At 40.6% G+C, this 1,058,035-nt stretch overlaps 1 protein-coding gene, 1 long non-coding RNA gene and 1 pseudogene across 4 annotated transcripts; 1 reads left to right on the top strand and 2 right to left on the bottom strand.

Annotated features, from left to right (window-relative positions):
• Window positions 1–85,719: 85,719 nt before the first annotated feature.
• GRM7 (glutamate metabotropic receptor 7) lies at window positions 85,720–759,103 on the bottom strand. Of its 2 annotated transcripts, XM_081159173.1 has the most exons (11): window positions 758,238–759,103; window positions 533,609–533,825; window positions 415,472–415,613; window positions 409,821–409,975; window positions 335,673–335,813; window positions 311,580–311,780; window positions 303,509–303,648; window positions 221,842–222,777; window positions 132,998–133,244; window positions 127,349–127,440; window positions 85,729–86,910 (listed from the first exon to the last, which is right to left on the bottom strand). In XM_081159173.1, the coding sequence occupies exons 1-10, from the start codon at window positions 758,754–758,756 to the stop codon at window positions 127,370–127,372; spliced, it is 2,769 nt and encodes a 922-aa protein (XP_081015299.1). In that variant the 5' UTR covers window positions 758,757–759,103; the 3' UTR covers window positions 85,729–86,910; window positions 127,349–127,369. The 2 variants fall into 2 exon arrangements, with proteins under 2 accessions (XP_081015300.1, XP_081015299.1); XM_081159174.1 differs by lacking the exon at window positions 127,349–127,440 and having other exon boundaries at window positions 85,720–86,910.
• LOC308567519 lies at window positions 119,949–126,812 on the bottom strand. The gene is made up of 4 exons (XR_014000319.1): window positions 122,952–126,812; window positions 122,721–122,843; window positions 120,678–120,737; window positions 119,949–120,051 (listed from the first exon to the last, which is right to left on the bottom strand). It is a non-coding gene; the product is annotated as an uncharacterized lncRNA (long non-coding RNA).
• A 194,031-nt stretch (window positions 759,104–953,134) lies between the features above and the next one.
• On the top strand, window positions 953,135–953,761 carry LOC308567668 (PRELI domain-containing protein 1, mitochondrial pseudogene; annotated as a pseudogene). The gene has a single exon. The product of its transcript is annotated as a PRELI domain-containing protein 1, mitochondrial pseudogene (transcript).
• Window positions 953,762–1,058,035: the final 104,274 nt, after the last annotated feature.

Here is a 1,058,035-nt window from a genome sequence, read left to right as displayed (position 1 = left end):
TGGCCCGCTTACCTTTAACTATTACATGTCATTCTCTAGTACGTTCTCAAGGAATCGGTTGCTTCTGAACATCTCCTCCCAATCACCATAGAAACACAAAGTCAAACAGGCCTTTTAAAAATGATCATATAATTATCTCTTATTTCTGAAGGAAAGCTTTGGTTGCTCTTTGCCTTGATTTGACAGATGTCATTACCACCTTGATTGAATGTCTAGTCATTTTATACTTGCAATTTTCCAAAGGTGATTTCCCGTGATATTGGAGAAGATAGTGAATTAATTTCCATGCATTAGAAAGGAGTGATATGAACCATATCTTTCTGACTAATATATATTTCATCAACAAAACAAGCTGCCTGCCTCTGAGGGGCAGCTGTTAGCTGCCCGGGTCAGCCCAGCGCAGCGTGGGCAAATCTGTCTAATGCAGGGTGGGAACAGGGAGCATGTTTGCCCGTGGATGAAAGCCACAGTCTCCAAAGAGTGTTCTGGTCATTGGCTTGTTCTTCCTCAGGTGCCCTTCCTGCTCACCCCCTCTCCCTTACAGGGGGCCTGGCTCTTGAAGCTACATTTCCAACTGCGTTGCTCACTGCCTTCTGGCTGACACCGCGAGGATGGGCACTAGCAAGGTATTGGGGACAGGCGAAAGGGAGAAGCCAGGGTAGTTTTCCCTCTTCACTGCCTCAGTTCAGCAGACACACCTCAGTCCCAGCTCCCACCACCCAGCTGCTCCCTGTGGAGGTGGGCACCTTCCAGAAACTCCAGCGGCATTTTAATTTCTGCTGGAGGCACCATCTCCCGGGCTCCTTTAACACTGTCTCCTCTTGTCCCTCCAGCTCTCAGGGTGGTGGTGGCTTCCTCCAGATGCTGATCTCTGGATTGCTACTGCTTTCCCTGTTTGCTTTTCTAGCTCTTCTAAACACTGTTATGATAATTCCCCATATTGAACCCTCTCTATTGAGTTCCCTGGTAAGGGTTTTGTTTTCCTGCCCGGACTCTGATGACCATAGTTCCAAATTCAGGAGGGGGGAACAAAGGATTCTGAACATTTTATCAATAACCTGCAATACCATCAATATCCAATTCAAAATCCAGACCTTTCAGGCATGGCTTGACATCATTGACTAAATATAATTATAATTCATTTCTCATACCCTGTAAGTGGGCCTGGGGAAAAACGCATCGGACTAATGATATAAACATAAAATTGTAAATATACAAATACATCCATCTTGGAGAATACTCCTATAACTTGGTGAGAAGACCTGCGAGTCTTCACCTCATGTTACAGTCGCAGAAGCCGAAGCTCAGAGGGCTCAGTAATATGTCTAAGTATAGAAATGCTGCTAGAGTACAACCCTGAAGAGCAAAAACCTTGCTTGCCTTGCTTACTGATGTGTCCCCAGAAAATAAAAATATTTGTCCAGATCGCAGTGCCGACGAGTGGCAGAATGAAAATTCAAGTGCGGCCCACCCAGCCTCTTGGTTTACCGTTGATCAATAGTCACCCCCCAAGGATCTCAGTGGCCAATGCTGAAGGCACATGGGTCATAGGAAACCTTCAAGGGATGGAGTATGAGAACATTAGACCAACAGTGGTGAAGTCACGCAGGGCTAGTTAGGGTGTGGTCGCCTGGGCAATGAGATACAGATGCTCTCTGGGTTACAATGCACTCAGTTTAGTCAAATGTGACCTTATAAAAATTTTTCCTAAGGATGTAATAGAGATAAAGAGAGGTGGAGAAGATTTGTCTCACCTAAAACACAAAGTAGACCAGAACACAGCTAAATATCTTGAAATTAAAAGATAATATTGGAAGGCAGCTGAAAAAGGTGAAGGAATTAAGAAGTACAAACTGGTGGTTACCAAACGGTCATGGGGATGTAAAGTACAGCATGGGGAGTATTGCCAATAATATTAGAATAACTATGGTGCCAGGTGGGTACTAGACTTATCGGGGTGACCACTCTGTAAGTTATATAAATGTCTAACCACTGTGCTGTACACCGAAACTAATATAATATTGAATGTCAGCTGTAATTGAAAAACAAAAATAGATCATTTTGGAGGCCATAGCACGGGGTGAACGCTTTTGTCTCATGTTATTTCCTTTGCTCCTTTTTGTTATTTCAGGATTATCTGTAGAGTTTGCTCCCTTTTGTTGCATTCTAATCATGACAGGGAGGTGGCAGGAGGAAAGTGAAAGCTGAGCAGCAGCTCTGGGGTATAAAGCACGTGTATAAATATCAAATACCAAGTTACACGATCACAATTCGGCTCTTCTGTAAGTTGAACTATAGTGAGGACATAAAAGAAAAAGAGGAAGTTCTTCCATTTTAAAGTCAGCAATGATGACAGAGCCCCCTGGGCCGAGGAGCCTCGTCCGGTTCCCTATAGGAACTTTCTGCGCTGTTGCTCTGAACCCGCCGCCCCGCCTCTCCCCCGGCCACCCCGCTGGGGCCTCCAGAGCCTTGCCCAGCACCTGTTCTCACTGATCAAGGCCCAGGACACGTTTCTTGTTGAGTATGTTGAATGTCATCTCTGGAGACCTTTTTATAAAAATCAGAACGAAATAATAATTGCATAGTAGAAATCTGGCTTCTACATGGTCTCTTGGTAGGATTAATTTTGCACTGAGTAGTGTTACAGATTGCCCCCCGCCCCACACACACACATTCATGTGTTGAAGTCCTAACCCCCAGTGTGACTATATGTGGAGGTAGGGCCTTTCAGGGGGTAATTAAAGTTAATAAGGTCATAATGTGGGGTCCTAATCTAATATGACTGGTCTCTTTATAAGAAGAGGAAGAGAGAGGAGATACCAGGACTGGGTGCACAGAGAGACAAAGTCTGTGTGAGCCCAGTGTGAAAGACAATCATCTACAAGCCAGGGAGGATCACCAGAGACCAGTCTGCCAGCACCTTGATCTTGGACTCACATCAGATAAATTGCTGAGGTTTAAGCCACCCAATGTGGTATTCTGTTATGGCGGCCTTAGCAGACTAACACAAGTAATGAACTGAAAAGGGACAATCTGTTTTCTTTTCATGTTGCAAAGAAGCGTGAGCTCCTAGAAATAGCAGTCGGTCAGCCTTGTTGTGTGAAGGCCGTGCAAAGGCGATGTGGGTCCTGCGCAGCGCCTAATGGTGGAGACCAGCGTGATGCCAAATGCCAGGTGGCTGAGATACATTTCCTCCGACTGGCTGATGTAGTTCTGCGTCTCCTCATTACCTGCGTACCTGCATCCATCAAGTGTCACTCTCACGGAAATTCAATGATAGCCTTGGGACAGAAAGATAAATGACATATCCCATTTGAGAAGGAAAGGCCATCTTTGACTTCCTGATAATAGCCTTTCAACCCACGCTTTCACGAAGAATTCTTGACACTCCAAAATGTCTTGATAATTTTTTACACGGATTTGGCTTTATATATGCCAGCTGACATGTATTAGGCAATATCAGCATCTTCCCTGGTGTAGCTGCTCAGAGCTTTATCTCTCCCTTGTGCATGAAATAGAAGTTGTGTGTGTAAATATATATTAATTTTGACATAGAGAGAGCATTTGCAGGCTGCAAGCCCCTGCTCTAGTTCTGACATGAATCAAACACTTGCCCTTTGGTGGGCAGTGTATATTCTGAATATTTAGAAGAATCGCTTTGCCACCCAAACATTCATCTGGGTAGAAGAGTGCATTCTTTTCATGTACTTTGTGGCACTTGGCCCTTTCTTCATGAGCACATTGACGCATCTTGATGAGGGGTGTAAATAATTTTCCCCAGTGTAGGCGCCAGAATCTGAATTCTAATGGTCAGACTAGACGTTTACTAAGTTAACTCTTTATGAAGGTGATAAAAGGACTCGTGGAAAAGGGCTGAATCCTTACTATGAAATCAACTGTGTATGAGTCATTATGCAACATGATTATTTATCCACTTAACAAATGCATGTTTACAATTTCCTATGTGAAAGGTGGTGGAAACCTTGGGCGTAGGACTTTCCTGACTGGATTTAGGTTTCTCTTTGCCTTCCACTGTTGACACTCTGCTATCCCTCCACCGTTACATCAGACCATTCTTGTCCTTTCTCATGTGCTCAGATGTCACATCCTTGAACTGGAAATCCCTTTCTCAATCTCAGTTTATTTACTTGCTCAAAGCTCACTTTAAACACGTACTCTGATCAATTGTATTGCTAGAAAGAGTTGGCATTTTTTCTAGTTCATGCTGTGAAGTGCGGACTGCTGGGTATATATTTCATGGAAATGGCTTCTCTTTCAATTTGTGAGGGAATTTGTGAGTTTTACAAGACACCTACACTGAGGAAATGGTTATGTGCCCGTTTATTATAGTGAAAAGAGTAAGTTGAGATTGGATCTGAGCTACAAATATGTTTTCCTCTTGCTGGGCAAAAGCATTAGCACCAGGACATATGTGACATACTAATTGCATTCTATCTAGTGACCATCACAAATCCATGTCTAAACCATGAAAATGGCACCACCTGGAGTCCCCTACACTGCAGTCCTGGTGCCCACTGTCTTTTAACCAACAGATAGCTTGCTGTTCAACATATATTAATATATAGAGAGATCTTTTTTGATGTTTATTGAGTACATACCCTGTCCTGATAAAGGAAATGTGTTCCAATGTGTTTATAACACAAAATAAAAGGGCAAAGAAGCCCTGGCTGGTGTGGTTTAGTGGTTAGAAAGTCTGCCAGTGCACCGAAGGGTCACAGGTTCAATTCCCAGTCAAGGGAATCGATTTCCAGTCAAAGGAATCAATCCCCAGCAAGTACCTGGGTCACAGGTTTGATCCCCAGCCCTGGTCGGTGCATGTGGAGGAGGCAACCAATCGGTGTCTCTCTCACACATCAATGTTTCTCTCTCTCTTTCTCTCCCCCCCCACCTCCCTACCTCCCTTCCACTCTCTCTAAAAAATCAATGAAAAAGTAACTTCAGGTGAGGATTAACAATAACAACAACAACAAAAAGGCAAAGAAAAATTGTGGGAATTAAGACTGAAAAGCTTGAGAGCAAATTTTGGAGAGTCTTGAAATGCGTGAGAGTTGTTATTAATATCAGTGTTTTTAATATAATGAAGTAATAAAGACATTAATATTAAGGGCATTTTCTTGGCCTTCACTTGGTTTGAAATTAGCCAGTCAATCTGACAACTGTCAATAGTAACTGCATTTCTTATCTTGAGCAATGACAAACATCAATTTGGGCATATTTGCATAAAATGAATATTTGTGATTCTGTATTTCAAGTATATGCTCAAGGAGAAGGCAGAGTTCTATATTAATTTTGCATCAGTAAAGCAATTTGTTTTATGGTTCGTCTTCCTGGAAATAATTGCAATTGAATTAATTTATGTTTAAATGAGACTAACAGGAAACAAAACAAAACTGACATGAATGTGATATAAAAAGAAACTATCCATTCCTATGGGATGGAGTAACTACATATGCTCCTTGTTCAGGACCTTAGACAACAGAGGCAGTCAGCTTAAAGAGGATTCAACTCTAAAATGTGAATTTAAAGTTAAAACTGTCAATAACACAATAGAAAATAATCTAGGTACTTTCCCCTGCAAACTCTGCTCATCAAAGGTTTATGAGTAGGAAACTGACCTACTCCACATGATTTGGGGATGTCTGTCCTGTCTCCTCAATGCTATACTGTGAAACCAAAACACACACACACACACACATTCACAAACTGAATCAACGCTGCTTTGGCACGGCATCATTAACCTAGGTCATTGAATATTATCTATTGAGATACTGATTCTTCCATTTGATCCCTGCGCTCTGCAAATCCCCATACAGTAGTCCCCTTTTACCTGTGGGGTGTTTGTCCCAAGACCTCCAGGAATGCCTGAGACCACAGAGAGTACCAAACCCTGTGTATATTATATTATGTTTTACCCTATATAGACGACCCGTGATAAAGTTTAATTTATAAATTAGGCACAGTAAGAGATTAACAGCAATAACTAAGAACAGAGCAGTGATAATAATATAAGTAAAAATAGGGTTACTTGGACACAAGCAGTGCGACACCACTGAGAACCTAGCAGGCTACTAAGTGACTAGCGGGCAGGCGGTGTATACAGACAGCATGATTCCTGTGGGGGTGGGGAGGGGATGGAGTGGGTCCACACAAGATTTCATCCTGCTACTCAGCAGCACACAATTTAAAACTTACGAATTGTTTATGTCTGGAATTTTTTTATTTCATACTTCTGGCTCGCGGTTGACTGCTGGTAACTGAAACGGCGAAAAGCAAAATCGTGAATAAAGGGAACTACTATATGCACACATCTCTAGAATCGTGAGTCGGGTACCTCAAAATCTCTGCCTAAGTTCAGGTTTTCCACTTGTTCGTGCATTGATTTTGCTTTTGAAGTAGGAATGATTTGTCGGGGGGTGGCATCCTTCAGCAGGTTGCGAATATTTTGAGAGCAGTGGGGCTCTGACTCCTACTGTCGAGGACAGAGAGGTAGTTATGCAGAAGCAAATGCAGACTTTGGAAAAGGGGGGGCTGATGCTAATCAAGGAATATAAACAGCAGCTTGTTTGGGAAAGAGCCTGTGATTGATTTCTCCCCGTTGTACAGAGGCAATTGGCCTGCAGTTTTCACACTGTACTTGGTTTGAATTGTCGGGGAAAAATGAAGTTGTTTATTGATTAGCATTTGAAGAACCAATTAGTACTTTGTTTGCTTGAAAGACAAAATAAGAGCGCAATGTCCGAACCAAATATAAGTGTTTCCAGCGCTAACAAGCACCCCAGGACTGAAAGGCTGGCCCGAATGCTGAAGAAACAGTGAGTGAGGTCATAGTTTCAGCCTGAACTCCGGGGCCGAGCCCACACTTCGGGAGCCACAGTGCCCCTTCCCCACCACGTGGCTGTACGGTTGCTGCATTATGCATGCTTCTTGGGGAAACAACACTTTTTTTGTTTGTTTTTATTATAAATATATATTTTAATATCATCTTTCCTCTTCTAATCTCTTTCCTGAAAGAATCATGGAGAGAAAGTAGCCATGAACATGAGAAAAAAATCTGGAGATTAGCAATTTCTAAAATATAACACATGACCCTGGCGGGACTGCTCAGTGGGTTGGAGCATCGTCCTGCGCACCAGAAGCTGCACGTGGGATTCCCGATCAGAGCACATAGCCATTCACGTACACATTTTTCAAAGTCTGCTTTTGCACTACAGAGCTGAGTTGTTGTGGCAGAAACCATATAGCCTGCAAAGCCTAATATATTTATACAATATTTGACTCTTTATAGAAAAAGCTTGCCAACTCTTGCTTTAAAATTCCAGGAACTGGAACCCTAACCCTAGATATATATTTTTAAAATATGTTTCTATTGACTTGAGAGAAAGAGAGAGGAAGGGAGAGGGAGAGAGAGAAAGTGAAGCATTGGTGAGAGAGAAACATGGATCGGCTGCCTCCTGCACGCGCCCTACTGGGGGTCAAGCCCACAACCTGGGCCTGTGCCCCGACCGGGAATCAAACCTGTGACATTTTGGTGCTCGGGACAAAGCTCAACCAGCTGAGCCACACAGGCCAGTGCTAATCCTAGATGCTTTAAATTAGTAGGTCCACAGGCGTGTACCTGAGCACACGCAGACAGCCTTATATATGAGGCCTCTGCTGCGCCCACCCTCCCTGTGAAGGCTCTCCCTTCGTTCTGCGTATCTGCCTTTCATTTTCCTGGAGCAATTTCTCTCCTCCACTCCCTTTCGAAGGCGGGTATGTGTGATCCGGCAGCCCCTGCTGTCTGTCCTCTGCAACTGTCCTTTGGCATTTCATCTCCCAGCTCCTCCCACCCTCCTGGTATTAACAATTCTTTGACTAGGCCTCAGAAACCTACACTTGCAACCCTCACCCATCTCCCACATTCCTTCCAGATGTTCAGTTTCCTAGATCATTCAAACGGAGTATATCCGAGACCAGATTCATCATCATTTCCCCCAAGCCAGCTCCCCCTCCGGGCCTTGCTGTTTGCTGTTATTGGTAATGTCAGTCTCCCACTTTGAGATCTTAGTTATCAATAATAATGATCATGTTTGTTTCAGATTTTACCTCGTGGCTCTAAAAAACAAATCTAGTTGAAATCTGGACCTAAGGACAAATTATGAAGGACAAAGCTTGCCTCATGTATAGGCCTTTATATTCCTACAGAAGAAACAGGAGGGGAGGGAATGAACTGGGGCCAGGCACCCACGTGAGCCAGGTGCTCTGCCAGCCAGTTTTTCTAAATAAGGCTGTGAGTAAGGGCTGTTAACCCTCATTTTATAGACGAGAAAGCTGAGTCTCCCAGATTTAGGAACCTTGCTAAATGTCACACAGCTGGTGGATTGTGGTACGGTATCTCGATCTAAGTTTTAAATATTATTTCCCATCCTTCTGCCGTATAGCAAACCCAGCTTCTACTTCTGAAAAGTAGTTTGAGATTTTATTGATGTTTGCTAAATTTTCTTTTTTAAAATGTGTATCAGTCAAACCTAACAGTATGTTCAATGAACACTACTGTAGTTTTAAAGATCCATTTCTCTCTGGCCTCCCACGGAAACATTTAGTCATTTGCCCCAAATCACCCAGCTGGTAGACGGCAAAGCCTGGATTCTAATCCAGGTGTTTCTTACTTCAGGGTCTACACTGTGGCCCCTGTGCTATCTGCTTCTGGGTGCAGAAGCGAAGCTCCTAGGTGGCAAGTGGCTATGCCAGGTCCCTCAGAGGGTAGACCTGTGCCAGGGCCCAGTGTTCATCCTTCTAAGTCAGTCTGCTGGAGGGAAAAGAAGGAGCCACAAACCTGTCTCACTCCTTCGACACATGTCCCATCTAGAATATTTGCAGTTGGGGGGAAACTGAATGTATGTGTTTCTGGTTGTAAAGTCCTGAGGAGTATTTTTATTTTTAGCTTTCATAAACAGAGCAGACAACAAAAAAGAGGAAGGAAAGAAAGAAAGGAAATCTAACTTTTATTGTTCCATGCTCTAAGTGACCGCAAGTGGGCAGCGGAAAAGCACCTTCCAGGTCTCTCTCGATGCACAGAAGGGGAATTAACATCCTGATGATCTTGTCGTGGCTCCTAGCTGCCTGTCGGAGGCCCTGGCATGTAAGTGGCTACACTTGCCTGCCTTTTCTTCGGTGGCCCGCCCTTTGCCTGCCCTATGACCTTGGACACGCACGCGACCTTCATCACCTGAGCTCTAGCTTCTCCCAGCCCGTGCCCTGTACCCTGCGGTCTCCCTGGCTTTGCTCATGCCCTGTGCAGATAGTCTACATGGCCAACTGGTATCATCTTTCAAGGCCTTGTTCAATTACCAATCCTTACCCCCTCCCCCAGTGAAACTTTCCCTGTGAAGTTTTCTTTTAAGTCTTGTTTGATGGCTTCTTTTTGAAAGACATGAAAGAAGAACAGCAGGGGTTAGAGGTAGGTGGGTGGAGAATATATTGACGAAATAATCTCGTCTCTGAACGACTAAGTTATTGGTGAATATATTTAGGGTGAGTGGTTAAGTCAGCTTAATTTTAGAATATAGAATCTAATCAAAGACATAATAATCACTTCAAAGGTTCAGGAATCCTCATTATATATAAGCATAGCCCACAATATAAGCTTTGTCTTTCTTACTACTGTCCCCCCACTACAATGACTAAAACATGGCAGTTTCCAGGTTTGTATTCCCATGACTGGCCTCTGGGATCTTGTAACATGAGGGTTTGTGGCATAGTAGCAAGTGCTCTCAATTTGGGGTATGATTTCTAAAGTCTAAAGTCAAATCCTAGTTACAGTACTTATTAGCTATTAACATCAGTTTCTGCATGTGTAAAACAGAAATGATAACCCTTACTTCACAGTATATAGGGATTTTAACAATTTTACAACCATTGGAGTGCTTTACCTTTGCTATTAGCACTAATTATTTGCATTTTAGAGAATCCCATCTCTTAGAAATGTGGCTTCGCTGGACTTGGTTTCATGGTTCTCTTGAACTCTCTCCTGACTGCCACCACAGGGAAAAGATAAGGAAGGACCCACAGTGGATCTCAGGAATGACCTGAGTCCATGAATGCACAACCTGTGTTGCTAAATATTGTAAGGCATGCTGATTTAATTTCATAGATACGGGTAGAAATATTGTAGCTTTGTTCATCTCCTTCAGTACATCTTGACTTAAGTACCCATGTTGAACTTGAAGGTGGGGAGTCTGTGGCTGGACTTGGAGGGGTGGTGCTTTCCCAGCTGGTGAACCCATTTCCTTCAGCCTTGATGGTTTTGCAAAATATGGTTCTATGTCCTCTGTGGCAATTGGCAGTTTTGTTTCATGCTGGTACGTGGGGCTGCCTACCTTGGAGTATGCTTTCTTCAAGCCATAAGCAGGAGCCTATTATGTCTCAGGAAATGAGGTTCTAGTCTCAACGAGTCTCACCAGGCCACTGGTGGTCTTGGGGTTAGTTGTTCAACCTGACAGCGTTTGTCCGTCTGCTGTAAAAATGACAGGATGGCTTGTGGGATCCCTTGCAGCTTTAATGCTCCATGAATATGCACCGATTTCCCTGGAGCTGTGCGACATACGGTGCATGGCCAGGGGGTTGTTAGAGCTGGGAGCTGGCTTTTCCGCAGCGGGGTCTCAGAGTGTCAGTGACACCATGTCCCTGTTTCACAGTGCTCATGAGGGCCCACATTCAATCCTAGTGGATGAACACCAGGCTTGCAGTCCACTCTGACTTCCGAACCCTTCTCCAACCTGGCTCAGTTATTCCCAACCGGTCCGCTCATCACCCGGCTTTGCTCATTTTATTTCCAGCATTCTGTCTATTTTGTATGTAGGAAGCATCATTTTGCCTGATTGTCCAGGATTACTAAATACTTTTAAATTCTAATTTTGTTCCCTAAGCCTATACTTAGGAAAACAGTGAAGGACCAGGTTTTTGTTTGTTTTCATTTCCAATCTATTCTAGACCTATTCTTGTGAAATCAAACATTCGGATGTTGTGGCAATTCCAGATTGCTATAAATTGTCTAAATGCTTGCTCTTAATTTTGTACATTTTCTGTTTTGTGTATACACACTGATCTGTTTCTGGATCCGCTAATTCTGTTCTGCTGGTCTACTTGTCTATCCCTGTGCTAATTCTATACTGTCTTAGTTACTGTGGTTTTATAATGAGTCTTAAAATCAGCTAAGATGGTCCCCTTCTTCTCTGAGCCACCCTTCGTTTTCAGGAGTAATATGGCTATTGTTGGCCTTTTGATGTTCCATGGAAGTTGTCGAATCATCATGTCAAGTTCCACAAAGAACTGTGATATGGTTTTCAGTAGAAATTAATTTAATTCACTTATCAATTTAGGGCAAGTATGAACATAATTTGTTTTACTAGTTATTTAAACTTTGAATAAAATTTTATAATTTTCTCCCAAGAAAATTCTTGTATGTATTTTATGTTTATTCCTAGGTTGTTTAATTTTATTGCTATTACAAATGGTAACTTTATAAAAGATGTGATAAAATACACTTTATGATATTTTTGTGGCTATTTTATAAATGCACAGTTGATTTTGTTATATTAATTTCACATCTGGCAACGTTGCCAAACTCACTTTTAAAATAATTGTTTCATAATTCTTTTTGTTTTCCATATAGTTGTGACTTGTGGATATTACTGGGGTTCTTCCCAATCCTTATCTCTTTTATTTATTTTCTTGGCTTATTGCAAGTATATTAAGGGATTATATTCGTTTCCTACAGGTGCCATAACAAATTACCACAATCTGAGTGGCTTAAAACAATGGAAACTTATTTTTTCTCATAGTTTGGAGGCTGGAAGTCTGTGAGTATAGGTAGGGTCCCTCTGAAATCTCTAGGGAAGGATCCTTCCTTGTCTTCCAGTATCTAGTGTCCCCAACACTCCTTGACTGGTGGCAGCATAGCTCCAATCTTTGCCTCTGTCTTCACTTGGCTTTCTCTGTGTCTCTCTATATTCTCTCCTCTTTGTAGGGACACCAGTCACTGCATTTAGAAAACACTCTACAGTTGTTTTCATGTCGAGCATACTTCAATAAAGTGTTTTTTTCTTAAATATGTTTTTATTGATTTTAGAGAGAAATAAAGGGGGAGGGAGAGAGAGAGAAACATGGATCCGATGCCTCCTGTGTACCCCCTACAGGGGATTGAGCCTGCAACCCAGGCATGTGTGTGGTGACCTCTCGGTGCATGGGATGACAGTCAACTGAGCCACACTGGCCAGGGTTCAATAAAGTATTTTTTAAAGATTATACGATAAAGATAAATGATAGTATTCTCTCTTTTTATTGTAATTCTTTTTGTTTTGAAGCATATATACATTGGAATTATCAATCCAACTTTCATTAAACCTTGCCTATAAATATATCTACGCCTACTATGTTTTGTTTTTTTCTTTTGGTGGTAATATTTAAATATTTTTTTCAACTTTTATAATAGATATAAAACCATTGAGTTCATTCTTTCTTTCCTGATTCAGATGCGTTAAATTAGTTTTTTTCTAGAAACATGTCCATTTTGTGTTTTCAAATTAGTTAGCATAGAATTGTTAATAAGAGTTGTTTCTTAGAATCCCTGCTGTATCTCTAAGGCTACTTTGGTGGTTCCTAAAACAGGTTTTTCTGTTATTTTACTTAATAATTACTCAGCCAGTTGGCCTGCTTTTTGCACTCTTTATCTGAACCGACTCAATGAGGATTTAGCTCATTTGTACCACTTCCATTTCTTTCTGATTAAGTAATTAATCATGTTTTATTTTTTATGCCTAGATGTTCCTGTGGCAGTGTGTGTAATTTTAAATGATATAACTATTTTGCCTCTTTATTCTCTCAGGCTTTCATCCGTGCTCACCCTTTTGAGAGAAGTGGTTTGAGATAAAGGTCCTACCCTTTTGTTCTTCAAGTCGCTTCTTACAGGTTAGCGGTCCCATCAGTCAGCGTAAATGACGGCTCCTGAATGACAGCCCCTGTTCCCCTCCCCCGTGTCTCCTTTAACCGAGGACCAAATGCCACTCTTACGCAGTCGCCGTTTCCACTTCTTCAAGAGCAGACGGTAATTTGAATCTCACTTGGCAATTCGCTAGCTCTGTGACTTAAAGCAAGTGCCTCGCCTCGGCAGGGTCCTGATGCCAAGGCAGGAGTACAGTGAATTTCCCGTGATCACCGCAAGACTAAAGGGAGGTGCCAGTTGCTAGTGTGCCTAAGACTGGCCCTCCACAGGGCAGGTGCTCGGGAGATGCTGTTTCCGTGCCTCCGCCGTACGTGCTCTGCCATCACAGCACACTGACTTTTCTGTTTTAAGACGATACAAATAACCATGTGTCAGTTACCAAGAATTTTCTAATAACTTTCAGCTTTTATAATAGATATAGAACCGTTGAGTTCATTCTTTCTTTCCTGATTCAGATGCATCACCTAAGTTTATACCAATAAGTGGGCAGAGGTATTTCCTCTGCTTGTGCACGTATAGTGTCAGGCAGAAGAAAAATTATTTGACGGTGGCATTGTGAGAATCCTAATCTCTATCTTTCCCTCTCAGAAGAGTGGTTTATCGATAGTAGAGTGGTGGTTACCAGGGTCCAAGGGTAGGGGAAATGGGAAGATATTGGTTAAAGGGTACAAGCTTCCAGTTATGAGAGGAATACGTTGTGGGGGTCTAATGTGCGGCGTTGCGATGAGAGCCTACAATACTATATTATATACTTGAAAGTTGCTAAGTAAGTAGATCTTAGATGTCTTCACCCCAAAAGGACGTGGTCGTTGTGTGACGTGGTGGGTGGGCTAGCTAACACCATGGTGGCTGTTATTTTGTAATATGTAATTGTATCACATCAACACCTGTCCACTTTAAAGTTACACAGGTTATGTGGCAGTTATATCAAATAAAACTGGGGAAAAAAGAATAGCAGTTCATCTTCACCTTTATGTCACAGACCCCCTCGAGATTCATGTCAAAATTGTGGACACTATGTCCCCCCAAATGCACATTTGCATATCCTTTTATATGAAATTCTGTATTTCATGTAAATTCCGTATTTCATATATCCTTCAAAGGCTAGTTATAAGTCGAGGGTTAAGAATCTCTGTTAGAAAAATAAGAGTTTTCTTTAAGTGCAGCTGAATGCCATATATTTGATGGCGCTGATGTTCCGAGTCCGCGCAGACCAATACACCCTGAGTTGGAACATGAGTTTGCGAGCAACAGATAGGTTTTTGACATTGTTATTCCGTTGCCATCAGTCATAACGACCCCGAAAGGAAACCAGAAATGGCGTATGTGCTTAAAAACAAAGTGAAAACATTTGTCAGCTGTTGGATGGCCTGAGCAACGGGTCCCTTGTGAAGTCCCAATGAGTCTTCCATGGAATGCGCTTAAATCTTTCACAGTCATTTTCCTACTTTCCTTTCCTTCGCATTCCAAGTAATTCTGGGATGATTTTGTATTAAAGCAGCAGCTCAGGCAAGACTGTACTTAGTATGTCAATAATAAGAGCAGAACGCCCTTTATCTTTGTTTTAAAATCAAACAGATCTTTGGTAGGCAAAAAATAATTCCATCCACACAGCAAAGAAAGAAGGAGAGACAGAGACAGAGAGAAAGAGAGATAATAATAACAACAATCTTGACCTAATGCTCAGGAGTAGAAAAATGTCAGACTCCAAAATGCTCTCAAATAGGTAAAACGATGGGGTACATGTAAGCAGGTAAAAGTCAGAAGAAATAAATTTGAAGGATTAAATTTTAGAAAATCAATAATGAATAAATATATTAAAAGATCCTACATTATAGTTTTGTGGTGAGGATTAGGTGAGGTGTTACATGCAAAGGTCTTTAGCAAGTACCTGGTGCATAGTTATAGAGCAGCCAAGATTGTTATGAATTTCTATCCTTTTTCTTAAGAATTTGAGCATTTATAAAGCATTAGGCTCAGCTTCTTTTGCTGCTTCTCAAAATGTATTTTGCCAAGTAAATTAATAGTGGAAATCATTTTGCTTGGGAGAGATGGTTAATCTTGTCAAGTGAACTATTTGTAGGATTTTCTAGAACCATCTGCATATGAATAGTTGTTTCCATAAATGGAATAGTTTTGATATGAGCACAAATCATAGGCTTCTTTAGTCTTCAAGGCTGGCTGTCGGTAGGATCAAATTCAGAGACGACCCAAAGGCAAAATTGCCCTAACTAGTAGAAGTCCAAAAGCTTGAAGCTTGGCTGGGGGTGTTGTCAAGGATAGGAAATCATGTACTTAACAGAAACGATCTCTAATTTACAAATATCCTTCCTAGACTCCAGGGTATTTAGAAGATGGAAAAAAAAAAAAAAAGACAAAAAACAAAACAAAACTAAACAAAAACCTCATTCATGAAGGACTTAGATAAATGGTGGGTAAATTTTCTCACAATAGCTGCCACGTTTGTCCCCAGCCACTAGGTAGTGTTGTGTAGACTGATGTGCTATAGACTGTTAGGCATTTGTGTCCTTAATTTAAGCAAGTCCCTAAATAATAAAGATTTTTATTCAGGGACTCTCTTAAAGGAATCGAGATCAAAAGGCATTATTGTGTTGTGACTAAGAAGAGGAACTCTGCTATCAAAACTGAAATCTAACCCTTGGACATTCATTTGCTGGGGGGATTAATTGAGGTCTGGACTTATTTCCAGGTCTGTTTCCTCACCTACCAATGGAGTTTAGAAGCCCTGACCTTAGAGGGCGACTGCAAGCTTTACATGAGGCTCTATATGTTTAAAGTGCTTAGCACAGTACGTAGTACGTAGAAAACACTTGATGTTAGATGTATTGCTTTCAACATTGCTCTTGATCATTTGACTATAAGGCTTCAGACCTCATGGAAATTAGTTGAGAAACACCAAATTGAGGGAAGAAAAATGTCTTAATGCAGTAAATATGCTTATCTTTAGATGTCTAAACAAGTAAACAGGAGCACGGAATAAAGTACTACACAGAGAAGAGAGTGAGATGCTCAGTGCAATGGGGTGAAGTGAGGAATGTGACTGAAGTTTTAAGGAAGGCCGGACAAGTAGGCCAGGAGGGCCTCCACTTCTCAGAAGGGGGCGCCAGCTAGGCATTCCCAGGGGGCAGTGTCAGCATGGACAGCCCGTGACAATTCGCCATCCGTTGGTTTTTATCAGAACTATTTGAGAAGCCATGCTGTATGATTTGGGTGACTGTGACAAGCAATTTTTAATGTCTTCATCAAGATGTATGTAGTAGTATGTTTCCAAAGATCATTTATGTCATCTTAAGGGGCAAAACTAGGAAAATATATTGGAAAACATAAATGAGTCACTAATTCTCAAAGGCTAGTTGAGATAAATGTTTATATTGGTCATTTATTGTTCATTTAATACTCAGTGGCTTATTATATCCACATTTACTGTTATCTGCTTTAAATATTCCCATGTGAGTGATTTTTCTTAGCAGCTCACAGAGAGGGTGCTAATAGCAAACTGCTACGAGACATCTCTGCATTTTAATATGTGTATCCCATTAATTTATAAACAGTGATCTTCTGTGCTGTTTCACAGATAGTAGGCCCGCTACACCCAGAACCTACTGGAAAATAGCCCAAGCTTAAATGGCACTTTAAGAAAGTGAGGAATGAATAAGATAGAAATGATAGGCGATAGCCTTGGGGTCATAATAGTCACTTTTACCTTCCATATATCACAAGCTTTGCCCCAAATCAGTTGTCAGTTGGAACAGGCAGCAAGTCAGTGACTGCTTATTGAACACCTCCTGCGTCCCGGGGAAGCAGCGCACGGTGAACCGTGAGCCTGTGCTCAGGGGTGCCGAGTCCAGCGGGGCAGCAAGCTCGCCGTCAGAAAGTGCAGAACGCTGCGGCGTGCAGCGAGAGAGCTACGCACGGGGCATGTCTGTAGAGGCGCCTAACTTCTCGGGAAGCAGTCAAAGGCGTGTTTTTCATGAAAGCAAGTAATTCAAATACTTTACATAGTGAAATCTCCCTCCGTAATTAAGCATCTTATTTTTACGAATCTTGAGAATTCAGATTTTCATTAAGTAAGCCACACCCATTACTTCCCTGGCTATTCTTGGTACCATTTGAGATTTTAGAAATCTTAAAAAAAAAAATCACATCAGCCTGTGAAGATTTTTTAGGACCACATGTCTTTCTTTTTTTAAACCGAGTATTCCAGGAAATATCCATTTTTAAAAGATGATTCGCTGACACTTCACATCTTGAATTCAAGTTGCTGATTCATGAGGTTTGCCGTTCGGAGAATCGCTTGAGGTTCCAGCTTCCCGGGCAGTAATCACGCTGATGTCACGGGGTTTGTAGCGCCCTGAAGGATGGCGATGCCACAGTCTCCTGCTGCCGCCGCGGTCTGAGAGATGAGGGCGGCGTTAACGGTGGGCTGACAGCTGAGCTGGTATCGATTTTTTGTTTTTAAAGCTACCAATGATGTACCTCATGCTGTAACTTCAGTCCAACCCACGTAAATATGAAATTGCAGAGGCGCCAGGGACACACAGAGCCAATGGGTTAGGAAATGTAGCCATCTGACGATGTAAACTATAAGAAAGCGCACTGATAGAATGAATAGATTCTTGAGGTAATATTGCCATGGTAGGTATTTATAATAAGCTTTACAATACCCTGAGATGTAAAGAAAAACACCAGCCAGTATATGATGCGGTTATATTATTAAGTCATATGTTTGTCAATCAAACATATACTCTTGGGGCAATTTCTTAATAGTCCCTTACACCTAGTAACTATTTAAAACACTCTAAAAATGTAAAATTTACTATATTTTATATATTGTAAGATGGATATTTTTCATTTTGTTGTCTCTTAAATTAGTACTTGGGCTTCATGTCTTTTGTAATTCTTTGTAAATAAAGGATGCAGAATTAATCCTGCCCCACCCATGAATAAACCAGTTTAAAACAGTAAAAGGAAGGTTTCAATATTTCTTTTTCAATCATTTTAATTCTGTTCATAAACCATCAGGTTGATTATCTTGGTAGTACTTTCACATCCAATAAACATTTGTTGTTCTATTTTGTTATTAGAAATATTAACTCATGCCCTAGCTGGTTTGGCTCAGTGTTTAGAGTGTCGGCCTGAAGGGTCCCAGGTTTGATTCCAGCCAAGGGCGGGTACCTCGGTTGCAGGCTCGATCCCCAGCCCAGGTCCGGGCACGTGCAGGAGGCCACCAATTGATGTGTCTCTTTCACATCGGTTTCCCTCTCTCTCTCTCTCTCTCTCATTCTCTCCCCCCCCTTCCTCTCTCTCTGAAAAAGCAGTGGAAAAAATATCCTCAGGTGAGGATTTAATATAATATATATATATATTAACTCAAACATACATAAAAGTAAATAAAAGAAGACATGAGTCACCTACCCATAAGCAGTTATATTACTACAAGGGTGGGAAAAAGTGGGTTTGCAGTAGTGAGTACACGAAACAGTTTATTCTTGTATTCTTATTTATTAATTATTGTATTATTTATCTTTTTTTTTTTTTTAATTATTTCATATCCTTACTATGACTTACATTTTAGGTAATGATGGCTGGTAATTTAACCTACTAGAAATAAAGCTTTGTACTTCAGCTAGTTTATTCTTTCTCCCTTTCTTCTTCCCTAAGGTTAGTGACTAGCTATCATATAAATTTTATGGATTTTACATAGAGCATGCCTTTATACTTTCACTCCATGCAAACACCTGAGCACAATACAGAGTATTATTTTGCACAATTAAAAATTATATCAATGGGATGATGCCATATGCAACTTGCTTTTTCTTTGTTAATATTATATTTTTGAGATTAATTTATGTGGATGCATGCATTTCATTTCTTTATTATCATATAAAATTAAACTTAGAATAAACTTGTTTATTTTTGCTTTTCCCTAATAATGAGCAATTCAATTATTTTTCTTTTTTTCTTCTTCCTTGTTTCAATCATTTTGTAGTTAATATACTCACATAGGTCTCCTCGTGCACATTTGTAAGAGCTTCTCCAGGCTGTTCATCTAGAAGTGGAATTCGATTAGAAATTGCCAACTTGCTCTCTGAAGTGTTTGTGTAATTTAAACTCACTCCAACTCTGTGATTTCTCATCTCCCCACCTACTCATTTACAGGTGGCATTATCCAATTTGAAAAGGCAAAACAAACAAACAAAAACATATCCAGACTCATACCATCTTGACCATCAAGCAAAATTATATTTTTAAACATAAGTACTGGCAAAAACAAAGTCATATTAAATGTTATTAGGAAAAGCCCATCACTCCTTCTAGCACATCCCCCAGGTTGGAAAAAGCAATACTGTGTCTCTTACCTTTGGACCAAAAGCTAGGCATTGCTGGCCTTCATGCCTCCTGACATTCTGTAATCTCTCTTTGTAGCCATAATAAATATTTTATCTGGGGATATATTTAGCCAGTGCTTCCCCAACTTGTGATACAGAAAAACAGTCAAAGAAATTCCTCTGGAAAAACAAATTCTAGAAAAATGATACAGCTTAAAAAAATCTAACCCTTAGCAATGGGAACACACTGGAGAATACTAATGTAACCTCAAGCTGGTATTATCACGGAATTAAATATTAGAAAAGTCTCATATCCAGACTTTTGCCATTTATTGTTCTGTCATCTCAGACAAGATCCTGACTGTTCATGAACCTCAGTGCTCTCATCCATAAAATTAACATGAAGTTGTCTTTGCGGATTGTGAGAACTAATGAAGTAGCCTGCGCATAGCACCTAGCATGGCCTGGCACATAGTAGGCACTTAGTGTCTGTAGGATCGCCCCTGTGCTTTCACGTTCCTGAGATAGCATGACGCACTCGCTCTCCCTAGTGCTGCGTGCTGCCTTAAGAAAGGCAGACCTGCCCGGCCGGGCGCGGCTCAGTGCTTGAGCGTCGGCCTAGGATCCAGGCGATCGGGGTTCGATTCCCGGTCAGGGCACATCCCCGGGTTGCGGGCTAGGCAGGAGATCAGTGACTCTCTCATCACTGATGTTTCTATCTCTCTCTCTTCCTCTCCTTTCCTCTCTCTGAAATCAATAAAAATATATTAAAAAAGAAAAAAAGAAAGAAAGGTAGACCAATAGCAGGTGGCCAGGTTGGAGTCTAGACCCTGGGACAGTAGAAGTCCCTGTGAGCCATCCTTGCTCTCCAATCCAATGCCGACTGCCTTCCTCTAACAGGCATTTCCTATCATTAAGTACAACAGACCCACATCTTAAGTGAGGGTTATATTTCTGGGTTTCTAAGGAAGCACAAGTACTATTGTCAAATCCCCTTGATAGCCCTTGAATTGCTTGTAAAATATATTACACATATTTGTTCATCAGTTAGAGGTTGACATAGTCTAAGAGCTCATTTTCCTGGTGGTAGTGGAGCTGATTGTGTTTCTCCATGAAAGTACCAGGTACATTTACTGGCTCACCTTTGGGGTGAGGTAGTAAAAATGAGCAGGAATCGACACTAACTATATAATAACCAACTTGAGGCCTAACTCATTCAGCGGCGTGCGTTCAGTCACTGAATTGGTGGGGGGAGAATCACAGCCAATGACCGTCAAAGTTACCTCTTTTCCTTTTGATTCCTGGGAAGCTGAGAAATAGTTCTGATTAGTAAAGTATATAAATAATATCACTTCATTTACCTGCTTTTGCATGCATTTTTCAGTTTACCACTTAAAGGCCAATCCTATTACATTTCCAATTTCTTGAGGGGTATTGAACACTGCCTGCCGCCAGAGAGTTTCTAGTGTTCATCTTTGTTATGTCTGTGCTGTGAAAAGGAAAACCTAAAACAGAGATTGTCCTGCGGCTGGGCCCATCCCTGCCAGGAAGTGGTCATCCCAAAGTTCCATTCCAAAGCTCACCCTCTTTCCATTGTAATCATGTTTTTCAAATTGGTTTTCGCGAAGTGCCAAAGTGTAACGGCTCTGCTGACATGTGCTTGAGGTCTAAAAAATACATCACTAAATAGGTGATTGATAGCGAGGGAGGGAGGAAGGGAGAGAGAAAGGGAGAGAGAGACTAATCCTGGTTTTAGTTACTGTAGGCTTTTAAAAAATGAGTATTTTGGTAACCCAGATGGTTACCTCCTAAGTGAGGGTTACCAAGATATATCAGAGTCCATGTTTGTGTTGTTGGATCCAAATTAGTGTCAAGATATGCCAATTTAATTTTTTTTTTTTTAAGTTTTATGGTAAGATTAAAACAAACACACACAGAGCTGGACTTAATCAGAAAATTGCATCTTTCTTCCCAGTGAAGGACAAATAATATCATATGGTTATGAAAAGAGATTCCCCAGAAGTGTCTGAATAGAGAAGAGCAGTAGGCAAGTGAGGTCTCTCAGCAGGCCCTCCGGTAAAGGATGCCACACTCCCTCGGTTCTACATCTCAGCAGCAAGTACCACAGTTCACTCTGTGGGCTCAAGTTGTTTTCCAGAAAACAACAGGATAATGTTGCTTTAGTGGGTTTTATAGTTTTGTTCTATTATCAGTAAATTTGATTTCAGGGTTAGACAAGTTCTAGAAACATAAGATGTTTACAGTCTTCTCTTTGTTCATATAAATGTCATGTTATTTCAAATACTTCTCCAACACTGGGTTGGGAGAATTCCATGATTTTTTTTCTTTTTAAATAAGATATGGACATTGATTAAATGTAGAAAACACTGTGTATATTTGTTTTTCTGTTTCAGCAAAAACATATATAGCACTTTGCAAATATTACTAAATCTCATCAATTCTAAGATGTTCTCCCCCTCACATACATTTAAACTCTCCAAAATCAGTATGTAATTCAATCCCAATTTTCCTCTACTGGTATATAACATAGCAGTGCCTCCAGCATATTAGATTCAAAAAATATGTAGCTCATTTAATCCCCATATTGACCATTGTAGAAGTATTATTATCCCTACTTTTGAGATGTAGAAACTCAGCCTACTTTTGAGGTATGGAAACTCAGGCATTGAGATATCAAAGAGCTTGTCCAAAGTCAAATAGCTAATAAGTGGTGAGGTCAGTCTTCCCATTCTGGTAGTATAATTAGTTCATACTCTAACCAATATACAACTACAACGCCTGCAATAAACAAACTGTTAATAATGTACAGATTAAAATTTGCCAATTGTTATTACCAAAGTGTTACCTCTTAGCAAATTACATACTAAATTGGCTAGGTTTCTGATCGATATCCCTTGACATTCTTACCAAATACTGCCACTATGTCGTTTTAAGACTGAAAGATTGACAAGTACATGAAGCACATTGAATCTCAGAAGTTCCAACTGGGAATCGAGTTCCTCTGAATTCATAATGTGATGATAGAAAATGTTCTGTCTTCACTGGTGATTAATTCATAATAACTGGGTCCATTGTCACTTTCTCATTTAGATTTTTCAGTTTGGGAAAGCAGTGGAGTGCATATGACATGCAAAAGAGATTCTGAACAGCCTCAGAAAGGTTGGACCACAAACCTTGAAGACCCACCAGAGAATTTCCAAGGGTGATAGATGTCAATACAGCATCTATTCGTGAGGACAATGGGAAAGGTTACAGTTTATTGTAAGGTTTCCGATGCTTCTCTTTTGTTAGGAACTTCCTGGCTTTAAACAACCGACCGAGACAGGAGGGCAGAGTGAGAATATGGCAGAATCAGATGTTTTCATGTCCTACAGAAATAGCCACTTTTTCTGAACCTTTGGAATGTAAGAATGCCATCATTTACTGAGTGAGATACAGCTTTGGTTTATGCCTATGTGTGTGGTGTTTAAGGAAAAAGAAATTCTCCCGCTTGGTCAATGTGGCCTATTCTTTCCTTTTTTTTTTTTTATAGATATTTTTAACCAAAAAGTAATAATACCAGACATATATTATTATGTGAAAACAAAAGGTGTTTGTTCCTTGAGGATATTATACATTAGCTGCAAACGTGGTATATCAGTTAGCTTTTACTGTGTAACAAAACCCACCACTCTCAAAACCTAGCAGCTTTAAAATAATATCTGTTTATTTAGTCCATGGCTCTGCAGATTGGCAATTTGGGTGAGCTTTAGCAGAGTAGTTATTCTGGTCTTAGCTGGTCTCCCTTATGGGCCTGTGGTCAGTTCTTGAGTTGGCCAGGGGCTGGCTTATCTCAGATGGCCTCAACAATGACACCTCATCTCTGTTCCATGTCATCTCTCATATTCTAGCAGGTCACCCTGCAGTTTTCATATGGCAGCGAGGCAGGTTTGTAAGAGCCTGAGTGAAAGCTTGCGAGCTTCTCTAGGCTTAGCCTCAGAACTGGCACAATGATTTCTGCCTCATTGTTTTAGCTAAAACCAGCCAGAATACCAACCCATATTCAAAGGGAAGATAAATAGACTCCATCTTTTGATTGGAAGATCTGCAAATACACATTGCCAAGAAGAATACAAGAAGGGATGGAAGTCAATGACCCATTTTGCAATCTACCACACTGAGCTGTTCCTTCTTGGTGCCATTCTTGGTTTATTCTACCAGGGCATCTAGCATCAGATTTTGTGTGTGTGGCAGAGAGAGGGAGGTTGAAAAACACAAAAACTATAGTTTTCCAAATGAGGGACCCTTCTCACGATGCCTTGCTACCTAATGATATCTATGATTACCTGATATTACCAAGTAATTGTGCTGTGATTTCAAACTCTTCTTCCAATCCACCAGACTGGCTAACAGAGTATATGTAAGGACTCATTCAAATGTAATGGGAACTCTATAGAAGATAAGTTCTTGACATGACAAAGGATTGAGACACGTAAGATATGAAGGAACCTGAGACCTGGTAGTTCAAGGAAGGGATGTCTCAGAGAAAGTAGAATTGTCCCCAGACATAAGTTAGTCAAGGAGTAAATTGGTTTGATTTGGCCTCAAAATGCTAAGCTAGTACCAAGGGGTTGAAAAGCACAAGAATCAGGCTATGGATTATTACATTTAAAAAAGTATTTTAAACCATTAAGGCTTTTCAGAACTGAGGAGGGTGATATCAGATAGTGGTTAACAGCATGGAAAGTCTGGAGTCAGATTGATGTGAGATCAAGTCCTGTCTCTTGTGCTTAATATCCGTGATCTTGGATAAGTTAATTAACCTTTGCCACCTAAAATGGAACTAATAAAAGTTTTTACTTTGTAGCATTATTATGAGGATTCAATGATAACATTTGTGGAAGTTCTCATTGTAGTAGCTGGCAAGATAAATGCTCAAAATGGTGAATAATTAATAATAAAAATATCTACATGCCTGAAACTGACTAAAGGCCTCTGTAAACAATACAGTTGGTGGAATAGCAGGCAGTAAAGAACACTAGCACTTCCATGCTTCCTAAATGATGCCTGTCTATGCTATTGGAGATTTTCTGTTGCAATTACCCCTAGCAATTCAATAAAAAAATCTGCTTTTTCTTCTGTCTATAAAAACACATTATTACTATTTTGGTTCAGGCCTAATTACCATGGATTGTAACCTTATTTTCTCTTGTTGGAGTAATCAATAATTCCCAGTGTGCAAAGATGTCTACTTCTAACTATGACTTTATCTGAAAAATCATTATTTTAATGATCACAACAGCTCGTTTTCTTTCTCTTTGCAAGCATCATTCTTCACCAGACCATTGCTTTAGGTGACTTAGAAAAATCAATTCAAGGGAGAAAATGCAATGTCCCTGGGAGGTCAGACTAATGGTGGATGGTGCCCAAAGCAACGGCTTCTGATTGCCAATCTGCTGGAGTGGGTCTTGGGTTTGGAAACAAATCACTCAGCCAATGGCCACCTTATCAGTTTGTTTGTAAATTGAGGCTATTTGAGTTATGGGCATTTCAGAGCTTCAGCTGGGCTCCTGATGTGGTTGGGAGACTTAGATGGAAGATACTAATAGCATTACTGGGGAGCTAGGTCATTTGAGTGATTACCTGCTGATTTTTGTTAATGTAGGCTAGCAATCAGGAGAATTCAGTGGGAGGGAAAAATCCATTTCCTGTGTCCAGCTACCCTGATTAGAGGAAATACCTGTGAAAAGTCCTATGTCATACCAGTAAGAAGCCAACATACCACCATAACAACCTTTTGAATAACAGCTATTGTTCTATCTATCTATCTACCTATCTATCTATACACACACATACAATATATATACATATTGTATATATTATTCACATTCTGTGTGACTATTCTATATGGATATATTCTATATGCATCTATATTCATATATAAATGAGAGATGTAGAATATGAACATGTTCATATTCTATATATATTATTTATTACATAATTCATATATATTAATAATAAACATATATATGAATAAGGTGGAAACCAATTTACAAAGGATGCTAGAAAAATGCCATAATATTACATCGTCTTAAAGGTTGCTTATAAGAAGTAAAACACTAAAATTGAATTGCTTTAACATTAGCCAAAGGCTTGAATTTCCTAAGTGTAATACCTTCGCTCTAAGACTACTCACTCGCTAGAGCTGCACTCTAATAGCCACTAGCCATAGATGGCCACTAAGCACTTAAAATGTGGCTACTTCAAATTGAATAGAAAATGAACACTGGATTTTTTAGACTTAGTACAAAGACAAGGTTGAATATACCTCACTAACATTTTTATGTTGATTTTGAATAAATTAGGTTAAATAAAATATTTATATTTCAAAAGATTCTTTTTTACTTTTTATAATGTGGCTACCAGAAAGTTTTAAATTACATATTTGACTTGCATTTGTGACTTTTCTTTCTATTGTGTAGTGCTGGGCTAGAGTTTCAAAATGAGGTGTTCAGACCAAAGGCATCGGCATCCCTTGCGATTTTATTAGAAATGCAGAATTTCAGGCATTGGCCCAGACCTATTGAATTAGAATCTATTTTAACAAGATTTCTAGTTAATTCATATGCATATTAACATTTAAGAATCTTTGGGTTAGACTGCAGTGGAACTAGAATGAATTGATTCAGAGGAAAGGGCATCTTGAGAGTTCTTAGTACCCATGTTTCATCTGTAATGTCATCCCGACTTCAAGTTTCTTTTTATATATATATATAGCCTGGCCAGCATGGCTCAGTGGTGGAGCATCGACCTTTGATCTAGGATATCACTGTTCAATTCCTGGTCAGGGCACATGCCGGAGTTGCTGGCTTGATCCCCAGTGGGGGGCATGCAGGACGCAACAGATCAATGACTCTCTCATCATTGATGTTTCCATCTCTCTCCCTCTCCTTTCCTCTCTCTGAAATCAATAAAGACATATTAAAAAAATTATATATATATATATATATATATATATATATATACATATATGTGTGTGATTTTAGAGAGAGGAAAGGAGAGAGAGAAAGAGAGGGAAACATCAATATGAGAGAAACATCCATCAGTTGCCTCCTGCATGTACCCTGAACCAGATATCGAACCAAAAACATGGGTATGTGCCTTGACAGAGAATCAAACCCTCCACCTTTTGGTATATGGGATGTCTCTCCAAACAACTGAGCCACACTGGCCAGGGCCTGACTTTAAGTTTCTTTGGTGTGTGCAGACTATCATGGTCCACTTAGATCTTCTATCACACTCTGTCCATGATTTTATAGTGGAAATAAGTGGAAAGACTGTAACCCAAGTAGCACAAAATTCATCTTATGGTCAACTTTTTAAGTGTAGCCTTTTGGAAAGCAGAATTTTTCTGTAGTTGATTTTGACTTGCTTTTTGTGAATGGTCCTGCTCCATGATAATCACAGAAGGCCAGGCCAGGCCTCCTCCCTTATCATTTTTCCACTTCCATCTTTGAGTCATAACTCTGAGGTGGGAAAGGTCTTCCTTGACCACACCCTCCCTCTTCTACCAGCCAGTCTCTCCCCATCACATTAACCTACCTAAGCTTCCTGGCACTTCCACCTTGTTGCAATTCTTGTTACTTCTCTACATGCTTACTGTCTGCCTTCTTTGTTCCCAAGAACACAATTTCCAGGAAAACAAGGACTTTTTGTTCCCTTCTGCATTGACTCCTGATATCAACAATCTCACTTCAGGCCACACTTCACAGATGAAGGGCACAGTCCCCTCAAAACCACCACCACTTCAATACCAGCTATATGTTTAGGGGTTCCCAAGTCACCCCCACTTCTGACCAGCTGGCTACAAATTTGGGGGTCCCCACTATGCACTCAGATTTGGTAATTCTCTGAATGACTCACAGAGCTCAGGAAGGTGCTATACTTATTGTGAACAGTTTTATTATTATGATCGGATACAAATTGGAACTAGCCAAAAGAAGAGACACACAGGGTGAGGTCTGAGAGGGTCCCTAATGTGAAGCTTCCGTGTCCTTAGAGACATGTCACCCTCCTGGCACCTCAATGTGTGACAATATTTCAAGTATAATGCCATCCAGGGAAGCTCCCCTGAGCTTCAGTATTCAGAATTGTTGTTGGGGTTTCCTTACGTGGGCAGGGTAGTGTTCGCGCAGGTGGATAGATATTAATAAGGAAGCGAGCAAAGGGAGTCAGACACTGTTGTTTCACCGGGAAGCTACCACTTCACACACCCCAGGGGCTCACAGCATTGCCCTGCCAGGGATGAACACCCCTCCCTCCCCTCTCCAATCCCTGATGGTCAGGTGGCGAGTTGTGGGGTCAGAGAGTGGGAGCAGCAGGGAGAGGTAAGCACATGAGCAACAGAAGTCGAAACGGCACACGGGGAGGTGCTTGACCATAGAGACTTGTCGGCCTTGCCTGGGGAAATAATAGATTGCCCGTGAAAGCTTGGGAAGCTGATTGGTTATTTTGAAAAAGCTCCTGGTCCTTCCCAAGCCTGAGATAATATAATCCTAGGGAGCAAAGCGTTTTCTCTCTCTAGCTTGGCGACCCACCTCCTTGCACTCTGCGCTCTCCAGTGTTCTCTCCACAGTAACCAGGGGCCCTCGCAGCTGCATGGCCAATAGCCAGGGGACTCCAAACGCAGGCTCCAGGTGGGAACCCAAGCTAAGCTAGCCCAATGGTGAGAAGGGTTGGACTGGAGTAGCTTTACTGTGACACAGGATCTCTGGACATTGGTCCTGTTTCTGGCCCTGATTGTCCATGTCCAGAAGGACAGAGATGGGACATTGGAAATCCAGGGGCCATGTACAATTTTCACCCAAGTAGATCTTACCACCAGACCTCATCTTCCTCTGTACGTTCCCCAAAATGCTTTTTCTTGCAACAGCACAAGAATTTCACTTCCACAGGCAACAATAGGGTGAATCACTGGCCATGAGGTTGAATTCACTCTCTACGCCCTTTCTTCTCTGCAGAGGTTAGCTGATATCATATGTCTCAAAGCCCCAGTTCTCACCACCCCCATTCTGAGTTGCTTGTTAGCTTAAACTATCTAGGGACCCATCACAAGATACGTTAACATAAGGTCAGGTGTGGTCCAAGGGGCCCACCGTGAGTAATAAGGATACCCTTATCACATGGGAAATTCCATGGCATTAGAGGTACCCTTCTAGGAAATGGGCACAAAAACCAGTTAATTTCTTATGACACAGGACCCTCCCTCCCCCCAGTGCCTACAACAGTGCCTGGCAGATAGTGGATGCCCTTTAAATATGTGTATAAATGAGTTCCCAGTGTCTAGCACAGAACCCAGCACTGAGAGTTTAATAAAAAATTTGTTGGTATAATGATTATACTTTTAACTCTTCAGTTAAACATACTGTCTCAGAGTTTTGCCAGAGATTCAACCTTCTTAGCAAGTAGCTTCCTAATGCCTCAGAGAGGTGCAGCATTGTTAAGCAGAATTAATTACAATAATGGAGATGAAGGACATAAATCTTTTACTACTTCTAAGGGCAGTGCCGTGTTGGTGGCGGGAAATCAGCTCTGTAAAATGACTGCACAATGGTATCTGAGAGTTATTCTCTTGTAATTAATTAGTAACAGTTTACACTCATAACACACTTCCAGGGAGAAAAAAACAACATCAATTATTAATGCTTCAAGAAAACTCCCATAGACTAACTTGTTTTTTTTGATGATTATATTTGGTGCCATAAAAAAGAACACTGCTCTGTCAAGAAATGGTTGTTAAATACTTCTTTGATCCCCAAATTGTTGGTCAGACTAGCAAAAGATGCTACATCTGTTTCTCAGCAGAAGCAGCAATGGGGGGGCAGGAGTTTTTAGTTTAAATAAGATTTAAACAGGCACGAGACTGAATTGGGAGCCTCATGTAGGTTCAGCATCCTCAATGATTCCTGTGACAGTGAAGGGAGTTGGCAGAAATGAGAGGGGTTTGGGGTTCAGGATAGCATCGGCCACACAGCATTGAAGGTTTGTGGTCTGGGGAACAAACTTCCACTGCTTGTGAGTCTAGGTGAAACCTGTGATGAAGCTGAGGGAAAATAAATGAGCTGGTGCTTTCATGCTCATGAATCTCCAATCCTGTCCTAGTACCTGTTAGCTAAGTGATTTGGGGTGAACTGCCTAACAACCGGACATCAGTTTCCTCATTGATAAAATGGGAAAATAGTTCCTATCTGCAGGGTGCATCTACCCACCAGGGTTGTCGTGAGGGCTGAGCAGGGCTGGGCACACAATGCCCATACAGTGTGTGGCACTGAGCTGCAGCTGCATAAATGTCAGTGTCTCCTTTTTAATCAGCAAGTTTTCTCATGTCACGTTCTTTAAGCTTGAGGAATGGGAACGGGCAAGCAATTTTCTAGGAAATGTGTGGTTTCAGAGTTTTCTTGGAAGGAGGGACCAGTGGTTCGAGATGAAAGGAAGAGCAGGCACAGGAGCCACGGTCCCCTGTGGATTCTTTGATGTGAAAAGGTGCAGCCTTTATTTGTTTTCTTATTTTCATAAATGACCTTTCTTTTCCTTCTACACAGACCACAGTTAAGTTCAAGGACTCTGGAGTTAGGAAGAAATTGATTTACTGGTGGCTACAGACAGTTTCTTAACCTCTGAATCTGAGTTTCCCTGTCCATAGATGGGGATGATGGCTCCTGTCTTACCTGGTGTAGGAATCGAATGAGAATCTATGCAGAGTGTCCGGCCTGGCCCTCAGCTAGCTTGGAAAATGTCTCTCCTCATCAGCTCTCCTATCAAAGGAACCCAAGTTCTGGCTTGGACACTGGTAACTTTCCATTTCTTGACTCTTGAATTACACATTTAGGCAAAGTCAAGTTAATTGATGCTAACAGAAGCCACATATCTCGTGATGCTTCTTACAGGGTCCATGACTCCCTGTGAAATACTTAGGAGACAACTTAACATCCACTGAGTGTAGGTTAGTATATTTAACTTAATAAATAGAGCTAGAATTTCGATTAAAGATTTGCACTCTACGGTGGTCAGCTAGTGTTGTTAGTAAAATACTCTAATCTAAAGCTGTCTATGCAAGGGCTTCAACTATCTTTATTTCTGAGTAACCCAAACATTTTGCCAATTAGCCTAATAAATGAGTTACTGGTGAAACTAATTGCTGTTAATCAGCATGATGGTTGGGAGAAATGTACTGTAATTTGTAAAATTGGCAGAATTCAAATAATGTGGCTTGAATAACTATATATATGACATTTTTGATATTTGATATTTTTGCCAGAGTTAAATGTGTCTTGTCTCCCCCAGTTGCTAGTAGGAGTGGGATCCTCGTGATATCCCAAGATAAGGAATTTTCTGAGACTCGTACAGGAGGAAGAGATATGGTAGAAAGATTTCTTTCCATTGAATTGCATCGCTGGGTTTCCAAAGTCCCATTTCTCCTAGTCCAGTCCTAGAAATGGAGCTGGGGTTTCAGTAGGGCTAAAATCAGAGCCCGTGTCCAGAGTTTCTGTTCCACGTTGGAGCCGGGTCCAGCACAGCATCGGGCTAGCTGCATGCCGTCCATTAGCCCGTTGTGTGCTGGGGTCTGCACGGCCGTGGCCGCACAGGAGAGTGCCAGGAAGCCAAGCCTGAGCCACGAGCCAAGCTCGCCAAGAGGAGCCAAGAGAGTGAACTTCTTTGTCCAGGGGATTAAGTATCTGGAATCTTCCTGTGCTCGCAGTGCCCACACCCATTCTGGCCGACCTTCTCTGTCCCCAGGTGTGATTGGCAGACAAGTATGTTATGTCATGCCAGCTTTATTGGGTATGCGTCTATCTTCCCCTGTTGGATCCCTGGGTAGTGTAAAGCTGTACCCTCCTGGTGATGCTGCCCAAAGAGCATGCCTATGACATCTGGCCTTCCTTTGCTCCTCCATTATTAATAACTAGCTAATTACAGTGGTATCAATACAATATACATCATATGATATTTCAGCCCAACCACATGATAGATATATAGTTCTGAAAATACCAATAGTTGTTGGCAGTAGGTATATAGGGACTGATTAACTGTTCCCTCTACATTTATATGTGTTTTTAAGTTCCCGTTCAAAATAATCTAGTGAGGCCTCCACCCTGAATCCATAGGGAAGGTGTGAAATGTCCCTGAGTCCAGGCTCAGAAGGTTTCTGGGTGCTGATGCTGACTTTAGCTTGACTCATAATATCTCTGGGATATTGTCCTATCTGTTTCTAGTAAACCTTCACTTTACTGCGAGAGGAATTCTACTGGCAAGAGAAGAGCAACATCCCTTCACCCCTACTCAATGATGACATTTGATTATTGAAGGCATTTGTAGGGCATGAGTTAGGAAACATGAGAGCTAAGCTTCAAAGTGGTAATTATGTTTATGAAAATGGCAGAAGCCCAGTTCTCCTTGGGTTGTCAGTTTGGAATGAATGTATTATGTGGCTTCATTGAACTGAGTCTCCTTAAGTCCCTCTCTGGCTATTGATCATATTGGTCAATAGGGACTAAATGGGCTGAGGGGTAAAGATATTATGCCGATTATAGTAAGAACCTGCTCTTAGTTGCTTTTCTTCCACAAACATCTCACAGAGAGGCTAGATAATTTGTCAGAATGTTAGCTTGTGTTTTCTCTCCCTGCAGACCCCATTCTTTTATTCAATTCTTTTTGTTTCAAGAGAGGTTATGTTACTGCAACAATAGCATACATTACATGCCACTCCTTTCCCTTTGGGCTTTTTCCTCCCCAAGAACTAGTTCTTGAAAAGATTATCCATGACCAAGGGAGATGCTGCTAAATTTCAAATAAGCAAATGCCCCAGAGAAAAGAGCTAGGGCTCTGCAGAGCCTGTGGGCAGTGGAGAGCTGTGACTTGCTCCCTGATGTCACTCTGGGGAGATAAACAAGGCTCCTTAAGGAAAGGAAATTTGAAATAAGCAAAAAAGAGCGCTAAGTGATTCCAATGGAAAACTATGCATATTACTTTCTGGGTTAAATGATTCTCCCCTTTTATTGCCTTTGAGCTATTTTGCAATCCAGTAAATTGTAACTAATAGTAATGCAAAATAATTCTTGTCTATATACATGCAAATAAACTCTGTCCAGCGGGGGATCAGTTGACTTCTTTCCCCATCCCTTGCATCTATTTATAAATTCACTTTCATATTCCTTTACTCCCTATAAATGTACGCTTCTGTGACTTCTTCAAACTTGTAATATATTACCAATCCCCTCATTAATAATAGATTAAATAACATCTTTAGCATGCCTTCATTTTATATCTGTTTAAAAGGAAGAGTCATGATTCTTCTACCTTATATGAAATTTTCCATTTAACAACAGAATGGGGGCGTGATACATCTAGTGAGTGGGTCTGGGCTGTAGGTGATAGAGACCCTGTTGCAAGCTTGCCTAAGCTACTTGAGCCACTTCATTATCATTTTATTTTGGTAAACATCTAATTGTCCCTAATAATTAAATGTGTGTGGGGGGAGTAGGTAGGCCCCTCCCCCACAACCTGGTTGCCAGGCAGCATGTTTTAGTGACAGCCAGCCCCAGAGAGAGTATGATGCCCGTAAATGTCTAAAAACACACACAAGAAGGAACAGCCAATTTCTGAAGGCTCAGTGAGTCCCCACTTGGTCTAGCACTCAGGAGCAGCAGATGCACCAATATTCGCCTGGCTGGAGCAGCTGGCCTGCTTGGATTAGGGGAAAAGAGTTCTCTGCGAGTGAGGAGGGGTACAGGACCAAAGAGGTCATTCTAACCTGAGAAGGTACTCCTAAGTATAAAGCTATTGGCTCGCAAAGTCCTTAAATGTTGCTCATCAAGGACAGAAGTTCTGGTTCAATCTAGGCACCCATGTTCCCAGCACTGCTCATTTCCCTAAGAAGAGTTCATGTTTTCATCCCTTGTGCTACTCAGCTATTAGGCAAACCCCCTGCTGCCAATTTAGATAAAGGTATTAGAAACACTCTCCAGGGCTACCCTTGGAGTGTGACTTCCCCTTTAGGTCTTTCACATGTTGAGGTCAGTCCGGCGCGCACAGGCGCATCCCACGGTTTACTGGTATCAGCGAAGGGAAGCTGCAGAAGGATATGTGAGCAGAGGAGCAATATGACCGTTGTACTTTAGGACAAGGCTTGTGCTGCATTATTGACTATGTGAATCTACTAAGGGTTTTAATAAAACCTGGAATCTGATCCAGTCCTGGAGTGGGGCTGATAATCTGCAATTCTAACAAACTTGCAGGTGATGCTGATATCAGCCGCTGGTCCCTGGATCACACTTTTTGTTGCAAAGGATTAAAACCAAAGGTCTGCCAAATTTCCGGTAAAGGTCAAAATAGTAGTTTCAGTTTTGTAGATCAGATGCTCTCTGTGGCTACTGAACTCTGACATTATAGTATGAAAGCTACCATCTACAATATGAAAATGAATGAGGGTGGCTGTGTTCCCGTAAAAATTTATTTAAAAACACACACACAGACAAATGTTTGGATTAGGCCCACAGGCCATTGTTTGTGAATCCCGGCTTTAACTTTTGAAGCATCATTCCAGCAGTAGAGTGTAGATGGATTAAAAGGGTGGAGAGGATATTGGAGACAGCCCGTTAAGTGGATGAAATTTCAATGAAAGCTAATAAATGCTTAGACAAGGGCAGAGGGATGGGGAATCAAAAGTAAAAGTAGGACTGATAGGACTTGACAGGTATGGAGAAAATATGCAGAGTCGACATCAATATTGGATGGGCTTTTGGGTCCTCAGGTAATAAAATAAAGCTTAACTTTTCATGGGCACATTTGGGGAGAATTAGTTTTTGGTCTGTTGTTTCTGGGATATGACAGCTTTTGTTACTCATGTCCCTCCAGATTTAGACAGCTCTATGCTCCCATTAATGATGCAAAATTGGAAAAATTGTATATGAGGTTTCAATATCAGGGGGGGAAATCTCATTTCAATTAAGCCCTCTTTCTACAGACATATGAAAAGGTTTGTTTTTTACATTAATTGTAGATTTTGAGTTAAAAATTATATGCCAATTATTAAATAATTGAGTATCTCTTCTACTCTCCTTGAGGGCCTCTACTAAGTGATCGGGAACAATCAGGAACTATCAGCAAGGATTAGGTATCTGATAGGTATTTATGGTTATAAAGTGAACTGTACAGATAAATCTCAAACTTGAGGAATGTAGTGATTTTGGAGAAAGTATAAGGCAAAATTATAGGGAATAAATTATATTGAGATGAATCAGCATTGCACTATTTGAGTCCTACAGAATAGTTAAAAATCAGTGTGGCAATTAAAAATTCAGGGAACACTGCTTACCTACTTCAGCATTCAGAATAAAGGCAATGTCATTATCAAATCTATAAAGTGAAAAAAATCCCATAATAGCATTTCATTTGCCTTTTACCTTCACATTTCCCCACTAGTCCCGGTAAAATCTTTTTGCATTTGTTTTAAAATCAGGGTCTGATGAACTTTCATGCATTGAATTTGGAAGTTACCTCTTGTAGTCCAGTGTCTCAGATCCAGTCCCTTGGACCAGCAGCCTCAGCAGCATCTGAAAACTCATTTCAAATGCCAGTCATCAAACCCCACCCCAGATCTACTGAATCAGAAACTAGAGATATGACGGAGCCCCTGTGGAAATGATCCTGAATCATGCTAAAGTTTGAAAAGTGCTGCTTAAGTGTAGTCTTGACTCTCAGTCTTGGGTTCATAAAAGCATCTTTTAAGAAGACTCAGTGGCAAGTGTACGCCAGGCCAGGTAAATTAGAACCTCTGGGTGTGAAATTCAAGCATCAGAATTTCCGGAGCTCCTCAGGTGTTTCCACTTGCAGCCAAGACTAAAGTCCCCTGCTTTGGTTTCTGTTCACCTTGAACTGTCTTCCTACCCTTTTATTTAATGTTATTGAATTTGCCTGTCGTAGTTGCCTTGTAGAAGGGCCCACAATGCATATCCATTTGATTGTATGCATACTTTTTGCACCCTTATTAGCACCTGTCCCATGTCAAAGAAGTGAAAGTGATACATCTTGTGTCTTTGCTAAGACCTCCCTAAAATAGCTTTGGACTTGAATATTCCTTGTAAAGTAAAGTAGATTATATTATAACATCTGCTTGTATTGTTTTTTTTTTTTAACCAAGTGCATCTCCTCTTTGCCACCTATTTGTTCTGTCTTGCTAGGCCAGATCGTTAATTCTGTTTCTCGTTTCCGAGTTGATTGTTTGTGGGATGTGTCTTCAGATTGTGACCTTTCTCTGCTGATAGCACAGTCTTGCCCATTCCACTTACCTCATTCTTTGTCTGAGGCTGTGTTTTATTAGAGGATTTGGCTTCAGAATCTTATCTGGCCATCTTGTGTGTAGAGTGGAGCCTTTGTTCTCTTGGATTTTTTTTTCTCCAGCCAGTCAGTATACATTTGCTTAGATGCCAGCTTTGATATGTGTCTCCGTGGCATCGGTCCTGACAGGTATACTGACTTGCTTTTTGTTTAGATTTATAGGACAAAGCCTGTTCACAGTTCGCGTGCTTCTGCATTCTTACAGAAATCTCCCAGTCTTCGCGGACTGACCCATTTTTTTTCTTAACCTAGGATGCAGCAACTTTGTGATATTACGCAATGGGTGTCACCTGCGTTTGAAAGTAAATGAAGGCATGCATTTTACTGGTTTTTATCCACTAAAATGAAGGTAGTTGAATGTAATACAAAGGGAAGTGAGGATCCTCATGGGCCTCACTGACTGATACTCATACAGAATTAATAAGCCAAAAAATTCTTTCTATTCTTTCATAGAAAGTAGTGTTAAAGGATATTTTATGCACACAAAAAAGTGAAATCATGACTCTCATACAGATATAAAATGTGTTAGCGATTTTATTTAACTCATTATTAATAAGTGAACCAGACAGTTATTATAAGAGGCTCATAGAAGTCTAAAAAGTACAATTCTATGTGGAGTGAAGGAAGGCTGACAGGAGTGTGACAGTGGATACCAAATTGTTTTCTCCTTATGGGAAAAGTGATGAGGCCAACTGAATCTCTACCAAAGACTGTATTTGGAGTCTATGGATACTCTCTGTTTTCCAGCTTTGTCCATTATTTATAACTTGCAGAGCTATAATTCAAGGGCCGCGAAGAGCTAGAGGCAGGTATCTCATAAGAGTATGCTCAAAACATTGCAGCGTTCTCCATTGGAGACACTAGTAATTCTTGCTGATATTTCCACCTATTCTTACAAGAATAGCATTAGTCAGAAACTTAATGGCTTACAAAACACTTTAAAATATATGCTTTAGAACATCACCTCAAGCTTGTCAGGTAGGTTGGTGGTACCTTCTGATGGTTTGCCTCAGGGGGGTAAGCTATGAAAGTACCTGGCCTGGTGCCTGGCACAAGGTAGGTGCTCAGATGTGTGTAGTTGTGAGAGAAGCAGCATTGGTCGTGGTTAACAGTGAGGGGGGTGGTTTGGGGTAGAAGGGGTCAGTGGGGGGAAAAAAGGGACACCTTTAATTCTTTCAAGAATAAAGATAAATTAAAAAAAAAGAGTGACGACTCTGGAATCATGTGGATAGTGCCTCACTTTTTTCATCTATACAATGGGGACAAAGTAACCCTGATCTCGTAGAGGTGCTGTGGAGAGTGAAAGAGCTCATCTGCAGTCCGTGCCGAGGACAGGGACTGGCTCAGTAAGTGCTGTCTCTTATCGTTACCCTTGTGTGGTGTGCAGCTGTTACGGGCCAGGTCCAGAAAGGGCACCCAGTCCTCTGCCTCTAAACCCATGTGCATCTCCCGCCAAAGATGGTGCACTGGGAAGGGTGACATATATTTTCAGGTTTGACAATTTTTTCCCCTTCTTCTATTTTAAGGATCAAGGTGGACTGTGGAGTGCAGGTTTCATATTTGAATCTGAGAAAGTTGAAAGAGGTACTTGAATGGTTATTTCATTCTGACTCTTTCATCTCTCACGTCAGAGGAGCACTTATTTTCCTGTATTCAGCCGGATCCGAGCGAGGCTAATGCCCAGTCCTCAGCGCTTGATGTCTGCTTAGATGGAATCGGGAAATAAATACTTCTGAGCTTTCGGGCTGCCGCTCCAGCTGCATTAGGGAGACTGGCAAGAGCACTGCAGAATGGCAGTGTCGGGCCCGGGTTGGGGGCCACCGCGGGTGCTTGCTTACTCTCCCACAGCCACTGTGTGATGTGTGTTAGGTCCACGTACAGACGAGAGTGAATGTGGCCCAGGGAAGCTAGCTGAGCAGAGCGTGGCTTTGAATGCTGGTCTGTCTGACTTTAACACATGGGTCTGCGCTTTGTAGTAGATTCTAGATAAGTGATCAATGTGGCAAACAAGGGCTAATGAGGAAGATAAAGGTCTAGCTTGCTTCTTAGAGTAACTGGCTTAGTTGGTGGCAATGGGACCATAACTTGGGTGAGAGAGCAGGCTTCCATGCTGAGTGTTTTAAGTGTTGAACTGGAGCTTCTCAAATCCCTCTGGATCAGGAACCACCGAGGCCTGGCAGGGCACTGAGGCTGTCCAAGGAGCCAGCTCAGTCTTAGCAGAGCTTTCTGGAGGCAGGGGAAGCCCAGAGAGCCAGTCCAGGTTACAGAGCCTGGGGTGAGGAGTCGTCCCAAATCCCCACCATGCCCAGCCCCAAGCATGCCTGGAGCTCAGCAGAGCCCACTGTCATCCTGGCTCCTATTGCTCTGTTCCTTGTTTGGTGGGAGTTTTCGGACAGGGAAACAAATGGAAGATTTTCTAAGAAAGTGTGTTGTCATTCATAGAAAACAGCACAAGGCATCACGCACTCTTACAGCCGGGGCTCAAACCTGGTGTGTCTGATTCCTGTGTGTATCTCTCTGCAGCATTCTGGCCACCCGGATTTATTTCCTGGGGCTATAGTAGCAAAGTACCGCACTCAGGTGCCTTAAAAAAACAGAAATGTGTTGCCTCACAGTAATGGAGACTGGATGTTTAAATCAATGTCAGCAGGCCCAGCTCCCTCTGAGGGCTCTAGAGCAGGATCAGATTCTGAGAGCCCCAGATGTCCCTTGGCTCGTGGCACCATAACTCCAGTCTCCGCCTCTGTCTTCACAGTGCTGCCTTCCCCGTGTCTTTGTATTCATGTGGCGTTTTCCTCTCTGTGTGTGTCTGTATCCAGATTTCCCTCTACTTATAAGGACAGCAGTCATATGGGGTTAGGGCCCACCCTAGTGACTTCATCTTAACTTGATCATCTGCAAAAACCCTATTTCCAAATAAGGCCACATCTACAGGTCCTGAGGGGCAGGGCGTGGGTTAGGACTTCAGCATACTATTTGTGGGAATACAATTCAACCCATAGCACCATCCATTCTTTTCTCAGATTCTCTTTTACTTGCAAGGCTTCAGGTTTTCACATTTGGAAATTCTTCTCTTATATATGCATTACCCTTCCAATTGAAAAAATATTTAGCTACTGTGTATAAAGCATTGAGCCTATAATGCTACATGCCCGCAGACAGGGATCCAGGCCTTATGCAACTTCTAGTTGAAAGAAAGAGAGAGAAAAACAGTCAGCAGGTGAATGTAAGAGTCTCACACTGTACTTAGTAATATTAAGGAGAGAAGTAAGGGTTGAGACAGGGCAGGAGGGGTGCAGGTGATACTCCAGAGTAGCCAGGGAAGGTCTCTCTGAAGAGATTACAGCTGAAGTGAGACTTAAAGGGTGAGAAGTGATGTCCATGGGGACCTGGAAAATAGTGGCCCAGACCAAAGAAACAGCAAGCACTAAGGCCCTGAGGCAGGGACCAGCATGGCACATCTGAAGAGCAGGCAGGTCACCGGTGTGGCCTGGGATTGGAGTAAAGCCAAAGACAGAGCTGAAGATTTAGGCAGAGGCCAGATCTTGCAGAGCCGTAGAGAGGAATTTGAATTTTAAGTTAGGTTCACAGCTGACCAACATGCTATTGTAAGACCAACACACTACTACTACTAATAATTAGGACTTTGTAAGCATCTACTCTGTGCCAGGCACACAACCAGGCACTGCTCACATATGTCAGCTCATCCTCACCACAGCTCTGCAAAGGAGATATTAGTGGAGCTCTTAGAGCGTTTGCTTGCTTTTATAATTTATGGAGCATGTAGCCTACGGCAGGCAAAATACTGGGTCCTAAGGGTATGTGGACGATCCGTGCCCTCAAGTTGCATACAGCCCAGCAAGAAGCATCTGTTCACAGATGAACACACTGGGAGCTCAGTGACAGGGCTGCAATGTCTCAACCCCTCCGGTCTTCAGGTTACTGCCCGTGTCAGCGGGGAAGTCACAGTTTCCTCCTAGCAGGGTGGTGGCGAAGACTAGGGGAGACAACAGGTGAGAAGTGTCCTGGGCAAGTAGACGCTCCATCTCTAGAAGTTAATATTCAAGCTTTGGTTGCGCTGTGAGTGACAGCTGCCCACGGTGCGTAGCTGGTGAGAGAGAGCAAGGCCCGGCGGAAAGGGGGGCGGGGAGGCTACGAAGAGGAGGGCGAGCTGACCCTTGAGAGCCGTGGGCGTTCCGCAGGCACATGGGGGGGAAAATGACAGAACTTTGATTTCCGTTAAGCCTAACGCACTTTAACCCTTGTTATTAACATTAGGTGTGAGGAAGCAATGCATATGTGGTTCTGATGGGAAAAGGCTACACGCTGCGACTTGATGTCTAATCTTTGCATGATACTTAATAGGGGGTACCTCTGGATGCCAGTTACCAGTCACAGTTCTACGTATAATGTTAGTAAAAATGAGAATTCTACAGCAAATACAGGCCCATTCAAGGGCTTTCTGTTTCCAAGAATGTAGTATTGTCATTTCTTTTTCAAAAAGGAACATGTCAACTTGCCCTCTAGTGACAATATTTTGTATTTCACTCAGGTTCAGGAACGGCTGCATGCTGGCCCTTTTCACAGTGTAGTGTTGTGTGTGTGTGTGCGTGTGCGTGTGTGTGTTTTATGAGACAGAGGCCCATTCTGAGTACAACTCTACTGCGGGAGCAGAAGACAGTGACATCTGTGAAGTGTCTTTATCCTGGGCTAATGTGGTCCCTTGCAGATGATAAGAGTTGTTGTCCCAGGGGGATAACAGTTCAGACTTTAGGCAAATTACCTAACTCAGCATAGGGGCGCCGCACCCAGGAGGCTGTGTGTCCACTTGTCTGTTGCCCACTGGATGTAAGCGCCATGGGGCAGGGGTTTTGTGTGCTTCCCACCGACCCCCGGCGCTCAGACAGCGCTGGGTTATCACAGGGGCTTCGTGCACGTGGCGAAGGAATGAATGAACAGCAGTGAGTCCGAGGACTGAAAGCCATCCGTTAAGAAAGTCCCGTGTGTGATCCAACAATCCGCGGGTGCTTGACAGCAGGAGGGTGTCCCTCCTCGTCTGGCTATTGTCACTTGTTTTTTTATTTTTGTCGTAGGCTTATTCCTCTGGGCCGATGCTTTATTTGGTTGTTTTGAGCAAAAGTGTGGAAGAGGCATAGAGAAGAGTGATTTCAAGGATTGGTCTGTTTTAGGCCCGAAGGCCAAGGAGACAGTTAGCAGACCCTTCCTTCCGGTTGACGACATTTCCTGCTTGATCTTGCCTATAAACCGCCCATTCATTTCTCCCCCTTGCATGCCGTGGGGCTAGGTCACGTGCATGTGGCACATGGTAAATCCTGGAGACCTAACCGTCTGTCTCACAGCTTCCTTTCCACTGTCCAGTGTCTAACACAGCGACATTCTGGGCTTCCAGGAGGGATAAAAAAGAAAATTCCAGTCACCCTATTTGTAATTGTTTTGTTCTTTGACCAGAGGGCTTATTGCTGTTTCTGCTGTGAGAGGCAGGGCCCGGGAGGGCATGGGCATGGAGTAAATGGGACCACGCTTCTCCCTGGTGATGCTGAACATGCTGCTGCTCGCAGTTGAAAAAGCATCATCATCTCCAGGTGCCTTTCAGGAGTGTTCATGCTACAGAGCCAGAGTGAGCCAGGAGGGGAAGGGGCAGTTCTTCATGTGTCTTTTAAAGTCTTAAGAGTGTAAATCCTTCCTTAAATAGTAACCCCTTGGATAGGAGAGAATATATCACTAAAGTTCCTGCCTGACATCTAAACCCCTCAGACTCCTGTCAAGTCAGAGATGATGGCGGAAAGATGCCCTGTGAGAGGCGAGGGGGGAGAATGGATATTGATTTATCCTTTTAATCCATGATGTTCTCCAGCTCAGAAACAAGTAATGCTTCCCGTGGGCAGAGGGTGAAGTCAAACTCCTTAACCTCGCATTTAAAGGTTTCTGGAGGCAGGCACCAATTTATCTTTTTTAACCCCAACTTCCAACATCCTCTCCGTGGTGTTCCGGTCACACTGTCCTCCCCACTGGCCTCCAGCTATGCTTGTGCTTTCCACTTTAATTGCATATTTTGGTTAGGGAAGAACAGAGTTTGGATGGATGGTTGAGAAATCTGAGAAGCACAAAGCAGAAGATGGCATTCATAATTCTGTTCAGAATCGATCCTTGTGGTAATTGTCATATTACTTCCAGTTTTCTAAAAATATATAAGTCTGTGTATAATTACTATGTTTTATATATTTTTAATTATAAAAGCAATATAGGAACTACATTCTCCAAAAGATAAAATATATTACAAATAAAAAATAAATTTTGTTTCACTGTCTTTATCAATCCTGATTTACTCTCATTTTCCCCAGAAGTGAACACCATTTTGGTTTGATTGCATATCACTAACTTAATAATATATGATATTATTCTGTGTTTATGATAGTTCACATAAATAGCATCATCTCATGTATGTCATTTCATAAATTTGCTTTTTTCACTTAACCATATTTGTTGATATCCAGCCACATTGTTCTAAGTAGTTCAGATTCATTGTCCTTAACTGCTGCTCTCCACTGTATGTGCTGTTCATCCATTCTCCTGCTGGTGGGTATTTGGGCTGCTTTCACATATTTGCAACGCTGCAAAGAAAATGCATGTGATTTTTCCCGCAGGTGTGCAAGCCTTTTTCAGTTGTGCTGATGGTACTGCGGGGTCGTTGTGTCTGCTCCCTTTCAGAGTTCATGGGAGGTGTTCCCTGTCCTTTCACTGCTTTACATGTCCAAATACAGAGGCAAACAGATAGATCTCTCAAATATCCTTTCTTCCCCCAAATTTCATAAGCCTGGGATTCTTCTCCCGTGGAAATCTGTGTATCAAGGTTCAACCGAAATAACACATATTGGGTAGTCCTCTCGTTTGACATTTACTCTAGATTTTGACCCGTTTTGTGTACTTGCCCATGTGCCTGCACAGTGAGTGTGCAACCTTGGAAGGCGTGCCGCCCACAGGCTCCTCTGCAGCCCCAGGTGCCCAGCCCAGGCTCTGGCCCATGGTGAGCGCCAAGTAGAGCAGAGTCTAGTCTTGCTTGAAGTTTATGTTCTAAAGTCGGGTGAAAGGTGAACACCCGGGATAGTCAAATTTACCCTGGATTTTTTTTTTAATTGCCTGTAATAAGCTATCTTTAAATAAGGCATTTTTCCCCCCGCAGTAGTGCGCCTAATCAATACTTCTTAGCTTGGTCAAGAGAGCAAGGCGATGGGCCCTACCTGTAATAAGTATATAGTGTAATGTTAAACACGCTTCACTTAGCAAGTGAGATACATGCATTCCTATTGGAAGAGGGATGCAGAAAATGTAACTGATGGTGGATACAGCAGCTACATGCTCTCCTCTCATCCTCATATTGAGACACTTGTGCTCATTGATGGGCTCAGAAGGAATCACCTGCCCTATTTAAAGTGTCTCCTCTTACTTTTGGCCAAACCCCAACACACACACTTGTACTTGGTGAGCCTTGGGGTGTGAGCTCACTGAATAAGTTAAATAATACTTGGACGAGTAGGCAGTCCATGCAGTGACAGGGACAAATAAGCTCCTGTCCCACTGTCTTTGCCTGACTGAGAGAAACCAGTGAGACTGAATCCAGCAAAGAGGACAGGAAGGTAGCCTTTTGGTATCAGTCTCGTATTCTTCTCCAGGATTTGACAGAAATAATTAGGTCCCAAACACTGTTCTAAAGGTCATTTTCAGTCTGCTGTTGTGGGGACCATTTTATTTAAAAGCTCCAGGATGCAGCCTTAGTGGGCATCAGTCATGGAGGGAAAAGTTGCCCTCAATATGTTCAGGCTTATTCCTCTGAGCCTCTGGCACTCATGGACCTAATCTGTTCTCACAGCACAGGAGAGATTGCTCATGGTTTTAAAATACAGGTTTTTGTTTTAATTTAGGTACAGCAAGGCCTGTTGATCAGGAGATGACTGTCATTGAAAGATAGTTTGTTACTCAGAGTTCCCAAGAGGAGTGGGCACAGCCCACCACAGCAAGGGGGCCCCACGGGGCAGTGCTGGGAGGGATAGGACAGGAGGCCGAGGAATGTGTGCAGGAGCCTTTAATGTGGTTTTTGAGGAGAGAAGGGGTGGGGCAGTACACATGCTTAGGACTGGCTCCTTCGAGTAATTTCAATGGGCTCTGGAGTGTAGGGGCTGTCCCTGGTTGCCCCCGGAAGTATTTAGAGAAGGTCAGTAGGGCCTGGGAGGTGAGAGCCGACAAAAGAAGTGAGTGATGGGCTTGTGGGCTCCCGTTGGTTGGCTTGAATCTGAAGGGCAGGTTTGTAGGCAGTTGTTTGCTATTTCTGGGGATGGTCTAACCCTGGGAGGGGCGGTCCCTCCACAGTCATGAAGCCCACAGATGTCAAACATCAGAATACAGAAAGTGACAGACATGGTTAACTTAATGATATTCTTTATGTGTCTTGGTCTCATGTGTCCACATACTGTGTTTCATTTTAATATATTTATCAATTTTTAGAGAGAGAGAGAAACATCGATCGGTTGCCTTCCATACCTTGGCATGTGCCCTGAACCTGGGCATGTTCCCTGACCAGGAATCAAACCAGTGACCTTTCAGTGCACAGGATGGTACTCAACCAACTGAGCCACACTGGCCAGGGCCACACACTGTGTTTAGCAGCTTTCTCTGAAGGGTAAAATAAGCTGTCCGCTAACGAGTGCTGTGGAATGCCACAGACTGAATGTCAGCCTTGGAGATGGAGGGGAGGCTACTGGGGGCCAGCTAGCACCCTGATGCCCACTAAGATGCCCTCTACACTAACCTATCATAATATGTAGCATCACTTGCTCCTTGAAAGAAAACTAGGGATTTAATCTGCAAATTTGTGTTTACTTCTCGCAGATATTTGCATGTTGAATGCAAAAGCACCTGACCTTTGCCCTGAAATTGACTTTCTCGGTTAGGGTCCAAAGATTTGTGAAATGGTGTCACCATCGGCCCAGAGAGACAATCCAGTAATCTGAGAAACAGCTTTGCCCTTGTCCCCCCCTCCCTTTTATATGATTTCTCACTAACTGCTGACTTTTCTTGCTCTGAAATCGTTCTCATATCCATATGTTTGTCTCCATTGCCTCTTCGCTGGCTGACCTCAGCATCACTTGTTTTTGTTTTCATATGGGTTGTTACAGCTTCTAGACAGTCTGTTCTCTTCTCAGGAAATAGAAGAGAAAGCACAAATCACCAAAATAGGAATGGAATCAAAATATTACTTTCAACCCTATAGAAATCAATAGAATGATAAGTAAATGTTATGAAAAATGTGATGCTAACAAATTAGACAGTTTCGACAATATAAGTAAATTCATAGGAAACCACAAATTACCAAATATATCTCAGGAAAAAATAGAAAATCTGGTTGACCCATAGCAAATAAAAACATCATATTAGAAATTGAAAGCAAACAAACTTTTCACAAATAGAATTCTAGGCCCCGATGGCTTTCCTGTTGAACTCTATGAAACACTTTTTCTGTCTTAAGAGAGAATCTTAATCCTGGACACACTTTTTCAGAAAGAAGAGAAGGGAACACTTCTCAAATCATATTATGATGTCAATGTTATCATGATGCCCAACCAAAGCCATTACAAGAAAACTACAGACCAATATCTCCTGTGAACATAGACACAAACATTCCTAACACAATTAGCAAATTGAATTCATTTCTATACAAAAAGTACTGTATCCCATGACCGAGTGGGTTTGCCTCAGAAATTCAAGGTGTTTTTTTTAACATCTGAAAATCAGTTAATATAATATTGATAGAGATGGACAAAAGTGCCTGATCATCTCAATACGTGCAGAAGAAGCATTTGAAAAAAAGCCAACAGCCATAATCATAATTCTCTACAAATTTAGAAGCGAAGTCTTGCAAATTGATGAAGGATATTTATGAAAAGACCACAGCTACATGATTTTTAATGAGAGAAAAGTAAATACTTCCCTTAAAATCAGAAACAAACAACATTGCCCATTCTCACTACCTGTACTAAGCAGCGCACTGAAGGATCTAGTCAGTTCAAAAGGCAAGAAAAAGAAATGAAAGCCATACAAAAATAAAACTATCATTATTTGCAGATGATAATCTTACATGTAAAAAAATCCTAGGAGACCTACTAGATGACTGTAATCGAAAAGCAAGCTTAACAAGGTAGCAGGATTCAAGATGTATAAGCAAAAATCTATTGTGTTTCTATATAGGGTGGGCAAAAGTAGGTTACAGTTGTTCATATGGAAAATAATGCAATAATTAATAAATAATAATAATAATACAAGAATAATCTCTGTGTTTTCATGTACACACAACTGTAAACTTTTGCCTCACCCTGTATACTAGCAAAAGAAATATAATCTGAAGATAAAATTAACAATTCAGTTCACATAGTATCAAAAGGAACAAAATAAATAGGAATAAATTTTTCAAAATAAGTTTAAGAACCATACACTGAAAACTATAAAACATTGCAGAAAGTAATTAAACATCTGCATAATTAGATATACCATGTTTACCGGTTGAAATACTCAACATTATTCAGATGGCTGTTCTCAAATTCATCTATAGGTTTAATGCAGTCACAACCAAAATGCCATCAGGCTATTATTTCTGACTAGAATATATCTTGGAGTTCATTATTCTTGGTTAAATTTAACAGTTATCCTGTAGGCCCTTTTAATATGTAGATTCAAACCTTCTTATATTTCTAGAAAGGTTTTTTATATTGTTTTAAATATTCATTCCATTTTATTGTTTGTTTTCTTGGTTTTTCTTCTTCAGGCTCAATTTAACTACTTTTAATTTTGTCGTATCTTCATAGCTTTTTCTCAACACAAACATCACTCAAACTCGTTTCCAAATATTTCTCCTAAGTGGAGCCAACTAGAATGTGTATGGCCCAGTCTCTGAAGTCTCCTTAGTTCATTTGCATATTCTTTTTTACTAGTAAATGACTATCCTAAAGGAGGGATCAGGGGTAACGGGGGATGGTATTTATAACCTCTCTTGAATGTATTAGACTGCTTGGGCTGCCATAACAAAATACCACCGACCAAGTCACTTCAACAACAGACATTTATTTTTTTTCATATAGTTCTGGAGGCTGGAAGTCTAAGATCAAGGGGTCAGCAGGGCTGCTTTCTCCTGAGGCCTCTCTTGTTGGCTTGCAGATGGCCACCTTCTTGCTGTGTCCTCTGTCTGTGCAAGCACAATCCTCGTGTTTCTTTCTCTTCCTTTGCATTGGATTAGGGTCCTGCTTTTATGACTTCATTTAACTGTAGTTACCTCCTTAAAGGCTTTATCTCCAAATACAGTCACATTGGGGGTTGAGCTTTAACATATGATTGGGGGGGGCACAATTCAGTCCATATAACACTAAAGATGCAAGTTTTCTGGTAAAACTCTCATTGTTCTTGACTCCCCTCACTTCTGTGATCAAAGAAGTCTCGAGCGTCGCTGCTTGCCTTGATGTTCCTCAAAAGGGCTCATCAGTGTTCCCCTAAATAGCTAGCCTTTCCCCAGGTTTAAGTACATGCCAGGCACTATTTCAAGCATTCTAAGTGTTCTAGTATATTAGACCATTTTATTAAGGGGGTTTTGATTTCTAGCCTTTCCTTTAGATTCTTTCTTAGTGTTTTCATCTCTTTATTCCCATTCCCCATCTGTTCTTTCATGTTGTCCACTTTTTCTATTAGAGCTCTTATTATATTTATCATAGTTATTTTAAATTCTCCGATAATTCCCACTCTTGAGTCTCACTCCGATGGTTGCTTTGTCTCTCAAGACTGATTTCCTCTGGTCTTCTGGCATGCCTTGTAACTTTTTGATGAGAGTCAGATACCATATCGAGAACTAGAAATGGAGGTAAAGAGGCCTTTACTGTGATGTTTTATGTTAATCTGCCTAGAAGCTGGGCTGTGTTTAATACTTTGTGAGGCTGTAGGAGTGAGAGGACTGAAGTTCCTTGTTTCGTCTTCTGTTCTCCTTTGAGTTTCCCTAGATCCGCCACCTTAGAGAGCCTCTGCACCTTGCAACTCTTCCAGCTATAATACACTATTGTTAAATCAGAGCCCTATTAGCGTGGTGATAAGCTGAGGGGAAAGGGAACATTCTACAGTCTTCTGATTGAGTCTCTGCATTTTAGTGGGCCTGTGTCCCTGGGCTGTGACTCACAAATATTTATTTAGTGGTATAGGTGTTTTATCCCACCTTCATTTCCTTTCCTGGCTGCAGAGCTCTAAATTAATTTCCTTGAATCCCTGAGCCATGTGACTAAGGTTTTTAGCCCTTTGGAGAGACAGTATGGCTAGAGGGTACTTGAGAGGGAGAAATGCCCTCTTCAAGTTGGTATAAGGCCCTTAACATCTTTTCCCCTGAAGAAGATGCCTTTGTTACACACTCACAATGACTCTTCTTCCCCTCCCTCTGTCAGAGTCAGGAAAGAAGCTTGCTTGGACCTTCACCTTGAGAACCTTATAGGGATCCAGGAAATAAAGCCCCCAAAGTGTGTTCTTCCCTGAGGAATTAAAAAAACAAAAAGGCACACAAATTCTCACAAATAAATGTCCAGGCCCAGATGACTTCACTGGTGAATTCTGTCAAGCATTTAAGGAAGAAATAAATTCAATCCCATACAAACTCTTCAGAGAAAAGAGGAGAAACGCTTCCCAGCTCTTTTTATGATGCCAGTATTATTGTAATATGCTTGGCCTCCAGCAATTTGTCAACATTACCATTTGAGTGTTTCCTAGAGTTTACAGCCCCAATGGCTTCTGCTGCAGGTAGGCAGGTCTTACCAATGACCTTCTGCATGTACCTGACTCTAGATATCAGGGGGGTGGTTTGCCTGCAACCTCTAGCCAATCAGTGGCAGAACCAGGCTTTAAATAAATTCAATTTATTTTCTTTTCCTGATTAACTCGCATAAATCCCCTTCCTTCTATATAATAATAGATCCACTCTATAAATTCCCCCTTTGATCACTGATGCCTAGTCAATGCTAACTTAATACAGTGGCATAGAGTAATTGCTCAATAAATAATGGAAGGGACATCTGTTGCTCTTACTATATAATTTATTCCTCACAGTGATTCTATGTGATAGTTTTCTACCTGCCATTTTATACAAGAGATAGGTGGCACCACAGACACTCTGATATAATTGGGCTAAGATATAGCCTGGGCATTGCAATTCCTAAAAGCCTCCCAGGTTATTAAAATATGAAACCAAGATGAAGAAGCCCAGCTCTCAAGGCATGTTTCTCAGCCCTATCTCATTGGTGTCATGAGGGAGGAAGGACCCAGTATTGTGAGACATTTCTTTTTTCCCCAAAAAGAAGCTGGGAATTTGAATTACAATATGGCATTTTCTAAATCAATGTTGTCTCACATTTTTAAACAATAGAGACTGCTGGGAGCCCATCTCAGACTGATACTTTGCAGCCAATGTGGCCGGAATCAAGCTGGGAGATCAGTGTTGCCCGATTGGCTCCTGATTAGATTAGACCAGCGCTTCTCAAAGATGGTGGGATGGGCCCACAACAGCAGCATCTCTGGGGAACTTGTTAGAAATGCACATTCTCAGGCCCTGGCCCGACCCACAGAATCAGACATCCCGGGTGTGGGACCAGGGTCTGTGTTTCAACCAGCCCTCCAAGTGATGCAGATGCATGTTCAAGTTTGAGAACCACTGAATTGGATTACTTTATCATTTCTTTCTTCCATTCCATGGATAGTCCACAGTAGCAGAGAGGACCTATGGAAGAAAACAAACAAAACAGTCATCAGAGCTTTGAGATTCAACTCAGAAGTCTGCAGAAATGAGGAGCTGTGTGTGCAAGAGACTGACCCTTCCTTAACATCTGATTTGGAGTCCAAATCAGGGAAAGCTGTGCTGATGTCATGGCACTTTCATTTGTTTGAGTCTCACCTCTGCTATTTGCATCTTTTTTTTTTAACCCTCACCCGAGGATATTTTTTCTCTTGCTTTTTTCAGCGGGAGTTAAAGGGAGAGAGAGAGAGAAACATCGATGTGAGAGAGACACATCAATCGGTTGCCTCCCGCACGTGCCCCCCCCTGGGGCTGGGGATCGAGCCTGCAACCCAGGCCCGTGCCCTTGGCCAGAATCAAACCTGGGACCCTTCAGTCCACAGGCCAACACTCTAACCACTGAGCCAAACCAGCTAAGGCTGCTATTTGCATCTTGAAAGTTCCATTAAATCAGCCAAGTGCAGGATCTGCCTGAAGCCCCTTATCTTTTCAGCTATTTGAACTACAAAGGGAAGGGAAGAAGGAGTGGGACTATGGGTATAGTAGGGAAGATTATTTATGCTATGAAAAGGCCAGCATGGAAAAGTGTTTTTACAAACCAAGTAATAAAATTTTAAAAGGGAAAGTGAGATGGAACCATGTACTCCATGTTCCATAGTTTCAGGGTATGAAATGAAGAGTGCTGACAAAATTAAAATAATAGTTTAGAATATTAATTGGAGACGGCTGAGGGAGTATTGCATTGGCTGTCAGAGCCTGGGGGTGTGGTATTTCATAGCAATTGACAACACATGCTTTTGATTTAGATAGCTCAGGATTTCATCAGGCTTCTTCCCTGAAAAGTACTTGGGGCTGGGCAGGTTTCGCACTAAGGATAATGCTTGTAAATAACTTATTCAGGAAATACAGAGCTGGACAAAAATTACATGTGTACAGAGTGCTTTGAAATAGTGAGGTTGCTATGGGATTGCATAATGAGGAATGAATCACAGTCTGGAAGTGACTTGAACCTGAGTAAACTGAGAATTGGAGCAAGAGTGGGCATTAGGTAAGTCAGTGGTGAACAGTCAGTCTCTCGGAGTACTTGTTAGAAATGCAGAGCTGTGACTACCTCCTGCCTCCCAACCCCCGTCCCTAACCTCTGCCAACCACTAATCTAAAAGGGCAACAGGTGTTACACTGAGGTGTCACAGCCCATCAGTGTCGTAACTGCGGTGTTGGGTGCACTAACCTACGCATGGAATAAAATATTATAGGATGGAATACACACACACACACCATATACACACACACTCATAACAAACATGAGGACAAGCAAAACGGGGGTGCAGGGAATCTGAATAAGGTGGCATCCGTCTCCTGGTGGTGGTATTATGTAATAGATTGTGTTACCATTGGAGGACATTGAGCAAAGTGTACAGAAGATCTCTGTATCATTTTTTACAGTTGCATGTGAATTATCTACAATAATCTCTGTGTGCTTTGCTGGCTTTTTGGGTGATTCTAATATTTACCAAAGCATGAGAGGCATTAAGCTAGGTGATTACTGGTGGGGTGAAGTGGAAGAAAGCATCCCAGGCAGGAACAGTACCCATGAAGGCCCAAGGGTAAGAACCTGGTGGATTTACGATGTGAAAGCAGCCTGAATTACCGAAGATTAGGCTGGAGGAACAGGTTGCAGTCAATTTGGGAGCCTGATACCTGGAATAAATCTCTCTCAGTCATGGTGTATAATTACTTTAATCTTTTTTTTTGGATTCAATTTGCTAATAGTTGGCTGAGAATTTTTGCATCTATATTGAGGGACATTGGTCCGTAGTTTTCTTGTTTTGGTATTAGGATAACACTGGCCCCATAGAATGAGTTAGGAAGTATTTCCCCTCTTCCTAGCTTCTGAAAGAGATTGTAGAGAATTTGTATAATTTCTTTCTTAAATATTTTGTAGAATTTAGCAGTGACCCATCTTGGCCTGGGTGCTTTCTGTTTTGGATGGTTATTAATTATTGACTCAAGTTTTTAATAATTATTGACCTATCCAGATTATTTATATATAAATCAAACCATTAAGCTGTACACCTTAAACTTATGTACTACTGCATGTTAATTATATCTAGTAAAACTGGGAGGGGGAAAACAAAAAAAAAAGTGGGTTTCTTGTAGACAATATATAATTGGGTTGTGGTTTTTGATCTACTCTGACAACCTCTGTATTTTAATTGGTGTATTTAGACCACTGATGTTCAGAGTGATTATTGGTATAGTTGGATTAATACCTTTCGTATTCATTACTGCTTTTGCTTTGTTGGCTTTCTTTGTTCCTATTCTTTCTCTGTTTTTCTGTGGTTTTAATTCAGTATTTCATATAATTCCACTTTCTCTCCTTCTTAGCATATTGGTTACCACGATTCTTTTTTTTCTTTTTACTTTTTTCAGCGGTTGTCCTAGAGTTTGTAATGTATATTTATAACCGATTCAAGTCCACTTTCAATAATACTATACTTTACAGATAGTGTGAGTACCTTCTAATAAAAATAATACTGATTCCTCCCTCCTGTCCCTTGCATCATTACTCTCATTTATTTCACTTATGTATAACAATACATAAGGGTATGTGTACCTATATAAGATATATACATAATCAAAAACAGTGTTGGTATTATTACTGTGAACAAATTGTTATCTATTAGATCAATTATGAATAAGAAAAATAAGTTTTTATTTTATCTTTCTTGTTCCTTCTTAGATGCTCTTCCTTTCTTTCTGTAGATCTAAATTTCTGACTGATATTTCCCTTCTCTCTAACTTCTTTTAATATTTCTTGCAAGGCAAGTCTACTGACAACACATAGCCTCAATTTTTATTTGCCTAAGAAAGTCCTTATTTCTTCTTCATTTTTGAATAATTCACACGACACAGGTCTCTAGGTTGGAGTTTTTTTGCTTTCAGCACTTTAAATATTTCACTCCACTCTCTTTGTGCTTGCAGGATTTTGAAGGAGAATTCAGACATATTTGTTCTATAGGTTAGGTTCCCTCCACCCTGCCCTTCTCCCAGGCTTCTCTCTGAAACTTTTCTTTAGCTTTGATTTTATGTAGTTTGAAGATGACATATATCTAGGTGCAGGTGTTTTTTTGTTTGTTTGCTTGGCATTTATCCTGTTTAGTGTTCTTTGAGCTTCCTGGAGCTGGGGTTGGGTTTCATGGCCCCAAATGTGTTCTATCTTCATGAATAGTCCATGTGAGCTTGAGAAAAATGTGTATTCTGCTGTTGCTGGATGAAGTCATTTTATTTTAGGCTTTAAGTAAATCGGGCCTTTCTGTGGGTGTGCTAAGTAGAGGTTAATCCTTTTAGGTGATGAGTACAAGATCCTAAAGTATCTTTCCAAGGGGACTTATGCTGAGATGGGTGTTAAAAAATAAGTAAAATTCATTTCATTCTCCCTGTTGTTAAACTTTGCTCAGTCAAGTCACCCTGCTGTCTACTAAAAAGACCAGCTTTTCACTGGACTTTTTCAAAGACAGTTACACTTTGGTTCAATCAAGATGAATGTTTCCTTCTATGTCACAGCTAAGAACCTACTTCTTAATGGTAAATTTCCAGTTTCTTTAGTAATTGGCATGTAAGACTTTTAAATAATGATAACAATGTGTGGTTGGTGTTGGACACTAATTTGCGAAATTTTTCAGTCATTATTATTTTCAAAAAGTTTTCTTTTCTGTAGTCCCATTATGCGCATGTTCTTCATTTTATAATTGTCCACAGCCTTGGATATAATGTTCTGTTGTGGGGTTTTTTTTCAGTCTTTGGTCCCCTTGCTTTTCGGTTTTCGGCTATTCTATTACGATATGTCCTAGCTCAGGGGTTCTTTCCTCAGCCATGTCCAGTCCACTAATGAGCCCATCAAGGTATTTTTCATGTCTGTCGCAGTGTTTCCTATCTCTAGCCTGCCTTTCTGTGTTTTGCTTGGGATTCCCGTCTCTCGGCTTATGTTGCCCATCTGTTTTTACATGCTATCTGCTTTATCCGTTGGGAGCCCTTAACATACTCACTATAGTGGTTTCCTACTCCTGGCCTGGTAATTCCAGCATCCTGCCATGCCTGCTTCCGATACTTGTCTGTCTCTTCAAATTGCATTTATTTGCTTTTTGTTACCACTTGTAGTTTTCTCTTGACAGCTGGACATGATGTAGTGGGTAGAAGGCACTGCTGTAAATAGGTCTTTGGTGATGTTCTGGGGAGGGAGGGGGCAGGGGCAGCACCCACAGTCCTGTGATTAGGTCCCAGTCTTTTCCTGAGCCTGTGCCTCTGGGCTGTTAACTTTGCAAGAATTTTTCAGGTTTTTCTCCCCCTTGGATGCAAGAGGGTGGCTGGAATGGGCTGGAGTGGGCTCTCTCCCTCCCCCAGGCCCCTGGTTAATTAGTTTCCCCTGAGGGCAGCCCTTTTAAAGGAAGCCCAGGGCTGTTTCGGGGGATTTCAGAGCGGCTGCTTTTCCGCTCCACCTGCCGGGAGCTGAGCGGGTTTCTCCCCGGGTTTGCTGCGGGGACCTGGTCAAGCTCCTGAAGGTACACTTGGAGTAACGTCTGGGCTCCTAGGCCCGGGACCCCCGGGGGGTGGCACCTCAGAGCTCTCTATACTGAGCCTTCAGCACTCTCTCCATCACATTTAAGGTTTTCTGACCCTGGCTCCAGGACTTTTAACAACCCCAGCTCATCCTAATACTGTGCCCGAGTTGAGAGCCGATGTACCCTTCAGCAGGGACGTGGCTGGCCCAGACGTTTGTTGGATAACCTGTGGTGGGGGAGCGGCTGGATGGAGCGGGGCAAGGGCGCGGGGGCTCCTGCGGCGGGCGCGTCTCGCAGGAGGGGCGGCGCGTTCACCTTTGGTCACTGGCAGGACTTAGTAACTGCCCGGAATGAGGGGGCAGGAGAGGCGCTGGGGGGAAACCTGACGGCCAGAGGGATCCTGAAGGCAATAGAGGAGCTGGAGTCATGGGTGAGGAAGACGGTGAGAAAGATGCCCTGGTGACCAGCCACGTCTCGAATCGGGTGACAGGGACCAGGATGCCACCACTGAGCCCTCTAACTCCGGAGCCAGCGGCTGACATGGTGTCTTAAGGGACTTGGTGCTTTCCGCAGACCAAGAAGGAGAAGGGGCTCTATGAGCAAGGCTGGGGAAGAGGTGGGGTGCCCGGGGGACCGAGGGGGACACTCAGAACAGGGAAACCTGGACAAGAGTACAACTGTGAGGGGCTCATTATGCTAGGAAGGTGTAGAGCACTTACAGGCCGGAGTCGGAGTGGTGGCAGCGGGACTGGAAGGAGGGGGCGTCGTAAGCGAAGCTACAAGGGAAAAAGCAGGACCAGGTGGCTTATTGAAGGCGCAGGGCCCTGGGGAGGAGGCCAGGGGACACAGGGATGGTAAGGACACCGGCAGGCTGGGCTGAGGACAGGCTGCCAGACGGGAAGCGGGTTTGGGCAGAAAGATGAAGATTGGGTTTGGGACGTGTTTCGTTGGAGGTGGTGGTAATGAGAGGGATGAGGAGGGTGGAGAGGAGGGATGGGACGGTGCCAGAGGCTGGACAGTTGCAGGATGGATGCCACTGTGGCAAAGAACAGAGGCTGGCATTTATAAAGTGGGGCTTCAGTGAAGAAGCAGTCAGGCCGATGCCAGAGGCCTCTGGGTGCTCAGAGATCAAGGCCGGGTGCTGGTTTACGGAGCTTTTCCGCACCTGCTGTTTTCCTCTTGGGAGCAAAACACAAGGTTTGGTCCCTCAGTTCGGGGATTAGCAAAATACAGCCGGTAGGGCAAATGCCAACCCAGCCCTGTTTTGATAAATTAAGTGTTACTGGCGTACAGCCGTGCTCACTCACTTGTACAGTAGGTGTGTCTTCTTTTGTGTGATAGCAGCAGACTTAATTAGATGCAATAGAGACTATACGGACTACAAAACCTATAATATTTATTCTCTGGCTCTTAGCAAAAATATTTGCTGACCCCATCTCTGTTTCATCAAAGTCTATACAGTGTGTGGATTGGAAAGTCTTTAACAACCGTATCGGCTACCTTCACCACCAACGCCCCAATATTCATCAGTTCGTTCTTGCTAACACATTCTTTGCTGTAAACAATCTTATTTAAAGTGATCTGCAGGTTAAATACCCCCAGCCTGTCCGCATGGAGCAAGTTGCTAGGCTCCAGCAGTCACGCAGCCTTTTCCAGTTTGAGTGGGATTGACCCCAGCCCTTTGCCAGTGTTACTAATTTAGAATCAGCTCTTGACCCATCATGTTGAAGTTCAATATTTGAGGAGAGCAGAGAAACATTCTTTCTTCCCTTGTGTATGAATGTAGAAGGGTTTAGCCCAGGAACTGATGAGAAAACTCAGACTAAGCAATGAGGAAAATGGTGAAAGAATGTTAGAGACATTGAGCCATGGTTTCTAAACAGTCAAAAAACTCAGATTGACCTGAATCCTGCCCAGCCTCAGGGCTCTATGGTTATGTGAACAAATAACATCCTTCATCGTTTAAGTCACTGTGGCCGGGGAACTTGGCTACTGGCAACGTAATGAGTCCTAAATGGTCCTAGCACAGTTGCTTGTGAGTTTCTCCAGGTAATGAGACTCAGAACCACATCCCTCAGCCAGTGGCTCACAGGGGAGCTGGTGGCAGCTTCCCCACCTGGAGCCATCCTTGCAGTGCCTTTCCTGTGCTCCACTCTCTTACCATCTGCTTTGGCCTCCATCCCTTCATACCGACCAGATTTGCTGCTGGCTTCCATTCCCCTGTGTCATGGATGCTGGGGTTTGTTCTGGTCAATGTTTGGCTGCTTCTCCTGTAGGCTGATCATATCGAACAGCTTAGGATCAGCTTTCATTGTTCATGTACTTGGTCTCCTTATGCAATTCAAATGCCTTTGTCAATTATTCTGTGGTTGTCAGGAGCTGCAACTAACCCTGAATGTTTATTGTGGAAGGATACAGGGTAGCTCATATGAGGGAGGGAAATGTGTATTCATCAGAAGTTAGAAAAGACAGGATCCTGGCAACTCTCAGGGGCTAGTAAGCAGGAATTAGTGGATATTTTCTTTGGGGTCCAGCTGCTGAGAGAATGCCACTCTTACCCAGTCAAAATTCAAGTTTCCAAAAGAAAAGAGACACCCAGTGTGGGTTACACGTTCACCCTTTGGCTACCAAGGGAACAAGAGACTTTGATGGACAGTCTTATGACCATATGCACTTGGGAATGGGTTATCCCAAAGAAATCTCTTATGAATAACCAAAGAGGGGAGGAGGGATGGCCCACAGGACATCAGTTGTCTTATCAAACTCTCCGTGGGTGCATAGAGGCCACGTTCAGTGGTACCTTTGTCACTTGACTTGGTAGTTCTCAGACTTTATCATGTGTCAGAATCACCTGGAGGGCTTGTCACAGCACAGACTGCTGGGCTCCTCAGCTAGTTTCTGATGTATTAGCTCTGGGTAAGGACCAGAGATGCTGCATTTCTAGAAAATTCCTAAGATGCTGCTGATGCCCAGACTTTGAAACTCAGTCTTATATATAAATTGTACTTTGTTTCTAGATTGTAGTTTAATTTTAATTTCTAGCAGTAGTGCATCAACACTTCTGCTCTGAAAAATCTGAGCTCATATCGCTTTTTATAACTCACAGCTGTTAACTCTGTCTTTAAATTGCGATGATCGCTGGTGTGTCAGTGGGGTATCCTTTAAATTGGCTTTGAATATACCTAACCTGACCTCCTTGAGGAGGTGCCTATGTCTTTACCCAATTATAAAGTTGATGCTAAAACCTATGGTGAAAATCAAATCCTGCGGTTTGCTGGAGTCTACTCATTCTGACAGCTGTAGTCAAATTCCAAGTAACTACAGAGAATAGAGGGGTCTTGCTCCTGAAAGTGCGTCAGCATCCTACCCTGATAAGTTTCCCTTCAACCAGCCAGATTCTTCGCTACTGCTCATAGGAAGAGGGAAACAGGCAATGAGGTTGGAAGTGCTGCAGATGTTAGTGAATTTCAACTGCATGTTTGATTTATAGAGAATACTGATACCCCAGGAAGGACTGCTGGACTTGGGTGACGTCATCCTTTGGAGATAATGTCCAGAGAGGGGAAGGAGCTTGGCCAAAAATCTTAGTGTCAGAAGGAGAACAGGATTCCATGTCTCCTGATTCTCAGCTCAGACACTGATGGTGCCAAAAACAGTAAGTGTTTTTACTGTCGCCATTGCCATCCTGAGCCATGGTGCTGGGTACCATTTATTGTGCTTATGGTTTGTCTAGAATTATGTTAAATGCTTAATTTATATTCTCTAAGTCAGGGGTCACTGGGATGTAGTTATGCTCATGCGCATGTGGATTACCTACGGCTGTTTTGGGGCTACAACATCAGAAAGAATCATTTTGACAGAAACCATCGGACCCATGAAGTTTAAAATATTTTAGACTTCACGCAAATTTTTAAAAAAAATTTCTTTAAGCCGTTCCTGGCATCGGCCTGTGGAGTCAGAATTATGATAGCACTTTACTGATGAGGAAACAGGTTCGGGGAGAAACATGCCCCAAATCAAATGGACCATTGAGATGGGATCCAAATTGAGGTTTGTCAGCCTCCAAACTTTGTTGCCTGCACTTCGTACCATTTCTGATGAATCTGGCTAATTGTATGAATCATATCTTATTGAAGTAATACAGTGGATTATATGTGCTGACCTTTTTTTCTCTCCCTTAAATTCAATAAAATAACATTTTAAAACTGAATAATGAGAACTGGTCCCTACAGGATAATCACATTACAGTGGCATATTTACTTTTTAAAGTAAAGCATGATTTATGGCAATTGCTAAGTTAATGATTATACTACCAGCTAGGTGGGTTTTATTGTTCCCTGCTTTTTGCTGAACACCTGAGACTTGACTGGTGGGAAATGAAAGAATTGATTGCCCAGTGGGGATCTGAGCCCAGAGCCTGGACTCTCCTCAAGCATAGCTGTGTTTTTGCATGTGGTGCTGGTGAGCCCATACTTAAGTAAGCAGGTGTTTTCTGTTGCTTTAACATTTCCAGTTTTATCCCTTAACTCAGTGGATCTCAATCTTTATGATGTATCACAATCATATGGGAGCCCTTAAAAATCAAAGGCCTGAGCCCAGGGCCCACTCCACCCCCATTAATTTAATTACTTTTTTTTTTTTTTTTTTTTTAGCAATTATTTGGGTGTGTAGGCAGTGTTGAGAAAATCTGTAAAGAAATGACTTGATAGTTGAAGACATACACCCCTGGGTTACAGTCTCCCTGGCAGCAGGCAAACTGAAGAATTCCTTACTTGAATGAGCAACAAGGGAATCGCATATGTTACCTTGAGGTTTTTATTTCCCACTCTGTGCATCCATTTCTATGTTTTATCAACTCGTCCACATTCACTTGATTGTCTTTAGAAAAAAGGACCCGATAGTATAGATTGATAACGTAAATTAGACATAGTCAGGCATTAGTTATCTGGGGGTGCAGAAAAATGTGGATAAGCCAAAACTCAAGAAAAAAATGAAATTTTTTTTCTTAATTTATTAGATACAGAACAGCTGCTTCAAAATTAGTGCGAGTCCTTGCAAGTTGCAGATTGCTGGCTCCTACCCCAGTTCAGAATTTCTAAGGAAAAGGCCCAGGATCCACATTTTTGACTGCTGTAAAGGTGGTTTGCATGCATGTTAAGTTGTGAGAATGGAGTATATGGAGTCATATTTCTAATGACGTGTGGATGATCCTATGTTGAAACAGAAGATGGTGGAAAGAGGCCTACAGGCATTTCAGCTGGCAGAATGGTCCGTTCACGTATATTAAATATTCTTTACATGTACACTTACACATGCTTGTACATGCACACACAAGTGTATTTCATGTGGTCAAGCACAAGTGCACCCGTACATTTGCACTTGACCTCCCTTTGCCTAGAAGAAGCTGTTTATCTGACTCTTCCATCATTCAAGTCTCAGCTCAGTGTCTCTTCCAGAAAGGTCTATCTTGATTGACTGGTGATTTATTGAAAATAAGTTCCTAATTTTCATTCCTCTTTGTGTGTATGCCTTTTGCAATGTGACTTTGCAGCTGCTTTCATCAGGATGCCTTTTGCAATGTGACTTTGCAGCTGCTTTCATCAGGATGTAGTCTCTCCCTTCCCCTTGAAACTCAGCTGGCCATGCAAATTGACTTTGACCAATAGTATGCGACCCAAGTTCCAACGCGTTAGTTATAAACCTCAACTGGCCTTGCATGCATCTCTTGATCTCCTAGAACCCTCCCCCACCACATAAACAAGCCCAGGCTAGGCTGCTGGATGTTGAGAGACACATGGCTCAGTCATTTATTCAATCCAGCTGACAGCCAACCTCCAGGCTTGAGAGTTGAAGTCTTTCTATAGCAGCCAGCCACAAGCTCATCCTCTCTCCTGATTGCAAGTTCATGAACGAGCCCAACCTAGATCAGTTATGCCTGGCAGTGATCAGCAGAGCTGCTTAGCTTACCTCTCAATTCATGAGAAATAATAGCTGCTATTTAAGCCTCTATATTAAGATGAATATTTGGTATTTTAAGTGGGTGCATTTGGGGTGCTTTGTTACACAGTGATAGGTAATGGGTACAACCATCTTCTCAAAAGTTCTCACGTCATTATATGTTGGTATATAGTCTTCTAGGTCCTTCTCATTTCCTGAAACTATCTTGTTTGTTTTGGCCTGACTTTCTCCATAATAGCGTGAATGTATTAAGATTAGAGTTCTCTTTTTGTCTTGTTAGCTGATGAATTTCCTGTGCCTAGAGCAGTGCCTGGGCGATAGCAGGTACTTAGTAAATATTTTTTGACTCATTGAGTACATTGATGTAGGCAACCCTTACAGACTTAGCTTTCTAATCCCATACTCCTAAGGGTCATGTTAAAATTGACTCTAGGGAGGTTTATAATGGGAGCCAGTGAGATGTGGTTTACCCAGCATGCAGATGGGTTGCTGGGAAATGCAAGCGTGGGAGATTAAATAGGCTACCCTGGGTGCACAAAGCCTGTCACAATAACTGCCATGTACACATATACCTAGTATCCCAAGTGAGTCATGTCACATTTTGTTTTCACTTGAAGTCCCTTCTGCTGCATTGGCTGCTGTTAAAACTTGGGAGCTTGGGGAGACATTTTAAATGTATTAACTCTTTTAGACAGGGCTTCATATTTTCCAGGGAACTCATTGTCTGTGATAGTCTATCCACAGGTGATGTTTTTTGCTTCTTGTGCTTCGAGAAGGAAATCCCATGGTACAGCGTGTCCTAGGCAAGAACATTAAATGTTAGGCACTTATTCTGCTCTTTTCAGCTGGCTGAATGTTCCTGACAATGTGTCTCTTCTTTGGGGTGTCTCACTCTCACCTTCTCTTGCCAATCTTTCTTCTTCCAGAAGAGATGTAGTTCGGTGGTTGAGAATCTTTACTTTGGAAGATGACTTCCAGATCTGGCATACAACCTCCAAGGCCAATCATCTGTGTGACCTCCCTTAGCATTTATGTGCTCCTGTGGGGTAACAGTAGCACCCCCCCTTGCAGGGAAGGCTATTGTAAGAGTAAATGATCTAATTTATGTCACTTTCCTACAGTAGGCACTATAAATGTATTAACTGATATTATTGGCATTCTTAGTCAAATAATTTTGGGCAAAATTGGAAAATCAATCTTAGACTCTAAAGATTATAAAATTTCTATAGTAGGGTCATTAATAATTATTAACTTTAATAATCATGTTACCTACATTCAATGATTGTTTACCTTACAGTAGACTGGGTGCTAAAGCACTTTATTCATACCTACCGAGTCCGTGCCACAAGCCCGGGGAGTGGGCTGATTGTTGTCCTTTTGCCGATGAGACCATCCAGGCTCACACAGGCTAAGAACTGTGCCCATGGCTGTACGGACAGTAAGCTGGAATGCAAACCTAGGCAAGCTGACCCATTACCCCACCCATTTCTACCTCTGACTCCCTTAAAACAACAGCACCACAAAATGTAATAAAGTAGAAGTCACCTAACACTAGAGACCACTCTTATGGTATCATTTCTGTCGACGACTGGCAAACTTACCTTTGCACAGGACTTAGAGGAGTTTGTGAAATGTTGCCACATGTACATGTTCATTCACTCCAGTCCTCACAATCATCTTGGGAGGCAAAGGGCCTCTTCTCTTCCAATGTGTAGGGAGCTGACGATTGGAGAAACTTGGTGACTTATTTTAAATTCTACAGCTATTAAGTGACAGCACTTTGACATAATCCAGAGGCCCCAAGGCCAAGTCCTGTGCTCTTTGACAATGCTATGCTGACATTCTTGCATTGGCTTATTGATTTGAATTTCTCTAACTTTCAGTCTGTGAGATTCGGGGCATGTGCTGAAAATAGAATTTTATAATTTAAAACAATAGGCATTTATAAAATGCTTATAAGCTTAAAATATCACTATAAGGGGAAGTTGAAGTTACTTAAAAGAACAAAATATTTTGGGATACTTTGGAGAACTCATTGCCTATATCCAATTAATATTTTGTAGAAATTGATTTTAAAATCTGTTAATGAGATAGAATCTCTAACTAGGTCCAAAGTCTACTTCTTGGTCACAGTCTGATTTCATATGCCATAGGGCCATATTTTCTAAAAGGCTGCTTAAAATAAGTTTCAGGTGGAAAATTAATATAACTTTATAAAATGTGGTATTAAATAGATTTTGTGCATATAATCTGTGAACTATTTTTAATAGGTTGTTCAAAACAAACAATATGCAACAGACTGTATGTGGGTAATAAAGCCTAAAAGGTTAACTATCTGGCCTTTCATGGGAAAAGTTTCTTTCACCTCCTGCTGCCTTCAGACAACAGAGTCACAGTGATCATCACGGCAGCTTGTCACTAAGATGGCTAGCGTAACCTCCTCACTCTCCTACATGGAGGCGAGTTGCTGGTCCACCGGTGGTGTCTCTTCTCCCACTCCTGGAGTCTGGGCTGGCCTGGGAGTTCTTTGAACAATAGACTATGGTGCCAATGGCATTATGGCCCAATCATTAACTAACTACAGTTTTCATTTTAGTCTCTCATGGTCCTGAGGCACTTATAAAAATTTTAACTACCTTGCTGGAGAGATCGCATTGATATGCTGTAAGACTATTTGGAGAGAGTGACCTAGCCGATCCAGCCTTCCAGATATCCCTATTAAGATACCACGTGTGGGGTGAAACCAGCCTAGACCCTCTAGACCAGCCTCGATGCCAATGGAATATCAACAAGTAGCCTTTGTGGCATGGAGCAGAGTAATTGGTCAGTGGAGCCTTGTATGAAGAGACCCACACGATCATGAGGGAGAGTAAAATAGTGGATACTCAAGCTCCTCAGCTTGGGGGTCATGTGTTACATGGCAGTAGATGATTAGAATAGTCCTCATGTTCACCCACATTATCACCCCCATTATCATTTACAGACAATCTCTAGGACTGGCACCCCATGACTCTCGCTATGAGAACTGATTTTTTAATCCTCACTGAGGATATGTTTTTATTGATTTTTAGAGAGAGAGGTTGGGAGAGGGAGAGGGGGAGAGAGATTGAGAGAGAGAGAGAGAGAGAGAAATATCCATGTGAGAGAGAAACATCCATTGATTGCCTCCTGTACGTGCCCCAACCAGGGATCAAACCCACAACCTAGGTATGTGCCCTGACCAGAAGTCAAACCCACAACCTTTTTGTGTATGGGACAACACTCCAACCAAGCCACCTGGCCAGGGTGAAAAGATCTGATTTTGAAAACAACTTTATCTTCACAGTTTAGTCTTTTTATTAATTTGCACATACCATTCCACAAATGGTGTAAATGAATGAGGTATAACCTAGTAATATAATTATTTTACCACATATCCTCATACACAGAGGACTAAGTAAGGTATAGTACACCTGCAGAGAAAAGATAGCAGCTCAGACCTCTGAGCTCCTTAATCTCGTATCTCCAGCCATATCTTGGAGCCTGTACTATTGCCTAGGAGTATAGATTATAAAGAGCTAAACCTCTGCTATCTAGTTGTAGCCAAATCTCTTTAGGGAGTCATAAAATCAGAACATCAGAAGAAAAAAGTAACTATGCACGAAGGCCCAGCACATCCTAGATGCTCAGTGATAGTATCTTGTGGGTGCTAATTTCAAATTCAGGAGGGCAACATTCCTTCGCTCCTAGATGGCTGATATTTTCTCCCTGGTTTCAGCAACTCTATTGCATGAGTCCTATATAAGCAACAGGTTAGCCCGGTGGCCTGCTCTCACGTATCACAGTCCTGATTTTAAGTCGTTAGCATCCCCACTGTCTACAGAGCATCGCATTTCTTTAGCTGTGCTATGTGCTCTTCCACAATTCAGCTCTGTAGCCTGAAATGTCATGAAATTTTTTGTTGTTTCTGGAACACACTATGTCCTCTCATGACGAATGGCTATTCCCTCTTCCCTGAACACGTGTCCCTGATTTTGCACCTCATGCACATCTCACCATGGTTCCTCTAACTCCTAATTCATCTCCTCCGCAGAAGGAGTCCGTCTGTCTGTCCAAGCATGACCTCTGCTACCATACTTACCACATTGGGTTAAAATTTATTTTCTCTAAGCCCCAGTTTTTTTCATCTGTAAAATGGGAACTATTGCCTACCTGTAAGTTTGCTGTAAGAATGAGATAGGATGTCATACGTGTATATATAGGCACCTGGCACCTAATAAGGAGAAGGCCCTCTGAATCCTTGCTGTCCTCGCTTTCTACTTGTTGAACTACTTTCCCCTTCCCCACCTCCTCTGTCCCACTCCGAGCTGCTCGCATCAGGCAGTGTGCTGGTTACTGTCCTACTCACAGTGCCTGGCAAAGACTAGGTACTCGGTAGGTAAGTGTCGAATGCCTTGTTCTTCCTAATCACCTTACTTATCCTGAATTGTTACAGTTTCTTAGTTAGGACAGCTAGCCACCCGTGGAGGGAAATACTTAAATATAAAGAAAACACAGCTGCAAAAGTCCTCCTTTAGTTTTTAGGACATTTTAATAGGAAGAAAACAACATGCTAGATGTGGTCATTGGTCCATCCCTATTGGTGGTGACTGTGCCTAAGGCCATTTCTGCTATGAATTGTTCCCTTGGTGGAGAGCCAAGGACAAGTCTGGGCTCAGTCCCAGTTCCTAAAAATGACTTAGTGCCCTCCTTGCCACGAAGGAAACAGTAAAAACATAATGAACTCATGTTGCTTGCAGGTGTCAAATTTAAGAATCTTCACTTTGACTTACCCTTGCTTGCTATATCTCTCCAACTACATGGTGTATGTTAAAACAAAAGACTGAGAAACAGCTTCATTTAGATGCTCTTGCCTTCCCTGCTCATTGATTTTTGGAGTGCGATGTCTTCTTTCTTAATGTAATTTATTGTGAACTCAGCTGGGGTTTCATTTAGAACAGTTTGGTTCTCCATTGTCATGTGAAATGACTTGAGTGGACACCAGTGAGTCACTGGATGTGAGCTGGATTTGTGGCAGGCTGGTAGTTTACATGGGCTTTCTTGTCCCTTAACATCTTTCAGAGAGGAGTGTTTGGGCCAGATTGCATCTGGGTGCATGTCACGTGGCCATGCAAAAGCAGAAGAACCCTGCTCCCTGCTCTTCTCACCTTTAATGAACCAGAAATGAGAGGGGTCTTGTGGGGCCAGGCACGACAAAATTGCTTGGACCCCAGGCAGCAGAAGCTTAGGTGTCAGATATTTATGTAGTTCTAGGAGATACCAACTGCCCAGGCCCTGGAAACCGAGGTTAAAATATCCTGCAGCAGGGAGGCCCATTGCAGCAAGATGTCTGCTTGACGGGCTGCAGTCCCGTGGGAAGCTGAGTTTGGCTGTGGCCCTTTTAGGTAAGGTGGGAGCACCAGGCTCCAGAGAGCTCCCTGCCAGGCAACCCAGAGAGAGAATCCGGGTCCTTCACTGGCCAGTCCTGCTCGGCGCCACTTGCCTTTTTGTTCTTGACTCTACCATTTATTTGTATCTATAAAAGTGAGCAAGTCAGTAAAACACCGGATTCTGAAAACATATCACAAAACTCAGTCCAAATGGCCTATATACAGACGAATAAAATAAGAATTTTAATACTTTATACCTGAAAGGGTACATGTAATAAGGATGGATTTGGAGACGAAATCTCAATCTCTGAAGCACTCTCTCTTTTTTTATTTTAGTTTTACTGTTCACAGCTATTGTATTGCCTTCAATTTCTGTGATGCTGGCACAATAGTTTATCGATATGGATTGTTGAATGTCTATGTTATAGAGCAGGAAGTTATTTCTAGTAGCAGAACATAAATAGTTGCAACACATACTTCCGTAAACCAGCTGATGGCAGGAAGGAGTATTAGCTCTAAATTTAGGGCCCTGTAGCAGAAGGTGTGGGTACTTTACCGATCTTCCCTGGGCCCTTCCATTCTAGCAAATTCTGGCTGACTTTAGCTGCCAGCATATGCTTCTCTGTGGAAGGAATTTTTCCAGTGGCCGAGCACACTCTGCTCCTGGGCATGACAGACAGAAGTACTAGAAAATAAATGCCTCCTGAAACCAGCCCCCAACCACTGAGTAATGGGGATTCCCTTGCTTATCTGCTGGGATAATTGGGGGGCACAATTCTATATGGGTTCTCCAAGTTTCCTAGTGAGATTATGTCTAGTTACTCCTAGAGGTACTTTTTTGATGACATACTCTCAGCTGTCGACCTATCCTTCTGTTTTCTCCATCCATTACTGGATTCCCTCCCTATTTTCCCTCTTACTATTTTCTTAAGATATTCCACTGGAGGAAAACAAACCAAGACATGCTCAGTGAAAAAATTATATCTGAGAGCCCATATGTGTTGGCAGAGAGCCCAGAATCTAAATAAATGAAGTGGAGAAATCCCATGAAAAGTTGGTGTGACTAGGAAACACAGGAACTTCCAATGGTAGTCCCAGTATGCCCCAAAATATACCTATTTGTGAAGCTAGAAACTTTGTGGAATTGCCCAAATGGTGTTGCTTTGCAGGCATCTTACCTTCCTTCTCAGGATCTGCCTCTCACCTTGTGAAATTGCCTGAACCTTTCTTGTACCCTTGTACTCTGCAGTCAGAGGGCAGGGTACTATCTTCCCAACGCTAAAGCCTCAGAGCCAGGCTGCAGTGTGTATCTCCTTTTCTGTCCCTCTTCAGCTCTGCTGGTCTCCACGGTACATATGGTGTTAGAATGGAGGTACAATAGACATTTTTAATTTTATTTATTTATATTTGTTTTTTAAATCCTCACTCAAGGGTATTTTTCCATTGCTTTTCGGAGAGAGCGGAAGAGGGCAGAGAGAGAGAGAGAAAGAAACAGTCATGTGAGTGAAAGACACATCAATTGGTTGCCTCCTGCATGTGGCCCCGGTCATGGGGACCGTGCCTACAGCCAAGGTACATGCCCTTGGCTAGAATAGAACCCGAGACCCTTCAGTCCTCAGGCCAGTGCTCTGACCACGGAGCAAAACTGGCTTGGGCAATAGATATTTTTTAAAGAGGCCATGTGTCGACTATTGCAGAAAGTTATGGAATTACAGAAACTCAGTTTTAGGAGGAAACGTGAGGGTCTTGCAGCCCCAAAACCCATCTCCTACCTTCATATCTCTCTGATGTGTTGTTATATAGGAGGCAATCAGTGATTATTTTCTATTTGAATTAATTGTGTCCTTCTGTTAAGCTTGAACACTGCTAATAATAGATGGCACCCTTCCAGGGCAATCTTCTCCATCCTCACACATCCTAATCAATCTTTCCTTCTGTTCTTTTATGGCTTTGGTTCATCCATTCTACTACTTAAAGCCATAAAAAAAAGAAATTCTGTGTAGAGCCACCCTTCAGTTAAACTCCCTTTAATCTATTTTTCAAGAAATGCATTCCTCCACTGTTCTTTCAGGTGACCTGCTCATGGATCATTTTTATTGCATCCCTCTAAGCAGACCTCTTCATATTTATTTTCCCTTAGAGTGTGGATCCAGGTATTGAGTGGAATATACTAACCCATCCAGTGGTTTATAAAATGATATTGAAGTGTAGGAGTCTGCTGAAATCTGGACGGTGCTGCACATCTGCCAGATGTTAGGGTGCCAATTATACACTGCCTTTTCCAACAAGCCCTTAACTATGCCTTGCCATTTGGCAATTGTGAATCTTATGGAGGTGAATCCATTATTAGAAGCAACCAGCTAATGTTCTGAGTTAAATCTAATTAGTAAGGTAAACAGTAGCACAATTTGCTATAAAGATGAGTCTTTACTCAAATAATTGATTAATTTTTGTTTGCTGGCTTTAAAAGGGGTCTCTAGTAAAACGTTGTCTCCTAACTTCTGTCTTGCTCCTCAGAGATAACTGGAGGCTAAAAATGGCTATCTCAACCACATGCCACTCAACCAAGTTCATTACTTTTAATTGAGAAGATATGTATAAATGAAAGTAGGATCAAAGCTTGTGGTGCTCATGACTCGTATTGAGCTCCCTAAGACTCTTGCCATCCATGCAGAGTCCCCTGAGGTCTGGCAGCTGAGTGCACCCACAGAAGTAAACTTGAGGATTGATGATTGAGCGGACAAATGGATCTTACATTCACGCCCTCCCCCATTAGCTTCTTTGGGCCAGTTTCTCTAATATCTATAGTAGTGGATGACAATTATTAAAATGACTCATGACTTCTCATTTATTCATCACTCTCTGTGCTATGCAATGCTTGGTCTTTTCTTGCTAATATGCAAGGAAGGCTTGAAGTTATAATTAGCTCATGGTGGGACTTCACGCAGAAGAGAAAGTCTGGACTTGGATGTGAGGGATGAGGTAGAGGAAGACACAAAGAATGATGCTGGAATCCTGGCTCCTGGATGGTGGAACCATTCACCAGGGGAGAGAATACTGAAGGAAGACCAAGTCCAAGTGTGACATTGAGGAGTTTGATTTTGGACATGCTTGACTCTAAGAGATCTAAGAAGAACTATGACATGTATTTGGGCTTATTAGTTCTGAACCTTAGAGGACAGGTCTCGATTGGAGAAATTTGTAAATCATCTCCAAGTAGGTGATATGGGTATGATCATTTAGGGATATAGTTTAAGAGTGAGAAGGGCAGAGTTCCTTAGACTAGGCCTTGATGAAGTCTTCACATTTATTGGCTGGGTAGATGAAAATTAACTTATAGAAAAAAATCAGGAAGGGATAAACAGGAAGGGGAGGAAGAAATCCAGGAACTGTATCACAGAAACTAAGGGGGAGAAAAGGAGTGTTTTGAAAAGCAAGGGTCTAGTGGGTACTGAATATAGCTGAAAAGTCATAGCCTTAAAGAATTCCCTTTGTATTTAAATGGAGGCCTTTTATAAACTGAATGGGGTCATGCTGGGGGTTGGGAGTGGGGGAGTGGAAAATCCCAAGCCTTTATGTTCGTCTATGTAAAGAACTGCAGTTCTAAAATCCCCTAGAATCAAATCTCAGAGAAATTTCCTGAATATTCAGTCCATGGCAACCACATTTGAATCAAAATGCAAATGACTGTGATGATTATGTTGAAGATGAGGGCTTTTGTCATTTATAAATTCTGGTGAATTGGGGAATTTATTAATTTTCTACCCACCCTTCCCAAATCACACTGGCCATCCCTGTGCTCAAAGGCCTCCCAAGGCGCCCTCTTGCTTACAGCGTGGCTCTATGTTATACAGCAACCACCAGGCTGCCGCTCCTGCTTCTTGCCTTCCTCCCAGGGGCCCCCAAACCCCACTGTGCATGGAGCCCTACGGTGCTCTAAACTCTGGGAATTTGTTCCTCTATTCATTTTGCTAGAAATGCATTTTAGGTTTTGCACTGCTGCTGTAAACAAATCATGATCAGTTTAGTGCCTTAGAACTATGCACATTTATGATCTCAATTTGTAGGTCTAAAGCCTACACACACCATGCCACAGCTGCTTAGGGTCTCACAGTCTGAAATCAAGGCTTGGGAAAGGGTCCATTCCTTCCCAGACACTCCAGGAGTGAATCTGGTCCGAGCTCATTCAAGTTACTGGGCAGATTCAGTTGCTTGCAGTTGTGGGACTGCAGTCTTCATGTCCTTGCTGGCGTCAGCAGGGGATGAGTCTTTGCTCCTAGAGGCCACCCACTTTCCATCTCATGCTTAGCTTGTTACATTTTCATGGAATTGTGTGATCTGTCGGTCAGCCACCTTCCCCCCATGTGGGCATGTGCCAGCACGATGCCACTTGCTCCCTCTCTCACAGCCGATCAGTACCTCCCATCTCTCAGGATATGGGATCTAACATTTAAAATCTGCCTTGGAAATTGCATTAACTGGCGTTTATGGCATAAAAGGGAGAGATTAAATTGTTTTACTTTTTTAGAACCTGTGTGCGTAGTTTTTCGAGGAGTGCAACTAAAGGGATGTGCTGTTTATGAGTCAAGATTTCTCCCAGGTGAACACGAAATCCCATTGACTAAACTGGGATTAAGGAGAGAAGAGAGACTGAGAGTCTATAAATTGGATGCTTACCAATGCAATTTCTAAATAGTTTTCTTTTTTGTTGCATGTGTTTTGTTTTTTTTTTAATATATTTTTATTGATTTCAGAGAGAAGAAAGGAGAGGGAGAGAGAGATGGAAACATCAATGATGAGAGAGTCATTGATCGGCTGCCTCCTGCACACCCCCAACTGGGGATCGAGCCCGCAACCCGGGCATGTGCCCTGACTGGGAATTGAACCCTGATCGCCTGGATCCTAGGTCGAAGCTCAACCGCTGAGCCACACCCGGCTGGGCGATTTTTATATTCAATCCTCTACTACTGAGAAATGGGCTGCACTGAAGGAGGAGGCAGGGGGCTAATTCTTAGAGGTGGTCTGTCACTGGCCAGTTGTCTATGGCCTGGGTTTAGGGAGATATGCATGTTATTAGTGCAGAGACAGAATTAGGTTCTGTCTGAGCTACGTCAAAAACACATATGATATGGGGGGTTGGACCAGATACGGGTCTTGGGTATTTATCACAGCAACCTTTTATTTCCCTGGTTTTTGTGTGTCTCTTCTTTCAATCCATTCCTGCTTCAAAATAAATATAATCCACTCAGAATCTATGCACTAATATTAGTGATGCTCAATCATGTAGAATTTTAATAGGTTTTAAAATCTTATCTGACTTTTATCCTGGCCCCAGTGTTACTGGTATTCTGGCTCGGAGACCGGGGCTGCTTTGGTGTGTGAAGCAAAGGTGACCACAAACTGGGATCCCCTGGCTGGATTTACCGCCCCTCACTTGCCCTGAGTCTTGCCCTGCTGCCTAGGGCGCTGCTGTAGGCAGGGGCCACAGGCACACGGGTGAAAAGAGACCGGCCTGCTGGGCTTCCCAAGGAAAAGAGAGGCTTTTGTGAAGTAGGATACCCCTGAGGAACTCAGTCTCATTGGAAGGATGAAGCGTGGCCTTTGGAAAGAAATGGCAGGGTTAGCACGAGCTTCGGGTGGAGGTCGGGGGTCGCCCGGGCAGAGTCGGCCAGAGCAGGGAGAGCAAAGCTGTGGGCTTAGCCTTCCTGTCACCTGAGCTGCCTGGGAGGCTCCCCACCAGGCGGCACCCCGGGGCCTGTGTTGTGGTCCATTTCTCCCCCTCCACTTTCCAGATTGACCTCTCCCCACCCAGCTCCTCAGGACCCCCGATTCTTGAGCAAACATGATCTCTCTCCTCATGGCTGTTCTGGAATGGGACGTGCTCGTTTTGAACTCCAGCTCTGCCCGGGGCATGGCTTTAGACCCAGGCCCTCCATTCCCAGGGAGGAAGAAATGCTGACCCTGATCTCAGAAGCACACGCTGTTTATCATGTGCTTGCCGCTGCCAGGCTTTGGGGTCGGTGGAACACAGAGATGTCTGCTTAATACTCATTTTAAGAAACCTAGGTCATGTGGACACCATTATCTGCATCTCACAGGTGAGGAGATGTGAGGTTTACTAAGCTTGGAGTAATTTACATGAGGTCGCACAAGTGATGGCAAAGGTGGGATGGGACCCCCACTCGGCTGGGTTTTAGACCCTGAGCTCCTGGTTATTGTGTTAGTTTCCTGTGACTGCAGTAACAAAGAAACACAAACTAAATGGCTTAAAACAACAGAAATGTACTCTCTCAGTTCTGGGGGCCAGGAGTCTGAAATGAAGGTGTCGGCAGGGCCACGTTCCCTCTGGAACCTGTAGGGCAGAATCCTCCCCGGCCTCTTCTGGCGTCCGGTGTCTGCTGGCAGTCTGGTGTTCCTGGGCATGGAGATTCGCGCTCCAGTCTGACCTCCTGGCACATGTCCCTCGTCTCCCTGTTTCTAGGTCCGAATTTCCCTCGTCTTCTAAGAACACCAGTCATTAGATTAAGGACCCACCCTATTCACTATGACCTCATCTTAGCTAATTACCTTTGCAACACCCTATTTCCAATGAGGTTCTGCCCTGAGGTACTGGGGTTAACACTTCAACATATCTTTTTGGAAATGAAATTCAATCTGTAGCAGTTAGTATAGTTTTCAAACAAATGCCTACAGAGTTGTCACGAGGGAGAAATAGAGTTACACACATAAAGTATCTGGCATGTGGTAGACCCCAATGAAATTATTTTAGGAGATAGAACCTTAGTCCAAAATACGTACTCGAAAGGTATAAATTAGATACAAGAGGACTGGCAATTCGGGAAATAGTTTTGGGCATGGAGCCTTTTGGATCCCTTTATAACACAATTACACCAAGAAGGCAATGGTCTATTCGATTTTCTTTCACTTAATTAATTTAAGACACTGTAACCATTGCACTGCAAGCCCATTTCTCCTGTCTTTTTTAGCAGTTTCCTTGGTAAAATTAAAAAGGGGAGAAGTAAAAATGTAAACATTTTTCTTTTTCATTGATTTTTTTTTTTTTTTAAGAGAGGAAGGAAAAATAACACTGATTTGTTGTTACACTCATTTATGCATTCATTGGTTGTTTCTTGTATGTGCCTTGACCTAACCTGCAATCTTGGTGTATCAGGATGACACTCTAACCAACTGAGCTATCTGCCCAGGGCCTAGTCTTTTCTTTTACCATATAGAGAAATGAAAGTATCGGCATTCCCAAAGGGGGACTCCTGTGATCCAGTTTAAGTATAATTCCATGGTCAACAAAACATGACCCAAGAAACAAAAGATAATTATAAAATAATTTAAAACTTTCATCTGAGTTTATAAATTGTAATCAAGGGGGTAAATAGTTCATTGCATTCGTTCTTAGAATTTTCTTTTTCCCCCATTCATTTCCCTTATGCCCCAAGCCCCTCTGTTCCTTTGTCTTTCAAACCCCAGAATTTCCTTCTCTCCAGGGGCTGGCCTGGTGCCTCCTGTCCCCAACTCCCTGCCTTTCCAGGTTTGTCCCTTTCTTTTGATTCTTCAGATTCTGCATCACAGACTCTCCAAGATCCAATATGAAAACGGCACGCCCTGAGTAAAAGCTCTGGATTGCAAGGAACAAATTGGGCAAAGTCCACACGGCTTTTGAGTAAGCAGAGAAAAGGACGTGTTGAGAATAATCCTGCTCGTTCGTCTCCTCACGACGTGTGATAGTGAACTATCTTGGGGTGGGGATACTAAGCTTGGTTCATGAGTCAGTATTGTTAACTTCCCAGGAGGCTGCAAATAGTATCTCTGGGGCATCAACTTGGTAGCTGTTGGAGCATTTTCTCCATGTGAGGCACTGTGCTGATGACCCGGGAAGTCCAGATGCTTTAAATGCTGGCATAGCTGCTGGCAATCCACCGCTTGAAAGCACAGTGGGTTTCCAGAGCCACCCGGTGCGCCAGCTCTCGGAGGCAGCTTAGAGCAGGAGGAAACGAGGCAAATATTGAAGTCAGGTGCACGTTCTCTCCAAGATTCAGTGTTTAACTTGAAAGACGTCTTTAGATTTGTGTCATAGGGTCTTGGGTAAAGTTAGAGACTTTATGAATCACAAATGTATGGATGAACGGTTAAAAGGTTAGACGTTAGAATCGGGTTCTAAATAATTTCAGCTGGCTGGAATAATGAGTCAGGTCTCAGAAGATTGCATTTCAGAGGGATGAGTGTCATTCCTTGGGTACAGAGCCATAGACAACTAAAGCCAAGTCCAGGAACAGGGCTGGAGGGCATCGTTTGGAAGCAGCCCACTGGACAGTGACATGGGGTTTTAATTTGCTGTTGACCCCCTAATGTTCATTCATTGGTGTGATGGCAGCACAAATGTAAATACTATCTGAGACATCCCTGGTACTCACAAAACGGGTCTGCTACTTCTGGAATGTTTTGTTCAGTTCTTTGTTGTGCTTTGCTAGAGAGTCACTGAGTGGCAGAGACAGAACTGAGTCTGTGCTGAGAGAGGATAGCTTGGCCTGGAGAGGAGAGGACTCTGCTGGGTAGCCACAGGTCAGAGCGCACAGTGTGGCTTGGTGTGGGTCCAGAACCAGGACCAAGGGTAGAGGATGGAATACGGTAGATTTTAGTTGAGAAGGCAACTTTTAAAAGTGACCCCTATGTCAACTAAAATTTCCTGCCAATTCAGGTAGTTGGAAAACTTCCTCCACCTGTGGAAATGAACATTCTCCCCAAATTTATATGCTTCCTCTTGCAAGGTACCAGAAAATTCACTTACAAGGCTTTTGTGTTTATAAAAGAATTTACTGAAGATTTTGAATGAACAGATTTTAGTTGCTGCATTTAAAAAGTATTTAATGTTCAGTATTACATATTTCTCTTTTTAACGATTCTTTAGTCTCTTTCACAACTCAGGGCCCAGTACCTCACCTGGATGCTCAGCATTCTTTCCTTCCCTACTACTTCCGTCCCCCTTGCACATACACACACACATACACACACACACACACATATACACATACACATACACACACATACACAGTGCTATTGAGCTATGTCTTGTCTTGGTTCCCACCAACTCCTGTCCAAAGGATCTCACCTGCCTCAAATAACTGGCTTATCAAGTGTCTCCATTCTGGCTGCTATAACAAGAGTATCATAGACTGAATGGCTTATAAACAACAAACATTTATTTCTTATAGTTCTGGGGCCTGCATAGTCCAAGATCAAGGTGCTGGCAGATTTGGTTTCTTGTGAGGACCAGCCTCCTGATTCATAGGCTCATAGAAAGCCACTTTCTCACTGTGTGCTCACATGGTAGAGTGGGGTGAGGGAATTCTGGGGAGTCTCCCTCATTAGGACATTAATCTCATTAATAAGGGATTCACCATCATAACCTAACCCCATGGGTGGTCTCCAGAATGACCATTAATTCTGACAGACTTTTACTTTCTGGTTAGTACTAAGTTGTGAATGGCTGATAATTGCGTGGACCATAAAACCACTTGGAAGAAGCCACTGTCATTCTGCTTTGAATTACTTATTCAAAAGTATGTGTTGAGTCATCTTATGTGCCTCTGATGGTGCTGGGATTGCAATATAGGGCAAACAAGGTGACATGCTGTCCTCATGGAATAAGAAGGTTGCTGCTATAGACTGACATGTGGAAGGTGGCTGAGAGGAATTGCAGTGTTCACGCACAGCGAGTTAACAATGCTGTGACACTCTTCCCACGTTTCCCTGTATCATTCCACAGCAAGGCTCACTCTGTGTCCACAAGCTTTCCAGAACAGAATGTGCAGCTTGCAGGGGATGAGTGAACGGATATAAGCCTGGGAACTGAACTTGGCAATAGTATAATGATACCTTTACATTAGTGTCATACTCCAGTAGTTTGCTGAGTGGGCTGAAGTGGGGGAATGATTGCATGGCTTCTGTTTTGATTTTGAAGGGCTCTCAGAAACCCTGATAAGGTGATAAGTTGAACTAGAGCAAACAAATCATTAAAATAAATTTTAAAATATTTTCAATCGTAGGTGATATAAGCAAAGACTGAAGAAATGTATAGGAATCTGATTTGATGGGGATGGAAATAAACATCCTTTACTATATTTTTGATTAGTTTTGCCTCCATTTTGGATGGAAACATATCCCCACAATTTGGTATTACACTTCATTTTAATTTTGGTATAAGGCAGGCAACATGGAGTAAAGCGGGGAGGGGCAGAACTAGATCCATGCTCGGTTCTGCTCCAAGATAGTTTGGCAGGGAAACTGCAGCCCGATTTGGAGCGTCTCATTGAGATTGCTCATGTGCTGGCAGCAGAGGCTGAATAGATAATTTGCCTTAAAATACGATTCAGAATCAGAGTGAAATTTGGGACAATTGTTACCCAGAGAGCACACAGGCTTCTGAAACAGCCTAATGACCTAGGCAAATGGATCAGAGTGGTCCTCGCCAGCCCTTATCGTTTCCTGCCTTGAGCTTTAGTTAAGCAGCTCTCAGGATGCTCCCCATTTATAGGCTTCCTAAGACAGCTTTAGGGAACAGCCTGCCCAGCCCTCTGCTCTGTGGGATTCTCATTGAGGAGACTTTGCCCAGAATCAGCACAAGTCTCTTTTTATCCTCAACTTGAACGTTTCTGGTTTTCTAGAATTGGATGTTATTTGGAGAGCTCCTATTGGTAGTGGTGATTTTGTGTTCTGAGTAGTTGCCACTATTTAGTAAGATGTCGCTAGAAGTAGGGAGAGTTTATATAACATCTTCTGGAACATCAGTTTGAGAGAGACTCTCTTCTCTGCCCAAATGCATTCCCAGGAATCTACTCCTCTATTCTGTTGAAGAGCACACCTCGCAGAGAAGGCTTGGTGGCATGTTTGTGGCCAACAAACTAAGAACTTTTGGAGAAGGGGTTCACTTCCTGAATATAAAGACAAAGCCTCAGAAAGAGGTCTGTAGCTTTTTTTATTTGTGTGGGTGTAATGCCTGGAGGCAAAGCAGACATTATGTTGTGAATTTGAGGAGTGTGAGCAGGAGAGGAAAACAGACCCAGGTCTGACAACATCCTTGACCAGCTCTCTGCCTACAGACTTTGTTTTTGTTTCTTAAGAAAAATGAATCCCTATATGTTGAACTCTCTGTTGCTTTTGGCCAAATGCAACACTATTTGATATAGTTTGTTAAATATTTTTTAAAAATGTGTCCAGATTCTTCCTCTCTCATGTGGATACTCCCTTCATGACACAGCCCCTCACCCATTTTCCCACATATCCTACCTACACACTGACATGTACATGGACCACTAACAAACCAATCCCCAAATCCTAACAACCCAACGTTTACAGTTTTTAAAACATTTTTTTGTGTCAAGCATATAATTTAATTTATGTAATCCCTTAAAATATTGGGGAAAAGTATAATGCATTTAATTAAGGAGTTTTGTGTAATCCAAAATATGACTTAAAATTGGAAGTTAGATTTTTAAAAAATGTAGTATGAAATTTTGAAGCATGTACCAATGGAAAAATTATGCCGCGAATGTCCATACACTACCACCTCAACACAACAATTCACATTTTACTGTATTTGCTTTATCACATAACTCCATCACCGTTTGGGAGCTGAGCTCATCCCCTACCTGGCACTTCTAATAGTTGGGTAGAATCCTGTGTTAGTAAGTGCTTTGAAATTTTTAAGAGAGATTTGTGTCTTGCTCTGCCAATTTCCCTCCAGAGATACAAACTTGCATTTGTCTAGATGTGAGACTGCTGAGCTTGGGGAAGGACATTGCTTTTCTATGTTCCTGCCCCACTTTGGTCCAGGGGCCTTCTAGAGCATTGTTCTCAAGGTGTGGCCCTGAGCAGGATCAGCAATGGGAAGTGGCTGGAAATGCAGTGCTTCTGAATCAGAGATGCTGAGAGTAGGCCCAGCCACCTACCTTTGAGCAAGCCTTCCACGGGGGTTCCGGTGCTCGCTCAAGTTTGAGAACCAGTATTCTTGAGGAATCAACTGCACAGTGTTGGGTGATGGTAGTTAAGGGCTTTTATTACACATGGCATTTTATAATTCATTTTATTTGAGATGTAACATATGCAATTTTTCTTTCTCTGAAAATGCCATCATAAGGGACAGTTTGTGACCATGATATGAAAAAAGTGCAATCCTTTTAGGGCCAGTGGATCTGTTACAGACCAAGTTCACCTCGACTATTGAGTCTTCTTGGATGTTGATTACCTTCTTTAGTGTAATTGATTTGGCTGTCTACATAAAATGCAAAGCAACAGACTTGGCAAATTAATTTTAAAATTATTCCCTCTACATTGCTGACGAGCTGGGGACAGGTGTGGCATTCCTCTCCTGATGTGACAATTTAGGCAAATTCTTGCTTACGTATGATGTGTCTTTCTCACTTTTGAGTGTCTATGCAAAAAATAAATAAATGAGGAAATCAATTGTATGCAATTCTAAGATTCAGTAATATTTATATTCCAATTATTCAAATGTTAGAAACTTCAGTTTTGAAGCTTTTGTTCAAAATAAATGTATATATACCAGTGAGTGATACAAGTCATTCTTACTGTGGAATGAGAGTCTTTGGATAGAGAAAATACAGATGAGAGTGCGAATATGAGAAGTATTAAGGAATTTCTGAAAAAGATTTATTCGCAATTCTGCCAAGTTTTCTCTTGGGAGATAGAAATTGACTTGTCCAGCCCGGCCGGGCGTGGCTCAGCGGTTGGGCATCGACCTCGGATCCAGGCGATCGGGGTTCGATTCCCGGTCAGGGCACATGCCCGGGTTGCGGGCTCGATCCCCAATGACTCTCTCATCATTGATGCTTCTATCTGTCTCTCTCCCCTTCTCCTTTCCTCTCTCTGAAATCAATAAAGATATATTTTTTAAAAAAAAGAAAAAGAAAGAAATTGACTTGTCCAGAATAGGAACCCCTGATCTGCATTTTAGATTACTGCCATTCGAGAGAGGAGCAGAAGGAGGACAGTAATATCAGAGTGAAACGATGAGTGGGTCGGGGTGGTGGGACCAACCTTCTCAGTTTGTCTTGGAGTGGCTGATGGACCAGGAGGTTGGGCTTTCAGTACTGAAACCAGGGAATTCACCCTTATTACTGTCAATTGAGAAGTTTGAGGTGCATAAAAATTGCTGCTTCCTAAATTTTTTATTTCTCTCTGATAGGTTTTTACTGTAGACATGAGGTCCCTCCAGCAGCCAGGATATCTGATCTTAACTTTTTAGGTATCACCAGATAGAAGCACAGGATTGATGTTTCTACGTGGGACTAGCAGAACATTAGGCTGATGAAACCAAGGTCTGAGGCTTGTAAAGGAGAATTACGTTCTCTCTTCCATGGAGAAAACTTGGAGCTTTAATTTATCATAGATTCTTAACCATGAGAGGAGAAATAACACTAGAGGCCAAAGGGATCCGGGTGGTCTGCATCTCATTGCATACGGCTGTTTCTCTTTCATAAGTACATGCAGAATCTTTCCAGCGCCTCCTATGGAGCTTCTGAGATGCCTTAGGAAGAATGCCTTATTTTGACTTCTAATGTCTAGATTCAAACTTTGAAAGCTCTGTCACTCGCTAGCAGTAAAACTAGCTCAGTTGACTTAATTAAGTCCATTCCTCCCCAGTTTCGTCTTCTGTCAAATGGGACTAGAAGCACCCATCCAACAGAATTGCACAACTAATTAAATGAGACAGCAAATATGATGGAGCTTTGCTAATTCTGAAGTCACTTATAAGAGTGTGGCTCAGCAGATAATCCAAGAAGCATGATAATCATGTCACTTCAAGCTGTATATGGGAAGACTGGGATCTTAGTTGAGACTGTTGTGTACATATTTTGTGTGGCCAAAAAGGCACTTAGGTGGTTGTCATTCTTGATACATGAAATATCATCACTGATCTAATGTTTTAATAATGTAATACAGTAATGAACACTTGATAACCTACACCCAGCCCACTAACTAATTACCAGTAATTCACATCTACCTATGTCCTTCTTTATTTCATTCTCCGCTTGTCCCTAGAGATAACCATGATCCTAACTTTTATAGTTTTCTAGGACTTACTTTTTTCACCTAATATTATGTGAAGATTCCTCTAAGTAATTTCATTGATCTCACTGAAGAATAATATTCCATCGTATGACTGCACTGTGGTTTTTTGGTCCACTTTTCCGTCAATGGATTTTGGACTATTTCCAGGTTTTCGTAATTGTGAACAGAGCGAATTACTATAAACGTGTTCTATGTGTCTCCTGGGCCACCTGTCAAAAAGTGCTTCTTGGGTCAATGCAGGCAGTAGAGCTGCTGGGTCACAATGAACACGAATGTTCAACTTTATAGAATGGAAATTGTTTGCCCAAGTGGCAGTACCGGTTAGTACTTAAATTGGCAACCTCTGATCCCTTTTACTCTTTTTTTTTTACTTTGCTAGTTGGATGGGGTGGGGTGTAAAGCATTCCCTCCTTGTGACCTCAATTTTCTTTTCCCTGATTACTATTGAAATTGAGTATCTCCTTATATGTTTTATTAGTCTTACAATTTTCTTTGCTACCTAATACCTATTCTTTTTAGCATTGAGTTGTTTGCCATTATCTTACTTATTACATATATGTTATATATAAAACCTACTTATAAGATATATATTTAACATTTTATTTACATGTGTACCTTCCATGTATATAGTCCTAATATGTTGATATGTATATTCCATGTGCATATGTATAGTTATTCCTAATATATATATATTTTAAATAGTTTTATTGATTTCAGAGAGAGGAAGGGAGATGGACAGAAAGATGGAAACATCAATGATGAGTCACTGACTGGCTGCCTCCTGCATGCCCTCTGCTGGGGATTGATCCCAAGACCCAGGCATGTGCCCTGACCGGGAATCGATCCGTGATCTCCCGGATCCTAGGTCGATGCTCAACCACTGAGCTATGCCGCCTGGGCCTAAAATGTATTTTTAACATTAATCATTTGTTGCTGTACAAATATTGTCTTACAGATTGTAGTTTTACTTCAACTTTCTTTAAAGTATCTTTTTTATGAATAGTAGTCTTAATTGTAATGTAATTAGAATTACTAATTGTTCCTTTTATGGTTAGTTCTCCTTCTGTCTTTTTTTAAAAAATATATCTTGATTGATTTCAGAGAGAGGAAAGAAGAGGGAGAGAGAGAGTCATTGATCAGCTGCCTCCTGCACGCCCCCAACTATGGATCGAGCCCGCAACCCGGGCATGTGCCCTGACGGGGAATCGAACCCCGATCACCTGGATCCCAGGTCGACGCTCAACCGCTGAGCCACGCTGGCCGGGCTCCTTCCATCTTCTTTAAGAAACCATTTCTTACACAAAAGCTCAGGAAGATGCTCCTTTATATGTCCTCTTAACCGCCTTCCTTTTTCTTTTGACCTATGAGCATGTGCTGTGAATGTTTTTCACATGAATAGTGCTGGCCCCGGCAAATTCTTTTCCGTGACAAAGATCGAATGCATTCTCCATTCCTCTCTGCTGTTCTGGCCCATTGTGGGGTTTTGCATCTGTTTGGTGGCCTGTGGGGGTCAGGTGTGGGCTGAGTGCTATGGTGTGTGGGGTGGTTCATCAGTATCCATGTAAGTCCTGATCCTGGTGTCTGTTTCTCTCAAAACCTCATTGTGAGGAGATTTCAAACTATTTCAACGTCCATGTCTCCCTCCAAAATTCATGTTTTAATTAGTCTGGCTAGAGCCTGGGCATCCCTGTTATTTCAAAAGCCCCCAGGAGAGTCTAATGTAAAAGCAGGTCCAGGAGAGCTGTCCTGGAATTTGTGCCCAGAGGTGATTTCTAGCAGGGAGCCAGCATCATGCTGTGCTGGTTTGCAGTCTTAGCAGAAACCCACAGGATAATTTTAAAACTACCTTCCCCCCAATTATAAATATAGTGCATCCTCATTGCAAAGGAAGCAAAAAGTACTGAAAAAAATTAATAATAAAAAAATTAATAATTGCATAACTCATTTTGTATATTATTTCAAGCTTTATCCTGGCATGTATATTTATGTAGTGGGACTCACCTTGAAAATGATTGTACGGACATTTTTCTGTAACATTTCTTCTTCTGAATCACTTTTAATACTGTTTAATAGTCTATCATAGTATAATAATTCTTATTTTTTTTCATACATACTCTTATCTGGTAAAATATTTCATTCTGGTTAAGGGCTTATTAATTTTATTCTGATTGCAATTGCGATTTTGGGGTGAACAAAAAATCATGCTATGGGCATTATAATTTAGAATTTAATAGTATTGGTTCAGAGTCAGTAAGATCTGGGTTCAAATCCCAGCTTTGTGGCTTACTAATTACATGACATTAAGGAAATTATTCTACTATAATATCCTTCCTTTGGCTACTCTTTAAAAACGATAATACTAATTCCCTCCCATATAGAGCTGTTTGCAAAATTAAATGAGATGAATATAAATTGCTTAACACAGTGCTGAGCACACCTTAAGTGCCTGATGAATGTCTCTGAGCCTGTTCTGTGCACAGTGTCTGGGGAGCAGCAAGTCAGCTGGGCCCCCTTGGGACCAGTGCGATTTGCCTGACCCAGTTTCTCTGGTAGTCAGTGTTCACCGGGCAGATGACAGTCACCAGCATGGGTTCTGTCATTGTCCAGCTCAGTAGCCAGATGCAGCACTTGCTGGAGAGCTCTGTTTACTTAAAGGAGAAGGTAGAAATCATGCAGATCTCTCTAACAAGGGATGCTGCTAGCTGGCTGGCTGCCTCAAAGTTAGGATAATTGCTCCCTAGGATTCCCTTTCTTGTAGTGAATTGGTCACTCCAGTTGGGAGGCAAATGCAATTTCTCAACTGTGGAGCCAGGTGTGCACTCAGCTGGGGACCCGCCTGCTTGGATCTGCATGTCCTCTTGGAGCCCATAGGGCAGAAAATCATAAAGGAGCAGCAAGCACAGTCAAGAGTCAGCTTGTCCAGATTCCTAAGAAGATGCGAGGGGCCGTGAAGCAGGGCAGTGCAGGGAGGAAAGGGAAGCTCTGGGTGGTGTGTCCGCAGGGCCGCTGCATGTTGTCCCTGAGAGACCACCTGCGGGTGAGACGCTAGGCATGCTCCAGAGTGCAGGCTGTCTCGGGAATTCAGATCAGGCCTCATATACATACAGCAGGTGCTCCCATCATCTGATGACTGATGCTCTTCCACTGCACATTATAGCACACACGGCAGGAACAGGAAGGAACTGCTGAACCTAATTGGGACCAGGTAGGAGGGTCTGGTGGAGAGGGAGCTTAGGGGAAAGCACGGATGCCATCTGAGCTCCTGAGCCAGGGGGTGGCAGCATGCACATAGCCAGATCGGCTGCCTCCTGCATGCCCCCGACTGGGGATCGAGCCCGCAACCCGGGCATGGGCCCTGACTGGGAATTGAACCCCGATCGCCTGGATCCTAGGTCGATGCTCAACCGCTGAGCCGTGGTGTCCGGGCTGTTTTAGATTTTTGTGTTCAGACTTGAACACATTTTCATCATGGAGTTAACATTCCAGAACAAGTTCAACAATGGCCTGATTAATGAAAGACGGGAATCCATGTTCTATTCCTGTTGTGAAGCTGGAGACAGAGGGTCCCAGGGGTGCATGGATGGCCAGAGATTTCAGAGCCGATCCGTAGTGGAGCTCAGCCCTCTAACCCAGGCATTCCAGTTCTGAAAGGGTGCTTCCTGCTTTGCCCCCTCCTCGTGTCTCCCTCCCTCCTTCAGGTGACAGGCTTTCTGCTTTGGAATATCTAGCTATCTGTGTCAAGTTCCCACTTCACTTCCTAAGAAGGTGGTCGATCTTTTGATGAAAAGAAACCCCACCTAATAGTAGTAGCTCCGTCTTTTAGTGCCCAGGCTGAGTGTAGAGTGTTCAGTCTCTTCTCTTCCTCTTGATTACCCGAGTCTTGTCTGTCCTTAAAGACCCAGCTCCAGTCCCTCTCGACAGAGCCTGCTGCAGCCACCGCTCAGGCTCCCCCAGCCCTCCTTTCGTAGTCTAGAACTCTTTAACTTCATCCATCTGTTCTTTCTTCCGCTGATCCCTTCACAAATATTTACAGAATTGACTACTCCTTGTCGGGCACTGTTCTAAGCACTGGGAACTTGCAGTGAGCAAAACAGAGTGTCTTACCTGGTAGACGTTACTGCCAAGGGGACTGACAAAGTCAAGTAATGATATGTGCTGTGCAGAGAAGTAAAGCAGGTTATGAATTCACTCTGATGTGGCGCCGGCGACCGCCCTGTTTGAGAGGGTCCTAAAAGCCCCTCGACGTGATGATGCTTAAGAAGAAACTAGAAATAAGTGAGGAAGTGGAATCATGCAGATGTTTGGGGGAAAGAGTGCTAAGCGAGAGAAGAGAGGTGGGAGATGGTTGGTGTGTTTGAGGAGGAACAAGGGAAGCTGTGTGGCTGGAGGGGCAGACATTCACGATGCTGCCTTCTGGGGACAATGCTTTCTACTAGGTCTGTCCTGTGGCTACTGCCCACTTCAACTCAGCTGCTGCGCTGGTGATGGGGGCTGTGCAAGATGCTAGAACTGCATTTTGAAGACTAAATTGATGTTTATAAAATGTACATTGTAATGCATATTATATGCATAAAGCTTATATAAAGTTTGCAATGTATATACATACAACATGTTGTACATAGTGCTATAGAAGCCTTAGCTTTTATCCTTGTGATGATCGTGATCACTGTTAACCTCGGTTCTGCCCTGAGGATCCAGCCACAGAGCAAAGGTCTTTGGCAGCCTGCCCTTTCCAATCCTAAATGGAATTGCCTTTGCTATTTCCCCTGCACTCTTAGTTCAACATTTGAATGATTAGGGTAGGCTCTTATGCAGCTTCTTTGTGGAAAAATATGTGTATATTTCTGTGACATGATCAGAAGGCAGCCTGGCTTGCCCACATGCGAGGGTACACATTCTCTCTCCAGGTCTGGAATGGGGAAGCACCACACACCTAATTTAATTTTTAAGACAAAATGTGACGACTGTGATGGGTGCCGATGCTGCTGGTAGTGGTGGTGGTGGCGGTCACAATAGCTAATGTATATGGCAAGTTAGCTGTGTGCCAAGCTCTGTCCTTAGCCCTTTGCATGGATTTTCTCTCCCAACCCTCTTAACCTTATGAGATAGGTAATAGTATTAACTCATTTTCCAGTTGAGGGAATAGAAGATTCAGGCTATTTATGTAACATCCACAAGGACCGTTAGCAGGAGAGGGGGGCCAGGCTTTATAGTAGGTTGTTTGTCTCCACAATTTGAAAATGCAAGTAATCCAAAGTTCATTTTTGTTTCGATTCGCATTTTTCCCTGTGGTCTATCATCTGAAGGGTGTTTAAGGGTCAGGGAAAACTAGGAGAGATGTTAGTGTTTCTCAGCCTGCTGTTGAAATGAGTTCCTAGTCTTTGCACACACAGCCAAGGGAGCTGAGAGACAGCAGGAAGAGGTCAGTGGATGCCAAAGGTGGAATCAGGCGTGGGTTTTATTAGTCACAGGGGAAAATTAGTCCTAGTTAGATGCACAGTGGGTCATTTAAATACATTATGGATTTTGGGAGTCCATCCCTGAGTGCTAAGGACCAATATCACTCTGCAAATAGATATTCTTCTGTGCTTCTGACACCCAAGGTACTATGGATTAATTCATGAGGGTATTTCCTAATGTCAAGTTTTGGGAACCTCACGTCTTAGTCTTGCCTTCAACCACATGGCTGCCATATCTGTTTGGAAATACAGATAAGTGCTTTATAAGAGTTATCTCGACTCACTTATGTCCTCTAGGTTTTGCAGAGATGTTTATCTTTTCACTAAATTGTCCCCAGACTGCTGTTTATTGAAGCTACCATTTCTTCTTTACTTTCTCTTTCCTCTGGCACTTTTGCTATTTTTGATAGGTAGCTTGCTGAGTAAATGTCTGAGGGTTGTCAGGTTTCAGCTTCAATCATGAAAAAACAATGTGTGGGCTTTGTGAGAGCTCCTTTCTTTGAGAGACCTTAGACCCCTGGGTTTTCACTCTGCACCTCAGGTGCGGCTGTGGTGTGAGCTCAGGCTTGTTCCTTTAACAAGTTGCGTCTCCAGTGTCCTCTAACTTCAGAGTTTATGAAATTAACTAAAAGGGGATAAACAACTAAAAAATATCTATTGCAGGAAATAAAAAAGTTAACCAAAGGATTTTATTGATACATTCTTGGACAATATCACAGAATTGAAAGAGAATGGAAAGAAGGAAATTCTCAGCAAGGGTGTTTCCACTAAATTGGCACATAAGCAGCAAGATTAACGAAAGTACTTATTACAAACAGTAAAAAACATACATGCTTTTTTTTTAAAGTCCTTATCACACTGTTCAGTCATAGGGGGGCATGAACAAAACCTCAAGACGTGAAAAATCCATATTCTTTTCTCCAAAGAGCTTAATCGTTATTAAAATTATTGCAAAATATCCATATACCCTAAATAAAATAACAGGAGAGAACACAAATACAAATATCGAACATATTATTAACATGTACTGTAAAATACATTACTGGCATGCATTCCAAAGATCAAGACCTCTATTCAGTTCAGCCCATTCCGTCCTTTTGTGTGACCTATCGCATACGTACGATAGGCAGGTGGGCCCTACTTTATCAGCACAGTTATTGGTCTTTAAGTATCTTTTTTGTCTTTAAAAAAAAAAAATAACATGATTTGCAGTGGTACCATAATCATAATTATACAGTTGTGGATCTATGTGGTTTAAATTTATTTTTTAGTTTCCGCCGAGATCTAGTTAAAATTTTGTTTTAAAATTTCCCCAAATTTGTCACCATCTGGGAATAGGGCTCTATGAAAACAGGGCACTCGAAAACAAACGGTGAACCGAGGTACAACATCGGATGGCAAAGTGCAAAAGTCCTCACAAACTGTACAGGAGATTTCAAAACCTTGCAACCTGGAAGTACATACGTAGAAAGACGGGGCAGCCCCAAAACAGTCACGGAGGCTCTCAGAGGTTCATCCTAGAGCCTGGGTGGGACTTGAGTCTCAACACTCCCTTTGATAGGGAAGGTCCAAAATTGCAGCCAAGTTGGCAGTGCTGATGCCAGTGACTTATTAAGCCAAGATAAAGTAGGAATATTTCATAAAGCAGCTGTGTAGGACACTTGGATCCTCTAACATTGGCCTCCCTGCTGGGGATGCTCCTCCAGTGATGGGCAGCAGGCAGGACCGAGTCCTAGGCCAGGTTGGATGACAAAATAGCTGAGGGTCTTCCTCCTCCGTGGTTCCATGGAGTGGAACAGCTTAGATAACCAGGTTATTATAACTGACATACTTCTTTTTTGCAGCAGGGCCTGAAAGAAAAATGTGAAAAAGTCAGCTGTGGCAGTGACCCCGTTTGCAAAAGTAGAAACAGAATTAGATCTCTAATGACCCGGGTGCAAAGTCAAGATGGGACAATGCACCGCCGGGGAACATGCAAATCACTTTGGACTCCTGTGACTTTTTCTGAGGTTTTGCCCGCTAAAATCTGTCATGCCCAGCAATTCTCCAACCACCTGGGCTTCTCTGTTCTGAGATGTCTCCAACCTTTCTGTTGATGTTCTGTAACATTAGTAAATTTATCAATGGCTATCATGTTTTCTAATTAGCCAGCCTTAAGCTTAAAAGGCCCACTCACATGTTGCACTGTATTTTGTTGTGTGATCTTCTCCCAGACCTTCTCATAATAAATGGCCTTTGCTTGGGAGAGATCTGTCCTGCATCTCTGGAATTTACTTAGGTTGACCAGCGATGAGGTCAACCAAAGTGCCTTCTTCAGTTCTGATTCCCAGAGTCAAATGACTATAGATTGACTTTTGTGGCTTTAGCATAAGTTATATATAAATGGTAATTTGCAGAACTATTTTCATCAAGGTTTGAAGCTACTTAAATCTTGCAGGTGTCTCAACATAGCCTACATTTTTTTCTCCTTAAATGTAAAGTAAATTATTTTTCTGTTTGGCACAGTGATTCCACCTTCAATTATTCATTCAGCAGGTACGTGTTGATTGCCTACCGGCTGCCAGGCATGAGGCTGGGCACTGATGAGCAGCTGATGAGCAGATCAGACCCTTTCCTGCCCTTATGCTGGAAGCAGACACTGAGATCCCCAGGTACGGCTCTGCTTTATGTTCTCATTCTCAGTACCAAGTAATACAGTTGCTGCAGTGTGACACGTTCTTTAGTCATTAAATCTTTGTAGTTTTGCGCCCGCTTCTGTTGAACTCAAGGTAACTGTCATGCAGCATTTACTCATGGCTTTCTTTTACTTACTGTTCTTGCATTCTAAGCAGTACTGTTCACTTAACACAAACAAATAGCAAGCATTCTTCCAGAAGTCTTCAGCAGGGATTTATATGTGAATTTAGAGGCACAGAGAAGCCACAAGAACGTACTGAGGCAGACTTTGTATCTGAACTTTGAGCAATGCAGCCAGTATGTTACAGATGCGCATAGTGCACCCACAGGGACACTGACTGTGAGACTGGTCATGGTGCACCCTCATGAAATAAACGCCTGGCTTCAATTGTCACCGAGTCTCCTAAGAAGGTTCCCTGTGTTGTCACAGCCTTCATTGTCTTCAATAATATGCTTGGTTTGCGTATAAGAACAACTTTCTAAAGATTTTTCTTCCCTTTTACTCTGAAGGCTATTTAGTGTCACAGCTAGAAAACCCCCACCAACAGTTGCAAGAAATAGTCAGAGGGCGCCTTGTCAAATGCCAAGATGTTGATTATCCTCAGGACGAAGTGGGGGGAAACCAACCAACCCAGAAGCTCAGACTGACCTAAATATCTGAGACCACCTCTCTTGTGATTAATCAAGATTGTTTTCTATATGAGCATAATTGTCTAGCAGAGAAAGCAAAATATCGGAAATTCCTTAGACAGGTTACTTTAAAACACCCAACACTCAGGCACAGTCTTTCTAAAAAGATTGGTGAGAAAATATTGCCTTTACATTGTAAAGCTGATCATTGGTTTGCATTAAACTATAATCAAGATGAGGTTATATTTTTGAAAATTAGAAATGATGATAATGTTGGAAATTCACTGATGTTTGGCATGGATTATCTTATGTTCTCCAGCGGCCTTGAGGTGAGGCCTTGAGGTGAGTGCTGTTTATAATCCTCAATTTACAAAGGAGGGGTTTGGGTTCACATACCCAGGTTTTTGTTTGAAATATGTCTTTATTGATTTCAGAGAGAGGAAGGGAGAGGGAGAGAGAGATAGAAACATCAATGGTGAGAGAGTCATTGATCGAGCCCGCAACCTGGGCATGTGCCCTGACTGGGAATCGAACCGCGATCTCCTGGATCCTAGGTCGACGCTCAACTGCTGAGCCACGCTGGTCTGGCTCACATACCTGGTTTCTGATTCAGCTCTGTCACTTACTTGAGGTGTGACCTAGACCAGTCCAATGACACTGAACTTCTCTGAGCCTTTGTGAAATGGGTAGAATGATCGTCACCCTGTGGGCTGTGAATGGCATGGATGTATGAAATTTGTGTTTCTCACCTGGTAGCATAACACACAAACGTGTTTTTAAGTTACAAAGTTCTATGTGAATGATTAGCCTCAGTGCACGCTGTCTTCTCAGAATAGCTTAGGAGCATTGCCGCAGAATGGTAATGGAGTTGTGCACAGTCCTCAGATGGCAATTTATGTACTTTTCGGAGCAATGTCCAATGTATTACAGTGTTTCTTTTTAAACCATTCTAGCCTTATAAGTAAATAAAATAAGTACCTCTATGGTGTCCAAAAATTCCATTTATTTGAATAGCAATTTAGTTTATAGCCTAGGAAAGAAAATTGCTTAGCTCAAAATAGTTGTGCAGTAAAACACTTGCTAAGGAAATAGACTTTTTTGTTTTGAAATAGCTAGAATTTTTTCTTATGAAGTTACACGTTTTAAGGAGTAGGTGTGGTCCCTATTGAATTTTTAAAAGTTATCTGCATCAGTAGTTCTCGAAGCAAGGTCTGTTGAAGAGATGTTTACAATGAGGCAGGGTGTGGACACCGGCTTTTGAATTACTAATGTGCCTTTGCTACGTAAGAAAGCTCAGACATTCCAAGTTATTCCTGGTATTGGTCAAAATCAAACTCAATTTGACATTAACTTGAGTGAACTGGTTCTTTTCTCTCTAATTTTTTCTGAGATTTTTTGTCTCTCAAAAATTTTCATTTCTCAAAGTGTGGTCTGTGGAACACTTATAGGACGTTAAAAGAAACAAGAGAAAAGGGACGAGCCTGGTGGATAAGAAACGTTGAATTATGGGAAACACTGAATAAGTAAAGTTAAAGAGGGCTTTCCCCTTACCCCACATTTAATTTATTTTTTTTAATAATAAGCAATTCTCTAGTTCATCAACATTATACTGTTTGTTTTCCTGAGCTCTTTTAAAAATAATTTAATCGTGTGTGTATAGATATATGCATGTATATGTATGTATATGAAGTGATTCAAACAGCCATAAAAGTTGAAAACAATAATAATACATCACAGTCTGGAATATAACATGTTGATGTATTGGCATCTGTGCCTCAGGTGCCCCTCTGTCCATCTGGAGGAAATAAAACCTGGTGGAAACCCTTCCCACTTCCCCATCCCACTGCCAATCGGCCCCCCTCCGCCGCCCACCAAAGCTATTATTCTGATGTTGGTTTGGATCCTTCCCAAGGTGGTTTCATACGCATATTGCCTGCGTAGCTGCCATAAACTATAGCTAGTATCGCCTCATGGTTTTTTCTATAAAAACGGTATAAATCCATGCGTATCCATTTGCTATCTGTTTTTCATGTAACATTGTGGTTTTAAGATTTATTTCTGTTGATTGGTAATCATAGTTACTGTATGTATAGTTTTCTTGTAAAAGCACAGCAAAATTTATGTAATTCTTTTCTTACTCATAGACCTGACTTTCTAATTGTTTTTAATAACAAATAATGCTGGAGTAAGTGGTATCTAAAAAAAGTGATTGATAAAGTTAAATGACAAAGCTACAGATCAGGAGAAATTACAGTATTGAAATCTATTTAAACTGGCAAAGAATTGATATCCAACATATTTTACACTAATACAAATTAATCTAAAAAGGCAACTTGTAGATGAGAAAAATGAAATGAAAAGTACTCGGCCTTATTGGTTAGAAAAATGAGAATTAAAACAATAATAAGATGGTATTTCATGCCCATACCATTACAATATAAAAATATACTGATACTAACTATTGGTGAGAGTGAAAGAGATGGGAACTCTTAGGCCACACTGTTGGGAATGTAAATTGGTGGAATCTCAAGGGAAAACAACTTGGAAATATCTAGAAAAGCTGGTGATACGAACATATACCTGAGACACTTTTTCACATGTGCACATGGACATGTGGAGGACTTCTCAGAGCCTTTAATATAATGATGTGTTATTTGATTCTCTAAGAGGGAATTCTCTATAGGGGCTGGGCACATACTATAAAAGAGTGAATTGGGCCAAGTGCAAGATGTTAAGGAAAAGCATGTCTGCACTATAATTGACTACGGTCTCATGGGGAATTAGAAAACACCTGCTCGCCTAAGCAGCGTAATCACTGAGGGATGTTTCCTCAATTTAGTCAGAAATTCCTTTTTTTTTTTTTTAAAGAGCTGTTTCTGCATTTGTGTGTAAAATTTCATTTTCCATTTGTTTGAAAATGTCATTTCAAAATTCATGTTTCATTTATTGAGCATGTATTATATTCTGGGCATGAGGAATGCCTCTTTTTAGTGGATGATTCAAAATTGTATTAAAATATTTAGCAAGTCAAATGAAAGAGGCCAGACAGTTTCTAGGTTGTAAGTTTGCAACTCTGTGATATTTGTACTGTTCCCCAAATTTATTTTATTCTATAGCTCCCCTTTTAAATAGATCTTCTTGTACTATATAAGAACATACTTCTTGAAATACATTGGTAATTTCTTAACTTTTATTATTTATTTACTTATTTACTTATTTATTTATTTATTTGAATTTATTGGGGTGTCACTGGTTAATAAAACCACACAGGTTTCGAGAGTACAACTCTATAACACATCATCTGCATACTGCATCATGTGCTCACTGCACAGTCAGTTCTCTTTCGGCCACCATTTATCCCCGCTTTGCCCTCTTCACCTCCCCACCCCACCCCCTTTTCCTCTGGCAATCACCATACTATTGTTTGTCTGGTTTTTGTTTTTGTTTTTGTTGCTTAATCCCTTAACCCAGCCTCCCAACCCTCTCCCCCCGACAGCTGTCTGTTCTGAGTATCTATGAGTGTTTCTATTTTGTTAGTTAAATTTTTGTTCATTAGATTCCACATATAAGTCAAATCCTATGGTATTTGTCCTTCTCTGACTGGCTTATTTCACTTAGCATTATACTCTGCAGGTCCATCCATGCTGCCTCAGGAGGTAAGATTTCTTTGATTTTTACAGCCAAGTAGTATTCCTTGGTGTAAATGTCCCACAGCTTTTTGTATCTACCTGGCTACTGTTGGGCACTCAGGCTGCTTCCAGATCGTGGCTATTGTAAATAAAGCTACAATGAACATAGGGGTGCATATATTTTTTTAAATCAGTGCTTCGGATTTCTTCAGATATATTCCCAGAAGTGGATACACTGGGTCATAGGCAGTTCCATTTTTAATTTTTTGCGGAAGCTCCATACTGTTAACCACAGTGGGTTTACCAAACCCTTGTTCCCATCAACAGTGCATGAGGGTTCCCTTTTCTCTGCATTCTTGCCAACACTTGTCATTTGTGGGTTCATTGATGATAGTCATTCTGACAGGTGTGAGGTGATATCTCATTGTGGTTTTAATTTGCATTTCTCTAATAATTATAACATCTTTTTATATATCTGTTGACCATCTGAATGTCCTCTATGGAGAAGTGTCTATTCAGCTCCTTAGCCCATTTTAAAATTTTTTTGGTGTTGAGTTGTTTCAGTTCTTTATAAATTTTGGAAATTTACCCCTTATCAGATATATCATTGGTGAATATGTTCTCCTATACAGTGAGTTGTCTTTCCATTTTGTTGATGGCTTTTTTTTTTTTTAAAATGCAAAAGCATTTTAGTTTGCTGTAGTCCCATTTGTTTAACTTTTCTTTTGTTTCCCTTGCCTGAGGAGATATATCAGAAAAAATATCTATAAGAAATTTCTGAGATTTTACTGCCTGTGTTTTCTTCTAGGATTGTTACGGTTTTGCAACTTACATTTAAGTCTTTAATCCATTTTGAGCTTCCTGGACTTGTGTGTCTTTTTCCTTCACCAGGTTAGGGCAGATTCAGCCATTATTTCTTCAAGCAGGTTCTCAATCCCTTGCTCGCTCACTCTCCTCCTTCTGGGGCCCCTATGATGTGGATGTTATGCTTGATGTTATCCCAAAGTTCTACTTTCCTCATTTTAAAAAATTGGTAGGGTTTTTTGCTGTTCTGTTTGTGTGTTTTCTATTATATTGTCCTCTAAGTCACCAATTCGATCTTCCGCTTCTAGTTTATTCTTCATTTCAGATATTGTGCTCTTAATTTCTGATTGGTTCTTTTTTACAGTTTCTATGTTCTTTTTCATGCTTACTATCTCTTTAAGTTCCCACTGAGATCATCGTTCTTCCCCTAAGTTCCTTGAGCATCCTTATAACCATTGTTTTGAAATCAGCATCTGGTATCTTGGGTGCTTCCATTTCATTTCATTCTTTTTCTGGGGATTTCTCTTGTCCTTTTGTTTTGGGGCCTGTTTCTTTGCCTCCCCATTCTTTTGTTTGTCACTATGTATTATGTAGATCTGCTATGGTTCCCTAACTTGTTAAGATGGTTTTATGTTGGAGTTTTCTTGTGGGGCTCAGTAGTGCAATCTTCCTGATCACCTGAGCTAGGGGCTCCCAGAATGTCTCCTGTGTGGGTTGTGTGCTCCCTCCTGTTGTAGTTGAGTCTTGAGTGCTGTTGGCATGTTCGTGGATGGGGTTAACGTTTAGGCTGGCTGACTGTAAGGATAGGACAGATCTTGATCACAGTGTATGAGCTGCTTTGCTGGGGCTTCTCCCTGAGGTGGAGTTGTTTCCAGCAGGGTCTGGTGCTTGCCGGGATCTCCCTTTGGGTGTGCCACTTGTGTGATTAGTTGGGTCGAGCTCTGGTGTGGTCTGAAGCCCACCACTTGTCGTGTTGGTTTTGGGTCCACATGGGTGGAGTACCAGTGCAGGTTGATGTCAGACACTCCCTATAATCAGTCTTAGGATACATGTCTGGAGCTACCACACAATTTACTGTTTGTGGCTGCCTCTACTGGGCCTAGGTGTGCATGGGAGGGGCCGTGTCATGTACAAGGGTCAGCTTCCTCCACCTCTGAACTGAGGGCAGATCAGTAAAAGTTCCAAGGCACCCTGAGGTCCGCCGCCTCCTGTTGGCCATACTGCCGTTCCCTGAGGTCACCTGGTCTTCCTTGTGGGCCTGTCATAGAGAGACTATAGAGTGGGCCCAGGTTGGCTGCTTCCACAAGGCATGAACTCAATAGGGCGGGCAACTGGGATCAGAAAGATGGGGCTATCGGGTCTCCTGCTTGGGGGCAGCATGGTCAGGCACTCAGTGGAGGGAGAGTGGCCCCTACTTCAGAGCCATACCTCAGTCTCTGCCAGAGTCTCTGATCCTAGCTTCCCCAGAAGGAATGCACTGCAGGTTCAGGTTGAGTGAAGCCAGCTGGCCCCTCTGCCGGAACAAGCTCAGCAGGGCAGGGCCACCGGCACTTGGGAGGACAGATCAAAAGAGTCTCCTGTTGAGGGTGGCATGAGCTGAGCCTGCAGGTGGGGCAAGAATATCTTCTCCCCCACATGCCTCAACCACACAACCTAGCCCCAGTCTCAGACCCTGACATGGGCCTCTCAGGGAGACATTCTCTGATGGTCCCAACTCTGCAGAGCACTCCAACCCCCATGTGGAACTGAGCTCAGCAGGGTGGAGTCACCAGTTGTTGGAAGGACCAGTCAAATGAGTCTCCCCTTGGGGGTAATGGTGTGGCTGAGCTGGTAGGGGAGACAAGAATGGCCCCCCTGCAGCTGCAACCGCACAGCCCAGTGCCCATGAGAGTCCTGGAAAAGAGCCTCCCAGAGAGATGCAGATCAGGTGGGAAGAATAGCCCCAGTTCCAAAGCTACACAGCTCAATTACTGTCTGTCTCTGCCAAGAGCTTCTCCAAAGAAAGAGTGCCCCAAAGGCCCCTATTGGGTGGAGCCAGCAGACCTTTCTGCAGGTCTTGAGCTTGGCAGGGTGGTGTCACCAGTAGTTGGAGGACCAGGTAGTATAGTACCCCAGACTGATAATGTAATAGTAGTTGTGCTTGAACCTGGGATGATGGTGTCTTGGTCTCTAGCAGATTCTCTTATCTCCCAAGCAGACTGAATCACCACTGAGTTTCACTGCCAAATGCTATGTGGGCTCCTCTTCCTGGTTCCAGTGCTCTGGGTTGAGGAACCCCAAGTTTCTGGGTGGGGGAACTTCTGCAGCTGAGAGATCCCTCCACCTTCTCTGCAGATGCATGTGAGTGCGGGGGCCAGCCCTTTGCACTTCTTCACCCTGCTTACCAGTATCTATGTGGCTTTGTCTGTAAATCCTTGGGTATAATACTCCTGTTCAGCTAGCCTTCAGTTGGTTATGCAGGTTGATTGCTTTATAATTTAGCTATAAATCCTGTTTGGCACTAGGAGGAAGTGAGTGTAGCTTCTACGTACTCCACAGCCATCTTGGAATCCTCCCATTTCTTTTGTTGTTTTGTTTTTTTAAGATATATCTTTATTGATTTCAGAGAGAGGAAGGGAGAGGGAGAGAGATGGAAACATCAATGGTGAGAGAGTCATTGATCGGCTGCATCTCGCATGCCCCCAACTGGAGATCGAGCCTGCAACCGGGGCATGCGCCCTGACCGGGAATTGAACCTCGATCTCCTGGATCCTAGGTCGATGCTCAACCGCTGAGCTACGATCAGCCAGGCCCTCCCATTTCTTAAGGCTTGATCCTGCCTATTTAGTCATTTGTAAAGCTGACCAAACTTTGGAATAGTGGTTTATTGCCTGATGAAACTTCCTCCAAACGGACCTTCCTATGAACCCATTCTAAGCAGTGTTCGTGCTGACCTTCTCCCACTACTGCTTCCCTGCAAGCACAGTGTGGAGCTGCTGTAGCTATAAATATTTCAGCTGGAAGGGATTCTTCATATTATGGTTTGCAGTTAGTAGAACTAAAGGGATACTTTTAGTAATTCTGTGATCAATGACCTGTTTCCTGCTGGTTGGTTTCATCAGTAAATTGTCCTTAGCTTATCGCTTAATGGCAAAAGAGTAGATGTTACCTTCGACTATTAGTTCCCATTCAGGATTTTTTTTTTTAAAGTAATTCATTTTGTAGTCATTTCTACTAAATCTTTTAAAAATTGACTATCATCTAAGAGTAGCACATTACTCAGCTAAAAAGATGCAGAAGAACATGAAATACCAAAAAATAATGGGTCATTCACAGTTATGCAGCTCACTCTGAAATAAAAAAAGAGAGAGAGACTTTTCTACATCTTCTCAGCCTTATCCCCAACTCTGCCACCACAATCTACCAGGAGAACACTACACTATTTGTCTTTATGTTAATTAGACTGCTTGACACAAGAACATGGCAGGGGTAGAAATGCAATCAATCGGTTAAATAATTCAGGATTCCCAATCCCCATTCATTCTAATCCAGTTGCAATCCACCCAAAATCTGAATTTCTGCCTGTATTCAGCCATCCAGCTAACAAAAATATTATTTAGCGCCAATTAAATCCCAGTCGCTCTAATGCACTCTAACCTTGCCAAACGGGTTTGGACACCTGCAAGTTGTTCGTTCCTTCCTCATTTACGGTACAGTCAGATTCTGTTTAACATTTATAGGAGGCTGCCATGTGCCATCTGCAAGGGCTTGGCATTTCCTTTGATTTATTTTGCCTTTCACGTAACATGAAAGGATAAGGCATGAAATCATAGGCTAGACTCACATGGAGAGGAAACCCCAAAGTAAACTGGCCCCCTTCACCAGTGTTGAGTGAGGGAGGCTTTTCAGTGGCCGAAGGGGCATTGAAGCTGATGGGACCAGTCTACCGTATTTGCAGGCAGTAGTGATACAGTCGAGAAAAGAGAAAAGCAGAAGCCTAGAAGAGCTTAGGGAAAATGTGCCAAGTGCTTGCCCCGTTTTTACCAGGGACAGAGAAATGAGTCAGATGTGTCCCTGTGGCTTGGAACTTGTGTCCTAGTGGGAGAAATGATTACAGCACCTGTGATAAGTGCTTAAAGATATTGACAAGGGCTAATTCCTTTTGTCTTGAATGGCAATGTACTCTACTCAGCCTGGGAAGGCTTCTCGGCGAAATGGGACTTCTACATGGATGACAAAGAATGAGAGAGGGTGATGGAACAGTGTTTCCAACCAGGTGTCTGGGGAGGTGAGTCAGAGGGTGCTGGGGCTCAGGCTGGCAGGGTAGGAGGGCCAGGCAATTACTTCAGTAAATATGCAATGTACTAAAGTCAAGGTACTGGAGATAAAGTGATGAAAAAGATACAATTCCTATGGTTATTTTGCTTCCAAATGGAGGCTCCTGAATGCTAAATGAAGGCAGTGTTACAGTTAGACCTCATTTTATGTTGTCAGTAGGTTTTTGGAAGCTGTGCTGTTAATGAAACCAACTGTACCTGAGGCTAGTTGACATAAACAAGAGTTAAGTTCCTAGGCATATTCTGGTCATGAAAACATCACTGAGTTTCTAAATAAAGACCCAAACCACTTCTAATATTAAACATTGAAATAAAAACAAGTTAGATAATGATTATCCAGCCCACTTATTCCAGTTCAGGGTTGGGTGGCTGGAGCCTCTCCTCATAGCTCAGGGCGTAAGGTGGGACCTCAACCTGGACAGGTTGGGACCTCATGGGTGGGACCCCGGAGAAAATCCATGTAGACATGGGAAGGACATGTGAACTCCACACAGACAGTAGCCCTGGCCAGAATCACTTTTCCCCCTCATCTACATTTACTGAAATGAGTGAAATGATGTTATTCAAGGATTAGCTGTGGTTGAGAGGCCATGGAGGACCCAACAGTGGTTTGGAAGCAGAATCTTCACACTTGCTCTTCCTCGCTGCCACGTTAACTACCTTTTTCCTAACTGGGTACCTTCTGCCCCTTGCTCACTTGTAGTTTCCAAAGTCATTTGCCCCAGGAGCCTTTCCTGACCCCCTCCAGACAAGTTAGGTCTCCCAACTCCCCTCTCCCACGGCCTCTCTACTTTCCTTTTGTCATACTTAGCACAACCAGGGTGAGTTGCTTACTTCTCATGTGCGCCCCCAACGCTAATGCTGTGAGTGTCAGTGTGGAAGAGGCCGTTTCCCCCCTAATGCCCAGGAAGTGTGTGATGCATAGGAAATGCTTAATATTTATTGAATTTTTTGCTATAGAGGGGCTTCTGCTCTCTCATCATCAGCTCTTGGAGGATCTTAGATGAGAAATAGACCACACCAAAAAAAAAATACTTGGGAAGTGTGCCATCTTTTTTTCCACCCACGTTCCCCTTGGTGCTGTTGTACAGAGCTCACCATTGCTATCCCTCCTCAGATTTCATTTATTACTTTTAAACCACACATCCTTTTCTCACCTTTTAACATCCAAGGAGGGTCCAAACAGCCTGGCAAACACGAACAAATCAATGTTCAATTCTGCCACGAAAGCAGTCAGTGAATGTTCTAGTGTTTCTTTATAAAAATCTAATTTGTGCTTTAAGATGTAAAGCATCAAGCAGAGGTTTACAGGGTTCTTAAAAGATGTATTTGAAGCAAAAAGACTGTATCTGTTTCGAAACATCTTTAAGCTTGGCCAAGTTAAAATCTGGGCAATTTGATTGAGGTCCTATAGGTTTTGCCTTGGAAAGGAAGGATGCACTGAATTACTGCATCAAAGATTTCTACTTTTTCTTGTAAGGCACTTTGCCTGGGCACTGAAAAGCTTTTGTGTAGTTTGCAAATTGAGTGTATTAGGGATGTGAGCATTTTGGAGCATATTACAGATGCGGTGCAATGATGCATCCAAGATTGAAGCTGTGCATCAAAGTCTGTCTTAAGGAGAATGTTACAAATAAGGCACATAGTGTTCCTGAAAGAGAAGCTCTAGCTGAAATCCAGGCCTTGCTATTCTGGCCTCAGAGATTCACAGTCCATTCATTCATTCATTCCTTTATTCACTTATTCAACTAGTACTAAGAGTTTGCAATGTGCTAGTCACTTGGTTAAAAACTAGTGGCAGAATAGTGGGGGAAAATACTCTATACTTAACCAACTCCTGGTTCAGTGCCATTCAACACATTGATTGAGGACCTACTATGTGTCAGACACTGTGATAGGCAGGGGGGATATAGCTGTGTTATATGCAGTACCACCCTGCTTTTATGGAGCTTATATTTTTCTGGGGAGAGACAGATCATTAAAAAAAGTAAATGCATCCAATTGTTGTTCATTGTTATAGTCTATTAATCAAGACATAACCTTGTTTTAGGTTATTTCTGTTTAAATGCTCCTTGTTTAATATATACCGCTGGTTCGTCACCATTGAGCTCATAGCAATAGCACTGTACCTCATGCCTGCACTAAGCTTATCTAACACATGGGTCTTCTGTAAGGCGCACTACCCCTCTCCTGAAATTGAGGCACTGGACAGCACATCAGCACTGTGGGGGGCACTTTAAACAGCATATCACCAACAAATAGCTCCAAAATGCAAAACACTGTTATTAAATAGACTGCAGAGCAACACAACCTATGCTCAACCCTATCAGGCTCACAATTGTTCCCTATTTCCCACCTCAGGGTTCTCTATAGAAATGCTTGCGTCTCTCCTCATACATATCACCAGTCTGTTACTCTGAAGGGAGCTGAAAATCCAGGTAGGATATAGTGCATTGATATTGGCCTTCAATGCGTACATTAGCCTCAAGGAGTTTAAGACTGTTAACACCTAGGGATATCTATCAAATTTCTAATTTTAAATTGATGGTTTATAGTCTTTCCTTAAATGTGTTGTGTCTGCCGTGATGATGTCTAATGGACCTCTCTACATTGACCATTCCTTTTTGTACTTGGGGTCAGAGCATTTGTGATGAAATTTGTGGGATTCTAACAAGACTGGAATTCCCATTGCTAGAATTCAGCAGGGCTCTGTGGAAGCGAGCACTTAGCTGGATTATAGGCACTGGGTCTGGAGAGACTGGACTGGGGAAGCAGAAGTGTTGCCTTCTATAAAGGGAGGTAAAGAGACTGAAGACATGAGCCCACAGATGGGATGTTAAATGACAATGAGAATTCCTTTGAACTGAGTTAGGAGTGACAATGATACGATGGTAATGTTGGACAATGTCTGTACTTTGCTAAGCTAAAATATTTTGGAGTAAAGCATCATGGTGTCTCTCATTAACTTTAAAATGGCCCAAGACTAAAATACATAGATAAAGCAAATGTGGGAGCATGTTAACAGTTGCTAAATCTTGGGGGTGGATTCTACTACTTGCTCTTTCTATTTCTCTGAATGTTTGAAATGTTTCATGATAAACTTGAGAGTCCCTCTTTCTCGGAGCAAAATGTGTGCTTCACACCTTTGCTGGGAGCTAGACCTATTTTGGTCTCATAATATCTGCTAGCAAGGAACAACATCCTCAAGTCAATCTTGTGTGTTTGACAAGAGATGAAAATAAATTGTGATAGTTTCTGTGGCCTGGTGTAGAACTCTGGTGATCCTAATTCAAGAGCCATCATCAAAACAGACACCAGAGTAAAAGAACAGAGGGAAAAGATAGAAAAGATGGGAAGAGAGAAACACAGGGATGGCCACCACTCAGCAGTATGACCTTGGGCAAGTTACTTTAACTTTCTGTGCCTCAGTTTTCTCATCTGAAAATTGGACATAATAATAGTACCAATATCTAGGGTTGCTATGAGTATTAAAGGGGTTAATATATGTTAGACACTTAGAATGGGGTTCGGTATAATTTTACTCAATATTTTAGCTCTTATTAGCCTTCTTTCTGGATGCATTTGGAGACTCTCTCATATACACACATACAATACCTAACTTATTGTGTGTGCATATGCTCTTTCCTTGGAAAAAAAGGGTCCTTCCAAAGCAGAAGGTCAGGCTGCCTATAAAACAAAACTATATTAGTTGTTTGGGTTTGTGAACGTTCTTTGAGTGACAGCTTTCTTTGAGAAGGTGTAAGGAGTTATCAGAGCACCTAGTGGATTTCATCCATTCATTGGAAAGGAATCTGTGAAATCACTGTGAACATGTCCCCACTATCATCGTTAGCCACCAGTTCATCTCTGCAAGAGTGTGGTATTGAAATCCTGTGCTTTGAGAGCTTGTGTTAGGCAACTGGAGCTAAAGGGGGAAGCAGAAGGTCAGCCGTTTCTATTACAGCAGAAACGACAGTTCCTTACTGTATGGACAGGCTTGTACACATAATCAATGGCTGCTGCAGTCCCCCGTGCAATCCATGTCATTTGTGCCACATTGGAACTGGCAGTCATGGATTCTAGGAGTCCTCATTGTAGCACTGTTATGTGCAAAATCAATTGCCGAGGTTTGTAAATACGCATTTATTTATATATTTAGCCTTTTTGATTTAATAAGTTGGCTACCTACCAATGAGTGTCGTGGGAATGTCAGTTAGATTAGCTGAAAAGAGTTATCGTCTATTTATTCGCTGGTCAATTTTGCAGTTATCCATTGAGCTGTGTCTGTACTGACAAAGCAGCATCAAGACGGGAGCAGCTACCAAAGCTGATTCTATCAAAGGGGCTGCAAGCCAAGCCATCCAGGCATGTCTATGACGTGTGAGTGTAGATGCACATTGGGTCCATATTAGCCAGGCTACTTACTAAAAATTCCATGTTTTCCAGGAAGCTTTTATGTAGCCAACACCCAAAGCAATCTTCTATATCCCAAAGGGTGGTCTAACATAGACAATTTGACCAAAGACTGTGTGGGGTGAATCCTCATGGGAGTGGTCAGCATTCCTGAGATAACGGGGCGCTTTAAAACCTCTTTCTCTTGATAGTTCTTGTTTCCTAGAAGTTAAGAAATGTACTGATCCTGGATGAGGCATCAGAGTACAAATACTCGTGCTCTGAATGTAGTAGCATTTGCTGAAAACTTAAAATGTGCTAGAGACTCTGCTCAGCACTTCATATTCACAAACCCTTTCACCCCTTTGAGGCAGGTACCAATATTATCTCTACTTTACCAAAGGGCATCTGAGGTTTCGAGGGATTAAGGACCACATGGAATGTCATATAAGATATTCCCACCTTTTCCAAAGGATGGTTTTTGATGAAGCAAGAGAGGGCTAGGAGAGGTGGGGCTGACTTCAGGGGCCACAGGTATTTCTCGTTCAACAAACATTTTCCGAGTGTCAGGCAGGTGGACAGCAAGTTACAAGGAATCAGGACAACAGCTCTGCTGCTCACTGCTTTTCATCTCTAGCACCTCTCAGCCCTTGATTCCTTCCCTGCAATTCCACACCCAGTTCCCATGAATGTTCAGCTTGTTGCAGGAGCCAGTGAATGCCCCGAGGAGGTCTCAGGGACTGAACTGGCTGTCAGACACTCAGATTCCAGGGGCCGAGGGGCTCTCCCATGGGCAGCGATGTGCCCGACAGCAAAGCCTGGCAGGCAGTTTGCCACTGTTCACCATCACCTTCCTCTCCCCAAGCGAGTCTGTGCAGAACACATGCTTTTAAAGGCTTGGAGGGGAGATCTGAAGTAGACCATGTGATCACAGCCCAGTCTTTAAATTCAGATAAAAGGCTGTATATAGCTGGGGTAAAAGCAAAAGCTGAAGACCGTCCAGCCTTTGTCTTCCACCCAAAAAGAGAAAGATGGTATCGCCTAAGTAACTGATTTGGGAGGTGATGTGAAGTTGTGGTTCTCTTGTCAGCCTTCTGGGATTTCAGTTCCACCTTTTCTCAATAAGCAGTGATCTTGTAAGAGGTCCCTAAGCCTCCGTTTCCTTGCCTTGAACTTTTCTACAAAATCAGGATGGTGATAGTGGTGATGTTAGGAGGATCCAATGTGATGACGTGTGTGTAACGTGTTTGGCACAGTGCTGGACCTTCGAGATATTTTTGTCATCACCACCAACGCCACTACCACCATCACCTCTGTCTCCTTCTCTGCTTGACCATGACAGTTATTATCATACAGGACAGTGGATTTCCAAACAACAGTCACATCTAAACTCTGCTGGTGGCCCTTTTGATAGGATGAATCCTTTTATAGGATGTCATTTAAACACGACGTTGATGTGAGACTTGGAAATGCCAGATTTGCTATTATGTACTAGAAAGTTTTTACTCTGAACTCAAGCTTCAGTGCAATCCCTTAGCCCCCTAGGAGGAGCTTTCCAAATCCATGTTACAGTGTGTAAGGAGACTATGTATTTGCCAAGAAAAAACAGCAGTTAGAAGGTAGATTTCTATAGCACTTCAGGAGGTAAGAGTGGGTCTCTAGATGATAGAGTTTGGCTGAAGAAATATTTACATTTCTGGGAAATTATCATGGGTTTTGGTGACAGCAACGGAGACAAATTCTTAAATCAAGGGTGTCCTGAAAATCTGGACTATTGTGTTGCTAAGGAGAATAGCACTGTTTTTTTCTGACAAAGTACTCCTAAACCATTTCATTCCCTGAGAATAGTTACTGTCCCCTGGGATGTATCACCTCAAACTGTCCATAACATTTTACCATTCCTGTCACCACAACTACCCATCTCACTTGGAGCAAAGGGTAAAACAGCAATCAATCAAATATTTACTAAACCCCTAACATGAAGAGCCTTCCTTTCCAGGTTCTAGGGTGGCGATGGGTGCACAAACACCTAAGGCATCGCCCCAGCCATCCCAGAACTTCTAAACTGGGAGAAAATCTAAACTACCTGACAACACACCAAGGTTGCCAACTTTTGCCAAATCGTCATCCAAGATCCTCTAAAGGCAGTCACTTGGGATCAGTCAGAGCTACTTGCCCTCTGCCCAGGGAGTTGTTCCCTGGAGCAGATGGAGACGCCAGCCTGCCACCCACCTCCCTGCCAGGGAGTCCAGACTTTCGGCCTGGCCTGTGGTCCCTGCTCAGGCATCACCCTGTGAGGCCTGGTCTGTCTGGGTGGCTTCTGGCTTTTTTCACGTTCATTTTCATTCCCAGCCTCATTCTTGGCATGCCATTGGTGAGCTGTTTCGATTTCCAACTCCCTGGTGTCTGATGAATCATTTTCTCTTTTTTTTCTTTGGGATGCCTCCCATTGATGCCTTGTTCTGAGGTCCGACTCCCCTGAGGTTTGGGGTCACTCTTCTCTGTTCCTTTTAGTGTTGCCTTGGTTGAGGCCTTCTGTTTTGTTCCCTCCCTGCAGTCAGTTATTAAGGCTCTCTTAGGCATTGTGAGGAAAGTGAGAAGGAAGGACGAGCTGAAGTTGGGCAAATCTCATGGGCCATTAGAAATTGGAAAGGGAAGGGATTCTTTGAAATGAGTCATTAAAGAAACTCTGATTATTAATAGTAATGGTTAACATTTATAGAGCATCTCCTATGTCAGACATGACATCAAGCTTAAAAGATAGATCACCTCACTAACCTCCCGAGAAGGTGCTTCCATTCCCCTCATGTTGCAGATGGGAAAAGAGAGGCACAGAGAGGTTACACATAGCTCCCAATACCGCACAGCTGACGGGGCCCGGCTTCCTGACTCCAGAGCCCTGTCTGACCCACTAGAACCTGTTCTCTTAATTTCTCCTGTTCATCCACTCATCTTAGCAAATGACGATACTTTGAGGCGGGAAAGTGGAAGACATGAGTGAGCAGGGCTTGATGGCACCTAAGCACTTTCTGCCGGCGTGCTCTGGTGTACCTCTGATGTCACATGACTGGGAAAAAATAAAATATAGTAATAGATTCTGAAAAGTGGAGCGCAGAGATTCACTCATACTAAGCATCCTGGGTAGAGTTTTCTTTCCTGAATGCTTTTCTCTTTCCTCTGAAAAAGCTCACTCCTGGAAACAGCATCTCATTTCTGTCCAGCACAGACCACCCCCCCTTCCTGCTGCCGATGGTCCACTGACCCCAGTGAGCTACAGGTTGCCAACAGATGTCCAGAACAAGAATAGATCAGTTTTCAATGGGATGGGAATATGGTTTATATTGGGCCATTGTATTTGAATCCAATTTTCCATTTAGCTTGTCATAATTTCTACATTTGAATATTATATCCATTGCTCCTCTAAAGTCTAATTAAGATAGGTGATGGGTTGAGACACCCATAACATGAAACAGCCTTTGGCTGAATGGCTGGCTCCTTTGGGTCTCTGAGGGAGAAAAATTGCACGAGTAGTTTCCAGACCTTCTATAGCTACCTGTAGATGTTCCTAATCACCCCGACTTCTCTTTTCCAAAGTTGGGGTCACCAAGAGGGTGCTGCTTGACCTCTTGTCTGCTGGCAAAGATATTAGTCTAATTTTAATATATTTTTTTAAGATCAAAGTTTTGGAAGTATTTTCTATCCATTTTTCTGATGATTTCAAAATGAAAACCCAAATAGTTCTATCTGTAATTCATCCATCTTTAAAGATGGGAAAGAAGAAATGAGTCATCATCATTTTGAAAAAAAAATAAAAATGGAAAAAACGATTCCTTGTCAGGAAATTACTACATTCCCAGGGAGATATCCAGTGTTCTAGGCTTCCACACTGCAGTCTTTCTACAGTAGCACGAGTGGTCAGAAAAATTGAGGCCCTTTGGGAACTTCCACCAGAGCAAAAAAGATTAAATAATGCTTAGCATGCTTTACCAAGTAAACAGAGTGGAGTATATATTTTTGAAAATAAGAATTTCCACTTGAAGAAATGAAACAGAGAGGGTATCAGGTAACTCCAAGTCAACCAGAAAATTCAATAAACCTCAGGCACCCAATTTCCCTTGCTCACTACGTAATCAGAATGTTGCTGAAGTCAGTTTGAATGAATCCACTTACTTTTCAACTGACTTTTTTGATGCCCTATAAATGAAGCCCAAATATCAATTTCTGGAACTGAGCCAACTGTAAAAATATAATCAACCAGCAGCATCATTCAACCCACGGGACTGGTATGTCCAAATGGACCACATTATGTATTCAAGTTGGGCCTCGGCCGTTTATTTCATTCCATTCTGTGTCCTCTGTGGCACTCTGTGAGCGAGCTCAGGCAATCACCGCTCTGCCCATATTTTCTTTTTCATAAAAGCCCACAGATGCTTTCCACTCCTTAACATATGCCCCGGGCTTTCAGATGTTGACATGTAAAGTACTAAACGTTGGTATCACTTTTGCTGGAAATGGTATTGGATAATGGTCAGTTTAGAGAGACGGCTCCCTATTCTGAAAGTGTCATTTACCCTGTAGGCAGAATAAATGGAAATGAAGGCAATCAGTGTATCCCAGGCCTTGGGTGGGGATGGAGTGAGTGTGGGGAACTGAGCAGGCGTTTCATGATGGGTCATAAGGAGGCAGCTTGTGTACCGGTGGTGGGATGTAAATGGGCATGGATGTGTCTATCCCACGTGTCCCTGAGTGAGGAAAACATCCTCCATAGTGTGCTTGGGAGCTCTACTGGCCAAGGTGCCAGGCCTTTGAACTAGAACTTGGATTTTCTCAGATATTCCTTCACCTGGAACACACGATGGGTTCCTTGAAAGGGGAGGGCCTGGTGGCGCAAGGGGTGGATACTAGTCAGGAATCAGAGAAAAGTGAAGCTGTGGAGGGGAACTTGACTTAGGGGAGGGTTGCTGAGTCCCTGCAGTCTCCTTGTAAGAGGAGGCGGAGTGAGCAAAGGGCACTTAATACGCACTTGCTGTTATTACGATGTTGGTCCCTGATAAACATCCTCCATTTGTTGCCTCTGTCTCCTCCATTGCTTTCTTTGCCAGAGACACATTGAGAGACATGGTATAGAAATACATGAATTACGAGAAGTGCTATCCACTTAATAGGGGATGTGCGATGAGTTCCTTTGTAAACTTATTTTGGAGCCGCGAGGGATTCCAGAGTCCTGGTTTGCTGACTAAGGGACTGTATCTTTCGGTTCGGGGCTGCTCCTCACTTGTATCCCCAACCTTTGGCACGTCTGGTGTTTCCCTTTGCAGATTAAGCCACACTGGGGGTTGGCGCTTCTGCCCTGGGCAGCGAAAGAGCCCCTCTTAAGCATTGTCCCTGCCGAAGGAGGTGCTTGGTTGGAGCTCCATGGATTTATTCAGATGTGTTGAGCTCTTAGCTGTTGGATTTGACCTCTGGGGGTATCTGTAGGCTCCTCTCCCCCAACCTAGTGCTCCCCGCCTCTCAAGTTAGATGGGTACTATTTCCAGGTATCGCACAGGCCTGCAGATCCAAAGAGGGAGGAAACTGCCAGAGGTGATTAGAAAGGTCAAGCTCAGGCGGTTTGGCAGCTGTGATTTCACTCCTTCCACAAGCTCAGAGACGGAGCTCACACCCCTCTTCCTCTCCCTTTGGTTCCTCTTCATCTTCCTCTTCCCCAGTGTGGCCCAGAGAAAATGACCAGGGGCTGCCGTCCAAGGTGGACAGCAAAGCCCCAGGTCTTACACTCTCTCGTGCTTGCTTCTCTGGCTGTGACACGAGAATCTCCCATGTGCTTCAGCCTCAGTTTTAGCACATGGGTTGGTGATAAAGACCCAGCTAGGAGGGGACAGTCGTGTTTCCCTGCTGTTTGGTAAGCTGCACACATATCTTAGGGACCTGGCAGGGAGTCAGAGGATCACCATGTGGTCTCCTTTCTCACTCGCCATCACCCCATTTTAATTCCGAGATAAAGAAAAGACTCTCTTTCCTCCATGATCTTTAATTGTTTTTATTTAAATTATGGTCAGCTAAGTCATTACCCCTACAGAGAAAATGGTATTTTCTTGTTACAGTTCCTTAAGCTGAAGAACATGCAGTGCCATCTCTGAGCTCAAGTAACACTGACGTTGAACGTACGGTGTATCGGGCTCTGAGAAGCTTAAGATGCCTCCTTGGAAATGGATATCGACTATATTTAATGTGCTACAATCGCTCAGCAGATAGAGCCACTAACTACTTCAGTAAATTTTATAATGGCTCCTCGTGGGACTCTTACACCTAAGGAAGGATTTACTGCCACAGAAAACAGCTGGGTCATAAGCAAGGCTTTTATGTTCAGAATTTCTCAGACATTCCTTAAGATTTCAAAGGAAGGGTATGCAACAATTGGCTAATTCCCTCAGGTAGAGGTTTGTTGTATAACTCCCCCTCCCCAAGTCCATTTTCTTTTATCATACAAGGAACATTTCTCAAGAAACAATTCTCATCAATGTCTTAAATTTGCTAACTTTTTTTCTCTCCCCAAAAACATTGCATAAATCAGTAACAAAAATATAGAATGGAAACTGCAGGATTGATAACAAAACAAACAGAAAGCAGACTCAGTGCTCACAGACACAGTAGTGCCTAAGTTGTGTGTGTTATGCTTAGTGATAGAGATGCCTCGGGCTATTGGGGTTTAAATACTGAATGCACGTGCTCTCCTGACACAGTCCATAAGAAAATCAGAATGCCACGGTAGGGGGAGGGACTGCTAGACATCCATTTACTTACTATAAACCAGTTCTGACGAAAACAGTTCATGTTCTCTGTGGAGTAGGAGCAGGGGACTAGTCATGTTGGAAATCAGACTGCCTTTAACTTCTAGGTGTGTGTTTGCAGAGATGTGTGTTTAAAGTCCTCACAGTGAGAATTATAGCTTGGTCAATGGAAAAAGTGTCCAGTCTCAGGGGATTAGATGTGAAGCACTTTGACCTGCGAATCCAACTCAGGCTTGGCTCAGATATTGGTAGCTAGGGCTGCAAACTTCCCTGTGGGGCCACTCAGCGAGGAGTCCTATAAAACCCACAGAAGCAGAAGGTGAGAAAGATGGACTGTTTCTCTCTGAAATCAAAAGGCATGTTTGTGGTCCTGGGAAGAGCCTTAAATGCCAGATTTTTGGCAGAGAGGGGCCTCGGTTCTGCCACTGCTTTGGCTGAGAAGAGAAGCCACCAGCTGGGTGGCTGTTCCTTTGTCACTGGCCTGGGAATAAGGTTGATTTAGTATTTTCCACCTGCAAATTTTCAGAGGTGGGAAAGCCATGCTCCAGTTCAGAAGCTCCTCAGCACCGTCGCCCCCAGTGGATTATGTTAGCTGTGGCTTGTGCTGGTGTCTGTGGACTTAGGAGAAAATGGACTTAGTTATAGGCCTTCAGGATCCAACCAGTTCTGCAGGAGAGGATATTCTGCACAGAGGGAGTGACGTGTTGGCGGCCCTTGGCTGGTCCAAACAGCCTGCTGAGTAGATACACAGACACATGAGTCAGCATGAGGCAGATCGGGAGAGCACAATGGTGCCAAAGAGCGCTTTTCCAACCATAACGTGCCTGTGAATCACCTGGAGGTCTTGTTAGAATGTAGACTCTGACTCAGGGAAATTGGGATGGAGCCTAAATTTATGCATTTCTAACAAACCCCAGGTGCTGCTGCTGCTGGCCCTCAGACTAAACATCGAGTACAGCAAGGCGTTCAGGACATTTCTAGAAATTTATAGCACTGTCGAGTTCTGTTTATCACTCCTGGCCTTGACGCCACACTCAATTAAAAGGAGAACTGGCACTTTTACAAGACTATTCAAGCTGTAAAAGTTGAAATAACGGAAACAGACCCAGGTTGGATGTTGTTCTTTGGTTTGAGATACTGAAATGCTGGCCTCAGGTTTCCATTACTTGCTGCATATGGTTAAAGAGAGCTTGTGCAAACATTTTCTCCCCAAGTCAAAATTGTTTACTAAAGCATTCGGAATAACCAAGCTTTCAGGATGGCACAGATTGGTAGAGTGTTTTGTTTTGCATTTCCAGCTACATTCACTAGATAACCTTGGCAATGCATGCTCATTGAAACGGGATTCGGAAACACCTGCCTTCCAATTCTCCATCACAAGACCGATAGCAGAGGCTCCCTCTGCTCAATTCCAGAAAAAAAGATGCTGGGGATGGTCTTGAGAAATGCCCTTCTGTTTATACAGATCAGATCAGCTTCTTAAAAAAAAAAAAAAGTGTTTATATTGATTTTAGAGAAAGAGGAAGGGAGAGGGAGTGAGAGAGAGAGAAACATCAATGAGAGAGAAACATCGATCCGCTGGCTGCCTCCTGCATTCCCCTACAGGGATCAAGCCCACAATCCAGGCATGTGCCCTGACTGGGAATCAAACAGGTGACCTCTTGGGTGGAATGACACCCAACTGAGCCACAGCGGCCATGCAGATTAGCTTTTTTACCAAGTATGCACTCCTGCTTCCCAGGAGCCAGGCAGTGGGTGGGGGTGGCTCAAGGTAAGCTCAAACCTCGCCAAGGAAACAGCAGTCATGGCCTGTGCTACCCACATAGCCCAGGGACCAACCCCATTTTGATAGCTTTCTTTATTGAACAGTTTTAATAATTTGTATGCCCTTAACGAGTTATTCTAAGAACTTTATTTAGCACTTATGCCTAAACTAGCCTGTGAGCCAGGTATTTTACATATGAGAAAACCATAGATCTGGTAACTTGTTCAAGGCCACAGTAGAAATCAAAAGTAGAGCTGGAATTCACACTTGTGTCTGCTCCCAGGTTCTTAACCATTAATAAGCATTTGGGGTTTCACAAGGGACAAGTTATGGGTTGAATTACATCCCCCTCAAAAATGATATATTGAAGTCCTAACTCCTGATACCTGTGAATGTGACCTTATTGGAAGTAGGGTATTTGGGAAGGAGGGAGGGACAAAGAAAAAAGAACGAGACGGGGGAGATGCAGAGGTAGAGAGAGACTGTGTTGTCCTAACAAAATAGGTCATTATGCTGAGTTCAGCCCAAGGGGTCACCAATTTGGGGCTACAGAACTATGTATCCAATAAATGGTATCAAGTCTAAACACTCTGTAAGTACTATTTCATACAATCCACACACACACACATGCAATATGAAAGATATCTTTCATTTTTCATTTTATAGATGTTAAATCTTGAGACCTACAGAGGTTCACTTTCCCAAAGCCACCCAGGTAGTAAAAGGTGGAGCCCAGAGTCCATCTGTCTGATGCTCCCATCTCCTGTGCCTAAGGCTTGTGCCACTTGGGGAGACTGAGGTTGTCTTGGAGAGCCCATTTGTGACAGAGGAGCTGTGGGTACAGTGCCATTTCCTGGAGCCTGGTCACATGTCAGCATGACAGAAATCCACATTTTAAGGACATCACTAACTGTCAAAGGCTTGCACTAGTCTCATGCACCTGCTCAGTTATTTAGTTGCCATGTAGCTCAAGTAGGTGCAGAAAGAGCAAGAATGACATGGACTGTTTTGTTCTTGCTGTATTAACATACGGAAAATGCCAGAATGACTTGTCAGTTTATGCTTTTCATGGACGTACTCACTTAGATGCATTAATCTTTGAAAAGCGATGTGATTTCATAGTCATCGACAAGGGCAATGTTGGTCCTGGTATGTGACACACAGTTGACGCAGCAAGAGATCCCGGGAAGGGTGCTGTGGCCCAGCGTCAGTGGCCTGGTCACTGATTCAGCAGAATGTTCCTGAATGCCCTCTGTGTCTCCGAGGCATCTTGTCTTTGAGAAATCTTATTCTGAATGGAGAGTCAGCGATCTTTCAAGTCACATCACACTCTTGATGACACCCTTAGAGTCTGGGCTACCACGTGCTGTGCTCTAACCTACAGCTCTGACCTCACTCCCTTCCACACTCCTGCTCCCTCATTACACTTGCCGTCTTGCTGTTCTGATGCCCGCCACCTACCTCAGGACCTTTGCACTTATTACTGTATGCTTGCTGCACCCTTGATGCATTGAATGCCTTTCTAGAGATATTTGCATGGCCTTTGTCTTCTCATCTTTCTGCCACATCTCATATGTCACCTCCTCAGGGACACCTTATCTAAAATAGCAACCCCTGGCCACACTCTATGCCCTAAGTGATTTTCTACAAATGGATCTTTTATTTTCCTTTCTTTTCCACTCAAACATAAGCCCTGCATGAGTAAGGATTTATCACGGATACCATTGTGCCTGACACCTGGGCGTCACTCACCAAAGATGGGTTGTGTGAGTAAATGAAACTGGGCAACCACAGAGAAGTGAGAGAGGCAGGTCTGGGCTGTGGGAATGCACAGGAGGGACATTCCAGTCTTAGGTCAGAGAAGTGCTCAGAGACGGAGACAGTAAGTGGGGTGCTAAAGCCAACATAAAGTTGAGGCTGAGATGAGGGAAGAAGGAAGGAAGGTTCTTGGCAGAGAGAGAGGTGTATTTGAGGGGATAAATATTGTTCAGCATGAATGGGGTAGAGATCAGACATTGGGGATTGGAGAGATGAATCTAGGACAAGATCTTTCAAGAATTTTGTCTACCAGGCTGATGAATCCGGACAACTATACGCAGTGGAACAAAGGCCTGAGCCAAGTGAAGGAAAGAGCAAAGCATCTCTTGGTATTTGTCACTTATCTAGGCAGGACCAACACCCCACCTGTCCTCCACCCTATTATTACCTAGGTAGATGCTGTCTAGCCTGGAATATTCAGTTAGGCCTCGGATTTCTCCTCTGGTTCTGGGACTCTGGTTGGCTTTCCGATTTACTCCGTGTGGCACTGTCTGGCAAGGTCCCGGAAACCTGAGTGACAGGGCAAAACAGGGCACCCTGAAATTACCTGTAATGAAAATGACTGGTAATCTCCCATGATTACCGTGTCTGTGAGTGACAGGTCTGCACTTAGTACAAAACCTTTTGCTGCAGCAAAAGTGGGTCCTGTCGGGTTTTCAAGTTTGAGAGGTGGTGGTGTTTTTTAATGAAAATACCTTTGGCAGCATGAATTTGTTTGCCCAGATAATGAGGCTGATTGTGGCTGTTTAATGTACTTTATGATACGCTAAACCTCTTTAAAAAAGTAAACTCAAGTGAGAATGGATGCAATCGTATAATTCTTATACCACAGTATGGAAGGCCAGCATTTAGGTCCCAGAGGTCCCATCCCACAGCCTGTCTGAATTCTTAGAACACCCACAGGGCACATGGAAGAAAGGGGGCTTGGGTCAGGTGGAGGGAGCAGCTAATAGCATCCCAAGGCTGGATTGTGGGAGTGGGAGTAGGAGCCAGGGTAGTTGGATGATCCATCTGCACTGGCCTTTGCTGTCCTCTGTGGATGCAGCTCCCTGCTATGGAGAAAAGGGGTACAGGGATCGTGAAGAAAACTCCTCCCACCTAAAGGTCTCCAAACCAATGCCGGGGTTTGAGAAACACTAAGCTGCGTGTTGGAAGCACACGTTTTCAAACTTGTCCAGAACCCTAACTCAAATGAACCCTGCTTGGCAACCCAAACACACAACAGATGAAGGAGAAGTTGCTCTGGTTGATAGAGGGAGGAGCCCACTGGGCCACCCCAGCCCTGTACTCCCTGGGCCACTTCATGATGCTCCGATGTCATTTTTAAAACATGGTGCATAAACTGGATGCACACAAACATCTAAAAATTAAACAGGTTAGATGCATTTATATATAATTATATTTTCATATTTATATTTAAATGGATTTTCTGAGATGGAAGTCCAACCTAATTTACACCTAACTGCACACTAACCCACTTCTTGCCCCTGGCATTTTCATACCAGGCTGCTGAGTGAGCTGGGGGATATTATCTGACCACAGATCATCAGGCATCATACTCTCACAAATGAATTGTTTCCACCCTCCCCTACTGCCCTCAAATTCTCCATTCAAATCAGGCCTGGTCATCTTCCAGGCAAATTCCTCTGCTCCTGTGAATGGAAGCTTGGGCCAGCTCTCTAAATTCCCTCAATTTCCTGTTCCTGTAGCTATGAACTTAAATGTGCTATTCTTAGCTGCTTTCCCTCTCTCTTATCTGACAGACTGCACTCCTACCCTATCTACTCCTAGTCGGTGTTTGAGACTCAAATCCCATGTCACCTCTCCCAGGATGTCTTCCCTGACTTCCCCAGGCAGAATTAGTTCCTTTCTCCTTTCTGCCCCTATAGCACTCTGCACTCCACACAATCAACCATCCTACCATCTTTTTAAGTTGTTGCCATATTTGCTTAATGACTGTACTATTACTTGTTCACTGCTTTCTGCATACCAACTTAAAAAAAAACTAGGGCTTATTCTCGATAACATTATACATGCAAGTGTGTGTTTAAAATTAAACAGACTAAAGAACACCAACACAAAAACTAGATATGTGTTATTGGGATTGAAGGTTACAAAAAGGAAATCAGATTTGGTGAGCAAATAAAAAAGATAGAGAAGAAGCTTGTTGGATCCTATGAAGTCTTATAATCATGTGAAATTATCCAAGATGAGTGCTCCCTGAGATTCCCAATTTTCTATTATAAACACCGAAACTTCCATTTTCTGAATTTGGAAGTCAATAAAAAGCTTGCTTTACAAAGTGTGGAACATAAGAAAAATTGAAACCTATACAGCGATGAGCTCTTACTGTGGTGCTTACAGGGACTGTCGACTCTGCAAAGAATAGTCAAGAGGCAGGAGGGTGGAACCAGGAGCATGCGGCCCAGGGGCCCACAGTCAAAGCACTTACCCGTGGTTCTGTCTTGGCTAGAGAGCCTGTAAGGGACAGAAAAGATCAACTACTCAGAATCTCTGTAGCAGAGGCAGTGAGTGTCAAATTAGCTCCTAGGAATGCTTCAGAGGCATCTGGCCTAAGTGATTTTGGAAATTTCTGGTGGCCGTAATGAGTCCACCATCTGCTGGGTGTCTTGCAAATAATATGTTCATCCTGATTTAAAATAGATGGCTTCAATAAAGGAAATAGATGGCATAGAAGCAGCTATGCCAACTTAACATGGTGCTCTCGATTATCACACCATCATTTAGGCATTATGTCAAGTGTCGGTCTCCATGGAAACGGCTCGATTTTTCTGAATGGCAAAGGATATGCAGTCGTCCTGCTAAACAGGAGACCGTCCGCCTCTCGGTTTCCTTGCGCTGTCTCCTCAGGTAGGTGGAGGGAAGACCATAGCGTCTGGCTGGTGACCTGACTCAGTGGGCAAGAAAGAGCTAAACCAAGATGCCTAGAACTTGGAGAAAGACTAAACTGCTGAGATGGAGACCAGCTTCCATTTTAGGCAATCTCAAAAATCCACGTTTCCCCCCAGATGACCACAGGGAGTAGGATTTTGAGTCCAGCCAGGGAGAAAAGAGAAATTCTTAGAAGCAGCTTTTTACCTAACAGGTATAAAGCTAGTTGTGGCCATGGTAGAATCTGACCTGGGTTTATTTGATCTGCCGCTTATAAGAAAAATAGCCTATTTCTATAACCTTATACTCCCACTTCAGTGCAATACTGACTGTAACTCCATTTCCACTATTGGTCCATAAATCATCAATTTTTTGATGTCATTGGAGTACTATGTAGTAAAAAATTTAACCTTGCCCCCAAAGATGTCACTTCATGCATATAATATGAAATATCTGTCCATGGAAGCAAGCTCAAGTTTTCATGAAAAAAAATTGAAAATGTTAGGGTTTTTAAAAATTTCATTTTAATTCTCATCTGAGGATATCTTTTCACTGATTTTTAGAGAGGGAAAAAGAGAGAGAGAGCAGGCAAAACATGGAGATTCCTCAAAAAATTAAAAGTGGAATTGCTGTTTGACCCAGTGATCCCACTTCTAGGAATATATTTCAAGAACCCTGAAACACTAATCAGAAAGGACATATGCACCTCTATGTTCAGAGCAGCGCAATTTACAATAGCCAAGATCTAAAAACAGCACAAGTGCCATCAGTAGATGAGTGGATAAAAAAGCTGTGGGACAATTATACCATGGAATACTACACAGCTGTAAAGAAGAAGGAACTCTTACCCTTTGGGACAGCATGGAGGGACCTGGAGAGTATTATGCTAAATGAAATAAGCCAGTCAAAGACATATATCACATGATCCCACTTATAGGTGGAATTTAATGAACAAAATAAACTGACAAACAAATAGGTCAGAGACATAGATGCATCAAATAGCCTGGCAAATCTCAAAGGAAAGGGGGGCAGGAAGAGAGCAACCAAAGGGCTTATATGCATATATGCATAACCCACGGACACAGATAACAGTGTGGTGAAGGCCTGGGTGGGGGGGCAGGAGTGGGACGGGGGGGATGGAGAACATCTGTAATACCCTCAACAAATAAAAATAAATTAAAAAATAGACTTTAACGTTGGACTAGTATTTGCATTAGTTTTGCTACTATCTTCCTCATTTGAACTTTTTTATTTTTGTATTGTCATAGTGACATGAAAAACAGAAGTGGTTTTGTACTCAGACTGTCAACGATGTCGCACACCTTTCTCCCCCTAATTATTTAGGAGCCGACGTACTGTTAGCAGCTAGATGAAAATCTGCAGTCTGCAATTAAGATCAGTATCTATGACAGTGTAAATGGGGCTTGAATACTTCATTATTTGTCTTTTTATTACTTTAGGTGCTTTAAGCCATTGCACTTGCAAGAAAACCTAAAATACCTGGTAAGTGAAATTACAACTTGCCATATTTTTATGTTTTCTGCTGAGACAGACACACCTTCAGATAGCACTGGCCAACTGCATTATGCCAAGTGTTCACATTCACTATGTAATTCAATTCTACGATGACTCGGTGAGGTCCGATTAATGTGCTTATGTCTAGTGGGCTCACATTTCTCACAGGAGCCAGATTTTAAAGTCAGCGTGCTCGGGGAGGGCTGGGCATGGTCCAAATTCTCCTTCACAGTCTATTCAATCCACATTATCCAGAGTGGGGTCCAACACCCAGGAGCTCCTTAGAAATGCAGTGTCTAAGCAGCCCAGTGAGCCCAGGCCTCCATTTTAACAAGCCCCCGGGTGATCAGGTGGATATTAAAATTTGAGAAGCGCTGCCTCACATTGTTCATTAATCAGGAAGGCCTGCAACTATGGAAGCTGAAGAGGCCAGTTCCTCCCTTGGACTCTGCATTTTGGCTGGGGCCTCACTGTCCCCTGGGGGTGGAGGCCTGGCTCTCGGCTGGCTGAGCAGGGAAAGCAGGAAGAGCAGTCTCTCTGCTTCCCTTCCTCGCCTCCTCCCAGCCTCTTTTTCTGTAGAATCCGTGGGTTTGAGCTCCTGTTAGTTGAAAATGCATGCATCGCCACTCCTACGGTATGTTATACGCCAGCTCAGAGAGGGATTGCCATCTACCTGGGCCAGGGACTGTGCCAGGGGGTGGGGATACATAGTCAAGAAGGGAAACCCAGCTGCCATCATCATGGAGCTTGGCGTCGGAATATGTGTGATTGGACAGGATAACTGGCAGGCCTGCGTGACAGAGAGAATGCTGCGCTCCGATCAGCGTAGGGCTCAGTTTCCAAGTAACTCTAGTGAGCGCCTTCTGTTAGGAATCCCTGCAAGCTGACCCTCCAGTCCAGGCTAAGCGGGCATCTTCAGGGTGAGGCTACACCGGTGGTAGGAGCCTCCAGCTCTCGCCGAGGCCAGAAGGGGTGGGTGCAGTCAAGGCAACCGGCCCCAGGCCTCCAGTGGCCAAGGAGAAGCAGTAGCGCTGAGAACGGAAGCATCTTCTGGAAAAGGCTGGGCAGCGTGCCAGGAAAGGTCCTGTTTGCTGCTCTGCCAAAGCCTCTCACTACTGCACAGTCCCAAGCACGTCTCGGGCTGCTTCTGTGCCAACCCAAGCTCGGTATCAGCAGTCCCCAAATAGTCAACAGTGTCACGCTCCTGTTCCATGCAGGAAAGGGGGTGGAAATGCTTCACTTTGCTGCCCTCCTGGGACTGTATCAATTGCACTTTCTGGCTGCTCCCTTTCTGTTCTGTTAACATCTGTCTTGGAGAAGAAAGCCTCCTCACTTCTGAAGGGAAGGAAGGAGTCACCCATGAAATGAGGGCTCATCACCTAACCCTGTGATGCGGATTTCTTCCTGACATCTTATAATTACTTACATTCACGCCAGCTGTTTGCTGTCCTCAGAACGCCACAAGACATTGCTCCGCGCGCCCCTTGCCCACCCCAGCAATGCTTGGCAGGTGTTTGGGGTTTGATGTCTGCATGCCTTTCATCAGCGCCCAGGCGGGGCTTCCTTGGCTGTTCTGCCGCAGGGTGACTGCTGTATAATGACTTATCATGTTCAATCAGAATTTGCAACTTGCCTCCGAACAACAGGACAAAGCCCGTATTACAGGCCATTTATGACTAAATCTATTTACTATTTATGAAGAATCTAAAAGCTTAGCAGTCTTCTTCAAAGACAAACTGTAAAGCTTGAAAAAACTCCAGCTGTTTCAAATTTCAAGTCATTAGCAGAATGCCTGAGCTAGACTTAAGCGTTCTACTTGAGTATCTTTTTTAAAACAAACCTGTTGAAGACAATGTTCTCTATTACGTATTTTTCCCACTACAATGCGAGCTGAGGGCCTGTTACTCCCAGGAGAACTGCTGATGCAGAGAGACTTGGCTCCCACCGGGGCAGCCTCCGGTCCTCCCAGCTGCCAGAGGTCACAGTGCGATGGGCTGTGGGGGTCAGATTTCTGCCTTGAGTTGAGGGAGGGTCATAAAGTAGCCTACAATGAAGGCAGATTATTTTCTTATCTGCACACAAGAGTTCCAAGGTAGGTCTGATCTCCCCAAAGTCCAGAATGATTCTCTTAAACATCGGATGGGAAGGGATACCAATTACTGAATGTGAGCCATGGATCAGACTACATCCTGAGACCTCAGCTTGTGCCATCTCACTCAACCTCAAAAGAATGTGGTTGATGAGGGGCTTCAAATCGCCATGCTGCCAGATGAGGCAGCCGCGATAGGACGATGTTGGTGTCAGTTATGCCATGTCTCATTCGAAAGCCCTTGACTCTGACCCTAGGCTGGCTATTTGTCAGAGATGCATTGTTTGTTTGTTCTGGGATCATAGAACTTTTCATGGGCAATCGAGTTATTCTTAAGAGAAATCCACCTTAAAAACTATGATGTTGGCCTGGCTAGGCGTGGCTCAGCGGTTGAGCATTGACCTAGGATCCAGGAGATCGAGGTTCAATTCCCAGTCAGGGCACATGCCCAGGTTGCAGGCTTGATCCCCAGTAGGGGGCATGCAGGAGGTAGCTGATCAATGACTCTCTTATCATTGGTGTTTCTCTCTCTCTCTCTCTCTCCCTGAAATCAATAAAAACATACTTTTTTAAAAAATAGAAATCTCTTTAAGGACTTCAGGGCTAAATAAATTCAGAGTTGTCCTACTGGGTAGCTTGCGATAATTGCATAAGTATGCGTCAACTCTCTTTGCCTACAAAAGGCCATGACTCATGGCCCACTGAATACAGGAAAAAAAGAAATATTCACCCAGCTTTTTATTTGGTGGTGTCATGGAGATGCAGGCTTAAACAAAAATGGTGCTATGTTTTCCGCTCCAATAATAGAGTTCAGCAATTAGCATCATCTTTATTTAGTCTGCAACGCCAGTCTGGAAGTTCTCTTGAGAGAAGACCTTGAAATAGCTTCCCACAGTGCTAGCAGACAGACAGAGATGACTTCCTGGGAACGTGGTGAATGCTTCTGGTGTGATAAACCTGAATGTACATTTTCAAAAAAAACAGTCTTTTAATATCCTGAAAAATACTCTGCAGCGTGATCGCCATCACATCAACACCATATTGCGTGTTGATTATCAGGCAGGATTTTCAACACAAGTTCCCAACCCTGGGTGTGCATCAGAATCCCTGGGGAAGTGAGTTCCATAGGCATGACATTTTGATGAACACCAGGGTGGGGAACAAAGGATTTAAATTAGACCAAAGTATAAAATCAAATGCATTTCAGATTTCTTCTTGGCATATTTCCTGCATAAATAGGATTTTAAGATTGGTCCTTGGTATTTCCTTACGTATCTGGTACTAACAGGTGGTAGTAGTTGAACGTAACCTCGTTGTGATGGTGAACACGCTGCTGCATTGATGCCTGAAGTCAGGGAATATGTGCTGGCTTATGAAATTAAATGAAAGCTAAGTGTGTCTAAATGTGGTTTCCCAAGTGGCTCCTCTGAGAGTGCAGTAAAACTTTGACTTTAAGACACTGTTGCTCCACAAAATGATGAGTACTAAACAGATTGAAGACTAGACAGGAGAGGTATTGATATTTCAACTTGAGAATCCTGCAGGTTTTTTCAGACAAAAAGTCAGAGGCAGATGGGTTACATGACACTCTCAGACTTTATTGTGTATGGTACAGAAAGAGAATGGGTACAAGGGATCGCAGGGCAGAGGATCAGATTGGAATCTCCAAATTCTTCCCTAGAGGGAACACAAGCAGAAAAATCCAGTTAATTTAGGTGACACCGTAACAACACTGCTGCCTAACACTGAACACCTACTGTGCCAAACTCTGGTCTAAGTGTTCTGCTTTTCATAGTCCCCACAACTACCATGATAGCCACCATGTGTCCTGAGGCACAGGGAGGTGAGTCAGCATTCAGTCTGCTTGGCACAAATGACAGAGCCTCAGCGGCCCATCGCCTGTTTCCCTTTGCTCTCCTTTACATGGGTGTCAGGTAGGAGCCCCCATTAGTATTACTGTCCCTGCTACTTGCCCCAGAATAGACTAAGAATTCAGTACTCGGGAGGAGACTGGCTTTCTCAGGGTTGCATCACAGTAGGAATCTCTGCCCGGTTTGGTGGCATCGATGTCATTCTTAAAGCCCCAAGGAAAGGTTCCAATGGGCCAAGATCCCGGGACTTGCTTTAGTGTAATTTTTCATCTCGGAATATTGAGAGGACATTGCTGGTACTTGATGAGGACCACCCAGGACTCAGCCCATCCTGGAAACTGGACAAGGTTTGTCCCATTCACTGACTGCACTGGTGGGCTGCGTAGCAAAGCCTCCCTAGGATACTCGGAAGGGTGCAAAAAGATGACTTGCCTTGGACAGTCGCCTGCCGGGGGCCCAGCGCAGATGGTCGGTTGTGGTTGCACTTTTCACCTGAATGGAAACAACAGCTCAAGTCTCAGTCTGGACTTTGGCAAACCACGGGAAATTAAAATGCAAATGAAATTTGAAAACATGACAAAAAATGAGGGAAGGAGGAATTAAGTTCCGAGAACGAAAGCCTAGCTTTTTTCATGCTAATCCTAGGTGGCCAGCTTAATCAGATTTTTAGCTAACACACATAATGAGCCTCGTGGCCAGTTTCTTTATCCAGCTTTGCTAGGATGAAAGCAGAGAGAAGAAACAGGTGATGAAGCTGTGGTGGGAATTAGCTTTTCACATTTATGTGGGGGAAAGTGTCATTTTTAATGTTACCAAATCCTCTTCTGAGTTCCATGTTCTTTGCTTAGGTTCCCATGGCAAACTCGATCACCTTACACAGAGGTGGAGTCTGCTTATAGCCATCAGTATATGATGATTTGTGATCTTAACTGTGAACTGGCTACACTCAGCCCTGGACCACCAGTAGGCCTCGATTACGTTTTTCAATGGATTTCAATGAATTTTTAATAGTTAAACATTTCCAGCTCTAGAAGGCCTTGTTCTCTGAGGCAGGAACTATACTCTTTAATTTTTCAGACCTTCAAAAGAATCCAAGAGTAAGTGAAACAGCATCAGTATCCTTATCATTTGTGGTATCATGAAGGCAGAAAAAAAATGAGGGTCCATCCCTCACTCCAAAATGGCCCTGAAATCAGATGACAATTTTCAACATGAAGCCCTGGAGGGCCTTACTCATCCTCAGAAATCAACTGATAAGGACAAGAAATGCCAGTCAGATAGATTCTGTAGGCTGAAACATTCTGTCCTGTTCGACTCAGTTTCAGAAAGGCTTATTAGAAAGGACTCTGGCCACAAGACCCGAGTTCAGGCACCCACTGTGCCACTCATTGGCGTGTGTGTCCGGCACCTGGCTACACAGCTCTGAGCCGGTTTCCTCTGATGGGAAGTGGGGACAGGAAGATTTGTTTAACGGATGACTGAGCACTTTGTAAGTCTGTAGCAATAGGGATAATATTGGGCAGTTACCATCATTGAGATTGGTATTGTTGTTGTTGTTATTAAATTTCTCTGAAGAACCATGCCAGGCCCTTTGAAGACTGACATGAATGAGCCTGGCCCTCCATGGACTTCTCTATTTGAAGGAAGCTTGAAAAATACCAAACTTCAAAGTGTCCACGAAGATCTCTGTGAGGTTTTGTTAATTGATTTTGTTGTAGTATCCTGGTCTCAAAAGGAAACCAAATGTGTTTTCACAGGCAAAGATTAAGGGACTCTATTGCACTCAGTCATTCTTCTATCACTCAAGACATATCCCAGAGCTGTTATTTGTACTCGAAATGCTCTTCAGCTTGCCAGCCGGCCTGAAGTTACCTGTCGAAGCTAATCACATGGAGTGGTTCATATATCAGTGGTATGAGCCTGGCTGTCCCACAGCAGCCTGGCTGAGTGACTGATGGCCTGCTCTGTCGATTTTACAAAGACAAAAACAATTAATGAGCCATCGCAAGACCACAGTGAACCATCTCAAAAACAGGGCTGGTTGTACAGCTAGAGGAGAGGTCACCTGACTCCATGGGCAACCTAGATGTCACCCTTTCCAACTCTGATGGCTTATGGTAGACAATAAATTAACCACAAAAACAGGAGAAAGGAAAGCCAATTAAAACAAAGACAAGCAGGGACTAACAATGCTGCCCTGTGTCCACACAGCCTTTTATCAAGGAGGGCTTTCATGTATATGTTCCCATGCCATCTCCATGGTATCCCATCAAGGACATTTGTCCCTACCTTATCCAAGAGGAAGCTGAAGATCAGAGAGAATGTGACTTAGAGGCCCATGAGCCGATGAAGCTATGCTACCCCGAGCATCAGAGCCAGCATCAGCACCCTGATGCAGTTTTTCTTATTCCTTAGTGGCCAGAGAAAAGAAACAGGACACACAAGGTCATAACTGACACTTGGGCCAACACTTACAGCAAGTGGGATTACTGATCCGTGTCCTGTTCTCCTAAGTGCTTGGGTCAGCTCAGCAGGAACAGGCTTTGAAGACATGTCCCCAGTCCTCTCTATGCAAAGCTGGGGTCCTGTGAGGTCACCCTGAAAGAGGGCAGAGATATAAACGTAATTCAAAACTAATTTTAAACTTGAACAGGAAAAAAAATAATGAGAATATTCATGTGGATCATTAAGAGAAATAATGATTACCTTTGATTCCTAGAGAAAGTTATTTTATAAAGCATCCAAGTTCCAGTGCACAGCCAAAAAAAGAAAAGAAAAAGAAAATCCGCGAAGCTGAAACATGTCCTTAGGAGGCAGAGATAAGAGTCACCATCACTTGAGTCCAGAGAAGATGCTCATTCACAGTAATTGGGAGGAAGAAAGATTGTAGAGATTAACTGACCTTGGTTTAGGACACACAGTTTCTTTACAAATGCAAATGACACTTGGGGCCTAAAAGACAAAATCTGTCTTTAGTGCCAGCCTCTCAGAAAATGCATGTAATAATCAGAAAACCACCATTGATAGTTTGTTTTTACAGAACGAGAAGCTATAGCCATTTCTAGTGGTAACTTTGAAGTTCTCATGCCCTTTGAAAGAAAAATGGTGCAGATATTCGTGGTCTATAACAGAAATAGGCATAAAACTTGGCTGGTTTTATACCTGGGGTTTGCTCATCAAAGGAGACATCAATTACACAAGTGCAGATGCAGCACTGACGGGCAGTTTTCAGAGTTGGACATAATCACTGCAGCACAGAGATGAAGCTGTGACATCAGGGTCACATATTGCCTTCTCGGGGCAGTGTTTGTGACCCTCGAGGTCTGATCTAGAATACAATTCCACTTGCTGAAGCTGTAGACTTAGTATTTTCTTATTAATAAATACTTATTAGATGTTTACAATGCATGCAGTGCGTTCTAGGTAAGGCTGTGGAATGTGAGGTTGTTCCCCATTCCACGTACATTTTCCGAGAGCCTAATATTTGCCAGGCCCTATACTAAAGGCGCAGGGATGAAGGCGACTGGGTCCTGCTGTGCCCAGGCTGCTTCCTGTGTGTCATCCCCTGAACCTATCTGCCTGAAAACCTAATGCTTCAGCCGCACAGAGCTGCTTCCTAGCCCTAGGACAGCATATTCTTATGTTCTGCTGCCAGTTGGTTTCCTGAGTTTAGTGTCCTTTCTTGATGGCTGCCTGGAATCCTGCATCTTTTACAACCAACTCAACACCTCCTGGGTGATGCCCTCCACACGTAGCTCAGTAGCACTTGGTACAGTCCTCTCCTAGGAGCCCCTGTCACTCTGAATTATAATTGCTTACCTTGAAGTCTATCAGACCTGGGCTCCCTGAGGGTATTGTCCACTTCTGTTCCCAGCTCCTAGTCAGTTCAGGGCTGGCCCAGAGGAACAGGGCTCGACAAATGTTTCTTTGACCCAACTTAAGAATCCTGGCCAGATGGTGCGGTGACATGCTTACATGTAAAACTTGACACAGTTTTCACGACTTTGGCGTATGGTGTGTGTGTGTTTTTATGCTGAGAACTAGTAGGAATCCCAGCCACGTGGAATTTCATCCCACTCTTTAAGTTCAACTGAATGGCAGAACAGAGATGGCAAATATTAATTGGTTTTTGAGGCTGCTGAGATCTCAAATCCCGATGAGAGAAATGATGGTATTTCACAGAGCTATTAGGCAGAAAGAAATATGCCAAAAAGATTTATAGCTGTGTTTATTTCTAAAGTGATTTCGTGTCAGAGGTCAGGTAACATATACTTTTTGCTATGCTGTACTTAGAGTTTCAATATGGGTTTTAAATTGAGGGAGTCTCCAGTTAACACAGAAATACCACCCTAAATGTTAAAGAGGAGGGAGAGTCTCAACATGATACAAAAAGCTGGATTGTACAGTTCCCAAAACTTAAAAATGTGAAATGACCCCATTATAGCAATTATAGAAAATGAGAGATTAATTTTTTATAAAACTATTTAATAAATTAATGAAATGTCAATAATATTATAACCAGTGTACTTGCTTGGAAGAACATACCCTGTAAAAAAATATACTCAGGGCTGTTAAATGTCCCTATTTGCTGAATTAAATTCTTAAAGTTTTTAAATCAGAACACCATCCTGTGGTTTGAAAATTTACCTCCTAACAAAATAATCTGTTTCCTGACCTAGTATGATACCAGATTAATTGGGCTTTTTTTTTTTCTTAATTACATTTAAAGTAAATGTGACTAGATTGATAACACTGGGAAGTTTTAAAATTTATAAACACTCAGACAAAGGATGCAGGTGGTGTCGATCTTATGGCTGCCAGGCCCACAGTGCTTGTCAAAGACGAGTGCAGGGTATGGGATGCGTTTTCCACCCAGGTTGGGTTCTGTTCTGTCTCAGTTTGAACACGCTTCTTTCCAACTCTAACAAGCAGGAATTGATTTGTCATATAGTGTGCCTTTGTTGGGGCATGGGGGCTGAAACTTAAGTCTTACTAACATAGTAGTATGAAGTTTACTCTTGAACCTCTAGATTTTCCTTTACTGTTTTGTCTCCCTGAAAACAACCTTGTAGAAACGTGTTTGAACACACATCATGAAGCTTCTTTCATTGTGCTCCAGGCTTTCCAGTCTCATTGTAACCCACAGCAGGTGGTGCACTCCCTTCTTGGAATAGACTTAACTTAGAATGAAGTTCCATTCCCCATTATTTTTAAGTAGCTATGTTAGATGTTTCTCATTAATTTTTAAAGCTGCCTTTAAATGGGTGGAAAAGGAGAGCACCTAATCAAAACCCTTGAAACAAGACAATCCTGGCAAAAAGTTTACTTCTAAATAGCACATCCTAAAAGTATTTTTTAACTGAAAGATTGACTCAGAACCATTTTCATCTTACACCCTTTAAACCCAAAGACACCAACTTAGAAGAAATCTAAAGAGAATTTTTAATGGATTGAGATTAAATCTATCATTTTTACCCAGGGAAAATTCCTTCTCATTTATTCCGAGGCAGCCTCCTGGAAAATGACTATTAAAGTGATGAGCTGCAGTATTTTGACAGGCACTTGTACTGCAAAAACTTGAAATCTCACTGGAATATGGTTATATAGTCACTGGGAGCAGAGAATGCCCTATTTAAAAACTAGGACAGATTGTGTTGATATGGCATAAGGAAATCACTATGTGAACAATACATCCCAAATTAAAGACTGAGCTGCTGGCATCCATCTAAAATCAACAGAAAATGTAATTACTCTTTGAAAGCACTCTTGTCTTGTCTTACAGTGCTAAATGGATTTAAAAGAACAAGATATTATTTGTACGCAGAATACCATTTCACAACCAAAGATGGAAGAAACATAGCAATGATCTAAGTTCCATGAGAGCAACATGGAAAAGAAGGACCATCCCACATAAGAACCAACGTTCCCCCACTCCCATGATATGACCTCTGTGCTTTCTCTCTGGGAATCCCTCCAGGGATAGGTCTATTTTATAAGCTCAGTAGGAGGCTTAGAGGAAATCAAAAGGGAATCTTTTATTCAAAGCCACCACATGATTTTAGTAACTTGACTCCAGGTTTTCCACTGTTTATCTTCCCACAGTTTGGAATAGCCTGCCTGCAGCTGGACAGGGCCGCTTGCCGAAGCAAGCGCTGTTTTCCACTCTGTTGTAATATTTCTTAGGCTGAAACAGGGAGGTAATAATATGAATGCTAATATTATTGCGTCGTATAGATCCTTTAGTGAGAGTCCAAAGTAATACGTAAGCATCAATGGCGAACCAGTTATTATTCTTATGGCAGCTCATTCCATGTCCAATTCACACATCACACCATTCACCGTTTTTTAAAAGCCATTAGTTTGAATACCATCGGTATTTATTGGTAATTCTTGGGGTTGACTAATGTTGAAACTCATTTTTAGACTCTTGTAGTCTTTTATTGAACCTTTCCCAGCTCTGTGAAATGACCGAAGTCGGCTCAGTGTTTTTCTAAGGCAGAACTATGGCCACAAATCATCTTCCATACCTGGTCAAGCTCAGCCAGCAAACCTGTTTTCCTTTCTTTGCTGCAAAGAACAAATCAGGACCATTTGGGGTTTAAGATGGTTGGGATGTTCATTGCTTTTTGAATGAATACATTTCTGGGGGGGGGGGTATACATTTCTTTGAATGTATTTAATAAAAATAAACCAGAACAAAGATTTTGACTGGATTTGTAAAACATGCCCCCCCCCCCCCAAGTTTTTGAAATTGCCTACTAAAACTAGAGTGTGAAAAGTTACATTTAAAAACAACCTTCCACCATGGGTAGCGTTAAACTAGAACATATATCAGAATCACCGGCACCGATTCTGCCATCGCTGGCTACCTCTTCAGGAAAGACGAATGCGCACCCGCTCATATGGATGATCTCCAGAAAATGCACCAGGCGCATGACTCAGAGCAGGCCCCGTACCATGCTTAGCTAACAGATCCTCTTTGAAAACACGCTTCTTCATGTAAATCGATTTACAGGTAGTCATGCAAAATTTTCATGGGAACATTTCTAATTCTCAGTAAAGACAAGAACACACAAATAAATAAAAATTGGATTTTTTCTTACCTTTTGGAAAGCAGGCAAAAGCTATACTGTTGGTGGGATAGTGTACCAAGTAACAGACTTTTGTACACTCTTTCTTACTGGTGGTATACAGTCTACAGGAAAAGTAAATATATAGGTATGTATAAAATAAATGTTCAAACAATATTCCTTTTTATTTTTATTTTTTCCCCCTTTTGGAGAAGAAGCTGCAATAGAGACCACAGGCATCATGCCCACTCTCTGAGTGGGTTCAACAGGCTTTGGTAGACCAGTTCATCACAATTCAGGTACCTCTGAACATGGGGGTACCGGTGCCCCTTGGCTTAAGGCAGTTTGGCTTTGACCTGCTTGAGGAGGAGCCGCTGCGGGAACCAGCCCCCAGATAAGTTATCTGCCTGGTCAGAGTCCTTTCCCTCCTGTGCCGCCCCTTTTCCTGCGGGCCTGCTCCAGGCTTGCTGTCAGCCTGCGCGGTTAGTCCGGAGGGCGAAGCAAAGAACATAATGCTGGGAATGCCAGGGGGCCAACAGATGAGCAGCACAAAAACGAAACAAAGACCATCACAAGCTTGCACAGCACAGCCACGCGTTCCAGCATTTTCTAGGCACGGTTAGTCAGGGAGGCTTAGCGCACATCCGCTTTCCAGCAGTTTTCTGCGTGTGCTTTTAAATCAAGTATCCTTACAATGACAGTTCAACTATTTTATGTAATAATTGCCTTCTTTGAGCATAGCACAAATTATATATTTTCCTTACCACACATGCAAAGATGGTAGTAAAGAAAAACAGCAGCAGAATACAAATTTATATGTAATATATCTCACTTTGACTTTTCTAGTTTGGACGCAAATTCTTCTAAAATAAATAAAGCGTGCTTCACCATACAATATGCTCACCCGCGTAAGCTAGTCTTTTATGCGGTGTATGTGTCCAGCCTGTATCTCAGGGACATTTACTCAGTCACACATCCCCACATTCAGGAAGGGAGTGTGTCCCAAGCTGCCCACCTGCCTGACATCTCAAGTTGCCACTGACCTTCCAGAGTAAACTAACTCTCAAGAGCCCAGGAACTTCAGCAGCTTCTCTGCACTGCCTGGGATGTTAGCTTAGACAATGGACGGTAGTTTAGGACAAAGGTAGCTTAGGGTTGCTGGTCACGATGCACTGACATCGTCTACAAGGACAGCGCCCGACGAGAGGCTGAGTCACGGAGCATCTTCTGGTTCTGACCTGTCCAGTGAGGGGTCGTTATCACCCACTCATCTCAGTAAACTCACGCTGCCTCAGTTACTAGATCCATCCAACTAGAAAAGGGTCTTCATGGCCATCGATAAGCCAAGTCCCAAGCACAGTCAAGTCCTCCTGCTTATCTGGCATCTATACATTTGCCGTGAACATACATCTGCCGAGTCAACAATAGGAAGGCACCTGGCACCATGCCCAGTTCAGAATGCAGAGCGAGAACCAGAGTTCAAGGTCGTCTTAGAAAGGAGTGTGGAGAAGGCGTCACGGTAACCGGGCCTAAAGCTATCCAAACTGGGTCAGGCTCTCCCCAGCCTCTAGCAACAGAAATCTTGTTTGTATAAATAAGAGTTCCGTAAGTTCTGAGCTTACCCCTTCTACCCCCTCCTGTTTTGCAGCCAGTGCAGAAAACCAACAAGCATCAGAATATCTAATGTTCCTCGTAAACAGATCCTCTTTGTTGATTCCATACAGAGTTTTTCTTTCAAACGATGGTATTTTAACTGAAGATGTAACCTAAGAGGAAAAGTGAACCCCTTGGGGGGAAGTCAGGCTGTGCCAGGGCAGTTTTGATGTCTGCTCATAGGGAGCCAAAAAGCGAATTTGTTTGTTCGCAGACATGTAGTTGCAGTGTGGAGCTGGGTGGGTAGAAGCGCATGCACCAGGTGGCAAGCTGCAGTGAGGGAGCAGAGCTGTCAGAAATGAAAACACCGAAGATCGAAACACATCGAGACTGTGTTCAGAGCCACAAGGAACTAGGGTAGATTTCTGTTTCATTATTTACTTTGTAGCTCATTCTATCAACTGGACTCCTCCAGTCCCCTCCCTCGGAGAGCAGTGTGCAGACTGTCCCCTTTGGAAGGACACATTGCTTCTCCAAGGGCCTGGGCTGTGCTTTTGTTTCTGTTTAACTAGACAGCTTAATTTCAGGAACTAATTTATTTGAGATAATTTGAGCTATACTGTCATTAAATAAAATATAGTAATAATGTTCCCTTGCACAAGAATAGTAACCTACATTCATTAAATGGGTTTTTCACTAATGCTCTTTCCCTTCACATGTACATTTTTGCCTTACTAAGGGCTGGTTTTCCAAGTATAATTGCTCCCTATGATATCACGGTTTCCTTATTAGTGGGTCCTTCTGGATCATTTAAAATAAGTGCATTTTGGTCTCAGGTCAAAGGTTTCATTTCTTTAAATTAACTTTGCTTCCAATCAGCATCACTGCTAAAATTTTGGGGTGTATTTCCAAACTGGGCTCAGACTGAGTGTCCTAGAATGAAACCTCTGCTTGTTAAAATACGTAGTTTCTAGAGCTGTGCTGTCTGATATAGTAGCCACAGCCACAGATGGCTGTTTAAATTTAAACGCTTCAAAATGAAGTCAAGTTAAAAGTGTCTTTCCTCATTACATGGCCATATTTCAAGTGCTGAATAGCCACACGTGGTAGAACATTGCCACCACTGCAGGGAGATCTGTTGACAGATTTGTCTGGACAAAGTCTTTAGACTCCTTTTTAGGACCTTTGAGAGCTGGGCCATCAGAAACCCCAATGTTTGGAGGTACATGAATCTCCTATGGTTCAGCAAATATCTAGTCAAATTCTTTATGGTGTTTTGGGGAGTGTTTATTCAAAAGAACTAAATCCATTTTTCAACATCTTTTGGATTATGAGATAAAGGAGCTATTTGATTTATCTTTGGGTAGATACCAAAACAACAATAATGACAAACTCAAAACTTTTTCAAGCGAAAGGCACCAAATGAATTCCAAATGGAATAGTTATTGGGACTGATGTAAGTAATAAGCTATTGGGATTTTCGAGTTAGTAGGATGAGGTCTCTACCTGGGCAGCCTTCTTTGAGCGCAGGTTACTCCTGTGTTTATCGGCAACACTGCAAGCAATAATACATCTCACAGCACATTTAACTAAAGAGCCTGCCACAACACATTATATTCTTCATATGCAAGCGGTATTACCAAGTGAGGAAGCCGAAAGATTCATTAGTGTGCTGGGATTACGACATGCCACTCACGATCCAAGGAACAGCAGCAAAGAGAAACAAGCATGGATCGGGGAGTCAGACCGGGGTTTCAGTCCCGCCTCTGCTGCTAACTAGATGTGTGATGTTGGTAACATCACTTAATCTTGATAAGCCAAGGTTTCCGCAGTAAAATGGGAATTATAACCCCAATTCTACAGTTATGGTGAGGAGTAAGATAGTCCACAAACAGCATTCTGAATAATGCCCACTTCAAAGGACAGTTGATGTATTATTATTAGCAGTAATGATATTAGTAGTAGTATTAATATTAGCATTTTAACAGCCATTGTCATACCCCAGGCAGCTTCAACAGGGATAGGACCTAATCATTAAAAGTTAACAACAGTAAAAATGTTGTTTCAAGCTAATTATTTTAAGTAGTTTAGTACAGAATTAATTGTCTGTATTAAAAACTTCTAATTTGTTTTTTCAATACATATAGACTTTAGACCATATTTTTTGCTTATTGGTTTTGGGCATATCTCGTGTGTGTGTGTGTGTGTGTGTGTGTGTGTGTGTGTTTACAGATATAAATGTAAATCTGTTATTAGGATGTCTCCTGGATAAGGGTTTTGTGAAATGCAAATCTGACAAGGGGTTCTAGAATAAAATTCTACAGAAGCATAAATATGCAGGTATATTTATCAATACAGGTATACATATAAATAGATATACAGGTATGTTCATGGAAATATTTCCTTTTGTGAATTAGTTCCATCTATTTCCAGGTGTTCAGTACTCCTTTAACTACACCATCAGGTCTATGTAATAAAACACACTGACATGTACTTTTGGGCAAAGACTTTTGTCTTTTAGGAATGGAAAAAAATGAACACTTAACTGATCTACTGGTTTCTAGATGCATGATATTTTCACACACTTATGACATGGATATTATTTCCATTTTATACATGAAAATGTGGAGCTTTAGAAAAGCTCACTGATTCTCAAAGTCACACAGCTGGTCAGTGAGGGGCTTGGGTTTGAACCCAGGTCCGTCTCCACCCGAAGCCTCTTCCTACATCACACTGAATGCCACAGCAATCTGCCATCCGCTTCTCCTCTCCATAGACCATTTGTTCTGAAAACCCAAGGACAGAGTCTGTACACCCATTCTGCCCATTCTGGTTCTCCCTTCTCTCAGGTGATGCTTCTCCCTCCCTCTCCCCTTGCCCCGGAATCTCTTCTATTGAAAAGCCAAGGTGAAGCCCACCATGTTGTTGATGAGCCTTTGCTGCCTTGCCTACGTTTTCTCAAAGTGTAGCACAATATTCACTCAGCCAACTATTTAGAAATAGAGATGGGCCAGGTCACAGATCTCTGTATAGTATTTGTCAGGATCAAACTCCATTGCCTCCTATTTTTTAAAGATCTCTCTCTCTGCAGAGCATAAAGGGTTACTTCAGAGTATTTAGAATAAAAATTCTTTTTGCTTGGCAATAAGCCTTGGAATACAACAAAATCAGCTCAGAGGTGAAAAAGAGTGTGTCTTGAGTGACTTAATGGACAGCCTGAATCCCTCTCTACTTCAAAAACAAAGTATCATGAACACTTGCACCTACTTCATACTATGTGAAACTGATCCACATATTGCCAGAAAACAAACTCTAGAAGTCTCATTTTTTAATCTGAAATTTACTCTTACCACCAGTATTAGTAAAATTAGCAATTGGGAATTCTATGAATTTAACTTCTGGATAATTTTTTATGCACATCTTCTTTGGGGTCATTTGCACGAGTGAACAAAAGCTACCTAGAGGTTACAGATACGCCCTGTAGCCTATCAAATTTGACATTTAATCATAATTCCACCCTTAATATTTAGTTTTTCATAGAATGGAACTCTCCTGAAGTGATGTGGGCCATTGCCATGTGGTGTCCAGGCCTGTATATTTGGATAAAAGTTTGCCAAAGTTTTCGTGTCTAGAAGGCTTGCTTAGCAAAGAATCATAACCTTCTCCACATTCATGTTCCAGGGAAAAGAAGTTATGATTCCAAAATTCTTCAATATTCTAATTTCATTCCTACTGCTAGAGTTCAATCAGGTGTTGACGTTTTCCTTCACAGGAAGTTGTTCCCCTAACAGGAAAGGTGCAACAAAGGTGTTTGTTGGGAGGGGTTGGGACCCAAGGACACGGGGCAAGGGAGGTTTCCCGCTTCTGAAGCAGTGCCTCTAACGGCTTCTTCCCAACAGGGCGAAAAAAGAACATGGGGGTTAGAATAAGGCAGAACTTGTAAGAGCAAACGTTAGCATTGGTCAAGGCAACCCAAGCAATAAGACAAGAACGGTTACAGTGTTTCCTCAAAGAAAGGCAAGCACAGGCCACATTTCCGAGAGCTTCCAGATGCAGGTGAGGGGATGAAAGGAAGGAAGAGTTACTCACTGTTTGGGTCTACGTTTTCACAGAGTTCCGTCTTTGCCTCACCGTTGGGTCTGTCACTAGGTTTGTGTGACAGCCGCGATGACATGGTGGCTGCTGTGACTACTGCCTTGAAGCTTCGTTTCCGTTTCTGGACATTGAGTTCAGGGTGGAAAATGATGATGTATACTTTCGGCATGTATAGCATCCCCAGCGCCACTGACGCACTTAGGTTCATGGAGATTGTAAGCGTGGTGGTTTGTATGTAGAGCTAGGAGACACAACACACAAGACACTATTACAAATAAAATGACCGCAGAGGGAGTCTGAACACTTAACGCGATGTCAAGAATGACTATGGCTAGGAGAAAGGCATAGCAATCTCCAGGGGTTTTTGATTTAAAAAAAAAAAAAGCAAGATGTAATGATGAAACATTTCCTGGAGAGTTTTGCATGTTTTTATTGTTTGAATTGAATGCCATTGGGAGAATCCATATGCATGCTTGCCCTGGAGAAGTCTCCTACGTAGAAGTTCAGGGTAGACCTAGAATCAGATGTGAAATTCATTCAGTCAGAATGGCAATTGGATATGAAGATCATGGAAATTTGTAAAACCTTGAGTAAGGGGAATTTTTTGTCCCCCGTATCTACACATAATGATTAATACTACATGCCCTCTTGATACACAGAGACTCCGGGACCTTATTTGAAAAGTCATTATGTCAATATATGTCTCTTGTCTAGTTTTTCAAAAAGGGTTAACATCTACCCTACCTACAAACTAGTGAGTTGAGTTTCTCTGGAAAGTAAGCCCTTCTTGCTTAATCCTGATTTCAAAAACACTCATGGCAAGGGACCAAGATGTAGCAATGTTGTCTTGTCCAGTATCTTCACACTGATAAATTGCTAATAGGGTGCAAAGTCTCCTTCTGACATTGCTATTTGTGGTTTGGGGGGTGCCTATAGCATCCTTGTCTCATGCTTCCCTGAGAAATCAGAGCAATCATTCACTGATTAATGTGTTAAATCTTTGTCTTGCCTGCTTTTGAAAAGATGAAGTTTGAAGGGTGTAGGGAATTGTCAAGTCAGTGAGGGGAAAACTACGCACAACTTGCCTTGGTCCAGTTGCGTTCATGAAGTGCCCTGTCATGATCTAGAAGCACACCTTGCAATACATTTAGGTATATTTGTGTCTTACATGACTTGGAAAGGCTAGATGAAATGTGAGGTGATGGATGTGTTAATTAACTTGATTGTGGTAATTATTTTGCAATGGATCTTAAATCATCATGTGGCATACCTTAAATATCACGTTATATAACCTAAATATATACAGTTTTTATTTGTCAATCATACTTCAATAAGGCTAGAAAGAAACAATTAGGTAGGTGAATAAATAAATTTTAAAAATATATTTTTTAAACAAAGTGACTAGCTACCATGGTCTCCATGTCAGTGGAAAATCTAGTTCCTTGAGAACATAATAGGTCATGGTTTTCCACAGCTTTGCCTTTGCATTGATCTGAGGATAAAATCCCCATCTTTAATGAATTCAACAAGGCCCCACCTGGCCTGCCTCCTGTCTACTTTTGAGACTAATTTTCCACCAGTGTGCCCCCACCTTCCTCCCCAGGGCACCATCTGTAGACCAATCCTTCAGGTCTTGAAGATGCTGTGCTCCCTCAACCACTGACCCTTCACACATGTGGTTTTACTTAATTCTTGTTTTCATCTGTATGGAATGTTCCTCCTGTGCTGCTTAGAACATCCATCCAGGCTGCCTCAAGCCTAGGCCAGCCTCTTAACTTGCATGCCCTCAAAAACCTGTTTTCTTTACATCATTGGTCCCCATTTGTAATTACACTCCCACTACCTTGATCATTTGACCATCTGTCTCCCCAACTAGGCCATAGTTATACAAAGGCAGGAGCCTGTGTCTGTAGTGCAATTTGTGTCTGCAGTGCTGGCAAACAGTAGGGTTAATAAATATGAGATGAATGAGCCAATGCGTTTGTATGATAGACACTTTTTCCTACCTATTACTGAGTAGTCAAACGCCCTTTCTCTAAATATACAGCAGAATTTCCATCAGACCTACTGGCTGCCTGGACCTTTCTGATCTTATTTCTTCAAACTGAGGCCCAGGTGAAAAAAAAAAGAAAAGAGACTGCCATCTCATCTGTAGGGAATACAGTTTTTCCAGCAAACATTAATTTGAATCTGTATGTCTCTGAATGGCTTAAAGGAGCTGCCAGCTGCTAACTGTATAATACATAAGAATATAAACTAGAAAGACAAAGAAAACATTGAATTAATGATCCTTTTGGTTGTGAATTAGACCATCTTTTAAAAGCTCATCTTTGCCTGGCCAGGCATGGCTCAGCAGTTGAGTGTCAACCTAGGATCCAGGAGATCGCGGTTCGATTCCGGGTCAGGGCACATGCAAGGGTTGTGGGCTCGATCCCCAGCAGAAGGCGTGCAGGAGGCAGCCGACCAATGAGGACTGTCTCATTACTGATGTTTCTATCTCTCCCTCTCTCTCTCTCCCTGAAATCAAGAAAGAGGTATTTTTAAAAATAAAAGCTCATCTTTTCCTATTAGAATACCTTTAGACTTTCAATGCCATTCTATCCTGCCAGTCTATACTCACTGTTCATGGTCACAGGGCTATATGAACCTGGGCAACTTGGTTTCCTTCCCTCATGACCACTGCTGTCACCCTTCTCTTGAGAGCTTTGCAAGCATGGATTAGCCAGTCCCAGAAAAGGGGAGAAGAGGACACGTGGGATCTTAGGTGGTTGTTTCTCTTCTTCTGCTCAGAAGCAAATTTTGCAGTTGAAGGAATCATTCACAGTTTTTTTGTTTTGTTTATTATTTATATATAACTATAGATTATATATGTATGTATGCTTATGCATATACATATGTGTGTGTGTGCATATATTTCTTAACAAAGACAGCTTAGCAATGTAAGGCTCAAAAAGCTATGATACTTGTTTTATGGATTGCTTCACTTCATTATTCTCAAGCTAGAGCCCACTGAGACTTTGCTATCTTCTTTTGAAAATATTACAGTCTCTGGTGACACTTCAGAAGTATGTGGAAACCAACATGAATGTATTGACCAAGTTCCCACTCCCCCAAATCCTCTTTACATAGCATAGTGGTTAAAAATGAGGAGGTTATCTGAGTTCAGTTCCCATTTCCTAGTTCCGTGTCCTTGGGCTAAATACTTCACCTCTCTGTGGGGATGATCATGTTTGTACCACCTCATGATGCTGTCTTGATGATTAAATAAATTACTATTTGTAAAGTGTTTAGGATAGAGCCTAGCAGTCAGTAAGTACAGCAAGTCCTCACTTAATGCTGTCAATAGGATCTGTGACTAAGCGAAACGAAATACAACCAAACCAATTTTGCCATAGTCTAATTGATAGACACAAGAGTTCAGTGCCTATGGCATCTCATCAATGTTATAACAAAACAGCATTGAATGAAACTCTATTGTTTGAGGACCTGCTACACTATAAAGTGCTATAAAGTAAGTATAAAGATACGAAGGCTCCGGCCCTTAGGGATCCCAGAGGTATTGGTCCACAGGGATCCAACCCCATTAAGCCCCAAGAGGGAAATTAAGTCACTGTTTCTTTACTATTCAATGGGAAGCACACTGTTCAAGTCCTGAGTTTTCATCCCAGCATCTCCTTTAGTACATTCTTTTAGCCAATTGCAACCCATTTATTTTTAGTCTCATAGCTGTTCTGATGCTTACTGTAAAATGCTTAACCCTGTCTCATCTTGGGTATTTCACACCATTTTATTCTATCTTCCTTATAATTTCTTTAGTGATGCGCAGTCTTTGGTGATTGTTACTAGACCCTTGCATCAGAGCCCAGGAGTTTTCCTGAGATCAGGCCTCTTCCCAGGCTGGCCTTGAGCTGAGCCTCAGACCATCACCATCTTAGCTGTGTCAAGCCCGATGGCTGAGGCCTACGGGAGGGATGCCGACTGCCTTGTAATCTCTGAGTTTTGGTGATTAGGCCTTAATTTTATCGTCAACCCAAATGGATCCAGCTTCTGCTGCTTGGCTGAAGGTGGCTTTTCTAAGGCCCATCATGTATAATCCAGCTTATAAAACCAAAGAGCATTCAGGCAAGGGGTTCAGAGGCCAGCCAGCCAAGAGCTGTGCATAACATTCTAGAGTGGTTTCCCTAACATCTGATGCATGGATTTCTTGGCTCTAAATATTTTCTCTGTCTCTCTGTTTCCTTATTTACAAAATGAAGATAATAATAGCTCCTAATTCATATGGTTGTTTTGAAGATCTAATTAATATACAAAGAGTGCTTAGCAGAATGCCTGGGAAATAAGTCCCTGTGAAATGTTAGCTGCTAATATTTACTTTCTGCCTAATATTTCTTTATTAGGTGGTTGTGGTGTAGATCTCAAAATAAGGCTTCCTCTGTACCTACCTTCACATATTTTAAACTTTTTACATGTCTTATTGATGAACTAGGCTGTAGTGTCTCAAACACCATAGCTATCCCTATCTTGTCTGATTGAGATGCAGCAGCACATATACTATCAGAGTACACACACAGGCATGTGCTTAATTCAGTGCCAGGCGAAGCCCGCCTGAATCTGCTCCATGCATTTCCTAATCTTGGCCTAAAAGTTCATTGTCAGATAAAGTGTGGACTCATATCATGAGATTCCAAGGTTGCTTTGTAAGTAGGTGTAGCACTTAGGGTTAGTTGAGTTCTCCTTGTCTAACTTTCAATTTCTAAGATACTAAAGAATACGAAAACTTGTTAGTACTCATGAGCAAACTTTGAAATCTGCCAATTCTTCTGTGTAAGTTTCAGAATCAGTTTAGTTGATTATTTTGAGAGATTTCAAGGCAAGCTGGCAATAGTTGTAATAGTTACAAATTTTAAACTTTGAAAATCGGAGTATTCTCACTACTGTCCAAAGAAAAATAAAGAAATTGAAGACAAATTCACAAGGCACATAGATATGAAACTAGAACTATCAGGAAAAACCCAATTTCAGATTTATAGGTTCATCAAAATAGTCTCATCATTACTAATGATGTCTTTAATAAGAAGTATGTACTATAAAAATGGACCAACAATGTATTTATACTAATGAATTACCACATTTAACCCTATAAAAATTCCATTAGAAAAAGTTCTGGGACTATTTGATGGTATCAAACCATTACTGTAAGAGCTAATTGACTCACGACCCATGCTGTTGATTTATTGTTAGTTGTATTTTCAGACAGGCTATGTGAAACATACCCTATTTCACCACTATTTGTGCATTCACCCACTTATCCATTCACCATTTTTATTGAGATACTTCCAAGTGACTGCACTTGCCCAGGCTTTCAGCACACCATTGTGAAGATGGTAGGTTTGATTTGCCTTGAAAATGTAAATTCATCCTGATGAGATTGATAGATTAGGGAACAATTTGAGTACAACACAAAGTTCATGTTTGCAAATGTGTGATTTCTTCTGTAAGAAACACTCGATGAATGCAGTCAAAGGCACCAGCGGAACCCAGCTGTGTGGGGATATCTGAAATGCACACCCACACCCGTGCCTCAAACATCTGCCAGCTGCCCCATTCCGCAATTTCACCATGAATCACAAGCAGTAATACTTTTGGCACCTGCTCCCATGAGCAAACTTCAGGGCTTTTTTTTTTTTTTTAGGTAAAGTGCCACACTTACTGTGATATTTATACACTTTGTAGCCATTTAACATGTAGAAAACCATGCCACCATTTTTATTAGATTCCTACCCCTTTTTAAATGTCACTGGTGATGTTTCTGAGCGTGTGTCCCTAACCCAATTTTTCCCGTAATTCCTATGTTTATAGCACAATATTGCATAACGTGGTGATTTTTAAAAACACACATGTCACATTATAGCAGAGCTAACTGGATAAATAAACATGATGTCTGCCACAAAGTATGTGCTTATTAAATTCTGGATGAGCAGAAAGTTCTACACTTGAAGCTAGTATTAGGCATGATAAATATCCTTGGCCTTCAACATTGTTTTAAGAAAAGCTCTTAGTCTTTTGTTGTTGTTAGCTATTATTTGTGTGCCTCTGTTCCTCATTTCCAGAGTGGAGATAACAATACCTATAAGGTTGTTAGAATCAAATGGGCTCACCATTGTAAAATATATACAAAGGTGCCTAGCATGTAGCAATCACTCAACCACGGGCGTGTGTTAGTATCACTAATTTATTTGTTGGCTATAATATAAAATAACTTGTTTTTATGCTGTTTTTAATAGTTTTAATACATTTTATTTTATTTTTTAAATATGTTTATTGATTTCAGAGAGAGGAAAGGAGAGGGGGAGAGAGAGAATTGAAACATCAATGATGAGAGAGTCATTGACCAGCTGCCTCCTGCATGCCCCTTACTGGGGATCAAGCCCGCAACCTGGGCCTGGGCCCTGACCCAGAATTGAACCTCGATCTCTTGGATCATAGATCGATGCTCAACCGCTGAGCCACAGCAGCAGAGCATCTTAATACATTTTAAAATTATGATCTTTCTTATGGACTCCACTGTGAATAACAACCTGTTTTAGGGAAAAACATCTCATTAAGTTTGCTCCCATTTTGTTTGAAAGTGTAGTCAAACCGTTATTTTGTCTGTCATTGGTTATTTTATAAGAAATAACCAATTTTCTGTTCCCAAATGACGGTTGAGAATTGTGACAAGAAGGCTTTATGCAAGCTTTAGGTGGTACGGGAGAAATTTCATAACTCTCATGACATCCCAAAGTCTATGAAACAAAAATTAAAAATGGTCTGATGCAGTCACAGTAAAGAAGAAGGGTACAATATACTAGTACTTGACAAATGTTTGGAACATGCACATGACTACATTGAAATGAAAGTTTCTTGCAGTTAAGACCATTGTTTTCTCTCCTTACCGCCTGTACCTCTTGCTTCCTAATTAGAGTAACCATATTTCTGAGAAATAATGACACATGGCTGGGGGAATGACAGGATGTTTGAAATTGGGACTTTCTCAGTCATCCAGAGGATCAACATACTGAAGGCTTTTGCTTAGTTATGAAATAATACATGATGATAAAAAGATTCAGCATAATGCTGGGGGAAATGTTTTTTCAGGGGAGGAAGACTTGCATCTTCTACAAGGGTGGTGTAATGAACAGGAACTTTGCTTTGAGAACTGATTTCACATGTTGGCCTTGGATTGTTGGTGGGTGACTTTGGGAAGCCACTTCAAGTGATAGGGTGAAAATCCAAACCCTAGCGATTTGTTACTAGAGTGTTTGATACAAAACCCCACCTCATTCCATCACTGCCATGGATACTTTGAAAATGGAAGGAAATCATGTGAAAAGCAGTTAGTGCAGTGCCTGGTACATGGTGGGTGCTCAGGAAATGCAAGAGTTTTTATTAGAGTAGATGGTCCCTTGATCTGCAGCTACTTTTCATGCTATTGTTTTAGACCTGCTATCTTTGAGTCAGTGATATATAAATAAATAAACAGACAATATACATAAGTGGATACACACATCAAATATGATGGGACACTCTCTGTGGACAGATGTCTGGCATAAAATTACAGATAATGGAGGAAACTAGATTATTGGACAAGACCTAGTTACGCTACGTTTTGTTTTTCTCATTTAGTATCTCCAGGCAGACTTGATATTAAGTCTTACATTATTTACTTGGATGGATATAAGACAAGTACTCCAGGTGACTGCAAATTAGTTCTGGAACATGAGATAAGTGATTCTGTCAAGCTTGAAATCACCTACATCTCAGTTCTTTGCTCTCTTGACCAGAAGCCTGAGGCTGTGTGCATTCCCACACAGCATAAGCTGAGATGCTGCTATTCCAGTGGACCCCTCATCCCTGGGAAGTTGAGAGTCCACTCCCCATGCCAGCCACCCTCATGAGCTGCAGGCCATTTTGATAGACAGTTCTTCTAGGCAAATCACTTCCGATTGTTCAGGGCACATACAAGCCCAGCCTACACACACTGATACTCAGAATTTCTTTCCTCCACCAGCCCTCTGAACCTTCAATTTTCATTTCAAGTTTCCCCCCTCCGACTGTCAGGTAGGAGTTTTACTCTTTTATATAGCTAATACTGGCACTATTTGCTCTGCTTTGTTGTCTAAAAAGTTATTTACTGTTCCTTCTGGTTGGAGAGTCCCACAAATGTTAGGTCTCTGCCTTTAGTGATTTAACATGAAGGCAAAGCACTCCCCCCAGCCTGGGGAGACGCGCTCCGCCGGATTCCATTGACCACCTTGGAGTCCTTGGCCATACTCATCAAGACGGAGTCTAACGGCCTTTTCGTAGGAGCCAATTTCCGAGTCTGTCTTATAATGTGAAAATGCCAGCTTGTTCCTCGCTGGGGAATATACCAGGCAATGTGCAATGATGTTCTATATTACTTTGCAAGTAAGCCAGTGGATTTTTTTTAAAAAGTCGAAACTTACTCTGTTTCTAAAGTTCTCACTTGAAATATTCCATTTGGATAAGAGCAGAGCTGTCTAATTTCGCCAACTTTTAAAGTCACCTTTGTAGTTCTAGTAAGTATTAAAAGACAATAATCACATGAAAATATTGCTGTCAAATTAACGGCTAAAAGAAAGAGACAGTCTTTGCATTTCTCGGGCATATTCATTGTGTTTTCAGTTGGACTTGTATTTGTTGGAGCCGGACCCCAGAATGTTATTGACAAGAAGTCAATGTCAGTCCAAAAAGAAAGCGTGCTCTTATCTCAGCTTTCAAAGCCACTGACGGTGGCTTTTGGATGAACTGGGACAGGTTTTGATCATCATGTTCAACCAGCTTTCTCTTTCCTCTTATTAGCTTGGCTGTTATTTTTCCTGACCTTCCTCTGTTCTGTTTGGTCTGTATCTTTCCCATCTTGCCAGCAAGCAATGGCAGCTCCCTTCCTGTCCTTCAGAGCCTTCCTTTCCCCTTCATGAGCTCATCCTTTCCCCTGTATCGTCTTTGCTCCCCTGCTTTTCTAACACTAGGGCTTCCACGTGTGTGTGGATGGAGGCAGCCCCCCAACCTCTGCCTTGACTGCAGAGGGTGCTGTGGTCCCCGTTAGTCAGTGGGCTAAGTGGTGCCCTGGCTGAGGGGCCAACCACAGCAACGGCTGAAAACTGGGCCAGACGACTCGTCCATCCAGTGGTAACTGTGTGTTCTGACTCCTCACCAGGACCCCCGGCTGTGTAATGGTTTATGTCTGAAAGGAGCGAATAATTGCAATGAGACGCCTCAGAAAATTGTAGACAAATGGTCATTCAGCCTATGCCCCTAAATGGAACAGTGAGGGCTCTGAAATTGGGCAGGGAAATAACAGTCATCCCGCCAAGAGAGACAGAGGGAGTGAGCCTGGCCAAGGAGCAGGGCCGAGGGGCTCACGGTTTTGCCTCCATCACAAGATCCATTTTCCTTTCATTTTTGCTTCCAAGGCCTAAAAAGTTGCATCTGCTACCCACTCACTCTCGAATGGCCTGCAGTCTGACTTCTATTTTACCTCCTCTGTCTTTACTTTAAACCTTCCTAGACTCTTTGCCAGATGTGAAAGGCACTGTCGAGGTCTCATTTCTCCTTAAAACTCAATGCTGAGGATGACCGTATCGGGGGATCTAGCTGTCCCACTGCATTAGCTCAACTTCTCATCACACTTTGGAAGAAGAGAAAATGCTTGAGGTGGCCAAGGAGCTCTGCAGGGTCCCCTCTGTCCTCTCTCCCCTGCTCTAAGTCTCAAATGCACAGTGCTCTGCCCCTCCTCAAGGCTTTCGCAAATCTGTGCCCTCTGCCTCAGATGCTATTCCCACTCATCTTTACCTGGCTGTCTCCTACCTGTCTTGCAGGTCTCAGTCTCACTTCCCCGAGGAGGGATTCTCAGACCCTCAAGTGTATATTATGCCTTTTTTCTCTTGCTCATAGAACAAATTATTTCCCTTCATTAATCACAATTTGTGATTATTCATTCGAGTGTTTATTTAACAAGCACGGCTTCACTAGACTGTCCGTATTGGATACGGACCATATCTTTAGACTTATTGGAGATGGCTCCTGGAACACATTTAGTGCTCAGTTAATTCACAGCAGCTGCACAGATGAACGAGCACCATCGAGGAGGACCCACTGTGCAGCCGGGGGTTTCTGAATGTTTGGCACGTGCGCTAGGACTGCTTCGGTTCCGGACAGGGGTGCAGGCCCTGCTGCTTGCTGACAACCGGGGGATACTGTGCACCTAACTTATCCTTTCGAAGCCTGGATATTGATACTTAGGAAATGAAGCGAGGGATGGCATGTACGTCCCAGAGCACTAGCAAGGAAGGAAGGAAGGACTCGTAAGTGGCTGGGTCCTCCTTCTTAAAATCTGAGGCCCTGGTCCAAATGGTGTGCTGGTAAGGTTCATGTCTGTGCGGCACCTGGCAGGGTAGCCATGTGCTTTGGCTCTGAACAACCCTAGTTTCTTTCCATTTTTCAGTACTTTTTCGTCTAGCCATTTCATTGGTTTCCCTTCATGCTCAAGCACTGTCACCGGGATGTTCCTCTGGTCCAGTCATGGCATTCAGAGATAATAAAGGAGACAAAGATAAATGACCCCATTCTGGGACTGACCAGAAAGTTGGTGGAAATCAGCACACTGGCCTCTTTCATGTCGCTTGAACATGCCATGTTGTCTTCTGCCATAGGGACTTTACATATGATTTTCCCTTTCCCTGGAACGTTCCCCCACCTGATAGACCTTTCTAACCACAACTAGCTAATACCATCTTGTTATGAGCACTCTGAGCAATCATAATGATTCATATTTAAACATGTGTGTGATTTGTATCTATTTCCCCCACCAGGAAGCATGTGCATTTAGCTCACTGTTGCATCCCCAGAGCCTAGCACTCTGGGTGGCAAATACAAGGGACTTAACTGATACTTTAAAGGAAGGAAGTCTTAGGCACACAGATTCCATTTGTAATCTTTCGCTCTATCCCTGCCATTATCCCAGAGAATAAAGTCAGAAGGAGAAAGAGTGGGATGTTCCTGTGAATTTACATTCCCTGTAGGAGCACTTCCCCAAATAGTCCAAGAGAGGAAGGGACTGTGTTGTCCTGGGGTTGCCACCTGCATTTCCTAACCCCTCTTTCAAGTGCTCATTAAACATAAAGCATAACTATTAATAATGACTTACTTAGAGCCTGAAACAACAATAAAAATCAACAGCCCTGCCCCCTTTGGAGGAAAGGAAGCTTTTCTTTCCAAAACCTTGGGCCAACACCCAGTTTAGGGCCTAATTGTCTCCTCAATGGAAATATGAAATGGTTGCTATGACAACTGAGTGAAGAGTTCAGGGTGTTTAAATTTTTTTTTTTTTTTTTTTTTTTGACAAAAAGCTGCTGACTTTGACTTAACTAAAACCATAAATGCATTCTGTTTTACAATTCCGATCCTTGCAGGAGTTTTTCTGAATAAATATCCCTTTTAAAAAAATCACCTTCTTTGGAAAGTGACGGCTCAGACTAGGGTAATGGCAGTGAATGGGGCAGCAGGGGACAGATGAGAGAGATTAGGAGGTGGAACTGACGAGTGGCCGGACTGGATGGGAAGGAGGCAGGGTAAGAGAGGAACCAAGTGATCATTCTACACATCCCACCTCCTTCTGTGCAAAGTCCAGGGTATCATCCTAAATCACATCAGCACTGGACAAACCCGAGTGGGTTTGAGCTCTCCTAAAAAAAGTGTTTCCACCCTGCTCCAAGCAAGGGTGGGCCGGCTAAAAATCTTTGCATGCAAAATGAGTTGATATGAACACAGCTGGCTCCTGGGCCCCCTTCTAGAGGGCTAGGCCCAGAAATGTATTCCAGCTTCACCTCCCCGAACCCCAAGGAGCCCGGATCCTAACCTAGCCACCACAGAGCCAGTTCTTCACCACCATTTACTTCTATTGCTAAGATTTTCTCTCTTCAGGCCTCTACGCTGCATCAATTCCTATTTGGAATTCCTAAAATTCCTAACCTACCCTTCTTTAAAAAATTCTCCTTCTTATACAGTATGAAAGAGATCCATGAAGTGGTAAAGTAATGAGCACCTGAGTAAGTTGCTGTGTCTCCATACCCAGAAAAGATTTGGCTCATATACAGAGTCCTTATAACCTAAGAAAAACATTCTTTGTTAAAAGTCTATGTTTCATTTGACTCTTGAAATGAAACATCAAACTTTGATATAATTCTAAGAAAAATGGATAAATGAGTCTTAAGATATAATCTTAAAGGCACATTCTCTATTCAGTCTTGGCTTGCAGGATCACCAGACATTTTTTATGGGAACACAGATAAATCATGAAAGGTGTTCTCTCTAGTGTACTCAGTGATGTCTGTGGAGATTTCGGGCCCATGCATGAGAGAGCCCTGCAGAAGGTGGTTCTGGGAAGGTTATTCTCATTTACCTGCAAGTAAATGCTTATTACCATGGGGACCATCATCTTTGCTAACCTCATAGGGCTGCTGAGACCAATAGGCATCTCACGTGACATTGGAAATGGAGCTTCCCCTCTGAAACCTGCCTCCCCACTAATTTTCTATTTCCCAGGAGCTATTACCTCCATCTAGCTCAGTGCACAAAATGGAACATCAAAGGCTATTCTTGAATGCTTGCAGTTCCCTCACATTTTACCCTTTATATCCAGTGTGTTACCCAGTTAGCGAAACTTATTTATAAAATATTTCTGTAATATGTCCCCTTCTCTTCCCACTGCCCACACCCTAGTCTTTAATATGTTGAACCAGTTAATACACATAAGAACAGAGAGTGGTGGATACCATTTGTAAATTCTCAAAGTTTAGCTATTATAATTATTATTATTACTCACTTTCACATTGTTTCTGAGATGCTATAGCAGCATCCTAACTGCTTCATCAATAGCCCCCCTCTAAGCAATTCTGCACAGAGCAACCCGAATGATCTTTATAAAAACACAAATCCCATCATGCAGTCCCCTATAATCTTTCAAAGACTTCCCACTGCCCTACAGTACCTGGCCCGGCTACATTTCCAACTTCCCAGCCAGGCCCTCTTGAGCAAGACACACATGTGCTGGCATCCTTGAGTGTTCTCAGGGGCGTCCAGCAGGCGGCCTTGGCACACACCTTTCTCCCTGCCCACAGTGTTTAGTTCTTTCACAATTCTTCACCCAGCTAACCCCTAACTCACCTTCTGGGTCCCAACTCCATGCATTTCCTCTGACAGAATTCACGTGACTGTATGGCTCCACCACCTTGAATTTTCTCCTTCCGAGGTGCGGTCACATAGCAGCCTGTTCTTTTCAGCCATAGTACATGTAACCATGAGTGATGACCAGCATAGCCTTGGATTAGTTTATCTCAACTCTTACTCTCCTACTAGAATCTAAGCTTTTTGATGGCAAGGATGCTCCTATCACAAAGGGCGACTTCAAAAATTCTCTTTTGAATAAATAGCAGTTTCAAAAACATAAATTCTAAAGTAAGGTACAAATATAAGCATCCTAATATGTAAAGTTGATTTTCTTTTTGAGATGTAAGTACATTTGGGATAGGTTTTGGTTTTTAGATTAAATGCACTTATAGACTATTAAGTCAACATTCTGAGTTCCAGAAAGCTCACATGAGTTGTGCAGAGTCACAGAAATCAGGGACAAATCTAAGATGTAAATTGGGGTTTTTTGCTCAAGCTACTACTGCACCGATATGCACATTCAACTTAAAAGCCTATTTAATAAAAGACTAGCTCATAGAACTGTTTAATTTTTCATTCTCCAAGGCTTTAATTGCAGATGCTTAAAAAAAAAAAAAAAAACAGCTCGAAGTATCTATAAAGGGAACTGACAGAAGAGTCCCATTCTTTACCACGATTTGCATGTTTGTGTGTGTCTTATATTTAAGCCCATATTTCCTACTAAAAATAATGAGAAACTTTTTCTGCCTATGATTCAGACTGTGTCCAATTTCCTTGCCAAATCCAGCTTCTTGTCAAGAGGATGTAGTATTGCTACCCATTCACCCAACTGTGCGCATACCTACACCCAGGCCGGTGCCCCAAATGATAGGAGGTGCGCTGCAGCGGGCAGGAAAAAAGGTGGAAAAGCAGCAATATGCAACCAGAACGTAAACACCATCTGAAGCAAGAGCAGGTTGCAGCGCCTAATGGCTCTGCTGCCAGGTGTTTATGACGCTGACTGACTGATCTGAGGTCAAGAGCAGACCAAGGAAACCAGGCACGGAGGAGGAGAGGGCAATGAGGCCACATCAGGGAGGGAAACTGGAATTCTTTGATTTTCAAGTGAACATTGTGTGGTAGGGTAGGACGATTCCCTCCACTCACTTTCTAGCTGTTTAGTTTATATATAAAATGCAGTAAATAAAGGGCATCTGGCAATTCCTCTCCAAGCAAAGACTACTTGTGCATAATAATGCTTGAAGAGAGATGCTGAAACGAGACCCAGCCCTGCAGTGGGAGAGGTGTGATCCCTTTATGGGTACAGGGAATGGATCTGAAACATGGGCTATCCATGTCAGAAGATGGGGACCAAGAGCTGGCACTCTGGGAAAGTGAGCCAAGGGTGTTAGGAAGAGCACCAAACGGGAGGCTTTCCCTAGGAACCACAACAGAGAGGTACCTTGGGGTGGCCTCAAATGGAAATGCCTCTGCCTGTCAAGGAGTTGAGTTGAGGGAATCAGCTGACTAGGGGATAGGAAACTCTGCTTGCGTTGGGAAATGTGGCTGTAATCTTAAGGAATGGACCATTTCTTCATATTTGTAGACTCTGGGAGTCTTGGCTAGCTGATTATAGGGTGCTAAATAATGAACTATCCCACTTTTTCCTTCCACTATGACACTGTAGTATGGAGTTTACACCCATTAGTAATGTTTCAGGACAAGCTTCCTTGACCCTGTGGTCAGAAAAGCATGGTCTTTGTGTTAAATAAGGTCATTGGACTCAGGTGTCAGAAACCCTGAATTCTAGCTTCTGCTCTGCCACTTAATGATTGTGGAATTTGGACAAGGCCATTTATAAATACCCTTGTGACAATGGGCTGCTATCTTCACCTTTGAACCCCAGAAAGATGTGTCTACTTTCTCAAGTGAACATTTTTTCATAAAACCCATAGTCTCCATATCATGCTATGAATTGAGGAAAGTTAAGCAATAATTTAAAGAAAATTAGAATTTTGAAATAACTGGTATTCTCACAAAGTATAAAAGTGATGAACGATTATATGCCAATTATTTTATAAGCATTATAAACAATTAGGCATAACTTGTGCAAAAAGTATTGACAATGTATAAAAGAACCATGAACCATCCCTTGGGTCTATATTTCTATGAGAGTTTTTTTTTTTTTTATGTTTTGTTTTGTTTTTAGATTCCATATAACAAGTGAAACCATAAGGTATTTGTCTTTTTCTACCTGCTTACTTCACTTAGCATAGTGAGGGGATAGTTGACAAGGAAAGGGGAATACACTGAACAATATTGTGACAAGTTTCATGGTGACAGAGAGCTTCTGGATGCCACGCTGCACCACCTGTTGGCGTTCCCCTTTAGGACTGGGGTTTCTTCCCCCTGATGCTGGTGACATCAGCAGTCCACAGCTCTCAGCCAGTGGTCCTCTTGGGGATGCCTTGGCTGAAGAGTCTCATACTGCCAAGGGTGCCACCCCCTTCCTCGGGGCAGCCCCCAAAGAATCACTGGGAGATGCTGGGGTAGGAAGGCTCAGCCCTTTGCCCCAGGAGGGGACAGCTGTGAAGGGCAGTTCCAGAGCTCCTAAGGGGCATGGATTGAGGCCTTGAGCGTACATCACAGCCCAACTTCTGTTTGGCCCAATCCTGTTTCTTCCCCTTCTACCTGTTGGTGTTGATACCAAGGACACCCCAATACACCTGCGCCTGTGCTCCCTGGGAGGCTAACCTGGGACTTGGCATATCACTTGGAACTCTTAAGAGCATCTCAATTCCAATAAAAATCAAGACTGTTCTCAATACAATTTGTTCTATAATCCCTTTTGTAGCATATACCTAAGAGGTCGACTGAGCACCTTACGACTTTTATAGAATGCGTTTGGCAAAGTCAGCGTATCTCAGAAAAAGTGTATCCGCTCCCAGAACTCATTTCTATGAACCAAAACTTTTCCTTCTATCATTTTTCACATACAATACATACTTTCTTCCCAAAATTTTATTTGAAAACTTACAAATTTTCAGAAGCTTTGACCCAGGACAAAGAACATCTGTACTGTCCTCATTGAGATCTACCTCTTATTAATACCTCACCACACTGTTTTCTCCTCTCTATTTCTTTCGGTTAAGTGATTTTAAAGTTACATACATTATACAGGCTGGGGCGAAAGTAGGCTTACAGTTGTGAGTATGAAAACCACAATTTATTCATATATTATTATTTATTAATTTTTGTGCTATTTTCCATATGAACAACTATAAATCTACTTTAGTCCCACCCTGTATTTCATTCTTTTTTATGTCTGTAGGCATCACCTAAGGAAATGGATGTTTTACTACATAACCACAATACTGTTATGACAACTAAGACATTTAACACTAATTTCATAATATCATCTAATACATGATACAGAGTCAAGTTCACCAACTTTCCTGAGTCTCATATGATTTTTCTCCAATCCAAAATTCTATCACGGTTCATGAATTGCATTCACTTATGTTTCCTTAGATTCTTTTTTTTTCTTTTAAATATATCTTTATTGATTTCAGAGAGAGAACAGGAGAGGGGGAGAGAGAGACAGAAACATCAATGATGAGAGAGTCATTGATCGAGCCCGCAACCCAGGCATGTGCCCTGACCGGGAATCAAACCCCGGTCGCCTGGATCCTAGGTCGATGCCCAACCGCTGAGCCACGCCTGGCCGGGCTCCTTAGATTCTTATAAACTAGAACAGTCTCCCTGACTTGGGTTTTTAAGTAGCTTTATTGATATAAACTGCATGTATTTCAAGAGTAAAATTTGATGTTTTTATACCTGTCTGTGCCATTGAAATCATCACTACAATCAAGAGAGTGAACATATGTATCACTTTCAAAATTGTCCTCATGTCGCTTTTTAATCTTTACCTTTCACTCTTCCACACCCCCTTGATTTCCTTTTGGTCACTGAAAATCAATTTGCATTTTCTAGAGTTTTATATGAATAGGATCATATAACGTGTACTCTTTTGCTTTTTTTCTTCAGCATAATTATTTTGAGATTCACCCATACTGTCGAATGTTTCAATAGTCCATTCATTTTTGTTGCTGTGAAATATTCCATTGCGTGGATTTACCACATTCACTTAACCATTCATCTGTCAGTGGACACTTGGGTTGTTTCTAGTTTGGACTATTATGAATGCCATACACAAGGCTTTCTATGGTTATATTTTCAATTTTATTTTGGGTAAATACATAGAAGAGAATGGCTGGACCAGACAGTAGATACATGATTCAAGTTTAAGAAACTACCAAAGTATTGTCCAAAATGGGAATATCATTTTACATTCTTAGCAGCAGTGAATGAGCGTTCCAGTTCCTCCAGGCCCTCTTCCACACTTGGCATGGTCAGTCTTTTTCCTGCTGGCCACTCTATTACGTGTGCTGTAAAATCTCATTATCATTTTAATTTGAAATTTCCTAGTCGTCAAGATATTCAGCACATTCCACTGGGTTGTTTGCCATTTGTATGCCTTCTTCGGTGACGTCTGTTCAAATCTTTGCCCATTTTTTTTTTTTAATTGGATTTTCCTCCTATTGCTAAGATTTAAGAGTTTGGGATTCTAGATACAGGACCTTGATGAGATAGATGCTTTGCCAAGTTTTTCTCCTAGTCTGTGGATTATCTTTTTATTGTCTTAATTACGTCTTTTGAAGAGCATTCGTTTTTAATTTTGGTAAAGCCCAGTTTTTCAATTTGTTCTTTTATAGATAGTACATTTGTTGTGATATCTAAGAAGTCGTTGCCTAATTCAAGGCCATGGAAACTTTCTCCTGTCTGTTCTAGAAGCTTTACAGTTTCATGTTTATAACCCACTTTGCATTAATTTTTATATATGGTGCTAGGTATTGTTCTAAGTTCCTTTTTTGGCTGTAAATACCGTTCTAGCACAATTTGGTAAAAACGTACACCTCACACCCTGCATTACCTTTGTGCTTTTGTGAAAAATCAGTTGTTCATGCACATGTGTTTATTCATGGGCTCTGTTCAGCTCCATTGAACTACTGTCTTTCTTAACCCAGTATCATGCTACAGCTTTATAATAATTCTTAAAATCAAATGTTGTTCTTTTTCAGAGTTGTTTCAGCTGTTCTAGGTTTTCTGCATTTCCATATGACTTTTAAAACCTACTTTTCAATTTCTGTAAGAAGTTTTTGTTTTTTTTTATTTTGGTTGTCACTGGATTGAACTTATAGACTAATTTGGGGGGAATTCATATCTTACAATATTGATCCTTAACCCCATCAAAAATGTATATCTTTCTACTTAAGTCTACTTTCATTTCTCTCAGTAATATTTTGTAGTTTTCAATAAATAGATCTGTAATAGGTCTGTCATATTTTGTTGTTTTTCAAAACATTGGCTTTTCCTTTTATTTTTGTCTTATTTTTTAAAATTATATTTCAATTACAGTTTACATTCAATATTATTTTGTATTGGTTTAAAGTGTACTAAGTATAGCAGTTAGACAAACATATACTTTATAAAGTGTTCCCCCTGATCTTTCCAGTACCCACCTGGCACCACACATAGTTATTACAATATTATTGACTATATTCCTTATGTTGTACTTTACATCCCTAGGACTATTAATCTCTTCATTTTTTTCACCCAATCCCTCAATCCCCCTTCCCTCTGGCAACCATCAGTCTATGCTCTCTATCTGAGTCTGCTTCAATTTCATTAATTTTGTTCTTTAGATTCCACATATAAGTAAAATCATATGGTATTTGTCTTTCTCTGGCTTATTTCATGTAGCATAATACCCTCTAGGTCTATCCATGTTGTTGCAAATAGTAAAATTTCATTCTTGTTTATGGCTGAGTAATATTCCATTGTATATATGCACCACTTTTTTTATCCATTCATCTGTTGATGGGCATTTGGGTTGCCTCCATATCTTGGGTATTGTAAATAATGCGGCAATGATCACAGGGCTGCATATATTCTTTCTAATGAGTGTTTTTGGTTTCTTCAGATATATAACCAGAAGTGGAATTGATGGGTCATAAGGCAGTTCCATTTTTAATATTTTTAGGAAATTCCATACCATTTTCCAAAGTGGCCGCACCAACTTGCATTCCCACCAACAGCACACGAGGGCTCCCTTTTCTCCACACCCTCACCAGCACTTGTTTGTTGATGTATTGATGATGCCCATTCTGACAGGTGTGAGGTGGTATCTCACTGTCATTTTAATTTGCATCCCTCTTATGATTAGTGACATTGGGCATCTTTTCATATGCCTATTGACCATCTGTAAGAACACTGTGTTTTTCGAGGATCCCACGCCCACGCCAGTATCTTTCAAAATACCCACATTCTGATTTCTCTGGTTTCTCACAATTAAATTCAGGTCAGATGTATTTGTCAGGAATAGTTCCAGGTGGTGTTGTAGGCACCCACGTGCATCCTTTTAGGAGGCCACAAATCAGGGGGTCCTGCTGCTGCTGGTACTCTTTGATCCCATGGTTAAGGTGGTGACCAGCAGATCTCATTATTACAATGTCACAGTTTACCTCTGTCACTGAAAAATAATTTAGGAGTGATGCATTGAGAGAAAAACACTTTTTGAAAAGTCCATTCATAAGGTTGTATTTAATACTTTTGCTCTGGCGTGATTGTTTTTATCTATTTTCTTTCTTGGTGAGGAGAATTTCAATTTTTTCTGTAGATTAGAAAGACTATGCTAATTTTGCTCTTGCCCTCCTTTTCAGAACTAATATACCACTAGGAATAATAGGCCACTAGGACATGTTTCCCTGACAGTGACTGATTAGGGGTGGAGCTCAGTCTGGAGGAAAACTGAAATGAGCCCTCAAGACAGCAGGATACAGGAAAATAAAAGTCTTACTCTTTTAGAGAACACCTTCCAAAGTGTTGACAACACAAATTTGGTTCCTGTCTTAGTGAGATCTTGTCACTATGGAGCTGGCCAGGTTTTGATCAATTGTATAGGTGTATAAGCTATGAACCAATCTGTTTGATAGGCCCTCAGGTGTCTTGCTTACGCAATGGTGTGGACTGTGTGAACAGGTGGGGCTTCCAATAGGTGATCACTTTACTTCCAGATAGGATGCATTTTACTCTCTGTGAGAATTCGCGCCTATTGATAGTCTACTTTACATCAGGCTTAGTGCTGTGGAACATTACACATGAGCCCGAGTTAAGATAGGCACAAACTGGCTATAATTGGAGTCACAGAAGATGCCTTTAAATGGACATTAGACTCTCTGCTTTAATCCAATACATCTTTCTCTCTCCCTCCTAGGATCTCATATCCCATAGCTGTAAAGTATATTTCTGTAAAATATTATGTCTTTCAAGCTGCGTGCGGTACAGTGTACTCCACCCTGCAATGTTCCTCATTCCTTTGCATCCTGAGTAAAAAGGCATACTGCAAAGTATGGGGAAGCAGAAATATTTATTTTTGCTCATGGGGAAAACTGCCAAGACTCAGCAAGTTTCAGCTAATGTTCACCTCATTTGGCTTGACTCAGAGCAGGTCTTGAAGGGAGACAGCTAGACAGAAATATGAGCAGTTCAGACAAAAGAGTTTTCAATTACTGGGTGGAGGAAGTGCAATTACTTGAACTATAAAACATTTTGGTTTGCAGAAATTTTAACATCTTTGCTAAAAATGGAAAGAAATGTTTGATATTAAATGCTCCAACATCATATTAAAAATGTTAGTGTTAATCTTTTTAAAACTTTCATAGCTTATTATTTTTTCAGAAATTAAAACAGCAAAAGAAAAAAAGGTGAAATTCATGTAAACAGAACTGGATGGGAAATTGCTGGGAGAATTCAGACTCAAATTCAATCTAGGTCACATACTTTAGAGTAACTATTTGATGATTTCATTTTATTTGGTATTTGCCATTCTGTGGACTATATTATAAACAATGATATGGATTTTCCTAAGATATGTTATTACTATTTACAGAATCCTTTCCCCTCCCAAATGTCTATGCAGCATTTATCACAGTGGGCATTAACTTTCTTTACATCAGCCGTCTCTTTAAAAACTGGCTGTGAATCACTTGCACTGGATTTCATACATTTCTGCTCCTTGGGAACTCTTGCCGTTTCTCGCTTTTATTGAATGTCACGACGAGATAAGATGAAGCCAAAATCATTGCCAACTTCTATCTGGGCAAAAGGCTACCAAATATGGCAGTGGAACCAGTTTTCATTTCTCAAAACCAAACAGTTCAAGTCTCACACAATCAAATGTTTTCTCTCCCCTGCTTTTTAGAATATTCTTTATTTGAAAGATGCACAATGTGTATTTATTGGGGGCCTTGCTATTCTAATGTCTAAATTTATTAGGAATTCATTGAGCTAGGTTTATAAAATTCACCATGGGACCCAGCAACGCTTAACACTTCGAAGATTCATTTAAATTTTGGGTGTGTTCCTATGGATGTGTACACACATGCACTGTTCTTGCCTGCGGTCATAAGGAATGCCCTTTGGTGCACATGAGCTTGGGGATTATAGAGGAACATATCATAAATAGTGTTTTTCATCCTTGACAATTCTGGCTCAGTTATTTTATGGTTGAAGTCCTTGGTGACCTAGCAGGTGTAGAGAGACATACCTGGGGGCGGAATGGTTTCCCGGGCTTCATTTAGTTGTTTAGTTGCAGTGATCTCTGGAGAAAGGAGTGATTGCTGTAACTGCCAGCCTGGTGGATATATTCAGGCCAGTCCTGCTCTTCTGGGTCAGGGGTGTCCCTCAAGGACCAGCTAATGCCACGTTTTCCTGACTTTCCCAGGCAGAGGGAGGCACCCCGTCTACTATAATCAACATAATTAACGGTGTATGTACATGCCTCCCTTCCTTTCCTACCCACCACCACACTGGACTTGGAGGTTTTCTGAAGCATATGCTATTCATTCTGGAAGACCATCCCCTTAATGTTAATAACTGGCACAAGGGTGGACACTCACTAAATATGTTAATTTTTTAAATGGAAGTAGTTCTTTTCTCTTTGCCTTGATGTTTCACAACTCTGCATTTCCTCAATGGAAATTAACATCAACTGGAACTCTCCTCTTCCAAAAGCATGTTCTAGCTGCTTTCACACTTGCCTCCTTCTATGGATCAGGACAAAGCAACACGTGCGTATCACAAACGAACCTGCCCATATGTTTATATCTGATAATAGAGTCATCATTTCCATTGGCTTTTACCCAGGCTGTCCCGACACCATGAAGGCATGACCTAAATAATCACTATTCCTTGATTACCTTCTATTGCTCTGGACTGTAGCTATTTTCTTTTCTGCTTTCTTAACATTTTTCTCATTTAGGGAACTCAAGTGACATTAGAATGGAGGACTCCAGAATGACACTCCCATCTTCCTAGCAGTGCAGGGAACTGTGGACTGAACAGCAGCCTGTTCTGGCCAGTATTTCCGTGGGTGTAGGAAGCATAGAAAGTATGTAGGACGCATAGAAAACAGGCTTGCTTTTCCTACACACGAACTTGCCATTTTTTTGCCATTTGTTACCTGGTCAGACACATTAGTTTACATAGAAACATTGTAGATTTTCTCTGTGTATTTCAAAATATCTTTGTTTTTGCCCAAAATAAATACTTATCATATTTCCAGTAGCCCAAGTGCTCAAGTGGCACCAGTCGATGTGAATTCACTTACCAGTTCAATGGCTAGGAATTGACCATTTAAAAATCACCTATTTTAGGTGCACTAATACTTCAGTTGGTAGAGATATCCTGATATATTAAGGCAGAGTCTGAAAGCTCCAATTATTTAATTTGTTTTTCTAGGACCTCTTCTTGACTTTTTCTTTAATGATCCACTTTTCAAATGACATTCCTTGGGTAGGTGGTAATTTACACTTTTAAGTGGAGGCATCAAGTAGCTTGACTCAGGAATAAATGAAGGCTGATGTTCTAGGAGATGGGGTTTAACCTGCCTGTGACAGAGCACGGAAAACACTACCTGCCTTTCTTCTGTCTGCCACCTCATGCTTTGTGCGTGTCAGTTTCCATGTGCTAGGGAACACACATTTAATAACACACACATGCACACACATACACACTTTAATTTATGGACAGGATGAAAACAGAATCTAAAGGAAAGACACTACCCATGCCCTGGTGGGCCACCAAACAATCTCTCTTCACATTGCCATCATATGCCAAGAACAGTGATAGTGCCTTTTATATTAGTATCACTTTAATCATATTTGGGATTGGAAATCGAGGTTCTTTATGTAACATGGATATGGTTGTATAGCCTGTAAGTGGTGGGACCCAGATCTGTCTTACACATGGTTCCTTTATAAAGAAACCATGAACACAGATACAGTTATTTTTGGACATTTTGTCATGTCCAAAATTTCTGAAGAGGGCAAGGATGAGAAAATTTCTATTCACAGTGAGTTGTTCCTCCAGTTGGAACCCAGATGGTGCTTTGGGAAAGCAGAAGTTCATTCTTAGTCTCTTTCCTGTTATGAATTCTTGGTATCTAACAGTTGTAACAACTGGCAAACCTGAACTAAGGTGATAATCCCCCATCGTGGACATTCCCTTTTTCAGTGAGGCATACAGGTTCATTCTCAAACCAACAAGAAGCCATTCGATAATTGGTCAGTGGAGGGGATCAAATTGTGCTCCGACCCAAAATAAAGAGATATATTTGAAACCCGTGAAAGTGACCTTGTTTGGAAAAAAGGTCTTTGCAGATGTTGCATATGTTAACATTGAGGATCTCAAGATGAAAATATCTTGGATTAGGGTGACAAGTATCCTTAAAAGATAATAGGAGAAAGCACAGAGCAGGTGCTGTGATTACAAAAGCAGAGATTAGAGGGATGTGTCTACAAACCCAGGAAGCCAAGGATTTTGCTTGCAGCCAACAGATTCTAAGGAAGAGGCATGGAACACACCCTCCCCAGAGCCTCTAGAAGAAGTCAGACTTGCCAACATCTTAATTGAGAATTTCTGGTCTCCAAAACAGAGAGAATACATTCCTGTTGTTTTAAGCCACCAAGTTTCTGATAATTTGGCAGCCCTAGGAAACTAGCACAGCCAGTCTGGGGCCTAATGCAAACCCTAAGGGTCTTCATGAACACAGCACCACAGGGACTGTTTTTTCTTTCCACCCCTCCCCTCCCTTTTTTCCTCTCTGCCCTCTCCTCTCCTTTCCTCACCAGCTCAGGATACCATAACTAAATACCATATATTTGGTGGCTTAAACAACAGGAAAGTATATTTCACAATTTGGGAGGCTGGGAAGTCCAAAATCAAGGTGCTGGCATGTCGGTTTCATTCTCAGACCTCTTCTCTCGGCTTTGTAGGTAGCCACCCTGTCACTGTGTGCTCACATGGCCTCATCAGCGTGTGCACAGGAAGAGAGCAAACTCTCAGATGTCTTTTCTTATAGGGCACTAATCCCATCATGTGGGTCCCACCCTCAGGACTTCATCTAACCCTGACCACCTCCCAAAGGTCCCATCTCTAATCACCATCGCTTTGGGATGGGGGTGGGGAATTATCACTTCAATGTAAGAATTTGGGGAGAAACACAAACATTCAGTCCATAACCCTCCCTTTCCTCTTCCACCCACTTTGGGTCAACTTTATTGAGGTATAATTATGGACAATAAAAGTCACCAATTTTAACTGCACAATTGCATGTTTTGGCAAATATATTGTCATATATCTACCACTACAATCATGATATAGAATATTTCCATCATCCTACAAAGCTCCTTCATGCCTCTCTGCAGTCAGTTCTCTCTACACCCTGGTAAACAGTGATTTGTTTAGTTTTGTTTTAATCACGGCAATGTTGCCTTTTCTATAATTTCACATAAATGGAATCATACAGTATGTTGATTTTGGTGTCCAGCTCCTTTCATTTAGTGTAACGCTTTTGAGATTCATCCATGTTCTTGTATCAGTAGATTGTCCTTTTTATTGCGGATGAGTATTGCACTGCATGGATATATGGATACACTGTCATTCACCTGCTGATGAGCGTTTGGGTTGTTTACAGTTGTTGGCTCCTATGAACATCTCTGTACAACTTTAGGCAGACATATGTTTTCATTCCACATAAGTAGATACTTAGGAGTAGAATTGCTGGCTCATATTATTTAGTTTTTTAAAAATTGCCAAAATATTTTCTAAAGTTGTTGTTCAATTTTGCATACTTAGAAGTAATGCATAAGTGTTCTACTTGCTCCATGTCCTGGCCAACATCTGGGATAGTCAGTCTTTTAAATTTTAGTCATTCTAGTGGGTATGTAGTAGTATCTCACTGTGGTTTTAATTTGCATTTTTGGGACAGATTTCATATTTCTAACCCTGTCTCCTTTCAATCATTTCAAGGAACAGAACTGCATGTTTCATCTTATTCTTAGAATAAGAGTTGATAACTCTACAACTTTGAACAAATACAATGCAGGAAAATAGATGTACCAACCATTGCACATAATGTCCATATACTTATTAGTAGCACTTGCCCACACTGTCATCCTGAGAACAATTCTGTTGTACTTGTTAAAGTGGGCTTCTGATTCTTGTGGACAGGGGGTGCTGGGTGGCACACCTTTCTCCTTACTAGACTTTTGTGTCCCTATGTCTAACATGAAAGGGTTGGTCTACAGTTGTGGTTCTTAAATATGCATGCATACAAGTTATCCAGGATTGAGTTAATAAAAATTAAATGGAAGTTCATAAAATGAAGGTTCACTTCTAGCCTCCCTTTAGTTCAGTGCGTCTGGAATGGGAGTTAGAATTTTGTATTTTTAACAGTTCCTATAATTTCTAGACTGGTGGCCCTTTGGTGACTATAATTTGGAAGCTGTGTGCCTAGATGCTTTTAGGTTTCCCCTAACTTTGATATTCTGTGAGGAATATGAGATAATCTTGACCTGTTATCAGGCTTTTCCTTGATTTTAGAAAGAAACTACCTCGTAAATAGGAGGTGCTTAATAAATACAGGCTGAAAGAAATCATTGATGGGAAATCAGTTTAAGTAATTAAATCATTACCTCCCTTGGGCTGGAGCAGTCATCCCTAGGAAACCAAAGTGTCCATAAAAGAGAGGGCATTGTTCCTCTTCAGTCAGCTCTCTGATTCCCATTAAGCATGGCCTGGCATCTTTCACCCTGCTCTGTCACTATTGCTGTTGGGCCATGCATGGCCAAGTGACTGAATTTCTCTGAGACAGTTTCCTCATTGCAAATAGGTGTGAGGGTAACCCTCATTATTATTAGGAGGAATGACAATCTCTCTTTCCCCTTAGCTATTACAGCTTGCTTCCCCACTTCTCATGCTCTCTTACAAGGCTTATAAACAGAGAAAAGAAATAACCCCATTTACTCTGCACAGAGCCAAGGCACAGAAGCATGTGGAAGGGGAGGATGCTAACATGACTAGGGCTTAACTGGTGATGCTGCAGATATGAATCTGTGAGATTTACTCTTCAGAGGCTTTGGAAAAAACTTCCAGGAGATATGGGGGTGATTCATTAGCAAGGCTGAAGGAATAGGCTTGGTCTTCACATCTCAGGGGATTTTGAATAAAATGTTCTGCTCCTGTGCATCAAATTTAACTATATATTTCCCTTAGGTCTTTATCAATAAGCCAAAGCAAAGATACTGTATTTTTGTGTGTGTGTGCAAAATTTTAGCATCGACTGAGTTTTTTACTTTATTTGAAATAACCTACCCTCATGTCCTTATGGTTGGAAAGTCGTAAGCTGGGATTGTCTTTAGCCAATTTATTTATGTTAAATGAGTTATTTCACAGAACTGGAACTAGAGACAATTGAGGCAACTGGCAAGAAAGTCCCTATATAAGTTCACTGACTTCTTATTACACTATAAGAGGAAAGGAGAAAGATAAAGGTGGGCAAAACAGATACATTTCTAGTCTTCTTAAGTAGTGGAGATGACCATAAATAGCACATAAATGGGACAACACTGTGGGATTATTTTCTACTACAGAATTGGGAGTAAAGTAATGGACAGTGTTCCATAGAAACAATAAATAATTCATGGCTAGAATGTTTGAGCATTCACGATGAGCCAGGCACTGTGCTCTATACCTTAGCTCATTTCAGTGCCACAATATCAGTCTCAGGCAATTCCCATTTCTGGGGATGAGTCCCACGGGCTCAGAGGGTGGGGCCAAGGTCACATAGCTGGTTAATGGAGGAGCTGAGCCTTAAACCCAGGGCTTCCCAGTCCCAAAGCCCAGGTCTCAGCCTCTTCACTGGACTGGAAACAAGCTGAAGTAATGAATAGAAGTGTTCTTTACAAAACAATGCCACACCAGTGACTACTCCCAGAAAGAAAGCTTCTGGTTCTCTCTGCTGACTCCTTTTTAATTCAACACACAAAAAAGTTCCTAGGGCCACTCATTCATAAGCAAAAGACAGAGTGAAGTAGAAATAGCCCCTAAAGTTGGTGATGTTTTCGTTGTAGAGACTGTGCAAGGGCTAAAGCTGTCTCCCAACAGATGTGGGAGTGACAGATGAAGCCAGTCCCACGGTCCTTTGTCATCACTGTGTTGAACAGGCAAGCTTATTGAACGGACAGACTGGAATGCGGGTTCTGTGGTATTCGCACAATGTTAATTACCTTGCAACTTACTTATGTGTCCTGTGTACTCCACAAAGGTCTTTTTCCAAGATGTTTCAATAGGCATCATGAAACTATCTGAGCTTATAGAAAAAGACCAGAAAACAGCAAAAATAGAGAAAGGGAAGAGATGGTCTGAAGAGGAACCTAAGGAAGTGAGCATTAGCTATTAGCTATGAGCATTGGAGCGTGATTCTGAGATTCCTGGCAGAGAATTCTAGAAAAGAGAAGCAATGTCCTATCACGGTGATTTAAGGAAGGCATGTGGAAGCAGCCCTGGTCTTAGAGCCCTGGCCTCATCTACTAGGTGTGTCTTTCTCCATCTATATATATTCAGAATAAGTCAGCTGTTGGTACGCTGACCTAGACTTCCCCTGCCTCAGGTAAGTGCACTAACCTGCAGGGATTTATATTTTATTTTTTTCTAAATATTGGTCAAAATGTCCTATTAAGATCTTGTCCAATTCCAAAGCGATGAGAGGCAAGAGAAGGGAAACAAGATCTTCCATATATTTACCAATGAGGGCAGGAGCCCTTAGGTTGAACCTTATGCCATGCAAGTGTGCTTGGTCAGAGGGTAGGACTTTCTCTCCCCACCTCCATTCTTGTTTTTCCTGGCGGGAACTTTGCTTATGCTATGAACTTGCCATATGACGACTTCTTGTTAAGCCTCCCCCAGTCTCTGAATTGCTGTGTCTCCTGTAAAAGTGAAAGGTTGGGCTCCGTTATCACAAAACCCCACAGCCACATGGAGTGAGCACCTCTGTCCTTGGTTGAAATTTCCTCCGTGGAACCAAACAGCGATTCTTTGCAGAGCCAGACAGGGATTCTTTCCAGCAGAGGAGATCTAATGAGATGCATGTAAATGGCGATCCCCTTCCAGCTCTCCCTGCCACCAGCCTCCTCAATTACAGAGCAGGAGCTTTGCCAGTCGCCTGACTTTTAGAAATTCACCTCTCTGGTCCAGCAAAATAGGCATTATGAAGCCTATAAATAACCGTCTTATTCCCACATCTCTGCAACCGCAGAGAGGCTGGAGCTGCAAACAGATAAATTGGCAGTTCGTAGACAATGCAAATGAATATTGAAGGGCGATGCTTCCAGGGTGCATTTGGAAGTAAAAGCAGCAGAATCTGGGGTTTTGATTTTTTTTTTTGAGGACCAAAAGACAACCCCCCTTCTTTCTCTCCCTCCAGGGTTAAGCTGAGGCTTTTAATTCCTACCCTAGCATGAGATCCATGGCTAGGTTTCTCTTTCAGATGCTGAAACTAAATTCTAGGAAGGAGAAAGAAACCCTTTGGGTCCCTGAACTGTCATTTATCAGAGCAGATGCAAGCTGTATAAACACCCTGAGCTATTTTAGTTTCCTGTGCTGAATGAATGAAACTGCCTTCTTCCCCCATGCCCTGCCCTCGCCCCGTTTTCTCTAAAAACACAGGAACTACAGCCAGAATCTGGGGTTGGGACGAGACCAGAAAACACTATGAATTTTCATTGGCATCCTTGCTGCAATGTTTTAAGGACCCTCTGACTGTTTTGTTTGTTTTTTGATGAGGCTGAGTATTGCTATGGATGTTGAATTTTCTCAGTCTACTCTTAGAAATGACCTCTGCTGCCCACTCCTTTCACACAGAAGACAGTGCTATAGTAATTAATCATTTTCCACGTCGGAAACCGAATTAGGGCCAGAGCCTCAACAGGTGACAAAAAGAATGCCTTCGGCAAGGTGCCAAGGGATACTCTACCAGCAGAAGGAATTACTTAGACATTTCTACATGGCCCGATATGAAGAATGGTCACCTTTCTGATACAAGAACCAAGCAGCACTGGTCCTGTTGAAAGGACGAGGCTCTGCCCAGGGCTCTCTACACAGTGTCCCACTCGGTCCCTGCACGCCTTCAGAGAAGGGCGCCAGTCGTGCCACCAGGGGCCGGAGGAGGAGGGGTGGCTCGGGGACGGCACAGGGTGTTCAAGGCTGTAGGGCCAGGGACTGGGGCCAGGTCCGCCTCATGTGCTTACAGCAGGCAAGGTCTCGAGCAACTCTAATGTTACTTAATGTCACTGGCTCCAAAATATCATTAAATCATTTTCAAATTACTATATTTTCCTGATGTAGGATAAAAGGTTTCCTTTCTTTACTGAATAAGCTGGAAATGCAGACATAAGCATTCAAATCAAAATAATGGAGGAAAGAACATAAAAACAAATAACTCACCCTATAATTATGTCCTCAAATTTTCCATTTGAAGCCTAGATAATGATGGGCTGTAATCATTATAAAAATAACAATCTATTATCACCACTATGAAATTAACAATTATCACAGAATTCATACTGGCTTCCAAAGCCTCTCCTTGTTGAAGTGCCATCTTCGCCCTCCCGCCGTGGTTGAACCCGCAGTAGAAATGTTGGTGTGGAAAATCACAGGCCATGTTATATAAGTAGGCATGGTTTGGGAAAGGAGGCCGGTAAGCAGCCAACAATCATCTTTCATCTAAATGTCAGTACTGTTCATCTCCTCAAAAGGACAGACTGACTCTTAAAAACGTGATGGCTTAAAAACAGTCATTTCACGCAAATAAGTGAGGTGCTGGTGGGGTGCGGGGGTGATAGTGCTGTGTCCACATGCCTCAGGTACCTTCAACCACTTAGCAAAACAAAACACTCACCATCAACAAGAAGACAGAAAACTTGTCTTTTTTCAAAGCTTGACCAAAAAAATTTGTTTTACCACTCTAGTCAATTGAAACGCATAGTAACTTGAAGAGAACCTATGTCATTCAAGGCAAGGATCTTCCTGAGGCGTGAACTTGGCATCCTTGGGGATACACACAACCCCAAGCGGCCGAAGTGACTAGAGTAAGTGCCTCCTTTATTGTTCTTTGAACCAAAGACCCAGGCCACTCTGACTTTGAGTCATGGGGGATCTGAGTGTGAGTGTGGTCTGGGAACACCGTACTCTGGCTTTGACCAACTCCTCAACACGTACTTTTTGCTAGTGTCACTAATCCTGTCATGTTGGAAGAAAGTGTCCTCTGTAGAAAGCTAATCTTAGCTGCATCTAAGACCTTTTCATATCTTCAGAGGCTGCAACTTCTCTGTCCCACTACAGTGGGAAATCTCGCTCTTCTTAACCATACTGTGTCCCACATCTGTTTCTTTTCTCTATTAAAATTTCCCCCTTTCTATCTATCTGCATCCCCCTAACAACAAAAGAACTATTTCCTATTAGAGATCAGAAAAAAAGTAAACTATACATAGTTAATCATTTAAAACCATGGTCACATTAAAAAAAATAAAGGATTTTCTCATTTCTTTCTTTCTCAGAACCTCCTTTGGGAACTCCAAAAATACTTACACTCAAAGGAGAGAAAGAAAGATTACATATGGCTTTGGAGAGCCTGCCATACAGATAAAGCTTTGTCCTATATTATTTCTAAGTTGGCTGTGGAGCAATCGGGGCATTGTTATAAAATGGCAGTTAGGCATAGAGAGCTTCAAAGGCCAAATAACTCCCCTCTTGAGGACATGTAGGGCTAATATTTTGGCATATTTCCATTCATTTATTTTAAATCGAGATAAAATTGACATACAACATGTTAGTTTCAAGTGTACAACATAATGATTCAGTCTCCCTATGCACTGTGAAATGAACACCACAATAATTCCAATTAACATCCTTGACCTTACATAATTGCAAAACTTTTTTTTTCTTGTGATGAGAACTTTTAAAACCTACTCTTAGCAGCATTCAAATATGCAACACAGCATTATTAACCACAGTCCCCATGCTGTAAATGTCATCCCTGTGACTTAACTATTTTATAACTGGAAGTTTGTACCTTTTGACCCATTTCACCCACACGCTATCTCTAGCAACCATCAAACTTCGATTTATGAGCTCTTTTTTTCTTTTTAGTTTTCACGTGTAAGTGCAATCATACAGTATTTTTGTCTTTCTGGGACTTACTTTACTCAGTCTAATGCCCACAAGGTCTATCCATGTTGCTGCAAATGGCGCGATTTTATTCTAATATTCCACTGGGTACACGCCGCATTTTCTTGACCCATTCATTCACCCATGGAAAAGGTGGTTTCTGCAACTCAGCTGTTGTAAATAACGCTTCTATTAACATGAACGGACAGATATCTTTCTGAGTTTGTGTTTTTGTTTTCTTCAGATAAATATCCAGAAGTAGAATTGCTGGATCACATGGTAGTTAATTTTTTGAGGCACCTCCATACTGCTTTCATAGTGGCCGCACCGATTTACATTCCCACCAAAGTGCACAAAGGTTCTCATTTCTCTAAAGCCTCCCAGCATTTGTCATTCTTTGCATTTTTGGTAACAGCCATTTTAACAAGGTGAAGTGATATTTCATTATGGTTTTGATTTGCACTTCTCTGATTAGTAATTTTGAGTACCTTTTCTGTACCTGTTAGCCATTTGCATGTCTTCTTAGGAAAACTCTTCAAATTGCCCATTTTTTAAAAACTTTGTTTTTCTGCTATAGAGTTACATGTTTATATATTTTTCTGTATATTTATACATGTATATGTTCTTGATATTAATCCCTTATCAGTCATATGATTTGCAAGTATTTTTCTCCCATTCTTTAGGTTGCCTTTTCATTTTGTTGATGGTTTTCTTTGCTGTGTAGAAGGTTTTGAGTATGATGTAGTCCAATTGTTTATTTTGCCTTTGGAGTCAGATTAAAAAAATATTGCCAAGACCTATGTGAAGGAGTTTACTGCCTACTGTTTTATTCTAGGAGTTTTATAGTTTCATGTCTTACATTCAAGTGTTTAATATATTTTGAGTTAATTCTGTGTATGGTGTAAGATTGGGGTCCAGTTCCACTCTTTGGCATGTGGCTGTCCAGCTTTCCCAGCACCAGTTATTGAAGGGACTGTCCTTTCTCCACTGTATATTCTTACTTCCTTAGTCATATATTAATTGACCCTATATGGGTGGATGGGGGGGTTCTGAGCTCTCTATTCTGTTTCATTGATCTATGTATCTGTTTTTATGCCAATACCGTACTGTTTTGATTACTACACTCTTGTAATATAGTTTGAAATCAGGTAGCATGATGCCTTAAGCTTTGTTCTTTTTCAAGATTGCTTTGGCTATTGGGGTCTTTTGTGGTTCCATAAAAATAATAGGTTTGTTTTATTTCTGTGAAAACTTCCATTGGAATTTTGATAGGGATTGCACTGAATCTGTAGTTCACTTTGAGTAGTATGGATATTTTAACAATATTGAGTCTTCTAATCCATGAGCATGGAGTATCTTTCCAACTATTTGTGTCTTCTTTAATGTCTTACAAGTTTTCAGCATATAATTAGTTGAATAAATTTAGTCCTAGATTTTTATTCTTTTTGATACAATTATAAATGGGGTGGTTTTCATTTATCTTTCTGATAGTTTATTAGTGTATAGAAATTAACAGATTTCTGTATATTGATTTTTCTATCCTGCAACTTTGCTGAATTAATTTCTTAATTCTAGCAGTTTTTTGGTGGAGTCTTTGGTGTTTTCTATATATATCATGCAATCTGCAAATAGTGACAATATTTCTTTCCAACTTGCACGCCTTTTATTTATTTTTCTTGCCTAATGCTCTAATTAGAACTTCCAATACTTTGTTGAATAAAATTGGTGAGAATGGGCATCCTTGTATTGTTCCTGATGTCACAAAAAATGCTTTCAGTTTTTCATCATTGAGTATCATATTAGTTGTTGGCTTGTCCTATACAACCTTTATTATGGTAAAGTATTCCCCCTCTATATCTAGAATCCTAAGTGGTCTCCGTTTTCACTCTTGCTCCCTCTACAAGGCAGAAAGAATGATTTTTTTTTAACTTTAAATTAAATTATATAACCCCAATCCTTAAAATCCTCCTTTGGCTTTGCACTAAATTCCAGACTCCTCAACATAGTCCACACCGCTTCTGTACAATCTGGCCCCAGCCTCTTCTGCTATGTCCCGAAACATCAGCCTTTTTGTAGTTTCTCCAAGAATTCAGTCTCTTTTCTGGTTGAGTAATTTGGGCAAGGAGTCTCAGGTGGCTGTGTTGTGTGAATGTATTTTGTCAGCAAGGTTAAAGTAAAGTGAACTGCTTTCTGATAAATGGGAAGGAAGGAAAAGATGGAAGTGTATGGACCCATTTTCCCTAAGACCAATGATGGAGCTGGTTCAAAGGTGACCATAAATAGTTGGGCCATAATTAGTCAGGGACCTCTTGATGTGGAAACGAGAGAAAAAAATCTATACTGATTCTTATAGGACAGATGTCCACACCCACCGGGGTTATTTACTTCCATCTGTGTAATCACCCATCCATCCACTTGGTACACTGTCATTGAGCACTATGGGTGGAGAGAATGAAATGCCAGGGAAATAAGAGGGCAAAGGAAGGATACAATGGGCAGCTCACCTTTCAAAGTAAACTGTAGTCATGCAGTGCTGAGACTAGGGCCCTTTCCTGGGTGTCAACCCTTGAAAATGAACTCTAGAATACAGACTTTGCATGACTCCCTGAAGGAATGCCACCCTAATAAACAGTTAAGCTGTGGAATTACACTTTCTTGCTCTGGAGAAGCATATTTTTAAGCAGAAATTGGTTTTTAATCCAGAACCATTCACTTTCATCAGAGGTTCTAAGTCACCCTCCCTCTTCTGATTATGCACACATATGTACAACATTCTCCCCTCCCCCCCCCCCAATCATCCTGAAGCAGAGAGAGAGGTGGCTGCTTTGTCAGGCACTGGAAATCAGGCAATGACTATTGACAAAAAACAAGCATGTCTTTGGCCCCACATGAATTTCATGACACTAACAGGGCCTATCAAGAATTTGGATATTGGATCTGACAGGACTAACTGCCCTGTGATGGCCTGAAAGTAGACCATGGTCCACCCAAGCACACACATTTGAAGAAGGAAAATGCAACCGGCGTGACTCCATGCGGCACGGGCCTTGCAGTGACACAGACTTTCTCTTTGCATTAGATTGGGGACCTGCTCATTAGATTTAAGTCTAAACCCAAGCAAGGAAAAAAAAAAAAAGAGATATATCCTGATATTTAAATGTGTTCATGAGAGCTTAGCAAAAAGAGCCTCTGATTTAAAACAACCAATGAGATCTCCAGAGACACTGAGAAAATGAAATAGCTTATTGATGCAGGAACTGGGTGTGATAAATTCGGTCTCCATGTACTCCTAAATAGCAGGAGACTCTGGACACCGAAAGGAAAATTGGGGTCAGATTGGGGAAGATTACCACCTGCAGAGGCTAAATGTAAAGGCTGATGGCTCAGTCATAAATAGGCCCCCAAGTACTCATTTCCAATTCTCCCGCCCAGCAGCACACACAACGCCGCTTCCAACGTTGCGCTCCAGGGGCCGAGTTAAAATTTCATGTCTTATGACGCGGTGCCTGGTGGAGGTTGGCTTGTCAATTGGGCTTCGTGGGTCTGGAAGACAGAGGAGGCAGACTTTTTAATTTTCTTTTTCTAGGGGCTGGCTGCAGGGAATTGAGTTTCTTTGGAGTCAGCTTCATATAGTCTCTTTGATCCATCCCTAGGAGTTGAGGGAGTTTTGAGGGTAAGGGAAGCTGTCAGGGGTTTGTGAGGCGAGGTCCGAGTCCTCCCTGCTGCCCGCTGTCATGAAGGGCTCATCTGGGGACCGTGGGCAGGGAGGCCTGAGCTGGGGAACCCCGTTCTCATCCCCCACTTCCAGGCTGAGTCCACAAGCGGAACAGGGCTTGTGCAGGAAGGTGCTCAGGTGAGAATGAAGCCACCGCGGGAGTCCCAGGGGACATCCAGCCAGAAGGTTGATTTGGGGACCTAAGCAAGGACCAGAGAGGTTTCTACCCTCCGGTCCGGTCCTCACCCAGAGGGAGAGGAGCCAATGTGAGTTCCTTTGGGAAAAGGAGACAATTTTCTTTGCAACCCAACAAACTGTGTGGACTACTGATAGACTGGCACAGTGTTGGGGGCCACTTCCCAGGGTGCATGGGTCTAAAAAATTACCTGCGTTAAATTCAGATAACTGAGACCGAAGAACTGTCTACGGTAAATTATCAGGAGAGAGGGTTTGCGCTCTCATTTCCCCAGCTGGCCTTCCAGAAACTGTGAAGTAAGATACTGTTTTACAATATTCAGCATGATGAAGAATAAAGATTTAGGAACAAAGAAGTAGAAAGCATTGTTCCTGAGTTTCTGTATCTTTTAATATTCTGGGAGCTTGTCTGGAAGGCAATTGAATTATGTAGATAACTTTACATAAGGAATAAAGAAAAATCATGTCAGTCTCTGATATATATCAAATGGTGGCCAGGAGATAACTGAGGGGTTAGGTCTGTGCTATTCAAACTATTTCTGCAAATTATAATACTAGACCTGTAGTTATAGACACGTGTTCAGGCACGTCCATGGTTTCATCTCAGTTCTTCTCTTGTGTTCTATTGGTACATCGGCATTACACATACTTGACACTGCTTTAGAACCAGGACAAAGGAAGGGATGTTCTGCATCTACTGTCAGCGGGTAAATGGACTTTAAAAGGAAATAGGCCTCTTTCTCTCCTCCTCACCATGTAAAACACTTAGGCACTGGGGTACAACAATTACGATGATAATTATATTAATACGTTTATGTTTATAATTTATAAAGTGTTTTTACTTGCATAATCTCTGACCCCTGCCTCACAATCTTACATGGTAAATGTCATTAGCCTCATTTTACAGTTATAGAGAAACACACACACGAGGCTTTAAAACCCAGTTTAACCTGGTAGCCAGTGGAGAGCTCCTGACCCACAGAGCAGAATGCACGTGTTCAAACATTCTCAATGAATTACTTTCACTTAAAAGTCTGAAGTATTCATTTAAAACTCTAGGTTTCGAAGTTCTCTTTTGAAATCTCAAGGCCTGCTCACCACTTTTCTACAGCCAGGTAGGAATGACCCTTCATAAACAGGATGAAATGTATGGGTCCTTCAGGGGGCTTGCTCAGAATGTAGTTTCTTAGGCCCAAATCTACATTCAACAGGATCTCCAGCTTACTCCTATGCACATGAAAGTCTGAAAAACCCTGAGTTAGGTTCCTTGTTAACAGTTCCAACTCACTTTATTGGGGTAGTCATTTCCCAGTAAATACGTCTATCAAATAATCACATTGTACACCTTAAACTTACACAATGTTATGTCAATTATGTCTCCATAAAGCTGGGGGGAAAACAGTTTCCAATATATGGCTGTTTTGGTTTGTAGGTTTATATTATAAGGACCTTTAGATGCAGAAAAGCTAGGCCGTAGGAAGTAGAAAGTGTTGAGGGTATCTACACCCTGACCTGCCTGAAAAATGTTAATGTTTCTAATGATATCTTCCCCTTCTTGGTTTCAAGTAATCATGGTGGGAAGTATGGGGCACATAGAAAGCAGGGGAGAAATACATTGCAAAAAATGTTCTTATAATCTTTGAGTTTTTATGTAATCATAACATTAGACAGAATTTTTTCTCTTACCTTCATTATGTTGAAAGCAGTGATTCTCAGTTTGGTTTTACTTTCGAATCACCTGGAGAGCTTTGAAAACCGCTGTTTGGCTTCTCCCCACCTCTCTTTTCCCAGATACCCTGATTTAATAGGCATCTTACATGGCATCAAGGGTTTCAAGTCGCCCAGGTGATTCTTACGCAATCAGGGTTGAGAACCATTGCCCTAGAAAGCCCTCCCCTCCAGCAGCCGTCAGTGCTTTAATTGTGTCATGGTTTTATACTTTACCTGTTTCTCTCTTTAGTTTATGAGATGATATGTTTTTTAGCTCAACTCAGAACATATTTGAATTCTTTGAATAATATTCTAAGTTCCCTTTCATTCCTCTTCTCTCTCTCCTTGTTAGTTGCAATAGATAATTGAGATGACAAATTCCAGATAATTTATTATTGCAGTGGTAAAGGGTTGGGAAGTGACAGAAATAATAAGTTCAAGAAAGTTCTGCTGAAAGAGCTTAGGAAGCAGCAGCAAGAGACTAGGCTTCCTGCTTCATTTGAAACAGTCACTAGTGAAACTGAGCTTTTCACTGACTAAAGTGGTTAACGGTTAACCGAGTAAACTATTCAGGTAGATAGACTCAAGCGGAGTCTTGACAATAATTACCAGAGAGACTCCTGGAACCTTCCTTCCCTGTCATCCCAGAGTCTCTAAAACTCTACTGTTGAACAGTTGCTCTATTAATTATTATTCCTCTACGGAGTCTGAGGCGCTTTGTGAATGGACAAAGGGAAATATCCTTTCCCCACAAAAGTAGATGATGTCACTGCAGGAGGCTCTGCCGCATAATTTTCCCAGTTTTCTGTGCCCCATTAGATGGTCATCCAGTCCTAACATTTTAGAAGCTTGAAGTACCTCGCGCTAGCTATTGCTTTAAATAGTATTTCTCAGCCTTCCTTTAGATTCACTTTTATATAAACTAACAGGGCAAACGGAATACATTTTCCTTCTAAATATTTGCTTGAGTGGCATTCAGACTTTGAATCCTTAACCTCATCACATTCCATTATTCAAGATCAAAGAGAATTTCTGACATTTCTGTGTTCATAACATCCACAGAATCCAGGGCACAGTAACCTATCCCAAGTGTATGCTCATGTCATAATGCAGCATTTCACTAAACATGACAGTGAATGTTTGCTATCAATTCTCACAATTTAATAAGCTACTATAGGCACTGTTCTGCCTTCCTTTTTACATCATGCTCAATAAACCTACCATCTCTATAAAATGCCTGTCCCGGGGGCAAGCAGTTTCACACGAGACCTGTTATCCTGCTTATAGTTGGTCTCTAAAGTCCTCAGGTGACTCAGGAAAGGAATTGATTATTTGCTCAATATAATCCAACAAATATACATTGTTGTCAACTATACGTAACACCGGTAAATTGGTTGCAAATTTTGTGCATAAGAGATTTGTTAGGGTGGGACAAAAATGATACAGAAAGGCAAGAATTTCTTAAAAGATGTGGAAACAAAGTGCTCTAGGAGTTTCGTACTATAGTCACTCAATGACAAAACAATCTCAAAAAAAATTTGAGCAAAATAATCCATACACAAGAGTACATACTATACAATTTTTATGATGTTCAAGACCAAGCAGAACTAATCTATGATAATGGAGTCAGAACAATAGTTATCGGAGATGAGTACTGACTGGAAACACACGAAGGGAACTTTCAAAGTGATGGAAGTCTATGTCTTGATATAGATGATGGTCATGCAAGTGTCCACAGTTGTCAAAATTTATCCCAAATATGCCTAAGACTGTGAGTTTCCCTTGTTTTATATATACGTATGTATTTGTAGGTATATATGTATGTATGCACATATGTATTTTTAAATGATGCTACATATACATAGAGTTAAAGTAGTTGAAAGGAGAAGTGGCTAAGTAAACTTGCAAAGACTTAGAAGGGGTGACGTTGAGATGGCCTTGAAGGATGAATAGCACTTCTATGGGAAGGAAGAAAAGGAACTGTAGGGACATCCACCGAAGTGGGGGCAGCTATGCAAGCAGTGCCTGCCCTACAGTGTGGCAGAGGCAGAAGGGCAGCTGGGGGCTTACAGTTACATCATCGGGTAAATGGGTGGACGCTAAATGTTTGGCAGGCAGGGAGAGGCGGGATCGTGGCTGTGCTTGGGCAGGAGGCGTCTGGCCACAGTGTGTTTATGGTGGGAGAAGGGGTTGACAAAGTGAGTTAGGAGGCTGCTACTTTCCAAACAAGCAAAAACTGGTGCTAGACCTATTGAACAAGAGTGAAAAGAACAGGGGGAAGGGACAAGTTTAAGAAGCACTGTGTAAAAATTGTCTTTGAGGTGTCTGGATGCAGGAGATCAGAGGTTTTCAGTATGGCTGGTAGGAGGGGCCAGCCAGTGAGGAAATGGGAAAAGAACAGGTCTGGAAAGGAGTGTTGGGCATCCTAAGCTAGAAAAAAGCAGGCTAGTTAGCACATTAGTAAGCCTATTTTGGACACATAATGAATAGTGAGTGATGCTGAAGAGCTCAGATCACAAGGCTCTGAGAGAGTCTGCCAAATCATTAGCTCTGCAGTCCCCTTGTGTTGACTTGTAATCCTTGACTGAGCCCTTGGATACAACTGACACAGGAAGCAAACAATAGTCCCATCTTTTGTTTCAAGATTGTGTTGAGCTGTGCTCCCTCTTGATATTATGAAGACTCAGCTTTCAAATTCTTCAAGGCAATGCAAACATTCCTTCAAGGAGCATCCCCTGAAATGGTCTTCCATCTTGATTTTGGAAAGAGTCTAAATTCAGTGTTAATGGCATGACGATCGCAGAAAAACTGAGACATCCAAACACCGCGTACATATTTTACTCAGAAAGAAAAGGGGGGTATCTTCCTGGGAGCCAGCACTGTAGGGAGGTAGGTTTTGCAGGACAGAAAGAATCTGAAGAACCAGTGGGAATCCCCCCTCTATATCTTCAAGTTGTGATCTTAGGCAAATCTTTTAGTTTGAGCTTTATCTTCCCCCTCTGAAAAAGATAATGATGTCTACCTTAGAGAGTTATTTTGAGTCAGAATGGATTATGAACTGTAAATCACTGAAGAAGACTGCGTGGCTGTTATTGCATTTCATAATGGTGAAGCCCCTGTATCTGTGGCGCCTCTGCTTCCCCCATCATTGAATGTGTTCCCAGGACACCTTGAAAATCCATTAACCTTTGCAGAGATTAATGTGTGATTCTGGAACTTGATCTTACCCTGTGCGAAAAAGATGTGAGCCTAGTTGAGTGAAGAAGTGCATAAGGGTTGAACTCATAACTGAATGCTCTTTCGGGGGAATTTTCTCTCTTGCTTTCGCATCCTGTGTCTCAGTTCTCTTAGATACGCCAGAGAGATGTTACTGAGCTTTGCTCAAGAGGACGCTCCATATCTGTGTGTTATAGTCCCTGTGGTGAGCAAACATGGCTTTTGGAGTCTGATGAGGGTGATGTCAGAATTGTCAGATCAGGTTCCATGGCTGCAGCCTGTGACTAAAGACTGTGACAGTGACACCCATGGGAGAGGCTGCTCAGAAACACAGCCTGCCAGTCTGTGCCTTAGAGTTTCACCATGCTGGGTGACAGGGCAACACCATTGTTCAGGTTGACCAAGCTTGTCACCACAGCAAGCGGTCCACCATGAGCGTGTCCCTGGTCAGCTGCATTTGTGTCAAATGAATTCAAGTCCTGATTCAACATCCAGGTGTGCCCCCTTTTGACCCGATAGGCGGCATGCCCCTGCCAAGCCATGTTAGAAGGCCTGTAAACCACATCCTACTTTCCATTGCTTTCCTTTGGATCTTTGGAGACGCTTCATGTCTGACTGATTTTTTAATAGGGGTTGATGCCTGGCACTTAAAAACTGCTGTTCTCAGGGAAAGCTACTCAAGAAAGGAAAACCATGTGATCATTTCTGTTGTAGGAAACATATCGCGATCAAGACTCCTTCTAATACATTTTTCTAGTTTAAATCTTCTTGTTTGGGGAGTGGGGCATGTCTACAAATATCCATCTTCCTAATCTCTCCATGTCCCCTATTCATGCATTTCTGCTAACCACTCCTTTAAAGCCATTTGGGGGGAAAAAAACAAAAACAAAAAAACAAGAAGTTGGGCTTCCTCTGTTCATATGTAATATCTTCATGCCTTGGCCACTAAAATAAGGGCTGGTTCCATAATCAAGGGGAAAGACCATTTCAGGTATGCTCTTTGAGGAAATTATTCTCACAGAAACTGTTGGTTTTAGCAGATAGAATGCTCAGTGTTTTCATATTTGCCAGACATCCTGACAGATCTGCAACCTGAAGTAGGGCTTGGCATTTACCATGGTGCAGTGGAGGATCTGAGGTGCTAAAAAGTTTGTACAGGATCAAGTAGTTGGTCAGTACATGTGCTGAGCTGAATACCTAGCACTTGTATCACCATGACTCTGATGTTCTTTCTCTCTGCACACACCTACTGTGTGGGGAAACATTCTATGCTAAAGGGGTATCAGTGATTAGGGGGCTTTCCAAAGCATCTGAACATCTCTATTTTGAATGCCAAGGGGGTCTACTACATATTTTTAAAGATAAAAATGCTGAAGAATATTTATCACAACCTGCATGATCTGTCTCTCTAGTGGCTGTCCTGATAAAAACAAGCATATATCTGATTATTACCTTCACTGACACCCTACCCTTGGAACTGTTCTACCATGTTTCGCGTAAATGTTCTCAACCCAACTCCTAACTTTTAGAATGAATATGTATTAATTTATCAAACATGTACAATGTGCTTACGGTGTCCAGGCACCATTAGACTCTCAGGAAAGCAAAGATGAAAGGGACAGAGTCCCTGTCTTCACTTAGTTGAAGTCCAATGGCAGAGAGAGACAAGGACAGTCACTCCTGTACCCCTGTTATCTCACCATGGAATGTCTAGGACCGCACGGTTTTCTTCAGTAATTTGCAGTTTATAATGCATTCTGAAACGAATTAACTGAAGGAATGTCTAGGACCTGGGAAGTGGGGCAAGAAAAGGTGTTATAAAATAAGTGAGACTCAAGTATGCATGAAGATGAACAACCTAGAGTTAAAATTTTGCAGAAATCCCCACTCTAAAATTTGCTAGTTGTGACAGTGTGGCATATTTTCAGAATGAATTAGCTCATGTGGGTTTGCAGCAAGTCTAGCTCTTTAGATCAGAATGGTGTTACTCAGAGGATTCGGGACCTTAGGTCAGTGTGAACAACTCCCAACAGGGATCAAAGTAATTATCTACTGAAGGCGCTACACGCAAAGGTAGCAGGGCATTCTATAGCTTTCTTTGAGAAATAATGAATTTCAACGTAAACACTAGTGACCATATCATCTAAAAAATTTAGTTAAAGTGGCCATTTCATTAAAGGGTTACGCTGGTGGGACAGCCACATGCCTGAGAGTTCTTGATGGAACACAGCAGTCAACATCCTTCAAGTTCTGCTTGACTTTAGTTATTGGAGAGATTTAATTCATGTACACTGCTGTGTCCTTTACATGATTCTCCTAGTGCCTTCTATTCACTGCCAGTTATTGTTTTAGGAGTAATAAATTCCTGGCTTCTTCCTCTCACTTTTATTGCACAAAACTATTAATACCTCTGCTGAGCTATATAGTAGTCACTAGCCAGATGTGCTATTTACATTTAAATTATACTTAATGAAAATTAAGTATTTTATTCCTCAGGTCTATCAATCACATTTTAAGTGCTCAACAGCCCCATGAGGCTGTGGCTACCATATAGGGCAATGCAGATACAGAACATTTCCATCACCGAAAATCTATCGGGCAGTGTTAATCAATGAACACCCATGATTAATTCCATTTACCCATATTATAAGATTACAAGGTTATGCTTCTCAAGAGGTCTTCTACAAAGTATTGGTTTCTGGGGATAAAATATTCAGCGGGCAGTGCTAATCAATGAACACCCGTGATTAATCCCATTTACCCATATTATAAGAATATAAGGTTATGCTTCTCAAGAGATCTTCTACAAAGTATTGGTTTCTGGGGATAATATATTCAGTCCGGACAATTTACCAGTAACCTTGAAAGATCTGCACATTTTCTTGAAAAGTAAAAGGGCAAAACTGAATCCTCAGTGTTTCCACCTTTAGTGAAAATTTGACAATGTGTTTAATAGTATATTCCTTCAGTTTGCAAACGGGAGAAAGACCCACCCATGTTTTCATTGCTGTTTCTTTAGGAAACAGGTTTCTAATCGACCCAGGAAAGAGTAAGGTGACAGGTGACAATTTAGTTGATTATAAGCAGCTGGTGGTGGTGGACAGATGAGACGTTTGGATAAACTGCCTGGGATAGAACAAGATGAGTTATGCAGGTCTGAGCTGAGACCCACTGTTTCTTTCAGGGGATGGCTCCATTGTCAGCCAAGTCGTCCAAGTGCCACTGACACACAGGGTGAAGGGAAACAGGAGATGGACTTGTGGGTGGGATGTTGGAGTTCCCACGTACCTGGTTTTATTCCGGGTGAAAGGAGATGCACAGTGCCACTGAGCCCTGAACCAGCAGCAGCTCCGTGAGCAAAAGGAAGCATGGCACAATGCGAACTGGGACATTTTCTCTCAGGCTGCTGGCAGTGTCTACCGTTACACATGCAACCCGAGGTCAAGGAGCAGGACTCTGCTAATTAGCAAAGAGCCCTACTTACCGGGATGTAATTAAGTTGATGAGGGTGGCTGTAACAAAAGCAGCACAGTAAAATAATTGGGAAAAGGTCAGCTCAAAGGGGGCTTGTTGATAAATACCGAGAAATGTAGTAATTGGGATGCCTTGCAGGAAAAGAGTGTCAGTGACCGTTTGGAAATTTTTGTTAGCATCTTCTAATAGGCTGTTGTGCATCACACACAACATGAAGCTAGTTGGTCTGGTTTTTAGAAGCTGTCGGTGGTGGAGGCTCAGAAGGGGTTTCAATATTGAGGCGCATAGAAAGTCCACGTGTGCTCCTCCCTCCGCCTAACTGCCTCCGCCTTGTCCACAGGCGCCCTGTTCTTACACCAGCTCCACTGGCCTTTCAGCCCTGGTTGGCCCATCTCCCTGCTGTTCTCACTTGCAGCAGTGTGTTTTAATGATGAAGACATAGACTGTGAAACAGAAGTGCTGAATTTCAAGCCCTGGGCCCACCCTCACTTGCTGGCTCTGTATCTTTGGACAAGTTAGTAAACCTCTCAATCCTCGGCTTCCTCATCTCTACAATGCGGATAATAATAATGCCAACTCGATCAGGTTGCTATGAAGATTAAAGGGGTAATGATAATAAATGGTTCCTGGCATATAGTAAGTGCTGCACGAGTTCAGCCCTCATTAGCAAAATGTCCCGTCTTCAGTCAAGCATCGTAGCAGTAGTAGCAGTAGTCCACACAGTCACTCTTTGGTCATATGATTATGATATAAGGCAAGTCTCTTCGACTCCTGCATTGGCTTGGGCCATCTAGAGTTTGATGCCCATTGCATCCCAGCACTGAGCATGCACCTTCCTCATACTAGGGACCAATCCATACCTGTGCATGACTCACTGCTTGGTTCCACTGTCTCTGGCTGATCAATCAGGACTCTTCCATTTTGATTATCCCTATCAAAGTATAATCCTATTTTCTGTGTGTGCCTTGGGGTCAGTCTATGAAAGGACTGGCTATCCATTGTAGGTTTTTATCATTAATTTTCATTATTAAGTACAGGCTGGGGAATAGGTTGTAGACTGATGGTGGTTAAGAAGAACAGGAGAGCCCAGCAGGCGTGGCTCAGTGGTTGAGCATCGACCTAGGATCCAGGAGATCTCAGTTTGATTCCCAGTCGGGGCACATGCCTGGGTTGTGGGCTCAATCCTCGGGAGGGGCGTGCAGGGGGCAGCAGATCAATGACTCATCATTGACGTTTCTCTCTCCGCAAAAGGCTAGGGTAACAATTGCTTACTTCTTCGTTTTTCGTAAGAATTAAGGATTCTAAGGGCAAATAATTCTAATTAATATATATGTAATTAAAACTACTTAGAAGTAGTAAGGATGAAAGGAAACAACTGTGTATGAAAAGTAGATAAGAAAGTAAAATGACTGGTTGTAATAGACTGAAAAAAATAGGACAATCTAAATGGATGTAAAAAAATAGAAGTTTTGTGGAAAAGGGGACTTGGGAAAGGAATTTTATGTACAGTCAAGGTGCCTAAGGCTAGAGTGAATTTATTTAAGGTTTAAAAAATACATTTTAATGTCAAATGTACTGTTACAAAATTAAAGTTGGTTTTCTCTCTATAAAGGACAAAGTTTTCTTTTGGACCCCTGGAAAATCTGAAAGGATTTAGTCTCTACCTAGACAAGATATTAAAATAATTTGGTTTATTTGATATGTTAAATTAAATAATGGGATGCATTGTCAAATAGGAGTGATGTTAACTTTAGATTATATGTGTAAGGGTATATGTTATTATAATACTTGTTCTAGACACTGTAAGAAATTCCTAGAAATCTGATATGTCCTAGTGTTATCAGTCATAAGTCCAGTTATCTTAAAATGTTATAATTCACAGAAATAACCAAATTTCCTTGTCAATTGCATTATAATGAACTCTCATCATTTCTTTAACCATGGGTGTTTTTAAGTCTTGTGTCATTTGCAGATAGTTACTGTTTTACTCTGATGCTTTTGCAAAACTGAAATTCCTGGGAAGGACCCTCCCAGGTATTTTTTTTTTTTTTAATATGCTTTTATTGATTTCAGAGGGAGAGAGAGAGAGAGATGATGAGAGAGTCATGGATTGGCTGGGGATCGAGCCCACAACCCGGGCATGTGCCCTGACCAGGAATCGAACCCCGATTGCCTGGATCCTAGGTTGATGCTCAACCGCTGAGCCCGGCCAGGCCCAGGTATTCTTGACAGGACTGTTAGATTACAAAGTATCAAACTTTGGGTGCATATTGCACAAGTGATGAAGACTCCACCTGACATCTGGTCCTGTGCAAACACTGGAGACCTCAAAATCAAATTGACTAGGAAGAGAAGTAGCTGACTTCGAGGTAGACAGCTTCCCCCCAAGAAGTCAGATCAAGAACACTCGTTTCCATTTCTCCTTCCCTCTCTCAACATTATTTTTACACGATGAAGGGTCTTTTGTCTACCTTGTGCCTTGATCTGACCTGGAAAGGTAATGCCATTTTTCACATATCTCAGGCACCTATCCACCCTCCAAATGTCCGTTGGATTTACCACAATACTGGTGATCCTGTAGTTTTGCTTGTGCTGTGGCCAACACCACTTGCTGCGCTTGAATTGACCCTTCTGGGGACGGTGAGACTCAGCTACATGAGATAACTGTAAGGCAGTTGGCTTCAAAAAGTGACTCCTATGGGGTCCTCCTTTGACTTCCTTGATTCTGACTGGTTTGGATTTCGGAGACCATGGCTCCAAAATACACTCTAGACCTTGGGAATTACCCTGCTTGTGGCAATCTCCCTGGTGCGCTGTGTTCTCCCAAAAGCTTGAAATTCATGTTCATAGCCACTAGCCACCAAGCAAATGATCTCCCTAAAACTAGAACATCAGAAAAGGAATGAAGAGAATGTAAACCTGACATCGTGATCTGTGATTACCACACACAGACTCAGAAAAAGACTGCGAGGGCTGCAGAGTGGCAGCTGGGAGTAGCCCTGAGGCCGTACATGTTGATCACATGTCATAGTTAAGTCTGAGTGTCTGATCAGAGGGCAGGAATTGTTAAAACAAGACAACAGGGCCAACATGGAGTCACTTATGCTAAGCCCCATGTCACCAAACCCAGATTTAGCTTAATTACAGTTTTGACTCTTCTAGAAATGGAATCTTAAACCAGTTCATCAGGAGTTGCCTGATCAGCACTAGTTAGGTATTCTGCCTGATCAACCCCTGCCCTTCCCTAAGGACAGTGACTTTGTAATAACCAACCCACTTTCTTGCCTAGTAGAACTTCCTTGTTCCTGTTGCCTAGAAAAGTCTTTCATTTTGTGCAGCTCCTCTGAGCTCCTTTCTATCTGCTAGATTGGATGCTGCCCCATTCATGAATCATTGACTAGAGCCAATAAGATCTTTACATTTTTACTCAATTGAATTGTGAGTTTGTGTGTGTTTTTTTTAACAAAGTTAATAGGATTTTTCCTGATAGCAATAATTAAAGTAATTATGTCCATAACTTTCTTTGAGAGTTTTGTTTGTCATTGGAATTAGGCTTTACTTAAGTATCTCAATCTTCATTAATATGTGTTTAAGGCTTTCTATTTTGATCATGATTTTACAAATTGGAAAGTAGTCCCCAAAGCAATAGTAACACGAATCTCATCACTCAGCCATTTTAATTTTGTGCCACCATCATTATTTCTTCTATTGCATTACGGTTAGGTTTTGCTGCCCACTAATTTCCCTGCGTTGATGGGGTTCTTCCATACTGTCCTTGGCCCTCTCTTCTTTTACTTTCTACCCCTCTAATCACCTAGCATAAGTCAAACACGCAAAGGACCTTGAAACGATAGAGCGAGAACAGGAAGGCAGACTTACCCTCCACTCGGATTCATCCATGCAGAATAGATCCTCTGCAACGTAGGGGGACATTTGTTGCTTTTAAAACGTAAGCCAAGTCATATCGTCCTTGAAATTCACCCGTCTTCCTACCACAATTATAATAAAATCTGTACTCCCGTCACAGTCCCCTAAGCCCTTCGTGATGTGACCTTTGTCTCCCTCTGGCCCTGCCACTCACCCTAGCCTGCTTTAGTTCTATGACTGGATCAAGCTCTGTTCCTACTCTTTCTGGAACCCATCCTTAAATATCTCTTTAAAGAGATTGTCCATAACCATCTAATCTAAATCCATTCTAGAAATTTTTCTCTCAGCTAGTGCCACATTTGTTTCCTTTGTGATACACACATTTTTGGTTCGTTTTCTTTGAGCTGGGCCAAAATAACCATAAGAAATTTTGCCTGTCCCCCACCTGGGGGATATCTGGCAATGTCTGGTGACAGGTTTGGTTGTTGCAACCAGGGGAGGTAGGTTGCTATTGGCATCTAGTGGGTAGAGGCCAGGGATGCTGCTGTACATCCTACAGTGCCCCAGGTCCATTCCCCCTTCCCACACCAACACGGAATTATCCAGCACAAAATGTCAATAGTGCTGAAGCTGAAAAACCCTGGCCTACTTCCAACATTACACTGAAAGCTTCATGAAAGCAGCCCCGTTCCTGCCTTGTTGATCACTGTTGTCCCAGAACCTAGCAGATATCCTGTGGGATGAATGGGTGAATAATAAAAAAGGGGGGCAAAAGCCTGTGACATCTCGAGGCTGTATAAAGGCAGAGGCCTCAGGTTCCACGAGGAGTCCCATTCTGTTTGGGATGGTTCCAGTGCCGTAAGCATCCTCAGCTGGGCTCCTCTAACATTCTCCTTGCAGCTAGTTCTGCCTGAGACACCCAGGATCCTTCTGCTGAAATCCTTGTCTTACACAAAGCCAGAGGCTGGTAACAGAAACAGACTTCCCCCCAGGTGAGGATTGCAGGGCAAAAAGAGAAAGCACAGTGGGCCCTGGCCAGCTGTCTGTCCCCCGGCGGTCCAGTGTGGTACCAACCTTCTACAGTTTGTCACTGGAGGGGCCAGTTACAACTGCAGCTGAAAAGACAATTGTCTCTGCCCCGGCAGCCAGAATGTCGGGCAAGCACGGCAACGTCACGGTAATTTCCCCTTTTACAACACCCAAGGATCGCGGTGGTGATTACATTTGTCATTTCTAGAGAAGTCACATTACTATTAAGCAAAGAATTCCCCCTTCGCTTATGGCACTGGACACTTGGTGGCAACACAGATGATTCAACAGAGATGAGAAACTGTAACATGCATCAAATGCCCCTGAATGGCGAGTAATGTCCCATATACAGCTACACACCTGAGGGTCAACCGTTTCCTACCAAATTCATGTCTGTGAAATTGGGAAATGTGTCATGTGCTTAACCGTTCTTGATACAGTGTCCAGCGGGCCTCCTATAAAGAGGCTGTTTGGCTTCACTGATAATGTCAAATGTTCTCGTTGGAAACACAGGTCAGCTCACGGAATTGGGGAGGTAGGATGAGGCCACCTTCCAGGGAGTCAAGGGACAAGCTAAATCTGTCTTCCACGGGCCAGTGATTTCTAAAAGCCTTCAGCAGTTCGAGCACATTCTTTGATAGCTGCAGTCTCCTCCTTCCCTTCCCTGGATCTGGAAGAAGTGCCCCTGGCCATGCTGTCAGCGTGGTGGGCGAGCTCCACTGAGCCTCAGATCACCGCGGAAACCTGATTCCACAATGAACAGCCTTTTGTAAATGTGCACAGCACTGCCCAGGTGCTGAAAATATTGAGGCAGCTCAGTGGGATCTGTTGTCATGCTTCTTTGTGCCTGATCAAACATCGGGAAGCTTCTTTAGCCAGACAGAACAGAACAGATAGAAAACTCCTACGCCTCCCCCCTGCAGCCTGTATTCCTAAAGGGGTGTTCTCCCGTGAGTCCCCCCCACCCTCAAGTTATTTAATCTTGGGCTTGGAAATCATCCTTGTCATATGTCTTGGTGCTAAAAATGTGTCAAACGTCAAGCTTAGGTGTGACTGACTGCAGCTCAAGCTAAATTTTACGTGTTGGGTTATGCTAACAATATGTAACTTGCTTTAAATATCATCTAATTTCTAACTCTGAAGAGGGTCTAATGATTAAATTAAACTACTCCAAAGCCAAAGTGGTATGTGTTATAAAACATGGAAGTGAGCTGGCTGAACAATTTTAATTTCCCCTACTTATTAGCTATCTGTTCTGGGAATAAATTGAAGGTGCTAATTTCCTGGGTTTAAAAATCTATTTTTAAATGCACTAGGTTGAGAGAGAGAGAAAAGGAATGTAGAATAATTTTCTCATCTTTCAGACAAATGAAACTTGGTGACTTTCAGAATGGTGCTGGCTTTTGAGGTACTGTTTTAGAGTTCATGCGAGCTCTGGTTAGCTGGGCCATATGACACTTAGAGAGCTTTAAGCACTGCCTTCTGCTATCAACTTATGGACTAAATTGCCCCCCCCCCATGCATATGTTGAAGCCCTAACCCCCAATGTGACTTTATCTGGACACAGCACCTTCAAGGAGGTAATTAAGATTAAATGAAGTCATAAGAATGAGCCCTAATCACAAGGGACTGATGTCCTTATAAGAAGAGGAAGAGCCAGCAGATAGCTGGCTCTCCATGCACACACTCAAGAAAGGCCACATAAGGACACGGCAAGAAGATGGCATCTGCAAGCCAGGACACATCTCACCAGAATGCATCCCAGCTGGCACCTTGATCTTAGACTTCCAGCCTCCAGAACTGTGAGAAAATAAACGTGTGTTTGAGCTACCCAGTCTGTGGTATTTTGTTATGACAAGCAAGCTTATATCCAATCTACCCAGTTCTCTACTTTTGATAGTGTGTTACAGTGCAATCTCATTTATAAGATGTGTTTCTCGGGCAATTGTATTTACTTGGTAAATCTGATATTAAATAATGAAAACAGCTGTCCCAAAGTCCATGCATTTTGAGCAGTGATAGTCATTTCCTTCCTTAACGGAGCTTTTATAAATAACATCTATTAGCCTATTAGAATCCTCCTGTCTGCTCTAGATTATAGCAAGTTTGAGGGATAGGGTAGGTGCAGATGTGGAAAGTAGACCCTAAACAGGGTAGTAGTAGAAGGTGAACAAAAACAAAGAACCATCACTAAAGGCCAGTAATCAAAGGTGATACACAAGGAAGTAGTCACTGTAGGGTCTGAATAATGTCTCTGCAGATTCCTGGAGGTGAGCAGACTTGGATTCCAATGCCAACATGGTGGCTGTGACTTGGCCCAAGTTTGAGCACACGAGGTTTGCTATCATTTCCAATCCTTCCACTGCCCTAAATGCCCTCAGCTAACTCTCACTTGATGATGAATCTCAAATGCTTCCTCCTCCAAGAAGGCCCTCTGATTCCCCAAGCCTGAGTTAGACATAGAATTATTGAATTGAAAGTACCCTTAGAGATTCACAATCCAAATCACATTATTTTACATTTAAAGAAACTAAGACGAGAGAGGTTGTTGGCAATGATATATAGGACCAGGACTCCTGGCCTAACACTTCCCTCACCTCAGTGCACTGAAATATTTATATCCAAATAATTTTTAATATGTAATTGGAAGGAAGAAGGAGACCAGTTTGTAATGAGTGCTAACTAAGTGCTATGTACTGAGGATACAAACGTGAAGGATAAATGGTTCCAGTTCCCTCTGAAGCCATGGCCTGGGCAAGCTGGGAAGTATTCTGGAAGCTATTAGAGTAAGAACTTTATCTGAAGATGCTGATGCAGCCCCTGGGCCAGCACACAGTAGACCCTCAGCAAAAGCATGTTGAAAAAATTAGCTAATATCTATAATATCATCCAGGTATACACCACCTGCTTTAAGAGGAAGAAAAGATGGCCCCAACTATCTTGATATTTCAAGGGAAAATTGCCTCAATTTTTATAAAAATCTTTGGAGCTGAGCTTTAGGGTTCTAAAGTAAAATGATAGATACATTCCGCCTATGAGAAGGACATGACTTTGGAGGGGTCAGAGGGCTGAGTGTTAGGGGCTGAATTGTGTTCCACAAAATTCATACGTTGAACTTCCAACCTCAGAATGTGACTGTATTTGGAGATAAGGTATTTAAAGAGGTAATTAAGTTAAATGAGGTCATTGGGGTGAACCCTCATCTAATATGACTGGTGTCCTTAGAAAAAGAGGAAATTTGGGCACCAAGGTAGGCTGCACAGAGCGAAAACCATGTGAAGACAAAGGCAGAAGATGGACATCTGCAAGCCAGGGAGCGAGGCCCCCAAAGAAACCGAGCAGCACCTCGATCTCAGCCTTCCCGCCTCCATAACTGAGACGGTGCGTTTCTGTTGTTTAAGCCGCCCAGTCCCTGGTATTTGTTATGGCGGCCTAGCAGACCAAACAGTCGGGGACACAGACCTTGAGGTCCACGTTTTCCAGCAAGCTATGGCAACAAGCTCTTAACTCTGACTAGCGGAGCTTTTGCGGTTGTAACACTACATGAATATCTGTCATGCTGACCTTTCTTCACCGACAAAGGAACGTTTCTTATTGTCTTATTTTCCTTTTTCAATAGAGGATAATTACTTCCTAAGATATCTAACTTTAATAAGCTAGCAAGAACATTTGAGACAGGGGACATGATCTCTGTTCTACATCCACAGAAAGCTAGAGCATTAATGTGTACTCAGGTAACATTTTTTGAGACTAATTTGCCAGCTAAGGCATGTGCTTGATTTCAAACATATGTTGACCGATAAGAGAGAAAAAAAAAGACTAGTTTTCCTTTTTGTCTATATTTATAAACTTGAAGTGATAAAAATAACACTGAGTGTGCTGTGGAGCTTTTCCAGTCTCTCATTGCACTTCGTTTGATTGGAACCACAGTACTCTGACTGGGAAGAGTGAAGTTCCTATTTAAGGATGGAGAAGCCCAGGCTCAAAGTCTTCCTCAACAGCCTGCTAATGGTTGAGGAGGGACTGCAGGCCAATGATCCGTCTCCCTACAGTACTGACCTTTTAAGCCAGCCAAAGAAAAGGAATATAGCTATTATCTTAGAGTTTCTGGAAAATGAAAGATGAACGGAGGTGTTCCTACAGACTTTTTTACCCGGGCTACTGTAAGAACGCAGGACTCTGACAGGACAAAGCACTTGGACCTTCTGATGGGTGGATTGTGTCCCACCCCCTCTAATGCGTATGGTGAAGTCCTAGCCCCTACTGCCTCAGAAGGTGGCCTTACTTACAAATAGGGTCACTGTAGATGTAATTAGTTAAGATGAAGTCATACTGGAGCAGGATGGGTCCCTAATCCAATATAACTAGTGGACACAGACACAGAGGTAGTGCCACGTGAAGATGAAAGCAGAGTGTGAAGTAGTAAAGCTTCCCCAAGGAACATCAAAGATGGGCAGCTGACCACCAGAGCTAGGCCAGCGGCATGGAACAGGTTCTTCCTCAGACTCCAGAAGAGAGCAACCATGATGACATCTTGATTTTTCACTTCTAGCCTCTAGAACTGAGACAATAAATTTCTTTTGTTCAAGCCAACAAGTCAGTATTCCTTTGCTAGAGCAGCCCTAGCAAACCAACAGAGTCCTGTTAGCTAAGCTGCCCAGCTGATGATGTTAGAGCCAGCGGAGGAGCTGTCAGTGTCCTGCCCAGGAACTACAGGTGTCTTCTCGACATTTCATCCTGGAGGATGCAAGTGATCCATGTAGCCCACAGAGCTTCAATCTCCTACCAAGTAGAATGGTGAGTTTCTATCAAGTACCCGCTAGTGAGCCACACTGTCAGAGTTGGCCCTGGGAGGAAGGGACTGGGCTCAGACTGCAGGGGCCTCAGAGTAGAAGGAACTGCCCGGAGAAGCCAGCTTTTGACAGGAGCCTCCTTTACTTCCTGTGGTCTAGCCTCTGGACCCACTACTGTCCTAAAACAGCTCTATGATGCCTAACAAGGTGCTTCCCACATTCCTCAAACAGCCCTTCTCTCAACCATAACAATATATAAGGTGTGTCTTCTCCCCTCTGGGGCCACTCCCTGTTCTGTGTCAGCCCTGTGTGTTTGCTTACCCTTCCCTCTGCTTTCTCCCTTTGCTGATATTGCCAGCGAAATGCCTTGATGCAAATGGCCCTCCCGCCTGGCCTCTCTTTGGAAGTCCTAGCATTTGAACTGTCTACAGCACATTCCCATTTGGATGTCCAGTCATTGCTTCACTCTAAACCTAGAAAGGCGGCGGGTGCAGAAGCAGACAGAGGAGACCTTCCTGTTCTAAGTTCTTTATCCCATGAGTTGTGTAACTCTTAGCAAACCAATTTTGAGCCTCAATGTTCCTGTCCAGAAAAGAAGCAAATGGTTTATAAGGGCTTGTTCAGATGTAAAATTCCGTTATTAAAAAAAGGAACCATCTAGCTTTTTTTCTAGAATTTCATTACTTTTTTTCTTATTCTCCACACTTTGAACTTTGGGTTCTTCTCATTACTGCTTTTTTCTAGCAAATCATGTTTATTTCTCTGAAAGGCCCCCTGCAAGCATTTGGCTCCACATTCCAATTGCAGCACCTCAGAGCTGGCTCTTATCACAGTATGACAGCGACTGGCGGCTCCCGAAGAGTTTCTCTGTCCTAGAAACTGTTCCCATTGCCCACTGTCTGCAATGATATAAATAAACTGCCCTTCCTACAGCTTTGCTTTCCTTGCATGTTCAAATCCTCCCAAGGTTGCCAGCCAGGTGAACTTCAAACTTTGAAAAGACACAGTGGACCAACCGAGAAGATTATCACCCATCTCATGTAGAGTAAGATTTCTAAGATATGTTAATGTTCATTGAGCCTCTAAAACAATTCAGACCCTGAGTTAGGCAGTTCCCATACTTTATCTCCTTAAATCTACATAACAATCCAGAAACAGATTATATCACATTTAGTACAGATAATTATGTTAATAGCCAAATCGGTAGCCCACAAACTGTTCTAGCATTTTCTATACATTAACATTTTGTAGAGTTTGAGAAACATGTAAACTGGACTCAATGTATAGGTTATGTTAGAAAGTGTTATTAGAACCCAGGCCAGTGTGGCTGGGTTGGTTGGGCATCATTCAGTGCACTGAGAGGTTGCTGGTTCAATTCCGGGCGAGGGCACAAGCCTGGATTGTGGGCTCAGTCCCTGGTAGGGGGTGTGCGGGAGGCAGCCGATCGAATGTTTTGCTTTCACATCGATGTTTCTCTTTCTCTCTCCCTCTCCCTTCCTCTCTCTCTCAAAATCAATAAAAATCTTTTAAAAAAGGTGTTATTAGAAATTCCTATATTATCAGATACCAGAGCACTCATATTCAATCGCAATTGCATAGTTATTCCAAAGCTAAATATAAATGATCTGCAGTTTTTCAGTTTCTGAGAATGTTACATAGGTACAATTATGATTTCCTATGTAGCGTCCTGCTTCAAATGCTTAATTCCTAAAGTCCACATGGCATCCCTCATTATACGATGCCTTCTCAGAGAGACCTTCTTCATTCATAAATCAGCAATGACCCCACTCCGATCCCTCAACCTGCTTTATTTTCCTTCATAGCAATCACCAGCTTACTTTCTACATCTTTGCTTGAATGTAACCTCTAAGACCATTGACTTGGTTTGGTCCATTGTTATATCTAGTCCTCAAAACAACCTTAACAGATAGACATTGTTACCTCTATGGTATAAAGGTGTGACCTTCAAAAGGGCTTTAGTGACTTGTGCCAAGATTCTAACCCTAATCTGATCAACTAGGCCCCTGGACACCCCTCCCACTGTCCCATAAGGCAGTTCTATAAAATTAACAAGTTCTGCTCTGTGGAACTCCAGCCGAACCAGGTTCTTGATTAGAGCGGACTCTCCTACCTAGGAAATTTTGTACCTTGCTCTTCCAGGTAATTTGGCTTCTACTTTTGCCCATAGAATACATTTATGCCCGTCTTGTAGGGCAGACGTCTCCCTTTCTCTGGAGTTGTGGATCCTGTGGCTCATTCTGTCATACATGCCATACTCTATTGCTTAAAAGTTTCGCTTGCACACATCTGTTCATGGAGGATCATGCTGAGCCCTCATTTCATGCTTGGTCTTCCCTCCCAGGCATGCCCTTGGTACAGGAGATACGTCAAGACAGATGGTTGGCTTGATCAGTAGTCAGCCAAGAGAGCAGGTTGAGTTCATCAGCCAAACTCACTGGTACAAAAGTCAAAGTTTATTCCTTCGTTATGTGCAATCCGTGAACCTGAATTTGGGGTCACTCAGCTTAAAGGGGCTTTTATTCCATTTCACCTTGGCCTAGCTTTATGAAAATTCTGATGAAGGGATTCCAAGATAGCACTTAATAAACTGTAGTATGTTATTTGTAGCAGCAGAAAGTAAGGTACGTGAAGCAAGGCTCATTCCCCCAAATCTTCAGTGAAGACATCAGATTGGTAGAAGAAATCACCTCTGAGAGTGAATGGTCCTATCTCCCTCTTGGATTCTGCACACTGGCCTCTTTCAGTTTCTCAAGAGTCACATGCCATCCTCCATGCTAAGGCCTCGAATAAGTCATTACCTCTACTTCTCACGTCCCGACTTTGGAAGGTATCAACTAGCCTTCCCTGGATGTTTCCAGAGCACTTATCACCATTGCAATTTTCCATTTATTTGTGGGGTTATATCAAGAATGGCTGCCTCCCCTACATGAACACAGCCCTTGAAAGCAAGGGCCATGTCCATTTCACTCATTGTTGCACCCTTCACTCACTGTATGTATTTAACTGATATTTATTTGTGGGATGTATGAGCATGAAGCAGATTTGTCCAAAGCCAAGGTGGTCTGCTGCATTTTCAAAGGAAGCGCAACGTGGTACAGCTAGAAAAATTTGGAAAGGGAAGTTTCATAGCTAGATGTTGCTCATCTTTTGATCCCACATGCCTACCACAAGGTAGATGCTTCATAAATACGTACATTGAAGGACTGAACACCCTGACACCTTCTTGTCCACCCCTGAGCTATTTATGAAGCTCTGCTCTACAGTCTTGAGAACAAGAATGGCCCTGGGATAGTGATTTGGGGTAAATCATCTTACCTCCCCAAGCCCCAATTCTCTTGTCTGAAATACGGAGATCACCACACCTTCTTTCCAGAACTGTGACTATTAAGAAAGCTAATGGATGTAGACATATACTTACAAAATCTGATGGGGAGAAAGCATTTCCCCAGTGCATAAGCAGAATTTAACAACCCCTTCCTACTTTATCTCAGTTCAATCTATCATGCCCTTTTTGCCTCTCTTGGTGAAAAGCCCACCAGGATTTCAGCTATGTCAAAACATAGCTGGGCTGCCACAGTTATGCTCATCTCAGCTTTTTTCATTATAAATTTCTATTTTCAAGAGCTCAGTGTGTTAGTGGAGACTCTGTGGTTTCATCATTTCTGTAATTGCTGTGAGCCACCACCTCCCTCCCAGGGTGTGGGTAAGAAAGACATGTTTGGCATATACGACTAGCACTTCAGCTCCCTGTCACCCTCATCAAACAGGACTAATGCCATCCACATTTTACAGGTGCATTCTGGTAGATGCTAATTCCATCTATAATTCTTTGGGCAGGGTCCAAGTTTGTGTTTAATTAACTAAATGACTTGAGCCATCCAGTTCTTGTTGCCACTAATGTATCACCATTAGAGCAAACGGTACCCATGGAAACCAATGGCTCTGTCATAATTCCTAAAACAAGGACGGCTCACTTCTGAGCCCATCAAATTCACGACTCTCCATAGCATTCGTTTATGGTTATTGCTAAATGGGGATTTGGTCACTTTGGAACGTAACACGCAGCTCCTCGTTTCAAATGGATGTCATTATGAGGAGTCCGTCATTTCACTTATGTTTGCCAAGTTCCAATCATCCCCAGACCCCTCATACTTATGTTCAATTAGGGAGGTATTGCAGGCCATAAAAATGGATATGAACTCACTGTGGGGGTGGGGCAGTGCATCCCTTTTCCTATAGTATGAAACAGAGACCATAAAAATCTGTGTTGAGCTACAATGATCACGACCTTGAAATTAATTATTCACCTCCTCTAAGATGGGTTCTCCCCACTCCCTTGTGGCAAGAGTATTAGTTTGGGTAATTTTACCACCAGGGTCTCTGCTCCACCACTGGAACGAAAACAGGTACCCTGCTGAGATTCTGGGCAGAGCTGCTGTAACATAGCAGCCAAGGAGATGGATTCTGCTTCTCCCAAATAGAAGGTGCTGAATGGTAGTTTACAAATTGGGTCATTTTAAAGCAATTTCTATACTCTATAACCATATAGAAAAATAAAAAGAAAAGTAAAATGCTACATTCCTCTACTAGTACCTAAATCACTTCAGAAATGAAGCCAATATATGTTTATGGGTGCCACACATATAACACTGGGGCTGGCCCCGAGGGCCAGTGCGTGGCCCTGTACGCTCTAAGTATAAACTGAGCATGCTCCCATTCTACTCACTTCCACAGCTGTTTCTGGAAGGAAACTATGGTTTTAAGTCATCATAGTTCATTGAGACAGTCATTTAATTATCTAAAATCCTAAAAATAACTTTCTTTCCCCAAAAGGTGTTTTACTTAGCTGAGTTGCAAGATAAAATAAAGGACACCTAGTTAAATTTAAATTCCAGATAAACAACAGATGCCTTTTTAGTCTATGACCTAAATAGTGCCTATTTTATTCTAAAAATGGTTCCTAGTTTATCTAATATTCAAATTTAATTGGGCATTCTGCATTTTCATTTGTTAAACCTGGCAACCCTGGAAACAAAAGTTTTGTAATTTCTTTTCTCAGTCCTGAAACACTACTAATAAAGTTAAAGGTCTCTCTCTTTCTCCACTTCTTCATACTAGTGATGAATCCTCAGTTGTCCCCAGAGGCCGGGCAAGAAGGGGAGTGGGCAGTGACACCTGGGTGAAGGGAATCTAAAGGCCTGTGAGTCTTTGTGGTCTGTAATCAGTTGGCTGCCATTTCTAGAAGAGGGCAAAGACAGAATTTTAGGAGAAGAGGCACTGGGCTCCAGAAATATTTTTCCAACAACTGCCTCACTCATCAAGCACAAGCAAGGCCAGATCTGATGGAAGCCAAGGGAGGTAAACTTAGAATATCAGACATGAAATGTTTTGAGACTATTTACAAAACACAAGGCTTTGCTAAACATTAGTCTGGGACTGCAAGTCACCTGTTCCAAGGGGAGAACTTTCTGATAAGAAGATGCCTTTTAAAGATCTACCTTGAGTAAGCCCTCCACACACTGATCCCACCATGAGTAGGCACGTGTTCCATGGATAGATTTGCTTCCTTAACAAGAAATCCCAGTGTCAGGTACAACATAGGGAATATAGTTAATAATATTGTAATAATTATGAAGGATGCCAGGTCGGTACTTGAATTATTGGGGGGATTACTTCATAAATTATGTAACTGTCTAACCACTGTGATATACACCTGAAAGTGATATAAAATAATATTGAATGTCAAAACAAAAAAATAAAAATTAAATTTTAAAAAATCACGTGTTTGCACTTAAAAAAAAAAAATCACTGGATAACGTCCATGTTTTATTGCTCTAGACCAGAAGACCTGCGAACAATACAGCAGAGGACAGTGATCTGTGCAGGACTGACCATTTCACAGAAGCTTTTGAAGTCACCTCTAAATTATTCACTTTGTTCCTAAAATGAACTCACTCCACTAAGTCACACTGTGTAGTACAGAGGCCCCGGGGATCTTGCTTTTGGTCTTCGCTGAACCTCCTGAGACCCGTCAGGCCTTTCTAAGCAAAGGCTGACGTCTTTCTGAAATCCAACCACTTGTTCCTCGCTTGTAAGAGCCCGCAGGCTGACTCAGAGCCACTGCACGGTCCAATTTAGACTTTTATTGACACCTGACATTTGAGTAATATCCCAATTCCTCAATTTCATCAATTAAGGCCAATTTAGTCTTCACATTATGTTGATAACCTAAATTGTTAGCAGGAGCTGTGTCATCACTAAAGAGGATCAACTTGTCACCAAATTACATTTAATTACCTTCATTAAGGACGACAGCACTCCCTGCCACCCTGCCACCCTGTCGCAAAGTGGGCAGGCTAAAATCAGCCAGGAGCATCTCGCCCCCCGAACAGCCGGGTTCCTTCCTTCCGCCCGGCCTGCTTCTGCCACGGCCCCCTCTCGCACTGTGGTCAAAGGGAAAGCTGCCCAGATGCTCTCCACATTTTCTGAAAGTGAATCCTCTTTTTGATCCCTGGACCTCTGATGATAGAGACTTTTATAAAGCTACACTCACTAGAGATTTGCATTCTCCTAAGGGGCTGAAAGTGGGTAATTTCTGCTTGCAGGTTGGTGCCCATGGTCAAGAGAACTGGACCGTCCAACGGCTTTTCTGCGTTATTTTCAGGAAGAGCCTGTCGACAGGGCCAGCCCACTGCAACTGGTGCCCTTTGAGCTATATTCTCCTAAATTAGTGAGTGGATCGAGCAGTTGCCTGACAGCTTCTGGGAAAGAGATGGGGCTCTGTGTCGGCTACTCATGCAGAGGAATCTAGGTTACAGTGAAAATAGACTTATTTTTTCAAATTATAAGAGAAAGTTTATCTAGAAAGTTACAGAGGAGTAGAAGTGAGCCTGCTGGGCTGCATAGGCTCAGGAAACAAGTTACAGAAGCAAAAGAAGGGCCCTTGGACATAGGAGAGGGAAAGGCACAGGGGTGCTCCCAAGAGGGAGAACCTCAAGGTAGGCTTTTTGAAAGAATGTTCACCCAGACTCAGTTCATAGGGTCTGCTCTTACTCTATGTGTGGTGTTTGATTGGGTCCTTTAACGTTACAATTGGCAACAGAAAATAAACTACTTGGGCCTACATTAACTAAACAAAGGACAAACAGTGACGAAAAAACTTGCTCCTCTCTCCCACCTTTGTTCTGACCACTTAGAAAGTGGTCGCATTTCCTAAATGTTCCTTTTGACATTTAGCACGCAGTCTGATTGCTGCAGATATTTTTGGCTAGATAGACCCAGTATCTGGAAATAATGTATGCCACTCAAGTTCCAGAGGCCAAAGTGCTTTCTAAATATGAACTCATTTAAGGAACACGCAACCCTACTATGCAGATGCTACGATGTCTCCATTTTACAAATGAAGAAACTGAGGTCAGAAAGGTTACGTGATTTACTCAAATTACCCCCAGCTCCTTCATGCAGAGATGGGTTTCGATTCTTAGCTCTACAAGAGAGAAAGGATGAAAGTAGTAACTACAGCCCAGCTGGGGTGGCTCAGTGGTTGAGTGTCAACCCATGAACCAAGAGGTCACCAATTCGATTCCCTGTCAGGGCACATGCCCAGGTTGTGGGCACAATCCCCAGTAGGGGGCGTGCAGGAGGCAGCCAAGCGATGTTTCCCTATCATCGATGTTTCTCTCTCTCTCTCCCTCTTCCTTCCCCTCCCTCTAAAATCAATAAAAACATTTTTTTGAGTAGTGACTGTGTCAGCCAACAGTTACAATGCACTTGCTGTGTGCCTGCCGCTGGAACTCTTGACAATTCCATGTGGTAAGTATTCCTCCCCTCTCCCCCTCCCTTTGCACATGAGAACACTAGAAGGCACAGGAGGGGTGAAGTCATTTGCCCAGACACAACAGAGCAGGACCAGCACTCTTAAAGATGACATTTGGAACCCTGCTCCCAGCTACCTCTCGGCCCCAATGTCCTAAGGTTTACTACTAAATTGAAATGGTTTTAATTTACTTAAAACCAAACCCTTATTCTTCAAAACGGTCCACATTTGGAATCCCTTGTCACAGAGGCTCCCCTAAATCTCCTCCAGACTCTCAATCTCCAGTAGGATATGAAGTGTCTTGCTGCTTTCGCTGTCACTATTCATGTGACTTTGCCGACCCTGCCCACTCTGTCTCAGAGTTGTTTGTTACTTCACTGGTTTCCCTCCCTTTGATTTATATTTTTCCTTGCTTGCAAGAGTTCTTTGTATTTTCTTTTCTCTTTGGTTTGCTAACAAGATTTTTGTCCATCCTGTCAATCTCCTGCTTTATGGTTTCTGGGTTATTGTGTTTTCTTAGAAAGTTCTTCCCATTCCAGTGTTTTTAAAATTTATATTATATATAGAGATTTTTTTTTTTTCTTCATCTTAGCTACTTCATCTCTTTCCTGTTTCCTTTTGTGTAAGATGTGAAGTATGGATGGAAGTATTTTTTCCTTCTATGATGGACATCCAGCTCAACCCACATTATGACGCACTGAGCAGAACACCTTTACTTCTTCATTTGCAATGACATTATTATTATAAACTCAAATTTCCCAATATGCGAGTCTTGTTCTGCACTCCCTACTATATCCCATCGAGCTCTTTACCCAACCTTACAACAGTATCACAGCATTTTAATTATGTTGGCTTTGATACAGATCTTGCCATGTAACCTGGAGAGTCACCAGCACTACTTTTCCAAACTTATCTTTCTTATTTATTTTTTTCTTCCAGATTACCTTTAGAATTGGTTCATCTACTTCCATGAAAATTCTTATCAGTATTACATTGAATCTATATGTTAATTTGGAACTGATAGTCCTCCCCTCCAAAAGCCTCTCTCTCAATTCATTAAGCCAACCTTTAATTTTTTAAACCACAGAAGTCATTAATTCTGGCAATAAAACTGAAGTAAACCTATCACCTAAGGTAGGTTTTCTAAATTAATCAGTAACTTGCCCTGCCAGGCGTGGCTCAGCGGTTGAGCATCAACCTAGGATCCAGGAGATCATGATCCAATTCCCAGTCAGGGCACATGCCCAGGTTGTGGGCTCAATCCCCAGTTGGGCGATTACAGGAGGCAGCTGGTCAAGGCCAGTCAATGACTCTCATCATCACTGATGTTTCAACTCTCTCTCTCCCTCTCCCTTCCTCTCTCTCTGAAGTCAATAAAGATGTATTTTAAAAAAGAACAAAAAACAATAATCAGTAACTTCAGGATTTTTCTTTGTTTAGATCAAATGATTTTTGAGGTCATTTTATAAGTCTTACCTACTCCTTAAGAAGTTTATTATAAATATGTAGGAGAAACCAAACTATACATATTTGCTAAGGAAAACAAAACATACAGAAAACAAACACATGGTCCAGTAGCTAATGAGCTCTAGATGGTAGCAGCAGGAAAGTTCTGTGGCTGGAGTCAGGAAAGACTGATTATCTACACAGGGGATGGGAATTTTAGCTGGGTCCTGAGACCTATTGAAAGTTTTGAGCAGTGAGTGAAATCACCAAAGTATTAGCTTACATACATTCTGAGTTAGCATTTTGAGATTTAAAGTTTCAAAGATAGTCTGTTCTAAGCTGTGAAGAAAACTTTATTTTCTTTGGGGTAGAGGGCAAAGCCTTTGCTGTAGAAAGAGCTATACCCTTTTAATTTTAGAAGAGTCAAAACTCTGTGCAAAATGTTGCCAGCAGTAAAGTCTATTAGCATAAGACATTGTATTTTCTGCTTAGAAAGTAAACATTCTTTATTTGACCTTTAAGTAGTAGCTAAATATAGTATTATTAGAAATTACAGTTCAGGGCACTTCCGCTAATGGCATATTAGGTCCCTCATTTCAACCCTTCCACTGAGGATACCTAGAAAAATTGAAAAATGTATCTATCTGTCTGTCTATTTATCTAATCTAGTTAAAGCATGAAGATCTAAAACAAGGGAAGAATTATAGGGACTTCTGGGATGCTAGAAATGATTTGATGATTAATTCGCATGCTGGTTATCTGGATGGGTTCATTTTGTGAAAATTAATAGCTGTACCTATATGGTCCAGGGATTTAATCTATCAGCTAGTTAATTTTTTAAATTAAGGATTTCTACTAGTTAACAGTAGGATTATCAGAAATTTTAAATACAGGGTGGGGCAAAAGTAGGTTTACAGTTGTTTGTATGGAAAATAGTACAATTAATAAATAATAATACAAGGATAAACACAGTTTCACGTACTCATAACTGTGAACCTACTTTTGCCCTGCCTTGAATAAAAATAAGTTTTCCCAGACTTTCCCAATACCTGGACTTAGGTACCGTGTGCAGATCAGTCAAAATATCAAAACGCGAGGTCTTGATGTCCGAAGTTGAGATGTACGATTAGCATCATCTAAATTAATTCAGAAGTTACTGTCACACACCTTTTGCCTGGAAGGGGTCTTGGAGAGGAAACTGAGGCCCAGCTCGGCTCCTTTCCCAGGCGGAGGCCATGTGTTTGGGAGAAAGGGAAGATGTTCTTTCTTGAGAAAGTGGAACGTCCACATTCTTTAGCTTCTAGGGAAAGGCAGAAGCTCTGTGTGCTGGGGCGACGTGGACGTTTTCTTCCCCACTTCCCTGGCCTGGGGGCAGCAGCTGCCTTATGTGTATGTTCGGGGTGCCAGGGATGAATAATGCCACATATTTAGAGTGTTCATCAAATGTCCAGTCACCATCTGGGCTAAGATCTAGCTGCCTTTACAAATGTTCTGTCAGCTGTAATTGAATCGTGCCGAAACGCGCCTGACGGCTGCAATGCTCAGGGCACAGAGTAAGTGTCATCTTAGTGGAGGACAATGTGTGTTACTGGTAAAATAAACCAAATACTTCTATCTGTCCCTTTAACATCTAAGCAAAATCTCATCAACCTGGCAGTCACTGATTCCAAAACCACCTTCATTCAGACGAAATGAAACAGGCAGAATTTAACTCAGCCGATGAAGAGTTATTTCCCAGGCAAACTGCAAGGGTAAATACATCGCGAGATTGTTTTTAAGGTCTTCGCATCCTATAAATGTGTTTAAAAAGCCTTAGAAACACCAATTATATATTCATGTTGCTGATAATTATATGTTCATATTACCTGTTCATTAAAGCAGCTCATTAATTTACTCTGAAAGAGTAATTGGTCCAAGTTATTATGCATATGTAAGAGACATGAAACTCTGCTTCCTTAAAGATAAGCAATGGCTCTTTTCACTCCATCTAATTGGTCCTCTCCACAAACTAATTCAAATTCACACAGTTTTACTGGAGTTTTCTTTAAGAATTCTTCCTTGGTGCCCAAATAAATTACTCTCTCTCTTCTAAATCTAAGCCTTCCCCAATATTAACAAATCTGAATGTCTAGTTCCCAAATCTTTAGTTATTGTCCGTCCAAAACCCCTTCTAACCTTTATCTTAATTCTGCTATTATGTCTCTTCAGTTGTCTTACTTTCTCCAAGTTAAATATATTCCATTTCCTCCCAGAGTTAGAGCTCAGTTTTTCCATGTTCCTCTTGACTTGGCCACTCACTCTAACTCCAGACCTACTCTGAGCTGAACAGTTCTAGGGGTTTCAGCCCTCCTCAAACGCTGGGGCTACTCTTTGACTTGCACACATCTTAGCCCAGGGCCTGGCCTATGAAATCCGTATCATTCAGTGGTTTTAAACACTTTATAAATATTATCTCAGTTTCATTCTGAAAACAAACTAAGGAAGGAGCTGCTATTATTTGTATGCCCAGTTTATAGATAAAGAAAATGAGACACAGAGAGGTTAAATAAACCTAAGTATTGAGCTAGTGTTAGGGCCTTTGAAGCCTGGCTCTGGAGCTAGGCTCTCGACTGCTAAGCTACTCTCCAATGAGCCTACCGTGCTGTATTATTAATACCATGAACACAGATTTACAATCCAAGACTGTCAGAAGGGTGTAAGAAAGCAATCTAGCAAAGCCACACAGATTAAGGAATGAGCCTAAGAGAAGTCAAGGGACTTCAAGGTGACAAAATTAACATTAAATTTCCAGGATATTGCCATTAGTCCAAAGCTCTTTCTACAATATTCTTCAAGAAAATTGTAAGTTTCTTTAAAAATTATTCATACCTATTTATTAATTAGTGATTTCTGTTCTATCAAACTGTGCATTAACTTTCTAGTCCCACATTTCTAGGCGTATCTTCTCTTCGCAAAACTAGATGCATAGAGCTGTGCTTTTCTACCTTTTCTACCTTTAATGGGCACATGTAGATCCCTGGGGGTTCTTGTTAAAACAGATTCTGATTCAGGAGGTCAGGAGTCAGGCCTGAGATCATTCTGCATTTCTACAAGGCTCCCAGATATGCCAATATTATTAGTTTAAGGGTCTGGATTTAGGAGCAAGGACACAGCTGTCCCAGTTCTTTGGGCTCCATTTTCCATTTCCAGTCATTGGAAGGCTTGGCCTCATGAATCACAAAGACCTCACTGGACTCTAGTAAGTCTATGACCATTTCACTTATTTCCCCAGGGCCTCTCTCTAATTTCTTTAAACCCTTGGCGGACTCTCCAACTTGTCCTATGGAACTGACTAAGCGGAACACTGATCTACAGTGACCTGGAGGCAACGGCTGAGAGCCACTCTCCATAGCACAATCATGGAGGGCTTCCCTGATGAGGTGACTTTTGTGCTCAGACCGGAGGTGTCAGAGGCACTTAAGGAAGAGAGTGCTGTACTGATTAGGAGGTCACATAGAAGTGAAGTGTAGCAGCAGCTGAGCATCACATGTTTCCAGAACAGGAAGCAAGCTTGGGGAGGAAGACAGCACACTGCGTGAGCGTGGTTAACAGAGGCAGGGCCCTACCCAGTGCGTCCTGGCGGTCTTGAAATCCTAGACTTTCTACAGAGTAGCGGTACAATGGGAAGTTACTAGAAAGTTTTAATTGGTTAAAAACAGTCCCCTACATTTAAAAAATCACTTTCACTCTTTTTGTGGAGAAGGAATGGCCTAAGGATAGAAGAAGAGAGCCTGGTCCAGAGGCTGCCAAGGTGCCCAGAAGGGATGGAGGTGTGGGTTCAGGGGTAGCAATGAAGCCCCAAGAGCCTCAGGCTTACAGATATATTTTGAGTAAGGACTTGATCAGGGGCCATTTCCTCTTCCCTAAAGGGTCTTCCACACCCCCAGACTTCCTTCCTAAATTCCCTCCTTCCTCCTCACCACACATCACACATTCATGTAAATATCATACAGAGCTCACTATTCTCACTATCGCCCTTCTCTACCTAGTTACATGCCCCTTGATATAATGATTTTTCTATAATGATTTTCGGTCACTACTGGCCAGGCACTGATCCAACAAACTTAAGTGGATTAATTCATTTAATCCTCACAATAATCCAAGAAGATATGGGCTAGGAGCATCTCTACTTCATAGAGGAGGAATATGAGGCTCAGCAAACTTACTACGCACAAGGCTGGGAACATTCATACACGTTTGCAGAATTAGACTAAATATGACCCATGGGAAATGCACAAGGCTTTCTCCATATTCTCTAAGATTGCTTTGTACACAAGTGCTATATAAATACTTGAGGGTTGACAGTACTCCATTGGCTCAGCTACGTCTAGGGAACAAAACACTATTATTATACATTAAATATCTTGTTAATGACATTTGTGTTTTAGCTGCTCAGACCACGATGATCCAAATAGTTTCAGCTCACCGTGTCCACTGGGTTATAATCTCCCATTCCAATGCACGTGTGATGACTGCAGGAGAACACAAAAACAAGAGCAAAAAGCTTTCACCTCTAACAACATTTGGCCCTGGGGATTATCTGGAGGCTGGGGAAGGCGAATATTTAGATGCTGCAGGGACAATGGAACAGGCCAGATGTAATGACCTGAATCATGATGAGGAAAAAATCCCAAGATGCTTCCTGTGCCTAATCCGTTCCGTCACCTTTGCAATAGCTGACATGCATTTTCCTGTTTCTTCTTTTTGTTAGGCCAATTACCCACTGGAAACGAAAAATGCTCCCCAAATAGACAGGAGGCCATTTAGTTCTTAGCAGTAATGTCATGGCCATAGCCATGTATTTTAATAGAAATTAGAACATAAATGAAAATGCCTTATGACATTGCAGAGATTTATAAAATGCAATCTGGCTCTTTCATCTGTAGGGTAATTGTTTCATTGGACTAGACTGAAACCAATGTCAGCAGCCCTGCTGGAAATTTCTGGTAATGGACTGTCAAGTCAACTGGTATTGGAGGGGTATCCAAATTACTTTGCAAAGCATCTCTATTATGACTAATTCTTTATTCAGTAGACAATTCATGAGTGGCTTGCACAGTTTTAAACAAATAATTCCTTCAGGTAACTGCCACCACCAGGGATCAAAATCCTACACTATTTTAGACTTAAAACCAGAGCAACATTTTAGCCCAAGGTAGTTAGCCAAGAATTCTTCCAAGCGCTTTATATTCAATAGGAAAAACGTTTAATCATACTTTGTGAGTGATCACCCTTCTTTCTAAAAAGTTAAAACATAAAAATCAAGTATAGGATTTCAATAGTTGAGTCTATTTTATTTAAGTAAAACCAAGTCAACCAAGAACCAGTGTAAAAGGACTGGGGATCTATTTGGCATGAATGCCCAGGTTTAAGTGGGACAGCCATATTCCAAACTCGCTTCCTGTCTGGCATCGCTTGTTTTAGTTTTCCTTGTTTAAGGGAGTAGTTCTCCAAGGGGATTCCCCACATTGGCTGGTTTCACTTTAAATTCACCACCACTCACTGCAAGTGGGGTCCTGATGTTACCAACCGTCAGACTATATTGCCAGCCCTATGCAGTTCCAGCTCTCAAGGCGACTGTTTCATACACTGTCTTCTGTCTTTAAAACCTCAACACCTCCATTCCTGACCTTCATTTGATGACTTTGCTTTCCATTTCATAGAACAGAAGCATCAGAAAAGCATTTGCCTACTTAGAACACCTGTGCCCATGCACTTTGCTTCCCTCCTTATAGGTATGAACTACCCTCCCTCAGTTCAATCAACTGTTCCACTGGTTCTCTAGAGCTCATCTACTCACCCCTACTCAAGAGTGTAGTTCCAGCAATCCCTGCCCCATCCTGCACCATCAATTTCTCCCTGTCTACTAGACCATCCCTATTTACATACACATAGCCTATCATTTCTCCCAACACTCAATTTTATTTACTGGCCCCACTTCCCTCACCAGCTAAAATCCATTCCCCTGCTTCTCTAGTAGTTTTGGAAATCTAGATCATTTCTGACTTACGCATTTTTGTTTGTTACTTAGCAGCTGAATCTTTGAACCACGTAAATGAACATGTTCATTCTTGTCTTTTGGAGAAGTTGACCAGGGGCGTGTGTGGTGGGAGTGTTCAACGTGGTTATGGTCTCTGTGAGTCTATCAAAATGTTGGTGTTGTTTTGTCTCTTTTATACTCTAAACGTTACATTCTTTGCACTCATATTCTTTAAACTTATTGAGGACTCAAGGGGGTTTTATTTGCAGATTGTATAACTATCAATATTTACCATGTTGGAAATGTAAAGGAAGCCATTTTCACAATGCCTATATAGTGATTCATACGAAGCTAGTAAAGATGAAAATAGTGCAAATTAATAACAGCTTAGTAATAGTCTAAAGTTGGTTTTGACCTCGTGACCCTCTGAGCCAATTTGTTCCAGGTAGAACATGAAAGAGCACAATGATTGACACAACTTGGAGAGTGAAATCTATTTCCCTTGGTTTATAATACCTGAATCTGAAAAGCTAATAATGTGTTAAAGTATTAGCAAAGCTTCTTCAATATGATTGGACTTATTTTCTTCATTTATTGGTTAATGCCTTCAGCTGCAATATGAAGAATTAATCTTTTTTTCTGTGTAATCTGTCTAGATAACAAAGATTTCATTTTATCAGAAAACATTCTGTTTCATGTTGATTTTATTATGCCCTTGATTATTAAGAAAACAAGCAAAGTTTCCTCACTTATAAAAAAGCTAAATTCCTTTACAATTGTATGGCCTTGTAGGCTTACTCTTGTGTTACCCTGTCACATCTTAATCAAGAGTATAAATCACATCTGATAATTATGGTTTTTTTGCTCTTCCCAAATGAGATTCTTAATGTAGGAAAATATGAAAACTTTCAGGATATCTGTTACACCTAAAATTGTCTTGAGAGTTCATAGAGGACATATGGAATCACACAGATTTGTTCTTTTACCTTATAAACAGAGAGGAAGTAGAAGTAATTAGTTCATTTATGTTATCGCTTATAGGTTGCATGAGAAAAGTCAAATTAGATGAGTTGCTGAGCCTTCCCTAGATTTAACTTGTATGGGATAGATGTTATTAATACAATATTCAGAAATTATATATCTGCCTTATAGGAAGTTCCTAGAGATTTGGCAGTGTCCTCACTGCTTATGTTTTGTTGCGCAGTCAGTCCTGGTTATGGTTTCTCTGACGACAGTAGGCAACACAGCACAGTGGAGGTGTTGGTCCATGTGGTCCACAGCCTGTCTCTATAAATCAAGTCTTACAGGGACACAGGCAGCCCATTTGTCTACATATTGTCTATGGTTGTTTTTGTACTACAGTAACAGTTGAGTAGTTGTGACAGAGATCTTATACCCCATCCACCTAAAGATTTACTCTTTGACCTTCTACAGAAAAAGTTTTCCAATGGCTGGTATTTTATCATCCCTAATTTCAGTTATTATTTAAAGTGCTTATTTGGCCACACCCTCATATCTTTTATTTAAATCTAGTATTTCCTAGGGCAATAGATTTAAATTAGGGATACACATCAGCCTTACCTATGGGGTTTTATAAAAATGCAGATACCTAGGGCCTACTCCAGACTTAATCTCACTACTTGACATCTTACCATATTCTTGCTATGCCACAGGCATCCAATGCATATTATGTCTCAGGATTATTATACGTTATCTATCAAGATGCTTTCCTCTGTAAAATTATTTTCATGTGTTTTTTTATAAATGACACATAGCATCTCCTCTCTTCTTTGAAAGTAGCATTAATCATGATTCTTAGGGACATCTGCCTAAAACATTTTTTGGATTGGCTTTATTATCTCGTTTTGCATGCTACAGAAACAACCAAATTTCCTTGTTAGCTGCATTATTCTTGATATGAACTCTAATCAGACCATTTGAAAATGGCTCGTAATAAATAACCATGGCCATTGAAAGTCTCTTTGGTTTCCTCTGACTCTTTCCTAAAGGCTTTGCAATCAGCCACAGACCCTCTCAAAGCCCCGAGGAAAAGGACTGTATCGGGCTTGGATGGCGCCATTCAGACAATACGAGGATTTCCAGACCCTTTTTAATAAAAAAATCAAACTGCTTCAGGAGACTGCTACCCAAGAGTACAAATGGAACAAACATTAATTATCTAGAACTGAATGAATTAATGAGGAAATTTTACTGTTATTTGTTTGATTTTACTGTTATTTGTTATTTGTTTAATTTTACTGTTATATGGCTGATGTTAGCCTCATGTCCTATTATTTGAATAGATAAGGAGCCCGTTTTCTTCTTAAGCTATCTGCAACTCAACAACGCAGTAGGCCCTGCTTTTGTAAACTGAAATTAAACATCTGACTGATTTTCACTTTACTCCCCCTCTCAACCCCAGTTCAGAAACTTTTTATTGAATTTCCTTACTTTATATGACTCTAAGTTTGCATAGATTCAATATTAGTCTGTCTCCCCCTTTTACTAAAATATAATAAGAAATATTGGTCATGTAACCAAAGCCTTGCCTGGTGTATCAGAGTTGAGGATGATGTTCATTTAATCAGGAATGGCTAGCCACTTTTAAAGAAGATTGACTTTCACGTGGGATATAAAAACTGAAGTTAACAAATGAACAAACAAAAACTCATAGACACAGACAAGAGTGTGGTGGGCTGGTAAAGCGTAAAGGGGGCCAAATATGCGGTGACAGAAGATGACTTGACTTTGGGTGGTGGGCACACAATGCAATATACAGATCAAGTATCATAGAATTGTACACTTGAAACCTATATAATATTATTAACCAGTGTCACCCTAATAAATTTATTTTTTTTTAAATTGATTCTTAAGGAGCCCTCATAAGAAAACTGGCCTGCTACCTGATATAATAGGGTCTCAGCATTACAGGTAGTAAGAAGTGTCATTTTCTCGCAGGGCAAAAATTGGAGAAACTTGAGTAGAGAGAAATCCAAATTGCTAGATTCTGCAGGGAAATCTGGTAGAGTTTTCTGGACTTGGCCTTCTAGCCTCAGAATGGTAAATGATAAAGACCTTGTAAGTCCAATCTGAGATTCATTATGGAACTTTGCAGCAAAGCCAACTTAAGCTGTCTTAGATAGCAAATTAATACTTGCTGCACCTATTTAAATAACCCAGACCAGCCTACTGAGGCTGGTCTTATTTTACAATCAAGGGTCATCTCTCTTTAGTTTACTATTGGTCAAAAGCAGGGAAGACTATAAAAAATTTGGGAGTAAGCACAATGATTACTGGTGTTTCCAATGGCAAACTATGTACCTTTTAGAGCAAGGCCTCCTAGATGACTTGATCTGGCCTTTCAAAGCCTTTGAACTATTTTACACTCTTTAACTTAAAGTTAATTCATTGGAATGAAAAATAATCCTTGTCTATAGTCAGATAAAGTTTGTCTATTGTGACCAGGAGTCTAATTGCCCCCCCCCCCCATGGCTAAAGCCAGCTTTGTGTCTACCTGCATGTTCATTGCAATTTGTCTGTATTCCATATAAGCTCGTGCTCCCTTGAATTAATCTTGGAATTGGTTATAAAAAATCCTCCAGGTGTCCTCATTAACAGTGTTACGAGTTATATAATGAAATCTTAAACATGTATATTAGCATTTTTTAAATAATTACCTGCAAAGTTGGATTTTTTCAATAGTATCAACTTCACTTGCATGCCGCCTCCCTAGCTTGATTGAAACCTATGACAAATGCGGTAGCGAGGAGAAAACAAAATCCCACCATCCTAGAACTTACATTCTAAAGGAGGGAGAGGAACATTAATAAAATAAGCGTGTAAGTCATATAGTGCATTTGAAGGCGACAGCCCTATGAGAGCTATACAGCGCGCCATCTCTATAAACTGCTGTTCTGGAAATTAAACTCACTAGCACCATTTTTCTCTGGGAGGTAACAAAACCTAGAAAGATAACTTTTAGAATTCTAGTTTATTTATGGCTTATCAGAAGTCCTGACCTCTGTCACATATATCATAAAACAGTAGAAATTTGGGGGCTGGGGCACTTAGAAAAACAAAGAAACAAAACCAACAATTTCCAATAAGGGACATACCATGTCAACCAGTGATAACCTTCCTTTCCCTACGTTATAAAAGGCAGCACCAGATGTGTGGATTAGGGTTTTGATTTGGCAGATAGATTGATTTTTTTTCATTAAATAAGTAAAGGTTTGCCCTTGAACATATGTATGTCCAAGTCTTCGGGAAAGAAACCCGAGCTCTGTTGTAACAACTGAAAATGGACAAGTTTGATTGAAAAGCACATATCTGGGTGTTAGTGCAGCATTCAGTGGTGGTAATAACTAGACAGAATTTCTTTCTGAAGCACAGTCTACATCACAGGTTCATAGGAAATCAAATGGCTGTGATTTTATGTCTGATTTCCCAATACAATGAGTTCACAAGGTATCCCCCTTTTGGCAATAGGTGCTTTGCTTATCATAGTAACTTACAACTCTTAAAAGCTCTACGTACTAACTCATGCCCAAACGCCAGCAGGCCTCGGAAATAGTGTAGGGGGCTGGATTATTCACAGGTGGTAAGGTTGGCAGAATACCCTGATTTTCTACTAAAAACATCAAAGCATGAAATTTCCAAGCTTCAGAGAATTTCCCATTGACTACCAGCCTACATTAGAGAATTCTAATTTACAAAAAAGTAATTTCATGTGAAATAACTTTATGAAGATGCAATTTGCCTGCTACTGTTGGTAATAAAGATTTCTATTCCAAGAGCTCAAATCTCAGGAAATCAATGGAAGGCTAATTATGCATGAGTAGTCCCTGATGCTGAAAGCAAGTGGGGACACGAGGGACAGTGCCAGAGAGATGTGAATTGTTACCTCTGTGAGATAGTATCTCCCTCTGGTAGTAGGCATATGAATCTGTCAGTAATTGCAGAGAGAAGCATTCTGACATTCACGGGTTTTTTTATCTCTTCTGTAGATGACAATCAGAGATGGATACCGAATGAATACGAAGAATAAAATAGGAGAAAACAGAAAGGAACTGTTAAAGCTCGGTGTTCATTTTGCAGCCTTTCTTCCTCAGTGCGTAAGGCCCATTCCCGGTGTGCGCCCCTGCCCGGGGGAGGAGGGTGGGAACTCGCAGGCGAGGAATCTGCTGCCTCCCCTGCATGTGAAAGTCCACTCTCAGGCATCAAAGGCAGTCTGCTCATAAACACTATCTCCTTACAGACTGGCTCTCCCCTTATCTTCTTTTCCAAAGATAAATGTTGAACAAACACAGTGATGTTTTTTCCTGCTGATACGTATCCTCTGATGAGCCTCACCAAAGAGATGGGTGTCCCTGACCCTGCTGGTTGCCTCCCCAACATTTCTCCCTTCCCACTTCCAGCATGGCTTATTGGCTGTTCGTTTTTTAAAATCATCACCAGAGGATAATTTTTTCCATTGATATTTAGAGAGTGTGCAAGGGAGGGAGGAGAGGGGAGAAAGGGGGTAGGAGGGAGGGGGAGAGGGAGGAGAGGGAGAGAAACATCAATGAGAGAGACTCATCGATCAGTTGCCTCCCGCACATGCCCAGACCTGGGCCAGGATCAAACCTACAACCCAGGTACATGTCCTTGACTGGGAAATGAACCTAAGACCCTTCAGTGTGTGTATGTGTGTGTGTGGGGGGGGGGGGGGCAGAGCTTTAACCACTGAACCACACTGGCCGGGGCTGTTTGTTCATTTATGAATTTGCCCCACTTGGGCTGCCAAGATGGATACTGATCAGTCTTATCCAATCAACATGTGCCAGTACCCTGGCAGCCACTAATGGTCCAAGGAATGACATTAATTCTAACTGGGCTCAATGAAATGGAAGGCAAGACTCTATTTCCTATGACTGCTCAACAGAAACAGAGGACATGGCCCCAGTTGCCTCTGGTGACATCTTGTGAGCAGGACAGCAGACAGCAAAAGAGAGACAGAAAAAACCTGAGTTCTGGAAGACTCATGGAGAGACTGACCGCACGATACATGAAGCCCGACCACCGCTAGACTTCATGAACAAGCATCTTCTTGGTATTTAAGCCACCTGGAGTCAGGTTTCTGTTCTTTGCAGTCCAAAATATTTTAATTAAATACAAGGTTTAATGTACCTCTTCTCCAATCATTGAACTTCAGCAGGGTATGTCAAGTAACTAGATCTTGGAATGAAGGCTTATCATCTCCAACATTCTATTTTTGCATTTATTCACTCAGCACCTGCAGTCAGCCACAAACTTGGATACACAAAGCCAGATATAGCTCCTGCTCTCCCTAACTTATGGCCTAAGGCAGAGGTTCTCAAGCTTTTAGGTACCAAAGGCCTCTTTGGCAGTCTGGGGAAATCTATGGACCTGTTCTCAGAGTATCACCTTTAGTGCCTAGTATAAGATACATAGCATTACAAAGGAAGCCAGATATGTTAACGTACAGTTATCTAAATGCTTTTTAAAAATTGAGACATTGTGTATGTATGTGTATACACGTAGACACACACACTTCATTATTAATGCCTTAAATAACAAGATTAAAGCGGTGGGTTTAACAGACTGCATACTTTCAAAGTAATAATGAGAATAAATAACAGTTTGAGGTAGCTGCAACAAGTATAGTATGATTTGAATATGGCTGTGATTGTTTTTAAACATGTGCAAAGACCCTGTGGCAGAACAAAACGTGGACAGTATTAGGGACTAAAGCCAGTGTGCCTGGATCACAGGGTGATGGAAAAGGGGGATATGAATGAGGCTGTTTTGGTGGAGACAGGTTGCTTCCCTCCCTCCCTCCCTCTCTCTTTCTCTCTCCCTCTCTCTCTCTCTCTCTCTCTCTCTCACACACACACACACACACCAAGATTACTGTAATAAGGATATAGCACATGAATTGGCTGAAATATCACATGAAATAGCAGTGAACTAACTATAGAAAGGAAATTGCTGATGTAGTTTTTGAGATGAATGGGTCTATTCTATTCATCAATTCAGTTAAACAGGAATTTTCCCCAACGACACTATAATCTATAGTTGATTATAATCAAAAGCTTTGGTTGAGAGGATATCGGCAAATTATAAGACATTTTCCCAGTTTACTGAAGAATCACGGGCTTATGATGACGTTAAATCCATTTTATGGGTGCGGAAGCTGATGCACAGAGAGAAGAAATGATTGCTGGAGGCCACACAGGTAGCTGGTGGCAGAGCTAGACCCGAGCCCTGGTCCTTTAACTGTAATCACTACACGCGGCTGCTGCAGAACACGCAGTTCAACAGGACAGGCGTAACTAGGTCATTTGTGTTGCTTACCAAGAGCTTTTATTGACAACTACGAGCTCTAAGGAGAAATTCAAACAGAATTATCAAACTCTAAACTTGTCCGACTGCCAGCCCCATCTCCCCACCTCAACCCCTGGGATCAAGAATGAGAATTTTATTTGGTGTCTCTCATCTATTCCACATTACTCTGTGACAAAGAAAATCCATTTCCCACTAAATTAAAATTGCTTTTTCATCCTAACAAACACTATACCCCTGGTACATACCAGAATAAAAATAAATTGATTTTTAAGTATCCACTGAAAAAAAACCCACCAACAATAAGCAGCATAAAAATCATGGTGCCACTGTGTGCCTTTTGAACCACTTAGCTATGAAAATGGGTTCCTTTCCTGGAGACAGCAATCGTATCTCTATGATGGCAACATTTCTGGGCTGCTCAGTAGCTTAGTCTTCCAGGTATTTTACATAAATGATGCTTAAATGACCTGTGTGCTTGAATTGTTGCTAAGGTGATAGGACCATTAAAGGAACATACTACTCGGTCACTCAAAAAAGAGGCACTTTTATAGGGTCTCCACAATCCCTTTCTCTTCACTGCAAACCCTCCACCCATGTATGTTAGGGTCTGAAAACTCAGCACTCAACAGCAGGCAAGTGACAATTTTATCTAGGGCTACATGGGCTCAGGTTGCCACTAGTTCACCCAGATCCTGGGTGGGCTACTCTCTGACACCCCCTCCTCCATCATGAGTTACATCAAGATTGCTTCCTTACGCAACGTGTCGCCAGTCATTGAGCTGCATCCCTCCTTTGATACTGAAGAAGCATAGACGTCCCCTGGACTGAAGAGCACAGACAAGCTCCCTCACCACATGTTCATGCAAAACCTGAACTCGAATATTCTGAGGAACAGGATTTCTCATCACTCACCAAGACACAGGAACTAACGTTTAAACAGATGTTCACGATCTATCACCAAACAGCGCACTGAAGCTCCCCGTGGATGCACACCAACCGGTGTGAAGGGAGCAAATGCATTTTAGTGTCTTGTTAAAAACAAAGAGCAAAAGAATATTTAAAATTCCAAGTGTTTAAATTTGTATGGTAAACATTAATTTATAATAAAAAAAATTCAAGAATCACCTCTAAGAATAACAAAAAAGCCCATGTGTACAGATACTGAACTCTTCTCAGTGCATTATGGGAAACATAATTTACATGCATCCCATCAAACGAAATCCATGCTGCCACTGACTATGGGCCCCTAGGCAGGTCACGTCAAATCTGAGTCTCTGTTCTCATCTGTAGAATGAAAGGGCTGAACTAGATTATATCCACAGTTCCTTCCGATTCAAATATCCTGTGAGTGGGGGTTCTCTTCCAAGAGGCATATATGAAGATTTAAGGGGGGGGAAAATTAAGTCCCTGCACCTTTGCCCTTTGCTCTCATTAACTCTAGATGTCCTCATTGCACTCAAGTGTTCAGTCCTTCTGGAAAGACAGAGATTCATGTTTCAGGTCATCACTACTCCACTTTTAGTCACCGAAGTCCATTACCGATTATATCACAACTGATGGAAATGCTTACTTTTTTTCACCATGGAGCAACCCTCTGCCCTACAGAGAAGCATCTGTTTCTAGCCCACTTTGAGGTGCGCCTCATTAAACCCAGGATTGCCAACAGGATTCTCGGAAACTTGAGCAAAGTCACAACTTTTTAAATGGATTTTACAATTGTTCCAAGGATTAAAAAGTCCTGTATGATTTAATGTCATATGAAGGTCAACTTCAAGACCCTTGTAACCAAAGCTCATGATCGAGACCGCTTTTATGACCATTGATACAATTGTTTTAAATAAAGTTTATTTCCTTTGTTATAAGGGTTGGGGCCACTCTGACTTTACTGAGGAGAATTCAGTATCAGTGGGTGGGGTATGTGGGCTGAACGTGCCTGTGTAATTAAAGGACAGGCTGTTGGTGACAGTGTGTGCTATGGCAGAGATAGTGCTCACCAAATGTCCCTGGACTCCCCTACATCTCCCAGACGCTCTCACTCCTCCCCTGCTACTGAAACCTCAAAAGCCATGTTCTAGAAAGCATAACTAGTGGCTAGTGGAGGGCTGCCCAACCTTCATAACACTTCACCTTGTCACCAGCCACTGGAATATGGGGATTTGTCTTATTGCGTTGTACCCTCGCCTGCGCTGACTAATATATTGACATCCACCGAGGCATCGTGTGGCCAATGCTCCTCCCCGCTAAGTTCTCCAGCTTTGTGTTCCTCATCTGTGATATGTTAGATAATGGTGACTGAGGAACTCAGTCCTAAGGTCCAGAGAAAGTTCTGGCTTGCATGCAAATTTCACTGCTTACCAAGGCTCTAATTTCCACATGTCTGGTCAAGGGGAATTTGTCCTCTGGCCTTCTAGAAAATGAAGCTCTCTCTCTCTCTCATTGTCTCTGTGCAGGGGATTAGGAAGTGGAAAGGGAAGGGAGAGCCTCACTGTCTCAGATATAATAAAGAGTCCATTGTCCTTCCTACAACTTCCCCTTTCTCTTATCTGAGATATGTGTTGCTTTCTGTCCTAGCTTTCCTCCACTACTGGTATCTGCCAGCATTATAGAATCTATTTTGAAAGTTGCAATTCTAACTTCTAAGTCCATCCATGGTTCCAGCAAATAACATACTTTTAAATCTCATCCTCATGAGGAAAAAAAATAGAGTGAGCCACAGGAAGGACAAATGGATCCTGGATCAGAAGCCTTACTATGTATATCATTCATTAGATGGAGACACCATACCCTCCACATACACAAAGGTCCCAGGAATTGATATTGCTAAAATAGTATATCCAATTCTAGTCAAGGAAGATAACTTAACAGTCCAATGGACTGCAGGGGTAAGCAAACTAAGCCCCTGGGCCAAATCTGCCCTGTACTCACACTGCTTCTTGTATGGCCTGCAAGCTAAGGATGGTCTTTACATAAGGTTTTAGAAAATAAATAAACAACAAGCATGCTACTCTAATGATGATCCCTTCAGTCTTCTACTTTTTTAAGTTTCCTCTCTGTGAGATCATTGTCTTCACTATATACATATTTAAAGACACCCTTCCATCACCCTAGAACCTCCCCCACCTACCACTTGGGGCATTACAGCCACATTTGAGGCTTTCTTTTTTTAATGGATACAGTAAAACCACTTGAAAGCCTTTACCCTGCTCATTGGTGCAACTTTCTCTCCTCTGTTCTCTTTTGCATCTACTGCAATGCAGCTTTCCCCTTTGGCACTCCACCAAACCACTCCCCAACATCTCCAATGGTGGCCGCATTGCCCAATCCAATGGTCAAGTCTCAATTTCCATCTTACTAAATGTCTCAGCAGCATCTGACTTTCTCTCCTCCTCCCCAGCCTTTCCTCCCTTGGTCTCTGGGAGGTGGTTCTTTCCTGGGTCTCCTCTCTATCTGGATGCTCTCGTGAAGCTCCTTTTCTTCCTCCTGCTCCATAGTTCTAAATACTAGAACATCCTCAAGATCTTCCCCCTGACTTATTTTTGTACAGTCACACCTAAATGATCTCACCAAGTCTCAAGATTTAATGTATATTTGATAACCTGGTAACTCCCAGCACCTCTCCTGAATTCCACAATTGTATATCCAACCTCTACCTGACACCTTCACCATCTTTCAGAGGCCTCCCAAAATTAACATGTCAAAAACGGCCCCTCCCTTCACCAAGCCTGCCCCTCCCCTAGAGTCTTCCATTTCAATAAATGATATTGTCATTCATCTGGGTGTTCACACCAACAGCCATGGAGTCCTCTGGATTTCTCTTTTTTGCTCACTGAAGCCTTCCATGGCTACCAAATCTGAAGTAGATTCGGTACTTTCTCCAGCTGCTCTCTATTACCATTTGCCTGTTTTAGTTTCTTCAGGACACATGAGACTATCTAAAATTATCTGTTATTTTCTCTCACTAGAATGTAAGTTTCATGAAAACACTAACCTTGTCAATTTTGTTCTCTGTCCCCAAGGCCTAGACAGTGCCAGCCATAAAGATGACATTCCTAAATACATATTCAATGAATCAATTACAATTGACTAGATTATTTCCCTGAATACGAAGGCACCAGAATACATAAGATGAGAAAATGTGAACCACATCAGAAACACACACGCACGCGCGCACCGCATGCATCACACTCACATACACACACACACACACACACACACACACACACACACGCGGAAGGTCAGGAACTAGAAGGTGACTTTACCCCCCTTCCGCAATGATGTTGAGTTGACACTTTGAACCCCACGACAGGTCAGGAAGTTCACCATCTGCTGGTTTTTCCTGGGCCATACATTTCATCTTGCTTATGGTGTGAGGGCTCTGAGCATTGAGGAGAGCCTGCAGATGTTTCAGCAGAGGCCCAGATGGTGCTCAGAGAAGCGTCTGGAATCTCAAATCAGCCTTGGCTGCAGCACACCTCTGCTACCTGCTTTGATCTGCAATGCTTCTGATAGGTCTCCAGAATAAACACTGCCAGAAGCTTTCTGGGAGACAGATTTCGAAGTTTTCCCTTTTTAGAAACACACACTGCCGTTAGCCTAGTCACCTCCATTTTTACAGGAAAGATGTTGATAAGTATAGGAACTTATTTGAAAGACAAGACACGGTTCATTGCTATAGTCTAGGCTCTTGGTTAACTGATTTTATCTCCATCATCTCTATTCGCAGTGCCTCGCAAAGTGGCAACCTACTGGGTACAGCTGTCTGAGTATGCACTGGACAACTCTATGAAGTGGCATTCTAATCTGCCTTGGTGAACGGCAGCCCCTGGCATTGTGCAGGATACAACCGTATGGCCCTACACTGTGGTCCTGATTCATGGTATATGGCACGTCAAGGTGCTCTGTAAAATGTGCTGAATAATTAGGGAGGAGGAAAACCTGGGAGGCTCATTTGCTTTCTGGGAACTATCTCAGATGGCCACTGGGCAAGTGGGTGGGGCCCGGAATACCCACATCTTTTTGGAAAGGAGAAAAGCATTAGGATCAGTAGCCTAGGGACACTGCCTATAGGATTTGCCTACTTCAGGGAAGTTGTAGAACTTTGCCTACCTAATTGATTTGATAAAATGGGTTCCCCAAAGATGGGAAAATGTGATGCTTATTTTGTGAATAAATGCTCACTATCACCACACTTCCATTCATCAGAGTACTGGAATTCCTAGCCCAGCAATCAGACAAAACAAAAAAATAAAAGGCATCCAAATTAGCATGAAAGAAGTAAAACTCTCATTACTTTCTCATAATACCATATAGAGAAAGCTCCCAAGACTCCCGTCAAAAAACTCTTAGAATAAATGACTTCAGTAAAGTTGCAGGATTCAGAGTCAATATACAGAAATATGTGCATTTGTACACACCAACATCAGATGCTCATTTTTTTTAAAATTAAAAATCTCATTTACAATTGCATCAAAAAGTTTAAAATATCTAAGAATAAATTTAACCAAAGAGAGGAAAGACCTGCACTCTGAAACTGTAAGACATTGAGGAAAGAAATGTAAATTGATGCAGCCACTATAGAAAACAGTGTGGACTCTCCTCAAAAAATTAAAAATAGAACTACCATATGATCCAGCAATTCCACTTCTGAAAATATATCCGAAGGAAGCAAAATCACTATCTTGAAGAGGTATCTGTACCCCATGTTCATTGCAGCAGTTGGAAACCACCTAAGTGTCCATCAATGGATGAATAAATAAAGAAAATGTGGTGTGTATATACAGTGAAATGTTATTTAGCTATAAAAAAGTAACCCTGGCAATTCCGACAACATGGGATGACTTTGAGGGCATTATGCTAAGCGAACTCAGTCAGATAGAGAAAGACAAATACCATATGATCTCACTTATCTGCAGAATCTAAACAAATAAGCAAGCAAGCAAGCTAATAGAAACAGACTACAGATTGGTGTTTTACAGAGGCAGGGTTTCGGGATTGGGCGCAGGGGGTCAAAAGGTACAAAGGCCCAGTTAGAAGATAAATAATTTCTGGAGATGCGATGTACAGCATTGTGACTATAGTTAACAATACTGTATTGTATATTTGAAAGTTGCTAAAAGACTAGATCTTTAAAGTTCTTATCACGAGAAAAGAAAATACTTGTAACTATTTGAGTTGAAGGATGTTAACTAAACTGACTGTGGCAATCATTTCACAATACAGGAGCATATCAAATTATATGTTTACCTTAAACTAATACAATGTTAACCATATCTCAATAAAACTGGGAAAAATAAAAATTGATCATTAAAAAATTAAAAAATCCAGACTCAGAAAGAAAAAGGATTTGATCAGTTTAGACATCCATTCGCAGTTCAGAGTATCATCCCTTTACCCAGGTACTCGCTATCGTGTGCATTTGTCTGGTCCGTGTAGTCTTTATAGACATATTCGTCCAGCAAGACTGATCTTGCACTTGTTGCTATAATTCTACTTTCCTACGGTTTTATACTCTAGCACTTTTAACGGATATTCGTTTCCATGCCTCTCTGCACTTTTAAACTATTTACTGACGGCAGGGACAGTCTCTTACTCCAAAACAGATTCATTTAGTCATTTCATTCATTCATCTCACAGAGATTTACTGAACACTTACTAAGGCCAGTCCCTGGTTGGAGCCGTAGGGATCCGGAGATGAACCAGAAGGACCAAGTGCTTGCATTCAAGGTACTTACATTTATGAGGAGGTGCAGGCACAAAGCAACTAGCAAAACAACAGCCGCCATCAGTTAGGAGGACAATGACAGTGGGAAACAGGATGTAACTGGGGCGCAGAGAACTTTAACTTGGGAGGGAAGTTAAAAGTCTCCTCTGTAAGCTGAGATCTCAGTGATGAGAAGAGGCAGCATGGGGCCTCCGGGTGACAGGGTCCTAGACAAAGGGCGCATCTGGGCAAAGGTCCGGGAAGGAAACGGCCTCCGAGAGGAAGAAAACTGCAGGACTGGAGAGGATGAGAAGCGCGGCGATGAGGGTCAGAGAGAGGAAGGCACCGGCTCCTCTCAGGCAGGCACAGCCGCCTTCCTTGGTAAAGGTTCGGATTATCAGCATTTTCGGCTTTGCAGGCCTTAACTGCCACAATACTCAAGTCTGCCCTTGTAGCCTGAAAGCCGCCATTGGCAGTATGTTAATGAATGAACATGGCTGTGTTTCAATCAAAATTTATTTATAAAAACAAGCAGCTGATTCGATCTGACTAGTGGCTCATAGTTTATTACCCTTGATCTAAGTCTCACAGGCTTTTCGAGGTAATAACAACAACAACAATAATAATAATATCAATGGGAAGCCACTGGAAGATTTCTTTTTAAAAGGGAGGGATATGATTTGCAGGTGTTGAAATCCACGTGCCTGGCATATAACAGGCACTTAAAAATCAGCTGTTAAATAACAGGGGCTATTAAAAAAAACACACAACTATTTAAAAACTCTCCCAGAATATCTAGCTCAAGGATGGCAGGCCACTGGAGAGGAGAAAACATGTCATGATGGGGAACAAAAACCTTTTATATTTACTACTTTAGTGTATCTACTAACCTGCTTTTTTAAGACCTATGTGATGGGAGGCACTGGATCAAAAAACTGACTGTTGGTTATAAGCCAAGCAATCAATTGGAACATAGAGCTGAATGGGAGAGCACAAGACATGTTAGAGACAATTTTCCACTTTAGACACCTGAGGACTGGTTCCAGAAACCAGTGCTTCTGTATCAGGCAGAGGGATGGCCAGCATCACCATTAATTAATCATTTCCTTACATTTTCTTTTCCCAACAGCTGTAGTGGGAAACTGGATTTCTGCAAAAAAAAATGAAATGACATGCCCTTCCATTTTGCAGAGCTCTTTATGAGGACCTAAAGTTTAATGAGCTTGTGTACCAATTATCCACACAGCTCTCAACCCTGGAATCAGTCTTGAAGTGACATAGGCATTCCTAGAGTTTTCAGTTCAATCCCTGTGTCAGCAGTTGGCTTCTATTTGTTGTTCTCAGCTTTTTATGTCAGGTTTTTGTATTGGGAAAGCTGAAGATTCTAGCCCTATTCCCCATTGCACTGTAACCGGGAAATGTCCCAATCTAAAAACTAATATAAAAGAGCCAAGGTCTTAAAAAACACTTGCCTCTATCCCTGTCCACCCATCCAGCAAGGATTCTGAGAAACAGGGATTAAAATCTGAATTAAATTTTACTATACAAATTAGAAACATCTAGGTGGTTCCTTGCCTCTCAGTTCAGCATCTTCAAAGGATAAGCACAAGAAGCTTTAAGGTCTGAAACATTAAACAAAGAGGGAACGATGTGATCGCGGGGTTAACACTAAGTACTGCACTCATCTGGTATTTGGTCCAGCACCAGGCAGCAGCCCTGGCCTTATCAACAAGGCAATTTGGCCATGGGGTTTCAACCTAGTCACTTTGACAGGACACTGGGAAGATTACCAGACAAACACAATGGAATTGAAGTACTGGAAGGCGGATTTAGCCAACCTAAATAACCGGTCTTGGATGCTAACACCCAATCATTACAAACTAATCTGGGGTGTCGGGTCTGTTTGCCAGAATTTCCCAGGTGTGAACAACTGACTCCTTATATATAAATCAAGTCTCTTTGGAAACATTAGCTCCTTGCACGTGATAAACCAGAAAAGTGTGATCACATCAATGGTCTAAGTGCAGATTAGAGAGCCTGCAACACAGGAAAGGATAGGGGACTCCATTTCAGTCATTCAGTTGCCTACCAACAGATTTTTACTCTCCTCCTTTAGGTATATAAAGACCTTTGAGAGCCTCAAGGAACTGCTAATTTAGTGGCATTGACTTTTACATCCCTTGCCACAGCATACTCTCAACCTTCCCCAATAATTTCTCTATTGACTACTTGTGTTCCCTTCTCTTCTCTAATACCTTCATGCACCTGAGACTTGAGTGGGAAAATACAACTCTTGTTCAATCAGAGAAATTCCACAGGCATCCTCCTGGAACTGTGTCATTGGATTATTATTTATTTAGGCTCTGCGCTTCCCTGATGCACTGACTTATCAATGGCTTTATGGCCAAACACAGTCAGATCTGGAGAGCCAAATGTGGTGCTGAGCTGGGGTGGAGAGCTAGCAAAGGCACAGGTTAACCAGCTGGGCAACTGGAGGGTACATAACTCCATATCAGATGTCACGCACCCTGCATTCTCAATACCCAAGTGCCAATCAGCTGAGAGCAGCTGTATTCATTAGGAACTACTTATAGTTCAAAAGCCAAGACAACCATTATCCTTGGAAGAAACCAAAGCAGTGGCAATTGAAAATAGCTAAATCAAGGGAGACTGTGTACAAATAGTATTGCTAGTATATAGATACTCTTCAAAACCATCTCTAATACCCATAGTATATATCGCTACTGCTGTGTTGCAGTCTCACCTGTGGGCCCTTCTGTACTTGGGGAGGGAGGGTATAGATTGAAGGCAGCGTTCCAAAGCCTTCTCCCTACCAATGAGCTTGTGGAGCAGAATTTTACTTCTCAGGTTCCCTCTAACATTCTTTGGTATGGGAGGTTTGCCGGCTCCTTTACTGAATAGGTAGAGAAAGGGGGTACAGTTGGCTACCCGCTCTGATCCAATTTTTCCCCCCAAGAAACTGTTCTCACTCCTCCTCATCCCTCCAGTTCAATATTGTTATGGATCTAAAAGTCTGAGCATAGGGAAAGTCCTAAATCATCCCTGGTAACCACTGTCTGTCTTCCAAAAATAGAATTTCACATATTAACTATAAAAGATTCTGTACCCCATTCTGATGTGTGGGGAATTTTCTCCACTCCACGGCACAATGGTGTCACTTGCACGTCAACTCAATTCTGACACTGTTTACCCAGAGATAGCATCAGATTCCAGAGGCTCAGGGCTCAGTCCCACAAGACTGCTTCCCCACCCAACTTCAGATGCCAACTACAAGTCTAGATTGTCACCTGCGCTTCTCACCTACCAACTACGGATTGGAGGTTCCACTAGCCCCTTCCGTAGGTTTGATTAATTTGCAAGAGCAGCTCACAGAACTGAGAGAAACATTTTTCTTACTAGATTGCCGTTTTGTTTTTTTTAAAATAAAAGGATATAACCTAGGAACAGCCAGATGGAAGAGATGCATAGTGTATATAGGTATGGGGAAAGGATGCAGGGTTTCTATGCTCTTCCGGCCTACTACCCTCCCCAAATCTCCAAATGTTCACCAACCCAAAAGCAGCTTAACGTTTCCTGTATCCCAGTGCTACCAGACATCTTCTAGAACAACCAGAATCAGTGAATTCAATTCCTAAAACTCTGTGTCATTTTCAGGTTTTTAATGAGTAAACTGTATCCCTGACCTTCCTGAAAAGGAAGGTCATAGTCATGACTGGAAATGGATAGAAATGACAAATGAAATGGTAGAACATATATTGTCAAATATGCATTACCAAAAGGCTCACCTATAAAACAACTACAGTTATTCCTCCCTTTTATATTCCTTAAGAATACATTTATAAGAAATTGATTTAATGTTTCTTAACCCGTCACATGGGGAATTGTGTTTGTGTTAATAAGAAAATAATCATTACCTCCACAGACATTGATGATGTATATCATGCCCCATTAAAAAGTTCAGTGGTTATCAACTTACCAGCACACATTTGGAGAACCATTTCCTTCTTCTCTCTGTTGCCTTTCACTACCCTAACTCATATTTTACTATTCCCTGGGCCCAGTGAAATTCAAGTTGGTTTTACAAGACAGTAAACATGCATTATGAATTTAAAACATACTATTAGAAACATACTATGCTTATTGAGCATATATTTTAGAATAAGCTCCTTCAAGAAACTTTATGACTAAAACCATAATCTGGAAACATTCACTATCCTTGGTTTTAGAATTCTATGTGGTTTCATGAGATAGTCACTTAAAAAATACAGTCTATACTTACAGCTTTTGAGAAAAACAATGTAGGTAAAAGACATTTTTAGTTGGAAAATTCCATTAATTATTTATACAATTAAACAGAGATTCAACTAATAAAAAATCAGATCCAACTAATAGGTTAGTAAATTTTTAGACAATTCCACTTCAATCTTTGTTTTCCTCAATTAGAGAACTAAGACCCTAAATGTTTAAGAGACTTCTCCAAAGTAACATGGAATCAGACTAGACACCCAATGCCCTAGTTTCTAATCAAACTATACCTATGCTTTCTCCTACAGTGTTCCAGTTAGGATTCTAGGTCTCAGTTCTGGCTTCAGCTGTACCGATGTGCCAGAGCTGCCTTTACCAAGTGAAGGACACCACATCTTATTAAGATCAATGCATTAAGACTGCCCAATTTGCATATATACACTATAGCCAGATGGAGTGGATATAGAAGTCACATGCGTATGAAACACATAGAAGATCATGACCTAGTATTACCATATTTGCATGCATTTCAAACCTACAACTAGACATATATGAATTGCATTAAGAATCAACACACTAGGGCTACCTAACCTACAAATTCATAAAACTTATAATTATATGTGGGGCTCATGTGCAGTAACCATTTTTAAGACTAACATATTAGGGTCCACTAATTTTGAAAACTTTGAACTTTCACAGCTTGATAATACTTGCTCTACAGTGTGTGTGTGTGTGTGTATATACTATTGCTCCCTGTGCTGGAAAGTTGAGTCTCTAGTATCATTCTGAATCACTTGATGTGATTAATGTACCTAACAATACACTTCTTGGAATGTATTCCCACTGTTAAGAGGCACATGATTATATACTGTGTGTGTGTGTGTGTGTGTGTGTGCGCGCGCGCGCACGTGTATCTCCCCATACATGCAATTAACAACTCTAATATTTGGAATAGCTCACATACTAGATCTATTCCACAGTGACAACCTAAACAGCCACTAAGAAGAGAGAGAAAGAGCCAGTGATGACCATCCTTATCCTGGGGATGAGGAACTGTGGCCCTCTTCTCCTGTCCCTAAGAAATATGTGTGTAAATAGACAGATAATTTCATACTGGATAACCTCTTGTTACATTAAATAATTCTACAATAAGTTAACTCAAAAAGGCTACCTACCTCTGGTTGGTTTCCCTTGGAATAAATGCAGCAAAGTTCACTGAGCGTTGCAGACTTTTGTAGCATTGGTGCCTGTTCATGTTGGATTTCTCTACTCTTGGGAATACCATTTTGCATATATAAAATCTCTTGCTCTATACAATTAATTTGGTTTCAATGTTTACACAAAGGAACACATTTGAAATGCATGGTGTGGTATGCGTTTTCACTTACCTTTTCCGCTGACTGAGCAGTGCCAAAAAATATGGGAATGAAGGCAAGCCATACTATACACGTGGTGTACATAGTGAATCCAATGGGCTTGGCTTCATTGAAATTCTCTGGGACACCCCGAGTCTTGATGGCATACACAGTACATGTGACCATGAGAAGAATGCTATATCCCAACGAGCAAATGATTTGGAGGTCCGTAATGTCACATTTGAGGACTCCCCTGGCCTGCTCAGGGTTCATCGTCTTATGTTCATCATAGTCTACGATGATGTTGGGTGGGTCAACGCCAAACCAAATGAAAACACCTAGGAGCTGAACCGATATTAAACTCGAAGTGATTGCCAGCTGTGATGTGGGGCTTATGAGTCTGGGAGCTGTCACTGATTTCTTGCCCTGCTCGAATATGCGATAAATCCGATTGGTTTTGGTCAGCAGGGCTGCGTAGCTGATGCACATCCCCAAGCCCAAGAACACCCTCCGGAAAGAACACACCGCCACGTCGGGCTTGGCGATCATCAGGAAAGTGATGATGTAGCAAAGGAAGATGCCCGTCAGCAGGACGTAGCTGAGCTCCCGCCCGGACGCCCGGACAATGGGCGTGTCATTGTAGCGGATGAAAGTGGCCATGACGAAGATGGTGGCGACGATCCCCAGCATTGCTAAGAAGACAGGGATGACGGCCCAGGGGGAATGCCACTCCAGCTTGATGATGGGGATATCCTGGCAGCCGGTCCGGTTTTCATTGGGCCGCTGGTCGTAAGGGCAGTGCTGGCAGGTCATCTCATCAAACTGGTACTGGTAGCCGTCGCAGGGCTCACAGGTCCAGCAGCAGGGCGTCCCCTTCTGCGTCTTCTTCCTCTGGCCAGGTTTGCACGGCAGTGTACACACGGAGTGGGGGATCTCCCGGACGCCTTTACCCCACTGCATGTCCTCGATCTGCAGGGGAAGAGACAAGGCGCAACGGGCACATGAGTCAAGAGAAAAGAAAAAGAGCACCAACCAGCGGCAGCGACAGAGGCACCTGGCACCCGACGGGGCGTGAAACTCACGCAGCCAGTCAGGGCGACAGCCAGGACTTCAGCCTCTACCCTTTCGCTGCGGCTTATTTACCCGTCACCGGGGGGGCTTGATTCTGGGAGTTCCCTGCGGCGACCCTAAAACGACAGATTCCTTGTCCGCACCCTAGTCCTGCCAAATAAGAATCTCCTGAAAAAGAGCCTTTGGATCTTTATTTTTAACAAGTATCCAGAGGATTCTTATTAGGTAAGTGGAGAAATGTCAACATGCCCTCTACTGCCTTCAGCAGGAAAAGTGTAAGTCTCAAAATCAAGGTAAAAAAAAAAAAAAAAAGCACAAGAAACAAGTAAAAGCTACATTCATCTCCCTTATTAGGTGCTTTTAAGGAAGTTTTAAAATTATTTTAAATGCTGTAGGCCTCGCTGCCGTTCTCAGGGAGAAGTTTCGCAGCGAGGCGAAGCTGTCCTGTTCTTTATGGCGCGGGAGCGGGGGGCTCGCCGCCGAGCGGTCACCCTAGCGGGTGTGTCGCAGGCGGTCAGGAAGCTTTCGCTAAGAACGGGACACGGTCTGGAAACCTTTCAAGGCTCGCCCCGTCCCTATTTGGAGATGAAAACTGAACTAAAACGCTCTAACTTGGAGAAGGACAGACGAGCGTTTGCTTCATTAGAATACTGATTTTCTGGCAGGGGATTCAAATCAAGGGTTCTGAGAAATGGCTTTAGAAACAAAACGCTTTGCTCTGGGGCTGGACTCTCAGGGTGGCGGGCCCTGCTCGTCTTTGTCAGCACAGCAGCTCCCTCGCTCGCCTGGCATCAGTTCTCAGGCCTCTTTTTACGTGTTTTCTGTGAGAGGAAAGTTGCACTGAGGCTCTGGGGGCAGCACACAGGACACGAGCTCGGCCCGTGGGTACTGCAGTGCTCCAAAGGCTGTGCGTCAGGATCGCTTGCAGGCTGGTTACAACCCACACCCAGGTGCTGGCCCTACACTGTCTCTAATTTTTGGATGGGACCTGAGAATGTGTATTTCTAACAAAATTTCAGATGATGTTGCTGGGGATTCTCTAGGGATCACGCTTCATCAAGCACTGAGATGTTCTCCTCTTATCCACGGAGATTGGGCCGGGGGTGGGATTATTCTGGAATGGCACAGGATTTAATTTCATGTTTTTTTACTGAGATTGTACAGATTAAAAATCTTTGTTTTTGTTGGACTTGCAGTTTCCAGCATGTTAGAGATGCTGATGCTCATGGCTACAGGAAGGAAGAAGTTTGTCAGAAAAGGAAGGGAACACAAAGGAAAGCAACCTATTGAGCCTGTTTGAGCTACTGGATAAAGCTGTGCCTGAAGCAGGAATTCCCGAAGCTTTGTGGATATATAAGCCAGTAAATTCTGCTATACTGAAACACTTTAACTTGCATTTCTATCACTTGCAACCAAGAGTCCTGAAAAATATAAATAATAAATAATTTCAGGATCTATAAGTTGTAAAAGATATACCTAGCAAATTAATTAAAGAAGAAATTAAATTCCAATGAATAAATTGGGCTGATATTCCCCATGTCTAGTTAATTGAATTTTTAATACAGTTGAACCAAAAAATAGGTTAGGAAGATACGAGACAGTCTGAGGCTTTTTTTTTACAGATAAAAATTATTTTAAGAGATAAGAGGAAAAGAAAATTAATTCATAGCTCATCAGAATTTCACTGCAGTTAAAACCAGATGTAATTTATAGGGGGGTGTGATATTTCCATCAAAACTTGAATGATAACTACATTCAAAATCTGTATCAACAGAGTTAACTCTGAAAAAAAATAGCTCAGGGATTAAATTTCATAAAATATCATAATCTTCCGAGAGTTGAATTTAAACTTTAACCAGGGACCCAAGAATCTTCTGATGACTCATGTGAACTCATTTGCCTGAGTATAAAACCCAAGTCAGCACTAATAAACCCAAGTATAAATAAAATAAATATAAATAAATATAAAACATCATCACTTTCTTCTCGACATCATCATTTTGGCAGAAGTAAGTCACCACAGCCATCCCAAAGTCAGAAAATTAAGTAAATAATTAGTAATAAGAGGAAAAGATATGCATTAACTTTACAGATGTCAAATTTTGAGAACCTGGAATCTAAAAAAATTGCTATTATTAATACAAATGTTTTCAAACATCAAATTAAAAGGTCCTACTCATGGTTAGTAAGAGAATTTAAAAACTAAGTGAATTTTATTAGCTAAACTTGAGATTGCCTAGTCTGACACAAGTGGATACTAACATGCCATGATTAAAATGGATCTATGGGAATAGGCGCAGGGCTCATACATAGAACAAATGATCATGATGTCATATTCTACAGTCAATTTCAAATGTTGCCAGCTCACTATTCTAAGTTCCCTGTGGATTAAAATAAAATGCCAATAACGCTGAACAGCTTTTTTTGCTCAACTTACCCAAATATGCGCAAGTTGTAACTACAAACTCTGCATTGACTGATTACTTTGTTTTCAATTTTTATTTAAAGTAGATCTCAACTCAATTTAATTGTATATATTAAACCAACAAAGTTGCCTCTTGCTCCAAATGAACAACAGTCTAATTTACTTTCTTTGCCAACAGAAATCATTATTGATAACACAGGGTGGGGCAAAAGTAGGTTTACCGTCGTGAGTACGTGAAATACAGTTTATTCTTGCATTATTAATTATTGTATTATTTTCCATACAAACAACTATAAACCTACTTTTGCCCGACCCTGTATAACCTGTGTACCATGAATTTTGTTAAAGCAATGCATATGACTTGTGCATATCTACACCCACCCACACGAATTCAGTGCCTTGTTTCATAGGAAGGAACAGTCATCTGCAAATGCCCATAGGCAGCTATTTAAGAGAGAAGGTTAATTTAGGGCGATGAAAAGTCAACCATGATGTTAGAGGGCTAGGACGGATGCCAATTTCAAGTGTTTTTCTGAACTCTGCAATGGAGCTGTTTCTGTTAGCTGGAAAGCCTAACATAAAGGGCAGAAAGAATAATTTTTTAAAAAAGGGCTAGGACATTTAACATCATTTTCTTTAGAAGATATAGTTCTAAGATTCTCTGATGAGGATGCATTTTCCTCCTGGACACCAAAAATTTATGGTTATTGGATACTGGGTCTGCTTAGTAGCTGGCTTATGAGTAATGACTATTGAGATCCCAGATCTTGGCAAGAGACTAAAACTTCATAGCTAATACCATCTGTTAACACCATGCATGGGACAGAGATTATACGGATAGGTGGACTAATGTTTTAGGAAAGAGAAAATTATGCAGTTCTGGTCAATGAAAGCAAAAGTAAGCCTGTTGTGAAGGCCCAAATCTTCCAGAACTCCATGCTAACTGCCCCTGCATTTGCACATGTGATCCATGAAGTCCTATGAACTGTCTGGGCCTGTGCAATACGACTGTTATACCAGATGATGTGATCCCAATGAATACGCATAGTCGCAGATGTGAGTTTTATCCCGTCTCCTTTCTGGTTGACCTCGAGATAAAAGCTTTTTCTTTTCTCAAAAGCCGGTGCCATAGCACTGACTCCTATTGCACTGGGCGATGGATTTTTGCTGGTAACACTACTGCACCGACTCTGCAAAACCTCCTATGGATTTTTTCACCTCCCTTTCCTTCTGGGCCCTTCCTCATTCAACTTGTTGCCCTACAGCCAGAAGGATCCTTTAGCCTGCAGATTAGATCAAGTCCCCTTTTAGCTTCATCTCCTCCTCAGCTCTCCTGGCTCTTAAACCTCTTAGATGAGCCTGCATAGTCTGGCGGGGGCAGTCATCAATTAACTCTCCTGGCTTCATCTGAGTTTCATGAAGCTTCGTCCCTCATATGGGTGTTGTGCTGCATTATGCTGCTCAACGACTCTTTAGTTCGCCAAATCCTTCTCAGGAAGTCCTTACTCCCACTAGATTGGGTCCTCCTTTTATAAACTCTCAAAGAACCCTCATCAAAGAAATAACACAATTAGTAATTATGTAAATATGTGACTTCATTAAAGTCTACCTCCCAACTCATATGTAATCAGACGTAATGAAAGGGTTCATAATTACTTATGTGAGTCTCATCTGTTTTCCGGTCATTTACTACATGTCTATAGAGTGAGAGTTTACTGTGGAAAAGGGAATTAAATACGGAGCACTCAATTGCTAGGTAGGGAGAAGATGAACACAATTAACACACCAGGGAGAGGAAGAACAACAAGTCACATACAATGTGCAGCCAAGGACAGAACTCTATGTCAATAGGTCTCCGGTTGTTACTTTCTCCATCTGTAAGCTTAGCTACAGTTCAATACAGGAAGACAATGAACTGGGAAGACAGGCACTGGGTTCAAAGCCTAACTTCATCATCTCCAGAGTGTAAGCCCAAAGTCAACCTGGAACGTCAGTTTTCCAACTTCATTTGTTATGAAGACTCAGTTAGGTAACATGTGTGAGGCACTAACATGGTGCTCAAGACATATTAGCTGCCTAAATAATTATTAATTTTTATTATAACCTTTTATGGCTTTCATGATCAACTTAATCCATGCCAAAAAACACACAAAAACGTTAAGGTGATCATTCCCAATCCTCCCCACTCCCCTGAGCTCTGATTTACCCAACTGATGATCACCAGGAATTAATGCCATAAAGGCATTTCAGACTCTATGCATCTAAAACCAACATATAATCTTCCTTCCCTTTCTCTAGATCTTGCCACACACCCTCCAACCTCTCTTGGTACATCACAGAAGTTAACACCATGAGCATTGGATTCAGATGGACATGAGCTCAAATCCTAGCAGAGTGACAGTGACCAGGTCATTTCAGCTGACTGAGCCTTGTTTTTTCCATCTCTGAAATAAAGATAGTAATGATTACATCCTTGACTTATTGAGAAAGTTAATATCTGTGAAACACATTGTCTGCCACATAGCAAATGCTTAATGAGTTATCTCTATTGGAATTATTATTCCAGACAATACTGTCATCTTTAACAGCCTTCTTCTCTATCTTGCTCCCTTCAAAAAATATCAGTTGCATGGTCTGTCCCAGTCTTCTTCCATAAACCCCTTTCCTCTTTGTCCCCAGTGACACGGATCTATTAAAGTTATTATTATGCCTTCCTACTGTTCTCTCCGATTTTATGTCTTCCCTTGTCTTATTCCTTTACTATTTTCTCTTCATTGCAGCTACTCTCTGAACTTAAACACCTGGGTGTTTACCTCTTTGTTCATCTCCCTCCATCTGAAGAGAGCACATCTGTTCACCCTGTGCCCAGAAGGGTGGCTCAGAATGGCCAAGAAGTTGTCAGAGTGCCCTGGAAAGCAAGTGTGGTCTGCCTGCACCCTGGATTAAAATCCACTGCCCACTTGAGACTGGGAAGTCACCTCATCTTAGCATTCATGTCACTCCCAAGCAGAACTCTGACCCTTCACTCCAATATTATCCGCCTCCCCCCACCCCACATACCCATCACTCTTCTAGCAAAGGGTAGTGCTTATGAGTCCTTTCAATATTCTTAGATGTCCTATTTACATTATTTAGCTTACACTCATCCCCTTAGTTGTCATGCTTTCCCCCTAATTCTTCAACAACCAGCCCAAATGCCCCAAATCTTCCCTGATGCCTTTAAACTAGAAATGCCCTCTCCCTTTGTTGAAATCTCTCAGCATTTCATTTGGACTCTTCTCCTACCTCTTCTACTTATACTTTGAGAACTGTGGCCACTATATATATATTTTAAACCGCTCAGAACCTAAAAGGTGAAGTGTGACATAGGCAGATTCTATCCCAAGAAAAAGTTTCCAAAGTTAGGCCAAAATGAGAGAAAATCCTTAGGATAAAAATACCTTCTTTTAGTGCCCTTGAACTTTCCTATTCTTGCCTTTTGTTTCAGCCTCCCATGTCTGACTTGCTTAAATATGACAAACTATACAAGCCAGAATGATAGAAGTGCTCGTATCACTGCTACGAAACCTTCTTTTGTAACCAGCTCAGCCATTCATCTTAGCTTCTTGCACTCTGGACAACTTGCAAATTGCTCTGCACCCACTCACCTGGTCATGCTCTTGGCCAGGTAGGTGGGCAAGAACGCTGATCAGTCAGTTTACCATCTGAGACAGGACGGCTCTTGATTTTGAGTTTTTTCTCTCCTTTCTATTTTGCTAAGCCTCTGACTCTCTTCCCTTTTTTGAACGTTAGAAGAGAAACAGCTTTTATACAGATTACTTAGGAAAGTTACTCCACATTTCATTTGGGTGAAGACTAGCCCTGCAATGTCATCTTCTGAACATAGAAAACACCCTATTCACTATGGCCATGTCAGGGAGACCCACGGTGCACACTAGTTTATTAAAGACCCTGAGAAGTTTTGCTATTACGGGGAGATTTTGCCTTGGTAAGCCATGGTTTCTAATTCATTTGAGTACAGAACCGTCTTTCCCCTCCTGTAACATCTATTATCTCATCATCCTGCGGAATCTGTATCCCTCCAATAACTCTGGAAAACAGTGACACTAGGTAACTAATACTTTGATTTGGATTCTAGCATCACCTTCCAGGACGTTTTCCTAACCTGTGGGGTCACGGGATGTCAGAGAATATGAACTGGGTTGTCAACTCTTGAATACTAGCTGGATCTATGGCTTCTTTGAGACTTAATTTCAGCACCAGTAAAATGGACTTACTTATTATAGGAGAATCAAATAAGATTGTATATGAGTGTTTTAAAGACAGTAATATTTAATCACAATATTTCTTTCCTTTTTTATTATAAGAAGAATAAACTATTATTTCACATGGTTTTCTGTTGCTCACTGCTTCCATGCCTTTCCACAGCCCCTACAGACTGGCACACCTACTCCTGCACATGGGTTAGCAACACTGATCCAGATACGCCCTCCTGGTGGACACTGGGCAAGCCAAACTAAAATGCTGTCCTCCATATTACAAGGAAAGGGGTTGCAGCCCCCTCCAAAGTGAGCATAAGTCAACAAGTATTGACTTTAAAGCATGTATTGTCCAATGATTAATTGGAAAATCTTTCTCTTTATCAGACCCTTCCACGTTCAGCCAAGGAAACAACTCCAACAGTTGGAACTTTAGGCTCAGTTGCCAGCTCAGAGGATGAGGTAGTGACATATTTGGGTAAGAGGCCTTTGGTATCCTTCATGCTACATCTAAGTAGCTACTTACTGCCACTGAATTCTGTCCTGTGCCCTAATGAGAATTGCTGAAGGCTGTTGAGATGTATGTGTGTTGATGTCTATGTCCATTTGTATATAAGTAAAGTAAGATAGACTATTTAAGAAATTAAGCCTACTATCTTACACCCTATAAATCCAGAAAGCTAAGAGAGAAGTGGCCTCTAAACCTGACGGCATCTTCTATGGACTGTTTGTGTCTCCTCTAAATTCATGTGTTGAAACCTAATCCCCACTGTGGTGGTATGAGGAGGTAATTATGTCACAACGGTTGAGCCCATGTATGGGATTAATGTCCTTATAAGACCCCAGAGAGCTCCCTCACCCAATTAGTTATGTGAAGACACAGTGAGAAGACATCTACGTATGAGCCAGGATGCATGCTCTCACTAGACACAATCTGCTAGAGTCTTGATGTTGGATTTACCACTCTACAGAACTGTGAGAAATCAATTAATTTCTTTTGTTTATAAGTCACCCAGCCCATGATATTTGGTAATACTCACCTGAATGCTTAACTAAGACAGCACATTTGTTTATTTTTGCATTGAGAAACTAGGTCATCTTCAGAAAGTGAGACAAATGAAGAGTTTACTTGATTCAGCTTATCTCCCAGGAGTGCTAGAAGACTAAAAGGTTATAAAAAGTACTTTTTCATCGAGAAAAGTGTCTATGGGACTATAGGGACTATGATGTCCAGGAAAGACCTTATATGACAAAATTTTCAACACTTAGACACGGTGATCTTGAAACCATCCTCCTGACACCACCTTGTATTTCTCCTGTCTCGTAATTCCAAAGCCATTCACTAAGCAGTTCCTACACTCTAGCTGTAACAATACAGATACATATAGGAAACACCTATTTTCTTTTCCTCAATAGCATCTTGATGTCATACTGGAAATTTGCATGTAAATCCCAATAAAATCTAGTATCACTGAAGATATAATTGTGGCCCAATTAGTCCTTAAACTGTTTTTTCTAAGATACTGAAGCAAGGTCTATGAGAATGAATTTGCATTCTTTAGTGGAACAATAAGGGGAAAAAGAGAATTCAGGAAGAGTGAGCAGCTTGAACCAATGCAAGAAAGCATGAAAACACCCCATTCAGGATGGGAATGAGAATGAAAGGCAATACGTGGTTTAAGTGGAGCTGAAATATAGAGTGCAGCCCGGCCAGCGTGGCTCAGTGTATACCCATGAACCAGGAGGTCACGGTTCCATTCTGGTTCAGGGCACATGCCAGGGTTGCCAGCTCGGTCCCCAATAGAGGGCGTGCAGGAGGCAGCCGATCAATGACTCTCTCATCATTGATGTTTCTCTCTCTTCCTCTCCCTCTCTCCCTTCCTCTCTCTGAAATAAAAAAAAAGTATTTTAAAAAAATAGAGAGCGCAAGCAAGGAAGAAGATAACATGAGAGACAGACACAGGTAGGCACTAATCATTGAAAACCAGTTTACTTATTTTTTATTCAACAGCTATTTATTGTCCATCCAGTACCCTAAGTGACGTTTATTTGGATGCAACTGCTGAACAAGTTGAATATGACTCCTAAGCTCAAGAAGCTTAGAGTTGGTGAGACAAAACACTAACAATACAATTTAATAAAATACATATTATAACAAGTATTAAGCAGGAGATAAATAATCTGCTAATGCAAGAAAACACAGAGGCAACTCCTTTAAATAGAAGATGAAAGAGGCAGAGTTTTTGAAAGCTGTGACCTGAAAGGTGAGGGCATGGGAAGTAACAAGGCAAGGGCAAAGGCTCTGAGGTAGGGAAGACTTGGTGCAGTAGAGCAGAGCCTCTCAAACTTGAAAGTGCAAACAAATCCTTTGGAAATCTTATTAAAATGCAGATTCTGATTCAGTAAGTCTGGGGTGGACTTGAGATTTTGCATTTTTAACAAGCTTCCAGGTGATGGCCCTGGTCTGGGGACTACCCTTTCCTAGCAAGGTGTTAAAGAAACAGAAGTCAAAGATGGTGTCCAGAGCTTAGTGGTAAGTGTAACATCACTGCACATGAGAGTGGGAAGGAAGGCAGAGATTAGCTCAGGACTGTCACATGGCCCACTGGGAAGGATGTGGTTATCACAGACCTACAATTCATTCTTATGGGGTAGAGGGAGGAGAGGGTGAATGTTGGGGTGTCTTCCAGAAAGAAGAAAGATTGCTGAGTCAAATTTTCTTTTACTAACAACAGACCTCCTGACAAACAAATGGTACAGGATAGCTTGAGATTTCTTATCTGTGGAATGCTTTTAGTAGGGTGTACCTAGTCCATCTGAGATTTCCTATAGTAAACAAGTCTGGAATCTATCAATTTATAGGTTATGATCTCCTGAAAAACATCCTGTAAGCTGTGTATCTGTCTAAGTTTAAAATAATGATGTTTCATGGCCCAAACAGCTCTCTTTTTTGCATGCAGCCACATAGATTACTTATAAACCTAATTTATTATCCTGGTTCAATTTAATATCCTTGACCTGAAGCACGAAAAGATCTGGGGAGTGGTGCTGGTACTTCCAGACCTCTCCTGACTTTCCCTGTGTCTCACAACCATTTGTAACTCTGGAATTAGAGTAAAGCCTGTTGCTGGGTGTTATGGACTAAACAGCGTCCTCCCCAAATCCATATGTTGAACCCTAGTCCTTAGTGTGACTATATTTGGAGATGTGGCCTGAAAGGAGATTATTAAGGTTAAATGAGGTCATAAGGGTGAGGCCCTAATCTAATAGGCCTGGTTTACTTATAAGAAGTAAAAAGACAGCAGGACTGCTTGCACACACAGAGCAAATCCATGTGAGGACATAGCAAGAAAGTGGCCTTCTGCAAGCCAGCAAGAGAGGCCTCACCAGACACCAGCCCTGCTGGCACCTTCATCTTAGACTCCCAGCTTCTGGAACTGTGAGAATAAATTGCTGTGTAGAAGTCACCCAGTTTGTGGTTTTCTGTTATAGCAGCCTGGGCTGACATACACTGGATAGGATCACTGATTTGTGCAAATCAGGTTTGACAACCTAATTCAGCGATTTTCAACCTTTTCATCTCATGGCATTCATGAACTAATTTCTAAAATTCTGCAGCACACTAAAAATATATATATGTTTGCCGATCTGTGTATCCATTCACAAAGAGTAGCTATTGTTGTGTTGGCTGTTATATTTTTATTTGAAAATCTAAGGTATTGCATCTTTTAAAAATTCTTGTGCCACAGCACACTGGTTGAAAATCACTGGCCTAATCCTTCATGCCCACTCACCTTTGCAGAGGAGTGGAGAAATGACCCTGTGGAGTGACTGTTGGTTTAAAGCGGTGGTTCTCTGCCCAGGGCATGTTGGGAGCTTTGAAACATACCTATGTCCAGGCCCCACCCAGAGGGGCTCTGATTTAATTGGTCAGGGAGGGAGCCTAGACATCATCAGTTTGAAAGCTCCCCAAATGATTCCTCTGTGCAACCAGGGGTTGGAAACAGTGGGCTAAATTATGCTTTTAAAAATATTTCTGGAGTCCTGGAGGAAGGGATGGAGTATAAGATGTCTCTACATAAACAGGGCACAAACGTGACTTTGCCCTTCTGCAGACCTGAGAGGTGACAAACAAGAATCAAAGTTTCCCCTCCCTTCAAATGTCCAAGTTCCCACTGTCAGAGCATCTGACTTTATCTTGGATGAGATGCCATGTAGTTCTGTAAGGGTCACGCATCCACTGGGGCCCTGAGCACCAGGCCTCTCAGTAATTGCCCATTTTAATGGAAAAAGTAACTGTTAATATATATGCATGATTGGAACGCACTCTCCACTCCTTTTCTGCCAACCTGCACATTTCTACAATAAGCCATTTGTTCAGAGCTCAATTATTTCGTGATGTCTGATTAAACAAAATCAGCACCAAAATAATTCTATTAGGGTTAATTGACATCATTTCACAGGAAAATTAACCACTTTGCTGGTCATGCTTTTAGGAACAAGCTTCCCAGGTGTCAGTGGCCATATCTGAACACAATTCTTGAGGGCTGCTCTGCAGACAGAACACAACCTCGCTGATTGTTTTCACAAAGGAGCCACCACTCAGCAGTTATTCAGCCTTCAAGGTAGCATTGTAATATTCATAAGCCTTGGCAACTAGGATTTAACCAACAAAGCCTTGTAATTAGTTCTTTAATCCAGAGCCTGAAAGTGATAATAGTTTAATGCCCAGACTATGTCAATAACATTTAGGCAATACGATCCACTGAGAAATATGAACCCCCAATTCTCTTATTAAATATATGAAGTGAAGATGGAATTAGCTTGCTCCTGAATCAGATAAATAAGCTTTTTGCATATAATAATCAGCGTATTATTTTTTTTTCTATTATTATCAGTTTGTTTTCATCTGTCCCACCAGGATGCTTGGGCTAGAATAGTGGAATTCTCCTGCAGCCCAGAAGCACATCATCAATACTGGAGCCTTTCCCTTCTTTTCTATTTCTTTTTTCAGGTCAGTATTTTTACTTGCAAAACCTCTTCAGACTTAAAACAGCCAGAAAAAGTTTTATTTAGTAAAAGCTGAAAGATTTATATGATCGAAGAGAAACCAGAGTATTTACAGCCTATCAAAAAGGACTTTTATTTTTCAATGATACGATTACTATTACTGAACAGTCACTCTATGCCAGGTATTAAATACACACCCTCTAATCCTCATGAAAAACCATGCAAGGTGAGACTTATTCCCTGTATTCTGTGAATGAGAGAACTTGGGCTCAGGTATTGTCTGGGTCCATAATCCGGGTCCATAATCTTTCCAAATACATCTTGGTTGCTTTCAGGCCACACAAGTAATGGACTTTTAAAAATGTATTTAGTTACACATCTTCTAAAAATTCACGGGCTACAGAATCATATACTATGTGAAGTCAATGTCCTTTTCATTCTTGCAACCAGCTTCCCTAAGCAAACACAATGACCAGCTTCTTGTGCATGCTGTAGTGGATCTGTGCAAAATACCTTCACTAATAGTACGGATTATGTTAATTTTCGTGTGTGTGTGCGAGTGCTTGTGTTTCTAGGTGTGACAAGAAGAAAAAGAAGTTAAGTGCAAGAGCACCAAGGGGTTCAAAACAGCAATCGTTAAATACTGAACCTGCTTATTTCTAAAAATTGTGCCCCTCCTCGCCCAACCCTGTGACCCTCTGAGGTTATGCTCAGATGTAAAAGGAGCTGCCTTATTTGGAAATGGCTGGCTCAAGGGCACAAAAAGGAACTTTGCAGATTCATGCCCCTGTTCAGAATATTTTTATTAGTACTAATTATAAATTATTTTAAAAGTGCTAATGAGCTCAAGTCTTTTACTTTTACCAAGTACATTCAATTTGATTTTTCATTACTGTTTTCATGGGCAAGCTTAGGTCTGTAAAGATAACAGAGCTCCAGCAGCTCTTATGTGTCTTCGCACATCCCCTTCCTTCTCTCCTCCTCAGCATCCTCGCTGCCTGAACCTCTCCATCCCGAAGAGGTGGGGCCAGGCCACACCTGCCCCAGTGCATCCTTGACCCTGGCTGGAATGAATCTCTTTTCCTGACCCCGCTCAGAGCCCTTCATGTCCAAAGGCACAGAGAAATCTCAGCCCTCTTCCCCTGTAGACCCAGTGCATCTTGTTTACACCTCCACTGTGGGATTATAATCATCACTTTCCTAAAATTTACATTTACATTTTTCTATAAATGCCCTGAGGGCTGGAATCCCATGTTATCTCATTTAAAAACCAACATAAAAATAGGTACAGAGGAAATCTTTTGTGGTAGAAAGCTTGAAGTAGGTGTTGGTTTCTACAAATCTGCAACCAAACACATCATGATTTTCCTAATTATTACTTGTGTGTTTGAGGCTGGTTACTCAATCTTTTGGGACCTTTTTCTGATTCGATCAATGAGGTCAGTGTCTGCCTTAGAAGGTTTCTAGAAAGATGAACCAAAATAAATGAAAAATAAGTTAAAAGCAACTAATATATGTTTTTTGAATCGACAAATATTGCCATTCTAGTTATAAATTTAAGTTATATTAATTAAAAGGTATAACCTCAAACTTAAAGACTAATTTATGATCCCCCACATCTGACACTGTTTCGTGAATGGCATGACTATCCAAGCAATTTAGGAAATCGGAATCCTTGGAGTCTCCTCCACACTTCCTTCATCTCATCCTCCAGATCTGATCCATCACCAAGTTCTGTCAACTTAACTCTCAAAAAGTGCCCATCACAGCCACCTATATTTTCTTTCTCCACCTTCATCCCCCAGACACTGAGCTCTCATTTCTCACGCAGCCCTGGACTCTGAGAAGGGCCTCTCCACTCTGATCCACACACATCCTCTCAACTCCACCCTCCAGATACAGGGCTCTTTCCAAAATGCAAGTCTAATCTCGTCATTGCAACCCCACTCCTCTCTGCTTAAATTGCTCTTCAGTGAATGACCGTAACTCTCACTGTGGCCTTCAAGACCTGCTCTTTGGACTCATCCCACATGCCACGATCCCCTTGGCTTTCTTCAGATGCTCACCCACATCCGAGTCCTTCCAGCACGTTCTGCTCCCTCTGTCACTGCTGCTCTCCCCTAGCCCAGGCCAGCTCCTGCTCACCCTCCAGCCCTCAGCTCCCAGAGAAAGCCACTTCTAATCTCCCTTTTCAGTGAAATTCTCTTAGAATGGACTGATAGCATCATTCCTTGTCACAGATGCAGTTTGACATTGTATGTGAGAGAGCATTTGATTACCATCTGTCCCCTCTACCAAGTGGTAAGTTCAGTGAAGGCAGGAACAGTGTTTGGGTTCACACCTCTGTTCTCATCAGCCAGCGCAATGCCTGGCATAAAAGAGACAACCAATAAAGATCAGTGAAATCAGCCCCAAAACTATCACTATCTACCGTAGCTGATAGGAATGGCTCAGTGCTCACTCAGTGCTGGTGCTTTGTCTGGGTCCCACTGGATGTTTGTAACAAGTATTAGCCTCTTGAGCCCTATTTTATAGAGGTGAAAATAATGAAAATATAGAACTTAATCTACGCTAGTCATCTAAAATGAGAATCTCCTTTAAATATTTAAGTTAGAAATTAACTTTAGGAAGTTTAACAGTGTCCTTGCCCTTCATGTAGAGTGTATGTTGTAGGGAGGCAGATGGAGCAGGCTTTGGACAGCTTAGTGGGCCAGCTACACAGGGACAGAGTATGGGCCAGGCCTACTGAGCACAGGGGGGAACAGTCAGCCCACCAGTGACTTGAGGGGCTGCGAGCTCTTCCATTGTGATGAGTAATGATTCTGCTCCTCAACTCTAATTGCCTTGAATATAAGAGCCAGTAAGTAAAAATATTTGCCAATTCAATAATCCTACTGCCCAACACAAGCCCTGGAATTCAGGCAGTCAGAATAACATTTTAATTATCCATTTAGAGGTACATCAACTGTTAGGACCAAAGGAAACCTTGGAGGAAAGCTAGCTGAACACATCATTTTACCAGAGAGGAAAGCCACATCGATTTGCAAAATTTGAGTCAAAATGATAGCTGTGCATCTGCCCAGTCAGAGTCCTGGCTGAAAGGCAGGTAGGAAGAGCCTGATAAAGCCAGGTCAAGGTAAGGGAAGGTTGTAGGCGACTCCAGTACTGTTAGCAAAGGACCAGGTGAAACATTGCACTGACTGGGAGTGGGACAAAGAACAGCAAAGAGACCACAGCATTTTCTGCCACCCTGGTCTAAAATTCAAATTCCTTTGGGTCTTGCGTTATCATTACTAATGACAACCACGATAATTTAACTACACTGTTGTACACAGAATAAACCAGTCAGACCCTGTGCTAAATGTTGTTTATGGAGTATATGGGTGATTTCATCTTATGTCTCACAACCACTCTATTGTCATCCCATTTCACAGCTGTCAAGAGTGAGGAATAGAGACTGAGTCACTAAACCCAAGGCCCCCAGCTGGCAAGAGCCAAGACGAGACCCAGGCAGCCTACCCCCTGAACCTGCATTCCTAACCAAAGGCATTTCCTGAGTGATGCCATCCCTGCCCACTGTTCTCTGCTGCTGTTTCCCTTGTGGCAGAAAACAACTAAAGACTCTTCTAGGCACCCGGCTGGGCCACGTTTCCAAGCCTCCCTAGCATTTAGGCTACAAGCAGGAGTGGTGTGTGCCAGCGGCAGGCCTGTCCACAGACCTTCCCGACCAATGCCCTGCCTTTCTGCTCTCTCCTTGCCTAATGTAGAGATGGAGGGAGACCTAGAAACGACAGCACTGACTGCTGGGAAGTGTGGGCTCTTCAAAGAATGAATGGAGCCCAAGCCCTTTCATCTTCTCCCCAACCCCATTCCTCACTATCTGGCCACACATAAGACAGAAATATTTTGTCTACTTAATATTTCTCTAAATGAAAAAATTAAAATTAAAAAAAGAGAAATAAACTTTATTATGTTAAGTTGCTGAGATCTGGGAGTAGGTTACTAACTCTAATCAATTCAACAGTGTTGGTTTCCTCCATAGCACTGATCACAGGTACAATTTTATTTTACTTGTATGTCATTCATTCAATAGTGTCTTTTTGGCTCAACTGTATGCTCCCTGGGAGTAGTGAGAAAGTCAGTTTCACCCATTTCACCCACCACCATAGCTAGTGCCCACCCTGCAGGAGACAGGTGGGTAATCTGTTAAAGAAATGTTGGGCTGGCGGGGAGGGAATGCACCTAAGTGATGAGGGATGGCCGGTCACAAAGTGCTTTCTCCCCCAGTGAGATATGACTGTGCTGAAGGAAATTCAGATCAAGAACCAGGAGCACCAGGGCCTATAAGCATATTCTTAAATGAAGGCTTTAGGTTCAAAGGTTGTGTACATCCTTCCCCAAGACAGGCGTCAGTGTGGAATTAGAATGCAGCACCAAGTTCTGTTCCTAAGGGCATGAGGTCCCTGTCTCTGCTCTGTGGGGCCACTTTCCTTTAGCTGAATTCTGGAAAACAGGTTGAAAACTTCATCTACGTTTTTGTTATTAATCCTCACTGAGGATATTTTCTCTATTGATTTTTAAAGAGAGTAGAAAGGAGGGAGGGAGGTAGGGGTAGAGAGAGAGAAGCATTGATATGAGAGATTCATCAACTGATTGTCTCCGAACACATCCCGACTGGGACAAGGGATCGAACCTGCAACCCTTAGGTATGTAGGCCAATGCTCTTACCACTGAGTGACACTGGCCAGGGCTAATTTCATCTCCTTGTGAAGTGGGTCTCCGGTCCCTCCCTGCTACCGTAGGCTCCAGGAGATGATACAATAAATGAACAAATAGAAAGAATTTCCTGCCTGAGAGTCTACCAGGTGCCAGGCACTTTAATATATTGCTCACTTAAATCCCACATCAATCCCCTGAGGCAGAAAATAAAATAAGAAACACCAGTTCTAGTTGCTACTTACTATGTCTCTATTATGAGGCATAGGCATTGTCTTATATGCTTTTGAAATTATTACATTTAATTATTACAACACATGTATAAAGTAAATGTCAAGAAGTGCCAAGATTCTGGGATTTTACCCAACTTTAAAGCTAAGGAGTTCTCCCAGATGCTGGAAGAAGATATGCAACCTCTGGGTCAGCGGGAGGACCAGTTATATTCACAGTGACAGTAACAGCCAGAGTTGCATGATTTGTGCTGGCTTCCTGAGCCCCAGTCCCAGGGGCCATGTGAAGGGGGTCAGGTGGCTGCTGCGCACACCATGGGCTGCATTGCAAGTGAAGAGCTTGAGTTTCGCAAACCCCGGTATCTTACAAGACCCGCATGTAAACCTGTCCGGCCATCACACACAGAAACATTATTTTTATTAGCCTGCACGAAAACAAATCTGTCCTCTGCTCCGTAAGGAGAAACTTATCTCTGTCTTCCACAGGAGTCACTATATAAATATCCTTGGGGGAAAAAGTCAGGAACAAAAGCTGAATTCATTTGTTAACAAAACATGCTTCCAGGCACTTGACAGACCCACAAAGTGGCTTCTTACTTTATCAATGTGATGGCAGGCCCAGAGTCAGGTCTGCCTCTCTGTCTGTCTGTCTGTCTCTGTTGTACCCAGCTAACTAAGCACAGCTACGAAGATGAGTGAGGATTCCAACCCCCGCCTGGCGAGCTCTGCGAGCCTCTCTGGGACACTGCAGAGCACCACACAGCTCGGCCTCCGCGTCCTCCCGAGCAGCAGGCCGGGGCTTCGGGAAGTTCAGGGTTAAGTGACTTAAGGCTCAAGGAGGTTAAGTGAGGGAGCTGAGATTCAAGTTCACACCATCCAACCCCAGACCTGGTGGTCTCACCAGCACACCAAACCCTCGACCAAACACCAGCACACATGAGTTTGCTGGAAACTTGGGCGAAGCAAAGAAAGGTGAGGAGAGGGTAGGAAGCAGTTTTCTCAGGGGAGGTGAGGAGGCCCCATGGGGTGAAATAAGAGGGAGGGAGGGAAAAGGGAGGAAGGGGAAAGGGGAGGGGAAGGAGGAAAGAGGGGAGGGGGCAGGGGGAAGGGAGGGGGAGGGGGAAGGGGGAGAGGGGAGGGGGAGGGGAGGGGGGAAGGGGAAGGGGGAAGGGGAGGGGAAAAGGAAAGGGAAAGGGGAGGGGAGGAGACTGAGACCTGACCTGAGTTTGGAGGCTGGTTATTACCTTATGCCCGGCGGGCTCTGCCCAGCCATCTCAATCCCAGGGCGCTGTGCGTACCCAGGTGGACCGACAGACGTTTCAGGGATGGACCCGCCTCTCCTGTTCACATGAGCCCCTCTGCTGGAACCCTCTACGTGCCATTGCCACAGCCACTGAACGCTTAGCATGAGGACGGCAGAAGCAGCAGACAAGTGGTGTCACCAGCCTGGGAGCACGGGCTCCGTCCAGCAGGCCCCTGAGGGCCTGTGTGGGCTCTAAGGGAAATGAACACCCGGCCGAGGAAGAGGAGGGAGGCCCATGAGTAGGCGGTTCACTGGAAACAGCAGAAAGGAAAGGGGAGGGTTTCTAATCACAGCAAAACAGCTCAGTGGCGCTCAGAGTGAGTGCAACGTAAATTCAGATCCCGAGGAGACACCATCGCTCAGCTGCCAGGCCAGCAAAACCTAGAACTTGGACCAGTCACTGGAGCTCAGCAGGCTTCGGGAGGCAGGCATGGCTTAGGCTGCTAACATTAGAAAAAGCTATTCCTGCCCGGCCGGCGTGGCTCAGCGGTTGAGCGTCAACCTGGGATCCAGGCGATCGGGGTTCGATTCCCGGTCAGGGCACATGCCCGGGTTGCGGGCTCGATCAATGACTCTCTCATCATTGATGTTTCTATCTCTCTCTTCCTCTCCCTTCCTCTCTCTGAAATCAATAAAGATATATTAAAAAAAAAAAAAAAAAAAAAGCTATTCCTGCAGCATTATATACAGCCAAGCTCTGGACGCAGCCAGACGTCCAACGTTTAAGTGACTGATTAAATAAATTAGAAGCCCTTCATATTATGGCACGATCTTCAGCTATTATTTTCAAAAACAATGGGGGAGCTCTCTGTGTACTCATATGGGAAGATAACCACTGACTATTATTAATGGGAAAAGAGCAAGTAAGTATATTATGTGAACTTCTGTGTATAAGAAGGAAGGTGATGGTGGTAAAAAATTTTATTTACTTGGATATGCCAAAGAGAAAAAAAAGATACATGAAAAGAGCAATAGTAATACAGTGGCCTGGGGTGTTAGGAAGGTGGCGGTTATGTTCACTACTTAATTTTTTATACCTCCCGGTTTTTTGGACCATTTGAATTCTTTTTACTTAAAATTAAACTTAAAAATGCAAACACTGACTATCTCTTCTGCAAGATCAAGTCTCAGGATTGGGAAAGTTGGCCTTGAATTTCTCTTGGCAATTTCATAATCTTTTGGCATCACTGTCACGTGTGAAAACAGAATGGACTTTCCCTTTAGAAAACAGAGCATGGATTCCACAGCTAGTCGCTGGGTTTCGTTTCCCAGCATCTTGCCATGTTTGAATAAGACACTGAGAGAAGTTTTTTTCCCTCTGCACTCGGTTTTCTAGCAACTTCTGAAAATTCTAACCTTATCTCTGGCACTGAGAAGAGCAAGCAGTCCCTGCCCTCTCCCATGGTTTGCAAACTGTCTTTTTGGTGGGAGCACAATAAATTTTTACTAATTACTACTTCAGTGATTTATGGGTTTTACTTCTGTTATTTCTGAACTTTTGACAACAACCACTTCTCTGAGGAGGGAGGAAGCTTTGATTTGTAGCATTTTATGATTTCCATGCCATAAATACTCACCGTGGCTGATGCCGAGTTGCGAATGTGAGCCAGCGGGCAGCACACAATACAGTTATATAGTATTTCCACTCTACCAACTCAGCACACACAAATAACCCCAGCACAGAGGTTACAGTAGAATGGGGTAAAATAATTAGGAAGTAGGAGTGGTGAGTGTTTATTTCTCTGGGTTTTCATTTAATATATGTAATTGGAAGTTTTTGTCATTTAATTTAAATAATGGTTTTTTTATAGACTACCTAACAAACTTCCCACAATTTTAAGTCAGCTCTTGTGAGCCGACAGGAGACGGTGAGAGCCACGTCCACTGTGCCCTGGCCAAGGCCCTCCTCGAGGCTGCCGGCTCCCCCACACTCCTTACAATGCGAACCTTGGGGCCACCAAACAGGCATCCCGTGCATCCCACACAGGCTGGCGAGAGAGCAACAATCGCCACCCTGGATTGAGCCCTACGAGGTTCCAGACACAGCGAGAAGTGCTTCCAGCCACGATTTCATTAAACTGTCCCATTAAAGTTACAAAGATTCAAACATTGGTTCCCATTACAGAGTGCGGCTGGGGAGGCTTGTTCTCAGAGAGGAGACCTACATACCTAGAGCTAGAGCCAGGCCAGACCCATGCCTGGTCTCGAACTGTCACCTCACACTCGGCTTCCAGACACGGTTTAAATTGAGTGGGACAAGGAGAGGTTATTCTAAGCGGTCAAGGTTGGGCGAAGAACCAAACAGATCTTTAGATTGACTAACAGGCGGCCTTGCTTTCCAATTTCTGGAAAATGTTCTTTGCCTTCGGTTTTCCGTTGGGTTTCTCTGGGAAGAGTTTTCTCAGCCATGCTCTGGCATGCTGGCTGGAATCCTTTAGGACCCAAAGTTGACACATCTGTAACTTTATTTTATTCGCTTGTCCCCCACCCCCCACCCGTCTCCACCATTCTATCTTCTTCAGGTGTCCTTTTGGGGCCTACAGTCTGACCTTTATCTTTTCCAAACCAGCTCTTCGGGAAAGAATCGGCAGGTAGCCAAATCTGACTGCAAGTGAGCTGTACTTTCAAAAGCCAAAAGCGTGACACTTCCTACAATATATAAGTGGCTGCTGCTGGGGGAGGGGGGAGGTATGCTTGTATTTATTTGTTTTAGCTGTTTTGTTTGGTTGCTTTTTTTTTTTTGTACATGGGTCAGTGGATGAGGTAGTGTTTGCCAAACGTTGTACCTCTGGGGATTTGCTAATCCTCTGGGGAATCTTTAAAAAAAAATACTGATGCCAGGGTCTCACCCTGGAATTCCTCATTTCATTGGTAGGAGATGGGGCCTGGGCACTGGGAGTTTTTGAAGAGCCCCCGGTAATTCTATGCACAGCAAGGTTAGGGACAGTCCCAGCTATTAACAGTTCACCCTGTAGGTGGCTGTACTAAGGAAGGCCATTCTCCCAGGAGCTTCCCCATCAGCCTGGTACAGGACAGGTTCCTTATTTACCACTTCAATTAACTGAATTTTCACTGAGCCTCCCCCTTTCCTACCTTAGGCCTTGGGGATGGCTGAGGATTCAGGTCCCTGAGATTTCGTCTGATTTAGTTTCCTAGGGCCTCCTTGCTTTCAAACAAAATAAAACAAAATAACCTCTCCCCTGACCCCCCAAAAGAATTGCTTGCTAAATAGACTGTAACTCAGCAAAGGAGAAAGTCTTTCAATGGCTTATTAAGTTGCTTTAAAGGAGGCATTTATATGTAAATAATTAATGGACCAATTACAAATTATTTGTTTTTGTTCATTAAAGCAGAACCACGATTTATTCAAGCAGGGACCAAAATGAATGCTCTTCTTGTACAAATGATCCATAGTCCTCATAGAAAAATTAAATATAGAAATGCAGCCTGTCTGTAAGAGAAAAATAAGTCTAGGTTTTCAGTATCCCGCCAGCGGGAAATATGACTAATTCAAGGTCAGTGTTAACTCATGAATTTAGGAGCTGTTGTGGAAAATTTACATCTTCTGCTGCATATGCTCTTGACCAAGCCAAGGTCACTCAAAGGCTTTGTTTTTCACTTGCTTTTGCTATGACACAGTAGCCTCGAGCTATAGTATCTCCATTTCCCACAGCAAGGTCTTTCCTTTATGTACTGCTGAGAGGTATGGATATAAGACCTTAATTATTCAACAGGAAGCAGCACCATTCCAGTAAATTGAGCTGGGACAACTTCTGGAACTAGCACTATTGTATTCCTTACAAAGTGTCTTTCGCAATCTCCATCACAGGGCCACCATGGCCAGGTCTCTAGCAAAAGGTGTAACTATGGTCTGAGTGACAGGCAAGTGGATGGATACATGATAAGGCAAATCTAGCAAAATGTTGAGTGTGGTAAGTCTATGAGAGTTCACTGTAGCATTCTTTCCATTTTTCTGTGTGTTTGAAAATCTTCAAGAAATGTTGGGAGGGGGGAGTCCTTATCTTACCCTGTTTCCACATGTACACCCCCCTGCACATGAACTAACAGTGGCTGACACTGTTGGCATGGTCTCAACAAATGTGAGCTGAATGCGTAATGATCACAGATAAGACTAATTCATAATAACTACTGATCAGTGAGCCAGACTCTGTGCTAAGTGATTCGCATTCTAGATTTTATTCAGTCCTCACATCGCACCTGTGAGGTAGGTGCTACCTACCTCTTTCTGTTTTACAAAGAAAGAAACCAAAGCTCAGAGAAGGAAAGCGATTTGCCTAAGCAACTGCCCTCAGAAGGCTCAGGCCTCACTCTCTGGCTTTGTTATTCTAGCTTTTAATTGAATTATCATGCGCATCCAGAAAAATACACATTATTATCAATGTACAGCTATGAATTATCACAAGATGAGCACATCCATATCATTAGCACCCAGATCAGGAAATCAAACCTCCCCAGAGCCCTCAAAGCCCCTTCCTTCTCCCTCCCTGTGACTGCCCCTCAGCTCCAAACGACCCCCTCTCCTGACTCCAACCACCACGGATTCTCATTCCGATTGTGTACAAACACAATACCTTCCGGGGGCCAAGTTCTCCTTTTGCAAAATAATAGCAGTCTCATTCCAAAGACTTTCTGGTTAAAAAGAGCGAGGTGAATAAGCTGGAGCTGAATGTGCAAGGTTGCTTTCTCCTCTGCCTACAGAGGGCTTCCAGGCAGCAGAAATAAATCACTTCCATTTATCACTGGACTCCTGGAATTGTTCCAACCAAGGATGAGTGAAGCTTTGCATTTTAATTGTTCCTTGCACGTGTTCATTCATTAAACAGATAACGGACATGGTAGGCGATGCGGAGCAGTGGGCAACTGGCATGGATCCTCAACGTGTCAACAGCAGGGTTAGATATCAAAGCATAAAGATAAAGATATGAAATCATTTTTATAGGTGTTACTGGAAGGTTCAGATGAGTTTTCAGAAGTGGGAGCAGATACATTTTCCTACTTGCTAGGTAGCAGGCATAAGACTAGAAAATTTCCTGACATTGTTGTCAGTTAATCTTCATCAGTTGCTGCTTCTACCAATTACCCGATAAATACTGTATTTCTTATGCCCTATGTGCTGAGGATACTATTATAAATATGACTGACCAGTGCTTCTGGCTAACCATAACTTACAGTCCGGGGCATGCATTCTCAACAGGGGGCAATATTGCCTCCAATGGGACAGAATAAGTTCTTGGGATGGGGGCAAACAACTCTATCCCAATGCTTTTGGCCCTCCAAAAGGCAACAGCACAGAATATCTGGGGTATCAAAATATGATGGGGAGGGGAGAACACAATTGGAAAAACAACATCCAAAATACTCTTTACGGAGCAGTAATGAAAAACAAGGTGAGAAACACTCATCTTGGGGGAGGAAGAACAGCAGCACAGTAATAAATCATGAATATTGGAGTAGGAGAGACACAGGGACCCATGAGAACAGATAGCAAGTCCTCGTAAATTAAGACTTAGAAGTGATCTCAGGTTGCTGCCTCCTGAAGGGATTCTTGGAGCTATGATAACCTTCAGTTTACAGCTGAGACACAGGGCTTCCATTGGTAAGGATCTAAGATCTGCAACCTGGTAAGCAAGAGGGGGGTCTGATTTCAAATCCAGGGTCCTTCCCTTCTGATTTAAGCCCAAGTGTGTGAATGCTCTCTGGTCTTACAAGTGGCAGAACTAGGAGTCTAGAGCAAGTCTGTCTTTTCTGGACACCAAACACTGAACTTGCTCTCCTGGCTGTAATCAACTAAGAGCTTCATGTCTAGACTTCCTCTTGAGGTAATTGTAAAATTCACACAATTGCCTTTTAATAGTGCAAATCTCTGATTTAAGAAAAATTGAATGTCCCTGACAAACTGCACAGAGGCTCAGTTTTTACTGGTCAGCATAAGCCTGGGGAGGAATCCATGCCTCTCATTTAAAGCTAACTCAAGTGCAGCACCATCCCCAGACCTGTACTTTGTTTTCTGTCCCTTGTGGCAAGTGCTCACCATGGCTAGATTGCGGGGTTGATTTATTTCTTCCTAAAGATATATCCATAGAATTTTCTACTGTAACATTCTGGCCAATTTTCTCTTCACAGCCTCTTACTAAATTTTCCTCCATAAAATAAGAAGTGTGGATATTTCCCAGTTCCTGCACTGTAATCTTCTTACTTCAAGGACTTGAACTATTTCTGTAATGGGCGGGTTCCTAGGCCTGCAGCCTGGTGGCAGAGTCACTGCCAAAGTAATTAGCTGGAGGTGCTGGGGAAAGCGGAAAGCACACCCCGTGTGGCCTCGGGATAACGCTGTCCTCCTGGTTTTCCGAGCAGGCGCGTGAGCTAGGGGAGCCAAGACTGGTCCTTTGGCAATTTCCTGGCAGGCCCCAACTTACATCTTTGCTTTTCAATAAATTCCCATTGCTGCCTCCACGACCTATTATGCCCAGTCTTCCTCCTCCTCACTTATTAAGCCGAGGAGGTACAGTGACCAACCCGTTTTCCAGACAACATACCAGAGATCTGGAGGAGTCCAGTCAAAGTCACAGGGTAAGTGGTGGAATTGAAATGTCTGTCTTATTTTAACCCCTCTGCTCTGACCCCTTTATGTAAAACCGACTCCCTGAAAGAGACATGTGTTTTAGGAAAGACTCACCATACTCTCTTTCTGGACAAAAACTTAGGATACCTATTGTGTTCCTAAGCACTGTGCTCCAACTGAGAAGCAAACAGTCTAGATTCTTGCCCTTCTTAGAGTTTATATTTGGGCAAAGGAAGGTGAGGGGCAAAAATACTAGTTAAATATTTGCAAACTGCTTTATTTATAACTTAATTATCACTATCTACAAATTGCTATGAATATCAGTGAATATAGTGAATAGAGAATATCAGTGAATAGAGAAAAAACAAATAAAGAGGGATAAGGGTCTGCTTAAGAGAGGGTGGGATAGGAGACACATTTTACGGGGGGTGCTATTTAAAACTAAGACCTAAAGTCAGAGAAGAAGCAAGTCATAGGAAGCTTAAGAAAGTGCGCTTCGGGTTGAGAGTAGTACGTGCAAAGACCCTGTGGTAGAAACTAACCTTGGATGCTCCAGGAACGGAAAGATCAGAACAGCTGATTGTGGGAAGACAGGCGTTAGGTCACAGACGGTTGGACAGGTCTTGAAAGACTTTTGTTATGAATTGAATTGTTGGAGTCCTAACCTCCAGTACCCTAGAATGTGCCCTTATTTGGGAACAAGGTCCTTGCAAATATAATCAAGGTAGAATGGGGTCATAATTGATCAAGGTGAGTCCTGTTCCAATATGATCTGTGTCCTTATAAGAAAACAGAGACCGAGAGAGACAGAAACACAGGGAGAACGCCATATGACAAAGGCAGAGACTGGAATGATGTCCTGCAAGCCGAGAAAATGCTAAAGACTTCCAGCTACTGCCAGAAGCTAGGAGGAGGCAAGGAGGGGTCTACCCAGAGTCTTAAAGGGAGCATGGCCCTGTTCACAATTTGATTTAGAACTTCTAGTCTCCAGAACTGTGAGCAAATAAATTCCTGTTGCTTTAAGCTCCCCAGTAGGTGGTATTTTATTATGACAGCCCTGGGAAACTAATACAGCCTTGCACATGTCAACAAGGAATCCAGGTTCCATTCTAAGTGATTGAAGGGGCCAAAGGAGAGGCTGGTGGAACACTGGAGAGTTGCAGTAGCCAAGGGAAAAAATGATGGTGGTGTGAATTAATGTTTTCACAGTGAAAATGGAGAGAAAGGACTAGCTGGGGTTTTTATATTAGAGCCGTATTTCTATGTAGGACAGTGGAAAAGACACAAAAACTAGAATTCCTTAAGTCATGTTGGGTAAGTTCTTAAAAGTAACCCAGATGTCCTCTGTAAAATATGGATTAGAGATTTGTTGTGAAGACTTACAGTGTCTGACACAGGATAAACATCTAATAAAAGTTAGCTACTTTTGCTAATGTCAATATTACCATTTTTTTCCCTTTCCATAAGAACCTAAGAAAACCTGGTACAAAACCTGGCCCCAAAAAGTGTGTAGTGAATTAAATTTAGTGTGAGGAAGTTTGAATCCAAATCCCATTATCCTATTTACCTTTTTAAAGAGGTTTGACTAACATAAATATGCTGATATTTGAAGATTTTGACCAGGAAATATTGCAATTTCATGTATCACCCAAAGATTATATAATATTTGCATACAAAAGAATACATAGAATATACAATGTAGCATAATAAACTCTAGCACCCTTGCCACTTAAATTTAACAACAAATTCCTGTCTTCCTGACCCCCTATCACTGTAATGACTAACCCTTGGTTATACTTTAAATACACATTTATTTTTTAAAACATATTTGCATTTGTTTGTTTCAGGCCTTCTAAACATATTGAATGACCTCTAAGTATTTTTCTTCAACTTGCTTTACTTTTTACCTGAACATTATGTTTCTGAGACTCATCCATGTCCTTATCTGTAGCTACAGTCATTTCCTTTCACTGCTCTAAACTCTGCTACTGTGTGACTATGCTGCATATTTTTAATAATATATTCTTCTTCCAATGGGCATCACTTGCAGATGAATTAAATTCTGAGAACCGCTCTAGATGGCGATGTTGGAAGATCCTAACCTCACCTCCTCCCAGGGACACGCTCAGTCTACAGCTACATAAGGAAAAATTTCTTCTTAAAAAAAAGTAAAGGCTGGATGAGTATTGACTATGCACCGGGCAAATGAGAAGAAAATCCCATCAAAGTGGGTAGGGAAGGCTGGGACACAGTTTCACCATAACACCCCCTCCACTTGACCCCAGGGTGACAACCCACCATTGGAGGGGACTCAAAGCCCAGAGCTTCTCCATGAGGGGAAAAGGGTTGGAAAATTCTAATTTTTAAAACCTGCACTTGAGAGACGAACTACCAAAACATCTAATTTTGAAAACCAATGTCATGTTCCAGGACCCACAAGCCATAGGAGAAAGGAGTCCTAAAGGGCTGGGATATGCTCGGACTCACCCGCCCCAAGCCCCACTCTGAGGCAGCTGACGGTGCTCAGACGTCCAGTGGAGAGGCTCACGGGCTTATAGGAAGGCGTAGGCCTGAGGGGCAGGCTCCTCATTTCACAGGCGCATCTAGGAAGCTGCTAGAACATCCTCCAGGGGCAGAGGATGACGGGCCATTTGCACTGTCCCTTTGCTGCACTCCAGAACACAGCGTCTCCCAGAAGGGAGCGTCTACACGCGCCTGGTGCCCTGATTTTTGCAGCTGCTGCCAGGGGACACCTCTACATGGAGGAGTCTGGTGGCCAGTGGGGCTTATCCTCCTGGGTCCCATAGAAATGTAACCAATAAAGAAAGAGCTCAGTAAAGGCTGCCACCTCCAGGGCACAGCAAGAGACAACGGACCAGGAGCTCTGTCCTTCTGTGACAGAGGCCTCTTAGCTTACTGTCATGACTGCACACACAGTATGTTCTTAGCTCCTTTGTTGTAAGTTAATTGACAATATATGTGTGGCTTCATTCCTAGGTTCTCTATTCTGCTCCATTAATCTATGTATATACAGGATTGGCAAAAGTAGGTTTAAAGTTGTTCACATGGAAAATAATACAATAATTAATAATCATACAAGAATAAACTGTGTTTGCATACTCACAACTGTAAACCTCCTTTTGCCCCACCCTGTATTTTTATGCCAATATCATACCATTTTAATTACTATAGCTTTGTAATAGATTTTGAAATCAGAGAGCATGATACCTCTAGCTTTGTTCTTCTTTCTCAAGATTGTTGTGGCTCTTTGGGGACTTCTGTGGTTCCGTACAAATTTTAGAATTGTTTGTTCTATTCCTACAAAAAATGCCACTGGAATCTTAATAGGCATTGCATTCAATATGTAGATTGCTTTGGGTAGTACGGAAATTTTAACAAAATTAATTTCCCCAACCTAATCATCAAAAAAAATAAAAAGGTGACCCATCAAATGGGAGAAAATATTTGCAAATTATATATCTGATAAATGGTTAATATCCAAAATATATAAAGAACTTATTCAACTCAATAGCAAAAGAACAATTTGATTAAAAATGGACAGATCTGCGTAGACATTTTCCCAAAGCAGACAGATTGCCAACAGGTACATAAAACAATGGTCAACATCACCAATAGTCAAGGAAATGCAAATCAAAGCCACAATGAGATTTCACCTCGTACCTGTCAGAATGGCTATGATCAAAAAGAAAAAAAACAAGTGCTAGTGAGGATGTGGAAAAAAGAGAACCCATGTGCACTGTTGGTGGGAATGTAAATATGTAAATTGGTGCAACCACCGTGGAAAACAGCATGGAAGTTCCTCACCAAATTGAAAGTAGAACTACCCTATGATTGATCCAGCAATCCTATTTCTGACTATGCAAAGAAAACAAACATTAACTAGAAAAGATATATGCATCCCCATGTTCACTGCAGCACTATTTACAATAGCCAAGATATAAAAGCAATCTTAAGTATCCATCGATAAATGAATGGATAAAGAAATTTGGTATATTTATATATATTACACAAAATAGAATATTATTCAGCCATATAAAAGGAGGAAATCCTACCATTTGCAACAACATGGGTGGAACTCTAGGGCATTATGATAAGTGAAATCAGTTAGCAGAGAAAGACCAATACCATATAATCTCTCCTATATATCACATTTTTAAAAAGCCCAATTCATAGATACAGAAAAGAAATTGGTGGTTGCCCAAGGCACGGGGTTGTTGGGGGGTGGTGAGAGAAATGAGTGAAGGGGGTCAAAAAAAGAAGAAATGTGACTTAATATGGTTACAAAGTTGTATATACTATAATCACTAATTCTAAAACATTTTCATCACCCCAAAGGATATCCCATACTCCTTAGAGTAATTCCCCATTTTCCTTTCCCCCCATCCCAGGCGATCACTATTATATTTTCTGTGTCTATCAATTTGCTTCTGGACATTTCATTTGAGTGGAATCATGCAATATGTATTTGTGTGTGTGTCTAATTTCTTTCTACTAGCATAATATTTTCAAGTTTCACTACTGTTCTAGCATGCAACTGTATTTCATTCCTTTTATACTGTCAAATAATATTCCACTGAATGGATATACCACCATTTATTTATCTACTCAAGAGATGATGACGATTGGGTTGTTTCCAGATTGGGGCTGTTATGAACAAAGCAACTATAAAAATTCATGGATATGTTTTATGTGGACATATATTTTCAATTCTCTGTGGACATACCTAGGAGTGAAGCTGCTGAGTCATCTGGTAACATTTTTAACCTTTTGAGAAACGGAAAAACTCTTTCAAAGTAGCTGCTTGAGTTGACATGCTCACCAGCAATGCATATGGGTTTCGATTTCTCCACATACTTGCCAACACCTGTTGTTGTCTCTCTTTTTTGATTACAGATAGTTCATTTTAAAAATAGGAATATAATAAGAAAATCCATTTTGAAAAGTTATTAAGAGGAGCAAATGTGATAATAGATTTGAGAATGCTTTCTAAAGCAATTTTCTAAATTGCTAGTTGTCCTTATTACACTGATAAAAGCAAGGAATGGAAAGAACATGAAGAGAATATTTCTTTAGTGTGCCTCAGAGACACACAAGATATTTTAAAGACTAAATAAGACAAGCCATCTTTGAAATTCAATTCAGTGCCAATGTCATTTACAATTCTAATGAACTCTTAAAGCTGAAAGAACCCCAGCAATTGAAGCATTTAACCTCTCCTTCCAGTGGCCTGCCTTTACCAGGGTGTCAGGGACTGATGAGGGACTGGCTTTAAAGAAAGCAAGGAGAATTTCAGCAAGACACTTAAAAGAACTTCCTCATTCTAAAGCAAAAAGCAACATTTTCTATGTCACAGAATTACCCACATGGTCTGTTCTAGGGCCATTTTCCCCAGAGTCTTGCACAAAGCCCTGCAGAGGTGGGGGAGTAAATGTTGGAGACAGCTCGGTAGAGAATGGTATGTTCTCCCCAGCCATTCTGCCCTCCAGTTCTCTGCTGATCTGGGCACCGTGAGTCACCTCAAAGACATGTTTCTATGGCCTCTGAGTATTTGGAATCCCAGATCTCATCTATAAGAATCAACCATTTGAAAGTTAATTTTATAGGTCCATGAAGAGGAACCAAATTTTGCATCATTTGGCAAAGGGACAGTTAATTTGGGGGTGGAGGCTGCTGTGAGTTCCTCTCTCTCTAACACAGAGGCACAGTGCAGCAAAATTTCTGTCTTTTCTTTCCCTACCTGCAGTCAAGCATAAAATCACGTCGTATCAGCCAAGTCCCTGTTCTGATAACCTGCTTAGTAACCCAGGTTTATCTGGGATTTATTCACTTGATTTTGTTAGAAAAAGAACAAAAACATATACGAGATCCATGATAAGTAATGCTCCTGAAACAGCCCATACTCCTGAATCCTCAGAAATCTACGAAGCTTTGTTTAATTGCAGGTTAGTTTTATCACGGTTTTTTGGTTGTTGTGGCCCAGGAACTGTGCATTGCCATGTCAGCCCTCAATCTGACAGGAAGCTGGCACCCATAATGTTTACTGATTTGAATATAATATTATTAATACTTGTAAAACTGCCAAGATGTTTATAAGCTTTCACCAACTAACAGAGCTGATGAAATTAAGCCTTGATATTTTTCAGCCCTGTGGAAAGAGAGAGCCTTGACTAATACAATTGCTCCAGCCGGCATGGCTGCTCCTAGCCCAGAGGCAGTAACAGCCCAGCGGGCCACAGGAAAAACTCGGCCATCAAAATGCATGAGTAGCATAGGGAGAAACTCTTATTTTAGTCATGGAACCAGCAGAAACAATAGATGACAAGCTTAAACCCGGTTAAACTTCGGACACTCTTATGCGGCACATTCCTTCCAAATACTGTTTTCATTCTGCCAAGACTATTCTATCAACAAACTCCGCCGAAGCTCTGTTTTCTGCCCTGTTGATCCATATTGCAGACCATACTGCCCTAGATCAGTGACCCTTTGGGGGCCTGTAAGAATCTGTCAAAAGAAATAGACTTCCTCTGCTAAACATAAACAACTGCGTGCTCACTAAAGCATTTACACCAAAATTATCTGGGTCGGATTTCTTACTAAAACAATACTCTGTTACCTTTAAACTTCCCCCTACCTTTCTTCAGATGGATTCCTGAGTTTCTGTTTAGATACTCACCCTCCTCCACTCGCCTCTTCCCTGTTCAATGGGTCCTCTAATTCAGTATGGTTGTCCCATCTCCTGGGCCATTAATAGCTTGGGGGGTGGGATATTCTGCAATTCTGGCTGAAGATATCCTGAGATATATGGGGAACATCTGGGAAACGTTTCTCACTTTAAAAAAAAAAGAGACATATAGAGATCGGATATCCTATGGGTCACGGTCATTTCTGAATGAAACACCTGATATTCCTCCAAGTGCCCTGTAGGACAAGTGCCTGAGGACAAATGACAAAATGAAGGTGGGAGAGTGGAAAGAGGGAAAGAACTGCAGCTGGATCCTTATACTATTGAGATGCTGAATGAACCTGCCCTCAGACCACCCTGCCCATGCTCTTCACAATATATGAGGAAATGCGTTTCCTATGGTTAAGTTGATCTGAATCATGGATTTCTGTTGCTTAAAGTCAAGGGTGGTTTACATTCTTTACCACCTAAGCCATGTCTGGATTCCCACATACTGTGTTTTGTTTCTACTTGTTCTATTGTCACCAACTAGAGCATAAATTTTGTAAGGATGTGTACTGTATTTTCAGATTTATATCCCCTAACATACTGAGTACAGTGCTTTATTCATTGTAGCTCCTCAATAAATAGAACAGATGGGACAATTGAAATTTAACTCATACTTTGAAGGAATTTTGAAGGTGAAGTGAAGCATGGGGATCCTTTTCTTAGCTGTGTATGGCCTGCAATGTCATTTCTGAGCCTCTGTTTCCTCATCTGTGAAATGGGAGGTGGTAAAGACCAGTGCATAAACACCCAAGATGTGGAATTAGCCAGACCTGGGTTCACATCCTGCCTCTACAATATTCTAACAGAGCAAGTTTCTTCACTTCTCTGTGCCTTAGTTTCCTCATCTGTAGAATCAGACAATTACTTGCATCTCAGTGGTAGTAAGGCTTAAATTAGATAGCATATTTAAAATATTTATCATTTTATTTGCCATATATTTAATACTCAGTTAATTAAACACTTGGAGTTATTGTGTGGGTGTGGTAAAAAAATGCACTCATGATGCCTGATGCATAGTAGGAACGCAGTACATCACTATGGGAGAAATTGCAGGTGCTTGGCTGTGAGGCTGAGATGGCCCAGCTCTTATTACCCTTTGGAATTGGGAGAGGTTGGCAGTTGAGTGTAGGTCATGGAAGTATCTCTTACCCACGGGAATTAAATATTGATTTCATTTTCACTTCATTAAGTCTCCTATTGATTTCAACCTGGCAGAGTGGAAGATGGCAGTCAATCACTAAACAGACGCTCGATAGATATCAGGAACATTTGCTCTTCCTTCTGGATTGGGGCTTCCTCCAGGTTATGACAGTCCTCTCGAGGCCTCATGGCTTACTCCTCAGGGCAAGGGCAGAGAGATGAATCAGCCATCATAGTTGCCCTCAAAGACCTAATGTCTTGTGGTCTCCTGATTTTCAAAAGCAGCCTATTTATTCCCTAGGTGAAGGCTTTTGAGAAAGTCCATAATGGTTTTTTTGTGTGTGATGGCAGAATTTTACATCCTCAGGACAGGACTGGGCAGAAATACCAGGATCAAGAGTTGGATTAGACAATAAAGATGGACGGCAAGAACCGTGTGTCAAGCAAGCAGGTCAACCCTGAGCAACAGGCAGAAGTTTTTGGAGGTTCAGGGCACCACGTCACCAGCGGGCAAGGAGGCAAGGTATGGGGAACTCAAGGAAAGTCTGGGAAAAAAGCATGGAGCAAGAAAATCGATTGGGCAATATGTATACATTAAGAGTCCCTATAATGTTAATGACCCTGATCCAATGAGTCCACTGTTGAGACTCTGTCCTAAGGAAATAATACTTAGATTGATTGGGTTGACTTTTGCCATATCATTCCTATAGGGAGCTGTCAATCACAGCCTTCCTACACCCCAGGAGGTAGTTGGCCATGACACATGCTGAGCCAGTCGTGGTAACCCATTCCCTAGCAGTAGCAAATGGGCATTTGACTCACACCAGGACGGAGATCTCCCTCTGCATCCCGCTCTACCCCCCTTCCTTGCCCCAATTGTGGAGCTACATAGATAAGGACATTTCCCCCCTTAATGAGTTTCTAAGGATGTTAGCCTGTAGCTGCTAGTGACCAGGCCTCCAGACTGAGAAAAGATGGTCTAACAAATGAGAAAGGAGATGAGGCTTGGAGAGAAAGAGACACAAGAGGATGGAGTCCTAGATAGCAATGATGTTGAAGAGGCCACCTCTATCTGTCCCCCAGTTTCACTACACAAGTCAATAAATCTGCCCCTTTTAGCTTGAGGTGGCTTGAGTTAAGTTTCTCTCATTGGCAGTCATAACACAGTAAATGCATAAAAATACATGAAACTCAAGAAAAGTCTTAAGCACAAAGATGTACGTTGCTGCAGAGGTTTAACTAGGGGGTGGATTTTGTCATATTTTAAGATAAACTATAATGCAGCTATTAAAAGTCTTTGTTTTTCTTATTAAGAACATTAATGAGCGCCTATCATATACCAGACACTATGTGACCGGCTGCCTACATGATGACATTTAAACCTCACACCCACCCAGTGGCAGTGATTACTCTAGGCTTATTTTACAGAAAAGGAAATGAAGGAAATAAAACTAGAGATGTAGAAAACAAACCCAAAGTTATACAGGTAGAAGCGGCGGCAAATATGCCAACCTAGGTTTTTCTGACTTCCAGAGCCTGTGCTCTGAACCTCTGCTATGCTATTTATCAAAAATATGCAAGAGCAGGTTGCTATGTAAAGTTAAGTAAAACAGAGTGGCAGAACATGAAGCCGCACGCACAGAATAACAGTAACTATAGAGGATGCGTGCAGCAAGCAGACTGGGTAAAAGATGCCAAAAGGCATTCCGAGGTGGAATCCGGGGTTATTTTAGAAGCTCCTTTCTTTTCTTTTCCTTCCTTCCCTCCCTTCCCTTCCCCCCTCTTCCTTTCCCTTCCAAAATTCCCAGAGTAAGCATGGGTCACAATTACAATGGGGAAAAATGCACTGAGAAAGAATTTCACTTGATTTTCAGCTACAAGCTGCTGAGGTACAGCCTCTGTATAAGTTTTACTCCATGGTTCAAGTGGTCTTTGATTTTGTTCCTAGGGCTCGGCCTGGGGAGCGGGAGTGAAAGCAGTACCCAGCAGCATCTGAGATTTTATTCACCCTCTTTGCTTCCACTGGTTTACACCCCTTTCTTGAACCTCTTAAACTTGAATCTGTGCTGCAGCACATGATCGCTTGGAGAGACCTTTGGAGAGCTGGATGGGGGGCAGTCAGATAAGCTTTAACAGAAGACAGAAGCTCTCTCTTAGGACCTCCTGCCACTGCTCATTCCTCTCATCCACTGTCCTGCCATGAATATCCTGGGTGACTCTAGGATCTGACCCATTTTCTTACCTTGATGTCACTCCAACCCAGCACCACCTCCAGCAGTTCCAGCATTCCCTCCCACCCCAACCTCAATGCAAGTGCAAATTTACAAACGCATGCCGATGATTCATCCACTGCTCTGGCTATTCTTGCAATGGGCATGCAGGGCCCTAGGGAATGTCTATTTTCCACCTCATTCCTCTGCCCCTTCCCTGCCTCGCCCCCTTCAGTGCCTCATTGCCATGCCAAATCCCCAAACTGGGTGGGTGTGTGAACGGCCGGCTTGTCAGTTAGCTGGACAGATAGATTCTTTCATTCAGAAGTACCTCTATGAACCAGAAGATCTCTTTTGCTTTTTTTTAACCTTCAACAAAGGATATTTTTTCCATTGCTTTTTAGAGAGAGTAGAAGGGGGGAGAGAGAGAGAAAGAGAAAGAGAAAGAGAGAGAGAGAGAGAGAGAGAGAGATCGGTTTCTTCTGGCACACATCTTGACCAGGGCCAGGGATCAAGCCTGCAACTGAGGTATGTGCCCTTGGCCACAATTGAACCCGGGACCCTTCAGTCCGTGGGTCAATGCCCTAACTACCAAGCCAAACCAGCTAGGGCGAGCAGATCTCTTAAACATCCCTGCAATGAGCATTAACTGAACACTATCCTGTGTCAGGAACCAGGCTACACTTCACTGCAGTAATTACTTTGTGACTACTAGAAGCCAGGTGCTGACCAGACAATGGAATTCCCTGGATAAAGGGCTCTCAAACTTTAGTGCATAAAACTTTTCCAAGACTCTTCTTAAAAATTCAGTTTCTCAGACCTCATTCCCAAGATTCTGATTCAGTTCAATTTGATTGACACCAACAAACTGCATCTGAAATAACATCACCAGAGGACTGCAACACATATGGCCCATGGTCTACCTTTGAAAAATAGTGTATATTGGTTCTGGGCATCATCTGGATTTACTTAGGACCTAACCTACCCTGGATCCAGCCCACAGGGAGACTTGACAATCTCTAGGGAGCAAGACAGAAAAAGAGGTGCTTTTCCAGAGACACCTGCATTTTATTACCTTGGAAAAGCATCGTCACCAAATACAGAATCCTATGCTGAGATACCCTTATAGTTAGCTACCCTTTATTTTTCTTAAAGTCAGGATACATTTCTTCTCCCCACCGCTGCATTGCCCTGACTAAGCCTTGATCCCCAGTATCTCCACAATACACCCACCTGCTAACGTGACAGCAAGTGTGACAGTCACGGGGGCAGAATTAGATGACCTGCCTTTCTCATCCAGTTGCTTTATCAGGTCCCGGAGAATTCCCCCATTTCCCATGTCTTCCTGATCATACCGCTGTCAGGAAAGCATTCCCCTCGTAGTTTTCCCAGATTGGCTTATTTCCTTCAAATTTCAAAGATGCAAAGTGCACCTGCAAAGTGGTCTTGCATGCACACAGTGTAATGCAGCAAGAATGTCCCTTGCTACCAACTCAGAGGTGCTTCGCTCAACACATTACCCTTGTAAAGCCCAGTCCAGCAGAGTGGAGTGCCCAGTGCCAGCAAAACACATCAGCGGGCGCAGAGGCTCCATCTGTTCCAGGAAACAGGCAAGTTGCTTAGGTGAGGTTTCAAGGTTTAATTAGCGATAAAGAAGAGAGGGGAGGGTTGGATCATTTTACGTTGGAAAAAACTCCTGTATGTCATCGACTCCTTCCCCTTCTCTGACCTACGTCTCTGTTCAAAGGCACTATAGGAAAGTGGTGAATGACTGAGGCCCGTTGAATTCCTATGTGTCCAAAGTGGCCCACAAGGACAACTCAGTGTTTCTTTTATCCCTAAGGCACATGGCAGCATCTTAGAGAGGCCAGGCCTGAGTATATCCCGGAATGAGGCTCAGAGGACGGGAACCCCCAGGCAGGAAGAGAATTCTCTGTGGGGGACAGGGATCGAGAACTGAGGCCACACCCAACCAGCCGCCGAGGCTGTGAGGTCAGCGTCCAGATGGCCCCTGGGAACCTGGGAAACGACGGGAAGCAGGGAGACCCTGGCCTGCTGAACATCAGGTTCCCCACCCAGTGGGATGGGGGCTCACGCTACAAGTGGGCAAGTTTATTCATTCAAACACAATTCCTTGCACACCCGAGTCTTCGGCCTGATAATGCCATTCCCCACCGCTGGCTAACCATCCTCCCTCAGCTTGACTCCCCCCTCCCCCCCCAGCTCATTAGAAACAATGAAACCTGGGTCAGACCCACCTGTGACTCATACTTTGAGGTGTGTAGGTGACAAAGGCAAATAAAATCTGGGATATATTTGGAAAGGAAATCGCCAAGTTTTAATTATGTTGCAGGGAATTATGTTGCAGGGATGTGTGGTCCATCTGTAAAAACTAGCACTGCCTTCATAATTACGTGTGATACTAGGAGCTGACAGGGGCATTTCCAACGTCCCACTCCGGAAAGTAGGCCATGTGGATGATTTCCCCCAGGGAACGGAATCTGTTTTAAATGGGAATCTGAATGCTACAATTACAGCTCAATTGTCTATGGAACGGCATTATGAGCCACAAACAAGGGCAGGCTATGAATGGGGCCCCAGGAAATGCATTCTCCACACCCTGATCTGCCTTGAGAAATAAAAGGGAAATAATCTGTAGAATGTGAGCTTGTCTTGGGGTCAGAGCCAGCTGATTCTGGGCTTTAGATGTCTTTTATCTTAATGGAGAAATGTTAAGGGTCCCAGTGGTGTTTTATCACAACCAGAGTGTCACTTGAATTTGGGAAGTAAAGGAGATAGAACTTAAGGGAGCTAAATGATTCAAAGAAGACCAGAAGTTAGAAGGTCTAATAAAAAAGGTAAAATGGGATTCATGTGCCTAAGTCAGACACATACCTGGCTGACCACAAAAATGGCTCTTAAAACTTTTAATTCTTCAGGAACTTGTCTGCCTCCTCTTTGTATTCTTGCCTTTCCTTCAGGGTTCTAACCAGGGATAATCAGATTACGAGTCTCTTAGGGGAAGGCAATGGGTTCCAGACATGGCCCATCCTACATCTCTTAGATGTGATTGACACCTTCTCCCTCAAAATGTGAGATGTTTGTTCTGTCCTCTTGGATCTCGGTGGGAACTGTGATTGCTCCAGCCAACAGAGCATGATGGAAATGATGCTATGCTTCTTTCCAAGGCTGTGTCTTTGGGCTTATTTTCCACCTGTTTCTCTTGTTCTCATTCTTAGTGCTCGCCGTTAGCAATCTGCGACCATACCATGAGGAAGCACAATCTAGTCCACAGATAGATCACATGGATAGAACCATACGGAGTAGAGCTGAGACCCCCGGCCAGACACTGGAATCAACCCACAGCTGAGTGAAGGAGGCTTGGGATGATTCTAGTGTTTGCCTTTGAGCTGCCTTAACTGGTGGAAAGTAGAACACAGATGAGCTAATTCCCACCAGTCTGCCCAAATTATAATTTGGTAATTTTTATAGTGTTAGATACCTGTTACAGATGATCAATATTGGTAAACAATTTTGTGCTCCTCCCCCAGTGAAATAAGTCAGTCGGAGGAAGACAAAGACCTTTTCATTTTGCTTATATGTGGAATCTAATGAATAAACAAAAAAACTGAAACAGACTCATGGACACAGAGAACAGACTGGTGGTTGCCAGAGGGGAGGGGGCTTGAGGGACTATGAAAAAGAAGTGAAGAGATTAAGAAGTACGAATTGGTCCTTAAAAAATAGGCACAGGAATGTAAAATACAGCATAGGGAATATAGTCAGCAATATTGTGATAACTATGTATGATGCCAGTTGGATACCAGAAATATCAAGGGAAACACTACATAAAGTATATGATTGTGTAACTGCTGTCCTGCACACCTTAAACCAATCCAAAATAATACTGAAATTAAACTATAATTGAAAAATTAAAATAAAACCTTATTTTCTATTTACTAATTTCTATCTGGATGGCTATGATTTTAAATTTGCCTGACTTCTCAGAGTTTGATCAGCTGGTGTGAGGCTTTTAGGGAAAACAGAAGCTACAGAAAACCAGAGCTGGCAGCTGCAGTATTATGATTTTGAGGTTTGAGAAATTCAGCCAGTTAGAGGTATTTTTCTTAGCATTTTACTTACTTATTTCCTTATTTAAGAATAGTCCACTGACTTTTAGAGCAGGCGGGAGAGAAACAGCGATGTGAGAGTGCGACATGGATCAGCTGCCTCCTACATGCCACCAATGGGGACTGAGCCCCAACCCCCGGCATGCACCCTGACCAGGAATGGAACCTGCGGCCCCCAGGTGCACAGGATGATGCCTGACCAACTGAGCCACACCTGCCAGGGCTTTCTTAGTATTTAAATATCAATGAGTTCCTAATGGCTCAGTGACAGGAAGAAGGTAAAGTCAGGAAGAAGCAGCTCTGACCTGGAATATTTCCCTAGGAAGGAGGAGATAACCCTGTGGCCCGCACCTTTTACACTGTGTCAACCTTTCATGCCTGAATTACGTAAGGGAATAAGGTGCACCCTTGCCAGGCCAGGCCGGTTGAGGAAGCTTCTCTGTGATGCTTTCAGATGCACTTTACACAGACTCCATTCAATGGCATTAACTTGGAGCTCCCTCCATCCTGGGTTTGATTTCACAGAACTTTCCTTGGTATAGTTAGAAATCCCTGACCCCTTCAAAATGCTGCCGAGGCTTCCTGGTCTTGCTGAAGCAGGAATCCCACCGCAGCTGTTCTCTCTTGGGGCTTAGTTGCAGGGGTCCTGAGCCACCTTAAATCTGCACTTTGGGCCACAGTTCAAACCCCGCCTCCTCTGTCACATGTAAGCTGGATAAATTGTGGGGACTAGTTAACTTAAAATCTGGGGACAAAAGAAGTTCTGAATTGCCCTAGCCAGTGTGACTTGGTTGGAGTGTTGTCCCTTACACCAAAAGGCCCCCTGTTGGATTCCCAGTCAGGGCACATACCTAGGTTGTGGGTCCATTCCCTGGTCGGGCATGTAGGGGAGGCAATCCATCGATATTTCACTCATCAAAGTTTCTCTCTCTCTCTTCCTCCTTCTAAAATCAATTTAAAAAACATATCCTTGGGTGAGAATTTAAAAAAAAAAGAAATTCTGAATTAGTGAACCCTTATGAAGATGAATTAGGATAATTCACGTAAAGTGTTAATGCCTGGCCCATATCAGCCCTAAAAACAATCAGCACCAGGTGTCAATAAATAACAAGACCTATTAGAAAAATTGAATCGAGCACTCTTTTTTATACAAATAACATTTATTCTTCATTCCATAAATGTATATTAATGTTTACTAATTGCATCTAAAGCAAGAACAAAGCAACTTCTATGCAATTACAATAAAATCAAACAAATGACAACAAAACACTTCTGAGCTTGCACCTCTATTTTACCAAGTAAAAAAGAAACAGGGCAGTTGGGGGGATGGGGGTCTCAGTGTGATTTAGGTAGCCCCTTACTTGTGTCACTGTCTCCTGTCTTGTCATGTCTTGTGACCATGATATTACTAGAGTGAGTCAAAGAGTGGAAAAGATGCATAGCCCCACTTATGAAAGAAATTTTGGACAGGATCAGTGCACCCTAGGGAGGTTGGCAACAGAGTGGTCAATGTCCTAGGTGGTGGGTGATGGACGGGGTCTGCAGAGAGGTGCCTCTTCAGAAACTGCATTTCGGGTTCTGCTGTAAATACACCAGTTAGATTCCTACAGAGATTCACAAAGCCATCTCAATGCAAATAGCAAAGATCTCAGTCTAATAGGACCAGATTAAATGTGAGTTAAAAAATGCTGAAATGCTGAGTCACCAAGGAGAAGGCTTTGTCAGCAATAGAAAGAAAGAGAAAATCAGAACGCTGGGGCAAATGTTGGCCATACCCATCAAAGAACTTGCAAGTACTCAGCGGCACACGTCTGCATCAGGCTTTGGTGGCTTGATGCCATCGGCCCTCGGTGCTTTGCCTCAAACCCCTTGTTCTTACTGCATGCTCTCTGGGTCACCTTAGTACTATGGCATCCCCTGCAGTTGTAGTAATCACCTGGCTGGTCACATCAACCTGAATAAAGGTGTTCTTGACAGTTTCACTTCTCTTTACAAACTAAGAAACCATCCAATTTTTACATCGGTCCCAGGCGAAGGTCACTGCCCCCTAGTGTAGGCAGCAAGCCCTAGCTCAGTAAGACCTGGGATACTGAGCGAGCCCTAGACGGCCTTTCATGGCTGAGAATCTAACCCTTTGCTGTGGCGAAGTCGTCAATCACTTGGGAGTCTGCCCGGTCACAGGCCTGCCTTCCTTTGCTGAACCTTAACAGCACTATCAGACTTCCCCCCACAGGCTGGGGATTTTCTCAAAGGATACCCATCATGGCTATGTAATGCTTTAGTTTCCCTTTTGACTCTATTTGTTAAAATATTGGCAAGTTTGTATTTCATAATTTTATTCTACCAGCTAATACCTTACAATTCCAGGCAAAGAGCTAGGGGAGCAGCTCTCAATGGGGCAATTTTTGGCACCCAGAGGACATCTGACAATGTCTGGAGACATTTTTGTTGTCACAGCTGGGGGACAGGATACTGCTGGCATCTAGTGGGTAGAGGCTGGGGATGCTGCTAAACCTCCCATGATGCACAGGACAGCCCCTGCCTCCCCTCGCTTCCCAAACACATACACAAGGTATTATCAGGCTCAAAATGTCAACAGTCCTGAAGCTGAGACACCCTCAGTTCAGAGAAACCGTGTTTCTTTTTTCTCTCTATCTAATACTGCACTTGTTTTGAAGGAACAGAAACTAACTCCTCTTGAGCACTTTGCAAGTATAATAGGTGCTTTCATGTCTATTCTTAATTCTCATAACACCCTTTGAGGTACAGCAGGTCCTGGAATAATGTTGAGATGATGTAGGAACTTAACTCTCCTTTACATCGATTAGGCTGTGGTAAAACTGGTTCCCTTGTACATTGTTTCACTTAAAGTCACAGAACCTATGGATGATATTAAGTGAGCACTTAAACTGTATTTATCAGTATCCCCATTTTACACATGGGGAGACTGAGGGTGAAAAAGGTGGAATAAGTCACCCAAGGCCAACCAAAAACAAAATTCGAACGCAGGTCTCTTAGATGCACTAGATTATTTTCTGTGAATTAAGATTCCTAATTTGAATTCAGGAAGAAAAAACACACAGCAAACACCAACTGAGTTTTCAAGATATTAAAATCGGAGAAAAGTTTCAGTGGAAAGGACTCCAGAGAAGAAAATCAAGTGCTAGTTAGTGTCTTATGGAAACTCTTCCACCAAGCTGCACAGCAGGGAGGGGCAAGTTGGCTCCTTTAATCATGGGATATACACTTAGGCCAACTTCAGGCTCACTCTGGACAGAGGTTACACCTCTCGATGACTTACGTTAATTGTTAAATTATGCAAATGTGATGGCCCTATAGTTCTTACGGGGGAGTCTTGGGAGCAGTGCCCAAGAGCTGAGAAACCAGTTACCTTCACGGGAGTGGACAGAAACAGGAGAGGGATGCTGGCTGGCTACAGCCACATCAGCCAAGGCCCCTTTGACAAGAAACACCGAACACTGGCGTATGAGAGCCTCTATCCGGGCTTTACCACATAGTAAATTAGGGGCTGACTTTTTTTGACCAAAATTGTCAAAATGTAGCTTTCATCAGAATCACCTGGGAAGCTTATTAAACATACATTTTGGGTTCGATCCCTGGGATTCTGATTCAACAGGAATCTGCAATATTAACAAGCCCTTCAGGCAGCTCTGCTGCAATGGGTCCTTCTAATTACCGCCTTAAGCCAACCTGCACCGAGAGTCACTCAGAGGGAGCCTCTCTCTCCAGACTTATTTTTGTCTCTCTCAGGGATTTTTCAATAGGAGAATTATATGTATTTTTGTACATGATGTGCTCCGAATTATTTCTTCAAAGAAAAGTGACAAGATTATAATAAAAATAGTATTAGCAGCTTCCATCTTTGAGCTCGAACTACACAGCAGAGCTTTTGCTGGAAGCTGCGTTTGAAATAACTCAGGGATACTCACACCAGACACTACCCTCACTCCCTTCTTACAGCCCAGGAAACGGATTAATCAGCCACTCGAGGTGCGCAGTTACTAGTCAGGAGCGAAGTTTAGCTCGTTACTAAAATGAAGTTTAGCTCTTTCCTGAAACGCCCTTGGGAACTTTAGGCTAGGTGAAAGATAAGGATGGCAATAACTGTCTAGAAAGGATTTAGAGCAGCCATAGACAGACCCCTCTGCCCCAGAAGCTGAGACTCCCAGGGAAGGGATCAGGTGAGGGGTGGGCTTTGAGATGTGCACGCCCGGAGGACTGCGTGTGGCCTTCGCAGGCTCAGTAAGGGAGGAAAGAGCGAGCGACCTGTGAGTCCAGTGCAGGGTAGACGGGCATCCATTCCACTAATTCTTCAGGAAGACACAGCCCACGAGTAGAAAAAAGTCAGCTTAGAGGCGAGAAGCACTTTTAACCTGGTAGGGGTTGGAGGAGGCTCTGGTGGGGGCAACGACCATTCTGAGCACTCATCCTCCAAGTGACACCAGGAAGGAGGTGAGAACATGGAAACTGATGACACCACTGACCGCATTGTCCTAATGGAAAACACCACTGTGCAGACTTTACAGGTAATTTGTTCTCTGTGCAACAACCTTCTTAGGCTGAATTCCCAAATGCTTTCCTTGCAATGCTCCTAGGGATGAAAAGCAATTCCCTACTCCCTGGACTCATTTATTTTCTCCAGGTACTGCCCAGCAGCCATCTGTAACTGTAAACAATAGCTCCATTTGGGACAATTAAAATTGATTTTCTATTATGCCAAAAACACTTAATTAGCATTCCAGCCTTCACCACATTGATGAATTTGTTCAACAAGGCGACTGCCTCTATTGCTTGGGAGAGGGAAGGACATCCTCAGAGTCCAGACTGGCCAGTCCCAGGCCTCCCCTTCCTACCTCCCCTCCACCCTGCCAACAATGACCGTTTTAGCTTCTCAAAGCAGCAGCCCAAGTGTGTTCCAGGTTGGGTAAAAATGTTTTCCTCAGCACCAACTGAGCATTTTTTAAGAGACATTGATTTAATTCCATATTCTTGACTTGAAGGAACAATACGCCAAAACACGCACCAGTGCCTCACGTTCCCATGAGACCCTCCTCAGCTCAAAAATAATCCAAACTAACACAGAAAGATTAACCACCCGCCTGCCACATGTCCTCCTCGTTCTAAAAAAGATACTTCCCAGAACCCAGAGTTAAGAAAAATAAAGGGTGAGTCACAGAGCACACTCACATCAAGGCCGTTTCTGCCAAATATTTTACATCATTACATGCAACACACACACACAACAAACGCACACACTCAGGCTCAATCTCTAATCACTGCATATAGACTCAACAGGAGTTACATTTCTTTCAGGGGAACTTTGACCCTCACATTGGAAGGTAATTTACCAGCCTCTTATCTATCACAGTTACCTTTCTTGGTAAAATTGAATTTCACATTTTTCGGCCTTGGAAATTACCAGTATTTCCTTACTCTGCCTTCCATGAGCCTTGCATTGAAAACTGGTGCTCATAAGCCTTTCCTTGGTCACTGATTGGTGCTTTGTAGTTTCATGGCAATAGCTCCTGAGGGTGGAGGCTGGACACCCTCTGAAAATTGAGGCCATTAAGCCCCATTCTTCCTAATCCCACCTTGGTCCACCTCCTAGACAAACACTAATTCCTTTGGAGTCTCAATAAGACATCTCCAGTTTAGCTTCATTAAAAGGTGATTTACATCAGTTCTGAAACTAAACTGGGAAAATGAAAATAAATTTAAAAAAAAAAAAGCCCCTGCTTTCCCTGGTGCTCAGCTACCTGGGCATGAGGTGGTGCATCGCTGGGTACGATCATCTGGGGCGAGATGGAGCTGGAGAGATGAAAATTGACATTTCTGATGAATGAGAACACACTCTATGTTGAGGAGTCCTCTCAATCTTAATGACAAGAGGTCACAGTGTCAGCTGTGCACCCACCACTGCTCAGCAGCCTCCGACTGTGACTAGGTAGATCACAGCTTCTGTTTTTCTTTGGAAGGAGAAGGGAACAGGCTTAGCTATGATTTTTTTCTTGGCATCACAGGTCAAGTACTGTAGTTCACATCTGGTCTTTTTGCTCAGTTTCTATATGATGGGGACATTAATCAAGGTTCCCTCCATTGCCATCCCTACGGTCAAGGGTTGGGCATGTCACCTAAGTCAGGCTGCTCTGGCTCGTTTTTTCCTGGAATTTGAAATGGAGCTGAATGAAATAAGAATGGAAGTGAACAGATTTGCTCTGCTGGCAGTCCCCTAAATGACAATCTCTTCCTTCCTTCTACCTAGATTCCCAATGGTACCCTGGTTTCTGGATTCCCGGAGTTCTGCTTGCCCAGCTTGGGCTCTATGAGCTAACTTGGGGGTTGGCAAACTTTCTCTGTAAAGGACCAGGTAGTAAATATTTTAGGCTTTGCTGGCCATAGGGTCTCAGTCACAACTATGCCTCTATGTCCTTACAGTGCAAATGTAGACATAGGAAATGCACAGACAAATGAGCATGCCTGGGTTGCCAGGAAACTTTATGTAGGGACACTGAGATCTGAATTTCATGTAGTTTTCACATCATGAAATATTGTTCGTGTTTTGAATTTTTCAACGATCTGTAATGTCAAAATGATTCTTAGCTCGTGGGCTGTACAGAAATAGGCAACAGGACTGATTTGTCCTGACCCCTCTCTATCCCTGAGCTAACCCATCTCCTTCTGATAACTTCCTCCCTTTTACCTGATCTAGCCACAGTCGGTGGCTGTTGTTGGCGAGGGAAGAAGTCTGACACAATGTGTATGCAGTTCATTTATGTCTAAAGGACACTGGCTACACGCGTCCGCAGCCTTGTAGCTCCTTATCTGCTCATTCATGCATTCAGTCTGTGTCGAGCACCTTTCATGCTCCAGGGGCTGGAACAGGCACTGAGAACACAGGTATAATTTAGGCCAACACCATCCTTCCCTCCGGAGGGAGCGTTCTGTGTAACAGCCATGACAATCCTGATGAGAAATACAGGCAGGAATTTAAAGTATCACCTGTGGTGTCACAGGACGCTCCCTGGGGAGCTCGGATATTCAAAAGTCATGTTCAGAGGGGGGGAAATCACAAGAGCCAGGATGATAAGAGTGGGCCAGGACAATCGAGCTCCTAAATGATCCTTGTAGGGAGGGAAAAAGGGCTACAAAAAGGAGAATTAAAGCTCTAGCTGAGAGAGCAAAAAGGGGAATAGGCAATTGAAATCTCAAAAATCAATGCAAACAGGATGTATTCCGTTCAAGACATTTTTATTGGTTAAAGAAAGAAACAATAAATATCAGAGATGGTACCGCTTCCTTTCATCATCTGCCAGGTATGGATCGAGTCCAGCTCTCTCCCTGCACAGTGACAGGTAATTAAACCGGCAGCAGCGCTCTGGCTTTTTAATTCCTCATTGGTGATTCCACATCCTGCCTCTCCTTTGTTCTTTATTTTAATCTCCTGATACTTAGGCTTGGGAGGTCCTTCTTAATATTAAAAAAAAAATTTATCCAATGGGAAATGTAAGCCTGGCCCAACTTGTCATACCCAGAGGAAAGGAGTTGGGGTCACCTTCCCTAGCAAGCCTTTCTGAAGTGCCGCTAAGGAAAGACTGCTCCCCGACTGACCTTATGACTGTCATTTTCGGGGCTTAATTAACTTGGGTGAGTACCCTGCCTGCCAGTGAAATTGTAGGCAGAGTTCATCATAAAGCGGCTTGTCAGCGCAGTTTGGGTCTCCGGGACCCGCAACGGAGAGGTCCGAAGGCCGGCCTGTCTCTCTCTTCCCCCCCCCACTCCCCCCCTCCCTCTCCCCACCCCCCTGAGAGCTGAAGCGGGGACGGGGCTGGGGACAGGGCTGGCCCCGCAGCAGGGCCTCGGGAAGAGCCCGACAAGTGAAAGCAGCCCCAGCTGCCAGCCCCAGCTGCCTCTGAGGCGACATTCTGCGGCCTTCCCGAGGGTTCTGTAAACTCAACTTCCCGTTTCCTTTTCCTCCCCTTTCATTCTCTCAGAGAAAATGCCACAGAAGCTACTTTTTTCAAAACAACTTTTGAAGCTAATGAAAACTGGCCAAAGACAGATGGCTAAGAACACCCTCAGAAGTGCATCCCGGCTTCATGGTGGCGCTGCTCACGGACCAAAGTCAACAGCGGGGGACAGTCATGTAGGAGTTCAGTGCACTGCGCCACCAACTAGCCCCCCATGCAATTACGTGTACAACGCCACACGCCATATATAGTATCATAGCCACGCACACACACAATTACATATAGTAGAGTTATTATAAAGATATGCAGACACACATGTGTGCGCATGGATACATATGTCCATGCAGATACTCTTTAGCGTATAAATATTTAGTGTAAATACTTGCTGAACACAAATTCCACACATTTAAGTACAAGAATTAAACACCACTTGACATTTCATGGTACAGATCAGTCAGTGCCTTCCCTCCATTATTTTGACTGTTATTTCTTGCTCCCTAGTTTAATCCTTGCTTTCTCTGTATTTTCCCCATAGGTCTAATTACAAATGTGATTCCGCTTCTAATGCTATTTTGTTCCTCAAAGGCTGGACTGCACATTCTGGTTTTCACAGTCTCACTGCAGCTATGGCCCTTGCTCCTCTAGTCACTGGATTGACCAGGATTAATTACTTGACAAGTGTCTGAAAAGAAAAGAAAAAAAAAAAAAAAAGCAAAAACAGCCCAGGTTAGAGCTTTCAGTCCCTAGACATTCAAAATGTTGCTTTGGTTTTTCAATCTTCTAGGTAAGAAAATAATACACGTGGTCTGTTTGCAGCCTTCAGATACTACAACTGCATTCTTGGAATAAAGATATGGGAATAGGAGGGTTTGCGCAAAGAAAAATATCAAGGGGGATGGAAATAAGTCTCGAGCAAGCAAATGCTAACCAGGAACTGTGCAGCCTTTCAGACAAAATTGAGACATAAATGTGGTAAAAATTCTACCTTGTTTAAAACGGAACCCTATGTTATACACTGTGAATTCTTTAAAGGCAAAATAAAATACACTGAAGACTGAAAACAGGCACTATTTTTAAGAATCCAAACAACTGGAACAACCTAGTGCTCTCTCAATTGTAATGAACTATCAAGTAATAACCAATGCAAGTTTGCTCCCTCTCTCCCAAGTAGCTAAAAGTAGTGGAGCCAGGCCAGTTCTGCAACTGGACTAGGCATTAAGAGAGCTCTGGGCTTTAGCTTTTAACTGCTGATAGGTTAATTAGCTTGCACACCTTATCAGAACCCTGATAGTCCCTTCAATGCAACAAATCTTTGGAGTACTGCAAGTGTTATACTGGAAGCGGCTTTCCCAATAAGGCAGATACATGATGTTATAGCTGCTCTCTCAGGACTTAGCTTGATTCCCATCTGCTCATATTTCTCTATATGGAAATAAAACTTCTGTAAGTGTCCAAAGAAAAAAGATGGGGTTGGTGCTTTTCACTGATCCCACCAGCTGTGTCCTGACCAGATGGTCCCTGCAACGAGCCACCGCCTGTCTTTACTGCTTCCAAGTCCTCTAGACTGGACTGTTTCCTGCCTGTTTCCAAGCCTGGTTCTCCAATCTCACAAGAGAAAATTCTATTTAATTCTCCTTTGTTTAAATTAACCAGAGTCCATTTCTGCTGCTTACAATAAAATATCCTTATCTGACAAATCATTTAGCCAACTAATGTTTCTTCGATGCCCACAATCTGTCAGGCACTTGCGGTTCAATGATGGACAAACACCAGGTCTCTGTTCACTGGAGCTCACCTCCTAAAAGAGGTTACTATAAAAATGTCAATGAGGACTAGCTGGTAAAAGCAGGGGTAATGGCCCAGCCGGCGTGGCTCAGCGGTTGATCCAGGAGATGGAGGTTTGATTCCCTGTCGGGCACATGGCCGGGTTGCGGGCTCGATCCCCAGAGGGAGGCGTGCAGGAGGCAGCCGGTCAATGCTTCTCTCACATCATTGCTGTCTCTCTGTCTCTCCCTCTCTCTCCCCCTCTTCCTTCCTCTCTCTGAAATCAATAAAAAACATATTAAAAAAAAAAAAGAAAATACAGGGGTAATGGGAGGGGTGGTGTTTCCCTTGGATGTGATCATAGAGGGATGAATCTCCCAGGATAATTTGAGAGTTCACCTCTAACTAAAGAGAAGGAGGCAGCACTTTGAAGAGCTTGGGGCGAGAACATTCAACGCAGACAGAAGAATACGTACAAAGAGAGAAAGAACAAAGAACTTGGCAATTCCAGGGGGGGTGTTAAATAACTGATCCAGTAAGTGGGCCCTGCTCTCTCCTTACCTCCTTTCCAATCACTGGGGCTTTAAAATCCCAGGGAGGCAGCCCTGGTCCAAAAGTGATAATTCCTTTCTCTAAAATTATTTTATCATAAAATAATATTTATTCTCTACTTGTTTCATACACCTGAGGTGTGTTTGTCAATAAAATTATCAGCCCTTTCAGAGTTGGGGACATGTCAGGCACTTTGTTTATATTCCCATATATTATATACAGGGTAGGTACCCCATAAAAGTTCAGTGATTGATATTCCAAGTGCCTGTCAAGAATGGATTGTTGTTAGTGTGGCTACCAGTGTCGCAATAATGCCATAAAGGTGTTGCAGCATTTCTCTCTATGGGTTGCCTTATCTCTGCATTCATTAATTAAAGCAATTAGAATGGAGATACTTTATATATGCAGTGTAGCCCGAGAAAGCCAACAGTTCAATTGGATTCATCAGCTAAGTCCCTAAAGTTACAATCTCTTATAATTAGCAATTGACTTCAGAGGATTTAACAAACAATGACAAACGTGCAGGCATTTCCAATCCCTTCCAACACAGAGATAATCATCTTTAATACACTGTATTAGCACCACACACAGAGTCTGTGTGCAATACTCTACCACGTTCAGGAGCCACTCCGTAGTGGGTGGTTAAAACACAGTAATGTTTCTGGCACAAATGGTTTTTTTAAAAAAGAATAATCACCAGAGACATGCCAAATGGTGGGTAAGCAATTTGTCTGGAATGATTCTGGAAGTCAAAAGAACTGAAATAGATTGCAGCTCATGCAATACTCAGGGATGTCTCAGGCAAATCCTGAGAAACATTGTCCCCCTCTGGGTGGGGAGGCCACTGTCACCTAAGAAAGAACCCTACCTTCTCTCTGCTCCCCTGGCACTCAGAAGCGAGGTAGGGGACACACAATAGAGGGGTGAATTTGATCTGGTCTCTGTCATTATTGGCAATTCTTCATCGTTAATACATCTCAGAATTCTTTAGGCTGTCTGACTTTGTCAAAAATACTGATATATGGGGGATTTAAGTGTCCTTGGGGAAGCAATCTGATTGTCCTACGTGGCTTTCTCCTGCCCCCCTTTCTAGACATCTCCTCTGATGTTAATTAGACACAGCATTGTGACAGGAATAGGAATACCCCATAGAACAAATCACACATATTAGTTATTACTAAGTCTCTTGTATGGGCAAAGAAGTGAGGCAGGAATTTAAAGAGAGAATCGAGTCATAATTTATTGTAACTCTGAAGGGAAATTGTCTGGTTATGATGACTCTGAGTTTCTTCATCTGAAAAATGGGAGTTATCACACTTCAAGGGTTGCCTTACAATTAAAATGGATATTGATAAATATTTAAACAACAACCACAATAAACCAAAAGATCTTGTGTTTGGTTTTGATTTATTACAACCAATATCCTCACCTGCTTGGGTAGCAGTAGCTATTTACTGACCAGAAGAGAAGCATTTTTCTGGGTAAATACCAATATACCATACATTTCCCCTGGGCCTTTCAAAGCATCCTGGGTCAGAGATAACAGTGAAAGGATTAAGTTATGGCGATTAGGAGCACTCACCACAGATAGATTATACAGGGTGGGGCAAAAGCAGTTTTATAGCTGCTCATACAAGAAATACTACAATAAACAACAAATCATAATGCAAGAATAAACTATTTCACATACAGCTCTAAACATACTTTTGTCCCACCCTGTATATTAAAAACAAAACAAAAACGCCCTGAGAATTAACATTTATTCAGCTTATTTATCCTTGAATAATGCACTTGTTTTATTAGTTGGTTTTGCTTTGTTTTATATGTACAAGGAACCAAAAGTTGACCTAATCCAAATGTCTCCTTTTAATGTCAAGAAACTGAGGCCCAGGGAGAGGAACAGACTTAACAGTTTTGTATACACCCAACTAGCACTGACAGCCACCTAGAAGGTGTTCAATTCTGTGGTATTTTTAAGAGTAATGTCTTCAAATGAGGATATCTCCAGGTGAGAATGAACAAGATGACAAAGAGACTAAATGTAATTCCTTATAAGGTGGTAGTGACTGTCACTGTATGATTTACTGACAGTTTATTGGGATAAGTCACTGAACTAAGAGCTTTAATGCATTTTCATTCTTGACTCTCCCTACAGTGATTTGAGGTCAACTCTACACTTAAGGTTTATGGATAAAGATACTGAGGTTTAGCAAAGTGACATAGCTTGCCCAAGCTCTTGCGTAGCAGGCAGCAGAGTCAAAATTTCTGCCCAGTTTTGTTTGACCTTGAAGTCAAGTGCTCTTTACCACTATGTCACGTTTGCATTTTCCATCAAATGAGGTGACAAGTTCCATAGGATAAAACACTCATTGGAAGTTACACATGAAACCCATCCTACCCTTGTGCTCTTTGGTCATATGGCACCAGAATCTTGGCTTTCTGATACCCAGAGCTTTCCAATTATTCACTTCCAGTGTACTGCACAGTGCCTGACACATATTATAGTCTCCATAAATATTTGTTTAAGAAACAATTACCAAAGTTGTTAAGACCACATTTGAAATTCAATTTTTCTACAAAGAAAATGGTTGTGAATAAGAGGGTAAATCATATAGCAAAGAAACTGACGCTATAATAGGTGGCTCAGTGTAGTAGATAAAAAATCTGGTACTGTGCTTAAATTCTATCTTAGTCACCTACAAGCTACATGACTACAAGTACATTACTTAGCCCCTCTGTACTTTAGTTGTTCATATAGGAAAAAAAATCTAGTAGCCACCTCAGATGGCTGTTGTGCAGTAACTGATATGATCAAAGCAGAGAGTCTGGCACAAGGAGTCAATAAATGCAGCCTTGATCTCTGGTCTTCCCCTGCTAAGACTAGGAGAGTAGTTTCCAGCATGACTTAGCAAAGACCTGCTCTTTAAAAAGCAGAAGTCGTCAGTGTTCGCCAAGAATTTCAGAAACACCTGCTTTTCTGATCTTAATAAGGATTTCCAAAATCCACCCTGGTGCCTAGTTCAAAAGGCTAAGTTTTGGGGGTTTTGTTATTGTTTGGTTTTGTTTTTCAAAAGGGTAAGTTTTGATGAATTGTTCTAATGATTTTCATCAAAAGCAAAGTCTCTAAGACTCTAAAATGAAGGTAATATTATCTTCTTTACAGGCTTGTTTTAGAATTAAGAGAGTTAATACACAAAATATGCTTAGTGTCTGACACATTTTAGGTACTTTAAAATAATTTAAAAATAGTCAACACTACTGTGATTCTGGCACACCGATTCCAATGTATGGTTGCTGTTCTCCTCCTCCCAAGCAATTCTTTGACACCAGCTAGGCGTCCTACAATTCAAACTCAACTGTGACACCAAACCATGTCTCTGTTTCAGTCACGCTTGCTAATAGTCCATTGATCAAAGCAGGCCACGTGGTCCAACCCTAGCCAGTGCAGAAGGGAAGTGTATATCTGATCAAAATGGTGAGGGACAGAAAAGAAGATTTGATAAATAGTAATCAAATCCATCACAGATGGATTCTAAGTATTCATGAATTAGATAGACCAATTTAATCAACATCACCCATTATCAAATGAGCTTCCTTCCTGGCCTCCGGACAGCCCAACTCTTAGGATGTGAGTGGTTGAATAAGAGCAGGTTCAAGTCCCCCTCCAGATCTTTTCCTGCAGACCAAGTTGAAGAAAACTGGCTCCCTGGCAGCAAGGCTGCATTTGGGATTCCAAAGAAGGAAAGCTAGAGCTTAGGGCGCTGCACAGTGAAGCCAAGGTCAACCGCAAACCCGTATTACCATCTAAGGGGGTGACACCTTCAATCTATCTCAAAACAAAAGCAATTTCCTTTCAAATCAGATGACGGCTGGTCTGTGAATACTGTGCATTTGATGCCATATAATATTTAATATACAGTGAACAAAAAGGCTTAGAGCCAAAGAGACAAGAGCTCCTGTGAGTTTTACAGTGAATTTAAGGGGACACTGAACCCTAGTTTGTCAAGACAGGTTTGTAAAAATAGCCCATAAAGCTCGATGTGAGAGTTAGAATCGAAAGGTTGAGTGGTAGAGAACTGAGAAAGTACAGTGTCCAGGCCCAGCTCTTCAATTCAAGTGTCTGCTTTTGGTTGAATCCCTGCTTTCTCAACCTTAGCAGTTTTATTTTGTGTGTGGCCAATAGTTGAACTTTAATTCCTAACTCTGTCTGTACTATCTGTGTAATCTTGGGCAATCTCAGATTTAGTTTTCTCATTTGAAAATATCCACCTACTCTTACAGGCTTTTGTAACTCTCCATAGGTCAAGTGTTTAAAGTAGTGCCTACTAGAGAGTGATCTCTCATGAAATAGCTTTTATAGAGTCAGCAGCATTATCATTATTACCTTCATAATGAGACTATAAAGGGATTTACTCCTCAGGGATCTTTAAAACAGGATCTCTAGATTACAGGGTGTGGTGGTTATAATAGGTCTGCAAATCCATTGACCCTCAAGAGGAAGCCTCCATGTCATCTTCCAGGGAAACTGGGCATGCCTTTGTGTCTTGGAGGGTAGAATACTGTGGAATCTCCAGGTGATTCCTGACGCTAGGGTAGACAAGGCCTGCAGCTTCTAATTCCTTGTGAGACTCTCTCTGGGAGCCTTCAGGTGCTCAGTGATCTTGAGGCTGCTGTGTGGAAAGACCACACCCCAGGATCTCATGGAGAGTGAAAGATGCCTGAGGTGTCCCAGCTCTTCCAGCCCAGACCCAGACATAGAACAAAGAAGCCTTTGAAATCGCTCAGCCCCATCTACCGTGTGACTGTAACTCCATGACCAAATCTGAGTAAGAACTGCCTCACTGGGCCTAGTTGACCTCAGCTTCAGGGGGAAAAATCAGTGACTGCTACTGTTTTCAGCCACTGTTTTCCTGTGATTTGTTATGCAACAGAGGATACCCAGATCTTAGGGACCCTGTAGCAACCCCAGGGGAAGGAGAGAGCCAAGGTAGCCAGAGAGGGTGGGGCTCTGGCCTTTCCCTCTCTTTATCAATCCAAACAGCTCTTTCTTGCATTGGAATTCTGCACACTACCTTATTAGTTTTTTAACTTGGAAGGAAAAAAGGCTTCTATTGCTAAAAGGAAAACTTTGAAGACTATTGAATTTGATAATATCTCAAATGCCTTCTAGGTCCACAGTTTTATAAATGGATTTCACATGAAATAATAACACTTGATATGCATGGCAAGCCACACACACTGTGCAAAGTGCTTTATGTACATTGAATCATTAAATACTCATCATGACCACCAGCCCCAAATCAACCAACTGTGAAACAGCAGAGTGGAGAGAAACCAGGTATTCTGATCTCAGCGTCCACAATTCTAACAAGAACACAAGGGCTAAAGGGAACTATTTTGCTTAACATTGTTTCTTAATGACAGATGTGAACAAGGACCACATCTACCTATAAATTGAGTGTTAGCTACATGGCACAATTGGCTTCTAAAATATTGTTCAACCAAAATAACTGTCCCAGCTCCACACTCTCTAGGGTAAAGACACTGTCACTGGGAGAGGTAATTCATTAAGTCCTTCTTATACAGTAATTTTTCTAGAGAACAAGAATTACCTGTGGGGACCCAGATAATAAAAGAAGAGAGATAAGATTTATTGGTGGGAGATGCCAATGGAGATATTTTCTCCAAGCAAGATACAAAACCTCAAAAGACCGTTTTGAGTGTCCTGGGAGAGAGGATGAAGAATCCAGGAATCCAGATGATGACCAGCATGAGGAAATCTGGGACTAATGGGATCAGAAGAGGTCTTCAAAGACCTAGTTCCTTATTGATTCTTTGCAAAGGATCAGCCTTACTGGAAGGAAAATCAATAATACTAATGTTGATTATTAATACTATTTATTGAGTCCCCAACATATACAGTCACCTTAAATGCATTATTTTTAGTTCTTACAGTCACATGATGATGTGGGCATTAGTATTTGCATTATGCATGTGAGAAAACTGAGGCTCAGACTGTTTAAACACTTGCTCAGTCCAGAGAGCTAATAAATGGGAGAGACAGAATTTAAATCCAGGATTCAAAGACTGATTTCAAATCTAGGCTGTTTGCTTAGAGAAACAAGAGACATCACTTACTGGTGAGATTATCTCCCTTTAACTGTACACAGAAAGCTCATAAATATACCAAAACCCCGAGTCTTCCATCTCTTCTATAAGGGACACAAAAGAAAATTACATGAGATGGGACATGTGGACCCGCTCTGTAAACTGGAAGTGCTACCATGTAATCTGCTAAAAATGTGACTCGAGAGAAAAAGATAAATTTAGCCAAGCACTGAAATCTATAATGTTGGTAGAGACAGTGGCTTCATGACAAAAATTTAGGATCAAATCAATTGGGAAGGAAGGATTCATGAGGCATAACAGATCCTAACAGGTGGGTTTATGCATCATAAGAGACCTATATGTGGTTTCCAATACACGGAGAGAAATCTTGCCCTGCTTCTTACTTATGGCCTCATGTACCTAAACGCCTCTGAAGCACCTTGCTATTTATCTACTGCGGTGACATAAATTCCACACGTGTCTGAAAGTAGCTCATACCACACTATCGAACTTACATAACAGTTTGAATAATCCAGAAAACTTCATATACTAACCACTTTTTAATATTTTGCCACATTTTTACCACATCCTCTATTTCTCTCTCTCTCTGCGTGTGTGTGTGTGTGTGCGTGTGTCCCTTTATACTTCAGTGAATATTTCTTAAGCATGAGGACATTCTCTTACATAACCGCAGCAAAGTAAGCAAATTGGGAAATTTCACTGTGATGTCCTTCATGACATTGTCATTTTTTAAGAATATGGGCCAGTTTTTTAAAAAGATAGATGTCCCTCATTTTGAGTGTTTCTGATGTTTCCTCATGATGAGATTCTGGCTAAGCATCCCTGACCGGAATACTACACAGATGATACGTCCTTTCTTATCGCATCATGTCAAGGGGCTCATGGTGTCCACCTGTATTTGTTGATGATATTCACAATCAGTTTAGATGTTGAGTTTCTCCACTGGCTAGATACTGTTTCTTCTCTTGCAATTTTTAAGTGATCTACGGGGAAACACTGTCTTAGTACTAACCTTTGATTTCATGGTTAAGGGTCTCACTCCCAACAGCCTATAATTCTCTGCCCCAGAAATTTCCACATTTTCCCAAGTATAAGAAAGGTGCAAGATGAGCTTTGTAATAAACATTTACATATTACTTGATATAAAAAAATGTGGTAAGAAAAATGCATTTATATTTCCTCCCTAGACTAGTTCACAGAGACCCAGATTCCCCCTGCTAAGCACAACTATCAACTCTGGAACTTGCACAAGAAACAATGAAAGGAGAACTCTGAAAGGTGACCAGGTGGTGGTCCAGTTTGGGAACCCAGGGCTGGAGGAGAAGCACAGTGGCAGAGCATCTTGCATCCCCTACCCAACAGCAGGGCATCTTGCACCCCTTATCCAACAGAAGGGTGTCCAAGCTCAGGGCTTTCTGACTTGTAATCTAGGAGTAGAAGAGCATTCAAGTAGGCTTATTTCTCCCCCAGAGACAGCAGGGGTGCCTCTGAGACCGGGTGAGTCCGATACCACTGGCACAGGACATCTTTTAGTCAGGAGTCCCCCCAGAAAGAATTAGCCAGGGAAACAGCCTCAGGGATACTGACATGAACAAGAAAGACCAGACTAGCAAGAGGGAGTTAGCTGTCACAAGGGCCCAATACAGGGAGCCTCTCTCAACTCAGGACCTGGGACTATTTTTCCTCATTCAGAGATACTGGGATGGGCAAGGGGGTTCCCAACTATAGAGCTCAGCCCGGTTCAAGGAGCTTCTTTGTCCCTGGCAGACCCAAGGCTCTCTCCTTCCTCCCTTCCCCAGAACCAGGAGGAGGAGGGAACAGTAGGAGGAGCTCACCACACCCCCCTTCCACCAAGCCACTGACAGCCTGGCCTGGGTCAGCCTCTGCTGGGCGCTCAAGTAGCACCACCACGGGCCAACGGGAGACCAAACAGCACGTGACAAACCAAGCAGACCGAAATAACACTGCAAAGACTGCAAAAATTAAACTGCCATCGAATCACAGTTCACAGAACTAGGCCAAGACCTACATGCTTAACCTTAATGTAGTAACTGCCTGGCTGGCAAAATAAAAGATTCAGGTAAGACCCAGTCTCAAAACAATAAACAAAATGTCCAGGATACAAGTTAAAATCATCTGTCGTACCAAGAACCAAGAAAATCACGCCCTGAATTAGATACTGGAATAATCTGACAAAGATTTTAAAGCCACCACACCATAAAAAATGATTTAACAATCAATTACAGATACTTTTGAAATAAATTAAAAAATAAGAAAAATCTCATCAAGGAAAATAGTAAGCTATAGAAAACAAGTAGAAATGACATAACTTAAAATTACCATAGTAACAAAAAAACACTCAGTGGATGAGCTCTGGAAAAGTAGAGATGATAGATGATAGAACCAGTAAACCTGAGGATATACCAATAGAATTTACTCAGTTTGAACAACCAACAATAGTCTAAAATAAAAATTAACAGAGCCTCAGTCACCTGTGGGATAATAACAAATGATCCAATATTTTCATTTTCAGAGTCACAGAAGGAAGAAGAGAGTTAGGCTAAAGAGCATTAGAATAAATAATGACTGAAAATGTCCCAATTTTGGTGAAAGACACAAGCCTACAGTTTCCAGAAGTTGAACGGACCCCTGACAGAGTAATGCCAAATAAACACATGCCAAGACTCATCATGTCTTATCATGGAAGACAAAGACAAAGTCTTAAACATCGCTTACTTACAGGAGAATGCCAATTTGAATGACAGTAGATTTCTCGTGGAAATTATTAAGGCCAAAGAGCAATATTTTTCAAGTGTTAAAAGAGGAGAACTTTCAACTGTAAATTCTATATACAATGAAACAACCCTTAGGAATAAAGGAGTAATAGAAGCTTTCCCAGATGAAGAAAAACAAAAATAACTTGTTGCCAGTAGATCTACTCTGAAAGGAAGTCCTTCAAACAGAAAGGAAATGATTAAAGAAGAATTCTTGTAGCATCAGGAAAGAAGTAACAACAGAATAGAAATATAGGTAAATACAATAGTCTGTGATTTTCCTCAGATGTTTGATAAATCATATTTGATAACAAACAAAAAGTAGAATACTACCTGATACCTAAGACAATGATATTTCAAAGTGGGGAAGGTAAATAGACCTAAATGGTAGGGAGGTTTCTAAACTTCAAAGTGGTAAATTGTCGATTCCAGAAACTGTTACAAGTCACGTATGTGTATTGTAATACCCTGAACAACCACTATGAAAATATATAAAAGAGATACAGACGGTGGATAGTGGAGAAGAAAATGGAAGAGAAGGAAGGGGATATCATTTATTAATTCACAATCAATATTTTTTAAAAAGTGAAATAGAATACTTTTGTGTGTGTGTGTGTGTGTGTGTGTGTGTGTGTGTTTGGGTTGTGATGTAAAATGTGTTTCTTACTATGGACCCCAGTCAAATAAGTTTTAACAAATATACCTGTGGAGACACTAATACTGTGAAGATGTTATCAATCCCTACTTCATAGGGATGTTGTTAAATGAGTTTAAGCAGTTAAAGCACCTGAAGCAACACCTGCAGAAGATAAACAATTGGTAAGGGTTAACAGTTATGACTAGTTGTTTCAGTTATTGTTGATAGCATGTGTGTACAATTTAAAATATTATATTACAGGAAAACACACACACACAATTCTGATGCTACTGTGCATTCGACCTAAAGAATCTGGCTGTCACAGGAACATGCCAGGAGTGCTATCTGATCTGCATTCTAACTCCACTTGTCTACATGTGTGCCTTCTTCACAAGAAAAATAGAAACCTTTCTAGATCAGTGGTTTCCAGAATGTGAAACAGCAGCCAGCAGTGGGGGGAGGAGTCTGAAATAAGACAACCACCTTTTTATTTTGCTAAGAACATAAAGAAAAAGGTTCCTACTTTTTATCACCATTGCCACCACCTCATCGTCATCATCGCATAAAAAAAGACAAGAATTCTTAAATACAAATAAAACAAGAAAAAAAATCCCAGAATAAAGGTTATCACATAAATTTAAACTTATAAAAAATCTTACGATATTTTACTTTCACTTCCTTAGAGCAAAAGGAAAGATATTCTTAGATCAGAATCAGTTCAAGAGACATCATTTAAGAACCACATTCTTGCCTGGTCCTTGGACTCTTAACAACTTTAAAGCATATGTTCAACTTCTATGAGACTCGATGGCTATTTCTGGTGGATTTGATCGCGTTACTACATCTATGTGCACTTACTTATACATTCACTTAATGTCTTAACACGCTACAGCTTCTACTGATACCTACTCTTGAATTTCTGCAGAAAAACAAATATTTAAGCACTTCCAGTTTTCAGCCTCATTTTTACACATGGGCAGAGTCTGAGAACCCAGGTTAATAATCTGTGCCACTAACTTTCTATATAGTGACACCCAAATTTCTGTGTTGTACCAAGAGACGGCAATATGAAATGACTTCTAAACGATATATTTTCTGTAATCTCTGAAGAAGCAAAAATTGCGATAGCCAAAAGGCTCTCTGGGAAAACTAGGACTACTCTCACCAACATCAGAAATTCTTGAACTCACTTAAATAATTTGATACTTTGGGATGATCTGACGTTTATCCTGGCTTCAAGTTCAAACGTAAAATATTTTGTTTAAATTTCTTCAAAATATGTTTTCCAACTTATTCAAGCAGGAAATGGCATGTACAAACTAAAAGACACATCAAGCTACCACGAACCAATTTCTCTCCCAGAAACTTAAGGACTGGTGATCTTAGAACTGCGCCCCCTCAACCTGCTCTACTGGCACAGTTCCCCAACTAGACGTGTCTAAGGCACCCTCAGTAGGTGAGAAGCTCATTCAAGAACTTTTCATTGATAAGTTCTCACACACCTGAGAGTGTGTACATTTTTTTTAAAAAAGCTGAACCTATAGAAAAAGACGCCTATTAGTTATCTACTGCTGTGTAACAAATTACCCCAACAGGTACTGGCTTAAAATAACAAACACTAATTCTCTCACATATTCTGTGGGTTAGAACTCAGGACACAGCATAATTGGGTCCCCTGGCTCAGAGTCTCTTACTTTGCCACAGCCAAGGTGTCAATTGGCCTTGAGTCTTAAGGCTCCAACAGGGGATGGTCCCCTTTCAAGTTCAGGGCGTGGCTGTTGGCAGGATCGTTTCCCACGGCTGTTGGACTAAGGGCCACATTCCTCTCCTGGCCGTCAGTGGGAGGCCTCAGCTCCTTGCCATGGGGGTCTCCTCAGCGTGCAACTCACCACCTAGCAGCTAACTTCTCAGAGGAAGCAACGGGGAGAGTGAGAGGCGGCACCCAGGATGATGCCACTTAGTCTCAGAAACAAACAGCTCAAGGCCTCTGCTATTTTATCTGTTAGAAGTGAGTCGCTGACTTTGGCACACCAGGAAAGGAGTACAGGAGCATGAATCCCGGAGGTGAGGAGAACTTGGGGCCACTTAGAGGCCCCATCATGAGAGGTTAGAAGGCTCTAGCTAATCCTAAATTTCCCAACATTAGAAATCAGAAAAGTAGAGTGATAAGGAAATTGTAAAAGCATACTAATACTGGGAGTATTATTTTTTTTTCTGATTTATTCTTACTGCATCCCAGTTTTGAGAACAGTGCCTGGCACATAACTGAGTGAAGGAATGCGTGAGGATGCACATGCCGTGTGTCCTGTCTGGGCTTTCCCGTGCTCATCTCCACAACCAGACGCAGGAAGAATGCCATCTCCACTCTCTTCTTCCAGCTGTGGGCGCTGGAGGAGACATATTTGCACACATAAACTGCTGTTAGAGCCAGATCTTTCCATCTTTATATCAGAAGGTGTTAAAGCAAATATTTGGTTTTTAAAAAAATAATGAAGCATATTCAATTACATACTCTCACTAAAATATTAATAGAGTTTTTAATAGTAAGATTCTAGTGAGAGCAATATTTTATTTTAAATGCAATAGTTCATTTAAAATGTGTCTTTCCTCCTTAGGAATGTCTATTTTGTGTGTCTCATAATATTCCTAAAAAACAGTAAGGTCGTTTATATGTAATTTATATACAATACATATTTTATACACACACATAAATATACGTATATGTATAGATATAAGCACATACATCTATATCTTTTGACTTTTTTACATATATAGGTACGGAGAGAGAAAATGGGGGAGAGAGAGAGAACTCTTTGGGATTTCCAGTTGAGAGACTTTATACACCGCCCTTCTCACCTGGAATAAAAAAAAAAAAAAGCGTCCTAACTGACTTCCCTACTGCTCTATCCCCTACATCTCAATCTCAGTCTTTAAACCACAGCTCTAACTCAGATTATATCACTTACCTCATTAAAATCCCTAAAAGGCTTCCCATTGTACTTTGAAGAAAACCCAAACTCTTTCCAAGGCCAAGAGGCACTGACCTTTGCCTACCACTGTCCTTGTGACCTGTCCCTCTAAGTCTTGTTCACCTTTTACCATCCCAGTGTCTGCTTTCAGTTTCCAGGACACAACAGGGTCCTCTGTCCTTGAAGACTCTGTTACTCTGTTGCTTTCTGGTAGTTCTCCCAAGCCCATTCTGCCTCGCTTATCACTCCCATGTCAACTCAACTGTCACCTCCTCAGGGAGGCTTTGCCTTCCAATCCAAAGTATCCCTCCGTGTCACCCTCTTTCATTTTCCTTGTGGCACCTGTGGCCATCTCTTCACTTACCAGCTCATTGCTGTCTCCTGCACTCGAGTGTTATGCTCCACATGAGCAGAAACCTACTCCCTCTAGTTCAAGGCAGAATCCTCAGTAGTCAGAATACTACTTGGCACACATCAGGCATCCAATGTTTCTCTACCGGATGAGTGAATGAATTACTGAAAGGTGCTGGGAAGAAAGTCATGCTGCTCATTTCCTTAGTTACAAAATAGGAATTAAAATATATACACTCAAGTTTTATGGAGGACATCGAATGAGATGATATAAGGCAATTTTCAATTGGAAGGCTGACACATAAAAGGCATAAAATAAACGCTAGTTCTTCCATTCTCTCCCCAGGAAATGTAAAATTCACTTAATATCACTTATTTAAAAAAAAAAAAAAACCACCATATGACACAACAGGGAACATGAATCCTCAGAATCGGAGGAACCGCATCCTTAACCACTTTCCAGAACACTTCTGAGACCCCCTTGCTTAACCTCTCACTAGTAAAGTCTGCTCATTCTCCCCCTTCCCCACTTAAACTTCCTCTACAAAAATCTCTATTCCTGGGTCAACTTTCTTCCAGAAAAAACACACACGCAGATGCCCTAACTGGATATAGAGGGTTTTTCACAACTGGACACCAGATTTGGCCTATCCATAGCACTGTCTCCTTGGCATCCTCAGCCTCTCAGTCACTGGCTTTCTCCTAAATCAGGGGTGCTTCCTGACTGCCCAGTTAAGGACATGTTGGTCCCTCTTGGCACTGGCTTCCTTCAGGACCTAACTCACATATTGACTTACTGACTTTTCTCAGTTCTTCCAGGTAGAGTCATGTAGTTGGCACCTTAATGGGAGTTGATTACCTATATATCAATTTCTCCTCCTATTTTAAACAAGGTGGCTAATTATCCTCTGGTTCCATGAGTTTACTTGGAAGCAATCAAGTGACAGTTCCTTGGTCTAGAGCAGTGTCTTTGGTATTGAGATACAGTCAATCAAACTCACTAGGTTGATAGGACCCAACTTGCCTACTATGGTGTGAAACGCTAACTTCTAATTAGCAAAATGCCTTGGACTCTGAAGTGCGTTCACACCTTCAGTGCTTTCTGCAGCTTACGACAGGCAGTTTGCACAATCACTCCCAAGTACTCAGCCCAGCTACAGTGAGAATAATTCTTCCATATTCTCTAAGAACCTTGAACAGGCTTTGTGCATATTCAATATTCACATTAATAGACAGGAATCCTTTTCCCTCCCTGAGACACGTTCCTTCTACCAAATAATTATAAAATGCATTCAGGGTTTAGTCACACGCAGTAATAAAAATCATTACTTGTCCTTAAAATAACCCTGCTAGCTGGGTGTTATTCCCCCTCTCCCAACTGAGGAAACTGAGGTCCAATGAGGCCAAAAGGGTTGCTGAAGTCCTGAAACCCATGATTTGACAGATCTGGGACCCAACTCCAAGTATATCTTGCTAGCTGCCTACCATTTGCATCCAATGAAAGGATGAACCTGAGCTTGCTTTGAAAGTATAAAGACTGGTGCACCCTGAAGCCTGACGCCCTCACTCATGCCCACCACTCATCCGTATACTATTGACCACTCCCATCTACGTAACCATCCTGGATTCTAAAATACTTCAGTTTCTAACTCATTCCATTCATTGCCTGCAGCTCAATCTTGGATCCAGTGTTAAATAGGAATTGTGGGCCAGGTTTTCCAAGTGTGGAGCACAACTGATCTACATCAGAATTACCTCTAGCACTAAACAATTTTGCTTCGGTGGAATCAGAATTTCCAAGGGGGCAGTGGCTTCAGGTAATATCCGTTTCGGCACCGGCGCCAGTGACCTGAACACATGGCAGATTCGAAACTCACAGCTCTGAGCTGTACACGTTTAACATCCCTTATCCCCCGCTAGCAATGCACCTGCAGTACTCCCAGTGAATGACTACTCCCAAAGTGCAGCCAAGGAAAGAAAAGCAACATTTATGGACCATCATTTTGCTCGTGTGCCTTTTAGTTAACCTTGTAACACACTGGCGAGGTGGATGTTAAGGGGCCAATATCACACTTTGAAGTTCAGACCCTGAGTGGTTAAGTCATTGTTAACCCAGCTCTAAACCCAAATCCCAATCTGATTCCAATTGCTTTGAGGTGTGTTTATACGTAGCCCACTTTCCCTGCCTTAAGTAGGGAGGTTGATCCCTTCCATTTTCAAGCACAACACTCCCCCTGTGACTTCTTTTTCTCATTACTTTGCTCTAAATCTTCATTTTCACCGGCTGGAACCTGGAAAACACATTGTAGGGGAGGAGGGTAAGCTGATTCTGCTAGCGGAAGGGCACTGGCTGAGTTGTGCATGGCCAGTGTTCATTCCTGCACTGAGGTGGGAACCTCTGGGCACCTGTACTGCCTGGTTAGACCCCGTGATGGATGGGACTGTCTCCCCCTCTTCCTCTGCGGCTCCCAACAGCTCTGAGAGAAAGCTGCGTGCACGGGGAGCCTTCCGTAAACGCTCCTGACTAACGATGGCATCTGTCTGACAGGCACGGCGTCCTCTGTGTACTGCAAATAAATAGGCCGGGTCTAAATTACGAAAAGTGTCAAGTCCTGTATCCCAAAGGTCTGAGTACAAAGTAAAGATGAGGTTTAGAGTTGGTTCAGATGGTTGTGAATCTAAAAATCTTTTCAGTCAATTTTTCCCCATTTATCCATAGAGAGGCATGATCCACAACGGTGATGTGTGGACTATGGAGCCAGAACTGCCCGGGCTTATTTATCACTCCCACTTATTATTACCTTGGTTTCCTCATCTGTAAAGCGGGGATAAAAATAGTACCTACCTACTAAGTTAGCTCTAAGGGTTACATGAGTTAGCATGTAGTATAGTAACTGGCATACAGTCACTCTAAGTGATCAAAATGTTATCTATCTTAATTAGTAATCAAATATCCATTGAGTAGCCCCTTGGCATACATTATCACAGACGTTCTGTGAAGGTCTTTATGGCAGATGTCTGTGCTCCACTCATACCTCCTTGGCCCAAATTGGAGGTCCCCTTGGGGGCAGCTTCAGTACATGCTGAATACTCCCCAAACACTGGTAGGCCATTCTTTTTTTTTTTTTTTTTTAATTGTAAGTATTACAGATGCCCCTCACCCCTACTGATCCTCTCCACCTGGCATCCACACGCCGCCCCCAGGTCTTCTCCACACTACTCTCTGTGTCCAGGCTCAGTTAATATTTGACAAAGGCGGCGAGAACACACAATGGAGCACAGATAGTCTCTTCCACAAATGGTGCTGGGGAAATCGGACAGGCACATGCAAAACAATGAAGCTAGACCACCAACTCACACCATATACAAGAATAAGCTCAAAATGGATAAAAGACTTACATGGCAGGCCATTCTTTGTCACCTGCCTGAGGGTGTTTTCTAGCCACTGTCAGGCTGAAGTGCCAGGGAGACAATGGCCCAGGAGCCACCCTCAGCCTGTGAGGTGTGGTCCTTGTAGGCAAGTCCCCGGCCTCCTTGCCACAGCTCGGAGGCCATTCTAGACACTCAGTCAATCTCCAGTGGGATTTAGCTCCAGATGCCCACAATGCTAACTTGTTTGTCAGCACTCTGCACTGGCCCTTCCCTTTCTAGACTTGCTAACCTCTCCCCTTACATGTTTGTGGGGATCACCTCCCAAACGTTTACCATCAAATCCTTGTGTCACCCTTTGCCTTGTGGAAAACAGACTAGAATAGCATTCGCGTTTCTACTCTACACGTGAGACCAGAGAGGCTAAGTGCAGTGCAGACGTCATGCTCTTTTCTCTCCATGATATAACCACCTTCTGGTCCTTAGCATATGCCTTTTCAGTACCACAAAGTTGTGGTTACAGTGCTCTGGGGACACTGAGTAGGAAACAGTTGGGAATTAGGAATGGCTCTGCAGAGAGAGTGCCACATGATCTGCTCCTGCAAAGATGTGCAGGCAATTACCTACCTGGGGGAGGGGGCAGAGACAGGACTAATGGGCATTCATACACACAGAATGGTCTTGTGAGGTGTTAAAATACTAAAATGCTCTCGCCCAAGTTGGTGAGTAGGACTGTCTCCCTCCCTCCAGTGCTCCCCACTGCACTGCACCCCAACCTTCCTGTAGGAAGCCCTGGGTTTACCTACAATCCAGCGACTCCTGGGTTAACACAGGAGGAAGCTTTCAGGACTCTGGGCCAGCAAGAGCCGGTGACTGTCCTGATGAGTTGGTCCCTGGACCTTACTGGTTATTAAATATCTGTAATAAACCCTCTTGGAAAAAGGAAAAGCACAGAGATATTTACTGATTAAATCCCAGGTTCTTCTGTCCCCCTTCCTTTTCAAAGGCTCCACTCATCTTACAGCTGAAAAATAAATGTCTACTTGATACATTGGCCGACATAAATTTTTAATGCCGTGAGCAATTACCCCATCAGCACCTTCCCTATAGCAGGAGAGCTGATGAAACCGGAGCCCAGTGCTTAGCAGTGAAGACTTCCACGTAAGACGGCAGAAACATATGGTCTTTCAACAGGCCAGCAGTTCCCCAGATTTCCCAACAGTTGGCTGGGGAAAGACTAAGCCTGCAAATTCATAGTTACAGAAACGCGCTGTCAGGGTGAGGCTTGGTAAGCTGGGCAAAGGAAAATGACAGCAAGGGAAGTCCAAGCACGAGAGATACGCAAGGGCCGCCAAGTCCACCGTTCAAGTTGGAGAGCTGTGTTTTTCACATTAATGAAGTCCTCTCTTCTGACACTTTGAACTTGTTCTTTTAGGAGGAAGGAACATGGAGTCATGATTACAGATGGGGAGTTTACAACTTAACAACTGGACACCAGAGCTCCCTTTATACCAGACTCTAGATTAGAAACTATACCAGGCTCTAGATTGGAAACTGCCACATCTCATAGTATTCTGAGTATATTTGTATGTCATTGTATTTTTTAATTGGAAGATACAGGCTGTGCAGGGAGAGAGGGAAATCGGCAGCCCCGTGAGAAACGGCTGCAAGAAGGGATTCAAAACTATTCAAATTAGATTTCAAAAGGCATATTTAAACGGAACATATATTGATTTTTGTGTGTGTTGATCACAATGAAGACTGAAAAAAAAGTAATAAAGATACATCTCAGAAAGAAATAATCACCACGAGAGGCAGGCAGCCCCAAAGTCATGTCCTCTGGTTCATTCTTAAAGAAGTTACCTGGCACAGCTAAATCTGTTACCCCTCCTTGGCCACAAACCCATGGATGTCTTTTTGAAAACAACCACCTTGGATAATAACTGGTTTCCACTTCTCTATTCTGAAAGCCAGTTGGCATCAGGGAGTTAAAAAGGTAGATGTCTGAAGTATGCAGCAGAATTGGCAAGGGTGGGAAAGGGATGGTTAAGGCTTCCCTAGTCTCTGTCCGCAGAAGACTTCCCGCACCCTCTGAATCCTCTCTAGATGTGAGGTTCTGGGGGTGCACTGCTCTGGGCAGCTGGGCACCTTGCCCTGTTGAGCATTTTATGAGCTTGGGCCAGAGGGGCTTCTGCCAGCTCCAGTAATGACCCTTCTCTCCACATTGCAAGCACAGAGCTCTGGCATAAAGGAAGCCTGTTCTGTAGGAGAGATCCAGTTTGAATATCTTTACGATTTCATTCTTCAGCATCAGTTCAGGACCTAACATTGCGCTGGGCCCTGGCTTGCCCAGTGCCACTGAGATCTTCTCAGAGGTAATTAGAGAAATGAAGCTGCCATTGGGGGAGGGATGGTCCCACTCTAGGGAAAGAGGAAGAGGGGAGGCTTGATGTGGGGCTTCCCAAGGAAGCAGGAATGTGTACAGGGGCCAGTGTTCAGTGGACTAGGAAATTTCAAGGGATCCGACAAGATACAGAAACGCCATGGGGGATGTGACAGATTCCAGGCACTTCTGGGAGGTCTGTGTAACACGAGTGTGGGGCAAAGCAAAGGTTACCAGAGGAGGCGGGAGCTGGGAGGAGTGTCCACCCCGACCCCTGAGGGAGGGGAACATGGTGGGAAGGTTGGACACAGAGGAGTGACAAGGTCGATTCTGGTTTTAGGAAAAGCAGCAGCAACAATAATAGCAGTCCTAGCAAATATTTATTGTACCTGCCCCTGTCCTAAGTGCTTTTCATGTAGCTAATCCTCATAACGATTCTATGGGGCAGATACCAATATTAGCCCCATTTTACAGATTGGGCGACTGAGGCAAATTAAGTGAGATAAGCAAGCTGAGTGGTAGCACTAGAAAGTGGGAGACTCAGGATTGAAGCCAAGACCCCCCGAGGCCCATGCTGTTTAACACTATGTCACACTGCCTCTTCATGACCCATGTTGACATATACCTGTTAACACTGACCAACTCGTTCCTCTCTACTTTTCAAATGAAAAAATGAAGGCGAAGAAAGCAGGTTTGATTCTGGAAAGGTCATGCAGGAATCAGAGTTTTCTGTTTAAAAAGAGAATCCTCTCAGCCATTTTAGTTCCAGGTGTCTTTAGAAACAAATGTAAATATAGAGCAGAGACCAGGAAAAGGCATTTCAACACGCGTCCCTAAATCTTAAATACTCCATTATAAAAATGCTCACAACACTGCCTCTGCCTAATAAGATGCCGCCAGTGAAATGTGCGAGGCAGGGGGAAATCTTCAATAGGTTTGCCACAATGTTGCAAGCTAATGACTATCGGGCGAATCAGTCCTTTGCTCAAACCTCCTTTCACTCTAGGCAGTCCTCTCAAGTGGTGATGACACTCATTTGTGTAACAATAACAGTGATGAGAAAGAAGAGCCATTCATTCCTCCCCTTCTCGCCAGACTCCTGACAGTCTAATCTGGCACCCTTGATTGAATCCTGTAAACTGACATTTATAGCCAAGGTGATCTATACCTTTAATGGAAAAAAATTAACTATCAGGAAATATGTGCACAAATCATGTAACTGACTATTTACCAACTTCAGTGCTAGCTTCTCACTGAAGCATAAACGATTTCAGGGCAATTTCTAAGAGCCACTTACCTTTCCAAAGCACATCCATCAACGTGTTAAAGCGGCTTCCAGAGTGGGGTTTCCAGTGGCAGGCGTCTCGTTCCCGCTAAGATAAAGGCCCTGCTGGTCTCCTACTCAGTCATTGTGAAGGCTCTGTTACAGTATCGCCACACAATACATCAAGAATGCATTTGTTATTTATCTCATCTTTTCTGTATTCCTTGTTCTGAGCTTGTTGCTTCTTTCATCACTGTCGCGTTTGGGAGGACTGTTAAGTAGGCCAATTGAACGCACCCCCTACATCTGAAGGGTGCAGTGTTCGTGGAGAAGGTTCTAAGTGATGAATGCCCGTCGGCCAGAGAGTCTTGTTTGAATGGCAGGTGACGCAGCTCCAAGACGCAGGACAATCTGGGTAGCTGGGGAAACAACATTTCTAGGCTCCTCACTCCCCTTTTCAAGGACAGAGGTTTCTCAACGAGGGAGGGTAAGCTTTGGGGTCAAAAACTCACCGACACCACTTTTATTCTTAACAAAGGAAAATTAGCGGTGCAACTGTGCAAGGCCCAGCCAGAACCTGTCCCCGGGCGTTGGAAACAATTACAAATGTGCACAGCGGAGGAATGGAGGGGACTTTGCTCATTTAGACGTTCTGGGGGTAAGGTTTTGCTGCTGTTGATACTGTTGTAATTAGTTATTAATAATAGGAAAGGAGCAAAGGGAAGGCCAGGCATTATGGGCATATTCCCTGCAAAACATTTGGGGAAGGGGACTGGACAAAGGGAAGATAGAGACATGCCCAGTGAAGTTGGGATGACATAGGGAAGATATTTATCTGCCAATCACACCTGGGGACAGAGAAGGTCGGCCAGAATGGGTGTGGGCACTGCGAGCACAGGAAGATTTGGGATACTTAATTCCCTGAACAAAGAAGTTTGCTGTCTTGGTTACTCTTGGCGAGCTTGGCTCGTGGCTCAGGCTTGGCTTCCTGGCACTCTCCTGTGTGGCCACGGCCGTGCAGACCCCAGCACACAACGGGCTAATGGACGGCATGCAGCTAGCCCGATGCTGTGCTGGACCCGGCTCCAACGTGGAACAGAAACTCTGGACACGGGCTCTGATATTAGCCCTACTGATACCCCAGCTCCATTTCTAGGACTGGACTAGGAGAAATGGGACTTTGGAAATACAGGGATTTAATTCCACACAAATAAAGATCACTCGTTTTCCTGTGCGAGTCTCAGAAAATTCCTTTTCTGGGGATACTGCAAGGACTCCAGTCCCGGCAGCAACTGGGGGAGACAAGCCAAGCGCCCCTCCGATAACACCTCCTATAAGGCTGGCTTGCGCAAGCTACTGGGGTTGGTTGGGATGACATACAGCTCAGTGCTTGTGCTACTTTCGTTCTGAAGGTTGTGGGGGACTGGTAAAGGCAGGTAAGTTTGAGTTATCACCATGGCCCGTGACATTTGAGCAAGAATTACCTCTGAACATGGCTGGAAGTGACGTCACAAAACGCCTCTGAGGGCAACTGCACACAGTTGGTTGACTGTAGACTAAACATTCTACCTTGGTCCACAGCTCCTCCAAACCACGTGCCTGCCAGCACCCAGGTTCAAAGGGCCAAGGAAACGAAAGCTTTCTACCTTAATGCTGATTTTATAATTTGAGACATTTTTGCCCCACAAGATAAAGTTACAAATATAGTTATGGTTTATTTCAGGAACTTCCTAAAAAACCCATCTCCTTGAACAAGAAATCACCCCATTCTCAGAAGAATAAATTGCCGTGTGGGTTAGTAGTACTTTCTCAGGGTCACTTATCATTCAACTGGCCCAAGCCCTCTAAGCCAAATGACTGTTTACCCAGAAAGACTTGCTTCAAAACCCCTCCTCACTGGGTCTACCAACAAAACACTGAAATATTACAGACTTCCCCCAATTCTGATCAAGCTTCCCCCTTTGAAAGTGGTACTTTAATCCAGATCCCCAATTATATACATATCTGCCCTTGATCTCCCTCTGCTGAGAAGTTCCTAAGACTCAAGGTGGTGGTCTCCTTTATTACAGTAAATGATAAACACGACTGCTGCAGCAACAGGCTATGTGGGTGGCTTGGTCAGGGAGTTATTAGTCAACACCCCAAATTCCAAGCTCTTAGCTACTGTATTCTGCTGCTTCGCAGCCTTTCACAGAGCAGAGAGAGTCAGAGGTGGGTATGCACCTGGGAGTGGAATTGCTCTTTCATGTGACAACCTCCTGTTCAGCTCTTGGGGAACTGCCAATCTATTCTCTTTCTCTGCATTTCGGCTTTGTCATTTAAAGAGAATAATGCATCCAAATCAAAATACTCAGGAATTTGGGGGCTAACATGGGAATAAAATATTAAAGGAATGAACCTTTTAGATTAAGACTGAGAATTAATAGAAATTAAGCAACTAATTGGGGTAGAATCACTGGGAAGCATAAGTTAGCTAATGAAAAAGGAAAGTGGGTTAATATAAGGCATAGTCTCAGCTCTCACCACCTCCTTGGGAGTTCCACTCAGTTTCAGCAGCCTGGGCCATGTTCTCTGTGGGAATCTGAGAAAAAGTTGGAGTCAACAGAACTCTCTCCTGGGGCTCATCTAAGTCTCCTTGCTGGGCCGGCATCCCGTGTTCTTCCTGCCTTTTCACTCGGGGAGGAGGAGGGGGCTGATTCTGTCTGCTTATCATTAATCCAGGGTTCTTAGTTCTGAGTTCTTCCCCAGAATTTTCCAGGAATATGATTAGAACATTTATCAAACAAACAAATTAGTCCAATTAGACACCAAAGGTACCTAAGTGTACCAAACTGCATTAAACTCATATCTGTTTAAACAAATATATTAACTCTCTAAAAATAATGGGAATTTCATATAGATGCTGTAGAATGACTAAAAACCAAATAGTAAAGGACTGTGGTAGGCAAAATAATCTGCCCCTTCCTTACCCAAACCCCCCCCCAAAAAAAATTTCTACATCCTAATTTTTTGAACCTTCAAACATTACATGGAAAAGGGACTTTGCAGAAGGTATAAGGTAACAGATCTCAAAACAGGGAGTCTATCCTGTATTATGCAGGTGGGACCAGCATAATCACCTTCGCCCTTCAAAGTGGAGGAAGGCAGGAGAATCAGTGAGAGAGAGGTGACTATGCAACAAGAGACCAGAAGCAAGAGAGGGGTTCCGCCTGCCATGGCTGGCTTTGGGGATGGAGGAAAGGGGCCACAAATCAATGCATCTAGGCTGTCTCTAGAAGCTGGGATCAACCCCACAACTGGCAGTTAGCAAAGAAACAGATACCTCAGTCCCACAACCGCAAGGAACTAAATGAGCAAGAAAGAGATTCTCCCCTGTAGCCTCCAGAAAGAAGCACAGCCCTGGTGACACCTTGATTTTAGCCCCGTGAGACGCGTGTTGGACTTCTGACCTACAGATCTGTAAGATAAGTCTGTGTTGTTTTAAGCCACTAAATTTCTGGTATTTCCCGCAGCAATAGGAAACTAATACAAGAAACATGACCATATCTCTCATATACTTTCTTTTATCAGAGAGATTACTGCAATTCATTCTCAAAGTGTCCTTGTGAAGTAGCTTTTTTACTTGACCTGATCTTATTTTAAATACATATGGGAACTGCTGTTCAGGTGGCATCAGGTGGCAAAGGCAGGACTCAACTTGGGCCTTCTGACACTGGCCCACTTTATAAGACTATCTCCCAGTTGTTTAAAAATATCTCAAATCAAATCCATACGTATTAATTTTAATATGTCATTCTAGAATTTCTGGCTTCCCCAGGCACAAAGTTAGGCAGAGGGTACATAAGCTCATCTCATTCCTTCTATAGTTTTGAACTGGCAACAACTGGTAAGAGTTCCTATTCCAATAGCTAAGCTCTCTAACTCATCCAACTGATTACCTCTCCTTTCAAATGTACTTTTTCTTGAGCCCAAAATGCAGATAGTAATGAAACTCAACAATTTTCCCACAGAAAGTAGTTATATATTTATAAACATCAAGTGATTTGCTTGAACGCTACAATGCAAACAGAAAATTATGGGGATTTGGGCTTCTCTAATGTCCATGCTTATGGAGTCATACTGATCATTATAAATTCTATTAATCTTCCAGACATTCATAGACAGAACATAGTTATACTCTGTTGATTAGTAGAAGAAACGCTGACAACCCAAGAGTGATCTCGCTTCTTTCATTTTCAGGATGTTTCAGAATATGTACAAATACACATCTCTAAACAGAAGCATTGTCTTTACCAAGGCTCACAGATCTGGTAACTGGGCTGTGCCGTGATCATAAGCCCTCTCTGGCAGGCTGATTTTATTGACCCTTTAAGTATTATTACATACTTATGGGTGTTTTGGGTTATTAATACTATTGATATATTATTGTTTGTTTTTATTTTTCAAATATGTTTTTATTGATTTCAGAGAAAGGAAGGGAAAGGGTGAGAGATAAAACATGAATGATGGAAGAGTCATTGATCAACTGCCTCCTTCATGCCCCCTACTGGGGATTGAGCCCAACCCCTGGGCATGTGCCCTGATCGGGAATTGAATTGTGACCTCCTGGTTCATAGGTCGATGCTCAACCACGGAGCCACGCCTGCTGGGCTTATTGTTCACTTTTAGAAAACAATTTCCAGAGACCATAAATTCAGGCATGCGGTCAAACCAAATCAATGGAAATAAGTTAGCATTTACTCTCTAAGTCTAGATTCAAGTATTCCAAAATGCCTACAGGAGTAAGGGGGATACTGGGTATTGGGCAGTAAGGAATGGTGGGGTCTGCAGTAGCTTGGAGAACACACACCCCGTTTGACGTGCAAAGCTGCTACTTAGATCCAGCTACCTGGGCTGCAGGGGAAATGACACATTATTGCCAAATCTTCTGATTTTTAAAAGAGAAGCAAAATGTAATTATGAAATTTCTTGATTCTTAAAATACTGGCAAGTAATTAACTTTTTAAACCTAACTGCTGTGTGTTTTCAGTTTGGGACTTCTCATCTCAAGTTAGCTGACAAATGGGAGGCAGTACTTACTGTTTTGAATCTGTAAACATCCTTTGTAGAACATCACAGATTCAAAGATGATGACAAATGGAAATAACTCTTGTCACTCTGGTTACAAGTTAAAAGCCATCTTTTCTGAGAGGCCTTTCTAGTCCTGGTTCACAGATCTGGTAACTGGGCCGTGCCGTGATCATAAGCCAGATTCACTTGATCCTACATCCTTGCTGTTTCGACTCTTCCTTTTTTGTATAATTATAACAGAATTCAATTGTTTGCTCATCTCATTTAATTAATATAGAACAAGCCATTTTTATATGTTCAACATTATGGTAGGTGCTGGGGTGTAGAGAAAAATATTCTAGCCAAGCACTAGAAACTGACATTTTGAGGAGTACAGATGATATAATAAGGTAAAGATATTAAATTATTATTACTGTTGTGGCTAGCATCTACTGAATATTTACTAGGTACCAGGTGTTTTTTTACATACATTACATATATTGCTACATTTAATTCTAACAATAACCATATAAAGTTGGAACTATTGTAGTCCCGCTTTACAGCTAGTAAGTGGTGGGGCCAAGGAGACTCCATCCATTTAATTGTACTTTTAATTACTAACAAGGCTATAAATGATAAGATAGGAGCCCTTCACTATGATGACCAATAAGGTGAGTCAACAAAAGAAGCCTCACATCGTAGCTAAAAATGTACTAGATTTTGACAATTTATAGATTTTTCTCTGTCAGCACTGTTTTGACTATGGTTATCCATTTCCCCATAGCTCAGGGGAAATACACTGTAAATTATGAGTGTGATTAAATAAAATACTTTTACTGTTGCAATTATGAAACAATAGAGTGATTAGTAATTTTATAGGTAGATATAAATATTGATTTTGAGATACATAATTTGATTAGTGATTTTTTTGACAATGAACCATGCTTTTTATATCTTTAAATGCCTGTGAGAGCCACAATTCTAACCAATGTGAATGATTTAATATGTAATAAAAATAATTTCTCAAATTAATTTTTTAATCACTTCAGTTTAATAAAATCTGAAAAAAAAACTGCTTATTGAGGCTAGGCTGGCATTCTTCCTTTTCCAATCTGGCGTATTAAAACAGAAACTTTTTTTTTTTTCATTTTTGATTGCTACTGTGAATGAGATTTTAAGTAAAGCATAACCTACATCACCTTATTTTGTTGATAAGGAAACAATCCAGAAAGCATTGTAAACAGCTTCCAGTTAGGGTTCACTAGGACAAAAATGATGTGACCTAGACCTAGTTTCTCTCTCCAAGTTTTGACTCCTTTCCCCTAATGCTCACCCCCTGTGGCCTCCAAATGGCCCAATGTGACTCCTGGGGGCCAATTTCCAACAAGAGCACCATGTTGTCCAGGGTTGGCCCCCAGACATCCAACGGTTCATCCTGATTGGACAGACTTAGTGTGACCACCAGCCCCATCCCTACGGCCACGGTGACTGGCTTAGGTCCTGTGCCGGGACTTGGCAACTATTTAGGGCAGATTCCATAGCTAAAAGGAAACGGGTGCTCTTCCCAGAAAAAGGAAGAGTGACTGCTTGCTGGAGGTAACGTACATCATTAAAAAGAACTGATGTTCCTTTTACACAGTTTCATATATATATTTTAAAAACTACTGTGTGGTAGGTATTGTGTTAAAAGGTACATAAAACAATGACTAAAACATGTATTCTACCTTCTAGGAGCTTGCGGTCTCTAGATGGAAAGAAAGTTCAACAATGAATTAGAGTGTCAGCCCACACACCAAAGGGGCGTAGGTTTGATTCTCAGTCAAGGGCAAGTACCTGGGTTGCAGGTATGACCCCTGGCCTGGGGGGGAGGCGACCTATCAATGTATCTCTCCTGCGTTGGTGTGTCTCTTTTTCTCCCTCTCTCTCTCTCTCCCTCCCCTCCTTTCACTTTCTCTAAAAAATCAATGGAAAAAATATCTTTCAGTAAGGATTAACAACAACAAGTCACAGGTTGGATTACCCTGCAGAATGGCAGATGATTCAGTTTCCAGAAAAGGTTAAGTAATCTTCATTCAGAGTCTTCTATTTAAGAGAGTATGAAATTCACTGCAGGAAGCTGCTCATTAAGAATAGTTGTGTGTGTGTTTTTAGCTTTAATTAACATTTTGGTATTTTAGAGAATTTCAGTTATTTGAAACATTAACATTTGGGGTATATCTAAATTTTCTACTAAGTGCAAATAAATAAAAAAATGACAAAAGTAACCTTTTTTTCCCTAATACACATAATATAGAGAGTTTATTTCACATCATAAACTTAGATTTTTTAAAGCATACATATTCCACTCCCTGCCTTTTTTCCAACATATTTCACTATCACTATTTTTAAATAGTACTGCATTGTTCATTTTAAAGGATTTCTTTTCTTTTCCTTTTCTCCAGCTTGGGAACTACTACTCATTTTTCAAAGCCCAGTTCAAATATAATGTTTTGGTAGCTTTCCCTAAATCAGTGCCTACAGGAGTCCTTTAAAGGCCCTATTAGAGATCCCTCACCCTGGCCTGTGAACCTGCCCCCCGTTTATCCGGCATCTCCATCAGCTATCACCCTGCCTGACACAAGGCAGACAACCAATGTCTGATTGTCTCATTACCCCTTCTCCTGCTTCTCTGCCAGGAATAATGTTTAATGGAAGCTCAGCTGAGTAGAATACAAACCTGAGGAAACAAACCAGGGTGATTTCTGTAGGGGCTGTAACTGCGAGAGTAAACGGCTTTGCTAGTTGTAATTTCCCTCCCATCAATTCTTCACACAAATATTCTAGTAGCAAACCATGTGGTTCATCCCTTGGCCACAGAGGTGACAGGCCCAGAGCTGTGTGCACGAGGACACCCCCTAACAGACAGCACACTCCTGGCCACAGATACTCCGGAGAGCCGGATGGGGACAGCACAGCAGCCTGGTCCACAGCACTGGGATTGTGAGACTCCAACTCTGATTTCTGGGCTAAGAAATTCATTTGCAATTATTGACCGCAGAGAAAGCCTCCTGAAATTTTCATTTGCTAGACATGACATAACTGGGGATTGAAAGTGTACCCAAGCCTGGTTGGGCGTGGCTCTGTGGTTGAGCGTTGACCTAGGATCCAGGCGATCTGGGTTCGATTCCCGGTCAGGGCACATGCCCGGGTTGCAAACTTGATCCCCAGTCGGGGGCGTGCAGGAGGCAGCCGGTCAATGACTCTCTCATCATCGATGTTTCTATCTCTCTCCCTCTCCTTTCCTCTCTCGGAAATCAATAAAGATATATTTAAAGAAAAAAAAAAAGTGTATCCGAATCTTTGTAAATGAGGAGACATACACTCGTTACTTGAAGTGCATTGTTTTGTTCTATTGATGAGAAGAAAGCAAACCTACAAAACTCAGTTTGCCCAAATTCCACTCTCGCAGAACTTTTAACGAAACCAGAATAATTAGAACAAAAGGAGCATCCTGGGCAGGTGATGTTGGGTAGGATACCAACCATTGGATAAGCCACAGGCCCTGGCTCTCCAGGCGAGCGAGTGCAGTGTCCTCTGGGTACTCTATTTTCTTCCTCTTTTGTCTCTTCTTTTTGATTCAAATTCAATTTAACAATATCCTGAAGGACCCATAAAAAACATGAACAGGGTGACCTCCTATCAAGCAAGGCCTGTTGTCTCAGTGGCTACTCTAGTTGAATGAACCCAGCCTCTCACAGGTCTAAACATGAACCTGTTCATGGTCCAGACATTCATGCCTTTAGGTTCCATGCAACACCAAGCACCAACCACTGGATCCACCAGAGGATTCAGGTGTCCTGCCTGCTCTTCCTAACACACGGCTTTCAGCATGACCACTTAGAACCAAAGATGTTCCCTCTGAATGCCAAGGCAAGCATATGTCCCAGGTCTAGTTTCCATAAACAAAAACAAAAATCCGAAGTATACGGTCAGCTCAACTTTCCAAGCATCTTAAACAGAATATTTTAAATTGGGCAATATCTGGAGTAGTTGGAATGAAACTGTTATCATTTTCTATGAAGTTTTCAAGGCCTTGAGTTCTCTGCTATTCTCTCTTCTCTCTCTCCAATGGATGTAAAGGCTTTATAGGTTAACAATTTTATTAAAAAACAAAACAAAAAAACTATAGCCCAAAACTCTTTTCTGAGCTACAAACATATATCCATTTCACTTTGCCTCTCATATATTTAAGGAAATTAAATTGGGATTCTTAATTTTACCCTTCCTACTCGCAGCCAAAGTGCCATCAGCATTACTCAGGGGCTCCTTAGAAAGGCAGCTATCTGGGCCTCTTCCCACCCCCAGACCTTCTGGATCAGATGCTCTGATTCAGGGGTGAGGTCAGTGGTCTGTTGTCAGGAGCCCTCTAGATGATCGGGCCCCTGCTGAAGTTTGAGAACCCCCCCACTTAGCCATCCTATTCCAGCTCCATGACTGCAACAGACTCTTACTTGGTCTTTCTACTGCCGCTATTGCCCCTTCCAATTCATTACCTTCCCAGCAGACAGAGTAATTTTTATTCCTAAATTTCATCCAGTCAATCCCTTGATTAATACTTCTAATGATTTTTAAATGCACTAGAAATAAAATTTAAAAGATGTATCATGGCCCACGAGGGACCACATGCTCTGGCTTTTGCCTACTGCTCCAGTTCTTCCTGCCGCCCCCTAGTAATGCCATTACCCTCATGTCGGCCTTCTGACCTGCTGGGTGGGTCCCTCACACTCATATTGTCCGCTGCTCATCCAGCAGGTCCCTCTCCACCTCTATTATACTCTCTCCCACCATGTCTCTTATTACACTTTGCAGTTGCCACACACATATCTGTTTGCTTGTTTGCCACCTAACTCCACAGTAGATCATGGAAGATGGTAGGACAGGGACCACATTCGTTTGGTTCTCCCTTGTGTACCCACTGCCTCTCACAATGCTTACCACAGGAAAGGTAATTTTAACAAAAACAACAAGACACATGTTGAATGGCTACCATACAATTCTTATACACATAAAATACAAAACAAGCAAACAAAAATTAAAATCAGTGTTGATGGTGGCTCTTCAAACTAGTTTGCTTTAGAACCGCCAGGTGATGTTTGAAGTTGGTGAAGGCTGGTTGGGAGTCCTTGCGAACATGGACAAATTACATATGCCAGAAATCTGCCACTGGTGCAGTGCTTGCGCTAGAAAAGATCGATGTATCATTTAGTCTCCTGGGCCTTGCAACAGCCCTGAGAACTTTACTTCTCACCACAGACCCTGATCATGGCCTTTGGTTCTGGCTGATGCGTCTTTGTATCAGGCAGCGCCCGATACGAAAATGCTTCGGGTATGTCAGCCAGGTTATGCTGTTCTGACTGGGCTTTTGATTACTGCCCCTTGGGTTTACCTGTTAGGTTTTGGTTGGTTGTTTTGCTTTTACTTCGTTTTGGTTGGGAAAAGCGCCTCGAGTTCAGGATGCTTTCAGCTTCTTGTTTGGTTTTGGTCTTAGCATGCATCTCTGCCATGGCCGGCGGGTGCTGTCCGGCTCCATCCGTGCTTGGATGCCAGAGCACAACCCTCTGGACCCAGCCTTTGTGTCAGCTCAGCTGGAGGGTGGAGCTCAGAGAGGGACAACTGGGCAGGTACCAGCAGAGCCAGGCAGGCGATGAGCAAATATCGTAATTGGCTCGTAGCAACTTCACCGACCCCCTCCCCCCTTTTGCACAATCCTCCATTAGAAACTATGACCCAAACCCATTGCCCCCAAGACATCAACTCCATATGCTAATCACAAGAAGTCTTGCTCTCAGAAATTTCCATAGCCCATGGTAAGGTGTAGACTGATAAAAGCTGCCGATAAAGACATAATTTCCACCTTTGGAAGAGATGTTAGAAGGAATGGGATAGGGCCTGTGATGGTTCATTCTATGCGTCCGCTTGACTGGACAATGGGCTGCCCAGATATTTGGTTCAGCATAACTCTGGATATGCTTAACACCTCCTTCATCCTGAAGACCCCAGAGTTCTGCTGGCAGAAGCTTGCCCTCTATTCAGCAAGTTAAGTAAACCTAACTGTGTCTCACTTCAGATGAGCTCCTGATGGTCTCTGCCAGGTGGACTTTGACCTAACCTCGCACAAGGACGTGGCTGCTTACTCAAGGTCACATTTTACAGACAGAGGGAGAGGTTATGGAAATGGCTAAAGCCGCAGTTACTCAGAGAGCCTCAAGAGAAAAAGTGACTCACAACAATGCATTAAAGGGAAAAAATATATACCACCAAATAGGAAGAAGGGAGGGAGATCTGACCAAGAGAAGGATCTTGTGAAAAGTATTAGCTAGTAACTTGATTGCTAAGCAACCCAAGTCTCAGATTCAATGAGACCATTCACATAAGTGCAGGAATAATGTCTGGTAGACACTCAACAGGCGCTTCCTATCACCGTCTGTATCATCGTGGACATCGTCACTGTCACTGTTACATATTCAGTCCCCTCCCATGACTGTTAACACGTTGCATGTTCGCTCATGTATGCACAAGCGGACACCATCATTTGCCTGTTGAGCAAATTGACAGCCTGTTCATTCATCACATAAGCGAAGGAAGGGTGCTAAACAGGACTCACGTTGAGCTGAAGTTCATCTGTCCACTGCCCGATCAGACGGTAACCAGGGTTCGTGGTGTTTGTCATCTGGTACTGAAAGATGTCATACCGCCCGGGCGCATCTCCATTCTTGTTGAACATTACTGGGGTGCCCGCGCTGCCTGCGGGGGGACAAGAAAGTGACCGAGTTTAGAGGTGAGCAAGATTCCTTCTATATCTTGCGCCACTGGTCATGGTCTAGAGACCCTCTAGTGACCCAGGAAGCTAGTACATAACCCCATTGTCCAACAGGTTCCCCCAAAATGGTCTCTGACACTCATGGGCAAGTGGTACATCGCTATGGCCGACAGATGCTGTTTAGGAGGTGGGAAGACAACCTGTCTCCTTTTTTGAGCAGTTCTGTTTAACACTATTTCTTAATATTTTATTCTAATCTTTTTATTGAGAAGAATAAAAACAAAATAATTACTCTCTAGGCTACCTTAAGTTTATTGATATTAATTATATTTTAGCTTCCGCCCACCTAAATTGTGGTAGTAAAGAATCATTTATAAAATAATAATACATAAACTTAAAAAGAGTCATGCTGGAGAATTTAAAAAAAAAAGCAAACAAGCAAAAAAGTTCACTTAAAAGGTACTTGGAGAGTGATTGCATTTATAAATATTTTTGGCTGATTATTTCAAAATTACGTTATATGATAAACAGTCTAAAATGCTTACAGTGTGCCTGGCATGTGTTTAATCAGTAATAGTTTCTTTCCCAACCTCCCATTTGGATCTCAAGTCTTTAAAATATTCATCTTAAGAGGAAACCAATTATTTCCTCCAATTAGACACTGAAGTTTATTTTAAAAGGCTAATGAATTTATTGAGGGTATGTTAGAAAGATAGAAAAATAGAGAGAGAAAGAAAGAAAACAATACATATCTTTGAAAGTTGGACATGAGTGAAAAGTCCCTTAATATTAACCACATGGAGCACTGGCAAACCACATACAGAGAATGAAACTTGTGAGTTTTGGCTAGTTTCAGCAATAGTTACAAAGAAATCACCGAAAGTTTGGTAACTGAGTACAATTTCCCTTCCCTTGGGTCCCTTGGAAACAGGGTAGATATCAGTGGTCTCAGGGTGTGAGAATGATCTCTGCTCTGCCCTGAGGTTAACGCTGGATCAATATTCCTTGTACAAAACAATGCTCTATTTTCTGTCTTTTACAAGGAAGTTTACAGATAGTTTACAAGCCGAAATAGAACCACCGGGAACAGAAGTTCATTTTGCTATTTTGGGAGAGGAAGATGAAGCACTTCTGTGAATTCTGATTGTAAATTTAAGACTCATGGTGGCAGAGCTCGGCATCTGGTTAAAGGTCATTAGCCTCTGCAGAACTTGGGCCAGTGTGGCATTTACATTAATGATCTGGATGAAAGAAAAACAAAAGCATGTCAACTGGAGGGAGAGAGTATCCCTTAAACAGTGGAAAACGATGCCAGTGCTTAGGAAGTAGGCAAGATGGTGAAAGGGGCCCCTTACAAGTGATCACTCAACACAGGGAGTCAGAAAAAGGGTCCTGTAAGAGGCAGACAAAGTCGCAATCCTGTGCTGAAAGTTACACCCGCTGGAAGAGGGTTCGAAATTATGGGCAGACGCCGGGCCAGGCGTGGCTCAGCGGTTGAGCATCGCCCTAGGATCCAGGAGATCGGGGTTCGATTCCCGGTCAGGGCACATGCCCAGGTTGCGGGCTCGATCCCCAATGACTCTCTCATCATTGATGTTTCTGTCTGTCTGTCTCTCCCTTTCCTTTCCTCTCTGAAATCAATAAAGATGTATTTAAGAAAAAAATTATCGGCAGAACACAAGGGCAGCTAAAGAACTCCACATCATCTTGCAATTGTCAGGCACAGGCTTTTATGACATTTCTGGTATTAAAATGACAACAAAAAAAAATCAGAGTTGGGGTAGGCTGAAGAACAGCTCCCCAAATACGTCCAAGTCCTAATCTCTAGAACCTGTGTATGTTACCATGCAGGGCAAAAGGGATGTTGCAGTGAAGAAGTTAAGGATCATGAGGTGGGTGACATTGTTCTGGATAATCTAGGTGGGTCCAGTATAATCATAATATAATAATCCTTATAAGCGAGAGGCAGCAGAAGTCAAAGAAGGAAGGAGATGTGAAGATGAAAACAGGAGGTGGGAGTGATACGAGGCAGGGGTCGCAGCCAGAGAGTGTAGGTGGCCTCGAGAAGCTAGAAAAGGCAAGACATTCTCCCCTTGAGGCTCCGGAAGGAACAGCCCCGCCTTCACCTTAAGTAAAGCCCAGTGAGATCTGTATCAGACTTTCTTCCGAACTGCACAACCATAATAAATTTGTGTTGTTCAAGCCATTCCATTTATGGTTCTTTTTAAGGGCCTCCATAGGAAACTATACAGAGCTGGAGGACACACAACATTGAACCTCCTAATATTACAGATATAGTACTTAGGTTCAGAGAGGGGAACTCACCTGCCTCAGGGACACTCAGCTAATTCAACTGGAATTGTGTTTAGTAACTGGCTTTGGAATCTTCTAAAACAGGGGCGACCAATATTCAATTATTCAATCTCCCTCTACATCTGGTTGTCACTAGTGATATTTTTCTCATAGTGTTAGTAAGGATTAAATGCAGTTATACATATATATGTGTGTGTATATATAATATATATATGTGTGTGTATATATAATATATATATATTATATACACACACACACACACACATATATATATATAGTGCTTAGTTCCATTCCTTTTACATAATAAACTGCTCCATAGATGGTAATGATATTTTACAGTTTTTATTTTTATCAATGTTTTACTTGCTGATATCTCAGGACCAAAACACATGCCTTCAGATATCCAGACTTCCCAATGCACCCAAGCTGACTCTCCTAACAGGATCTAATTTCAATTTCCCTTCAGTGCATGCATGTTATTTTCTAAACAGCAGGCTAAAGCCCACTGTTAGAGGGGGCACTCATCTATGAGAGGTGTAGGTGTGGTCTCACCAGCAGGAGTCCGTGGCTGAATCAGTGCGGCCAAAGGCACCACATCAGTTTGATTCATCTACATTGTACCTACATGCTATCCCCTAGCCCACGAAGCCACCTGGTGTGTCCCAATGGGACCCCTGGAGCCCTCTCCCTATAGGAATCAACAGGAGACTTTCCAGTACAGAGAGAGAGAGAGAGAAATTAACAAAGACGTTTTTAATATTAGCTTTCTACTTTCAGCGAGACTTCCAAGTATACAAGAAGAACAAACAAAATCCGCATTTTACATGCTATTAGCAAAAAGTAATCCTATCATTTTGCAGGAAGACATTAATATTCAGATACTCACCTTCCTTCTCTTTCACATTGGGTACTAGGTTTTATGTTGTGCTTTGCCGTGATTGCACACCTCGAGTCATTAAATAATTTGACTTGAGATTTTCCTAGTCTTTGACAGGAGAGTAGAATAGTGGAGGCCAGGGGCTTGCGAGCTAAATATTCATCAGAATGAGACACACTACCTAAGCGTTCTCCCTTCCTACAGTCTTTGTTAGGAGAAATGACTCTTGTCCTGCCCTTTCCATCCTCATTAAAGTTCATGCTTTAAAAAGATTAAGACAGAAGAGCCGAACACTTTATCTAAGTGATGGCTTGTAATAGCATATGTGGCTTTGACCTTTCTGATGGATTCTATAAAGAAAATGGTTTATTGTTTCCAGTTATTTTTTCCACAACACGTCTTTAACAGCATCCCTGAATTTCTTGAAAGAGAAAAGAGGGGGCTATGTTCAATGAAGTCTATCCAGGGGTAGGCAAAAGTAGGTTTACATAATACGAATAAATAATAAATAATTAGCCCTGGCCCAGTATTTCAGTTGGTTAGAGGGTCCATCCCCATACACCAAGACTGAGGGTTCAAACTCCGGTCAGGGCACATACAAGAAGCAACCAACGAATGCATAGATAGGTGGAAAACAAATCAATGTTTCTTTCTCTCAAATCAATCAAAATATTTTTAAAATATGATAATTAATAATAACACAAGAATAAACTCTGTGTTTCATGTGCTCACAACTGTAAACCTACTTTTGCTCACCATTGAATTAAAACAAATGATCACAGCAGCCCAGACAAGAGAAAGAAGTTATCATAGGAGAAGCGATCACCTGCAGAAACGTCTACAGGTATCAGGGCTGGGATGCAGGTGCACCGATGTAAAGGACACAAGGCCGCTTGACAAGGTGGGACACTGAGAGGACATATGGCAGCACATACTCAAGTCTGAAATCTCCTCTACTGGATCAGAGCATCTGAATAAAGTCCTTTCTTCCTGGGTAGAGAAGAATCTAGAATCTAGATTGCTCAAATGACCAAACAGTCCTCGGCATCAATGTATTTACAAGTCTCCTCTTCTCATTTTCCCACCCGAGGTACAGATTTCAGAAACACTGCACTGATTTGTGTCCCACTTATCAAGTGCTGCTCAGCAGACTCCTAAAACTCCATGCTCCAAACAATGACAACCCGTATTTTGCAATTTGGGCAGGGCTTGGGGACAGCACCTCTCTGGTACACTCATGTCAGCTGGGCAGCTTGAAGCCCACATGCCTCACAGTTGATGCCAGCTGTCAGCTGGGCCCTTAGCTGGGGCTATGGTCAGAACACCCCCATGTGGCCTGTCTTTCTGGCCTCTTGGCTGCCTCCCAACATGGTAGCTGTGTCTGCAATACGAATGTCCCAAGAGAATGAGGCAGAAGCCTATTAACCTGTGTGCCTTAGAAGTCACATGGTATCACTTCTGCATTAGTCACAGGCTCACTCAGGTTCAAGGGGAGAGAAGAGAGATTTCACCCCTTGATGAAGGAAAGCTAATCTCATGTTTCGAAAAGAGCACGAGCCTTGGCTGGGTGGATCAGTGGGTTGGAGGATTTTCCTGTAAATTAAAAGGTTGCAGGTTTGATTCCTGGTCAGGGCACACACCTAGGTTGTGGGTTCCATCCCTGGCCAGGGTGCATATGGGAGGTAACGGATTGATGTTTCTCCCTCACATCAATGTTTCTCTCTCTCTGTCCCTCCCTTTCTTCCTCTCTAAAAATCAATGAAAACATATCCTCTAATGAGGATTTAATAAACAAAAAAAATACATGATATGTGTCATCTTTACAAAATATACTGCAATCCAGTTTGTCTTCTGGAAACCAGTAGATCTAGGTACAGACACATCTCAGATTGGACACATCATTATATGGCAATTCTCTAAGATTTTTGTATCCAAGGCAACAAATTTTTTCAATTTACACTTATAAATATTGACATCTGGTTAGATGGGCCAACGGAGATATAACTAAATCAAATTTAGGCTCAGGCCACTGCATTCATTTGGGATGCAGAGAAAAACATGGCTCAAAGTGATGAAGATAAAATTAGTCATCTTTTCTCTTGGCGCATCATAAGAAGAGGTTAAGTGCTTGGTGACGCTGTAGCAATACTTTCAGGGCATTCTATTATCATTTCCCAAACTGATGCTTCGGTAAATGTGAGGGTCAGAGTTATTAAACTGTGCTCTATTGGTCTGGAACAAAACTCCTAGTGGTACAGAAAATGTATTAAAGTAACAGAAGAGATCAATTAGGCTTATTGAAACCCCCCCCAAATCAAAATTCTATTAAAATATGCTAAAAGGCTAAATTTTCCACAACAGACTGGAAAGAGACTTGGTTTCCAGATCTGTCTCTGGCATTTGCTACCTGTAAAATCTTTGACAAATATTTTCTCCTCTCTAGTATTTGATTTCTTTATATAAAAATCAGGAAACTGAATGCATGAAAAATGTCAAGTTTCTTTTCATTAATAGTTGCTCACAAGTGACACAGAATCCGCTAATTAAATCTAGCACAGGTTCTGTGTTTTAGAAAAGTCTTGAGCTTTAGCTCAAGACTTTCCAAAAATCTTGACTGTCAACAAATGTCAGAGTGCCCCAGGAGCCAGAGGTCTCCTGGCTGTCCATATGGCGGAAAAAAATCCTCAGAGAAAAGGCGATGATGTTGACCACAGGGCAGGATTGCAATGATGATGGGGAGAGAGACCACTGATGCTGGCCGGGACCTCCCGGAGCGTCCACTCCAAGGTGCAGAAGCAGGCACGAAGCAGGCAGCCCTGCCTTTCAGACGCTCGCGGGGGCAGCCTGCGGAGCTGGGTGCCTCAGGCACCAGTGTAGCATCGGCACCAACTACCGAGATGTGTGGTTTTGAATACGGATATTTCCGATTCTCAGTGAATCAGTTTCCTTACCTTTTTAAAAAAAGGGTACATAATTGTACCTGCACCATGTTGGTGTTCTAAATGTTAAATAAGCCAACACAGGTTGGTAGCGCACTTTTTGGCACACAGTAGTCATTTTATACACACCGGTCCTATGTCTCATCGGGAGTTCAGCCTCTCTGGCTCATCAGTGGACATGGCTGTTTTGACAAAAGGAGGTCTACACGCAGTGGAAGACGAATGAGGGAAGACTCACCAAGAACATTCTCGAAACTATAATTTTGGTCACTCGTGTAGGAACGGTGACGCTCATTTACGAAACAGAATAGAGAGCCCAAAACTGACCCAGCTAATGTAATTTAATATTTGATAAATAATGCAATTTACATGTGCTTGATTCTTGGAAAATTTGTTATATATTTTAGGAGATTCTGTAAGATCAGGAATAAACTACAAAAAAAAAAAAAAAGATAATTTATAGTTAAACGACTTTCTGATTTTTAACATAGTCATTTTGTCTCCATCTAAACTAGAAAACTGTTGATCCCCAAATTGGATGTGGCTCCTCTTCATCTAAATACTAGGTAACTCCTGAAAAATTGATATAATATTGTGGGTTTAAATGGATTGTTATTTCTAAGCAGAGAAGCAAGAAGGTTTCCTTTAATCCTAATGTGACTATCTGAGCCAGGAAATTAATATTGCTTTAATACTATTTAAAACCCATCTGCACATTTTATTACAATTTCTCCATTGTCTCACGAGCGTCCTTTTTCTGGTGTAGGATCAATTAATTTTCCCACATTGCATTTAATAGTAATGTCTCCTTAGTTTCCCCCAGTCTGGAATAATTCCTCCATCCATCCTTGTCACGATGTGAATACTTTTGAAGATTACTTGCCAGTTATTTTGTAAAGTGCCTGTCAATTTGCATTTGTCCCCTGTTTCTTGTGATTAGATTGAAGCTCTATAGTGTTGGCAATAAGACCTCAGAAGTGGTGTTGTAACCTTGCCCCATGTTAAGGTCGTCTAAGTCCCTGTCTGGGGCACCCACGTCTGAGGGCAGGAGATGTCTCAGCTCAGGGGAGGGGAGAGCGAATCTGCCCTTCTTCTGCCTTCTGGGTCCATTCAGGCTCTGGGGGTGTTGGATGAAGCCCACCCCCCCGGGAAAGCCCTCTGCTTCCCTCAGTTCACCCAGTCAAATGCTAATCTCTTCCAGAAACACCCTCGTAGACACACCCAGAAATACTGCTTCACCAGCTGTCTGGGCATTACTTTGCCCAGTCAGGTTGACTCATAAAATTAAGCACCACAAAGTATAAAAGAAAATTAAATACAGTCATAAATAAACCTGACTATATTACTAAGTAAAAACAGAACCACACTGAAGAGGGTGAGGAAGAAAAAAGTGAATGCCAAGTAATTTTTGAAGACAGTATCTGAGTAAATACTCTAAGACAATACAAAAATAACTGTATATAGTGTACAGTAACTAATAAAGGTGTGTGTTTTCTCCCAGTTCTGAATTTATATTCCCTGAGGAAGAATTTGACTTCATATAAAAAACAATTTTAAGGGAAGGACGACAAACTACACCCCTTAAATATTCATTCATTCATTCATTCATTCATTCATTCATTCATTCACTCACTACTCACTCATTTATATATTGATTCAATCCTTTGAAATTATATGATCAACAAGGTTTTGACACACACTCAAGAGTAAATAATCATCCGATATGTAACTTAGGAGGCGGAATGCCAAGAAAGGACTCCTAAAAGCAGGGTGTTTGGAGACTCACCGTTGAAGTTAACGTTGCGGATGTACTTCAGCAGCTTCTTGCCCCCGGCTTGCTCCATCTCTGGGCAGACGCCCCGGTAGTCAGCACAGAGATCCTTGTTCATGTGATGCAGGGCATGAGCCATGGCGTAGACCGCGTCAATCACGAACTGGACCTTCCCCTCCTGCTCATAGTTGGAATCTTTTCCAATTCTCTCCTGCCCTGCACATGAAAACCACACACACACAAAGGCCAGGGTTGAGTAGAGCGCCTGCATTTGTATTTACTTTCAGCTACGCCTAAAGCAAACGCTGTTTTGAGGAACACACAGTGCAAGCCACCTCGCCACACGAGATGACCCTGTTAGGCAGTTTCTAGTAGTTGACCTTGGAGCATGTCGCACTGACCTTTCCCATTAGTGTTAGACAAGCTTTAGAAGCAGCCAGTACACCCTCCAAAACACGGTGGCCTCACAGAACGGAGGGATCACGGGGTTAGAAGCTGGGCCGCCACATTCAAATGTGCAAAGCTCGCCTACTCCAGAAAGGTGAGGGGCCCAAAGGAAGATGATGGAATCAAACGAAATTCCACACCGAACTCATTACGTTCCTCGCCTCCTGCGTTGCCTGTCGCAGCTGTTGGTGTTTCTGGGAACTCCGATGCTTGGGCTAGAAAACCTCGTGCATTTTTCATTGTCCCCTGTCTCTTCCCCCCACTCCACGCGCACGCACATGGAGCTGAGGAGGAGCCGAGTTCCACCGGCTCTGCCCGGGGAACACTGAACAGCTTCGGCCACGCCGCCAAAGCCCTGCTCGGCCCCTGCGATAGGGAGGGTTCCTGACAGTGCGATATCCGTAGACTTCTTTACCAGAGAATTTTCCAGAGCATTTACTATTACAAAAAAAGTATAATTTCCTAGATGAAAATTCAGAATGTCCCACATTTACTTGAATTTAATTTTTCCTTTTTGGAGCACACGTCACTCTCTCATATGGCAGACACCTTGCATTTTCTGTGTCTCTGATTTAAATACCAACCAGTCTGTGCTCACTGCTTGTCCTTTGACCTAAGCCTTCCGGCGTGTTTAGAACAGGATCCTTCGTAAAGACAAAATTCCTCATGACTTCCTACTGCTACTTCCAATTCGAATCCAGGACTACAGGGTATTCTCTAACCTCAACCCTCACATACCTCTACCTCCCTTCTTTCATGAAAAAAATCTTCATTCTTAATACACCATTATGATTATTTACTCACTTTATTCCATAGTATGCAGGAAACATTTTTACAATAACAGTCACGTCTAACAAACAGTCTAAAACTTGTAATGTAATGAGCACCCTTGTGCAAATGTGTGCTTTTCAGTTTTTGTCTGAATACAGGGTGTCCCCCCAAAATGTATACACACTTTGAATAATTATGAAGGTAGTGTTTATTAAATTACACTTCATTTTCAAAATGTAATAGAAATCAGCTGTTCAAGTGTGTATACATTTTGGGGGGACACCCTATATTTTGATGCTAGATTCTGGGAAGTGGGGTTTCTTTGTTAAAAGGTAAATTCATATGTATTTCCGCTAACTGGCAAATTCCCTTTTAATGGGTTTGCACCGTCTTGCTTTCCCACAAGTCAAAGATGAGGGTGAGAATTTCCCTACCACCTCACCACCCAAGTGTACTGGCAAACTTGGATTTTCATCAGTCAGATATCTGAAAAATGCTACCAGTGTATTTTTAATTGCATTTTTATTATTTTAGGGGAGGTTGAATATCTCCGCTAAAAAAAAAAAAATTCTATTTCTTTTTCTGCAGTCTGTAAACTAGCCAACTGTTGCAAAAAGTTGGTCATGTCCTTCTCTTTTAAAAAGCTTTTTATTAATTCAACATATTAACTCCTTGAGATGAAGTTGTAACTATTTTTCCCAGTTTGTCATTTTTCTTTAACTTTAGCTATATCTTTTTAAAATAAAATTATATTAGGTTAAAACTTGTTCTTCTAAAAAACATTCATCAGTTTCTTTTCTTCTTACTGCTCCTCAACTTTCAATCATGGCTGGAAAAAATGTCCCCAATCTCAGAGTAAAGAAGATCCATGCTGTCTTCTAGAACTTGTATTTTTAAAAGTTGTATCTTCGACCCACTTAAAACGTATTCTGGTGTGCAGTATGAGAAATAAATAAATGTATCTTTTTCCATATAGCTATTCAGTTATAACACTTAACAGTTTATCTTCTCTCACTGATTTAAAGTGCTGCCTTTATAATATACTAAATGTCCATGTAATTCGGTGCATTTTAGTAGTTTAAAAAGCTGTTGCATTGTTTGGTTTGTCTATTAATGTACCAATACTAGAGTTTCATTTATAAAGGTTTTATAACATATTTTAATAACTGATAATTTAAGCTTCTCTCCCACCATAACTATTCATTTTTTCCAAATTTTCCTAGTTATTTGTCTTTATTTTCTGAAATAAACTTTATCAACAATTCCTCTAGCTTGAGAAAGAAAAAAAAAATGGATGGTGCATTAATTGGGTTTATGTTGTATTTATAAACTTAGCCAGAACAGAAATCTTTATGAAGTTGAATCTTCTTATCCGTGTCTTTCCATTTGCTCAGGCTTAGCTTTGCTTCCTTAAGTAGGAAGTTATTTCAGTTATTCTCACATAGGTTTGAGTATTTCTTGGGAAGTTAGCCTAGGTATGACGTTTATTTTTGCTAACATAAGTACGATCTTTTTTTGCTTTGTATCTTCTCACTGGTCCTTGTTTGTATAAATAAAAGCTATTCTTTGTTTTCTTGTGGTTGGTTTATTATTTTTCAACTATCACAAAAGATTTTAAATATAGTGCAAAGCTGTGAACCCACCATCCAGACTCTCACATTAACATTTCACTATACTTATTTTACAAGGCAATTCATTTTCCAATATTCATTTTAAAACCTGCTACTTTACAAATTTCTCTTATGATTTATAGTACTTAAAAGAGGCAATCTTGAAGGCATTATGACCACTATAAAATATACACTATGAAATGGTTTCAGACTAATAATTCAGGAGAGCAATTTCTAAACTGCATTCATAAAGACATTCATCCCAGAAAGAATGCCTTGAAGAATAATTGCAATATTTTAAATAATGAACTGTTTTATTATTTGTGAAACACTGCTGGCTTTCTCCCTCTCTTGGAGAGTCACGAGGTGTCTTAGCATATTCAAGGCTCTAAAACTTAGGGGATTTGTGCTTGGGGCCACCAGGACTGGAAAAATGTACCCTTATATCAAGAAAATCAGAATTGGGCAGTTCATGAAAAAAATAATAACTTTGCTTCCCCTACTGTGGCAGACACAGCTGTTTGCCCCTTCAGAGCCTTTGCTTACTCCCTCACCCCCTGCCCTTGGTCCCCTAGCGGGACTCTGGGTCTCTAGGTATTGGCGGCCTGCTGCAGGAGTGAGAGGCTCTAGGCCTCTCTGGAGCCCCACGGAGTCAATTCTGACTTGTGCAAGCCAATCCGATTTCCTCCCCAAGGGCTAACTTAGGAACAGGCATGCTGCGCAATTCTAGCCAAGGAGATGGAAGAGAGGAGTTTACTGGGAAAGCCTGAAAAAGTTTATTTGCTCTTAAAAGGAGATGGACTCCATGGCATCAAAAGCAACCCCCCCCCCCCCCCGGCAGTTGCTCTAGTCGCTTTGTGTCCTGAGGAAACCACACAGCATAAAAATGACAGGATGCAAATGCATCACAGATATGAAGATACAACTGAGCTGTGAGTCCAAATATTGTCCACGTTTATCTGAACCCTACGCTTCTTATCCATACACCACTTTACAGCATCCTAAGGGACCAGCGTTAAGCATGACCCACCCCCACCCTCACCCCCACTCCCACCCCAAAGTCAGAAGTGAAATGCAGTTTCAAAGGCGGTGATTGTGCTGCGAGGATGGGGGGGTGAGAGGATATAGGGGAGGTACCTAGTGATGGAAAAATAAAACTAAATACAATTAAATACATGTATGTGTGTATGTATATTAACATAGACTGAAGTAGGGGGGAAAGCATTTTGCTTGAATTCTCAGTGACTAGCTCATTCGTTGGATCTTTCGGATTAACTGAGGTGCCCTCACATTCTTTCCTTGGACAAAGGTCATCCTTTTCATCACATTTCTCAGGAACAAGCCTGAGGTTTGGGGACAATGAGGTGAACTCGGAAGCACTGTCCTTTACTTCGGCACGCAAGGAGGCCCCCCTTTTGACGTCTCCCTATTGTCTGCTCCATTGCTCTTTTCACCCAGAGAGCCCCCTTCTTAACCTCCTGCTGAACACACTGCCAGCTGAGCTACAGGAGAGCAACCCATAAACTCACTGCCGTCGGCTGGGGAGGATTTCCCCGGGAAAGACCTGCTTCCTTTGCAGTTTTAACACACTGCTTTCCCAGAATATACGCCTTAGTCCATATGCGTAAGACAACTATGGGGGGGAGGCATAGAACATGCAAGAAAATGTGGATTTGAAGTTATTAATATACATATTTCAATGGGGAAACCTGAAGGAGAGAGGGTGGGAGGTAGTCAGGAAGCACAGGAATGAGGTTTGCAGATGCTGACTTGAAAACATACCAGCACGGCCCGGCAGGTGTGGACTGGCCCAGTGCTTACCATCTGTTTCCAAGGAGGGAAAATGTGTGATTTTTACTTGGATTTCATATATTAATCGAAGCTGAGTGCTTCGGAAAGGCCTCTGTGAAATTATGCATGCTTGTGCTGACTGTGCTTTTAAACCTTGCATTCAACTAATTTTCTTTTTGTGAATATAAAGCCTCAGTCTTAAGTATTTCTTGAGGCTGAAGTCCTGAGTGTTACTGTATGTAATTAACTAAGATATTAATGCTTGGATCTATTGCCAATGACAAATACCCCTAATAAACAGGCAAAGGATATGTCATAAGGGATTGAAGACAGAGCCAGGGCATATTTTGGTTGTGACAAAACTGCTAGATTCTGGGTAAAGAGGAAGCCGGGCCAGCAGGGTGGACATCCGGAGTGCTAGAGAATGTGGCAGGGTTCTGGAAAATGCTACGGTCGCCAGGCAAGCCTTATTAAGATGCTACTGCAGTCCCTCCCATAATTTAAAAATAAGTAAGTTTACTGGATAACTTTTCCCCCTCATGGGTATACATTTCTCTTTATAAGAGGAACATTAATAGCAAAATAAGATTCTGTGTTTACAGAAGTTTACTTTGTCGCCATTTTTTATAGTGACCGCATTTATAGAACCTCAGAGTAGAAACCCATGGCCTGCAAGGAGCATGAGGAGAAGGGACGTCAGAAGGTCTGGGAAGAGTCAAGGAGCCTGCAGCGTTGCCGGGGCTCTATTTATGGATGAGGCACGTGTGCGCGCACATTTCCCGTGCACCAGGCTCTGGGCTAAGAACTTCGCATAACTTAATTTTTAACCCTCACAGCACTCTCTTGGGTAAGTACTATTGTTTTTTCCACTGGCCACCCATTTCAGGCCTCTCTACACATTATAGACAATCAGGTAAATTGTTCCTTTCAGGTCTGCACCTGGAAAGCGATAACTGGGATTTTTTCCACTTCGATTCCTTTTATTTTCAACATAAGTTTAGAGCCAAAAATCATGACAAAATTCACGCTAGCCATGATTTTTACTTCGTCTTATCCCCGCCGCAAGGAGAAAGTGGATGGTTACTTCCCTGACCTCTCCTCCAGTGGAAAAGTTAAAACCCAGAAAAATCAGCCAAAGGCTGGCAGAAGAACAAAGAAAACAGGGCAGAAATGCCAGGTGACTTACCAGCGGGGCCCCCACCTCAGCGATTTTCAGCCTTTTCAATCTCATGGCTCACACAAGCTAATTACTAAAATTCTGCGGCACACCGAAAAACATATTCTCTATTTTGCCAGTCTAACAAAAAATAGGTATAATTTTGATTCATTCGCACTGGATGGTTATTGTTGTGTTGGTGGTGTCATATTTTTATTGGACAATCTAAGAAAAAAAGAGCTCAGTGCCCCTGACTAGTCAGCTATTACATGTTTTAAAAATTCTTGCAGCACACCGGTTGAAAATAGCTGCTCTACCTTGATGACCAAAATTTAGTTGCAATTGAACCCTTAACAACCTAATGTTCTGCAGTGGATATACATTGACTACTCTGTTATAAATTCAAAAATAGTTTTACCAAGGGAGCGAAACAATGTCTAGCCACAGGCCCTCATTTCTAGCCATTTTCTACCTGGAGAGCTACTTAATAGTTACTTACCACGGAGTTTTCTTCTGCCCTTCCATTTTCAGTTTCCAGGTTAAGTGCCAGTGAGGACAATAGGCAGAGTACACGGGGCCGTGGTGGGGTCGGTTTCGTACAATGCAGAGGGCGCTGGACTGAAAGGGGGGAATGTCTTAGGCCCAGTGTTCCCGCCTCCCCCAGAAGGGTGGAGGGAGTCCTGAGACTCGACCAAGGCCAAAGGCGACCGCCAGCCAGCGGGCAATGCCAGCCAGCTCAACAGAGGTAAGAGCTGTGTTTCTGAAACCCGCAGGAAAACTTGCTCTGGCAAACAAGAGAGAGATGTGCTTTCTTAAAGGAGGGCATAGATTCAGTTTCAATTTCCCACAGATTTTCTCCCCTCCGATTCCTTACGCTAACTTTCTGCTTGTCCAGTGTTGGCTGCTGCTTCCCTGCAAACTGTAAAGTCATCGGTGAAACATTCTTTCCAGAACTGACTTAGTAAATAAAAATGTAATGAAGATTAAATAAAAACAATACTGCTATAGATGCCTATCCTCTTAACCCAGGCTTCAGCCAAAACCCCTTGAAAATGGGGGTGTGGCCTCTGAAGTTCTGTTTAGGCCCTTCCAGGAGTTGTATCCAGCCGCAACTTTCAGAATATTAATGAAACAATTTATTCCAAATGTTTCGAGATGCCAGATGTAGAAATGTGCCTGTGCGATCAGCAATGGCTGCTATAGCCATGAGCTGAAAGGCTGGAGGGAATTTTATAGTGAAAGGACCAAGTCAAGAGCTCTAGAGCCCTTGCCTAGTCTTTTCCTTTCTTCTGTTTCTCGCCTGCTTCAATTCTCCTCCTTTTGCTTAGGACATTAGCAAGTAACTTAATTTAGAAAATTGAGACAGAAAGAGAGAGATGGAGGGAGAGAGAGGGGGACCTGAACCTGATCAAGCTTCTGGGTCTATGGACTAATTTACAGGAAATACAGAAAATAGAGAGACATGCAAATCAACATTTCGGAGATGCAAACAGCGAAACCCAAAAGTGAGAAATTCAACAGAAATAGTAATAAGCTGTTTTCTTTAACAAATAATTGGCAAGAATAAAAATAAAAAGGAGCATTTTTAGATTAAGAAAGACTTAGATATATCAAAAAATGTTGTGTACGCACTTTGTTTAGATCCACAGGTGAACAGACCAACAGCATAAACATATTCGTGAAGAAAGTCAGAGACTATCTGGTAATAATTCGCCACTGCTGGTTTCGTGTGTGTGTGTGTGAATATTTTTAAGAACACTTATCTATCTCTTAGAGATGCACACTACAGTATTTAAAAAAAATAAATGTTGATGTTTACTTTAAATTGGCCAGTAGAGAGAGAAAACCCTGTGGGCCGTATGTGAAAAGAAATTGGCCATATATTGAATACTCTGTGGTTCATTGATGGGTCCATGGGGATTCATCATACTGTTCTCTTGGCTTTTGTGTTTGTTTGAAAGATCACATGATGCTAATGAAAATAAAACAAGGAGGATGCAGATAAGAAAAATGGAAAAAAACAAATAAAAAGAAGAATATTGGGATGAAGATGCAGGGAAACAGGCAGGAAGACAGTAGAGGGGATGCAGTTGCATTTAAGAGACACCTCCTGTGCACCTGACACCCTAACGGAGGCAAGTGATACAGGCACAAACACGGAACCCTTTCAGGCTCTCACATGTCGCTGCTGTGGGAAAGCAGAGCTTCCACCTCTCAGCCCCGGTCTGACAGTCATTCTGCTCCTCAGGCACGTGCGGAGGGGCGCACGCATGGCACATGCCACGGCACGCGGGCGGGGCCTCCCGGCTCCCACGGCCTACCTACCGTCCCTCCCTGGAGCAAGGTGGGCATGTCGTGGGGGTGGAATGGTTTCACCTCTCTGGCACTAGGACCCTTTGCCTCCCGACACACAGAGAAAAGGTAAAAGGGAATTCATCGCACTGGAGGGTTTGAAAGGACTTCTCAGAATCATCAGTCCAGTGAAAGCTCATAGAAAAAGAAAAAGCCATCGGTTAGCTGCATTGAGCTGCGTATCTAGTTCCAGAGACTGCGAAGGAGGGTAGGAGATATACCTCATGTATATGCTGAGTTCCCCGAGGCAAGTCTCGGTCTTCAACACTGCTCTGTGCCCAGAACCCAAAACAGGGCCTGGGATAGAGTGGACATGCAGTAACTAAGTGTTTAATGAAGGATGAAAGAAGGAATGAATGGCTTGGAAAGGGAAATAAAGTAACGAGCAAGTAGCTTCCGTAAAAGCGTAGAAAAGAAAGGTTACAATCCTTCACCCTGGATGGCTGATGGCTGAGATGGAGAGTTTAATTCAGGTGACCAGATAATTGTAGGCTGAGATTGAGAGAAAATAGCCACACACCAAACCCTGATATTTGGGACCATTTTCTTCAACTGGGTTCTTATGTGGCTAAAGGCTCTATTTATTGCCTCCACTGGTTTCCACTAAGTTATTCAAGTTATGGTGAAAAGAATATTCTGTTACCTTTTTTTTAAAGTCAAGATTCATTTTACACTAAAACATACAGATGAATGCATACCTCTTCACCTATACTTTTGACCATTTAGTCACGATCACTCAAAAAATAAAATAGTTTCCTTCATATTGAGCCCTACCAATTCATAACTGATGAGAGGTGGTGTCCATGTGATTCTCAAATAAGAGTTTCTGAAGACTCTGCACTTCTTAGGAATGTCACTTTCCACCTGTGTTAAATATAGAACAGTTCTCCTGACAGGGAAAGATTCTTAACTCCTAACCAGAAGGCTGAAGCTGACAGTTCACTAGTCAGAACACACTTGGTAATTTGCCTGTAGAGCAAGTAGCCACAGCCTGTTACCTGTGGAAGAAAAGTAATTAAGTGGTATTGGAGTGGAACCCTCCACAGAACAGTACAGAAGAAGGTTCTTGATGCAAAAACCTCAAAATCCAGACCTAGTTTAGATATGAATGAATTGGGGAAAGGTCCTTCCGTCTCTCCTGTAATTAGCTCAACCGTTGCACAAGAGTTTGCTGCGTGGGGGCTGGGAGCAGACAAACCTGGGTTGAAAGTCTGCCTCTGCGAGCATTATGCCTGCGACTAAAGGGAAGTTATATAACCTCTCTACGCTTGTTTCTTCATCTATAAAAAAAAAAGTAGTCATTATGAAAGAGAAACATAATATTCCCCATGTGGCTAGAGATTATATCGCTTGCCGTGCCTCCAAGCACACAGTCAGGAACAGGCTACCAAAACCAAGGTCAGAGTGGACCTAACCACTGCCGGGACTGACAGTTTAGCCCGTAGGCTTCACTTCCACAGTGCATCTGAATCTTCATAGGCTCAAGCGATCACCCTCCTCCAGACCGTTCTCGGAACTAAATCCTTCTCGCCTCCCACGCAAGCCTCCCAGGACACTGCCCACCACCAATTCTTTTATGTTCACAAATCCTTTGACGGGGCTTCTCTCTAGAACTCCTAATCCACATCGATCACTCCTCAGTCTAACCTTATCCCAGTTTTCAAATACTTCCTTGACTTAGCTAGAACACTGATTTTCCTGAGAACACTGCTTAACTGTGTGGCTCAGTTAAGGGGACCTACTTCTTTCCTTGCATGACCCATGTAAGTCAGTGCCCTTCTTACTCCCCAATACAATTTGCATCCTCTAATTTATTGTTCCTCTTGTAAAACACTGCTCCATTGAGTTTTACCCCTGTAGGCCTTGACTCATTTGTCAAGAGCTGTAAAGGATCTAAGGTTTCACCATTCCTGTAAGCCTGCAAGTTATCCTGCCACAGGTTCATGGAAATTGGCAGGAGACAAGAGACTCGTGGATCAGAGACAAGGGCTTTATTTCTCACAGAAATAGTGGGAGTCAGAGCACCAGCATTTTCAGGCTTTGGTTCCCCAGCCCCCAGTTCGGACTGGGTGACAGAAAGATGACCAATGGGCCATTCTACAGGAGAGGAACCTAGGGCTTAGGGAACCTGGTCTTTTATACTGACAGTAAGCATGCTGTGAAGAGAGACACCACCTCTATTTTCCAAGGTGGTTTGCTATATAAGCATCCTTGAAAAGACAGTAGTGTCTGTGCTCACATGACATGCAGAAACCTGAGAGACCCATGGAAAATTTCCTTCCAACAGTATTCACTCTTCTCATTACGAAGCAATCTCTGGGTTTCAGACCCATATTTCCTTATTGGTCACATGTACTATTTCCTGGGCAATCCTATTCATTCGTAGGATGCTAGCATCTACTAACAAATCTACATTTTGTTCCTCTACCACAGACTTCTGACTTGTAGACATAGACACTGAATTGCCATCACCTTTCTAGACAGATATTTTAATGGTATATTGAACTAAACATGTCTAAAATTAAATTCTTGCCCTTCCCACTTTGCAGATCTTGTCTAAATCCATGAAGATGATGCCTGCACTGGACAGGGTCTCCCCAGATCCACTCATCACCTTTCTCTATGCCCGAAGCTCACTTTGACAGACAGAAACGAAGAACTCTCTTGACTTTTGATATCCAGTTGGTTTGGCCCATGGGAGTCACTGGCAGGAGACGGGAGGCCAGGAGGATGGTTTGGTCTTGTTTACTGGTCTGGCTCTCTCCTCCTCAGGTAGTCACTCTTTGCAGATATTCCACCAAGACCTTGGTACCCTCCCCCCCTCAGGCCCCTGGGTGCACATTTAGTGTGGGAGAGATCATGGTTCTCTGCGTTACGAGGCCAGAGGTGATGCTCTATCCTATGTTGCCTTAAGTAACTGCTCTGACACCTTTGCAGGTTGTCTCTTTATGAAACACTCTTTAAATATTTCCAGATTAAAACACAAGAGTAAAACAAACTCAAAATAAAAATCTTAAGTGTAAAAAAATCACAAAAAGCTAAACTTTGTGTCCATTTAGATTTGCTTCCACCTACTTGTTTGCAGGATGAAACAGTGTCATTTAAGAAAGAACCGAATAAACACGGACTGTTTTATTATTGTTATTACTATGGTTTTAGCCCTGCACCTAATTTCTTCCTCATAGCATATAAAATACAGCAATTCTTCAGTTATGAGAATAACAGTAATCAGTAGAGGGAGGGAAGGACACCGTCACAGCTGGGGGGCTGACACATCCCCTAGTCCTCTGTTCCTGTGAATTTTCCTTTTTTTGCAGGAAGGAATGGCTAATATATTACAGTTCATTGGATTCGGGGATTTCCACATTTTTACTTAAAATGAAACAACACTTGTCAACTCAAAGAAGTGCAGAACTTGCTGTTTTCTTTTTGTGTCTTGTAAAAATCAACATACTGGGCTTAGGAGCGATTTAATATGTGCAGCCCAATAAATCCTACAAAGCCCCCGATTTAACCCATTGGCCGAGGTTCTGAGTGAGAGATTCTGCTTCAGCGCCTGCAAGTGCAGCACCCTGGGCCCCTGAGGAAATCACAGGCAGCCCCTCTTCTCCCAATTGGATCAACTGCGAGGAATGTTTCATGCAAAGTTGATTTTTGTTTTAAGCATGGGAAGTAAAATTAATTTCTCAGCAACTCCTTGTGAAGCTCCTGCTCAATGCCTGGCCTGAGCTAGGCCTGGGCACGTGGAGAGAGGCAGAAGCCTGGTGGCCCCGAGCGTGCAGCTGAGAACCGGAGGGAGGCGTTCGCCAAGCACGCACGCTAAGGGGACAGCATCCCGGCCAGAGGCAAGTGCGGCAGCAAGGCACCTGCCGCAGGTCGAGGTGACGCATCAGCAGAGACTCTCCAAAAGAGGTGGCTCTGAGACGTGAACAGTGAATGACTGTCAGTCAAAAGCTGTGTGGAGGAAAGGGAATTCCAGGCAGAGGGAACAGCACATGCCGGGCCCTATGGGAGAGAGAGCCCAGGTGTCTTTACAGAAAGGGGTAAGAGATGAGAGCCCTAGAAGTGTGAGGACCCCTGCCAGAGGGGGCCCTAGGGACCATGCTGAGAGATTCAGTCTTCTTTGTTTAAGCAGGTATTGAAGCAGGATAGTGAGAAGCTAGGACAATACCTGGGCAAGAGGAAAGGGGAAACTGAGACAAGAAAATTAAACAGGGCCAAGCCGTTTGGGCAGCTTGCAGCCAGCTTATGGATTGCAAGGCCTTGTCTCTCCTGACCAAGACACTTGAGAGCAAATGGTTTATACTCTCCTAACCAGAGAATACATAGCTTAAATCACCCTGGCCTGGGGAAATAGAGCAGAGACCCAATTTATGCCATTTGTGCCAGCTAAACCCAAGGACAGATGAAGCTGGGGAACAAATAATAGAACTATTAAAGCCAGACAGACCTAAGATAACAGTAAAACAGGCCAAGAATAACCCAAACTCCCCTATTCACTCATTTTAATGCATAAGCATATTAAAAATGCAACTGGAAAGCTGATGAATATTCTACTGAAACCCTCCCCTAAAATTCTCACATGCAGGGAAAAAAAAAGGGGGGTGGGGTTATAAAAAGCCCTTAGGACAAAGACTCAATGCAGCTCTCTCTAGAGCATGCCCATGCCATTTCCCGGGCATGAACTTTTTATTTCTTCCCCAAGTCTAAGGGTCCCCACAGGACTTGCAACCAGGGGAGCAATGGGCAGCAGCGGCTCGACCCACACTCACTCCCTGATCCTGTCTCCAAGGCCCTGTTACTCTGACTTCCCAGTGAGCTAAAGCAGCCCCACCCAGGCTCACTTCTTTCCTATAACATTTCTAGAGAGCCAAAGCAGAGCACCACGGAGGCTCTCCCCTGTTGCCTCTTCTACCCTAATTTCTTCCTTTGTCTCGCTGTCCCCAGCATTAATAAATATACTCTCAAACCCAGCTGGACTTCTGTTACAAAATCTTTCCTGCATGGAGTCAAGAACCCACACACTACAGGCTGGCCTGAGGCAGGGCTGGCCCCTGTCCGGTAACACTGTGACCATTAAAATGTCTTAAATATAGAGGGTAACACAATTCGTTCTGTGTGCTAAAAATACCACCAATTTAGGTTTTGAAAAGTTCTTGAAACTCAGTAACCCTTCTGCAATCTCACCATTTGTCTAAGGAAAGAGAGAATCTATTGAAATATATAGTCTGTGCTAGAGGCGTGATTTATGTAGTAGTCACCTTAACAGCCAGGCTGTCAGGCATTAGAAGTCCAATAATTATTTATCCCAACGATTTCTGTACACTTGTGTTCACATCAAGGGAACTGCTCCAGCTTGGCTCTTAGCATAGTTTCCTTTTTATACTTTGGTGTTTCTTTTTAAATTGAATTCTAAAGTGTAACCTTTTGTTACAAACTTATCTGAAACTTGCGAGTGACAGTCGCATTTTTCTCAAATGAAAAGGCAGGAGCATCCTGCAATTCAACATTTCTCTTCCTTAGTAAATTGGCCACCTCTGCCAGCACATGGGACCACTTGGGTAGCTCAGCTGATAACCGCTCCTCCAAATTGGCAAGCTCTCCCTTAGAGGTGTTAGTTTGTACTGCCTGGGTTTCTCACCGGGTTAGTCCCGACTGTTGGCTTAGATAAGGCTGCAGTCATGTTTATTTGCCCCGTCCTAAAATGACAGTCCCATGGGATGAAAAACAGTCAGAAAATATTATAGCTGTGGCTGCAACTCCCTGTTGTACAACTATGCTGCCTGCGAGAGGAGGCGTTTGAATCCCGTGTCTTTTCTCCTTCTACAAGCTACCAGCTTTTCATCAATTTAGCAAAGTTTGAGGGTAAATGGAAAATATTGCCCTATTTTGAGTTTAGGAGAGAAAAAAAGAAATGAGGTCAATTCTCTTGTTCGCTGCAGCTGTTGATAAGTGAGGACCAAAGAATCAATGTAGGATCATTATCAATTATGTGGCTGAGTGTCACGACGTGAGGGGACTGCTATAGAAATGAAAGCGTGAAGTTTCCCCCAAACGAGAAAGGGCCTATTCACATTCGGTTTTCTAAGCGTCTCGGAAGGCAACCAAGCGTCAGAGGAAAAGAGCACAGGGAGAAATCGGCAGTGTTTATCATTTGGACCATTCATCTGAGTCACGATTTCCTCATCTGTACAATGGAAATAATAACCCCTCACGGACAGCAGGGGCTGTTGTGATAATCCCTGCTGACTGTTTTCCTAGAATAATTCTCTACTGTTGTTTTCCAGCTCAGCCTCTCGTTTCTTTCGCAGCACGAATCACAATTTGTAATTATTTATCTTCCTTTGGTTTTCTCACTGCCTCCCATGCTGGAATGTAAGTTCCCTCCAAGCAAAAACCTTGTCTGTGCCTCACGTCCAGTGCAGGCACTGGCCCAGCTGGCCAACCACATTTGTTAAGTGCCACAGTGAGTGACAGAGCCATGAGCAAATGAAGGCCTGCCATTAGTTAATGGGCTTATAGTTTTCTCATCAGCAGCTATGTTATCATATAAGTCACAGAATTTCTCCAAATTTCAGGGTTGTCCTGATACGCTAAGACTGCAGGTTCAATCCCTGGTCATCAGTGCACATACAAGACTCAACCAATGAATGCATAAATAAATGGAACAACAAATTGCTGTTTCTCTCCCTCTCTCTCTGAAATCAATTAAATAAATGAATAAATAAATAAATAAATAAATAAATAAATAAATAAAAAAGGAAGGCCAGGCAGTTTGAGCCACGGATTCTCTTTTTCGTTTTTATTTTTATATAGGGCAATGGTAACAAAAGTCCCACCAACAATAACCCCATTGATGGCCCCTGAACCCATTGAACACTCACTATTTCCAAAGGGCACTGTTCTGTTTAACCCTCGCAAATGACCCCATGTAGTAGGGACTATTGTTATCCCATTTTACAGATGGGGAAATAAGGGGCTAAACATGTTTCAATAACTTGCCCCAAAGTGACACATGAAGTGAAAGAGCTGGGGTTCAAACCCAGGCAATTGGACACTTCAAGTCTTAACTGCTTTCATGAGTCAACCAGGGCACCTTCAGCAAGCAGCCTGCCTACCGTGTTTCTCAATAATAGAAACTCCTTCTCCCAGGAAGGTAAATAATAAATAACAAATACTATCTGAGGGTGACGGTGCGGGTGACGAAATGGGGAGCCTTTCCACACGTCCACCCATGTGCTTGATCTGCTGCTATTGGAAACAGTGAGACGAAGTTAGAAGTACCCTAGAGAGTTCTTACCTGGGTTCATATAGGGTCGATATTTATCTTGTGAGCACATATTCTCTAGAAAAAGGAGTACAATGCACACACTGTAAAAACCCCAAATGCTTTTAGTATCCCTACTTCTCTTTGCAGGAGAGAAAGAGAGAAAAAGAGAAAACCTGTATAACCAGAAACTCTTCCTGAGAAGCTATATTCCACTCCGGCTTGCTGGATGGTGCTTGATAAGTCATTCAACAGCCCTTTCTTACACCTTCTAAATGCACTAAGCATCCAATTGATAATACTTACATAGTTTACAAGAGGCACTTTGTTTACAAGGGCTGTTGCTGAGAACACACACAGGCATTAATTCCCCTAATTCAGGAATTCCTTCTCATTAACTGCCTGGCCCGATAGACTTTCCGATAATGGAAAGGCCGTAACTCCCATTTTCCAAGCCATTGCCCGTTGGAGTTAATGAGAAAGAAATGACACACGGTTCAAATAATTATGGCTTCTAGCATTTATGGAACAATTTTGCCTAGACACCCCTGGGCTTTCGACTTGGGGTTCCACTGCCTGGAATGACTGTGCACAGAATTACACTCAGCTCCTGTTGGTGCCTTGGTGAGCTGCGTGGCAGGAGGAATTTGAGGAAATGGGGCCTGAAGTAAAATGTGTGCTGTGGAGACCACTTCTTAAACTTTGCAGGGTTGGTGGCAGAAAGAAGGATTCATTTACCATAGGGTCCATCTCTAAACATGATTTAGTAAGGCTGAAGATGGCCAGCCCCTACCTTAGACATATGGTCAAGATTTGAACAAACATAGTTTAGCGCTATGTTTGTACCATTTAGTAAAGACAAGGACCTGGCCTGCCATCTATGACTGTTTTCCTTTGGTTGTACTAATATAATATTGAATGGTGGTATTCTTATATAATAACATGCCGTCTTGATGACACAATCTTACATATTCTCATGTATGTGTATGTAAATAATCTTGTTGCTCCATCCTGCAGCCTTGGAAGCTACAGAGCTTGAATCCGTGGCTTTAGGAAAGGAGGTAATAACAGAACACAGAGCAGAAAAACAACGACGACTGACTTTTGAGTTTTATGTGGTCAGTATTAATCTCTGAGCTCTGGAAGCTGAGCGCTGAAAGACTCAAGACCTACAGTGCACGCCATATACAAAGGACTTGGAAGGAGACGACTGGATCGAGACTAGTAGTAAAGGCATTCGGGAAAGGGGATGAACAAGAAGAGGCTGGGGGGGCATGGACGTGAAATGACAGTAGATGCCCCCCAAAAGGGTCCTAGGCCCTGCAACCTTCCCACCGTGGTCCAGGGAGGACTGTGAAAGTAATCGGAACCGGAGCTGAGCCTGGAGAAACCTTGAGGCCGGAACCAAGACCCCACGCTGTAGTCACCATGACACCTCAGTGCTGAGGAGAGGCGCAGACAAGGCCATTCCTGGGGCTGGACTGGGGGGCAGCAGGGAGTCATGAATGGGTGTCAGTGGCTCAGAGCAAATGTACCCCATGAACACCTCCAGTGTCCTGGTCTTTAATACGCCCTCCGTAACTGAGCTTCAACCCCACTGATCAGGTAGGGTAACGGTTTCTAAAAAGACTGATTAAATGTCTATAAACTGTTGGAATCTAACGTTGAAAAACTGAGAACTTGCCCAGCCGGGCGTGGCTCAGCGGCTGAGCATCGACTTAGGAGCCAGGAGATCGAGGTTCGATTCCCGGTCAGGAAACATGCCCGGGTTGTGGGCTCGACCCCCAGCAGGGGGTGTGCAGGAGGCAGCCCATCAATGTTTGATGTTTCTCTCACCATTGATGTTTCTCTCTCTCCCCCTCTCCCTTCCTCTCTCCGAAATCAATAAAGATGTATTTTTAAAAAAGAAAAAAACAGAGAACTTACAGAATCAAAAGTTTTGTTTCGTACTACTGGTTTTGTGGCCCGAGAGACACCTACTGCAGTAGATAACCATAGAAAAGGTCATAGGATTCTTGCTCTCAGAAGCAGCCCTGTCATCATAGCCCTTATCGTCACTAAGATTTATCCCATGGAATAACTGACAAAGCTGATGGCTTTTTGTTTCTAAATTTCTTTATAAAGAGAACTTCATTGGTTTTAAAATAATACAAGAAGATGAGTTTTCATATCTAAGTGAATTAAAAGCAAAGCCACAGAATTAGCATGGCAATTAATATGACTTAATGTTCCACGAAGACCTTTTTTTTTACTATTACATGTGGGAACCCAATGTCTAGAAACAGTCATATTTTTTTTATGGACATAGGATTTTTATTCAATACTTCTGTGACACAAAGAATTTAAAAATTTCCAAGAGCAATAAGGACTTCATTTGTGCCAGATAATTTTAATTTGGGGAATACTATATTAATTAGCATCTTACCTAAGTTCTATTACTAAAATCACCCAAATAGTTACTGTAAAATGCTATCCTAAATTCACAAAGTGATATACCTTAGCCTTTCGTGATGATTCTGAGATTAATACTTATTTAACACTCAATTTTTAAAAATAAAATGTTTAAAAAATAATTTGGCACATACAATTTCAGTTCCCACACAGAGAGAAGCCCGTTGACGAGGAGGGAGGTGGGGGAAGATCTAAGGGTGATTGTAACAAGAGAAACATCAACCAAGACTCTGAGATTGAGAAATGGTTCAGAGAATAAAAATTTTAACAAAGAATCATATTCACACAGTCCCATAACAGAGACTCTTATAGAGATTAAATTATAAATAATCAATGTCAAACCTTTGCCTAAGAAAGGTGTGAAATGCATTTTAAATTGCTTCTCATCAAAATGGCTTCGAAAAGTCTTAGAGCACCAAAGGGCTGGCCATTACTTATCCGTAACTTTTGATCAGGAGTCTTTAATCGTGTTGAATAAATTCGGTGTCTCAATACAACAATTATGATGATGAAAGGTCAATTTAGAATAGAATAATAAAATGACAGGGAAGACTAATTAGCATGGTCATGAATTCTTTCCATACATATTTTCTCAAAGCACTTGACGTAAGTGTAATTCTTTGCCTTGATAGTCCTGTTAAAAATTTATATGGGCTTTGATGGGCCTGGGTTCCAGGTTAGAATAACAGACTTGAGCAATACATGGTTTATTCACTAACGGCATTTCTTATCAGGCTTTTCTTGGCCCCACCAACAAAGTGACCTTTATTTAAACTATTAGCTTTGAAAAGTGAGGTGTAAAGAAAACCCGCAGCTGAAGACTCTGACCTCCCCAAATGCGGGCATTTATCAGAGTGTGCTCTTTAGCCCCTGACACTTCGCACAGTAAACGCTGGTTGATTAGGGACTTAAATCAAAAGTGGATTTGCTTACTGTGTGACTTGAAAGCACTAGCAATGGAATACAGGGGCTTTTCACACAAAAAGTCACCAACGTGTGCATCCTCCGTCATTGCAAAAGGAAAACCAATCTCTGAAAGGCAAAAATGTCCCTTCATGGGGTGACGGGCTTCTACATGCCAAGTTCCTACTTTTCAGCACAGAGGTAACTCTGATGAATCAGTATCACAAAGTAGCACTTGACAGAATAGTAACGTTAGCTAAACAAATGTACCATGTCAGTGACAAGATATGACAGAGTGATCATTTTTATGGGCTGCCATAAGCAAGCACATCCAGATTCTCAGAACCTCCTTCTCAGTTTAAAGAATGAGTTTGGGAGCAAAGGCCTTGGGGATGTTACTAATCACATAAAGATATAGCACATCAAGGACAAAATGGTACAAAATTGGAACATGAGGGGTCGGGCAAGTCCAAGACCTGATGTAAGACAATAGGATCTTCATGAAACCCTCACAGGCAGCTGCTTTCAGCCCAGAACAGAAGACAGCTGTTGGCTTTAATGAGCTATTACTATGGGCTAGTTTGATTTTAGATCCTTTAGTTGAATTTTCTAATTTAATCGCCACCACAACTTTGGGTCTAAAGTTTTATCACTCCCATTTCAAAGTCCAGGGAAGGCTTTTAGATGTTAAATCATGTCCCAGCTCTCACACGGTACTCAGGAGTAACCTCAGGACGCAAACCCAGGTCTCTTTTAGGTCCAAACCCATGGCATCTTAACCAGTCTTTATCCTCAGTCTCTTTTTCAGAGACCACGTTATCTCTGTAGTATTCCTTCTTTTCTTGACCATGGAATCTTCACAAAAATATAATAGTCTTTCCAAAGAGATCGCACTCTACACTGGTCTTTGTGTCAGGGAGACACCTGCAAGTCTTAAGCTGGAACACATGCGACAAGTGATGTGGAGGCGGCAGAACATAAACACTACTTGAAAAGCAATCACATCTGACCTTTCTGCCCACGGATGACAAGTACTCTGCGCTGAACTGTCTAGAAGAACTTCCTTTATTGTGTGTGTAGCTAGCACCATCTCTATGAGAAAATGTAGCTCTACCAGAAAGGCATTAGTATCTGTCAAGTGTAGTTTGTGTTTCCTGTGAATAGCATTAAACCATCAATAAACTTGCTCCACTGCATGATCCCTTGGGGGATGGCAGCCTAGATAACCCATGAGCAGGATGGGTCACTGCCAAGGTTTCATCTGTATCAATGGAAATTTGGCCACCACGCCGGAAGGTAGGAGGGAGAATGTCTAGCTCTCAGGGTTGGGGGATCTTGGGAATGGGTATCAAGAAAAGTTGTGATATTCTTAAAATCCTGAAGAATGGGGTAGCTTTGTTGGTTGAAGGAAACTTTAAATGCATGTGGATAATTTATAAGAATAAAGATTACATGGTTACTCAGGCCATTTTTTTTTATAAGAATCCATGCATATCTAGCCCCAAATTAAGTTATGAAGTATACATGGTTTTTAAACAAAATTTTCAACAATTGTTCTTTCATGACTTTATACCCTCTCAGGTTTTTAGAACTCATTGTTATTCTCTGACCCCAGAACTTTGCTCTCTCCAAGTAGCCTGGGTCCCATACCTCATCTTCAAAACTTGTCTTGCCAGATGACTGATTCAATGACAGTCTGCTTAGAGCTAAAATTGCTCCTTATGGCTAAAAAGCCTATACAGCCCAGAAAAAAAGTTTACACTTTGATTTGTGCCTGAATCTGAGAAACAAAAAATTTAAGACTTTCTTATTCATTAGTAGAGCCCAGTCACAGGCAGATCCATGAAGGGGTCTGCTTTCCTCAATCCTCTGATCAGAGCCCCCACGATCTCCATACAGCGTCTGGGCAATGCCAGATGACTCAGCTAGCCTCTCATCTCTAGCTTCTTCCCAATGTGCTCGTTCTTTTCAGGTTTCAAAACCTGGTTGCCAAAACAGCTTTCCCTTATATCACCATGCTTCCCTCTCCCCTCCACTCTTTTCCTTCATTAAAACTTAGTTTCCTACCACAGTCTGAAGAACTCTCATTAATACAATGCAATCTGCCACTTCTTCCCATCACTTCTTTTCCTCTAGTCTGGCAAACCTCAGCATGCATTTCTACCATTTCTCCACTTCTCAGTTGAGGTATACTTAAATGTTAAGCTTTAAAAAAATAGTATTTTGGTAACATCTCCAATGCAAAATACAAGTTCAGTTTGCTTTGGGAGAAGTACTAGAAAGAAAAACACACAACTACCCGTGTTCTCAGATCCAGTGATGGTAAGAACAAGAGACATAGTGAAAATAATAGTATTTACCTCCACTCAAGATGGTGCACCTTATCACAGCAGAAGCGGAAGGGAAGGAATAGTGTTAGAGAAGGTGATCGAGAGGATGTGACTGCCAGTTGATCCACGAGCTGGACCCAGGCAGTCGGAAGCTCCTCACACCCTCCCGTCCTTGGAATGTACACCCGGCCTACCGTTCCCACAGCGGGAGCTGTTCAAGGACATAGCCTTGAGGCAGTAAGGTGTTGTTGAGACCATCTGGACTGTGTACGTGACTGAACCCAGTTAAGGCCTCTATATAGACTTTTAAGGTTCTAGTGGGCATGTGCAGAGATCTGCTTGTCTTGGGGAACCCGAAACAAGCCTGGTAAGTTCCCTTGCTTATTAAACCTGCCACCTACCAATCTGGAGTGGCCCACTTCTTTCCTTGGACTCCCCTTACCCTCTGTAAGTACAAGAGCCAGTTTAAAAACAGACAAAAGGGAAAGGAGAAAATATTCAAATAATTTGGGACCACAGGTAACTTAGTAAATGTGATCAGAGATTTTTCACACATTTAGAGCATGATATGAAAACACAACCACTTCTATTTCCATTTTTAAAAGGTGGTGGTTTGGATAATGAGCTTACTTGTTTTTATAAACCCAAATTCTTAATGATCAGCACTAACATGTGATTACAGATAAAACAGCTTGTGTTAAAGCATATAAAAAGACCAGGGCTTGACCTCAGGTGGAACAATCCTCATGGCCACGAGACGCTCTACAGAATATTCCATGTCAGAAGCAAACAAAAACCTGTCATCCATCAAGTGAACACTTCTAGTATACTTGGATGTTCCTTGTCATATAGACAAATTATCCAGACATCAAACTAATTTTTTCAGTTTCCACTTGAAAGCTTTGTGTCACCTAGGTCTAGTCAACATTGAATTAATTTTTTCCTTTTTCCCCAAGGTAAGGATATTTCTGAAAACACTAATGCTATACACCATTGTGTAGAGAATGTGGTTAATAGGATATTCCAGTTAACCGAGTTATACATTCAGTTATGCCTATTAATCTTGTATCATTGTTTTAATCATATCTCTGTTCATATCCTATCTATTTTATAGAAAAATTCTTGAGAAAAAGGCCTAAACTTAAGCATCTTCATATTATGATGGTGTTTTTAGTATGCTTTTTTAAATGTGTATATATATTTTTAATGTATCTTTGATTTCAGAGAGAGGAAAGGAGAGGGAGAGAGATAGAAGCATCTATGATGAGAGAGTCATTGATCAGCCACCTCTTGCACGTCCCCGACTGGGGATCGAGCCCGCAACCCGGGCATGTGCCCTGACTGGGAATCGAACCCCGATCGCCTGGATCCTAGGTTGACGCTCAACCGCTGAGCCACGCCCGGCTGGGCAGTATCATGCTTTAGATACGTTATTCCTGATCAGTAGATGATTTTGGATTGGGTGTTCAAAGAGCTATATTGGAAAAATAAACTAAACCAAGAAAGTGTGTCCAGCATGAGTGTGCTTTTCCTCAGCATACAGAAGGCATTTCAGTGCTCGATGGGACCTCAAGGTCACCGTCACAAATGCTGAAGGCAACTGAAGTAAGTACAGTACAGAATTGGGGAATGCTGTTTTTTTGTTTGGTTTGGTTTTTTGAAGGATGTTTTCATTGATTTCAGGGAGAGGAAGGGAGAGGGACAAGAGAGAGAGAAAAGCATCAATAGCAAGAGAGAATCATTGATCGGCTGCCTCCCGCACCCCCCACCTACTGGGGACCGAGCCCGCAACCCAGGCATGTGCCCTGACCGGGAACAGGACCATGACCTCCTGGTTCATGGGCCGACGCTCAGCCACTGAGGCGATCAGGTAGTAGACCATGTCACACTCTTGCACAATTTCTAGTACTCTTAGGATAAAGACCACATTCCACGTACGTCCCAACATGACTTAACTCTTGTCTATCTCTCTGCACTTGCAACCTGGCCTCACGCATTCATTGTGTGCTGTGCTTTAGTCACATTTTTCTGTTTTTCACATCCTGAGAGGTACCATCATGCCTCCTGCTACAAGCCCTTTGCCATGTTATTCCACCATCAGAAATTCTCAATCTGTCCCTCCCCTTCCTTCCCCGATCAGTCAATGAATACTCATCCTCCTGGAAGTCTTCTGAGACAGTTTCTGTCACCAGTGACTGAAATCCCTTGGTCATATGCCCCGATAGCCCTCAGACACTTATTGCAGATTGAAACTGTGCTTATAGAGAGATCACTGGAATAAGGTAGATTTCCGCTGACTATTTTCTAAGTGGCATGAAAGCAGGGTCCTTACCAGATTTGCTCACCATCAGATCACCAGTGCCTAGCACACTGCTTCGCAGAAAGGAGTTGCTCAATGAACATTTGTGAATGAGTCAATGAATGAATATGTAAATTTCCTTTTTACTAATATATATATAGATATATATAGAGATATGGCATACACACATGTGTTTTTAATTTGGAATAATTATGCAAGGTTACATATGAGGCTGGGTGACTATTTTTAAACATTTTAAATAGCAGGTGAGTCATTCATTTTGATGTTATGAAAACCAGTTGAAACTCTCATTACTCTAAACGCAAGTACTTTGTTTCCTTAATCAATTAGACCATCCGTGGCAGCAGTTAAATTGGATGCAGAGAGGGAATTTGTCAGAGATTTTTGTCTATGTGAAAATAACTTCATACTCCTGACTACAACATGAGCTAATATTTATCAGCGAGAGCATTCGAAGCAACATGACCCCTTCTGAATTCAAAGAATCAGTGAAAATGTCAATTACTGCTGGATGGACAGGCAGAAAAGAATGATCTTGTCTGTACTTTCCTTGCTCCACAAGACTTATGCTCCTGTTCCATTTTTCTGAACAATCTAGTAAAATTCAATTTAGTTTTTCAATTTGTCTCCAGCCAAGCTTCCTTCTGTCAGCTTTGCAGACATTTTGGCTTGGGCCATGTAGAGTAACAGGACAAGGAGAATGAAATTACCTGTGCATTTGCGATCTGTGTCTTCTTTCTTTGACCCACTAATCGTCAACTTGCAGTTGAAGTTTTCCTCCCAGTATTCGGCGAACCAGACGTTTCTTCTGTTGTTTTCAAGCGTGCGGGTCGTAAAATAGGCATCAAACCCTAAAGAGAGTTAAATGAAAAGGTCATTGCTTGCGGGGCACTGCTGGAAGGTTTGAAAATAAAAATACCAGTTGTGGTTTTTCTTTGTTTTAGTAGACAGGATGCTCTCTGGTGTCAATCAAAAGAAAAAAAAAAATCACCAGAAGAAAAAAAAAATTCTAATATTAACCTGTACTTATTTTTCTAGATCAATCTGTTGGGCAGATGTGTGGCCTATAAATGATATTTTCACAATAAATTCTGCATTAGAGACTTTAGGGATGTCATAGCACTCATGACATGCTTTGCATCTCTGGTGAGCGAGACCAGGGACAAAGCATCACCACCATCGCCACCCATTGCCATTAAGAGAATAACTGATACTTTTAGTGTTTACTCTGGGCCAGACTCTGTACATTACATGGATTCTTTTACTCATTTCAACAACCTGCGCAGTAGTTACTATCATTCCCATTGGCTGATGGAAAACAGTGGTTTAATGAAATAATAATGTGCCCAAGGTCAACAATTTTACCATATCCTGTGTCTCTCACCATGTGAGCTACTGACCTGTGAATATCATTTTGAGAAACCTCTTTCATTTAGGACTCGGTATGCAACTGACTTTCTAGTCAAAGTAGAATTAAATTACTGAAGAAGCCACTGGTAAATTGAGGCCAATATTAGCTCAATGCTACTTACAAAGAGTTTGAGATGAGTAGAGATTTGAAAGACCAGGTCCCAAGAAATCTCTAGCTACCTCACTAGGATAGCGCCTCTCTAAATATTCCAATGAAGCCATATGGTCTTGTGAGAATCGTATTGGATTCAGTATCACAAGGCCTAGGCTTGAATTCCAGCTCCGCTAATCTCACCAAGTCATGGAAACATGAAAAGTACACACTTAACCTTTCTGATCTTCATTTCATCTGTCTGCAAATATAAAGATGGCATGACCTCCTTCCTCAGTTTCTTGTTTGTAATAGTGAGTAGCAGGAAGAATGTCAGGACCATGGAAGAAGATGAACTTACTTTCACATTATTTAAATTATTCACTTTTCCCTTAAATTTAGGGCCATTAAAAAGAAGAAAAAAAAAGCTCCAGACTGTAAACTGCGTGAGAGAACGTCAGGTTAATTTAAGTCACCACTACATTCCCAGCCCTGAATTCATGGCCTGACATTATAGTAAGCCTACTATAAACAGAAAACTTGAAGTAAACAAGACCGTAAAAAAGCAAAGGGGGGGGGGGGGAGAAAAAAACCCCCATAAAGTAAAGTAAAGGAGATTATATAGCATTGTAGGGAAAATAAAAAAGAATATTTTATGTCTCTCAGGTCATTTCCCAGGCTATCGTCAGGACATAAGAGACAATGATGTCTCGACCAGGTACCCAGCCAATTACCTTTTTATAGCCACCACCTTAACTGATTTAATAGTAATTCGGCTGTTGCATCTGATCTCATTCTGATGTCAATACTGATTGATCAACCTATCTGGCTGGGAGCCGACCTCCCACCTCACTGTCCTCCCACAACCCTGCCTCCAGACAACACTCAGTAGAATAACATAATACTCTCAAATAAAGGGGAACCTTTGGGGAAAATATGAGTCTTCTATGTTTCCAAGATCACTACATGAATGCACTTGACCATATATGTGCATACATACACTTACACGTAATGACTAGTGACCAACTTTCATTTTTTCCCTCCATCTTTGCCCTGTACATGGGCTGGGTACGTGGGGTGGAAACTTGGGGTGAGGGGAAGCAAGGGTGGTGGATGGTGACATACGTGGCCCCGGATGGTCCAGCCCCTCTTGTGAGCTGCGTTATCCATGGGACACTGGAAGGGGCAATGCAAGCGCGCCCTAGAAACCCTGTGCCCCGGGGCCTGTCCTCGCAGAATTCTCCTTAGAACCCAGCTGCCGTGAAGGAGAGGTCGGACTGGGAGACGTGAGGTCATGGGCAAGAGAGGAGCCCAGCGACACCCCAGCCCTCAGCAAAGCCATTTTGCCCAGTCTAGCCACCCCTCTCCCGCTCCTGCCCCAGTGGGACTGCAGCAGAAGCACTTAGCTGAGACCAGCCCTGGTTAAGGAACAGGGACACTACCTTTTAAGCCAGGACATCTGAGGCGGTTTGTTACGCAGCACAGACAGCTGAACCCCCCTTCATCATCACAGCCCCCAGCCCCTCTCCATCACCACCACCACCACCGCACTCTTAGGAAAAAGGGTCCGCACAACACAAAGGGCCTTCAGAGACGAACTTGTCGGTCGCATGCCACACGCAGGCTGAGCACTGCTCTTGCTTCCCAAATGCCACAGGTCTGCACCCCAAGCCAAACTCGGAAGAGGAGCCATGGCAGTGGCTCAAAGGGTAGCCCGGACACATGCATGCTCCAGCTCAGAAGAAAACATCGTTAGAGGAAACCCCATCATTTTAAAAGTCTATCACTTCCAACGCCTCTTTTCGGCCTGTGCCTGCTGGACAGACGTGCAGAGGGATATTAATGAAGGAAGGACTGGGTTGCTGCTAACATGCCTGCAGGTAACTGTGGGGCATTTAAATGAGAAAAGGGAAGGAGAGCAGCAGTCACCTCGCTTGCCTCTGTTCGCGGTGAGAACAGATCGATTTCTGGAAAGCGAGCAAGCACCGCGGAGGCTGGCTGCCGGACGCGCAGGGCATGGGCGAAGGGCAGCCTTTCCCAGCCAAGCCCTGTCCTGCTCACTCACGCGTCTCACCGGCGCCGCTTCCTCCCCCTGCCGCCGCTGGCCACCCCCACGCGGGCTGAGCACTGCTCTTGTTCCCCAGATGCATTTATATATGAATTTCCTGGGGCTCCCATAAGATGCAGATTTTAATTCAGAAGACCTGGGGTGGGCCAAACAAGTTGAGGTTTTAACAAGCCCCAGGTGACGCTCACACTGCCCACACTTTGAGAAGCAGGGTTCTGGAGCGAATCCTGAATGTCAGCAGGTGGGGTTTGAGCCATCTCAGCCCCACTGGTTAGAGATCAGCATTATCACCCTCTCAGCCTAAAGTTTTGCCTTGGTTCAGATCAGAGGGTCTTCGTAGTTGAGACTTTTGCTTGGTACCCTGCTCAGTGTGACAGGAGCCCATCCTGCAGCCTGTAGGTGACCCAGGAGAGGAAGAGCGTGCTGTTACATGCTGATGAATTTTTCAGGGGTGCTGGCTCTATACTCCCCTGAACTTTGCTGCTTTGGGCCCCTTTGTGGCCTCAAAGGCTGCTTCCCTCCCCTGTGTTTCCTGTTATCACCACGGGCTCTCCACCCTGGCATTTCCATCTTTGTGCTGTGTCTTAGTGTTTCTAAGAAGGTGACCTGAAAGAGCCCTGTCTTCTCTACCTCCCCCTGAAGGTCCACCGGCCTTGAGGGGAAACTCCGAGCCCTCAGCCAGGCACCGACACCGCACGCAGGTTATCTCCTTTTATTGTGCCTCATTGTATTGAGATTCATAGATGTTGCATTTTTTACAAATTGAAGGCAAGACCCTCCATCAACAAGAGGATTACAACTCGCTCTATTATGATCCTTAATTTGTTATGGTGGTCGGGTCGGAACCGAACCCACAATACCTCCGAGGCATGCCTGCACATGTAGGTGCTGGAATGGGCGAGTCAATCAAAAGGGTAAAACTGGCTACACGGGCTGGCGGTGCTGCAGCGAAAACCAGCTTCAGAAAACAGAGCTCTGAGATAATTCAAAGCAGCAGAAGCGAGGCCAGCTAGATGTGATTCCATTTAGTGAGTCCGTGCTGATTTCCCGCAGCTGAGTCACATTCCTCTCAGGACCTAACTAACAACTTGTTTACTTATTTTTAGCTGGGGTATGGCAAGAGATAAATTAATTCTTATTGGTTCCTTCGGTTTGCTTTCATTCAAAAAGAATAAAATTGTCCATGGGATATTTAAGTTTTCAAAAGAAACTTCACCACACAGTCACGCCTTGGAATATACCTGACAGCCTCCGGGTTCAGGCCCCCTTTATACCTCGGCTTTATTAGCAGATACGAGCTTGATGTGCGCTGGGCCAAAGCTTCCCCTGGGGCTTCAGCCACTAACCCATTACTCTCGTCCTGTCATTACAGTTCCTATTTTTTCTTAGCAACAGGTGATTTAATACAAGTCACCAAGGTGCAACAGAGATAGAAGCAAAAATTAGAATGACTCTAAATAATCTAAACGAATGTGTGTGTGTGTGTGTGTGTGTGTGTGTGTATTACAGTGAATTCAGACTTTTTCTCATTCCTGCTAGAGCTCAGAAGACAAGTGACCTGGATACACAATTAAGGTATTATTAGTTAAATTATCAGAGTTTTTCAATGTAACCCAAAGGCATCAATACTAGGATTTCAGTTCACAGGAAACAGTCAGATTTATGGTAAAGATTTATGGTATATGGAGCAGGTAAAATTCTTATAATGAAATTGCTCCTTTGGTGGGGGGGGATTTTTTTAACTTCAGAAATTAATCTCCAGATGGTTCTGAAGCAAATGTCCCATTGGGTACACGTTATGCAACATTCCTATAATTTTGGAAGTAAGCTTAGAACAGCGTAGAGATAACAATCAGGTTTCAGCTGACAGTATGACTGTACTCACCTGCTTCTTTCCTCTTTTAACTGGGGTGCTGCCCTTAACCACCCCCCGAAATTTATGGTTGAGACAAGAGCAAATTCACAGACACATAGTTCATCCTGGGCAGTGAGTTTGGGAGGCGACCTTTCCGGCTGAGAAGGAATAAAGCTCTCACGAGTGTGTGGTATGAAAGGGAAGCTCTCAGAGTCCAGAGCGGGTCAGCTGCCTGGTGGCCAGGGTGGAGGGGGACCGACAGGTGATGTGTGGCTCCACGCGGCACCCGAAAGTTACCAGTAGCCCCGATCCAGGGTTAAGCCACACAGATCGTGCACTGAGGCTAGAGCGCCCCTGTCAGCCTGAAGGGCAGGGAGCACCCAAGGCTTGCTCCTCACTAGCCTCTAACGGACAGGCTCTTAGGTCTTCCTGGCCTGCTCCTGACTCGTGTTTCAGAAACACGCAGCTCCTGGCACATCACAGGGACGCAAGACTAACAACACGCGAGTAAATCAGTGGGTAAAAAGAAGAGGGAGAAGACAGATGGGAGGGAGGGAGGGAGAGAGAGTGGGGAGAATGTGGGAGTGGAGAAGGGAGTGGAGAGGGAGGAGGGGAGGGGAAAGAAGGGAGGGGAGGGGAGGGGAGGGGAGGGGAGGGGAGGGGAGGGGAGGGGAGGGGAGGGGAGGGGAGGGAAGGGAAGGGAAGGGAAGGGAAGGGAAGGGAAGGGAAGGGAAGGGAAGGGAAGGGAAGGGAAGGGAAGGGAAGGGGGCGAGCGAAGAGGAAAGGGAAGGGGAGAGAAGGGGAGACAGGGACACTCGCGCTCTCTGCTACTAGGATGATGTATCAGAACAACAATTTTAAAAACAGGTCTGTGTTTGTTTTATGCCCTTTTCTGTTTGTATGACATAAGTCATTTGTAGTGGGTTGAACTGCGGCCCTCCAAAAGATGTGTCCATGTCCTAACCGCCTGAACTTGTGAGTGTGACCTTATTTGGAAAATAGATATTGTATGACAACAAATTGCAAATGTAATTAGGTTTTGGATCTCAAAATGAGATCATCCTGGATTATCCGCGAGGGCCTGAAATCCAATGACAAGTATCTTTATAAGAGGCATACAAAGACACGGGGAGAAGGGGCCATGGAGAAGTCATATGAGTATGGAGGCAGAGACTGGAGTGATGCCACCATAAGCCAAGGAAACTGGAGCCACCAGAAGAGGCAAGGGAGGATCCGCCCCTAGAGCCTTCGGAGGAAGCATGGCCCTGCTGATATCTTGATTTTGGACTTCAAAAATCAAGACAATAATTTAAGATAATGTAAAATAATAATTTCTGTTGTTTTAAGCCACCAAACTTGTGGTCCTTTGTAATGGTAACCCCGGGAAACTAATACACCCATAATAAGTAAAATAAATCCTGTGGTAATATAACATTCTATAGCTTCTGCCCGGTCTGAATGACAACATTCATTTCTCATATGTTGCAAAGTGATAACCTATGGACAAGTTCATGTTCAACCTATGGACTGGTCCTTTCTATTTTGTCCCAGAGTATTTTTAAAATGAATTTAAAAACTAGGAGACTTCACTTGTAAGTCCGTATTTCTGGCTTTACATACTTGTAACACTGGTAGACCTGGTCACACGGACCCTGTTCCCACGTGGCAGCTATCAGCAGGTGCTGAAGAGCGGCGCTTTCCTTCAGGTGGGCCTCAGCTCTTTCACCCACAGCATTTCCCCACCACCTCTGATGGTTTCAAAATTTGTAAGATGTGTGCGGTTGTCATGGTAGACAGTGGTCTTTCCCACCATCAAGAAATGCATCTCTTGTACTTTAATTCACCTTTGCTGAAACTCCACTGAAATGAGAAATGCTAACCCAGGCCCCTAAGTATATATTGTAGAAAAAGCTACTAAAAACATAGCAAAGTTGGGAAAGCAGTAGGGAATAAAATTGACACAGATAAATCATCTACCTTCATATACACAAACAAAATCACTTAAAGAGGTAGTAAGATCACAAGTAAAAGAGCTACCAAGAACTACCTACACGAGAACAAACTGAGTCAGTTTGACTTTGGTCTTTGAGTAGTTTTAAGGTTTCCCTTATGTCCATTCCCTTGAAGCTAGTTTGTAAATTTTATGTCATTTTAATAAAAATACTAATCTATTTCCCCTAGAACTAGACATGTTGCTTTTAAAGTTCATATAAAAAATTGAGAGCCAGTGGAACCGTGAAAAAGAACAGCGAGTGTGCATGAGTGTCTGGAGCTGTTGAGGAAGGGAGGTGAGGAATAGGAGGCCATATCCACCAGGTATGATGTAACAGCAGGTGCAAATTCTCTAGGATTAAAAAGCAATAGTCCTGACACAGGAATAAGGAGGTCAACAGGCCATTGGAGTAGAACAGAAAGTCCAGAACTGAACCCAACTGCACCTGGGAATTTCCTATCACAGACTATAAAGGTAGCATTTCAAATCACTAGGGAAATGCTACCCTTTTAATAATCATCTAATAAACAGCAACCAGTTGGATTGTTTGTCGGTTAGGCAAACTCGGGCGTTTCCCAGATGAATGAAACCTGAAACTGGTGCTGGTGCACAGAGAGCAAGGAAAGACCCGTGAAAGAGTCAGATCGGTAGGTGGCAGGTTTAAAAAGCAAGGGAGCTTGCTTACCGGGCTTGTCTCGGGTGCCACAAGACAAGCAGATCTCGGCACGTGCCCGCCAGCATCTTAAATGTTTATACAGAGGCCTCAGCTGGGTTCAGGCGCGTGTTCAGTCCAGGTGGTCTCAACACCGCCTTAGGATCTCAAGGCCACTTCCTTTACTTCCAGCGCACATTCCAAGGACAGGGGCGCAGGGGGAGCCTCTGACTGCCTGAGCCCAGCTCGAAGGTCAGCTGGAGATCACGTATCAGTGATGATCTTTTCCGACATAACTGAATAATGCTGAAGTTGGATCCCAGTTAGAAATTTAACTGGACATTAGCCCACAAGATAATATGGGAAGCACTACACGGACCTAACCACAGTAAGTGAATTTGGGGTTTCTAGTCTCTGCGAGGGGATGCATTTTGTGCGTATGGAGGAACTAGGGGATCCTTCCCCCGTGGGGCCCCCGGCTGCTGGATGTCTGCAGTGGGTGCTGGTGCCACGGGCGTGTGTCCTGTACCCTGTGCGTGGGCCTGACCCGCACTGTGCCGTGCTGTGGGCAGTCAGTTCCTCGTCCGCCTCTCTCCGGAAACTTGGGGTCCTGGAGGACAGAGACTGTGCCCCACTCCTCTTTGCCTTCCCAACTCAAGTTCCTGTAAACATTTATTGAAGCAAATTGAAGTTGGAGACACGTAAATCAGTTTGGCAAGAAAATCATTACTGATCTAGCGGGATAGATCTAGGCTCTCAGATGCACCCACAAATTTGCTGGCTGTACGGCCCATGGATGAGAGTGGTGGAAAGCAGCCATTACTTTTGAGAAAACAAATAAGAATTATTGCAATGGAAATTATTCCACAAAGAACAAAAATCCCACAGGAAGTGTTTAGGGACGAGGTAGAGGGATAACGCTTGCAATATTATTCAACAAAATGCCTCCGAAGGGATGCTGCATATTATATAAGGCCAGGATGTGTGCCATTGTTTCATTCCGTTCAAGTGCCTGGGAAACAGAAGGGCATTTTATGTCATCTGAGTGTACTTACATGGAAACGAATATGGGTATAAACAGTATATATTACATTGATACTTTAATAATTAGAAGGTTAAAAGCAGACTCTGAAGCTGGCATTCTAAGGTGCCATTTCTAGCTTTGCTACTTTGTTAGATGACCTTGAGCAAATGGCCTAAGCAGCTAAGTTTCTCAATCTCTAAAGTGGTAATGACAATAATATCACCTCCACAGGATTGTTATGAGGCTTCCATGGGAGAACACAGGTAGTGTTTAGAACAATTCATGGCACATAGTAAGAGTATAAATATTAACTAAATTTAAAGAAAGTTAACGCAGACGTGTGGCAGGTGAGACAAAGAGAGAAATGTGATAGATGGTAGGGACTATCTTTATAGGAAACTAAGAATATTCGAGTATGTGGCAAACATTGTTGATTGATTGAACAGTGTCTTTGGTTTGATCTTGTTTGTTTGCATTATAAAGATTTTTTTTCCTGTAGAACTTAAAAGTTTAGAATTTTTTATCACTCTCTACTGGGTCACCAAAGGGGCTTCCAGTGGGAGGAAAAGTTGAAAGAAAGCATATCCTGAATTCCATGTTACAAACATGCTCACACACACACAGACACACAGACACTTCACGGTATTGCACCCCTACTGCCATCAGGGTTAAAGCCTACCTTATGCAGATTCTAGTTATGTAGAAAGCTGACCTTAGTAGATTCCAGGGCAATTCCTTCATTGTTTTTGTTTTTTGATTTTTGTTTTTTAAACCAGGCCTTCCAGAATCAGTCATCTACCAGAGTTTCTCTTCTCTGCCTCCTGAGCTCTAGGACCCCATCTAAGCCTCTATTACTTAGCCAACATCCAGGAAGAAACACAACGGTGAGTTCCCAGATAGGCTACGGGCCCAATTACCTAGCTGGAGATCATGTGAAATTCAAAACAATCACCGAGGACCTGCCAGAGAATTTCCCAACTGAGATCTTCTTTTCATACATGATGGCCTTTCGATAATGGAGGAGGACTTGCCAAGGGCTTATGCCTGCAGAGGCATCTCCCTAGGACTGTGCTATAACAACCCATAAATACTCATGTGTGTGAGTTCCTCTCCCGAGAAACTCTTCCTCGGCTCTAAATGAAGTATTTTCAGAATATCTATGTCTACAACAGTAGTTTATACCCATGGCTACACAATGGAATTAGGTATGAAACTTAAAAAAAAAATACCTCGACTCCAAGCCAGGCTGATGGACTTAGGCATCACATATTTCTGCTGATGGGCCCAGGCATCAGTATTTTTAACTTTCCAGGTGATTCTCATGCAGTCTGGGTTGACAACATCCACTGTAGAATATTATGCAATTTAACTACTTACATATCCATTTTGCACACAGTTCTAGCAGAGTTGTCCAAGGGATACTAGAAACACAGAAGACAAGGTCCCTGAACTTGAACATTTCAATTCTTGGTATATATGTCATGATTACTCAGATTATATCACATGCTTAAGTGCCTTCTGAAACATAAAATAAAGATTGAAATATGTTCTCATAATTGATTGCAACTCAGTGCTATTCTTGGAAAATTGTTATTCATGATATGAAAAAGCTTTACAAAATTTTAATTAATAATACTCTGCTATGGAGAGAGTATACATATGTTTGTTCAAGCTTGCCATCCTAATGAATGTAGGGTCAGAGTTATGTTTCCATCGTAAATGTTGTAAACATTTTCCATATATAATTTTTTTGTGCAGAAATGTTAAAAAACTTTTTGAATCATATTAAATGATCATGATTACATTCGAGTGTGTATATAATTTGCCAACAATCATAATCTTACAAAATAATGATTTTAACCCATAGAAAGTACTGAACAGTTCAACAAATGGAACCTACCCATTTTTCGAGACAATGACAGGAAACGCCAGACAAACTTGTTGGAGATTAGCCTGCATGGAGGAAGCTTCGTGTTTTATTCTTAATAACTGTATAAGAACCACGTTGCCTGGTTACCGTCTTCGGTAGTTTTGTATTCCGATCTAAAAATGCCTCAGCATCTCAGCAGCCAGAAGTTTTCAGTGTGTTCAAAACCTAAACTTATATAATCAAACATCTATAACAATCTAGAAGAAATTTTACCAAAATGACATTTCATTTTCTTTCTAATCACAGAATGAGCCACTGCCTAAAGACTAAAAAAAAGAACACACCTAACATTTTGATGGAAGGACTTCTCTTGTGCGGGTCTAAGAGAAAAAAAGAAAAGACTAAAAAAAAAAAAAAGAAAGAAAAAGAAAGTGTGAAACAATAATGCAAGTGTCTCACATGTATAATCATTTGCTATTTGAATTCCCATAGAAATATAAACAAAGAAGAAAAAGTTTTATGGAGACCAAGAAAAGCTTAAATTGATATTTAAAATATCATCTAATAATTTCACGGCACGTGTTACTTTATTTTGTGGCATTTTCAGGTTTTAGTAACACTGTCCCAACATCTTGGCTTTCCGATCCCTATTCCAGAAAATCCTAACACAGCACAATTTTGATGTATGTTATTTCTCTGGGTAGTATTTAATGAAGACATAATACTTTCAGAAATGTAAAGACAGCTGAGAATAGATTTCCCATGTAAATAAGTGTCTTTATGTGAAGATAAGTTCAGGAAGCAAATTAAGACCACTTCATTCTTTCATCACCCAAGGTACAGAGATATTTCTGAAGTAAAGACATTGCATTAGGTGCTGTAACAGGAAAGGTTATTTGTTCTGAATTGTTCTCTCTTCCACTTTTGGGTAACTGCATCCCATTTTCCAGGAATGCACTTCCACAGGCATCTGGGTGTGCTAGGCCCAACCCAACTGGGTCAATCAAATTACCCTCCTTGGGAACCTGAAATTGGATATAATAAAATTCTAGTCTCAACCCAGACTGCTCGCTTTAATAGTAAAGATGTAACCTCAGGAACTGCTGATAGCAGCCATGTGGACTGGGAAGGAGAAAAATCACGTTGCTTTCGGAGAGAAGAATGCGCTAAGCAGAGGCCCAGGGCGAAGAGGCTGGAGGGAAAAGGGTCCTGCATTTCCTACTGGGCTCACGTACCGACTCCAGTCTGTTTCTAGGACGTGAGTATACTCTTTGCCCTTGGGTTCTATAAGACCTCTCTTTATATTAAATCATCCCTCTTCCTATATGGGCAGGCAAATCCCAATGGACATCTACCGCTGATTGGCAATTATAAGGGCTGCAACTAATATTGATGTGAGAAAAATCAGATATAGATCTCGTTTTCAAGGAGATTGCCAAGAAGTAGCATAGACACGGATTATTTTAACAAAAGGGAGAGGGTGTCAGAAGTTATAGAGATGAGCTGATAGACAATTTCGCAGGAGGAAGCAAACATTCCTGGCTTTAGGGAAGGTGGATCAGAAGTATTTCAGAGCAGTGATATCCAGTCAATGTATTTGAAAGCGTCTAGAAAGTTTGCACCTTGTGTGCACCATAGACCTACTGATAACTTTCTCTTCCTCTAAGGAGCAGGCGACACACTGAGTGCTACAGGAGAGTTTGGTGACCGTTACTAGCAGAGCCTGTGCCTGCCACCTAGGCCAGTGACATTATTCAAAGAAATACAGTCCTACTTTAGGTGCCAGAGACTGCTTCTTCGTCATTCAAATTTAAAGTATCTTGAATGATGTCATAAAAAGGCATTATAGGGCAGAAATTAATTAAAGCAAGAGGCCCCTGGTAGGGAGACTATGAAAACATATAATGTGCAATCCCTGCCCCCAAGGTACTTCTAGTCTTTGGGGATAGATAAGAAAATACAAACAATAATAACAACAATAATATGGGCTGTTTATTGAAAACGAACAAATAAACTAGGTTAAGAATGTTAAATGTGTTATTTCAATCCCCACAAACATCCTGCAAATTAGTCTTTATTATTATCCCCACTTGGTGAATGAATAAACAGACTTATGTAATGTAAATAAGTTGCTCAAAAGCTCATAGCTAATGAATGGAACCTAAACATAATCTGCCTGATTATAAGGGTAAGCTCTTAACCTCAGTGAAAGAAGAAATAAGAGAACAAAGCCATATAAAAATTTCAAAGGTACTTTAGAAATGATACGAAAATTCAGGGGATAAAAGGGAACTCCAGGCTGGGGTTATGTGCATTTACACCAAGGCAGAGCTATGATCTCAGTTCAGTCTTGAAAATGCAGAGTTCACACAGACAGGAAGAGCTAAGGATAGATAAAGATAATAGCAAGAATAAAGGGAGGGGGTGGTTGAACCTGATCTGTTTCTGGGGGATGACTAGGTGGACTCGATTACAGTGGATGCTTTACGCACAGGAGAAGCTTATGTAAAGGTAGGATGGAACCAGATCGTGGAATGTCTAAAGTATAGAGTTGGGATATCATTTCATGGGCACTGTAATGTCACTGATGTAAGTAACTTAAGTAAGTTCTCACCAATGAATACCATGATGACAGAAGGACTTGAGGAAGAAGGCACTAACAAGACTGGGAGGAGGGTTCATATTCTGTGAGTGACATTGTGATAGAATCATGCATCTATGTGGTCTACTTTAATTCTTATAAGACACCGAAGTGTAGAAACTACCATGTCTTTACTCGAATATCAGGGAAGCTGCCTCTTTCAAGCTCCCAAGATGGAAAAAGTAAACACAATATTTTAGTCCTACTCTGTTTACTTGACAATTCAATATGAAAACCACTAAGCAAAGAGACACTGCAAAACTGTAGTAATAGCAATTAATATTATTGAGCATTTACTATTTCTAGGTTATGAGTTATTAATGAAATAACCCATTTAAAACTTGCAACAGCTTTGAGACAGGTACTACGTTATGCCTATTTTCCAGATGAGAAAAGTGACGCACAGATAAGGTGGGTCATTTGCCCATAGACAGGGACAAAGCATTCTGTCATTATTGGAGCAGATGAGATTTCATTCAGATTCTCTGCTTCTGCTATAAGTCTCTCAGTTACCACAACAGTTGACTAAGAAATAACACATGTGAAAACTAGAGTAGGAAGTCTTACAAGGACAGAAAAGAAAGGATTTCAAGGCAGAAAAAAAACAAAAAAGGAGATTTAATGATTGAATCTAGAGTTTGGGGGAAGAGGTTGAGTTTGGGTTCAAGAATGGGCTGAGGGAATGATTTTTTATTTTGCTTTTTTTTCTCTTTTTAAATAGAAAGATAGTATGATTTCCAAATAACTGAGCTTTAGGTGAAGGTTGAAGCATGGAGAAAAATGCTCTGAAGTGTAAAGCTATAGATTTAGAAGTCGAAGAAATGTATGCGATGCCTGGAACTGAGTGGAAAAAATAAATAAAAAAAAACAAATACAAAAAAGAAATAATGTATAGAGAAAGGATGATGGCACATGAAGAGATGAGTTATGAGAAATGCCACAGTTAAGGATGTCAAAGAGAAAAAAAGGAGCCATCAATGGAAATAGTGGGGAAATTGTCAGAGAAATAAAGAAGCCATAGGATACTTGCAGAATTCCACAGCTCAGTAAGACCCAGGGTTGGCTTCCTGCACATGTGACCAGAGGTTCACCCAGGAATCCAAGTTTAGATTGGCCCCACACTTTGGTTTAATGCTCTCATGTCACCATCTTAAAATTCGTAATCATTTTGTTTTTTTTCTTAAATATGCCTTTATTGATTTCAGAGAGAGGAAGAGAGAGGGACAGAGAGAGATAGAAACATCAATAATGAGGGTCATTGATCCGCTGCCTCCTGCAGACCCCCTACTGGGGTTTGAACCCACAACCCGGGCATGTGCCCTGACCAGGAATCGAACCTCAGTCACCTGGATCATAGGTCGATGCTCAACCACTGAATCAAGCTGGTTGGGCCATAATAGTCTTTGAGCAATGTTCTTTACCTTTTTATTTTGCACTGAACCCCACAAAAAAACAGAACCATATCTAGAATGATCTCAGGAGTCACCATTTCCAATTCTCCATTCAATGATAAAATTTTCTTTAAAAATTTCCCAACCATAGACTATCAAATTTCTCTATAAATATATCCAATCACAAAGAACTTGACATATCTTGGGGAGAGCCCACTGCATTCTCAAACATATAAAGTTTGAGCAGCTCTTCCTATAATAAGCTAAAATCTATAATTTGTATATATTTGTCTTGGTCCTACCCTTGAAGAAGTATAATTATGCTTCCATGTTATTGCTAACTTCCAAGATTTACCTGATTTCAAACCTTTTCTCCCATAAACTCCATAAACTGTTCACTGCCAATTGCCAACAATGTGGTTAGCACATAGTAAGCATTCAAAAAATACTAATGAATTGGAGTGATTCTGAACCATATATCGTAGGTGGTTTCTCACTTTCAGAAAAGATTGGAGAAAAAAAGAATTGGGCCAAGCTACCCAATTTAAGATTTCTAAATCTTAAATTTTAAATTCTGAATCATTTAAAATTTAAGCCCCGCTGGGCATGGCTCAGCGGTTGAGCATCGACCTAGGATCCAGGTGATCAGGGTTCGATTCCCGGTCAAGCACATGCCCGGGTTGCAGGCTCAATCCCCAGTCGGGTGCGTGCAGGAGGCAGCCGATCAATGACTCTCTCATCATTGATGTTTCTGTCTCTCTCTCTCCCTCTCCTTTCCTCTCTATGAAATCAATAAAGATATATTTTAAAAATAAATAAATAAAACAAAATAAAATAAAATTTAAATTAATTCCCACATGGTAATCCTGAACAATTTTAGAAGGCAATGGTCATATTTACATAGAATCTTCTAATTTTCTTCAACTTTCCCTAAAATTTGGGAAAATGTTTCCTCATCACCTGGGTTAACTGTAACTTGGGTATGTTCCAGATTTTTGGGTCTCTGTAAAGCGGGGTTCTCAACCTCGGCACTATTGACACTGTGGCCAGATCACTCTTTGTTGTGGGACTGTCCTATGCAATGTAAGATTTTAGCAGCATCCCTGGTTTCAATCCACTATATGCTAGTAACATCCTCTCCACCCCAAATTGTGACAAACCAAGATTTCCAGGTGTTGCCAAATGTCTACTGAGGGATGAAATCACCTTTGGGTGAGAACCACTGATTTAAAGTGAAACAATGCTACATGATCACTTTAAGTGAATGTATGTATTTGTTTCACTGAACTACAGGGTTTTCTTATAATTACATTGAAAAATGAATGTGAAATAAGTGTGAAGTTTATGATGCAGTGTTCTTTAAGTAATGAATGAATATCGTGATGCTGGGAAGGAAGGTAACCAAAATTTCAATATGGGCAAACTTCCCTGGGGGATGAGCTCTAGTTTCTTCTTTGTGCCTCTTTTTTTTGTTTGTTTAGTTATCTCTTTACACTTTCCATACTCTTTAAATTGTTAACAATTAGAATGAACAGTTTTTATAATCAGAGAAAAAACGATGTTTTCATTTTGAAATCAAGTAATGATCATGTGGGTGGCAAGGAAATGGAGCCTGTGAGTATAAACACGTTCCAGAAGGTTCATAAGACAGGCTCCTGGGCCTGTAATTTTCCCTTTTGTTTCCCCAGAACCCATATCCTATAGTTATAGAAACTGTGAATAATATTAGAGTCCATGAGGCTCTTCTGCTTTATGATCCAAAACTATTTTATATACACACAGGAAAAATAAGCTGATGCAATAAGCCAGGGATAGTGCTTCGGAAGGAACAAGTGCGATCATAGCAAGGCACAGCTGCTCCTAAGGGGAGGAGAAATGGTGCCGTTGGCATCAGATGACACGCACAAAGGGGGCTTGGGCAATCCTTATGAAATAGGCCACCGAACTGAGTTCCTTTTATACATCTGCCATCCAAAACATGCTTCTTAAACAGCTACTAATACAGAAAGTAAATAAATTAAGCATAAGACACTCTTCTTACAATTCCCAAAGTTTTATCTAGGCATTCATACTAAAACAGAGCAACACATATAATATACAGATAAATCTGAAAGTTTCCAACATAGTAATTCACATGCAAAAGAGAATCTATTAAATTTTAGGGTAGGCCAGCTGATGAAGATTTAACAGCCATTGTTTTCAGTTTGAAATAAAAAAAATTAAAACTAAATAGCAAGTAAAGAAACAGTTGTTTCCCCCACCCCCACCACATTAGATATCTCTTCTGAGATTTCTTTTTTTAGTTTGTGTGGCTGCACTTTCATTCCATTTCAGCTTAAAAATATAGGTTATATTAAGCCCAATATGTGGTTATAAGAATATTTTAAACATTATTACTCAGAAATTCTTCATTTTATCCAAAAATGCCTCATAAGCTTACTTGAGTCTCATCGATGACCTTTATATAATTTTGACCAACATGGGCCCTCTCAGAATTGAGAATCCTAGATAAAAAGAAGCCATGATATTTTGGGTTTAATCTCTTTTTCTTGAGTGGAAAAATGGGGAGGAGAGATGCTATGTGACGTTAAACTCCATGCTAGCCTTGGGAGAGAAAGAGGGCAAGCGAGAAAAGTGGTGTTCAATTTATTCGGAGAACCAACGTGCGCCCTTTTGATGAATGTGACGTAACGCAAGTGAATGACATGAAAAGTAAATGGAGTGGTTCTAGGTCTATTTTTAACTTTTACATTTTTATTCAAAGAAAATTATTCTAGAAGAAGAAAATAATTTCATAAAATGGGGACGAAACTCCAACCAGTTGAGGGTGGAATAAGAGGGGATCTTGTCATTGTTAGTAAGTTCAAATCCAGGTTCGAACCAATTATACTACGAACATGCTGTAGGACTACAGTCAAAATTGATGATAATTATAAGAATTAGAATGGGGGCATAAGATCTCACACAGAAACGTGTTTTCCCTATTTTAAGAAGGAAGGGCAAAGGAAGATGAATTATGGAAAGCCTTGATGCCATTTTCTGGAAATTTTCTGTGTATTTACATAACAAATGGTAGGTGAATGCAATAAAAGAATGTAATGGTGGTTGAGAGAGAGGTACTATGTCTTGACCAAAACAAGGTGTCATCGAATTACTCTTTCTATGACCAGGCTAGATTAGCAGACAAAAATTCTAGAACACTTTATGTGTCCTCATTGGACAGGTTTATTTCATTACCATCTTTTTCAGACCCTATGAACAAACAAAAGAAAGGCTGTGTGAATCTACCATTTGGAGAGACATGAGTAGGTGGACTATGGCTGCTTGGACTAAAAATTGTTGTTGTGTAATGGTTCAAAACAGAGGAGAAGGCGAGGTGGAAGGGAGAAAGGGGCACAGTTCTTGGAATCAGAAAAATCCGGGTTTACATTGGGGATCTATTCCCATATAACTCTGTTACCTTGGTCATGTCATTTAAGTTCTCTAAGCCTGGGCTGGTTTATCTCTAAGATGGGTATAACCCTAATATCTTAGACAGGATTTAAAATACTAATAATTTGCATCAATATATAAAATATGTAAAATATGTACAGAGTGCCTAAGCTGAGGAAATGTTACCGTCTGATTAGTGTTATAACCATCACTATTAATACTAATATTACCATTATTACTGCAATCGAATGGGAGGCATCCAAGTGGTATGCTACAGAGACCTCGCCCTGGCCCTGACCTTTTCATAGTTTAAACCAACAGCTTCTTGAATAAAGACATAGGAGATGCATATTTTTACCAAATTCCTATGTAACTCAAAATGTAGAAGAAAGTTAATAGTGCGAGAGGAGACACAGCAGTCTAGAATGAATGAGACGGTGAGTGGAGTAAATACGCAGACACACAGAACCATTTAAATTACGGACTGCACATGAAGAAAAGTAGGTAAGACTTGGTTGTGTGGGAGAAGAAACGTTTCTAAAGCAAGCATCCACGTCATCAACCAGGTCAAGAGAGAACACGCTGGCCTCCAGAAGCCACTCCTCTGCCATCACCCTCCCAGCCCCTCACTAGATAATCATTATCATGGTTTTTATGACAGTCATGTCCACAGCTTTCTTTATAGCTTCAGCACATTGTATACAATGCTAAACAGAATAGCACAGTCTTTTGAGCTTAATATAAATGAAACCATACTGTATGCACTTTTGTACCATGTATGTTTGGTCAACATTTTGTTTCAATAGGAACAGTCATTCCTATTGCTGCATTCCATTATAATGCATTCATTTTCATTGTTGTATAGTTTCCAGGACATGAATATATCACAGTGTCTATCCTTTCTATCATTGGTGGGTAATTAAATTGTCTCCAACGTTTGGCTTTTGGCAACAAGGGTGATATAATATTGTTGTTCGTGACTTGCAATGCATTTGCGTGCACCTGGAAGAGTATTCTTGAAAACTATATTAAAGTTACCATTCAAATTATTTTTCTATTTTCCATTGCTAAGAACAAATAATTTAATTCATTTATTCTTTTGACACTTCTATATATAAAAATATATGTAGAAATAAAATTTAAGAGACTTTAATGGTGATAGCTTACCATATTTTATATAAATTAAGTTTCAGCAATATAGTTTGGCTACAAATAAGTGCTTTTTTTAAATCAATGTCTCACAAATTCCTTTCAAAAAACATAAATTACATTAAAATATATAAAAGTCACATTCTATATGGTCAAATGGAACCTGATTTAATTTCCTAGAAATGCATTTTCCCCTATTTTGATGAGAAAGGATTTTTAAGATATTGTTTGCATTTTTAAAAGGGAGGCTGTAACTTCTTTCTTTAGTCCTTAGGGGAAATATGAGCTCTGAATATTGTTTGAGGTTTTACAGATGAAATGTTTTCCATTTTAAGGCAAATGGAAGGTGAACTGTCTTTTTTTATTATTAGTTACACATATTGTTTAAAATCTATTTACAAGAAATGTGATCTGCATAGGGCGTCACTTAATTTTCTTACATTTATTGGGCGGTTGAAAGTTCTGATCAGGCAAAGGCTGTGCCCTCCTAAGCGCTCCCTGGTACTCGGAGGGGCAGTTGGAATTTAACTGTTTCGTGACTGCACGTACCTACTGGCAATGTCCTACTTGGTAGCTGCCAGCCAAATGTGGCTACTGAGCATGTCCATGGGACACAGTGAAATTCTGGCCCCTGTGCTGAATCTTCATAAGCTGGGCCAGTGCGGAGGACACCTTCCTTTAGTTACATCCAACTTTGCTTCTTCAGGCAAGTCAGTACTTTCAACATTGAGCAGGCCTTGAAAAATGGAATTTCACTACTTAGGTAGGCCAGAGGGGCCTGGGGTCCTCACCACCTCCCTTTTGCTCTCCTTGGTGCCACATCTCTGGGCTGAGCTGTGATAGTTCATTGCTTTACAAAGCTAGATGTTCATGCTGTTGATGTGTTCTGCATGCCGAGCTGGAGAAAAGGGAACAGAGAAGTTGGAAGCGAAGAAACGTGCATAGATTTACCCTGAGGATGTGCAAGCTGACTGTCCATCAGGAAATCTGGCCACCAATGTCTCAACCCCAGTCGGTGCCTGTGTAACACAAAATACCCGATTTGGGGAGGGTGTTGAACAGAGTATAATGTGTTCTGAACAGAATTCAATGTGCAGGGTAAAAGTTCTCTCTTTTCCTCTTGTCCCAAACTAACCTCATAGCCTCACCAGCAAGGATATTCCACAGTGGAATGTTACTCCTTCAGGCTGTGTCCAAAGTAGGTCATTCAAGCCATTGCCTGCATTCTTGTGGGACACATCCACGACTTCTCTGAACAAGGCTTTATTTCTCTTGAAATGTTACCGGTGTTCATGTATTTTTTACAAGTGAATATGGACGCCCACATTTCAAGCCATGCCAGCTTTTCCTGCTAGTTCTTCAAGTAGCTTTGAATAGTTTTAAAATATCTTGTAGAGCTTGAGTGGAACAAAAATTAGGTGCAACCTGCCTAATTAGGTGCAAGGGCCGTTTGTTAGTGGGAAGGAAACAAGGGCAAGAGGATGGTTTGCAGAGCTGGAGACCCAGGGGGATAACAGAAGGGAAGGCGGCAAGGCTTGGGGTTGCAGTTAGGAAGCAGGAAAGGAAAAAAATCTGCTTCAGCTTCTATGGAAATACTGTGTACTCTGTGCAACTAGCGCTGCAGAGAGCCAGCAGGGGCCGACTGGGAGATGCAGAGAAGGGATGGAGAGCGACCTCATATTCCTACGTACAGGAGAAACAGATATATAACACAGTCCCCAAAATGGTTTGCTTTAAATTTTAAATCACCACTTGTACATATTCCTCCTGAAAATGGACATACTTGCATTTTTTACAGATTTATAGAACATTTGGTCAATTTCACACCAAAAAGAGAGGTAAAGAAATCTAAGAGAAACTAAATAATACTATTCTTTTGTAATTTCTAAGAAATTAAAAAAGAAGAAAATTACTAGTAAAGGTTTAGGAAAATAAAGGAGGCAGTATTGTTAGCTGTCTAGGGCTTAGGATATTGAATTTGACAGTTCTTAGGTAAGTCACTGAGCATCTCTAATCTTTAGAGGTTATGACAACACATGTAAAATACTCAGAAGATGACTAAGACATAATATGAGTTTAATAAGAGATTAGCCAAAGAACATAAACTCATAACTCACGGACACAGACGACAATGTGATGGTGGCCAGAGGGAGGGGGAGGGCTGGATGGAGGGGGGGAAAGGTGAGGAAATAGAGGCATCTCTAATAGTGTCAATAAAAATAAAGAATAAGTAAATAAATAACCTTTATTTAAGTGCTATATTACAAAGATTTTTTTAGCCAATCAGGGAAATTTGATAATGAACTGGATATTATTATTGTTTCTGTTAGATGTGAGAATAGCATTATAATTGTGTAAGAGGACATTTCCAACCCTTCGAGAATAAAAAAGGTAGATGAATTAAATGTGGCAAAATCCTAATACTTGTTGAGAGCAGGCAATTTATTTATGGGGATTTATTCTCTCCACTTTTGACTCAGTATAACTTTTTCATTGAAAAATAAAAGTTTAGTTATTGTTAGTTAATATGTTAGATTGTGTTTTATTGTAACATATGATATTGTGATTTATAATGAGAAATACATACTTGGTCGTCACCTCCAGTTCCTGATACAGAGCTCCTAACCCTTGGAATTTCCTAAGTGGTGAGTGCCATAAAGGTGTTTTGTTATGTTAATGAGGCTTAGTGGCTGTTCTTCAGAAGAATCAACCTTGTGATTAAAAGGTTGGAACTTGCAGGCCCCACCCGTCTCCCAGGGGTGGAGAGTGTTAGGAAGTGGAATAGATTGCCAGTGGCCAATGATTTCATCAATCATGCCCATGTAATGAAGCCTCCATAAAAAATAAAAAAAGAATGACTGAGTTCAGAGGGTTTCCAGGTTGGTAACCATGAGATTTGGGGAGGGTAGTGAACCTGGTGAGAGCATGAAAGATCCATGCTCTTTCCCCATGCCTTGCCCTAGGCATCTCTTTTCTGGCTGTTTCTGAGTTATGTCCCTTTATAATAAACTGGTGATCTAGCAAGTACGATGTTTCTGTGAGTTCTGTGAGCCCCTCCAGCAAATTAATGAAACCCAAGGAAGGGGTCATGGGGACCTCCAATCTATAGCAGGTAGTCAGGTGACAACCTGGACTTGCAACTGGCATTTGAAGCCAAGGTGAGGGGCAGTCTTGTGAGAATGAGCCCTTAACTTATGGGATCGGATGCTATCTCCAGATAAATAGTGTCAGAATTGAATTGATTTGTAGGATTTCTTGTTGATGGCTGAAAATCATTTTGTGGTGTTGGCAAAAAACCCACACAGTGGAATGGGTGCTCAGAATCGGTGCAATATATATTTTATTATATTACTATTTAGTTAATATTAGCTAATACAATATTATTTAAATATACAACTGGCTTTTAAATGCCTCTCAAATGGTCCTTGTCACAATAGCATTCTAATATAGGAAGGATGCTGACATTATTTATAAGAAGTTCAGGTGGTGAGAGGCTCATTTTAGCAGTTGATCCATCTGGGTGGCACTGAGCCCCTTAACTCCAGTGTCTGATATGATACATGGGAATTCTTTCTCTCAAGGGGTAACCTGTTCTGACTTAAACAAACAGAAAACGTCTTACTTTATTTAAGTTTATACGTCCAGGTGTCCAATGACTTCCAGGTTTGGCAGATTCAGGGCACAAAATATCAGAAAGGATCCATTTCTCTCTCTTTTTCATCTCAGTCTTTTACTCTGGAGTTTCAGACTCAGACTTCACAGGGTCATAATGATGGTGGCAACCCCAACCTCTGCAGCCTCTCAGGCTTTGGGACGAGAGGATACAAGGGAAAGTCTCTTTCTCTAGAAATCCATGTGTCTATTGAGTTGACCCTGGTTGTGCAACCACCGGCCCCCAGTCACCAGGAAGCTGCGTGAAACGCTTAGTCTTGACATCACGTGCCCTTGCCTGGAACTGAGATTAGAGTCAGCTCCACTAAAACTAGGTGAATTGGGATGGGTGGGGACCTTCCCAGAAGGATGTAAAACTCCTGGGAAATGAGAGCAACAGTCCTTCCATGCAACTGAGAACCACCACTTTATCTACCACACATACACTGAAAGATTAGAGATTTGTGTGAAGAAGAAAAAAATGTTAACACTGTTTATTTAACTAAGTAGCAATTTCTGATGTCTTTGAGACTCTAAATACAAGATTTTTGTGTTCCGTTAACGCAACTAGTATTCAGTATTTTTAACCCTTCTTATATAATTTCTTGTTATGTAAGTATAACTATTTGGCTTTTAGAGTAGCTGCTTGAAGAATTAGACCACGTCTTTCTCAAAAGACCTAGATCACATCTTGTAGGAGATACAGGCATTGTCTTCAAACACACAGGCATAGCAGGGATTCCAACATCTGAGGCCCCTTTAATGTTTCTCAAACCCTGACACATTATGGTTTTAATAGTTCTGCCACTCCGGGTGGTGCTCTGCACATACCAGTGTTTTCCTCCTTCCCTCCCCCTCCTCCCCCCTCTCCTTCCACCCCTGGATCTCTTCCTGCCCCCCTTTCTTTCCCGCCTCCCCCACCATCAATCTCATCATTGCTACTCCTTGAATGCTCACTAGGTGCCAGACAATGTCCTAAGTGCTTTATGTGAACATGATGTTATTTAATCCTAACAACATCTTACAAATGAGGAACTTCAGGCTCAGAGAAACAAATTAATTTTCCCAAATTTATATAGAGCTTGTATATTGACAATGCTCAAACTTAAACTCAGTTCTTCCAGATGCCACAGGCCGCGCTCAACGCACTATGGTCACGCTGCCAGCCCACGTATGCTATGTGACTTGAACTTCTGGTTGAAGGGTAATACTAGGAACTTGACTAGAAAATTTTCAATATTTTTCCCTGCTGACCACACAGGTAGAATGGATTGTCCTTAAGTCACTGAAATTTGTATAACAAGTTTTCCAAAGGAAAGGAAGTAGGTGGAATATCTGACATCTTTACATTTTTCAATAATTGATTTGCCCCTGCTTTCTTCTAAAATGTACTTGGGTCTATTTTGTCTAGAACAGTCTTCTCAACTGGGAGTCATTTTGTCCCCCAGGGCACATTTGACAATGAGTAGATATATTTTCAGTTGTTACAAGTGGAGAGAAGGTACCGCTGGTACCTAGTGGGTAGAGGCCAGGGGTGCTATATCCCACATTGTATAGGACTCCCCGCCACACACACATCAAAGAATTATTATTCCCCAAATGACAATAGTTCTAAAGTTGAGAAATCTTGCTCTGGAACAGAGATTAGATTTTTTTTTTTTTTTTCTGTAAAGGACAACATAGTAAATATTTTATACCTTGCAAGCAATAGGTCCCTGGTATAACTACCAGCTCTGCTGTTGCAGTGTGAAAGTAACCATTGATAATCCATAAGCAAATGGGCATGGCTGTGTTCCAATAAAACTTTATTTACATAGACACGTATACAAGGCAGTGGGCCAGATTGGTCCTGAGAGCCATATGTGTCTCCAACCTCAGGTCTAAAGTGTGCCTGAAGCTGCCAAGCCTTAGCCCGTAGTTGGCTGAAAGCTCTATTATAAGTACTCTCAGGAAGACTCTATTTTCAGGTAAGGAAGCATCCTGTCTCAGGCGATCAGGAAATCTTGGCTAGTTTGACATCTTTCATTATATTTTCCTTAAGGACCCCAAACCATTTTGCACGGGAGGGGGGAAATCTATACAAGGCGTTTATTAGGAGAACGGCCTGGCCCGAGGGTGTTAGCATCTATGAGTGAGAATCAGAGGGGAAAAGAAAGATCCTATCTGAAATGGAGTGTCTGGCCCACATGGTGAGAAATATCCAGACATCTAGAAACACGGGGAGTGAGCTGGTCATCGTGACACAGACACCAGGCCAGCAGGCGGGTTTAATAAAAACTCTCCATATTGTACCTTTGGAGAACTGCGCCACTTTGAAAATGCTTTCACCTACATTATCTCACAGAACCCCTGGACATCTCATTGTCCCAGCAAGCCTTTCTGCACTATAACTAACAGGCATTTGGGTTACAAAGGTAAGTGAGACTTGCATTTTTCTTCCAGGGAAGACAGACAGAGACACGGGACACTAGATAGTCAGTTGTCAGTGAAAAAGATTTCCATCTGGAAGAGTGGTAACAGCCTGGTTATGGGGTAAGGCTAAGAAAAGAATTGGTCACCTGGTGTGCCCAGGTTGTCTTGCTTCAAATCAATGCTCAAATAAAGAGAAGTCAATCTAGAAATAGGAGTAGGAAGGCAGGTGAAGAGAGAGGGGCCAGATGAAGAATTAGTCAATCCAGTGATGGGCTGGATGGAGGTGGAGGGAAAGAAAACATTGTGGGCGCCGGGAGAGCAAAGCCATGGAGGTGAGAAATAGCAGGGCATGTGGCATGTGACAGAGAGGTGACAAGAAGTCTAGGGAAGCCTGAGATTATTTTTGAAGATAGAAACATAAGAATGGATGTTTAAGTGAGAGCCAGTTCATGGTTTGTCCTTGGATGCCATTTGGAGGGGTACAGCCTTGATCCTTTAGGTGACAGAGAACATAGAGGTCAAATTTCAAAACTCAAGTCATGATACAAAGTTCCTGTTAGAGGAGAGTGGAGGTGAGGAGGCCTGGTAGTAGGAGCTGCTGTGTATGCCACGCAGGAGGTGAGGCCTCGGTACCGGGAAGGAGGACGGACACTGACTCAAGAAACAGGAGGTAACAGTTTCACAATCTGCAAATCCCCTCAGATAGGCAGGGCGGGAATTATCATCTCATTTTATCAATGTGATAACGAACTCAGAAATCTTAAGGCATTCGTGCACTATCTTACATGTGGATGCTCGGGGTTAGTCCCAGGCCTCTAGCTCATGCTCTGTCTCTCATATACGTGTGTGTGCATGCGCACGTGTGTGTATACACACATATATGTATGTATGTGTGTGTATATGTGAAACAAAATTATTTTTATTTTTATTTTAAAATTAATTTTATTGGGGTGACAGTGGCTAATAAGACTATATCGGTTTCAAGTGTACGACTCCATGCTACATGATCCGTATATCGCACTGTGTGCCCACCACCTGAGGTCCAATCATCTTCCATCACCGTATATTTGGTCCCCTGGGCCCCTAACCACCATCCTACCCCCTTCCCTCTGGTGACCACCATGCTGTCGCCTCTGTCTATAAAGATCAGTTTCATATTTTTAAACTAATATTTACAGGGTGTCTATGTGTGTTAGACCTTGAAAAAGCCTGTTTCAACCGTGTTCTGTCTTACTGACGTCTCGCGCAAGGAGGCGTGCTTACTTGGCTTTTTTCCTAGCGGAGAAACTGAGGGCCAGGGCCATCTGCGCCACGGCACGGGCCTCAGAACCAGGATAACGCCGACGGAGGCCGGATTTCCGCCGCGCCGGGCCGCCTCTCCGAAAGCCCATGCTGCTGGCTGGCCGCTCTGCAGCAACGCACGCCCTTGGCCCAATAGCCCCTGGTCACATGTGGCTACTTCTGTTTAAAATAATTTAATTCTATTTTATAATTTAAAATAAATGCAATGGCATTTCGAGTGCTCTGGGCACACAAGGCTAGTGGCCACCCTAGTGCCCGGCACACAGGGAGACGCTTTCATCACGGCAGGAAGGTCTAACTAACGCGCAGGGGCTCCTTCCGAATACGAAACCCCGAAGATTGGTGCCAGGTTCCAAAACCGGGAAAGTAGAAAACTGGGAACAGACTCCTAAGTTCCGAGCCCAGAGGCAAGAGGGATCCGCTGCCACTTTGTTTTCTTTCTCTTCATTCCTCAGTAGCAGAAACCTACACAAGGGCCGCGCCTTAGAGCACGGAGAACGCGAGTGTGAACAGCAAAGAGGAGCTTACGCCAGATGCCCTGAGCTCTCCTTGGGAAGGACTGGCTTCCTGGCGCTGCGTGTATGAATGCTGTTTAATGGAAACTGGGATTAGCTAGAGAAGACCGATAAAGAAGGTCTACCTACCAGGCATTATACGGGGGATTAAAGCTTAGTCTAAACATCCATATAATCTGATTTCCTTACAAGCTCCTGTGTACAGAAATAAAATAAAATAAAATAAAACCGGCCAAACTCATATCACTCGGGATACTACAACAGAGAAACTTGGACTAAGCAAATTAGGGATTTCAGAAAAATTAATGATCCAGCTTCTGGGTATCAAGCATAAAAGTAACTTGTGATTCTGAAAGAAAAACCTAGCAAACAGGATTTAGAAAGCAGGGTATCAGTGGGAGCCACGATAAGGTACCACAAATAATTAAGGTTTTATAGCAGAGAGAGGCAGCTTTCCTTTGAACTATGAGACTGTGCGGAGTGACCTTGAGAGGAATAAAACAGTCTGAGTGCCTTCAGATTTCTTAAACGGCTGGATCACAATATTCCAAATCCCAGAAAGGTTTCAAGTACGCTGCTGCTCTAACTAACTTTCCAAATGGCAATTTGAATTGTGTTGGCTTAGTGGCACAGTATATAAGGCTTTTCTATCTTCAAGAGAAATATATTAACTAAAACAGAAAAATATCTCATAACTGTCCTCCACTGCCCAGGATACGTTTCCTTGAAAATATAAAAATAAAACTTTTTGCTGTTTTCATTCTTTCCTTACCCCTTCCCTAACACACTCCTCTCTCACACACACTATACCTAACGTTTGATGCAGGTCAAAATTGCCATGGTAGCATATAATATGGCCTCAAATAAAATGATGGGGACTTCATTGCCCTTGACAAAGATCACAAGTATCCAGAGTTGCCTGCTTTGTACCAAAGTGCAGAATTCGAAAACACCTGCTACTTCCTGGGAGCTTTTATCCTGAGTCTTCCTGCCACACGTGAGAAGAATGATTAGTTTTCAAAATATTAGTCTGCTCTGTGACCAAAATGACTGGCATGCAAGTAAGGGCTGCAAAATGTTCTGTAGGCTTGTGGCCCCAAGGCTAATGGGGGGCTAATTTGGGGCAGGCAGACCACTTTCTACAATTCTGGTTCTTAAGACTGGCTAGCCTTCAAGATAAGGCTTGACTTCTAAGTCCACATATGAATTTCCCAATGTTTTGGGAACATCACTAGCTTGTATACAACCTGAGGACACCAGATGAATATTTACAGCACCCAGGACTAGCTGACGAGTCGGGGAGCTTGAGCCGATCTACCGATACAACTCCACGGGATCACCCTGTTAATATTTGAAACCCAGCAAATCCTAATGGGAACATATCTTCTACCCCAAACCGCTCCTCCTTACCTAGTCATCCCTTACCTAGTTAGCAGCAGCAGCAGCTCCCTCCCACAGGGCCAGCTCCAGCCCACCTTTCCCCTGCTTCTATAGCTTCTGTAGCCTTAGCTGAAGCCCTTATGGACAGCCACAGAGTGTCTGCCTGGTGTCTCCTACCCTCAGACTCTTACATCTCCCACCTGCCCCTCCTCCAGCAGACTCAGTCGCTTCTCTCTCCCTCCTGAGCATCTCCCACTCCTTTAGGATTATCCCCAGCTGTATGCTCAGGGACCTCTGTTCTGAAACACTGGTCTACACCCATCAAGCCCACTAACTCACTGATTCATACCTTTGCTCTTTCTGTTTGCTAAATCTGTTAATAACTTCTTTCCTTTTCAAAATTCAATTCTCGCTTCAAAGCATTATAGCAAGGAGGTTAAGCTTGTGGGTCTATGTATTTGAGTCAGACAGTCCGACCTGGGTGTAAATCCCAGATCCACTTATTACTAGTGTGTGTGAGAGGTTGCTGGGGCGGGGGGGGGGGGGGAGGAGATGCAGGAAGAGACAGAGAGAGACAGAGACAGAAACAGAGAGGCACATACAGATACATACCTATATTTCTCTATAATTCTAGGTTATCAATAGTATCCACCTCCCTGTGCATTGCTGAGAACTGAATGATTCTATACATATAAAAAGCACTCGGTATAGTCCCCAGCAATCATAAGCAATGAAGACTTATTAGCTACTACTATTAATCACATCTAGCGTAATCAACCTTCATTTTCATGCTCTCTTTCATTCTTAGATCGAATGTAATAAACCAATTACCATAATTATTATCTATTTTAGTTGTGAGTTGTGCCTAAGACCCTCACTAAGTTGTAAGCTTCTTGAGGGGAGGGAGAAACGCTCTCTTTTCACATCTCATAGATCAGTGCTGTGAACGTGTGGTCTGTCTGCAAACAGCTTGTATGGTCCACAGCAAGGTGGCTTCAGAACATGAGTCAGCTTTGAGAAGATTTTACAGCAACGTGCCATGGCTACAACATTTTAATTTAATTTTAGAGAAGTTTGGGTCTGCAATGGATTAAATTCCTTTTGAATAGGGCTTTATTACAGATTTTGAGTTGCACTGTCCTAGACTATGTAGCCCATGAAATGTCCCACACTAGGTGCTCAATGAATGTTGAAGGAAAAATATTCAAAATGGTGTTTGACTTGGAACTTCTGCTCTTGTTCAAGTGAGCAGCATGTATGGGTATCCAATGAGTGAGGCTTCTGAGATGAAATTCAAGAATTAAGAGGATTTAAGCATAGATTCATTTGTTGAGTTCTAAATTTCAGAAACTCTTCTTTAAAACTTAAGTTGAAAACATCTTCTACCACGTGGAAGGCATGAAGAATGGAAGAGGAAATGTGAGCTGTGGTTTTCATTTTCTAAGGTCTTAGTGAACCCTACTGTTGTTGTGCGTGATTCTCTCTACCAGAGAAGGTGAGGTCTGAGGGCACAAAATAAGGGGAACCTTATCTGGTCATATTTGCATCCATTCTACTATTTGCCTTTTAGTTTCTGGTCTTTCTGGAGACATCTTTAACCTGTCCCTTTCTTCCAACCTGGTCCCAGATCACGCAAGCTTCAGAGGTTCCTGGAGACCAGAAACAAGTCTAAGGAGATGTTATATCAACATTCGACACTGATGGACTTTGAGAAACTTATTAAAGCACTTTCAATTGACTAATTTGGAGAGAAAAATTCCCTCAGTATCAGCTATTTAAGTCTTGGCTTCAAATACCAAAAAAAAATCTCTTAGTTCTCTGAGAGAACTAATTGGAAATTTTTATTTTTAACCCAGGAAAGTAGGGCCTTTGACAGAATTTCTTTTATATAATATGCAGTCATCCCATAGCTATGTGAGCCTGGGTGTGTAATCAAAGCTTGCCTTGCTGTTGTTTTTTTCCAGAGAAATTTCCTAAGAGAGATGCTCATATCTTTTCAGCTACTTCCTTTATGTAAGAATCCTCAGTTAATTCAGAATAAAGATAAGGAAAATAGTAGACAAAAATTGTAAACCAGAAAATAGTGATGCTATTTTTTAAAAATGCTCTTTTACCACCTATCACCAAGAGATGCACCATGATTCTGTGGTTATTCATTCATTTAACAAATGTTAAGTGAGCACCTATTATGCTTTGGGGTCTACAATTAGTATTAGTGATAGAATGATAAATGGAACATTTATGGTCTACAAAACTCTAGACTTTAATGGGGAGGGAAACAGAACAAAATGAATTGATGACTACTATTCAGGAAAAACTAATATCAGAGGGAATTACGAAAATTCATAACTAATTGTATCCTGACATCTATTTCTACTCTTTTAATAGTACAACTCCCAAGTTTTAGCTATAGACATGGCTACCTAGATAAAAATGACATTCCTGGCTTCCCTGTAATTGGTTGTGGCCATATGACAAAGTTCTAGCTAAGGGAAGTGAAGATTGCCGCTCCAGGAGGGGATGTGCCCCCTCATCTGTACCCCTTTTCTACCCCTTCTGACTGAGTTCATTAACTGCCCGGATGTGGAAGACTCATGTTGACTGCATTAGCGTCAACGCACCTGGCCTGACCCACTTCCCTGTGTCTAGTTCTGTAGAAGAAATAAATGCTTATCTTGTGTAAGCTGTGTCATTCTGAGGTCTCTTTGTTACAGCAGCTTAGCCTACAGCTTAACTAATAGAGTGTAGCTCGGGGCACTTTACCAGGTGTGGGCACCTCAGCGTAATGGGTGACAGAACATGCAGAAGCTTTCAGAGATTGGCGCATGAGACGGGAGAGGTGCTGTATTAAATCCCAAACGTATATAAGAAATTAGACCTTTCTGTGTTGTCTTACTACTATGCTGTACACCTGAAACAAATATAAAATTAAAAAGAAAGGCATTTGGACTTGATCTTACGGTCAGCGTGTAACATGATTATGGTTGTTCTTAGGAAAGGTCTCTCTGAGTGCACTGTGCAGTATGGAGGGCGAAACGTTAGGAAAGAAGAGTCAAAGTAAGTGAGAATGAAAGGTACATAGTTGGAACTTAGTAGAATTTTTGAAAAGTAATGGGAAAATACTGGTAAATTCTGAGTGAACATAAAAAAAACCATTGATTACTATCATTCACATTTATATTCAACACATTTTACCAGATTACATGCTAAGCACTGTGTTTGATGGGGAAAATATAGTTGGAATAAAAAAATAGTCCCTTCCCGGCTGGTGTGGCTCAGTGGTTGAGCGTCAACCTGTGAACCAGAAGGTCAGGGTTTGATTCCTGGTCAAAGCAAGTTGTGGGCTCGATCCCTAGAGAAGGCGTGTGGGAGGCAGCTGATCAGCGACTCTCTCTCATCATTGATGTTTCTCTCTCCTTCTCCTTTCCTCTCTCTGAAATCAATAAAAACATATTAAAAAAAAAAAAATATATATATATATATATATATATATATAGAGAGAGAGAGAGAGAGAGAGAGAGAGAGAGAGAGAGAGAGAGAGAGAGAGTCCCTGGGAGCATAAGGCTACTCCAGAGCAGTTCTACCCTGTGCACTGCCCATCTGATCCTCATTACAACCACACTGTGGGGCTTATTATCAACACACATTTACAGATTAGAAGGACAAGGCTCAGAGGATTTGTAAGTACCTTGTTCCAAATCTGGCTTGTTGGCTGCTAAAGCTCATGCTTTCTCAGCTAAATCATGCAACTCCCTAAAGAATACCATAACACAATGTAGGAAACAGATCATCTCTATTTCAACAGCAAATGCTGAAGCCATGTAAGGGCATGAGTTACATTTTTAATGGGAAATAATTATGTAATGTAAATTACCCATAACTACGAACGGAACAATTATGTGAGTCCCATTCTACCTGTTGCCAGCTCACAGACCCTAAGAACTTCACCACTGACCTTATGTGCATATATGCATGACCCATGGACACAGACAATAGTGTGGAGAAGGTCTGGGGTGGGGGGTGGGTGCGGGGTTAAAGGGATCAATGGGGAAAAAGGGGGCATCTGTAATACTTTCAACGATAAAGATAAACTTTAAAAAGAGCAGTTGTGATAGCCGAGTAGTGGTGGGCATCATTATGTCAATTAATTAGACCAGATACATAAGCTAACACATGATAGGCAGACCACATAGGCACTATCCTGACTTTAAAATAATAGGCTGTGAAAGAAGCGAAATATTTTCCAAATGTTTCTTAAAAATTTTACATCTCACACCAGTATCACTTTCAAATTCTGTGGCGGTAATGACCAAAGAACAATTATTTTCAAGCACGGTCATTTTGTCCCATTTTGTTTTTTAACAAAAATTACAAATATATTTAAACTCATTAATATCTGACGGCAGATTTTTAAAACTACACTATATCTTTAATGATGGGAACCTGCTATGCTGTGTTTTAAAAGGTGTTCAAAATAATTATCGTGACCTTGTTCCTCACTTCCTGCTGGAGTGCTGATAATATACAGTTTCAACTTTCACTCTCTATGTCCCTATGCACTTTAATCATGCTGTTACAAATGGCTCAAAAATTACTATTTTAAAAAAGGTATTTCAAATGCACTGGCATGATATAACTTTCCATTTCTAGTTTTACTCTTATCTCTTGGTGCACTGTGATGTACGGAAGTGTTGTATTATGACACTACCATCAAAGCTGCGACCTAAGACTTGAATAAGCTAGTTGTCAAACACTGGTCTGATATGTGCCTGATGTGTGAACATTGATTGGAGCCTCTAAACCTTTAGAATCAGGAGAAATTCTCCCTAGAGATCCTCTAATTCTGTAGTTTCCAATCTTGAATTAATTCTGCACATCAAGGCTCTATGTAAGTATCATCTATCCAAACCTTTCTTCCTTCCTTGAACATAAGGTTTTGAGAACCCATTTGGGGTCAGGTACATGTCAGCAGCCTGGATGAGCTGTCCTTTTGGAGTTTTCCTCCCCAAATCTATGAACCACATACCTTTAATATAATTTTTTTCTTCAATTAGCATGCACTGGTTTCTGTTGTTTGCAACCACAGAATTCTGAAAAATACAGAAGTGTTTGAGTGGTTTCCCAGGTTCCAGAAACAGGACAAGGTAGCCTGTGGGGGTGACTGGAACCACAATACCACAGATATGTGGATTTTAGCCAGAAAGATTTCAAAATCTAGAAAACAAAATAGTGGCTCCAAGTACAAATAACAGAAATTTGATCGAGCACAGGAAATAGCTAGACAAGAGGGGTCAAGAGCAAACTGGCCTGCAATAGAGTAGGGGGTGGGTGGGGAGCAAGAATGGCTCTGAGCGATGTTAGATCCAGACTTGGAACTTTTAGTCGGCTGGTGTTCAGAATTCAGGATACTGGGTGCATATGGGAGAAGTGGCTACTGGTAAAATTCAGAAAGCTACTTTCAAAATTAAAAAAACATCCTAGTAAAAACACGCATTTATTATTTATAAGTCTGAATTGGTTATTTAGAATGCCAAATCTCTGTTTGGGTCAGAGACCAGATAATAAGAAAATTAAATAAAATAAATTAATAAGCAAATAAACAAATAAGTGACCAGTAGCACTGCTGATATCATGGCCCTTGCAAGGCTGAACTGGTTCTTGAAATCATTACCAGAACTTTTGAGACCTTGCTCCCTATCATATGTCATCAGTTTGGTTCAAATAAACTCTTATTAAAAAAAATTAAAAATCATTAAAAGGTATTATTTCTGGGAGAGAATTTTAGGGTTAGGCATCATGACAAGAACCACAGGTTAGACCGAGAGTTTCGGAACTCCTCAAAAAGCATGCCCAGAATGGAACTGTCTTTAAACATGAATGCAGAAAGTCAATGATATTGCAAAAAATGGGCTCTTACAGTAGAGAGGGAAAAAAACCTTTAGGGACTAGTGATTTAGCTCAACCCAGTGTGCTATGCAAAAATTCTCACATTTGACGATTATTTAGCCATAATTAGCCTATATACTTCTAGCCGTAAAAGTCATCATGACATGCCATGCCATTTTGTCCAACAGGGGAACTCTGTGAATATCACTTCAGTTTCAGCATCCTCGTGACAAACAGGAAGACAAATCCCTGTCTCGAGGAGTTGATATAAGAATAAATGAGGTCACGTGTCTTCAGTGATAAGAATTTAGGCTGATGTCCTACGGAACTCAGAGATTACCCTTCAAATTTCATCATTTAAATATATATATAAATTCTTTTATTTTGACTTTTATGCCTTATTCCAGAAGGAGTTTTCTTATAATGGAATCCATATAATATAAAATTGTTCAGATCACTGGGCATGCTCTGGTTCATTATATTGGAAATGTCAGAACATCATCAGGGAAGACCCTAAAACAATCTCAACTAATGCTAGTTTGGGGTATTACCAAGTTACATTAAAAGAAGGAAACAATCAGCCAAAGAAATACATAGTTATGGATTACTGTTGGTGATATTAGCTAAAAGTGATAAGTATTAGCAACCTTAAAAAAGCTTTTTCTGTCATTTTAGAAAGCAATACACTACATGGTTATATTGTAGAGGAGCAGTGTGAGCACTTAAAGGGTAAAGTAAACTTCAAACAACACAAACGACATGTCCTTATGTTCTTGCACTGGGACCAACAATCCCACGTATGGCCTCACACGCAGATTAAATAAGGGCTGTATTTCCAACAATACGCTCTGGAAAGCTACAAGATGATTCAAAAAGTAGCTCTAAAGATGATAAAAATTAGACTTGATGCTTAGGAAACATGTGAGTATTATTTTATGAAAAGAAAAAGAAATATGCTGATGTCATTCTTTATATGAATTAAAAATGTAGATTAAAATATATAAATATACATCCGATTATTTCACCTACACACTTTACAGTTATATATACAATTGACCAAAAATAAACCTTTTTGAATTGTGTTATTTGGGAAATGAAAGGACATTTTATATTGGGGAATAAATAATAAGTAGATAAATCTGGTTCATAAAGAGATGATCGTTCCCTATACCATGGAATGTCCCCCAGGGGGCCAGGGCCAGCCACGGTAAGGAACTTGCCTTATTAAGTTGCACAGAGCCAGGACTCACGGGGAAGTTGCGTTTCATCTACTTTGACACCACAAGTTAAAAATCATCCCCTCCTGTGTGTGAACACCTTCAGACTTGCATGCCAATGAATAGCAGTGCAGAATGCATGTGGAGAGGCCACATTCAAAATTAGAAACGGTCACACTGAGCTTGGGGACAGCTAGCTATTACACCCCAAGTTCTACATGACAAGCCCATCAGCTGGGCCGCTTTCTGCTAATAGAAAACAAGCTGACATTTTACAGCACCCTACAACTAAAAGTTTGCAGTGGCCGGTCCCTTAATGAATAGAGAAGGAAATTTATGTCAGGCAGTAACCACATAAATGATGAAGAAAATCAAACGACATGAAGGGGAAGAAGGAATAAAAATGTCCACTGTGAGGAACTAAGCTGACAGAGGCAGTGAAATAAACTCTAAGAACCTGTCAGATTGCATTCTAAAGCATAAGCTATGAAAATCAGGTTATGGAAGACAGTTTCTTTAAAGGGCCACGGTCACTTTGACTACCTATGTTTTATTTTATTTTTTTAAATATGTCTTTACTGATTTCAAAGAGAGGAAGGGAGAGGGAGAGAGAGAGAGAAACATCAATGATGAGAGAGTCATTGATCAGCTGCCTCCTGCAGGCCCCCGACTGGGGATCGAGCCAGCAACCCGGGCACGTGCCCTGACAGGGAATCAAACCGCGATCTCCTGGATCCTAGGTCGATGCTCAACCGCTGAGCAACACTTGGCCAGGCTGTGCAAACAGATTTTTAACCCCGCAGTTTCCAATTCATTCAGTACATCTGGGATGAAGCCTTACAATTTGCATGTCTAATAAGATCCCAGGCGATGGCGATGTTGCTGGTACAGGAGGACCACTCTCAGGGATGGGGGAGCCATGTGATGAGAGGAGTTTGGAACCTAGACTCACTGTGTGGATGAAAGTCCTCTGTGTATTGTGGATATATGCTTCTATTAAATTTACAAGATCATATATTTGGGGGTCTATTTGCTAGAGCATCTATCATTACTTTAACTAATAGAGAGAACAAATGAACAAAGAATGTCTAAAGATGATATGAGCATTTAACTGGGACTCGAGAAAAGTACAGAAGGGAAGATATTTTAGCTGATGTGGAGGAATAAATATAAGCAAGGAACTAGTTGTAGGACAAAAAAAGGAGCGAATTAAAGGTGAGAATGGAAATAGAGATCCTGGTGTGATTGGGATACATCAATCAAGAGAGGGACTTCATTGGAAGAAAGGATTAACATTAGCAAACATTGGGGATCTAAATCTCAAAAATATGAAATGATGTCCCTGGTATATAGCCTAGAACACCAGATTGAATAGAACATTTAACTCAAATGGGAAAAACAGAAGGAAGTTCCTAAGCAAGAGATTAACCAGGCTGCTAAAAGTTGCCACTTAAAGGTCGACTGCCTGAAATTTAGATTAGAGCCTGAGGGCGTGGACCCCAGAGAGCCATGGAGAAGCCTGTTTCCATCACTCAGAATCACACAGATTTAGTTTTAAAGATGATGTTATGACAAAGTCACTTGATCAATCAGAGCCTCAGTTTCCTTATCTGTAAAATAAGACAAATGGCCTCCCAGGTTTTATTTTATTTTATTTTATTTTATTTTATTTTATTTTATTTTATTTTATTTTATTTTATTTTATTTTATTTATTTATTTATTTATTTATTTATTTATTTATTTATTTATTTATTATTTTTTGTTAATCTTCACCTGAGGATAGTTTTTCCATTGCTTGTCAGAGAGAATGGAAAGAAGGGGAGGGGGCGCGAGAGAGAGAAACATTAATGTAAGAGGGATACATCGACAGGTTGTCCTGACCAGAGGTGGGGAGCGAGCCCACAATTCAGGTAGGTGCCCTTGACCAGGAATGGAACCTGGACCCCTCAGTGTGTGGGCTGATGCTCTCATGACTGAGAAACACTGGCCAGGGCCTTCCAGACTTTTTTGGTAAGGATTAAACGCAAGTGTGTATGAAAAGTGGTCAGCACAAAGCTTTGCCACCAGCCGGCAGTAATTATTAGCTATGAGGCTGGAACTGAGATGGAAACAATGGAGAGGAAAGAGTAAAAACCAGAAACAATATCCAAGAAGCACTTTGAGGGCTGTGTCACCAAAAAAGAAGGGATAAGTAGGCCTCAGATGGAAATTTCTCACCTATGATGCCTCAAAAGAGTGTGACAAGAGCTGAAAATGGCAATGACAGGAAGACACAAGAGGCTGAAGGGTTGCATTTTTGTTTTTATTCCTTTATGTTTGGCTCGCATTTTGTCAAAGGTAGATTTGTAGAAGCCCTTGAACAAAATGGGCACTGAGGTGTTTGGATGCTGCAGCTCTCCAAACAACTAGGGCAAAAATTAGCCATGGTTGGCACACTTACTTGAAAGAAGGACTCATTGCATGACAACCTGGACTGGTCTACGGCAGGAAGATTTACTCTGAATTAAACTGGGGTACTGGGGAGAATATTTTCCAAGCCAAAATGACTCACTCCCAAGCAAATCTCATTGCCATATCTGCAAGTGCTGCAGGTGACTCAGGAAGGGCCCAGAACGTGCAAGGATCCATTTCTGGATTAGTCTGTTGCTGTACAGTAAGCCCCAAATATCCATTTACTCAAGAAAATGGAAGATGTGACAGAAATCTAGGCGTGTTGTCTTAAACTTGTAAGGCTAGCCTTGAAATATTTTTAAACGTGTTGATCGCACTGTAGCAACAACATGCCATTTAAATTTCGGAGCCATCCTTCTCACTAAACGACTTGAAGGCTTCGTTGGAACTGTGCTAACATTTGATCGATTTCACTAAGTGACCTGGATTGACTGAAAACTTGGGGAAGCTTAAAACACTAAAATTTCCTAAGGGTGTTTTTCCCTGGTGGATGTTCTGTTTGTTTTTAATACAGTGTTTTCTCTCCGTGACCCATCTGCCTGACCATTCTGTCTATCTGGTTTCCTTTAGGGAGTCTCAGTACAGCGTGAGATCTCGCTGGATCTGAGCTGAACTCAAAAGCCCCAAAGTAGGTGTTAGGGGCTGTCAGACAAGTTTAAGATTTCTTGTTTGAGACTTATGGTCTTTCTCAGTACCAGAGCTCACCTAGAATTCCCATCTTACTAGAAAGCATTAGATGAGATACAATAGATGTGACCTAATTGATAAAATCCAAAGAACTGGGAAATATATATATATACATATATATTTTTCTTCTTTATTTCTTAAAATAGACTTTACTATTTAAAGCAATTTTAATTTAACAGCACAATTGAGTGGAAGGTATGAAGATTTCCCATAGACTCTCTGCCTCTACACATGCCTAGCCTTTCCTTTTCTTAACAGGTAAAGATATTTTTTAAATGAAATATATTTTGTGCCCTAAGCTTATTAGTGATGCATTTACCAGTGGGTGCTATTTCTTACTTAATAATAGAACAAAAATAAAGGAGAGTAAGGTAAATATGAATCTTATAATTACCCATTTCCAGAGGAGAAATAAATGAAAATAGAGTCTCTCTTTTTCTTTCACACCAGTGTAATTGTATCTAGACATTCCTGGGAGTAATTGTTCTCTATGCATACCCACAGAATATGATTTTTCTCACAAGAAAATGATTCACTGAAGAAATCAAACAAGCCATCCCAATGAAATTCATGGTATTTTTTCTTAGTATGCCAGTTACTGGCTTAGTTCTAAAGAAGAAAACCATGTCATCTCCTCGCTACACAGACTGAAAACATGAAGACCTTCTACGGCTCTTGGAATTCATAAAACCTATCATTCAGAAAAATGAGGTGAGTTATTAAAATTGCAATGGTTCATGCTGGAATGCATCTGAGTTGACATGGTATAGACCACTTGCAGACAAATACGTTGTTAAAACCTGAAATCAGTGCTTCCACAGTTTGAAATCATCTAGGCATACAGACAATGGATGATAGAAAGCACAATAGAAGCATGTTCTCACTCAAGTATGTCATCGTAATCTAATTAAACCGCTAGGTACATAAATGGCTAGATGAGTGGCTAATTATTAATTTGTAGCTTTTGCAGCTTGTGGTCAATACATTTGGGGGAGAAATGTATGATTTGGTTCAATCTATAATTACTTCTTTGTAATGATATTGCTAATCATGATAACATCCATACACTGCATGAAAGCTGCAGCTGTACCTTACATCAATACATCACCATTTTTAAGATTTAATAACAATTTTTTCCAAATTGAACTGGATTTATTTTTTGAAACTGTGTATGACTACACCTTACCTTAGCCTCCTACATGTCTCAACTTCACCCAATAGCTACAGGAATGAAAAATGAGTAGCACTGGGAAGCAGAGTTGATTTTCACTCATTATAGTAGCTAGCTATATGCTCTAATCAAATAGCTGACATTTAGCATAATACTCTCCAGGTCCACCCATGCTGTCACAAAAGATAAGATTCCCTTCTTTTTTGCAGCCAAGTAACATTCCATTGTGTAAATATACCACAGCTTTTTTATCCACTCATCTAGTGATGGGCACTTGGGCTGCTTCCATATCTTGGCTGTTGTAAATAGTACTGCAATGAATGTAGGGGTCCATATATTCTTTAGAATTACTGTTATGGGTTTCTTCAAGTATATTCCCAGAAGTGGAATCCTTGGGTCATAAGGCAGTTCTATTTTTAAATTTTTTTTTTGAGGAAACTCTATACTGCTTTCCACAATCGCTGCACCAGTCTGCATTCCCACCAACAGTGCAGGAGGGGTCCCATTCAGAGAAAGACAAATACCATATGATTTCTTGTACATGTGGAATCTAATGAGCAAAACAAACTAACAGCCCTGGTCTGTGTGGCTCAGTTGGTTGGAGCATCTTCCCATACACCAAAAGGTCGAGGGTTTGATTCCCAGTCGGGGCACATGCCTGGGCTATGGGTTCAGTCACTGGTTGGGAAGTATTCGAGAGGCAACCAATAGATGTTTCCCTCTCCCCCTTTCTCTCTCTTCCCCCTTCTTTCTCTCTCAAATCAGTTTAAATAACAACTAAAAAAACTCTAATAAACAAAAAGGAAACCCACTCACAGCTACAGAGAACAGACTGACAGCTGTCAGAGGGGAGGGGGCAGGGTGGCTGGGTCAAAAAGGTGAAGGGATTAAGCGGAGGCTGGGTGGGTGTGGGGGACAAACAAACTCCTAGATGCAGACAACAGTGTGGTGACTAGCAGAGGGAAAGGGGGAGGGGAGAAGGAGAGGGTAAATGGAAGATAAATGGTGAGGAAGGAGACTTAACTTGGGGTGGTGAACACACAATACAATATACAGATGATGTGTTATAGAGTTGTACCCCTGAAGCCTATATAATTTTCTAACCAATGTCACCCCAATAACAATAAAAATACTGACATTTATTCAAGTACTTATTATATGTTAGACATTGTATCTGAAATGGGCTGCAAATTGTCTGCTGGTCACCAGGAAGTCAGAATAATTGCAAAGACCTGAGACATGCTCCGCAATCGCGAGTGGAAATCATTATCATTATTTTATAGGCAACCTCATTTAATGAGTTTGGATCAAGTCCAGACTTGGATATTTATAATGGAAATGCCACTTCTATAGTAGATCAACCTCTCTCTATAACAATCACCCTGTCTAGATTTTTCCATCTTTCTCCTCTTTATGCATTTTTCATATTTTTCAATAGACATGATTTGGCAAATAGGCAACCAAAAGTATGTATATATTTTTATGTGACTACCCTCACACGTAAGTGAAAAAAAGCCTTTGCTGATGTGAGTGTCCTGGTTTTAGGTTAAGACAAATAGCCAGCCCTCTATCTGTAGCCTGTTTCAGGGCCCGGCTTCCCGCGCCTCTCATTCCGCGCTTGCCCTGTGCAATTCGTAGCCCAGGGGCTCAGAAGGGATGTCACGGCCACCGCACAACAGTGGACACGTGAAGGAATGGGGAAAGGGCCAAGTCATTCAGCTGACAGACTTCAATCATCCTCAGGAGAAAGGCCAGTTACAAACCAAGCCGTGGTCTGGTGAGAACACAGTGATTTCAAAACCCTCCCGGCCCTTCTGAAGAGCAGCGCCCTGCTCTCCCTTGATAGGGGCAAAGCTAAAGCAGTTTTAGCCTTGGGTCCTTCTTCCCTGTGACACATGTTTTCTTTTTCTCTCATCATCAGTAACTGTGCCCCGGTCTTCCTCTCTATGTGCACCAATTTGACAACCAAAATACCCAAACAACTGGTAACATACAGTCTGTCAATAAATATTTCAACTGAAAATGGCCCCTAAAAGAGCTGTAAACGGATGTAACCTCTTACATCTTTGTGTCTCCTGCTCCTTAAAGATATCACATGCCAGATAGTTATCATAGGTATGAATATTAATTCCAATAAGCCGAGCATTTGAGTACTTGCCATGTACAATAACCACAATAAACAGACAATATTAGCCAACATATTTTAATAAACTTACTAAGTTCCAGTCCTCTTTTAAGCATTTATTTGAGCTCCGTTAATCCTTACAATGACCCCACGGGGGGTGTTACTGTTACCGTATTTTACTCATGAGGGACCCAGGAGTTTAATAACTTGTCTAAGCCACAGACCTCATAAGTGGTGGGGCTGGCATTTAGCAGGTGATCTGGCTCTGGAGCCCATGCTCTCAACCATGATATTACTGATTAAACAGCAATGGTTCTCAAGGCCTGGCCCTGTCCCAGTAGCATCAGCATCACCTGGGAAACTGTTGGAAATTTTTTGGCCCAGCCCAGACATACTGAGTTGGTGGTCACTCTGGGGTGAAGCCAGAAAATTGCTTTAAGTTAACCTTCTGCACGTAATTTTGGGACAAAATAAAGGTCGAGAATCACTATTATAGGGAGGAGAGACTGAGCAGCATAGATTGTGCCTTCAGTAAACTCTTGAGATGGGAATAGTATTAAATCTCTTGGGCCCACTGTACAAGCTGTGTGGGTCTCGACCATGGACTTGGACTTGGGAGGACGGGCGAGCAGCGTACAGAGCGCATGCATTTCACCCAGAAACGTTAGCGGTTCTAGGACGCTTGCTGTTCGCGGGCCAGTTTACAGGTCTGTACTGAGGGCCCACCGAAGGAAAGCACCTGCAGTCAGAGTAAGTAAAACTTATACAGGGTGCAGAAAAGGTAGGTTTACAGTTGTGAGTGTGCAAAACTCAGTTTATTCTTGTATTCTTATTTATTAACTATTCCATTATTCCCCATACAAGCAACTGTAAACCTACTTTTGCCTCATCCTGTAGGTTTCTTGAAAATCACCATGCAAGGGAGTCAGGGAAAATGTCCTCTCTGAGTCCCTCAGGCATCGCAGTGTCACTTACAGCAAATAGTTGATTCCATCATCTCTCAGGGAGGTAAGACAGAGACCCAGCAAGGAGTAGATTTGGGGGCTAAGAATTCCAGGCAATGGGGTACAGTAAAAGAATGTTGTTTCTCTTATATCTCATATTCACATGTATTTATTGTTGAGGAAATCCCAGTGCCTAGTATTGTCTACCATTCCTAAATGGTCCTCCCATCCATATGATCTATAATTTTAAATTTACATTCTGTGCACATAGCCTTGTCTCCTCAATGGCATGGGCAATAGATTAATGGCTCATAGTATTGGTTCTCAACTCAGACAGCCTGAGTTCTGATCCCTGCTATTCTTTTAATTTGCTACACAAACTTGAGCCAGTTATAAATCTTCTTCTATTTTAGTTCCTTCAATATAAGATCCTAACCAAAAGGTTTAAACAAAAATTAAACACATGCAAAATACATAATAAACAATAAATATTAGCCCTCTACATTAGACAAGGAGTTCATTGTTGGGACATCTTTTGTATCCTGCCAAGTGCTCTTCAAATGGATTCAGAAATACAAAAACTTTTGGCTAAAGTAGTTTGGCTGATCTAATCGATATGCACAGTACGCTGTGTAATAAAGTTTACCTCTAGCTAGTAGACTGTAAGCTCCTATAAGAGAGAGACAATATTTTATGAGCCTTTGCATTGGCCTAAAGCATAGTGATGAATAAATGTTTGTTAAACATGGAAGACATGACTTGAATTTTACCGTTACTTTTGATTTATCTCTATAACCCCTGCACAGATCACAATCTCCTTTAAATGATATTCCCCTTTTGTTGTGTAAAGTTAGATCGAATGAACTTTCACCCTAATAGAATCCCTAGAAATGCTCTCAAATCTGTGGAAATGCTCTTTTCCATAGCATCAGCTGACTATGGCCTTGGGCTTTCACTCGGAGATATTGCATATCTTTTTAGCAAATGATTTTTCTCTAAAGCTCTTGTTCTCAAGTCAGAAGTTGTTGCGGCATTAGCGATGCTCAAGAACAAAGAGAAGCATGGTTTGTGTGATCTTTCTTCATTTCCAGCACCTGCTCGTGTGTGCGCGTCTCTGCTGCAGAAAGCCCTGGAGCTGCAGGCCGCCTCTGCTGGAGCCAGGCCCTCGGCGGCGCGCAGGCCGCCTGCGGACACCCACTCCCACCCCGGACTGCCTGAGCTCGCCGCAGGGACAGCTGGGGTGTCTTCTATGACAGAACTTTGATTTCACCTCAGGCTCTCTTGGTCAGAGATGAACAGTTACTACATTTTCTTGCTAGTCGTGGATATTTATTTTCCTTTCTTTAGGGGAAAAAAATAGTATAAATGACGAAGCCAAAGCTGAGATAATATGGTTTAAGGCAAGGGCTTTCACTTCTGGGGATGTCCACCTTCTAACCAGGATGAAATATAAAAGCACAACGATAGATGTTTATAGAAAATGTATATATTCATGAGGTCCTGACTCTGAGCACTGTAAGGCATCCAAAGTGATGACTATGACACCATTTTTGCTTAGAAGGAGATAAAAAAACCATCCTAGTTCCTATGAGACCACTTACTCAATGTATAAGGTGTCCTGAATGTTTGTATTAGAAGAAATATAATCATATTTACCTTAGCCTTGAATATTCAAAATTATCTTTAGAAAAGTAATTTCTCGGCTTCACAAGGATCCAGACTTTTGGATAATGGTCTTTAGAGCCCAAGATGTATTAATTCTCTGGCTTATATTTCCCCCCTTCTGCTGTCCTAATGGACACAACTATCAGCAGTCACTGGAGTCATTTTATACTTGGTAGAATGTGTTTGAGCTGAGCAATGACTGTCCAGTTATGCAGAAAAAACAGTCCCACTCTCGTTTCTTTCAACACCCAGGGAGCGCTCAGCAAAGCTCTTCCGTTTACCCCTCCCACCCTTACTGAGTTCTGACTGACTTTGCTCCTTGCTTTGAAGCAGTCCATTGGTCTTTTTAGTCAATTCCTTTAAAACATGGAACCTGCACATCAGGCATGCTAATCTTTAGGCCCTGCCTGCTTAACTATCCTTCCAGCTGATTCTAAAACCCCACGGGGGCTGGAGGTCAGAGGAAGGAAATTAACATTCTCCTAACTCAACAGGGGTTGCTAATCTTAGACTCTATCAGAGACCAGTACATCTAAGACACTGTGTTTACAAGAAACACCCATTTTGACTGAAAACTTAGACTCTGTGGCCAATCATACTTTGTACTTACTGAAAAGATGCATTCCCCAGATGACTTGAGCCTGCTTAAGAAAGCAAAAAGGTGGCAAGCTAGAAATGGAGCATGAGTTGGTGCCTACTAACTAACTGTCTTGATTTTTGTGCGTCTGGTTACTTTCCAGTCTGTTATAGGTCTACCTGCTCCCCAAGTGGCCTCTGAGCCGTCACTGTTACTTTAGCAATTCATAAAAGGGGAAATGGATTTCTCCGGAGCTTTTCTGCAGAGAGATTCCAAATGTTTAAACCATATCCACTCATAGTCCATGCTTGAGATAGAACTTTTATGATCCAATTTGTATTATCAGATTATTGCCAAGTACAATTTTCTATGGCTTGAGGATTTTTGGTTTTTAAAATGTTATTTTATATAGTTTGATGGTTTTTTCCTGAAACAAATGTGAAAAGATAATATTATGAGATGATGATGTCATTTAGAAGTTTTTTTCCTGGCCTGGGGATTTAGGCCAAACTTTATTTCTACAATCATGAAATCAAGCAGAGGGAATTTGCTGATTTTAATATCCAATTGTATAGATTTGCTCAGGGGACAATGATTAACCATTATTTCTATAATCACATCTCAAATAAAGAAAGTTTGCTAGTTTTAAGACCCATGGATCAATGATCTCAAAAATACAGATATTTTCATAAAGCATAGTGAAATTCAAAAGGCAAATGTTCTCTCTGTGGCCATGAGATGCTTTTTGGATTACCTAGTCCCACTCATAGCTGCTTACCACATCTAAAGATTCATGTGAGGGAAATGTGTTCTTAATTGAAGGAACAGATCTTTCAGGTCTTTGTTGTTATTGATTCTGTTATAGATTTATACGTGACCCAGAGGGGAATTAGGCAAAGACATAAAGCCAAGGTTTTAAAGCTTACTTATGCTACTTGGAAAGACTATTTGATACAGTGAAAGCAGTTTATTGCCTGGCTCAAGATGGATTGTTTTGACCATAGCTTAGTTCCTTCTGTCCCAAGAGACTGTATGGAAACAGAAGGCTGCCATACAAGTCTGACCCTCACTATTAAGCACATGTGATCTTAGTTCTACTTCTTTCCCTACAAATTAGATGAACTGTAAATCCCCTCATCTCCTTTCCCCACACAAAATAGTTGGGAGGACCACATTATATAATGAGTGGGAAAGAGCTAAATAAGCTACAAACATTTGTACAAACCCAGAGTAGCAATAATAGTAACTCATGGGACACTGGGGTGACCTTCATTTTCATAGTGTCATAATGTCACTGTTATTTTACTTAGTGCCACAAGGATTTGAAGTCCACTTTAGACAAAAGGAAAACCCTTATTGGATACACCTTCAAAATGTATCTAATCTGACCTCTTTACCATTACCTCTGATACTATTCTAGTATGAGTCATCTTCATCTCTTATGTGCTTTACATTTTAATATTCTTTTCCAAATACACCCAATGGGATTGCTTGAGGTTGGGCGACTTGTCTATGTTGTACTGCATGGAAACCTTGACCAAATATCTCCAACATTGAATTCCTTAATTCTTCCCTAATTCTTGAATGCCAGAGCTAGTGGGGCCCTTAGAGAGCTACCTCCGTGCTCTTTAACATATGGGGAAACTGAGGCTCAATGACATAAGAGATTCCTCTTATCCTATACAATAGTTATGATGCACAGGATAGACACAAGGAGGCTTGTTCTGTTACAAAGCAAAGGCCCCTGGTGACACCTCTATGACTCCAACTGCAGGGCTACTGGGACTTCTAGCTGCAAGTACCATCCAGGCTGCTGTCTCACGGAGATTGGTGAGATGTCTGCAGTAGGAAACAATGCACCATTCTTTCAGAGTGTGATATTTTGTCTCTTAACACATTAACCTAAATGGCAGTGTGTCCATGACGCCCCTGCTTCTGTTGCATTTTCAGAGTTTTCCCAAATGTGTCTCATTCTTTTACCTGGAAGAGATCATATGATTCTCTTCTTCAAGGCAATTCCCCATTCTTCTAGCTCTACCTGTCAAAATTCAGGCAAATTCCTTCTCCATCATCAAATTCTTTCTGATGACCTCATCAGACATGCTTACTCCACTACATAATGTCTGGAGTTTTTTTGTTTGTTTTTGTGTGTGTAGCTGGGCATGAAACATCATGTCTGCTTTGCCTTCACTCATTTAAAAATGTGTATGGAGTACTTAATGTGTACCAGAGCTTATTTTTTTAATTTAGTTCAGAGGGGAGTTGGTGTTAACTAAGAAAGGCATAAGATGGTCCCTGATCTTGTAAATTTTTTGTTCTAGTGGAGGATACATGTACTAAACAAGTGAGTATCTAAAGTAGTTTTCTAACAGTGATAAGCGTTGGACTAAGATCAACAAAGTAAGTAATATAAGAGTAAGCTTTTGCAAGGACTCAGGGTAGAAGGAGATTCTTTGGATGGGGTACTCAGGAAAGTCTTCTCTGAAGAGGTGACAATTTAGGTAAGAGCCGAATGACCAGGAGAAATCCGCCCTATGGAAATAGGGAAGGAAGATTCTAGGCAGAAGAAACATCCTGTCTCCAGGTCCTAAAGTGGGAACAAACGTGGAGCACTGGAAGAAAGGAAAGGAATCCGGTGCATGCAAAGGGGCACATTGCAGAAGGCTAGGACGCGAGGATGGAGGGCACCTTGTAGCCCTTGTAAACAAGCACAGAAACTTGGGTTTTCTTTCAAGTGGGACAAAAATCATTGGAGTGCATCATTGAGGCTCTTCTTGATGTTAAGGAATCCTTGTGCATATTAGAGATTTTTGTGCCTCTAACAGGACTAAGATAGTGCCTTACAAATAGTAGGGATTCAATATAGATTTCACAAACTGACTGTGAAGTGCGATTTATGAGAACCGTTGAGTTCATTTAGGAAGGATTTCATCTATCTGAACTGGATACTCCATGTGTCAATCTTGTGATTGGGTAACATGTTACATAATCACATTTCTTCCTCCCAGTGGTATTCTTGGAGTTGAGTCACTGGAACTATCCATTGTTTCCCAAACACTAGTCATTCATGCCCCACCTTTAACATTTTTGTTAACTCCATGTATCATCTGTACCACTGAATAATTAATATATTTCTTTTAAAAAAGCACTTTTTACTTAAATAAGCATAAAAGGAAATGTCTGCACATGTTTGTATATATGCGTGCATACATACATACACATATAAACACACATTAAGAGAAAACATAAACATACACATACACGTATATACAACACTACTGAGTATCCATGAGTAGCCAATTAATCAGATTCGATATGCTAGAATATATTTTTAAACTACAATAAAATACACGATTATGGAAAGGAAACAAGAAAAAGAAAAAACAAAAAGAAGAAAAAAAATAAAGAAAAAAATAAAAAGTAAGTAAAAATAATAAAAATGAAGCAAAGAAAAAAACCACTTAAAAACAATGCTCACTTACATACACCTAAAATCACTTCCTTGGTGGTATACATATCAGCCTTTCAGAAACTATGGTCTAATAGAGTCACCTGGCTTTATTATGAAAGTCCTGACTCAACTCCTTAGGACAGAGCAAGGAGAAGAGTAGGCAACTGACAGTTTGGCTGCACACACTGGTCATAAATAAGAAACCAGGCTGCCACTCCTACATTCTGGCCATGCAGTCGTGCCCATAGTGGGTCAAGTAGCTTCTCCAAGGTCTAATGTAAGTGGGTGGCAGGGTAGAGCCACTTAGGTCAAGCACAGTTGAAGAGACCCGCTTGTCGAATGATGGATGGAGCAGTTTTCAGCTTCTCTGTTCCACTTAGAATGAGCACCTTGGGAGCCTGTTTCTCTCCTAGTGGAAGTGGTAGCAAAATAACAAAGTACAGAAGAATATTTGTCATCAGAATGTTCCTCTGATGACTTGTCGCCTTGGTTCCGATACTTTGATGATGTCTTTTGTGGCAGAAGGCAGGTTATGATTAATACTAATGCCACAGAACTAACATCCTTAACACAGGTTACAAATATAAGAGGGTCTGGGGTCTGGTTTTATTGAGGTTCTTTATCAAAGCTAACTCTCAGAGAACTTTATGTTCAGAAGAAAGAGCATCTGAAAGAGACTAACAGGCCCAGAAAAATGGAAGGTAGACACGCTAAAATATCAAAACAGACATTATACGCACTCATCCCCACAAAAACTTGGTGTTTCTACCATTAAAAACTTAGTTCTAGGAAGCATCAGAATAAATCATAAACCTGACCTGCGAAGGATTTACTACATAGCTTGCTATATCTATCAAAATTCATGTCAGAGAGGAATGCGTTTAGCTAAAGTAATAGAACTAACGAGTAACAGGACCATAGACAGAGAGGGTGTATTTTTATTTTCTAACGAGTATTCTGAAAACTGAAGTGTAGGGCTCAACAATGTCATCAGAGGTCCAGGCTTCTTTTAAATTTCCACTCTACTGTCATTACCATGTTGGCTTATTAGCTCCCAGGTGAAAGATCGCAGCGCCAGACATCACATGTTCACGTGAGGCATGAAGACGGGTCATGTGCAAAGGACCATGTTGCTGTTTATAACTTATGGATCCTAACCCAGTCACCTCTAAGCAGCAGGGAAGCCAAAATACTGAGCCATGGACTAGCAGCGAGGGATTGGGAAAAGGCTTGGAAGCACGCAAACCAATAGTTTCTGTTGCAATCAAATCTTTCTGAGCCAGGCTACATGATCTGGGTGTACACTGTGCCAATACGTTTTTATCAACTAGCACAGGACACAGAAATCATGACAATTAATACACTTTTCCTCATCTGTTATCCTCAGTAAGTCAACCATGTACATTGCAAGTCTTTTCACAGGTAACCTTTATTAACCTTAGAGTTTGGATGAGCCATAGCCATTGCATTTTAGTAGGCAGCTCTGCATTGGAGAGTTTCAGCACTGGAGAGCTCTGCGTTCAAATTCTATTTTTGACCCTAGTTGCTAATAGAGCTGGCCAAAATCACACCCTCTCAAAGCCTTACTTTCTCCAGCTACAAAATATCACTTATCTTTTCACGAGTCTCTTGTAGAACTTCTAAGGTTCTTATATTCTTATGTATTATTTAGAGTCGTGTCTGGCTCAAAGCAGATGCTCTGGAATTGGATGGGAGTTTAATGTCAGTATGAGTTATATATCAGGGTCCCCTGAGGGATTTGTTAAAAATCCAACTATTATGACATCCTGTTAGTTCGGGTTCACCAGAAATTCAGGTGAAGGGCTCTTTTTTCACAGAACTTCGTATAAAAAATCCAGAGGTCCACTGTCTTTCCATTGAAGAGATATTTTCTACAAAGGAATAGCAAGATGATTTTCGAGGTTAAATGTAGAAAGAGAATTTTGCACTTATATAATACTAAAGGTAGAAACTTTAAATATATAAGTGTAAATGTGAATATTGTAGTATACAATCAGTTTTTCTTCATAAACCCAAATCAGGTTTTGTATCATAGAGTTATATTGAAATTGAGGGGGGGGGGGAACCTCTTTCTTTCTTTCTTTCTTTCTTTCTTTCTTTCTTTCTTTCTTTCTTTCTTTCTTTCTTTCTTTCTTTCTTTCTTCCTTTCTCTTTTTCTCTCTCTTTCAATGAGTTTTTCCTTATTTGATAAAATATAATTTGAGCAATTAATAATATATACACAGGCATGATCAGGAATAGTTTTGGGCCCAGAGATATTGAATGGTACAGAACAATATTCTAATTAATTAACCAATTTATCTCTTTAAAAGTTTCTTAAGAATCTATATGTTCAGGACACCATGCTAGTCATGAACAGAAGAGATGCAGTATGTGTTCTTGTGAAACTTAATGTCTGACACAGACAGACATTCAACAAATATTTATGTAAACATATTTAAATGGCAACTATATTGTGGTGAAGAAAAAAATATAGGTCCCTTTGAGAAATAACAGGGTGAGGGTGGGCAAAAAAGTTGGGAGAAATACTGAAGTCAAAGGAAACATCATGAGCCAACGCTATCACAAGCAAATGTGTAAATAGGAAGACTTGCTGTCGTGGAGCCAGGAAGAAGTTTGTAACCTATAGGGTAAGGCAGTGCATCTAGGGCTCAGTAATTCAGGGAGAGGGTCCATCTTTGGGCCAGAGAAGAGGCAGGTCAAAACATGCAGGGCTCTTTTGGCCTCGGGTGAGAAGGAGTCCAAAATATGACACCTCTCTTCTCAGCGACTTTCATGTCCCGAATCAAATGCCATATAAATTATAGAAAAGAAGAAAAAAATATTTCCCCTTGCCCAAAGCAAAAGAAATGACAAAGATTTCACAATTTTGAATGTGTAAAATGTATTTCAAATCCTATTTGTTGTGTACGTGTAGAAGGATGCATGCTAGACAACCAGCCAGAGAGACAGAGACAAGAAAGACAAAGGAAGGATATTCAGAGAGATGTGCAAATACACAGGGACATGAAGGACAACTCGAAGGGCGGATGGATGCAAGGATGGTGGGGAAGTAGGTGCACGGTGTAGTAATAACCGTGATGTGGGGGTAACTGCACAATGAAAATAATGTTTGATTGTTTTCTATGTGCTAGATACTGTCCTAAGCAGTTGATATGAATGGACTATATTCATATTAAACTAAAATACTGCGTGAAGCAGCTTACTATAATCAGGTTAAAAAACAAAACAAGAAATACCTACTAAACTAATGGTTCCCAAGTCCCCAGTAAAACTTCAGTATAATGGACTAATTCAGGTGAGGGGTTGTCCATTAAAGCTGAAAGTCTGCTATATAATAAAGGAGGTTTTCCAAATGCATATGTTAAAAAATTGACAAATCAGGTAGTTCACCTGTTTTCACTTATGTAGACACATTTGTGTAATTAGAATTAAATATGTATGAAAAGTACAATTTCACAGAAAAGTTTTCTATATGTATTACTGTAATTTTAAATTTATACTGAACAGATCTAGTAAATGTGTGCATTCGCCAGTCACCTCAAGTAAACAAAAGCACTTGGCTGGGGTGTGGCTTAGGGCACATGGGAACATCAGACTGGCATTCAAACTGCTGCAGAAAGTCACGCCACACGACAACAGGACCAATCACCTCTCCCGATGTGGTGTGATCACATGCGAATCATTAGCCGAGCATTGTTTATGAGCGGTGACTCTTGGATTTAAATATATAGACTATAGTTGTAGATATGTAATATTTATTTATGTTGGCAAAATTACTATAGTGTTTTGTCCAACAGATGGTCTATTAACTGAAATTTGTTAAAAATAACAGTGAATTAATAATAATAATAAAAAACCTGTTAATTTAATTATAAGCAAATCTTGGTTAAAGGCATTTTAAAATGAACAGGTTGCTAATTTTCACATATGACATATGAACCAGAAATTTTGTCCATTAAATCTGAAGTCCATTTAATTGAGGTCTGCAAACTCGAGGGTTTACTGTATCGTTTCTGCAAAGAGCTGCCTGGAAGAACCCGTCTCTCTGCCTAAGTGGGGCCCAGCCCCCTCCTGGCTGAACAGCAGCACTGTGACTCCTGAAGACCAGTGTGAAGCAGCAGGAGCAAGCTAAGGAGCATCTCATGCGGTGAGGCAGCCTCAGGAGAGGGGGATTCATAGGATCTCTGCCTCCCAAAGCAGGTTTCATGCTAACCGGGAAGGTCTGCACTCAAGTAAAGGTTAAATATTATTCTCTTTCCACCCGAGCCATTTGCCTTTGCTGATTATGTTGCACTGCAGTTGGGTATATAATGTAGATTCACTGGAAAGTTCTTTGAAAGCATGGGCACCCACGCCCCTCTTCCAGCCCACACCGCCTTGAGCAGGGTCTGGAGCTCGTCTTTCCTTTTCCCATCTGAGTTTGTTTGTTTGCCTTTCCTTTCTGTCTGTCTTTCTCTTTGTTTCTTTCTCCATGCATCTCTCCCTCTCTCTTTCTCTTTCAGTATCTCCCTGCATCTGCCCCACCCCCACCCTCCTAGGCCCCCATCTTGATGTCTCAGCCCCCCTTAGTCACCCTGTCTCCCTGACCTCAGTCCCAGTCCCTCCCTCTGTATGTCCTTTACTTCTCAATGTCTCTTCCTTTCTCCCTTGATACACAGAATGCTTAATTTTTAAATCTCATCATCTAATGATATGGCCATTGACTAACAAAGATATTGCCTGGAAATGTGCTTTAACTTATGCTGGAGTCACTTACTATGATGCCCCATCATCTGCAGTTAAAAAGAATATAATAGTAACTCACCTACAGTTACATCTAATACATTTTCAAGACGAAACTAACCCAATACCAACAAAAAGGAGACTCCTATCTGTAATTACCATTTGAACTTTGAAGAGGCCTCCTTATATGAAAACACATGGTTAGGCTGTTGGTTTCTCCTAAAAAAATTGATTTTTTTTGTTTTGCCTACTGTTGTTCAACAGATATTGTCACCCTTTATGACTGTAGTTGTCATTCAAATCTAATTTCAAAGCTCTTTTCACTTTACTAAGAACCAGGTGGTACTCTTGCTTGTGGGAGAACAGAAGGGGTAGTTTATTTTCCTTAGATCCGTCAGATTTCGTTTTACTATAGAGGTTCCCTTAATCAATGACTCATTAGGATGGAACACATGCTCAAGCATGGCTTCTGTGTTGTTTCTTACTCAAGAACTGGTGTAGGCAAATATTTCTTCATTGTGGGGGATGTGGGGAAAGAGAGAGGGAGAGAGGGAGAACATTATAAACTAATTAACTTGGGAGACAGCCCAGAAACCCACAAAGTTTTGTTTATATCATTTGAAAGAATAAAGGCATCCACATTGATTTTTCAGTGCTACAAATGTTTTAATGACATGATATATAGAGATTCTTGTAGAAATGTTGTTCTGAAATAAATCTCATTTGATCAGAGTGGTTATTTCAACACTATTTAGAATCAAGTAGCACTAGCTGTACTGGGTGGCCTGGTGTCCCCTCTGATTCCTTTATCAGGCTCTTTATCTATCTGTGAGTTGTGTGGGGGCTGCTGCCCCTTTCCCCTTTCTCTGGAGCAGGGCTTCTCAAAGTGTGGTCCCTGGACCAGCTGTATCAGCATCACCTGGGAAAGTAAAATGCAAAACCTTGGACCCCACCTCAGACCTGGGAAATCAGGAACTCTGGGGGCCCTTCAGATGATTCTTATAAATCCTTAAATTTTGAGAGACATTTCTCCAGAGAATTCTATTTAGGTCAAAACAGAAGCTAACAAAAGAAGTTACCACCTTTTTCCTCCTACCAATGGAACTTGGGATGGGGATATTTTAGGAGGTACAATTGAGAACATTTAATGCCCAGATCCCCCTAAATCCTCTGGTCCACTCCTTTTCAGAGGAAAGTGGGGAACTCTGGCTGGAAGATTCTGAAAGAACACAGACTGAGGCAGGTGGCAAGACGGAGACAATGCTGTGGTCTCCTCAGGATCCGCCTCCCCTCCTTTTCTGATCACTGGGAAAATAGCCAGGATGGAGTCTCAGGTTGGACCAACTGGGAAAGCACTAAGTGAGGAGAAGAACTGTATGTTGGAAAAGCTGCAGGACTCAGCTAAAATATACTGTTAGGAACTGGGACAGGATGTTGGAAAGTTGAGCCTTAGGGTGCTGGCTCAAGGGAAAAGCGAATTTGTTAATTTGTCACTCTCCTATGACTCCAGATTTGACAAGAATTCCAAGGGCCTATTCTTTTTTTTTTTTAAATGTATCTTTATTGATTTCAGAGAGAGGAGATAGAGAGAGAAACATCAGTAATGAGAGAGTCATTGATCGGCTGCCTCCTGCCCACCCTGCACCGGGGATCGAGCCAGCAACCCAGGCATGTGCCCTAACCAGGAATCGAACCTCGATCACCTGGATCCTAGGTCAATGCTCAACCGCTGAGCCACGCTGGCTGGGCAGGCCCATTCTTATAGTATTATAATGGCTCTTGGAAGTAGAGGTGCTAAAATACCACAGCAGAAAGTGGTATGTGGTGTGTGGCTATTGATCTGACTGATGCCATTGTGAATAACCTAGTTATTAATTAACTGGAAAGGAGTAAAGGGAAGGCCAAATACATATTTGCCCAGTAAAGTCTGTGTGACACAGAGAAGGTCAGTCAGTCACACCTGGATGTCCGTCATTGGCCAGGATAGGCACAGCCACTGTAAGGGTGTGAAATCTGAGATACGTAAGCTCCTAAACAAAGGAGTTCCCTCTCTTGCTGCTCCTGCCTTACTCTTGGCCTTTAGGGCTCTCACGCTCTGCACTTGCCCACGTGGCCCACAGCCATGTGGATTCCACACCCAGTGGACTGATGCACTGAACTAGCCTGATCCTACACTGGACCCAGCTCCACCATGGAACGGAAACTCTGGACATTAGCTTTGCTTTTAGCTCTGCTGAATCCCCAGCTGCACATCTTCCAGGACTGGTTAAGGGAAATGGGACTTTTAAAATCCAGGGATGTGATTCCACACAAATAAAGCCTTTTACCACGTCTCATCCTCCCATGGGGGCCTCCGGAAATGCTTATTCCCACGGTACCCCAAGAACTCCACTCTCACTAGCAACAGAGAAATTCCACCCATGCATTTCCCTAATAACATGACCAATTAGATTTTATTTCCCCTAATTCCCAAAGAGGAAAGAGTATTAGGAGCAGTTTGCTTCTGTTTGGGAGGGACAGCAGTGCACAGCAACACTGCCCAAGGGTTAAGATAATTTTCCTGCTCTCTGCCACAAGTAATGATATCATGTTCATCAGACATGTGGAGCAATAAGTGGCAAGTTCTCCAGACGTCTTAATAAGACAGATGTGCACCAGATGGTAGGAAATACGTATTGCAAAGCTTTGGGATCCTGCTATGTCAATCAAGTGCTTGGGATTAATAGTTTGGGACATGTCAAGACTAACTTCTCAAAGTAAGATAGAAGTTTGCACCTTGCCCCACCTTACTCCTAAAAATGATGCACAATGCATGCCTAATGCTATACACTGGGCCAAAATTTATATGTTGAATTATAATCCCCTATGTGATGGTTTGGAGGTGGGACCTTTGAGAGGTGGTTAGGTCTTGAGGGCAGAGCCCTTATGAATAGCATTAGTGCCTTTGAAATAGAGATCCCATAGAGCTTTCTCTCCTTTTTCTTCTTGAAAGGACACCATGAGAAAAGGGCCATAAACCAGGAAGGAAGGGAGCTCTCACTAGATGCCAAATCTTCCAGCTCCTTAATCTTGAATTTTCCAACCTCTACAACTATAAGAAATAAATTTATGTTTTTATAAGTCACCCAATCTGTGATATTTTGTTATAGCAGCCCAGATGGACTAAATACATGACAAACAGCTAATGATTCACAGCTTACTCCCTTCTGCTTTGGCTAAACAGGAGTTGACTGTGAAGTTATTTATACCCCACCCTTAGGGGCTGCCTGCAGCTAATAAATAACTGACCCGGAAATACAAATGTCCATACTTCTTGCCTTGTAGCAGGACCAAATCTTTGGATCAATTCATGTTTGAGATCTCCATAGGATCAAGCTAGATCTATACTCTAGCAGCAGTCAAGTCTTTACTTAGAGCCCTTCCCTTCCTAATCCAGCTTTCTCCCATGGGAACTCTCTCCATAAAACATATGCACCAGCCTGACTTAGGCTCTAATTGTAAAGAACTCAGTCTAAGACATCGATGCCATTAAAATGGGCACATTCTTAACATCCAAATGACCCTTTCAATACTTTACCATATTTTTCAAAAAGTTTAATTTTACACACCAGCTGTTAAGTGTTCACTCTGATAAATAGAGTATAAAATAGTAGTTAAGAAAAAAAATGTTAGGAATCAGATAGGTTTTGTGGTAAAATCAATTTCATCAGATATTATTTTATGCAACTTTGGGCAAGTTATCTAATCCAAACATCCATTTTTTTCATGTATGAGATGTGGATGAAAAGAGTGCTTATTTTTAAGGTCGTATTTCATAGCACCTGGCATATTACAAGTGTTTAACAGAAGTTCATTCACTATTAATGCCGTTCCTGTCATCATCATCATCATCATCATCAACATCATCAACATCATCATTGGCATTGTTCTGATAAATATCTCCATATGATTATCTGATCACCCTATCCATAAAGAAAAAGAAAAAAAAAACGAAAAAAACAAAAACCCACCTCCCCATATTCATCAAAAAAAATATTTACCCAGCTAATACAGGGAAATCCTGTTTTTATTTCATTATTGACTATGCTTTTAATATTCCTGGGTTTTTTCTTGGAATCAAACACTTATTTGCTAGAGGCCATTCACACTGACATTGACATATGGAGGCCAGATAGAACTTAACCATAGCATAAGTCGCCAATATCTGCATGAGTGATGCTGATAGTTGAAATAATCAGTTCATGACAAGGACATTTTTCAGAAGCCCATGGTACCCAAAAGTATTGGATAAGTGCCAGCATGTTGTGCTTCACTGGCTTATGTATAAGAAATTCCATAAACCTTTTAAAAAACATCAGAGAGAAAATTTTAATGCTCAATTATTCCTAAAAAGCAAATGCCCTGAGGTTAGAATAAATTAGTGCTCCAAATGCCAGTGTCAGAGTGATTGGCTTTTGGTGAGCTGGTATTTGATTTTAATAAAACAACTGCCCTGAACTCAAGACTGTTAAACTGTGTACTGAAACAGGAAAAGAGAACTTTTGTTTCACTTTGCTTTGTTGTGTAAAGATATAAAAAAATAGAGCAGAGAGATCATACATAGCTGAAATATTATGTTTCCTAAGGGAAAAAACTATGTGATTAATTACTTTTTGGGAATGGTCAGAGGTTGGTTTCTATATTCAACAAATTCACCAAATAATTGATCTTCTTACTTAACACACATTGCTATGTACACACACAGGTCATGAGGCCATTGAGTTTATAGGTAGAAATACAAATAAAAACCTTATCCAAATTTAAAGCCTTTTAGTATCATCATTAATCTCAGAACCTCAAGAACTCTGTCATGTTTGCGTGACAACTCAGGCTTAGATTACACATGATCCTGTCTAACTGTGCCTGCATTATATAGCCACAGCTCTCTGCATTCTCCGACTTGCCCTTCCACTCACATATATTGTTTTTCTTTGTGACCTTCTGACTGCACTGAAAGCTCATCAAGGAGGCTCAATCACAGTACACAGGAGACAATGAAAGAAGCACGAGGATACTTTGTTAAAATGGTACATAAGCTGAAAAACGTGCAAGCACAGAATTTACCCTGTAACGCATGTTCTTCCAAAAAGTAATATAAGGTAACAGGGATATTTGTGTCTTAATACACTCTTTGAGCTTGAAACCAGAACTATCAGGAATTACACTGGCAGAGCATCATAAAATAAATGTTTATGATGTATCAATGGATAAACACATTGGGATGTATTTGCATAATGGAATATTACATAGCAATAAAAAGAAAAATTACTGTTATACGTAACAGTAAGGATCGAGTCCCAAAACATGAGTCAAGAAACCAGACAGCCTGGCCGGGCGTGGCTCAGCGGTTGAGCGTCGACCTAGGATTGGGGTTCGATTCCCAGTCAGGGCACATGCCCGGGTTGTGGGCTCGATCAATGACTCTCTCATCATTGATGTTTCTCTCTCTCTCTCTCTCCCTCTCCTTTCCTCTCTCTGAAATCAATAAAGATTTATTAAAATAAAAAAGAAACCAGACAAGCACACACACACACACAGAGTATGATTCCATGTATGTATATATAACTCTATAAAATTTAAACATAAGCAAAATTGATCTACTGTGAAATAAGTAATCATCTATTTATATCAGTGAAAATGAAGACAATATTAATCCCTTTGAGGCTGGGAGGATTAATGACAAAGAATGGAAGTAAGAGAATTTATCTGCTATGATGAAAATATTCTGTCCTGACTTGTGTGGCGGTTACCTCGGTGTATACCTACATAAAAAGCCACTGAGTGGTGCATTTAAGATCTACATTAAAAAAAAGGCAATAGGATACAAAAATAAATCAGGTTTTTAAATCAGGAAATGCATCTAAAGAACAGTAAGAAGACAGAAATGATGTACTGTAGGTCAGTGTTTTCTTTAGTCCTGGTGTTAAGGAATTTTAGCACTGTGTAAAATATGTTAGTACGCTTCAGGCAGGCTGGACCTAAATATTTTTAAATAGCAAGTCAGTCCTGGACTCTGTTGCTCCACCATAGGCATCCTGGTTCTCTTAGGATAAATTCTGGTGTCCATAAGATACCTAAGAAAGATCAGTCTCAGCTTTACATTGATGTCAAATCCTAGAATCCATATTCCAAAGATAAAGATTGGTCCATTTTGCTATAAGTTCTCAAGAAAGCAGCCCAAGGGGCTGCTTTTGATTTGGTTCTTGCCAATTTCTCCGCCACTCATCCAAACTCCTTCATACTCTCTATTTCTAACATGTTGACATACTCTTTGCTACTGTTTGTCCTTTGTAAATTCTGTCTCACTAAATGGAGTCTCTCCACCCCTTCTTTCATAGTCAACTGCTCTTTGTTCTTTAAGGGATTAACTCTCAAGTCACCTGTTTTTGTCAGTTAATGCCCTCTAACTATTGGCATTCAAGCAAGCCTTTGAACTTACCTCTATTATCACAATTGATCCTCTGATATTATGAGGCTCTAATATTTTGCGTCTGATTCGCCCAATACACTGTGAACTCCTTTAATATAGGGATAGTATCTTATCTCTTGTCCTAGAACTTATTAGAAATTTTGGGCTATATTCAGCTAAAGTTTGTTGAAGATATGTTAAATAAGGGACTTCAAAAATTCAAATAGACAGATTATGGCCTAGAACTTCTGGCACTTGCTAAAATCCAAAATGACTAACTAGTATTTTGGCATGAACTGTGAATTGTAGAAAAAAGCAGTGGGCCTTTTTAGCAATATTAAGGCAAATAGAGCATTAAGAGGTTAAGGAAGTAATTTTCTAAAATTACAAATAGCACAGTAGACTTAGTTCTTAGGAAACAGCGTGCAAAACATCCTCATTTGCAATTGACGAAGGAAAGAAATGTTTCTATTTAAAGTTAGAAGAAGGTCATTTTAACTTTAAAATTCCAATTAACCTAATAGCACACATCTAATATCATGAACATACTGAGCCTGAAAAAACCATCTCTGATTTGGAGGGCTTTTTTCCCCCTTATCCAAATAGGAAAAGATTATCAAGCATCTAATTTTTGTTAAAGAACATTAAAGAAGCCCTTCCAACCTCCCAATTTTTATAAATGCTTTTTCTCCCAGCCATCCATTTGGCTAACTTAATGGCCCTTTAAATTCTCACTACTGCTTTGCTTTCATAGTCAGCCCTGCCTTTAATGGTTTCAAGTGCTCTCTCTTATTGTTCGTACCCAATCCAAACTAATGACACTTTTTAACTATTCTAGGTGCAGCTCTTCACAGCCCACAGGTGAGTTTGTGGGGTCCTGGGATGACCCAGGGCTGGCAAAGAAGGGAAGCCTTAGTTTCAGTCTTGATTTAACTACTTTCTTTCAGGCAAGGGATCAAGTTAACGTGAAATGGTGAAAACAGATACAAGCTATTTCCTTTTCCCTGTGATAAGGCAATAAATAGCTAATGTTCTGGAAAGAGTAGAAAACTAGGTTATGAACAGGTCATTTTCTCAATGGCAGTCTTGAAGGCCTGAAGACGTCAGCCTGCAATCCTAGGGTGAGACTGAAGTACTTGGTTCTGGGGAGAGTCAAGCAGACATTAGAAAACTATTGTGTTTCTCTATTCTAACTTTTTGGGGGGCTGCTGAAGGATTACAACAACACAGTTGTCCCTGTTTTGCCTAAATTATAACTCATTCAGGGTGAAAAAAAGTAAAAATTGTTCATAAACATTATTAAAGTGAATGAAAAATGAACAGTTACCTTGAACAAGAGATTATAATTTAAAAATACAATAGACAGTCTAAAGCGTGGAAGGAGAATCTGAAAAGAGAGTTTCTTTAGGAAATTAGGACATTGAAAAGTATCTGGGTTTATAGGCAAATGTAGAAAGCCACACATAGATCCATGGCAGGATGGATGTGCAGAAAAGACCTGAGGAGCCCTTAATTGCTCATCTTTGGCTAATCTCCACTCAGCATAAACAGGAAGTGAAGGCTAAGGCAGAATTATATACAGCCTGGTTAAGACTGAAGGACTACCCCAGAACAGAGTCAATCCACAAAGGCTGAGAGTCGGGTGTTGAATTGAGTCCCTCTCAAAATTTACATATTAAGGTCCTAACCCCCAGTACCTGAAATGTGACCTTATTTGGAAATAGGGCCATTACAGCTATAATTAGCTAAATTGAGGTCGAGTGGACCCTAATCCAATATGACTGGTATTCTTATAAAAAGTGAAAATTGGGACAGAGAGACAGACAGGAAGAACACACAGGGAGAACATCTTGTGAAGATAAAGGCAAGCCAAGGAAGTTTAAAGATTTTCAGAAAATCATCAGAAGGTATACAAGAAGCATGGGGCAGACTATTTTCTCATAACCCTCAGAAGGAATAAGCCTCATAACACTTTGATCGTGGATGTCTAGCTTCCAGAACTGTAAACCAATAAATTTCTGTTGTTTAAGCCACCCAGTTTATGGCAGCCTTAATAAACTAGTATATCATGATATGTATTTTTCATTTTTTGTTTTAGCTCTTAGTGCTCAAGGAAATTGCTGTCAAAACACTAGTTGAGTACAGGTCAATAGAGCAGGCACTTTAGTGACCACACATAACAAGGAAGACAGTCTTTTCAAGTTTGGAGAAGTCACAAAATAAACCAACAACCATAGTCTTCAATAATCAAGAACATCAAACCCTGGTAAGGGAGCAGAATATAATTTCCACAGCTATCACATTATAATATCTAAATTTTCAATTTTTAATAAGAAAAAAAGTCACAAAACATTAAAAGAAATAAGAAATTATAACATATTCCAAAAAAATGAAAAATACAAACCATCACTTAGGAACCACAGACATTGGATTTACTTAAAAAAGACTTTAAATCAACTGTCTTAAATATGTTCAAAGAGATTACAGAAACCATGGACAAAGAACTAAAGAAAATTGTAAAATAATGAATAAACAAAATGTGAATATCAATGAAGAGATATAATTCATATCACCTACCATCTGCTAACATTCTATATTATTTGCTTATTTATTGTGCCTATTTATTATCTGTTTCCCTCTGCTAGAACATAATCTCCATGAGGGCAAGAAAATTTGTTTTTTTAGTTATCAGCACACAGCCAGTACCTGACAGATAGTAGACTGTCAACATTTGTTAGCTTACTGAAAATAAATGGCCTCTTCCACATTCAACAACCCATTACCTGTAATTCTGTGATATAAAGAAACATTAAAGAAAATGTGACAACAGTGAATATAATTTGGATTGGGTAAAAGAAAAGGACAGGTATATTTATGATGTGGAAGTTTCTGAATGTGATGACTCAGGGAGAAAAGTTACTGGTGACATAGTTGAACAATCTGTAACCCTGAGCACACATTGCAAACCCAATCAGTTCTCAGTTGGACAAAGATTACATAAATGTCATCATTTATATTAAGGAAGGAATCTATACAGTGTAGGATGTGGTAATTCAGTGGAATCCCCAAACAATATTAGTGGTATCTTATTTCCTAGGACTGAAAAATGTTTTATTAAGAAACTTTGGCATTCTGCTTTTTTAATAAAAATTAAAATTAGGTTATAAATATTTATACATTTCAAATTTCAACATGATAGGGTATTTGTTTAAAATATTAAATATATTCATCTCTGTGTCTCTTTTTTTTCTTTACAATTTTGGTCAATCAGTGAATCACAAGCTGTACTAACTTCACGTTATAAAATAAGAGCATTCCCTAGCTTATATTTTTCCTTTATAGAAAATATTTGCATGAATATTTTTATATAATTTTTAATTCCTATAAAAAGGATTATGAACTGGCTTCACTTTTAATAAACTTTTAACAAAATATTACCTATGGTGATAAATATAGGCATATAAAGTGAAAGTAAACATCTTTCTTGAAGCTATCTGAATTTTCATTCAATGGTAATATGACTTACCTTATAATCTACATTTGTTTTTTAAAAAACATATATCTACAAAAAACCTACAGTTAGTGTTATATTTAATGGTGAGAAACTCAAAACTTTCCCTTAGGGTGTTTTCTCTCACCATTCCTTTCCAGCATCAAAGTAGAAGTCCTTGGTAATGTAGTAAGGCAAAAACAAACAAAAAAGGGAAGTAAAAGTTATATAGATTGGGGAGGAAAACATAAAACTGTCCTTGTTCTTAGATGGCATGATCACCTATGTAGAAAATCTAAAAGAATCAACCAAAAAGCAAAACAAAACAAAATGCAGAAACTCCTGAAACTAATAAGCAATTATAGCAAGGTTGCAGGATGCAGTTAGTATACAGAAGTCAATTGTTTTCCTATATCACAACAACGAAAAAGTGGAATTTGAAATTAAAAACACAGTAAGTAACATGTATTAGTACCCAAAAAATGAAATACTTAGGCATGTATCTAACCAAACGTGTATGGTATGTATATAAAGAAAAACTACAAAATGTTAATGAATGAAATCAAAGAAGAACTAAGTAAATGGAGAGATAGCCAATGTTCAGGAATAGGAAGACTCAATATTGTCAAGATGTCAGTTTTGTCCAACTTGATCTATAGATACAATGTAATCCCAAACAAAATCCCCACAAGTTATTTTAAAGATATTAACAAACTGATTCTAAGATTTATTTGGAGAGGCAAAAGGCACAGAATAGCCAATACAATATTGAAAGAGAAAAACAAGTTGGAGGACTGATGCTATCCAACTTCAAGAATTATTATAAAACTGCATTTTGCTTTCCACAATTAAAAATGAAACTGCCTTATGACCCAGCAATTCCACTTCTGGTTAACCAAAGAAACTCAAAAGAATATATGCACTCCTATGTTTGCAGCATTATTTACAATAGCCAAGATTTGGAAGCAGCCCAAATGCCCATCAGTAAATGAGTGGATAAAAAAGCTCTGGTACATTTACACAATGGAATACTACTCAGCCATAAAAAAGAAGGAAACCTTACTCCTTGAGACAGCCTGTATGGACCTAGATAGCATTATGCTAAGTGAAATAAGCCAATTAGAGAAAGACAAATACCATATGATTTCACTCATATGTGGAATCTAATGAACAGAATGATCTAAAATACAAAACAGAGACAGACTCATAGATAGAGAGCAGGCTGACAGCTGTAGGCATTGGGAGGTGATGGTCGAGGGACTGAGTAAAAAAGAAAATCAAAATAAAACAGCTATGACAATCAAAAAATTACTATAAAACTACAGTAATCAAGACAATGTGGCATCTGAGAAGTAATAGACAAATAAATCAATGAAATAAAATAGAGGGCTCAGAAACAGACCCCCAAAAATATGGTTAACTGATCTTTGACAAAGAAGCAAAGGCAATACAGTAGAGCAAAGATGATCTCTTCAACAAACGATGCTGAAATAACTGATTATCCACATGTAAAAAATTGAATCCAGACATAGACCTTATACTCCTCATGTAAATCAACTCAAATGGATTATTAACTTAAATGCAAAACACAAATTATAAAGCTCCTAGAAGATAACATAGGAGAAAATCCAGATGACTCTGGGTACAATGATGCCTTTTTAGATATAACACCAAAGATACAATCCATAAAATAAATGTTTCATAAGCTTGACTTTATTAAAATTAAATACTTCTGATCTATGAAAGAAAATATCAAGTGAATTAGAAGATAAGACACAAATTGGGAGAAAATATTTGCAAAAGAAACATCTGATAAATGACTGTTATCCAAAATATACAAATAAGTCTTAAAACTCAACAATAAGAAAACAAACAATCTGAATTTTAAAATGGGCCAAAGACCTTCGCAGCCACCTCATCCAATAACATATACAGATAGTAAATAAGAACCTGAAAGATGTTTCACATCAGATGTCGACAGGGAAATTCAAATTAAAACAACAATGAGATGCCACTATTAGAATGGTCAAAATCTGGAACATTGGCAGCACCAAATTATGCTGAGTGTGCATACAACCAGAACTCTCATTCATTGCTGGAGGAAATAAAATGGTACAGCCACTTGGGAAGAGAGTTTGCAGGTTCTTACACAACTAAACATGGCCTTACCACAAGATCCCATAATTGTGTGTCATGGTATTTACCCAAAAAAGTTGAAATCTTATGTCCACAGAAAACCCTGCACACTGATGTTTATAGGAGCTTTATTCATAATTGCCAAAACTTGGAAGCAACCAAAATGTTGTTCAATAGTGAATGAATTAGTCGGCTGTTATACATGCAGACATGGAGGAAATTTAAATGCATATGACTAAGTGAAAGAAGTCAATCTGATAGGGCTACGTACCACATGAGTCCAATGATCTGACATTCTGGAAAAGGCAAAACTACGGAAAGGGTAAGAAGTTCTGTGGTTGAGGGGCTGGGGCTGGGGGGTTGTGGCAGAAGAGAGGTGGTGGAGAAGAATATAGGAAGAACACAGAGGATTTTTAGGGTGGTGAATATACTCCGTATGACCTTTTAATGATGAATATATGTCGGTATACATTTGCCCAAACCCATAGCATGTACAACACCAAGAGTGAACCCTAAAGTAAATTATGAGCTTAAGGTGGTTAATATGTGTCAATGTACATTCATATTTGTAAAAAATACACACACGCACAAACATACACACACATACACACACTCACACCCTGGTGAGTGATGCTGATAATGGAGGAGGCTATGCATGTGCATGTATATGTGGGAACAAGGGGCATGTGGAAATTCTCTGTGTCTGCCTCTCAATTTTACCGTAAACCTAAAATTGCTCTAAAAAGTAAAATCTTAAAGAGAGCAATATTTTGTAAAATCCATTTATTCAACAAATATTTTTGGAAAGTCCATTATTTTATAGGCATTATTCAAGTACTAGGCACACAGAAGTGATGAAGGCAGATGCACCAGTAAGGACATCTTAGGTGGGATGTAACAAAATATCTAACTGCAACGTGGCTTAAAGATAAGGGGCAATGTTTCTCACAGAAGAAGAAATCCTGAGGTAGATGATCCAAGGACTGGCTCAATAATTTAAGCCAGTCATTATGGGCCCAGCTCCTTCCATCTTTCTTCTCTGCTCTCCTGTCTTGCTGGCATTCTCCCTCTCATTGTTAAGATGACTGCAACGGCTCCATGTATCCTGTCCTCACAAGATATCATGACAAAAATACGACAGGAAGGCAGGGGTTTTCCCCCTGGTGGCAAGGGTGACCACATACCCAGGTCTGCCTGGGACAATCACAGTTTATGCCCTCTTTTACTTCTAAAGTGTCCTGGATTGGACAAAAAGGATATATCATTGCTCTAGTAATATCCCTCACCCCTCTTTTTAATGGAGAAAAGCACATCCAAGAAGCTCCTTCAGAAAATGTCCTAATGGTCCCAGTGGTCAGGATTAAGTCACCTGTTCATTCTCTAACGGCAGGGATGTTTGGCTATATGAGCATTTGGCATTTTAAGACTTCATAGCAGATGGAGGCTTCTGCTGCGCCAAAAGAAGGGAAAGAGAATGGCTGTTGAGTGAACGGTCAGTAGCATCGGTCACCAGTGACCATCCTGCCTCCTCATAGAACTGGGATTTGGCCAAGCCCCACAGACACTTTCCACGTGGCTCATGCAGAATGAGGGTGTCACCCACGTTGTCATGAGCAAGCCTACTGAGTAGCTTCCTACTTTCTAGGTCTTACTATATTCCTCTGGGCATTTTCTGGGCACAGTGGCATGGCCAGGGCTCTGCCAAACACCATGTTTTCTATGGACACTGGGATCCCTTGCTGTGCACTGTTGCCAAGGCTCTGCTCATGATTTCAAAGCTGCTCAGAGGTCTGAGGGCAAAGTAGGAGAGAATGCCATCCCCAAAGCATTGCTGTTCGTGTCCCAAGAGCTGACCAAGTGTTTAGCCAGGTGCAGTTGGAGGTGGACATGAATCGGGTTCGCCTGTATTCAGCTCTCCCTCATTTCCAGGCACAAGCGCCCTCACAGAGAAATCTTGGTCCTGGCCAGTGAGGTGAGAATAGAAATAATGTGCATCCCTTTCTGATAAAGGCATTTAAGAATTGTGTGCGTATCTGCCGCTCTCTTTCTTTCTGGCAGCGTAGCACAGAATGTCCTGATACCGAGGTGACATAGCAGGGAAACGGCCTAGAAGGAGGTCCACCGCCCTGGAATGACTCCTGGAGCCGCAGCAGATTTACGTGGGGAGCGATCTCTGCTTGTTGAGAGCTTTGTTACCACAGTAGAGCCCAGTCTATTCTCACTGAGATTCACTTTTAGGAATGGTCTGCCTGTCCCCTGTGGAGCTCATGTGTGACTTCAGTGGGTGCTGGCCTGGGAAGAAGGAAGTTTGTGTCTTCCTTCTGACAAAGGCTTTCTTACTGGGTGAGTCCGTTTGTATTCCTTCCTTTAGAAATTCTCTCAGGGGACTGCCTGATTTTCAAACAATTAGCTTTAGGGAGGGTGATGTGACAATTCATTAGCGTTTCCCAGGTATATTTAAGTTCCTATCACAGACTCTAGCTGGTGTACCCTAATGGAGAAATAGAATAAGTGAGTATACTTGAAAACACCTCATAAGCAGAATGGACTCTATGCCCGAGAGGGTGAGTTAGGAACAAGGCTGAGGGGTGAGGGAAGGAACCCATCACAGGGTACAGGAGACCCAGGGTGGGGTTCAGAGAATGTACCGTTCTCGTGAGAGGGATAAGAAGGGAGGAAAAGGGACAGGGGACCGTCTTTGGGAGGTAAGTAGTGCTTGGAAATGTTGTAACTTGGAGAGGGTTAAAGGGAGAACAGAGCGCTTAAGAGGCGGCTGGCCTCGGAGTCGAGCATTCTTGTAAGTCATCTGAGTGCCCATTCTGAAGGGTCTTATACAAGTAACAGAGTCTGTCAGTTTATAAAGGGGAGAAGTCCAGACTCAGACTGAAGGTTCAGGGGGCTCAGGAATATCAGTGATGTCTTTAGATTTGGTGCCTTTCTCTCCAGCATTCAGGTCTTTGACGTTTTCACGCCAGCTCTCTCTATGAAGGTGTGCTCAAGCTTGGAGTTAATACCCTTCCCACATAGTAACTTGGGGGGGGGGGGAGATCACATCTCTTTCTCCAAGGTTTTAGTGAACTTTTAGGGATTAGATAACACTACCATGGTCCACCATGAGTCGTGTGCTAGCTCCAAATCAATCCTTATGGTGGCCAGGGGTGTGACACAAAATGAGCTCTAGGCCGCTCCCAGAGCCCCAGATTTGAATCAGTCCCATCTGAACCACATGGGTTGACAGTAGAGTGTGGAGCTCTCAAGGTGAAAATGTGGGGCTGTACCAAGAAGAGGGAATGGATGCTGGGTTGGCAGAAATGACAGATAATCACTCTTAGAATGTTCCTCCTGGGAGGGACTTGAGGGGTAATCCAGTTGAAATCTTTCCTCTACAGGCGAGAAAATTAAGTCCTAGAAAAGGAGAGCCCAAATGAAAGTACATTGGAAATTTTATAATTAGAAAATTAGTTAGTTAATCAAAAATTTCTATCTTAGTAATGAATCATTAAAAATGCATAACTACATTAAATGGTTTAATTCAAAATACAAACACACATTCAGTCACTCGTCAATCTTCCGATAAGGGATCAAGGTATTTCTTGTCACAAATGGATCACCTGATTAGCCTCCCTGTCATAATACTGAAAAAAATCAATTATAATAAAATTCACTTTTGTAATATTTAAAGTGAAATGAAAGCTTACAGGTAGTTGCACAGTAATCTAAGTGCAATATTTTATAGTGTTTATGAATTCCCTCCAAATTTACTCTTGTCTTTCCCACAACTAATAGTGACTAACTTTTACTAAATATTTCCAAAGTATTCAAATTTATTTTCATTGAAGTAGCATTTCTCTCTTTCTCTCTTCACTCATTTCATTAACTTATTTAAAATTTAATTACATTAAATAATTACAGTAACACCTACATATCACTAGAATAAATAGATTAGGATTAAAAATAGCTAGTTCTTGGTAGCCAAAAATTCAAGCCAGTGGGATATGCTAGAGATCAGGCCATTAGCTGTGAGTCTTCAGTGTACTGGGCATCGGACAGTACATCTTCCAAACAGAATAGATATTTTCTTGCTGGTTAGGAAATGATTGGTGGCAGGTTAGGTGAAATCAGTTAAGAGAGCATCTATACTGCGAGATAAGAGATGGCATGGCTCGAAATCTGGACTGTATGCAAATAAAACAACTCCAAATTAACTGTTCTCAGATCTCCTTGAATATCTAGGTTGCAGATTTCTGTTTACATTTCTTACCACTTGCTCAAGGTCAATAATCTCAAGTTTAAATATGACAAGATTAAAAATAAGATGCTATAATTCTTCACGCAGATATTCTCACCCTTCTGATCTGCTCGCCCTCCTTTCCTCAGTCCGTTCTATTCATAGGCGCAGCATGGTCTGGAAAGACAGTTCCCACCGGAATGTCTAAGGCAGACAGAGGCAGCCTTATCTGCACTTTCTACTTCCTGGGCAGTCAGGGCTGAGGCTTTCTTTGTATGTTTGTGACATTTCAACAAGTCACCTAAATGAGCCATTGAGCCAGGCCTGTACAGGAAGTCCCTCCAAAATTGCAGAGAAAGTCAAGATGAACAAAGATGGCAAGAGGTACTTCAAAAGGAAACAAAAGGAAAAGTGAACAAATTCACATCTGAAATTTCAGGTGAAATGCTGAATTGGAGGGTTAAGTGCATCTTTCTACTAAATGCCTTAGAACAAAAAGTCAAAGAGACAAACCATTTTGGAAGAATATTTCCCCATCCTGAGAAAATGTCAAATTCATACAAACATTCAGTCCTTTGCATATTTCGGTATTATAGATGCACTCAGATAGAATAGACAGAAAAGTTAATTTTAGCTTTTTAAAAGCTTACTACGTGATAAATCCTCTAGTGAATGCCAAGGGTGTGGGAATGAAGATGGAAAATCGCAGGGAACCCACAGGCTGGAGGCACTGCCCTCGAGGTTCGGAATCCAGGTGTGGGTGCCATGTGCGAACACGAGTATGACAGGCATTTGCTGTAAAGGGGGAACGTGGCACATTTTGGACTTGGGGGAGCAATGAGCTTGGTTTAGCAGAGTAAACTAACTCTTTGGGGAAAGACAGAAAGTCTTTTGAAAAGATTAATGATTTGATACATTTTGAAGAAAAAATTTATTTTCCAGATCAATAAGAAATAGGAAATTGGGAAACCTTGGTAGACTTCAGGCAGTGAAAGGATCTGGTGTGAGTATGTGCCTGGAATCTAGAACAGGCTGCAGAGGCTGGAGCTAGTCATCTGCACCCCTATCCTTCCCATTTTTACTTGGACCTGAATTAGATCCTGGCTGCCTGGCCTCTCTTCTTCCTGCATATCTCCATAATTTACAAGCTGGTCTTTAAATGAATGTAATTTAAAGTAATTATCCTAATATGGTATTTTCTGATTTATATTCTTTTTGATCACTTACCACCTCCACATTAAGACAGCAACTTCATGAGAGCAGGATCCTGGTCTAGATTCTCACCTGCTATGTCTCTGTGTTTAAATTTGTGCCTAATATGCTGCTAGAGCTTATAAGCATTTATGAAAGTCTCAATGAAAGAAACTGTCTTGCCAGTGGATATGCAGTCTTCTAACAGCTCTCTCATTAAACAAGGCGGTAGGTCTAAAAGGCACATGCATTGCTTAGACATAGTTCAAGGCAATATTTTCTTTCTTGGCATTTTTTCCAATTCACCTAACAAAACCACTTGACATGTGTGAAACATTCTGGGTAATCAAGGAAGGCTAAAGTAGGACATATCTAAATTGGAGCCAGAAACATTTCGGCTCAGTTCTTCATAGCTTTGATCTTGCTGGTTTTAGGAAAAAGAAAGAAAGCATTCATGTCAATCTTGAGTAGAAAAGCATGAAATAACCAACCCTTGTACACCAGGTCCAGAGCACTTGTTGTGTTTCCCCACATATATCACAGACATAGTTCAGGTACCAAGCTGTTCCAAAGACTTATTTGAAAATCATCACTGATTGATGGAGCCATTACAGTTAGCTTTGAAAATTCGCCCTTCATTACACTAGCTCCCTAATGTTAGTGATTGTGGCACAGATGAAAAGATGCTGGCCCATGATCCTCGCTGGCCATAATTAGAGGAAGCCCACTCTCAGAGAAGTCGAGTGCTTTGGAAGACAAATTGTTAAAGGCGACTTCGGCATGTTTTGCTCTGTGGTCGTGTTGGGGGCTGGAGAGGGTAACTGAGAGTCCTAGTTAATGAGGCAACAGAAGAGAGGAATATGCCAGTGATCTCTTGGCTCATCAGATAATGCAGACACTAAAAATTACAGAATTGTTTTGGCTTAGGAGCTGCAGAAGTGCTGCCAAGTTCTGGAGACATTCTGAGATCTCCCGTGAGCACCGGGCAGCCAGCAGGGCCACGGCCGGCCTTTCTGGGCACAGTTCCTACCCTCATTAGACTGCAAGGGGACTGAACAACACCCTTGGCTAGCAAACACGAAGGCCCTTTTTCCTATAAATGAAGAATAAATACAGATAGAAGATAAAACAAGATGAACCTACTCTCACAGAAGCGATATAGTTGCTAGCACTTTGGCCTAAGGCAATTGATTTTTAATTATTCATGCAGATACAGAAAAGACCAGTAAAAAATTCAGATGTTTGCAGTACATGCTCAAAATATGGATCTAAAGAGAAAAAAATGTTGATTATCAAATAGCTTTTTCCCATTCCCATTTGAAGTTACAACATTATATAACACAAAGATAAAGGGATGTAGCAATATTATGAGTATTTGGATTATGTTCCACCCCATTAGAATTCAATATGAAACATCCATAAAAAAGGAAAAAATAGGCAGAAGAGAAAAGCTTACTTGCCCATTTACAATGTGCTCCACTTATAGTTTCGTTTGAGATATTTCATAGTTTTGTTCAGAAACCCTGGTGCAATCAAATGCATTTCTTTTTTCACTTTCTAAGGAGCGTGAAACTGTAAATGCAGAGCCATGATCTAGATGTTCCATCTTCTATGTTAGTGAATACATTTTGGCTGTACTTTGTAGCAATACAGCCAAGTGAAAATCTTCATTATTTTTTCTGGGTAGGTGTGGAAAATTCTGCATGAAGGTTTGCTGCTTCAACACATCCCAATAATATTTTTATTGATAACAACATTTCTCTCCCATTTCAATGTGTGGGAGCACATTTTGTGGGGTTTTGTTTTTGTTTTTGTTTTTGGCAGATTCAGGATGTGGTCTTGTATCTGATTGAAAACTTTGTGTATCTCTAAATGTACATGGAAAATAAATTTTGTTTCAAGAATTTATAAAACTTTTGAGATACTAATTTCCTAAAATATCTGGAAACTGGGGCTAGTAATCATGGAGTGTGGGCATTCATGTCTGTGTGGTACCTATAGCTTAGGGAGAGAGGATCTCAGTAGAGACACTTTGTTGCTTCGCTTAGATCTTCACCCAACTCTGCCATGCCATCCCTCCACAGAGTCACCTGAGTGAGCTTTCCAACCCCTTCTGATCACATCCCACTTTTATCCATAGATGCCGTTCAGGCTTTCAGAATAAAGGACAAATTTCATTGGGTAGATTCCAAGACCCTTCACAACCCAACTCTGGCTCACTCCTGAGCCATGCTTTGTGCCAGGTTCTTATGTGGTCTGTGATGCCTCCATCCAGCCAGGCATCCAACCACTTAAAAAGCTCTTTGAGCACCTGCCGTATCGCAACCAAGATCCAGGGGCTGAGGGTACCGTGGTGCATAGCACGCACATTTCCAGATGAGACGAGCATAGAGGAGCTGCAATGGCAGGGATTATGTAGGATGCTGTGGAAGCAATAGACTTGGCTGGGTGGACTGGTCACAGATGGCTTGCAAGGAAAATTAATGTCTAAGCCGACACCCAAAGGATAGAAAGGAGTCAATCAGCCAAACAGTGCATAACCTGGTACTCTAGGAAAGGGAGGCGTTCTCCCAGTGCCCTGTCAAAGGGAACACTTTTAAAGAACTGGGAGAATGTTAGGATGACTATGGCTGCAGGGCTCTGCTGCAGAGTGAGCTGATTACAGTTGCCCCAACGTGCCCTACTTCTTCACTCCTCTGTTCCCATCTTCTGGGCTGGCCGCTCCTTCCAGGCTGCTTCTCATCACCTGCCCGACGAGATCTAAGCTGTCCCTTGGTGTTTCACCTCCTCTCGGGAGTCCCCCCCAACCACGCCACCACCACCCCAGAGAAACTTCCACTGCGCCTCTGTGCGCCCGGGCATCTATTTTGCATTATGCGGGGGTGTTTCACATGCTACATACTCATGACTGTTTTCTGTCATCTTTTTAGGTCTGGAAACTCTGGGGGTAAGGATTTTGTTCGTCTTGCTTTGCCAGCTTCACAAAGAACAAGGCACGCCGCTGACACTCAAGTTTTTGGGGTGAAAAGGAGTGGAGGTAGTTAAAATGTCTTACACCCTTGTGCCCATCTGCAAATGTATTGGTCTGGGGTGGAAGGTAGGCAATCTCCTCCAGACACGCATCTGGAAAGGAAATTAGTTCAGAGCTTCCCAGGGCGCATGTGGGCGACTCGTGGGATATTTACCTCCCCAGACAACAGAGAAAGGCAAGTGACGGAACCACAAGGCAGCTTGCTTTAAAAGGCCTACACGGACACTGCAGGCTTCTGGGGAAAATAATTAATTAGGTTGGAGTGGAGACAAAGTAGAAAGAAATGCAAATATTTGATCTCTTCTTGAGGGAGAAGATAGAGTTCTTTTTAATGTGCAAAGCGTGTTTTAGGGAATCTTTGGAGACCTGGCCCATCAGAAAAGAAACACAAAGCAGGATACCAGTGGAAGAGTTACTTTTCTTTGCAGTGTCTTCTTTTAGAAATAATCTTTCTTTTCAAATTAAAGGGGAACATAGATTGTAAAAATGCCAAACTCTCAAAGAGACACAAACTTTAAACGCCCTACATAGCACCAACCCCTTTCTGAGCATATCAGAAGACTGACAAAACCCCTACCTTCCACGGTCGCTCGCTTGGGCTGAATGGTGATGGCTCCTTCAGCGATATCTTCGTGTTGGTACAGTGGGTTTATTTTGGACCCCCAGCTGTCTGAGCCCACCCAAAGAAAATGGCCCACTTGGTCAGCTCTTTTGGCTGCTGCAAGGATCTGCCTGCAGAAGGAACAGGAAAAGGTATGTTAGGATAAAGAGCAGCTGTTGAATGTATGCAAATTAGGAATCAAGCAGAAGGAAAGCAAGCTACCATTTCTCAAAGAGTAAATAATACAAAAAATGCAAGCCAAAGGAATTATATCCTTAATATAAAGAGATTTTGTAAACCAATAAGGAAAGTCATTGAAGCATCTTGAGGAAAATTGACAAAGAGTATTAAAAGTCAACATAGAAAGAGAACCAATGACCAGTAAGCTGGTCATTCACATGCATTAGAAAGGAGGGACATGTGGGTTAGAACAAGGTACCAAATTCACTGCTTGTATTGGCCAGAATGTTTTGTTTTGTTTTATTTTGTGTTGTGAGTTTGGCATGGGGCTGGAGAAACAGCACTCTCATTCCCTGCTTGGTGGTAATGTCATTCCTGGAAAGCAATACGACAGTCTCAGCGAAAGGTCTTTAATTATTGATTAAAACGTACAGAACTTCAGGTTAAGTGTGGACAATGTACAACCAATATTTATAAGTAAAAATCATATATATACATATTTATATATAATATTCAAATATCTTGTTGCCCTTGTTATATATACATTTGAATATTAATCACAATTTATATCACTTAATTGTAGAATTTAACTTTCATATGAAAAATATGTTGTCCTTGTTACTTATGAAAAAAAGGTAGGTTTGTCATGGAAAAATAGCTAGTTTAATTAAAAACAAAATAAATTAACAAAAGGAAACTAGTTGTTTACGAAAAAGTTATTGTAATAATGTTTTTGGAAGAACAGAGGATACATAAGCGTTAACTATGTTAGTGGAACAGAGAAAGCTACCACCAAAATAGCATTGGTCCATACTAACAAGAGAAGTAGCTTGTTTGCCTTTCAGGACTTGGGGGTACCAAGCACCACAGGGGTACATGGCTATGTTCAGTAGGATTAGTTGAAAGATTATGTATAGAATGGCAAAAACAAAACAAAACCAGGTTTTCCTCTCCTCCCATGCAGGATATGGAATGGTAATTTTCTAATAAAAATGTAAGAAACAGATTCTGATGCTGTGAACACCCAAAAAGCAGAGGGTTGTGGGTGAGTGATCATGAGTTAAACATGGGGTGGTGCGGGTGGGGGAAGGAGTTAAGGTTACCCTCAAGAATTAAAATGATAAGGCCCTCTATTAAATTTACACAATTCTGGACACCAAGGATGTGTTGCCCAGGCAGAAAACAGCCTTTCTGGAAAAATCTGAACCGCCCCAGGACAAAGGTCCTAGATAGTGACACAGAGAGATCCTCTAAGGAAGCTGGGCCAGTCCACTGCCAGCCCTAACACTGGACATGTACAAAGAACTTTTTATTATGTTAACCAAATGGGATCTGCTAGAAATTACCCATAATTGTGTAAAATCTCTAAGAAAACAAAAAAAACTTTAATGGGAGAAGGGTAGAAAGAAAGAAAACAGTGTGGGTTGGGGCAGAGGAAACATGTGAAAAAGAACAAAAAACCAAATACATTTAAATGAAAATTATCATATCTGTAATTAAGAGAAAGATAGAAACCAAGAAATAGGCTAGCTATTAAACATATGAAATTACGTTAGAAGTTACGTTAGAAGATAAAAGGAAGAAAGTTCTGAAGAAAATTCTCCAGGAAGCAAAACACAACACGAGGGTAGAACATAAGCAGAAAAAGATAAATTTTTTAAAGAATGAATCCAGGAAGACATACATCCAATTAATAACATTTCCAGAACAATGTGCAGAGAAAATGAGTGAAATGTTTTTGTTTTTCAATCTCTACCTGAGGATATTGTTTTCCATTGCTTTTCAGAGAGAGTAGAAGGGAGGGAGGGAGGGAGGGAGAGAGAGAAACATCGATATGAGAGAGACGCACCCACTTGTTGCCTCCTACAGGCTCCCCGACCGGGGGCGGGAAGCGAACCCCAAACCTAGGTACACGCACTTGACCTAGAATTGAACTCATGACCTCTACCCACTAAGCCACACCAGCCAAGGCGAGTAAATTTTTAAATAACTTTAATGAAGAAAATCCAAGAAATTGAAAGTATAAGTTTCCATATTAAAAAGGCTCACCCAGCATAACATAGAGGAAAAAGTAAGCATGTCACAAAATTTAAGATTTCTGAAAATAATGAGAATATCCTAAAAGCTTTCAAGAGATAAGTCAAGACACATGGAGAGAAGTAAGAAGCAGAGAGAAAAAATGATGAATAATGGAGCAATGTCTCCCAAATGCTGAGGAAAATTTAGTTCGTAATCTAGAATTCTAATACGCAGCGCATAAGGAATTGAACACAAACCGAACCAGCATAATCGGTGAATGTGACAGATTCGTCCGTCCACAATTAGAACCTCAAGCTCCCTGCCTGTTACTAATCCTGTAACTCATCAGTCACCAGCGCTATTTGCTGTAACAGTTCTGTGCCAGGTATGATGTATTTAAAAATAAATATGAGTCCAGATCTTACATTCCCAACTACTAATTAAGTGTGAAGGCAGAGTAAGAACATTTTTAGGCATAAAAGGCAACAATGTTTTTCTTCAATTTGCCTTTTATTAGAAATTTTTTGGAGGATGGCTCCAGCAAAATGAGAAAATAAACTATGAATAAAAATTAAAAAAAGAGAAAGAAAAAGTAAGATGGAGATTTTAGGAGGGAGGTAGCCAAGAAAAGTGATGAAACTCACAGATTATGTTATATATGGACAATACTGTACACTGACTTATATTAAATGAAAATCTGATAGAATGATACTGGGAAGATAAGGGAGAACTAATTGAGCTAAATTCTACCTAATATAAAAGGAATTAAAAGGTAATATTTAAAATTAATAATTCAAAAATTATTTTAAAAAATACACATTTATTATTTTCATAAAAATAAAACACAATCCATTGTTTGTACTTGATCTAGAGGTCCCACTTCTACTGATCTACCCAAAGGAAATAATCACATATGCTGTCAGAATTGTACGTTCATTACTGGAGACAACCAGAGTGCAGAGCAACAGGGAACTGGTTAAACAAATGACACTACATCCAGAGGAGGGGGGAGAGCAATTAAAAATATACTTAGTGTAATTTCCTCAAAGTGTTGTTAAAGAAAAAATGTTCAAATTTAAAAAGTGAAAAAGAGTGTTCAATTCTTATATAATGAAAGCTGCCCCAAATTTGCCTGTATTTGTGTATATATATGCAGTTAAAATATAGGGTCATATGAGAGCACAAAAAAATATGGATGCCAGAGGCAGGAGGTAGGGGTGGAAAAAATGGTGATAATTTTTAGTTTAAATAAATTGAAATACATATATATATATGAGAAAGTATCGATAACACACAATCTATTAACAACCATTCATTGAGGAGGTGCTGAGGAATTCTGAAGCGGATGAAAAGGTGGGGAGAGACCAAGGGAGGCAGGGAAAAAGATGAAACTGGCATAAATACAAAAAGCAGATGTACAGCTTAACATATTTATGTAAAATTATGGAGTTATTTACTAAGCTAAATAAGATTCAACCATTTAAAAATACTTATGGCATAAAAAGTGAAACGTGAATTGCAAAAACTAAAACATAAAATTCAATGTGATCCTGATTCTGTTGGGGAACGCTTATGTATGTTTAGAAAAAAATTATCACAACCATTAATCTAGATTTTTGCTAGCGGTTATCTCTGAGTGCTAGGATGGCAAGTTTTATTGGAATTACATAAAATCGTAGTTTGTGATGCTTCTCTCTCACCTTCAATTTTTCTAGATAATCAGGAGGCAAAGTAAACTTAAAATTCCTATTATTAAAGAGCAACAGCAAGAACTCCTCCACATTTTCCAATGGGTTTAAAATAGCCGTGTATTATTTTATTATCAGAACAAATTGTTCCAGAAGAATAATCCACTCCTGTCTAAAATCCAAATTATTAGTACTCATGACTGATTTAGCACTTATCTTAGTTTCAAAATCTAGACCTTAATGTCCTCTCACTGCTATTCTCTGACAAAGTATTTGAAGTTAATGTTCTAAGAAACCTCAAAATTTCCCATCTACAGTGCAAATTTCCTGAAAACAGAAATCACATAACATTGTAGGTCATTAATACTCTTCAGACATCAGTGTGTTTAAGATCATGCTTGGGAAGAAACTTATATATGCACTGACTTCTATTATTGTGCTCAAGAGCTATTACTGCTATCATTACTATAAATCACAGCATAAAATAATAAACACACAAACAGGCCCCAACACAAACAGAATGAGCACAGTTATTAAGAGGATTATATGCATTTTTATATCCCAAATTAAAACCTCACACTACCTGAAAATCAAGAGTATTAAAACTAAATTATCACCATTGATATTTGCAGTAAAAAATTTATGTGCTGTGTACAGTATATTTAAAAATAAACACAGCCCTGACTGGTGTGGCTCAGTTGATTGGAGCATCATCCCATGCACCGAAGGGTTGCAGGTTTAATTCCCGGCCAGGGCACATACTTGGGTTGGGAGTTCAGTCCCTGGCTGGGGCATGTAGAAGGCAATTGATCGATGTCTTCTCCCTCTCACATCGATGTTTCACCCTTTCTCTCTCTCCCCCTTTCTCTCTCTCTAAAACCAATAAAAAACATGTCCTCAGGTGAGGCTTAAAAATAAAAAAAAAATTAAAATAAACACAAAACTACATCTTATCAATGTCTTACATATTTTTAAAACGTATAAAACAGGCACAAAAAGATTTATGAGACGATTAAAGAAGGTATCAGCAGAGTTGAAAAAACCTGGAGCAAAGAGACAGGGTAATATCATGAAATCAAAATTCTCTTAAATAACTAAATCACAAAGCGTGCTTATTCTATAAAAGATAAATAATAAGGATTCTTGGTCAGGGTGGCAGAGGTCAGAAAAGAAAGCAAAGGATGTCTGTGTTCTAGAAACATTTTAGAAGTTCACTCTGCAGGGCTTGGCCAAGAAGGCAGCAAATGCGAAGAGGAAACCAAGGTGGCAGTCAGATTCTTCACTCCGACGGGGGAGGTAAGGAAAGGGGGGGAGTAGACTGAGAATGTAGAGCTGTGACAAGTGTGGTTTTGAACATACTGAGTCTAACGCTGTAGAGACACAGCCAGAATTATGACATTTTTCTTTTACATTAAGAGGAACATTCTTTGGATAAGAGTCTGTTACGTTTGGGTATATCTTTTAATAAGAGAAACTTGGAAAGGCCTAGTGGTTTTCTCTTTCTGTAAATAATTGAATACACTATTTTGCTAACGGGCGGGAAGCACAGGACAGGAGAGCAACACTGCGGCTGGCACGGGGCACGGCGATCCTGCCTGGGGTAGAAAGCACGCGCTTGGCACCGCCTGATGCCAGAGCTGATTCTTCGCTCCCTTCGCCCCTTTCTCTGCCAGTGTCCTGGTCTTTCTGTTTCCTAAAGCTGCCGCATGCATGTTAACAAATGTCACCAGGCATCCTTACTTGATATCCTCATCGTTGGCAAAAATCACGACGGCCCTGGAGTTGGGGGTGTCCAGAAGCTGCTTGATGATCCTGTCAAAGTCGATGGTCCTGTCTTTGCGCTCCTGGGGGATCCTCACGGACTGCGCAATGCAGAGGCCACCTGTTGGAGCAGAGAAAGCAGAGTGTCAACAGAGATCCTGAAAGCATCCCCAGCAAACCGGAGGAAGCAACTGGCGACGAGGGGATTTTGGATTCCGTGTGCACAGCACTTTCTCGGGGATGTTGCTCAGTGAGGAGGGCGTAAGGCATCAGGCTGAGGTCCCGGGTTACTGCTCATTCCTGGTGCACCTTCCATGGCACTGCACAGCCTCTTCTCTGCGTAATGCACTTATTTGTAAATGGCTAACGATGCCCATTATGGGGAGGTACGTCTAGCTTGACTAAGTGGGTTGGAGGTTTAAAATGAATGAAATATCTTACAATAAAGCTACAATAAATAATAATAATAATAGGAACAGGTAAAGCTTATGTTTATCTCTGCGACTTTTCTAGAGTTTGCATTCCAGGATTTTATTTTTTTTCCTTCATACCCATCCTGATTTTTAAAACTCAGGGCCAATGGAATAAATCTAAAAATGAAACAATGACAAAAACACCACTAACAACTATTATAATCATAGTAACACATTTTTATTAACCATGTACTATGTGCCAAGCCACAACTGTTTTATGTATCTTATTTCATCACTAAAATCTTATAAAATAGAATTACCCATTTTATGCTAGAGGATAAGGGGATTAAATAAATAAATTTATAAATAAATAAATAAATAAATAAATAAATAAATAAATAAATAAATAAATAAAGTTTACTCCAGGCTTCTCAGAGTTTTAATTGACGTAAGGAATTTCAAGACAGGGAAATATGCAGCCATTTCCTAAGTAACTGACCTACTCGCCACAGCTCCACTCTTGCTTGTTAGCAGCGCCCGGACCTAGCATTCTAAATCACCCGTAGGTCAAAGAGGAGGTATCCAGGAAAATTAAGAAAATATTTCTAACTAAATGAAAATGAAAGTGCAATGTATTAAAATTCATAGATTATAGCTAAGGTGATATTTAGAGGAGAATACGTATTATTAGAAGCTTATATTAGAGAAGAAGAAATCCCAAATGAGCAACTGAAGCTTCTAGGTCAAGAAATAAGAGAAAGAAAACTATAAACATCTTTATACTAATAAATCCAGCAATTTAAATGAAATGAATTTCTTGAAAGACACAATGTACCAAACTGAATGAAGAATAGATAACCAAAATCATCTTATATATATTAGAATACCAAATACATAGTTTAAAAAACTCACAAATGTAATATCCAGGCTCTAATGTTTTCACTGATGGATTCTACCAAACAGTCAATAAATAAATAAAATATAATCTCCACAATCTCTTCCAGAAACTAGGAGAGAAAATTTCTCATTTCATAAGGTAAATATTACCCTAATACCCAAATCAGATAAAGATATTACAAAAAAAAAAGAAAGACATATCATTCATGACCATACTTGCAAAAATTCTTAAAATAAAATTACCAAAACAAATGCAGCAATACATAAAAAAGAATAATACATCATAAACAAGTGGATTTCATCCAAGGACTGCAAGGCTGATTCATTATTCAAAAATCAATTATAATTTGTATACATTCAGACTAAATTAAAAAACAAAAAAATCACATGATCACCTCAATACATACAGAAAAGGCACTTAACAAAATCTAATATACATTTATGTTCAAGACTGTAAACTTGGATTAGAGGAGAAATTGCTTAGCCTAATAATAGGCGTCTATAAAAAGTCTACATATAACAAACACTTAATAGTAAGAAACCGCATGTCAAGATTGCCGTCTTTTATCATTTCTACTCAACATTGCACTGGACGTCATTGTCAGAGGAACAAGGGAAGAAAAAGAAACAAAAGGAATACAGCTTACAAAGGAAAAGATAAAAGTGCCTCTTCTTGCAGATGGCAGGATTGTCTACATCGAAATCCCCCCAAAAGAAACGGCCCCAAAACTCTTAGAAGTAAAAAGTGAGATAAGCAAGGGTGTGGGATATAAATTCAAAATACAAAAGTCAATCATATACCTATACATCAGCAATGAACAACTGGAATTTTAAACTAAAAGTCACCCAAAATGTGGTGCTTATTTATAAGTCTAACAAAATATGTCTAGGCCCATATGTCAAAAACTATAAAATATGGCTAAACAAAATTTTAATATAATTTGAATAAATTCTCCCTGATTTTATCTATAGATTCAAGTCAATTGCAATAAAAATATCAAGCTTTTTAGCCCCCCTGGGTGGCTCAGTTGGTTGGAGCATTGTCCCCTACACCAAAAGGTTGCAGGTTCGATTCCTGGGCAGGGCATATACCCAGGTTGCACATTTGATCCCCAGTTGAGGCATGTGCAGGAGGCAACCGATCGATGTTTCTCTCTCACATCAATGTTTCTCTGTCTCTTTCTTCCTTTCTCTTCCTCTCTCTAAAAAATCAATGAACATATTCTAGGAAGAAAAATCTCAAGCTTTTTCAAAATATAGCAACAGCTAATTCTAACATTTATACAGAAAGTCAAAGGAACCAGAACAGTCGAAACAACTCGGAATAAGAACAAATTGGAGAGCACAACCCAAGTACAAGACTTACAATCCAGTTACCATTATCAAGACAGTAAGGGATTGGTAAAATGCTGGGTACTTATAGATCAATGGAACAGAAAAGAGGTCCAGAAATAGACCAACATAAATGATGTCAACTGACGCTGGCAAAGGTGCAAAGGAAATCAATGGAGAAAGGAGAGTCTTTTCCACAAACGATGCTGAAACAACTGGGTATCCACATGTAGAAATAATGAATCTTGACATGTGCCTCATCCTGTATCCAAACATCATCTCCAAATGGATGGCAGACCTAAGCACAAAGTTAGAAACTAGAAAACTTATAGAATAAAATGGAAAATCTGTATAACTTTAGGTTTGGCAATGAGGTTTTGGATATAACAACAAAAGCAAAATCCATAAATTGAAAAACTGATGAATTGGATTTTATAAAAATTTAAAACTTCTGTTCTATGAAAAATTGCATTAAGAAAATGAAAACATAAGCCAGAGACTGGGTAGGAGGGATTATATGTCTAATGAAGGACTGTATCTATAATATATAAAGAACTTCTGCTTGGCCAGTGTGGCTCAGTGGTTGAGCATCAATCCGTGAACCAGGAGGTCACAGTTCTATTCCCTGTCAGGGCACATGCCAGGGCTGTGGGCTCGATCCCCGGTGGGGGGGCATGCAGGAGGCAGCTGGTCAATGACTTTCTTTCATCATTGATGTTTCTATCTCTCCCTCTCCCTTTTCTCTGAAATCAATAAAAAACATATTTAAAAAAATAACTTTTAAACTCAGCAATAAAAAACCCAAACAACTCAAAATGGGCAGAATATCTGAATAGACACATAGAAAAGACATAGAGATGGCAAGCAAGCACATGTAAAGATGCTCAATACCAGTCATTAGGAAAATGCTAATTAAAACACAATAAAGTATCACTACATACCTATTAAAACAGCATTTATTTATTTTTTTAAAGCTGACAATTCCAAATGCTGGAGAAGATGCAGACTAACGGGAATGCTTGTTCATTGCTGATGGGAATGCATAATGGAACAGCGACTTTGGAAAATACTCTGGCATTCTGAAGATGTCAAACAGAGAATTCACATGGCAAGCAGGAGTCCACTCCTAGCTGTTTATCCGAGTGCACAGAAAACATGTTCACCCATGTAGACCCACAAATGTTTATGGCAACTTTATTCATAATCACTAAAACTGGAATCGGCTAAGACATCAGTCAACAAGTGAATGGATAAATACACAGGTACATCCACACAATAAAATACTCCTTAGCAAGAAAAAAGGAACTACTGATTTGTGGTAGAATATGGATAAATGTTAAATGCATTTTGCCAAATGAAAGAAATAAAATTAAAAAAGACTGCATAATGTAGAATTCTATTCATTTGATGGTCTAGAGAAAAACAAGACCATAGGGGTGGGAAGTACTAGATGGGTGGATTCCAGGGGTTGGGAAAGAAAGGAGGGGTTGATTAAAAGGGACCACACAAGGGATTTGGGGGTACGGGAATGTTCTGTGTAATACTGTAGTGGTAGACACATGACTCCGTATACTTGTCAAAACCTTACACACCACAATAATTCAACCTTACTGTTTGCAAATTTTAAAAAATCAATCAGGATATCAAAGGCCCTAGAATGGAATGCAGACTGTGACAAATGAAACAAGTGTATTAAAAATATATGAGAAAATTTCACTGAAGAAGATGAATAAAAAGAGTTGACCTAAATAACTTCAAAAAATAATGTTTGGAAACTCTAAGACTCCATGACTAAAGGCAAAAAGAAGTGTAGATGAAATGGTTCTCTGATTTGTAAATTTTTACAGGGATATGGGTTAGCAATTCTGGATCTACCTTGCACACTTGAGTTGAAAACACAGTAGATAAGTTGTAGATAATGAGAGCCAGGTTTCTCACTGTTAGGGAAAGGATTTATATATAAGCAAAAGAGTAAGCGTAGGACGAACCACGCGGTGCTAGAGTCAGAAATATCAGTGTAAACTCGTGTGTGTGTGTGTGTGTGTGTGTGTGTGTGAGAAAGAGAGATAAGCTTGCATATATGGGTTAGTATATAGTACATACATATGTATAGGGTGTCCCAAAAAAATGCATACACACTTTGAATAATTATAAAGGCAGTTTTTATTAAAATACATTTCATTTTCAAAATTGAGCTATCAGCTGTTAAAGTGTGTATACATTTTTGGGACACCCTGTATCTATCCTAGCACTACCCACTGAGACAGCCTAGAAGCAATGACACCCCACAGCCACCGGCACAACTCGTGCCCTGATGTTGGTTTTGAAATACCATCTTTCAACCAAAAGAACCAAATCCCTTTAGAGAAACGGCTTATTCTAAGGCTGGGGCAGGGCACGTAGAAAATGAGATTGCAGTGTCATAACACCAGAAGTACACAAAGAGGAAAAAATCAGATATGTCAAATGGACAGAGGAGCCACCTGAAAGAGCATCCAAGGAACAAAGCTAGGACAATATGAACAACAAATTAAGTGGGTGTTAAATGATTGTCCAAAGAATCCAATACACACTTATGAACACACACTGATACAAATAAATGACTGAATAAATTAGAGAGCAGGAATGAATGTTACTTACAAAACTCCAAATACTAAATGCAGAACAAATGAGGAAGACAGCATGTCACCATTAGAACCATCTAATAATTGCTACACATAAGATCCACTGATGAATGCTAACTCAATTGGGAAACTATATGGACACACTGAACATTTATCTCCCCCCAAATATTGACTAGTTACCCTTGTGGTTTTAACAGATTCCTGCAAATTCTTTGCTACTCTTCCTTGAAGAGATGGAGATTAATTCTCCTACCCTTCCTTGATTTTAGGCTGGACTTAGTGCCTTGCTTTCAAATATGTTTAAAAAACTAAAAGAGTAACTTAACAGTGGGGCAACCTGGCAGATGTTATTTTAACCAAATCACTAATTTAACAGCACTATTGATAAGTCATGTTGATTTCCTGAGCCCCCTCACCTGATGTGATGATAAGGCACTCCGTTTGTGTTCTATTCTCCCCAAATCCATAACCCTCATCGAAACGTGAGAAAATATCAAAAAAATCCAAACTGAGGAACATTCTATGAAATGCCTGACTTCTGATCCTCAAAACTGTCAAGATTATGACATAAAAGACTGAGAAACGGAAAACTGAATTGGATCCTGGGACAGAATAAAAGACATTTGTGTAAAAGCTGGTGAAATCTGAATAAATTCTGTAGTTGAGTAACTAGTATTTATCCATTGCTAATTTCTCAGTTTTGATAAGTGCACACTGCTTATTTAAGGTATATGCATTTGTGGTAACTTGGAGAGGGGTACATGAGAATCCTATTTTTGCAACTCTTCTATAAATCTAAAATTATTTTAAAATAAAAATTTACATTTATGAATACATATATTTGTACACATCTATCTACCTACCTATCTAATCTATCTACCTACCTACCTCTCTAGGTCTTACCTCTAATAAATTCTTATTTAGTAAGCAGTAGAGCAGGCCCAGGAATCTGAATTTTAATAATAGATTTAGGTCAGTGCTTATCATGCATTAGTTCACCTGGAGGACTTGTCAAAACACCTATTTCTGGTCCCACCTCATGAGATTCTCCTCAGTGGGTTTGGGTGAAGCTTCTCAATTTGCATTTCTAATAAACCCTCAGGCGATGGTGATGCTGTTGGTCTGGGGACCACATTTGAGACCACTGCTCTAGGTGATACCGCTGCAGGTGGCTGGGGGAAATTTTGAGAAACATTTACTTACTCTCTCCAAATTGGTTGCAGCCAGCTCAGGTAAAAGCAGGATTTATGCATGCATATTCTAGCCAAACTTATTTAGGGACCTCTTAGGATGGATCCTTATGCTTTGTTAGAAGATTTAGAATATTGCAGAGAGAGAGAGAGAGCACCTGGAGAAATAGCCCTGGGTAATGGCGACTACAGTCTCAATGCCATGATTCCTCCCAGTCTAGAAAACCTCACAGAGCAGGGAGGGACATAACCATCTGCAGACTGTCCTGGGCCTGCTGAGAGAAGAAACAGCTACTTTACCACATTCTGGGCAGAAGGGGAATAATTCTGGATGGAAACCCAGCTTCCTATCAGGATTCAATTACAGCTGAGTGATTAAAGGAATTAGAGCAAACTCCATTTGGAGATGTGATTAGCAGAGGGACAGTCCTCACTCACAGATTTCGGGCCCACCCAGTGTGCACTGGGGGGGAACCGAAGCACAGAGTTCTGTGATTGCAGAAGTGAGAGGCTCACCTCCTCTTATAGACACCTGCTCACAGGTGGGTGAAATCAAACCACTCAACAGAAGAGAGAAATTAGCTATTAACATGGTAATGGAGACAAACATGTTCATAAAGCTAACATGTAAAAAAGAAAGAAGATTGGAAAGCAGAGGATGAGACAGAAACATCAGAAACATGCTGTTTTGATCTGCTCTTGGAGGGCGTGAGCGGTACCTGCTGCAAAGATAGTCACTTGATTTGCCTCTGATCCACAAGAGCATGCGACAGGTTAAACATTTGTGGTTATGGTACATAGAAGACTTCAACTCAAGCATTCTGTTCACACCAAGTGTGTAGTGACAGAAGTGAAGCATTGTGAGAAGATAAGGCAGGTCTTGTTTGTCTTCCAGCAAGGAATGGAGTGGTCCACACACATGCACACACCACACCTGGTCTTCGGATATCAGCCAGCCTCATTCTCAGTAATGGTGACAACTCAGCACACTAGTTTCTCCTCTGACACACAACCATATTTTCATAGCAAGATGTCGCCCTATTGAAGCAGACTTTCCCTTTATTGTCTGTGCTCCAGCTCAGTCGCCCGCAGTGGATTCAGCCGCCTGCTGGTATATCTCTGATGTCACCTGGTCAGCACAGTGCATGCACAGCCTGTATTGAGCAGCTTTCGGTTCTACATCAAGAGCTCAAGAATATAACTTTTCATTCTCTGACTGGCTTATTTCACTTAGCATAATACTCTCCAGGTGCCTCCTTGCTGTCTCAAAGGTAAGATGCCTCTGTTACAGCCGAGCAGTATCCCATGGTGTGAATGTCCCACAGCTTTTTTACCCACTCACCTACTGATGGGCACCCGGGCTGTTTCCAGATCTTGGCTATCGTAAATAATCTTGCAGTGAACACAGGGGTGCATGTATTCTTTCGAATTAGTGTTTCAGGTTTCTTTGGATAATGCAGCTCCATTGTTAATTTTTTGAGGTAACTCCATACTGCTTTCCATAGTGGCTGCACCAGTGTACATTCCCACCGACAGTGCAGCAAAGAAAAAGAAGAAAAGACTCATGGGCCCAGACAACAGAGCGGAGATTACCAGGGGGCGGGGCGGGGGAGGGAGGAGAGGGTAAAGGGGGGGAGTGGTGGCGGAAGGAGCCTTGACTTGGGGTGGTGAGCACACAACACAATACACAGATGGCATATGGTAGAATTGTATATCTGAAGCCTGTATAATTTTATTAACCAATGTCACCCCAATAAATTCAATTAAAAAAACGATGGAAGTTTTGAGGGGCACTTTATTGGCATGTGAAAGCTGAATGGAGTTTGACATTGCCAGCTGGCCTTGCCATTGCCAGATTAACTCACACTTCTGTTGGGAGCAAACATGTAGGAAAAATTGGACAGTATCATCATAAATGTTGCAAACGAAGAGGCATGTCACAGACAGGACAACTCCATTCATGACGGGTCAGCCTTGGCTGAGAAGCCTGCTGTCAGTGGTTTGAGTGGATACAAGTCACTGAGGTAATAGAAGGAATTTCTGAGTCCCAGAAATCAATTTGCTCCTCAATTTGGAGCTGAAAACTGGTCAGTGTTCTGTCTGCCTGCGGTAGCTAGCAATCTGTAACAGCAAGAAGAGCCTCAGGAGTCTGACCACAGATTGTTTCTTGGAAAACTTCTTTTCTCTCTGAAATGATTATGGATGTTTTTCCGTCTAATAAGCAGAAGCAATAGGAAACCATTTAAAGTTTGCAACTCAATTCTGTCAGAGCCTATACACAATACAGTTCTACTGATTATTTGGTCTATTATTTAGACAAGCCAATTCAATTTTGCAAATATTTATTGAGACTGTATTATGTGAAATGCTCTCTAGGATTTTTTTAAAAGAACAATATAAGGAAGCAGATGAAGGGAGCCGTAGAAATAACCTTACCCAATTCCTCAGTACAAGTGGGAAAACTGAGGCCCAGAGAGTTTAACAGAGAGAATATTAATCATAGTAGAAGGACTGGCAATCACTGAGGCCTATGTGTAACGTATCATTTTGAGTGCTTTATGTCATTCACGTAATCAGTGGTCAGAAAACCCTATGGCCCTGTGACCTAGGTCTGCAAACATTCCCATTTGGACGGGAGGAAATGGAGGTATCTGAAGTTAAGTAACTCATCCCAAGTCACAGACTGAATGGCAGTGGAGTGCTAGGACTTTCACCTTCCTGTCCTTCATGCCAAATGGTAAGGCGGCACTCCTGTCTTCATATGCTTTACAAACAGAGAGGAGAGTAGGACAAATGCTGTACAGGCGACAATCGACAGCCTTAACCCGTCTTGTTAGAGGAAACACCAAAGGCTTTACGGAAGGTGTTCAGTCTCAGACGGGTCATTTCACATCTGTGGAGGATGCTAGTGGAAGGCTCAATGGAGAGAAGAGACAGGTCAAGGAAAGATCATTTTGGATGAGATTGTCCAACCCTCCCTCCCCCCTGCTTTCCTTGCTAATAGATTCCTGGTTTTGCTAAGGGTGGTGAGGTGTCCACTCCCCAAAAATAGCCTATCAATGATCACAGTCTGTTCCCCAACCTCCCAGCCTCTTTTCAAAGTAGGAATGACCATGTTATCTGTGAAACAGGTAGGGATTTTCTGGGGACAGTGCTAGAAAAAAACATGTTCATCTGGGGACAGAGAGAGACAGACTGGCCCTGTTCTTCCTCCAGCCTTGTGGATGCTATGTCTGGAGCTCTTATAGTCCTCTTGGCACCAGTGGGCCACCAGCAAAGTCATAAAAATCAACACATTAAAGTGGTAAAATAGAAAGACAGAAAGAACCAGAGTCCCTGAGGCCATGCAACACTGAGCAGAACAAATAGCTCCAGCAACCACTTCCTGATATTCGGAAAATAAACTACCTCTTTATTTAAACTACAGGCAGTCAGCTTTCTGTTATTTACAATTGAACACATTTCTACTTTGTCCTGGCCTTCAAAGAATCCCAAGTACAGAAGGGGGAGAAAATTCCTGAGAGTGAAAGAATTTCAAGGAAAGCAGAAGAAAGCCCTGGAATTACCCCTGCAGTTGGGACGCTGGGCTGGGGAAAAGAGACTCATTAGTACCTCCGTGGATCTGTGGACATGGGAGCCTTCTGGGAGAGGGAGACAGAGTGAAAGATAATATGGAGCTTTATGGAAATTAGATAAATAGGTGGAGGAAGGTGAGAAACAATTTTGGTGATAGGAGTTTAGGGCTTTTGATTTTTCTTAGTCACTAACTCTGCATAATCTTTGACATATCCATGTCCCTTTCTGAACTGACAAGGGAGAGGATGGAAAGGAGGAAGGTAGGGAAAAGGAGATGAATGAACAGCTCAAGAAAATGCTCAGCAACCAGCATTTAAATATCATTTTGGGCAGCATGGAGAGATGAGCTTGCCTACAAAAAATATATAATAAAATGTAGTCATTAGACTGGAGGGGTTGGGGTTGGATTGCACAAGACTTCATAAGACAAACCACAAGAAACTAGTCTTGGCAAGAAACTTTCTGCTTTATGCTCTGCTAGTGGGACCCCATCTCTCCTTGAGAGCAGAACTCATGCACTCTCTGCCCGTGCTAATCAGAGGTTAGGCCACAGTATCTTTCAGGCAAGAAACATTGCACAGCAAGTCTAAGTTAAACATGTTCGGGAATTTCAGTGGCATCATTTTGCCTGTGAAGAATTTGCATCATACTTTGGGAAACATAGGGGCTTAAAGCAGTATTGAACCGAGCCATGTATATTCTAGCTGACTTGATCATAGAACCTAAAAACTGAAATAACACTTAGCATAACCCTCTCATTTTAAAAATGGTGAAAGTTGTCTGGAAAGGAGAAGAGACTGACCAACATAGCTTCAGAGCTGATACTCTGAAATTAAACTTTTTTGATTCCTAATGTGATAATCTTTCAGCTGGTGATCTTAGACTGTGAGTTACTTTCTTGGCCTTTTTTTACATCCATACATTCATTCAAAAAAATCTTTGCTAAGCATCTGCCATGCCTCAAGCACTCTTTTAGTTGCTAAGGATATAGAAACCAACACAAAAGATGAATGTACTACTCATTCCTGTGGGAATATCTACTTAGAAGGCTTGTTTCCTTTTAAATTCTCTTTCGAAACTGGGATGGCCTCTGCTGATGCTCTCAATTTACCTTACGACCAAAATCCCAGGACGGAACATGAAGTTCTTCTCAACAGCTGATATCTGGGCAGGTCATGAGTGGGTTAATCAAGGATGTGCTCTGATTCAGGAAACCTTCGGAAGGCAAGCTGCTGCTTTCCCCAAACAAGACCTAAGAAACTGGCTGATTTTTTACAGTCAGTGTATTCCCTGTGGCTTGAGCAGCGTTGGCCCTCAGAATCAATTGTCACTTGTCTCCAAGCAGCAACTCTGCAAGTGTGTCCCTTTATGATCCCTGGACAGTAAAAAGGAGGCCAACTCAGGAGTCTAAAATGTGGCTGATATTTCCAAACCACCACTTGCATTTAGTCAGTTCTTGCCTGGATGTGTGTGGGGAAAACAGAGCAGGCCTTGTTTATGATTTACTTTAAATCTTGAAAATTAGGGGATAATAGGGTACTATGTCTGTGTGGGAATCCACCCAGAGAATTCAAATTCAGTGGGCGTTTAGGGCTGGCACATGTATACACATAAAGAAAAACAAGTCCATTATATTTCAAGGGCAGTGTTTCTAAAGATGTGCTCCTACCTTTGTGAATTCTCCAGTAACCTGGGTGTGCATTTCCTACAGTAATTTTAAAAGGCATTTCTGTATTATTATTTCCCCTGAATAAATTAATGTGATTGATGTCATTTTTCATTGGGTCTTTTACTAAAGCCGTATCTTTCCCCATAATGGCCTCTTTTATTGATTCAAAACTATTTTAATTCCTCCATTCTTATTTTAATACTATCAAGTACCAGAAGGGGCGGGGAGAGGTGGGGAGAGCCATCCCTTTGACAGATGAGGGGACAGGAGCTGGGAAATGAAGCTGGCTTACCCAACACTATATAGCTGAAGACAGAGAGCTCCTGACCCGAGACGCAGTTGTTTCCCTTCGGGCGCTTGGGGACCCTGCTGAGATCTCCCCAGTTGCCCCTTGCTCTCTCCTCCACCACATTCCTCAGGGAACCCACAGAACAGAGGAGTGGAAAGCTTGAAACTCCCCAGGCCATCTAGGTTATCGAACTCTTCCGAATACTGCACAGTTTTGTTAAGTCTTCTACAACAGTATCTTCATTTCATGAACCAGTGCCAGATATTTTAACTCAACCCCTGTAAACAAGTCTAACTCTCTGTAGACCTGTAGAGGAAAAATAGAGAGTCTCCATCCTGTCACTAGAAAAGGGAAAGTTTGTACTCAGATCTCAGCTTGTTCTCCATGGTTGATGGAATGTTTAACACAGAATTCAACTTTGTAAACAGAAAAAGAAAGTGTTCCTTTCATACGATTAATGGTATCAGTTTGGATAACAACTTGCCATACAGGATATCAAAACTAGAACGATATGATGTGACAGCTATCATTGAAACGGTGACCTCTGCAAGCTAGAAGAGAAATGAAGTTGACTTTTAAGAATTGTTCCATTTTCAGCATCTTCTTCTCAGCTCTCTTCCCTTTTCCCTTCATGTCTCTGCTAAGATATATTAGTCCTGCAGCAAACTACTGTTCTCTTCAGACTTGAAAAAGTACACATATCAATAAAAGCCATTTTAAAGAATTCGAGTGTTTATCACTGTTTAAAATACCTTGCTATTCATCAGTGTGTATGTCCCAAAGCAAAGAAGTGGAAACAAATGAATCCTGCATTGAATGGTTTTAGAAACATGTCACCTTCATCATTTTCACAAGCTCAGAGAAAATCCTTCCCCTCCCTCTCTGAGGAGTGTAGCAGTTAAGGCTTTATGCCAGCTGATGCATATTTTAAAACATACTTGTCTTTTATGATATAGTCTTATGATTTGATGATGGAAATAAGTTTTGATTCTCAAACACGGAGTATTATTTAAAAAAGAAATAAAATAACATTTTAATGACTTTAATATAAATTTCATCAACCATTTGAAAGTCTTGAAAGAAAGAGGAAGAGACATGTATGTAGATATCCTCAAATTCTGGAAAGAGACATGAGTAATTGAGTGATTGTATAAAACATGGTGAGCTCTAAAATTTTAATTAATCTATTAATCTATTTATTTATTTATTTTATTGATATCAGGGAGAGGAAGGGAGAGGAAGAGAGATAGAAACATCAATGATGAGAGAGAGTCATTGATCAGCTGCCTCCTGCACACCACCTACTGGGGATCGAGCCCAAAACCCAGGCATATCCCCTGATCAGGAATGGAATTGTGACCTCCTGGTTCATAGGTTGGCGCTCAACCACTGAGCCACACAGGCCAGGCATGACTAACTTTTAAAGCTGTATGTGTTTTGGGTCTCTCTCTCTCTCTCTTTCTCTCTCTCTCTCTCACACACACAATACACACAAAAAATAAGAGAGCATAAGGCATGATTTTCATCTTTGCATACTCAAAGGGTTATTGAAATTAAGTAAATGAAATAAAAATTAATGAGAAGGCTATGTTCCATGTGTAAAAATAAAACCAATGCTTTTGAAGCAGCTGGGCCTGCCAGTCAATTTGCTAGTATCAGAGCAACACCCACAATGAAAGAATGAGATAGAACAAACATTTGTAGGCATCACATGATTTCTATCCAGAGTATAGTAAGTCAGCAATGACACGAATCTAAGATTTACCAATTTGCCCAAAAACTGCCAAATTACATCTTGAAATGTGATTACACAAAATACAGTCTAATCATCAGGATGTAAATGCTTAATGCAAAATATTAATAAAACACACATAACCTTGTAACAATGAAGAAGGGTTTTAATTTAGGTTGAGCCAGACAATCACCTTTGTGATTATGTGAGCTCTAAGCACCAAGCTAGCTATGGCAAATACCCTTCCCTAGAGGAAAAGGCACACATTTTGTCTCATTCAAACACCTTAATTAAAAACTAGGATGAGGTCTGGGTTGATACCTTTTTGACAACGTTGTGAGTTAAAGGAACAAAAGGAATGTATATTATCACCCATATTCATACATTGTGTGGATTCACCCTCACATTTCCTGCTAAGCATGCTATATGGGCTTAGGCTCCAAATCCACACTAAAATAACACTTAGGCTTCAGAAATTATTCTAAGAGATAAGTGGGAAGAAGACAATTCCATAAGGAAAGATGGTAACTAAAAAGGTGGCCATGCATAGAGAATCAAGAACCCTCTTTTCCTCTCAGACAACAGTTAGAGCTGTCCTATTGATAGGAGATGAACATCACACTGCAATTAAAAACAGCCAAAGTACTATCAGGAAAGTCAAAGGATCGGAAATTTCAGCAGGCCCTGGAATACACACTGAGTCCAGCCGGCCGCTTGGGGGGATAGGAGTTTATATAGCGGTTGTGAGTACAGACACATATGCCAGTTCTTCTACTACTTGCCCATTTTGAACCACCTTCCCTTATAATTTATGGTTTTATGCTCTTGGAAGGGAAAGCACACTGACAATCATGAAAGGTATTTGCTATTCATGTGTGATCTTCATTCAGTAAAATCACATAACAAAACTACAGGTTGACTCAGGGGCACACTGATATGGGGGTGGCAGGAAGAGTCAGGCAATAAGGTGCACTGTCTAGAAAATTTTTTAAAAGAAACAACAGAAAGTCATCTGCTTTTCATCACAACCATATGCTAGCAATTCTAAACAACACAGGTAAAAAATACTCTTTTTCCAACGATTTTTTGTTGATCTAAGTCAGAAGTTGGCAAACTTTTTCTGTAAAGGGGCAGATAATAAATATTTTAGGCTTCGCAAGCCACATGGTCTCTGTCGCAGCTACTCAACTCTGTAGCAGCGTGAGAGCAGCCATCTTCCCTAGACAATATGTAAAACTTGGTCATTTCAAAAAAATGATTTATAAAAATAGGAAGCTGGACAAATTTGGTCTGAAGTTCAAAGTTTACTGATCCCTGGTCTAAGTTCTAAACAATTGTTGCAATTACTGCTGAGTTTTATTAATATATGCATAAATTTTAAATTAAGATTACTAATTTTATCCCTTGTTCTTAATCAACGTTGTATTCTACCTGGAAATGAACTCAGAGAATCCCAAATTAAGCAGCCGGCCTCTGATGCATGCGGATTCAGTTACACACATTCATTTCAAGTGTAAGTTCATAACAGGAAGCATTCAAGCTCATGTCAAGCATACTTCCTGCATCCAACTCCTATAGTATTGCCTATTCTTGCATTTAAACAGTACATTTGCAAAAATCAAGGAAGGTGTTACAAATTATATTGTATAATAGGCATTTAAAATAAATTTTTTGACAAAGATATTTTAAGGCAAATTTTCCAAATGTAGAGACATCTGAAAATCAATCCCAAAGAAAAAGAGACATGTGCGTTATGGCAACTTCTGAAAGTTATGATGAAATAGGAATACCAAAAATATAAGTGAAGCTTATGCTCATCTTTGTTTCTTACTAGCATATCTATTGCTTCATGAGGAAAAAAAATATTTTTGAAATAAAATTAATTAAAAGTGTTCTTTGCCTGTCCATGTGGCTCAGTGGTTGAGCGTCGACCCATGCACCAAGAGGCCACAGGTTCCACTGGGGGCATGCAGGAGGCAGCCAATTGATGATGTTTCTTTCTCATCAATGTTTCTATCTTTCCCTCTCCCTTCCTCTCTCTCTAAAATCAATAAAAACGTATTTTTAAAAAAGTGTTCTTTGATCAACTTTGAACAAATATAGATCAACAATTCTGGCCAAGTTGTCTATAGAACATGGATAGGCAAAGAACATCAATTTTTACAAAATAGTTGACAAATTCACAGAAGTTAAAGCCTCCAAACAAACTGTGACACTGTTATTTGTTACTGCAACAGGCCAACCAGTGGAGAGGTATAATATTTCCCCCTTTTGAAAAAGGTAATGTATTTAAAGTTTACCTCTTACCATATTTCTATTTTATACTATAATTTTAATTTGTATATTTATTTATAATTTTATTAAAAGCATGAATATACAGATGAAATACAATGAGATTTTTACCACTCCCCCCCATTATTACTATTATTATTCATTTCATTTCACGCTAATTATTGTAAATAATTTTGTCATGTAGAGTAAGGAGTTGTAAAAAGACTATTTCCTTTGAATGTCAAATAAGTTAAGTATGCCCCTAAAGCAATCAATACTTTTGTTTCATAAGTGGATGAAAAGGTGAAAAGATGATTTGTCCAAGATCAGCCAGGAGGTAAATTAAGGTTGATTTCAAAACTAGGTCTAATTATATAACACAAATATCCCACTACGTCTGGATGCAAACCTGAATTAGAACATGAAAAGCCAGCCCTAGGTTTCTTAGTCAGTATTCTACTGAGAGTTTATTAAATTCAAATTGGACTAAAGAGGTAGGAAAGTCACAACCTGTAAATTCACTGGTCTAATATTTTCCATACTAGATCTCCCTATTCAAAGCAGATGGCATTTTCCATCTTATGAATTATGTGAGGTAGTGCTTATATTTTTTAATTTATCTGTCCATTTTGAGTGTTAGCATCAGTCATTGGCACTAGTGTGCAGATCCAAGAGAAAGTGCACGTATACACACACCACACGTCATACACATCACACACATGCACCATACACACACAACACATACCATGCCACACACATTATACACACATGCATACACACAACACACTCCACACATACCACACCACACACATCACACAGACACATACATATATGCCACATGCCACACATGCCATACCACACATACCACAGACACCCACGCGCACACATACATCACATACCATACCCACCACAAGTGCACCACACCCACATGACACACGCCACACATACCACGCACCTCCACGTCACACACACACCACTCACCACACACTCCTCACTCCTGAAGCCCAAAACTCTGCTACTTTAGTAATCAGCATTTTGTAAGTAGGTGTATCTGTGATTATGAGCGTTGCGATTTCTACTTAGCTAATTAAACCCGGGGAAATTAGTGTGTTTCTCTCAATTTCTTTCAAAGCTCATATTTCTATCACAACTTAATTGAGTTATTAGGCTGCAACAGAAACAAATTATGATTCCCAATTATGTTTTCCTCTCTCAGGAAAGATATTGATACTATAGTTTCTGATATATTTGAATTGTTGCTTTACAGAGGTATAAACAGTACTTTTAATTAAAAGACCTAATATTCTGAATTACTTTGATTAATATGTTGTTGGAATTAACTTTCATATACAATTGGTTTTATTAGAATTTTAAAATAAAACATCAGGTCAAGAAACCCACTTATTTCTTTAAAAAAACTCCTGAAGCATTTTGTGTGCCTATAATTCTTTTTTGTGAACTTTTTAACTGCAGCTGAAAATCCATGTGTACAACTTCAAAGAATCTCTCAGTGATTTGGCTGAAGCTGGCTACATTGCTGTATTCATCTGAAATACTACACTTGATAAAAGTACTTCTACTCTGTAATGCCCCAAAGCCTTTAAACGCAACTCTTGCTTATCCAACAAAACTCCTCTCCCAACTCTTCTCTCTGATTTGCATTTAACAGTAAATCTTACCTTAGAATTCCTTCAATTTTTTAGAGTCAAAAGACTCATATTCATTAAGTCAACATCCCATGAGAAACAAGACTTATCCTTATGCTATTTATTTGTTTATATAGGACGTTGGTGTTTATGCTTATTTTCTAATAATAATTTTCTAATAATAATGATGATGATTATTATAACTGAAAATAAAACTCTCATTAAACTTTTATGAGTACTTAAATGTGCCAGTCTTTGCATCAAGTATTTTATGTGTATTATCTAATTTAAGATCACATTTTTATGAGGTTGACAGTACTATTGCCTTAATTCATAGAAATTTTGATTATGGTATGTTTTAAGGCAAGGGAAAACTAAGGTTGCAGATGAAATTAAGGTGGTTAATCAGCTAACCTTGAGATGGGAAAATTATCCTAGATTATCTAGTGGGCCCATAATAATCACAAGGGTCATTATAACTGAAAGGGGAAAGTAACAGAGTCAGAGTCACAGAGAAATATGAAGATGCGACCCTAGCGGCTTTAAAGATGGAAGGTGGCCAAGAAGAGGGGTCAGCTTCTAGAATCTGGAAAATGCAAGAACTGAATTTTTGAGTCTGCAGAAGGAATACAGCCTTGTAGACACCTTGATTTTAGACCACCGAGACCTGTTTTGGACTTCAGACCGCCAGTACTATAAGAAAATACATCTTGTTTTGTATACTGTTAAAGTGCTACTTTTATTTTTTTTTTAATATATCTTTATTGATTTCAGAGACAGGAAGGGAGAGGGAGAGAAAGAGATAGAAACATCATGATGAGAGAGTCATTGATCCGCTGCCTCCTGCACACCCCCGACTGGGGATTGAGCCCGCAACCGGGGCATGTGCCCCAACTGGGAATTGAACCCCGATCGCCTGGATCCTAGATCATCGCAATGCTCAACCGCTGAGCCACGCCGGCTGAGGCTAAAGCACTACTTTTAAGGTAATAAAATTTGCTGTTATAGCAGCAAATAGGAAGCTTATACATCATTTTTCTTGTAACCCTTATTGTCAAATTTAGTTTTGGAAATACTGATCTAGTCCGTCATTCTGTCTTGAAGAGACACATCTGGAAAGCTTGGGGAAGACGGAACTCTGATGTTTTAATGTAGTGTTTCTCAAATTTTAATGTGCACAGGACTTGTGTGGCTACATTTAAAAAATCCAGATTCAGGTTCAGTACGTCCCATAGGGGTGGGGCCAAAATTCTGCATTCCTAACAAAGTCCCAGGTGATGCTGATGCTGCCAGTAGGATGTTCATGTTTAGAGCAGAAAAATTTAAGAATACCTAAAAAAATATATCCAGCCTTCTTAGGAAAACGTTAGTAAAAGGAAAACCATGAAGCTCCAAAAAGAAAATGTCTGGCAGCAGATAAATAATCATGAAAATAGATGTGTAAGTATTACCCCATCCATCAGTGTTTATGACACAAACATTTTTCTGAAGAAAGGGGATAGAGGAGAAAAGTCACGATTCATTGAAGTCTCCCATCTCTAACAATCTAGAGAAAAATCTTACTCACTAATAAGACAGCAGAGGTATGAAGCACAAAAGGAGGCTTCATGAGATATTCTCAATATGATCACAAAGTCATATAAAATACCTGTTTTAGTACCACAAACAGAATTAGATTTACATAGAATAAAATGATAAATAAAACATAAATCTGGGGATTTCTGCCTTGATCTCGTTTAAAACCTATATTCTAAAACAAATTTTATTTCCAATGTTTCATATTGCTTTAGAAACACCCGAATGCATGGAACCAGAAAGTCTCCTCAATGATTTTACCTGCCCTGGAGGGAAAAGAGCTTAAGTAAATTCTAGGGGTACCAAAGAGAACCTTTTCTACTACCTCTGCCAGCACAAAAAGAGCAGGTGCTTTTTTCTCTTTTCTTTTCAGAAAAAAATAGTGTCCCTGAAAGGTGCCAAGACAAATCCCTAGAAAGGAATGCATTCTCCTTACCAGCAAGTCTGGAGATGGTGATAAAAGCTTTTCATATACCTGCTCAGTCCCACAAGAGAGCTCATTTCTAGACTATTTCTACTCAACCGGTCCTTTTATAAGGAGATGAAATTACAGACTAAACTATTAGCAAGCCATCAATTGTAGGTGCTTTACAAGATTAACTCAGAGCCATCGTTCTGTGCCACTAGGAACCTTTGTTTCAATATCGCCACATGTACAGTGCTGCAGACTTTACAAAGCACTGTTTAAGAGGAAGCACTTATTGGACATAGTTTGCTGAGTTCTTACTGTGTGCCTGGCACTACCAGCCTTTGATTCAGTGCTTTCTGTGTTTTATTGTGTTGACTTCTCAGGACAGCCTATAAATAGTTTCCATTGATATTTCAATTTTGCAGATGCACAAGCCGAAGCATAAAGTCATCACATACATCACATATGTTGCCAACAGTCACAAAGCTAATTTGTAGAGGAGCCAGGGTTTGAATCAGAAGACTGGTTCAGAGTTCCCTTGTTTAACAATTATGTGACAACTGTTGTCACAATTCCAAGGAGTAGAAAATTGCACTTACCAAATGATGAAACCAATACCCAGGGAGCATGATATGACAAATGTCATCAAAAGTCACATTTAAACGTAGCTTATTGCCTTCAGAGACCAAGGCTTTTCCTTGGTCAGACATAAGGGATCAACACACTACCTTTCACTGAGTTTTGCTAGTATAGATAAATTCAACTTCACCCACAAGAATAGAGAATGGGAAGCCTTTTCATGGTTAAGGGAGATATAAAATGCTATGTATTTCTGGCTTTCTAATTAATCAATAATTTAGCTTTTATTTTAACAAAGCAAACATGCCTATACTTATAGAAATATGTCCCAGGTCTTGGAAGACATTCGTACTGGAGAGGTTCCTTTGTGATCACCAGTCTCCCCTCCGACTCCCAGCCCACGGTGAGGTTTTATAGGGAAGGGCAGGGGCCACTGATTTTGGAGCCAGGAGAAATGGTCCAAATATAACCATGAGCTTGGTAAAGCTGGCTCCCAGCCAGAAAAAAATCATAACCACAACTCCACTGGCATTGCAGAGCAGCAGTTCTCTGGGTTTCGATGAAGGTAAGCCAACTCAAGCTTTCTTTTTCTCTCACACACAGACACAGATGGACACGCACACCAGATGGCATGTGCGCCATGGACAGTGCCCACCTGGGCCTTTCAGGAGTGGCGCTGGAGAGGCGTGATGGTCTCAGGGAGCTACTCCTCACCTCCTCTTCCCTTCAGGTCTCACCCCCATTCATCGGATGTACTACACGCCCTCTGCTTCCTCGCGGTGGCTGTGGTCCCAGCTCTCAGAACCGAAACCAGGGCTAACTGACTAGCTCTCAGTACGGTTTGGTCAAAGGTTTACTGCTCATGCAACCAGTTGTGCAGAGATAAAAAGGAAGACCATCCTTTGCAACAGATATTTTTTTCCAGTTACAGGGTTATAGTTGAAGTAAGAGGAAAGGCTGTGGTCATGCCAAATTTGCATATCCCACCATAGTAAAATTGATCCAGGTACACCCACACTTTTATTATTTGGAATAAATGGAGAGATACTTAGGATTTAAGGCTTTCAGGTAATATGATTTTATACCTTTGCTTCACAAATAACTCCAATATTTGATGAAACTCAACACATCCCTTATATCAACTCCGTTGTGAGTAAACCTGTAATATAATGTTTTCTTATCTATGTTGAAAAACTAAAGCATTTATTACATAATATTTAATGTTTGCACAAAAGTGGATACTAGAATCATAAATTTTCGGAGATAATGGAACTACAGAAATAATCTATATTGGACCCTACATCATTTTCCCAGGACCAAAGCAATGAGGTTTTGATAATGTTGAAGTTTCTAATCTGTGACCTACCAAAGAGCTAAATGATAATTATGTTTGATGTTTTTTATTTGCTTTGAAATCATTCAGTTTGTATCTTAGCCATTCAGCGAAGACCTAGGAATCCCCTGTTCTCCCAATGCTATTACAGATTCAATCCCATACTTTATCATGGCTCTTGTCATATTTTCTAAACTTGCTGATATAGTTGTCATATCAACTGGATAGTGAGCACCTGATAGCAGGAATCTAATCTTCCTCATCATTAAGTTCTTAACCCCAAGTAAATACCTATTGTAAATAGGTGCTTAATAAAGATGGTCAGGTAAACAAATGAATGAATTAAAAATTTACACATTAAATAATCAGTAAATAAGTTTAAAAAGAACAGAAGAAACAAGATAGTCTTTTTTCTTAAGAAGCTTAACAAGACAATGACATCACTATTCAAATGATACTATTCTGATACTAATTAAACATATGCTTTCATTTACATAAGCACTAATTTGCTCAAATAAAGCAAATTGTAAAGTTTGGGCTTTATCAAATTTTTATTTTTAGCTTAGATTTAGTTTAACTGTGATAAAACAAAACAAAGTCAAAATAAAACTGAGGAACCAATACTAATGCTTAATAAATTAAGATTTTGTGTTCAGAAATAGCTTCAAGGCATCTTCTATTAAACATGGACTTATAGTCTTGAGTGTATCTTAAAAAAAGTTTTCATGTATCTCATTACTAAGAAAATTTTTATTATGCTACCTAAATCAAACTCCCCATAATACAGAAATGCTACTGTAAAATTAACTTAAAAATCAAATGCCATCCAATGGAAATTGAAAGGCAAATATTGAAAAGACAAGCTATCAAAGTGAGAAGCACATCCTCAGCAACAGCACATGACTTAGAATTCTTAATGTCTTCGAAAGTCATCATTATTTAGTGGCCTAGTGACTTAAGTAAGAAGTTGATTCAAAATTTAACCATTAAGTGCCACAAAATATCTTTCTTAACTGATACCTACGAAAAATTAAAATGTGCCAATAGTACACCTCCCTGTTCTTTTTCTTCTGTCTTCACCTTATTTTCTATCATCTGCTTTCTTTCCAATGTATCTTATTAAAAGAAAACTAAGAACACAGACAATGCAATAAAATATTTAAAACATACAGGAATAACCATGCCTCCTTAATGTATATGCGCAGGCCCGGACAGCTAGGTTGGCGCTGTATGGGCCTCTACTCCAGACTACTACTGCTTGGCTCAGAATGGTCCTATTGATCAGCTGTGGCCAACAAGAGACACCCATCTCTTATAAAATAACACAGGTAGTAGCTAGAAATGGATTTTGTCTTGAACGGTCTTAGCAAAATAAAGCAATGCCAACCTTATAGTTGCCCATACATTTTAGTTTTCTTAGCAAATTGCCTGGTCTATGAAATCTAACATGCTAGAAATCACTTACCCAGCTCAGTGTGGAGGGACAAAGTCTTCCTGAGAGAAAATAGGTTAAAACTGAACCCCAGGGTTGTGATAATTACTTTTATGTGTCAACCTGATTAGGCCCTGGGTTGCCCAGACTAAACATTATTTCTGGGTGTGTCTATGAGAGTGTCACTGGGTGAGATCAGCATTTAAATCAGGGAACTGAGTGAAGCAGATGGCCCTCCTCCGCATGCCCAAGGCAGGCGGGCCTCTTCTAACCCACGCAGGGCTTGAATAGAACAGACAGCAGATGAAGGGAGGACTCATGCTCTCGGCCTCCCTAGGGGAGCTGGGACACTGTTCTCTTCCCACCTCTAAGTTCAGACTGGGACCCACACCAGCAGCTCCCCTGGATCTCAAGCCTTTAGACTTAGAATGGAACTATACCACCAGCTTCTCTGAGCCTCCAGCTTGCAGATGGTAGATCATGGGACTTCTCAGTCTCCATAATTACATGAACCAATTCCTTAACATAAATTTCATAGATATGGATATAGATATAGGTGTGTGTATATATATAAAGATATATATGGACATCTATGGATGTGTGTGTGTGTGTGTGTGTGTGTGTGTGTGTGTGTGTGGAGAGAGAGAGAGAGAGAGAAAGAGAGAGAGAGAGAGAAAATCTCCAAATCCAACTGGGCCTGTTTCTCTGGAGAACCTGGATTAACACAGGGCTAAAGTAATAAGAAAGCATCAGTGATGATCCAATCAGTGAGGTGATGAATTAAGCAGCTTTTCTTTGACTGAACTAACTACCAAGTAACACTGATTTTATTGTTTCAAGTTCAAAATAACCAACCCTTGTAAGAAAAACCTAACTAAGTTGGAAAGGAGTTGAACGTTCGTAATAAACCAATTGTCACTGAGTGTAATGGTAACAGTGTGCAATATCACTATACCTGCAAAGCACTTTTCTATAAGGACACTGTGCATGTGGTTCTCACTGTACAACAGGCGAAAGACAAACCACCCCCAACCCAGAAAAGGCAAAGAGACTTAGGTGCCACTCATCCCGAGGGCTAGAGCTGTATCTTACTAGGTTAAAAACACGAGTTAGTGATCATCTGGCATCACTCTTGGTTTCACATAGTCTGAAAAATAGCCCATGAAGATAAAGAACCTCAGAATCCCAAGGGCACGGTAAAGTCCCATCAGTCATTGATCATGCAACAATTCTCATCGAAGATAATTATGGAGTGTAGGCTAATACTAAGTATACTGGCCTAGACAGGAATAGAAAGTACACAAAAATAATTTTAAAAAAACCACCACAGCATATCCTCAGGTGAGGATTAAAAAAAGAGTAAGTCCAGTGTGCGCATTGAAGAGCTTTTGCCCAGGCGACGGTGCCCTGCCCTGCCTCTTTGAGCAGCCACTGCTATCTTGGCAGGGCATCAAGGGGGCACTTAAATCAATTAACCTTTTGCAATTAACTGGGTCTGAGATAGAAGTCATAAGTTTGGAAGGTATGTAGAGGTCGCGCATTTCCTCCTAGATTAAGGCCATGGTTTTACAATACAGGGGCAGGCAATTGTATACATATCTCCCACCGAAGAAGCAGTGGTTAAAAGGAGAAACATTTTCCGCGTGGTGTGGGGGGTGTAACCTGCAGTCGCCTAAATCATGCCCTCTCTCATGAGGACTCAGGCTCGGCAGGGCTCAGGGGGCGGTTCGGGGGAACTTCTTATTTACAGAGGAAAGGCCGCGGATTGCGATCAGAATATCCCACCTCAGCTGCTCCTGTGGGAAGTGGGCATCCGCGCGCCTTGGCCTGCATCATGAAAGCCGAGGCTCCAAATAAGATGATTTACATAATAAAATAATGTTGTACAAATAACAACATTGTCTAAGAACATGAGAGGAAGGGGGGAAATGGTCACGAATGAGAGGGAGAAAGAAAGGGGGAGGAAGGACCAAAAAGATGACAGCTGAGAAGGAAGATGAAGATGGACCGCAGGAATAAAGGGATGTATCCCAACCCACAGAACAAGATTTGCGCAACGAAACGTGTGTGCGAGTTAAAGCTCCCCGAAAGGTCTTTTTCCTCCATACATCTGCCACGATAATTCAGATTTCTGTTTCCTTAATTCTCTCCGATTGGGCTTGCGAAGACCCTGTTGAAACAGACAGTGATCTGTGAGAGAGCCCACGCAGAGCAGTTATCAGCAAGAGTGCGACACAAATGCGTTGATGAGATGTGACAGGCGCTCGGCGGAGAAGGCCCTGAGAAAGCGGGAAGCAGCTAGCGCAAGTAGCATTTTTATTTAATTCAAAGGCGGAATAGACTGAGGATGCATTTAGGGCAACAGAAAGACGAGTGTTTCTTACTCTTTAAGACGCAAAGGAATCAGCTGGGGGGCTTATCAAAAGCAGTTCCGACTCAGTGAGGCCCAGGTCAGGCCTGAGAGTCTGCATTTCTAACAAGCTCAAGGTGAGGAGGAAGCCGCTGGTGCTCAAACCACACTTTGAGGACAAATAAAGACTATGCAACTTGGAGAGGGACCCATTCTTAAGCCAAGCTGAGGTATCACAGAGAAGACTCCCAGATGGCTAGAGGATATAATAAATAATCTATTGAGAATTAAGAAAAAATAACTCAAAGGAAATGGTGAGGCGCTGAGAAAAAGTTATATTTTCAGTTGAATTCTTAATAAGAAAAACTTATCCACCATTCAGTATTTATGTGCCCATCATTCCATGCAAATCCTATGGAAACTATGTTGCACAAAAGACCATCTTTGTCCTCCTGGGGCGCAGTGTAGGGAGCTCTAGTGGAGAGCCAATCAGTTATCAAAAAGATCGAAGTAGAAATGACAACAAGCTAAGATTTAGAGCAGTGATCTCAATGTGTGGTCCCAGATGAGCATCATCAGCACCACAGAAAAACTCGTTAGAAATGGAAATTCTCTGGCCTTACCCCACATCCACTGGATCAGAAAATCTGGTGGTGGGACCTAGGGGTAGGTGCATTAAAGGACCTCCATGCTGAAGTTCGAGAGATATTTTTACCTAAAAAAAAGTGTAGGAGTTAATATGCAAAAGATTGGGAGGGGTGTAGGAAAAGGGAGGGGAGGGTGTGTTTCCAGTTGAAGAGATGGCAAGAAGTCTTGGATGTTGAAATGGCAGCCCCAAGACTGAACTTGCTTGAGTCCTACCTTCCTGAGCCAGCAGAAACTTAACTGTAATTAGGATGAGTCGGAGGAGCAGGATCTTCACGCACTGACATCATCAGCCTGGCCCGCAACGGGCTTTGGTAGTGCAACCTTGGCCTGATCATCGCAGGAGAAGTGGTTGATGCGTCGCGCCCAGCTATTTATTTCAGTAGTTCTTAGCATGGCTACATATTAGAATTACCTACGGAGCTCTAAAAACGCAAGGCGCAGGAGGTGAACTCAGAACAATTACACCGGAGCTCTGGGGTCGGGTCCAGGCATCGGGTTGGATTAAAGCTCACCTGGCAGTTCCAATGGGCAACAAGGGTGGTCCGAGCACCACTCAGTTTGAAAGGTAAGTGTCAGGAAAGACCTGGTTCTGGTAGAATTTCTCTGAGGATGCTTCAGGCAGGAAAGAACATGGGAGTGTCCGTGTTGGCTTTTCAGTTCAAATCCCTCTGTTCGTATTGGAAAGGTTTTCTATTAAACTGTAGGTTCATTTTCATGAGCAGAATGGATTATGGATTTCAACAAAAAACGGTAGTGCACACTCTTTCCTTCCACGGGAGACTATGCCTGATTTAGAGAACATGCTTCCTAATTCTGATCCGATGGGGGCTCTGTCATTTCATCATATTTGAGCTATTACAGCTCTATGAGTTGTAGATAACTGAGAGCACCGGGAAATAATTCTTGTGGGAAGAAAGGCACATATATTCTGTCTGATGGATGTCCAATTGATTCCCATTTCCCCAAGCCACTTCTGCATCCATTTTCCAATATGTTTCTATATCCCTGATCTATCAATGTGTCTGTTCTTTGGATTTTCCTCTGCACTGGTTATAATATCTCCCCGGGTTCCTTAATTAATAATTAGTTAAATAAAAAAGATTAATGGGTCCATTTTATATCTGCATGAGAGTCATTATTTTATTTTTCTTGAAAAATTAAATTTTAACACAACCTTGATTCTAACTTAGCGCTGAAGACATCGGAGAGATGTAGAGGCATGATAGCGTCTCTCTCCTGGGGCTTCTGAAAGGCAGCCAGGGTGTTTGCAGCAGGAACTAACGGAGTTCCTACTTCATTCTTTCCCTGGGTCTGCAAAACTAAGCTATCAAAAAGTACAACCCTAACCCTCTGCTCCCCACTCCTCATCAGAATGCCGATGGATACAATTTTCTCATTAACCCATTCCAGTTAATCAACAACATTTCACGAAGGTCTTGTGGTAACAGCATGGTTTTATTAGGGAGACAGAACATCCTTGCTCTCATTGGATTTTTTTGCTAATAGAGAGAGAGAAACAAGCTTTTTCTTTTTGCCCGCCAAAGATAGTGAGTTGTAACTAATCACTAATTTCCAAAATATAAAACACATTCAACTTGCAGCTTTTAAGGTCCAGTAATCAGTATCAATCAGTGCATTTCAATTTTAGTTTTCCACAAAGAAACGATTTCGACCTTTTTTTTTTTACTAAAAGATGCCACAAATTCCAAATGGACAGTAATAGTTACAATGAGCTTCCCTGAAACAACAGACAAACGCACCAGAGGACATTATCAGCAAATATTCCCACCCTGTATAGAAAACTACTAACTGCTTTTCCAGATCAAATAAATGGCCTCCTGAGATACCAGAGAGGCCACCTGGCAATGCCAAAGGCAAAGGGCCTGTTTGGTGGATGAAAAATAGCTCAGAGTTACATTTAAATATAGGTTACAATTTATTTTAGAATATTTGCTTAATTACCTCTGTAAAAAAATGATTATCCAAGTTTAAATAGCAAATGTAATTCAACAGTTGTAGGTTCAAGTACATTCAGCAACTTCAAATGTGATCAACTCCACAGTTTCTGTTTAGATTGTCATAAATAAATATATTTTTTCTGGGTTATATTGAATTTATACCAAAAATTCAGAGCTGAATGTGTTTGCTGAGTTAAAAATATAAAATAGAAATCATTTTGTTTGGGGGAAAAATTAAATAGATACGTACGTAGCACACTGTTTTCCCTATATGAGATTCTCAAGGGTGAGTAATAGCAGTGCTCAAGCATTGCTAATTCACAGAGATTTGTTTGTTGCATGTAATTTCTGGGTACAACTCTAGTCGCACACAAACAATACCTCCTGATGTCACCTGGGCCGTCTTGCAGAAAGCAATTTCCAGCAACCCCTACTTACCCTGAGAGACTGCACGTTCCATGACATGATTTTATTTTTCAGGACCAGTTCTTATAATTTCATGCAGTAATTTAGCTGATTGTCAAGCATGGTGTATTCAAACAAAATGCTTTCTTTTGAAATGTAACACTTGGCCATACTGAATCCATCAATTTCTAGCCAGGGAAAGTGAGTTTTAATAGCATTGGCTTTAACACGTACTTTGGATTTTTTCTTTTTACTTGAACAAGGGACGAATACTTTTTTTCTTCTAGTGTATTATTATACCTGTCACACATCCATTTGGTCATTTCATCATGGTGAGGAATAGCAGGGCTTTTTTTCTCCTTTTTAAAATATTTTTTACTTCATTGTTGTGGAGACAGAGGCACTCTGGGGCTCAGAAGATCACAAGGCTTCTCTGAAGTCAGAATGAAGACCCCACCCCATGCCCAGCACTGACCACTGTCCCCTGAGTGGTACCGAAGAAGCATCAGATGGCCTCCTACCCTTCCTGACAACCCCACCAGCCCGCCTGGCCTCCCAGAGCACTTAGGGGGATCAAGGAGATAATGCCATCAAAACACTTGCACCTTCTCGGCAGGGCCATCTCTAGAACATGAAAAAGAAGCCAGGTCAGGCAGCTTGGAGAGAGAGGGAGGGAGGGAGGCGGCCTGGCACGCTCTGTGCTGAGGCAGACCGAGAGCAAAGCGCTGCTCCACAGGACAGGAAACAAGAGGGCCGTCTCCCACATCGCCTGCAGCTCTGCTCTCCCTCCCCACCCCCAGAGAGCAGTTTGCACAGGACCAGACTTGGTGGCATCTGTGCTTGAAACGTCCTTTCTCTCCAGTGCCTTTATTTGCGTCTTGTGGATAAATTTGAGTGGTGTCCCTTTCTCTTTGCACCAAATACCTCTAGATGTGGGAACCTTGACCTCACCTACAATTTTGCTCAACGTCATGAAATTGCTTTCCTCAACGACAGAAAAATAAAGTTACTTAAACCTTTCTTTGCCACTGATGCTAATGGGTAAAATGTGAGTAATAATAATAGCCATCTCATAGGATTGTTATGTGTTATGATCTGTAAAACTCTTAGAAAAACAGCTCAGCCCATGGTAAGCATTCTACCTGGTTTTTAAATAAGTAAATTACATAAATAGATATAAATAGATATTTTCTTCAAAGTTTTACCCTTAAAGTCAAGTCAGGTCAAAAGTCTGAACTGAAAAGATTTCCATTCAAAATATGCCTAAAGATATTTAGAATATTGGATGCTAATAGAGAGGGAGCTAGGCTGTATCGTTTCTGACATCCTTTAGAGCATAAGAGAAACTTGAACGTGGCCCTAGTCCTTGGGAAAGAATTCACAAAGGTCCACCTGCCCATTCACCCAGAAAAGGAAAAAGTGCCTGCTAAGGAGTGTACCAGGGATGTGAAAGTTAAATTTGAATATTTGCCTCTCCACCAACCACTAAATACATATCCTCACTGAGAAAGATGCATGCAGATCCAATAAAAATAAACAAGCTTATTAAGTTAACTAATAATTAAGCATTCACTGACTACTAACTTAATGGCAGGCTTAAGTAAGGCAAGCTGCTTTCAATACATTTTCTCATTTCACCCACCTTTATTTCACAGGAGACAAAACTGAGCCCAAAGGAGCGGGCTTAATATGTTTGGACTCTCGCCTGATGCTAAGCGCTCTTCATGTGCTCACAAACTAAGTCTTCATAGCAACCCTTAGCTTATAGAACAGCGCACTGTACTCTTAACTTCAAGTCACTCACCTAGTGACTGGTAGAGTCTGAGTTTTAGTCTCTGAGACTCCAATGCCTATGGTATTTATAGCCCGAGCATACACTTGACCACAGCCCTAGAAAGGCAGACACCAGATTTGGGCCTTTCTCATGGCAACTCAGTCTCTGAGTCTCAGCTTTTCATCAGCCAAATGAGATGAACATACAGAGCATCTCAAGGGGCCTTTGTGACTGTTGGAAATCAAAATTGCTCGCCAGAACCTTCCCCAGGTAAAACCGTGAAGGAACAGTGTTACGGGGTACTTCCCCAGACAACTTCCCCACAGGCTTCCTGCCCTCAGACTTTCTCCATGATCTCCCCTCTGTAACCATCATATGAGGCAGATGGCTCCTCCGTGTGGCTTGAGTATTTTTAAGACCTGTATTGCACAAATTAAGTAACATTTTAAAATTGCAAAATTTATCAAGCCACCAATGTGGGCTTTAGAATTCCAATTAACCAGCGTCGGCTTGCTGGCCAAATGCACTAGCAGAAAAGATACAGAACAGAGTCTCCAAACAAGTGTCTGAAAGGCTGTGACCACAGACAGACCTCGGACATGGTCAGCTTGGACTGCTCCGCCTGGCGCCACACAGCCAGTGGACCAATGCCGGTGCGTTCATTTGGGACACACTGCGGGAAGCACGCATTTCATGCGTACCTTAAGTGAGCCTTGTAAAGTAGTTTCACAAAACCACTGGGGTTTTCCGTACTCACTGTGGGTCACCACATTTCAGTATCCTTTCCCTTCTGCTCCTTCAGCCTTGGATGCATGTCCACGACCACCACCTCCCCCAGCCAGCCTTGGCCACCTTCCTTTCCTTAGGATTCTTCACAAGCTATTGGGGTGCCAACGATGCACTCAGAATTTACAACACACGTTCCTTGAAATTAATCAGAAGGAAAGGATGGACTGTGGCAAACATCCCTAGGCCTACAGTTCAAACTCAAGGTGTGGACTAGGGGCCTGATGGAACCTTTGTTTTACACTTTGTTTTAGAAGATTTAAATTAGTGGCTGCCATTTAAAAAATTGGAACTTTCTCATAAGAATCTGGATTTTGGCTTTCTTTGGAGAATCAGAGGATTTAGCCACAGTGGGCCCATCTGTCCAGGACTGAATAGCACCTTCCATTTTAACAAGGATGTGTACCCTCCAGTTGTTCTCTGGAGCTTTTATATTTGGTCTGCTTCCCCCCCTCCCCCACCCCCAATAATATTACCCACTTAGATTCTAGTCATTTGGGTTTTTGAATTTTGGCATGAAGGCTACTCTCTCAACCTGATCACCCATTTCACTCTACACTCTAGGTTTAAGCATGTTTCTGTCCAACTCCCAAATGACCCTAGAAGACGTGATAGAAATGGAGTGAGAAGAAAGAGAGCAAGTGCAGAAACAGAACAGTGAAAAGACAGAAAAAAGACAAATAATAAGGTTTAACCCTGGAGAAGGAAGCTGGCAAGGAAACACTATAGTGGTGAAATAATGGAATTTGGAATCGGGGACTACATCACTCACCAGATGTGAACTGTTGTATTTCCCTAGGCCTCCACTAGGAAAAAGTATGATGCAGATACTACCTTACTTGTAGGGTTGGAGTGTAAGGATGAAATAAAATGCTTAGCACAGCACCCAGTGCGTGGGTGCTCAGTCAATGGAAACTCATTAAGTGTGAAAGACTAAAAGGAAGGTGACTGAAAAATACCCACTGCAATTTCTTATGGGAATTGGGAAAACAAAGGGTAACAGAGAATGACCATTTTCCCAGACATTAATCATTCAGTATGGGGATCTCTTCTGCAGGCCAATGAGTGAAGGTTAAATAAAAGTTCACAAACTCATGGTGGGATTTATGCAATGGCTACTGGTGGACGTGTGAGGACCTGAAAGTCCGATTTATTCTAACAGGAGCTATTTTGCAAAAGCACTCATGTCCTTAGTTAATTATGAGTTAGGAATAAATGTGCTTGCTATTTGCTTGCTGTCTACCAAGATCCGTTGAATAGAATAATAAGTTCATATAATAGATGTGAGCAAACTATACTCATGTCTCAATTCTTATGGTGTGTTTCTGGGAGAAAGAGAAAGGACCAGAAGCTAAAGTAGAGCAAAAACAGCTTTACTCTCTAGCTGCCTTGATCCTTGTGAGGTACTGATCTTCCTAAATTGTTCGGCATGGGCTAAGCAGACGTTAATGGCCATTCAGAGATATTCCTCTGCTACTTAAAATAGGTTGCTCTTTATCAAAAAGACTCTTTTGATGTTGAGAGATCAAGTTATTCCCAGAGAATGCCTTTATGGTTGGGTTTGGGGATATAATACCCACGTGCAGACAATGGTGTAAAAAAAAGAAAGGGGTGGAATATGGTCCTTTAGAAACACATCCTTGCTGGTAAGAGGGTCCCCATAGTAGTCCTTATAAGGCCCGTCATCTAACTTTCCCATACCTAAAACATCTCCCTCATTAGGGCCTCAAGAAAAGAAACAATCTGAGGGTTCATTAGGGGGCAATTTGCCTTACTCAGAAAGGGAGGGAGAGTTAATTCCATGTGTACCTCACTTTGGCATGGCTGAGCCTCCGCTTCAGCAGATCCCTCTCTCTAAAGTGGCATTCTCCTCTTTCCTGCCTGGCAAGTTCTACTCACCTCTGGAGTCCTAGCTACCTAGTCAAGGCTTCTCAAATACCCCTGAGAAACTTCATCACTCTACCTTAGGGCCTCTAGAAAATTTATCAAATTGCAACTTATTTATTGAACTATCGCTATCATTTACTAACTCATGAATTCCTCAAGGATAGTGCCAGGTTTGTTCGTCTTCTCATTTTCAGGACCTAGGATATGCCTTGGGATATAATAGGTGCTCAGTTAATGTAACCTGAGCACTTTCCTTTAGAGACTTAATGGTATCTATGTCTATGTTTGTGTCTGTGTCTGCACCTGTGCTTATGCCTGTATCTATCTATATCTATATCTATATCTATATCTAGATCTATATCTATATCATCTATCATCTATATCATCTATATCTATATCTATATCTATCTATCTAGATATGGTGTCCCCCCAAAAATATATATACACATTTTGAATAATTATAAATGCAGTGTTTATTAAAATACATTTCATTTTCAAAATTGAGCTATCAGCTGTTAAAGTGTGTATACATTTTTGGGGGACACCATATATATAGAGTGTGTGTGTGAGTGTGTGTTTGCACACCTGTGGCTGGGAAGTCTATAGTTTCACAGATAAAATAGCCATCATATTGCCTCAAGGGGGGTCACCTCACTATAAAATCTCTGTGACTTTCTTACCAGAGCATAACAGCAGAAAGCCACAGAGGCCCTCTAATCACCACCCAGCACTTTCCCTGATGCTGAAATCATAAGGTGTTCTGCTTAATTAAATATCTGCTTTCAGACAAACTACAAGCAGAAATCATTCCTATTCATCTATTTATTTATTCACCTAACATGCATCGAGCTGTGTTCTAGGGACTGGACTGGACATGACAATCTCCTGTTTCGTAGTGATTTCCTTCTAGCAGGGAGAACCATAAACTAATGAATAAAATAGAGAATTTCCCAGAGCAGTTAAGTGTCACCTGATGTTTGAGCCGATCCCTGAAAAATAACAAGGACGAAGCACACAAATCTCCAGGGAAGTATGTAGATGGAGGACATCACTGGGCAGGGCTCTGCATGGGGATAAGCACCACGTGCTGGAGGAACAGAGAAGGGGCACCATGAGTGAGGGACGGGGCTCAGGCAGGAACATCAGCGTTAGCCCGACGACCTGGTGAGATGCGCATTTCATCTAAGTGCTAATGGAGCACTTAGCAGGGGAGTGGCGCGGTCTAATTTCTAGTTTTAGAAGGTGATTTGTGCAGCTCCGTGGAGAAATACACTGCCGGGAGCAAGAGTGGAAATGCAGAAACAGGAGGCTATTGCAGTAATCCGGTGGGGGGGGAGGGAACATTTTATTGCTGGTCAGTGTGCCTTGTGGAATCCAGATAGAACCTGTGTTAATTATAAGAATATTACACAGTTCTCATCAACATTGTCTTCAAGGGAGAAAGCAAGCTATTACTGTTAGAAGTTTCTCCCAGCCAATTTTTCTCTACCATCCTTTATATAAAAAGGTAATATGACTTAAACACCTTGAATGAACAGAGCGATTGTTTTTAGGCCATTTTTGGTTTGTTTTCTTATCTGAAAATATTGAAGCAAATAAACTGTGTTGCCAAAGCATATAATTAAAATGGGAACATTTCTGAGCAGCCTGTTTTTAAACACATCAGCTTTAATTCAAAGTCATGTTTGGATTGTCAAGGCAATGAGTTATCCCTGATTTTATGCACGAAGAATTATCAACCCAGCAGGAAGTGGGCAGATCATTTACTCTCGTTGCTGGAGAGGCAGTGACTTCTCTGAGACTCTATTGAACAGCACAAGCTAGAGACTAGTGGAGGCAGGATTTAAACCCAAATGTAGATCCAGAGTCTAAGCGCTTAATATCTACACCATGGAATCTCTCTGGTTTAAAAAGGGCCTTGTTCCTGGCCAGGTGGCTCAGTTGGTTGGAGCGTGGTCCAGTGAATCAAAAGGTTGTGGGCTCAATTTCCGGTCAAGGTGGGTACAGGAGGTAATCGATCCATGATTCTCTCTCGCATCAGTGTTTCTCCCTCTCTCTCCCTTCCTCTCTCTCTAAAATCAATAAACATATCCTTGGGTAAGGATAACAAAAAATAAATAAAAATAACTAAGTAAATTAAAAGGGCCTTGGATATTATTTTAGTGCAGCCTCTTTATTTTACAGATGAGAAACTGAGGTTGAAAGTCGGTAGGTCCTTGAACAGAATAAACTGGGCCTTTCGCCTCCTGGCTGACTAGTTCCAGTGAACAGGGATCCTCTATGAAGGCCAAGATCACTACTTCCTTACAGTGAAGATTTGCAAAGGAAGGTGGAGAAAGGTTGTTTACTTGGGACAGTTAACAGAATAGTTGCTCTTCTCTCAAGCCGGATTCAGCGAAGGATTTGATGCAATTGTCTCCTATGTGTTTACCGTCTGCAGGATGCATGGAGCTCAAGTCAAGCAGTTCATAGTAAGGAGCATGAAAGTAATACCTACAGTAGTGCAAGGGGTGACCATGTGTTGAGCTCTGCTAAGCGTCTTTGATTCATGATCTCATTTAATTCTCACAACCACCCATGAGGAGAGTACTTCTATTATCCCTGTTTTACAGAAAAATAAACTGAAGCTCAGGAAGGGTAAGCAACTTGCCCAAAGCCACAGAGTAAATGGGGTAGTCAGGGTTGGAATCTGAACCTTCTGACTAGAGCAAGGATCAGCACACTACAGCCTGTAGGCCAAATCCAGCCCACTACACATCTATGTAGATGAAGTTTTATTGGAACACAGCCATGCTCACTCCTTCCTCTATTGTCATGGCTGCTTCCACTTTACCAAAAATACTAATAATAATAAAATAAAAATCTGCTGATCGACAGCCTGTACTCTTCACATTCTTTAAGAGATACTTACTGAGTGCTTACAGTGTGGGGTGCACTGTTCTGGGTATTGTAAGATCCAGTAACAGAACAGATAAAGCTCCCTGCCCCTGTGGAGTTCTGCCCTGAGACATGCTGCCTCTCGATCAGGACTGCCTACATAATTTGTGGGACCAATGCAAAATAAAAATGGGGGTCCTTTGTTAAAAAAAGTTTCACATGGCAACAGCAGAGCATTAAACCAAGCAGAGGACCTTTTCTTAGTGTGGGGCTGGGTGGGACTGAACAGGTTGTGTGTCCACAAAGCTGGCCCTCCTCCTCTATATAGCCTTGCTGACATAGGCTGTGAAACAACTGTGCCCAGGAGAGCTTGACACAGTAATCTTGATACATAAGCAATGAACCTTCTGCTCCTTCCTGCACTTCCCGATTGAGGTGACCTCCTGGGATGGGGAGAAGGCCCTGTATCCATCCACATGGATCGCACCCCACAGGGGTTCACAACATACAAAGCTGTGCGTCCGGGACTCGGCAGTGTTAACTCACTGGGCTTCATGCTTTTTGAGCAATACTTATGCAGCCATCATTTGCTGGGTGACAGAAATACCAAAGAATTTCCGTTTTCACGTCTGATTTAATTACACAAGAGGATGATGAAACATCTCAATTTTTATTTCCATGAATATCTATTTCCTGATGAAGTGAGGGTTTCCAAAACATTCCCTAAGAGGGTTTTTACCCGGTGTCAAAGAGATCTTTGTGGGGTACCTTGAAGAGGTGATTTCATCAATGTAGTCTGAAATTTGGGCACAGTCCATGGATATATGCTTGAGAGGTCATTCAGGATAGTTTAAAGCCACACCTCTGGAGTCCACATGCCTGCACCTGAATCTGTACTCCCCCACATCCTAGCACTGTGACCTTAACTTCTTGACTTCTCTGTGCCTCAGTTTCCTCTGCTATAATGTGGGAATATAAACAGTACTTATTCATGGGGGTGTCGTGAGGTTTAGGTGAAATTAAATGTGAAAAATGTTTAGAACAACATCTGGCAAATGCTGAATACTTTATAAGTGTGAATATCATCATCATTATTATTTCCTGTGGATGGAGTTATAAGCAAGAGATCATGTACTAGACTATCTACAGAGGCCAGCATAAGTTAACAAGGGATACATGTATGTGAATAAAGTTGCTATTTTAAAATAGAGAGTGGTGAGCAACATCTGAAATGAGGAACACATGCCTTATGGAAACCTGTCACTCAGGCACCTAGCCAGCTGCTGCCATGTCCAGCACTATTCCAGTGGGACCAACTCTCTTTTTCCAAGGAAAACCAGTATCTGAATATTTGCAGGAAACCTCCCAAGGTTTCAATGTTGACAATAAATTCAATTTCATTTAATTATCCTGGGTAGGTCAAAGAACATCTAACCTCATCCTCCAACCAAACATTTTGCAAACTTTGTTCTGTAGCTTCCACTAGATTCTCAAGAGTGTAGAGTGTGAACCCCCAATAGGATAAGAACACAGACTCTAGAGCATCGTGGAACATCAGCAAATCTCTTCCCAGATCAGAATATTCGATTTTGGAAGGTCTTCTGAGAAATTGTGGAGCGCTGTGTCCAAAAGGACTTGTGGTCAATTGGGGAGAAAGGGGGCAGGGTGATCAGAGAAATAAAACTTGTCCACTTCAAGGCCACCACTTCCATTCCCAAAATCATAACCGTATAAAACCCTCACCTTAGAACATGGGAGGTTGGAATTGATGCACTTGCCTCTATAACAATATTTATTTCCTCTGGTACCTGTCTGGAATCTACTCTTCCCTCTTTCACTCTCAAAAGTCCCAGGAAAGAGTTATAATTAAATGTGAAAAAAGTCAGCTATCTTCCATTTCCCATGATTGTTTCCCGTTTTTGGTGGTGGTGGTGGAGCGCAGGTGGGTAGGTAGGGAATGGATTCTCTGTGTCCTCACTCCCAGTTTACATCTATTACTTCCAATAATTGGGAGGAGAAAAAGAAGGCTTTGTCCTCTGGACAATGAAGTTCATTCATCCATTTTGAACATCTCACTTCCAGCAATAAAAAGAGACTAGTAATAGCTAATCCATATAATTTGCTCTCCATGGCAGGTTTTCCACATGAATTTAATGCACACACGGGACTTAAAGGGCCTTCAATCCCAGTTGCCAGGGGACATTTTGAGGGAGTCCTTAGAGGGTCTGTTACAGGACTGGGTACCCAGGTTGAGTCACTGAAAGGACTGGATGTCTTGGAACTGAACCACATGATGGCCAGTGTGCTTTGGACATTTTTGCACTGCTGCCACCTGAACCAAACAGTGGCCCTATAATGACTCTTTGTCTCACAAGTACCACAATTAAAATATTTAAGTTTCATTACAGCCCAACACAGTACTTTAGTGTAATTATCTACTATTTGCTTTATTATAATGATATCATAGCACTGATTCAGATTACTCAAGTATTGGTTATTTGAATGGCATTTAGTATTTTTTTTCATGTATTTTCATTATATTCCTACACTATCTCTGTGAAAAAGATAACGATACCCTCACAGTGACGCTGAATCCTTAAAAAATAAATGATTTAAAGTCACGCATTTGGGAGAATAACTTAATTTTCTTGACTTCTAGCCCAGCACACTTTTCATAGTACATAAGCCATTACTCCCTTTTGCCTGCTTTGAAAGAATTAAAATTCTTCCTGGTTATTCACATTTAAAAAAAAATAAATAAAATATTTATTTCAGAGAGAGGAAGGGAGAGGGAGAGAGAGAGAAGAATCAGTGATGAGTCATTGATCGGCTGCCTCCTGCATGCCCCCCACTGGGGATCGAGCCCACAACCAGGGTATGTGCCCTGACGGGGAATCGAACCCCGATCTCTTGGATCATAAGTTGATGCTCAACCGCTGAGCCACGCCAGCCGGGCTATTCACACTTTTCATAGCCCTTTGCTGAACTGCATCAACTCTGGCTACATTCTTCAGTATACCATTAGTGAGGAATTAATAACATAACATGCGTTCACCTTAGGACTCCCTACTGCTCACAGTCTCACCCAAGTCAACCTCTCCACCATCATAATCTTCCACCTTCTACTCTGTACTTTCCTTTTGATCTCTCCACCTTTCTTTTTCTTAAGCTTCCCTAACTGGTTTCTCTCACTCATGATCAAGTGCATTTTCTGATGCATTCTTAAATGAACTAGACTTACTCCCAACTTCCCAAGTGTCACCATACGAGGGTTTTAAAGTGTTTTTCCCCCCAGTCTGCCAATTACTTTTATTTATTTTTATATTGGTGAATGTTCAGTTTTCACATGAATGCTTACTTATTAACACAAGTTATTTCTACAGTTAAATAATATCATAAAATAAATCCACTTTTAGCTACTTCTAAGTATGTTTTCTGCCAAAGTAGGAAAAAAAAAAGTTATATCCACTGGCTCCTTAATAAGAGTCATTACCAATCATATAACTCTTGGAAAGAAATTGCATAAAGGAAAAGGAATCTTCTGAGTTTTTATTTTTCTCTCTGTAGCTTTGATTCTTTATGGATATCTAATTTTAAATTTGCTGTTCCATCAATATCTACTCGCCCTTTTCTGAAGAATATTTAGCTGAGCACTTGGCCAAAAAGAAAAATGTAACTAATTTCTGGCCAAGAGATAGAAGAAAGATAAAAATCATATACATGTTTTGTTCAATTTATTACTACGTGTTTTATTTTTTTATGTTACTTCAAAAGGCACTTTTAATTTAAGAAATGTACAAGTAAATAATTCCATTTACTATCACTATAATTTGTACTCCTCATATGTTATAAGCCCCCAAATACATTGCTATTATTTTTGCTTTGACAAGTCAATTGTAATTCAAAGAATTTAAGAAGAGAAAACAGTGATTCCTGTTCACCCACATATTACATTTCTAGTCCTCTAGTCTTCTTCACTCCTTTCCAAAGATCCAGATTTCCATTAGGTATCACTCTCTTTATACTTACAGAATTTTCTTGTCGTCTTCTCTAGTGCTTGTTTGTTGAGGTTAATTCTCTCAGCTTTTATATTTGAGAATGTCTTTAATCCATCTTTATTTGGAAGGATACTGTATTAGTCAGTAGTCAGGGTTTTCCAGAGAAACAGAATACATTATGAGAAACTGGCTCATATGATTACGGAGGCTGAGAAGTCCCATAATCTGCCATCTACAACCTGAAGGCCTAAGAAAGCCAGGGGTGTAATTCCAGCCCAAATCTGAAGACCTGAGAACTAGGGAAGCCAATGTTCTAAGTTCTAGTTCAAGACCAAAGGCCCAAGAACCAGAAGCACCAACATTTGAGGGCAGGGGAAGGTGGATAGCTCAGCTCAAGAAGAGAGTCAGTTCTCCTTCCCTCCACTGTTTTGTTCTATTCGGGCCCTTTTTGGATTGTAAAAGGCCAATCCACTCGGTGAAGGCAATCTTCTTTGCTCAGTCCACCAAATCAAATGCTAATGTCTTCTAGAAACAACCTCACAGATACAGCCAGAAATGTACTACCAACTTTCTGGGCACCCCTTAACCCCTGTCAAGTTGACACATAAAATGAACCATCACAGATATTTTCCCTGGATATGGGTTTTCTTATCTTTTTCTCTTTGCCAATTCAGCATTTTAAAAATAATTCATTGTTTCCCACAAGAAGTAAGACATTGCTTATCAGTTTTTTCTTTTTTCTATCTTTCTTCTCTTTACTTTAAATAAGTCTCATTTTCTTTGGTTTTCAGGAATGTGACCATGATGTACCTAGATATGGTTTTCTTTGTATTATCCTGCCTGTGGTTCAGTCAACTTCTTTGATCTAGAAGTTATTGTGGTCATCATTTTCAGACATATTTGTCATTATTTATTGTAATATACTTTCTGTCTCTATTTTTAGCTCTCCTCCCCATTTGGGACTCCAAATTGACATATGTTAGGCAACCTGAAGTTATCCCACAGGTTATTGAGGTTTTGTTCAGTTTTTTCAATCAATCTGGGTTTCAATTAGATTTCTATTTACCTTTCCTCAAGCTCATTGATCAAAGAATATGTTGTGTCCAACGTGCTATTAATCCCATCTAACAATTTGTGATTTCAAATATTGCATTTTTCAGTTAGATTTCCATTTTGTCATTTTAAAGTTTGTTTGTTTTTTACATCTCTCCTGAATATAATGTAACAAAAAAATCACAGTGATATAAAAATCAGAAAACCTAGGTTTTAGAATACAGAGGACATCTGCTATTTTTACCAGCCATCCATTCTCCATTTTTTTGGTAATTGTTTGTAATTTTATTTTGGGGAGTTGCCTTTTTCCTATTAAATTTAGGCTCACACTGACACAAAGGTAAATTACACAACCTTAGGTTAAGGCAACCAGTGAATTACATTCTCCTGAGCACACTGATTGGTTTAGTGTTGGGTTTGTGTTCCATTCAGAACCAATGAGATGTCTGAAGAATTTCTATAGGAATCCTGCATAGGCACTTCTCATTGTTATAGGATTTTAGCCTAAGAGTCTGAAGAGTCTGGAACTGCTGAAATCATCTTGCCATCATGAGATTATCAACCTCCTGACAGTGGAGCCAATAATATACAGTAGATAAGAGCCAATTTGAGCTAAGGAATGAAGATATTTGACATGAAGCTTGATCCACAACATCAAGCCTCAACTTTTTCTATACTGTATGAGGCAATAAATACCATTTTACCTGAAGTCAATGCAGACTGGGCTCTGATACTAGTTGAGTTTAGCCTAGAGCTTTGCAAATGGTATATTAGGGAACATATCATAAATGAGTGAAAAATATGCTTAGATCTTAATTGTTCAGCCTTCAGGAAAACCAGGAAATATCCACAGTCCCTCAAGTCCCTGGACTGGTCAGCTATAGCCACTGACAGCCTCAAAATGTTACACCAGCTTGTCATAAGCAAGTCATTATCTTCCATCTGTGCATTTCTGTGAAAATGTTTGGAAAGCATTGCCTTAAGCAAAACCATGTATTCTTTCTGAACTTCATCTTTATCATTTGAAAAATTTCAAAGCTGTAATAGGTTATCTTTAAGAGATTTTTATTCTATGCCATTTTATGACTCCACATTGTCAATTTTGGCTGCAAAATTCCAGTATCAAAGTCCAAAATCATACTGTACACTCATGAGGGGAAATGGGTTATATCAACACTGAAAGGAAAAAAAGTGGAAAGGCATAATTAACAAACGGAGAGACATTTAACACACAACCCTGGAACATATAGGGCACCAGAGATGAATTTGCATAAAAACAGTTCTAAAATGGATCAATTCCCTTCATCTGAAACCTAGATCGTTTGTGGTAACACCCGATTTTAAGAAAATATTATATCTAAAACTCCAAACATGCCTAAATAGATACAGATATTGATTCTAAAGGTCCTACCAACATTACAGTTTCTATCATTTTACTAATACCCACCAATTTTCAATATTGCATTCACATGTGCAACACAATTATTTAAAGTTGCAATAAGAAGCAATGGCACTATTCGATTACATAAGGCAAGGCGCAGTTTGAATGTGGGCATGTGATATTTGCATTACACTGGAAGAGGTCTTACTCATTCCCTAGTCCAACTCCATCATTTTAAGGATAAGAAAGACCATTCTAAATCTGATCATTTTCTGATTAACCAAATAGGTTCTTCTGCCACATTACTCTCAACCATGGTTGTTAATTTGAGGTGCACACCCTGCAACAGATCTCATATTATGAACCCATGGGCTCCCTGGGAAGTAAACAGCATGTGCTATTTCTCTGGACCATTTAGCTCTGGCCAATCAGAGCATCATTATTTAAGTTGACATCTTTGTTTAATCTTCTCCGGATGCTAAGATATATCCTGCAGGGAATCAGATAAAAAGATTTAGCACAAAAAGGGTTTATAAGCTAACGGCTCAGTTGGTGGTACCAGTGCCTGTTCAGTTTTCTCAGAGATAATGACGTTTCTATCCAATTTTATTGAAGCTATAAAAAAAGTTCCATAGGTAAAAACTAAGAATTTCAGCAGGGGACACAGGAAAACAGGTGTAGCTATTGTCACTGTATGCCAGCGTTGTTGAGAAACTTGCTCCAGGGGAGCGATGACAGAGCTAAGACCCTGAAAACCTGGCAGATCTCTGAAATGTTCTAACAACCAATACACACATCTGCACATACATGGAAATCTGGAGAAGTGCCCTAGAAAGCTGGTTAGAGGGACCATGTGACCTACTCAGCTGGCAAACCTGAAGAGACCCACCAGCTCCCTAAATCGCCCTCTGTTCACAGGGATAGGAGATTGGAATGGTCTTGGAAACTGAGGATTACCTCTCATCTGTTCACCTCCTTTACTCACTAGCCACCCAGAGCGTGTAGCCTGGTGTTTAGCCAAGCATCTGGCTCACAGCAGGTAACCAGTACATCTCACCGAGTATGTTTAACGTGAAAGTTAATAGTCTTTCCTTTAAGTTTTCCTTTTCCTTACTTGACCTCAGGTTTATGGGATGGTCTTCCTCAGTTATTTTACAATTTTTAAAAGCTCCTGACTTAAGCTTTAAAAAGTTAGTTTCTCTATTAATAACAAATACTGCTAATTATGAGAAATGAATTGATATGTGTAAAGCACTCGAAATAGAGGTTGAGGGGATTAATGGGGGGAAAGGGGAGGCGTCTTAATATTTTCAACAATAAAGATAAATTTAAAAAAATAGTGCATAGCCCATAAATAAGCAATGACTATTGTTACTGTTTTTATTATTATTATTATGACTACTAGTCAGATGTTTGTAACCCATATAGACACCTTTATTCACAATCTGCACAGAAATCAAAATCAAACATTCTTCATCAAATGCAGCCATGCTGTGCTGTTCAGTGATTAAGGCCCTCTAAGTTTGAGATCAAGCAAGGAAGTTCAGGGATAAAGTAAACTTCGGCTAAATTATATTTTACTTAATTAATTCAACACTGTATATTGTCTGCTCATTTATGTGCCAGGCACTGTGCAAAGAACCATGTGAGAGGGAATGACTGGGGAATAAGCAGCTGGGGAATAAGCAACTTTCCTGAAAAGCAATGGAAAAACCCAGCAGACCTTTTGATCCCGTATCAATGTTACAAGTGGGAGACTTAGGTTGCTGATGTATATTTACAAGCTAGATCTGCAACGTATGCCAACGTTTAACCACATACTAGCAGTTATATAATTCCCTCCTTCATATTTCAAACTGTGTTGAGTGTCTTTTTGCAAACATAAAAACTATTTTAGAGACCACAAACTAAGTCGGTGGTCTGAGTTAACCCCCAACAGACATATTTATTGGGTGCGCATTAAATTGGGAACTTTCAGGTTTAAAAGATTTCGTATGTCCAGAGCGCTTTAAAAAATTGCTGGATGTGGCAGTGTGGGGCCCTGCCATTCCTGCATGTTCACAGACACCTGGGGAGGAATCTCAGCCTCCTTCTTTAAAAAAGGTTTGTCTTCCACAGATGTCAGGGTCCCTCCACTCACCCCATGAAGGTGCATGTACTTAGCTGACTCCACTTCCTCGCAATACTCTGAGGCACCGGAGGGTGTGGCCTCTGCCTCCATCCGTGGATTTCAGATACATCCCTAGATGATGAAGATGCACTGCAGAGTTCATGCAGCTTTAGTCCAGGGCTGCTCAGTAGCATAACTCCTTGCAGGGCCTCCCACCACCACATTGAGCAAGTTTCGGTCCCACACCACCTAGATCTGCCTCTGCTCTCTCTAACAGATCGCCAAACCCCGATGAACTCAAACCGTGAGAGAAACAAAAACAAAACAAAAAACACACATGCTCAAAGATAGCTGGCAGTCCTGAATCATGATGGATGTCTGGTGGAAATCCACTGGGGAGGGTAGATATCTGCTATTGTTGGAATTATCTCCAGTTGGGTGTGGAGAATTAATTGATAAAAATGAAAGAGTGCCCTTACTTTCAGGACACTTGTTAAAATCTGGGGGACTGCTTGCAGCCATAAGTAATTGAAAATGTGATCGAATGTTACAGCCAGAGGACAGTGTGTGATGCTCTGATTTCAGAACCAGGGCAGAGCTAACTAGTGAATTAAAGCCTGAGAGAAAACCCTGATGCTGGAAAAAGCAGAGAAGCCTTAACCCCTATGTTTCTTGCTCCCAGACTTCTGCTTTCAGAAAACCAGTTAAATGAGCAGTATCTTTTGAGAGTTTTCAGGAAAATTTCCAGACCAAATGTCTCTCTCTGCCCATAGTGCCCAGACCCTGGAAGTGTGTTCTTAAGAGACAGTTAATGGTGAGTCAGAGACAGTTAGGAGGGTCTATGTAGGAATGGCACGTGCCAGAAATCTCAGGAAGGCTCAGCCCCAGTTGAGCTCCACAAAATTTGAAAATCAAGCCAATGCAGCAAGAATCCAGAATAAAGACAAAAATGACATAAGACAGTAACAGGGGTTCAGCAAGCCATGACCCATGGGCCATTTGCCTGTCTTTGTAAATAAAGTTTTATTGAAATAGCCACATCCACCCATTTACGTATAGACTTAGCTGCTTTTGCATAATAACAGCACACCTGAGTTGTGGTAACAGAAGTTGTATGGTCCTTTGAGAAAAAATTTGCCCACATAGAGTCCTGTTCAGATCATTGTTGGACTTGAATTTGGACAGGAAGGAGAAGGGACAATGATGGAAGAAAACTTATTCTATTGAGGGCCTGTAACATGCTGAGTATCCTGCTACATGCCTGATGGGAGTTACTCATTTGGTACTCACAACTGCTTTGCAAGGTAGGCGGAATTAGTCATATTTTACAGGTGAACACACCTTCATCAAAAAGAAGCACCTTTCCACAGCCTCCTAGATAGGAACCAACAGGTCAGGTCTCTCTTTCTCCAAAGCAGTAGGTGTTTTGCTGCATCTCACTGTGACTCTGAATTAGAAAGACCTTGTGGAGGGACTAATGTTGGACAAATTCTTACCTTGCCATGAAACAAGTCAAAATGCTTTGGGCAATTCCTTCAAAAGATGTTTCCTGACTTATTTCTGTGTGTCTAGCCTGAGCACAAGAAATGAAGATGAAGCAGTGAGCAAAGTAGATAACACTCACCCTGCTGGGGTTTATTAGCGGCAGAAGACAAAAAAGAAATAAGTTCATTGGACAGTGTCAGACGGTGAGAAATGACCTGAAGAAAAGAAAGTAATGGAAAGTGGTAGAGAATTTTGGAGGGTTGGTTTTGAACAAGGAAAGCTTCTCTCGGAAGGTGGGTTAGATTTTGGGCTAAGTGAGGAGAATCATGGGCCTCATAAGGATCTGGGCTTGTTTCCATGCAGAGAATGGGATGACAAACCTGATGAATCTCAAGCAGAACAAGGGAGGACCCACAAGGAAGGGAGTGTGGCCAGTGCTTGCTGCAAAAGAGGGTGAGAGTGGAAGCGGAAATCAGGGAGGAAGGTACAGGAGTCTGGGTGGGATGTGAGCTGCAATGAGAAGGGTTTTCTGGAATGACGGTCGCATGCCTTGAAGAGTGCTGTTACTGACATTTTTGGAGAATCCTATGGTGCATGAAATAAGTCCGTTAAATCTGTGGGGTTTGATTTTGAAGGAAGGAATTGGGGTTTTGTGTGTTTCTACTACCCGGGGTAGATCCAAATGCAAAGGATAGAAAAAAGAGTATGTATCTACTAAAATATTCTGTAGGATTCCCAGAGCATCCAATTGTAAGAACTGTTTAAAGTGGAGGGTTTGGCTAAGACAACTGCTAAGCATCAACATCAGAAGAGGATGGGGGCAAGATAAATATCAAAAGGGAAAGAGCACAGGCTTCAGGCTTGTGCTCCAGTTCTGCTCATCAAGCCACTTGATGTCCCACTAACTTGGTGCAAGGCACCTCGGCTAAGCTTCAGCTTCCTCATCTGTGAATGGAGATAAGATACATTCCTCTGATACTCACAGGATTGTACATCAAGAAGCATTTAATCATTTCTTTTCTTTTTTCAATTTACAGCAGTGCAGCGGGTGACTGGAAGAGAGGCTCCTACATTAGATAGCTATTGTTGTCTAACAATCTAGCCCAGAGCCCAGTGGTTTGGATCAGTGTGCACATATTGTTGCTCAGTAAGGGGAGTCCTGCTGATTGGTGATCTGGGCCAGGCTTGGCTGATCTTTTAGGGCTGGATCATGGGTGTATAGTCAGCAGGTCAGAGGCAGGGGCTGGATATTCTAAGAAAGTTATCACTCATATGCCTGGTGGTTGGCTGGTCCTTGGCTGTGGCAAGGGTAAGAACTAGAACCTGGATCTATTGTCATCCACTACGCTAGCCTGGACTTGTTGCCATGGCACCTGAGCAGGGTTCAAACACAGAAAGTAAAAGTAGCCAAGGCCTCTTGAGCAAGATTAGGAACTTGCATGTTGTCTATTTCTACCACATCCTCGTGGTCAAAGCAAGTCACAAAGACAGCCCATAGTGAAGCAGTAGGGAAAACTCTAGTTACATTGCTCAGGGCATGGATATAGAAAGGCCTGAAAAATTAAGACCACAATTTATCTACCACAGCTCTGTCTTTAAAAAGGGGGAAAACAATATTTCTTCATGTTTGTTTCAAACATAACATTACACAAAGTATTTAAAAGATCTAGAACACTGTTTGTCACAACCTAGGCACTCAGTAAATGCCGGTGCTTTTATTGTATTAATCTAACTTATGTATTATACTTCAATCAAATCTTTTTTTTTTTTTTTTATGGGTTGCATTTCTTTCAAAGAAAAAGTGAACTCCAGATAGACTTAATTTTGGATGAAGAATAAATTATATGTATGTTATATTCTTCAAACCTAGTTTAGAAATAATGAATGTTCTCTGTGTAGGCATCTCAAAAATGTGTTTGCACTGTGAGTTGAATGCATTTGCATCTTTTCTGTAACATGTTCAATAGAGAAGCAAGATATAAATGCATGATGAGGGTTCCTTTGTCACTCACGATGAAGGATCTTCTGGGTGACTTAGGGCAAATGTCTGCAGGTGGAAGTGTAACTCTGTACCATCATAGCCCTTGAGGGCTGGAGACAAAGCCCAGTCCATATCTGAGTATTCTGAGAAGCTCAAAAGTGCTTATCGGTACTATAGAATCAACATAGGTGGTGGCCAAGTTACCAGGATACACAGGTCTCTTTAGTTAAGTTTAAGAAGCAAAAGACTTCGTACCCACCCATGCACAGAAAATGTTGTACCAAATACAATGATGGACTTAGCTTATGTACCAAGAGCTGAAAAATGCTATTTACAGAAGCAGAAAATTGCAGGGCACAATGCATGAAGGACTATGGACAAACACTCTGGACATCCATGTGGAAATAGAAAGAAAGGAAAACACTGGCTGTTCCTACTGGTTAGTAACTGGTTGATCAGTGATAACTAGCAAGATAACATAAGTTTAAGGTAAAAAAAATTAAAACCTGGTTTTCTAAAGTCAAGACTGAGAACTTTAATCTGATGAGGGGAGTGCTTAGATGATAATTGGGTATAAAAATGGCTCCTCAGCGGGGTGACATGAGTTAAATAGAGAGTGCAGTCTCCTTACAGACAACAAAAAGATAGATGAGCATCACACTGCAGAGGCCTATCCTAAAATGGGTCAAAGAAAAAACTTTAATGAGTTTAATAAGGGAAGCTTTGATTTGGCATCTTTCAAGAATATTAAGCGGTAAAGCAAAGCATCATCTCTAACGAAGAGTATATTCTGGAAAAATGACATTAACTCTTTTCCTTATCTTAACTGTTATGTTAACAAATTATCTCTCAATAACAGTATTTTGCAACCTCAATAGTATTTTGTAAACTGATGACCATTCCCCCCAAAACATAAAGAAACTATTTTCTTTAGGGGTTGCTAGAAAAATATGTGGAAAAATGTAACTTTTCAAAAAATTTTTCTGAATAAAGATTAATCACATAGTGTCATCTAGAGAATCAGCCCATAGGCATGGCTCGGAGAGTGAGCATCAACTTATGATCCAGGAGATCGAGGTTTGATTCCCAGTCAGGGCACATGCCTGGCCTGGGCTCCGGGCTCGATCCCCAGCAGGGGTGTGCAGGAGGCAGCCCATCAATGACTCTCTCATCACTGATGTTTCTATCTCTCTCTCCCTCTCCCTTCCTCTCTCTGAAATCAATAAAAGTATTTTTAAAAAATTTAAAGAATCACTCCTTGGTGAAATACTAATACATGTCTCATCAATGGGCATTTGTTGAGTGAAGATTTTATTGAGTGTGTTTTTATGAACCAGGCCCATTGCTAAGTAGTTTATGAACATTATCTTATTACAATCATACAACAATCCTATGATGTGGATACTATTATTACTGGTTACAAAACTGAGACCCAGAGAGGTAACTCACCCAAAGCATTGCTGAAAGTAAGTGGTGGAGATGGGAACCCAAACTCTGCAGTTGGAATCCACCTTAACTAGAATCCTCCTTTCCCCAATTGGAGGTAATTATAAAGAGGCTCACATTTTCTAATGAACTCAGAATCCAAGTTAAAAGGTCAAATTTGGTTTTCATTTATGAAAGTTACCTTCTTTTTCAATATTTTATTTATTGAAGCATTGTTGCTGTGTAAATGTGTCATTTCATTTTTAAAAATCCCATTACAATTTGCTTAAGAATTCCTTATTTTGACTAATACAAAGGTTTAGATTTTAAATATCTAAAATTGTGTTGAAGACCTTAAAGTATGGAGCAACTAAAGTGAGAACCAATCGTAGAAATTGTAGAAAGAAAACCTTTGATGTTCCAAACTATTTGAAAATGCTATGAGCTGCTCTAGGATATAAGAAACTAGCCATGGTGAGACGGATTCCAGAAAAGACGAGGCAGCCTCTCTGAAGGAATGTTGAGGTTAGAAGGTATTAAACCGCAGCTGGGGAGTAGGTGGATTAGAGGGCCTCCTTTCCAGCCTAGAGAGCCCATGGGATCCAAAAACTGAGTTTACTCACTGCAGTTTACAGTCATGGTGTAAAGAAAGACCCTTATCTGTTCAAAAGTCATGCTATATGTGAAAGCTAAACAGAGCGCTTCTAGTTATCTAGCTCATTGTCTCCCACATCATGGGTATTTAATATTGCAATATTGCTCAGAGTTGGTGCAATTACAAAAAGACCATATAGCCTTTCAAAATAGTAAAGGTTTTTGTTCTCTGTGCCCAAATTAAATAAGCCAGAAGGCTTTAGGAAACCTCAGTTACAATAGCTGGTACAATCTGATGTCATTGTCATAACTTTATATCATTCTTTGAATCCTTATTTCTGCATTTTCTAACAATTATAGCAGCAGTTACTTCCTGCTGTATTAGGGGATTAGTCACTGATGTTTAATCAGTGAAAGGATCAAAATTAATCAAAGGGCCTATTTAGAAGAACTTGCCAGTGGTCGAGAAGACTTTTCGGCCTTCTGATAAATCCTATCATGGAAAGCTGCAATAAGCAGATTAAATAAATTGGGCTTTCTTAATTCAAAATGTAATTTCATAACTTCAATTACAAGTTTTCCAGAATTCTAAACTAGGACATATATATTCTATTCTCTATTTCAAGAACATATCATCAGTTTTTGAAGCCAAAAAAAAAAAAAAATCCTTTGAAGGAAAAAAAGAATCCCAACCAAATCTTGGTAACAGTTTTAAATTCATTCAACATGAACTATTTTAACATCACCCTCCCAACAGCCACGCAAATAAAAAGGAATCTGTATTCAGCCTCTCTATTTACACATTCCCATCATAAGTATCCATATTCACTAATATCTGAGATTCACAGAAGGAAGACACCTAAAAGGATCATGGTAAGAGGGGCTAAGGCAATGTCACGAGGCCTGAAAGTTCACCTTCTGCCATCTGAAATTGAGTCTATCAGATCCGAGTGAGAATTTTAGCTCCACTTCTTAGCAGTTGTATAAACTCGATTTGCAAATGTTGCTCATAAAAGTAACTACTGCACTCGGGTTGAGTGGACAAATTAAATTAAAGCTTGCAAAGCCCTCAGCACAGTGCCCGGCACATAGAAAATGCCCCCGAATATTAAATAGTCTTTCTTCACCTACTGCAAGAGCCTCCTTGCATCTCTTAAGAATTACAAGAAGTTCGAGAAGAGGTTGACTGGCCACGAGAAAACGTTTCCCCTCTTTGCGTTTCTCCACCTGTCATCTGACTTTGGTTTCTTTCTGCCACTTCCACATAGAGTTTTCTCACCTGGCCTACTCCAGGAGGGAGTCTCTGGTGGGCATCAGTGAAGATACAAGCTCAGAGCCTGCCTTCCTGCTTTGTATCATATCTCTGTCCCAGCTCAGGCTGTGATGACGGATTCGTGCCACCACCCATTTGTGCAAACACTTAGAATGACAGCACCCAGAGCCAACTCTAAGGTAAACTATGGACTCCGGGTGACAATTGTTAACGAAGGCTCCACTCTGGTGGGGGGAGTTGATAATGGGGGAAGCTACGCATGTGTGGGGAAAGGGGGTATATGGGAAATCTTTGTATCCCCCTCTCAATCTCTGCTCTAAAAAAGTCTTTAAAAATTAAAGCATTAATAAAACAAGAACTAAAGGAATGCTGGGGGAGGGTGTGGGGGCAGGCAGATGAGGAGATGGGGGACAAATATTGGTGGTAGGAGACTTGACTTGGGGTGTGCAGGTGATGAGTTGTAGAAATATGCACCCGAAACTTGTATTATTTTGGTAACCAGTGTCACCCTAATAAATTCAATACAAAGAAAAAAAGGAAAAAAAGCTCAGTCTGCCTTTGAAAAGTTGACCTATATTTTAAGAAAAATTGATCTATATTTTGAGTCAATCTAGAGCCAACACTGTGAATTTGAATTTTTTTTTAACAAGATCTGAGTGAGAAAAGACTTTGGGAGAGAGCGTTCCCATATATAGGAGAGAGCTGTGCCATGCCCTGTGCTGTGTGCACGCGCTATTTCTCTTCCGTAACATCCCTTCCCATCGTTTGTTGAAACTGCCGCTTGTACATCAAAAGGCATCTCAGATGTGGCTGCATCCACAGAATCTTTCCTCTTCTGCTACTTCACGGGAGTTCATCACTTATTTCTCTATCCTACCTGACTAACTTTGGTACATGTCTGTTCAGTGCACTGTGTGTAGTTATTTGTTCACACCCCTCTGCCCCAGCAGTTCCCATGGGTTGGGACTCCACCACGTCACTGGCATCTAGACAGTGCCCCCCATCAACTTGATCTTGAGAAACGATGAACTGAAGCACTACTCCATTGGAGGGAGGAAGTTAGGGGCTGACTTACATCTGGACTGCCGCATTAAATCTAGATGTGCCTCTTCTTAAATGGGGTCCTTGAGGCAATCCGTCAAACATTAAAGACCTTCGTTTCCTCATCTGTAAATAATCATATATATCTCATAGAGCTGATATAGGATTAAATCAGTGCATGGAAAGTCCTCAGGTCAGTGCCTTCCACATAATAAGTGTTCGGCAAATGCCAGGTGTCATGATGATGGCTGTTGTTATCATTGTTACAGTGACTTGTCTCCGGAGATGTATCATGTCACCACCCAGGACATCCCAGAAAAAAATGTTTTTATAACTGAGGCTTGGAACTTAACTAATATGAAGAGTGTGCTGGAGGAAAAAATAAACCACACACACACACACTCCCGATTTTAAAAAATTCAGATAAAAATACTTTAGAATGCCATCTGTTCATATGTTGGAGGTGGCCAATGTGATAAGTCCAAAGAAACATATTTAAGTGCTGACATCATACTACCGGATACCTTTTGATTGGGTATTAAGTTTATTAAAATAATCTTTGTAGAGCACATGTTCTTTGGATGGATTATGTGCACAACAAGAAAACTGACTGGAGTCTAGGAATCACCACCTCACATGCCAAATGCGTAATTCAGTGCCCAGAGCTCACTCCCAGAACCTTCTAAGGAATGAATGACAAGCAGACCAAGCAGGGCTGCCAAGCAGAGCCCTTCTCTCTTCCTCCAGCTGTCTACCTACCTCTCCTCCCTCCTTCCTCCCCATCACACACACACACACACACACACACACACACACACACACACAGTTTGTAACACCTCCAAGTTTAGGAACTTAAGCCTGTTGGGTGGGCAGTCTTTCAGTGCTCCCGTGAATAAGGGAATGGATGGGTAGGTGTGAATGCTGTTCCTTGCGGTCCAATTGAGGTGGTAATGGCCTATATCACTCTCCCCCCACTGCAAGATTCATAAACACACCAAAAGGGTCTTATGCGATTGCTGCTCCCCAGAACCACTCCTACATCCACAGCCTCGGTTCGCTCCATTATGTCTTCCCTGCGGCATGCTTAATGCTGCTTGCAAAAATGTCTTAGCACATCAGATTTTAAGCCTTTCCAGATTGTCAATTCACAAGTGCTGTTTGGAAAAACACACACACACACACACACATACACACACACACAAAACACATTTCTTCTTATACAAACGAAATCTCTTTGAAAGCTTCTTTATGTCACTGGCTCATATCCTACATCCAGTCTATGTCCGAGTTTCTCCTTACCTTCCACACTGTTCCCTGTGAGTTCAGAGGCATCCTGGACACTTACAAGAGAAGAATCAGTTACAGCAAATGCCTCTCTTATTTAAAAACGGAACCTTCGCTCAGAGTTGAACGCTAAGAAAGAGTTGCTGGTACATTCTTAATTAGATGACTAGAATTCAAGTAATTTCTCCATGACAGCAACCTGTTGACCCTTGACAGATGGTGTGAAAATGCAGCAGTAGATAATGATCTTGCTTACTCTTAAGATACATATTTCTTCAGAATGATAAGCATCTCCAGGGTGCCTTTTTTATTTTCATGTTTAATTCCTTCCAAGTGTTTGGTATGAAATTATGTTTGCTTCTGTTCTAAAACGTGTGTGAACATATATTTATTTCTCTATTAATTTAATCAATCTGAGGAGGTAATTTCTTTCCTACATAAGAGTTCAAGTAGAAGATGGGAAATTGCTGATCCATAAAGTCTATAAACATAAGGAAACATTAAACATCTGTCAACCGGGAAAAATGCATCTAGGGTGAGCTGAGCTGAAGGAGAGAAGCTAATTTGTTTCCTGTCTCTCCCGCTGTCGTTTTTCTTCCCCGGAGAGTATTTCCCATTAAAGCTCATCTACTCTTCAATTTTTTTTTGCACAATATTCAATCTCAACATTTTTCTAACTCCTATTGAGTCTGCTAAACAGGCTAATGGGGAAATGAGTGGTATCTTCACATGCAGATGAGAGGAAATTTAACAAAATACTCATATAGTGCTTGGGTTTGAATCCTACTTCTACCACTTTTAGATATAAGATGTTGGAAAAAATTTTCAACTCTTCTATGCCTCAGTTTCCTCAGCTATAACAAGGAAATAATAAAAGAACTGACCTAAAAAAGTCTTTGTGAGAATTAGGTGAACTAATACACGGCGGTGCTTAAATCAGTACCTGTTACAAAGTAAATGCTCAAAAAGTTATCTAATGATAAAAATATTTCTGTAAAGTAACATGTTTGTCTCTCTCGTCTATTTTATTGTCACGAATTAAACACTGGAAGGTGGTCATATAATCAATCACAATGGACATCAGAGAAAGTATTCATATCTACATATCCTAATCCTATGATTCTTTCCACTGCAGGATGCCATGAGGTCTTAAGAAAGAAAAAAAAAAACACCTGATTTTTTTGCTTTGTGTAAAAATATACTTTCACTACTATGTCAACATTTGTCCAATTATTATCAAAACTAGTAACACCTCACCCAATCAACTGGTGGCTGGCCACACAGTCATCACATCACTATTAAAGTCACTACCCTTTCTCATTCTGGAACCTAAATCACAGGTACCAATATTATCCACACTGAGGGAGCCAAGGATTGGAAACACTGACTAACGTGGGTAATATCACATACTTGGTAGCAGGCCCATGGTGAAAACCCAGAACACCTGATTCCAAATTTCATGACTCTCTTTTGGAAGGGGCCCTACAGGAGAGTGGAGAGGGTGGCTACAGAAACCTCTCTTATTCTTGACTCTCCAACATCCATTTCCACTTCTAACAGCTCCTCGGATTTTGATTTGAGAAGTGACCCCTCTCCCACTGGACACATTCTTAGTAGGAATGCTGTACAAGGAACCTTCACAGTTCTCCCCACGCCTGTGAAGTGGATGGAGACATGGCTCAAGCTAAGCACATCATGCACTCTTTCCCTACAACGTCATTCTTCTTTCAAACAATAAAAAATTGCGGTAGATTCCCAGAGATTCTTTAAGCAAGAGCCCAAGATTGTGTCTCTGAAGATGTGTCCTGAAATTCCTGAATTCTGTTTCTCCACCTGTTTTCTTGGATTTTATTACCAAATCTCTATCCTTCGAATAAATGTGTGGGTTTTTTTTAGCATTAGCCAGAATCAATATCTGTTTCATACCACCAAAAACTATAACATACATCAATGAGCATTTACCTTAAATGTAGCTGTATTGAACATCTGCTGTTTCATTTATTGGTGTAATACCTAGCATTGATCCTTTCCCCGTTATGATATCAGCACTTTCCCTCACCCATTCTCAGTCCCTGGATGTCCATTTGGATTGGCCTCACCCACAAGTCCTGGGGTTGGGCAGTCCTAGCACTAAACTCCCCCAGCACAGTTATAGGCTCAGTACATGATATAAGTTGTTAACATCAGAGCAAACCATAGGTATTTCATAGAAACAAACTGGGAAGGAATCCCTTGCCGGTCACTTTGAGGGAGGCAGTGACTGAATGAAGATTATTCATTCATTAAAGTAGATACAAGACAGTGAAAGAGATGTACCTCTGACAGTGTTTGAGCCCAGGAATCCAACTATCCCTAAAGCTAGGAACCCGGATTTTTTTAATCATCTAAGCCATTATGCCACCTTTCTTGCTCCCTTATGAGTTGTATTTATTTCACTTGCAATGAAAAGTCTTATCCAATGTGACAGCCAGTGAAAATTTCTGTCACAGTTTGGTTCTAATACTAACCAACTCATGGTGGCGATGCTGTCCTTTTATGCCTTTTAGGAATACAGTAGACCCCCTTATTCAAGGGCGATACGTTCCAAGACCCCCAGGGGATGCCTGAAACTGCTGATACTGAACATTACATAAACTATGTTTTTTTTTTTCCTGTACATATATATCTATGATAAAGTTTAATTTATAAATTAGACAAAGCAAGAGACTAACAGCAATAACTAATGATAACATAAAACACTATAACAATAAAATTAGGTTACTTGAGCACAAACACTGCAATACCATGATAGTCAATCTGGTAACTGAGTTGGCTACTAAGTGAGTAAGGGGCAGGTAGGGTAACCAGCGTGGATATACTGGACAGAGAGATGATTCACTTTCTAGATGGAACTGAGTGGGACAGCGTGAGATTTCATCATGCTACTCAGAATGGCGCACAATTTAAAACCTATGGGTTGCTTATTTCTGGAATTTTCCATCTAATATTTTTAGACTAAAGTTGACCATGGGTAACTGAAATCATATAAACTGAGGCCACAGATAAGGGGGTCTACTGTTACTGCAATTTGAAAATAGCTCCCACTTGTTAAGTCCTTACTAAGTGTTTTTCTGTGGTGGTAAGCATTTTATGTTTGCCATTTCATTCCAGGGTAATAACAGCCACACGAAGAAGGTAGTGTTATTATTCCCAGTTTGCAGAAGAGAATTTCAAAGAAGAGAATGGTTAAGTATGTTACCCAAAGCAGTACTGAAAGAGGTGGGCACCGGACCTAATCCTAGGCCTCTATGAACCCAGTGTTTCTGCCTTCCATGGGGAACATGGTGAATCAATTGAAAAAACAATGTCAAGCACAGTAGGGTAGGCACTCCAGAGGCAACAGTCACTCCATTATCTGCTAGGACTCTAATAACCAGGTGATACAGCCTAATTATTCTAAAAGAAATATTGCCCTTTATTTTCTAAATGCCTGAACTATGAACACTTATTCAAGAAGAACTGAATTCTTTTAATTTCCCATGGATTCATATAAATGGTAAAATTACAAATGACAAAGGCAATCCAGAAATAAATTTTATCTAGTATAGAAAATTATTAATATATAATTGAGACTTCTATAGTTAAACAGAATACATAGCGCAAGAGATACCTTAATTAATATTAAAATAATTTAAATAAAATTATAACCAGATATTCTGGGTGAAATATACATATTTTCTAATTTCTAAGTAATTCCTTAACCTCTAGCAAGTCTAAGCTAAATCAGAATGCCCTTTGAATATGCTTAATGGCAAGTAAAATTTATTTATGGGAACAAATTAGAGCAATGCCACTCTTAGGCTTTGTATGGTTTGATCCTGAAACATATGTTTGTGATAAAATTAAAAAAAGAAAACCTTAAAATAGAGTTTTATTATCATGCAAATTCCCTAGGAGCAGATAACACAGCTCAAGGACTTTCACAATGGCAAAATAAAAGAGAGAATCAAACATAATAGAGAACAGGGCAGGGAGCTTGTTTTACACAGTTAGAAATAGGCAATTCAGACTTTTCTGATTACCTTCTGTGGTAGACACACCCTAAGGTGACTTAATGATCCATGCTTTGATTTAATTATTTCTCCTTGAGTGCCAGTAAATCTTGTGACTTACTTCTAACTGATAGAATATGGCAAAGTTAATGGAATGTAACTTCTATGATTATATTATATATTATATTATATAGGACTCCATCCTAGTTGACTGAAGTTAGGCTCTTCTGCTGGCCTTGAAGAAGCAGCAGCCTAGAGAGGGCAACACAGCAGGAACAGAGGGAGGCATCCAGGGCCTAAAGTGGCCTCTAGGCCACCGACGCCAGGCAGTCAGTCATACAGCCACAGGGAAATGAATTCTGCCAACAACTTGAATGAGCTTGGAAATGGATTCTCCCTTGGTCAAGACTTAGTTGAGACTCTAGCCCAGGCTGACACCCTGATTGCAGCCTTGCAGCTTTGCACTGACTTCTGACCTATAATAACTGTGAAATAATAAATGTGTGTTGTTTTGAAGTTGCTAAATGTATGATGATTTGTGACACAGCAAAAGAAAAATAATACACTTTCTGTTGTGAAATGTTCTTCCTTATGTTTGATGAGTCTCAGGACCTGTCATATAATAAACACACAATAAATATTTATTGACTGAATAAGTGAAATTCATTTTGCTTGATGACAGAATTGAGAATACTACCTTAACCAATGGAAGGCACTAATATTCTTTTTTCAAAAAAAAGCCATGAAGATCTGTGGGCATGATCTAAATCTTCTAAACTGCTCACAACAGATTTTGTTACTCTCAGAGACACCCAGATAAACACTCATTACAAGTGGATCATCAGATGAGGTTTTATATTGTAGGTACAATATGCAAACTAGTGTTTGAGTTTAGAAATTCAGTATTTCCCTTAAAATAGTTTATGGGACATTGCTATCTCATAAATGAGATAAGTAAATGTATGTATTAATTCTTTAAATCCATTCTACATCTTCTTAATTTACAAGAAGACTAATAATATGCTAAAAAATAATCACTTTGGCAACCTGGATATGTCCATTTCTAGTTAATTTGTTTAAAGTATAAAAGAAATTGTACCCAATGTTGCTAAATTTGAGAAGAATATACTAGTCCATATTGCTGAAAATGTTATAAACTGGTAAAAATATTTAGAAAAGCAATTTTGAAAGTACAAGTGAAGAATTTGAAGGTAAAGTCCATACCCTATAATACCTTAGTTCTATTCTTTTTAGAAATACATGTAAATAAAAATGTCAAAAGAAACATTAAAATAAAATATTCATTCCAATATTTTCTGTAACAGCAAAGAGACTAAACGAAGAAAATGTGAGTCAGCAAGGAAGTACTTAAGTATATTATGGTGTACAAACTAACCGATATTATATTAAATAGCTATGAAATTATAATTATCAAATCTAAAGAAAAACATTACCAATGTTTAGTGCACAATATGAATTATACCAAAGCACAACAGAAGGGCATATACAGAACGATCAAAGCTACTGAATATGGGATTTATAAAATGTTTTGTATCTGGGAATGGATGGTGACTTAGAAATATGTGTCCAACCTTTTATATGACCTGTACCCCTATCACCACTTACACTTACTGCATCAAATACACTTCTATCATTCTGTCAAAACTTTATAAGCATGATCAAGGGACGATAAAGTGAGAAAAGGTGCTCCATAATTGTTGACAATAAAAATATGTGTTACGTTTATCCTCAAACTTTGAGATATTTTGCTAAGAGTGGTGGTTTGAAGAATGAATTTAAAGAAGTATGATACGCTCAGTGAACACCCTCCACTATGCTCTCCCCTTCTCTTGCACTTCTTAAGTAGGAAATGAAACACTGAACATCAGGGTTAGCTATAGTATCTACAAAGACCACTATCTCTGAAGTATGTTTTCTATTCTAGAATAACAGCTTTTGAATATAGTTTCTCTAGGGTGATCAAGGGAAAGAAAGACATCAAAGAGATAGCCAGTAAGTATTTGGGATAATCCCTGAGTCAAAACATAACAGCAACAGAAAAGAGATCATAAATAGCCAAACTGTATTAAAGAAATGGTGACCAGGTGAAAGAGAAAATTAGATGATAGAGCAGCCTCACCAACATAAACAAAGAAATCATAAAGAAAGGAAGTTTATTTGCACAGAGGCCTGTGGCTATAGCTTCCTCTTCACAGTATTCTAACTGGAATACTTCTAGAATGGTCATATATATTTCTATTATTTAGCTCTCCAGATTAAGGTCAAACAAGAAAATTCCATGAATATCCTTATGGACATTAATATGGACAAAGGACATTTTCTTACCATGTTTGTAGAAAAGATTGTGTTAGAGATTAATAAACAGAAAATATCCTAAGTCAATCGTGAAAAGTTTCCATTAAAAAGGAGAAGGAGAACATATTACTCAAGTGAAAGAAGAGTTTATTTTGAAAAAGAAAAATCCTGATGGGGGTAAAAAAGAACCTTAGAGAGAACATAACTCATGATTATAATAAAATTATATATAAGGCAGAACGTGTTGAAGGAAATAGACATGCAAGTCCAGGAAGAAAAGAGAGATGACCTGAAAGAGGCCCACACCAAGACATATTAAAATTAAAATGCCAAAGGTTAAGGACAAAGAGAGAATCTTAAAAGCAGCAAGGGGAAAGCAGTTAGTTATGTATAATGGCACTCCCATAAGACTATCAGCTGATTTATGAATAGAAACTTTGCAGGCCTCAAGGGATTGGCTGAAATATTTAAAGTGATGAAAGGCAAAGACCTACAACCAAGACTGCTCTACTCAGTAAGGCTATCATTTAGAATTGAAAGACAGATAAAGAGTTTCCCAGACAAGAACAAGCTAAAGAAGTTCATTACCACTAAACCAGCTATTACGAGAAATGTTAAAGAAAATTATTTAAGTAAAAACACAAAAAAGATTAAAAATAGGGACCAAATAATATAGGGGAAAAAATTCTCACTGACAAAGTCACACTTAATAAAAGCAGTGGATCAAACAACTATAAAGCTAGTAAAAAGGTTAAAAGACAAGAAGTAGGACAATCATGTATAATGACAACAATAAATTAAGGGAAACACACAAACATAGATACACACAAAAAGTCAACAATAACTACAAAACAAAACATGGAGGGGGTGATTTAAAACTGTAGTGACTTCAAAATGTGATCGAACTTAAGCAACCATCAACTTAAAATAGAATCCTATAAGCATAGCTTGGTATATATGAAGCACATGTTAACCACAAACCAAAAATTTATAAAAAATATATAAGAAATAAAGAGCCTGGCCGGCGTGGCTCAATGGTGGAGCATCAATCTATTATCCAGGAGATTGAGGTTTGATTCCAAGTCAGCGCACATGCCTGGGTTGTGGGCTCGATCCCCAGTAGGGGGCATGCAGGAGGCAGCCGATAAATCACTCTCACATCATTGATGTTTCTATCTCTCTCTCTCCCTGTCCCTTCCTCTCTCTGAAATCAATAAAGATATATTTAAAAAAAAAAAAAGAAATAAAGAGAAAGGAATCTAAACATAGCACTATAGAAAATCATCAACATACAAGAGAACAAGAGAATTAAAAAAAAATGGAGAACTACAAAAACAATGAGAAAACATTAATAAAATGGCAGTAAGAACATATCTATCAATAATTATTTTAAATGTAAATGGGCTAAGTGCTCCAATCAAAAGACATGGGAGGATGACCACACTATTATAAGTGGTAAAAAGAAAATCACAAAATTACAAGGCGCAGCATTTAATTATTTTAAAGAGAAAAAATTTTTATATATATATATAAAATATATATATAAAATACTCCCTATGTATATATGAACAATAGTTATCTCTGAATTTAGGAATTTTAAAATATTAAATGTTTTTATGTTATAAAATTTTATATCTTACATATACTTTCTTATAGAAATTTTAAAGATTTCACAAAGTGCACCTATTACTTCTACTGTTAGAATACATGTGTTTGTGCAGACAAGAAAAATTCAATAAAACATGAACAAGGGACTCTGGGTAATTGCTTTTCTCACAGTTTTCTTTATTATCATTGAAATGCCTTTTAAATGAAATAAAAGTATAACAGCCCTGGTGATTTGTAATTTTTTTCTTCAGATTTTAGGTTTGGATAATCATTTCCATGTAAAAAGTCTACAGTCAGAATCTGAACCTGGCTGGAAAAAATCAATTGTAGGTAATAAAGCTGAAGAGACCAGCCAGGAAGCGCAGGGAAAGCACAAGCCCACTGGGGCGGCTACGTGGGCCGGGGTTGGCCAGCACGCCCTCCAGTCAATGGGCTGTCAGAGCACAGGAGTCCCTTGCCCTACTCGCTCCGCGGGCTCCCTGCTGGGCCGGCTGTCACCCTGCAGAGCCTCATCACCTCCTTTCTCCCCCGGGCATCATAATCCCCCATTCTTTCAAATTAGCTCCTCTCCCTCCAGAAAGGCATTTTGTAGTTCTGTTTATTTTTCCCCTTTCTTTTAATCTCAGCAACAGTGAAGCAGACAAATGACCTTAATGGCACGCCAGCTCACCTAAAGGAAGCAAACCATTGCCTCAGGAAGCAAAACCCAAGTGATGTGATTACATAAATTACTAGAAAACTTTCCATTTAGCTGACTGCAGCGATGCCTGAATGACATACCCAAGACAGACAGACGCCCGCACTTACACGAACACCCTACAATGCACTGATGTAGCGGAATTTAATAGAGGCACATCCAACACCATCTATAAAGCTGTCAGTTGGGTCACTGTGTTTCTAATGAAAACAACACCAACCAGCAGGGAGAACACACACACACACACACACTTAGAAAACCCCTGAACATTGCTGGGTGTGCACTTCAACTCGAGCAACAGAAACATTTGCTAACAAATTTTTTGCAATAATAGAGAACAGTTTATTTGGGGCATTTTTAGGGAGAGCGAGCGTAGCAGTACTAGCAGCCTGCGTGCGTAAGGACACGCACACAAAAGGTGTGTTACTTTCCGATTGTGAATACACCTCTAAACTGTGTGTGTAAGGACACGCACACAAAAGGTGTGTTACTTTCCGATTGTGAATACAACTCTAATGCAATCTCAAATCCTTATGCATCAGGTAGAAATGAGACAATCTCATCTGTTCACAGAGTTAGCAAAAACGGCATTAAAATACCCTGTCATCAAGTTAGGTGTCACTTTATCATTTCGAGCAAATATAAATTACAAAAAATATAAAGAATTCCCCACTCAAAGCTTATCTCTTTCACACCCGCCCCACCAGCATCCATTTCCTCTTTATCAATTAACAGTAGAGTACTATCATTGTTTATATAATTATACAAAAATATGTTTTCTATGGAAATTCATTCCTTTTCTTTCCCCAGCTTCTGAATTACAAAAATACAGGCACAAAACCACGTGTTCCACCAGGTATGTTCCTACGAAGTGAAAGAATTAGAAGAAAAAAAGTAAGTTTCCAGGGCATTTCTAAAATCCTTTGGAAATAAAAACAATAATGTTTCAAAATAATGAAACATTTTACTTCATTATTTGTAAAAGATCAGAAAATTTAAAAACTGTTACACAGAGATAGGACTAGATTGTTTTTATACAGGGCAAGTCTGATAATTCTTATTCCAGTCTTCTGACACAAAATACCTTCCTTTTCCAGAAGGGCTTTCCAAAGATGGACAACTGGGTGGGAGAGCCCGGGAGGCACCCAAGTATTCACAGTGGGAAAGTTCAGCTCCTTCTAATTTTCCAAAACGGCTGTGTTGAGGGTAGTGACTAAGAGAGGGGCCTGTCTAGCTCTTCAAAATTTCATTCGCAAGGCCATTTGCCTAGCCTTTAAGATTTATAAGACACTTTAATGCACTTACTTCCTTTTACTTCAGTAATAATTTTACTGCAAATTACAAAGCAGGTATCGCTCACCTAGTTTCTAACACCTGAAAAAGCATATCTACATGCCCCTTGCCTCTGATCTTTCCAACATGTTAAACAATTTTCAATGGTAAGGAATGCTGCATGACAGGGCGTTGCCCCAGATTTTCTATATTGAAATTTTGGGGGATGCATCTTAGGGAAATATATTTTTTAGCAAACTTTCCAAGTGATGCTTATATGATACAAAGTATGTTACCACCTTTTTAAATTATTTCCCCATCTTTGTGGAGGTTACGTTTTAAAATACATAATAAATACATAGCTTCATGAAAGATAAAAAATAAATTTTCTCATTTTGAAAGAGGTCTCCATGGGGGGGACATATCATTATTTGCAAACAAGGCTTCTAGGTCTTTCTGAGCACTAATCTTAGAAAAATCCCGGAGTGTATAAAGAATCCAATGTTACAAACTCTGCAACCTTTTTAGGAAAAGTCTGTAGCTGTCTGAATAACTATGGCAAGAGAATGGGAACAAAACATAAAGCCAAGATTATTATTCCTAGTGACTAACAAATCATACTCTTGTCTTTTATATGCATTATTTAAACCCAACAGAGCTTCCTTTCCTTCTAGTCCACCTCAGGAAGGTTTATGAGATCTCTGAAATCTGATTCAATATGAAATCTTTGTTGGGCAATTAAATATTTAGAGGTGTGGAGTTTGAAGTTCGGGTGCTTGTCTACATGTGTAGAAGGGTCTGTTACTTGTTTCATTCAACAAACATTTATACACGCCAGGCATGAGGCAAATCACTAGATAGATAAAGAAAAATGGAACATAGCTCTGTCCTCTAGAAACCCATCCACCATATAGGGGGGAAGAAATGAAAAAAAGAACAGAATGACCTGTAACAAGTGCTGTTATAAGGGCATGACTCTTAAGCACCCAGCATATCGTCTGGGATGGACAGGGGCTCGATAAATATTTGTTGAATTAAGATCTCAAGAAATAGTTTTAATCCAATCATCAGCTGCTACTAGGAATTTTTAATTGCATTCTCCCTTTCCTCTAAATACATATTTGTGACCTCTCCATTAATTACATTGCCTTGTAAGTGATCTTCCAAAACTTGGTTTAAACAGTATGTGAAGTTTTCAATTGTGGGGTCCTATTCCCAAGAATCATTACAGGGTTAAGCGTCTTTCCCTCCTCTTTGCTGATTAGTCCAAATGACCTCTATAAGCATCCAAAACTAACAAATGAAGCTTTTCAGGCAAACGTATATTCTTCAACTAGTACTTTTGTATGAAATAAAGAAACTGAGTTGTCACCCAGATGACTTAGTAAGGATTCAGATATAAGCCTCTCTGACCCTCATTACTGGAAGATACTTTTTTATGAAATTCCCCTCATCCTATGTGGTGGACACTGCAGTGAGCTCCCTGGATCCCCCTCAGGGCCAAGGCCCTCATTTCCCCAGCTGCTAGGAGTGTTGGCAGCTGATGGCTCTCCTAGAATTGCCCTTGTCCAAGCTCATGCCCCTTCCCCAGGGCAGCCTACATCCAAAGATTCGTCCAAGTACCTCAAAACAGGACAACTCTGAAGAGCAATCCCAGCCCAGAGTCTATCATGGGGTCTTTTCATATCAGGGTGACACAACAATACCTTTTTTCTTTGTCTTCTAGAAGAGACTCCTCTAAGAACTTTGTTTCTGATTCACTGGGCTGGTATCTATAGAAATATTTATTACCTCCCAGGGATTGATAGAACCAGCTAGGAACTATCTTACTTGAAGCTTATCGACCGTATGGTGAAGTAAACATAAAAATGGAGCAGAATTAGGTTGGTAAAAATCTGAACAGGCATCCAAATGGTTAAAAGTTTTGAACAAGGTTCTGTAGCGCAACAGCAGTCGTTGCTGCTATAATGCTACTAACAGCCTTCCGACCCCTCAGCACCTCTCCGTGGACATGTGCTAATTTGTACTTGTCCCTCTTTCCACCTGTGTCATATTTACAGTGCCTCTGTTCTATAATAACATTTGAATCACAATGTTTCCCCCAAATTCGTTAGTTCCCTGGCATGTCTTCTTGTGGGTCAGGATGGCTCGTCTTGCATCTCTTCCGTGGGTGTCCTGACGCCTTTCTGACTCATTGGATGGAAGACTCTTCTCGGTGTGGAACAAGTAGCATCACCCCCCGGGAACCTTCCCGTCACAAGGCTGTGATATAACTGTGCCTGTAAAACGTGACTCCTTGCAGTCAACGTGCTGGTTTCTGCTTTACTCTTCAAGTCTGGCCTGGGGTGTCCTGGGCCTCCTTTCTTCTTTGTGGGTTCCCACTCCGCTGAAGCGGGTAAGTCTTCCTTGTCTTTCAGCTGCAAAGAATCTTTCTCTGAAATATTGTCCTTCATCCGTTCCTGTACTTTAATGACATCGGGTCCCCCAGTTAGGGATTTTGCAGTACTCTGGACATTTCTCTCTCAGTGCTCAGCACAATTTGCAAGTATATATTTGTGTGGTTATTTCACTAATTTTTAATCTTTAAAGTGCCTACCAGTTAGACTCTTCCCTTTTTGTTTTGTTTTGTTTTCCTGTTATATCTCTGAAAATTATCAGAATGCCTGACCCGGAGCTTGCACTTAACAAAGACTTATTGTATAGGTGGAAGGATAAATGAATGGGTGGATGAAGATAGAGGGAGTGAATGGAGAGACAGAGATGAGGCCGAAAGGAGAGGGAGGGAGGGGGGAGGGAGGGAGAAAATGAGTATCGGGGAAACCAGGTAGGTATTTCAGTTTTCCTGCCACTCGGTGGAAATGAAAAAGCAGAGGAGGGTCTAAATCTCAGTGCAAGAAGAAAAACAAAACAGCAAAAACAAGGAAAACCCAAAGAAATGACCGCCGCTAGAGAGAGTTTGGAAAGCACGCTTCATTCAGAAGGGGTGGACTTATCCCATGTTCAACATATAAACAGTATTTCAAGTGGGGGTTGTGTAGGATTTGGGGCTTGGTGACATCCAGACTCGGGAGGTAATTCAGGGGGAGATGTGCAGGCCTGTAATAGCCGCTCCTGTTTAAGGAAGAGGTGAGCCTCAGGGAACGACATTTGGTAATTGTGGAAGAAGTGCCAGAAAGGAAACAAACAGAACAGCAAGAGGAAGCCACCCAAAAATGGTCCCAGGACCAGGGAGACTGAAGACACTGCGTCAGAGGTATCAAGAATGGTCTGAACGGAAGCAGCCACGATTAGTGACGTCAAATGCAGCAGAGGGGTCAAGAAAAAGAGCTGGCTCCCTTACCTCCCGCATTAATAACTCGTTCTATGATCCAACGTGAGATCGGAAATGTAAAATGAATCATATCCAGGATCATGCTTAATGTTTATCATCTCTGCTCTCACACCGAGATTCCTGAGCGCTGCTAGAAAAAGACAAATTGCAGAGCAATCTGGCATGATGCCACAATTCGGTTAAACAAAAATAAAATAATTTGTTTCATAGAACTACGATCAGTGTAACAGTGGTCATCCTTGATGTCCTGAATCCCCCACAGAACCCAGTCCCGTCCAGGGACAATGGGACGATGACAGCTAGTGTTTACTAGCTGGGTGAAAAACATGCCCTGGGACACGGCTCCCTCCTGTACCTCCATCATCCGACACTGTTCGACGCACAGAAAGGGCTAATGTAGATTTGGTAAATAAATCTGTATCTCGCAGATGAGTAAACTGAGGGTAAGAGAAACTGCCCACTATCGCATACAAGCCAACAATGCCAACCTGAGGACAGTGGCTCTAGACCACTCTGCCTCCAGGCAGTGGCACTGGATTCACATTTTTTGTGTCACCTCATTGCTGACAACCACTGAGAAGATGTTAAACCCATTGTGGGCCAGGGCCATGTCTATTGTGCTCTCTCTTCTAGTATCCCTGTCATCTGAAAAATAATGGAGTAAATAAATGAATGAGTGAATGAATGAACAAACGGATTTTTGGAGAGAGATCAAATGTGGGTGTGTGTGAAATGGTTATCCTCTCCGATTTGAGGCATAACTGAGGCTGAATATGCTGCTGTGGAAAGTACTCATGCCTTTTTCAAAGTGCCTTCTCAGTTTGTCTTGCCTGCCACATTGGATTTTAAGGCAACTGTGCTAAATATAGAAGGCCCAGTATAACCAAGTGACCTATTTAATAATATTTCTCCTTTGTGCTTCAGACATTTCTTTAAAAAAAACAAAACAGGGGTGAGTAAATAAATCCATTTTATGGTTATATGTGAAGAGGCATTTGAAAGATAAAATGTGTCATTTTCATCATGTTTTTTGAACAGATATAGCAAAGTTAGCATGATCTGGAAAGATAGCTACATATTCTGAAATTTATGCTAGGAATGCCTTAAAAATTTTAACTATCTCCCATAATTTTTACTGTTTCCCATTATAGAGTTTAATGTTCTACACACTTAGGGTCCAAAGCTGAAGCCAAGGAGGGCAGATCCTCTATCTGACATAGAAACCTTAATTTATGGAGACGCTGTTATAAAGAATTTCCTTTTTCAACTTGGGAGTTGGGATATTTTATCAGCCCATTCAGGTCTCTGTTGTGGCTGATATGATGTATGTGGGAGAAATAGGGAGATGGGCAGGACATAAAAAGGACGGCACCATGAGAGAAGATGGAATTAACATTGCGGGTAGTTTTTATCGCGCGCTCTACTACCAGTCAATGTAAAACGTATAAATACGTTTCCCGCATACAATGTGTTAAGAGACATCTTCCTACTCCAGAGCAGTAGTCGGCAAGCTTGGTGGTGTATTAGAATCTTCTAGGCCACATTAAGAACTCCTGATGCATAAGCCCTGCCCTAGACTGATGAGCTCAGAATCTCTAGGAGCTGAGCCAGGCACCCGCATATTCTCAGAATCCCCAGGTAATTCCAAAGTTCAGTGAACCACTGTTCTCGTGTCTCTGCTGCAGACAGATGACAGGAAGCGGGGGACCCAGCAGCTCATCCGGGCCATGCTAAGTGTGCTCCTCCATCCCCTGCATGCTCCCAAGCAAACCTTTGTTCCCTCTGCCTTCCTTCTCTTCCAGGTGACATTGAATTTCTCAGGCTAGCTTGCTTCATTGCTGTCCCCTTCTCCCCCTCTGAACAGTCCCTATGCACATGACCAACCTAAAGTCCCACTTCACTTTGCATATATATCTTGGTCATATTTTCAACCCAAAACCTTGGCTGGTGCTCCCTCCACTGAAGCAGTCCCCAGCACCTGGGGCTCTGATTCTATTACAAAGCCAGCTGTTTGGAAGCAAGCGTCCATCCATTAGAGCACATCAAATGGTGAGGGAAGGCTGAAATGGCTTCCCATTTCCTTTACATCACCCTGTCTTTAAACCAATTATAGTCACACTATCACAAGCTGGTCCCCAAAAGCCACCAACACCTCTGACTTTTCTCAGATGCTATCTCTCCTTTCGCTTTTCTTGCAAAGGTTTAGCAGGTATATAGATAGACTGTCCTGTCTTGCACCTCAGAAATAACTGGGTTATTTTTTTTCTTGTCCAATGTGATTCAATGTTATACATCTGGGATAATAAACGAGGTTGGCTTTGTGAGGTTGTGGACCTTGCTTTATTAAATTTGAGTTTTATTAAATATACAATACTTGATTTCTTTCCAGCCAATTTTTCTAAACCTTGGGCAAACAAAAAGCACATTTGATATAATTTAGTTGTGCAATAAATTGGTTGGCTTAATTTAATGATCAATTATTAATGAATTAGTAACAGATAAATAAATTCCATAGATTATCCCTAAGCTTCCTTTTAGCTAATAATGATAGCATATTTTTCCACTGAACATGTAATAGGGGCTGCTAACAAGTTGCAAAATTAGCAGATTCAAGTTTCATTACCTTTTGATTTCCCTATCTGCCTTCTCTAATGAGAGATCTAATGAGCAAGGAAGTGGCCAGGAGGAGACAGTGAAAAAGACAAAATAGAAGCAAAAAGACTAAAACACACAGATCCAAGAGCATTTCTGCCGCTACCACGTCACATTGATAACCACCATGGCAGAGGCCCCTCTATTTATTATAAGCCTTTCGTGTGTATTTGAGCTAGAGCAGGAGTAGTGACGCAGTATCATGAGCAAAGGTGAACATAGCTAATGTGCTGAGGTACCTGGAAGAAATTTAAGAACTGTTTAAAGACACAGCATGATTCTATTCATTCCTACTTTAACCGGGATGTTTCAATAAACATAAAAACTTAGACCTTTCTTGGATGTGGTTGAAATGAGCAGATTATCAATATACACTCTTTTTTTAAAAAAAATCTTCATGGCCAGTTTATGAGTAGTATGTGAAAATTATGATTATTACTCTATGCTCACACCTTGGTTTTGCCTCTCCTGCCTTCCTGCATGTGCCATCACACCGACATAATCAACCATACACTGTGCTGCATGAACTTGCTGTGTTTACAAATATTAAATCCATCCTCAAAGGAAGATTTACCACCTAAGAGAATATTACAGCCAATGAGTCTTGCTACTGGAAAGCAATTTCAAAAGGAAACTTGATGCAAGACTATTAAGTAAAAGTAACACAGCTCAACAAGCCCACTTTGTGCGTGGCTCTAAACAAATTATGTGCCTCTGAACTGAGGGTAGCCCTTGAAGACCGAGATTCCATTCCCTGGTGCCACCAGCATATATGTGACTTGGTTGACCTATTGACCTACCTATGGAGTTGAAGTGAACTGTTTTACGGTTCTTTCTAAAGATCTTTTCTAAAATGTTTTAAAGATTTTTTTTATTGAATTTTAGAGACAGAGGGAGAGAAAGAGAGAGGGAAACATTGATGTGAGAGTGAAACATTGATTGGCTGCCTCCCACACTGGGGATCGAACCCACAACCCAGGCATGTGCCCTGACTGGGAATTGAACTGGATGGCACCCAACCAACTGAACCACACCGACCAGGGCCTTTTCCGAATTATTCATTCAAAGTTATAAGGTGCACAAGAAAATGGTGGCACTAAGTCTAATGCACCACCATAGGTAACCCTAGAGTCCCAAGATCTCCAGCCTCTTTGATATTATTATCATTTTTAACATGGTTCTGAAAACCAAGAATCATCCATTGATATGAACACTGATGTGAACCTACATAAAACCCTGATCTTCACATCCTCACGACTCACTCTGACTGTATGGATTACACTTAGTCACTCTTCCACATGGCTACCTTCTTTCTGTACTTATTTTTATAAATAATACTTAAACAAATCACCCAGGAAGCAAATTGATTATTAATTATTTACTTATCTGGAGCCAAGCCTTTTCCGTTTTTACTAAATTACTTATTTATAAATGAAAAACAGCACAGAAATCCCCACCATAGTGACCCAGAGCATAAATTTTACATCTTTTTCCTCTTACAAAGCTAGTTTTAATATGAGTAATTATTAATGCATTCATTTCTAAGTGGAGTGGAAAAAAACAACACTGCTCTATAATAAATGTAGCACTGGGCCCAGTGTTTTTCTACTTCTGTTAAAAGCGATGGACTGTCCATCATTCTCAATGGAGAAGTCAGAATGTGATGTTTGGTGCAGTCAAGAACACGTCTAACTCTTGGCCAAGTCTTCCTTCCTATCTCTGGAGCTATTTGCCAGCCCAGCAAGCCAAGCACCCATTTCTCCAGTGTTTTCATGTCTGTTTCCATCCTTCCTTACGAGGTAGCGTGTGGACTTCAGGGACAGCTTACCTAACCTCTGGACCTGATTAGCCTAAGGGGATCCTTCTTCCCTTTCCCAGAGATGGGCTTGGGAAATCAGCCTAACATCCAATATCTAAACTTACAGTGAGTGGTAGGATTAATAAACAAACACAACCATCTATTTCCTGTGTGTCTGAGGATAAAATATTTTGTCTAATACGTAAGAAGACTCATAATTTTTTTTAAAGAAGTCTGGACTCAAAATGCAAATACATTCTTTTAAAATCCTCACCAAGGATATGTTTTTATTGATTTGTAGAGACAGAGGAAGGGAGGAGGGAGGGAGGAAGAAAAACCATTGATGTAAAGAGAAGCATTGATTGGTTGCCCTGACCAGGGATCGAACCCACAACCTTTTGGAGTACAGGTCGATGCTCCAACCAACTGAGCCACCTGGCCAGGGCCTCAAACACATTTTGAAAGTAGACTCCAATACAGATCAGTTTCTAAAATGCCAATGGCCTTCTAAACAACCGTAGCTCAAAATCCAGACTGTGAAAATGAAGGTTAATGTAGAAGCTTAAATTTCCATAAACATAAAAAATAGTTTCCTATATCTCTTCCCTGGAGATTTCTGACTTATATGGTCTGGGATGTGTTTAGGGCAGATGATTTTATCTTTGATATAGTTGACCATCAAGAGTAATATTTTTTAAATCAGTGAAAGAAGCTTTGTATGTGTGCTCTTGTTTTAAAAATAGTTTGTATATTTGACTTGGGAGTAGGAAACTGAGGAATAGCAATAGCAAAGGGCTGCTTGAAACTTTACCTGAATACAGGTATTTAATGAAATAAGATAACAGGTGACATGGAAAACATTTATCTCCTACCTGTACCATAGAGTAAAAAACAAGATAAGCCCTGAACATGACATTTGATTTGAGATGACTGTAAACTTGCTTAACTAACCATGCCAAAAGCCAAAAAAATCACTACTAGAGAACATATTGCTCAAAAAGCTTCAGATACGAATACAAGGGTAAGAAGAACATACTAAAGTTCTAATAAAATTAAAAAGAAAACCTGGTAAAGTGATAGTAAAAAACCTTCAGTCATTGCTATATACAGTCAAGGCAATAGATTAAATCTTGCTCCAAAGTACAGTCTTTACTCATTTTATAAAGAAATAATTTCATTTGAATTGTTGCTTTACATAAGAATTATTCTATTTTTTAAATCCTATTTAAATCCAGATGCCCTTATCTTCTCCTTCTATCTGTTATCCTATCAGTTATCCATCAGACAAGGTGAAAACTCTGGTTGATATTAACTAACTATGGGATCATGGCATTTATCTTAAACTTGGTATGCATTAATTTCCCCATCTGTGCACTGGGATAATAGAACCTGTTTCTGAGGGGTTATCTAGTGTATTACATTAAAGAGCACTTGCAAAGTGTTTACACAATGCCTGGTACACAGCAAAATTTCAACAAAGTTTATCCGTGGTCATTACTATTAATGTCTTATCTTAAATTGGCATCAACATCCAACTTATAGCTGCTATAGAGAGTATAAATGCATAAACTTACAAAGGACTGAGAGACTGACTCAGGAAGGAAACATCTTTCTAAAAAACAAACCTTCTGGTTCTAGTATATAACCTGGGAAAGATGTTAATAAGCATAAAAATCTCCCCTATTCTTTTAAAGTTATTTGATTATTTCAGAATAAATTCAGATTAAACCAATTATAAAATTAAATGTTTTTTTCCAAATTACCCATGCCCCTCTCTCAAACTCTAGATAGTCTAATATGATCCCCTAGGCAGTGTTTCATTAAGTGTGGTCCTAGATCACTAATATTAGAATAACCTCAGGTGACACAATTTATTAAAATGCAAATTACTTGGTTCCCAATGCAGACTGAAGGAGGAAACATGGTGGGGGGTGGGGAGAGGTTTCAGAAACTTCTCTTTTGCTGTCTCCTGAGGTAAATTTTTATTTACACTTATATATGCAAAATGCTCATCCAGTGCATTGGTCCTCAAAGTGTGATTACCAGACTAGCAGCAATAGTATCACCTGGAAATTTGTCAGAGACACAAATTCTCAGCCCGCATCCTAGACCTACAGAATCAAACTCTGGAGGTGAGCCCAGTGGCCTGTGTCTTCCTGGGGATTCTCATGTAAGCTAACATTTGAGAACTGCTCTGGAATCTTGCTATGCCAAGTGTGGTCCAAGGAGCAATGCTTGGGCACCACTAGGAGCTTGTAAGGAATCAGAAATTTAGGCTTCATTCCAGTTGAAGTGAATCAGATTCTACAATTTAACAAGACACTCAGATTATTTCTATGCACATTAAAATTTGAGAAACACTTGCCTAAGGCAATGTTTTTTAACTTACACAAAAGTAAAACTATAACTTCCCAAACCCCTTCCCTGGAAATTCTGGTTCTGAAGGTCTGGGATGAATGCCAGATAAAGATAATCATGAATCTCAGATAACTAATATTATTAATAAAGTTTAGGAAATATGGCGTTGGGGAAAAATTCCTGGGCACCCAAGTGATAAATCATTGCTCTATATCAGGGTCTCACAAACACTTGTGGCCGTATAATTCTTTGTGTTGGGACTGTTCTGTGCATTGTAGGATGTTTAGCAATGTCTCTGGCCTCTCCCCACTAGATGTCAGTAGCAGTCTCTCTAGTCATGACAACTAAAAATGTCTCCAGACACTGACAAATGTCTCCGGGAAGAAAATGCCCCTCTCTTCTCTTGACAGCCATTACTCCAGAAGACAACTGTTGCAGTTATCTACCAGTGTGTGATATACTGCTCTAAAGTTTGGGAGCTTAGAACAATAACCATATGGATTTTGTTTTGGAATAATTCAGGGGAGGGTTGACTGAGTTGTGGTTTTGCTCGATGTGCCATCAGCCATGACACTCCCTCAGTTGCCTTCAGTTCATGGCTGGACTTGAAAATCCACGAATACTTCACTCACACATCTGGTCACTCAGAGCTCTCTCTGTCCAAGTGATGTCTCGGCATTCAGTGGTCCAACCCAAGCTTCTTTCCAACATGATGGGTGAATTCCCAAGAGAGAAACAGAAGTTCCCAGGCATCTTAATAAGTAGGCCTAGAATTGTCACAGTGTTATTTCCTTCAAATTTGATGGATCAAAGCAAGTCATGAGGGCAGCCCAGAGGCACGCAGATGTTACACACTTACAGGAGGGAGGGGTTGATGGCAGTCACCTTTAGGGACTATTTACCACAATAAGCCTTGCTGATACTGTCCACGTACCACGTAAACAACAGAAATGGCCATGCCCTCTTTACACATCTCATTAGACTTGCCTTTTGTTTTTGTTTTCTGAAATATGCATTGTGGATAGAATTTTTTCTGGCTTTCCAATTTCATTGTCTCCATTCTACCCCCGCCCCCATTGGGGTAGTAAACTTTTTGAGTTAGAACACATATACTATAACGTATACATAACTAACTTGTAAGCCTAGATGCGTTTTTACATCCTGGATTAGGATACAGAAGGTTATTAATATCCCAGAAGCCTCTCAGTCATTATTTCCCTCCAAAAGTAACCACTGAATTCTATCACCATAAATTAGTTTTTGCCTATTTTTCAATTTCCTATAAGTGGAATTTTAGGATACGATCCCCTTTGTGTTTGGCTTCTTTTGCCCAACATCCTGTCTGAAGAGTCATCTGTGTTGTTGCACAGAGCCCGACCCTTTTGACCTCTTCTCAACAGTGTACCAGGCTTCTACCTCTTTTCTTCCATTTCACCCTTTATTCCTTAGCTACATTAATCTTCTTTAAAAGCTGATTCTGTAGCTCTTCTGATGAAAACTTACCATCAGCTCCTAGATCTATACAATTTCCACAGTAAAATATAGATGTCCAGCTTCCACAATCTAATATCAATCTATTTTTCAAATCTTATGTTATTCAACAACCAGAATACCCAACTGGATTCCACTTAATCTTTAACTTTCATCATATTGTCATTCAGCCTTAATGAGATCCTATACTTTTTTTTTCTTTCTCACTTCAGTTGGTTGGACTTTTAATTACGTTTTTAAGCACTAATAACTGTATACTCAGGCAACTGGTCAATAAGAGATCACATAACACAACAAAGTTGAAATTATTTCTGGTTTAATAGGTTTAAAAAAAAAGAAAGAAAGGAAAACATTGAGGTAGAAATATTTATTCCTTCAGATATTATCTCAATTAGAAGCAGGAATTCTCAAATATGAAACTTGATTGATATTTCAAACATACACACTGATTAGCAACAAGTGAAATTGAAAAAGTTCAGAAAAACAATTGAACTCAGGTCTGCATTAATAGAGATACATTATCTTGATGAATTAATCATCCTTCTGTGCTAGGAAGATGTCAGGATAAAGAGCACTGAGTCTAATAATCACAGGTTTAGAGTTACCATATATTAAAGAACTAAAGGCATCAGAGAAGGCTAAGGGTCTAAAAGGGAGTAATTAGCATGGAAAGAATTGTAAATCTTTATTTTGAACATGAAGGAATAGTGGAGATTAAAGATGTCTTTATTTGAAAGAATGTTAAATCTGTCTCCATTTAGTCAAGAACTGAATCTAATTGTAAATCTTTATTTTGAACATGAAGGAATAGTGGAGATGAAAAATGTCTTTATTTTGAAAGAATGTTATATCTATCTCCATTTAGTCAAGAATTAAATCTAGTCTGTGGGTGTCAAGCTGACATAAGTAACATTAGTAGACAACGAATTTCCATCACCAGAAGCAGGAGTCCTGACTTTGGTTAAAGTCTGTCTAATATAGGTAGTTCCCAGCCCCTGGTTTATTAACCAGAAGCATCAGAGTCTCTGGGACACATTTTAAGAAAGAAAATCCTCTAGTCCCACTCCCTAACCTACTGAATCACATGGGATACAGTGGCTAAGAATATGCATTTTTAAGCAAATGCCTACTTTAAGAGTACTTTTAATTCAAGAAATGTCTACCTCTGATAGCAAAAGGTGTACTAAATTGTTTCAAAATGTTTTGGATTTCTAAGATTAGCATGAAAAATATTTTTTGCAATTATCTGAAGTTCTATCCATTTTTTTGTTCATTTAATAGTCACCAGGTGGTTATTACATGTACTGACAATGTTGAACACAATGAGTCAGGTTTATGAACTCATGGGGCATTCAAATTAAAAGGGAAACACGCATTAAATGAATCAATACAGAAAACAAATTTATAATTACAAATATGTCAAGCCATATAATTGCGATAAGTATAATGAAAGAAATTATACAGCTTGATGTGAAGATTCCGATAAGGAGGCTTGGTTGAGACCGGAGATCAGGAACATCTCCATTAAGGAGATTCCGTCTAAACTGAGAATGAAGGATAGGAAGGACATTTCCAGGCCATGGATGGAGGGCTTTCCAGGCAAAGAGAACAGTATCTGTGAAGACCCCAAAGTGGGAAGAAGAAATGCATGTCTGCGAGGAACTCAAAGAAGGCCTGTATACTGGAAGTAGACGAGTGGTCCAAGATAAAGGTGATAGGCAAGGGCCAGACCATACTCAGTATGGTGGTTAATTTTATCCTTCAATTTGTCTGGGCCATGGTTCCCAGATACACGGCGAAACATTATTTTGCAGGCTTCTGTAAGGATGTTTCTGGATGAGAGTAACATTGAAGTAGGTGGACTTTGAATAAAGCAGGTTGCCCTCCCTCATGTGGATGGGCCTCATCCAATCTACTGAAGGCCTGAACAGAGAGCAAAAGACTGACTCCCTCTGAATAAGAGAGGGTTCTGCTAGAAGATGGCTGCTTTCAGGTCTGAATTGCAACACTGGCCCTTCCTTGGGTCTCCCATCCTCAGGCCAACCACACAGACTTGGGGATTGTCAGACTATTATATATGCACACATATCCTATTGGCTCATTTACTCTGGAGAACCCTAGATAATACAACACACCTTGGAAATTTTATAATATACATTTTATTTTGCCCAAGATAAGAATGGAAAGCCACTGCAGAGAAGTGTCATTAGCAAATATTGGTCATCACATATTTAGTTCTAATAGATACTTTTTTTAATCCCAGTATCTCAGGCTAGGCTTTTAGAATGGGCTACCAGGCTCACTGTCTCCCCCTTGCTCCTTAATTTGTTTAATATTCCTTGTTATGCATTTTATATCTTTCCTTTTTCCCTATTTATTTAATAAAGTCCATCCTCACAGTTTCTGCAGCTCCCTGCTTTAAAGATTTTCCTGGGGAAGTCATTAAAATAAAGCAGCTTTGACGCCAGTTTAACTCTATAGCCCCCAGCATACCAACTACGTATTCTTCCCAAATCCCAATTGTCTTTCTCTAGAACTTGCACACAGAATGTAGTTGAATGCCAAGAAAAATTCAGCTCAGATCCCCAAGTTACAACCAACATCAATTTATTTTCCTTTGCAGAAATAAATCTGTGAAGAACTTTCATTGAATTGGGGTGCATAGAGGGGGGGTGTCCTGTAATTTATTTTCATGGCTCCCTTCCAAGGGAAGCCACCAAACTAAATCAAGTGAGACAGAGGCAGCCTCTCCGGCACTAAAGCATGGAAGAAGTTCAGAATTCTTTTCAAAAAATTCACACAGTTCAGAGAGCAATAGCTCTCAATTTTCTCACTATGCAATGCCTACATGACTTCTGTTTTTTAAAAAGTCATGTACAATATTTGGCCTTAATCACCACACTTATATTTTGATAACCAACTATGCATAATACTATGAAAATACTACTATTCACAATACTATGTGTTAGGCTAGGTATTAGGGGTTGAATGCTTTGATTGTATACATCAGTCATTTATTCATTCATTCAACAAAAACATGGTGAATGCTAGGCCATGTTGTAGCTCTGAGGATACAGCACTGGACAAGACAATGTAAAGCATGGATCTTTCCTTCTTCCATTGGGTCCTCTTTTATTCTGGAGGGGTGAGCGAGACTACAGTAAGATAATTCAGGAATATAATTTCAGAAAGTAACAAGTGCTGTGACTATAATCACACACACACAAACATTTAATATATATTTTGTGCTAGAAATTACACTAAGCACTTTGCTCATATTAACTCATTTTACCCTCACAACAACCCTACAAGACAGGTACTATTACTACCTCTGTTTAACAGATTAGAACACTGAGTCCTCAGGTTAAGTAACTTGGCTGAAACTCAGTACAGCCAGGATTTGCCTCTAGGCAAAACACAGATGCCTGTGTGTCTCACCTCCATGATAAGTTGGATGTTGTGGGAGGAAGGCAGTGGGGGTTCACTTTGAGTGGGACAGTAGAAAAATACCTCCCTGACGACTGATGTTAGCTCTGGGCATGACTAATAAGGAAGATCCAAAGATTCAAAATGTTCTAGAAATCAAATGACTTAAAATATAAGTAGAAATAGACATCTAAAACAACACCATCATCTAACATTTTTGGAACGCTCCCTATATGCCCAATGCTGTGTTAAGCACACTAACTATATGCTTTATTTCATTTAGTTCTCGCAAGATTCCTATGAGGTAGTGAGAAAAAGTATAACTTTATATATATATATATATGTGTGTGTATATATATATATGTATATATATATGCACACATACACACACATATATATACATATATATATATAAATTCATTGTTGAAAGTATCATAGATGCCCCCTTTTATTTCCCCATTGACCCCTTCTGCCCTGCACCCACCTTTTTAATAAGAAAAGAGGTCTTGGGCCAATAAGGTCAGATGAAGACCAGCTCTGTCCTGAGGAATAGGTATCCAGGAGGTTACTGGAAGGTTTTGTCTGTGACATTTCAGTACAAGGTTGAAGGTGAGAAACTGATTACTGTGTGTTGAAAAGTGAAGGGTAGACAGAGTAGAAACTGTAATTGGAGATTATCTACTTGGGGAGTTTGACTGTAAAGAAAAATAGAAAAGGTGAGTAATAAAAGGGTATTCCAAGTCAAAGGAGAGTTGATGGTAGCAGATGGAGGGGGCGAGCACTTTCACAGGCTGTGTGGAAGGAGCCCTTATAGAAGGAAAAGTCAGAAATACAGGAGAGACAAAGCAGGGGATCAGGCGGCGCTCGGATCAAGAGCACAGAGGCGGGGATAGGCGAGCTTTGAAGATAAGGCGCACCTCTTCCTCAGGCACTAGAAAGAAGACAATAAAATTTGATGCCACTCCATATTTTTAAGTATAAGAACAGGAAACTGAAGGAGAGCACATCTAAAAATGTTGTTTTTCTAGGTGACACAGGCAAGGTTTAACTAACTACTAAGGGAGTGAGGTGGAGAGCTTGAGGGCTGTGCAGGCAGGCAATGTCTCTGCTGGAGAATGGCAGGGAGACTAACCAAGGACATTTAGAATTGTTGGGTGGACACACAAGAGCCGCTGGATTTGACATTAATTTAATAGCACTCTCCCATGGATCACCTGAGTTCGATTCTCCTAGGATCCTTGCAAACAATGCCAATTTGTGAACTCCATTTCTGACCTTACTAGGTCTTCTGAATTGATTCTGGTGCTCACTAAAGTTTGGGACCACTGATCTAAAGCAGTTTCTCAAACTTTTTATTTCTTCAGGATCACTTAGGCTCTTGCTACAATACAGATTATTAGCTTTTGGCCAGATCTATTGAATTCATCCTCAACAGAGGGTTCTGGGGTTCTGGGCTCTTAATGAGAGGCTTGGCTGTTTCTGATGATCAGTCAAGTTTAAGAACACTGATCTGAAGTTTAAATGTGATGAAAACTGGTCAAGTTCACAGAGATAATTTTAAATTTTTTATTGTTACAACTAATATATAGTAAAATGGACATTTTTGGTGTTTAGTTGTATGAATTGTAGCACATGTAAAACCTGTATAATCACCACTAAAATCAGAATACTTCCATCACCCAAAAAAACTGCCTTGTGTTTTATAGTTAAATTCTCCCCAATCACTACCATCTGGCAACAACTGACCCATTTTCCATCACTATATTCTTGTCCTTTCAAGAATGTCACATAAATGGCACCATGCAGTGTGTAACCTTTTGAGACTGACTTGTTTTATTCAACATAATCTTTGGGATTTATCAAAATTCTTGCTTTTATTAATATTTTGTTTCTTTTTATTGCTGAATAGTATTCCAATATATTGGTGTACCACCATTTGTTTACATATTTGCCCTTTGAAGGGCATTTTGGTTGTTTCCAGTTTTTGTGATTATAAAAAATGCTGCAATGAACATATGTGTGTAGATTTTTGTGCTAGTGTAAGCCTTCGATTCTTTTTTTAAGGAACTTTTAAAAAATATGTTTTTATTGATTTTTTTAGAGAAGAAAGGAGAAGGGGGGGGGACAGAGAGAGAAAGAGAGAAACATTGATGAGAGAAACATCAATCGGCTGATCTCCTACTGAAGATGGAGCCCACAACCCAGGCATGTGCCCTGACCAGGAATCAAACTGGCAACCTCTCAGTGCATGGGACAGTGCTCAACTGAGCCCACCGGCCAGGGCAAGCCTTCAGTTCTTTAATGTAAACAGCCGGGAATGGGATTTCTATAAAGATGATTTATTAATTTCTTAACAAATAATTATTGATCAGTCATTATGTATAAAACAAAGTTTTAACTATCTAGGTGTAGAACAATTATCACAACGTTAAATGAGATGCAGAATGACCTTCTATATGAGGTAGAGGAGACGGACATATACACAGTTATTACAAAGGAGTGAAGGATGGGGTGAGGGAAGGAGCTCACTGGGGAAGTGCTGACTATGGGTTGAATATCAACGTACTCACTTCAAGGTTGATAGGATAACATGGCAAGGCCACTTTCTCCTCTCATTGCCATGGTTAATATTATAGAACCCTGTGCGCTCCAAAGCAAAGCAACAACCAACCTCAATAAAGTAAAAAAAAAAGCTTTAATAAATATTGTTTACCACTATATCACAAAATTGCATGAGTATGCAGTTGGCCAGTGCTTGGTAAATAATGGAGTCATGTGTATGTATGTATGTTGTGGGCCAGGGGGCATGAATACTTCAGAGGAGGTGGGTGGGTAGTAGTGCAAGTTGTTAGTGCTGTAGGAAATAAGATCAGATGCGTTTAAATCATTCTTTATGTTGTGAAATCATGGTTTGGGGTAATGAGAAATAGGTGTCCCATGTACTGGTACAGCTTTTGCAGGATGTCTGTCTTACCTCTGGCTTGGTGAGCCAGGGGCTGCCCCTGTCCGTCTTCAGGCCTACTAGAATATTCATTTCAGTGACATGTGAGTTGAATTGCAGATTCAGCTATGCCCATGTGCCCTGCTTGGGGAGGTGGGGATCTCATAGTGAAATAAAATGCAACAAAAACAACAACTAGTAAACTGCTTGCAGGAGAGGTAGCCACGAAACGAAAACAAGCTTGCAAAATAATGATCTCTAGAGCCTTGCCCCAAACCAGAAATCCGAAGAACTGGCAAAAACCAAAGCAGCATGTTCCTATGAGTCAAACTCTCTATGAGCAATTTAGCAGATTAAAGCGAAGTGGTTCAGGAAGGAAGAGGGAAAGGACCAAGGGCTGTCAGACCTTGTTTCCAAATTGGAGCAAACAGACTTTAGAATCTCCCTGGGCTTTAAAAATAGGCCAGGAAGTCCATGTCTCTGAAACAGACACACATCTGTTTTTAAATCTGCTTCTGCATCTTTATTTTTGATGAAGACAACATCCACTTGGGAACATTTCCAGAAGAGAATCTGTATGCAGATTATAACTAATGGATGGCCTTAAGGTGGTGGAGAAATAACTAGTCTTACTAATGTGACATGAACACAGAATGCCTGCCACCCTGATCAACATGTTTCTAAAGCTGTTTATACTAAACAAGACTATTAAGAAAGCACAGAAAGGGGGTATCTGCAAATAGCATCAATGGATGTCTTACTTGACTAGATTATAACCACAGTCATAACCGTGGCTCCCAGATGAGGACAGGAGACAGCACCAATTCAGACATGAGGTCTCTATTATTGTTCAACAACCTCTCAGAAATAGACAATTTACTCACCGTGTGCTGTGGAGTGTGTGTGTGTGTGTGTGTGTGTGTGTGTGTGTTAATAGTCTCAGCAAAAGGGGTGATGTTTAGTCATTCTAACACAGTGCTGGAGGAATCACTCTTTATTCCTTTTTCTGCAGTGTTACATTTCTATGATGTTTACTTTGATTTGTGACCATTAAATTCCCTAGTCTCGGTGAAGAACACAGGTGACAAGAATTATTTTTATTGCATATTTTCGATTTAACCTGCAAGCCAGCTCTTCCTATCTTCCCTGGGTTCATTATTTCACCATATAAGACAAAAGTTGGAGGTTGTTTTGCTTTGAGTCTCTTTTCCATCTATTCATGGTCAGCTGCTGCTAAGCCCTGTAAACATTTCTGGGAATATTTTAAGGACATAACAACACTGATAGTGATAGCAGCAAGAATTACGGTCAGCTTTTACTGAGCAGTTGCTATATGCTAGGCAGCAACCTAAAAATGTTACATCATTAATCCTCACTACAAAGCCAGGAGCAGATACTCCCCATTTGATTGATGAAGAAATAAAAGCATTTTAGAAACGATAGCATCTCACTCAATATCATAACTGGAATGTAGGAGAGCCGGGAGTTGTAGGAAAAAGTAGAGAAACCCAGATAATAGAAAGTAGGAGAGATCCAGGCTCTTAGTCTCCAAATCCCTTGATTCATGGCCTCCTCATAAAAATGTGTGTGTATTTGCATGTGTTCATAGGTATATATGTACATATATGCATATATGCATATGCATGTATCTTCATATATATCTTTAAATATATATCTTCATTTGTGTATATATGTGTGTGTGCATATATATATAGATATAGGGTGGGACAAAAGTAGGTTTACAGCTGTTCATATGGAAAATAATACAATAATTAATAAATAATAATACAAGAATAAACTGTGTTTCCTATACTCACAACTGTATCCTACTTTTGCCCCACCCTGCATATCTTTACTCATTAATCTCTAGAGAACTGCAGGGGCCAGAAATTTTTTCTGTAAATGGCCAGATGGTAAGTGTTTTGAACTTTGAGGCCATAAAGGACCACTGTTACATATTCTATTTTATTTTTCTTTAATAGCTCTTTAAACTGTTTTAAAAATTCTTCACTCAAGGGCCATATAAAAACATGCTGTGAGCTGGATTTGGCCTGCAGGCCATAGTTAGGCAACTATGACCTAGAGTATTGTTGTCAGGCTGAAATTTTAATCACAAACTGTATTATATCACATAGGCTCTTTGGATCCATCCTTCCCATTTTATCAACATAAAGTTTTCTCCTAGCTCTGTGGCTCTTGCCTAGGCTGGTGATGCTGACCTCTCATCTTACCACCAGCTATCCTTGAAAACACGTCCATTTCTTCATTCTTTTTCCCCATACACACCTTGCCCCAGGTGTGAACATCCTCTCTGCTCCTGGGCAAGTTCATTGTCAAGTACAAGACCAGTGAGCTAATACCCACTCCATGTCTTTCCTCCTCTATAGATTTTAACCAGGGAACTCTAATCCTTCTAGGCTTGCCTTTCTTCTGAGCTCCGGAAAGGGGAATTCTGTATCACACTACATAGTTGTATTCTCGGCAAACAACTCTGTATCAGTTATTCTACTAGGCACTGAGACTATAACAATGCATATGTCACAGCCCTTGCTTTTGGGGAATTTATGGGGGACCGAAAAGACAAGAAGGCACTGATAATACAAGGTTATAAGTGCTAACAATGGGAATCAGACAGCTGCAAGGAAGCACATGGGAATAGTTTATCTTGTGCCATTTTAATTTTGTTTCAAAGGTACGTCTTGTTGTTAGCTACAGCAAAGGAGAAGATGGTGTGTGTGTGCGTGTGTGTGTGTGTGTTTTGTCCCCTTATGCTGTGTGGTGATCATATTTCAGAAGAGCATTCAGGCCCTGGCTGGTATGCCTCCGTGGTTAGAGTGTTAGCCCTGGAGAACTACCTGAATAACACTAGGAAGCCTAGACACCATCTCATGTTGAACAGCACTGCTTTTTAATGGCCTCATCTTCAATGGTTAGATGCAAAGCAGAAATCTAATCAATATGTCCAAGCAGAGTTACATAGTAGGATCCATCTGAAATTTGAGGAAACCTGGCCAAAATGATTATTTTCTTTTGGGCAGAGATTGTCTTGAGTTCTTTGTGGTTTTTAATTAGTTAGCAGGCAAAGATAATATTCTGGACATAAAACTAAGTATACAAGCAAGGCCAAAAAATATACCATTTCTCAACCTCTTCCATGCAGTGGCACTGTGGCATACGACCAGTTCCAAACTCCCTCTGAAGGTGAGAGAACTCATTTGGGAAGAGGTGAATATCATTATATTTTTGTCTGAACCCATAGAATGTACAACATCAAGAGTGAATGTTGATGTTAACTATGGACTTTGGGTGATTATGATGCACCAATGTAAGATCACCACTTGTAACGAAGGTACCACTCTGGCGGGGGCTGTTGATAACAGAGGGGGCTACGCGTGTGTGGGGAAGGGAGTATATAGGAAATCTCCATCCCTTCCCTGCAATTTTTCTGTAAACCTAAAATTACTCTAAATTTTATCTTAATTTCTTTTTAATTTTTAAAATTTTAATTTTTAAATTCAAGTTATTGGGGTAACATTGGTTAATAAAATTATATAAATTTCACAGAATATTTAAAAACATGAAGTATAGGGACTGGCACAGTAAGTGTTCAATATTCATATTTTTCTTCTGATTATTACTGTTATTGCCAACTGAGTGAGCATAAGCATCAATAGTTATAAACACAGGAGTGACGTGGAAATGGATCAACAACAGAGGTGCTAAGGCAGAATGGGACTGTCAGACGAGTAAGGTGGGGTGTCTGCATCACAGCATGGTTGTAAAAGCAAAACGATTTGAATCTATAAATATTTATGGAGAGCAGATTGCTTAGATATATTAGAGTTCATGTGACAGAATACCATACAGTCATTACAAATAATGGTGTAGTTCTAATTTATTTACATGGAAAAGATACCGTGATACATTGAGTGAAAAAAGAAAGCAGTTTATAAAATAGAGGAGAAGCACATAAGAAGAGAGAACACAGAATTAGATCGGAATGAATCTATCTATCACATTAACAGTGCTTATCATTGAGCAATAAAATAATTAATGTCTTACTTTCCAAGCACACATTTTTCTGTTATAAAGAATAAACAAATGGATGTCGGCCACATAAAATCATACACGGCTGCATAAAACAGTCCATTTCCCTGTGGACTTCAATAACGGAAGACAGTGTCAGTGAAGGTTTCCCATTGACTTCAAGGTTAATTCTTTGACCTTGGACATGGCTTTTTTTTTTTTTTTTTTTTTAATCCTCAACTGAGGATATTTTTTCTATTGCCTTTCAGAGAGAGTGGAAGGAAGGGAGAGAGAGAGAAAGAGAGAGAAACATCTATGTGAGACACATCGATTGCTTGCCTCCTGCAGGTGCCCCAACCAGGGTGGGGACCGAGCCTGCAACTGAGGCCTGTGCCCTTGGGCAGAATCGAACCCGCGACCCTTCAGTCCGCGGGCCACCGCTCTAACCACGGAGCCGAAGGGGCCAGGGCAGACACGGCGTTGGATTATTGGTGAGATTAGGGAAGGCTTTTCTTCGGAAGGAACGGTCGTTACAGCAAGTGCGCCTCTTCTGCATCAGGCCTGGGGGTGAAGCAGACAGACGGGGCCTCTCTGAAGGAGGCGGTGCCGTCTCCGAGCCGGACATAAACCCAAACAGTGGTCGTTTTGTCATTTCATCTCCCCCCGTCCCCGAGATTTTTCTTCCTTTGTTACTGGGTAACAAAAGATAACAAATAAATAAGTAAGTAAATAAATAAGTAAATAAATAAATAACACTAAACAAAAGCGGTTCTTTCCAAAAGATTTCTGTTGACGATGTAATGTTTGAAGGGTATCAGAAAAGATACGAAAGGCTGGGAAATCCGCACACTGTGCAAAAGAGCTCATCGCAGGACAGCCCACGTTATAAAATACTGCATGAGGCACATCGAAGGGTGAAAGGCCTGAGGCTGGGCCAAGGGGAAAAGGTACGGCAGCTCTTTCATTTAGTTATGTTTTGCGTGATCAGTAAGTTCCGAGAGAAGTGTGTTTTTTTATTACCTACATAATTCTCTGAACTTGAACGCTGAAGGAATGTAAGAAGAGCAGAGTTAGTGAGAAAAAGACGTCGAAGTTGAAAACAGTTATAAGCAAGACAAGGTCACGCCATTTCTGGCCTGCGCTATTCTTTAGCCCCGAAGTGGAAAGAAAAGACCTGAGTGGCATTGTATCGAGGCCATTATTGCTAGTTGGATTTATATACACATATATGCATTAAACTAAATCCGAAGTTTTCTTAAGTTTTGTGTAATTTAATATTATTTTAGAAGCTGAGGCAAAATATATTTCTTCTTTATGAAACAGCACAGTATACAAAACAGAGTTTTGCTTTTGTTGCTACTTTCAATACTTTTTTAAGAAACATGAGAATAGAAGAAATTAACAATTATCTAGGCAGTGAGGATCAAAAAATGAAATCTTGACTTTTAAAAAGCTGCTAAGGCTTCAAAATGATGGGTTCTCAGGAAAAGAAAGCATTAAGACTGGGGAGAATGAATCTGCACTGAAGAAAGACAAATCCAACCGAAGGGCTCTAAATTAAACCTGAAGAAAAGTGTGGGGGGGATTCAGCATGACAAATGTGAGAATGCTGCTTGTGTAATCATTGTGGACACAATCAAGTATGGAAGGGAAAAGGGCACTAGTTTAAGAGCTCTGTCCCTCTTCTCACTGTCTACCCGAAAAATTCAAAAACATTTATTACAAAAATATACGCACCCCTATGTTCATTGCAGCATTAGTCACGGTGGCCAAGGCATGAAAAATAACAAACTGTCCTTCAGTAGAGGGCTGGATAAAGAAGATGTGGTACATAAACAATGGGATACTACTCAGCCATAAGACAAGGTGAAATACTGCCATTTGCGACAACATGGGTGGATACTGAGACTATCACGCTAAGCAAAACAAGTCAGAGAGAAAAAGCTAAGGGCCATATGATTTCATTCGTAAGTGGGGTATAAAACTGAAGGCAACAAATAAACAAACAAGAAAAACAAACAAACAAAAACTCACAGACACAGACAACAGTGTGATGGGGACCAGAGGGAAGGGGGGAATAAAGGGTAAAGGGGGTCAAATATATGGTGACAAAAGATTTGACTTTCAGTGGTGGGCACACAATGCAATATACAGATGACACATCATAGACTTGTACCCTTCAAACCTACATAATCTTATTAACCATTGTCACCCTAATACATTTGAATAAAAAATAAAAAGAGCTTTGTGGTAATTTGTAATGGAAAATTAGAAATAAATTTGAAATAATATTTAAGATTATCCATGATAGCAAATACATGCTCAAAACATAGGTAATAAGTAGAAACAAGTAGAAGGGAAAATATTCTCAGCAATCATCAAGACTTTGCTGAATGGAAGTCATTTTTCTTTTTAATGATCATGGGAAGTTTTTCCCAGTGAAAATCAAAATAATTTGTTAGAAATAGAGGTTAAGTAGTGGATGCATTAAGGATAAAATGAACTGGCTTAAAATTAAAAAAACAAACAAACAACTCAGGGTAGCAAATATGATAGAAAAGTTCAATAAATATAATAGGAGCAAAAAAGTGTTAGATGCAGACTCCTTGTCAGAAGGAATATTTCTTTCTCTCTGACAGGCATGGAAAATAGACTTAAAAGTAATGGAAAATGTAAGTTTGTCAACCACCTGCTAACGTGGTTCCTTGCCAAAAAGAAGTATCTGTGAACACTTGGCCTGACTTGGGTTATTTTAGAAAAAAGAATTTGGGGCTCTGGATTTGAACTCCAGTTCCTTGAATTTGAAGCTATGATGTGAACGAAATATCTGCCAGAGGTGACTCTGTCATGTGTCTGAACTGCATTTCAATTGCTGGGGGACATTTAAAAATAGATCACTCTGAGCGCTACCCTGGCCTAGTGCAGGTCCACAGAGCATTGTTTGGAAAGCACTAGTCTGTTATGAGAAGCAAAAGAGAAGAAGCGGAAGCCTCCTGAACGTGATAAGAACACAATGCGCATTAACGACCTCTTTCCCCCCCAAGAGTGATACGGAAGCTGTTTATTGTCAATCCTGGCCACGATTCTAGTACAAATTCACAAGAAGATGATTTGTAAACATCTTGAAAGAAAAGGATGGTAGTGCCCATATTCCAGTCTGGCTTGTTACTAGCAACTTTTTGCAAACAAATTTCTATGATAATTTGTTTTAAAATCAATTGCTCATTGCCTGAATGGTGTTGGAAAAACAGGATATCCACATGCAAGAGAATGAAGTTGGAATCTTTAAGTTAGAACATAAGCAAAATAAACTAAAAATGTAACAAAGACCTAAACAGAAGACCCCAAACTATACAACTCTTAGAAGGAAATCTAGCTTAATGAGATTATATATGGCGACGGTTTCCTAGATATGATACCAAAGCATAGGCAACGAAAGTAAAAATAGGCAAATTAGACTAAACCAAAATTAAAAATACTTGTGCATAAAAAAACACAATCAAGAATGTAAAGTCACCCTTCAGAATGGAAGAAAATACTTGCAAATATATATCTGGTAAGAGATTAATATCCAGAATATATACAGAAGTCCTAAAATTCAACAAAAACAGTAAAAAAGCCCTATTAAGAAAAATGTGCAAAGAACTTGAATAGACATTTCTCCAAAGACGATATACCAATGGCAAGATCCATCTGAAAAGATGTTCAACATTAACCATTAGGGAAGTACACATCAAAATCACAGCAATATACCCTTCACACCCACTAGGGTAGCTACAATAAACAAAACAAAAGCAAAAAATAAAAAGAAGAGTTGGCAAGGATGCGGAAAAGCTGGAACACTTGTGCACTGTTGGCGGGAATGTAAAATGGTAAAGTCACTATAGAAAACAGTATGAGAATTCCTCAAAAACTTAAAAATATAATTATCATATGGTCCAGCAATTCCACTTCTGGGTTCATACCCAAAAGAACTCAAAGCAGAATCTTGAATTGATTTTGCACACCCGTGTTCATAGCACACTATTCACACAACCAAGAAATGGAAATAACCCAAGTGTCCAGCAGGGATGAATGGATTAACAAAATGTGGTCTAACCACACAATGGGCTAAGCACTGAGCTATTACACAGCTTACATGTAGATCTGCACGAATGTGACATATCTAACAGAAGAGCAAGATCATTGGGCCATTTAAATTTCAAAATGCAGAGAAGAAGGCAAACTCTGGGAATGTAGTGTAAGACAAATATAGTGTTGTAAATCAGGAAAAGAATGGCAGAAATAAGGCGTTGAAGAAGACTAAAAATAAGAGGGTTTCTAAATCAGTTTTTATCTTGGTCTTTGCCCAATACTTTAGAGGCACTGCCTTTAGAGTAATTTCAATTAGTTAATGTTCTTTGACAGTCTGTCTAGACTTTCTGATGCCACGATACGACTTTGGTTTCAACAAAACACAGAGAAATTATTCTCTTAGAAGCCTTGCTTTCACATTAGCTCAAAGATATTCTTAACCAAAATGTTAAATTCATTAAAGAATCATCTTCTAATTAATCAGCAAACCTGAGCAAAAGCAAGAAAGAAATGAAGAATAAAACAAGCTAGTTTAACATTTAACACAGGACTATATACTTTGTACAAGATGCAAAAGGAATTATTTCTGGGAGGCAAAGAACATGACTAATTAAATGAAAATTTTTATTTCTTAAGTATTTTCATCTGTGATAGGAATTACATGAAGTTGAGGCCTTATTAAGTAATAGTGAATTATATATAGGTAATGATAAGAAAGTGTCACTCTTGGATCCTAAGAGCATACATTAAGATTTAATAAGTAGTAGTATTAAAAACACATTCTATGTCCACATTCTTAAGATTTTTAAACAAAAAGTACATCATTTCCTCTTTCCTTCCCTCTCTCTCTTCCTTACTTCCATTTATTTTAACTAATAAAAACAAGATATGAACGGGATACCTAAATGAATCTGACACTGGTTTTTCTGTATTTAAATGTGGAGACAAAAGAGATATTAAGATGACTTAAACATAATTACTATATCCTCAAGCGTTCATGTTCAGGTATTAGAAATAAAGCCAGTGCATAAGGTTAGTAGAAAGTGGTACCTCTCATTCTAGAAAAACAAAAATCTCCATGGTTGTTCAGAGAAGAGATGTGATTATCACCTTGATATTTCAATTTCAAAGACCCCTAAGAGCTATGTATTTGAGGGCCTTTTTTAACAATGAGAAAGCCAAGGATTCAGAAGTTTAAACACCCTGCTCAATGCTCTGCTGCGAACTAACAAAGAAACCTAAGCTGGAGTCAGAACCCTGGGAACCCACTTAAGAATTCACCCTCTTTTCCCAACACTGACTCGCCAGTACGTGAAGAATTGGTTGGATTATGACTTGGATCGATTAGGAGTTAAGGAGGAAGAGCACAGAATAAGCAAATAGGGATTCAGGGAAATTTGGACTTGAACTTTGATTTCACTGAACGGCACTAGTTGAAAAGTTAGGGACAAGAGTAAAACTTGATCATAAGTTTAGTTTCTGTTCTACTGGTAACAGTGGGTCATAGAGCTCGTGAGTGGTATGCACGACAGTGATTTATTAAGTCACAGATATAAAATGGAAGACTGTATGGGTTCACTGGCTATTGTAATAGTTGAGGTAAGGACATCAATAAAGACAGAGAGGGTGAGAACAGAAGAATTGGTTGTGACAAGATGTGATTAACCGAGAGCCTTGGCCAAGAAAATGGCTCAAGGAACCAAGGAAGAGACTTGAGTGGGAAAACACCTGTAACGTTTCCAGTTTGAGGACCTGGGGGTGGGTGGGTGGGTCATTTTTAAGTATTTATCTTATATTTCTAGAAGTCATTAAAAATTACTTAATATTTCTTAATATTTAATACTCTTTAAAGGAAGAGTATGTTATTCAGTTTTTGTAGGTAAATAGAAGGTCAACTGCATTTGTTTTCTTTTCTGAAAGTATAAAAGTAAAAGGATGAGCTTGCAAATTGTAATATGAAGTATTATTTATTTGATTTTTTACCTAAACTACAAATGCAAACCCATCTCTCTCTAAGTTTTCCATGTCACATGGTATCAACTTAGTCAAGCCAAAGTCAAAATCAGAAATAACATAGAAAAGTTATATATTTCCCTGGCTGGAGTAGCTCAGTTAGTTGAGCAACCTCCCACGCACCCAAAGGTGACAGGTTTGATTCCTAGTCAAGGCACATGCCTGGGATTCTGGGCTTGGTCACCAGTAGGGGGCGTGCAGGAGGCAACAATATTTCTCTCTCTTAAGTCAATAAATTATTTTTTAAAAAAGAAAGAAAAGGTTGTATCTAATAATGCAAGTATAATCTCTTTCAAATATATGTATATGAAAGGATAGATCATAGATAAATAGATATAGACAGACAGATAGATCAGACCGACAGACAAAAAGATTAGCCAACAATGAAGGTATCACTTCCATTTTCAGTAACCACTGAAGTCAGTAAGCTGACTTCTCTGGTAGTATTTTTGTTTTCCTTTTGGTGATGTTTACTGGTAAAATGTAAAATTTCAAGTTGCTATCCACCATTAAATTGTTTTCATATTTATTCTGTGCACTGTGTTAAGCACTAAGTAAGAAGTGATATAGCAATCTCTTCCACACTATAAACAAAGTTTAATAATGTTTGTTTGTTTCATCAAGACACTACAGTAACGTCAGCCAATCTTTAAAAATAATTAACTCAGAAGGTAAAATTGCTAAAGATTATAAAACCATGGCAATCTTTGAATACCTCACTGTGCTAACTTGGTAGATCTAGGACTCTGATATTTGCATAGACTGGGACTGCTTGAAACAGCTGCTGGCTGCATTGAAGGGCTGTCTCTAGCTGAATGTGGAAAAGTTATCATTTTCATTCAAGTCCTCATGCATTTAAATACATGTTTCAAAAGCAAAACTGAAAACATCAATTTGGAACCAAGTTTAACGCACACATTTCTTAGTTTCTCTCTATTCCTTGTATTTTCTGCAATCCTCAGTGCAGTTTAGACCCCGATCTCTCTCCTTAATCCAAAGGAGTGGATCTTATGTTCTTGCCACTATGCTGGGACATTGCATGAACCATTCCTCCTTACACACATATCAATATGTTAGCTACCATTGCCATCCTCCCTATACTGAAAAAGAAGTTGTGGTCTCGCATATGGGGCAAAATTGGCCGATTGCCCCTCTACCAAAATTTCAGAATCTTCTTTCCATCAGGTGAAGCTGTCCTGAGAGGCAGCTACTAGGCCAACATATTTCTCAGCACCCTTTGCATCCAGGCATGGCTATGTGACTAGTATTCACCTATAAGGTAGAGCAGAGCTTTTACAAAGCAAGAAGAACCTTCTGCCCTAACTGATCCCCCTTTTCCAGCTGAACATAGAAAACTCTGAGAATTTAGGGGAATTGTAGAACCGTCAGATAAAAGGAACAAAGACCGAGGACTGACCATGGGTTCCCATATTGTACAGCAGCTAGAAATACATTTTATTTCACTGAGCAAGTGAAACTCCAGGATTTTCTTGCTAGAGAAAGCATTTCCCTAACTCCTATAGGGCTTAAGTATAATTTCAAAGGCCAAGCAGCAAGTTAGATGAAAGCTGGGATGGAGACCTAATATGTCAGATTTTAAAATACTAAATTTTAAGTACATTCCTGTCAAATAATTCTTCCTAAATCACTATGTTATCACTCCCATCAATAATATGTTCAGTGGTTTCTCATTATTTAAGGAACAAATATATGGCTCATTTTTGCCTTAGCCTAATTTTTCAAAATTATCTTCTGATATCCCCTATTCTTCATCCTGTATTTGATTAAACCTACGCAATTCATCAGTTATAAACATTGTGTTTTTCCATCACTAAGATTTTCATGTGATTTTTGCTACCTGGAAAAACTTCTCACATACTTCCACCCCTTGTCTTATTTAGATCCCAGTCACCTTTCAAAATAAAGATTAAATGCTGCCTTCTCAATGTGGCTTCCTTGCTGCCTCAATAGAAATATTTCTTTTTTTCTGGTCATTCAAGAGAAATTCAGCAATTTAACCACATATGATTTCATACTGGACACAATGGTCACAACAGGAAACAAGAGAAAAAAATCTTATGTCCGTAAGTTTGCATTTCAGAGGAAAGAGACAAAGACATAAATAATAACCTAATAGCAATTGGGACAAACACTAACAGAAGTACAAGTCAACTGATTAAAGGGAGACCTGTACCAGTCTGGGGAAAGAAGTTGGATTTCTAAGGGATAGTGAAATTTGAGCCATGGTGTGAAGGGTGGTAGAAATTTGCTTGGCAAATGCATGGGCCATGGTGCTGGGGGAAGCCAGGGAGAGTCATTTGGCAGAGGAAATAAGATGTGTTTACACTGCAAGTCTGCAGCATCACAGCATGTTTGAGGAACAGAAAAGGCAACACAGAGGGGGCACATGACACCGGCCTCAAACAGGCAGGCGCCAGATCACCTAGAGCCTTATTAACATGTTGAGGATTGCGGTCCTCACTCGGTGCGACAGGGTACACCACTGGACAGTTTAGGAAAGAATGATCTATGCCGCGCGTTTCCTAAGATGCCGTGGCCACCATGGGGGGGATGGGCTGGAGGAAGAGAGGAGGTGCGGAAAGCAGCTGGCAAGCTTTGGCTGTGGCCCATTGCCACGGTCCAGCGTAATGTGACACATTACACTGATCTGCACCAGGGTGGTGGCAGCAGGAATGGCGAGACGTGGTTAAACATGAGAAGGCTGTGAGTGGAAGGGCAAGACGCCTTGATGATTCCTTTGGATGTAGTTGGCTATATTCTTGAGGTGCTTAGTCATACTTTTGGGAGCCATAGGGAATTAAGTCAGGGGCTAGGAAGGCAAACTAACTGGCAATGTTTAAATATGGGCTCTGTCACTTCCTAGCTCTGTGACCCTGGGCAACTTACTGTGCCTCAGTATCTTCATCTGGAAGATAGAAAAATTAATAGTACCTACCATACAAAACTGTTCTGAGCATAACATTATATATATGTGTGTGTGTGTGTTAGTATTACTATTACAGCATAGATATGTATATAGTTATCGTCCCCTGGTCAACAACCACTTTCCTCAGGGTGGGACTGGCATAGAGCATAGTATCTGCATCTACTAGACAATCAATATGTCTAGTAAAAATCCATAGTTGCTACATATATCATATTTTAAAAACTCAGTCTATTGGTACCACTGAGTATAATCCTTCAAATTTAGTATCTGTTTTCAAGTACAACACCAAATGTTTATCATCATGCCACCGAATACTCAGAACTTGTTCTTTCCCAAAATATAACAGCAAACATTATGTTTATAGCCATTGACACAATGCCCAATGATGCAATTTGAGGATCAATATGGAACATTATATGACTTAATGTGTGATTGAAGACTATGTATTGACTTTCACGATATCCTGGTGATTGCGAGCTGCACAAGATGTGAGCATTGTTTTCAGTGCTTCTAGCAAGAAAAAATAGACTAGTTCAGCTTTTAAAAAATAAGCAAAGATTATCGAAGTTGTTCTTGTCTGGATTCAAGGCCACAGTGCCATAGAAATATGACTGGAAAATTATCTATTTCATTTATCTTTAATATAACGATAGCTAATGTTTAAATATTAGAGGAATGTGAGAACAGCTATTTCGTTTAGAATTTGAAGTGTCCACCACATCACTTTCTCCCCAGATCTAGCCCTCAATTTTGTTAGTTAAAAAAAAAAGTAGAGTTCTACCATTTTAAACTCCAGAGGGCATCTCATCTATTCCTTTGCCAAATTCTCTGGCTGTTGAACAATTTATGTCTTACTGACACTGTATTGTTTTGAAAAACCTGCACTAAAAGAGTGAATGTGGAAACAGAGCACACCCAGCCTCAAATGCCAGCACAGAAGTCCTTTTCCCACCTAAGTGCTGAGACACATATATTTCCAGCAAGAATGTGTTCTAAACCTGCTTCTGCAGCCAGGAAATAAGTGCACTGGGAACACTGCATGCTGTTTTCCCTTCGTTGCTGATGTATTATGTTCCTAGGGGAAGCTGTAGAGAGAATGATTTAAACTGTGAAACTTCCTGACTGCACATAACCCTCGCCCAGGAACACGTGATGCACTTGGCATTCACTTGGTGCTGGTGCTAAGGGAGGAGGCAGCTTTCCCATTTTCTAAATCAGAGTTCTCACCAAGCCATGCTTCTCTATCTCATGGCCCACATGACAGAGGCCGCACAATGCAGACTGGTATGCAGGGTGCTGTTTATTTCACACATACACACTGGCACCGCTGAGGTGCTGGCTTTGCCTCTTTAGGGCGCATGATCTAGTGGTGGGGATGGACAATTGCATCCCTGCATAAATAACGGTAATGCTAGAGCTTAGTATATTCTAAAATTGGAAAGCCATGGTGCAATAAAACCAATTGCTATGGGTTGAATAGTGTCCCCCAAGTAGAGGTACGTTGTAGCCCTAATCCCCTAGTCCCTCAGAATGTGACATTATTTGGAGAGAAGATCTTTCTAGAGGTAGTCAAGTTAAAATGAGGTCATCAGGGTGGGCCCTAATACAATAAGATAAGATTTCTTAGAGAAAGAAGAAATCTGGACAGACACACACACACAGGGAAGGCTGTGTGCAGAGACATGGGGAGAAGATAACCGCCTACAAGCTGTGGAGAGAGGCCTGGAACAGACCCTCCCCTCAGAGCCCTGAGAAGGAACCAGCCCTGCCCACCCCTTGATTCCAGACTCCCAGCCTCCAGAGCTGTGAGACAACTCACTTCTGTTGTTCAAGCCACCCAGTCTGTGGTACTTTGTTATGGCAATGAGGGAGGTAGGGGAGGGTCACAGGAGGAGGTGACAATTGTGCTGAGAGCTGAGCATTAACCAGGAAGAAATAAGGGGGACAACTGCTTCAGGCACAGGGAACAGCATATGTGAGACTAAGGACAACTGACATGTCTGGAGTTGAATGACCGGGAAGAAATGAAAGGTAGGATGAGGCTGGACACTGACACTGAAGCCAGATCATAAAGGGCCCTGTAAGTTCCACTGAGGATTTTCTTTGTAGTTCTATCTTTTTCTCACATCTTCTCTCAATTGATAAGACAGACCACCCTCAGTCTTTTCTTCTGTGTGGAAGCAGCCAAACAGCTGTAAAACTTCCCTGAAGTGGCCATGTCTTCTATCTGCTCAGACCCTTTTGGATAGTCTTGCTGAGTATGAAGATATACCAAGGCTCCTCAGTGGAACACACTCATCTTCACATCTGATGTATAAGTGTGTGACAAGAATCCACTGATCACATTTGACTTGGTGACAATTTGCCTCAAAATTAAACAAGCTGAGGACAGAAAAGTGGGGAAAACAACCTCATATTCAGGGGTGGTTGTAGTTTTCAGAAGTGGCATGGATATTGCCAAAATTCCAGGTACAGCAAAATCATGTTGCTGGCAGTTTTGAAACTGTAGCCGGTATCCCTTGCTCAGCCAGGTCTTGTTACCCATGGAGTCATCAGGCCACTTGCATGGTGTGCTGGGTCATTGTTCCTGGAAAATTGGCCTCCGAGGTGATTCCCGAGGAAGTACCCAATATCCATTTAGTAGATTGTTTCTACCTAAATAGCTAAAATCTGCTTTATTTCTCATTAAGAGTCCTAATAACTGACTCACTCTCCTAATCACCCCTGGGGATGGAGAGAGCAGCCCTCCATGATGCCTTCACAGATCCCTATGTCACTGGTTCTCAGAGCTTGGTCCTCAGACAAGCAATACCGGGGAACAAGTTAGAAATACAAATTCTCAGGCTCAGCCCTAAACCTACTGAATTAGAAACTCTAGGGATGGGGCCCAGCAATGTGTTTAACAAGTTCTTTAGGTGATTCTGATGTAGTCTAAAGGTTGAAATACATTGTCCTATGTATACCTCGATTTTTAATATTTTAACAGGTGTTAAAAATATCTTCCTTCCATCCAGACTCTGAACTCTCTGGAGAAACTACTACATCTTATTCAGATTTAGATCCTCAGTGTTTAGACTGGAGTGGCATAATAGTTTAATGCCTGGCAAAGAAATGTCTCTGTTTTTCTGTTCTCTTCGTTAAGATGGGCGAATCACTACCCAAGAACCCTTCTATCCTATCTGTGTCATCAGGGAATGAATGACAATAGACCTTCTTCCCAAGGACAACAGACACATAACAATGGTACAGGAATCAAAAGTGCTATGTAAGATGAAACTCACTTACAGCTTTACCTGGGATTCCACCGACCTTCATTGCTATCTTCTACTGCCTTATTCAACTTTCAAAGCTCAGGTAACATCACACTGTGCATCTCTCTCAGTAATATGTCTCTGCACTGTCCCACATCCACTTTTCTGCCTTGTTTTGCTTTCTGGTTGGTCTAGAAGTCTAAGGACTCATGTGAATAATAAAGCTTCCACTAAGCAATCCCGTGACAGAAGCACTGAACTGAAGCTGGGAATCCCACTGCCTCCTCAGCTCTTCGTAACCCTAGGGAATTAGGCGGGCAAAGAGTTGGAGTCACAGTGTTGACTGGATTTGGAGTCACAGTGTTGACTGGAATGAGTCACGTTCACCAACTGAGATGAAATGTGCCAATGGATGCCCTGAGGAGTATCACAGCAGCCAGGGAAACCTTTGGTGTTCCTGTACTTCCACCCCCAGGGAGAAAGCCTCCCAGGAAAGAAACCCCACACCTACACAGACAAGACTCGCTAAAGGAGACCTTTGAGTTAAACTTCTGGCAAAAAAAACAAAAGGAAGAAAGAAACCAGTTGAAATGTCAGTCAAAGGCAAGGTAAAGTACAATAGGTCCTGGCAGGGGTTTGGTGGGAGTGGAGTCCTGAATACAAGGTATCGCTTTATAAGCAGTTTATAAAGTTTCTAGATAAATAGATATAGATAGATATAGATATGAATATAGATATAGATTTTATCTAGATATTTAGATATGTAGTCTAGATGATATATAAACACATACATGTATATAGGATGTGTATATGTGCATATATGTATGCACATATAAGAATGTAGGTACTTTTTCTTTCCTGTGCTCATTCCTTTAGTCCTGTATTTTCCAGAGGTAATGTAGAGGTGATTAGATTGGAGATTTGTCTACCATACGCTGAATATCAGGACAAGATGAAACCCTACCATGGAGAGGCTGACCATTGCCCCTAGGTACTCTATAGCAGGGGTGGGGAACATTCAGCCCATGGGCCGTATAGAGCCCTTGACATCATTTGGCCTGCCCCTGCCAAGGCAACCGCAGGGGGGACTCGAAATTCAATAAATCTAGGAGATTTTTTCCTAGCTAATTTTTAAGTTGATAATTCTGTATGGCCCCCAAATGATGTTATAAATATTCAAATGGCCCTTGGCAGAAAAAAGGTTCCCCACCCCTGCTCTATAGCATCACCTCTGAATGCAGTCTCTGGGTATAGCTCTATATTTTCTCACAACAGAAAAAGGCAAATAAATGTTTATTTGGATCATGTTAACAGGAATGTATTTGAATGGGATGAATAATGACAGCAATGAAAATTATATAGCAGTTAGCAAAATAATAACGAAAATCTAATTGCACATTTACGAAGTCCCAGACACTGTGCTGAGTGTTTTATGTGAAAAGCAGGCTGCTTGTATATGTTGAGAAACTAAAGGGGTGGATTGCAGGAGGCATTCTTGGCCTGACTACTTAGCTCACAGTGATCCCTGCCCTCTCTCGGAGCTGCCACCGTGATCCGGATCTAAAAGTGAGTATCAGGCTTTAATTGGGCAGGTTCTCTCAGGACTATGGATTTTTTTTAAAAACAAGCCAATCGTTGGAGTTGATATGGCAGGATTCTAGATAGAAGATTCATGAGGACCCACCACTGAAGGGCATGACTGTCTTGATCTTGTCTTTTCAGAGGCTGCTCATTCTAATCAGCCTTGAATGCTACGACACAAGCAAATGTGTTTTCAATAAAACCAACATTTCCCCTAAGCTAGTAGAAATTAATCACTGCTATTTGCAACCCAAGGACTCTTAATTGACGACAAAACAGCACTCTGCAAAGGCGCATGTAGGGATGAGTGAAAAGCTATGCTGACCTTCACTCCAAGGTCATCATCGCAGTACACTGGTCAGAACTAGTGTCCCAGGCTGCACAAGAAAGAAACCAATGTTTCCAAATTAAATGCTTACTCTGTGAGGCTAATGCAAATTTCACTTATTAGGGTTGGTGTTTCTTATTTGGGCAAAATTTAAAAAAATAAAAAGAGACACTGCTAGAGTATTTTTGCTTAGAGTGCTGACCAGAAAATAATTTGATTGATTGAGAAGGAAATCACTTTCTCAAGGTTCCATCACCAGTAGACTGGTGAATAATAAAATACAAAGAGCCACGTTGTCTGTGTTATTAAAATACTATTCTATCTTTCATCACTTCATTGGAGGTATAATGAGCTCCTATCGCGTTCAGCTGGGCAAAGCTTACCACATCTCATAATAATCAAAATATAATAAAATGCCAAGGTTGTCGTGATTTACAAGACATTTCATTTAAACACAGTCAAATTTTTTACTCCCTTCCTAAAGCCGGATAAACGTCAAGGCGACATGGGCATTTGTTATGAACAACGCAGTAAGCAGGAATCCTGAGACGATGCTTACGGCAGTGACTTTGGCACTGCCCGGGGACTGATTCAAGCAGAATCATTTTCTCTGATGGATGTCGGTGCCATCGAGTGACATCTGTTTGTTAATAAGCAGCTGCCCTGGAACTGGCTTGGAAAATGCGGGGATTTGGTGGGCATGGTCTGGTGGTTAGAACAGCAGGCCGAGTCTCCATTTCTGGGCTAGAGTCCCAGCTCTGTTACTGCCAAGTCAGGTGGCCTTGGAACGAAGCTCAGTCTATATGACACTAAAACAGTCTCCTAATCCGGGTGGAGGTCATGGCTGGGGGGGAGCAAGGGAGGCTCACACCAATTTGGCAACCCTAGAGAAAGCATTTCCTGTTAATTATTGGATTTGTCATTCATCAACTCACGTGGGGGGCAATTCTAACACTGAAAGACATCAATGGCTACTATCCAAAATGCTCCTTCAGGCTATTGGCTAACTTGGGTACGTAATTCCTCTGCGCGGAGAAATATTACAGCGTAACAGGCATAAGGATAGGGAAAGGAATTCACCTAGGCCACTGTTAGATATTCAGGAAAAACGCGTCTCTGTTTAAACCCAGGCCTAGCATCTTTTCTTAAAGGGAAAAAAGTTCATAATTTAAATACCAGCTCAGTACTTTGTCTTCCGTGTGGAGAGACCACTAAGTATAAAATTGTACAAGGTCTCTTTGCCCATTTCTTTAATTCTAAAATGGGTGATGACGACCCTTAGCCAAATCAATGAACTTTCCAGATAACATATTATAAATTAAGAAAAAGAACAGTTAAATTCATACTGGTGAAAGTCAAGTTTTCCTCTTTAACATTAAAGTAAAAATGTATTTTCAGATCTTGACCATTTCAACTACTCTAAAAGCAAAATTGAATTTGCAAATACTGAGAAAATTCATTGAGAATAAAAAAATTAATTGGCAATGTCAAATAAATAATACAAATGTTGGCTTTAGAATGTACATTTGGAAAACTAGATGACTCAACTGAAATTTTAAATATTTAGATAGAGCTTTAAAGAAGTTTATCGTTAACATATGTTTTTAATAAGTATTTTTAAGTAAAATTTCCTGAAGAGACTTGTGGTAACCAATATATTTTTTTCTTAATGTCATGATCACAAGAATTTAAGCCCCTGTATTTTGAAAAGCTGTTTAGATAATGAATTTACTAAGAATATTAGTTTGAAATAATTCAGTTATAATGCAATTCCAAAGTTACTTTATATTAGTGAAAGATTTTCTTCTCTGGTGTGCCATTATTATAGAAAATAATATGGCATTTTGAACTAAAAATGTAAACCACACATGGTCCATCTGAAAATATACATTGAAATATACTTATATACTCAAACAGTACAGTGAGTGGAACACCGAAAATAACATTTCATTCTAAATTACTCTGATAGTTTAATTTTTTTCTCTCTAATTGTTTCTTCCCTGTCATACATAGTACCACCAGGGAGCCAGAAATTGGCCAACTATGAGCAAATCTAGGTTATGATTGCTCTGTACAGTGCACTTAATTCTGGAATCAAATGCGGCCACCTAAGCAATAAATGTTGGGATGGGCCATGGGTGGTTCATTAGATAGCAGAGTCAGAGATAATGAGGAAAGTGGAAAGAATGGAAACCTAGAAACCTGGAAAATGCTACCGCAGTATCTCAAGTGCAGGATTCATTCTCATCTCTAATTTGGCCTGGTGTGTCTGTGATAAAACAGGTAGTGCTGGTGGGGCAATCAATACCGATGTCATCTTCCCACTGTGGGAGGAACACGAGTCCTAAGACTCATTTTTCTGTCTTTGTTTTTCTTTCTTTCTCTCCCCTCCCTCCCTCCCTCCCTCCCTCCCTCCCTCCCTCCCTCCCTCCCTCCCTCCCTCCCTCCCTTCATTCCTTCATTCCTTCCTTCCCTCCTTCCCAGCTTGTTCTCATTACACTGCTACTGACTGGTGATGGGCAAGGAACCCAGTGGGGCCAACTGGGACCTCTCTCCAAAATTTTTCCATTGAGTCAAGTATTACAAGGACTGACGATATATTTGAATTTATTCATCCCAATAATAGGACCAATAAGAAGTGGGTGTCTAAAACTTTCAGGTGCTTATCAGCTACTTCACTCCTATTGCTCTCAATACATTTTTTACATTTAAATCAGTAATAGTTTAACACTGTTGCTTACAACCAGACAATTCTGTCTGATTCCTAGAATAACATCAATGGAAGGGGATATGGTCTAGCAATCAGTGGCACTTGAAAGGGAGAGGTGAAATGTGGTCCCACTAATGTTGACGCTGGAGACAGAATTAGGGATGCCAGGTGAGAAAGGTGTCTTGGGGCGTGAGTGATAGCTGACTATAGAAATGTGCTTTGAGAGAAAGATGTGGTATTCTTTCTTTCTTCACCCTCATAAGTGTCCAGAGGAACAAGGAGGCTCATTTTAAGTCTAGGTTGAGATTTTGTCTTCTGGTAAACAATGAAGGGGTATGATCCAAGGGGTAGCCAGCTGAATGTTTACCACTCAGGCCGTGAAGAAGCTTTCTGATAGGAAAGCTGTCAAGATGACTTGAGCTCAGGAAGAAAGATTATGCTAGTGGCCCAGGAATTATTCTTTTGCTTCAAAGATTCCATAAACTTCTTAAAATGGGATCAAAGGAACTTTTTAAAGAAAGACATTGCCATGATCTCAACGAAATCATTCATATAATGAGATCCTTTGAAGGTAATAAGACATTCCTACCTCAAGCTCTTTAGACATTACTATTCCCTCTGCCTAGAATAATTTCTCCCAATTCACACAGCCCAGTCCCTCACTTTATTCATCTCTCTATGACACATCTCTTCCTCAAGAGGCCTTCCCAACCGTCCTACGTAAAATAACACCCAACATAAACCCTTTCAGGCTTTCCCCTTAATTGTCTTTATTTGCTCATTGTTGATGATCTTCACTTACTAGTATAAATGCTATGTGGACAGCGATTATTTACCACTGATTAATCTAAACCTCTAACAGTGATGAGCATAGAGTAGACAGTCACAAAATATTTAGTGAGTGAATAAATGAAAAGACAATCTCTCTTTTTTTGTGTGTTCTGTGCTTGTTTTCTTCAAGAAAAGAAAGAGCTGCTGGTTACACTCACTGAGCAAGATTCTTTTACGTTTCCATTTAAGTAGAATCAGGAAGCAAGCATTCCTCAATAGTGACACAAAGCCCCTGGCTGCAGTGTTTGGGGGACCTGTCTGGCCACCTCTGCTGACACCTCTGTGAGCCTGTTCTAGGGCAGTATATCTGGCCGTACTATTCATGTGGCCTGGACCTGCACAATAAGCTCTTTGAGAGACAGGCCTGGATGGTTTCGTATGTGCATCCTTAGCCCGATATAGTCCAGAGCAGCAGCAGCAGCAGCAGTTTGGAGAAGAAAGATGAGAAGAGTAGGGGTATAAGGAGAGGGAGGAACTAGAAGAGTAGGGAGAAGAAACATGGGAGTAATGGGATGGGAGATGAATGTAAAAAAATAAAATCTCCAAAAATGCCTTCCAAGACCCCCACAGCTCTGACAGATGTTTTTCTTATCTCTATTCTTCCACTCCCCTATTAAGTTTTCGGCTCACTTTGTCCAATTTCTCACTTCCCATTCTTTCTTGAACTTATTCTATTCAAGTTTTAACCTCACCATTCCGTCAAAACATATCTTTCACAGCCACTGATGACCTCTATGTTGCTAATTCTAATGACCAAATCTCAACCCTCATCTTTCTTAATTTTCAGTTCATAATCCCTGCGTCTTGATAACTTTTTAAAACCTGGTCTCTAGGACACAACACTTCCTGGTTTTCTTTGTACCTCTTCAGGCACTTCTTAATTTATCTTGCGGGATTCATCTCCAATTCCAGACTTCTAGATATTCTGTTGGCTCAGTCCTCCAGCATTTGCTCTCCTAAAGTGATTACATCCCATCTCATACATGGCATTACATACCATCCACATGCTCATGACCCCTCAAAGTTAGATCTCCATCATGGACCTCTCTGCTTAGTTCCAGATTAGTACATCCAAGTATCCACTCAGCATTTCCACAAAGGCATGTTGCAGGCATTTCGAACTTCATAAGAACAAACTAGGGTTCTTAATTTCCACTCCACACCTCAAACCTGCTCCTCACACCTCAGTAAGGATCATCACCATCCAATTAGTTGTTCACAACAAACGTGTCTGAGACATACTGAATGTGACTCTAACTGCATAGCCAAGTAATTAGCAAGTCCTACTGGTTTCACCTTGAAAATATAACCAAGCATTTGTCACCATATCACCCCCATTCATCCTGTTTTAGACCATTTAGGTCCCCACTATAACATAAGCATCAAAAATTAAAGGACTTTCACAAACTTCACTGTTGTATCAACTCTCATAATTTCAAAGTTGTGATGCTCACGTGAATGATATTTGGTAGAATTTGCAACTGCTGCACTGTGGTATGAAAGTATCTATCTGTTAATTTTATTGGTTATAAAGTCACTAGAATGGCTCTTACTACTATAGTTAATTGTTCATATTTGTAATCAAATGAAATCCTGAATTTCAGTTAGAGGTTCATGAAAATAAAGATGCATGAGGGGGGAAAAAGATTGAAATGACTTTGTCTTCATTCTTCACTGATAATTGCCAACACTATATGGCTATTTTTTTTTTTTTTTTTTTTTTTTTTTTACTGAATGCTTATCTCTCCAGAATGTACAGGAAAGGTAGAGATTTATCTTACTCACCCCTGGCATCCAGAATCGTGCTTGACAACCAGCAGACACTCAATAAATATGTTAAATAAATTAAAATTAGAAGTAATAAAAAAGAAAGATTTTATTATTATTTTAATTATCAGAATTATCATCAGGGTAATAATTGTTATAACAGCTAATGTTTATGGAGTATTTATGATGGGCACCATGGTAAGCAATTTTATGTATTGGATTATCTTGTTTCTTTCACACAAAATCCTTTTAAGGAAGAAACTAGTATTAATTCTGTTTTAGAAACAAGGGTATGGAATCTTTATGAGGATAAGCTACTCACACATTTCTAGAATGGGCAGAGGTGGGTTTGAAACCTAGGTACATCTGACTTCCAGCCATGCTCTTAGCCATTATAAAATGGGGATATTCAGGATATTGGGGCAAGGGGATGAAAAAAGGAAAGAAGAAAGGAAGAGAGGGAAGGAGGGACAAATGGGTGCCAGATATTGAATATTTCCCAGCTCCTGGTGGCAATTTCTGTCCCTCCTCCAAAAACCTGGAACGAAGATGATGTTTCTCTCAGGCTGACCTAGTTCGCTTTGGAGGAAAATAAGAAAAAGGGAGTTAGTATTACCCTGTTCGCTTCTCTGGTGAATCTATTCGGACCTTGAATGATGCAGAAACAAAAACAAGGTAATAGTTCTGCCCTATGGGAAATATATTTCACCAGAAACTTAGCGGTTTATTGTTTCTCATGTCCACATGGGTCTTCTTAACTTAGGAAAAAATACTCAGTTTTGATCTCCCAACTCAACAGAACCAACCTGCCTTTATTTTTTTTTAGTTCCAACCATGTATCAATTGTCTCTCTGTTATAATCTTAATCTTTTTTCACAAACAAACAAACAAACAAATCTATGAAATCTATTTAATGTATTAAATGCATAAAAGAAACCCCTTAATCTAGGGACAGAATTAGTTTAAGCTTCAATTTATAAACATGAAAAAAGGAAAATCACTAATTTTACAGTCTCAAGCCTAGTATGATCATTGTCTAAATTTTCTAACCCATCATAAACTTGCAACTAACCCAACCTTAAGAAATTAGGGAACACATGTTTCTCCATCAGATTGCCAGGGAGGTTTGTCCGAAGTATAACAAACAGGGAGGGAAAGGCTCTCTAGAGAGGTGAGATTTACAGAACGATTTAAATGAAAAGGGCAAGTCGATTTATGAATTTTAGAGGCCCGAATTTATTTCACTACATAAAAAAATGTTTATTTAGTGTTTAATATTCCATGGGACTGTGTTATAAGCTCTGGCCAGCACCAGGACTGGGGGAAATGCCCAAGAATTTTCAGTTCCTCTTCACCATTTTTAACATCTGTAGCTGCCCTTAATGAGTTCATAATCTTTCATGTCATAACAGTGAAAAAATAAAATTAAGTATTGCAACAGATATATCCAGAAGTGCCAGAAACAATACACAGGGGTGATGATGAAGAGAAAGAACATATTAGAGAAATTTTACTAGGACAGGGGTTTGCCAGGCATCTGGGCTTAGGAAGGAATACTCTAGGCAGGGGAAACTAGTTGAGTAAAAGCCTAGGGAGAAGCAATGTTTGGTGTTTGGAGGCTGGCTTGTCCAAGGAAAATATAGGACAAAGAAAACTCACAAGTGGTCAAACAGAAGCTAAGAGAAAGGAAAACAGATTTAAAGCAGAATGAAGGGTCTTTAATGCCCATTCTCCGTGTTAGCCTACTGGTTCATAACAGAATAACCCACATCTAAGTATTCACATTTCAGTTATATGCTTTAAATGCTTATAACTATTTACATCTTAGAAGAGTGAACATATGTGTCAAATACTACTCTTTCACGAAGTTAGCATTTTCTGGTTTTACTAGAAACTTTTCTGTCTGCAATGGTCTCCCACGCAGTTTTTTAAAAAGTGTTTTATTAGGCTCCATGGCAAACACAACCAGAAGCTTCCCATCCCTCTCCCAGCATGCAATGGGCTCATCAACCTCTTTCTCAAGGAGTCTCCTTTCTCCTGGGTTTAAATACATAATGTTATTAAGCTCATATCCCTGCAGGAAAGAACTCAGGCACTAGGCCTGTCTACTGCCACTTATATATTTCAAAGAAAATTTGTTTACTCCCATTATCCAAAACTCACTATTGTGGAGGTTGGTTTGGAGGAATTCTGAAATTGTAAAAAAATGAAATAATATTTCTTTTTCCAAGATGCTCAGCACAAAATGAACAAAAGCCATTATTATATAAAAATGGTCCATTTGACCTCTACCATTAGAATGAGTGCTCAGATGCTGTGGAATTTTCCAGTAGTGGGGAAAAAACTACCCTGCCCAATTCTCAATCATGGGGTAAGGTAGGGCTAATTGGATCACCTGATGATGGAAATCTGATTCTTAAGAATCCCATCACAGATGTAAGCTTGGAAAATTACATTTCCTATCACTTTAGAAAGCCACTGGTTTGAGGAATTTTCTACAAGTATTTAAAATTATAATGGTTTTTGATGCTCTGTCTGAAGGAAAAAGAAAACTGCTCTTACTTCAGAAATATAACAGAATTGCTTCAACTAGAATATTCTGCATTGCTATTAATTCTTCCTTTTCTCCAAGTGTGCATGGAAAGATATTAAGAGATAAAGATGTATATCTACTATATCACATTTATGGTAATACACATTCCTCACCAGCACGTTACTCCTACTAGTCACTTTTTGGATATTAAGATCTGATGTTTATCTTAGATGTCTACAACAGTTCCAAAAATACTGGCAGACCTGTCAATCAACTTCCAAGGAATGTGCACATGATCAATGGCAGAGCACTGAGGTGCTCTAGAGCTAAAGGCCTAAGTGGAGTTTGAGCTGATTCACCCTGCGGGTGGTGCCCTGAAGAGTCAGTTCTTCATCTCCTGCTTCTTGGATTAGGGATAAGGAGAGTACTGGAGTAGCCTTTTTTTTTTTTTTTTGCCTTGCCTTTTCCAAGCTTAGATCCTTGGTCTGGCCTCTAATTCCTTGAGTTGCCTCATAACCTTACTAAAAAGTTTACTTTTTCTTAAGCACCTATGGTTGGTTTATGTTGATTAAACTCTTTTTTGTTTTCCTTTTTGGCAATTCTTAAATTTTTTTGACCCAATGATATAAATATCTAATTATCACTAAACAAATAAAAACAACAACAAAACCACATAATTAAAAACAATTACCAAAATAACTAGGAATTCCCCTATCATAACTCACAATACCAGCTCTGCTTTTCTAGGGCATAAGACAAGGTCATGATATAAACATTATGTGCTCATAATTTCACTGTGAACTAATCCATGTATTTTATACTTTGGAGGCTGACTTCAAGGCTAAAGTTGTTTTATGTACATATTCAACTGTAACATGCTTTTATGCTTCCATATACTAGATATAAGAATGAATTCCTCCCTTAAAAGGAGTGGGCACAAGTCAGGTAGCAAATAATAATTATCAGCCAAAAGCCATTCAAACTTGGAATCAGACAGCTCGTTAGAAGAGTCTTATGGTATTGATGCAGACTGCCGACCAATGCCATTACTCTAGGGTGACTGCAATAATCCAAGGCTGAGTGAATTTTTTCAGAGAAAATAAGCTACAGCTGAACCTTAGTTCACATTGTATAAGGGAATGAAAATTTACTTTGTTCAATAACATTAAGGAAACACCTTGGAAAATACTGTAATCCAAAGAAAATTTGTAACAAAGAAGTTTATAGTGAAAGACTCTCATCTCTTAATTATTCTCTGCCCGATGGCCTTCCCTCTCCTTAGTGTCCCACAATCTTGACTGTATTCTAGTAATTTTCACCACTAATGGTTAGTCTCCAACCAGCACCTCCTGTCTGCTCTTCTATTTTCCCAACAAGATATTTTATTTATAAGTTTAGAAATGTTTGGGAGAGAGCATTACCATTTGGTTGAGTTCCTTATACTGACTTAGCAAAATAGAAAAACATAACGCAGCTCATCTGATCAAGGCCAAGTCTCTAAGCAGGCAATTACTTGGTTAACATATATATTTTCATTACAAAATTTGCTTGTTCTATTTCTTCCTATTTGGATTTAGTTTTCCCAAGTAAAATACATATTCTATTCTTTAAAAATAAAGTGGGAGGAGTGCTGTCAGCAACATGGCTGAATAGGACATAGGACATCTCTTGTCATATCCCCCACTCGATAACAGCAATTTGGCATCCATCCACAGAAAAACTACCTTTGTGGGAGCTGTGAGATCCAGCACCATTCACCAAAGCACTCAGGAGGAGTCTTGCCCACTTATGTATCCAGTAATAGGCATGGGCCCTGCAGTGTCCTGTGAACTAGATACAACCCCTCTTGGCCATCCATGACAGAGAGCCCTTGTGGAAGTTCAATATTCCAGTGAAGTTCAAGTACATCACTAGAGCACTATATAAAAAACAATTAGACTTTACTTGCATTACTTCTTCAGCCTGCAGTTTCTCCCAGGGAGAAGTGAGAGCTTGGGAGTGAATGTTTGGCTTCCCCACCTGTGTGGGGCATCGTTGCCTAAAAGGCCCATTGCATACAGATTCTGGGTCATAAGAGGTATGACTGGGGGCAAGAGAGTCTGGGACAGAGGCACATAGGACTCTCAGAAGGCATTAAAGGAATGCAGATTCTACTAACTACATCATGAACTCTGGGGGACACCTTGCCCACAGATCCCCTCAGCTGGCTCATGGGTACCCACAGTGCTTCATGCACCTCACCCACACACTCCTCCAGCCTATGACTAGCTCTCTATACATACGTGGTAGCAAGCATGAGCTTTGGCAGACATCTAACAAACATGTGCAGAAAGCCAATATGAATCTATAGTCCAGGGAGAGATCACAAACCTGAACTTTAGCTCCACCTTTGGGAAAGCAAAAGGGGAGCTTCCAACATCTGGCATGGTCCATTAAAGGATTAAAAAAAAGTAAGGAAAGAAAAAAAGACATAGAAACTTAAGAATTTCAACACAGAGGCAGCAAGAAGCATGGAGCAGGCATATTCATAGAAGGACTGAAAATACCTCAGACTCCCTATCAGCACTGAAGGAAAATATTTATTTCTAAAAGTAATTTAGTAATGAATAGAGGAGGTGACTGTTGTTGCAAAAGCAGTAATACAAGACTTCAAGGAACATAAAAAGACTAAGGAAACAAGACACCACCAAAGGAAACGGGTAGTTTTTGTATGCAATTTAAGTTAAAGTATCAACCTAAAAATATATAAGATGTTTTATGTAAGTCTCATAGTAACTGCAAAACAAAAAACTCCTATAGTAGATAAAGAAATAGGAATCAAATAATACCACCACAAAAAATCATCAATTCACAAAGGAAAGCTTCGAGAGAGGAGGAATGGAAAGCAGGGAGAGAGGGTGAAAGGAACCTGGGAACTACAAAATAGTCAGAAAACAATAAAATATTTGTAGTCTTTACCTATCAATACTTAACGCTTAATGTAAATAGATTAAATTAGCCTATCAAAAGGCATAGAATGGTTAGATTGGTAAAAAATAAACAAACAGAAACAAAACAAGACCGAGCTATATGCTGCCTACAAGAGCCTAACTTCAGTTTTAATGATACACAGAGGCTCAAAGTGAAGAGATGGCAAGAGATATTCCATGCAAATTAAAACCAAAAAAGAACAGGGATTATAATACTATATCTAACAAAATAGACTTTAAGCCAAAAACTATAATAGCATGCCTCAAAAGCTAGCTACTATTAAAGTGAGGGCACTTATATTGAAGAAATGATATCCTGAAAATTGGAATGGGGATATGTAGGAAGACCTCACAGAGCTGAGGATATTGAGTCCCTAAATTCAGATGAGTATTATTTTACCAATAGAAGCAACCTTTTCACTCCTGTCTAAAGGGATTAGCCCTGCATGGAAAACCAAAAATTAAACAAGAGATAAAAAGGCCATAAGATAATAAAAGGGTCAATTCACCAAGAGGCTATAAAAATTATATATATACACAGATAAACACACACACATATCCAACATCAGAGTAGCTAAATATATTAAGCAAATACTTACGGATCTGTTGGGAGAAACAAACAACACTGCAATAACACTAAGAGACTTCAGTGCCCTACTTTCAATAATGGATATATCACCCAGAAAGAAAATCAGGGAGAAAACACTGGACTTGAACTATGAACTAAATGAACCTAAAAGACATACACAGAACATTCCTCCCAATAGCAGAAGGATACACATTTTTCTCCAGCGCACATGAAACATTCTCCAGAACAGATTATATGATGTCATTAAACAAGTCTTAGAAAATTGAAGATTGAAATCATACCAAGTATCTTTTCCAACCACAATGGATGGCATGAAGCTAGAAATCAATAAAGGAAGAAACTGGAAATTTCACAACATGTGGAAATTAACATACTCCTCAACAACCAATAGGTCAAAGAAGAAATCAAAAGGGAAAATAAAAAAATATCTTGAAACAAATAAAAATGGAAGCATAACATACCAAAACTTATGGAATGCAGTAAAAGCAGTACTCAAAGAAAATTTTATAGCACTAAATGTCTACATTAAGTAAAAAGAAAGACATCAAATAACAACAATAGAGACCAGAAAATAACAGAAAATATTAACAAAACTAAGAACTTGTTCTTGAAAAGATAAATAAAATTGACAATACTTCATCTAGACAACTAAGAAAAAAAGAGAGAAAAAATCAATTAAATAAAATCAGACATTAAAGAGGAGGCAATACAACTGATGCCATATCATTAATACACGATAATTACAGACTACTGTGAATAATAAAAGTATCAACAAATTGGATAATCTAGAAGAAATAAATTTCTAAAAACATACTACCTATCAAGACTGAATCATGAAGAAACAGGAAATCTGAACAGGCCAATAAAGAGGAAGGACATTGAATAAAACACATCCCAACAAAGAAAAGCCCAGGACCAAAGGTTGCCCTGGTGAACGCAGCCAAACATTTATTGAAAAATTAATGCCAAACCTTCTCAAATTCTAAAATATTGAAGAGGAGGGAACACTCCCAAACTCGTATTAAAAGCCCAGGATTACCCTGACACCAAAGAAAGGTAATGATACTACAAAACTATAAGCCAATATCCCTGGTGAATGCAGAATAAAAAATTCTCAACAAAATATTAGCGAGCTGCATTTAACAGCACATTAAAAAGATCACCTACCATAATGAATTGGATTTTTCCCTGGGATGCAAGAATGGTTCAACATGTACAAATAAGTAAATGTGATATACTACATTAATGGAATGAAAGACAAAAAATCATGTGATCAGCTCAATAGATGCAGAAAAAGCATCTGGTGAAATACCACATCCTTTCATTATAAAAACTCTTAACAAATTGAATATAGAAGGCATATATTTCCACATAATAAAGGCAATATATGACAAGCCCACAGCTAACACAGTCAACAGTGAAAGGTTGAAAGCTTTTCCTCTACAATCAGGAACAAGACAAGAGTGCCCATTCTTACTACTTCTATTCAACACAGCACCAGAGATTCTAGTCAGAGCAATCAGGCAAGAAAAAGAAATGAAATCCAAATCAGGACAGAAGAAAACATGTGTTTGTTTACAGATGACATGATCTTCTATATGGAAAATACTGAAGACTCCACACAAAAAAAACACCTGATAGAACTAATAAAGTCAGTAAGGTTAAAGGATACAAGATCAATATAAAAAATATGTTGTATTTCTACACACAATGAAATATCTGAAAAACAAATAAGGGAAACGATCCAATTCACAATAACATCAAAAATGAAATACTTAGGAATAAATTTAACAAAGGAGATAAAAGTTCTGTACCCTGAAAACTATTAGACTTTGATGAAAAACATTGAAAAAGACACAGATAAAATACTCCCCATGTTCATGGGTCACAATGATTAATACTGTTAAAATATCCATACTACCCAAACCCATGTGTAGATTGAATACAATCCCCATCAAAATATTAATGGCATTTTTCACAGAAATATTAAAAAAAATCATAAAATTTGTATGAAACCACAAAGATCCTGAATAACCTAAGCAATCTTGAGAAAGAAGAACAAAGCTGGAGGCATCATACTTCCTGACTTCAAACTGTATTACAAAGCTATAGTAACCAAAATAGTATGGTTCTGGCATCAGAATAGACACACAGACCCATGAAACAGAATCAAGAGGCCAGGAAATAAATAACCTTGCCTGTACAGTCAACTAATATTTGACAAGTGAGCCAATAACATTCGATGTGGAACCCAGCTGGCATGGCTCAGTGGCTGAGATTGACCTATGGTCCAAGAGATCAAAGTTTGGTTCCCAGTCAAGGGACACGCCGGGGTTGTGGGCTCATTTCCCAGCAGGGGGTGTGCAGTAGGCAGCCGATCAATGATTCTCTCATTATTGATGTTTCTATCTCTCTCTCTCCCTTTCCCTTTCTGTCTGAAATCAATGAAAACATATTTTTTTAAAAAATAATGTGGAAAGGATTATCTTTTCAATAAATCATATGGGGAAACTGAATAATCTTGCAGAAGAATGAAATTGGAGTTCACCTTACAAAATGACATAATTTAACTTAAAATAGATTACAGATTTAAACAAAAGACCCAAAACTATAAAATTCCCAGAAGAAAACAGAAAAAATGTTCCTTCATATTGGACTTGACAACAATTTTTTTGATATGACATTAAAAAGTACAAACAATAAAACAAAAATAGGTGGGACTACATAAACAAAAAACTTTCTTTACAGAAAAAGAAATAATCAACAAAATGAAAAGGCAGCCAACAGAATGGGAGAAAATATTTGCAAATCATATTTTTAATAAGAGATTAATATCCAAAATATATTAGGAAATCATACAACTCAATAACAAAAATATAGTTTTTAAAAAGGTCTGACTAAAAATGTCTTAGAAACATTTTTCCAAAGAAGAAATACAAATGGCCAACAGGCACATGAAAAGATGCTCAACAACACTAATCATTAGAGAAATGTAAATCAAAGCTACAAGATACCACCTCACACATGTTAGATTGACTATTATTAAAAAGAAGAGATATGAGTATTGGCAAAGATGTAATGCAAAGGGAATCTTTGTACATTGTCTGTAGGAATATAAATTGGTACAACCACTAAGAAAAACATTATAGAGGTTCTTCAAAAAGTTAAAAATAGAACTGCCATATGATCTAGCAATTATACTTCTGCATATATATCTCCAAAGGAAATAAAATCAGGATCTCAAAGAGATACCTCTATTCCCATGTTCACTGCAGTATTATTCAAAATAGCCAACTTATGTGTCCATCTATGAATGAATGGGTACAGAAAATGTGATAAATATAAATATATATGTGTGTGTGTGTATAGTATACCAAATATATATGTGTGTGTATGTATGTATGTATGTATATATATATATGTGTGTATATATATAGTGTCCCCAAAATGTATACACACTTTGATAACTGTAGATTCTATTACATTTTGAAAATGAAATGTATTCTGCCTTTATAATTATTCAAAGTGTGTATACATTAAGCCATTAGAAAGAAGGAAATCCTGCCATTTGTAACAAGAAGGATGGACTCGTGGAGGGTATTATGTTACATGAAGTAAGTCACACAGAGAAAGACAAGCACTGTATAATATCACTTATATGTGGAATCTAAAAAAGCTGAATTCAAAGAAACGAGAGTAGAAAGGTAATTGCCAGAGGCTGGCAGAGATGAGTAATTAGGGGATGTTAGTCAAATGGCACAAACTTTTAAGTTATGAGTAAGTTCTGGAGATCTAAGGGACAGCATGGTGACCATAGTTAACAGCACTGTATTACATACTTGAAAGTTGCTAAGACAGCAAATCAGATGTTTTCACCACAAAAACCAAAAAGTAATTGTGAGGCGACAAGTGTTTCCGAACCACACTGTGGCAATGATTTCACAGTCTGTCAGTGTACACCGTGACATAGGCAGGCACAAAGAAAGAGGAAAACTCAGGTTCAGCATGGATGGTGGCACTGGGCATTACAGCCCTGCTGCGTCCTTTTGCTTTACGTTTTGCGTGGGGGTAAGAAGAGGAAAGAATGGGACGGGTTCAGGGTGAGGGCAACTGTAATAGACCACAGCAAGCCGGCAAACAGATATAGGATGTAATATTTTTGACCCACAAATCACAAAATTATAATAAAAAAGTATATACAAGGACTTCCTTTACATGCTATTATCTGAAAGGTAAAGGGAAGCCCTGGCTGGTTTTTCTCAGTGGTTAGTGCATCAGCCCTGAAGGGTTGTAGGTTCGATTCCCGGGCCCGGTCGGGGGGTGTGTGGGAGGCAACCAATAGATGTCTCACACTGGATGTTTCTCTCTCTTTCCCCTTCCACCTTCCCTTCCTCTCTCTCTAAAAAAAAAAAAAAAAAAATCAATGGAAAAATATCATCAGCTGAGGATTAAAAATAAATAATAAATAAATAAATAAATACAATAAAAGGTGAAGGGAAAAATACAAATTTTCCTCCTCTCCTTCCCCTAACAAATATTTATCAGATTCCTTCTCTAAGCCAAAAATTAGGCCACATGACGGAGTCACAAGGCGAAGTCCTTGACCTCAAAGAGACTACAGCAAGGCAAGGAAGATTGACATTTAGTACAATGAAAGAGAACGCTGCATCTGTGGAGCAGAGAAAAGCAAAGAATTATTTAATGAGAAAGAATCCTCAAGCAAACGCAACTAGTTCCTGAGGTCTAAAAGAACTGATGCTGCAAAATAGTTACGAATATTCAGTTAAACCTTCACCTAAGAAAAGAGTATTCTCAGTCAAGATAAAGTGTTAAATAAAAAGAAATTTTATCTGAATAATAATGAAATTTACTTTATAAGGCCAATTGAAATAACTATTAAATGACTGGCATGAAAAACCAAAAGGATAATTCACATGTTCTCCCAGGCTTTGAAAAGCTGACATGTGTCGTGATACCATGGACGTAACAAATCACTACTATTTGTGAAGCAATATTCATGGAATTCTTCTGAAAATTGTCTGGCAGATGACAAGAGTCACATGTAATTTCCTTACTATTATAATCCTTGAACTGAATTTGGTTCAAAATATCTGGAATATATTAGTGCCATATGCTATCATAAGCATTTACTTTGACCCTTACTTAGGAAAAAAGAGTCTTTATGTCTAATTTAGACTATTTAGGCTATTATGTTGACCTGAATTTAAAGCACGTTGGGAATGAATATTCTCTAATTCTCTGCAATATTAAGCAATAAATTGCTTTTGGTAATACTGCCTGTGCATCCATTCAAAAAAACCAGGGCAATTTATGCAAATATAACTGTTCTACAAAAATCTCATCATCTGAGAAAATCATGTTACAGTCCTCTCTAAAAGTTCAACAAGGATCAGCATTCATGCATATTTAAATCTCCCATGACTTTACATGAGAGAAGAATCATGGGTGTTTCCTTTGAGACTTTAGAGAAATTGTTACATAGGCCTCCATGTTCCAAACAAATTAGATAGCCTCTGTTGAAAGATGGCTTTCTCTGACATCATTGTCTTTTTTTTTTTTCCTTTCAAAATATGTTTTTATTGATTTCAGAGAGAGGAAGGGAGAAGGAGAGAGAGAGAAACATCAGTGACGAGAGAGAGTCATTGATCAGTGGCCTCCTGCACGCCCCCTACTGGGGATCGAGCCCACAACCCAGGCATGTGCCCTGACCAGGAATTGAACCAGTGACCTCTTGGTTCATGGGGCAACACTCTACCGATAAGCAACACTGACCGGGCTTTTTAGGGCTTCATAAAGGCAATTGTTAATGAATCATACAAATCTCAGCATAACACTAGGCCAGAGTTAAGATTTATTTTCTAATCAGAAAGTTTCTAACTGAATTACACTAAAAATACTTCCCTTAGAAACATAGCAGTTGGGGCTACAGTAGTAAATGAGGAAGACAAGGTCTCCTCCAGAGTCTAGCGAACAAGAAAGAAAACAACAGCAAGTTAGACTAACACGGAACAAGTGCTGTGGGAAAAGACACTGGAAACACGTGGTCATGTCAATGCAACCAAGGAACTGCCATGTGTTTGTTTGTTTGAACTTAGGAATTACTTTTAGGATGAGACCTGTTCATAATTAGGAGCTACCAAGTCAAACGAAGAATGTAAGAATGACCAAGCTTTCCAGTGAATTTTTGAAATTAGAGCTAATGATGAGGCACTGAGTTAAAAATCATAGGGTTTACAAGTCAGTCCTGCGCAAATATGCCATCTATATCCTGAACCATTGTATATGTAAGTATATCTGTAGTCTGATAGTCCAACATTACAGTCATGGCTTCGGAATTTATGGCATCTTTTCCTCATTATAAGGGCTTTTGTTTCTATTGCCTTGCTTGTCTGTCTTTATCAGTAGTCAACTATTCTGATCAGTAACAATTTGTATTAGATAAAACACTTACAAACAAAACTAAGGACCTGACTTAAGCATAGGAACTGTACAGGAATATCAAGCACACGTTTTCTAACATATATATTTACTATATCCAATATTTCCAAGTAAGGAAGCCTGAATATTTATTGTAAGGGTTCCTAAGTGTAAAGATTTTGTCTCATTTTTCAAAATCTGCCCAATGGAGGACAGCTGGCCAAACATTTGAGCTCATTACTTCCAATTTGAGTTAAATAAACAAACATAAAAGAATCTTGTCCAAGTACTACTTAATAGAACTATCTTTCTCAAAATAATCTAATATTTCAAAGACTATTTGTCTAAATACATTCTCCTACCTAAATAATATATTTAATTTTGTTTTGGACAGGTCAGCCAGAACCATCACTGTTACTGATCTCCAAAGCAAAGTGCCACCGTGATTGGGTTCTCATAATTCTAAACAATTCTCCCAGTATTAGAGAGGAACAGAGAAAGAGAGCATGCATTGAGAGGCACATTTAGCCACATTTTCTCAGGTTCCCAAATATAAGCAGTAATCCACACTGTTATCCATTACACAGAAATAAGATATCAATTTTGGAACATATTTTCCTCTCTGCATTTCTTCCACTAATACTTTAAGGGCCTTGGGTTTTACACTTTTGAAAATATTCTCTTCAAAAACAACAAAGTGCTATAAACAAAGCCTTTCCACATCTACTCATAGGCAGTGGGGAATGTGAGAGTAGGTATATGGTGATTATCTCTAGTGTTGGTGTCATGAAGTCTGAAAGGAACCCTATAAGCCACAGACATGTGAAGAGGGTCGTCTTGATCATTGCAGTCGCTTCCTACCTGCCTCTTTGGAAATCTGCGTGAAGGATTCCACACCTTTCTCTCCATAGCTTCCTTCAGACGCGAGCGTGGACACATAATTCCAGCCTAGGGCCTTCACAATGTCTACCATGGCCTGGGCTTGGAAGGAGTCGGGAGGGACCACGCGGGAGAAGAAGTCATAGCGCCGGTCGTCACTTAACTCAGGTGCCGTTGATGCATAACTAATCTGGGGGATCTGTAAAGACAAGAAAGCACCGCATGAGAGCAAACCACCGAGATGTGAGGGGCTCGTTCCTACTGACGACAATTCACTCAAAACACAGGACCTGAGTTCCAAAGAGGATGTGTGTTGCCAACACTATATTTAACTGTAGACCACCTAAAAATAAATGTGACTGACAACTTCTTAAAAGCACAAAAGCACCTGCTTCTGTGCCTTGGCCTTTTGTTTTCTCCTCTTGGGAGGAAGGAATGAGGACTGCATGGGAATTACCCGGGTTATGGTAGTTAGGAGAAAATAATTTATCATTATTGTGGCTACCATTTAGAATCAGGCTTTACTTCTCATAAACTAATAGAAACAAAAAAACACAACAGCTGTCCTGGCTGGTTTGGCTCCGTGGTAGAGCATCTGCCAGCAGACTGAAGGGTCCTGGGTTCGACCAGCCAAGGTCACATACCTCAGTTGCAGGCTTGAGCCCCAGCTTCGGGTGGGGTGGGTGCGGAAGGCAACCAATCAATGTCTCTCTCACATTGATGTTTCTCTCCCTCTCTCTTCCACTTTCTCAGAAAAGCAATGGAAAAAATATCCTCTGGTGAGGATTAAAAACAGACAAATAAAACAAAAAATCCCCACAACAGCCTAACTGGAATGTGTGTAAGTTTCCCTTTGGGTGCTGGGAAAGGGCTGAGAGGACCTATCTGGGAGGAGCCACATGGGTCTCTGATTCCCATTTTCTTTCTCTTTAGACAACTCTCTGACACTCTACCTCACATGAGATTAACCAGGTTCTCCAAGGAGTTCTAGAACTTGTGCCTTTGGGAATCATCCTAGGGCCCCATAGCAGAACCCTGGTTTCAGGAGGGGCGCCTAACAAGCAGATTACTCCCCTTGGCTGGCATAGTATTTATTTCTTAGAATTATGTGAGATTAGACTAGCTGAGTAATCTTGGCATGCTGATTTTAGCAAAATCAAACTATTAATAAAGAAAGGGGTCTTGAAAAAAAATATTTGTCTGGGGTCCTAAATACCCTGGAGGAAGCCCTAAAGTAGTCATAGATGAGGAACCTGGCTTAGGGCCTAACTTTTACAATGCGCCACCCCCTAGTTCTTCGTCTTAACACAAGGATGCAGTAGACTATAATTGGTACAATTAATATACCTGTAAAAATGGTTAACTCCTACAAAATTCTGCTTGCAAACTCTCTCAGGGCTTACCCCTGCTTTATCATAAGTGTTCCTCTGGTACCTAAGAGCCAGTTTTGATCTTTGCTCAGACAAAGCCCAACTGTCCAACTCTTTGCCCCAAAGAAGCCAAAGCTACACTCAAATTGAGTCAGCCCTGAAAAATCTACTCAGTATCCTATTTTTCTCCTTCCAGTGCAGCAAAGCAAACCTAAAGTTTACCCATTTGCCATTGTTTAATACTGGTTACCACTTCTGTAGAGCCCATTTCTCCACCAACCTTTTTAGGTCAGCATTACAGACAAGTGCTCGCAGCCCACCCCTGGTGCAGTTCTGCTCGTGACCAGTAGGGGCAGGCTCTCTGTCCCTGACTCAAAGTCCAAAACAGAGTGAGAAAGGCTCAGTCACCTGGTGGGTCTTTACCTGAGCAACTCAATTTGAGAGGCAGTGAGGTGCAGGGGAAATAAAACAGGATTTGCTGTTGACAAGATGTGGAGTCAAATCTTATGTTTACTTTGGTGACGTTATTTCACCTCAATGAGTTAGTTGCCTCATTAGTATAAGATTGTTTTGAGGGGCAAGAATATGAATGTGCACTGCTTAGCATGATGCCTGTGACAGGGGGGGCATTTAATACATGGGGGTAATGATCATCAAAATAGAGAACAGCATGGGTTGCCCTACTAAGTTCACCTATTCCTCACAATCAACTTCCCAAATTCTCTGTGACACATTATCACAAACCTTCCCCTCAATATGCTAGGAACATATGTTCACATATTTCTATCATTATTGCTTTAGAAATAATATTTTATTCAACTCTTTATTATGTGCCAATCATGTCCTAAAGTTTTTATGCATTACCTTACCTAACCATCAGTAAATATTCTTTACTGTACTGTATTATATTCTCCTGTCATTAGCTCATTTCACAAAAGAGGAAATGAGACTTGAAAGCATAATCCGAGTTTGTCTCAGGCCATAATGTTGCAGGTCAGAGAGCAGTACTCAAACCTGAAACTGTCCAAAGCAAATTTAACCGTCCAAAACTCTTAACTGTGATGCTTAGATGGATTGTTGCTAAAACACTTCAATAATAAGCATAAAACTAAGAAGGACCATAGATTCCTGGAGTCCAGGCCAATTTCTCTGACCACAGCACTGACTACTGATACACTGAAAGTTACTTTACAGTTCACTCTTAGGCTGCTGTCCAAACATTTTTTAAAAGGCCTTTTAAAGCTTATACAAATATATTAATAGAATGATTTCCCTATGTTTTATTTATAGTTCTGAGGTTATAAATTTTAGGTAAAGAAAATACCACCTGAATAAAGTCTTTGGGCAGAAAAATAAAAGGAAGGAGGGAGGGAGGGGGAGTGGGGAGAGAGAGAAAGAGAGAGACCTTTTCTTACAAGAAATAAAAAGGAAAGAAGCCAAGCATATCAACACATTTGCATCAATTTCAACCTGTGGAAATGGAAAAGCTTCGTGCAATTGCACAGCTGTCTTCCTTGCCAAAGTCCCTTTCTACCTTTGAAGGAGTGCTAATAAAGATACGCCCAGCCTTCTCCTTGAATTTGCATGTATGTAGCTGCTGTAAAATATCAGAATTGTGAACTGTCCCAGTGCAAATGCACTTCTGAAACTGTGCTCCAAATTTCAGTAATGAAACTCCTGGGGAAGCAGATTCCTTTCCTCACTACCACGCGCCCTTTGAAAACGGCTGCAATCTGTGGTCTGCCCCTTCCACTCTAAACAAGACTCGTACGTCCCTTTAAGCACATATACACATCCTATATCCAACAATATTTATTTCGACTCTATGCGTAAATAATGCTAGAATAAAGAATGAAAAACCAAATGGATTTCATTTCTGAGATAAAAATACGCATCGCTGCCATAGGAATATCCCTCCGGGCAATAGAGATGAAGAACTGGAAGAATGCGTGTAACCTGTGAAATATGTTTCTGTGCACTGAGTCAGCAATTATGCTGCATATTTAGTTACCTGCTTTCAAACTAATGTTTAAGCCTACAGAGTAATTATTTTGACATGCATGTTATAACTGGCACCTACAACTGACCCAATTATTAGTTACCTTTAGTGATTAACGTCCACGCTCCTTGATCTCCAGCTGCACTTTCCTTTCCTGCTACTGAAACTCTACCCTTGCCGCCTCCTGTGGCAACACGGGAATGATCTTTTGATGAAGAGACATTAATATAACACTTCAGCTATAGAAAACTCGGTGGTCCATGTCTCTTTGAGTCTTCCTTTCTCCAATTTAAAGAACGGAAACCCTTTTAATCTGTATCATAAGACTAAATTTTCGTCTTGTTCTATTTTATTAGCCTTTATTCTTACTTTGTAAAATTTGCCTATCACACAAAAATGGTGTTATTGATGAGTATAGAATAGAATTAAAAATATCTTTAACCTACCATATTTGTCTTACAATGAGTTTGTACTTTTATTTAGGCAAAGAATAATACATATTATGTACTAAAAAGTAGAGAAACAAAACAAGAAAATAACTTTAATGCCTTCATCCCTGTTAACACTTTATCATTTTTGTGTGCATGTGGGCATGCACATAAATATTATTAATTATAAAAGCATGAGTTTTCATCTTTCCCCCCACCCCCATTTCTCTTTCTCTCTCTCTCTCTGGTTGCATAAATTCTATTAAGCTAAGCATAAGATAAACCTAACCTTCACTGTTAAATGTTTAAACATATTTCAAGTTTTCATTATCACTAGAAGTTAGAAAATATCCTGGCAGTTCATTCAAGTCCTTGTGGACATAAACGGGTATTTTCTTAGAAACCTCTTTCTCACCAAACTGACAGAAATGTTTCGGGTTTACATTTAAATATTTCCCTATAAGAAAATTACTTGGGGTTGTCCTATGAGGTAAACCAAACACCTACATTTTTTCTTCCACATGGCTAACTACTTACGAGCACCATATATTAAACACTCATTATTTACCAATAGGAAAGACCATCTTTTGTCACATATTAACTCCTTTAACTACATTTGAGCAATTGGGGTATATTCTCTACTTTTCTGTCACCAGAGTCCTGGGCCAATGTTTTACTATTTTCATTTTTATAGACTTACAGTTTTTGGGGCTATATTAATGAGAACACATTCTCTCTTCATAACTGTTATTTTAAAAGGACCATGGGGAATCACCCATATTTAATTTTTCAGCTGAACTATAACACAAATATTTCAATTTAACACAATAAAGTTGCATGAAGATTATGATGAGAATTAGATTGTACAGGGTGTCCCCCCAAAAGTATATGCACTTTAAGAGCTGATAGCTCAATTTTGAAAATGAAATGTATTTTAATAAACACTGCCTTGATAATTATTCGAAGCGTACGGTATGTTTTGGGGACATCCTATATTTAGAAAATAATTTGGGAAGAATTGATATACTTACAATATTTTATTTTCCCCTACAGGAAAATATTTATTTTCATCCATTCCATTAGTCATTCTTTTCTCTTAGTAAAAGTTTATCATTGTCTCCATGTAGGTAACTTTATTTCTAGATAATTATTTTTATTACATTATGAATTATATCAAATTTTCATTTTATTTTCTATTTGTTGCTGGTATGTAGGAATCTATTAATTTTGTATATTTGGTTTATGACTTACACCCTTGTTAAAATTCATATTGGTTCTAATAGCTTTCCAGTTATTTTCTTGGGGTTTCTAGGTAAGCAAAGCCACATTATAAGAATTCATTTAGATTTTCTTTTCTAACTACATCAGCTAGAATATTCAGGAGAACAATGATAGTGACAGAAATAGTCTGCCTTTCCCCGTTTCTCTGCAGTGAGCATTTAAAGTAAACTAACATTTATTCTAATTTCTTATCTTAAAAAATGTGTAGTCAAACAAAGAATTAAGATTATCAGTTAAAATTTTATTTTGCCAAAATACAATCTTAACTAGACCTTATAGCACTATGGGTCTTCAACTAGTTGCAAAGTATTATCCTTCAACAATCCTCTTTTGCAAAGGAAGTCTCAGGCGTTCCAATTACTTCCCCTGAGGTGTGAATCAGGCGATGCTGATGGCAAGATGAAAAATCAGTTTCAAGTGACCAAGTTTTTGAAGCATAGTAGTTCTCACACCTCAGTCATCGTTTAAAATTTGTGCAGTAGTCAACTTTTCTGACTCTTTTTAAACACTGAAAAACAAATGGAGCCCTGGCCAGTGTGGCTTAGTTGGTTGGGCACTGACCCATGCACCAAATGTTGTGGGTTCGATTCCTGGTCAGGGCACATGGCCAGGTTGAGGGCTTAATCCCTAGGAGGGGGCATGCAGGAAGCAGCCCACTGATGGTTCACTATCACATAGGTGTCTCCCTATCTCTCTCCCTCTTCCTGCTTCTCTCTCTAAAAATCAATAAAAAAATATTTTTTAAAATAAGAGATAAACAAAAGGAACAAAAACAGCAAAACCATCATTCTCCAAGTCATCAGATGCAACATTTCCCAAAGCTATTGCTTACTCTTAAAATGGGGGGGAGGGAGGGAGCCCAATTAACTCTGTTTCTAATTAGCCTTTAAAATATTTATGTATATTTAAGGCCCTAAGAATTCCTGTAAATCTAAGAGAAAGAAGACTAGGGGAAAGCCAATTTCAAGAATTAAAATGGACACTTAACTAACTCACATCCTCTACATCTTATAGAAACTTCCAAGTCACCAATATTCACATCTCACCAATACAAGTGGTTGTGGTGTGTGAATTCTTTTGGTGGACTAAAAAAATAATCACAAGTAAAATTATATCTAACTAGTGGCTCACACTTGCCACTAGCAGGAGTTCAAGGCTCTCTCCTACCTCTCCCATGATTGCCCTGGAAAGCATGAGTTTATACAAAGGTCAGTTGGTCAATTCTTCTGGAACACGGTAGTTTTCTTTGGTAATGGGTGTCACATTGCCATTAAACAATTATCTGGAAAATTATCTGTTTGTCATTCTTTCCTTTCTGGGAGAATACGTACCCTCCTGGAGGGCAAGGACACTGTTCATCATTTTATCACCACTGGCTAGCACAGTACCCAGGACAACAGGAACCTGATCAGTATTTGTTGAATGAACAAGTGAGCCAGTAAGTGAATGAATAGAATAATCCTGAGAGAACAGGGTCCCCTGTCCGCATAGTTGGCGTGGCTTCCACAGCACAGGGACGTTACCCCTGCCCTGGGCAGGCCCGTGGCGGGCAGCCGTAGGCAGGGTATAAACACTCTTTCTCACCTTTCTCTACCTTGGCATACTCTCCCCCGGGATTTCCTTCCTCATCGCTGAAATGCAGAACAAGCTGACACTGGAGGAGCCTTCAAAGGTACAGGGATCTAGGGAGTCATTTACACTTCTCAGGGTTGTTTCTCTGAGGCCCGAGACCTGGCAACTCCGGGCAACATACACCGCAGTGCCGGAGTTCAGTCTAACTTTTCAAGACACGTTCGGATTTATTATTTTAAGCAGGGTAATTCTGCCCTGCTGTCTCCTTAGCTTTTCTCCCTCCTGGAACCAAGCTTGGTTATAAGATGCAAGATGGAATTAGTGTCCTTGGTTCCAGTTAAATGCCTTTGCTTTATGTTAATATTGCTATTACCAAATCAAAGTAGAAGGAAAAAAGAAAGAGAGACAGAGAGAGAGAAGGAAGGAAGGAAGGAAGGAAGGAAGGAAGGAAGGAAGGAAGGAAGGAAGGGAGGGAGGGAGGGAGGGAGGGAGGGAGGGAGGGAGGGAGGGAGGGAGGGAGGGAGGAGAGAGAAAGGAAACTTAATCTAGAGAAAATAATTCTGTAATTTCTAATACAAAATCAAATATGATGAGTATGTGATGCAAGTGTTGACAAGATTGAATGCTTCTAAATTTATTTTTTTCTTATAATCACTACAGTCGAACACTAGGCTAAGGGATCCCATGAGTTTGGAAACACACCCTTTTAGTCATCCTTGTGTCAAAATAACTGGAGACCCAAGTCCAGATGTGGACTAGATTATATTATATAAATATCTTTAAACTTGATTCTCATCAAAATAAATTTCTAAATACTCATAAAAAGAAGAAATCCGTTATTTAGAAAAAATAACCCTCTTCCTCTTCATAGTACAAGGCCAGTGCCCACAGCAAGGTCAGTCGCCTGGGAACTTCTAACTCCCAGAAAGGCGAACGGTTCCGGTTCCACGCTCCCAGGGAACCCGCACAGCCGGGAGAGGCCACACAAAAGCACTAACACTGTTCCAGGGGCCAGTTCCCACAAAACTTACAGAAGGCAATTTTTGGAAGTATCATGTGCAATTAAGATAATGCTTCAGTGTACCTGTTGAGATATTAATGAACTCCCGTGGGGCATTATTAAGTTCCCAGTTAGCAGCAATTTCACTCTTAGTTCTTATTAAGCTTTATTGATATGGATCCCCCAAAAAGAGAAAACGGTTGAATAACCCTTTCTGGCTCATTCTTGGAAGCATCAGTCTCTTTAGTTTGTACTTACCTGTTTCCTAGATAACATCTCTGCTCATATTAGGATGGCTGGACTTTAATCCTAATTTTTGGTAGTATTTACTTATTTCAAACCACTGAGTAATGATTTTCAATTAGTTTAAAATCTGGAGTTTCACTCAACTTTAAATTACTCATGACAGAGATTACCATCGGGTATTGCGGCTTTTCCCTTTGCCTTTGTATTTCTGTGTGTATGTGGTCTAGGCGCTCTGAGGCCTCTGTAGGTTGGAGAAATACCTCCAACCATATCTCCACAGCATTTAACGACAAAGTACAATAGAGACCTTGCCCTCCCAATAGGAGACCATGGAAATTATTAGCATATACTTTTCTAGAGGAATGGAGAGATGGAAAAAAGGAAAATTATTTTTATGACCTTTCAGGGTCCTTCCTAATCCTACATGTCTATGAATGATCTCTGGCCAGTATCCCTGTAAACCACCACACATTAAGAAACAAAAAGTAATCAAAGAAAGCGTTTCTTTAATATTTCTCATATTTGTTTAATATGACCCCGGATCTCTCTCAAGCCTCCAGGGCCAAGGTGTCACGCCTTGAGGTTTCCCTTTCCAAACACTAAGGACTGACTTCTGAGGTATTCCACTAGCAATAGAGATGTCAAATCTCTGTAGAGTGTGGGTTCTCGACCCTGACACCACTGACATCTGTGTTGTGGTGGGAGAGGGGCCATCCTGTGCAGTGGAGGATGGTTAGCAGAGTCCCTGACTCCTGTCACTAGATGCCAGCAGCACATCCTGCATCTGTCACTGTCAAAATGACTATACACAATGCAAAATATCTATGGGTCAGGGGTGGGTAGGATGCAAAATTGTCACAGTTGAGAATTACTGAGCTAGAGGTGTCCGTGCATAAGGACACTTGCATTCATAACACCGTGGTCACAAAGTGACAATGAAAGGAGCAGATGTTTTAATGTCTCGTACACTATACTTTTGATATTTTCTCTATACGTTCCATATAGTCCTTCCCACTTGCCAGTCTTTCCCAGTTATCAAAGCTCCCTATGTTTCCCTGGCACCATCACTCAGCTGGTCTCTCAGTAGAAGGCACAGTGACAATGCTGCCCAATGCTCAGTCCTTTCCAGGGACACAGCCAGGAGCTTCTAAAAGCTAAGGAAGACTTTTCCCAGGAGAAAAAGAAATTAAATCCAAGTTTATTTTCTCTCTCAGAACTCCTGCCACCTTTTAAAGTATGTGGTATTCCAAAAATCTTGATAATTTAGGATGGTTGGAAATGGAGAGTTACAGTTCATTGAATACTGTAGTAAACCACGTGCCATGCTCTACGTGAACTCCAGTTTCCAAAAAGCTAGAGCACGATCCAGTGCACTTAGCAGGGATGCTACTGAGCAGGATCTAATCTTCGCTTAGTGATTCAGAAGCCGCTTTGGGGGTTGGGCAGGGCTGCGGCAGGTTCGTTCTCATTGGGTGAGGCTGCAGATGCAGATGCTCTGAAGGTAAAGTTAAATCTGTGCTGATCCTTTGATTCCCTGAAAGAGGCTTACTTGACAAAAAATTCTTTATTTACTTCTTTGCCTCTATAAAGAGGAGAGAAAGCGAGGCTGTTTAGCTTTTATGGGGCTCACATTTCGAGTAAACAAGCATATCTGTTAAAACAAAAGAGACGACTCATAAGATTTCTGCATGATAAATAATTCTCTATCACTTGATTCAGATAATACAATATTACATGAGTCGTGTATCACCTGTTTTTCAAAAATCTAAAATTGAGAAAGTGCAGATACAATAATTAATGAGCTACCAGCTTTAGAGGATATGCCATTCTAACACACACACACACACACACACACACACACACACACACACCATGAAGAAAACAAAACAGTTTAATAAGAAAATGACTTATCTGGTACTGTAGATAAAGTACCAAGTAAAATTTGAGTTAAGTGTAAATTAGCAATTTAAAGGCTCCAAAAAATTCTAAAGCACATACACATACACGCACAAAACATTGAGGTTATTCCAAAATATATCTGTCATTTATCAGACGGGCCTTAGTTCTGTAGGGCAAACCTATTTACCTCTCCGTGGCCGTTTCCTGTTTTGTATAGATCTGGACTGTCTACTTCATATCTTTGTGTATTAAATTCTAGTAGTATTTCTTCAGGATCCATATTGATTACATGCAAACTTCTTTGGGGAATTTGCCCTGATTCTCTCCAGCTAAGCAAAGGGGCCCCTCTTCCTGCTGCTCATCACAATTTGGGGCTTGTTACTCGGCTTTCATCTCATTCCTATATCGTCACCGTGTGTGTGTGTGTGTGTGCGCGCGTGTGTGCACTACAAGGCTCCTTGAGGAAACAAACAGTGTCTAAATTTTCTTTCCTGTATCCCATCATTGTAGGACTATACAAATGTTGGAGTTTTCTTGGTACTTGAAAATCATGAGTGAGGATACTTTTGGCTGTAGGTAATATGCTACTCAAATAATAGTGACTTAGATAATAAGATCCACTAAATTAATGTGGGTATAGCTGGTCTCCAGATTGGTTTAATGACTGGTCAATGCCAGGGCATTGGGTTGGTTTCTTTGAAGTTCTCTTAGCTCTTGTGTCAGACTCAAAGGTATTTCCTAGTGCTCTGTGCACTGTGCCTCACAGGGCATCATTAAAAAGGAAAGTGGGGGGGGCGGCTCTGGTAAACAAAGGCTTTCTCTTTTTATCTAGTGGCTTCTGGTCAAGAAGGAATTTTATTTTCTGAAATGTCCTCCTCCTCACCACATTTCCCTGACATCTCAATGGCTGGAACTGTCACCGTATCTTCCCTTCTCTAAACACTGTGAAACAGAAATAAGATTGCCATGACTGGCTTGTGATTCAACCTCTGAGGATGGATTCCCGCCAGAAAGAAAAAAAAATTCTGGGTTCTCTGGGAGGGAACAAGACAGGTGAGTAACTGACCATTTGCCACAGCAACTGTGTAGTCACTACTTTGAATGAACGAGTTTGACAGGCTTGTAGGCATCTAAGAATTATTTAAAGCATGCATCAATAACCCCATGAGTGCACCCATGAGTTGTCAACAACCAAATGTGGGGACACATCTGTGGCTTTTACAAAGTATATTTGGTCCATAATCCTTTTTTCCCCCAGAATCTTTATTGTAGTCTTATATACTTATTGTTCCTCAGAAACCACCTGGTGGGGGAAACTGTTCTAAATAAATTACTGAAAGGTCACTGAGGAAAGCAAAAAACACAAAACTGGAAGTTTGGAGAAGATATGACCAAGAGTAGTTTAAACTAGAGAGAGGATAGGAGGCAGATATCCCCTGGCAAAGAACCAAAGGAAAGCCTTTCCTGGGCAGAGAGTGGTGGAAACAAGTGCAATGAGTAGCTAAGACGTGGGTTTGGTTGAAGAAAGTAGAGACACATACGTGGCTTGAAGATAGAATTCATAATTCCACTTGATTTACAAGTAGAGAAAAGGGTAGGGCAAGATGATGAAATAAAATTAATACCTCTCTAAATTAATTTTGTTTCTTCTGCTATTAACTACCCATAAAGAATAATAAGACATACAGAATCTTTCTAACATTCATTGCTGCACTCGTGGAAGAAAAGTTAGGTGACGCACAAACAGAAATCCTAATAGCTACTAAGTCCCAAATACCTCCTGAGTAATGAGAAATGAAGAGGCTCCTTCACTCTGATACCAGCATCACTCGACAATGATTCAATTAGGTAAAGTGTCATTGATTCTCCAACAAGGTCTCTGCGACAAAAGGTTTTCATGGATTCATCTTGGGCCTGAAGCACGCTACGCCCTGCTGTCAGGGGACGTGAGGAATTGCTCACTTTGTCACTAAGAACCCCCCTCCCCCTGCTGCCTGCAGAGCACAGACACTGGTGGAAGAAGCAAAGCTGAGCATTTGTCTAGTTTTCTTTCAGTCTTTCTTCCTAGTTCCTAGATGGGAGTAGAATAGACAAGAGCAAACAAATGGTAAAGTTTGGGGAAGGGCAAAGTCTTAGCCTGTGGTCCAAAGGTTAGCGCAGCTCATCCAGGATTAACAGGTCTTGATATAATTGTGAAATATTAGAATTTTCATTAAACAGAACTGGAAACTCTAAGCCAGTAGAGTTTGTTTTGGCTTCTGCACTCACGCTTTTCATTAGCCCAGACACTGCCCCTTCTAGAAAGAAAGGTTTTTTTACCCATCTCTATTTTAGCTGCAGTTTTGGGAACAACCTAGGACCTGGAGTCTGTTCCTTGGTTAAGGATGCATGTGAAAAAATACCTCCTGTTAAACTGCCAAGGTATTTTTCAGGCTGAAGCAGCCTGGTGGGTTCTCTTTACTGCACACTGTTGAAAATAATGATTTGTTCTAGAATTTACCATTTTTAATATTCCTTCCCGACATCCTGAAACTTCTGCTATCACATCCCCTGACACCGTATCATCTCCCAATTACCACGACTGCATCGTTTTTCACATGTAATTGCATTTTTGGTTGACTGCTTCCTGTGGAGATTGAGGAGGAGAGAGAATGTCATCAATGGCAGCACCATGAGCTGTATTTTAACTAGGTTGCTTTGGGAAAAATTTTGAGATGGAGCTGCTAATCCCCTCCATAATACACGGATTCCTAGTAGAGGCAAGTCTTGGCAGGACTTGGGCACTTTTCCCTCTTTCAGATCTTATCCTTTAGATGCCAGGTTGCAAGGATGAGGTATCCTGAGTGGTCAAGGATGGGATGTTAGTGCTAATGGAGTCAGATCTCCACTTTTACAGAAGAAACAATGCTCAGGGAGGGAAAATCATTTACCAAAAGTCACAATGCCTTAATATTACTGAGAAACATCTAGAATCATGTCTTTTGACTAGATCTTACAGTGATGCTTCCCCAAATCCATACTGTTCTAAGTGTGCAGTTCCCCTGCATATTACATTTCAAAATTAATCTCGTTTTATTTTTAAGCAATATCAACTATAAACTGGTTAGGTTGCACATATAGAAAACTCAAAAAAAAACATGTTGCTCAAAAATAGATTTATTGCTGTCACATAAAGTAAGTAGATAGTTAAATAGTCCAGAGCTGGCACAGTAGTCCCATGGCCACCAGGGACCCAGGCTCTTTGTATTTCTCTACCATCCTAGCATGTCAATTCTGTCCTCAATGTCACTTAATATCCCAGATGCTGCCAGAGCTCCAGCAATTATGGACTCATTCCAGGCAACAATATGGGAGATGCGGAAAAAGAGGAACAGATACATTTTCCAGTTGGTTGAAGTCCTTCCAAGGTAACTTCTCAGCTTTGCACACAACACATCCACCTATATACCCTTATCCCAAACATTCTCATGGTCACACCTAGCTGCAAGAAAAGATTTTTGAAAAATGTATTCTTTTAGCCATGTACATTTTTGCCCCACCCCCAATAAAACTTAGGTCTACTACTAAAGAAGAGAAAGAAATAGAAACAGAGTGACCATCACCTGCTACAATCTTGAAGGACAGAGAAGAGTTGGCCACAGTGCATCTCTGGCTCAGGGAATGGGTGAGTAGATATACAGCTGAAAATTTAGATCTGATTTAATCAATCTTTAAAACAATTGTATACAAGGCAAAGAAGTGACAGCCAGTGGTCAATAATTCCCTAATAAAATATTAACCATATGGAGACCCTAAATGATAAATGATGTAGGGAGTAGACTTTCATTAGGATTCTCCTATAATCATTCCCAAACAGTACTCCTACTTACATGAAAATATTCTAGGCACTAAATTGGTGTGCTTCTAATGGCATGGGCTTTATAACTTCCCATTGCTTCTGCTATGAACAAACATCCATAAAAGTTCACCCAAGAATTTCTCCCACACAAGACTTTTTAATGTTTTTAATGTGGGCAAGTATAATATTCATTTTATAAAAATATCTCCCAGTTTCAGCTCACAGGCAACTTTGTTAACCTAAGTTTAAACTTAGGTTAAGTTTCCTTAACCTACTCCACCTTGAGCAATTAAGAAGCTACAGTTCTTGATTTCTCTGCTACCAAGGGCAGGAAAAGACCTACATCTATAAACTAGCATCCCAAATAAAGAACCCAGGAAATTCAAATGTGATGATGACCAGCCCATGCATCTTGGAGCAATGTTCTATGGCTGTTAGGTGTCTGGTTTCCAGCACTCAGACTTTAGTCATGTTTATATTCATGCACAGAAAATACAATAGAGTGAAAAAATAATTTCCCAGCTAAAATGTCAAGCAAAGCGATGAAGATGCATTTTATTTCTTACAGTGAATGAATATATTCTGAAAAATAAGTCACAATCTCATTGAACTCAAGGGGATCAATACTCTAAATCATTTTTCTTGAGCGTGGAAGAACCTCTATGCCAAGTAAAGAATTTCTTCTAACTCCTACCCAACGGTTGTCATTTTATTTTATATCTGCCAGAATTTTTTTAAACAAAGGACCCCATACAAATATTTAATTTCAAGCTCTTCTTGTCTTCCCAGAGCCATCCTGCACCTTTATCTCTCTAAAATGATATTGTGTGTGCTCCCTACTTAAGAGAATCCTATTGACTCAGGCAGGCACTATTGTACCTAGAGAAGAGGGCCCACTTTTCATTCTGATCTTAATTTATTGCCACAGGAAAATCAATAGGCATATTAAGGAACTCTGATTTCTCCACTTCTAATAGAGAATTCACCTAAAATGTTCCAAATTCGAAACTGATCATTTGGGTTAGGCAAATAATACTGAAAGGAACAAAAATGTCAGAAAATTCCAAAGTAGTTTCTTCTGTGTTTTGACATATTTATTTTATTGATGTGCATGTACAGTATATTTGCTACATTATTTTATACTGTACTGTTTTATACTGTACTGTTTTTATACTGTCCACGATTCCTATACTATATATGTTACTAATAAAAATACTACATATATGATGCATAATTTAAAGGATACATATTCCTAGTTAGTATTAAGAAGAATAAACCTAAAAACCTTTCCACATCCTAAGGAATACTCTAACGAGAAGCTTTTCTGGGGATTACTGACACTGCAGTAGAAGGCAGTCGCCTTGAATTCAAGGCATTGGTGACAAGGAAAATGGATGCTGAGACATTAACTCTCATTTGTATCAGACGCCACGGCACTGTCCTTAGAGTTAGATGCTCTGGTCCATTGTCTTTGCAGTGGTGGTGCTTTCTCCACGTTGACTGGCCTGATCCTCTCTCTGATCCCTTCTGTGACCCGAACATGTCAATGGAACCATCCTGTGGAAGATGGGAGGGACACAGAGAGGTGATCTCTCTTCAGGCATTTAGAAGAGAGAACTGTGAGCTTGCAAATCTATAGTAAAGGTGGCTGCTGTCTAGACTTGCAAAGAAGAATATCTCTCCAAACATCTCCTTCCACCTGCCCACTAAAATGCCAGTGTCGGCCCGGCCGGGCGTGGCTCAGCAGTTGAGCATCGACCTAGGATCCAGGCGATCAGGGTTCGATTCCTGGTCAGGGCACAGGCCCGGGTTGCGGGCTCGATCAATGGCTCTCTCATCATTGATGTTTCTCTCTCTCTCTCTCCCTCTTCTTTCCTCTCTCTGAAATCAATAAAGATATATTTAAAAAAAAAAAAAATGCCAGTGTCGGATAATTTCATAAGAGACACCACTTTTTAGAGATGCGATGAACTCTTTGAAGACGGGCATCGTGCCAATTTTCAGTATTTTTTGGCTTCTGACCATTGCCTACCTTTGTATAAGTTCTCTGAAGTAGGACATTTAGGTAACTGAGGTTTACTCAACCTGTTAAAAGAGGCCTGTGTGCATCTTGCTCCCAATGTCTCTAAGAGATAGTGTCAAAATATATATTTTTTAACACACTACAAGTTCCCAGGCCATGAAAAAAAAATGGAGGGAAGTCACAGAGGTAAGAGATACACTGACAGAAAAGGGAGAGAGACTGCAGAGGATAGGGGTACCCCAAATCATTTTTTTTTTAAGAGACAACATTTTTTATCTTGGGATGTTTAACTTTTTGTGAATTAAGGATCTTTTTAATTTCCCCATGATGCAAACAGTAATTAACTCAGTTCACCTCCAAACCCCACATTAGCCTGGAAACAGCGAAAGGATGTATATGACAAGCAAGATGCCTGGGCATTTCCAAGGCTAATCATTCTTTCAACCACCCAGCCATCCCCCTATCAAAGCTGACTGGCCATCAGAGTTTCATTTGTGTCTGGTGGTTTCCCACAGCCATTTAAAACAAGCTGTGCTGCCCAGAGCCCGGCAATTAAAGCCTGGGGGCTGGTTTTCAGGTCACGGCTCTACGCGGGAGTGCTGCACACTTGACCTCCACTGCCTGCTTAACTGGGAGTCTGGCTGCAGAGTTACGGGAATAGACGGTCCTTTCAGAAACGTAATTTCAAATTTAACAAAGTACCTGAGCACCGTCGTATTTGGGGATAGAAATCATTGAGCCCACCATCAGTCAAGTTCACTTAAGGATAGAGGCAATTTGAACCACCCGAGCAGCCTTCCCAACTAGAACGTCTTCACAGCCGGCCAGCACCTTTGGGCTATTTCCAGTGGGACTTTCCTTGGCGCCCGGCCTGCCCTGATCCTGTTTGCTTTGCCAGTAAAAGAGATTCTGTTTTTCTATTCTTCTATTTCCTGACACTGCACAGAACAAATTATAATTAGGAAACCACCTGAGGGGAAGGTGACGATTCAGTTGTCAATGTTCACGAATGAATCCTATTTCTATCTACACAAGCAAGGCAAGCCTCTCACCCTCAACATACAGACTTGGGGTGTACTGTCGTTAGCTGGCTCACTGCCCTGAGAAGGAAGCAATCATCACAAAGATGACAGCAACTGCAACAGCAACAGAAAATGTGACCCATGAAAAAGAGCCCTCTCACTGTAAATATTTTCACTGCCAACAGGTCTCTAATATGATATGGAGGCATGTGAAACAGCCATTTGGCAAAACACCCCTTATAAGGCCAACTAAGAGCGGTTGTGTCAGCACGTCGAACGCAGCTCAGTGAGGCACTCAGAGATACGCGAGTGCCAGCGTTCAAGGGCAGGAAATAAACCCATGTGCAGCTTGTGGTGGGAATGCTGGTACAGCCCAGCCTGCGTGTGAGACCTTAGCTCTGAATGGATTAAGGAGCGGTTATAACCTTCTTATCTTTAGTCATTTGTAGGGAAGGTCTAAAAATCTGTTCGTCAAATTTACTTGTTATGTCTCCGATTAATTTTTCCCACAACGAGCTATCTTTATTTTATACATGCTCTGTGAAAAATCCAGAGTGAAACACATATGCCAAGGGGTGGGGTGCAAACAAAATAAAGGAAATATTCGAGGTAAAAAAGTATTAATCTTCGGCTAGCATGGTATGTTTTAGATACAAGAGCCATCATTATCCTGGTTGCTGTGGCTCAGTCGTTGAGGGTCCTCCATGAATCAAGAGGTCACTGGCTGGATGCCAGGTCAGGGCCTGGGTTGCAGGTTCTATCCCCAGTAGGGGGTGTGCAGGGGCAGCCAATCAATGTTTCTCCCTCATCGATGCTTTTATATCTCTATTCCTCTCCCTTCCTCTTTCTAAAATCAATAAAAAAACACACAACATTTTAAAAAGGGTATCATTAGATTAGTCTGTGGGTCTGTAACATGGATATATTTAATTATTATCTTAATATATTATGTTCCTCTTCTATATATCTTCTTTCTCTTCACAAAAGTTGTTCATTTTGACGGGAAAGAGCCCTGAATAAAAGTGAGCCTCTTAATAAAGACTGAACCATCTCCCTGTTATTAAGAAAAAGTGTAGTTTGTGTGATCTGAGAAATTGAAAAAGAGCTAAATTTTGCTTGTACCTACCCTGGAGAAGTAATAATATTTTATCAATTATTAGTTAATTTTAATCAAAATTATTCTGAATTAATCAGATTCTAAATCTTGTTTCTAACCTCCCCAAGTCTTGATTTTTCCATATAATTCTAGATTTTCCATAGCTATCTTCTTTAGAGGTTAGAGGCATTACCACAGTTCTTCAAATCTAAACATTCTATTCTAGAGTTCACATTTTAATTTTCCTGACATTGGGATGATTTTTTAATTATGATGTTGTCAGGACCTGGGAGTATTGTTACTGGTCAGAGTTCATATCTTCTGGTTTAATATCTTTTGTTTCAACGACACCCTTAGCACACCATAAAACCAATTGTATCCATGGCAGCTCCATCCCAAGTGGTTATGTAATACACCAGGGAGTAAGCGGTAACAGATTACGGGTGTGGAGAAAGGAGAGAAGTAGACACAGAACTGCTAGATTGGAACAGACAATAGGTCATGATAAGGTCAGACAGCAGGAAATAGAATTGGGCCCAGGACATAATCCAGTTAGAATGGACCAGGAAAATACTCAACACAGCCCTGAGTGAAATGGAGACCCCCAAACTCAGGGGCAGTGGAGCTGGATAGAAAATGGATCTGCAGGAATTGATGACTAGACCAAAGGACCCGAAGGCAAGATTTAAGAGGCCAAGAAAGAGTTTACCAACGAGGCAAAGGGAGGCCTCAATCCAAAGGCATTTATATCGTTCTTTTAAAGGAACAGTCGGATCCAGGAAGCACTGATTCCCAACGCTGATGCTTGAATTACTGGGAAGCCCCCATTGGAGTGGGAGGTGAATGAGCCAGAGAGAGAATCTCTAATGCAGGGTGTTCCAGAACCAGCCATCCACTTTCTTAAGGGCACGTGACTGCCATTCAGGCGGTGAAACTGACCACCATTCAAATTTGCCAACTTCCCTAAATCATCTGTAATCCTCATCTAAGCAGCTAAAAGAAAAAAACAGAAGAACGTATTTAAAGTTTTTTGGCAAACATCCCCGTGATGATAAATAGAAGTAAATTTTAATAGAGGAGGAAGAAGAATTGGAAGAAAAGAACACAAGATGGGTAAATCATTTGCGTGAACTGCGCACTCACCACGGACATCCTCAAAGATAAGCCGCTCCTGGTTGTAGGGATTTTGATTTACCAATTTCACACGGAGCAAAGGTGCCTAATTTCCATATGTGTCTCAACAAGGAAAATGGAGCTTCTTCAATCCCCAGGGATGCTTTTTTATAGCTACCAAGTCATTCCTGCTGATATTCAAGGTTAAACAGATGACTCCCCCATGATAACATTTTTGTTAAGAGCTTATCAGTTGCTTTCAGTATTTGAATTACCTTAGACTTAACAGCTATTATTTTTGAAGTGGAATTTGTACCTAATAGCAGGTATCTACCCCAACAGATGTTTGCTAAATAACATGTGCTAGATGCAGAAAATGTTCTACTATTTTCAATAATTTAAAATGTTAGCACTAAAATATCTCTTGCTCACAAGTATTTTCAAAGTAGAATACAGTTAGATAATTATTGGTAAGTCAGGCATGGTTTTTACATCATTTTACCACCATTTTCAATAAAAGTCATCCTGGTGAAATATGTAGTTTTACAAAATCAGTTTGTATAATTTGAAGAGTTAATCATATTAAAACATAGATAATAATATTTTGATTAATTCTTAATATGTGTCTTAACAGTCATTTTTTCTTTCAGAATAAGGGTTTCTTTCTTTTTTAATCTGTTTATAGGCAACTTATAAATTTATTATATACAATACTCAGTGCATTTGAAATCATCCCTTAGTTTTACAATTTATGTGTTTTGTTCTTTATGTCCTTTTACTCGGTTAGTCACGATAAAGAACTACATGTTTTGGGAAAAATGTAGTAATTATAGAATCAGATTGCAGAAATGCCTGCCAAGATGTCTGCAACTGGGCTGCTACACCTCACCTTCCAAGCCCTCTACACCCACAGCTTCGCATGACATGTTCTTCACCAAGCTGAGGTTTGCTCACCACTTTTTGGTATAGAGATTATTTTCAGCATTATCCATAAATTCCACCTCTGCTCCCTCATTGATCTTTGTACTATAAGAGCCATAGGTGCCCCTATGTCCACAAATGTTCAATGCATATTCAGTCACTTTCTGGGACGAATTATGTTTCATTGGGATTGGGTGGGAGACAGGAAAGAATCCGAAGCAGATGGAAGAGTGGATCTAGTTGGAGTGTTTGTTGTAAGGCTCTCTGGGGAGCTAAATTCATGCGTGAATACTTTCTGTAGAATGAATGTTTGTGCCCCCACCAAAACTCATATGTTAAGTCCTAGGCCCCACCATCATGATATGAAGTGTTTGGGCCTCTGGGGGCTGATTAGGTCATGAAGGCAGGGGCCCTCACAAATGGGATCAGTGCCCTTATTAAAGAGACCCTAGGAGCTCCCTCGCCCCTGCCTGCATGTGGCGACACAGCAAGAAGACAGCCCTCTATGAACCAAGAAGTGAGCAGGCCCTCGCCATGCACCAGATCTACCAGCACCTTGATCTCAGACTTCTCAGCCTCTAAAACTGCTAAAAATAAATTTTGTTATTTGTAAGCCATCTAGTCTATGTGTTCTGTTATTGCAGCCTGAACAGACCAAGGTGGTACTTAAATACCCTGGAATAGGGCATAGGTTTAATGAAGAGTAGATCATAAAGACTTTAAGAAGGCAGTCACACATTCATTAACAAATCTAGTATGTGACAGGCAAAGGACCATGAACATAATTTTTTAAATGGATGGATGGATAGATGGAAAAATCACACAGAGTCTGAAACTATAGAAAATGTCAAATGCTTCTGCTTTCCATATATGCAGCTGGGACTCATGGTCATTTAGTCACTTCCTTTTAATGAAATCTGCCAGAGGTACATCGAGTCCTTGGGTCAAGACCAAATGAATGTTACTGGCAGTAGTAACTGAAGAGCCTTATGATAATACTCTTTCACCTATAATTCAACCCCATGATATTCACTGAAATGCACGTGTCAGAAATCCTGCTAGGGCCTGGAGCCTCATGGCTAAGGTGCTGAATATGTGGATTTGGAAAGAGGAAAAAAGTCATATTAACAAAGCACGATGAATGTTGTGATGTGGTAAGTACAAGATGTTAATGGGGACACAGCGGAGGGAACATGGCTGGGACACAGCTGGTGACCATTTAAGATTCCCTTCTACTTGAGTTTTATAATCCAACTGTCCTAACAAATGACGACTCTGTTCTAGAAAATTATAAAGGTAACCTTATTGGAGCCTGAACATGAAACTGGCTCCAGGCATGCAGAATGTTTGAGAGTTTTAATGTTATGGATCCAATAAATACTTTTGATCCAAGAAGTTTATGAACTTGAGATTTGGGTTGGTTTTAGAAATGGAAAATAGCCTTTGGGCCACACGTTGCTGAAAATGTTTGCATATTTAATGTGAAATATAATTAATCTGCAGTACATTTAAATATATACAGTAGAATCCCAATATAATCTTTATAATCTTGCTTAATTTGCTCTTGGAGTCGAATGTTGCTCAGATCTTACCATGTTCCCACAAAACTATAAAAACGTGATAAAAGATGTTTAGTACCTAAGTGTATTCTTCACTTGTATAGCAACAGAAGTATGTTGTACCATCTATAACATTAAAATTAATACTGACTGTAATTATGAGAGTACCAAAATCTTTCCAGCTTTTTACTCCCTAAACATGTTATGTAAATTAAGGTGGAGTTTGATGACTAGATAGTATGTAAGTGTGAATTTGAGAGTTTGAGATCTTAGATATACAGAACTCTAGCTCCAATACCAAAATCTCAATTTTTCCCCCACTTAACAAGGAGGTTTTTATTTTCATTATAAGCTTTCTGGCAAATAAACATTTCAGTCCCAGTGTATATCAGTTTTTTGCAGCCCTGGTGATTTGGTTACATTTTTTTTTTTCCTTCTTATTTTCCTCCCAAGCCAAATATCTCAAAGATCGTCAGGGTTTTTAAATGTTATCAGAGACATTTTTGCTTGTTTATTTTATCTCTCAGTCTCCTGAGATTTAATTGCAGGACTATGAAAAACAAAGCCATCATTTGCTACCTTATTACAAATTGTCCTGTCTAAAAAAACCCTATAAGAAAGAACCATAATTAATCAAAGCAAGATGAATGTCATGTAAACACATTTTACAATGGAAGGAAATGAGCTATGAAAACTGGAAGCCCCCATAATTTTAAAATGTAAGATGACATCATTTTCTGAGATATTGACCTGATTCTATTTGGAATAAATCTAATCTGAATTTATCTATACAAATGACGAAACTGTGAGCGTGTAAACACTTAATTACTGATTCTAACTGGAACAGAAGAAAAGCTCACAGAAACAATTAAGGCAATCCTTTAATATACAGGATTTAAAATAACATGAGTGACTACAAGGAAATATCTAGCCCCAGATTATAGATGTTAGAACATATTTCAACTGATCCGCCCTGAATTTAACTCTTTAGCCCAAATATCTAATGGTGAAAACTAGAAAGGATACATTTGAGAGTTAGTGTTTTTCTTTCGGCCAAGCATTTGTGAGGTTTCACAGTACACATACCACCAGTTCAATCACATATGTGCAATCCCAGGAAGGCCCAAGGACCACTATCAACAGGCAAGAAGAACTTGCCGATACCTTGCAGGTGCACAACTTCAAGTAGAACATGTGCAGTAAAATCACTTTGCTATATTTTTCAAGGGAATCGCTTTGAAAGGTTTCAGGGAAGTTAAAAAAAAATATGGCCCAAATCCATTGCTAAAAATGTGAATATCATAAGGGAAAATGATACTATTTTTAAGAAAATGTGAGAGAATATTAAGCAAAAGCATATATAGGATTGAAATGCAAAAATAATCTGTTGATCTGATTGGTTAAACAAACACAGAGTTTCCAATAAGATAAAAACCAAGGAAAGAAGAACTGGGAAATTTAACTGATTTTTTAAATGAGAACTCTGCAAGGAAGTTGCTGCTAGGTTTTAAAGCCAAGAAATTGGAAAGCTCCTACTTTTTTCGAAAAGAAGAAAATAGAGATTAAGTATTGTTTAATGCAAGCCGAGATATGATACTACATGTTACATGTCCAAGATCTATAAGTAACCTCAGTGTAGACAGATGTGCAAAGACTTAGGGAGGAGGCATGCTGATCTTCTTAGGATTGAAAAAGAAACATTTACTTTTTTTCCCCTCTCCATGTTTTACTATCTAAACAGCCAAAAGCTATCTCCAGGAAATTTCCAAAGGCACTGGCTCGCTGTCTGTAGGTAGGCTACCACAGAAAACACATAGAGATTTTTATCCCATTAGAAAGAAGAACTCAAGGTTTTTTTCATTTTCTTATTTTTTATAGGAATTAAAAGGGCTGAACTGGTCCAGCACCCAAATTAACCACCTATAATGCCTCAGTGCTACATAAAGCAAACTACTGTATTGTTTTCTGTAGTTTGTCTTTTGTGAGAGAGGGCCAAAGAAGAAACTAGAATAAATTGTATTCTTCATCTCAAAGAGGTATTATATCATGACAAACTTCTCTATGGCTTTTTATAGACAATTATTCATAAGAAACATATTTTTCTTATGAATATATTTCTTTACTTCTGTACCACATGGTGAACTTTCTCTCCTGTGCTTTTTGGCTTTATGAGGCTCAGGACCTTCTGGGACCTGACTGAAGATGGATTGAAATGGTCCCACAGGTCTGCAGATGGTAAGAAACTAGGGTTTTAACTTTAGCAGGGAAAAAGGAAAGGACTTACTCCTGAGTGACTTCTATGAGCCTTGCATTTTGAGAATGAAACCTCAATTACTCTTTACTAGAAGCATACAAGGGATTTGCCAGTGCTTGAGTATACAATGATGTCACTGAGGCCTGGAGTGACTCGGGGTTTGCCCACCTTCACACTGCTGTAAGGGATGGATTTGGGATTCTCAACTAGGGTTTCTTATCTAATCTATCATGTTATTTCCTCTTTGTGTTCTGAGATGACTAAAGAACTGACTGGGAAACAATTGGTGGTGGGCCTTAGGCTCAATTTCAAGTCTTTTTTTTTATTATTATTATTGTTCAAAGTATGACGATCAGACTGATGAATTTCGTCTTTTGACACTGGGAAGACTGTAGCTTTAAGGGTATAGCTTGGGCCACCGGAGGAAAGCTTCGAATATCAAATATCACCTTCCACTCAGAGCAAGTTCTACAAGGAAATGTCTTATTAAGTGATCTATGGCTTCATGGATACAGGTTCCAAAGAAAAGAGCAGAAGGTGAAAGTCTTGGTTTAGCATTCTATTGATCCCAAGGGCCTTTGGGGGCAAGAACTGTGCTGTTATTTCCTCTTTTCAGATACTGTTAGAAAAGAAAGGGAAAGAAAAATGATCAGGCATTTTTATTTAGTGTTGTTCCCTCCACATCCAAGTCATGTGACTATGGAGATCCCAATGGAAATGCTCAACACAGCACCAAACTGAACACCATGATTCTCTTCCTTGCAGAGCTGTTGTTCGGTGTTCTTCCACCTCCTCAGCTGGACTGGAGGCTCTTTCAGGACAGGCATTTATTTCTCTCTGTATCCCTAGAGCTGATCAGGCTGCCTGGCATGCGATGAAAGCAGTGGTCATGCCCACTGCTGTCCCATCTACTCTCAATTCCTTCTTACAATTTCACATTTACCTGCAAAAAGTCAAACTGCCTGAGCCAAAGCTTTGTTCTCCAACTTGGGTTCAAGCCCTAAACTTATATAACAAGTAGTCCAATATTGCTGAGGAAGGCAAATCATCCATTTCCACAATCACACGCAACTGAAATTTCACTCTTAGGGGGAACCCATTGCCCAATTCTTTTTCAAAAGGTGCCCAAAGTACGCTTAAGTTTGTGTTTATGAAGTTATTTTACAGCAAGATGAGCCTCTATGTTTTTTTAAAGGAAGATAAGAGGATGTTTGGATTTTGCCCCCAATGACCAATGCCTGCAAAGTATAACTACAGAATTATTTTTCTTGGTACCATTCCAAGTCATTCCTTTCTATTTGTTCCAGAAGCTATTGTCTACTTGTAATAGCAGAGAAACCATTATCAATTCTTTACAAATACAAAGGCAGTTGGCTTTTTAAATAAGAGTATAAATACAGTTAGACAGCAAGAGAGAGTGATGAGGGATTTAAGTTCCAGAGCCAGACCACCTGGATGCAAATTCCTGGTTTTTCTTCTTATCAGCTGCATCTCTCTATGCCTCAGTTTCCTCATCTGCATGAAGCTATGATGACAAACTATTATATGTATTCAATGAATAAATACAACTCAAGAGTCCAGAATGGTGCCTGGTACATAATAAGCCTTGCATCCACGTGAGTTGTACCTCACTTGTGATTCAGGATTTTCAGCTTATGGCGAATTTGGCAGCCCTGAGAGACAATTGTGATGATCACCAAGAGAACAGCTACCAGTTCTAAAAGGGGGGGGGGTATTTTTGCCACCAGCACCACACTCTGTTGGTATGCTCTTTGAGTATCCCCATCAAACACAGCTGATACCAAGTCTAGGAGAATAAACCTCAGGGCTTATAACATCTTTAAATCCTTATCTGTAAAGTTGCCAGTTTTACTGCGGGGAGCCTTGCATAACAACCTTCTGAAGAATCTAAGTATTCGGAGTAGCCATGATGAGGCATGGAAAAGACAATTATAAACAAGGTAATTTCCTAGGCCTTGTTTTGTGCCCAAAAGAAGAAATGCTAGGTTATTAATTTGCAAAAGCTAAATAGATCCAGGATATTGAAAGATTCCTTTCAACCCTAGGATATGGATACATTTATTTATTCAAGTTCTCTTACGAACCCTTCCATTTGTTCAAAATAATCAGAAATTTATCTAAAAAGGGATAGATGTATTACATGCCTTTCTGGGCTCTCTCCCTGAGTAGTTGGGACTTAATTAGAGGATCTAAATGACACTGCTACAGCTACCTGTCCTGAATGACTTCACAAAGCAGTTTCCAGGAAAGACTAACATTTGTAAGAGATTAGCCCTTTCCTAGGGCTGGAAAACAGACATGAGGTCATCGTCCATTGGACTTTCATAGACCCTAACATGAACAAAGGCTCTTAGAAATATTCTTTGACATCCATCTGTCAGATCATTGTTGGCACGAAGGACAAAAAGTCTTAGCTCTGAAGAAGGTAAGTTTTGCTGGGAACCATACCCAAGAAAGGGGCTTGGGGGAGAAGCTAACATGTCTTCAGCACCTAGGATTTTCAGGCTCTGGTTCAGTTGTTTAGAATATTCCTAAAAACCTCCAGCAAGTCTGTTATTGCTAGTTTTACGGGCATGGAAATTATAGCACAGAACAGTTGAGCAACTAGCAGACTGTGAACGCAAACTGTCTTATTCTAAAGTCCACACCTTTAAAAATACAACATAGTGGTTAACATCCCATGCTTGGAAGCCTGAAAGAGAGAAGTTCAAGTCACCCAGGAGCCATGTCCTAGCCGTGTGACCTTGAATCAATGACACAGCCTCTCAGTGACTTACAATTCACATCTGTGGACTGGAGTGATGACTAAATCACAGTAACAGAGACAGTGCATATAAATCACCTGCATTCGGTGCCTGGCACACAGCAAGTGATCATCAAGTGCTGGCTTTCATTACCTCATACAGATTCCTTCTCATGAACAGCCACTTACAGAGAAGCAAGGGGAGACAGCATGCAGCCACCAGGACAGGCAAAGCATGGGCTGAGGGCAGTGATGATCTCCAGCTGGGACTGAGACAACCAATGAAAGAAATCGCCCTGAGATGGCTGTTAAAACTGATCAAACTTGGTCCAAGCCTGATTCTTACTTTTCCCCCAGACCCTCGGTCTTATGCTCAAAATGATTCTAGTTAGCGATACACTCTGAGCTTTGTGAAAGTGCAGAGAAGGACATGACTTCCTTGGTGATTCCAGCAGAACCAAGTAAATTGGGGGAGGGGGAATCTTATCAATTGACTCCTTGTTTTTACCAAAACAGCAGATTAGCTGGAATGATCCTTTTTGTGTCCTTAGCAGAGAAAAGAAGAGAATTATTTCTTCTCCTTTGCACAAGGAGTCTGCATTTTCTATGTGTGCACATTTTTATTTCTATAGAAAAAAAAATACGTAAATAAATGTATTTTGTTTACATTAAATTTTATTTATATAAAAACGTCATTCTGTTAGGTTTTAGAACAAAGCTCCTAAGTTTATCAGGGGTCCACCAGGTGTGAATGTATAAACAAGAGCTTAACTCTAGCCACATACTGGAAATTAGGTTCTAGAACCTTGCTGACTTCACTGTTGTTATCCTTATTATTAACAAAGTTGGCTTTGAAGTGAGGTATGTAAGGAATTGCACATTCTCTGAAGGGGCTGCATTTGTGTGATAACCTCATTGCTCATTAAACCATTAAATGTTAAGTAGTCAGACAGTGAGTTCCATTTCTTTTGAGTATGTGCTACTTAGTGGTTGCATCTGAGCTGGACTGATTCAAGCATTACAGAAAACAAACTTCTGACCATTGTCATTCCAATAAATTTAATAATAATTAAAAAAAAGAAAATGAAAAAAACAAAACACTTCTTAATGATTTGTCTCCAGAGTTTTAAGCATTTCTTTCCGTGAAGTTGGATACTTAAATTTGCTATGACACAGCTGAATAGAAGAGATCCTGGGATCTACTGACTAAGAGGCAACGTGCCTAATAGCTAAATTCAGGACAATTGGAAGAAACAGGTGCGATTTCAAAATTCATTTCTAGGGCTGTAGGTGGAGGTAGAAGAGGGCATAGAGGGGATAAATGGTGGTGGGAAAAATTAAATGAAATTTTGAAAAATCCATTTCTGACAGTAAAGAGCTGTCAAATCTTTGGCAAGATACTTAATCTATAAAGTGAATAATTAGATAACTTATAGAGATGATAGCCTTTAAAAATAACACATGTGAGTCACTTATCAGAATATGAGGTAATAAGTACTAGAATGTCCATTGCCGTTTTCCCTGTGGCCACCATCATGAGCTAAGGTACTGTTGAGGGCTCCACAGGGTTCTGGTGGTGGCTCCACAGGATTCTAGTGATGGCTTATGAGCTGGGGGTGGGGAAATACATTCTATTTCATTACATTTGACAGCATCGGCTGTAAGATGCACCATTGTTTAACATACCACTAAAAACAACAACAGTAAAACAATGTAAAATATCACAATTAAATTGTGGTACAACATGTTCTTATCACTTGGAACTGTTTTGAATTTATATAAGAATTATTTTACATTTATCGAAACAAACATTTTAATCACATAATATTTTTTTTTTTTATGTGTGCTCTATAGTGTTAAGAAAAATGAAGTAGTTAAGGTATTCCTAAAACTTCATCACATTCAGGATGCAACTCTTCTTGCTTTCCCCCCTGGGAACCATCAATGTCTGTGCTCCATTAATTTCCACAGCATTTCCATCCAAGCTCAGTTTGTAAGTTTTGATGCTAACACTCTCTTGCCTGATTACACTTGGCTTTGTCTCTTCCTCTACCAAGTCACGGGCCACTGGAACGGAAGGAGCTGCTATTCAAAGTCAGCAGGAAGCTACATTCCATTGTTTGATGTTACCAGCAGTCCTGCTGAATCCCTCACATCAGCTCCTGGTGGCTGACATTCCTTTCTTCCATTGTAAAGAATAGAACAATTGCTCCTGCCTTTGGTGGCACTGCTTAGCGTGTGGCACCAACATGTGTAGCACCAGCAATGCACATCACTCAACTGAGGTCGTGACCATGGTTTAGACCAAGTGGAAGCACGTCAGGTCAAAGACGTCTGAGAGAGCTGCCGCATGCCGGGCTGATAGTGGTTGCAATCCAGCATCCTCTACTATATATCTCAATGTCAGAGATAGACTTATGTGAAAGAAATGCAGTTTTAAAATGATAAAGTATGAAATCTCAATTGGCAAACTATTAAGGAGTAACATATCCCTTCCATAAAAATGGCTAACCAGGTCCCTTCTGTTATCAAAGCATGAATTAACTGCATAACCCTCACTTTTTCTGAGATCTGTTCTTTACTGTGTACAGTATGAACAGCATCAATAAATCTCTCGCCTTTTGCACTCCTGCCAACTTAAATCTCAACTTCATCAATTTTTTCCCCTTGCCAAAAATGCTGGGTTGCCAGAGAAATAAATTTTTATAGAAAGCTGATCTTAGGTTTAACGTTAAAAGGCCCTTAAATGGGGCTTGGAGGGTGGGGCTAGAAATACATTTTTCTTCTTGATCCAAGGTGTTGTTTCCATAGGTGTGTTCACTTTGGAAAAAAATGAAGCTGTACATACATGGTAAGTTTATGGCTCAATGAATTTTTTGCAAAGGGAAAACAACTAAGTAGCTCTAATATGTACACTTTTCTACATGCATATTATAATTTAATTGGAGTTAAAAATAAAAACGAAAATAAACAAAAAGGCATTGACATATTCTAAGGAAAATATAGGTAAAAATACATGGCAATAATCTATTAGCAAGTCTACCTTATTGTAGGATATGTAAATTATATAGATTGTTTAAACTAACCTCTGTTCCTCTGAATCTATTGTCAGAGGCAAAGCCATCACTTAGCCACGTAGGTTAGAAATGGGCTCCTAATACCTTCCTTCATTTTCCCTTCTCAAGTTTTGCTGACTTTACTTCCCAAATGCATCTTGACTTGGTCCCCCTACACCTAGTCCTAGTATCAGGCCCCCACAACTTCCTACCTGGACCTCTACAATTTAATGACATTTAGAGCAACTCTGGCCTGTAGTTTCGCCTACTTTCAAATCCATTTCGACACCATGTATCCTGAAGTGACAATTCAAATGTGTGTCAGGCCCTATGTCTTCCCTGATTAAAACTCTAGTGACCCATCCCTGGGACAGGCTCAGCACCTGAGCATAAGGTATAGGTCCCTCCCCTCTCTAAGGTGGCTATGATCAGCCACACGGCCTATCTCAGTGTCGCTTCCTGCCTTGCATTTCAATCTCTGACACACATGGCTGCCCCTACACCTGGCCATCTCTCCACCCTGTGCCTCTGCTCACGCTGATGCTTTGACTAGCAGCACAGTTCTTTTCCTCACCTCAAACCTTCTCTCTTCCCCTCTCCCCAGGCCCCCAGCCCTTCTCCTCAGGGCTCACTCCCTGTACTTCAGCTTGTACCTTAGACGTCATTTTCTGAAGCTTCTTTCCAGGACTCCCTCCGTGCACACTGCAAATGATCCTCAACTGTGCTCACTTTCACGGTGTATGCACTTCTCCTCCAGGTCTGGTCATAGCTGTTGCCTATTTGTACATTCTTCTTTCCTCCAGAGTCTCCAACAAATACTCCTATACATCCTGGCACTCTCAGCCTAGCATCTGGCACTTAGTAGGTGATCTGTTAATGTTTTATGAACTAAAATGAACGCCAAATGACTCACTGAAATGGGAGGATGCCTCTAGCAATAATCTAACTGCAGGAATTAACCTGAGGCTAAGTAAGCGACTATAATTAACTATGCATTTGTGAAAATCCCGGCATGTTTCTTACTCATTTCTGTAAATCAGTGTGATAAGTTCCCATAAGGAATAATACATAATCAATACTCATACAATACGAATTGCTTGAGCATCTGGCATTAAAGTTTTTAAAAAGTTTTCACCATAATTAAAACCTATTGGAAATTTGGGTAGTGTGTTAAATTACTTGGTAACAAAATGATTTTCCATAGTCAATGGATTGAAGTTTTATGGCTTCAGTGTTTTAAAATAAATAATGAGATTTAGTCTCCAGGTTGGAAAAACCTCACGTCCCATATAATTTCTTTAAAAAGAATATATATTGCTATTTACAGTCGGAGAAGCATTGAAGTACATTTGTATATAGAACAGTTTGGCTTTGATTTCTGTTCATCTAATTTAAGGGAAGCTAAACAGATTTAATTTAAAAGTGGGAGATAAAAACATAAAAAAAGGAAAATCAATTCTAGACGAGAAGATTTCATTTATAATGGAGTCATGGGCATGCTCTTCACAATGGTGGGCAGAATGGGGGTATTGTAATAATTGCTTGCAATGGCATTGCTTTCCTCTAAATTGATATTACCTGCGTATTACTTCCAAAAAAGAGAAATATACAGATGCAAGTTCCCTTTTACTGGCAAGTGAATTGATTCATTTGTATATCAGCCTTTATTTTTAGCACATAAAGTTGAATGTAGATGAGATGGAAAAGAGTCCAACCTCCTCCATGCTGAACCGGAACAGCAGATGAGAACCTTAGGGGGCCCTCCAGCTAAGCAGCACCATATGTGGGCCACTGTTTGCCATTCCTGAGCAGTAGGTTTATTGGCAATAATAATTTTTCCTATAGATAATCATGAAATAGCTAACAAAATAGCCGAACATGACAACTTGTAAGATTTCATTTACACCCATGTCGTGGACCACAGTTTAGGAGAGTGGAGGGAGATGGCACAAAATTTGGTAAAATCAATAGCCTTTATCAACATTAACATGACATAAATTGTGCAAAGTTAAAACAAGGAATACTCTTCAGCTTCTGATTTTATTTTATATTTATTTGTCTTCATAACTTTTCTTGCTTCAAATTTCAAAGTAACCACTTCCTTGAATTCAATCTTTCTGCTGAGTTCTGGTTCTCAGACATATGGTCAACCAAAAGGGAACACGACCACATCTCAGCAAACGGGAAAGGTAAGACAGAAAGAAGATGGGAGTGCAGCTTCCTTCTCATTCCACGTCAGCCTCTCTTGTGTTCAGTGTTTGGCTAGAGACATTAGCCTGAGGAATCTCTCTACTCAGGCCTTCATCCTCAGAGAGAATTTTCTAAATTAAGAAAACTGAACATTACTCTTGGGACAAGAAGACATTACAAAATCTCCAACTGCATGCTACCTCTGAGACAAATCTGCTTATGAGTTCTGCTACTGCACAGAATCTTATCACGCTATGGAAACTTGGGATATTTTATCTGCATTGAAATCAAGTAGCTGACACGATGTCAACTTCTTTCTGAGAAAAATAACCCTCGATGTTCCTTCCACAGAAGAGGCCTTTTTTGTATGGTGTGTGACTTTATTATTTTGGTCATATTGGGTTGGACTGGGAAGCTCCTTCCTTGCCCAAAGTAACTATCAGGCCCAGTAGTCTCTAACCTGGCCTGGCATAAAAAATCAAATGAGGATCATTCACAATGGTGGGGACCTACTGCACCAATTTTCCCCCTTGTATTATCTTGAATATGGGACACAGAGAAAAGGAAGTGCAATAATCAGAGATCTCAAGGGGACATGAAACAAAGAAAAAAGCAGAAAACAAGAATGACTGAATCCAAGTTGCAGCAAAGTCACAGCAGAAGCAAACAACTGCTTCTAATGGAATACAAGATCCCTGGTTCCTCAGAGCCACATTAGCGGGTCTATACTCAATGACAAATCAGTATTGTTCCAGTTCTCTGCAGAGTCTGGCCATACATGCCCAGACTCCTCCATAACCCCCCATCACCTATGGCCACCTGACCTTATCACTTCTTTTTGTAATCAGAGCCCAATAGAGTTCCCTTACATGGTTACTGATAGTCCATTCTTACTCTGAAATAGATTGTAGAAGGCTATGTGCTCTGCTGAATCCTAAATCAGGCAGCACTTATTAAACAGTTAAACGAGCCCCAATCATATCACAAACACAATTTCTACTAAAAATGGCATTACCCAGGCAAACAACCCTACTGCTTGGTGTAGTGAGTAACAGCAGGAAAAATACTATCCCTATAGGGCTTTGCACATGTTCCCTTTCCCCCTGCACTCACATTGGAGTTCTCTCTGCCCACCATGCTTTTATAATATCCATAAGCATCTTATGATACTCAAATACCTACCCCTGCTCCTTCTTTGTCTTTTATTCCAGTTCTTTGAAACTGAGTCTTTCACAGTATCTTGTTACTCAAACTGCCGCAGTAAATGGCCAAGTAACTCCTAATTCACCAAATCTAGTTTTTATCTCTTTAGTTCCCATCTTGCCTGACAGTAGCATGGTAAAAATGACTACCCTTACTTCTTTGAAACTCTCCAAAAAACTGTTAACTTCTTTCCTCCCTGGGTGCAATTGAGTGCATTACGAACTAAATTTCACTGACATCTGATTTTACTGGTGTCTCCTGTTGAAATATAAAACTTCAAAGCCACTGGCTCTGCTGGAACTTTGGGCTCAGCATCTGTTTCATGATATTTATGTGTGATCAGTGCTATTTCCCAGGATGTTTTTTTCCCAGGGTTGGACTCTGCTGTGGCTAATGTCCTGTCTGGCAATCATTTTTGTTGCATCACTCATGACCAAGTGAGTGGTAATTGTCATATTTGTTATCCTTGAGAAGATCCCCTTTAAAGAATGTTTATGTGCCCATCTGGCTGGTGTGGCTCAGTTGGTTGGAGCATCCTCTTGTGCACCAAAGGGTGGCTGGTTTGATTCCCGGTCAGGGAACATACTCAGGTTGTGGGTTTGATCCCTGGTCAGGACGTGTGTGGGAGGCAACCGACTGATGTTTCTCTCTCACATCAATGTTTCTCTCTCCCTCTCTTTCTCTGTCTCACTCTCTCTCCCTCCCTCCTGCCCTTCCTCCCTCTCCCTTCCTCTCTCTCTAAAATCAATTTTAAAAAGAAGAAATGTAAAAAAAGAATGTTTATCCATATCATAGATTTATGGGACAGGACCACTTGACATAGACTTTGCTATAGACTTTGCTATAGAATCTATTACATGAATATTCACTCAGCAAACATATACCCATCTCCTACTGGGTACCCTGTGGACATTCAGTAAGGGCATAAGTAGAAAACATACTATGTGTTTGCTTTAGTCCAGATCAGCATTCCAATTCCATCCCACAAAGAGTTTGTCAAGTGTCTGAAAGAAGCAATGACAAATGCAGGTGGAACTAGGTCACTAGCAAAATCAAATGTGGTCCAAGTGCCAGAACTAAAATGGACTTCACGCCAAATTAATCCAATTGTAGCCTTTGCTTCAGCTGGATCATCCCCTGTTTTTTTCCAACTCAGCTGTTGCCATTGTTCATTTGTTGATTGCTGCCCCATTCTTGGAAATGCACAGGCATCCCATTCATTTGGAGCTTTGTTTTCTTGAAAATTATCATCCACATTTGCATTTTTTGGTAGCTTCCTAACGTAGCAATCTCCAAGACGTTTGAAAACTTGGCATTTGATTAAAAAAGAATTAGACCATGAGTGGGGTCAATAGGGAGCAGAATGGTTCCAAAAAGCAACAAAAAGAAGAAAAGAATTCTTAATTACTTTATTAAAGTTTTTACTTACCTTCTCCAATATCTCTTCTAATTTAATCATCTTAAAAGTCTGAATTTTGAAGAAAATACCTAATACTTTATTTTAGATCTAAATCACCGTTTTCAGTTTAAAAGCAATGTCACTTGGTAAACATTGGTTGAACAAATGAATGAACAGAGAAGCAAACAACTGAATTAAGTAGGAATTAGTTGCAAGGCAACATAAAGCCTATGTACATTTTCCAAATAGAGTTTTTGAGAAGTTAATGATCTTCCAAGCAGGATTATGCTCTACAATTTGAATTGTGAGAAAAAGTACCAATAAATACTACTATAAAGTCCAAACAGGGCATTTGGAAGCAAATTCAAGTTATTATACTCAATACCATTATTGAGTATACAAATATTTATAATTACATTTTTGCATATTGTGCATATTTAAGAACAACCAAATTCTTCTATTTAAAAAAGTCTCAAATACTATACATAGAGAAAGTCATTTAAGTTTATTCCCCGACTCCATCCTAATTTTTTGTCTTAATTTTATAATTCTACCTATATCACAAAATATTTGAAAAAATGCAAAGCAAACAAAGATAAGAAGGTAAAGCAGATGTGGCAGCTGGTGGAATTAATGAATGAGAATAATCAGCATTTTCAAGATGAAAGAATAATATCTAAATAAGTAAGGAAGAGAGTAGTTTCTATAACAGAAATCTTTGAACAATTTAAGAGAGAGGCTGTTGGTCCCTACCACTGTAGATATCTGATTAATTAAGTCCATTAAAGTAGGCAGAAAAACCCACAGAAAACCATAAAGAAAGATCTAACACTTAACAAATATTCCTATGGAACGGACTTAGAACATTTGCTAAAGTATGACTTGGCTCATGGTGCAATTCACTGAGCTGCAAGATGAGGAAGACGGTTAAGAGCCAGTAGATAGACCTCAAAATAGGCAAAACTGTCACTAGGTCTCTTAACTTTATAAATGGATCCCTAGATAGATGGTTACAGATGCAGGATGTCAGTGATTTTCATTCACTCTGGAAAATCAAACAAATTTGCCAGCTTATTCTAGGCCAACAGTTGAGTTCTTGACCATTCTAAATAAGAAAAAGTCTTCACTTTCTATACACATTAAGCATTTTATTTTCATTACTACACTATGATGAAAAATACTAAGACAAATTAAACAATATGCAAGGATCTGAAGTCTGGATATTTCTAAAGTATGAGCCCAAGTAAAATGAAATATATAAGTATTTATTGAGAATCTCTTATGTCTACTAATCAGGGAAAATAAAATAATGTCTTCATGCTTAGGGAACCAATTATGAAACCATACATTATTAAATAAAAATACATTAAGCACTGACAACAGTGTCTGGAACATAAGAAATATCATTTAATTATATATGATTATATATGATTATATATGATTATATATGATTATATATGATTATATTATATTATATTATATTATATTATATTTTAAGTTCTGGACTCTGGGTCAGACAGATAAGGCTTTGAATCTTAGTTATGCCACATTTTATTTCATTTAACTTTGCAAAAGTAGCTTCATCTGTGAGCCTGAGAGCCTCCATTTGTAACACAGGGAAAACAACAGTTTCTACCTCATAGGGTTGTTGTAAAGATCAAATGAATTAATGTTTTCACAGGGCCTGATGACTGATAATGAACATGTTGATGTTGGTAGCAGCTAGCAATATGGGATGCTTGCTAAATGCCCAGCATGAAACAAAACAAACGTTCAAAAATGTTTAGCCAAAAAATAGTCTAGCCATTATTATTATTTGTTATAATATATAGCTAACAATAAGTAACTACATGCAAGCAAGTGTTAAATGAGGCAATATAATGATTGACGACATTTTGTAGAGTTTACCGCTGGGGTTTACATCTTTGCAGTGTTTCTATGTTTCTGTGTATGTCCCTGTTGTTACGTCTTACATTATCTAAGAGGTTATGCTGGCATAATCAATCATCAAAAAAAATGAACAATTCCTTGTTAATTGTCAGCTAAACCTCTTAGAACTCAAAGGATGGTTAAAATATTTTGTCTTTACCCTTCCCTTCTAAAAATTTTCAACCCAATTTACATGAATTGGATGGGCAAGAAATAAATCATGTAGGATTGTGATAAGTCACCAACATTTGGGAGTTGTTTCTGTAGCACTGATCAATGGAAACAGATTGACAGAGCAATGTTCTATAAACAGAAAAAAATAATAAGCAACCAGATTATGGAAGTAGAGTGTATTAGTAATCATAGGCTGCTGTAATAAAATGCCATACTGGATGGCTTAAGCAACAGAACTTTATTTTTGCACAGTCCCGGAGACTAGAAATCTCAGATCTGGTGCCAACATATTTGGGTCTTGGTGAGAGCTCTCTTACTGGGTTGCTGACAGCCACCTTCCCACATGGCAGAGAGAAAGGGAGAACAAACTCTCTGGTGTCTCTTGCAATGGCACTTATTCCATCATGATTTGTCAACCCTCATGACCTCATCTAAACCTAATCATCTCCCAAATGCCCCCTCTCCAAATATCATATTGAATTAAGGCCTCAGCTTATGAATTCTGGGGTGACACAAGTAAGTCCATAGCATGAAGATAGGAGAAAATGTGAAGTTAGACAAAGGTAAGAACCCAATGTTGAAATCCAAATACTTGTAGCAACAAATCACAATTGTGGGGTGACTGGGTATATTGAAAATGCTGGCCACAAACAATCTTAACTTGGTGGTCTCTGGATTCACAGAGCAAATTACAATGATAATCACCTCTCAAAAAGGAAAGAAGAAAAGACCTAAGACTAACGATCAGCACACAAGCATGATGTTAAGAAGCTATGCAATTAAATGTTAGAATATATTTGATTGAGTAGGTATGGAATTGAAAGGTGGATATGGAGAGAAAAACTTACCTTATTCATCTATATTCCCTACAGAAATGGTTTATTAAAGGACTGCTCATCATGGACTCAAGATGGGTAGGCAATTGGTGCTCCAGACCATTGAATGTTTACAGGCAAACATGGGCTTGATTCTATTTAAAACTTTGCCTCTTTAATCTATTTTTGTTTCTTCATTTCCTTAACTGGGTCTTGATCTCACTTTGATTTATTTAATATCTCTTTTCCTCTGGCTGAAGTTCTTTTCATTCTCAACAAATAGTTTCACTTTTTTTTCCCCCAAAGGATAAGTAAACAAGGGATTATTTTACTTGTTAAAATGCAAAACTGAATGAAGCTTGAGCTCTCAGGCATCAAGTCCAGGAGGACTGTGCTCTGAGTTTAACCACTTCCCCCACAAGAGCACTTTAAAAAAGTTAAGAAGATAGAGATATAAGCTAACAGGCTAACTGCATGGCACATGTTAGGAATTAGACTAGTCAGAAACTAATCTCTAGAAGAACTAAGTTATAATGACCCCCATAAAGCTGGTTCAGTCGCAACTGTATGTCCAAGAATTTTTTCTTTCATTAAAAGAGATATGCATTTGATGTTTGAAACATCCATGATCATGGCAAGGACTTGGGGAGGGGTGGAAAGCCCCAGGAGATGGCAAAAAGCTGGAATTAGAGTGAAGTTAATTAGAGAGACATTACACAGTGAAAAGTTCATTCAGTCTCTAGGTTAACAAGTCACCTCAGGAAAGACTTGCATAACATTAATTGCAATAAAATTATATGATTTAATCCTTGGCAGTTGTTGAGGATTTATCAGATGTCAAAGCTAAGGCTTAGAGATTAATTTTTCAAAACTATTATTCCAGTAGTGGCAGAGCAGTTTCTGTTGGACTAAACCCTCCACAGATAACAATTATAATATCTGGACAAAATACTAAGGAAAAGACTATTTGATGATACTATTTGGAGAGTGACTAAAACCAAATATAAACTAGAGAGTGTTATACCACTGTTAGAATAGAACAACACTGGTTAAGACCCCTTGTTGATACGGTTTATCATCTGAGGACACTACTCAGTTTGTATTGAAGAACAGCTAGAAGTGTCAAAAAATGGATGTCAAGGCTCCTAGATGTCTGGAAAATGAATAGGGAGGGTGGTAATTTCAGGAAATAAAGGGATAAGTAGCAATCAAGAAAGTTTCCAGTCTGCATAGTTTTATAAACATAAGAGAAAAGAATCCAGATTATGGAAAGTAGAGATAGAAAAGATAAGAATGTAGACAAAGATAAGAGCACAATGTTGGAACTCAAAAGCCTATAGCAATCAGACCAGAGAAGAACAATGTCCTGGGGTATTGGAAACATTTGCCACAACCACCTTATTATGGAAGTTAGAATCCTTGTCTACCTGTGAGCTAAATTTATGTGGAGTAGACTCCGAAGATCCAAGGTGAAAGCAATAGCTGGGAATTTGAAAAAGGTGAGCAGTGATTTGAACTTCTGCACATTATAGAGCAGGCAGAATTCAGAGCTTAGATTCTACCAAATACAAAAGACTTCTTAAACACTTTAGGATCACTGCTCAGGCACAAAGGCTAAGGGCTCACCCTAAGACTAAAAGATAACATTGAAACAATAAAGCCTCCATAAGTTCATGTTAATTGGCCACAATTTTTACTGGCATGCTAGAATAAAAATTCGTAGTCTTGAAAGATGGATAATAGAATCCAGAGTTCCTACAATGTAATTATTCTTAATTTCCACTATAATTTTTAAATTAAAAATACAAAGATATGAAAATTTGATCCATAGTCTATAGAAAAAATAATCAATAGAAACTGGACACACATTACCCAGTTGTTGGAATTAACAAGGAAAGTTTTTAGAAAAGTTATTATAAATATATCTAAGACTTAGAGAGAAAGCTGGTCAAATGAGGGAAGAGATGAGGAATCTCAACAGAGGAAAGAAAACTCTATAAAACAACCAAATACAAATTCTAGAACAAAACAAACAAAAAACCAGTATGTGAAATAACAATTAGTTTACTGGACTGGCTTAAAAGGACACAGCAGACATGCAAAGAAAGAGTAATTGAACTGGAGGACAGATACAGTTGGCCCTCTGCATCCTCAGGTTTCACATCATCAGAATCAACCAATTGTTTTTCAAAAATATTCAGAAAAAATCCTAGAAAGTTCCAAAAAGCAAAACTTGGATTTGCCACATACCAAGCACTATGCTAAATCCACATGAATAAAGTGATGGGTAGGCATACTGTGCTGTAGCCTCTATGCAAATACTGTACCATTTTAGGTAAGGGACATGAGCATCTGTGGATTTTGGAAACTGATGGGGGTTGGTCCTGGATACCAAGAATAACTATAAATAGACTTTATCCATTGTAAAGAAAAAAGAGATCAGAATATTAGAAATAATAATAATAATAATGAGCAGAGTCTTCGTGACCCAATGGGACATCTAAAAGAGTAACATGTGTGTAATTAGAACGTCAGAAAGAAAGTAGAGAGAGAATGGCATGTAAAAACTTATTCAAAAAATTACTGGCAGAATACTCCCCAATTCAATGAAAACACCTTAATTTAAAGATCCAGGAAGGTCAACAAATTCTACATAGGAGGACTATAAAAAAACTACTCATAGGTATATCATAGTAAAAATTCTGAAAATCAAAGATAAAAAGAAAATCTTGAAAGCACCCATAGGAAAACAGCACATTATATGCAAATGAACATTGATCTGAAGAAACACTGAATTGTCTTCAAAACCAATGGCTGCCAGAGTACAACGGGACAATATAATTAAGCCGCGGAAAAAATAAATTTTTAACTAAAATTCCACATTCAGAAAACAAATCCATATAAAGGCAAAACATATACTCAAACAACAGCAACAAGCACCAAAATAAAACATTATCAAACGAGTGAAAGCTAAGACAGTTGGCAGTAGAACTGCATACAAAGAATGTTAAAACAAGTTTTTTTTTCAGGCTGAAAGCAACAGGAATGAACAGAAACAGAAACTGTAAATTTTTGAGTAAAGACCATTTTTATATAATTGCTATAAAAGATAGCTTAATATTTAATGGAAACAATTTTAACATTGTTGCATGGGACATATAGTATATGTAGATGAAAAGAGTTGGCAAAAATATCACAAAGGATAGAGCAAGTTAAGTGAATTTATAATTTTTCAAGTCTTTTACATTTTTATTTCAAGTGGTAGAATACTATCTCTAAATGAACTGTGATAAATTAAGGATGCAGATTGCTAACCACTGAAAAATCAATGAAAAACAAACAAAAGTTATAACCAAAGGCATGAAATCAATTTAGCCAAATGGAATAAAAGGAAGCTAATAAATATTTAATTGATTGACCCAAAAGAAGGAATGAAAGAAGTAGGAATATATATATATGATACATATACTAATAAGAAAATGATAGACTCAGCCTTATCAATGATTATATTACATGTAATGGTACTTAACACTCCAATGAACTGAGTACAAGGTAAAGAGACTCATATGCTATCTACAAGATCTGTATTTTAAATATAAAGACAGTGAAAAAAAAAGATAAATCATGCAAATAGTAAGCATAAGAAAGCTGTAGACTGAATTCCTATCTGACAATTCTTCAGAGAAATGCAAATTACAACCAAATGAGTTACAAATATACACCCATCAGAAAAACTAAAATTTAAGAGATTGGCAATGTCAAAAATAGAATAAACTATGAAGCAACTAGAAATTTTATGCATTGTTTGTTGGAATGAAAAATAGTATAACTACTTTGGATAACAGTTTGGGAATTTTTAAATAAAGTTAAACATAAAGCTTATCCTATGGCCTAGAAATTCTACTCCTAAGTATTATCCCCTGAAAATGAAAACATTGTTAACAGAAAGATTTGTACAAGAATATTCATAATGTTTTTTTTCACAATACAGTTGACCCTTAAACAACATGGAGTTTAGGGGTGTCAACCCCCAAAGCAGTCAAAATTCCTCATATAACTTTTGATCCCCCCAAAACTTAACTACAAATAGCCTACTGTTGACCTGAAGCCTTACTGATAACCTAAACAGTTGATTAACATATATTTTGTATATTATATGTATTATATATGTATTCTTACAATAAAGTAAACTAGAAAATAGAAAATGTTATTACTAAAGTCATAAGGAAGAGAAAATACATTTACATTATTTAGTTTAACAAATCCATGCATAAGTGGACCCGCACAGTTCAAACCCATGGTGTTCAAGTGTCAACTGTAATAAAAAAACTGGAAACAACATGAAAGTCCATTATCTGAAGAATGGATAAATTCTGGTATATCCATAAGATGAAATATGACTCAGCAAGGGAAAGGAACAAACTAGTAATATATGCAATGATACAGATGAATCTCAAAAACATATGTCAAGCAAAATAAACCAGGTGCAAAGAGTACATAGTGTATCATCACCTTATATAATTTCAAGAACAGGCAAAACAAATCTATTCTGATAAAAGTCAGAACATGACTCTGCCTCTAGGGTGGGGATTGATCAGGAGAGAACACAAAGCTTTTTGTGTTTGATGGTGATTTCTATATCTTCATAGGAGTACTGACTGGTTATCTTAATAGGAGAAATAGTTATGTGGGTGTATACATTTATCAAAACTCATATAATTGTACTCTTAAGATCTGAGAATATCACTGGATGCAAATTTTTTTTAATGAGGAAAAATCACATTTCCGAAAAATGACAGCGCTGGAATTTTAAAGCTCATCTAGATTCAAATCTCATGGTTTTTTTCACTATTAACAAACTACTTTCATTCACATTAAACTGTGCCAGGGATTTTAGACTATGATTTAGGTTGGTATTTTGGGCTTATGAAAAACTATACTGTTTTTGTTTTTTTTTAATAGCAACATCTTCCCTTTGTACAATTTTCTTTCTGTAGGAGAAAAAAGAAGTGATCCCCTTCCGAAGCTGTATTAAGCTCTTTAACACGGCACGGGGGCCAATTAACACAGTTTCAGGAAGTGTCTGAACTTAAATCCCAGAGAGACAGTCACATATTTATCCAGAACAGAGTCCACTAAACGCCATGTTGCTTTCTAATGCTGATATTTCAACAATCATCTAAAAGAAATGAGAAGTACACAAAAATATAAGAGTTCATGAGGTCAGCATGTTATAAAAGTTTAGGTTCTTTAACTCTATCCCGCCTTTCAATTACATTTTCTAAATCTACCTTGAAGATTTAAGTCAGTGCCTACGACCTTCTGTGAAGAAAGTAAAGAATAATTTTTTTTTTCTTCTGCAATGAAAACCGTGAACTTTTCTGGGCCCAATGTCTTTCTCCATTCCGTGTTCATGCATTCCACCATGCGTTCAATCAGAACAGTTAAAACTATTACTGTGAAAGAACATTAGGCTGGAAACAAGGTCCAGAACATGTAAGATACAGGTCCTGGCCTTAAGCGACTCATAGTCTAATAGCTGTTAAGGATAATTAAAAAGATAACGCAAACACTTTGTAAATTCTGGAATAAAGAAAGGCCCATGAGCATCGAGGAGCATATTTCATAGCAATTTAAGTATGCTAGTGCTTGTATTTATTTCTCAGTGGGAGAAATAAAGCATTGTTCATCTAACATGTATATCCACCAAGTCTCAGCTCTCCCTTAAATGGAAAACACATCATATGAACAGCCCGTCGCCTTGAGGAGCCTAAATAGACTGTGACGCCTTCTTGCAGTATAAACAAATGAAGTCCATTATATGGTTAGTTACTGACCATCTGAGATGTTTTATTTTTTAATGGCAACTAAAAATATTGCCTAACAGTTTTCTTTACCAGAGCTATAATTATAGTCTTACTAAAGAGTAAATCCAAAAATCAAGGACATATAGTTTCAACTGGGAGTTCTTCTTTAGCTGATTTCTTTCTTGCTATTTAGTAGACTACATAAATACATGGAACATATAACGTGAAACTAATACACAGATGAGAAAAAAATCTCATATCTGATTGTAAATTTTAGGGTTGGTGGACATTTCTTAATGACATCATGTTCATTTGTTTGATAGTGGTGACTCTAGAAACCACTAGTCGATCCATGGAATTGTGTTATGTAACATGAACGGTGAATTAGATATTCAAGGTAATCAAATTAACCCTTCTAGATTTATAGGTGTAGGTTTCACTGTTTATTTTAACATGAAAATGATAAAACAAATAACTATCCACTAGATTTGAAATTGTTAATTTATTTGTCTAGTCATCAGCTGTTACCGGGAAAATAAGGGAACTGTGTAAAAATTTAAAAATCATTCTGGGTAATGTTTCAATATTGGAAATTAAAAACTGCTTTGAAAACACAAAATCCATACATTGCAGGCTTTTATTTTGCTTTTGTCCCTTTGCCATTTTAAAGTTGGCCATCAGGTTCTAACAGCTGAGAATTCCAAATATATTGGAACTTCATCAATTATGGACCTCTCCAAATAGATTCAATGGCTCCCTACTGACTTCCACATGTCATTGATATGGCAAATTCAAACAATGCTGGGTAATAATTAAAAGAGAAAAAGTTCCACTAAGAAGGGGATGGTTGCAAATGTTCAATGAGGCAGAGCAGTCCAGGATTTTGATATGTGAGACCAGGCCGTGGAATTTAGGTCTGTTTAGGCCAATTGCAAAGTTCTGGTGACCTCTCAGATAAGTTTTTAGTAGTATCAAGAGTATGGAGACTAAACTGGCAAATGTAATGAAGAGAGGGAAGCAGTGAGGAGTACTCTGTTTGTTCATAATATTCAGTAATGTGAATGGGAAATCCTTCATTCCATCACTCATTTTAGCAATCCCAGTTCTTTTGTATTTCACACCACTATACTGACACTTAATTATTAGTGGATGATTTCAAGCTGTCCTCAAGGCTTCACTGAGTGGAGGACACCTGTACACCATTCCACAGGAGAAAGAAATGTTTTAGGGACAGTTTGCAGTTCCCCCCATAATTCTCCCTGCAGGCCAAGGTTGTAGGAGTGGTGAATCTGACTGAACAAAGAGGTTAGCATCCAAAGATTCATGTTTTTCACCTAGGTGGATTGTTACTTCATTGAAAAACACAGTAGTTACCATTTTCTGGTTGTTTCACATCCTGTCAGACATGCTTATGTGTAGGCACAATGTTCACCTGGATTGTCCATCTAAGTGGCGAGGGGGATAGGGCTCCCACCAGTGTCTGGGGTAGGTCTATCTACCATTCTCCTTTACCTGTCACTGGGTAAGTGATCAACTTGGCTTTGCCCTGAGTGCATGGGTGGCTTCGATGTAAGAGGGAAGCTGTGGTGACACTCAATTAGGACTCAGATTCGTGTTGTATCTTCATCTGTTCCACATTTACGCCTTTTGTGTTTCTTATTAATCAGTTATAATTCAGATGGAAGGAGGGGTAACAGAAGGATGCTCCACAAGTCCACTATTAATGTTCACTTGTTTTTGCCTTCCTTTCCAAACTACAGGATGATTTTGCATAATAAAGGTTGTATCTTGTCTTTCACCCTGGTTCCTAGGAAGAGCTTTAAAATCCCTTCCCATTTCTTGAATGATAGCAGTGTATCTATTATGCTAATGAGTTGACTCTTGGTAGACCCCTAAACAATTTAAGGATGGAGGCTGGTCAGCAGAAAGACCAATAATGTGATTAAAGAATTAGAAACATTAGAGCACCCCAACCTCCTAAGAAGGGGATGACAGCTCGAGACTGAGTTCAGTCATGTGGCCAATGATTTATCCAATGAGGCCTATGTAACAAAACCCCAGTAAAAGCTCTGAACATCAAAACTCAGTGGATCTCCCCAGTTGGCGAACACACCAATGTACCTAAAAGATGATGCACCCCCAACTCTATGAGAATAGAGCATGGAAGCTCTCTGCTCCCTTCCAGACTACCCTAAGTGTGTCTTTATAATAAATCTGTCATCTTAAGTATAGCACTGCCTTGAGTTCTGTGAGTCATCCTAGCAAATTACTGAACCTGATGGGGTGATGGGAACACTTTTATTTATAGCCAGGATGTCAGAAGTGTGAGTGACCTGGAGACACTCCATGTGCTGTTGGCATCTGAAATAAGGGCAATCTTGCAGAAGACAGCTTTAACTTATGGGGTCTGTGCTAACTAGGTGGTTAACATCACAACTATATGGCTGTACACCCAGCTGGTGCTGGCCAGTGGTGTAGGTACAGAATAGAGCCTTAATGAGCCAACTGGCCGGAGGTACCTCTAGGGTAAGGGAAGCCAGAATATTTTTGTAGGTGTAATAGAAGTTTATAGAGTAAGCACTTGAAAGAGATCCATAAAGACAACTGATTCACATAACTATAAGGTTAATACATTAATAGTCTTAATTTCAAGCAAGAGAAGCAATAAAGCATGAGTGGATGTGTACATATATATGCAAAAGTGCTTTGTATATATGAAATTTATATAGTATATGTATATTTTACTATATATTACATATGTATATGTGTGTGTAAAATGTGTGTGTATATACATACACATATACGCAGACACACATTCCTGGATGTATATGCATATAACTACATATATGTACACATATACACAACCATACATATACATAAGGCATTTATATACTCACACATATATATTTTAAAATGTTATAAAATATTGACTAAGTTTTAGAAATGGCAAGAAAGCCAGAGAGCAGGGTTTAGAAAACACACAGTTAGAATTATGTCAAAATGGGGATAGATCTATCCCACGATAAATGCTATCAACACCTGCAAAGAATATCTTTCGCTAGCCTCACCACCAGCATAGAACATAGGTGCCTATTACTATGATCACAACTGACCTTGGAAACTAGGTGTTGCTGTTAAAAATGAAACCTCAAGACAATTTTTGATTCATGAGCTTGCAATTCAAAGTCTAGGATTGAATGAGTCTAACTGGCTGAGCCTTGTATTCATGTCCAAAAACTGCAGAATCTTCACTCAAACTGCAAGGGACTCTCTTTTGGTTTCTTTCTCTCTTTTTTTAATGTTTTATTTATTGATTTGAAAGAGAGGACAAGGGAGGGGGAAGAGACAGAGGGAGAGAGAAATCAATCCGCTATTGTGCCACTTATTTATGCATTCATTGATTGATTCTTAATTCTTGCATGTGCCCTGAACGGGATCAAACCCGAAATCTTGGCACATTGGGATGATGCTCTAACCAACTGAATGACCCAGCCAAGGGTCTTTGGCTTTTTTAATGGAAATCAGGCTTTGCTTTCCAGAGAGACTCATGGGCTTTAGAGTTCCCTAAACATAAATGAGTGTTTATTTGCCAAGCAGCCAAAAATTACAAATCTCCATTTCATTTGTCAAGCAATTTTTTAAGGTTAATAAATAGTTGTAATCAATAGCTTCTGAATTCATAGTTCTCTTGAAATTCAACCCCTTGTTAGTTCCTGATTCTCTAGCTTTATTCCATACATTCCCAATATTTTATTATGGCCATTTTCAAACATATTGCAAATTTTAAAAAATGTTACAATGAACACCCATATATCCATTATCTAGTTTCTACTATTAGCATTTTATTATATTACTTATATCCTTCTACCCATCCATCAAAGTTATTTTTTTCATGCATTTTATGGTAATCTGTAAATGTCAGTACACTTGTCTCTAAATACTTCAAAATGCATATTATTAACTAGTGTTCAATATTTTTAAAAATTTATGTAAGATTCATATACACTGCAAAGCACAAATCTTGAGAGGCACATCCAAAGGGAGGTCCCAGCAGGCACCAGACCCTGCTGGGGCCAATTCTACTTCTGGGGGTCAGCCCCCTGCCCCTTCCCGGCACAGCAGCTTGTACATTGTGGTCAGGGTCAGTCCTCATAGTCAGCCAGCCTGAAGGTCAATCTCACTCATTGTTGGGCCAATAGCAATCAAGTCTCAGCTCAAGGAGGGCTCATATAACACATACAAGGGACATTCCTGGAGCACGTACCTCAGGTGATCAGGAAGATTATGCTACTGAGCCCCACAGGACACCTACTACATAAGGCCACCATACGAAGACTGGAAGACATAGAAGATATACCTAATGCTAATACACAGAAAAAAAATACAGAGAGGCAGCCAGAATGAGGAGATACTTGTTGAGCTTTGACAAATACATACACCTGTATAATCCAAGAGATATAACATTACAATCATACCAACATCATAATACTCTCCCCAAAACCCCAGAAACAACCATTAGTCTGATCATAAGCACACATTAATTTTGCACATTCTAGAGTTCTATATTAAAAGAATTACACACTATTTACTCTTTTTAGGTAAGGTTTCTTTCACTAGTAATTTGGGTTTTTAATAAGTCTGCTACTTTCCTTGAGAACATGTACATCTTAGTGGGTCATAAGAGAAGTTGGTAAAAAAATAAAATAAAAATTAACCAGCAGCCAAAAAGAAGTATAGCTAAGCGGACACAGTACAGAAAATTTCCTCTGAAACTAAAATGCTCACCCCATTCCTTGTGACAACTGCATTTTTATCTCATCTTTGTATTCCATGAAGATAATACAGAATATATTTCATATGAAATATGAAAAATGTCCATCCAGATAGAATAGAAGCCACTGACTTATCTGTCAAGCAATAGTGGGAAAAGATGTTGTTTTGCATCTCCCAAAGTCCCAAGCTCCCCAGAATGTGTGCACGCATTGTAGATAAGGTCTTGTGAAAGGGAAACACTCCAAACAGTAGGAGAAAAAGCAAAATGACTGACATGAAACTTGATCATTTCTTAAAGAAAGGGCATCAATTTGGTGACAAATTCCTCACTTGGGAATGCTTTGAAAAAGAAAATAGGAAGTATTAAATTAATGAGTTTATAGATGAAGTCAAGTGACAGTCATCTGAATAGAAGAGTAGAATAGGGAGACTCCTGGTTCTGTTCTCCATCTGTTAGATAAAGTTATTTACTTTCTTCTGAGAGGTTTAGGGACAATTCATAACTTCTTGGAGAATGATTACCGTGAAAACTCCTTTTACATTCAGCAAGTCTTTTCCTTACATTTACCAGCTTGGGCATGACTGTAAATCAACACTAGAGACCAAGAGATTCTGCTACGGCAACCCAAGGACATATTGTGGGACATGGACAAGAAACTAAAGCAATAGGGGCGAGCTGGACTTCCCAGATTGAAAAACAATATACGTTTTGGTCGCCAATGAAGTATTACTTTTCTCTCTTCATCAAACACTGATAAATATGTTCCCTATGTGCTAAATACGAAAATGTACTTATTAATTAGGAGTCCTTGAATAAATCTAGATCTCACAATTTTTAACATTATTCTGTATGAGGTTATGGCTTACATGTATGAACTCATTTAATTTCCAAAATGTATAGCATACCTAATACATTTTATCATCTCTACTTTATAAACCATGAAATGGAAGCTCAGCCAGTTTAATTATTTTGCCCCAACTTGCACAGCTAAGACGGAGCAAAGCCAAAATATAAACTCTGTAGCCTGAAGTTTTAATTACATTGCCTACAAAAGCTATTTAAAGTTTTTCATGTGATCATTAAGTTTAGGCAAAAGTCTAGCCCAGATGGGAGTCCATCTGGTGCAGGGAAAAGAGTATCATATCTGGGAGATGGGTGACATACTTTGAGCCCAGTTTTGTCACTACCTGCCTCTTTGGTCTTGATCAAGCTAATTCTTAGTTTTCCACCTGTCAGCTAAGAAAAATGGCCTGAAAGACCTCCTCAGTTTCTCCTTGTTCTGGGTTCATTCTCTTTAGGCAAAAGCTATCTCCCATGTGAAGTGAAATTATACCATAATTTGGCACAAATTGCTCCTGAAATTTCTACGATCAGTTAGGCAGGTTGGATGTAGAGCATTGAACAAGATGATCTTCCATACTTGCTCTGTTTTAAGGAATTGTGCTTTTCTTAGCCTGTGTCATTTGTCTACAAAGCCCTCTCCACTATCTGACATTGAATCAATTATCTATTTGTTTATTGTCTGTCTCTTCGATTGGAATGAAAGCTCTTTGAGGGGAACAGACTTATTTATATTATTTCCTGCTGTATCTCCAGCATCTAGAATAGTGTTCAGTGGACATTTAATAAATAGTTGTTGGATAAATAAATGAAAAAAAGATAACCATTAAATAATTCAATAATAAGATGGTGAGCTAAGAGGTCGAATTAGCATATAGCAAGAAAAAGATGTGTATAGCTGCATTCCATAAATATAGTTTTTTAACTCCTATGTTTGAGCTTATTACTAGTTCTCTGGTTTTTAGTTTCTATGTTACTTTTAATGGAAAAACATAGATAACAGCATCTACAACAGCGTCTGGTACATGGTAGGTGTTCAAGGGGTTCCATGAAGCTTAATATGAAACTCTCTACCTATAGAGATGATGTATTATAAAATTGTTCCCCAGAAACTATGTAATTTTATTAACCAATGTCACCCTAATAAATTCAATAAGAAAACTTTCTACCTGGTTCCAATATCCTAGTTTTAAAATGCAAAACAACTACTTTAACAAAGAGTATAAGGATTCGCTCTTTCTCCAGACATACAAATACACACACACACACACACACACGCTCACTCACACACCCGTATCATCAACACAGTAATATTTACCTTCTCTATCACTATCTGTCTTCATGACTTTGGAAAGTCAATTAAGCAAACTGGGCCTTAATTGCCTCACTAGAAAATTAAAAATATTTTAATTGCTTCAAGTCTGCAAGCAAAGGAGCATGACTGGTACCATTCTACATGTTCCCTCCTAAATCACAGTTTTAAAATTAAGTAATATATTTGAAGCTTAATATTGGGAGACAATAGAAGAGGGCTCACCTTTCTGGTCAACCCCAAATATTCCAGAGCCTTTTGTAAACATAACTACCACCCTTCTCACAGATGTTTACAGTTCTTCTGACGTGGGTAGTTTTCAGAGCCCCCAAGGCTACCTCAGGATCCCAAGTGATTTATGAATGCACTGGGCGCCCACATTGAAAGATTATTGCAAATGACAGCATCAACACAAAGAATAAGCAACAGAACCTAACGTTTGAATGCTCACTAAGTTTCAGTCATCACCCAATCATTTAACATACATTATCTTATTAACTTTCCAATAAACCATTTTATAGAAAAGCAGAGGTACAAAATGATTACCAATTGTCAAAGAACACAAAATTAGAAAGTAAGATCCCAGATTAAACCAAGATGATGTAACTAAAACTTCTGCTCTCAACATTATGGGTAGGATGACAAAAGCATCTAATTTTAGATCCAGTAAGAAACTATACATATTAAGAAGGTCTGTCCTGATGGTAACTAATCAGTCATGAAAAAAAGTTGATTCAGGGACTTGTAACTAGATTCTGATCTGATGTATAATCGTATCATTGACCTCTTTAGTTTATGGCTTAAAATAAATCTTCATTTTATTCAATGCTTTCTTCCATTTTACAAATGAGAAAACTGAAGTTCCAAGTAGCTTGAGTTTGATAATTGCAAACTGGTCAGGAAAGAGCTTTCCTACTGTGTGCTGATGCAAAAACTTTACATCGAGTATAAAGTAACCTAAAGTTATTCTGAGTTTTTAAATTCAGTTTGTACCATATTGTCAAAGGCACTCATTCATTCTGACATTAAATGCCTGGCTTTAAGTTATTTATATAGGTTTTATGCCAAATGTGTTTTCTGTCAAAAAGGTAGAACGTATCGAAAACAAATTGTGAGAACTTGCTGTTAACCACTGCATTTCCCCTCCTGTGCATAAACGATTTAATGAACTAATGGGACTCTGGATGAGAGCACAGATCTGAAAGGGAGCCGACGCTGCCAAAAAGGTCATTTCTTGATGCCTGTAGCAAAGGGAAATTTTCAAAATGGACTAGCGTAAACACACCGGGAGGCCCTTCATAATGCGCTTGGCAGCCATTTATACGTTATTTTATAGGTTGTGTTTGATGAAAATACTAAAGATCTTATATCATGTGTTGGAAACGCTGTTTTGTGGTTCTGCTGCTTGTAGAAGTATCTCTTTATGTTACTGGAGAAACCTAGAGGATGTTTAGTCCCAAGACAGTGCCTTTATCAATGTTCAACGAATTCATTGGTGGTTCTGTTGTAGGTCCTTTTGGCAGGCCCACAGATAAATCTTTCGGATACATATTAACCTGTAAAATTCTTCTACCCTTATGCAGAGCTTTAGAATTCACATCAATTAATTTGTACATAATGTAAATTCCAAAGAATGTTCCAAAATAGGAAACATACAATATCAGGTATCTTGGGACAAATCAATCATTAATCATTTAGAGCCAAATTTTTAAAGTTCATCTTAGTGTGTCTTCACTATTCAAACATATCTCTTAACCTCCATGTAATTTTTTCTTAACCAGTTGTTTGAAAAAGCTCTGTAATGGGACCCCATAATAGTTTAATACTTTTTTAAGGAGCCAAGTTATTTCTTAAGCACTTTAAAAACTCGTTGCTGACGTGGAGTTAGCAGCCCGGGTAGGACACGGGATCACTTTCGCGATCTTAGAGTTTCTTCTTTCAATTTTTTATTTTTTTTTACTTTGTTGCCTATCATTGGTTCTCAGCCTGAGTCTCTTAAAGATATTAAATGGCAGAAATAAGAGTTCTCTGCATATAGGTTAATAAAATCTAGGTTTTTAAAAAATCTTTTGCCTGGAATAGTATCAACTCTCTGTGGTCACAATAATCAAAAGTTTTAACTGCCTACTGACATTACAAGAACAACTGGGCGATACCAGTGAGTGAGGCCGTCAGCAGAGCCGGTGGCGGTGGGCATGGTCTTCGGCTGAGGAAGGAGACGTTCAAGGCCCCCAGCAGTGTCGGCGCCGGGAACACTTCTGCATTTTGAAAGAACACCACGTTCTTGAAACTGTTCCTTGTTTCATATGTCTCTGTCCTTCCCCTTTCTAATGTCAATTCCTCAAGCCAAGATTACACCCTGACAGCGTCCTGACACCTCTGTATCTCCAGACTGTTCTTTCCTTAGTCCACGATTTAATGTTTCAGGCTTCACTTTCCCTGTGGCTATGCAGACACACCCAGCAACAACCCAAATTCTCGTTAGAGTGTTACCAGGCTCAAGTTTTCCTTATCACCTGGCTATTCACAAAAAAGCAAAATTCCCACTGCCTGTCGTCCATCTCTTTTTAACTCAATATCAATTTAAGCAATTCGTTTTATCTTTTATCATTATTCCGTTCAGGCCCGTCTCTCAGCATCCCTTGAAATGTAGTTACAGCGGTGCCTCGGTTTCCGAAAGGGATCGGCTCCGGAGCCCGTTCAGGTTCGGAAACGTTCGGAAACCGAGGGATCACAGCCCACAGCCGGGCCTCAGGATCCTGCCCTCAGCGGGAGCCGTGGGGCGTGTTCGCCTTCCGAAGCGGGTTCGGAAGCCGAAGCATTTACTCCGGGTTTATGGCGATCGTAACCCGAAATGCTCGTCAACGGAGACGTTCGAAAACCGAGGCGCCACTGGATTTTCCCACTTCCATCCAGCCATTTCTTGGCGGGGGGTCAGGGTGGCGGTGCAGATCTCCCCCTTTCTCTGCGAACCCAAACGCTAGGTCTTCAGAGGTGCAGCGGAGGTCCCAAATTCTTGAACAAAATGTCCAGGTCACTCCCTGCTGGCACCTTCCCTCCTGAATGTCTGTATCAATCACGGCCTATCCCAACTACCCGCGGGCTCACTCACTGCCTCCAGTTTTACTTTTCCTGTGCTTAAGTTTCCCCAAACTCTGCCTGAAAAACAAAGATAATAAATACATTCTTCTGCTTCTCCCACAGCTCAGAGTCTACATTTTGGCTGAATGAGTATTATTAAGAATAAATATATGTTTGGAGAATTATGGAAGTAACACCAACAGCTTTAAAAAGAACTGGGTTACAAAACACCCTATTTTCTCTTCTCTAGACTTTATGCTATCCCTTTCACTAATGAATTCTGTGAGGCTATGGGTGAATATTTTAAAATAAAGTAACTCTAGCAAATGGAATTGGAATTACTCAGAAGATATACTCTTTACCAAAACCATTAAAAACTGGGAAGTTCAACCAAAGGTGAAGAAAAGCACATGTGTATTTTTTAAAATTGGTGTTTGCTTCTGGTTGGGGAAAGCTAGCCTTTACTTTCTGAGCTAAAGCAAAAACAAATTGGCAACTGTATAGGTTCTGCTCTGAAGAAAATAGCTGTATGTGCACGCTGAGCTACATCTTCTCAGCATGTCATCTCCACAAAATTGTAAGTTTTGACCCTTTAGAAAAGTCTTAACTAGGTTCTTAAAAAAAAAAAAAAAGCTGTTCCATGCTCTACACATTGTCCTAAGACGTGATTTTCAATCCTTCAGTCTTTCCATCGAGAGTCTGGGGCAATGGGAGGGTGTCACATGAACCGCCTGGTCTCGGCATCCCCCCGGCAGCATGGATGCTCCTCTGGAATGGAGGAAATCAGTAAACCTGCTGGATCCACCGTAGCTTTGGGTGACTTTTAGGGGTGGAAAGATAAACAAAGAGGTTTATTCACTAACCCACATTCAGTGTTTAAATGTAAAACTGTAACTATGAGATTTCCAAGGCCACCCATTTAGGGATCACTGCCCCCTATCATCACTGGCACAAAACACCTCATGCTGGGTAAACAACCATTTATGATCAATGTGCCATTTAGTCATTTTCACATTTCATTTAAATCTCAAATTCTTGACTCATAATCCATTTGAGTTTCCTATTTATAGGTGTTTTGATTTGAAGATTCTCTTAGCTTCCCCTTCAAGGTATCAGAGAGCAAATGTCCCTCTTGGCAGCCACTGTCCCACACGTCCCAGATTTTGGCAACCGGGAAGAAAGGAAGGAATAACTTTTCCTTCCAGCAGGAGTCCCTTCTGCAGGGCAGTGCAAGCCCATGGCCCAGGAGTGGTGAAAGGGCCCTAAAGCCTTGGCGACTGGACTGAGTCATGGTGATAGCAGTTATCTGCTATGAATCACCACAAGTTTATTGCTAGATACTCCACATTAATCTCGCCAGTTTGACTGTTAACTAGAGGTTGGCATGATTATTTTAATAGCTATGAACAGTGAGGGTCAGAGATGTTAACTACTTTGTTCAAGGACACACTGTTGAACCCGGACTTGTCTGACTGCAGAACTTGTTTATTCCATTGTTTTGCACACTAACCATGTTGTCTTTCATAAGTATTAGCCAAGGTTAGCCCACTAGTAGAATGTTTTCATATCAATACTAATAAAGTAATTTTACATTTATATAATAATTTAATTCCCACAACCTTTGAAATAGGTAGGCAACGATGCCGTTTGTATGTTGTACATAAAGAAATTAATTTCATAAACCCTAATGCTACAGAGTTCTTGTACTACATCCATAAAACTTCCTGCCTAAGGAAACTTGCAGCTCTGAGATCATTCATTTGCTCACTTAATCTCTTTCATCTCGGTGCCCAGGGCTTTAGAACAAAGTATCGACTTATAATAGTGTTTAAAATTTTGGTTCTGTAGATCAATTTAGCAGGAAATAAACATATTTTTCTGAAAAGTCCATGCCTTTCTTTTCCCTCTCTCAAGTCCCTAGATCCTGAAAGTTCTCCTCTCTCGGCTGTAAAGAAGATTGTCTTTGTCCCAGTTACCAGCTGGGAAAAGGCCATGACAGTGATGAATACGTTTTTAGTAAGGGTGAAAAATTCGAGTGCGTTCCAGCAAGGAAGCTATACATTCACCTAGCAGAGAGCTGGATACACATCAGATATAATCATTAGTTGCATCCAAAAACTTAATGAAATTAAGAGAACTGTTTACTTGGGGGAAGGGAGGAATACGCCCCACAGAGCTTAATTTTCCAGGGAGATTATTTCATCTAGCAAACTTAGACTAGCTCTCTTGATAAACTAAATATCTTAATTATTAAATAGATCTCTTAATCATAAGAAGAAAAAGCATGCCTACCGATCAGATAGTTGGGGTTATTTTTTAATGACCACTAAACATAAAAGAGTTTTCCATTTTCTTCCATTTATTTGTATTCTGTCCCCTGCAATGTCTGCCTTTATTTAGCACTCATCGCCTCATCCAGGAAAGTGTCTGTTTCATGCGCTTATTTACTGCTGGAAGGAAGCAACAGAATGGCAGCAAAACAGACTGGAATCCTGATTAGCCTCAAAAATAGCAGCACGGGCTCCTATCTGACCAGCCACCACCCAGAGAGTGACCTCTACGTGAAGCAGAGTTTCCACTCCTGAGTTCTTGGGCATGGATCTTTCCTTTCCTGTTTTACCTTTATCTTGCACAGGCTAACAAAAAGGGCAAAAATGAGACAACCCTTTATTTCCTTCAGTTCAGTGACACATGCTCACGCCTTGTAGCTTTCTGTTTTTCTACCTGGCTAGGCTCCTTGGTAGCTTCTCTTTTGGAAAAATGAAAAAAGTATTGAACAGGGGAATATTATCCGGTGGCCAGCACCAAGACCTTCATCTCAAGTTATCTGCACAGAAGTCAGCAGGGTATTGGGCAACTATCACAAAGCATTTGAAATATTTCTTTGGAAATATTTCCTGTTTTTATATATCCTTTGCTTTTGCCTTCTAGAAACTCAATGTTCTCATGTATTCCTCTATCTACTTTCACAAAAATCTCATGATTGCTCAAATCTAACCTGGTTTGATTGACCTATGGCTAAAAAGAAGACTGCTACAAACTTGTGTTCCTACAGGGTTTTTTAAAATTCTAAGACATACATTTATAAACATACAGATTATGTAAATCTATAACATACAGTCTCACATGCATATTTACTTATCCTGAGGAAGTGCCACTTGAGACGATCACTCTTGATAAATTCAAAACCTAAGCAGATGTAAACAGTAGGACGTTCATTCTGTAGAGTCAGTTTGGTCCTGATGAGCATAACTAGGACCCATTAGTTGAAGTTAAAAAAAAACAACAAAAACCTGCATTGGCTCAATATAAAGGTCTGCCTAATAAACAGGATGCTTAAGAGGTAGATTCCCCATCACTGGAAACAGTAAGAAAGAATTCTTGCCAACAACATATCAGGAACGTTGAAGAGAGTGTTTGAAGAGGATTGGCTGAGATGGTCTGGTAGGTTTTCTTACTTTCCTAAGATCCTACGATTGTGTCTCTATTTGGATTTTCCTAATAAAGAGCTGTGGTTTTCATTCCCATTTAACATTTAAAGAAAGAGTTTAGTAGCAATGCTGACAAACTCAACCCTACAGTGGCCAAGCTAATACTCAGTTCCAATTTTGTATGTTGTTTCACCAAAAATATCAGGTATCCCCTTATTACTTTGCCCAGAAAAACTAATATATTCACTGTTCAACTGAATGTTAAAAAGAAAACACATTGCTTTTAAGAGTAACCTATTCTATGTTTGTCCTCACATGGGGCACGTGTTTTTTTAAAAGAAAAGTGCAATGTAAACTATACATACTGATGATAAAACGTGGAGAGCAGTAAGGAAGCACCATCTGTGCCAGAAATCATCCAACTTTACACTGATTGTCTCTTTTCCTTCTGAGCTCTAACTTAATAAAACAAAATATGTTTAGCCACCTCAACAATATATACTATGTGGGTACACAGACACACTTGTGGGTGTGTGTATATAGATGAGATGGTCTGATTCTTATTTATAATATTTATTTAGCTAAGGCTGTATATTCAAAATACACATCACACAAATATATATCATATGCACTTTTATAATATGTCTATATATAGATTTATTTATAAATTTATTACTTTCCTGCCCAACATTCGTGAAATGATTTTATTTAAAATTACTTGTGCCTTTGACATTAGCCTCTTTGTCTTCACTATAATTTGGGCTGTAATACATTTTTTTAAAGTAAATTATATTTCCTCCATGTTGAGAGATGATTTTTATTCATTTTGAGTATAATTCTATTCCTGAAAATTTTATCCCAAGCTGAAACATGGAATTTCGTAATATTAAAATACATCATTATTATCCCCTGCATAGATATAATCACGATTGTACACGATAACTATTTTACACTTTGTAAAATGATTTTGAAGACGTGTTTAGAATAACACCAAATACCTATCACTGTAAGGTGATATTTTTATGAGTATATATCAAATCCATCTTAATTTTTCTTTCTAACGTTTCTTTGTTCTTGTTATGTAACCTCCATAAGTGCCCCAAATGAGCCTTGATTCAGGCAATTTCAGGCTAATGTGTGTTCTCTAAAGTGTGCTTTGTTACTCTAAATAAATCAATCAAGAGAGAGCCTGATATTGTGAGAGAGTTTGTAAGAAATACAATGTAAGATACCACCCTCTCTTTTTAAAGATTTATTATTAGCAGTATCACTATCATTTGAAACCTTTATCTGACTTTTGGTTATGACGTTTATGAAACTGCAGAACATTTCCATAGCCCATTGTCTGTGCTAAACGCCTTCCAGCTAAAACACCAGGGGTTAACGTCTGACATCTTGTCTCTAAAACCAAACACTTCTGCCATAGACGCTGTTCCCATTTCCCACTAAACTTAGAACTGTGCCTTTTCATGTCCAGAGAAGTAGAGACACCCATGGGACAGGTATGCAAAACATATCCATCACCCAAAGCATTTTCATAAACGCCACTTCCACATCTCACTGCACATCAAATGACAGTCATCTATCAGAGCGGCTAATACGAGGCTGGAGCGGCACCGGGCTAAGCTGGGCGTGAGTGGAGATGTTACAGGGCTCAGCACAACACAGCTGAAGAGCACACGGGGATGACCAGGGACTACGGGCACTCACAAGCACGCGCCACTGACAATTACTAGACATCTTAGGCTCGGTGGATCTTTCTTCAAAGAAACAATTTTAGCAAATTTTTGACTCAGGAAGGAACTGTATCCTAACTAACTCAAAGCCATGTCATTAGGGTCCAAAAGTTTGCCATAACAATTTTTATCATGTTATGATAATATTAATTATTCCGTTAATATGAATTATTTCATTAAGATATTTAAAATATTTTGTTAGTTATTTTATTAATGATTTGTTACTTAATTATTAAATATCACAGATAATATTTTTATGTCTGATTCATAAATTTGCATCTTTAAAGTATGGTGACACCTCTATTGGGTTTAAATAAGCTTTAATGATTTTAAACAAATAAACGAGATCCATGTTTCAGGTGACTGGGTACTTGGCACAGCTAGATAAGAAGGTAGATATTTTGGCCAGCTCTATGTCTCCTCCGTTAGAAGCTCAAAGGGGCCACTGAAGCCCCCCCCCCCAAGGATTTTTAACTTAATAGTTACCACCTACTATGCCAACTACTCAACCCCTACTTAGGAACTCAGCAAAAAAAAAAAAATTAGTTGCACTAAACAAATCTTTGTTTAATTTCCAAGTAACCTAGGATAATTAGCTCTAAAGTTCATTTTAGTTTCCAATACCTTCTTCTAAGTTTGCTGCTACTGAAATTCTGGAGCATTGCCCAGCCAGGCGTGGCTCAGTGGTTGAGTATTGACCTAGGATCCAGGCGATCAGGGTTCGATTCCCGGTCAGGGCACATGCCCGGGTTGCGGGCTGCAGCTGATCAATGACTCTCTTATCGTTGATGTTTCTATCTCTCTCTCTCTCCCTCTCCTTTCCTCTCTCTGAAATCAATAAAGATATATTAAAAAAATTCTGGAGCATCAAAATATATTAAAACTACAATTCAGGACAGAACTATGCAACTACTCTCCTTCATAATTACAGAATAAAGCCACTACTTTAGATTATTAATTCTATACCAAGTTTAAATAAAACTCACTATCCATTATAAATTCAGGCATAGTGTTAGTTGAAAAATCACCAACATTTGATTCTTTAAATAGAAAGAAAATATATTTCAACAAATGGAGAAATTGGATAACACGGCACATAATTAAAGTATCTGAATTTCATAAAATAAAAAATTCTGTAACAGCGGCCAATATAACTTTGAGCTTAGGCTGTTCAAAACTAAATGGATTGGTGCAAATTAGGACTAGCAGATTCTGCAAAGGTCTAATGTAAAACAGATTCACAGACTATTAGATGCTTGAGAGTATCTCCATAAAAATGCCACCCTATGAACATTTAAAGCAAGCCAGCCCCTCAGCGAGCTATTAAATCAGATACTATCTGAGTATATGAAATGCTCATGACACCTTTGTCTTTCAAAGTAATAATGAAATGATTTTACTTTCTGGGCTCATTAAAATACACTTAGTCATTTAAGAGATTCTATTAGGTGATTTACAGCATATGACAAGTTGAACGAATAGTCTTGGGAAAAATTTAAGGATTCACTTTTCCTTTTTGAGCTAATTTTAAAACCGCTGTCCCAGATAGTTCTTCTAGTTTTACTCCTTGAATAAAAAATCCAGAATAGCAATGTATCAGTCTCCGTATAACAACTTAAACAGATTTATTCAACAGAAACAGAAGAACTCCAGACTTAAAGACCCGACTGCCTACTCAACAGTCTCGCCTGGATGCCTAACAGATAAGAAATGAGTATGCCCAGCACTAAAGTGACCCCTATTTCAACTGCTCCTCCCAGAACCTGGGGCAACTTGATTCCACCAGTTTCTTAGTTCAAAAACCTCACTATTATTCTTTTCTCACAATAACCTCATGTATAGTCATCAGTCAATCCAATTATCTCTAGCTTCAGTAGACAGCAGGAATCTGACCACTTCTTACTGCTTTCAAAACTATTAGTGCCCAAGGCTGGTCATTCTCAAAGGTTGGTGAGCATCAGTATTCCCTGGAAATTACAAGAGATTCCTGGGCCCCATCTACCTATGGAGTCTCTAACGCAGAAAGTTTGCAGGTGGAGCGAGGACGGGGTCAGGTGATTGATACTGAGAACCACCCTTTAGAAAGACCCTCATACTAAGCCTCCATTACATCCTGCCTAGACTACGTGATACGCTCCTCTCTGGTTTTCTTTTTCAGCCCTTGTTCCCCTTGGGTTTTCCCCCAGAAAGTAGCCCTGATTGTTTTAGATCTAGGTCAAATTATGTTCCTACTCTGCTTAAAACCCACCCACAGTTTCCATCACACAGAAGGGAATGCCTAGAGTCTCTCTAATGACCTGAAAGACCTTAGAGCGTTGACGTCCCCTCCTACCTCCCTAACATCACTAATTTTTCTCCAGCTGGGCTGGAGGACGCCCCAAGAACATCCAAACACATGCCCATCTCAAAGCACTTGGCCTGCTAGCGGTTCTGCCTGCAGTTGTCACCCTCCACATTTTGGCCTGATATAGTCCCTCGGCATGCTCAGATGGCACCTTGTCAGAACAGCCTTTGTTTTCCCTCTTGGCACTCACAGAGAATATATTTGAAATCCAGTAAATGTATTTACTGTCTCCCCTATGAAAACATAACTAATCACAGAGTGGAGACATAGCCCATTTTGTTCAGAGCTGGATTCAGCACCTGGAACAGTGTCTTGTATAAAGTGGCTACTTACACGTTATTGGATCAATCAGTGAAAAGTATAAATGAATAGAATCCTAGGAAAGATTTGATGAGTTAACATAAGATCATTTATTGTGGTTCTACATCAGACAGTGTGGCAGACACTTACTAAGAGATATCGTTTTTATCCTTACAAAGGCTCTACTGTAGCTGATTTTGTAAATGGACTAAGATGACAAGAGGGGCCCTCAGAGAAGATACATAATTACCTGACATAACACAGGTGTGGGTGGGTGCCCAGGCATCCAAGTCTATTCTTTGTCACTCTGTAGCTTAGCCTATGCTTGTTTCATAGAACTAGATGAATTCATTTGCTAAATATTTTGAGTGCCAATGATAAGTCAGGGCTTATATAGGTAGAGGGCACATAAGGACAATTTTAAAAATAAAAAAAAAGGCTCCATTTACAGGTTGGTAGAGGGGAAAGGTAATATATTTTAAGGTCTAATTACAAGATGAGCTAAAGCTAAAATGAAATGTTATAGTCGTAAGAGAGTACAGTGTATAATGAAGAATAGTGTACTATATATTCAGGAATTTAGAGTGGGCTTGTTACAAGCCAGTTGTCTATAACACAGCTACAGAAAGATGTGGAATAAGCAGTGCTGAGAGGTCTACATTTTGGACTTGTCAGCGGATAGTTGGTCAATAACTTCATGACTACAAATGACATTTCTAAAGCAAAGAGTACACAGTAAGGAGGGAAGAACCAAACGTGACAAAGGGAACCTGATATTTCAGAGTCCAAAGGAAAGGTGTTTGTGAAGAGAAAAAGACTTAACAGCATCCAAAGAGCTGAGTGACTTAATATGATCAGGCTTCAAAAAAATGTCTTTGACCTTGAAAACACCAAAGTGATGGGTGCCACTTCTCTCCCTCTTTTTTTTTTTTTTTTTTTTTTGAGCTTTGTGGAGAAAAAGGCAGTTTGGAGAAATCTGTGCAGTATGCGGGAGGGGAAGAAATAGACACACTATGAAAATATGATAAAGGGCCAGCTTAAGGGTGTGCTGAGCAATGATTTTTAGACGCGTGGCTGTGACGGGTAGAAAGCATCAGGGTGGCTGCGTTAAGGAATCTATAACTCTTTGTTTCACATAAATGCCATTCATTAAATGAACTCTGGCATCAGAATTTCCAGCTATAAGAACAAACAGATAAACATTTTTGAGCACTTGCTCCATATCAGGAATTATTCAAGGTTCCCTCATTCCTATGGCCACCTGGGCTTCTCACAGCACTCCGGGCACAGTTATCAAAACCATTAAGTCACTTAATTGTGATTACTTTTTTTTGTAAATTACTTTCCAGAGCTTCTATTCATCATGTTTCGCCAAATGCCTATTCTAACAACCCCTCCAAACTGCCCTGTGATCCCAGAGTGATGTATCTAAGCCCAGATCTCTATGCTCGTCCAAGCCCCTGCCCCTCACAGCCCTCCCCTTGGTACTTCCACTCAAACATCAACTCGAAGCCTGCTAGTGTAATGTTTAACCACCCCGTCCTGAGTCAACTTGGATTCATTTTTTTTTAAAGAAAAATTGGGAACTGTGTCATTTAGACCATTCTCCATTTTTGCTGCCTGTTAAAAAGGTTGAAAGGAAATATTTCTATTTTAATGCGATGTTGGATTTATACAGTGCCATTCTTTCAAAGCGCGTGGTGACCTTTATCATCTGTCTTCACAATTTCTGCAGAAGAACAGGCATTTTTCTTTTAACACCTGACCAAAGAGACACAGGAGGCGAAGTGAATCTGTTAGACTATGTTCCCTCGTACCTGGCTTAGCAGTGACCTAAAAATGTAGCCGTCTTTATAGAATGTGTACCCCTGAGAGAGAAAAAGAGGTATTCAAGCTATGGTCTGGACCATTACTTTATCTTAAACCAGAAGGTCAAATTCATGTAAAAAATGTAATTCACTTTATTATCACTATACTTCATGTAACAAACACTAAAAGAATGCAGCACTCACATTTACTTAAATTCTGATTAACTAAGAATAATGTTTTTTGGTTTCAGTCTTTTTAAAGAAAGGTATCTCTATACCTTTTCTACCTCAAAGATAGAAGTAATCCCATTCTGACAATACCTGTTAACTCTACCACAACCAAGCAATAAAAAAATTTAAAAAGGCCATGATTCTGAAAGGACTAAGAAAATGCCAACAGCCCAGCCGGCGTGGCTCAGTGGTTGAGCATTGACCCAGGAACCAAGAGGTCACTGGTTCAATTCCAGGTCAGGGCACATCCCCGGATCATGGGCACGATCCCCAGTGCGGGGCGTGCAGGAGGCAGCCGATTGGTGTTTTTCTCTCTCATCAATATTTTTATCTGTCTCTCTCTCCCTCTCCCTTCCTTTCTCTCTGAAACCAATTAAAACATACTTTTTAAAAAAGAAAATGAGAACAGAAGGTAAGCCTGTATTTCTCCCACTACTTGATTTCATGCAAACACTAATTCATTACTGAGAGGACAACTATGACTTACTGGTTAAACCGTCTGCAATGACCCTAGTATATAGTATATGACTAAATCCCACTCATCAAGGGCACTGTCACATAGAACCTTCCTTAACCCCATCAGACTCTGAGCTCCCTGAGAAGTCCTAACACAGGTACTGGTGAGCAAAGAATTGAAAGGATGATTATTATAGTCCTAACATCGTGGTAAGTACTTTCATAGTACCATCCCAATTAACCGTACATCTGAACAACACCTATGTGTTAAGACACTATCACCATCACCATCACCTACCCCCGTGATTCCCCAACTATGATGAGCAAAATGAAATACCCTGAGGAGGCTGTTAAAATGTAGATTCCAAATCTACAGACCTTGGGCAGGGCCTGAGATTCTGCGTTTCTAACTAGTTCCTAGGTGGCGCCTGCTGGGACCTCACTGAGCCAACCAAGGCTCAGAGAGTTTCTATAACTGGCACATTGCCACACGCCTGGCGCTGATACCAGAATTCATCACCAGGTATGATCCCCAAGGCTGCGTTCTTAATCAGGGTTCAGCAGGCGACAGCCACAGGTGATAGTTAGGAACAGCCAGCCCCAGCTGTTTAAGTGCACTGCCCGTGGCTGTGTTCGCTTGTGCTGCTGTTGGCAGAAGTGAGTCGGTTGTAACCAAGACACTACAGCCTGAAAGTCCAAACATATTTACTATCAGGCCATTTTAAGAAAATGTCTGCTGACCTCTCTGCCCTTAATCATCACAATATAATATCATATTAATTTGTTTGTTTTTAATTCCCAGAGCTGGATGTATAGAGACTCCTGTGAGACAAATGCTTAGAATCTAATCCGTTTAAAGTAAGAGCTCCCATCAACTCCTCCCTATCAATTTATCTGCAACTTTTATGATACATAGTTTTTTACTTTGTGGTGTATTTACCTAATACCTGTATGACCTCACCTTTGAACAGGGGTCTTTACAGTGGGGTACACTTGCCTAAGAGTATTCCACACGCCCATCAGGGTGCGAGAAGGAAACAGGAGAACTTCTGTCTTTATTTCATCTTACTCTGTTGGAACTTATACGTTCATATACCCTTTAGGACTATTCCTGATGTGTTCTACAGTGACCTTCCCAATAAATACTGAGTAAGTGACCCATACTTGTACTCTCCCTGTGCCCAGTAGGGTGCCTTGTCCACAGCAGGCACATGGTTCATCTTTACAAAACAATCATTCATTTAGTCTTTTTTTCCTACTTTAAGATCCTAGATGTGATTACTCTCGTCAGGGTTTCAGAATTCAGGCTGAAGGGATACCACCAGAAAAAGTCGTTTCAAAGCATAGAAGGGGATGTCCTATCTTCCAGACATGGGGCACAGAGGACTGCTGAAATAGGTTGGCATTTGGACAAGAATATTCTATGACAGACTCCTTCTAGAGTAATCTATGCAAGATATGTGGAAATTCAGGTCTTAGAAGCAGGAAGTTTTACGGAGGAAAGAGAGATCCAGAGGAAACTAAGGAGGGTGGAGAAGGGGCATCCAAGGCACAGAAGCTACAGAGAAGAAAGGCCCCGAAGACCTACCTGCACATCAGGTTGAAATCCCACAAGGCTGCGGTGAACGCTGCCTCCCTGCGGCTCAGAATCCTCCCCCGACTGCCTTTGCGGGGGGAGTCCTGGGACCGGGCACCAGGGCCTTTCCTTGAACGGTGGTAACCCTCTAGGGGCCCGAGTCATCATTTTACAGCAACAATTTTCATGTAAACTACTGCAGAGACTGATCTAAATCCATCCAGACTCCAATTTGCAAAATTCTTTTTGCATAAATTCCTAACATGGACCTTTATAAATCTCACTTGCCTCTCTCCCCTAGGATCAAAATACAAAAACAGACAGGCTGACGGAGGCTCTTCTGGAGCCCGATGCAATAAAAACGCTGGTAAGCAATTCTTGACTTTTTTATCCCTATGTTAACCTGTTTTGCTAGGTTTGATTGAAAATCTACCATGTGCTAGACACAGAACTAGATGCTGCTTAATAGGCTCCTGCTTTTTAAAATCAGCAACAATCTTACTAGGTAGATATTAAACCCATTGAAAAAATAACTGAAATGAGTAGAAACCAGGGTGGTCTTTATTCTACATTGGTCATTCTCAAACTGTAGACAGAAAAATACCAGTTGTTTGTTTTTTTTAAATGTTCCAATCTGGTATTATTTCTAGAACACACTAAAAATAAATTCCTAGAAATATGTCATTTAAAAAGTGAAAAATACAAGCTTCATTTTTAAATTAGATTCAACAGACATGAAATTACTGAGGAACTGTCCTGACAGTTTTAAAGTGCTGACTCTTCAGATTTGTATTTATTTTGCCACAGGACGGTAACCGGCCCAAGTGGCAGAAACCACACTTTGAGGAGTGCCGTCTACATGGCGCAGATGAGAGCGCGTTTTACACGCCACAGCCCACAGTGAACGTTTCCTCTCTCCTCCTGTTGGAAACCTCTGCGAGGCTCGTGATTCGGGCAAAGTGAATTTAAGTGCACGCTGGCGCCTGCGGGGCTGACTGGCTCTGGATGTGACTGGCCCTGTCACACGGCGGGCACACATGTGGGCACGTGTTTCAACCTCTAAGCCTCAGTCTCCCTGGGCTACCAAATTGGGAAACGGCTCCACAGTGTTATTCTGAGGGCCGAACAAGCCAATGCATGTAAAATTCTCAGAACGCATTTTAGTCCATCAGTACCAGACATGTGTTGCTGCTCTTAATAACAAATGTAACAACAAAAATATCTGTATCCTGGGCCTTCCCCTCTCGCCATATGTATTTCCTGAAAGGTTTACAGCACTGTTTTGCATGGGAGCGCTATCTAGTGCTCTTCCTCTGTAGCACCCACAGTTTCTATTCTTATTTACATATCTTTGTGATTTAAAAAAAAATCCAACAATAAAAGACATCTGTGGAATGTTTCATCTCAACAGCATCTCCTTTCCACTCCCCCAGGGCACCTAGGTAGCTCTCGTGGGAGACAGTGAGCGGGATCTATTCTCCAGTCCGTAGCCGCGGGCTAGGAGCCCATGACGGCATCTTCTTCCCCTGATCACAAGGACCCACACAGCCTACACCTCGTCAGAACTCAGTAAGTGCATATTGAAGGAAAGTCCCAATACCCAGTCAAACCTGGAAATTTTAGCATAACACACAATGGACCAACATGTAAGTTTGACAGAACTCAAAACAGCAACAAGTGTTCTTATGTTCAGTGAACGCAACAACCTGGTTCCTTTACCTCCAATCGAATGTTTTTTGAAATTTGACCTGATAATCAACTATTAGGGGAAGATTACAACTGCTTTCTCTTAACATGGGAAAGTCACAGTGCTGCCTTAAAACAAGAATGGTCAGACACTCTCCATGAATTCCTCCGAGCTCAGGCTTTAATACAGTATGTGAACGATTCCTTTCAGACTGTATGGCCACTAGCAAATCAGCATCCATTTTGACAAGGCAACTGGTGTGGCAAAAAGCAGAATTATTTTGAGATATAAGAGGTAAAGTAAAGTAGGTTTTTTTGGTGTTTTTGTTTTTTTTAAATATATCTTCATTGATTTCAGAGAGAGGAAGGGAGAGGGAGAGTTGAAATATCAATGATAAGAGAGTCATTGATCCACTGCCTCCTGCACGCCCCCTGCTGGGATCGAGCCCACAACCCGGGCATGTGCCCTGACCGGGAATCGAACTGAGACCTCCTGGATCCTAGGTCGATGCTCAACCACTGAGCCACGCCTGACTGGGCTAAAGTGTTTTCTTTATATCTTGGATCCATTCAACTATTTTATCATCCTATCAGTCTGAAAGGTTCTTTACCACGTTGGCCATGCATTTTGTGTATTTGTCATTAAAATAAAAAATAGTAGCACTTGACCATTTGTTACATGGAAACAAAGAAACATATAAAATAAAAAGATTTTCTGTAGTCCTTTGTATCATATGAAAATATATCTCATTCTCATTAACTCCCTTAAAGAATGTAATTAATAACAGGGTCACTGGTTTCTGTGTTTTGAACCCTTAAATCCTTCTTACAGGCTCTCCACAAAAGTGGTATGACAGCATATGCATTGGGGAGTGTTCAATAACGTGACCTAAACTTAGTCAAACTTCAGCTAGAATGACCTGATTCAGTAAAACAGCAGGCCCTCCAACAAAGGAACATATTTCCAAAATCCCACAAGCATCAATATCCTTTCACAGAGTTTCTAAACACATAGGGTTCAGGGACATTTACAACTTAAGTAACGTGAGGTGAGGACTTTACATATGACATAAACTGACAGATAAATGTGATGCCATTGTAATTAGCTAGTTATTAATAATAGGAAAGGAGCAAAGGGAAGGGCAGACATTATAGGCCTGGTCTCTGCAAAACACTGGGGGAAGGATCCAACAAAGGGAAGACAGGTGCATGCCCAGTCAAGTTGGGATGACATAGGGAAGATACTTGCCTGCCAGTCAACACCTGGGAAATGAGGTCATTGGCCAGAATGGGCATGGGCACTGCAATGGCATGAAGATTTGGGATATACAATCCCCTAAACACAGGAGTTCGCTCTCTTGGTTCATCTTAGCATGCTTGGCTCACGGCTAACACTTGGCTTCCTGGCATTCTCCCGTGTCCCATTGCCATGTGGACCCACAAGCAAGGGGCTAATGGACTGCACCTAGCCTGATGCTGTACTGGACCCAGCTCCAACATGGAAAGGAAACTCCGGTCCCTGACTCTGATTTTTAGCCCTACTGAAATATCATCTACATGTCTTCTATGGCTGGACTAAGGGAAATGGGACTTTTGGAAACCTAGGGGTGTAATTCTACACAAATAAAAATCACTTTGCCCGGCTGGTGTGGCTCAGTGGTTGAACACTGACCCATGCACAAAGAGGTCGCCAGTTTGATTCCTGGTAAGGGCAAATGCCCAGATTGTGGGCTCCATCCCCAGTAGGGGGCGTGCAGAAGGCAGCCAATCGATATTTCTCTCTCGTTGATGTTTCTCTCTGTTCCTCTCTCTAAAATCAATAAAAACATATTTTTTAAAAAATCACTCAATCTCCCATGTGAGTCTCAGAAAATTCCTTTTCTCGGTATATTGCAAGGACTTCATCCCCAGCAACAACCGGCTAAGACGAGGCATATTTTTCTCCAATAACAAATGGCCATACAGACGATAACTTACCAAAAATATTTAAGGGTTCACTGCTCACAGAACCCTATCTATGACAGATGTCCTTTCCAGCTCCACTGTGAGAGTATGGGACAGCTAATGGAGCCAGAGAGAAAGGTTTCTACACCTACACCAAAGCCACCCACGAGAAATGCTGAGGTTACTCCTCCACAGGAACTGAGCATCTTACTGTCACCAAGAGCGATTCAGGACTAACAGGGGGAGCAGGTCCTAAGACATAATATGCATTTATCTACGGAAGGGGAAGACAGACTTCTTCCTCTCAGTGCAGTTGTCATGGTAGCAGTGGCACTGCATTTAACATTTTACTCAAGCAGTTTTTAGTTTGTTGTTGTGGGGAATTTTTTGGTAGACGTACTGAGATGAAAAAATACTAAGTATTAAATAATATTATAAATCAGCAGTGATGCTGCTGTAGGTTAACATGACCAAATGGAATTCATTCCTGCAGGATTATAACACTAACTTCACAAATCAGCTCACTGTAGAAGAATATTATTTAGCCACTGAATGATACCAAAAATGATAAAGTAATTTTCAAGAAAGTAAATTTGGTGTGATTTTTGAATCAATAAATCTTTTACATACTTATTGCAAAAAGACCTAGCTTCACTAATATATTCATTCTTGTTTTATAGTGTTTTTTTTTTTAACTGATTATTTTAGAGAGAAGGAAGGGAAGGAGGAAAGGAGGGAGGGATGGGGGAGAGGGGGAGAGAGAGAGAGAGAGAGAGAAACAGATGTGAGAGAGAAACATTGATCGGTTGCCTCCTGCACTCGCCCTGATGGGGGGGTTGCACCCACAACCTGGGTATGTGTTCCTGACCAGGAATCAAACCCACCACTTTTTGGTGCACTGGATGACACTCCAACCAACTGAGCCACCTGGCCAGGGCTACAGTTCCTTTTGTGACACATTTTCTACCTTCAGTGTAGGAAATAACAGTTGTTAATTTATTTATTGGATGTTGATTACGGCAAAGATAGTAAGTCATGGGAGCATCTCAATAATTGAGGAGCAAACATAAAGGAAGCTGAGTAAGATTGTTTAAAAAGTAGAGAAAAGTGTTTCCTCACCTCTGGAATGGCTAGAGTATGTTCTTTTATTTTTAACTGAATAAATGTGACATGGAACATTTTATAAGTTTAAGGTGAACAGCATGTTACTCTGATACATTTATATATTGTAATACAATTGCTAATGTAGCAATATTTATCATATTAAATCCTTATAGTACAATATTGTCTATATTCTTTATACTGTGCATTAGGTCTCTATGGCTTATTTACCACTTGTTATAGTTTGTACCCTTAAACACCATCACTCTTATTTCTCCCTCCCACTTTCAAACATAAATATATTCTTACATAAACAATTCTAATAGTCAAAGCAATCCTGAAAGAAAAGAACAAGGCCGGAAACATCGGACTTTCATATTTCAAACTATACTACAAAGTCATAGTAATACAAAGAGTATGGTACTGGCACAAAAAAAGAAACATCATCCAATGGAACACAATACAGAGGCTGGAAGTAACCCCCAGCATACAAGGGAGCCAAGAATACTCAATAGGAAAATAACAATGTCTTCAAAAAATGGTGTTGGGAAAACTGGAGAAACACGTACAGAACAATAAAATTGGGCCCCTATCTCACACCACTCACAACAGTTAACTTGAAATGGATCAAAGACTTAAACATAAAATCTGAAATCATAAAACTCCTACCAAAAAACATAGGGAAGAAGCTCATCAATGTTGGCCTTGGCGATAATTTATTTTTTTGATCCTCACCAAGGATATTTTTTCCATTGCTTTTCAGAGAGAGTGGAAGGGAGAGAGAGAGAAAACAAAACAAAACAAAACAAAGCACATCGATGGGAGAGAGACACATGGATTGGTTGCCTCCTGCACGTGCCCCGACTGGGGCCAGGGATCAAGCCTGCAACTGAGGTACGTGCCCTTGGCTGGGATCGAACCCAGGACCCTTCAGTCTGAGGGCTGATGCTCTAACCGCTGAGAAAACCGGATAGCGCTTGGCAATATTTTTGCCAAGAACAACAAAAGAAAACAATCAACGGATGGGACTACATCAAACTCAAAACTTCTGTACAACAAAACAATTAACAAAATAAAAAGACAACCTACAGAATGACAGCAAATTTACAGGAACCATATAAAAAATAAGGGGTTAACATCCAAAATACATAAAGAACCCAGCGAACTCAATAAACAATTTGACTTAAAAACGGGCAGAAGAACTAAAAACAGACATTTTTCCAAAGAAGACACCAAAATGGTCAGCAGACCCATGAAGAGATTCTCAGCATCACGAATTGTCAGGGAAATGCAAGTCAAAACCACAACGAGGTACCACCTCGCGCCTGTCAGAACAGTTATTATCAAGACAAGAAACTACTGATGCTGGTGAGGAGCATGTTCTTTCTTAGGAACCTGGACAGGACCGGGACGTTTTTTCCTGATGAAACTAGTTAGATTTCTTAGTTTTGGATGTTCCTTTGAGAGGGGTTAAAAGGTACTCTAAGAGTCCCTAAAAAAAAAAATGTCACCTACTTCATCCCCATCAACTCTTTTTAGGTTTTACTAAGGCTGAAATGCTCTACTCCAAAGCAAAAAACATCTTAAAAACAAATACCCATACAGAGATGAATTGCCCCAGGTAAGAATCAGACAGAAGAAAGCCACCATCCCCTGCTAAGCTTAACGCTAGAGGGACCCACTAAACGAATTTTGTTCACAGCAGAAAGGGAGGGTGAGTTTTGTTTTTTTAAAAAAGAACACACTGTGAGTCTTCTTTTATGGAAAATGGACATTCTGTCTCACCAAAGGATCTAAAATGGAAAACCCTCAGCACTCTTGAAATGGTAAGTCTTGGACAACAATTTTAAAAAGCAAATTAAAGGGGAGGAAAGAGCAGTCATTTTAGAGAAGCTGGACAGGTTGAGCACCACGCGGCAGGTGTCCTGGCTCCTGTCTGAGGCACCGCACTTGCATGAGCCGGGACCGTATTTCCCAGCTCTTCCACCCCTCGGCCGTTCCAGCCCGCATCCTCGCAGTGCTAAAAAGAAATTATGAGCAACGGGCTGTACTGACATTCAAAAGCTCTCTCAAGGTACAAATTACTGTGAGGGAAGAGAAGGGACATGGAGGGAAATCAGCTTGATGTCCATTTTATACACATTTTAAAAGAAATTTTGTTCCGTGACTTTTTCCATCAAACCCAAGGAACAGATCCTACATGAAAACCAGTTTAAGTTCTCACACTGGAACAGTATTTACAAACGACTGCGTGTTTTTCTGTACCGTTAACTGTTCAATTAAAATGCACTTGTTAACAGCAAATTATTTCCATTTTTATTATTCAGTTGGAAATAATACAAATCTTCCTTCAGCTGGGAGAGAAGTCTTAGGTATTTAGGGCGTGGATTTAGATACTGCAGGGCCTAAAGCAGGTTGTTTATCTTTCTCCTCGGGTCGCTTTCTCCATCGCCGTCGCCTGCCTACCCGTTAGGTCATGGTCCAACGTGGCCACCCACTCGATACTCACCACCATGGAACAACAGGCTCTGAGTTAAAATTCTTGACAGAAGGAAAAATAATCGATATGAATGGATCTGATAAATTAAGATGGTGTCTGATTCAGCGAGCCTTGCATATCAAGCCTTAATTGGGTCTTAATTGCCCTTGGATTAGTGATGCGTTACTCTCCAGAACAATTAATCCCGACTGGAGAGGCTGCAAGATCTATACTCCCGCATCGGGGACAATGTTTAGGACAGGCCACCGTGGACAAATTGGCAGTCGGCGGAGCTAACTTTTTGCTTGCGCTACTTTGTGAAGAGGGCCAGGAAATACACGCTTCTAAGCGCCCTTTCCTCAGTGTGGCTGCCTGGCATCCACCAGGGCTCCCAAACCACCAGCAGGGATCAGATGGTCCCTTGGGCCATTATAGATATGACTTCTTTCCATTATAAAGTGTCAGCGTGGTTCTTCCAGGGACATGGCTGTACATAAGCTATTCCTCTCAAGGAGCTATTTCTCTAGGAAGAGGCACAGATAAAATAAATACTTTGCGAAATGATCCACATTTGCAAGTTTGTTGATGACAGTCATCTAATGCAGACATAGGTCGTCTCCATTCTTGCAGAGATTAGTAATTTAGCTGAATATAGATGTGAGAAGACGGTATCAGACAAGCATGCAAAAAGCCAGCTTTTTACTTGGAATTCTCTACTGCTAGTTATCGGGATCTGGGCCCCATGTCTTCGAACGGCAAACACCCTGGACTGACTGGCACAATGCAAGGTACTGGACTACAGAAACCGCATGTTATATTTCTTTGTACTCATTCTAAAACCTGGCTTAGTGCTGTATATACAGCAGGTATTATGTTTCTTAGTCAATTTATTTTGATTCTCTCTTCTTAAAATGAAATTCACCCTTTTTTCTTGACTCTCCCTTTCTTTCATTTGTAGGTGGGTGCACTAAAATTCAGCTCTCACCCTACTCTCTGCCTACAATGGCACAGTATCTCCTTCAAGTCCAGCCAACAGAGGCAAACTCCTCAATATAATGCTTTCTCATGTCCATTAACTACCAGCCTTCTGATTCCCACGCCTTTCTTCCCCCATCTTCTAAGATCCTTGTATTCTGGACAATTCAAGATGCTTGATTCTTACCACGTTGATTTCTGTAAGTGTTCCCATCCCAGTCTCCCTCCTGCAAGAAACTTGGAGCATGCCGGATAGATAACAATGGGGGAAATCTGCTATTTTGTATTTAAAAAGACCAAGTTCAAAATCCCAGCTCTTATACTTCCTCTTAGTTTGACAAGAAAGTGACTGAACTTCCCTGAGCTTCTGCTGCCTTGCTTTGAAACTTAAATGATAAATACTATATTGCTGGGTATTTTTGTTTTGGGGAGAGGGGTGCTAAGTGAGGATATTTATGCGAAGTGCTCAATATGATAGCTCCTGTTCCTCTCTTTCTCTGGCAGGCTTTGCTTACTCCATCTAGCACCCAGATCAAATGTCACTCTTTCTTACTAAATCTATGCTTTATCATTTTCTTTGTTGAGGTATCTATTTCATGTGTATGTCTAGTCTTTTCAATAAAGGAAAGCCAACACATAAAGCTTGTCTTCTTTCTCTATCGCAATCCCTGGTCTTAATTGGGAGGTACTGTTGTGTAGTAGCTACAGAGATCAACTCCCCATTTGAATACCAGATTTACTACCTGTGGAAACTTAGGCAAGTTACATAATATTTTGTCCCTTTTTGACTCATGTGTAAATGAGGGTGATGTTAGTGACCTACCTCATACATCTTCTATGAGGATTAAATGAGTTAATATAATGTTATGAACTTGAACCGTATCTAACATAGCAATGGCTCAAAACATGTTGGCTATAACGGTCACTGATAGTAATATTCTTATAGCCATGTTTTATAACCAAGTCATGCTGCAAGTACCTAATAACAATTCAATCAATATGAGAGGAATGCATCATATTGTGTTGACTCCTCACGCACGGCCTTATGAGAGTTGTCTTCTATGCCCCCAATCCTAACGTGAGGGATGTGATTTTCAGAAGTCTGCTCCACATATAAATCTTAATATTTTTATGAAAGCACATCACAAGATGCTTGAACTAACACAGCAGTGGCTTCCAAATAAATCTTAAAAGGAACTATACTACAGTCACAGAAATAGCTTGGGAGAAGGCTAATAGATTCAATGCCAATGTGTTCCATGAATCAGTCACCCCGTGTGACAGTAGGCACTGTGAACAGGGATGATACAGCTCATGTGAAATGGGAAAATTGCTTGAGAGATAAACTGATATGCCTCATAAACATATGCTTCAAAAACACCACCTTTATCATTCCCCATAACATTTTTTTCTTTCCTACTTTTCACAATAAAAATAAGGCTATTTCTTCATTTATAGACACAGGAAAACATATCTAGGCAGTAAAATAAATAAGCATATTATTTTTATTTGACATGATTAATCCAAAAAGCCATTTGAGTCACTGTAATATTAGTGGCTGCATCAAATAAACAGCAAAACTGGAGTGGCTCACATGCAAAGCCTTATTTATCATTCTTGCAACAGTTCATTAAGGAGGGTCCTGATTCATGAGCAGCTCTTGTCTCCAAAATAATTCTTTCTACTCTGTAGATTGGTGATTCCTACGGCACAGATTCCTTTACACAAAGAGAGACAGGGAAGGTAGAAAAGGTCATCTGATTCTTACCATCTTGTCCCCACCATGACATACCCTTTCCACTATTACTGGGTTGACAAAAACTAGTCCTGTAGCTTCACCCAAATGCAAGGACACTGGGATGGTTCTGGTGGCAGCTGTGAAGTTATTACCCTGCTAGACGACTGTTTCCAATGGCTTTATACCAAACCACAGCAGAGGGAGCCTGGATCTTGGTAGGTGCTAGTCTCTTTCTGCCACAGTTATATCGGCTAGGTACGCTGAAGGAGATACTTGTGATTATACACCCAAGGATCTTGCCAGTTATTTAAAGACATTAATTCTAAAAGACAGAAGCACAGTTTAAGTGGAAAGGATCCCCTAAGAAACACTGATCCATCTTCTTAGAAGCTTCCCTTTCTCCTTCCCCCTCCTCCCCTCAAATCATTAAAGGATACAGGGAGGCTGAATTTCTCCAAACATATGTCTACTCTACCCCCTCTAAGAATAAAAAAAAAAAAAAGGAACTATTTTAGGAAGATTTAAGTGACCTTTCCAGAACTCTAGTAATCTTCTGGGGAAGATTTAGCACCAGTAAAGATCAGCAGAACTAATCTAGACAAATCTTTTAATCTTTGGAGATGTCCTTTTTCTTATCTTATGGTAAAAAGATTGAATTGAAATTTTCCTAAAGGTCTTTCTAGTTATAACCATTGTGAATTAAACAGTGGTGGCGAAGGAAGGAGGACTGGGTAAAATGTGGTAGTAGATATTGGCTCTTTAGAACTGGTTCATTGCTATGAAAACTTGTGCTTTGAAACATTCAAAAAATAAACCTCAGTATCTCAATCCTGTATGGATTCATTTTGTCCTACTTAAAATATTTTTACCAAAACACCAATAAATAAAGATAAACTCTAACCCAATAAGTAACAGTATTGCCAACAATAAAAACTTCAGTGCCATCAGCACCTAGAAGCATAAAGACATGAAAAACAAAACTCAGTGGAACAAAACAGCCAACTCTTTCCAAACCTAAATATTAAATATCAATCGATGTGATATTCTAAAGTAACCAATTAACACAGAAGAAGCAGCTTTAATATAACATTTGTATTGGACACTTCCAATTGTAAAACACATAGAACATAGATCTGTAAGTAGAAAATTTTGCCTAAAGAAAGAAAATTCAAGATGACCAGTTATTCCACAAAGGCCAAAAATCTCAGGGCCCAGATTTCAGTAAAATGCCACCTGAATTTACAAAATGTGGAATGCCTCATGTATTTATACTGGTAGAAGTGGCCCCGGCCAGGCGTGGCTCAGCAGTTGAGCATCGACCTAGGATCCAGGAGATCAGGGTTCGATTCCCGGTCAGGGCACATGCCCAGGTTGCGGGCTCGATCAATGACTCTCTCATCATTGATGTTTCTATCTCTCTCTCTCCCTCTCCTTTCCTCTCTCTGAAATCAATAAAGATATACTTATACTGGTAGAAGTGAAGATCTGAGTGCTTCACTCTAATTCAAACAAAGCTATCATAATATCTCCAGGAAATTTAATTAGGTCACAGAAGGGAAACTGACCAAATACTAATGGAATGTTTAGGAACTAAAAGTCACATATTATACAAAACATACTCTATCTACATATCTGATGAATCTATGGCCTTACTATGTATCCTTCATTTGCCTGAGCAAGACAACTGATAAACAGAATAACATATGTTGAGGTGCTAAATGATGACATAGTGAAGTATTAAATCACAAACTATGCTGCCCATCCTAAATTCTTATTGAGCCTCAATCCCTCCAGCTAGAAAATTCAAATTGGAAAAGATTTTAGAGATCACTTCATCTAACTCAAACATTCTGGTATTCTAAAGCAGATAAGCTGTAGGCCATACATTCTCTACAAATATCACAGTATTTTTTCTTTGCAAAATGCAATGACTTTCCAGTATTCGATTATGAAAAAAAATGTTTGATTTGTTAAAAAAGGAAGCCCTTGGCATTTTTATCTGCAATATGGATAAGAATTAATTGTTTAGGGAAAGGTTATAAAATTAAAAAAAAAAAAAAAAAGAAGAGTAAAATAACATCTAAGTAAGAAAATTTAGATCACCCATATCCCTACCACCTAAAGATAACCCCTGCATTACTTTTGTGCTATACTAATTTAGAGTAGGGGACTTTAAGTGAAGGCTCATCTATAAAATAAAAGATATGTATAAATACTGGAGTAAACAGATTTGAGGTAATATGCGCAACTATTGTAATTAAATTAACTTTTCAAACATTCCCTAAAGCGCTTGAGAAATCTTTATTTGCATAGAAACAACCCATATGTTAATTGAAAATCATCCTAATCTCCTAATTCAAACAAGTTTCCTAGAGATCTATCACAGACAACACTCTCTTTGTCCGCCTAGTTTTTCACACCAAATGGCCTTGAACGTAATCGAATTTCCTTTAATATTTTCATTAATTCACAAGGCATTTATACAGACTCCCCCTACAAAGTCCAAATTAATGTTTAATTGTACTGTAGAATGAATTAGAAAATTAAATCAGATAGAAAAAGAAAATGACATTTTCAAAACCTTATAACTAATAAGGACATCTATGAGGTCTACAGTAAAATCAAGTACTAAATTATAATATTGATATAATAAAACAATTCAAAATCAAGTTAAGGATGTGTTGAAATATTATACTCATTTTAGGAGGTACAAAAAGATTTTTGTCTCTTTGTTATCCCACTGTTTGAAAATAGGTACAAGATTTTAGCCTTGTACCATTTGGATGGTATACCTAATAAATAAAGGTAATGTGAGGCACACACACGTTTTTGGGGGGTATTTTTGGAGACCCTATAATAATGAGATTAGGATGGTAAATAGATTTCAAAGAAATAAGCAATCACCTTCCAGAGTAGCTTCAAATGCTGATCTACTCCTGAGCTGCTTCTCACTTGACCAACTGCTCCAGTTTATTCCAAGAAAAGTAGCAGTGGAGCTTTACCTAACCACAGCTAATGATTCTCCTGATCACCAAGGAAAGTGCCATGAGTGTGCTTAAATGAAGACTATATAGAGACTTGAGCTCCTAATTTTAATGCATAAGACAGATGACCATTAGCATAAATTCAAAAAAATGTCCCTCCACCTATAAAAGAAATTATTTAAATAAAGATGCACCCAGTTTGTTTGGCAGCCTAAGGATAGTTATTAGTACTGCAAACAGTTTTGAGAAATAACTAATGACATGCAATAATCCTCCCCACCTGAAAGAAAGAAAATACCAGTGTGTTGTTTGTTTATTAACTAGAACCTTAGAGGATGAGTCAAAACATCACTCAAAGACTATAGGAGATTTGCATTTGGTCATCTGGCCCAAGCCAAAAACAAAAACACAAACAAAAATCAGAAAAAGGGCAAAAAAAAAAAAAGGTGATAACAAAACCAATAAATTAACTTCTACTTTAGGGTCATGAGGGGATAACAGAGACCAGAATTATACTTTATATACCCACCTTAAACACCAGAAAAACTAAAATATATATTTATATAATCCATATGAACAGATATGCACATGTATGTATATAATACATATGTGTATATGTATATATGTGTGCGTGTGTGTTCAAATATTGACTACGAGGCAGGAAGGAGATAGTATCCCAGAGAGATGGCAAACAAATTAAATGAGCCCTACAACCACCGAGCTCTTTGCCTAAAGCAATATTCTAGGACATAGCATGGGGAGGAGAAACCTACGCAGAGCTTCCTGGGTTGAGAATTAGAGTCTGGGCTTCAGGGAGTCCCAGATGGCTAGAAATTTAAAGACAGAAAAGAAAGGAGTTGGCACAGAGAGGGAGATGCACCAAGAGAGAGAAGTTAAAACTACAAGGAGTTCCTTGAGTCTTTGGCCAAATAATGATCTGTGCATGTATGTATGGAAACTAGCCAGGCTGTGGAAAGTACTACAGGGAGGAAGCAGATGGGAAAGGATTCAGAGCTTATAACAGGACTGTGGGTCATTTGTGTTCCCACTTGCACAGGGCATCCACTTGCATTCACAGGAAAGATTTGCTTTATTAGAGTAGCTAAATTAGCCCTAGACTAAAGGCTACTCAGAACCTGACCTAATAAAGCTTAAAAGCAAACCTCAAAAGAATCAAATTGCTTTCAAGTAACTTAACTGTACACCAGAACAAAACCCTACACTGATCAAAGGCAGAGAGCAGATCCAGTAACCAGCAATGTAAACTGCGGTGTCCAGCATCCAAACAAAACTGGAAAAAAAAAAAAGTAAATATAAACAAACAAGGGAAGTTGATCTAAAATTAAATTGGGGAAAAAAATCAACAGAAACAAATTCATAAATGATGGATCTAGCAGACAGGAAGGCACCTGTTACAAAGTCAAGGAAATATCTATTATAATTTCCACATAGTCAGAAAGGTAGAAGAAAGCAAGCCCACAAGATTTTTAAAAATGGAATAAAATGAAATACATCCAGGGAATTTCTATAGATTAAAAAATACAATATCTGAAATAAAAAGTACACCAGAAGGAAGTAAAGTATGTGAAAAATAATTGCTAAAAATGAACACATAGTAATAGAAACTGTCCAAAATTAAGCAGTGAGAGAAAAAAGGGTTTGAAAAAAGTGAACAGACTATCAGTTAGCAGTGGGAAAACATCAAGCAGTCTAACCAGTAATCAGTCTCAAGTAGAGATGACAGGAGGTGGCCAGAAAAAAATAAATTAAATAAATGATTAAATAGCCCTGACCAGGCACTCAGTTGGTTAAAGCACTGTCCTGATACGCCAAGGTTGCAGGTTTGATCCATGGTCAGAATGCATACAATAATCAACCAATGAATTCAAAAATAAGTGGAACAACAAATTGGTGTTTTTCTCTCTCTCTCTCCCTTTCTCTGTCTCTAAAATAGATAAATTAAAAATTTTTAAATGATCAAATAACTTTTAAGTTTTATATAAACTATAAAATTGAGAACCAAGAAACTCAGTGAAATCAGAGTAAACAAACAAACAAAAAAGGCATATCATCAGAAAATTCCTGAAATCTATGGTTAAAGAGAAATTTATTTAAAGCAGTAGTAGGAAATAAAAATGTACATTACATACAGAAAAACAAAATAAGAATGACAATAGACTTCTCTTCATAAACATTGCAAACCATATGGTTACTGATCGAAATCTTTTAAAATACAACACTGGTGGTAGGGGAAGGAGAAATTTTATACCAGGCAAAAATATTTTTTAAACTAATGGTGAGACAAAGACAGTAAATTTGAGACATTTCATTCCCTAGGCCTGAACTTCAACAGGGACAGAAGAACAAAGAGCACTAGGAATGGTAAATGGGAGAGTAAATGTAAAAGACTTATTTCATTATTTAAACTTTCAAAAGGTAATTAGATGTTTAAGGCAAAATGATGTTTCAGTAAATTTAAAAAGCTTAAAGTCATACAAAGTTTATACTCTGAATATATAAGAAATTAGAACAACAACAAGAAAAAATAAACCACAAAGAAATAACTGTAAAATCCTCAAGTATCTGGACATTAAACAGCACATTTCTAAAAATATACTGAGGTCAAGGAAGATATCACAAGGGCGATTTTAAAATTCCTTAAACTAAATAAAAATGAAAAGACAGTCCTTACAAGTTTGAGGCATGCACGCCAATAAACTAAAGCTTGGAGGGGAAATTTATAGCATTAAACACCTATATTAGAAAAGAAGAAACATATCAATTTCAGCACCTAAGTTTCCACCTGAAGAAACCAGAAAACAAATTAACCCTTTCCTCTCAAAAAAAAAAAAGGAGAAAAATAATAAAATCAGAGCAGAAATCAATGAATTTAAATGGAGAAAATTAATGAAACTTAATGCTTGTTTCTGCAGAAGGTCAATAAAATTGATAAGCCCCTAGCCACGCTGAACAGAGAAAGGAGAGAGAAGACAGAATTACCGATATTAGGAATAAAACAAAAGATGCCAGTGCAGATTCAACAGACATTAAAAGAGTAATGAAACATACAACAAGCCCACTGAATTATAAACTTTAAAGGAGTGAATTTTATGTTTTATGACTATATCTCAATAAAATTACTGTAAGAAGGAATGATCAACATCTTGATGCCAACAGTTCAGAAAACTTCTATGAAATGGACAAATTTCTTAAAGAATCCAAACTCCCAAAATGCACTCAAGAAGGAACAGACAACCCGAATATCCCTACAACTAAAAACGAAAATAAACCTACCCTCAGCCAGGCTCCGGTTCTACATGTAGGGAACTTGGAAGTCACCACTGTGTCGTAAGAAGTAAAAATCGGAACAGCTGAAAAACTGACAATTCTTCTTGGATAAGAAAGGGGAAGACACAGGCAAACCCACTCTCTCTCTCTCTCTCTCTCTTCCACTCTCTCTGAAAAGCAACGGAAAAAATATCCTTGGGTGATGATTAAAAAAAAAACACACCAAAAAACTGGACCAAAGATCTTAACAGATACCCCACCAAAGAAGATATATACATAGATGGCAAGTGAGGATATGACAATATGTTCCACATCATATGTCATCAGGGAAATGCACATTGAAACAACAATGAGATACCACTAGACACCTATTAGTGTGTGAGCAAAATCTGGAACACTGACAACATCAAATGCTGGTGAGCATGTGGAGCAATAGGAACTCTCATCCATTGCTAGTGGAAATACAAAACAGGAGGGGTACTTTGGAAGGTAGCTTGGCAGTTCCTTACAAAACTAAACATACTCTTACCATATGATACAACAATTGCACTCCTTGGTATTTACCCAAAGTGGCTGAAATTGTATGTTCACACACATACACACACACACACACACACACAAAACCTGCATGAGGATGTTTACAGCAACTTTATTCATAATTGCCAAAATTTGAAAACAACAGCCAAGATGTCCTTCAGTAGGTGGATCAGCAAATTTTGGTACATCCAGACAACAGGATATTATTCTAGGTTAAAAATAAGTGAGCCATTGGGCCATGATAAAATATGGAGGTAACTTAAGTGCACATTACTAAGTGAAAGAAGCCAATCTGAAAAGACTATCTACTATATAATTCAAAGTATAGGACACCATGGAAAGAGTAAAAACATGGAGATAGTGAAAAGGTATATGAATGGCAAATAGGCACATGAAAAGATTCTTAACATCATTAAACCTAGGAAAATAAAAATTCAAACCACAATGAAATACCACTACATACCAACTAGAATGACTAAATTAAACAGAGACAGCAAGCGCCAATGGAGCAACTGGTATCCTTCTATAATAGTGCTGATTGAAATACAAAATGATACAGCCACTTTGGAAAACGGTTGAGCAGTTTCTTAAAAGTTAAACATACACTAACCATAAAACCCAGCAGTACAATACCAGGTACTTACCCGAGAGAAATTAAGACGTTATGTGAACTGAAATACTTGTTCAAGTGTTTAAGACAGGTTTATCTTAATAGCCCCAATCGTAAAAGAACCCAAATGCCCATCAACTAAGAATACAGAAACTGGTGTATCAGAAAACATGTAATAATTTTCAGCAATACAAAGAAACAATCTTCTGATATTTGCAATAACATGGATGAACATTCGAAGCATTAAACTAAATGGAAGAAGTCAGACACAAAGATGACATGCTGCTTGATTTCATTTATAGAGAAGGCAAACCTGTAGCATCAGAAAGCTGGCCAGTGGTTCTAGGGTCTGTGGACAGGAGGGGGAGACGAAACTCAAAGGAAGTGCCACGCAAAGAAATTTGGGGGGTGATGGGAAAGTTCTAGATTTCCGTTGCGATGGTGATTTGGCTTCTCAAAGCGTACTTAAGGTGATGAGTTTTGTATGTAAATTAGACTTCAACTCAACTAATAAAAATAAAACAAAAAAATCAAAGTCTGAAAGTTAATGTTCTTAAATGCTTAGATTTGGACAATTTTCAAAAAGTCTAATGAATAAATTATTACACGAAACCTCTTTTTGGTACTGTTGTTAAGCAGGGCATGATTGTTCCGACCAGCAGGTAGTTCTGACCAGCAAGGGGCACTTAGGTGATGACGTTTCCAGATTAAAAGTCCAGCAAACGGGAGGAAACAAGATGGCGCGTAGGGAACAGCTGCGCCCGCCGCCTCCACACCCACATCAAAACCACAGCTAAACACAGAACCACCCGCACTCAGAGCCTCCTGAGATCCGGCTGCACAGAAGCCCCACAACCAGGGAGTGAGGAAGCACCGAGACCAGAGGAGGGGCGGAGACACGGGCGGATCGGGGCTGAATCCCGGAGATGTGGCCTCGGGCCCACACCCGGTGCCACAGTTGAAACCCGGGAGGGAATCTCGGCAGTGGAGGTTTCCCAGAGGAGGGCGGGGTCCCAGCCCCACAGCAGGCCCCCAGCCCAGGGCTCCAGAGCTGGGAAGAGACGTCCCCACAACTCCGGGCTGTGAAACCAGCGGGGACTGTCCCTGAGGGTCACGGAGGCTGCGGGAGCCCCAGCAGCTCCTCTAAAGGGCCCGGCACGGACTCACTCGGACGCTCCCTCTGAGCCCAGCGCCGGGCAGCAGCCTGAAAGGACCCGGGACACTCGGGGAGGAACTAACCTGCATGAAGTCGGGGCGAGAGCTGGAGGGGCGGCTTCCTCCCAGGCAGACGGGCTGGCAGAGGCCATGGCTCCTGTGGCGAGTCCTCCCCGCACCGGCAGGCAGGCGCCATGTTTGAATCGCCAGCACCTGACTCGCACCTTTGGCCCCGCCCCGTGATTCCCGGAGGCCCCGCCCCTCCCCACCTGCAGCTCATCCAGGCCGTTTCCAGTGACTTTGCTATGCAAGTGGCCTCTAGAGCCTTATGCTTAGGACTTTCCTAAAACCTCTCAAACAAGCAGCAGCGTGCCCCATACAGCTTGATAAGCGGCCCCAGGCCTGGCACTAGCAGCAGCCTGCATTGGTTCATGGCTTGGCCTCTCCTGGACAACACCAAGCCCAGCACAAGTAGCAGCCAACTACGGTTTGCTGTGTAGCTCATGCTGGGTGGCCCTGGGCAAGGCACTGGCACAGGCTGACTTTGCACCTCCAGGGAGGCCCCAGAGACAGTGCACCTGGTGGTCAGACTTGACCACGCTGGATTATAACCCTACCACATCCATGAGTGACATTCAAGGGGCACACTTGGTGAACACCAAAGCTCCACTGAAGTAAATTCTGCTCCATACGGGTGTCTCTAGCACAGCAGCTCTTTGGCTGTAGTTGCAGCTGGTCCTCACAGCTGATTGGCCTGGGGATCAATTCCTCCCAGTGATGCCAACAGCAACCAAGGCTCAACTACAAGAGGACAGTGCACACAGCCCACACAAGGGAGCACCTAGAAGGCCCAGCTCAGGTGACTGGGGAGGCTGAGTCACTGGATCCTACAGGACACCTACTACACAAAGCCACTCTACAAACTCCAGGAGACATAACAGCTCTACCTAATACATAGAAACAAACACCTGGAAGCAGCCAAAATGTGGAGGCAAAGAAACATGTTACAAAGGAAAGAACAGAAGAAATCTCTAGAAGAGGAACTAAATGAAGTAGATCCAAGCAAGCTAACAGATACAAAGTTCAGAATTTTGTTTATAAGGATGTTTAAGCATACTGTTAGGGAAATAACTGAGAAAACTGATAACATAATAAAGTACCAATTTGAAATGAAGGATACACAAACTGAAATGAAGAATCAACAGTAGAGTAGAGAACACTGAGAATCAAATCAGCAATTTGGAACATGAGGAAACAAAAAACACCCAACCAGAAGAGCAAAAAGAAAAAAGAATCCAGAAATATAAAAATAGCATAAGGAGCCTCTGGGACAACTTCAAGAGGCCCAACATTTGTTTTATTGAGGAACCAGAAGTGGAAGAAACAGAGCAAGAAATTGAAAACCTATTTGAAAATATAATTACAGAAAACTTTCCCTACCTGAGGAAAGAAATAGACTTACAAGTCTAGGAAGCACAGAGGGTCCCAAACAAGAGGAACCCAAAGAGGCCCACACCAAGACACATCATAACTAAAATGCCAAAGGTTAAAGACAAAGAGAGAATCTTAAAAGCAGCAAGAGAAAAGCAATTAGTTACCTACAAGGGAGCACCCATATGACTGTCAGCTGATTTCTCAACAGAAACCTTGCAGGCCAGAAGGGAGTGGCAAGAAATATTCAAAGTGATGAAAAAAATGGAATTACAACCAAGATTGCTCTACCCAGAAAAGCTATAATTTAGAATTGAAGGTCAAATAAAGAGCTTCACAGATAAGAAAAAACTAAAGGAGTTCATCACCACCAGACCAGCACTACAAGAAATGTTGAAGGGTCTTCTTTAAGAAGAAACTAATGAACAAAAGAATCTGATGAACTAAACAGATCCAGAAATAGTGATGCAGGCAACAGACGATCATATTTCAGAGGGAAGGGAGGTGGAGGGTGGGAAGAGATTAACCAAAGAAGTTATATGCATATATGCATAACCCATGGATACAGTCAATAATGGGGTGAAGGCCTGGGGAGGGGGTGGGAGCGCAGTGGAGGGAGTCAATTGGGGGGGAAAATGGGACACCTGTAATACTTTCAACAATAAAGATAAATTAAAAAAAAAAAGTCAAGCAATTAAACAACAGGCCAACATTCATTCATTCATTCATACATACATTTTGGTCCAAATATCATGCTACTTCTTTGTAATTAGTAATCTCCAAAATTAGACACCTGGAGCAAAGTATAAGCAAAAAAAGAGATCCCTGGCTGGGTGGCTCGGATGGTTGGAGCACAGTCCTAAACAGCAAAAGGTTGTGGGTTCGATTCTCAGTCAGGGCATGCACAGGAGGCAACCAATCGATGTTTCTCTCTCACATTGATGTTTCTCTCTCCCTCTCTCTCCTTCCTCTCTCTCTAAAATCAATAAAAATATGTACTCCAGTGAGGATTTTAAAAAATTAATTAAAAAAAAATGCCACAGACAGGACCAGAGAAAACAGATACATTTTACTCATAAACACTTCAAAACTTTGAAAAAATAGGAAATCACCAGTTTGCATATTTACAGGAGCCCCTTGGCCATGAAAGACAGATTAGTAACAACACATCAGATCTATAGTTAGCGGCACAGAGTTCAGTTTTTCTAGGAATTCTCTGAGTTTTTTTTCTGTTACTCTGCTAGAATATTCCAAGAATGACATTTCCCCTAAACTGAATTTCAACTGTGTATTGATTGACACTCCCTAGGTGGAAAGTATGTGTCTCTGGTTTCCTCAAATCATGGCATATCCAATATTACACATGTAACATGCATTGGCTATATTGTCATTTTTGCAAGTAAAATGATGCCACCATAAGTTATTAGCATAGGAATTGCTCTAATCCCTTGAAAGGGATTAAACTGTCACAAATGCTCAGGATAAGGAAGGTAAGTCACTCCCCACTTCAGTGCACTTCGTTAGAGAAATAAAGACATAAATGGAATTTCTTAATCCATAGAACACCTGTCACAAAACATTAAAAAAGCCACACTTTCTCATTTAAGACTAAGCCAATTTTCTCCGCGTCGCCTGCCTTCCTTTATAGTTAGCATCGTTAAGTAGGATGCTACAGCATGACAGGTATTTGGAAAACTTGGGAGTCTTGGGTTTTCCCCAAGTTTTTCTTCACAACTTCTTTCCTCAAAGGAACCATGCAAATTTCACAATCACAGGCTAATAAGAAAGCCAGAAAGTTTAGTTGGGTTTATGAAGCCATTTTTTTCTGATACTTTCAGAGGGATACACACACACACACACACACATATGTATGTGTGTGTGTGTGTGTGTGTGTGTGTGTGTGTGTGTGTATATATATATATATATATATATATATATATGTATATGCTTTTTTTTCCCTCATGAAGCAGTGTAGCATAAAGCAGTGGTCCTCAAACTTTAGCCTGCACCAGAATTACCTGGACAACTTGTTGAACACAAATGGTTGGACACCACCCCAGAGTTTGTAATTCAGGATGTCTGGGATGGAGCCTGAAATATCAAATTTCCAAAAGATGCCATTGCAGGACTCTGGGGACCCCATTTTGAGAGCCACTGGCATAAAAGTTAAGAATATAGGTGTTGGTATTTAGGAAAAAAAGAAAGAAAAGAGTGTGTGGGTCTCAACTAATCATCTTCTGATTGGTTTACAATCCCCTTGAGCAAGTTATTAAGATTCCCTAAGTCTCAGCTTCCTCATCAATAAAGTAATAATAATTGTATCATGTCTTTTTACTGATGAGAAATTATATAGAGTAATGTGCTTATAACAAGTTTATCTTTGCATGGCAGACTCTAGACATAAATAATCATTACCAACTCATTGTCACTAATAGGAGTTAATCATATAGGCAGGTGACATTTTGGGAAGGGTATCCTAGGTCTTGTAACCAGGCAAGTATTTTCCTAGCTCCTCACTCTATAAAACTCCCCAGTTTCCGTGAGCTCTGACCCTCAAAGCCAAGGGTTTTCTTAATCAGTGGCTAAATCAATGAGCTTTGCTTTTGCTTTCTCTCACCTGTTGACAGAATCTAAGTGCAGTGCCAAAAGAAACGGAAAGGGGAATTAAGCAAATCTGTCAATATTTTCGGGATAGCAAGAATCTGGGGGTAGAGAGATCCGGGTTCTTAAGAAGACAGACCTGTAAGGCTGTGTGTTAATGCATACACCTTGGAGCCTGCCTTGTGGGTTGGCGAATGCATGGAAACTGGTCAAGCAAAAATCTTTCCTAAACATGACCCAAGAGAGCTGAAGATTTTAATGAATAAATAAATAAATATCCTCAACATGTCGTAGGGGCACCGCACAGAACAGTGGATCAACACATCTTTAGTGAACAGAGGGACTTCTATATGTGAAAAGAAAACTTCTATTAGTTTAATAACTTTTTATTGACTGAAATGATACCATTTATTATAATTCATCAGAGGAAAAAAGAGTGGCAAGTTGATAAAAATAGTGGCTATCTCTTTACTCTAGAAAGCAATTTGACTTCAGCCAAACTAGTAGAGTAGAGATTGAGTACTTTACGTTTAGAATACATTTGCATGTTTATTAGGTCTCAGTTTATTATTTAATAACCAGAGACTTGGAAATCTGCTTGGAGTATAATTTCCCCGTGGTGGTTTCTATGACTACTCTCCTCTTTATTTAATGAACTCGCAGTAGTGAGATGTGTGGCTGTTGCTGCAGTAACAGGTTCTAGTTCTTGAGGAAATTAAAATATTTGTACTAAATATATTTTTCCTGTTCTTACAGGCATTAGCACAATATTGAATACGTCACATGCTTGTTGGCTTCTTTGTTCTATCAGACATAGTATGTTTAAAGTTCTTTTCAGTTCTTCAAGAGGTGTGGAAAATATTTTATGTCTCTGTAGAAAGGCATCTCAGTCCCAATTAAGATGAGAAAAGTACTACCAAGTAAATTACAGTTTCTTTTTCTTTAATCTTCACCCGAGGATATGTTTTTATTGATTTTAGAGAGCAAGAGAGAGAGAGAAGAGAGAGAGAGAGAAACATGGATCGGTTGCCTCCTGTATGTGCCCCAGCCGGGAATCGAACCCACCACCTTTTGGTGAACAGAACGATGCTCCAACCAACTGAATTGCCCGACTAGGACAATGCTTTTTGTAATTTAAACTTACTTAATCTTTAAAACAAGCCCCGGACATAGAATCATTGTTCCTATTTTTAAGAGGAGGAAACTAGTAAGTGACAAAACCAGGTTCTAAACTCACACAGTCTGGTGTCCTGATTCCCTCATAACTTTGCTATAATAGAGTATGTTTCTTCCAACCTGAGAGGTGTAACTCGGTTCTCAATGAAGGCCACGCAAAGCCCATCAGCAGCCGTGGACTGAGTCAGCTAGTAAACTACAATGCAAAACATCAATATCTCCCTTTCTGGTTTGGGACAAATACATACAGATATTTAAATATTTCTAGGAATTCACCCAAGGCCAGAGGTATCCCTAGGTACCTGGCGAAGCCTCATTAGAAACATGAATAAACAGTCCAACACTCTAAGACACTCGTCTACCGATTACCCATGCTGGTAATTTTCTTTATTTCAGAAAATTCAGGGGGCAAGGTGCTTAGCCTCTTTCATAGATGGAGATATTGAAGACTAGAGACAGACCACTTATTCTGTCATGGCCTCTTTGTTTCTTAAACTTCAAGAAACACTGTGGTCAGACCCATTTTGTAGATGGAGCAACCTGAAACACAAAGTGTACATGATTTCCCTAAATTTTATTCAAAATGTGTGACTTAATTTATAACTGCTATTCAGTGTGTTAAAAAGCAATAAAGATGTTCCAAAGTCTTTAGAAGAACAGTGATTTAAACTGCAAAAGAAAATGAAGTTTGATGAAATTTCCTTAATAAAGACATTTAATAAATAAGGAACCCTTTCTAGACATTCAGTGAAACTAAAGTATATAAGATTTTATAGGAAAAAATCACTCCAATGAAATGTCTATTTTATAGTTCAATTCACTCTTCATTGAACTGTAATTGTATTATACTCTACCTTCTCATCTCTCCAAGATGATATTTTTAGTGAATTAAATGTACAATTTACAGATTACATAGTTATCTCTAATCTTGGTTGTCTGGATGCTATTCTGAAAATTATGACCTCCTGGGTTCCTCCCATTTTCCAAATTTTCATTCAGGCCATAATAAAAAAAACAAAAACAAAAACAAAAAAAAAACACATGAGGCACATTCTCACCTCACAAAGTAAGTAAAATAAATTCACTCCCATAAATAAAACTGGCCTTGGAAATTACATTTTCATGCCATCGCTCTGTAGCACGTTTCTTCCTCTTCCCTTCTCTTCATAATCCTGCTCCCAGCCAGTGGCCGTGCTCAGTTTTCAGCCCCTGCTTTACCTCCCCTTTGCAGGGATATTTACTACACAGCCTATAAATCATAATACAATAACCTCTACAGCATGAGCTAGATGAACGATTGGGTTGGAGTTGGACAGACCTAGATTTACACCCCAGTGCTGTCCTTCTCTGGCTCCCTGACCTTGAACAAGTGAATTCATCTCTCTTAGTCCCTGTCTCCTCATCTGTAAAATGGAGTAATAAAAACACTCTCATGTGCTGTTAAGAATAAACTAAATGATGCAAGTTGAAGGGTAGCAGAACATGCCACACAAAATATGACTGTAGGAGTTCAGGACACACCACCCTAAAGTATGTCACTACGGCATATTGAATATTTTGAGCTGCGGTCACTTGAAAAACAGCAAATGCAGGGAAAGGCCTTCTGTGAATTTCCCTTGTCTGCCTAAAGATAAATCTTCCAAAAGGAACTCAGTTGTCATAAATCTCCTCCCCAGGAGTTCCATCATTGCAGGAGAGGAGACTGGAAGTAGACACCACAACCAGGCAACTTTGTCACAAACTATCATACCTTCCATTGATTCTTCTAATGGCTCATTCACCTCGTCTAAAAACCATTTACTGTCGCTTAAGAGGCCACCATCCATCGCCCCCTTTCCCTATTAAGATGGTATTTCATCCTGCATTCTGAAGTCACCTCTTAGAGTTACTCTCTTCCTGGATATTACCCATGCATATGTGAGGTGTGCACGTTAACAAACTTCTACTTGCTTTCCCCCCCTTGTTGATCTATCCTTTATTACAGGTATCTCAGCTACAAACTCCGAAGGAGACAGGGAAACTTTCTTTTTCCTCTCCTTCAAAGTCATAACTTTAGCAACAGAGCTGGGCACATAGTATATGCTCAATAAAAGGCTAGTGAACAGAAAAATACCAAGGCAAACTTAAGCCACATTTGTGTCTTAGATAGGCTAAAAGAACACATGAACATTTCCAAGGAAAGAGGGCAAAGAAGGTCACTCTGACCTGGCTAGCGAGGTTCAGCGGTTGAGCGTCGGTCGGCCTAGGATCCAGGAGATCGCGCTTTGATTCCCGGTCAGGGCACCTGCCCGGGTTGCAGGCTCGATCCTTAGTGGGGGTTGTGCAGGAGGCAGCCGATCAATGACTCTCATCACTGATGTTTCTCTCTCTCTCTCTTCCTTCCTCTCTCTGAAATCAATAAAGATATATAGATTTTTTTTTTTTAAAATGTCACTCTGGGACTTGTCTCTAGAATGTCCCCACACCCTTGACACTTCCTCACTTTCACATGTCTATAGGCTCATGAAAAGGCAGGTCATTGTCTTATCTAATATCTCCTTTTAAATTCTACCTGAAATAAAAAGTGCCCTGCGGGCTGCTTCTTGCAGGCCGCAGCCTCCTTACGCAGCTCTTCGCACAGGTCTTAAAAGGGTGCTTTCTGGTCTCTGTTTTCCTCTGAGTTTGTCCTACTTTCCCTACCCTCAGTGTAACTACACTGCATCCCAACAGGAATTCTTCCTAAGTGACTGAGTACCTGAGATGCCCTCTCTCCTAACTGAGCAGCAAGAAGCCCTAACTTGGCTTTTCTGCTTCCAGTTCTTCTTCAGCCATTTGGGCATCTCAGGTCCTACAGGTCTCTGATGCCTAAGAGGAACCTTCTGTCAACAGGTGCCTGAGGGTAAACCCAAGGCCCCCAGAGGCAGAGGGCGGTGAGGCTCGTCCCTCCACCTGCTCTCCTCCTGCCAACCCCGTACAGGCCTCGCCAAGGACCCAGCAAGCGCCAACCACCACGAAGCCATGTTCTCCATCCAAGCCTGACTCATGCAGCCTGTATCTTCTGCCTCTTTTTCTTTTCTCCTGGGCCATATTCTTTCGGAAAGTTTGAGTAATCCCTTCATGCCGCCACCCTGTGGCCCAGCCACCATCACAACAATGTCCCTCCTGAGCCGGGAGAGGGTAAGGAATCAACACAGACTTCAACTGTGTCCAGCTGAAGTGGACTCGGCCAGTCACCCCCTACTCGCTTTGGGTTCTGGTTACTGTACACAGATCACTTGACATTTTATTGCTCTTTATCACAGCATCCACTCCTGGTTCCTGAGTTTATACCTGCTGAAGCTCAGAAAAGAGCATAATTTGTGATGGATTTATAGTTCTCAAATTACATGACTACAAACGTGTGGAGGCAAGTCATAACATTCAAGGTTTATTATCATCTGTATGCTTTATCCTGGAGTATCTGTAATCAAGTAGTGGTGCTTCTATTGGCAAGACTTATTTGTCCAGTCAATGCTTTGGGGATGGCCCCTTTTTGATCCTTCAAAAGTAAACCAAATATTTCAGTGGTTTAATTGAAACCCAAACTTGGTTGATTATCAGAATCACCTGGGATAGCTTTTCATAAATGCAGATTTCTGATCCCCACCAGAGACCTGTTTAACTTTTGGAGATGAGATCAGAGAATCTTTTTTCCCCCCCAAAAAATGTTCCCCATGGGATTTGGGTAATGAGCCCAATGTAAAAACAAATGAGCCATGATGGAATGAGATCATTCAAGGAACCTGATATAATCTTAGCCTGAGGAAAATCTTTCCCTTAGCCTACCCTTGGTCAGTTCCCACATTTTTCTATACGGTTCTTCAGCATAGCAGGGAGCAAGGTGTATCTAATCAAATCGAACATGACTATTAGATGAGAGATTCAAATCACACATCCTATACATGGGGCCTGAGCATGGTCACAATATATTTCCAGCTGACTTTTTCCTAAGTGTGACAGTAATGATTATAAACATTTACTGAGCACTTAGTAGGTTCTTACTCAAATAAGTGCTTTCTATCTATTATTTCTTTTAGTCTTCATACCTTATGAAATTGAAATGAAATATTACAGAGTTGCCTACCTTTACTACTCATGTCCAAATAAGTCATAGGATAAATTCCAGGGCATATAAGCACAATTTGGGCTGAAAGCCACAATTTCCCACAGCTACTTAATCAGTCATGCGTTTGGGGATGAAGTATTGATTCTACATTTCTCTCCGGCAGAAGGCCTACGTACATTTTAGACAGCAAAATCATCATTTAAAGTATAAGAACATATTGTCCCACAAGCTGGCTTACCAAATTAGCTCCCATAGTGCTGACATCTATGTGAGATGTCTTTTACATATTTTAGAAGATCAGATGCTTCAAATGTAATATTCATCTGCAAATCCTTCCCTTAGACATAGAAGCATTGATTACCATTTCCCTCAACACCTGGTCAATGTTGGAGGCTAAACAGGTTAATGGAGAGGGCACAGGTCAAAAGAATTTGTTCATAGTCTTAAAATAAGTGTCTCTGGCCAAGTCACTTACTTCTCTACATCTCTGATTAATTTATTTTCAACATATTTACTAGATGCCTGTTTTCGCTAGGCATTGTGCTCCACACTAGGGACAAATTTGTGAACAAAATGGAAACAAAGCATATGGTCCACTGGGGAGGCAGAAATTAAACAAATAAAGTCATATAGTTATATGTTACTATTAACACATCGATACATAATTAGCACACAATATTAGCAATGTATAAAGGAAATGTATTTGGAGTAACATTCTAATAGAGGGTACAGAATTCAGTGGAATTTAAGGAAGGTCACTCTGAGGACATGAAATTAACATCCAGCCCGGCCGGGCGTGGCTCAGCGGTTGAGCGTCGACCCAGGATCCAGGCGATCGGGGTTCGATTCCCGGTCAGGGCACATGCCCGGGTTGCGGGCTCGATCAATGACTCTCTCATCGTTGATGTTTCTATCTCTCTCTCTCCCTCTCCTTTCCTCTCTGAAATCAATAAAGATATATTTAAAAAAAGAAATTAACATCAAAACTAAGTCAAGGGAAAAGCCTCCTAGAAATATTAGATGGGAAGGAACTTAGCATTTTGAAGGAAGCTGAAGAAGGCAAACATGCCAAGGTTTAAAAAATGAGGAAAAAGGCCCTGGATGAAGCAATTGATTTTTTTTTTTAATCCTGAGTTTAATGGGCAAATATCAAAAATTTTAAATCTATAAAAACAGGACATGGGTATATATTTCAGGTATTTCCTACCTAAGGAATAATGTGATGTTTATGGTTATGCCTTATACTAGTGTCATACAAAAGAAGGCAGTTTTTACTACAAGCATATATTTTTTTTCAATAACACAACATAGAGTCTCTTCTTTATTGTTTCAAGAATTGTCCAAAGAGCACTGAGAGAGGATGGTTTTACGTTACACTTCCAGAGAGAGAGTTTTGGGTAAACCTGATTCTGAATCATTTGCTTCTAAATAATAGATGTTAGACAATTTTATGGCAGACATATTAATTATTCATTTGGATAATTTAAATTGATTTCAAATTACACTATATCATTTTCTATTAAATTTCAATCAGACTGCAAGGAATCCATTAAATTCCAAATCATTATCATTAATTTTCATTAAGATGCATGGACACTAAATACATTCCATCTCTTAAAGTCAATGATTTCAAGGATCCATTTGATCAAATTACTGTGGCTATGAGTCAGGTCCTGGCTTGTGTCCTTCATAAATAACCGTGGCTTTTGGATCAGAAGGCCAATCTACACGTGCAGATATTGTTGAATTACTATTGTGTTCAGTATACTATTGTGACTCACTACTTAAGAGCCTTTATTTCCGTATGATTGATATACAGCAAACTCCATATAAAGTGTTCAACTTGATGAGTTTTGACATTAGTATATATCTGCTAGAAAATCACCACCATCAAGATAATGAAGATATCCATCATCTCCAGAAGCTTCCTAGTGGCTCTTTGGAACCCCTCCACCCAGACTAGATTGCTGTCACCCCACTCCCCCCATCCGCCTCCACAAATCTGGAGGCCATCACTGATCTGCTTTTTGTCATATTGGCTATATTGCATTTTCTAAAGTTTTCTGATTTTTTACTCAGCATAATTATTTTAATAATCATCAGTGCTAATGTGTGCCTTAATAGTTCATTCATTTTAATTGCTAAGCACCATATATATATACATATAGTGCTTAGCTCTCTTTCCCTCTCTCTCTCTCTCTCTCTCTCTATATATATATATATATAAATCACAGTTCATATATCACAGTTTGTTTATCCATTTATATTGATGGATATTCTGATTGTCCCAGTATTTGTCTATTACAAGTAAGACTGCCATAACATTCATGTACAAGTCTTTGTACAGATGTATACATTTTTTCTCTTGAGTAAAAGCCTAGGAGTAGAACGGCTAGTTCATATTGTAAGTAAATGTCTAACTTTTTTAAAAAATATGTTTTTATTGATTTCAGAGAGAGGAAGGGAGAGGGAGAGAGAGAGAGTCAGTGATCGGCTGCCTCTTGCATGTCCCCTACTAGGGATCGAGCCCACAACCAGAGCATGTGCCCTGACCAGGAATTGAACCATGATATCCTGGATCATACATAGGTCAACACTCAACTGCTGAGCCACACTGGCCGGGCAAATGTCTAACTTTTTGTGGTAAAATATATGTAACACAAAACTGACCACTTTAACCATTTTTAAGTGTACACAGTTCAGTGGCATTAGATACACTTTTGTTTTACAACCATCAACACCATCCATCTCCAGAATGTTTTCATCTTCTCAAAATAAAACTCTGTATACATTAAAAACACCTCCTATTCCTCCTCCCCCAGCCTCTGGCAACCACCATTCTCCGTCTTTCTGTATGCATATGACTATTCTCAGCATGTCATATAAATAGAATCACACAATATTCGGCCTTTCGTGTCTGGTTTATTTCACTTAACATAATGCTTCAAGGTTTATACAAGTTGACCATGTGTCAGAATTTCATGTACCACATTTTACTTATCCATTCATCTGTTGGTGACATTGGGGTTGTTTCACTTTTGGCTATTGTGAAGAGGACTGCTGTCAACCTTGATGTACAAAGGTCTGTTTGAGTACAGGCTTTCAATACTTGGGGTATACGCCCAGAAATAGAAGTGATGAATCATGTGGTAACTCCGTGTTTGGGGGAACCACCATATTGGTTTCCACAGAGGTTGTAACATCTTATACTCCCAGCAATGTAAAAGAGTTCCAATTTCTCCTGAATGTCTAACTTCTAAAAGACCTGCCAAACTGTTCTTTTTTTATTGAATGTATGAATGTATTGAATGTCATTTTTTAAATAAAATCATATAGGTTTCAGGTATACAGTTCCATAATACACCATTTGTATGCTGTATTGTGTGTTCACCACCGCAAGTCAAGTGTCCTTCTGGTTCTATTATTGTAAGTTCCAACTAGTACTCCCTGTTTCTCTGTATCAATGCCAACAGTTGGTATGATCCTTTTTCCCCCCCTACATTTAAATCATTCTAAGAGATGTTAATAGGTGTGTAGTGGTATTTCACAGTTGTTTACTTTTGCCAAATGACTAATTGTTTGAGCATCTTTTCATGCATTTACTTGTGCATTAAGCTGACACAATCATGCCTTGTTTCCCATCCATGAGGAATTTCTGCCCTTAGTTGCCTGATTTTCAGTGACTTAAAAATAGTAATAATTTTTTAATGCCTTTTTCCAGACAAGAGGATGAATCTGGTACCTATTAATTTATCTTGGCCAGAATTGGAAGCCTGGATTTACTAGTCATGAGCCAAGGTTGTTATTATCTGAAAGCTCTAATACTAATATAATTAATACATTTTCTCATCCTGGCCGTTTAAATCCACTCTTGAACCAGTCTATAAACATACTGTCAGGTGTCTACTAAATGTCTATAAAGAGTTAACTGCTTTGTACTTTTTGTGTTTTCAAAAAATTAGCAGACAGGTGTTTACTTATAAGATGCTTATAAACTCACTGTGAAGGAAAAGCAAAACTATAATATGACATTATAAGCCAGGAGTGAGGAGGAAGCATGAGGGTAGTCAAGTCAGTCCTAAGACCTAAATGATGGGGGGAAACCAGCCAGGGAAGATATGGAAGAAAAGCCAAAACATTATTAACCCTTAGACAAATGCAAATGGAAACCACAGTGAGGTATCACCTCATGCCTGTTAGAATGGCTATCATCACAGAGACAGGAGATAAATGCTGTGGAGGTTATGGCCCAAAGGGGACCCTTATGCACTATCTGTGGGAATGTAAACTGGTGCAGCCACTATAGAAATAAGTATAAAGGTTCCTCAAAAAATTAAAAATAGAGCAACTATATGGTCCAGCAATTGTACTCTAGATATGTATCCAAAGGAAATAAAATCACTATTCAAAGAAATATCGCACCCTCATCTTCACTGCAGCTTTGTTTACAATGGCCAAGATGCAGAAACAACCTAAGTGTTCATCAAGAGGTGAATCAAAGAAAATGTAGAGATACACACACACACACACACACTCACACACACACACACATATACACTGGAGTATTATTTAGCCATAAAAAAGAAAATCCTGCCTTCTGCAACAACATGGATTGACCTTGAGGGCATTATGTTAAGTGAAAGAAGTAAGACAGAGAAAGACAAACACCATATGATCTCATTTATATGCATAATCTAAAATCAAACAAACAAAAACTCATAGAAAAAGATCAGATTCCTGGTTACCACAGTGAAGGCGAGGGTGGGGGAGGGGGAGTTGAAGGAAGGTGGTCAAAAAGTACAATCTTCCAGTTATAAGATAAATAAGTACTTGGGATATAATGTACAATATGGTCAGTATAGTTAACACTGCTCTATAGTATATTTGAAAGTTACTAAGACAGTAACTTCTAAAAGTTTTTATCTCAAAAAGACCATATTTTTTCTTTTTTTATATATGAAATCATGGATGCTAACTAAACTTACTGTTGTGATAATTTCACAGTACATGTAAGTCCAGACATTAGTCTGTACTCCTTAAATTTATACTGTGCTTATGTAATTATATCTCAATTAGAAAGGAAAGAAAAAGATTTGGAAGAAAAGCAAATGTGTAAGTGAACGACTTGGCATGTTCAAGGGAGAGGAAGAACAACGTGATTGACACATAATGAGCAGCTGGGAGGAGGGTCTCAGGTGAGGGAGGCTGTCATAGGAATAGGGCACTTCTCCAAATTCAATGAAAAATCTTGGGGGGGGGGGAGTTACTAACAGAGTGATAACCACCTCTTATTTCTGTCATTCATTTTTTTTCCTTTTTATTTTTTTTAATTTTTAAAAATTTTTTACTCCTTTTTAAAAGATTATCACAGCTTCTATGCAGAAAGTGAATAGTAGGCGGGAAAAATGAAGAAGAAGAAGGAGGAGGAGAAGGAGGAGGAGGGGGAGGGGGAGAAGGAGAAGGAGAGAGAAGGGGGGAGGGGGAAGAGGAGGAAGAGGGAGGGGAAGGGGGTGGGGGATCATGAAGAAGAAGGAGAAGGAGGAGAAGGAGGAGAAGGAGAAGGACAAAGACAAGAAGAAGGACAAGAACAAGGACAAGGAGAAGGAGAAGGAGGAGGAGAAGGAGAAGGAGGAGAAGGAGAAGGAGGAGGACGACGAGGACAAGGACAAGGAGGAGGAGGAGGATGAGGACAAGAAGAAGGAGGAGGAGGACAAGGAGAAGGAGAAGGAGGAGGACGAGGACAAGGACAAGGAGACGGACAAGGAGAAGGAGGAGGAGGAGAAGGACAAGGAGAAGGAGGAGAAAAAGGAGGAGGACAAGGAGAAGGAGAAGGAGGAGGACAAGGAGAAGGAGGAGGAGGAGGAGCACAAGGACAAGGAGAAGGAGGAGAAAAAGGAGGAGGACAAGGAGGAGAAGGAGGAGGACAAGGAGAAGGAGGAGGAGGAGGAGGACAAGGACAAGGAGGAGAAGAAGGAGGAGGACAAGGAGAAAGACAAGGACAAGGAGAAGGAGAAGGAGGAGGAGGAGGAGGAGGAGGAGGAGAAGAGATAGGCCAGTCTGTGGGCTACAGCAGAGCCCTTGGAGAGACAATAAAAGAACAGACATGAGGAACGCTTGCCGAATATCATTAAAAGGAAATGGTGTGGTCTTCAGCAAACTAAAAGACCTATTTCTACAAACGGTTCTAGCCAATTGTTGCCACTTTAAATAGAGGCCCAGTGTTGCCAGTTGTTAAAATTTTTTCAAGGGTCCAGACATAAAGATTTTTAAGTTATCCTAATTCTAAATATGTTGTGTTGTTGTTTTTTTAAATATATCTTTATTGATTTCAGAGAAAGGAAAGGAGAGGGAGAGAGAGAGATAGAAACATCAATGATGAGAGTCATTGATCGGCTGCCTCCTGCACGCCCCCGGCTGGGGATCGAGCCCGTAACCTGGGCATGTGCCCTGACCGGGAATCAACCCCTATCACCTGGATCCTAGGCTGACGCTCAACCGCTGAGCCACTCTCAGCCAGGCCTAATTCTAAATGTTGAGTGGATGCCTCAGAATGTCTGTGGGAAAGGTTAACACTGGGGACCAAGAGTTTGTAGTCCCAGATATCCACAGGATGAGGGTGGGCACCTGCGAAGAGAGGCTGAATGTTAAGTGTTGTGACTGGGGCTGAATAAAAGCTCGAAGGAGACAGCTGATGGGCTCAGGATGGCTTCATGGAAGAGGTGAGATGTGTGCTGGCTTTGAAGGCTGTGTGTTCTAAGGGAAAAAATATAATGAGGAGGGTGTTTTAAAGAGACAGCATGATATGAGCCAATGCTGTGAGTTTTGAAAGCTCGAGAGATATTGGGGGAAGATGAGTCACCTTGCCAGCACCAGGAGTTTGATAATGGGGCAGAAGTTAATCAAGCTGGGAAGGTAGACTGAGGTCAAATACATTAATTTGGGCAGCTTTGGAATCCAATCCAGAGATGCTGCAATAAACCCCATATTTTCTGGTAAGATATAGTCAGGGAGTCGTGAGTCAACAATTTTGTTTTGTTAGAAATCGTTGCATTAGGTATCTAACTTCACTGAAAGAAGGGCAAGAGAGAACTTACTGGAGAAAAGTTGAGTTGTTATGATCAGTGATTATTCCTAATGGGCATAATTTCTGGGTATGCATCTTCATACGTGAACATTTTTCCCCCCTCTCCCGAATGCCAGGAGGAGGTTTCTTTATTAGATCGGTGCCACGATACTAAAGATTCCAAAGTGCTTTATGACAGGCGATTTTAATCCCTTTTCAAAAACATAGCAGAGAATACTCCCAGTCCTTGATCTTTCAGTGCCACAAATCCTCTTGTCCTAGTAGCATTTATAAGCAGGAGTAAGTGAAGGGACCTAAAATAGGCATGTTACTCAGGATTCAGTCACCCTCCTTGGACTATGAAGGTGAAGGCTATCCATGTCATAGTATTTCTTCTAAACAGCAGAGATCTGTCAAGCACTGAGTCATCACAACGGGTCCTACTGTCCACAAGGTGCCTGGCACCTAATACATAGCAACCTCACCTACTGTCCACAGTGCAACCCATCTTGTCTTAGATGAGGTTGCGTAAGTCATGTTTCCCAAGTCCCCAGGTTATGTCAGGTACCATATGCCCTCTGATGGGACTGATGGGACCCTGTCATAATCCATTCCCTCTGCATCCACCTGCTTTGCTTGGGGTATGAAGTAAGTGATCAGTCCTGAGAAGCTTCAATTTAGTCATTGTCAGGGGGTGGGAAGATGATAGTCACAGGTAAGCCACCTAGCTGCATTCTTTTAGCCATGTAAGGCTTTATAAGGTAGGTGGACATGAAATATAAGAGATATAAATACATTGCTGCATTAACTCTGGTGCTGGATACTCCTACTACTTGTACCTAAATAGTAGCTTCCTATACAGAGTGGGATTTGCTTTTTAAATGAAAATGCTGAAAATTACAGTCATGGTCACTTGCTAATCTACTCTAACCACTACATCTTTGGGTAATGAGGCTTCTAAAGGAGTGCAGGAAGCCGATGATAGATGTAGGCAAAGCAAGTCATCTCTCTCTTTCTCTCTAGCATGCCCACACCTTTCCCCAACCCCTTCTTTCCCCAGCTCATGCTCTCTCTGAAGCACTCAGAACCTTTCCCCCTAACCTTTCCCCAGGCATGTATATCCTTGCTTTCTTTGAAGACTGAGATTGTAGGTAGAATTAAGGTTGCTAATCAGCTGACCTTGAGATGGGGAGATTATCTTGGATGATCTGGGTGGACCCAATGTCATCTCAAGAACCTTGTTAGGTGGAAAAGGGAGGTAGAAGAGAGTGTGTTAAAGTGATACAACGTGAGAAAGTCTGGACCATCCATTGCTGGCTTTGAAGATAAAGGGAGCAGGGGGAGGGGGCATGATCCAAGGAGTGGGGCAACCTCTACAAGTTGGAAAAGGCAAGAAAACAATTCTTCCCTAGAGCCTCCAGAAAGAAACAGCTCTGCCAACATCTTAATTTAGCCCAGTGGGATTCACTCAACTTCTGAGATCCAGACCATAACATAGTAACTTCATGTTGTTCTAAGCCAATAACTTTGTGATAGTTACAGCAGCCATGGAAAACACACACACTCTTGCTTCTACTGATGGGCATGTACATTATAATGTCAGTTTTATGTCATAAGTTTCCTAGGGCAAAGGTTCTTCTAGGGAGAGATTTTCAATAAATTCTCATACAGAGTAAAAGAATGTCTAACAGTCCCCTCTCTAGGCTCATTTCTGGTTCTGCCACCCAATACAGTCTGGACTGTTATTGTGTGAACACATCATGTGTCATTACATTCTAGGTCTCTATTCACACTGTCCTCTCTGCCTGGAATGTCTTCCCACCCACTTGCTCCAACAGTTATCTCCCTGTGCCCAGCAATCTTCAATGTGTCCTTGAAGGTCCATGCAAACACAACCTCTTCTGCACTGGGATAAAGATTAATGTATTAATGTTATATGTTTAAATATTTTCCTTAACCTAAAAGTTTAGTGTTTTTTTTCCTTCTGATTTTAAAAGAAGTTAAAAGATTTTCTTGGGCTCCTAAAAGTATGTGGACTCTGGGGATGGCACTTATTCCTATCGAATAAGTCAGTCCTGGCTGCCACAGAACTTGACAAAACTGGTGCTCTTTGAGCTGGGACAGTGGTTAGTGACATCTCCATACAGTACATGGTTTTATTTTGTTTTTTCATTTTCTTTTAGATTGTATTACATTTGGCTAAACTATACAGTTAGCACTGTGTATAATTTATTTCTATATGAAAGCTCCTTAGTGTTATAATGCATTGGACAGTGCTGAGGTCACACCAAGTGCCAAGCAGTGCTAAATGCTACAAAAAAATATCACGAATTGTAGACGTTCCATAAATAGTTGCCCACCATGTTAACAAGCAAAAAAATATGCATTCTTTTTCTTAAAACCTTTTAAGGTAAGTGTTGCTCTAATATTTCCCAGGCTGGATTCACCTCTTTAATTCATTCACCAGGAATGTTTTTCCTCCCGAGAGTCCTGTTCGGGACTTAGACTCAATAATAATGCCCCACAGTGTTTCTAGTTGTTCACCTTCTTGACTTTCTAGCAGTTACCACCCAAATGACCTTAACTTGGTTAAGGAAGGCATTTCAATCACTCAGAATCTAGGAAAAGTTAAAGGTCATTCACTTAAGGTTCTTTTTGATGTACTCGGTGGGCAATTATGAACAGGCTACATCTATCCCCACCCCAAGGCGGAAAAATATGAGATTAAATCAGTGGCTTCTCCTCCATTAAGGTGAACTTACTCTACTGCATATTATAGGAACATTCCTTGAGTCAGCTGGACAACGCGGGCATTTATATACATTGCCTAAATGCCACTGAGAACACATAATGAAAATAGAGAACTCATTAACTTAAGGACCATATGTTTGGGAAGGGAGAGAAAACACATATATTTTTTAGCTTGAAAATAAAGATTTGTTCATTATTTTCATATGCATATTATCAATGGATCATTTTAAAAAGTGTGTCTAGGAAACACAAAGGTGATCTGATCTAACCACTTTGCATGTGTCATTTTAAACACAGATCTGGTCTCCTTCCTCCCTAAATGGTCCCATACAGTCATAGCCAGGATGCCCTCAAAAAAGATTAGAGAACTAAATAAATGCATAAATGAAGCACAAATAAACTAAAGTTCCATATTCACATACAAGATCACCAGAATGATGCGTAGAGTGTTGTATTCAGCCTATAAAAGGAGGTTTTATAAACAGATTTCACAGTTGCATTCCTTTGAATTGTGGTTCTCGAACTTCAGTGGGTTTACTAATTGTGTTGGTAGCTTATTTAAAATTCAGGCTCCTGAATTTCCTCAGAAATTAGATATATAGCTCCACACTCTTTCCCCCATACCTTGCCCTATATATCTCTTCCACCTGGCTGTTCCTGAGTTATATTTTTATATAATAAACTGATAATGTAGTAAATAAACAGTTTTCCGGAGTTCTGTGAGACATTTTAGCAAACTATCAAACTTGAGAGGGTTTAGGAACATCTGCTTTAGAGCTGGCTGGTCAGTAGCACAAATGACAACATGGACTCAATGTGGACATGTGATTGGTGACAGTCTTGTGGGCCTCAGCCCTTAACCTGTGGGGTCTATGCTGACTGCAGGTGGTTAATCTGTTGGAGAATTGCTTGATGTGCGGAAAAAACCTACACATCTGATATCAGAAGTACAGAGAGTACAGTGGATTATGGAAGAGGTTTTTTTCTTTCATCAGTTAAGTAAAATATATTATTAACACCAAAATCTTACCTGTTTGTTTTTACCTTTTTTAACATAGCTACTAGAAATTTAAAATTACACTTATGTTGGACAGCACTGTCATCAACTTCATGAACTATCCCATATCCTTTCAGAAAATTGCCCCACCCCTTTAATATTTGTGATTAGAATGCTTGGAATCAAAGGACCTAACTGGTGTTATCTGCTAGGACAGCAGATAAGAGGTGACTATGTAACTTTTCATTTTATCTCCACTTAGGCTCATTCAACTAGCCGACAAGAGAAAAATTCTGAGATGTCCCAAAAACTAAATTACTGTCGAAAAGGCTGGAGGGCAGGAAGGAGAGACAAGAGAGGCTGATCAGCTAACAGAGCCCACAGGCGAGCACCTTTCTAAGGAAAGCCTGCTTAGTTTCCGAATGTATGCTAGAACTCGCTCTGAACTAACTCCCAAGGGGCCGTTTCTGAGAGTGTCTAGCGAGCAGAGCCGACCCCCAGAAGCCGCCGCATCTTGCTTACCCGTGAACCTCACAGATTGCTGCCCACAGCCAACCCAAAAGCAGCAAATATGTCTCCTTATGGAACATGGACCTGTCCCAGAGATAATCCCACTTCACCTTCTCCCGCCCCTTTTATCGGTACCAAATGTAAATTATTTCAATACAACTTACATCTTTCCCCCCAAACTCACCGTATAAAAGGGGCCCATCAGCCCCAAGGCGTAGAGCAGATTTGTCTTCTCCCCCTCGCCCTGCTGCTGGTGGTTTAGGCTGTGCCCCAGGTCCTGGTCTTTTTCTGGCTGGCACATGGCTCAGCAGGCCCTTTCTGCCAGGAGAAGTCCTAGCCTGGAGACTTTTGTTGAACGTAGCAGCGTTAACTGAGTAATCAGGGAGCACAGGGTCAAATCACAGCTCACATTTATTCTTTCGGTCAACTCTGGTTGCAAATTAGACCTATGTGAGCAGCGTTTTAACAAATTCTGGTGATGAAGCATCACGAAGTCCAAGTCAGTCAGTATCTCTGAGGGTTAGGCCCAGGCATCAGAATTTTTTAGGAACTTCCCAGATGATTGTAATGTGTAGCATGTGGAGAATCAGGAGACATATGACAGTTAATGACAGACTGTGAGAGTATCACTACCTTCCACATAATTCCTTCTGAGCATCTAAGGCTATGGCATTTTGCTCAGTTCCTGTATGATGCTGTTCAATATTGATTAGCAAGGTTGACTTGCTGCTCATAGGTACCGATACTCAACAAACTTAAACTATAAATGTCATTCTCTCCTGGGTGTGGAGAGGACTTTCCCAAACCCCTGTCTTAGTTATTTATTATGAGAATTATTAAAAGTACACTATAAAACTGGCCCCTCTTTATAAAGTTTGAACGGTTCTTCCTGATTTTGTTGAAAATTGTCAGGGAAGGAGAGATGTTAAAACACCAACAATCTCACTATAGTAATAAGTCAAAAATTTCATTTTCTTTTATGTACATATATTTCACATGGTTATTAGGTGTACAGAATTTAGAACTATTTTAATGATGAGAAGTTTCCTTGTAGATAGCAGTAGCATAGTTTCTAGAAAAAGCTTCTCAAATTTTAATGTGCATGTGAATCAGCTGGGGGGCTCTTGTGAAAATGTAGGTTCTGCTTTCCTCAGTCTGACCGCAGCCAGAGATTCTGCTTTTCCAACAAGTCCCCAGGTGATGCCGATGCTACTAAGCCACAATCAGGAAATTGAGGGGCAAGTTTTAAAGCCCAGGATATAGATTGAAATGCAAACTGCCAGAATCCGAATTCTGTCTCTACCAGTGAATGACCTGGGACAACCCCCTCAATCACCCCATTCCTCATTTCCTCCTCTCTAAAACAAAACAGTAGTAGCTACCATGAGGAATGAGAGGTACTTTATGTGTTTCATTTAGAATGTCGGTGCTATAGTAGTTACCCAATAAAAGTTACTTTTTGTTTGATCTTTTTTTAAATTTCTTTTTTTTTTTTGGTCTATTTTTTCTTGTTTTTAAAGTTCTATATTTTATTATTATCATCATTATAGTCTAGTTCAATTTCATACATTTTCAGCTGTCAAAAGTGCAACCCAAAGGAGGAAAATAATTTGCCTAAAATCACATGTTTACCTTTTAGTAGAGCTAGGCCAGATTTTAACCCAGATTTCTAAATCCTAATTCACTGCTCACTCCTCTGCAGAGGCATTCCAGTTACTTCTAGGTCACTCTGGACATCTCTCTACTAGAGCCTTTGCTGTACTCTATGTTTATTATTACTTGTGGTGGTTTAAAATATGTCCAAAAATCTTTCGACACTTTCTCCAAAAGATGTAGCCTAATGGTTGAGTGTGAGCTGGAATTAGCGACTCATTTCTAATGAATAGAATAAGGCAGAAGTGACAGTGGATAATATCTGAGACTGTCATAAAAATTTGTGGGCCCAAGCCCGTTTGGCTCAGTGGTTAGAGTGTTGGCCCATGGACTGAAGGGTCCTGGGTTTGATTCCAACCGAGGACATGTACCTCGGTTGCAGGTTTGATCCCTGGCCCCGGTCTGGGCACGTGGGGGAGGCAACCCAATGTGGCTCCCTCACATCGATCTTTCTCTCTTTCTCTCTCTCTCCCCCCCTTACACTCTCTCTGAAAAGGAAATGGAAAAAATACCTTCAGGTGAGGATTAAAAAAAAAAATCACTGTGGCTTCTCCCTCACTCTCTCTTTGACCACTCACTCTGGGAGAAGTCAGAGCCATGTTTGGAGGACACCCAAGCACCTTTATGGAGATGTCCACAAGTCAAGGACACCCAAGAAACTTTATGGAGATGTCCACAAGTCAAGGACACCCAAGCACCTTTATGGAGATGTCCACAAGTCAAGGACACCCAAGAAACTTTATGGAGATGTCCACAAGTCAATGACACTCAAGCAACTTTATGGAGATGTCCACAAGTCAAGGACACTTAAGCAACTTTATGGAGATGTCTTCCCAACAGCTGGCTAGGAAATGAGGATTCCTGCTAACAGCTCCCCGAGGGACCTATTATGGCTATAAACTTGTATTTGAGGAAAACATATTAATCGCCACCTCCTGAGAGATTCTTTGCTGCAACCTACCCAGTTAAGTTCTCTTGAATTCCTTACCCACAGAAACTATGTGAAAATAAATTTTTGTTACTTTAAGCTGCTAAGTCTTTGTGTTAATTTTTTGTGCAACAAGAGATGACTAACACATGATTTACATAGCTGTGTTCTCTAATAGACTGAAAGCATAGTGTAGACAAAAAGAGGGAGGTTCTATGGAAAGTGACCTCACAGGGTGATCTGATCATAAATTCCTAACTGGGCAGGTCACTTTGGGAAGTCACACCCCAGGCCTATAACTTCTTTAGTGAAAGGGCTATCTTTACCTTAAGCAAGCCCTGTCCATTGTTTTTGTGCATCTAAGTTAACACACTTTTGAAATAAGCCATAATCACCTTCAAGAAAGCTCATAACCTTGTTACCTATTCTGCAATCTAATCCCTGCCTTGTTTTTTCTCACCTCCGTATAATGTTCCTTATGTCCCCCTCCTTAATCTCAAATACATAAAAGAAGCTGCAAAACTGTTATTCTCTGGAGCATTTGGGATTTTATTCCTCAGCATATGTCCTCAGTTCGGCTCAAATAAACTCTTCAAAAATTCTCCACAGGTTTAGATGTTTCTTACCTTGAGAATACCATGTATTAGTCCATTTATTCATTAAATCTCTCATTTATTCTCACATCCACCCATCTACCCATCAAATATTTACAAAGAACATACAATGTGTCAGGTGTCCCTTCTAGATGGTGGGGATGCAAGGGTTCGATGTGATGCAGTCCCTCTCCTTAAGGAGCTTACAGTCGAGGCAAGTCTTAAGAGGGACAAATATTCAATAAATATCTGATACAGGACTTGAGGCAGAACATGGGAAATAAACTAAAATCTTAGTTTATATTAAATGTTTGAATTCTATTTTGCTGATTTAATCACACTGAGCCAAACTAGACCTACTCCCTTCCCAAGTGCAAGGCAAGCAAGAAAGTCTAAGGCAGAGTCAAGCTAGTAATGGCAGTTCCCAGAGTTTTTTTTGCTTCTTTTATCCTCTATTAAATAAACAGATATAAGTAATGATTACCAAAGGCTGTAATATTACTAAAAGACAGGCATCAAAAATCACAATGGTTATACACATATTCTTGCAAAATAGACAAAACAAAACAAGCAAACAAAAATACCAGAATTTGGTTAAAACTTTGTATCATTGATATAGTGAAAATTCAAGGGAGGGGAAAAAAACACATTAAACTGAGACAGGCTAGTAAGCGAGGACAACTGGAATAGGGAAACTGAGACAGATAATTAAATGGCCAAGCAGTTTACAGCCAACTAGTTCATTGCAAAATCCTATCTTCCCTAACCAAGGGCACTTAAGAGTAAATGGTTTATACTTCTATTCCCCAACCGGAGTGTAAATAGCTTAAATCACCCTACTCGGGGAACTAGATAACAGCAATCCAATTAATGCCATTTGTGAGAACCACACCCAAGGACGGCTGGAAGTCAGGGGAATAAATCTCATTTTGGTGCATCAGCATAAAGCTGATGAATATTCTACTGAGGTCCTCCCCTAAGACCCCCGCCCCTAAACTCCCAGCCTTTAAAACCCTCAGGGATCCAGCAGGCTCTCCCTCTCCAGAGCACCTCTGTGCCTTTCCTGTCCCCCTTTCTTCCCCCTAGGGCATTACTTTTGCTTTCCTGTCTCCTAAGCTCCAAGGGCCCTTCTTTCTCTTCTGTAACTTGTTTCCTGAGCCTACGAAGCCCAGTTGGCTCACTTCTACTCTTCTGTAACTTTCTAAATAAACATTCTCTCATAAATTAAGTTCCCAGCTCTGAATTCTTTCTTCGTTGAACTCAAGAACGGAGGCCCAATTTCATCGCCAACATTACCGGTAACAAAACACCACCACAAAGAGCAAAATCTAAATTATGGGAAAATACACAGGGAAAAAAAAAATCCAGTTTATTCAACAAGTTAATTACAAGAAAAAGAAATACATAAAACAAGGAAGAGACTAGTAATAGATTAAAAGATAAAAGACTTTCAAGACATAGCAACCAATTGCAAAATATTGACTCTGGGGCTCTCAACTCAAACAATTCTTAAAAGAGAGGGGGGAAAATAGATATGTATTTAAACCACTAAGAAAAATTATGAAAAGATTAGGAAAATTTGAATACTGACTATATATTTGATAATGATGAGGGATTATTATGCTTATGTTTTTTTAAGAGTGACAATTAGAGAAATCTACTAAGATTATTACAGATGAAATAATATATCTGGAGTTTGCTTCAAAATAAAGAAGAGGAAGGAGTAGGACAAAAAAAGAGCATGAATATTAATAAATTTTGAAGCTGGATGATGGGTATATGGGTTTTACTAAATACTATATTCTGCTGTTCTATGTAATTGGAAGATAGTGAACAGTTTTTTACATTGGGAGATTTCACACAGAACTCCAGGTTTTAAAATCCAAGCATCAGGCAACAAGGAATTGGAGCTGAAGGCTGAGACCGCTCCTTAGACTGACCACCCTGCCTCAAGCGGACCATGGCCCCAACTGCTTTCTATTATCTTTGCTTGATATTTTCACTCTTGTACTGTATTTCCCTGGGCACGCAATGCGTTGACCTGTAGGAAAACTCTACTTCTCTGCAGCACCAACCTGAGAACCCAGAGTGTGCTACAGTTCTCTAGTGGCTGGGGAAGAAAATGCAGCTCAGGAAACTGCTTTCTGAGGTTAATTCAAAAGCTTTATTTTAGAGGAAAGCTCTCTCCTAGGAAACTCCATTTGCAAAACAAAGGACAGAAAAAAAAAATCACATATACCCAAATGACTGATTTGCTATTTCCTAAAGCTTCTATAGAAACTCAAATATAAAAAATACCTTTCCCACTGTTTTATTACAAATTCACTTAATACTTCAATATATCTTTTTAATCCTTCAAGACTGAAGAGATTCCCATTATCAAACACATGGCTCTCAGTATAGGTAACTGTCTTTTTCTGTTTCTAGATTTGCTTTCAATTGTTAGTCAATTGGAATAAGTTCTTGGTGTTATTAAATGGATTCCATCTTGGATAAAACAGTTTGCACTGCTAAAACCATTGCCATTGAGTGACAGCTATGTAAATGAAGCTAGGAGATAATTACTCTGACTCTGTTCTCTGAATTAAACTGGGGGAAAATGACTGCAAAGACTAAAAATGACTCCCCAGAAAAGCATATCATGGTGATCATATGCCACCAAGAAAACATAAAATGCTCATTTAAAAACGAAGGCATTTAATGGACCAACTTATAAATGCTTTTAAAAAGAAAACTTGGCACTAAGAACATTAAACTAGAGATTGATCAATTAACTCATGGAAATAAGGGTTATTTTCTTATATTTATGGATAGCTCTTTTATATGTGGGGCTTCAATTATGTCTACATTAATAATATTAATTATTATTATTATTGATAACATTATGTATATGCCAGATATCATTGCAGGCATGTATATCGATCATCTCATGTAATTCACATAACAGTCCTAGAAATTAGTTATGGTTATTACCCCCTCTCCCCGTAACATTTTTGATAGATAAGAGAACCAAAGCTATGAGAAGTTAACCTTCATAAACTGTAGAGTTAACCAGAAGGGTAAACCTCACTCTAGAGTCTGCCTGTTTCTCTTAAACCAGGTATCAACCAGGTGATTTGAGGGGCCTGGAAGACCTTTCTCCCCCTGATTCTGCTTCTCAATGATTTTCCTGACTGTCCAATGTAACAAGGGGGGGAAAATGTTTCTTTTTTGTTTGTTTTTGGGGGGGTTGTTTCTTTTTGCATTTTCTGGCATTTCTATTGTCCCAAGATAACCATAATCTTGACCAATAATTCCTCTACAAAGAAAGAGACTTAGCAAATGAGCCTTGGAAAAATATTTCCTTCCCTTCCAGTCTTCACCCCATGCTGCAAATCCGGGTTTGCAGGTACAACTGGAAACTAATTGTTTTTAATGCTGACTCTAGGGAAGGAGTGCTCTTTTTAAAGATCAAATTGTTAGATGTAATTTAGACTATCTTTTTGGTCCTAACATTTTGGAGTCAGATGTAAGAGTCTGTAAACTACTCATCTACTACATGTTGCATTAATTTCCAGAGATTTCTCAGATTCCCAAAGCCCATCAAAAGACTGCTCCATATACATTGTCGAAAAGATGACAGCCATTTCTAACACCTGAAGGCAGGCAATGTTGACAGGGTCAGGCAAACAGAAGTAGGTATAGACCAGGCTCTGCCACTTACCAGCTGTATGACTTTGGACAAGTTCTTCTACAAATTCCAATTTCCTCATCTGTAAAGTGGTTTTATTATTAGTTCTTTTGCCATAGTAATTAGATAAATTAATTATATTATGTAGGTTAATGCTGAATTGAAAGTAAATACTCAATATGTTATCGAAATGGCAGAGATATGGTGATACAGATATTATTATCAACACGGCATGATAAATCTTAATAAAATAAAGGAAAATATGAGGAAAAGTTTAGGCACCAGTTGTTTTATTTCTGAGGACAGAATGGTAGGAAAGTGGCTTAATCAAATAAAGAAGAATCTACTTGCCTTGGGATAAACAAAGGCCTTCATGACAGCAAAAAATTAATGAATATTGAAATAATTTCTTTAAAGATGTTACTAGGTCCTAGTAATAAAGATACAATTTTGGGGAAGGTCCTTTTACATTCATTATCTCATCTAATTCTCACATGAATTTTCTGAGGTTGTCAGTATTACCACCTGCACTTTTATTTAAATTCATGCTGTTAATGTGCTGCACAGTCAGAACGTGAGTCTATTCACTGGTTCTAAACTCGAAAGAAGGAAAGAAGGAAGGAAGGAAGGAAGGAAGGAAGGAAGGAAGGAAGGAAGGAAGGAAGGAAGGAAGGAAGGAAGGAAGGAAGGAAGGAAGGGAGGGAGGGAGGGAGGGAGGGAGGGAGGGAGGGAGGGAGGGAGGGAGGGAGGGAGGGAGGGAGGGAGGGAGGTCTAGGACCCTAGAGGAGATCAAAAGATAAGTCTACTCAAGCTCTGAAGGTTATTTCTGGCTCTAAAATAAAGTTAAACAAATGAATATTTCATTTTAAATTGTAGATTTACTTGGATTTGAGGGAAACACAAAATCATCATCCAGTAGTTAGTTTGCTTTTTCTTTCTTTGCAAACCATTTTCCTTTAACAAGATGGTATTTTAATTTTGCTTCCTGTTTTTTTGTTTTTTTTCTCTTGCTGTTGGAGGGATGCACATTTCCAAACAACTGAGTTTCTCATTCAGCAACTTTCTCCTGATTGAGGAGAGTTTTCTTAATTAAATGTAAACACATTTGGCAAATCAGTGTAGTAAGTGTCTAAAGGGCTCCCAGGATGATGTGAGCTGTCATCTCAGTCCCCATCAGTGCTGAGTGTTTGCTTTGAATACCAAGTGATTTCCTTAAGGACCAGCCCCCAAACACAGATGAGCTTGAATTCTCAACAGGATCAGTAGGCTATCCTTGATAAAGAAAATAGACAATTGGAAAGACGACTTCCATAGACGCTTCAAAGCCAATTAGCTCTATAACTACTTCTGGATTAGACAGGTAGGTTGTCACAAGGAGAGAATCCATTCATTTTAATTGAGCTCAATAAAAGGGTGAAAAGACACCTATGGATAGCATACTTATTTTAAAAATTTGCATCCTCATTGTTATTTACAGACATCATCCAAATGAACACTGTGCCATCTTGTCATGTAGCAGGTCTGTAGTGTCTTTCATTTCCTTGTTAGATGTTAGAACTTTTTGCTTTGAAAACATTATGACTGCTCGGCAGGGTGTGGCTCAGCGGTTGAGCGTCGACCTAGGATCCAGGAGATCTCCGTTCAGTTCCCGGTCAGGGCACATGCCCGGGTTGCGGGCTCGATCCCCAGTCGGGGGCGTGCAGGAGGCAGCCGATCAGTGACTCTCATCATTGATGTTTCTATCTCTCTCTCTCCCTCTCCCTTCCTCTCTGAAATCAATAAAGATATTTTTTTTTTTTTAAAAGAAAACATTATGACTTACCTTAATTTCAATGCAGGACAGAAAGAGGGAGAGTTCAGGAACAATTTTTCCTATTCCTAGTTCTGCAGAGAGTTGGGCCAAGGACAAATGTCCTTGGTGTCAACAGTCAGTCAATGGGTGAATGGCCTATTTTCTAATACTGCAATCTGTCTAACCTATGTGCACTTTCAGCTGGATTTTATTTGAAGTTATTGCTAATTACTGTATGTCACATATTTAGTGCCTGCTCCCTCAAGAAAGGAACAACCTATAGTTGAACTTGAACTTTCTGTGGGTCATCAGATCATTTAAAACTCTTTTGTTAATAATATCAAAATTCCTACTATGAGGAAAATATAAGCCCAATTATCCAGGACAGAGAAACTCAAACAAAAGTTGGTAATTCAGAACTTTTTATTTTAGACCATAAGGCTACTTCCAGGCACAGGTACAGTGGCTGGGAACTGAGAAAGTAGAGAGCATGAGGTAATTTGTGCCCAGAGACCTTGAACTATGCCAAATATTGAGAAACATTTGCTAATAGGCTTCTCTAATCTCTGTGAGTTAGCAAGATAACAGATATTACCTCTCTTTTTGAGATGTAATACCTGCTACGGAAGAGTTAAGAGTACACAGAAAATCTCTAAGGCCGATGACAACATCAGTAACTAATGCTTGTACTGACACCTCCTCTATTTTACATAAACTGTAGCATCTAGTCTTTGCAGCCACCCTGTAGGTTAGGAGCCATCATTCTTACTTGATTGATGGAGAAACAAGCTCAAAGGGCAAAGAAACCTGATGAGGGACACACAGCAGCTGCTAAATGGCAGAACCATAAGTCAAAGAAGCTCACCTGCCCCAGTTCTGAGCTTCCTCTTCGTAAGCCACTGTCACTAATCATTTCAGAAATCCAATTTAAGCTGGAGACCCAAGTAGAAATACCTCTGACCAGTATATTCAATTTATCCAGAAGTAACAGTCAAGTTAGCTCTATCAAGCTTTCTGTCAAGGTTTATTGTTATTCTTAATAAACAGACCCTCTTATACCCCTTGAGATATTTTGTACTGTGAAGTTTTTTACATGTGCTTCAAGTATCAGTGTTATTTGTTGACCCTTTCGAAGGAGAGTCACCTCTTTATTACCCTTATATCCTTCAGGTCCTAACCCATAGTAGGTTTTCAATTAGCGTCTGTTTAGCTAAATTCACTAGAAGTACTTCAAGTTTGTAAATGAAAATCAATGTCCTATTTGTCTATATATCCATATATACAGGTATACATACATACACACACATATATAGTCACACTATATGTATATATTCACACACACATGGTTATATGTAATGTTACATTTTTATAAAATATTTTCCAATTATGAAAATTAATTTAATAAAAATTTTCTAATTTCTACTCCCAATATGATTTAGTGAGGCTCATATTATTATTGTAAAATTAGACACTAAATAACAAAGTTATGAGGAAGGGGAAGAAAGATGTAATAGCCACAAAGGCTACTATTATTACTATGGCAAAGAATAACTTTTCTTTGAGCTTCCCTGTACCATTTTTCCAGAGTAAAAAGGCAAAGACAATTAGACAGGCAATTTCTATGATCTGATGGAAAGAAGCATATCAACTCATCAAGAAATGCTCTTCACAGCAGTTTATCCTGTGGCGTTCATACTAAGTGGCTCTATGGATTTCTTAGACTGTAGTTCATGGCAAATACAGACATGTTCTGCACACACTTTCTGGTGATCTAATCAGTGTGACTTTGAAGCTCAGGATACCTACTGAGTTTCAGTAAGAATTAATGAGCCAATTAATTTTCTATCTGTTATCCTATCAACGATAAAGGTTATGATACACAGTGGACCAGTGGTTCCTAAATTCCTGGGGAACTCTCTCAAAATAAAGATCCAAAGCTCTGTTCCTTTGAAATTCAGGCTAGCAGATAGAATGGATTTGGAGGTGGGAGAGTGGGAGGGTTAGCAAGTATCTATTTTCCCTTCTGATTAGAGTATCTCATTTGTCCTTTGAGGAACTATGCCTCTCCTATATCTCGGCAATGTTGTTTGAATGGAATTGGCTGTATACCCTTCATTCCATGAGGAGGCAGGTGATACAGTTCTGGCCAGTCAAAGCATTTCTATCCACTGACCACGCTGCCTGGCTCAGCAACATAGAAATGACCCACCGCGGAGACTTTTGTTAGGAGATAGGCACCCTTTCTGTGCTAAGCATAGTGTGAAGGTAGGAAGTAAGCCTGCTACTGCCTACAAATAGAATCAGCAGAGAGAAATGCTAAGTGCCAGCAAATGTCCTGGTGTCATTTTTGGTGCTCCTAGATTCTCCTCTATATAAAGTAATTCTGGATTTCAAAATTTAAATTGAATTATTGGTACTTGCTATTACAAGAGTTATAACTAACATGGCCTAACCATCAGGATCTTTAAATCACAACAAACTTTCCCAGATGAGTTTCACCATTACCTGAGTTGGAAAACTACTGTGGCCCTGTAACCGTGGCGTGGCTCAGCAGATGAGCATTAACCTAGGATCCTGGAGATCGAGGTTTGATTCCCAGTCAGGGCACATGCCCGGGTTGCAGGCTAGATCCTCAATAGGGGGCGTGCAGGAGGCAGCCGATCAATGACTCTCATCATTGATGTTTCTCTCTCTCTCCCTCTCACTTCGTCTCTCTGAAAGCAATAAAGACATATTTTAAAAAAGAAAGAAGACTACTGTATAAAATGTTTTCATGAAGCACATTTTAATGTATCTTCAAAAACCCAAATTATGAATGCGGGTTGCCCCATATGGACAAGGTGGACCATCAAGCTTGTCACAAGCCTGGCAAATAGCTAAAGTGCAGCCTGTAGTGAGGACCCTGTGTGGGGATGGCAACTCCAGCCCAGCAGCCTGAAATTTAAGTCCTCTTGTATTTGTCTATTGATTTGTCTATTGTCTGATGTATTTTTTAGAGATATTTGTCTGATTTTTTTAAAAGCAGAAATTCAAGCTCCTCGTAGGATTCCTAATCTAACTAACCCAGTGCATTTTGTAAATTAGAGTTTCATCATTATTTTAAAACACTTGACATGGAAAAAACGTTGATTAAATTTTAAATCTATTCACGTTATCACAATAAATTGAAAAGGGAGAGCTGTTATAATCTTTAAACATAATTTCATATAATTTTAAATGGGTACAAAATGATTTTAAGTTTTTATTATCTACTTTGTTTCTTGTCAAAGATGCTTACCAAGATTTGGAAGATATCATCATAAAAAAGTACTGTTCATAAATTTCATGTAACCATTTCAAGCATAAAACTAGTTTTTAAAACTAGTTTTGTCCTCAAAGAAATGTTCAAGTTTCTAATTAATAACAAGTAGATTTTCTTGTAAAGTTTTACCCAATTTAATATTTCATATCTGTCCTGCTACTTTTATAATTCTAACCAAAATTATGTAATATTAAAAATTAATATTTTCACCAAATCTCACTTGAACACTTTCAAATCCTTCCTATTTGTCTCAGCGCACTATACACATGTAACTCTTATTTTCCCTTTTACTATGGCAGCCAGTTCTAAGGTGGGGCCCAATTAGCCTCTCTTCCTGTTATTCATTCCCCTATTCGGTCATCTCCTTCGTTCCATATGGCTGACCTAGACAACTAGGAGATATTGCATAAAGGATGGGGTGTGACTTAACCTTAACTTCTAAGGTTGAGTCATAAAACTCTCTGTGGCTTCTGCATTGAGCCCTATGGGATCACCTATTCTGGGGGAAGCCAGATGCCATGATGTGAGGACACTCAAGCTTCCCTACATCGTGGTCCAAAAAGCAAGTAATTGAAACCTGTTTCCTACAACCAGAGCTAGCTCGGTAGACGTGTGAATGCACCACCTAGGGAGTGGTTCTCCCCTTTCCAGTAGAGCTTTCAGTCCTAGTTGGCATCTTGACTAAAGCTTCATCAGAGGACTTGAGCCAGTTAAGCAGCTCTAATTATTCCTGATGCACAGAAACTGTATGAAATACTGATGATAATAATAATAATGATGATGATAAATGTTTATGGTTGCTTTAAGCTGCTACATTTAGGGGGAAAATTGTTATAAGCACCGTTGCATTACATCACTACTATAGTACTACACTACATTAATTACCACTATAGTAGCAATCATCCAGCACTTAGCTAATATTGCAAAATAAAACAAGACTGAAGCATGTGCTTGACATAGACCTGGACTCGTTCACATGGCTCACTCAGTGACTCATTTCTACATACGCCGCAGTGAGCAAAATTCACAGTAGTTTCCCATCAACATCTCAGAGTTTTGTATAGTCTGAGCCCGTGGGCCACTCCAAAATGTTAAAGCGTTGTACAGCAGTGGTCTTTCTTAATGCCTCTCCCATGAGACTAGGGACCACTCCTGTTTGTGCACATCTCTGCATCCCTAGTGGCTAGCAGGGTGATCAGGATAAAGTAGGTGTTCAATAATATCCTTTCATTTACACATTCAAAACATAGCTAAGCACCTCATATGCAAATGTTAATAATTCTTTGTCACTAATCGTCATGTTTAAATGATACGTAATCTGTTTAATGGCGCATACTATAAAAGCGATGCTTTAATGAGTGACGTTATTTGCTGGCCACATTAGCTCTAATTTAATTACCAGAGCAACCCTCCCATTACCCTATTTTTCAGATGAGGATCTGGAGTCTAATAAAGACAATGCAGACTTCCTCAGACACAGATCTGAAAAGTTGTAGAGTGAGACTAGAAATGAGGCAGGTCTTTTGGGGTCAGGGCCCGTGCTGCTAACGACAATGCCCTCAAGATAATAATAGCCTCCCTTCATAGTTCTCAATGATCCAATCTTCAAATAGAATCATTTGCCTTTTCATACTTGACTTAAAAACAAATAAATAAAACAACAGATATGTGAGTAAGTCTCTCAAATTGCCTGGAATGTTTCTCATTAATTAAAATAAAATAGTGAGGCTCTAACTTAAGATTATTTCCACCATGCATCAAAATTATATACTTAAAGATTAAAATAAATTAAATATCTCAGATAAGTAATTGGCTGGGAGAACTTAATGCATGTGTACTGAGGTTCATAGAACATGAAGCAACATGTGGACGGGGTTCCTGCTGGAAGTGGTGTATAATTCATGTTCATTGCAGAGGAAAGTTGGATGCAGAGCCATAAATGTGAAAAATAAAGTTTTAAAATAACTGTTTTTCATTCAAAAGAGTCAGTCCAAAGCCAAATTAATAAACAAAACTTTCATTGAACACATTTTGTTCAAAAATAAATTAATTTCAAAGCCCTTAGTTGAGTTTTTAAAAAGTGAAACCACTCTAGTAACTCAATTTATTTGTAACTTACTCTTTCATCAACTCAATTTAAAAGTTAATCTTTTTATATTTTTCAACTCTGAAACAAGCTGTTCTTTATATGTGGGAAGAGCCTATTTTCCAGCTTAGAAATACATATGTTTTTCATTTGGTCTTAACAGATATACAAACAAGTTCATGATTGACTAGTTAATCTATAAGTTACATACACATAAAGTTAACATGTATGCTCCCCCAACTATACCATTTTCACATGCACACAAAAACAGCCTGCATAAAGCTTTTCATAAATATAAATCCCCTAAAAGTTATTATTATTATTATTGTTTTATTTTGGATTATGTTGGAAGACTAGTTTATTAGTTACCACCAACCTGACTTTAGGACTTTCTCTAAGAGGCCATTATGCACTGAGTATCTTCCAAGTAATACCACTGAGGCACATTACGTTATTTCCAATTACTGTTTCCTTCTTTCTTCTCCATTGACATGTTGAAGTTCATATTGGAGAACTCCTGTCAGAGTACATGTCCCTGCACCACTGTTACACTCTACTGTGTGACCTGCTCTGGCCAATGAAATGTGAGCAGGATTGCCACAGGCCATGCTCAAGCAGAGGTCTGGCTTGTCCCTTGCTCTCCTCACTCCCCGAGGGTAGGTCCCAAATAGTTGTCCCAACTAGCAACAAACCCTTGAGCTTGAGTCTCAGAAAGAGACATGGAAATGCATCTGTCGGTCCACAACAGTTATCTTTGGCATATACCTATGGTTGCAGTGCAGTAAGACTTGAGGATTGTCCATTAAAGCAGTTGATTGAAACAATGATCTTCCAACAGGACTGCTGTGCAGCCTAAATGAGATACCTTTGAAGACAAGAGACATGAACATTTATTGACAGCCCACTATCCCATTTAATTCAGACAATGCTATGTGAAGTAGGAATTTGTATTCATTATGCAGATAAAGAAACTGACAGGTTCACAGAAATTAAGTCGCTCCAAATCACAGAGCAAGGTGGTAGAGATGGAAATTAAACTTAGTTCTAACGGACTCAGCTTCTAGTCCTTGCTTTTCCTATTACACTTAGAAATCTCAGAATGTAAAGACTTTGTAAAATGTCAAATCTTGTATCACTGCTGCAGCTACATTTATGTCGATGAAAAAAGTGTTATAAAAAAATTTAACATAAGGGAGAACAAATTTGAAAACTATTATGTCTACTACATCCATATAGCATATAATAAATTCAATGCAATTTATTATTAAAAGTACACCTTATGTTCTGAAGTTTGATTTGAAAACAAAAGCAATACTTTTTATATTTCAAAGAAAGTAATCATATTTTCTTAAGTTATTAAAATATTAAGCCAAATTTTATATTAAAAGAAGATAAAATAAATTATCTCTCTGGAAAGCAACCTCAATCATGGCACCTGCCCAAGAAAATATTAATTGTCCAACATAGCTAATAAAACCAGCTTTAATTTTAAAATGAAAAAAAAAACCCCACACAAACAAGAAAACCAAAACCAAAAGAGCTATGGAATAATGAATTACATATATTCATCCTCAATTTTTACTCTCACATACAGTGAGCAAAAAAATAATAATTAAAAATAGGATTCTAAAATTATTAACATATCTGGTTTTGCTTTTCAACCATAATTTCTTCCTATGTGGAAGGCACATGATCATTTTTCCTTCTGAAGCGTTTCACCTGGATTCAGACTGTGGGTCAGGGAATCAGGAGGGTAATGTTCCTTCTAGGCTGCCTCTGTGCTCTTCTCTTCCCCAGATTTGTTTGCCAGGGATTTGAGCCTGGTGAGTAAGACCCTCTCAGCTCCCATAAAGAATCCTTGGCTCGGGCTTCTGTTTGCACTAAGCAGGAAATCAGCCACAAGAATGACAGGCCGGAGATAAGACACAAAGGCTGAAGAGACAGAAAATGTGAGGACTGCAAAATTTAGCTGAGATGCCCCCACTGCTAATGAGAGCAGATTTGGCGCATATGCTCGCCAAAGAGATATCCCATAGTTGTGAGGCTCACCAAGAGAAGCATTTTTTTTTTTTTTCTAAGAAAATAAGGGAGTTCAGGAACCAGCTCACAAACACAGCATTGCACAGGGAGTTACTGACTGTTTCACAGAAACCTGACACTGGCTGATGTAACAATCACACTTTACAAATCACCCTTGAAGCCAGACTGTGCATTTATTAGGTAACATTTCAGAAGTGATTTTCCTCACTTTAGTTTTTTGAATAATTAGTTTTAAAAACTGTCTATTGAAATGTAACAGATATGCAAGAAAGGATGCACGCTGCAGATATACAGCTGGATGCATTTTCACAAAATGAGCACATCTATACAGGACGACTGTCCCTGACCTTGAAAATAGAGAATTACACATTTCCTAGAGCCTACTTTTGCTCTTTCTAAACCTCAACAATTATAATTTAAACTCTACTTTCATTTGCATTAGGGTTCATGTGATATGGAAGAATTCAGAAAGCATGTTCCTGTGGACCCCTGCCTAAACATAACTTTCCTGGGTACTATTACTCTAGCCATCGCTACAGATTCTCAAAGAGGCTTTCTTTTGGTGTTTTTTCCTATGTTTTTCAACTTTGAGAAAAATTTCTGAATGTATGACCCATTTTTTATTAAGTAGTTGTCCTAAGTAGATTTTATGTCCGTATTTCTCTAGATTCCTGACATGACTCAGTCAGATTAAATAAAGACCTGAACTCAAATTGAGTTTACATGGTCCAATTTTAACAAACATTCTCACAGAGAAGCATACATTGTCACTGCTTATCTTCAGCTCTCAAATCGCTTGATCAAGTGTAGCAGTAGTTACATGAGACAGTATAGGCTCAGTTATGCCGCCATAACAACCTCAACAGCTCAGTGGCTTCCAGCAGGTGTCAGTGAAGCATGGCCCATGGGCTGAATCTGGCTGCTGCCTGCTATCATAAATAAAATTTTGTTGGAACACAGCTGTGCTCATTTATTTACTTACTGTCCGTGACTGATTTTGTACTACAATGGCAGAGTTGAGTAGTCGTGATAGAAACCATATGAGCTGCAAGGCCTAAACTATTTATCAGCCCGTCCTTGGCAGAAAAAGGTTGGTGACTATTGCTTTTAGCAACAGATTTTGTTTCCACTCATATCTCATGAAGAACATAGGTTGGCTGAGAGATTATGCTCATTGGAGTCATGCAGGAGTCCAGGATGAAGGAATCTTCCTCTGCTTCCGATGGCAACATGGATTTACCAAAGCAGGAAAAGAGAGCATGGAGAACTATACACCAACTCTTTTTGTTTGTTTGTTTTTATCTCCACCTGAAGACGTTTTTTATTGATTTTAGAGGAAGGGAGAGGGAGAGAAACAGAAACATCGATGTGAGAGAGACAGACATCAATCGGTTGCCTCTTGTAAGAGCCCCAACCAGGGATGGAACCTGCAACCTAGGTATGTGCCCTGCCGGGAATCAAACCTGCAACCAAAGAATTTCCTTCCAAACTGCTTTTTAAACATAGAAATGCATTCACATGATCTCTCTTGATGTGTACTCCACAGACCACTACTCTAGAAGCTGTACTTAAAAGGGGTCTCCTGTCAATTTGCTTTAAGAAATATGGTACAGTCTATCCACCCCTTAGAGAGAGCCTCATAGTTCATTTATATTATAAAAGAATTTAAGAAATCCCATCCTAAAGAAAATGAATTCTGTTTAACTTACCATTAAAAAATGATAGAAAATCAGAAAATTTTCTGACAGTAATACCTATTAATGTCTCAAAAATCAACATGCGCCTTTGGAAAACACTGCCTTAGGAACACTTATTTACATAGCCTAAGAATAATCCTACCTCCGGTGTGTATGGAGTGAAGAAATAGCCAACTTTCATGATGGTTTTGCAATTCAAAAATAGAAAATATGAATGATTTGGAACTTATAGTTCAAATGAAAAATTTGGCACAGTATGACTATATGCTGTTTGGAAGATTTACAAATGAAAATTGAATTTTAAGACCTCAGTCTCTAGTGCCTCCATGTGAAATAGGAAATGATATGAAATATCATGAAGTTCTGGTATGGAAAAAAAGGAATAAAATTTTAAAAGTAAGTATATTTCACAGTGTATACCTGAGCTAGAGTTGCAAAGTATTGATTCTCTAAGCTTTTAGATTTAATAATTACAAGGGTAACATTAGACCTGCCATTGTGAGACTCAGTCAACAGGAAAAGAAATACAGTGCTTTAAGAAAGATAATTCCCGCCCTGGCCGGTGTGTCTCAGTTGGTTGAGCACTGTCCTGTGCACTGAAAGGTTGCTGGTTTGATTCCCAGTCAGGGCACATGCCCAGGTTAGGGGTTCAGTCCCCGGTTGGGGTGGGTACAGGAGGCACCCAATTGATGTTTCTCTCTCACATTGATGTTTCTTTCTCTCTCCCCCCTCTCCCCTTCCTCTATAAAATCAATAAAAACGTATTTTTTAAAAAATTAAGAAAGATAATTCCCTTAGTGAAGGAACAGCATTCTTAGAGAACACTGGGTCCATCTGGTGCCTGCTGGAACTCCTAATGGCCACCCACAAGGTCCAGCTGTTAATTCCTGAAAGAGTGTCCATGATGACCTGGGAAAGTTGGAGTTGCTGAAGCTTCCCTGGGCACCAGACTGATTCTCAGGGTCAATTCATACAGGGTACGTACAATTTAACTCAGTTCTGACACTCTCTACCAGAGACAACATCAGATTCGACAGGTTGAGGGCCCAGTCCTACAAGACTGCCCCTCCTCATTTCAGATATCAATCACAAGTCCAGGTTGGTGTTACCTGTACTTCTGACTGACTGGTTATAAATCAAAGGTTCCTAGGGCACCCTCCTCAGGTTTGACTAATTTTCTAGAGTGGCTCACAAAACTCAGAGTAATATTTTATTCACTAGATTACTGATTTATTAAATAAAAAAGCTCAGGAACAGCCAGAAGGAAGAGATGCATAAGGCAAGGTTTAGGAGAAGGGCACAGACCTTCGATGTTATCTCCAGGCTCCACTCTCTCAGCACCTCTACTTGTTCACCAACTTGGAAGCTCTGAGAATACTGTCCTTTCAGAATTTTATGGAGGTTTCACTGCATAATACTCATTGATTAAGTCATTGGGCATTGGCAATCGATTTAACCTCTAGCATCTCCTTCCTCCCTGGAGGCGGGTGGGGGTGGGTACTGAGAGTTCCAGCATTCTAATCACATAGGCTGGTTCATGTAGCAATCAGTCCCATATCTCACTAAGTGGAGATCTTTGTAATTTTAAAAAATGGACTGATTATTCTGTGATCTCAACAGGCAATTAATTAATTTCTATATCAGGATGCTAAGTTGTTTGACTTTGCAGCTATTTTTTTAAATTTATTTTTTAATTATAGTTGACATGCAATATGAGACTAGTTTCAGGTATACAACATAGTGATTAGACATGTATATACCTTCTGAAGTGATCACCATGATGTCTAGTACCTATTTAGCAGCATACCTGTTATTGCAATATTATTGACTATGATTTCTCAGCTATTAGTACACACCACTGAGATGAACATGCTCAAGACAAATCTGCATGCATCACCATGATCACCATCAGCCCTGGGAATGTGGTTGTTGTATCAGAAAGTTTACAAAACATTTGGTCGTTGAAATGTTTGCCTCTTGGTTTCTGAGGCTCATGGTAAACATCTGAGATACCAGATGTGCTCCTCTACCCATTGTCAGAAAAATCTTGGCTCTCAGGCAGCCCAGGCAGTTCTTCCCCTGGACATAGTGTGACTTGAGATCATGACTACTGGCATGCCCAGCTGCCCTGCTAATGTTTAGATCAATGTCCTTATTATTAGATTAATGGAAAACAGGGGATTTCTCATTAGAAAATCTTAAGTGAAATGGTGGGTCTTTTTGGTTGATTTTACTGGGAGATATTTTAGCATAGATACCTGCTAATCAATTAGGTGTTTTTTTGAGAATGCAATAGGTATATTGCAGCAATCTGTTTTATCTCCACACTTCCTACTTGGCTGAGAGGCTACTCTGAAACATGTATACGCTCTCCCAGCAACTTCTGACTATAAGAATTGGGGAGAGTGAAAAACAGTTGTGTGAACTCTTCTCTCTAGGTCTCCTTTATTTTAAGCCACTAACAAAGATAAATGATTATTCTGGAAGCATTTGAAAGTCTGCCTTCCCAACTTAAAAGAACAATGCTAAACAAATTATAACAGACACATGAACTCTGGGTTAATAAGTTTCCACTTGTTAACAATGCCTTTCCCATTATTTTTAAGAAGAAAAAGTGTTCTAAGAGGTCTTTCCATCTTCTGCCGTGCTACTGTGTTTTCCTCTAATGGAAATAATGCAGATAAGTTATCCTTTCCCCCACTCACCCCCATCAAGGAAAGCAGCAATAAAATATTCTGATTCTGCAGTTTCACCTAACCCAGCATTCATCTGACTAGATAGCATCTCTGCTCTGTTTGTAGAAAATTATTCTGGAAAACAATGAAGCTCAGTGTCCAATAGCAATTTAACTGTTGGATCAAGTAGGGGAGAAAGTACTGAAACAATAATTAGCATTGCCCTTGCTGTATTAGTTTCCAAATGTTGCAGCCAGACAAATGGAAAAAAAAAAAATTTACCAAATACTCAGTAGCTTAAGATAATAGAAATGCATCCAGTCATAGTTCTGAAGGCCAGAGTCCAAAATCAAGGTGTTGGCAGGGCCGTACTCTCTCCAAAGCCTCTAAGGGAGAATCCTTCCTTGACTCTTGCAATTTCCAGTGCTTCCAGGGGTCCCTTGGCTAGTGGCAGAATCACTTCCTCTCGGCATCTGTCTTCACCTGGCCCTCTCTTCCCTGTGTGTCTCCCCTGCTGTCTGTGTCAAATCGCCCTCTGTCTTTCTGTCATAAGATGTTTTCCCTCATCTCTGGATTTAGGGCCCACCCAGATAATCTAGGATGATTTCATTTTGAGATCCTCAATTATGTTTGTAAAGAATCTTTTTTCCAAATAAGCTCACATTCACAGGTTCTGGGGGTAGGGACATTGATATATCCTTCTGGGAGCCAGCATTCAACCCACCACTCTTGCTCACCTGGGGCCTTTAAAATAAAAGTTATTAAGTTTATTAACATAGAATGAGAGAGAACTTTATTTTCCCAGTTTATTTTTACAGAAAAGTATTTTATCTTCCTGGAGTCACTCAATAATACCATGTAGGACTACTCTAAAGGAAATTTTTGCGAGAGTTTATAGCTCTTTGACTCACCAAGTTGTGTTTGAGTCCAGCATTTGGCAGTGTCCAGATATTTCAGTCCAGTTAATATCTCCCCTGTCAGTCAGTATCTTGGCTCACTCTAGTAAAATCTACCAAGGTATTTATCCACAATATAAAGAATAAACATTGGATTGTCTTCTAAATCATATTTGTGTTTAGTTTGTTGGTTCTCTTGTTTGTTTTTGCTTTAGTCTGTGGGTTGGGTGGTTTCCCGCGGCTTAACGGCGGATTGCTATTGCTGAATCTAAATTCAGATGCCTCATCTTTCTGCAACCCTTGACATTAAAGAGAAGAAAAAATTTGGAGTTTATAGTGATGCATAATAGAATAGAGTGATCTTAAAGACCAGTTTAATCATTCATCCTGTATGAAGAACACATACACACACCCACCAGCTTAGTGTTGCCATTATAGGTATGGGGGAAATATCCCAGCACAAAATAAAGAATAAAGATTAATCCCAGACTAAAAGCACTCTTCTGTTTCGTAAAGGTAATTTCTAATCTCCCTTGCTTACGTGCGATGCTGGCAAAGCAGCAAATGGCAGCAACTAGCTGCAGACCTTCCCTGTAGCCGCCTGCTCGGCCAGCAGCTGGTTTCTCCAGCGGGCCCGGCCCGCCCGCCGCGGAGAGGTCGATGAATAGACGGCCAGGAGTCACTGCAAGTCGGAGTCCCCCAGTCAGTGACTATAGATTCATTCATGCTCGCCTCACGCCGGAGCCCCAGCCCCCGCCTGGCAATCTGGGGGTCCAAGGATCTCTGGGCTGCCTTCTAGGGGCCGGATTACCTCACTTTTGAAAGAGACAAAGAAGTCAGAAGTAAGAGGATTGATCCCCGAGAGCCCGAGGCGATCCCCTGATGGACTTTATTCCTGCTGTTGGCACTGTCCTTCTAAATAGTCCTGTAATTTCTCTCTCCCATGTACTCAGGGCTTGGGCTAGGTTTTGTTTGGGCACACTTGTGAAAGGAAAAGTAAACTCAGGGATGTGAGGATGAAAATGCTGAATTAACAAACTCAGGACCCCGAAGGTTTAGCAGTCTGGACATATATGAACACTTGTTGGTGAGCATGAGGGGAGTTCCTTTCCTCAACTGCCCAACACGGGGACCAAACTCACAACCACTGATTTCAGCGTTGTTGTCCCTAAAAAACAAATAAAAATAAAAATATTAATCTATAGATCTCTATTAATGATCATATAAGTTGTTGTCCAAACAGGGACTTTTAGGGTGAAAGGGTAGTGTTACTGACAATTACACTTGAACGACAGGTGTGAACCGAGACTGTCCCCGGAAAAGTGAGATGCCTGCCCTCTCCATTTATAGTCAGTATTTTTTTTCTGGTGTCTGACTTTCAACTGGGTGCCTGATTTCTTTTTTATCCATGAGAAGTCTATGCTCTTCGTTAGATATTTTAAGTGGATTATAATATCCGGGAAGGAATTCATTTACAATTTATTTTTTCTATACAACTTCTAGCATAATATTGATCATAACATTTACTGCTTAATAAACATTGACTTATTAAAATTTAGTTAAGGAGGTGCCTCAGTTGGCATTGTTCTTAGACTATAACAGGGGTGCAAACTTGTATCCTTGTGGTGTTAGAGTTTGGGGCCTCAATGAATAAGTGAATCAAGTGTAGGGAAATAAACAGACTGGAGAACTCAAGGAGGGACTAAGGATAGGCATGTTAATTCTTCTATTTTTTCCCCTCTAATTTAGATTTAATTACCCCATTTTAAAACCTTGGTAACTAACTTTTTTTTTTTAGAGAGAGGAAGGGAGATAGAGAGGAATATCTACGTGAGAGCAATACATCGATTAGCTGCCACCTGCACACCCTCTACTGGGGATCAAGCCCACAACCCAGGCATGTGCCCTGACCGGGAATCCAACCGGCAACCTTTCAGTGCAAGGGACGACATCCAACCAACTGAGCCACACTGGCCAGGGCGGTAATTAACTGTTTAAAAAACAAAATCAGCCTATCACCCAGTTCCAGTTTATGATCACATATCCGTAATATGCTTGCTGTGATGGAGATTACTTTATCCCTCTGACTCCAACAGTGCACAGAATCTCATAATTAGAGATCGGGAGACACTTATGGGGGTGTCTTTTAAAACTGTGCTTTTCAAACTGTGGCTCATGACCCAATAGTGGGTTGTGAAACCTATTTCACAGTCATATTTGCCAGGCTTATAAACAAACTAACTAAAATACATTAGGACAAAATAGATTAGCACAGAATAGAAAACCTCAGAGAGCATCATATACAGTATAGGAAAGCTAAACACTGCTTTTTAAACGTTGGTTTTGCAAGTACGTGTGTGTGTGGTGTAGGCATGTGTTAAGTGGGTCACTATGTAAAATGTCTTACGGAGAGTTGCGATCAAAGAAACGTGAAAGCCCAGATTTTGTCTAATTCCTACAAGTTATAGACAAGGAAATAGAGGCCTAAAAATGTGAATTGATTTTCCAAATCCTACACAGTTGGAAAATGAGAGAATTAGAACTCAAGCTGAAATTCATGTCAGTCTCCTCGAAAGTCTCTGACTAGATTCTTCTTTCAGAAAGGAACTATGATCAGAGCTGTTCCCCTGGGATTTTTCAGGTTAGGGTTTGAGAGCTTCTGGTAAATTTCATTCTCTTTCTCTTTTCTTCTCAAATCTGAAGTCCTTGTTCCACCACCCCATTCTCCGCTCATGAATTTTTACTGAGTAAACAGAAGACATCGGGGATTCTCCACACATTTTCCCATTGTGGTTACTAATCTACATGCATTTATACCCTCGAACTCTGTGTTCCAGGAGATGCACTGACTTTTCCCCTAATGCCACCCCCTCTTTCTACATTAAATCCTGCCCCCCTGCTTGTTCAATAATTCCTCTACTAAAACTGCCTCCGTTTTCCCCTGCAGCATGATATCTGCCTCTATCGGATCAGACACATCAACACAGACGCATGCTCTAATAGTTCCCCATGTGTCCCTGAAGCGTGATCCATCCCACCAGTTCCTCTGCCATGACCTCAGCCCCCCCTTTCCAGAAAAATGTCCTCAAATGACTTCTCTACACAATTCCCACTTCTTCGCCTCTTCTTTTCCATAAAAACAACAACAACAACAACAAAAACAGTTCAATCCAGTTTTCACCTTATTTCCCACTCCTCCAAAAAGCCCTTGTCCTGGTCACAAAGTAACTTCACTGTGATAGCTCTGATGGGCAGTGCTCAGTCCCCATCTTGCTTGACGTGGCTGCAGTTCTTAACATAGCAGATCACGTCCTTACCCTTGAAATACCCCTTTTACTTCCCTCACAGGAGGCTCCTTTTTAGTATCGTTCCCTGATTCCCCCTCATCCTACAGACTGCTAAATGTTGATGTCCAGGGCTCAGTCCCTGTAAATCATCTCCAGCACAGGCTTGCTCCCTTGATAATCTCAACAATTGCAATCTTAGACCATTAAATGCCACCTGTAAGCTGGTGGTTCCCAAATTGATCCTCTCAGTTGGGTCTCCAGAACTCTATCACTAAATTGTCTATTCAATGTTTCCACTAGAACGACTAATAGAACACCTAAAATTCTGTCCCAAACTGAGCTCCTCATCTTTCTCCAGAGACTACTTTCAATGCCTCCCAAACATGCTACTTATAGCACCTTCTCCCACCTCTGCAAATGGCTATTCTTCTTGTTGTACAGGAAGCCATCCTTGCTCCTCTCTTACTTTCATAGTTCACATTCTCTCCACCAGTAAACACTGCTGACTTTACATTAAATGCATGTCTGGAAACTAATCACATCAAAGTTAAAATGCACACCTTTGTCTGAGCTACGATCATCATCTCTCTCCTGGGTTTCAGTAGGCCCATGTAGCTGGTCTCCCTGTTTAGCCCTTTCCCTCATAAAGTCCACTTTTGACACACTGGTCTATTGGATCATGCCGAACTCTGCTTAAATTCCTACAATGACTTCCCTGCTCATCAATAAACACTGAAGACTTCACGATGGCTGCTAAGCCTCCATAGGATCTCCCTTTCTGACTTCATCGCCCTTTACACTCCCTTTGCTCACTCACATTACCCACATCTGATGCCTTGTTTCTAGAGCATTCTAGGCATACTTCCACCTCAGGGCCTTTGCACTTGCTATTTTGGTTGCCTCCTGGTTCCTTTCCTAAATAGTCTGACGATGTGCTTTCACTTTCTATCTGGCTCAGATTTCACTGGATCACTGAGATCTGCCTTGACTGCCCCATGTAATATGAGACCTTCATTCTTCCTCCCATGTCTTACTTTACTCCCTTCCAGGTCCTTATCGCCACCTGACATATCTGTATTTATTTTTTTATTGTCTATTTGCTCCCATTGGCTTGCAAGCTCTTTGTGAATATGGATTTTGCCCGATTTTCTCACTGCTGTAATCTCAGTGCTAAAAGGACTGCAGGACATAGTAAATGCACAACTAAGAGTCACTCAATTGATGAAAGAGCGCTATTAGAAACAACAGCAGGAATAACAGAAGCACAATAAAATCTCAAGGCATCCGTATACCCCACAATAGCATCTGCATTAGCTCATGTTTGCCTTCCCACCTCTCTTTGTGGTTGATACACATTGCGTTCTCATTTCACATCGAAGGGAAGCAAGGTTCAAAGCGCCACAGCCAGTATACAAAGAAACAAAAGCTGACAACCACGTTATCTGGCTCTACTTCCAGTTCTAGTTCCTCCTGAAATGTTCCGTAAATGCACTGCCCTGTGGCAGACACGGAAACTGGCCACTGATTGAAATCCCCCCCCCCCCCCCCCCCGTAATGACTTGCTGCCCAGCAGCAAGGAGAGGGATTTGCTGACAGCCTTGCTGCTGGCTTCGTCGGGATCCTCTCAGCTTTTCAGATGAGGTCAAGCTCTCTTGGGGGCCAATGACTGAGCAAGGAGGTAGCACAGGTGCCTGGCCCTTTCTGCTAGACACACGATGTTTCCAGGTGATCGCTCACCCTGGCTCCAGAGCTGCCCATTGGCCTGGAAGAGACGTCTTCTGATCTCAGCCACAGTCTAAGGGCTCCCCCTGCCCGGTCACGCTTCCTTTCTTTTCCTTTCACAGGTTCCTCTGTAAGAGACCATTTGCATTACTGTCTGCATCTCAGCATCCAACCCCAGAAAATCCACACCACCAGAGGATAGCCAGGGGACCCTAGGGATGGCACTGGGCTGAAAGCGCGTGAAATGAGGGACCTCACCAGCTGTGCTCTGTCATATATTTCTGACCCGCCCTGCAAGGGGACCTTTTATTTTTCCTCCTTACCTTTATCTTTTGTTTTCTATCAGAAGACTTAGGGACAAGAAAAAATCAGAACTCCCTCAATATAGAAAAACCCCAGGACTGCAGAAGTTTGAGAAAGGGCCTGCGTATTCAAAATCTAACTCAGAGAAAAACCACTAGAGTCTTTCTGTAGCTGAGCGCCTTCCTGCCCTGGGATGTCAAACACACTTCGAAAGGAAATGGCACTGTGCATCCTGATATCAGTGAGGTGAGAGAACACCACTTAATACAACCCAAACAGCCTCAGGAGTTTGTGCCGATACTACAAATCTCCCTTTTATACATGTAGCTGGAGATGATGACAGATAGACAGAGACCCCAGCTACAAAACAGAGACAATGACAATAATAATGCCTACTTCTTAGCTCCTGTGAGGATTAAATGATACAATTCATTGTAAAGGTCTTCACACAATGCTCAGTAAACATTACTTGCTATTATTTTTAATTCTACACTAGACAAAATGCAATAAAAGTTGTCCTTTGAAATCATATTTATTTCTAAGTTTTACTTTATTTTTAGTAAAACACCTGCGATGAACTCTGTAAGAAGTTATGTCAGTGTCCTGGCTTTTATTAGGTGTGACTTTTATTCCTTTGTGGCTTTAAGGGGTTTCCTCAGCCACATTATCTCTGTCTCAATGAAGTAAATGAATGAATGCAAAAACTTAAGTGTGCAGCAAGAAAACAAGCAGCATTCGAGACTAAATATGCACACAGGCAAACATGAAGCTGGTATTAATCTGCCCAAAGTGTATCCAAGTCAGACGTGTTGCAATACATGATCTCAAACTAGGTATTTTTTCCTCTAAAAGACACCTTTGGGACAACTGGTGAAACTTAAATTGGGCTTGAGGATTAGACAGCGGTAATGTTGCAGTGTCAATCTCTTGACTTTGACAGTCGTATTGAGGTCTTATGGGAGAAATGTCCTCGTTTGTAAAAAAATGTGCACTAAAATCTTCAAGCTTGAGGGGTATCAAAAAGGTAAACTCATTCTCAAATGAGTCAGGAAGAACTTCTGCAAGTTTGGAATTGTTTCAAAATTATCAGTTAAAATATCAACCAAATTTTTGCATTTTCCTTTGTTGATACACATGGTTTTAAGCCAATGTTTTTAAAATATGCATGCAGATCAGGGCCAATTAACAAATTGTTTTGTTAGTTTTGATGTTTGTTTTAAACTCAAGCCATTACTTTTGGAGAAAAAATAGTAAGTTTGAACACAAGGATAAAACTGGGAGGCCTAGCTTTCTCTGGTTTGGTGGGTTATCAGCCCCTAATTGTTCTGCAGACATTCAGACATTAGTTCTAACCTGTAGAACAGAAGGGAAAGTCTTGGAGCTGGTCGGGGGAGGGGAGGTGGTTCTGAGCTGAAAGATGTCCTAAGTCCCTGGTGGCTAGAAACCAGGTGGTACAGAGACAATCTCCTTTAGAAGATGTATCTAGAATTGCAATTTTACAACAGAGGTACCTGCTAGCCTCGTGTTGGGGGAGGTGTGTGTGTGTGGACGGGGGTGTCTGTTGTGCTCCTTCACACCTCAGGCAGGAGAAAATTGCTTGTACTTCTTAGGAAAGAACACATGCATTTTCTGCTTCACACACTCTGAAGGTGGCATTAAGGAAATGGGAGTTGGCAATTCCCATCACATCCAGCACTTGCTTTGCTGGATAACTCCCTCCTGCTCTAGAAAATACAATGTGCCACATCTGGGGATGCACACGTATGCCCCAAACCACCACCACTACCCTCTATCTTCAAAGAGCTCAGTATGGGTTGGAATTGTCACCTCTCCAAGAGAAGGAGTGGTCAGGGTGAAACCATGGTGATGTCACACAGGTTTCCCATGAATCCTCATGAATGGATGCATTTGCTTTTCTCCAACCCTTTCATTTATTAATTCATGACCTATTGTGTTAGGTCAAAAATACAAGTCTTGCAATCTATGATATTCCCATTGCTCTTTAAAATTCTCTAAATATGAAATGAGACACAGTGGGCACAACACTGGTATAGAGTTAAAAGTCTTGGGTTCAAGTCTATATTCATAAATTCACTAGCCATTCATGAACTCTGTGACCTCAGGCAGTTTCTTCATAAACCTCTCTGAATAATGAGTGTCTTCACCTGTACAGTAGAGAGAATGGTGACTACCTCCCATGGCTACTTTGAGGTGAAAACAGATTATGTAGGCACAGACATTCATCTGAATTGCCAAGGGGCTATATTTATATATAATAACCTACTTCAGTCAGGCAAGCATATACAGTTCTTATGACATTATTATAACTTACTACCTACCCTGCGCTGACGGGGCCAACTTTTAAATTATAAACTTCAGAAATTCAAAAACAAGAACAACCATAAAAAGAGAAGGATTGTGCTTTAAACTGTGAAATTTTGGCTCACCAGAAATAAAAAGCAAAAACAAAAACCAAACCCAGACATATACAGAAGGAAGACAATTGAAGAGACACAGGAGAAGACGATGGCCATTTGAAAGCTAAGGAGGGCGAAGGCTTCGGGCGCGGGGGGCGGGGGGCCTGCCTGCCAACACCTGGCTTCCAGATTTCTGGCCTCCAGAACATGAGCCAACAATACATTTCTGTTGGTCTAATCAGCCCAGTTTGTAGTGCTTTGTTACTGCAGCCCTAGGGAGCTAATACAATAAGTTTCAGAGACGATAAATAAGTGGTCTTTCCTCAAGTAGCTATTCAGTTCTCAACTTGGCTGTCATGAGTTTGTTTCTGTTTTTTGTTTTTTTTAACAAATATTGATGCCCTGATCTTCCTACCGCCCCCCTTCCCCACTCAGACACTGACTGATGGCCTGGGGTGGGACTGACAGGGAATTCTGATGGGCAGCCAGGCGTGAGAACCACTGTATGAAGGGGCAGAATGAGGCTCCTAACTCATGTCTGCCTGGCCCCCACGCCTGGCATTGAGATAATGAACTAACGCTTTACATTTTACATAGGACAAACGAGATTTTATTTTGTATTTGTTCTACACCAGTATCTAACCTCATCCATCCTAATTGGATAAAAAATACTCCCCCTCCCTAAACTATATCCCTCCCTGCAAAAACTAAAAAAAAAAATTTAAAAAAATGATGATTTATAATATATGGTTACATAAACTCATTTCAACTTTGGTAAATAAAGTGAGAAGACATTTGTGTATAACAGTAAGTCACTTCATTATAGGAAATCCGGGAGAGCTTGTTAAGATCTTATAGTCAAGCAACCCAAAGCAATGCTTATAGAGGTTACCAATCTTGGTTGAGAGCCAATAAACACCCTCAGTGTGTGTACTGCACACATCCAATATTATTCCATCAATTCTAATCCTCATTATAATTTTTAAGCTATTATTATTTCCTTTATTGGTGAGACACTTGAAGATGAAAGAGGTTAAGCAGCATGGCCAAGGGTCAGATAAATTATAAATGGCAAGGCCAAAATTTATACCTCCAGATCTCTTCTCCAAAACTCTTGCTTTCACTGCATCTGGGCTTCATCTATTTTGTTTATTAGCAATTATGGAAACTCTCTTGCTTTATAGATCCGTTACTGCCACAGTTTCCATATCTGACTTTAAGGATGTCCCTCTTCTCTTTGACGCGTTTTTCACTATGGCTAAGTTTGGAACTTTCTAATAAATATACTGATTTATCACACACATTGAACTTAAACGGGGGTTTTGATTTTTAAAAGTGTCCTGTAGGATGAATACAGGGAAATGGTTGTACAAACTCTTTACTGAATCAAAGCTAATAAGCAATCTTTGGAAAGTTCATCCATTGGTAAAATCTGGCTCTGCTCGCTAAGAATATGTATTCATTGCAAGAAATGCATAAATATAGCTTCTCTTTATAGCTGGAGCCCCCAGAAAACCCCCACCCTGGGAGGTCACTGTGCTGCTCGTCCAGCTGCGCATCCTTACATCTTTCTCCTCCGAGGTAAGGTTATTCTACTCCGATCTGCAGAAGAGAAGAGCCAGTTACGAAGGAAAATTATATTGTCACAATTCTTTCACCTCCTGCCTACTCTAATTATGTGGTCTGATAGAGAAGGAGATTAAAATGATGCCATTAAAACACATAAAATAAATTCCAGAAGTACTAACAGTTCCCTGAATCTAGCTAGTCCTTGTGGAATCATAGTAAATTCTTCTTAACATCACAGGAACCTGGGCTGGGGGGGAACCTAAAGGGCATGTGATAGAACCACCAACGATATTTGCATTTTCTCTAAAAGACTCCTGCAAAATAATTCTCGCAGCTTTGAAAACCTTTCAGACCGCCTTGGTGCAAACGACAGGGCGTGGTGACACAACTCATAAGAGGCCGGTTCGCCCCGTGGGGACAGTGCTTCCCGACCCCCGTGTGGCTGTGAGTAGCTGCAAAGCTCTTTCACTCCCTTCTCGTCTCAGTCCCTCAGCAGCAGCCCCTTGGACTGACACAAGCACAACTTAGTGCCCCAGAAAGCAACGAAAAGCGGCTGTTCACAGGCAGTAACATGGATGAGCCTGAAGAACATAATTCTAAGTGAAATAAGCCGGACAGAGAAAGGCAAATGCTGCATGATCTTGCTTATATTTGCAACCTAAAAAAGTTAAACTCTTTTTTAAAAATTTATCTTTATTGTTGAAAGTGTTACAGATGTCCCCATTTTCTCCCATTGACCCCTTCCACCCTGCCCCTGCCCCCTGCCCCCTGCCCCAGACCTTCATAAAAACAGAAATAATAGATGTTACCAGGAGCGGAGGGGTGGGGAAAATAAGAAGATGTTGGCCAAAGACTACAAACTCTGAGTTATACGATGAATAACCCGAGCAGGTTTGTGCAGTGGTCAGAGCATCACCTGCAGACTTAAGGGTCCCAGGTTCGATTCCAGCACATAACTCGGCTGCAGGTTCGATCCCATCGGGGAACACGCGGGAGGCAACCAATCGATGTCTCTCTCACATTGATCTCTCTCTCCCCCCCTTCCTTTCCACTCTCTGAAAAGCAGTGGAAAAAATATCCTCAGGGGAGGGTTAAAAAAAAAAAAAAAAGATGAAAAAGGTCTGGAAACCTAATGTACAGCATGGTGACTATAGCTAATAAAATGTTGTCTACTTGAAATTTGCTGACAGTAGATCATAAGCATTCTCACTACTGAAAAAGAAAGGGAACTGTGAGGCGATATGTTAATTAGCTTGATTCGGTACTAATTTCACAACGTATATGTAAGCAAAACACCATGTTGTACGTCTTAAGCACATACAATTTTTTTTTGTCCATTATAGCTCCATAAAGCTGAAAAAAATTAAATTAAAAATTAAATTAAAAATCTAGCTTGTGATTGATGGCGAAACCTCGCATCTTTGACTACAAATATGGAGTTCTTTTCATAAATTGTTCTTAAAAGTTTTTTAAAGTTGGCTAAAAACCTGATAGGGCTTGAAACACAAAGACGTTGACATTTTTACACAATCACGTTTGGCATCTAGAAAATTACAAAGAAAGTGGCGTTAGCAGCGTTGAGAAGGCAAGGGGAAGGGGCCCACCCCTTCTCTGACTCAAGGCTCCCTCTGCACCCGAGATCAAGCTCATCACGGCTCTTTCGCACCAGCTGTCCCTCCAGACTTCTTGTCCCTCCCACAACACCATCGCCCCCCTCCTGTCGCCCAGTGCCCTTCCCCTTTGTGGGCTGGCGTGCCACAATTCGGTTCAACTAGACCAACGGCACTAACTCCTACGTGCCAGACCCGGAGCTGGGCCCTGCCTCCAGGAGTGCCCCGGCTGGCTGGTAGGGGGGAGGGGAAGGGGCCTCTCGCTCCTTCTCCGGTACCCAGATTTCCCTGAGGGTGAATGGGTCAGAAGCACCGATTTGGGCCAGAGAGGTGACAATTAGAGCAGAAAGTGAAGGCCAGGTCAAATAGGCATTTGGGAGAAAGCACCCAGGGGCACCCAGTGAATAAGCTGCCATGAAGTCAGGGAAGGAGAAAGGGGGTCACAAAACCCACACGGAGGTGCTGAACGTGGCTCTGGCACAGGGAGGGTGACAGTAGCCTTGTCAGGCACCGAGCCGTCCGGAGGGCAGCTGGTAGAGAAGAAGCGTGATGGGTTTGTCAGCTGATGTAAAAGCCAAAGCTGAAAACGGTCGGCAGACAGACCAGAGACCAAGGGAAGGAAGTGGCAGGAGCCAATCTTCAGTGAGGCTACAGGGGAGGGAGAGGCGCGGGTTTACTCGGAGAGCGAGCTGAAGACTGGATCTTAGGACGGCTATACTGTGGAGGGGTGTGCGGGAGTGGGGTCCCCACAGGAGGCACCAGGAACGGAGAGGAAACGGGAGAATCACACAGGGGGCGAGGCGAAGGCTGAAGAGGAGGTGAATGCTTAGGAGTGTCAAAAGCTTTCAAGAGCCTTTCTTTTTTTTCTTTTTTTAAATATATCTTTATTGATTTCAGAGAAAGGAAGGGGAAGGGAGAGAGAGAGAGAAACATCAATGATGAGAGAGCCTCCTGCACGCCCCCCACTGGGGATCGAGCCCACAACCCGGGCATGTGCCCTGACGGGGAATCGGACCCCGATCTCTCGGATCATAGGCTGGTGCTCAACCGCTGAGCCACCCCACCAGGCAGGTAAAGAGGCTTTTAAATTTGGTGATTAAGAAGCTATTTCTTCCATATTTCACAACATATACAAATATGAAATTATTATGTTGTACTCCTAAAACTAATATATATTGTATGTCAATTACACCTTAATAAAAACTAAAATTTTAAAGATAAAATTTAAGAGGCTATTATCGACCTTGAAAAGACCAGCTTCACTTAAGCACTGCATAAGGAGGTGGAGGTGACGCTGTGAGTCAGTGGTGAGAACATGCAGGTAGTAAATGCAGATGGTCTTTTGCAGAAGTTAAGTGGTGAAATGAAGCACTGAAAAGTAAAAAAAAAAAGTCTGAAGAGAAAACTCCAATAGAATTTCAGCTTAGCAAAATCTGAGGTGCCCAATGGAAATTAAAAAAATAAGCTTATATTTTCTTATTCATACTGAGAATATCCTTAATGTTAGTGTTTATTTCATCCAAGTTAGGGTATCATCCATGTAAACCACACCATTCTTTTATAAAAGAAAGGAAAAAACACTATCAATTACACTATGACCTGCATCAATTGTTAAGCTATCCCCTGACTACAGAAATGCTAAAATGCTCATGGATAACATTTAGCATTAGGATCACCACTTTTATTCCTCTCCAGGGGTGTATTTCGTGTGCAGTGGTCTACCCACACAGCCCTGTCATGTTATAGCTCCAGAACATCTGGATCCCGGCAGTGCTATTGCGCAGATGCTGTTTTCAATTATAAAGTAGGTATTATGAGGTTGTTGAGCTCAAGAAAACAGAACTATCAGCCCATGAACATTCTTAAGTGCCTCCAACTCTTGAGTTTTCTACATGGCCCCATTTTGGCAAATAATTTGCTTCTCTCCTAGCAAAACTGCAGAGCTTCATGTTTATGCTGAGGCAGCAGGTATACCCACTTTGCAGAACACTAGCCACCCGAAAAGTATCTCCAAAGAAAATAAGGGCTCCCCGAGATGATCGAGAGTCTTCTTAATCTTATTTATAAAAAGCTGCAATTGCACATTGCGGAAGAACGAAGTGAACTGGGTCCTCTGGCAGCTTTCCAGGGAGGAAGGAAGCTTCCCCTGCGTTTAACCTTGAAGTATGCTTCCTCACAAGCACTTCATGATTGATAATAGCTGGAGACAAGGAAGCAGCTTAAATTTTAAAAGTAAAGTGATTACAGCATTTTTTTTTAAAGGAAGAAATCCTCTCCACTTTATTTTTTATTGGTTTGTTTGTCTTCTTGATGAAGTCTGAACTCCCCCCTCCACGACTTGGGGGATGTCATCCATGCCGCTGTGGCGCAGTGACTAGGAGCAAGAATTCTAGTTAGTTCTGGGTTTAAAGCCCGATCTTGATCCCACTAGTTCCGTGACCCTAGTCAGATTACTTGTGCTAACTGAACCTTGTCGTGTTCATTGTCCACTGAGACACTGCTGTGAGACCAGTGGGAACACTTGCGCATTTTTCACAAGGCACATTCTACTGTTCAGCCTCAGGGATCGAGCGGGAGAAGAGTTAGAGTAGGGTTGCAAGGAGAGCAGGACAGATGGAAAGGGACAAAGGACTTGAAGGCAGAAGCAAGGCAATGGTTATGACAAGGACGGCAGCGATTAAACCGGTAAGGCGCAGCTGACCTCAACGGGGGTTCTCAGAGGTCTGAAAGGGGTCAGCAAATTGAAAGAGTGCGAGTATTTGTGTGGTACTGAAAGATAGCGGGCGGCTGTGGGAACATGAGATGCTAGCAACTGAGGTTTGGGAAATCACCGACTTATTGATGGTGATAAGTTCTAGGATGTGTCCAAAGGTATGAGACACTGAAGCTGGGTGGAAGAGGAGATCGCCAAGTGTGCAGAGTCCGAGGAACTGAGAGAATGGGATTTGGGCAGGTGATCCATGTGAATTCTGAAATTCCAAAAACAGTAACAGGAATGGTGACAGGCAGAAGGCTGCAAGCAAAAATATTCAGGGAATGAATGCGACTTAACAGACGATTAGGACAACCAGGGTAGTACAGTTGTTGACATTGCTTCAAGCAAGCTGAGTTTTTTGAATTAGAAGAAATGTCTTAGAAAGAGCAACAAGGGGGAAGGAGAATGACAACCTAGAGTACTCTCAAAGCCCTAGGAGAGGTAGGGCGGAGGAGGAAGGGTTCTCTTAGCAGGCGGTAAGGAAAGCTGTGCGTCAGCAGGGAAGTCCGTTGTTGTTTTTAAGTTTATTTTAATTTTACTTATCAATTACAGTTTACACTCAATATTATTTTGTATCAGTATTATTTATTTAAGCCAGAAGATGAAGGAAACAGTAAGATACGATATTGAAGATTGGAATTTTGGTAGTAACTGATTATATGTTCCAGAGGATACCTAGAAAGTATTTGGGAAATGAGGGATTGAAGAGAGATGGGAGAAATGTCAGTTTAAGAGATGTAAAGGGCTCTGGAGATAAAATCTGGGTATTTAAAGATCCTGGCATACTTGGACTTTGGTAGTTACAGAGCAAAAGGAAGGAGCAAAGGCATGAGGAAGTTAGGTCTGCTTCTTTTGGAGGAAGATGTGAGAATGGAGGAGATGCCGAGAGAGGATGACTTGTGTTGGTGGAGTGTTGATTATACACCATGCTTGTCAGGCTTCCAAAATGCTGCCGGTGAGGTCATGGCTCAGGATGGGGAAGCCTACACCGGGACCACAGAGATTCTTCGGGCATTTCTTAAATCCAGGAGAGGGAAATATATCAAAAAGTGGGGAGATTGGGAATCAGCCAACAAAAAGAGGTCAGAGAAAGTCAGGGAATGGATTGGGGGAAGGCTGACCTTGAGTCACTGCCTGGAGCTAAGCACTCCTTAAGAGAGCCATGGAGTCCGCGCTTGACTAATGCAATGCTACAATTAATTACTTTAAGCAAGATGCGTTTAGGAATGTAGGAGTCTATCACTCACAAGTATGAAAAAAAATTAACCCCCCCCCCGTACAGACACCAGGTTTTAAAGTTGCCATAAGGAAGATGAGCGTTGATGGGGTATGATCATGGGCTGATGATCCATAATGCATAGAGTCATAAAGACAAATGGATTGTGAATGGGTCTAGTAATAGGTTCTATTTATAATCCTACTACTACTTATTAAAAAACTATGGACTCGTTTGACGGATATATGTTCTTTGCAATTAGAGGTGATAACCAGGCCCCTTAATGAGCGCATATGGGATAACACATTGTCTAGTATTAGCAGCACGCTCCTGCCACTTTTTTTTTTTTAAGCTGGGCTTGTCTGTAATTTTAATGCAATTGCCTAAATTCTTGCTGGGTTCTTGGAAATGGTAGGTTTTGTTTGTTTGTTTGTTTTTAATACTCACTCAAGGACAAGCTTAGAGAGAGGGAGAGAGAAATATCCATCAGTTGCCTTCCATATGCACCCCAACCAAGGATCCAACCCACAGTTCAGGCACGTGCCCTGACCTGGAATTGAACCCGCAACCTTTTGGTGCATAGGATGACACTCAACTAACAGAGCCACTTTGGCAAAGCATCTTGCCACTTTTCAGGAAGCACTGTTTGCTAGAATCTTTTCATAGTCTCACAGGTAATCATGAAGTGTAATGTAATCATTGGAAAGCATTTACAGAAAAACTTTATTTACTTGGTATGATTGGGAAATAAATGTTTCTACCTTAAGTACTATTTTAGACCACTCAACATTTCCCTAGAGAACCCAAAATTTAAAGAATTATATCTGGCTTTAGTGGAATTCTTTTAAAATGTACTATTTCTTTAAACAGGATAAAATAACATAATTTAATCTTTTCTTGATTACTTAGACTAAGCAGGCTAGAGTCAAAAGCTATGTAACCAAGGCGAAGTTATAAAACTTCTTAGCTTTCCTTTTCTTTTCTGTAAAATATACCCATACCTACTTTATAGGGTGATTACTAGAATTTAAAGATCTAATTCATAGGAAGAGCTTAGCTTTAATTCTAGCACATAGAACACAATCAAGGGTACCTATTAATATTAATAGCCTCATCATATTAGTATTTAATTAGGAACTTTGTCCCCATGTTTGAAAAAAAATTGCTCTAATTTAATCAAATAATACGATAAGGTTCTATGACCTGGACAAAATTGTCCTAGATTACTGAGGTTTTGAATTATAATTTCATATGTATCAGTATCTTCACTCTTTGCTGTGGTGTGTGTGCCTACACATATCTACACTGATTTTTTTCTTCAACCACTGGATTTTTTGCTTCTTATGTACTCTGCTATAAAAACATGGCCCCTGACCCTGGCCAGTGTGGCTCAGATGGTTGAGCACTGCCCCATACACCCAAAGGTAACCAGTTCAATTCCTGGTCAGGGCACCTGCCTGGGTTGTGGGCTCAGTGCTCAGTAGAAGGCATGCGGGAGGCAGCTGATCGATGTTTTTCACATCAATGTTTCTCTCTCTCTCTCACTCTCCCTTCCGCTCTCTCTAAAAAAAATCAATAAAAACATATTAAAAAACAAAACAAAACAAAACATGGCACCTGAATTTACTAGAACTATATAATGTTAAGTATAAAATGATTTTAAATGAGAGCCAGAGGGACTCTGTTATAAGCAACGGCATGGATTTTAGTGTATGAAATTGGTGACACCCATATTGGTTATTGGTAAACGCTTCTTGAATTTATCTCAGATTCTTTTCTGAAATATTTGTCAGGCATCTGTTATATAAGGTCTAGGTCACTGTCATAGCTGTGTATTCAATTTGAATGTGTTCAAGATGGGCTACTATGCTAAGGTAAGTATTAGGGGTGCAAGGATAAGTAAGATAGGCCCTACCTGTAATTAGAGATGCTAACCAGAATCTTGACCATGGTAATAACTTAAGATTGGTATAGAGTATCAGGCTGAAAAGTTACTTTACCTAGATGTGACCATTTCCAGGAAAAATGATATTTAAGTTGATTAGGTAAGAGCTGACAAATAGCCTGGCAGGTATGGCTCAGCAGTTGAGTATCGACCTATGATTCAGGAAAACACAGTTTGATTCCCAGTCTGGGCACATGGCCGGGTTTCAAGCTCGGTTCCAAGCAGAGGGTGTGCAGGAGGCAGCTGATCAATGACTCTCTCATCATTGATGTTTCTCTCTCTCTCTCCCTCTCCCTTCCTCTCTTTCTGAAACCAATAAAAATAATATTTTAAAAAAGTGAGTTGACAAATAAATGTGAAGACAGGGACACTGAGAGTGTAAAAGTCAAGAGGTGAGAAAGCACTTGGCAAGTCTGATTACCTCAATAAAAGCTCATTATGAGTGAAATATAAAATGGAATAGGGGATAAAATAATATGGAGTCATAATGCTAGAGTGTGCATTAAACAGAGACACGGCTCTGCAGGCGTGCAAAACCAACGTATAGACTTTAGGCTTTATTCCACTATTATGGGAGGCATTAAAAGGTTCAGTCTGTAGAGTGAAACACTCAGGTTTACATTTTTGAAGGTCATATTGTCTTAACTGCAGATAATGGGTGAAGAGAGCAAGTTAAGGGATGGGGGACCAGTGGTCCAGGGGAGAGATGGCAGTGACCTATACTTGGGCATTGTTAGTGCAAATGGTAGAAGTTTTCATGAGGGGAAACTGTAGGCATTAAAGAGGTGACAAGGGGGCAAGTGTCAAGGCTGGCTTTAAGTGTTGCCAACTACGAAAATGATGATGCCATTTACTGAACTAAAGAATACTGACAGGGGACCATATTTGAAAGTAAACATCAAAAACTAAAACTAAAACCTGCCAAATATCAGGTACCTTTGAACTAGACAGCCAGCTGGCAAGGGACCAACAGATGTCCCAACTCTTCTCCTTCGGAGACTCATTTCTATGCACGCTCTGACTTCTTGTGCTGTTCTCCTGCATCAGTCAAAAGTCCTGATACCATGTGCCAGCAGTTCCACTCCCAGGGAATTACCCACAGGAAATGAAAGTATAACGTCCACACAAAGACTTACAGACAAGTATTCACAGCAGTTTACAGATCATAGACAAGACTGGCAATAATCCATCAGCAGGTGACAAATAAATCCTTACAGTGGAATACTATTCAGCAAGAAATAAATAAGTAAATAAATGCATGGAGCAGCTACTGATACATGAGTTAATATGGATGGATCTCGAAATCATTATGCTGAGTAGAACAAGCCAGGCCAGACAAAAGGGCACATGCTGCCATTTTTATAAAATTCTAGAAAATGTAAACTAATATGTAATAAGACACAGAGGGATGGAGGAATTGCAAAGGGGCATGAGAAAACATTAAGCACGATAACAATTTGGTGTTGTGATTGTGATGATGGTTTCATGGGTGTGTACATATATCAAAAGTCATATAATTTAATATACTTTAAATATGTACAATGTATTGTATATGGTATACCTCAATAAAATGATATAAGTGACCTGTTATCCCTCAATCACCTGCTTCCAAACAAGAGGAGCTCTTCTTCCTCGCCCTATGTCCCATCAGAACACTTTACGTTTATAAAATGCATGCAGTGTGTTTTCTAATGGGTGGCATACCTGTTTGCCAAATGTCCACCTTCCTCTCTGCATTGTCAGCTGCATGCAGAGAGACTGTGCCCCTTTTGTCCAGTGTTTCCTCAATGCTTAGCACATTCAATGAATGGATGAAGCACTGATAGTCTCCCATGTGCTGGTAAGTATCTGGAAATAAATCTCCTTTCTTGTCAAGTCAGATCTTTGAGGACAGAGCAAAAGGGGATGGATCAATGGTGAATGTGAGGAAAGGTGTCCACTTATCCTGCCCTGCTATGCAGGTGGGAGATGGGAGCAGGAATGGGGTGGGGGTGAGATTGGCAGGAAACAATGACTTGAGACACACTCAGAAACCAGTAAAAAAACAAACTACAGCCTGGCTGGGCGTGGCTCAGTGGTTGAGCATCGCGATGATCTAGGATCCAGGTGATTGGGGTTCGATTCCCGGTCAGGGCACATGCCCCGGCTGCGGGCTCGATCCCCAGTCAGGGGCGTGCAGGAGGCAGCCGATCAATGACTCTCACATCATTGATGTTTCTATCTCTCTCTCTCCCCCTCTTTTCCTCTCTCTGAAATCAATAAAGATATATTTAAACAAAACAAAACAAGCAAACAAACTACACTGCCTGGCTGGCGTGGCTCAGTGGTTGAGCATTGACCTATGAACCAGGAGGTCACGGTCAGGGCACATGCCTGGGGTTGTGGGCTTGCTCCCCAGTAGGGGGCATGCAGGAGGCAGCTGATCAATGACTCTCTCATCATTAACCTTTCTCTCCCTCTCCCTTCCTCTCTCTGAAATCAATAAAAACATATTTTTTAAAAAATCTACACTTAAAAATATCCTATGCAAGATGTTCTGCCTTTGGGACACCAAAGAATAACAGTTGTATTTTATGGTCAGTGTTGGAAATGCAAGTACAGAGGGGGACTTTTATGCCTATGCAGGTGCAACCCTCAGGGAACACCCATTTTGGAATGAAGAGATGTCACACATCACATTGGGCTTCCACCACCATCCAGCTACATTCTGAGCTCACTGTCCTCAGAAAGCTGGCAGGTTAGGCACCTTAACCGGGATGGAGAGCTCTGAGTCCTGAGAAATATTCCTGCAGCTGAGAGATTAACTAAATGGAAACAGCTCGTGAAATAAAAGCAAGAGTGAGATTTTATGAAAAGTTCTAGGGTGGCACATGGTGGCAGTCCCAAAATATAATACCAGGGTCCAAAGGTTACACTAAAAAGATGCTCATAGTGTCACTTAAGGCATCTGGAACGCCCTTCCATGGGAAATAAAATTCTAGTGAGCAAACTCTTACACTATATGGGTACATGTAAAGGGAAAGTTAATCATCTAGCTATTTTTAGATATTGGGTTGGATGCAAACTTGATGTTATTCTCAACAGCACTTTTATAAAGCCATCATTGCATGTCACTCTAATTGAATTTGTATTTACTTAGCCAATGTGTTCAGTACCACAGAGTTGCAAGTTGTAATTATATAATCAATGCCTGCCTTCAAGAATTAGCCTCTCCCTTCAAATAGCATTCCCTGCCCCCTATGCTACTTGACCAATCATAGTAACATCCTTAAATAATATGAAAGAAATTCTGTGATTTAACACTTAACTGAAAGATATGAACATCGTTTCAAGGAGTTCAGAGAGAAGAGAGATCTATGTGGACAGTACTGAACAGGCAACCTCTTAGATAAAGTTGGTATCCCTGAAGGATTCTTAGAATAGGAGAAGTGATGTAAGATAGAGCATCCACAGGGAAAGAAAGGGTGAGAGATAATAGAGAAAGCCCCAGGTTTCTTCCTTGTTAAAAAAAAAAAAAAAAAAATTCTTATGGTGCCTGAGTTTGTTCCAAGTTTCAGAGAAAAAATATGTGAGGGTAGCAGGGCTCCTCTGTAATGATGCAATGATCTCATCTGAATTAGGAACCACCACAGAACAGAGGAGGGTTAACAGGGGCACCCTCCTCCCTCCCCTACCAATACTCAGGGTAGACACTGTTTACACACTAGAGCCCTTGCTGACTGCAGACCTCAGACTTGGCCTGCCTGGGAATACCCTGTTCCATGGCATAGGCCAGTTTGATTTGTTTATAAATTTATTTTTATGCTATTCTAAACTTTTGTAGTGAGAGATCCTCTAGCAGAGTATTAAATTTCCAAATGGAATTAGTCTTTAGTAATGATCTTAAAATAAACCTGGGGTGGGGCTGATAAAATCATAGATATTAATGAGAGCAATCCATGTCATCTCATGTGTTTCAGAAATGTCACCACAAAAATCCAGCAATGGGGCTGGGAGGGCTGTGTGGGTGGGGAGAGATTAATCAGGGAATTTGTATGTTTATGGGTATGGCCCATGGACCCGGACACTGGTGTGGGGAGGGCCTGGGGGTGGGATGGATGCAGGGTAGAGGGGACCAGTGGGTTAAAAGGGGGACATCTGTAATGGTCTCAATAATAAAGAAACCAAACAAACAAACAAATAAATCCAGCAATGGTCTTCTTGCATAATTCCAGTGGCCAAATCCTTGAGGAAAAAGATGTCATTCTATTCTTAAATAACAATAATACATGCAGTACTACTATTTACAGCTGCTTGAAGGTTTGTTTTTTAAGTATTAACTATAGTAGGCCAAGGAGAAGGCATAATTTAATTAAGAGGAAGGTCAATTAGCCTAGAGCCATAGATACTATCAATGAAAGGACATAATTTTAATATATTCTGGGCAATTTTACAAGCTCTAGACAAGGTTCTTTGTATGTTCACACGCTTAAAAGCATTATATCAAGCCTGTGAAGAGAATATTACTGGCCCCATTTTATAGATGAGGAGACTGAGGTTGATCGTGATTAAAAGCAAAAAGAAAAAGACTATGTATGTAAATTTAAGTCATCCGATCTCCAAGCTGATATTCTGTCTATTATACTGCTTCTTTATAATCATGCTGATTATAATAACATGCATTAGGTACTTACTACATGCCACTTCTCCTGCTAAATCTTTAGTATGTATGTTATTCCTCATAATGGCCCGGTGAAGGGCTGCCACTGGCTAAAATCCACAGGTCGGAAGCAGGTTGCTCAGGCAGTAAGCACTGGAGCTAGAATTTGAACTCTGAGTTTAGAACCAAAGCCCTTGATTAATATTCATCGCTGCCTCTTACAGGGTGGTGAAATGCAGTTACAAGTATTCAGACCTTATTTAGCTGATGCCGATGTGATACGGAGAAATACCCATTCTCTTGAAGAACCAGGCAGCAAGCGCACATTGAAACCTTACCAGAAAGGTAGTTGCAGAAAATAACACAGGTTTAAATTTTTCAAAGTATCATCACCCTCCACAAGAAGCATACTTCAATTTTGCTTAATATCCTATCTTTAATTAATAATAATGAGAGTCTCAATATGGATTGCTTTTTATATTGCCTGACACCATGCTTAGCACTTTACAATAAATATCTCCTTTAGCTCTGGCCAGTGTGGCTCAGTTGGTGGGGCATCACCCTGTGCGCCAAGGGCTGCTGGCTGGACTCGCAGTCAGGGCACATGCCCAGGTTGTAGGCTCCCATCCCCAGTGGGGGGCAAGCAAGAGGCAGCCGGATGATGTTTTGCTCTCACATCTATGTTTCTCTCTCTCTCACTCTCTTTTCTTTTCTCTCTAAAAACAAAACAAAAACCAAAAACAAACAAAAAATATCTTTAAAATACATATATAAATAAATACCTCATTTAGGCCTCACAACCAAGGTGTAGTCCACAAAGCCTGAAGAACTCCAACAGGCACCAACCCACTTAGTTAGGTGTAGGTTAATAGGTTAGGAGTAGTGAGCAGAGCAGTTCTGGCCCACAAACATCTTGGAAGCTAATAATCTTTTCCTTTCATGTGAACGCCACAGTTCTGAGATTATTCAGCAGTAACCTGGTGATGTGGAAGGCATGGCTGTAATTCAAATGTGGGGAGCGTGCTATGGGAAGACTCCCAGTGTGCAAAAGAAGCAGGCTCCCTGGACAGCCTGAGCGGATGAAACACAAAACAGATATTTAGGCTGCTGTCCATGATCAGAGTTGGAGAGGTGGGGGAAAAAATGAAGCAAACATCTTAGAAGGAAATAAAAGGTCACAAAGTTCCTTGTGTTTGTCAAGAGATGGTGAGCAATTTAGCAAAGAGCCTTCTTCTTTCCACTGTGTAAAGTTGTAGCTAGATGCTGGCTTGCCAGGGCTGCTTGTTTCAGCACCTCCCACATCTAGATCTTGCTAATGAAAGGTAAGCTGAGGTCAATGAATGTCACTTTGGGGTTGAGGTGATTGAGAACAGAGCCTTATAGTCCCTCTTCTCCTCTGTTTTCCAGCTATATTCTAAAGGCTCTGAGGCCCTCTAGGAAATGGCAGAGTCAGGACATAGAAGAAGCCAGGTCCCTAATTCACTGCATGGAGAAACGTCATCAGCAAATCGGAAACACCATATTGGATTTCTATGTGAACAAGAGACAAACCTCTGTTGTTTATGTTAAGTCACTAACAAATAAAGATTTGTTGTTATACCAGCTCTCATTACCCTCACTAATACAGGGTAGAAATGTGAATCTTCTTTATTTCATTAAGAACAGATGGTGTATTGTGCAGCCTATTATCCATTGTCATTGGAATTTTGCATCATGACTGCACTGAGGAAATCCACAGGGAACCGTGAAACTTCATTTTAACCATGAGAATGTGGTAACAGAGCAATAGAGGAAGGAACGTCATATGGTGCCATTAATTCAATTCTGCATGCTCACTACTCCTAATTCTAGCTAAGATGGAATACTGGAATACGTGATGAGGACTTGATTCACCCTCCTATTCAAAACATTAAAAAAAGGAAGTAGAGGGGGAGACAGCGAGAGAGACAGAGAGAAAGAACAAAGAAAGAAAACCGGGTAAGATGTATGAAGCAAATTTTCAAGAAACTGAATATCGGGCAATGAAGGTCAGTGATTCCTAAGAGATATTAAACAAATGTGGTGAGACCAACGATTGCCCCAGCTGAATGAGTTGGTAGGATTTTCAGACCACAGAGCAGGGAGGGGAAATAAAATGATGACTGGCAGTCTCCTTGAGTTAAAGAAACAGAGCTGAGGCCGGGAGAGATGAGGCTGCTTAGCTGATAGAAAACTAGAAAGGAGTGATCTTCAAAGGGGCCTCCTCGTATGTTTAGCAGAGTATTGATTAGACCAGACCTGTGAAGAAATCATTAGAAAGCAGGAAAAGAACAGTAAAGGATTAGTGGTAACAGAGCCTGGTACACACAGGGTAGAATAGTGCCAATTCCCGCTACCCAGGCTAGAAAACCACATAATTCATGGGATACTGGGTACATAACTCAGAGGAACGTGCCTCAGTTGGGTGGAATACTTAGCCCTACACTAATAGTGGCCCCAGAAAAAAGCACAAGAATATCTGAAATCTAAGATATAAAACAGACTGGAGCAATAGAAAGCACTTGGCAAGGTATTAAACCTAATGACGTTAATAATCATTAATAAAGAAAGTTGAGGGGTTTTCAGCCAAAGTGGATTTCAGAGCACAGAAATTTCCCAGGGCTAAAAAATGATCATTTCATAATGATAAAGGGATCAATTTATCAAGCGGACATAATAGTCCTAAATATCTAATGCACAAACAAAACAAAACAAACCCATAGAGCTACAAAAGACACGAAGCAAAATAGTCAAAAGAATAAGAAGAAAGAAAAATCAGTAAGGATGTATTAGATTTTTATAACACTATCAACTAACTTAACCCAATTAACATTTATCAACTAACAAGACCTAAACAGCTCTTCGCCCAACAATAGCGGATAATACACACACATGGAACATTTATCAATATAGATCATATTCTGTGCCACAAAAAAACACACAATAAAAACAACGAAATAAGCCTCAAGAAATGATTCAAGTTCTACAAATGAGAAATCAATAACAGAAAGGTCTCTAGGAAAACCTCCAAATGCTTGTAAATTTTAACATACTTTTAAATAACTGATGAGCAAAAGAAGAAATCAAAAGGGGAATTAAAAACTATTTTGAATTAAGTTTCAATAAAAACAAAAGTCATCAGTATTTGTGAAATGCCACTAAAGCAGTACTTAAGAGGAAATTTATAGCAGTAAATGCCTATATTGGAAAAAGAAGAAAGATCTCAAATCAGTTACCTCAGGTTTCACATTAAGAGACTAGAAAAAAAAAAAGTGAAAATTATACCCAAAGTGAAGACTCCCAAGCTCACATTATTAGGCCAGCATTATCTTAATTCCAAAATCAGATAGAAAGTACAAAGAAGGAAAATTATAGGCCAATATCCCTGATGAACATAGATATTAAAATTCCCAACAAAATATTAGGAAACTGAATTCAGCAATACATTAAAAAGATCACATTCTGTGATGAAGTGGGATTTATTTCTGGAACATTAGGTTGGTATTATACCTGCAAATTATTTAATGTGATACACCATGGAAACAAAATGAAAATGAAAATTATATGATCATATCAATAGATACAGAAAAAATCTAGCAGCCATTTATGACAAAAACTTTCAGCAAAGTAGGAGTAGAGGGTACATATCTCAACAAAATAAAGGCCATATATGATAAATATACAGCTAATATCATACTCAATGGGTAAAAACTAAAAGCATTTTCCTTAAGACTAGGAACAAGACAAGGATGTCCACTTTCACCAGTCTGATTCCACATAGCACTGGAGGTCCTAGCCACAGCAATCAGACAAGAAGAAGAAACAAAAGGCGTCCAAATTGGAAAGGAGGTAGTAAAACTGTCATTATTTGCAGATGACGTGATACTGGAAATAGAGAACCCTAAAGATTGTGCCAAAAAAACTATTAGAACTGATAAATAAATTCAGTAAAGTAGCAGGATACAAAATAAATATCTAGAAATTGGTTGCTTTTTTTATGCACCAATAATGAACTATCAGAAAGGAAAACTAAGATAACAGTACCATTTACAATTACAGACAAAAGAATACCTAGGAATAAATTTAAACCAAGGTGGTGAAACAAAACAAAATGCCTATACTCAAAAATTATGACACTGAAGAGAACTGAAGATACAAATAAGTGGAAGCATATGCCATGCTCATGAATAGAAAGAATTAACATCATTAAAACATCCATATTACCCAGAGCAATCTATAGGTTCAATACAATTCCTATCAAAATACCAATGGCATTTTTCACAGAACTAGAACAAATAATCCAAAAATTTATATGGAACTACAGAAGACCCTGAACAGCCACGGAAGTCATGAGAAAGAAGAACAAGGCTATAGTAATCAAAACAGCATGGTACTGGCATAAAAAGACACATAGATCAATAAAACAGAATAGGGAGTCCAGAAATAAACCCACAACTATACGGTCAATTAATATTTGACAAAGGAGGCAAGAATATACAATGGGGTAAAGATGGTCTATTCAATAAATGGTGTTGGGAAAATTGGACAGATACATGAAAAAAATGAAACTAGACCACCGTCTTACACCATATACAAGAATAAATTCAAATGGATTGAGGACTTAAATGTAAGACTTAAAACCATAAGAATCCTAGAAGAAAACACAGGCAGTGAAATCTCTGACATTTCTCCCTTCAGTGTTTTTTATCATATATCTTCTCAGGCAAGTGAGACAAAAGAAAAAATAAACAAATGGGACTATATCAAACTAAAAAGATTTGCACAGCAAAAGAAACCATCAACAAAACAAAAAGACAACATACTGAATGGGAGAACATATTCGCCAATGATACATCTGATAAAGTGTTGATATCCAAAATTTATAAAGAACTGATACAACTCAACAGCAAAAAAAACAAACAATCCAATTGAAAATCGGGTAAAGGACCTGAATAGACACTTCTCCAAAGAAAACATACAGACGGCCAACACATATGAAAAGGTGCTAGATGTCACTAATCACAAGGGAAATGCAAATTAAAATCACAATGAGATGTTTCCTCACTCCTGTCAGAATGGCTACCATCAAAACTCAACAAATAATAAGTGTTCCAGAGGATGTGGAGAGAAGGGAACCCTCGTGCACTGTTGGTGGGAATGCAGATTGGTGCAGCTCCTGTTGAAAGCAGTATAGAGGTTTCTCAATTAAAAATGGAAATACCTTATTACCCACCAAAAGCAACCTTAAAGAACAAAGTTAGATAATTTTTATTATCTGACTTCAATATTTGCTACACAGTGACAGTAACTAAAAGAGTGTGGTATTAGCATAAAAATAAACCAATGTACCAAGGAAGCAGAATATAGAATCTATAAATTGACCCACACAAATACTGGAAGCAGATTTTTGACAAAGGCCATTCAATGGAGAAAAGAAAATCTTCCCAACAATGGTGCGGGTAAAACTGGATTTCCGTACGCAAAATAATAAACTTTAACCCATCCCTCACACAGTACAAAAAATAACTATTGACCTAATTATAAATCATAAAACTATAAAACCCATTAAAACATAGGAGAAAGCCTTGGGACCTTGGTTTAGGCAAATATTTCCTAGACAATACACATAAGACGTGAACCATAAAATTAAAAATAAATAAATAAATTGGACTTTATAAAATAAAATAAAAAAATCTGCTTTTCGAAACGCATTGCTAAAAGAATGAAAAGATTATCCATAGCCTGGAAGAAATATCTTCAGAGCATACATCTGACAGATAACTTGTCTCTAGAGTATACAAAGTATTCTCAAAAACCCAACAATAAGAAAACAACTTAAAAGATGGAAAAAGATTTAAACACACTTAATCAAGAAAGAAGTCATAATGGAGGAAAGATAATAAAAATCATTAGTCATTAGGAAATATGAATCAAAAAAACCTCAGTAAGAGATCACTATATATATATTAAGATGGATAAAAACTGAAAAGGCTAACTATACAAAGTCTGGTGGGAGTGTACGGTAATTGAGACTCTCCTACACAGCTGGTGGAAATATAAAATGGTACAATCACTTCTGAAAATAGTTTGGCAATTTCTTAAAAAAGTTAAGCATACCCCTATTTATGATACAACCAATAATCTCCCATGTATCTACCTGAGAGAAATCAAAGTATACACCCACACAGAGGCTTGTACTCAAATGTTTGTAGCAACTTTACTTCAATAGCTTAAATAACTGGAAATAAGCCAAGTTCCCATCAATAAGTGAATGAATAAACAAAGGGGTACCATCCGGACAATGGGCTGCTACTTAGCAGTTAAAAGGAATCAACTATTGATACATGCAATAACACAAATAAATCTCAAAATAATTATGCTGAGCGAAAGAAGCCAGACAATAACTGAATGCATGAGTCCTTAATAATATTTTAGAAAATATAAGTGAATCTATAGTAACAAGAAAAATGCATGAGAAAACTTTTGTGAGTGTTGGATATTTGTGGTAACAAGTTTCATAGATTTATACATAAGTTAAAATTTATCACATTCATTTAATTACGTGCAGTTTATTTTACATTATTCCAATTATACCTCAAAAAGCTGTTAAAACTCAGGCTTTTAAATGCATTATTTCTTTTAATCTTCACAGTCTTACTGCCAATAATTGAAGCAGTGTTACCACTTTACAAAAACAAAATCAATACTTCTAGGGAAAGAGAAAATAAGGAGAGATCATAAGAAATAGCTGAAAATATATAAAGAGAAATAACTAGAGTTGGCTGTATGCAAAGCATCTAATGCAACACACATAAAACGAAAGTGATGAAGACAAGAATTGTGCCCTTAAAAGCACCCTCTCTGTTAGACGAAGTTCCATCTTGGAACTTTGTTCTACAAATGTTCAAATATATAACGAAACTGAATGAGATAAATCTCTCCCGATATTCTCTCCATATGACCATTGCACAATAATTGTGTGTTATTCTCCATGACTCCCCACAAGTCGGGAGAGCCCTCAAGGTAATGGTAACGCCTTTTTCACCTTTCTAGCCCAACACCTAGACCCAGGTGTGGAGTCGGCAATAACAAATGCTTCATGAATATATAAATGAACACGTAAGTGGGTTACTGCGTGAATACAAGTATGAATACATGAATGGAGAGGCTGAAGTAGATACAGAACGAAAATGTCATTTCCATATCAAGGCAACACAAGCTGCTCTCTTTAGAATACTTTGGGGGCTTATATTTAAATATGGCTGTGTCTAAATCAGTTCAAAATCATTCAAATCATAAAACTAAGTCAAGTGATCAGAGGTTAAAAAATACAGGGAAAGAAAAAGTTTGTCTGTTTGGACTCATTCAGCCTCAGTTTCTCTCCATAAGCCTCTCTGGCGTAGGCAAAGCAGCAAACTTGAATTACCCCTTTTTGTTCCAAGTGTGTTACCTTCCTGCTGATTATCTTAAACCAAAGAAAAAACATAAATTTGTATTTTCATTATGAAAAGTCTGTTTTCACCTCCTGTGAGGCTGCAGTGTTAGTCTAGATAAAGAAAGTAAAACAGAGAAGTTTGTCATTTCGGTATTACTTTCAATTTTCTGCAAGGCTGATTTAAGTCTCATATTAAAGCACAAGGGCCCGACCCGTCTGCCTAGGTCCACAGTTGTGAATCTAATATTTATAAGAGGGACATGTGACAATGATCCCCTCAGTCCTTGGGGCTGCCAGGTGAAGCCTGGGTCACCCAGAACCCCTGCAGCGATTCGCACTGTTTCCCAGGACGGTAACTCAGAGACAGAGTGATAGAGGTGTCGAAAGGGGTCCCAGAAGGCAGGCACAATAAAACAAACACACAAACACGCACACCCATGGATCCACCACAATTGGCTCAACATTCAACAAACTGGGCATCAACTTCTGCTCCAACCAGCTGCAGAGCACACGGATGCTCACAGTGACCGCGGGGCTGCCGGGGTCACCAAAACAGCTCGTGTCCCAGGGCAGAGGTGCAGCCGGCCAGGGGCGGAAGTTCAGGGCGGGCCTGCCAGCGCGGTTTTAGGTAGTTGCCCCGCATCTCTGTCCTCACATCTGCCTAGGAGACGCGGGGCCTTTAACACACCTGTGCCCCCCACCATCATTTTTGTGACATACTCATAAAAGCAACAACACACTTGGATTGCATTCAGTCTCGTACATACGGTCAGAAGGTATTTCAATGATTTTTTTCCGGCATGTGAAAGCAAGAAGAAACTAGGTTCTTTAAAAAATGATCGACTTGTAAATTTTTGAATGGTTGTAAAAATGATTAAACATTTCTTGTCAAGGGTGATTACCAAAAATTGGAAGATGATATTAAAACATCTCGGTTAGAATTATAGTCTCCACTTAAAGTATAAGATTTAATTGAAAAAAAAATACATTTCTGGAAGCAAGCACAAATTTCCCTTTAAAAAATTTAAAATATTATTTGAGAAATTAAGTATTTAATATTTTCCCCAATACTTTATTTTTTATTATAGTTGTTTATTATAGTTGTTTATTTTTTATTTTATTTATCTTATAGTTGTTTTATTTTTATTATCACTGTTTAATATAAAGAAAGATATATAATTTTTCCCAAGCTCGATTTAGATCTCCAGTTTACCCTAGTGTGGCATATAAATATTTTATAAGTGTGCCATGAAGTGAAAACAGTGAGCAGTGATGCCCTAGTATATGAGCAACATATTAATATTCACAGCCAGATACTTTGTTCTAAATTTAAAGGGGGCAGAAACCAGAAGTCACCTTTAGCCTGTTCATCAGGTAAATATTCAATCTAAGATTATATATTCCCTAGACAACACAAACAAAAAACAAATGCCAGCATAGTGATGGTATTCGAGATCTGTAATTTCTTCTGGCAACGCAGCCCTAAGGGCAACGATTGCTGGTGTGTTGTGCATTAATTGCCTACCATGGAGCTTTTTGACACAGAATAAAAATTAATTTCATCGAGCTCACTATTGTAAAACATATTTTTCATGACACATGCAAAATCTAAAGATTTATAAATATGGAATAAGTATGCTTTCCATTTAAATGTGGTATCAGTCTATTGCCCTGAGCTCAAAATAACAATGTGAATAACTTTGGTTATTTTTTTTAAATGCCAGATTTATTTAATTTTTGCTACTATTTGTTCCTTCATTGACTTTTAAAAAATTCTACTCTGTGAAGCCAAGCCAATATATTCTGTATTTGAAAAATCAGATTTGTTGATTGATGGCGAGGTGGATGAATCACAAAATTAGGAGGTATGACAAGCGGGTATTTATGGTTACAACTCCTTTACAGATTTTTTTGGTTGAGTATGAATCACATCATCTTTTTTATTTTAGCTGGAGTTTCCTCATCTCTAGAATGAAGGTGTGCATTAAATATTTACTGAGTTCCCTTGAGCATCATGTGATTTTGTGATCCTGTTCAACTTGTTGCAGAAACTAAATATTAAAATGTATAGAGTCCTAGAGTAGTTATTTTAGCCATAATTCAAAGACAGTGTGGCTTTGAATACCCTGAGTTATTTTGATTTTTATGCCATGCTGCCTACTAATAAATCAACAGCAAGTGCAATTGTAACAATTCTATAATATTATGGCATATCAATAGATTTTGGGATTGGGAGATTGGACTGGCCTTCCCTGTTCTTTAGACACAACTTTATGATTTACTATCTGCTTCATCTCTTATTACCTCCTGTCCCCTTGATTGGTTTGCCAAAAAATTTTTAACCCTGAGCAAAACCTCCATGGTACAGAATTCCCCAGAAGTGGCCCACATTTAAACAGTAGAATTCCAATTAAGAAACTTGAGAATGGGCCACATTCACAGTCCCTGCTGGCCCCTCTTGACTGCCTTGTGATTAAATTGATATTTGTCAATGATGTCAATGCCTATCACTCCTAGGGTGTCTTATTATTTTTAAATCCCCTACAAGCCCACCACATCGATCTGGCTCTTTGCACGTTATAGGGGCTCAAGATATATTTTCAAGCCGACATCTCTCTCTCAATTTCTCTAGACTGTAGGTCCTTAACTGCAGTCTCTAGGACACATGGGAGACACAGGTGTGGAGCAACAGCTGGCCTGGAAGAAACTGTACAAAACTACAGACTCTTGCCTTCGCAGATTCGCATATTAATTTTGGAGAGGCTCATGAGAAAATGTCATGCATGTGTTCATTTGTCATATATGGAGATATCAGGTGGGAAAGAGTTGATAATAGCTATGCTAAATCACATAGCACTATAAAATATGATAAAGGCAAGCAATTCAATTCAAAATGGTGAGTTAAGGAGGAAAATGTAGTCATTTAATTTGATAATACCAGATGATACATTAAGTCTCTCAGAGACTCCATTGAAATCAAAGCTGAAAGGACTTACCTAAATGGGAAGGAAGATTCCCTTTAAGGTCAACTATTCAATTTATTTTAGCTCCTAAATATGTGGGAAGCAGTAAAGCATAGTGCTTAGGCCACTGTACTCACCTGATCTTGGAGTCAGACAGTCTAATTTGGCTGCACAGATGAATAACTGTGTGATCATAGGCAAATTCTTAACTTTTCTCTTCCTCAGTGTCTTTAACTGTAAAATGGGGATATCATTGGTGCTTACTTCTTAAGGGCTTTGTGAGTACTAACTAAACTAATCCATGAACAAGAGGTATGTTGTCTACACAGTAGGTGCTCAATAAGTGAAAGTGATTTTGCTGTAGATGATAGTAATCGTGACAGCAATGATGCCACATGTCTGCTGTTATAATTATGTTGTGATTATACATAATATATGTTACATCTTGTTCCGAGATTAGCACAGCCTCTCTTGCAAACCAACAAATGGCTCACTAAGTACTAATATTTCCACCAGCTCATTTGGGAAACATCTACGAGCAAATCGGAAACAAACATTGAATTAAGATGAGCACTCTCAGGAGCACGCCTGGTTCTAGAAGGGATTGTCCCCATGTGCTTCCTGGTGGGAGGGAGTTTTCCACGGCTACCAATCAGGATCTTTCCCTCGTTGGGTCTAACCTGAAAGAGCCTCAGCAGTTCAGGTACATTTAGCTCAGTGTCTGAGACTGTTTACACCTGAGATGCAGTAATCTCAAGAAAGCAACAACTGAACCAGTGGTGTGGGGTTTCCAGCGGAAACCACAGGGGTGCTTTTTCTGGAAGCCCAGGAAATCAGCCAGGCTCCATTTGTGTAAGAAGTTCATGTGAACACCGCTTTCTCAGAACACTCTCCCTTCCAAGAACAACCAAGAGATTCTGAATCATGTACTTCTTTCCCATTTACCATTCTTTTGATGAGGTGGGTTCCCCAATTGTAAAACACAAGGAAGACATTCAATCAGAAAAAGAGCTAGAAGTGATTTAGGATAATTGATATTTAACGGCTCAATCTCAAATCTAGCTTCAGTTCTTGTGTTACACGAGGGATTTTTCAGATTCCTGCTATGAAAGTTTGGCAATAAAAACCATGATTTTCTCACTTTTTCCTGATGTTTCATTATAACACTAAGTAATATGTTCAACATTCCCCTGGAAGTATATGATGCACTTTACCTGGTGAGTGCATCATTTGCCTCTGACTAAAATGTCCAAATGACTAACTTAATTGTAAGGAAATCATGGATATGAGCAAAGGATGTTAGTTAATTGTAAGGAAATCATGAATATGAGCAAAGGATGTTCACCAGAGCACTGCCTAGTATTTGGAAAATGAAAACCTCAGACACATATACACACAAACAACAGCAGTTGAGCATCGACCCAGGATCCAGGAGATTGAGGTTCCATTCCCGGTCAGGGCACATGCCTGGGTTTTGCCTCGATCCCCAGCAGGGGGCGTGCAGGAGGCAGCCGATCAATGACTGTCTCATCATTGATGTTTCAACTCTCTCTTTCCCTCTCCCTTCCTCTCTCTGAAATCAATAAAGATATATATGTATTTTAAAAAGAAGTATCTACAACTATATGGGCCACTGTGCAGCAACTGAAGTAATGATGTAGAAACTCCTAGAATGCTGTGAAGAGGGGCTTATGGTTCTTTTTAAAATTGAAACAATAATACACACACCAATATTAGATTCAATAACTTATCATTTATTATTCTAGCTCCAACCAGGAGAGAGAACAGTGTAATTTGAGCATCGAAATTTTAACAAAATAATTAACTATGACAGGGGATTAGTTTAATGAAAGAATGGCCAGTGACAAGTAAAGTGAACTCTAAGAAATAGAGAGAGAGCAGATACAAGGAATAGCTACTAACTCTGGAGCTGAGAAAGAAGTCTCTCCCCGACCCCACAGGACTGAGGCTCAGCCCTGGCTAGAGAGAGCAGGGCTTACTGGATGGTGCAGAGGTGCTGTGCTTCCTGGTGGTGAAACTTTCTGGAAGTATGCCCTCTGTGACATGCTGGAAATACACCTCCTAGGGTTCCAGGGAAAGCTGCTCATAAGATGTTTCTCACCGGAGACACTCTACTACAAAACTGCTTGATGGGAGGTGCCGGGGAAGCTGTTGGCCGCTGTGTGAGCTGAAGATGTCTTGGGAGAAGCATGGGCACTGGAGGGACTCTGAGGAAGCCCTCGGAGCTGCAGGAGCTGGTGCTGGAGAAACCCTGGGGGCTGGAGAGAACGCATGCATCGTAGAGCTGGGTGCTGGGGAAGTCAGGGATGCTGCAGAGCCAGACACTGGAGAAGCCAAGAGGGCCCTCCAAGCAAGCACACCAGCACCGGGACAAACCCTTCCTTCTGTAACATCCCTCCAGTGCCACCTGTTAGTAAAGCCAAATATTACACCGGCGACGTAAGGAAAAACTATGTAAAGGGCCCTTACATATTTTCACAGAGCAGGTAAAAAATGGGTGAATTTAGATGTGATAGGCAATAAATAAAAAACTGGGACAGCGAGTACATATTAAAAGGCTAACAACGGATCTTTGGGTGGGAAACTGTAGGTTAATTTCACATTCTTCCTGGAGCATTGCCATATTTCCACAATTAAATGTAAATAAATAGATTTCCTTAATTTTTTTTAAAAAAACTAACAACCCAGCTACCCAAAAAACTTAATATTCACTCAATAACTTTTACTTTATATTTAATTACTCACAGTAGAAAGTGTAAGCACAAGAGCGATGTGGATGCTGCACATTTTACCTCGTTTTGTGGGATCAAGAGCAAAGGATCATTGACTTTTCTCTCTCAAGTTCCCTTCCGTTCTATCACCTAAAACCCTCCTCTACCTGGAGGAATAATGCAGGTCAAGTTCTAGTTCTCCAAACCACCCATGTTTGATGTATATTTTAGGGGTGTTAGTAGGTGCTTCTGGGGAGAATGGGTACAGGTGAAATAAGTGTGGGAAATGATTCAAAAGTGAAAAGGTTTACATATTACTGAGCTTCCCAGAATGTTCAAAGTGTGGATGTGCACTGAACCTTGAAGAGAGGTGGATTGCCTCCTGACTCTTTTCAAATTAAATGTACCTGGGAGCGAGAAAGTGAGGTCTAAGCCTTTTAAGGAATGATGCTCTAAGTCAGTGGAGGAAACATGAAAGAAACTACCACAAAGCAGGGGGCTAAATTAATTGACACTATCCTTTTAGCTCTATTTCAAGGATAAGGTAGGGAGATAGGGTGAGCAAGGGTCTTTACATGACTTATTCTAAGGGGTTGGGTAAGGACATATGGGAGAGATGGGGGTGGGTATATTGTCAGGCCTGCAAGACAAACAAGAACAGAGAAGAGAACACTGCTGATCGCATTGCCAATTTTATGATCGAGCATCTATCTATGGATGCTATACATGGTGTATGAAAATATACAAAAGACAGACCTCTCTGCTTAATATTACATTCACCTTTGAGCACTTCAGGGAACAAACTGTATTCGTTATGAAAGTTTGCCTGTGAATGTTTCTGGAGTGTATCTCCCACATTCCTTATCATTTCAGGCTGGAGTTTTTCCACACATGGGGGGAAAAGGCAATTCGGGGTTCAGATTCCAGGTTTGTAATCCATGTGGCAGAGGAGGGAGTTCTAAGAATGGGTGTGACATCCGAAGGTGGCGGATAGGCACTTAACACGAGATTTCCTTTTAGAGCAGATTCCTAAACGTCAGTGTGAATTACGGCCATCAAGGGCCTTGTTAGAAGGGAAGATTCCCAGGCTCCCCTTGAAGAGTTGATGGTGGGAAGAACTGGAGTAAGACTCTGGTATCTGTCATTTTTAGGAGCATGCCCAGTGATTCTGATGCAATGGGGCTCTGAATCAAATTTTGAAAAGTTCTTCATAGGATGCTGTAGGCAAGTGCAGGCATGTCTGCCTAATAGAGGCTACCTGTTCCTAGAATAGCCTCTCCCCCTCCTCTGTCCCTGCGGTTTGGTGGGCACAGCCATGTTTTTGCCATGCTCCTAGCTGCAGGTGATTGGGCCTGACCTGTTGAAAACGAGCCCTGGGGCATGTGGAAGTAGGCCTGGGTGGTCCCATACCAGTCTCACTGTTCTTTTGAAAGAAGAGACACACTTGTAAGTGATGGCAGCTTTTACTTTCTATCGTGTGCACAAAGAGGCAAAGAAATTCAGTGCAGGCATGAAGCCAGCATGCAAGGAGAGTCCTAAGGAAATGGAGAGAGGATGCTCTGATCCTTGGAATCTGTAAGTTCCTGATATGTGGCTGCATCAATGCCCTTGGGTTTTTGAGACAGCCTCTGTATCCTTATATTTAAACTTCTCTTTTGATCAAAGGGAAAATAAAAAGTCTTAACTAATATGAAGAACATTTTTCCTATTTATTGACTCCATTCACTTACTTCCCACTCACTCTTCTGGCTCCTAGACATTGCTGAATCCAAACAGCTATCACCAAGTTCAATGACTCCCCAAAGCCAGCAGGCATTTCAGCTCATCTTCTGGCTGCTCAGATGAGGGGCACTGTGGACATCTCCTTCCTCAGGGAGCACTTTCTTCTTGACGTCTTTCACACCACTTTCCCAGTTTCCCTTCCACTTCCTCAATTACTGCTCAAGGTTCATTTGCAAGCTTAATTTCTGGAGCCAGCTAAGGATTGATGGAGCTCATCAAATTACAGTCCTGTTCGTTGTTATTGGGGTTTTTTTTTTAGTAATTTTATCCATGGCCCCAACTTGGGCTAACTCTTGGTTGGATTTTGCACGCGGAGCCTCCCGTTGCTTTGCTTCCCTGCATCCTGCTCTAGTTTGATCTGAGGCAAGTCGCAAGATGCATTTTACATCAATGGCCTCCTGTACTCCAAATAAAACAGGGGCTGCAGATGGCACTGAGGTTGCATAAATTCTTCCACTTGAATGTAAAGCGCATTGGATTGCTTTCATCTTAGAGTAAGCAGCATCCATTTGATTTAAGCACTATTTCTACATCTGCCAGTGCATGACATACAGCTCCAAAGAGAACTGCAATCATGCTAGGATCCAGTTAGTGCCTGAGTATGATCCCGCCTTACCGACCCAACAAGAAAACTCTTCTTTGCTCATGATTTGAGTCAAGGTGAATGAACGTGTTTTGGGGAAAGTTTAGAGTCTTACACAAGGCACTACAGCTCTCTCAAGTGCTGTAATGTAATTATAAGAGCTTTTTTTTTTTTTTAAATTTACTATTGCCTTTCAGTCTTCCTGCCTATATTTTATTAAACTCCATCTTATTTGAAATGTGATTTAAGGAAATGTTTTGCCCCATGCTTTCTTAATTTATCCCTCCCTTCCTTCCTCTGCATCTTATTAAAAAATAAACAAATGATCAAGCCAAAAAACTTCAGCTTATTCCAAAAAAGGCCTCAATTGCAAAGGGGCACGTTACCTCCTGCTACAATCAATACAATGCCTGACAATTTATCATTGAAGACATAAGAAAGTTGTTGGCGTACCTACAACTATAGTTTACTTTAATTATCCCTTGTTGTACTAGTAATGACTTTTCCTTTATTATTCCCAAGTCACAAACTTAAATCTAAAGAGGCAAATGCAATTTCACTCCTCTGCATCAGTCCACGTTCCCTAAGTATAGGAGATGCTTGAGACATTTTCTGCTTTCAGAAGATTCATGCTCACGTAGTCCACATTGGCCCTTTGGAAAATGGACCAAGAACTTCCATCAAGGCCCCTGGATACATCAAGTAAAAGACAGATAGAGGGTCAACACCAAGAACATCCTTAAGGGAAAAGCCTAATTGTGTGCCTTCCATAGGCAAGATATTCAATATATTTCTTTTAATATGCTTTTGCAGGCAATACTATAGGTACATGTGAATATATCTGGCATCTGGTTTTTTAAAAACTTTAATGGTGGAACATATCCTTCAAATAGCGCAAGTTGCAGGGTTTGATTTTTAAGTGGCAATTTTGTGGCAGTCCATTTGCACTCCTTATTTTTCAAAGCCTACTCTTAACGTCACCTCTAGGAGGTTTGCCCCCACCTGTCCCCGAGCCCAGGCCATGGTATTCCCTTCCAGCCGTATTTCTGCTGCCACATTGCATCATAATTAGTTGCTTAATCAACTTCCTCCTTCACTAGAATATGAGTTCTCTGAAGCCAGGATCCCTGTTTTATTAAGTTTGAATCTCTAAAATTTAGTGCATTCATTGTTTCAACAAATGCACATTAAATGTCTACTCTCTCCCCGAGGTGTGTGCTCGGTACAAGGTCACTGGTCAAAAAGAGAGAGATGGTTCTGGAACTCATAGAGTTTAGAGGGAAACAATAAATACACAAGGAAACATCCCAGCAAATCATTGCAAATTTACATAAGCCTCATGGCCTAAAGCAGGAGGCTATGGCCACATGCAATAACCCGGGGGGGGGGGGGGGGGTTGGTAGGCCACGCAGGGGCGGTGGCCCTGCAAGGCCGTGCTGGGGTGTGGGGTGCTTAGCAGAGCATCCAGGCTGAGGGGTGCAGCATGTGAAGTTTCTGAGTCAGGAAGGACTCAGCAGGAATACATGGAAGATGCAAGCAATGAATAAGTGGTCTGGAAATGAGCTGTGCAGCCACATGACGGGAGGTGGCCACATTAGTCCCGTCTCCAGAAAGGTCACCGAGGACAAGGAGCTTGAGGGAGCCTGAGAAGCGCCGTCCTCTCAGTCCCGCGCCACTCTTCCTGTTTCTGCCCTTTCTTCTTCCACCAGGGCAGACGCTGCCAGGCACTCATGGCACCCTGCCCCCAAGCCTAGCCAGAGCCGGGCATTTCTCTTAACTCGGTGCTTCTGGGGGCCACGACCAATCTCTCCAAACAGGACTCAAGATGATACCGATTTCCTCTAAGTGGTTAATACCATTCTTATCTAATGGGTAGGCAAAGAAAGGGTTTGGTATCTGTTTGAGGGAGACAAGAGCTAGCAAATGGAGCGCATTTATATATAAAGCAGTGAGCACTGTAATGGATATGAAGCCTGGGTTCTTATAGGTGCTGAATTGATAGGAGTGATAAATGGTGGTGGTGGTGAAGGTAATGATGGTAGAAAAATATGGGTGTTCCAGAATCTGGTGGCAGCTAGCAGTTGAGATTAGTCCCAAGGGTGGGAGATGACCCAGTGGGATGCGCTGAGTGCCCTTGAGTGACTTCATGGTTTTTATTTGAGACAGCAGAGCCGTCAAAAATACACAGAAAGACATATCCTTTCACTCAAGCAAAGAAGACCACCTGAAAGGGAATATGCAGTTGGAAATTAGCATCTCGATCTGACGCTAGTACATTTAGAAATGACCACCCCGTCCCGTTGGCTTTGCTCACTCCACCCCCTTGTCTGTGCACTGAGAGCAGAACCCCGGCAGGCCAGAGTCAGCCAGCCTAAGACATTTATTTCCTCTCTACCTGCATTGAGCAAACCATGCATCTTAGGTATAAAGTGATAGCATTTATAATTTAGTAAGAGCTAGACTCAGAAGTACTCTAATGCATTATTAAGCTTGAAAAATCAAACACTCAGAAACCAAAGAATTACAAAGGTTTAGTTCTTCTGATGACATTAATTGGAACTGTGTTGCCGACAGTACACGTTGTGAATCTCCTTGGCTATGGATTGATGTCTCGAGACCCAGTCACACAATCAGTTGAGACTTTGCTTACTCAGAAGTTCTTCTGAATGAGTTTTTATTATATATTGTTTCACTTCAGGACTGCCTACACTGGAGAGAGTGTTCTCCCTGAGTTATAGTAACGGTCACCACGTTGAGTGTCTGTTTCATGTCAGCACTAGGCCTTTTACAGATACTGTGTATAATGCAGGCAATAACCCAGCAAGGACTGACCCTATTTCCACTTCATAGACAATACAACTGCAGTTCAAAGAACTTAAGGAACCTGTTCAATTTACATAACTAAATAGATGGTAGGGTTGGGATCTTAATGCAGGTCTCTCTCACTCCAGAGCTCATATCATTTTTACTACCCTTTGCTTGCCTGCGAATGAGTTTTATTTCATTGCACAGCCACACAAGGGTTTGGGAAAATTAGGTGATCCCTTCGGACACAACATTTGCAGGGGCCTGCCTTTTAGAAGGGGCGAGAGTGACTTGTCTGTGGGGGAGAGTTGCTCCCATCTGATGCTAGAATGATCGAGGGCTCATAGACTCTCATCACACCCGAAATCACTCTGACAGCACCAGAGCAAAGTGTGTGATCAGCACCTCCCACCTTCCCTATGGCTACTCATGATGCTAATCAATTTTTATCTTCTTATAGACGCTCATTTTAACAAGTCTCTCTCTGTAAACAGGCCAGATGTAGGGCCCATTTTCTGTTCCATTCACCTTAATGATACCAAATGCTTCATCCATAGCCTTCCCTAGTTTCATCTCACAATTATTGACAATATCTGTTCTCTCTTCCCTGGAAAAACACACACGCACGCACCTGCTGGGTGATAATATGGCAGGCAGTCTGCTGTATCATCTTTCTAAACAGGGTACCACCGTATAATTATTCAATTTTAGCTCATCCACCCTTTCACTAGATTCCTGATTCTCATTTTATTTTGTGCGGCTCAGAAAAGACTGATTCATTTTTGCAGAGACCAGGCCCTGGGCTCTCAGTGCTGTCTCCGGTAGATATTCCAAAGCAAGTGCAGAGAGGAGCAGTTGGCAAGATGGGGGAGGCGGTCAGGGAGGCGGGGGCCCCAAACAGACTAGCCATGGGGCGAGGAAGGAGAGAGGAAAGGAAGCCCTGTGCCTTACTGAGGATGGACATGGGCCCTCTTGCCAAACAGATGCACCGTCTTTCCAGAGCTGAAATGAGCCCATTCCCACCCCTCCCTACAGTCCCTGGAATGCTTTGACTCGGATTTTTCTTGGCAGCTCAGCATGTGCTATGATAACCATATCGCTCCGAATGGAACAGACCGACAGCGCTGCAGCTCTCACCGGCCCGCGCCAGTGTTTCCTCAGCTCGGCGAGCAGGCTGGGGGTCCCGCTTCTCCACTTGCCCCTGGAGGCCAAGTGCCACAGGACGGTAACCGAGCACCAAAAGGAAGCGCCTCGCAGGAAAGGCAGGTAGAAAATCACCTTAAAACGCTGTCACTGGTGTTTTATGCGTCAGTTCAAATACGGGGGAACCTAATTACTGTGCAAGACAAGCAAGTGCTCGCAAACCCACTGCTTATTGGCACAGTGCGCTCCATTGAAGAGGCAATTTTCAAATGGCAGATACGGCAGACGGCTACAATGACAGCCTTGCAATAACGGCCACCCACGGGAAAGCTCTGAGTGATGAACTGAGGGCAAGCGGGGAATGCCACCGGCTTCACCACGCGTCCATTGATCCTGTCAAGTGGTTTGCCTGGCAACGTCCGGGCTATGATGAAAAAAGAAAAACTCATTCCCTCATCTAAATATTATTAATTAAAAGCCTTCATTTTTAAAAAAATGTGTTTTTTTTAATTTTATTTCAGAGAGAGAAAAAGAGAGATAGGAACATCAGCGATGAGAGAGTCATTGACCGGCTGCCTCCTGCACGTGCCCTGCTGGAGATCGGGCCTATAACCCCGGCATGTGCCCTGGCCGGGAATCGAACCCCGAATCTCCTGGATCCTAGGTCGATGCTCAACCACTGAGCCTCGCCAGCTGAGCACAAGCCTTCATTTTTGAAAGGTACATGGCACTTTGGCAAAAAAGGATCTGCTTAAGAACTACTAATTATAGTAAATAAATGATATTTATAATTTACATAATTATTTTTATATTCAAATACTTCCGCAGATTTTGCTTCCTCATATGTTGTGATGCATATATGGAATATCAAGGCAACTTCACTGTGCAAGTAAAGCTATGATATGATATTCCTGTGAAAGCAGCCCCAAATAATAAGCTACGATAGGAACATTGTGGGGCTTCATTTTGTCTATAGTAACAAATGTTAACAATTGAAATTGCATTTTTTAGTACCTGAGGAGGGGGCAGTATTGGGCAACTAGCTGAGGAAATCTGAACTGACTGTGGCAAAAATGCCCAGTTAATGAAAAACTATGTAAAAGTGTTTAGAGGAGGCAGAGAGGTGAGGCAACAAGATTAATGAGGGATGTATTAAATTAAAATATCTATTTATCATATCTATCTATCTATCATCTATCTATCTATCTATCTATCTATCTATCTATCTATCTATCATCTATCTATCTATCTATCTATCTATCTATCTATCTATCTATCTATCTATCATCTACCTACCTACCTTTCAACAGAGTAAAGGCAAAAGAGCAAAACAAATAAAATAAGTTAACTGATATAACTGAATGTGAAGGTCTGAATTTAGATTTTTAAAAACTGTGTCTATGTGTACAAGTTGGATTTTTGACCTAGTAATTTGCAAAAATTTACCCTAAAAAGTATAACTTGAAGAAGTCACAGAAATTTATGTGAATGGCACTGATTAGAGCATTATTTGTGAAAAAGAAAACTTGAAAACAATGTAAGTGTCCAACAATAGGGGGTTATTTAAATAAGTGATCCCATATGTTGAAATATGTAGCAACTTGTAAATTATCCAAATGAAGAATATTAGCTCACATGGGAGATAGTCATGATATACGCTAGGTGAAAATGTATGAGAAATAAAAATTATATAAACAGTACATCTTAACCCTATTAAATAATGTGCGCACAAAACATTAGTGTATGTAAATATATACGCACATATAAATACATATGTACATTTAAGTGGGAAAATGTAGAAGCGAGAAAGATAATTAATTCAAAGTCCTGGAAGTATATGTATGTTTATTTTTTCTTTTATATTTTTTGTATTTTACCGTTTTCTACAATAAAGTATTAATTTAACTACTATATATTTTTGAACAATTCTATTTTTTACATTTGTTTTTACATATATAATGGTCAAGTTTTTGCTTAACAGCATGAAGTATATAGGCTGTTTTTGTGGGCCTGATGATGTTTGCAAGACTAAAACAAGTGATAAAGCCTCTAAGTCCATTTTGGCCCAACAATTTCATATTTGTCTAGCAGTTCATCATAAGATGAACAAACAACTGGATGAATACACTGTACAAAAGACGTTTGCTGCCACCCTGTTTCCAACAGGGGAAACACGAACCGATATTACGTCTACCAAAAGGGGGTTATGAAATGAATTGTGGTATGTCCATTGCATGCACAGTAAGCCCTTGAGTTTGCAGACCTCAGTATAGCGGACTTCAGATTTAACAGACACAATTTCTGGTCCTTATGTCATATGTGAAAATTAACACCCTGTTAATTTTAAAGTGCTTTTAACCAAGATTTGCTTATAATTAAATTAACAGGTTACTTTTTGTTATTAATTAACTTGTTTTTAACAAATTTTAGAGACTAGGCCATATGTTGGAAAAAACACTAGTAATTTCGCCAACATAAATAAATATTACATATCTACAACTATAGTCTACATATTTAAATCCAAGAGTCAGGGCTCTTAAACAATGTTCGGGGAATGATTAGCATGTAATCACACCGCATGGAGAGTAATTGGTTCTCTCAATTACTGCAGTAGTTTTCACAGGTGCCGGCCAACGTTCCCATGCCCTACTGTGTGCATTTGTTTATTCTGGGTGACTGGCCAATGCATGCATTTACTAGACCTACTCAGTATAAATTAAAAATTATAGTAACACATATAGAAAGCTTTTATGTGAAATTAAACTTTTAATACATACTTAACTTTAATTACACAAATGTGTCTATTGCATGAGTAAAAACAGGTAAACAAATTTTTCAAATTTTAAACATATGCATTTGGAAAACCTACTTTATTATATAACAGACTTTCAGCTTTAACGGACAAGATTTCCCCCGAATTAGTCTGTTATATCAAGATCTTCCTATAGTACTGCAGCTATTAAAATACTGATGTTCAGGGAATGCAAACTCAGCCTAGAGGGGCTGTTCTTACAGATTCTCTGTAAGAAACAGGTGATGCTAATAACTAAGTGCACTGGAGAGCACTGCCCAGTATAAAGCAAGCACCTGAAATTGGGCTTCCAGCACATCCACGTAAGGCCACGCACCCTCATTACCAGGGTGTCCAAGAGGAGCTGCAAGATGTCCAGACTTTTCAAACTCTGGGCAAGTCCTGGGCAAAAATAAGATGTCTGTGGGCTGAATTCACCCATCAGCTAAGAGTTTACAAACTTTGGTGTAGAACTAAATTTATAGCTATGTAATAATGTCCCATATTTGTATTAAATTTTAAAAAATAGGTTTAAAACACTATTTTTATTTAGGTAAAATGTATTAGGCATGTGTGTGTGATGTTCACACAAATAAACACACACAAAATACAGGAAAAGAAAGAGAATGATGAATGGATCTGAAAGAATTATTCTGTATTTTTATTTTTGAAATAAGCATATTGTGATACAAGAATTACACTTAATAGAAATGTAGTTTTCCGTGTGTGTGTGTCTCCCTCTGTCTCAGACGGACCATGACAGGAGGACTAGATCTAGTTCTTAGCACTCCCTTTTGTGGAGTAATTTTAGAAAACAAAAGCAAGTGCAAACATTGATAAACAAGATGGTGATGGGCCTGTACATACTTTCACAAGATTAATAGAAAAAACACGGAATATTTGTCCTAAGAAAAGGAGATTTCAGTTATGTGATAATAGACTACAAATATCTAGACCGCCAACAAGCGTACTTGAAAGGGAAATATTTTTCTCTGTAATTCTATCAGGTTAAACCAATGGGTGGATGCTTCAGGGAGGCAGATATAAGAAAGTACTTGACAGAAATTACAGCTACTCATATCTAGGATGACAACTCACCAACTCTAGCATTCAACTCTTTAGAAGTGCTCAAGGTGAGGCTAGATGACCAGAGCCTACTTTAATCGAGTAAATGTTTACTTTGATTTCATAGAAGATAGTCAACTTCTAAAATCAAGGCCACCCGGCCGGGCGTGGCTCAGCAGTTGAGCGTAGACCTAGGATCGAGGCGATCGGGGTTCGATTCCCGGTCAGGGCACAGGCCCGGGGTTGCGGGCTAGGCAGCCGATCAATGACTCTCATCATTGATGTTTCTGTCTCTCTCTCTCCCTCTCCTTTCCTCTGTCTGAAATCAATAAAGATATGTTTAAAAAAAAAAAAGTCAAGGTCATATTTCCCTTTGAGACCTAACAATGGAACAATATAACCTTGTCAATTGTGGTATAAAGCAGGTGATTGATTTGAAAACGATACTGAGTGTGGGGTCATGTTCATTGATTCACTGATTCGATAAATACTTACAGAGGGACTGTGCTAAGTGCCTGGGATCCCACGGAACAAAATGCTGGCAGAAGTGAATCTCTTTAACGGAACTTAAAATATGTGTAAGAAAAATCATTAAATGCTTGCATAGAGTAGAGCCTGCAATGTATCCTGAAACAGGAAATACAGCTGCTTCTAGGGCCAGGGCTTGCTCGGGAGCAAGTCTTCCCTAAGTGGGCTACTTTTGCTTTTTCTTCCTTTATTGTCTTCCCCACTCACACCTCTTTCCTTTCTGCAGTGACAGATATTTGTCCTTTCCACTTCGAGCTGAGAAGTTTAGGTGTCAATTTCCTATAGAACTGTGGGTCCCTATATCACAAAACAAGAACCAGGGCCCAATGAGCTCTGATATCATGACCCCCAAAAGGGTTACAAGGGTTCTTCAAAAACTTCAATAATTCGGGGGTCTTCCCTACATCTTGCCCAATGATCCAGGTATGGAGGTATCCATATCACAGGTCTAGAATCCCTTCCACTACGTAGCGTGCTGGAGATGGAGCTTTCATGCTCACATACTATAAGTTCCTTTAATTAGTGTCTTGCAGCCTCCCCATGTGTTTGATATGTATTATTGGTTACCATTTAAAAAGAAAAAAAGTCCCCATTGCTACTCAGCCTCATGGAGCCGTCTGTGTAAGAAGCAGAATTGCCATCAGAGTGCCAACTTTTGTGACACTTTAGCCACAGTATTTTAACAAATATAGTAGCTCTTAATCCTCACTGTGTATCAGAATCCTCCTCTATATTAGAGTTCTCCAGAGAAATAGAACTAATAGGCTATATATACATGCATACATATATATGTGTGTATACATAAAGTAATATATGTAATTACCTTAATATATGTAATGAATATTAAGCATGTATTCTAGATTGGCTATTAAACATATATGTATATTAAATGTAGGCTGCAGACCCAGGGAAGTTAGTGGTGTAGTTCTGAGAACTGGAGGGCAGGGAAATACCGATGTTCCAGCTCAGGCCGAGAGGCCGAGAGAGTGCACGCTTCCTTCTTCTGCCTTTTTATTCAACAGATTGGATGAGGCCCCCTAATTGGGGAGTGCAATCTGCTTAGCTTCGTCTTCTGATTCAAATAGTAATCTAATCTAGGATCACCCTCACAGATCCCCCAGGAATAACATTCACTCAATTTTCTGGGCAGCCCATGATCCAGTCAAGTTGACACAATATTAACCATCACATTCTGCAAATTTTAAAATACACCAATGCCTGAGTCCAACTCCCCAGATATTTGTGTTTAATTGATGTAAATTACAACCTGGGCATTAAGACTTTTAAAAGTGCCCCAGGAGATTTGAATGGATAGCCAGAGGTAAGAACCATTAATACCACAGATCACCTCTCTCTTGATGAGAAGTCAAAATGCTTCTCACTTCATTTTAGTTGTGGATACTCTGGGAGGTATCTGTCCACCTTTTAGAGGTGCCTTCAGAGTGTCCTGCTCTACTCCATGTAGTCAACATGTTCAAACAGACCATTGCAAACATGTGCCTCCAATTCTGGTGAAAATAAATTCAATAATTTTCCCCAACCTTGTAGCAGATGGGCAGAATTTATTTTATATTTACCATATTGTATGATGGGCATAATTATTCCAATATAGAAGGTGAACTGAGATTCACAGAAAGGAAGAGAGGAGCGCATTGCCAAGAAGTCAACAAATTTTAAAAGTTAGGAAAAGGCCAAGTTTTCTGACTCCAATTTAAATTAATATTAGGTGTCATTATTTTATTTACTCCATAGACACTACTGTCATGGGTGAGCAGAAAGAAAGCAAATGAATGGAAACGTAGTGGGCCTATGAGCAGGAAAATAGCTAGCATCCTTCATACAAAAGACCTGCTATGTGATCAGCCATTAGAGAGGTTTAGTCAGCTGTATTTACAGTCCCATCAATGGGAAGCGACATCATGACAAAAGGAAATTCCATGAGTCCAGGGAAAAAAACACATCAAATTAAATAAATAACTCATAGACAGAGCAAAGATCACAGAGTTGGCCCTGATAACAAAGCATCTAAAATAAGTGTTGATGTGGTTCTCCAACCACCCAGTCTGCTAGTCCAGGTGCAGAGGGAAAAAATAAAACTATTATAGATCTAGTAAAAGTTAAACAGACAATAAAAACCAACAGTGGCGATGAATTCTAAATTGCCGATTCTTTGAACAATCCTCTCAAAAGATTTCATTTGCTATGTTAATGCAATGTCAAGGCCGTTTTAGAAATAAAAGAACGTTTTTCTTCTTGCTTGAGTTTAGGCATAAATCCTCAAAACGTGTTAAATCAAGATGCTTCTAGAATCACAGAATGAAAGATCATGAAGGACTATTAAAGAACTATAGTCACTTCCTCACTGACAGGTAAGAAAACTAAGGCAGTGAATGATTGTGTGATGGGCTTGAAGTCAACATTATCCCTGTCGGTGGCCACGACGAGATTAGAATGCAGGTCTCCTATTTCATCTTCACTTAATTATTCAATGTTCTCTACCCATTTGAGCACAACTAATGCACTGCTGTCTGAAATCCGACAATTCCAATGGCAGTCAGAACGCCCTGTTTCAACAGTGTTTCCATCATCTTACAACAGAATATTAAATAACTGGCAATCATGTTCTGAACTTCTTTCCAGATGAATTATGTGTTAAGCTCTGTTTCAATATTGATTTGTAATATACTTTCAAGAATGTTAGTCTTGGCCTGTTCTCACAGTTCTGAGCTACATGCATTCTAGAGTTCCTAAATGTTGTGATTTTTCTGAAGGGTGTGACTTTATCTACCATGCCCAACAACCTAGGAGTAGTCACTTCCTATAGCTAAAAGATAAATTTTCAAGTAAAATTCTATATTCATTTCCTTTGTGGAAAACAGAAACTTGTTTGATTTAGACTCTAAACTCTAGAAGCACACATAGGACTTAAATAAATACGTGATTCTTATATGGAATATTCTAGTCTTGGAGAATTCTAGTCTATTGAATCAGCTGAAGCACATCATTAGTTACTCATGGCCACTAAAAGGTGGAAGACCTCACTTGAAAGAAACATGTGACTCTTAGCTAATGGAAATAAAGTGCATTTTAAGCTTATTTATGGTTGTTCATTTCTATCCTGAACTGTGGTCTGTTTCTCAGGACATCAGTATAAAAGGCAGATTGGCCGGTGAGAAGGAATACGTTTAATAGAAAGGTTAAAAGCATGGGCTAGGTCACATGGACAAGTGACTCGGCCTCTCCAATCTTCCCTTTGCACATCTAATAAACCGGGAATCAAACATGTTACAAAAAGACATGTTTCTCCTCCCAACATGCTTCAACCTTCACATGTTTGAGAAGGAATAAGAGACCAGGTGCCTCCCCTCTCCACCCTACTCCTGGAAAAGGAATTGCTAATGTTATTGGTCAATCACCAATGAGTAGAGTTATTGCGCTGGAAACTGACAAACATGTCCCACAGTCTCTCCCAGTTATCTCAGCCTATGATTTAGAGAATAAAGCATGTTAGCATAAGTGTGTCCTGTGATCTAGTCATCTGTGATTTGGAGGAGAGAGAGAGAAGGCAAAGGACTTCATTTAGAATTCCAAAATGAGGTAACAGGGGCCAGCTCACTATTAATGAATAATACTTTGGTCTTAAGTGGCTATTTTTCCTTATATGCAGAGGCCTTGGCAGGAATCAAAAAACACCCACGTCAGAGGTCTGTTATTAAAAAAGATCCAATATGTAAAGCACACAGCGCAGAGCCTGGTACACAAAGTTGTTGATGGATAGTAGCTAGATGGCCTTGAATCTGTACTTAAACAGTTGTTGTTAAATCAGTTTGTGTGGGACTGGGCGTCCTGAGCCTCAGGATGAAATATATCCCTGTGTTCTCATAAATGCAAAGCTCTTTGAAATTCTAGCTGGCAGATCGTGTTAACTCGGGGAAGTAGAAGCTGTGCGCCGGGCATTCCCTCAGGACTCGGGCATTGACTGAATGAGCACTCAGGCTGTAGAAGCCAGCTTGGTGGTGGATGGCAAACCATTGCCTGGGCACAGGCTACCTCCTGTTAAGCAGAAGGCTCTCATGCAAATTGCTTTCTGAATCATTAGCTGTCATCTACCCCCACCTCTCCTCCTGCAGCTGCTCTTTCTGATTCCACCTGCACACTTTTCATGTTGGGCTGGCTCCCAAGCCAAACAAGTTGCCTCTTGGCAGCCTTTTTTCCTGCTGGGGGCTAGAACTGAGCCACCCAGATAAGCCAAAGTAGGGATGCAGCATGGGCTAAGGCACTTGCCGAAGGAAGACTCCTCTAAATTAAGGTGATGGCTGCCTTTGGAAGGAATTTTCATTCTGGTTTGCGTGAGAATGTCAGCCAGTCTCCAGAAGTTATATGCTGCTATTTAAAATTCATCTGTCACTTTAGACTTTTCTAAAGCTCCCATCAGCTGAGAAGTATCTTTAGATCATGTTCTTCCTATTGGCAAGACACATGCTGATGACATTCTTGGGAATATATGATTCTTGAGACCATGTCTGGGTCCAATCAGGCGAAATGAAATGAGATGTGACTATAATAGGACTGGGGCTTTCACATATGAGTAGCACATGAAAGGCAACTCAACCAGGTTGGGGAAACAAAGGGAGAAACTGGCCCAGCTCCAAATGCTGGGAATCATGGGTATTAGAGTGATTGAAAGTAAGTGGCCACTAAGCCTGGCAACTCATGAGAGGCTACAGTAAACTAGTTTAATTTGATCCACAGAAACATTATCTTACAAATTTGTGAGGAAAGTCATCCATCTCTAGTTTTCTTGATTTAAGGACTGGCAAAATTTCTTTATTGCTATGTCACTAATTATAGTTTCGTAATTTCAGGTATCTTCTCTAAATAATGAAGAGTGTGCATGTATTTAAATTAAAATAAACAAGAAAACTATGCTTTACATTGATGTCATGCTGTATAGCTTTTAGTGGCTATATATTATATATTAAAAAGGTATATGCCCTGGCCAAGTAGCTCAGTTGGTTAGTGTTGTCCCTGGTATGTCAAGGTCCTGGGTCCAATCCTGGATCAGGGCACATACAGGAATCAACCAGTGAACGCTTAGATAAGTGGAACAACAAATCTCTCTCCCTCCTTCTCCCTCTCCCTCTCTCAAGTCAATAAAAAAAAAATTAATTGCTATGGCCAAGAAATAGAACAAAGCTTTGTCTGACTTTTACGCATTGTATATATTCCCTTCAGTAAAAGCCTATGGTGTGAAAAGGCATGGAGGGAACTTAACTGCATATTAGTGAGTGAAAGAAGCCAATTTGAAAAGGCTACATAGTGTATGATTCCAACTATATGACAGGAGAAAGATCAGCGGTTATCAGAGTTTAGAGGGGGGAAGGGTGAACAGACAGAACATAGAGGATTCTTAGGGAGTGAACCACTCTGTACAATGCTGTAATGTTCAATACATGTCTTTATAAACTTGCCCGAGCCAACACCAAGAGTGAACCCTAAGGTTAACTATGGATTCTGGGTGATAATGACGTAACAACATAGGTTTACTGATTGTAACAAACGTACCACGGTGGTGAGAGATGTTGATAGTGGGAGAGACTGGGGGGGGGGGGGACACAGGGGTGTATGGGAAATCTCTATACTTCTGCTCAATTTTACTGTGAACCTAAAACTGCTCTAAGGAAATAAACATGTATATATGTAAAAATTCCTAGCATCATGAGTAAATAAAATCATGTATTTTTGTATTTTTTTAAAATTTCTTCAAAAAAAAAGTCATAGTAAATGTTTGCTGAATAATCACAGCTTTGAGTAAACGAAATCAGCAGAAACTAACCTTCATCTCTGAGTGTAACCATTCAACTATTTGAGAAACTCAAGGTGAAGCATGTACGAGTTCTCTTTGAACAAGTTAAGGTACAAGAAAGGAAAGGAGGGTGTTTTTATAGAATCCTAATTTCTTACTATGGGTCTGTATTGTACGTACCAGGGATGAAATAATTTAGAATCTTCTAAAAATCACCTTTGTCTGTAGTACCCCCCTAAAGTTGAGAGTTAGCATACATCTAGATCTAGTAGGAAGAGACTTCCATTGTCTTATATATGAAATTAAACTTTTAAAATGTTTTCTTCAGGGTCTCTTTGCCTGGGTGCAGAGGAAAAAGTAGCTGCTTAGTGTATCAAAAGGTAAAATGACAAATAATAAGAGAATGGTTTTCTACATTTTTGAATTAAAACTCTGAAATATATCTGTTTCCTGCTATTTATTCCCACACACCTAAAGAACTAAAATTAAAATTAAATTATATTACAGCAGAGGGACAAGAGTTTCTAATGGGTCAATATAGTAAGGGCTGCCTGATATGATGGCTGAATAAAATTACCAGTCCATGTCCAGACTCAGCTAGAAAATTAGAGTGCTGTGATTACTCGCATGGAGAGGGATCATGGAGACTGATTCTCTTTATACATACACTCATATAAAACAAGTTAGAAATCCCTATGCCACATTCCATGCTTATATAACCCTCATTTAATCTTTACCAATGAACTCTGTGAGATTTGTTTGATAATGATTCCTATCTTCAGTATGTGGAAACTGAGGCTGAAAGTGTGGTGTGTCTGTCCAAAGTCACAATATATGTCTCCAGTCTTTTCTCTTTCAGCTGTCATCTGGGCCTTTCAGCTTCTCCTAAGGTCAACTCAAGCCTTAACTCTAAACTCTCCTCTGCTATCCACTGCAAGATGCCTTCCAACCTCCTGGAGGAATTAACCATTCTCAGCAGAGTATCTGATGCATAGTAGGTGCTTTATTGAGTGAATAAATGAACATATGCACAGCTATCAAAATTGCCATTTAAAGGAGAAACAAGCCCTGAGAGGTTAAGAAACTTCTTTCGAGTGATGGAGGTAGAATTCAAATTGCAAAGGCCATGTGATCAGCCATCAGAACAGTTGGAGTCATCTGCACCAGGGGACCTCACTAGGCCCTAAGTAGCATGAGGGAGGTGCTAAGTACCTAATGCACTTCATTTTGCATAAATAAAAAATGTATGCAAAAAAGCACTTGAGAAAAGATGGACTGAAGCCTTAAGCTTTCCCTGTTGAACTTGGAGTATCCCTCTGCTCCAACCCTTGTCTAACTCACTGAGTGACCTTGAACAAGCAAGCAGCTTTCCTTTACAGCCTCCGTTTCCTCTTCTGTAAAATGCTCTTACCAGGTCTTGTTCTACCTGCCTGAGAGAGATGCACATAGAAAGCACCTCGGAAAGTATGAAGCTTTCTTCAAAAGCAAGGAAATATTTTAAATGTCATTGCTATAGGACTCCTTGAAAAGAAACCTCAGCTTATCAATTGTGTAGCAAAACCGTAAAAAGTTTAAGGCAAAAGATTCATGATAAATAGTAATTCCAAAGAAATCCCACTAATGGTTAAGTAAAGAGTAGGCACATTTCTTCTCCGTACTATTTTGATTTCAGACGAAGGACATCCCTTAAGAAGTTGAGGAAATTTAGACACAGAGCCTCGAACTCTAGATTGCAATGCGATGTATTTTCCTGAACTTCTGTTGCCAGTCTTGCCATCAGTTCAGTTGCAATGTAATATATTACTACATTTCATTTCTAGGCAAGAACATTATTTGCTCACAGGAGAAATACTTTTCTAAGGGAAGATGATTGTCTTTGGGAACTTTCAAGGACATTTGAGAAATGCTTCAGCCCAAGCCATGAAATCATGAGCATTTGTTTGTGTCTCTCTGTTCCCAGGGAACATTTTTTAAAAATCTTCCATTTAAGTTTATTGCAAACATCCATCTTCCCTTTCCAAAAAATAGCAATTAACAAAACTATTGATTTCCAGTTTTCCTAGGTGTCATTTTCTAATGCATATATTTGAAGCAGTTTCTATCATCAGTTTTGCCTCTTTCAACATTTTCCTGGCTCTCTCTCCGAATTTTGGCCTCGTGTGGAATTTTTTATTTATCGCTTGCAATTTACTTTGAATGAATATGATTGTCGACATTCATCATTGTTTAGTTACATTTATTTTCTTCAACTTCTAATTTAGTAAACTATAGGCAAAAAATGCCACATAACTGCAATAGTTAATATTTATATAGAGATTATTTGCTGGATATAGTCGTAAACTCTTATCAATTCCTCACAAAACTCTATAAGGTACTATTAACCCGGCCATTTGACAGATGAGAAAACTGAGGTATAACGTGGTTAAGTAATCTGCCAGGGGTCACACAACTGGTGACTGGCATCACTGGGATTCTTCTGAATAGAGTCACTGGGCATCTCTGCAACCCCTTCCCAGGCAAAAGGAGACAGCCAGGTCTGAACTGGGGGAAATCCCGAGTGTTACTTACAGCGGTTTCCTTAAATCAGCCTTGTTTTGCCATGTTCCCTGTCGCCACCCACCTGCCACTCCAGATTTTTGGAATTCTTTTTTTTCCTTACAGCTCAGGACTGGGAATAGTATAGGCACATAGCAGGTTCTGAATTAATAAAGTTTCATCTCCCTGCATCGCTCATTTCTCAAACTCTCCCAATCTTCAGGTAACACATCCCTCTGATCTCAGTTCAGATGGCACTGCCACAGGGGAGTCTTTCTTGGACCTCCTGAAAATGAAAATATTGGATCTCCTTTTACTTGCCCCCTTACTATCATTACACTCATTTCATATGCGTGTGTGTGGTTACTGAACTGGTTCTGAACCCCTCTTCCCGCTGGTACTTTTAGTCCTGGGCGCCTTCGGAAAGGTGAGATCTGTGACTACAGGGATATGTCTGATCTGCTCAGCGCTGCAGCTTCAGGATCTGGTACACGGGAAGTATACGGGAAATACAGGCCTTTGTAAGATCACGTAAATAAATGACTGATCGATACATTTGTTTGATCATAACATAAACAATGATGCCGCCTGTTAAACATTTACCCTGGGTGTATACTGGAAACTCTAACTGGGTTCCTGTTTGCGGTCTGCCCAGGCCACTGGAACAGAGAAAGGCCAGTCAGGGTCCCACTTTGCCATTAAGTGTACAGGCTGAAGCCGGCACGTTGGGTTGAAAGATAGGATGCTTTAGAAATAATTCTGCTGCTGGCTGAACTATATATATATATAAAACCGAGACTTAGTTTAAAAAAAATCTACGTTTAATATGTTCGAGTAAAGAATGAAGTAAGAGCATCAAGCACATTAGTTGTGATATTTCATTCTATTGTCCCATTTCCACATTAATTTCCACGAATTTTGACGCCTTTTGGTCAAACTCGCCCAAGCATTTATACCACAATGATGAATAGTGAAATGTCAACGGAAACACAGAAAAAAAATTCCTGACTTTAGTAGAGAACGCATTAGCATGAACTTGTAAATTTAACATTCAGCTTCATCGGCATGCATAGAATCAAGTGACTTTTGTTGACGATGGAAAGCTGATGACTATGTGAGGAGATGAACATTTGAGAAAGAGCTTCCTATTTTAAAATCAGGAAATTAAAAATGTTTCAATGAATCACATTTCTTCATATCTGGCATCCAAGTAATAGTAAAATTCAATATTTATACATGAGATTTTAAAAATATTATGCATATGTACACTATAGAATATAAGTAAAAGTAGCCCCAATTATCTCCAAAATATAATATGGTATAAAGCAAACAGAATGGCAACGACAAAAACCAACTGCCATGATTTGGATCTTTTTCATTGTAAAATGAGCCAATTATACAATTGTCATATTCATAAAAATTAAAAATAAAACTTTGAAAAAAATTGTACTCTAAAAAGTATTTTAAAATATTGGGGACCATTTTACACAATTCATCATAAAATCCTAAAAGTGCAATTCTACACTGTATATGTTTAAGAATACAGTCATGATGTGGGAAAAGGAGTGCACATGACTGTGCATATTTGCTCAGGTCTTAAAACATGTAGAATTTTTTTCTTGCATTTCTGTCAAACACATCTGACCAGCTGCTGTAAAAGAATAATTTTGAGCAAAGAGAGAGAGGACCCACACTTGTCTTGAATAGAGATAGGTAGGATCGGGGAAAGTTTCCTTCACCTTCTAAAATGTCCAAGTCAAGTTTATTGAACACTCACTAAGTGTAAAACAAGGCAGGGCATCAGGGGAGTGGAAAAATCGATAATGTATACTTAGGGTTTCAAGGAGCTGACACTGCCAGCTGCTAATGTCGTAGAAACATTAAACAGGTAAAAATAACCAACACAATGAAGAATATTATAGGGTCATTTTAGATAGCACTCAGTCAAATAAGTGAGTTAAAACATAGTTCTATGATAGCAATATAGCTATTATTAATAAAAGTTGACTTTATTTGGACTGAGGGGAAAACTTTGTTGAAGGAACCTATGACCATATTAATGGTTTACTGATTGATTGATTTACTGATCCTGGAAAGGATAACATTTTCTTAAGGCCAAAAAGTAAAGGTAGTAAAGTAAAGGCCAAGTAGGATTTAGGACTGTGAAGAATTTGAAGGGACTTTCTAGGCAAAGGAAACTGGGCTACCTTGGAATATGAGAAAAAGAAAAGAACTTGTACTCCAGATAACTGAATGCAGTCAGATGAATAGATACTTAGTGTGCAAAAGAAAGAAGTGAGGAGTACATCTAGAAGTAAATTTGGGGGGATTAGAGTATGCATTATCTTGAATGCCAAGCTAGAGAACTGAGATCTTCTCTGGCACGCTCCTTTTGAGCAAAAGAATGGCATGCCCAGGAAGCCAAGGTTGAGAAGTAAACTCTAGGATAGTTATAGATTCAATCATTTATCTGGTTGTCTATCTTTCTGTTGTTGGAAGTTGCTGAAAAGAAGTGTTGGGTGGCCCAGCCAGCGTGGCTCAGTGGTTGAGCATTGATCGGCCCATGATCCAGGAGATCCCGGTTTGATTCCCAGTCAGGGCACATGCCGGGTTGCGGGCTCGATCCCCAGTGGGGGACGTGCAGGAGGCAGCCGATCAATGACTCTCATCATGGATGTTTCTCTCTCTCTTCCTTTCCCTCTCCCTTCCTCTCTCTGAAATCAATAAACATATATATTTTTTTTTTAAAAAAGAAGGGTTGGGTGGAAGACTGTGCTGGTTGAGGACAACCTATCCTTAGCTTTATGATTAAAACTACTGAAACTCTAAACCTTGAATGGAACAAGCTTTGGGCCTGACTAAGATACCACTTCACAAATAAAAGATGAAACCAAAAGATTCATCAAACTGGGACCTAGAAATGAGGAGGTGATGAAAGGCCTGCAAATAGTCAAGAATTCAGTATTGACTAGAGAATTAAGGTCTCCAGAAAGGACTGGAGGAAAGAACGAACAGAGAAGAGAAGTTCATTTGGGAAGTTCATTACACTTATTTTCACATAACAGGGGTTTCTTGATATCCAAGTATACTCATCTACATCCTTGTGGTTTTAAGCTGCATATATATATATACACACACATATATATATATATATATACACACACACACACACACACACAGAGGCAACTATTATATATAATTTAATATATAATACATATAATATAATATTATATATGATTTTTATTATATATAATATAATTTCTATTATATATACAAATAAATAATAGAAATAAATCTCAAATCAATTGCAAAGTGAAATTCTAAATTATGCAGATAGAGTGCCATTAAGCCATTGTAAATAATATCAGAAATCTGCTAGAATAAACATATAAAGCCATTGATAAATGAGGATTTGGCAGAAATATATAGTTAACAATTCTAAGATAGAAAGGGACACAATAAGGACTGCAGAATAAATTTATTTGTATATCAAATAATTGAGAAAAGGCCTTAGAAAAAATGATGAATGCCTTAGATGAATTTTTACCAGAATCATCCTGCTTGACTGAGCTGTTAATATTGAACATATAGCAAAGGGTAGGGCACTGTGCTATAACCCAGTTTTGCTGGGGAAATCACTCAAAGCAACATGTAATTCTTTTTTCCATTCTAGCAGTTGTGCATCGTTTAGCCTAAAATTTATTAGACAAAAGAGAAAATTCACTGGTTTTATTCATTTAATGACAACCTATTTCAACATAGATTTCAAATCAAAATTATTTTAAAATTATTTTCAATTAAATGCTGGTCACTAAATGTTCAAGTTCTATTGAAATGTTGTTTGTGGATTTGAACTGTTTTTGTTTTCAGGTATAAAAAATCATTAAAAAATAAAGATTCTTTTACTTGAGTAGGATATGTCTTAATCCAGAAATCAGATCTAGGTCCAATAAACAAAAATTTTAAAGTGAAAATTTTCTAATAGTAAAATGCACTTTAAAAGTTAAAACTTTCTAACAGAGGAGCATTCCAACTATAGAATCAGCTGAATATTCCTCCAAGTCCCGATGAGCCCTATAGCATGGATAGGGTGTAGATTCCCATATTAGAAAGTGGATAAGCTTATCTGTGGGCTCCTTTCAAATGCTATGACTTCAATGGGCATAGCTGAGGCTAGAATAGCATTTTCTAAATTCTAGAAATAAGAATCCTTTAAGACTTCCACGGACAAAAGGTTGTGTAGCCAAATAAAGTTTAAAAACAGTTCACACCAAATTCTACTTAACATGTAAATTCACAGGGCACATTACAGCTCACTCCACATCTCAAAAGTCCCTGTTCAAGAAACATGTTTACTTTTATTGAATAGAGCATTTTTCAAATTTATTTTAGTACGAAAACCTTTTTTTTCTTTCACTTAACAGCAAGTAATTTCCCATGGAAGCATAATCAAAATATTTAACGAACTTAGGGTGAAGACACTAAACAATTAGGTTGCTGTCTGACTAATGAGAATGGCTGTGAAATCACGTATTCTTTGGAACGTATTTAGGGGAAATTCTGGTTTAAGTCTGAGATCTTATTTAATAATCTAGTGACATTAACCTGAAAAATTGCCATAATTATGAGATTTATTTTTTGCTTATAGTTGCTGAATTTAAATTAGCTGAGATAATGCAAATCATTTCAAAAAGGTCATAAGCACGCCTGTCACATGTTCCTCGCATCAGAGCCATTTCAGTAAATCTAAAATAATCTCCCTTTAAAAGAAAAGAAAATTTGCCTTGAAAAATTTAGTTCTAACCTTTAGAAACTTAAGATGATTTTCAAAACTAAACTAAAAATTTAAAAATAAATGAGTAGAAGAAGTTTTTATTAGCCATGAAATATCTCTTCTTAAATCTGATTTTTAAAATAAATAGCAAAGATTGGATATTAGATTATTTTCCCTGGTGACCACCACCTGCTTGAGATGGTATGAGCATTAGGTAACTGTGATGTTGTGATTTATAATAAGAAATATATGTTTGGTCTTTGTCCTGTTTCTGGCACTGAGCTCCTAAAACCCTTGGAATTTCCTAAGTGATGGCTACAATAATGGTGTCTTTTGTTATGTTAATATGGAGATCTTTGGACACCACTTAAGGATGGGGGCTGGTGGCCTGTGGAGTCAACTGTGTGATTAGAGGGTTGGAACTTTCAGTCCCATCCACCTGAGATCCAGAGAGGAGAAGGGCTGAAGACTGAGTACAATGGCCACTGGCCAATGATTGAATCAGCCATACCTGTATAATGAAGCTCCCATAAAAACCCAAGAGGACAGAGTTCAGGGATCTTCCAGGTCGGTGAACACATGGAGATTTGGGGAGCTGGCACACTCACAGAAGGCATGGAAGCTCCGTGCTCTTTCCCCATATGTTGTTTCTGAGTTATATCCCTTTATAATAAACCAGTTAACCTATAAGTAAAATGTTTTTGTAAGCTCTGTGAGCTACTCTAGCAAATGAACCAAACCCAAGGAGAGGGTTGTTGAACCTTCTGACCTATAGCCCATGGGTCAGAAGCACAGGCCACTGGCATCTGAAGGAGGGGTAGTCTTGTGGGACCAAGTCCTAAACCAGTAGAATCTGATGCTACCTCTCCAAGCAAAGCTTCAATGTCAGCTTAGTGTCCTAGAATTCAGCTTAATTCTGACACTATCTACCTGTGCTCAACTGTGACTGAGACAGAGATGCATTTCATTTTTCTCTTCCTGGACACACAGAACAAGTGCTTCTTCTATGAGTCCACCACTTCCAGGCCTGCCAGGAGACCTGTTCCTTTCTGTTGTAATTTGGGAGGTCATGTATTAAAGACAAGATAGAAGTGGTATGGGTTCCTGATTCACTACTTAAAGGCAATCTGCTAAGAAAGAATTACCTGATCCATTGGCCTCTGACATGGGAAATAAAGATTTGTTGTCCATTTACTCTACCTACCACAAATAATTTTTCACATACTACTTGATGACTCTGCAGGCCAACAATTATCCATTGTAGACAATCTCTGTCTCTTCCTCCAGCACAACTAACCAATAAGGAAGCTGACACTATCCCTCTATATCAGCTATTTTCAACCAGTGTGCCGCAATAATTTTTAAAATATGCAATATCTGACTATTTAGACAGGGATACTGACCTCTTTCCCCCTCTTAGACTGTCAAATAAAAAAGTGACAATAGCCAACACAATAGCCATCCAATGTGAATGAATCAAAATTATATCTATTTTTTTGTCAGATCAAAAAATATATTTTGGTGTGCTGCAGAATTTTAGTAATTAGTTATGTGTGCCATGAGATGAAAAAAGTTGAAAATCTGCTGCTCTGTATAGACATCTGGCCATGAAGAGGTCCCATCTAGAAGGGCTCTGTTCTGCAGCTTTTAGCTTGTTTTGCTGTACCTTTGGTTCACATGTTGGTTTAAAATAAAAATTGATATGACTTTTGAAAGAGGAAGCTGAGGAAGCTGAACCTAATCTCTATAAGTAATTAGACATATTTTTCCTCTGAAGCTGTACCAGGTCATTTCTTGAAAATGAATTTTTCTATTCTGCAAATCTATATTTTTAAGTAAAATTGGCTAGTTTTCCTAATGTCAATGTCATGGATAGAAAATAGAATTGTTTCTGTTTCTCAGCTCAAGTCAAACAGTAAAGAATGGTTTATACTATCCACAAGGCTCTTGAGGTCATGTCTACACCCAAAGAGAGAGAATGTCATGACAGATTATCAAGTACTGTAATGAACATGAGAGAGACAGGTGGTGGCACATGGACTAGACATTTATTAGCCTGACCTCAGTCATTTCCTGGTTATAGACAGTAAAACTCACAATATTAATTTAGTTATTTGTGGGCTGCAAGACATCAACAATCCACCCACCTACCTACCTGACATTTTTGAGTACTTAACCTGTGCCATGGATGGTGCTATCTATCTAAGGCAGTGAAAGATAAGATGCCAGGTCTTTCCTGAGGGAGCTCAAAGAGGAAGACTTACTTATCCCTGAACAATAACTGACACAAGATAATGGCCCGAATGGGCCGTTTCCTATATAACACATTTGAGAGGCAGAAAATAGAAAAGTATCTCGGAAGAGTTGGACAGCTTTATCATCATTGATTTTTTGAGTCACCACCAATCAAAGGGCCAGCTAAGCAGCTAGAAATGCTAAAGACCTCGTTAAGTGACTGCAAAAGCCAGACACTTTCAAAAGTTTTCCCTAACCTCAGTTTAATTTTCATTTCATGGAGAAACAGCTTGGGAAGCCGAAGGTCATGTTCTTGCAGGTCCGCAACAGAGATGATTTAATGCGCCTAGTAAGCCACCTACTGGACTGCCACCTAAGGTCATAAGAGTTTGAATCATAAGAGGATTTAATGACTTGGGCAACTTTCTTCCCTGCAAATATGTGCAAGCTGGATGATGAATAGTACTGAAGTATAATATATGATGCTGATCACTCATTTAAATCCTCTAAGAAATGGAGGAGAAACAATTAGCAAAGGGCATTCTTGACTTACCTGAGCAGCAATGCATCTCTGACTCCCGAGGCACTCATTTTAGCAGTCAAGCCACAAGACATATCTTTAATTTCTGCAAAATCTCGTTCTAGCTGGAACTAATGAGAACATGATCGTAATGGATGTCCCTTGTTTCTCGGGCAGCGTGGCTGTGGAATTTTATGGGACAGAGTCAACAAAAAAGGCTGCTCCTTTTGTGCAGCCTTCCTTCTGTTTGGTCACTCTCATCGCTATTTTGCTGTGATAATAAAAAGACATTTCAGGGACGGTGTGAGGACAGGTGTAGTGCATTTTTGCAGTCAGAGTGGACCAGTGAATGGAAATTATATCAGAGAGGAGGAGGGGATAGGGGTGCTATTCTTGGCTCTGGCATCATTTCAAAGAATAACCTTGGCTGAATCAGTTAACCTTCTTGAACCTCAGTTTTCTCATCTGTGAAATGAGGGAAAGAACTACGTGCCCCTTTGTTCCCTCTCAGGTTTGTTGGAGAATTAAATAGGTTAGGGCTGTAAACTGAAGTGCACTGAGCCCATGAGAAAAACGAAGACATTACCTAAGTACATTGCATTCTCTTCATCATTACTAATTCTGAAAGATGAAGATAACCTTGTAAAAGAACTATGTAAGCTAATTGTTTTGTTTTGTTTTGTTTTGTTTTGGAAACAAAGGCCCAACTGCCATCCCTAAATTAGAAAAGAGAGCTTTCCAAATCTACTGTAAGACAGAAAAGACCAAAAGGTCAGATTCTGCTGCTATAATATTTTCTTAGTTATTATCTTTTGAGAAAACATATGTTATATTTAGGGGTTTTGCTACTGCATTGTTAAACATATGTAAGGGAATTTTCTTTCTAATTCATTAATAGAAAGGGAGTAAGGGAGGGAGGGAAGAAGAAAGGAAAAGAGGGAGGAATAAACAAGAGAAAAAAACACAGGGCTAAAATAAACTGATCTGAGAAGATGAAACAAATTCATAATTTAAAATACTATACAACACAAATGAAGTCAAAGATGCGTTTACCCAGAAGAGGGTTGACTGGAAGTGGATGGATGTGATTTTCTAGATAATGTCCTGTATTTCTCCTCCTTAATGAGACATAATCTTTGAAGAGCTCTATCTGCCAGGAAATTATAAAAGAATAATCTTCATCGTGCCATGATTCCTTAAAATCAAAATGGCCTTATTCCTTCTTTAAAGCAATTTATTCTTCCTCTAAAGGAATTTATTCCTCTCTCTCAATCCTGTCTTTTCACGGTCAAAGTAGGAGAACATAACATTCTGAAACTACTTGGAAGTAATTAGAGATCTTTCAACGATTCATAAATTTTCAGGTTCCTCATATGAAAAATGTGAAATTGGAACCAATGATCCTAAATTTTTCTTTAGTTCTAAATATAGTTCTTTGATTTGTGCTCATGTTGTTAGAGCAATATTTTTACTTTTTGCCAATATATTTTGGATCTGAGATCAAATTTTTATTTACATTCTCCAAGATAATCCCTCAGTGGTCAAATATCTCCAAGGACTTTTTAGAATCACTTTCATCTTGTAACTATTTTTAAATTGACATCTTAACTTTATAACAATTTTCCCTGTGAGGGTGAGAGATGGGTAACGGAAAGTTTTTCCTCCTTACTTTATATTTTTTTAAAAATTTTTCTTCAAGCATTGATTACTTTTTAAATTAAAAAGAACCCAGCACAAGAATTGTATATGTCTTCAGTCCACTTTAAGTAGCTATTGGTTATATAAAAAGTGTATCAAGGTAAAAGTCTAATGTATACTCAAAAATACCATTTTTTAACCCTAGAGACACTTTTCAATAAATTTTAGTTCCTTGTACAATGTTTGCTAAAACACAGGGAAAATGTTAATAAGAATAAGTTGCGTATCATGTCCCTTGAAAATGCTTGGTGCACATATGGGTTTACAGCCCACTGTGAGAGCAAAGCCTTCTGAACATCCTCAGTGCATGATGGGAACCACTTGTACAAGACTATGTGATTTAAAATCTAATACTAATTTCTATTCCTTCAATTCATTTAACTATCTTAAGCTAGAATGATGGGGTTAGAGTCTAGTAGAAGAAGAACATCATACTGAATGGGGACAATATTTTAAAAAATTATAGTCAAATCTCCCTTATAAAATAGAAACCCAATATCTGACTACACTATTCCATCCAGTTTTAAACTGTATAAAAAACATTTTGATAGGATGTTTAAAAAATGAAACGCCTTTCCTGCATTCTTATTCCTGGGTCACCCACTTCAGCACTGACTCTGGGCTTTGGCATATAATTTGCTCTAGACAATGAGACAATAGCAAAGAAGTGTGACTTCAGTGGGCGTGGACTAGCCTATTAGGTTTAAAAATAAACTGATGAGGCCCTCCCACTGCCCAAGGCAACCACAAAACATGAGTGTGGCTCTTTTTGACCAGCTCTCATTCAGCTGCTTCATCAGCTCACTGACCCTGTATGAAATGAGACAAGATAAAACCAGAAGACAAAAAACTACCCAGATGAATCTAGTTCCAAATTGCCAAGTGATTGCTATTTTAAGCCACTAAGTTTTGAGGTAGCTTGTAATACACCAAGAGCTAACTTCATATAGTTAAGTGGGTTTATCCCAGAGAATGCAAGGTTGGTTCGATATCAGAATATCAATCAATGTGATTCACTATATTAATTAATAAAGAAAGCAAATCATATAATCATTTTATTAAATGTAGAAGATAAAAAGCATCTGATGAATTTCAAAATCTATTGGGTGGGTAACATTTTATGAACTAGAACCAGATAAAAACTATCTTTCCTTGATCAAGTCTCTATACCAAAAATAAATGGCTCATGCATATATTAATGAAAATGATAATTCTAATAATCTTTTAAAAACATTAACAGCTCCAACAAGGGTTAATAACCAAAATATATAAAGAACTCATATAACTCACACAAAACAAAACAAGAAAACAATCCAATTAATAATGGGCAGAAGACCTGAACAGACACTTCTCCCAAGAAGACATAAAAATGGGCCAACAGATATATGAAAATATGCTCAACTTCACTAGATATTAGGTAAATGCAAATCAAAACTACAATGAGATACTACCCCACACCTGTTAGAATGGCTGTTATCAAGAACACAAGTAACAAGAGTTGGAGAGGTTGTGGAGAAAAAGGAACCCTCATTCATTGTTAGCTGGAATGTAAACTGGTACAGCCACTGTGGAAAACAGTATGTACACTCCTCAAAAAATGAAGAACAGTTACCATATGACCCACCAACCCCTCTTCTGGATATCTACCACCAGCCCCCAATTTTTTTTTTCTCGCAATTTTGCTTTTTTGTGTTGTTGACACTATTACAGATGTCCCCCATTCCCCTCCCACCCCTCCATTGCCCACCTCCCCCTAGCCCCCGGCCCCCCTCTCCTGCCCTTCACCACACTGTCGTCTGTGTCCATGGCTTATGCATATATGTTTTTGACTGATCACTTCACCTTCTTTTATCCAGTCCCCTCAACCCCCTCCCCTCTAACATCTGTCAGTCTGTTCCATGTATCCATGTCTCTGGTTCTATTTTGTTCATCAGTTTATTTTGTTCATCAGTTTGTTTTATTAGGTTTCACATATTAGTGAGATCATATGGTATTTGTCTTTCTCTGACTGGTTTATTTCACTTAGCATAATCACCTCCAGGTCCATCCATGCTGTCCCAAAGGGTAAGAGATCCTTCTTTATTTACAGCTGCATAGTATTCCACTGTGTAAATGTTCCACAGCTTTTTTATCCACTCACCTCCTGAGGGACACTTGGGCTGTTTCCAGATCTTAGCTATTGTAAATTGTGTTGCTATGAACATAGGAATGCAAATATTCTTTCTGATTGTTGTTTTGGGATTCTTAGGATATATTCCCAGAAGTGGAATCACTGGGTCAAACAGCAGTTCCATTTTTAATTTTTTGAGGAAACTCCATACTGTTTTCCACAGTTCTGCACCATTTTGCATTTCCATCAACAGTGCATTAGGGTTCCCTTTTGAAAACATTTATTCACAAAGATATATGCAACCCTATGTTTACTGCAGTGTTGTTTACAGTGGCCAAGAGATAAAAACAACCAAAGTGTCCTTTGATAGATGATTGGATAAAGATGTGGTACATATATATTCAATGGAATACTACTCAGCCATAAGAAAAGATGAAATGCTTTCATTTGCAACAACACGGATGGATCTTGAGAATATCATGTTAAGTGAAATAAGTCAGATAGAAAAAGTTGAGAACCATATGATTTCACTCATATGTGGGATATAAAACTGAAAGCAACAAATGAACAAACAAGAAAAACAAACAAACAAAAATTCATAGACACCGACAACGGCATGGTGGGGCCGGGGGTGGTGGTGGGGGGAGTAAAGAGTAAAGGGATCAGATATATGGTAACAAAAGATTTGACTTTGGGTGGTGGGCACACAATATAATATACAGATGATGTGTCACAGAACTGAACACTTGAAACCTATGTAATTTTATTAGCCAAGGTCACCCCAATAAATTCAATTAAAAATAAAATTAACCCAGAACTTGTATGCATATGTGCACAGCCCATGGACAAAGACAATGGTGTGGTGATGGCTTGGGGTGGGGGGGTTGGGTGGGGGGGTACAAAGTGGGGGAAGAGGGTGAACATCTATAATACTGTCAGCAATAAAAAATTAATAAAATTAACATAATAATAAAATAAAATAAAACAGCAATTGCCTTACGGAGAGATTCAAGATAGAGATTTCCACATTACATGATCTATTAAAACTTCCCCCCCAAAAAAGCGTATATAGAGAAATAGAAAGAGAGACAGTTTAGAAGAATATAGATTACAGTATAATATTTATAGATTGCTTTGATCATTTATTTATTTGCAAAGTCAGGAAAACAAATATGTTATCAAATCTAAGAAAGGAGCTCAACATAGTGGCTAAAAAAAAATCAATATACTACAGTCAATTGTATTCCCCAATTGCAACAATAACAAGGTAAAATACAAGATATATTTGCAATAGCAACAAACACTACAGCATATAGGAATTTATCTAATAAATAATGCAAAAAGTCTGCATAGTGAAAACTTAAACTCTATCAGAGGACATGAGTAAAAGAAATATATGTGCCAGTTATGAATGAGATGACATAACACTACAATAATGTCAATTTTCTTATATTAATCTATAAATTAAATGCAATTCCAATTAAAATCCAGCTTTTTTTGAGGGAGAGCATGCAAAAGTGATTTTAAAATTTATATGTAAGAATTAATTTCTCCATACAGCTAAAGCAGTTTTTGAAAATGAGACCAAGATGGAGAACTTGCCCTACTAGATATTAAGATTCACTGGGAAGTCGTGATGGGTAAAAACAGTGTGATGCGTGATGCTGTTGGAAGAATTGGCAAACAAGGAAACACACCCAAGCAGGCGGCCAAATATAGATGGGAGTTGGCACATGAAAAAAACAGCTTCAGAATCTTGTGGAGAAAGTTGAGGTACAGCTTTTGGGGAAACAGGCTCACTATATAAAATTATATCAAACTCGATCTCAACTTAATGATACCACTTGTACAGAGGTTGGCAAAAGTAGGTTTACAGTTGTGAGTACTTGAAACACAGAGCTTATTTGTGCATTATTTAGTTAGTTATTATTGTATTATTTATTATTATTAACCTACTTTTGCCCACCCCTGTATTGTGCTCAGTACTACAGAGCTCGCTTAATCTTCATAAAAACATCACATGAGGCATAAGCTATTATCCTCACTTTCCAGGCGAGAAAACGGAGGTGTGGGAAATACAGCGACTAGCCTGAGAAGCATGTGGCAGAGCTGTAACTTAAACCCCGCAGTCTATCCTCAGAGCTCAGTCTCTTCACCTTCATATTGTACAACCCCACACCACACATAAAACTCAAATTCAATAGGTCTAAGAAGTAAATACGGAGTACAAATTGCCAGTTATAAAAACAGTCACCAGGATGTAAAGTACAGCACAGGGAATATAGTCAATAATATTATAATTATGTATGGTGTCAGATTAGTACTAGACTTATTGGGGTGTTCACTTCATAAGGTATAAAAATGTCTAATCACTATGTTTTACACCTGAAACTAATATAATATTGTATGTCAACTGTAACCGAAAAATAAATTTAAAAAATAATCTAAAAATGATTTAGAAAGAACTAAATGTGAAAGGTACAATCTAAAAGAAAGAAACTACAAGAGAATATATTTATGATTTCAGGGTAAAGAAGGAAACAGATTAAGAAAAATCAAAAACCCAGAAGCACATATTGTATAAAGCAAAATGAATGAATTTGACTACATTAAAATTAGTGCTTTGTGTACAATAAAGGGCACCAAAGTCAGTGTTAAAAACACTGGGTAGAAGGCATATGCAATATCCAAAAATCAATAATGAATTAATGTCTGAATACAAAAAAACTACAAATCTAAATAAAAGCATTTTCCTCATGTACAAATGTTCAGCTTGCTTTTGGGCTAGCTGTCATTAACACACACACACACACACACACACACACACACACACACACACAATGTGCAAAGAGCTAATGCCTTTTGCTAGAAGACACAATTTCCCCTGGTTGTGCAGTAACACAGGCAATGCCATGTACTGGAAGTGTGTGCTTTCTAGTAGACATTAATCTGGAGGGTAAGAGCTGGGTGGTCTTGTTGAAATGTGTAAATTATTTCACATATACATATAATGTTTACTTACTCTGTGACAAAGCCTTTACCTTTTCACTTAAAAATTAGTTTTTCTTTCTAGTTTAAGCCCAAGGGGACCCCAATACATCTTGCCTCCAAGGAGCAAATACGAAGAATTGTTAAGCCAGAAAAGTTTTCATTAAATGGGTAGAAAACTAGAAACATAAGAACTAAACAAAAACATAGAAGTAGTCTAAGGGAAAGGCCAACAAACAGTAACTTAGGAAGATTTCACTGAGATTGCAATCTTGAGAAAATAAATTCTTTCCAAATGAAAAAGTCAATGGAGATGGTAAAGATTAAAACCGAAAGAAAAAAATAAAAACAACAAAAATACAAGTCAATACGAATTTAAAAACTCATTAATTTTACTTCTTAAAACCCTTGGATTGCCAAAAGTACACATAAATATCATAAATTAAAATAAGACAACAACAAAAGTCCCCAAAACCATTTTCTTCTAAATTGTCCTACTAACTGCTTATTGTTAAAGTGATAGGAAGAAAAATTCTCTTCAAACAATTAAATCTATGCCTATTTATAGTTTTAGCTCTTAGGTGTATTTTGCTCTATAATATATATGATTTCAAAAAAATTGTTAGTTGATAATTAAATTTGGCATCTGCCATGCAACTCAGGTTTAATTGCATAAATCACCTAAGTAAAAATACAAATATAGTATGCTTCATATCATTAACTTAGACCTCTAAGAATTGGGAAAGCTTGGTCTGGAGAATAAACTTTAGTTTTATTGAATGGAAACTGCTTTCCAGTTTAGGAGAGGAGGGATCATCCAGTTCCAATAGAGGAGGCAATCACGAAAATACAAACAGAATGATCCTTGCTCTTGCTAATGCCAGAAATACTGTGAATGTTACACTGGCTCACGTAAAAATAGCCACTGTCTGGCACCCACAGGTCTGGGTCGTGGTGTGTTAAACAATAATACCTTCCCCTGATGGAACTCCTCGGGGCCAAAAAGCTTTCACCTGTATTATTCCATTAACCTCACTGCATTTTTATGGGAAATGTGTTTATTTTTTGAAATGACATTGAAATATATCCTTAAAAGAACACTTTAGGTCTCTACAAGGTTCCCGTCTTCTTAAACCAACACATTACCTTTTAAAAATCAATAGTCTCCTTCGCTTGAAATTATCACATTTCAAAATTATAGCAGCTAATAAATGTTAATACAATTTTCCAAAATGCTATCTCTCTACATTGCTCTGCGCTCATCTTTACTTTGCCTTCTCATGGCAAAGGTTATCTTTCCATTCTCTATACTAGTATCAGAATTATGGATTTTGTTCATTGTTAAAGTGCTATTTATGAACATGAATTAATGTAAGTGCAGAAGCACCTGCTATTACTCCCCAGCTGACTGACTCACCCCGGTGCCTTTCAGTGGCTGCTTCAGTGCCCCCCAATCCGTCCACACCCAGAAATGCAGGTCGGGACTGACGAGGCCTTCTGCAGGGCTTTCCTCCTAGGCCGCAGGCCACAGGCGAGCCTCATATTTTATTCTTCACTTGGTGCTGTTGTTCAGTCTATAAAATCTCTCTCGAAGGCTCCCAAACTGCTTGCAATTTAAACTTTTACTTTTGGTGACTCGTCATTTTCCAACTGCCAGCTCTCACCATCCCCCCTTTCCAGTCAGATTTACGCATTTTTTTAACAAATAATTGCTTCACTTTTTACCTCTATTTCTGGATGCTTAGATTAGCTGTTACATCAGGATTCTTTATTGCCCAAATTATTTTGTTCTCGGGCAGTTTTCCTGGAAAATAAGTCCACGCTATTTTCGACAAGCAAACATTCGACTGCTGAAAGAATACAGAGCCGAGAATTTCAGGAATGGCTGTGTCCCCAGCGCCCCATGACCGTGCGTCCCTGGGTAAAACTTAGCCCCTTACCAGGCAGGTGCTCTTTTTCCTCAGCGCTACAAGGAGCTCAGTAAAAGCATGAGCCTCACTGTTGATGCTCTTTAGTCTCAGATGGGTCAATGAGACTTTCAAAAGTTCATCAAATTGTCATTACCTCTATTATTGGTCCATTCGTCTAAAATAAATGACCATTCATAAAACCAGCATTTTCCTTTATGCTGACATCCAGTCGTTACAAATGTTTCCCATGGACTTATTCTTAGACGGCCTGTGAGTAGCCGGGATTCTTCCTGGGCTCCCCGTTTGCAGCCTTAGCAGCTTGGCTTTCTCAAGAGTTCCCTGAGAGAGCTTCTGGCCCTTTCTTGGTACCCTTCTTGACCTCCAGAGCCCACGGAGCTTTCAAAGGACATCACGACAACACTGATATTGCCATACACTCTCTCAAAAGCCCCAGCTCGTCTGTGCCTATTCTTTAAGTTAACACTTGATCAAAAGTTGCCCAAACTGAGCACTATAAGCACAGGTCTTTCAGAATTTGACATGCCCCGTTAGAAGGCCGGCAGTTTCATTATGAATGGACTTTCTAGTCTATTTTTCCTCTGATACTTGCCTCATGACTGAGCTATCAACTGTCTCTTGCCTATAGCGAGCTAAAAGAGAAGAAAGCTAGTTGAGAAAGGATACTTAAAAGAACTAGCACAGTGTCGGGCACATGACAAGCGTCCCATGGGTGGTAACTGCAGTGGTGCCTCGGTTTCCGAATGTAATCTATTCCAGAAGGCGGTTCAAGTTCGGAAACGTTCAGAAACCGAGGTGCCACTGTATTATTCTTATCGTCACCATCATCATGACATTAGTTGATGTGTATCAAGAACTCATTACTAGACTCAACTCTTACTTCCACGTTTTCCAGTGGACGCTCAGAGCAACCCCTGAGGAAGCGGCACTCTGCCCCCGCTCACAGGCTGGCAGCCCGCACCCTACGGGGTTTAAGCACCGTGACTGCAGTCACACAGTCAAGGGCCGAGCCTGAATTTGTCACGATCGCTGCCCACGCTTTGACGTGACACCATCACCTGTCATTTACCCAGCTTCACCAAAGTATTGCCAAACTTTCTATCTTCCCTCTTTTTCTTATTCCACCCAGGAAAGTTCACTTTTACTCTCCCAGTCTCAGTGAAGGACTTAGGAGATGGAAAAGGGGGGGAAAGTGAGCTTAAAGAAGGGCACTTTAATGTTATCCAGGTAGCGACTTCGCCCTAACTTCCAGCTTCCACATACCCATTCCCTGCTCCAGGCATCCACAAAATAACTGCTACTTCTATCATATGCATTGCTTTTTCTTGTCTTTACTCCACTGCTTTTTCCCTACTTATAATGAATCGCTCCCTTTCCCTTGGTTCTTTACCAATTCTTACTCCACACTCTGCGTTAAAATCCCAAATCCAAACCTTCAGGTACTTGAAATAACTCTGTCAAGTACATGATTGTCTAACCACTATGCTGTACATCTGAAACTAATACAGAATAATAGCGAATGTAAATTGTAATTGAAATAAAATCCAAATCTTCCTTTACGGTTAAACTTAAATGCTGCTTCTGCCCCAAAGCCTCCTGGACCTGCCTAGTCAGAAATAACCACTTGTTCCTCCGTTTCTCCAATGATAGTCACGATAGAGTGGCGAGTGACTTGACACCTTGCTCAGCACCTGTGGGAAATATATCCTACGTGCCCGTCCAGATCCTTTTTCCGCCCAGCCCTACGCTAGGGCTGGCCTCCATGGACCGCCTTCACGTGCGTCCTTGCTCTGGCTCCTCTTTGGCTTCACCAAAGAAAAGCAGCAACAGGAGACTGTAGACAATGAAGGAGGAGATTGAAGCCAAGATGTTAATCCCTCTGGGTCCCTTCCTGCCAAGTTACTGACGGTTGGTTGTCCCCCTCAATGTACAGCTTCTCCGAGGGTGGTCACAGCTTCCACGGGGAGGCCCTCCCTCCCCAGCAATGCCTCCCTTCTCTTTCCCTTCCTGGCCTAGATGATAAAGAAGCCAAGCGTTTACTGAACCCGGGGTGTTGCGCCATCTCCTGTTTCTTACATGCTGCTCGAATTATCCTGCTGAGACCCTGTCTGAGGAATGTCTTACTATGCTCTCCTACGCTGTTGATTTTACAAGCCACATTATTTACACTTATTAGAAGAGTGTCTTCAGGATGAGTCAATAGGCTCTGATTGAGGATAATGGTAACAGCCAGAATTTATTGAACACATACCATGTCTTACTCACTCTCTTGAGCGTATTGCATGTATTAGTCTAATTTAATTAAATCACTATTAGCTAAGTAAGGCACAAATATTGTTTAGAAGCTACCAGAAGTAACTTGCTCATGGTCACCCCAATGGCTTAGTGGAGCTTAGGACTCATTTCCACCTGAAGCCTAAACCTTAAGTTCTAGGTCTAAGCCGATGGTTCGCAAACTTGAGTGTGTATCAGCATCACCTGGAGAGTTTGGCAAAACAGAGACACTGGGCCCACCCCCAGAGTGCCTGAGTCTGTAGGTCGGGAGCAGGGCCCAAGAGTTCGAGTATTAACAAATTCCCAGGAGAAGCTGATATGTGGGTCTGGATACCACACTTTGAGAGCCACTAGTCCAGGCAGCAGTGCTTTCCATGTACAGTGACTTAAGCAGCTCTTCAACAGTATGAATTACAAACATTTTAGGCCTTGTGTCCAGCTGAATTCCTAACTGCAAGTCAGAAGTTCAAAGAAACATTGCCTGTGTATTGTCAATACAATGTGATCCCATCCAGCCAGCATTTTAGGTGGTAGAATAATTTTCCGGTGATAAATGTCAAAAAGAAATGCACCAAGGCCAGGTGGGTACTTGAATTATTGGAGGGATGACGTTGTAAATTATATAATTGTCTAACCACTCTACTGTGTACCTAAAATGAATATAAAGTAATATTGAATATGAACTGTAATTGAAAAATAAAATAAAATAAATGCACCATGCTTAGGACTTCATTCTGATCAAGAAACCTTGAGTAAACAAATAAGTATAATGCAATATGATGACTGTTAACTGTTTTAATCCAATATATATATATGTGTGTGTGTGTGTGTGTGTGTATCACATCAGTGGAGCACATTTGAAATAAATTCTCTTTATGGGCAGGTAATAAATTCCTTCTGAAAGAGGCAATAATGGGACTAAATATTTTTAAAAGTGTTACTCTACAGGAAACAGATAAGAAGATGTCTAAGGACAGGAAATGCCCTTTTGAGAAACTTGCAAGGGAAATGAAGAGCAGTAGTAACGTAGCAAAAGTTCTGGCACCGAATGTTCCCAGAACACAAGTGTGGGTTCCCTGCCTCTCTAAATCCAGATGCTAACCTTTGCTCGCCACACACACATTATCTATACAAGTGCCTACTTACCGAGTACCTCTTAAATGCTAGACATTGAGCTCAGCAGCAGGGTTACACTAATGATGCAGATACAGTGCCTCCGAGGAGCCTGCATTTAGATTATGCACCTCAGCTAGATACACTGCCTTGTGGATAACACATTCGGTTCAAACTTAGTCTCAAGCAAAATATATTCACAAAGATGATCCAGGAGTCAAATAGCAAGAGACCTCACCTCAGAATCAGTGTTCATTTCATTAACTGGTAGTTCAAAATTATTTTACATGCCAAGATAAGTTTTCCTTAGAAGACATAATAGTCCCTCATACATACTATATGAGTGAGATTATAAACATGTGACTTTTTCTAAACGGAAACTTCCCTTCTTTCCCAGGAAGCAAGAAGTACGGGTCATGGGTGGAAATACTTTCATCACAGGCCAATCTCATTCCAACTGCTCAGCACAGCTTCATTTCACACCCTTCTGAATGGCTTCCAAACTAAGCAATTTAACAAAGGCAGGATGAAAAAATGGCCCATTAATCTTACGCTGGGTGTTATAATTTAACTCTGAGTTTAGCATAGGAAAAAATATTATTTGCATTGATTAGAAAGATGCTTTATGGCTGCATAGATTCTCAACCCTGAACATTTTAAAATTATTGGCTGAGCTGACATGATGAACTACAAGGGAGCACTTCTAGATGGCATCTCAATGTCATTTGTTACTCATATCATATTGGTCTAGGAATAAATATATACTTCACTCAATGTGAGATCTTGTTCCAGTCACCAAATATGCCCATTTCTATTCAATGGTTGTAATCATAAAACCATCAGCTAAACATCATTTAGAAAATTCAATGAAAGTAAACTCTAGTATTAACTACCCAACTATTATCATGCTATTTCCCCACTTTGCTAAACCTAATATGATGATCTGGTCAGTCTGACTATGAGGACTTATTTACTAATCCATTAAAATGCTCTGAGGCATATTCGGAAAGACTCAAACTGTGGTCTGTAGAAGCTTACGAAAGAGTGCAGATTTCTCTCTTATTAGCTGTGCGAACTTGGCCAACTGACTTGGGATCTCTGAGCCTCATTTTCCTAACCTGCAGAATGAGAATAATAATAAAACTCAAGTTGTAAAGCTGAAGAAAAATAAATAAATGTGGAAATGCATTTTTGGTAATGTATTCTGGCATAAAAGAGGAGTTATTCCAATGGTTTATTATGAGTATGGTTGCTAAGATTATTGGAAACCTGTTGTGCATTAGGCCCTGTTCAAGGAGCTAAAATTTTAAGATTGTTCCCCACTCTTATCCCAGTTTTCTCTCTGAAGTTCTGCCATACACCAGAGAAAGCATACTGGCGTTTCGGAGGGGTCCACTGAGCTGACATCTTGGTTGCACCAGGTGTATAAGGTTTACAAAAGTTGTAGCATATCTTTGGAGCCCTTCTTTGGAATTACAGTTACCTTTTACTAGAACGAGTCTTGACATCCCCCTTGTAGATACTTATGACAAGGCTGATGACCTGGCACCTTCTCTGGCTCATGAGCAGAGGGCAGAAGCACAGGAAGAGATGCCTTTCTTTTCGCTCCTGTTACTAAGAAGCCGCTTGGATAATGACCATTTTAAACACTGTTGCATGTCATAGACTCAAAGCACTGTGCAAAGCAAAGAGCACTGGCATTTCACTTGAGATCCGCCTTTCCAGAAATAAAGCAGATGTTTCAGTACTTTCCAGGTACTGAAATATTACTCTCGGGCAATCTCCATCACTGTGTGCTAGATCATACTGTTCCCTCCAGATAAAATGCTGTTCCATCAAGGTCAGAAGACCAGTGAAAATGCCTGATTTTATCCTACAGAGAGAACCAAATAAACTCACTGAAATCCTTCCCGGGTCACATTCTACCTTCTCTGAGAAGACTGCTGTGAGGTCCTATGTTGAAAACAACTTCATCTTCTTCAGAAATTATACTTTACATATAAACACATGTATGTGTGTGTGTTTCTTTGTTACATTAAGTTGTAACAGCTGTGTCTTCTCTTCCTAACCAAACTGGACCCCTTATAATCGCAGTGGTCATATACATCATTGTATCTTCCAAAAAAACCCAGAATAATGTCATAGGTTTATGGTTAATGAACTACATTTGCATTAGTAAACTCACTAAGAAGGATGGCTACTAAAAACTACAACTTGAATCCAAAACAATTAATTTAGTTTATTACTCCCCACTCCGTAGCATTTCTGGATAGGGTTAGGAGACGTATAAATTTCTTTTCTGCCATAATATAACATCACCTAAGGAATGATACTTTATTAGCTAGAAATAAGATTTGCTTTTGCTATTTTTGTATATTTGATAACATAAAAAAAGTCTAGATTTTTTCTTCCTCATGTGACTTTGACAGCATTTCCATCTAAAACTTACTTTGAAGATTTAGATCAAATTAAAAATTCCTTAGACTTCTTACTATGTGATTCCACTAAGGATTTTAACATCAATATAGAAAGAAAGAAATGAGGGAGAGAAAAATAAAATAGGTGTGCTTGGCACCACTCTCTACTGATGAAATTCCATGGAATTTTGTGGGAAGTTGTATCTATAAGTGGAAAGATTTTCACCATGGAACTTAAGGTGTTGAACTTTACAAGGAGAATTTTTAAAAAATGTGTTTGTTTTTACCATAACCTAAATTTTCCATTTTCCTCTCCTTAGGTTGCCCTCAAGAATACAATTCATCCTAATAAAAGTCGCTCACATTCACTGAAGGCACAATAAACAATTTAAAGGGCATGCTAAAGGCGTGATGTGAAGGTTAGCCCGCATCCCAGCAATCAAAAAATACATGTAGGTTTTCCACTCACTACCTTATTTTCATGATTTGAGAATAAGAGTGTAGAGCCTGATGAGTTTGTCATCAGCCTATAGTTATTAGTGTTATTAAAATAGAATATAAATACTAAACTACAGGTAAAAAGAGCAAAAAGGTGAAGGGGAGTGAGAGGCACAAATTTCCATTTATAAAATCAACTAGGCCCTGGCCAGTGTGGCCCAGCTGGTTGGGAGTCGTCCGTGCACCAGGAGGCTGCCAGTTCGATTCCCGGTCAAGGGCACCTGCCCGGGTTGCGGGTTCGATCCCCGGTGGGGGGCGTGCAGGAGGCAGCCGATCAGTGTGCTCTCACATCGATGTTTCTCTCTCCCCCTCTTCTTTCCTTTCTCTTTAAAAATTCAATACATTATTCTTTAAAAAACAAACCAGTTAGTCACAGGGGTGTCATGTACAGCACAGGGAATATAGTCAATAATATTGTAGTAACTCGCATGGTGTCAGATGGGTACTAGACTTGTGTTGATCACTTATTCTTGTCCCACAGAGGAAGCTGCCTTCCAAAGAGAGGAACAACGTAGTGTCAAGTGACAAAGCCCCGGAGTGAAGCCTTTCACCTCCCAGGCCGTCCGGGGAACAGCGCGGGGCCTCTGGCGGCAGCCTGGGTTTACCCCCCTTCTCTGTGACAGGTGAGAGGACATGGCGCTGAGCACGGGGCCTGCGCAGCCGACCTGGCTTCACTGCTTCCTTCTCAGGTCTTGGTGGCCACGTTCAGACGTTCAGGGAACCGTCCCGCCCTCCGCCCCCGACAGGAATATGCTGCGTCTGCCTGGATGCGGAGGTCACCGTGTGTCGGGGCGCTCTCATCTGCACGCAGCAGGAATCAGAGGTGGCTGGTTCAAGCAGAAAGTCTTTGAAAGGTCACTGGTTAGGTCTCAGTAACTAGAAGCAGGCTCAACTCTCCGAAGTCAAGGCCATCCTACTGGAATTGTGAAATCTGGCCAGAGTGACGCCACGCGTCCCGCCGCCAGGCTGACCAGGCCGGCGCAGGGCAAGGAGGCTGCCCAGGCGCTGCGGAACCGGCTCCTCGGCTCACTCGTTCCTAATTCAAAATCCAGGACGCGGGCGTGGTTGGCCACCCCCAGGTCACCTGCCTCCCCGCTGCAGGGGAGCCTGAAGAAAAGAGTAAACCACGGGCCTGGTATTTTCAGCCTGTATATTGGGAGGAAGGCTCTGTTTCTCACCAACACTCACAAAGTGGAACATTTTTCAAATAAAGAAATGAACTTCAGATCGGATGCTCAGAAGTGAAAAACAGCAATAACAAAGTCAGATGTGGAACTATAGGCATTAAGTAGTTAAGAGCATCTATGTGGAGCGTTTCAGACCTGAGTTCCTATCTTAAGCAAGCTGCCCAGTCTTGCTGAAGCTTCAATTTCCCCTGAAGAAGAAAATGTGGCAATAATGCCTTTCCCACATTTGCACCGGGCATAAAATCCATTTACATTTCCAGGTGTGTACCGAACCGTCACCTAGTTCCCCATCACCTTGGAATCATCACAAAAACATCACTTACTCCATTAATATAAATGATCTAGGCATAGAAGTGAGGTATACATATAACACCAGAGGAGTCCAAACAGCTTTCTCAGTTGCCAAAGCTCTCCACTCTCAGAATAAATTTTAGAGTTCCTGACATTAAAACACACACACACCAATGTTTGTAAATAAAATTAATGACATCTACGATTAGCCAAGTAACTACTATGGACCAGGCTATCTACTAGGCACTTTATAAATATTGCCAGCCATCTTTCTGCAGTCCTTCAAAGCCTATAATATTGTTTCTATTTTATAAAAAAGAAAATTGTGTCCAAGCAGGTTAGTGATTTGCCCAAGACCACAGAGCTAGGCTATGAGACAACAAGGACATGAGTTTGTTTGTTTGTTTGTTTTATATTTAGGCCTTTTATTAGTAATTTTTTGGTTATATACAATTTCTCACTGAAAAATTACTTACTGAATATGTGTTTCTTTCTATACATAAACAAGAGTTTTTCTTAGGTATTTAACAAAAGGTGAGATTGCTCAGTCACAGGTTACTTTCACTTTCTTTTTTGATTTACAACTTCTTTTTTGAAATTTTTTTCAATTTCAATTTATTTTCAATTACAGTTGACATTCAATATTTATATTAGTTTCAAGTGTACAGCATAGTGGTTAGACACATAAAAGGACATGGTTTAATGGTCAAAATGGTGATAAATGTCATAACTAGAAGATTATGACTAATCAAATAAAAATATTCAAAACTACCCTAATATATTGTTAGAATTTCTTTAGGATAACTTGGATGCCCTAGTGAATACACTATTTATGAAATTATAGTCTCTTTAATTTGAAGATCATACAAAACTCTGGGTGACAAGAAGCTAACTACCTGATGAGGCAGCTTCAATTTTGGGGCCGCTCCAGGGGTGAAATAGGGTGATATCTTACCGCCTACAGTGTTCTACCTGGGGGAATAAAGCAGAGCAGGCAACCGCTGTTCTTGACAAATGGATACAATTTCAGTTTTTCAAAATGTGAGTGTCAGATTCATTCATTGTACCAGACAGATCTGTCAAATGGCTTTGCCCGTTTTCCCAATAGATGGCACACCGCAAAAACACGTCGGGTCACTCAAAGGACTAAATGTCACCTCATTGGTACCGGCATCAATATAATTTGTGTTGTCATTTTGTGTCACACTGACTTTAAGGGCTACGGGGGCCCGCTCCACGCCTGCAGACCACGGGTTGGTCCCATCTGCCTGACAGTGCTCTGCTCATTTCCAGGTTCAAGGGGGCACCCTTGAACTTCTTAATGCGCTCGCCCCACCTGACAACCCCTACTAGCGAGGCTCACCGGGTCAAGACACCCAAAGGGTTTGAAGTCCTAGTTGATTTGGAGGGGACAGGGGTGAGCCCCCACTCCAGTAACCCTCCCTTCTTGCCACTAGCCTATCCTAGGCTGTTCTTGCTAATATTAGCATTTCAGTCTAGAAAATTATTTTTTCTTATCTGATAGCAAGCATACAGCCTCAACTGCCATTTTTATAAATTAGGTTACCACCAACGGAGTATGATTTATAGACTTTTCTCCTCTACATTGTCTAACCCCCTCTAAAATCTCCCAGGACTGCTTTATGAAGGCTATAACCCCTCCCACAGGGAACAGACTCTTCCCAACCACATGAAATAAGGATTTACATTCCCATATTGCCCAAAAGAAAATAAACTGATTACAGAATGCGAAAGAATGACTAATCATTTTCCCCATGTCTGTGCTCATGAAAGCGCTTTGAATAGACTTGATTACACTGAACAAGTTGTACACACATAAAATAAAAATTAGTACATTAAGAGAAAACAAACTCTATTTGTAATAATACAGCAAAGTAAACACATCAATATAGAAAAAGTTGTTATAAACTGAGAAGAAAAATGAGTCGAGGTCATGAAGTCCCCAAAGAAGAACTATAAATAGCTAAGAAGTATATGAAAATATGTTTAATCACACTATTCTTAATCAAAGAATAAGACTATTCTTTGATTAAGTCCTGGGAGATTTTAGAGGGGGTTAGACAATATATAGTAAAGTCTATAAATCATACTCCGTTGGTGGTAGCCTAATACATAACAATGGCAGTTGAGGCTGTATGCTTGCTATAAGAATATTCTTTGATTAAGAATAGTCTGTGTCATTTTTTTATTCATCAGAATGAGGAAGATTTAAACACATTGATAATGATGTTACTGAGAGAGTAAGGAACCACACAGGATGTTAAATTTCTAGTAGAAAACTCAGGCATCGTAAGCCCTCTGCAAGACAGGATGTCAGTGTACACCCAAACTGACAAGCAGCCGTTTGCGTTCTGGAAATCCATTCTAAGAAAAAAATAAATGAACAAATGCTCAAAGACATATGAGCCAGGACGTTTCTCTCATTGTTTAGCGGAGCCAACCAGGGATAATCTAAATGTTGAGCATGAGAAGATGGGTTCGAAAAATAATAGGAGGCTGTTCGACCATGAAAATGATACAGATTTTTATTAGGTGATATGGAATCGTACTCATGATATATAGCAGAGTAAAAATATGTTACAGAACCATTTTATAGTTTGACCTAATTAAAGATATTTTATGCTTGCATTGTGTTTGTATGCACCTCTCTCATGAAAGAAAAAAAAAAAAAGAGTCTCAAAAGAAATCCTCAAAAATATTACAGAGATGATTTGTCAGAAATGGGCTTTTGTGCTTATTTTTACTATTTTTCTTTACATCCTCTCAATTTTTGGAGTTTCTGCAATGAGTTTCCATTACTATTACAATGAAAAGCATTTTAATTTTCAATAAGAAGGCTTAGGGTTCTCTAATTTTCCACTTATTTTGCATCATGGCGCAAAGCCTTTGTGTAAAAGAAAAATCAGCTTTTTTCGTATCAATCTAAATTTACTTCCTACAAATTCATTACCTGAAATTGGTAAGAGTTGCACAGAGTAATACTGTTAAGATTTCAGTACTGTATTACCTTTCAAAGCACTAGAGATTTCAGAATAATTTCTTTCACAGTTTTCATCTGATACTGAGCTGGGGGTGAGGGAGCAGGATGAAGGGAAATAGACAGTAGTGATCTTGAACTAGAAAAGAGGAACAAGAGGAAATTGGGTCTGTAAGCTTTTTACAAGATAGAAGCCCCAAGTGTGAGCCTATACTAATGCACATAGGCTATACCTATATGTGTATGCACATATACATGTGTGTGTTCAGCATATGTATTAAAGTATACCTTTATATGTGCCTATTTATATATGTGTGTGTATGTGTGTATATATTCTCTCTCTCTGTCTCTGTCTCTCTCTCTCTCTCACCCCCCCCCACACACACACACACACACACTGCCTTAGGCTAATGACCAACTGTTGACGAAAGACTCTGATTAGCTCTCCAGCTTGTAGAAGCATCACTAGAACCAAGCCAGGGACAACATTCCCCATGTCCACGTGCATCTATATCCACCTGTGAGCTCATTACTGGGGTTTTTCCCCAAGGAATGTGACCAGAAGTAAGGTGAATAGTTTATATTTGAAGGACAATAAGTTGATATTTGAGCTTGCAACTTTCTCTCCTCTACTTTTTGAGCCGAACGGAGAAGCCATATGCTGAAGGAAAGTGGGTCCCTGAGTCACATGAGCAGAGAACTGACCCCCAAGCCACCGAAGAGCTTACTGAAGTACTGAGCAAGAGGTGAACTTCCAGTGAGTTACACTGTGGCAATTTAAGGTTTATCTTTTAGGGCTTAACTAATGAATCTTTTTCTGTAGACCTCAGCTGCCTTATCCATAAAATGAAATATTTGAACGTGATCAATTCTAAGTTTCTTCTAATGCTTATATTTTTATCTTCCTTTTTAATTCTCAGAAACACCCCACATATTGCTTACATTTTAAGCTAATCAGTAAAGTCTACTTTTTCTCCCCACAAAATCAGGCTCTTCAGGTGATGGAGAAGCCATGGCAGGCTGTTGCTTCAGTTTGAAATATGAGTCCAAATATGAGATGAGAAGGGGTGAGGGCCCAGAGAAATGCGTTTGACAAAGGGGACTGAGAGATAGCATGCTGAGGAATGTTTAGCAATAAAGAATTCAGACAGGGGGAATGGATGGCTGATATCTAACAGATTTGTTCAAAGGCATTTTGGAAAGAAAAAATTGTGAAAATGTAGAGAGAGGGGAAAAAATAGCAAAGACATGAAATGCCTTTTGGTCCCTAAATGGATTTTGTTTCAAACAGATTCGCATCGCTTATACGTGTACCATAAAACTTCTCTGTCCACTTCTTCCAGAAATTTCTAAAGCCTGCCAGAACATCTGCAGAGAGAGGACGTCATTCCAGGATAATCAAGAGCAAGTTACTAAATTAAGATCAAAATGTCCTTAACCTTGAACAGTTTTCAAAGAGTTTTTAGAAGAAAGAAGCTCTCTAGGGGGTTAGTATAATTATATAATTGTACCCTTTCTAAGAGGCTATTTACAGATAAGTAAACTTTCCTTACCATTCTTTAAAGTAAAATACATGAAATAAAATAGTTTGGGGGTATTTGTTTGGGATAGTGGGAAGGAGTCCGTGCAGACACTGTTAGCTGCCTCTTTAATAACCACGCTCGCCTTCCTTATTTGCAGCAAATAATTTGCTCTCTGATTTATACCCTTCCTTCCACCCTCCCTCCTTCGCTCCCTCCCGCCCTGCCAAATGGCTGGAACACTGCTGGAGAGTCAGCAGTCATCTTGCAAGGAGGGGACCACAGGGACACGCTAGAGATGTGGAGGCCAGAAGATCAAAGGCACCTATCTGTTGTTGACATTCTTCAGCAGCTGAATTAACATTAGAGGGACCATCTCCAAACTTCTTGTTGCATGCAAAAAATGAGGAAAGTCTTATTCACTTTCTGTTAGTTCAGCCAAACTCGTTACCAACAGATACAGAAGTCTAGCCTCAGGTGGCTAGAACCCTGACTGGTATCCCATAGGCCTACCCGTTCTAGACCCTTGATAACCAGACTTGCTAAGGGCAGATGTGTGGGGTGGGCAGGTTCCTCTGGAAGCCCAGATACTCACTCACTCCTCCAAAAAAAAGTGAGTAATGTCCTTAACCTTGAACAGTGGACACATATTTATGTCCACTCATCCTTCTATGTACACTCAGAGGCCAGGCCCCCCGGGAAGCCTTCGGTGACAACCTTTCGGTTCTCTAGAAGCAGAACCGTTAACAGCATGGGCTCTGGACCAGACTTCCTAGGCTTGAATTCCTAAGCTGTGCCATAGCAATTTAGGACTTGGCCAAATTAATATTTTCTCTGGCTCCCCATGCAAAACGGGGACACTTAGTAGCACTTGCATTCCTTATAAAAAGGGTTAAGTCAGCTAAAGTTCTTGCCATCTCTCTGGGGTCAATCGGTTCTAGCCACTGTTATTACCTTCAGCAATTTAAAGTATCGCCCCTTTGCCCTCCTGTGGTTCCCTGTGCCCGTCTCATTCATGACATGCACAGTCCCAGACTGTAGACTCTCAGAAGGTGTTTTCCAAAAACAAGTGGCTCTCAAAGTGTGGTCCCTGGGCCAGCAATGTCAGCAACATGCAGAGAATAGTGAGAAGTGTAAACCCACTGATCCAGAGTCTCCGGGGGGGGAGGGGGGGAGCCCGGGAATGTGTGTTTTAACAAGACTCTCTGACAAATCTGATGAACACTAAAAGGTTGAGGACAACTGAGAACATTCATCCATCCATCTCAGACTCTCCTGCAGAAGTTCACCAGAAATGAAGTTTCCAGAACCTTAAGCCTGTCCAAGGGGAGAAAGGGGCCCAGGAATCTGCCTGGTTTTCGTGCCTGCCAGGATCCTTCAGCACACAGTTTGAGAATGCCTGCCATTTTCAATGTGTGTTCACTGGTCTGTTTTCCCAATGGACTTGACTGCCTTGCAAGGAACGTCTGTGATGATGTGTTGTTGTGTGTATTATTATTATTATTATTTTTATTATAGAATCTCTAGTGTATAAGTGCACTCTCAGACACAAAGTAGCTGCTCACTAAACAGATATCTCGAAGGTCTTAGTAGAGCTTCAAGATTAATTTCTTCAGAGAAGAAATACTACACATTCACAAAAAGCACCCCCGAGCCCAGCCAGAGTGGCCCAGGAGCCAATAGGTCACTGGTTTCATTCCAAGTCAGGGCATATGCCCAGGTTGCAAGCTCATTCCCCAGTATGAGGAATGCAGGAGGCATCCGATCGATGTTTCTCTCTCATCGATGTTTCTCTCTCCCCCCCCAAAAAAATAAAAAAAAATATAAATAAAAAAGCACCCTTGAAAGTTTAATTCTTTGAATTTCCTTGCCATTTTCTTAGTTTTGATCATTTTGAATAATACCTTTTTAATTTTAACTTTCTGTGTTTCAGTGTTTGTGATCTTCAATCACACAGAAAGAAACAGATAAATACAATTAAATGTTTATTTTTCAAACCTTCACAAAAGTAAACAGGTGTAAGTGAAATTTAAATAATTAAACTTTCAAATGAGTTGTTGCTCTGTTTGCAATTCCATACTTCAGATGCTATTAAAGATTAAAACTCTACTAAGACGTTTCAAACATGCTGTATGGGTATTAAATGAATTCAATTTTGTGTGAAGTGAAAGAAATATTTCCTTCAGCAAATACATCTGCAGATATAAAATAATAACCACAAATCTACAAAAAAGCAAGTTACTTAATTAAATCTGTTTGACTATTTTCTTGGGTGAATGTGTGTCTGCTAATAATTTCATTTGTTACTTGCTAGCAGAAGTAAAAATTTATGTATGTATACATATTTCCTCAATTTAAAATTATTCACACATAATTGTTTATATATATGTAAACAATTTTAAACTGAGGAATATATGTATAGAATACATTTTTCATATATCTGTATATAAGCAATTTTAAATTGAGGAAAGCATATCCAGTGGCCTGCCTTTCCCCATGAATGGTAAAGGAACACCATTTTCTACTCTTAGCAGTAGAATGTTAGTCTACCTCTTGGGTCATTTAATGAGCATTCCTTGAAAAACCATTTGTTTAGCCAGTGATGTACTTACTGGGGGACGCTAGGCTCTAGAGCCTTTCTCAAGAGCTGATCCATAGGAGGGACAAGAAGGGACTTGTTTAGTTTGTAAAAAGCGGGAGTAGTTGGGGATGGCAGGTAGCTGCAGGCTGACGATACATGATTTCCATATATATATATATATTACCAACAAGCCCATGATTGCACCCGCTTCCCATATCAAAACCCAAAGCCTTTCTAGCATTAATTCCAGGCAAAAATAGTGAGATCCAAGTGCGCTGCTGTCCCATGACACCAAGATGCCTGTAACTAATGTGAGGATGTCTTGGTTTTGTTGGTGTAGGACAAGATAGGACAAGACAGGCTCTCAGCACCAAACCCCTGCCCCATGCACGCCAGGCAAGCCAGTGTAAGGCTTCTCTGACCGCTGCGGGAGACTCTACGGACAGGCACTCACTTTACTATGACGGTTCCTTGTACACAGTAGACATTCAACACATGTCGAATGAATGAATGAATGAATGAACTGGTGTCATAAAGCAGACCTCATACTTATCTGAAAAAAAATACCATTCAATAGGCTGAAATTCTTCCCTGTAAGTTTGAAATCAGACAAACAATTGTAAAATGTTACAGTTTAGGAAATTATAGAAACTATTTAATGTACTCCCAAAGAGTTATACAACTTTAATTTAATGGGAAAAATCACTGATTTGGGAGTCAGAGAGACCCGAGTCCAAGCTCCACCGCTACCGTATTTTAATGAGCAAACGATCCCTTCCGAGGCTCTGTTCCACGTGTGCATTAGAGGGGATCAAAATAACACATATTTTTACCATATGACTACCAAGGGATTAAATGACACAATCCATTTACAATGGCCAGCAAAGTACTTTGCACCTCGTAAGCAAGCACTCAAGACATTAGCTAATTAATATTAATAGGGAAGAGATGAAAACGAAACTCAGGGGACTGGCTCTCCTACCCCGGTGGTCCCAGTGGTCATAATGACTGTCTTTCATTCAACCTACTCTCTTCCCAACTAAGACTAAAGAGAAGAACATGAACAAATTAGGATAAACACTTTGAAAGTGGTTTTATATCTGCTGGATGCATGGATTACACAAATAAAACAATTGATTACTTCTGCAGAAATATGAAAAAACTCAAGTTCTTTATGCTATTTCTCTAGAAAGCCAATTAATAGCTCTAAGATGCACCTTCCCACCCAGCCCACCCCTGCCAGGATCAAATGATATCATTGTAAATGGTAATGTCACCAACACATAATCAACAGCCTAAGTTAAATGCCAATGAAGCCTCATAGGTTTGATAGAGAAAGCTCAGGTTGATTATTAAATGTTAAAATAAGGTAATATGACGTACTCAACCTAAAAAAATTACCCGAAGATCCAGAACCTCTCTAACAATCCTAAAAAATAACCAGCTAGAGATTCATTTTAAGTTTTTCAATAAGCTCAATAAAAGGGAAAAAAATAAAATAAATTAAAAGTCTTCCTTACAAGAAAGCATGTTCTGTAAAACTTTTAATGTACTGTTTGTTGCTGAGCACAATTCAACAAAATTCCAATGAGTAACTGCAGAAGGCCCACGCCACACACTGCAGGAGATAACTGAACTTCAGGATGAGTAAGACACTCTACTTGACCTCAAACAAATTAACATTAAATAGAGTGGATGAGTCATGTACAGAACGTAAGAACCCAAGGAGGCCGAGGTGAGCGCCTAAAGGAACGCGCTGGGATTCTTAAGAAGAAAATAAGATTTCAGTTAGTTGATTCTGGAAAGGTGGAAGGGAGTAGGTTCCTTTGGGCCTTTGAAAAGGTCCCATTCTCTCCCTTCCTGAAACTAGGAGAGGGAGGCAAGGGGAATAGAGGGAAATGAAGTTCAAGAATCTTCTCTACTGGCTGGAAGATTTTCTTACTCAAGTGTGGTATGGTAATACAGGGGTTGGCAAGAGTAGGTTTACCATTGTTTGTATGGAAAATAATACAAGAATAAACTGTTTCCTGGACTCAAAACTGTAAACCTACTTTTGCCCTCCCTGTATTTAGGGGCTCCTGAGGTCAGAGAAATAGGGGTTTGAACACCCAGAGCTCCACCTCTTGCTATGTTTCAAGTTGCTTATCTTTTCAATACTTCAGTGTCTTTATCTGTAAAATGGGGATGATGAATGTGCACCAACAGAATATCTGCATATACAGGGCTAAGTTTGGCGCCTGGCACACACAGAGTGCTCAGTAGTGTGACAATGACGGCAGTGCTGAGCGGGGCAGCGGTGGCATGGGTTCCGCCCCCCAGAACTGGCTGTGACCGGAGTGCAGCTGAAGAGCCCCTGGGCTCAGGAGGCTTTGCACACAAGCAATGCTTGATCAATGTAAGCTGCTGTCCAAATGATTATGTGCCATCTGAGAAAAGAAAAGGGCCTCAGATTTGCTCAATACTTAATAACATTAGCATAGCAGCTAAACTATTAAGTGCTTATTGTATGCCAAATGATGTGCTGAATGCTCTGAAAGAATTGCTCATTCATTACTCACAACGATGCGTAGTAGATTCTAACAGTATAACCCCTTCCTTTTCTGACGCACAGTGAGGCTGAGAGTTGACAGTAAGTCCCTACGATCGCACTGTCAGCGGGTGATGGCAACCAGTTCAAGCTCAATCTGTGTGACTTGTTAACCACAAAAATGTACAATTAAACTTTTATCTTTTTGCCGGATTCTCCTTCTGAAGCTTCAACACTTCACTTTTCCCCTGGGAGACACCCTGCTCGGCCTCAACATCCAACTTCCCTTCTCAAAACAGGAATTATTTAAATGAGCAGTAATTAATGGCGTGTCCTGGTAAAGCCACTTTGATGACTAGGGGCCAGGTACCGGTGGAAGCAATGCTCTGTCACAACTCTACCCTTGCACAGAAACACGACAGGAATGGGGGTTGGGGACTAATGGCATAAGGCACAGGAAATACAGCGCTAGTGCCTGGGGTGATGATGATGATGACAATGATAATGACGATACCATGATGAGCAGCCCTCACTCTGCTCTAGGCCCTGGATTAAGTGCTTGGCCGTGGTACCCTCATTTAACCTTGAAAACAGTACTATGGGGATGAAATACCATTATGATCATTTTACCAAGGCCCAGGAAATCAGGTAAATCGCCCAAGCTTACATGGTTAGAGAGTGGGGAGCAGGGATTCGAACTACGTTCAGCACCTGCAGTCTCAATCATTACGCTACACTGCCTCCTGAAGACAGAGAAACTCAAACCATCTTTCCCCATAACCCACTCCTGCACTCCAAACTTAAATAAATCCGGGACTCAACGACAGCAAGCTTGGAGAGTGGAGCTCAGGGAGTGCCCGTCATCTCTGCACAATGTTCTTTGCTCATGAGATGCAATTCTTGTGATGACTCTCAACCAATTACCAAGAAACAGGAGGCAAAGACTGTGTGTCCCTGCTGAGGAGGAAGGTGGGACAGCATGTTTGACATTGGGCTTAAGTATTTCGGAAAACGTGGCCCCAGTAGGCATACCTACTAGTAGACTTTCCCCACCTACCAAAGGCAAAAGCAACATTTCATTTTCATGGCACTTTTCATAGTTCCCCTCTTCTCATGCCTGTGATTCATGCTCTGGCCTCTTCCTTTCTCCAGTTTGTACAGAAAGATGATAAATCTCTCTGTGTTAGGAGAGGGAGTCATGATGCCTCAATGTTTTGTATTTTTTTATCTTAATTCTATTATGCAAACTCTACTGAATTTAATTATAATGAATACGAAATTACACAATTCTGTTCTTCAGATGCTGTATTTTGATAAAATTTACTACATGCCGCTCCCCCTGCACACTAGAAATAGATGTGTTGATATAAAATTTGTTATAATTACAATTAAAATATAGTTTACATAATGATAGTGTTAAAATGAAATTGTAGATGTGCAGAGACAACGTGGTCATGCATTTCTTTTTCTTTTTTATCCTCACTGGGAAAAATGTTTTTCATTGATTCTAGGGAGAGAGGAAGAGGGTGGCGAGAAAGAAACATCGATCAGTTGCCTCCTGTATGTGCCCCAACTGGACTGGGGATTGAACCCACAAACTGTGTATGTGCCCTGACTGGAATCGAACCCGTGACCCTTTGGTGCACTGGATGATGCTCCAACCAACTGAGCAACACTTTCCAGGGACATTTTTAAAAATATATATTTTCTTTGATTTCAGAGAGAGAAAGGGAGGAGAGACAAACATCAATGATGAGTCATTGATCGGCTGCCTCCTGCTGGGGATCGAGCCTGAAACTCAGGCATGTGCACTGACCAGGAATCGAACCACGATCTCCTGGATTCCAGGTTGGTGCTCAACCACTGAGCCACACCGGCTGGGCAGGGCCTTTTTTTTTAAGTATAAGTACATGTTTACACAAATAGCTGGTAGTCAGATGAATATGGACAGAATTTTGGTTTAACTACAAAGGTTGTTTAAGGACTTGCAAATATCTAAAGGGAGCTCAAACCCAGTGAGTAAAAATTTCACTGCCATGCTTTCTATTGCAAAGGGCATGAAAGATTTGAAAGCCCTGGTAAAACTGTTCCAAGAAGCTATCCATATGGTTAGTATAAGACAAGCACATTATTTTTCCTGCTTAAACTCTGATGTATTTCAGGGATGCAAATTCTCCACTGAGTTTGATGAGGCATAAAATAATATATATATAATTGCACTGAACTAGATTCTTCACAATTACTTGTAATTAAAAAGAGATGCCCTATTGCAACTAACTTAAACCTCACAAAATGTGGGTGTGGCTACAATATCAGAGTGAAAGGCAGGAGATTGGAATGTTGACTCTAAATATTGGCAGTTAGGGTGTTTTGACTGAAACAAATGTGTCACAAACACTATTAAAATAATGTGACACCATTTTGTTCAGTTTTACTGTGAAAGCAAACTAGGGTTGACCCTTGAATAACTCGGGTTTGAGCTGCACGTTTCCACGTATAGGCATATATTTTTCAATAAATATACCCTTTGTATCCAGGGGTTTCACATCTGTAGATTCAACCAATCGTTGACCGAAAACAGTATTTTTGATCTGCAATTGAGAGTCCACAGAGGCGGAGGGCAGACTATATGCATTGTTCTACATCATTCTGTACAAGGGACTTGATCAGCTGTGGATTTTGGTATCTGCAAGGGACACTGAGTTTTGGGGAGTAAGAAGTCATATGTGGATTTTGGACTGTGCAAGAGGGTTGGCGCCCCTGATCCCCATGTTGTTCAAGGGTCCATTATACAGGACTTTTCTCACTTCAGATAATTATTCTTAGCTAATTCTTATTAAATGTTTTGAGAACACACAGTGTTAATCACATTATTTCATTTAATCTTTATAATGACACTTCCATGTAATCGTTCTTAATATCTTCATTTTATTAAAAGGTATCCTTAGTCTATCTAGACCTTTCTTCAGAACTCCAGACTTGCACATCCAACTCCATATTCAACATCTCTACTTGGATATCAAGAAAGCATCTCAAAATCTCTCTCTCCAAAACTGACCTTCAGCCCCTCAGATGTGTGTTTCCCTGAGTCTCTTCCATCTCAGGCAACAGTAACTTCCCCTGTTCAGTGGCCCCATTACCCAAATCTTGTATTCGCCCTTGTCTTGTTTCTTCCTCTCATGTCTCCATTCCGTTCCTCAGAAATGCTGTCATGACCTTCCAAATCTGCCATTTCTTAGAACATCTGCTGCTAATATCCTGGCACAAGCCACCAACATCTATCTTGCGGACGTCGGTAATCGCCTCTTGAGATTCCATGTGATCCCACTCTTTCTCCCTGTGCTCAACACCCCAGGGAGGCTTGTTATTTCCAAATGAGGGACAGGTCGTGGCACACCTGTGCCAAGGTCCTACTATGGGCTGCCTGCATTTAGAGTAAAAGACAAAACGCTTAGGATGGCCTCCAAGGACCTACTCATCTACTCCACGACATCTCTGACCCCAAGCCCTCAGGCTGCCCCTTCCTCCCCACTGACTGACTCAGACACCATGGCCTCCCTGACCTTCCTCTAGCCTGCCAGGAGTATTTCTGCCTTAGAGTTTTGACACTGGCCGCTCCTGCTTTCACGGTGTGATCTCCCTCAAATCCCTCTGACAAATCCTTCACTTCAAGTCTTTGCTCATATGGCACCTTACGAAATCTATCCTGAATACCTTATTTAAAATTAGAGCCCACTTGTATTCCCTACAGCACTCAGAACCCAACACTCCTCAGCGCTCCAGATTCCTTTCCTCAGCCTATAGCACTCATCAGCTTCCAATGTACCATAGGACTCATTTATACACTCATCTGTCTCCACCTGACAGTGTAAGCTGAGAGGGAGAGGCAGGAGGGAGGAGGGAGGGAGGGAGGGAGGGAGGGAGGGAGGGGAGGGAGGGAAGGAAGGAAGGAAGGAAGGAAGGAAGGAAGGAAGGAAGGAAGGAAGGAAGGAAGGAAGGAAGGAAGGAAGGAAGGAAGGAAGGAAGGAAGGAATCTATTTATTTATTCACTGACAGGTCCAAGCATGTAGGAACAGTGCATATGGGGATGCTTAATAATAAATATTTCTGGAAAAATACAGATGAGGAAGCTAGCAGTAAGGTCAAAAAGTTTAAGTAACTTCCTCAAGATTCTGTAGCTAGAAAGGGTCACAACGGAATTCAGACTTGAGGCTGGCCAACTCCACAGCCCGCCGCTCTCAGCCTCCCTGCTATCTCAGGTCCACGGGCTTCATGATTTGCTTTAAGCAGTGCCAAGGGAATTCTCATTCCACTCAGTAGCATCACTAAAGTGGCCGCTGTCTCTCTGTGTGTACATTTTCCATTTAAACAAAAGAAACAGAAAAGTGATTATTATAGCAATTTTAGAGCAAATCTGGCAATAGTGACATTTAAGCAATAGTGACATTTAACGATGGCATAATAAATAAATGATAACTTTTAAATGTAGGCGACACTTATCACGTGCTAAACTCTATGCTAAAATATTTCCATGCATGTTCTGTGCAACCCTTACAGTTATTCAATCAGACAGGTACATTTTTCCTATCCCCATTTCAAAGCGTAGGAAACTGATGAGAGAGGTGTGGTCCATGTATGATCACAGTCAGACAGGTAGTAAGTGGTGTGAATTGAAATTCAGGTCCAAGTCCAGAACTTTACGCTTAACCCCTACATGAAAATTCTGCTAAGTCCTTGACAAGTTTTCTACTAAAAAAAAATCCCCCATTATATCTGCCTATGCTAATACCTTCAGAACATAATCCCTTTTAAACCATGCAAAAATGTTAAAATGGTATTTTAATAAATGGACATATTTATATCTAAACGATAATGCAGAAAAGCAGTCTGAGCCCTTGGAAGTGGCTTCCTTGCTATGTTCCATCAAGACTAAGAGAGAAAAAAATCAGCAGCCGCACAAAGTAGAAAGCATAACACCCGGAGATGGAGAATTCTGTAAATGACCAATTATAAAACTATTACACTGCGGCACTTTTATAGCAACAGGCAAAATAATCCATTACACTGAAAATTCTCCTGCTCCTCACTCTGCGGCCCACACAAACACTAATGTTGCATTTATTAGGATGTATTTCCTGTGCTCTTCAACTTGACTTTCAGCAATTGTATTAATACAATCCTCTCACTTTGCACATATATCTGAATGATGGATTTCCCCTCTTGAGGTCTGTAGAAAGAGTGGAGTGAATGAAATAAAGTTTAGGAAGAGCCATCATAAGCCATAATGATGGGCAGTGAATCAGGACAAAGAGAACCATCTTTTCTCGTTATTTGATTGAAAAGCCTACAGTATATTTATTGCCCGCATATGGGGCTACCTGTGGAATGAGGAGGAGGCAGCCTCTTTCACTGGGGGTGAGGATTGCTGTGCTCAAGTTTCTGTGGGCCCACAGAGTTAACCTTGTTTTAGGACTGAAAATATTATATCTTTCTATACACAGATGTGGTTAAGCAATCAGCAACTTTGATGTCTTTAAGCCACTGTAATTCCAGGGAAGGCAAGGCTATAATCATTTTAAGCATTTCTGCATTTGTACAACAACTGAGCAGTATGCTTAGTGGTTAGCAACCTGGGTATTGTCAGAAAAATCGGAGTTTGAATCTGCTCTTTGACACTTACCTGCTATGTGATTTTGGGTTATGAGAATCACTTTCTTCAGCTGTACAACAGGGATGAAAATATGCCCTTTGCGGGACTATTGTAAAAACTAAATGAGAGGAAATATTTACAGTACATTGCAGAGTGAGGGCTCAATTATTATTATTATGGTCGCTAGTACTATTATTGAAAAGAAATGAGAGCTTCTGATCTCCTAAAATAAGGTATGTGTCCTGCATCACTATAATCTCATATATTTTATTTTCGACCTTATAATATCGATCCAAGAAACATTTAGTAGTAAATATAACTGAAGGGAGGTTACTTGTCAAACATGGAAATAACATAATTATTAAGTGTGTTGGCACAATACTCTTCTCAGGTAAATATTTACTTGTAAAAAGATTTTATTGTTTTGTGTTTTTATTGAGTGTATAAACCATATATGTTTACTCTACCAATTGGCACAAGGTCCATTAATTAATTAGTCTGGCTATGTGTTACACAAATGTCCCCTTAAGTAGCAATCTCATATGTGCATGTTAGTGGCTGGGAAAATGTGTTTGCCACTTTCCTTTTTTGCCTTCAAGTAAAAGAGGGTGAGGAGTGGAGTTAGGCTTGATGCCTCCTGTAGAGTGACCCAGGAGTTTACTGGACTCCGTACTCCATTACGCCATAAAAATGCCTCTGTGCCCTGGGGACATCAACAAAAGATTTGTTTTAATGAAGGAAACCAAGTATGATTCTAAAGCTTCCAAATGGAAGGCGTACAGGCCACAGTTTATATCAGAAAGTGCCTGCCCTCTCTCTCAGCTGCATCAAGATGGGAAAGATGGGAGTGGGGAAGGATGCAAAGCTTTGAATATCCCAAACCTGGGCTAGAAGAATTATATTAAAAGTAAAGAAAATATCAGATATCATTTGTCACTTGATTTCCAGTCAGCGGGCCTTACATAATAAACAAAGGAAACTGGCTCTTGTAGCTATGATGCTTTCAGTTGCTTTCAACGTGGCTGAAAGGAAATCTTAAAAAACAAAACAACAACCAAGTATTAGAAATTCAAGGATGCAGTTAGAGTGGGCTGGATTTTGGGAGTTCCAGAACACTGACAGAGCTCCGGCTCTCTCCATCCCTCAGCCCTGCTTACCACAGCATGACTTTTCTCTAGAGAAGGTCTCTTCTTGTGTTGGATGACCACTGGGAGTCCCAAAGACTTATCCCTCCAGCTTAGAAATTCCAGAAAGAAAAGACAGTTTGACTTTTTTTTTTTTGAAAGGAAAGCCTTGGGGAAGATTCTGATAGGCCAAGCCAAGGTCAGATGCCTACACCTGAACCAACCATCCCCGGGGCCAGGGAGGAGGCAGTATGTCATTATTTGCAGTTTTCCAAAAGAAAAGCCTGGTATTTTTGCAGGATGAAAGGGGATAGGACACTGAATAATGAGAGCTGCATCTGCTGCCTTAAACTCCACCATTCTTACTTCCTGGCCCAGCTCATAACCAGGCAGTAAGTTGACCTAGGAGTTCTTTTCCTCATCACTAAAGCCTTAATATATATCACTAAAGAGCACCCTGGTAAAATAATAAGAGAAAAGTCTGAATGTGGGAAATCAGCTAGACTAATATTTACTAAGATGGTTATGTCAAAATTTATCCTTAAAATGTCCCCCCAAACTCATTCAAATGTTCCAAGTGGGAGCTAGAAATACAACGTTATGAGGTTTTGACAAGAGCAAGTTTTCTCCAAGCTAAACTATGACACAAAGAGATTCAAGACTTATAGAAATTACATTTTTTAAAGAAAAAAATCAGATGAGAAAAAGGAGGCCTAGAAAAATTAAGTGGCTTATTCAAATAACACAGCTAATTAACGGCAGGGTCGAGGCTAGAGCATACTTTGTGTAATCTGGCTACATACAGTCTTTTAAACCCATGATGAGACCTATAGATGCAAAAAACAGAGCATTTATGATTGGTTAAATTCTAAGTGTTTATAAAGTTGCATTAAAGGCATCCACTGTTTCAATGATTCTTGACGAAAAATGTCCAAAGACATCCTGATTGGATGAGTCTGCACACATAAAATACACGTGGAGGTAGCTTCAAATATAGTATGTGCCTGTCCCTCTTCCTTCCCTCTCTGCTCTTTTAAAAAATGCCCCTTTAAAAATTTCCTACTCACCATCTGTTAGGTAAATGTCCTGAAACACAGTAGACATGGAGGCAGAGATTGTTATAGAGGCTATACCAAAAGGCACTGACACCGATATTTATGAAATTTTAAAAAGAGTAGGTTAGAATTGCCTTTTAAAAAATCCACTATAGTAACACCACGCCATACCAGGTATCCAGTTCTATCCAATTACAGATAGATGATAGATTAGATGATGATAGATGATGATAGATAGATAGATAGATAGATAGATAGATAGATAGATAGATAGATAGATAGAGATAGAAAGATAGATAGATAGATAGATAGATAGATAGATAGATAGATAGATAGATGATAGACAGATAGATAGGAAGAAAGAATACTAGGCACTTATACATAAAACGTTGCCCCCAAAGTTTGAGATAATATTCAAGCTTCAACAGACAAAGAAAACATTTACCGCTTTGCAAATGCATTTCATTTATAGTATAAGGGCCACAGTATAGATTTGCAATATGCCCCAACAAGGGTCCAGTGAACCACTTTTTCCATCCAGTTGCTTTTGAGGGAACAAAACTGCAACAGATGCCATTCAATTCCCAGTCTATAGCTCAAACTATGACACTACACATGAAATATTGTTCATTCAGAGCCAGGATGTAGCAAGAATAATTTATACTCTCAGAGTATTTTTGCTCAAGTCAATAACAGAGAAGCCTTGAATAAAAATGCTGCCATTACTTTCCACTATAATATATCTTACTTATAGCCCGTGAAACAGCGGTCAGGGGATTTAGCCTCTGGGCACCGTATTGCATAAGCTCTCCACTTTTAGCCATCCCCATTCTGTGATTATTTTCAAAATATGTTACTCATAGTCAATATTAATTTACATTTAATCTTTCTTAGCATCAGAGAGTATTATTTTGTACAGGCTCAGAAAAAAATCTCCAGAAATTCCTCCCCGATGCTTCTTTCAGGCTGAAAATGCATTGCAGGGCAGTTACGGTGACTTAATTGTAGTTGGCAGAGCCCTGGCCACACACTAATTTCATTAGCCTCAAATTCCTGGATTTGAAAGGCCCACTGGATATGATTCCTGTCCTCAGACATGTCACTTACTAAGCGATTCAGTGTGCAGCTAGAGGAGAGAGGAGAGAGAGGCTTGCTCAGCTCTATCTCTGGTCTGCTACACCAGCAGGCAACTGAGAATCTGGAGTCGCAGACACCATTTACATCTGAGGAGTCATTCTTGCCCAGGTCCTAACTGTCAGGGAGGAACTTCATTCCAGGCTTCACTGGCGGCAACAGCATTTGTTTTGTTGCATCTGTGACTATCTCATTACTCCCTCCTGGCCCTCAGTGCTTAGCAACCCCCATTTAAGTCACGAAGTGCCCTTCCCCAAGCCTAGAAGCTTATCTCACCTTACATTTCCGCCTTAAATGATGGGTTCGGCATGGTCCCCACAGCAACCCACAGGGACTGGGGAAAAGAGAATCAGAATCTCTGGAGAGCTAAGAATTCCATAATTTAGAGGAGTTTCTCTTTTACAGGACAGTGTTAATTGAGCTGAACCCAGCAATCCCAGGAAGATTCACCTCCCGTGCTTTCCCTCTCTCCCTAAATTAACTGTGCCTTTGAAAAGTGGGTCTGCACACCACTATTCTCTCCACTTGCTTTGCAGGCTCGCCCGGTCTGGGGGTCTGGGGGCCTGGGGGCCTGGGGATTGGACTGCGTGCGTGCCAGGAGCCGCTAAGGTCACATGCAAGAGAGGCCGCTATCTATTCCAGCGTGGGCAACGTTTACGCAGGATGCCCACGCCGCCAGTTAGATAACTGCTTGCAGCACAAGCTACAAGTTGGTGCATTCCTCCTCCTACCAGCCTCTTCTCAATAAATGCAGGTGAAAACTGGGGGCTCTCTTCCCCTCAGCTGTTCAATCCAGCATGAATAGCTGCAATTTGCAAATTAGAGGAAAATGACAGTGTTTTCTCTGAACGGCTCTGCTCCCAACCCACACTGCTCTCACTGGCATTCGGTTCCTTTCCTTCCCAGCCCAGGGAATGGAGGAACTAAGTGTCAGGCAAGCTGTTCCTTCCCTCACAAGTGCCTCAGGTTCACGCACCAGAAGAGGAACCAGCTCCCCCTGGCATCTTTTCGGGCAAACACAGTCCTTCCACCTAGTCCGCAATCTCTCTCTTGACTTGAACGGTTCCCTCTTTTTTCCTGACAGGCCCATCTGCAGTACTGCCCTGCCCTGAGTGGAGACAGAAACAGGCAGCGAAATAATTTAAAAATGCTAAACACCAAACACACCTTCAACCCCTGGGCTCCGGAAAAGCCTGGGAACTGCCCGGGGAGTCTCAGGTGACCTCTGACCTCATCCTTTCCGCAGCGCTGACCCCTCAAGTCGTCTAGCTTTAGGCTCAGGGGTGAAGGAAGCACTAGCTTCTGGGTTTTGCTTTGAACGACCCCAGCTCTTCCGGAAAGCCTCGCCTCAGAGTGAAGGCTGGCCCGCAAACACTTGGGGTTTGCAACCATCTAGGGGTCTTCCCCATGGCATCCTCAGGAGGTGCTGGGGGGGCTCAGACATCAGAGGCCACACCAGGCTGTGGCCTCGGAAGGCACCCCTCCTTCTGGCACAAAAGCAAACTTCACACTCGTGGGAGCTGAGGTGGTGACAGCCTCAATCTCACAAGGAGTCCCCTCCAGAAACCCAAACCCTTAGGAAAAGCCCTGGAGAGGGAGCCAGGTCTTTAACAAGGGAGCATTGAGGGCACCAGAGTCAGCCGGCACATCTGGAGAAGGGATTAACTGGGTCTGGGAACTGCCAGGCAGGGAGAGAGCTGTGCATTAGGAAACGATCGTCTCAAGGCGGAGACGCACAAAACCCGGAGGTGGGGGCAGAGAGGGGAAAGAGAGGCAGAAAGGGAGGGGAAAACAGAAAAAAACAACAAAGCAGGGAGAAAGACCAGGAAAGTGCACAGGGAGAAACACGGGGGAACGGGAAGGAGGGAACCCGTATTCACGCAGACCCCGAAACTCAATTTCTTAACCCGAAGCCATCCGTTTATAGCCAAGCAGCAGGGGAGCTGCGGGGCAGAGGCTGCGGGAGCGGCCGGCAGGGAGCTCTGCGGGGAGCTCTGCGGGGAACCCCCCCCCCCCGCCCACCACCGCGGCCCAGCGGCCCCCGCCTCGCTCCCCGCCGCGGGGCCCTGCGCGCCCTGCGCCCGCAGCCGGAGGACCGCGGGCCTGGCTCCGCGCGCCCCCCGCACCGCCTCGCTCCAGGCGCCTCCTCGCCCGGCTCCGGGAACGGTCCTGGGAGCGGAGGACTGGGGTGGGGGGTGGGGGGTTGCATTGGGGGGGGGGTCTTGGGAAAGGACGGGCTGAGGAATGAAGCAGCAAAAGCGATTTTTGTTTCGCAGTTAGTATGAGCTCATCTCTGGCTCTCCAGTGGCAGGAGTAGAAAGCTGGTCGCCCAGCTCCTGCCAGGGGCCGGACTGCAAATGCCATTTAGACGGTGCCCACACGGGCTCACATCAGACCCCCGGGGGGTCACGTCTGTGGGTGGCATCTCCCCGCTCGGGGAGCGTCCCCTGCCTTCCGCCTCGCGGAGACAGGCTACAGGTCGGGGAATCCAACCCGAGAGAGGTGGGCCATTAACATCCGCACGGAGGCGACGACCTAGCCCTCGGTTTAAGTGGTGGCTCCCTAGCTCTTCTGGAGAATTCCCAAGGCAGCTGCGGCGCGCCGGCCGGCCGGCCGGGGCTGGGAGGCTGGGAGTTGAGAGATGCCCAGGCTCCAGGCGTCTTCTCATCTTTCACATTCCACGCGCCTCACCGGCTCTCGCAGGAGCCCTGCACTTTTTACAAGCCTGGTTTTCGGACCATATTTCACTCTAATGCAAACCCATTTAAATCATCGCCTTGTTTTTCGCAGGTTGCTTCTTGCAAATGGGGCCATAAATCCAAGATGTCAAGCCGGATGGAGTGGAGCGCGGACAGGGGAGAGATGGAAGGGAAAATGAACCAGGCGGGGAAGGCACCTCCTCGGGTGGGGTGGAAGGGATTCGGCCGGCGCTCCAGGGTGGAAATGTGCGAAGGCTGACCTCACCCCGCACCCCCGGAGTCCAAGCCAGCTTTTTAGGATAAACAGCGCGGGAGGTACGGCGCGCTCTGCCCCAGCGGGAGCGCCCCCCTACCTGGAAAAGCCTCAGGATGTTGGCTACCATGATGGAGACAGAACTCCCCGAAGCCCCAATCACTCCAACTACTTTCTCCGGCTTGACGAACACCGGAGGCTCGCCGTTGGTGCAGCGCACGTCGGAGGTGTCTTTCTGGATGAGCGCCTGGACGAAAGTGAGCGACTGTTCGAGCGCGTAAGTGTCCCTGGAACAAGTGTCCAGGATCCGCGCGCCCAGCGTCACGTTGGGCAGCAGGTTGGGATCGCTGTTGATCTGGTCCAGGGCGTAGAGCATCGCTTCCAGCCTGTGGATCCCGTTCTCCCTCTTGATGTCGCCGCAGGGCACTCCGCTGGGACCCTTGGCGTGCACTGGGAACAGCCCCCCGAGGGTGACGTCCCCCTCGATCCGGATCGAGTGCGGGGCGTACATCTCCTGGCCGCGCGCCGCCGCCGCCAGCGCGCACAGGAGCACCTCCAGCACGCAGCAGGGGAACTTCATCAAAGTCAGGACGCGGAGCAGCTTCCCCAGCTGGACCATGCTGCTCGGGCGGCTGCGGCGGCGGCGGCGGAGCTGGAGGGTCCGCGAGCGAGCTCGCCGGGGTCCGGGCTCCTCCGGGCGAGCTCCTCGGGGGAAGCCCAGGGGCGCCTGCTGGCACCGAGGGTGGGGGCGCCCGGGGAGGGGCGGCGGGAGAGTGCGGGGGGTCCCGCAGCGCCTGCCAGCTCTGGGCGCCGCGCGCTCTCGGGTTCGCCGGCCGGCGCTCCGCGCGGGCGCTCTCGGGCTGGCTGCTCGCGCTCTCCAGCAGCCCGGCGCTGGGGAGAGGGCACGGATTGCTATCGCTTTAAATGGTCGTTCGGCTCCCTCTCCTCCTCCCACTCCGGCCCTCCCTCCCTGCCTCGCCAGCTCGCGGTCTCTCCCCACCCTTCCCAGCGCCCGCCCTCCCCACTGGTTTGCATCATCACGCAGGGAGGGGCTGCGTGCTGGGGAAAGGGGGGGGGGGAATGGGTGGGCGGCTGGAGGGGAGTGTGGGGGGAGTGCCTGCGACTGGGAGTTTCTCGGTCCCCAGGGAATCTAGGGATCTCAGGTCGCCGGCGAGGGGTGAGCTCTTGCCCCCATCTCTGGAGAAGCCTCTTGATCCCGTGCCTGCGCCCACGCGCGCGGGTGGCACCAGCCCCGGGATGGGGCGGGGATGGCTGGTGCTGACAGCTCCCAGCCCCGAGGTCCGGAGCCCCGGCCGTCAGCTCCCGGAAAACGCCTGGGAGTCTCGAGGTGGAGAAACCAGTGAGGGAGGGCAAGCGAAAGACTCCTCTCCATTGCTGATCCGTCTGTAAGAGTTTTTCCCAAGAAAAACGTACAGGCGCACAGGATCCTGACTGATGACTTACAGCACCTCCACCAGGAGCCTTCCCCGGGGCCAGGCACCGGCCAGCACGCAGGGAAACACGCCGAGAACCCTTGGGGATGGAAGTGCTTTCTTGGTCTTCAGGGTTTACTGGGGCCAGGGCCAGACGAACCGACCGAAGTACCACTGAAGCTTGGGTGGAAACCTCAGACTGGCCCATTTCTTCTTGAACTCTGCAGAGCGCACTTTCTTCTCCAGCGCTGACAGGTGTTTGGCTCCCTCCTACCCATTTCCAGAGATGCTTCTGGGCTGGTGACAGGTTTTGGAGGGCAGGAAACAGCAGAAAAGAGGTGCCAGGAGGAGGAAGAAAGGGGACCAGACAGAAGTCTGGGTGATTCCAGATGCCACTCTCTCCTTCTCTGGCACAGATGTGGGGGTAAAAGGATGCCACAGCAGGTTGCAATGCAATTAAAAAGCTGTTTTTTTCAAAGATGCCCCTGCAGGCCCAGCACAAACTTGGCCCATTAAAGCAACAAGTGGCCCAGTTCCTATATAAGGAAAGGTGATGCCTGTCCTTGGGGACCAGAGTGGACTTAGGAAGGTTACCTCCGCTCTTCACGAGGCTTTCTGCTGGAGTGCAGCAAAACTACTGGGCAGATACAAGGGTGAGAGAAAAGCAGAAACAAGACTATAGTTTTTGCTGTTGTTAATGTACTAAAGAAAGATTACCTTGTACAAAACACACACACACACACACACACAACCCCAAAAGTCAGTAGACAGGCAGTTGGTTGTCCCTGCCACCAATTACCTATGTACCCCCTGGCATTTCTGTTCCCCTGCCTAGGTTTTAGTTTCCCCATCTGTAACATGATGAGATTGAATTGGATGCTCTCCAAGTTATCTTTTAACTCCCAAATCCTCTGTTAAAATAGGCCGTGTGCCTTTGGCCGTGGTGCTCTTTTGAGGCCAATTTACTCCGTTGCTTTATATGTAGGAGACCGGTTTTTTGATATCCAAAGAATATTAGAAACATTTCCTGGTATAGAGGACTTTATTATTTTGCCCACCATCTATTCCTCTTTCTTCTAAGGACAGTCGAGTCCATCAATTTCTTTTTGGATCTGTCCTTTCTCCCTATTTCCATACTTAAGGTCTGAGAAAAATAGCACTTTGCATAACCCAGGCTTGGCCAGTCAAAGCACGGTACCCTTCTAGCTATAGTGAGGATGAGGTTAAGGAGGAGAATGGAACTCATGGAGAACCAGCCAAGGCTAGTCCCTGGATTTGCTGAAGTAACTCAGCAGGTAGAAACGCAGTTACCGCTGTCCAATAGACAGTCTGCACATGAGTTGGGGAGAAAAGGGGTCCCCAGCCTCAAAACACTTTCTATCTTTTGGGCAATGTTGTACTATTCTGATTTTGTAAGAACAACATTTTACTGCCATCTTCAAGAAAACGGTGCTGTAATTAATATACTGATCTATCCATGTATACAATGTGATTATCGATCGCTTTTAGATGAGGTGCCCTGCTATACCTTGTGCAACCTTATGCTGTGGAGCTATGAGGATAATAGGCCTGTAGCTGGGCCAGGGGCTTCCACATCAACAGGGAGATATCTGAGTCCCATCACAGGAGATACAAGAGAGGGAAAAGGAAGGGAGGAAGGAATGGGGGTAGAGATAAGCAGGGGCCTGATTAAAAGATTTGAACTCCTGGATTCAGCCTTGCCTGAAAGACTGCCTCGGGATTGTTTTTTTCCAATTATATAGTATTTTCTTTCTCTTGTTTGAAGACAAAAAGACCCTCTTTTAATTCACCTGTCCCAGCGCACCGGGTCAGAAAGGGTGCGACAGCTGAAATAGGTAACTGGTTAAGGTAGCATCAGCTAACTTGGAAATATAAAAAAGAGCAAACAGAGCAATAGAAAGGCCTACTTGGAAACACAAGTACTATGATCCTAATATTTAGGCATCAGTACTTCAGGCTGTATTTGACAGAGACCAGATCCTTATTAGGTTTTAAAGTTAAGGCTATTTATTAGGAACCCGGTGACAAAAATATTTCGAGAGCGGGGTAGCAAGCAACGTCACTTGATTTTTTTTGCCTGTTTACGTCTGGCCCATGCTCTGCCCTTCCGTTTCCATTTCATACCTTGTGACTGCTCAGTGAACAGATCGTGGCTGACTTCCGAGCCCGCCCTATTCTCTGCTCTCTCTGCTCTGTTCATTCTCCCCAAACATCTGGCAGCGATCGCTCTCCTCTCTTCTTTGCAGTCATCTGTGAGCTTGTCCTATTTCCCCTGCCAGATTGTAAGATCCTTGAGGGTAAGGGCTGGGTATTATTTATCTTTTCTACTGGACAATGTTTAGAGTGCTGTTCTCTACCCAAGAAGCACTCATGCGTTGGATGAATCAGAACTGGTTTCGCCATTCCCGTCGCCTTCATTCGACGGTGACTGAAATATAAAGTGGCAGAGCAGGACCGATGGCAGAGACATTGCTGTCCTCTTAGTCACAGTACGCAGTTTCTGGAGCGTAGAGGATGAGTAGATTTACTAACAACTTTGTTTTACAAGAACTGCGTAAGTTTGAAATACTCTAACCTTAAAGCTCTTGATGGACTCTAAAGGAAGGCTCCAAGTGAGGCCATTCCTGAGGCCATTCCTGGGCCAGTCCCTGGGGACATTACCATGGACAGGCTGAGGAAGGTCAGAACCCAGGCACTAGCACCACCTGAACCAGGCGGAGAGAGAGGCCTGCAACCAGATCAACGGGAAGATGATGCCTAGGACCTGGAACTTAATAGGTAACAGTATTGGGGTTGTTGTTGTTGTTGGAGATTATATGAATGGAAAATCTTTGGGTGAGAATCGCTAACCTAAAGCTGGGCCATTGTTCTAGTGTTATATTAATTGGAGGGAAATCTAGTTTTAGGCACAACAATGATACATTATTATAAAATGTGCTCCCAGGCTGGGTTCTGTGTAGTCAGTCATCTGTCCTTAGAAGGAATTCATGAAAATGTGTAACTACAGTTAAGGGTGCGGTCCTAATTCATGTTCTTAGTATTGTGCTTCCTTAATCATCTCAGTTTTATTTCCCTCCTTTGTTGATCTCCCCTGCCCATCATCTTCTGCAGGAAAGGTTTCAATTTCCAATTTCCTCTCTATTTAAATCCAATCTGTGGTGAAACAGGTGTCCTCCTTTATTGCTGTGGCGCCCGTGGCTGATATACTCGGGCTATTCTCCCGCCCTTCATGCAGATCTTCATCCATAGACACCACCACGCCCCCCCCCCCCCCCCCCGGGCCCACACACACAATCTTACGTTTGACTTGCACTGCTGAGTGGAGGCCACTTTTTCTTGGAGCGACAGAAAGAGAAAAGATTTTGTGGTTCATCTGTCATGTTTTCCTGTCATAGTTATTTGTAGCAGACATCTTGTGTCACTTACCCAACATCTATTTCCTGGTCCCATCTTGTTAAAAAACTCTAATTCTCTACATCCCCCAAGTTGGTAGGGAATGAAATGCTCCTGCTCTTCCTTTGGGAGCATCATCGGTCATTCCTATGGGAAAGAACCCCTCTCAGTGTCCGTGAGTTGAGATGGAACCGTCAATATCAATGCCTCACACACCCAAACTCAACTTTAGGCACACGTCAAGGGGTGGCGGGGCTGGTCACTTCCCCTGCTGGGGCTGAATCACGGAAGGGTAGGTAGAGAACCTGCAAGCTGATGTATTGATGCTTAAAGAAGGCAGAACTATTCCTCCTAAATTCTTATCTATGGGGATAGAAACTGGGGCTTCCAGTAGCTGTCCTCACCACATGAATAAAGCCGATCTGAGAATAAAATCAACCTTCATGGAAGCAGGTCAGAGGCACAGAGAAAAGTAGAGCCCTGATGAGGCTGTCTCTCACCCTGGATCCAGCAGTGCCTGAAGCTGCTTTGCCTTTGAACATTACGTTTTGACACCCAAATATATTCCATTCTTTGCTTACACTAGCAGTTCATTTAAGTAGGGTCTTTCAAACTGAGGATGCTGATTTAGGTTGTTACTGCTAAAGATAAGCAGATAATCAAAAGAAAAATAGCTACTACTTTCTGGATTCCATGAGAATGAACTATAAAAGTTTTAAATTCTATGACATAGAGTGTAATAGACTTAGAGTTAGCGCTTGATGTGAACCCAGACCTTGAGCGCATGATATCAAATGACAGTGACTTCAAAGGACCAATTGAGTGGAAAGTAAAATTAAAAATTAAGATAGTTTGAGTATAACTAATAGATTTTTAAAAGGTCTTGAAAACACAATTTACATTGATCTCATAATAACAAGTAAAGCAATAGCATAGGTTTTTATACGTATATAAGATACATGAACTATATAGGGTGTAATATTTCACCCATATAAAAGTAGTTCTAAAGCAGTAGAGTTTGCTTTATCATTGGGAAGACTCACACTACTTTATTCGTGAGCCCTGCTTGTCTATGGGCAGTGGAGGCATTTGAACCTGCCAGTTGAACCTCATGATTTCTTGAACTAACCATGACCAATATGTGAAGTGTTTTCTTTTGCTATGAGCACCTACTGTCCATTATGCACTAGAATGGGCAGTTTATAGGCAGTAAGTAACTCATTTAATTTCTGCATCAAAACCTATAAAGAGAGACTATTATTGTTCTTAATCCTAATTTTACACAAGAAATAATTATAATAGTTAACACATCTGGCACTTACTGCTCTAACGGTTGGCACATGCTGATTTTTTAAATCCTCATAATAAAGCGATAATGTATTTAATCCCCAGCTCATATAAGGTACATATTATCTCATCACATCTATTTTTCAGATAAAGAAATTGAGGCAGAGAGTTTTAAGAGACTTGCCAAGCACATAAAGCTAGGAAGCACCAGAACTAGAATCTGAAGCCAGAAAGTATATCTCCAAAGTCTACATATTTCAACCACTCTTTCACCCAGCTCACGGGCACAGAGGCAGAGCTCACACTCATGTCTAAGCTCAGTAACCATGCTTTTAACTCCTGTATTCTGTTGCCTGTCTGTGTATTAGACCCTGATCCCTAACAGCAGAGTGTTTCTAGGATTATTCCTCCTAGGTGAAGCATGTTCAGGGCATGTCCAGTGAATAAGAGGTACTCACTTGTCCGATGCCTGCTTTCTTCCCCTGGCCACACTCATGTGCACAGTACATACTAGAGTTAGGGTGTGTCCGTTCTCAGTCAGCCATCTAGGTCTTTGTGTGGCTATAGATACCTCTACTGTACCTCACAGTCTTAGACAAGCTGCCTTGTCTTTGCCAGGACTCTCTCCCTATGTCATATCATATTGTAGTTACTGAGCTGTCACTCCCAACCAGATGGCTTCCTACCCCTAAACCCTGAAACTGCCAAGTACAGTACCTACCTGAATCAAGTTCAAGTTCAACACCTCATTTGGAGTGAGCCAAGGGCATATCTTCCTTCCTGGTTCCCAAGTATCCCTTTCATTATGGTCTCAGTGTACACTTTAGCCCGTCTACTGAGGTATGCTTTGATTTGGTAAATATTAGTTGAGTATTTTTTCTTTTATAATATCTCTATTTTCACCATATCTGAACATGGCCATCCAAATGAGCTTCTGTGTCCTTCAACATAGTCAACGGAGATGTCATAAATTTATTGTAAAATGTTCACCATATTGGACAGTTCTCTCTGTCTAAATATGTCTTATGAGACCAATTCCACATCTCAGTAATATTCAAACAATATTCCATACGGTAATTACTCGTGTTCTTTGCAAGCCTTGATTCTTTGTGATGTGGGGGGATTTCTCATAATCATATCTACCTTGAAATTATGTAACACAAGTTGATACTAGTGCCTTAGCCATGTAAGTTCTTTATCCTGTAAATATTCTGATTTTTTGGTCCCTCAGGACACTCTCCCCCGCCCCCCATGAAAAGCAAACCCATAAGTCTCATTTCTGTTGGGAGAAGGTAGCAGCTAAGCTTTTATAGACATTCATTCAGCCAATCAATCTTGATTGAGGACCTCTGCTTCTAGCCATGATGGAGTAATTGGTCCCAGACTTTCCATCTCATTGCCAATTATTAGAAAGTTGGACAGAATATAATTAACAACTCTTTTAAGACATTGGGAGCCAGCAGCTCAGGACGGTGACCCTTGAAGAAGGAGAACTAATGAGGAGAGCTCTGTGAATGTCCTCACTTTCTGCATGGTGCTATTTTTCAGACCCAAGCTGAGCACGGTAGATTGGCTAATTTGAGGAGACAGAGATCAGAGCCCAGGGAGGCTAAGGAGGGTGTACTTTGCAGGGAAGAGTACAAGCAAGGAGTTGCTCAATGAAAGAGGGCCAGAAATCTGTATGAGGGTCCGGGAGTTCTGGCTTAACAATAAACTGTGAAAACATAGGATGAGGAGCTGGGACCCCAGGCATGTAACAACTATTGGGACAATGCGACACAACTTACAGAGTTGGGAGACACTGGAGTTCTGACCCTCCAGAGGGGACAGATCTTGGTGAATACTACGAGCATTCAGCAGACACCCAGAAAGGTTTCATTTTAGTAGAAAAGCTAAATATCAACCCTTAAAAGTCTTAAAAACAAACCTCCAATGGATCAAGCTGATCTGCAAGTGACTTAATAACTGCCAAAATAAAATTGAACACTTTTTAAAGGAAGTGAAATGCAGGATCTTCACCATGTTACATCTGCCCTGTGTCGAGTCCAGTAAAGATTATAGGGTGTTTTGTGAAAAGGCAGGAGAAAAAGTAGTCCATAAAAAGAGATATAACAATGACAGATTTTGGAATCAGCAGACAAATACAATAAAAACAGTGTGGTAGACAGGATTCCAAAATAGCCCCCATCATCATATTACATTACACGGTGGAAGGAGTTTTGCAGATGTAATTTAGGTTATTAATCAGTTGACTTTGAGAGAGATTATCTAGGTGAGCTTAACCTAATCACATAAGTTCTTTAAACACAGAGAATTTGGGGGGCTGACTGCAAAAGAGTAGGTCAGAGAGATCCTGAATGTGAGAAGGATTTGACCCGAGGGAGGATCTCTATTGCTGAGAGGGAGGAAGCCTTATGGAAGGACGTGAGAGGAGCCCTAGTGCTCGATGACCGCCAGCAAGAAGACAGGGACATCAGTCCTACAGCTGCAAGGAACTGAATTCTGCCTATAACCTGAATAAGCCTAGAAGTGGATTCTTTCCCAGAGCCTCCAGATAACAGCCCAGCCCAGCTAACACTTTCATTTTAGCCTTGTGAGAGCCTCAGGAGAGAACGGAGCTGAGCCCACCCATACTTATGAATAACAGAACTGTGAGATAAATGAGTGCTGTTTTAAGCCACTAAATCTGTGGTAGTATGTGACACTGCAATAGAAAACTACTGGAGATAGTACAATAGTTTGCGACACAGCAATAGAAAACTATTGGAGAGATTTTAGCTAGTGTAGATATGTTCAAGAATTTGAGGGAGCCCGGCCAGGAATGGCTCAGCGGTTGAGCATCGACCTAGGATCCAGGCGATCAGGGTTCGATTCGGGGTCAGGGCACATGCCCGGGTTGTGGGCTAGGCAGTCGATCAATGACTCTCTCATCATTGATGTTTCTCTCTCTCTCTCTCCCCCTCCTTTCCTCTCTCTGAAATCAATAAAGATATGTTTAAAAAAATAAAAAATAAAAAATAAATAAAAAGAATTTGAGGGAAACGTAAACACAATGAGAAGTAGAATATATAAAACAACCAAATGGAATGTCTGGAGCTGAAAAATACATTGTCTAAAATTTAGTGAACATGTGTAATAGAGGTTGCACACTGCAAAAGATCGATGAACTTGAAGAAACATAAAACTTTGATCAAGATAGACCATATATTGTTCCATAGACAAGTCTCGATACATTTTAAAATACTGAACTCATTCTGATAACAATGGCATTAACTTACATATCAATAACAAAATGAGAACTGGAAAATCCCCTAATAATTAAAAATTAAACAGTACGCTTCCAAATAGCACACAATTCAAACAAAGATATCCAGATAAATTAGAAAATATTTTTAAATGACTGATAAAAAAGAAAAACCAAGCTGCCAACTGTTGTTGAGTGTAGCTAAAGCAGATCTTAGGGAGAGATTTATTGTTTAAATCCTTATGTTAGAAAAATATATATTTAATCCAATCATCTAAACTTTGCATTAGAGACTAGAAAGATAAAAGAAATTAAACCCATAGTAAGTAGGAAGGAAGAATAAAGAGCATAAATCATTGAAATTGAAAAGAGCAAAAGAAGAGAAAAATCACCTAATACCAAAAGCTGTTCCTTATGTAGATTAGTAAAATTGAAAATGTCTAGCTAGCTAGATTAAAATAAAAGAAAGACGACAGAAATGCGCAATATAAAAAGAAAAAATATATATCACTCTAGATCATACATTCTTGAAAAGATAATGTCATGCAAAATTTTATATAAAAAAATTGATATCTAAATGAGGTGGACAGATTCCTTGAAAGACACAACTTATGAAAACTGATTCAAAAAGAAAGAAAAATATAAGAAGGTTTATATCTGTTAAATTCCCATTATGATTAAAAACCTTCCCATGGATTGCATGGGGCTAGTGGTAGAAATTGAAGTTAATTGAAAATAGGCATAAAAAATCTTATTAGGGGAATAAAAGTGCTCTAAAACGAATTTATGTTGATGGTCACACAATTTGATAACCAAATTGCTAAAAATGATTAAATTGTACACTTGAAATTGATGAATTTTATAAGAAAAATGAACCTAAATAAAGCTGTTTAAACAAAATAATGTATAAAAAAGCCTTCCCACAAAGAAAATTCTAGGTCCATATGGCTTCCCTGGAGAATTTAATAAAAAATTTTAGGAAAAATATCAATTTTACACAGACTCAGAAAATAGAAGGTAGCAGAAATAGAGAAAATTACACAAAACGCATACTTGATAAATGACTTGTATGTAAGAAAATTATATAATACACACACAGAATAAAGAATATATATGTTCTCTGAAGAAGATACACAGAAACAGGAACATGAAAAGATGCTCAACACTACTGGTTATCAGGGTTAGGCAAATTAAAACCACAGTGAGACCCTGTTACCTATTAGAATGGCTAAAATTAAAACGATTGACCATTTCAAGTGTTGGCAAGGATACAAGGCCACTAGCATTTTATACACTCCTAGTCAGTGTACAGTGGTGCGACCACTTTAGAAAACTCTCAGTTTCTTATAAAGTTAAATATACACTTACCATGCAATCAACATTTCTGTTTCTACTCAAGGAAATAAAAATGTACATCCACAGAGATTTCTGTGTAAATGTTTATGGTGGAGTTATTCAAAATAACTATAAAATAAGATAAAACCCAAATGCCCATCAAAAGGATAAACACATTGTGGTATGCTTAATTCAGCTAAAAGAGGACACAAACTACTGATACATACAACACAGATAAATCTCAAAAAATGTTATACCAAGTAAAAGAAGAAAGACCAAGAAGAGTGTGTGTCACAACACCTTCTACATGAAATTCTAGAAAAGTCAAAGTTAATGTATAGTATCAGCAGGTCTGCCTGGGTCTAGGTATAGTGAATGGATTGAGTAAATAGGGGTATGAGGGACCTTTCCAGGGTGATGGAAATGTTCTATAACTTGACTGTGGTGTTTTTATTATATAAAGTTTTAAGCTTCATTTATGTATTAATAAACATGGCAATCTATACACTTAATATGTGTGCATTTTTGTTTATTTAAATTATATCTCAATAAAGTTGATAAAAAAGGTTAAAACATCAGAACCCAAGCAAATTACTGAACTCTTACCCATTTTTATCATATATAAACTGAAAAGATGTTTTTTACTCATGCCATGATCTTTATAATTATTGTTAAAATGTAAACTTGCATAATATCTCCTCATGAACTTTTACACATATTTGTGTTGCTTCTTATAAAACATTATTTTTCTCATAAATCTAACAGTGATTAATATTATAACTAACACTTTCAAAAAGCCGTTGACATAAGCACTATAGAAACCTCTCTTTCCAACACTAATGTAAAGTCTTAATTAGGATGTTAAGATCACGCCTGTCTCACTCCTACTTCAGGTCCACTCTTTTCTTAGAAACCTTGGACTATGAAATACCACTTGATTTTCTTGTTTCACATTCCAGCTCTTCAGAAGGTGCTACCCCATGATTTTATCCAAAATGGTCTTCTCTATGCCAGATTGGTCTAAGTCATGTCAGGCTTTTTCACATCTTGTTACACTCCCAACAGTTACAAAGGAAGCTATCGGTGCCTTGTGATTTTTTTAAATATATTTAATATATTCCTTTTCTGAGGAGATTTGTTCATCCTCATGTTTCTACTTATGGCACAATATTCATTCTTATGTTTCTACTTATGGGACAAGATTTTTAAGTCCATGGAATGGTAAGGCTGCATTTCCTAGTTACTCCTCCATTCAGGGAAGATCTATGAATGATACACAGCCAATCTATACAAGGTGATCCGGTAGAATCAAGTGTAGTTAACAGCACAGCTATTTATTTTTGGAGCATCTCAACACTGTGTGATATGTCTACTAGCACTGGGGCACTTCTGATTCAATTATAACTGAAACACATATTTGTGTTGCTTCTTTGTGTTGATTTCAATTTAAATCAAAAAATTTAATTAAGAGAAGTTAAAACTTTAGAAGGTCGATGGAAATGTTCAACATCTTGATTGGGATAATGGTTACATTATCTGTTAAAAGTAATAAATTCATACACTTAAAATGTATGCATTTTCTCCATATAAACATACCTTGAATAGGTCAGTAACCATTTTAAAAAAGTAACTTTAAGTTGGAGAAATATGTCAAAAACTACCTCAACCAGGTGATCAAGGTTAATATCAACTGTGATAAGCCATGTTAATAGTATAAACCCTTGATGTGATGTGATAAATTTGGCACTTTTGCAGTTTTCCTCCCCCAAACTCATGACCTCACTCTAATTGTGAGAAAAGCATCAGAGAAATCCCAATTGAAAGACATTCTACAAAATATCTGACCAGTACTCCTCAAAGGTGTCAATGTCATCAAAACTAAAAAGTCCACCCGGCCAGTGTTGCTCAGTGGCTGAGAGTCGCCCTATGAACCAGGAGGTCATGGTTCGATTCCTGGACAGGGCACATGCCTGGGTTTTGGGCTCCATCCCCAGTAGGGGGCGTGCAGGAGGCAGCCAATCTATTACTCTCTCATCACTGATATTTCTATCTCTCTCTCTCCCTTCCTCTCTCTGAAATCAATAAAAACATATTTATAAACACACACACAAAAAAAAAACAACACAAAAACAAAACCAAGAAAAGACTGAGAAACTGTCACAGTTAAGAGGAGCCTAAGGGGACATGACAACTAAATGTAGTGTGGTGTCCTGGCTGGGGTCCTGGGACAGGAAAGGGACATTAGATAAAACTAAGGAAATATATGTAAAATAGAAACTTTTGTTAATAATGCATCAATGTGATAATTCTGGCAAATTAATATAAGATACTAATAATAAAGAAAACTGGGTGTGGGGGTATATCAGAACTCTTATTAACTTTGCAACGTCTCTATAAATCTGAAGTTCCTCACATAAAATTTAAAAAATGTTTTTTAAATCATTTTGAATGCAAGACATGTATGTAAAATATATGGGAGTTCATATATGTCCATGAAGGAGGCAGTGTTCCAATGATCATATAATTTACTGTCCCCATATGCCATTTTTTTAGTAGAAAGGGTTATTATTAATAATCCTATCAGAACAAGAGACATAAACTGAAATGTATGGTCACCTTAAGTACAGTCATATTAAATATTCAAGCGCTTGTTCCACACTTCCTGTGTTTCAGTCCAGCCTCTGCCACGTGCTCCTTGGGCACATTATTTAACCTCGCTGAGCACTATTTGAATTTGAGAAAGTGAGTAAAATTTACCTGATAAAGTTTGGGAGAATTAAATGAGATGATCACATACCTGGCACATAATCAATACTCAATGATGATAGATAGTGTTTGAGCACATATAGGCGTTAGTGAATTTTCCCAAAGCATGCCTATGTAATTACGCCGAATCCTCTGCACTTATGTGTCTTCTCGGTTTCCATCCTAACCTAGTGGTGACCCTACGAACACTTATGCTTTAATAGTTAGCTCAGATGTCACCTAACTGACGACACATCTCCCTGTCCTTTAGACAACGCTCTCGCTCTGCCTTCTCTTCGCGGCTGGTCAGTCTCATGGCCCCAGCCTCCAGCTGCAGCGTGGAACATGGAAAAGGCTGAAACATCCTCTTAGATACAGAGATGGGTCCAGAAACGAACCTGAGACTAAAGCAGCGTCGGTCAGTGTCATTTGGGGAAGATGACATTGGACTCATGACTTCTAAAGATGTTCGCCCAGAGCTGCCAAGGCCACACTGTGGAAGGACATTCCCTGCCGACAGATACAGCCGGCTCAGAAGCACACAAAAGCAAGAGGCGGAGAGAGACAGCTCTGGTGGCAGGACTTGGTCCCAGGAGCCCAGCTGTGCCTGAAGGCACCCCATGCGAGCTTTCCCCCTCCTTAAGCTAGTCTGACTAGTTTCTTATCTGTCACAGCGAAGCCACAGGAATAGAGAGTTTCCCGGGTGCTTCTGCGCTTACCTACACCGCAACAGCTATCGTCCCCTGCATCGTTTCCTGAACTGTTTCCTTCCTCCCTGGGCCACAATCTCGGATAAAGACTGGAGTTCAGAGACTTGGTCTTTATCAAGTCAGAATCCTCCCTCTTGGGTGATGATTTGTAAGAGTCGTTTGAATAAATAAACTACATAGTTCTCACATCAGTGAGTTGAACTACTGGTCCTCCATCATCAGAATGTGCTGACAGCAGGTGACTACAAGGACAAAGTCTCTGGTTTGATCTCGGGCACGTTTACCCTCCCTTACCGCCTGTTTCAAGCCGCGAGGAGGTCATTTCTCTCCGACGCCTCGCTTGTCCCGGGAAACAGGACTGAGGGAGACCTTGCACGCTCCCTCCCGCTGTTCCCACTCCTGCAGCAGGTGCACAAGGCTTTCCACCCTCGTGGTTTTACTCTTGGCCTTCGTCTCTATAGTGTCACATTGCTATGTCTTTGCATTTGCAATTCGCAGCCCGCGTTTGTTAAATGGGAATATTCACTATGCTCAGCAGACCTCTTTCATTTGTAAGTGACAGAAACCTAACACAGGTTATATGAAACAATCAGAAAAAGGTAATTTTGTTGACTCTTGTTGCTGGATGTCCAAGGGGGGGAATCTAGCTTCAGATATGACTTGATCAAGGTGCTTGTAGAAGTCTTGGGGTCTTTGCCTTTCAGTGCCTATTTGCCTTTATATTTCTCTGCTTGCTGACTTTGAGCTCTCCCGTTGTGGCCCAGGCTCTTTGTATTGGCAGGCAAGACAATCGCAGTCCCACCCCCCTTACAGAATCTTCAAAGGTCAAAATCCAAAAGTAAGAGATTTTTTATGCCAATGATCACAACAAATATAAAAAATATCGTAAAAGTAATCTGACTGGGCAAAAATGCGTCATGTTTTGCATGAACAACTGATCAGCCACTGTGGTTGAGAGAGTAATTCCACACTGGAAATAGCTGAATACAAAGTAAAAACAACTAAAATATAAACCAACAAGTAAGTCCCTTGTGCTGTAACTGTGGGAAGCTGATTTACAGATCTCCTTGGTTTTGGTAGTAAAACAACAGGTTTAAGACGGAAGTTGCATAGAATGCTGTAGGCCACTCTTCAAGACAGCCCTTTCTTCATGACTTTTTCCATTTTCCACTCCAACACACATCCAGGGATCCAATTAGCAAGCATTAAAGAACACAATCCCCCTCACCATGCTCTATGCTAGAGTTTGACTGCCTCGCCCAGACATCAAAGACAAATATTTAACTCTTTTCTGTCCATTATTTGTGGACCACAAATAGAAGTTGGCGAGAACTGAGTTATCTATTAAATGACGATACTGAATATTTTTGTTGACTCACTGCACCACACCCACCAAGCATATAGTCAACTCACATGCAGCCCACCATCTTTTTATTCGAAGCCTTGACTCCCACACCTGCCTCACTTTTCACAGCTCCAATCTTTTCCCTTAGGGTTTCCCAAATATCTCAATGTGCTACTTAAAATGTTGGAACAAAGGCCCATAAACAAAAACTAACATATGGTAAGATACGTCCAGTTAGGTCTCTCAATTCTGATCTAGATTCTACATTAGCTAGATAAATGGTTTCAACCAGGGATGATATTGCCCCCCAGTGGATATCTGGCATTGTCTGGAGACACTTTTGATTGTTGTGACAGATACCTCTCCGGGTATCTAGTGGGTTGAGGGCAGGGATGCTGCTGTACATCCTGTAATACACAGGAGAGCAAACAGCAAAGGATGAGCCAGCCCCAAATTCCAGCAGTGCTGAGTTGAGAACCCTGATATACATGAATAACCTCATGCATCTTAGACAACATTTTATTTTATTATTTTAATTCTTTGTCGCTTTCAATATCCATATATACTCAAACAGGTGTAAAAAGAATTATATAAAGGCAAAATTCAGAAGTCAAGGATAATCATTGATGATCTCAATCCTCTTTATAAGCCTTTTCTTTCATTCTCTCAACTGTTTAAGCCATCATGTTCTATTATGGCATTCCAGTTGGGTTCTTGGATCTTTAATAGGACAGAAAAGTGAAATAAAAAGCACTATGCACTAAAACTCAAGAAACCATAGTCCTAGTTCTAATGATATCTTTTACTAGAGCTATGACTTGGGAAAATCATTTTGTCTCCTAGAAACTAATTTTGCACCTTTTCAATATGGAAAATTTAAATTGTTTTAAAATATTTTTCAGTCTAATAAAGAAGACCACAGTGCAAAAAGAAACCTGAAGAATTGCTATGGAGGAAAAAACCTGAGGAACCAGGAACTCTACTGATTTAGCTTATTCTTCCCACCAAAATGGCCCTGGAACTGGGATTCTTCTAAGTTCCTTTCACTGAAGTCAACAGCAGCCCTTTCCAGCTCTGATGTTTAATGACTAAAACAAAATGGATCTGTCCTAAGCCCCATTTTTATAATACTTTGCTCTCTATCAAGGATTAAAGCTTGACCAAATAAAATCATCAAGTCTGTCCTCTTAGATCTACCATAAGGTAGTAACATTTCAGAGACAAACCCAAAGGAAGCTCTTTGGGAATTATTCTAATTCTTATAATCTCAAGCATAATGCCAATCTAGGGCAGGTGACATTTTCTGTGAGGGTAGCATTTGGCTTCTGTCAAATTATATGAGAAGATGGCTTATTCAAGACTGGCCTAAGAGGGACAGCTCTAAAATGCCAAACCACACACCATGTTCCAGAGACGGGACAAGTGAAGGAAGATGACTCTCGACAAATTCCTTCCGAGCTTAATAAAAAAATTTTTAATTACAAGACAAAACTTTCATTGTTAACCAGTGCATTCTTCTCACAATGTTTATACCAAAATTTTCTGATAAGATTTGGAATCCCAGAAAATGAGCAATAACGTAAGACCAGCAAAGGTACTTACTAAAAATGTATCCATCTCTTCTACCTTCTCCAGTTTCTTGGTGTATCGTTAGTCACAGTAGTTTCTTAAGTTCCTTTGCATAGTATGGTATTGGTTATAATGTCTCCTCTTTAATTTATAGTTGTGATGAATCACCTCTTTTTTCTTGGTAAGTCTAGCTAAAGGTTTGTCTATTCTGTTTATCTTTTCTAACCAATATCACCCCAATAAATTCAATTAAAAAACCAGCTGTTTGTTTTATTGATGTTTTTATTGTCTTTTTACTCACTGCTTCATTTATTCCTGCTCCAATCTTTGTCTTACTTTATACTAACTTGGGGCATAGTTTGTTCTTTTTCTAATTATTTGAGGTATAAAGTTAGGTTGCTTATTTGCAGGCTTTTATTTTCTCCATATAGGCAATTATCACTATAAACTTCCCTCTCGGAGCTGCTTCTGCAACATTCCATAAGTTTTGTACGTTCTGTTTTTATTTTCACTTGTCTCGAGATATTTTTTTATTTCTCTTTTGATTTTTCCTTTGGCCCATTGGTTGCTCAGTAGCCTGTTGTTTAATCTCCACATAACTGTAAATTTCCCAGTTTTTTCTTGTAATTGATTACTAGCTTTACACCATTGTGGTCAAGGAAAAGTACTCGATAGGACTGCAATCTTCTTGAATTTTTCCAAGGAAGACATCGACATGGCCAACGGGTACATTGAAAAGCTGCTCAGCATCACTAATCATCAGGGAAATGCAAATCACAGTCACAGGGATCAGGGCACATCTGTTAGAATGGCTATCGCCAAAACTGTAATAACAAGTTTGGAGACGACGTGGGGGAGCAGGGAACCCTCATGCACTGTTGTGAGACTGTAAATTCATGCAGCCACTATGGCAAAGAGTGGAGGTTCCTTCAAAAATTAAAAACAGAACTACCATAGGACCCAGCATATGGATATTTATCTAAAGGAAATGAAACACTCATTTATGCAGCATTATTCATGATAGCCAAGGTACGGAAACAATATAAATGCATCTCAACAGATGAGTGGATTAAAAATGTGGGGATATATAGATATAGATTGAAAGATGAGAGAGACAGAGATAGAGATAGAGATAGAGATAGAGATAGAGATAGAGATAGAGATAGAGATATAGAGATACCTATAGGCATCTATAAAATTCAGCCTAAAAAGGACATCCTGCCATTTGTGAGAACATGGATGGACTTCATGCTAAACGAAAAGGTCAGACACAGAAAGACATATACTGTACGATATCATTTATATGTGGATTCTAACCGCCCCCCTCCCCCAACTCATAGAAACAGAGACTAGAATGGCTGGTGGACACCAGGGGCGGAGGGATGAGAGAAATGGGGAGATGTTGGTCACAAACTTCCAGTTTTAAGATGAGTAAGTTCTGGGGATCTAATGTACAGCATGGTCGTTACAGTTAATAAAACTGTTCAATGTATTTCAGAGTTGCTAAGAGAGTAGATCTTCAATGTTCTTACCACACACACAAAAATAGTAGTTATGGGATGTGAGGATGTGTGCTAACCCTATGGTGGTAATCATTTTTCAATATATAAGTGTATCAAATCAAGACATTGTACACCTTAAACGTACACAATGGTGCATGTCAATTATATCTCAATAAAAATGGGGAACAGGTATTTTTTTATTCCTGCTCTTTCCTTCTCTCTCTGTTGGAGTTAAATATCTTGCTTTTAATTTTTATTCCAAAACAAAATGTGACGTGTGACTGATACAGAAAATGAATCCCAAAATGTACTCTTAAAAAATTTTTTTTTTAGAAAGTAGATGACCAAATACAGCCCCTTGTGGATATTCTCCATTCCCACCTGCCAAATAAATTTTCTGAGAAGTCCGGCAGCAAAATTACCCTTTTAAATGGTTTCCCCAAGATATTTCACAACTGAACTCTGCCCCTACCGCCTCCTTCGTATTTTTCACGTACTAGCAGTTGAAAGCTGTGAGGTTGGCAGAACACATCCCAGGGAATGCTGGTCTTTCATTTGTATCTCCCTTCCTTTCCTTTTTTTTCAAAAGCTTTTGCAATCTACCCTGTGGTCCTTACTATACTACTTACTTCCTCAGCAGCAAAGGGCTTTTGCAAGAATCTCCAATGTTTCTGAATTTCTGATTTCAGTGGTGTCCTCTAAGTCTTCATCTTAACTGGGTTTTCTGCAATGATTATGAAACCACCTGTCACTCGCTACTTGATTCTCTGTGTCCCTTGATTTTCAACAAATTGTTATTTTCTGATTCTCCTGCGTGCCTCTTTCCCCCCTGACTCTCTTTGTATCGCTAATAAATAAGTTTCTACTAGGAGTCCATCCTTGTTCCTATCACTTCACTTGTTTTATTTCCTTTGCTTGTGGGATCTCATTTACTACATGCCTTCAGTTTTAACAGCTGGATGCTAATGACTCTGAGCTCAGCATCTCCAGGCCAGACTCCAGGCCTGAGCCTGAGCATCAAATTTCAGTGGTCCCCAAACCAGAGTTTACACATTTTTTTGTGGGTAGGAATTTCGTGTTCCGTTCCTTTTTTTAAAAAAATAATAATTTTAAAGCTCAGCACTTATCAGAGTGCCTTCATCATTACACTTACTTAATGCATGCTGATTAAATCAGTCCTTTGAACCAAGTAAACTACATGGCTTAGTAATACATCTAAAAGCTTGAAATCATTTTAACTTGCCATTGGTTAAATCACATAATTTCTTTGACTGTAATTTTCATTTGAAAATTGGAGAAAATGGACTAGATAATTGCTATGGTTCTTAGTAGCACTACGTTTCTATTTCTAAAATTCTCTATTATGTCTCTTTAAAAATGGAAAACATCTTGTAAGAAACACTTAAAACAGAGAAGCCTCAACTAAAGAGTTATTTCACCTCAAATGCATTAATTTAACAAATTTTTCTGAGTGCCAAATATGTGTCAGGCACCAGGCTAGCAATTATATTAAGACGAATAAAAATTACTAGGTATAAGCAGAAAGATAATTCTAACGTATATGATTTGCATTTCCATTAAAAGTCCTATATTCTTTTATGTATGAGCTTAAAAAATGTCTCACCAAATCTTAATCAAAACCAAAAGGAGTTTGGAAAGTGACCTGAAAAACTACTAGATTCATTGTTAAGGGAACCGCAACAGACATGTTGAATGCTAAAATATTTTCATAATTTTGAAACTGAGAGTAAAATTGATCCTAGTTAAAAAGACTTAGAAAGCTGTCTTTTTTTTAATCCTCCCTAGAGGACATGCTTAGAGAGAGGGAGAGGGAGACACAAACACAAACACAGACACACACACACAAACGCACAGAGAGACAGAGAGACATCCACGCGAGGAGACATCGCGACCAGCTCCCTCCTGTAAGGCCCCGACGGGGGCCGCACCCGCAGCCGGGCGTGTGCCCTGCCTGCGACTCAGACTCGAGCTGGCAACCCTGGTGCACAGGACGATGCCAGCCCACTGAGCCACTCTGGGGGAACAGTTGTCTTTTTTTAATTTAATGGTACTATGTTAGCCATTAAATAAGTATTTCATTTCGTGTTTGCTATAAAGTTTGAAAAGATGAGGGGAAATCAGAGCGAAAATAATCGTTGCTCCCAATCCAATATCAATGCTGGAACCCAAATCATGACATCCGCTTATTCTCAGAGTCAACAGAGGCTGGGGGCAAGGCATATGCACGCAGCAGTTCCCTGGATGCCGTCCTGAGCCACATACGCGCATCAGAAACCTCAGGAGATTGAGAAAGATGTAAACTTAACCCGCCTCAAACTGGAGTGAAGAATGTTAAAAACATTAATGACTGATGCAGACTCACAATTAGTGATGAGGCCGCACACTTTTATCCAGCTGTTTTTGTGTTTTAAAACCTACTCTAAATTATGCAGTAGAATATCTCATAAAGTATTGGAAAATAAACTGACATGAAAATTAATAATGTGGGGCCTCTTTCCAATAGGTGAAGCCGCATATTTTCATTTTCGTGCTTAGTGAGCTTTCACACACAAACGACCGAGGAGCGTGTGCCATCCCCCTTTAGACCCTCATTGCATTCAGGGTCCAGGCCTTGTTCACCTTGGTTTTCCCAGTGCTGCCCTGAGCATGTGTCCATCAGGAGGGCTCCAGAAGCTATTGAATTCAACTAAGCTTAAAAAGAAAAGAAAAGAAAAATACATAATATATGCATGACTGGTATTTCTGTCCCCCAAAAATGTTGTGCAAATATGGTAGGAGCCCCTTTAACTGGCCTACACTTAACTAACCTTTTGGGTTAACTAAGAATTTCAATTTTCTTTGCAAAACTTATAACTTATGTATATATCACCCAAGGACTGCTCAAGGCTACTAAATTATGGTCTAATAGTCTCCATTTCTGCTGCCACCAGATAAGCTTTGTGCTTACCAAGAATAATTTGTGTTTTTAAAAAATCTATTTTTTTCAGGTGTACTTTTTATTACTTCTTTCATTATTTATATCACCTGATGGAATATGAGCACGAAATGAGAGCAGTTCTTTTGAAACTATGCTTAATGGTTTCAAAATACTTAAGCAAGTTGCAAAATAGAGTCTTGAATTATGTATAGGAAAACGCAAATAATAAAGATTGGGTGGGAAATGTAAACTCTACGAGGATTCTAGTCTTGGGCTGTTTTGCAAATATGTTTGAGTTCTCATGTCACTGAAAAAAGACAACCTGGAAAGAAAAGCCAATACATTATAGTTTATACGCATAAGGAACATAGCTCTTGGATCAGCAAAGTCATGCTAAAAAGTAAAACGAAACAAAAACAAAAGACAAAAACAACAACAAAGTGTAGCCTTACTTCAAAATATTGGATGGAAAAATGGATGACAGTTAAAATAGTACATCTATATTAAACCTTTAAAAAAGTTATTTTGTCATTAATTGACCAATCAGACCAGTCATGGTACATAGAGGACTTCTATTCTATCCAAACCTACCATAAAATGTAATACCAGGAGTCTATTTTTAAAACACTTTCCCGGCACCTCCTCCTACTGGTAAGTCAGCTTCTCTCTTTGTATCTGATCTTCCAAGGAGACTCGGTCTCGAAGTTCATCATCTCAAGTGACAATAGGGCCAGGTCAGCCCAGAATAACAGTCACTGCTCAGCTTCGGGCCTCAATGTTGTCTTTTCTTTCCTACGGAGAAACTTACCTTCCTACTCTGCCTGTGTCAACAACAATATCAGAATCTCAAAGTTCCAATGAATTTTGTACCTAACAAGGTAGAAGCCGGCGCTGGATTTCTTAAAAAACCATATGGATTAGGCGTATTTTAGTTAGCAGCCTCATTGTCACTTAAAGGTAACCTTTAAAAATATTTTTTTCTTGCAAGAGAGGTACCTAGGAAACGTGTTTGCTTTAGAGGCCTGCTTTTTAAATCCTGCAGTGATGCCTCTTCGCCTGCTGAACCCCGGGAAAGTGCCTCCCTCTGAAAGGGATCTGCTCGTGGTCCCTGGCAGCCGAGGACACAGAGGGGTTCGGCACGTCCGAGGAGAGCAGACACGAGACAGCGCCAGGTCTGCGCAGGACGGGGGGGAAGGCAGGCATGCCACTCTGCTTCTGGCTTGCCAGGCCCTCCGACCCCACCGTGAGGGTGTAGCAGCGCTGCCGCGGGGGCCTCGACTTGAACAGCTCCAGCCAGGGCCTGGGTGGTGGCACTTCTGGGGCTCGCGGGCTCTGGAGCATCACTGAGAACCCAGGTGGAGCCAAGTAACTGGGGAAGGCAAGAGCCGGGAGTGACACCAGTCTCAAGACACGCCGGCAGCAGGGGAGCAAAATGTGAAACAGCGGCTCAGTCGAGTGCAGATGAGTTAGGGATCGCCCAGAATTTGTTTGAGGCCAGAAAGAGAAGGGCATGCAGACCGGAGGCCCCTTCCCCGAATCTATGGGCACAGATGGGCATCTACGCAGCTGGAGCAAAGGTGCCTTTGAAAGGGGAGGGTGGAGACCCTTTGAGGTGAGATCAGCAGTGTTGAGAGTAAGTGTGGACTGTGGCCGACCTGATGGCTTAGCCACCTCATGATGAGTTACTTTCCCTTAGGAAGTTCAGGTGTCACCGAAATTCACTTATAAAGAAGGACACCATATTTTATTCTTTCCACATTTGAGTGGGAGTGTATACATTTTTTTTTTTACATATACATGTAAACATTCAAACATACATACATGCAAAAATTAGAATAGAAAACAAAAGTATCTGGGAGGAAAACCATGTTGATCTCTGTGCAGAGAAAGTAATTTGTTCCATTGATCCTATGAAAATGGCAATGAATGAAAATGTGTAGTTCTTATCTTTGCTTCACTTGCTAAAATGACTCATGAGCCATTCTGAAAAACAGAAACTCTTTAGTATACGCCCTCAGAATGGTTTTAGACAGTCATAAGAATTCATGCCCCAGAGTTAATTATTCTGATATATGTAAATATCAATAGCCTAAAAACATATGGAAGCACTAGAGCTGTGGAGAGTTATTTTATGTGTGAGATTAATTTTGGTCTCATTTTCTCTCTTTTTTAAAGCTCACAGCTGATGAATCAGGCCAATACATTTAGTAAGAATAACACCATATTATAGGGAGGCCTTTTATTGAAAAGTTCTGTTTTTGTTACAATGTGTCACATTGGTCCTAATGAATCAGGCCCTGGCTTTACGTGAGCACTAAAGTACATTTTAAAGACCACATATTTGGCAAATCAACAGCTCTATCATCATGGTACAGAAAATATAATCTTTCCCTAAAATTATTTTCTTTTTGATTACCTATTATCTGAAAACAAAAATTAGATTTTATTCTAGTGTCGGAGGAAAATCTTCCATGTTCAAGTCCCCAGCTTGGCTTTCTTTTTCTTCTTAAATTACCCACTGATTTCCTCCAAAAACATCCCCCATATAATACTGTCAGAGAAAGGCAGCAATGATTTGAAACAAACTCAGAAACTGGAGAGATGTGCTCCTCTTTTAGAAGAATCTCTTGGCTATAATCGCTTTCTCCTCATAGCCTTCATTTTCATAGTGCTGGCCTGTTTTCTAGGAGATAATGTAACCCTGAGTCAGTTACATCCTATTTGGCATAGGTGAGAATTCCAGATTAATTCCAGAAAAATCCAAAGGAAGTAAAGCCCTTCCAACCAAGTCAATTTTGCTGGAAGGAATGGTCTTTGTATTTTTTATCAGTCATCCACTTTTCTAGACAACAGTAGATACAACATTCTCTAGTTTAAGTTTGAATTTATTTCCAAACACACTTTATTCCTTGATCTAATATGGAAATAAAGGTTTACCTTTTCACTAATACCACATTTCCCAGGTAGTCATAGTCTCCCCGGCGGTCACTGGGATAGCACAGAAGTACGGCTTGTTCTATTGACTTGCTTCTCACTATGACAGTTAAATCCAATAATTCCTTTTCTTTCTTCCCACCAGAAGTTATACATTCAATTTCCCCCACTTACTGTTTCTTCACCCTTGAATAAAATGAAAACCATTCTGTTTCTTACAGAGCTTACATTCTAATAGAGGAGAGAGATGAAAAGACGTAAACAATAAATAAAAGTAATTTCTCATTTTAATAGCTCGTAGATGAAAATAAGAAATTGGGGCAGATAGTACTTGGGGGTGAGACAGGAAAACCTATTTTAGTTGAGGTGGGCAGGACAGGACAAGCATCTCTAAGTAAGTGACATATCAGGTGGGACCTGAAAGTGAGAAGGGACTAATTACAAAAGGGGAAACAGAGATAGAAAAATAGAAAAGAAAGGAAGGGAGGGAGGGAGGGAGGGAGGGAGGGAGGGAGGGAGGGAGGGAGGGAGGAAGGAAGGAAGGAAGGAAGGAAGGAAGGAAGGAAGGAAGGAAGGAAGGAAGGAGGTTGCCTTCTAAACTACTAGAATCCTCTGTCACACACTTCACTCTGCCCAGTTGATGCCATTCCTACCAACTGCTAATAATTCAGATGCCCATGGTGCAAGCACTGCAGAGTGTGTTTTTTTCAACCAGTAGCATTGTTATCTTCAAGAGGCAAGAGAACATTCGGAGGTGCAAGAACCTGACATATACAGTTCACCAGATTTACTTTGGGCCACCTACCTCCAGATCTACTCTACCACTCTCCTAACTGGGGCCCATAACAGTCACAGGCCCTGGGTTCTAACAACACGTTTCGCTCCTGTAGTGGTAACGACTGTTTCTGTATCAGTCTTTCTCCTCTGTTATGAACTCTGAGTCATGGTCCAATCTTCCTCCCTCTTTGAGGTAAACTAACAAACCTATTTTATACTCTAGTAATGATTTTTACTATTTTTTTCATCCTTCCAAATTTCACTTTCCTAAAGCAGAGATTATTAAATTACATTAAATTATTGTCAAGAACCCTCAGAAATAATCGTGTTAATCAGAAACTTTTAAGTGGAATTCATTTCTGAGGAATATATAAAATTTTGGTCAGGGGCAAATCACGATGAGTTCATAGAGTGTTTTGCAAAAAATCTGGCATGTAATGAACTAAATTAGAGGTTTCAACCTGTTTCTGAGAAAAATAAAACAAAACAAAATGCAATAACTGCAACCACTATTAAATCTTATGGTTCATAAAAGTTCAATCAACCAAGGCTTTCATCTTTATTTTATTATCATTATAGATAATTGTAAAATACAGGGTGAAGCAAAAGTAGGTTTACAGTTGTTTATATGGAAAGTAATACAATAATTAATAAATAATAATACAAAAATAATCTGTTTCTCATACTCACAACTATAAACCCACTCTTGCACCCACCCATATATGAGTCTGAAAGTCCTTTGTATTTATTAATCATATTTACATTTAATAAGCACAGGAGCTTAGTACCATGTATTTCATTAGGTTACTTTTGTTTTGTTAGGCCAGATTACTAAAAGATGAGTGAGGTAGCTGTAACTTCTATTAATGGAGACATTTAGTTTTTGGAGACAGTATCTCTCATCCCTTTTCCTTCAAATGATTTGCATAAGCTATTTTCCAATGTCAGATAAACCTTTTCAAAGTCTTAACTGGGTCAAGATTCACCAAACAGTTTCATTGCAGATGTGCAATAAAGAATATGTATTTGAAATTGCCAGTAGAGATAAATTAAATACAAACAGAGCCAACAGTAGACGGAGCCCAGAAAGTGTACCTGTTCTTTGCCTGTGTTGTTTTTGTCTGTGCCCAAGTCTATGGGTCTCTGTACAGAAGATTTCTAATAAATTATGACATAGATTCTTATTATTCCAAACAGTGCAAAGAGCAAGGGATTACTGGTGTCAAGAATTACAAAACAGGAAGGGAGGGAGGGAGGGAGGGAGGGGGAGAGAAGGAGGGGGGAGGGGGAGAGAAGGAGGGGGGAGGAAGGGACAATACTAGAATCAAAGTTTGGAATTCTTAACACGCTCTCTCTCTGTGATTCCCCCCAGGAGGCCAATGTGTGCTGCATGCCTAGACTTGACTATAAGCAATTATCTCTTGGCTGGAGTCAGGATGGGCAGGGATCCAGGTGTCATGGCTATCTGACACTGAGAATTGAGTGACATTTGGTGACTGAATCAAGCAAAGCTCTAGTCTTTGATTCGTGGTTCTGTCACATATCCCGAGAGGAGCTAAGAAATTCGTGTGTTCCCTCTCATTTGTTGAAGGGAGTAGCCAAGTCCCTGTGGGTGGTTTTCCATTAGGAACTGGGAAATTTCCTATTCACCAGAAATGTGCAGCCTTCCTCAATTTTTTGCAAGATAAATTAACTTGGACAATATCATTGAAACATCTGCCTGGGATGATTCAAAGTTCATGACAATTTGAATCAAAAAGTATAAGTCCAAGTGTATTTGAGTTAGAGACCTCATAATCACATATAATCTTTAAAAAAACATTCTTTGCTTGCAAGAAAGGTGCCTAGATTTTATGTTTTATCTGAAGTTGTCTTTCTAACTAGGTTGTAATGCCCCTTTGCCTACTAAATACCCTGAAAATTCTTCCCTCTGAAAAGGATCTGCTAGTAGTCATTTACAATTTATGATTAATTAAAGTCATTACATCTTTTCAACCAAGGGAATACATGCTTGTATTGAGAATACATTTAAGAATTTGTTTTCTAATGAGGAAGCCATAGAGAATGGAAAAGAAAAAATGAAATATAAAAAGGTAATGGAAAGAAAGAAGGAACAGGGTTGGGAGGGGAAGGGAAAGGGAATTCGGGGGCAAAAATAATTGTTTTTTGAACACGAAGTAAGTGACAAATGTACTGCTATCAACTTCCATGTCCTGATGCCATTGGTCCCCCAGCCACAGGTAGTGTCTCAGACGAATTCTGAGAGATGACCTGAGATTTCCTCACCTTGAATTTCCTTTTTGCCCAGGGATCCTTAATCATTTGCAACGGCAAAAACTATGGAATTAGTGGCCCAGCTGATAATATCAAAATAGCTAGAACATCCACTCCTATTTTTTGAGCTTCCCAGTGCATTTTTGTGATTATTTTCATAAAACAGTAACTTTGAGAGAATCGAGTCAAGTTCCTGGTATAAAAATAGATTTAGAGGAATCTTTACCTAATCTGGTCTAATCCCAAGAACAATGGAAGGAAAACTTCTTTTTCATTGTAGAGAACGTTAGGATTAGTAACTGGGTTGGCTCCCATTCTGGTAAAGTCGCCCAGAGTCCTCCGGCCCTGTGCCATGCTCAGGCAGGAAGCGGGTAGAATAATGTGAAGTAAGATTTATCATTCAACCTGCACAGGCTATTATTAATTATAATAACATTTATGTTGTCCTTTATTTCAGTCTGCATAAAAAGTGCAGTGCCATTAACAGGCAATTATGCCAAAATGCCATTTATTTTTACTATTATGCATTTAGTAATTATGGGTTATAATTATAAGGGAAACATAGGGATATTTATAATATTCTTCATTTGAGAATTCTGGACCACTTAATAAATTATTGCCACTCTCCCATGTAAAATAACACAACCTAACAGTTATAGGTAATTCGTCCGTGATACAGTCTCCTTTTAGAAACACCTACCTTGGAAAAAAATTAAAACTCCTTCCTAAGTAATCTTAAAATTTGCCCTCACATCACACCTGTGAAAACCTTTATCTTCTATTTTACTGAAAATAAAAATGTTCTCATCACTCTAGCCCTTAGAGTTTAAAATTTTACTTTAATTCTTTTAATCTAATTTGTCTTCATAATAACCATATGTTTGGCTGACCAGGCACTGATATTTCCACTTTCTGCATGATAACCAAGAGGCCCCATGTGCTCTTCTCAAAGGCACAGGTGCACCCTGAGAAGCTGGCAGGTTCAAGTACAGACTGTGGGTCTCTGTCTCCAAGACCAAAGGTTTTTTTCTATCAGATCGTAAGACACAGAAGGATTACACGACTTGCCCAAGGCAACCAGCAGATCCAGAATGGGGGGGGGGGCACTTTAGATTTATTTCACTGGGTCTTATGAAAAATGCAAACTGCCAAGTTTTATCCCAGGTATTATAATTCGGTAGGTCTGGCTGGGGCCTAGGAATTTGCTTATGTAACCAGATCCAATCGTTTTTGATGGTGACAGGACTGCAGACTGCGCTCTGAGAGACAAATGGCCCCACCAGTAAAGTTGTAGTTTATGAAGCAGAGAAGCGGATGTACTGTGGACCCTAGAAGGATGCCATAGGGGCCCTGGACAGCTAACTTCACAAGGGCTTTTCTTTCACAAATATATAACTATACTAAATATATAACTATACTAAATTATGTACAAAATTACTTACATATGAAAATTAAATGTATGTGATATTTTTGTATTACAGGTATCCCCTACTTTTCGAAAGTTCGCTTTATGACACTTCACTTTTACACAAGAGCAGCACTGACACCTGTTGCCGCTAACGGAAAGAAATGGAAGATTTTTGCTTGGAGGGAGAAAGGCAGAAAGCAAAATTAGCATTTAGGGTTTGTTGTGCTGGGAGCCCTTAGAGAGCTGGGGGCACCTGAGCAGGACTGTGGTCCCACAAGCTCCTTCGCTGGGAAGGATCCCCGGAATCTCGGCAGCAGGCCCTCCGGACGGGGCGCTGAGCTTTGTCTGTGCATTGTCTCGGTTTATTCTGTACATCCGCTCACAAGATGTGTCCTAAGGTCATTGCTTCTTTGCTTTATGCTATTTTGGCTTACAGAAGCTTTCACAGGAATGCTCTCCTTTCAAATAGTGGGGAAAACCTTATATATACATATATTTGCTGAAATCAGGTATTGTTTTCTTTGTAGAAATACAGGTTAACATGATTTGAGCACTATGTGCTTTGTAAATATTTCGCACTATATAGAACTGTTTGTAGTATTTAATTCTTACAAAAGCCCTATGAGGTCTGGGCTGACATTACTCTCATTTTACAGATGAGGAAACTGTTCAGCTGTTTGAAGGAAAATGGTGTGTGTGTGACCTACCAAAGCATTCATAAAGGCAAGAGGTTATAGTAAAAGAGGGAAACTCAATGTTTTTTAAACACTTCTATTTAGGCTTGCCTTAATTGAAATGAATAGAGAATATCTTTCCCCTTTTGGCTTCTCCTGAGTTTATTTCACTACTAAACAGGACATCAAACTGATAAACGTACACCATGTTTCAAAGAGGAGTGAGGTGACCCCCGCATCTCAGGAAGACTGACTGATGCCTCGGCCCCTTACACCGGGAAAGGGGTGGGGTGGACACATCTGTCTGATTGTAGTAAAAAGGATTCTGGGCTTGAAATCAAAGACATGGCTTCAAACACCCTTGCTGATCAGATTTACAAACTTCAGCAGGACATTTTTACCTCTTTGAGTCTAATTCAATAAATGGGGGTTTGGGGACTGGACTGAATGACAGGTAAAATTTCTGGTAACAGAGCTCACGTTCAATAAATGCTCCTTAATGCTGACTTCAACCCTAGGACTCTATTGATTAAGAAATGACCTTTTAGGAGTAGAGAAAATCACTTTGCTGGTAAAAGATAATTCCAAGGTAGACCTTCTGAAAGCAGATTTTGTCAGAAAGAGATTGGTAATCCACTGCTTACAAAATAAAATTGATGTTTAACTTTTATTTTCTCTGAGAATTTGTGAAGAATCACTTACTTTGATTTTTTTCTTCAAGAAATCCTTGGGTTGTAGGGACCGTATGCAGCTCTCTTTCCATCACCAGATATAGCACTTTAAACTTTACAATTTATCACACCACATACTTCTCACTATTACCTTGTGAAACAATAATTATTATTCCAATTTCCATAGTGTAAAAAGCTGAGGTTCAGGAAAGTGAGATGACTTTTTGACATCAAAGTTTATGCTCTTTCCAGTCCACCCTGCATCCCGGGCTCTGAAGCCTCCACCACGCAAACCTTTACCAGTTAATTTGAGCGGAACATGATTCATTAAGGGACTGCTAGCTTTCCAGGACTTCTGGGGGGCTGGCTATCCTTGCCGAGGACTTGCCTTACAATACTGTCCCCTCTCTGTGTACCCATTAGTCCCCTCAAACATGAAAAGGACTTCGGGCCGTATAATTTCTAGGTCCATTCCAATTTCACCTCCTGATAGTCCTCTTTAGTCTGCTGCTTCAGTTCACTTACTCTTTAATGTCCTTGAAACTCTGAAATTTCACTCTCAGGCCAGAAATAAGCATCCAAAGGCAAAAGCGGACATTTAGGCTCTATGTTTATTATGCTAAAGTTCCTTCTATCGACTGCACAGGTCCCAGAGAGCCGGCTGCCTCCGTGTCATAAGCATCCCTTCCTCCTCCCAGGACCACCCATGGGGATGCTCCCTGACCACCAAACAGCAAACATTTACTGTAACGACGTGAATGTGTTTCGGTTAAACAAACCATAAAGTTGAGAATCGTTATTAAATATTAAGCTCATCCTCTGAAAAATGCCTGGCACTTGTAGTCACTCAGTAAATATTTGTTGACTCAATGAATGAATATGTTAATTCAAGTAGGGACAGAGTGTGACACTGCGCCTTCCCATGTGAGTGCCGGTTCCCACGCGGGCGCCGTGGGAAAAACATTCTCTGCTGCAGGCGGGTTTCTTGCTTCCTGGAAGGACAGGTCTGTCACCTTTCCGAGGGGGATGAAGATGGGAATCCTTACGGGAGGAGCCAGGGGAGGGAATTTGTTTGAGATAAGAACAGGCAGGGTATGTGTGTGTGTGTTGTCTGTTGTGTGTGTTGTGTGTGGTGGGGTGTGTGTGTGTGTGTGTGTTGTGTGTGGTGGGGGGGGTGTGTGGTGGGGTGTGTGTGTGTGTGTGTTGTATGTGGTGGGGTGTGAGTGTGTGGTGTTGTCTGTTGTGTGTGGTGGGGTGTGTGTGTGTGTTGTGTGTGTGTGTGTGTTGTGTGTGGTGGGGTGTGTGTGTGGTGGGGTGTGTGTGTGTGTGTGTGTTGTGTGTGGTGGGGTGTGTGTGTATGTGTGTGTTGTGTGTGGTGGGGTGTGTGTGTTGTCTGTTGTGTGTGGCGGGGTGTGTGTGTGTGTTGTATGTGTGTATGTGTGTGTTGTGTGTGGTGGGGTGTGTGTGTATGTGTGTGTTGTGTGTGGTGGGGTGTGTGTGTGGTGGGGTGTGTGTGTGTGTGTGTGTTGTGTGTGGTGGGGTGTGTGTGTGGTGGGGTGGGTGTGTGTGTGTGTGTTGTGTGTGGTGGGGTGTGTGTGTGGTGGGGTGTGTGTGTTGGGGCATAAGAGAGGCGGGAGGCTGAAGCAAGCTGAAAGCAGCTTGGCTGACTGCAAAGGCTGAGAGAAAGGAAAACGAAAGGACTGTTTGTGTGGAGGTGACGTAAGAGGGAAATCAGGAGGAAATTTGGATGTTTTTATAAAGTTTGGCCATGAGGGGCCTGATATAGACTGTCTCTCATGGGCCTTCATGAAGCAGTAAAATATCCATTTCTCTCGAACACAGAGGTGGTTGTTCCTAGAATATGTCAAAACGCCGAGGCCGGCTTCTCTGAGGTGGGGAGACAGGAGCTTGTCACGTTCCGGTTACAGATGCTAACAGTGCTGTTTGCTGCAGGCTGTCAGGCTCATGTGCCTTTTATATCAGTGCTTTTGATTTTTAACTTTCTGCAACTGGGAAATAAAAAATCCCAAATCACCCTCCCTACCCACTTCCACCCTAACACACACACACACACACACACACACACACACACACACACATTTCAGTACACCATAATAATAAACCAACACATCCCTAACGGGACCAGGTTGGTCAGAAAACACAGAGCTTTTACATAAAATCTGCTGGATGTCAAAGAAATTCTAAATAAAATAAGGTGGGGAATGTGGAAGACTCATCTGAAGAGAGTGTTTGCTTTGAGATTTACACTTATATTTTAATCTTCTGTATATTGTCAGTCCAATGCTTGAGCTATATGTTGCTGAAGAAACAATGAGCAGTTTATACACTTTGAAAATAAAATACTGAAAAGAAAATTGTAGTAATTATTTAAGAACACTACACTTAAGCATGTGTAAATCGGCAGCTAAAGACGAATGTTAACATGGTAAGTACAGTAAGTTCAAATTAAGTCCACCTATATACTTGCTAGCCAATGGTCAATCTGGTTAACTATTCCAAATTATTTAAACACGTCTGAAATGGGACTGATGGCAATTATTTCAGATATGAGCTAAAGATAATATTTTTTTTAAAGCAGATTTATTAGATAATCTATAAGAACTTCATTTCACAAATGGGCGGGCAAATCCCTGCATTTATGCAATAAATTTCAAGAAAGAGAGTCCTTTGGGTGGTAGCATTAGCTTTGTTATCATTTATGAATTAAATAAGATTTACTTGAAAAGTGTATTTTAGTTTAGCCTTTCCACTAATCTAGATTACTATTCTTTTTATTTATTAACTCATCATAAAATTTAACTACATGTGATTGCTTAGGCATAATGTTTAGTAGTGATAGTACACAAATAAATAACTCCTGCTTCTTAAATTCACTTAAGAGCAGGGTAAACGGACATTCACAAAACAAACAAATAAAAAATTCATAAATATGATTAAATTCCTTCTCTGTGCCAGATACTATTCTACATATTGGGAATCTAATAGTTAATGAAATACAAATATTCTGTTCTCATGAACCTATGACAAAGAGGGTTTGTAAGTGCTAGCATGGAGACATGTGCAATGCATTATCAAAAACAAAAAATAAAAATGCTGTATTTTCTATGCAGAATATTATTAAAATCCCTGTTGGAACTCTTCAACAACTTCAGTTATTACTATAGTATCCCAAAGGATATTTGGCAATGTAACAGAAAAGATGCTGATTAAGAATGAGAACTCAACTTCGACATTAACTCTGTGCAATTAGGTAAGTAGTTTAAAATAGTTAGGTCACTTTTTCTTCATCAATTTTATCTGTAAAGTGAGAGGATGGGTCAAATATCCTCTAAGATCTCTTTAACACCGAAACTCAGTGTTCCTGAAACTAGAGTCTTCATCCAGCCCAGGGATGTTTGCTGGGACAACTTCAAATAGTAAGGGAGAAAGGTGGGTAACTGGGTAATATTAAAATATATATTTCCAGAGGAACACTGTTAATAAAGGAAAGATGGGTCTTCTGCTGTGGCTCTTTACCAAGCATTTCCTATTTTCTTCATTCTTGGCCTATGGTCAAACTACACTTGAAGTCAGGCCTGTTGGTGACTTGCTTAGGCCTATAATGTAAGAGTAGGGGTCTTTATGAGCTGGCATACAATTTTTTTACCTTTCCTTGCATTATCCAAGGTGACAAATGATATTCCAAATAATGGAGGGTCATCAACTTGTGCCCCTGAGTGAAGACAATGAGAAGCAGATTCCTGCTAACCCAAAATGGACATACAAAACCTAGAAAGACTTTTGTTGTTTTGAACCACTGACATTTGTGGGATGTTTGTTAACACAGCATGACTGTACCCATCCTGACTGGTATGAGAACTATATTAGCAAAATGACTATCTTACCAATAGTCCTGTTCTTGTTTTCACTCTTCTTTGAATATAAAGCTCTAAAGCTTTACTCCCACTAGTGATTTGGCTCTTACAGAAAAGGGAGGTATTGACCTTATTCTACACACAATTTGCTAGAGGCTTATTTAACTTTTCAAACTGAAAATTGAATGTTCTTTTATCCCTCACTCTTAAACTAAATTTGGTTGATTTGGGTAGATTTCACGAGCAGTATCATTTAAACATATGTACTCTGAAGGTATAGCCTAGGTTGTAAAAGCTCAGCAGTGATTTATTGTTGATGCTGTGCCCTGCTCTCCTGTTTTAATCCCATTTCCCTGTCATGAAGACTGAATTACCCCTTTATGATATTTTCCAGCCCAAGTAGAGACCCTTCTAGATGTAATAATACTCCAAGGTCCTTGAGAGTTATCGTTATCAGTCATTATTATCTTTCACAAGTTTCCTCAGTCATGTGAAAATGCTAAGCCTGCATGAGGCTGACTCACTTGGAACCTGTCTGTTCACCCACCACCCACCCCTAACACGTGGAACTCCAACACCAAGCTGGAGGCTCCCACACATCAAGTCATGGCTTACAAAACCCAGCCCACAACACGACACCTGCCAGCAACAATATTATGACTGTAACTCACATTGTTCAAGCGCTGACCACAGCACTATGGAAAGATTCTATTTTGTAATATTTTAATGACTTATTCTGAAGCCAAGGAAGGGGAGGGAAAAAAACACACACCCCATGGATGGTCACGAATTGCTGGTAATTGGTCTTTTCTGATCTGTTTCCAGTGTTTGTTCGGACCTGAGACACAATTCACTAACCTGTTACGGAAAGAAATAATTATACCATTCATCAGCCCTTAGTAATAATTCATAAAGTCTGAACTATGTTACTGATCATGTGTCTTTTCATGCCAGCTTTATTTCTGCTGGTAAATAACAATCCGTTTAATTACAGAAATAAATCTGCCACGCCATCACCATGAACTTGAAAATGATAAAAAAGTTTAATAAAATAGGCCCCAGAAATAGAGAACTCAATTAAATGCTATTCTTTGGCCTCAACATCATTTTATTTTAGTTCTTAAAAGACCTCCTCACCCCCCTAATCATGGCTGCCGAGCGGAGATAATTGCTAGTCATCTCATTAGTTGTTGCCTCTCAGAGTTCTCTTTGTTATAACTACTTAGTCTCTCATTAGTTCCCAGGCTCTTTGTCAGCAGCCTGAACTCTTGCCTATATTCTATATTCTTTTCTCTTGCCATCTATTCCCTCTTTTTTTTGCTATGATCTCTTGTCCTAGAAAAGGTAATTTCACACATACTGACTTATTGCAATTTAGGTCAAAGAAACCAGGCACCATGAAAATAAGATCCTTATTTAGAAAAAAAAACACTTTCTGATCTATTTCTGCTGTTAAGCTTGTGAAGAGTCTCGCCTTCTCTTGTGTTATGGACATTGCAAAAAAAAAAAGATATTTTTAAAACACCTTTTAAAAAAAAGTCCTGAGTGGCACCAAATATACAGAGTCTTTCCATAATGCCGTCCAGGATAAGAAAGGCTACCATAGGAAACAAGGGGCTCTGAGCCTTCTCTTACTATCATTGGTAAACCTTCTGTGACTTGGTTCAGCCACATCTGACCTGCCTTTTTATGCTAAAGTCATGGGGGAGTGTAGTGGACCGTGATTCTATTCGCTTTGGTAGTTTGTGAGGGTTTAGAAGATTATTTTAGAGAGTTAAATTTTATCTTGCATTTGCTAATAAATAATCGTTTATGATTTGTGGCGAGAGTGTATATATGCTCAGACACTATGCTGGCGCTGTTCCGAAGCTTTGCAAAGATTGTATTATCTTATCAAACACAGCAATCTTATTTTGTAAATGAAGAAACTAAGATTTTGAAAGTTCAACCAAGATTACACCTGCTGGGTGGCTCAGTTGGTTAGCTTCCTTCCCCTACACAAAAAGGGTTATGGGTTCCATTCCCGGTTAGGACACACATACCTAGGTTTCGGGTTCTATCCCAGGTCAGGGCATGTGCAGGAGGCAACCGATCAATGTCTCTCTCTCTCCCTCTCTCCCTTCTTTTCTCTCTAAAAATCAATAAAAGACATATCCTCAGGTGGGATTCTTTAAAAAGTGCTATTGTCAGCATTAAATATTCAAGGATGAACAGTGGAAACTTCTAGCTCCATTACTTCTCCCCCCCCACCCATGTCATTCCCTACCACCAAGTGACTCAAAAAAAAAGTTGGTGAATTCAAGTTTCTAGACACTATTGAAGGTCTTCAATGGGCAAAGGACCACACCAGAGGCTGTAACACACACGGGATAAAAAGACACTCACAGTCCAGTAATGGTGGGTCTAATCTTACCTTCATCAGAGGTCTTTAAAGAGAGAAAACTAAACTGAACAAAGAAAGCTCTTTTTTCTCCTTTTTAGTGACAACCTGGTCCAGCCAAATGTTACCTTTTACTCTGAAGGTTTATTCCACTAACTGAAAGACGAGATGGTTTGCTAGATTGTATTATTATTATTATTGCTAAATTTTAGTCACACCTTTCTACCAGATGCCTCAAGACTCTATCAAGGACTTATGGCATGAAAGTCACCTTGAGAGATGAAGGCTTTTTAAAGGAAAAACATCTCTATGGGACATATAAAAAGAAAATGTAAAGAAGAAAACAGATCCTGAATTAAACTCATGACTGTTGCCAGACAGCAGGCAATGCTGGTGGCTTCACATGTATTTGAGTGTAAATGGAGGCCTCGAGATCTGTGTAGGAGACTGATCCTGGTGCTGCTCTGATTACCGTTAGATGAGAAATCCCTTTCCCCAAACGGCAGCAGCTTTAATCCTTTAATAAAAATTAATTGACGTGCCTACTGTATGCAAATGTCCTGAACTGAGCACCGAGGATTCCATAGGGAAACACAGATTCCTCATAGTCTCCTCAAGGAGCCCCGCATTGGTGCAGGAGACAGAAGTTAAGTATATTAATGCACAAATAAAAATTTAATTACAGGCGGTGATCAGGACTATCATCAAAAGTGCTGGTGGGAAGTGAGGAGCTGGTGAGAATGAAGAGGAGAAACTCCTCTAGGTGGGTGGGTCAGTATCTGGCTGCACAGCCACGGCCACATCTGAACTTCTCTTCCCCCTTTCAGGTGATGACCTTCACCAACTAAGTGGTGACATCTGGGGCCAGGGCGGCCCGGCCGGCGAGGCTCAGTTAGCTGAGCGTTGCCCCAGTGCGCCGGACCGAAAGGCTGCCGGCTTGATCCGGGTCAGGGCGCGTACCTGGGGTTCGGCTTCAGAAGGCAACGGATGGAAGCTTCTCGTTCACATCGATGTTTCTCTCTCTCTGCCTTCCTCCCCCAGGCATGTCCTCGGGATTTTGATCTGTGGACAGGGTTTAGGCATATCTGGAATCTCCACCACTGGGCTCATGACAGGGTGCTTCAGATCCTTAATCTGAGAGTCTGAATTATGCCAATGAAGACATATATTTACTTTAAAATTCCCACCTATTTATATACAACAAAACATAAATTCACTCTACTTAGCAAGCAATATCAATCTGAGCATAGTTTAAAGTATGTAAGAAAACTGCCCTGGCCGGTTCGGTTCAGTGGTTAGAGCACCGGCCCACGGACCAAAGGGCCTCGGGTTCGATTCCGGCCAAGGGCACGCACCTCCATTGCGGGCGTGGCCCCAGCGGGGGCCCGAGCAGCAGGCAACCACTCCATGTGTCTCTCTCATGTTGGGTTTCTCTCTCTCTTTCTCTCCCTTCCACCCTCTGAAAAAATAAAGTAAAATCTTTAAAGTACATAAGAAAACTTTTAAATAATGTCTTTCACTACTCAGCCCTTGAATTTAGAACATATTCCATTTCAAGTCTCTCACAGCAAATCTGAAGCTAAATCAAGAACAGTTTAAGTATTTTTTAAAGCCAGTGATAAAATTATGGTGTCCAAATCCTATACTAATATATACATAAATGTGTATTTCATCACATATTTAAAAAGCATGTTCTCTGTCAAGCCTATTCAGCCACATCATGTACTTATTTTAGTACAATACGGAGAAAACAAACTAACGGGGTAATTATCAGTCATTCTCACGATGGCAGTGGGCAGACTGGCTCAGTAAGAAGATGCGGGAATGACATCACTTTCTTACTATTTTGTGACACTCGGAAGCCTGGTAGCTAAATCCCTGTGTGTAGGACTCTTCTCCTAGAGCAAAAATTTAGAGAACAATAAGAAGGGAATCAAGCCCGGCCAGGTGTGACTCAGCGGTTGAGCATCGACCCGGGATCCAGGCGCTTGGGGTTCGATTCCCGGTCAGGGCACATGCCCGGGTTGTGGGCTCGATCAATGACTCTCTCATCATTGATGTTTCTGTCTCTCTCTCTCCCTCTTCTTTCCTCTCTCTGAAATCAATAAAGATATATTTAAATAAATAAATAAATTAAAAATTAAAAAAAAAAAAAAGGGAATCAAGAATGCAGATTCTTTTTCCCTTAACTTCAATCAAAGTTGGGAAAATGTTAACCCTTCTGGCAAAATCCAGGAAGCACTTGATGTTGGTGAAATAACCAAGAATGACACGATCAACAGTGTTCTGCATTTTTCTATTCTGAAGTTTGAGGGTTTTCCACTTAATAACAAGATTATACAAACTCTTCCTTGTTTTCATTAACAATAAAAGCAATTAAGACAAGAAAGAGGAGAAATTTCCAATCTGGAACTTATCCTAAATTACATAGTTCAAGTTGCAATTTTCAGCAGTGTCTGTGTTTCATATTAAGGGCATAGAACTAAAATCTTGATGGATAATAATATATCGGGTAGCTATGGACAAAGAATGAGACACTTCCATTGTGACTTCTGAAAACAGCCATTAGATTGGGGGCCTTCCCCACACGCCAGGATTAATCAGAATTACTGTTTGACGTTTGCTACAGCTTTAGATAGGGATAGAAGTCTTTTAAATTCACGATTCGCTGTTCAACATTCTCGATGATTTTAATCACATCCCACACAGAAGTACTTCAGTCATCCAATATTTCCCAGGGGGCACAGTGTCGATTGCTGTCGCTAATCTTTTTAGAGTATCCTCTTCCACTACTGATCATTAATTAAACATAGTTCTGCTGGTGCTTCTCGTCGCTGCTGCAGATCCTAGAAGCTGCCCAAGTGACTGTCATCATGTTGTGTCCTTCACTGCGACCACACTGGTTCATCACCAATTATTTTCCTCTCTCAGAGCTATTTTTCTCCTAATATTCTTTGATGACTCGATAAACCTTTACAATCAAATTCCACCTCATTTATTCAAATGACTACTCTTCAAAGGCACAACCAATCTTTCTTTGTAATCATTTCCTTATTTCCCAGAGGAGTTTAAAACTTCAAAATCAAGTGCAGACATACAAAAGTAAATGCCCAGATTAAAGAGTACATTTCAAGCCAGGAGCCAAGTTTGACTCCAAAAATCAGTGTCAGCTGGGAAGGGGCAGAAATGAAAGTGATAATACCGATTTATTCATTTATTTTCACTCGCCGAAAAGTATTCATTCAATGGCAAATATTTATTAAGCACCTATGTCATGTCAGACACTACGCTGGACACTCCGGTGGGCAACGACCAAGTGGCATTTTTGGCAGATTGTACTTTTCAATATGGTCACACCCACATACTTTTCTCATCATGTAACTTGAGACTTCCCCTATAGAGAGACGAGGGGCTATATTCTTGCCCCATGAAGCTGCACGGGTTTGAAATTAATGTGATTTGAATCCTGAAGCTAGATCCAAAAGAGCTGCTCAGTTTCTTTTGTGACACTCACCTAGGAGCCCTAAGCTACTGTGTGAGTCATCTGCCTGCCTGAGGCAGCCTTGCTGTGAGGAAGCCCAAATAAACAGGGGGCAGGAAATAAAGGCCCCGGCTTCGGTCGAGCTCACTGCCAGCTTGCCAGCCCTCTGAGTGAGCCACCTTGAAAGTGGAGGCCCAGCTTCTGGTCAAGCTTCCCCAGGGACGCTTTATGGAACAGAGCAAGTCATCCCCATTGAGCCCCGACCAAACTGCAGATTCAATAATTATTGCTGTTTCAGTCACTAAGTCTTGGAGCGGTTTGTTACTTAGCAATAAATAACTGATACATCCAAGATTGAGCACCTACAGCTTAGAGTGGAAGACAGAAAATGTGACCAACCTGCATTTATATTACATATTATGAATGCACGTGCTTTTATAGAGTTCATCATATTTGGGTTAGTGGGTAAGAAAAAACGCCCCAGGAAGCCACAGTTCCAACGGAAACAGTACCTTTATGTGAATCAGAAAGAGCTGTTCCTTCCTTGTGTACTTACTTTACTGCCATTTACTGGAACACGAGATACAAATCTAAGATCATCATAAGCATAAGCACATAGAGTTGTGTGTAGTGCAGTTATGGCCTAGGCCAAAACTTGGAGTTCAGAAAGCCCCAAAATGTCAGCAATAGAGTCAGGGAGGCCAGAACCAGAAACCCAGAAAATGATTTAATCCCTTTGCCAGAACCCTCTTCAAACTAAACCTTATTAAAATCTTGAGCTACTCATCAAACTGCTGGGAACCTTTCATTTTAACTTACAGGTCTGGGTTCTAATAATAATAATGATATTACTACTCTACTACAACTACTTCTATGAATGCATTCATTGATCAGTTACTAATTTAAATATTTTACTAAGCATTGTATATGTATTTTTTTCTCTTTTAATCACCTACCAACCCTACAAGATAAATGCTAATGTTACCAACATTTCACAGAAAAAGAAATTGAAGCTTAGCGAAATGAAATGCCCACAGCCATACACCACGTGAACAGTGCTGTTGTGTTTGAACTCAGATGGCCTCAGTCCGCAGCCGGAACTCTTTTTTTTTTTAATTTTTTGTTTTCCTTACCCGAGGATATGTTTACTGATTTGAGAGAGAGAGAAAGAAAGAGAGACATAGATGTGGGAGAAACATTGATCAGTTGCCTTCGGTACTCGCCCGACTGGGAATCGAACCCACAACCTTTCCGTGTATGGAACGATGCTCCAACCAACTGAGCCACCCAGGCAGAGCCACAGCCTCCCCTCTCAGCCAGTAAGCACACTGTCCTCTTTAAGGCCATGGCAATGCCTATCATTCTCAAATTCATCATCTTAACTGCCCAATTGCTGGCAAGTTCCTGAGGGCAAAAATCAAGTCTCAGTCACTATTTTATCTGGATAACCACTAATGAAGTGTCTGGCACTGTGTGGTTGGTGTTCAGTAAATAGACGATACATAAATGCATGAAGGAATGAATTATATAAATCGCTTCTCCCTGGAAGGTGAGGATATTATAGTAGATGGTCAGGAATATATCCCTTAGGCCCTGGGATTCTACAATTTTCTGACCTGAACTGCTCTAAGTGAAGCTGGAACTAAGGATCTTCATTCAATGGTTGCCTATCCCCAGACTAAAAAGAAAAAGTTTCACAGGGTTGGACTGAGACTGGCTTCTTCTTTTCTTAAGTTAGGGACTTCCTGTGCTGCTCTGGTGAGACAGACCATACACTCCGGATCCCTGAGGGACACCAGCTGAGAGAGTCACACCTACGTTTCTAGTGACAGGTGGGGAAATAGAAAGCTCTTCAAGGCCCACAGGGCTTGGCAGTTCTTAGGGCAGACAGAGGTCAGGGCTGGGATGACATTATTATTTTTTGGGGTCTCCTTGTTCCTCAGGAGTAATCCACCTGGGACCTGCTCACCACGTGAGGCACAAATACGAGGCGTGGGAAGCTGAAGCTTCTCTTGCAAGGCAGAGCAATGAACTCAGCTTTGCGTATCACAGTCCTTGAGAGTTGATATGTAAATGCTGTGCAAAGCTGAGTGGACTTTAGGAGGGGGACGATGGAGCTCCGTTACCTCGTCTAACTTTACAGGTTTGGTGTGTTTTTTAATTGGGGGAAGAGAAGCGTGATATCAAATTGACTGCCAAGCAAAATTACTCAGGGCAGCTCTCCCCCTTTGAGTTCTCACAAATGAGAGGCGTGGATCTCTGCCCCAGATTCTTTGCTCCATTTAAGTGTCATAGTCATCATATCAAAGTCTTTTTTTTTTTTTTTGGCTCAGAAATGCTCACATTTCCCCCGCTCTGCAATCTAGTGACTATTCTACACTGAATCTACTTACAGTAGTAGGTAGCCCTCTTCTCTTTATATGACAATACACATCTATCTAATCGCTAAGTTTGTTCAACTCCTGGGATGTCCACCTCTGCGATGAGCCTTCCCGCCCTCGCTCCCAGGCTCATCTCACTGCACGTTCTCACGGGCCTTTGTAAATACTGACCCTTTGTATCTGTTATTACAACAGTGACAGGCAAGCAGTTGTGCACAGCTCCCAAGACGACTGGTTCCCCCAGGGTCACCCAACTGCCACGCTCGCTTTGCACTCTGGGTGTCAGCCAATTTCCTCCCCACAAATGCGGGAGATGACCAACCCTTGCTTGCCGGGCTTCTGCTTTTCTGTCCCTCCTTTGTTCTTTGACAAGAGCATCTAATGACCACACTCTCTCTCCTCTGTTTCCATGGCTAGTAACCCCGAGGTCTCGTTGACTCAGAGTGTTTCTTTGAGACGAACATTAGGCAGACAGTTAAGAATTCATGTATACACAGCACGGCACAGAGATATGGAGGAAATTGGAATGACGGCCGCTCCCTGTCTTGGGTCTTTGGTTTCCCTTGTTGCCTCAGTCTGCTTCCCTGTGTGGAAACGCTGGGCCTCCTGCTTCTGTCTAAGCTTCAGGCATTGGACTGGTGAACTACTGATTATCTGCAGTAAACCTCCTCTCAATAGAGTGTCATGAAGAATTACAGAATTTTTGTAACATGGGGATAGCCTCTTACTGCTTGGCCTCCCTCCCTCTTTCTTCCTTTCATCTATTTACTCATTAAACATTTATTGAGTGCCTATTATGAACCTGATATTGTTTGACACACTGGAGCTAGCTTGTTCAAAAAAAGAAATCGGATCTCTGGTGTGTATATATTAGGAAGGCAGAGAAAGGAGGGACCAGAAAAACACAGAAACGGGATAATCATTAATCGTGATAAATTCTCTAACAGCAATTATAAAAGGTAACGTAAGAGAGAGCAACTGGGGGCAGGTAGGACTGTCAGAGAAGGCTTCTGAGTTGAAAAGATCGTGGTAAGAAAAGGAGCTAGCCATGCAAGCTTCACAACGAAAGCATTCCAGGCAAAGGGAACGGCATATGCTGTGATGTGACCAAAATCTGGCTTGACAAAAGAACAGAAATAATGCAATAAAGTGATAAAGCCACACTTGAGAGCAAGAAGAAGGCATTGCATCTCATCCATGTTACCAAAGGTTAAACAAAAAGTGAGTGATGCCATTCCAAAGAGGACATGATCATCTCTTTTCTCTATTCATTTGTTTCAATGATACATGACAGAACACAGATTAACCCATTAAATACGGAACTAAAAATCTGTGCAACTGCCATCAGGTAACCGATTCAGTATATCTGGTTCTATTATGTTATTTCAGCTCTTCCTTCCCAACTTTTTTTCATGGGAAAATACCTTCAAATCCTACACAAACATGAATGCCTGATAGGACGCCCAAGTTTGAGAATTAGGAGATGAAATATATGTACGTGTCTGCCAAGAAACAGGTGCAAGACCATATAGAGCTGCACTATTCATAACAGTCAAACCACTAAATGCTGTTCATTCTATAATAGATACATTTTAGGATATTTGTACAGTAGAATAAATTGTGACATATATACAGTAAGATGAAAATAACCAAAGTAATACTACAAACAAGAATGTGAATATCACAGATGTAGACTGGTGTGAAAGAAGACAAACAAAAGCATACATACTATTATGATTCAGTTTATTTGAACTTAAAATAGACTAAAACACATCATTTTTGGATGCATGTGAATTTGGTAAAACTAAGGAAAAGGAAAGTGTAACCATGACCGGAAGAGGAAAGGCCATGGGGAGGTGGCAAGGAAGCATTTGGAAGCGCAGGTGATCTATTTCTTGACCTGAGTGGCATTACATGGATATTATTTTTGTGATAAATCACTGACCCATATATCTCGTATGGTAGATTCATCTATGTGGCTGCTAAATTTCGCAATGAAAATATTGGTTAAAAATAGAGAATAACATAGCTCCTGGCACACACTAAATATTACATTTATTAAAGCAGATGGTATTATGAGTTTTGAAAAGACATTTCTCTTCATCTGTGAAAGAAAGGATTAAGTGAAATGTTGTCTAAGTGCCCTTCTAGCTCAAAGAGGGGAAAAACTATTTTAAGAAACAATTTACCCTAACCTATCGAGTCTCAAGTCCACTTGGGACTCAGTTCGCTGAGTATAACATGAAATACAGACTTATTTTTGCCCAAACTAACATTTGGAAACAATAATTAATAAATAAAAAGCATCTGTCAACGCTAGGATAGTGTAGGTCTTACTACACCATGTGGCAGAGCCACTGAATTTCCATCTTGCCTTTCTTTACATGTATGTAATTAATTAATTCATTGCAATAGTTCGAATTATGTCTAGTTTTCTTGCCAGCCTAACAACTGAATGGGCTTCAGGCAGTTTCTCGTCTTGGTTACTGCTGAGTCCTGGGATCTGCTGTGTCTGGCACACAGCAGGCTGTTAGGTTCTACTAACCGGAGTCATCCCGTCACGGAGCTCACGGTGCTTTAGTAAGTTAAGGTAATATTAGCTGTTGGAACGGATACAGCCAAGTCCTCAGTGATTAACAATGGTTTTACTGGCAGGGTCTGGAGTCGTGGTGCTCCCATGTGGTCATCAGGGATGGAGGCTCTGCCACGACATCTACGTGTGTCCCAGGTTGAAGGGTTACTGATACCCAGTTGGCAGAGGAGAATGAAAGAGGCACATGGGAGGTCATACTGGAAGATTCTGTGGGACAAGCCTGGGAGTGGCATACTTCACTCTGCCCACAGCGTGGAAAACCCTGCAACATGGCACCTCAGAGATGTGAAGGGGGCTGGGCAGTGCAGTCCTTGGCTGGAAATAAGACCTTCTGAGAGATTTGCCCACAGGGACTGCGGTGGACAGCTGGGTGAGCCAGCTACACGACTATTCAGTTTTTTACCCGGCCTTCTATACCCACCCCCACTAGCTAGAATTTAAGCAGGGAAAGGAAGAGAGACTGGATTGGTTTTGCAAAGGATTTTAGTTTCCTCCTTTCTAAGCCATCCTTTGGTGTGACCGATGTTAATTACTTTGTGTTTTAAAAAACTAGAGCGTGAGCAAACATGTTAGTTATGTTTTGCTCAGTTGTGAGGATCTAAATGTAGGTGCGAAGGGGGGGAAGAGAAAGAGATTGCTCAGAGTTTTTGAGTTTTTTAGTTTTGTTTTTGAAAAATATATCTTTATTGATTTCAGAGAGAGAAAGGGAGAGGGAGAGAGAGAGAAACATCAATGATGAGAGTCATTGATCGGCTGCCTCCTGCACGCCTCTGACGGGATCGAACCCACAACCCGGGCATGTGCCCTGACTGGGAACCATGATCTCCTGGATCCTAGGTCGATGCTCAACTGCTGAGCTACGCCGGCCAGGCAGTTTTTGAGTTTTTGAGAGAAATGTCTCAAAGCATTCAACATTCAAAAGAGAGAACAATCCTGCTGGGAGATTAATCTTCATTCTCATGTAGTGCTGGGTGAAATTTGAAATTACAATCTCAATTCCTAGAATCACATCAATAAAGGAATGTTTCCAAGTGCTCCCTTTCACATTGAAACCTTAATTTATTGAAACAAACAATATCCTTCCTTTTGTATATGCTTATTACTTTTCAAGACTAGTCCTAAACTGTATGTTCTTTCTTATTAAAAGTCCGCTATAGACACATTGGCCATTCAAGACAGGAAATTTTGAAAAATTTCATATCCTAATGGGCTACTGGAAAGTGTTGAATGATCACCAAGAATTAGAAATTATGGAAATTCTGCTTCCTTCGGTGATTCCAAATCAGAGCTCACAGAACCTCTGGCATAATTAACATTTAAAATAGCATCACAGAACTGGGGTGACTAAAACATGAAAAACAGGTGCAGGTAATGCAGTTTAGGACCAAGTCACCGAAGTAGTGACGATTAAACGGAATTAATGAATATTATTCTGCGGGCTCCATAAATGAGCCAACAAATATGCAGCAGAATCCTGAACCGCAGCCTTGAAATGAAGAGCTTAATGCAATTCAGTGCTTATTGGTTGCCTAGAAACTAACTTGGAAGGGGGTTGGGGAGGGAGGACTACAAAACATGAAGGGTTCATAGGTTTAATAAAGAAATTATTAACTCTGAACTGCTTGGAGATGTGATATATGTGTTCTGCAGTGCTCTCCTCTCCCAGGAGCTCCTTAATACATCAGGAGAGCAAGGCTGGAGCACACGCAGCAGGGCTGCTGCAGGATGGCAGGCCGGTGGCGAAGGCTCCAGCAAGGCCTGGTGGCAAAGGCCATCACGGGCAGGCCTGCAGGCGGCGCACACGGGCCCACCGCAGCCTGCTGACCAGCCGCATCTGCCTTCCCTGCCCCGAGCTACCTTCCAGAGGCTTAGGGCCTAGGGCTTGACCACTACACACGACCTTTTCCCATTCGTTAGTCACTAAGGATGTTACATTTTTAAAAATTAGTTAAGTTAAAAAGGACAGGCAGGGATTGGGGTAGAGAATTAGAAGCCAGTTAAATAGCTTTTATATTAAGGGAATTGAATGGGCGGAAAAGTGGAGCACGCATCTTCGTCTGAAAGCGTTTTACAAGAGGAGAGACCGGTTTTTAAATTTTAATTGCAAACCCCAATGCATTTAGGGGTCATTGATATTGCTCATGTCAGAGTCCCACTGCGAGTGCAGAGTCTTGTTTTCATTCAGATAGGGAAACCGAGGGGGCGATATCTGGGTGGCATTTCAGGCAAAGTGGCATTTTTCCATTTCCTCTGAAACCGTTAAATAAACAGCCGCTCAATCCGGTCCCAGTGCAGGCACAGGAGATGCTGCGCTTTAGCATCTTAGCTTGAAAGCGTGGCTTAGGGAAGACATATTTTATCCTAATTATTTTTGACAGGAATTAGGTCAGATTAATTAGTTTAAAATTCAGCTGAACAACAGCGTGTCTGCTAATTACTTCAGGGTGTATACATAATTCATTTACAATAGGGAAAAAGGGAAAATACCGGGGGAGAGTGCTACCCAGCCTGACCCCTTTGATGCATGATTCATGAAAAGACGACCCTTGGTGACCTAAACGGGGACATGGGGACAGATATTTTTATGTCAACATACATATTCATATACTTATATGTTTCTAAGTATGCATATTTAAAATATTTTTATGACATGTCTCTCTCACATAGACGTTTCTCTCTTTCTCTCCCCAACCCCCAGTCCCTCCCTCTCTTCCACTCTCTATAAAAACAAACAAACAAACAAAAAACAATGGGAAAAATATCCTCAAGTGAGCATTAACAAAAAAATAAAACTAAAATATTTTAAAACAATTTTACAGATATATTTTAAAACTACAGTAGTTTAGAATATAAATGTCAGTGTGGTGATAGAAGAGGGTATAGAGGGGTTAATGGTGATGGGAAAACAAAATTTAAAAAAAGAAGCACACACACAAAAAGAATATAAATGTCAGAGTGATACAGAGTAAGAGAGTGAGTGGTCGAGATTGTGGGTTTTCGAGAAAGAATTTTCCCAGCTCGACCCCTTGCAAGTTTTGTGGCCCTGGGCCATGTACATGCCTCGGTGAGGCTCAGGTTGTTTCTACCTTGTTAAACTAATAATGGCATTTAGCACGTCCTTCCTGGCTTGTTGTGAGAATGAATGAGATACTACATGTAAACTACAGCACCTGAGAGTAAGCATTTAATATTCATTGAGTACAATCATTTCTGTAGTAGCATAGGAATAAATAAGTATTTGCCACGCCATCTATACACTTTTAGGTTTGGCTCAAAATTACCTTTCAAATGAATTATAAGTTTTGGCTGGATTGTATTAGGAAAGCATCTTTAAATTTAGATTTAATTTTCTACATGGGGGAAAAAAATGTTTTAAAATTGGATTAAAATATTTCAGTAGATTAAATATCCATTGACACTAAGCAAAAGCCAAAAGTGACCTGGGGCACCCGAGCAAGTAGGAGAGTATAAGTGTGTATTCCTACTCAGATCTAAGACAGCATTTCAAACAAAACCTTTCATTTATCAGAGAAGCCCAAATAAAAATTTTTATTAAAAAATCCCCTGATATTTATATGCTTGCTCACAGATAACTTAAAGTCATATTATCACATTGATTTCTATTAGTTTAAGAATTCTAGGCCAAATTATGGGTGAATTGAGGACCTATAATTTCCATATCTATAAACTGATGACTACTTTTGCTGGCATACCAGACTAGTTTCCGTCTCTGGCATCAAGAATCACGTTAAATTTTTTTCAAATTCTAGAACATATTTACAGCTTTAAAAAATTAGATGGAATAGAAAGCATTAAATTTGATGACATTGAAGAAAATAGTAGAAACATATTTTCAAATGTAGACCCAAGTTGAAAATACAGTTTGTAACACCATCTGCACCAGTGCCATCTACTTTGTTGCCTAACATATATGTTAACACGATTGTCACTATTTTAATTTACACATCTCCCTCCATAAGTCACTGAGTGCTGAAGGGAATCCATGTGTCCTGAGGCATATGTCGCGTAAGTCCGAAGGTGATGATCTCCGCTGTGTCTGAACACTACGACAGGCCGTCCACAGTGTTTCATTAACTGTCCTTCCTCAGCAACTGATTCCGTATTAGAGACATGCTCTCTGCTCGGGGGAGACTCTCTTGTTAATGCTTTAAAACACCCTAATACATGAGTGACTGAACAACTGCCATCAGAGAATAAATTTTTTTTAAAATAAATATATCTTTATTGATTTCAGCGAGAGGAAAGAAAAGGGAGAGAGAGAGAGAAACATCAATGATGAGAGAGTCATTGATCGGCTGCCTCCTGCAGGCCCCCGACTGAGAATCGAGCCCGCAACCAAGGCATGTGCCCTGACCGGGAATCGAACTGCGATCTCCTGGATCCTCGGTGGATGCTCAACCGCTGAGCCTCGCCCGGCCGGGCCAGAATAAATTCTAAAAAACATAGTCTGCAGCATTATTAAAAGATAAAAAGAGCCCAGCCGGTGTGGCTCAGCGGTTGAACATCAACCTTTGATCCAGGAGATCGAGGTTCAATTCCTGGTCAGGGCACGTGCCCGGGTTGCGGTCCCCAGTCGGGGGCGTGCAGGAGGCAGCCGATCAATGACTCTCTCATCATTGATGTTTCTCTCTCTCTCCCTCTCCCTTCCTCTCTCTGAAATCAATAAAGACATATTTTAAAAAAAAAGATAAAATGAGAAAGCCTATGTATTAAATAAATCTACCCGGACAAACTGTGGAAAGTGGCCTTTGAGTATTCTAGGGCAAAATTCACCTATTAAAGTAAGAAAGGACCCAGAAAACTCTCTTGCTCCTTCCACCATGTGAGGATACAGCAAGAAGATGACCGTCTATGACCCGGGAAAGAGGTTCTCACTAGACACTGAATCTACCAGCACCTTGATCATGAACTTCCCAGCCTCCTGTGAGAAATACATTTCTATTGCTTTTTTTTTTTTTAAAGAAAGGAAGGAAGTGTGCGCTGGGGTAGGGTGGGAGGAAGACTGCAACTCTCTTGAACTGCAGAAGAGCTGACTGTAGCAGTCATCAGACATAGGCCATTCCTGCTCTTGACCCTTCCCTCTGCCGGAGCAATAAAAACTCATAAGGTACTGAGTCTGAGCCACATCTCAAGAGATTTTCTAGTCTCTGTATCAACCAGCTGTAACTGATATTATCATTCCCACTGACCATGCACAGCGGGTAGTTAAGATGTAGGGGTGGAGCAAGAAAGACATAGCTGAAAACTTTTCCTCTGACACAGACCGCCTGAGATCTTTGCCTACCTCACAAAACCATCTCAGCATTTAAGTTTACATAAGAAAGAGTTTAACAAGTGTCCAGGTATACTGTTACTCTAAATTAAGGAAAACGTTATTTTGGAATTGTCATTTTTACCCATATTAAATAAAAACAATCTAGTCCTAAATTTAAAGAGGTTTCAATGTGAAATAGAGAACAGTAACATGCAACATGACCAAATGAGAAAAACTAATCAATTTTATGAATAAAGTTGCTTTGTAGTCTTTGACTATATTCCTGAACATTTTTATTATTATAAAATACGAATGCCTGCAATTTTCTTGAATGCCGATTCTGGTTTTAAATGTGCTAGGTGCTTTACACATGCAATCTCATTTAATTATCACAACATCCCTCTAAGGGAGGTATTATTTTAATCTTCATTGTAAAGATGAGAAAACGGAGTTTAATTGGGGTTCAAGAGCATTTCCAACATCCCCTAGCTGGTGATCCTTCAGCTATGACAGCAGATGTTGATATCACAAGTACACAGCAGGATGTAAGGACTTCCATTCTCCTGCCCCACTGGACCCCTAGGACACCACCTACACTGGTTTGGGCATACTTAAACCAGCTGTCTACTGTTATGGATTTGCAAGAAAGGATAGAGGTGGAGAGGCAGAGTATGTGATGGAAAGGGCAGAAAAAACTCATTTCCAAGTTTGGTCCATGTATCTAGGCCACCACTAGGGGGCAGGATGATACTCAGACTTGTTTCAATAGTTTTGGGCACAACCGCAACGCACAAAACACAAGGCAGCACCTCACTTTGCTCCCCACTTTCCAAAGGAAGCACAGCTCGTTTTCCTTCTAGGCCAACTAAATGAATGCAGTTATAAATACATAAAAATGGAGTATGAGCTCTAGTGAGGCTGGGGTGGGAGTGGGAATGGAAAACATTGCAGCCACTTTGGAAAAGTGATAGTTTCTTAGGAAGTTCAACATGAATTTAATATACCATCCAGCAATCCCACTCCTAGATAAGCATCCTAGAGAAAGGAAAACATACTCTTAGGTACGCATTTGCATGTGGGTGCTCGTAGCCGCACCATTCATGAGTGAAAGTCAAACAGTGGAAATGAACCAGATGGCCCTCAGCTTATGAACTGATAGACAAGAGGTGATATACCCATAAATGGAAGACAATTCAGCAATAAAAAACAAAATACTAAGTCACACAAGCCAGACACAAAACCACGTTATACAATGTATATAGAATATGTAGAACAGACAAAATTATGCAGACAGAAAGTACATGAGTGTCTGCCTGAGGCCGGGCATGGCGCTGCGGGCATGAGGGGTTTCTTTGGGGCGATGGAAGTATTTCAGACTGGAATGTACACCTTCTTAACTTTATTAAAAGCCATTGAAATGTACACTTTAAATGGATGAATTGTATAATATTTAAGTTATACTTTAATAAAACTGTTAAAAAAAAAAAGAAGAAGACCAAAAAAGTTGGGGATGGAGCGTGTCAGTGGGAGCAGACTCGAGCAGCTCGCTTCCTAGAGCGCTCGCCGGCCCCCCTGCGCTGGGCTGCAGCAGCTCCTTCCCTCCCGCCTCCCTTCCCTCCTCCCTTCCCTCCTTCCCTTCCCAGCCTGGCTTCTTTTAAAAGACTTCCTCTCGGCTTCCTGCCTCTTCCTCCCCATCTCAGATCCAGCCCTCGGCCCACTGCAATCTGGCTTCAGCCCACATTATTCCACTGCGACAGCTCCTGCCAGCTTTGCCATGGCCTCCTTTCTGCTGCGTCTGCTGGGGTACTTCAGTCTCCGCCTCTATGTCTCAACACTGCCGACCCTGTGGGCCACTCGCCCCCGTCTTTCCAGCCGATCTGTGACACTTTATCTTCCTGGGCTGCCTCCAGCACCTCTGGTTACTTCCTCAGTCCCCTTTCTGGGTTTCTCTCCCTCTGCCCGTCTGCTGGGTGCTGAAACCGCTCCGGCTTCCACGCAGGATCTTCTTCCCTTCTTACTCCACGATGAGGCCAGGGGACCATCTAACTCAACACAATGGGACGGGATCCACCGTGTCAGAAACAGAGGCGTGTGCGCTGCACCCCACACCCACTCAAGGAGACATTCTGGAGTCGTCACCCCGGATTCTGAATTTTATCAGGATTCATCTGACCCCAAAGTTAGACAGTCATTCGTACATATCTCCCCTGGGTGATGCAGTCCACTTCCCTGTGTGCAGCCACTATCTCCCGGCTGAAAACTTTAGAATTTATCTCTCTAGCTCAAAATCTATGGATCCAAATTTCCGCCCGCCACCTCATTTGGACTTCCAGAGAAAGAGAAAATGTTCTGTGCCCCAAATGATGTCATTAACTTCACTTTTTCAAAGCTGTTTTCTCTTTGGAAGTGGAACCCAGCTACCAATGTTGTAGATTTCAGAAATCGACTTAGCTCCTCTGACCACCCCCCACCCTTCCACTTGCAAACGTCTCAGAAGCCCTCTCGATTGAATCCAAAAATGTGACGACTCCAGCTGCTTCTGTCCATCCGCTCAGGGGCGTCCCAGATCACGCCGACAGCACCTCTCACCCTAAGACGGGCCCCTCAGCCTCCGGTGTTGCCGTCCTCACCTGTCCGTGACCTTTTCTTCACAATAAAATGACTTCTAAAACCCAAACGTGACCAGGCCGCTTCCACATTTGAAACCTTACCATGGAACCCAGGACTCTTGGAAGGAAGGCCCAATGGCTTATGATGTGAAAGGACCTTCCATGATGCCACCCCGCTTCCCTCCTCGGCCTTCGCTATTACCCTCCATTCCTGTTTCACCCTCACAGGAATTCTAACTTCCACTCACATCAAACTTCTCTTCGCTCTTCCAAGGACCTCAGATCTTCTTCTGCCTCTAGCCCGTGACTGGAGGCTTCTCCTCCCTCCAGCTCTTTACTTGGCCGACTTTCACTAATATACTAGGTGTTGTCTTCCATGCCACCTTCCCTGGGAACTTTCTCTGAGCCCCCCCTACCCAGCCACACACACACACACACACGTTCAAATAAGATAATCCTGCAAAGTATGATCATAATACTCCACACTGACCCCGTCATAACACAGATTATACTGCATTTGGAGTCTCAGTTTACCTAACTTTTCCTCCACTGGTTTTAATGGAGAATGGAACCAAGTGGCCTGAGCCTGGAATGTACCAATATATACCTACTGGATGGTTTGACAGGTGAATGGCTTTTCAAAAATAAGTCACAAACTTTAAAAACATGTTAAAACCTTACCTTTTTAGCTTCCATATAATTAGAATTAAAATCAAGGCTGGAAAATTATATTCTAAATTTTTGGATGAAACTATGCATATTATTTTTATATAATATTTGAATGTTTAAGGATGGATAAGTATTATTTAAAAAAGAATGGAGAAGTATAACTTTAGTAATATTTTAAGGAAAAGTATCACAGAAAGAGTGTTTACAATTTCAGAGCCACCTCAGTATGAACCATCATAAATTACACGAAAAATTGTTTTCACATATTTGGATACAAGAATGCCACTTTAAATTTTAAGCTATTTAATAGTGCCACAAATGGAATAAAATTCTTATTTAAATAGACATGAAAAAGAGTCTTATTCAAGGCCTTTTATCCCTGTCGATTCGCCTTCTCTTAATAAATGGCATTTAAGAAGCTATAATGGATAGCTCCTTATTTTAAAACACATTTTCCTCCTATCTAATGCATATGCTTTTTACTCTACTCTGTAGATTTTGGGGTGATCTCTTCACTGGAAATTTCAAGGTACTTCATTTATTTGCATGCTGGTTTTGAAAGCAGAAACGGACCCCTTTGAACCTCTGTATTTGGAATCCAGAAGGCAAATTCTCCTGGGGGGTTGCATCAGGTCTCCTCAGCCGGAAGCCTGGCCTGGGTATGCATAAAATCAAGTATTCAAAGCCTAGGAGCCTGTCTCATGCCTGCTCCCTCAGTGGCCATCCTGATGGCAAGTTCAGCTCTGGACCAAGGTGCGGGATGCATTAGAACCAGTAGTCAATCCAATTCAAACACCACTTACACATTATTTGGGGCAAAATGTTCTCTAAGTCCCAGTGTTCTCAACTACTAAGTGGAAGCAATACTACCTCCTTCTCAGGGTTATTATGAAGATTAAAGGACAGGAGGCACATGCACTTTGAGTCAACACTGGCACGTACAGTAGTTAGTAAACTGACAATTACATAGTAGAAGTTTCTAACCCAGGGGTTCCCACCGTCTGATGTGAAACCAGGAAGGGGTGTCCTGACTCACATGGCTTGATAGAACACTTGGCACTGGAAGATGAGGTGCCAAATTGAAAACTGCAGGTGCCCAGGCACTATTCTTTTTCTCAGGCATAAATCACTTGGGCTGGGATGCAGATTCTGCTGAGAAAAATGATTACAAGTTCCTCCCTGTCTGTTCATCCTGAAGGAGTCAACGAAAGCATAGCCTTCTCAGACTAGTTACCTGCCCAGGCCAGTACCCAAAGGCTGAGATGGGGCACCCTGAAGGCAAAAGTGTCCTTCTCACCCCCTCCAACCTCACAACTGTGAAGTGGATGTGGATTCTGAAGAATTCTCTGCATATCCTGTTCCTTCAAGAAGGTCACAGCTGACCAGATTCCTTCAAGGCAGCCTCGACTTCACAGGCATTTTGTATGAAGCCCCCGAATCAGACGCGCTTGTACAGCCAGGAAGCAGCAAGGAAAGATTTTTATGCCCCAAGACTCCCAGAACATGGGCTCCAGGTTAGATCAAAGGTAGCTCTTTGGGTGGGAATTGCAAATATGAGACTGGCATCTTCAGCATTATTTCGGGACTGCTCCAGCAGCAATGAGAAACCACATATAAAAACAAATACTCACATTAAAACAAAAGACCCTAAAAAATAACTCGCTGGTTTGTGAATTATGTAAGAATGTGAGATACGACTCAATGGACTAGCATGCTCCCTGGTCATACACTGTTCCGACTAGCACCAATGGCTCCCCATGACAAGACATCAAGCTGCCTGGAAGAAAGTGCCATCATATTAAACAACAGGACAGTATCCCACCAAGTAATACTGAATGTTTTTATTAAGGAGACAGAAAAAGAAAAGAAAGTATGAAATAGTGGCAGTTCCTTTGCACAACAGCCGAGTAAAAACTGTTAACCTTCAGGGTAGAAAAGTTTCTTGAATTGGGAAATCATACCCTGAGCTGACGGTCTGGGACGTTTGTTCACAAACCTATTAACTTTTATATAGCTTCACATTAAACAGCACAAGTAGTTTATTCCCTTACCATCTGGGCCAGTGGGCCAAGTTCTGCCCTGAGTTTTTCATCCCTATATTCCCTTCGGCTGCTTTTGCTGATCTGTATGCCCTTTCTCATCAAAGAGCAGTCTCCTTCCTAATTTTCAGGAGGCATCCTTGTGATCCCATGACCTTTCAGCGAGAGGTGTTCAGCCTAAAAACAGCAACGACGACAACAAAAAAACTACGCAAAAGCACACTGTCCGCTACACAATGCGGACAGAGCGACGCCGACGATAGCGCAGGTCCCTGTCTTTAGCAAGCTTATTTATGAGTGGGATTCAGAGAGAAAACGGCACCATGAAGATAACCGAACAGAGCAGTGGAATACAATCGGGGTGTCTCGGAGACGCTACACTAGAACAATTGGGAAAGGCCTTTCTTAGTGACATCTGTGCTCTGTCCCGAATGATTAGAGGTAGGAGGCATGCACAGCTCTCAGAAAGGTGACCCGCAGGCAGAGCAAAGGTCCACTGGAAAGCCGAAGGTGGGAGAGTCTGCTCTGGGCAGGGGTCAGAAAGATCTGCTCTCAACAATGCATGCGAATGATGTGACGAGAGGGAGGTAGACAGGAGCCAGGTCACATGGGACCTTCTAGGCACGTTAAGATTTAGGTTTATTCAAATCGCTCTGATCAGTAATCTGGAAGGCTTTAAACATGGGAGTAATGTAAGTTGCTTTCTAAAACACTTTACTCTGTGCGTTATGTGTCTCTAGAATCCGGGCCTTTAAATTCTTACTTCTCACATCTCCCCTCCTCTCTCCTGACGCCATTCCATTCATCACTCCTGTCACTACAAAGTTCATTTTTTTAGTCTGTTTCCTCTCCCTGAACACTTGAAGCAATTCAAGTTTATGATAAGTTGTATTTTAGAAACAATTGTGTTATATTTTCTGAATATAAGTTAAAGACATGTTTTTAAAATATCAGAATAGGATAGATGATAAAGAACATATGTAATCCTACCATGTCAAGAAAATCACTTTGAAGAGCATTTTGGAGCCTGCAGTTCAGGCACTTATCTACATAATCGCATGTTTTCTTCTCATATCATTGAAATTACTCCATAATCTCTGTTTCAACCTACTTTTTTGATTTAACAACATATTTGGACTTTTTAAATTAATATATGTTAATCCTTTATGGTATTAACAGTTATAAAATATTCATTTGAAGAGTTTCAGCACAATTTACTTAACTAATTCCCTTTGATGGACGACACTTAGTGGTTACCAAATGCTCACTACTTTAAGCACCAGGGCAACAAATGTGTTTGTACATTGATCTCTTTAAAATGCCCCATTATTTCCTCAAGAGAGATGTTGAAGGACTGGCCAAGGATTACACTCATGGAAATTGGTGATACATACTGCCATATGATCACCTATAAAGATAGTTCCAATGACATCTGCATCGCCATTATCAACGTGAGAGAGAAAAGTGTGAAGGCAGAAGACTGAGAATATACTGAAGGAAGGAGAGAAGTGACAAACACCAGCTGGGAATGAAAAGGAGAGGGCCCTGGCTGGTTTGCTCAGTGGTTAGAGGGTCGGCCCATGGACTGAAGGGTCCTGGGTTTGATTCCAGCCAAAGACACGTACCTCGGCTGCAGGCTTGATCCCCGGCCCCCGGGGCTGGGAGAGAGGCAACCAATCGATGGGTCTCTCTCACATCGATGTCTCTCTCTCTCCCTTCCACTCTCTCTGAAAAGCGATGGCAAAAATATCCTCGGGTGAAGATTAAGAAAAAAGAAACGGAGAGAAATTACTTAGGTCGGGCTCATACCCAACTAGGAACCAAAAGCTAAGAAATCTCACTCTTACCTCTCTTTTTTTTTTTTTTTTTGCATATTTAATTAAAAATCTTAATTTAAACATACATGAAACACATTTTTACTTTATAATATATATTTTTGTATAGGTATATAGACATTTACACATATGTTCTTTTACTCACCTGTAGATTAAGATTTCTTATTAGTATTAAAATAATCATAGTCATTTGCACAGGTCCAAAACTCAATCTCATTGTTTAACATGCAGTTTTTGGATTATAACACAGACTGTCTATACTGTAGAGACTTTAAATAGATAGCAATATTTTCCACTCCTCCTCCTTCTTGTGAATTGTCAAATGACCATCTTTTGCTTTTGCACAGTTTTTCACTGTATTAATTTAAATATTATCAATAACCTGCAAAAGCTCTTTATATATTACATATGTGCCCCTTTGTCATCTATATTGTCATAGTGATTACAACCAAGATTATTTTTAACGGAACCTCAAGGCAAAATTTAATTATATCCTATGTTCTCCTGCCCTCTGTTTTTACTACAGCTATTCCTATATGATTTAAACTGTTTGGGTTTTATCATTCTTGACCAAATACTTCAATTAGGTAGAGCATACCAAGACTGAGGGGGGTAGACATGATTTTTAAAAGCTTCAGAGCCAACTCCTAGTCTTAGGTAAACACAGTGCCGTGTTCCTAAAAAAGAGGACTGTGACTCGGGACAAGGAAGCCCACTGGTAGAAAGATCACTCACTGCATCAGTCTTCGTCTTCCCAGCAGGCCACTTTCACCTTTGCACACAAAAGATGACACACCATTACTGAAGACCAGTGGGGAAAATATTTTTAAGGCTGTAGGTTGCCAAAATTCAGACACTAAACTCTGATAAACTAAAATAATCAGATGTTGTCAAAACCATGTTATTTCCATGGTCACAGAAGTCTTCATGAATAGCAAAGCTAATCATTTAAAATAATTATCAGACAAAATTATAAAGTTTTCAACTTAATAGGACTCTGGACTTAAAAAAAAAAAAAAAGCCCCCCCATATATATGTGTGTGTTTTAAGAAACCCTAATAATGAGGAATAGTTCTGTTATTTTCTAAAAGTTTATGTACAAATTTCATATGCTAGCAAATCTGAATACATCTGCTATTAAAAGCACAAGTGTGCCCCCTTCTGAATAAATGAAATATTGAGTCCTATATTTGCTCTTAAAATGACAAGCTCCCTCCTTTCTGGACCAAACTGAATAAATGCAGATGGGTAAATGCCAGCAGCAAGTTTTAAGAGCACTCTTTTCCAGCAACATTTATGATTGGAGACATTTTAAAAAATATATTCTGATGTTATCTGATTTGTCTTTTTATATGTGTTTGTCTTTTTCCATAGCTGGAATCTTCTAAAATAAAACACCCAAGGAAAAAATAATCGATCTCGTCCTGTACAGAAAATCAAAGGCCAGGCTGCTATCTAACCCAGAGTAGAGTGGGAAGAGCTGGGCAGATGGTTGGCAACTCTCTCAGAAACGGAAACAGTGAAGATGTCAGGAAGAAGTGAAGTGACATTCCACGGAGGCAATTCAATCATGTTTTGAAAGACAGTGGCACCATGAGCTAAGTGCTTGCGTTGCCTTCATTCTACCCTGCTTTTTCAGTTTTCCAGCTGAGGAAACAAAGGCTCCGGATAATTAAGTGGATTTTGGATAATCACTTAATGAATAAGCCATACTTTCCCTCAATCCAGTGTTCTACCTACCGTAAAACACAGTCATCCAAATGAACTATTCTGGTAATATATGGAGGATTCCATCTTTAAAACAATTAATTTCAATCCAGATGCTCCCTTTCTCTCTCCTGTAAATTTAGAACCAAAAGCAATTTTTTTTACCAAAACATGGTAGCGTGTTTGATTTGACTATCTTGGGCAACGTGCAATTTGGCTATTATAAAATGCTATGGAAATGAAATGCTGATGATGACAATTAGAACAGCAATAGTTGTGATAATGAAATGATAATAAAATAAAATATTATAATAATAAAATAAAATAAAATATTATAATAAAGTTCTAACATTATTCGATGTTGACAGTTAAATGATATCTTAAATCATAGTGAAGTTAAAATTTAAATCACTCGAATGAATGAACAGATAAACTTAAAACTTAAGTTCCCCAGTTCATAGCAGAAAATATGGTCCTTTGCTGTATATTTGTTGTTATAGAGGCAAAAACAGCTTGTTTCTTTCAAATACAAAGGCAGGCCGATGAAGCCAATAACTACTGTGGTAGGTTTCAGTGGAATGGGCAGCTCCGTCAATTACCTTCCTTCACAAATCCTATCATATCAATACATTTAAAAACAAAGACAGATATTGATGGGATTTATATAAATATATAGGATTTTCTCTCTTTAGCAAACTCCATCACTTCTTGGCCATTTGACTTACGTTGAATCAGCTTTTTCACATAGTACGTTAGAATCTATATTCTCCATATAAATAGATCCTTATTTTCTACCCCCCCCCCCATTGCACTTCCAGAAAGCACCAACTGCTGACGCTATCAGAACCCTGAAGGAAATAAATACAGCTCGTTGAATGGAATGAGCCTATCCTCAACTTTTAACTCGATCCTTTCATGAAACTACGAAGGTTCTACACAGTAGGACATTCTACACAGTAGGACATTCTGCACAGTAGGACATTCTGTGCAGCAGAATCTCTCCAGCAATGGACTGTTACTGAGTGAAGCCTTTAGGGCACTGTATTAAAAATGTACAGGATGTTACATCTTTAAATTGCTGTCCTCGCGCATAAAGCTGATAAAAGCGCATTTGTACGTGTCAGTTGCCGTATGGCTTCCATGAGGCTCATGATCAATCCCAAGATTAAATCCGTGATTGGACAAGTATCACGAAACTGCGGAATGGCCGCACCGACTCCCTTATTTCCTCCCGGCCTCGCATCGCTAGCTTACGCCAGCCCGTGCTCACTCCTCCCTGCTTCAAGGTTCAGGCTCCTCAACTGCATTTAGAGTGGCAACCTATCAACTGGGTAATATATTCATTTGCAGAGAACCCTCATTGAATCAACGTATGTAAAAAGCTCTCTGACTGAATTAACAGGTATTGTACATCCATTGCCAAAGGTACGTTCTCGGCGAAAACGTACCCTATGCCATCCGCTCAGTCAGCGCTGGTTATTCATAAGTTCAATGAACCATTCTGTAGAGTAAACAGCCTTCATAGTTCTTATTTAGAGAAACTTTAAAACATTCAGGCTAGTAATTACACTGAATAATAGCTTAATTTAATTTGTGAAAGACCTCCAGTGGGTCGTTTATTTCTTCTCACTCTGTGATGTGTTTCGTACAGAAAGGAGCTACACGTACTCATGAATGAATTGGCACAACAAGGAATTAATTTTGAAAATAAATGTATTTTATCCTACTTTTCTTAAGTTGTAGAAATTAAGCCCAATACTTCCACAGCCACTTATTCCAACCTCCACTCCATATGTACACCACCTCTCTCCTTGACCTTTCAAACAACACCACATATTTTCATCTGAGAATTATTTAAATATGAACACTCCTTCTAATATTACTATATTTTTGTCAGGAGGGTTTATCTTTTGTGTGTCTGCCTGATGTGTTTATCGCGGTATCATCAAATTCTCTTTCTTAGATAACAGCAAATCACTTCTCCTTTGCAAATTTGGTAACTGCAGGTATCTCCCTATCTTCTGGTCCCTGCTTGAGTGACGGGCCTCAGAATGGACCTGAGTAATAACCTATTCCATCCCTTTGACCACATAGATTGGTACAAGGATGCACACGAATTAAGACGGGTCCAACCTCATTAGGAAATTGCAAATTAAAGCAATGAAATACCACTACACAGTTTTTAGAATGGCTAAAATCCCAAACACTAAAACAATAAGTACTGGCCAGGCTGTGGATAAATGGGAACTCTCATTTATTGCTGCTGGGAATGCAAAAACGGTACTGGGAAACAGTCTAGCAGCTCCCTACAAAGCTAAACAAAATCTTACAATATGATCTGGCAATTATACTCTATGTTATTTGTCCAAATGATTTGAAAACTTACGTACACATAGAACCTGCACACAAATATTTAGAGTAACCTTATTAAAAAATGCCAAAACTCGGAAGCATTCAAGGTGTCCTTCAATCAGTGAATGGATAAATAAACTATGGTATATCCATACAATGGAAAATTATTTGGCAGTCAAATGAAATGGGCCTTCAGGCCACAAAAAGACATGGGGAACCTTAAATATATTTTGCTAAAGAAAGGAAACCAGTCTGAAAAGGCTAAATACTCCATGATTCCAACTCTATGACATTCTGTATAAAGGAAAATGGTCACTGGCTGTCAGAAGTTCAGCAGGAGGGGGGAAAGGACAAGTAGGCATAGGGGGGATTTTTAGGGGAGTGAAACTATTTCTTATGATACTGTAACGGCAGGTACATGGCTCTGTGCACTTGCTAAACCTTATATAATTGTACAACACAAAGCATGAACTCTAATGTAAACTATGGGCTTTAGTTAATAATAATGTGTAAATATTGGTTTATTCATTGTAATAAATGCCCCACATTAATGAAAGATATTAATAGGAGATGCTGTGTGTAGGGGGAAAAAAGAGCTCTGAATTTTCTGCTCAATTTATCTGTAAATCTAAAACTGCTCTAAAAAATAAAGCGTATTAATTAAAAACAACAACCGGTCCAATGAATCACAATTCGAAATGTGTTGGAATTACTAGAAAAGAAAAGCAACTTAAAGACTATGGGGGGCTACCACATGGAGAACACCTGCCCATAAATAGAGCCAAAGCCAGTCAAGTGAGGTGAGTGGCAGGAAAAGAGAGACAATGGGAGATGGAACCTCGCCTCTCTCAGCCTGGGGGCCAGCTGTGCTTGACCCTGTGCTACAATTATGTCACCCACCAGAATACCTTTAGGTGAGATTGATTTGGGTTTTCTGCCACTTGCTTTAAGACTCCTGAATACTACAATTCTACAGGTACAGGTCGATACTGCAATGCTAGTTTTTAGGCTGAGTTAGAATCAGAGGGTATTTTTAGAGTGCAGAGGGAACATTTTCAGATAACTTAATAATAGATATCCAGAAATTGAGTCAAAGTCAATCAAAAAGGTTTTGTCTAAGCAGCTTTTTGTGTGTGTTTAAATATGTTTTTATTGATTTCAGAGAGAGGAAGGGAGAGGGAAAGAGAGAAAAACATCAATGATGAGAGTCATTGATTGGCTGCCTCCTGCAAGCCCCCTGACCAGGAATCGAACCAGTGGCCTCTTGTTTCACGGATTGACGCTCAATCACTGAGCCACACTGTCTGGGCTAAGCAGTGTTTTTTACACTGGATATGGCAAAGCCCTAGATGGTCAATAGAAGTTCCTCAGCAGCTACTGTGGAACAAGCAAAGGCAACGGGTGGATATAGACAATGGGCAGACAAGGCTCCCAAACTCAGCAACAGCAGCTCTTCCTCTTTATTTACTGGCATCTTTGTAAGTACTTCCTTGAACTAAGGATTGTTCAGTCAAGACGAAGTGTGACAACACCTAAATTTGGAACATGAGTAGTTCCCAAGTTCAGGCCATGCTCAGTTCCAGGGAAGGCCTCCAAGGGAACCAGTGGGCAGCACTTGAAACTCCTGAATGATTACCTGGAAATTAAATTTAGGAATGACTTGTTACAACAGACAAACTGGCTGGATCAGAACAACCTGCCAACTTTCTCTGAAGAGACAATCAGCCTCCATGAGCATCCGGGAGCTGGACACCTTGGAAGATCCACTTGATGTCATAACATAGTAAAATAAAGGGAGAAAAGGCATCTACACAAAGGTGATGTGAGGGCAAGGACCAAATGACACTGATCACAGTGCCAACACCTTGTAGACCAGGACTCTGGTTTGATGAAAATTCTCTCAAGCTGGTCTTTCCAAGCTGCTGTTTCTTTCTAGCACCTTTTCTTCCATGGTACTTTCGGAAATAAACAAATGGGTAAGTGGATCCCCTAGAGTTTGTTCAAACCACTGACCCTGCCGCTGTCCCACTGACACCAGTAGTCTCCTCTACACATTACCTACTCTTACGGGCGGGCATTTCAATGTCAATGCCAAACCAGTAAAATGGCCTGCTAGCAACAGAATGCTCAGTCACCTCAGATCCCCTCAGAACCCCAGACGATCCCTTTCCAATCTACCTTCAAGTCATCATTACTTACTCCAAATTTTCTCCAGGCAACTTCTAAAATGTTTAATTTAATTTTTTAATGTTAATGTTCATTCGTGTTGAACAAAACTCTTGCTTTCCGACAAACTTTTTTGTGTCTGTTAAAAGGCTTATACCAAGCTACAAGAATATAATAAAAAAACATGATAATAATTATTATAATAAGCAGTTTACTGTTGAGCTACATTTTACTTCCTAAAGACTTTGAAATGTATCATCCCATTTTAGGAGCTTCTGATTTCTAAATGAAACAGTGACTGACTTCCCTGAGGTGTCCTGAGGATTCCTCCCGCAAATAGCTGTCTATTTAACAGGTACAATTGGCAATTCTGCCAACTGGGATTCCTGCTGCTAATGTGGTTTCCCATATTGTCGTGTAGGAAGCAATCGTGACACCAACTTCTGAACTAACCATGGAAACAGCAGATCTCACACACACCTACTCTCCACAAGCCATCATGGACAGTTTTCCTCTTTCATCTTTGTAAAAGAAAAAAGAAAGAAAAGAAAGGGGGAGAGCAGATGATTTTTGTTACTTGAGGGGGCGGAGATATAAATTCTCTAGCTATTTCTTGCATATCACAGCCACGGAAAAGGCTTCGAGAAAGAGAAGTAGAAATGAATAATTTTGGACTCAGATCTTGCCTCTACTGCTCTCTCAAGAGGGGCACATAATAAGAATGTTTTTCTTTTTATCTCAAAGTTCGGGCAAACGTTTCTGAGGATGATTAATCCATTCGCTGAGAAACTGCTTTTAGTCATAAGAAACAGGGAAAGCAATTTTTATGAGCATTCTGAGTAATTATTTTTATGTCAATAATGTTAAGGATGAAAAAGTAGCAAGTAGATCTCTAGTTTATTTTTAATTAGCTGCATTTAAAGGCCAATGTAGCTTTTATGGAAGCACGCATACTTTGATAAATGCAGGCCCTTAAAGAACGGTTTCTCAGAGATGGGACTGTACGAGAATGCTGCTATGGGATTCCTTCCTCACTAAGCAATTTTATGTAATTTCGAACATGCTTATTCACCATCATGCCGAAGAGGTAATTCATGTTGTAGCTCAGTTTTCACCTGTAAATTTTAGCTTTTAAGATAGTCATTTGCAAGTTTAAATAAGGTCTTATACAAGCCTCAAGAAAAATTGCAAGCAGCTAGCCCAGGCTGTGCCAAGTGTTGGATTTAAATCCTACGCACATAAACTTCATGCCCACATGCATGAGTTCAAACACATTTCCCTACACAGATGGACACTAGTAGTTTCAACGTTGGATGGAAACAAGAACATGTTATATAAGAAAAATCCCTAGGCATAGAGTCAGGGGCTCATGTTGTGACTGAGTAAGATATAAGACTGTCACCTTAGAGAGACATGTCCTGATGATGTCAAATAAATCAGGGCTAATTGTAAGGCAGCGAGACGGGTATTTCTTTTTACCAGCTAAACTAGCTCCACATGGTAGAGGGTGCCACCAGTTTCCAGTGGACTTGACTCACCAGTTTGTGAATGATAAGATTCTACTTTCATTCTGGGAAATTTTCCTTATCCAATTTTTATACATAAGGTAAGACTATTTTGATTTCCTTAAGTAGCTCAGTATTTTATACTTGCATGGTTCAATTTATAAAAATGTGGCTATACCGTAAGAGAGCGTGAGGTGCCCAGCACATGGAAGATTCCTTCACATGATAAATCTGACCTTTTGCTGTAGCCACTGTCATTTATGTTCTGTGACACGATGTCCTTGCACACATCATGAAGGAGAAGTAGAAGAATTTTATACTTAAATAAGTTATATGTATTGCCCTTGCCCCTGATAATTTATATTTAATTTATCCTTTTGGCATCAAGCTAACCATGTGTGACCCAAACAAAACAGATACTTAATTGTTATTCCTAACAGACGGCCCAGAAGGGCACCCCGTCTACAAGGGAAGCTCCACATACTTCACAGTTCACACATTTGTTTCAAAGAATGACTTTAGATCTGTGCACTCCGAATGCACCTAAAGAGACATGAAGAATCATGGAGCCCTAGGACATTTTCCTTTGCTATTCTGAGCTCCCGAGGAAAGACTTCAGAGATTACACAATATAGCCTATCAGTGTCACAGCTCACCGTCCTCAAACCCAAAGTAAGCGTAACTGCCCCCCAAAGTTCCTAGTCCAGTGGGCGGGAGCCCAGTCTCCCGGGTCCTTCACGCCACACGGCTGGTGTGTGTCATTCTGCTTAGTTGGCATTAACCAAGGGGCACACTGTATGGGGTCCGATGAGAGACGCGGTAGAAAAGGGCAGACTCACGGGCCGTGTTGTGGTCAAGATCTTCTGATCCAGAGCCAGGTCACCTGGGCTTGACCCCACCTCTGTCAGTCACTAGCTGAACATGTTACTCAACCTAACTCTGCACCTCTTCTCTTAAGGTGCAAAATGGCAAGTTTAGAACCGACCTTTTAGGGTATGTGGTGCGAGGACTCAGTGCATGTGAAATGCTTAGCAGAGAGAGTGCTCGATAACCTAACCACAGTGGCTAACATTTATCATTGTCAGTCCAGCCTATTTCTAAATAGTCTATAGTAGAACTTTCTTCAGAATGTTTTCTTCCCTTTGTGTAACTTGCCAGTCTTCATTTCTTTCCCTTTCTTCCCCCGAATGAAAAAATAATAGTCTGAAAAAATATTGTATGTCTAAATTGCATGGGACTAAACAGTGTATTTTCCAAGGAATGTGCATGGGAATTTAATTGCACAACATCCAATAAAACCCATTCAGGAGAATTAAGCACCTAATGTAACAGGGGGAAAGCACCCAGAAAGAAATGACCAGAAGATTTCCCTCACTGCTGGATATTGATTTTTCTCAAATGGCTTGTGAATTCTCTAGGAAAGTCCTGGCAAATACCTGTATTAATGATTATTAAGTTTCCTCTACAGTGGAAATACTATCAAATACTACAACAAGAAATGACAAAGCCATTGTTTATTGTTCTGAAAAGGAGAGTTTTAGAACCCTCTAGGGAAACGATTTCCTGCAGAAAGTGATGGTTTCATGAAATACTTAAGCAGGAATTCAATCAATAAAATGCATATCTCAACAGAGGTAATAGAGTAAGTGGGAAGTTGTTGTTAACCAGCTAATATCTGCAAATGAAAAAAACAATTGCCAGTCTGTATTTTTCATGTAGTACAAAAAATGTTGGGGTCTCAAAAACATAAATTTAATCAAAATAATGTACTTTTACCACACACTTCAGTTTTAACTCATAGCGTATTATTATTCATATGTAATATATATAACACAACACATATGCATGCTAAAATTTAAAAAACTGCTGGGGTTGTCCATTTCTCATTGCTTTTTTATTATGCCTGCTTGTTTTTAATAAAACCCCAAATTCACCTTGTATTGTGTACAAAAAAGCGGGAGGAAAATGGTGGTACAAAGAGAAATCAAAGTAATGGATAGTTATTAGTTAAATGACTGCTGACTTGTGAATTATTAATATCAATTCTTTAAAATGTAAGGAATGTCCTTACTAACCAAGTCACTTACTTCCATCTCTCACAGGCATAAAATTTTAGAGCGCAGGTCTCCAGGTTCGGGCCCTAGCTTCTACTCCAGTTCAACTACATTCTAAATCAAAGCCTCAGTTTCTCATCTTTAAAGTGAGGTCAATAATAGTACTATATATATCTTGTAAAATGCTTAGCATAAATGCCTGGCACATAACTAAGCACGTAAATACATATATAGTATTTTTTTTCTAGGCAATGTTCAAGTGGTATTTATTCAGCTAAAGTCAACTGATCTTAAAATTAGCACAAACCAATTATTTTTTCTGGATCTGAGTCCCCTTGGTCAAGCCAAGTGTGAGATTTTTCACACAGTAAACATTTAACGTTTAATTCATTAAGCTTATTTTTGCTCCTTTATTTAGACACCGAGAGTGAGCTTATTTGTTTGTTTGTTTTTACTTTTCTGCCCCACTGTCCTCGCTTCTCCGTTTACTCATATGCATCCTGGGGACGTGGCTCCGTTTTCTCTCTGAGATGCTGCTTTCCCAGCCTCGGGACTGTCGCTGTTCGGTGCTGGGTGAGCCTTCGCGGGCAGCGCCACTTGGTGCCTCATCGGATGGTTAGCAGCATCCCAGGCCTCCACCCACAAAATGCCCGTGGCACCACCTCTGCCCCGCTGCGACAATCAGCAATGTCTCCAGACACTGTGGGATACCCCCTGGGAAAAGCTGTCCCCAGCTGATTGGTAACCATGGGCCTCAGAGTGAGAAAGCCCTATCCCCTGGTTTTGACGACAGCAGGCATTAAACAGTAACTGGTGACAAAAAAGGCTGAGAGTTATAAAAAACCGTTTCACTTCTTCAGTCCTTAGTTTCTTGGTCTCTAATATGAGAATAAAAACCTATTTTCAAAAAGTCGTTTAAATGGCCTATAATGGGATTTAAATGAAATAACATGTCAAGTACTGGGTTGAGGTTGGGTATCGGAAGCAGAAATCAGGTGGAGCTAAACTTGCAAGGATTTCATGAGAGGAAATGACTGTGAGAGACAGAAAGGGACAGGGCCTGGGAAAGGGGAGTCCTGGGATCGAGACGCAAGCCTGGCTCGGGAGGAAGGCTGGAGGACAAGTGTCCCTAACAGCTGCACAGTTAACAGCCTCAGCAAGTGTCAGCTAGACACAGTCAGCCACTCAGAGTCCTGCCTGCCTCAGGATCCCGGTGCAGGCTGCTCCTTCGCTGAGTCATCCTCGGGGCATGTGGCTTCAGTGCAACCAGGGCAACGGATGCCAGGCCAGGGCAATGGGTTCCAGACCAGGGCAATGGGTTTCAGACCAGGGCAATAGATTCCAAACGAGGGCAATGGATTCCAAATCAGGGCAATGGATTCCAAACGAGGGCAATGGATGCCAGGCCAGGGCAATGGATTCCAAATGAGGGCAATGGATTCCAGATCAGGGCAATGGATTCCAGGCCAGGGCAATGGATTCCAAATGAGGGCAATGGGTTCCAGACCAGGGTAATGGATTCTAGACCAGGGCAATGGATGCCAGGCCAGGGCAAGGGATTCCAGGCCAGGGCAATGCATTCCAGACCAGGGCAATGGATTCCAGGCATCAGACTCCGGGGCCCTTGACCAGTTATGCTCCTTGTCATTGGAGCTCTGCCAGGTGCATGCTCATGTACTTTGCGCAATGCTTCAAATAGATGACGGCCTTATTATTGTTACTACCATCTTCATTATAATTGCTACTCTTATTCATGTGCCACCTACATGTCCTCGGCCTTCTTCTGAAAGTCCATAGCACATATTGTTTGCATCACCTTACTGGCATCCATTAGATGTGTTTGTAATGACGTCTAGTAAGAATCCCACTATTAGCATGTCCGACCAACATACTCTCAGTTCCCCCTACCCTGGCCCGTCTTCTTCCTTCCCTGTCATCGCCAGCTCAGAAATGGGCGCCATCATCCACCTAGTCGCTCAAACCGAAACTCCTGGAGTAGTCCTTGACTCCTCTCACACGTCACATTCCATCCATAAGCAAATCTTGTCACTCAGCCTTTAAAATACATCCTAAATCCAAATACTTCTCTCTTCCATGTTCTGCCTTCATTCTATCTGCCAATCATCATTTCCCTTCCTCTCCTTTCCAGAATAAATTTTGCATGGAAAAATAATAAACAAGTTGCATGGGCCTAAGATCTAACATTGTTGCCTAGGCCAGAAGTTGGCCAACTTTTTCTCAAAGGGCTAGATAGTAAATATCTTAAGCTTTGCAGGTCAAGAGGCAAAATCAAGGATAGTATGTAGGCATGTATATAACCATTTAAAAATGCAAAATCTATTCTTAGCTTTCAGACTAAACAACAAAAACAGTTAGTGGGTTAGATGTGGTCCTGGGCAGTAGTTTGCCAAACATTGGTCTAAACTATCATCTCTCAACAAACAGGTCACCTTTCTTCCTTCTAGATCTCCACTGTTCTCCACAGGAGAGCCAGATGACTCTGTTACACTGTAAATAAAATTATTTCCCTCCATTTCCCTCAACCTTTCCATAGCGTCCTGTAACCACTGTTAAAAAAGTCAAAATCCTTACATTGTTCTACAGGTTTCTGTATGATTTGTCTTCCATATCACCCCATCGCTCTGATTTCATTCCCTATCACATCACCTCTTGATTTTCTCCAGGAGCCACAATGGTTCTTGGGGTAGTTCAAATGCTGTTCACATGCACTGCCTCAGGGCCTTGGCACTGGTGATTTCCTCTGCTGTTCTCAGAGAAAGTCTCCTCTTTGCTAAAATCTCTCCGAGTAGCCTCTACTTAATGCCTTATCTGAAGTGTCACTGCTCTGTCACCCTCTCTCTTACCCTGCATTGTATTTCTTTACTACTGCCAGGTAGTGTGTTCATGTTTGGTAGCCTGTCCCCTCCACTAGAATGTTAGCTGCAGAAATAAAAGGATTTGATAGTTCAGAGGGCGTCTCCATGCCAAGAGAGTCCCTGACACTGACTAGAAAGGGCTCCAATATTTTTGAATGAATAAATAAATAAGGTTTATGACTTTTTAATCATTCATTGAATGTCCTGTCTAGCTTAATGCCAAGCACCTTAAGGTTTGGATCCCATCTTTCATTTCTTTTCAGTCTGTCACTCTTATGACTTATAGATAACTGGTTCTAAATGTTTATCACCATCAAACCTATATAATATCTCACATTTATGTCCTTTCTTTGAGTAAAATAGATATGATCCTTTTGTTCATTTTGTCAATAGAAAAACAAGTCTTTATTGTTTTTCTGACAATAAAACAAAACTAGTTCATATTGGCAATTAACAAAAAGCATAGATCCATTTTGTTCATCAGTTTACTTTGTTTATTATATTCCACATATGCGTGAGATCATGCGGTACTTGTCTTTCTCTGACTGGCTTATTTCACTTAGCATAATACTGTCCAGTTCCCTCCATGCTGTCCCAAAGGGTAAGAGATCCTTCTTCTTTACAGCTGTGTATATAATAAACAAAATAAACTGACGAACAAAATAGATCCAAAGACATAGAAGCATGGCGCAGGTTGAGGGATCTCAGAGGGAAGGTGGGGTGGGGGAGTGGGTGGGGAGAGATTAGTCAAAGAACTTATCTGCTTATATGCATAACCTATGGACACAGACATTGGTATGGGGAAGGCCTGGGGGTGGGGTAGATGCAGGGTAGAGGGGATCAATGGGGGAAGAAAGGGGACATCTGTAATACTTTCAACAATGAAGATAAATTTTAAAGAACAAAAGTATAGAAAAATATACAAAAATAGAAAATTCCTGAAAAATCTCAGTTCTAAGAGATAACCAGTGAATTGGCTTACCTAAACCATTAGTATTATGATGCACAAACTATACCTTTTTTAACTTTAATAAAAATACGCTCACACTCTCCATAATGCCTTAATGCTTTCTGATCTTCTTAAAACACTAGGTGTTTGATATCTCTCCATGCCAAGAATTTATAATTTGACATTTCTCTTTGAAAAATAAACGAGGAAATAGAGACGGGCCATTACATAGTATACTTTTAGGTTAAATTATTGCAGAAACGACAAGTGAGGGATTTTTAGAGAGCAAGAAAAGATGACATCTGGGAGGCTGGATGGGTAGACGGTGAAGTCTAGACAAAGTTGAGAGCAAAACCTCTGGAGGCTGACGGACCTAAACGATGCAGCGGGCAGTCTGAGCTCCTCCACAGCAGGATAACAAAGGAACACGGAGCAAAATTAGGCCAGGGCAGTCAAATGGATTGCTTTTCGGCAGTAATTGCGAAAGGTCTGGAAAGGAGAAAGCGGGGGCAGCTAGTGGCTGCCACATAAAGAGAGAATAAACGAGATTAAGTAGCTCAAGTTACAGCATGATGATTTCTAACAATCTGAAAAAGGTTTTGAGGAACATTTAACCGAAACAGATACTTTATGTGCAAAATTCAGGTCAGAAAACGGATTCTCTGGTCAATACGAACACACACATCTCAAATGCAGTGCTATTACGCTGTGCAGCCGTGCGCCACTTCATGGCGGGGACACGCCTGAGCAATGCGTCGTCAGGCACCGCAGGCCTTGTGGGAGCATCGTAGGGCGCCTACAGAGCCGCGGGTGGGCCGGCCTGTCGCTCCTAGGCTACCGGCCTGTACAGCATGTCACTGTGCTGAACACTGCAGGCGATTATGCCACAGTGGTAAGCATTTGTTTCTAAACACAGAAAAAGTACAATAAAAATACGGTATAGAAGATTAAAAAAAAAATGGCACACCCATATAGCGCGCTTCCCATGAATGGAGCTCGCAGCGCTGGAAGCCGCTGGGGTGAGGCAGGGAGCGAGTGGTGAGTGTGCGTAGGCCGAGGACACTCCTGCACACGACCATAAACTTTAACAACTGCCCCACAAGCCCTCTCCCGTTTCCTTCCAGCGAGGTCAGAAATGGAACACCAAAGCTACCAGTGCAGCTTCATGAACACGAATGTGGCTGGATCGACTGGAGGTATCAAGGAGAAACTGGTTCTCAGGAGGCAGTGAGAGGTGGCTTAAGAATCAGTAGCAACAAGAAGTGAGGATGGAGAGAGAGAGGGACAGAGGCGACTGTCATGGCAATGTGGGTTGGGCGGTTGTATGCTGGAGCAGTGGTCAGATCAAGGAACTTTGTGGTATTCATAGAAAAAGAGAGAGTGTGTGTTTAACATGGAGGAGGTGTAGAATTAAGGGCTGAATATTTTGACTTTGGAAACTTGTTTTGGGTTCCACTGACCCTATCGGGCACAAAGGGCTCCCCGGCACTGCATTGATGGGAGAAATAAAACCTACCTATGCTTTACATCACTACGACCTGAAAATATTTCCAAAGTACAGGGACAGGCTGTCTCCACGCAGTCACAGGAAGCTTTTACTAAAGTTGCAATGGCACTCAAAGCTTGTTATGGTAGCTCCTGTGGTCCTGTGTCCTTGTATAGGAGGATCTTAGGTCCCCAACAAAGACTTTACAGCAATGTACTCTGAAAACCATCAAGCCGGATCTGGGGGGGCTGCAGCGCCCTCTGAATAGGTGGCGCTGGGGGACGGGCTCCTCTGCTGAAACAGGGCAGTGGCTGACTGATCCCGATGTCACCTGTGCACTCAAAATGAGGTGCTGTGAGTGAGAGGGAACTCACAGCCCCCACAGACACTGTTACCATTAGACACACACACAAAATTCCTCCTGAGCCACAGATCCTTCCATATTTTACAGGAAATTCAGCTTCATTATAATCTTATGGGAGCACCAACGTATATGGGGTCCATCATTGACCATAATGTCACTATATGTTGCATAACTGTATAAACTAATTTATTATTGCTATTATGTTTTTCCAGGACCCTTAATTTTTCATTAGCTGTGTCAAATATTTTCACTTGTCAGAAGTGAATTAACAAAATAAAGTAATATAAAATGACTTTGCTATTTTTTAAAAAGGGATTTTTTTCATGTGGAATCATTTCTTGCTTTTATGGGGTTATTAGTGTTTACACTGACCAATCTTCTTGCAGTGCATTTTCTTTCCACTTTCCAATTGCTTTCCGCTCACATATTGAGTTTCCAACTTGATTCCTTCTCTGTTTGGTTGTGATTCTCAGTGACTCCAGCATAATCCTTTGAGCCGAATGCTATTGCTGCTATGACAGCACTTGTCATATGCCCGTAGCACCTGCTTGAGATGTGGCTGCTTCTCTTCATTTATTCCTCCCTGGGCTGTTAGAGCTGTGATGAAACACTGAGTGTGTTTAAATGAAGGCACGCTTAGCATACACAGAATCATACATCACTCTTTCCAGCACAGACTTATCCGAGGCCACTTTATGCTCTGGTGCACGACACCTTATAAACGCTATTAATTTCCCTAATTTCACTCTGTTTACCTTGAAATTGAAATATGTTCTCAATATGTCATCTAAATGGGTTTGAGGGTAAAATAAAGGCAAAATATATTAGCTTAACATTCATATGTCTAAAATATCCTCACCCTGAAACCCTTACATTTCTCAGTGGTGATCATGGCTTTTGTGGGTTACCGCCTGAATTTCAGGAATCTGATTTATAGGGAACCTGATTTTAAAGAGAATCCTAATCTGTGGCTATATATAATAATTATGAATGACATTTATACTGTGCTCAATATAGCTGAGGCACTATTTTAAGCACTTCACACATATTAATGTAAATCTTTAGAACAAAGATGGATATTATCATCTCCATGAGGAAAGTGGGACTCAGAGAGGTTATGTAACTTGCCCAAAGGCACACAGGTAGCAAATGGCAGAACCGAGCAATCCTGCTCAGCAGTCCATTCTGTTAGTCATTAAGCTCTATCATCTCTTATTAAATCAACTGAGTTTATTGGTCACCGGCATCCCTATAGATGCTGCAAGATTATTAATGCAGAATTAAGAAAGGACTAATGAGCAGCACGAGGCAGCCAGAGACTGCGCCCACCTGGAAGATAATCTCAAGGCATCTAGGATCAGTTCCTTTGAGGCAACAACTGCGTTTAATATTACTGCTGGATGGCCCAGGCAGGAACACAAAGCGGGGGGATTCCGTTCAGCTAACAAGTATGCACTAAGGGCTTGTTAATGTCGAAGCCCTGTGCTGAGATGCTATTAATACCAGAGTGGATAAAACAAAGGACGCCTCTACCCTTGAGGGGTTGGCAATCCCAAGAGACCAACAATAAATAGAGAAAAAAATCCACAAGCCAGTGTCAGTGTGTGATTAGCTCTATGAATGAATGAAACAGGGGGATTGATCTGAAAGGGTTTGGTGAGACTTAAAAGGGGGTGCTTACAAATGGCCTCTGGGAGGAGGTGACATTTGAGCAAAGACCTGAATAGCAGAGAACTAGTCTCAGAGAAGTTAGGCAAGAGGGTTCCATGCTTTAAAGAGGAACAAGCCAGCCCTGGCTGGTGTTGCTCAGTGGTTAGAACACCAGGCCTTGCACTGAAGAGTCGCGGGTGCAATTTACGTACCTGGGTTGCAGGTGTGATCACCAGTCCCAGTTGGGGCGCGCGCAGGAGGCAACCAATCGATGTGTCTTTTTCACATTGATGTTTCTCTCTCTCTCTCTCTTTTACCCCCCTTTCTCCCTCCCTTCCACTCTCTCTCTAAAAAAAAAAAAAAATCGATGGAAAATCGATGGAAAAATATCCTTTGGTAAGGATTAACAAAAAGAACAAAAAAAAGAGGGGACATGCCTGGGACATGCCTGAGGAAAGGAATGGATGGAGTAACAAGTGAAAGAAGGAATAAGTTATTTAACTGAGAAATGAACATGCATTCAGTGTCCATGGTGTGGTCCACTTAGAAGGAAGCTTTTTAAGAACCAACATATTTATTTTCTCACCTTAGCTCTATTTCTGAATAGTTGTGTTTCATTTAAAATTTTATTTTTACACTTAATTAAAGATCCTATGCCTCAGTTTCTTTTTTTCTCTTAAAACATGGGGAGCCCGGCCGGGTGTGGCTCAGGGGTCGAGCATCAACCTGGGATCCAGGCGATCGGGGTTCGATTCCCGGTCAGGGCACATGCCCAGTTGCGGGCTTGATCAATGACTCTCTCATCATTGATGTTTCTCTCTCTCTCTCTCTCCCTCTCCTTTCCTCTCTCTGAAATCAATAAAGATATATTTAAAAAAACAAAAACAAAAAAAAAAGTGGGGAAAAAATCATTGTCTTGCTTACCTTCAATGGGTTACATGGTGACTGCAGAAGGCATTAGGCATAAAAATGCTTAGAAAAGATAAACGTGGCTATAGAATGCATAGCAGTAAAACTCATTATGACCGATAACTCCTCTTACCTTCTATGCTCCCAAAATGGCTTCTCACCACTTTTCCCCCCAATATCTGGGCAGATATGATCCAAAAGAATAAGATCTTTTCAAGTTAATGCACTTCCTAGAAAGCTTAGTGATCCTGATAATCAGTAATGATGAGAATAGATGCCTTCCCAACGTGTTCAGAAGAAGTCTCGTGGAGACTGTTGATTTCATTTTCTCTTGTCACTTAGAGTCTCATTAGCATGTCCCTTTATCCATCAGCTTCCTCGACAGGCCATGACAACAGAATAATTTACAGCAACCCTTTGTCTGACTCACAATGAATTCAGATTCGCTGGAGGCATTTCATTCAGCTCTTGTCAAAAAGGCTTCTGGAAGCCTGACCCAAGAATCTTGCATAGTTGGTTACCTTACGAATGACACTTTACATCTGTAAATCCCTTTAACCTTTGTAAGGCACTTTCTGATTTATTTGTTCAATTCAATGAAGGCTTACTATGTGCAAAGCACAGAGTCGGGGAGATACAACAAAGAAAAAAAAACAAAAACAAAGGAAGCATGGTCCAGCCTAACAGGCATCTAACCAGCAAACGCTGACGCAGAAGTGCCGAGCAGCGGCACGGACAATAATTCTCAGTGTGGTCCCCAGATCAGCAGCATGGACATCACGTGGATAAGAAAAGTGTTAGAATGGTGGTCTCTGGACCCCACCTGGACTAACTGAATCCGAATCTTGGGGAACAGTGAGGAGGGGGGGCGGCAATCTGTGTTTTAACAAGCCTCCCAGGTGCCTCAATGCTCGTAAAAGTTTGAGAAACATAAAATATAATAATATCTTCCAAAGTGAAAGCTGTAACTATTCGCTCAGGTATGGGACTCCTTTTAAAAACGGGGTTATTCAGTTACAAGGGCTAAAAGACGAATACCTTTCAATCAGAGGTGATTTTGTTACTGTCGTAACTCTCTAGTTATTAATATGAAATATAGGAGGAGAGCAAAGGAGAAACCAGACATTATAAGCATGGCCATCTGGGCAGCTTCCCCAGCAACGGCACCTCTACACTCCCTAGGGAACGACTGGTCCATTCCCTGCAGATCACGGGGGGGGGGGGGGGGGGGGGGGAAGATGGGTGCATGCCCAGAAGTCAGGGTGACAGAAGGAAGGGATTTGCCTGTCAGTCTAACCTGGGAACAAGGATCACTGGCTGGGGGGAGAGCCACTGCAAGTGCATGAACTCCTGAAGGAATAATTGGCTAAGCTCCTAGTTATAACCCCAAGACAAAGAAACTTTCTCTCTCCTGCTTGTTTGCTCTCGCGCTCCTGTTTCTCAGTTGCTCCGTGACCTGCACTCGCCTGCCCTCCCTCCATAGCCATGTGGCCTTAGAGGCTGCATGACCCATGACCACGCAGACCCCACACACACTGGGCTGCAGCTGGGGGCACAGGCTAAGCTAGCCAGGCGCTGGACTGGACTGTGCTTTGATACGGAGCAGAAACTCTGGGCAGTGGCTTTGATCTCAGCCCTGAAGAAAAGGTTGGACTTTTTCCATTGTACAGAGAGGTGGGACCTTGGAGGGGAACTCCCTTAATGTTACCTCATCAGTAAAGCTTTCCACGATGCCTCATCCTCCTGTGGCGGCCTCAGGAAATTCCTTTCCCCGCGGCAGGCACCCCAAGAGCTCCACTTCCACCAGTAACAGGTGGGGACACAGAGAGCTCCCCACCAATAACAATTTTGCTCCCCAGGGGACATTTGACAATGTCTGGAAACATTTTTTTATTGTCACTATTAGGGGAAGTGGCTGCATCTATGGAATAAAGGCCAGAGATGCTGTTAAACATCCTAAAATGCAGAACAGTCCCCCAAAGGCTTCTCTGTTCCAAAGTCAAGACCAAAGCTAAGACCTTCTGAATCAGAGGTACAAGCAAGGGCATTGTGGGAGCAGAGAGGAAATAATTCATTTTAAGGAAGTTATTCAGGAAGCTGAAATAAAATCAGGGGTGGGGAGAGGGTTCTTGGACTGAACCCTAAAGGACCAGACATTTTCTGAGGTTAGAGAAGGTACTGTAAGGTGGATGTGGGGAGAGCAGATGAATAAGTGTTGGGACAGGAATCCTAGGTTAAGAAAACCACCTGAAGTAAAGTCAGGTAAGTAACAGAAGGGCTTACTGTAGAAGAAGCCATAAGAGAGCCTAGGCGGGGCTGCCCTAGCTCTCCGGGAAGTCAGAGAACAGGGGGCCTTGAGGACAGGTTCAGGGGATTAGCCTGGGACGAGCTGCTGCTGTCCATTGCTCCCCTGGCTGCAAGTCTCCTGAGGTCCCTTCGAGTTTAGGAGATGCCTGCCTGTGGGGGAAGAAGAGGGGGAAGGGAATATCTAGAGCACATGCTGGGTCCTTTGTCTTGAGGCTTTTGTCTCTCTCTGGCAGGCGGGAATCTTAGGGGAGGTCTCAAGGAAGGGTTTCAATGGACATTCATCAGCTTTCCAGGTGTCCTCTTGCAGGTTCATGGTCTCTACTGATTGGTCGGTGCCAGGGCAGAGGGTCCTCAGTCACTGCAGCTGGTCTTGGCTTCACCTACCTGGTTTTGCTGCTTTTCTGGGCCTGGAGCTGAAATACAACTGAGGCCTAGCTGTTATCTCTAGGGAAGTAGCCTTCTCTATCTGGCTGTAAATGCCTCAGTTTGTTCAGCTATCTGTCTCAGTTTCCCTGTTCCACTTGCCCTGCTTCCCGGCCTGTCTCAGTTGGGGAGCGGTCCTAGTCAGACCTCCCTCATCTACAGAACGTTTCTGACTACTTCTCGAAGATGTATAGGGAGAGAGTATGAGCCCACACTTGCACAGTTTGAAAATGCCCCCTTAAGTCCACACTTGCCATGACCTTCATACATGAAAGGGCAAACAGGCCAGCCGAGCGTATGAATTCTTTTAAACATCTAATATGTGTGTGAGCCAGTGCAAGTGGCTTTTAATATTATGTTCTGATCACTCATTTGTGCAAAGATTTGTAAAGTGAAAGAGAATACATTTCTATTTTAGTAGATTTACAGTGAATATGTTTTGTTGAATTATAAGTAACATATACAACCTGATGTTTGTTATGATCACATTAAATTTTTGTTTTATACATGGGGGTAGCCAAATACCCACAGGGAAAGGATGGGGGAAACTGGATTCTCCTGGCAGGCCTATGAAGAACTTGTGGCCTGAGCAAGTTACTTTCTGCTCTGGGCCCCAGTGTCTTCTATAAAAGGAAGAGGTTATGACTTCTTAATACTCTTTCAGCAATATGTCATTATGCATGACATGATATGAAGTAAGATGTAACACTCAATGACCCTAGAATCAGATAATTAATTCCTTTCTTTTCTTCCCTGTAACTCAGTCTCCATTCCTCCTTTCCCTAATAAAATTCTCATTCAAGATATGAATTTTGGATAATGTTTTAGAAAACACATTGGGTGTCTGAAAATTATGACCACTTGGGATTTCTCCACATTCATTATTTTTTAAAAAATCTTGACCATAGAATATTTATTTTGAGATAGCTGTTTTTCTTGTTAAGGACAGGGGATTTTGGTGGTGGTGTAGTAGAAAAGCAAATTGATGTCACAGTACAGTTATACACACACACTACAGCTGTCTGCTAAACAGGGACAAAAAGCACAAGCATTTTCTATGTTGTAATTGTCATTTTGATAGTGATTGTATTTGAAAGACAATGTGAAGTGTCTTATGCCTGAGTGGTGACTCGACTCCTATCTACCTCGATTTATTTTTTACATGAAGAACAAATGGAAATCTAGATGGAATGTTTCAGCAAAACTTACTGCTTTCTAAAAATCATTCAAGCAGTGGTTTCACATTATCTTCTAGTTCAACTCTTTTAAAATTATTTTTTCTCCATTTTGGACTTTTCTAGGAGACTGAATGCCAAAGACAAAAATGTCTTTGGAAAGGAGAAATAACAAATTCCTGGCTTCTATATCCAGGGTGGGGCAAAAAGAGGTTTATGGTTATCCGTCTGGAAAATAATACAGTAATTAATAAATAATAATACAAGAATTAACTGTGTTTTGCGTACTCACACCTGTAAACCTATGTTTGCCATACACTGTATTGAACATCGACAGATTTCAAAACTATTTTACACATCTTCTTATGTTTTCACCTTCACATAGCCCCAGAAATACTGTCTTTGAAGAGAATGACAGTCAGAGAAGGGATTAAATAGCACATTTCTTTCAAACCACTGATGCTCATGTCAGTGAGAGACTATAGAGGGCCATATAAATCAGCGGTTGGTTTGAGTTATGGGAAGGCGTTGGTCTTGTTTATATATCTTAGATATCAATAAAACAGTGGAAAGGAGGCGATCAAAGTCACCATTCCAGTGATGATATACTCGCCACAGTCTAGTCTCCAAACCCCATGCCGTCTGCTTGCCTCCCCGGGCAAACAAATCGAAAAACAAATCACAAAGGAGACCTCTGAAGCCACAAAATTGCTCACATGTCTCCCCTCCCCGGCCATCAATCCTTCCCCAGCCCTCACATACAAGCCCTGGGAAGGTGTCTAGGATCTGACAAAGGAACCAGAAAGAAGGAGTTCTGTGTTTAAGTTAATGACCGCAAACACTGAGAAAGAGCCTGTGGGAGATGGCCAGCCGCAGCAAGAGAGGAATCCCCGTTTGGGTCTCCACAGAAGCCTGCAGCGGGGTGAAGAAAGCCAAAGAAAATGAAAGACAAAGAGGAAGGAAGCATAGTCCTTTGATACCCAGCTTCACTCCTCCAGGCTGTTCATCAGGGTGGAAACTGTGGCTGGGAACTAAGACCCACTGACTACACGGTAATAAACGCTGGGAAACTGTTCAGAGCTGTGTGTCCCACGTTTAGATGGACCAGTGCCCCTCTCCTGAGCCCCGGGTCCCAGTCCTTCCAGTCCGGGGACCCTCCCTTCCCCAGGGATGTGCTGCTGGCTGATGCTTAACCACCGCGGAGGGAGGGGGGTGACTCACAGCACTTGTATTTCTGTGGCGTAAATACTCCGCCCATGGCCAATTTCAAGCTCCCCAGGTGACGTGTCTGAACAAAGATGACAGGAGATGCAAACAATCAGCTCCTGTGACATCTTGCAAGGCAGCTTCCACACCACTGCTGGGGAGTAAACACAGCCACCAACAGAGCACTGAAACGGGAACATTTTTCTTACTATGTTTCCATGTAATTTAATCCCAGTGCAGCATGACACCGGAATGAAAATATATGTCCTAGGTAATCTCCCAGGCTACTTCTTAAAAAAAAAAATTTTTTTTTTTTAATGATTGAGTCACTCTAATAGTAAGATCGTGCTATGGGAAAGGTAGTATTTTCTTCTATTTCAAATCCTGATTTCACGGGTATAGCTGCACGGGATGCTAGCTCCAAGTGTCCTGATATACTCAGTTTGCTCCATCTGTAGCCAGTACAGAAGGACCGAGATACGGATGTCCTAGGAATGAGCGCCCATGCAACTTTTTGAAATGCAAAGTAAACACACACTAAAAAGGGAAACTGAGCTCACGTCTTCAATCCAAACGCTTCTTCTATGGGAAGGGGGTGGGGGGCGTTCTCCAAATATCTCACCACGTTGCCATGAGACAGAGTTTAGCAAAGGCGTAGAATAGGCACGGGTTTTGTTCTTGCTCAGTCCCTCGCTTATACTGTGCATCCCCTTTAGGCTTCTTTGTTCCCCTTCCAGCCACTTTTCCTATTGTTCTTGGACAGAAAGTACTTTTCAAGAGAATTTTGTTTATTTTGATGCATCCTGATGGCATTTTTCAGGCAAAAGAAACACAGGCACCAAACAACACAGCTGAGAATGTGGAGGCTCTCACATTAAATCAAAAAGGCTCAGGATTTCGTCCTAACAATGCAGATTCAGCAACTAAGATCTTGAAAGCATCTGTGTAGAATTCAAATGTGTCTAAGCAGAGACGGCAAATGCCCCGGATCTCTTCAAAATGCCGCATCAAGTCGAACAGAAAGAGAAAGACTCGATTTCTATGAATCCGATGTTCTTGTAATGGATGAAGGTTCAGTGATGTCTGGAAATGAGATGTGAACGTTGGGAATATCGGGTGAGACTCTGTCCTGTCACTTCCATTTTGTGAGTTGACGTGGACACTGAATCATTACAGGCTGCGCGGCTCCCGGCCAGTCCGCAGGAACAGAGGGCGGTTGAGGGGCGCCTTTACTTGGAGAGGGGGCACCATTTGTCAGGGGGCACTCTTTCGCCTCTTTATTTTCCGTAATGCTCAACCCAGCAAGTTGCAAGGCTTAGCTGTTTAAGGGGAGATTTGGGATTTTGCAAAATGGGGCAAGGGACTGTGAAGGATGGCATTTAGCTCCTGCTCCCCCACTTATCTCCTCTGTGCCGTGAATGTCCCCTTCTTTGCCGATCACCATCAAAACCTGGTTTCAAGCTGGAACCCCCGGGACCCAGGGCCCCACGCCTTCTCTCCACAAGATCCCTCTGCAGAGAATGTCCCCGCATCGGCATGATTTCCAGGTGCCTAAAGATGACGTTCAGGGCCGCAGGGATCTGGTCGCTGCCTGCCTCTGCAGCATCTGCTCTTGTCTTCCTCCCTTGAACTTGGTCCTACAGCAGAACTGTATTTCTCTCCGTGTCTCTGTGCCCTCACTCCCGTCACTCCCCTGCCTGCCCTCCCCTTCCTTCTAGGCCCTACTTAGTCATAAGAATAATAATAGCTTACATTTATACTGTATTTACTACACTCCCGGCATTGTTCAATTACCTCACCGAATCCGCATTCAACACTGGCGGCCTAGGCTATGATGCACCATCCTAAACAGAGAGGCTGAGCAACCTGTCCATGGTCACTCAGCCAGCAAGGTGTGGATTCCGGGGTTCAGAACTAGCGCTTCACCAGCAGGCGGGACTCTCTGTATTTGCCCCAGTTAAGTTTGAGTCATCTCTTCAGACTCAGAATCACCATCTCCAGCAAGATTTTCCCTCGCTCTCCACGCCCCTCATATAAACCTTTCCATAAACTCACTCGCCACACTGCGTTACAATCAAAAACCCATTTATCTCTATACTTCTAGATGGATCAGTGACCATGACCCATGTATTTATTTTTATCACGTTTTATTGAAATATAGTACAATAAAATATTATATTAATTTCAAGTGTACAACATAGCGATTCAGCATTTTATACCTGACGATGTGATGACTGCACTAAGCCTAGTAACCATTTACTTTTATATACTAATGTCTGTCATTCAATAAATGTAATCTGAACGTAAATGTAAATAAAGATTTTACATTTCAGCAAAATGCCAGAAGCTTATAAGGCATTTCAGAACATGTGGCTCTCTCTTCCACTATCTTCTATACAAATATCCCCAAACTACATACGCCCAGAGCTTCAGTAAATATTTGTTGAGTGAATGAAAAGGTCCATGTTCGAATTTTAATGAAAACTACAATCTCTGTAGTCAATATTCAGGCTGTTCTAAAATAAAGAAGTAGAATAGCAAATTAAATCAAAATAGATCGGAGCCTCTGGGTTAGATATACCTTGGGTATAAATTAAATATTTGGAGGATTCATTAGCTGACCTATGCGAATGGGCAGAGGTCAACAGTTCTGCTTCAAATGTATAAATAGGTAAGCCTACAGGAAACGATGGCTTGACAACTGCAAGTTAGAAAAATTTTATCTTGAATTTTTCATGTCTGAACTAAGCATAAAGGGGCCACCAAGTCAATGGCGAAAGAACTGATGACTTTCTGACTTAGTCTACATATTTTGAAAGCGTATCTGTAAATTCAGTGTGTATATTAGTCTCTAAAAAAGTAAATGGAACTATTCTAATACACAAAATAATGTAACACTGAAGGTTTTTTTTAATTGATTTTTTTTTGAGAGAGAGAAGAAGGGAGAGGGACAGAGAGAGAGAGAAACATTGATGTGATAGTAGAACATCGATCAGCTGCCTCTTGCACGCCTCCTACTGGGGATCAAGCCCGCAACCCAGGGAATGTGCCCTGACCAGGAACTGAACCCGTGACCTTTCAGTGCACTGGGCAATGCCTAACCAACTGAGCCACACGGGCCAGAGTGTAATGTTAAAGTTTTGAAGAAAAATTTATACTGTTTAAGTCAGTATAAACTACCTGTGTGAAGTGTCTTCTACAGTTCTTTCACCTAGGTTATCTTTTTTTTCTGTACTCTTTTTGATGGGTAATACATGCACATGGCATATTGTCAAACTTCACAAAGTACCACAAACTTGGTCATTTGGAACAAAAGAAATGTGTTGTCTTTTGGTTCAGGAGGCCAGAAGTCCCAAATCAAGGTGTCCACAAGGCCAGGCTTGCTCCGAAGACTCCGGGGGAGGGCGCGCCCCGGCCTCCTCCGACCTTCTGGGAGTCGGGCCAACCTGTGGGGCCCCTGAGGCTGGAGCCGCGTCTCCAGTCCCTGCCCCCGGCTTCACACACGCCTCTGTGTGCCTTTGTCCAGGTTTCTCTCTCGTAAGGACACGGGCCTTTGGATTCGAGACCACCCTCATGCAGTGCGACCTTATTTCAGCTTGATTATACCCGCAAGATCCATTTCCAAGTAAGGTCACATTCACAGGCACCGGGGGTGCGGGTTTGAATGTATCTTCTTGGGGGAACACAATTCAACCCACAGAACCTTCTCTATAACATGAAAGGCCTTTTGCCCCAGTTTATCCTTGCCTATATTAAAATCATAAACTTTAAAATATGTGGGTTCAGTAGTGAATAAGGGAAACACAGAGTTTATTCTTTTATTATTATTTATTCATTATTATGTTTACTCGTATTACAACTGTAAACCAACGTAAGCCCGCCCTGTATATACAACACTACAGGCACTGATTTGTAATACAGTCTGAGGCTCTTTTTCCCCAATAACTGTATCCCATTTATATTAAAAATATATAATTCATGCTCATTCCAGCATCCTATGTTATGTTATGCGTTCTCTTTTATTGCTTTGTTTTTTTTCTGTGTTCTGTATAACGTCGTTGCTTGTTTGTGTGGGGGTTGGATAGGTACCTTTCCTTTGGAAATTTGTTCTCCTGTGCTGGGTGACTTTAGTGTTTAATTTCATGCCCACAGCAACATTCAGCATCCTTGATCTCCCATTTCGTGGGAGGGACTGACAGAGCGCCAACTGCTTCTCTCCGACAAGCAGCCTGGTAGACGCTGCTACACGATTAGCTACTCTAATGCTTACCCTACACTGCAAACCGACGGTTTCAAACCTGTTCCGTCGCCTGGCACACATACACTAATTACTAAAATTCTGGGACCAAAAAGAAAAAAAAGGTATCATTTTCATTCGTTCACCCGGATGGCTATTGTCGTGTTGGCTGTTGTCACAGGGGTCAGTGCCCTTGACTAAATGGTCAGGTTTGGCATGTTTTAAAAATTCTTGCGGCACACCAGCTGAAAGTCGCTGCCTTAAACTATGCCCAGTCCTTAAACGTTTTAGATACACGTGAAATGTTTTCAATTACCGTTTCCTTTCAATATTATTTTGTATTCGTTTCAGGTGTACAGCACAGTGATTAGACAAACAGAGACTTTCCAAAGTGTTCCCCAATACTGCCAGGACCCACCTGGCACCACACAAAGTCATCACAATATTATTGACTGCATTTCCGATGCTGTTAACTATCAGGTATAAAGGAGACTTTTAGGCTTCCGATTATAAAAGATGAAACAATATTCTACACAGCTCTGATTTCCATCCCAGCTTTCCCTAGTCGCATTGTTTTTTTCACTGTCATTCAATTCACAGTATTCACAGGAACTGTGTGTGATTCCAAGAATTGTTTCTCCTTTAGTTTTAAAGTTAAATGGATTTAACACCCCTGTTCTTTTGTTACCCCGTTTCTATTCCACTGGTGTTCAATTGAGGTCTATTTTTAACGGTTTCTCCAAAGTGGATTTATAGGAAATACATTCTTATAATGTGTCTATGATCAAAAGTAACTGCTGCTGCCTTTCAATTCCGACTGTTCGTCTCGCAGTGACATTTTGCTCATGTTTTATTTACCGCAGCATTGTGCATCTCCCTCCAGTTTCCCAATGATGTGTATTGTATGAACTCTGAGGCCAGCCTGATACTTCTCCTTTAGAACTTATTTCATCTTCTTGCTGGAATGCCCCCCAAATTATATTATCTTTGAAATGCATCACCACCTTACTAGGTTGTGTTTCAGTTTTAACCATCCCTTACTAATTTTTCTTGAGGCATGAGGTGGTTTCAAATACTTTACTTTTAGAACGTATTCTTGAATGATATTTCAGAACACATTTTCAGTTACCACCTTTGTGGTTGCGGTGTTTTTTTAAATTTGAGGATGCTAAATGTATTTTGGCGATCCTTTGGCTACTTTCAGTGTCTCTCTCTTTTTTCCCTATAACCCTATTTAATTTATTATGCGTTTCTGGTCTCTGTGCTCACTTTCTTCCATCTGTCCCATCTTCTTTTTTTTTTTTTTTTATTGTGTTTTAAACAGTCCCTAAGGGGTTTTGTTTGCGTGGTTTTGTTCTGCTTTTTCTAATAGGGTCTCCGTTTTTGTGCTGGCTTTACTTTTCTGTTCCAGCTTTTCCCTGAGCTCTGCCTACTCAGTTTTCCTCTGTTTCTGTTGAAACATAGTCATAACGTCTTACCTGCAATCACGTCTCTGCACCAAACTCATGTTAGAAATTAGGATTATTTCTTTGAAACATTTGACTTCATGGCAATGCCTTTGGTCACAATATTTCTTTCACCCCATGACAGTAGTTTTCTGTGTTTGCCTTTTGCTTTTCTGGCTCCATTCCTTCCTCTTTTTATTTTTTTGGAAAATATATTCTCATCGATACACAGAGATGCCGGTTCCTTCTGAAACATTGTTCGCTTTGAACTGGGTGAGTCCCTCCTGGGTCAGCTTTTTTCTGGACTTTGATGGAGAGTTCCTGCGAGACGTGCAGTGCGCCTCCGATTCAGAGTGGGGTCCCCCGGGACACGCGGGCGCACGAGTGCACGTGTGTGTTTGAGAGAGAGAGAAAGCGAGGGAGGAGGGAATTACTTCAGCCTTCACTTAGCCCTGACTTTCAGAAATTTGCAGCCTCAGGTCTGCCAACAATTCCAAATCTTCCCTCCAGACATTACCTTAGGGACAGGCCCTGCCCTGTTACCTTACCCAACCCCCTCGCCCTGTCCTCCACTCCCTGCAGTTCTGCGGTGCCAAGGTGCCGCACAGAAAGCTTCGCAGGTGGCTTTGTGTCTGGATCTTTTGTGACAAACAGTACTGCTGTCTTGGCCCCCTCGGATTTGGGGCTGGGTGCCGTGCCAGCTTTTGCTGCCTTAAGGATTCCCTCCAGCGCCTTCCCGCAGCCCAGGGATCCTTTCTTCCCAGGGCCCCCCTTCCTAATCCCTGCTGATTTTTGTCACTTGAGATTTTCAAGTACCTGCTCCTTTGGCTTTTAGCCTCTTTGGTTTTCTGAGTTGTTTCAGATGGAAAAAGATGGAGGTATCTTCACTCTGCCATCTATAAATTATCTCACTGCAGTTCTGTGTCCACCGCCCCAACAGTTACTGAGAGCCCCCTCCAAGCGGGCACTGCATTAGCCGGTGGGAACCGAGCACTAGGAAAAAACCAGCCAACCGACCAATGAAAATGACACATACCCCTGCCCCTGGGGACATAAGGAGCAAATTTAATTACATGAAGCCCCCTGCCCTCCTCGTGTCTGGCTTGGACTGCACAGCATGTTTTCAGTAAAGAAAACTTTACAAACACACCAATACCAACAGTCCACCCAAAATACTGTAACAGACTCCAAATGAATATCCCTGACTCCAATCTTATCCCCCCAAAAATCCATCTTTGAAATAACAGCCAGAAATACGTTATCCTGCAACTCATTTCTCTGCTTAAAATCAAATTTCAAATAATTTTCAAAATTGTATTATTTCTTCCTGAGGGAAAAATCATAAGAGATAAGCAGCAAATAAATAATGCTTTTAGAAACAAAAGAAATATTATTCCATCATCCTCTTTTTCAATAGTTTGAATATGTATCTTCTAGTTTTTTTTCAGACCAGATATTAATGCACTTTATTGATTTGTCACCTGAAAAAGCTTTAGGATACAAAAAAGCCCTTTAGGTTTCTCTGTGATGATTTCTCAAGATTTTGTTTGCCTGCTATTATTTCTGTTTCCTGCCAGGTAGAAGGCTGGCTGGAGCTGAGGCCGTTGCTGAGCTCCAGGCAGCAACTTGCACCGTGCCTGGCCCAGGGATCCGGGTAGGAGTGAGCGCCCCGGGCATCTGACCCAACTCACATTCCCCCCCCTCCCCCATCTTTCTCCTCAGACAACACGCAATGTGATTTTTGTTTGCTTCTGTTTCTGAGAGCAGCATAGCAGTGGTGACTGTTGAAATTCAATCCCCTTTCTACTGAAATCAAAAAGAAAAAAAAGAGTGGAAGTGATTTCTGACAGAAAATGATGCCCTTTGGAAGCATGGCCTAAAGAGCAGAGGGTGGTAGGGAATTTTTTTCCCCATCAGTGCCAGGAACCTGAAAATTACATGTTAAGTAAACTAAGCGTCCTTATAACCTGATTGTCTCCTCTCTCCCCACCCCTCCTCTCTTTCTCAAATCATGAAGATATATCCTTGGTAAGGGTTAAAGCAATTGTCGAACAAACTTTAATATAAAGAGACAGGAAAAAAACATGAAAATCAATAGGAAAATACTACTGATACAAATACACACACATCGCACTGGTACAGGATATTGCTTCAATACTGCTAATTCCTAAGAGAGAGAAAGTTATTTAAAGTTTAGATAAAGATCATAGTGGACCACAGCATCCACTGAAAACAGCTAAGCTGCCCAAATCTAGATGATGCACTAAGCCTGGCAGTGAAAGGAGGGGAGGGGAGGGGAGGGGAGGGGAGGGGAGGGGAGGGGAGGGGAGGGGAGGGGAGGGGAGGGGAGGGGAGGGGAGGGGAGGGGAGGGGAGGGGAGGGGAGGGGAGGGGAGGAAGAAAGAGAGAGGGAGAAAGCCTATGTCAAAACAACTGAAGTAATAAATTATGCACTAAATAGTCATCAACATATTAATATTCTATTCACAGGACTGGTGATGTATTATAGAATTATACACCTGAAACCAATATAATTTTATTAACCAATGTCACCACAATAAATTCAATAACTTTTTTTTAAATGACATTTACTGAAGGGGTGTGTGTGTGTATTTCCTTCATGAGGTTAAGCAAGTGCCTTTCTATTCCCCATCTGTGGAAAGATTTTTACTATGAATTGATGTTGAATTATATTAGATGTTTCCTCCCACATCTATTATGATTATCAGATAGTCTCCCCCCCTTTAATATGTTATTGAGATAAATCACATTAATTGATCTCTAATATTAAACTAAACTCGCGGTCCTGGTATAAACCCATCTGTTATATTCTCTCTTGTATACATTGCTTGATTTGCATACATGTCCATGGTTGCGGGAGGCTTGCAATTTTCTTCTCATTTGCTGTCCTTGCTTTTGTTATCAGAGCTGTGTTTGTCCTTTAAAGTGAGCTGTTGAGGACACATTTCTTTTTGTTTGTTTCTATTTTCTGGACGAGTGTGAGTAACATTACAATGACCCCTTTCTTATGTATTTGGGAACATCTGCCTCTGTATTTCTCTGGGTCTAGTGTTTCTCCAGAGAAGTTTTTAAGCTATTGATTCCATTCCTTTGCTGCTTCAGTGTTTTTTGGTTTTCTGATTTCTCTTTTAAGATACATTTGGTAAGGTGTCATTTTCCCCTGGGGAAATGTGCCTATTTAATCTCAGTTTTAAAAATTGCTGGCATAACTCTGATCGTCTGCCCTTTTATTGTGTAGTTGTGGCTTTACTCTCCTCGTTACTGCTTATACCTTACTCTGTTCTGACATAAGCATGTAAGGCCATCCATTTCCCTTTAAATGCCACCTCAGTTCCATGCTGCAGGCATTTCTGTGTGCTATTTTACCTTGCTGTCAGTGCTAAAATTTCTCTAATATTCATTAAAATTCATTTTTCACCTATGGATTACTGAACAGTTTCTTTTAAATTTTCATATATATGGAGTTTGTCTAGCTACCTCTTTAACTTTCTTATTAAGTTAACTTCATTATGAACAGAAAAAAATATATATTCACAGGATGGAGAGAAAAATAAAAATACTAAAAACAATACTAAGTCTAAAGACTATATGCTAATTATTTCCTGATTAAGGAAAAAAAATCTCTCAGCTTATAAAATCTTTCTGTTTCTTAATTTTTTTATTGTGGTAAAACACAAATAACATAAAATTTAATATCTTAACCATTTTTTAGAAGTACACAGCTCAGTGGTATTAAGTACATTCTTCAATCTCTTAATCTAGATAAAATTGAAATAAAACAACTTACTTGGCAAAAACGTAACTTCCACAAAATGGAGTATTATTAAAATTAAAAATTAAACAATCCCAGCAATAAGGAAATAGACTGAACAAATTACTGGTAAAACTGAGACTTAAAAATCCCTGCCTAGGAACTGTCAGTGTAACAGGAAACTACAGTCTGGTCATTTCTGCATCGTACACTGTGGGCTGTTGCCACCAAACTCAAGCTTAGAACAAACGAACACTAGCTATCTATATTCGTTTTGCCTTTAATAGGTTAAGTATAATATTAATTTTATAATATCTGATTAATTTAACATAGCATAATTCTCTCAAGATCCATCCATGTTGCTGCAAATGGCAATATTACATCTTGTCTGTGTGTGTATCTGAGGAGGTTTCCTAGTAATACATATGCACCAAATCCTAGTTTCTTTAAAAAAAAACACAACTAACTCATTTGCTTTTTGTTTGTTTTTGTTAATCTTCACCCAAGGATTTTTTTCCCATTGATTCGAACCTACAACCCAGGTACATGCCCTTGAATGAGGATTGAACCCGCAACCCTTCAGTGCGCGGGCCAATGCTCTAACCACTGAGCAACAGTGGCCAGGGCAAAAAAAAATCCCACACAACCCTTCTTTGTTAAACTTGCCAAAAGTGGTTTCAGTAGAGTGGAGGAGGCCAGCTTCTCTGGCGGTTACTGAGAAGCAAAGAAGGCGTGAGTGAGCGGGGACAGCGTTTTCAAGGACCTTTATCATAAAGCAAAACAGGGAAATGAGATAGCAGTTAGAAGAGCTCGTGGAGCTTAGAGTGGGATTTGTTTTTAAACACGAGAGGAAGTTCTTCTTTATGTTTGTATGCTGATAGGAGGGTAAAAGGAGTCAAGAATGAGAGGCCACAGCATTCCTTGAATAAGCCAGTGGGACAGGAGCAATGTATTAACGGTGTCTTTCCGTGGGGCAAGGCGAGGAGAAAGCCACCCATTAGAGCAGGAGGAGGCAGGCGCCCGGGCAGAGCTGGTGAGGGGGCGATGAGGTCGAAGTGGAGGAGGTGAGGTGCAGGAGGAGGGCAGAGAAGATACGGGTTTGTCTCCAGAGAGCAGGTTACCATCAGGAAAAAATGTGACAAGACATCTAAGGACGCAGTTGAGACCCACAGTGGAAATTCAAATGACATCAGTCAGCCAAGTTGCTCACTGCTCAGCTGCAGACGCGGAGTAAGGAGGAATTTAGACGTAATGAGGGTTGGGATTTTGCTAGAACACGGCAGAGAAGTGCAAGGGAATGGCAGGTGTATGCAAAAGAAAAAAGCTTATTCTGACGGGCCATGAAATCTGCACTGAAAAAGAAGGAACAGAAAACACGAGGACCAGCTGCAGAAGCTTTCCAAAAAATGCTGGGAAGATGGGGCAGGTGCTGTCCTGGGTTACATTCCCTTCACAGGAAGAAAAAAAAAGCGGGAGGAGCAGGAGTTTTGAGAGGAAAACACGGTCTAGTTGCAGGGCAAGGAGAAGGGAGAGGAGATGCACCCCCCTTCCAGGTCCCAGGCTGTAAAAAGGTGGGAGGGAAATCCATCACAGCAGAGGTCTGCAGGGAGGCAGGCGCCCAGGGGAATGGCAGGTGGCATTCAGAGTCAGCCAGCGTGGAGGACAAGCAGGCAAGGCTTCTGGCCCAGCGGTGCGGCGGAGGGGCCTGGGGTGGGACGCCTGAGGGGAGTGGAAGCTGGGCCTGAAAATAATGTTCAGAGCTTACAACCTACCGTTGCTCGAGCAAGTTGCGTCAAGAATTGGGCGCACTCTTTAAAAACACTTCAGTTTCACTTTATGCAACAAATGCAGTTAGGGATAATCCTTTCCAGGTTTCTTTGGGAGCTCTGGGTTCGCAAACGGTGCTGCTCTACTGTTTAATTAATGGCAGTAAGGCGCAGAGAAGGCCCTGCCATGGGAGCCTCCTCGAATGCCTGAATGCCACCACTTCTATACATTAGCCCACAGCTTGGCTGTTCCGCAGGTCCTCCCCTCGGACACGAGCCACTGGGGGCACAGGAGTCTCCCTGGAGAGAGAGATTCACATCTGATAGGATGTGTGGGTGCTGGGTAGTCTCCCAGAAGGGTAGAAGAGTATTATTTTGAGTAAAGAACAAAGGCATAATAAATTACCTTTGGTGTTCTCTTTAGTCTTTCTCCTGCCTTAACACGAACAAACAAACAAAAACTAAGAATTAAGCCTATTCTGGAGAAAAGAGTCACCCTTGATTTTTGCGAAGTGCCCAGTATAGTTTTCATTGTTTTAAAAAAAAAAACATTAGACATTGTTTCTTCCCAAATTTAATAAAAATTAAAATTCACTCCTAATTCCACCAACTGTTCTACACAACTACTGTCATTTGGGGGTGACATTTTTATCTATTTTCTCTGCATAAACTATTTTTTTAATTGGCATTATAACTGTAGACAGTTTTAATTGTTTTTCATATTTTACTTTGCAGTTTTATATTTTTAATCTTGACTCTGTGCACCATTTCCCAGGTCGGTTTTTAATTTTTCAATTACTGTTTACATTCAATATTATTCTGCACTAGTTTCAGAGAGCAGGGTGGTTAGACAATCATGTACTTTACAGAGTGGTTCCCCCGCTATTTCCAGTCCCCACCAGCATCGTGCACAGTTATTAGAATATTATTGACTATATTCCCTGTGCTGCACTTTACATCTCTGTGACTATTCTGTAACTACCAATTTGTGCTTCTTAGTCCCTTCACCTTCTGTTCCCATGTCATTTCTTCTCATCAGACTCATAATGTTTAAGGACAGTGGAGCTTATTGTGGAGAATCCATATTCTATCAGTTTCCTGTTATTGGATATTTTACTGTTTCTAATGTATTTGATATTATATATTTTTTAAAAAGCCACAAAGAATTTCTTAATACATCGCTGAGTGTGTGTCTCTGCGATTATTCCTCTGGGTGACATTCCTGGAAGTGGGATTCTGAGGTCATGGAGAGAAGTACTGTCATGAACACAACTATTTCTCCTCTTGCTTTTCCTATTTTAAAGTCTGCCATTGTTCCTAAAGCAGGCGACTCCTATGGCTCCTTCTGCTAGCTAAAAAAGCAGCACCGTTACTGGAAATTACTTCCACGGGGTATGAAAAATGGATCTGCACACATGCCCATTATATCTATAACGAGTCTTATTTCAGCAGCTCTTAAGCATTGGAAGAGCCATGTCTAACTCAGAGTTCAGAGGCCAACGAGAAAGCTTGTTCTCTAAACAAAACCCGGTAAGAATTAATTCAAGTAAAAATGGAATCGCTATTGCACTTAAGGAACGTGACCCCAGCTAACCTCAAAACATTATTTCCTTTTGTACCAGATTTTTTTTTTTTCTTTTTAACAACAAAGATTTTGCTTTTAGGACTCAAATAAGACATTCACTGTTCACGTAACCACTTACCTGGTGTCAGACAAGCTGGGCCCAGTTGCAAAAGGAAATTAATGACAAACTTTAATTTCAGGCAAAGCAAGGCTCCATACGTAATTATGAATTTTGTTTCAAAAAATCACACAAAATTAAAATGAAATAGCATCTAAAATTTGAGAACCCGTGGGCACAGTAAATCTTAGTTATAGGAGAAAATGAAGCATCCTGTGATAAGATCAGGTCCGATAAGATGTAACGAAAACACGAAGCGTGATGCAGAAAGCCAGAAGGATCAGTGTGAAATAGGAAACAGAGGCACAGATTGCACAGTCCTGCTCACCCAATGTATTGGGAGGTGACAGGGGAATTAGATCGCAGGTAAAGTTGAATATTAAATGAGTCTGAACGTGCAATGCATCGTTCCGAAATCTAGCTAGGTGTTCCTGAAATGTGTGTCACATTTTCCCTGGAAATAACTAAGATCTAAGCCAAGGTTAAATACAAAATGAAGTGAGAACACAGACGTCAGGAAATTCAAACCACGGTATGGTATACACAGGAGGGGAAGGAGAGGAGATGTGCTGTTTGGCAGCCGCAAAACACAGCTAAGGAACCAGCAGACACTTGTGCTCGTAAAACAGTCTGACTGACTGACACACTCTCACACCCAGCCTTGAAGTTATTAGGGCAAAACCCACAGGAACTGGAATTGCCAAAAATCCACTGATACTGAACCGTACGGCGGCATGACATGTACCCCTCACACCCCTAATTCACGGAACTCTTTAACGAGCAGGGAGGTGCCTTTTTAAATTTGTTTAAACATTCTCTTAGTAGTACCAAGCGCCTCAGGGACAGGAACGGCTCGGCAGCTCGTTATGGCTGGGGCTCAGTTCCGTCCCCGCCGCTTCCCAGTCTATGAGACGAAAACATTTCCAGAGTCCTTCAGGCCTCGGTTTCCCCGTCTGTGGCTCAGGGGTGAGTCTTGCCATGCACGTTACCCACGCTAAAGCATGGAAAGTTATAAGCACTCTCTGTCATTAGATAGCTTTCCAAAAACTGTTAATTTTATTTTTTCCTGCCACTCAACCTCTGGTGGCTCCAGAAATATGAATTGATCTTAACTGAACAGTTGTTGTCTTTAATTTGTGGTTAAAATCAGTCTCTGGCCCCGCCGGCGTGGCTCAGAGGTTGAGCATCGAACTAGGATCCAGGAGATCGGGGTTCGACTCCCAGTCCGGGCACATGTCTGGGTTGTGGGCTCGATCCCCAGTCGGGGGCCTGCAGGAGGCAGCCGGTCAATGACTCTCTCGTCACTGATGTTTCTATCTCTCTCTCTCCCTCTCCCTTCCTCTCTCGGAAATCAATAAAGACATTTTTTTTAAAAAAAGACAAAATTTAAAAATCAGTCTTTGAGATGAAATGCAAAAGGGACGAGGAGACCGTGACTAGAGATCTGATTAATGGTGCAGGCCCCTGAGAGATTGCAGGACACTTTTCAGGCGCATTGTGTCATCCTGTGAGGACTGAGAAGGGGTAAGGTGACGCCTCCCTCTACATACGAAACCCGAGGCCCTGAGTGACGACAACTTCGAGGCCAGTGTCCTCCTTTTCTAGGCCTTGTCTGCCCGACAGGATTTATACAGAAGAAATGCCAAAAGGAAGACACCGCTACTGACATTCAAAATTCAGGAGGCCGCCCGCCTTGAAAACCGGGCTATTGTCCTCGTGAGAGATGTGCTAAATCGTTTTCTGTCTTCTTTGAGCTTCACAAGAGTGACCTAGTTGGACTCACCGCAAAAGTCCCCCATTACGTGGAGATCAAGGCCTGCGAGTGGCACAGCTCCAGGAGGCCCCGTCCTCGCCGTGTTCCCCGGCCCTCTCCAGGGGACGCCGTGCCACAGAATGCAGTCTGAAGAGTGCGCGACAAATAGTTCTGCCCTCCGCTACATTCAGCTGCAGTCAAGGAGTGGCAAACGATGAAAGGGGAACAATTTCCGCTGCCCCTTGGGTGGTGCAAGCGTCAGGGAAGGTCGAGGGAGGAGAGCGTGTGAAGCGCTCGAACAGATGTGGGCGTCCCGCTGGGGAAGCACGTCTAATAATTCAGGAGATCGTGGGGGGCAGGGATTCTCGTTCTGCTCCCCACTCATTAATCGGGGAGGCGGCTGCATCCTGGGCTGCGCCCGCATCCATGTGGAGAGCAGAGGGCTGCTGGGCGCTGGTCCCCTGGTTTTCTCCTGCAGCAAAGGACATGTGCAGAGCCGCCGAGCATCTGGCTGAGATGTTGGGCGGAGGAGTTCACCTTAGGGGTTCTGCTCCTACAGCTGCAACTCAAAAGGGATTCACGGTCAGACAGTCAGGCTGGGTGGCACCAGCAGGAGCTCAGGTGGTGAGATAGCCGGGAAGCATCGCGTGGCCCTGTGCACCCCCAGAGGAAAGATGCTAACAGCTCCAAGATGGGCAAAGGGCACTGCGCTGCAGGCCAGGGTAAAGGAAGGTGAGGGGAAGCCCACGCGTCCCTCTCCTTGTACCCAGACAGCATGTTTAGGAGAGAAGCAGGAGGTGTGGGGTAGAGCAGTCTTGGGAAGAGAGTAGGAAATTATATTCAAATTATCTAAATAATTTGAAAATGTCTTAGATGACACATTGGGTAAGTTTTTAATTAACCTGTGGATGGGGTTGTAGGAGGGAAATACATAGTTACAGACAATATATGAAAGTTACATTTCTTTCCCCTCTTATACCTAAATCGAGTGAGAATTAAAGAGAAACGCAACTACCAACAAGGTGTACACAATTTACATTTGCATGTCTCCTAGAGTTTAGAAAATAGCTCCAAATGCATTTGTATTTTCGATTGAGATTATCAGGCTAGAAAGCATGTTGTGGATTTTGTCAAGAGGTCCAGGACTTCAGAAAGCCAGAGAAGCAGGAAAGGAAGATACATGTACCAGGCCAGTCATAATAATCCTGAAGCGGCAGAATAATGGCTGGGATTTTGTCCTACTACATATGGAGACATCATGAAGCCGCAGCAATTAGATCAGTTCAGGAGTAAAGAGGAAGTGAGACATCAGGGTCGCACATACGCAATGACATCCCGTCGCTTTTGCTGTATGCTGCGGGTTAGAAGCCAGGAAGTCACCGGTTCTATGCGCACTCACAGGAGTCACATGAGGTCCCCTGAGGAGCATTTGCTACGCTATCCGTATCCCACTGAACTCAAAGTCAAGCTCAAGTCACAGCCTTCTCCCTTGATCTCAAGTACTAGAATCCAAGTATAACAGAGCTAAACATTGATTTATGGTGATATTTTTCGTCATTTGTCATGTCCTGTAAAGTACACACACACGCACATCCCACATTCATTTAGGGCTAAATGCTTAATAGGTGTTGCCTGAGATTCCCCTAAGCTTGAATCTTGGATATATCTGCAATCTTATGCTAAAACTTCCACACAGACACTTAGAATCCTCACTTCCTCCCATTCATGTGTCTTCAGTCTATTTCAAACCTTAACTACATAATGTCTGAAAAAGCCTCTAGGCTGGGCTTCATGCTTCTAGTCTTTGCTAACTCCGCTGAACCCTATCCAGGCCACTCCCGGGGACTATGACCACATTGTGATCTCCTATGGTTCTCATGGCACAGGCCACCTGCCTTATTTACTTAAAACATTTGAAAAGCACTTAAGTATTTCGTATTTCAACCACCAGATGTATAAAGACTAAGAATAATTTATGTATCTTTTTTGGCTTAGATAAAAAATAAAAAATTAAAATAAAATTTCCAAAGAGTCAAATAAAACAGACAGAATGCCAAGGACATATCAGATAAGGCAAGTTATTTATGATGAAATATAAAAATATATAAAACTTTGTTTGGAAGACATCAAAAGACTAGTGTGAAGCTGCTTGTTTTAATTTTAACTTTTGTCCAAATTAATGTGTGTAAGACACCCATATGTGTGTAGATCACTGTGTGAAGCACGAAAAACTACTAAACAACTGGGTGTCACCTACAATCAGCTGTGAACTAAAGGGGTAAACATTCTACTCAGTGGGTCATCCCCAAGGCTGTCTGATGAATCTGACACAACTGAAGTCAGTCCTCGACGCCAAGGAAGCCCATCTTAACCATGGATGTTATGAAGTTCAGTAATTAGAATAGTTGAAAATTAAATCCTAAAGGGGCAAAAATATCATCACAATGGGATCAGTGATGGCCAAGACCTTCATAATGCAACACAGTGCACAGACCTATTATATTCTTCCATTTACTTTTGGGGCACTGGGCTTTCCTAATACTTTCTAAACATGCAAAGAATCTACACGTTGCTACCTTCAAAGATGTGAAAAATATGGAGTTATTTATTCTTTTATTAACTAACTGCATGAGACTTATCTTGGCGCCTTGCTGAATTTTGGGGAGTCAAACAGGGAAGTTTAGTATCCTCATAATTCCCAAACACCCACTTTGGTGACAACAGTTTATTTAAAGCTAAAAAAAAAATAGGAGGTAAATTTATTAACAAATTAGTGTGCCCAACCCAAAGAACTACACAGAAATAGAATACCTGGCTCTCATTCTTCCATGGTTTAAACAATATTTTATTAGCACTCATTATTAAATATTTCAAACTACTGATTGTTACATGCAATGCTAGCATGTGACAACAGCAGAATTTCTTTTCAATAGAAGAAAAAGCAAAATTGTCTTACAGATATACTACAAAACTGCAGCTAAGTCTTTCTGAACAATTAAAACTGTTCTTTAATGGTCAGTAAATGTATATATGCATGTCAAAATTGCTTCGTCTAATGGTATATCCTAATTAGTTGTTTGTGTGTTCATTGTATTTGGCTTTGTTTGCCGTGCCATGAACAGTATTGATACTGTACCATTGTTACATAAAGGGCCATTCTTGGACCAGTGTCTTCTTTTAATTAAATTTAACAGTATTTTACAGGAAGTGACCAAAATTCTCATTAGATGTTTCCTCTGACTGGACCATTAATACAGTGCCTAATTTGGTTTATTTCCTGGGTTCTAATTATCCGATCCTCAACAAGAACCAGCAATCACTCTTTTCAACAGAACTGCTGAAATAAGTAAACTACTAAAATGTCAACCAATCAACCAGAGTAAGCCAGGGCACCCATGGGCATCATCACCAACCTCCAGATGCGATTATGCTTTCTCGGGCCACACAGGTCTTGGGGGCAATTGCTCTGCCTGTCCTCCTTTTGTTTGGTGGCCACATTTTGTACCTTGTGACTCAGCCGACTCCCTGGCCTCAGCTACAGAGCTGAGGTGAGCAGTTAACAAAAGATGAGCTACCTGTAGGTTGATCAGCCAGTATCTGAAAGAAATAAAGGTGGATTCTCTGATCACCTCCCCAGAAATCTGAACTAAAAAACAAAGGAATCGAAACAATTTGAAGGAAGAAAAAGACATAAAGGAAGAAGAGTGAACAGAAAATACTCTTGAAAACAAAAAACAGAAAAAAATTCTGAGAAAGCCATGATAAGCAGGTAGCTTGTCAAGAAAATAGAGACACTCCATGGAAAAAATCCACCTGTGTCCTGAGAGAAAAGTGAAGAGAAGAGCTGGACATAGAACTGTTAGTTCATTTCTGCAGCTTCCCACCTGTGGGTACCCTCACAATAACTTTTTTCCTCCTTTGAAATTTCTTGACTGTCTCCATTGCTCTCCATATAATATCATCATCAACATTCACTTAGATCCTATTGTCTTGATGTGACAGTGAAACTATTACATAATCAGTGCAAGGGGCACTGACCAGCCTGCACGGATGCTGACGATACACATTCACTATTCGCGCATCCAGTGGCCTGGCCAGAACACTCACCCTGATAACTCCGTGCAACATGTGCATCTCTAATTCAGTGTTGGTGACACTATGCAAATCAGCCTGTGCTCCCTTTGCTATGAGTGCAAAACCAATCATGAAGTTCAAAAGTAGCAGCAGGATCTCAACCTGGGCCTCTCTGACTTTAAAGCCATAGCAATTCTAATTGGAGATTAGGTTCTAAAAGCAGGACCCGCTGGCATTTACTAAGTGCTTAATATGTACCAAACACTTCGTTCAGTCTTTACAACAAGTATCACTGTACCCATTATAGAGATGAAGAAACTGAAGAGTTTGAACAACTGGCTCAAGGTCATGTAACTAATATATTTTAAACTTAATTTTTAATGACAATTCAACTTTTGAAAAAGTTACCATTTTTAACTGTGACACTATCCTGCTCCTCACTATAAGATCATTCCATGGCCTCCCAGTCGTGATAATTTTATGTCACTGCAGTAGCTACACAAGGTCGTGAGGGAAGGCTTTATCTGCATCATTTCCTGCTCTTCTCAAATCAAGAGTAAATATTAATGTCCAAGTGCACAGAGAACCTAGCTTGGTGTTCTTCCTGGGGCCTATGGTTTGTGAGACGTAATGTTAAGACATAATGTGACCAGATGACTCACCTGCCCCTGAGCCTCTCAGAAACTGAGTCATTAGCTACCCTAAGTCACCTAGAACATCTGACTCATGAGTCTAGAGAGAGCAATGAGAAGGGCAGAGCACAGAGTGGAGGGACTGTTCGGGAAAGCCAAGGAGCAACGAAAGGCGGGCTTCGGTGGCTCTGCCACAATAAAAACTGCTTTTCTCCAGTAAGCTGTTCCTGTAGTTCTACGAATTATTACAGGGAGTCTCAAAGCATTAAGACAAAGGTGGTCGGGAGATAAATATCTGCGATAAACCAGATAATTACTTCAGCACTTAATAAAAGGAACTTACTCCGCTTAAATACATAATGATGCTCCTGTGTGTAATATTATTCTTAAAGCTCATTAAGGAAAAGGTCAACTTTTCTTTTCCTTACATTTTGATATCCCAAGGTCACTGAACAGATTCAGCTTGACAACCACCCAATGAGCCTTGGCCATCTGTGCAGCGATGTGCTGAGGGCCGGGAAGATGCAGTGGTCACACGCACGGGGCCTGGCTGTGGCAGCCCGCACCCAGCCCGCACCCAGCCCGCACCCAGCCCGCACCCAGCCCGCACCCAGCCCGCACCCAGCCCGCTGCTGGGACTCGGCGGCTCCCAGGAGAGAGCCTGGGCGGGGTTCACCTGCTTCCTCACGCAGCAGCCCGGGAGTCTCCTCTGTGTCACCGGGGGGAGAGTGAAAAGCAACACCAGAGTTCAGAGAAAAGAAGAACTGGCAGGTCAGTGAAAAATATGGAAGAATCAGTGAGCAACCTGGAAAATCTAAACTATCTGCTTTCCTAGACTCGCGAAGGTGAGAGCTGGCCCAGGTTAAAGGAATTCCACCAGGGGCCTTTCGAAATAAGGGGATTCTCTCCTATGGCAAGGATCACGGTCCAGCATGGGAGACGGTACAGCTAGTCTACGTGCTAGTTATCCCTGGGGCCTTGGCCCTCCTGTTGGGTTATATTTGGACTGATTAGGCTTGATGAGGCCAGAACAATAAACTGCCACACTGTTAATGACTAAAATATCACTGAAGCTTGGGGTATGCTGGACGTGAGAAACTCTTCGTCTGCATTAACTTGGCTCACAGCATCCATTTGGTCAGGTTATGTTTGCTCATAAAATTATATCCTAATTCTTCATGCTGGCATGGAAATGTCCCGTTAACCTTGTCCATTCTTCTGCTTTGACAGTGTTTCTCCTTCCGTGCTCCATGCACAGGGCTGTCCCTATTAGCGCATTCAATACTCAGCAAAGATGGACTAAACTTTTTCATTTTCTTTGCCCTTCTCCCGGAATTGCATTCTGGTCCTTTGTTCCTTAATGATAGTTCTCCATTCTTCCTTCAAAATCAAACCCCACTTTGCCCTGGCCGGTTTGGCTCAGCCGTTAGAGCCTCAGCCCGAAGGCTGAAGGGTCCCAAGTTCAAATCCAGCCAAGGGTACGTAACTCGGTTGCAGGCTCGATCCCCGGTCCCAGTCGGGGTGAGTGCGGGAGGCAACCAATTGATGCGTCTCTCTACATCGAAGTTCCTCTCTCTCTTTCCCTCAGAAGCAATGGAAAAAATATCCTCAGGTGAGGATTACAAATTTAAAAAAAAAATAAAACCCCACTTTTTTTTTTCAAAAATAAAGGATTTCCCAGACTACTCTAGGTTCTGTCAATCTCATGGTGTCATCCTGTATCAGCCCTTCAGGTTTTTGGTATATAAAGCTATATGTAGCAGCTGTCACAGACTGAATGTATGTGTCCCCCTTAAAATTCATATGTTGAAATCCTGACTCCTGCAGTGGGGAGGTGGGACCTTCGGAAGGTAACCGGGCCGTGGGAATGGAGCCGTCATGAGTGGGGTGAGTGTCCTAAGGAGTGGAGACGGAGAGCCTGCCGCCTCTCTCTGCTCCTGCCACGTGAGGGGACGGAGGGGACAGGCACCTGCAAGCCAGGAAGCAAACACCGGGTCTGCTGGCACTTGGACCTGGGACTTTCCGGCCTTCAGAAGAGTGGGAATTAGTGCTTGTTGCTTAAGCCCCTCGGTCTATGGTATCTTGTTACAGAAGCCCGAACTGACCAGGACTGTAGCACACTTCTTTCCTGTGTTTACGTCTTCATGCCACAAATAACAAGTTACCAGAGAGCACTAATACTGTGCCTCTGCACACACAAAAGTGGACCAAATTTGGTCACCAATGCTAACGTATCAACGCTTTATGATCTGGAAGAACATTATTAAATTACTCCATCAGCCTTCTCTTCATTAGGCTGAAAATAAAAATCGTAATGACTTTCCTGTTTTGTTTTTTTTTTCCGAAGACTAAGTTGTGGCTCTCTTACTAATTAGAAAGCAATAGATCCTAAGGCTCTGAAAAATATTGTAGGGGGGAAATGTCTTAGCAATGGAATATGCTATCGGAATAGCAATACTAATCACGCCTGGGGAGGAAGTGGGAGAAATTTCAAGGTTGACAATTTTTGTAAAATTAAACCCATATCTGTTTTGACTTTGGCCTGGAGGTAAATACTCTCTACTAATTTAACTTTTGAAAGTACTCATTAGATTATATAGGCAAAGCACCAAATGAGAAGTGAGCGAAAGTTGCAGTAAGTTCTGCCATGTACTATTTACAGGATCTACCCAGGGCCCTTTGCAGCAATTAGGACTGTACCACATAATCTCTATGATTCTCTTCTATTATGAAATTTAATGATGGCATATTTACAACTGTTAAACCTCATATATTTATGGTAATGTGGAAAAAATCAACTGAAAATCATATTAGTTTATATTGATCCTCTTTTGCAATTTTTTTTCTATTGTGGTATAAACACTTCACATGAGAACTACCCACTTGACAAGCTGTTAGGTGCACAACCCGGTATTGTTAACTACAGGCATAATGTTATACAGCAGATCTCTGTAAGTTATTCATCTTGTATAATTGAAACTTTATAATATTGAACAACAACTCCCCATTTCCCTCTCTCCATCCCCTGACAACCAGCATCTACTCTATTTTTATGAGATCGACTATTTTAGATACCTAATATCAGTGACATCATGCTATATTTGTCCTCCTGTGACTGGCTTATTTTACTTAGCATAATGTCCTCCAGGTCCATCCATGTTTTGCATATGGTAGAATTTCCTTGTTTTTAAAGGTTGGATAACACTCCAGTGTATGGATATACCACATCTTCTTTACCCATTCATCTGACTATGAACATTTAGGTTGCTTCTATAGTTTGGCTATTGTGGACAATACTGTAGTGAACATGAGAGAGTGCAAATATCTCTTCAAGATCCTGATATCAGTTCTTTTGGATATCTACCCAGCAGTGAAGTTGTTGGATCATATGGTAGTTCTCTTTTTAATTTTTTGAAGAATCCCCGTACTATTTTCCATAATGGGTGTACCATTTTATATCCCTAAGAATGGTGTACAAGCATTCCAATTTCTCCACATCCTTGCCAAACCTGCTATCTTTCATTCTATAAAAATTTTTGGTTAGCAAAAACCCTTAACTAATATTTAAAATCTTGGAGTAAAAGTTTCTACCATTTAACTTCTTTTAGGCCACCTTCCCTGTTAATACACAGCTTTTAATAAATGAAGGTAGGTTAATTGACTTGCTTTTCTCAAAATACATTTTCCAGTAACAATCTCTATGATTTCTTCCACATTCTAGACTCTAGAGCAGTGCCTTGTAATCCCATTCTAAATCTAGAACAAGTCCAATACTCTGGAAAACTTAATGGACTCCTGCTCTATATTTTAGTTGGTCAATATTAATTGGGTCTCATCGTGATGTTGAATGTATCTTATCTTCTAACATGGAATCCAAACTGTGTACAACCCGTTTCAGTAAATGGAGTTGTAGCAGTTAGCTATGATGCATAATAAATCATCTTATAGTTAGTGATTCAGTGGCCATTTCTTAAGCATATGGAAAAGCACCATTTATTGAGCATATGATTCTGTAAGTTGGCAATTTGAAATACATGGTTCATCTAGTCTTAGATTTACTAATGGGTATGGGATCCACTTTCAGCTCAGTTGAGACTGGATGAATCTAGGCACAGCTTCCTTCCTGCACATCATTTCTCACCTTCCAGAAGGCTACACTAGAATTGTCCACCTGGCAATATGCAGGGATCCAATACAGCAGGGGAAACATGAAAGGTCTTTTGGATGGTTAGGTTTAGAATAGGCCCACTGTCACTTCAGCCATACTCTACTGGTCAAAGCAAGTCCCAAGACTCAGAGCCAGACCAGATTCAAGAAATGGTGAAATTAACTCTAATTCTTTATTGATTTTTAGAAAGAAAGGAAGGGAGAGAGGGAGAGAGAAAGAGAGAAACATTGATGTGAGAGTGAAACACAGATTGGCTGCCTCCTGCACACCCCCTTACCAGGGATCAAGCCCACACCTCAGGCATGTGCCCTGACCAGGAATCAAACAGGCAACCTTTTGGCGCACAGGATGGCACCCAACCAACTGAGCCACACTGGCCAGGGCAAACTCTAATTCATGACGGGAGAAGTGAAGAATCACATTGTAGACAGCATGGATACAGGGATGCAGAAATAATTGTGGCCATTTTTATAATCCATCTCCCATCACACTCTTTTTAAAATTTTATTTCATGCCTAAGATCGTATTTCTTGACGCTATGCTCTGAGAGACTAGTTTCTCCTGCAAAATGGCCATGACTCAATCTAAATATTGAAGTCAATCCTCCAAACCCAGTTTCCACGGTTTGCTTCTTACCACTTATGCCAGCCCTTTCAGATGTCAGTTTTTTTACCTGATTATTTCCCATCACTGCATTCTCCTCTAACTGTGCTCCACATACCTACCTGGACTCTAATAAGACTCAATGAGCCGGGTCCAGTGATCTTCCCCAACACAGTAGTTTTATTTATTCTCTGAGTTTCAGTCATGTCTTGTATTGTCCACTTTATCCTGGTACTAACAGAACAATAAATGACTGTAAAATGGTTTTGACACAAAGAATGTACGAAATAATAAGCAAAGAAGTCAGATGGAAAATAAAAGCAACGGCTAAATAGTAACAAGAGAGTAAAATGCAGTAGAATCTGCATTATTAAGTCCCCGGGAGGAAAATAAATCATGAGATAAATGTGCTGATATCTCTACCGCCAGCAACTATTTCTAAAATAAAATGTGAGGGGGAAAAGAACCTGATAGTTTGATTCCTTTAGTAACCCCCACGTCAAGGCTGAGATGAGCTGGTGCATAGTGACCTGGAAGAAAGAATCAAATTAGCCTTTGTAAGTGCCAAGCCAGTGATGATGCTTAATGGAGGATTTCTTTGGTCAACACCCAAAAGAATAGATGTGATAAAAAATTGGATATTGCATTTGTAGACTGTATAGCAGATGTCAATTCCAATATGGAAAGGTAGAGAACTGGGAGCTGTGAAAAGCAGCTGTTTTATATGTATAGATGGCTCAGAAGTGTGAAAAAGTCAGGTCTAATTATATTTTCATCATGGACTCACTTTATCAGAAACTTATGACCTGAAATATGCCTGCTTAATGGATTTATCATAGTGAACCAGAGAGTTGTTTTCAGCTGGACTGGAGAATCATTGATATGAGCTTCAGGGATACAAGTGGATTTTTATGTCACTTATTACCCAAAGAAGAAAATAGATTTATGAACAATTTAAAGAAGAAAGTTGCTAAAAGGAGGGGCTGCAGCTTTTCACTTTGAGCAGTGATGACTGGTTGACATGGTTACAATTCAGAATTAAAATCAAAAAAGTGAAACTTCTAAATGAAGACCCAGTCAGGAATCAAGATGGTCAAGATGATGCAGGCAAGCCAGAGTCAGAAGGATGGAGGTCAAAGGGAAAAGAGGGGAAGGCAGAAACTGGGAGGAGAGGCAGGGAGAAAGTATACTTTATTGCCTGGTTGGCGTGCCTCAGCGGTTGAGCATCGACCTAGGATCCAGGAGATCGCGGTTTGATTCCCGGTCAGGGCACATGCCCAGGTTGCGGGCTCCATCCCCAGTAGGGGGCGTGCAGGAGGCAGCCAGTCAATGACTCTCTCACCACTGATGTTTCTACTCTCTCCCCCTCCCTTCCTCTCTCTGAAATCCATAAAGAGATATATATATATATAGATATATATATATATACACACACACATATACATATATATATATATGTATATATATATATTTTTTATTTATTTATTTTTTTTTTTAAAGAAAGAAAGTATACGTCATTGACTCCTAGGAGAAAAGCAAATACTTCTCAGTCCACAACTCTTCATGATCAGTAAGAGTCAGGGCAAACACTTGGCCTGCTCTGAACTCTTGGACAGTAATGGACATTGGTAATTTGTGGAATTAAACCCACCTAAATGCCAACTGTTAAGGCACAAAGTTATTTAAATAAGGACAAATGAGACTCTGAACATAGCTAATATGATGTGTAAATGTGTTTAGAGCTTATTTATTTTAAACACAGATGATTATAATATGATGCAACATTTAGTTAACAGCTCTTCTAAATCATTCATAGTTTTTATATAAATCATCTTACTCTTTTTTTCATTTAATAATCATTAATTATTTAAGAAAGCTCCAAGATTTAAAAATAAATGAGACCCTCCATCTCCTATTTTCACAAACACTTACCTCTCAACCTAGCACAGTAGCATGCCCCATTACCTTTCCATTTGGTACACTCATGGGAATTTCTAGGTCAGGGCTTTGTCCATCTAGAACATCCAGTACTTCAGAGAGACTGCTACTAACACAGGTACTCAGGCCAAACCCATTCCCAACTCAGTGACAATAAACTATGACTACTGGGGAAAACAAAGTTTTCAGCTAACTACAGAATTTCATCAGATTAAAAAGTATTTTGACACAATTCTAACTTCTGGTGTATTATGTATGTACGTGTATATGTGCTAGCTGACTAGAATCACGTTCCGGTGTCTTAATTTATTTCACTGTTTGACTAAACACTGTGTGATGCTAATAGCCTCTAAGAAAAGGGATTTTCTGGTCTTTTATCGAATAATTGGTTTCAGTATGTGACTATAGTATGCATAAGCAGAGAGGAGAATGGTTGGAGGGAAAAAGTTCTAAATATGATTTCATTTGAAATATTTGTCACCATCATGTCTCTCTTACTCTTTGTTCTTTGTCCGGAATTGAATAAAAAATCCACTGGAAAGGGAACCTCTTGTTGGCTAAGTACTGAGTTCATGGTTGAAAAGCATCCTTTGTGTCCAAATATATAATGTTTGGGTTAAAGTTTTTCAGACACTGTGAGAAAGACATGATATTCTTAGCCTTTATAAATTTATGCTCTTTTGTCAAAATGGTATGAGTTTATGTGCTTATGCAAAAGAGCTAGAATAGAATGCATGAAACCAGAAATTACCCATGTGTTAGAATGGTAAAATTAGTGGGAAGGCTTTTCTCTCATTTGTCAAACCATTTCAAAAGTCGTTGGAATATTCATTTTTACATGGAAAATGAACTCTGTAATATTACTGAAAACTCTAAAAATGTTTTGTATAATACATATTATTTGGTATAATACAATTGTTTTACAACCATAAGTAATTTTCCATACTAAAAGAAAATGAGCAGCTCAGTGTTATATTGCTAAAATAAAATGTGTAGGCTATGTGTAATGAGAAAGCGTGCAGAATTAAGCTGTATATTCATAAGTATATGTATATGAAGCACGTTTAACAACAAATCAGATTTCTAGCAACTTCCATATAATAAATTCCCAAATTCTCCAAAATAAAAATTGACTCAGAGCCAAAAGCTTGCTCTGAATGAACTCCTGTGTTAACGCCGAAGGCTTAACTCTTTTACTTAGAGTCTATTATACTCAGGGAATGTTCTTATCTAGTTTTCCAATCCACGGAAGATCAGGAGCACGAAAGGGACCAGAAGGATTGGGGGAAGCAACATGAGGTGAGGGGAATGATGAAAAACGAAAAATAAAAATAAAAAAGCAACAGCTGACAGTTTGACAGACAGGTAAAGACAGAGTTGGGCTGTATATTAAATCATAACCATACAAATAGCAACAGCAATTATATTTAACATGTACTGCATGTTTCTCTTATACTATACGCTGATATACTATATACAAGGACTAAGTAGTTTGCATAGATTGTTCTATCCCTGTCTTCACAACACACCTGTGAGATATATATTATAATTACTTCCTTTCATACATGAAGATTCTAAATGCTCAGAGAAGGTAAATAAAGTGCCCAAGCTCACAGTGTTAGCAAGTTAGAGCTCGAGTCTGAACCCAGACATTCTGACATGAGAGCCTGCGGTCAACATATTAATGGTATAATCGTGATGAATACCTTCTGCGCAAGGTACGCAGCCCAGCTGGCCTGGCTCGGTGGGTGGGCATCGACCTATGAACCAGGAGGTCACGGTTCGATTCCTGACCAGGGCACATGCCCAGGTTGTGGGCTCCATCCCCAGTCGGGGCCGTGCAGGAGGCAGCCGGTCAATGACTCTCTCTCATCATTGCTGTTTTTATCTCTCTCTCCCTCTCCCTTCCTCTCTCTGAAATCAATTAAAAAAAAATACTTTTTTAAGAAAGTATGCAGATGTCCTTTTATACCAAAATTATTTGGGATGAAAAAGTAATGTGTAAGGGCATAAGGCTTAGACAACTGGAAAACCCACACATGTGGGAGCACATTTTCGAAGCATCAAAGCACTGCCATTTCTCTCTACTTGCTCACTAATTTTTACTTCTAAGTTACAACTCAACTCATGTTGAGTAAAATCAAATGAGATTTTCAACAAAATGTACTTACACTGCCCAGTATTTTTTCTTTCCAGACATTTTAAACTCTTTTAAAAATTTCCAGAAACACGATTATGGTTCTCTCAAGGGTTTTTAATAAAGTCTAAGTAGATGTTCTGGTATTAGCTTGTAAAATGCTGAGTCAAAGACTAAGGGTAATTTAGTCTTGAGAACTTTTAAAAGAGTTATACAGTTAAGTCACCTCGGGGCCATATCCTATCTGCTAGTTCTATTTTATCACAGGGTTTTAAAGAAATACAGCGGCATTTTCTCTCCTCAGCCATATACAGAAACTGGTAATAATAAAAGCATGGCTGTATTAGTGCAGCAGAGGGCTTTTCAAGCACTAAAGCTTTCGGAAGGGTACCCGCCAGACGGGCCAAAGCTCTTTGAGCGTTGGTATGGTTGTTAAAAGTTAACCAAGGGGACTCTTGAGTGCCAGGAGTTCAGTCATCTTATCGGAGTTAATTAGCTTCATACTTTATTGTGTTGAACAGGTAACATTTCTAAGATGCCATCTGCCCAGAGTTTTCTGCACTATATACTGACAACTGTGCGACCAAGTGGCTTAGGTCTGTTCTGAGTACCTCCAGAAGGGCAGTGGTTAAAGGATGTCTCCTTACAGAGAGGAACGTGACCTGAGCTCCACACTCCCAACCAATTCCCAGGCACTACTAGGAAGACTTCAGGCTGTTTTACTGGTGGAATCAACACAGTCAGATATGTAGGATTCACATACATACTCATATGTCTTATTTCAATTGGGTCCAACATCCAATTGAAACAGGTATCCACCGCCAAAGAAATATAATGGAACCTGACCTGTAAGGACATTATCTCATACCTGAGAAGGAAGAAAGATGGACAAAAATAAAAGAATTTAGTGTTAGCTTTTGAGTATTGTTGAGGTCATAAACTGAGCTCACTTGGTTATCAGAAAGGCATGGATACAGGACATTACAAAGTCTGGATTGGCTGCCACCATTGATACTCATGTTGAGATTAAGGTTACAGTTATTACATGCGTCCTGTAGACAGAGCGGAGCGTAAGAACCATGTGCCCTGACTCTTGAGCTTCAGGTACTTCATCTGCAAGTCCAAGGACCTGGACTACTTTGGTGGCTTAATTTTTTTTCTTGGCATCAGAAGTCTTCTTTAAAATGAAATACTATGTGGAAACAACAATGACAACAATAAAACAGGTTACATTGGAGCTGCTTGACTGAACCAGAGTGGAGTTATGGAACTCATCCTACCTAAACACCAAGGAAGCCTTCCAAAAAATGAGGCACAGAAGAAAACCACTAGACTGGATAATCTCAGAGGTTTATGACTCTGTCCCTTTCATTGCTGTCTGTTATATTGATCTGCTGTGATTTTAAAACCAGACTTCTGCACAGGAAAAAAACAAAGTTTGCCACAGGTAACTTGTACTACTAACACAGGTAGTTATTCCAATTGCCACTTTGGAGGCCCCATAATTCTGGGATTGAATTTTCCTTCTGGGCCATAATCTCAGTTAATAAATTTTAAATCGTTTGTTTAATTTAAGAAACTACATGGTTGTTGTTTTGTTGTGGGGTTTTTTTCCCAGTTAATTGACATCATGGCACACTATCAAATATTGAAATATTATCTGAGTTTTCTCGGAGCACTCACGCTTGGATTCTCAGAAACTTTGATTCAAAAAAGAGAATGCTTTTGCTGACCACTTAAGAACCTCTAGGGAAAAGTGTAGATCTCTGAACTGAAAGGCACATTTTAGGATCTGTTGGAAACAAAGAGTTGTGCCTTGGGACTACCTCAAAGAGATTTCAATCCTCATTTGATGCTTATTAGAACCACCTGGGGCTCCTTTAAAACATACATGCACTCAAGCTCCACCCCAGGCAAACTGAATCTGAGTCTCCTGAGGTGTCCCAAGACACTGGTGGGGGGGTGGGGTGGGGTGTGTGTGTGTGTGTGTGTGTGTGTGTGTGTGTGTTGTTTGTTATATAACTTTTAACTTTAGAAGAGTGTACATTTACAAAAAATTTCAAAGATAATTCAGAGAATCTCTATATACCCCACACCTAATTTCCACTAGTATCATCTAACATCAATAGGATACACTTGTTACAATTAGTGTATCAAAATTGATACATGATTATTAACTAGAGCTCATGCCTGATTCAGATATTCTTGGTTTTTACCTAATGCCTTTCTCCTATTACACAGGATACAATACATTTAGTCATGGTGTCTCCTTAGGCTCCTCCTGGCTGTGACAGTTTCTCAGACTTTCTTTGTTTTTGATTATTTTAATAGTTTTGAGGAGTACTGGTCAGGTATTCTGTAGAATATCCGTCAGTTGAGATTTGTCTGATTTGTTTTCTCATGATTGAACTGAGAGTATGAGCTTTTGGGAGAAAGGCCACAGAGGTGAAGTGCCATTCTCATCATGTCACATCAAGAGCACATGCATTAATATGCCATCACTGCTGATATTGACCTTGACCTTGACCGAGACAGTGCTGATTGGGCTTCTCCACTGTAGAGTTACGACGTCTTCCTTCTTTGATATGCACTGATTAAAAGGAAGTCTATGTGCAGCCCCCACTTATGGGGAAGGTCGTTATCTTTCACCTCCTTGATGGGGAAATAGTTACATAAATTATTTGTAATTCTTCTACTCAGGAGATTTCTCTATGCTCTCTATTTATTTACTTATTCAATCGTTTATATCAGGATGGCCTCATGGATATTTACTTTACACTTTGGGTTACACGCTAATATTACGTTATTTATTTTGCTGCCCAAATTGTTGCAAGTGGGCTATTGAGAGCTCTTTTGGCGGTTCCTGTGCCCACTTTACATACCCTATCATTTCGCTTTTTGAGCTTCAGGCTCATTTTGCAGACTTGCTGTCCTAGCCTTAGAATCAACCATTTCTCCAAGGAGCCCAGGTTCCTTTTATTAGAGAATGGTATTAGGAATCAATATCTGGGAACTTAGTGTGCTTATTGCTTCTGACGTATTGTTGCTTCTAGGCCCCTCAGAGGACAGAGCTAGAAAATATGTGTGTATTGCTACCCCATAAATATACATGTAGCTAAAGTAAATTCAACATGAGTTCATATTAATGTCTCCAAATCTCACCCATTACCCTGTGGATCGTCCTGGCCTTCTCCTTTTGGTTATCTATAAGTTCCTCCTCCAGCAGTGAGAAACTTGGCTCCAACCATTAATCATCTATTTAATTAATTGTTCGATTTCAGCATACATTTATAGTGGTTTCAGAATTGCTAACCTGTGTCCCTACAAAAACTGATCTAACCAAATAGGGTGCAGGACTTACGAACAATTCCTATTGCCTTTAGTCTTTCGTGTCTACTCAGCTCCAGATGCCTAGTGCAGCTCCCTTTTCCTCCACTCCGTCGGTGGGATTACACATTCATAATGCAGTTACACTCTTTGTTTGCAGTCTGCATTCCCTCCTGGGATTCTCAGAACTTCTAATTGACTTTTTAAGTTTGCGTACGTTAAGGTTCAGTGTTTGACCTGTAAAGTTATGTGGGTTTTGACAGATGTACAGTGTCAAGTATCCACCAGCAGAATACCATACAGAATATTTTCCTACCCTAAAAAGTAGCCAGAGTGTTTTTCTAAAGCTCACCAGGAGATTCTAGTGCACATCCAGAATTAAGAACCACTGGACCTTTTGGTTAAGGTTGGGTTCTGGTATCCCCATGAGCTGAGTTCTAGACTTCTGAGCTCAGAATCTGGAAGACTGGTGTGTGTCTCAGAGTGGCATCCCCAAGTTAGCTAACCTCTCTGTCTCACCTGGTGATGTGGTCCCACATTAAGCATTAAACATCTACCTCAGAGTTGTTGGAGGATTTCCATGGATTATTGACGGTCAAATCCAAATTACAAAGTTGGAAAGGAGCAGGTATTTAGTAAACGTTAGCCATTATAATATTGTTTTCATTATCATTGGTTTTTTAGGAGTTACTCCAATCCAGTTAGTCAATGTCTCCATAGCTCCTTAACATGGCTGGGGGGGGAGAGAATCTTTTCTTTTTGCATTTTACTTTTTATGCATCTAGATCAGGCATTAACTAGGTCACTGCCCCACAGAATCACCTGGGGGTGATATAAAACTTCTGCTGGCCCGTCTGCCCCAGAGTCACTAAACTGGAATCTCTGCTGGCGATGGTGGGACAGAGATGGCCTCAGTGCTGTGTAATGATGCCCCGTGACTTCAGTATGCAGTCAGGCTGGGGAGCCTCGAAGCAGAGAGGGGGAGCCCCTCTGCCCAACCCTGCAGACGCCTCCGACTCGCCTTGAGAGGAGGCTTCCAGGCTTCGGAGAGGGACCTCCAAGGGCAGCTCAGCTGAAGGCACGTGATCAGAGAACCGGTGACAGCCGCGGTGAGGAACTCTCTAGAAACCTGTTTCCAGCCGCAGTTCTCGGCACTGAGTTCCATCGATTACTAAACACAGTTAAGGCCTGTGCCCCTCAGGTGTCCCGGCTCAAGCGTCCTCTCGGCTTCCTCTCCGGGGGCGGCGGCTGCCCCTAAGGACGTGGCCCTCACAGCGACCGCCAGGGCCCTGCGTTAGCGCCGCATCCCGCCGCCTGGGTCGCGCAGGCATGGTTGTTGCTTTTCTTGTTCTTGGTTTGCCTCTCTCTCGCCCCCTCCCTCTCTTCTATCCCTTTTTCTCTCTCTCCTTCCTTCCTTCGCCTCAGCAGGCCCCAAACTTTTTTCAAATAACTTACTTTAATGTGAGATGCTAAGAGATTTTGAAAAACAGTGCCGCCTTAATGGCTTTTGGAAAATACTGTATCCTCTCTCCAGCAGCTGCAGAGCATTAGCTTATGGAAAACAATGTTATGTTCTACAATGATATAAATCTATTTATATTAAATTGCCAAATATATATATATAATTGCCCAGGCATATTTGATAAGGAACATTTTGGAGAGTGATGGGAGAGAAATGCACACTTTTAAAAAATATATGTTTTTATGGTGGTTGTTTTTTATGGAGGGAGGGGGAGAGAGAAACATGGATGAGAGAGAAACATCATTGATCGGCTGCCCCTGTGCGCCCCTTCCTGGGGATCGAGCCCACAACCTGGGCGTGTGCCCTGACTGGGAATGGAACCAGTGACCTCAACCACTGAGCCACACAGGCTGGGAAAAATGCATAGTTTTTATAAAACTCTCTAGTTCATGATACAGAGTAAAAAATGATTATAGAAATACATAAAATACATAAAATAGTATCTTATATAATTCTCTTCCCTCAAATGGTGCAGTTCGGTGTCACTTAGAATAATGAAGGCAACTTTGTTAGACTCAAAAAAAAACTATTCCAACCTACTTTTTAGAATCACGTTTTAATTTGAAGAGCAGGTTTAAAGGTTCATATTCAAAATTTAGTAAAATGTCATCTCATTAATTCTTTATATTAACCCCATAAAAATTAGCCACGTATAAGGTGGGGGTTGGGGGAAAAACTCAGAAGAAATAAAATGTTAGTCTGAACCAGGGTTCTCAACCTTCACACCATTGATATTTTGGGCCAGATAATTTTTCGTTGTGGGAGCTGAACTGTACCCCTGGCCTCTACAGATTACATGCCAGTAACAACCCCCTTCCCTAAGCTGTACAAACCGGAATGTCTCCTTTCACTGCCAAATGTCCTCTGTGGGCCAAAAAGCCCCATTAATTGGGAACCATTGGGTTAAACCCACACAGCAAATAAAATAAGAAAGACAGTGTTTCCAGTTTCTTGTCTAGACACTTAAGCTGCTTCTTATAGGTAATTCCTTTATGTTTTAAGAACCATCATGTGTCCTTAATTGTCAAGCCCTTTCTAAAAAGCCACTATCTTTCTTGCACGATGTATGACCTCTTATCGGTGAAACCAGCTAGTCCAAATGAGTCCTGTCTTGGCTTCAGCCATGGAAACAGGTAGGAGCCATCAGCTCCTATCTTGCAAATGTGTGGCATTGGTATAAACAGGAGTGTCCAAATGAGTCCGCATCCGCAGGAAAACAGATGGTAGGTCTGTAATTTTATCTCTGGATGTTCAGCATATTAGTATTGGAGCTCCACAGTGTAATAACCTCCCAGTGTAGGTGCTATTTTTCCAGAAGTGGCATCAAGTTTTTGTGCGTTTCTTTAAATCACTATTAAATCCTTCCAACACAATCATGGTGATTAGATTTTTATTTATCTTCCTGGCATTTGGTTTTCATCTTCTAAATGTTACCCAGATAACTGTTTCATAGATCCTTCTCACGCTCAGTTATGGGATTTCTCTCAGTTCTGTAATCTCGCCACAAGTCCATTTCCCTAATCGCATCACCTGCATCAACTTCATCTTTCCTTTCAAAGTTCCCATTTTCTTTTATGGAAAAAGAATCCCATATTCATTTATTTTTGTTCCTACCAATAGGTACTTGTCCCCTCAATAAATTATTTCATTCCTTCCTCTGAGAAAGCTGAATGCCCAACTTCCACCTTCCCCCATCAGGCAATAACCCATCTTAATGTCCACATCTATAAAAAGATGGATGATAGATGATCGATGATTGATAGGTAGATAGATGATAGATAGATGATGGCTAGATAGATAGATAGATAGATAGATAGATAGATAGATAGATATAGATACATGATAGATAGAATTCCTTCTTAAGTGCAAGATATGAAACGTTAAGGCAACATCCTTCAGTTCTCTTGTTCTCAGGAGCTGTCCAGGAGAGTCCAGAGCATTAGGCAGCCCTGGAGCTGAACTGCCTGAGCACAAAAGATTTTCACTTGGCATAACAGGAAGGTTTGCCTCTTTCAAACTCTGCACACTTCTACAGGGACTGGAAATTCTTTCCTTTTAGTTAAGAGAAAACATCCTCAAAATTCATCAATAGTTAGATTACTAGACAGAAAAAGGTAATCTTCTATCAAATAGTATTTGGGGAGTTTAGAAAGTTGGCTACACCTTGCTTCTCCCTACTCCGTAACTTCCTTAAAAACCTCCCCCTAATACCATTATTTGTTTTCTTAAAGATTCATTCCTTGCTTCTAATAAGCATCGAGATCTCGGAAGTTCATAGCCAGAGTGAAAATAACTTTTTCTGGGACCATTTTAAAACAATCATTAGGTATATTTCGGGGTAGTGTTTCTTAAAACTTTGTCTTAAAAATAAGCTGCTTTAAAAAAAAAGTTCAATCCCAAACTGTTAAAAGTATGCGGTCACCCTTCTCTATTCCATATCTGATTTATAAGAATTGCCTCCTGGGCCTCTCCATCCCCATGGATCTGTGTATTTAACAAATCCTCTGAGGTCTTGAAATTCATAACCAGATTTGAGTTCACTGCCGTAGAAGATTCCATGACTGGAAACGAACCTCTGGGACGGGGACTGGAGCTCCAGTACTACGGGACCAGCGGAGAGGGCCTAGAAATTTGCTAATCTCAGCATTTGCCTAGCACTGCACCTAGTACATATTAGGCATCCAAGAAACATCTGTTAAATAGTGAGACACTAGCATGAGCAGAACACAATCAAAGCAATAGCTTCACCTATTATTTATTTAGGTTAAGAAATAGGGTAAAGGCTTCACATACTTATTTGGTGTCATCCCTCTAGCAGTCCTCCCCCCCAGGGAAACAGTATGGGTGACTTACATCTTATAACGCCGATAAACAGGCTCAGAGAGGTTGTAAGCACTGCCCAAGGGCATGCTCGAGCCAAGGCTGCCCGTCTCCAGCACGCGTGCTCTGGCTGCCTGCTCTGCTGCGTCTCTGTGTCTCCCTTCCTGTGTCCCTTCCACAAATATTTATCGAGCGCCTCCTAGGTGCTGTGGCTACAGCAATAAGATGGTGCAAATAGTCCCTCTCTTAAATCCTAATGTGAAGGGAGAGAAAATACCCGTTGAACGTAATAAATATGCACATGATGTGGCATGTTAGGAGGTGACGAGCATTTTGGAATGAAACTGGAGCAGGGAGGGGAATGGAGGAGTATGCTGAGCAGGTAACGCCGCTGTGCATGAACTGGTCCGCACGCACACACTGAAACAGCGGCGCCTTAACAAAGAGTTGGAGCGGGAGCGGGAGGAAGTCACCGAGGTATCGTCTGAAGAAGAAGCAAGGTTACCTAGGGACACTGTAACCCTTAAGGTCTCATTGTATTGGGCTAAATTCCCATAAAAGAGAGGCTATGTCCTAGAATTACAGAATCATACAACTAAACCAGACTATTATCTGAAAATTTATGTCACTTAGCTTCTTAAACGTGGCAAAAGTCTATTACATACCACCCTCCTTATCTCCTTCTACCGCTGTATTTCCTCCATAGAACTCATACCATTTGCTATATTATATATTTTATTTATTTTCTTTCTGTGCCATTATAATGTAAATACAATGAGGGCAGGAATTTATGTCCACTTTGTTCACATATATCTCCAATTACCCAGAAGATTGACTGATAAATATTAGACCCTCAATAAATATTAGTTAGTGAGTCAGTCCCATTCAGGAAAAGCTGACAGCTTCAGATACTTGCTGAACACCTTCCCTGAGGGCGGGTTCACAGTCTGAAAAGGCATGACACTGCACTGATGATGCGTTAAAGCAAATGAAAGTGAACAAGCCCCAGACCTTCCTTGCGCTGCCTCAAGGTGTAGGTGAGGAGCGAGGTGCCCAACCCAGAAGGACGCGCAGCGTAGCTCTGTCAGCATGCACGGTCTCATTAATCACCATCACATGCACTTGTCACTGTCCCCATTTTACTGAGCAGAAACCTTCGTCAGTCACTCGGGAATCTAAAAACCAGAGAGGTTTAGAGTCAAAGCATGAGTTCTCCGAGAGTGAGAGGTAGAGGTTATGTTCATCCCCAGAACCCAGCTCAATGACTGAATCCCGGAATGAACGCTAAAAAGATAACTGAATGGGCAAAATCGGCATTTTGCCACTCTTGGGGATAAACCTTGACATCTCACTGGCTTAATAAAATTAACATTTATTTCTGGTCACATAAATTTAGTTGTGGAATAGGTGGTTTCCTTCCATCTCTGTGCAATAATGAGGTTGATTATGTAGATATTGTTTGGCTTCTTTCCCAGCATCCATTCTCCCCACTTCTTTCAGCATTGTGAATCTCCATTGGTAGAGAAGCCATGTAGTTTGGGTGGGACTGGCTGTTCTGCCAAATAAAGGGGTGGACTCTAACCAAAAACCTAAAGTAAACCAATGCATCCATCTCCTCGTGATGGGGACCATAAAGAACCTGGCAGTGAAGTACATGATGCAAATAAAGAGTGGGGTATGGAAAGTGATGCTGCCCTTAATGAGATTTTCGAACCACTAGATCAAGCCTAACCTGAAGCTTGACTTATATTCAGACCACTAATTCACAGGGGTCATTAGTTCCTTTTCTGTGTGAGTTTGAGTCATGTTTTCTGTTGCTGGCAGCAGAAACAATCCTGACATAGATGATCTAACTGACATAACCGCCAAAGTCCCTTTCAACTCTAAAGTTCTGAGCCTCTATTTGTCTCCTGATTGAGGACTGTCGAGAATTAAGAACAAAATAAATTTAGAAGGGCTGCCAAAGACAGAACAAGAGTACTCCAGAGAGATGTGGCCGAGGTGAAGAAACCTTGGCAGAAAGCCTCTTGGAAGGCACATTCATCTGAGGGGAACTGATTTATGTCAGGCTCATGTCTGCAGTATTTTACAACTGTAATGGCCAGTAAATAAAAAGAAATTGTTTCTGTCGGCTTACCACCTTTCTTATCATGAATGGAAGAAGTGAAAGTGTCCCATCTTCTAAAAATTATGTGAAGGTCCACCGGGGCCCCCACTCAACCTTCTCCAAGGAGAAAAATAATTCTGCATTTTCAAAGCAGGATGCAGCATCCTGTCGACATCCCTAACTGATGCAGCAGTGCTCAGGGCTTTCAATAAGCCTCAGTGTGCACCTCAGCCGTGCTTCACCATGACGATGTTTTAGATATAAAGATACTCAACTGCGTTCCTTACTCCATCTAGATGAATCACTACAACACTTCCTAAAACGCTGTTAAAAACAAAACTCCATGCTAACTGGAGGTATCTCTTTTACTCATTTTAGCAGCAGATTTTTATTTTATTGATTTTTTTACTGAGCCAGTTTCGCTGCAAACCTCTTCATTAGCCCAGTGCTACCCATTCATTTTTTACTTTTTTTCAATTAAGTAAAACTGAATTCTGGTTTCTAAATGACTTCCTTTAGTTCACAAAGAAATATCCGAGAACCCTGAAAGAGGAACACATCAGAATAGTGCAACGTGTGAGCAGTAAATGGAGTCCTTAAAAAAAATAAATTCTGAAGCCTATCTTCAAAGGCTGATTCTACCAGGAGCTGTGTGATTTCACCCCTCTGTGCCAATTTGCTTTATTTACAAAACAGGGAGATGTCAACAGTGGCACAAAGGGCTGCTGTGATGATAAAATGTGTTAACATGTAAAGACATTGAGCACTGCCGGGGCAGCTATTGCTGTCCTGACTCCTGATGCTGCATTTCTGCCTGTGGCTGGTTTTCATAAATTTACTTCACTTAACTAAAATACAATTATTGTGAGGAAAATGTTAAGTGGACACTCATACAGTGGTATGTAGAAATGGAAAAATGTCAAGTGCCATCTTGTCGGGAAAGAAAATAATAAAAGCACTTTGGAACCTGAAGAGCAAATATTAAACAATGATATGGAATTGACGAGAAGACAGGCATTTTATGATTCAGGATGTGAAACACATTCCAAGCATGAAAAACAAAAGGTAATTCAAATCTAGGCACATTATTAGAGACACTTCAGAATACCTCATGGATCTTAAAAAAAAAACAACCAACCAGAAAAAATCAAGTTGAATTTCAAAGGCAAGAAAACTAAACTCATTTCAGACTATATTATAACTGTGCCCCTGACACCCTGTGAATCTTCAACACCCATTTAATGGTAACAGCAGCAATAAAATCGAAGAGATCGATTCGGAAAACATTTTTAGGTAAAATACCAGGATGCTGTGTCTCATTGCCTGAAGAGAGTGAACATGGGAAGAAAGGGGCCGACATGACTGCGGGGTTTGGGGCCCGCACAGCCAGGAGGGAAGCAGCGTGGGGCTGGAAAGCTCCCGAGCGCTTGCAAGAGCCGACGTGTGTGAGGAAATCTATGAAAACCCTAAACAAAAATGTTTTATAAGAAGGAGAAATTACAGCCTGAAGCTAAGTTGATATGTCCACGCTTTGGAAAACATCTAGTTTGAGCTGCGAGGTAAATGAAGGCATCAAGAAAACCCAGCAGAAGAGGAAAGGACCACAGAAGAAAAGCCTGGAGAAAGCCCACAGCAACGCAGGGATGCACAGAGGAAGCAGCAACCAAGGCTTCAGGAGGAACAGCAGGCTGTGTCCTATGTTACAGAGCCGCACGAAGGTCAGTCCTTTAACTGATTATTTAAATAGCTTCAAAATGGCAACGGTTTGAGTTCTGCAAAATCCCTGCTCTGCCGTCGTCGGCATGGGAGGGTGCGTTTCAGATGCTCCAGACGTAACATGTCTACGTGATGACGCCCAGCAGCAAAAAGGCGCGTTTCATTTATGTCTCTTTTTATTTACCGAAAATCTCCCCCAGACACAATACTCTCCGCTGCCCCGGTTCCATTTGTTCCACTGCTCAGTGGCCATGACACAGTCAAATGCTTATCACCCAAACCAATGAGTAGGAAGAAGAGATGTCACTAGGAATCACCTCAACTTGATAAAGAGCCATCATCTTGCCTGGGCACAAGGTCTAGCAGAAGTGAACCAAATGGGGATTCTGACAAAAAGTAAGTTTGAAACAAGGAAAGGTTTCAGGTAGGAACCAAGAGTGTCTGCTAACATGCTCAGCGGGCTGGGGTGGCGAACACACGGTGCGATAGACACATGATGTATTATAGAATTGTCCCCCTGAAGCCTATATAATTTTATTAACCAATGTCACCCCGATGAATTCAATTAAAAAAACAAAGGGAGGGAGACTGGTTCATGGCCTCCTTTGTGTGTGTGTGTGTGTGTGTGTGTGTGTGTGTGTGTGTGAAGTCTACAAAACCTCATCATTAAAAAGTAAAATAAAATGAAATGTAAAATAATAAAATAAAATAAAATGGTCAGTAGGATTAAATGATATGCAGAAGTAAAATAAGTTAGAAAGTACAAAGAACCCATTGGGCTGCTTCTCTAGACAGATGTTATTTGGATTCCTTTGATACGTTGTGAAGTGAGGCTGACGAGGGAGAGAGGGAGAAGGGTCTGGGGTAACTGTTCCCTCTCTTTCCTCCCTCCAGGGTGACCTAGAATACTTGTTTTCACATTGTGTCACTTCAGCTGGATCTGCATTGCACCCTGGCTGGCTGCAAGAGAAGAAATGGATGGTTCTAAGATTCTTTAATAGGCAGAGAATGTATCTAAAACACTACATAGTAATGTGGTGCATGGTGTTAATGCTAATTATATGGTATTAAGATGGTGACAAAAGTCAACTTATAAAATATTTTATGGAGACTCTTGTGTTGATATGTTTCACCAGTCCACTGGTCTGGATACATAAGTATCTTTTACTGCATCATACTACACACTGCTAAGAGCTCATAGGATTCTCCAAACACTTTATGTATAATTATGTCATTAAGGTAAATATTATGATAGTGGTAACATTAAATTAGGAGGAGCTAACACTGTTTTAAAATAATTTTCAATTAACTTACATTGAATTTGTTTTCATTTTCATTAGTTTAATTTTATTGGCAGAATACCTACAACGAAGTCAACTGGCTTTAAATTGCAGCGGACTTCATAATAGCACTGCTGCACCATTTTATTTGTGTAATGTAACATTTTTAATGAAAGTACCATTCAAATAAGACTCAGATCCTCCTGTGTACAGACTAGGCACTAAAAGTAAATCAGGCAAATTAAAATATTTTCTCTACCAAATTAGGCTGATATCAAATTTGGGAGTTTGAGGAAGCAGTCTGGTTTATCTGCGAAACGTGTAAATAAAATTGGTAGATAATTTCAAATGTCATTTTGGCCACTTCAATCAATGCTCTTCTTTCTCTATGGTTCCTGCAGGTGGGTCCTGGATAGTTGATACAATTGTATAAATATTTCAGATTCCCATAAACCCAACCATCGATTGGAGGAAAAGTGGGGTTTTGCTTATGTTCTCCGAATTCACTCTTTAGATCGCCGTCTCCCTGTGGCTAGCTTTAGCCAATGGTTATGGGCAGATTACATTCCAATGGTATCAGCAAGGGAAGGGTTCACATAGATGTGCATCCTTTATAACCCTTCCCGTCCTAAGCAGGCCCCACTCTGGAGCGTTTTAGGCAGGCTCACTGCCCTTTGCTTTGGGGGATGGTGAATCCAAATACTTTTTCTTAGAAAGCTTCTTGTAATTTCAGAGTTAGGGAGAAGAGGAACAGGGAGGTGAGAAGCAACTGTAACTTAATGAAAAACCTTATGTATGGTTAAATACTACATTTAGCAGTATTTCTTTCAACATTGTCTATATTGGCACTAGAAGCATTTACTAGAGAGAGAGGGAAGGAGGGACATAGGGAGGGAGAGAGAGAGGGAGGGAAGGAAGAAACAAAGAAAGACCATTTGCAGAGACTGTTATGGTCAAATGATAAAAGTACTTTTATGTCATACAAAACAACTCGAGTTTTCATCCTAGCTATATTTTTAAAAGAATTGCAACTTGTGAGGATATAAACTTATTTGTCTACTCTTAAGATAAATTAATCAAAACGCCATGATATACATATATACACAACATCACACCTAAAGCATTCCGAAATATCTTCCCAATTAAGAAGACAGAACTTAAATAAGTATTTCATAGAATGTTACTCTGCATTGAACCTAATCGCTCAAGGTTTTGCCTGCAGTGTCTCCAAATTGATTTTTATTTTCCTCGAACATAATCATTACTGTGTCCTCTCTCTGCCTTCCCTTAAGTGGTTTCCTGGGATATTTAGAGCAAACAGAAACCAATTTAACCTGCCATTCAAGGCTTCCCATGTTTCTTGTTTCCTCTGTTCCCCCTATCTCCTTCCTCCCCCCCTCTTTATCTCTCTGCCCCCTCATCTCTCTCCAGTGTGCTATTACGTCCCTGCTATGTGGTAGGCACTCTTCCATAGGGAACAGCAAAGTCAAGGCCATTGATCTCGGGGATGAGGCAGTATATTTAATCGAACTAGAGAGGCTAGCCTTAAGCCAAAGCAGCCCAAATTTGAGATTTAAGAGCATGATTTCTGGAGCCGAGTTTCAAGCTTGGTTTCATAACTAATAAACGCCTGACCTTTCATAAATTACTTAATCTCCCTGAGGCTAAGTATCTTTCCTGGTCAGACAAGAGATAAAATAATAATATGATAATGATGATGGCGATGAAAATGAATAATAACTGCTTTATAATTTCACTGAGAAGACTAATTGAGATAATATTTTTAACTATACAACTGGATATTGTAAATTTTCAATAAACGCTATCATCACCATTAATATTACTGCTGTTGTTAGGGTTTGGGCTAAATAATACATTTGGGTTTAAGGATTTCAGCTGGACTTGAGAACTACCAAGCATCTTCCTATGACTCATAAAGATAATGGTTTTTAATGAACAAAACAATGGTCCCCTGGAATCTAACGGACTTGGAAAAGGTAAGGAGAATACCCCAAAGTGGCCAATAGAATGACTTTCCTCCCAGTGCCTTTCCATATTAAGGGGGTGAGGGCGATTCTATTATAAGTCAGTATGTAACCTAATGTGCTCGTACGAGCTACTGAGAGAAGAGAAGCAATGCCCGGGCGTGAGCCCGCTGCCCGGGGGCCAGGTGGCATTCACGCCACACATGCTTCCCAGCTCCTGCCTGGCCGGCCGCCTCCTCTGCTGCTTTTCAACATGACAGGTCGATGCAGCATCGCAGGGAAGAAAGGGGGTGCGCAGAGTGATAATGGCAGCGAAGGAACTGAGAATCTTGAGTCACACTTCAGTCTGGTGAATAAAGGACAGACCATTCATTCTAGGACATGCCATTTATGTTAAGGTCTAATTACTATTATTATTGAAACCCATGCAAGAAGGAACTTACCAAGCAAGGGTTACAACTTGGCTCATTGTGAGATCATCAATGACACCAGGAACGAGAATGGGGGAAACAAAGGATAGTTTGTGAAACGAGTCACTGCGAGGTCTTCTGTTGGTATTCCCTGAAAATTTTTTTGTGTCCAGCTCCTTTGATACTCATTACTGAAATTACAGTGAAAAATAAGTGAGCTTCAGGATCACCATGGTTATTACTAAAAGGAAAATGATTTGCATTTCATTGTAGCAATATAATGATTCCATTAACATAAAAAGCAAAAAATACATATAGGTCCCAGAAAAAAAATGTCTTCGTTTGAAAGGGACAGACATGTAACAGAAACAGCCCCGGGCAGGCAATTAGGAATCCAGGGAGAAGTCCGAATACACAGGGTACTCCAAACAGTTTGTTCTTGTGTTAATTATTAATTATTGTGTTATTTTCCATATGAACAACTGCAAACCTACTTTTGCCCCGCCCCATGTCTCTAACTGGAAGCACAACCCTAGGCCACTTGCAAAATAAGCCTCTGACCCCCAGGGAGCCTTTAACACCTACCTCTTATTCCTGAAAGTGACTTGTAAGCAAGCGCTCTAATTTTTTCCTGACAGAGTCATCACTTCTTCCATCCCCTTCTTCACCTTCTGTTCTCTTCTCTACGTTGATTGTGATAGACACACACTGAACGCTAGCCCCTCTACTTCAGGCGCGCAAAATATAGGCCAGAAATGCACAACACTGGTATCTATTGTTAGAAATGCAGACTCTTGGGCTCCCCAGCCCCACTGAATCAGACTCTGCATTTTGACAAGATTCCCAAGTAATCCCTCTGCCAAGAGCTCTGAGGAGCACTAATCTAATGCCATTTAACTGCCCCCTGGGCTGAGAATCAGCATTTGTTTCCTATCCGGTTGCTGAGATAGGAGATCGCAAACAAAGATTACAAGCTCTGAAACCTGACAGGGCCCCCCTAGTCTTCTCCTCCAGACACCTCATCTTCCAGTCAGAGGAAGAGTAATCTGCCCAAGGTCACATTCTTCCTAAGCCAGGAGCAGGATTCAATCTGCGGGCTTGAGTCGCGGGTACTTTTCAGCAATATCATGTTAGCAAAAATTTACTCTGGTACTGAATTTTTCTATTTTCTCTCTCCAGACATAACAAAATTAATCAAAGATTCCCCTGGTACCTTGTGGTCTCTGGACAGTCAGGCTCCTGTGTGTGTGTGTATTTATCTATAGTAGAAAACTGCCATTAACCTCTCACTGCAGACCAAGGCTCTCCAAGTAGCTGGACAGGCAGCTTGGCCAACTCACCACCCATTGCCTCTGGCTCCCCAACTATCAGGTAGGAGACGATTCATCTCTGTGGACGCCTCTGAAAGTCTCAGCTGAACAGCCTCTAAGGAGTAAAGCGTTACCTGCCCTACAAGTGAAAACGACACCATTCTCGGAACTCTCTCACTCTATGGAACTGAAACTAAAACTTCAGCAGCCGTCAAGGTCTAAGCCATACACTACCGCACAGTTAATTCCCACGGGCACAGCCACAGTTGCTTTGCAGATCGGCTGCTCTAAGAACTTGCATCAGTGGAAGTAACAGTATAGAAAGAGCAATAGATTTGGTCTGGGTTTGAGTCCCAATTCCTCCACTTACCAGTTGTGCCCATTTAGGCTGTTACTCCTACTCTCTGGGTTTCTTTTCCTCATTTAAAATGGCCTTAATATTACTATATCACCAGATTCTTTTTTAACTTGCCCTTGCTGTTGACAGTCTTTTCCACGTGCCCTTGCCCTCAGAGGAATGATCACCTTCCCACTTTCCCAGCATTCACACCTTTCCCCCCCTTCCTAAGACCACCCGTTTTCACGTGGGTGTCCACGAGGCCCAGGCGAGATGGCTGTACTCTCAGCTCCTCCAGCAGACGATGTGACCACACAATCCAATGAGTACACTCGCTGCTCTCGGGCCAGGATGACTGCGTTCAGCAGTGAGCATGTGAACCCACGTGCTGGCCCAACAATGTCAGTCCCAGGGCTGCCCAGGGGATGCTGGCACAGAGCTCTCCTCCTCTCCACTGTGTGGAAACCACATGGTGTGCGAAAGTGCGATGCCCATCTGCCCCCAGAGGTGCCAGCCTGAGAACAGGCCTGACCCACTGGAGCGGCAAAGCCAAGAGAACGGCTGAGCTGCAGCCCTGAAGACGCAAGAAGCTTCTGGCTGAAGGCACACCCCATGCAGACTAGCCCTGTGCTTTTCTTACCTGGGCCCACTCCTTTCACGGGTAAACTAGTGTGAGTCTGGATTTCTATTTCAGGAAACCCAGTCACCCTGACATAAATGTCTTGGTCTCAACAAGTAAGTAGCCAAGTCGTTACATACTTCCCTTAAATTACATGCGATTTGCCCCATTCCAAAAGTGTAGAATGTGATGTCTGAACACAGTTCTTTCAACGCTGGGGTAAAATGCATACGTGTCAGTGTTTTGCAAACTGAGAATTGCTACAAAAATATAAAATACTATTTTTCACAGAGTAGTGAGTCATAAGGAAACTATCTGATTGGTGATTGTTACCTTATTGGGGGTTAAGAGACTAATGAAATCTGTGGCCCTAGAGGGCGGGGCAAAAGTAGGCTTACACTTGTTCATATGGGAAATAATGCAATAATTAAATAATAATGCAAGAATAAACTTTGTATTTTACATACTCACAACACTAAGCCTATTTTGCCGCACCCTGTATTGAGTGTACACATAGAAGCAATTTTCACATAATTTCAGAGTTTATAAACAAACTACACAGGACGTTTTTGATCTTTCCAGAACTGATCTTCTAGGATTGGTTCTTAATTTGTGGTCCATGGGCGCAGGAGTTGCCAAAAAGGTTAAGAACCACATACTAGCTTAAGCACCTCAGAGCTCTAAGAATTTTTCTACTGAGTATATTCTATCACGAAACTCCCACACCTAAGCTACATTAGAATTCAGACAAAGCTCCATTACAGTTAATGCCATAATTAGAGGTGCTTTGCCAAAGTCAATTGTTCCATGCTTTCCTCCTGAACTTCATTTACATCTCTCTTTAAATTATTTCATGACACTAGAGATAACAATAAAGGAAGTGACTCTGGTACCAGTCAGACTGTTTTTCTCTCATGGGGAAAAAAATCTTTGGGCTTGGCTCCACAAAATCAATTGGATTGATATAAAGTTCAATATTTGAATATGAAAATGTAATTATACAGGGGACGGCCGGGACGTTTTTGATGGTAATCTAAAACACAGATTGAAATGGAGAAGTCTAAGATAACTGAACTCAAGATCTCCCTTGTGGTATAATTTTTATATCCATTAAGAAGTAGCTCCAGAGATTCCTATGGCCTGTGGGAATCAAACCAGAGAAAGGTGAGGGAAGCAGGGAGGTAAGAGGAAAGGAACCAGGAGGCAGGTGCAATCTGGTGGGGAAATACTTCCATCCATTCCCCACCTCAAACGCTACGAACCTTAAGTCAGAAAGATCATTGGCACAAAAGCGCAACAATGTGTTCATGATCCAACCTTGCGGAAAGAGCAGGGGTGTGAGAGTCGGGACAGTCTTGGCTTGAATTTCAGTTCCGCTCCCTTCTGGCCACGTGGCAAGGAGAATTTACCTAACTGATTTCTGCTGTCCACGCTTTTACTCTTGCCCTCACTTCACAGTCTATTCTCAAAATCCTCCCCATTGCCACGCCTCCCTAGCCACATGCAAAGGTGCTAGCGTGGTCTCCCCAATGGACTCTCCGTACCGGCCTTCCCCAGACACACACAGGACTTACTTCCTCACCTTGTTCAAGTGTTTGCTTAAATCTCTCTTCACTGAGGTTGCCCCCATGAGCATATTTAATGCTGGAAACCTGGCCCCGCCCCACTCCTTCATGCTGTCCTAAGGGTTCTGTTTTTTCTTAGCGTGTATCATCCTTACACAACATGTGATATTAATACACATGTAAACATTATGTTTGCTGGACTTCTCCCCACCAGATTATAAACTCTGCAGAAGTAGGAAGGTTGTATCTGTTTGGTTCTCTGACATATTTCCTTCAACTAGAACAATGTCTGGTACATAATAGGAACTCAATAAATATTTGATTTATATTAATAAACAAGTTATTCTCTGTAAGTATTTTCATCTGGAAACTGGACAGAAAAAATAGGTTTTCGAAGGGTTTTCTATACATTAAAGGAATATATTCTTTCTGCCTAACAATGTCTACCAAATAGTTGGTTAATAAGTGTTTTCTTCTCTACCCTCCCCTAAGTGCCTTAATGAAGATTCTTAATGAAGAATGCTATTAGTTACATTTCAGTAATGAGATTTTTTCTTCACTGCCATCTTTGGTATTTGGGCAACTGAAATCCAACAAGATCAGGTGAAGAGTGGTGTGAGATCTTGTGGACAAAGTTAGCATATGGGTATTTCAAGGGACAAGCATGCTGGAATATTAACATAAACGCAGATCTGAAATGGGAAGACCAACTGAAAAAAGGGAAAAGTGAAAATGATATAAGTGCTTTAAAAGGATATACATGATACCTGACCAGTATTTAAGCAGAGCCCCCCGATTTATGTTTCTCCATGAGGAGGAAAGATGACAGATAATCAACTAAAATGAAAAAAACAGTCGCTAGAACCCAATCTGGGCGCTGTCTGGGTCTAGGGTTTCATTTGAGGAAATTTCATTACTGGCAGGATAAGACTCTATGGCTTCTGATAGAGACTACCTATGTTTACTTTCAAGAGCAAAGGGAGCTTATGCATAACAAATCTGATGGCATATTTCAAAATCCTGGCTTACCCACTGCGCTGAGAGTTTTAGTTGTGATAAAGCATACATAATGCAAGAGCGAAGGAGTTAGAAAGTTCAGCAGAAATCATCTGAACTCCCGTGAAGAGAGCGCTACAGCCGGCTGTCCTACATCACACCGTTAACACCTCATTATCATTAGCTCTCTTTGTCAGTTCTAACAATTTTCTTTTCATCTAAACACCACTTCATTCTCTGACCCGACCAACGCAATTCTGACCTCATTAACCTGGTTGGTGTTAACCTTGGAATAATAACAAGCTGAACTACTCTCCGTGTGCACTGTGAGCTTGACTTTCTTTTATGCCGGGTAGTCGAGTTTCCTTGCCACGGTCGCAGGCTATACCTTCCAAACAGGTCAGCCAGCATGCCTTAGGCACCCAGGATCTGGGCAAAGGCATAGCAGTGAGTCAATGGATCTGCAGTATTATTCTATAATAAAAATATAGAAACAAACGCTTCTTTTTTTCTGTAATAGAAAGAGCTCTGGCTTAGAAAATAAAAGATCCAGTTTCTAGTCCGAGCTCAGATATTAATTTATAATTGGACCTGGACAAATCACTCAGTCATTCTAGATTTTCATTTCTCTGGCAGTAAAATAAAGGTTTTTAATTGGAGGGTCTTAAGTACTCTCCAGTTAAAGATGCTAGTAGATCTCTGGTGTCCTGCCTGGACCTTCTTTTCAGACCCTTATACCAATCCTCCAGATGACCTGAAAATTAGGCTCAAATCTGTGATCCTCTCTTGGCCCTTGGCCAAGGAGGGGAGATGCCCCTTGGGAGGTCATGCCAGTCTCCTCTCGAAATGCCCCCTCTCTAGGCAGCCTACAGTTACGGGACACAAAGCCCAGCTCCCCCCTCAAGGTGGAACACCTCCAGCACCGACTGTTCTCCAGTACAGCCCCTCAGCCCCAGGGCATCAGACTACCTCCAGGCTTTCTGCGAGACCACATAATTTCTCGGATTTACGTCTCTATTCTGCTTTCTTCACTCCCTTTAAGGGTTTTCCCCGAAAAGCACTACTTCAATAATCATAATGCACCCAAATCCCTGCCTCGGGCTCTGCCTAGGAAACTTAAATGAAAAAAGACTCTATACTTTGCTGACGATTTGCCAGAATGAACATTTCAGAGAAAGGACTTAAATTATTTCTCTCATATATAGGTTTAGAGATCAATAAGACATTTTGGGCCATGCAGTTCTGGGCAGTGACTAATATTTAGGAAAGATCAAGGTCAGATTTCCCAAACAAATGATATCGAGCTGACTGATCAACATGAGTTCTAGGGGAAAGGGCATGCCAGGTGGAGACGGCAGCGTTTGCAACGAGAGGCACAGCAAACGCATATTTGTTCCTGGAGTGGAGAGGTAAGACGGTAAATAAACTTAGGAGGTCCAGTCAAGTGGCAGGAGGGAAGGCAAGGGCCAGGTGATTATGAAAATGGCATTGCATTCTATGACTACATTATGAAAATGACATGGCAGCTAATATTTTTTAAGACTTTACTGTATGCCAAGCCCTGTGTTCAGTATTTTCAACCTACCAACATATTTCATTCATTCAACCACCAGAGCAGGCACATACATTAGACAGTATTATTGTTTTCATTTTACAAATGAGAAAACCAAGTCACAGAAAAATCAACAAAGATCCCACAGGTAGGAAGTGGCGGACGGCTGAAATGTGATGATCTCCCATAACCACTTACCCTCTATATACTCTTAATGAATATGGAATATAGTATGTAGCAATGTAGTATGATTTTATGTAGGCTGGAAAGAAATCATCCTTGTTGCATTTTTTTATTAGAAACTTTTACGAAACTAAATGGAGAAAGAAATAAAAGTAAAGAGACTGGGAAGCTGCTGAGGATTTTAGCCTCAGAGATGATATAGCACGTCTTAGTCTGCTTGGGCTGCAATAACAAAATACCTTAACTGGGCGGCTTAAACAACGGATATTCATTTCTCGCAGCTCTGAAGGCCAGAAGTCCAAGATCAGCAAGTCAGCTGGCCAGCTTCCTGGTGAGGGCCCTCTTCCTGTCTGGCAGGTGCCTCCTTTTTGGTCTAGCTTCATATAGAGGAAAGAGAGAGAGCTAGCTCCCCGGTCTCTCCTTATGAGATACTAATCCCATCATAAAGAGCACAACTTCATGACCTAATCTAACCCTATTTACCTTCCAAAGACCCCATCTCTAAATACTATTACATCGGGGGCTAGGGCTCCAGCATATGAACTGAGGGTGGGGGGACAAAAATTTAGTCTGTAACACAACCTTAACAAAATGCAGTAGGGATATAGAAGAAGGGCCAGATTTGAGGGTAGTTGTGAATTTTTTATTTCTGGTGGAAGCTTTAATTAACAGCCATGTGATTATAAGGTTGTCATATTTAGCAAATAAAGATACAGAATTCCCAGCTATGTTTGAATTTCAGATAAGCAAATAACTTTTTTTTTAGTGTCTTTCCAATGCAATATTTGGAAAATATTTCCACTAAAAAAATTACTTGTTTATCTGAAATTCAAATTGACCTGAGAATACTGAATTTTATCTGGAAGTCCCAGTACCTGAGTCATGTGTGGTTTTAGGATTTGGGCAGCTTCACCCGCACAATTATCTAAGTAAGGGTAGAATAAGCTCTCTCTCTTCTACCACGCAGGAAATGTAATGGAAATGTAATGCACACGCACCATAACACACACCATCCACATCTACACATACATCCACACATATACACCATGCCAACCTCTCCATGAGTATAACATAGTTCTATTGAATAATGTAACTCTGTATTCCCAATATTCCAGCATCTGCCAGACTTCCAGGGGGAGAATAGAAACCTACCTGTAAAATAATGATGTTTTGGTTTTTCCAGCCTAGTAGAATATGTAGTCTTGTTGTTCACCAAATGATATTAATGAGAAATAGGCCACAGTATTGTCTCCCTTGAGGTCCAGTTAGCATTGAAAAGAGAGAACCATGACATTTTACAGCTGGAAGGGATCAAACGGTAATTCCGTGCAGTGACCTTCTTTTCAGATGGACAACAGGAAACCCCAGGCAGTTAGGGGACTTATCAAAGGTCACCCAGTGAGTGGTACTGATTCTACGACACCCACAGTGCTAAGTCAAATGTAAGCATTTTATCACTTAATCTTCACCACAACCCTGAGAGGTAGTGATGTCATCACACTTTTATATATGAGAAAAGAGTGTCCGCAAAGTTAACTAATTTTGCTTGAGGAAGCAGGCAGAAAATAGCAGAGCTGAGATTTGAAATGAAAAGTGTCTGCATCCTGAGGCCATTTTCTCTTGATCTTTATAAAATCTCTCTTACACATACACACACACATGCACACACCATAAGTGTATCATACATGCACACACACCATAACACACACCATACATGAACACACATATATACCGTGCCAACCTCTCCATGAGTATAACATAGTTCTATTGAATAACGTAACTCTAAAGGGGTCAAAAGTATTGTGGATTTCTTAATACAAATTCAGGGCCAAGACAAAAGCAACCTGAGATGGGCAGGAGTACCATTCCCACGAAGGTGTACCAGGCTTCAGTTCTGGAGGACAAGGCCAAGGCTCGCCTGGGACTTCTTCCCTGGGACACTTGTACTGTTATGCATTTGCTAGTTCTGACTTCCACCTCATTAGCGAAGTTTTCAATAGAGCACTTGGATTTTAATACTGCCTGCATTTTTAATAGACCTTGCTTTTTAGAGCATATTTAGGTTCATTAAAAAAAAATGAGCAGAGAGTGCAGAGATTTCCCATATTACCACCCCTCACCCCCGTCAGCCTCGCAGCTGCCCCCTCTTCCCCCTCCAGAGCGGTATTTTTGTTATGATTGATGAATCTACATTGACACATCATTATCACCCAAAGTCCAGGGTTTACATTAGGGTTCACCCTCGGTGTGCATTCTGTGGAATTTGACAAATGCATAATGACACGAACCCATCATTATACTTACTGCCTGCATTTAAAGTCTATTTCTCAGTGAGCAACTGCAAATCTGACTAGAATTTGTCTTAGAAGATAGAGCATCTTTACATGGTATCAAAAATCTTGGGCCGCAATAGAGTTAATGAAATATTTGAGGAGGAATTAATAAAAATTCATAAAAGCAATCAGTACTAGCCAACTAGTACCTCTGACAACCACCAATAGATTTCTAAACATAATTTGAATTTTTAAAATTTGCTTCAGGAAATGTATATGATGTTCCAATATCAAGTAAACACACACAAACATATAAATAATGAGTTTTCCATGGGCATCCAGAGTTAGTCTAAATAGTTTCTATGCTAAATATTAATTTGTTTTAGTAAATACCATTTTGTTCACTAGAGACCTGTGAACATTAATATAGCAAGAAATAGAGTGAATTTTATATTGGCTACAAATGGAAGGACGACCTTTTCATTATGCTTTCTTCTTAAAAGTAAAATGATTCAAGTAAGGAGGTTAATTTGCAGCAAAGTGATCTTAATTAATCTAAAATCTCTTGTGCTAAATCACTTAGGCAGAGCAATCTCTCATGCTCACACCAGTCAGCTCAATTTGAGTATATGAATATAAAAAAAGAGACAACTTTCTTGGTACTGGCATTAAGAAAAGAAGGAGGTTCATAATTCGATCAGATCTTTATAAGGAGTTTTAGTTTCTGGAGCTCCTTTTTCCCTCCTAAAACATCCAAAAAATGTTATGGACTTGAACCAAGTGTTTGGGATATTTGGAATACTCAAGAACTTTAAATAACCCTGGATCATGTTTTATTGTGTGTGATGCAAGATTTTTTTGAATAAATGAAAGTGATGTAACTATAGAAGGGGAATGCTGGTAGAATTAGTGGTGTTCACACTATCAGCCCAATTATTAAGAGCTACACCCAAGCCACTGACAAGGCCTATTGGTTACCTCACCAAAGAATAGCTAGATCTTTCCATTTGTTTCCATTATCACTTTCATGGCTCCCACTTGGCCTGCAACAGCCTCCATCCTAGCTTCCACAGCCCCTCCTAGCCCATCTCCCCTTCCCCAAATTTATCTCTTCTATGATTTGCTGGGAGTGAGAGCTTCCTAAAATACATTTTGGATCCACTACCTACCTTCAATGGCTTCCCATTACCCTTAGAATGAAGTGAAAAATCATTCCCTGCCCTGTCAGCCCCTGGACAGCTCAGCCCTGCTTGCGTGCACTTGACTTTTATACCTCAACCAGCTCGTAGTCCTGACTCCACCCACACCGGCCTGCTCTCTGAGCCTTTAACTCAGGATCTTTTCAGTCTCGAGGCATGTTCTCCCTTCTTCCTTTCCTTTATCACCTGGTTAACTTTGGCATATCCTTCAAGTCTCAATGTCTCTTTCCCTAAATGTCTCTTTCCCAGGGTGTCCCCTTCTCTTTTCCCTGAAAGTAAATGTCGGTACCCATGCTGTAAGCTCTGATAGCGCCCTGAAGTCTTCCTTCGTAGCACCTACCACATTTTTTTTCAAACAATTATTACTGTGAGTTATTTGTATAAAGTGTTTCTTCCTCCACTAAGCCCCCTGAAACCAAATTCGTGTTTTTAATCACATGGTGTTCAATCTTGTCTGAAAATGAAAATAACCAGAAAGATTTAAAAAAGCTTGATGCCCAGGCCGTGCATCAGATCGATTAAATCAGAAGCTCTGGGCAGTGATCTATCAGTATTTTCATCAAGCTCCTTGGCACTTTATTTTTAAAGTCCTAAGGGTGATTCAAATGAAATTCGAGTTTAAGAACATGTGGACTTCACAAAATATTTGGTATAAAATAGATGCTCAAGAAGCATTTGTTGTATTAAGGGGGGACTAGATTAGGAATATGAGATAAACATAGGATAAGGGGCTCACAGAAAAGCAAAACAAGGAATCAAGTTTAAATGCAATACAAGTATTTTTAAGGACCTTCTGTGTGTAAGGTTGAGCTTTGGTCTGAAAGGTGGAGATAAAAGGAAAATTAATCACTATCCCTATCCTCTGAGAAAACGCAATCTAAGTGCAGTTATACTTGACAAGAAATTAAGCATAACCACAAGAGAGAAGATGAAAACACTTGTTACAATGAAAAGGGTCATCCCCCACCAGAAGAAATGTTTTGTTTGACCGGAGAGCAGTAAGGGTTGGAGAAGGAATTACAAATATCTTCACAGGGGCCATCTGCACCCAGAAAACTAACGGGATTGAGAACCGAGAACACTTCTGTCAACGTTACTTAACCATCTGCCCCGTGGCAGTGTTGTCCAGGAGGAAGCTAAGACTGTAAACCCATCGACACCTTCCCTGTTTCCTTCAGTAAATTCCTACAAACCCATATATCTGAACAACAGTTTGCTCATCTGGGCAAGTGGTTCTCGTATTTGGGACATTAGCTTTTTCGCGTAGGCAAAGTTCGTTTGTCAAACTCACTTCAAGGCTCTCATCTTGCTGTGATTGCCAATAGTAGACTTCTGTGTTATGAGCTTTGTCTTAATTAGTTTCCCACCATAAAACACACACACACACACACACACACACACTTCAATTAACAGGATAATTCTCTGTAAGAGTATTTCATACAGGGAAATTATAAAATTCATTATTAAATAAAAACTCATCTGATGATGGGGTTTATGTGTTCATTCAACAACATTTTATTGAACACTTTTTCTGTACTAGGCTATCCAGCAAGAGCTGAGCACTAAATTTTGCCGAACTCACCCATCACAGCAAAGATATATCTACTCCAGAGTAGCAAATGCCGTCATATCACCTGCTGGACGACTCCTATGATGTTTTTTAATCTTCTTGTGTTTATTATTTTGTTTCTTCTTAAAATAATAAGCTTAAAAAGTATGCTACCAAAACAGTAAAAATGGATTTTCTTCTAGGGAAAAAACAAAACAAAACTTTTTTAACTGTTGGCTCCTAAAATAATTTCTCTTTGCCAAGGATGTTGCTCTTCTTGGCTTCTAGGCTATTCACTTGGTAGTGCAGCTTAATAGGAATTCAACTAGGTGAGTGCCATGGGGACGAGAAAGGGTAAGGTAGAAAAGATGGAGTTGTTACAGAAGAACCAGGTTTTTTTATGAATGAGAGATTAGACTTTTTGGACTGGATAGAGATGGCTGGTCTAAGATGGAGAGGGTGCTGGAATAGATGTTAGCTCACTAGTAGAGAGAGCATTTTGACAACTGATGAACAACTCAGTTTAGGGCCAGTATGACTTTAACACTATATTCTTTACAACCAGGAGAGTGCAGTCCTCAGGCTCAGAGTATCTAATGAAGAACCATAATTCACTAGAACATAATCACGTTGGTTTGTTACTTTCATATTCATTTTGTAGCCTTACCTTTTATTTATGGCAAATCATTCTAAATTTTCTTTTATGACAGCATTACAAGTTTTGCTCTTTAATAAGTTTATTTGTATACAATGTGAGATGATTTTAAAATATTAAGTCAATAAGAGTAATGGTGGCAACGGTTATGGCAAAAAATACAAAGTAATATTCAAATAGTAAAGTTTGAGAAATGCTGAACTAGAGTATAAATGAAAGTAGCTTATTTATAAAATTCTAAAGCTCAAAGTGAAATTTATTATGCTCTAGGTGTGTGTGAGAGCGATATTTCTATTGGTCCCAGTCCTTAAAAATTTACAACTTACATGCACATGTAACACAATTCGATTAATTCAATTAGCAACAAAATAGAAGCTAGGTTCAAGTATATAACCCAAATGCACAAAGTATTTATACATTTAATTGGGGAGAGTAATACTTCCTATAACTTTTCCCATTTGTAAGCATTCATCAAAAGTGATTATATATGCTTCTTACAGAAATAATGAGACTTAACACTTTGCACAAATATGTCATACATAAACAAAATCACAATAGTTATTTGTGACTAATTAGTAAAATGATACCCTGAGGAAGTTAAAATAAGCTAGCTTAATAAAAAAATATTGTATAGAATCTATAACAGTTAAGTTTCTCCAGAGAAACAGAAGCAATTGTGTGTGTGTGTGTGTGTGTGTGTGTGTTCTAAGGAAGTTATTTTAAGGAATTGATTCATGTAATTATTGAGAACTGGCAAGACTGAAATCCATAGGGCAGGCCAACAGGCTGTAAACTCAGTTGATACTATAGCTGTGAGTTAGAAGTTTGTAGGGCTGGTTAGCAGGCTGAAAATTCAGCAAGGATTTCTGTTGCAATCTTAAAGCAGAATTTCTTCTTCTTTGGAAAACCTCAGTGTTTATTCTTAAGGCCTTCAACTGATTGAAAGAGGTCCAGTCACAACTAATTGTAGACATTAGTCACATCTACAAAATACCTTGACAGCAACAGCTGGACTCTTGCTTGACCAAACAACTGGGCACCGCCGCCTAGTCAAGCTGACACGTAAAATTTAACCATCACAGGCTCTTAGGAGAGTATTATAAATTTTTGAAAGGGGAATAGATTAGAGCTAGGGCAAACACTGCCTTCAGACAGCTCTTGTTCAGTTATCAAGTTTGTATAACCTTGAACAATTGCTTAAAAATCTTAAAACCTGTTACTTCATCTGAAAATGGGAATGTACTATGTACAACTGGTGAACAGGTTACATGAGAAAGTTTTTGTAAAGTGTGAAGCATTGTGCCTAACACTTAGCAAATGCTCAATAAATAAGGATTATTAAGAACCAATATGTAGACATTCCTTTCAACTTGCAAGAGCTTTTTTGACATCTATATAATCAGCATTACTCTGAGTGGGAGGAAAAGTGCTCTGGGATTATTTAGGATTTAACTCTTAAGCAAAAACCTTGGTCATTAATAGAGTACTAGCCTGGTTTCTAATTTAGTAAAACCTCATTTTAATCCACAAGTGGTACATATTTGCTTACTACAACATAAATATTTCAACAGAGAAATGTTAAAACTATAGTGTTACTTGGAGTGATTATATTGTATATATTCTATATATTTATGTTATTTTACACATGCTACCTACATCTGAGTTTATAATCCATTTAGGTCTTGAGAGTTTTTATATTTTAACGGGAATGTACATTATATGCATTTCATTAATTCAAAAAGATTTGATTATTTAAATATTTAAAGTAGGTATTCATGTAGTATAAATCTATTACATTTTTTAAATAGCTTTTTTTGTATTTTTAAAAATAGCTTTTTTTGTAATAATACTAAAATAAAAAGTAATCATGAAAACAAAATGCAAAAAAGTAAAAGACAACAAAATCCTTTTACTTTAAAAATTATCAATATCGTTTACAACATTTCAGGTCTTGCTTATGCAAATATAAAAATAAATAAGTTAATTTATATATTGCAAATGAATGGATGTGTATATAGTGCCTGTGAATCACTATATGGAGAAGTGGTAGATAGATAAAAAAAGAAAAAGACACAAAGAGATCATCAAACAGGTAAAAATGGGGTCATTCCACAATGATTTCAGAGTAAATTTAGTTTTGCTTGACTTTAAGACAATATTGAAGAGAGGATGCTGAACTGTAAATATTCATCACAAGAAATAAACTTTCTTAAAGCAACCCTCTAAAGTTAACAAAAATGTGATTTAAAACAGCAAGAGGTGGAACCTCTTCATTTTTATTAATACCATATAATTCATTATTGGAACATACCTGTTCATCCAGTGAACTGGGCAAGAATGGTGAGTGCTGAAGATCAAGCAGCATTGCTTACCTGTGTCTCAAGTGCATGCTTTGTCTCTCTGGCACGTAGTAGGTGCTGGTTTCTTAGATTGAATCCGTGAGCATCTGGATTGTGGAGAGAGGAGACTATTGTAAACTGTACATAGTTTTGTTGAGCTGGTTTTTTTTACACTTAAATTGACCTCTAGGACTGACTTACCTTAGGGGTTCACTGTTATAAGTAGTTACCAACATGGTATGGAGGGCAGAAATAGCTTGAAATTTAGGGGGTTTATCTTTTTTCCTACTATTTTATACACATGTGACTTTGGGTCAATTCACTTAACTCATTAAGTGAAAATTCCCTCAACTTCAAAATGAGGATTATTAAGGAATGAATTATATTATAGACCTTAGAACAAACTCTAGAATATAAATAATTCTCCATAACTATCATTTTAAAAGAGTACTAGGATGATCTGAATAATATCTTTATAACTTCATCTATGAAATACCGTAAGATAAAGTTCTATTATATCAGGAAGTGTAGGCTTCTCAATAGGCCTTTTGAATTATGAATTGGGTGAACATCATGAATAATTCCAACTGAAATAGACTCATTTTTCTCTCCACATTGGGGATCAAGAAGCGTTTGTTAAAACAGGTAGGCAAAACCTCAGGATCCTACAAGTAACTATGTTTTAGAATTGCTTAATATAAGGAATTTATTACTTGAACATTTATAGACGAATTCCCTCTGGCTACTCTGGCATTTTGCAAATATACTGGCAACTGTCAGCAATTTGCACGTTAGAGATATTTTCTTTTATTTATATTATCAAATAGTTTGATTATGAAATTATACTGTCCACCTTCTGCAAAGGCTTGGCATATTTAGTTTAAATAGGAGCTACAATTTGAAAAGTACCTTAAAAATCTAGACACAGCTTATATTTTCTGATGTTAGAAGCTGTGGATGTAAAAACATTGTCAGGCATATGAAAAAAGTGAAAAGTGTCACAAGATCCTTTCCCTTGGGAAAAAAAAAATGGTTCTATTTTCCCCCCTGCTAATGACCCATTTACAGACAGGCTTCCCGGTGCCACATCCCTGGGCCCCACCCGCTTCCTGAGAAGGTCAGAGGAGCCCAGCGGGGCACCATGGGCCAGGGGAAGGAAGGGGGGAATGACACTGACTGCACAGCCCGGACGCACCGAGACCTCGCTCTGTAATCCCCTGTAATCTTCACAAAGAACTATGAATTTCTCCAAGGGACAGACAAGGAAAGAGAGCTCCAGGAAACTGAATGACTTGTGCAGAGGCAAAAGACCACTATTCAAGGGACTGAATTAGCACTTAAGTCTTTTAACTCCTTCTGATTCAGTGCCCTTCTTGCTATCCTGCTCTGACTCTCTAACAAGAAATGCTACTTAAGCCATGGCTACCTGTGATGATAAATAATTAAGAAAATAACCAACCAAATGTATTTTCCCACAGTTAATAATTTATGGAATCTGGATTTGCTTGTAAATCAAATCTGGCTGATTGTAAAGCCTCATGAATGTATTCCTGTGTTCACTGTTGAATCTCCGGTTCCTAGCACAATGCTTATCATGGAGTTATCGCTCAGGTAAATGCAGACGAAATAAATATAAACCGTGGAGGACATGGCATCTATGGGTCCTAACTTGGAATGGGTTAATGTGTTTGATGTAATGTTGCTTATAGGGATCTTTACTTTGGTTGGTTGTTTTTCTATCTATCATCTATCTATCTATCTATCTATCTATCTATCTATCTATCTATCTATCTATCTATCTATCATCTATCTATCTATCTATCATCTATCTATCTATCTATCATCTATCTATCATCTATCTATCATCATCTATCTATCATCATCTATCACTATCTCTATGATTATCTCTCTATCTCTCTGTCTCTCTCTCCCATTGCTTTCCAGCCCATAGGCCAAGCTGGTTCAGGATCCGGAGGGGAGGAATGATGCTTAGGCTCCCCTGGAATCCCAACCCAAATGAAACAATAAGCAACAGGGAGAGGGCGCCCCTTGTCAAAATAGAGATTCATTATTTGTAAAGCTGGATTTGAGAACGCACCTTGGAGCATGGCCAAAATTAGGCTTGCCACATTTTCTTTACCCTTAAATCCAGAATCCTGGGATCCCTTCCGGAGCAGTGAATCCGAAGGCTCCTGGAAGACTCTGGCCTGCCTCTGTCAGCAGGAAAGGGCATGAGTCTGAATCGAGTCCACCTATAAGTACTTTGATACCGTGAAGAGCGGGGCAAGAAGAGAGTGAGGACACTAGTGAAAGTAACTTTAGAGGGGCCACCAAATGATTCTCACCAGTATTATTCATTCCTGTTCTATCAGTGGAAAGCGCGCGAGGGGTGGAATGCACAAGGGGTCAGATACCTTCTCTCCAATGGGAAAGAGTCAAAATCCTGTCCCTTCCATGAGAACGAGGGGAGGGAGGTACTAAGTTTACCATGGTCTACAGTGATATGAGATGAGAAACACCAGAAATGAACAAATGTGAAAAGAGAGCAACAGAGAAGGCATATGGCTTATTTTAACTGCCTTTTATAACTAGGTGATTTGCACATGTCTCTCAGCTATATCCTTTAGCTATTTTTGCCTCTTTTGTCATGAGAGCTAAGAAAAAGATAGCATCTCAGAGCTCAGATCTATCTCAGTAGCAGAAATTTAACTAGATGTCTTCAAAACTTCCTGTTCACTACGATTTTTGTGATGCAGTGGGCTTGAAAAGCCAAATACAGCAATCCCTCTAATTTACACCAAGTAAAATGAACAGATTTTCAAGTGCAGCAGTTTGGGCCTATGGGCAGGCAGACAACCTGAGAGAAAGGCAGAGATAAGACAACGGCAGCTAGAAAGGCATCCTAGAGAATGTCTCTGCCAACGTAGCCTAAAACCAGGGAAATAATAGTCTCAGGGATGTCTAAGTCTCAGACAGAACTCAGGGGAATCAGAAGTGATTATCAAAATAACAATCTTTTTTGTTGTTGTTGTTCCATATAAATTTTTGGAGTATTTGTTCTAGATCTGTGAAATGTGCCATTGGTATTTTAATAGGGATTGCAGAGGATCTATAGATTGTTTTGGGTAGTATGGACATTTTAATGATGTTGATTCTACCAATCCATGAACACAATATATTCTTACACTTTTTTATATCTTCCTCTTACTCTTTTTTTCAACGTCCTATAGTTTTCCGTGTACAAGTCTTTTACCTCCTTGGTTAAGTTTATTCCTAAGTATCTTAATTTTTGTTGCAATGGTAAATGGGACTGGTTTTTTAGTTTCTCTTTCTGAGAATTCATTATAAAAGGGAATGGAAATCTTTCCACAGGAAGTGGGAGCACAGGAGTAGTGAAATTGGCTCTTCAAATGATACACAGCCCAGCAATTGTTCATTGAATACAGTGACAAATGGAGAAGGGCTGTGTCTTGCTGGTGTTATTTTTTAGCTTAGTCTATTTTTTTCTTTAAGGAGGGGCATTCACAAATGGTTCTGAGTTATTTCTAAAGTTCCTTCCCTAAAATTTCTGACTAAATTCATGACCATTTCCACCGATACCACATTATTTACAAGAGGGAACAAAAACAAACTAATGAAATCAACCAGGCTTGCCCACTAGTATGAAAAAAGTCACACAGCACCAGCACCTGAAAAGAAGAGTTAATATTGTTAGTGAGAATGCAGACTGGTGCAGCCACTATGGAAGACGGTGTGGAAGTTCCTTAAAAAATTAAAAATGGAGCTGCCATTTACCCCAGTGATCCCACTTCTGGGAATATATCCTAAGAATCCTGAAACACTAATCAGAAAGAATATATGCACCCCGATGTTCACAGCAGCACAATTTAAAGTAGCTAAGATCTGGAAACAGCCCAAGTGCCATCAGTAGATGAGTGGATAAAAAGCTATGGGACATTTACACCATGGAATACTACACAGCTATAAAGAAGAAGGCTCTCGTACCCTTTGGGACAGCATGGAGGGAACTGGAGAGTATTATGCTAAGTGAAATAAGCCAGTCAGAGAAAGACAAGTACCACATGATCTCACTCATATGTGGAATCTAATGAACAAAATAAACTGACAAACAAAATAAATCCAGAGGCATTGAAGCATGCCACAGACTGAGGATTCTCCGAGAGAAGGGGCGAGTCTGGGGGCAGGAAGAGATCAACCAAAGAACTAATATGCGTATATCCATAACCCATGGACACGGACAGTAGTGTGGAGAAGGCCTGGGGGGGAGGGGGCTAATGGGGGGAAAATGAGGGACATCTGTAATACTTTCAACAATAAAGATAAATTTTAAAAATTAAAAATCTAGTTAGAAGATTAGCATAGAATTAATTGACAAAAGGAAAATTTATGAATAGTTATTACTTAGAAGATTTTCTTGTGTTATCTACTTTATTGTTCAATTATATTTGTTTTTACTTGATGTATTTATTTTATGCCTAACAGAAACCCAATACATGGTTGATGAGTAAAGTCTCGTCTCCAACCAGAATTCATCTTTCCCTTACCTTATGCCCAGGGTACCAAGTCTGCAGCTGTTTCAACACTACTTTCTGTGTGGGGATTCTGGGGAAGACAGTAGGAAGGTATTCACAGAAATAGTGACTGAAGAAAGGGACAGATTGGAGAAATTCCAGGGGGAAGAATCAGAGCCAGGATGAGCTGGGTGGGGGGTAGGGGTAGAATTTGAGGGGAATTTTGGATTTTGGATGGGTTCAATGAGGATGAAGGTAAGTTAGCAGATGATGTCCAGGTCTGCCTTGAATAAATGGCTAGACTATTAATTCCCCCAATTGAGGGTCATCTAATCAGTAATGTCTGGCTAACCCCTTGTCACACAAAGGTGCTCAATTGCTTGAATTGTTTTGATATTAATGCCAAAAAGGGAAACATAATTAAAAGCATGTCTGTAGTAAGAGGCAATGGGTTCAGTCTTACACATGACAAATTTAAAGTTCTTATGGAACCACTAAGTGAAGATTTCCCATTGCTTCTTGGATATGTAAAAATGGAGATGATGGGAGACACAGTCTAGACATGTAGATGAGGTGCTAATGAGCATACAAATGGTCACTAAAAGCAACATAATGGTACCATAATGGGGACAGAGGAGGAATAGCCAGTGATGTAGGAGAAAGTCCAGGGCAACCTGGCTTCATAGAATTCGAGAGGAAAAAATCATAAAGAATACTCAACTGTATTTCACTGGAGATAAATTATATATCAATAAAAAAAATTAGTTCCAGAAACCCTTTACTAATTCATTGTGGCCTGGATTATTTTGCTTGTAAAGGTTCACTGCCTCAGGTGGTGAGCTGAAACATCAGCAGCCTCTAGTGGTTATGACTGTGGAGAACTCTAGGATTTCTGGACTAGATACTGGTTTTTGCACATAGTACATGCTCAGCAAAAGTGAGTTGAAATAAATCAACTGTTCTTCAGTCACAAGGAAACAATTGCTTTGTGTAATGCTCTCTTAGGGCAAATAACTAACACTGACTTAAAGTAAACAGCCTGGCTTTAAGACAGCCAAGGCAGTTTGCTTGAAATACTGACACATGTGCTATCATTGTTTGCCAGCTGCTGGGGCATTTTGAACTTGACAAGATTAGCATCTTTGTTCCCTTTCCCTGCGATTTACTGTTGTTCTGATAAGGGGATAGCATGCCAAGAGTTATGCTTAGGTCTGAGTTCATGATTAGTTCTTTCTTTCCGTACAATAGTTTTTCTTAAAGAGCCAAAAAGTATATTTTTGCCTTAATAAACCTTCAGAAAGTTGCCCCTAGTCTGTCGTTATCAATAATAGTCCTAAATTTCTATTTCTACTCTACCTATCAGGCTCAGCTTCTTCCTTTTTGGCTCTTACCATGTCCTCATTCAATGAGATCATGTTTTTTTCAGACCCCAAGAATCTTGAGAACTCTATTGATTTCACAACACCAAGCACTGGGTCTTGTAGAAACACATGTTTAATAAATGATTGCTGAACCCTCCTCATAGTGCTAAGTAACTGCTTGTTTCCATTCACCAGATTTCAGAGCCTTCCTGAAAGCCCATCTCCCCCGTTACATTAAGCCCCTCCCGACGCCACTTAACTTTTGTCAATGAATGACTCCCTGCTCCCTTCATCTCTACTCCCCATCTATTCCACTGGGGAAAACGGGTTTCTCTACATTCTTCAAATATCTTTGCATCATCCAGCCTTAAGTCTAGTGATTTCAGCAAAAGCAAATATCCTGAAAGCGAGGGGTTCGCCAACAAGGGAGAATTAGGACCACTGACATTATATTTTGTGTGTGTCTTTGAAATTCCAAATTCATTTTCCTTTTCAGCTCTTGGTTATATTACATGATGAAGTGAAATATCAACATATGTAAAAATATAATTTTGCATTTGGACTAAATATAATTTACTGAGGTTAAATTTACACACACACACACACACACACACAATGGGTTGCCCAAATCTACCATATTGTGGAAGCATGCATTTTTATATTGATAGCTACATTACCCCTCTGTTTTATTTATTTTACTGGGAAAAAAGGAAAACCCTGCCTTCAGGTTAAAGAAAAGCTAAATAAGAAAAAAATATATTTTAAAATAATAAAAAGATATATCAAAAGGAAAGAAGAAGTCTTAGAGGTACCCAGGAGTTGTGGGGCTTTCTCCAGGTCCACTAGGGCAGGTAGAATGGGCACTAGATCCTACTTAGGGTCCCCACACACTATTCCTAGTTCTTCTGTGATTCGCAAGGATGCTGTCAGGACCAAACAAGGCACCGCATCTGAAAGTGCTTTGTTTAGTGTCGTGTTCTCCCCAAATCACAGTTAATGGGAATTATTTGGATGGTGTGCAAACAAGTATATAAACCAAGCTCCAGAAGAATTTTGTTTGTTTGGTTTTCTGATCAGGTTCTATACCATAACCCCACTCATTACATAACCCCCAAATGCTCTTACTCAGTTTAGAATATGACTGAGTACTTTTGTTCAAAACCAAATCATGTTACCCACCTAACTATAACACTTCAAATATTCTGCAACTCCAGAGCCTCTGGATGGAATACTTACCCGAGAATAGCGCTGGCATTGGTGCTGGCATCTAAAATGCTGGCAAACACGACATCTATCCTGCTTACCCTTCTCGTCTTTGCCTAGCAAAGAGCCAACACAGGGTGCCCTATGAATATACTAATTTTGACGGCATAAATAAATGGATGAATGAATGAACAAATGCAGGAATGGCATGCAGAAGTGAAGGCCCCTTTGGGAATGAATGCCTTGGGTGATGAATATGCATCATTGGTTGTTAACAGTCCTTTAAAATGCCTGCCTCACACTTCATTATCTGGAAAACTCCTACTCGATTCTGAAGGTCCAACAAAAACCTAGCTTTCAACAAAAACCTAATTTTCAACTAAAAAGCTTCTTTAACCGCAGGTAGAAAGGAAGTGCTTACTCGGAACCGTGTGTGCATTTCCCTAAGAGCACCCACCCGTGCCCGTCAGCCGGCTTTGGCAGGGGCGCCGTAAGGCCCTGGGCTCCTTGGACGGGGCGCTGTGCAGCTCTGAACGCAGATCCCGGGCCCTGCCTGACACGCAGGAGGCCTTAATAAAAAAGTAAAGCCGGTTGAATAAAGAGGGCTTCGAATTTTATTTGGATTCCTTACAGAATAAAGATATTAATAATTTTCTCTTTTGGAAAAAAATAGACAGAAGAAGTAAACCCATCAGTCAAGTAAAAAGCTCAGCAGAGTTGCCAAGGAAAATAGTCAAACAGGCAGCTTTCGCACACCTGAAAAGCAGGCGCGACCATTTATGTTTCTTGTGCATTTAAAACATTCCAGGCTGCCATTCCCAGTAAAATCACCACACACATTTTCATTATGTAATTTGCAAAGCCAATTTGTGGTTTCTTTCTGTAATTCTTAAAAAGGTTAGCCAAGAAAGCCCATTCAGTGGACCACCCCAAGTCTTTCTTCCTAAAACCATAGATTCCCAGTTACCGTTTAGTACGTTGCCCTAGAACATGGGCACTAGACTATAGCTAAGTTCCTCCCCTTCTCGCAAAACAAATTCTATGTGGGCAGGGGTTTCTTGTCTATTTTGTTCACTGCTCCTTCCTTAGCATTTCGAACTATACCAGGCACAGAGCAGAGGCTCAATAAGTAAACCATTGCTTAAGTGACTACATATTTAATAATAAAGTTATGAATTCTCTCCTTTAAAAAATCTTTGTTTTCCATTCTAAGTATCTGCTGTTTAAAAAATATGTTTTTATTGATTTCAGAGAGAGAAACGGAGAGGGAAGGAGAGACAGAAACATCAATGGTGAGAGTCATTGACTGGCCGCCTCCTGTACGCCCACTGCTGGGGTTCGAGCCCACATCTGGGGCATGTGCCCTGACCGGGAATCAAACCTCGACCTTCTGGTTCATAGGTCAACGCTCAACCACTGAACCATGCCAGCTGGGCAGTATTTGCTTTTTTTGATAAGATAGTACCTAAGTGCAACCACAGAAACATAAAGAAAGGTATCTATTAAAATTTTGTACATGTTCTCCATTGATTCTCTTTATTCCAATTTAAATCTGAAAACTCATATCAAGTAGCTCCAGCTATCCTAACTAAACTCAGGAAAATGGAGATCATGTCTTGAGCTTTATTGATTTTAAAAATCAATGTGTGACTTGACTAAGTTTGTTTATAGCACTTTTTGTTGAACTCGAAGTTTTGAGCATATTTCTTAATGCTTCTATTATGCAGCTTAACTTTCTTTACTGTAAACATATAAAAATGTAAATATGCAATGATCCATAAATGATACGAGTCCTCTTAGTTCACTTAGCCTTCCCCAGATGTGTAATCCCCTAGCTCTAACCTTTGAATTACATTCAAACCAATGCTGATAAATAGAAAAGTCCTGAACTTAACCATGTGGCTACTGAAGAGCTTATGGAGGTCAGTTCTGGGTGGCGATTTTAAATTGTGTGTTGCTGTCATAGAAGATATTAAATACAGGGGCAATTTACCCTCTTGTCGCCATTCCTTTCACAGGGCGCTAAGATAATGCACTGCAAAAACAACTGCGACGGCAATGTTTAAATTTCTAAATGTTTGGAAAATACCAGAAGTTACCTAGGGAAAAACGTAAATGCATATTTCCATCCTCACCATGGCACAGCTCCCCTCGGCCAGATCTGCTTGAAGACGCTTTCTAAGGACTTTCTGTGCGCGGCTGCTCAGTGGTCTCCCCCCACCCATCCCTTCCCCGGGCGCCCGCTCTCCCGAGTGCTATGCTTACCATTGCCGTCTATATTGTTGTTCCTTTACAAAATTATTTTTCCGAGTGATATACTGTAACGCTGTGCCTGTTACTTTAAATTTTACAGAAATGCATTTACAATATGCCCAACCCAGAACAAGCGCCCAGTAAGTGTTGTGACTCTCAGTTGTGACTCTCAGTTGTGACTCTCTTTGCGGCGCCAGCACGCTTTTCTTCCCTCTTCACATCGCGTTTGAGATCCCGCACGTTAAGGCAGGTAGTTCTGGGCTCTCCTGGACCAATGTGCCACAAGCCGCCCCAGCACTTTCTACCTGAAAGCTCTGGTTTCTTTCTCTGCCCTAGAAACACCTGCCAGCCAGCCACCAGCTCGGGGACGCCCTGCCCACAGCCAGCCCCTGTGGCCTGCTTTCTGGTTTTGGAAAAGACTGGGGTTGGTGTACTTTTTTTTCTTATAATTGAAATAGGCCCAGTGTTGTTGGTTCTAGTTCTTGGACATGAGATAATTTTGAGGTTGAAAGTGATTATGTGTGCAGACCACGTAAGCCAAATAAAGGAATCAATGAAAGAACAAGTAGAAAAGACCTTCTAATAAACATATGGGCTGTATTTAATTTTTGAGACGAATAATTCCACCATGAAGCATGTATATGTTTCCTTGCTCACATGTTGGGGATTTTTCTTGAATTATAGCTAGTAGCCGAGCAGCTGGGTTGCAAATGTGTAAAATTTCACTTACTAGATCCTACACGACTGCTCTGTAAATTGGGTTTAGCAAGCTCTACAGATGACAATAGGGCCTAAGAATTTTCCTTGCCGGACATCTTTACTAGGCTTGGTACTGTAAGAATTTGAAATGCTTTGCCAGTCCCATAGGTGTGGCGCGTTACCTGCTTATTTCACAGACACGTCACCACGCTCTAGTGAAGTTGAGCACCTTGTGGAGCATCCACTGGTCCAGTCTGGAACTGCCTGCTTGGGTCCTTTGCCCACTTCCCTATTAGTCACTGTCCTTTTTGTGCTCACATGTAGGAATTCTTTACAAATCTGAAATATGGATCCTATGCAATTTATACATGTTACAAATATTTACTACCAGCTTGTGAGCTGACTGAGTGTTCTTAGTGCTTTTTGTTGAACATTTTCTTAATGTAGACCAATATATTAACTCTTTTATTCAAAGTTTTTAATTTTATATTTAAAAAAAAAAAAACCTTCCCTATTTTGAGTTTATAAAAAAATTATTCTACATTTTCTTTATAAATTTTTAATGTTTGCTTTACATAATTAGGTGTTTAACTTACAGGCAATTGATTTTTGTGTGTTAGAAAGGCATGGATTTAATTATTTTCTATGTGGATAACAAAGTGTCCCCAGATTATTTATTTACCAGTCTATTTTTTTTGTTGTTGTTGCTGATTTATCACACTCTGTCTCTATTATGTGTCATGTTTACGTTCATGTGCAGCAACAATTTTTTCCTGGTTTATAAAAATCTACATCAAACAGATTGTTTTAGGTAGCTCAGGTTGCCAAAACAAAATGCCATAGACCAGTGCCTTTAAAAACAGACATTTGCCCTGGCGGGTGTGGCTCAGTCGGATGGGTGTCATCCTGTGTACTGAAGGGTTGCTGTTTCGATTCCTGGTCAGGGCACATATCTGGGTTATGGGCTCAGTCCCCGGTAGGGCGTGTGCAGGAGGCAGCCGATTGATGTTCCTCTCTTACATCAATGTTTCTCTTTCCCCCTCTCCCTTTCTCTCTCTAAAAATCAATAAACCAAAACAGACATTTATTTCTCACAGTTCTGAAGTCTAGGAAGTCCAAGATCAAGGTGCCAGCAGATTCAGTGTCTGGCAAGAAGTTTTCCTGGCTTGCATATGGCTGCCTTCTATGCTTACATGAGCTCTCCTATCTCCTTTTCTTCCTATAAAGGCACTACCTTAATCACGAGGGCCTCACCCTCATGACCTCATTTAAAGTAATTACTTCCCAATGACCCCCAGCTCTAAATACCATCACACTGGGGGTTAGGGTTTCAACATGAGGATTTGGAGCGGGGGCACAAACACTCAGTCCAAAACAAGTGCTTGGTAAATGGTGTGTCATTTTTATGTTTCTAAAAGTAATTTAAACCTTTGCTCCAGCAGCTTATCATTGAAACATCTTTTAATTTATCTCTTCCCTCTATGAATATAGAACTAACCTTACTTATAGAGAAGCCACATCACTTGTGCATTTACCATGCAATATTCTAAGTGTACATTTTGGGGACACACAGAGAGAAGGGGGAAAACAGGAAATGAAGTAGCTTGAGTGACTCTGCCTGCCCTTCCATGAACTGGTATCACCAGGAGGGTCGTAAACGGGGAGACACAAATTAACTCTGTCAGGCCCTGGGAACCTCTCTCAGTGTGATTATCTTGCAGGGTGTGCAGAGTGTGAATCTAGAGTAAAAATATGCATTTCTCATATACGTGTTTTACTGCATAGAGTTGTACATAAATCTGTACTTTATGTCCAACCTAATGGATTGCTAAGGGCAATTTTTACTAGATACGGTTTTCACCCCAACTGCTGACTTTAAACCCTAATGGCTGCATCAGACAGGGCTTCTCCGTGATCAATGTGCCAGTGGACTCTCAGCATACTGTTCTACTTTATACAAGGGGTTCAGATGAAAGCAGCCTTTTGTCTCTACGCATAAGCCATGTGGAAGCAAGAGATGAAGGGATACCAGCCTGCCTTGGTGCCCACGGTAAACGGCCCATTCCAGGAAGCTGAAGGCTGAAAGCAGAGGCCCTGTTTACCAGCAAAGCCTGGCAACAGCTTGCCCCTTTCTCCTCAATGAACAAATGACCTTGTTGACACTGTGTTTGTTTCAAGAACCAGAAAGTGCCAGATACTCTAAAGTCACGGAAATGAGCTCAGCAGGTTATGGTGTAAGTTTTTCTCAAATGACATCACACACATTGAATATAAGAGCTTGGCGGCGAAGAAGTGAGCTGCTAAAAGCTAGAAAGACTGACTTTCCAGGGACAACGACATTGTTGAGTGGGTGATCCCTCTGGGAACACTGTCTACCAAGCAAATTTTTGCTGGTATTGGCTACATCTGCCAATTCTCTGAGTGGCTAACTTCTGATAATTTTTTTGTATTATTTATTAGCTTATTGTCAAGACAACCTATGCCCCATCTGAAACACTTCAACAGCTTATCTCTTCAATGGTAAGTATAATTAGAATAATTCTCCTGACAATTTATTCTACTATAATGATTTGTTTACCTGAGGAGCTGAGAGTACAATGCATTCGCCAATCTCTAAAGCATGATTCCTTTCAGAACCAATCACAGGATTTTAGCTGTCTCCGAGGCATCTCAGAGACTCCCAAGTTCCACAGTATGGCCAACGATCTGAATGGTAGAGGCACCGAGTAGCCCAAGGTCACTCTGCTGAGAGGCAGAACTTGTCTTGAACATAGCTTTCCTAAATCTCGGCTCAGCATTTGCATCCATAAAGCCAAAAGCCAGAAAGCTAATCAGGACCCTCTCAATTGCAGCTATTTCCTTGCTAAAACAATTTATTACTTCAGGAGATTAGAGAGCTAAAGTGTTATGTTCCTAGGAGCTCCAATGGAATGATAGGAGAAAAAACGATGGAAGTGGGATTATCTATACTGCTCTTTTTTTTTTTTTTTTTAATTAATAGCCATAATTCTTGTCCACTAACTGGGTTTTCCTAGGGTCAGTTACTACTTCCGAGAGTACCAGGCTTTAGTGGGAGATGCAGTCTCAACCTCAAGAAATGCAGATGTACATTTATTTCTGAAGCTCATTAAATTAATGACAATAATAACACTGATAATATAATGGCTAGCACTTACTGAGTGCTTATTAGTATTTAAGTCCTAAGTACTTAATATGAATAAATCACTTTAATCCTCACAATAAACCTATGTGATAGATATTATTTACCTATAAGGAAACTGAGGCACAGAAGAATTCTATACCTTGTGGAGAAACAAATCTGAACCCAGGAACTACTCCCTAGAATTCACACTCTTAGCCATTCCTCATTGAGATGACAAGGAGATGAAATAATACAAAGGTAAGGAGATGCAATACAGAACTGTCACTTTCAGGATTTAGAATTTTAGTCCACTAAAAATGTGACTTGGTAACTGGTGTGCTGGTACCCCAAAGGAGTTAATGAAATTCCGTGGCAGGTAGTGATTAGCAATCTGGAAAAATGTGGCCCACTATGTACAACGTGGTGAGCAAACAAGTTCTTTCTATTGAGGTGTTGAGGTTGACATATTACGCAGCATCCTACAGATAGCAGCATCTGTATAACGTAGTCAAAATAAATAAGGTTTTGTGTGTATGGGAAAGATAATCACGTATCAATTTACACACAGACATAAACTTGTCTACTGTATATGACTGTCACTGCTCGAGTTCTCAAAGAAGAGTTATTTCCTAAAAGCATCCATCTCAGCCACTAGCTTCATCGTTTCAAATATAGCTGTTTCTCTCTGGGGTGTCGGAAATGCCACCAAGACTAACTGGACCTCCTTCAAGAGGAGATCAATAGATGGTCAGTTTTCAAAAGCTCCGCATGAGCACAAGATGGTCCACCCAGTGTATGAAGGTTGAGAGGCAGTGTCCATTCTCCTTAAAGATGGCTATTCTAAAACAACACATTGTTAGAGAGCTGCTGGTGAAAGAGTGGTCACAGCAATGCAGATAAGGAACAGAGCCTCGGGGCTGTGTATCAGATACCTTCTATTATTAGGAATCAATAGTAAAGATATGATTCTTTTTTCTTTTTTTCAATCTATCTGAAGGGTCCCGGGTTTCATTGCGGCCAAGGGCATGCACCTCAGTTGCAGGCTCCATCCCCAGCCAGCCGGGGTGAGGGAGGGAGGCAGCCAGTCGATGTGTCTCTCTCACATCGGTATTCCTCTCTCTCTCCCTTCCACTCTCTCTGAAAAGCAATGGAAAAAATATCCTCACGTGAGGATTAGAACAAAATGAAACGAAAAAAAACAAGCAACACTTAAAATGTGAATACTGAGACGTAATTAGGATTGCAACTGCTTTGCACGATGGGCTCCCATTTGAAGAACAAAACTTTGGAAAAGTTCCTGTCTAGCTAAGACAAGAACAACTCACGTTCAAAGACTTACTCTTACAGCACAATTACAGAAAGAAGAGGTCTGAATGGGTACATGGCAAATAACTGCTATTTAGAGAATGTAATAGATATGCTTTTGCTGCGATTAATGTAATCATAGGTCCTTTGCAATAGAGCGTTCTGTGGTGATAAAAATGTCCTATATCTCCATTATCAAATAGAGTAGCCACTAGCCATTTATAGCTATTGAGCATTTGTAGTGTGGCTGGTGTGATTTTAAAAAATGAGCTTTCAATTTAATTTAATCTAATCTAATTGAAAGTCATATGTGACAAGTGGCTACTGAATGGGATAGCAGCGCTATAGTAAGTAAATTGAGACCAAATATTTGGCTTTAATTTTCAAGTTAATAAAGTTGTACCTACTAAACAAATAAAATAAAATTCCACTCTTTGGTGTCCAGGGCTCCCTGTCTGAAGTGCCTGGTTACTGTCCTTAACACCTGCAAGGCTCCCCATTTCCCCCCTGAGGGGAGAAAACTGACTGCTTACACTTTCAAATGACCCTGCTGGTGAGCTTTACTTTCAAACAGAGCAACTGCTTTCCAGTTAAAGGGGCCTTTCAAAAAGTCTCAAGGTTTGCTGTCATGAAAATGTATGTTTTGCCACATTTTTCTCTCTCTTTTAAAGCAATAACATACTAGAACTACTAGAGAGTTATTTAATTTTTCTTTAAAATATGACACTGATAACCACAGTGTCTCTTTAAGGCTCCATAAAGCTAGAAATTTGAGTCTATAATGCCCAGCTTTCCAATCAGTTCCTATGCTGCTAGAATGGACCCTTTCTCTGCTCCCCCCCTAACTTTCCATAAGCTGCTTCCCTCTCTGTATCTCTCCCACATTTGGACAATTTCACGCAGGCCTTCAGAATACAGAGCGTAAGCCTCCCCAATGCCTTCCACAACCCTCCCCGTTGGACTTTGTCTCCCTATATGACCTGCTCTATATTATGCAGCATTATGGAGTAGTTATGATCCTTATTGTAACTCCCATTTCATTTTCGGTCTTCTTCACAAACTATAAGCATACGAGGTCAGAGGTGACGTCTTACTCACTGTACACGTAAGGAGTTTATTAATATATGCTGCTAGAATGAAAACAATAACTCACAGAGGTCACTAAGTCAACAGCCATAGAGAAGTGCAAAACCAAAGGCACATTCGTTTGAATTCTTTTGATTACACACATAAGCAGCAACAGGCTCCTCTCTAGTGCCCATGGCACGTGTCGTTTGAGAGCTCGCTTAATTTATACTGGAGAAGACTGTGATTATGTGGACTCAAAAGAAAGGACTCAGAGACAAGAAAGGAGTGATAGGTTGCAAGCCTGAGGCAAAAATGTAAGAGCTGAAAATCAGAGACTTACAAAAGAGGAATCTTTTGGATGTTTGTGTATATAAATACCTTCAGGCAGAGCAGGGGTCTGCGGAACTTTCTCTTAAAGGCCACATAGGAAATACCTTAGGTATTAAAGGCCATACTGTCTCCTTCACATACTTTTTTTTGTTTTCAGGTGTTTTGTCTGTCTGTCTGTTTTTGTTTGCTTTGTAACTACCCTTATAAAGTGTAAAAACCATTCATAGCTCATCGGTTATAGGAAAATAGGCTGTAGCCTTGATTTGGTTCACAGATCATTGGTTCCCCACCCTGATATACAGGGTGGATACTATTCATGTGACATCTAAGTGATCTGTTGTTCTTTGCCTCAAGGATGAAACTTGGCACCTAGAGATAACAGTTTTGCATTTGGAATTCTACTTTAGAAAGCCATGGCTAATTCTATTGTAGAGTCAGTTTGGAAATGCTATTTTTGGGTAATGTTGATCTAAAACTCAGATACTCCTGTGAATGTGAGTCTTCACCTTCCATGGTTAGGAAGGAAAATAGTCAAGATAATTTAATCAGAACGACATTGGCCCAGTTACAGATGTGTTGTGTATATAGATGGTAATCTGTAAGAAATGGTCTGATTAATAAGGCCTGACATTTGATTTTACCAAGAGCCCAAATTCCATAGAATGCTGAAACTATCTAAAGAATGCAAATTGCAGGAAAGGACACTTTCATATAGGGGCAAGGAGCCTCACTGAACTAGAAGAACCCTTCTTTGGAAAGTTTCATCACTGCTGCTGGCCATGAAGATATCACACCCATGTCCAAATGTTGTTTTCTTTCATTTAGCTACTCTTCACAGCAGCGAGATGAATACTTTAAAAGGGAGGCAAGTTACCTTTTCTTTGTTCTGCCTCTAGAACTAGTGTGTGATTCTCAAAATGATGTAAATTAATAGATATTTTAAAAGTGAACACCATGTTATACCTCACAAATGCCAAAAAAGGTAATTCTCTCTCCTCTTTCTGGCTTATTGAGTGCATTATCCATTTACATGTTCTTTATAGGTGCATCTTGCAGGCTTAAGGACATCAACTGATGAGAAAGCACTTAAACAGAATGGACCTATTATCTTAATACCTCCAGACAGAGCCAGAACTTATATACTTCAAGTACAGAACAGGCAGTAAAGAACTTTACTTTAGGAGTAAAGAACTTTAGTTTTTCAAAAAACACTGCAAAAAGGTTCTAAAATAACCCCTTAATTTTGAGAGAGGGAAATGTCTAAGAAAAAAAACATACAGTATTACCGACAGAATAAAAAAAATAAAGTGGCTAAACAGAAATCAATCTTTTTTTTCTTTTAGATTACTGAAATTGCTAAAGTGCTCTAAGTAGTATATAATTTTTCTTTTTGAAGAATTTTGTCCAGTCTGACAAGTAAATAAATGTTTAACTCTCTTTCTCTCCTTTTATTGCTGCAGAAACAAGAAGAAATGGAAAATAACTGCAGCACGTTTAGGACACATTAGTTTCTTTCTCTGCGTGAAACACACAATGAGAACACTTTGTAGATGAATTGTGCCTTCGATTGAATAGGGAACAGTGGACTGGCTTTGGTTATGTGGAATTGGATAATTTGTCAGAGTTTCTGTCCCTGGAAAAGTGACAACCCAAAGGAAAACTATAGAAAAGAAAGGCTTTTTACAAACTAGTGATAACATAAAAAACTGATATTTTTGGTTCTCATACGTATTTCAAAATAATAATTTTTTTAAAAAATCACTAAGTTAAAAGGAAGGCTGTCATTATCAATGAATGCCTACAGAATTTTATGCTTCAACACATACAATTTCTCATACTTCAAGCATCATTTCTCATGCTTTTTATTTACCAAAAAATCATTTTGTGATTGCTTCATGGTTATCACACTTGCATCTGACCACCTATTCCTCATTATTCCTTATCATATCATTGTTATTACTTTTAAAATAAATATTACTTTTAAAATATATATATATATGGATGGCATTTTCCTCTCATCCCTGGCAACCAGCACAGTTAAACGAGTATTTAAATATCAATTGCTCCTATCATATAAATGGAAAGTACAAGAGGCTAAATTTCCCCAAACCTGAGTAGAAAAATATGGACGTTGACTAATGTCCATTTGTGGAATTATCGCAACAAATCCAAGCCAACAATTTTAGTTAGGTTATTAAAAATATATTTTTCAAAAAATATAAAAAATGAGTCCGTTCCAGATTGTTGCTGACCAGTTCTCTAAATTTGAATTTGAAAGTGATGCAAAAGTCCTATTTATATTTTTCTTCTTCAGACAACAGCACTGTTCCATTGGTGCTCTCTCTCAGAGGTTTAAAGAAACACTTTGAGACGCGTGGCTTTGCTTTCAGTACCAGTTCAGCCGGAGAGGACACTATGGTGAATCTTGGTTCAAGAGACTGTCTACTTCCCTCTATCCAATAATTAAGTAAAATATTAGAATACAGGCCCTGAAAGGTGTGAGTTTGATAAGGGAAGGTTTCAGGATGCCTGTAAACGAGCCGTGCTTATGATGCATCGGCTCAGCGAATTTCAACCGGGGCGCCGCAGGGATTCTTCAAACGGGCAGCATCTGCCTCCCTGGCCAGGGGCCCGGGCCTCTTCCCTTGGACTGTCGGAGAAGAAATGACGGCAGCTGCCCGGCCGCCCTGGCTCAGCGGCTGAGCATCGACCTGGGATCCAGGAGGTCGGGGTTCGATTCCCGGTCAGGGCACATGCCCGGGTTGCGGGCTCGATCCCCAGTCGGGGGCGTGCAGGAGGCAGCCGATCAATGACTCTCTCATCGTTGATGTTTCTATCTCTCTCTCCCTCTCCTTTCCTCTCTCTGAAATCAATAAAATATATATGTTAAAATAATGACAACAGCCAGCACAACAATAGCCATCCGGTGTGAATGAATCAAAGTTATTCTTTTAGTAATTAGTTTACATGTGCCCTGAGATGAAAAGGTTGAAAATTGCAGCACTGGACTATTTCAGTATCTTCGAGAGTTGCCATCTGGGAAATTTTTAAGAGGAACATAGTTTTTATTACTACATTTGAAATTTAAAGATGAGATATATATTTTTATAATATTTTTTGACTTTCTTGGTCTCTGTCTCAAAAGCTAATTATGCATATGCACACTGATTAAACCTACACCCATCTAGAAGGAAAAACTGACATTCTATGACGCCTTCAGTGCTCTTTGGATACAACTCACTGTCTAATTTTCTCATTGCTCAAATTAACCCTGGGCCACTTCATTGCTGTGAAGATTAAGATTACTTTTGAATATATTCCCCATGTATTGTCTACATTTAGGAAACACAGTCAAAATCATTGATTTTTTTTTTTTTAGTACAAACCATCTTTAAGAACATCTTGGTTCTCATTATCAAACTACCCACTTATGCCCTAAAGAATGCCATTGGGAAAACTGCTGTAAAAATGTTAATTTAGATCAGCAGATACTGACCTGGGGTCGTTTGCAGGGAACTAGGTAAGCTGCCAATTATCCTCTCCTCACAAAAGGCATAGGGACATAGGGCATAGCTCACATCGGAGGCCAAGCACCTACTCTGTTCCAACAGCAGCACCAGGGGGTTATCTTTAGAAACCTGGCACTACTTTTCCTCCATGTTCTCAGTCTCAAAATTTAGGCTAGATAAGCTCCTCTTCTTCCAGAGGAGCTACAGGCTCGGAGACCTACAGAGAAACAAAGCGCCCTCCCCTCTTCATCACCCGTGGGCAGGCCTGGAACCCGAGTGCTGGGAACAGAAAGAAGAGGTGAGACCACCTCTTATTTCTCCCTTTCCCCAGATCTTTCAAATACAAACACTTTGCTATGTTACTTTAGTCAACTTAGGTGACTCCTCTTTTGGGGACAGGTTAAAAATAAATATGGCAGAGATTATTAAAACTGAATCATAAACTGGACATCACCCGGTGCAATCTTCAACGGGGAGAAATTTTCCATAAAACATTCATTACGAGATTGAGACTCTCTGGACACTCTGAGCAATGGTATAATTTCTCCTCGTGGGAAGCAAACAGGATTGACCAAATGTGACTTTTTTCTCGAAGGAAGAAGCGCATGATCTGACGTGGATTCACCTTTCTAGAGAGAGACCTCATGTACTGTCCCCAAAAGAAAGAACATGTAAGTTCTGTGGAATTCCTTTCATTAGAGATGTTTGCTTCCTCTCATACAGAATGAAGAAAAATCTGCCTCTTAGGACACCAAATGTGATAAGAGAGTTGTGACCCTTTATCATCATGGGTCTTTTGAGAACTGTAAGGAACAGGGTCCCACCTCTTTGCCTTTGACCTCGGAACTGTACCTGGAAACTAGAGGACATACAAAGACTCCTTTGCAAGGCAAAGCCACCGACCTCTATGGTAGCCACCTGCAATTATCAGGACAATGTAGTTTTGCAGCTAAAGTGGAAAATAGTACAAGGGACCTCTCCTTCAAGCAAAGAGCTTTTGGAAGTATGAAAATACCCATTTATTGCTTGGTGCTTTATTTGAAGAGAATAAAAAGTCAATACAAAGTGTAATCTAATGTAAGGAGGGGAGGCAGCCCCAAGTTTCCAGAAACTAAACACTTTCTCTTTCACAAGTGAGGAAACACAAATGGGAGGCCTTGTGAAGATAGCTCCGTATCTCAAGTCTAGTCTATAATCTCTCAATGACAAGAGAAACATTTTGTTTCAGAATTGCTCAAAAAATCCCCAAAATGTCATCCCATTCTGAAAAGGCAGGTTCAACTAAGATGTTTAAAGCTAGCCCTTTGCAGATGGTAACCTAAGATACATGCATAGTGTTCCAATGAATCCAACTTTTCTACACATGATTGCTAAATAACTACAACCTGAGACTGACATAATAGAAATAGAGGTTCAGGTTCAAGGGAGACTGTAGTTACCCTCTTGTGCATGCAAATAAGAACACACCTAAAAGGCAATATGAATCCAAGAAGCAAATTATTACAAACAGAACTTCCATTCTTATTCCAGCCCCAAGACCTTCTCTCTCACCCCAAGTCTTTCCTACCTCAGGTAAGGACAATCGTATCCATCAGCTGTTCAATCCCTAAACCAGGCAGCATCTAATTCTTCTCCTTCTATCCCCATCCACCCCAACTCTAAGAATAAGTGTTGTGTAAGACTGGAGTTTGCATTATCATAATGTCAGAGCAAAAACAGTGGTCACAAACTCATGTTACAAGTCTACTTATGCAAGTGGTTCTCATAGATGCCATAAGTACATTAGGTATACTATTACCAAATCTATGATCTTCACCACTTCCATTTTGCAGTAAAAATTCTGTTTTCATCCATAATTCCTCTCAAATAGTCACATTTCACATTCAAAATTTAACTTATAAGGTATTAAAACATCTATGAAAAAAAATGCCAGGCTTGGCATAGTATTTTGAAAATGATTATAAAATAAGTGGTAGATTAATTTAGTCTTTATAAATTAATTGTGCCTTACTGAATGTTCATGATTTAATATTTTAAATGTTAATAACTTACACACTAAATGATAGTCTACAATCAATGAATGTCATATGATTAAGAAAAGTGTTTACCCTGTTACTGGCCTGGAAATATTAGAACATTATGTTTTTTTGTTATGAATCACAATTTTCTAAATATTTAAACTGCACTTTTGCCAAAGATACAATGTTTGTTCTTAGTTGTTTCAGTGAAGTCTGTTTTCTTCCTCTTTGACAAGACAAAAAATGAACCACTTCAATTTATGAGTCAGAGCTAATCGTTCTTAAAAATGGTAAGTTTAGAATGAAGCTTTAAGTAGGTTTTCTCTAAAAAACAATGAGTTACAATCTCTCAGAACCTTTGTCACTGAAGTATACGTTTCTGAGAACAGGAGGCAGCATGTACATTTGCTTGGAAACACTTGGTGTTTTTCCTTACCGACAAACTAAATCTGTCGTGCATGAGTGTCTGAAAGTTGACTAAAAGGCGCGTAGAAGCTCAAAGACTGGTGATTAGAACGGCTAAGAAATGTTCCCTTCCGCCTGGAAGATGCCATGTTCTTGGTGCCGTGGTATAATTCTAGTCAGTTGACTTCTGAATTCATACTTGTATTGGCAAAATACAAGTATTTTGTATTCAATAGTTACCTGTTTACAAAGTATTACCTGTTTCACATAAGAATCCAGAATTTTCCAGGGAACCTGGCATCATATGAAATGAAAGGTGCCATAGTCATGTTATCAAATACAGGATTTGAGAAACAAAACCTGACTACAGTTCCCATGAAAAAGGCATGCGGTTCAGTATGAGCCATTGGTGAGAAGTGATTTGCAAGACAAAATAAAACCACGACTCTCACGCAGATATAAAAATGAGCACTTGTTAAAAATGTCATTTTCCTCACGTGCTATGAGTGAACCAGACAGATGTTCTAACTGGTTCAAAGGAAAAGTCAAAAAGAGCAAAAAAAAAACACATGGAGTAAAAGAACGTTGAGCTGAATTGCAAATGAGGGCAAAACTGGTTTTTGCCCAGGAGAGAGAAAGTTAATTAAAATCACTATTGGATACAGAGGAGTTTGTAAATCAATCAGTTACCTGCGACTTCCAAAGAGTTGCAGAGTAGCTCAAAGACAATGAATAGAGCTAGAATCTAATAATTAGCAAGGGTAACCTAAGGAGCAGGCATCATTTTTTCATTTAATACAATTTTTTTCTACACACGACTGCTAAACAAGCAACTGCAACCTGAGGCTGATAGAATAGAAATAAAGGCACAACTGTGTGTGAGCACAAACACACCCAAAACAAAATGTGAATTGGAGAAGTAAACACGAAAAAATCCATTCTTACCCCAGACTCCAAACCTTCCCTGTTGCCCCAAATCTATACAGCTACTCAAATTCCCAAAGAGGAAGCATCTGATTCTTCTCTTTCGGTCACTATCTACCCCAACTCTAGGGAAGGGAAATGCATCAGCAAGTCCTGGCAGTTGACGAACTTACCAGAATTGGTCCATTTTCAACTCCACTGCATCAGCCCTAATTTGAAGATTATATCTGTTCTAGTTCACTGGATAGCCCCTCACTAGTCTGCACTGTCCACTCTTGCTTCTCCAAAATCCATTGTCCAGAAACCAAGCCAGTTTAATCTTTTTAAAACTGTAGTATCATATCATGTCCCCCCATGTTTAAAACCAATAGCTACCATTAGGATTTACAATAAAATCAAATCCTGCACTGTAAGGACCCATAAATCGGTCCCTGCCGATGTCTCTAACTTGGTTCTCCCCATTTGCCCCTTGTTAAACTTAGTCCATATTTACTGGAATTCCCTTTATCTTCTGAACACACCACTCTGGTTTCTATATTTACACTAGCTTTTTCCTTTATTTGGCTCCCATTTGCCTCTGATATTTTAATGTCTGGCTCTTTTTTGTCATTTAAAGGCAACTTCCTCTGGGAGGACTTATTGCCCCATTCACTGTAATATAATGCTCCAGGGAACTCTTTTATTTTACTTTTTAATTTTTATAGAAAGTTATTGCTGAATAAAGGTTCAAATTATTTAATTTCTTGACCACCACCTGCCCTAATATGCAAATTACTTAAGTAAGCTCAGCGATCTTATCTTTTTTTGTTCATGGCTGCCCATAAACACACAGAAAAGATTATAACGCTGTCAATAGTAGTTGAATGAATTAACTGATACATTTTTTTTCCCCTCAGCAAAGTAAATAAACTACATTTTTCTGGAGGAGGATGAGTTGAAAGTTGTAGGATTCATAACAGATAGATTCAGACCTATTGAGGGAAAGTCTGACTTAGAGAAAAAAGGAACTCAGGAGAGCTGCAGGTACAGCTAGCTTCAGGGCTGTTGAAGCAAAGCAAGTGGAATTATTTCCTTAGGTCTAACAGCATCCAAACTCAAGAAAGAATAGCAGGAGTTCAATTTAAAGGGGTCAGATTCAAATCCATGCTGGGGGAATACTCTAGGTTTAACACTGATAGTAAGAGAAGCCACCATGCATCCCAGTGAGAGCTGGAATTGCTGATTACAGTCTAGGCTTAGTACATCTGAGAGAGAAACATCAACTTTCTGATATGTAATCTGGAGGTAACAGCTCATATTCTTACTTACATTCTATTTATTTGTGCAGATACAAGGAGATTATTCATGAGGATGCACTTTGAGAAATGAAATCCTGAGCCAGCATGTGATATCATTGCCATCAAACTCAACACTTCACCTCTTGATCTGTTTCCCCATTTAAAAAAATCTGTTTCAAAATACCTCTCTCCCTGCTTTGTGAGTAAGACGTACATGAAAAGAAGTTATTTTGCCACTGTGGGAGCTATACAGGCTGCATTATAACTGAATGGGATGGAAGGATCCTGCTGATTTGCTTTAACACTGCAACAGAATCCACAAATGTGCAGAATATCCACAGAGCCGGAATTTATGTTGCCAATTAACAGTAATAAGGCAGATTTACTTTACAAATGATATTTGGGGACTTCAATTATTGTCAAGTTATGTTTCCAGCCAAAATGTCATTAAATTCACTAGAATCATTCACATGTCTACGGAAAAGATTTCTTTGTTTCATCCATCCTGCTAGATTGACGGCTCTCAACCCACCCTAACCATGATCACAAACCATATGTTGGTTTAGGCAACAGTCGACCTTCATAGCTCATTTATTGGATTCTACCTTACCACAAATCCTTATTTTTCTTTGTTTCCAACAATAATAACACCCCGCATTGTATAAAAATAGTTACCATAGATTGAATGATTGCCAGGTGTCAAGAAATGTGCTAAAAACTCAACAAGCATTAATGACAATAGCTAACATTTGTGACAGGTGCTATTACCAGTGCTTTGCAGGCATTAGCTCACTCACTTCTCAAAAAAACCCCGTGAGGCAGATATAATCTTCCCCAATTTACAAATGAGAAAACTGAGGCCCAATACTATTCCAGGACACAACCACATTCACAGATCTGGTAAGAGGCGGAGCTGGGATCAAAGTTCTCAAAAGTGTTGCTGCAATGCTGAAAAGTAGGTATTGTCCTGAATATAAAGGTATGAAGATTAAGGCTCAAAATGCTGCCCAGCTGGTGTTGCTCAGTGGTTGAGCATTGACGGATGGACCAGGGGTTCACGGTTTGATTCCGGGTCAGGGCACGTGCCCAGGTTGTGGGCTGGATCCCCAGTAGGGGGTGTGCAAGAGGCAGCCAATCGATGATTCTCTCATCATTGTTGTTTCTATCTCTCTCTCCCTCTCCCTTCCTCTCTCTGAGATAAAACAAACAAACAAATAAACAAACAACAAAAAACCCACACATATTTTAAGGCTCAAAATGCTTCAGTGACCTGCCCTATTGGCATAGTCAAAGGCTACTTGAGAGACCAAAGACTCTATTACAGCAGCCAGAGTAGGCCAAAGATGGAGTCACTCATACATTAGCAAAACCATAATTTGACTATGTTTCTGTGCTCTGCTCTCCCAAAAAAGGAAGGTCTAGGTCAATCAATCACTCTTTAATTGCTCAGCACAAGTTACCCCTTCTCCCCCAATTCAGCTCCAAGACTTCCCTTTGCTCCATGTAAGAAAAGGAACCTTGCTTTAACCAATTTATCAAATGCCAGGTATAAATTCCTTGTTCTTTCTTGCTTTTCTCTATTGAAATCTCTTCTTCGTATAGCTCTCTGGATCTCCTTTTCATTTGCTAGACTGTATACTGCCTGATTCAGGAATTGCTGAATAAAAGCCTACTAGATCAGTAAATTGTCCGTGGAATTTTTTCTTCTAACAACTCTGAGATGATCCTTTCCAAATACATGGTTTGGGCTCTTCCACATATCTCATGAGCTTTATAAGAGGACACCTTTATATCCACCTCCCCAGGAAAGTGGCTCCCTTCTGCTTCATCCTATCATAAGGGAAAACAGAGCTAGAATCAACAAGCACAGTATCAAACAGGAGAGTGTTTTCATTCCAGCTCATCATTCATTTTAATTACTAAATTCTCAGGGGCAAATACTCAGCAGGTTGGATGGGAATGACTCACACCAGTTCCATTAAAGCTACAGTAGGATCGGGGGAGGAAACCCCCCCTCCCTGTAAAACAGTTCCCCTGCCCCTTCCTCTTCCAGTGAGCACAGCATGTGAGGGGCTGCTCAGCCCTGCCTCCGCACTCCTGGGGGCGGGGGGGGGGGGGGGAGCTTACAAAAAGGTCCTGGGAATAAGGCTCACAGACCCCCAGGGTACCTAAGAGACAGGAAACACAGATTAATGTAATACAAGGGTGGGCAAAAGCAGGTCTACAGTTGTGAGACAAATAAATAATACAATAATTCATAAATAATATTCACGAATAAACCATTTTGTGTACTCACAACAGTAAACATACTTTTGCCCACCCCTTTATGCCATCTGCTTTTTCGTTTTCCTCAGCGCTCATAAAACTTAAGAGTTCTCACAAATAGGAGAACTGAATATCCAAACTGATATTCTTGAATCACATCCCCTTATGAAATATACATGACAGAAGGCCCACTTGTGTTTTTGTCATCAATAAAAACTCATCAAATATTGGGGTAGTTATATTTTATTTGTATTCTAAAGATGTTTTCTGATTCCCGCACAACCACACACCCTTCTAAAAATGGCCCTCCCTTTTTTAGAGATGACCGATAATATGTCCATGTTTCAACATTACAGCTCATGCCCTGCTGGTTCATGCTCATTTGGACTGGACTAAGGAAGATGAAGCCTTAGCCTAGCAAAAGTCTATGCTCTGTAAAGGCTGGTTCAAAAACTAGGCCTCACCAATCGTATCTTTCCCTGGGATTCTAGAAGGCTGTAACTGAGAGATTAGATAGTTAGAAAAGGTAATAAAAGAGTGTTTGAGTATAAAGGCAATAATTAACCTCAAGACCCTTCATTTTCCCTATGGCAGGATTTTCCCACTTTGGCAATATTGACACTTTGGCCCGCATAATTATTATTTTTAAAGTGGATTGTTTTCCCGTGCATCATGTGATGTTTAGCAACATCCCTGGACTCTACCGACTAGAAGACAGTAGAATCTCCTTCCCAGTCCCAACAATCAAAAATGCTTTAAGGCATTGCCAAGCATGCCCTACCTATCAAATCACTCCCTGTTAAGAATCACTGCCCTATGGACCTTGAACCAGCAGATCAATATACACAGAAATCAGAAGGGAAATTTTAATAGCTGTCATTCTAGTAAAAACAGAATATAGTTTGGAACTGAAAAGCAAGATTTCATTTTTCTCAATGAACTGAAAGTTTTGAGAAACAGAGAATAAGAAAATGTGAATATGAATGAATGGTGAGTGATTGGGAGCCCAGGTCCCAATTTCTTCAATCATTTTGGTCACATATTCGCAAATGAAGGAGCTGCTGAGAAAGGGAAAACACTTTCCTTTCCCCAACAGAGGCAAGGTTCCTATTTTACAGATGATATCAAAACACAAGTTAGAGAAAATGTGTGTGTGGAAGACAGGGGACAAAAATAATCTAGAGGAAATAAAATATGCAGATGAGCAAGTTGGACAATGAAGATTAGGAAACCAGAGTAAGAAGACACGCTCCATAGGCTGGAATAGGGTTTAGAGGGGATGGACTCAGAGCAAGCAAGACTCAGAGCGGCTGAGAAGTATTTGTCTCTATGCCTAACCTTCCAGTTCCAGTCAAAATCCCTACATCTATTACAACAATAGCAAAAACAGCTGTCCCCTGAAATCACTGGACTGAATTTTTCCTCCTTGCAACCAAACGGGCCAGATTCAAACATTGACACTGGTACTATATGTATTAAAAAAGCAACTAGTCAACATCAATCTAAATTTAAACCCATGTCATTTTCAAAAACTCAATTTTAATAGCTACAAGGTAGCCTTGATTTTCTTATGGGCTTTTACCGCATTTTTGAGAGACAAAGAGAGAAAGAACACATGATATTTTGCATCTTTCCTGACATCTACCGAGACCTCAATCAGCTATAAGACCAGGGGACAACTTCCTTTCCTCCACTCATTCTTCCCTTTCAGTTAGATGTATTTATAAAGAGCTAACTACCTTTTTCCATTACATTTTTGTGAAATCTGCTTTTCTCTGCCAGAGACTCTATGTATTCCTACACCTTTAAAAGGTCCTATTATCCTCTAGATTTTTCAGCGTTAGAGTACCTTTGCTGAATTGCAGCACTGTAATCAAGGTTTCTAACTGTAAGAAACAAAAGGCACAACAAACAGGCCTCAAGGTTCACGTTTTTAGAACAATCGCTAGTTGTGACCGTGAAAAACCCCATTGATGTAACAAACTAAACTAAGAGAACTTTTTCCTTTACCCCCCAAAATGAATGCAATGTACCATTCTCACCTCTATTTAAATTTACTTTTATTTTTCAGTTACAGCTGACATTCAATATTGTATTAGTTTCAAGTGCACAGCAGTGTTTAGACATTTATAGGACTTATAAAGTGATTACCCCCAATAAGTCTAATACCCACCTGCTCCATCCATAGTGATTAGAATATTATTTACTCTGTTCCCCATGCTGTACTGTACACCCCCTGGCTAGTCTGTAACTGCCAATTTGCACTTCTTAATCCCTTCACCTTTCTCACCCAACCCCCCACCCCCCTCTCATCTGACAACCATCAGCTTGTTCTCTGTATCTATGAATTTGTGTCTGTTTCGTTTGTTCATTTATTTTGGTTTTTAGGTTCCATGTATAAGTGAAATCATATGGTGTTTGTCTTCCTCTGTCTGACTTATTTCACTTGGCACAATATCCAGTGAGAGATCACCTCACATCTGTCAGCACGGCTATCATCACTAAATCAACAAGCAAATGTCGGTGAGGCTGCGGAGAAAAGGGAACCCCATGTACTGTTGATGGGATTGCAAACTGGTGCTGCCACTATGGAAAACGTTATGAAGGGTCCTCAAAAAATTAAAACTGAATTACTTTATAGCCCAGCAATCCACTTCTGGGTATTTATCTGAAAAAAAAATCCAAAACACTAATTCAAAAAGACATATGCATCCTTATGTTTACTGCAGCATTATTTACAATAGCCGAGATATTTTTTCTTCCTTGCATTGCCTAATTCACCTTTTATGGCTGCAAGCATTAGGCAAGTCTTTAAAAAGAAAATCTCTTTATCATTTGCCATCACACCCCTTAAACAATAGGTCATCTAAAGGAGTGAGCAGTGTTGCTGTTTCAAATCATCACTGAAAATCAGAAGCAAAGGAAGCTAGACTATAAGCCTCAGAATTTTAAAAACTTGAGGAACCTCAGAGATAACCCAGTCTGTTTCCCATTATTGATGGAACAAATAAATCCCAGAAAACTTTGCTCAAGGCCAAACAATAAGTTCTGAGAGATGAACCGAGATCATTTTACTCTAATGGTGTTCACTGCTCTCTGCCTTTACCGTAATGACACACCGTCTGTACATCTTTCTGTACTGAGTCATCCGTAGCCTTCATATAACTAAAAAGCCTACCGAAGTGATTTAATTCTTCTATCAGGCAGGTTCACAATGAACTTCCGTAGGCATAATGCGGGGGGGGGGGGGGGGAGCTAATATGTATTACCTACTCTGTGCCAGGCATTTGGCTACACAATCTATATGCAAGTGTCCCATTGAATCACTAAAATAATTGCAATCTATGAAGTAGGTACGAAGAGTGTCTTATTCAGGGTTCAATTGTAGAGAAGAGAATCTTTTCCAGATGCCTGGAGAATTAAAAGCTTGTGGAGGTGAAGCAATGGACTCTGGACTGAGATTCTGGCTGCACCAGGTCTCTGTAACAGCTACTTCCTTTGCCTCTGCACCTTGTATCCTGAGCCCATGCAGCCCAGCAGGCTCACTTCTTCAATGGCTCACTACTTCTACCTCCGTGACTTTCTAAATAAACTTTTGCTTGTATTTGGGTTATTGGGCTCTGAATTCTTTTCCTAGCTGAACTCAAGAACCGAGGTTGCTAAACTGAGGTCCAATTCTGCCGGTTAACACCTGGCACCATATCGCCACTAAGAAATCAAGGGCTAATTTAAGATGCTTGAAATAGTGGAACTGTTGAATAGGTACATACCTATCTCTTAAGCAAGCCCTGTCCATTGTTCTTGTGCATCCAAGTAACACACCTTAAATGCCACAATAATCTTCTTTTTCAGACCCATAGGAGGCGTAACCACCCTCTAGGGAGCACGTGATCTTGTTGCCTGTAAACCATCCCTACGCCCTGTAAATGTTAAATTGTAACTATCTTGTAGCCACCGGTGTAAAAGAAATATATCTCTCCATTTTCCTTTTTGTCCAATCAGGGATTTTCCTGCCTTTTTAATCTACCACCAATGGATTTCATGTAATCTTCCTTACTTTCCCTCCTTTTATTCCAAATATATGAAAAGAACTGCAAAACTACCATTCGTGGAACATTTTTGAGAACTTGCTTTCCAGCATGTCCTTAGTTTGGCTCAAATACACTCTTTTTTAAAAATCTTCATCCAAGGATGTGTTCATTGATTTTAGAGAGGGGAGAAAAGGGAGAGAGAGAGAGAAGAGAATTTCTATGTATGAGAGAAACATTGATCTACCGTTCGCACACCAATTGGGAATTGAACCTGCAACCTACCTTTTAGTGGATGGAATGATGCTTCTACCAACTGAGTCACACGGGCCAGGGCACAAATACACTCTTGTAAAAATTTTTTTATATAGGTTTGGATGTTCTTACATTGACAACTCTTAACCTAGGGGATCTGACACTATATCCAGAGCTGAGAACTGTCTGATGGTGTGGGAAATACCCTTTCCCAACACACACACACACACATGTTGAAACTGGGTCCAGAACACTTAATCACTATTAAAACAAAACAACGAAAATTAATTTGAGGACAAGATCAGTTTGAAAGTCAAGGGAAGAGAAGAGAGGCTCTCTAAAAAATTGTAATCTGAAAAAAAAAAAAGGTGTTTATTTTCTGCGCTAATGTTATAATATTAAGTCTGACTTCTGGAAGTGACTTGCAATTACAATCATTATCATTTTCTGCTTTTACTAAAATGAACTTAGTAAGAAGTTAGCGTTTGGGTAGCTGCCATCCACACTAAAATGAACAGTAATTAAACTTGTTATTAGTGTTTTTAAGGGCATGCTAATGTTACTCATTAAACACAGGATGGATTGTTTTTCAGCCCATGTTACATGGTGATTGCATTTTAATACGTGGATGTTGGCTGGGATGCTGGCAAATGACAGGGACTGTCCTCCCTGAATGCTCATGGAAATGAAATGTGTGTGCCCTGAGGCGAGCTGGATGAGCAAAGCCTGGAGTTCAGTGAAATCAAAAAGAGCCTGTTTGCCAAGGGTGACTCTAAGTTTGTGTAAATGTCCCTAAGCTCCACGAAGATGAGGAGGTCATTTTACCACCAGAGATTTTACCCTTGGAGGAGATGATTAAACACCCCTGGGCTGCGGCTCCCATTAAGAGAACAGTCTTACTCCCATCCTTGCAACAAAGCTAAGGCCTACGCTTCATTAGGGAGTCTGTGGTGACCAAGTGATGTTTCATTTGCTATTCTACCATCCAGCCCAGGGTTTAGAATTTTTAGTTCAAAAGGAGCAAAATTCACTCTTTCAAGTGACTTCTAGTTTACTATTTAGTGTGTGTTTGTTCGGCACTTTTCCCAGTGGATTTCCTACTGGGAGTTTATGTTTCCAAAACTCTTTAAGACTCATCCTTGAATGAAGATTAGTAAAAAGCCACTCACATTTCCTCCAGTGAGTGGCTATAAGATGACAAGTGATGGATCCTGGAGCTCAGATTATTAAATATTAAATTGTCCTTCTGAATCATTAGGAGGCTCATATCACAGCTTGACAGGAACAAACTTAGCCTATAAAAGCACCCAGTTCCTCTGGTGAAAGCTGTGAATCTAGTTTTACAGTATATGTAAGAATTATCAATTTTCAATTAATATTTAATTTCATTTAATCAAATTATGTTTAAGTCTCAGCCTCAAAAACCTATCGGGCTGGTGGAAAATTCCCATCTTTGCCATTACTGGGCATGTCACTTTCCCTGTGTCCCCCATCACTTAGGACATTTACAGAGAAATGGCCTCATCTTGCCGTCTGCTGTGGCCTTAGCTGACGCCCTCCCCGTACAAGCCCATAATTGAACGGCTCTTTGATTTATGTCATGAATGCACATGGAATGTATGTGCTGAGATGGGAGCCTCTAGATGGCCACCTCCAAACTGCTTCTCATTCCTGCCAAAATCCAGCCTCTTCCTAAAGTGCACCCTCCAAAACCCCAGTCCTCAACACAGACAGACCATCATCTTTTCAGGATGCTCAGCCTTTAGAAACCAAAATCCGGAACGGCAAAATGACTTACAGGAAACTTCTGCGTTTAGCCCTGAAATACAAACCTGCCCTGAGACAAAAAAGTGTAAAAGGTGCTTAGATGCTTTTGTGAAAAGTGGCAGGGGAGAAGATACAGAAGGGAAAAAATATATACATTTCCCTAAATTATTCTTCAAATATGATTTTATGGGCTGCGAATACTGTGTTTCTTTTTTGTTGTCTGGATACTTTTAACAGAAACTTTCCTGTTTCTGTCTGACCCTCTCTCCGGGGACATTCGCAAATACTGTGTTTCCAAGGACGACACTAACTTGCACAACAGCGCCTTGTAAATTTGATGAAATGGTTTTCCTTCGGGTGGACAAAACACAACAAGGGGCACTCTCTGGGTTGAAAATCAATAAAATGTGTCCCTTTCTTAGGGACGCACATCTCAGCTCCCCCCAAGGGTTTACAGTTTGATGAGCAGAAGTGGGCTGGGTTTCAGCTCTCACTTGCGCCCCTCTGTCCTAATCTTCACATTCCTTTTCTAGAGTTAGTAGTAATCGCCATCATCACGTTGTCACCCCCATCCTCACCGATAATTTCTGAATCCTTACGGTGTGCCAGGCACTGTTTTAAGTGCTATATCTGAATGGTCTTTACTAAACTCTCAAGATGAGTCCCCAGTGACGAGTAAGTCAAACATCACTAACAGGTGCCAAGCATTCTAAGCACGTTTTAAGTATCATGATCTCACAGAATCTCCTAATAATGCTATCAGATAGGAACTGCAATGGTATGAGCAGATGGAGAACTGAGGCATGCAAAGATTAAGCAAGATGTTGAAAAGTTGTCAGCAGATCTATATGAAAGTGTGTGTGTTTTTTAATGTGCCATTGGCCTTAAGCACTTAGAAACTAAGATAGGGTAAAGGAAATTGTTTCCCCTTTATTTTATTTTTCCCCCATCACCATTTATCCCCCCCGTATACCCTCTTCTACCTCCATCTACCCCCTGCCCCATGCAATCACCACACTGTCTGTATCCATGAGTTCTTTCTCTCTTTTTCCGTTTTTGCTCAATCCCTCCACTCCTCAACACCTGCTCCCACCAGAGCTGTCTGCCTGCTCTTTATCTGTGAGCTGGTCTCTATTTAGCTTGTTGGTTCACTTTGTTCACTAATTCCACACAGGAGTGAAGTCATATGGTACTTGTCTTTCTCTGACTGGCTTATTCCACTTAGAATAACATTCTCCAGGTCCATTCACACTGTCACAAACGGTAAAATGCTCTTCCTTTTTAGGGCCGAGTAGTATTCCATTGTATAAAATTTTTTAAGATCATTAAGATAACGATTTTCAAGTTATACAGGCTCTGTGTTCAAAGCAGACAGCTCGTCTGTGCAAAAGGGTATGTGTGATACTGTGATTTATAATAAAAATATGTATTTGGTCTTCATTCCAGTTTTTGACGCAACGCTCCTAAAACCCTCGGGACTTCCTAAGTGATAAAAGCCATAAAGGTGTCTTGATATTCATACCAAGCCTCTTTCAACCACACCTGAATTTATGCTAATGAGGAGACTTTGGGAAAGCAGCCAAGAATGGGGCTGGTTCTCAGGAAACAACCGTGTGAGTAGAGTCGGAACTTTCAGACCCTCCTGTTCCCTCCCCCCACCTCCGGAGGCTTAATGGACTGTCAATGACCAATGACTTAGTCCTGCGTGTGCAATGAAGCCTCCATAAAAACTCAAAGACTGGGGTCCTGAAAGCATTCAGGTTGGTTAACATGGAGAGATTCAAAGAGCCTCGCACCCAGAGACAGTGGAAGTTCTGTGTCCTTCCCCATACCTTGCTCTACTCACCTCTCCCATCCTTTTATAACAAACCAGTGATCTAGTAAGTAAATGTTTCTCTGAGTTCTGCACGCTGCTCTAGCGGATTAATCAAATCCGAGAAGGGTGTCATTGGAACCGCTGATCCATAGCATGCTGGTCAGAAGTACAGACGACAACCTGGACTTGCATTTGGCATCTGACTGAGGTTGGGGGGCAGTATTGGGGAGCTGCGCTCTCAGTACTGATGGGCATGAGTGATAGACACGTGAAAATGTGATGGGAGACAGAGGGCGCCTGCTGGCGTTCAAAGGAGGCCAGGTTCGCCCCGTGAATGGAGGTGTTCACAGACATTGCACGCGTTCACACGAGGCACGTTCAGGAAGAAGGGGAGATCACTGTGGCCAAAATAGAATTAGTAAACCAGAGAAGCATCGATGAGCTGTCTCCTCAGGACGTTCATACAGACTTGCATATGATAACCTAAAGAGTTTTAAAGCTTTGTGCTAGAAGATGGCTTACAACAGGAATGCTCACTATATGGTGGGGTTTTTTGTGTGTGTTTTTTAAATTATAGATTTCCTCTGACAATGAGGTCAAAATCTGTGTACTTTCTTCCTAGAAAATTGTACCAATTTTAATAAAAGAAACAAATACTGAAATCAACCTCCATCCTTCAGTTCATGGCCACACAAGTCCTCACTAGTGTAAGTTTCTCAGGCAGCTGAGCAGCCCCGTAACTCAGTTACACTTTTCTGTCTGTCCGCAATTCCTCACCCACCCAGGCCTGTTCATTCCATCCGTCCCTGTGGATTGGCAAATCTCTTCCTAGGCTTTCCCTTGCTTCTTGATGCCTTTCCCTTTCTTCTTGCAGCTCTTAACTGCCCACTGTTCTCTGCTCTCCAACCGGGATCCCAGAAGAAACCAGCCTATCCCCTGGCCAAGCTAATTACCGTTGTTCTCATCACTCTTCCTCATGGCCCACCTCCTGAGGCCCCGGCCAGTGTGGGACAGTCACCAGCCTGTGACAATCAGCGCTCCTTTCTGCATGTGGCAGCCCGGCATCCTGCGCCTGAGAGAACAGGTGCTTTGGCTCCAAGAGGATGGGAATGTAGCATGCAACTGACAATCCAGGAAAACAAATACTCACTAAACTGAAACTATTCAGCCCCACCATCCCATGTGTGCCAAGTTACAGCTCCCGGACTTCAACCCTTCCCCTTCGCCGTGACAACCTCCCCGAGACGTGACTAGTGAGCATCTTTCAGGAGTCCTGCGGGGACAGAGAAAGAAACGCAGGTGAAGTGTAAGTGACCAGATATGAGAGGCGGGAATCCCTGGAAACATAGCGAAGCTTGATGATTTTTCCCAAACTTCCCCACTCCTACAAATACTCCTGTTTATTGCACCAGGGCTTGGCTGACATGGAGAAAGTAAGATATAGAGGGGTTGGCACAAGTGGGTTTACACTTGTGAGTAGAGGGAACACAGAGTTTCCTCTTTTGAGTTGATGAAGCGACTGTAATCATCATAACCCACGTGTCTTTTTCCATATGAACAATTGCAAACCTACTTTTGCTCACTTCTATATATAAATTTGTGGTTACAGAGGAAAAAGAAATGTGGCCCTACTTGTGGGGTGGGAGCATTTGCCCTCACTTTATTTTTAACTATAAAATTTTATGTTTATTTTTATTTATTTTGTTCATTTGCTTTACTCCTTATACCCTGCTGCTTGGGGGACTTTCACATGAAATGTCTGGGGCAAAAAGAGATTTTCAATTTTGTCTCCCTGATTCTGGATGATAAAGCACCTTCTTATACTTGGACAATCGTGTTTGTGCAGCCAGTGACCGTCACCGTATGGCTCTGGCATTTGGATGCAGGGTTTCTCTTGGTGCTAGTTTGTGGGGAGCATAAGAAATACATTATTGCATTACCAGGTAGAGTTAGTGTTTCTTCTTTCAGAAGATAATTTTACTTGTTAGCACAGAACCAAGTCTTTCGCATTGCTGTCAGAAAATAACTCATTATATAACAATTACTTTGTTGTCATTTCTTATCTGACAAAAGTGTTATATTAACATTAAAGTAAAAAATGTGTTTTTTTAAAATTCATTTATATCCTTGCAATATTGAGATAAACATCATAGTTCCCCCAACAAAGAATATCACCGTCCTTGACAAACGCATTCTATTTTTCTGCTAGTGTGTGAACATTTATTCATAAATATTTGATAGTTTCAATGTATTCCGAATGCTCATTCAATATTTATATTATGCATTGTGATATATGTAATATAGGTCCATGTTCAAATCAATACAACTTTCAATTGAAATAAACTACCCGCAGGCCTCGTCCAGGAGCTTTGGTTTTATAGATTGCCAATTTAAGAGGAAAAATCTCAGACTGTTTATGGATTCGCGAGTGTCATAAATTTCACCAGGAAGAACTCTTCACGGGCCTCCGCCTGTGGAGCTCGTGGTTGGCCTGCCCCGCAGCGCCTGCGGTGTAACCCCCGCTGCCCCCAGGCTGCCGCTCAGAGAGGGGCCTGCACGGAGCCTATAAGCGGACCCTGAGCTCTGGCTGCGGGCAGCCGTGTAACACGAGGCTCGTCCTCACACTGGACGAAAGACACTTGTGTGAGCAAAGGTGTTTATAGGGGTAGGGGAACTTCAGTTTTGACAGGGTAGTAAACCTCTTTGGATGACGATCCTGGGGTTTTCTTGTTTTTATTTTTTGCCCACTTTTGTATCATAACAGAATTCCTTATTTTCTCTTGGGAACACTTTTCTCTCACCTCTCAGTCATGTGGATTATGTGTGACACCTACAGCCTACCCCTGCCCGCGGCTCATGTGACGGAGGCCAGGCCAGTCAGGTCACCACACCCATGTTGATTAATCCTGGGTGCTCAATTCAAGCAAAACCATTGAAAGCCTAGAGAATTTTTTTTAATTTAATTTTTCGAGATTTATATACCATTGTGCCATTTTTCATTAACTTCAGTGGCTGAACCCTGAAAGTTTATAATGAGGGATGCCTGAATCACAGAGAGCCAAGACTGAAGACAATGGTTATTCCAAGTGCTTAATGATGTTGGCCACAGCTGAATCTGTGGAAACAGGCTGATAAGATATTATAGGGATATAAACAACACGATTTGATGATTGTATATGAAAAGTAAGAAGGAAAGCATACTCAAAAGTGATTTCAAGTTTTTATTTGGGTGAAATATGGACGGTTTTAACTGTCACCCAACAACTTGGTCACATCAGAAAGAAAAAAAGAAAGGACATGCCCTTACCCGAGTAGCTCTGATATCAAATGGTCAAGGAAAGTGGGAAAGGTAGTTACATAATTGAGGCTAATTCTTATTAAAAGAACCAGGATTCTACAAGAATCTGATACAAAGGGGCAATTCTTCACTGAAGGGAAAGGCTATCCTTCCAAGGAGAATTTATTTATTTTCCTAAAATATCAAAATGCAGTAGGATCCTCTTCTAAGGTGGATTTTGAACTATTAGGTTTCAGGGAGGTCAAATCACAGGGTTCCTACCAATAAAACTTGCATTCTTTGAAGAAAATGCAAACTGAGACGAGCTGACAAGAAAACTTTTGATTGATCTAAGGGTATTAATAATTCACCCAAGTTGATCTGTAAATCAAAGCTGTGCCACACAGCATTCCACTGCTCTTCATCAGCACTTTTATACATTACAAAGCAACTTTTATCCTGTGTTGTCAATAATCAAATCTACTGATATGGGATTTGGTTGCAGTTTCTAAGAACAGAAACCCATGTGTGGTTCTAAATTATTAAATGCATTTTAAAAATGCAAAATATTCATTTTTGTTCATAAAAAAAAAAAATCTTGGTTGAGAGCTAAGTGGATGGTATGAAGGTTACAAACTAACATTTCAAAAACAGGAAAAGCAGATAGCATGTATCTACCACTTATCTGGTGGTTAAAGGAAAAGTGACTAGGAGAGAGGGAATGGAGTGCTCCCGAGTTTAGGGCTCATCAGCCGTCTGTTGGAAACAAGCAGTCAATAGGCTATAGGACTCTGACAAAGATGGGGAACATTTGGAACCATTTTTTCACTCTTTCATAGATGAATGGCATGTGAGCAATGGCGTGTGGGTTTGTATACTTTCCAATGACCCAGAGATTGAATTAAGTAAAAAGAAAACCCATTTGTCCTTTTTAGGAGCCTCCAAGTGTGTATGTTCAGAGGTGGAACTGTAAGAAATAAACTATCACGTCTTTACCCAACACTTTAATTTTTTTAATTGCATGCTTCCAATAACACATTTGTTTGAACCATTTTTTCAAATTGCTGTTCTTTTCAGTATTATTTCCTTCCCTCACTAGCAAGATTCACTATGGAAAAATATTAACTATTTCTCACCTACTTCCTACCCTCTTTCATGAAAAGTCTTCAAGGGTGGTTTTGAGGCCAGAAATTGGTTAAAACACAGCACATCTTACTGCATCCAATTGCTCTTCCTTACCTCCCACTACCTCATAAAGTCAGGAAGGAAGCAGCAATGATGCAAAAAGAGCTGTACCCCCCAAATTCACCCCCCCAAGATTGCTGTTAAAATACCTAGTAGAGCAGGTCACACGTGCATATCTTCACATCTTTTGGAGACAACTATTAAAATATCCTCAGAACAGAAGAAATAGATTTGGGTTCTGAGAACAATCTTTCCTTCAAGATTCAAGTAATTAATTTAATTATAGAACACACCCAATAAAGGTGACTTCAGTATGAACAAATTTAAGTTTATGACCTTTCAAGGATATTTGAGGTCCACAGACCAATACCGATTTCTGAGGAACAAGCTAAAAACCAATTAGGAACCACATTTCTCTGTCCTTGCTATTTCCAAGAAAAATAATTCCTTCAAAAAGATTTATTGAGTTTCTAACACATGCCAGAAACCCCACTAGAAGCTGAAAATCTAGCAGAAACGCAAGAGAAAAGTTTTCTCCTGTCTTGAAACTTACCAGCGAGCACAAAGCAGCCTGAGCACACCATTTGCCGCTCTCCACGCATTCCCTTTTTATCTCTGGGAAGGCCGGTATCTATAAGAAAGCCCAAGGCCGCTCAGCAAATTCTCTACGGTATCGTCATAATTAGATCCAATCGAGAAGGAAGCCTTGGGAAGGAGTTTTAAAAAATAATCTACTTGGATACTTCTGCTTACTGGCAAATGGAATAGACATATTTTCCCTATTAATCCTGATAAATACAAATAAAATCCTGGACAGTGCATATAAAACAAAAATGTTTCAATTCTGAAAGGTGGAGAAAAGAACACAGAGTGGCTGGGGAGTTAGGGACCTGAAGAAAGCCATGGCAATAATTTCCCTGGGTTTTCTTTCTGTGCTATTATCCTTGACTTGGCACCCAAGAAGGGAGCAATCCCAAAATACCAACAGGCATCGACAAAGAAGCCTATCAGGGCCTGTCCATCTAGCCAAACTCTAACACAAGGAAAGCCTAGAAAGACAGAAAGCTTTTAGACAAGAACTTCTTTAAAAAAAAAAAAAAAAATCTTTATTGATTTCAGAGAGAGGGAGAGAGAGAGAGAGAGAGAAACATGAATGATGAGAGACTTACTGACCTGCTGCCTAGCACGTTGCCCTAACCGGGCATCAAACCCCGATCCCCTGGATCCTAGGTCGACACTCAACCACGGAGCCACGCTCAGCCGGGCTAGACAAGAACTTCTTTACTTCCGTCAAACACCATGTAAAAACTGTGGCCCTATCCACACCCACATGAGCAAAGGAAGAGTGGGGAGCGTAGACTGTGAAGTGCTGTTAAGCGGTACCCCAATACCCTGCAGGGGGAGTGTCAGAAAAGGTCAACAGGGTGGCTGGCCAGTAAAGATCACCCCCTTATAGTCAGAGGGAAGAACCTGGGGGGGTCGGGGCTTGTGCTCTCTCTCTCCCACTGTGGTATTATCAGAGGAGGACTGTAGCAGAGAGAGAATTTTCACCATCACCCAGCAGTGACAAAGTGGCTGCTGGCCCATGGCCAGCGGAGACCGTAAGAGGAGCCCCACTCCAGCCTCCGCCCTCGCGGTAATGAGGAGCACCCTGCTCTTGTGTCAACAGAGACTGAGTGAGAAACCTGGACGTCTACCCTAACACAACACTAATGAAACACTGTCCTCTCCCCGTTCCCTCATGGAGCTCTGTTAAAAATCTAATGATAGCAGAAGGTGTAAATAAGATCCAGAGGCTTTGTAAAAAGCAAAATGTCCAGGTTTTTTTTTTTTAAAAAAAAACCACTCATCATACCAACAGCAGGAAAATCTAAAATTTAATGAAGAAAGACCCTTGATAGATGCAAACACTAAGATGACAGAGATGTTAGCATTACCTGATAAAGATTTTAAAGCTGCCATGACAAAACTGCTTTAATGAGCAAATACAGGCAAACCTGAAGGAAATGAAACAAACAACAACAACAAAAACAGAAAGAAACACATAAAATCTCAAAAAACAAAAGAGACAGTATTAAGAAAAGCCAAATAGAAATATTAGAAGTGAGAAATACAATAATGGAAATAAAAGGCTCAGAGTGTGGGTTCAATGTTAGAATGAAAGAAACAGAAGAAAGGACCAGCAACACTGAAAGATAAAACAGAACAACCTAATCTAAATGACAGAGGAAAATTCATTGAAAATATAAACGAACAGGTAATCAGGGAATTCTGAAACTATGATAAAAGATCTAATATTCATATCATCAGAGTCCCAAGTTATAGGAAAAAGAGGTTGGGATTTAAAAATAAAAGTAACCCGGCCAGCGTGGCTCAGCAGTTGAGCATCGACCTAGGATCCAGGAGATCCTGGTTCGATTCCCCGTCAGGGCACATGCCCGGGTTGCGGGCTCGATCCCCAGTCGGGGGCGTGCAGGAGGCAGCCGATCAATGACTCTCTCATCATTAATGTTTCTCTCTCTCTCTCTCTCTCTCCTTTCCTCTCTCTGAAATCAATAAAGATATATTAAATAAATAAATGAATAAATAAAATAATAAAAATACAAATAAAAAATAAAGGCTAAAAACTTCCTAAATTGGCAAGAGACATAAAACTATAGATTTGAAAAGCTGAGCAATTCAAGCAGGATTAAACCCAATAAATACGCACACAAAACTTCATAATTAAACTTCTGAAAGCTAAATACAAAGAAAGAGAACCTTAAAATCACCCAGAAAGAAAAAATAAGACTACCACCATACTTCTAGGGAAAAAACAATTTAAATGGCCTTAGGTTTCTCATCAGAAAACAGGGAGGCCAGAAGAAAGTGGTACATTTTTCAAATACTGAAAGAAAAAAACTTTCAACCCAGAATCTTATACACTGTGAAAATAGCCTTAAGGATAGAAGAGAAAACCAAGTCATCCTCAGATGAAGGAAAATTAAGAGAACTTGTTGCTAGCAAACCTATCCTACAAAAACTGCTGTAGGAAATTCTCCAAACAGAAAATACACAAAAGAGCTTGAAACATAAGGATGAAAGCACACTGTAAGCAAAAATACAAGTAAATAAGATAGAATTTCCTTTTCCTACTGAGTTTCTAAATTATGTTTTATGGCTAAAGCAAATCTAAACTGTCTGATGGAACTCTAAGTGTATGCAGAGGAAATAGTTAAGATAATTATAAAGAATGGTGAAGGAGCCCGGCCGGCGTGGCTCAGCGGTTGAGCATTGGCCTATGATCCAGGAGATCGCAGTTCGATTCCTGGTCAGGGCATGTGCTCTCTCTCATCAATGATGTTTCTATCTCTCTCTCTCCCTTCCTTTCTCTGAAATCAATAAAAATATATTTAAAAAAAAAAAAAGAATGGTGAAGGATAATAAAGGGAAGTAAGGTTCCTATACTTCACTCAATCTGGTAATACTATGATCCCAGAGGCCTGTGATGACTTACGTATATAAAATTTAATATTGGGAAGTTGGGGAACAGTCCACAGTGTGGCTCTTTCTTCTAACACCATCTACAGGGTCCAGGAATCCCCCAAATCACTCTCACGTCTGAAACCAATAATAAGGATAGGGGGTCCCGAAGATTACCCTCAAGTTTGATAATTTGCTAGAAAAACTCATAGAAATCACTGAAGCTGTCATACACAGTTTATTACAGCGGAAGGACACAGACTAAAACCAGCCAAGGGAAGAGATGAAAGGGGAAGAGATTAGGAAGGTTCCAAACATGAAGCTCCCAGGTGTCCCCGTAGAGTGAAGTCATGGGCAGTGTTAACATCTCACCTGCCATTTCTTTCTGTGCCTCCGCAGACTTCTGAACGATGCCCACTAATCACTTCTCAGAAAGGTGATCAAGGTAAAAAGGGAAGGAAAGAAAGTCTGAGAGCTGTGATTTGGTACATATAGAATTAAATAATTTCAATTTAATAAGTGTTTGTTTTCTTAAACTTGTCATTTACATGCTATGTTCCAAATCGCCTTGTAGCTCAAGGAACCGTTTGCTCAGGCAAAAGATACTGGGCTACTTCGTGCCGAAAGGAGCACTGATCATAACAGGATGGTTGCCGCCCTACGGTGGCTGGCGACCTATGAGGTGGACCGTGAGGAAGAGCTCTCTCCAATAAGCAGAACAGTGGTAATTAGCTTGGCCAAATGAATAGACTGGTTCCCTCTGGGGTCTTGATTGGAGAGCAGAGAAACCGGACAGTCAAGAGTAACAAGAAGAGGAAAGAAGTCATCAAGAAACAAGAGAAAGGCTAAAACTGGACTTGCACCGCCCCCCGGGACTGACACAATGAACAGGCGTCGATGGGTAAGGGGTTGTGGACAGGTACACAAGTGTTTGCAAGTTATGGAGCTGCTCAGCTTGTTTCAGAAACTTCCTTTGGTTGGAGATTTAGAACAGTGATTTTACATCAGTTACAGTTCATGTGTAGGCATGAACTGAAGGATAGTGTTTAGTTTTAATATGTTTCTCCTTTTATTTAAGATCTCTAAATCTTGGGTTTCTTAAGGACCAGTTCTTGGCTTACTTTTCTTTTCTATTCATAATATTTTCTTAGTGATTTAATTTTGTCTCAGGGTTTTAAGCTTATCTTTTCACTAAGACTTTTCAAATATATGGCTCCATCCCTAACCCCTACTCTGAGTTCCGGATTCCAATATTCCCCTGCCTGCTTGATCTCTCTATTTGGATGTATCACTAACACCTCAGGTTGAATATGTCTAACATGGAATCTTTGACTCCCATTTCATCTCTCTCCCATTCTAAAATTAAAAATTAAAAAATTAAATGCCACCATCTTCTTAGCAATGATGCCAGAAATCTAGGAGACAGGCTTAGCTCTCCCTTTTCCTCAGGTGTACATTCACTGCTGAGCTATATCTGGATCCTGTCCACTTCTCTCCATCTCTTCTTCTACCACATTAGGTCAAACTAACATCATCGTCTGGGACACCATGATCGCTTAACTAGTCTCTCTAGTTTCATTCTTGCCTCTGTACTTCACCCATGTGCCCCGCAGTACCCAGTGCTATAATTTAAGAGATACCAATGTCACATTTAAATGTTATCCCATTTAAATTAGACAAAGCCAAGCCATTCTCTTGCTTAAAACTCTTCCATGCACTTCTATGACATTTAGGATAAATATAAAAGTAAATAAAGGCCCCCTCAAAATTTTATATGAATTAGCCACTGTCTGCTTTTCCACCTAAATTCCTCAACCCCTCTCTTGCTACTCTCAAGTTACGCAAGTCTCTCAATTTCCAGAGCATGTCAAGTTCTTCCAGATGCAGCTCTTTGTGCCCATATTTCCTCTGCTAGGAGTCTTGTTTTCCAGACACTTTTCCTTACTGGTAGCTTTCATTTTTTTAGCCTAGCTTCATTATGACCTTCTCTGCGAGCATGCCCTGACCACTCCATCTGAAATAGCCCTCATTTACTCTCAGTTGCAGAACCCAGTTGACTTATTCCATGGTTCAAGGCATAATCAGTAACACTTCCATTATTTGAACATCTGTTTTGTGTCTCCCACACTGGTATGCATATGCATGGTGAATGCAGAATTGTGTCTGTCTTGTTCTTTCCTCTCCCCCTGACTTCTCAGAACACAGTGCCTATCACCCAGCCCAGTAGGTGCTTAGTGCATATTAATTTGTTTAAGAATTAGTCAGGGTAGACCAAGAGCTAATAAATCATCCCCAAATTTCAGTGACTTAACACAGAAACAGATTTATTCCTGGCTCACATAACAATCCAAAGAAGATCAGTAGGGACTGTAGAGACTATCATTTTCAACATGTAGCTGCCAATTTTTGTTTAGGAAATGACACCTAGCTGGCTAATGGGGGGGGGGGGGGGAGGAAAAGGCATACTGTCTCTTCAATGCTCCAGGCAGAAGTGGCACGTGTCCCTTATGATTACATTCTAACATGCAGAGCCAGTCACGTAGCCCCCAGTAGACGCAGGGGTATAGAAATACCACCTAGCCCAGTATCCAGGGGAAGACGACAGCTTTGCTGAGCAGCAGTCAGTCCCCTGCTCTGCACTGTGGCTGCGTGCCGGCTCACGTTTGCATCCGCAGTCTCCATCGCGCCGTGGACCCTCGGACGTCAGGGGCCCTGCTTCTGTCCTCTACGTACCACTTAGGCCAACAGGGCATAATGCTTCTATTATAAACCTAGTAAGTTCTGTTGATTAATTAATCAAATGAGTATAACAAGAGTGACTGCATACTCAGCTTTCTGGCAAAGAAAAACACTGGAGTAATCCATATACCTGGTCTAAATTACTTCCTTTAGTAAATTCTACTTGCTATGTAATATTGAGGAAGTCAATTTGCCTGAGCCTGAATCTCATTTCTTTTCCTATTGAAGGGTTCTCATATGAGCTATAGTTCTCAACAAATTAATGGACTTTAATGACTTAAAGCATGATTTTAAGTATTCTAGGCTATGCAAATGCAAAGTATTCTTCTAAGCTTAATTTAGAGCCAGTATGCATAAACTGTTTATCTCTGAACAAAAGCTGAAAGACTGTTTTTATGTTGTGTCCATTATTTACACAGAAAAATAGTGACTGAAGCTTCCGTAAGGATGTCTTAGAAACAAAATAACTCACTCAAATAAAAAATTAAACTTGTGTTTTGACACTGAAATTGTATTATTTTATATTTGCTCATATATAAGATTTTTTTCAGGCAAGTTTTGCTTCATTTGAAATAAATTTGATGGAAATTCTCACTGTTCACTTTTCCCAATAACTGATAGTTTTCATGCTCTGCCTTTTGATCTGAGAAGGGTTTTAAATACTGAATGAAAGTATCTTCTATTAAAACAACACTGCTTAATTGGTTTTATTATTATTAGCATTTCTGACGTAAAATAACACAATAGCTTTTTCTGTTCATTTAAACTGCTTTGGATTATTATACTAGCCTGTTTTATTTATATCATTATAGGCACCATTTACATGAAAGTCTCAAGGCAAAGACCAAAAAATATGTGATTCCCAAATTTCAGATGGTGACTTTCTATCTTTAACCATGCTTGATAAGTATGCCTGAAAGGTTTTATACTAGAAAAATAATATAGATTCACAGGGTAACTTTTAATCTTATAATTTACTGAACATTCACATGGTACTTCTTTTGATCCTTACCAAAACCCTGCCTTATGTGGTATATACAGGTAGTACAATTTCCCCGCATCCATTTTACAAATTAGGAAAATGTCGCTCAGAGAGAATAGATGTTTGCTCTGTATTTTAGCATGTAACTGTGTTAGCTATTATTGTGTAACAAAATGCCCTAAAACTCAGTAGTTTAAAAATATATATTTTTGCTGCCCTGGCCAGTTGGCTCAAATGGTTGGAGCATCATCCCCTGAGCCAAAAGGTTGCAGGTTAGATTCCTGGTCAGGGCACATACCCAGGTTGCAGGTTCAATCCCTGGTTGGGCATGTATGGGAGTCAACCAACTGATGTTTCTCTCTCATATTAATGTTTCTCTGTTGCTCCCCCCCCACTTCTCTCTCTCTAAAATCAATAACCATACCCTTGGGTGAGGATAAGATATATATTTTGTAGTCTGGGCACAGCTGGTGGCTCTCAGCTTTGCTGGGATTACTCACAGGCCTGCAGTCACAGGTAGGCTAGGAGGCACTGCATAGAACGCAATCTTATGTGTACTCTTTGGTGTTGCTGCATACATCAGTAGTCACTGTTTGATAACTGCTAATGAGTATTCCATCATATATGGCTATGTCAAAATAGGTTCATCCTTTTGTCTATTGATTGGCACTTGGGTTGTTTCCAATTTGTGCTATTATAAATTTAGGGACGATGAACGTTGGTGTGCCTGCCTTTGTATGAATGTACGCTTTCTTTTCTTGTGGATAAATGTCTAGGAGTGTAATGGCTGAATCATATGGTAGATATAAGTTTAACTTTTTAAGAAACTATAAAATGGTTTCCTATACAGTTGTATGATCTTATATGCCACCAGCAGTGGAAGAAAATTGCAGTTGCTCCATATCTTCCCCAATTTGGTTTCGTCTTTTTTTAAAAAACTTTAGACAAAATGGTTTATAGTTCTTTCTCATTGGGTTTTAACTAGTGTTTTCCTAATAATGTTGAGCATCTTTTTATTTGCTTATGTGACATTTATATATTATCTTTGGTCCACTGTCTCTTTATAGGTCTCACCCATTTTTTATTGGCTTGTTAGTCTTATATTAAAGTTAAAGGCTCTTTATACACTCTAACTAAAAGTACTTTGTGAGATAATTGGTTTAAAAATATCTGACCTTACTTGTTTCTCCCAGTCTGTGGCTTGCATTTTTATTTTATAACAATGACTTTTGAAACACTAAAGTTTTAAATCCCGTTGAAGTGCAAATTGTGGTATTTTTCCCCTATTATCATTCTCACTATTTATACCTTTTTGTAAGAAATCTTGCCAAATGCAAGGTCACTTTGATTTGCTCCTAAGTTTTCTTTCAGAAATATTCTACTTAGTGCTCTTAAATTTATGTCTGAAATCTGAGTTCATTATTGCACATGCTGTGAGATTTTAAAACCACCCACATAAATAATCACATTTATTCAAGCAAATTTATAATTTCCAAATAGAAGCCAGAGTATGAGAATGGATAAAATGATAAGAATTAATTATATATTATTTACAAGAAAGGAATTTTAAATATGAAAACAAAGTAAAAACATAGAAAAAAGAGACATCATGTAATTAAGAGATGTGTAAAGATGAAATAAAATAGTTTAGGACAAAAATTATTACAAGAGATAAAGAGGGATATTTCATAATATCAACAAGACATGACAATTCTAAATACACCTACTAACAGGGTTTTAAAATATATTAAGCAAAACCTGGCATAATTAAGAGAAGCAATAGACAAATATGCAAGTATAGTTAGATCTTTCAACACTCCCCTCTCAGTAACTGATACAAAAAGCAGACAAGAAATAAGAAAGTGCTTAAAAAACTTAAACAACATCATCAAACAGTTAAGTAGACAGAAAATAAGTATATAGAATATTTGAACAATACCAACAAAATTGAGTTAATTTATATAACTAAGACACTACACTCAACAGTGGCAAAATTTATGTTGTCTTTTCATGTGCACATGGGATTTCATATGCTGTGACATAATATAGATCTTAATAAATTCCAAAAATACTGAAATCTTACAGAGTATGTTTTCTGCCACAACATACTAAATTAAGATTCAATAAAAATGAGATATTTTGAAAAGTACCAAACATGTAGAAACTTATAAAACAAAACACCTTAAATAACCAATAGATGAAAAACTACCAATATGTCAAAAGATATTATCAAGAAAATTAGAAAAATATTTTAAACTTAATGCAAACAATAACACAAGTTATCAACACTTGTAGAATGTAGCTAAAGTTGTGCTTACAAAAACTTTATAATTTTAATGTTATATTAGAAATACAAAAGACTAAAACTGATGATTTAAGTTTCCAACTTAATAACCTATAAAATTAGGTACAAGGAGGTTGATGATACAAATAAAAAATAGTAAAATAAAAACAAAAAGATAAACAAAAAGGCCAATGAAGATAAAGGTTACATATTTTCAATTATTAATAAAATTAATATATTTCTAGCAAGACTGATCAAGAAAAAAAGACAGAAAATAACAAATAACCAATATCAGAAATGAGAGATATTACCACAAATCCCACAGACATGAAAATGATAATACAATAATACTATGCACAACTTTATGACAATGAATTTGACTATATACATGAAGTAAAAAAAATTCTTGAAAAATACAACTTACTAAACCTGCCTTAGTAAGCCAAGAAAATCTGAATAGCCTATATGCTTATTAAATAATTTTAATATATTAAAAACCTCACTGAAAAACAACAGCCCCAGGTGTTTTATTATTGATTTTTGTGAATTACTTGTGAAAAAAAAAGCATACTAATTTTACACAAAAATTTTTAGAGAATAGAGAAGGAGGAAATACTTTGTAATTTATATCATGAGACCAACCATAACCTTTATAATAAAACTAGACAAAGGTTTTGCAACAAAAGAATATTACAGGCCAAAACTCTCACTAACATTGGCAAAGAAAAAATTATCAAATTAAATCCAATAATACATTAAAATATTACATCATACTGAAGTAAGGTTTATCTCAGGGAAGTAAGATTTAATTCTTATTATAAACCAATAAATGGAATTTACCACAATAAGAAAAGAGAAAACCTATATTAACGCTGAGTAGAAGCAAAGGGAACATATAACAAAATCAACATCCATCTATGGTAAAAGAAACTTTTAACAAACTATAAATAAAAGATACCTTTCTGAAACTGATAAAGGCTATCTAAAATTGAACCTGTAGCTAAAAACATTTTTAATGGCAGAAACGAATGTTTATTATTAAAAGATGGATCGACACAAGAGTGTAAATATTTACTACTTCTGTTCAACTTTGTAATGGAGGTCTGGACCAGTGCAATAAGGCAAGAAAATAAAAGCATATAAATTACAAAAATAATATTTCCTTTATTTATAGGTAGCCAACATGATCATGTACACAGTAATTCCTGTGATATCTACAAAATATATATCAGACCCATAAGTAAGTTTAGCATGGTCATAGCAAGGTTCACATATAAAAAACAACTGTGTTTCTATATATAAGTAATAATCAATGAAAATGAAATTAAAAGATAGGCTATTTATGACAGCATCAAAAATTAAGAAATAGAAACAATTTTTAAAATTTTTTAAAAATTTCATTTATTAAGCTATAATTGACATACATTTCATATAATTTTAGGTGTAAAACATGATTAGATATTTGTATATATTGTGAAATGATCGCCACAATAAGTTTAGTTAATATCCATCACCATGCATAGTTTTACACTTAGGTTTTTTTTAATTTTTGTTCAAAATATTACAGATGTCCCTTTTTCTCCCCAGTGACCCATTCCATCCCGCCCTACATAGTTTTAATTTTTAAATTACAGATGTCTCCTTTTTATCTCCATTGATCCCCTCCACCCCGCATCCATCCCACTCCCAGGCCTTCCCCATACCAATGTCTGTGTCCATGGGTTATGCTTACAGACATGTAAATTCTTTGATTAATCTCTCCCCACCCATTTCCCCCTCCCCACCTTCCCTCTGAGATCCCTCAGTCTGTTCCATGCTTCTAAGTCTCTGGATCTATTTTGTTATCAGTTTAGTTTGTTTATTATATTCCACATATAAGTGAGATTATGTGGTATTTGTCTTTCTCTGACTGGCTTATTTCACTTAGCATAATACTTTCTAGTTCCCTCCATGCTGTGCCAAAGGATAAAAGATCCTTCTTCTTTACAGTTGCATAGTATTCCATGGTGTAAATGTTCCACAGCTTTTTTATCCACCCATCTACTGATGGGCATTTGGGCTGTTTCCAGATCTTAGCTATTGTAAATTGCACTGCTATGAACATAGAGGTGCATAAGTTGTGACTGGTATTTCCAGTTTCTTACGATATATTCCTAAAAGTGGGATCACTGGGTCAAAAGGTAGCTCCATTTTTAATCTTTAGAGGAAACTCTATACTGCTTTCCATAGTGGCTGCACCAGTCTGCATTCCCACCAGCAGTGTACTAGGGTGCCCTTTTCTCCACACCCTCACCAGCACTTGTAGTTCATTGACTTGCCGATGGGAGCCATTCTGACAGGTGTGAAGTGATACCTCATTGTGGTTTTAATTTGCATCTCTCTGATGATTAGCAACATTGAGCATTTTTTCATGTCGCTTAGCCATTTGTATGTCCTCTTTGGAGAAGTGTCTATTTAGGTCCTTGGCCCATTCATTAATTGGACTGTTTGTCTTCCTTTTGTTAAGTTGTATGAGTTCCTTATATATTTTGGATATTAACCCTTTTTCCGATGTGTCGTTGGCAAATATGTCCTCCCATACAGTGGGCTCCCTTTTCATTTTGTTGATGGTTTCTTTTGATGTGCACAAGCTTTTTACTTTGATGCAGTCCCATTTGTTTATTTTCTTCTTAGTTCCTCTTGCCCTAGTAGATTTATCAGCAAACATATTGCTACAAGAGATGTCTGAGATTTTGCTGCCATGTTTTCCTATAGGATTTTTATGGTTTCATGTCTTACATTTAAGTCTTTTAGCCATTTTGAATTTACTTTTGTGTATGGTGTAAGTTGGTGGTCTAGTTTCATTTTTTTGCATGGACTTGTGCAATTTTCCCAACACAATTTATTGAAGAGACTGTCTTTACTCCATTGTATGTTCTTGTCTCCTTTGTCAAATATTAATTGACCATAATGGCGTGGGTAAATTTCTGGGTTCTCTGTTCTGTTCCACTGATCAATATGTCTGTTCTTGTGCCAGTACCAGGCTGTTTTGATTACAGTGGATTTGTAGTATAACTTGATATCTGGTATTGTGATCCCCCCAGCTTTGCTCTTCTTTCTCAAGATTGCCGTGGCCATTCAGGGTGTTTTTTGGTTCCAGATAAATTTTCGAAGTCTTTGTTCTAGATCTGTGAAATATGCTGTGGTATTTTTATAGGGATTGCATTGAATTTATAGATTGCTTTGAGTAGTACGAACATTTTAATGATGTTAATTCTTCCAATCCATGAACATGGTATATTTTTCTATTTGTTTATATCTTCCTCTATTTCTTTTTTCAGTGTCCTGTAGTTTTCTGAGTAAAGGTCTTTTACATCTTTGGTTAAGTTTATCCCTAGGTATCTTATTTTTTTAGTTGCAATGGTAAATGGAATTTTTTCAGTTTCTCTTTCTGAGAGTTCATTATTGGTGTATAAAAATGCCATTGATTTCTGCCTACATAGTTTTAAATCTTTTTTGTTGTGATTATAACTTTTAGATTTACTCTCCTAGCAACTTTCAAGTATAGAGTATTATTAATTGTAGTTGCTATGCCTTACATGATATCTCTGTTACTTATTTTTTAACTGGAAGTTTGTACCTTATGATGCCTTTCACCTATTTCACCCATTTTCCCAAACCTTCCTAAGGCAACAACCAATCTGTTCTCTGTATTTTTTAGCTTGTTTGTTTGATTGGTTGTTTGTTTTGGATTTCACATATTTAGATAATATGGTAATTTATCTTGCTCTGCCTGACTTATTTCACTTAGCATAATACCCTCAAAGTCAACCTGTGGGTAGTTGCAAATGTCAAGATTTAATTTTTTATGGGTGAATAATATTCCATTAGATAGATGATAGATAGATAGATAGATAGATAGATAGATAGATAGATAGATAGATAGATAGATAGATGATAGATAGATGTAGATAGATAGATGATTTCTTTATTCATTCATCCATCAATAGAGACTTAGGTTGTTTGCATATCTTACCTGCTGTAAATAATGTTGCAATAAACATGGGAGTACACATATCTTTCCAAGTTAGTATTTTAGTTTTAGTTTTCTTCAGATAAATATTCAGAAGTGGTATTGCTGGATCATATGGTAGTTCCATTTTTAATTTTTTAAGGAACTTCCATACTGTTTTCCATAGTGACTGCACCAATTTACATTCCCACCAATAATGCATGAGAGTTCTTCTGTTTCCACACACTTGCCAACATGTACTGTTTCTTATCTTTTTTATGACAGCCATTCTGGTAGGTGTGAGATGATATTTCATTGTGGTGTTGATTTGCATACTTAGAAATAATTTTAATAAAATATTTCCCAGATCTGTACACATAAAACTGAAAACATTGCTAAGTTAAATAAGACAAACAAAATAGAGATATAGGTTGAGTTCAAGGATTGTGTTCACTAATGTTATTTTTCTTATACTGCTGAAGGATAATTTCACTGGAAAGAGAATTCTCGTTGTGTATTTCTTTCTTTTTTGCATATTTTCTTATCTGTTTTAACACTTTAAATATTCCCATCACTTTCCTCTTGCACTGATTATAAATTCATTCTCATATATGCTTGACCTGAACCATCACAACTGCCCTCCACCACATTCCCCTCAAAAACTTTGCAAGACACATTATAGTACACATATGTACCTAAAGCCTACACCAACTTCGAGAAAGAATATCACACTCATATCCCTTGGCAGTGGGAGTGAAATATTTATGATCATCACATTCATCTTTTATCAGTTTGGAATCTGACATTTCTATCTCAGAAGATCCTTGGAAGTAAGTAAGCTCTCCACTAATTCTGAAACCCTCTTCTCATGATAGTTCAAAAACATAAACTTCATTAACCAAAAAGAGAAGAAAATGAGATAATTGCTATACTTAATATTTGTATATAATTTATTATTATATGTGTTCATAATGTAACTCATTTTAGAGTTTAATTAATCCCACTTAGTGGTTTAAGTATCCTATATATCTGCCAACAGGAGTTCAATTTCTAGCTGCTGTTTATTAGCAAGATAATTGGGCTTATTACTTAAGCATGGTGCGTCCCTGGCATTCAGCCTAGATGGGATATTTTATATGCATTATATCTGGAAAAGGAAAGGATACATTTCCTCAAAAGCAGATGTTGAAACAATACTAAGAACTTTAAATTTTTCAAAGTACCATAATGCACCAATAGTTAAGACCACATAGCAAAAGAAAATACATTAAACTCATAAACTAGAACATGTTCTTTTAAACCGTTAAGTTTATATTTACTACTATCTCTCAAAGAATTTTAGAGTTTTATTTATATACATAGATGTAAATATTTCTAAAAGTGTTTTACATATCAAGGCTTAGAGGCTGAACACATTTTTTGGCCTGCTTGTATATTTTTTCCTAAAAAATAATTTTCAAACTTGGTGAAAACATTTTTGCTGGAGACTTGCCAAGTTTCCAATTTTTAATATAAATTTATTTTAAGAAATATGAAACAGAGTACCAGAAAGAAAAAAATTCCAACTAAATATTAAGAAAAACATGCCAAATTTTAACAATAGGAATTAAAAATGGATTGACAGATCAGCTGTATCGTTTCTTCATTGCTAACCTCATTTCAACAATTTGATGACAAATTGGGTTTTGAAATAAAGCTTGAGATGAATTTATGCTAAAAAATGAAGGTACAGGAGTATGAGATTTGAATATTCTTTATTGTAGCCCACAAAAATCAGGGCAATCCTGTTAATCCTAAGTAATCCAAGGAGAAAAGACTTTAGAAAGGCTGTGTTGGGTCGACATTTAATTGTCAAAGGAAGGGGTCGCTTTTCACAAATGTGTAAGTCCTACAAGATAGAAGACAAATTATTCACTTTCCCAACCCCAACAAGCACCTCTTATCAAGCCATAGACTGTTAGAGGATGGGAAATAATTAACTCAGTGTTATAGCTGCAGCATTGAGCAAAATGTCATGTTTCTGAAAGAGATTTACCAAACGATTGCTGAATGGACAGAAAAACAAATGATGGAGGGGTTGATAAATATAGCAGCGGTACATTAAATAGACATTATTTTCAATGTTAACTAACTTGCAGTAGAATTCAGGTCACCAGAATTAATGTCATTTTTACCATGAAAAATGAAATCCTTTTACTTGTATAACGCCATAAAATTGTTTTAGAGAAATAATGAGAAAGGCACATTTTCAGTATTATGAGGTCTCAAAACATAATAGTATGCAATCACAAAATTCCCACTGCAATGTTTTAATGATTTTCATTTTTTAAAATATCTTTTTATAAAAACCTACTGTAATATTGATGAGCTGGAAATAGAGCTTGGGAAAGAAGTTTTTTTATCTTTTATTTTAAAATCCACTTGCCCTTATAATGGGATTTTTTTTTTTTTTTTTGGTCATTGTGCTGCATTTATATGTATCCAAGAAACAGGCTTCAAGGAGAAAAGAAAAATATATCTCTGTTCTCTCCTCTTATCTTCTTTTTTTTTTTTCTTGCTTACTTCCGAAGCACAGGAGATAAATATAACATAGGAGGTTAGAAAAAAAATGTCTCCCTAGGACTTCGAAAACACTTCATCAAAATGAAATAGAATTTTTCTTATCCAATAAGTGTTTCTTCTCTTCTTTGGCTTCAACTTTATTTTCCTGTGTCCCCATTTCTACATGGTTTTTCCAAAGCACTGAAAATATCAGTAAGAATCTGCATGACACTTACAGTTTAAAAATACAAATGGTAACAGTACATTTTCCTTAAAGCATCTTTATAGACCTTAGGCTTCCAGATTCTGTCACATGCGCATAGATTTCTACCACACACAATGTTGTTTTATATCATCAGTCATCTTTGATAACATGTAACAATGTGTTTTTGTAAGCTGCATAGACCTATCCAGAAAGTAAATAGGTTTAATATGAAAAACAGGGACTGGAAGGTTCAGACTAGACTGTGAAGTGTTAACGGGCATCAAGATTAAACTTCCCAATAAAGGTAAGGTTGCTGAACATCAGAACTAAATATAAAATTGATATGACACATGACTGGCATAAAATGCCAATGGGTACCTGCTCTTGCATGGGCTATAGGTTTGGCTGGTTCCTTACTGGCTTCCTTAACCATGTCAGCGTATGAACATGGATGGACCATGCCATGGAACGCCAATATGAAATGCCATTATTGGAAGAAATCTTGGTCGCTCACTCTGTACACATATACCACTGGATATTTATATTTGAAGATTAACAGTTCCCATGTCATGTCATTTGTGGCCATCACACCTTTAAGTCCTCTCTTTCAAGGAGCAAAGTTCTCAGAATAAAAAGATGGCAGGCTTAGCAACTTCTGATAGATAAACCTATGCAGAGGATAGTACCAGTAAGAATGGAAGTGGTTATGTTAGGCTCAGGCATCACTCACTGGGACTGTGTGTAAGTCTATAAGCCTGTTTGCTCATCTGGTCGTTATTAAAATAAATTTAAAAATACACAAAAGTGGATGTAATAAAAATTCAAAACCTCAGGTTTCAACATTATCAACTAGCATTTATTCACATCGTGAAATTTAAGAATCTACTAATCTTAAGGTATCCGGTATGTCGGGAACAAAGAATCAATTCGAGTTCAGAAGAATCCTTTTCATCGGGAGAGAGCATTTGCCACGTGGAATGACGAAAATGAAACCCATGCCACAGCATTTAAATGCAGCCCTATTCCTCCAAATTACAGCTCCGAAAGGCTAGCAGCTGCGGAACAATCTTCCCAGAAGCCTCCCAACCGAAAGCAGTGGTCAAGACGGGCACGAACTACACAGCTGCCCTGGCAGGGGAAGTCGTTTTCTTCCAGTTGTGTTTAGGTTATTTCGATAAATACGCTGCAACATTATTGTTATTCTTATGACAAATAACACATAGTAACATAATCCACCAGCCGCGCTGCTGCAGAATAACTTATGGGCGCCACAGCACCCGCTTCAGCGGGAATAAAGCTGTCAAACAGCGTATGGAGAGAGCTCTTTACATTACATCGTAAACATCTCACTTGCATTAAAACTGTTATTTTCATAAATGTGATCAATTGCAAAAATAAACTTGGGAGACAACTTTAGCGTCTCTTGAACAACTTTTTCCTCTATTTGGTCGTCATGTCATGTTCTTATTTTTTGCTTGCTCTGGGGTTTGCCTTCTTGACATTCCGCGCTATACTCTGTGACAAATAAGACACTTAACCTCTGAAATGCTACAAAAGGGAGCCTGAGTCTGCTTGTAGTCCAAAGAGCGGGTTTTAATGTAAGGATGGGGGCAGTGGCCCGACAGCTCCTGATGGCGGTGGCGGAGGGGCGACCCCTCGGTGCGTGTGGCAGGCGGGCGCCCAGCCCCGGCGGGGACAATGGCAAAGTTTTTCCTGGGCCAGAACGTGCTCCGAAGTCCCTGGGGCCAAGTGTTCCCAATCCCTAAAGCAAACATATCTTGACGGGAGACGCAGTGGCCCGGGAAGGGACCCCTGACCAGAGGCTCCTATCCCGGACACCCCTGAGCGCCACCAACAGGATGCCCCGCCGCGCCGCGCGACTATTTCCCGCCAATGCTGCTCACCCGGTGCACATCCTGGAGGGTTCTACTGGGGACCACGGACCCAGACCATGCCCACCTTCCCCTGGAGCATCAGCCACGCCCGCTGATGGCGCTGGAGGACCGATGTGCTGACTGTATGAACTCTGGTAACAGCGGCTGGACCGAAATCCACCCGCGAGCTTGGGTCTCCTCTAGCTTATTGGGTGTCTCCAGGGCTGTGCGGGAATTTGGTCTCATCTGGTTCAAAAGCAACGTGACCAAGACGATGAAAGGTTTTGAATCCACCTTGGCCAAGCTGCAAGGTGAGGCCCCTTCCAAAACCCTTGTTGAGGCCGCCAAGGAAGCCAAGGAGAAGGCAAAGGAGACGGCACTGGCAGCTACAGAGAAGGCCAAGGGCCTTGCCAGCAAGGCAGCCACCAAGCAGCAGCAGCGGCTTGTGTAGCCAGCCCAGATCCTGGTGCTGCAGGACACCAGACACGCGGCTGCACTCCCCCTGCCCTCCCCCCTTGTATTTTATCATTAAAAGTCAACTTCCGGCCTGTTCTACTTTCTGGGTAGTGGGTTGGAGGCGGCATCTGTTTGGCATCTATAGAGCACCAGCCACACTGCCCATGGCTGGGCCAGGCCTGCTTCTTGGCGCACGGAACAGCTGGGAGAGATCTGCCCAGGGTCACAGGCAGGAGCAGGCAAAGTGGTCACAAACACTACACCGGAAGCTCCATGAGGGCAGGGACCTTTGTTTTGTTCTCTGCTGTGTCCCAAGTACCTGGAGCAGTATCTAGCACATAATGGGTACTCAATAAATATTTGTTGAATTTAAAAAAAAACAAAGAATGGCTCCAATGGAACTAAAGAGGTATTCTCGGCTCTAATTTAAGCCAAGGGGGTTCAGGGCCAGCCAATGTTTTTGTTCTTGAACTTGCATTTTCTCACCTAGCAGCAAAGGTGCAAAGTGACCACCTCTGGCTTTTTACTCATTTGACATGAAGAATTTTTCCTGAAACTAAACATGGGTGGAGTAGGGAAGGAATAGAGATTCTTATGCTAAAATGACAATTCCTTAGTGATCAGAACAGATGCCAAAGATTAAGTAGAAAGAACTCACAAGGACAAAAAAATATTCTAGGATAAATAGCGGCTGATGTAACAACTGAAGGTATTATTTCATGGTTTCAGTGATAGGTGGGGTCTAGAGCAAAATGATGAATTCTGTTGAGAAGTAATAATGATTTTCGTGATTATAAATTTTTCATTGAATTAGCTTTGGCCTTGGATAATGTCTGATTGTAATACCTGTGGTACAATACAAAAATTAATTAAAATCATTTAAGATTTGTGTTAAGTCAAGAAACTACAGGAGGCCAGCCTGCATGGCTCAGTGGTTGAGCATTGACCTAGGATCCAGGAGATCGAGGTTCGATTCCTGGTCAGGGCACATGCCCCAGTTTCGGGCTGGATCCCCAGTGGGGGTTGTGCAGGAGGCAGCCAATCAATGACTCTCTCATCATTGATGTTTCCATCTCTCTCCCTCTCCCTCCCTCTCTTTGAAATCAATAAAGACATACTTTATTTAAAAAAAAAAAAAAATAGAAAGAAACTACAGGAGATATAGTAAAGTGGGTGATGGTATTACTCAAACATTTTCATATTTAAATTTGAGTTCACAGTATACTTTAATATGGCAGGTCATCGCTACCACAGATCACTATGTATCACCTTAAACAAACACATAATGCCATTCTTTACTCCTGGCCCCATAACTCGTACACTCCTCACAGTGGGGGGGAGTTAATCCCTTATTTCTAGCTTAGTCTTAACTCAGGTTGTGGAACTCATTCTGTATTTAGCCCGATATAACTGAAGGATTCTGAGGTCAACAGGTTAGGGACTTAACATCAAGACAAATTTGTTCTAAACTTGTGCCCAGTATTGGTAACAGAATCGTTTCCCTATTTCTGTACATTTGTCCCTAATTCATACTATAGTGTTATTTTTTTAAATTTGTACAACATTTTGAGTAGGAAGGTAATGACAATTTCCATGCTTTAGAAAGATACTCATGCCCTGGCCGGGTAGCGCAGTTGGTTGGTCCCAATATGCCAAGTTAGGAGTTTGATTGTCCAGTCAGAACACTTCCAAGAATCAACCAATGAATGCATAAGTAAGTGGAACAGCAACTCCCAATCTCTCTCCCAACCCCCTACTCTCTCTCTTGAAATCAATAAGGAAAAGTTAAAAATTAGAAAGATACCCATGGAAGTACTAGGTAGAATGAGTTGAAAATGGGAAAGCTTAAGGGCAGAGAGACTATTGGGAAGGACTTAACACAAAAACATAAGGTATAAATCAGGACCAATGTAGCAAGGTGGGGGGATGGTCAGTCCCAGAGACATTGAATCAGTGACTAAAACAAAGCTACTTAGTTGGATATTCAGAGATTGTGGGTCATCCTAAAACAGAAGTTATTTGAAATTCAAATTGGAGAAGGTTTCAAGAAGAGTGAAATGGGAGGCAGAAGGAAGAGCCAGTACTTAGCAATTTAGTGACAAGTTGAACAAGTGCTCACAACTTGAACTAATATATATATATACTTAGGTCTAGAGCTTGTTTAAAGAGAGTTTAATTTGATAATGAATTGATTCACTGTCACAAAAAATGTCTCTAACTACTATGTTCTAGTAATGCTTCTACATTTTGGAAATTCAAAGGTGAAAAAGAAGCTATTCCAACGTGGGTGTCACGATCTTCTGAAAATGATAGTCAGGCTAAGGCAAGTAAGTTAAATGTTTCTCTGAGTTCTGTGAGCCACTCAAAAAAATTAAGCCAATTTAAGAAGGGGGTCATGGAAACCTCTGAACAAGAGCTGGGCAATCAGAAGATCAGGTAACAGCCTGGACTTGTGACTCATGCCTGACATGTATGTAGTGGGGAGTAGTCTTATGGGACTGAGCCCTTAACCTGTGGGACCTGACACTATCATGAGGTAGTGTTAGAGCTGAGTCAATTGCTCAGTCAGTGTGTAGTGTGGACACAGACACATATCCACATAGGCTATTTGTTCTGTTTCTCAGGAGAACACTGACGAATACATCTACTCACCCCCAAACATCTAGGGCATAGAAGTATACCAAAATAATAATAAAATTTAAAAACAATAACATTTTTCAATGTGGAAGTTTAGTAAATATTATTCCAGAGTAAATAAAAAATAAGCTATTAAGACACATGCAAATACAGCATGGCATGAAAAGTTAATTTTTCAACCAATATTTTTAAAACCCATTTTGGGCCCAGCTAAGCCAGACCTACACAATTTGGAGTTTTCCAAAAGTCATTTAAGTTCTGTGCTCAGTGGTGGTATAAATTTTAGTAGCATTTGAAAAATAGCTTATGGTACTACAAAAAAAAAAAAAAAAACTTCAATGGACAAGTATAAAAGAAACCACTAGTATTTTATTCTTATCTCAAAACCTATTTCCTCTTGGTCACTAGAGTTAGATTTTCTTCCCAGGCTCCGGCAACCAAAAAATACCATTTTAGCTTCTTGAAATTTTCCAAAAATGCCAAATGTAAATGGAAACCACATCATGTAATGGATACAAAATAAAAAAACATTTTTCTTTGCAAAAACTGTTTTATAAACTGTAAAGCACTATGTTATCCACTAACTAAAAATTATTAGTGTGATTCATTAGTGTGTTTCTTTAATATTTGCTTCATTTCATTTACTTTATTACAGATATAATGCTTTGAATGTCAAATTAAGACTTAGAAGGACTTTCATATATTTATTTCATTTCTTTGATTAAAAACAACAAATCTTGTGAGCAGTTGTTATTCCCATTATAAAGATAAGAAAAATAGGAATTTCTTTTTTTATATATTTTTTTTATTGATTTCAGAAGGAGGAAGGGAGAGGGAGAGAGAGAGATAGAAACATCAATGATGAGAGAGCCATTGATCAGCTGCCTCCTGCACGCCCAACTGGGGATCGAGCCTGTAACCTGGGCATGTGCCCTGACCGGGAATCGAACTGTGACCTCCTGGTCATAGGTCGATGTTCAACCACTGAGCCACGCCAGCTGGGCGAAAATAGGAATTTCTTTCCTTTGGCAGCATATAGTTCCACTGACACTGTATTATAGATTTTTAACCAAAAAAGTCAAATACACCCCCTTATAGTCATTATTAGCATCTTAGCCTCAGCCCATATTAGCTGAGCTCCTACTCCCTGCAAGGAACCATGGTGACAATGAAGCATCTGAAGAGGGACAAACCATTGTGCTTGGCTGCCAGTGACGTACAATGAAGACGAGGGAGGCAAAACCTGCTGCGAAAATAAAATCATCAGCACTACAGAACACTGAAACAATCTAATGGGGATAATACTTTAAAAATACAGTATCTCCCAATGTATTTTCCTTCTTCGGTAATGTGGTTTTATTCCTTCATGTTTTTTACACCATTTTTATCTCATGGGATGAGAAAGAAAGTCTGAAATGAGAGAAACAGAGTTCAAAAACAAGCATTCTAGCTTTGTCTCTCAGTTTCAAAAATTAGGAATGATAATTTCAAAATCCCCAGATGGGATTGAAAAGAACAGGAGGTCCTAGGGAAGTAGCTTAAACTCAGTTGGAAATATAAAGCTATGAGGTGGACAATGGACTTCAGAAGCAGGTGCCAACTTGAAGTTCCCAGAAGATATAAGAGGTAAAGAGATGACAGATATAGATAGATTGATAGATGATAGATAGATAGATAGATAGATAGATAGATAGATAGATAGATAGATGATAGATAGATGATAGATAATAGGTAGATAGCTAGATATAGATGTATGATGGGTAGATAATGTCTATCTATCAATCTATATACATGCAGATATATATATAGATAGATACAGACATAGACATAGATGACATAGACATAGACAAAGACACAGATATATAAATGAGTATTATAGATCAGTGGTTTTCAGGCCACTCAGGGAGGCTAAAGCAACACCCTTCTGCTTTTCTTCTCTCTTCCCGACCAAGCTTTGAAGGAGGGGATCCGATCCAATCTTATTGTTCAGAGACACCAATTCCCTTCTCTAAATCGGGCTGGGAAAGAACCAGCCAGTTTTTACCTCTTCCTGGTTGTTTTTCTTTCCCAGCCCAGCTTCTTTTTTGTTTCCCCTCTACCCCCTACCTCTGAAGCCATTTTATAAACTGTCATGTGCCACCTGAGCCTTCACTGAAAACAAAAACAGGCTTTTTCGTTAGACAGAGGAAGGGACAGAGGGAGGGAGGGACAGAGAGAGAGCTAGTCTATGATGAAGTTCTCATTGGTCTATAGCAGAATGACAAAAATAAGAACTATGTAGTAAAAATTTTATTGTGTAAATCTTATTTTATGTTTTCCATGACAGTATGGTGATGAAATATATTTCATAAAGTCGTGGGGATATTAGATGAATGTTTCATCATAAATGATCTTTAAAAGACTATTGTCAACACTATGTGGTCCCCATGTTTTTATGTATGTGTGAGAACAGTCTGTTTTTGGCAAATTGCATTTGTCCATTAAATCACAAACTCAGGGAACCAGTGATTTAATGCAAGTGTTATACTACTTCATAAGAGGTAAGGTTAATCTAGAAAATCAGAAGTAGCCTCAAGTAAAAAAGCAGGAAGTAAGATAGGCTGTATTTAACTACATGGAAACAAGGGGGAGGGAATTCTAGAAGGAAAGAATGTTGGGAGAAAATATCCAGGGGCTAGTCCATGTGACATCAAAATAGAAATGACCAGCCTAGTTTAGCTTGAGTAAAGGATATAGTGAGATTTAAAGTTGGTAAAAAGCAGGATCAAGCTTTTGAATGTCAAACATCAAGAACTACACTTTTAGACAGAGTTTGGCAGCTTCATAGCAGTCATTTGGGAAGAACAAAGGCTCCAAGAAAATAAAGGCATCAATTACAAAACACTCTTTTGAGAAGTTTGGTACTTAACAGGAAGGGGAATTAGGAAATTAAAAGGAAATAGGGAGAATGAGAGAAGGCATTGATAAAATGGGGAAAACATTGTTAAGAAACAATAGCACTCAAAATCTGCAAATAAAATATACTTACTAATATATTTATTAATTTATTGCTTACTTAAGTAAGGGTGAGCTATGGTGGTTAGGAACTGTCTCATTTAGCAGAGCAAATTGATGATCTTATATGGCGGTTGGGGGAAGAGCTTGTTTTGAGTGGAGTTGCTTAAGATGTGGAGGTGTGGGGGCAGAAGTGTGTTGACTGGTGTCAGGTAGCTTTGACTGGCTGAACCAGTTTCATTTGTTTGGTTGGCAGTATATTCATTACCATGACTGTAGAAAAATCAGTCTTGCCCTAACTGTACATGGCCTTCTTTATTCTCACCCTTTAACAGCCAAGACCTCCACATGGTAAATGATTAGTTCAGTCTTCTCTTCTCCTTACCACTGTTGTATCACATTGAGTTGCTATTACACCAGTCGCCATACCACCCTGATTTATCGCACTACAAGAGAGATTCCATGATGGCATTGTCCTGACCAACCACCTCTAACAATTCACAATTACCTATAAACTAAAATTCTTGATTTTTGTATTTTATACTTTCCATGATGAAGCCCAAGGCAAAATGTCCAGGTTTGTCTCCTTTTACTCCCTACTTCATATACCAAACTTTTACTGTGTTATTTTTACCACTGTGCCCTGCAGCTAGACATTCTAAATTCTTACACCAAGCCTTTGTTTACCATTTCCTAAAGACATTTTTCATGACACCTATTTTAAGAGATATACAACAACTAAAGCCACAGAATAGCGTACAGATTTATGGTAATGAACACACGCACAACTAAAGTTTCTTTTCAAAGAGTTACCAGCTACCTTAGGGCAATACTGTCTCTCTAGTTAGTGCTTTGGCTTAAATTATTTGGAAAACCACCTCAAATCACTGCCTAATTTCTCCTTAGATATAGACTCCAATTCAACAAAAATGAAGTGTCCTTCTGAAATCGGAATTCAATAAAGTCGAAATCATTTTAGAGTCCTCAACAAAGGCCTCTATCTGCCCGACCCCACCCCCAATCAGTACAGTAGCTTTAGTCGGAGATGTCTCACCTCATCCCCATGAGTGGGCATGAAAATACGCTGCTCGGAATTTTATCGGCCTTGATTTATGCTTCATTAGGTTGCAACAAGAAATACATTTTCATTTTTCCGGTCATTAGAGAAGAATGAGTGTGGTAGAAAGTAATATTTATCTCATTTCAATGGAGCCCACTTTAATGAGTTTGACCTTTTTTTTTTCATTTTGATATGTTTCTTGTTTCTAAACAAGTACAAATTTTATTTTGAGGAAATATCTTAATCATCCCTCATCTAGTGAACATCAAATCTTAGGCAGATGAACTGTAGAAGTGCCACTTTCACAGATGTTATATGACTGCCAAAGTACCAAAACAAAATCTTAGTTAACTTTAATTAAAAATATAAAAATTGGTAGATAGATATTTATATAAGTTGAGCTAAATGACCAAGACTCATTCTGGCTAAATTATGATTTAACTGTAGGACAGTTCAGGCTGGTAAGACACATTTATCACAAATACATTGATAGGAGCTATTGAAAATCCTCTTTTTCATCATGATCTCCCTCCCAAAACATCTAAATATTTAAAATATTTTCATTAAGTGCCCACTATATAGCCTATGTTGCATAAGACGATTGTGCTCAACAAGATAATTTTGTGAAATTAATTTATGTTTTGGTAGGGAAATAGTGGCATGAAAAAGGAGCAGTTTTATTAACTTAGAAAATGAAAGGTAACTGAGATTAAAAACTCCGAGTATAGAAAGTCACAGAGTCAGAAAAACCCAAAGATGAGATCAGAAAACCAAATAAATCAGTTTCACAAAAGCAGATTTGCATAGAATAACAAAATAAATGGTTAATAATTGGGACTGGATATTAAGGGGGCCAGATACACCACTTTATAGAATTTAGACTTTGTCCTAAATAACACAAGAAATTAGCCAAAGGTCTCAGAAAAGGGGACTCCAATAACTTTAAGTCACACATCAGTCCCTAAGACTTATCTGGCTACTTCATTACTTAAATTTTAAAATTATTTTCAAATATGGTGAAGAGTTAGAACATCCCCAAAGCTAATTCTCTAAGATGCTAACTAATATGCTTTATACCTTATTTCTTATACTCTAGTTTTACTGGCATTTAAAAGACAATGGATTAGAAAAGAAAAATAACTTATTACAGCTTATAAATTAGTGCATTCATTAACCATGAATTTTGAACATCTATCTTATTCTTTATATTTACATTATATTAACAAATAAGTCTGAAAGGTCACTGGTTATTTCGTTCAACAAATATTTACTGGCCTACTAAGTGCTAGGTGCCTTGCCAGATTGGTGATAAAATATTGAGGAAAATGGCAAAAACAAAAAGTAATTAACTAACAAACAACACAATAAAAGAGAAACTGTTCCTTTCTTCAATGACATACATCTTAGGGATGGATCATTAATCAATAATTGTAAGAAGTAATCAACTAATCATATAAATACATGATTAATGAATGCTGTGAATAGGAAATAAATCATGCAGTTCAGGAATTGACTTAATCAAGGAATCTTTCCTGGGAATGTGTTGCTTAAGAGGAGAAATTTTAAGAGGAGAAAAAGGAATAAAGAACTACGTGAGAAAAGGGAAGAGAAATGTTCACAGAAAGAAAGCAGTATGTTGGTAAAGATGCTCTCCTAGACCAAACTCTAGATAGGTTCCTCTCAGCAACTAGGACCCATCCTAGGGCAAGTCACCAAGAGTCCAGCTTCACCAGAATCCTGCTGAGTCAGTTTAGCCAGAATCCTCCACTTTGATATTTAATCAAATTTCTCATTGCCCATCATCCTCCAGGCCTGTCTGATCACCATGGCTTGCCTTCAGAAAATCCTGTTAGGTTGCTTCAGCCAGAATCCTCCTTTAGCCCTAATGTTTCTTGTTAGTGAATTTCCATCCACTGATCCTACCCTGCTTCTTGTTTATAGATCCTCACTGTCCATGTTTGATAGTTTCTGATTAAAATCTGTTTTTACCTCTTTAACAACAGGCAGGCTCTGCTTTTTTATTGTTTTTTTAACAATGGTATAGGTCCTGAGAAGGGAGGGGGTCACTGTATCACATCAAAAAGCTAAAACTGTTCCTATTATATTTTTGTAGTAGCACAAATATTTTTTATGTGATTGACAAGGACACTATTGCTTCAGGTTAAATCAGGCCCTCCAACTGTTTTTGTAAATAAAGTTTTATTGGAACACAGCCACTCCCATTCATTTACATATTTCCTGTGGCTGCTCATCCACTAAAAAGGCAGAATTGGGTAGTTGTTACAGAGACTGTGTAGTCCATAAAGGTTAAAATATTTACCATTTGGCACTTTGCCAAACCCTGTTATAGACTCTTAATCAGGTATACAAATCACTGCTTTTATGAGATTGCCAAATTTGGCAAAACCTTGGTTGCTTAGGGAGAAATTTCATTAAAGAATTTGTGAACTAATTTTAAGACTTCCTTCCTACAGTATTATAATTTTTTTCAAGGTTAGCAAAAGCCTGAATTCAAACAAAATTGTGAAAGGACTCCCAAAACATAAATCAGATAGAAATCTCACTGTCCTATTTAAAGCAAAGAAAAGAGACCCATATCTCTCTGTCTCAATATTGAGCCAATCTCCCTTTCTAGGCAAAATAAATATTTTAGAAATCACTGCTCTAGACTACAGATTCAGTAGTATTCTACATTTCCAAAGCAGCCATAGCCATTTTTCTTTTCTTAAAACTTTTTATAAATTTTCTCATGCAGAAAGGTTGAATTAATAAAATAACGATCTCCTATATACTCAACAAATAAATTCAACACAACATTTTGCCATATTTGCTTTGTCTAAACAGTTGATTATACGTGTGTTTACAAATGTGTTTTTTTTAACATAATTAATTCAATATAAACTGCAGGCATTGTGATCCTTCATCCCTAAATTCTTTAGTGTAGTTCTCTTAAAATAAAGACATTCTCCTACAAAACCAAAATACCACTATGACATCACAAAAAATAATTAACAATAATTTTTTCAAATATCTAGTATACAGTCCACATTCAAATTTTACCCGTTTGAACTGCCACACCTCTCAAACTCATGCACTGAATTTATTTATGGTCTTTATTACTCTATGACAGGTATCCATTTCATTTTTTCATTATATTGACTTTCTAGACAGACCAAGAGTTATTTCGAAGAACATTCTATATCTGGAATTCTTTGTGTGTATTCATTCTTTCTTGTATCCCCTGGAAGCTTAATTGATTGTAACACACTGAATAAATAAAATCTCGTGAGTCTGCAGTAACACTCTTAGGAAAAAAGACAAGAGAGGGAGACAGCAAAAAAACCCCAAACAAACAAAAACCAAACTAAAATTTAATTTTTAAATATGCTTTTTAATGATTTCAGAGAGAGGAAGGGAGAGGGAGAGAGACAGAAACATCAATGATGAGAGAGAGTCATTGATCGGCTGCCTCCTGCATGCTCCCCATTGGGAACTGAGCCTGGAACCCAGGCATGTGCCCTGACCGGGAATCGAACCGTGACCTCCCAGTTCATGGGTCAGCGCTCAACCACTGAGCCATGCTGGCCAAGCAAATTAATTTTTTACTTTAAAAATTTCTAATAAGAGGGAAATAAGCGTTCAGTCTCTCTCTCTCTCTCTCTCTGTGTGTGTGTGTGTGTGTGTGTGTATTAGGAGAAACTGTATTTTATACCAAGTTATGAGTAAAAGTGCCTCTTTATAGGAGATTGCAGTCAGCAAATGTAGATGAAAATATAGAATTAGAAAATCAGCATTCTATAAATCAAAAGGAATCATTGATTGAGGAAAGGACCACCAACAGATGCTAAAAAATTAGATGAAAGATTGCAGAACCAAATGTTAGGCCAGTGCCTTCCTTTGTACTTAGTCATTAAAAAGAGAAAATACAGCTTTGGAATAGAAAAATTGGTTGGCACTACTGTAACTTAAGTGGTCAAATTTAGCACCACTAAGAGTGAGGTACCCTGATTTTACAGCCTTTTGCTGTGACACAATGTTAGTACACAGGATTACCTATAGAAGGTTCTTGCCTAACATTTTTTACCTGAATCTATTTAAGTCTTTAGACTTAACTACCAATTCTTCTAATTAGGTGCTTCATGAAACAATCTCATAATAACAACTTGATAAAAATAGCTTTTTAGGTATACAGGAAATAATGATTAATCATTCTGATAATGGGTGTGACCATTCTTTTCACAGCTAACCTGGGAATTAACCCAGAATTTCTGCATACTATAGGAAAAGCAACTGTGAACTGTAGGAGAAGAGCCTCACTTAAATGCTCAAGCTATTTTTAATTAATTAATTTATTTATTAATTTATTTATTTATTAAATATCTTTATTGATTTCAGAGAGAGGAATGGAGAGGGAGAGATAGAAACATTAATGATAAGAGAGTCATTGATCAAATGCCTCCTGCACGCCCCCCGACTGGGGATCGAGGCTGCAACCCAGGCATGTGCCCTGACCGGGAATCGAACCTCGATCTCCTGGATCCTAGGTCGATGTTCAACCGCTGAGCCACACCTGGCAGGGCTGAAGCTACTTTTAAGTAAAAAATCTGGGTGACCTTGGCTACCACAGTTCCTTTTCAGGACCTCAGTTTTTCCCACTGATAAAATAAGTTTTGAGTAACGTATTTCTCACCTGAGGCCCAAAGTTCTAGGAATTTTTAAGTCACAGGAAATAGTCTTGTATACACAGTGTAGTGTAGTGGTTAAGAGCAAAAACTCAGGGATCCAGACTGTCCTGATACTAAACCCCCAACTTGGCCCCTGCCAGATCCTCTCTGAGCCTCAGCCCATTCATCCACAAAATGGAGATACTGCAATTACATCACCTACCTCAGGGGGTTATTGAGAGGGTTTATTCGGTTAATGAACATAAAATGCAGGAAAAATGATTATTGCTAGTAAGCACTCAACCCATGTTATGATTGTTTATTAACTGTCATATTTAAAATCATCATTATATTTTACTTGCTATGGGATCCAAATCAGGATCATTCTGGTGACAATTACACAGTAGAGTTACAAACAGCATTGTTATTGATGATGTGCTTGTTGTACTAGGCATCTGACGCTTTAGTGAAAACAGCGTGCCAGGCTGTAGGCTAATTTGACCTCTGAAAGCCAATTGTAATGCCCTTCTCTCTTTCATTCCTGTTACAGAGACTGGAAAGCTGACCTGCAGTGAGAAACGGCTAAGTGACATAACCTTGGCTGTAAGAAGTTAGTGGGTATCAACTGGAGAAGCATCTAGCAAAGCTTTTGAACCTGACAGATTCAGCTGGCGTCACAGCTTTCATCTTTTAGTCATTCTTGTGGTCTGAAACAGACATAGTATCAGGAGGTGAAGCAGTCACCTTGAGCATGTAAAGTCAAATGCCATGGTGTTCTGGATGTTAAAAGAGGTAGATATAAGAGCTGGGTCCCTGATGGCACCACTGAACATTTACAGCAGTCAGCCTGCTAGATTTCTTGTTATATGAGGAAAGTAAGTCCTTATGTGTTTAAACCACAGTTAATCTGGTTTTTTATTGCTTGCTACTGAAAACAATCCCCACCGATATACTTATTCTATTTCACTTAATGTTGTAAAAACACTGAAAAGGAGGCAGGATTATTATCTCTGTTTGACACTTAAAGTAAATATATCCTTTAAATATATCCTTGAAAGGAAATATAAAGATTGAGCCTATCTACAACTTTCATTAAGGTTTAAAACTTTATTTTGCTGAATAGGTTAGAAGCTGATTATCTTGCATTCCAGTTTGTATACCCTTCAACAAAAACTGTACCAGCAGCAAATTGAGGTAGGCTAATACAAATGACTTATCTTCAGGGCTATTACAACCACCAATGTCTTATTAAACGTTTAAATGACTATAAAAAGGCCTTTAAATTAATGGAGGATTTGCAAAAAGATAAATAAGAGCTTTATTGTAGCTCATGGGTTGTGAAGACTTTATGGAATGTCTAGAAGATTCATCCCATCATGATAAAGGTAATCCATAATTGCTCAGGCAATTTAATAAACCAAAGGAAACTTTGACAGTGTGATAGATACTGACAGTATTTATCATTCAGTCCTAGAATGTGGAGTTCACTGGGTAAGCTTCGGATAGCTGGTCTATCGCCTCTTGTTAAATTAATATGTTAGCACTTTACATCTCCCTTATGCTGCTAAGTAAATATAATAAAACATGCCAGTTGAAATTTATTTTTGAATAAAATTCTAAGTGATTCTCACTGCAGAGATGCTAAAAGGAATGCAAAAGCATATTCTATTGCTTGAAGCCTCTTTGTTGGAAGCTCGCTAAATTTCAAGGATACAGCCCTTTAGCAATAATTCTTTCTCTAGTTCTCCTGAATGTTTCCTTCCTCAATATTCTACTCCAAAGAATAGACTTAAATATAAGTACAGGAATCCTTCCCTGGTCAATTCACTTCAAGATCTATAAGTAATAGAACTGTTACAGTACGAAGTCAGATATTAACCAAAAAGGGAGGGAGAGAATCAATCAGAAGCAGATATCTGATTAAGCCTTACAGTCACCCTGGGAGCCCGGCCCTCCAACAGGGGAGGGAGAAGATGGCACAGGTGGAAGTCCTTTCGCAGTGGCGTGCACGTGCAGGAGAAGCCAAAGTGGGGTCCAGGAAGGGGAGGAGACAAACCTGGGAAAATCTGGGGAGAAGATCGGATAGAATAAGAACACAAACCCGGGAAAAGCCAGGAAACAGCTTGGATAGTTTGAAAGAAAGCCTGCTGTCTCCCAAGCCCAAGGAAATAAATATAGGGAAGCTTAACAGAGGCCCCAGTCTCTTTCTGGCAGCCACAGGGGTGGGAGCGTAGCTGGGAGCAGAGGCTGAGCTAGACTTCTGGGGCCTCGGATGCCGGGGTAATGACAGGCAACTCTGGGCCCTGGTGGGGACAAGGGCAGGCCTGCGGCCCCAGAAGCCAGACTTCTTCCACATCGAGATGGAGCTGATCTACCTGGTCACGGGTGGGGGATCCTCTGTGCTGTATCTGGGGCAGACCAACAACATCAACCAGCTTCTGCTGCTGAACCCACCTGGGGAAGCGCGCATAGTGTGGCAGCCTTTTCAAGGGCATCTGGGCCCTGTGCACCCTTCTAATAAATCTTGCAACTATTGCTCAAACCCTCCATCAGGAGTGTTCCTGAAATGCTTTTCCCGTGACAACACATGAACTTTATTTTTTTAAATAGTCTGTATGTTCTAGTCCAAGTGGTTTATTTTTTTTCCCCCCTGAACAGTATCCTCAGTTTTCCCAATTCAAGTTTTTAGACTTTAGTTTGTGGCTAAAATAGGAAGAAATCTGCTCATTCTTATATGTCAAATCCAGTGTGTGTGGCCTTTGGGGGATAGAATTGGTGGAGAGAATGGGGGGTGATTACAACGATGCTGTGAAACAACAGTCCATTCCCTTACGGACGGCAGGGCAAACAGCAAGGGAAGTCGACCTGAGCACCCTTTAAATGCCTCAATTTCCACCTTACCCTAGAGACACCTGGGAGACCATAATTATGAAAAGCTGGCATGTTTTCTGTGCTCCTCCCAGACTGCTTATTCTGTGTGGAAAGCAAACCCATCCTTTAAGAACGCTTTTAACTGCAATTCCTTTCGCCCTAGCTGGTTAGAGCATCGACCAGGGGACTGAAGGGTCCCGGGTTCAATTCTGATCAAGGGCACGCACCCCGATTGCAGGCTCCATCCTGGGCCCTGGTCAGGGCGTGTGTGGGAGGCAACCAATCAATGTCTCTCTTGCTCTTTCTCTCTCTCTCTCCCACTTTCTCTGAAAAGCAATGGGAAAAAATATCCTCGGGCGAGGATTTGGAAAGAAAAACAATTCCTTCCAAGAAGCCATTTCTGATTACCTCAGTCCAAAACTATAAAACTATTTAGCCTTCCCTAACTCATTGCTGGATACTTTTATCCGTTTTATGAGATGTCACCCACTCATGTGTTATGAATAATTGAGCTATATTTTCTTATGGACCGCAGAGTGTGCTATCTGAGGACAATATTGTGTCTTGTTCATATTTGCATCCATGAAGCATTTCTCACCAAGTAGGCATTCAACAAAATACTGTCACTTCATACAATAAATAAAAAGCTTCCCCTGAAACCTACACCCATTTATGTGATAAAACAATTCAGTCTCAGTGAAAAACAACTAACTATAGAAAGGACACACAGGCTCAACACAAAAATACCCTTTTTGTTCAGAAAGAAAAAGTGAATTTTGTTCAGAAAGAAAAAGACACCATTTGTATAAGCTCAGGTAAATCATTCCCGAAACTCGCAATACATACGAATCAGCAGGTTATTTTCAAATAGCTAGCTTTTCTTGGACGCTTATTTGCACTTGTTTCAAAGTCCATTATTCCTGTATACATGCATCTATTCAAAAACCAAATGCTCAAACAATTTAAAGCAAATACAGAATAGAGATTTTTGTACCATTTTGGAATCCCAATAGATGGGGAAAATTCAGTGACATTAATAACTAATGACTCAATCAAAAATTGATTTATAACAAATTAACAAAAATGAAAGCCAAATTTAGACTTATTTAGTCTGTCTAGAAGAGTCGAAGGGGACTGAGTGCCAGGAAGTGGTGACATTGTGAGAGAAATTATATATTGAATTCATAATCTTTAGCTTTATACTGAAATCGCTTCTACAACATATGTTAAAATGCACCAAAACTCACAGAATTTTTAAAATGTAAAGACTGAGCCAATATTCATCGAGTCTGCATACTGAGCTACTTGGCAGAGAGATACCTGACGCCTACCTGAACTTCACGTATAGTTTCACAGCTCCGATTCCAGCCCCTTTATCTCGGACAAACGAAGAATTAGATAAAAGTGCAGCAAGCAGCGTCGGCCACCTCGGCTGCCTGTGATTTTACTTCAAGCCTTCACCTTCACCCTGACTTAGCCATAACCTCAGTCCTCAGCCTCCCTGGAAACTTGGCCGAAGAAGTCACCTCGCTTCTTACTATATCAGAATTGCCATCAATAAAAAAGCAACTCTAGCTAACTCCAGCAAAGAAACAGTTTGTTGCTGGGAAAGGGTGGGACTAGTTTCTGGAAGAGCAGAGGCCCGGCTGCTCGGGCTTCTGGGGAGCAGAACCAAGCAGGCGGCCTTTTCGAGGCTGCCCCAGCGTGATGCGGGGTTTCGTCCCTGCGTCGTTCCTGCGTCCCTTATGCTGGAGGGCAGGGTTTCTGGGGGAGAGCACCGGGCTCCCCTGGTCTGCTGTCGCATGTCCCGGCCCTCAGAGAGGTCCCGGCAGCTGGACCGACAGTTCCAGGTGTGCCCCCCAGGAACCAGGGTGGGAGGTTCCCGGTTGGACGTGGAGGGAAGGAGAAGACACCCCTCCGACCCAAGCCCCTCAGCATCGTCTTAAACCTTTTCGCACAGGCACGGAGGGCTCAGATTACCAATAAAGGAAACTTCCAGACTTACAATCAAGAAAAATATCACGTAGTTCCGGGCTCCTTGCCTTTGCTCGCACCCGCTGTGACCGCCACGCCATTAATCTTTGCGAGGCGAAATTGCACTCCCGCGTCCGAGCCCGTTTCAAACATCACCTCCCCGGTGACGGTCGCCCTGCCCCTCCATGAAGGATTAGCCAGCCCAGCTCCTGAGCCCCCGGGGTTGGCGCTGGTCACCGGGGGACTTACCTGAGCGTCCCGGGTACCCGGCCAAGGGCCGGCGGCCTTGGAGGGGTGAGCGCTCCCTGGGGGCCAGGCTGGGCGTCCCGAGCCTGCACAGCTCCGGGCCGGGGCCTCCGAGCCGGCCAGCGTCCCCCGCGATGTGCTCTGACTAGTTCCTTCCAGCCCCGGGGGCGTGTTGACACGAAGCCCAAGCCCGCGCTGGAGCCCCTGGGCCGCGGCAGAAAATCAGACTCCCGCGTGCTTTTAACACCCCGCAGCTGCGGCGGGTGCGGGCGGCCCCTCCCCGGCCCAGGCCGGCTCCCGCCTCAGCTCGGGCTCCGCTCGGGCTCCCTGCTCCTCGCGTTTGCTGGGAAAAGTCGGGCGGCCCGCCCCGCACGCCGGGCCCTGGCCAGCCCCGCACACCGGGGCCCTGGAGGGAGCTGCAGCTCCGCCGCGCCCACGCCCCCAGCTCCTGCGAGGAGACCGCCGCCCTGCTGGCCAGGCGCTGCCACCCCACCGTGGGCTAGTGTCCCTTGAGCGGAGGACGTCAAACTCATGACTAAATCGTTTCATCCTGTCAGCCGGCAATACTAAACTGAAAAGCTGCAGCTATTCTCCGATTCTCTTCTGTGTCCACGTAATCTGTAGTTACACAATACAAAATACGCACAAGTCTAAAAGCTGAGTTATGAGACAGGGCATTTGGAGAGTTAGTCTGAGTTACTTTAACAGTTCCACATGATTAATATCGTGAATAAAATCAAACCTAAATGGCTATTTAAAAAGCAAAGGAAAAAATGCATCAAAAACTCAAAAGTCTCTAAGCTAGATTTTACAGAAAGGAAACTCAACCAATATAGTACTTACTTCCTATAAAGGTAATACCTAAGGTGAGTAAGAATGACATAGAGAGGCAATCTTCAAAGGAAGGCTAGAATAACGGACACAGAATAATTCTTTAAAACAAATAAATTACCAATATGTCCAGAGACTAATATATGAAACGAATTACAAAAAGCCTTGAAAAGAAATGAATTTGTATCCAATAAGGTAATGCAAACAGCCACCTTTCTACCTGCTTAAGGGAAATGAGAAAGTACCTGCTCCTTCAGAATTCTTACAAATATGACTGCCCACCTAGTTGTCGCTTAAATTTCTCCACTCTTTGAAAAAGTTACTTAACTTTTATTTGACCTGTTTCAGCTCCCCAGTGAGATTTTAAACTGAAAACAGGCACTATCCCCTTTACTTCTGTGCTGTCCTGGGAAGGCACCGTGCAGTTCCATACACTGAAAATGCTCAATAGATTGGTTGGGGGGAAACCACATTCACTAACTTTACATCCCTTGAGTTCTAGGGAGCAAGATAATAGGAACTTTGAAGTCTGGTTTCTCTATTTATTTTTGAATTAAGGAATTTTCCACACTCTGAGGTAGAAATGAAGATATCTATATTAATTTTTAACTAGGGAAAGCACACACATATAACAAAATCAGTCTCACAAAGGAGTTTTATTAATTTAACAATCTGAATATTCTAAGTGGATATAAATCCAGAGGTCCTCTGAAGCACGCAGGGTTACTGCCGCCTTATTTCCTCAAAGCATTAATTAACAATATTAATATTATTGTCATTACTTGCTTTTAACTCACCTGCAAGTATTCTGCACTGTACTAAAAATACTGAGTTTGTAGACTAATCATTCTATATTCTATAATAATAATATAATATAGTAACAGAATCAGTGAAGTCAACAGCATTATTGAAAAAGAATTTCAACTCTATGTAGATAGCTCATTTTCATTTAATAGCACATTAGACTTTGAGTGGTTATCGTATGTGTTAGCAGTTCTGTCTATAGAGAAAAGAGAAAAATCAGTTTTCTCCTGACAAGACATAGATTTTTGACACTAACTAAACTCTTACTTGCACACATACATAGTTTAAGTTAACTGAAATTCCTCATGATCTATTTAGTCCCTAAACTTCTCAAACAGACCTGAGGTGTTTGGGTATGAGTCACTTTCACATGAACTCACACTGAATATTTGCTTTGAGGTAGCCAGTGATTCAATTAGTTGTTGAGTTTTATTTCATTTCAGTAACAGTAATTGAACTACAAGAATTCCCTCTGACTGCAAAAAAGAACTTTCTGTTTAGTATTAGCACAAGCTTTAAAAAATTAACTAACTCAAATATGAATAGAGATGTGCATTTTAATTCTAGAGAAGCTTATAACATTTTTTTAATCGAAGCAAACATGAAAAGTTGAGTGTATTTCTATGTCACCTGAATCAAAGACATCACAGGAGAATTTTTTCTCTGACCATTTACATATGGGTTAGCCCATTTATTGAGCACTGTTAGATGACCAACACCATAGTAGACCTGAGCCCTGAGCAGGGAGGATTATAGAAGAAATGAAAGGCCAGTTTCCTGGTTTTTAGTTTATTTACAAACAGAGAGATGGAAAATAATAAAAAAATAAAAATAAATAAAAAAGTTCAGAGCGTATAACAACTATTTATTAAGAGATTTAACAAATCCTGGCGAATTCGTTTTTCACAGTGTGCCTCTTGCTAAGAATTTTCACATACAGCTTCCCATTTGACTCTTATGAGAGTGGGCCTGTGTCATTACACTGTTCAGGGCAGGATGTATGGACGTGGCACCTGCACAGAGGCCCCAGGCCCCAGGCTCAGAATGGCCCCAGGCATGGCGTAATGCTCTACTGATGCTGTCTTGAAATTCTTAATAATGTTTGAATAAAGGGCCCCACATCTTCATTGGGCCCCACAAATTATGTGGCTTGCATTTCACAGACAAGAAAAGATACCAAGAGGAGATGAGTCATCTTCAGACTTAGGTAAGCAATTGAATTGTCTAGAGAAGAAAAATTAGGTGGTATTTTACTGTGTCTTTAATAGGTCAGTGGGAATAGATGTTATTTGGGTGACAAAGGGGAGGAAAATGGACTAATTCCAGATAAATAAAGCTATCCATTGCCTCTGTCAGGGCGCTCATTCTGCAGAAGGAAACTAGGGTCCACCCAGTCAGGTTTATCCGTGTCAGACAACAAACAAACAAACAAACAAATGAAAATTTCTCATGATGATTTTAAAAGAAAAGGCATGAATTGGAATTAATTAGATTACACCATGAATAAGAGAAAGATAGCCAGCCTGATGTCATATGCCCATTGCAAAAACCAACCTTCCTTTGAGCAATGGGCCTCCTCAGTTTGAGGCAATTGTGCCTGTGCTACTTCTGACACTGTGGAAACCAAGCTGCTCTGTGCATTTAAATGCTCCTTCCACACAGTAGTTTTGCTCCACATGCCCCTGAAGTGTGACCTTCCAGAGTATTTCAGAATCGCCTTCCACTCTCACTCATCATTGCATCCTATTAACCATGTGTTTTTAAGGCTACATACAGTGCAGGTTTGAAATGCTCTAGATTAGGAGCTGGCAAATTATGGCCACTGGATCAAATCTGGTCCAGAGCCTGTTTTTCAAAGGAAGAATGTTTTTCACACTTTTAAAGTGTTATAACTAAAATAACAAAATAAACAACAAAGAATATAGAACAAAGAGAGCACTGCTAATAAAGGCCTGCAAATCCTAAAACATTTACTATCTAGACCTTCACACAAAAAGTGTGCCAATCCCTGGTCCAGATAGGTTCAATTATTTTTAGAGAAGCATGTTATACTTTTCAGAGTCTTTTTCTGACCAAGAGCAAGTATTAGGGTGTCTTAAAGATGGCAACCTTACATCTTTAACAGTCTCAGTACTCACAAGGCTTTAGGAAACCCTGGCAGGTTGAATGTCTTGATCTTGGAGAGTCTGGGCTACATTAACCTCACCTCAGAGCAACACACTATTCAGGTTCCTTTTTGACCTTGATTCAACCTTGGCTACCTCTGGTAGGATCTAAGACTCAGAATCAACAGTAAGCAGCAGGTTGCTTGTAATTCTTACTCTCATCTCTTTGAGAAATGCAATTAGGGGGATTCTATGGCCCACGCCTTAGATTCTGAGTCAGCCCAGGAGACTACAGTACAGACCTCCATGGTGAGAGCTGTACTTTCTTTTTGCACTTACTTGCTTAGTGGAAGGGTCTTTCCCCAGATACAGACAGAGCTCCTCAAGCTCAGAATTCTGGCCACTTCCCCGGCCGCTGCTGTTGCTAACAGATGGGGACCCAGCCATGGGTTGTTCTGACTCGGCAGCCAAACCATCTTGGCCTGCTGCAACATTTTGGTACAGCACGTTTGAGAGAGGGACCAGTGCATTACAGCTGAAGACAGCTGGCTGGAAACATGCTTGTTTTCAGCACAGAATAGATTTTCCCTCCACTGCAAATAGATATTTTTGGATGATTTACTTCAATATAACCTATATTAGGTTGTTCCTGTTCTAGTACATTTTAAGGTAAGAATGGAAAAGAAAAGAGGAGATATGGATAGATAATATAGTTGAAAATAGTCAAGAAGGGAAATATGAACTATTAAGTAAGATGCTCTTATTACATTCTCCTAGTCCTTTTAAACTTGACTAAATCATATGTTCTTTCTCTCCCTTCTCCTCTCCTTGTACTTATGATGTTTTTGTGCAAGAATAATTTACTAAGGGATGTTTTTCCTCTTTCCCACTCCCTCACTACAAGCTAGAAGGTAGGGGCTTCCTCACAGATGTTTGCAGAGTAGAAAACAGAAGCTACTTATAGATAGTTATACTAGTGAGTCCCTTCAAGGGCTGGAAAAGGAAAGATAAAGAGATTTTTCTAAGGCTAAGAAGACACTGGAGATGGTTAAATATAATAAGTCAAAGAAAACAGATCCCTTTAGGCCTGGGCATCAACTGAAAAGAGATGGTTTGATGGCATTTGTAAGAAGGTTGCAGCCCAGGCTCAGGGACTTTCTGTTTGTTCATAATTGCCTTTTCCCTAAGCTGAGCACCAAAGCAGTAAAGTCATGTGTCCCAAGATATTCTGGAGACAGGTACCATGAGCATCTCATTGGTACCATGAATGGATGACCAATAACCAATTGTCTATGAATGTACCCGATACCATGACACTAAAGAATCTGTAGGACTGTTGCACAACTCTGGTCACGCCAACCTCAATAGTACTTGATGTTAGTTTTCCTACTAGCTGATGGTAGAGAAGCTTGGAGTCAGAATGACTTTCATCTAAAAAAAAAATAACTAAATGGAATTTCTTGAACATGTGAGTTTATAGGCTGTAACTGCGCTGTCCACATTTTTCAGTTTATAGATGATCATGACGAATAGTTAAAGGTCTTGAAAGAATGAGGAGCCCTCTGGCCTTTGTTGAAGGTCAGCAGTCCTTGCCCAAAGAGCCTCCCTTCCCATTTCTGCGGTCTTTGGACTTGGCTGTCAGTGATGGTTTATCAAGACAGCTGCAGTTAGGAGCCTGGCAACTTGATGACCCTTTCCTACTAACCTCACAGGATCATTGCTCTTTGCTGCAGAATCTTCGTCTACTTGAAATGTATAATGGGGACAGAAGGGAATTGGTCCCCACATGAATTGATGTTGCAGGATGTGTAGAGAAAGGGTGCTACTTTTTCACACACACCAATGTCAGAATGTCACTCCTTCTACCTGGTTATGTGCCCTTTACCTCTTTGGCTACCAAACTTAGATGCTCCTAGCTCATCTAAGTTAGCAATTGGTAAATGCTGAGCGTAGAAACAAGAAGCCTTGGCTGGAGGAGACCTTCTGAGGTCACCTTCCTGCCTCTAGGCAGATTAGCACCTCACCCAAGCAATTCACAAAAGTACCACCTATTTTTAAACAGCTCAAGAATCGGCATTATGTAACTTCACTCTGGTAACCCAGTTTAGTGTTTACCAAGCTGTTCCTATATCTACCCTTAACGAAATCCAAAGTAATAATAAAAATAAGAAGAGGAATGAGTATAACAAAATAAAATAAGTAAATCAAAAGAAAATGTGTTCTAACTTAAGCTCAGTCTGTGTGTCTGTGTCTGTGTGTGTGTGTGTGTGTGTGTGTGTGTGTCTGTTTACCCTCACTCAAGGAGACAGCTTATATTAAAGGCGCCCATGAGGCGATTTTAGGCTATCTAGCATATATTCATTTATTTTATTCATATTAATTCATGTTTTCTTTCTAACTCTTACCCCCTTCTGCAATTATTTATTTTGCTTGCCATTCTGCATTCTTCTACTCCTAGTCTACCTCTAAAGGATGGAAGGTTCCAGAAGACAGGGACATTGTCCGATTAGCTTGTGGCCATATATTCTGTTACTAGATTATCAACAGTAATATAGAAAGGATGTGCCAAATCTTTTAAAATGAGAGAATAAGTTGATAAATTTATCAAACATCATCAAGCACCTGCTTCATACTAAGCACTTTTGTACTGCAGAGAAGTGCTTATGGCAGTGCTTGTAACCACAGGGGAAAGTTAAAACATGATTTGGTATGTTCTAGTAGAAAGATATATAAGCATTTCAAGCGAGACATAATCATGATGAATCTATAGTGTTTAATTCTTACATCCTTTAAAAGGGGCTTACTTTTGCCCTGGCGAGTGTGGCTCAGTTGCTTGGAGGGTTGTCCCTTACACCAAAAGGTGGCAGGTTCAATTCCCGGTCAGGACATATACCCAGGTTGTGAGTTCAATTCTTGATCTGGAGGCAACTAATCAATGTTTCTCTCTCTCTCTTCTTCTCTCTCTCCCTCCCTTCCTCTCTCTAAAATCAATAAAAAAAATAAAAAAGGGGTTTACTTTTTAAGCAAGCTGGTGTTCTCTGTAATACTTGCCTCTTGGCTGGCATGACAGTAACTCTAGTGAAAACTCATGCCAATTTTAAGGAAATGTTAAACATTCTCCCCCAAGGGTTTATGAATGATCCATCCTTAAACATGTACCGTCAAGTTGCTTGTTGAGCATTCCAATCACAGAGAGGCATTTGCTAAGTCAGCACAGTGTTTCCCCAAGATGGATAAATCAGTGACAGACTGTGAGAGTATTCGCATCCGCCTAGTAAAGCAGAGCAACGGTGAAGGAGGCTGACCATGTTTAATCTCCCCCCCACAGGAGGTTTTACGTTTAACGTCTCATCCTTTAAATTATTTTCCTAAAGTGACACTAAAGAGTACATTTCTGATTCTTGCACTTTGAATGGGGCATTTCATTCAATACTCTTTGAACATGCAAATAACAAAATAAGGAATTATTGAAATTCTAACCCTCTTATGTTTCAAATAGCCAGGAGAATAAATACCTTGTGTGGCACTACAAGGAGATAAAAAAATAGCAGTGATATGATACGGTTATATGGACTTTCTATTAGTTTCTCTTTTTTGATATATGAATTCACGATTCAGATGCATTTAAGGGTCACTACATATCCCATCTTTTTTATCAAATAGCTTTCATGGACCAACGCTAAAAAGGGGAAATTTTTAAGAAGCCTCTTTTTGGCAAATATGTTTTCTTCTATCAACTTTTCCCCCTTGCGTTAGTTAGCAAGGGAAACTCATACATATGTTTGTTTTATTTACACTACATTTATTAAAATGCTGTGCCACATAAAATCTAGTTAAGGCTTCTGATTCATTTTAATCATTCTCTGACCCCCCTCCATTTTTTTTTTAATAAAATATGATTTTGTTGCCCATCTCTCTATTGAAGCTTTCCTCTCCTTTGGCCTCTGCCCCACGAACACCTGAAGTCTTCAGGCCTCTTGGGCACTCCTCTCAGGACTCCTTCTGAATTTAGAGATCGTCTCCTAAATTCTCCCTTAATGCCCAGATGCAAACCTGTCTATATAAGCATCACCTGTGTCCCTCGCCCTGAAGACTCGAAGTCAGAATGAATATGAATCTTAATTTATAAACACTGGAGACCACTTCCTCTTTCCCTGCAATCTGAGAGGTGATTACATTTTGTTTTGTTTTAAATAAATGCTTTCCTCATTTTAGATTCCCAAATTTATGTCTTTGAGCATGGTCCCTTCATCTCCCTTCCAGTCTTCATTTTCTAGACTGTGCTGCACCCATTCATGTGACTGTGCAACAACCCTCCAAAAGATTGTAATTTGGGCATATATACACAGGGAGCACGCTACCCACTTTGTATGCATCACCTCATTCAGTCACCGTAACAACCCCGCGAAGGAGAGGTTATTAGATGCATTTTCCTATTCAGGAAACTCTTACTCAAAGAGGTCACCCTACCTTACACAATACTGAAGGAACCAGCTGACTGGACAGGGTGGATTTTTCTCTTTCCATTAAACAAAATTTTTTAGACAGAAATATAAAATTGATTCTGTATTTTCCCTTTTCTAAAATTAATTTCTTTTTCTGAATTCCATTTTTCCTGTGCATACGCCCACAATCTTTCCAAGGGTATGCCAGAAACATTATTGTAAGCTAAGAATTATGCTGTGTTATCTCATGTAATCCTTCCAACAACATCATGAGCTAAATACTATCACTACGGATAGGAAAATTAGACTCCGAGAGGCTGAATATCATTTCAATGCAATGAGGCAGGTGATGGTAGAGCAGGGACTTGCCTGAACGCTCAGCTGGCTTTCTCAATCACAGTGCCACACTCAGTAGAAAATAAAGACCCTCCTGGCCATCGGGCCCAATGATGAGCGGGAGTCAGGAGTGCTCTGCCTACCTCGGAAGGCAAAACATGAAAAAGATCACTGTTTCTTAAAACTGAGTCAGTCCACACTCGAGAGAAAAAAATACTGCACCATGGCACTGGAACCAGCATTAAGCTGACACAGTTTATTAGAGACGCTGTGTACACGGTGGCTGGGGACCAGCATTGAGCACCGTAAACTGTTCCAGATGAAAACTTCTTATTGTAATTATATAAGTAGTGATGTAATCATTGTGCTATTTACCAAATAGAATTGTCAGGAATGATACAAAATAATTACTATTGTGGCAGAACCAAAGATAGTAATTAGAATATTTTAATAAAATTCCTTATTCTGTCTGTGTTTGACTCTTGAAGAAAAAAATCTGGTGGGGGATTAGGAGGCGATCATATGTCAATTAGTAGGGCAATTGATTTTTAATGAAAATTAACAGTAGAAATGACTTGTTCATAATGATAGACTAAGGTTCATCTACAAGTTTATTATGTGAAGAAATCAGGCAATTTCAGAAAGTTTATTATACATTAATTTATAAAGTAACTGTAGGTTTTAAACCATTAATGAAGTTACTCAACCCCTGGAATCTGGCGTACCGAAACAAACATTTATTTATTTTTTACTTCAAAAATATTCATGTATTCTTTCTTATAAATCTGGAACTATGCTAAATTTTTTTCCAAAAAATTAATTCTCATGTTTGGGTCCATTTGTGCCACGTTTAGTATGTGAGAGGGCAAACAAGGAAAATAACAAATCATTTTTTTACCATTCTGGCTGCTTTGCAAATGATATTGAACTAATTTATTCCTGGGGAAATGGAATTCTTTTACCTCCAAAAACATAATCATTTGATTTAACCCTCATTAATATTTTGACATCTGTTGATACTTTAAATCGATTGAGGATGTTGTTATTGCGACTAACACCCAGGACATTTGGAATTTGGGTATCAAATCAAATGGTTATCAGGGAGGAAGGAGCTGACTTTGTTCCAGGAAGAATAAATACGAGTAAAGGAGAAATGAGATGTTACAAAGGCAAAGAAAAAAATAAATATGTGCAGAATATTCGCCACCATATTAAAACATCCATGAGGAGGGGGGACGGCAGAAGGAAAAAGTAAAAGCTGACAGTGTATGTTACTAAGTTGTGTCCTTTTAAGGACAGGGCCATGATGTATTTTTCTTTGCATCTCCAGCAGCAGCAGATAGCCGTGCTTCGTACATATGAGATGCTCAATAAGTATGGGTTGAAATATTTTTATCAATGAAGAAACTGCATGTCAGAGAGAGTTGGCATCCTAGCTAAGCCCACATCTAGTGTCTGGCAAAACGAAGGTTACCTCTTTTTAAAACTATGTTCTTACTTTGAAAATGTGATTTCCAAATCTATAAAGGTTTTTTAAAAGGTCATTTCTCTCCTATCCCTAGCATCCTGGGGCCACATTTCTTAGGCTGAAGATTCCTCCAGTGATGTATAAAAGAAAGGGGACCCAAGAACGCAGTCGTCGCTGGTGGCTTATGGTTGAAGTTTCTAACTGCAGGCTTCCTCTTGCTTGTGTTTCAGCAGATCCCTCAGCCCCCCAAATCATTCTCCTCCTGATCTCCCTTCTTTTGAAGAGTCCTGTCAATCACCCCATCCTTACACTCATAAAACTCTCGAGCTCCTCATCTCCATTCACTCAACGAATATATACCAAAGCTTTTCTGAGCTCCCCAAATTGGTGTTTTGGGGGAAAAACAGAAGCAGGACCCAATAGTGAGCTTCTCTACAGCCCGGAAAGACTGACTGCGTGTCCCAGGCCTGCAGGAAGAGAGAGGCCCTCTTTCTGACAGCGCCCCAGCCACCCCCGCCGTTTCGCCTGCTTCCAGATTAGACACAAAGGAATATGTCGGTGGGACTCAGGTCACTGCCTTCTGAAATCAAGTGCTCGTCTGGTTCTTAATGTTCAAGAGCCGAGCCTGCTGAGGTGTGTGAGGTAAGTTCAATAGCTCCTAAAGGACACATCTGTCATTTTTCCCTTACGAATGGAAGAATTTGCCTGCCGAGGCCTCAGTTCAGGAGAACATGTAGTTTGACCCTCAGAAATATTCCATGACAGAAGCCACCATGCCTCTCTTTGAAATAAATGCATGGGTTCATGGATCTACCCGAAAGTAAGAAATCTGAATTTCCTGCAACCTAAATGATAGGCCTTGTATGTCATTGTATTTGCAAAATATACCCTTCTCTCCACCTGTTCTGTAACTTTCTCTCTAGCTGGTCTGAAGCTTCCTAAGATACAATTATCTTTCTTAGTTACCTTGACTGTACCAGGAGAAAGTCCAGTTAGCACTCTCTATATAAGACAGACAAGTGTCTTTTGCTTTCTACTCTTTGTACCCTAGTTGGATTTTCCAAATGTGTTTTGAGAATTAGCAGAGAATTAACTGATCAACTAGGTAATTAGAGCAATCTAATCAAATAATGAAGTGATCAGCTTTGCCCTATTTCAAAATAGGGCCACTTATGACTTGTACAAAATATAACTGAGCCTGTTGCTAAATTTACCTATCCCCCATTTTCTAAGTGTTTCCATTATTGTTGTGGCTTGATTGTACCAGCCTGGACAATAAAATATCATCTTTCTGTTGAAAATGGGTTCAGCAAGATTTCAAAGCAGGAATTTATAGGTAGCCCACTCACCCACTACTTAGGACAGGCCCTTCTGAAATGGTTACTTCCCACGTCTGTTAAGGCCATGAGTATATAGGGCAGGGGAAGGGGTGCTGAGAAAATATAGTGGGGCCGCCAAGACTTTTGTCCTCGAGTGCTACTGAATAACATGAGGAGCTGACACAGACAGGAAACAAATGGAAAGTAACCTGGCGGAAACCGTAGTGGTGTGAGAAACTGTAAGAAAGTATAACAGATAGAGCTGGCCCAGAGAGTTTCAGAAGGATTAAGATTCTTGGGGACGGGGGCTCCCTTTCTTTTTCTGAGGCTCACCATCTTTAAGAATGCAATAGATATTTGTTGAACTGAATTAAAATTCCTGCACTGGACTATGTTTAACTGGTTTTTGTACATCTTCCTGCAAGCAAATTCTTCCATACTTTTCATTTTCTTGTTTCTAGTTTAGTTTCTTATTCTTTTGTGTAGAGTTTTTAAAGTGGTAGATTAGAAGGATAGCACAGTCCCAGGGTATCTAAATTTAATGGCATTTTCATGGTTTTCTTATTGGTATGGTGAGGTACTGTGGCAAGGAGAAGAGTGTAGATAAGTAGGTAGATGAATGACATGTTGAAGGAATGTATCAGCGTTGATGGCTCAGGTAGGGATAAAGGTGGTTTCTAACCACAACCTTACAGAACATTGTCACCAAGCCTGTTTTGTCCAACATGACCTTCTGTAGTGCTCATCGAATGCAAAAACAGTCTAAATCTGTGAGAGATACAAACAGGTTGGATGCAAGACTTAACAACAGATTGGGCAAACTGGGTTGAATGAGACAAATACATACGATGACATTTAACTGAGAGACAATCAAAAGGAAAACACACTAAACATCTATAAAAGAGTAGTAATACTAGCACCTACTCTCAACTAAGTAAACACAAATGTATTAATTCTTGCAACAACGCAGCAAGGTAGCTGTAGGGTTTACAATTCTACATTTTATGCATGCAAGCTGACTGCGTATCTGTAGGAATCAACATGAAGAAAACTATTTTCCTGATTGAAGCAAAGCTTACGTGATGATTTATCAAATTAAGAGCACACTTAGACAAAGCATCACTATAGAACATTGTAACTGCCTAATCAAATCATTACCAAAGAAAAAATTATTTATTTTTTGTTTGCTTTATTGAACTTGTTTGATTCTAAAGCATCTGGTATAATAAAACACACTTTTCACAAAATAACCAATTTTTGATGTTTCCAAATAAAAGTTTTTAAGAAAGAAGTGCTCCTTGACTTAAGGGCACTTAGTAATTCTAATCATATGCAGAATCGCATGTATGTGTGTGTGTGCCTGTGTCTGTGTGTGTGCATTGACCTGAAACTCAATGTTCATTAAGAAATGTGAAATAAACTGGTCTCCAGAAACCAAGTGCTGTCCCCTTCTTTGGGAAGGAAAGCATCATTAGTGGATCTTGTTTGGGGAGATACTAATCACCTGCTTCTCAGTCACTGGCACAAAAATCTCAAGTTGTTTTGTAATTCAGTTTATTTATTTTATATTACAACCAAAATGACAGGAGTTATTCTGATCAACCAAACTAGCAAATTTTTTGTTTAAACATCTTTCCCTTTCACTTCATAAATGAAATAAAGCCCCTGGGGGAAAATGTTGGCTCTTTGGTCATAAATCATGTCTTTCTCTTTCAGAAGCACCTTTATGTGAAGATGTAGCCAAATTTCACTCTAACTCGGTGCTTACCAGTGGTGGTGGTGGTGACATTTTCTCCTGGGGGAAATTAAATTTGCCTTCACCTAGCCCTTCAAATGATGAGCTTTGCCTCTCAGCAACTGGTGTCTGGGCAGAGCTCCATCCTTGAGATGCCACGATGCATTGCGGTGACATACAGACGGGTTTTCAACAGCCGTCTTCCAAACTGAGTAAGGTAGCTTTCTGTTGCTGGTTTGGGTTTGGGGCTGCTGAGTGCTTTGCGGGTAGATGATGGTCAGCATCCTTTTGAGCAGGGAGCTGTTTTCACAGCTGCCTTGTTGACTGAGATGTGCTCTAAATTAAAACTTTTTTCATTGCACTAGAATGTGCCAAGGAGTCAGGCCAGTGAGGAGAGACAAATCCAGATGGTATTGGAAGCTCATGTCCTCCCCATTTCAGTGGGCGAGCAAAGAGTGGGCTCAGCATGGCTGATCTAGATCAACAGATGATCCCACTGGTACCAGCCAGAGTTCCAGAGATTCCTCCCAACTAATGAGGACACTTCCTTAGCCAGGAAATTTCCATTGTCACAGAGTGGAATAGACGTGGCCTACTGTCCTATATCCCTACCGATATTAGGAGTACGACGGGGTCGGATTCGTCTGTGAAAACCCTCTCTGTGTTGCATTCAGCTCAACCACACCCTGTCTAAGCACGTCTTGGTGGGAAATAACAAGACCCCAAGGAAACTTGTGTAGTGTTTTTCTGCTTCTAAGATTTCCCTCAAAATAAATTCTGTTTTATATCTGTACCCCATGGCTCTGCTATGCGTATCCATACCCACCCCACATTGCACAACAGCTTTGACTTCCAGGCCTGTGAGCATTTCAAACTCATTCCACCGGTTGGCTTTGCCAGCCTCCTGAAGGTAAGTGAGGGACACAGAAATCTCTCCAAACCCCTTGGGATGCTGAGCAAGGGAAATCTCTTCAGAGCCTTCAACTTGGCCACTCTCCCCTTCCTTTCTCCTTCCATTCATCCTGAGTCTCCCTTTCCCCAAGTGGAGGAACGGCAGAAAAGCAATCCAACTGCGTTAAGAATTAGCCCAGAAAAAAAAATAAGGAAATTACCCCAGTTTCTTTTCTTTCCTTACAGCCCTGAAAAGAAATGCAACATACACCCTGAAATCTGGCCCTCTACCAAGCAACGCCCATTGCTACTTGGGTGCTAGCCACCTGGTTTATGACTAAAGACCGTGCTTGTTCGTTTGCGCCCTGGTGCTGTGCGACGTCTCCTCCCAGGGTTCACAGTCCCACACCTGCTGTCATCTTTCCTCCTCGGGCACCCGACTGTGCCTGAAACAGATTTCAAACGAGTGGAGAAAACTGATGACCTGCAGGGCAAGCGTGGGAAGGCTCCAGGCAGACCCCACAGCAGGAACATTGGCCAAAACTATGGATACTGTGGCTGGAAACTCAGGTCCAAGCTGCAGATATTTTGTTGTGATTTATTCTGCAAACGTGTAGGGATTTTTATTATCTAAGATAAGATATAGTCTTTACTTCTAGCCCTCTGGTTGTGAAGATAGCTACTGCTCTGTAAATCATCACGGGATTATCTGCTTCCTTCGTCAGTCTGCGAGCCCCAGACACAATATCATAGCGTTCACTAAAGACAGATAGCACCAATAATTCATCTTAATTTCGTGTACTTTAGGTCAGTTTTCCAAGGAAAATACATGATAAAGATATGCTATGTAGAGGAGTCATTACATGGTTAAATTCATGAAAAGAAATTCTATATATTTATCTGATTTCATTTCTTAAACATTTATTATCTATTATAAGTAGGTTTCATGTTGAGCAGTTGTTGTTTTTCTTAATCCTTAGCTGAGGATATTTTTTCTATTGCTTTTTCAGAGAGAATGGAAGGGGGAGAGAGAGAAACACTGATGCGAGAGAGACACATCGACTGGCGCCTTCCGCACACACCCCGACCCAGGCCGGGGATCGAGCCTGCAACCGAGGTACGTGCCCTTGGCCAGAACCGAACCCGGGGCCCTTCAGTACGCGGGCCAACGCTCTACCACTGAGCCACCTGGCTAGGGTTTGAGAAGTCTGGTGTTCACGCAAACAGCTGACCATTTGTTTCTAAGTGGTTCTTCATGTTTTTCCAAACTGGAAACAAGTTCCCTGTTCACAAGAATGTAAATACAGAAAGACTTACTTCTGCCCTTCGCATCACGTTTAGATTTTAGAATGCGGTCAATGTCAGAAATTTTAGCTGGCCCATGTCAGCAGCGTAGAAGACTCATATGGTCCTTAAAGCCAGGAAGCTTAGTGGGGGACTCAATGAGAGACGGCCAACACTAGGGCAAGCTTGTTGGCTAAAGCTGAATGTGGCTAATGTTCACAGAAATGAAAATCATTTAAATTCCTGAAAAACTGTCCTGCTTATCCATATATTTTCTGAATCCATTACAATTTAAATAATTTCCTATGTTTGGATTAGATAAAACACTTAATGCTTAAACATATATGTTGGGTTGATTTATAGTGTCAAAACAACATGTCAGTATGTAAAATCGTGCATTACCTTGGAAACAGAAAGGTAAACAGATGCAAGGAGGCAGCTTTTCTCATTGTCTTTCTTGCCATGGACATTAACTAGCCACTGGAGTGTTTTTCCCCCATTGATCTGTTCATCTGTACCTCATAGCCAAGATATTATATTTGAAAGTGTTAATAGTTTCTATATAACATTTAAAATGACTCCAGATATTGGCTAAGGATTATCTACAATATCTGAATTATACAATTGCTTGTAATATACATACAATGATAAGAAGTAACAATACCTATATATTCACGACGCTTTACATTTTAGCACAGATATATGCATTATTCCATTTCAGTCAGACTAGTGTTGTAAATGCAGATGTTACCATGAATTGGTCTACAGAAAAATACAAAACAATAAAGAATAGAAATGAATATATAGTTCAAATATTCTGAGTACCTGAGAAACTTGAATAACTAACTCATTTCATTGGCAACTTCAACTAAAACTGGCAATACAAATTTAAAAGCACCTTTGTCCCTGTGCAGCTAAATATCACAGAGCTGGGTCTATGCTTACCGGTTCATGCCCTGAGCTTCTGTACCAGTTCTCATTTCCCTCAGCATGCTAAATTCTTATGTAATAATGCTTATTCATTCTCCGGGATAAACCTCCTATGTATCTGAATAGAGTTTCCATTATTTCACCATCTTTCAGCAGAAATAGAGGTTTAACAACCTTCCAAACACTGCATTCCCAGTCCAAAGTAGTCAAGCTAAGAATGGCATCTTTATCAGGCGAAGGAGCACTAAGCCAATATCCAGAGAGTAAGCACTGTGTAGGTAAATACTCTGAATAATTTAGGCCTCAGATCCCTGACTGGATGTATGTTTTATTCTCTTGAAAGTTTATAAATAATTATTTTTAACTCTTCACTTTAAAAAGCATGGTTCTACTGATACAGTTATTGTAACATATTTCTTTCTTCATTTAGTGAATTTCTGTCAGTGTAAGTTTTCTCCAGTGATATTGTAATTTATGAGATATTTTGGTTTTCACCCACGGTTTCTGGCTCACAGGTCCCAAAACCCTTGTAACTTCCTAAGTGTTGAGAGTGATAAAGGTGTCTTCTGTTATGTCAATGAGGTAGACTTTGGACTCCACCCAAGGATGAGAGCTGGTTGCCTGAAGAACCAACCAGGTGCTTAGAGGGTTAGAACTTTCAGTCTCAACCCTCAGACCTCCAGGGAGGTGAGAGGGGCTGAAGATTAGGTTTATTGTCAATGGCCAATCAGTAAATCGTAGATATATGATGAAGCTCCATAAAAATCCAGGAGGACAGCTCCTTGGTCCTTATTTTCAGAGAATTTCCACACTGGGACACCAGAACACTTTCAGGGGCTACCGTGCTGAACCCCAAGCTCCAGGATGACAGAAGTGCCTTCGCTCGGGAGCTCACCCTATGTATCTCTCCACCTGCCTGTAGATTCGTATCCTTTAATATCCTTTGTAATAAATTAGTAATCTAGTGAGTAAATGCTTTTCTCGAGTTCTATGAGCCATTCTAGCAATTTAATGGAACCCAGAAGGGAGGTATAAAAATCTCCGATTTGTAAGGAGTAGATCGGAAGCACCTGGGCTCATGACGGGCGTCTGAAGTGGAGGGTGATCTTATGATCCTGAGCCCTTTATCTATGGCAGCTGATTCTATCTCCAGGCATATAGTGCCAGAATTGAGTTGACTTCACAGACACCAAGCTGGCATCCAAGAATTATTGGTTGGTGTGGGGACCCCCCACTCTCCACACGTTGGAATTGGGTCCATCTGGGGAACACTTTTTATATCCTTAGTTACAATGCAGAAACATTTCCTTAGGCTTCGTCATCTCTTCTAGGCAAATAATAGCTGTCACTTGCCACTCAGTAAAGATAGTGAAACTAATATTATACATGTACTCATATACACAGATAAAAGACAAGATGTGAGCTCATGTTGATAGCATAAACATACAGATTCAAAAATCAGAAGCTTATTTATCTGCAGAGAAGGAAATGATATTTCGCTATTTCGACAGACTGTGTGTATTGCTTATAGATGACAGAACATCCCACGGTTGCTCTAAACCCGGGCTTCCTGGTGAAATACTAGAGCATGTAAAATTAAATCGTAAATGAAGAAATGGAAAAAGTATGTTTTACTAAGAACATGCAGAGCTTTAACCAAAGCAAAAGAACATCACTTTCTCCCAAAGAAGCACTGCTGTTTGACAGACATGTAAACACAGTCCTAATTTGTAGATTCCATAACTGATCTCCAGTTTGACATAATTAACATTCGGAGCAGAAAAACATACCAACTTATTTCTCTCTTCAGAAAAATGAATGCTGAGCACTAACTGTGTACAGTCACTATTCTGGAAGCATGAAACATAAAGACAAATCAGACACCCTTCCTTGAAGAGGATCATGGCACATGCAAAACAATAGAAATCAAGCACAATGCAGTGGAAGCCAAATGCCCAAACCTTGGAAGATAAGAATTTATGATATAGCCAGATGACGAACAGCATAGCAGCAAACGCAAGAACATGTTTGAAAGGATATTGGAAGTTACATTAAAACGTTTCCCCTATATACCAATATAGACATTCAAAACTGCACACTCAGTGTGATTCCAGTTCTATGAGATAGAAGGGGTGGGGAACCTTTTTTCTGCCAAGGGCCATTTGGATATTTATAACATCACTCGAGGGCCATACAAAATTATCAACTTAAAAATTAGCTATGAAAAACGCTCCTAGATTTATTGAATTTCCAGTCCTGTCTGTGGTTGCCTTGGCAGGGCCAGACCAGATTTCGAGGGCTTTATGTGGCCCAAGGGCCAGATGTCCCCCACCCCTGAAACAGATAAATAGTTAGATGGAGAAAATAGGGAGGAAAAGGAAGGGAGAAACAGAGAGAAAAGGGAAGGAAGGAAAAAGGCAGAAAACAGCATCTGGAAGGAAACAAGCGGGTTATATGTATTTTCTTGTATTTTCTATGGCTTATAATCTTTACAAGTAATGCACAACATTACTACAAATTAAATAATAAACTCTAGACAAAGGCTACTTACAGTCCTTTCCCAAATAAAACCAGTAGCTTGTTTTTCATCTTACGCCCTTTTTCATATGATCATTTAACATTTACATATATGAAAATAATTAAAAATAGAGAGCTACGTGCTTCACTTTTATTTAGCATGAAACTTGAGCTTTGCTTTTTCTTGTATTTTCTACCCGCTTCCTACCATCTCCATTTTCAGCCCCCCCCCAACAATTTCACAGTTTTGCACCCTTCCCGCCTTTCCGGCTCCTGATACAGGTGTGTACAAATTTTATTCTTGCCCTGTTTTCATGCAGCTCAGAGTTCTCACTTTTTGTGGACATAATAGATTTAACTCATTAAAATTAAAAATGACAAAAAATATTTATCGAGTGCCTCTGATAGGCGGGGAACTCTTGTAGCCTCAGGGCTACAGCAGCAATAAAGGGAGTAAGTCCTGTGTTGATGGAGCTTCCACGGTTCACTGCATGAATGAACCACGGTTTAGTCAATCATTTCTATTCATGTTTATTTCCAATTTTTAGATACATATTTATATTCTTGTGTTCTCTACATTTTATTTTATAGTGGCTTTATATGATTTACTTAGGAATACCAATTATCGTTATTTTAAGAAAAACAGTGTGAAGAATGCATTAGAGCTATGAAAAATGTGCTATGGGCGATCACAGGAAGTAACTAAAATAAATACACAGTTTTTGAGGTAATTAGGTTCCCATCTATAAATGGTACCATGCATTGCATTTTGTCATTCAAAACAGAGAAAGTGAACCAAAGCAGATAGCATCCACCCAGGTAACACAAAGGACTGAGGAACTCCCTCTGTCACAGCTACAAAGCTCAAATAGTTAAATATAGTAAATAATTGAAATATATGTGATATTTGGGGTTAAAATGGTCTTTATGTTGGGTAAGAATGGAAAATATTACACTCTATCAAGTATCTTTGATATATTGCACCATTTTGACAGTTCATTTAGTGTTTTAACATGACTGTCAGAGAGATAGAGGGTGAGATCAATGCATTTCCCCTGCTAAGTGCCAGGTATTTATTAGCCTTTTTCATTTCAGCATTTCATCTAATTATTACAACTTTATTCTTATGATACTGGTGCTATAATAACTACCATAATTTTAAAGATAAGAAAATAGGATCACAGATTAAGTAATGGCTAAAAAGCAACATAGATGAGATTTAAAACTAAGTTTTAATTGACGCCCCTGTACCTCAAACTATGTGTACTGAGAAATTTGTCAAACCCTTGAGGAAAATATATAAAAACAATTCCTTAGTGAAAAAAAACCATATGGTGCATGGCATTGTGGATAGCCGTGCACATTTGGTCTTTGGGGAGGGTGACTATGTCTTACATATAAATCACACTCTCTCTCTTTTTTAAAATATATATATATGTGTGTGTGTGTGTGTGTTTATTGATTTTAGAAAGAGAAGAAGGGAGAAGGAGAGAGAGATAGAAACATTGATGAAAGAGAAACATTGATCGGCTGCCTCCTGCATGCTCCCTACTGGGGATTGAGCCTGCAACCCAGGAATGTGTCCTGCCTGGGAATCGAACCAGTGACCTGTTGGTGCACAGGAGGATGCTCCACCAACTAAGCCACACCGGCCGGGCCACAGTATCTCTTTCGTCACCCATGACACATGCCAGGAATTCAATTGTTATGCATGGAGCTTGACTTGAACTTGAAATTTCCCAGTACAGCTTTGTAATTCCTGGGACTCTGTCCCTCCAGCCCCTACCACTGAAATGGTCACAGTGGAGACTTTCACCTATCTAAAGAAGATTTATTTTATTCGTCCATTTTTTCATTAAGCAATCACACAAATATGCGCAGCTGCATAAGCCTAGACTAGATCCAGCCCCTTCTTCAAATGTAAAGAAAGGACCAGGCTAGGGAGCTTCTCAAGCCTCATGCAACAGCATGAATCTAAAGCCCCATCCTTCAAATTATTGAAAACAGACAAACAAAAACATGGGGAAAAACTTCTTGATCTTTAGATGAAAACAAAGAGGATGCAGGAGATGGATAGATAGTACTTGGAGGGGAGAGAAACATTAACATTTTGTAACACTATATAAATCCCTAAAAGTCAGAAACCTTAAAGTACTCAAAGTACTCATTAAATCTCTGTAGAGAAAGCCCCTGACATCTGTGATGGGCATATCCTGAAACCTTTGCACCCTCAATAATGCCCCAAAACACCTCACTTTTCTTATGAAATGCAATAAATTATGGCTGAAGGAAGCTATAAATAGTGGGAGGTCAACTGGACTCAATGACTAGCCACACATAAAATCGAAATATCAACCTCAACAAGACTGTCAAGGCCTTCTGTGACACGAGCATTCCAGGACCCCGTGCGTGTGTGAAAGCACGAATGCTAAGAGCAGGACAGCCATGGGTCAAATGCAGTTCACTCCTTTCCTCCCTGCAAGTAACTGAGAGTTTGCTGAAGGCTGGGCTGTTTATGTTAGAATCCCTTCAGATTTAATGCAGATCTTGGTGCAGAGGAGATAAATAATACTCAGCTGACCTGACTAAAGGTAGCATAAATTTGAGATTATAATTCAGTAAATGTTTGGATACTCTTGAAGTGTCCCAGGGAAGAATAAGGTATGTAATTCTAGGGCAATTTCTTACTAGTGTCACCAAAATGAGCCTGACAGCTACACACAGTAGGACGTGAATGGCTGGTAAAAATTTATTTTTGATTGAATGTTTTCCTTTATTGAGATGGAGGAGGTACAGAGTTGTAAAAAATAGGAAACTAGGTGGAAAAGTCTGCTTAAACTTATTAATGTAAATTCACATAAAATTTATAACCTATGAAATAACATATCCATGCTTGTTTTAATATAATGAGTCCATTTTAAATTATATGCAAGTTATGTGATTCAATACCTCATTACAGACACAGATTTTTAATTATGATCGATCCTTCAAGGCTTCCAGAAGATGTAATATATTCCTATAGTGAGATGGAACTCATGCTCTGATATCAGTGAGTATCTGGAGGTGGAAAGTTGGGGTCTACAAAATTTAATATTAGAAGTACAGCATTAACATTTGAAATCTAGAGGAGTGAGGGGTGCCTTTGATAAAGATGGTGGCCATCAGCACAGGGTTAGATTAGGCAGGCACTGGCTTGGTTTTGCCATTGTCGTTGACTGGCGTGCAGCTTTAGTATTTTAAAGGGCAATGGATTTGAAAGGGCAATGTGACTAAGGCACTGTTAAAACTAGACACAACAGCTTAGCGCCTAAGGTCTTATATTAACTTTATTTATTTAGTTACCTGCCACTGTGCGTATTTAGGTCTAGAAATTCTGGTTTATAATATCCCACAAATGAACTTATTTTATGCATATCTTTTAATAAGCTAAGAAATGTTCACCGAGTTCTGCTATGCAGGGAAAGCTATTACAGTGGGGGATAGAACAAAATACAAGATACAGTCATTAAGCAGCATCTATTATATTATTGTAAGAGTACAAATTAGAAACCCTGGCCAATAGCATAATATATAAATGAGAGTTAAAAGCAATACCAGACTTGTTGCACAAGACTGTATAAGTAACTCTTACTATTCAAATCTATTTAGATTTAAGTTCAGGCAGTCAAAATTCAGAAAGCAAAGTAAATAATCCAAGGTGAAAGAAAAGGCTCGTATTGCTGAAATGTCAGAGTTAGGATAGTAAATATGTTTAAAGAATGTTAAAAATATTTCAAAAATGGGGGTTTTATGGAGTATTCAGATATGAATGTTTGAACATGTGATAAGTATTTTTATTTTTTAAATTTATCTTGATTGTTGAAAGTATTACAGATGTCCCCCTTTTTGACCCCATTGACCTGCCCCACCCCACCCCTGGGCCTACTGCTCTACTGTCTGTGTCCAAGGGTTATGCATATATGTATACAAGTTCTTTGGTTATATTTTTAGTAGCAAGTGGTGAAAAGTTCAGTATAAAATGGCGTAATAAAATAAGAGAGAGCAAGAAATAGAAATAAAGTTAAATAATATATTATATATAATATATATTATTAATGCAATATATTATAATATATATGTAATATATACTATATATGTTAGAGAGAGAGAGAGAATTTCTTAGCTCACATAAATAAAAAACCCAAAGGCTTCCGCTTTCAAGCATGGTTTCAGTAAGAAATTAAATAAATGTCATCAAAACCAAACCTTATTTCTATACATCTCTGTGATTTTTTTTTCTTTGTGGGTTCCATTTTCAGATATGCTTTTTTCTCTCATGAATGGAAGTCAACAAGGTGGATTAAAGAGCTCCAGGTTGTATGTTCACAAATCCAAGGTGAAGGGTAAAAAGAGTAATCTCTCTTTCTAAAGTCTCATAATTGGCTTTGCTAGGTGCTGCCTGGGTCCTTTACTCATCCCTTTAAAAAAAATATTGAAACTTGGGGATGTTATGCTCTGATGGACCAGGCCTGAATCCACGTGCAACCGGTGTCAGAGTCCACCGTGAGAACGAAAGCCACATCAGCTGAAAGTTGAAGGAAATCAGTTCCCCCAAAGTAATTCTTTTTACTGTTACGGCTGTGTGTGTGTGTGTGAAAGGATGCTGTGCAGAAAAGCAAATGCATATTCACGACTGGTGTTAAATTTTAGAAAGCACTGAACATCCAGTAAAGGAGGTGAGATTTTTGTCCCTCAGTTACTGTAGTCAGGGAGAGACAGGTACTATAACAAAAGCTGAACTAAAGACAATGAATCGAACAGCAGCTGGAAGATTGGATCACGGTCCAATTCATTGGCCATTCTCTGTAGCACTTTCTGTCACACCCCACAAATTAAAAACAGATGGGATATTGTGGGGAATAAATACTATACAAAAAATATCATCGGCATATCATTCCTGGCAGGGTGAAGCCAAAGGTTATGAAGATAAGTAAGTCTAGAATAAAATATTAAATCAGTCTTTCTTATTTGACTTTGATTTAAAGGTACCCCCGGCAAAATCATTTATCTTATGTCCAGAAGTGATAAATCAAATAATTTTAATGGGATAAGACAGGAAGGAAAAACGGGAGGTTCAGAGGAATCAAACAGTTATTTGTCAAAATGTGACCTTAAACAACAATTCTGCAAATTCTATCCCCATTGCCTGCTTCCGTTATATACTGTCAAGTTGGAACACAGATCGACACAACAGAGCAAACGTGTGTCATTAAAACTGGGCATTATGTACCAGAAATTAAGGAGGAGATAGAATAATTCTAGCAAGCCAAAAAGAAACCCAGTCCTGCACTCGTGGAACTTCTAAGCTGGAAAGGCTTAGAGGGAAATGGAAAAGACGCTTCTGCCAAGTTAATGTCTAACAGAGCTTGGTTATTTTCTTTGAGGCTCTTATCATGTAAGGAGCTCAGAAATATTTTCAATGCATGAGTTAATAAGAGAGGATCAGAATCTACCAGGAGGGAAAAAACAGGCGTAATAATACTGCTGACTGTTGAATTCCAGCATAGCGCCTACAGCACATGAAGAATTTTTCCTTCACACCTTTGATTGTGTTTTGAAGGCACCCAGGACTTTTTCATGTACTGCATCTGCCTTCAGTAACCCTCCCATTCTACCTCAAGGTCAATGACGCCCTAACACCCCACCTTCAACCTTCAGTCCCCTGACTGAAGAGTAGTGCAGAAGAGACTTACTATTCAAGTCTCCGCTGTATGGGGGAAACGGATTGTAGACTCAGAAATTGTACGTTAACCTGTGATGAAAGTATTGAGTTTTTATTTTCTGCATGGTTGAGTGCTAAACTTCTAGATGATTAAAAAAATAATAATAACTATCAACGTCTAAAGAGCATCGGTTAAAGTGATAGTAGGAAAAAATAAGAAGTCAAAGGAGTGTCCGGGAAGCAAAGAGAAGAGAAAGCTACAGGGAGATAAACACAGTCAGATGCACTGAGGGTCTCGGAGAGGGTCAGCAGGCCAGAGCAGAGTGAGCCTTGTAACTAACCACAGGGATGTTATAGGGGGTTGACGACAGCAGTGTCGGTGGAGCTGGGGCAAAGCCAGACTTCAACGAGATGAGGGCTGAACAGAAGTGAAGAATTGGAGACATTTTTATAGAGAGAACTATTTCTAGAAGTTCAGCTTTAAATGAAGTTCGAGAAATGGGGGTGCAGAAGAGGGATATAGTTCAGGGGGAGGATTTTGTTCATGTTGATGTTTCGTCATTTATGATTGCCTTTGTTTAGATGGGGGAGGTAAAAGTCTCTCTGATGGGAATGATCTGGTAGAGAGGGAAGATTCGGAGAGGGAAGGTGTAAGCTGAGTAGGAAAACCTACGATGATGCAGCAGCAGATGGGGGGAAAAATGTGAGCACAGGAAGGGAACCCTTGGGGACTTGGTGGTGGGAAGATATGAAAGGCAATGCAAGATTTTTTTCCCCTCAAAGCATATAAGGAAAGCTGATAAGCTAAGGGTGAGGAATGGGCAGGAGGAAGAAGAAAGGCGTTAAAGATAATTATACATCTTCTAAAGACAAAATCACCGTAAGTAAAACATGGAAAACTCAGAGTCTTGAAGAGACAACGATCTACCTTTCGGTGTATTTTGTTGGCAGTGCCTAAATGACGTCCAGGCAGAGCCTACGCTCTCAGCAATGCAACAGGACAATGCAAGAAGATGACCAGGTCCGGGCAAAGACAACAGCTGAGGTCAAAGGATTGGGTGATACAGGTAACTAAGGGTGGAGGAAAAGAGCGGAAAACATGGGCAAGGACAGAGGCTGTGGGAAGTTTCTATACTTATGGAAGCAAAGCGAGAAGCTCACTGGAAGGAGATGGAGCAGCGGTGCCTAGAAAGGGAACCAGAATCGTGAAGCGGCAGAGAAACCACACTGAAGCCCAAAGGCCGAAATGTAGAAGGAAAGGCCATGGAGGAAAGCCCGCTGGATTGCGCAAGTGCAGGCGTCACCCTGAGAACGCTCTTTCGGTGCATCGGCAAAGGTAACGTGCTCAGGCTCCCCAGGGCGAGCGCACGTGGCCGGGAGTAACAGCTCCTAGCTTCTGAAGAGTCTGGCCTTGAAGGAAACAGGAGAGCCGGGGGAGTCGCGCAGAGACGTAGCAAAATGAAGGAACTTAATTACTAAACTGGAATGAAAGACTTTAGCATAATTATAAAACGAAGTGAAATGTCCAGCAGAAAGAGAGAAACTGAAGACACTAGTAAGAACAGGGATAATTGATAGAATGAGTGATCCTTACAAAACGGGTTGGTCCCATCTCGCCTGCAACCTTGTCTCATGCCCCTTCCCCCATGTTTAATGCCTCATTCATGCCTCTAAAGGCCCCCAAGTCAGTATGAAACTCAGGACACTGCTGCTCTCAGCCTGGGTAATCTTCAGGTCTCAGGTCTCATTTCAATTTTTTTTTTTCCCCCCTTAAAGGACCTTTTCTGATAACACTCCCTGAAGCAGTCTGCCCATGAATCATACCCTGTCACAGCAGGCTGTTTATTTTCTTGATAGAACTTACCAGAATAGGAAAACATCTTGGTTTCGTGTTGGTTATCTCTAAGCTCCATGAGAGTGAAGCTGTTCCGTATGGCAAAGTCATTTCCCTACTCGGCATGAGGCTAAGTGTGGAGGGGAAAGAAATTTTTCTCTGCTTTTCATGGTTCTTTCAGCTGGTCTAATAATCAAATAGACATGACACAGACGAACAAGAGAAAAGGAACCAAATTTAATTACATCCATACGTGAGAGAGTCAGAGACAGGAAGGAAAAATTAAATATATATATATGTGTGTGTATATATATGTATGTGTATATATATAACTTTCTGAACTAAGGACCTTAAAACTTCAAGGTGGAGGAAGGCCAAGAGCAGATAGTCAGTAATTAGAAGTTTGCCAGCCTTATAGTTAGGTTCTAAAAAGTTATTTCTGGTGACAACTCTTATGGGCAAGGCCCCTAGTTTAAATTCTTCTAGGTAGTCATGGGGGGTAGAAGGGGGTAACAGAAGTTTCTTTTGAGCCCGCAGGGTCCCAGTTGCCTTTAGCTCAGAGTAATCAGCACAGCAGAGGCCCATCAGGGTAGCTTGTTCAGAACCCTACATAAGCAATAAACTAACATTTGTAGAATAAATCAGCAAAAGAACGTAGAGAAATGGAATTCAGAAAACAAAAGGAAGAGTTTCCTTTAGAAAGAAAGAGGAACTCTTTTTATGAGACGGTTGGTAGTTATAAGAATTAGGAGGCCTTTTGCAACAGAGGGGAACCATTTTGAAGTAATTCAATTTAACAAGGTCAGCGGCACGGTCATCTGCTGAAATAATATTCCAATATGAGTGCTGAGCTATAACTTTTGCGGGGCACTTATGTTTTACCAGATACTATCTGCGTTCTGTAGTTTTCAGCAAAATCCTCAAAAGAGCCCCACGGGGGATAGGGGGTGGGGTAGGGTCTGTCCACATTTCACAGATAGGCAACTAAGACTCAGAGAGTAGAAGAGATGCAGCCACAGCCACTTAGTAAGAAAGATGCAGTCAGAACAGGAATCCAGGCTTCCTGCAGACCTCTCCCTGTGTCCGTGATGACACGCTGCCAGGCTGAATCGGCTGGACGTTGAGACACAGCATAGCGCAGCGGAAACCCTTCGGCAGCTGCACAGGGGTGTGCGTTTGGATCACGGCTGAGCTAACATGAATGTCAGATTGTGAGTGGCTCTGAAGGAGCAGGGCCACCCAGTTAGTAAACCGGGGCTACCACGTTCCCCAGAACTCCCTTCCCTGCGTAGTTCTGCCCTTAGCAGGATATCTGTGTGATTTTGGAAGGTGGGAGAGAAGCATCGGCCGTATTCTTCTTCTCTCTGGCAGTCGAGCAGAGACTGGGGCATGCCCAGCTCATGCATGCTGTCCTGCACCTGAGGCCCCCACCGTTGACGCAGGGCAGTGGCCCTGCCCTCAGTGCACCAGCACCTGCTTGGCCTCCTTCTGCAAGTCCTGAGTCACCAAGTTCAGTCCCTGGGGCATCTGGCTGAGCCCGCAGCTCCTCTGGCCATCGCCTCTCCTCCCCCAGCATCTCCAGCTCCTGGGCCAGAGCATGTTCAGCTCCATGGCACCGAAAACCAGCCGCTCTTGCAGGTCCCCTGCAGCATGGAAGCCAGAGGCACTCACAGGGGAGAGTTTCCGCCTTCCTCACAGGCTGGTGCCAGCCTGTCCTCACTCCGCCCTGCTTTTCGTCCACTGTCCCTTCCTGGCCACTCGCCCTGCTGCTTTCAGCCCTGGCGTGGGCCTCGAGCACCAGGCGCGCCCCGACTGCTCAGCCAGCCCCGCAGGGCCTGTAAGGTCAGGATCGCCCTAGCGGTTTTGCTTCTTAGACTGAACCCCAGTTACAAAAAAGGCCTGGTGGACATAGGAGTGCACGACTAAAGGGAGCCAGCGATGGTTAAAGATACAAACAAGCAAAGGGTAAATAGATAGAGAAATAAACGGCAGAAAATATCAGAGAGGACTAGAAATGCAAGACAGCCGAAGGATGAGCGAGTTAAGGGATCCTGTGTGCACGTCCTCACAGCCCTTTGCGGAGAGTGGCCTCTCACCCGTCACCTTCTCCGAGAAGCCCGCCCTGACCTCCTGCCCCGTGTGAGATACCACTGCCCGGTGCCACCTTAGGACCCTCTGTTCACTGCTCCTGAAATCCTGACACAGGGGCCTGGGTTTCCGAATGTGATCCGCTCCGGGAGACCGTGTGAGTTCTGAAACGTTCGGAAACGGGGGAGACGGGGGAGCCACAGCCGGCAGCTGGGCCTCAGCATCACGCCCTCAGCGGAAGCCATGCGGCATGTTCCACTTCCGAGGCCTGTTCGAAAACCGAAGCATTTCCTTCTGAGCTTACGGCGTTCATAAACCCAGATGTTCAACGGAGACCTTCGAAAACCGAGGTACATTAAACTCAAGTCACATACTCATGTACTTGTCTATCCCTTTATCTCACAGACCACTCCTCCCTAGAACCTAGCGCAGTGTTTCTAAGAGAGAGGACTGTATGCCAGTTATATCTCAATACAGCTGAAAAAATAATAATAATAAAACGAGGGAAGGATTTTTGTTATTTTCCCAGACCTTCATATCACCTGCAGAATATAATGCACCTACTATGTACTCAGTACATTTGTGTAATAAATTAGATACATCAGTGGGGTGCTAGGACATATTCATGGCTAGCTTTGCTTTATGTGTTACTACTTTCCACATGATGCTCTAATCATAGCATGCTTTTTAAATGTACTTTGTTACTTTACAAACTTTCTTCTTAAATGTTTCCTAATTCTCATTGAAAACCGGAGTAATTATGTGTAACTCATTTAATTAACTTGGCAATGAAAATGAAGTGGTCAGCAAAAAAATATGTTATAGAAATAGAATTTATGTATATATTTTGTACAAAGTAACTATAATAAACTTTGTATAGATAAGATGGGGTGCATGAAAAGAGAGACTGTAATGCCAAGTAAAATTGGGAAGTCAATCATTAAAGCTGGGAAATCAAACTGATTGCACCTACATATATGTTACAACATATAATATGAGTTCAAAGGGTGAGAATATTCTAACTCTAGCTTAATGATATGAATTCGTGGCCATCTGATATATGATTTTTGGGGGGGTTAAGTGTAAACAAGTAGTCCAGGTGAAACTCTGTTATTCATATATTTATACATAAACTTACAATATACATACTGACACAATTTTTTGTCAAATATATAACACATTATTTAAAAGCCAAAATTGAAAATTTACAGTATTTTCTTTTCTCTAATTTAAATCTAGATGCCACAAGTGATAGATTCTTACTATTAGAAGTAATCATAAAACAAAGGGTGCAACCTGTCAGACCACGTTGAATTTAACCCACTGATGTAACTTGGAAGAACAAAAGCAGATAGGTTTAAATGGATGCAATGCAAAAAACAAAAAATAGCCACAAGGGAGAATATATACCCGCGAGATAATTCTGCCAGGTGGACTCCCAAGAAGCATCCAAAAAAATGAGCATCTATGAACAGAGGACTGATGGAAACTTCTCAGGATTGTTCCCTGGGGAATTACGGCAGGTTGTTCTAACAGACAGTCCTGCACAGCTGGGGAGCCAGTTCTTTCCTCTGCCTATAGAATCTGTCCCTAGTTGGTGATTTAAACAGGATGCTCTCCATGAAGACTAACTTGTTTTCCTGGAAAGGGTCCACTGTGTGGGTACTGGAGCTGTTGAGAGGAAAGTGACCCAAACCTTCAAAAGGACTTTCAAATAGAAGCAAAACATATTAAAGCACTTTATTTACTCATAGAGAAACTATTTCTTACTTGAGCAATTACAAGAGTCCTAAAAAAAAAACAAACCTTCCTACTCCATTCCCACGGACCATAAAGAAACTCCTGCCGATGGGTCAGACTTTCCGCTTACACAGAGGCCACGGCAACCTTTCCATTCAGTGAAGTCTGTTTAAAGCAAACCTCAAACGTTATCCATAAAAATATTCATAAATGATGAACCCAAAATAAATAAATATTTGAAGCGTGAAATTGAAAGATAATGATGAATACAGAGGACAATTAATAAAAGAAGAAATAGATACAATATAACAAGCGGAAGAGAAGATCCTAATTAGAATTCTCAGCAAGATTAAGATCTATGTCTACCCAAACACAGAGCAGACTATCATAAAACTGCAGGATTCAGGGAGCTAGAAATAGGTTTTGAAAGTAAAAATGTTTTTTTGGGTGATTTCTACCTCCAGCAATGATAGTAGAGCTTGTAGCACATGAATTGTCCCAACGGAAGCTATCGGGAAACTGGTATGAAATACAGAAACGAATGTTTCTGAAAGCGTAGAGCAGCTGCTAAAGGAGCCAGGACACGAGGAGCCAGACCCCAGAGAGAGAGAAAGCTCATGGTGTTGCGCCCGGCGTTCTGCACACTGCTCTCCCCTTTGGGGCACTGACCCGTGTCATACTGAGGCATTTGCCCGTTGTGAGCTGCACAGTGCAAGATGTTAAGTCATACACAATGTGGCTAAAAACCATAGTGGACTTTTGGGCAGTTGCATAGTACTAGACACAAAAATTAAAATTCATGATCCATCAAAAAGGAGAATTCCAGTAAGCAAGTATTTTATGCTCACATTTGAAACACCTAGAGGATTGTATCCTTAGATTAGAAATAAGATGTTAGCACTGCCATTTGGTTTACAAACCTCCCAGTTCTTGACTGGATTCAGATAATCTATACCTGCCAGATAATAGAGTGAATTCTCTTTAGAGGAATAAATAAAATCATCCATGGCCTCTGTAACTGTTATACCCAGGATCTGGCATTCAAGCACAAGTTGCCAGGCATACTAACTAACTGAATACATACGGATACATATACACATGAATGGATAAATGAACGAATAAATGCAGCAGGGGAAGAGAGTAAACACAAAGAGAAATACAACTGACATAGACTTTGTAGTTTTTAGACTTTAAAATAACTGTCATTACCTCAATAGATGATAATGTAAAGGAATTCACCGAGAATCAGACTCTATGTAAAAAAGACCCAAATGAAAACTGCAGATATGAAAACTAAAATAACTGATATTAAGAACATAATAAATGAGTTTACCTGTAAACGGCAGAAGGAATAAGTGAACTGAAAGATAAGTCATCAGAAAATGGACTTGACATGGAAAGCAAGAACGATGGAAGAGACATAAAGGACTGTAAAAGGCTTATGAGACATGGTGAGCACTTTTAATAAATATGTAATTGGAATCTCAAAGGCAGCAGAGGGAAAAAAATGGCACAAGTAACATTTAATAAGATGATGGCAGTGATTTCCCACAACTCATGAGATGCATCAACCACAGATTCAAAAAATGCTGAAGCCCAAGCAGGATATAGAGAAAGTACATAACAACTAGGCATGCAATACTAATAGTTTAACGCTGTTTAAAATCCAAAATAAAGAAGCATTCTTAACAGAGAAAAAGGAAACAATACCTATTACCTTTGAAGGAGCTACGCTAAAACTAAGAGCTGACTCTCAAGACACAAAAAAGCCAGAAGACAATGAAATTGCATCTTTAAATGCAAAATGTTTTTCAACCAAAAAACCCATATTCAGTAAAATAACAATATTTCTAGGCACAGAAAAAGAGTGGCAGCTTTTCTTCATCAATCTTATCCTAAAGGGAAAAAAAGTAAATAAAGCATTTCAGGCCAAAGGAAATTATTCCACACAGAAAACCAGAGGAAATAAATAGTGATTGAAAAGATTATATTATGCGAGTAAATCTAAAATGAAAATCGACTGTACAAAATGCTAATAATGTCTAGTGCATTTTAAAGTACATGTAAAATTAAAATGCATGACAATGACAGAAACAACTGGAGAATGGATAGATGGAATTGTCTTGGATTGAGTGCTAATCTATATGAAATTATAATTTTTCAAGAATGAATGTTTTAATATCTAGGAAGCCAATGAAAAAAGAATAAAAATGTATAAGTATCAAGAGAATAATTGAAAAAAAAAAGCTTCAAATAAAAGGCCAAAAAAAAAAAGAAAGAAAAAATGATCATAAAATACTTTAGGAATATTTAAAATGGAATAGTGTCTATAAACTGACTAACTATTCTAAATAAAACATGAAATTGTCTTACCAATAACACAATAGCAACAAAACAATCACAAAAAAAACAAACTACATGTTTCTTAGAAAAGATACACTTAAAACCTGAGGCACAGGGGTTGAAAGTGAAAGAATGTAAAATGGTATGTCATGCAAACAAACAGTAAGGCAACAATAAGGAGATGACTTATCTGTATTAACATAAACCCAGCTGACATTAAGGCTAAAGCCAAAGAAGGACGTGTCCTGTAATAAAGTGTGTATCACTTTTCTATTATTGCGTAACCAATTACCCCAAATGCAGCAGCTTAAAACAACACAAATGTATTTATCTCCCAGTTTTCCTGGCTCAAGAAGTCAGGAGTGGCCTCCCCGAGTTTTCTGCCCTAGGGCCCACCAGGCTGCCATCAAGATGTTTGGGCTTCATTCTCAGCTCATCAAGGAGATGAATGAGGGGGAGGAAAGCCTTAGCTTGTTTGTTTGGAAACGTTATTTCATTGAATGTAGTTTCTGGGTTGACTGGCATTTTCTTTCCAATAAAAGTGCCTGTGTTAGGGTTCTCCAGAGAAACAGAATCAATTAGGCTGACAGACAGACAAATAGACAGGAGATCTGTTATAGGAATCGGCTCACATGGTCATGGAGGGTGACCCGTCCCAGGAATGCCACCTGCAAGGTAGAGGATGGTGAAAGCCAGTGCTGTAGTTCAGTCTGAGGCTGAGAGCCTGAGAAATGGGGGGCCTTTGGTGTGACCCCCATCCTGGGTCTGAAGGCCCAAGAACCAGGAGCGCGGCTGCCCAGGGGCAGGAGGCGATGCTCCGGCTCAGGCCGAAAGGGAGGGACCTGGCGTTTCTCCCCCTTTTCATTCCCTTAGGGCCCTCAGCAGGCTGGAAGATGCCCACCCTCCGGTGGGCGCAGGCGATCTCCTTTACCACGTCGGCGGCTGCCCATGCCCCATGCCCATCTCTCCCCTCACAGGCGCCCAGGAGCATTTCACCAGCCGCCCCGGCACCCCTTAGCCCAGGTGAGGGGCGCAGCGGGTGGACCATCACAGCGCCAGGGAAGGGCCTGCTCGCTCATGTGGCTGGCGGAATTCAATAACAAAGTATGTATTTTTATAAATGGGTATGAATTTTTAAAATTAGACTTATTTTGGCTTGCAAAATAATTCTCCACAAATATAAAAACATTGGAACCATTTAGAGCACTGTCTCTGTGTAGAGTGGAACCCAGTTATAAGACAATAAGGAGGGGCAGGAGGAGGGGGCAGAAAACTCGACAAGGTCGAAGGGGAGAGGAGGCAAAAATCCCCAAGTGCTTGGGAACCACGCATATCTAACTGACAAAGGGTCCACAGGAGAAGTAAAAGTGAGACAGAAAACATTCTGGACTTGAATCATACTGAAGATACATTAAATCAAAGTTTATGAGATGGAGATGGATATTTATAACCTTAAATGTATACATTATGGAGAAGAGACTGAAAATCAATTATAACGATGTGCATCTCAAGAAATTATAAAAAGAACAGCAAGTCGATCCGCATAAAGTATTAGGAACACAAGAATGGTAAGAGCTCAAATTCATAAAATAGCAACAGTCATACAATAAAGGATATTAATATACACAAAAGCTTTCTCAATGAAATTAATAATTCCTATAAACTACTAGGAAAAATGACCAAGAAAAAATTTAACAATATATACCCACAAAAAGAATCATAAAATATAATTGTGTTATAAATTAAGAGCATCCTGTGGCAGAAACTGAGAGTTGCCCCGAAGATGGCTTATGGGTCTAATGATATTCTCTCTCCTGACCTCAGTAGTAGTTTCACAGGTATGTTGACTTGTTAAAAATTCATTGGACTAGACAATATTTTTTACAGTTTTCTGTATGCATACTATGCTTTAATAAAATTATTATGTAAAACAACATAATAAAGTAATAAAAATAAATAATAACTCAATTGGAAAAAGTAACATATCTACAGTTATTTAATTATTTTCAAATGTCTGGATTGATTCAATAAACTTATTGATTCTATATACTTATAAACTTGAAATATTAAATGAAAAGGCAATTCCTAGAAAAATACTACATTGCCCCCTTTAAGAGAGAGAAAGCATATTACAAAATTGAACTGGTATCAAAATCTATTTCCTGTGTTATCTTGACATGCACAGACACAAAAATCATCAGGCTATTTTACAGCCAAGTTTTACCAAACCCCAAAATTTGGTAACTGCCTCAAGTAATAGGAAAAAAAAAGAAAAGTCCATTTTTTTCTCACATTTATTTTATAAGTCAAGAATTAATTTGAAAGCAAAGTTGGACGAAGTCAAGAAAAGAAAATATAGACAATCTCTTATGAAGGTTTATATAAAATCTTTAAATGTATCTGTGCTAAAGCAAGTCCAAAATCTTCAGAAAGGAAAAAAATGCCAGCTGAATATAAGGCAAGATGAATTAATAAAAAATGCCCACATTAAAGAACTGGAATACTGGGAAGAATAAAATCAAATTTCCTACAAAGGAAAATATGTATCTCCAGGATCGAATGTCTGTAAAAATATTAAGAAATGTTATTATTAAGCTAGAATTCAGAAACATTGGCAATCAAATAAGGACAAGATAAACAAATTTTCAGAAATTCAATGATTCAGAAATTTTGACTTTTTAAAAATAAGAGCTGAGCCTCCCGTGGGAGGAACCCTAGAAAGAGTAAGGAAATAAAAAGATGTGCCTGAAAAGTATGCATTTATATTACCAGGAATCCTGTTCTAGAGCAGACCTAGGAACCGGCCAGTTCAAATGAAAGGAGGGAGCCAGGAAGGGAGACTCATCACATAATGAAAAGATGAATGTCCTAGCAGCTCGTAGATATATTTAGGTAGTTATTTCTTCAACAGAAGGATAAAGTTAGCCAGAAACAATCATTGTTAAAAACAAAACACAACAAACAAAAAGCCAAAAGAAAACAGAAAGCTCCGGTAAATTCACGATCCCGAGATGAAACAAACGGCAGCATGAGAGTCGGATGAAACAAACATTCGCACCGGTTTTGGGACTGAGGATTGCTTTGCAAATTCTGCAGGTGCTATCGAACTTCCTGTTTTGAATAACAGTCATAAACTAATAATACTCTTGATAATGTTAATTTACTTCAATTTTTAGAATCAGCTTAGGAAAAGCACCAGGCAATTATAATCACAGTTATAATGAAAGCTGAGGCATTCCTCAGCATGCATCATTCCCATGACATCGCCTGTAAGTGACATCCTCATTTGCCATTTTTGGCACCACATTTCAGCTTCCAATATAGCTCATGGCCTGAAAGATTAAGTTAAATCTTAAAAGCAAAACAAAATGGAGAGTTTTCTTTTGTAACACAGATGATAGAAGAAATGCAATTTTACAATTTGAAAATAAATTTGTGGTTCTGACTTTTTTTACTCACTCCTTCGAGAAATTGATGAATGCTCTAGACACCGTTCCCACAAAGAAAACTCAATCACGTGGACATATAATTCTGCTCATAATTTCAGGATGTTTATAACATCTCTTCAGCTCACCTATGGACTTCAGATTGAAAATACATGATCTGCAACTATTCTGAGAACAAATGTTTGTCCATCTCCTTTAGTATCTTTTAGATACAAACATCTAGTCCAGTTATTACTTTGTATTAAAATACTCCATTTCTCCTGAATTGCACATTTGCTTTATAATATCTGGTTAATGGACAGAATCCTCAGTCTGGCTCAATCCAAAGGAAAAGCACATTAGAAACACATTGATGGATATGAATGGACTTGTAGAGCTCAATAAAAAAAAATTTAAAAAGAGAATATGGTGCATTCCCAATATTTAGGCGGTGATACCATCATGCCCTCCCAGTGCTCTCCTACATTTTGGGCCTCTTGCCTCATTTATCTCAGTAGTGTTTAAAATATCCTTATGCCCCCATATGGTGACTTGTTAATTGCTATCAAATAATTTACATAAAATTTTAGAGAAATGCCAATGAAATTCAGAACTAACCCTGAACTTTATTCTCTATCTCACAGAAATTTTGGAAAATTAAAGTAAAGCAGCCTTGCTAATATTTTCCTTTTGTTATTTTTATTGTTTTTGTTTGGTTGGTTTTAAACAAGTCAGGGAAAACACACATGTGTTGACAACACTTGGTAAAAGTGTAATTTGTAGGCAGATTACTATGTTTTTGACTTGGGATGCTGTGTGCCTGACTGACAGGGAGGAGAGAAGGGCTGAACCTTCCTTGGTGGGTGGTAGCTGAGATATGACTTTCCTTTTCATGTTGAGTATGTCAGGATGTCCTTTGGACCTTACCAAACCTTCCCTTCCATTTATCATACAGAGGCCATAAGAAAACCATATGTACTACAATCTTATATCGTGGCACTACGTATGTAAATTTACATGAAAATCAGGGCAGATGTCCCATATAAAAGCCTGGCAGGAGGAATCTGATACTGGTTGTCAACCCATCAAACACAGTGTCTTCAGAAACAGTTCTCTGAGAAATTCTTCATCTCACCTCAGTCAATAATGGTCAAATAAATAATAAAAGATCTTACATTTTTATATATTCCAAAGTGCTTTCATTTCCATGGTCCCATTGATGTTCATATCAATCCTTAGCAGTACAGGAGATCTATATCTATATCTATATCTATATCTATATCTATATCTATATCTATATCTCTATCTCTATATCTATATCTATATCTATATCTATATCTATATCTATATCTATATCTATATCATCTATATCTATATCTATATCTATATCCATCTATATCTATCTATCTTCTATTTCATAATTGTGAAATAGATTAGAAAGTAATGCTCTACCTTGTGCTAAAATGTTCTAAAGATTAATTTCCTTATAACTTTAAGTCACATCAAATAAAATCATTATAAAGTTATTTCATAACCCTGTTGTTCTTTTTCCTAAAAGTATCATAGTAGAAAGAAAAAATTAAAAGGACTACATGGATTGGGGGGGAGGTATTTTTAGGAACAACAGGATTTTTTTAGAAAATTAAAAATAGGACTAGATAAGGTGTCATAACAAATATCTCTGTTTTGAGGAGAAAGGAGACCAATTTCTGTTAGTATGATTCCAGGGAAATGAAAACGTAAACCCTACTTCTCAGCGAACCAGTTACTCTTCATAATGAAATAGTCCTGAAAGAATCAGAACAGGCATGTCGAAGGCCTGGCCTGCATGCTGATCCCGGGTGTCCTCTGCCACGCCAGCCATTCCTCACCAATCCAGGCACCCTTTCTCGCAGAGCTCAGCTTTAGCTTCATGGTTCTTTGCAACACAGGCAAGCACCATCAATGGATAAGAGAGATGAAGCCGCTTGGTCATTCCTAAACTAAACTCAAGTTTACAAGTTCACGTAGTGGAATTAATTGCCCCTATTTTGTATAATCCACTCCCACCTTAAAGAGAAGAAAAATTAATCCTATAGAAGTGGATAGAAATATGAGTTTTGTGAATAATGGACAATAACTTGAGTAATTGATAAAACAAAAGGAATAATGGGAAAATATTTTTGAACATGTGTTTTTTATTTGAAATCCAGCTGGACGATGGAGCGTGGGCGTGGGTAGAGGAGATGTGGTCAGGTGCCTGTCTGCGCCTGGCCACCCTCTTTGCACGCAGCGTCTGTGATTACCCCACAGTTCCACAGCACACTAAGCCACTAAGCTTGTAGATAAGATAAAGCTGTTTCTTTGCCAGGCCAAACCGGAGGGCGGTCACAGACACATGTTATAAAGCCGTCCAGTTTCTGCCATCACAGAAATCAAGACAGAATGGCCGAGGGTGGGCGGGCGACGTTAGTCCTCTCACACTTTCATCTTGGACGCCCAACCTTTCAACTGCAAATTTAATGCTGACACCTACTGTCATAAAGCAAGCAAAAGATGACAAAGCAAAAAAAACAAAAACGAGATACTGCCATGTGAAGCAGACCTTACACATGTTTTTCCCTCCAGTGGAATTAGTGATAATGTTAGGAGGGATCTGAAACAAGGGCTCTATTTTTACCGTGCCCTTGAGAAAAAGTCAAAGACGAAGTTAATGCTTACAAATGTTTTTAAGCACATGTGAGAGCTTTCCATAAAGATAAGTAATATGGTATGTTAATTTGCTTCGTGTCATGAAATGTATTTGTGAATTAAATTTCCTTAGATTGAGTTATTTCTTCTGCACTCTCTTCTCACAACAGTCTACCCAGGTTCTGGAAAACTTCCTTGGTTTATGAGTTACCATACCTTCTGCACAAGATAGTAAGAACCAAAAAGGCAAAGGTAATATAATATCCCTTTTCTAAGTTTCAGCACTTTGAGCAGTTCTGATATACAGTTAAATCTGTAAAGCAATATTAGTTACATGAAAGATAAAAGAACAGATTTAATGACAAGTTTCGAGTGGGCCGACACTTCTGTTGTGTTTGTTCTCTCCTCATTGGTGAAAGCAGAGTGCTTAACCCAGAGAAATAACCCAATACATAGATTTTCCCCCAGGGAAAACTTCTGCTATTGAATTTACTGGGGTGACATGGGTTAATAAAATCGTACGAGTTTGATTTCAGGTGCACAGCTCCACAACACATCATATGTACACTGTATTGTGCGTTCACCGCCCCAAGCCAACTCTCAGTCTATCACCATTTACCCCCCTTTACTTCTCCACACACACACCCCTGCCTCCTCTGGCAATCCTCAAACTGTCGTCCACGTCCATGAGTTTTCTCTCTCTTTTCTCTCTTTGTTTCTCTATCCTTCCCCCCTCCCCATTCAGCCACCTCCCCAGCTGTCAGCCTGTTGCCTCCTCTCCGTCTATGGGTCTGTCACTATTTCGCTTGTTAATATTGATTAAAATCATGCTCAAAAAATAAATATGAAAGAATCTGTCACTCACTGGGAGCTACAGCAAGCGATGCAAATGAACACTCTGGGTTAATGGGAGGTGGTTCCATACTTTCTCTGTCACTGAGTTGTAGAGTCACATTTTCTTGGATATTATTAAAATACAATATGCCTCATCTCCCTGTCACAGCAAGATGGATGACTGTAGGATTTACTTGTCGGGCTGTGAAATGACCCACAGCATTAAAGCAGCCCAAGCGCTGATTTTTTGTGGCGGCCTCATTGCCTTCAATGTGGGATGTGATGAATCACTGCTTGAGATGTCAGTGTTTCTTTCCTAAAATGCTAATCTCTCATTGAAAATGCACATATGTATATGCACATGCTCAGTGGGATAATATGAGCAAGAAAGAGGGTGATAAACGGAGAAAAAGAGAGCAAGTGGAGGAAAGAGGGCCAAGTAGAGGGCCACTGGAAAACTGCAAGCAATTTGGACCATTACTCAAAGAAAATAAAACAAACACAATGAATCAGATGATGCCTATTAAAGATCCAGTGTCACCCTTTCTAAATGTCCTCAATTCTAATCTAAGCTAAATGACCAGGTTGGCTTTTCTGTAGAGCACCCATTTGAAAGTTAATTGTTGAACTTCATTGTTTATCAGAGAGACGATTGGATTTTTAATCACCTCCATTTTTATCATTAGCAGCCTATAGAAAAATGAACAAAGGCATGTTAGCTAATTTTTTTTTAGTTTTTAAAAAAATTATCTTAATTATTGAAAGTATTACACATGTCCCCTTTTGTTCCCCATTGACCCCCTCCACCCAACACCCGCCCGCCACCCAGGCCTTCCCCACACTATAGTCTGTGTCCATGCGTTATGCATATATGCATATAAATTTTTTGGTTAATCTCTTCTGTTTTTCATTTTTAACTGTGATATTGACATCAAATGTATAAAGCAAAGATAGGGAAAATCACTTGAGTATGTAAGAAAGTGATATTTTCATTTACTGTGGACAAATGTTAGTTTGTGAATGCCACACATAAATGCACATCTGTAGAACAGGAGATATGGAATGCATCAGAATATTTGTCCTGATAGTTTTAAAATACATTTTGGGACTGAGCAGGAACTAGGAACAAAGACATAGGAAATAAGTAGCAGGAAAAGTGATAAAAACGATGACCTACAGGAAGTGAAGAAAGAGCTTTACAAAAGAACTCATAAGGCTCTCTTAACCGGGGTCCACCTGGGACGCTTAAAAGAATGATAGAGCAGGGAAACCTGAGACTGGATGCTAAATCCAGCCCCTACAAATCGTGAGGTCATTCACAATTGCTTCTAATCTGAGATAGTTTAGGTTCAAGTAAAATAATATAAAAGTAAGATACGTATAAACCACAGGGCATACCACAAACGGGAAGCATAGGAAGGTGGTGAAGCAGTCAGGAATGGGGCTTCTAGGGCCATTCTGTCTCACTTGTCCTCTGCCCTCACCACATAAAAGTGATGAAACTAGTTGTTTAACCTCTCAGTCTCCCCACCTGTCATCTTACATGGATTCTAATCAGTATAAATAACGATTAAATGAAATGCGATGTAAAACACAAAGAATAATACCTGGTATAAGTATTCAATAAGTGTTAGTTATTATTACTCATTTTGCTATAGGCTGCTAGTAACAAAAATGAAAGTGATTATCCTGTTTATGTGCCTGCACAAATCCAGTCATCTCTTTGATGCACCGTAAAGAAGACTGACAATCAACTTCCAAATGCATGCTCTAGAAAAGGCACCCTGATCATTCAGCTAAGATTAGAATTGAGGACGTTTAGGCAGAGTGGCACTAGAGATTTAATACGCATGATCTGATTTGTTGTTTCTTTTGTTTTGTGTGATACTTGTTAATGTTGGATTCTAGTTTAACCTTTCTCTTCACTTATTTTTCTGCTCTGGTTGAAGAGATATCTAATTGGGAAACATCATGATTAAGCAGTAATTAGCCCAATATCAGATATTGCAAAGATAATCTTTGATAATATAGATACTGCAGAGAAAAGTGAAGGTTGGCGCTTGGTCTTGTGTCTGGCCTTGGGAGAGACACAGAGGAAGAGCAGGAGAGAAGAGAACGCCTACGATGGAGAGCTTCGGGGGACAGCCTGCAAGTGTGCCCTTCACCCAGACGGTCCCTACTTGGGTAAATGTTTGTTCTCTCAGATCTTCCTTTGTGTTCCAAGTGTCTGGAAGAGAATGTGTTGCTACTGATGCTTTAAGGACATGTGGCAGAACAAATCAACAGAAAAGGGAAGCTTGCTCGCCTTCGGTTATGAGAGCCACCTGCTGGCTGTGGATCTGCCTCTAGGCTTCCACTCTGCTGTCCTTTGACCCAGGAGTCCCCTAAGTCAGAGTCCGCGCCGTGCTCCATGGCAATAGGCAGGTACACATGAACACATACTCATGTGCACCTGCGCACAGGTACGTGCGCTCAGATACTCACACATGTGAACACGTATAGCCACCTGGGCCTACAGCTGCTTCAGCAATAAACTATTTCTATCAAAAAGACTTGTTGTAATACTATGAGAACAATCATCAGTTTATTCATGTTCTATTCTGACACCTTGACACTTACTGAGCTGCAAACCCGCTGACTTCTTTACTCCAAGAAACCAGGAGTATGTTGGCAATTTTTAATAAATTACCATTTAAAGGTGAAACACCTTGATTTCCATGGATCCACAACCAGTCTTCTACTAAACACTAGAGTTGCAGAATACTTGAGGGGGCGGGGGGGAGAAAACACCTTCTCAAGGGAATGGTTTGTAATAATAAGAGTCAGTGGGAATTTCAGGCAAGCCACTGTGGTTTAAAGAATAATAAAGAAATTCCATGCATTTCAAAAAATCAAAGTGGCAAATATGTTTTAAAGTTTCCATTTTCTCACGCGGCATAACCAGTGAGCCGTGAATGACTGATGCGTCAGTCCATCAGCAGGCTTCCTGGCATCACAAACAGGGAAAGCCAAGTAGGAATATAGCTTTCTTACTGAAGCATTCATGTCCTTATATTGAAAAACAAGTACTTCTATATTTCATGTGTATTTTGAAAGGAGAATTAAAATAAAAATTCCTATAATACGAGACATAGTAGACCCTCAGCTAATCCAGCCCGGTCCTCCCTCCCTCCCTCCCTCCCTCCCTCCCTCCCTCCCTCCCTCCCTCCCTCCCTCCCTCCCTCTCTCCCTCTCTCCCTTTCTGCTTCCCTCCCTCTCTCCCTCCCTCCCTCCCTCCCTCCCTCCCTCCCTCCCTCCCTCTCTCCCTCCCTCCCTCCCTCCCTCCCTCCCTTCCTCCCTCTCTCCATTCCTCCCTCCCTCCCTCCCTTTCTGCTTCCCTCCCTCTCTCCCTCCCTCCCTCCCTCCCTTCCTCCCTCTCTCCATTCCTCCCTCCTCCCTTCCTCCTTTGTCCCCTCCCTTCCCTTGCTCCTGTGCTCCTCTCTCCCTCCCTCCCTCCCTCCCTCCCTCTCTCCCTCTCTCCCTTTCTGCTTCCCTCCCTCTCTCCCTCCCTCCCTCCCTCCCTCCCTTCCTCCCTCTCTCCATTCCTCCCTCCCTCCCTCCCTTTCTGCTTCCCTCCCTCTCTCCCTCCCTCCCTCCCTCCCTTCCTCCCTCTCTCCATTCCTCCCTCCTCCCTTCCTCCTTTGTCCCCTCCCTTCCCTTGCTCCTGTGCTCCTCTCTCCCTCCCTCCCTCTCTCCATTCCTCCCTCCTCCCTTCCTCCTTTGTCCCCTTCCTTCCCTTGCTCCTGTGCTCCTCTCTCCCTCCCTCCCTCTTTCCTGCTGGCAAATGTGAAGACAACATAACGAAAGTACAACGTCTGAAGTCAGACGGCCTTAGATTAAAATCAGCTCCAACACGACAAGCCGGGTGGCCTTGGGCCGCTCCTCCGGCTCTCTAGCCCTCTCTCCCACTTGCTAGCTGGGCCGCGCTGACCGGCTGCTGTGAACAGCGGGGGAGCCCACGCACATCCCTCCTGCACGCTGCCTGGCGCAGGGGAGCCCTCGGGACATTTCAGCGTCACCACTCCCCAGGCTAAGGCTCCGACTCAGGGATGCCACAGGGTAATACTGTGCTAGCTTCGGATCACTTCGGGCTGGAGTAGACATCATCCGATCGGCTCACGCTACACGCTCGTAAGTGGAAAGACACAGATATCAAAGGAAAATAACATCTTGGACATAGCCTACACCTGAAATTTTGTTTCACGTTTAGATAGAATTTGACAAGGGCAAAGAACAAAACGGAACTTTACAAGTTATACAGAAAAATGAATCGAAATGGATGATATTCAAGAAATTTCTGGTACCCAAGGTAAAGTCTCTCTTCATGAAGTCTTCACTTTCATCATCCAAGCCCAGATCCTCTGTACTGGAAAAGCTGTGGAGGAGCTATTACAGAGATGCAAGACTCAGGAAAACTCGGGCAAACCTGAGGGCAGCGCGGAGCGATGCCGCTTGAGCTGGGCACCATGTGGCGGAGAGGTGGGAGCAGGGAATGGAAGTGCCCAGGGAGCTCCGGATGCGGGTGACTGATGCCTCCAATTGTGTGCATCGCTTTAGCAGCATCCACACCAAGTCTGCATTCCCTGAGAAAGGCTAGTGAGTTTATCTCAATTTTTTTTTTTTTTTTTAATTCTCACTGGAGGATATGTTTACTGATTTTAGAGAGAGGGGAGGGAAGACAGAGGAAAATATCTATCAGTTGCCTCCCCTACACGCCTGAACCAGGGATGGAACCTGCAACCTAGAAATGCGCCCTGCCCAGAAAGGGAACCCAGCACCTTGCAGTCCATGTGGGGTGACGCTCCAGCCCACTGAGCAACACCGGCCAGGGACACCCTAATATTCTTAGTTCTTTGTTTTGAGGGATGTTCTCAACATGTAAGTTCTTTTACATTTCTCAAGTGATAGTGAAGATGTACCCTTTTCTGTACTACACTCTAAGATCATACAGTCCCACTCCAGAAAATTAGTCACTTTTTTATCTGTGTCCCAGAGAATCCTATACCAATATTTGCTGGACATCTCCATGAGTGAGGAAAGGGTAGAAGCTATGTTTCCCCCATTTCTTCATTCCTTAATGCTTGACTATCTGCTGAGTGAAAGAATCGTAGAATGAATGAACAAAGAAACAGATGAGATGTCAGAGGACACAGAATATCAACTGTGCTTACAATCAAGTCCTCGATTCTGTCATCCAGTGTGGATCCGTAGTCCTATAGTTTCCTTTCCTATAGATGGGGGTAAGGAAAATGACAAGACTCCTAACATATCTCATTAACATTTCCCATAAAAGAAGTTACTACACTAAACACATCATCTACAAATAGAACATCTTCCCATAAAATGAAACTTGGCCCCCTACTATAGACCTGATTTTGTAAATATTCATGAGCATTTTTAAGAAAGAGCAAGAATATCATAATTATAAATGTCCACTTTGGGTCTTTATGAAAAGTCTGCAGTAACTTGATTTAAGTTGTACAAATCCTCTTGCCATATTTTCATAATGTGTTCTGTAACACAGCCTTGTCAATAAGCATAAAGGGTTTATCAGCCCAAATAATTGCTTTACACAGCCATTGGGTTCCGCACGAAATTCACATGTAGAAAACTAAATGAACTAAAATGTCACTGTAATCACACTAAACATCAAAGTAATAAACAAAGTTACTTGATATTGAGTGATAATAAGAACCTCAACTTCTCAGATGATTTCTCTAGATCACTAAATTCTGAGGGAACTTGCTCTAAATGTCCTTTGTCTGATTACCACCACCACCAACAACAATTTTACAGATACTAAAGATTTATGATTTTATAGTGTCTCTTAAACCTTATAGTTCTCTAATATTTGTGTATATTTATAGCTTTTTGCATGTGAACTCACTCTTGCCCTCAAAACATATCGTCCCAGCTTTGCTTTTGGAAGAACCCTGGATTCTGTGTCTGGCTGAGTAGCTGTTTCTATTTCAGTTAACAATTTAGCTATCCGTCTTCTCTTCAGGAAACACACCGTTTTTTTCAGCCTATTAACTGTGGTCTAATGCTTCCTAACTCTAGTAATAAAGTTCATTCTGCCTGCATTTCTAGGAAGTAAAGGGAATAATCGGTGACTCCTTTCTGCCAGTTTTCTGATGAGTTGGAGTCTAAGCTGATTGTGTCACTTCACGCTTTCTTCTCGCTGGTTCTTTTTCCGGAGCCTTGAATTAGCATCCTCTTAGCTGCGTGCTCCCCTGAGTTGCTAATTTCTCATCTCTAAAGTTTTTGTAGATCCGACGTGTTTGGCCATTAAGTAATATATACTGGCTTCAAGAGCTTTTCTCCTTGGTTAAACTCGTGCTCTGCATACAAACTGATGTTAAGGGCAGCTGCTTGATTCATCTCGTCAAATATAAATTCCGTATCCAAATGTCCTTTTGCCCTAGTTTTTCTACATAAATAATTCTCCTTATGTCTTCATTGAAAATTAAAGTAGGTTTCCATGATTGGGTCTCATTTTTGACTGTCAAGGTCATTAAACATGCTATTAAATTCAAATATATTTTTTCCCCTTACTAGTGTGCCGATAAAAGACTGATCAAGTGATTCACTTAACAAACTACTGTTGGTATTTAAATGATTTTTTTTGTGGGGGGCGCTGAGCCATATTTTAAAACATATATATAAATCATCTTCCTAAGAATCTTATTTTTTTATTCTTAGGTGTTTTTCACACATAAACTGATTTCAGTGCACTCTTAGGAGAAAAAATGACTTCAGTTTGACTTTCTGTTCTCAACTCAAAACTGTACTAATGAAATGCGTCAATGTCCAAAGTATGCTACATAATGTGTTGGTGAAATGGTTCCAGAAATGGTCTCAGAAAACCTGGCTATCAGCCTTAATCAATAATATCTTGGGTTTATTTCTTATTAAAAGTTATGCATTTCAAAGAAGAAAAATCTAGACCAGTTTCTTTCAAGCTGTAATTCAGCTTCTGGTAGAAGCCCCCAAAACACATGCAGAGGGAAGTTAGAAGGTCAAGGTTATTTTTATGATGATACTAAGATGTTATTTACTTTCTTCACTCTCATTCATGAGTATACAGTAGAAGTTGTGAGAACAGGAAGAGAACATACAGAGGATCCATAATATATGATAATATTATCATCTGACAGCTGAAGGAATATGCATTTTAGGTTTTTTTAAAAAAAAAATCCATTTTAAATTCTAGTGCAGAAGGAAGAGACCCACTATGGCATGACACTGTGAGGAGCTCCTCTTACCTGTTCCCCAGGGAAATGGTGAAAGTTACAAAAATAACAGACAACAAAAACAGTCATTAAAAGCCTTTGCAACTGATCCTAACAGCAAAAATCAATAAAACCAAAGCTAGTGTTACAAAAAGTTCAACAAAATTGAGAAACCTTCAGCTAGAATGACTGAGAAAAGAAGACAAGATGCAAATTGCTAGAATCAAAAATAAACAGGGAAGCATTACGACCAAAGATACAAATGTACTAAACGCAGTGGTTATCAAGTCAGGATGGTGCTGGCATGAGTCTAGACATAGATATCAACGGAATAGAATTGAGAACCCAGGAATAAGCTTATACATTTATGGTCAACTGATTTTTAACAAAGGTTGCAGAACCACTCATTGGGAGAAAGAATGGTCTTTTTAACAAATCGTTCTGGGGCAAGTAGATAGCCACATGCAAAAGAATGACATTCGACCCTTACCTCAAAATCTAACTATAAGAGCTAAAGCAAATAGGACTTGATTAAAATTCAAAACTCCTGTTCATGACATCGTCAATAAAGTGAAAATACAAGCTATAAAAGTTGGAGGAAAAAATTGCCAAACTTATCTGATAAGGGACTTGAATCTAGAATATATAAAAAATCTTTTATAATTCAATAGTAAGATGATAAATAATCCAATTTTTAAAATGTGCAAAGAAGCTGATAGACATTTCTCTAAATTTCCATTAAGCACATGAAAGATTCTCCATATTATTAGCTATCAGGGAAATACAAAACAAAAACCACAATGAGTTATGGCTCTACAGCCACTAAGATGCCTGCAATCAAAATATCAGGTAACAAGCATTGCTAAGATGTGGAACAACCAAAAACCTCACACACTGTGTTGAAAGTGTGCAATGGAACAGCAGATTTACAAAACAATCTGGAAGTTCCTCAAATGATTAAATGTAGGGTTTTTACATGACCCAACCATTTCCCTCTTTGGTATATTTCCAAGAGGAATGAAAACATAATATCCACATGAACGCTTGTACATGAATGGTTTTATATCAGGATTATTCATAAAAGCCAAAAGATGGAAACACTAAATGCCTGCCAACAGACAGACAAGTGGATAAACAAATGTGGTATATCCATACAGAGGAATATTAATGGGCCATAAAAAGGACTGAAGTCCTAATAACTGCTACACAATGAATGAACCTTCAAACTATTATGCTAAATGAAAGAAGTCTGTCATAAAAGACCATATACTATATGACTCAATTTATGTAAAACTCCAGAACAGAGAACTCCATCTATAGAGACACAGAGTAAATTAGTGTGGGAGTGGTATTGGTGATGGTGAAGGGGTAGAGGAGTGGTTTCTTTTTCAAGTGATGAAAATGTTCTGAAATTGACTATGTGATGGTTTTCCATATTTGTGAACATATTTTAAAACACTGGCTTTATATTTTAAATTGGTAAATTGTATGGTATGTGAATTATATCTCAATAAAGCTGTTAAAATTTTCTAATTTCTAACCAGTAAATTTTTTTTTTTAATTTATCTGAGAGCAAGGAAGGGAAAGAGAGAGCAAGGGCAAAAAAGGAAGAGAATTCATTTTGTTGTTCCATTTATGTATGCATGCATTGGTTGCTTCTTATATGTGCCCTGACCAGAGACCAAATCCACAACCTTGACGTACTGGGACAATGCTCTAACCAACTGAGCTACCCAGCAAATCTTTGCTGATATAACCTACATAAAAATGGACTTTGAAGTCCTCAATAATTGTTAAGAATGCAAAGAGGTTCTGTTAACAAAATCTTTTAAGAACTTTTGACCTAAACTTTTGTGAACTTTATAAAAATTGATCTGAGTTCTGTGCAAAATTTCATAACCTCAAGTATTTTAGCTGGCCATTGTTAGAAATATAAAGCAATGACAACTGCTAGACATTATTTCCAAAAAGAGGAGTTTCAATCTTTTATGTCTACATTTTTTTTTTTTTGTAAATACTAGCCATTCTTTGGAGTTGGGAGTCATAGTTTCTGGCATCAGGTCCTCCCATAACATGCCTTCTGATTTGAGGCAAAGACTTTTCTTCTCTGAATCTCAGTTTTCTCTTAAACAATAAGAAAACGGAATTCAAAGACCTCTCATACCCCTTCTAATTAGTCGTCAAGTGCTAGAGAAATTATTTTTTTTAATTGACTTGAACTTTGAAAATTATTATTTCTAGGTTTTCCTTCAACCTCCGTGTAACACACATTTCTAATATTAACTACTTTGTTCTATGACTTATTATTTACTTTTTAATTAGTCTTTATCCCAAATTTAATTCACATAACAAGATAAAATTTCTAGCTCTATATCCGACAAATTATTTTACAGCATAATTAAGTTAAAAGGTCATGATAATCAAAATTAAAATCTAATTTTTATCACTGAAGAAGAAAAAAATAGACTCATTCAGTATTTTCTTAGCCGTTTATGTCAGATTAGACCCTTGAAAATCCACTGAAGAAGCTTGCCTTTGATGCATGTGAAATTAACCTGAATAGTTATAAGAAAGCAGAGCATAGCATAAATATAGGACTCATTCTGGAAATATGATGATGGGAGTGTTTTCCATTTCTTGATGCTTATTTACACGTGTCCATGATTTGAAATGTGCTCAAGAAAACTTACCATTTATTCACCACAATAACTTATTAAAGTAGGCATAAAAATGTTTCATTACCATGATCTATAACTGAGGATAAAGAGATTAAAGAACAAGCCAATGATGGCATGGACAGGGGCCAAATTCGAACTAACCCTAGGCTTCCTGAAACCAAGTTTCATGCTTCTCTACCACATATACTACAGTCATTTTGGCTGCTAAAAATTAAATTCTAACACCAGGTATACCTAAAATTATAGCTAGTAGAGAATCTCCCATCAAGATAATGGTGGCTCACTGAAGGACTTGGGTTAAATCTATAAGTATCATTTAGCAGGCTTACTTGGTTTATATTTATTCTCACTACTAATCTTTAAAAATTTTTTTTAAATATATCTTTATTGATTTCAGAGAGAAGAAAGGAGAGGGAGAGAGAGAGACAGAAACATCAATGATGAGAGAGTCATCGATCGGCTGCCTCCTGCATGCCCCTGACTAGGGATCGAGCCCGCAACCCAGGCATGTGCCCTGACCAGGAAATCGAACCCCAATTGCCTGGATCCCAGGTTGATGCTCAACCACTGAGCCACAGCAGCCTGGGATCTTTTCAATTTTTAAGTAGAGTCATTTTATATTGATTATCATTGTCAATAAAATATAAGTCTAAGTGAATTACACATACATAGATGTTCCTAGATGTTTTCTAAAATCAACTTTCTTTTTTTAATATGACCATATTAGTCATGAGAGTGTAGTGTAGTTAATTAAGTGGCACTGGTTGTTCCTTTAAAATGAGTGTCATCAAAACATTTGGGAAGCACTGAATTTCAGTGTAGAAGCTAGTATGTATTACCATTTTAAAAACTTCAATATGTCCTGACTTTGTCAATGACTTTGTTTATAATATTTACTTTATGCTTGCAAAACCATGATCTGGACCCTGCCCACAGTTCCTGCCGCTCTTCCCCTTGCTAAAGGAGCAAGGATTTTTACACATGGAAGTCTTGATGCCTCGGCTTTGGCCAAAACACCAAAGGCCAACCACATCCACATCCTGAAGTCAGATGCTAGGCCATCTAAGTGAGACCTTCATAGAGTCCTGTTTTGTCACCCTAACTCCCAGCATCAGTGATGATAGAGAAAAACTGAAGTTCTCCTTGAAAATATTACTGGACCACTGAGAGTTCCACCCGTCTCCCACAATGAGGGGAAGAGGGCAGGTGCTTCCAGGGAATCCACAGACTGATTACACTGCACCAGTGACTAAATCTCCTGCTCAGATGTGGGGTTAGGGCTGGGAACTGGTGCAGAAGGTAACCATGCCACTTCAAGGTGTTCAGGCATGTGTCAGTTCAGAACTGGAAACGGGGATGACAACTCTAACTTGATATAACCTTGAAGTTGTAATTAATGCTCTGGGCTGAATCTTTCAGTGACTGAGATGAGACTGATCTTATGACCCAGAGGAAGCAAAAACAGTTTTGGGATCTGTCTGGGGGTTCATTCAGAGGAAGCAAAAGGATCACATTGAGAGTGCAAGTTTGAGGAGGATGAGGGATAAAATAAAACAGTTGTTTCATGATTTCTAACTAAATTCTAGCTTGTTTTGTTAGATGGTTGTTATGGTGGAGGAGTTTGTTTCTTAGAGGGTATTTCACCATAGAAGATACAGACTCCACTTCTCTCCATTCCTAATGCTCTGAGATGCTTTAAGTCTCAGGGCCATTGCACATGCTCCTACTTCTCTCCTTTCCTCCAGTTCTGTGTCTAATCAGCTGCTACTTGGCCTTCCCGTCTCAGCCTTGCTATCAGCCACTTGGGGAGGACTTTATAGATCATTCTTTCTTCATCTAGGTCAGATCACCTTGTTAGTCATTCATTATTGTAATGCTCTGAGTTTATGCTTCATGATATTTACCCAGTGTTTATATCTCTGTCAAACAGTTCTTAAGCACTTACTGTATTCCTACATACAGGTACAGTACACCAACAGAAACATTATAAATAATACACATGCTAGCAGCTAATTACTATTTATTAATGGTAATTAATAATTAATGTTAGCCCACATTAATTCTGCAATAAAGGCCTGTAGAAGTAATCATTAAATGTGCATGAACCACGGGAAATTTTTTTTATTTTTTTTTTGAGAATAGGCTGGAAAAGTCTGGCACTAGTGTGTATATAGACAATAAACAAAGCAAATGTAAGAATTAAACCTACATATGCACACGTTCAAATAGTACCATTGGAAGGTACAGTTGCCACTCACATTAATTTTGTTCAATGTACCCTTCTTTGCTTCTTCCAAAGGTTGCTGAAGTAATCTATGTAAAACACAGATCTAGGCACATCTCTCTACTTCTTAAAAACTTTCCATAGATCCACATGGTCCTTGAGAACTCCCTCCAAAGACCTCAGTGCCCTTCAGAAATTGACCAGTACATCCTGAGTCCTCAAGTCACGCAACTTTATGTAGTGTGTTTAAAATGTATAAAGTAAAGACCGCTGAACAATGACACTATCCCCATTTTAAGGATGACAAGAATCTCTAAATATTTTATAGCCATTTCCCCTATTGTACTCCTTAATGTAACTTTTTTTTATCCCCCAGTATGATTTAACTTCTAGATATTAAGACTTATGATGAAAGTGGAGAAGACACTTATTAAAAAGAGAAGTGGACATCCTTCTATGTAATAATGCCTATGATGATCTATCCTAACTACTCAATTTCTTTAATGAAAAACTCATCTCCATGGTATTTCTTGCCCTACAACTATGAATATGTCCAATATGACCTATGATGTAACCTCATTTGAAGAGGTGAGGAGTGGTTCCTTTAACTTGATTGGTAAAGAATTTTAGGACTTTATCCCCAGCGTCATAAACCTTTCAGGAAATCTGATTGGAACTTTGATATAATAGTACAGCCTGACTCCAATAAATTCAGTCCCCAAAGGAAGAAGTATGATAAAACTTTCAAAAGGGATACTGTCTTTCTAGGCCTATTTGGCTTTTAGATCAAGCATAAAACTCAGGCTTTTAGTGTAAAACCCTTTCCTTAAACCTGTCCACTAGTTCGATTTTAAAACATACTAACTAGTTCATCATAGAGCAACTCCAAACAGCATATAACCTTTACAAACTGGTGGTAATTAACTAGATGACATCTGTTTAGTTTTGTAAATCATGTTGAGCAATACTGGCTCAAATTTACATATAATTATGCAAACTGACATCTAATTCTGCAGCAGAAAATCAGAAAAACTTGGTTAAAATTTATGTTTTGTAATTTATTACCAGTGAGTTGAAGAGAATTTATATTCCTTCTGAACATTAGTTTTATCATACATATGCAGTGAAAATATGCTTAGTCTAAAACAGTTTTCATCCTTGGCACTACTGGCACTTTAGGCCAGATAAATCTTGGTTGTGGGGAGCTGACCTGGGCATTATAGGATGATTAACAGCATCCCTGGCCTCTATCCACAGAGGCCAGTAGCACTCCCCATACTTGTGGCAATTAAAAATGTCTCCATACATTGCCAAATGTCCCTGGTGGGCAAAACAACCCACGGTTGAGAGCCATTGTTCTAAAGGGTTGACATGAGAGCTTGTTTACCACTGAGAGTCTACCACGCGTTAGGCCCTGAGAAAGCACTGGTGAGCATATGTAGAGCAGGCCTCCCCTATGACTGAATTTGCAGTCCTGGGACTCAAAGTTGCTGATAAAAACATGGGTGTCCAAGACATATGTAAAGATGCTCAGTGTCACTAATCATCGGAGAAATGCAAAGTAAAACCATAGTGAGATATCACCTCCCACCTGTCAGAATGGCCACCATCATAAATAAAAAAACAAGAGCTGGCAAGAAAGGAGAAAAGGGAGCCCTTGTGCACTGCTGGGGGGGTTGCGAATTAGTACAGCCAGTAGGGAAAACAGTATGGAGGTTCCTCAAAAAATTAAAATAGAACTAGCCTATAACCCAGCAGTCCACTTCTGGGTATATATCTGAAGAAATCCAAAACACAAATTCGAAAGATATTTACACCCCTATGTTCATTGCAGGGTTATTTTCAATAGCCAAGATCTGGAAGCAGCCCAAGTGCCCATCAGTGGAAGAGTGGATAAAGATGTGATACATACATATGATGGAATATTTTTCAGCCATAAGAAAGGCAATCTTACCATTTGCGACAACATGCACCTAGAGGGTATTATGCTAAGTGAAATAAGTCAGACAGAGAAAGAAAAAAACCATATGATTTCACTTACGTATGGAATCTAAAGAACAAAATGAATGAACAAACATAATAGAAACAGACTCATAGATACAAAGAACAAACTGATGGCTGCCAGATGGGAAGGGGTTTAGGGGCTGGATAAAAAATGTGAAGGGATTAAGAAGCACAAATTGTCAGTTACAAAATAGTCACGGGGAGGTAAAGTACAGCATAGGAAATATAGTCAATAACATTGTTAATAACCATGTACGGTGCCAGGTGGGTACTAGAATTATCGAGGGGATCACTTTGTAAATTATATAATTATGTAACCACTATGCTGTAAACCTGAAACTAATATTGAAATGTCAACTGTATTTGAAAAAATACTTTAAAACAACAACAAAAACCCCATACACTGTCTAGCCCATGCCTGGTATATAGTGCATGCTCAATAAGAATTTGCTAAAACTTCTATATCTTCTGATAATAAAGAAATACACCTAGCATTTTATAACGTTAGTGATTTATTGGAAAGGAAAATAATGAATTATATTTAACATAATATTTTCATACCTAATGTTATCTAAAGCTCAGCATTAAATCTTAATTGAGAATGCATACTATAGATGGAGAAAATGCTTTTCAAGTCTTCAAGTAGCATGTCATCTCCTAGTAAGTACACAGGTATTTATAATTCAAGGTAGAATGTGGTAAGTGCCACATGAGATCTTCAATCAAAGTGCCAAGAGAGTTCAAAGGTAGGAATCTGACATCTAGTTAGGGCAAAACAGGAAATGATTAGTACAACTTCAGAGAGCCTTTACAGAATTCTATTTCACTGAGTTGCAAGATTATGGTGCTCTCCTTTTCTTGTTTGGTTTAAGGCTGTTCGTGATACACAATTTGCAAGGAAAGTGCCTTTGAATCTTTTTCCATTTCTAATATAAAATAATGAATTAAAGGTTATTTCAGAACATGAAATATGCTAACTATAAATAGTTTGTGTGATTTAAATGTGTTGTTTTTTTGATACTAGAGGACAATTTACAAAAGGAAGTACCAGTGGTAGATCCTACCTGTAGAAGGTATCTATATATAGGTATATGTTATATAGAGAAAGATAACAGATCTATCTATCATCTATCTATCATCTATCTATCTATCTATCTATCTATCATCTATCTATCTATCTATCTATCTATCTATCTATCTATCTACCTATCTATCTATCTATCATCTATCTATCTATTGTAGACTTAAAAAATGTCCAAGCCTGTAAAAATTTTTATGAGTTTATTTGAGCCAAACCAACAATTGCCGGGAAGCAGTATCTCAACAGATTGAGAAAATGTTCCGGCAAACGGCAGTTTACCACTTTTTTATACATCAGAATAAAGGGAGGAGGCCCAGGAGGGTTGCCTGAAATCCACTGGTGACAGATTAGGGAGATGGGAGAAAGCAAGGGGGAGAGAGTCTAGGGGGTTGAGTAAAAAGTAAAATGAATAGACATATCCATCTTTTACATTGGTGGCAATAGGGCAGTTAACAGTTGACAGCAGGTAACAATGAGGGGGTCTGCGGTCTTGTGTTTTGGCGGGAGATTGTGCCCTGAAGGCTCTAGAAAAAAGAAATTACCCTTACATTCCAAAGGTAAGTTATCTTAGTTGAAAAAAAGACAATAGACAGGCTCAGTTAAGGTAAAGATTGACCTTAGTCAGGGAAGATACTGGCCTAGGACATGACTACCCACCATGATTTGCTCTTAGTTAGAAAGTTTTCATTTCAGACAATCCTATGTGGTTACTTTGGGTCTTTGGGTTTATAAGGCCCACCATGAAGGCCTCCCCTGAGCTTGTCAGGTTTAGTATGTGGCCTCTTTTCCTCCACACTATCTATCTGCATAGTATAGTTGTTTTTTATTTCTTTTAAAGAACCTTCTTTTACAGAACCATCTCTCCCCCACTCTCATCCCATGTGGTTTAGATGGAGCTGATCTTACCCCTGGGTTTAAGGGTTAGACATGCCATCAGCCTGCCCCATCACACTCTCCCACCCTCCAGAATTTGGTAGTAACCTTAGAAAATCATATAAGCTGCAAGAAAGACCTAATCAGCTTTCACTCCATGAGATGTGTTAGAAGTTTGGGGGAACACGGTTCTCTTTTTCCTGGAGCTGGACTGCGTGTCCAGAGAGTTTCCCTGGGAATAAAGCCAGCAGAACGGACAGCAGAGGCGAGAGCTAGAGACAGTGCGGACCCGGGACTGGGCGTTGCCAGAGCGGGAGTCATTTCCTGTACTGTCTACAGGTAGAAGCAGCAACACATTCTCATTTTGGTTTGAGTTAGGTTTTTGTGTTTTGTAACTGAAAAACCTCCAACTAATAAATATCCTAGTCACACTAAATGTTTACTTCAACGGGTCATTTTCAATATAATGCAATGTCATATATTTTGATGAGACTCTAAATAAATTTAAAAAATGACTAATATCTATGACACTCAGCAAATCTTTTTTGAATCAAAGAACAAATGCCAATTGTAGATTAAAGGGGGAAACTTAAAAAAATCAAGCAGCATGCTTCTCAAACATTATAGATCACAATGAACAGAATTCCTTGAAACTACAACCTCCAAATACCAGGTAAAATATACGCGCTGTGGCTGTGCACATGGACATGTGTTCCCTCTGGCTAGCTCCTTCTTACTGCACAGTTCGGTTAATAAATTTACATGATGTCTTCTACATTCTGCATGATAATGACAATGACACTTGAGTAAAATGGCCACATTAGTTCTTTCCCAGCTTTTCTCTTTTAAGATTCTTCACAGGGAAAACAATCCCTGGCCTTTTAGGAACTGATTTACCATCCTTTCTTACATGTCAATGGGTTATCCTGGCTGAAAAAGGTCTTTCGATTGTTCCTTTCATTTAAATCCAAATTAAGTCAAGTAGCTTCTCCTGGTGAAATAGGCAGCTTATGACTTTGCTACAAGCCTGCAAAACACAGCTATGTATTCGGTATTTTGCAAACATGTCTTTCTACAAGCTGACATTACATGGTAAAGGCCAATAAGTAGCCAGAAAATTATGTCACATCTCACCCAACCGTACATCAGTGGAATAGATTCCGTTCTAATGACAACCAATCAATTGTTTATGGAGGTCTTCCAAGTTTTGTGCTGGGGGACATGACAAGATAGGAAGTTAATAAAAATTGCATAGCACATTGCTCCAGCCTTCAAAAGTGTTAAAAATTCCTAGAAGAGCAGGATTTCAGAGATGATTTGCCATTAGAATTCCCTGATTAGCTGCAGTTTGTGAATGCTGTGTCTCATAGCTAGTAACTGGCGAGCATATTAAACAACAGAAAAACTGCCTTTCTCAAGCCTAGAAAAGAATAATGGAAAAATTCTACATTTCGGCACTAAAAATGTGACATTATAGTGTAGCAAATTAAAGGATATAGAAGGGCACTTCTGTTCTCACTCCCTCCCTCTCGCCTTCCTTTTCTGACATCCGCCCATTCGTTTCTTTATGTACTCAATGCATTTACAAAACAACGAAGTATTTGCAATGTGCCAGGCACTGTGATAGGCTCTGGAGTTACGAGCAAGAATAAGCCCAAAAAATTGCATTCAAGGAGCAATAATTTGTCCTCTGATACAACTACCACAGCGACAACGAATTACACCACCAAGTAAATGGCTACCTTAGAGGGATGCGGGAGCGCCAGGCTAGCGGGAAGGAGGGAGCCGCCAATTTCAGAGGGGATGCCAAGGGGGGCAGAGGAAGAAGTCATGAGAAAGACAATAGGCTGGAATTTATATCTTAGTCAGGCCTTGAAGTCTTGAAAAATGCTCAGTCTGAATCATAATAGAAATTTGGAGAAACGATAGGTTCTAGCCTGCCAGATGGATGAGCACTGTAATTTGAGCCAGCCTTTGAAGGAGGAGTGGAATACAGGCCTGGAGAGACAGGACAAGGGGAATCCCAGGGGAGAAGATCAAAAAAGAGTCAGGGAGACAGGGCCTTTACGAGGCAGAGCAGGCCCCCGGGGCTGGGATGTGGAACCTGAGAAGTAAAGTAGCAGAACTCAAGGGCAAAGGGTGTCCTGGGGCCAGTCTGGGAAGGACGTTCAGTGTCTTTCAGTGGAGTTCTTTTCTATGGAAAGTTTTTAAGAAGGAGAGAGACACACCCAGATCTGTATTTTATATAGAAGGGCAACCTCTGAGGGTGTGAAGAAAGGGAAGGAACCGGGAAGGAAAGAGAAGCTGGCTGCATGCTGCAGGAAAAAGCTGATGGTGAGGCAGGCTAGTAAGAAGCTAGGAAAATTCCTTGGCAAGTGGAATGGGGAAACTGAGACAGACAGCTGAACAAGCCTGAGCAATTTACAGCCAGCTCGTAAATTGCAAGGTCTTATCTTCCCTAACCAAGGATGCTTAGAAGCAAATGCTTTACATGTTCCAGACCATGATGTGGGCAGACATGCCTGAGTCCTGGTCCCTCTCCTGGGGACATTCTTTGAAGGTGAAACTGACCAGAGAATGATCCTGATCCCTCTATATGCTCATTTTGATGTATCAGCATATTATAGAGCACACCTGGAAAGCTGATGAATATTCTAGTGAGATCACCCCGAGTTCTCCCCCAAAATTCCTGCCTTTAGAAAACAATTAGAAACACTCAAAATAAAGGAAGCCAGCATGAGCTCTCCCTGGACCATGCCAGGGCCCCTCCTCCTCTTCTTTCCTCAGGCATGTATCTTTGTTCTCTTTCTCCTGAGCTCTAAGCACCCTGATGAGATTTGCAACCAGGAGAGCAGCAGGAAGTGGCAGCTTGTCCCCGGGCAACCCCCTTAAGCTGTCTCCAAGGGCCCTCCTTTGGCCTCTGTAACTTGTCTCCTGAGTCCACACAACCCCGCTGGCTCACTTCTTCTGTCTCTGTGACTTTCTTTCTAAAGGGCCAAGGCAGCTTCGCCGGGCTTAACTCTTCCTCAGGTTTCCACAGGGCCAAGCAGCTCCGCCTAGGTTCACTCCCGCTGCTACGATCCTGTCTCTTCTGGCCCTTCCTTTGTTTCTATCCATAGCTTTAATAAATATATTCTCAAAATCACCTGGACTCATGTCATGAAGTCTTTTCTGCACGAAATCAAGTACCAACACACTCCAGACAGTGCCGGGGCAGACCTGACTCGGTCCCTGTCGCTTCCTGCTGGCAATGGGAGTTAGGGCTGGATTAATGAAGATAAGAGGAGGGGACCCTGTCCCCAGGTAACCCCCTGAAGCTGGATGTGATGTGGGATTGGAACACAGGGCCTGAAAGAGTCCAGCAGGGGTGGAGAGAGCTCCAAGGTTTCTGGCGTTGGCAAGTGGATGGATGGCTTTGCCCTATGAGAGATGGAACACCATGAGGAAAGCGCCTTCGGGGTAGGAAAGGGGAAACAATAGGTTGCCAGCACTCTACTAACTTCATAAGCACAGAGAGGCTCCGGGTGCACATGCAGTTTCATTTGGCCCGAAGTCCCAGCGCTCATTTCCTTAGTCTCTTATCTGTTTTACAACAGCATCTGCGTGCACCACCTTCCATCTTATGCTTTATTTCTGACAACACCCGTCACCATCGCAAACTCGTAATCACTTAGGTGGCTTTAGAATAGACTTCAGAGTCCACCAACTTCCCCCAGATCCCGGCCATGCATTTCTTGTTCTTCCTCCTTCCTGGAAGTGAAGCCAAGAGTGGATCACAGATGGCCGATCACATTGCCTCACACAGGAAAGTTAGGACACCCTCTGGTTCCCTGACTATCTGACTTCTCTCCCAGGAAGTTCGTTACTCATTTCTTCTGCGCAGATGCAGTGCTCTCCCAGAAAGCAGTCCTTGGTATATAATTTCCTTTATCTGGTAGCTCATGGGGGTGATACAGGAAGGAATGTCACCACTAAAAGCGATAATCCACAGACAGTTTCACCGAGAAGTCTAAGCTCCATTTCTCAAAAAGCCTTATAAAGCTTTATGAGGCATCAAGTAGACGGAGAGGTCAGAAGCATAAGTCTAGTTTTAACCATTTCAGGCTATAGGTCAAACGTGCAAATTTTTATATTTTCAAAGAGCACCATTTTATTTTTTTTATGTTGTGTTCATATATAATTTTACCACACCTATATGTCTGTTTATTGGTGGAGTGGGCACCCAAGGGCTAAAGGTTAGTGATTGGTACCCATAGCACACCTGTGCGTGCACACACACACACTATATATATATGTCTGTGTATATATATATATATCATAAGATCTCAATAAATATCAGTGATGAAACTCAGTGGTTCACGGGATCAGCTCTACTTGATGACACAATGGAATGATACTAATATTGAAAGTGGTACGTTGCCAGGATTATAGTGTTGGACACTGTTTCCCTTTCTCACTACACATGCTCATTGTTTCATCCAAGTGAGCATCAACGCCAGAAACGAGGCATCCATATTACAACAAATTTCGACATCCCATGTAGTGTGATACCTGTCTCCAGTGGCTGAACTCGCAAAATTCAAGGCAGAATATCAGACGCCTGGAAGACTGGCTGGTTTGGAGCACATTACCAGTTATTGTATAAGTTAAAGTGTTTTACTTCTTAAATTTGAAAAGTTCATCCCAAGTAAAGGAAATTACCTTCTGAAAAATATTTCATAGCCTACAGTCTACCTGAGAACGTTTTCCATAACTCATGTAAAATTTATGCTCTTCCCTGCTCCCAACATCCTCAATGAGAAGTTTTAAGATTATTTGATAACCAGCTAGTATATATGGCCACCAAAAGGAGAATATGGAATTCCTTCTTGAAGTCATGGCTGCTTGTGTGAAGGCACCTTAGGTCAGGCAGGTCATTAACCCACCCAGGATTGTAAATAGATAAGAATCACTCCTAAGGCAAACACAAAACACATACACACACACACAAACCCAACCCTACACTGTTTTAGACACTTAACCACAGAAGGGTTAGCACAGCAAGGGAAATCATTTCAGAGCATGAGTTTTCATTGCTACTCATCTCATCGAAGTGAGAGCAATGTGTTGACATAATCAGGAAACAGAGGAGCCAGGTCTCTGTACACACTGCTGTGCAACATAGACCTTCGTAACATGTTTGTGTACTTATATTTTACACATCAAAATATCATTTAATTATCCTAGGTGATCAAATAAACCTTATGTTTTATTTGCCTTTTTCAGGTGTATATTTGACTGGTTTATAAGATATTCTATGTTGAGTCTGGTCAGAAACACAACTCCCAATGTTAATATTGTTTCTCTGGGCAATGAAACTATTTTATGATGTGTAGCCTAGGAATTAATTATATAAAAATAAGATAATCTCTACCCTGAAAAAAATTTAAATGTTTAAATGAACTTTATAATTCTCCTTAGACAAATGGACACATTTTTTGATCACAGAAACACAACTGAAAAGTACAAAGAAAATCTGCCGAAGATGAAAAATAAGGAAACTATATTCCACCCACCCGACTTCATATTCAGTTGAATAAATAGAGCATAGCAAACCTATAAAATGGTCAAGGAGTGGAAGCACCTGCTTGAAATATTTATAGAACATAAAATAGGGGGAAAAAAACACACATGAAGATATGTTTTTTGAGACACGCACCTTGCTACAGATGATAAACAAATTATCAGTATCCTGTACAACCAGACAATAATATATTTATATGCCAAATGCATTTAGATGTGGCAGAAATGACTCTCAATGGCATTATACCGTCTATATAAAAGCACAGTACTACACAACATGCCAGACCTTTCACTGCGTCCATTGACACTGAAGCTGCCGGGGGAGACTGGAGGCAGAGGCAACTGAACAGATGGGCAGAACCTCTATTCTGTGCTCTACTGGCTGCCGCTCTGTGAACGGTGGGCCACTAATAAAGTGCTCAGCGGACTTCTGCCTCCATCTGCTCCTAATAAAAATAAATGAGGCTCTGAAGCAAGCACAGGCCTTGGAGTTCCTGCATGGAACCCTTCAACAGTGCGTGAGGAAGCGGACGAGTGGATCTGAGACGCCTGCTTACGGGTTGTGACAGCCCCATGATCCTGGTGGCCCTTGTCTCCCATTCCCAGGCCCCTGAGCAGCACTCCCCCTTTTTTCTGGCTATTTATCTTGAGAAATTATCATGCTTGGACAACCTTAATAGCCTCTTAGCCCCACTGTTCCATGGCAAGTAATGAAATTAGATTAGTGCTGTTCAGTTTAGTGAGCAGGGACTTTATGGTTCTTATGTTTGGGGAAATAAATGTTTATGAAGCTCGCATGCAGCAAACGTCATTAATCGTGCTCGTCTTGTGCCTCCGTTCCAAGGCTTTGATTGCAGCCTCCCGGCCACGTCCCCCACCCTGGCAGAAACCAGGCATGCGAAGAAAGACAGAAACAGCAGTTTCCCCCTTACGCCAGGTCCGAAATTTAGGGCAAAGGTTACAACTTTCCTTCTGCAGAGGAAAGTTTGGAATTGCCATTATAGGCAGGACATTGAGGTCTCATTAAATCTTACCCAGCAAGCGGGGGAATGAAAGTGGTGTAAAAAGCATTTCTTCAATATAAAATAATGAAAGTCCCCATGGTAGAGTATTTTGGGCAATTTCTGTTTTAGAGCTCCTGCTTTTAAATGTTCTGTCCCCCAGGGATCATCCTTGCAGGTTAATGAAGAATTGCAAAGGTGCTTTAATGGGGATCCAAAGATAGAAACTTCTGTTATTCAGTGGGGATAATAATCCTTCAATTAGCATTTATCTCTTTCTACTACAGAGAAGTGCTGAATCAGTATAAAAGCAGAATAAATGGGCAGAGTTAAAGTGAGATAGTTTTGAACTCAATATGTGAAAGAACTTTCCAATATTCAGATTTTCTCAAAGACACAAGAGCTGGTAAATTGTCTTTGTTAGGGGTAATCCCATCCAAAGTCAATATGTACTTGTCGGGAAATTGTAAAGGATCTTTTGTAGCCTTTACAGTAGAAGATTGTTTGAATTCAATATTAAACTATATATTCCTCTTTTTGTCCCTAACACACACACACAGTAGTAGTAGATTGATGAGCTATTTACAAATGGAATGCTGTAAAGACAAAGTCCGAATCATCAGGGCCAGGTATGTTTCAATAATTTGGAAAGGTGTTGACTCCAAGTTTGGGGTCGAATTTCATTTTGAGAACAGGAAATAAAAGTAGCCCTCTATGATTAAGAGTCTAATGCAGCCCTCTTTGTCCATTCATGCAGTAAGAATGTATTGAGGCTCACTGTGTGTGATACACTAGGGTAGATATTGGATATACAGATGTAACAACAGAACTCTATCATTTATCTATCATCTGTCTATCTATCATTTATCTATCATTTATCTATCATCTATGCACTTATGTCTATATATCCAATTTTCTATCTGTCTATGGTCTAATTATATCTACATCCATAGTATGTATTCATATACACATCTATGTACATATGGATAGAACTGTAGAATCAGAGATGGGATATTGAAATACAGAGGCCTGCCTCAGTTGCTACTAGTAATCTTCTTAACTCTTGAGAGAAGTCATGTTAAAGTCAAAGCTAATTCATGAGAAAGAAAAGAACTGAGAAAAGCAGAGAGAAATGGAGTATATTCCCTGATGGTTCTGCACATCCAGTCACTCTTCCTCTGCACACGTAGAACAGTACATTGTATTAAGTTTAAACCATTGTAATGGTGTTTTCGGTTATAATGGACAAAATCCTAACTGACATAATTGATAAAAGTACAGAGCAATTTTGATGGCTGGCTTCCATTTGTTAGCATGAAGAAGAAAAGAAGCAACTGAGGACTGAAAAGGAACACTAAATAGCACCCTCACATTTTGATATGTTTCAGGAAGCCCTTTACTGTAGGCAAGAGAGAAGGAATTGGCTTGGCCAGTAAGGCTCAGCGGTTGAGCATCGACCTAGGATCCAGTAGATCACGGTTCGATTCCCAGTCAGGCCACATGCCCAGGTTGCTGGCTCGATCCCCAGTTGGGGGCGTGCAGGAGGCAGCCGATCAATGACTCTCATCGTTGATGTTTCTCTCTCTCTCTCTCTCCCTCTCCCTTCCTCTCTCTGAAATCAATAAAGGCATATTTAAAATAAAAAATTTAAAAAAGGGAGGGAATTGAGGAAAAGAAACTATAGGCAAGCAAGTGAAAAACTGCAAAAAGTTTGAGTATAAAGTGATGACAGGGAAGAATTTTAGCAAGAGAGAAAAAACATTTTTGCCTAAAATGTGTTTTCATTTTTTATACATTCTCTCTTTCTGTGTTGTCCTTGGTAGGAGGCTGAAAAAGAGAAGATGAAGTAGAAAAAATAGCAAGGAGGAGGAAGGAGGATGATCGAAGGAGCCAGTGACCATCGCCGATGTAGACAGGGACTCCCACAGCCCCTGTGTTCTGGACTTGACACCCAGCCCACGTTCCCCTAGTCACCTGGCAGTTATGTAGTCTTGATGCCCAACTCCCCGGGAGAGGCCACTGTTAGACGCTGAGGAAGGAGGGTTTTGCACAGAGGACTGGGCTTGCACATCAACTTCACCACACTGGGAATCCAGATCCACAGAATCTATGTCTCTTTGTAGGGAGATAAGCAAACTCACTTGGTTTTCAAAATAAGCCAATCATGTTACTTTTTAAAGAAACATTTTTATTGTTTTGTTTGGTTTTATTTTGAGAGAGAGAGGGAGGGAGAAGGAGAGAGAGAAACATCCATGTGAGAGTGAAGCATTGATCAGCTGCCTCCTGCACTTGAGCCCGAAACCCCGGGTATGTGCCCCGACCCCAATCAAACCTGTGACCCTTCTGTGCATGGGATGACACTCAACCAACTGAGCCACACTGACTAGGGCCCAATCATGTTACATTTTACCTTGCATTTCTAACACAAAGAAAATAAAGGTTATTTAATCTTCAATGGCTACAGGCTGCCTGTGCTACTGGATCAGTCTATTGGTATGTATGTGTGCTAGTTTTGTACACTGTGAGATATATATATATATATATATATATATATACACACACACACACACACATATATATATGTATATAGATATCTATAATATATCACATACTTCATAAGATTATATTTCAGGTATGTGTGCTGAACCTTACCCTTTTGATGCTTTTCAATATAGACTCTTCTGCAAGGAATCTAATAATCAACAGGCTACTATATCATATACAAGTGTTTTAAAAATAGAAAAGAATTAACTTCCAACTCTCTCATGTCTCAGATACCTGATCTTGAGCAGGTCACATAATCTTGCAAAATTTAAGATTCTACATTCAAAAAACAGAGATAATACTAATTTCCTCCAGAAATAAAAGAAGAACTGACAAACCCGAAGTCTGAAATATAGTTTGAAGAAGCATACTATAGCACTGTACTTAAAAGCTTGCGTTAGCAGTCAGACAAACCAAATCATAAGGTAGAATAACCAGTGATTTATATTTAACCGCCCTGGGTTAGTTTCTTCATCCCTAAAAGGAGGTCCTTAGTATCTAAGTTGCAGAATTACTGTGAAGATTCGATTAAGTGAACAATAAAATGCCCGGATAGTGTCAAGTTATAATAAAAGCTTGATGAATGTCCACAATCGCTGATGGGATGCTCCAAGTGAAGCTCTCTCGTTGATTTCAGTTAGCTTTCATGATGCCTAAACAAACGGTCGGAAACACTCAGAAAACTCAATCCCTGGAACATTTAGGATAAGACATTTCCTACAGCTTGGATATATGTACTTTGAAACAGCTGAGATAGCGAAGCACAGACATTGAAAATAAATTCTTGGCAGGCTTGGCGTTAGGACCTAATTATAAGTTCTCAATATGTCACCAAGGCCTGGAAGGAAGGCGAGGGAAAGAAAGCCCTGCATATTCTTGATAGCAGCCTTCCACCCTGAAATCCCTCCACCATCTCAACACTGGTGTTGATTGCAAATAGCTAACTAGCAGTGTACAAGAAAAGAGCAATCTCTTTAAAGTTGTATTTTTAGAAACCATCCAGCTGCAAAAAACCCCACCAAGGTGACATTATTTTCCCATTATGCTACCAATAAGTGTACTATTTAATGAATACTCTTTGGATTGAATACAGATTTGCTCTCATTTTTTGTAGTACAAAGATTGAATTGGACATTAGGGTTTCTACCTTAAGTCCATGGGAACAGTTTGAGACATTAGATCTTTCAGATGGAGACACATAGAGAAACACACGCATGCTTCTTCAGAAAACACCTGGCTGGAAATTCAGAACAAATCAGAGAACGTTACATTTATGAAAATGGCTAAGAAAATGAATTTCTCTTTTGCTCATTTGGTGTCATTGGTAGATATGATAGATTCATATTTAAGAATATTGGCCTGGAACTTTAAAAGATATGAGCTAAAACCTTAGGTTTCCCTTGTACTAGCTGAGTAAACCAAGGCAAGTTATTTAACCTCTCAATCTCAGTTTTCTCATCTGTAAAATGAGGATAATAAAACCCACATCATAGGGCTATTGTGAATATCAAGTTGTATGATATAAGCCCTATGCTCAGCATGGTACTGACATAGAGAAATCACTTAACGAATGATCATTATAATTCTCTTTACCTCTTGCCAAAGGAAACGTTTTTTTATTGGGCTTGGCGCTTTTAAAATTTGGAATATATATTTAAAAAATTTGTACTATAATTCTGTTTTTCTCCTTTCCTATTTCATAACACATTATATACATTTCCATTACCTACAAGGACTGAGGGTGAATAACTAACTGCCTTTAGGTCAGTGTAAAATAAATGAGAAAAAAAAAAACACAAGAAATTAAGCACATCAATGGGTAGTAAGAGATCTGAAAGGCTGAATGTGGGAAGGGACTGCAGATAGGAGGGCAGACTGTTTCACTTTTACATAAATGGGGTTGAGAAATCACATCCAGGCATGGCATAAGGGCAATTTGTACAGGACAAAAGGACTAGTGTGTGGCAGATCAGCTTACTGCTTTTAGTTCAGAACTCCCTCCGAAGCACAGAGGCTAAGCCCATATGGGCCCTTCCTCTTATTGTAGCTGAAGAAACCTTTTCTCTCTTAAAGAAGAAATGACCATTTGTATACCGTGAGAGCCATGGAAGGCAGAGGCAACACTTATTTCTAAAGATCCTGCTTGGTTTCAGGGAAAAGACCCACCTAACAATGTTGTCTCTGGAAACATTAATCCACATTGAACAAAGGAAGTTGAACGAACAGCATACGTGAATCCAATTTCAATATACAGTAAAAAAAAAAAAAAAAAAACACAAAAAACTCTATAGGAATGAACATGCCCTTTTTGAAAGCAGTTTAGACAATGTCATTTGCGTTGTATACGACAGAGAGATGGCTCATGATAAAACTGTCACGTCCATGTGGAACTAACATGGACAAAGTCACTTCAGGAAAAGAAAGGATGACAAATGTATTTAGGATGCTAGATTCTGGGCCACTGTGACCTGCAGCTTTGAGGGGCAACTGAACATCCACAGCCCCACACACACTGTCCGGGTAGTCTCTGGAGGTCATGAGCACTGAGGAGGAGCTTTGAAATAGAGAGATCTCAAAGGACTTTGGCGTTAGGTGTTCAGGCCATTTCACACTGTCCTTGATAACACCTTGATAACGTTCTCTAAATGCTAATGTAAGTGCAGGTACACCAATCACTCGTTACTGATCTTTGACAAGGAGAAGCTCCAGTTCAGGAGAATAGTCAAGTATTATCACCAAGCACCTTGCTTAGTTCAACTGGCATTTTCCGTAATGATGAAGGAAATGCACTAATTTATGTTTTGACACAAGTTCTTTACCTGGTGGTGGACCAGTAACCGTTAGGGGACCAGCACCGTATTATGGAAAAATATCCCACATTGTAATCAGTGAAGATTCCAGGAATGGTGCAAACCAGACAGTGTGGGATAAAACAAGTCTAACCATTTACCTCTTTTCATTCTCAATGAGGTAGGAGCTCAAGCATAGAAATTATATTCTGATCATTTACTACATGCTGGATACTGTGCTAGGTAATATGCTTGCATCATGTATTTTGGAAAAACACCTATTACCTCCAAATTAATTAGCAATCCTGAAATTGCACTTTAGAAAATGTTGGCTAACATATTATGCTTTGAATACGTCCTGATCGTTCCAAATAAAGTGAATCACACCACCTCATACCCTCTTCATTGCTCTATTTCTTTCCTACTCAAACGTTTGAACTCAGGCAATTAATTTGTTCACTAAAATTTGATGGTGTGATGCCCGTATGCCAGGCTCACTGTCTGCCGAGCAGTGCATATAAGAAAAATAGGTAACTAGTGATCACTGCTCTTAATAAACTCAAAACTTAGTAGGAACTACCCATGTAGGAAAGACGAGTTAGTTTGAAAACCAGTCCCTTCGAAGGTGTAATTGACCGTCACCATGTGGGGCTTGCTGATGCACTTTTATACCTGACTCCTATATTAGTCGGAACACTTCCATTGTAAATCAAATACACAAAGTCAAACATGTTTACACACAGAGGAAATGTATTGGTTCACACAATCCATTGGCCGGTGTTGGTTTAGCCTTAGTTAAAGCAGGGTTCAAACAACGTCTTCAAAGCAAATTGCTTCCTCCTCACACCTCTTGCTTCCTTTCTCGCCATTAGGCTTTCTCCAGCTGCTGTGTAAAACAGCTGTTAGCAGTCCTAGTTGAGAAACCCACCCACCAAGTGGCTTTCTCTCTCTTGGGATTCATATGCCACCTCAGGGAAGAATCTAATTAGACTTTTTTAGTTTATGAGCTCGTCTCTGGATCATCACTGTGGTCAAGGATAGGGGGGACTCTGGCAGCTGAGTTGTATTTCCACTCCTCTGATGGCAGATGTGAAGTGGGGATAGAGAGAGTAGAAACTGTTATTAGTGGCCACACCAGGACCATGAACTTGTGAACAAGTCCTCAAAGGCACCCAAAAAAGAGTAAGTGAGATATCAGATTTAATTTAATCTTGCTTTCATTATTTTGATAAAGTAATTGTATATAAAAATGTACCACTAGTATTCTTGGGTATCTTATTTGTTGCAAAACTTTACTGTTCACACTATACCTATAAACATCCCAAGGAATGTATGTTAAATGATTACTGATCTAATCCAGTCTTTTCCACTTATAGATAAATAAGTAAATTAAGGCTCAAGAGAATAGCCGTATTTTTTTGATTATTAAGACACTTGTTTAATGCCTTTGGCATCTAAGAAATTTCACCTTACAATGGTGAGCCGTGGTCTGTCAGAGTTTCACAGTGAGATAAAATTCACTAGATATCTTGCCCAGGGTTCTTACAGGAACACGGCTAAGTGAGAGAGCCTGGGGCATAACATGGGATTTGTGACTTTCATGCAGTGCTGCTTCCATCTCCACTGTGGTGAGCCATGCCACGTGATAAATGCTTCTTGCCTTGCCTAAAGCTAATACTGGCAGGGTCTTACCCTACTACAAGGTCCGTAACCCCATGCCTGAGGCCTAACAAGTATATTTTTTTGTTCTTTGAGGTTTTAGGTGAGGTGAATTTACAAAAAAGTGCTATGAACTGACTACCAGTGTGCCTATTTTAAATCTCAAGAATGTATCCTAATGCCTTCCATTGTCTACTGCCTTGTATTCTTCTGGCTCATTCCTTTTGGAAACTCTTGCATTTTCTTCTCCAGAAATGATTAACTACTTAAATATAACACTGTTGTGTTCTGTTCTGTTGACTGTCAGTGTAATCTATTGTACCTTTTGACAAGTTTTCAAGAGAGCCTCAATTTGGGCATTACACATCCAAATGGATCCAATCAATATCTAAATTGCTGAAGTGACAAGTGAACATAGAAACTTGTTTGTGAATAAACATGATAATTAATGACAATCAATGGGACAGTTCAGTCAAGGAGTCCTATGAGCATAGCTTTTACTAATAAGCATTTGTCAAACTGTATTGCTCAGCAAACTAGCTTGCTTTAGGGAATTATCAGCAACCCAATTATAACAAAACCATTGTCAAAAAGAAAGCAAACATAAAATAAAGCTTTGCATAAATGCAAGGAAATGGTACCTGCTTCAAAGGCATAACTATAGAATTACTGACAGGACCATTAATACATGTCCATTTTTCAAATATAACATTCATCAGCTCAGACAAAAAAAAAACACAAAAAAACCCTTTGCCTTGCTCTTTTGCTCTTTAGTATTGCTAAAACAATCTAAATGCCAGTCTTACAGATATATATATACATATATATATCCTATAGAGTTTAGAAGAGTTTAGAATTATATAGTAATGCTTTGAAATAAAGATAGTACAGAGAATACTGCATGTGATGAAATGAGTTGATTCTAATTGGATTTAATTAGAAATCAGCAACATACTGAACTTAAATGGTCCATGAATTACTTAATTTTTTCCATAAAGAAAGATATATATATTTTAAAGTCATCACTTTTTTCTAATGGGTATTTACCATAAGGATAAATTCCAACATTTTTATCAAAGTCCTATTTTGAAAAACTCTTTTCAGATTTATGATAACTTTTCCCAGTACTTTTCCAATACTCTTTTTTAGTACTTTACAGAAAAATTGGGTTTTTAGATCTCTAATGTTAGCACCAGATTATAAATTTGAATATTTGATTTAGTAAAATGCATCTTGATTACTATCAGACATTGGGAAAGAACTCTCTGAGCCCAACTGTACTTCTCAAATTTCTTACAAAGTCAAAGCAGCAACTGATGATTACTATACTAACTATTCAAAGGCAGTAAATGTTTTCTTTTGGTTCCTTTCTTGTCTAACAGGTAGTATTCTTCATACATAATGGCCATTTAGTTATTATGTTTAAGTGGTCCTATATATACAATAACTATAGTCTCAAGACCAAAACTTGGAACACAAATTCTGTCCACAAGATAAAATATTGACTAGGGGTCAGACCATTTACGTGCAAAATATTTTTGTTGGCTTACAATAACACACAGAGGCATTTGATAATGTTATCCTACCTAGAAATCAAGCTCAGGGAAGACAAGTAACCTATTGAAAAAATAAAAATTGACAGCAAGAGTTAACTTTTATAGCATTTTCGGTAGGCCACTCTAAGGTTCATGGGTGAATAACCCTCTTCCTTGACCATATTTTAAATCCTTTGAAAAGTAAGGATTTATAGATATCAATATTAATGAGATGACTGCTAAAGAAGCTGGTCTATTTCAGGCAAATGGCCTCCCCCTAAAAAGGTAAGACTATGAGTCACCTGCAGGCAGCACTCGCACAGGAAGAAAGGAAGGAAAGAAGAGGTCAGCACAGGCACGCCTTTCCTCCCTTCCGAGTCCCCATTTAGATACACATGTCTCCACGGCTTTAGGGTAGCTACAGGAGAGGGCACAGCAAGGCTGGGAGCTTCACACTCTGGAACATGGCACAGGAATGAAACAGCAGGAATGAAGGAGGTGTTCCAGGCACCATACAAAGCGTTTACATTCATTCCAGCAATCCTCACCAAAGCTCCCTGAGGCACTACTCATATCTCACTCATAAAGTTGAAAAAGAAAAGTTAGGGAGGTTAAATCACCTGCTCTCAGTCATACTTCCTGTAGATAATGAAGCTGGACTTTCAGTTTGGCATCCCAAGTAGTGTCTAAAGCCTGAGACTTTGGGAAATGACAGTAAGCTGCATCCGAGGAGGCGCCCATCTATTCGCACAACTATCTCACTTTTGTAATCATCGCTATAGATTCTGTGGAGACGGATATGAAAACGGATTCTCCCATATGTGAGTAGTCGTCACATGGGTACTGATTCGTTGTGGGGAGACTCAGCACCACAATGATGTACTAAATGTACTAGCCGAGAGGAAACAGCAGGCCCTCTGGCCAGTTGCATAGTAACCCTCTATCGGTGAATCAACAGACAATTTTAAAAGGTCATATGGAGCTGAAGGACCATGGTTCCAAATCTGCCACTAACTAGAAGATTTTTAAATAAATGTTTTTGTTTCAATAAAATATCCAAACTTGGAAATAAAGGAAAAAGTCGACTGTGCATCCTTTTAATGTCATACTGGAGCATTGCCCATTAAAGGAGAGCAGAATATGTCCCCCCAAAATATGCCTCTTTAGCATATGGATTACTTTAAATTCAAGTCATTTAAGAAACAGCCAGTGCAAGAAGGACCCTGCAACCCATCTCCTTCCCCACAATAACAGAAAATAAATCTCCCAATGAAAAGTACCCTCCCTGTATCAGGACAGGAGAAAGCATCCTTATCACCAGAAACAGGGAATTTAGGGCTAAGAAGTTGATATAAACCAACAATGTTTCTTCTTCATTAACTTACTACCCCAAGGCCAAAGTCCTTTGTCTTGTTAATTCTTCACAAATTTGTTTTCTTGTTAAAAAGGAATAAAAGCTGCCTGCTTTGGTCACTTTTTGGGGTCTCATATTTTTATGGTGCTCCTGTATGTATGAAATTAAATTTGTTTTTCTTCTGCTAATCTGTCTTATGTCAATTTAATTATTAGAGCAGCCAAAGAACCTAGAAGAGAAGAAAGGAAAATTTTCTGTGCCTATATCCAGCAGACCTGCAAAAGGGTTAGCTCTGCTTTCAACTCCCAACTACTATCAACTGCAGCTCATGCTCTGAAAAGTAAATTTAAATTAGCAGAAGGTCAACAAATTGGAATAATTTTTATCCAAAGAAAAGAAAATTTTTGTTTAGTAGGAAATACTCCCTAAAAATTGTAGCCTTGTCCTACAGTCTCGAAGGACATTAGCTGTTTTTATCTATTTTTCAATCTTATTTCAACACTCTGTCTTTCATTGATTTTATTTACTTTGGTCTTTTGATTCCTCCTTTGAACTAGGTTTATCATCCTACTGGCTCTCTTATTAATGAGCTGTTTTCTTACATCTTTAACAGCTACTCATATCTGTATGACAGACATGCATTTTAACTTTTTGAAATGATACATTGACATTATTTAGCTCTCCAAATCTCATTTTTGTCATTTGTAAAGTAGGAATAGTAATAATTTACCCAGACTGTCTGGGATTATTAAATGAGCGGTACCCCTCATCCGCTCGTAGGTGCCCATTAGGTTTAATCCCATACAAATTAGAACATTAACAGCAATAATTATAATTGTGGTTGTAGTTGTTTCTATTGCTTTGGTTATTTTTCCAGTGCAAATTATGAACCATTCTATCAAAAATGTGTGTATTTATAGTTTTAATGAATAAATATTTGCTAAGAATTGGTTGGGTAAACAAGAAGAGATTGTTTTTAACTTTGAACTTAAATTCTATAGTAGTTAAGGTGGGGCATTTCAAGAGCTCTATAGTAAAAGATCATTTTTTAAAAATTTTGCTCCATGATTGGCAATTTTATAAAACACAGTAAAAATAAATTACTAGGAAATTGAAATAAAAACAAAGCATGCTCCATTTAAAAATTATTATACTGATTAGAAATAAAACCACTGAGAGTTTGCTATACACCTATAAATATCTGCTCTCGATTTCTTTTTTTAAAAAAAATATGTTTTTAATGCTTTTTAGAGAGAGAGGAAGGTAGTGGGATAGAGAGATAGAAACATCAGTGAGAGAGAAACACCATCCATTGGCTGCCTTCTGCAAACCCCCGGCTGGGGGTTCAAGCCCACAGCTTGGGAATGTGCTCTGACCAGGAATCAAACCGGTGACCTCTTGGTTCCTGGGTCGACATTCAACTACTGCGCCACACCAGCCAGGCTGCTCTCAACTTCTTAATCTCTTGCTATATACCAGTAGCTTGGGGACTAACAATGGTTCGCAGACTACCCTTCGGTAGAAACGATGTAAGATTCACCAGATGATAATAAAGTGGTGTTCTTAATAAAAAACAATCAGCTATTGACATTAACCTTCATCTGCAGCGGACACTAGTCAATACGCTAGCATCATTATATTGTCTCTGAACTTCAATACTGGCACAGAAGCCACTTTGGAAGCTTATGATAAGTAAAAATTAACATATATCAGCAGCAATATAAAAATTTGTTAGTTTAAGACTACAAAGTTAGAGTCAAAAGGAAGAGGCTTACCTCTGTGAGAGCAAAGATAAATGAATGGTGTTGCCCTCTAAGGCCCTGCAGGCCTGAGTGACAGGCACGCCTCTTTCCCCTGGAGGATTATACCTTAAAGACCACAGATTTCTGACAGACTAAATTTTAAATGTTTCCTGTTTTATATTCTCCTTTAACTTTGAATCTCAAAAGAAGATTAATTTGGAGCCAACTTCTGTTTGCATTGCTTTCTTTGTCATGCAAATATAATGCTGGCCTACTTTACCTTTTCTTAATTAGGGGTAGGAGAGAGCAAATTTTTCATTCATTCTAATGTTCCAGCTTGTCATTCACTTTTTTTCTTTCTTCCTTAGGGAAAATGTTCTCCTTTGGGCAAGGTTTTTAGTTAATATAATAATCACCAGCCTTTACGCTGCAATTGTGTAATGGGTTTATGAAAAGAGCAAAGTGCTTTGCTCCCTGGCCAGGAAGGTAATTTAGAATCCTAACAGGAAACTCTCTGGCCAAGGCAGTGAGCCAAGACCTTCAATGGGCTTCTACTGTCTGTTTGAACTCTCCAGGAGAAAAGCAAGATTGAAACAGTATTCTGTGACTTAGGAGATTCTCACTCTCTATTTACTTTTATTCTAGATCTCAAAGAAGTCCTTGATCTTTTAGAGGCTGACTTTAGAAGCTAAGTGCCCTAAGCCAGAACCAAGGCTATTTTTATTACATCAGGAAAGAACAATAGACATATTTTATCTTTTCTTGGAAAGTACTCAGTGGTAAAAACAAAACAAAACAAACAAAACAAGAACAACTTCCTCATATTGAGTTAAAATTGATGCCCAACTACCTCATTCCCTTGCCATCGATACCTGAGCTCCACAATTAACCATAAATAATCTAATTCATTTGGAAGTAAGTTCCAGTACTGCCTACATGGTCCTCTATCATTAAGGCATTTTCTTACCTTAGATCATCATTCTCTTCTCTGGATCTCTCTATTAACAACAGAATTGTGATTCAAAACAACCCTGACAGGTCTGCCTACATAATGCTAAGAATGAAGGAGATGAAATTTAAGTAGTAGCAATGTAAATTCTTAGGACTGAGCACTGCAAGCAGAGTCTGTTCAAGTTTAGGACAGGAAACACATCTTGAAGTTTCTTTATGAATGTTCATTTATTATAGACAATAAATGGCATAGTAGATAATAACTACTTTCAAATATTTAAACATCTATTTCAGAATAGATTTTAGCTCAGATACAAGGAAGTTGTTTTTTTTCTTAACAATATTAAACTGTTGAATTTTAGAGCTGGAAGACTCTTACAGGTCATTCAGTCACTCCAACTTTCAGGGTATCTATAAAATAGTGTTAAAACAAAAATTCAGTATAGTACATTTGAAGATCTAATTGGCTTTACTGAGTGATTCCTAATGGGGCAGCATCGCATCTAGCAAGTAGAGAGAAGTCCTGAGAAGCTAAACAATATGAAAGGCTTTTACAGGCAGAAACTGAGTGGGACAAAAATGTTATTAGCAAAAGAAAAGAAAGGGTCTTCAGAGGCAAGTTCCTTCTCTTAGGGGAAGCAGTGGTGGTGGTGGGGGGTGCTCCTTATCAGGCAGATTTCCTCAGCTTCTTTTGGGGGGATAGAGAGAGCCCCCATGACAGATTACCTCATTGGTACTGACCAGAAAATTTCAGACTGACCAATTAAGATTACATTCCTGAGAAGGTAGAAAGTGGATTTAGGTCTGTTTAAGTGTTTAGGATAGGTGCCATGGGCTTTAGGCCAAGACACTCCATTTGGGGCCTGGGGTTTTCTCTTTAACAATAGAAAAGCCTGTAACTGAGATTTTAAATTTCAAATAAATGTTTTGACAAGGATTAGGTTAAAGGCAGAGCTCTGAAGCACACCTCTAGAGACCTCTTCCCTAGATTAGGTGGCTTTATTTATTTATTATTTATTTATTTGGATTTGTTCATTCAGGAAGTTTTTAGAAAGATCTAAATATAGTCCACTTAGCCTGAATTTCTTTAATCTTATCCCAAAAGATAATGAGAGAGATTTAGGCAAATTAACATTTTGAGTCAATGGGGAGGACTCCCATAATTTTTTCTATTTTCAGCATCAACTCTTTCTCATCAAAGTCCTTTTTCTTTCTCCCCATGCAACTGTCTTCTGAACAGAGAAAGTTGAACATAAATCAAGTTAAACAACTCTGCTTTCTTTCTGTTTTCTGTTATAATTTTACCATCTGCCCCAAGCAAAGAGGCTGCTTTCTTTCTTCTAAGGTCCACTTGGTTTAAACCATAATTAAACCATAATTAAGACTTTTTGCTGTTCCACTCCATTCGTTTCTATGTGTGTACTTCAGAGTTTATAAGGCACTTTTCTATATTGCAACCAATTATATTTTCAGTTAACCCTATGATGTAAGCACACTGTTTAAGATAAAAGTCCTGTTTTATAAAATAGGGAACCATAATGCACTATCACAGTCAACTGTGCAAATGACATTTATTCATTGTTCTTTCCATATATCAAACTAGCAAATTATAGGTCCTTGAGCCAAATCCAGCCTGCAGTGTACTTATCGGCCAGTGAACTAACAATGGTTTTTACATTATTAAAAGATATACATATATATATATATATACACACACACATATATATATAAAGATATATATATAAAGATATATATATATATATAAAGATATAGATGTATATATAGATATATATATATCAAGAGGCTCAATTTTGCATCTCGGCCTACAAAATCTAAAATATTTCCTATCTGGCCCCTTAAGTAAATGTTTACAAATGCCCTGCTCTATATCATAAACTGTAGGAGAGAAAGATCTTCAAAATAAATACTTATGACAGCTCAAGAAACATGGGTTAGTATTAACTTTTAAAAGAGGACGACTAATGAAAATGAAAATAGAAAAGTGAGCAATTCACTGAAAGTCAAAGACTGAACCAAGGAGGAAACCACACATACACACATACACACAGATGCAAACAGTAAATCAGGAAAGACTGAAGAAACTTAAAGTGTGTTAAAGAGAAAACCACAGGCCCTAAATGATGTCACATGTGCTAAAGACTATTAATGATACCAAACCTGGATTTAATACCTGACCTAACTTTTGTTTCTATCCCCCATCGATAAAAGAGGCACTCTGCATGATAAAAACCCTTGCCATTTTCTTTCCCCCAAAGATGATACCTGGTCTAAAAACAACCCTTTCTTTTCTTGTTAATACCTCCCCTGCCCTACCCTTTTTCCTGTAAAATCTTTCCATTCTGTACAACACCTCAAGCCTTTCTATTGGATGCTGCCCAATTCATGAATTACTTAACAAAACCAATTAGATCTTCAAATTTACTCAGTTGGATTTTTTTTCTAACAAATGGAAAAGGAAGATTTTGTTTTTTAAATTTTTTTAGACTACGTTTCACCAATTATCTTTATAAATTTAGGTTGCAGATTTCTTGAGGAAAAAATGAAATATTCTTTGAGTTTACATATAATATGATACTCAGCCTGTGAGCCTTCAATAAAACTATTTGCATTTGAAAGGGGCAGGCTGGGCTTGAGAGACTCTTTGGGCCAGAGGCAATTTGCCTAGCTCCCACCCAGGGCAGCCCCATGAAATGACACAGGGGAACAAGACAGGAGGCACGGTGAATGCAGGTCACCATGCAGGTCATGGAGGAATGCGCCAGCAATTCCTCACCAAGTTCAAAAAGAGCCCAAGAAGCCAATCCTGGGGGCTTATGATTAATTAGGCCAGATGGAAATCTTCCTTTCTTTAACGGAGTGAAATGCTTGGCCTCTCTGACTGCATCTTGTTCAAGCCTGCTTTGTTCCCAGGGCCTTCAGGTTAATAGCTTCTGCTTAGTCTTGCATATAGACATGCTCATCATTAGAGGAATTCTGCTTGTGGTTTGAGTTTCACAAAAACAGCCTCTTACCAGAAAATGCCTCTCTGAGGCCATAAGGAAAGTATGGACAAAAGTAATGATTATTTATCAAAAATTTGCAGGACCCTCCTGGCCAAATTCACATCAACAACAGTCAACAGACTAATGACAAAGAAGTTTCACAATCTTCCTCGGACCCCTGCTGGTGCCCAGATGTCTGCAATTGTCAATCACCTCTTACCCCTCCTGTTTCCCCTTGCCCTTGGCATAAACGCCCAAATTCTGTACTTTCTTTAGGACACTAGTCTGCCATCTTCTCGGCTTGCTGGCTTTCCAAATAACGTTGCTTTCCTTGCCCCAGCACCTTATCACTCAGTTTTCTGGTTGTACTGTGCAGTGAGCTGTACAAGCTTAGATGTGGTTACATTCCCTTTCTCTGTGTCCCCTCAGACATGAGCCCAGCAAAGACACTGTTTCCCGGTAGACTCAGGTGAATGCTGTGACAGAGGCAGTTTCTCAGTTGCCTTCTCCTGTTTGGCATCAGAAGCTTCTTCTCTCCACTCCTGAGTCCAGAAAACTGAAAGCCTCATAAGGAGACAAGGAGTGAACAGTGTGCTCATGAGAGAATGGAGGGCAAACTGTGGTGACCGTCTATCTGGTAAGTGGGTAAGCTTTAGAAAAGCCAATCTGCAAATAACAACCCAATGAGAGAAATTATTCGGAATGATAACCTAAAAATAAAAGGCCAAAGGGAGAGGCAACAAGCGTTTACTTGAGATCTGGGGGAATTGCAATTCTGGAAGAACTGATTTCAGCAGAAATGCAAAGAGTGCTCTGGTTATGGGGTGAAGGCAAGAGGTTTTTATGAGAAAGGGAAGAGGAATCATTACATAAATAAAAGGAAGAAATTTCTATTGGTGTTAATAAGCCAAGGAAGGAATTTCTATAGGTACAAATAAGCTAATTTATTCTTCATCTATGCCTCGTGGCGTTAATTCTGAAGACCGTCCTTTATTTCCAGTCCTGAGTCAGAAAGTCTGATTTCCTGTTAGCTTTACAAAAAGTTGTTTGGAAGATGCTGCTGCTCTGGCCCGGCTCAAAGGTTATTTTTCCCAGTTCAAACATTCCAAAGGTTTAAGGACAGACATGCAAGACAGTTCTTCTGGATGACAACTCCAACTCCATTTTGAAGTGGCTCCATTTATATTATTTTTCACGGGAAGTTCTTATTTCCTAGGGTGACGCATATTAAACCCAGACTACAGGGTTCAGTATAAAGTCAATAAAAATTATCAAATGAAATATATTATCAAAAATCTGTTCCTAATCCCTACTAATATCTGCTTTAATGTATAATCTATGTTCATTTATGCATTAAGTTATTTAGCAATTACTGAGCAGGTGCTCTTCTTCAAGTACTAACTAAGCTAGAAGTTGAGATACAATAGTGACCAGGAAAGTTATTCATTCATCTTTTCAACCAATACAGGTGTGTCAGGTACTATTCTAGGCACTGGAGATACTGCAATGAATGAAACAGACCAAAATTTGTGCCCTCCTGAGTCACGATCACAAGTAACTTTGGAACCAGCCTGCAAGCACTTATTTTTAAGTTTAATTACCCCCAATTGGGAAGTATAGCAATTATTATGAAATTTAAATTTACTAGCCTTTCCTAAGTGTAATTCTAGATTTGGAGTCCACATAAAAGGTGGTCAGCCAAGAAAATTCAAGGGTGACTTTTCATGGACCACTCATTTTTCTTCCGCTTTCAATAAGCTATGCTCTACACAGGAATATACGTACCTTGTACAATAAGAATATGTGTCTGGGAGCAGTGCACTTTGCGCCCCTTCAGGCGGAAACAATTTATTTCTCTGTGTGTTCCTCATCTGTCAAGTTGGAGGCAGAAAATACGAAGTCTTGCAAAAATATGAAATCAGCAAGTTTTCTAAATTTTCTGTTACTCTTCTGCTGTAGGCAAGACCTATTTCAGTGCCGTCCAGAGACTAACTGAGCAGTTGGAATAAACGGTATTTGGGGGTCCCTTTCTATACTGAAAGTATGATTCATGTTGTGGTCCTAGGATTTTTCAGACCATATACAGGGTGGGGCAAAAGTAGGTTTACAGTTGCGAGTATGCAAAGCAGTTTATTCTTGTACTATTATTTCTTGATAATTGTATTATTTTCTGTACAAACAACTGTAAACCCACTTTTGCCCTACCCTGTATTATTGTCCCCCATCTATTAGATAAATATTATCTGTTACGATGCTTTCAGCCAAAAGTGAGAAGTCTCAGCTAAAAATGTCTTAACAAATGAGAAAACTTACTATCTCCGATGAGATCAGAGGCAGTTACCAGCATTGGATAATTCAGCAGGTCAACCATAACCCAATGTCTTTTCTACTTTCTGCCCTGAATCCCATGCCCCCCAAGTGTGTTCTCAGTCTCATGGTCATGAGCTATCTGCAGTGGTTTCAGATGTCACACAGAAACATTGAAAGGCTGGAAATGACACTGAGAATGCCTCCCTTCCTGTGCTCCTCTTTAACAGTGAAGGATGCTTCCCTGGAGGTCGTGAACCCGTATCTCGTCTTCATTTTGGTCAGAAGGATATCATATCATATGTCTATTTTTTAAGCCAGTCACCGGCAGGGGAATGGAACCACCAGGATTGGTGTAGCCTCTATTTCCTGGAGAACAGATATGAGAAAGCTTTCCAGGTATTAGCAGGGGGAAGATTGGTTGCTGGGTAGGCAACAGTGTCTTCAGTTGAACAGCATGTGTTCATAGAAAATAGGTATAGATACTAACTTAGACTATTCCTGACAAGATGACTGGAGATGACTGGCTTGCAGAGTTGGCAGCACCAACAGTGGAATCACCTGAGTGGAGGTGGAGGTGGGGGGTTACCTACAAATACTGAGGCCGGGGCCCTCTTGCAGAGAGAGATTCTGATTCAATGGCACTTGAGCACAGCCTGGATGTCAGGATCTTTTTTTTTTTTAATATGTCTTTACTGATTTCAGAGAGAGGAAGGGAGAGGGACTGAGAGATAGAAACATCAATGATGAGAGAGTCATTGATCGGCTGCTTCCTGCACACTCCCCACTGGGGATCGAGCCCACAACCCAGGCATGTGCCCTGACCGGGAATCGAACAGTGATCTCCTGGATCATAGGTTGATAATCAACTGCTGAGCCACACCAGCCGGGCTGGACGTCAGGATCTTAAAAAACTCCCAGGTTATTCTAATATGAGCTCTAAGTATTGCTGAGTCTAAACCAAAGCTTCTCAAACTTTAATATGCACAAAATCCCCTGAGGATCTGGTTAATTGCCTGCAGATTGATTCAGTTAGCAGCATTTTTAACCATTTTTTGACGATGCTAATATTACAGATCTATGGACCACACTTTGAATTACAAGGTCATAATATCATGAGCTCCTGTAGCCTGTGGTCCCATCACAGCAATTACCATAGTGTAGGTAATTTGGCAAATGTGTGGCTGACTTTTCAACTGGCCCTGAGCTTCTGACAAAGAACTAGAAAACTGCCCAGAATAGGTATTTCATAACTATTCACTGACTTTGCATTGTTGAATATTACAGAGAGCCTGTTCCCGAGCGGTAGTGGGTGACAGGTGGACCACAGTAGAAAATGCAACTTTGAGGCTCACAGATGAGAAATTCTAGAATAGCCATATGGTTGATTCCATTTGACCGCCTGTGAGCCTTTGGTGAGGGACAATTGGTTACGTTTAGAGACTGATGTTATTTGCGAGGCCAACCGAAGTTTTCACATACAGACCGTAGCTTGGAAGACAAGCTGTCAAAAGTGATTAGGTGAGAGGTAGCAGTTAAAGCCAAATCTGGATGCACACAGCTGTCTCTTCTCCCTCAGGCACTTTTGCAGGAGATAAATTAAAAAAAATTTTTTTAATTGTTATGTTTGAATGCATGAGACCCAGGACGGACAATGAAAAGCTATTTTACGTTAGGATGCCCATGATCACCCTTGTGTAGCTCAAAAGAGCAAGGCTTGGCTTTTAAGTATGAGTCATTTTCTTTTTGAATGAAAGCATAAAATTATTGTCCACAGCACAGAGAAGCCACGGAGAATACAGCCATTAGAGATACCTGAGTGTCAGTGAATTATTTTCCCGCACTATAAATGATAATCATCCAGAAAAGCTAGATCCTTGTTGCTTGCCTTTTTACTGCTCATAGCAATGTAGCACAGGACAGGGTGTTCGCATCAGTCATTCTCACGGGAGTGTCAAGGATTGCGATGCCACCTTAATATGTAATGATGCCACCGGCACAACGGGCTGCTCCTGAGCAGCGCTCGGCCGGCGTAAAGAAGTCTGAAAGCAGCCTGTGTGGAGAAACGCAGAACACTCGAATGTACAAACATCTCCAGTTCCGTGGCTGTCATTCCCAGCTGTACTTGTCTTGGCCACTAGAGACAGCTTCTTTTTGGAAAAGAAGCTTCTTTTTCAAATCCCTGGGCTTCAAGTATGTTTATTTTTAATGCTGAGATACACCTTTCCCAGGGGTGACAATGAGCTCATCAGCTTGGCTCCTGACACGCTGGTAAACCCCGTCTCCGTTACACAGCTGGAGGGATCCTCTGTGGCCCCATCCGCTCATCCCGCTATCTCTCCCTGGACTGCGACCCCTCCGTCTTCATCCAACACATCCCACATGCTATAGTGACAGGTGGGGTCAAGGGGCAAGCATACAGACGATAAAGAAATGCAGTGTCTGAGCTGGTCAGAGAGGCTCTCAGACAGCAGAGTGTGGAAAGTGCTGCTGGGACCACGGTCTCGGGGTTTAAATCCAAGTTACGTAAACTTTTTACGACTCAACGTTCCCATATTTAAAATCTAGCCTCTAATCTATACAGGGCTATGAGCATTAAAGGCTTCAGTACATGGAAAGTTTTTTGGAGCATGCCTGCTCCATAGAAAAGAGTATATTGGCATTATTCTTATTATATCATAATGTTTACCTCAGGGTGGTGGATTTGGCAAATTTTTCTCTTCTTTAGACACATCATTTGCTCTTTCTAATTTTTTAAGAAAATGTTACTTTTATAATATGAAAGATCACATATTAAAAATGTTTTTAACCTGTTACAGTTAGTTATTGCTGCCTAACAAACCCCCCTCCCAATTAAGTGACTTAAAGCAAAAAACATTGATTATCATAATTCATGGACGTGCCGGTACGCCTCTGTGAGCTGGCTGAGGGTTTTCTTTCAGGCTTGGCCTGGTGTGGGCGTCTCCGCTGCTCGTCTCTCACTGTCCTCTGGAAACAGTGAGGCGGCTCTGGCAGCCCCCCTCGTGGCACCGGCAGGAGCGCAGGAGAGCAAAGGGAAGCATCCACGGCTTTCTGAAGCTTAGCCTCAGGAGTGGCACAGCGTGTACCTCATGCGCTTGACCCACGCAAGCCACATGGCTGAGAGCAGGGTCAAGGTTGCCCTGGATGCCCTGCCTTGTATGTGGGAGAAGGTGTAGAGGCACAGAGCAAAAGTGATGGCTTGTGCGCATGGAGGAGAGAAAAACTGTGATGGGGACCACCATTTTTCTAGGCTCCGCACAAGTCCGAGTTTCAGTTTGCTACTGTCCTCTCATGGTGACTGGAATCATGACAGACACATGTGCCTTCAGATCCCAACCCAGCAACTTACTGTGTGACCTTGGGAAGTCACTTCACCTCTCTGAATCTCAGTTTCCTGTTTGTAAGGTAGAGACAAAAATAGTGCTAACCTCATTAAGTTTTTAATAATTAAATGGGGAATCAATGTAAAGTTCTCAGTAAATACTGGGCCAAGTACACACTCAGTAAGTATCTGTCCACAGCCTTAGTGTGGTTTAACATCACCATCTCCATATAAGCTGTCACAAGCTTTCTAAACAAATGCGATCTCTTCCTTCAAAGTCCTTTACTCCCATAATCCCCTCTGCTGGTCATCTGACTGGCATCACATAGGGCTTGGCGCTGTGGTTGTTTAGGAACCTCTCCTAGTGGACTGTAGGCTTCCAGGCGGTCAAGGACAAGGCTTCATGCATCTCTGCGTGCCACAGCACTTTGCACGTCTTTACCAGTTAGAGTGCCAAGAACAGCTTATGCTTTTACAGAGCTTTTTCACGAACCCTTTTCTAATTCAATCCTCTCAGCGTGAGAGAGCGGCGACAGGCTTTATCCCCATTTTATAGATGAGGAAACTGATAACTAGAGACTCTGAGACTTGCTCAACATCACACTATATGTGACGTAAACCTTATTCGATTTTGTATCTTTGAGCTTTACCCAGTTAACTTTCACATATGTATTGATGGGGAAAATGAGCTTAAGTTCAGCAACTTGGCAAATTATATATATATATATATACATATATATATCTATATATTCCCCAAAAATATATCCACACTTTAGCAGCTGATTCTATCACATTTTGAAAATGAAATGTATTTTAATAAACACTGCCTTTATAATTATTCAAAGTATGTGTATACATTTTGGGGGGAATATATATATAAACACTCAGTTTGCTAATATATATGTGTGTATATATATATATATTACATATATATATATATACATATATATATTCAATAGCCAATACTAAAGAGCACCATGAAATCCAAAATATGCTTTACTCTGATTCTAAATTTTTTCCAGCAATATGTTAAAAAAATGAGGAAAGCAACAATGTTAAGTTTTATTTTGGTTTTGTCCTGCTTTTTCTTTTTTCTACTTTCTGCAAAAGTACATAATGTATATGAATTTGTATAAAAGTGATGCTTATGTTTCAAATGCCATGTTTTCCACTGAACTCAGGATAGGAAACATGACATTTAAAAAAAGTTCTTTAAATTGACACATTTTTAAAGTGCACAATCTATTAACCAAAAGAAGGCAGAGGAGAGAGGGGAAGCTTCAACTCCACATCTGAAACCTCAGCCCCTCACCTAAAGTCATCACTTCCTATCCTTAATCTCATGATCTGAAAAGCTTCACTTTCCAAAAAGTGAGAGACACACTTTCTGGGGTCTCTCTCTCTCTAGAATTTGCTCTCATGTTTGCCCCAGATGGGTTTGCTGTTAAATTGTGACCAAGCACATATGTGCCCATCTGCTTGTTCTATATTTCACAACAAAATAACTATAATCTTCACTTATATTTTCCTCCATTTTTTTAAACAAAGATTTATTTGTTGTTCCTCCAGCAAAGGAGCAGTAGGAACTTGCTACTTACCACATTATCTCAGTGGTATCTTGAAACTTTAATGTATGGCCTCAGGGATAATGGAATTTCTTAATATCCTACATTCATTTTCAAGAACATTTTTCACTTATATAGTTTTTAATAATCAAAACTTGGCAATTTTCTCATGAAATTTGCTTTAGTTAAGAAACAGAAATGTGTCTTTCTCCCTTTAAAATTTTATTGGGCAGTCATTGTTTTACAGAATTGCCCATATATTTTCCAGACTTTTGAAATTTATTATGCTCTAAATACATATAAAGCAAATTTTTTGACATGTTTGTCAAAAGATTTTGTAAAGCTATAAAACAGATACAACTTTTATTGAAGCAAAAATTAACATCTGTCCAAATACCACCGCAAACTAAGAATTACTCTTGAAATGTATACATGAGGCTGACCATAAACTTACAGATTTCATGGAGATAACTAACAGTGGTTAACAATAACAATAGTAGCTGTCATTTACTGAGTAGCTACGATGTCCCAAACACTGCTAAGTATTGAAAAGTCATTATCTCATCTAATCCTCATAAATACGGTGAGGTTGATACCATCATCCTTGTGATGGTTATTTTTATGTGTGAAGTGGGCTAGGCTGGTGCCCAGATGTTGATCAAACACCAGTATAGATATGTGAACCCCATTCTGTGTATGTGTAAACTAAGGCTCTGTGTCTAAGAAACTCAAGTACACACAACCAGGGAGTAGCAGTCAATATTTGAAAACACACATCTCTCAAGACTCCACGGTCTATGACCTCATGCTGCCTCCCAGCACAGACTCAACCCTAAATGAATGCGAAGTCCTTGAAGCAATCATTATTCCATTAAAGCTGAAGAGCCTGGAGAGAGCTGGTGATCCCCAGGATAGCAATAACTTCAGATTTTCATAATCTTAAATTTTGAGATTATCTTTGGAGTTTGGTCTTAATCTACCACTTCGAAGCCTGGCTTTCACTAAAACAGGTTTGTCTCACTATTCATCTCCCAAATGAAGAGACTGGATGTCACCAATATGGCAACATAGATCATTCCTGACTTCAGTCCCCTCACAAAACAGCCATATAGTAACTACCCATAGAAAAGACATCATTGCAAAACTCCCAGAACCTGGGGGTGAAAATGGAGACCCGCACTGGACAAAAGAGACTGAGAAGGAAGGGTAAGAGAAGGGGTAACATTTTGAGTGCATGGCCCCTCCTCTAGGCTGGTACTCTTGCACCAAGAGGTCCTCCCAAAGCCTATAGTTCCTTCAGTGGAAAAAGAACCCAAGGTGGATTTCCAACTTCCAAAGAACTGCAGGATGCTCCTCAGGTATCCCTTAGGTGTCACCTCATGCAGATCACCGAAGTAATCTGCAGAGCTCCACCACTGGGATTCAGATCTTGGTGGACCTGAGCAGAGATCTTAACTAGCAGCTCTGCCCATTTGTAGAGCTGAGCTGAGCTCCCATCTGGTCAGGGAGCTCTATTGGCAGTTCTGTCTGATCTGAATTCCCAGCCAACAGACTGATAGGGCCCTAGTGGCTATGGAGTCCATTCTATGGCCCCACCAAGCAGTTGAGCAAATTCATAGTCCTACCCAATTGCTGAGCATAGCATAGCCTCCAGCCCCACCTTTCTAGGAAGTGCAGCTACAGATGCCAGGCAGCCATAAAACACATCTTTCGTCCTGTGTAGATAGGGAGCCAGACCAGCAGCCCTGCCCAGCTATGGAGCTTAGCCTCTGGCCCTGCAAAACCAGCAAGTCTGAACAGTGGTTTACGTGACCCATGAAGCCCAGCCTGCAGGATACAAGTATATGCAAATCAATAACTGTGACACACCATATTAATAGAATAAAACACAAGATCATATGATCATCTTATTACATGCAGAAAAAGCATTTGACAAAATTCAACAGTCTTTTATGATAAAAATTCTCAACAAATTGAGAATATTCAGCGTATCAAAGACCTATGTGACAAACCCACAGTGAACATCATACTCAGCAGTGAACGTTTGAAAGGTTTTCTTCTAAGATCACAAATCAAACAAAAGTGAGGTGCCCCCCCCAAAAAAAAACCACTCACCACCCCTATTCATTATAACACTGGATAAACTAGCCAGTGCAGTCAGGGAAGAAAAAGAAATAAAAGACATCCAAATTGGAAATAGAGGTAAAATTGTCCCAGTGTTTGCCGATAATGTGACCTTATACGTAGAAAACGCTAAAGACTTCACAAAAAATGTAACTAAACACACACACACACACACACATACACACACAGAGCTAGAACTAATCAATGAATTCACTAAAATTGCAGGATACAAAGTCAACATATGGAAGTCAGTAGTATTTCTATAAATGAACAACAAAGTATCTGAAAAAGAAATAAAAACCTATTCACAATAGCATCAAAAACAATAAAATACTTAGGGATAAATTTAACCAAAGAGGTGAAAGATCTCTACACCAAAAACTGTAAGACACTGAGGGAAGAAATTGACAAAAACACAAATAAATGAAAAGATATCCATATTTATGGATTGGAAGAATTAATATTGTTAAGAGGTCTTTACTACCCAAGCAATCTATAGATTCAAAGAAATCCCATTCAAAATTTCAGTGGTACTTATCACAGAAATAGAAAAAGAAATGCTAAAATTCATATGGAACCACAAAAGACCTTGAATAGCCTAAGTAACCTTGTAAAGGAGCAAAGGTAAAGACATCACGTTCGCTGATTTTAAACTATATTACAAAACTTTTGTTAATGTAAGAAAACATTTAAACCTGTAAAGAACTTTTGTGAGTTTATTTGAGCCAAACTGTCGACATACGTTGAGGAGCCAAACTCTCAAGGATTGAGATAATGCTCTGGATAATAGCAGTTTTGCACCTTGCTTTACACCCTACAATCAAAGGGGAAGACGCAAGTGGGTTACATGAAATCCATTGGTGATAGATTAGGGAGGCGGGAGAAAGCAAACGGGGAGGGAACAGGGGGACCTC

This window comes from Miniopterus schreibersii (assembly GCF_964146895.1).
Source record: "Miniopterus schreibersii genome assembly, chromosome: 15".
Lineage (NCBI taxonomy): Eukaryota > Metazoa > Chordata > Mammalia > Chiroptera > Miniopteridae > Miniopterus > Miniopterus schreibersii.
This window is presented reverse-complemented; position numbering and strand designations above follow the sequence as displayed.

Coding starts and splice junctions, on each gene's coding strand:
- GRM7 (XM_081159173.1), bottom strand. CDS start 758,756: ATGGTCCAGCTGGGGAAGCTGCTCCGCGTCCTGACTTTGATGAAGTTC. Junction 335,814..409,820: donor CAAGCGAGCGACCGTGGAAG/GTAGGGGTTTTG, acceptor AACTCTCTTTAG/GGTTTGATGCCTATTTTACG. Junction 311,781..335,672: donor CACAGATCGCAAATGCACAG/GTAATTTCATTC, acceptor TTTCATGTGCAG/GGCAGGAGAGAATTGGAAAA.